The sequence below is a fragment of the Camelus dromedarius genome, chromosome 7, assembly GCF_036321535.1.
Source record: "Camelus dromedarius isolate mCamDro1 chromosome 7, mCamDro1.pat, whole genome shotgun sequence".
Classification (NCBI taxonomy): Eukaryota; Metazoa; Chordata; class Mammalia; order Artiodactyla; family Camelidae; genus Camelus; species Camelus dromedarius.
The window spans coordinates 21,920,823-23,074,255 of NC_087442.1; the positions used below are offsets into that span (position 1 = coordinate 21,920,823).

Consider the following 1,153,433-nt stretch of genomic DNA (forward strand, 5'->3'; position numbering starts at 1 on the left):
ACCATCTGTTTGGAGAATGAAGACTCTTGGGGCGAAACTGCCTGTGTCCCTACTCCCCATGGGAGGGGTAGACTAGCAGCGTCTGTCCCTGCCCCTGGCTGGCCTTACTCTGGGCCCTCAGGCGATTCACGCTGCCCTCTGTTCCGCTGATAAGAGCAGGTCCTCTTGGCAGTTTTCTGAAGTTTCCTTCCCAGCCATGTGGCTTTATTCCTTATCCGTTTCCTGTTCCTCTTCTTGCGCTGTACAAACCAAGGTACCATTTGTTACAGGACAAGATGCCACTCCTCATACCACTGTAAGAGTTATTTTAATTGTTTTGTAGGCATTTGTAAACAGTGCAGATTGGATCGCCCTGAGTGACCCATGTCTGCCCCTGTGACTTCCTCCCCATGCTCATGGGTTCTGGGGGTCTAGGTCGTGGGGTACGCATGGACCTTGAGTCTGAAACTGCAGAGCCACTGTAAAAGCTAGCATCCCAACTATCACAGCCAGGAGAATTAATCAGGAGGAGTGGAGGGAGACGTGCTGACTAAATGTAATAAGGTATTCAGGGTGGGCTTTGGGGACAGAAAAAGGACACGAAGTAAAAATTAAGGGAAAACAAATAACATATGAACTTCAGTTAAAAATAACAACTCAATATTGGTTCATTGATTTCGACAGATGTGCCAAACTAATGCAAGGTGTTCATTACAGGGAAGATTGGGTGTGGAGTATATAGGAACACTCTGTATTGTCTTTGAAAATTTTCTGTAAATCTAAACTTATTCTAAAGTTAGAGCTTTATTAAATCCTCCAAATATATGCTGTCCCCACCCCCACGAGAGCATTCAGCTCTGATCTGGCCAGGCCATTTTTTAAAAAGTGTCATCCAATATGCCCACCTGATAACAGGTAGTTATCCGATACAACTGTATCATTAGTGCAGCCTGGAAAAGTTCCACTTACTGGTCTATACAAGACAGAGTTTTCAAGTCCTGCGTAAGTGGACAGGGAGATGCGAGCATTAAAGCAGAAGTACACATTCTGCTCTTAGGTTGAGTGAGGTCTTCCAGGACAATGAGTGATAACGAGTGAGCCTGTGGTAACCCTGGGCCATGTCCCCATGGCTGTTAGGGAAGGACCAACGCGTGAATATATCATCTCACGGAGCTGAGGTAAGTTTTGCATCATGGCAGAGCTAAAGGTCAGGATCTGAATGTGCAGCCAGCCTTTGGGTCTGAGAATGAGCAGGGGCTGGACAGACCATGCAGCCGGGTCCATTGGGCGGGGACTCAGGGCCTCTGCTTGTGCGCACAGCGGGCCAGCACACTTCTCATGACAGACGGCTAAGGCAGACAGCCTGTCCAGACAAGACACCTCTGGAACCTCTGCCCACCCCTCCAGGGGGCATGGTTGAGGAAAAAGGGGGATTGAAGAGGTGGAGGGAAGGGAGAGAAATGACTCGGCAGCTTGTCCCGCTCTTCAGGCTGTGACTGGTTTTCCTAGGGAGGTGCTCACACACTCAATGTAACGGGCTGAACAGTGCCCCCCAGATTCACGGCGACCTGGAACACAGAATGTTTGGAACTAGTGTCTCCGCAGCTGTAATTCATAAAGATGAGGTCATACGAGGTCATGAGGATTTGAGGGGGTCTTAATCCAGTGACCGTTGTCCTTATAAGAAGATGAGAGGACACCAGAGACACAGGGAAGAAAGCCACAGAGGTCGGAGATCGGGGTGATGCAGCAACAGCCCCAGGAACACCAAGGACTGCCATGCAGAAGGCGGGAAGAGACGCGGGGGATTCTTCCCTGCAGCCTTTGGAGGGAGCACGGCCCTGCCAGGACCTTGATTTTGGACTTGTAGCCTCCAGAATGATGAAGGAAAAAATTTCTGTTGTTCTAAGCCACCTAGATTGTACCTTGTTATGGCAGCTTGAGGAGAATTCATCTGGTGAGGGCAGTGATGGGAAGGTAGCCAGCTGTACATGTCCTTGGAGGGCCCAGGGCTCTGGGGATCCCTGGTCCTGGGAGATCTGAGGCGTGGAGCTGAAGCCTCCTGTTTGTAAGTCCTGACACGGTCCCCAAATTAATTAGTAATTAGCATAGGTGATAAAATGTTCCCCCTCTGCCTGCTCCTCCCTACAGCGAAGGCTTCCCCAGGTGGATTTTCCTTGTGAAATCCTTGTCCCATGATCCGAACGAGATGTAGAATCCACAAAGTTTACCCTGTGGTCATAGGGGATGTGCCCACTTTTCTTATTCTCTAGGCATTCCCTTTCCTGCACCTCTAAACAGAAGAACCTCTCTTTTCAGATCCATGATCTGCTTGATCATTGTGGCCTCTGACACCATGAATCATGCCTTCCCGAAACTTCTCTCCTTGGGAACAATACCTCCTCTTCCTCTTGTGATCTCCTCTTTTTTCTTACCTCTGTGACTTATCTCTTCTTCCTCCACCTGCCAGAGAATGTTGCTGTTCACCCGAGTTCTGTATTTGATCTTCTCTTATCACTCAAGCTCTCTTGGGTATCCATCCAGTTCCCTTACCACCACGCATGACTTCCGACTCTGTGTTCCAGCTGTGAGAGCATCCTTGAGCTCCAGCTGCATGTGATCAATGCGGGATTTCCATTGGAAGTATGAGCACCTGGGACGCAGTGTGTTCTAAGCCCTGCATTGACTTTCCTCTTCCCTCAGCTGGAATCACAGACTCCCCTCTTTCAAAATGAAGAATTCATGCAGAGTTTTTTAATTAAGATAAAAAAGACAGATACTTAGCAGTTTGGGAGGAAATAAAATACACACACACACACACACACACATACACACATACACACACACACACACACAGAATTATGGTTGGTGGCAGTGTAGGAATTACCCAGTTAATAGACTGTCAAAGCTTGTCTACACAAACTTTTCATACAATACAAGGAGATTTTAAGACACAAAATATATATGTAAGGAATTTCCAGGTAAAAGTATAAATAAAGCATTTTACAGCTCCTTCCAGCAACTTTAGCCTCTCCCCATTCCGGTTCTCAGCCCTGACTTCAGAGCCACTAATCTTGGTCACCTTGTTTTGTCTTCAGGGCAGGCTGAGTGCTTAAAAGTCTCCTAAATGGATGGAAAAGTAATCTTTTCCTATCTCCATCCTCCCCTGCAGCTAGGTTCTGCCTGCCCTTGCTCTCTATAATGACACCCTCCTGGCCTTGTTCTTCACATGCTCCAGTGGGCTGATGAGCCTGGAATCTCCTGTGTGGCCCTCCGTCCTGGTCCTGCTCCTGGAGGCCGACACACTTCTCTCTCCACCCTCTTGCTGTTCACATGAACAGCCTCGGGTCAGAGTCCAGGCCAGAGAAAAGGAGCTGAGAGGTGGAATGAGAACCTACGTAATAAGATTTATTTCAAAATGTGGTATCAGCTGATCTAATTGCCTCACTGCATTGCTTACAGTGTTAAAGTCCTGACACCCGAGGCTCAGGGGAATGGACTGATGAAGCTATTTGGATGGATGGATGATACTGGCTATGTCCCCTGGCACACACTAATGCGCAGTTGGTTTTTGAGACATCCAGTAATGATTAGAAGTGTGCCCCTAAGCAGCTCTGGGCTCAGCTCTGGCAGTCATGTCTTAATTAGGTGGGTTTTGACTCATTATTTAGGCACCCATTTTTCCTTAACAGAGTGCTTAGTTGTTTTATGCAATTAGAAGGAGGAAGCTCACAAAAGTCATCACATTACAGAAGAGAAATGACAGAAAAGACCATTAACTCCATCCTACTGTACAAATCCCAGCAGTAATTAGGGGCTCACGTAAACAGCACAGTTTAAATTATTTAGTTGACAGTCTCTAATAACAACACCAGCACTTGGTTCTTCACAAGAGCAAAAGTGGTTAGTCTGCTGTACAACCTCATCACTGGAAAATGCATTTCCCATTACAACATTTGTGATTGCTTCCTTGTAAAAGGGAAGATGAAAGACAGAATTTTCACACATCAAATTGTGTTGCAGCGTGAAAGCCAAAATAAGTGTCTCCTCCACTAGAGGGCTGGTGTCCACACTGTCTTGGGGACTCTTCTCCCTGGGCAGCAGGCAGTGTGGATGAAGTTGGGCAGAACCTAATTTTCAGCAAGTTCTTATCTTTTCACTCTCAATGACTTCTAGGAATAAATACTGCAGAAGCTAATTCTTTCAGGAGAGGAGTGGTTCTAGAAAGATGACTGAGGTTCATATGGGAGGCTTGGGGGGATTTTAAAACTTCCATTTGGCAAACAATTTTAGTTAAACATTTATCGGGCTCCTTGGATGTATGAGGATGTGGGCCAGATGCTAGATACAAAGATACTGAGACAGTGCTTCTGGCCTCAAAGAGCTTCTTTCTAACCCTGGACCATCAGTCACTGATGTTTCCAGTTCTCCTGGGCACTTGGTCACCTGCTAGAAGGTAGGCATGGCCATGTCCCTTTCTTTGACTAACAGCAACTCTTGTGTGATTTCTTCACTTCCCTATCCCTCTCCAAAAAGTGACCAGGAGTTTGCTCATAAACTGCATCAAATCTAGCCCATCCTGACTATTATAGAGAGTTAGACTTTCTACCACACCTGGTTGTGGACAGTCAATGAGATGACAGATGCAGATACAGTGATTGACATGTAACAGTCCTTGGTAAAACCAGGGTATTTTTCTCCCTCCTTTTCCCTTAAAAAAACTCATGAAAAATGTGAATTCTTATTTCTCAAAAGAAAGCTGAATTCATGTGCCTTTTTTACTACAGTAATGTCTAGAAATGTTTACATAAGAAATTTCTTCATTTGGGAGTTGGGTGATGGCAGGTATGATTTTACAGTTACAGTATGTCATAGAGTTGGCTTATTGTCTCCCAATATTTATTCTCTTCTCCGTTAGTAATATTTGAGTGGGCACATTGTGCCTCAAGCTAAAAGACATTTGCCAAGCTCCCTTGCAGTTATGAAAAACCATGTGACTACAGGACAAGTGATTTCTCAATCTTTTTGTTTGTTTGTTTGCTTGTTTATGGGGGGAGGTAATTAGGTTTATTTATATTTAAAGGAGGTACTGGGGATTGAACTCAGGACCTCATGCATGCTAAGTATGTGCTCTACCACTTGAGCTATACATTCCTCCCTGACTTTTCGGTCTTGTGAGATCATTTTCTGACAGGCTTTGACTTTTTTTTTTCAGAGCAGTCCATATGGTGGTGGAAGGAAGAAGAATTTATCTGTCAGCTGCCATCTCACCTCATGGGGCATTCATTTCCTCACATATGAGGGAGCAGAGGAGGTCTGCCTCGAAAAGGAGACCCTAGGAAAAACCTGGAAGTTGGACGTGAGGGATGTGGGGTGTGGGCACAAAGGGAGGTGCTGTTGGATTGTGGCCACTGGGTCACCACTACCCTGCATAAAACTCTGTTATGCTCTGCCCTGTAATTAGCATCAAACCCAGTGATGTACATGATCTGGTTCCTGCTCATCTCTCTGACCTTATCTTATACCGCTCACTTCCTCCAGCACTGGCTTTCTTTCTGTCCCAAGTTTTGAAGGCTTTGCACTTGCTGTCCCCTGTGCCTAGACTGCTCTTCTCCCTGATCTATGCTGGCTAGTTCCTCTAAAGAGTCCACTCAATCTAGTGTATGCCATGCAATTTCTGCCCTATCACCCCACTTCTAATTTTATTTTTGGATGTGTATTTTCTCTCCTTGGTCCCCATTAGAGTGTGAGCTCCAGGAGAGCAGAGACCTTGTCATTCTTTCCCACTCTTGTTTTTTTTTTTTTTAATTTTTAAAACATTTTTTAATTGAGTTATAGTCGTTTTACAATGTTGTGTCAAATTCCAGTGTAGAGCACAATTTTTCAGTTATATATGAAAATACATACATTCATTGTCACATTCTCTTTAGCTGTGAGCCACCACAAGTTCCTATACATATTTCCCTGTGCTACACAGTACAATCTTGTTTATCTATTCTACATTTTGACTGCTACACCTGCTTTTTTGGCTTTTCCATTTGCATGGAATATCCTTTTCCATCCTTTCACTCTCAGTCTATATGTGTCCTTCTTTCTAAAGTGGGTCTCTTGTATTCCACTCTTGTATTTACTGCACCTGGAATAGTGCTTGGTGCAAAGTAGGCACCCATTAAATATTTTTTGAATGACTGCTTGGATAGTGATATTTGTAATGGAGATATTTATGATGAAACCAGACTTCTTTATAAGTACAAAATGCCTAAGAGTTATATCTGTCAATATATAAATGGCATCCTGTTTCCCTCTTTGACTGAAGAAAAGGTAGAGGCTATTTCTAGAGGACTAACAGCTTGGGTTCAGTGGCCAGATAGGTAAAGTAGGCTTTCCCATGGAGGATTCAAATTTGGGATCTACTGGTGCAGCTAACTGCCTGAAACTTCATGGCTAGTTTCCTACTGACCACATTCATTCATATGTGTAGCGTGGAGATGACCAGAACCTCTAGTAGGCAAAGACAAAAGCTTCCAAGCCCCATCCTGTGCCAGTGGACCTATTCTGTTATATAGAAAGGATACAACATAAGGGACTTATTTGAGAACCATTACATCACTATGGTCTGCAATCTCCAGAGGAATACTCTCATCAGTCTTTGATGTTACTTCTGGGGTGGTCCTTGGAAATCATCTAGTTTAGCCTTCTCATTTTATAGATGAGAAAAGTAAGGTAAGGAAGGAAAAGGTAAAAGTAAGCAGAGAAAGTGACTAGCCCAAGGTCATTCTGTTAGAGGAAGAGCCAGAACCAGAATTCAGATCTCTGGACAAAGAGTTGAGACTTTTACAATGTACCACGACAACTTTCCTTTATTCCCCTACTCCCCTAAAAAGAAAAAAAAAAAGAAAAAAAACAAAAGAAAAAAAACCCAAAGGATTTTTCTTAAACAGAGGATTACCACGGGTCTCTGAACCCTGGCAGTGGTAATGAGAAGGTACTGATCTTCCTTTCTTATTTTGCCTGGAATATTTTTGACTCACCATCAGACAAACATTTACCAGCAAGGAAAGTAATTGTGTTTCATCTAGGGCTCCAGTGAGACCTGCATAAAAAGTCACAGGAAACATTTCCATTCCAACTAGGTAACAGGCTATTGAAATTCACTGGAAACAGATTACCGTGAATGTGTTTTCTCACAGTGGCACAGTTTTCTCTAAGGAATCAGGAGACATGATTATCTTTCCCTTTTCCTTTACAGGTTTAGGTTTGAAGAATTTCAGTTTATTCAGCTCTCAAAAAACCAATTTTCTTTGTACTATGTTACTGTACTTAAAATTTAGGACCATCCAGAAAAGACTCCAATTAATTTGGAATATTTGGGAGAAAACTGAGTGTTCTCCTTTCCTGAAAGCAATGAGTCTGTAATCCCTTTCCTTCAAGTGTTCACCGTTTACTTCTTTCCCTGTCTTCCTGGCTTCAGAGGTGGGAGGTGTGGTCACATTTCCAATTTGCAGTTTGTCCACATTTGTTTTCTCTAGATAATTCTCAGGATGATTATGAGGATTTAGTTGTGCGGAGGTGCACACCTACGTGTAATTTGAACAACTTAACCCTGTGCATTTCTAGCTGAGCGTGGAACGAAGAAGTTCAGGACCGGAGCTTTAGAGTTGGAGCCCCTTGGTAAGCGTGCCCTTTCTAAACATTATATGGGATGTGATATGAGCAATATGATGCCCTTTCGTTTGCCGGGTGGGTTTTGGGAACAGGAGGACTTTGCGTTCATCCTTCCCCGAGCAAAAGACAACTGAAACAACCGGCTGGAATCACCCCGCGTTCCTCCCTCGTGCAAATCACTTTCATATTTGTTGCAGCTGGCCCTGCTCGGTCCCTGAAGAGGCAATTGCACAACTTGCTGCACACGTCCTGTAGCCCTACCTTTGTGCAGCCGATCTCTCCTCGGTAAAATGTTCTCAGCGCACAAAAGCAGCGGCTGAAGGGAACCGCTTCGGGCAGAGACGGAGGAGGCAGCTGGCAGGCTGCAGCACCGCTGCGCCATCTCCCGTGGAAACGGACGCTGCTAACCCTGCCTAGGAAACTAATGGAGCGTCCCTAAGAAACCCAAACTCCAGCTTGGCTCACCCCAGCCTTCTCCCCAACCTCCAGACCCCCAGGTGAGACTAAATCCCACCAACCAACCCTGTGGCGTCAGCCCCAGCAGCCTGCCTGTAGAAGGCAGGCTTGCAGCATGCTTCTCATCCCGGAATTCAACCTGAATCTTAGCATGTTTTGTTTTGTGAAAAGAAATGCTGTCACCCCCGGTTTCCTTTGTTTTCCAGCGATTTCTTGTCTTATGGTAACTTAAAACATTTCCTCTGGGGATGGGGTGAAAACAATCGGGTATAAATGTTTACTGCGCAAAGTCCTTTGGCTTATTTAGCGTGTGAGACTTGAGAGATGCCTGCTAACTCCCCAGGTTACCCACACGAGGCTTCCCACTGACTCCCGAGAATTGTGGCCGAAAGCCAAGGGTACAAATGTGAGCTGCACGTTGCGGGCGTCCGCGTCAGCATTTATATTTAAATATATTTCCCTCTAAGAAGTTTTAATTGGAGATTTCGCCTCGAGGGGCTCCAGTAAATCAGAGGAGCCAAACCGAGTTATTTCGCTTCGTCCCCAAGCTTTATTTTGGGCCTGTCTTTCCCCTGCGGTTCTTGCCCCGAAGCGATCTGTAAAGCGAACCCACTCTGATACAGTTTGAAAAGTGCATTTTGTACTTGGCTCTTTCTTTGATCGAATTAATCTGGGCTTTTTTTGTAGTTCTAAATGAGGCCTATGGGCTGACAATGTAGCTGTTTAAAGGGGATTTCAGGGGATAATAGCCAATGCAAATAGTGCCATGAGAATGGCAACTTGCTTTTGCACTTTCAATCACATAATAACTGCAAAGAAAGCTTTTAAAATGAATTGAAATTTTGTGGCATGCCATCTGGGATTATTTGGGGAAACAGTTCTGAATACTGCAGTTGGGCCAATGAATGGTGGTACGGTCTGCTCTTAAGCTGACATGTTTCAGATGGCAACCTTATGCTAACTGGTGCAAAGTTGGCTAGCATTTTTTTAAAAATTTTATTATTTTCTTTCTCTCGGATTATCTGCAAAAATTCTCTTTGATTGCTGGTATTTGGGTCTGAAAAACTTTTCTATTGTTGAAGAGTTCAATTCAACTCCTTGCAGCTGCTGATCCCCTCATTGTTCCCCTCGTTATGTGTACGCGTCTCAGATGAATGTAGCCAAGCCTTTTAGTGCCTTAATAGGTGTCTACATAAAGGTCATTTATTCTGCCGTGCTTGTTTTAACAAAAGTTTATACACAAACAACAACCGCAGCTAAAACATTCACATTAATCAATTTCCTCCTGATTGCAGAATGCAAAAACTGCCTCGAGCCAGAGCCTGGGCATGAAAAATGTTTTTCTGTATATGATGTTGTAAAGCAGAAAATAGTTTAAGCAATTTCATCAAGGGCAAAAGCAGGGCAAAGCATAAATGTGGCAACAGAGTTTCTAGCTGAGATCTGCCGTTCTGGTGTTTTCTGTGTCTATGGAGAACTGTCGGGTTACTTTGAGGGCAGAGAGGCTCTTAGGATGGGGTGAGTGGAGGGTTTAGCTCCTTCCCCTGATCTTCACCCTGGTTTTGGAGCTGTTCTCTGTGAACTTCTGGCAGGTGTCAGCTCTTACCTCTGCAGGGAAAGCTGTCTAGGTGATCATTAGAATCTGGAGAAAATTGCATAAAAGGTATCTAGAATTTGAATCAAAAATAAATTTGCAGGTGTTAAGTTCCTCCTTTTATACAAAAGAAAAGGTGACCCCAGCCATCCCTTGCAAACTCCACAGAAGGCTGCTTTTAGGATGAAGTAAATGATGAAAATAATAGCCACCGATTGTAAACGTTGGTGAAGATGCTGATATGCTAATAACTAAACTACTTGACACGGGGACAGACAAGCAAAGGTTTCTAAGGGATCTTGGTGCTGTTCTTTGGTGCTTGAGAGGACTGCCCAGCATAGTGGATGTCATCTGGGAATTACAGAGCTCTGGCCACGTGGGAGAGGGAGCAAGAAGTCCCACCCACCCTGCCTTCCTGAGCAAACTCCAAAGAGTTTGCCCGTGGGTAATTCAGAGACGTGGCCACATTCCTCGCCCACCTCAGGATGGTACCTGGTATCTGTTCATGGAGCTGTCTTCACCCAGATCCTTCAGGAAGTAAAAAGAATCACACTGTATGGTGCCCATAGGTTGTTCTCCTTTGCTGTATTGATTTGCCTGCTCACCAATCTTTCAAGCTCAAGATTTACACTTGAAAAGTTAAGGATTCAAGTCCTCAGATACTTTGGAGGTTTTGTGAAGGTGTGTGACTTGGTCTCCGGGTGTGTGTGGCTCCACCACTTCCCCCAACCTCATCTGAGGGTCTCTTCATTCCCCTTTCTACATCTCCTGGTGCCAAGGACCTTCCCAGTGGAGCCAGTGGGTTCTCTCAGCCCTGTGGGTTAGTTAGGTGCTTCTCACACTTTAAAGAGCATGTGAATGACCTGAGATGTTGTTAAAAAAGCATATTCTGATTCTGTTGTTTGGGGATGGGGCCCAGAAATCTGCATTTCTGACAAGCTCCCTGGTGATGCTGATGCTGCCAGGTGCTATAACTTACCTGGAGATGAGATCCACTTCTCACTGTCCCAGAGCCAAAATATCTATCTGTGAAATGATAGGAATGAAAATGGCCACTGATGCAATCATGGATTTTTTTTGCTTTGTTTTCATTTTTTTTCATTAAAGGTTATTATAAGATATTGAACATAGTTCCCTGTGCTATACAGAAGAAATGTTTTTTTAAATTTATTTTTATACATAGTGGTTAACATTTGTAAATCTCAAACTCCCAAATTTATCCCTTCCCACCCCCTTTCCCTGGAGTCATAAGATTGTTTAGTATGTCTGCAAGTATGTTTCTGTTTCATAGATGAGTTCATAGTGTCCTTTTTTTTTTTTAGATTCCACATATGAGTGATATCATATGGTATTTTTCTTTCTCTTTCTGTTACTTCACTTAGAATGACAATCTCTAAGTCCATCCATGTTGCTGCAAATGGCATTATTTTATTCTTTTTTATGGCTGAGTAGTATTCCATTGTATAATATACCACAACTTCTTTATCCAGTCATCTGTTGATGAACATTTAGGTTGCTTCCATATCTTGGCTATTGTAAATGGTGTTGCTATGAACATTGGGGTACATGTATATTTTCAAATTAGAGTTCCCTCCAGATATATACCCAGAAGTAGGATTGCTAGATCATATGTAAAGTTCATTTTTAGTTTTTTGAGGAATCTCCATACTGTTTTCCATAATGACTGCACCAAACTACATTCCCACCAACAGTGTAGGAGGGTTCCCTATTCTCCACACCCTCTCCAACATTTATCGTTTATGGACTTTTGAATGATGGCCATTCTGACTGGTGTGAGGTGACCTCATTATAGTTTTGATTTGCATTTCTCTGATAATTAGGGATATTGAGTATTTTTTTCATATGCCTATTGACCATTTGTATGTCTTCACTGGAGAATTGCTGGTTTAGATCCTCTGCCCATTTTTGGCTTTTCTACTCCAACAACTTTTTGGGAGATTGGGCAGGGTTTGGGGACAGTCTGGTTTCAGGGAAGCTTATTTTGCAGTTTATCTGGTACCTAATTTGAGTCGTCGGTTCCAACCAGGAGAGACAAAGTAAATGATTTTTGGCCCCAATCATTGATCATTTCTGTATCAGTCACTCGTGTTTAAAGACCACATATATATCAGATGCCTACTATATGCAGGCACCGTGCTTGACGCTGTGGCTATGGTGCTGGCAAATGGATCTCATCCCTGTCCTGCAGTGGTTTACACTCTTAGAGTCTTCAGCAGACAATCTTAACCCTGGCTGCACACTGGAATCACCTGGAGTGGGGGGGGTGTTTATAACTAATAGATGCCTGGGCCCCCTCACTCCCAGAGAGTCACATTTAATTGGTTTGGGATGGGGCCTAGTCATCAGTATTTTTGAAGAGCTCCTCACGGCAATCTAGCATGCAGCCAGCACTGAGGACTCCTGGCTCAAAGGGTTGAACTAGATGAGGAAGGATGTGGATGGGAATTGTGAGAATTGCTACCTCTGGTACAGACTTCAAAGGCAGCGGAGGACGGTGGGTTGACCATGTAAGTAGAGTTTTCTTTCTTTGTTAGCTTGCCTTTCCGAAGCATCATACTCATCGTAGTGAGAGAGGAAACGGCAAAGTTACTGTGTGTGCACGTCAGGACGTGGGAGCATGACAACTACTCATGTGTCAGTGATATCACGTCCTGATTCTAAGTCATGGGATGTGCTGTCTTCCTGGCACTAACCCCTCTGCTGTTCAGCTGAGGCTGCTTTGGTACATAGAGGGACAGGATCTCAGTGGTTCTAGTTATGGCGACGTGCTGTCCTGGTTGGTTTGGGACTGAGGGGGTTCCCAGGCTGTGGGACTTTCAGAGCTAAAACCAAAAAAGTCCCAGGCAAACCTGAGTGAGTTGGTCACCCTAGTTCTCGTGCAGTAACTCCTACTGTGGGGCTCTCTAACTTGACACAAAAAGCCTGATTCATAAAAGGAAAAAGTGTAGAAATTGGACCTCACTAAATTAAAAACTTTTGCTTCTTGTAAGACTTTGTGAGAGGATGAAAGAATAAGCTACAAACTGGGAGAGAATATTTACAAATCACATAACTGATAAAGGACTAGTATCTAGAACACATAAAGAATTTTCAAAACTCAGCAGTAGAAACCAAACAATGCAATTCGAAAGTAGGTAAAAGATATGAATAGACCTTTCACCAAAGAGGATATATAAATGGCTAATAAGCCCATGAAAAAATGTTCAACATCAGTAACCATTAGAGATATGGAAATTAAAACTTCAATGAAATATTACCATATGAGTATCAGAATGGCTGCAATGAAAAATGATGTCACCACCAAATGCTGATGAGGATGTGGATGAAATGGATCACTCTTACATTGCCGCTGGGAAAGTACAATGGCCTAGCCACCCTGGAAGGCCGTTTGGCAGTTTCTTATAAAACTAAACATGCAACTACCATACACCCAAGCAATCATACTCTTGGTCATTTATCTGGGAGAAATGAAACCTTATGTTCACACAAAAACCTGAATGTGAATGTTAATAACAACTGTATTTGCAATAGCTCAAAACTGGAAGGAACCTAGATATTCTTCAACAAGTAAATGATTAGCCAATGATTGTATTTCAGTAGATAAAATATTTTAAGACATTGTTTGTAGAGAAGGAAAATCAAAGGCGTTCGTAGAGGTCAAAAGGTTGGGAACTACTTTTTCAGTGCTTACCAGGTCTGGGCGTTTGATTTTGGGGAGCTATATTCAGGGAATACTCAGTCTGTGTGGTAGGGAGGGGAGCTGGGTAAATGATTCATTCTCACAGAAGAAGAGCACTGTGCTCCTGCATAGCACTTTCCAGGCACTAAACAGGATTCTCAGTGTGTTACACATGTTAACTCATTCAATTCTCCTCACAACCCTGCAAGACAGGTACTAGTCCTGTTCCCATCTTACTGATGAGAAAACTGAGGCACAGAGAAGTTAAGTTGCCCAAGATCATACAGCTGAGCAGAACCAAAGTTCAAACCCAGCTCATCTGGCTCTGGAGTCCATTGCCTTTCAAAAAGGCATGCAAATGCCTAGGCTTTATAATAGGTCTTCTATGTGAATGCCAAACAGTTTTATTTTAATATGTCCCCAGTTTTCTAGAATTTGTTTTGCTTTCCTTTTCTGAATCAACTTATCTATTAAAAATGTCTATATCACAAAGCCTGTGGACCTACATGCGATACTGCAGTTTGACGGAATAGTGTCACGGTAGGAGGCATTAACTGTGTGGAGTCTTGCAGATGGCAAAACAAGATCAAGATGGAGTAATGTTATTCTTAATGTCGTTGGGCATGTCATCTGTTTTGATGAGGCCTGCATAATTTACCAGTTACTAGTACTATGGAGTAATTTGTTGAATGGTGTCATTTTCATTTATTCAAGATTATGATTCAACGTAATGTGCCGTTTGTTTATGTTCAAGGGTTGTTATTTCCCCGTGGGAACCTTAGACAATGAAGGACAAGCTTCCTGTAGAAACCCTAATAAGCTATAGAGGGGTTATCTCAAGTACGTATCTGCTGTCTCCCTCCCCCAGGTGTCAGATTTTCTACAGATGGGCTGACCTATGGACATTAGAATGTTCTTTATTTCATAGTGTGTTCACAGGCTTAGACGGATTTGAATGGCTCTAGATTTAATCACAGGCTTCTGTGATTCTTGGTGTAGCATGTGTTCATTTAGAAATGAAATGAGACCTCATTATCTTACAACTCAGTCTAAGGGATTTTGCTTGCCAGAGTTTATTGTTGTCATTGTTATTGTTTTCAATATTATTATTACTAGCAGTTGTATTGCTGAGACTCTTTTTTAGTATTATTTCTGAGAAAATAGAGAAAATCAATGGCGGTACTTAGGGTAAGTTACATGATTTCTCCCTTTTCTTCACCCTCAACTTAGGCCACTAGGCTAGCTCAGTGGGGGAACTAATTAACTTTTAGATAAATTATTTTGCTAATTAACTTTCAGATAAACTACTGCTTGAAGGAAAGGGAAGAGACCTTGAGGGCTAGAAGTCAGTCTATCAAACAGTCAGTGGAGATGTCCCTGTAATTTTGTCATTTTGCAAACGATGTCAATAATGTTTGCTTGGCAATCTAAGAAACAGCATCTCAAGCGTGCGGGTGTCAAAATGAGTAGGAAAAAAATCTCTAAGCCGTCGTCAAAGTGTCTTCTCTCTGACTCAGAACATAAGGGGCAGAGAGAACAGAATCTGTCACCATGGCTTACCATAGACTTCCCTTGTACATCCCTCGATTTTATGACCCCTGGAGCAATGTTAAGTATAATAAGAAAGTTATGGCCCAGATTCTAGCCAGATTATGGAAGGAAAATGTTTGTGTATTCAGGAACAACTGAACTATCACTGGGAGCTCTCTTTTATTTGAGAAATCAGGCAACTGGCAGAAGATGGAAAAAGGCATTTAAGGACACGTTGTAATGGAGTTGTTTGTACAGAGTGACAAGAGGGATTCAACTTTTTCTTATTATTTTAAGCTCTATGTCAAGTCAAGGTAAGCAATTATTCTAGTGTTTGTTACTACTTTTTATTACATGTACTGCTTAAATTGTAATTCTATTAGACATTTCAGGGAGTTTTAGAACTAGAAGGGGATTTTGTGCTAATAAAGCAGCAGAATGCTTACGCCCCCTCAAGGACCCCATTAAAAGCTTTATATGTTGTTTCATTCTCTACAATCTGGGTATAATTGGGTATAATTATGCCCACTTTACAGTGAGAATAAATGAGGCCTGGCAAGGTTATCTAACATGACCAAAGTTTCCCATCTGGTTGAGCTGGGATTGAAATAGTTCTGCATGACTCTGATGTGTTCTCTTAACACTTGGGTTCTAACTCCCCTGGGTGATTATCTGAGAAAACTGAGGTCAGGAGAAGTTGATTTGACTGAAGTAGCTTCACCACACGGTCTATTTTCTGAATTAATTAAGTAGAGAGAAAAGGGGAAGGCCAGGGCGAAGACCCTGGTGCTCAGGAATGGAACTCTGTTCCCTCTGGGTCTTAAGACACCTCCTAGTCACCATTTCTGGAAACTTCTTCGCTGATCAGAGCACAAAGCACTTTCAAGCAATAAGCACGTACAAAAGAATAACAGCTTATTGAGATATAATTTACATATTATAATGTTCACTCTTTATACAATTCAGTGATTTTTAGTATATTTACAATGTTGTACAACCATTGCCACTAATTCCAGAATATTGTAATCACTCATCTCTGGCCATACCACCCCGAACGTGCTCGATCTGGTCAGAATATTTTAATCATTCCCAAAAGAAATCTCACACCTGTTGGGAGTCACTCCCCATTTTTCTCTTTCTCAGCCCCTGGCAACAATAAATCTGCCTTCTGTCTCTATGGACTTGCCCTTTCTAGATATTTCATATAAATAGAATCATACACTATGTGGCCTTTTGTTTGTGGCCTCTTTCATTTACAGAATAATGTTTTCAAGGTTCATCCATGTTGTAGTATAAATCAGTTGCTTTTTATGGCTGAGTAATATTCCATTGTAATGAACACACCACATTTTGTTTATGCATTCATTAATCATTAACAGACATTTGGATTGTTCCTACTTTTTGGTTATTGTGAATAATGATGTTGTGAACCTTCCTGTACAAGCTTTTGTGTGGATGAATGTTTTCAATTTTTTTTTAACATTTTTTTATTGATTTATAATCATTTTACAATGTTGTGTCAAATTCCAGTGTAGAGCACAATTTTTCAGTTATATTCAAATTTTTTCATTGTATGTTTTCAGACTGTTAGAAGTGGAATTTCTGGGTCATAAGGTAACTCTATGTTTACCTTTTTGAGCAGCTGCCAGACTGTTCCCCAGCGTAGCTGTGTCACCTTACATTCCATTTACATGTTTGAGGGTTCCAGTTTTCCCACATCCTTGTCAACACTTGTTATTGTCTATCTTTTTTGGAGCCATCCTAGTGGGCATGAAGTGGTATCTCTTAATGGATTTGATTTGTATTTCCTTAATGACTAATGATGTTGGGCATCTTTTTATAGGTTTATTGGCCATTTGTGTATCATCTTTTGAGAAATAGCTATTCAGATCCTTTGCCCACCTATAATTGGGTTGAGTGGTGAGAATTCTTTATATATTCTGAATACCAGACCTTTATCAGATGTATAATTTGCACTTATTTCTCCCTTTCTGTCTGTTGTCTTTTCTATTCCTTGATGGTGTCTTCTAAAGCACAACAGTTTTAACATTGATGAAGTCCAATTGATCTATTCTTTTCTTTTGTTACTTGTGTTTTTTGTTTCATATCTAAGAAACTGTTGCCTAATGCAAGGTCGTAAAGATTTACTCCAAGAGTTTTGTTGTTTTAGCTCTTAATTATAGTGGGAACTATAATCTTACATCTATAATCCACTGTGAGTTAATTTTTGTGTTTGGTATGAGGTAATAAGTATTTTTTTCTATGCAAATTCATGGGAGTTAATCAAGTTGGCACTTTGATTATTATATATTAGAACAGTGCAGTTACTTGAAATTATGTTACTCTATTAATCTGATTGGGAAGAAACATTAAAATTTTGTTTCTAAATCCAAGATTGATTCTACCCCTGTCTTTTCTAACTTCAATTTTCTTAAAGCTAATAATAGTAAAATATGCTGGGATTCTTTGATTCATATCTGTTAAGCCATTATACTGGGGCTGGGAAATAATTTTCTTTTAAGGGACTTTTGCTAACTCACAGGAAAAAAATAAAAGCAATTCATGAGCCACAGGAGTAGAACGTAACTTCAATTATTATTTTAAAGAAAGTAATAAGGTTAAAAAAAAGAGAGTCCATGGATCTAGTTCTTGCATTAGGAACCAGCAACTGAAAGGACTGTTTAAGCTCTTAAGTATTAAGTCTTTAAGAACCAACTGCCAAGGAAGAGAAAAAAGATAGATGGATTGGGAGGGAAGGATGAGGGAAAATGAAGACAGGAGAGAGATGAATAGTTAGGGAAGCCCCACCCAGATGACTGATCTGGCCTGGCAGTTCATTTTGGGTGTGAGCAATGGGGCGTGGGGGACTGTGGCAGAGCAGAGACCCACTTAGAAGAACAGCATCAGTTAACAAACCTGTAAAATTCCTGGTCTGTTAAAGATACAAAGGTAGACAGAATGAAAGAGGAAAGAAAGAGACTGGCATACACATAGGAATTATTTATAACAATGTGAAGAAAACCAGGTTTCATGAAGTAATAAGCATTTTAGGAGTCTGTGATTAAGTCATATAAAAATGGAAGTAGGGGAGGAGTTCCCTTTATACAACCAAAGGCATAAGGAAAGTTATCCTATCTGGGTACCATCACCCTAAGTGGGATGATTTTAAGAGCCAGATTCAGCTTATAGCCTTGTCTTTTATCCTGGGAGGCTTGGTGCCTGTATCACAGCTAGATGACAGTGCAGAAGATGGAATTTCTTCTAGGGTTTTATTTGTTTTATATATTATTCTGATTATTTAATATATTTCATGGAGACTGAACACATCAGGCACTTACTGAGATCATACATAAATGATTCCTTTTTTTTTTTTTTTTTTTTTGCTTTCAAGACTCTCACAGCTGTAAATCAGGTCAGTAGGCAAAAGATTCTAGGTCTTCAACGTAGCATTAAACAGGTAATATTACTACTGCAAACTTTAATCCAGATTGTAGACTTGCTAGAATTCAGTTGTACTGAATTGACATGAGCTGCAGTCTCTGCAACTTTATAAAAGGGTTTGAAATGATTAAAACAAAATGTTAATAAATAGCCAACAACGTGAAACTCTATCAGTGTGTGACAGGTGTTAAATATAAGAACACTACATTCGTTTGTATCAAGTCCTTCAATAATATTAATTTTCAAGAACATTAAATTCTGTCTAGTGTACTGAAGCTGGTAATTATAATGCATAAAAATAGCTGAATAACCAGGGTAGTGCCAATTACTCTGTCACTCATGAGTCATCAATTATTTTCATGCAGCATAATATGTATGATGCTTGCACACACAGTGATAATGTAACAGCACATAAATGAAAAATTATTTTTCAAAAGCATGGTGAGGCATGCCTGAAAGCTTAAACAAATTTCCTTGAGAGCTGGGTTATGCCTTTTTGAGGAGTGCTAAATCGATTGGTTTGAAGAGATTTTGGTTCAGGCTGACCTATGTACCAGCCTCCCAGGAATGCTGCATACACAGCTTCTCTGTGCTTTAGATGACCCATGACAATGGGCAGAGGGCAGACCACATGTCGGATACTGACTGACTGTGTGATGAATGGAGCCTATCGAAGGGTAAATTACAATGGTGTTGATGGCGTCTGTATTAGGAATAGGCATTGTACATCCAGGATTTCCCTGAAACTTCCCACCAGCCACCCTATGAAGATAGAGTCTTCTCTGAGGCTGGTCAACCCCGTTGCTTCTTTTTCAGTTATATTCTGGCATGCTCAACAAACCCTTGTCTTTTGGAAGTCCTCGGCAGGGAGCCTTTCCGATGTCTCAAGCATAGTCCCTTTCCTCAGTTCTGGGCTCTTTAAGAAAGGAAGCTCAGGAAGAAACTGATAGAATTCAGAAACAAGGAGACCACTTTATAATGTTGTCAGAATTAAATGATATGTTTACAGAGCACTTACTGTGTGCCAAGCACTGGTTTAATAGACATTAAATTATTACTATTCCTTGTTATGAATGATAATTATACATTGGACCTAATTGCTAATTTCATGCTCAATCGATTTCCCCTTTGTGGAAAACTACATAGTCACAAAGGAGGTAATAGAGAGATACTTCTTTTTGTAAATGCTGTATTTCATTTTAGATTTATGTGTAATTTCTATTAAAATCCCTCAAATTGAAGTTCACACAAAAAAAGCTGGACCCAGAGGTGCCCTAAAAGATGCTAGATAGAGGATTATAGAAAGCAAATTATTGGATTCAGTGGATGGTGTTTACTGAGCATTCACTAAGGAGCTCTAATAAAAGAGTGAAACTTGATTCTTCCCCAAGGGAACATAGCACAGTGGAGGGGCAAGAGTGTAGTCAGACACAAAGGATTCATTGCAAATGCCAGCAGAGGTCTAGGACAAGGTACACAACGGGATAACTAAGCGTTGGGATAATCAGTCTTAGATAAAGTCAGACAAAAATTCACAGCTGAGCTGTAAGCAACTTGAAAGAGGGGAGGGCCTTGGTAGGAAGGAATGGGAGGGGGTGGGATTTGAGGAAATTGTCAGCGTGAGGATTGGAAGGAGGGCTCAAGTCAACCCTCTATGAGTGTGGGTGTGAATGAGTGTGTGGGTTGGTATAAGAGGGAGAGGGGCATTAGGTAGTAAAAACCAGGAGTGGAGAGTATGAGCTGGGGAACCATTAGGAAGAAAGGATCCTAGTCATTTTTACTGCATAGGAAGCGCTGTACCACATGACAGGGATATGCGATGTGAACCAGCAGAGGCGGACTCTGCCTTCTGGGGGCTTACAGTCTACAGGGGGACACAGACATGACTGAAGGCGCAGAGATCAGCTGAGAGTCACCTGCAATAATCTGATGGTGGCCTGAACTAGGTAGTGTCGGAGAGTGCTTTAGGTACTGGAAAAGATAAGCCCAGAATTCTCAGTGGCTTGACACAGTAATAGTTTGTTTCATGCTGTGTCACAGCCCAATATGTGTCTTCACGGTAGACAGCCTTCCAAGTGTTCAGAGACCTGGGCTCCCCTATCTCATGGCCCCATCATCCTCTAAGACCTGTGAGTCTACTCCGCTCAGCTGGTGGATGGGGCAGGAGCCTTGGGGATGTACGTCTGCTTCGTGAATCCCAAGTAGTACAAGTGACATCAGCTTACATTCCATGGGCAAGAACTCATCATATGCCCTCCTCCCCTGCCCAGATACTAAGGCTTAGGAAGTAGTTTCTGTCTGAACAGCTCCTCCCCTGTGACGGTTCCACACTACAGGACAGGAGCACAAATCTTGGGTGGTCAGGCAGTGGTCTCTGCTACAGTTGGGTTGGTGAGACAGGAATGAAATAAAGAAACACCCAGGAGCTGGAGTCAACATGCCAATTAATTAAGCTCCTGAGATTGACTGGATATGATAGCAGAGGGACAAGCAGTGGTATCCAAGTGAAAATGACCAGTTATGGATTCTGTGGGTCTGAAGGTTAGGAGAAATGTCTAGGCTGGAGAAGGGGATGTGAGAGTCTTTAGAACATAGACGGTGATTGGTGTCATGGAAGAGGATGAATATTCTGTTGTCTTTGTCCAGGTGAGAGGCAGCAGGATCAAGGGTCAGGACTCCTGTTAGGGGAATGGATAGGGAGTGTTGCTGGGGAGAAGAGAGAAGCCAGCCACAGCACCACATCCAATTGCAATTAAGGGGCTGCATCTGATAGAAATGGGGGGGGGGTTGGGAGGGGGTGGTGATTCAGCAGGGGGGACACTAGCTCAGTTTTTATAATGTTAACAGCTAGAGATATGATAGCATTAAAGAGGGGACTACAAGTAATCCCTCTTATTCTAAGTCATTGAAACCTCAGGAGATACAGGAGAGGAAAGGTCAGGGAGTTCTTATTCTATGGAATATTGAACCACGTGCTTAGATACAGTCATCTTGATACCGAGTGTCAGAAGAAGGGCTCCAGAGGACTGGACAGGGAGTCTTTGTGGATCCTCATAGTTAACGGGCAAAGGAAGAAAAAGGAAGGGTGGAGGATCACAGGGAAGAGAACACAGTAGGGACGGGTTCAAGAAAGGAGGATTAAAAAGAAGAGTCAAGGGGGAGAGAATAGTTAGCAGAGTGAATGGTAGGAGGTGTTTACATCAGGGACACATGACCTGTCAATAAACGTGTGGGTAATCTTCCTCATAATTTGCACTTCAAAATTGTATCAGTAAAATGACAGTTCTCATTTATGTAGCTTATGCTGGGATTAATGGGGCTGCTGCATACACGGATGTTTGATTTTGGTTTTAGCAAAGAATTAAAGTGGCATAAAGTCTTGTTTCATGAGAGAGCTGAAGGCTAACGTGAGAAGCCATGAACATGACTTTGCAATCTACTTAAGAATAAGGGACATAACATACCTCAAATGGCTCAAGGCCTGTAAGAGATTTGGTTTAGAAGGACCCGTTCTGCAGCTGCAGAGAAGGGAGACGAAGATTCGGTACACTTGTAGCCAACAGATGTCAGTGTTGTGATGCGATGCACAGCCTGATTTTGGAGTCTCCTCTCTTGCTGTACTTTGGGCTTTGATTTAATGTTATGAATATTGTCAGCTACCTCTCCCCTTTAAAAAACACCAGCAGAAGTATATTATAATGAAAGCTTTTCTGTATACAGAGAACTGCTTCTCACACCCTGGAAGTTTCATCTGATCTTCAGAATGAACTAGAGTGGGTGTCATTTCAATGCATCTCTTTGCAACGAACTACAAAATGACAGCACTTGGGTGAAACTGTATACGATAATGAATGTCTTGAAATGAACAAGGAAATAGTCAATAGTGAAGGATATATTGGCTAAATGTTAGCACACTTTTTTTGACACAGTCACTGGCTCTAAAGAGTGCCATCTTTATTCTTTCATCATCCTCCATTGTATCCTTTGAAAAATTATTCTTGTTTAAGAGATGCAACAGCCATATAGTGTGCTCCATCTTCCTCACTGTATGTCTGGGTGTCACAGAGGCTGGGATCCCCCTGTTTTTTCTGTGGGGTTCGAGCAACCCCAAGAGGACTAAGAATGGGATAAGAGACTGATTTCTTCTTGTTCTTTTGGGAGCCTCGCATTGTGACCAAAAGCACATATTGTTAGAAGCCAAACAGAGCTATATATCTCACCAGCCTGTTTTTTTTTTTTTTTTAGACTTTTATCCAAGTGGTGGCTTGGATATTAAACTTTTCATCGAATGAGGGTGAGTTTGCAGATGGAATTGTTTTTGGGCCAGTCTGATTTCTTTTTTTTCCCTGTGGATGTGACAGAATTTTTGGCAGTGTAAACAACTGTCTGGTGAAGGCACAGGCGAGGAGAGATCATGGCCCAGGGGTCAAGGTCAAGGGAAGAGAAGCTATACTCGTGAAAAGCTGTCACTCCCTAGCCACCTTGTGTCTTCAGGTCTATTCAGGGATTTGGCTCTCCTCATTGTCTGGCTTCCTAGGTATGACTGGCTGCTTTTTTGTGCAATAATCTGTCGAATATTGGGAAGGAAACTTGAATTCTATTGGTACTGGAGAAAATAATCCTGATTTCCAGGACTCAGTTTACCTCGTTATAATATAGAGATAATAGTGACTTCACAGCAGTTGGAAAGAGTTGCACACCTAGTCATGATGAGTGTAAAATTGCTGCATGTAGTGGGAAGACTCAGCCTTCAAGTGTAAGGAAGCCGAAGGTGGATGCTGATGACAACGTAGTGCGTTCTAAGATATTTTACTGGATGTGTCACTGGGTCGCACTGGGTCATTTTCACTGTTAATGGCTGAGCCTAAGAGAGAAACCGGAAACCTGGTTTTGGCTGAGTCGTAATCAGAATTCGGGCACTTCTTCCACAATTTCTGGCAAGTTGCTGGACTTTCTAGTATTATCCTAGCAAAATTCTTGTGCTAAACGTGGACAATTGTAGCTTTAAGATCTATCCTCAGCATCTGGATACTAGATTTCTGGTTTTGCCCTTTTGTGCCCACAGCCACCCTTCTCCCTCCTGCCACACTTGTCTGTCCCTAATCTGTACCCCATGAACAAACCTCTACAAACCTACATATGTGATAAAACTGTGCAGAACACAATACACACACACATGTACAAATAAAACTGGGGAAATCTGAGTAAGAAAGGTGGATTGCATCAACTCCAGTATCTTGATGCTGCGCTACATTTTTGCCAGATGCCACCAGCGGGGAAAAGTTAGTAAATGGTACCTGGGATTTCTCTGTATTATTTCTTGCAACTGCATGTGAATCTACCATAATCTCAATAAAATTTCAATAAAAAAGGCATTAATTATTTTCAGTATACTAAAGTAATATCTTTTTCTTTAATAGATGTTTTATGTCCCTCATACAACCAAATACCATCAGCATTTTTGTAGAACTACTTGTATTTACTACAAATAATTGTATATTGGTATGTAAAATTTTTAGTGATTGAAGAAAATTATCCTTAAGTCAGATATGATTTAATACTCTAAAAAGACTTGCTTTTATTTTTTGCCACATATCCATTTCTGAATGCTCTGCCCTACCAAAACCTTCCTATCAACTATCTCTTGGAGAATGGTGGTTAAGGCTTCAGGCTCTAAAATAAGATTATCTAGTCAAGTCAAGTTGCACTATTTATGATTTAGGTGTCTTTAAGTTCTCCATGACTCAAGTTTCTCAACTGAGAAATGGAGTCAAAACTAGCACTTACCTAAGAGGATCAGAGTGATAATTATATGAATTTGTGTGCAGAGAAAGACTTGACACAATCTTACGGAGAGTCAGCACTCATTAACTATTACTTACTTTATTCATACTATTTTATTGCCTATAGAATATGTACTATGATTGCACAGAGACAGTGAACTTTTCTTTGAAAATGCTAATAGTAGATTCACATGCAGTTACAAGAAATAATACAGAGAAACCCCATATGTCATTTATGCATTTTTCCCCACTGGTAGCATCTGGCAAAACTGTAGTACAGTACTATGACCCAGATACTGGCATTGATGCAATCTTTCTTACTTAGATTTCCCCAGTTTTACGTATACTTGTGTGTGTGTGTGTGTGTGTGTATTGGGTTCTATACTGTCTTATCACATGTGTAGGTTGTATATCCATCACTATAGGCAAGATCATCAACGATTCCATCACAAGGAGCCTTCGAGCTGCCCCTTTATATCCACACCCACCTCCCTCCCTCCCTCCCACCATAATTTCTGTCTGGAATCTGGAATCTGTTTTCCATTGCTATAATTTTGCCATTTCAAGAATCACAAACAGAGTTACACAGTCTGTAACCTTTTGGGATTGACTTTTCTCACTCAGCATAATTCCCTTGGGAATCATCCAAGTTGTTTTGTGCATCAGTAGTTCATTCCCTTGTACTGCTGAGTAGTGTGTTCTGTGGTATGTAGGTACCCCTGTTTATTTAACCTACCTGTGGAAGGGCATCTGGGCCACTTCCAGCTTTTGACTATTACAAACCAGCCTGCTTTGACCATTTGTATACAGGTTTTGCTGTGAACACAAGTTTTTCATTTCTCTGGGATAAACATCCAAGGGTACAACTCTTGTGTCATATGGTAGTTCTATGTTTAATTTTATAGGAAACTTCATGTATTAGTTTCCTATTGCTGCTACAAATTTAGTGGCCTAAAATGACACCAATGTTTTCTCATAATTCTGGAGGTCAGATGTCCGAGTCACGAGTCTCACAGGGTTGACAGAGCTAATTCCTTCTGGAGGCTCCAGGGGAGAATCTCTTCCTTGTTCCCACCAGCTTCCAGAGGCTCATCATGGCCCCTCTTCCATCTTTAAAACCAGCTCTGCAGTGTAGTCTCTTCTCTTCTCTCTGATGTTTTGCCTCCCTTTTATAAGAGCCCTATGTTTACATTGCATCCATTAGACAATCCAGGATAATCTCCGAATCTCAAGATTTGAATTTAGTTACATCTGCAAAGTCTCTTTTGCCATATAAGGTAATATTTTCAAAGGTTCTGGAGATTAAGGCATGGACGCCTTGCGGGGGAGGGCATCACTCAGCCTGCCACGTTGCCAAAATGTCCAGAATGACTGTATCATTTTGCATTCCCACCAGTCATTTATGAGTGATCCATTTTTTCTTCTTCCTGCAACCTCACCAGAATTGAATAGTGCCGCTCTTTTTTTTTATTTTAGCCATTCTGATAGGTGTGTGGTGATATCTCATTGTGGCTGGTTTTAATTTGCAGTTCCCTGAGGGCTAATGATGTTGAACAAACACCTTTTCATGTGCTTGTTTGCCACCTGTATATCCTTTTCCTTGAAATATCTCTTCATGTCTTTGCCCATTTTCTAATGGATTCGACTTTTTTTTTTTAACCATTAGATTCAGAGAGTTTAAAAATATTTTTTAGGTACTAGTCTTTTGTTGGATATGTCATTCGCAAGTATTCTCTCCCAGGCTGTAGCTGGTTCTTCGTCCTTTTCCCATGGTCTTTTGCAAGCAGAAGTTCTCAATTTGATACGGTCCGGTTTATCAAGTTTTCCTGTTATGGGTCATGTTTTTTTGTGTCAAATCCAAGAAACTGTTGCCTACTCCTGGGCCCAAAGTTTTTCTCCTATCTTTTAGTTTGTTTGTTTGTTTCTAGAAGTTTTATAGTTTTATGTTTTCCACTTAACGCTATGATCCATTTTGAGTTCCTAGAGTATTCATGTTGTCGCTAGTTAAATAGACATCCACTTTGCAGATAAACTGTGCCGGATGGCAGATTTCAATAGCTAAACAAATCTAAACCAGTTCTGATTCCCCTGGGCAGAGCCCTGGGCTCTTTTTCATGTGTACATCCATAATGAAATGCCAGGCTTCATAGTCTTTTTCTGAAGAAAAATAACAAAAAGAGATTGTATGTCATCCTGCTCAGTTTCTTTGGTTGTGGGCTTGAGTAATTTGCCTTATTGGAAAAGAGTGCTGTGAACTGGTTTAATTTTCTTGGTACTGGTTGTTTCATTACATCTTCTTCTGGCTTCGGAAGTGGAAAGTGCGTTTTTCTGTGATTAAGCATCTAATCAAGTTCACGTTATACTGTTGGACTATGGACCGAGGGTACTGCTGAGGCAAGTAGATTTTGGGAAAGGATTAGGGAGAAATCAGTAAAAGCTCAAAACAAGCATCATGAAGGTTGGGACAAAAACCCAAGGGTTATCGGTATTACTGCTGATTGGTAATAAGAGACCCCGGGAGGGTCTTTTACTCTCTGGGAGGTTATATACTAAAGAAGTAAATATAAACTTGTATTTCCCTCTGAGACATTCAGGGACGTTCACTGTAACATTTCAGATAAATCATTGCCCTGGTAATTTTATATTACCAATTTTGTGATGGATTTCCTACTCTGTATATGGAAGGAAGAAATTCAGTGGACTATAAAGTATGCACTCCAAGTTTCAAATGGTCAGTATGAGAAGTGCGGTGGCTTTTGTAATAAACGTAGCAACTGGATTGGTAAAGATAATTATGGAGTGAGTCTACCCTTGGCCCTTTTGAAGATAGATTCCACTGAAATCAGTGCGATTACATGCATGGATCAAAGATAGAATGTTGAATAATTTTGACATATCACATTAAATCAGTTCACAAACTAGTTGCTACATGTGCTAGAAGAACTATTTTTAAAATATGTAATCAGATCTTTACACTTTAAAGAGAATATTTTATACATGTTATTTTGTTGTCAAAAAGTGATAAAATAATATGAATATTATTACTGCACACATACTTTGAAAATGGTGAATGCATAATTTCAGGGACATTGGTGATGTCTCTGGTCTCCACAACTGTAGCTTGATTGTAGATCATCAGGTGAAGGGAATAAGCCCCTAAAAATAAAGATGGCACTGTTGTAATTAGTCTTTTTTCTTTCAAGGCAGAGAAGAAAGTGTATATACTATTGGAAGGCAGAAAGCCTTGATCTTCTTGAGTTAACAGTACCGTCTCCTCTACCCGCTTGTACTCAACTTACAGACTAGCCCTTCCTCATTGTCTGCGTGCAAGAGAGCACGGAAATTGCATACGACCTGCAGTCTCCTCTCTGATGAGACAGCTCCCTAACACTGCACGACCAGATCACACCTGCTAAAATGTCCTATTTAAGACTTGAATCTAGAGCTAAAGAGGCACCGTGTAAAATACCACGTGTCAGGCTAATTAATTACTTGATCAGAGTCCCTGCTTCTATCCTTTTGGTAACCTGATCATATTTTCAGACTTTGCCTCATTCTCTTTTGCTTATAGACATTTCTGTGCTAGGTAGAGACTTCTTTTATTTCTGAATAATTTGTGCAAACCTTGGTATGAATGAAGTGGGACTGGGGTCCTGCCCAGTGAATGAGTGTGACAAATGTTCCCTTGGGGCTGAAGGGGCCCCTCTTGGGGTCCATACACTTTCATGGCTTTACTCGGCCACATGGTTGAGGGCTGTGTTTACCCTCTCCGGTCTCTCCCTGCAGAAGTAAGAGCACCCTCCATAAATTTCCTCAGCACTCTGTCTGATTCTATCTTAGAGAATGTCCAACTCTTTACTTTGCCATAATTACCTGTGCAGCAGGCATAACTCTCAATAGACTGGAAGCCCCTACAGGGCCCAGGTCGTGTCATAGTTACTTTTGTGCTTTCCCAGGGCATGTAGTCAGGGCCCAGAGCAGACAGGTTGTGTTAATGTGTGTGTTCCCCATTTTCTAAAGTCTGAATGAGGCATATCATGATACTAGCTGGGCTATGTGTTTTGTAACATTTAATGACAAGGATTTTGTTGGTCTGGATTCTAGCTCTCAGATCAGTGGGTCTGCTGTCCTTATGACCAAATTTTCTGCATTTATGTTTTCAGAAGAAGAAGTGGTTACCTCCTCTCTCTGCTCCCTGTTTTTATCTCCTAGGATGAGAAACATGTTCATACATGCCCTTCTTGCTAATCACTACTTTGGGACTAATCATCAGGGACCTTAAATTTAGAAGAAAATGTGTAAAATTCCTGTCCGGAATTTGTTTCTAGGGAGCCACTGGGGTATTTTCCTGAAAAAAGAAAATCACATTCTTAATCCTCTTATTATTAATATTAGATGATCCGTAGAATCAACACATTATATAATGAGCACAAAGAAACAACATAATATTCTTACAGCATTATCTTCCATGAAAGAATACCTTCAGTTTGCATGCAGAATTATCATATAAATCCAAAGTACAACTATTATTATTGTATGTTTTTAATTATTATTAAAAGTAGGTCTATAAAGCCAGGAAGATATATGTTTTCCAAGAAAACAGGAAGCAAATTTGGTTTTACTAGTCATACCTAGTAGAAAGCTATTAATTTTATTCCAAGAATAAAATAGGATTGCAAGTGGGTGTTTAAAAAATGCATTAAAATGGCAATGTGCACATAATTTAAATGAGCCAAGAGCTGCTAATTATTCTGGCATGTGTTCAATTACTTTTGTACTATTATTCCTCTAATGTAAACAAGAGAAATCCTCTTAGTTGTCAAAAATTGCTTTTAGTAGATGTTGCTATTTTTGGTTTTTTGCTGTTTTTTTTTGTGCAGTTTGCATATTTAAGAACTAGTCACAAAGTGTGATTATTTAGAATATTAAAAAAAGAATGCACTATTACTTATCTTTTTCAGCTCTTAAAATCAAATTAAGGAGCTAATTAAGCTGTTCACTTACTCGAGCGGAAAATAATCATGCAGTGTGTATCTGGAGGAAAAAAACAGCCTTACGTGCATCCAAATGAGGTAGAAGTGGGCTGAGACATACTCATGTAACAGGGGACTTACAGCATGATGCATAATGAAGAAGGCAGGTCCTTCACTGTAGTATACTTGATCATTATTTTCCAGAAATGACATTGATTTGTGGGCGGGACTGCACTATTCTTCACAGCTCAGGGCCTTCAGCGTATGACTAAATACTGCAGCCTTATTTTGAAGGCATTCTATCATACATTTACAAAATTTAAATGAGTTAATTAAGTTTATTAGAACATGCTCCTGCTCCCTCCAGCATGGTGTACTAAACGCTCAGCTAGTTCCTGGGTAAAGCATGCTTACTGATGAGTCACAGGCTGTTGGACTGAAATTCTTTCCCCTGAGTTTTGACTGAAACACCAATATGATGGATACCAAAGAAAGTTAGAAAATTCTGTGAACCGCATCCGTGGAGTCGTAGGGCAAGATATGAAAAAGGGTCATTGCATGGAGTGAGAAAAGGATTAGTGAGGAGGATATCTTTGGAGAAAACTGTGTGATACGCAGTTCACTGTTCCTATCCAACCCCCCACCAAACGCACAGGTGGAGACACTTCCTTCTAGTCCCACAGGCCATGGCACCTCCTGGAGAGCCTTGATGAGTGCGGGCTGGGTTTGTTTCTGATGTTGAAAACCTAGAGGCACGAGAAGGGCTGACTAACCACTCCTGGGGAAGATGTGGAGAGGAATTGGCTTTGTTTTTTTTCCCCAGGGCTGCCTCATTGTTTCAAAAAGACTAGATGTGGGCATTTGGGAGAAAGAGCCAGGGGGGTTTCTCTTAGAGCCGCCATCTGCAAGAGGTGAGAAGGAAATAGAAGATACAGGCTGGTTATGTACCACTGGGGTACAGAGTCCAAGGGGGGAATGATAACAAGCACTCAGGTTAGAAATGCACCCACCTGGGGCTAGAAGTTGCAGGAGAAAGATGTCCATTGATAGTAACTTCTAAAGAGCTCATGAACCCTCAGCTCATGGGGGTATCAGCTAAGTGAGAACGTTTTGTCCCATTCCTCTTCCCCATCCTCCTACTTTGACCCTGAAGACATCAACACTCAGCTTGGAAGAGGGAAGAGGGAAGAGGGAAGAGAAGCACAAGGCAGTGAATTAGGCGAGAAGCCAGTCAGCCCCTCGTTCTTGTGAAAGGCTTCCAGCCTGAAGCAGAAGCAGCCTGGGAGAGGAGGAGATTTGCTGCTAAGTCAAGCCCAGAGTTATAATTATTATACAGAGTTGGACATTCTAATTTCTGAATCAAGACTGTTTTTTTTTATCCCGGTGCAGGGAAACATCACCTCTGCAAGGTAAATCTCGAAGGAACAGTGAGCGGCAAAAATGAAGTTGGGTTTCGATTCTATTACAACATATACGTGCTTAAGTAACCTGGCAATTTCAAACGCAGTGCTAGGTTTGTAGGAAATGGAAGAAATTTCCAATGGTGAAGAAAAAGAGAGAATAGTTTGCTGAAATTTGAGTAGGAGATGCAGTGAGCATAAGCAAATGTGATCAGGAGGCTAAGCTGTGCCCAAAGCAAGGTAAGGAGTGGAACCTGAGACTCTTATGTTAGTTCAGACCCTGGAAGGGGGATAATGTAGCCCCAGGTCTAGCATCCCAGGCCCCCAGCAGAAGCAAGGGAAAACCTGCTCTGGAGGAAGGCAACATCAGTGGGCCCTTGGGATTCCCATAGATTAAAATCTGCCAAATAACCAAAGATCACCAAAATGACAGAAGAGAAAGCCTCCCTCTCACCATGAGGAAAGTCAGCAGAAACAATGAACAAAGGATTCTGAGTGTTAATGAATTCAGATTTTGGAATTGTCAGATGGAGAATATCAAGTGATTATGTATGAAATGTTTAAAGAAATAACCTGCTAAGTCAAGAAATGAGAAACCCATAAGGAACTACCCAAAACAAGTGGGAAGATTTGAAAAGGACCCAAAGAGAAATTCCAAAATGAAAAATATAATTGTTGAAATTTAACAAAATCAGTGAATTGGTTAAGAAGCAGACTGAACAACTGAAGAGAGAATTATTGATAGAGGATTAAAAGAAATTACCCAGAATATAGCACAGGAAGACAAGGGGATGGAAAATATGAGAGAATTTATTACAACACATCCTCAATTAAAGAACTCCTAAAACAAGTATTTTGGTCTCAGATCCCCTTTATATTCTTAAAAATTATTGAGGACCCCAAAGTGCTTTTGTATATGTAGGTTATATTTATTGATGTTTACCATATTAGAAGTTAAAACAGAAATTTAAAAGATTTTATTAATTTATTTAAAAAAAACTCATTTGATGTTAACATAAGTAACATAGTTTAAGAAAAATAGCTTATTTTCCAAAGCAAAAATATTGTGTTATATTTTTGAAAATTTCTTTATTGTCTGTATAAATAGAAGACAGATGGATTCTCATATCTGCTTCTGCATTGATTCTATTGCTATATGTTGTTTGGTTGAAATGTATGAAGAAAATCTGGCCTCACACAGCTATGTAGCAGAAAAAGGGAGAAGTATTTTCATAGCCTTTTCAGATAATGGTGGATATTATTCTTGATATGACACCCAAACTCAACAAATGGTAGTCTTCTAGTGATTAGTTGCAATGTGGAATTTGAAAGCCAAATCAGTAAACTTTTCATATTCTGTTACATTAAAATTTATTTGCCTATGTTAAACTTTAAATGGATCTTTTACTTATGGATGATTTTGTAACATCATGGACTAGTGATTTGGAAGATACTGATTCACTGATTCATGCAGATCTTCCAAACATTGATGCAAAAATCACACTCATTAACATCACCGCTGATCTTGTTAGAAAAGTCCCTGTACTGAGAAGCTCATGGTGGGAAGTACACATTTTCTAAAATTCTGATTTTTGCTTGAATACTGGAATTTTATCATTGGCAACAAATTCTGTCAGTTGTTTTCCTAGAAGTTAACAGGCTTACTTCATTTAATTTTGAGCAAATGTCTACCAGTTATCCAAGCTTGAATAGCCATAGTTCATCTGTCAGTCATCCTTTTAAGGAAAGATGGTGTTCCATGAAAAAACTGGTTACGGCAGCTTGAAACTCAGTCGCACAAGTGTTTTGACTCCTGGTATTCAGCAGGAGTGTTTTTGGTACTTCCCATGTGGTCACAGACTATTAAAAAGACATTGCCTAAGTGTCAAGAGTTAATAAAATTAATATTGTTTTTCTGCTTCACCAAGCACACTGTTAAGTGAAACTGCATTTTAGAAAATTTATGGTGAGTGGGTGGCCGTGGAGAACACAATGACTCCTAGCCTAATTTGGTGCCACTGCCTTGATTTGTGCCAAGGCAACTGCACTTCACCCATCATTGCTTTTGTACCTTCAATGTGTGTGTCAATGCAGTGAAAAAGACAAATAACACCTCAGTATTATTATGAAAGTAGTTTTGACCTGGTGGACCCCTAAAAGGGTCTTGGGGACCCTATAGATCCATACATCACACGTTGAGATTGCTATTCTAAAGGAATGGAAAAAAAGTCTCCAGAAGTAAGATCTGAAATAGAAGAAGGTCTGGTGAGCAAAAGAAAATGATAACCTAAGAAATCTTAGCTATATAAAATCATAATGTATAATTTGTGGGGATTAAAACATTAGAGTTAAACATTGTAGGCAACAGTACCATACAAATTGGGAGGGGTAAAAATAATGTGTAAATTGGGAAGGATATTCAGAGAAGAATTTTATGGTATTGATTAACATTAGGACTTTATTTAAATATGAAGGAAAATGTTAAGGATGGAGAATGTTTAGTTAAACATTGTGGATTGAATGTATGTATTTATTTTCATGCCCTTCCCCAAATCACAAGCATGACAATAAATGGATGTTTTTAAAAGATACAAGCCTATAGAAGCAAGTGAGGAGACCAGAGCAGCCAAATTTAGGAAGGCGGAAAGCAGGTGGATGAGTGGTAACTATCTTCGACACACTTGAAGAGCCGAGTTCCAAGCTGCATGAGGAGTCAGTGGCAACAATGAAAAATAACTGAGGTTCCTAAGAACTTCAGATTTCAGAATTACCAGAGGCAGAATATAAATTGATTATGTATGAAATTGCTTGAAGAAGTCATGTATGATCACTTTGTGATGTGTGTAAGTCATATCATGCTGCTGTACATCTTATGCAGTGCTGTATGTCAGTTATATCTCAATAAAACTGGAAGGGGAAAAAAACATAACATATGTACTAACATAAAAGGATAGCAACAAGAAACGGTCAGAAAGGCAGTGTGTACCTGGAAGAAATAAATGGCACCTTGAGAAGCACTACTGATGCTGAGGGATCCTCAAAAGGTCCCGAAGCTGGTGTCATTATGAACCTCCTGGAGATGGAGGTTAGGTGAGGGCGCAAAAGGAGGAGAGGTCGAAAGGTTTTCTACAAAGAGGCTAGCCTCCAGCTTTCCTTCCTCACCCTGAGGATTTCCTCTGGGTATGATCATTCACATGACTTCTGGGCTGAGCGGTGGCAGGCACAGTTGGGAGTGGAGTATATTAAAACCTATATACTGAAGTGTAGGTACTGAATCTGTGTACAGCAGCCCCCATTTGAAATTCAAAAAACTATATTGTGAGGATTGAATGATGGTGTTGGTGCATATGTGGTAGGTTTAATGAGAGGATATGGAGTACGTGTGAAAGTGTGTTTAGTTCTTATTTTCCAAGGTGGGAAGGCGATAGGTAATACCTGAAACAGAAAAATAAAGAAGTAATAACATAAGCATGTTATGTAGAGCTATGGACATAAATATCAAAAGAATCAATTAAAAAATTGAAAGGATTTACCTTTGGGAATCAGGAAATGGGGCTGTGGGGAGGGGTTAGGAAACTGCAGTCTTCCAGAACAAATTCAAAGAACTGTTTGACTCTAAGCTATATCCACAAGTGTCTTTGATAAAAATAAAAATGAAATCTAAAAATTACAAAGGTTACTGCTAAAAGAATAGAAATAGATTCCATAATTTCAAACTTATAAGAGGAAAAAGATAGAAAAAGGAAATGAAATAGTTAAAACCTTCCCACAAAAAATACCAGGCCCAGATAGTTTTACCAAATTTTAATAATCAGATTATTTCCGTCTAACACTAATGCTTCCAGAATACAGAAAAGGAGACATTTCCTCACTTACTCTGAACCTGGTGTAAATTTAAAACCCCAAATTTGACAAAATTAGTATAGGAAGGAAAATTGCAGGCCAATTTCATTCTTGAACATTAAAAAATTCTAAATATTAATAAACCAAAATCCAGCAGTGTATAAAAAAAGCTAATGCATCCTGATTAAATTGGGTTTATTCTAGGACACAAGGGTGATTTGACATTCAAATAATTATAAATGCCATTCATCATATCAAGAAATTAAATGAGAAAAAAATAAATTCAGTAGATTCAGGAAAAACATTTGACTTAAAAAAAAAATCTTGTGAAGCTAAATATGGAAGGACATTTCCTTAGCCAGATAAAGGGATTTAAAACAACAACAATACCCTACAGTGAAAATTATTCTTATTGGTTAAATCTTAGGAGCATTCTTTTTAAGACCTGGAAAAGGCAGACATCCACTGTTGTCAGTTCTCATCAACATTTTATTGGCTTCCTAGTAAGGCAAGAAATAAGTAAGAAGTAAATTCATTATTTACAGATAATATGATTCTCTACCCAGAAAATTCAAAGAATCTATAAGCTTTTTACAGAATTAAGAAGTTAGGGAAGCTCATTGGTGGGGCCACGTGCTGAGTGTGATTAGTCACTCTACTCTGTGTCCCTTGGATAGGTCTGAGACTTGGGCCAGAAGTGGCCCTAACAGGGCTCTCCCTGAGCTTCGGGGAGGTGAGTTTCCAAAGAACGGGGCTCTGCGCGAGGGCAGACTGGACAGGAGATGCTGTGGACCCCACCCTTCGGAGGGGCCTGGCGGATGCCTCCTTAGCCGGAGCTTGGAACAGACTCACGGTCAGCGAAGTGAGTTCAATGGCTGAGGTGAGGTACCATGTACGTGGGCCTCATAACCCAATTCAGACTACTCTCCCTCCTAAAAAAAAAAAAAAGTTGATTGGATATAATGTTAGTATACAAACTATTTGCCATCAACAAATAGAAAATATAACAGAAGAAAGAATACCCCATGTAATAGCACAAAAATACTGTTACTTATGAATAAATCTACCAAAAGATATATACAGTCTTTATGAAGTAAATTATAAAACTCCATACAAAGGCATTAAAGAAGATCTAAATAAATGGATAGGTATACTATTTCATATATTCGAAGATTAAGTATCATGTGACATTGATTTCTTCCGAATTAATTTATAAATTTAGTGCAATTCCAATTAAAATCTCAATAGGGATTTTTTTTTTCTTTTTTGGTGGAACTTGAACAACTGATTAGAAAAATTATATGGAAGAGCTATGAACCAAAAACAGCCATAGTACTCCTGAAGAAGAGCAAGATGGGAGACTTGTCCTACCAGATAGTGGAACCATTTATAAAGCTACAGGCAAATTAAAATTATTTAGAACAGCAGCTGAGCCGGAGTAAGTGCTATAAATATGCAGATCTTTCTAGAAGTCATGGAAGTATTTTAAAATTTCGTCCTCAATCCTTTTATTTTTATTTAAAAATTTTTTTAAGAGTTTATTTAAACAAAAATTATTTATTTAATTTTAACACCTGTATTGTGTTATGGTTCCTGAACAGTAAACTACATATGTTTCAAATGTACAATTTGATGAATTTTGATAGATGTCTACACCAATGAAACCTCAGTCCCTTCATGAAGTCCTTCCGTGCCCCTCAGCCTCTTTCCCACGTCGTTAATTGACAAGTTCCCAGCAGTGCATGGCAGCGGTCTTGGGAGGCACTGCTGGTTACCACCACATTTGCTCTCTTGACGGATTTGTCTGCTTATTGGTTTATGCACCTTGTTACATGGATAAATTGTATTTCCACAACTCTTGCCCTAATATTTTATATCCTCTGCAGACCAAGGATTCTGGATCTCTACAGGACATTTCCGTGTCCTCAACATTCTGTTAAGTAAGATAAATAGGTTACATTACATCAACGGGTTCCCAGGGCTTTGGACTCATCCACTGTGGTACTTTAATAGACTACATGTCTTCCTGGTGGTTCTTCATCTAGAACTGTACTGCCTACTACTGTAGCCACTAGCCACATGTGGTTCTTAAAATAGAAATGAATTAAAATGACTACAATTAGAATTTCAGTTTCCCATTCTCACTAGCCACATTTCAGGTGTTCATAGCCACATGTGGCTTGTAGCTCCTGAACTGGACAGGGTGGATAGAGAACATTTCCATCACTGGACAAAATTCTTTTGGATAGTACAGGTGTAAGACATTTTTCTTGAGCTTTTCGTCTTCTCTACCAGTTAACCTAGGCCACACCCACAGTATGCCTACACTTTTACAACAAACACTTTGTGGTCTCCTCTCTCCAATTTCTCAATCCCTGCTGTCTATTTCCACGAATCACCCGGAAACTCAGGGTCACACCTGGGCATTGTCATCACCCAGAATCACCTGACATTTAGGTCTAAGAACTAGTTCTCCACTGTTTTGCTCTCAAATGCTCACCAAGCCTATTCTTAAGTTACACCGACACCTCCAGTTCCTGGCCCTCTCTGTTCTCATTTGACCCCTCTGTCTTCCTTATCCAGCCTAGTGTCCACTTTTCGATGTTCCCATGCTGTTATCCTAGAATCTATCAACTCTCATCCTTCTAATACATCTGCCTTGATTCCTCTTGTCCTGTATCAGGTAAGTGGAGCAGGAAAACTGACTAAATGCAATTGAAGTTAGGTATTCTATACTAGTGTTTTTCAAACTTTAACTCGCAATTCATTGATAGATCATGAGCTCAATCTAGTGAGGTTTTTTTTTTTTTTAGGATAAAGTAGAAAACATTCATCTCAAAAAGTAAGTGTAAGTATTGTTTCATGAATGTATTGTGTTAGTTATGTTCATATATATGTATGTGTGTGCTGAGCCACAACATAAAACATGTTTCTTAACATAGAATAAAGGTGTTTGACAACTAGTGCTCTGTACTGTTCTGTACTGTCTAGCAATTCTTCAAGATGTCTGGAGTCTTCAGTAGCTTTTCAAAAATTTCCCTTCAGTCCTCAACCCAGTTCTCTATTCCTGACCTTGTGAAACTCAGAGGGCTTACCTTCGCCTTGCTTTCCAAAGAGAGGTTATCAGATGGAACAGCTTCAAAATCCTCCTCTACCAAGAAATACATGTCGATCTGCCCTAGTTCTTTTCCTTTCTCTTCTGCCTTAATGAGAGGGATGGTCCCCTTCTGCTGCTTTGGTGCTCACCCTTCCCTTTTCATTGGTGACCATGTGACCCAGCTCAGTCGTCTCCCTGAACTCTTCTTACATCTTCCCACAGTTGATACACACACTAAATTTCCTACCTTAAAAAAAAAATCCTCCCCTGATCCTGTGTCCTCCTCTGTCTATATCGTACATCTCTACTTCCTGTCATAATCATTTAAGGTTTTTATTTTAAAACACCTTTCCTTTAGAAAGTATTATTTTTATTTTCCCTAATTATAATGGTAATATACGTTGTCTGTAGAACGTTTGGAAATGACAAAGTCACGGCACTTCTTGTAAGAGAAGTTTCCACCTGCAGTCACCCTTCTTCACAGCCTATTCCCCAGAAGCCTCCACGGTCTGGCATCAGCACCCTCTTCACTGAAGCTGATCTTGACCCTCACTTGTGACCTTTACACTTCCTGGGTCTTGCTTCTCCTCTTGGTGATGGCAAGCTCTGACCATTTCTCCAGATTCTCTCCCCACTCAACTTTCCCTTTCCTTAGTTCACCTCCGCCTCCATGGTCATTTCTCCTCAGACTTCCTTATGGTTCCCTCTTCCTCTGGTCGCCCCTTAGAGGTCAGTGTGTTCCCGGGCTCTCTGCTTGGGTTTCTGCTCTTCTCGGTCTGTATGCAGTTCCTCGGGGCTGTCATCCATGCCCATAGCTTCAGGCACCACCTATGTATGGATTGCTTGTGTCTATATTTCTAGGTTCATGTCCAAGGAGCACCTCCGTCTGAGTACTCCACGGCGCCCCCCAAATCTGCCTAAACTGAACTCATTATATTTTCTCCATATCTGTTTCTCTCCCCAGTTTTCTTTTTCGACAAAGGACACCCTCCATCTACTAAGTTGCCCCATAAACTTACATATCTTGCAGTATTCCTCCCTCTTCATGCACACACCTGGACAATCACCAGTTCCAGGCCGATCTCTCCTGAATCTCTGTCCTCGTCATCCTGAGTGCCACTGCCCACTCGGGGCTCCCATCCTTTCTTGCTCGCGCGATGATGGCATCCTTCTCTCTGTCTTACTGTCTCTAAAGAAGATCTTGCTCTTCTTTAATCTTTCCTCCCCTTTGCCACTGGAATGATTTTTTGTCTTCTGAAAATGGTAATCAATTGTTTAAGCAGACACCAGCACATTTTTGTTGTAAAAATTTTAGGCGTAACAGTTGAGTAAGAAATGAAAGTCTTTTTCCCTCAACACTTTCCCCCTCCCCAAAGGTAATCACCAAAAACAATTTTGGTGTGCATCTTTCTAGCCCTTTTCCTATGAATTTATGTGTACATATAGGTTCATAAACAAAACTATAGGATTCGATTTTTACATAAATAAGGTCATACAGTTCACTCAAATTGACTTTTTCTCTTAATAGATCTTAGCACACTTTCCATATCAGTATATACACGTCCATATGATTCTTCCAAACTGCTTCATAATTTTACATATACAGGCTTAATTTTCCTTTCTCCTACTAATGGACATTTCAATTATTTTTAGTTTGGGGCCATTATAAGCAGTGCTGCTATAAAAATCTTTCTACATATATTGTATCATAATTGAGAGCATATTTTGGTTGGACAGATACTTAAAAGTAAAATTGCTGGGTCACAGAGTACATGCATCTGAATTTTCAATTGACACTGCCAAATTGTCTTCCAAAATGCTATAGCCAATTTATATTTCCATAAAGATCATTTCCTAGCATTTCAGTACTAACACTGAATATTGAACATTTGTAAATCTGACTGTAAAAAATATTCAGGTGTTGCTTTTATTCACCTTCCTTTGATCAATAGTAATACTAGGCATCTTTCCACACGTTTAGTGTGAAATGTTTTGGTGAAATACTCGTTTTATCCTTTGCCTATTTTTAAATTGAGTTGTTTGTCTTTTCTTACTGATCTGTGGAGCTCTTACAAATATTTTCTCCCAGTCTGTGGTTTTTTTAAAAAAATCTTTTAAAAGGTACCTTTTATTATTTAAAAGTTTAAAATTTTTATGTAGTGAAATGGTCAATCTATGGCCTTTGGGTCTGAAAAAAACTTCTTACCCCAAAATTATATTAAAATAATCTTGTACTTTCTTAGGATGCTGTTATAATTTCATTTTTACATTTAGCTCTTTCATCTGTGTGGAATTTATTTTTGCACAACACAGGAAATAGGGACCTAATTTTGTTTCCAAATGCTTAGCCAATTGTACCAATGCCATTTAATATAAAATTCTGCCTTTATCATCACAGAAATTATGAATATGTGGCTGCTGCTAGCTTTCCTTACGTCCTCTGTTGCCTGCAGCACATGTTTTAATCATTAACGTTCTATGTTTTGAAACCTGCTATGGTAAATGCTCTCTCATTGATCTTTTTCAAATGTATTCTTATACATTTTTCTCTTCCAGATGAACTTTATAAAAAGCTTGTAAGTAAGTGCCATAAAAAACTATGCTTGGATTTGATTGGGATTATATTGATTTTATAGGTTAATTTAATGGCTTTATAATTTTGAGTTTTCCCATTCTGAAATATGGTATATTTCTTCATTTTCTCAGGCCTTCTTCAGTATAGCTTCAGAAAAATTTTATATTTTTATTTACATGAGTTTATGCATTTCTCATTAAGATTGTTTTTGGATATTTCAGTCTGGGCTATTTCTGTGAATGTATATTTTTTAATTATATGTTCTAAGTGGTTATTACAAATATGTAGAAAATTTATTGATTTTTTTGTGTTGATCATGTATTTAGCCACCTTAGTGAACTTTTATTAATTATCTATACAAATATAATACTATATTAATATTTTTCAGTTGATTCTATTGAATTTTCTAGCTTGACAATTATATCATTTCCAAATAATAAATGTTTACTTTTTCCTTTTGAGATCTGTACCAATTATTTCCTTTTTCTTAAAAAAATTTTTTTTTGTCTTATTGCACTGACTACAATATTGTGGTTGATTTTTTTCCCCCTAGCATCCCTTTTCTCCTGCTAACAGCACCTTGATTGATTGGGTGATTGGTTGGTTAGCTGATTGACTGATTTTGAAGAGTTCTTTCTCCCTTGTGGGTAGTCTTAGAAGAATGGTAAATCCTGGGACCCTGCTTTCCCATTATGGACGTAGAAGGGGCCCTTGGACAGTTTTAAAATTAGATCTTTCCCATCAGTGCACCTGCATAGCCAAGGGGCAAGCCCGTGTCTTGGGCTTAGCCATTTGGATTTACTGTCCTAGGACTTTGGCTCTTGAAGAAAGTGACCCATGTGTAAGCAAGCAAGAAAAACTGAAATTCATTGGTTCCAGAGACCAAGTAATTCCTATCTGTTTTACTAGGTTCCCCAGGCTCCCAGTTGATTTTGAGAGTTTTCTAAAAGTGCTCCAATAAATTCTCCTTCCCCTTGTATAAAATTAGTCAGAATTGGTTTGAGGCGATTTCTTTCAACCCAAGAACTTTCATCTGATACATTTTCTTGGTCTTGTCTTCAATTAGAATGTCTCTAGTGGTTCACTTTCAAAAATAATGTGCATGTTTCTGATGGTTAACTTCTATTTAGGAAAAGGAATTTCTTTCCATTCCTACCTCATAAAAGATTTTCTAAAATTTAGAATGGGATTTTTATTTCAAAAAGCCTGCTGTATTCTATCAAATGCATTTTTTATATCTATCAAAACGGAGAAAACCCTGATATTTTCTCCTTTGTTAATGGGATTTCCTAATGTTGAATCATCCTGGGAGTCCTGCAATAAGTCGTATTTGGTCATGATATATGTATGTTTAATATACTGCTGCATTTAATTTACTAATATTTGGTTTAGGATTTTTGCATCTACATTTTTGAATAATAAGACAATAACTGTCTTTTTCAGCATGCAATTTTGATCCAGTTTTGGTAATAGGGTTATATTGAATTTGTAAAATGAAATGGAAAAACTTTTTATGTTTCTATACTCAATCTGGAATTGTTTGTCTAAAGTAGAAATCACTGTTTTTCCCTTAAAATTTTCCTATAGTTCATTTGTAAAATCATCTGATTTTTCTTTATGCCTTTTTAGAGATAGACTTTTAAAATAACATTTCTTTTTTCTCCAACGGTTATTGATTTCTCTGTGTTTTGTATCTTCCTTTGAGTCAATTATTTTATGTTTTCTTTGAAAATATCCATTTAATCTAAGTTTTCAAATTTATTGATAATAACCTGTATGTAATACTATTTTTAAAATAAAAACTCTTATCTATAGGTATGCTCCTTTTCTTATCTTAACAGGTGTTTCTGTTGTCTCTCTCTTTAATCAGGCGTGATAAAATTTTCCTACCTTATTGATCTTTTCAAAAATCAAGTCTATCTAATTTTTGTTTTCCATTTTGTTAATTTTTCTCTTTGTCTTCACTAGTTGCTTTCTTCTGCTTTCTTTGGGCTTATTTTGCTCTTGAATTGGTAAATCTTAGTGGGAGGCAAAGCCTGCCTTCTCTGTAAAGGCTGAAAATGTCAGTCTCTCTTGTAGCATGGACACAGACGCATGATCTAGGCTCCAGTCATGGGTACACTACCCCAGTTTTGCATTGAGAGTTAGCAATGCACAGAAGTGACAGCAGTGGCATTGGCAGCAAGACCAAGTTCTTGGGACAGGACCATCAGAGGCAGTCTCAGCATCCATGGCTGTCAGAGTCAGTGCAAGATGCAGTTACTGGCCCCTGGTGGTGGCAACAGCATTGTCCTTCCCAGACTGGTTCAGTGGCACTGTGGTGGGCGTTGCTCAAACTGTGCAGCTAAGTCTAGTTCTAATGCCAAGCCATTGATTCTGTGAGCTAATCATTTGTCCTGTTAATAAATAAATAAAAACCAGAGTTGGTTTTTATTGCTTCCAACTTGGAATCTTGACTGAATACATGCTTTCATTGTCATTCTTTGCTAAATAAGTATTTCCAAATAAATAATGTTTCTAAATGACATAAATAAAAAAATAGTGTTTCTAACTAGCACTTTGAGTTCCTCTTTATTCCAGGAGTTATTTAGAAGGATGTTCAAAGTATTTCCCAGTTGATAAATATTCTGGTTCTCTCTTTTCATTAATTTCTCTTTTTATTGTGATGTGGTCAGTTAATGTGGCTTGTAAAACTTCTGACGTTTGGAATTTATTGACATTTTACCTGTGATCTGATATGTATCAAATCCTGAAAAAAAAAATCTGGTTACTGATCTAAGAGTATATTTTCCATTTGTGAGTCGGAAGTTTCCACTCTGAATGTAGCCATTCATGGATTTGTCATTTTTACCTTCTATTTTGAAGAGTTACCAGTCTTCATGATTGAGAGCACCTTTTTTTGTATAAAATACTCTGTTTTGAACTTGAATCCTATTTTGTTTAACATTAATATTGTCACATTTGCTGTACTTTCTTTTTATTAGCAATTGTTTATTTTCCATACATCTATTTTTACTTTTACTACATAATTTCCTCTCTCCGTCCTTCCCTTCCTTCTCTACCCAAAATGCAAATCTCTGTCTTTTAAAGGGACAATTTGCTGTATTTGTGTTTATTATGATTATTTGTATGGTCAGTTATATTCCCCACCACTTCAATTTATATTTGTCATTATTTCTTGGTGTTTTATTCTTTTGGCTCCTTTGTTGGAATTATCACATTTTTTTTCATTTAATTTTTATTTCTCTTTTTTCTAATCATTATCCTTTAAGTCTTTATCCTATATTTTTAAACTTAAAATTTAACTTCACTCTCTAGAGCAGAAGTGTCCAATAGAAACTTCTGTGATGATGGAAATGTCTTCTGTCTCTAACACTGTCTAGCAGGGTAACCACCAGCTACATGTGGCTATTGGGGACTAGAAATGTGGCTTGTGTGACTGAGGACCTGAAGTTTTAATTGATTTAATTTGAATTAATGTACTTCTTAATAATTTTTTTTGGTGGGGGGAGGTAATTAAGTTTTTTTATTTATTCTTGGAGGAGGTATTGGGGATTGAAACCAGGATCTCATGCATGCTAAGCAGGAGCTCTACCGCTTGAGCTACACCCTCCCTCCTAAACCAGTGTACATTTAAATAGACATGTGTAGCCAGTGAGTACCACTGGATTAGTGTGCGCCCGCTGCCATAACAAGATACCACAGCATAGGTGGTTTAAACAACAGAAATGTATTATCTCACAGTTCCGGAAGCTGGAAGTCCAAGATCAGGCTGTTGCCGGTTTGGTTTCTCCTGAGGCCTCTCTCCTTGGCATGTAGATGGCTGTCTTCTCACTGTGTCCTCGCCTGGCCTTTCCACTGTGTGCACATCCCTGGTGTTGCTCGTGTATCCACATGTCTTCTTCTTACAAGGACACCAGTCAGATTAGATCAGGACTCACCCTAACAATGTCATTTTAACTTAATCATCTCTTTAAAGGCCCTGTCTCCAAATACGTTCACATTCTGAGCTACTGAGGGTTAGGGCTTCAAGAATTTTGAGGGATGCAGTCAGGCCATAACAGCCAAATTGGAGAACACAGGCCCAGAGAATTTGTATTTATTTTTTCTTCTCCAGATACACTGCTATTCACCGTGGGATACTTTGGTTTTTCTGCTCCACATCCTGTACTACCATCTGCCTTACATAATCATCTGGAATTCTGCTTCCAGTTTTTTTCTTGATTTCTGCATTAGGAATGATTCGAATTAGCTAGACATTTTATATACTTCTTTGTTTATATTTTTTTCCTTTTAGACCATGCATTGCTCTTTCTTGAACTCATTTATTTTGTTGCTACAATATTGCCCTCAAGTAATTCTTTCAGAGAGGCTTGTGGGCCAGGTATAGGATTCTTAGTTCAAAATTAATGTCTCTTAATAATTTGAAGACATGGTTTACACTGCTGGTTTCCCACTGAGATCCCCTATTAGCAGGCAAGGGCACCCATTCCCCAACTGTTGTGAGCATTGGCTTCTAACAGCTCCCTCCTGCTCACTTGTCTGAAGAATTGCCCTTTGTTCAGAGAGTTAACTCATTTGGTAAATACCCACCCACTTTCCCTGGGGGCAGTCTCCAGCCTTCTGTTGCCAAGTAGGGGTATACAAAAGGCTTTCTCACTGCCTCAAGGTAGGACCAATTCTGTGGGGAATGTTCACGTTCCAGAGCTTTCCCAGGGATCAAGCTGAAGCCAGTCTCTTGCTGACACCACATCTTTGCCTAGTTCCTTCTCCAGCCCTATTCTGTTTCTCTTACTCTCTCTCTCCCTAAGGTACTCCCTTAATAAATCATGTGCACCCAAATTCTTGTCTCAGGCTCTGCTTCTAGGGAACCTCTGATCCAAGATACATTGTTTCAGTATTTTCTACTGTCCCAGCCCTCATACTTAGCCCAGAACCCATTGCCAATTAGACTTTCAGAAAATGTTCACCAAGGAAACAAATGAAATTATCTTCCCTGGACAGCAAGCTGATCACATTACACTTTCTTTCCAAATCTCACTTCTAAATATGAAATTAAAATTCCTGATTTTGGCTTAAAGCCTTATTCTAGTGGCTTCTTCACATCAAGCCCATCTACCTTTGTTAGTCTACTCTGATTTTTTTCTTTTAACTGCTTTTATGATCCCAAACATATTGTTTAACATCTGAATTATAAACAGTCTTACATTGCTTATACATGTGTTTTATTTCCTCAGCTGGAACACAATTTTATGGACTTTGTAAGTTGCTTAGGACCTAGCACTTTGCTAGATATGTAGTGTTCAATTAATAATTGTGTATTTATTATGTTATTGTATGTTAAATTATTGTATGTTAAAAGATTGTATTTGAACACACATTTTCTCTTAGAAAAAATAGTCTTTTTCTTTCCTTAGTACTCCCCGTTTGGAAACCCTATTTCCATAGCAACAGATTATCATAAAAGAAGGAGGATAGTATGGTCTTTACTGTGAATGACCAGGAAGAGAAAGGTTATGAGAAGAAAACTTGTAATTGCAAAATTATAAATAAAATGAATGAATCAAGCAGAGGCAAGCAGTTAATACAAAGAAGGCTAAATCATTTCTAACAGCATTAATAGTATTATCGTACTTCAAGATGATTAAACTAGCCAGCAGAATCCAGAGGCTCAAACGTTAGTAATGTGATAAACTTCAGAAGCTGAAGGCAAAAGCATTAGGTCAGTCCCAGGGGTCCTTCCTGGCTTCAAAGCAGTGCCCTCTATTTGATCAGTGAGGGCAGTGGAACAGAACCTTTAATGATTTGCAGTATCATCAAGTCTCCAATAAGCCCGTATTTGAGAGTTGCCTGAGGTGACTTTCTCTTTAATTTGTGAAAAGTGTTCAATATCCAAGTAGTGACAAATTGAATCTGGCTCACAAAGAGGAGAGAAAAATAATGCGGCACAAAACAAGCTTCTCTTTGGAGAACCTAAATAGAGTTCAGGACAAACTCCAGCAGCTGCAATTCAATGGATATTTTTCTTTGGCTTTATGTGACTAGGTAATTTAAAATATTCCAAGTGGGGGATGGGGGGTAAAGCTCAGTGGTAGAGCGTGTGCTTAGCTTGCACAAGGTCCTATGGTCATTGAGCATGCTCACCTCTTCTTGAAGTGAAGAACTTTCAGTTGGAAAAAAGGACTGCTGGGGTGATATGACCACACCTAAAATCCAACATGAACCAGTCTTGGGGGTGCAGAGATTTTTGAAGAGGAAGCAACATGGAAGAGGGCACAGGGCATGCTGCACAGCCAGCTCTCTGCTCCCTGGGTTTTGGTGGCTTCTCCTGAGAAACAGGTGATTCAATAGTTAGGATGATCATCTCTGAGGATCACTGAGCTCAGCAAGTCCACAGTTTTAAAAAAGAAGAAAAACGAATAGTATTCTTTTCATTGCTAGTTGTAATTTCTTTCTTAACCTCACTATTTTTTTTTGTTAACTATAGTTCTTCATATATTTTTGATATTAGTCCTTTGCTGGTTATATAGGTTGTAAATATTTTCTCCTTCTCTATGGCTTTTCATATTTTATAGGGTCTTTTGATGAGCAAAATTCTTATTTAATGTATAACTTACCAACCTTTATTGTTGCAGCTTATGTTTTTTTCTCCTCCTCCTCTTCCTCCTCCTCCTCCTTCTTCTTTTTCTTTTGCATAAGATGCAAAGTTTAGGTCAAAGTTCATTTTTATTTTTTGCATATGGAGGCCCCGTTGTTTCAACACCATTTGTTGAAAATACTTGATCTGCCTATTTTCCTTTGTCCAATTTCCTTTCCTACCTCTCTTAGCTGTAAATTATATCTATGAGTGTATCCTTTTCTGGACTCTCTTATTCATTCCATTTGACTGTTTCTGTACAAAAACCACACAGTCTCTGTTGCTATAGCTTCACAATAGGTCAATATCTGTCAGAGAAAGCTCTTCCATTGCTACTTTTTTTTAACAGTCATGAATGGATGTCAAATTTTATCAAATGCTTTTTTCTGTACTTGCTGTGTGAATTTGTGCCAATTGGTTTTTCTAATGTTGAAATAACTTTTTCTTCCTGGAATAATCTAATTGTGTTATTATATAAGTTACCTATTGTAGCAAAACAAACAACCTCATATCTCAATGGCATCCAAAAATAAGCATTTACTGACAGGCAGGCATCTTGGGTTATCTGGGTTTGGGCTGATCTAGGCTGCATGGCTTTCTTTGATGCTGTAGCAGTGGGGACAACTTGTATTCTGTTGGTAGCAGTCTATTTTTGTTTGAAAATATCTTTCTTTGTCCCCCCCCTTTTTAAAAGAAAACATTTTGTGTTTACAATTCTAGACTGTCAGCTATTTTTTTCTCAGCTCTTTGAAAATATTGTTCCATAGTCTTTTGACTTTCATTGTGGCTGTCTTGGTGTTTCATATGAAGGTTAGTTGTCTTTCCTCTTGGGTTGCTTTTAAGAGATTTTCCTTGTCTTTGTTATTCTATGCTTTCTCTATAATGGGTTTCTTTTTATTATCAAGCTTGGGATTCATTATGCTTCTTCAATTTGTGGAGAGGTGTCCTATCATTTCTGAAAAAAGTTTAATCATCAGTCCAAATCTTTTTTTGCTATTCCTTTTCTCTGAGTGATCCATGGTTGGTTGAATATGCAGAAGTGGATGCAGCAGATATGGAGGGACTGACTATAAGTTATATGTGGAATTTCCACTACGGGGTTCGGGAGAAGGCATGGAGAGGGGGGGCATCGGCACCATAACACTCAATTGTTCAAGGATTAACTGGGTATTGGGGAAACTTTCCTAATACTGAGTAAGCGGATAGCATTTGACTATCACAACGTGAAATACATGACGACACTTTTTATAGAATGCCAACGAAAAGTATAGGCAGCAATAATATTATAAATACATAAGTAAAATAGTAAAGCAGTATTTGATCAGGACTTCAATGCAAACATGTACCTTGGATTTCATCATTTAATAAATCATTTGTGTTAATTATCGTGTAATAGAAAGAGCTAGGGTTTTGTGTGGGTGAAATATCATGTTTTCCTGCCTTCTACTCGTTGAAGACCCTCTGATATCCTGAATGCTGGCCTGACAATCAGGGCTCTTCAAAATAAGCAGAGCTAGTTTTGTTTGCTTCATTTTTCTTCTCCTGACCTAGTAGAGACTGATACCCTGACCACCACCAGATTTCACTGCCACTGGATCCTGACCACGCTCTTCGCTTTGCCACCTCAAAGCCTTTAAACTTGTCCTTCCTCCTTCTCCCACCTCTGCCTTGATTATTTTTGCAGACAACATGATTTTTGGCAAATAGTGCATCCTTTATTTTCTATGTCTATTTCTACTTTGAGGCTTATTTAGAAAGCGACCCTTTGAAACCTCACCCTGGCAAGACACGATACGATCTCTTTCTTTGCCACCCAGAGCCTTTTAAAGATCTTTTAAAGCTCTCCTATTCTGCCTTACGTTATCATTTTGCTTTTTTCTTACCTTTTTTTTTGGTTAGAATATCAGCTTCCTTGATGCAGAGACTCTTGTTCATAAGTGTGTTCCTCCCAAAATGCTAAATCAAGTGTCAAATACATGGGGTATAGGTAATAAGAAAAGCACCAGATGAAGTAAAATCAAAAACATTTCCTTAATTGGATGAAATAGACTAATTTGAACACAGAACAGTCTTCTTTCAGTATTGGTGCACGTGAAATTAGTGCATATGGTATGGTAAGGGAAAAAATGTGTGGCTTGTATGTAAACAGAATTTGGAACCCTTGTGCTATGCAGAAGAAAGAAAATCATTTTTCAGAAAGTAGGTGAAAAAAAAGAGAAATGATTGATTTGTTGTTATTAGCTTCATGCATAAGTCTTTGTAAGTGGATCTATATTAAATTTTGCAGGATATTGTCATGAATGAGAATTAGAGGAATTCTTCTAGGGTATAATTAAGCATGGACTAAATGCAAATTGCATAGTTTGAAGTCACCCGGGTAGTGTAAATTTAACATGACAATTTTTCAAAATATTATTTTCTTATGTGAGGACCCCAGAATAATTGCAGTCATTTATTTTCGCAGGTAGCAGATCTTCATTTCAGCTCCCTCTTAGGTCCTTTTTGTTTTAAATCGCCCCTGCTTTTATGTGAGCCGTCACCAGCTGACTCGCCTTTTCATACTCTTCACCGGATATAAAGCACTTTGGTTTTGCTCTGCACTTCAAATTTTTTCAAAGCATTTTTACATTTTTTGTGCTTGCAACTCAGTGAAGTAGGAAGCCTGAGTTTGTCTACCCACTTTTTACAGATGAGAACTGTGAGCCGCAGAGTGGTTGAACAGCGGGTTAAAGGCAGTGGTGCTTCCCCCAAGCCCATGCTTCTTCCCTTTCCTGAGTGAAATTACGTGGGCCCCCAAGTTCTACTGGAACAAGCCGTGGGCCAGCCAGGCACCCAGGGCTGCCTGACACGCCTGTGTGATGGCACACTCCATTGGGTGGACAGAAGACTGCAGGAAAATAAATGTGTCAGAGAAAGCTGGTTTATTATTATTATTATTCACAAGTTTTATCTACTCTGTTGTTTGAACCCTCTAGATGAGCCAGTTTTCATAATGACCTCACATCGTCACACTAAGAGTTATTCTTCAAATCACTTGGAGATCAGTTCACTTATTTATGCCGGATGCTTTCCGTTTGACATTCAGATATGAACATTTTAATTTTGAAATTAAGTTATGGACTCCTAAGCGTAAAACTTGGAAGACTAGTTAACATGCTCTTTGTTGATAGCAAAGTAAATACATGTTTAGCTGAGAAGCAGGACTGCTTTCAAATCATTTGCTTCATCTGGAACTAAATCCAGGAATCAGCCCAGTGGGCATGATGATGTTATTCAAGAATTTGGGGAAGAAATGAAGGATAAAACTATCCACATCTTATTCTTTTGGTAATTCATGTACAGACTTCTCAAAAGGTGAGATTCTTTCATAATATATTTGTCAGAACCTTGTTTACCCCAAGATTTCCATTGTAAAGTTTTATTCAGCTTTGTGGTACATCTTCACAGTTTTGTCATTTAAGTCCATTTCGTTCTTCAGTTTTGCATTAAACAATGACTATAGCCATAATGTCCTCTATGATAAGACCTTTGATTCCACAATCTGTTTTGCATTAATGAATTTCTTTTAATCCTTAGATAATTCTTACTGTTTTCCTCTAGACCAAATAAGTTTGTTTCCCCTTTTCTCCATTATGATGACCTAAGTCAGGACTGCAAATCAGAATACTCACTTTGTAGGTAAAGTAGCTTTTAACGGTTCCATTAGCTATATTCAGGTGGTTCCCTTAAAATACATTAGCTATATTCAAGTCGTTCCCTTAAAATAATTCCTGGCCTTAGTTTTTGCAGAATGAAAGTAACAAGGTGAGGTCACCAGCAGGCCAGGAGGGAGGTGGGATGACTCTCATCCTCAGTTAAGGGTTGCGGAAGGTTGGTAACTAGGTCAGCAAAGGGGGTCTGGGGAGGACGAGGGTCATGGATGACCCTTTACTAGTTGAATGGAGGTTGTGTAGACATAATTTAGAGTGGTGCAGAGGTGCTGAACTTGGGGACAGACTGAAGTTCCAGGCCCTCTTCTGCTGCTTTCTAGCTCCAAGACCTTAGATAAATCACCTGATGTCTCTGAACTTCATATTCCTAATTTATGAAATAGCAATAATAATAATAATAATAACTCCTAGGATCTTTCCGTCTATCAGTTATCTCCTGCCAAGTAACATGCTGTTTTAAAACTAGGCTGCTTGAAACAAAATCATTTGCTCACACTTCAGACTGGTTTCAGCTGGGCAGTTCTGTTGGTCTTTTCTGAAGTTGCTCATGCAGCTCCAGTGATCTGGGGGTTTGATCTGGAGCTGGTTGATCCAAGATGGCCTCACCCTGAACAGGCAGTCAGCTGGGACTGGCAGTGGAATGCCTCAGTTCGCCACGTGGCTGCTTCAGCAGCAGAACCCAGGCTTCTTCCATGGCAATGGCAGTAATTCCTGGAAGGCATGTCCCGATGTGCAAGTGCTTATCAAGTCTCTGCTTGTGTCACATTGCTAAATGTCTTTGGCCAAAGCAAGTCACATGATCAAGCCCAGGGTCGGTGAGGGAGGAAACTGTGCTGCAGTAGGGAGGCTTGATTTATGTGGGACAATTAGTGTAGCAATTGGTACGTTCTGTTGTTCAAACACGACAATGCATGGGAAATTATTTTTAAAGTGTTGTATCAGTTTTTTTGTGTGGTATGTGTGAGTGGTGATGGGGTTGGGAGATGAGAGAAGACATGGGGCCTGAAAATTTTAACAGATATTGAATTTACAGTCTTGAAAACAATTATTTAGTTTTATCTCTGACTTCCATTATTAAATTTAAAACAGTTAACTCAGGTGGGCGCTGAGGTATAGCATGCTGGAAGCTGGATCATGTGATCAGTATGTGACGCTTGGAGAAGAGGACTCAGCTACAGAGAATTAGCACTTCAAGAGAATTGGTTCAAGGATAAATCAGATTTATGGATGAATTAGTCATTCATCATAACATCAACATCCATTCTAAGTGAGTTTAACTTAAAAGTCAGGAGGGTAGTGGTCAGTGTCATCAGAGCTCGCCACAAATGCTGACTGTGGATGGAGATTGAAAAGGTGAGGATTCATCTGAGACAGACTGGTGGGAAGTAGGAAGGCACCAGCCCTACAAAAAGAGGGGTTTGGGGTAGAAAAGGGGATATAAGGAGGCAGAAACCAAGACAAATGCCTACTTCTCTGGACTATCAAAAATACATGGGGAGGGAGAGAAGCATATGAATTTGGGAGTCCTGTGACTCAGTGCAGGGCCAGGTAGGTGCTTAGAGTTTGTGTGTCATGAGTCCCTTAACGTTGATCTTTCAGGAATTTGGGGATGCAGTGGAAGGATGTGGTTGCTCAGCAACCATCCTGAACCACTGGGTCCCAGGTGTAAAGGCAGGGCTGACAGTGGGGCTGAGCTATTAGACTTCCTAGGTCAGGACCAGCTCGGGAGCTGAAGTGAAAGTGGCAGGCATCAGTGGGCCCACACGAAAAGCTTCAGAAGGCTGACACAAATGCCCGGCAGGATAGTGGGGCTCAAATGTCAGTGAGCACAGGAATTCCCTGGTTAAAATTGAACATCTCTGGAGTCATTCCAGGTATTGTGACTTAGTACATCTGGCATGGTTCTCAGAAGTTTGTATTTTCAGGGAACAGCTCAATGCTAATGATCTAATTGGTGCTGCCCAATATGGTACATGTGCAGCTATTTAAATTTAAATTAGTTAAAATTAAATAAAATTAAAAATTTAATTACTCATCTGTTAGCCACATTTCAAGTGCCCAATAGCCACATGTAGCTTATGGCTACTATACTGAACAGTGCAGAATTAGAACATTACCATCATTGCAGAAAGTTCTATTGGATGTGCTGGTTAAGCCACCTACTCAGTGATTCCTTTCCTTTGGACGACATCTGGTTCTGCTAGACCTTTCTGGTTTTGTGCCCAATCCTTCATCCATAGCCACATCTACCTCCCAGAGGAGTAACCCTAACCTACACAGTGGCTCAGGACCATGGACAACGGCACAATGGCTATCCCTCTCCTCAAATAGTTTTAGTCACATTTTATTTAAGTTTAAGTAAGTGAGGAGCCAGGAATGGGAATCTAAAGTTAAGGAATCCAATGGAGGTAGCAAGCTACGTTGACCCAAGAGTCTTTGACTCATACTGAAAACCAGTCCATAATCCCTTAGCTCAATGGTAGTGACTCTGGCTTCTGACCATGTCAGCTCTTCTCAAGGAGAGGCAGGGAAAAGAAAACCTTGAACTGCTGCTATTTAGAATATATTACTAACTAGCACCATACATGCAGGGCAGTTAAGTAGGAGATAAGCATGAAAAGAATTAAGTGGGCTTAAATTCTGGGCTGCCACTTTCTTGTGGTGCAACCATGGGAGTGCTACTTAACCTCTTTGAGTCTCAGTTTTCTAATCTGTAAGATGGCTATAATAATATTAATGTTATGAAATGATAGAATACTTGTAATGAACCTAATGTAAGGTTTAACACAGTAAGTATTCAATAAATATTAGTTCTGTTTTACCTCTTAGTAATGTGGACTTTATTCTCTCTAATGTGGCAGTTTCCAACTTATGGTGTAGAGTCTCTGCTTTCTGGTAGCAGCGTCTGAATTTAAGGACAGAGATGACTTGGTTCTTGACTATCAGTTTGTTTTCTTGTCTGTCCCCAAGTAGGATCTGGCAGGGCTATGTAGTTCAAGTACCCAGAAGAGCCTGGAGTGTTCCAGATACTTGTGAACAGAACTGCAAATAATGATCTGGAGCTAGAAAGTCATGGCAGATTCTCCTCTCCCCTCCTCCTCCTCTTCTCCCATCTCTTCCTTCTTTTCCTTCTTCTTTCGCCTCTTCCACTTCTTTGTCTTCATTCTTCCTCCTACTTTTTCTCCTCTTATATTTCCTTCTTCCTTTCCTCTTCTTTTCTCTCTTCCTTCTTCATCCTTTTATTCTTTCTTCTTCCTTTTCCTTCTGCTGCTGCTATGAAAACTGTATGTAAGTATGAACAGAATCACAATCTCATTATTCACTGGAGCTTAGTGAGCTTTGTTAGTGGAGTTTCCCCCCAAAATATCACACTGTTAGTGTGCTGATCTACTTGGGAACATAGATGATCATATCATTTCCCAAAGACAGGGATTTTACAAAGGGATTAGGTGGCTTAAACTTACCAGTTAAGATCAGTTTGAAATTATGCTTTGATTCTTTTTTAAGCTTTATTGAGTTATAATTGACACATAAATGATAAGATATTTAAATTATTCAGTGTGATGACTTGATATATGTATACATTGTGGAAGGATTTCCCCCCGTCTAGCTAATTCACACATCCATCACCTTGCACACATCCCTCCCTGCTTTGTGAGAACATTTAAGTTCTACTCTCTAGCAAGTTTTGATTATGTAATACAGTGTTATGAACTGTAGTCACCATGTTACACATTAGATCCTCATGGATCTTACTCTACTTATAACTGAAAGTTTGTGCCCTATTACCAACCTCTCCCTACCCTATTCACCCTCATCCCTGCCCCAGTTCTCTGGCAACCACTTGTCTACTCTGTAGTTTCTATACCTTGGCTATTGTGAGTAATGCTGCAGTGAACATGGGAGCATAGAAATCTCTTTGAGATAATGTTTTATTTCCTTTGGATATATACCCAGCTTATATAGTGCATAGTGGTTTGTTGTTGGCACTGAACTAAAAAACTTGATGAACCAGGAATGCATAATTTCAAGCCAAAGCAATCTTGAGAAAGAGGAAAAAGTTGAAGACCTCTCATTTCCTGATTTCAAACTATATTACAAAGTTATAGTAATCAAAACAGTATGGTGTTAGCATAAAAACAGACACATGGATCAGTGGAACAGAGAGACCAGAAATAAGCCCATTCATATATGGTTGTTAATTTGCAACAAAGGAGCCAAAAATAGAGAAAGAATAGTCTTTACAATAAATGATGCTGGGAAGACTGGACAGCCCCATGCAAAAGGATGAAATTGGAACCTCTATCTTCACCATCCACAAAAATCAACTCAAAATGGATTAACAGTTGAACATGAGACCTGAAACCATAAAACTTTTAGAAGAAAACATAGAGGGTAAGCTCCTTGACATCTGTCTTGTCAAAGATCTTTTTAGCTTTGACACCAAAAGAAAAGGCAACAAAAACAAAATTAACATCTGGGATTACATTAAACTAAAAGGCTCTGGTCAGCAAAGGAGATCATCAACAAAAAGAAAACCTATGAAATGGGAGAAAATATTTACAAAATATTTACAAACCACATATTCAATAAGGGGTTAATATTCAAAATATATAAGAAACTCATACCACTCAATATCAAAAACCAAATAACCCAGTTTAAAAATGGGCAAAGGTCCCAAACAGACATTTTTCCAAAGAACATACACAAACGGCCAACAAGTACAGGAAAAGGTGTTCAACGTCACTAATCATCAGGGAAATACAAGTCAAAACCACAATGAGATATCATGTCACACATGCATTCCCAATCTGGTCAATCTGGCGGGATTACCACATGCATGCAGAACATTCAATATAGTCATGATAATAAAACAATTCTTTTTTAAAACAAATGTATGCATTGATGGATATAGTATCTTTATTGAATAGTTTATTTCCAGTTAACTGTAAACTATAATATTCAGAAGTGCTTGCTACTCCAGAACATTTGCCTCCATCACCCTTTGTAATATTGTAGTATTGTAGTATCTCTATAATTCAGTGTGAATCTATGTTCTAATTAAGTTTCAAATAACAGAAAAACAGTCTTAGACTAGAACAGTTTTTTAACGATGGTGTCTTGGGGACATAACAAATTGTTCCCTAGCAGCACTGCTGCATTAAAGTTGTAATAATCCAAAGGCCATGTGTTAACTGATGTGAGTGTAAACATGCATAATAACATAGAAACAATGGAAGGTCTAGATTCCAATCTCCATCTGGCCATTTGACAGCAATGCAGGGCTGAGCAGGTTGCTCAACTTCTCTAAGCCCCTGTGTTCTTATATGTAAAATGAGGATACTAACCATTTGCATGGATTTGTAAGGATCAGAGATAATATACAATACTAGGCACAAAAATATTTTATGTTACTTATATTTATGTATACTTACATTAGATTCCTCTTAGGCAAGATTTAGGGAATCTAGTATTATATTAATAATGGTAATAAATGTTACTTGGGAATCCTATTAACTTTATTAAAACCAAAGATAAACCTGCATCATATAATTGATTTCATTCTTTGCCTTGAAGATAGTTATTTTAAACATACATAGTAGAAGACCATGTGATTCTGGAATGTATTACTTGTAAAATTAAAAAGAGATGGAATATGTCAAACTACCAATTTTTTAAAATAAGTAGTTATGAAGTTTCACAACTGGAGAAAAGTACTTCCCTTTCAAATTGTTCTGAAAGCATGTTTTTTCTTACCTGATGCATAACTTACTGTCTTACTTTAATCTGATAAAAATGTACCCTCCAGAGAATGAATTTTAATTTACTTTGTTTTGACTGAATATGTTATCTGCTGAAATAACTAGGAGTAAAACCTTGGCTTTGATATGAAGGGAGAAAGGATCATAATTTAAAGTTCTTTTTCTTCAGTTATTTTGACATTAACTTATCGTTAAAGGGAAGAAAAAAACCCTAAGAAGCCTTATTACTTTGCATTTATGCCAGTTGGTAAAAATAAAATATACTTCACTTGGATTTTTCTAATAATTGTATATACTTCCTTTGTGAAGGTGGAAAACTTAATAATTTTAGAAATCTTTACTCTCTTTTGCTCTGGCATATCTATACTACAAAATAGAATGTACTATTTAAAAGCTCTGTTTACTTTTGATTTGCATTTCCCTGATGATTAGTGACGTTGAGTATCTTTTCATGTGCCTGTTGGCCATCTGCATTTCCTCTTTGGAAAAATGTCTATTCAGTTCTTCCGCTCATTTAAAAAAATCTGGTTGTTTTTCTGATGTTGAGTTGTATGAGCTGTTTTCATGTGTTGAATATTTACCCTTATTGGTCATTTCATTTGCAAGTATTTTCTCCCAGTCAGTAGGTTGTCTTTTCATTTTGTCAATGGTTGCTTTGCTGTGCAAAAGCTTTTAAGTTTAGTTAGGTCTCATTTGTTTATTTTTGATTTTATTTCCTTTGCTTTAGGAGACAGATCCAAAAAAAATATTGCTGTGATTTATTTCAGGACTTTTCTGCCTGTGTGTTCCTCTGGGAGTTTTATGGTATCTGGCCTTACATTTAGGTCTTTAATCCATTTTGAGTTTATTTTTGTATACGGTGTTAGAGAATGTTCTAATTTCATTCTTTTACATGTAGCTGTCCAGTTTTCCCAGCACCGCTTACTGAAGAGACTGTCTTTTCTCCATTGTATGTTCTTGCCTCCTTTGTTATAGGTTAATTGACCGTAAGAGTATGGGTTTAATGAGTCTTTTGCTTTTAAGAAATATATCTTGTAGTGGCATGTGGTTGTGCTTTTTAAAAAACTATTTTATTGAGGTATGATTGATATACAAAACACTGTACATATTTAATGTATACAATTTGGTAAGTTAGAAGATAAGTGTACACCTGTGAAGTTATCACCATAATCTGCACCATAAACATGCTATCACCTCCAAATGTTTCCTCTTGCCCTCTTTATTTATTATTATTATTTTGTGTGTAATAAGAACATTTAACATAGATCTGAGTTCTTGTAACGATTCAATGATGCAGCCTTTTAAAAGATACCTATGCATCTTTGCACTGGTAACCATGAATGATTATTGCTATTATTATATATTCCTTGTGATAAGGTTTAAGACTCCTTAAGAAAATTAAAGATAAAAAGATTCATTCTCTATCATGTTATTTAAAACAATCCCAACTTCCTTTCTAACAGTGTCATTTGATGAATTCATATGCAATATGATGCATATATATTTTACACACGTTCACCCACATACACAGGCAAACTGAGGAACAAGCACTTCTGTATGTGACCAAGAATATTCTGTTGGTCTGGCTAAAAACAGAAATATTGAAATATGTAGAACTATTTATCTTTCTTACTGAATAAACATTTAGTCCAGGAAAATTCCTTTCTGGTTTTCCTTAAAGGCAGTTGAACCCTGGGTAAACATCTTCATGCTCTTAGATAGAACATTCTTATAAAGTATAATTCTTTTTGTTAGAATTAAATTACATTTTAAAATCTTTAAGTGGCATTCACGTGTTCTAGTATTCTAGGACTTAGCGTAAATGTCCCTGTCACACTATTTATACTTCTATGAGTTTGCAACCTTCAAGTCTCCAATTTTATCATCTTTTGGTCTCTTGTTTTCATACATTTTCTTTGAGTTTTTAATAAAATAGTTAATTACCCTTCTCTGGATTTTTTAAAATTTCTAATCATATTTTTTGGCAATTAGTGTATAGAATGGAATGATTTTGTATTCTGTACTGTCTGATCCAAGCATTCTGTTGGGTTTATAATTCAGAGCATCCCGTTGGCATGATGTGGTGAAACTTTGCCTTCCCAGTGATTATAGATATTCCCCAAATGATTTCTCATTGGCAGGAATCCCGGAAGTTCACCTAGCTTTTCCTCTCCTCCCTACGGTATTGAACATTGTCTCTTCCACCTTCAGCCCTGCCTGGGGTCCTAGTTCAAATAGCACAGAACCAAATTAGTTCAGAATCATAAGCTCATACCCACCAGATTTTGGGCATCGCCTCCACCAGGTGATACCTGCTATACTTGCCACTCCATCAGATCAAATCCTCCAGAGAGGCCCTTGGCATAGAATGAATGGGGCCCTTGGTGATTCTGCCATACCCCATCGCCTTGACTTGAAGAATGTGTTTTCAACTTCTCTTTACACCCTTATGGACCGTGTAGCATAGTCCAGAATGACGCCAGGCCGAGGTATCTTTCCTCAGGAAACTTAGGGAAAAAAAAAAACCCCTCTCTTTATTATGGAAATGTTCAAACATACACAAAATAAAGAGAATAGAAAAGTAAATCCCCTGTACTTATCACTCAGCTTCAACAATTATCAATACATGTCCTATCTTGTTTCATTTATATTTCTAACCGCTCACCTCTTATTTCTCTTCACTCCGCTGGATGATCTGAAAGCAAATCCCAGGTATCATATCGCTTCATTGTAAGTTTTTTAGTATTTACCTCTAAAGGATGAAGAATTTTTTCAAACCGTCACACCATTATCACGTCTACAAAAGTTATCAATAATTTGGGAAACAAAGTATCCCAGGAAAATAACTTGAGCCCATGTGGTATTATTAATGTAGATTTGAATTGCTTTTCTTAAAAAAGCCTTATTCATGCAGTGTGAAATCGTCCAGCAATTCATCTTCATTCACTTGACATGTGCTATTGAAGGAAATCTAAGGATCATCTACAAACCCTGCTTCCTATGCAATCACCTTCTTTACATTAGCATCGAATAAGACTGAGCTGAGTACTAATCTCTCAGGGAAGAAACCCTGTTGTTGGCACATCTCTACCGCTTAGTATTTACCCCTCTGTCTCCCATCCTTATGAAGCCAGTTCCCCATCCACATCAGAATATTACTTTCAGCCCTGTTTTTAAAAATGAAAAGAAGCTATTATCAGAAGAGTTTTTAATCAGCTTTATTGGGATATAATTTATATACAATAAAATTCAGTGAATTTTGAAAAATGCATGCAATCATGTAACAGACACCACCATCAAGACATAGGACAATTACATCGTCCCGAGAAGTGCCCATATGTCTCCACCAATACTCTGCTTTCTATCACTATGGGTTTATCTTTTTTAGAATTTCATATAAATGGAATCTTTTGTATCTCTTAGCATAATTCTTTTGCAAATCACTGCCTGTAACAATAGCTTGTTCTTTTTGTTGCTGTGCATTATTCCATCATACAGATATATCAAAATTTGTTTATCCATTCACAGTTGATGGATATTTGGATGGTTACCAGTTTTTAGCTATTATGAATAAAGCTTCTATGAAAATTTAAGCATAAGTCTTTGTGTAGATCTATGTTTTCATTTCTCTTAGGTAAATACCTGGGAGTGGAAGTGCTGGGTCATATGATTAAGTGTTATGTTAACTTCATAAGAAACCACCAAACTGTTTTCCACAGTGGCTGAACCAATTAGCATTTCCACCAGAAAACGATGTTTCTCCACATCCTGGTCAACTGTCAATATTTAAATTTAGTCATCCTAGAGATTGTATAGTAGTATCTCTTGGTTTCCCTAATGACTAATGATGTTGGACATCTTTTCACGTACTAATTATTTGCCATTCATTTATCTTCTTTTATGGACTTTCTGTTTGGATCTTTTGCTCATTAAAAAAAATTGAGTTGTCCATCTTCTTATTGTTGAGTTAGAAGAGTTCTTTTTATTCTGGACACAAGTCCCTTGCCAGATATGTGTTATGAATATTTTCTTTAAGACTGTGGCTTATGTTTTCATTCTTCCAAATGTGATTTTTGAAGGGCAAAAGTTTTTAATTTTGATAAAGTCCAAGTCATCAATATTTTTCTTTTAAAATTTGTGTTTTTGTGTTGTATTAGAAATTATTTGCCTAACCCAAGGTCACTAAGATTTTCTCTTATGATTTCTTCTAGAAGTTTCATAGCTTTAGCTTCTACATTGAGGTCTATGACCCATTTTGAATTAATTTTTGTATATGATATGGGGTAAGGCTTCAGAATCATTTTATTTTTGCATATGGATATTCAATTTTTACAACCTCATTTTTTAAACATTTTTTATTGATTTATAATCATTTTATAATGTTGTGTCAAATTCCAGTGTTCAGCACAAGTTTTCAGTCATTCATGGACATATACACACTCATTGTCACATTTTTTTCTCTGTGAGTTATCATAACATTTTGTGTATATTTCCCTGTGCTATACAGTGTAATCTTGTTTATCTGTTCTACAATTTTGAAATCCCAGTCTATCCCTTCCCACCCTCCACCCCTCTACAACCTCATTTTTGAAAAGGTTATTTCTCTATTTAATTGTCTTGGCATATTTGATGAAAGTCAGTTGACCACGTATGTGTGAGTCTATTTCCAGACTCTCTTCTGTTTCATTGTCTTTTTATGTTTATCTTTATTGCCTATATTCTCTTTGTATATGTCTATCTTTAGTCAACACCACACTATCTTGATTCCTTAGCTTTACAGTAAAATGTATGAATTTCTGCAAAGATTTTGCTAGGACTTTTGTTGGAATTGCATTGAATCTAGAGATCAATTTGGGAGCAAAGACAGTAGACTGGAGCATCCATCTTGACAGTTGCCTTCAGCAACTCGTTGCTACAGTTCTACTGTCTCTTTTAAAACAGAAAACAGCATGATTGGGCAAGTCTTTCCAAATTCTGTATCTATACTTGGTATGTCTTGACCAAATGCTAATGAGCCTGCAGCCTTCCTTAGTAAGATAGCAGTGGGATGTCTTCCCAGAAGTTTACAAGGGTAGATGACAAAATTTGGATATATGCAAATATTATTCAATCATTCATTCTACAAATATTTATTAAGGGTGTATTACATGCCAGGTGCAGTTCTAGGTGCTGGTGTTATGGCGTTTAACAAAGCAGACAAACATCTCCACCCTGAGGGGCCTGTCTTCTAGCCTTGTAAAGAACCATCAGCATATAGCATTGGCTAAAAGCAGAACCTTAAAAAGTAGTCTATCTCTTGATCTAGTATTATCTTTTCTGAGAATTTATCTGAAGAATAATCAGAGATATTGTCAGAATTATGTAAAAATATTCATTGCCACATTTATGGTATAAAACCCCAGGAAAAATCTACATACTTATCATAGGAAAATGATTAAATAACTGGTGATATGTACATTTAATGAAATATTATGTAATTATTAAAAATTTAAATTTTAGAAGACTATAAGACCACAGGATAGATAATTTAAAATGCTAAATCATTTCCTAGTAAGACTGAACCAAGTTACATCTACCAGCAGTGTTTGAGAATATCTAATTTACCCTTGCTGCTGTGAGTACTTTGAAAAAACAGAATGTGTTATAATCCTAAATGTGTGTGTGTGTGTGTGTGTGTGTGTGTGTGTGGTTGTGTGTAATATGTAATTACACAGTAAAGCCAGGGCCAGTTCGGACAGCAAAAATGGATCTCATTTTAATTTAAATTTCTTTTATTACTAGTGACATTGAATATTTGTTCATCTGTTTAGGCTATTTTTGTATTTCTTTTGTGAACTGTCTCTTTTTAAAAGGAATTTGGATAAATTCTCTAAGTTTGATTTTTTGAGAAGGCACCTGGTTAGGGAGGTTTTTGTTCTCTTATTGAGAAATCTATTCATTGTGCTATAATGTGGTTTATGAAAGATACTTTAAAATTTTAAAGTATTCTTTGGGATTATTTGGAAAGTCAGTAACTTAATACTTCAAACTGGAAAAAGCTTATACTACACTAATTTGAGCAGTAAGTAGTCATCATTCTTTTTACATATTTCTTTGCTGTTTGAAAATCTTATGGGGAGGATATAGTTCAGTGGTAGAGCACATGCTTAGCATGCACGGGATCCAGGTTCAATCCCCAGTACCTTCATTAAAAAAATTGGGAGTTTGGGACTGGCTGATATAAATTACTATGTACAGAGTAGATAAATAACTAGGTCCTACTGTATAGCACATAGAACTATATTCAATGGCTTGTGGTAACCTATAATGAAAAATAAAATGAAAAGGAATACTTATATATGTATAACTCAGTCACTATGCTATATACCAGAAGCTAATACAACACTGTAAATCAAAAAGTAAAATTAAAAAAGATTTTTACAATTTAAAAAATTTAAAAAGGAAAAGCTTACTGTTAGGTAGAGCATAACTTGTGTTGTTGATTTTGCCTATTATTTTAGATATTTTATATATATATTTCTTGCGTATTTGAGGACTATGTATTCAGGTGCTCTGCTCTTTCTGTTTTTGGAAGCATCTGCTTCCATAACTTTTGACGTTAACTTTTTATTTGAGAAGTAAAAAATAAAACTAATAAACTAGGGCCAAAAGAAAATTGTTGAATGTACAGCTAAGAAATGGAAAGCACTCACCATCTGTCACTAAACTGCTTTTCTAAAATACAATGAGAAAACATAGAAACATACTGCAGCATTGTGCTCAAGCAAATGCAAAGGGTTGGGAGTTAGTACAACACATTCAGAAGACCAGAGAGATGGCTCACAGGGAGAAGGGTGCTGGCATTGAAGAAAGGTGAGGGAAAGCTGGGTAGACAAGGTGGGACCAGATCATAAGAACCATAGGCGTCATGCTGAAGAGTTTGAAATTCTTTCTCTAGATAAGTGGTAGCCCTGCAGAATACGGATTTAGAAAAGTGATCTAATGAGAATAACAAAAATTATTTTGCTGGTAGTCTTGGGTCTCTCTATTCATAGCAAGGCTGTGAAGGGTCCTTATCTTAGTGTTTGAGATACTCCTTTCCCCTCCAGACTACTTGTGTTTGCTCCATTGAGTTTGAATAAATAAAGCAAACAGAATAATCCAATCATGGCTCAAGCAAAAGAAGACTTAATGCTTTTAACCAAAAGGATGCCTGTTCCAGCCAAAAATATTACGGAGGCCAGCAAAAATGAGTTCTCTTGGTGGTGGCTTCAGTGGACTGTCAGTGTCTGGGCCTTTATCTCTCCAGTCCTATCATAACTTCATGATCCTGATGAATTGGCATCCATTCTTAGTGTTCATCCAAGGAAGGACATGGAAGCATCCATGGGTTACCAGCAGCCCTAAGACCTAAGGTCGGCCCTCCATTTCCCTAAGATTGATCAGGGTTGGCGGTGTGGACGTGGCTGTTTGTGGGAAACACCAATCTTTCTTCCAGCCCAAATTAGATGGTTAAATTCCTCACTGTGGTCTGGGAAATTCCTTCTCACTGAGGGATAGGGACCATGGAGGGACCAGAATGAAGGAGAGGGTTAGAGACAGGCTAGTGGACACTGGGGTGGGAGCAGAGAAGAGAGCATCCAGGTTTTATTTCGTTTGATGAAGGGAAATATTTGAGAAAGTGGAGATAATCTTTGGGCTCTTTTACAGACTATAGAAGCATAGATTATATATTTTCTTTGAAAGCCAAATAAACAATATAGCTTATTGTATGCTTTTCAAGTAAAATAAATGTCATATTATTTTCCAAGTCATTTCCAAATTCATACACTTACATCACTTCATGTATTTTTAAAAAATTACAATGATTCAAGAAAGCTTCCAAATTATTATGTGGAGAGTATTAATAAACTCTATCAGAAAACGAAAAAGAAATGGAAACAACTCAAAATGGGTTTGATATTCTGAAATAAAACAAACCAATTAGGGATAAAAAAAAATTTAATGCAATTGGTTTGAAACGGTAACAGAGTATATAGACTCTTGATCGCTATCCATAAAAAAAGGGTGAAAAAAGACATTCCGTTTATTTTCTGCTAGTGTGGAAACAGCCCTTACAACACTCTCACCAAGCTGAACCTGTGGGACAGTTCACCGGCTTCCACTCCTTGGTGCCCGACCCTCTACACTTTTCTGCCTATAGTCTCACAGTCCTTGTCTCTTCCTATGTAGACATCATGAGTTGACTGAGCTGTTAGCACTGTGGGGGAGGTTTTGCTTACAGTATTTTAATCAGCATGAATTCTATAATCAGTACAGCTCCCAGCATTTGCCTCTGCCCAGCAGACTGGTATGTCCCAAACTCTGCACATTGGAATCTACTGAGGATCTTTAAGAATCCTGATGCTTGGTTCCTACTCATGGATTTTTTTGGCTTAACAGCTATGGGATGCAACCCTGGACGCTAGGACTTGAAAAATTCCCAGATGCCTCTCAAGTGCAGAAGGATTTGGGCCCGACTGCACCAGACTGTTATTCAAGGGCTCGCAGTGTAAGCCGCTATCTGACTAAAAGGGAAGAGCATGAACCCATGCAAGTCACTGGTGCGAGGAGAATATGACCGTTAAACTGCTCGGTAGCATCTAAAGGCAAGTAGTAAGAGGTGTTCCAGCGACATCATTTAAATAATTTTTACTGCAGTTTTTTTCAGTTCTTAATTTTATTTAATGCCATTATTCTTAGCTCCAGGCTAAATGCTTCCTCTTTCTTCGTGGCATTAATAACTTTTACATATTTTTGTAACTTGATCTCTTTACTCTGTCATCTCTTGGCAGGTTCTGCATATTTAATTTCTTGCTCTTTTTTTTCAATAAATGAATCCCTGAAGGCTCCTGTGTATATGCTTTGCTAGACCTCCCGTTCACAGGTTTCTTATGTCCCCAGTTTGAACATTACCTGGAATTAGATGGTCTCAGCAAGCAGTGAGGAAAGGCAGTCTTGCCTCGACACCCAGCCCAAATCAGCACTGACCTGATTTTTACTTAGGTCACTGGAAACTAATCTCTAATTTGTTTTCCATTATCATTCCAAGATCTCCCCCGTTTCTCCACTGCTGTTCCTCCTTGCCATTTGCTGCTTTCTAGGCTTCTCTATTATTGAATAGTTGTGCAGGAAAGAATTTCCCCAGAGTTACTGGATTGAATTTTTTCGAGATTTAAAAAATGTCCTCATTATTAATGAACTATGTGGCCAGTGCATGTCTGAGTTGGCCTGTTTTTGTAGCCCTCCCTATTGCTTTGCCAAGATACTATTTGAAATATGACTTCATATGCCTTGAACTTCCTTTTGGAAACTATTTATGTATTGAATAACGTCAGAACCAAAGCAACAATAGCCCGCATCACAATTGCCTTACATGGAGAAGTTTAGGGCTTTTTATTTTTTCACACACTATTCTACTTAATGCCTGCATTTCTTTTACTTACATTTTCTAATTATAAAAATAAGTGATAATTAATAAAAATTTGAAATTACAGGATAATATTTTTTAAATTGAGAGGGAAATCACCTATAATTATGCTGATATATCTACTGTCAATATTTTGGTATGTTTCTTCTTAGTCTTTTTCTATACACATTTTTTCAAGTGTTTATGATAAAAATTTTAAACATATAGAAAAAAATGAAAGGCTAGCACAAGGAACCATATACCTACCACCTAGATTCAACAATTATTAGGATTTGCCATAAATAATTCCTTTCTCTGTCTCTGGCTCTGTTTGTCTCTCTGTAAATCTGTCCATCTCTCTCTCTCTCTCTGTTCCCCTTTTATGAGAGTGAGCCATGCTTCTTTACTTTCCGAAATATAAAACTTTCTCATATGTAACAACCATAACATCATCTTGATAATTAATAATAGTTCCCAAATATAGCCTAATACTAAATCTGTATTTAAAATGTCCTCAGTTTCCCCTAGATGGGGCTTATAATTGCTTGGTTTTGCAAACCAGGATAGAGTCAAGGGTGGCATTTGGGTTGTTACATTTCTTTAGTCCCTTTTCATGACATCACCTTTGGAAGAGCCCAATCTTGTAGAGTGCCTTGCATTTTGGTGGGTGAGCATTTCTTCCGAGTGACCTTTAACCTGTTCTGTTCTCTGAGTTCCCTACAAACTGGAGGTTAGATCTAAGGCCATGGCTAACACTTTTGGCAAGACTGTTTCATAGGTGATGCTGTGCAGCTCATATGAGTTCATGTCAAGAAGCGTATAATACCAGGTGGTCTCACTAGAAGCCATGCTGTTTGATTCCCTAATTAAAGTGGTGCAGCCGCATCCTTCCATTTCTCCCTCTTTGTGATTGGCAAGTAATCTGTGGAGTGAAATTTTGGTGCTTTTAAATACTATATAGTCCCCCATCATCTTTTCACCTAATGGTGTTAGCATCCACTGAGTCTTGCCAGAATTAATGACTTCATTGGGGATTGCCAAATGGTGATTTTCCAATTCTATTCTTTCTCTATTTATTATATTATTCTCTATAGAAGAACTTACCCTCATAAATTTTTTCTTCTAAAAAGACAAAGTAAGTGCCTAATGATTTTCTTTATTGACTGATTTTCAGAGTAAATACTTAGTGTAATATTTCATAGTTTTTTTGAGGCACAAAGTTGAGATCATAAGACATATACAGTTTCTCTACTTCTTTTTAGCTAATATACTAGTATCCTGGAGTTAGTGTTTTCTCTAATGTTTTGTAAATATCTCCTCTAATGGCTATGTATAGTCCTTCTGTATAGTTCAATCAAAACTCTATTAAATATTTAGATTGTTTCCACTTTTTCAATGGTGATGAATAATGGTTTGCAACATTCTTTGCCTGAAATTTTGCTTAAAGGCTGGATTATTTCTTCATGATAGAGTCTGTTTTTTTTAAACCCAAATTAAGCATGTGACTGTGTGGAACATGTTGGTCAGTGAGTGGCTTATAGATATATAATGGACCTTAGTTAAAAGCTGCCTCCCTCCCCTTAGATCTAATGCTCATCTGGTGCTGTAGTTTGCCTCATGCTACCTTGTCTTTCACCTCATTTTTAGAGTCTGTGTTCTTTTCTCAATTGTCTATAAACCCTTTGAGGGCTGACATTGTGTTTCATTTCTCTGTGTACCCCTAACATGATGCGTTATGCTTTACTCATCATAGACTTTGAAGAAGTGTTTGTTGATGCTGGTGATTACATGATATTTTGCCTTATTGTGGCAAACTTAGTAGCTTTAAAGGATTAGTACTGTCTTTGATTTTGGAGGCTTAATGTCTAATTGAAGGCTCATTTTGGTCTATTCCTTGTATTAAAAAGCACCGTCATTTTGTGTGTGACATATGGGATTGGTGAGGGTGCTGCTGGGTTTCCTAAATTACTCCCATATCTGGAATAAGATATTGTTAACCTTGGTGGAAGTGATTATTTTATTTTAATGCAAAAGCTACTGCATCTTCAGTGGCATGCAGCTGAGAGGCCCTGGGTGTGGACCAATTGGTGAGAAACGTGGCTGGATGCCCTCCCCATTGTGTGGCAGTATCTTCTCCTGGGAAGATTCATTGACAGACGAGTCTACATAACAGAAGTGAACTTTTGTCCTGGGACACCCGTGTTAGGGGAGATAAAACCTCTATTACCCACAATGGTTGTTATTTATTTGGTATTGCTAGTCATCACGATGGCCCTCAAACTGCTACTTCTCAAGGGCTTATTTTCATGAATGGCAGGTTATCAGGGACAAAACTTGTTCTTGGAGAATTCTTTGGTTTTATTTCAATAGCATTAAAGTTGATATTTAATTCAACATTATTACTTATAATCTATTAAATAATCTTCCTTGGTTGTTCTTCATATATGTTCTGGGTTTTTTTTAATTGAGTCATAGTCAGTTAACAATGTTGTGTCAATCACATTTTTTTTTTAAGTTCACAGTTTGGATTTTTTTTTTAGTTCAAACATTTTATCTTTAGGAATATTTGGATCTGGAAGTATGTTTTTTAAACTAACACAGATAGATGGACAGAATTATTCCTCTTTATGAGCAAACTATATCTCTGTTGCATAGACCACAGAATAAACTTTGAAATGCATGATTACAGTTTCCTTTTCCATCATTTTGAAGGGGAGGGAGAATTTCTTTGATAGACTTCTCTATATTGAGGACAGGAATCATGTCTTATTAATAAAGTCAAATCTCCAGAGCCCAGTATAGGTCCTAGTAGGTGCTTAGTAAGTTTTTCTAGAGTCAAAGAATTAATTTTTCTTTGTTGCTGTTGGTAGGGTCTAATAAGAGAACAGAGTAAGTCCACTAGTCCCTAAATAACATAAAACTCTTTGCAGCTCTTAGAATAGATGATAGTAATGCTTCCTTATAATTTTTAAAAAAGCACTGTAATCTCTGTCTTTTGGACCAGCCAAGTGGACACTGTCATTTTTCTTTACAAGGTATTTTCAAAACACACACACACTCACACACAAACTTTATGGAAAAATATATCAAAATTGATTAGACTTCAGTATTTTCAGTGCTTTATAAGCGTTAGTCCCATTCATCATCATAACATCCTTATAAAGTGAGTATTGTTACTTTCTGCACATGGGTGGGTAATGTCTGCAGTGGATGTGTTGAGTCTTCAGTGTCATAAAGGTTTCTCATTCTTCTCTTACGAAAGCAGAATCCATCTGTACTTTTGATGGAATGCTATTTTTCATTGCATTTCTTAATTCTGGGAAATAGCAAACAGATTTTTAAAAGAGAATAGAAGGTAACCTAAGTATCCTCTGATGGACAAAGGTTTTAATTAGCAGAGGGAAAAACACAGTGAAATAGGAGAGACTAACCACTACATACAAATCCGTCCTGTATTTGTACTTAACCACCAACCACCCTGTTATTGTTAAACTCATTTCAAATTCCCTTGTTAGTGGCCTAGAACTATTACTTTTGTTCTCCTCTAGTTGCCATAAGAGCCAGACCTCCCTAAGCACATGGTGCTGTCCGACTTCTCAAACCCAGGGTTGCTCTGGGACTGTGTCTTTCATCCATTCCACAAGGTCCACCTAATCCTACCTTCTAATACTCCATTTATCCCCAGGAAACTACGTGACCCTATATATACCTACGTGTACACCTGCATAGCCATCCATCTCTTTTGACCCTATCTCAGAATCCCTATCTTCCCCACCAACTGGCTTGAGGAAAGGATGTACCAGTGATTTTTGGAGACAGGTAGAATAGATGGCTGAAGTGCTAGAAAAGTGTTTAGACTTTGTTTCCTTCTAGGATTTTTTGTTTTAACCACCAGCCTCCAGCCCTACCCTAGAAACTCAATATAGAAACTCCTCCCAGGCCTGGTAAAAAACCTTCCCAACCAAATCACCTGAAAAATACTGTGAGCTGATAAAAACCATGCAGTATGTAATTGAAGGGAGTGTATATGGCAGAGAGACCATGACCAGGATAAGTTCCTTAATTCTGAAGGCATATACTATTTCTTTTGAATTCTACTCTTTCCACTCCAGTTTTCAGCTATCAGCACAGAAAAAAATAAACATAATTACTCTAAAATTTGATAGTCTCACTATTATTTTATAATCCCTGTGATGGAGTTACTATTACTCCCATTTTATAGCTGAAAAATGTGGACTGCAAAGAAGTGATTGATAGAATCAGTAAGTGGCAGAAATTGGACTTAATCCAGGGCTTTGACTCTGACTCTGTGCTTCCTTTACTAAACCATTGGGCAAAGACAACATCACGGCATAGGGGAAGTGACAAAAATGAACACGAGGGGAAAAGACCATATTCAGGATTTCAAAAAGCTAGTTTAGCAGCATTACATACAGGGTCATTATTTGGGTAGAAAATTGTAGAGAAATAGAATGCCAAACTTTCTTCCAGCTCACTAGGTTGGTACAAGTCAGCCCTATAAAAGGCTCTGCCTCATTGATTTCAGAAATGACAACTACAGCAGTAAGAACAGAGGCCCATAAAATTCACAGGAAGTACCTAAAGGAAATCTAAGTGAAAAACATTTAAAAATGAAAACAATAGATCTGTGTTAAGAAAAACACATCTTAAAGAATCAAAGTGAGGAAAATAAAAAACTTCAACCTCAGTTACTGCAATAAAGAGTGAGTGCCTGAAATATGAATTCCTTTTCATTGCAATGTAACTGCCAATCAACCGAAGAGAGTAACAGCCCACGGAGCTGAGGACCATTAAGCACGACACTGGGTTATATATAGTGACTCTCTGTATTATAAAGATTTTCTCTATAGGTTCCAAAACATACTCTTTATTCAGAGTAGAAAACATTTCAACATTAAAAAAAAAAAAAAAACTCTGTTACAATTAAAATAAATCTATTTGGACTTTTTTTCCTCTAGAATAATTCTTAATTACCATTGTAATATAGTCAGTCCATCTGTCACACAGGAGAAAGAAAAAAAGAAAAATGATAGGGGAAAAAGTCTCTGTTCAATCTTGTTTATTGAAAATACATTTTATTGAAAATAAAAATCTTTCTTCACCTATGAATAGTGGATCCGGCTACAGACATTATGAGTGATGGATCTGTCTCAGGTTTAATGGAGCCTCATATGTTTATCTAAGCTTACCCTCATATTTAAAAAAAAATTAGTGCAAAAATATAAAGACAAGAATAAAATTCATCCATTATTCCTCTGCCCAGAGAGAAGCGTTTTTAACATTTTGGTATGTTCCTTGTTTGGATTTCAGAATGCTACGTGGAATAGCTTATGCTTTAAGAGGATCTTTTCATAGAAATGATACTTTTATCTTAAGAGAGTGGGAAATCAAAACTTTGACAAAAGATTAAAGTGCCAATTATTTGTAATTAGACAATCATTTAATGAGGAGCTTGTTCTCTCTCAATGCTTACAGCCTCTAGGTATTGAAAGGTACCCAAGAGGCTAAAATACAGGGGTCACTTCAATTGATGGTGTTGAGTCTTTGACAGAACATGATTTTGTAATCGGCTTGGGTCATTCTGACAACTCTCCCTTTTAGATAATTTTGCTGATTAGAGATTTTCGAGTGTAGTATTTAAAGACTTTTTCAAGATTTAAGAAGATTTATTATAGAGCAGTGGTTGTAAAACATATATACACATCCATATTACCTGGGTGGCTTATTAAAACATAGATTTTCAAGTTTCTGAGTCAGTATGTCTGGAGTGGGGCTTGAGATTTGCATTTCTTTTGTTTAATGTGTGTATGTATTTTTTTTTATTGAAGTATAGTCAGTTTATAATGTGTCACAGTAGGCACTCAATACTGCTGGTTCCTATTACTATACATACAATGATAAGTTTGGACTAGATAATTGATACTTGGGCACTTAATTGATGCTTTGGGCACAATGCTATGATTTTAAGTAAAATCTATAGTCGAAAAATAATGATGGCTGTATTAGTCTGCCGGGCGGGGCTGCTGTAACAAAGTACCACAGAATGGATGGCTCAAACAGCAGGAATTAATTTTCTCAGTTCTGGAGGCCAGAAGTCTGAGATCAGGGTGTCAATAAGGTTGGTTTCTTCTGAGGCCTTTCTCTCTGTCTTGCTGTTGGCTGTCCTCTCCCTGTGTCTTCATGTGGTTTTTGTTTTTCTCTGTGTTTGTGTCCAAATTTCCTCTTATAAGGACACCAGTCATATTGGACCGGAGCCCACCCTAATGACCTCATCTTAACTTAATTACCTCTTTAAAGACCCTGTCTCCAAATACGGTCACATTCTCAGGTGTCAAGAGTTACTTGAATTTTGACGGGAAACAGTTCCCCTCGTAACGATGGCTAAGTGTGCAGTTTGGGCCTTTTTCCCCTACTGTGTTTGATGAAGGATTATGATGAAGTTATCCTTAATTTTGAGTTTCCAGGTTCTGCTTCCGTCAGTCATTTCACCATGAACCTTTGGGTTGCCAAAAACAAAAAGCAAAAGAAACCAAAACACCACCACCATCACCACCACTGAAACCCAGAGGCAAGCAGTGACATCAATAATGTCAAACAAAATAATTCTCCAACCATCTGATGTGAGAATGTACATTTTAAATGCTCGCAGATTTACCTCGTCTTGTTGTCTAAGAATTACTGGCCTGGCTCCATCAGATCTAGCAAAAGCTAGAATGGTGTTAATATTGGTTGTGACTTTGTATTTTGTGCTGACGTATGTCTCAGGGCTGATAGCCTCACTTTCTGCAAATGAATACTGATCACCCACAAATTAAATACATTAGTGGCAAGAAACAGTTTGCACATTCCATGTTTTCTGCTATGGGGGCATCCATTAACTGATAAATTAATGCCCTCATGGGCAGTTGCCTGGCAGAACTCTGAGATCCCGTGGACCTCTTGTTTCTACCTCATGCTCTTAATTCATGACACACTAATGATTTCCAGATCAGTAAGTGTACTTGTTAAAATGTCTTTAAACATTTAGATCTAATGGCAAACCAATACTTTTGTCATTGGAATTGTAATGAATAAGTCAGCTTATCATGGCTCAGGGACTATTTCAGTGAGGAAGTTCTAGGTGTAAAAGAGATCGTGTTTAAATAAACTTAGTGCTTGGGATGTACTTGGTGCTCAATCAATGTCAATTTATGATTCATTTTGTCAAAAAGTCTCAATTCATTATGGGTATAAACATGGTATGATTTTACCTTCTTGAGTTATGCTCTGTCTCTAGGGAATGGGCTCCTTTGAGAAATTTTGGTGCAATTCCACACCTTTAAGGACATGCAATTATTAGAATGGTTTATCAACCATGTTTTAAGGCTCAGTGCTATCCATTTTAAAATATTAAACTCGTACTTGGCCCAAATCTCCAGCCACACCCATGCCCATACAGGTAAGACTTTTGGCTGCTTGCTACTGGTAGAGATGGTGATGGCCAGGGTTGGGTAAGGGCAATAGTGGTGATTGTTGGTGGTAGAAGCTGGAGCAGTGGTTTGTAGCCTGGTGGACTGGAGTGGGCAGAGAACATACAGTGGACGCTATTGGAGGCACCATCCCTTACCTCTGCCTTCTCACTTCTTCCCCTATGGTGCTGGGGTGGGTGGGAAAGGCAGGGTCAGAGGTCTTCTTGTAGAATGGCCTATAATGAGGTAGCAGCTACTACTCTGCTGATGGTGACTGGCACTTGTACATTTGCATTTTGCAGTAGCTACCCAGTGCTGTTCTCTCTGTGGTGTGTTTGTTGATTCTCTGAAGGGTGCTGAGAGGGGCTTCCTCTTTGCACAGTTGCTAGTGTGGGGGACCTGGCTTGGACTCCACAGCTACCTTGGCCACAGCCCCAGCCACTTCACTTGGGGTCCACATCACTTGGAGTTAATCAACTGTTGGATAATTGTTCAGTGTGGTAAAAGTAAGATAGCTCAGGCACATAGACCCCTTCAGCAGTGTCATCTCGACCCACAGACACTCATGCATCATCGTTGCTCCAAACAGTGGAAATGTGGGTTGCCTCTCCTGGACTAACCTTCTCTCAGACCTAGCATCATTCTCTGAAGTGGCATCAGGCACTTGGCCAATCTAGTCCTTGGCCTACTCTTACATGAGACAATCTGTAGCCCCCAGTGTAGTTAAAGAAGAGAGTTTGGGGATCCTCGATCTTCCTGATCGCCGTTCTTTGGCTTTCAGGATGTAAAGGAAGAGAGTAGCCTACTCTGAATAAAACTGTAGCCTCCCAAATTGTGACCTCATCTCTTCAAGTTCTTCCCTCTTGTGTCCTTCCAGCCCAGCAGCTCCCACAAGCCCCATGGGATGCCGCCTTCCCCTCAACAGCTGTCGCTTTGACTCAGAATGTGGACCTTTTCTTTCATCTCTGCATCTTAGTTGCCAGTTCTGTGTCTCAGAACCTAAAGCCATACGGTCGCTTTAGTTTTGTTTCCCTAAGTGGAAATAGGAAGTGAAAGGGTTGGATTGCATGGCTTTGCACATCCCATCTAACTCAGATCTGAAAGTCACTTGATAAAGAAGGGGGCTTACATCTCAAGAAATAGCTGTGCAAAGGAAAGTGTAACACTAGATTTTATAAGGCTGGGACTACAAGTGCATTAGGTAATGCTCCAGACACCCCCAGAGGAGGTGGCTGCTTAAAGAACAGTTCTTCGTTCACTGGGTGCTTTAATCTGAGATCTACCTTGTCCCTCATCTTTACAACATATTGCAAGGAGAGTGTAATCAATTCTATCTGTCCCATGGATGAAGAAACTGAAGTACAGAGAAGGCAAGTCTTTGTCCAGATTATGCAAAACCTCCGAAGTAACATCGTCAGGACTTGCACACACATATTCTCATTTTAACATATGTATTATGTGTTACAGTTTATGAAATACTTTTACTGAATGTGTCAGGGTGGCCTAAACTGTGGTAAAAAGTAGACCTAAGCCTGAACTCAACTCAACACGGTAGAAGTTTCTTCCTCTCTCACATGACAGCTCTGGGAGGTTGTGCAGGTCAGTGGGTGACTCTCCTTCGTGGTCTCATGAGGGCTACACTTATCTGTGGCTCTGCTGTTTTTTAGCAGGATTCTTTTTAAAAGTCAGGTTTGTTTAGGTATAATTTACATATGGTGAATTTCTCCCTTTTTGGAGGTACGATTCGGTGAGTTTTGGCGAATATGCACAGTTGTGTAACTGCCGTCCCATTTGAGATCTAGAATGTTTCCATCAGTGCAAAAGTACCCTTGTGTCCCCTTTGTAGCCAGTCTCCTTCTCTCCCCCACTGATGTCTGTCCCTATAAGTCAGCCTTTTCCAGAATGTCATATAGATGGAATCACATAGTAAATAGCCTTTTGTGTCTAGATTTTTTTTTCTCCTTAGCATAATCCTACCAGGGTCCTAAATTTTTTGTGCCATGGGCTGCTTAGTCAGTCTGGTCCAGCCTCTAAACTTCATTATGTATGTAAACTACATAATGAACATTATGTTGAAACATGGTTATGAAAGTACTTAAAAGAACTAATTTGTGATACAGTAATATATGTGCTTTTAATTAATGCATTAAATAAGAAGATCTAGAAGTGGATCTAATAACTATTATAATGTCAAAGTAGTGATAAGTATACATTGTATTTGAGATTTATCCAACAGCTGTACTATTGGCGACTTTTATTGGTGACAGCATCAGTTACTGCTCATAGTACTATGCTTTGTTGCCCCCACTAATAATGAAAGGAAATGCAACATTTCAAATAGGGGTTAGTGAAAATAAAGATTTCAAGGCTTTCCTCATCTAAATCGCAGACTCTCCAAATTCTATCTGCAGATCCTTGGGGGCTCCATGTACCCCAGGTTAAGAATTCCCGCTTCTAGGGCCTCACCATCCTTTACAACCAGCCTGCAGGAAGGGAAGGGTGTAAAGAAGGAGCTGTGGGAGATTTTCGGGGCCTGGCCTGGGAGTGGCATACAGGACTTCGGCTCACAGTCTGAGAACTTAGTCAGATGGCTCCACCTATCTGTAAGAGAGACAAGGAAACTCAGGCTAGCTGTGTACCCCGAGATGAGCCTGATGGATTTTGGTGGCTACTTTGCATCTCTGTCACACTTATTTAATTTAACCTGTATAGGATACCACCTTATACAATACCATCATAAATGCTAAGAGCATGGTTTTTAAACATTTACTAATAATCTCATTTAGTTAGTAAATCAGAAAGTCAGGACGCAAATCTGGATCTTTTTATCCCAAATCCCACACTGCACGATGTCTTGGTGTCCTTATGATGCCATAAGGACCACTACAAAGATCTACTTGCATGAAAATATTGCTCCCTTTTCTGTGGGGCCACTGCATCTGGGGTTTAACGCTCTGTGGCTACTGTCTTGAAACTCTATAGTAATTTTATCTTCGAATTTGTGGTTTGTAAGAGAACTCTGGAGGGACAATGAAACATTCTCTGGGGATGTGGAGCCTTGGCTCACACACAGTGCCCCCCGCCCCCGCCTTCCCTGGACAGGTTGTTGGTTGCCTGCTCCCTGCCCCCTGGTGCCCTAGGCCTGCTTTGCCTCCTCCTCCCCACTCTCACCCCATGATCACTGCCACCCGCTGCCTGTTCTGGCAACCAGGTCTCCGCAGCACAGAGAGAAAACCTGCATTCTGTTGCTCTCTTCTGCCCCTGGCGGCAGCCTGGATGCAGATGCAAGGAGGGTCATCATCTGGCATATGCCCTGTGGTGTTCTGGGCAGGCAGCACCCTGTACATTTGGCAGGTGACTTGGAGGGGCCCTCTGGAACATCCCCAGTCCAGGCACTGAGCATGTACCGGCGTGGAGGTTACAATCCTTTTGAGCTTGCCTGTCCCCTGTGGGTTGGGGCAGTGGTTCCGGCAGTGTATTTTCATTTTGCACTGGACCCTGCAAAGTACATAGTTATCCCTGCCCGAGAATCCCAATAGAAGACACTATGCTGAATTATACAACAGAGGCATCTGCCATTGTTCAGATTTTTTTTTTTTTACAGCACAGATTTACCTACAAGCAATGGAAGGATTCTTTATCTGTCTCCCACTACCAAATGATCATGAATCAAATTCATTAGTTTCGCAAATTGTGACCAGAGGTGGCATTTTAAAGAGTCTGATCCTGAGGACATTCAGAATGGGCATATTTCTGCAGGTAAATTGATAATAACACAACCTGAATGGTCGTGGCAGAATGGGCCGAATGGCAAGGTTGGCAGACTGTCTACAGGACCCCAGAGGACCCTGGCCAGGAGAGGCAAATAAGACAGAGTGAAGTGCTCGAGGCAGGCCCTGTAAGGGGAGGAAACAGAAAGGAGGAGAAGGGAATAGCCAAAAGGCAATTCTCCTTCACTTCATATTTTTGCTCGGGTTGGGTTTTGCTTTGAAGATTCTTAATCTTGAGGAAGATGTCAGCAGGAAGCTAAGGTATAGATCAGCAGTGCACATATGCTCAAATCTAAAAGCAGCAATTTCTTGACACTGTAAAATTTGGCTGGTAATTCTGCATATTTTTCTATAACAAATAGTCATATCTCTATCGCTCTTCTATTATTTCTCATGAAAAACACCCAGAATGACTTAAGGATACTTATAGTTGTCCAAGATTTCTGATATTTTTCTTCCTCAAAATCAAGAAGAAAAATAAGCAGGAGGACTTAGAAATTGAAACTAGAACTCACAGTTGCCATACCACTAATCAAAACCACTGCTTTACTTCCTTTCCCACAGCCATAAAAGCATGAGTGCTTTAAGAGAAAAGGTAAATGTTGTGGGTTAAATTGTGTCCTCCCCCCTCCCCCCAAGTTATATGTTGAAGTCCTAATCCCTAGGATCTCAGAATGTGCCCTTATTTGGAAACAGGGTTTGCAGAGTCGTTGGTTAAGATGACGTCCTACTGGAGCAGAGTGGATCCTTAATCCATCGTGACTGGTGTCCTTATGAAAAGGGGAAATCTGGGCACAGAGACATGCACCCAGGGAGAACACTACGTGAAGACTGTTATGCTTCCACAACCCAGAGGACTACCACAAGCTAGAAGGAAGGCCTGATTCAGATCCTTCCCAACTGCCTTCAGAGCGTGGTCCTGCTGACACCTTGATTTTGTACTTCTAGCCTCCAGAACCATGAGACAATAAAGTTCTATTGTTTCAGCCACTCAGTTTGTGCTATTTGTATGGCACTCCTAGAAAACTAATGCAGTAAGCAAAGGATTGCCAAATCTGTATTTAAGAAGGCATATTTCACAAAGATGGTCCATTTTATAAATAGGTGACTGGTCAGAGAAAAGAAAGCATGCATTCCTAAGGGACACTGAGTAAACCAGCAATTTTCATCAAATAATCAACCAGCAAATGATCCAAAAAACTTTAAAATCTTTTATTTTTGTTACAATTTTTAATGAATCACAGAATCCTCTGTCTGAAAGAAACAAAGAAATCTTGTACATCCAGTCTTCTGTCTCTTCATTTCCAGTAGAAATAGATATATATTCTTTCTTATTAAATATTTCTCTTGAACATATTGTATGATCTTTCTCAGGAATCCCTTCTTTTTGACCATCTTGACTTAAGTATTCCATCCTATACAATTTATCCTCACCTCCTCCCCCAGATAATTTGAGACAGTTGATGACACCTTCCTTCTCTCCAGCCTAGAATGTCATAGCCATATTGGTGGCTGGATCAGTTACACAGTGTTCATGAAACAATTCACATGGGCCCATGTGACTTTTATTGCTATAATAACCCAAGAGAATATAGGAGATGTCTTGATATTTGATCTAATTCAACTTCATTAAATCCTATATTAAAGTTGAAATAAAATGGGAGGATTCAGAGGAAGCAAGGATGCATCAAGCCTCTGTGTTTCCTAGTTCATGCAGCAGCAACTGGACGCCCATTTCAAGACCTGCCTTCACTAGCTAGAAGGTGCAGAGACCAAGACCACAGTCAAGCAACCATGTTACTTGGAGACAATCAATACATAAATTTAGGATATAAAGGAATTAGATTCTTAAGATATTAAGCCACTCTCCAACTATATGTTGGATGTCCTTATAAATTATACTAGTATGCTGTTCATCCGTTAAGGTCCCAGATGACTTTTTTGGAGGGGAGGGGAGGTAGTTAGGTTTATTTATTTATTTTTACAGGAGGTACTGGGGATTGAACCCAGAACTTTGTGTATGCTAAGCATGTGCTCTACCACTTGAGCTATGTCCTCCCCTGCTAGATGAATTTGAGAGTTTAATGATACTTGGCACTGTGGAGGAGCAGTGGAGAATACTGGCCACATTTGCACTAGATTCCAGAGATAACCAGAAAGGTGCTTCTCTTGAGTCAATACATGAGCCTCTCACAATTACTTGCACAGCATCTGGAGTCTGTCGAACCCAAACATGATTTTGTTACCTCTGACCCTGCTTAAAATATTTATAGTTTGCAATCATTTAAAAATAACACATTTTAATCTGTCCTTTAAATCATGAATTTTATCACCTTCTGCATCTGAGGCTGAGCCTTGAGGTTTACTGCTCTGGGGATGAGAGGGAAGTTACCTGACTTCTTTAATCTTGAAACCAGGCTTGGGCTAGAAAATAGTTATTTAAATTCATTTAGCATATCAAGAATCAAGCCTACTCACTTGAGATCATAGGGTTTGCCATAGCATAGAGCAGATAGCCAGGTCTCTGATGGTACCCAGGTCTTGAGGCTTGCTGCCCAAGGTGGATGAGGATATGATATAAAACAAAGAGTCTCAGTTCTCTTGGATCCAATGTCCCATTTCTGTAACTGATGTTTCGTGATGCCTCCTTCATAATCCTGAAATGAAAGTCATAAGTAATATAAATTATCCACACATAGAATTCAAAAAAAAATCAATATAATAACCTAAGCCAAATATAAAGGGGAAACAAAGGGAAAGTAATATATTATAAAATAATGTCTTTCAATGTGTAAATGCCTGGGGGTGTCTAGACTATAAGATATCCTGAAGGGGTCAGCTGCTTGAGCCTTGTTATAATGAAAAAGTTTGACTTTAAGAGAAGTAGGAGACTCCTTTGTACAAGAAATATAAGAAAATGAAAGAGCACACGTACAAGTGGAAATGAAAACAAAACTAGAATTAGGATACATAATACCAGATCAGACTTATTTGTATATGATAAGAGAAAGAGGGAGGGAACCTTGACTAAACTGTTACAGACAGCTGAGATGGAGAAAATGAGGAAGTGTGATATTTGTACAGATGAGTTCAGTCTTACTCGTTAGTACAAGGCAGACTAATTCCCTTTATTATGATATCAAACAGGCAGTGATGAAATATCACACACACGAAATGTCTCCTGTCTTAAAATCCCACTGCATCCAATCCTTGGATACTGTAACCTTAGATAGGCAAAGAGGAAGAAAGCAGATTGGAAATTAATGCCAAATTAGAAGAGGCTACGAAGAAGGCTATTTGACAGGCTTCTGGGAACATAAAGATTGAAAAACAACAGACCATTATCAATTACATATTTTTAATACATAATTTTCACAGTATAGATACCACTGTGTTACACAACATTAAAATATGTAAGTTAGAAATGATATAGATTATGTAAAAACAACCCTTATTGTTAACATTCACTGTGACCCCTGTGTTTCTAAATCTGTTTAAAGGAGTCTCAAATTCCCTCAACTATATATTTGCATGTCACAGAAACAAACAGACAGAAATGCGGGTAGGGAGATTTTTGGACAAATTCTTGTCTCTTTATTCTGAAGTCCTGAAACTTCTGAGGGGAGAGGGGACACGCTGGCCTCTAGCCTCACCCACTGTGGGCAAGTATATTTGATAAGCTGGGAGGAATGCCAACAGTAGATGAATTATTGCTTCACTCGCTGTTTGGGATCCTGGGAGGAAACTGCAGTGCGGGGCAGTCTCGCACTCACGTGGCGGGGTGCATACCATAGTTAAAAGTGTGCCGTGGTGTGCACAGGCAGGGCAATTTTGTTTTCGTTTGTGATTTTCCCTCAGTTCCCATGTGGCCTGGATGCTGAGTTTAGAGTTGGCTGACCTGCTATGGATGGTCTGCTAGGAGCTGGCAGCACCATACCTCTTTCATACCACTTATCATGTTATGCATATAATATGCAAAATGTAAATTTGCATTTCAGTGAGTGGCTTTTGGATTAGTATCTGTCTTTTCAGTTAGATTGTAAACTTCTTGAGGGGTAGACCTTAGAACAGTATCTGATATACAGTGCCTGATCTATTAATAGAGATGAGAAAATATTTATTGAATGAGTTAACGAGTTTAATCCCTGTTACTCGACTTCTGAGCTTACCTTTACTTCTGCCCATTTGTTCATTCATTCAAAAATGTTCATTGAGTGCCTACTATGTCCCAGACTGTATAATGTTTTCTATGATTCATGAAACAATGACTGATTTAATGAACCACGATTACAAAGGCAGTTATCATTTTGTTTGCAAAAAGTTCTGAATAGGCCTGCAAGAATATAGGGACCTATCTGCTCACAATGTGGCTCTGTATATGGCAGGAACTTAAGGCTTCATAGTTTAACCCTTAACCCTTCAGAGTTTTCGTGTGTTATCCTCATTAATATCAGTTAACTAAATCACAAAACTTAATCTTTTAAGTTTCTTTCTAGCTCCTAACTTAAATCCTACTACCAAACATCCAGCTCAACTGTATATTTTTGCAGCAAATCAAACTACTGGGGTATGTAAGCACTAGACGTACTAACCATGAGGCTTTCTTTCTAATGCTGATCTAGACCACAGAACCCATCTGAAAACTGCAAAACGTCAGCTAGTTTTCATAAATGATTTTTGATTATTCAAGTAATTATGTTCTCTTAATGAGTCATATTTTATGCAAATTAATTTGTTTCTATAAATTAATCATAGCAAAGAACATTGTTGCATATTATGTGTATTTGTACTAACTCCATAAGTATAAGCAGTAATGCATTTTTGGTAGAAATATGGTTTCTTGAATTCTGTAAATTGAGTCCTTCTGAGTTGATAATCATGATTTTTCTGCTGAATGTTTAATAGAAGGAAATGTTTTTTCTTTTTTTATTACTTTGACATTTTTAATCAAAGTAAATTAATGAAAGCATGTACATGACAACAGTAGGCTTCATATAATCTGTAGGGAGACAGCAATTGTACTAGGCTGTAAACTCCCTGAGGGCAGAGACATGTTTTTTTGTTCAGCATTATGTCTCCTATCCCATTCCCTAGCACTGTTATTGGCATATAGTAGGTACTCAATAAATATCTGTTACATGGCTGAATCAGAATACTCTAATTCCATCCTTATTTATAGAGGATGAACTAGTGATGCCTGATCCCAGAGTCGGCATTAACAGGTCAACTTGTTGGTTTATCTCAGTTTATGAAATAAACCAATGAGTTAAATGTATGCTCTAACTTTGAATGAGGAGGAGTAAGAAAGATCTGATTTCTTTCTTTCTTTTTTTTTTTTGAGTTTTTTTTTTAATAGAAGTACTGGGGATTGTACCCAGGACTTTGTGCATGCTAAGCATGCACTCTACCACTGAGCTATATACCCAGCCCCCTGAAGAGTGTGATTTCTTATTGCATGATTTATGTGGGAGATGTTTGTTTCTATTTACTGTATGAGTTCGGAGGCATGAAGGTTTGGTTCAGTCACCAGTCATTTTTGCACAATGTCTGGGTTGGGAATAACTTGAGTCATCTTTTTAAACTCAAGCTTCCATCTAAAGTTTGAATCTCCTTTACGATAATTTCTACCAAGGTCCTTGCCAAAGTTTTAACATTTCCGAGTGATAGGGAATTTATCACCTCCTGAGGCAATCCATTCCATTTAAGGACATTTTGGTTGGAAAAGTCTATTGTATTGAAATTGACCTCCCTGCACTTTTGACACCCAGCAAGGATGGTTATATGGGAATATATTTCCATTCCATCTGACACCCTAAATGTATTTGAAGTCTTCAGTGGCTGGGTGAAATTTCTCCACTTTGTACAAACACGCCTCGTAGGACACGATTTCACATCTTTTCCCTTTCCTGGTCATTCTCCCAGTGAATGTGCCTCTGTTTGTTTATATCTCTTTTAAAGTATAGTGTCCAAACAGAACCCAGTATTTTAAGTGTGGTTTATGTGAAGCAACTATGCTCCTGCCAAATACTGGATTTATAGACTGATAGCCAGGAGTGTCCCAGACATTTTCTCTTGGGAGTGTAATGACAATTCCTCTGAACCTGCAACAACGTTTCTGTCTCCTTCGTGTCAGTATCAGAGCTAGAGCACTTTAGACGGGGCAAAGTGATCCTTTCCTAGGTCACATGAGAAACAACAGGAGAGAATATATATCTCTCCTCATCTATCTCCATGCTCAGGGAACATATGAAGGCTGGTATAGAGCTGTTGAATATTTTTGTTCTGCGGATACGTGAGATAATGAATGTAAAGTGCCCAGCCTGGTGTCTGGTTCAGAGTAGTGATTCAACAAATCTTAGTTAACTTTTCCTTTCCCCTCGCCATCTCTTTATACTTTTTCTCAGAATTTTTTACCCTCTCTTTTAACACAAGGTGGATGCAGGGATGAACAAGTAGAATATAAAATATCTTCTATAGACTCTTTTTTTATTCCCAAAAGTCATGAGTTCTTTGTTTTCTTTAAATCCTAGGGGACAGTTAGATGAGATACACATGTCTCAGGTGTTTTCCAAAAAAAAAAAAAAAAGAAAAAAACACAGCACTTAAGTTGAACAATCTGTTGACATTCATTTTATTAATCTAGTTGATTTGTGCATTATTTTGCATTGTCATTCATCTGGGTGGGTTGTGTGTTGTTTTGGTTTTTTGTTCTGTTTTTGTTGGGGGGGTAATTAGGTTTCTTTATTTACTTATTTATTATTATTTTTTTAAATGGAGGTACTGGGGATTGAACTCAGGCCCTCACGCATACTAAGCATGCACTCTACCACAGAGCTATACCCCACCTCCTTGGGTTGTGTGTTTAAAATGAGCTTCCTAAGACTAGAAAGACAGGGATTAAAAATGAGGGGTTTCAATTAGATCTTCTCTTACTTTATGGTATAATAGTTCTCAGTTTCACAAGTGATTAAAAAAAGAGAACTAACATGGATGGGGGAATTTTTGAATATTCCATAGCCATTGTTCCTTTAAAAATGAAATTCTGAGAAAGGTAAAGTAACTTTGTTCCCATAAATGAAACTGCCATTCCTGACAGTTGGCACAGCATCTCTCTGAAAGCAGTAAGATGATTAGAAACACACTGAACTTTGGCTCATTTTTTCATAAAGGCATTTATTTTAGAAAAGAGTGACGCTAGATTTGGGTACTCCCCCACAAAGTACCAAGAAGAAAGTGTCATTCTATGGCATTGAAAACAGAGATAATTCACTCCAGAATGTAGGTGTCACTGGATGGTTTAGTACTGCCTAGCAACGCAGATCTCACCGAGTATCTGACACTTTGAATCCTGTAGGGCTTTCTCTTAACTAGAAATTCCTCTGCCTTAGTGGAGAGAGTAATTCCCTGATGCTCTTTTTCAAAATTCTCACCAATCTAACTTTTTCCTTACTCCATGTATGACAGTTACAACACTGAAATTGTTTTATTAACAGGCTGCTGACTGTCAGTATCTGATGACTTGAAAGTAGAAGAAATAACCCAGACTTTTTATAAAATACCTTCTATCTGGATAGGCTCTAGTTCTAGAGATTTCTCAGATGCAAAATATACACCTTTTATTTGAAAAAATTATAAAATTTGAATGGGAAAAATTAATGTCAATTTAAGATTAAAAATGTGATCAGTTTGTGGAAATTATTTTAGAAATTATGCTCTCACTTATATGTAAAGTCAAAAAAAACAAAAACAAAAACAAAACCCCCTGAGCTTATAGACACAGAAAACAGATAGGTAGTTGCCAGACATGGGGTGTGGCCAGGGGTGAGTGAAATGGGTGAGGGTAGTCAAAAGTACAAAAGCACAAACTTTCAGTTATAAAATAAATAAGTCCTGGGGATGTAGTGTAGAGCATGTTGACTATGGTTAATAATACTATACTGTATATTTGAAAGTTGATGAGAGTAGATCTTAAAAGTTCTCATCATAAGAAAAAAAATTTGTAACTCTATGTTGATGGATATTAACTAGACTTATTGTGGTGATCATTTTGCAATATGTACACATACTGAATTACTGTTGTCACCTGAAACTAATATACTATTATATGTTAATTATATCTCAAAAAAAAAAAAGAGATTACTATCAACCACACATTACATTCCTCTGGACGGGATTCCCTGAGAGACTCACCACATATTCCATTCAAAAAATGTAAAATTTCAGTCTAAGCATGAAGAAACATTTGGCAACTGCAAATTGACTTATTTTATAAAATAACTGGCCTGTATTAATCAAAATGTCATTGTCATGAAAGACAAAGGCTGAAGAAGTGTGCAGATTGAGGGGAAGTAGAGAGACATGACAACTAAATGCAATATGTGATCCTGGACTGGGTCTTATATTAATATGAGAAAAATAATCCATAAAAGGCATTATCAGGATACCTGACAAAATTATAACATAGACTGTAGGCTAAATAAAGTATTATATCAATGTTAAATTTCCTGAATACAGTAACTGTGTTGTGCTTTATGTAAGATAAATTCCTTGCTTTCAGAAAATACACACTGAAGTCATTAGGGATAAAGGGGCAGGATATATGTATGAACCTATTCCCAGATCGTTCAAAAAACGATTATGTGTATGGATTGAGAGAGAGAGAGAGAGATCAAATATGACAAAATGTTTAAAATTGGTGAATCTGGGTAGAGTATGGGAATTACTTGTGTTCTTTCAATTTGTTTATAAATTTGAAATCATTTCAAAATTTAAAGTTAAAAAAATAAAAAATGATCTCTAAAAAAGCAGAAATTGCTTAAAATAAAATTCCACTTATTTGCAAGTAAAAAAAACCTAAGAAAACCAACCAAACAAAAATAATCATCCCTCCTAAAAACAAAAGCACAATCATGATGAATGATTTTACATGATGAATGGTTCGTAGTTTCACGTGTCCAGCTATGGCATATATTCTGCAGCATTACTAGTTCTACACAGTAGTGGTTCCTGTAATTGACCTTGTATGGTTGTTCTCTGCGTTGAAAATGAGTGTCCTATTAGGTTAAAGCCCTAACTAAACTAAACTGCTAAAATTGATTTTCCCCACTACACTTTTTCTTATGATATTTATTGTAAAGAATGAATGTTGTCAATATTTCTTCTTTAGCCCAATTGAAATGAAAATTCATTCACTCAAGCCCATCCAGTAACTTTTAATGCTTGCCTATTATGTGCCACATAGCGGGCTAGATGATGGTAAAACAAAGAGGAATATGTTATGGTGTGTTTCTTGACAAATTCAGACTAATGGGAGAGTCAGCCATTTAATCAGAATGATGTATTACAGGAGCAGGAAAATGGAGCAATTGTTTGTTTGTGGGAGTTAGTTTCACAGAAGAAGTGACATCTAAAGTGTGTCTTGAAGGATGAGTAGGAGTTTTCCAGGTGGAGGGGAAGGATATTTCCAGGCATGAGGAGCAGCATGTGCAAAGGCACAAAGCCTTGAAAAGTTCAATTTATTTGAACATTTCTAATTTATGCCAGATGTAGTTCAGAAGCATTAAAACCTAGGCCAGCTGCTTTAAAAAACTTTTTATTGTGAAATATTATATACATTCACAGAAGTACATAAAAATAACTATCAGCTTACTGAATTATTACAAAGCAAATGTACATGTAATGATCATGAAGTCAAAATCTCTAAAATGGCCAGTAACCCCAAAATTGGCACTACCCCAACAAGTGCACTTCCCTACCATTTTATTATTTAATAGTTGCTTTAGCTAATGGTTACAGCCACATAACCTACACCTCTATCATCTCTCTCTAAAATTCCCTTGTGTCCCACACTCTCACCCCACCCAGTTTAACTACCATTTGCTTGTTGATTTCTGCAATGGGTGAGAAATCCAGTGTGTTTGGAGCAAAAAGTTGTGAAGTTGTGGGAGGGATGAGTATAATAACAAGTATTTATTATTGTTATGCCTGTACTGTGTTCTGGGTCCTTCTGGGTGCTTTCTTCATTCACTGATTTCCCACAACACTGAAAGGAGCATACAGCTGAGGAAACTAAGGCTCAAGAGAGGTTCTCACTTGCTTAGAGAGACAAAACTCATGAATGTGGGTGGAGATGGGACTAGCATCCAGATTTTTCTGACTCCCAAACACATGCTCTTTCTGTTAATGGCTCTTATTGAGATTTGACTTCATCATGTAGAAAACTGGCAATCAACAGAGATATTAAATTGGGAAGCAGTATTACATTTGTTTGGACTATAATTCTGTTGATAGTGTGGAATAATGGAGTGAGGGAGAGATGGTGGTAGGGAGACCATGGAGGTACTTATTGCAGTGGCTCAGAGATGAGGTTCTGGATGAGAAGACTGATAGTGCACATGGAGAGAAGATGCCGTTTCCTAGACCCTTCTGAGGTATAACCAGTCGTTTATGGTACTAGGTTTGATGTTGGGGATAAGTGAGATGAGATACCTTGGACACAGGTAACTTGCATTACTTTGCATCTTTGCACGTGCTCCTCTCCAAGGCCTCTACCTTGATAGCCTGAATAGATAGCAACACTGTTGATTAAAATTTGGAAGAGGAAGAACAGGTTTGGTGAGAAGATAAGTTCAGTTTTGGTCCTGCTAATTTTGAGATGCTTGAGGAAATTCAGTTGGTCTCCCTGAAGGGGAGTTAGAAATAGAGCTTAGAGGCTGCAGGGATAGGTCTGAGCTGGAGATTAAATTTTAGGAATGATCAGAATATATTTAACTTGAGGCACAGGACCTGGATTCAGACAGACCTATGTTTAAATCTTAGCTCAAACACTAATTACCTGTTTTCGAATTTGTAAAATGGGATATCTAACCCAGAATCTTTGTAGGGATTCAGTGAAAAACTAGAAAGCACTTGTTCTGAGTTCAATAAGTGACAAAACTATCATTAGCTATTATTATTAGATTACAATAGAGACTTACTTATGAACAAACTCCACTACAGCAAAAAGCATTAAAAAAAAATGGAATTCACTTAAATGGTCTCTGAAATGCATTTGCATGGAAGGCCTGTAAGGCATGGCAACAAAATGATAAGAAAAATGAAGGGATCATCAAAGTTTATCTACACAAGGCCACCAAATTGACCCAGTCAGTTTAAAGAACAGGTCTCACTAGTGTTTCTTTGTTTTGCTATAAAGGCATCATCAAGCATAAAAAAATCAGCAGCTTTAATTCTCTACTATCATTCTTGAAATAATTACATATTGTATTAGACTGTATGCAAAAATCGTCACAATAATCCCTCCCATTCCTATATGCATATCCCTTTGAAATGTGACTTGGCTACTCCTCCCATCAAAAAGGGGGATTTATCTCCCCAGTTTCTGAGTTTGTGCTGGCCTTTTAACTTTGACCAATAGAATGTGGTGGGAGTGATGTCAAGTAACTTTTGCTTCAAGAGGTCTTGCAGTTGTCACTCTGCATCTGCTTGGCGTGCTGCCACAGTATGAAGCCCAGGCTAATCTTGGGGATGAAAGGTTACAAGGAAAAGAGAGAGGTCCAGTCAACAGTCAATCCACTGCCAGCCGTAAGTGCACCCAGTCAAGCTGCCAGATGACTGCAGTAGCTACATGCATGATCCCAGACAAGGCCAGAGAGCACATAACATGGCTTTAGGGTACTGATTCCGGGGTGGTTTGTCATGCAGCAATAGTATGTATATGTGTATAGGTATGTGTGTGTATATATATGCAGTAGAATTCTTCAGCCTTAAAGATTGGAGAATATTTTTAAACTGTAAAAGGGGTCTTAGGTTAATCATTACGATGTACTTCCAGACTTTAGGGATCAAAAAGTTCCTTAAAGCTGTAATGATATGTCACCTAGATTGCTGCAGTGAACAGTGAAAGGGAGGACGATTTTTCTGTGATGGTTTGTGCACAGCGTTTTTAGAGGAAGGGTGATAATTCTAGATGATGTTCAAAGTCTCTTTAACTTTAGAGCCCTGTGAAATTCAAATTCTTGTGAGTTTAATAACTCCATGTCCACTTCAGGGACTTGTACATAGCATTTTGAATACTTTTCACAAATGACTGATCTGTTGACTCATCTTCCACATACAATGTGATCCAAAAGACCCGAGCTATGGTATAGAGCAGGCAACACCATACAGGGAATATAACATAATGGCTAAGGTTATGAGTTCCAGAGCCATATTGCTTGGGTTCAAATGCTGGCTCAGTTGCCTCTCAGCTGTAACACTGATGGGTTATCTAACCATTCTTTCCCTGTTTCTGTGAAGAATGGACGATAACATCTCACTGGATTGTTGATAGGATTAAATGAGTAATGCTTGAGAGTAAAACATATTTACTCAATACATGTCAGAAACTTGTATTGTTATTTTGCAGAAGGGAATGATTTTGGTCTTAGACTAAGTTCTGTTACTATGTGACCTTCAGTAAATCAATTAACCTCTCTGCATTTCAGTTGTTCTCCTCTATAAAGTAAGGTTTACTAGATGACTTTGGTGGGTTCTTTTCATCTTTAAAATTCCATGATTCAGTGTTCAATGTTTTACCCACATGCACATCCTAATCTTGTCTATAATTCTAATTTTTTAAAGATCGTTTAAAACTTACTCTATTAGCAATTCTGAGGACACTCTGGTTATGATCACTTTGAAGTGTAAATAACACTGAATTTACTCAGGCAACTAAACATTTTTTATTCACACCTGGTCAGCAAACATTTATAACGCACATACCTGAAGCGATGCCTTTTCACGTCTATGAAAACTTAGTTGTACATTCATTTTTTAAACCCACGATAAATTTGCTTAAAAGTAGGAAAAGATCCTCCAAAAGTGAAGAAAATATTGCACCTCAGATTTTACCAAAGATCTCCAGTGTTCAATAAAATCACCAAAATTCCACTATTAAAGGTCACATTTTCTGTTTTTTTTTGCTTCAGCAGAATGCATACAATTAAATATTATAAACATATTACAAAAACAAACACCATCATGTGGATAAAGTTTATTTTACGTTGGCTTATAAATTGTGGCATTTCATAACATTTTACTTTCATGTTCTGTGATGCTTCTTGACAGTGGGACATAAAAATGATATTAGTGTGACTAGCTGGTGTGTGTGTGTGTGTGTGTGTGTGTAGAATGTCAGTACCTAGAATTCCTTTTAAGTAGTTAATTTTTCCATCCTTTTCCTGTCACCTATAATCAAACTACAACAACACCTCAAGACCTATGCAAAACGCTCCATTCAATATTTTTACAGTAACGGATCTACTACAAACTTAACTCTGAATTTTGAAAACGGATTTCAGTCACTCGTTTGCTCTTCAGAAATACATATGCAGCCTATTTACTAAACTTTCTTTTCCAGGGATCAGAAAACTGGCAACTTAAGTTAGACAACTACGAAGGTTTTCAGTGGATCTTGGCTGGGGGTTGGTGAGGGAGATAAAATCAACGGGCTTTTTCTTCCTCAAAATTCTCGTATTTGCTTCTGGAGCAAGAATTCCGACTGAGGAGTTGCGGTGGGGCAATGAGGCGGAGAAGGTGGCTCTGCCGGCACACAGGTTTGAATTTGACAGACCACTGCAATCTTCGGGGATTTTCCAAGCAGGCTGAGCGCGCCGAAGAGGCGAAAAAGTGCGTACAGCCCACGTGACCCAACTTCACTTTCAGGCTCCAAAAGCGAAGCGCAGCTGCAATCAATACCCATCTTCCATTAGTAGACTGTTTTCCTCCCAAGAACCTGCTAAAAAAACTCCAGGTGCTGAGAGACACACTTCGGAAATTGTTGGGTTAAAAAAAAAATTCCACCTGTACATTTATAAAAGCGCTAACCACCTTTTTGGGATCACCACTACGGCTTGCGCATTTGCGAAGCATGTTCCTACAGTTCCCTCCCGTGCTTTTCTAAACCTCCCCGTTTCGGTTCCACCAAAAAAGCGATAGCAACAGTTTGGTTGCCGAGGAGCCCGTCTCCCGGGCGCAATCGCCGCATCAGGGGCCTCGCACCTCTCGGCCCGCGAAGCCGAGGACTTCGGTTCCCCGTCCGCCAGCGGGAGGACACGAGGGCGAGCGGCCGGCCCGAAACCTCGGCCTCGGCCCCCGCACCACCCGCCACGGTTCCCTCGCCGCGCCCGGCCCCGGCGCGTCGCCTCCCCACCGGCGGGGGAGCCGGGCCGAGCGCATGCGCGCGGCGCTCCCGGGCGTGCCGGCCACACTCCCCCCACCCACTCCGAGAGCTTGTCACTTCCTGCCCTCGCCCCATCTCCGTCCGGGGTCAGTCAGTCGCTCCCTGTCGCTGCCGGAGAGTCTCTGCTTCCCCCTTCCTACCCGCTCCGCGGCGGTGGCTCAGGCTCTTCGGGGAGGGGGAGACCGAGGAAGCGAGAGACTGGCTTAATAAAGTTTCCTGAAACAACAACTACTACCAAAAAGGGCCCGAGGTGGGGGGAGACCCCCATCCTTCCCCGCCCCTCTCCAAAAGCCTGAGGGACCGTTGCAGGTGGAGCGGCGCTTGGGGGGAGCCGGGCTCCGGCAGCAGCGGTTGCCCCGGCGAGGGGCGCCTCAGGTCTTGCCCGCTCCGGTTCCGGCTCCTTCGGTGGCGGCGGCGGCGGCTGCGGGGCGGTTCCTCCTGTCAACTGCCTGCGCCCGCGCGCCGCCCGCCCGCCCAGCTCCACAGCGCGGAGGGACGCCGTGAGCCGCCGCCGCCGTCGCCTCGGGCCGCGCAGGAACGTGGTGAGCTGTGGCGCTTCCGCGTCAGCGCCGGCGGGGACTCTTTGGGAACGCGTCGTCCCGAACCCCGGTCCCTTCGCGTGGTCCGCGGGGTCTGCGCCAGGTGGGGCCCGAAGCCGCCTCCCACGCCAGGCTGTCCCCGCGGCCGCCCGGCCTGCCTGCCTTCCTTCCGCCTACCCGCCGGCCCACCCTAGGAGTTCAGTAAGTTGGGCGCACTTGGTCAGGGGGACGGGGGGCTCTGCCGCGGAGACCCCGACGCACGTGCGTGGCGGGAGGGCGCGGCGTGGGCCCCTCGCCGGCGGGAGCTGCACCTCCGCCGCCCCGGCCGCCCCTGCCGTCGCGCCCTCCTCCCCGCGGGCCCCGGCGCCGGCCGTGCCCGCCGCGCTCCGCGCCTCCGTCTCCGCGCGCGCCCGCCCGGGAAGGCGAGGCCGCCGCCGCCGCCGCCGCCGCCGCCCGCGTAGCCGGCCAGGCCCTCGCCCTGCGCTGCGCGCCTGGGGCTGCGTTTCCGGGTAGGGCGATGAACCTGTGCCGGAGTTCGGGCTGGAGAAGCCTTCGTGCGTTTTTCTTTTTCAGTTCGAGAGGAAGGTGCCAGTCGGTGGAGGGAAAGCGGAGGGCGGGTGAAGGGAACGTTTCTGGAAAATGCAGCCAGAGCCCCCCCAGGAAGTTCAGGGTGAGTGACGGATTTGTGCTTCTTTCAACAGCCAAGCCGCAATGAAGAGCTTCTTACAGTGAAAGGAAAGTAGGTCGCGCCCACTGAAAATGCCTTTAAGGGACAAATACTGTCAGACTGACCACCATCATCACGGATGCTGTGAACCAGGTACACCCCTTTCTTCTCCAGTTACTTTGCCGTGCATCAGAGCCACTCTGCCATCTGTTTTCTTCTAGTGTTTTTTTCCTCCTGCCCAAGAAGTCATTCTTAACTAAGCAAGCTATAATTTTACCCAGCATAAAACCAGTTATGAAGCTAAAAACTTGTACAAACAAGAGGTCTCCCCAACTTGATCCCTTAAAAAAGTACTGCAAGTGTCACCTTCAATCTTTTCCACAAGATCACTCACTCAATCCCCTTTCCTTCTCTTTCAAGGCAGCCTGCAGTTAGTAGTATAACCCTCAAGCTTTGTGAATGTTTAAAACCGAAGAGAAAGGGAAAAAATGGATAGTAGAATACTAGCATTAATCTTCGTGAAAGTTGTTTCTTTCAGACTTTTAAAAACTGAAAGCTTCTCATGCTTAAATAGTGCTGAAAACCTAAAAATGAGTTTTGTTTGGGCTAAAAAAAGTTTGTTAAACTTAACTTGTTGGAAGAAACAGGTTTTGCTAAGTGCGACCTCTTAAACTTCTTGGGCAGAACACACTGTATTGCAAAATAAAAAAATCAAGAAAGTTTGATGTGCTTTGTTACAGACATTTAGAGGTACAGCTTGAAGGGGAGTTCTTGAATACACATTGCCACTAAACCAACTAAAGGCTATTATTCTATTCTAGTTTAGAGGCAGTTGTTTATCATTATTTTTGACCTAAAAGTTATTAGGGCTTTCTAATACTTTGCTTGATTTTTAACTGCACTAACGTAATTGGGTTTGTCATAGTGGAGTTCAATTAAAGTTTTCTGATTAATGGGAAAAAATGGCAATGATAAAGGGGAGGAACTATTTTCAGAAAACTTCAGTATGGATGAGAATAACATTTGTACTATAACCCTATCCCCTAATTTGCTGAAAGTAATACCTCATAATAAAACAGGCACTTCCAGGATGGAATCCAGTGTATTCAGCTGCTCCCTGACCTACCTAACTTTAACAATCCTTTCTACTGTGTATTTTCTGTACCCTTTCTACTGTGTATTTTCTGTACTTGAAGTGAAGCTCTATCACTTTAATTTTACCAAATATTGAATGGAATTTGCTGGTTTTGAAGTAGAAAGCTGTGAATATATTTTATGCTTATGTTCCACTGACTGTTACAGTTTTTTTCTCAGAACACTTCAAGTCATTTAAGCTGAATTAATTAAATCATCTTATCAAAACATCTTGATTAGGAAGAAATTTACTTGTTCATTCCTTTATTTCTTTGACAAATCATTATCAAGCACCTGTTAGGTGCGAGGCACTGTTCAGGGCAATGGGGATATAAGTGGTGAACAAAACAGATAAGCTCGTTCCCTTGTGGAACTTTTGAGTGGGAAGAGATAAACAGGTAAACAAATAAGGTTATTTGTGACCATACCTTATTTAGTGTATGCTGGTAATTAAAGTTTTGTAGAGAATTTAATGTCTTTTTAAGGAGGTTTTCCAGAGTTGAACTTTTAAATGTGTGTTGGGACTTTTCTGCTCTTTTTTTCTCCCTCATTAACATAAAGTCAGATAAGTTGCATTAATTTAAAAATTTCAGCTTTCTTTTTCCAGAAACTTTCCCATGCAGTTTATTTTTCAGACCGTCAGGTCGAAAGTAGTTGGTGTTTTCTTTGCTTTTTTAGCTAGAATTAAACACTGTTTGAGGATTTAGCTCAGTAGAGACCTGGAAGTTTAACTTATGGGGTAGTTAATCATCATTATTTCAGAGGAAGGGTGTGCCAAAGTGGGAGGATGTTTCCAGTATTGAGAGGACAATGTTATGGTAGTTTTTAAAAGAGGATGCCCTCAGATGGAGGGAAGAAGACCACATGTTTGAGAAGTTCTTTTAATGGGCTCTCCTCAGAGGCCTGTCCTCCTTTGGATTATGAACAGTAGTTGAGTTCCTGAATGAGCTCAGTGTGTTCCTGAGGAGGCCTTGATAGGATGGATCAGTTTGTAGCGAAGGGTGGTTTTATAAGCCTGTCAGTGTATGTAAGTTTGTTTTTAGTTATGTTTTAAGAAAGTTTTTGATTATAGAAATTTTCAAACATTCAGAATAGAGAGACTAGTATAAGGAACTTGTTGTAACACAACTCCATCAGTTATCAATACGTGGACAGTCTCTTTTCATCTATGTTCTCCCTTCCCCACAGTTCTCTTCACCCTCCAACTGCTCCCTCAACCTCTGTTATTTGTAAGGAAATCGCCGACATCATAGGTAGAAGACTCTTAAAGGAACTTGTTTTAAGGTAGCAGAGACCCTTGGAAAAGTGGACATTTTATTCTTGGCAGTGTGTTCTTGGGAGGATGTAAAGAAAGATGTTAACTTCTGAGCATTTGTGATTTTTGGCTGGAGGGAGATGCTATTTTTTTTCTACGTGGTCATGTAACCTGATCTTGGGAGGGCTTATAGGATATGTAAGAAGAAACTTCATAAAATATTAACATAGGAATTTTTTTTTAGGGTTACAAGTATGTTTTCAAAGGAAGAAAGAATAGTTTCTTACAGTGGGAACTACACAGATGTGTATACCAAATGAATGTGTCCACTCATAACTAAACTAACCCTGGGGTTATTTTGAATGGTGTCTTGGGATGTATGTTTATTCTGGTGGTAGCAGTGATGGTGATGGGTAACAAAATTTTGCTCTAGCTTTAAAATCAGATGTTGTCATGTGGAAGTGGAAGTTAGAGTATTATAGGAAGTTTTCTGGAGCATGAACCTAAATGAGGAAAGGGGGCTCTAAGGAGAAGTTTCCATTTTTTCCCATATTCCTTCCTTAGTCATTACTTTTTTTTTTCATTCTTCCTGTCTAGAATTTTTGCCACTTACAGAGCCAGACTTTGGAGCTTTTTTACTTCTTTGAAATTGTATAATTTCTAACCTATCTTTTGTAGTTATTATTTTTTGTAATCAGTTATTGGTTGTTATAATGTACAAATACTGGAAAGAGATCCATCTAATCCAAATAAATGATATCATCAGTCTATTTACAAACTTCTGCTGTTGTTTCTCTAAGGGATTGAATTGTGCTTCTCTTAGATTTTGGAAAAGATTTTTTCAGTTTTTAGTTTCAGGAAACCAGTTGATTTGTAGATGATGGTGATTGTGATAGAACATTTATTGAGCCTTTCCTGTATCCCAGGCTCTAATTTAACCAGTTACCTGCATTAGCTGATTGAATTCTCACACAACCGTATCATTTACTTTTATTATCCCCATTTTAGGGATGAGAACGGAGAGATTAGAGAGTGTAATTTGCCCTAGTTGTATCTAGTAAATGGCAGAAAAAAATTTCAGTGCAGTCAGTCCAGGTCTGGAGTCTTCTGTTCTTAATCACTGCAGTTAGTACCAATGTCAGATGTCCTCAAAATGAGTTGTGTTCATGTATATGTTCTTTAAAATATCCCAAACTGTCTCTTAAAATTGGGAAAATTTTACTTAATGGAATGATTTGGTCCTGAGACATAGTTCCTCCCATTTGTGTGCACTGAACTTAAGAACAGAAGCCTGAAAGAGAATCTCAGGCTGTGTCTATACACATAGCATAGCAGTCTTTCTCCCCCTTATCAGACAGCTAAATGCACTCCAAGCGCAGGCCATGAAGCAGTAGCAGAACTGAGGTATCCTCTCCTTATCTCCTCACATTGAGCAGATGATCTTGGGTTATGATGGTAAAACGTTGTAACATATCGAAAAAAGAGGTTAAGTGACTGGTTTTTCTCCACCACAACTGTCTCCTTATTTGATATCTGTTGGAAAACTCAGTTTTCCTTTTCAGTTACCTGTTTCTTATTACCAGAATCTAGTTTATATATATTTATACTGTTAATCTGAGAATTTTGGAAAGCAGGGATGATATAGACCTCTATGTATGAAAATGAAAAGTTTTTATTTTTAAAGTGGAAATATTATTTTAACTTATAATAAAGCGTTCTTTCTAAAAAGCACACTTCCAAAACCCCAAGGTGGGGAAGTGTGAGGCCGAAAGTTAAAATCAGCCGTGTATAAACAAACCCACCCTCACAGAAAGAACCTTTGTTTTGTTGGTATCCCACCAGACTTTTTGTGTTTATACTAACATTTATACATAGACACACATATACATGAAATTTCTTTTCTTTCTGTAGCTTTTGAAATACATATTAATAAAATTGAGATCATATTCTATAACCTGTTTTCTGCTTAACAGTGTATCATTGACGTCCTTTGTTGTCAGCGCATATAGCTCTAGCTCATGCTGTGTAACAGCCATGAGATATTTCATTGTGTGGATATTTCATAACTTATTTGGTTCCTTTTGAGAGATTTTTAAGTTGTCTGAAATTTTCCCAGTTCTTTACAGTGCTGCAAGAGCTGCAGTGAACATTCTTGCACATCTACCACTGTGCACTTGGCCAGTTCTTTCCTTAGGCAGTGGTTTTTGAGTTTTGCTCTCATAATTGCCCAGGGAGCTGTACTAGATTGTCCAGAGTGGAATGGTTTTTGGAATGGTTTATGAGGTGTGGCTAAGTTATCATTGCCCTGGAATTTTGTTTAAATGTAGTAGTTCCTCTTCAAGGAGAATAAAAAGGCAAATATGACTAATATGTACATAATAATGCCAAAATAGTAAGATTTTTGCATTTGAATTTAATACATAACCTTACTACCTTAATTTCACCTTGAATTCAGAAAAATTTTAGTTATTTTTCCCTGTTATTTCATTTTGCCTTATAAAGATGATGGTGAAATTTGAACAAAAAGTATGATTGTCATTAATGTAATTATAGCAAACTATTGTTTTACTTCAATAGTAAATGATTTAAATAACCATTTTTTTTGTGGGGATTGGGGTGGGTGTTTGTTTTCCATGTAGTTTATATCCTGGAACCTGGAGATGCTCCTTTGTTACAGCAACCACTACAGACATCCAAATCTGGTATTCAACAAATAATTGAGTGCTTTCGATCAGGTATGATTGTCTTAGGATGTATTTTCAATCTTCACATAGTAGTTAAAAACTACCTAGAAATCCTTGGAAATAATTTAAAAAATAAAATATATACATTGGTTTTTCCTTATAGAATACTTTTGTTATTTTTAAAAAGTGGATGAATAAATATTGACTTGATTAGACATTCTTTTCCAGTACTATATGTTATATATTAAATTTTAAAATATATTTAACATGGTTTAAAGAAATATGTGGTATATCTGCTGGTAAAGTAGCTCTTTCTCTTTAAGATTCATTGTTATTTTTTGACATGTTCTTTATAAACTCTCAAAGGGCAGTAGTAAATTACACAGGGTTTTAATGAGCTTTGGCAGAGTAGATTATTTATTCAGAATGTCTGAGATGTCCGTTGTTCTAGATTAATTACTTTATCATGTCTGTTTATGTGACTCACCCTCTCCTACCTAACCCTGGAGTTTCAATATCTTTAATAGACAAGACAGAAAAAAGTCTCACTCTAGCCCTGATATCTTCAGATACATTTGTTTAGCTTTTCTTTCTATTAGGTTACTGTAGTAAGGGATGTATACTAAGGATATTTGTGCAGTTGCAATGCAGTGCTTTAAAATAGGTGTTGCTCACTACATATAAAGGATGGAGAACTGCTAGAACTCCTGTGTTATCAGTAAGATCTTGGATTGCTGTGATTCTTGTCATCCACTTGTCCACTTCTTGTAGATTTGCCTTCTCTGACACTGCAGACTGTTAAGGCAAAATGAACAAGCAAATAAATACGCATGACTAATGGACATCTAATTGGTGGACACTTAAAGGATTAGAATTTTTTTTGTCATTTTAAAGCTTACTACATCTTAATGAAAAATTTCTCAGATTCAAAGGAAAAGATAATTTATATGCAACCACTTGTTTTGTATTGATGAGAAGTATTTTGAGATGCTTTTTTAAAATCATTGTAAAGGGAAATAGCATATATTTAATTTATTTTAGGATTCTAAGAAATAGATTGTTCCTTAATCTAAAATAAAAAGTTTATTTCTGACCCTAAGGTTCATTTCTTACACTTTAATCTATAGTCCTCATGGCATTACTTTTATGTCTATTTAAATCAGTAAGTATTATGTGTATACTGTATGCCTGTGCTCATGTTGGATGGTGGTATAACCTATTTTACCTTGTGTTTTGTTTTGATAATTGCCCTTGGTCAATAGAAATAACTGACATAAATTCTCCTATGGTAAATACAATTAAAATTTTACTAATCAGAGGCAGTATTTAAGTATGTTTCTGGCATAATAGAAGAATGGTTAGTTTTTATTTGTAGTAAGAGTTTCTGTTAGCTACTTTTAATATAGAGATAAAAATTCTTTTTGTTCTTTCTCATATTATGGAAATGAAGATAATAGCTTCACATTTAGTCATATTCCTTGGTATAAGTTATCTTTTTAAAAAATTCATAACTTGGAATTAATGAAGTTGTTTTATACTGCTTCAGTTTATTACAGTGTTATTTGATTAAGAAGTTAGAATTGGTTCTTTCATTCATGCTTTGTCTTGTAAAAAATACCTTTCAACAAGATCCTGTACCCAAAATCTGTATTTTTTTTAAGCTTTGGAAGTTGAATATTTAAAAATGAAATTACTTGTTTTCTCATTGCACTATGGTCCTGTTTTCTGTGTTTGCCATTTTTTTCTTACTGTCTGAAGATAAAAGGACTGTGAAACGGGTAACATGTTCTTTCTTAAATGTCCCCACCAAATTGGCCCTCTGAGTTTTTTTTTAAGGCAAATTTTGAAAATACTGTAATTTAAATTCTCTAAGTACCCAATTGTTTAAATTAGAGATGATTTAGAAATATGCTGAATAGTACAAAGAAACAAATTTTGGGTTAATGAAGGAATTCTTTTACTTCATTAGTGTGGTATATCTCATAACTAAGTAATTTTAATTTCCTTAAGATAATAATCTCTTACATATCTGGATAATCTCAAGTTTCCTAAGGTAGCTCTTCTTTAGCACTGAGGTATTTAAGCCTTGGCTGACTGAGACCTTGGAAGGATGAGATGGAAGTTTGGGCCACATGTCTTAGGGTCTGAGATCCCTTCTCGTCTTGTAAGTTTCTCCCAGTCTCACTTTGCTCCCAAGCAGGCTTTCGATGATGACTTTTCTTTCTAGGCTCTTTCCATTACAGCTGGGTCGCACACTCACACACATTGCATTTAAAGAACTATTCTTGTGGTGTTTTATATCTGACAGATATTTGAAGATAGAACTTCGAAGTCTGCGCTTTTGCTCTTGTTAACCTTCAGCAGCTAAGCCAGGTTGGGCAGTAGTAATGTGTTAGGATAGCTGCCTTTATCTTCAAGCTCAGATACTTGTCTTGATCTCCTGTATCAGCTCTATTTAAGAGATTTACCACCTCCTGCCTACACTGGGCTAGCTGTCTATGACTGGTATTAATTCCTGCCCAAGCTGGGAGTTTATGAAAGGCTAAGGAAGGAGTTGACACAGTTTTAGGCCTCCTAACCCCATGTGTGCTACACTGACTGCTTGACCAATTTTGACCCATTCTCTTTGCTTCACACTTCAGCTTTTGCTTTGGACTGTTTTCCTGGCTTTAAATTACACATACTTTTTGACTTCTGATCTCTCTTTGTTTCCATCTGCTTGACTTGTAATTTGAACTGATTTTTCTTTTTAGAATAAGTAATATGTACCCACGATTTAAAAAAATAATAGTAAAGAAATATAAAAGGATATACAGAAAAACAGAAATAAGTCTCTTTGTACAGGCAGCACTGCTACAGAGAATGTATCTTATTTCAGAGACCTTCTAAACATGCATGAGCATATAGCCCTCACTTTCTTCCTGATATAGACAGTAGCTGATTCTGCATAGTTAAGTACCTTTGTTTTTTTAATAGTACTTTCCACTGTTGTTTGACATCTATCTGTCCGTAGATAGATACCTCATTTTTTTAGAAGGCTACCTATTTTGCCCCACCTACAGATTTTCTATAGGTGTTTGCTCTGAATCTTGGCTTCAGGTCCTACCTTTAGTGTGCCCTGCCCTTTGCTGGAGTCATTTCTTGGTTGTGTTAGTCCTTCTAGGATTATGTCTGTGACTCTCTGGCTTCAAATTTCCTTACTTTATATTGACTTTTTTCTATTAACTTCTGGCCCCAAGTGGAAAGAAAATTTTAAATAACAAAAAAAGGTGTACTTCCATGAGATATTTATAAAATTGATTTAATTGAGCTTAATATTCTTTCTTAGTCTTCTGGTAGAGACAGATTAGCTGTGGAATGCCCTGAAGTTAGAAACAGAAAAATGGGAAAATGGAAGGATAATCATTTTGTCCAATATTCAAAACTGGTCTTTAATATGAAGTTGACATCTTTTTTTGAATTCTTAAAATATATATTATTTCTTTTTACAATATTATACAGTTGACTCTTGAACAACATGGGTTTGAACTGTGCAGATCCGTTAATATGCTGATTTTTTTCAGTAGTAAATATTACAGTATCAGACGATCCTCAGTTGGTTGAATCTGCGGATGCAGAATTGAGGATATGGAGGAAGTGAGTATAAGGAGGACTGTAAGTTATATGTGGATTTTTGACTGCGTGAAGGGTTGGCATCCCTAACTCCTGTTTTTGTTCAAGGGTCAACTGTATTATAGAAAAAGGCTGCTGCCTATAGAATACACTACTACTGTGTGCAAGAAACAGCATCTTTTCTGAATCTTAAGGAGGAATAAATTATAGTGAAAAATGAGAATTGGCTTTGTGTGATGTTTGCTATGTCATTATCTAACTAAATTTAAGTTTGGTCATTTAATTTCTTAGAAGACTGTTTGTTTTTTACTGCTTAAAGCAACATTTCTTGCAGTTAATGTAAGCTGTGACTGGTTGGTGATGCCTCAGTCCTGACTCTATACACAAAAACTTGGGATGAAAGTATGATTTATGAGAGATACATAAGAGAGTGCCATTTTATATGATGGGGATTTTTTGTTGTTGTTGATGATACACAGCAGTTGTAGAAATTTAAAATTAGACTGGATATTTTGGGGATGAATGAAAATTAGATTTATTTGTTTTATTTTTTGTTCTTACATTCATCCTCAAAGCATGTCATCTGGGGCTGTGTTCCTAGGAGAGCAGCCATTTATATTAGTCTGGGACTTTCTCAGGGGCACAGATCTTATCCTTCAGTTTCATGTCTCCATGGATAACATTGTACCTGGTACTTAATAGGTATTAAATAAATCAAGACTCACTAGTTGGGCACCAAAATAATATTCTACTTATAAATTTATTCTAGTATGTGACAGTGTTCCATAATTAGTAATTTTTTTAACCACCCCTTGTAGGTGGTGGTTTTATGATAACAGTTTCAACTTTCTTAATTTTTTTTATCTTAAAGATGATTAGTTAGAAATTTCCTTCATACCTGTCTTGGAACTCAGGGGGTGTGACAGGAATTACAGATTTGCTTGCAGTGTTGAGATAGTATTGTGGTTAAACAGTCATCCTCAAGAAACTGAACTTATATGTGAGTCAAGAATAAAGCAAGCAGTATATCATTTAAAAATCATTATTGCCACAACTTAAAAGGGCCATTGACCAACATATCAGTATATTAAGGGAGAAAAATGAACTTATCTTTGTCTAGCACGGAAGAGTTAGAATTACATTATGTCAGGTGACTGCCATCCAAACTAATGTAAAATTCAATACTGATTCCTTTTGAAAAAAAATCTTTTAAACATTTTTATCAGTATGTGCAATGTGTTTGACATTAATTGATAGCACAGGATAAACCCTTGATGAGGTTTAACTTTTATTGAGCACCCATTATGTGCGAGAATCTGAAATACTCATTAGTTAGTTAATTTCTAGGCATCAGAAGCCTTCTCTTTGGAGGGCTTGTTTTTTGAAAGATACTGATTAATGATCTGTGTAGCAGTACGTGTGACTTCTAAGATAATTTAAAAACCTAAGGCAAGAAAGAGAGTTATTAATAGAGGGAAAGGAATAGTTAGGAGTAAGGCAGCATGGCTGGCTGTCTCTCTCATGGTTAAGAGTTGTGGAAGAACTTTTGTTGCTGTCTAAATGATCTTGTCTGCTGTTCCAAATTATAGAAAGTTTTAACTATTGACAGAGGCACAGTTAGTTGGCTGTGTCTAATCATTAAGTGAGCGAAGCAATCAGAAAATGATAGTTGATTAGAATAAAGCCATTATATCCCATGGGAAAAACAACAAAACCTTAAATGGTGACTGAAACTAACTCAGGAAAAAACTTCTGTCTGTATTTATGGAATGGGGGCACATTTTATTTTTCTCATTTGTAAAATATGTAAGCAGAATTGGAAAACCTTTCAGGTCCCTTTTTTAACTTAGCAGTCAACTTTACATTGACTTAAAAATATCTTATTTATAGGGAAGTTTTTAAACATAGGGAGGACTCTCCAATACGTCATTTAACAAATGCTCATCAGGCATGGTCCTGAATGCTGGGATACAGTGATGAGTATTAAAGATTATCTTCTCTGGCCTTTTAGAGCTTCCAGTTTAATGGGGATACAGAAAAGTAACTAATTATAAGATGGCAGGATAATATAGATATATAAGGTGCTCTGGGAATATAGGGGATGAATTCTTAACAAAAAAACAGGAGGGTTCTGAGAAGGCTTCTTGGAGGAAGTGACATCTAACCTGGAATCTGAAGGATTACTAGAAAAAAGCCAGACCAGGGAAATGGGAGAATGTTATAGGCAGAGAGAAAAAAACATAGGTGAAGGCCTGAAAAGTGAGTGAGAGAAAATTTGGTGAATCCATGGACCTAAAAGAAATTTGGTATGCCTGGGTCAGCACAACTGTTTGTATGTGTGCATGTGTGTAGGTGGCATGAGGGTGGTGCAGCATTTGTGATTGATGATTAAGGTTGATTAGTCAAGATTAGAGCCAATTTTTTTTTTGGATGCTTATTGGAAATAAAATACACACTCTTTACTGAATATAACTAACTCTGTAACTAAGACTAAATGAGAAATTGGTACTGTTTTTGTTTTCTTATGATTGATTAAGAGAACCTGATAGATATGTTTGATTTAGGGATGCAGTCTTAAATTTTTACAAATAACTTTTTTATGTATAACTTCATGTTATAATTTCTATTTAGATCTTAGTAGAATTCTTAAGTTAAACCAAGTTCAGATTGATTCCGTGTCCCTTTTCAGTCCTTTTTAACTATCTTTAAAGGCAGAATTAAATTGTAGTATGGGTCTAACTGGTCTTTCAATTTAGAATTAAAGTGTGCAAAATTTTAGTATGTTTTCTTCCATCTGGTAATGCACCGAGCTACACTTACTGAGAACTATATGTAGGTCAGTTAGAGAGGTTCATCTAAAGTATTTTTTATCATCAGCTTATCTCTCATAGTTTATGAGTCACTTACGAGGTTAACTGTAAACTAAATATGTTAGCAGTTTACTGCCATTGTATTTGGTAATGCGAAATGGACTACGAGGAAATGTATGTGAACTTACTTTTATATAAAGAATAATACCTAAGTTATCATCTGAATTTTTAAATTTTTAAAAATTTATGTTTTCTGATTTTGTAGTAATATGATCTAGTGGATCAAACCTTGAATTGGATTTAGGGAAATTATTTCATTATTTATATATATTTTTTCTCAGTAGAAACCTGGATGTATAATTTAATTCTTCTGGAATTTAGATTCACATTTTCTTTCATAATTCTCCAAGATAAGTTTGGTTTGGTTTGTTTGTTTAAGATGGATAAACCAAAGTGCAAAGATTGTATAGCTCTTTAAGGTCACACAACTAGATAATATCAGAATTGGAATCTCTAAAGACTTAGGAAAGTTCTGATAACCTGGTAATCTTTTTGCAGTAGAATTTTGAGGGCTAGGGGGAGAGGATATAGCTCAGTAGTGGAGCGTGTGCTTAGCGGACGTTCAATCCCTAGGAACTCCATTAAGAAAAAGAAAAGAATTCTGAGGGCTGACCTGTCTTCAAAATGATGATAAAATGGAAAATGGTGGTTAATACAGAAATTAAATGTAAACAGATTGCAAAAGATTGAATCAGAAATATTTAACTTTTATGTACCCTACAATACTAATTATGCTACTGAGATTGAGTTTATTCTCTAGTAGTCCCAGAGCTTAGTAGTCTAATGCTTGTTGAATGGTGGAACACGGTGCACCTAGCCTTAAAGGTGTTTTTCAGGACACTTGTTTTTTTCCTCTTTAATTTTTTTCCTCTCTAAGTCAGTATTAATCATTGTTTTTACAAGGCTCATTGATTAGTTCACAGTGCAGATCAATTTTGTTAGTTTACCTGTGTCAAAGACCTGTAGGAAGTAGTGACAGAAGACTTTCCATTAGTGTTTTATTCCTGGTAGATGTTTTTATTTTAAAGATTTTTAAAGAGTACTTGTTACCATTTATTTTTTCTCTGCCTTTTGATCTACTGTCATAATGCTTAGATTCCCTTGATCAGTGTCATTTCTTCAACGAATATTTATTGAGCATTATTAGAGCTGAACACTTTGTAGCTGTAAATAAGACAGGCTTGGTCTTGGCTGCTTTGGAGTTTATGATCTAGTTGAGAAGACAGGCTTTAAACTAGTAATTATATCAATATTAATTGCAATTAGGGTAAGAGAGAAAGGTTTTGAATAAATTTCTAGTGGTATTAAGAGGCCTAAGCAAAATTCAAAACCATGGACAAGGATTCTCTGTTATCACACTAAATGGCTATAATCCCATGTTGGCCCAGAACCTGAAGTAATGCGAGCTAATTTAAAAGGAAAGTCACAGACAATCCTGTGGCACAGTTGTGACCTTCTTTAAGAAATCAAGGGAAATGCATTACTTCGTGTTCACTTCTTAGTGCAAAAGAGAGCTGGAAGAACCAGACCAAAACTTCAGTGAGGGTGGCATTTAATTCTTCTCTCCCACTCCAGGTTTATTGAATCAGAACCTCCAGAAGTGGATTTTGTACATCTTTATTCCCAGGTTATTGTGATGATCAACCAGGTGTTGGAACCATTGTTAAGATATCCCAGGAATTGATGGCTCCTTAATTAGAAAAAGACCACCAATTTCAGCTGTCCTAATACCCAAATGATAGTAGGATTTTGCTTAGAACTTAGCTTGTAACTTAGTTCTGAGTATAGCGTGGTAGAAATTGCAATGTCTGTATTTGTTTTTGAAGATTGTTTTTGGATTGTCAACAGTAGTTACCCATTTTAAAAGTGCATGTTAAAGTTACCTTTTGTGTTAAATTTTCTTTTCTTTTTTCTCAGGAACTAAACAACTTAAACATATTTTATTAAAAGATGTGGATACTATTTTTGAATGTAAATTATGCCGCAGTCTCTTCAGAGGATTACCAAATTTAATCACCCATAAAAAATTCTACTGTCCACCAAGTCTCCAGATGGATGACAGTAAGTTTTCTTCATATATTCAGTTATGCATTTTACTGTGTATTTTTATACTACAACTATACATTTGTGTTAAAATGGTATTGGTATCTAGTTACAGATAATTTAGTGATGGAGAATAAAGTAAAATTCTTGACTCAATATTACATTCAGTTTCTTAAATATTTTCATATTAGTGTTTTTCATTTGGATTTTACTAAAGACATGTAAGATTAGATTTATAAGTATATTTATTTGTATTAAAATATTGGATATTGGTTTTGAATGTTTATATGAATGTAACAACTTGTTGCCAAATATGACTCATTATTTACTTAGATTCTCCTTAAGTAAATGAGAAGGTTTAAAATAGAGCAAAGGATGAGTAAATGAGTTGATTTGGAGGGAAGTGCAGAGAACATTAAAAAATATTTGTTATTCTTTCTAGTGTTTTCTGGGTCTTGATTTTAAGATCAGTTTTATTCTCAGTGAAATGTCTTAGATAAATCATTTTATTAGAAATTAGTTTGTGTTAGCTTGAGATGTGAAGGCAGGTAGTAGGCTAACAAAGTCTTTTTGGAACCAAGTGTATGCTGAATTAAGTGTATGGTCTCTGTATGATTAAGTTGCAGTATATGTAATGTATTATTTTCTTGCTTTAAAAACTAATGTAAATTCCTTAACATACTGTAATAAGTAGTGGGTTGCTTTCATTATTTCTTGTTCAGGGTTTTAACTCTTGTGGACTTACAAAATATAGTACTTATTTTGTCATTTTGATATTACAGTTGCATTGTGGATTTTGTGCATTTTTAAACTTAACCTTTTTGGGATGAGAATGGAATGCAAAACCTCAAATATCAAAAGCACTGCTTTAGTTATTAGCATGAAACTGATTTAAAGTATATTATAGGACATAGATGAAACAAAAATTTCATATTTGTCTGGAAACTTTTCCTACCACTGTTAGATCTTAACTGTACTTATTTTTATCCTTGAGATATAAATGAAAAGGCAGTCTATAGAGATTAGTTTCAAATCTAACATCCTAATTAAAGAACTAATAGGAAGTTAGTTCATTTTCTAGTAGTTGTTTTTTAGTGTGGACTAAAGTTTAGTTGAATTGTAGAGGGAGATAGATAAATGGATGGATTTGCTGGATTATTGTGAACTCTTCTTTGTAATACTTGTTCTAGAAATACTTTTATGAAAGAGTTCTTCTTCTTATAGACACGACTTCATCTATTAAAAAGAAAGATGAGTAGACTAGTAGAGCTGTAATTAGGCATTTCTTGATTTCTAAGTAGATGTCAGATTTTTTGATGCTGTATTTATAGCTAGGTTTTAGCATTGTATTTAGAAACATAACCAGTGTTAGACAACTGTTACAACAGGAATATTAGGTTGCTTAGAGGGTGTAATTATTGCACAAGTAAATGAAACTAGCTTTGTTTTTGGAATAAATCTATAGTTTTTAATCATTTGTTATAATAAAATTGTGCCCTGCTAAGAAGGCATGTAATAGGACTGAGTTAAGCAGACACTTCTGTACATGACGATCATGTGATTCATGTTTACACATTTTTCCTGTAAATCTTTTTCATTTCCTGTAAGATGTTCAAATGTCCCTATACAATTATACTAGATTATTCATTATGGATTAAGTTAATAGGAATGCTATTATGTTTTCTAAAAAAATTATTTTTACATACAGTAACATTTTTCATGATTTTTTTTCATCTTGAGTTACGAGAACCTTGATTTGGCTTTGCTAGCCTAAAAAGTTTGGACTGAAAATATGAAAATGTTATTGTTTAGGATATCCAGGTGCTTAAGTATTTTATATTAAAGCCTTTAGATTAGACTTAGCTCTCCAGATTGCATCTATTTCTTAACATTTGTGTACCATGATGAGATTTTAAATTAAAGCACATTTTGGTTTAATTAATACTAGTTTTTAGCCTCATAAGGTATTGAAAAGTAGACAATGCACATATAAAAATAAATGCAAATCAGTAATATAATAAATTTTAAGACAGTACATTTAAAAGTATTAGAGAGCTAGAGCAGGCTAATTATTTCAGATTAAAATGTTGTTTTTTCCTTAACAGACCTTCCTGATGTAAATGATAAACAAAGCCAAGCCATAAACGATCTCCTAGAAGCCATATATCCAAGTGTGGACAAGCGAGAATATATCATTAAGCTAGAACCCATAGAAACTAATCAAAATGCAGTGTTTCAATATATTTCAAGGACTGATAACCCTACTGAAGTCACAGAGTCAAGCAGTACTCCTGAGCAGACTGAAGTTCAAGTACAAGAAAGTAGTACTGAACAGTCTAAAACAGCTCCAGTTACAGACACAGAGGTGGAAACTGTAGAGCCTCCTCCCGTTGAGATTGTTGCAGATGAAGTTGCACCTCCACCTGATGAACAACCTCAGGAATCACAGGCTGACTTGGAAACGTCTGACAATTCTGATTTTGGTCACCAGTTGATATGTTGTCTTTGTAGAAAAGAATTCAATTCCAGACGAGGTGTTCGTCGTCACATTCGAAAAGTACATAAGAAAAAGATGGAAGAACTAAAAAAGTACATTGAAACACGAAAGAATCCAAACCAGTCCTCTAAAGGACGCAGTAAGAATGTTCTAGTTCCATTAAGTAGGAGTTGTCCAGTATGTTGTAAATCATTTGCTACAAAAGCGAATGTAAGGAGGCATTTTGATGAAGTTCATAGAGGACTAAGGAGGGATTCAATTACTCCTGATATAGCAACAAAGCCTGGGCAACCTTTGTTCCTGGATTCTGTTTCTCCTAAAAAATCTTTTAAGACTCGAAAACAAAAGTCGTCTTCAAAGGCTGAATACAATTTAACTGCATGCAAATGCCTTCTTTGCAAGAGGAAATATAGTTCACAAATAATGCTTAAAAGACATATGCAAATTGTCCACAAGATAACTCTTTCTGGAACAAACTCTAAAAGAGAGAAAGGCCCCAATAATACTGCCAACAGTTCAGAAATAAAAGTTAAAGTTGAACCAGCAGATTCTGTAGAATCTTCACCCCCTTCCATTACCCATTCTCCACAGAATGAATTAAAGGGAACAAATCATTCAAATGAAAAAAAGAACACACCGGCAGCACAGAAAAATAAAGTTAAACAAGACTCTGAAAGCCCTAAATCAACTAGTCCGTCTGCTGCAGGTGGCCAGCAGAAAACCAGGAAACCAAAACTTTCAGCTGGCTTTGACTTTAAGCAACTTTACTGTAAACTTTGTAAACGTCAGTTTACTTCCAAACAGAACTTGACTAAACACATTGAATTGCACACAGATGGGAATAACATTTATGTTAAATTCTACAAATGTCCTCTTTGCACTTACGAAACTCGTCGGAAGCGCGATGTGATACGACATATAACTGTGGTTCATAAAAAGTCATCCCGTTATCTTGGGAAAATAACAGCCAGTTTAGAGATCAGAGCTATAAAAAAGCCCATTGATTTTGTTCTCAATAAAGTGGCAAAAAGAGGCCCTTCGAGGGATGAAGCAAAACATAGTGATTCAAAACATGATGGCACTTCTGACTCTCCTAGTAAAAAGTATGAAGTAGCTGACGTTGGTATTGAAGTAAAAGTCACAAAAAACTTTTCTCTTCACAGATGCAATAAATGTGGAAAGGCATTTGCCAAAAAGACTTATCTTGAACATCATAAGAAAACTCATAAGGCAAATGCTTCCAATTCACCTGAAGGAAACAAAACCAAAGGCCGAAGTACAAGATCTAAGGCTCTTGTCTGGTGAGGAACAGTTACAGAGTTTTGCTTTTTTCCCCCCATCGAACTAAAAAAATCATTTGACCATAATTTATAGCTGGTTCCATTTTAACACATGTTTGCTTCCATATATCTTATGGCAGTGGGAACTGCAAGAGTGATGTGCATATTGCATTTACCTCTTCAGTGACCTTTATTCCAGTGGCTTGGGAACAAAAGTTAACTGCAGAACTTATCTTCCACAGGACGATGCAATGTAGTTATAGGTAGATGGCACAGGGTCAGTGCTTTCCTCTCAATGTTGTAAAATACATACATTTATATTGGCTTATGTTTACAATAGAAGTCTTCTGTTTAACTAACTTTGCACAGGCTTAATTTGATTCAGTGACTTAGTCTACTAATTAACGCATTGTAGGAAAGTTAAATATACTAGAATGAATTTGTGAAGGCGATAATTATAGGAAAAAAGTCTTTTGAGGCACTGTAATTATTGTAAAAATTAATCTGTGACAGCTACATAAAGTGCTGCACTCAGAAAAAAAAATCCCCAAATTGAATTTAGAATGATTAGCATTTATTATTTACGTTTAACATAGTGCTTCCAGGCAAAAGGGGAAACTTGATAAAAGTTTGGATTTTTTTTCATTCTCCTTGGGAGTATGTGTTAGTTACTGTTTTTAGTTTTGATCTATGGAAAAAGTGATTATTTAGGTCCCAAATCCTCTTATTTTTACCTTTTTGTTTAAATAAACTTTTGGTGATCGTTTCAACATAGTGAATATTATTAAGTAGGGTTTTTTTGTTTTTTTTTGTGGTTGTGTGTTGCAAGAAAAGTAAACTCCCTATAGGGAAGAAAGAAAAAAGTACTACTTTTTTTTAGAGGGTTTTGGAACAAAATATAGATTTTTAAAATGCAATATAAAATAAAGAGCAGACTCCCTGTACTTGTTTTTGCAAGTCTCTCTATATTTTTAAAGTTTACCTTCAGTACCTGTGTCCCTTGTATTAAGGCATTTAATATATTTAACTAGTACTTAGTTTTGGATTCAGGTTCTAAAGCAATATACTTAGTTTGAGTGCTAAGTAGGTTAAATGTTGTGGTTTGATTATCACACAGTTTTTTATTTGTGTGGAAAACTTGAGATGAAACTGTCTTTTAGAAGTCATTTACTATTGTATAATTTTAAAAACAAGGTTTTATTGGTAAACTCAAAAAGTGTTCATTTATTCCCATTTCTCCTCAGATAACTTCAAGTGATGTACGGAAAGGTTTGGAGTTCATTTTTGTGGAAAGACTTTAAATTGGTGTTAGAACCACTAAACATCTTCAAATGGTACTATGAGGAAAAAAAGAAAAAATTCTGATAAATATTTGACTGTAACTGCTGTTTTCTGACTAAAATAATAACCATCTAACCACTTGTTTCTAAGGCACTGCCTCCTCCAGCACTTTCAGGTAGCTGTCACATTGCACATTGTCATCACAGTCCATCAGCTAACCACCCTTGTGTATTTGGTCTGCAGTTTCTGCAAAAATGTTGCAAACTTTGTTTTCCAAACAATTTGTTGATTAAAGCGATCAACAACCTGAAGAAAATATCACCACTGGTGATTTTTAATTAACAAAGACTTTTTATCTTAGTGATTTTAGTTTTGTTCCACTTTCTTTGGCAAAGTTTTTGTCTGGATTGTACGATATATAATTTCCTAGTTAGTGTTAGGACCAAAAGACAAATTAATATCAACATATTATAAATATTTAGGCTACTGAATATTTGTAATTATTTTTACATCCATTTATTTCTAACTTGTTCTCCAGCACTTAAGTGTTTGAAAGTTTCATTCTAAAATATATAGTACAGGAAAGTTCCAGTTCATTTTCATCCATGAATCATCACATTTTTCATTTGTAAACATCTGAGGTTTTTCTGAAAATTAAACATTCCCCTATTTTTCTTTAAATTTTATACAAAGCACTTTAATGATAGATGCAACTTAATTTTTCAGCTTTTTTTTTTTTTTAAAGACCACACACTTACTAAGGTTAATATGAAGGTAAATAGCTTACTGATATTTTATGGATACAGACAATCCCTGCACAACCACTTATAATAGTTTAAATATTGCTAAAAAAAGGAAGATGGGGGTGTAAACCCTGATTTTTTTTTTCTCCCAAGTAAAATCTTAAATGACCACTTTAGATAATATTTGATTCCTACTGTAAAATTTGGAAAATAATGAATTTTTGTCCATTTTTATAATCAAGATTTTAGGGAAAACAGAAGTACATCTATCTTTAATGAAATATTGGGCAGGTTTTTGTGTATCAATATTTTGTACTTTTTAGGTAATATTTTATTTTTTAGTAATTTTTTGTCAAATTATAATTTTAAAAGGTACAGCAGAGAATATACCATGTTTTTATATAGGTTCACACCTGTACTTAGGAGGGACCCTGTCCATCTATATACTTTTTGTATAAAATTTTAAAATGTTGAAGATCCACAAGGTCATAATAAAATGCTTCTATAGCTAGAAAAACATTTACTCTTCCCAGTGCTTTGCACTAAAATATACTGTGAAAGGAAACTAGAAAGACTGTAACTGTTGCTGGAAATGTTCTATATTGAATGTACATGCTCTTGTTGGAAAAATGTACTATATGTGATGGAAATAAACCCGACTCAAAGTTATTTCAGCTAAATGTGCTTCAACAAAGGTGCATTGGTTGAAACTTAAATGTTTTATTATCAAATTTAAATTTATTCAGTGACTATGAGCAGCTCCACTTGAATTTTATCCTGATAGTTGTATTTTAAGAATTAGAGTGATAATTTCTCTTTAATTTAAAAACAGATTTATTTTTCCACATATGGAAAACTTATACTTAATAGGTCTAACTTTAATGATTAATAGCTTAATATTTTTAGGGAACTAAATGTGTAGGTGTTATTTCATTTATAAACCATCTTCATTAGTTGCACATTATTAAACCTGTATGTTTGACTCTTGCAAGGTGTTATCTTTTATGCATTCCTTCACGCAAGACGTACTCCGAAAATAGTTTCCTTAAGTACCTATAACAAGTGGAAAGTTACGAGGATTCCTAAAAAGCTAAGGGTAGTTCCTTGCTGCAGCTTCTCATCTGTATGTCAGCCTTTTCCTTTTTGCTTTACTAGTTAAATACTGTAGGGGAGAAAGAGAAATGGCCTGATGTTGGTGGAGGAGAGCCCAGTTGCTGGAATTCTCTCACTCACCTGTGTCCACGGGCACATTCACAGTTTGTCTCCTCTGTCATAACTTTAGGGCCACAGAGAAGGAATTTAGGAGGTGGAATTGAGGGTTCCAAGGACTGTAAAAGATTAATCAGGGTCATAGAGAGAGAAACAGCACTATTTCAGGACTTGTCTCAGTTAGAAAGGGCCTAGAGGGAATATTTTAATCATAGTAGCCAAATTAATGGATTATGGCAGATGTAAGAGTTAGAGACTAAACTAGAACCAGTTAAGAAAGGTAGAAGGAACAAGTAAGAAGTGATTAGAAGCTCTTTGTTCTTCCTATTCCTTTCTGGTCTTCATCCTTACTTTTTGGTTTTATTTCGACTCTTCAGCTTTGTCATCTCAGAGGTTCAGGCTTTGAGGCTCTTGAGGAGAAGAGGCCTAGGAAATGAGTGCCAGAAGCTTTTCTGTATATAGTCTATATAAGCAGATGTTTATAGCACTTTTGTTGTTGTTGTAGGGCAGGGTAGTTAAGCAGGTAAACAACCATCAAACTGCTTATTTTATATTAAGACCTATCTCTGGCTACAAATTATATCCACCTTTGCTGCTGTTTGATCAGTTCAGAGTTTTCCTATAGAATTCGACCCATCTTCCTTCCTGAAGATATCTTTTACTCCTAAATGTGGTGGAAGAGGAGAAACAGTAAAAGGTATGGCTTGCACTTCAAGTTTAGAGGTTTACATAGTGCGAGTGAGAGGTGGATGAGGTATGGCTGACACTGCAGGTGTTCATTAGAACATGCAGGTATACCTTGAATGCACAGTAATCATTTTTTGGGTTCATGTCTCTCTTTTTTTCCCCTTCTTTACTCCATACTTGAAAAAGAAAACCTTGAAGAGTATATATTCTTGAATATATAAATTACCCATCCTTAGTTTTTAGCCTAGTTTTATCTGTGAGCCAAGTTTTCAGTTAACACAGATTGCTTGTACTGTTGAAAAGTACTTTCACGTTTTTTAGGAATGTGTACTTGTTACATTGCTTTATTATGGTCAACAGGCTGTTCTTCTGAGTTTGCTTTAAAGAGCCTGTGGATCCTCTCTTATACTCTGTTTCTGCACCCTTTCCCTTTGACCTCTGTTCTGAGCTGCTAGCTCTTTCCTTTTTTTTTTTTCTCCTGTAATTAACAGAGATCATTAGTACCAAGATAGTTAAAAACTTTTTTTTTTTTGAGAAGGTAAGAGGGTGGAAAGTTAGCTGACTTCTTCCTGAATCATTATTGTTCTACACTTGATTTGTCAGGTTTATTATTTATTTTCAAACTTCTTTCTCTACATATATTCACCACTATCACACCATAAGCAGAGGGGAACTTAATGAACATCATAGATGCATCTGGTCTGCAAAATGCCTGAAAGTTGGAGGTTTTGCTGTTTGTGTCCACTGAACAGAATTAATTTACTTGATTATGTATTTTTGAAGTCAGGGACTATGTCTTGATCATTTTGTTTAGTGCCTAGCACGTTTTCATGTATACCCAGGCACTTTAAATAAATGATAATGATATTAAAGTAAGTAGTAGCCTTTTCCATCTCAAAATTGTGCTGTCATATACTTTGAGACTTCGGGCCTTAATTTCTTAAACTCTTATTCAATATTGATAGATTTAATTTATTTTAGGAAGTACCACTAGTACTCAAATGAGAATGTATGATAATAAAGAGAATTCTTAGTATTAGCTGGTAGTTATGAACATTCATGGAGTGCTTACTGTATGCCAAGCACTTTGCTAGCCTTTACATGCATAACACCCCTAATCCACCAACAACCCTGTGAAGTAAGAACTGTTCCTTCACTATCCCCACTTCACAGAATAGAAAATTGAAGCATAGAGAAGTTCAGTGATTTACTCAAGTTTGCGTAGCTAGTGAATTACAGACTTGAGACCTGACACTAAGTCGTACTACAAAGCACGTGCCCTTAATTAGTGCATCTTGTATTTGCAGATTTTATGGTTTGCAGATCACGTTCAGTACATTACTTGTTGGCACCTTGGTGTAATGATTTGGAGCTGGATTAGTTGAATTTTTTGGATCCACAGATTATTTCCTGTGTGACTTTGTGCAAGTTAAGTTACTTAAACATTCTGCGTCCTAGTTACGTCACTTACAAAAGGAGGATAATATTTCTTACCTTATAGGTGGTTCTGAGGATAAAATGAAAAGTACACATAAAACAGGATGGGCCTTGTCATGTAACAATAAATGTTTGATATGATTACTGTTAAGTGATTTTCACAGTATATCCAAGTGTGGAAGTTTTAAGTTTAAATGGAAATGTGTGCATTAGAAGAGAGAACTTTATTGCTACGTTCTCTGCTGCTTTTGTATTTAATTGGGACAGTGAAGACAACCAACTGTATTATTTGCTACCAGTTTTCTTCTAATCAGATATTACTAGTTTATCATTCCTATTCATAAGTTTTTCGTTTGTCTTGAAAAGGATATTAGGTAGTTTTAAGCATGTTCTCTTTAAATTAGGCTTTGTTTTTGTCATTGCTTCTTAGAATGACCCATCTGTCTTAAAATTCTCATTAGTATCTGTTCTGTCACACAATATTTTCGTTTTGGTCATATAAAATATTGACATGGAGCAAATATTAATTGAGTAATATAGCTGAAATATTTCTATGAAACTAAAGTAGGTATGCAGTACTATTTAAAAGCACACATTCAGTTGTGGAAAGAGTAGATTCTTCAGGAGAGCATAGTTTGGGCTAAGTCAGGAGTTTTTTTTGGTGAATGTGTCATGAAGAGATAAGAAGAAACGCTACTTTTCAAAAGTTGCCAATGGTAGTCATCAATGGCAGTGCTCCAGCTTTCAGCTGAGGTGCAAATACTGTTAAATTATCTGTTGAGCGGGTTTCCCTACACACCCGCCTGTTCTTGATCTTGCTTTTTTAACTATAAGATGACGATTTAAAAAATTTTTGTGTCGAGGGATAATTTGCAACATCAGAGAACCTTTATCCCTAGGTTTGGAGGAATCTTCATACCCTGAACTGCAGGTCAAGTGCTGGGGTTCCAGCACCTGGGCTGTGTGGCTTCTTAATGATTCTGATACTCAAATATTTATGTCAGGTATCTGAGTATTCCTGGCACACAAAATATTGTAAAGTTTAAGCAGTAGAGTGTTGTGGTTGAAAAAAAAAACTAGTCAAATGAAAACAAACCAAAAACCCCACTTTGAATGCTTGAGCAATAGTAACTTGTAATCTGTCTGGGTGTCCTGCTCTATATAACCTGGTAACACTTTCAATATGAGAGCATATAATGATGTTATGTTCAGAGGAGAAATTATTACACCAAAATGAACCCTTTGTGTGTAGAACTCTTTACAATTCTTTCAAATATTAGTTATTAATTCCTTCTATCTGTGGGATTACCTTGAAAATAAATTAGCCCTGAGGTATGGAACTGTGGCTTTTAGTCAGACTTTCGAAGCTGTGCAAAAATACGTGTTTTAAAAAGTTGAGACTCCTCTTGGCTAAATCAATGCTTTGAGAGGCCTAAACTCCAAAGTACCTAGTTGTGTCTGGTAGTTTTTATTTTGGAAGAAACAGCGAGAAATACTGTTCTTCTAAGGAAAAAAATTGTGAAGCACTAGGAACATTGTACACATGATTGAATTACATGAGAACAATTAACTTTTAGGGAAAGGATTTTTTGGTAGTAGTATTGGATTTTTGACATATAGGTTGTTAGGGTCATTTTTATCTAAGCTGTAGGAGAGTGGCCATGCCATTTTCATGCCTTTTGCTCATTAGATACTTACTGCGTTCCTTGGAATCCAACATACTGGACATTTGTAGATGTTTGAGACTTTCTGAGCTTCATTCTCCTTCCCTTTTGAATGGGCAGGCGAGGATGTAAAATAGACTCCCGGGGCTATTATAAAGTTAGACAAGAACATGCTTAGTGAAATTTGTGAATCATCTTCAATATTTATATCCCCAAGTTAAAAAACTTGCCTCAAAATATTTTCATAATTTTCCAATTTGTCATTTCTTTGCCTAGGTATCTTGATGAGTCAACTATTGTTTCTTGTGATTGTGAGTGAAAAAAAATTGCTTATTTGTCATGAAATTCGGATGCAAACATACACTAATAAGAGGAAGAAACTTTTAAAGGAGATGGTTTTGTTGCCTACAACTGTCGTGGATCTCTTTTTAATCTCTAAGTATAATTCTAGTGATATAAATTGTTAATTTTTAAGGTTTAAGATACTTCTTTGAAGGTCATTTCTTTCTAAAACAGTTAACTAGAGTTAAAGAACACAGTGTCTTCAAACCACAGATTCTATAAGATGGAAGTAAGACCCTCAATACTTGGATGACCAGCCACCGCTAATTTGCCGTGTCATCTAGTTGCTGGTGTGTGAGTGCTTGTGCACCCCCACATACGAATACAAATACCGTGCTACCCTTTTTGTTGTTAGCACAGAGATTTAGTTGGTTTGTAGCCAGTAAAGAGAGGTTTGTTAGAAGGCATTGTGTGGGGAAATAAGAGAGAGAGAAGTGGCCAGGCCTTAAGGGAATCTAGGAGTAATTGTACAAACTGGCTTCACTGTGTAGATTTTAACTAGATATTAAAGAAAGTGGAAAAATTAATGCAACTCTGGTGACTGGGTGTTGCCCTCTTAGCAGCAGCAGTATTGTTTCTCTGCTGCTGTTGTCCCTTCTGAGACTCTGCTTTTACTTAAAAAAAAAAAAAAAGGCCTCATTTGATTTCTTAGTGTGGTTATATAACTGCCTTATTTCTTCCCCTACTTGACTTCTTGTCTTTCAGCTACTTTCCTTCTCCATGTAACTTGAATTCAGACTTCTGTCAGACAAAATCTGATTGGTTCAGTTTGGTATGTTCTGTCGGGCAAATCTCCCGTGCTAGGCGTCTTTGTAGGTTGCTGGCCATACGTTGCTCCTCAGAGGTTGGCTGTTCTGGGACAAGTGCTCTCTGTTGGTCCTGTTGTTGGTGATCATGGTGGCAGAGTCAGTGGCATAAAACATGGCCCTGGACCTGGTAAAAAATCTTTTTGTGCCAGTCTTTCAAAGAGGAATCTGGATAGTTCTAGAATGTGATCATCTTTCCAGTGCACGTGATATTCTTCCATTTTAAAGGTGATAGAATTAAAGGTAACCTGTGGACTTGACTATTATGTAAATACAGCACCAACAATCCTTTCCATACTGAGAAAAAGTGGGAAACAGTTCTCTAATCAGCACCTGCAGTTCCTTCTCTGAACTGCCTGGTGCTGTGACCATCTTTGGCTTTGCAGATTCAAAGACATCCTGAAGTTTTCACTCAAAAAGAGCCATTACCGTTGCTGTAACAGCATCTTAGGCCATTCTGTCAGTCACTGCTGTTTTCTAGACACCCACAATTTTGCTGCACAATTTGAGTTGGTGATTTAGTGAATCCTTAGATTATTGCTTTTGCTCTTCAACTTGTATTTCCCACATTTGGGCTTACTCTGCAGTAGCTGCTTTATATCCTCTCATTCATTCCTTCAGTGACAGGCACTACTGAGTGTTCATCATGTGTCTGGCACTATTCCATTCGTCTGGAAAACAGAATCACACGGTAGTTAAAGCATGAATTTTTAAGAGTCATGCATACCTGAGTTCCAGTCCTGGCTCCTTTACTTACTAACTGTGTAGTTTGGGCAGGTTACTTAGTTTTCCTAAGCTTCAGTTTTCTTATCTGTAAAATGATAGCATAAGAAACTACTTTATAGGTAGGTTTGCTGTGGGAATTTATAAAAGTTTAATGGTATATTGTATGTAATATACTTAGAACAATGCCTGGCTCAAGAGCTCAGTAAGTATGTATTAATACTGTTACAGTGATCGTTAAAATTGCTATCAGTTTGCTGCCAAAATACTTTCTGGCACTTGCCAAATAGTTTCTGGTTATCTTGCTTTGCCATTTGATGTCCGTTGCCTTTTTGTTGGTATTAATCCAACCGTTTAAGGAAAAGTCAGACATAACATCTGTGATAAGGCCAAGATAGACAGCAGTTTATTAAGTTAGAACATATTACTTTATGGGTCTTTAATCTGCTGCCATTTTTGGCAGTACCTTTTGCTGATTGTTCAAGAATATGTTGAACTTTTTGATACAATTTTGCTTCTTTGTGATTAATGTTTTAGAACAATGAATAGTTTTGAGTAGCAAAACTCAGAACAACTTTCAGTTTTATTATGACTTTTTGTAACACTAGGCTATGGGTACAAGAATATATTCTGAGTTTATAAGCAAGAATTAGGTCTTCTCTTTGTATCACTAATGTTTTACAGGATGCCTGGCATATAACAGGTGCTAAGGGAATGATGAAGGAAGGAAGGAAGGAAGGAAGGAAGGAAGGAAGGAAGGAAGGAAGGACATTACATCAGCTATCTTCAGGCTTATCATTAGTACACAATATGTCTTTGCCTTTAAGCTTTCTCATTACCTCATCTTCTGACCTATATAGCTTCTCTGTCTGTGAATTCCTCTGTTTCTGTTTCTGCCGGCTTCTGTTTCTTGACTTTTTGTTTGTGCCGCCTAGCTGCTGCTGTTGTTACTAAGTAGTGGTGACAAATTCAAACTTATGGGAGTGCTGTATTGACTGCATACTCTGATAAATAATCCATAATCAGTTACACACTATATGGGTGTACATTTAATGATATTTTGGTAATTCTTTTTTTAAGATTTACCTTTGTTTAATTCATGCCTATTGAATTCTGTGAAATGCAGCTCACACTTCACTTTGATTCCACTTGCAGGTCATAGGAATTAGAATTAGTTAGTTATTTCATTTACCCATTCTCACATTGCTACTTCAGAACTTTTAAACTGTCCTCAAAGCCTCCAGTCCTGTTTTGTTTCCTTGATAAGAGGCAGCCTTGCCTATATCATAGCAAAACGCAGAGAAGATTTCTTTATGCTCCTCTTCTGCATCACGATTATATTCTCTTCCTTCTTTGGTTCTTTGAATGAAGAAGTGTTCTTTTTTTTTTTTTTTCCCAAGTCCAATACTTCTACCCTTGTTAATCTTTCTCGGTCCTTCCTCCAGCAATCCTCCTTTTCTTCCCTCTCCCCATCTCTGTCTCCCTCTGTACCAACTTCTCACTCTCAACCTACAAACATGCTCAAATTCCTTTCAGCCAGAAAGTGAACTTCCCTTCCAGACTACCTTCAGTCTAGTTACTGCCATCTGTTGCGCCTTCCTTTCACTGTCAGACGTCCATGTGGTCTCATGCTACTCTGGCCTAGCACTGTTTCACTGTACTGTAATTGTCTGTTTCATTGTCTCCCTCCTCCATTAAGCTCTTAGGAGACCTGTGCCTTGGTCACCATTGCTTCCCCAGGGCCTAGGATAGTTCCTGGCACACAGTAAGCATTCAATAACAGAAGTAGTAAGTGATGCTTTAAGAATGGAGGAATGTGACAGAGTATAAAAAAAGAAAAAGTAAGGAAACTCTGATCCACATTTAAAGGCCTAGTAACAAAATAAAAGCCAGTGGCAAGAGAGGAAGGATCAGAGTTCTATTGAAATTGTCTAGTTGTGTCTCTCCCCTAGGCTATAAGCATCTTAGGTGTAGGACTCCTGTCTTTTCTTTATACCCCTAGCACCTAGCATAGTAAGTACCTGAACATGGTGGATATTGATAAATGTTTATCAAACTGATGCTCCTGTGAACTCTGATCCTTCCTCCATCTTCTGTGAAGATGACCCCAGACTTATATTTTAGCCTGGCTATTCTAATTATAAGACCATTTGTTTTCAAAGTTACATGTCAGGTATCTTCACATGGATGTTTCTCCATATCTTAAAGGAACAGAAACTCAGTAAAGCAAACTTACTGTCTTCCCTTTGAACTTGCTCCTACGTTATGTGTTACCCGTTTCAATGATTCACATTCCTACCTTCCTGGTTACCTGGGCGAATTAGAATCCTAAGAAATACCTTGACTCTTTCTCTCCCTTACACTCTTTACCTGATCAGTGACAGTGCCTGCCCATCCTGCCTTTGAATGTTTTTCACATTTGGCTCTTCTTTGCCATCTCCACCTTTAGTAGTTTAGTTTGGACTCTTATCTCTTACCTACACTACTGCAGTAGTCTCTAAACTGACCACCTCTCTGATCTGTCTTCGTGCTGCTGTCACACTGTCTTCCTAAAATACAGATCTGTTGTTAATGTATGTTCATTGCTTGACTGAGTTACTCATTGTCAGGTCTTAGCTTAAATGTCACTTCTAAATAGAGACAGTCTAAAGTAGTCTCTCTTGTGGTTCTGTTTCATGTTCCTTTCCCTGTTGTCATCCAGTAGTTTTTAGTTATGTTTATCTTTGTGCATTGATTTGTTTAATGTCTTTCTTCCCACTGGAGATGTTTATGTGAGAGACTGGGGAGAGTTATGTAGACCCTGTGCCTAGCACAATGTTTAGGACATAGTAATCCTTAAAAAACATTTGTCGAATGAGTGGATGGATTATAGCTAGCTTATTAGTATAGGAAAACAGGAGATAGTAAAAGCAGAAAAGTTACAGAGTCCTAGAATCTGCCTGCATTTTCACGGACTTGGTCAGTAGTTCTAGCCTTTGTGAAATAGTAATGGGCTTCTCCCTTCTGCCACTTGCATTTATTTCCCTGAGAGTGGGAGTCAACAATTATACTACCCCGTACTTAACTAATGCTGATGTGACTACAGTTGATTTGGGGGCTGTAGATGGTGGCAGCTAGATTTACCTGTTATTAATGCATAGGTGGTGCCCTAGGCATGCAGGCAAACAGGTATTTGCTAAGTTGAGTTAACCCAGATTTATTTTTAGCCTCTTGAGTGATGCAGGCCTTTGTATCGTGTTAATTAAAGTGTTTATTGTTTGTAGGACTAGTTGTGTTTGAAATGAGGTATTTATTTGCCTTTTAAAGATTAAAGATTTTAATTTAGCAAACTTCTATTGAATGGAAAATGAAAAAAAAATTAAATATTATCTAGAGACAGATGAATAATAGTAAGCAAATTAAACTTCCCCTCCCCGTGGAGCCTGCTCAGGTATCAAAAGTCAGAATTTCATAAGTCTTCAGATTTCATTGTCTTAGGTTGACTTGCTTCATCCGTTCTGTAGACGTACTGAGCTCCTGCTTTGTGTGAGGCACCGAGTTAGGTCCTAGGGTTATAGAGATAAGAAATACAGTTTCTTCTCTCAAGTGCTGAGGAAGAAGAATACATTACAAAGATACACAGAAGTGGAATATTAAGGCACACTTAGTGGTCGGTGAAGGCTTTCCATAATTGATTCATCATTTTAAAGTTAAGTTTTAAGAGTTAGCTAGGTAGAAAAACTTTCCAGGTAGGTAGAGAGGACATGAGAACACATGGAGACTAAAAAAGGAATACGACCAAAGCAAGAAAGATCTTATATACCAAGTGAGTAGTTAAGAATCATATTTCCAAAATTAGGGGTAGTTGTGGAAGGATTTTAAGCCAGGGGCATCTGATAGCACTGAGGAGACTGAATTGGAGATGGGATAAGGGTAAGATTTGTGGTGGAGAAATCAAATAGAAGCCAGTTTCAGAAATTTAAGTAAAAAGTGATCAGGACCTCAGTTTAGATAATGGCACTGAGACTATGGAGATGGATACAGATACTGTAATTATTTCAGAAGTGGAATTTCCCAGACAGCAGAGATGAAGACAGTCTAGTATGATTCCCAGGTTTGGGCTTTCTGGCTAGGCAGGTGGATGGTACCATTTTTCAGGATATGGAACATGGGAGGGGGAACACCTTTCCTGGGGGAAGCGTTGGATTAAAGTCTACAAACATGTTGAATGTGAGGTGCTTGTGGGACATCTAACTGGAGATGCTTAGTGTGAGTAGGATATACAGACTAGAGGTCAGGAGAGATTGCCCAGGGACTCGAGATTTAGGAGTCATTCGTGTACGTGTGGTTGTTGAAGCCATAGGTTTCAAAGAGGTTACAGGAAAGAATAAATAGAATCAATATATCATACTAATTCTCACATTCTCTTGGTTTTTTGTATAATTTAGGTCAGTGCTTTCCTATTTCAGTTCTTCATTTGGGAAATGATGTTTGGTTAGTGCACTGGTTCTCTGTCTTTTCCCCACCACCACCCCTACCCCCCCCCCCCACATATGACATCTATAATATAACGTGTATTTGATACCACTCTAACAAGTGCTGGATAATTAAATTGTAATAGCATTAGGCAATGTGAACTAATCTACATATTGTATTTAGAGGGCTTTTTCAAAAATCTGTAAGACCTATTTTTAAAAGATTGTTTCTTTAAAAAGAAACTATCTTATTTTTTAAAATAAGCTATTATTAGTGTTCTTGGACTGAACAAGATGTGTTTGTTGAGTCCCATAGCTTGGGTCTGTCTGTCCAGGAGTTGTCACTTAGTCGCTATGCCTCTGACTAAGGCAGAAACTGTCTCTGAAAACTAAGAGAAAGCCATCTGGGTAAACTAATAGAATCTGACATAATCCATATGATAAACTTCAGTAATTTAGTATCCATAGCCAGATTCCAAGGGGAAAAGTATGCCATTAAACATTGAACAGATGATTGAAATAAATTGTAGTAATTTTACTTTTCTAGGCTGCACTCTTTGGACTGGTGAATATTTAAAATAACCATTATTGAAAACTAGATACTTCACTGTCATGTATGTTCCTGGAGGGCCCTCGAAGGTTTCTCTCTATTTCTTTTTACCTCCTTTGTGAAGGGAGAACCTGACAATAAATAAAACTTTAGATCTTACCATCTAGATAACCACTAGAGTTTAAGTGGGGATTTTTGTTCCCTCAGAACTGAAATGAAGCAGCCTATTTACCCTGTCTAGGCCAATGAGTACTTTTAGGAGGGTATGCAGAATGACTTTTAAGAAATCAGCCCTGCTTGGGAGCGAAACCAGTGACTTAATACTGAAAGCATAGGTCTGTATGCCATTTGAGCTATCCAGCTTTTGATTAACTTTCAAAATCTGCCTTTAAAGGGAAGAATTACCACTGTGTGTTAGGTTTCAATAGAGCAAATTTTATGGATGAAGTCAATCATAGAAATGCTGACAGACTTGAACTAGAAGAGGATAACTATAATAAAACAACATTTTATTATAATTTTATAATCTATAGTAAAATGAGAAAAAGAAACTTTTAAAATTTGCTGTTCTAATGCTTTGAAAATGGTTTATTTTTCTTGTTATTCGAACTTTAATCAACCATAGGCATCAGCATAAGCCCAAGAGCCATGTCAGGATAACACAAGGCACATTACTATAGCACAGAATTATTTTAGATCATAAACTTTTAACTAATACTTGTTTCCAGTCTTCCTTTTTAAATAAATTTGTTCCTAAACATTGATTTTTTTTCCCCTCTAATAAGCCTCTATATACTCATTCTCACCTTAGTAAATTAGTAAGAGATTACTAAAAAAAAGTAATATGTGTATTTAGCTGTTTGAAGGATTGTAACAAAAATGAACAATAGAATAGAATTTTAGAATTTATATTTTCTACATTAAAAACTTCATTTGTTTAATAACCTTTTTAAAAATATTTGTTGATATTCTTTCTTGTTCTATGCCAATGTTTTAGAGATAAATTTTGTTTAGAAGTTTCTTATGAGATTTATCAGTATTTTGCCAGTAACAACACCCCACACACATACACACTCTCTCTCTATAAGATTATACCTTGAATTCATATCGCATATTTTGCCTAAAGTTATTATGTGGTTCTATATTAGCTTTATAAGATTTAGCTTTATAAGATTACTAGATCACTGAGAGAGAAGATATTTTTTGTTTTGTTTTGGTATTTTTTCTTGTAGTAAAACACACAGCACTGTGTTTCATCAACCAGACCCAATTCACAGTCTTTTCAATGGAAAAGTAAAACCAGCACCTCTTGATTCCCTGGTTTTATGTATTTTGGGTGGAGCTGACTCCCGAGAATGAAGTTTGTGATAGGAAATAATACTAGGCATTTGCAAGAAAATACTGGAAGAGGGTTGCCAAATGTCCTGTATAAGTATGATCAGAGCCCTGCCCTATTAAAAGTTGTATCTAGATGCATGTTAATCTTGTATCCTATTCAGTCACTTTTGACATATCTCTAGCATGTCATCACTCCTGTATAGTATTCTACCAAGAAAATTTGGCAACCCAATATATGAAAAATAGTTTCTAACATTTTTTTGCCAAGTTGCTATTTAAAAGTCAAACTATGACTAAAACTAAATTTATCATCCTACTGCCAGAACTGACTCCCCTTGCTGACTTTATTTTGTCCTTGCTACCAACATCATTTTGCTTAACACACGGGTTTAAAGTCCTATTTCTTCTATGAATCTATTCTTGGGGCCCCAAGCCATGGTGACTTCTTGCTCTGATGGATTCATAACATTTGCTGTTTATTTTTCACTTTGATCCTTTGTGTTATTACTGCATTGTTATTTAATTACAGTGTCCCCATGATTAGACTCTAAGCCCTCTGAGACTCAAGACTAACAGTTTTGCTCTGCAGCACGTAGGGTTCTGAATGAGTGGATCATCAGGCCTGTCCCTATTCTCTTCTTCAGGTGTCAGTCAGTTTTGGTTAGTTTCTTTTCAGTGTCCTCTTCATGTCCTACTTTTACTGGTCTAAACCTTCTATTGCTCTATTCTTGGCTACCCTGGGTCTGCCAATATCTTTTGTGTTTATGAAGATTATGGATGATTTTTAGGAAATTCTTGGGCTAATTTTATGGGAATATAGGTGTGATTTTTCAGCTTTTTTTCCTGTCTCTGGATCCATTTTTAAACTCTACCCCCCAAATTCTACCTCTTTATAATCACTTTTAATATTTATTTATTTATCAAAATACGTTTTGATAGTCTATCTTAATAGTTTGGATATATATAAAAAAGGACTAACCAGATTTTGATTTTTGATATAGAATAAAAAGAAAGAAGAGAAACATAATCTAGTTCACAAATACAAAATTTCTTCCCAGACTCTGTTGCTTACTGTGCTGCTTTTATAGCCTGATAGGAATGGGGCAGGCAGAGTTGAAATAATTATCATATCATGTATGTAAGTCATTACAAAGTAAGCTTTATAGCCATTTTATTTAGCCACCTGGTATATTCATTTTGTATATACCTCCTTTTGAGCCAAAATTCTGTTGAATTATAAATGGGAACTCTCGAGATTTAGTAAAACCTCATTTTAAAACGGAGAAAATTGAGGTAAGTGATTGTAGAAGATCACACATGCAGCTAATGAAGAAGTCAGGAATAGAGACCAGCTATCTCTTAAAGATTATTTTAGTAGGTAATAACATGTACATGTTTAAAAAATTAAACAGTACAAAAAGATATACTGTGAAAGGTAAGTTTTCTTCCAACCCCATCTCTCAGTTCTCTTAATCTCTTCCCCAGGGTCAAGAAGTTACCAGTTTCTTGGGCTTTCAAGAGATGTTTTATGTATCTATAACCATGTAAATGTATATATTCCGCTTCATGCAAATGGTAGCATACTGTGTGCACTTTGCTATACTTTAGTTTTTTTTTTTAAATTTTTTAAACAATATGTCTGAAAATTGTGGAACCCAGATATTTTTATCCCTTGGCCCATGAACTTTCCATTTTTTTAAACTGTATTTGTTATCATTTAGATAACCAGTTTTTGTTAATGTGAACAGACAAATTATTCTTTGTATCTAGCATATTGAGTACCTCGTGCATAACATAATGTATTTCACATTTCTTTCAGAAAGAGGTCATGGTCATTGATTTATTTCATGATAAGTGTTGAGGTAAAAAATAATAAGTAAAATATCTATAATTATTATTGCTAGTTATGAAAAATAGCTGATTGGGATATTTCTATTTGAGAAAGAAATGGCAGGTGAAATTTTCAAGGACATCATTTACTTTTAAACTTGTATAAAAACCTGTATGGTATGTACAAAACAGTTTAAAATCTCAGTGCCAGTGATAAGCAGTGATATTATAAATATTAAACCACAGATGTTTATTTTATAAATTTAAAAATCTCCAACCTCATATGCAAATAACAAATAATTTTTCATCTGTTTCTCAAAACAGTCTATGACTATATATTTTAATCTTCTTGAGTTGACTCATTGTCCTCTGTATAAAAATATACCCTTAATTTTGATCATTTAGGATTTGTTTTGGCTAACTTATCTGTCAGTGCAATTACTGCTTTATTTTTCAGAGATTAATGGAGCCTCTTATAACTGTTGGATTTTAGACCTTTTGGACCAAACTATTGCAAAAGACAAATCTATTAAAAAAAAATGTGTCCCATGCCAAATGTCCATGATAGGATTCATTGAGGTCAAGAACTTATGTTTGAATTTTACTTTAGGTAATTAGTCAGTAATCCTGCATTCTCCCTAAAGATGGCAGTACTTCTCCATGTATTATTTACTGAGTAATTCTGTTTGAAAATAGTATTAATTATAACTCTATTATTGATTAGAAAAAAGCTAATCAGACTAAAAGTATATTTTAATAATAATATCACAATAGTTAAAATTTGGTAGTAGAAGAAGTAAGGTTGTATCCTTGAGGTTCACAGCGTTAGTGCAACTTTTATGTGTCTCTGCACTGGTCACAGAGTCCTGATTCTTACTGCTTTCTGACTTTGGAATTGTTGATGTGACATCGTGAACTAATTGTGATTCATGTTAGGACTTTGCTGTATCTATATAGATCTCTCTCCTATGGAAATGTCATCAGAAAATAAAAACCAACAAACAAAACACTCCAAACAGAAACAAAGCCCCTAAGTTAACTGCAAATTGTATGTATTTGTGGACATGACAAATGTTTTGATATTTATTCTTTGGTAAAAGTTTATATGCCCAAGTTCTACTTGAACTTTTTCTTTTATGCTTAGGTTAATAATTCTTTTAATGAATGAAACAAATCTTTATTGGTGCCATTAAAAAAAAAAAACGAATTTTCAGCCTTCTCTGCTGTAAAAACTAAGCTCTAAACGCACAAGGTAGTGCTTTAGAACGTGGAGAAACAACACTATTTTGTTCCCCCTTTGTCCATTATTCCCATTTCAAATTAAATGGTTCTTTCTTGCATGCATGTGTTTGAAATCACATAGCTTTGTAGTTTGAAGATGGGGAACAGCAAGACAGGGTGGTTTAGACTCCCCGCTAGGCCTCACAAGTGACTTTGACATGTCCACTGCTTTCTAAGGCTGGCCTTGTTGGTTCATCTAGGCCCATTATTAGTTCATCAGCAAGGAGACTGGGTGCTTGAGGACTGTATCACTGTAGCCAGCCTCGTAGATACTGATGGACAGATACCACATGCTAGTTTTTCAATGTGTAATGAGATATTTTGGGCCCATTGGCTTCTCATGTTTATGATTCAGTGTATGTTCTTCAAGTAGGCAACTCTGTATGGAAAACTAAATTCTTCATGAGCATTGAATCAGCCATTGGTGACTAGTATCAGCAAGCTCTGGTAGTATGATACCTTCACCTTTCCCAAAGGAATATACTTGCTGTTCAGACCAGATACTCATCAATTTTCAGAGCATCCTTTGTACTAGACCGGAATACAGACAGATGGCCAGCTCTTGCTTTCTTGATTTCTTTTCTTACAGTTACTATATACTGTTTCCTTTAGCACACTTTTCCCCTATTTTAGAGTATAATAAAATTGCACTATTGTAGGTAAAACACTTAGCCCAATGCCTGGCATGTAGTAAATAAATTATAACTATTATTAATAAATGTAACTGGTGTTAAATTTTGGTCACTTTGGGTCAAAGACCGTCTTTTGGGCCATTTCTTTAGATGGTTGATCAATATCATCTTTTACGTTTTGAGTTATTTCCATTGTTTAATTCCTTATTCTTTTAACTCCTTAGTTGCCTTTATCATTAGTATTGAATCCATGAGCTAATTAGGACAATCCCTTTTGGCTCTGCACAATTTTGCTACCATTTTGTTGAGATTTTGATACTTTAAAAATTTCAGTTTCTTGTTCCAAACTACCCCATTCTCCACATTTCCCCCATCTATAATGTGAATCTGTTGGAAGAGATAATCTTCAAGTTACTGCTCAGCTCTAGAATGTAGATGATTTTATATCCTATTTGAGTAGATGATGTCAGTTGTAGACCTTTCTATCTAATCAGCTTACCTTCATTTTTATTTTGAAAATGGTTGCAACATCTGAATCCTTAGAATAATAGGATGGCCATGGAATTGGGAGGCAATGATTGAACAATCATTCAATCATGGCTTGGAGGTATGATGATGGTAAATTCAGCAGTCAACAATGACATTAGTGATCTGGCAGATACACACTTGACAAGTCAAACTTTGTGTGAAAATGAGTACAGAAAGGAATAATTGAGATAAGTCAATCTGTCACCCTGGCAACAGTAAGCATTGTTGTCAGCCTTCCCCTCTCCATCTACCTGGGGATAAGTTATTCTTCTAAGAATGGAAAAATAGGTTTAGGAAAACGGTGGAGAAATTGCCATAGCTCTTTCTGGTGTTTGTAAAAATACAGATTATGGTGCATTTTTGGAACTGGTGGTCTCATAACCACACTTTGAGAACAGTCATAGATAGCATACATTGTGGGAGTTCATAAAAAAGGATAGATCATTTCAGACTGCAGTAATCAGGGAAAGCTCACTAGAATGGCTTTGGTCTGGGTCTTGAGGGATGGACAGCATTGGAATACACGAGAGGAGGGAGAAAACATTTTTTGATGGGTGGAATACCAAGAACAAAAGCATAGAGGTGGGAACCAGTAGTGTTTTATTAGGGGAGTGGAGAGTCCAGTTGTTTGGTGCAAAGTCCCTTAATTATGCTCTGCGAAAGAGAATTGAGGCAGTGCTTGGCAAATGGTATCATTCATTCCAGATTTGGGAAAAAATGGGCACTATGCCATATCTGTTCATCATGCAACTGGGTGAAACTATTGATGTCTCTCAGTGCATCAGGCTTGTTTTCATGTGCTCTCTGATGTCTTCGATGAAGAATTTCATTTTAGGACTCTTTGGAAACTGGAAAGGCTGTCAGCATCTTCAAAGTAATACCTCTCCCTCTGTCTCTAATAATTATTCAGATGGCAGGGAAAAATGAAAGCATTCTGAGGGCAGATGTACACCTGGGATGTCAGGCACACATCATGGTTTTCCTGCTTTGATGAGGAAGGGATAGCCACATGTCATTTTGCCTTGTTACTTTCCATATCAGCAGCTGTCACCACCTTTCCAAGAGGTATTGCCAAGAAATAGGGGCAGAATATGATGGTTTTCTCTACTAGACAGAAAGAAATTTGCTGCCTTTTCAGGTCTTAATTGAACTTGAAGGCGGAGGAAATAATGTGACTTGACTTAGACTTGAAATTCTTGGAGGAATTTAGTGTTCTAGTACACAGGCTACCTTAACATGACAAAGCATTCTATGGAATACTGCTTTGGTTGTATGTACCTTTATGAGTCAAGGATTTCAGTACTTGTTGCCATGGAGAAAAAAAGTTACAATTGATAATTAGAGATGATGTATGTGTTGTTATGTCAAAGACCATATTATAATTTCAACTCAAGGCAAATCTCACTGAGATTTATTATTGAGCAGTTAGAATCTTAAAAGTTTCTTTCAGTAAGTCATCATTTTTCTCTCATGAAAATAATAATGTGAGGGAGGCATAATCCTTTGTAAATGTTATTATTATATATTGCTTATGTTCAGGAAATCAGCTTCCAGTGCAGTGAAATAAAGTATATGGTGTATGCACTTCTGTGCATGTTTCTGGAGGACAAAGCCAATATCTTTAATCAGAATCTCAGACTTGACTCCCCTTAAAGGTTAAAAATTAATAATTTAAATAGTGTGGAGACAATAGGATGCTCTGGATGAATTTGAGCAAAGGAATGACAGGAAATTAGAAAGCTCATCTGAAGAATATGAGAAGAAAAGTTTTGGCAGGACTGTGGGAGATTTAGGGATTCAGGTTAGCCCCAGGGTTGGAGTTATCTGAATAATCTGAAGATAATTTTCTAGATAGAGCTTCTCAAAGGAAGGAATCTCTTGTTACCTTTTTTTATTCTTACAGTGTCTGACATACGAGGCACTCAAAAATATTGAATTAAATTCAAATTGCTGTATGGATGATAAACCAAATGAAAGTTGGATGATAGCAACAAAAATAAATCCTTTTCTGTCTTATTTGTACTGAATTATGTTAAGTCACTTGGTGTAAAATAAGGGTTTTGGAAAGATACTACTTTATAAAAAGCTCATACACCCTTCTTCTTCAAACAGTTGGTTAACATGAACTTCTGGCCTCACAGGATTTTTTTTGTATATTTTATTTCTGATAATTTTTTGCTGAAGGTATGTTCTGAGACATGATAATTTCATCCAGTACCTTCAGAGGGAAGGAAACCTGCAGATTGGTGTGGTTGATTAGGTCATCATCTATTTAAGCGACATTCCAATAAACCTCTTAAACTTGGATTTACTCATCTTTAAGTAAAATCAGTCTGACAACTCTGAGGTCACTTTGGTTAAAATATCATTGAAACTTATGTTTTAATGGGTTTTCTATCAGTTTAATATCAAAGCCCTGGAATCCCATCCCTATGTTATATTAGTATAATTTTATTATCATCCTTATGCATTTTTTTGGGACACAGTGTAGCAAAACAGATTCCCTAGGTATTGATAAGAGCTAAAAATTTAAATTTGTTATGATTGGAAGACCAAGATGTAAAGTTTAGAGTCTAGTTTATTGTAATATTTTAGCTTTACTCCTACCAAGTTCTTTAAAGTTAAAGAGAAAATTATTGAATGCATTGTTAAAACATTGGTATTATCAAAAACACTTTTTTCAAAAGTATGATAATTTTTTTAAATCAAACTTTGTGTTCCCAAGTCTGTGGAGATTACAAGTTAAGTTTATTAGAATTTGTTAGAAGCCCAGAAAGCTTTTTTTTTTCTCCCTGAGGTAGAAATGCCTAGCAGAGTGAAATAAGGTATAACTTCACAAAAGACAGTGGTTTTAATTAACTGCATGATGTTTAAGGTATAAACTGCTCTGAAATACTGTGATTTACTCAGAATTTTTGAGGAAGATAAACTACTTCTGTGAACCATTCATTCATTCTTAGTATCTTTTGATGTCCACTGCTTTGCTATGCCATATAAAATGATTGTTTTTGTAAATTTGATTTGGGAAGTTAGAATGGAATGGGTACATAAGGATGTACTAAAATTCCTTTTATTAAGTTACTTTGTGTTTTTTATTATAAAAATATGCTTATTGTATACAGTTTAGGAAATATATAAAGATAACCTGCAGCCTCATCACCTGAAGTTAACCACTTAACGTTTTGAAGTGTTTCTCTCCGTTACTTTATACATGTGTCTTGTGTTGTGTGTGTATACACATGTACACACATCAGTTTACACACATCCTCACACACTACAAATGGGGATGAAACTGACTTTTTTCGTTCTATCTAGTATACCTTTTCATATGATTAGATTAGCATTATTTATTAGCAGGTTAGTGTAAACGATGAGAAAGACTAATCTACCGAACACCTTATTGTTGGGTGTAGGATATGCTCAATTTTTCTTTAATTTTTTTTTTCATTTTCTTTGCCTGTCATTTCATAGATACTGCACTGAAGACCCTGTATGAAAATTTTGCATGTGTTCATAATTATTCTTTAAGGGAAAATTCTAAAACTAGAATTTCTGAGTCAAAGAGTATTCAAAATGTTAAGGGTTTTGATACGTTTTACTAAATTGCTTAAAAACTGTTTTATGACACTTCGGTTGGGTGTTGTCTTCCTGCGATCAGTCCACTTTATCCCGTGTCTACGTGACACACAGCGTGTTGGGCGGAAATGGCATCGCGCTGCGTCGGGGTTTGCGGCTCCTCGGTTAGCTGGGAGGCGCCGGGGCGTTGGTCCTCTTCTAACCGGCGTGTCTTTGTCTCTCTCCCTGGGGACCGCTGCCGCCCGTGCGGGCCGAAGCCTCGGGAAGCCGTCGCCCCGCAGCGCCGCTGCCCTGCGCCAGGCCGCCCCGGGGAGCCGCTGCCCGCCCGCGGGCGCCGTCACCACGCGCCAGGCCGCCGCCAGCTGCCGCGCCAAGCTCCGCGGCGGCGCCGCCCGGGAGCGCCAGCACGCCGCCCGCGGCCTCGGGAAGCCAGCGCCGCCCTGAGCGCCGCGCCGCGCCGCCCCGCACTGCCCGAGCACCTCGGGCCTCGCCGCGGCGCGCCTCTCCTCCCCGCCAGAGCGCTCGGGACTGCTCGCGGTCCTCAGCTGTTGGCAGACCTCGCCTCACCCCGTGCTCTGCCGGAACCTGCTTCCCCCGGACTCTTTCCCACGCAGCCCCTCAGGAGGACAGTGTGCCTTAGGGCCGGCGGGTGGGGAGGATGGCCTCCTTGCTAGTCGTTGCTGCTCGCAGAGCACTCCTTCCTCATCCCGCCCGCCAGAATCCCGGCTTCTTTGAGAATCTTGCCGCTGGACAATACCATCCTCCTTCCCTCCTCCTCGTCATTTATCAAGCTCCTAGTCAGTTTCTTTCATTATTAGTTCTTCAAAGACTCGCTCCCAGTTTAGTCTTCAACTCAAATCCCATCATCAACCAGCTGCTGACGTGCTCCACCCCACTCACCACCCCACTCCCCACCCCCGCCAGAAGATGGTTTTAATGTGTACAAAGCCCCAGTGACTATTGGGTGATCCCACACTATCTGGAGTTGTGTGATGCGTAACTGGTTAAACTTGAACTACAACATCCAGTCCCCTCCTTGTAACTTCATCCCCAGTGACCATTTCTTTCCTTCGGAATCAGCCTTGCTCCCACGGTTCTAGACTGTTATCCCAGGGGATCCACGGCTGGGTCCGCACTGAGGCGGGTGCTTCTCCCAGTCCTTGCCTGAGCGCAGTCGGGGTGTTTGCAGGCCACTGGACTCCCCTAATGCGCGGTTGGTTGTGGCGCGGGGACTCCTCAGCGGCCTGACTGAAACTTTCTTAGAACGGCGCCGCATGCAGGCTAAGGCTCTTCTTGCCCAGACCCCTCCTGCATTCCTAGGTGTCAGACTCGCATTTTTGTGTGAAGGCCCCGCCCTGCTCCTGATTCCTTCCCTTTATCCTCCACGGATGTTCCCTCAATAAAACTCTTGCAAGTTGAGCCCCGTCTTGCTGTCTGTTTCTAGGAGGACCTGAGCTAATACATTAACAGACATTCCACTCTGGTCACCATCTTCCGGACCCCTTGTCCACTGAAAGTTAATTCATTAACCTCATTTCCCCCACCCTTGTTTTGGATTCAGTTCCTTCCTTGTCTATCCTAGATTCCATGATCCATCACTAAATTCATCCTCCTTGAAATACAGTGCTCTCAGCAGTCTTGAACCTCAATTTCTTCCAGTTTACTTTCCTGGTTAAATCCCAGCTCTGGATGAACCTTACCATCTGCCTTCCATTGGCCTGACTGGGACAACTGGGCATTTTCTTTAAGAAAATCACGCAACACAGCCAACTAGTTTTACTTTGAATCCATTATCTCAAACCTCAGATTGGTGCTATTGTTCCTACTGTACTCTCAATTTCCCACTTCTGAAATTACTGTTTATACCTTTTCGTCTCCTCAAAATTTTCTCCTCCCTGTTTACTTTTATTTTCCCTTGGAAAATACAAGATGTTACATACAAACTTCACCTTCCCAGTACAAGATCCCTCTGCCAGCAACCCGGCTACCTTGGTAACCATCTTCTTCCCTTTTGTGTCTGTGGGGGAAGTTTCAAAGGCCAGCCTCTCCTCTTGTGCTCTGGATCCTAACCCTTCTTGCCTTTTTCAAGGACTTTTTCTCCTTAGGTTTTCCCTTTGCTTCTGCATTATCAATCTCTGCCTTGAATGGATCACTCTCATCAGCCTGCAAACATGCTCCAGTGTCCTGCATTCTAAGCAGACTTCCCCTTGGGCACATATTTTTCCATCTATTAGCCATTTCTCAGCTCTCCTTCATAACCAAACTTCTTTATGGAGTTATCCTTATAGAGTGTCTTCATTTTCTAATCTTTTATTCACTTTTCAATTCACAGTGTGACTTCCCCATCACCACTCCTGAAAGTGCCCTTTAAAAGTCACCAGTCACTTCCATATTACCTGATCCAAAAGGATACTTTCTTGTCCTCACCTTGACCACTCTCAGCTTCTTTAAATGTTCTCGCTTCATATTCAAGACACTATTCTGTCCTGGTTTTCTTCTTGCTTCACTGCTCACTCCTAGTGTTATGCTCTTTCTCCTGCCTAACTTGGAAAAGGTGAGGTTTTTCACCTCCATTGGGTCCCTCTTTTCTTTCTACGTTCTTTCCCAGGAGGGTCTTAGCAATTTCCATGGATTTAAGTACTGGCTTTATGCTAATGAGTTACAAATTTGTCTCCCACTTGACTTTTTCCTTTAAGTTCTAGACTCATGTTTCTAATTGCTTGCTTAATATCTTCCTTTGGATAACTCAGATCTTCCAAGATCTAATTCCTCATTCTCACCCTGAACCTGTTTTCCCCATCTTCCCTGTTACAGTAAAGAGCACCACCATCCAACCAGTTGTTCAAGTCAGAAACCTATGCATCATCCGTGATTGTTCTCATGACCTCTCCCCTCAAATAGACCAGCAAAATCTATCCATTTTATTCCTCAAATATATCTTTAATCTGTCTGCTGCTTTCTATTTTCAATGTCATCACTTAATCCTGATCACGGTTTTTTTTCTCACCTGATCATTGTAATAGCCACTCTGATCCTGTTCCCACTCTTGACCCATGACCCACCTCAATACATTCTTGATAGAATGGCAACAATGACCTTACTCCTAAATTGAATTGAGTACATAGTAGGATAAAATCGAAATCCTTTACCATGACTCATGGAGTCCTGCACTATCTGACCCCTACCTATCTCTCCAACCCTATCTATCTATGCTCCCTCTCTTTATTGCACACTATGATGCAGACACACTGGTTCCTCCAACATGCCAAGATCTTTTCTGCACCTCAGGGGCTTAAAAATGCTGTTATCTCTGCTTAAGCTGCTCTTCTTGGCTAACCTCTCCCACACCACAACCCTTTAGATAACTGCTTAAATACAACATCTTAAGAAAGGCCTGCCCAGAGCATGGTTTGCAAATAGTCCTCCCATTTACTATCTCACTTCTTTGTTTCTTTGAATTCCTTATCCCAATTTGTAACGTTATTTATTTACTTTTGTGTGTGTGTGTGTTTCCCATACTAGAATGAATGAAAGAAGAGACTGTGTCTGGATGTCTAGATTTTTCAACATTGTATTCCCAGCCTCTAGCACAATACCTGGCGCATAGTAGGTGAACAATAAATATTTGTTGAAGAAATAAATGAACACATTTGCTAATTTTTCTGTTTATTTTTTATTGCTATGTAAGATCTCTTTATATATTAAAACCACTAACCATTTGTTTATTCCATATGATGCAGATATTTTGCTCCTTGTCATGTATCTACCAATTTAATTCCTGATGTCTTTGATATACAGAAATATTACATTTTTTATTTAGAGAAATCTTTTCTTTCATGATTTCTGCTTTTGGTGATGTGTTTGAAAAAGTCTTCTCCATCTCAATGTTATATAAATATTTGTTTATGTTTCTTCTTTCTCTTAATTTTTTTTAGATTTAAATCTTTACTCCAAATGGAATTTATTTTTGATATAGATGTGATTAAGTCTCTCAATATTTATTTAGTTGTCCATCATCACTTATTAAAAATTCCCTCTCCATTGTTTTGAAAATCTTACATTTATCAAAGATTAAATTCTTACATATGATTGGAGTGGTTTCTGAATTTTTTTTTTTATTTCTTTGTATCCTTCTCTATTCCTAAACCATGTTGTTTTAATTATTGTCATTTTATAATTTTCTTTATTGTGATTAACTTTTTAATGGAGTAAGCATTACTCTTTTTTTTTCCAAATATTTTCAGCTCTATTTGTGCATTTATTCTTCCAGATAAACCTTAGTTTTATCTTAAACAACTTCCAAAAGACATTCTATTGGCATTTTGTTTATAATTGCTTTAACATTAAGATTAATTGGGGGAGAATTTCCATCTTTGTAATATTAATTTTCCCATTTATGAACTTGTCACATGTCAAGGTTATTGAAGGCTTCCTATATATTTCTCCATAATTTTGTAGATCCTCAATATTTCTTGTTAATTATATTATTAGGTAATTCATATCTTTGCTGGGATCATTTTCTCATTAATGTTTTGTAACTGGTTGTTCCTTGTTGGTCAAGCTATTGATTTCTGTATTTGGTCACTTTTCTGAACTCTTTAATTAATTCTTCTAGTTGATTTTCTTCTAAGTAGACAATCATTGTGAAGTGTAATTAATGGTAATTGTCTCTCTTCCTTTACAATATTAATACCTCATATGTTAAATAAATGATGGTATTAATTTTTCTCTTATTCCTGCCTTTTTAGGAATACCGTTAACATTTCACCAGCTTTTAATTTTAGCTCTTTGATTGAAATAGAAGTCTTTATCAAGCTATGGAAGTAGTTTCCTTATTCAAGTATACTAAGCATTTTATTGGAAGTTGTTGTTGAATTATATTAAACATATTCTGGGCAACTAGGATGATCATATGGCCTATTGTTATAATAAATTATATTAATAGATTTCTCAGTTTTACATTATTTCTGCATGAGATGCATCCTAGTTCATCATGTGTTGTTTTTTTTTTTTCCACTTCCGTATAATAATGTTGAATCAGATCCTTACATTTTATTTGGGATAATTGCATTGGTATTCATGAATAAGATTGGACTGTAGTTTTACATTTTTAAAATTCTATCTTATAAAGTTTCAAAAAATCTTGTTCTATGCTCTAGGAGTATAGGAATTGCCTATTCATTGAAGGTTTGGAGGAAGTCATCCATAGCCCCAACCTTTTTTCAGGGTAAGTGAGTGGAAGATAATTCTCTGAAAAAAATTAAAATTTTCTTCTATGGTTTTGGCTTAGACAGGTAAAGTACTATTTCTTGAGTATCAATTTTAAAAAATAACATTTTTAAAGAAAATTATGTGTTTTCATGGAATTAAAAAATCTGTTAGCAGTCTTTCACATATAATCTTATAATTAAAAATATTTTTCTCTGTGTTTATAGTTGTAGCTCTTTTCTCATTTCTAACCTATTTAGTTGCATTTTTTTTCTTTTATTAGACTTGCCAGTCTTTTAAAGGAACCAACATTTACCTATTTTTTCTATTTTCCACATCATTAATGTAACTTTTAGTCTTTTAAAATTCCTTCTTTGTTTTAAATTTATTTTGTTGTTTTCTGAATGTTTCTTTGTAGTTAATAACTTAGTTCATTGATTTTTATTTCTTTCTTATTTAATAATAGGACACATAAGGCTATACATTTACCTCTGAACACAGTTCTGACTGCATCTCAAAAGTTTTGGTATGTAGTCTCTTAATTGTTGCTATTTAAAAAATAATGGATTATAATTACTGTTTTTATTTCATTTTTGACTGGCATTATTTAGGATAGTGTTGTAAGGGTTTTGTTATTGTTAATCCTGATTTCTTTTTAATAAAGAACACATTTATTAATATTTATGTTGCTATTTTAATAAAGAGGTAATTTTGTTTGGGAAAAGTGAAATTACCTGTGAAGCTGTATTATCTGAAGTTATATGCAAGTGTTATCTAGAGTTCCTTGTTATGATATTCTACCAATAGTGCTGACTAGTGGTGAAACTCAACTAATTACTGACAATAGGGATTTGGTATACAATTAATGTCAATAATTTACTAGAATTGAGATTTCTATATAATATCCTAGTTACTCATATAAAAGGCAAGAAAGAGCTTTAAAAATGTTTATTGGTTCAAAAATTCTCAGGTAATATGGAACTTAAATGATCGTCTAATGATTAGAAAGATTCATTATCAGAGTTTATGAAATCAGGAAGAATTTGAAAATTGTGGACAGGGAGTTTGCCACAAAATTTTGGCATTAGAATAATTTTTCTTTTAGATTTGGAAAGATTAGTTTTAAAAATATTTATTTTTATAATTACAAATGTAATTCATGTACATAAATAAAATAAAAATTACCTATAGTTCTATCACCCAGTAAAAAAGCACTGTTAACATTTTGTTGTATTTCCTTCTTAGGACTGTTTCTGTACATTTCTCTCTTTCTTTCTCTCTTTCTTTCTTTCTCACTTTCTCTCTTCCTTTCTTTCTCTCTCTCTCTCTTCCTTTCTTTCTTTCCCTTCCTTCCTTCCTTCCTTTCCCTTCCTTCCTTCCTTCCTTCCTTCCTTCCTTCCTTCCTTCCTTCCTTCCTTCCTTCCTTCCTTTCTTTCTTTCTTTCTTTCTTTCTTTCTTTCTTTCTTTCTTTCTTTCTTTCTTTCTTTCTTTCTTTCTTTCTTTCTTTCTTTCTTTCTTTCTTATAAACTTGGGCTCATGTGCTTTTGCATCCTGGTTTTGATTTTTCACTTATTATTTGTGAGCATTTCCCTATGGCATAAGGAAGTGGAAACTGTTGGGAATTAATTTATTTCAGTATCAGTAGCATAAGGTTTGGTGCTGTTCCTGCTATGGATTCTACTGCCCAGACTACTTGCTTTCCAAGCCTTGTCCTTGAAGACTCCTGTGATAATCTTCCATTTTAATTCTTTTGTTCTGTCACTGGCACTCAAGAACTTTGACTGATAATAGTGAGTTTTGTTGTATTTGATTGATAGCATTTTCAGAGTTCTAGTGCCAAGAGATATATTATGCATGTGTGTACAGGTGTGCATGCACACATGCAGACACACACACACCCATACAAGTATGGAAAATATCACCTTACTTTATTTGCCTATTGGAGATTCACAGACCATATTCTTATATAAAAGGCTTTGAGACTTTCTGTCTTAAAGAAAAAATTTGCTTAAAAATATGTATTTTAAACATTTCATTACAGAACACTGTACTTTTTTCTAGTAGAGCTGGTATTTTTTTTTTAAATAAAACTTAAGGAAACACTGATTTTGTTTATTTGCTTAGCAACGTCTTGATGGCCGTTTCTCTTAGTTTCCACACATCAGTGTAAGTTGAATTAATACTGATAGTATAACTCTTAATTGATTTAGCATATAGAATAAGTTTACTTTCTGGTGCCTCTTCTTGTGTGCTGAGAAATTAATTCCAGCAAGGCCTAAGGGTCTGGTCTCAGGATCGCCCCCGGCCCAGGTACGACAGACCCCTGCTTTGGGCCCCCGCACTTTACAGGATCCTGCTTTGGCCCTCTTTCAGTCACTCCTGAAGAGTCTGCGGATCCAAGGGACTATGCCCACCTGGACCCTGAGCACTCTTCTCTAGACTCCATTCTGGGTGCCTGGGGCCCCAAATTCTCAATCCAAACAGCCTCACCTGCTCGAACTCTTCTGGCCCATCCTCTTTTGCCATCAGCTGAGTATCCTTAGGGCCAAAGGACGGCCAAAGGATGGCTATTTGTGAGGGTGCGACTAAGTTTCATTCTACAGACTGGAGAGTTCACAAGGCCCCTCACAGTGGGGGATGCAGCTGGGGGTATGGGATAAGGACCAATGAAGACTAGGCCACCACGTTCCAGTATGGGTCACTGAGGAACCCAACGATTCTTAACTTGAACACAGCCTTCCACGAAATTATGAAAGCATATATGTTAGCATAGAACAATAGAGCTCATTTAATAGCTTGTTGGCTTGGTTTGTAACTTTGAAAATATTTGGACGTATGGTACATAAGCCTCTACTTGACTCTCGCCTGGTCCCTGCAAATATTAGGGGTGATGTTGGTGCTTGGAGGGCTAGAAGCACAAGCTGCAATCCTGGGGGCAGTGGCATATTGGAAGGTTTTAGAGTCTTCAGAGGAAAGGGGCTACAGGGTACCACCTGGGTGATAGACCTCTAGGTGCCATGACATTCAGCCTGATGGAGCCCTAAAGCTTGGCATGACGCACTAGAACCTTCTGTCTTTGAATGAACCACAAACTGGATGATGAGTTTATCAGCAGTGGCCATGGGCCACAGTGGCTTAAAGAGCAGAGGCCCTTACTGCAAGTCCTAGGCGTTCCAGGGGCCTCCAGAGCTCTGCACTGAAGCAGCTTTGCCAAAACATGACTGGCTTTGATTTTTCTCCCCCTACATTGGTGAGTGGGAAGTACAGACTCAGATGTAATTTTACTTAGAAAAAAGTAAAAGTAACAGCACATCCCTTATACCTGAGTGTGGGGATATGAGTCACGCTAACTCTATTGTAATAAGTGCAAAATGGCGCAGAAAGCGGCACAGGATGTCTTGGAAGAGTGAAACAGAGGGACCTCCCTTGGTCTGAAAATGCAGATTAAGTTCTTAGAAGAAGTAACATTTAGCTGAGAGGAGGACAATGAGCAGAGATTTCAGGGACAGCATTCAAGGGAGGAAAAGAGAAAGTGCACAGCAAACAGGAGAGAAGATGAGGTGGAGGGGTTGGAGGTAGGACAGAACATGATGAATTCAAACTGAATAAAGGCTTGTGTGGTGTGGGAATTGAAAGCAAATGGACAGTGTGGCCAGATAAGACCAGCGAGGAACACAGAGGCCTGATCACACAGGGCTCTATAAACCATGTCATGAACTTCTTCAGGAAAACAATAGACCTTGGTTTTTACCTTCAGTGAACCCATGGTCTAGTGGAGAAAAAAAAAATCTAGTAAAACAATCATTAACAGAAAGAGGTAAGTGCTACACTAAAGACATGTTCACTGTTATCTGGGATCCTGGGAAAAGGATCGCTGCTGAGTGAATCAGAAAAGGATTTTCAAGGACTTGAGTGCTTGAGTTGAAACGGGAAGTTTGAGTGGGAGTTTTCTAGTAAACAAAGGGATGTTGAAAGAGAGAGAAAGAGAAAGGGAACAGCAAGGGCAGAGACTTGGGGATAGAAATTATTCAGTATGGATGCAATTAGGGTGTACGCCTTGTTAAGGATTTGGATGATTTCCTCTGGATGATGGCAGTTCTTCAGTGACTTATGAGTTAGAACATGGCATGCTTAGAAAGATCATTCCAAGGACAATGTGGAGGATGACTCTGAGGGACATGAAACTGGTGCAGGAGGACATGGTAAAAATGTACTGTCATAATACACGTGAGAAGTGGAGTTCCTGAAAGAGAGAATTGATAGTAGGGGTGGGATTAAGATCAAGGGATGTTTTGAAAACGGAAAACAACAGGCTTTCCCAGCTCTTTGTGACTTACTCTGACCTTGGCTTCAGACAACCAGTATATTATAAATGGGCCATTCTGTGAAAGGAAGAAATCTGATGACCCAGTAGAGTATCAATGACTGATAACCACTAGATGTCCTTTCTCAGAGGACTTTGAATTTAAAAGAATATGCCTGGAATGGGCAATGAGTGTAGAATGCTGGAATTTAGATGCTTTGGATTTTGGTAGGGAGGTAATTACTGGGTGGGGAAAGGAAAAAGAATTTTACTGTTTCTTTTACATCAGTGGTTCTCAACCAGGGCAATTTTGCCCTCTTAGCAGACTTTTGGCTGTGTCTAGAGACATTTTTGGTTGTCACAACTTGGGGTGGGAGTTCTAGGGGTTAGAGATGAGGGACGCTGCTAAACATCCTATAATGCACAGGACAGCTCCCCTTGCCCCTCAAACAAAAAAAAATTATCCAGCTCAATAGGCAATATTGCCAAGGTTGAGAAACCCTGCCTTAAACCATTACATGAGTGGCTCTATATTAAGACTTGTGTTATCTCTAAGAGTTACGTAATTATTAGATTGAACAATCATGACTTGAGGGATGAAACCATAAAGTGACTTCTATTCTTGTCAACTCTTTCTTTAAAGTTGTTCTGTGGGGCTTGTTCTGGCCTTGGATGAAAATTTGGATTGACCTAATGAATTTTCTGGTCACTGTTATACAATGAACAGTTTCTTTATTCATTTTAAACCATGTTGTATATTCTCAATTCAGTGATTAACATGTCTAGTCCCTTGTAATGATAAAAACTTTAAGAGGACAGGGTGTGGCAGGCTTCTTTCCAATTTCCTGAAAGTGGTCCTGCCCTTCTCCTAGCTTGTCCAACCTCTGGGGTTGGAGCGTGGAATGGGAAAAGGGGAAGGGGGCCGGGACAGTTCGTAATGAATTGATCGTGTCGTGAGTTGGTGTGTAACTCACTGGAGTGCCTGGCAGGTGTTTACAGCTGATTCTAGCTCCTTGGAGATTTCCAGGTGACTTCTCATCTAGCTGAGGGCTGCTTAAAAAACCAGCTATGGTGAAGAATGAGGTATTGTGTGTGAAAGAAAAAGAAAGAGAATGGGAACAATAATTTCCAGTTATTTCCAATCTGCCGTGGACCAATAATTTTGAAAATATACAATAGAAATGGATTGCAAGCAAAATGAAATAAAAAAAGACATATGAAATATAAACCTGAATTTTAAATAATCACGTTCTACAACCTAAAATCACTCTGTCAAACTGCTGGAAAATTTTCCAAAAGCTTCCTTTCAATTTCTGTCCGTCCCCAACACTGTAGACTGGTTAACGGTCTGTGCAACAGCACCTGCCCTCAGACTGAAGAGCACTGGTCTACCTCATTGCTTGCTCCTTCCCTAATGCCTGGGAGAAGGTGATATTTGGCTTCTCTCTTCTGAGGCCTGTCTCCCCTTATACTGCCTGAATATCCTTTCTCACTCATGTTTCCCACATCATCTGGTCAATGGAAAACACTAGGCATCCTTTGCTCCGACTTGGTCTTGGAGCACAGATTGCCCAGTGGCGCTGCCTCTTCTGGCTCACCTCCCAGCTGTTAGCCTGCAGGTTCTCCCCAGGTAAGGTTGACAGAATTATGAGCCCTCCATCTCCAACTGCCTGCAAGATATTCACACCTAACCCCTGGAATTTATGAGTATAATGGCTTTATATGGCAAAAAGGACTGTGCAAAAGAGAAGTGGTTAAATTATGGCTCTTAACATGGGGAGAGTATCTTGGATTCTCCAGGTGGGTCCAATGTAATCAGAGGGGTCATAATTGGAAGAGGACACAGGAGAGCCAGAGAAGGTGTGATGACAGAGCCAGAAGCTAGGGTTGATGCACCAAAGGATGTGGGAAGCCTATAAGCTGGAAAAGGCAAGGAAATTGATTCTCCTGTAGTCTCCAGAAGGAACACAGCCCTGCTGACACCTTAATTTTAGCCTACTGGGACTTCTTGCCTCCAGAATGGTAAGAAAATTAATTTGTTTTGTTTTAAGCCACTAAGATTGTGATGATTTGTCACAGCAGCCCTGGAAACTAATATAAGCAAGCGTCAGACCCCAGCCCACCATGGCCTAAAACTGGAAGGGACGGACACATAATAACTGGGTGGTCCCTTTAAAGCCCCTCTACTTCAACTTGTCATAAGTCCGATTTCAGTTTCATTTTTAAACAGCATGGTGCTTAAATGCTTGGCATAACTCCCTTTTAAGCAGGTTTATTGCTTGTCTTTGGGGGGGAAAAAGGATTAAAGCCTCAACTTTAACAGCAGTGCTCAATGACCAGTTTATCAATTTTGAGCTGAATGAAATACATTCCCCAAATTACAAACGTTAAATTTTGCAGTTTTACTTCCATGTCATTCTTTAACAGAGTGAATTATTTCTCACTAAAAGGGATATGCAATTAGCAATTTAATTTATTTGATTGCTTTGATAATTCTCTCTGACACTTTTCTTTCATCCAAACACTGTAAAGTGCTTTGTAGAAATTAGATTTCACACAAATAGTATAATTAATCCTTCTTTGTAGGCTTTTGCTTGTAGTGTTAACAGAAATCTGAAAATGATATATGCAAACCCAAATTTCTTAGGATAAAACAACACTTAAGAGCAATTTGCTATTGTCTTACCTGACTTTTTACTATTCTGTGATATATGATTCTTTATCATTGTGCATAATAAATCAAACACAATGGCCTCATGCTAATCTTCTGAAATTAATTCAGATACTGTATAATTCTGTTTTTTTAGTTAGTAGAAGCTCTGTTATTTAATGAAGGTAGACTGAGGTTTACAAATTAAAAACAGTGAGAGCAGGACTTAGAGTTCACAGCCCTCAAAAGTGTTCCTGTTCATCCTTCATAAGGTGGATATTTGCTGACCACTTAAAATGTAAGATGGCACATTAAATTCCATACAATGTCAGAAATTATTTCTCTTGATTAATTGCCCAGGAAATATCTCTAAGTAATTAAGTGATCATTAGCTTGAATATAACTATTCCAGGTAGTTGCCCCCATCAGCACCATGTCATATAAATAAAATCAAAGAAACTAAATAAAGGACAAGAGATACGTAACTTGAGAAAATCCATGATGAAAGAACTGATTTTCTAGCTGAAGCAAATGGTTTAGAATAGTCAAACTTAAAAAAAAAATAGTCACACTTTCTTTAAAAATTTTTCCTTTAGTCCTCTGGGTTCTCATATAAGTTGAAAAGATGATAAAAGAACTAAAAGAAGAGAGATGGTTTGCTTTTGAGCTGTCACTGTTCTGGGGACCTGATCAAAGAAATATTTTGATTGAATAAGTTCATAGGGATGAATGAAAAGAACTGAATTGAAGTACAAAAGGAAAGAGAGGGTGGTTTAATAGGATAAGCAAAAGGTTGGGACATGGATTAGACACCTAATAGTTTTTGGCCACTGACATCAGTTCTATCTTTTGATGATGACTTCTTGGTTGTAAATAAAATGGAATCTGTGGGACTCATTTAACTCATTGTTCTTGGAGAACATAAGTTAATAAAAGTGAAACACTCTTGTAACAAGCATAGAAAGTTCAACTACAGTAAATATCATTTTAAAGATGGAAAGAAGGCTAATGTTGACAACTGGGAAAAACAAAAGGAAACCTTGAGTTTATCAGTTAAGGAGCCGTTTATTACTTCTATTTTCAAGATTAATCTTTCATTTGTTTTAGGTAAGATTTTCTTTAATTACTTGGAAAGTTGGAGTAATTGGTAACATGTCTAAATATCTACTAATAGATTTGAATTTCACTTATTTCTTTTGCAGAAATGCAAGTCATTAAGACTTTTCTAGGCTGCCACTGGAAACCGTATGTTAAGTAGTCCCTTAAATTAAAAAAAAAAATTCTCAGGGGGGAGGGTATAGCTCAGTGGTAGAGTATGTGCCTAGCATGCACAAGGTCCTGGGTTCAATCCCCGGTACTTCCATTTAAATAAATAAATAAAAACCTAATTACTAATCCTCCTCCAAAAAAAAAAAAAATTCTATTTCACAATAGAGGAATAAACATAACTCTAACGCCCAGTTATTTCCAGCAATGTACATTGGTACTAGCCTTTGAGCTTCAACCTACATTAAATTTATTTCCACTTTAGCTGTATAACAGGAAAGAGAAAAATTTAAAGATAATTTTCACTTATATGTATAAATGATCTCTGAAATGGCAGCTGAATCTGCTCTCTCCAGAGAGTATGTAGACTCAGAGGAGATGAGCCCTCATACTTCCTGAAATCAGGGCTGTTCCTCCCATAGTTTATTTATGTCTAGATGAGCTGTTTTGTTTTTGTTGGCGTGTTTTGCATTTTACACCCTGACCTGGGTGGCCGTAGGGCTGTAGTGTCACTGGCTTTGCAGCACACACATGATCACTGCTTTTCATACAGTCCCCTTGTCAATCAGATGATGTACTCTACTGGCACTACATGTTGAGTTTAACTTAAACAAAAGATGGTTAAAACTATCTTCAAAAATCTTATCCTTTGTAGCATCTCAAAGCCTACGGGTCTGTATCAAGCCACGGATATGGAAGGATAGAGTTTGTTAAAGTTATCAAGAAGTACAATGTGAATAGAAAGGATAGGAGGGGAAAATGATTTCCATGCTTAGGGCGCTTGGTAAACCAGGACAAGAGCAAGTACACCTCACCCGAACACAGGATGAGAGTTTGTGTTTGCATCAGAGGCTTACTCGGCCAGACTGCTCCCAGCTGAATAAGAGAGGGTATCATAGTGTGTGCAGCTTCTGCTCACAAACTTGCACGCTTGTGGAGGTTGGCTTCCACGCTGCGCCGCAGCAGAATTCACTGGCATGGCCAAGTTCCATGAAGGCCGAGTGAGATGCAGGTGACCAGGGAAGACTGGAGTGTGGAAAGCACTGGTGGTCAGCCCACTGCCTTCTTTGCGTGCGGTTCAGATGTGGGCCTTGCCAGAATTCTATGGGAACAAAACTTTTGGGACTCCGAGGGAGCTGAGGATGGGGGATTGTTCTGTCCCTCACAGGTACCAAATGATTCCCAGGTTACGATTCAAAAAGCAATACATTCCATGTGGAAGGACATGGTCAACATAGTATGGGTTGGATGCTTATAAGAAATAATTATTTCAATAAAGAAAAATGTAACCCCAGGCTTGATGAAAGAGGTCTATTGGAACGCTCATGCTGCACATGAAGAGAATCCAGTCTATACTAAGAAATTTAACAGAATTTGAAAGAAAAAGTAGGATTGTCCTAAAATCTGTCTTGTCTGGGAGAAAGATCAGGTTGCTTAGAAGTCGGCCAGCTTCCTCAGGGCCCAGGAATAGGCCTAAACTGACCAATACACCCTCAATCCTCCATGAAACTTTTCTGGTTAAAACAATTCATTTCCTGATCAGGAAAAAAAAAAAAAACACCACAAAACTCTTCAAAAACGTTATTCTGTGATTCAGCATTGAGAAGTTATTATGTTCAAAAAAAGGCCGAGGAACAGAGCACTAGGACAACATTTGATGTTAGTGATCAGGAATTCACTGTTGGAGGAATAACTAAAATTCTCTACTTTCTTGTAAAGCAAAACCAAGTGCTCCATGGTACTTAAGGGAGGAAGTCCCATTAGCAGATGAGGCTATGGTATGTTTCCTCCCCAGACATGTGCAGAAGGGCTCTGTATTGCGGGCCAGGCAAAACCCCTGAAGGCGGAAAAATCACATCCCTTAGACAAGGGATAGAGTTTTAAAGCAATGAGAGAAGCCAGTAGGGCCAGTGATTTCCTTGAACAGGCCTATCATTAAGGCATCAAACATGAATTTCTCAGAAACTTCCTGCTACCTTTGACTAGTAACTACTTACCTTCCAGCAACATGTGATTTAGTTGAGGGAGAAATTAAACTATGAGTTTACTTAAAGTGGCAAGGCTAATAAAACCTGGGCATTCTTTGACCTGTCTGGAAATTATATTGCCAGTGCAAAGGTTCTATAAACTATCAGATCTGGTGACCGCAGCTCACTTGACACCTTTCTCTATAAAAATGATTATTTTAGTAAGTATGAAATAAAAAATCCAAATGATAAGAAAGCAGTGTTACTTCTTATTAGTACATAAAACAGTGGAATTCTGGGTTCTGAGAGATGTGCTCTTTTTTTTTCCCCTGGAATCCTGAGTCAGCACAGTGTCAGGCACCCTGGGGGTGGCCAGTAAAAGGCTGTGGGCCGGCTGGAAGAGTGCATGGAGCAGTGGTCCCGGAGCTCAGTTTCTCATGGGCACTCAGGTGGGTTCCCTGTGGTCCATGGATTCGTATTAAGCTTTGAATTTTCTCTAGTTATTTCGCATACTAGCCTGAGAGGACTTGTGGGCCTTATGGGAGGACACTTAGTTATGCAGAGGAAAGGAGAGGCAGTGGCTCCAGGTGTGACATCTTTTCTCTTCTTGCACCAGCCCTGGGAGGTGATACAGCAGGAAGGTTAAAACCATGGACGTCAGAGTCAGGCAAGTACAGGGGGTACCGATGACCTGGTGTGTGGCCTCGATGGAATGACTGTCTAAGTCTCAGTAGGTTCATCTGTAAAATGGTAATAATAGAGGAGTTCCTGTACAATGCGGTCATGTGCTTAGCATGGCATCTGGTACATAACAAGTGTCCAGTAAGTAACGCTATTATGAGCGTTAAAGATGGAAAGAATGACTGTTTTCCCTCTCAGCATTATAGGAGAGGAAAATGGGTGGAAAATTATGTGAATGAATTTTAGCCACCAGAATGGCTGTATCTGTAAAAACCGGCAATACCTAACATTGGTGAGCGTACGGAGCAACCAGAACTCTCTTATGTTCACTGTTGTTTGCAGTGTAAAGTAGTTCAATAACTTTGGGAAAAAAATGTGGCAGTTTCTTATAAAATTAAACATATGTCTACCAAGTGACCCAGAAATTTCATTCCTAGGTATTTACTTCAGGGAAATTAATTGATATGTCTATCCAAAGATACATAACTTGCACAAGTATATTAATAACAGCTTTATGCATAATAGCTGAATACGGGAAACATCTTAGGTGTTCTTTAAGAGGAAAAATGGATAAACTGTGATATGTAAAATACACTGGACTATTACTCAGCAATATAAAGGAATGAAATTCTGGTACTCACAAAAACATGCATATATCTCAACAGCATTACACTGGATAAAAGAAGATGCCTTACAGGAAAAAATACATAAAGTACATTTCCATTTTATTATTTTTAAAATTTTATTTATTTTTTATTGAAGTATAGTCAGTTTACAATGTTGTGTCAATTTCTGGTGTACAGCATAATGTTCAAGTCATATATATATACATACATACGTTTTCATATTCTTTTCCATTAAGCATGATTCCATTTAAAAAAAAGTTTTAGAATAGGCAAAACTGATCTATAGTGCAAAAATCAGAACAATAGTAGCCTTTAGTGCAGGGGATGGGTTTTGACTGGAGGGGAGCCTGAGGGAACTTTCTGGGATGATGGTCATGTTCTGTACCTTGATGAGGGTTTGGGGTAGACAGGTGTTTGTCAACATACAATAAATGGATTAAAATTTGTGCATTTCACTGAATGTGAATTTTTTGTAAAAAAGAGAAAAGAACTATAAATAAGTATGGAACTCTCGTTGATGGTATGCATACTGAATGTTTGGGAGCGAAGTATACTGATGTCTGCAGCTTACTTTGAAATGCATCAAAAATAAGACAGATTAATGGATGGGTAGAGGGATGGAGAGATGGATCAATGTGTTATAATGCAATGTAGTAAAATGTTAATTGTCAAATTTACAATATACAGGTGTACATTGTACAATTATTTAACATTTTCTGTATGTTTAAAAAGTTTTGTAATGAAACGGCAGGAAAATATGGCATATTTACAATTGTCCCTCTCCCTGGAGTTGGGAGGTCAGTCCTTGGGTTAGGCCTGCTACTCTTCAGTTTTCCTTCTTCCCACAGAGGTCTAGTTTACTTCCAGGTCTTTGCTTTGGAGGTTTGATTTCTGGTATTTCCTATGCACTCTGCAGCATTTGAATGCTCTGGGTGGTCTGGCCTCTCAGCTTCTCAGGAACTGATGGCAGTTCCTTGGGTCACTTAAATTCCTGTCCTCAGTCTATCTCACTTGTGTTTCCTGGAGTCCCCTGAATTTTCGCAGTGCTGCCCTGCATGGCTGGTTCTGCCTTCGCTGCCCACTGACGTCACCTTAGAGGGCTGGTGGAGGGAAGAACCAGGTACTCCCTGGTTGCTTAGTCTATTCAATGCCCTTCTTAATGAATGTGTATAAGTGAGTGCCTGATGGTGTTATACATGGTGGCATCTCTGTTTTTGCTCTAAAAATTGGAATATGAGCTCTATCTCATAAGGAGTAGGGGCTGAGCTGTTTTTGTTGTTTATATAGTGTAAAGGACACCTATCTGGAAGGGAGGCAACCTGACTTTTCACCCTGCTTTTTGTTCCACTAACTTTGGCCATATAACCCTTTTTGAATCATTTACCTTCTCAGCTTCAGCCCCATAATCTATAAAATGAGAGACTGGATTAAATATTGTGTAAAGAGTGCTTCAGTCCTAAGATTCTGGGTCCATGTGTTTAGATCAATGACTGGGTTCAAAATCTGCCTTTCCACTTATTAATTATGTGATCTTACGCAAATTGCTTACACTTTTTGAAACTTAAGTTTTCTTATCTGCAAAATGGGAATAATAATAACAATAATGACTTATCTCTTAGAGACTTCCTTAAGGATTAAAGTAAATAAAGCATGTAAAGAGCTTACGCATCTCTAGGCACACAGTAAACAGTCCAGTGTTGGCTGCTACCACTGTCATCCTGTTACCACTTCTCTTACTGCTTCTCCTCCCCCTCACCACTAGCGTGAACTGGAAAGCTACCACAAATATGTTTAAAAGTAATATATTTGAAGCTTCAAATCATCCAAAGGCTTCATGTTTCTTTTTCTCTCTTGGAGACTGTTTGTTTTCAGTTTAAACAAAGCTTAAATATTTTCTCTCTGATTTTCTAGATATATTTGCATGTAACTTTAGGGGGTGTGCCCTTTTATTTTTTAGTCATGTTGATTTTTTAGAAAGGATATGATGTTAAAAATAAGGATCCCCTGTAATTTCACATTCTCTTCGTGATCTTTCATCTTCTCAAGGGAAAAATCTTCATATTCTTTCTTCTCCAAGTCATAAGGACTAAACTGAAGAATCAATTCTTCCTAAGAAAGGAGAAAAAGAGCTATTACTAAGAAGTAAAGAATAGTCTGAGGATGGCATGGTCAATGGGACCATTGGAGATGCGGACAGTTCCTTACTGAAAACTCAGCCATCACCTCAGGCTGTTGCTGATGACCATCTATCCCCATTGGAATCAATCCACAAAAATACGGGCAAGTACCCATCAGCCTCGGCTCTTGGGATCGCTGCCTTTTGCTTTTCACTCTTAAAAAGAGAACGACTAAGAATATTAATCTCGTTAGATAAATGCAATTAAAAAATAATTCTAGCATAAGGCATGAACTGCTTTTAGCTATCCAATATTCTATACTAATTAGAAACAGGTTACTAGAACTTTTAGAAGCCAGAGAACACAACTTTTAACCCAAAAGATGAATTATATTTATAGCATAAATTATAATAAAATTTCCAGAATGTTAGCAGCCTAGAATAATGAGTGAAAATAAGATAGTCATGTTTAATCAATAGTCTCTGATATAATTAATGTTTGTCTTGAAGCGATCTGCCATCTCTTCAAAGAACTTGTGGGAAATAGGGGCACAGAAAAGAGAAGTCTGTAATGTCTGTAGTTATAAATTGGGTGCCAAACCTTCCTGTAAAACCTTAGTGTGCAGGGTTCCTTTGGCTGCCACAAGAGGCAGCTGTGTATCCAGGAGCAAGCAGGCTGACCGCCTACTCTTTCTCTTAAGCTCATTTCTAAGTCTCAGGCCTCACCACCAATGGCGAGGGAAGGCTGTTAAGAGCAAGCCGGCCCCTGGGCCCCTCGCTAGGCCTTGTCTGGCTGGCACAGAAGTTCCTGGACTGGGAGGGAGATTGCATTTCAACTTGGGAGATTCCCAGACCCCAAGTTTCCCGCAGTTCACTAGATACAGCTGGAAGTAAAGAAAACATGGGGTGGGGTGAATGGTGGAGATAAAGGTGGTACCCAAGAGCCACGTAGCTGTGGCTAGGCTGCTCCATCCTGAGACTTAATCCCATGGCCCAGTCAGGGAGAAGGGTTGCAGCTAATGCTGTTCCTGACACCGCCTTGGGCACTTCCCCAGCTTGCAGGTGAAGCGGCTCTGTGAGTCAGCTTGGGAAGGGGCGACCGAGAGAGTGAAGCACAGGCAATTCCACTCCCACTACCTCTTTGCCTTTTTTTTTGTGGCTCCCCCAGGAACTTGAGAGCGATGGTGGCTGTGTTCTGAAACGGACCCCAAGAAGGGCCTCAGAGAAGAAGCCACAGAACTTCTCTGACAATCAGCCTGGGGAGGCTCTCTCTAGTCAGCGTTGAGGCTGAAAAGGGCCACCGGGTTCTGTTACCGCTATCGCTAGGGCATCAGGTTGGGAACACCAGCAACTTTTCTGAGGAGGCTGACAAAGGTGTAACTTATACAGATTTATAAAAGTAACAAATATGAGGGTTTTTTCTTTTATAAAAGATTCAATATAGAGTATCTTTAACAAACAAACTTCCCAAGTACAGTTTAGTCAGTTTACAACTAGCTTTTCAAGAATAAATGTATATCACATATGGCAAGAATTATTCCTATGAGATACTTGTTTTGAAAGCATACTTTAGGTCTTGGTGGAAAAAAAAAAACTACCAGTAAATCAAAATGCGGTACCGATGTGTTTCAGAGAAGTCAAATCAAAACTGGTTCTAACCACAGATGTAGTATCTAGACCAGTTTTCCTACAGACGTAGTCTACCAGCAATCAGAATGAGGTGAGATTCTTTTGGCAAACCAGTTATACAATGGGAGGGTTTCTGTGAGACCCAGAAAAAGTACAGGTGACAGCAGATTTCCGATATTATTCCCATATTATTTCTAAAAGCCAAGTCAAGTCAATAAGCTTTTTTATAAAAGAATATTGATGTCTTTTATTTTACTTTTTAAGAGTTATTTTATTGTTCAGCACATTTATACTGTTTGAGACTTTAATCAGAAGGCTTATGTTTCACCATTAAGCAGGATACAAGTTATTGGTTTTGTTATGTGTATATTATTAACATTGTTGAATTTCTAAAAAATCAGGATGTCATGCTTTTTTGTTTTTTGGTATTTTTAGTTAAGAAAATGCTGGGCAGTTTTAATTAACATCATTTTGTGTACACCTGTTGTGTCAATACTCTGTTATTTGTTGCCTACCTTCTGCCCATTATGCTAGGGAGTAGGGAATAGAAGACAATCCCTAATTTCAAAGAGTTCTAAGCTTGTTAAAGGCTGAGCTTAAATATGGTTTATAAATGGATTCTAAATTTACTAGCTTGGTGACCTTATTTAATCTATGCCTCAGTTGTCCCATCTATAAAATGGGACTAATAATGGTGGTTGTCTCATAGGGCTGCAAGAATCAAATGAGCTAATTTATGCAGAGTTATTAGACTAGTTTCATGATCATAAATAAATGCCCAATAAATATTCATAAGTATTATAAAACAGAACATTAGATTTTGTGAAAGAAGATGACATGAAAGGCCCTTAATTGGGTTAAAGCTACTGTCTGGGTATGGAAGGCAGTTAAACTACTCCTTTCAGAAAGAATCTACATTTTGCAGTTGTTAAGATTAAATATAAGTCTGTAAAATGAAGCATTTCATATTGTGTTCCTTAAGTTAAATAGTATACACCAGAGACCCCAGTCTTCACCCAATCACTCTCACCTTGGGAAAGGACACTCAGTGGAGAAGAACTTGGTTCAAGCCCCAGGACTGTCGTGATGAAGACGCTGTCCCTGGATCCCTAGTCTGTACCTCACTGTCACACTGGACACGTGACTGGGAATAGGTTCTCTGTTGTCTACCGCGAATCAGGAACACAAGTTGATTACTAATCCCCTTTATTTCAGTTTCCCAAACAAGCATGTGTGATTAGGTTTTTCTAAAAATTTTGCTACAAGTATTCTATGAGAACAGACAGGATAAAATAAATGGGGAAATTCTACAGTTAAAAAGCAAAAGCCTGAAGTTTTACAAGGTTGAAACGTCCCTCTTGAGGCTGACTATGAAATTTGAATCCCCAGCCTGCAGCTGAAAGAGAGGTGAGAAGGAGACATCTGAGAAATACTTAATAAGTGTTTTGTTTGTGACAGGTATGATAGTCACATAGTTACAAAATTCAAGTGGTCAAAAAAAAAAAAAAACAGAGATCTTTAGAACAAAATGAATAGGGAAAAAGTAAACTTGCCAATTCAAAGGAACTCAATCACTGTTAAATAGAGTCCTCCCTCCACCTCTCCTCCCTTGGCTGTGATCTCCAAGGGGCTTATCCATCATTCTGGCATCTGGGGAGGCTGTCTGGGCTGTCTCGTTCCTCTGTAGACATCTATGCTTTTGTGGCTCGTTATCTGTTCTCATAGGCACAGCCACACATGTCACATGTTCCCCAGAAGCTCAGCATCTCCCTCTCCAGATTTGGTCCCAACCATGGTTCTTGTTGGGACTTGCTATTCTGATAGCCAGTAACATCTTCTAGGTCCCTGCTGGTCCATCTGCAGCCTCACCTGGGAGTCAGATTGTCTGGGACCACAGTTACCCCTTAGTAGCTTTGCTGGCTTTCAATCCTCAGCTGCCTTTTATGCCTTTCTGGGTTTCTTGGAGTCTCCAAGAATTGAGATGAGGGAGTGGTGTTCATCTCAGACCTAAGAGCCTGGTCCTGCTTCCTTTATCTTTGTTTTCTCGGCTTTGTTCCCATCGAACAGCCAATGCGCACAGCTGAGCCACATTTTCTGGCCATACCACCTCCACGCCAGCCTGGGAGGGAAGTGAAGTTCGAGAGATTCTTTATTACCTAGAATCCCAGAGAACTATAAGACCCCTGCTGCGCGGCCACTAAGGTTTGCTGTATGACCGTAACAGCCTTTTTAAGAAGATAAGTTTAAAAAAAAAAATCAAAACAGTGGAAAATCTAATTATTGTTTGTTTGTTTGTTTGCCACTTTTACTTCTGTAATCTAAGGAAACAAACTTAACAATCTGAATTTAAAGGTATATTTTTTAAAAGAGGAGCTAGAAGGTCAACGTTAACCTCCTCTATCTTACTTAGGAACTCTAAGTGTATGATGAATCTTTGCAAGTACTACCTCCATATATTGTGTCCTCTGAGTTCATGTCAGTAGAGTCCCTTACTGGTGAGATGCCCTCATGTGAGCCCTATTTTACTATTCTGGGAACTGTAGCTGCTTCCATGGGGAGGAGAGAGGGGAAGAGACCTAATATATATTGAGTGCCTAATATGTGTGAGCTGCTTGCCGTGCTTAACATTTGTTACCTCATTTATTATCCCCAACAGCTTTGTAAGGTCTGTATAATTACGCCATTTTACAGGTGAGGAGGAGGCTCTGGGAACTAATCTGACTGAATCAAAGTAACACAGCCAGTAAGCAGGATTTGAATCCAGGACTATCTGATTCCAAAGCCTGTGATCATTTCATTATGTACGTGGTCTTGAGTGGCCCCAGTGAACCACCTTATTGCAGAGTCCAGTGCATAGTGATATTTTAGCACAACTTTGGAGAAATATTAGTCTCCCAGTCCTACTTGGAGCAGAGAATTCATGTTAGCTCTCTTCTATTCGTGGTATTGCCCACCCATTCTCCTGGACCTTCTCACCAACTCTTATCTTTTAAATACTAATCTAAGCCTCCATGCACAGCAAACACAGTGTCACATCAAACAGGCTTATCTATAGACATCACCAAAGAAAGCTAGCAACAGTTCTTTTTAGGCTTGTTTTTTAATTAGGTCACTGATGTTTCTAGGTTAATGGCTAGACTTACTTCAATAACACCTATTACACAACAATATCTCTCAAACATATTTAGTTTCTTCAGTGCAGCATTTATATTGATTGCCCCCCCACAACTACTGACCTCTCAATCCTGTCAAATTTTTATTACCAGCAAATGGTTGACTTTGATACATTACATCATAAAGGACACACACACTTATATTGCTCTGAAAACAAATGCTATCCACATAGATGAACTCTGATAACATCTTTTTAAATAGATTGATAATTATTTGATTATCATTTGATAGTAAAATTAAGTCAAAGAGTAAGTTACCTTCAATCATAACCTTTATAGCATTTATGTGCTATCCACATAAATGAACTTTGATATCTTTTAACATGGATAATGCCACTTGTAGGTGGCAGTGCCTCCAGAGACATTTGTTAAAGCAAATGGTAAATTGTGAGTTATTTTTGATGCATGGTCTGTAAAGTTAATTTATGTGTTTATTTCTTGTTTCATTCATTTGGTTAGTTATTTTGTTTTCAAAAGGCAATCATGGTCTAGAAATATAGTACAAACTTTAGTCAAACAACCAAGCAAACTATTAGGACTCTTCTAATAAAATGGTTACCATTAAACAGCTAGGTCATTCGATGGGCTTGGAATGCTTCTTCTAAAATCCTGGACTAAAGTTGTAAGGTGCAAGCATAAAAGAAAACACCACTCAGGCTCTTTGGAAGTTTGTTTCTCCTTAGCTCAAGATTACCAAGGAAAGGACAAAAAGTGGTGGGACTGGCCCATGGTGAAACACACACCACTGAGCTGTCTGACAAGGAGACACTTCCCAACTGCATTCTTTAGGCAAAGCAAAGCACTGTTAAACACATCTGTACATAGATGTACTGCAGGGTGGATCTTCAACCGGGGAGTCAGATGACCATAATCTGGAGAAGCATACTTCTTCTCTTCACCACTCAGACTCTTCTTGTATTGATATAGTGTCTAGGTTCCTCATAGTGCTTTTCAGAGGAATGGAGTAGTCCATATTCCTGGAAGCAGCAGTCTTCTAAAAACTTTTTAAAAACAAAAATTATTATCTGTTTCAAGCACTGAGAGACTAACATGCTTCTTAAAGCATATATTAGGGAGTGAAAAGTCTTGTTTTCTGGTAAAATGACCAATAGTTACACAGTTTTCCACGGAGCAGTAGGCTATCCATAATAAGCCATTTCATTAAAAAATGCTAAATACTTACATTGCCTGTTGCTTAATTTAAATAACAGCATATGGCTATAGTCTTGTCTTGAACACACTGATTGTAACTAATTTTAACACATTATTATTCATGTGTTTTCCCTTGTAACAGAAGGAAAGAGCGTCTGCTCTCGCTGTTTCATAAATGTGGAGACCAAGAGCAGGGCCAAGCCTGTTCACATGCTTCCCTGCGTCTTCCCCGCTCATCCTCCATCCTCTGACTCCCGAATAGCAAAGCCCCCTAACACATAGGGTTCCCGCTGTAGCTGTCCCCACAACAAGAAATACAAATTTAAGAAGAGCCCAGGGTTCTTGGCCTTCCTGTCCATCTGATGGTAGCAGAATTATGGAATCAATAGGCCCTGAATTTGCAATATTCTGGACAGAAACTTCTTCAACCTTCTCATCACTTTCCATTCCTTACAAAAATAAAATGTAGGGGATGTAGTTAAATTTTTCTGAAAACCTCTCAGGATACAGGATTGAGCTGAGAACTTTTAGGGACATGTTAACTTCTTCTTTTTTTTTTAATGTTTCATTTGAAACAGGGTATTAGCGTGTCTTCTGTTCTTTCCCTCACAGTAGCAAGTAAATAATTTACTATTTTGGTTTATCAGTGATTATACCCCAAATTATATTTCAATAATAGGGAGTTCATCCAATAGTTTAGTCTTTTGAGATTGTAAACTATTCAAGTCTTGTAGTTCAAATTAAACCTTTAAGCATTCATCTCCTATCTGTAGTGTGCTATAAACTGAGGGAGATAAAAACAAACGGGGTATATCCTTGCCTTCCAGGGGCTCATAGTCTGGTAGGAAAGAGAGATGTGCAACTATTGAAATAATTCTGACACCAAGAAAGTTGGTAAATACCATAAGAGTGGTGAAAATTACAATAGAGAAAATGATTGTATGATTTACTATAAAAATAAATACTTCCAATTCAATATGTTACAGTCTCAACACTGTAAAGGTAGAAGGATGTTTAGAAGCCATCTAGATGACAAATCTCTCATGTACAAGATTAGTCTTGAAAATCTAGTCATGCCAAACAGTAAGATGGCCAGTAAAGACTGCTACAGTAGTGTCAGAAGGAAGGACTTGAAGAGGAGTGGACTTGAAGAGGACTCCACTGGCCAAAAATGGAACAATGTAAGCTTTATTAGGAAATTCAGTGAACTGAAATCCATATAATGTATTTACATTAATGAGTTCATAATGATATAAAATTATTGGTCATATTTAGAGGCAGACAGGGAACTCATTCATTATCTTAGAATTCCTTTTCTTTTTTTAAGGGGGAAGAATCAAACATATCCTATACAAACTATGGTAGTGGGTACACTGGTAACTAAATAGTGGATGTGTTAAGCATCTAATTATAAAAATATTCTATCTAATAAATGAAGATAAAAATGCAGAAATAGAGTAACACTGTTTTACTGTTCCCAGTAACTTCATAGGTCTGGCAATGAGCTTCAGTGGCTATTAACATCACAAAAGGAGAGTCAACGTGACCACCTATAGAGTTACCAGAGGCACTGAACCTGACTCTGATCAAGCCTCCAGATCCAGTTGCCAATTTGCAGGGCATACAGAGGGCAGAGCAATGTGCTGAACTGCACCACGAGTGAGTGTGCAGCCGGCAACATCCAGACGGCGGGAAACCAGGCCAGATGGTGTGAATTCTCCATCATATAAAATGTAAGGAAAAGGAAAAAAAAATGGAAGGGAAAAATCTGTAGATTGAAAGAAATTTGAGAGACATTTTAAAGTTTTAAAAATGGGGAAGACTAAACTATTGGGTCTAGCGATACACACATGGACATGGGAAAAAAAAAGAAATCTGAGGTGGTGATAACTATACAAGATAAGACAGAAGTTACTTTTGGCGGGAGGGAGGAGGCTGTGATTGGGGCAGGGCACATGGATGGGCTTCTGGAGTGGCTGGCAGAGGGCAATTCTTGGCCTGGATGGTAGTTACAGGAGTGTTTACTTCATTGTCCATTCAGCTATATACTTGTTATGTGTGGTTTTCTGTACCGTGTTTCATTTTACCATAAAAAGGTAAAAGAAATTCTACACGGCCCATGCTTTCTAAAGCCTAAGCCAGCCCATCAGTGTCAGAGTATTAACTCTTCTCTACAAATTCCATTCTGTGTCTATTTCTCAATAGCTCAGCTCATGCCTAAACTGGCCCTAATAAGCAGATTGATCACACATTCCGGTTTGCCAGGGACAAGTCCCAGATTTTGTCTGAGGTCCTGGAGTCATTATTAACAGTGTTGCATTTCTTTCTCAACAGTGTCTCAGTTTGGACAGTAAAGTATACCGTCACTCTGCTAGTAAATAACACTTTCTCTTTTCTGTCTAGATTCAGACGTACTTACAGATAGTCCAGGAATCAGACTGATAGAGAGCAAAATGTCTGCTTAATAACTGATAAAGCTGTAGGGGAATGTAACTTTCAGTCTTGCTAACTTTTTTGTCCAGAATTAGACAGATTTACCCCCCTGCTGCAGGCAGCACTGCACCACCATGCCCCCACTGCTCCCCTGCCCCTCCCCAGAGGGACCTGCCCCATCATGGAACAGCAGAGGGATGAACGGGGGGTGGAAAGAAAGGCTGGGAGGATTGCTTTAGTGGCGCTTCCTCCAGTTCTTGGGTCTTTTTTCTTTTTGTCTGTCGTTGACCTGAATGCTTTTGGAGAGTATTGACCTGTATTTTGCAGAATGTCATTTGATTTGCATTTTTAGATGCTTTCTCATGATTTAATTCAGATTATGCATTTTTGGCAAGAATATTACGGAAGTGATACAGTGTCCTTTTCCATGCGTCATATAGAGAGGCACATGGCATTAATTTACCCCATTACTGGTGATGTTAACTTTAATCGCTTGTTGATTAAATGTTTGCCAGTTTTCTCCAAAAAGTTACTCCTTTCTCCATTGTAATTATGGATCTTATGGAGAGATATTTTTGGGACTCTGTACAGTCGTCCCTTGGTATCCAGAGGGGATTAGTTCCAGGACACCTGTGGATATGAAAATTCTAAGATGCTCAAGTTCCTTATAGGAAATGGTATAATATTTGCATATAACCTATGCACATCCTCCCACATGCTTTAAATCATCTCTAGATTTCTTATAATATCTAAAACAATGTAAATGCCATGTAAATGGTTGTGCATACAATGTAAATGCTATGTAAATAGTTGCCAGTGTCCAGCAAATTCAAGTTTTCTTTTGGGAACTTTCTGGAATTTTTTTTTGTGATTATTTTTCATCCATGGTTGGTTGAATCCACAGATGTAGAACCTAAGGATATGGAGGGTCGCCTATAACTATCCTGTCTCTCATCAGATTTTCACCCACAGATTTTAGCATGTGTTAATGATTCTTGTCTGAAACAATTATTACTGTGGTATCTACCAAATAGGTGTTCTATTTTTATTATTCCTTCATCCAACATTTATTAGTTGGAAATCTACTGTAATGAAGAATTTTCTCTTCACTCTATTTATTTATATCACTATGAGCTCTTGGATTCTTATTTTAGTCCGTGGGTTATAACCATTACTATCCATTTTGGGTGTTTTTGCTCCAATTGTCTCAGATCTGACCATTGGGAACCCCTTCAAGCTGGCTACTGTGTCCTTTTAACATATTTGAAACAAGGACATGCTAAAAATATTCATTCAAATCCTAAAAAGATACAAATCTGGAGACTCCTGGAGGCACTTTCCTGTTCCTCTTTTAATAGCTTCAAAAGAAGCTGGCTTTCTGGATCCGAGACAGCTTCACAGAGGAGTAGGCCATCCCAGAGGCTGACCCCAGGAAGGTCCCCTTTTCGAATAAGGCCATCTTGTCCACCGTGCAGGTCTCATGGCTTTATAGGTGTCTAGATCTTTCCTGGGCCCTTTCAATGCCTCTATAACTATACAAAGGAGCACAGACACAGGGTCCTCCCTTTGGTGCACTTTCCATGATGTGTCTGGCTCTGCATGACCCAAGACTGTCTCCTGGCAGGATAGCAAGAGGGCGGAGCGCATAACGTCTGCTGCTTCTTTGCCTGTAAGTTTTCCCTAAAAACCTTATTTTGCACTCACATCCTGTAGTATCCATGACCTGTTTTCATCACAGATCAACCCTATCATTTAGATATATTCATGTAATAATTTTAAAGAATATTAAAATTTGCCCCATGATGAAATTATTCTAAGTACCTCACTAGACTTAAGTTGTGAAAGTTTTAACAATATTATATGTGACATTCTATACTGATTTACAGCATTTCTACATTTTAATGGCAGAAAAATGAACAACTACTCAAGCATAACATTATGAAAGAATGAAAAATGGATGAAAGTGACAGTAAGTCAACAATTAATCTAAGCACAATGTACAATGAAAAATCACCCAGTCCAAATTATGTTTTGAGGAACTTTAGATTATTCCAAGCATGGACTATTAAGAAGGTAATATCAATACAAATTTACCAGTTTTTATGACAAAATGTTTTGTTCAGCTTAATTGCTTTTAATTTTTCATCATTTATTTATTAGGGCTTCACTTTTTTTAAAAAGGATTTTTTAAGAATTAAGGAGGATCACAGTAACAAATTCCTTCTGTATAAGAATATTCATATTTTGGAAAGACTTGCTTTAGCTTTTCAAGGGCCTTACAGACCCTAATGAGTATGAATAATGGCGTTTAAAGGGGCCAGAGGTTTTGTAAAGTGAAAGGAGGCAAAGAGAGATGCTAAGAGGGAAAGGAGGAAAAGGAGAGACATTTCAAGGAGGAAAAGCTAACATCTATTCAGGGTCAAAGTCACATTGGCTCTGTCAGGGCTGAAAGTCCCGAAAGCCGTCTTGATTTGGTTAGATGATGCGGCCTGGTGGGGTGGGCTGAGGCTCTGAAACCACACAGACCCGAGTTTAGTTCCAGCTCCACACTCTTGAGCCACATGACCTTAGACAAGCTCCCGAACCTTCAAGGAGTCTTACGAAAAATGGCAGTGTTTGCAGTACCAAATTGGGTAATATTCCTAAATAGCTCAGCATGGTGAATAGTCCATAATGAACCTTCTGTAAGTGTGAGCTATTCTCATTATCTGAGACCAGACAATTGGGCAGTCATTTAATTAGACATTTAATATCAGCCTGAGACTGTTAGAACGGAAGTGATGCCAATGAAAGTGATCAATAATTTTGTGGTTTTACAGAAACATGGAACAGGCTCTATTTAAATACGCAAATGAATCCAAGTTTTTAAAATATCCATGCCTGGGGCATTCCCAAGGGTCCTGCTTCTCACGAATCATCGTGAACTCAGCTGTAGCTGAATCTTTGGATTCATTAGCGCCTGAAAAGCTGATTCATAAAACACGTGCATGAAGACAATCAGGTGGAAGAATCTTGCATTGAGGTAGAGCAGAACCATTAAGAAAAAGCTGTTACCTTTTCTCGCACAAAGTTTGACTGCTTGACGTTCAAATGAATGTGGGCTGATTTAAAATGCCTGGTGGTGTCATTTAGCCGTTTCTTAAAAAGCCTTTTGAAGACTTGACTTTAATCTCTAACTTCAGAGTCTGTGGAGCCAAACAGATGCTTTCTGGGACTCAGGGTGAGTAATGTCCTCCTGTAGCCTGGATCATAACTCATCAAATATTGCTCTAGTGGCCTGGAAAAGGCAATATATCTCTGAGTATGCACAGGGGATGTACTTTAATGCCAGAGGATCTGGTTCAGGAACCAAAAACATACTTAGAGCTTAAAATGAAAATCCCAATGGGAAATCCATGGTTTAAATAAATTTCTAGTGGATCCTCCTCAGATCAGCTAATCATCAACTCCCAAGGTGCCATTTACGCTCAGAACAAAGCTCTTGTGCAGACAAAATTATTACTAATTTTAATTTTTCAGTAACAGCATTAACATCTTTGCTCTAACAGTAGCGACAACAGCCCAGTCTTGGTGGTATGAGTTGTTCTTGTGTTGTTGCAGATAGCTGTGGTGGCACCTGTTTTAATGTATTTCTGCATTTTTCCATGAGTTGCCTCAAGTAATTAGTTTTGTGGGATATTGCCTTGGCTAGAACTGAACTGCTCTCACGATTCCTGGAAATATTTGAAGCATGGGACAGGCATGGCCAGCCTAGACACCTTGTTATTCTTCTCCCCACAAAATGCTTAGACTAGTAGGTCAATTAAGAGGAATGCTAACTTTTCAACTCACAATTTTCCATTATATATACCTGATCACAGGGTTCAAGGTTATTGCCTTAGGGGAGAGACAAGTGCAGAATACAGATTCTTGACTTTGGACTTCAATAGTTCAATGCTTTCTTGATACTGACAGCAGAGTCAAGGATTTAAATTGAAGAAGTTCAGGTTTTTGAAAGAGAAAAGGTATTTTGAATTCCAGAAGGTTAAGAGACTGAAAGATTCAGACTACAAAGTTCATACAATAGACAACAGACTTGGAAAGACAATGAGGGTGAGAGCTAGCTCTTCCCCTAAAAGGCTGGGTGAGAGAGGCTGATATGATTCTGGGAGAAGGGGCACCTCATCCCAGCCTCCATCATGGACTAGTAGCAGTGACATGACCGAACACTCTAGTACCTCCTATGTGCCAAATATTATTTTAAGTGCATTACATATTTTAATTCATTTACCCTCTCAACAACGTTATGCAATCCCATTTTGCAGAAGAGAAAACAGGCACTGAGGGGCAAGTGATGGGCCCAAAGTCACACATCTAGTAAATGGCAGAGCCAGTGTTTGCACACAGGCAGTCTGGCTCTAGAGTTCTTGTTTAGCATTGACCAAGCCCTGGGTGAGGATGATAGAAAGCTCAGCTTGATATGGAGGGTTCCAAGAGCAGGGAAGACCTGTGCCTTGCTTCCTAGGTGTAACCTAAGTGTGCACCAAATTTCATAAACACGTTGGAACAGCAGCAAACCAGAGATAGCAGCTGGGCTAGTCTAGGCAAGAAGGGATCCAGCAGTTTTGAGTCTCCTGCAGCCCAGAAGAGAGTCCACAGGAATTTTTATTGTCCCTGAGAGGACTGAGGACATAGCCGAGAGAAGTTGTGATGAGGGTTCACTGTCAGCAGGAGTAGCACCGAAAAGCCAGAGGCCATAGTGGACCCATGCACAAGGGCAGGGGACGCTGTGGAGATAGACCAGGAGGTAGAGGTGCCCTCATTGGGTGCCAGTGGAGAAGCTGACTCACTCTCCAGTGCCTGATGATGCAAATCCCTGGAACTTCACTCCCTCTCAAGAGGTTAAAAGGAAAGGGTGAAACCCTGAAATTGTCTGATTTTATCCACAAAATGATTGAAGAAACACTAATTTGAGTTAAATTAGGGAGATTAATTTTTCTGCTACAGAGAAGACTGAGAGCTTGAGATTGAAGTTAAACTCAAGTACAGGAAAAGTAAAGGCTGTATTTTTGCACCCTTGTTTATTGTAAAAACTGTACTCAGTATGTCATTCTACTTAAATCATATACATTCAGCACAGGAAGCCACCTTATGAACTTTCCATACCGTTTTCAAATAGAAAGTGCTCAGTCTTGAGCCTGGACTGATGAGATGGACTCTTGATCCCTCGCTCCACATTTTCAGTGCAGACACAGCTCCTTGAAAAGCAATTTCCACTCAATTGCACTTACTTTTCTGTGGGTTGGAAGCAGTTAAGGGAAATGAAGGATATTTCGGTGCCAGTGTTATATTGGTTATGATACCAAATTATTTCTGGATTAGGAACATTGTGGTCCATATTGTGGCAGTAAAAAGTACTTCACACCTAGTCTCTGAATGAGGCTAATGTGTCAGTTTATAGACTTGTATCCCCTAGAATGCCTTGTAAATCTGTGAGTTGTTCCCAAGTGCTCGATTTTAAATTTGGATCCCTGAGGGAGCTGGGAAATCAAATGAATAAATGCACGCCCATGCAAAAAGGTACCTGGTTAATCATGCGTCACAGGAACTAGAAATGCTCTGTATTTTTTTCTGTTTCTTTCATAAGTTTTTTTTTTTTTTTGGTTGAATTTTTGGCAGAGAAACAAAAGGAACTTGCATTTCTGAATAGAGGTGAACAAAATACCTCAATAAGAGTTGATTGGCCTTGAAAAGTTTTAAATGGCCAGGGTGGATTTGAGATGGGCTCCAAGCAAAGAACAATCAGATTCTTTTTCAATTTTATTTTATTTATTTATTTTTTTATTGACGTGTAATGGATTTACAATGTTAGTTTCAGGTGTTCAGCAAAGTGATTCAGTTATACATATATATAATATATATATTTTCAGATTCTTTTCCATTATATATTATTACAAGAAATTGAATATAGTTCCCTGTGCTGCACAGTAGATCTTTGTTGTTTATCTGTTTTATATATAGTGGTGTGTACTTGTTAATCCCAAACTCCTGTTTTATCCCTCCCCCACCCTTTTCCCTTTAACAACCAGATTCCTATTGCTACTGCGGTCATTTGATATTTACTGACATTCATCAACGCAAATAGCTCTGTCTGGGGTTTACCAGGTAACCACTTCTTGGTTTTGCTGCTAGTAAGTAAGGGCTTTGAAATCTTTTGTGTCAAAATGCTCTTCATGCAACTTACCTGCCTGGTCCTTTGCTAAATCAACCTGATGCCTGGGGGTGCAGGGAGGGCCCAAGTTGTTCTATGATTCCGAGCTTCAGTTTCCTCGTCATTGCTAAAATGGAACTGGTCTCTGCCACAGACACTCATCGCAGGGATGTTAGGGTCATTTATGAGTTATTATCTGAGAATTACTTTAAGTGTCTTAGGAGAAAAGCATAAAAAAATGCAGGCCAGCATTACTTTCACGTGGCCGACTAGGAGAGATTTCACCACCTAGCAGGCCTCCCTGGGAACATCCACTCAGGACAGGGGGTGGTGATTCACAGGTCTCTGAACATAGCTCCCAGGTTTCACCGTCTCCTCTTCCTCACTCATGAGGCTGCAGGATCCAGGAGGTGCCGGCCCTCAGCCTGTGACATCATCTCAGCATTTCAGTTCTCTTGTCTGTCAATTTAGAAGAGGTGATTCACGGGATCGCCATATGGATTGAGTAACCAGGGTGATCACAAAGCCCTGTGCAAATACAAAGTGAAGCCCTTGGCAAATAAAAAGGCACATTTAGGGGAAGACTAAATACTCAAGCACATGCATTTTGAATGTAGAGATATGGGTATTTGTCTGTTCAACCCTTTATTTGCAGGAAATGAGTGTGTTGGCTGAACGAAAGCCATCTACAGCTCTTAAGACGACAGCTGTGAGGTACTTAAAAACATATGCTGCTCCACATTTTGTCTGCTTGATGCAGCCAGACTGAAGATTTAAAATGAGTCTCAAAGAATTTCCATGGTATTGCATATTTTGAAGGCTTTCTCATAGAGAACAAAATTATTAACAGTCTATTTTACCACCAAGCCAACATGCCTGACATGGAAGACCCTACCAGAAGAGCAGTGTGTCCAGTGGGTGACCAGAGGTCCCCTGGACAGGGAAGGACTCCCTCAATCTACAGCAGTGATGCCCGTAGTCCCAGACCAGCAACAGGCCCCCAAAGGGAGCACAAATCTGAACACCGTACGTTTCGTAGACCAAGGCTTGTTCTCAATCCCGTTTGGGGGCTATAAAATAACATTTTCTCCATTTTTTTTTCTTAAGAGTTGGAAGTACACATTGTCTGCATTCTGGGGAGCTAGTGAATACGTGAATGTTACGGTTACCTAGTAAATCCTGACGGGCAACCCGTTGGTAAACAGGAGGCACAAACAAGTGTTTCCTTCCTTCTACATTTCCAAATTCCCCTCAGGTAAGCCTGACGTCACTGAGGAAGATATTTTTATTCCTTAAATAGGAGTATGTCTGACACATCATGGGAGTTCCAAAAATAATTACTTTTTTGTTTAGTGTTCGATGGAGATTCCCTGACAGCGGACTCTGGGTGGCCAAAGTCCTCCCTGGGAGGTCCAAGCCATTCCTGCCAGGGCTGTCCTTGTTGGAGAGCTCCAGCCTGGACAGCTAGGAGGCCAGTTACTAATCAGCCAGTCACGGCGACATCAGACCAGCAATGGATGAAGGAAACAACATGGAGAGTGAGGAGGCAGAGGGGCACGGAAACTGGGGAGCTAACTCTGACATCAGGTTGTGATCAAACGTGAAGATGGGGAGAAGGAAGACCCTGGAGGCTGAGTGCCAAGATTGGGAGGGGGCGTGGGTATGGGGTAGGAGTGGTCCAATGAAACAACTGGACATTAGACATATTAGAAATGCGGCCAGTAGTGGGGGAGACAGATGCAAACAGCAATAAGGAATAGGAACTAAATTCAAAAGTAAAATAAAAGAGAGACCTTTCCTGGAGCCAAGGAAAACAACGTGCCATCAAGTATGGAGTATATAATTAACTCAGTCCCCTGCTCTGCAGTTCAACAAAGAAGACAGACGAAACAGTCAAGGATGTGGGATTCCAGCCCCTGAATCCTTTATATATGCAGCTAGGAGTATTCATATGAATGGGGATTTAGCATTCTGGAGTCCTCTGATATGTGCCAGAAGGAAGCAAGCTCTCTTGGACTGGGTCTTAGTGCCACTTCTGAGATAAAATGGCTCAAAATAGTCACTTTCTTTTGTTCCATTAAATAGGCTACACTTAATACCCACCAAAGCATCAGGACACGGCTACTAGTTGCAACTCTGTAACTGAACCAAATAGATCAAGTGTAGGATTTAGACTAAATGATTGATCAGAGTAAAATTTCTATTATTTTTGAGGTTTTAAATACCACCCTTTTTGAAGCTGCCTCAGATTGAGGAGTAAAGGTGAAAACATTAATTAAAATATATATAAACCAGAAAGAGCAACTCTGTTAAAAGGATTTCAAATGGCAGACAAAAGCCCATTAAATAACATATTAATACGAATGAGCATATTCATCAGAGTTGGAACAGAAATATGGGATTCCATCCTGCTATTTCATTTGAGAGTCTGAATCCTTTTCCATAATGGTTAGTGTCTTACAACATTCTTGGAGGACAACTTTATCCGTCTCCCTTTTTTCTCCCCTTTCACCTCTTTCTGTTGTCACTTAGAACAGTTTCTCCTAGAACATTTGAGTCATGAACAGAGGTGGATAGGAATCAGAATAAGATAAGAGCCTTTTTTTTTTTTTTTTTTGCCTAAGTTGACTTTCCCCCCACCCCCATTTCTTCCCATTTACAATAAATAATAAATAAATAAAAGGAAATAGTGAAAATCATTCCGGTGGCATGTGGACAGTATTATCTTCTATTTGAGTGATGGTCTCTCCATTTTCAGTTTTTGTTCCATGAAAAGTTGACCTTTTAACAGCAAGTGATATTTCCTTCCATTCCCTGCCATACAACCAGAAGAAGGTATCCTTTTGCAAGTAATCCAGTATCCAAGATTTTGTGAAAGGATATCGTGTCTAACACAGCTACAAATTTCAGGTTATTTATCCATGCTTTTCAAAATCTGTGAGAAACTAGGGCAGATCTCTACTTGACAGCATTTTTGTTGGATTACTGCACTGACTTGATGGTAAGAAAACAAAATTTCTAAAAGTATCTTTGAATTTTAATTGTGCTTCTCTCAGTAAGAGAAAAATGGTATAGCCAGACTCAACGGTTGTATCGCAATGTCTATAGAAATGTGTAGGTGGCAAAGTACTTTCCAATACATCAACTTGTTTAATCTTTGATGATGGGGAACAGGACTGCCAAAGGCTTTGCCTAGGGTCACACAGCCAGCAGGGAGCAGGTCAGGATCATCAGCTTTCAAATCTTTTATTTCATGGTTCTTTGGTGCATCTTAAAGTTAGAGTGAACTTGAACATGGTAAACATAAAGTCCTTAGCTCTTCCAGGCTCCTTAGTTGGTCACATCACCATTTGTGGCAGTTTTAGCTCCTTCACAGGCCTTTCCTTTTCTTTGGGAAACCCCCCAACATTTTTCTCTCTCATTTTTTCTATTTTTTTTTCCTGTGAGAATTTTGATATTTTTATAATTTTGCTTTGGAGTTATTTGGCTATGAATAACTTGTCTAATTTAAAGGTTGGCAGTGATGTCTTAGCAAACACAGTGACTATACTCAGGAATTCCTGCAAGTGAGAAAAATCTATCCGATAAGTTGTTTTCTGCTATAATGAAGATTTTAAGTATATTAGATTCAATAATGAATAGAACCATAATGAATGAATGAATGAATAATACTCTATATGCTAGATATTTTACAAAGCATTTGCTTTTATTTTGCAGGGTTTTAGTCATATCTTTTTAGGGATGACATATTTTCATAGGTCTTCAAAAAGCACATTTTCAGTTTTCTCATCCATAAGTTGGATATAATAATAGCACCTGCCTCATAAGTTTGTTATGAAGATTAAATAAATTTCAATTAATAAACTTAAAGCTCTCAGAATAATACTTAGCACAGAATACGGAATAATGATAAGTTAGCATTATTTTCCTATTAGACAAAAGAGCTTTCCTTGTGCATCTCATGACAAACAAATTTGTAGGGAGCCAGTAATTTGGCAACTTGAATCCTTATATAATCCATGACTACTAGTTTATGCTGAATTCCCAAATAATTTTGGAAATTAGCTCTTAAGAAATGGTACAGTTTAGGAGAAGAGACTATATAAGGTACCTGCAGTCAAATATAGCAAAAATATTTATGGGAATGTTTTAAAGAAAGGCAAAAATCCACCTTTCCAGTACAGTAGAATAGAGTAAGACAATTTCAAATCTTGGCTTTGAGTTTCTGCCTTGTGTGATCTTGGATGAGTTATCCGAGTTCTTGTAGCAACCCATTCCTTTGTCTGTAAGATGGAGATATTAATAGTGTGCACATTATACCATCATCGAGGGTCTGGGGAGGATTAAATGAGTTAGTGCCAAAGTACTTAGCCCAGGGCCTGGCACAGGGTGGTGGTCAAAATGTTGGCCATTAGCATTACGACTGTGAGCTCGGGACAGGACCCCAGAGACTGGTCCCTCCTTTAGCCCATACAGCCCTGGTGCTCACTCACCCTCTTTCATCCCACGTACACCTATGTTTTGCACCCTTTATAACTCTTGCCTACAGTTGATTAAAAATTTTGCCCCTTCCTGTCTCTTTTTTCTGAAGTTCCAGCACCTGTCTAGGGGTGACCCTCTATTTGAGGATCACTCTTTATTCTCATATATCTTCCAGCCAAGGAAATGTTGTCAAGCATTGGGTTGCTTGCTATAGTTTCTATTATTAAAAACATATACACACATACATTTATACTTGAATGATATATACACAGTTTCTATAATATAAAAATATGATATTGAACAAAAATTTAAAAACTCTACAGTTATACTTTCTGATTTTTTTATCCAGTTTGTCTGAAACATAGGCTACCTGAAGTAAGAGACAAAGTACAAAGGATACTGTCCAATTCAGTTGGTCACAGGTTGGGAAATACCCAAGTTTTCCAAGGCAATTTACTAATCGTCTGACCAAAAAAACCCCACTCATATTTTACTGCATAACTAATATTATCATAAGTCACTTGTTTGAACACTTTTGTCAAAAATAATTCATTTTCCTTTTAAGAGAGTTATACCTGCCCTTGATAATTAAATTTCTAAGTACTTTTCTTTTTTTTTTGTACGATGATTTTCTATATTAACCCCAACTTCTTTTATTTAAATGTGAAATTTGTGAGTCAAATATGGCAAATGGTATAAAATGCAAAATTACCTTTAATTCATTATAGTTTTATTCATTTCTGTAATAGGCTTCATGGTGGGAAAGTATTGACTTTAAGTCAATTAATTTAGAAATGGTTCCTATTTCTAAGATGCAGCTTTGAGTCTAACCTGGTCTGTGGTCCACCACTTTTAAGCATGGGTGAGCCTCAAATAAAGTTTGTTCAAACTGAAAGTCTAAAAATGGGGACAAAGAAAGAGGATAGAGATTGGTATACCACCGGGAGGAAAACTGGACCCGTAAAACAAAGTGTTCTGGGACGGGGAAAAGGGAGAGGTCAGGGCTTCCTGTAGCGGTGTGGAGCCCAAATAGCATAATTAGATCTGAATCACATAGAACATTGAGATTTTTAACCCAGTCAAAGGTTAAAAGCAGTTACTTGTTACAAGAAGCCCTCTGTGCTTCAAATTCACTTTCACATTGATGTTAAATATAAAAATATCCCTCCGTTCTTCATAGGTGTGTTTCTAAGTCTTTCCCTAAAATATCCTAGACTGCACAAATGTCATGGGCTCATAAACTTATCTGCAGATTTTACATTTATTTATGCCACAAAGATTTTTCTGAAAAATAAGTTGCAAAATAAATGTTTATAAACAAAAACATTTTTTAAAAAACAGGCGCTTTCAATTTAAAAGAACCCGAATAATTATTCTTTGATTTGGTAATTCTGTAAGTTCATCTATACTCGGTTTTAAAAATAGGCAAAACACAAAGCAAAGTTACAAGAGCTCTGGAAAAAGACAGAGAGACAACAGAAGATTGTTCACAATGGTCACAAATGAGGGTGGGGCGAGCAGACCCCATATGTATACACACACATACTGGTCGGCAAATGCAAATACCTCTGTAAGACACACAAGAAACTGATAAGATCAGTCATTTCTGGGAAGGAGAACAGGACAAATGGGGGATAAAGATAAAGATTTTTCACTCTAAATCCTTTGGTATCACTTGAATTTTGAATCATATAGGTGTGTTATCTATATCCTTTCCTCAAAAAAAAAAAATGATAAAGACTGTCTTTTTGGCTTTGTGTTTTTCTGGCTAGGCACTGTTTGCCTTTGTGAAGAAACAGACCATTCTTTCATTTCTGTATAACTGTGTTTCAGGTGTCTCTCACGTACCAGCCATTGGTCTGGGCATTAGTTTGATCACAGAAGGTCTTTCTGAAGAGGTAAGTTGTGAGCTGGACCAGCCTGTGCCAGACAGAGCAGGGAAGTGCGGCACCTCCAGGAGGGAAAGGGGATGAAGGACAAACCGTCTTGGGTGAGTGACCACTGTGCGTGTATTTCCAGGCACTTGTGTGTATATGGGACCACCCCTCCCACCTTGGTCCACTTCATTGCTGACCCACACCCCCAGTGATGGTAGGGCCAGCATTTCAGCAGGTGCCAGAGAGCCGTGGACCTGTAAAACCATTTCTGGATTCTATTGTTCACACCCCTGGGGTTTGCTGCTCTGTGTAGCCCCCATGAAGACCACCGCTAACTCTCGGAAGGAGCATATTAAGTTTCCTCTCACGGAGGCAGGCCTGAGATATTCTTCCCCAAAATCAGACAGAATGTCACAAAGAGAAGAAACAAGAATTTGGGCCTCATGCTAAGACTCGCCCGTGTGGATGCTACCTTTGTAGCCCCCCAAGTAGGAGGATTTTGGAGAGATGTAGTGAGACCAGGTGAACTACATAAGTATCTGGTAAAATAGTGCTTGAGGAAGTTATTTTCTTGTCTACCCTCCACCCTTTTTTTCCGTTAGAGTAGGTCATAGGGTCATTTGATTTTTAATAGTTTTTTTCTGTTTATTTAGCAACTTCTCACGTCAGGCACTGCTCTCAATGCTTTCATTTATTAATTCACTTTATCCTCTTAACATCCTTATTGCTAGTCCCACTTTACTGACACTGAAACTGAGTCATAGAGGTAAGATAACTTGCCCTTGAGCACATAGCTAATGGGCACAGACCTGGGTTCAAACCTAGGCATGTTGCCACCAGAGTCCTGCCCTTACTGACTATATGGGAGAAGCAATACATTTAAACTTCCTTATTTTCCATCTCAAAGGATTTCCCTTCAGTTTGAATATTGATGCAAACACCCTTAGAAATGTAACTTGACGGTGGTGAGTGCCAGCGTTTAGATTACATTACAATTAGAAGGGAGGTAGAGAAGGAAGTTTATTAGCTAGTGTGTTGAATCAGAAGATTTGGCCTGACTTCATTCAATTTTCCAGATGAGTCAAAAAAAAAAAAAAGGAAATTATCGTAAAGTAATAACTGGTTACTTCATCTCTGATTAGATAAACATGTTAATATAGTGCACGTTTGTCCTCTTTGGGTATGAAATTTTAATAGTAAAGGCACCCATGAAGTTCACTATACAGTTGTCATGGAACAGCAAACAGAAGGTGGTGTGCGCAAGGTCCCCATTCAACAGCCGAGTGTTTACTCGTTCCGTGGGACACATTTTACCTTATTGCTCTATTACGCTTTATTCAGGCACGATTAGCAAGTACAATGGCCTGTAAAGAAAAATTAACTTTCAATAAAGATATCAGGAGTGAAGTAAAATATGGGAAGTTCCTACTCTTGCTGCTAGGATCCCTAAAATGTACCACCAAGTTCTAGTAGTAAAATTTCTTCGAAATACGTGATGCTCCATGACAAGGCTTTCATGGAAAAATGAAATGGGAGAGGGTACCCTTTCCCCCTTGGTAGCTGTTTCCAAATCTGTTGAAGATTGTATGGTTCCTCCTCAAATGCCTGCCACTTCCTTCACAAACAGATGGAACATTGGACCGTCTCCCCTTTAGCCGTGCAGAGTTGAGACAAGGCCTTTCGCTAGGATGTCAAGTGGCCTGAGCTGTGTGTACCTACATCTGAACTGTGCTCTCTTGCCTAAGTGTAATGCCCCACGCCTGGAGGTCTGCGGCTATTGCTCCTTCCTCAGACCCTGCTGCACATCCAGGGACACATGTTGGCGTCTTAGTATCAGAGTAGAGTGGGATTCAGCCTGAGATCCAGGTAGAGGGGGCAGCAGCATTTAGATGTTAGCATCAGAGTGTGCACGCCCACCCATCCACACTCGCGTGCACATATGCACACTCTCCAGAGACTTCATGTTTAAAGATGGTTATGCAAATGTGGGAGAGCGATTTGGCAAACTGAGTCCTGTTTCCCTGTTTTGTTGTAAAAGAAGAGTCACTGTAACCCCGAGCAGAATCTATTCTTGAAAATGACCCATCTATTAATATGTTTGGACTTAAGGGAACATCTTAGGATGTATAACTGAAGTGCGTCATCACCTATAATAGGCAATGTCACCCCTCTATTCAAAACCCTGCAACGACTCTCCAAAGTCCTCAGGGAAGTCACAGAGCACCCCACCTGCCTGTCTTAAGGCCTTTGCTCCAGCTGTTCCCGCCTGGAATGTTCTTCCTCTGGTTCCCTCCCTCCCCTCCATCAAGTCAGCTCAAATTTCATTTTCTCAAAGAAACCTGCCATGACCCACTTCCCCACTTCTGCTATCCTGATCCCCCTTACCCTGCCCTTACTTCTTTTCTTTTCCATTTATATTTAGGACTTCTACTCTAGGGTATAATTCACTTATTTATTTATTGTTTACCATTTAGTTCCTCTTTCTAAAATTGCCACCTCTATGAGGACAGGGATCTTTCCTTTCTCTTGTCCTGAGGGACTAGAGAGAGAGCTAGGCATACAGTTGGTGCTCAGTGAATGTTGAATGCATGATTGATAAATACAGAAATTATCTTTAGTCCTTTTAACAATCTCAAACACTGTGATTCCTGTTTTCTAAATAAGGAAAATGGAGCTCAAACAGATTAAGTATCCTGTCCAAATAAAAGTTTAATATTACCAAGAGCCAGTGACAGGATGTGTGATGGGTCTGCCTGCCACCAAAGCCAGTATGCTTTCTTCAGCCCCAGCGTCACATCCTCTGAAATGGGATTATAGTGGCTAAAACCCGACTGAATTATGGTTTGTCATGACATGAAGGAGGCAACCCCACACAAACCAAGAGAAGTTTTGTGTGTGTGTGTATGTGTGTGTGTGATTCTAGGCTTGGACATAACTTGTTATATAGTTTTAAGGTCTTGGGGGTGGAGTGGTGGTGGTGGTGAGGTTGAGGATCAGAGAGAAAGGGGATGATCCCAGAAAGCTGAATTACAGCATTCTTGAATTTACATATGAAATAAATGAACCTGGAGAAGAAGGGGAGAGGATGAGCAGATGTAGGTCAGAAAGGATCTGTAGTAAACACTGTGGTGTTCCATTTGGGGTTTAGTTTTAGGTTCCTATTTGCCCAACATCTCTTAAGACAGTGTCTCTCAAACTTGAATGTGCTGAGAAATTTCCCGAGGACTATATTAAAAATGAAGATTCCCCAGAAGCACTGGTTTTGTAAATCTGTAGACCCAGAATTATGCATTCTCAACCAGCTCTTCTGTGGTTTCGAAGCAGGTGACCCTGAGATCACGGCCAGAAATCTTCTCTTAAGGTTGATAAGTGAGAAAACGTGACTTTACAGAGACAGGTCCCTAAAATAGTCAATATCTCAGTTCTAATCTCTTTCCTCTAAAAAATGGAAGATCCTGTCATATTCAGACATTCAAATGGACTTAACAGCTGCTCCCTTAAGGAGCTTTTGCCATTTGGCTGGTTGGTGATTGGAACCTACTGACAGGGGTGGCGACTGAAATGCACAATTCTTCTGAAAAATCCTAGTTGACATGAAACGCAAGTGCCCTACAGCCTCTCTTGAAGAGCTCTCTATAAATGAAATGTAACAATTATTCTCATTACTGTAGTTAAGTTTAAGTGTTAATGTCTTAAGCATCTATATCCCTTGGCTGCTCTCACAGGTTCCATGACTTACGAAGAGACTAGAGAGACTGGGGCATTGAATCAATGCCTTGCATTGTATAGAAAAAAATCCTCCCTTTCCTTGAAACCTCTTTGCTGTCACCATGTAGTTGGGAGCTGTGCCTCAACAAAAATATGATTAAAATGAAGCCTGACCAATGAGCTTGCTAGTAGAATTTCCCTGTTTACAGCTGCATTCTGCTCAAAGTCCCACACATGCTCTCGCACGGCAGGTTAGGGTATGGCTGGCTACCTCACGGGTTGCAGTTTTAGAATTATATCACTTTAGCTCAGGGCAAGATCTTCATTTTTAAAAAAGTCACAACATTGAATTTGTCACTTCATGAAGCTTAACTTGGCTTGGGGTTGAGGAAATCAAGCTGAATTCAGAGGCTGCTTTGTTAACAAGTAGGAATCCCAGTTGACCCAGTTGCCCTGGAAGGGCCACTTTCCCTGTGTGGTTTGATTTAGGCTGATGTTAATTGTTGTGTGAGCTTTCTCCAGCTTAGGAAGATTTTTGTCTAAATAAGCCCTGATCATCTCTATTTAGGGCACGTTTCCTCTCTTCGGAGCTGAAGTAACATGTATTTATTTTGATGACCTTGTTGTTTTGGGTCCCTCCACCAGTCACCCCAAACTTTTATTACAACATCACTTCTTAAAACAGGTAACAATTTATCTTATTGCCACATTTTAGCAAGTTATTTTCTGATGTCTAATTTTATCAGCAAACTCTGTTTAAATCAATCATGGTAACAATAACAACATATGATTTCATAAGAGACTTTATCTCAACGCTGATTCTGAGGATCAGGGTGGGCTGTGACTTATCTAAGGTCACCTAGCCTGTTCGTGGTAGAACCTAGACCAGAGCCCAGTTGTCTGACTCCTAGTTATGGACACTTCTCTTCAATCCACACAGCCACATGCTCCTGCGGCTAACCAGAGATATGGGACAGCTTACAGCTGTAGAATTGAGTTCAACTAACTAGCTCACCTTGGAAGAGAACCTACCATCGTGATCTCTTTAACACAGCATTCTAACCAACCTAACCAGTCTATGTGGGTTATCCCAGATTACCGGGTCATTGTAACTATTAAAGGGATAAGGAAGTAATATTTGCTCTGTGTAGACCTCAGTCTAATTACTACAGCTGGATAAATTTGTCTCAGATTTGTCAAAAGTTTTCATTGCCCCCATTTTCTTGAAATTTTCATTTATTGGTAATTAGCTTGGGTTTTGATGCTATTTCTCCCTTCAGTCTTAGTAAAGCATTTGCCCCCTTTGATGCCATATTTCTAGTGTAGGTATAGAATTTCCCTTCAAACAGAAAGAGAATCATTAATTTTTTTTTTTTTAATTGGTAAGAAAAAAACTGTAAAGTGGCTTTTCATGGGCCTATAATTTGAAAATAATTGAATTTTTCAAAAAAGGCATTTCTCCATATTTCCTAGTCCAGAAGAACCCATAATATAGATACATAATAAATATGGTGGAACGAATGAGTAAATATTTACTTTTGTCATCAAATGAAGTATATGAAGTTATATTTATATTACTTGTCACTCCTCTGATATCCCTGGATGAAAGTAGCAAGACCCTCACAGAGAGGCGAGACATCAAAAGGACGAGCCAAGTGGCTGGTTGTATTGTGAAGCCTGAGAACCAGGTATTCTAGCTCCTAAATCACCTGATGTTTCCCTAATGCTGTGTCATGAAGATCTTTGATGATTTTTATGAAAAGAAAATCATAACTCTCACCCAAATATAAAATGAACATCTGTCAAAGATTTTATTTAACTCATTAATTAATGAGGGAACCAGTAAGAGGTTAAAACTGGTTCACTCAACACTTGAGTGGCTATGCATTTATAGGCAATACTGAGATAAGAGTGAGGGGAGAGATACAGAACTGGTTAATATCCAACAGAGCCATAAACCGTAACCTTTCTGGTTATCTATTCCACAAAAAAAAATTCTGCAAGTTAACCTCTGTTCTGCAGAGTTATAAACTGGCCCAGACAATAAAAAGCCCAGCCCAACCCTGCAGTGAAAGGGTTCCCAGGAATCTCTTTTTGCCTATTTCCAAATTTTAGATAATCTTCTGACACCCTGGTGCATTAAGGTTTTCTTATCATCACCAGTTTCCTGCTGCCCAGGCTGCTTCTTGCACTCATCCTTTATCCCTCCTTTTCTTTCCCCTTTTCTGTCTCCAATATATGTATTTCCTTCTAATTGAAACTCTACCAGAGTTTTGTCTTGAAAGTGAGTTGTGGCATTTAATCTGTGATTTCCCTCCTAGACCACTGAAACTCTCATCTTTTCTTTCTTCCATCTATCATCCATTCATCCACCCATCCATCCATCCATCCATGTTTCTGTCTCATTTTTATTCATTTCTCCTCACATTTATTCAGCAAGAATCTGTCGAACTCTGACTACAGGTAAGGCATAGGTTAGAAGCTGTGGAAAATAAGATATCATATCTATGTCTTCTTTGAATTCAAGTTTATTAACTGGCTGGTGAGAGAATCTATCCATGAAAATTATATTATAAGAGTTATTTTGTTACCCAGACTAAAATAATATTTCAATCAAAGCTTTTTTCCAAGTGCCTACCTGGTTATCCAAGACTTTAAGCAGCCTTCTATATGAACTATTATCTTTTGAAGAGGGCGATATTCTGTCGGAGTTCCGCAGGTGCTCTGGTTGGCTGAGTGGGTCTGTAGATGTGGGTCTTGGTGTATTTGCGGGAGAGGGTGACCTGCGAGCATCCTTCTACTCCGCCATCTTCCGAAATTAAACCTGAACTATTATCAATAGAAACAGTTCAGCAGTGCTCTAATGAAAATAGTTTGATTTGGAAATCTTTAATTTTGCCCATTGAGCTAATTGTCAATTCAATTCAACAAAAAGTTAGCGAGTCTATTAAGCCCCGGGAACTGGATGAAACTGGGGCATACATCTGCACAGAACTTTGCTAAAAGGCAAATGGAAGATGTATGTTTTATAGTCATTTCAATATTAGTGTAAGGGTTTTCAGTCTTTTCCTGAGAGTAGATTTTGATTGAGAAAGAGAATGTGAGTGCATTTCAGTAACCAAGAATTGAAAAGGATTCCCCTTGAAACAAGAGGATGAAGGAAACGGATAACAGAATTTCAGTCACTCTTAAGAATGTGTGGGAGAGTTGAGGGAGCTAGTTATAAGTTGTGTTTTGGAGAGATGAGGATTGATTAGTAATTTGTTGGTTGGTTAAGAAGACAGAGAAAGGAATAGAAGGGAGGGAAGGACATTACAGAAAGTCCACCATACCTTGCCATAGCTATCTGGACCTTGACTGTGGAAAGAAACCAGTTCTAGAAACACAGAGGGTCTCACCGTCTTAATACAAATAGGCACTAGCCTAAACATGCCACAGAGGTTGCAAAGTGGATCACTTAAGAGCCATCCTTGAGAAGCCAGGTGGCTTAATCCTAGCTGAGGGCAAACTCTGCGAAATCACATTTCCTTGCCTACCTGATTAACATACAGCTGCTTTCAGCACCAACTTACTTGGTTTGACACAGTTTAGTGATCTGAATGGTCCTCATTAACGAAGAAAAAGCCTGCATATGCCAAGCGTTAAGAGTTTCCATCATTGTCCCTCTGTTAAAATGTTCATAATTTTGCTCCCGAAGGAAAGGGTGTGGTGGACTGGGAGTGGGAAGGCTGGCGACTAAGGTCAGTTTCACTTGGAGAGATGAGCGTTAGCAATCTTTGTCATCGTGTTGGCATTGCCCAGAATTAATCCCATTCTCAGGGAGGGGTCTAAATTGTTATAGACACCGTACCTTTTCTTCATATGTTTTGAAAATAAGATTGAATATAGAAAGCTGTAGCTTGAGAGTAGGTAATGCTTAATTCATGCTTTTGGGAAATGTAAATAAATTGCAATATTCACTTTCTTTATTTATCTCCTTTCATTTGAATGTACTTCCTTTGAGTGAGGTTAAGACATTGTCAGGTAAATTTAAATACCCAGTAAGTGTTAGAGCACAGTTTAGTCTAAAACATATTATTACCTTAATTTGAAAAGTACATTGAATTGACTAATCACAAACACAGAGGGAGAAAAATCTGTAATATTGTAAATATATATACTTTATCTACATATCTAAAAATGTAAAACTAAACATTTCTCATACAAGTTCTGTGATGGTGGATCAAGGACTGGACCAGAGTTAGTAGGCCAGTGTCTACTCCCATCTCTTCCTGCAACTCCCCAGGGACTTTGGGCAAGTCCCTGCCCTTCTGTGGACATCAGTTTCCTCACCATGATTTGAAGGATTTGGACAAGATCATTGCAGCAGTTTTTTCCAGCTCAGTGATTCTAGAGATGGGCAAAACTTGAGTTCCTTAGAAACAATGCTCCTGGTTTGGGGGTGACTTTAATTTTGTTCCTTCTTTCTGAAGCAAACTTCTGGCTTCCCTGCCTGCCTTATCCACCTCTGTCTTTCCTCGTTTTGTTTTCTTTCTCCTTTGTCTCCTCTCAAAGCCCAAGTAAGAGTGGTGGTCTTCACCGATAGAGGAAAGACTCAAATTTCCTCCCCCAGCGAGGAAATTATGAACTTTCGCAAAAGAAAATCTTTGACTTTACATGCTTAATTTTAGCTTCAGAGATGAAGGTGTGAGAAGGTATTTGTCTGAAAACAGTCCCTCAGAAGGAGCCACCCTGGCAAGATGGCCAGTCTTGACAGATGGTAAGATGGCAGCCTTTACATGCTTCTGGTTGGACACAGTGCTGTTCTGAAGACATGGTAGTACTGTCTGTCACATGGTAGCATTGTCTGTCTATTTCTTAGAGAGCTGACAAAATCCTCACCTGATTAATTTGAACTTGAGCACAGTGAACTATCCAAATGTCCTTATGGGAGGACACTGGATATGACTGAAATGTTTATTGACTTGAGCTGATGTCTTGGCCTTGCCTGGTGTGGGGACCAGTGAGGCCCCTCCTCACTGGTGGCAGCTCAAGCACCATCCAGTGACCCCCCGAGTATCTCCGGGAGTTCTCTTAATCAAGGCACTGCTGTGACACAGTCCTCCTTAAACTGTGGCAGTGACAGGGTCACACCTCAGAGTGCAGCAGCTGGAAGACCTACACATGCTGCTAAAATAGTACCAGAATTGAGGTGAAAGGATTTAATTTTAGGCTTTGGAGCTCTAGGCTTTTTTTTTTCTCTCTCAAAGTCTTATTTCTTATCATCCTTTTAAAATTTTTTTCCCCATTGCTGCCAATAAAACTCCTTACTGTCCCTTGTCAGGATGTAGCAATATATTTGCAATATAGATTACTGAAACCAGTTTAACATAAGTCTCTCTTTGCATTGACTTTACATTGTAAGAAATCCTCAATCTCCAGGTCATATGCAGAGATTTTTAATTCAGTTCAGATTGCTACGTCATGCTTATTTCCAATTGGAAACCTTGGACTTAAAAAAAAATTACCCTTTCATCAAGGAAGAATTTACTAACAAGTGTGGTATTTTATAGCCAAAGACAACATATACAAACTCAATCCAACCATTATAGTTCAAAATAGAGACATGAAAACTTTTTTCTTTTTTTTAGTCAAGGGTTAGAGAAGGGAAAAAAATTCTATTGAGGGCCACACAAATTAAAAACATTAAAACATGGGGATTTTTAAACAAATAATGATCTCTTAATATTTTTAGCATAGAACAGGAAACAGGAAATTCAATTCAGTAAGTATAACATATAATAAATAGTCTTCTGTAATAAGTTCATTTAAGGAGTAAGGACTGAAAGAGAGGGAAAAAGAAAGATGGGAAGGAAAGAAAGTGGACAGAGAAAGGGTAGGGTTAGGAGACGCAGGGTGGAAGGCAGGGGCAGGAAAGGAGAGAGAAGTGAGCAGGTCCAGGAGACGTGGGGCTTTTCATGGGGCACTTAAACACCCCTCCCAGTTCTGAGCAACCATTAACATGTCCCTGGGGAAAGATAACTCCTTCACCATCTCTTGTTTAAGTTCTCACTTTTCACATCCCCTTATCTGGACCTGGCCCCTCCCACCGACTACTGTTCTGGGCATGGCTCCCCCCTTTGGCTTCCCAGGCCCACCGCTCTCCACAGCTGTGGGGCCGCCCTCCCGCCTGCAGTCCGGAGTGTTCCCACCTGCACAATTGCCTCTACCAACACTTACTTCCCCACTCAGAAAACTGCACCCACAGCTTGCTTCTGGACATCCTCTTGGACTCTACTTCTCTATCTCAGAAAAGTGAGCTGGTAATTCCTCCCTCACTTCCAATTTAAGGCAATAAATCCCCAGATGGCTAGACTCTTTCCCAGAACCTGAATTTTCCCTCCTTTTCTCCTTTCCTCCTTCCATCTTTGATTCTTTTTCTGCTTCTCTTCCTCTCTTCTCTCAGCTTGAAACACTTTGATTGCAGCTTTGTGAGACTACCTGAGCTGGAGACTTAGGTAAGCCAGGCCTGGATTCCTGACCAATAGCAACTGTGAGATAACAAAAGTGTGCTGTTTCAAGCTGCTAAGTTTGGGGGCAATTCGTTACACAGCAGTAAATACCTAATACACTGCCTTCTAGGTTAACTCTTCCTTTCATGGCCTTTTTGGTATCTCAGTATACCTAGGTGGGGCTCATAATTTGCTTACCGCAAGTCACATTCTGCATGTAGAATATTTTAGTAAGATTCTTTTGAGATGCCTGGGAAGGGAAAGCTGTGTTTCCTACAAGCACTAGAACATAATCATTATTCCCTCTCTACCCATCCTTCCTAGACCAGCTTGGTCCTATCTTCTCAAAACCTTCCCAAATTGCTAGAACACCCTACTCTGACCTATAGAATTCAGTTGTTTGTTGTTTATTTTCCCTATATTATTACACGTCTGTCAGGCTAGATTTTATTGTTTTATGATGGAGCAGCTGTGATTTCATTTAGTTCCCTGGACCAAGTAGGTAATCATGAGTTACTTGATTATTAACCTTGGAAAGAATCAAATAGTTTCTCTGGACTCGTTATTGAGTTCATGCTCATCTGTATACTTTTGTTTGCTTATTCGTACCTGGTCAGTTAGCCAAAACGTCCCCTCACTGAAAGTCATGAAACTATTGCTCATTTCTAATGTCACGATTATCACAAGAAGTTTTTGTTACGAATTTAAACCCATATGCAATGTAATACAAATTGTTTCCTGGACAATAGTAACTAGTACCTAACATTTATGTTCTTTCTAGTTGCCAAAAATTGTTTTAAGTGTTTTTCTTATAAGAATGCAGGTTTCTGAGATGCAGACAAAAAAATCTAATGAATAATTGAAGAATAAGGTTCAAATAATTTTTAAACCCAAGGAGTTGGAATATATGAATCAAATCATATTAGGGATTGAGTTCTATCCAGCAATTTTTATAAAGTGACTTAAAAAAATATGATATGTTTTAACCTTACTTTAGTGTCACTTTTAGCCTTGAAGGGAGCTAACTTGCATGTATGTAGGGTGGTGATGGTGGTGGCGGAGGGGGTGTGGCTATTTCATTCTTTCCCAGGTTAACATTCAAGTAACTGATGCTTATTTACTATATTCCCAAGTACTCAAATGAAGTCTACTACTGTACCGTAAGACAATACAGTCCGGCCTGACAGATGTGCACTCAGAGAGAAAGTAGAAGAATATAAACAACAGTGGCTGAATTGCGCCGGTGATGTTGGATGCTCTCTCTAGATGTTTGGGGAGATTTTTGGGAAAGCTAGGACTGGTCCGGGAAGAGTGGGTAGAGAGGAAACAGTGGGTGCTTTTCAGTGCTGGGAAACAGAATTTCCCTTTCCCAAGCAGTTCAAAAGAGTAATTTTTTTTTGATGCTTGTAGGAGGTTATAGAAGAAAAATTGAAAAGCAATTTCTCTCTCATTAGCACAGTTGTTTGGCTTGAAGATGTCTCTGTTTCCAGGGAGTAGGGATGGACTTTACTGTGTCTACTTGTTGGCTCGCAATTTTGGGAGTCCCCTGGGTGAGATCTTAAACCAGCCCCTGTACACGGAGGGCAGGAGTGACCGAAGGAAGAGGCAGACCACTCCAGATTGGCAGGTGGTAGGTTTAATAAGCAAGGGAATGTACAAGGCTGCAAGATGAGTGAATCTCGGCACCTGCTCAGCACAATCTTGAAAGTATATATGGAGGCCTGAACTGGGTTCAGTTACATGTTCAGTCCAATGGGCTTAAAGCACCTTACTCTCTCATGGCTGCGTCCTTGAAATGGTTGCTAGCGTGGGACTAGTAGGCAGATGTACATTCCAAGGACTGGGTGGGGGGGAAGAGGGACCTCTGATTGCCCGGGTTCATCTTGTGGGTCAACGGCGGTCACGTCCTCCTGACCTCCTCCAACACCACTTTATTACAGTAACAACTAGGTGCGTAACAATTCAATCCTCAAATTTCAGTGATAACACGTGACAGTTTCTCACTCACCTAATGATTCAGTGTGGATGTTCTGGTAGGCAGGCAGTATTCCTCAGCTTGGCAGTTGGAGGACCCAGGGTCCTTCCATCTTGAGCTGCCAATCCCAGACCATGGAGAATTCTGCTTCCAGCCAGAAGAAGGGGAAAGAGAAGGTGAGGAAACATCTGTTTCTTAATATTCTTGGCCCAGAATTGACCTGCCTCACTCCTGTTTGTTCTACAAGAAGTAGATACACTACCCCACCTAGATCTTAGATGCAAGGAAGGCAGTGAAATGCAGGCCCTGTGTGTGTGTGTGTGTCTGTGTGTGTGTCTGTGTATGTGTGTGTGTGTGTCTGTGTGTGTATGTCTCTGTGTGTGTCTGTGTGTCTGTGTGTGCCCCCTTCCAGTGACAGCTCCGCACTACCAATAAGGGAGCATGAGTCCTGACCAGACAGGCGTCTGTCTTTGCCACCCCCGCATTACAGGTGAGAAATTGAGGGGCAGAAATGTTAAATGTCCAAGATGATATGATTGTTAATGGCAATGTTAGGGCTGGAACTCAGTCTTTTTTTTTCCCTCTCAGAAAACACTGGGTGGAATTTCCTCAGTTTAAAAAGAGCTGGAAAAGCAAGAACAAGGCACTTCTGTGGGCACAGACATGAACAGCACGGGCCCCCCCTACCTGGACTCCTGATTTCTAAGGTCTGCCTCCTTAGGCTTTGCAAGTAAGTCTTTATATATTTAAATGTGCTGCCTGCTGATTGCCTGTGAGGAGAATGATTTCCTGAAAGCAGCGGGTTTCCCATTTCAGTAAAAGTCATCAGAATCCCATCGCCTGGAATGTTTGCAAGACATACAGATCCCCAGGCCCCGCAGGGGCAGCTGGCTTGCTAATGCACCCTTTCTTGGCTCCCTTCCCCACTCGACTGGGCCTTCCTTCACCCCTTAAGTAAGCTACCTGCCCTTGAATCCTTGTCTCAGGCGGTGCTTCTGGGGGAACCCAGATGAAGTCAGCAGGGATGCATGTGCACCGTGTGGTCGCTACCCGCTCAGGAACCCCTCCTGCGGCTCCTGAACGCGGGCGTGAGCTGACTGTGGGGTGAGGGGCACACTGCTGTCCTGAGACTCACCGGCCCCGCCCTGTCTGTCAGTCTCACATGTCTGGTCTTGCTTCTAGTAGCCAGTGCTTTCATAAACTGAGCAAAGCCCACTCAGTACACTTGCCACCACTTGCAGATGGCCTGGTAGAAAAAATATTGTCTAAGTTTCCAAAAGAAACAAATTTTATTCCCACTTTTCCCTGTCAGCTTTCCTGCATGTGGGAGATTCGTGCTGTCAGTATTCCTCCCGGGTGAGTAGCCTGCAAAGGTTCCGAGGCTCAATGATTACCCCAAAGCAGGAACGTGGCATAAATCTCCATGTGTGAAATACATATCACAGCTTGAGTTAAATGGACCCCAAACATATGGCATTGTTTTTTGCATTTTCTAACACATGGGCAGTTTTTCACGTTTTAAATCAACGGAAAATGAGAAGATTACAGGCAAATCTTCTTGGAGGATTAACCATCAGGAAACAGACTTAGTTTGCATAAATACTTGGGGTGGGATGGATGATGAGGTCAGACACTTTCCAAAGGCACGTTTCCTTTTGTAGTGTAGTAGCCCGTGGTTCGGGAATCCCTGAGTAGGGGCTGGACTGCCTTGTGCGTTTTTCATGTTACTGACAGGGACCAGTGACTTCTGGAGATAACCTCTCTTCCTGGGCCATGATGTTGCTATCAGTCTGAGTGGATTCTAACCTGGGTATGAGCTTGTCATTTGCTCAGGGGCCACCAGATAAAGTTACTGGAAACACTCCAGAATCTGTAGAATGAATCTATTCCCTATTGACCAGATTTCACATGGGACTGGGATGATGGCCCCATTCTGACTTTCAAGAGTTAAAGATGATGCAAAACTGGACACCAAAATTCTTCTTTCCTTAGGAGAGATCAATTCTGTCCCTCTCTCAGAAGGCTGCCCACCCCCTCCAAAGGCAGCGATGTGCCTGTAGGACTCTAGTTCTCCCCAGGTGGTGATCAATAGGGGAAGGAGAAAGGCGCTCATTAGGCATTTGAGCTCAGAGTGGCTCACTCAGCCTTGTCAGGCCTCCACAGCTACAGTCGGCTGTGCCGTCCTCATTAAGGAGATGGGCCCACCAGAGTGCCAGGGTGCTGCCCTCTGTGCTCGCCTGGGCGTCAGCCCTGCTGGACCCACAGCTGGCCTCCAAGTAGACCCTGAAGACCATGATGTGGTCTGCAGCTCTGTGGGCTCAGGGTACCTTCAGGCTTGCTCTGCCCATCCTCTCTTTCAAATGTATTAATGGGCACACAGTAAAGGGTTTAGAGAAGGACTGATCCAAACACCTGCATTAATTACTCTGCTGAGACAGATGTCACCGTTCTTCAGTGTGGGGTGGGGTGGGCGGTCTGCTGTGGAAATCACCTTCACTCTTCTCGGGGGAGGAGAAAGTCCCCTGACCTTCATGTGCAGACAAGTGATGGATGAGCCCTCCCAGCCCCTTCTCTGTATCAGTGAACTTCTCTCTTTGCCCTGTCCCTGCCCCAGGCTGCACTGCGGGCTGGTCACTCCCTTCAAGGCTCTGCTGTGCGTTCACAGTGAACTGAGGATCCCTATATATAAACTTGAGGACCCAGTCTATTTTATCTCTCCAAACGCTCCATCCTCCCTTGAGGTGGTTATGGCCATAAAATGACGCTTCTAGAATCAATTAGCTCCTCATGTGTTGATGGGAGAGGAAAGAGAAGGGAGCGGGAAGAGACAGAAATGAAAGGGGAAGAGATCTCCTGGGTTGGAAACCTGTAGATTTTTCTAAGTGACAAAGGGCAGGGGTTGCTTTATGAAAGAGGAGACTTGGTACCCTAATGCCAGCCTTGGGAAAAGCAACAATCTCAGAGAGGAAGAGTGTATGGGGCTTGGAAGCCAGGCAGCTTTGAGTTCTTTAGTACTTCCCAGCTGTGTCTCTAAGCCTCGGTTTCCTTCTTCACCTGTAGAGTGGACTTAATAATTTTGATCACCCCACAGAGTTGGCGTGAGAATTAAAGCAGCCCACCTGGGACAAGCAATATGCAGAATACTGCCAAGGTTCCTGTCATGATTCATTGCAGAGATGCCAAACCAGGGGAGAGGGTCTGCCTTGCACGAGGCCTGTCCTGCCCGTCTCCATCCTCCCCATGTCGCGCTGGCTGGCCCCCCTCTCCCCCAGCGTTCCCACGCGGTCTAGGCGGTGGGGAGTGGCGGCACTGGAACCCTGGCTCACCCCGCGGCCGGGGCAGGAGGTCGGGCCTGGGGCGCCGGCTGCAGTTGCGCGCAGCTGCCTCTAGATGGAACTTTCTCACCAACACAAGGCCCGGCCGGCCGCAGCTCCCCGGGCGCCGGGCGGCGAGGGGCTCCCTCCCTCCCCCGCCCCGGCAGGTGTGGGGTGTCTGGGCGGTAACTCGTGGGGAGGGCCGCTGGATTTACACGTCAAGCCCGGCGGACGGGCTTCCATCGGCTGGAGGCGAAGGGAATCCCGAGATTTCCCCTCAGAAACCCAGGAGCCGCGCGGCGCGGGTCCCCAGGAATTTCCTGCCCCGCGTCTGCGGCTCCTTAAATCAGCTCAGTAAGATGCGGGTCACCGAGCCCGCCCGCGCCCCCTTCGGCGCTGGGCCCGCAGCGGGCAGGTCTTCCGTCCCCGCTTGGGCTGCGGGGGCTCAGTAGATAGCGCCCCCGAGAGCCGTGGGCCGGGGCGGGGAGACAATCGTTCGAACCGCGGGGCAGGACGAATGGCCGAGAGGCAGCGCGGCGCGAGCAAACTTCGCAGGGGGAAGCGCACGGCTGACGGCTTTACTTTTTGCATCCCCGACAGGAAAGCGTGGGGCGGGACATATGCCGTCTACCATGTATTTTTCACGGTGACACTTCTTCGGAGCTGTGCTCACGAAGGAGAACCCGGGTTCACGGTCCCAGCTGTGTGCTCCGGGTGGCCTCGATGCGGCGCTTCCCGCGCGGGTCTCGGGCTCGCCTGGCAGTCGGAGGCTCTGAGCTCCTTCACAGCATATTCCTCCTTGCAGCCGCTCGCACTTCTTCCTACCTTCCCCGCCACTCTCCTCTCTTCCAATCCCCGGTCTTTGGGTCCTCCCTTTTTTGTTGTGGGCGGGGCGGATTGGTGATTTTTAAAATCAGAACTATTGACATTTCTGGTCCCCGCGTCGCCGAGGACTGAGGTGATGTAGCGCGGTGGGGGGGGGGGGGATCCGCCGGCCGTGTCCCTCTCCCTGCCAGCGCCCGGGCGGCTCTGAGACATCGAAATCCAGGGGCTCCCGCCCCTCGGGGTTACTCCGCCCGCTTCCCGAGGTGACTGATTGGCGCGAAGCTACCGGCGATCCCGGGCGCGATCCCGGCCGCGGCTCCCCGCGCCGCGCCGGGTGAATGGACGCGGGCAGAGGATCGGGAGGCGCCGGGCGCAGACCAATCGCGGCCGCCGGTGGGAGTATTTGTTATTCACATGGAAGAGACTTGGCGCGGGCTGGGCCAGCTCAGCCCCCTCAGCCCGGAGACCAGCCACAAGTGCGGCCACGGTGCTCGCCTCGCGCGGCGGCGGCGGCGGCGGCGGCGCTGACATGGAGCTGCGGGCCCCCCGCGGGGAGCAGGGTAAGACTCGCCGCCGAGCAGCGGAAAGAGAAAAAGAGAAGAGCAAGTGTCGAACCACAGGCAAAAAAAGAAAAGAAAAAAAAAAGCGCCCCCATTCCCAAACTCTCCCCAAAAGCTGTGCTGGCAGAAAAAGGAGAATTCCCCTGATTTTGTTCCCCTTTCCGTTTTCTTCCCTAAAACCGTTCAGGGGACAGCCAGGTGCACGGTTCCTTTTCAGATCACTTTAGTGATTTGCTTTTCCTGGGCACATGTAGATGGCCTTGCACACCTGGAGTCTGGGAGAGAACTGGTGGGCGGAGGTGATGGGAATAGGGGCGAGAGAAAGTGGGCACCAGGGGGCGAGGGGCTGGCTGGGCATTGGAGCTTGATTGGGTGTCTGTTGATTTTACGTTGCAAAGAACAAGGCAGCCACCCCTCTTATCTTCCCATGATTACATTCCAGTGGAGAGGTTCAGAAAAGAGGGAGGCTTAGCTTGGAACTCCCAAGCCTTGGAGATGTGGTCCCCCAAAAGTTTAGTCGGCGAATCGGAGACTGAATGGTGACGCGAAGGGGCAGGCGCGCCTAGGGTGCTCGTATGAGGCGTGCGGCGGCAGGATTGTAAAGCGCTCATCCTTGGATTGCCTGCCCCGGGTGACCTCCTGGACCTGCCCTGGCGGAATCCGGACTGGCCCCGCCGAGATGACGAGGTACCTCCGTTCTGCGAATCTAACGGGAGGGATTTCCTAAGTTAGAGGTTTCCGGGACGAGTTGGGGTAACCCCCGCCTTCCTGAGCGTGGGGCTGGATGAATGTCTAACCAGGATCCAGGGAAGATGGGGGTCGCAGGAGAAGCCGGGTTGTTTGGGGCTTCTCGAGACCCCACATCCCTGCACAGCGTACGTCTGCCCTGAGTTTGTGTTCACCGAGTTAGCCCCGCGAGGTCGGGATTTCCGCGCCCCCCTTTTGTGGCTTTCGGGAAAACACTGTAGTTCTGTGTTGGGGGTCGGGGGCGGAGGAATGGTCTCAGGGATCTTGAGTTTAAAAAGCAAAGGCAAGCGCCCCACAGCTCCTCCGAAACACCCAGCGTGGCCCCAGTTTGGCGCGGACCTGTGCGGGGCGTGGGCGCTCGGGGCGGCCAGGTGCGGCGGGGGCGGAGGCGCTCCCGGCCCGGCCGCGCGCGGAGCCCGGCTCCCCGGGAGCGCCGGGGGGCTGGGGAGGCGCCGGAATACCCGGGTGGCGCGGGAACCGTAGGTGGAACCAGGTACTTCGCCGAAGGCCCCGGCTCCTCCGGCGCCCGGGTTCAACAGCCGAGGGAACTGAGAAGAAAAAGGAAGATGCGGCAGGGAAGAGGGGAGCGGGGGCGGGGTGAGTGGCTGCGGGCTGAGATAGAGGCAGAGGTAGAGAACCCCTGAGCCACGCCGAGAGCGAGCCCATCTGCTCTGCCAAACAGCTCGTAGATCCCTTGAGGTTCGTACAGTTGGTGAAAATATAACAAGCCCCCCCGCCCCCCCCCCAACCGTCTGTCTGACACGCTCCTTTGGAGCAAATGAAATGCAGAGGGGTGTGCGAGTCACCCAACTGCGCAAGACGGCGCCCCCACGCTTCCCTGAAGAATTGTTTCCCCCGTGGCCCAAATTGCAGAGCCTGAGATCAGAGAGTGGCTGCGTGCCCAGGATGGCTGGGGTGAGAACAGACCCACTCGCCAGTAGCAGAAGCCCCAAACCGTCAGTCCCCGAAGCGAGTCCCGCCGGAGGAGGGAATGCCCTGTTTGCCGTTTGCGGGTGATCCTTTCCCACAGACCTGACGGTGCGGGAGTCTCGCGAACACCCAAGAATACACTACCTTCTCGGCCACTACCGCGACTGAATACAAATCCTGCCAACAGACAGAACTGGAAAACAGGGTTGGTGGTGGAGATATTGATAAGAAAAATCATAAAGGGGAGAAATGCATTCCGATGATAGCTGGTATTTTGCTTGAAAGGAAAAAAATTAAAAGAGAAAAAGAGCCACCAGCAGGTAGATCTTGGATAAAGAGCTTATTGCACTTGACTGTAATTTCCATTTTCCGTTATGAAAATTGTTTGTCAATAATTGCAAATGGCTACAGAAACCACTTTAGTTTATCTTGGTCACTTACTTGTGAATAATGTCTTGAAAGATCTCTGTAGGAGACAGAATCAGCTGTGTGAAATTCATTGCCTGGTTCTTGAAAATACGTGGTTTGATAATTTTGAAAACAAAAGCCTTACCCATCAGGGAAAATGAAGTACGATTTTAAATGCAATTTTCCCATTTCAGAGTCAACTACAGGTTGTATCAGACTTGAGATAAACAAAAAGAAGTTTTGCTTTTAAATCAGGGATGTGGGAAGACATGGATGAAGGGAGGTTCTCCAGAATAAAGAAAAAGATGCTGAGAACACAGCTCTGTACTGTTATTTAGGCTCCATTTGTTCTGTTTGGGTTGTGCTAGCTAGTTCTGCCTTCCTGCTCCCTTTACAGATTATGATTACTTGAATAATTCTAGAAACATCGAAATCCAAAATGTGTAGATGAAAGAAAGAGTTGAGCTCCAAAGAGTGCAGGAGAAAGTTAGAGGTCATTAGAGATGTGATCTTTTCAAAGTTGGCTGGGCAGGTTGGAGCTGCTGTGGGGCTTGTTCAGTTGGTATTTATGCAGCAAACAACCCACTGACATACACATTGGCAATATCTAGTGCCAATCTGTGTAAGAATGTTCCATTGTATTCAGGGCAGGAGGCACAGAACACTGTACACATGTGCTCGTAGCAATTATTTTTTTCCCTCCAAGTTCCTTTCCCACTATCTCTCTCCTGTAGTTAGAATGCCCAGCAGAAAAAGGACTTTGCTTTAGTCCAGGGAGTGGAGTTGCTCTGTCCCAGTGTCTTAAAAAGAAGCGGTTGCGGGGATTTATCTCTTCACTGGACCCACAGGAAAGACCTGGCCCTTAGCTCGCGGCTGGCTTTGGAATCTTTAGCAAACTGTTGCTGTTTTCTTGATAGAACCTGATTGGACATCACCAGACTCATCATGTTGTTTGCTCAGGAGAGATAGTCACACCATGTTGTTCCGGGAGAGAAGGATGTGAATGGAGAGCCTCCTGGATTATAATGGTTCCATCCCAAGGGGGAGGGGGTGTTTCTGTCTGCTAGAAATTTAGATTTGAGCTATCTCCCTCCCTTCCTTCCTTCCTTCCCTCCCGTCCCTCCCTCTCTCCCTCCCTCCTTTCTCTCTCCTTCCTTCCTTCTTTCTTTCTTTGTTCCAGGAAGTCTTGGCTTTGAATTTCATTTCTACTTGGTACTTTGACAAGTTGTGATGAACTCACTGACTAAGGACATTGAATATGATGTATTCTTATCCCAGGACCTGCCTTCTGAGTGGTGGTTATTGCTGTGGGAGTGATTTGAGGGGGCTCCTGACTCATAATAACTCCTGGCTTTGGCTTGTTACAGGGCCAGTCTTAACCACTATTAGAGGCATTTCTTTGGTAAAGATGTTATGGATCTCCTGGAAATGGTCTTATAAATGTAGATGTTCCAGTTGGGGGATGACAGTAATGCATCTTCAGGATTTGATACCTATGATGAATTTACTCACTCCCCGGGGACGGGAGGGCCACGTCTTAAGATTGTGACCTGTAGGACACCATCAGCACTGAGGAGGGAGGAGATCCAGCTCTAGGGGAGGAGGGAGCAGGTGAGCAGAAGTGGGGAGATGTAGGAGAGGCTGGAGAGGAGTATGTGGAAGTTATTGAGCATATGTGTTACCAGTTTCATGCTTTTCCAGGCAAAAGTATACCCACAGATAGACATCTTCTGGCTGTTTATCAGCCAACTTTCCCAGTGGTAATGAGCCTTAGTGGTAGGAGTGCTGCGTCACATCCTGCATACAACTTAGGAAGGTTTCCTATCGTCCTCTCCACTACAGAAGAATGTCTTGTCACTACTTCCTTCAAAATAGCCCTTTGAATGCTCCAAGTGTCCATGAACTTCAGCTTCCCAACCAGATGTTGCAGCTCCACTGACTTTTCCTCTTGTGTCCTTCTTTCCAGTTTCCCTTTGATTTCCTTTGATTCCTTGGACACGTGACTTAATGTCTGACCAGCCCTGAGTATGATGGGAAAGTGGCTTTTATCAGGTCTTCTAAACACAATACGGCAGTAAAGTATTGGAGTTGGAGGACCAATTGTTAAACTAACAGTGTCCCTGTTCATTCTTAGGGCACTTGGCAATTTATAAAGTACTTTGACACACGTTATTTCATTTGATTTCACAACCCTGGGAGGTGGCCAGAAATCATTCTTCAGTTTAGAAACAAAGAAACTGATCCCAGGTTAAATGACTCGCCAGTGCCGTAGATTGAGTACTAAGGGGAGTGGGATTAGAATCCGGGACTTCTCAGATCCTAGGATGCCATACCCACAGCCCGCATCATCACATCAGGGTCAGCTCAACATCCATCATGGTCTGCTGCACCCAAGGGGCGTGGGGTAAAGGAAAGAACATAGCCACAGTCCTGCATTTGAATTCTTGCCCAAGATTTTAGACACATTCATATAATCTTGTTTTTAGGTTCCTTATATCCCAAATGGAGGCTGTGATGCTAACCTCATTTGTGTATCTTATAAAGGAAATGAGATAATGTGTGTGAGGCTCCCTGCACACTTAGCATTCAATAAATGTTGATTTCACCCCCTTCCCCTCTTATATGATACCTACTGTAAAAGAGACGTCTCATTACTTTAAACGTGCTCTTTTTATGCAATAGCTGTGTTATAAAAAAAAGTGCACAAATTGAATTCTACTAAATCAGATTGCATTTTAAATGCATGGGGGATTTAGCTATTTAAAGGAAACCTGTGGTGAATTCTTTTGTAATGCAAATAGTCATCTTCTAATTTATCTGTTTAGTAAGTTGAGCTTCTCACCTATCGGATTTTTTTAATACGGGGTCTGCTTGTAGAGAAGAGCTTTCCCAGCCCTCTCTCACTGATGGGAAAAAGTCACTCAGCTTGCAAACAAAATCAGTTATTGTGTTCAGCTGGCAAAGCCTTGCTCTGGTGTTTTGAGCATAATCTTAAATTCTCTTATTATTAAATAATAGAACCTCAGAATGGGGAGCTGGAAGACACCTTAGAGATTATGTGTTCCATCTCATTTCACAGATGAAGAAATGGAAACACGTGGAGGTGAAGTGACATGTTCAGTGTCACCAGCCTGTGACTGTCACATAAGGATCCAATTCCAGGCCTCTGGTGCTGGTGGCGGGGCTCTGCCTAGCCCAGCCTCACTCTGCCTCCACCAGGATTCCAGGGCCCGGGCACACCTGTGGTAGCAGGGAGCTGATAAACAAATAGGATGCATTTTGTAAAACAACCGAAAAGAGCTGTAAGTGTGGGCTGTTGCAAGAGAAACTGCTGGATTTGCAATTTTGTGAATTGATGACAATATTCAGCTTAACCTTTTTGTTAAAGAGCTGAATGGAATCCAGCTTAGGGATGCTGTTTGGCCTTTCCATGAGAAAAAGTTTACAATTCTTGGCTAATGATCCGCCTGTGAGGAATTTTACCAAGTCCTGTGTTAAAAGCACTTGCCAAGTGCTGGAGGAAGACGAAGACGTGGTGACAGACCCTGTAAAGCCCCCTCCTCATGGTTTGGTGGGTTTGTTCTCTGTGGCATCAGGCTGGCTGGGAAACCTGATCTGAAGCAGAGATGTTTGGACAAACTGCATTTGATACTCTCAACCCTTTGAAAGATTCAGGAATTACCATACCTTGGAAATGCCCCCAGATTGTACCCTCCTAATGAGTGCGTTGTTTTTCTTAAAGAGCTAACCATTGAAGATATATGCATTTCTGAGAGATTTCAGTGGAGGGGCAGGGCCGTTCCCCTTGCTTATGTTGTCCTGGTCAGTCTCTGCAGCCCCGAGGGTGCTTTCTCAAAGGACAGGGCCCACCTGGAGGACCTGAGGATTTTGACAGTGGTGCTATTTTCTAGCTTGGGGCTTTGGGCCATACTCAACCTTCCTGAGCCTTTTCCCCCTCATTTTTACAAGAGTTAGTGATTGGTGTATGAAAATTCAGTGAGATACTCTGTTGGCGCTTGAGATTTTGGTACAGAAAAGGCACCTAGTGAAATAAAAAGAAGCCGAATTCAGGGCCCTGGGCCTTGAGGAGCCGTCCATACCACTGGCCTTTCGGGAAATAGCTAGAGCATTTGAGGGAGGCCACTGATTCATCTAGCTGGGGGGCCTGCTCCCCAGCAGACTCGGGCCAGTGAGCCGGTTAATGGAAGAGCTAAGGATGTACAAGGGACCCGTGTACCGTGTGCTTAGGATGGGCTGGGAGGGAATGAACCAGAAGGTCTGCGTGGACATTTAATGGTTAAGCCTCCTCGATGGTGCATCCTGGAAACCCCTCCTCTGGGCTGAGAAACAGTGGAAGGTGTCTGCTCCCCTCTGAGGTCGCTTTCAGGAGCACAGACCTCACACCTCCTCGAAGAAGTCCATCAGCTCAGGCGAGGTTTGCACCAAACCCCGGAGGAAGGTCAGCTGGGGAGGAAAACTGTTTTATTTTAAATCCAGCACAGAACAGGAAGTAGAGCTGTTTGGCTCAATGGCACCAAAAGGTCATTATTTCGTTAAAACTCATTGTCTTCAAGTAGGATGAGTTTAGATTAAAGCTCACAAGAATTGCCCAAGAGCAAGATTTGGCAATGCAAGATTGCACGATGCAACCAGATTTATGTCGTTTTCCACAAACTTGCAAACATATTTTCCCTTAGACTTTAAAGGGGAAACTAAGCCTTCTAGCCATCAAGAGTCTGAGTTTTTATGACAACGTATCAGATTTTGAAATAACGGCTGTATTTCAACATTGTATAAGTAGCTCTGATTTTAATTTTAAAGTGATGAAAAGTGTCAGTAAAAACCTCACCAAGTGAACAAATATGGAAAGAGTTGCTCTGCATTAATGGAAAATGAATTGCAGCCTAGATTAGCAGTGAGAGTTCCTGTTTACTGAGCGCTTCCCCCACGCCAGCCACTGCTTTCTACGTGTGCTGTGTGGCAGGCAGGGTCTGCCTGACAAGAAAACCAAAATTCAGAGACATTGTGTGCCATTAATTCTATGTTGCAAAGCAGGAAACTTAAGCAAAAGTCCAAGTGAGCTGCCCAATAAAAATCAACCAAAACGGAACCTCTCGTTTTTCATCGAAGTGCATCCATCTGCTAAACAAAACCGATTCCTGTCTCACTGTTACTCACTTCCCAATCTTTCCTTAACTTAAAGACCTATGAGATGCCAAAGAGACTAAAATTATTGCAAACATGAATACTTCTAAAAGAAACTCAGTGTTACTACATCTAGGACTGTAGCAAGTGGACCTGGGTTAGTGCCGTTGGAGCAGCGTAGGTAAGGATGATTTGTAATTAACAGATAGTCTGTGTTTAGGGTCTTCTATAATTGAAAAACGATTATTCTCTGAAGTGTTTTAAGTCTTTGGGAGGTGGCTTGGGGGTAATGAAGACAGGCTGGTCTTTGGAGAACAGCACGTCCCCTTTCTTTCTCCCTTCAATATTTCTCCTTCATGTATCCATTCATTCTGTGCTCTGTCAGAAAGGATATGTTCAGGGTCAGCCCAGCCCTGTGGACTTGGTCTCAAGCCCTGAATTAGTGGTCAGAGTTAATGAGGTTCAACCATCTTCTAACTGGTCTTCCTTGTGAAACACAATCCTATTTCTCTTAATGAGTGGTCAGTGTAATTCATGGTCCATCACTTCAGTGGTTTCATCCAGAAAGTCAAGTTGACTTTCTAAGTGTTTCCTTTTGTGGAATGCCTGAGGTCAGGCTGCTGCCAAATCACAGATTTTCTGAGGGAGAATCAGCTGCTGGAAGAATTGTGTGTGAGGGAATATCAGTCAAGTGGTAAGAAAAATCAGAAAAGGACTAAGTATTTTGGGGGCAGAATAGAGGAAATCCAGGGCTTAGTATGTGCCAGGAGACAGGAAATGCTTGTCATAGGCTGATTAGAACTAACTCAGCAGACTGGGCCATTGGCTATATTTCTGAGTGTACTCCAGGTGTATATACTCAGAAATCCAGGGCTGTGGGCTATGATGAGCCCCCTTTGCTCATCTGAAAGTGAAAAAAGTGCAGCCTTCTCTGAAGGCTTTTCGACATATGTTCAGTTGTCCTCTAGGGACGTACCATCCTTTCCTTTGGGACAGGGAGGATGGAATGAAAATTTTATGAACTGGAAATTGAACAAGTGAATGGAAAATGCAGCCAGATGTTGGTTGTCTAGAGTGGAGGAGAACTGTCCACATTTCAGGTTTCAAACCCATATGTATAAGTAGGTTAGAAATGAACACTAGATTAACCATCCTGCCAGAGTAAGATGGTGCTGTTTATCCTTGCCATTACGTGTGCGTTTCATACATCAGATTCCCTTATGTTAAGTCAGTTCTGGTTTTCAGTGAAACCTCCACAAATGTCCTTTGGAAGAGTCGCATGGAATTCTTTGAGAGCGGAGGTCCTAGAATAAACTTTCTGTAGATTTGCTTGTAGATGTTTATTCCTAGTCTTGATGAAATCACCGTTTTCCCCACTGAGTGGACAAATTTAAGAAGCTCTGCAATTGATCTCCAGCTCTGATTTGCTCCTGGTGATTCTAGGATCAAGGAGCATTTACTTCAGAACAATAAGCACACCCATTGCTTCCACTCTGACAAATTAATGGGAAACTGACAATGGTAACAGGAATACCTTCACATATATCCCACCCTATGTGTTTAATTTTCAAGTCTTTGTTTTATTACTGGAGAACAATAGGGTAATTTACATGAAATAGCTGACATTCTATGTTAAATCTTTTTACAAGCTCTAAAACTTAAACATTTGGGGCTCCTTGGGTGGTTTTTTTTTTTTTTTCTTTTTTTTGGTGATTGAATAATCACTTTTTCCCATTGGGAAATCTGTGGCACTAAAAAATGCCATTAACAGATGACTGGCTTGTTGAATACATCACAGAAAATAGCCTTTCATCCTGATTTTGTGGACGAAATTTAAATGCTAAATTCAGACATCTGTAGAAAGTAAAAACAGATTTGAAAAGAAATAATGCCATCAACCACAGGATTTTTATCTTCATGGAAATTGGATTTATTGAAATAAAATGGTAAATAAAAATACTTTCTGATTTGGGAGAATCAACCTAGTTTTTGAGACTTTTCTGTTTCCCTTGCTCCAAAAGTGTCATCAGTCTCCGCGTTGAGATGCAGTGCAGCCAGGTATTCAGATCATAAGGGGACAAAAAGAATTAGTTTCTTACTGAATAGGGAAAATTAAGCAACAACAACAACAAAAGAGGTTGGTGCAAACAGAGCTTAAAAATATGAAAAATGTAGACCCATCAAACTGAACCCTTTATGTTTTTCCTCCTCTTCCCTCCCCAGGAATAATTCTGCTACAGGGCTGACTTCAAGGACGTGAATTGGTGACCTCATCCCAACATCAGAACCTCAGCTGTTATTCTAATTTTTGCACCATTCCTGGCAAGTTGACTTTATTCGGAAGTAAAATTGAACCTTGGGGTCTGATGGAAATTCACTGTGACATTGAAATCAAGAACACTTGCTGAACCCCACAGAGCCTTTTCCCCATGGGCCCTGATGGTAGCCTCCAGAAGGTGCAGCCTCAGGTGGTCCCCCTTCTTCTGTGGCAAGAATAAAGTTTGGGTCTCAGATTGCAACACCACCTGTGGAGAAAATGGTATGCGAGGGAAAGCGATCAGCCTCTTGCCCTTGTTTCTTCCTCCTGACCGCCAAGTTCTACTGGATCCTCACGATGATGCAAAGAACTCACAGCCAGGAGTACGCCCATTCCATACGAGTGGATGGGGACATCATTTTGGGGGGTCTCTTCCCTGTCCATGCCAAGGGCGAGAGAGGGGTGCCTTGTGGGGAGCTGAAGAAGGAAAAGGGGATCCACAGACTGGAGGCCATGCTTTATGCAATCGACCAGATTAATAAGGACCCTGAGCTCCTCTCCAATATCACTCTGGGTGTCCGGATCCTCGACACATGCTCCAGGGACACCTACGCTTTGGAGCAGTCACTAACGTTCGTGCAGGCACTGATAGAGAAAGACGCTTCCGACGTGAAGTGTGCTAATGGAGATCCGCCCATTTTCACCAAGCCTGACAAGATTTCTGGCGTCATAGGTGCTGCCGCGAGCTCCGTGTCCATCATGGTGGCTAACATTTTAAGACTTTTTAAGGTAGGTAAAGGCATTGTCTTTCTGACAATACATTGTTTTGACTCCAACTGCAGTTTAAGAAGAGAAAGCAGTGAAGATGGTCTTAGACCATCTTAGGGTCACAGGTTCCTCGAAGAGAGGATTTTGTGTCTGGGTTTCTATATGTGTTGATTTAGTTCCATTTAAAAAATAATTCATCAGATTCATTGTGACTTTTTTTTTTTTTCTGGAACCAACAGGTGATCATTTTTGTACCATGTTGAGTCCTCAGCATCTTGGGATAATGCTCTTTATTGAGGCATATTTTAAAACAAAGCAAGTGTTTTTAGAGAACTCTTAGCTCATTTATCATATCAAATATTCCAATGGTATTTGAGGTTTAAGATAATTTACTAGGTGAAACTTCTTTAGCGTGGGACGCACTGTTATGACAAAAGTTCCTGTGTGAGAAATAGTATTTATTACTAATGTGTAGATGGGAGTGACACTCTAGGCTAGAAGATGGCCATACAATTGTCAGGTTTATTATAGGTACAATAGAGCAGAACCTCATTAATTCAGACTGCTCTGATGCAGACTTAGAATAATTATATGTAATTCTTATTGAGTTAAAAGTTCAAATTTAGCAGGATAATTTGAGACTTTTTGATTTAGCTTGGATGATCATTACCTATAAATTGCATTTGCATATTGAATAAAATTGGCAAAATGAAATAACATATGGAACAATACTTTTAAAATATAAAGTTCCATAAAAATAAAATTATAAGTCATCTTTCATTAACTCTAATTTTATTTATTACTATCCATTATGTGGTCTTTTGTAATAGACATAATTTTAAAAATTGAAAATACTTTTCACTCTGATTTTTCACTCAGTGGGACATGACTTTTCCAACTTATTCTGAATTAATGAGTCTTCGTTTTATATTGTGAGAAACTGTTTCTATGCATATTAGATTTAAAAAGATTGAAAGAATATGGAGAAGTTGGACAGATGACAGATATTGTGACAAAAATGAACAAAGTGGTGGAAAACTTACTTCAAAAGGGAGATGAAAGTGTTCGAATCAAAGTCTTTCTGGTTTGGAAAGCTATCTTGGGGGGCCATCTAGTCTGGTTCATGCCTGTAGCATCCCCTCAGCTTCTGTACGAATTCCCTTAGTTTAGAGGAGAGAATGCTAAGAGGCAGCTCAAGGACCCTTTGCAGACTGGTGAAATTTTCTCAAATGAGGATGCTGCTGAGTAGAAGCTCTCTGTGTCCAAGGAGTACTTAAGAGGCACATGCAGGCGTTAAGGAATGCCAGAGATAAGTGAGCCAGATGTTAGGAGGAGCCTCTTGGAAATGAGAGGGACACAAGAGTAAAAAGGCAGCCAAGGGTGCTCTAGTTCCCCACCTCTGGAAACTTTCAAGGGAAGCTGGGAAGTTGTTAGTGATTTCTCTGGGGCTGACTGACCCCTTGCTTGGAGGCAAGATACAGAACCAGAATTCTCCAGTTTCACCCCCGCATCCTGGGATCCAGGATTTCTCCCAGCAGTCCTGACGCTGAACCCCAGGGTATTTTTGTCTCCTGGGTGATGTCTAGTCCCGCCCGTTTCCCAATTCCCTTCTCCTCTCAGACTCGATCTCCCTCCTGCCCTGCTCCAAAGCATCTCTTTTCTGTTCTTAACACATCAACTATGGCTCAGCCATACCCACTTTTAGAGAAGAGGAAAACTTCATGAGGCTCTTCTCCCTTTCTCCCATTACCCCTCGCCCCTTTTTTTCATTACCCTACCCTTTTACATGGATTCTGTTCCCATCAATCCCATCGTAATTCCTGTGAATTCCTATAATCTGGTGCCAAAAATAGGCAAGGATTTGAGGAGTGGGGTGGAGGTGATAATTGCTGAGTTGAGGTTTTCAAAGCTTCTTTACATTAATTTTGTACAGAATCAGCTTATCTGTAAAATGGGGATGTTGACATTGTGTTAGGTTGTTGGATGGATTTAACGGGAAAATGCAGTAAAGGATTCCACCAGGATGTAACTGTCCTTTGCCTCCTTGGGCTGCCAAAGGGAACCTCAGGCCACCTGAAGGGTGGGTTTTGTTTTGATGCAGTCTGGATCTGGCTTTGCTCTGCTCTGTTCTTCCCTCACTGACTGGCCAATTCTCTCCTTACTCTCCTGGGTAACTTTGGAGGGACCTTATTTGACCAGATCAGAGGATTACCAGTGACTCTTTGGGCAGAGTCTAATGCTTCAGGTCAGTTCTGTAGCCAGGAGGGGATGTTGGTTATGGTAGATGTCATAACTAAAACTAGTATGCTGGCCTGGAGTGAGCATTTACTATATAGGAGCAAATGTATTTATTAACTGAATAACTAGGGCTTGAAAGCTTGAAAAATTTGTCTTTTAAAAGTAAGTGAGAGGATATAGGGGATCAGCCCACCCTCCAGCTGAACCTGGAACCACATGAATGTGAACTGATAATTACAGTGTAATGGTGGTTGTGCTACTGTCATTTACTTGATGATTTATATGAGACCTCCAGCCAGCACTCCACGCTTACATTAATCATGACGGGCACTCATGGATTAGAAAACGTTTCACTTTATGTGTGAATATATGCTGTTTAAACACATATGTGAGAACACATGGAATATTTGAATAGTTATCAAAGGAATGATTGGCAAATTAATACGTTAGAGATTGGCTTACAGTTCCCTTTTGGAATATAATAATTTGATTAAGCAAATGCTATGACTTGAGTAAAGTTAAATGTTTAGGACAGTTTTATGGAGCTTGGGCCCCTCCAGGACAGCAGATGACCCATAGAATCTAAAAAGATGCATGGATATCAACATATTGCTACTTATTCCTGGATTAATGGAGTTACAGAAGGCAGAGCATCTTGGTTTGAAAACACACAAACAATTAACCTTGACCGTAAGGGATGTAAACAAGGTCTTGATTAATGAATCAAGTTAGGAAGTTATTCAATGTCCTGCTCAACAACAAACATTAGTTGGGGTTTTTAGAATGTAGCTGGGAACCTGCTTAAAATTGTATAGAAAATATTTGGGCTGAAATCAGAAGTAATCTCCAAATGTCTCAGTTCTCTTTTTTTGGACGATCCTGGTAAAGCCATGAAGCATCTGCCTGGGCCAAATTGTGAAGGAGACAAAGTCCTCCAACATCCCCGTCTTCCTCTCCTTCTGTCTTGCCTCCTGTGGCAGCCTCTTCTGTCCTCATATCCCTCCGTGTTCTCCTAATGGAAGCCTGGCTTTAGGAAAGGAGCTGTTATGTACTACTGGTCTTCTGCACATAGTGTGTCTGGGTTTAAGTCAGAGGAGGATTTGCCTTTCCTCAGGATCACTAAGTGTGGTTCAATGAAATGACTGGTCTTTGTAAAGGGGATTCAGGCATCAGGGGAGGTTCATTCAGCCTCCCAGAAGCTGCATTGTTGGGGCCCATCTCCTCTGCTCTGGGGTACACCTGGTCCTGCTTGTCTCTAGAAGGAAGGAGGAGTGTTGCCCTATCTTTGTTTATCTTCCTATTGAAGCTTGGAGGCAAATGAAAAAATCAGAGGAGAGCTGGACAGGGAGTGGCGCCAGACCCCACCTGGGGCAGAAGCTGTCCTGCGGCTTGAGGGACACTCAATTCTCTGCTAAACCAGTGGTTGTCAACCCTGAGTGTCAACCTCTGTCCTCATGCCCTGGGGGTGTATGTAGGCTCATATGTACTACCTCAGAGGCTTTTCACAGGACAGGACCCAGTGAGTGTGTGTCTCCCAGCTCCCTCCTGAGAACCATTTGTACTGATTGAAGTGTTTCATGTTTCTTAGGTGTGTTGGGAGTGGAAATAAGTCTGAGAGTCACAGAACAAGACTTTAATGATCTGAAATTTTTAGAAGCACTGTTGTGCTTAAAGCACACGCACATATGCACACCTGTGTCATATATGGGTTAACGTGGGGCAGAGTGGTCAGCGAAGTGATTGTTTAATTCCTATAGCACGTTAATGGTTTAGGTAATAGTACGATCGATTGGGATAATGTGACACGTAACTGCAGAGCAGCAAACCCAGAAAGCCCAGAACTGCTCCATCCTCCATATAGTCATGAAGGGGAATATACCATTTCAGTGGCTCCTGTGTTGCAAAGAGACCAAAGAAAAGACGGATCCGGCTCTCGGACAGAGATTGTGTAGTTTGAGAAGAATTAAAAAAGGATGAGAAGGCCTTTTGGAAATGTTGACTGGGAAGCCCATAATTTAAGTTTGTTTTATAAAGCAGTTTCGAGGAATTTGCATATGTTTTATAAAGAGCTGGGATCTTTTCCCTTTTCTAGAACATTTCCACCCTTCTCCTTTAAATTAGAGCAAATCTGTTCCTCAAAGCACTAATCATATGTCTTACTTTGAGCAAAGATTGAACATTCTAAGTTAAAAATAGCACATCAATGCTTGGAGGTAACGCATATTAATGTCCACATAGATGCATCGGGGTTATTAAAGGACAGGGTCACATATAACTTTTCTCTCTTATGTTTTTCTGGTTAACTTTCCCTAGAGAGTAAATTTTCAACTCTGGAAGGATGGGGGTCAGTCTGCAGTGTATACTTCCCAAAGCAATCAAACGGGACTTTTAAATAGAAATCCACTTGTAGGTGGGCTAGATAATTTCTCCCCGTGTGGAAGTGTCCTGGATCCAAATGGCTAAAATTGACTTTCATGTTAAGTAAGTGAAGTACAGTGAAGCATCCCATTACCCTGGGTGTGATCGCCTACCCTACCGTGTTTACAAAGATATATGTTCTTCCAAGACACTCTGCTAATTGCAGCAACCACTTCCATAAAGCCAAGGGTTTTGTGAGTTATTTATCGCAGATGATGGGGCTTTGTTAACCATCAGCTCTGAGCAGGTAAATCTGCCATATCCAGGCTCGTCTCGTTAGATGGACAGACAAATGAGCCCAATCGATAACCTCAACAGGAGGTAATGTTTCATGTTAAATCTTACTTGATAGCAAATAGAACGGAAAATTGGAAGATAGACCCCTTCAGTCAATCCTTGGCTCCGGTAGCAAGCTCTAATTTGATTTTGTAAAAAGCCCACTCACCTCAGATGAGAAGTGGTGGGTGTTCTCTTTTCGTGACCCCAAGTTGGGGTGCAGGGAGAAATGGGCAACTGCCCATGGTCACTGCACAACTCACAGCCATAGAGATATATAAATAGGTAGACTTGGTAATGCCACTCCTCTTCTTAAAGCCCTAATGGCTGCCATTACTCCCAGGGTGAAGGTCCACCTCTACTTCCAGAAGTCTTTTCTCACTTCTCTTGACTACATGCAGTTTCTTTGTTCCCTGAAACAAAGCTCCAGGAGGGCAGGATGATATCCGTGTTATCCATGAGGGTGTGTGTGTCTTGTTTGCTGCTGTTATTTCCAGCACCTAGAATGGATCTATCTTGAAACCCAGCCAATATTTGTGGAATGAATGAATGAATGCATACATGAACCATTCCTCTCTACCCGCTCCATCTCCTCCCATTCCCTCACCCCAGTCCCAGGTGTGGGAAATAACAGGCGGGTAGATAGAACAGAAATGGGATTTTGTGTATTTACTTTTGTTCTCTTTGAGAAAAAGGAACAGAAGGAGAGAGAAGGGGAGAAAGAAGGAGAGATGGTGTATTTTCGGAGTTCCTATTTTCATGTGCTGCCTCATTTTCCTACCAATTCACATTTTCTCTAAACAGATTTTTTTCTTTTAAAGAGAAATGTACTCTTAAAAAACATTTTTTTCTGAATGGAGGTACTGGTGTTTGAACCCAGGACCTTATGTATGCTAAGCATGTGCTCTACCACTGAGCTATTCCCACCCCCAGACTTTTTAAAATTAAAAGTTAAATAAGTAAAAGACATAAGCACATTCTCATTTCGAAAGGTTTAGCAATGAATAAGTAGATAGTGTAAAATGGAAAGAGACCACATCCAAACACACATATCTATTAATAAAGTTACACACACGGAGAATTTTATTAATAGTTATGTTTTAGAACGTTCCTTTTCACGTAACAATGCGCCTGGGAGAGGTTTCCATGTTGGTTAAGGTAGATTCACCTGAGTAATTCTCAGCCCTGGCTGCATGTTACCATCGTCTGGATAGCTTTTAAAAAAGCCCAGGCCCTACCCAAGATCAATGAAACTGGGGTGGAGCCCTGGCATTGGTATATTTTAAGTAACCACCAGGTGACTCCAGGAACTGAGAACTATAAAACTTTGACTGCTTGGTTTTTAATTATATAAATAGAGCATCATTTATTTAATAAATCCTTTACTGATAGGTTACTTTGATTTCTTTCTTTTTTCAAAAATTGAAGTATAGTTGATTTATAGTGTTGTCATAATTTCTGGTGTACAGCATAGTGATTCAGTTACATATATTTAAATCTGCATAAGGAATATCCTGTGCTTTTCTTTCTGCGCATTTACCCTAAAGACTGCAGTGGTTAGTTTTTTAAAAAAGATTTACAGACTTGATTTTTTAGAGAAGTTTTAGTTTACAGCAAAATTAAACATGGCAGTGGTTTTATCTGGTTTCAAGACTCTTCTGAAGATGGCTTTTTACAACCAAAGGTTGCACCTTCCTGGGAAGACTTAGCACCTGAGGGCTGTTTCCTGACTCTCCAACTTGAGCTTGCATACAAATCACCCAGAGGGCTTGTTAAAGTGCAGATCGCTGAACCCCCTGTCAGAGCTTCTGAGTCAGTAGGTTTGGGTTTGGGTCTGAGACTTGGCATTTCTCACGGTTCCCAGGTGATGCTGCTTGCTGTTTCACAGACGGCACTTTGAGAACCTCTGCTTCATGCAAATCACTGGCTGGCTGACTTAGCAAGTCCAAGTACACAAGAGAAAAATGAGGTTGAACCAGGTTCTGTCTAGCAGCAGCCTTTTTCCTTTTGACTCATGCCTGGTTGAGTTTCTGTTCATATTGGTCATAATCACAGCAGCTGCTGTATGGATCTATTTTTAATTGTGTGCCCTTTTGGAAGTTGTGTTCCGTATTAAATCATGCATGGCTCAGGAGTAACGATCAATGGAATGGTCACTTGAACACGGTTCCTAAGGCAGGGTCGCTCAGATGACCACTTTAACTCATTTTTTTTTTTTTACTACCTGTGACAGTGGAGCAGACTGATGTAAGAAACTTAGACTGTAAGCTACACATTAACAGGGAATTGAGAACAGAAAGAGACGAAAGAGGCTACGATTTGTCTCAGCTCCCAGCAATTTGTCTTCAGAAACCATGACAGCTACCTCCTGATTTCCATTATGCAATGAGATTGCAAATAACACTCCCCAGCAGTCTTAATCAACAGAGGGTCACAAGAGGCTCTTCTTTCCCCACAGTGGGGAAAAAGGGCCTATTTACCCATTTAATTGATACAATACATTCTCTGGCAAAAGACAGAGACATCTCTTTTAACTGTAATTCAGGACTCTTCTCATGTCTAAGCACACTTAATAGTATAGAATTATACGTGTTCTCTTTATGTACTTTAAATACATTATATGAGCACCAGGCTGATGGGGTGGGAAGGGGGCCAGGTATAGTACTGTCCAAAGTCACCTTTACCTGTTTCCAGAACGAGGCCAGTCCCCGCTGATTTACTCTGTTTGGCCCAGCACTCTGGTCATGTGTTTTCAGTGTTGGCCATTTGTCTCCTTTCAAGGCTCTCCCAGGCTCCCTCTGTGCTTGGGGAGGCCGCGTTCCTTACTATGATATAACCCAGGATCTATGGGTTAGGCCCAGCGTCGGAGAAGTCATGGGTCTGTCTCTGTGTCCCCCACAGTGTCACCCTGGGCTCCCTTGGGGCTGTGAGGATGGTGATGTATTCTTGCTCCCGCTCAGCCTTGCTTCCTTTTATATGGATTGAGAGTGAATTCTAGCTTTGATTAGTGTTTGTCCTATTTCTTACACTCTGCCTCTGAGTATTTAACGTTGTCACAATTCTAAGTATAAGAGTTCTCAGAGTGATTTATCATCTCGGCTCTGAGAATGTTTGCATTTATATTCATTTATAGAAAAAAATGACATATCAATCTTAATTAAATTTGTTGTGGAGATATTTTGTCCTGTAGATATTTATCATCAGGAGCTGTCTATTCAAATTATAGATAATTGTAATGTACTTATCTAGTAGTGTTTGCTACTCTTTTGAGTAAAACAGAATAATGTGAATAATGTGAAATAGGTCAGGCTTTGTAGACTTTCTGAGTTCAAATTCTGATGTAATGCTTTTTAGCTGTGTTACCTTAAGCACGCTAGTTAATCTCACTAAATCTTAGCTTTCTTGTATCTAAAAAGTAAATACTAATAGTACCTCCTTCATAAGGTTTTAAATGAAGGTAAATAAGATGAAGTGCATCGAGTCCTAAGCAAGATCCCTCATGCCTAGTTAGGACCATAAATGTCTGCTATGATGATGAAAATGAGGAGAAAGATACTGATGTCTGCTGTTAGTGGGATATTCATTTTGAGTTCTACCTCTCCTCCAATACTCAACCATGCACTGGCTTGCTCTGCTTTGAACAATGGCAAGTTAGCATTAAAGATGTCATCACTGACCAAGAAACAATGCAATCCATCGGTCCAAATAGGCTCTGGCATGGAGCAGGGCTGTCTCATTTGCCTGAAGGCCAAACGTGGGACTGGGCCCTCAGCAACCCCGTGTTCCAGCCAACTGAGCTGAGAAAGTAGTGGACTGCTGTTCTTTCCAAATCCCATGACTCAGGCGGTAAGAATCAGTTTTATTTAATGAACACAAAGCCAAGGGAAAGATTAGATGACCCAGAGATAAGCTGTGCTAAATTTTAAGGTTATACAGCACCCAAACAAAAGTGCCATTAGGATTCAGTTTTGGAAAAAAACAAAACAAAACAAATTCTGGCCCCTTTGGGCCCTTTCCAAGAATCTAGGTTTGATGGTATAAGAGGTGGAGTTGTGGTTGAGGATAAGCAGCTGACTAACTCCAAGGCTGGATGGCAGCCTTTAAGTTTGTCTTTGTTGGTTGGAATTCCCTTTTCTTTGCCATGTTTGGTGCAAAGATCCAGCACAGACAGAAACACAGGCCCATTCTGGACAAAGAACACTATCCTTTTATTGAGGGGATACTTTTATGGACACTGAACACTTATACCTATTGCCTTTGGCTGCAAATGTAAAAAACAGAAGCACTAAAAAGATTCATGGGTACTATCTCTGAAAGTCACGTTCATTTTTGGACAATCAGAAAAATAGTGGAACTGAATATGTGAAACTTTGATTCACACGATGACCTATCTTGCTCCACCTGCTTAAAATGGGACTAATTCAGTAAAGCACGTATCAATTATGCCTTTGTAAGTTTTCATTTTACTCAAACATGGGTAATTTACTCAGCTGTGAAAAGACTTCACAGGGAAAGAGCAGTGATATTTTTGCAATGCAGAATTCTGCCATCTTTGCAGGAATCCTATCAGTGTTACGAGAGAATGCTGAATAGTTCTTAGTGTTGTTCTTTAAATTGAGTAAATGTGAAAGCTCTTTTTTTTTTTTTTTTTGCCACCAAGAGAAGCTGAATCGGGTGAAGAAATGCCGGCATATTACCCACTTACTCTCATTCTTTAACAATTGAAACAGGTAATAGCCAGTCAATGCCCGAGCAGGTGTTTATTCAGCATCCTGGAAGTATATGCATTGTGTCCGACACGCTAGGGGATAACTAGGAAAGAAGTAGAAGATTCTAAACTTTTACATTGCTTAGAATCGAGTTGGGGAGAAATCACTAACACACATGAAATAACAACGAATAGTATAAAACGATGTAATGAGGCTATAATGTGGTGTCAGCGTTTAGAAGAGAGGCCGACTTCACCTGAGGCTGCTGCAGCTATCAGTCAGGCTGTGTGTGTTAATGTGGGATTGGGCTGGGCCTAGAAGGATGGGTAGGAGTATATAAACCCAGAGGCCGGGAGAAGAGGCGGGCTCTTCCAGGCGTGGGGAATCCCATGAACCTTTGACCCGATGCCCAGTCCTGTTCAGCTATGTAAATGTGGAAGTAAGTGGAAACCTCATTTCTTCTGCTTAGCGTCTCTCTGCTCTGACACAACTTCAAAAGACCACTTTAAGAGTCTCCTGGGAGGACTGAAAATGAAGAGGGTTGGAGGGCCAGGCCCCTAGCTCCCACTGAACACAAAAGAGGGGGCCTCAGTTAAAATCCAAGCAAGTGGGTACTGAGCATGCTGAGGGCAGAATTCTAAGCCCTCTCAGTCAGGGGTAGGGATAAGTAAAGTAAAGGAGGGGAATTGCTGTGCGATGCAAGCAAGGAGCTAGTGGACCCTGGAGAAGCCCTCCCCCTCCCCTCCCCCTGTTTTTGCATTTTGGAAATCCATGTAGTCTAAGATCAAAAAAATGTTTTTCATTTGCCACATGTAAATCTTGACTGTGTATATACTGTTCTCATTAAGCACCGATACACAATTAATTGCTGAGAGAGAAATTAAAGGTATTATCAGCAAATTGATTTTATTTGCCTCATTCCAATAAGGAAAGCCACCGTCCTTGAGAGGGTCCTAGCATCTCCTTCCTGTCTCCTTGACCCTCGAAGAAACTGGGAGAAACCATATCTGCACTTTCTCTGTTTCACAAAGTGGTCACAGATCTCAGTAAGGTAAAAAAAAAAAAAAATAAATAAAATAATGTGGAGAATTTATGATACTCTAAGTCTAAACCATTTTGAGTGACTTGGAAGTAGGTTCTGTATTGGAAATGGCATAAATGATTATTTTTTTCCTTTATGCTGCAGGACTTTAACTTGTAATTTCTACTCTTGTTACCCCACCGATTTAAACGGGAGCTTGATGGGAGATGTTTTGTTGTCTTTGAAACCACTGGGATGGAATCTTAAATCCTTGGATTTTTTTCCCATCTGCCTGAGGAGCAAAGATACTAGAAATTACATTTTTTAGTTCGGATTACTTTAATTCATTTATATTCATACAGCTAAAGCACCTAGTGAGTTTTGCATGTGTATAAATTAATATTTACTAGATTAACACCTCGCTGAAAGTAAAGTATATTAAGTGGAGAATATTTTTCCCACAGCTTCTTTCTCTAACAAAAATAAAATAACCCAGAACCACTCCTTAACTGAACGCCCCATCTGTCACCTCCATGCTGATCGGAGCCAACACGGTCCTGAGAGTGGTGCGGGGCCAAGGGTTTGCATGTGAAGTGAGATGCGTTTAAGCACATGCTGGGAGAATCGGGATTTTAAGCTTCAAACTTATATTTACCCTTAAGCGTTTCTCTGAATTATGAGGAACTAAAAATGAAAAACCTGTATTTTGGGGCTGTAATTACAGTTAAATTTCAGCCTTTACTGATCAGTGTTAGGCATACATGTGATAAAAAGAAATTTAGATATTAAATCAGTGATCTAAGATACTGTAGTGGTCCAAGGTTGATGAGTAAATATTTTAATGCCTTATTTAAAAAATGTCATTGTGTTTAATAGCATTAATATTTCATTCTAGCAAACTGGTACACGTTTAGGATTTTGAAGTGAAATAAATGTAAAAACCTATAAATAATGCTGATCACATCTACATGATGAGAATTACCCTTAACGAAGCTATTCCCAATTAGAAAATGGTTCTTATGAAGGAAAAGTACACAGTTCTGCATTATACTTTGTTTTTTATAGCTCAAATTCAGTGGAAGAATTCTGCTGTTTTCAAATTTCGTACCCACTAATGGACATTTCAAAAATGTTTTAGGAAGCTTCACAACAATTTATTATTAAAAAAAATTGTTTTCCCTTGTTCCCCTAATACTTGGCATAATGGAATCTTAGGGATGGAAGGGATTTTTGAGATATTCTATTAAAGCCTTTTATCCAGAGCAGAATCTGGTCTATTAAGATCCTTGATACCTAGCAATTCAGTGCTGCGTTTTGTTCCTCTTAGTTGTGTTAAAGATATATCTCTACCCAACCCCACTCTAGAGTACAATGCTCTGGAGGGTAAGAAACAAGTCCATGTCTTACTCATCTTTATGTCCCTGGGAGTACCTGGTGAGGTCCTTGGCACACAGTAGGTACCGAAAACAAGCATCCTGAATTGACACATTGAAACACTGTCAGTGACAGGACACTAACAATCCCACACACTGGCCCACTCCATTTTGTAAAGGCGTTCTTTTTTTTTTTTTTTCCCCTTCATTCTGACCTGAAATCTTCTTCCCCCTTGGACAGTTTTAGGAATGGCTTTAATTCCAGAAGGGATGGGGAAGCCCACCCAGCCATTTGGACAGTGAAGCCATCCCAGTACTCAAGGCAGGAACAGAGGTCGCTGTCAATCACTTCTACACATTGGCCCTGCTCCTGTCTTTCCTTATTGGACAGATCTTCAAAGGCCCTGACTGTTCTGACTCTTGAGTTCTCCAGGCTAAAAATTTCTACTGTTTTACCTGCTCCTGATAGTAACAGCACAAGAGTTAACATTTACCGAGCGCTTCCTATATATCAGGCGCTGTGTTAAACACACAGCATGCCTGAACTTCTTTGGTCCCCATTATAATTCCATCTGGTAAGTGTGGCTTTCAGATGAGGAAATGAGGCTTACCTAAGGCTTCTTAGATAACTTACTTGGAAAGTAAGTGGCCAAGCCATAGTTAAACCTCGGTCTGACAGATGCAAAAGCTTGTGCTTTCAATCACTGCTTCGCACAGTCTTTCAGACAGTATAACTTCAAGTCCTTCCTGTTATGGTTTCTTTCCCCTGAACACACTCCTGCTGTTAGTTTAACCCCGTTCTGAGTTCATTTTCCCTTGCCATTCTGAGAGATTGCCTTTGAGCTGAGAAGTTAACACGGAGGACTTCAGCTCAGCTGCCAACTCTCAGTGTGGAAGTGGCTGGAATGGCAGGCAGGCTGGCCAGTGCATCCTCAGTGGGCAGTGGCCTGGATACAAGGATCGAATCTGACTGCTCATAGCCCCGGGTGCCTTCCCTGCCCCTGGGAAATGTTAGGAAACGTGTGCTCCTCCAGCACCATGGATGGGAGCTTCCCATTGTGCCAGATGGTTTCCGAGGAGGAGGATGGATGGGACGAATTTGTATTTTTACAGATGGCCTGGGCAGTTTGGGTATCAGGAAGTTTTCCATGAAAGGACTAACATATCCAGAATTATTCTTTGAAGTTAATGGCAGGATGTGGTGAAACAACTTGGACTTTAGGAAAACACTGAGACACAAAAACAAATACATGTGGCTTGTACCTACTCCTTTCCCAAGCTAAAATACGACCCATGACAGCATTTCCTCAACACATGGGAGCAAGTTCTAGAGCAAATGGAGAGATGACACAATGAGCACATTTGATTTATTCATTTCCATTGAGTCTGTCTAGTCTAGAATGGTCGGGAGATATTAGGACCAAAGTTTGTACGATACAGAACAACAGATGATTTATTTTCACATATGTGGGAAGAGATCAGAGTTATACTTCTGTTTCCTCTCCTTGATAGTTGGGTTTTTTAGCCACTTTGGGGGATAGACTTGGTCAGCAGCCCCATGTGTCCATTGGCTGTCCAGCCCCGGAACCTCGCAAAGATGCTGTGTGTTCACTGTCGTCCCACCACCCTCATTCTTCCTCTATTAACCTGCATTGTTATTTTACCCCAAGGCTTCTTTTTTTAGTATTCTTTTTTGTGAGGGTATAATTAGGTTTATTTATTTTTTTCAAATGGAGGTACTGGAGATTGAATCCCGGACCTCCTCTGTGCTAAGCATGCACTCTACCATCAAGCTATACCCTCCCCCGATCCCAAGGCTTCTTTAACCCAAGCTAGAATGGATTTTGCTATACATACCTTTGCTTTGAAAATACTTTTGATCTTTTTAGAGCTCCTCCAGGTTTTCCTATTAGATAAAAACAGCTTTTTGTACCTTTTGTTTTTTGTACCTTTTGTTTCCATGGTAATGGATTCCAGGACTACTTTAGGAAACCACTAGCTTCATGTGCACTGGAAAGCTGGGGCATAAAGTCTAACACAATACACACGAGCCCACCTGTGCGAGGAGAGCAGGCCCGGTAGAAACACTGTAGAACCACGGTCATAAGATGCTGTGAACGTATGTATTTTTACTGCAATCAGTGGAATTTGGAAAGCGAGTCCCACGTTGCAGGCAAATGGCTTGTGAGTATTAGCATGAAATTTAATGTTCACTACTCAGCTCAAGGCAGAAAGAGCCAAATTAACTTGAGGCATTAATTTCCAATTTAACAGTATTTAAAAAGCCATGAAACCCTGTTTTCTGAGTTTTCAGCAACCTTCCCGCATTTTCACAAGTGCCAGGTCCGCTCTTGGGAAGTCGGAGTGGGACACAGGTACAAGAGAGCCTTCCTTGGGCTGTTGGCCTTTTGGTGAAAGGAACATGGTTTCCAGAACCTCAAGGGAATCCACCTGGTATTGTCTGCAAACACACCTTTTTGGAAACTGGGTTATAGACCAGAGCTCAATGGAAAAATCTGTTGGAGTTGGCTAAAGACAGGGGAAACATAAAGAGCAGAGATTTTCTGGGAAAACTAGAACTACTACTTTTATAAAAAGCCTTAGGTTTCGGAGTCTGTGGAAGAGGAAGGAATAATTGGATTTTTGGGGGTCAACCCTGACTCTGCCCCTACACCCCTGCTCTTTGTTACCTACTAAGGGAGACGAGCAAGAGGAAGAAGAAAAGGCAGAAGGAAGGCGAGAGGAAGGGACAGGAGAAAGGAAGACCGGAGGTGGGTGCTGAGTTGATTGTGCTTATTTGGAAGGAGGGAATGAATCAGAGCCCCCTTTTTTCCCCAATGTGGATTTTAATATTTAAAATTACCAGTGCCATTACTGAGGATATTAAGATGCTTTTATGTTGAACTGATTACAGTTACATTTGGAATAATGAATGACATGAAATGTACAAATATGCTGGGGAGGATATTTATACATTTCTCTCTTTTTAAAGCTTAAAAATGATAAGCAACTGTAATGGAAAGTTTTCAGAAGCATTCTTCTGAGAGACACAGGGTTGGGGGTGGTGGCGGGCAGAAACACAGGGCCGGCAGGTCCTATGAAATGGTTTACTGTAAGATTGGCGGCTCCCTACCTGCCTTGAAGGAGTGAGGACTGAAGCAGTTAAAGGGAGATTGAACTACACTGGGACTCAGGGTTCATTTTCTTTTTAGTACTCATAAGACCGAAGATGCTTGTTAAGTTGCCTGATAAAATAGGTCTTTATACCTGGTAGGGAGAGTTTACCAAGGCTGGCTGATGTTGAACTCAGCTGATTTCTTTAAGCATTTGGGGTGTGGCTCCAGATATCACACTAGCTTTTTTCCTCTGCCCAAGCTGCATCAGACCGTCATCAAAACCACCTTAATTTATTTTTTCCGGCATATATGTTGCACACCACGTGGGACTTGTGACTTTTGTAGTTGGGATGTAAGCATACCACCCTCCGCCTAGAGGGAAACTCTGCTGTGCTGAAGGTTAGCTGAGACCCATGCCTTGACCAGGAGCCCCTTTGGGTGTGTTGGCAGGTCAGCCTGCTGGCTTTGACAAGAGCTTTCCATGATTGCAGGTACAAACATCACCAACTGAGGCAAACCTCTGGAATTGCCTGGAGGGTTCCTCCACTTGCCCCCACCTGAAAGGTACCTCTGAGCAGCGAGAGACTCTCTTCCCCTGTGAAAAGGGTCTAGTTAACTCAGGAGTGCCCTTGGCACAGGAGGTGGGGATGCCTCCACCCACCCCTACTCCCTCCCCTCCAGTCTCTCCTTTGCTCTTTTCCTGCCTCCTTGTGGGTTGCTGGACCATTACATAGAATTCCATCTTTATTTATCTGTTGTGTTATAGACTGCTCTCGTTATGTAGCTTTTTAGTGGTGGTTCTGTGTATTACATTTATATACAGATGATTTATCACAGTCTACTGGTGTTGACATTTTACTGGTTCCACTGAAGTGTAGAAACTCACCCCCCTCTCCCCTCCTTCTTTTATGATTGTTTTAATCATAAACTAAATTTAGAAAACTAAAGAGAAGTCAAGTGTGTGGTATTTTACCCATTTTTTTTTTTCTTTACCTGTTCTTTCCTCCTTCTCAGTGTCCCAAGACTCCTTTGATCTTTCTGTTTAGAGAGCTTCCTTTAGCCATCCTTTCAGGCTAGGTCTGCTAGTAACAAGGTTGCCTTAGTTTTCCTTCTGAGAGTGTCATCCCTGAAGAATCTTTTCTCTGGATATAAAGTCCTGGGCTGACAATTTTTTCTTTCAGTGCTTGAAAAATGTTGTGCCACTTCCTTCTGGCCTCCTTGATTTCTTGCGAGAAATACTCTATCATTTAAAATGTTTTCCCCTTATAGTTAATGGACCATTCTCTCTGGCTACTTTCAAGATTTTGTCTTTGTCTCTCATTTTCAGAATTGTGACTATGATGTGTCTTGTTATGAATTTCTTTGGTTTACCCCGTTTGGTGTTCACCAAGATGCTTGGATTGGTCTTTTGCCGAGTTTGCGAAGTTTTCAGCCATTATTTCTCTAAATACTTTTTTGGCCCTACCATCTTTTCTCTCTCTTTCTGGGAGCCAGATGACCAGATCTTCTATTAATAAAATCTTTTATTATAATCCCACAGGTCTCTGAGGCTTTGCTCATTTTTTTTTCAATCTACTTTCTATTTTTTTTAGATCAGATAATTTCTATTTTTCTGTCCTCAAATTTATGGATCCTTTCCTCTGTCCTCTCCATTTTGCTGTTGAGCCCATTCATTGAGGGTTTTAAAAAAACATTTCAGTTATGATATATTTTAGTTTCAAAATTTCCATTTGGTTCTTTTTTCTGTCTTCTCTTTCTTTGCTGAGAAGTCCTGCTTTGACAAATATTTCCAGTTTGTCATTTGTTTCAAGACTGTAATTGCTCATTGAAACTACACGACTCTGGCTGTGAGAAGGAGGGATACTTCGACACTGCTGTCCACGTGACCTCCACTGACGCTCCTGGGGACAGAAACTGCTGAGTGCTGGTAGTAAAGTCCTGCATCTCCACTAGGTTCCTCTGACAGTCCCTCTGCGGGGGATTGCACCTGGTGGAGATGGAAGTCCAGTCTCCCTTCTCAGGAGTCTCTGAAGTCATCCTAGTAGGGGTGTTGGGACACCTCAGTACAGTCTAGCCTCTCCATTAGGGCTTTGCTGGTGGGGTGGAGGTAGGACTGCAGTTTTTTCCTGCAGTGTTTGATTGGAGTAGAGTGATTATTGTCTAAAAGTTTTCTATCTAAAAGGGGCTACGCTGCCCCTTTCTTGGCTCTTGGGTTAGAGAGAGGAGTTTTAAGTTTTTGCTCTAAGCCTGTTGATTCTAGGCTGCTGGCTTCCCCAGTATCTAGTCTGGAGTACACGAAGGAAAAAGAAAATCTAGAAATTCACCCCCAAGTCATTCCTTGGGTTGAGATCCCTTTAACCTTCTTGACTTCTCTCTACCTTTCGGAGTCTTGTTATATTTGTTTTAAATATAAGGTTCCCATTTTTTAGCTATACCTGTGGGAGGAATAGGGAACAGTATGTTTACTCCACCTTCCTGTCAAAGACCCTTTGATCCTCATCTTTATTCACACAAGACAGCCTTTATATTGCTTCACTTTCTCAAGATCAGAGAACGTGGTGCAGTTTCAAGAACATCCAATTATTCTGTAAGAAGTTTAGCCTGGAATGGGAATCACTACAGGGCAGAACCAGCCTCAATAGTGGAGCAGTGGCTAGGACAGTTTGGTGAAATGGCCCAATCACATGTTTTGTGGTTATGATGCAGGAAGACTGATGTGGGGCGTGAGGAGGGCTGTGTCCCAGGTCTCGGTCGAGCCCCTGGGACGTGCCCCGCCAAGTGTGGGTCCATGGTTTCGCGCAGGAAAGAATTCAAGAGCGAGCCACAGTTGAGTGAAGGCAGATTTATTCAGAGAGATACATTGAAAGGCAAGAGAAAGGCCACGAGGTGTGGGGGTTGGGTGCTCAGATTAAAAGTAGGTACACATTCCATAGACAGAATGTGGGCCATCTCTGAAGAGGGAGAGAGTGAGGACAGCGCGAGGCGCTGTGTTGCTGGTTTTTATGGGCTTGGTGGCTTCATATGCTAATAAGCAGAAGGATCAGTCTAAGTAGCCTGGGGAAGGGGCTGGGATTCCCAAGAAGTTGGCCATTTCCCACTCTTTGACCTTTTGTGGCTAGCCTTGGGACTGCCATGGCGCCTGTGGGCGTGTTATGCACCATGCTAATATATTACAATGAGCGTATAATGAAGCTCAAGATCTGCTAGAAGTTAAATCTCTCAGCATCCTGAGCCTCAAGGCCTACTTGGGGTTGAATCTTTCACCATTTTGATGTTAATTGTGTGGCATTCCTTGAATGGCTGTGCCCTGCCCCCTTCCTGTCTCAGTTTGACGAACCTAGATTCAAATTCCTGTTTCAACCACCTAATTGTTAATAACACTGATGCGTTATTAACCTCCCTGAGCCTCATTTTCCTTACTCGCTATGAGGGTTAGAAGTGGCCTGTGTCTGGTGTCCGGCACATGCTAGGTGCTGTAAAAGAGCAGCTATTATTGTTACAAAGGAGGTTATAAATTCTTCAGGTATTTTGTCACTAATCTGACTTTTGCCAGGAAATAAACAAGTCCAAACTCAGTGAGGATGCTGCTTTTTTGTAAACAAATCAGAGTTAAATAATAAGCCCCAGAATGACGTCTTCCCATCCCAAATACTGCATCCGGATGTCAACATCAGAACACGGAGCGAGCACAGCAGTTCCTCTAAGGAGATGGGGTAGAGTCATTTCAGAAGCAGTGGCCTGGAGCCCAGGGGCCTGGAAGAGAGGAGGCTTCCTTCCCTCAGGGGTAGGGACTAAAATTAGACCTGTACAGGCCTAGGGCTGGGACAGGAGGACTGTGTGGCTTGGTGACCAAAGTGACAGCAGGGAGGCCGACATTGAGAACTTAGTCTAGAAAGCAGAGTGTGGGAGGAACCAAGGGTCTTTGCTCCTTGTCTAAGTTGTTGCCGTAAGAATCTGCTCTAGTTAGAAGTTTGGGTAAATGTGTTCAGCATCTGGACTCCTGTTCCTTGAATTCTGTAAACTCTTTTCTTGATTTTAATTCCATCCATCTCGTAAGAGCCCTTTATGTAATATGGTTGCATTATTCATAATATTTTGCAATACTTCTTTGACTCACAGTTGCAGCTTGTGCCCTGGTCAGGGGAAGAGGCAGATGCTTCTGTAGTTTCACGTTTCATGTGCAGGCCCTGGACAGCTCTAGGGAGCGGTGGGAGAAGGCTGGAGGACAGAGTGAAGCCTGGAGTTGTGTTGGTCCTGGGGCTCTCGGGATAGCTAAGCTCCCCCTTTTAACTCAGACTGTTTCCTTCTCTAGGGTGGAGGTTTCTGATAACATTTTGTTGTTACTACGTGCATGGTTGATGTTTCGCTCAGCTGCTCTTGCTGAAACAGTGGCATGGACTCAGTGTTGGTCCTTGAAATGTGTTTGGTGTTTCAGGAAATTAGAGGTCCACATCCATCAAAATGAACTTCTGGGGAGGTCCCTTCTTTCATGCAGGTCTTTTGATTGCAAAGCTTTTACCACCCAAACTTCAGCTCATCCTGGACACCCTCCCAGGCTGGAAACACCGTGGAGTTGGACCTCAGGTCGAATGGACTGGCCTCACAGCAGGTTATGGAATACAGCTTGAGCAGGTGTCTTCTCTGGGCATAATTACGTATGTTGGCTTTCACCAAAAGCCAAGCATTTACTGTTTTGAGTTGGATTTTTCTAAGAAGATTTCAAGCTTGATTAATTTATTTATAAAAAGATCAAATTCTTAAGGGACCAGTATATTTTCCCCATTTGTTTAAAGGGTTCTGCTTCTAAGAGCATCAGTCCCTTTTAGAGGTAGGAAGGTCTCAGCGTGGTGCAGCAAAAGGCATCCTGCTAAGGAGTGAGTTGCCTTTTTTGTGGGTCCTGCCACATTCAGCTGTTGTTTAGCGGATGGGCTTTTCCAAAGGAGGAGTCAGCTTCCTGTGTGGTCAGCAGACCTGTTGCGGGGGCTTGTGGTTTGTATACTTCAGATGCCTTGTCTCCTCTGGGTGGAGCTTTCGGGATGGACATGGAGGCTCACAGGCGCATCACTGGATTTGCATGAGGAGAGTGTGGTGATGCTGTTTTTTTCTGCTGACTCTCTTCTCTTTGGGCTCTTGAAATATCTGCGGTCATAAATAGTGGCTGATTTAAAATTCTATGCATGACTGTAAAAATAGTTTCATTTAGAAAGAAAAATGAATAATTTTAAGTACCTCCTTCAGAGATTTAGTAAAAACATGACTTATGGAATAGTTTTTGCCATGGAAGAAAAAAAAGTCTTCACTGTGTCTCTATATTTCAGTGTGGCAGTAGCTGCCATTCTAAGGATGAAGGTTCCTTCCTTGGCTGAGATGTCACCTGGACAGTTATCACCATTGGCTACTAATGATGATTGATGGTTAGTCAGGAACGTTCTTCCATGTCAAGAGGGCACTCAGAAGAGGTCATAAAGAGCAGTTCTCACCACCTGAAAGCATTTGTTATCACTCACACTTTGATGCAGCAACACATTGCAGTTCTTGGCATAATGAGAGCCGGGTTTCAGGAGTTACAGCTGCAACCAACTCTTACCTGCCAAACTATAAAGACAAACTATTTTAGGGATTAAAGGATGGAATCCCTTTGTGCTTTGTTGAAGCAGAACTGAAAGGTTTGTAATGACAGACAGGACCATTAGGAGGCATGAAAGGAAAAGCAGCGGCAAAGCTGGAAATGTTCTGTGTAGAAAGGAGTTGATGCCCTTTGAACATTTAAGTTCAAATAATGTGCCGTCCTTTATCTCCAAAGACCACACTCCTGACCCACGCTTGGTAGAACACGTGCTATGGGTTGTTTGCCAGCAGAGCGGATGGATTTGCTTCAGATTTGTCTTCTGCTCGCCAGAGACCTCCTTAGGGACCAGGGACAGGCACCAAGGACCCTGAAGGTAGGAGAAAGAGGAGGTTGGGTGGTAATGGCTAATGCTTATGGAGTGCCTGCGACGTGCCCAGTTCCCGTGTAAACACGACACGCATCATCTCGATTATTCTTCACAGCCAGCCCCTGTGAGGTAGGAACACTTCTTGGTCCCACCTTCCAGATGGGGAAATGGAGGCTAAAGAACTTGCCCAAGGGCATACAGCCAGTAATGTGAACCCCTTGAGGCTGATGCCAGGGCTGCCCCTCTTTTTTTAAAATTAATTTTTATTTTTTAATTTCTTTTATTGAGTTATAGTCAGTTTACAATGTTTGCCAGTTTCTGGTGTACAGCACAATTTTTCAGTCATACATGAATATACATGTATTCATTTTCATATTATTTTTCACTGTGAGCTTCTACAAGATCTTGAATATATTTCAGGGCTACTCCTCTTAAGTACTCTGTTTATCCTGCCATGGTCTAGTTAGCAGCTGAGAACATGGGCTTTGCGGTCAGAGAAACATGGACCCAATCCTGACTTCCCCAACTAACATTGATGTGATCTTGAGTAAGTTATGTAACGCTGTTGGGACAAGAAAAGAAGTCAGTCCGAGAAGCCTGCTGTAGGTCATGACACAGAATGTGTGCTTAGTAAGCGCTAGCCACGTTACTGTTAGTGTTTTGTTTATTTTTTGTTTTTGCCATAGAACCAAGTGAAGCTAAGTGGTGGTGGCTCTCTATGTGAGGGTGTGTAAGAATGAGCTTACCTGGCATTCTTATTAACAGTGCAGACTTCTCATGAGAGATTCTAATTCACTTGGGTCTAGGAGAGTGGTGGATAACTGGACCCAGGAACCTGAATTTTTTTCATTGAAGTGTAGTCAGTTTACAATGTTGTGTTAATTTCTGGTGAACAGGATAGTGATTCAGTTATACACACATGTATTCCTTTTCATATTCTTTTCTAAATTCTATTTTTAATTTTATTTTTTATTAAAGCGTAGTCAATTTACAATGTTAGTTTCAGGTGTACAGCCAAGTGATTCAGTTATACATATACATACATATATTTTTTTTCAGAGTCTCTTCCATTACAGCTTTTTATAAGAAATTGAATATAGTTCCCTGTGCTAAAAGGTAGGACCTTGTTGTTTATTTAGGTTATATGGAGTGGTCTGCAAACCCCACACTGAGAAGCTCTGTGGTGTGGGCATCACAGATCTACCCTGTGCCTATCCAGGCTGATTGGCCACAGACAGTGTGCACAAGGCTTTAGAATTAACCAAAATCCAGAGCTGTGTTTCATAATTGATTTATGCATTGAGCCACCATCAAGCAATGGAGTGGCACATAGACATTATATAGACTCTCTCTTAGTCATTAAAGAATAAAAATAAACCAGCCCCAAACAATTAACCAGCAAAATGAATTTATAAGTTTCATAGTTTCAGTATCAGCAATTTTAGAGCATGTGCTGGAGCAAACACAGGAGGAAATAACGGACTTTTAGAGCTGGTTCTCCAGATGATGAAATTGAATACTGGAGCGGGAAGCAGCTTGCTTCAGAATCACACAATTAATTGGCAGTAAAGTCTGCAGTAGGGCTCTGATGGTTGGGTACCCTGGCCACCTCTGGGCAGGGGTAAAACCTGGAACCCTTTGGAAGTTTCTGCATTCTCTGAATTTAGGGTGGTGGCATAAAGGAAGCAGGAGCTTCTCATCTGCTTGCTGCTGCATTTGCTCTTTTTCCTGTCTAGGTACTTTCCCCACCACATGCAGCCAGTAACAGCCTACTCACTCATCAGGGTCTTTTGGTAAGCTGCCTTTTCTGGGACATTTACGCTGTCTCCCACACTTGCTCCCAACAGAGTTCATTACTCCCCCTTTGGCCACTACTGAACCTTATGGCATTTATTGCACCTAACTGAGATATTTTGCTACTTGTCTTATTTCCTGGGAGGCAATTAGGTGGCACAAGTGAAAGCCACTCTCTTATTTTTTATACTTGTAGATGTCGTTAGCCACTTACTCATTTATTTTCGTATGTGAATGGAACACCCACTACCTACCAATTACATTTAGAGACTACAGGGAAAGCAAAGTATGGACTTAATGAGAAAATCCATTAAAAAAAAAAAGAAAACCTAGATAATGTAAGGTACTGATGATATGTAGTATGAAGAGAATAGTAAAAGGGGTGATGTGATAGATCATTGATATAGTGGTGGGGCTCCTTTTGATGGGGTGTCAGGGAAGGGCCTTTTCCAAGGGTCTCTCATTTGAGCTGAGACCCAGATGATGAGGCATGGGATCCATACGGAGATCGCAGAGAAGAGTATTCTAGATGAAAGGAAAGGTATGTGCAAATGAGCTGAAATGAGAATGAGCTCGGCATCTTTGGAGAACAGAGGGAAGCCAGCATGAGGAGACTAGCGTGAGTAGGAAGAGCAGTGTCAGAGGAAGGCCAGGAGACTGGCAGGGCCACTTCCTGTACAGCCACTGAGGAGTTGGGATCCTAGTCTAGGGGTCCTGGGGAGCTGTTCAAGGTGCTGAAGCAGGAATGTGGCAGGGTAACATTCACATTTTAAACAGATCACCTTTATCTACTGAACTTTGACTTGTCCTCAGATTCTTAACACAGTACTCCAGACAGTCTCTACTTATTGATCAGTTTGCACTTAAGGAAAAGAAAAAAAACTTTTGGGCGTTCTTGCTTAACTCTTTGAGGATCAAGTTCATGTTTCGATCACTGTTATATATCTGTGCTTGGCCAAGAGTAGGTTCTTGGTGAATGTTTGTTGTATAAATGAATAGTTCCTGAATTTTTTTTTCATTGGAATAAAGAAGCAGCAAATTTCTCTCTGTCAGGTGACCTTTTAGCAAGTCCACTAAATGGTAGGTGGTCATGCATTGTGAAAATTGATTGGTTGACATCCCAGCTTATCTTAGTTCACTTCACACATTTTTTAGTTCCATAAAATTCAGGTATAGTGAAGGTGGGAGGTGACAGAGTGGGGCCTTGCCAAAACACCCAGAGTGACAGCTATATTGTCTCACTAGCCTTTAAGCATCAGGTAGGGAAGGCCTAGTGGACTTCTGCCTCTGGTATTGTGACAGACTGAGTGTTTTGAGAAACTCTCCTAATTACACATGCTAAGAAATGCTGAATGTTGTATAAATATGTGTAGCCAAGCTCATAAAAATTTAAGGTAGATGCATAGGGGCTAAAAATGAAGAGAGAGCTCCCACTGTGGGATGGGAGACAAGGTCTTGAGCACAGTAAGGTTAGGACTTATTAAGAACCAGCAAAAACCAGGAGTCTTGAAGATCTGCACCCTCAGAGAAAAGATGGCTAGAAGAACTCATTTGGCAAAGAAAGGTGCTATGACAAATTATTTGTTCTAGCCTGGGCTGGGAATGGAGGCATAAAAATAGTCTCTTTTGAGAATTCAGACTTCATGAGGGTTTGGGGTTTAAATTTACATTATCCACACAGGCTCAAGGAAACCTCAAGTGAATTAAGATTCCAGTGTGAAAGAGACTCAGAATGCCTGGCTAAATCTGATGAGAATCCTCTTTGGAGGAATGCACACATAGCTGAAGTTCTTTAGAATCTCCACGGATTGAGATCAGCCATATATGAGTTCACAGTAAAAAGTTAGCAGTTACACAGAGTACACAAGCCATTATGTAAAAACCAAACCAAACAAAAAACAGTAGACTCAGATATCCCAAGGACCTCAATATAAGAATGATCAAAGTAAAAACATAAACTAAGTATCCTTAAAATGTTTATAGAAATGATAGACAGCTTTTAAAACATGAGCAAGGAACAAGAAGCTATTAAAAATGACTAGGCAGAATTTGAAGAAGAATCAAATGAAATTCTGCAAATAAAGATTATTATCTTTGAAATTGAAAACTTAGAGAAAAAAAGGCTTTAACCTCCAAATATATATTTTTTGATAATCTGATTGATAAAAGGTTTGAGTTTACAACATTCTTGAAGGAATACACATAGAAAAGTATAAAAATCATAAGTTTAAATATAACCTTATGAATTTTCACAAATTAAATGCACCATGTAAGCAGTATTTAGGTCAAGAAACAGAATGTTATCAGCATCTTAGAAGCCCCTTCATGTACTCTTCCAGATAATCTCCCCACTCCAAGGGTAAATCCTATCCTGAATTCTAATACCATATTTAGTTTTGCCTGGTTTTTTTTTTTAAATTTGTAAATGAATTTATATCGTATATACTGTTTTGCATATGACCTTTATCTCTCAGTACATGGAAATAATAAAAATATGAAATTAATTTATATTTTCTATTATTTATAGATTGCTTCTTGTTATTGGATATAGTATTCCAGTGTGCAAATATACCACACTTTTTTTATCCATTTTATTCCTGATGGGCATTTGGGTAGCTTCCAGTTTTTGGCGATTGTTTATCCATTTCTGTTGGTTTATATGTAAGAGTGGAATGGCCAGGTCATACAGTATGCATGTGTCCAGCATCAGTAGAGCTGCCTAAGAGTTCCCAACCTTTTCTAACCTAGGTTAGAGCTTGTGTGGAAATACAACAAATAAAACTGTATTCAAAGTGTCAGAACAAAAATAAAAACATAGTAATGAAATGGGTAGATTAACAATAGATTAAACACAGTGAGGAAAGGATCAGTGATTTGGAGGGTAAATATGAGAAATTACCCAGGGTGTAGCACAGAAAGACAAAGGGATTGAAAAAGAGAGAAACTGAGACATGAAGTAGAAAATTAGAAGAATTCAACTTATGTCTAATTGAAGAAGGCTCAGTGGAATTCAGTTAGAGAAAGACAGCCTAAAATTATCTCAACATTATCCAACAGAAATTTAATGTAAGCCACACATGTAGAAATTTAAAAATTTCTAGTGTATATGTTATGTATTAACTCAAAATATACAAAATATTCTTATTTCAATAGGTAATTGATATCAAAATTATTAATGAAGTATTTCATACTTTTTTTTAATTTGAAGTCTTCAAAATCTGGTGTATAATTTTACACTTATAGAACATCTTAATTTATACGAGTTGCATTTCAAGTGTTCGATACCCACATGTGGCTAGTGACTATCATATTAGTGCAGATCTAACCAATGAAGCTATATAGGGAAGAGAAACTGATTGAAGGTCACTAGGTGTCTGGAGAAGTGAGCCAGTTGAAGCAGAGGGCTGTGTGGTGAGGGCGGGAGGAATGTGGGTAAGTGGAACATCACAGTGGTGGCATCGAGTTTGAAGTTTACAAGCACTCATATCCCTCTGTACATTTATTCTGCCCTTCAGCATCCAGTGAGTGGCAAAATTACAGCTGTTCAGGAGTTCAGAGCAATAATAAACAATAGCTTAGTACATGAAGAGAGATATATCATATCTGTTGAATTTACAGAGGGGATTTGGAAACTCAGAGTTTAATTATCCTCATGCAAATTTGACCAGAAGCCTAAAGTGAACATGTCTGACATTTACATCAAAGTTCACTGTGTTTATTAATAGAAGCAGGCAGGTTGGAAGTGGTTTTTATTTCATTGGCTGTAATGATATGAAAACTTGACAATGAATATAAGTAGGTTGTTATCTTGGTTTTTATGTCTCAGTTAAAAGATAGCACCATGTCTAGTGTGCTCGTACAACACAAAAGCTGTATTATCAGGCTCTAAATCAAATGAACTTGACCTCAAAGACCTCAGACTTCCTGGGAAATTCTATGTTTGGGAAGATAAGCGACTGTAGTCAGTTGGGTCACTGTTGGAGCACCTTCAACAGCAGTGAAGCAAGGTGCTTGGAATCTCTGTCCAGCCTCTGTTTTGAAAAGTAGTAATAAAGTTGCAAATGTATTTTTGTCCTTAAAAACACCTCCAAAGTGCTGTGTTTATTTGTGTAATCATAACACTTTTTATGCTGGCTCTGCCAGTCCAAAAATAGGGGTGTGACTCTTACACAAGGGAGACCATTATGTAAGGTTAGGATCTTTATGACGGAAAAAATTTCTTTTTCTGTCGGTCTAAGTATGAGACTGACTCAGCCAAATAAGTGCTGCTGGTATGTTTGATTATGAGGCTAGCAGTGAAATTATTAGTTTAATCCAGTTATCTCAAATAGTGGAACATTAGTGATCTAGAATGTTCTACTCTATTAATCTTTGACATACTCTATATTGGCTTTCAGAAGTTTAGGAAACAGTCTCAGTCTAATGTAGAACTTATACTAAGCTGATCATCATACAGAATATGTAAAAGCATATTCGTCAGATGTTGAGCCTTTTAATTATGCCTCTTATCTATGACACCAAGGGGGAACTTTTTGAAGCCAATGCCTATATCCTCCTGGTGTCAGGAGATTGAGTTTACTGGTGATGCTGAAGATCACCCAGTAGAAAGTACAATCAGCCCTCCATATCTGAACGGTTCCTCAGACTGAAAATATTAAAAAAAAAAAATTTCAGAAAGTTCCAAAAAGCAAAACTTGAATTAGTTACCTGCAGGCAACTATTTACGTAGCTTTACATTATATTGGGCGTTATAAGTAAATCTAGAGATGATTTAAAGTATATGGGAGGATGGGCTTAGGTTATATGCAAGTACTATACCATTTTATATAAGGGACTTGAGCATCTGAGGAATTTGTTATCTGCAGAGTCCTGGAACCAATCCTAGTTGATACCAAGAGACAACTGTAGAATTGGAGTGTCTGTGTGACTAAGGAAAAGTCGCTGATTACTTTATCTTTGGGTACTTTTGCAATAAAAAGGTTCCTCATATATATTAGGATTGTAGGGAACCATAGGGGTCATTTACTCTCACTTCACACCCAAATTACTAGAATTCTCAATAAAGCATCTGGGCCAAATGACCTTCCAGGTTTGGCTTGAATGCTGGACCAGCGGTTACTCCCTTACAACACTGTTCTCTCTTTTGCTTGGTATTTCACAGGGTTAGAATGTTTTTCTTTAATTGAGCCCAAACCTTTCAAGCTAACTCCTAACTCATAGGGGCTTGGGAGGTAAACCATCATAAATGTAAATTTTTTAAAAACAGAGTAAAAAGACAGTATACACACCTGTATCAGTATGTTTAAAGACTGGATATACCCGAATGGATCTCCTCTAACTCGTAATGCCTAATTTCTTGCTTCTCTTTCAGCAACTCTAAACTGAAAGGATCAATATCTTTGTGGTGTGGCTCCATAATTTAGGCACTGAGTTTCTGTGGGTTTGTCCTGAAAGCAGAGAAAAGAATTCTGCCTCTCTAGGTTTGCCAGGAGCCCTCACTCTTTTTTTTTTTTTTTTTAATTTTAACAGCTGGTTTTACCCTTGTCCTGAGTCAAACATTCAAACTCTTAACAGGGTTAGGAATTCTCCCGTTTCTACTCAGAGCTTGCTCACCATGCCTCCAGAGCCTTGTACCTTTCTTCAGAGTTGGGATGGCAGGTGAATTGCATGCGTGTGGACACTGGTGGTCCATGGGGACCCTACAATCACAGTGTGTCTCTGATTTGTTGCCCTGTTAAATAGGACAGTCACTCATTCAGCTGGTATTTTTTGAGAGTCCAAGGTTGGTGCTTAGTGCTCTTTCTTGGGAAGCCCTAAATATCTTCCTCAATCTGGCATGTCATGGTCAGAAGACCCTCAGTGAAGATGGATCTGTTCCAGCTGGTTGTGGTGGCCCAGAGGAGCTGGACTGGACCTCAGTGGGATTTCCCCTTGGGTGGATGAGCATTCCCAAAGACTTTACTCCCCATCTTCCCCTACCCCCATGCTGGTCTTGGTCCCTACAAAAGCCTTTGTGGAGGATGCTGGCATCCCCTTGGTCCACTGTACTCCTACCACCCTGGAAACTCTGAATCCAGCTCTGAAGGTTTGGAATGCAGACTTGGGCAGGGAAGGGTGTGGCAAATAGAGCAGCAGGGCCAGGTGAAGGAGGGGTGCTGCTCCCAGGGTTTCTCGGGTGGACGCCCTTCAGTCAACTCAGTGTTCCTCTTTTACCGGACGCTCAACACTGAGATCTTGGCTGGGCTTCATACAGGGCAGCATATCCTGGACTTTGGGAAAGGTGGTGGGGCCATAAGGAGCTTTCTTTCTGGTTTAGCACTTGGCCCTTATTCTAGGGTAACTTCTTCCCAACAGCTGCTCTGTATTCCTGCTCCTCAAATGGAGTTTGAAGGTGAATTTCCTTCCTCAGCAATCTGAGTGCACACTGAAGGTGCAGTGTTTTGTTCTAGGTGCTAAATCTTGTGGGGCAGAGAGAGGGGAGAAGCCTGAACTGTATTTAGATGAAGGTGGTAAGTCCCTCGGCTGACGGTGAGCTGGCCCATGGCTTCTCGCAGCAGTGGAGCCACACCAAGCAGAACCCCCATTTTAAGTGTTTGTATCCCTGATGTTGAAACAAACACACTATCAGACATTCCAGGGTCTCGCATGGAGGATGGCATTGGGAACTTTGTATCCCCAAGGAAATGTCAGGCATTGAAACACTCAAGTAACAGGAAAAAGAAAAGGACAGAAACTCAGGCAGCTTACATGCCAGAAAACTCAATGTCACTTCCTAATGAAACGACTGAACACAAGTGACTGCTGTGATTACAGGCAGAGTGAGGGGGAGGAGAGGCCGGGATAACACACCGTGTCAGGGGTACTGAAACAGGGGTTTGGAGGCCTAAGAATGGCAGATCTGTGGGATTTGAGGTGAACAAGCAAGGTGATAATTATGAAAGCTTGATAATTTGTTTATGGGTTTGCCTCCTGAAGGGATCCTGAGTTCCACAGGGGAGGTGGCATAGGGCAGGTTGGCTTTGGAGTCTCAGTGTTTGGGTGCAAATCCTGGCTCCCTACTTGTTTTTTAAGTTACTCCATATGTCTCTGCCTCAGCTTCATCATCTATAAAACACAGCCATTGCCATAGCATCTTCCTCACAGGGTTGTGAGGTGGGCATTTTAAATGGCGGGCCAAGTACTTAGCGTGGTGGCTAGTACTTCTTATGTGTTAGATATTATTATCATTATCTATATCTCTCTAGCCCAGACTAGTACTTTGCTCACAGCAGACATTCAGTAAATGCATGTTGAATAAATAAGTGAGCATTTATGATTAGTGTTTTAATAAAAGTTTCATCTTCATTTAATTACTTCCCTCTCTTGCTGGCTAATATTACTTGCTGCCTTACCAAGACATATAAAAAACTCTGGACTAAGGGTTCTGAAAATAATGAAGGATCAAATGCATAAGATAGTACATGCAAATATTTTCCCTTAAATCAGATTATAATGAGCATTTTATAAATCAAAAATAAATTCCCTTCCATCTACTTTATCATTTTGCAAATACAGATTAGTGTGTAACTAACCATATTTCTCCCCAGCTCTGCTCCTTATCCTGTTGTTTAATAAAAAGGGGCTGCGTTCTTTCTAACCTCAAAGCCAGAAACCTAGGAGTCTTCATTGCCTCATCTCTTTCCTTCATTCCCCACACCCATTCATGCTCATGGACGTACATATAGCCATCTCCTAATTAGCTTCTGAATCTGTTTTGTGTCAGTCTCTGCTATTAAATTGTATTTAGTCCAGCTACTGTCATCTCTTGTCTAAAATAATGTCACAGTGCCCTGACTGATAAAGAAAAGTCTTCTGGGAATGTCCAAGGCAACCAGTGTTTGAACTTCCTGCTGGCAATCTCTCCAGTGTTCATGCACATAGCATTTATGAAAGACTTAAGCATCTCAAATTTCTATGGGTTTGCAGAATATTGGAGGTTTTTTTCTTTCTCTCTTCTTACACTGTGTACAAGAAGCCTACTGCTGAACCTAGTTGAACGTGCATTTGAGGTGCATAAGCCTTGAAGTTTTTTCTGTCGTTTGCTGTTATAGAGGTGTATTAATTCCAAGGAAATGAAACTTCTCAGGGTTACAGAAGATCTAGCTGTGGAAAAAAATCCAACACAGAAAGATGGGGAAATCACTTTTATGTATATTAGAGAAACTTAATCACTCCAAATTTCTTTAGCAAAGTCCACATATATCATGAGGCTACCCTACTTAGGACCGTTGGTAGCCAGGGAAAGTCACATAGGACTACAGAAGAATTTTTCAGAATTCAGAGGCTTAAAGTTTCTAAATGGATTAATAGTCTCAAATCAGCTACTCTAAGAGATGACTTTACCGCGCTGGGGCAAGCATCTTTACCCCCTTTGGGCAGGCTTAGGTTAGGGAATCCAGAATGGTTAGCGAATCCTGCTTTGCAAGGAATCAGCAAGCACACTGGTGGAGCAGTGTGACTGTGCATCACCCACAAGATCCAATTATTCTCACCCTGCAGGTAGAGGCTGAGGGATATGGTAGGATCCGGCAGGTGGATGGAGAAGTACATTTGTCAGGAAGTCAATTTGAGTGGCTTAAAGGCTGATTCTGGGAGTCACTCCATTTTTCCTGGGTCTCTCCCATGTTGAAACTTCTTTTATTTTCTTCTGTTAGGAAAAAAAAACCAGGGCCTCCTAGTGGAGTCCAGCATTAAGCATCTTCAGCCCAGTCACTCTTGTGGGGATGCAGTTGCCTGAGACGATGGTCCTAAACAAACCTGTTTCAGAAGGAAAAAGAGGGGCCTGTTTTGTTCATGGGCACTTGGAGGGAGGTGAGGAAAGAGATGAGAAGAGAGGGAAACACATGGAATCCAGCTGGAGAGCTAGAAAGGAGTAGTGTGTGCGAAAGACCATGTGAAAGCTTGTGCAGGAAAGAACTGTAGGGCCAGGTGACCACCTGAAATTTTAAGAAGCAGGGGAGCCTCCATCTTCCTCTTCTCACCTGCCAGGGACCCCAGGGAAGATTTGACACCCTGGATGAGCACACTGGAGGGCTGCAGAGGAACAGTGCAGAGGATGGCTCCAGAAAGTCAGCGATCTCAGGGAGGCCCTGAGGATGTGGCTGTGAGCCAGGTCTGCCTGGGCTCAGGAGGCGAGACCTCGCACAGACGCCAGAGTGGAGGAACAGAAGTGGTTGGTTTTGTGCTTCTTGGATGTGAAGTCACATCTGATAGTTCCTCCAAAATGATTGAGGGCGACTTCAAAGGAGGCCTGAGCCCTGGTAACTCAGGCATTGATGGAAATGTGACTACATTTGTATCCATGGACTGGTGAAATTTGCAACATTTGGAATACATACAGTGCTTTAATTGTAAATTGCTATGATTATGCTATGTTTAATATGCATCTACATATGTGAGACCCCCAAATTATTTAGCATTAATTTACAAATAAATCATTGAATTTTTTTGCCCAGGAAGGAACTTTAGGAAAAATCTACTGCAACCCTCATGTTTTAGAGCCAGAGACAAAAATGGGAAATGACTAACCTCTGTGCTATTGGGCAGTTAGGACTGTATCTAGAGTGGGTCCTAGACTTAATCATTTTAGAACAAAAAGGAAGAGGAAGGGGGTGAAATAGGAAAAAAAAAAATCAGAACAACATATCACATACAACTTGGTTTTACATCAAGTTAGAATGCCCCAAAGTCACATTTTAACTCTAGTTATGTACCTAACATATCAGTAGTTCTCTAGTTCTGTGAACACTAGTGTATATTTAAGAAAAAGGTTCTGAAATTTCAGTTCTATTAGGTATCACTGTGCAGTGTGTCTTTGATCACTCTGTTTTTGGTATCTCCTCCCTATAGGTTGTTTTTATGAGAGAAATTTACTGGTGGTTCCATTGTGGGAGGGAACACAGGCCAGCCTGCTCCCATCTCAGAGCCTTGCTCTGGTTTCCTCTTCCTTGAATAATACTCTTCTTCTAAATCATCCTAAAACTGTTTCCTTGTCTTTTAAGTCTCAGCTCAAGAATCACCTCTCTTGGAAGACTGTCACTCCTCACCCTACCCACCCCAGGCTGGCTATCTCTATCCCAGTGACTGTCAAAGGAGGGCAATTCTGTCCCCTAAGAATCAGTTCCCAATGACTGTCATGACTGGGGTCGGGGTGCTAGTGGGTGGCAGTCAGTGATGATGCTAAATATCCTGTCATGCACAAGACAGCTCCTCACAGCAAAGAATCATCTTGTCAAAAATGTGACTAGTGCCAGGGTTGAGAAACCCAGCTCCCACCCATTGCCTTTCCTTTGTTTTTCTACTGTTGTACCACAGTCTTCTTTGCTTACACACTTTTCCATCTGTTACCTCCCATCCCACCTCCTTGAGTGGAAGCTCTACAAGGCCAGGAACTGGGTTTTGTTCACTAGCACAGAGGCTTCCAGAACAGTACATAGAGTATGTGCTCCCAAAAATAGGAATTAAATTGATTGAATGGATGACTCTGTCGTTACTCCTGGAAAAATAACTTCCAGGGCCAGCCATGCCGGTGGTCCAGCATTCTCACGGATGAGAGAAACCAAGGCAAAAGCAGCAGGGAAAATAGAATGGCTCTTTTCTTTTTGGTCTCATGCAATCAAGATCAGCACAATTTTGTCTTTCAGAAAACCGACAAGTGAAAAACGGTGAAGGTTATTGAAAGCGAGTGTGTGACAGCTGTCAGTGTAATCCTGTAGCTCCTGTAACAGTGGTTACCTAGGCTCAGGCTGCCAAGGGGAATGGAAATGAAGCCATTTGTACAGGAGCTACATTTGGCAAAGAGTAACAACTTATTGATTCAGGCTGTCCAGGAAGGCCGTGTTTCTTCTCCATGTCTTTTCATCCCCAGTCTGGGTTGAACTGAGAACACAAATTCTACTCAAATGTATCAACAGCTTTCTAATGTAAGCTATCAGTCATGAAGAAATGGAAAGAATTATTTGAACCATTCCAAAAAACCAGTTTCAAGCTGGTTTATTTCACTTGATATATTATTTAAAAAAAAAAAAAGAAAGAAAGAAAGAAAAGGAAAGAGCAATGCTGCCCTGATGCCAAGTCCGAGATGCATCAGTACAGCTTCTCAGTAGAACTGAATAATATATTAGTGAGCACATCTCACCAGCAAATGTGATCAGGAGCCTCACGGAAATAAAGACGGAAAAGTGCCTTAACAGCTTTAAAATTCACAGATGGCAAATCAAGTCAAAGATCTGTTTATCACCCTCCGAACGCTCAGGAAAAGGCGCATCCGAGGGCTAGGAAGTTTCCAATGGCAGCTGCTGCACTTGAGCAAACCTCGGTGGAACCCTTGACTCTCTGGTACGAAGCTCTTCTGCTGTCTTGCTGCACAACGGGGAGGCTGCTTTCCCGGCCACACGGCTTCTGTGCGATGAAACCGTGAAGCCCTCGTGCTTTGCCCGCAGCATCTGAAGGCAAAAATGAGAGTGTCAGATTTGTGTAATAATGCACGGGAGATTGTTAAGTCATGTTCTGTGATTTCATAAAATCTTGCATAAACAGCTGGATATAGAATATTACAGAAGAGTAAAAGCTGCTTTCTAGTGTTCAGGCTCTTTTTAACCTACAATTCAGTGAATGTGACACACATTCACTGTGCAGCTTGGCCACCACATTTTTTAGGCCATGAAAATATAAATTGATTAATAAACTCTATAATCAGAACCCTAATACATTTTGACAACTTATATTTAGCATGTTATAATTTTAAAAATATTTAATGCGATCCCTTTTTATTTGCACTACCTACCTTTAAACAATTTTATGAAAATTAGAAAAGAATTCTACACTCCAGACATTTCGTTTCTAGCTACGAGGTATTTATTCTTCTTACTGACTGTGAGGAAATGGCCTCAAGGCTGTGGCTTCATTGAGCTAAAAAGACAAAAGCTGTCTGAAGATGGGGATTCTCAATCCTACCTCTGTGAATCACCATTAGGTCAGAGGGATCGCAAAAGAAGAGGATGGCTGATTAATTTTTAAGGAGTCTAGGATGAAACAGGGCATACTTGAAGAGGTTCATGATCTTCTGTAAGTGAATGAGTGAAGATTTTATTTGAGTAGAGACAGGCTTTGGAGTTATGTGAACTCGAGTCCAGATTCCGGCTCATCCATTTACTAGGCCTTGAATGACTAACTACTTAAACTTCTCAGAGTCTGTGTTGGTAAAGTGGGGATTAGTCATAAGTACCTTGTAGGATTATTGTAAGAACTAGGAATGTGTGTAGGATTATTGCAAGGACTAGGTATGTGTGTGGAAAGTGCTTTGTAGCCTGGCACCCAGTAGGTGTTAATAGATGGTAGCTATTAGCAACATCTGTTTGTAAACAAGCAGAATGGAATGCATTAAGAATCTGGAAAGTTCTGTTTTTGTGATAATTCTTATAATATTTATGAAACAGAATTGATGATGTAAATATAATATACACACACAACACATATACACAAATATACACCTGCACTCACATTCTCAGCCGGAGTTTGTTCCTGAGACATCAGATTCTAGAAGGCATCTTTCAGCCTTTCAGCCTTCGGCTTCCCAGTGACGGTGCAACTATTTAACAGCAGAGTCCAAATTGTCCGTTTTACCTAATGCCTCATCAGGTACAAAGAATGTGCTTAACAAGCGTTGAAAGATGAAAATTTGTTCCCAAATAACCTCCATTTGGGGCAATGTTTATTTCTACCTTTTCTTTCTTAAGGTTATGACAATTTCTTTTCTTTCCTTTTTTTTCTTATGAGTTGGGGACAAAAAGAGAAGTGCCTGGAGCAATTTTTCTCCACAGCCTTATTCACGTGCACACTGGGCAGAAGATGAAGGGGAAAACTGGTTCCTGGGTGATCCCTCCTGAATTCCCACGCTTTTCTTCCAGGTGCGAGGGAGTCATCTTCCCCTGCGCCCTCTTGGCACTCCCAAAGAAGAAACAATAAAAAACCCCAGAGGGCTGCTGTATTTGAAGCTATTCAGAACATGTTTGGGTACATTTTTGACTGTTAGTACTAGCATAACGCTTTCTCTATTTTCGCAGTTGGAAAAAATATATGTGTTTTATTGCAACATAAAGAATAACTACAAAAAGTAATAAAACCACAGTCCCCTACAAATGTCATCATAAGTGGCTCTGCGTCCCTCTGTGTCAATCCTTTAATCAGATCCCGGATCTCTGCTTAGACTGTCAGAGGAGTCATGTAATAAGATCATTAAACATATTTTCACAAATTCTGACCCTGAATAAGATGAAAGACTTAATAGGAAGATTTAATTGAGAGGGAAGCATGGAAAAACATGACTTAGAACCCTCGAGAAGCAGTCCCACATCTGCCACTTACTAGCTAGGTGACCTCGGGGAACGTGCTTAGTGCCATTTTTGCTCATCTTTATAATGGGAATGAAACCACTAACACTTCAAGTTTTTGTGTGGATCAGAAGGGATAGCCATGAACCACTAAGGACAGTATCTATCTGGCACAAAGTAGGTGTTTGATAAAAGGTAAACTTCCTTCTCCTCTCCCTCATTTTATTTTTAAAAAGAGACTAGTCCCCCTACTGGCCTATCTTAGGGTGAGTATTTGCATTTGTGACTCAGTGAGACAACAGGAAAGCACTTGGTAAACATAAAGCACAGCATCAGCACAGGCAATAGGGCTGACAGACTGTGTGACCCGAGATAGGACAAAGCTGTGTATCTGTTGAGAAGTTGGTGAAGATTCTGAATTAACTTTGACTCCCTTTGAAAGTCACTCGTAATGGAGAGGGGAGTAGCTTTTGCACCCTGTATCTACTGGGTCGGATAGTGTTCCTCCAAAATCATGTCTGCCTGGAGCCTCAGAATGTGACTTTATTTGGAAAAAGGGTCTTCAGAGACGTAATTAGTTAAGGTGAAGTCACACTAGCTTAGGATGGGCTCTAATCCAATGACTTGCCTCCTTATAAGAAGAGGAAACAGATACATAGTCACACACTGAGGAGAAGGCCATGTGAATATGGAGGCAGACACTGGAGGGAGCCAGGGACTACCAAGAATCGCTAGCGACTAATAGAAGATGGAAGAAGCAAGGAGGATGCTTTCCTAGAGCCTTCAGAGAGCGCATGGCCCTGTTGACAACTTGATCTCAGACTTCCAGCCTCCAGAACTGTGAGAGAATAAGTTTCTGTTGTTTTAAGCCACTCAGTTTGTGGTACTTCGTTACAGCACCCTTAGGAACCCAATACACTGTACCACACCCTTTTTACTGGTTAGACTTTTGCATAAAGTGTTGTAAAGGTGTTGCTTCAATTTGAAAACAAGGATTAGTAAGAGGTCTTAGAACTTTACTGAAATCTTGCTGCAAAGTGGAAATTAAATCTGACATTATCTACTTGTAAGAGCTCCCAAAGTATTGATTGTTTTTGGAAGTCTACCAAAGAAGTTGGGATGAACTCTGAGCTGGGACAAAGCTTTGAGCTTCCAACTAGTCACTCCTATTCATTTGCTAAAGAAGTGAACTTACATAGACCAGAAAAGGTGGGATGGGGGTGGGGAAAGGGGAGCCTAATGAAACCCAAGAAGGAGATTTTCATAACGGAATCCTCATTTTTGAAATTAAAATCATGATCGTGGCCACGTAACTGATCTGAGAGTTCTGTTTCACCTCCCGAACAATTTTGGGCTATTGGGTAGGCTGCAGAAGGCAGAGACGTTTAGTCTATGACTGTGTTAGCACTTCCAGAGAGGGGGTTTCTTTTCTTCTTAATACACTCCTCACCCCCCAAAACCAAATGTAGGGCCTCCCCTGGGCCTCTGGTGAGTGTTTGCTGAGGCCATGTGTAGTTGGATATAGAGAACGGCATTGATACTTCCTGTGGGAATTGAACCACATATCCAGAACATCTCAATTACTGCTCAATTTTAACTCGCTGTAGAAGACCAAAGAAACACATAGGGCTTGATGAGGTTTAGATCTGTATGGTCTTTCCCTGTTTCCCCCAGCTCAGCCTCACTGTGCCCGTGGTTAAGTCGGTACAAAATCTGTTTCTTTTTCTTCTCTAGGGAACATGTAGACACAATAATCCTTCCACGTGTAACTTCAAGCCTTCCTGGTTCTTTGACCTACCTCTACAAAAAAGCAAAGCTGAAGTTAAATATTCAAAAAATCAATAGTATAATGAACCAAATAGTATTTTGTCTGCAGACTTTTGTTTTTCCATCTGGAGGATCTTTTCTGCTTAAAATAGGCACCGCCATCCTTGTCATGTTCCTCTGGCTCATTGAGGTTGGGTGTGGTGCAGGGAGCGGGGAGAACTGGGAAATGGTTGGTGCTTTTCTAAACCGAGGCACGATTTACGTTCTTCTTAAGAACAGGCAGCATGGTTTGAGACAAAGCTGCTGAAAGACAGAGGGATGGTTTCAGGACAGATTGGAGAGAAATCCTTTCCTCATGTGCCTCAGTTCTCTCCTGATGTGGCACATTGTTTTCAAAACCAAGGCCTGGATCTGCCTGCGATGGTCCTCCTGGAGGGAGGAGTTATAGCCAAACCAGCGGAACCTGACTTTATCACAGGCAGTCTCGGCAAAGACTGAAAAGGCTTTGCTTCTCACGTATCGTGGAGGAACAGATCTGTGAAAGAAGATCTGGCTGACTGTTAGCAGTGGTTCCAAGATACTTTATCACTTTGGTGAACTTGCAAGAGGCCTTTCTTCATCCATGCCACATGTTGTCATTTTATTTGAAAGCAGTTTTAATTTCTACAAAAGCATTGAGTGGGTCATCCATGAGCAATCCTCTTTAAACAGCGTTATGTTGAAAATCCATCAGAGAGTACAAAATGGAAAATAGCTTACTTCTTGAGCACTGGACAACATAAGCCAGAGGTCAAATCCTAGAAACGGATAACAGCCAAAACAACAACAACAACAACAACAACAAAAAACCCAAAAAACCCTCCACACAGCATCTCAATGAAAGAAACAGTAACAACAATAGCTCATATTTATTAGGGGCTTACTATGCACCTGTGCACTGGGTGCTTTACATGAATGAGCTCTTTTAGCTGCACAAGGACACGCACCACAATTGCTGTCCTTTTCATTTCATAGGAAATTGCTGCTCAAATTGGTTCAGTAGCTGGACTAAGGCCACAGGGTTTAAAATGGGTTTCAGATTCAGTGCTGTCTGACTGCCCATTATTTGTGCTCATTGTGACATAAAGACCTGTTGACTTTTGTCCAGTTTGCACTCATCACGTTGGAACTGAAATAGCATAAATACGGGTTAAATGAATGATCTACTTGGTAGTCAGGAATCATAAGGCCCAGGCAAACAAAAATATCTCTTTTAGTGATTCCATCTCTCGAAAGCAAAAATGTAGAGTAATCCTATGATTTGGACTTTGGATTCCAAATGCCCTCTGCTAAAGCAATGGTACTGAGTCTGCACGTGCTATTGCCCAGAGGAGGTGAATTTATAGAGTATAGACCTACTACTGTCTGTGCCCCAAATAACTTAATAGTAGAGGCACCTGAAATGGGAACAATGACAAGAGATGTTGTCACCTTTGTCTCATGCCAACTTTCTGTTCACCTCTCCCTGTGTTGAATGCTTGGTTCTCACCAGTAGACGGCCAACATCAAAGGCATTTCTGGCATGTTTTATTGTTTCCCTTCCTATTGTTTGTCCCTGCCTCTGAGGGATATTTTCCTGTTCCGTTTTCCCTCTTTTCTGTTTCTGACAGGTTTGTTGCCTTTCTCATTGAGGGAGATGAAAGAACCTGTTTTGTTTAGTGACAGCTGAAAAAAAAAAAAAACCCTAACAAAGCAAAACAAAATACACCCATAAATCAATGAATCTTGAGTTGTGAGGCATGCTAGGAAAAAAATATTGTTGCTTTGGTCACAGGTCTCTCTCTCTCACTTATACATAGAGATGGTTAATTAAGGATTCCTCTGAGATAAAAAAGCTTGAAAATAAAAACTAAAGTTTTAGGTCCTTCCAATTTCTTTGGCAATTGTTTCTCTGCACAGGTTGTTGCTATTTTGTGAACATATCTTTTTAAAAAGTAGCTTACAAGTAAACGTAAATAAATTAAGTAATTTTGCATTTGAGCATTTAAAAATTGAATTAGAAGTCCTTTTGGAAGTGGGCTAGAAATCCTGAGAATTTGTTCTAAGGAAGTAATCCTATTGAAGTAAAACCAGCCAACTACCCAAATAACCATGCTCAAATCCATATGCATAGAGATGTTATTGTGATTTAAATAACAATATAGAAACAACCTAAATGATCAATAATAGCACAGGAATTCATAATTACAATACTAAGATTTATTATAAAGCTAAAACGTACAGAGTATCATACATCAAGAACTCTTTTAATTACTTTACACATGACTCATTTAGTCTAAACAAACACCTTATAAAATGGGTACTAGTATCACCATCCCTATGTTGCAGATGAGGAAACTGGGACACAGAGAAATTAAGTGACTTGTCCAAGGTCAAACGGCTACAAAATGATAGAGTTAGGATTCAACTCAGCCTTGCTTGAGGATGTGCCCTTAAGCACTCACTTTACTGCCTTCAAATTATAGTAAGTGAACAGACAGGTTATTGGGTAACACTAAAGATGATAATTATGAATAAAGTATAAGCAAGTGGACCATATACAAAACACAATATTAATAGCCAAAGGATATTAGCCAACAAACCTGGCTGTTATGTACATACGTATGCTCTTGATATATAATATTTTGTTATAGGGATTGAAAAGTATTATGTAATAATTAAATGATGGTTTCAAGGGGTGGAAATCCCCCCTTCCCAATTAACTGTCATATTGATTCATAAATAAATAGATTAAAGCAAATTATATTAATGCACTGATTATTCATATTTTATTTTGCTGCTGATACTGTAGATGATGTCACTGCATATATTCTAGTAAGCTACATGGATATACTGTACAGCACAGAGAATATAGCCAATGTTTTACAATAACTATAAATGGACTATAATCTTTAAAAATTGTGAATCATTCTGTTATACATCTGAAACTTATATAATATTGTAAATCAACTTTACCCAAATTTAAAACAATTATGATAACGTAGAGAGAGACTTAGTACATGGGGGTGTCTTTTGATTGAAGTTTTAAATTTCATTCATTTGCCATCCACTCATTTATTTATCCAAAATTTATTACATGTTATTATTATTATTATTTTGCACAAGTCCCTGTTTAGGTGCTGGGGAAGATAAAGCTGTATAAAATCCCAAATATCTGCCTTCAAGGAAAAAAGCAGTTGTTTTTTTGAGGTAGGAGGGTATAGGCAAGTATGCAGATAACCTTAAAACAGTAGCATGAATATCAGGAGGAGAGCAGTTTAGAGTGTGGCAGGAGCACAGGGAGGGGAAAGTCACCTTTTCTGGTTGGGCTCATAGAAGGGGCCCCAGAGGAGGCGGCCTGAGTGAAGTCTGGAAGGAGGAGTAGGAAGGGCATTCTGGGTAGGCAAGAGAAAGAGGTGAAGGTGCTAATGTCCAGGGGAGAGAACTCGCTACACTAAAGAGGTGAATTCAGTAAGTCCAAAGTGAATAATTAGGATTGCCGAATCCCAAACAACTTGTCTCTGCAGAGCAGAATTCTGTAATTTTACGCATTGTGAAGTTAACTAGTTTTGTCCAACATGAGCATGGGAATCTTGACTAATAATGAAAGATTTCCCCCAATTCAGGCACTTATCTATAACCATATCTAGACTCTGAAATTTCTGAAGATGCCAAAATCATTTGTTTTGTGTCACTGATCTTAAGTCCATGAAGAAGACTGCATACAAAATCACGATTTACACATATACTTTATTTTTTCTATCATCTATCAATTATCTATCTACCTATCTATTCTAAACATTAATAGAAGACAAACCAACTCTAAGGAATTTATAGTAGGTTTTGATAGCAGTTTCCAATTCCTTCTTATTAACATATTGGTGATGAGACTTGACCAATGTATTTAAGAGAGTATTTGTGTTACAACCTATGTTTTCCTTCTAATTTGATGTCTCCTTACCTCTGGGCCATTATTCCTAAGTGTTTTTTTACCTACTCAAAATTAAGTCTTTCCTAAGTTTTTATTTCTGATTTTTATTAAAAGGTTTGTTTTTTGATGTTTATTTTGAACTCATAAGCAACAGACAATGGAACTGTTCATGAGTTTGGCTGAACATTCTGCACTAGGCAGAATAATGTCCTCCCTGACCCCAACGATGTCCATGTGCTAATCCCTGGGGCCTGTGAGTATGTTACCTTACATTATGAAAGGGACTTTGCAGGTGTAATTAATTTAAAGACCTTGAGGTGAGAAGATTATCTGGTGGCCCCAGTGTAATCACATGAGTCCTTAAAAGCAGAGAAATGTTCCTGGTCGTGGTCAGAGAGAGATTGAGAATGGGTTAAGAGATGCAATGTTGCTTGCTAGCTGTAAAGATGGAGGAAGTGGGAACAAGAGCCAAGAATCTGGGCTTCTAGAAGCTGGAGAGGGCAAAGAAGTAGAGTCTCCTCCAGCTCCGGAGAGGAACACAGCCTTGCTAACACCTTGACTTGTTCCTATCAGTTTTGGACTTCCGACCTCCAGAACTGTAAGATCATAAATGTGTGTTGTTTTAAGCTATTAAGTTTGTGGTGATCAGTTACAGAAGCATAGAAAACTAGTACATTTACTGACAAAGAATAATACTATGAGGATATTTCTGAAATCCTGTCTTCTCAAGAGGACTCCATTGATTATCTCTAGTAGATCAAATTGCATTATTTACAATTCATGTTACCAATGAAACAAATAAATCAACGTCCCTGCTCTAGTTCCTTACATACTAATTTAAAAGTTGCCACTTTGTCTCTTAAGCCATCTGTAAAAACAAAACCTGAACTGTACATTATTAAGGGACTATTTCTCAGTATCACTATTTCCCGATTCTTAATAGAGAAATTACACGCTACCAGTTTAGATGAGACAAAATACCATTTTAAACAACAGTTTGCCTTCTTTTTTACCTATTAGAAAATCTAAACAAGACTGTTTTTCTTTTTAAAATTTGGTTAATTGACTTTGCTTTTTTCCCTTAAAAGATTATGTTGATTTGAAAGCTATTTTCTTCCACACTTATCTCAATGCATTGACAATTTCAGTTTTTTGAGTGATTGCCACAAACTTAAAATTATCTACCTCTAAAGGGCTCATCTCTTTTCTGGTCAGCCTCTTGGTTACCACATGGTCTTTAGTGTTGACTTAGGACTCCCCCATCTCAGAACCCCAGATGCCTCCTCTGATGGCTTTGGCCCAGGGCAGTCATGATTAATGCAGATGCTGGCATGAGATATATGGTAGACTTAAGGACCATAGAGTTGGCCTCACTCCTGAGACTTTTCATTATCATGGAGTCTGATCTACCACAGGTCAGAGTGTATCTTTCCTCAAAAATAGCCACATATGATAGGATTCCTTTGAATATTGTTCTGCTACAAAGCAGGTGTTGACTTTGAATCCTCGTATTAGCATCATAAAGTGTTTTTGTTGATTTTCTTTGCCAGAGACCATTATTTTGCCTGAAGCTTGTCTTAATTATTTCAGAATTTTTGTCGCTACAGTATGCCGAGAATAATGGGGTTTTTTGGATTTGACATGTAAAATTAACATAATGTGAACTATAAAATTAATCTTTTGGGGGAGAATTGTGTCATTATCATCATCATAATAATTGCCCATTATTAAGAAGAAAAAAATGTAACCCTCTCATATATTCTTTGATTAATTAATTAATTAAGAGCTCTGTTCAGGAAGAACTCGAACATCAAAAACATTGTGAAGGTTTAAAAGAAGTAGCAAATATGGTTTTTATCCTATAGAAAGCATAGTTCTTTGGGGGGAGAAAAATCCCATTGAAACAGAAGATAAATGAATGAACATATGAACAAAGTCACTGCTATGAAATTTTACTATTGTGAAATTTAAAAACAAGTGGGCAATATTCCAGGACAGTAAGGCTAAATGTGCAGTCAGCAAGGCAAGCCTTTTTACAGGAGGAAAGCTTTGAATTAGATCTTAAAGAAAGTGATGTATTTTAAAATCAGAAAGTGCACTACATTTCTTGATTTTGAAATACATTACAAACTACAGTAATTAAAACAGTATGGTACTGGCATAAGGACAGACGTATAGACAAGGTCAACAGAAAAGAGAGCCCAGAAATAGATTCAGGCATATAGAAGCAACTAACCTTTGACAAGGATGCCAAAGATATACAATGGGGTAAAAATAGTCTCTGCAATAAATGGTGTTGACAGGACTGGATATCCACAGGCAAAAGGATGAAATTGGACCCCTATCTTACACCATACACAAAAATCAACTCAAACTGGAGTAAAGACTTAAAGTAAGACCTGAAAGTATAAAACTCCTAGAAGAAAACAGGGAGAAAACTTAATGACATTGGTGTTGGTAATGATTTTATGGATATGACACCAAAAGCACAGGCAACACAAGCAAAAATAAACATGTGGGGCTACATCAAACTGAAACAGCTTCACAGCAAAGGAAACAATCAACAGAGTGAAAAGGCAACCTATGGTTTGGGTGAAATATTTGCAAACCATCAACCTGATAAGGGGTTAATCTCCAAAATATATAAGGAACTCCTACAACTCAAAAAAACCAAATAACCTGATTTAAAAAATGGGCAAAGGATGTGAATAGACATTTTTCCAAATAAGACATATGAATGGCCAACAGTATGTGAATAATTGTTTCACATGACTAATCATCAGAGAAATTGAAATCAAAGCCATGATATCTCCTCACACCAGTTAGGATGGCTATTATCAAAGCAACAAAAGATAACATGTGTCACGAGGATATGTAGAGATTAGAATGCTTGTACATCATTGGTGAGGATGTGAAATGGTGCAGTCACTATGGAAACAGTATGGAGGTTCTTCAAAAAATTAAAAATAGAACTACTGTATGATCCAGCAGTGCTACTGCTGGGTATATATCCAAAGAATTAAAAACAGGATCTGGAGGAGATAGCTACACTCCCATGTGGATTACAGCATTGGTCACAGTAGCCAAGATTTGGAAACAATTCAAATGCCCATCAGCAGAGAAATGGATACAGAAAAAGTGCTGTATGCATACAATGGAATATTATTCAGCCTTTAAAAAGAAAGAAATTCTCCCATTGTGACAACATGGATAGACCTGGAAAACATTATGCTAAGTGAAATAAGTGTCACAAAAGGACAAATACGCCATGATTCCACTTGTATGAGGTATTTAAAATTGTCAAACTCATAGAAGCAGAGAACAGATGGTGGATTCCAGGGGATGGGGAAAGGTGAAATGAGGTTTTTCAGTCGGTATAAAATAACAGTTATACAAGGTGGATAAATTATAGAGACCCACTGTACAACATAGTGCCTTTTGTTAACAGTAAGGTGTTGTGCACTTAAAAACTGAAGAACTCAAGCTAAGTGTTCTTAATACATGCACACACACTCAAGGGGACACAAATCTTTTGGAGATAACGGATATGTTTATTACCTTGTTTGTGATGATCTTATCGCAAGTGTATGTGTGTATTCAAACTCATCAAAATGTTTTCATTAAATGTGTGAAATATTTTGTGTATTAAGTATACCTCAGTAAAGCTGAAAAAAAGAAAAGTGATAAGGATGAATGAATAGGGTGGAGGTGGAAGCACTCGTGAGAGCAGCAAAGACATATAGACAAGAAGGACCAAGGCTGACGTGAGGGCTGTGTGCCAAAGACAAATCTAGGAGCTATCCACAATGAGATCTTGATTTGGTCCCAGTAACTGGAATGCCTAATAATACTAGGGAAGTCAAAAGCAAAGCTGTATTTTGACATTTTTATATTCCATTTATCATTTCTATTGGAATCTGGAGGGAAGGAAATTTCAATACCTGTGTATAAATCACCAAGTTCCCTGAAAGTCCCTGGAATACGTGGTTGACTTGTGTTTATTAATCCTTTTGACATAGTCTTTAGAATGACTTTCCTTATGTAAGTGTGATAAGGAGTAATTTATGCTGATTTCCCTGAATGTCTTGCCAAAATCAGTCTCATTACTTGGTATTCACATTTTCTATATCCCATATAATCAGTCTATCAAGAAAGGTAGTTAAATGAGGGAGTTAGGATCACTTATTGTAGATTAACCATCAAGGACTTTGTTGAAATGGGGCCATTTCCAAGTGTTATTCATGCTTTTAATTAAAAAAAATAGTATGTATTTGATTCTTGAGCAGGGATGCCCCAAAGTCAACAAGGGTGCCTCACCTTTTCATTATGGTGAAGAAGGAGCAGGTTAATCTCTATGGCGATGAGAGTTAGAGGTTGGATGGGGGCTGTCTTCAAAGTGTTCTACTGCTATTTCAGGAACTCTTAGAAGTGGAGAAAACATTTAGAAGATAACCTAATCCAGCTTCCTTTTAGTAACAGTATTGTTAGGAATGATGAGAACAGCTGAAGTTTACTGCCCCCCGTACAGCTGACTTACTTTTCACCGCAATCCCATGAGTGTTACTTTCATCTTACTGATGAGGAAACCGAAGCTTGGAGAAAATCATTGACTTGTTCAAGGTCATGCCTCAGGTCCATGTCAGAGACGACGTTTGACCTAGGTTTGTTGAACTCCCATTCTAAAGCCCACATTCTTCACTAGTATCCTCTACTGCTGTGTTACACATGGAGGAAAGTGAGGCAGAGATAAGTTTGTTGTATTACTAAAGGCACAGGACTAGTTACTGGCAGAGCTGGGGTAGAAGCTACATCCTTGGGCTCGTTGTCCTTGGAGGAACCTCGAACTTGTGGGCCAGGTGGTGGTAAGAGCTGGTCTTGCTCGCTGCTGGTTGCTCTCTCACACCACTGGAGGTTGCTTATCTTTGACATGGAGTCTCATGTGGCTTGCTCATGCTTCAAGTATAATTCATGTTGTGCCAGGGATGGGATGTTCATGCTCTTGGTGTTTTAATTAAGCTGTATTCTTTCTCTGTTTCTGTTTCCTGATGCTTGGATCAATGATGGAAATGTTTTCTGAAAACAGATATTGCAGAAAGAGCTTATTGGATGACTGAACTATAACTTTTAGAGATGCAGAAACTTATAGAAGCAACTTCCTAAACTATGACAGTATCCCCACCCTCACCTTCTCTGCAAGTTACAAGACTCTGTAATATTTGAGAAGGTGATTATGAGGATATGTTCCATCACCACTGCTCTTGACCTGCAGTATTAACAATCGCTCAGGAAAAGCTACTACCTCACTCTTTAAGCCTCAGGAATACTTAGAGCCTGTTGAAATCCCCTGGGATTGTGGCTTCAAATTAGAGTTGGCTTGGGGACTTACTCCATCTCCCATTCACTTTGAAGTTTTGTCCTGTGGATTTAACCCACTCAGGGATCCACTGATAAAGGAGAGTAGGTTTTGACTGAATTAGGTCTTCCAACAAATGGTAGGAAAATTTGAAGCTTCACTACAGCCTGAAACACCTGCTGGGGTCAAACTCTTCCTCTTTAATTGGTTAACTTAACACTTCTGAATGGGCAGTGATGAGAGTTATGGCTTTTACATTATCATTTTATGTTTGAAGTTTTTATATATGATGATGTATTACTTTTGTAAGAAAAAATATTAAAAGTAAAAAAAATATTAAAGGCAAAAAGACAAATTTGTATTGTACATTTACTTTGAATAAGGCACAGTGTTAGCCATTCAGGGGCATCGTTGAACATCCTGACATGGTTTTATTCTTACAAAATGTTTATAACCTATGAGGGATACAGTGACTATTTACAGAAGTCATGTGGTAGATAGATGGATGGTAGAGAAAATGGAAAGCTGTACTTCCTCTAAAGAGAGAGCACTAACTCTGGATCGGAGTGCTCAGGGAAGGCTAGGAGATAGGAAATGAGTTGGACCTTAAAATTTAAGGTAACATTTAGGTGGGAGAGGCTTGAAGGTGGGAAGTACGGGGTGTATTCAGGGAGTGTATCGGTCAGTCTGGCCAGAGTGGGGACAGTGTTGAGCGTTCATAGGGAAGATGGAAGTGAAAGTCGGTGATATGTACTGACTGTGCTCCAGCCCCATTCCTCTTCTCCAACACGAGGCTTTGGGAAACGCCAGGTATAATTAGGCATTTTGTTTTAATGACATGAAGAATGGGAGGATGGCAACCAAGGCCCCGTGCTTGTTCAGACCATGACCTTCATTTTCAGCAGTACCAAGGGTTCATCCTATGCTGTGTGTAATAAAAAAGGCTCCCTGGCTTTGTGTCAAATATTTTTATGTCTCTCAGACTTCCTTTCCTTTGTAAGCCCTGATGGGCTCCCTGAGACTGGTGATAAAGCACAAACCTAGCGGGTGACGGCAGATATGTTATAAATTAGTGAACAGGCGCTCAGAGAGCTGTGTTTGGAACAGTCTGGAATCTGAGACCACGATTTGCAGTATCTCCCAGAAACAGATTTTAGAGTTCAGTTCCTTAGAAAAGCCAGTTCCCCCACCCCCCACCTTGGGAATCTGAAAAAACTGCAAATGGACTAAAATTTAAATGAAGCTTTAGTACCTCTGATGCACTTTGGTTAGCTATTCAAAATAATGATGCATAATTTGGTTGCATAAAACATATGTTCCTCTTTTATGCATTTGTTCTATTTACTTCCTCCAAGTTTTTATTTGAAAAGGTACTTCACATATATTCCATGCCCCAGGTAGCATTTCCTAATCAGAATATTGTGCAGATCTTTTCAGGCTGATTTACTTACGAAGTGGCAATGCATTCATAGTAGCAGCAGTTGGTAAACACTATTTACAATAAAGGGGGAGAAATGCATTTCGTCAGTTGGCCGCCACAAATTGAAACATACATGCAAAACCATGAGTTTTAATAAATGTGACATAAGTTAACAGAGCATGGAAGACAGAAGAATGGAAAATGGTGTCCCTAAATCAATTTAATGTGGTAACAACCCCAAACAAACAACAGATTGGGCCTCTTCAGCAAAACACACTAGAAAAACGAAGGTTGTCAGAAATTGTTCACAGTATATTCTTCATCAAATTGCAGAGGAGATTATCTGACAGAATTAAGTACAAAGTCAGTTATGAGAAATTTGTTCTCTCAGTAGCTAACGTTGAGAATATTATTTATATTAACAGGCAAAATAGGCTGGCAGTACACAAGCAATTATCTAAATTTTATGGATGTGGTTCTGCCCATAAATCTGGGTAATGATGGCACATCTCTTATGGGACCATATTAACTTACGGGTACCATAATTGTATTGAATCAAGACAATGTCCACTTGAAGATGAAGGCATCAGGTTGATAGCCACTAGCTGATGGATAGACGAAAAGGCCCTGGTCTTCCACAGCAAAAGAAACTTTCCAATTAACTATAAACGAATGTAATTTGAATACTGACCTCTTTTATATTCATTAGCTGCTCCAGAACTATTTCATTGCCAGAAGGTTAAGGGATGTGAAATTAAAGTAGTCTCCTTTTTCATATGATAAAAACAAAGTAGGTAGTTAGACTGTCAAAGGCATTGAACCCAGAAATAGAGACTCTGATTTTTGCAGAGATCTAATTTCATTTCAACCTTCTTTTCATCTGAAGCTTCTTCTGATATAGCAGAGTGAGTCTTGGTTCTGATATGAATGAGTTGGTATTTCCAAAACATGAACTTACATAATTGAATCAGATGAGAAGTACAAATCTAAGAATCAGATCTCTTTCTGCCTTTGTTTTGTCAACACTGTTATGTGAAAGTTTTTACTAAATTTAAAATACTGAAATGAATTTATTCATAATCTTTGTTGTATCAGATAGGATATTTCAATTCTCCTTCTCTCCAAAACTTTGAAAAATTTATCACTGTCATAGACTTGCAAAAATGATTAAAGCTTTTATTAGCTCATAAAAGGATTTTACCAGGCCACTTGAACAGAGAATACCCAGAGAGGAAAGAAATCAATTCATTCTCAGCATAAACGTTACTTACCTCAGGCTAATATTTAACTAATTATAATAACAATAAGATTGGAGTTAAAAAATAATGTCTGAACTAGACATTTATTAGAAAAAATTGGCATTTTGCTTCAGATTGGTTTCCTAGTTTAGGACTTGCAAATAAGCCTGGTTTCCATCTTTGTAAATAAAAATACTGTAGTTTTTACCATGTATAAAATAGGTAAGCAACAGGTCCTACTAGGACCCAGGGAACTATATTCAATACCTTGTAATGGCCTATAATAAAAAAGAATATGAAAAGGAATATATATATATATATATTTATTTATATATATATATAAATAAATGAATCATTATGCCAGAAATTAACACAATATTGTAAATCTACTATACATCAATAAAAAAATAACATACTTTTAATTTTTGTGTAAATATACTTGTGGTATATACTGCATCATGGGCCTCATTTCTCCATCTCTCCCTGTAACGCTCTTTTTGCCTTTTTATTTCCCAGTCCATTTCTTCTGGGGGTGGGACATAATCCCGTCCCTGGTTTCTGCCACATGGCTTGCTTTGGCCAACAGAATGAGGTAGAGGGGAGGATATGTCAGCTCTGAGTTTAGGCCTCAAAAGTCCTGTGTATTTCTGAGAGCAAGCTCCTTCTCCATCCTTGAGACTGTGCCTGGACCACCTGCTGGAGGAGAAGAGACCTATGGAACAGAGCTAGGTAATTCCAGTTGTCCCAGCCATGGCCAGCTGATATCAGCCAACGGCTAGTGACTGCAGACACGTGAAGAAGCCTGGCTAAGACTAGAAAAGCCATCGAACCAACCTCCAGCTGACCCAGGCATAAACAATAATTGCTTATTTCTGAATGTTACTGAGGTTTTCGTGGCTGTTTGTAATGCAGTACTACTATGGCAGTAGATAGCTGATACAATACTTATGCTGATTTATTTTCAGAGGTAAAATTTGCTGACTTGTATGTTTCTAGCGGTGGGGATATATTGCTCTAAGCTGGGTGCTCTCTTTCTAAAAACTCTCCTAGTAGTAGAATTCAAGAGCAGATCCATTGGCACGTGAGGTCACAGAAAGCTGTGGAGCCCTGTAAGGTTCAGTAGCTCATGAACCAGACAGAGATGTAGTCTATGACCTTGACTTCGTTTCACTTGCAACTACCAACGTTACTTCCTTCCCTTTCTGGCTTCTATTTTTCCCTTTATTGTTCAGCAAATAGTAATTAAACATTTATTTAATGTCTCCCATGTGTCATTGCGGGGCCACACAGACGAGACTCAGGGAGAGTGTGAAATGCACTTTGAACCAATTAGGAAGAAATAATTTAGGTAAAGCATCAATTTGGGGATGTTTGCTTAATATCCCCAAATATTTACATGCAATGCTTACAGCAGGAGAAAGAAAAAGGAATAAACCAGACCTGCTACACAGGATGAAGGAGACAGAATTCTGCAGATCCTTTATCAGATGGAATATAGTGATGCCCCTCCCCCTCTGGCCAATTCTAAATAAAGCCACTTCTCAGCACTGGAGATGAATCACTGCATTCATGATAAGGCACTTGAGAATTACTGTTGTTTACAGAAAGCAGCCCCAGCAACAGCATGGTTTAAGAATACCCTGCAGTTAAAACACAAACACATTTACAATGATGAGTGATGGAAAACAGCTCAAACCTGCAGGTCTTCCTATCACACCCAGTGGACTCGTGTTAGGTACTAGGGGAGGAGATTCCACCACTGGAGAGAAAACATTGAGGGCACATGTTTGACTGCAACCCAAATTCTTACAAAGGCACTTTCAAAGTTTCTGACTTTTATGGCAGTTTTGGATTTACAATATAATATAAAAGCTTGGGCAATGGAAACCATGAGAAAATAAAAGTTTCTTTCACTACTTCAGAGGCTCAGTGTTTATATCATCACTTTAGACAAGATACAAGTCAAGGGGATGAGACTGTGCAGTGCTGACTGGAGGATGGTCAACTTAGCCCTGGTGGATTGATGGGGGAGGTTCCGCCAGGTCAAGGTCAGTGAGTGTCCTCAGACTGGTTTGGATGGTTTCAATTTGACTCCCTGAATAAATGATTGTTTGATTTATTAACAAAGTTTGCTTGCTCTTTGATAAACACTGTACCAAGCTTGGCTAGAGTTGCCCTTGACGGATTGGCTGGGGAGATTAAACATGGCAGTGAGGATGAGTCAGAAAAAAAAAAGATGTTAGATGTAGTGTATGTATAAATTAACAATCTTATCAGGCACAAAATAATAAGGCATAGTTAGGAGTCAACTCATTGAAGATTGCTCTTTGGAGGTGGGTGTTGGGACTTCGCACAATGCTTGAGATAGAGATGGTGTGGCTGAGGGTGTATGATGAAGGCTCCAGATGGGGCCATGATGTGGACATGGGGTGGAGGTGGAAAGCATCTTGGAGCTCAAGTAGCCCCTCATCCTTAGCAGAGCTAAGATCTATCCAGTGTTTTATTCATATCTTTACCTAAGAACTTTTCAGTTATTACTGAAGAGGCAGTGTCATTTAGGACCACATTACTAGGTTTGATCCTTGGCTCTGCCATTTACTAGTTGTATGACGTGGGTCATGTTATTAACATCTGTGTCTTAGTTTTCTCATCTATAAGATGGTGCCTCATCCTAGGGTTGTCATGAGGATACAAAGAGCCCAGTTTAAATATCCCATGTAGATGTGCTCAGACATAGTAACTGCTATTACATGTCAAGAACAGGGACAGTTTTTTTATTCCTAGAACCTAGTACTGGGTGTTTCCCATTGTAGGCACTCAACAACTGTTAGATGGATGTGAGAAGGAGGGCTGACACCAAGCAGCTGAGGTCAGATTAGTTCAGTGAAGGAATAATAACATCAAAGCTAAAGGAGCCTGTTGATTTTGCTTAGTCCCATTCTATTGTCATTTTCACAGCTGAGAAAACAGGACAGAGTACATACATGTAATCTGAGCCACTTGGATGTGGCAGACAGGAGAGCAGTATGAAGATACTGTATTGGAGAAAAATTGGGCTTGGGTGTAAAGATGAAAGGAGTCAAGGAAGTGAGAGCAGAAGCTGTGGGCTCAGCCTCTTCTGTGGAAGATGTGCCACAGAAGGGACTGAGAAGGAGGAATCTGCCCAAGAATCATGCAGAGGAAAGTGTAGGAGTTCATGATTCAGAAGAGAGAACTTGTGAACACCAAATGCAGATTTATGATCAGGGAGTTGGTGCCAGTTATGGCCCATTAGCTGATGGCTTCGGAGGTCATCTGGGTCCACTGCCATTTGCTATTTGTATGGAAAACCCTAAATTGAACGTTCTGACTTCAGGGGTTGGAGACACACTTTGATGGCCCTGCAGTTCCTCTTTGAAACTGAGTGTGAAAGAACCGCTCCTGCTTGCTTTGAAATGAGCATTCTTTCCTTGAAAAATAAATCCTCTCTCAAAATAGTTTGGTCTTGGCAATGGCAAAAATGGAAAAAAATGGAAGTGCGTATGTATGACATCTCAAGGTACATGATGTTGGGGTTATTATGACCTTGATGTTTTGATATTAAGTGATGTTCTTTTAAATAGCTTGTACTTGTCTTTGTCAGGAAACATGACTTGGAAAGTAGTTCTGAGTTCATTAATAAATGTTGATTGTGTCCTCATTGTGTGTTCTCAACTAGAGTAGATCGACAGATGTTTATTGAGCAATGGGCTAGAACTGGGGATAAAGAGATGATGGAAACGGTCCTCTTGCTCTTACTGTCTGACTGAAAAGACAGATGTACAGATAGACAAGAGAACCCTCACTGAATTGTGCAACACTTGATACCTCTTTGTTGCTCTCAACTGTGGAAGCCAACGGCAGGGTCTTGAGTTGACATAACTCCAACTGTCAGATCTCTAGGCAGTCCTGTACTGCTCAGATTCCCTCACTTCATGAAGCTCTCCTCAAATGAAGCCCCCTTGTCTAAGCTTCTTTCGTGCCCACCACAATCCCTTGATATTATATGCTGTGCGTCAAGAGCAAGAAGAACAAAGAGGGAGTCATCATCAACTCTTGGAGTTGATAGTTCCACAGAGGAGGTGCGTCCTATTTTCCCTCATTCTGTGTAAGATCTATTTTATCAAAACTGAAAAGTTCCTTTCTAAAAAATTAATGTATTTTAATATTCTCTTTGTGTGTGTATGTTTTATACCTATATCAATCAGGGTCTAGGAAAGTAACAGATGGGGAGAAATAAACAAAGGGACTGTTTCAAAGATGTGGACAGGGTTATGGGAATCTAACAAGGGAAGGTTCAAAAGCATAGAATGATGCCACTCATCTAACTGAAGGAACCTGTGGAGCGGCTTAGGAGATGGCTGTTTGCCATGAACTGTTGTCTTTGCTCGAGAAATGTGGCCATTGTCTGCCCACAGCATAGCAGAGAGGGAGCTAAGAAAATAACTACTCTTGTCTCACTCTCCTCCTGCCTTCTGCTCTCCTGTGACTTGATTTTCCTGGAAGTCCTAGTGATGGTGCCCCTTAATGTAGACCATAAAGGTCAGACCTCTGGGCAGCATAGAGAGGGTACAGAGTGTATCGTGAGAGGCAATGGAGACTGTCTAGCACAATAATTGTTACATTTCTTGATTTGAACCTTCATATGTGGCCATGTCTAATTAAGACATAGGGCCATTTCCCCCCTTCCTTCCAAGTCAATCATAAACACTTCTAATTTATATCTTGTCTATTATTTTTTTTGCTCAGATATCTTCCCTGGTTATCTCTTTAGCAATGGTTTATACCATTTTGATGTTTCTGTTCTCCACATCATCTCCTTCACTTGTCTGACCCAGAGCTCTTTTTGTTTTATCCTATTATGGCATATTTATCATGAAACTACTGTATATTTTCCATGGTACAAATATGTACATAAGGCATTTTCTTTAGCTCTTTCTCCTTTTATGGCTCAAATTAGTGCACGTTATTAATTAAGCCTCAAAATACCCCAGTGAGATAGATAGTAATGCATACATAACGCGACAGATGACAAGAGACAGAAAATTATTAAGATGATTAAATGGGTAGAAATTTTCATATATACTAGAATGGAAGATTAAAGTATACCACATTGTATACACAGATTCCTATTGAGACACTACATTTCCAGGGATCCTGGGTCCTTTCCTTCTTGGTCACCCAGATAACAGCAAGGTCTCTTGAATGATGTCAGTGCCTGAGCTGATGAGTGTGCCTGAGCCCAGTGCATTGGTGCCCATTTGGATAACAGAATGGGATGGGAAATGGCTAAGATGTCAAAATCGTTCAAGAGACCTTGCTGTACTTAACAATAACATTTATGTATATAATGCGACAAGAGTATTTTAACCTTTTACTGCTACACAAAAATTTGAAGAACAGAATAGAAAGGCACCTAGAGTCTAGTTGGCCCTGGATGTCTCTTCAAATACCTTTTCATTTTGTGTTGTTGCTATCAACCTTCTCATTAAGGAATCACCAATTTGGGTCAAAGTTTTGTGCTTGGAAGACTCCTGCTCCTGCGTCTCAGAGAGTTCATAGCAATGAAAACATGTTAAGTCTTAACTGTGAATTCCTTGCTATCATAGAAATAGAGTCCTGACAAAATGGGTCAGAACAGATAATTTTGATGAATGGGCTACCTGCCCAATCTGCTTACCTAGTAGAGATGCTGGGCATGGTAACACACCGAACTGGGTGATGTGTTGGGGGAAACTGGGCAGCCAGAAAAGAGCGTGAGGGTACTGTATGCTTGAAGGGATCAGGACAGTTATTCCAAACTCAATTTGCTATTCAATGGTGCCTTAGGTATTCCCTGATTTTTATTTTTTGTTGTTGGTGTAAAGTTTGGTGGGTTTTGACAAATTCATGATGTCATGTATCTGCAAAAATAGTATCATACAGGATAGTTCTATCACCCTAAAAAAAAAATCCCCTCTGCTTCACATACTCAGTCCTCCTTCCCTGACTCTCCTAGCCCCTAGTACCTGAATAATCACTGATCTTTTTATTGTTTATATTTAAGGTAGGTTTCTTGTAGGCAACACATAGTTCGGTCTTTTTCTTTTTAATCTACTCTGACAATCCCTGTCTTTTACTTTATGTATTTAAACCATTTACATTTAAAGTGATAACCAATATGACTGTATTAATATCTACCATGTTTATAACTATTTTCTACTCATTGCATTTTTTGGGTCCCCCCCCCCATTTTTTTCTGCCTTCTCTGGTATTAACTGAGCATTTTATGTGATCTCATTTTTTCTCTTCTCTTAGCAGTTCTTAAAACTTTTTCAGTGGTGCTCTAGAGTTTGCAATATACATTTTAAACTAATTTAAACTCACCTTCTGATAACGCTATACCACTTCATGTGTACTGCATTTCATGTGTACTCACAACAGTATTGCTAATTCCTTCCTCCCATTCCCTTATGATATTGCTGTAATTCATTTCACTTATTCATGTTATAGTTGCCCAATACATGGATACTATTATTACTTTAAGAAAACAGTTATCTTTTAGATCCATGAAGAATAAGAAAAATAAATGATTTTATCTTCATTTGTTCCTTCTCTGTTGTTTTCCCTTTATTTATATAGATACGAGTTTTTGAACTTTTTCATTTTCTTTCTCCCTGAAGAATTATTAACATACAGGTCTGCTGGTGATGAATTCTCTCAGTTTTTATTTGTCTGAGGAAGGCTTTATTTTTTCTTCACTTTTGAAGGATAATTTTGCTGGATATAAAATTCTAGGTTGGTGATTTTTGTCTTTCAACACTTAAATATTTCATTGCATTATCTTCTTGCTCACATGGTTTCTGATGAGAAATGTGCTGTTCCTTAATAATCTTTATCTTAATCTTGATCTTGTTCCTCAATAGGGAACAAGCTTCTCTAGCTTCTTTCAAGATTTTCTCATTGTATTTGCTTTTCTGTAGTTTGAATATGATATACTTAGATGAAGAAATCTTTTGGTGTTTTATTCTGCTTGGTATCCTCTGAATCTCCCTGATGTGGTTTGATGTCTGTCATTAATTTTGGAAAATTCTCAGTCACTATTATTTTAAATATTTCTTCTACTCCACATTCTTTCTTCTCCTTCTGGTATTACAATTCCATGTATATTGTACAGTTCTTGAATATTCTGTTCTGTTTTTTCCCCCATACTTTTTTCTCTTTGCATATCAGTTTGTAAAGTTTCTATTGATTTATCTTCAGCCTCACTTGTTCTTTCCTTGAACATGTCTGGTCTACTGATGAGCCCGTTAAAGGCATTCTTCATTTCTGTTACGGTGTTTCTGATTTCTAGAATTCCATTTTGATTCTTTCTCAGAGTCCACTGCTTTACTTACATTACCCATCTGTTCTTGCAAGTTGTCTGAGTTTTTTCATGATAACTTTTAACATTTTAATTATAAATTGTTTTAAATTCCAGTGTAATAATCCCAAAATCTGTGTCACATTCAAATTTGGTTCTCATGCTTGCTCTGTGTCTTCAGGTTGTTTTTTCCTTATCTTTTCACATGCCTTATAATTTTTTGTTGAAATCCAAACATGCTATATCAGGCAATAGGAACTGAAGTACAAGGACCTTTAGAGTGAGGCTTTATGTCAATATGGCTAGGAATTGGGCTGTTTTTAATGTTTTCTCTAGACTACGTGCTAGATACATAGAGGAAGGAAAATTCTATCCAGATAGATGGATCAGGAAAGATGTCAGAAAGCATTGGGACCATTTTATATGGTCGATAGGGCTCTGACATGTGGAGTTAGGAATGGATAATCTGGACTAAAGTATTATAACAAAGGTCAGTAATTTTCAAAGGGAAAGATTTTAATGCCCCTGAATGATCCTGTTTGACTAAAATGGAGGAGTAGGAGGAATAGTAGGGTAGCAGTGGGACTTATTGGTGGAGTCAAATTAGATTGAGGGCTCAGTTTATAAAGAGTTTTGAAAAATAGGCTTAGGAATCTCTATAATGTACCCTTGCCTCCTTAAACATTTACAAATGGGAATTTATACTTGGGTAGTTGAAAGGGCAAAAATCTGGGGTTGGGGATTAGGCTAATGGCAGTGTCAGCAAGGAAAACTGGAGGGGGTTCCATTGCCCACCAGGAAGTGGTTAATATGCACAAAATGTCCACTGCCTTATTTTCTTTCTCAAGGAAATTTTTCACTTCTTTTAATTTTTTTTTTTTTGCGATAGGGCTGTATTTCTGATTTTAAAATGAAAATTATGAAAATCACATTTTTTCTTTTTAGTAATTTTAGAAATTCATAATATAGTTAGCACCATAGGAATAATGCATCCTTTGGAAAGTGTGAATAAGAATGGGGATGAGATGGAGGAGAGTATTCTAGAATTTAAGTGCTGATTGTGGTAACAAAAGTCACCCTCAGGAGGGTTCCCTCCATTTTACCTTTTCTAGTGGGTTTTAGGCTATCCGGGGCTTGTGGCCTTACTCATCAGTGTTCTTCTTTTTGGAAATCTGCTCTTTCTATTCTGCTTTACACAAACCTGCTTTAAGGAAGGGACAGGACCCTAGTCATTTACACCTTAGTATAAATTTATTAATTTTTCCCCATGAGTATATTAATTTTTTATTTTAAGAGTCAATTCTCTTTGTATAATCTTTGCCCCATGTTAATGATGTCAAGACATCAGTGTCTGGGTGGGGAAAGTGTGGGTAATGGAGTCAAAACAAACTCCCTAATGTCCTTGAATTATATCAAATGGGGAGTTTATGTTTAATCCTCATGAGTCTCGTTTGGATGAAAGCTGTCAAGTGTGGAAAAGAGGCTAATCTATTACTCTCAATACAAAGCTCCCTGTGCATCTATAGCTGACTGTCCTAAGTGATAGAAGACATTTGTAATTCACATATTCAAATCTGGGAAATTACCAGCTCAGAGCTGTGAGCATTGGCAAGATACTTGGTGTTAGCAAACATCAGAGAAAACTTTTAAACAGCATTTTCTGCCTTGTTAGGAAATAATATTTCTTATATTTGCTCAATTATAACCTAACTTTCAGCAGGAAGTGTGGGTAAAAATTGGTACCCACCTTGGTGCTTTTCATCTTGCTTCTGACAGTGCTATCCTTGGAGGAGACTTTAAAAAAATAGTTGAGAAGTTAAAAGTCTTCCATTGTGAAAAAGAAATGTTTAGAAATTTTTCTGCCAAAAGATTGAAGCGGAATGAATGTAATAATAGTTTTAACAAAACAGAGTTCAGGGACCAAGAGGTCCGGTTAAGCTACCAAGAGGCATCCTGTAGTCAACCTTTCTTGAGGGTGAGGGGCAGGGGCAGGGGCAGGAAAGGGCACACCACATCAGGTGTGATCAAGTCATCTTCTCAGTGGCCAATAACCATCCTATTTAAAACAACACTCAGCCATAAAAACCGACAACATCACGCCATTTGCAGCAACATGGATGCTCCTGGAGAATGTCATTCTAAGTGAAGGAAGCCAGAAAGAGAAAGAAAAATACCATATGAGATCGCTCATATGTGGAATCTAAAAAACAAAAACAAAAACAAACAAACAAACAAAAACAAAGCGTAAATAAAGGACAGAAATAGACTCACAGACAGAGAATACAGACTTGTGGTTACCAGGGGGGTGGAGGGTGGGAAGGGATAGACTGGGATTTCAAAACTGTAGAATAGACTACACTGCATAGCACAGGGAAATATACACAAAATGTTATGATAACTCACAGAGAAAAAAATGTGACAATGAGTGTGTGTATGTCCATGAATGACTGAAAAATTGTGCTGAACACTGGAATTTGACACAACATTGTAAAATGATTATAAATCAATAAAAAATGTTAAAAAAACCCAAACAAAACAAAACAAAACAAAAACAACAGCCTCCTGACACTCGCAATCCCCCATAACATGATGCATGTATTATTTTCTCCATAGCACTTAATTGCCTTCTAACACAGTACATAATTTAGCCGTGCATTGTGTTTGTGTTTTCTATTACAGTGTAAGCTCGCAGGGGGCATGAAGCTTATCCCAGCTGTATTCCTAGTGCCTAGACCAGTGCTTGACACAATGCTGGGTGTTTCCTAGCTATCTATTGAATGTATGCAGGAGTGGACACATGAATGAATGAATGCGCATCTTGGTTCTCATTTTCCCTCTTTCTATGCCTTCTTAGTAGATATTTTCTTCTAGGTATCCTAGAATCCACCACCCTGGGCCAGCTCACAATTTTGATGCAAAGTTGTGTTAAAACTGAGACTCAGACAAAAAGTTAGAAAGTCAGAAATAATCTAAAGGAAAAAGAAAAAAAAAGCCAGAAACACAGTGGTGCACAAAGCATGCTTGCATGTTTGTACTCAGAGCATTTAAGTTTTTGACTCTTTCCTCCTTTATGTGCCAAAATGATCTTCAGAACTATTTCATATGAAACAAAATGTATGATAATAATGGCCATAAAAGAAATGCAGATGGTAGAAATATTTTTATCCAGTCTTCGATTATATGTATAGGTCAGTGAAAAGTTAAAAAAAAAAAAAACCCAAAATATGAAGTAAATGCTTTGTATAAAAAAGGAAAAAAAAATAATGGATTGGTACTTTTTAATTACCTTCAGATAAATTTTTGAAAAAGAGGTGAAAACTTTATTCATTGATAGTAATGAATAACGTTAGAGTTTGCTATCAATCAAGTGACAAATAAGGATAGTAGGAAAGAAGAGGCTTCCATTTTAAAGATACTGAAATTCAGTAAAATAATTTGTGTGTGAAGCAAAATTTGCACTTACCAAATAAAAATCCATCTCCCATTTTGCACTCGTTTCATTGGTTTACATTTTTTTAACACATGTAAAAATTCCAGTGGTCGTGCAGAATTAATGCAAGTTTGTTTCTCTCCTGCAATTAATATCCTGTCGCTGTTTATTTCAAATCTATTATTAAAATGTAGGAATATGGAGTCTCAACAAAGGTTGGAGACACAAACTGTGCCCAAAGTGAACTGGAATGATTCCTGAAACTTCATGGACTCATGGAATGCATATGAGTGTCTGAGACTCCCTGTGTCTGGAGTCAGCTACATAAAAGGGAGTTCTCTGAATTCTATTACTTGTAGATTTTAATGTATATTAAAAGATGAGTTGTAAAAATGTGCTCATTTAAAGTTTGCACCTATATTATTAAAACCCAGCAGTAACCACGGCAATTGTTAGAGCATATACAACAATTTTTTTTTTTATTTTTGTGAGGAGGAGTATTTCATTACTGATTTAGAATTGCCGGCACATGGGGATAATAAAAAGGTAGACTTGCTTTTTGTAGTTGGCTTTACTATTGTTCTTACATTTTCTACAGGCAGCACCCTGCTTTTGCCTGCATCTTGGTCAAATTATCTTCTTTTTTCCACCTTTTACATGCCCTGGAAATGCCAGGCCTTTTTTTTTTTTTTTTTTAAACCTGCAGTCCCTAGATTTTAAAAGGAGGTTTTAGAGTTAGTGATTTCTCTTTTAATAAAGTAAACTTTCAATTTTGTTCAGCTCATGCCTGCAGATCATAATTTTTAATCCAAACACAAAGGGAGAAAAAAATATCCTTTCCTTTGATCAGGAAAAAGTATTGTCTGTAAGATTAAAATGTGTCAGTCACACCAGAGGCCACTTGAAGGGTGGACCAATATTAATTTTAACATGTCATTTAAGAAGAAATATCAAGATCTTTCTTTAAAAAAAGACTTAAAGCAGGATAATGCAGCATATTTTTATGAGGAATTTTTGTATAAAGGTGTGAGAGAGCAAAAGGCTGGAATTCTCAGGTATCTTCTTCTCTGTGCTGTTTTAACCTGTGAGATAATGAAACTATTTTTTTTTTATTATTATTACTGAAAAGAAAGCAGCCCTTTCTCTTATATTAATTTTTCTCATACTTGGAACAGTCAGTGTTGCTCATGCCAGGGGGCCACCTGCACAGACGGTTACGCTGTCCCTGGGAATGTTTTGTGCACCAGCCAATCTTTGGAAGGCGGCTCAATGCCCGTGCCCACGTGGGACATGCAATAGGATAAAAACCAGGCCGATTCTGTGTGGCCCTCATTCATCACAACTTCAGAGAGCAGGGACATTAATCTCAGTTGCTGAGTTCCTGGTGAAGAAAAGCTCTAAATTTATGTGGTCTTTAGTGAATTCCCTAGAAGTTAATCTTAAGCATTTAATTTCTAAGCTTTTTATGTTTTCTATTCTTGACTCACTTTGGGTCCCGTGTATGAAGGAGAAGGGAAAAAAAAATCACAGGAAAGGAGCAAGAGGAATATTCAGATAGCCAGATACTGGCCTGTAAATATTGCTTCATGTAGGGAGGAGTGGGGACTCAGGATTAAGCTGTCCACTATTACTTGAAACAGGTAGAATATTAAAGAAAAAAATTCCTTCCATTAACCCACTTACAAAGGTCTACAAAGGTGACAGTTTTCATTACTGGAATGTTTTTCTCCTGGTGGACATAAGCATCGTATTTATCTTCGTGAACCTCCCGACACTTGCTAAAATCCTTATTTTATTAACTATCAGATTTTGAAATTGTCAGAAAAATGCTGGTGGGGCTCTTAGATCATGTTGCTTCTTCTCATCCACATCTTACTTCTCTGAGTCCTCCTCTCCCATCAGGGTAGCCTCCCTCCTCTCTCTCCTCCAGAAACACCCATCTGCCCTGGGACTAGCAGCTTCTTTTGGAATCTCCTCTCCTGACTACACATGGGAGGGAAGAGACTAAAGAAGAGGGTGTCAAAAAGTGGACGAAGGTGAAAGAATTCTGTTATAAAAGGGAGACAGGTAAACGGAAGGAAGCATGAAAGCCGTTAAAAGTGTAATTCAGACGGAAGACAATTTCTTAGGAAACAATTAGAGGTGAGAAAATTAAAAGGCTAAATCTGTGAAGTAGTGGCAAGAGAAGCCGTGTTAACAGTGTGAAGACGTTGTGATGACAAAGCACTGTCTGAAAAACTAGGGCAATATGAAGAAAGACAATGTGGGCGAGATGATAACATTTAAAGCGGCAGTGAAAGACAGCTTTGGAAGGGATGCCGAGGTTTATAATGTGAATTTGTTCATTAACGAGTCTATTAATCCCTGTCAGGATTCAGGATTATCATTATTACTTAGTTAGGAAACGGAAAGTTCCCAAACATTTGCAGTGTTTCGATATTTATCTAAGAGATTTTTCTTGGGCAGTGAAGTTGATTTAAAAACTAATTTCAGTATGTGCCTCTTCATCAAATTATCACCTTCTTAGAGAGGCCATTTCAGACCACCTTATCTAAAAATAACATCTTCCGTCGTTTTTCCTCTGGTTTAGTTTCTTCATAGCACTTAGCACTATTTGAAACCTTAATATTTATCTGTATCTATGTATTATCTGACTCTTCTGTTAAAAGGGAGCTCCATGAAGGCAAGGGCTTAATTTTGTTCACTGCTGTATCCTCAGGACTTAATAACCAGACACATAGTAGAAGCTCAATGTTATTTGTTGAATAAATGATAATTATAGTAGCTATCATTGATTAACAGACTCACTTAATATTCATGTAAATCCCAACCAGTACATCCTGTTATGAACTCCATTTTACAGCTGATAAAACTGAGGCACTGAGAGGATGAGTGCTTGCCCAATGCTACCCGGTGACTGGTGAAGCAGAGATAGTAGTCCTAAAAAGGAGAGTTCATTTTGGACCAAAAGGGTCAAGACAGACTTTGAAGAAGAGGTAAAACAAGCTGAGTTTTGAGATGGGGAGTTTTGAAATGGAGAGGAAAGGGCCAGGAACTTTGTGTTCGGATGAGGAAGAGCATGTCTAAGCTAGAAAAGAAGTTTTCCATGAAGATTTGCAAAAAGGAACATGGTGCTATGACTTCGGAGGGTGCATGAAGGCCAGACTGAGGTTGAAAGTAAATTAATTGTTCAATTATTTAAAATTAAAAAAAAGTAATGCATAGATCTTTTTTGAGTCTGATTGAACTGTTCCCCTAATCAAGATGAATTAGTGAGGTCTTACTGTCTGGTTACATTTTAGAAAGGATCACGAACAGATTGTTTGGGACCCTTGCTTTTTAGGGATCGTTCCAAGCAAAATTGTACAACGGGCCATGTTCGTCCTGCTGATTTTCTCCATGCGGGAACAGACAGCATACCCCAAAGGGGTGATTAAAAAGAAATTTTTCCCATTAAAATCTTTTTATGATGGAAACATTTAAACATGTACCAAAGCAGAGAGAAAATTATAAAGAAGATCCATGTACTCGCATACCAATCTCTTTAGCTTTGACGATTACCCACTCATGGCTAGGCACGCTTAATTTAAATATTATTTTATCCCGAAATATTTCCAGATGTATCTCTAAAAGGTAAAGATCACTTTAAAAAATAATCACAATATCATTATCACTCCTAAAGAAATGTATATTTCTAAAGAGAGTTGCTACTGCAGGGGCAATTTACAAAGAGATTAAGAGTTGAGGGACTTCAGCAAGGGTTGGAGAAGCACTCAAGGGTCAGCTGTACGGGGAGCTACTTGGCCTCTATCTAGGCTTGAAGAGATTCCTGAAACCCACAGAGACCTGGAGCTGGAGGAGAGGTCTGCTTGGAAGGAGCTGTGGCCCTGGACAGAGAAACAGAGCCACTGACAACCTAGCAGGGAGAGAATGGGGGCTGCACGTATCCCAACCGTTCTTCCCTCCTGCCTTCTCATCCCTGGCAAGACCCTTCCGTGGACTAAACTCTACAGGCTGGTATATGGTTCATGGAAGTCAGCCTCCCAGGTACACAGCAGGATGGAGGAGGATAGAGTGGATTTGGAGCTGCCACTCAGTCTCACTTAGCATCCCCCCGTGGGCTTCTATGTCACACCTTCTTCTAAGGATGCCTTTGAGACATGCCTTCGCTACACTGTACCCCAGACCCTGGACCTGTCACCCAGCACCCACACAACTAAAGAAAATAATCTTCTCTCTCAACCCTGATAAGCCAGTGGGGTTAGATATCTTGGTAAAGTAAGACCTTTCCCTTGTTCCTTCCAAAAACCATTCCTATTTACAGCTGATCTTCATGCTGTAAAACGAGAACTACATTTTAATATACCAGCCTCAGACACTGACAAATCAAGGCATAAGGAAGCTCCTCTAACTGCCTTTCGAACTTGCTCTGCTTTACTGTGCCCCAATTAGGTTTAAAATATTTAGAAGAGAAAAAGCAGTTCTGGTTCATTTAAGACAAGCCTCCAGTAAGAGGCAGTTTGGAGTTTGCTGTTGGAAGCCTGCAGGGGTTATAAAATGCAGATTCTAGTTAAATAAATCATTTTACTATTAACTCCCTAGTAAGACAGGAGGGAGGAACCAAAAGAATGGTTAGTCTAACAGAAAGAGAGAATAGGAATTACTTTCAGTTAATACTTGGTAACCTCGGCTCGGCAACCGTTCCCTGACTGGAAGAAATCCAGTCCGGAGTCTTAATTAGGTGGAAGAGAGAGACCTTGGGTCCTCCTTTCTGCATCTTTCTCTTCTGGCCTGGGAGAAAAGGGATTAGGAAGCGAGTGCATAGGACAAAGCAGATGGGGACCAGCCTGGAATGGAGCTATGGGTGAGAGGCGGCGGTGACTGGTGGACAGTGCCTGTCCGCTGGGGCAGAGGTTGGGGTACCAACAAGGGGCAGAGCCCTATGAGGCTTTCTAAGCAGCAAAACCCACCTGCACCTCCTGCTCTTCACAGCCTGAAAGACCGCAGGGCCTCAGACTGTCTTAGTTCCAGGAGAAAAACAGATCAGCAGCTTTAGAATTTTTCCAACATAAAGGAATCTTACACATGATGCATATATAAAAGTCCAACACTTTAACAGTTGAAGAAACAGACCAGGAAGGTTAAGGGATTCGTCAAGAATCACACCGCTAATGATGTGTGTGAGATGAGAGGTACTGCATTACATCTGCTCTAAGATAACACATTCCAACACCCCAGGAACCAAGAACTGTCTTACAGATGATGTGATATGAAGGTACCAAGTGCCAGTTTACTTGGCAACATTTTTTTCTTGCATCATGACACATGAAATAATGGTGTATCTTTTACTCTAAGGTGATACCCTAGATCCATTGAAATATGGTTGACAGGGACAGAAGAACGATGCTCAATATTATTATGACTGTCTTGTTTATTCACATCCTAGAGAGATTAGTTATTTAATTGAAATTATTAACAGATTTTTTATTGGTGGAAAAAGTACAGTCAAGTAAAGATGGTATATTTCCCTTCAGATATCAGCAGTCAGGTCATCAGCGGAATCAATCTATCTGTTCTGTTAAAGCAGCACCACTGTGCACACACGCACACAATATGCACACACAACATGGACACACGGATACACATACATTTCACAGTAACTTAATTCTCACGTCAGCACCCCTTCAACTGCTGTCCTGACTAGAGATGACTGAAGCTGGATATCAGGGCTTGGTGATGACAGGTGATGGGAGGTACTCAGAGGAGTGTGGGGCGGGAGGGAAGAATTAGGACCAGCAGTCAGACTCCATCTGCCTCAGCTGCTCTGGGATGGGCCTGGCTCTCCATATCTCACAGACCGGTTTCCTTCTTTGCTGTTCTTGTTTTTCCTAACTCTTCCTGCTTCCGTCCTCTTTTCTGTGCTTCTCTCAAAGGCCAGGCTACCAAATGGGTTGGGTTTATTTGATGGAGATGGGAACCTTGTAGCTTGGTCATCACCCTACCTCAGGTTCGTGGGTCTTAAAAATCTGTGCGGTGAGCTGTATGCCACAGTGTCATTTCCTGCCTTCATTATTTTTTAAAGAAAAAAGTTGTTTTTTCTTTTATACCAAAATCTCAAGCTGATTATAAAATCTTTTTAAGCAAATGAGAAAAAGTATAGAGAAGAAAGGAAAAACGATGACCCCAATCCCATCATCCAGAAATAACCGGTGAACTTGACTGACTTTCCCCCAGAACGGAGACCTGCTTGTTTCTACGAAGAAAAGGCAGCGCAGGCTTTGGTGTTTTGGAGTTTGATCCACTTTACTAACTCCTGAGAGCGTGGCAGGGAGCAGGCCAGCCCAGCGGAGGTGGGGCAGCTGTTAGCGTGTCTGGACCCCATTCTCACCTGTAATCCAGGTGATGCTAAATGTCTCCTGCTTGGGTGGTGACCTCCATTCCCAGGCAGGGGTCCCCACATGTCTTAGATCCTCCCCCAATTCATCCTGTAGCCCATAAGCTTCTCTCTTGCTGGAGAAGTGCTGTTTCTCTTCCAGCAGCCTTTCCATAGCAGAGGGGGCAGAAAAGGCAGCCCGCTAAGCTTGCCTCTCTCCAGATTGATTGCTGATGGGAGGACTCAGGATTTTACAGCACCCCAGGGTAACTTGTGAGCACTGTGTGTGTGTGTGTGTGTGTGTGTGTGTGTGTGGCCAGGGTGACTGAGCCTTCAGTACAGCGCCCGTCTGCTCCTCGCCAGAATCTTCTCTCTCTTCCCTCACTCACTGTTTTTTGAGGTAACAGCCTTAGGTTGGAGACTTTTCTTTGTTTGCCATGTGTTGATCAATTTTTGTTTTACTTTTTTTCCCCTAGGTTTTATTTCATTAAGTTTGGGAGAGGGAAATGACATAAGCCAGTTTATTCTGTCACCCAAGCCTGGGAGTCCCATTGGCAGTTTCCCAAGCTCAGTTGAGCGTAACTTTGGAAACCTCGCGAACCACCCTTCTTAGAAGGACGAGCTGCAAGTATCCGAGGGCCTCCAATGTTGGATGGGTTCTGTCTAAGCAGAAAGTGGCTATACGCTCCCTCTCCTTTGCTATAGCATTAGGTTAGTTAGTGTTTTCTTGAAAGAGATGTATGTTAATAGGCTTTAAAAGATCGTTTTCTAGTTTTCCCATGCTTAGCTGACGCTTTTATAAAATCTCCCTGTCAAATATGTTCTTTTACATTCTGTTAGAGTATTTGTTCTTTAGTGTAGCTTTGCTTTCTGACAGTGGAAGCAAAGTCAATTTTTAGAATCATCTTTTATTTGCAAAAATAACAAAGTAGCATGCCTTGGCCTTTCAAGCGTATTTTATTGCAGTAAAGTGCAGTATCAGTCCTTCGGGGAGATATCCAGCATTTGTTTTTTTTTTTTTAAATTTAGAATGCTCTTATTTAATGAAGAGACAAGTCCTCTCTTTGATCTATTTTCCATTTATTTTTTTAAAAAACTATTTTATTTTATTTTTGCAAGGGGAGGTAATTAGGTTTATTTATTTATTTTTTAGTGGAGGTACTGGAAATTGAACCCAGGACCTCATGCATGCTAAGCATACACTCTACTGCTGAGGTCTACCCTCCCCACTCCATTTTCCATTTCCAAAGATCAGTGGCTGTATACACAGGTACAGCGGCGGGGATGGGGAAGCCTGTGGCAAAATGACTACAATCTGATTTACTAAGCGAGGAGTATCTTAAGGAGATACACCCAGATTAATAATTACTATGATATATTTTAAGGTCACTTTTCAGCCCTATCCTTTTTTTTTCCTCCTGGAGACTTAAATGTTTTTTTTTTTTCCTACCCTTATTCTTCCTGGCATGTTTGACAACTATATTAAAATGCTATAAGCTTTTGTAGAACTGCTCCAACAATGTCTTATGTTTAAAGTCAGTGGTGGTTTATCTAGAAGCTTTGTCTGTGTTTCTTTTCTCCCCATATTCTATGTAACAATTAATGAGGTCATCTTTAAAAATAGATGCCGGGTGGCTAAATCCAGCATGCATTCAGACAGTGTTTCCTTTCCACTAATTTTCTGCATTCACAAGAACTTTATCTTGCATCTTATTATCAAGCAATAACTAAAGACTTAACTTTGATAAGTAATCTTAGAAAAGAGAACCTTGTGGATCAGATCTGTTACAAAAACAAAAACAAAAACCAAACAAAAAACTTGGTTCACCAGGAGAGCAGAAAGCAAAGGTTTCAGTTCCTTCTCTGTGGTCTGCTACAGCCAAGATTTATGCCCTTGCTCCTTGTCTACTGTTTACTCTTACTGAACTTGGATGCGGGAAATCTTGTGTCCGCACTATTTCCACACGACCTTTCTATTGTGCAGTGTGCTTTGTGGCATGTTGGGGGACCAAGAGGACTAGTTTGGGGAGTGGGTATGCTGTCATTCTAGTTTTGGGTAGGGCCCTTCAGGGAGCCTGCCACACGGATGCAGAGAGAGAACGGGGACCACCAACTAGCCATGCATTGCTGCCACTTACCACTAGAGGGCGATGACAAGACCAGAAGAGGATATTCAGCCATCTTTTGAGTATGGCTGGGATGTCCCATCTCCACCAAATGCTTGGATAACCACGGGATTCCACAGTGAGGGTGTCGTATATGTGAAATAGAAAGGACAATCTGTGTTGAGCCTTCCAGAAGCCGGTTCTGGGTACTATCCCATGTCCTTCCAGCCTGTCAAACTCTTATCCCTGACCTGGCCTCAATGGCATACTCTCTTGAGATGGGATAGGGGCATCTCTGAAAACAGAAATTTTAGGGCCATTAGACCTGACAAAGTCTGTGTTCATTTGTGCAAACTCTTTAGTTGCTACGTTATATTTTTTCTATCTATTCTAATAAATGCCAATTACTTCTCATTTTCAGCCTCCAATCCTCTGTCATGATGGTATTTGTTTATTTTCATTAGATCTCATGTCCACAGAGTTAAGTTAATCACCATCCTTAGTCTACAGCACATCATCATCATTGATTGGTGTAAAATCCTTTCTTGCTTTATTTTCTTTCTCTTTAATCTTCTCTGATCACTGCTTCAGTTCCCTCCTCTCCTTTAGCATTCACTCTGGTGTCTTTGATCTATGCATTAAATGTATGGTATCTTAAATATGTGTGCATCCTTGTTAAATACGCAGTGCTGTTTTGCAGTGAATGTGTTTTTAATGTTCATCAATGATATTGTACAGTAAATCTTGCCCCGTTTTCTACTTTTATCCCTCAGCTCTACCTAAGTAGCTATGTGTATCGTTAATGTCTGGTTAGGCTGCAGTTACAACCAATCTCCTAAATTTCAGTGTCAGCAACAGCACAGGTTTTCTTATTCATACTACATGCTTGTGATTTGGGTGTGGTTCTGTTCAAAATTACAGTTATTATTATATCTTCTGCTTGTTGTGTGATGCATTAATAAAGGAGAATATATAGTACTGGCCAAAGCCAGGTGCTAGTCTGCATCATGTGCGGTGGGTTTAAGGAGGGGAGGCTGATGGTACGTCTGGCTTAGAGTTCATTGCATCAAGATCTGGACTTGAACGTCACATTTGTTCCCCTCCCTGTCCATACATTGCCTCTCCCTTCTCCATACTGGCTGCCATTTTTCCTTGCGCATTGGGTTACTACCAATCTTTTTCTCCTGTGTTTCTTCATAGTCTTTACATTAGGTCTTCAGATTCATGTGCTTTTCTTTTCCTTTGTGGCTTTTCTAGGGTTGGGCTGGGGAGGAATTCAGTAGCTCTTGCATGCTGGAGAAAACCCTTTAATGTTTACACGTAGTAGTCCCTATAGAGTTTCTATATTTCATATATAGAGTTTCTATATTCTATATTTCACAGAATTCCTGAAATGTGTGTGCCAATACATGGTCTTGTCAGTGAGAGGTGAAGGATCTTAGTAATGGTTACTTTTTCTCAGAAATCTTCCTTATGACGTGGCATCCCTATAAACATAGCGAATCCCTGCTAGAATCAGCCACAGCCTGTAACAGTGGGCACTGCTAGTTATTAAACAGCCATTAGCTGTCAAAGAGCACCTCAGTCCTCAGTTTCCCTCCACCCTCCACTCCTGTGCTGAGCCCCATCTTACAAGCTGAGAGATCTCTTGACTTGCTTCCAATTGCACAGATCCCATATTAAATTAAAATGAGCACAAGAGGGACAGGACTAATTTCATTCTTTCTGTACATCCCGAAATAATCCTGACTTGTGATTCCAGCCCATTTGCATGCACATTTTATAAAGCTTATGTTTATTGAGCGGATTTTAAGGAATCTGCATGACAAAATTTGTGAATAAAACTTTTGTGAACCAAACTTGTCATGTGGTTCCAGATAACATCTTTCTGCTTTTTCCTTTTACTTTCTACGTGGGCCAGTCTCAGCATATGTAATATGTCTCCTTCAGTGCATGCAGTAACTCAGTTTTTCCCTCCCCAAGTACAGATGGTTTAAAAAGACATTTAACTACTGGCTGTGGTACGCTCTACGTTGGCCTCTCTCATGTACTTTGTGTGTGTGTTTGGGAAAATTTGAATTTTTTTAATTGAAGCATAGTCAGATTACAGTGTGTCAATTTCTGCATACAGCATAATATTTCAGTCATACACATATTCATTTTCAGATTCTTTTCTGTTACCGGTTATTACAAGATGTTGAATATAGTTCCCTGTACTATATAGAAGAAACTTGTTTATATATTCTATACATATTAAATATTTCCCTTCCTACCCATTTTCCCTTGGTAACCAGAGGTTTGCTTACTCTGTGAGTCTGTTTCTGTTTTGTAGATAAGTTCATTAGTGTCTTCTTTTTTCATACTTGTTCAATGAACTAACTATTTTGGAAGATATTGTATTTTAAATGATGGATGACAGTTAACATTATGTCAGATGAATCACAGAAAGAACTGTATCCTGTTTCAAGAAAGTAAATTTCCCCAAACAACAGAGCTGTGACTGTAGAGTACAAAGATACCAGAAATGCCGAGCTGAGTTAGATCAGACTAAATCGATGTATCCTGCTCGGTGCTCCGGCTGTGACAAGTATACGAGTGGCACTTTGTGGGTAAGTGAGGAGTGGGTGCACCCTGCTGACACGGTAAATAGCTCTAATTTCTACTCAATGACATGTAGGAACCATCATCCTTGGGTTATAGCTAACTCCTTCTTGGAACCTGCTTATATTTTCAAGTCTGTACCAGTTCTCAGAATAAAGAGTTTCATGTTTGCCACCTGCTGAGTAAAGTAACATTCTCTTTTATTTATTATCCAGCCACCTTCTTCAGGCTTCAAGGGGTGCCTCTAATACCAATATTCTGGAATTTGGCAAATGAGCAGAGTTTTATTTCCATAACCCCTTGTGACTTTTGTAATATGTTAGGCATCTTTTAATCAATACCAACTTTTGTGTTTCTAGACTGTTTGAGTTAAAAAGAAAATACCCAATAGAACAAAGTAATCAGTATTCATTTAAAAATCTTTCTATCTTTCAGAAGTTTTATTCAAAACCCAATAGTGTATCTATAGGAAGAGGTCCTGGAATCAGTTTAAAAAGAAGACAAGATTGAGTCCACAGGTTGGAAAAAGGAAATGTCAGAATGAATTGATAGCTAAGAAATAGTCATTTGTTTGCTAAGTAGGTGAACAGCAAGACTCATTTCAACAGAAACCCCATTATCTTACTCTGTGCAAGTGACTTTTCAAGTCACTGGGAACAAAGGTTAAGTAAAGTGTGGTTTTTTTTTCCATGCCCAACGGCAAGGTCAAGGACTGAGTAGGGTGGGCTCCTCTACTCTGGGAAAGACAGCTTTGTGGAGGAGGTGGCATCTGAGAAGGAGCAGGAGTTTACAGTGGACGGGCTGGGGGAGAGAAAGGCCTTCCAGTGAGGGGGGAATCCCGTACGAAGCCTGGAACTTGGAACAACATGGAAATACTTTGGAATAAACCAAGAAATAAACTGGAATAGCTGGAACGTAAATTACTGGAATGGAAGCAGCTGGAAGGACTGAGCTGGATCCTGAGAAAGACAGCTGGGTTTGCTCTATTATTTTTCTGAGTTCCAGGGAAGAGTGCTTTTCTCAATCCTAGAAAGCTGGACTATCAGAATGATGGTTTTTTCCCTCAAAGCTTTTCTCCTGATTCCAGCATGCAAAGAAAGCATCATTTGCCTAGAGAATCGGGGTCATGTGGTGCTTCTGCTGATTCCCCGGATCCTGTTTCTGGAACCCCATGGCCCTCTAGGTGGCATCCGGCAGAGGTGACTGGGCAGCCGCCTAACCTTCGCATCCATGCTCCCCAGGCCCCCTGCACCTGCTGCACCTGGCCCTCTCCTCACCTGGCCTCCCCCCCGGACCACTGACCCACCTCGAGTGCAAAGTCTAGGCCTTGGATTTCCCTTTACGTATATGTTGGACTTCACTTCTGAGCCAGCTGTATTTTGCAAATGTTTAAAAAGTTCTAGTAGGTAAATTTTGTCTCTGCTCAGACAATTCAGATATTTGTCAGGTCTAATCGAATTCAAATGACATTTATGAATAGTTCCTTTGTGCCAGGACCTGTGCTGGGTGCTGGTGGCATGAAGTCAATGAAGATCTTCAGGAGCCCAGTCTAGTAGGAGAAGGGACAGAAGTGGCTTGAGAAGTTTGAGGCTCCCCTTAGTTCATTCTCACCAACTGCAAATTGCCTGGCAGTCCTCGGTGTCCCAGTGAACTGGCCCTACAGCCTCCACAGTGACTATTTCAAACCACACTGTCCCCACCTCCCGTCTTTCAACAAATGATTTCCGATTACAACACAGAGAAATTGAAGATGTCTGCCCAGAACCATCTCAGTGTCCACCAAACCTTTAAACCAGCCTCTAGCCAAACCCACATTTACTCTTTCTCTCCTGTTTTGGTGGCAAAAATTGCCCCTCCCAAGAAAGTTCTAGCTGGGTTCTGGATTTGACCTTCTCCCATGTTCTCATAGCCCCTCTGCTACCAATATTTTAAAAGCAAATTTCTCTCTTCTCTACTATATTTCTGACTGCCAGGGACACCAGATTTGGATTTGCAGTAACTTTGCACGGTGCCTGGATTCACTGTGACTTCTTGCCTGCAGAAGTACTTCTGATGGCTGTGAAATATGCCTTTCCCATGGACTATAAATAAAATGAGCCTCACAATTCATTAATGAATTCTTCCTTTCAGTGTCCCAAGCGATCCAAATGCTAAAGATACAGTATTTCACAGCAGGTTGTGTGACCTTTTATGTAATATACCCTTTAAGTAAGTGGGTTACGGTCTTGTGATTAATGTGACCTCATGTTCGCATTGAGAAAACAGGAGGTGCGAAACTCCTTAAGAAACCTGAGAGCTTTAGTAGATTTTTGTAATTCATGCTAATAAGACTGACTGATTTGTTATTCTACAAACGGAATGCCTATAATTTAATTTTGACTGACAAATGGTTTCAAATGGTTAAGAACATAAGTATCATACAGCATTTGAACTCTAGCTCTATAAAACTTGTCTGAAAAATAATTTTATTCATGGTTTTCCTCTTTGGAACATTCCTTCAGGGATCTTTTAATTGTTTTCTCTGAGTGTCATCAGCTGTGCTTCCATTTGAAAGAAATGATTTCTGTCTCATAATACCTATGTTCATTTATGAAAAGAACTCAAAAACAGACTTGTGAATGGAGGAGTCACCCAAGGACACTGTAGGCTGGCCTTCCCCTGGGATCAGTTGTTGATTACTGTGGAGTCTGAATGGGGAAATAAACTGAAGTCAGATTAGACGGTATGTAATCCCTGTGGAATTTACAATCTAGGTCAAGTGTCTTTGAAAACAGAATGATGTTGTTAAGGAGGCTGGTGGACTGTTTCCTTTGTTCTAGGTACTCAGTCATGATCATTTCTTGATTTCAGGGTAAACTGTACCCAGTGTTGTCTCCTTACTTTGCTGCCATCACCCTCTCTTTTTTTTTGCCCATCATCATCATCATCATCATCACCATCACCACCGTCATCATCATCTTTGTCAGAATTTGAATTTCTATGCTGTGCCTTTACCTCCTTTGTCTCTTACCCTTAGACCAGACCTGCCAGATGAGTTTTATGCTGATTTAATAAATGACGGAAACATGGTTCACAGAGAAGTTTGATTAACTTTTCAAGTCTACTCAGTAAGTGGTAAAACCCACGTGGGAACTTGGGCCTGAAAGACTTAAAATATCCACTCTGTTCCCCTCCTATTGCGTCTGCATGTCCCGCAAGTCTTCCCTGTTCTTGTAGTTTCTGCACTTTATTTGTTCACTCTCTCCCTAAGGTGATGAGAGGTGGAGGAGAGTTAGCAGTTTCCCTGTTTTCAAGATTAAAAATAAACATGAAAATTCAATAATTAGCAAGTGAGAAGTAGTAAGAGTAATTTAAAAGTGGCCTAGGAACATCTGATATTAAAACTTTTTTTGATCTGCAGAATTAAAAGGCTTTGGAATGCAAATGAGAAACCGGTAAAGATTCAGAATATAAAATGCAATTTACAAGTAATACTGCTGAGAGAAGGAAAGGGTAGCGTCTAACTTTCTAAAGACCCCTCAAGGTCCACACTACCCTGTCTTCAGGTTTATCATCATAAACTACATGGAGAGGGAGGGTATAGCTCTGTGGTAGAGCACATGCCTAACATGCATCAGGTCCTGGGTTCAATCCCCGGGACCTCCATTAAAAAAAAGTAAATAAGTAAGTAAACTTAATTATCTCCTACCTCCAAAAAAAAAAAAACAAAAAAAACAAACCAAAAAATAAACTAAATGGAAGCAGCATTTCCCCCTTTGTGCTTTGTATACCTTTTATTACACTGAAGAGTCTTTTCTCTGAGATTCTCTATAAATACACAAGCTCAACGGTTGATAAGTCTCTGTGTATTTCTTAAAAGCCCAACAGAGAGCTGTAAACTCAGAAAGTCAAGGAATATGGGATGACACTGATGATGAAGGGCAGAAATTGCAGTGTGACCGAACACCTTTCGGAAAATCACCTGATGGATTTACTGTTAAAAATGTTGTCGATGACTCCTTAGTGTGATGTGGGTTTTCACAACCACCCCAAACTGGGTTTTGGGGTGTTTTTTCTTTTACGACACAAACAGATCCTTGGAAGAGATGTCAATTCTCACCAGGGTGCTGTGAGTGGGGACTTTCCTGGTCTATATACTCAGGGGTAACCATGTCTCTTGGGTGACTGAGTTTATTGTACAAGTGTGTAAGATGTAATTTTCTCTAGAGAGGCCAGGGCTGGAGAAGGGTCTGGGGTAGCACAGACTCTGAGGACTGAGATCGACCCCCAGGCCCGGCTGGGAGACCTGAAGAATACAGACTCTCCAGTCCTGCCCTAGTGAGAGCTCACCTCCCACAAAGTCCTTCTGTACCAAGGGGCCAGGTGGCCGCATACCTTACTTAGTCATGCCAGCATATGCCATTCCCCAAGGAAGGGAAGTGCTTCATTTTTGCTAAAACCTGGTGTTCATTGTAACATACAGCACATTCCAAAAGGGAAAGAAAAAAAAATACCTTGTTCAGGCAGCATTTCTTAATGCCAGCCTCCTAGGCTCCCTGAGATGGCCATCTTGTTTTGGGGATACATCAGTGGGCAGTAATATCCGAACGGCTTCTTCAATTTCAGACTTTATGAAGTCAACCCAAGGGTTAATTGAGAATGACTGAGTCCACACTATGTAATGAACACCAAGTGCTCTTTGCTTACCTTGAATGGAAGGAGGCTGTAGAGCACAGATACTGAATTATCTTGTCTGGTTGGGGGCCGGATTGGTTTTAAGTCCTGTGATGTCACATTCTGTAGTGTTTCTTGGGTGAATTTCACAATCTTTCTGGTTTTTCAGTTACCCAATCTGTGAAATGGGATAATAACACTTATTGTCTATTATATTTGTGGTTGAATGAGGTAATGTAGGTAGAGGGCTTAGTCCAGCTCCTGGAACGCTAACGCTAGGCACAGATGGGCCTGTGGGGCTGTGATTTAAATGTCCAGTTTTCCCCCAATAAGACTTGGAACAGTCTGCACCTTTGGCTTCTTTTGTGGTCTGGTTGTGATGATCCTCAGCCTCTGCTGTGTATCCATGTGCTCCTGTTCTGCTGTCTAAGGACACTCCTTAGTCTCAGGGACCTGCCTACCTCTGTGATCCCTGCTATTGTAATGTTTTCAACGTTAAGTACCAATTCTTTCTCAGCTGTTTTCCAGGAGGTGATTTATTCTTTCTAATCTGAGTCCTATGTTCTAGATCTACCTTCTTTCCTATTTCACTGAGGCAGTGAGAAGAGGATTTTAAACTCCTTTGGTAGAAAAGTTGCTTCCTAATTGGGAGGTTTGACTGGGCAAAATTAGAGACCCTTGAATTGACTGTGCTGTTACAGCCATTCAAGAGAGATTCTTTGTAGGTGATTTCATGCCTGGTGTGGGGAAAGTTAGTGCTTCTCAGAGTTTATTGTGTGTACAAATCACTCGAGGAATCTTGTTAAATTGCAGGTTTGGATGTGGTGGCTCTGGGGTGGGGCCTGAGACTCTGCATCTCCAGGGAGTTTCCAGGTGATGCTGGTTCACGGACCATACTTCAAGTTTCAAGTGGGAGGGGCCACATTAATGTATTGAACATTTGCGTTCCAAGATGCGCAAGAGTAGACACGTTATGTCTTAAGGCAACAGAGCTCTCTGTGCTCCTCTGCACTAATTTTCATTTACTTGACCACTTCTTCAAGCTGCATTTGGAGCCACCAATAATTTAAAGCTCTGACATTCTTTCTCTAAGTAAATAACATAAAAATATATGCTAAAGACCTGACATGTGTGTAAGTGTTCAGGCATTACTGGTAAAAGGAGAAGACAGTAAAACTGGATTCCAGGAGTTAATTCAGAGAGGCTTCTACGAAGAGGTGTTTTGGGCCCAGCTTGAAAGATACAGCAAATGTGGACTGAAGGATATTGGAAATACGCTGTCGGTGCATTTGCAAGGCTCATCCTTATTCTCCGCACTTCTGCTAGGATGCTGCTGCTTCTAGCTTTGCCTGGTAGGGGATGGGGGTCCTTCAGACCTCTTGGGAAACAGTGATTGGCTCTCTCTGAGGTTTCCTGCGGGTGGTCCAACTTTCATTCATTGGTCCATCCATTTGTACATTCAGTTCTGTCGAACTGAGTGCCTAGTATCTTTGTGCCTCATGCGAAGGTTGTGCCAATTGCATTGTGCTAATAGCCAACAATGACAACTGCATTCTAAAAAAAACAGTATCTAACCAAGAGACAGATGCCTGCCAGAGACTTTACATTCCAGGTAGACAATGGTATTAGGTGATTAGTTTCTGTTCTCCTTTCATTTCCCCAGGCGAACTCCTTTTTAAGCTGGAGACCCTTACTTAGAGTTGAAGAGCATCCAGGGGCCTTCTTTAAGGCTCTGGAAGTTTCTCTCAGGAGATGTGGGGACTGCAAAGGTGGGATGGGATAGAGAGTTACCGCACAATGAGGGACTCCAAAATTATAAGGGGATTTTTGGGCAATTGGAGGTGAAGAGAGGGATGTTTTTGAAAGGACGGGGTTCCTAGCTTTAGCTCTGTTCTATTGGAACTGATACTTCTCTTTGGTGAAATATCTGATCTGAGTAATTGCATTAGAATTAGAATATTCAGTTCTGATCCTGCTGATGGAAAAATAGGGATTTGAAGGAGGTCTTTTGTCCTGATCGTCATATCCCTTCAGAATTCTCAGCTGGGAAGGGACACTTGCACTTCCCAAAGCTGGAATTTGTTCTCCTTGCCCTCCCCTCTCTTGGCCTCTCAGCCTGTGGGCATCGCTGTCCCCTTGTTCTTCTCCATCCTGAGCCATGAGGACCAACTTCGTTACTGAGGTTCACTTTTGTACCGGGGAGCAGCTGCCTCTTCAAGCCATAGCTCTGGGAACAGTCTTCTCTTCCAGGAAGTCCTCCGCAGGAAACCAGCGCGTCTGGGCTAGACCCCAAGTGTCTCCCTTGGAGGCAGGGTGCCCCCAAGCGGCAGCTCGCTGTCCTCTGAGACCTATTTATTACTCACAATTAAAAAACAATTAAAGCAGAGTGGATTAAACAGTAGATCAATAACTTCTAAGCTCCAGATATGACTTACTGAATACACAGCAATTGTCTCCTGGGCATGCTCTCTTGGTGCTGGCTACAGACCCATCCTAGGACCCTCCCAGGGCCCCAGAGAAGCCCAGAGCATTGTCCACCATCAGATTTCTCCTCTTTTTTTTTTTTTTTTTTTTGCCAGAACTCATCTTATACCAGAGACTAAGAAAATGTTTCTCAAGGTGTATTTACTTTACAGGTACCACTTTTTTAAAAGTAGGGTTGCCAGATAAAATATACAACACCCAGTTAAATTTGAATTTCAGATAAATAATGAAAACCTTTTAGTCTAAGCATGTTCCAAGCAATAGGGGACCACAAAACCAAAAAATAATTAATTAATTAACTAACTAATTAATGAGTGCTAAGTCTGGCAACCCTGAGAGCAGGGCTTATTCTGTTTTCCTGACAAATCACTGCAGGTTAATGTCTTAGGTATCATTCACCACACTGTCACTCCACTCTGCTTCAAAGTGTTGAATGGCCCATATTTATTTTCAAAAACAAAATGAGTTATACCTAATTTTGCCTTGAGAAATTAGTAGTGCCACTTGGCACAACTGGCAACCCCTAGTGTGTTGCAAAATCAGGAACAGGTTTTACTGATTTATGGCAATATGAAAACTGGATATCATGGCATTGGGTTGCTAAGCTTGGCAAAATGGCTTATCTGGATTTAATAACCAAGCGTGGCTCTTTAACTGTAGAATTCAGCCTGGAGGTACTTTAGTGCTATGTTTTCGCACAAGACATAAACCAGTGCCTTGAAAGACGTAATTCTTATACAGCTACACTATTGCCACATGAAGAGAACAAGGTTGATAACACTGAGAAACTTTACTTGGAAACTTATTTATGGCTGTGACATTATGACCATATAAGTACACAAAAGGGAAATGTTTTTGATCATGGGTAGTTTGAGGTCACTGTTTTTGCAAGGAGAAATATTTCAATCAGATTGAACAATAATTTCCACCAGGCTATTTACAGTTGAGAAACTTAATTAAAATATCATCTGTTTAATTATTGTTTGTTACCCTTAATTAAAATGTTAATTGAGTACATTTGTATGTGCAACATATTTAATGTGTTGACTTTTTGACAAAGGCAATGCCAGTGTTTTCTACCTTCTACAATCAGATGTTTGTTGTTTGCTTATCTTAAATATTTTGGAAAAGAAGAGATGAATATATTTAAGCAACACAGGAGCGTAGATTGAAAGATCATTTTTTCTACTAGGGCTGTAGATAGCAGATCTGTAGGAAATCAGCATGTTAGTCAGCAGGAAGGAAATCTACCAGAAGTATGCATTTTGGTCTTGTATTTGCATATGAGAAAAAGGGACGAAAATTAATCAGCTGTAAAATGGCCGTTCAGAATGACATTTGTAAGTAAAGAAATTGATTATGAGGAGATGCACTTTAAATATGTTCTTGCCTCACCAACAGAACAGGCTAAAGGATAATGAGGACCTTTATATTCCTTGAGATTGATGTACACTTGACCTTTTCACCTGACAAACATTTGAGACAGTTGTTAAAAACAACATACAGACCTCTGCTGCAAAATTGCTTCAGAATTTTTTTTGACATTGGTTATGATTTCTCTTTTCATGCAAACTTACGGTACTGACCTCTGTTCAGTAAATAAACATGCTGGTGGTGGTTTGCACAGCAAAGATACCGCGTACATCAGCATAAAAACAAAGTGGTTCCTTTTCAAGTAATTTATGAAGTGTAATGCTTTCCAAAAACAGCATCAGTTAGGCAATACCATCCACTGTTCACCTTTCAGCAGCCCAAGCAATTGGAGAATGAAGGGACAGAAGATGGAACAGACATAATTCTCTGTCTTTATGGAGCTTCAGCTGTAAAGATTTCTTTCCTCCACCACCCAGAACTTACTGTTTTGTTTCTCTTCCTCATAAAATCTGAGACTTTAATACTTAGTGGAATGAGATGAGCTAGTGCTTCTTAGGAAGTGATAATTGTAAGAGTAACAAATACATAGTGTTTACTCAGTGCCCACTCTATTCTAAGTGGATTACTTATTAATATCTCATTTAATCCTCCAAACAATTCCCCAGGTAAGTACCATCATTATTCTCATTTTACAGATGAGGAAACAGGCATGGCTTTCCCCAGGCTATCTGGCTGTACATAAGCTGTACGTAAGTGTGGGGCTGGGTGGGACCTGAGACCACACATTCTGGATACAATCTGTCCTCTTTCCTCCCACTATCCTTAGGGACTTTTAAGGGAGTTAGTGCAAGAAATATCACAACATTTTGAGCAACCATCTATTTAAACCTGTTGCAGCAAAGGAGGGAAAAAGTACTTGGGTTGACACTTCACTTCTAAACCTAGTGGTTTGTTAATTTATAGACTTGATTAATGATTATGAAAATATGAAAGAATGATTAAGAGCAAACAAGGGGAAGCAGAGGCTTGCAGAGTAAGTTTTCTGAGCTGATTGTATAATTTTTTTCATACATCATCAACCTTCTGCCCTTAACAGGGATGCAGTGAGTAATTCTGTGGAGCTACATGGCATTTGTTAAAATTTCAGCTCTGCCACTTACTAGTTGAATGATCATGGACAGGTTACTTAACTTCTAGACGCTTTAACATCTTTTACAGAAGACAGATAATAATTCCTCCCTCCCAGGACCCTTGTGAAGATGGAAGACAGCACATAGCACAATGTTGGGCTCAACCTAGAGACCCACTAAATGTGAGCTACTGCTGCTTCAGATTGAATAAGCAAATAGTTATGTTGAGAAGCATCAAACTGGACCTTAGTTAGTACCCATTAGGATGTTTCTGAAGAGACTTAGGGAGAATATATGGAGATATATTGTTTAACAGGCCTAAGGGAATTGGCTATCACAATTTCAATGGTTTGCCTGTTACAAACAATGAATATTTATTAAAAATTAAAATGGAACTTCCCCCTCTGTTACACAGCTAGGGAGTATCTGCCAAGAGCTGCTTCATTTTGCTGGTTTCCTTCCCTTTCAACAGGCTTATCTATTAGAACTGTGGGAAAGAGACATAATTAAAGGGGAAGAGGGTAAAACAGAGCAAAGAGAGGATGGCTTCAAGAGGACAGGTTGGACCTTGAAGGTGGACTCGGAAGGGGGGATGGGGAAAGACTTGAGCTGTCCTTTCTACTTCACCCGTGTCTGGGGCTTCCCAATGTGGCAGGGTGATTATTGGGTGGGTCAGTCTTGATGGAGTAGTGGAGAGGATGCTTGGGCACTTCTGTATTATAAATAGTGCCTTTCAAACTTAAAAAAAAAGTCTATGACTTACACTGAGAAATACATTTTACATCTATCTAGTCTACATATGCATCGTAAGAATTTTTAAGCATATAAGCATCACAGGAATTTTTGTCTGTCATAGTCATTCGTGTATCTGTCTAGAAAAGAACCTGGCACATGGTAGGTGCTCAATAATAGTTATTGAATCTCTCTCTCTACCTATCTAGGAAAAAATTTTCACAAAACATTCTTACCCTTACTATTTGCTTGCAATGCATTCTGAAAATTTCTACTTCATTCTTAAAAAGAAAAAAAAAATGCAGTCAAGACCTATTAATTAATTTCAGTGCATTCACTGGGGAGAGAGCCTTAATAGGTCATTCTTTCCAGTCCTCTGGGTTATGATCTGCAATTGGAAAAACACTTCTTGTCACTGGGAGCAGTTGGCTTTGTGTGTAAATCGGCTCGTGTCATTGAGACTTATCTTTCTTGCTGTCACAGCGCCTACATTTAGCTCGTGGGTTTCCCCAGTCCATGCACTAGCTTAGGTACTTGCCCTAAGCAAGCTAAGCGCTGGTAGAATCAGCCGAGTAGGATTGGGGGTTCTGGCCCAGCTGCTGGGAAGTTCTGGAAAGTATTTGCTGCACTCTAATGGGTCCTCATGTAGTTTTTAACTGTGGGTAGTGTTGTCACCTAGCCAGAGTCTGTGCCTGATTAGAATGGTTTGGACGCATCTCTCCGTAAAGTCAGAAAATTGGAAGGTAGTACCCATTAGGGTTCCCTCCACAATGAGCATCTTTTTAGCCCACGCAGATACTTAATTAAAATTAATTACTGGGGGGCAACTTGACACTTTTAAAATCTTTTTATTTTTATTTCTGATTTCTTTCTATTTGTACTTAAATTTTATACTTGTAGTTATGAAGAAGGAGGGAGACGAGGTAAAGAAATTGATGCAATTAAGCGTTTTGATAGGAGTGAGAATTGCAAAAGTCTTTGCTTTCCTGAGAAAACATGTGAAAGCAAAAAGGATAATGTGCCCTAAACGTTACGTTCATTGTGAAGGAGCGCTGGAGATCCTCTGTTGGTTTTCCAGTCTTCACCTCTTTTTAGATGATCTAACTAGAAAATCAGTAGTCTAGCTTAAGGTTTAAGTAAAATATGAGTAAGCTATCTAGAAGAGCTAACTGAATATTAATTCCAGTAACCAGTCTAGGTCTGAGCGCCATAGCCTAGCTAGGGTAACAACCATATTATTAGCGAAGACCTGGATCTGGAACCCCACCCCCGCCCCACCAACCAATCACAAGGGTGGGACGGGCACTAGGGAGGGGGCAGGGTTACAGAATGAGACTAGCAGACTGAGGACTGAGGATGGCATTCAGAGAGTTGGGGAAATTGCACATGGTAGCAGCCTAATACAGTCATTGGCATCTTATAGGTGTAACAAGGTCTTAAGAGCATGTGTTGATGGGTCATGGAAGCTCAATGATGGCCAACTCTGAAGCAGGTGATATTTGAAATTCCAAGGAGCAGACAGAATACTATTAGGCTAACAATTCCATTGGCATACAGAGAGTCACAAATTCTGATTCATGACTGTAAGAGTAATTCAGGTCCTGATTCTAGAGGATCATGGCATCATGAAATCAATTATAAAAGTATAAGACAGAGCTTAAATTGTCAACAAAGTGGGGACTTTGTTTCCAGGTCAAGGCACATGCCTGGTTTTCAAAACTGGGTCACCAAGATGTGGCTTAACGACCAACAGTGGGAGTAATAGGACAGTGATTATGAGAACATTAGGCTATGTCCTTCCTTGCCAAATCAAGATCACTCCTTGAGAGACAACATTGGAGGTGTGGCTAAAGCTAGGTGGAGTTCAAGGATCCCAAATTTCTGGAAAAGGAAGAGGAAGAGATGGAAACCAGGGAGGGTCTGGCACTTCAGCCAAGGGCATTTTAATACAATTAGCAACACTAGGGCACTTGATGTCTGAATAATTATCAGTGAATCACAGATACTCATAGTTACCTGGGATATGAAGTATCTTTTAAATAGCTGCATTGTAGTACAGAAGTATTACACTTGCCTTTTAAAGACTGTGATACGAGCAAATAGATCAGTGGTTCTTAGCTAGGGGTGATTTGCTCTCTAGGGAGACTTGGCAATGGCTGGAGATATTTTTTGGCTGTCACGACATGGGGAGGGAGGTTTGCTACTGGCATCTAATTAGTAGAGGCCAGGGATGCTGCTAAACTTCCTACCATGCACAGGACAACCCTTCTCAACAAAGAATTATCCAGTCCAAAATGTCAGTAGTGCAGACTGAGGAAACCTGAAACGGAGTAGGATTGCTACTACATTGTCTTGACTGGATATTGAATTCATATGAGCAATGGAATGTATTTTTGAGCATACATAAATTAGTTCTCCCTTTGTGGTTGGCAAACTATGATTCTACCAGAGAGTAAGTATGAGTAGAATTATATTATTGCCCTCAAAGGGTAACCAGCAAGCAGTGTGTGGCCAACCTAGATAGCATTTGAACATTTTTCTGTGGGCCTGTGTGGGAATCTGCTCTTCCAGCGTGAGTGGCCAGCTGTCCCCACCTGTGGGTTGGCTTTTATGGGCTTTTGCGTAGTATGTTTATAAAGGTCACTTGAACTTGCCAGCCACTGTGACGTCTGCCCTCTTTCTAACATCTGATGGAAAGAGCCTAAAGTTAAGGACATGTCTTTCTTTTTTCCCCCACGAACTTCTGCTCACTGGCCCCAAGTTGACCTACTCTGACACAGGGCTTTCCATGGGCTACAGAGATTCAATGCAGATGAGGGAAGAGAATAGTGAGGAAACACTTGCAGTGGAGGGTGCTGATGAGGGGTTGGTAATTATCTTGTGACTGTCTGTTAAATTTAAAACAAGCAGTGGATTCCAGAGCTGACACTTAAATCCATTGTTCTGGAGTGAGTATATATTGCTTGGGGTCACACACACCTAAATTGTGGGGTCTCAGCTCTGCCACTTAAGATCTCTAAAACCTTGGGCAGGTTGCTTAACATCTCTGTGCCTCAGTTTCTTTAGCTGTGAAATGGGAAAATGGTTGTGAGGATTAAACCATCTATGTGGCTCATTTGACAGAGTGCTTATGTCAGTAAGGACAAACTAGATGTTGTTCTTGTCATCATCACTGTTATTGTTAATTACACCGAACCATCCATACACTCCATTCTGATTTTCTCCTTGTTAGAGAGTGTTAGAGAGTAGGGTTTCAGATAGGTGGGGCTGTTGGACACTCTTCAGTCCTTTCCCCACTAAAGACAAATGTTTTGAGTTTTTCCTTTGGGTTTTCCCTTCAGATTGCCTTGGTTGTGTGTGGATGTGTATGCTACACATAAAATTTAAAACATTTTAGTGAGGCAGTTCAAATTCCAAGAAACAAATGCTTTATTCACCCAAACATTAGTAATTACAAAACAGAAATGTGACTTCTGCCAGAGTTGTACTTAAACAGTAAATCGTTCGAATCCTGGTCAGATGATTGTGAGTCTTCAGCATGTTTATAAAAATGAAAAACCATGAAGAAAATCTGCCAGGCTGGGCTCTGTACTGAAGGGCTGGGGCAGGTGTTTTCAACCTGGGGAGCATGTCAAGATCACGCAGAGGGCTTGTAAAAACACCGGTTTCGGGCCTCTGTAGGGAACATGAAGTTTCTGCAGGTTGCCTACTGATTTGATGCTCTAGTGGATGCAGAGAGTAGGAGATAGCCCATGACCCCGCTGCTTCTGCATCCGCAGGTTCAGTCAACAACAATTCAATTCATTTGGTTGAATCTGCAGATGCAGAACCCGGGGATATGGAGGGCCGGCTGTACGAAGCCATCTATGTAAGGAACTTGAGCATCCACGGACTTTGGTATCCACTGGGGTCCTGGAACCAATCCCCCATGGCTACTGAGGAATGCCTCTGAGTATATGGGACTTATTTTATAAAAAACCAACAACCAACAAACAAGCAAAGAGAAAAATATTTCAAAAAGAGAATGGATGTGGGTCAGGAGTTGGGGGGGATTAGATTATCTGCTGTATTTGTTTAGAAAAGGTAAATTGAAGAAGGGCTTTGCAGCTCTGTACTGAAGGTATCACAAAGGGTTAAAGTAAGGGTTGTGGAACCTCTTCTGTGCCACCTGTTTTTGGCACACTTGGTGGAGAGGAGACTAGGGGTGCTGCTAATACTGCTGACTGGGATCGGACCACCAGTTGGAGAGAGAAAAGGAGGGAATATGGAAATACTCTGATTTGTGCCAAATAGGCTGCTGTAATCTTGGCATGTTGGGAACAATTAGGATCTCCTTTTTAAAAAGAAAATGAGCAATTAGTGCAAACTCTAATCTGTAACTTTCCTATGGATTTACAACCTGGCAAAAATACTTTCATTTCTTGACTTTTTAAGCCAAGAATTGTAAACAGGGAATCTTATGCTAGGCAGAAATCAGTTGTTTATTTTTTTTTACCCAAAAAATGCCCTGCATTTTGAATCAAAAAAAAACTCACCTGGTATTAGGATCCACAATTCTGTCAGTATTTTTTTTTTAATTGCAAAGCAAATTAAATTTTTGGAAAGGTACCCAGACAAACCCAAAGATGGTAAAACAACGCGACAATTTTAAGTTTTGAATCTTAAATAGGAAACCAACAGCTGATTGTTACGGCTAAGTAAGTTTCCACCTACATAAATTTAACAAAAACAGAAGGGGAAAGTTTAATATAGTTTAGGAATGAACACTCTTCATTTTATGTTTGACTTGATAAAATATGTTAACATACAGGAGGAGCTGGCTGCCATCACCAAGTAGAGGTAGCAGTTGATTGGTTTATATAATATGCCAGGTGTGTGTTAGTTAGATCGTGAGGTTACAGAATTGAATATGACATAGCTTCTGCCTGGCCCATAATGCAGGGAGGCGGAGAGAACATGAGCAGATAATGCCTGTATAATGCGGGAAATGGGATGTAGGGACAGCTGGAGAGTGTCCACCTGATATTCTGCATGTTTAGCTACAATTCATAGACGCCTGATCTGTGGGATGGTGCTGGAGACTTGACATACGTGGTGTGTGTGTTAACTCCGACTCCCACAGCAGTCCTACTTTTAACCTCGTTTTTTACACGAGGGAAGCAAGTTTTAGCAAGATTCAATTGTCCAAGATCATGTAGCTAGTTTTGGTCAGAACGGAGATCTGAACTTGGAGGTCTGAATGACCTTGAAACCCCTTTGCATTATAATGCTGTGATTTTGTTTTTAATCCTCTGCTCTAAATCTTGAATACTTTCTGTCCAGCTAATACACAATTTTTTTCCAGGTAGATCTGGAAGCCTTCTTAGACTGTGAATGTTTTAGACCTTGCTTATGTGTGATAGGGAATTTTCTCAGGAGTGAAATATTAAAAAAGGGAGCTAGAACTCATAGCACATTGAACTGGAATTTTACTGCATTATAGACATTTATCTGGAAGAAGAAATGTGAATGTCCATTACGTTTTCAAATACAGACACATGCTCCATGCTAAATGAGTGGATAAATTTTTTCTTCGTAGAAATGTCCATTGCTTGTGCATGTATGTGTTTATAGAAACAGTGATTTGAGTCTCAGAAGTACACAGCAGAGGTTGACACATTTTTCCACAGTCCTGGGTAAGTTTTGTGGCTGATCTCAGGTACCAGGATTTGAAAGATTTGAATCAAAAATATCTCTCTCTAGTGGAAAGAGGGAAGTCTCTGATCTGCCACAACCTACTAAATTTATGTTTTAAATATCTTCACATTTTATGTTATAAAGATTCTGCTGGGTTGTACTTTATAGCACAGAGTTGAATGCTACTATTATGGATGCTGGCTTCCTTCCTGTAGGTAGAATGAATACAACACAATCCATTCTGCCGTACACAAGCCATAAGGAGGATGCTTCTGGCTGTTAAGGGTGAATCGTATCTGTGGAATGAATTAAGAGTTGGGCTGTTTGCAGTATATTGGATCTGCCCATTTCACAACTGCATTCATTAAATCCAAACTTGATGAAAACTGTTCACATTAAATTTGATAACCCTAATCTTCACAAGTTACACCAATTATAAAGCTCCTTTAAAAATTCTGTGATGTTTGCGTTATTTTTGTCTTTTAATAACTTAGTCATTTTTAGATTGGGTACATGTACTTAACCATATATTGGTGGAAGCACTTCATAATTTATGACTCTTACTGAATTAGTTTAGAATTCAGTGCTCTTGTCTGATTCTGTCTTTATGCTTTGACATGGAAGAATGTACCATTAGTGAATAATCTTAGCTTTCCAATGGAATTCACTGAACTTTTGAGGAATTCCTGTGATAAGCATACCACTGTGTAAGAGCTAGTTGGTTTGAATAGGAAAAAGAACGAATCCTCACTGTCTAGAAATTATTGTCTACAAAGATAGTAACAGGCAAGAGATCTGTATTGGCTACTTCCCCTGTTATTTGTCAGAGAGGGGCAACTTCCTTGGAGCTAGCCAGGTGGGGAAAACGACCTATCTTATATTTAAATTCTCCTTGGGAATAAGAACAATAATTGTAGATGAAGTAAAAGGGGCTCTTTGCCCAACTACTTGTAACAGTCTTATACCTGGTTTATCCTTCGAAAGATACATTACCTATTAATTCTTTATCTCTCAACTCTGACTTCCAAAGTGAATTATTCTCATCTATTCCCTTAGTTCAGCCCCATCCTGATCTGCAGAACAACGTCGCTTCTGGAGGAAAGAGTGGGGAAAGCTCAGTTGGAATTAGTGAAAAGTCTTTATTATGAATATTTTAAATTTAGTTTTGTTATTTTCAAACGTCTGTAATAGCTCAAACAATGCCTGAAAGGAATTGCTTGGAATATTTTCAGTTAGAGATTTCTGTGGACCTGCGTTAATGAATAGCTAAAAAATTGATTTATAATTAGTTTTACATAATGTTCACATTTATTTATATGGAAATGGGTATGCTTAGATTCCTCAAAATAGTTTCTCTTCTTTTGAATGGGTTAAATACTGTTTTCTGAAAATGTTTCCATCCTATGAATTTACTGAGTAAACTTTCCTTTTTAAAAATGGATGATGAAAACATAAACTCCAACTCAACCAAACATCTCTAATCCGAATCAGTGATTTTCTTTAATACAAGAGGTGGTACCATTGATGAGTTAAAGATGAAAATCCCATTAAATTTTCATCACATTGTATTTCTCCACTGGTCATACATTCAGTATTTTTAAAAAGTTATTTCTGAAGTTTGTAGAAATGTTAACCTGTTACAAGGTCTCTGTGAAAGTTCAGACCTATGTGTAATAGACCCAGAAGAAAGCTAGCCAAAATTTGAATAGATTCTTCACTTAGCTGAAACAGTTTATATATCTAGAAGATATATATCTTGCCTACATTTTATAGTAAAGAGCTGAAGGTTTTTTTTCATATGTAATAAAACACTTATCAGTTAACAGACCAGGAAATGTCATGAGCATAGCTCTGACAGTTATAATGTTTCAAAATATTATGGTAACAAGCTGAACACTATTACATTTGATTTTTTTTCTCTTAAAATGGTTATGACTTTCTTATCATTCAAATTCTATTTTGATTGTGTTTACCTTTGATAGCAAAATGTTTTGGTTCAGTTTTTGAAATGATTCCACTTGGTTCTCACACTTCCTTTATTGAATCATAGCAGGTTTTAAGGCTAAATCAGGCCCACTGGAATTTATGTAACAGTAGTTTATCAAGTCGAGGTGGTATTTCACGGAGGTGAGATCTGTAGCCTGATGTGACTGTTTTAAATTGGCCGGTGAAGTGTTGAACAATTTTATCCATTGCAAAACCGTAGATATTTTCTCACTCATTCCTTTTCTCAGTAATTTGTCACTTTTTTTTCTCAAGGAAGGAAGCTCTGTGCATAAATGTACTTACTGATGACTTTTTTCCTACAAGTTAAATCATTTAGAGTGTATGATGATAATAAAATAAAATAATAATAATAACAGCTAATGCTTAGGTAGTACTTTTACATACTTGGTTCTCTATGAAATGATTCACACATATAATTTTATTTAATCTTCATAGTAAAATGTACCTTTTTAAAAAAAAATCAGAGTATAGTTAGTTACAATGTGTCAATTTCTGGTGTACAGCATAGTATCTCAGTCATATATATACACGTATATATTTGTTTTCATATTAAACCTACTTTTTGGATTGGGGATCTAAGGGATAACCTGTAAGGATGAACAGAGATGGTATCCAGGATCAGGGCACAAACCCAGAACTTGCCTGATGCTAAAGTCCACGTGCTTAATGATTGCATCTGCCTCAATAAAACTACTTTCCTTGCATGTTCTCTTTCCTTAGCCAGTCAGAACTTTTAGGGAGTCTTATGTCCTAATTAATCACTTGATATAGACTGTAAAATGGCTTCAATTTTTGCAGCACTAGAGGGAATGTTTCTTTATTAGTTGTTATTTATTAGCATACACATCAAAGAGAATTAATTTAAAAAGAGAGTAGAAACAAAATGTCTGTTTACTTGATTTTTTAAAAAGGTGGTAGAGATTTATGGAGTTAATTAAATTTTTAAAGTACCCCAGCTACTGCTCCAACAAAGGTCTTCCTTAGGGAAGGTGGGTCTGGGGAGAAATCACGCTGTGTGTCCTGCTTTCTCCAGAGAAAACCTGGGACTCAGCTTGTCAGTCCTTCCACTGCAGTCAGGGAGGAGTTTCCTGGGGGACCCAGTCCCTGTCCTTCCTCAGGGTCTTTATACCTGCTCTTTCCTTGTAATTACGAAGCCAGACTCCTTGTCCTTCAAAACTCAGTTCAAACTCCCTCTCCTGGGAAAATCCCTGCCTAACCCCTCAGCTAATGTGAGATTCCTCCTCTTATCTGCCCTCCCACACCCTCTTTACTGCTGGTGTGGTGTCTTTTCTCACTAGCTGTTGTGATTTGCTCTGTGTCTCCCATGAATTCTATGCTTCTTGAACCGTGTCTGTCTTACTGCGTCTCTAGTATTGAGCAGAATGGCATGTAATAGGTGGTCAGTAATATTTGAGGAATGGTTGAATGAATAGGAGAGCTTTGAGAAGGAGAAGAGTTAAAAGGAATAAATGTAGTGAAAATAATTTTTAAATTTATAGCCTGAGAAGATCGAATTGGAATGGTTAGCACCAAAGGGTGTGGGTGTGGGTGTGGGTGTGGGTGTGGGTGTGGGTGTCTTTTTCCCTTAGCATGTGAAACACAGACTTAGCTTTTCCTTTGAAATGGAACAAGGGAGTCACAACTTCATCTTCTGAAAATCAGCTGTGTCCCTGGTCACTTCCTTTAACAAGGCAAGGCCTTAAATCAAAATCCAGACTTCAAATTTGCTAGATCCCAGAGAAGGCTGTTTGTACCTTGCCATAGATAGTGAAGACTGGTCAGTGGTGCATAAGGGATTCTAATTTGCCTGTGTTTTTTCTCTAAGACTGCAGAATTCAAAATAAATGACATGTTTTAAAGTACCATTCTTTATTTTGAAAAAAATAGTACTATACTTAAAAACTAAATACATGCTGTTTAGATTACTCTTTTGCATTTAAAAGTTCAGAGTGGCATAGATTTAGGGAGGAAAACATAATTAAACATAGATAACAGATGCCAAGAAACAAGAGATAAAAGGAGAAAATGTTAAATTATAATAGTAATATAGCAAGTAGTAGACATGTGAAAAATCATTTACCACAAAATCACCATGGATGGGACCAAAAGTCCCATCTTTGAATCCTGGATTGAAAAAACAGAGAAATGAGAACTATGGTAAATTGATTGCCTAAAAATATGTCAGTCATGTTACTATTTTAAGAAAATGATATAAGAAAAAAAATTAGGAGTTTGGGGGTAGTGAGATACCTAAACCATAGTCCCTATGGGCAGGTAAGAACTGAGAAAGTGATCTAAGGAAAGAAGCCCTCATTAACTGAAGGTCCCTGGCCGTGGAATATGGCTCTTACATTTGAATCTACTAGAAATGGGACTGACTTTTCAAAGTAAACAGTTAAAAAACAACAACATTGGATTAGAGCTTTACCTTAAAAATCAGAACTACTATATACAGAGTAGATAAACAACAAGCTCATACTGTATAGCACAGAGGACTATATTCAGTATCTTGTAGTGACCTATGTTGAAAAAGAATATGAAAAGAAATATTATATATATATATATAAAACTGAATCACTATGTGTACACCAGAAACTAACACAACATTGTAAATCCACTGTACTTTAATTTAAAAAAAATTTTAAAAATCAAAACAAAAATTATGAAACTAATTAATTTCCTCTGAAACCTAGATGTTGTCTGCAGTTGTTATGTGGTCTAACTGCCCCAAAGGTCAAAGGCCAGTGGATTAGTAAATATTTTCTGGTTATGGCAACTCTGCTGCTCCCTGTATTGAGGGGACTTGGATAACACATGCTCAGACAATTAAGAACTCTTATAATAATTCTGCTCCCAAACCCAAACCTTCTCTCTTGCCATCAAATTTTGTTACTAAGGAAATGACTGGGAGATTAGGGGCTTTTGAAATTGTCTTGATTGGCTATCAGAGCACTTCAAATTTGGAAAATTATTTGAGCCATGTATTAGTTTGCTAGGGCTGTTGTAACCACGTACCATGATCTAGGTGGCTTAAATAACAGAAACTTATTCTCTCACAGTTCTGGAGGCTAGACGCTCAGAATCAAGATGTTGGCAGGGTTGGTTTCTTCTGAGGGCTGTGAAGGAAAGATCTATTCCAGGCCTTCGCTTGCAGATAGTCATCTTTTTTCTGTGTGCTTGTCTTTTCATATTGTCTTCCTTCTGTATGTGTCTGTCGGTGTTCATCTGTGTTCAAATTTCCCCTTTTTATGAGGACACCAGTCCTATTGGGTTAGGACCAGTCCTAATGACTTCATTTTAACTTGATTACCTCTATAAAGACTCTATCTCCAAATAAGATCATGTTCTAAGGTACTGAGAGTTAGGACTCCAACATATGTTCTTTGGGAGGACACAATTCAGCCCGTAATAATCCACTAATCTTTTTAACCCGATAAAGACTGTGTCTATAGAACTCAAAATAACTTGGAAGTAGTTAAGAACAGTGGAACTGGTAATGTAATGATTCATGACTACAATGAATGTTTCTTACTGTTTTAAGCCACTGAGTTTTGGGGTGGTTTGTTATACAGCAGTAGATAACTGATACCATAGTTGTGCTGAAGCTTGCTCCAGAGATTTCTCAGAGTTTAGAAGAGAGGAGGGATCAGCATTTCTGTCTATTACATATTACAATCAAGGGGATTAAAAAAAAACAGCTTTATTGCGGTATATTTGATAAACAAAGAACTGCACATGTTTAGTGTGTGCAGTTTGATGAATTTGAACATATGAATTTGAACATCACCACAATTAAGGTACCAGGCATATCCAACACTTTCTTACAAAAGCAAAAATCAAAACAAAGGGACATGAACAAACAAGATTTTCACAGGTTGAGTTCAGGACCTCAGATGTTAGTGTTGCAGTCTTCCTCAAAACTCAATTTCTACTCTCTTCCTTTGAGAAATCTTTTGAGAAATGGAGGGCAAGATCTGGTTGGAGAGGCGAGGAGACTAGAATTAATGAAGGTGTGGCATGGTATCTTCTGTTTCTGGTCTCTTGCTTGGGTTTGAGCTGACAGAATGCAAATCATTGTGTAAAACTTTGTAAGAATCTGGGTATCAGCCTATCTGCTAAGGACCCCAGCTGACACAGTGGGGCCAGAACGCAGGTCCTGGAACCTTGAGACAGTGGTTTGGGAGTATCAGGAGGACAGAGACATTGGCTTTCTTGAGGCAGGTACCACCGCAAAGGCATAAGTGGTCAGCATCCTTCTAATGGCTTTGTCGGGGCTGGTGGATGTTCACAGGTGGGAGCCATACAGAAGGGAGGATAGGGCAGTTGCCTTGGGCTGCTTCAAAGACAGACAGGTTTATGGGCAAACATGAGACTTTTCTTTGGGGACTTCTGAGTATGGTTCCCAGACCAGTAGCACTAGCATCTCCTGGGAACTTGTTAAAAATTTCAATGCTCCAGGACTTTCTCCAAAGCGATGGGGGGATGTTCTAGTGTAGGCAGTATCTGGGAGTGTGGGAGAATCAGTGCCTTGAGGGGAACTCTCAACCAGTGGGGTAGGAAGTTGGCAAATAAATGCCCCAGACTCCCATCACTTGGAAGGACAATTCCAAGGTAGATTTTCTATAATTCCTGTGGGTACCATTCAGAGTGGAGCTCCAGGTCCCTACAGTGGTAACCAGGCAATGATACATCCTTTAACTTGGCTATCTTACCTTTCCAACTCCTTTATTCCTGCTTTCTTGAAACGCCTCTTGAAAAAACTGCCTGAACCCAAGTCCTTGTCTCAGGCTCTTTTTTGGTGATGATAAGAACAATCCATTAATAGTAACAAGATACCCACAAACACATGTATTGCTTTATAAAAATATTCTGATTTGTGCTAAGTGTATGGATTCCAGAGAGAATTTTTAAGTTCCATGCCACACTGAGAAGCCCTAAATGTGGGACATAGGATCTCTGTCATGTTAGTGGATGTCCAGAATGTTGCTTAGGAAGAAATAAACTCTCTACCAGGACATAGGAACAGGGGAAAAATAACTTCATTCATGGCTGCCAAGGATAGTGTTTCAGATTGATTCTCTGATTGATTTAGCTTCCTGTGGTCTGTGAATTAGATCCCCCACTGTGTGCAATTTTCACTTACTAAGAAGTTTAGTCTCTTGAGATCCTGTTTCTTAGTGTGTCTGTATAAGAATGAGAAATGAAATCTTTAGCAGATTAGCCCAAGTGTTTGGGAATTTGATTTTTGGTTATTTTGAATACTTAATCTATGTGTGTTAGAGGTCAATGGGAGACATGACTTCTGGTTAGCCTGCAAGCTGGACCTGGGCATTCGGAGGCTCCTCATCCCCTGCCCTGTCTTTGGGATGTACATCTGCCCACCATTCCCACACTAGGAGCTATTTCAAGGATGCAGCCTGGAGAGAGTAGTGCGTTATTGAGGCCATCTGGACTGAATCCATGCCCTAACCTCGTTAAGGCCACCACATAAACTTTTAAGGTCCTGGTACAGTACAGAGATCTACTTACCTTGAGGCTGCTCAAGACAAGCCTCATATGTAAGTTCCCTTGCTCATGAAGCCTGCCACCTGCCAATCTGGAGTGTCTACCTCTTTCTTCATTCTCTCCTTGCCCTCTGTTTATGGGGGCCAGTTTCACCTGGGAAACTCCCAATATTGTGACCTGACAAAAAGTGTATGTATTTTTCAGTGTATAATGAATTGATGGCTAAAATTATACTAGAGAACAGGGAGTTTGGTCTTACGCCCAGCAATTTGGTTTCTCAAAGATATTGAACACTTTTGCCTTGATGTGGGGAAAGCAGTTCAAAGGAAATAAAGATCTTTTTCATGAAGTAAGGCTATTAGCTAATAGCTGCAGCAGGGAATGGTAAATAAAAGCATGAAGTCCCGTTTATGCTTCAACTGAAAACATAATGATTGTTTTTTGGTTTATACCTACGATTCTATAGATTTATTGAAGATGTCAGGACTTGAAAATGTTGCCTCTACCTGGGTTCCTGCTATGAAATGCATCACGCATGGAATTCTGACATACTTATGGATGTTTATACACATCATTTATTCCTAGGAAGAAATAATTCCAATTTATCAGGTTGGATATGGTGAAGAAAGAGTTGTTTTGAAGTCATAGGATTAATGTTAATAATTCAGTTGTTATAGGACCTTAATTCATATGTTTTTTTTTTCCCTTCCTGTCAGTTTTTCCCTTGTTTCATTCAGATATTAGCTATTGCTCAGTCTTCCGCTGGGTCTTGTGGTGTGGCAGCTGCCAGCCAAGCTGATTGGGGAAGAAAAAATTCTGAATGTAGATATAAAGGAATGTAGATATGAAGGATGTAAATGGCAGGAAATCTACCCCCCCTGCTATTCCTAGGGAAGTTATAGAGTATTGTGGAAAGAATGTGGTATTTTGGGATCCAATAAATTCTAGCTTAAACCTTAGCCTTTCATCATTAGCTGTATATAATCAAAGGACAGTTATTCAACTTCCGGTGTCTCAGTTTTCTTACCTAGAAAAGAGATGATATTTACCTACAAAGATTGCTGCAAAAGTTAGAGAGAGTATACATAAACCTAGGAGGCTTACAATAAATGGTAAATATTATTACTGTTTCTTTACTACATAGAAAGGAACTTTCAGAGGAGGAGCCCTCTGGTAAGAGTGAGTGATAAACCTTGTGCTTGGCAGGCAGGTTTCCAGGCCACGTAGTAACAGTGGTGTAAACAAAAATGACTCAGCTTGAAGGTCTTGATATAGGACTTTCCTCCAAATAGCCCTGCTGACTTTATAGTATGATATTCAAACCTGGGTGATTTTTAGGATAGTCAGTAGAACAGTTTAGTGTCATCTCAGAACAGGGAATATGAATTTTTAAAAGTTGCCTGAGATGATTCTGATAATCAGTCAGCTTTGGGAACCATTTCTTAATATTCAGACCCACTACTTCCAGACTGATTTTGGCCATTATAAGGTGAAAATCTACAATTTTTTTTCTTTTAGATCTTTTGCCTTTTTTTTTTTTTAAACTATCTTGCTTTTTCTGCTCTGAAAATTAATGCAATTCCTTAATGTCCTCTGGAATCCAATCCATATTCAAATTGCTCAAATTGTCTCAAAAATGTCTTTTATAGTTGGTTTGTTTGAATCAGTATCCAAGCGAGATCTACATATTGCATTTGGTTGATACGTCCCTTATGTCTTTCTTCTTTTTTAATATCATTGGTTTGTTGGAGACACTTTGTCGTTTTATACTTCTGAGTGTTTCACATTTTGGATTTGATGGATTGCTTTCTTATATTATCTAACTTGTTGCTCTATTCTGTATTTAATATAAACTGTTGATTTGATATGGAGACTTGATTTTATTCAGGTTCAATTTATTTTCAGATTATTATACTTTTATGTGTTCAATTCATGGCAGTCATTATTCTTTTTGATGAAATTTGTCCCATCTTAGGTCAGTGGGAACTCCTTCCTGTTGGTTCCAGTGTCCTTTGACCCAACACTATTAGTTCTTGGTAATGTCATTGCTTTCTGGCACAATAATATGTCCCAGGTTCATCTGGCTGTATATCTAGAATCCGTGATTCCTAGAAGGGGCCTTGCTTTCTTTCAGTGGGGAATGGTATTTAGAGACCACAATGAGAGTGCCAGGAAAGTTCATTAATACTGCATTGTCATTGCATTTAGCAATTTCAGAGATGGAGTTAGGAAATACATGTTTAAAAATAAACCATGCGTGTACATTGATATTTCCAATTCAAATTTAAGATTACAGAATATTTACTGAATTTGCTTGGTTTTATACTTGGATCTCTTCAGTCTTAGGCTGGACGTTTGAAGGCTTGCACCCTAGCCTGCATAGCCGTGCTGGCCCTTGGTACACCTGCTCTTGTATTACAGTCTCCCCCATCCTCTGGTTTGCCTGTATTACAACTGTCATGCAGTTGGCATTTCCCTGGCTCCCCTGTCAGCTGGCTTCCAGTTGTCAATGGGGGACACTGGTAGGAGACTGGCAGATGAGAAGGGGAGAGATTCTAAGTTATTTCTCCCCTTCCATCTCTGCTTTGAAAATCATTTGTGGTGGTGGCTATGTCTCCTCTGAAGCCTTAGCTCCCGTGGTACTGGCTTACCAGGGTTTCAGTTTTAATTGGGTGACCCTGGCCACTGGCTCTGGTTACACCATCTCCTTCCCCCCCCCCCCCTCTGGTTTATGCATGGTAGTGGCTTCCTCTTGGGGCTAATCTCTGGGTTATATCACTGCCTTCTGGGTTTTCCCCTCCCCTGTCACCTGTGTGACGAATTCTCTGTATTGTAGTATTTGTGCTTTAAATACTCAAGTGGTTTCTATTATTTGGTTAGACTCTGATGCCATAGTGTTGCTAAATCACTTAACATTTTATTTTACCAACAAAGTCTTGTGAATTTTTGACTGCTTGGCGCTTGCAAACTGACTCCTAACAGTCGTCGTTATCATGATCACGGTCATTTATTAATGATCACACTGTGGATATCATTTTATACATTTCTGCTTTTCCTTCTTAATCAGAACCGATAGCCTTTGTCTAATTATACTTCCCCTCTGGCTCCTGAATCTGCCATTCCCACTGCTCTCACCCCACTTCAGGCCATCACGACAACCTCCTTAAATTTCACAATAACTTCACAACTCTCTCCCCACCTCCAGTCCCTTCATTCTCCAGTCTATTTTAATATATGCTGCCAGATTTATTTTTATAAAGCACAGCTCTGATAATGTCACACCATCACTAAGAAAGAAAATCTCCTGTGGTTTCCCATCACCTACCAAATTAAGCACAGACTCTATGTACTGGCCTTCAATATTCTCCACTAAATGTCCCCAAATTTGCCTCTATGTGGAGTCTTTCCTCATACAAGCCATGCTTCAGTCTATTGATCCATTGGCATGGAAGATCCTGGGAAATAAGAAAGATACCTCTGACTTTGCCATGAAGGATGTGCTGTTTGAAACGTATTATGGAGAGACCAAGTCAAGTTAGGCCTAAAGGTAGTGAACAAATTTGGATGTCATCATCAGAAAAATGATTCCTTCTGTATCAGATATCATTCTTCTATAAAGAATTTTCCTGCATTCACTATTTAATTAGTCTGAGCTACTTTAAGGCAAATTAAATATTTAATTTTTCCCATTTATTATCAATTTTTAGTGTAATAATTTAGTGCCCAAGCAATGTCCAATGGTGACCAATGAATTTCTGGGTATTATTATGAATTCCTGCATCATTATATTTTTAGATTCATTTTATTTTTCTTCTTGATGCGCATTGTCCCATCCCAGGTAATGAATCCATCTGTTTTAGATTTTAAAACATAGAGATTACAATGAATAAACCCTTACAGATAAAATGACATTCACCTTTTATAGGCTTGTTTACTTTACTTGGAGTTCTGGGTCCCTCTGGACTCATTTTAGAAACAAAATGTCAGTGATTAAGGAAGTTTCTTACTCTTAGAGAAGGCCATTGTTGACACTTAATTTTATCGTTTCTGTGGGTTTACTTGATCTTACTTTGTTCTTTGTTGTAGGCTATATGCATTCATTTATTCATGTTTATTGAACCTTTTAATACTAGGTACTGGAGACATGATGATGAATAAGACGGACAGGACTATTGTTCTTGTGAAGCTTAAATCCTACAGGAGATACAGACATCAAACAATAAACTACACAAATAATAATATAATTTCAATAGTATATGTACTGTAGAGGAGAAACTCAAGAGCATTATAAGCAACTGTGTTGGGGGCACTGACCTGTTGGGGGCAGGAGGCAGGGAAGGCTTCCCTGAGGAAGTGATGTTTGAGCAGAGGTCTGAAGGATGAGCAAGGATTTAGGTGAAGAGGGTATATGAGCATAGAACACAGCAAGTAAGAAGGCATTAAAGAGAAAAGAAACATAGTACCTTTCAGAACTGAAAGAAAGGCTACTGTGGCTGGAGTGTGGAGTCCTATAGGATAACTGAAACCAGTTGGAGAGGTATGCAGGGACCAGATCATGCAAGACCTTCTAGATCATGGTAAGGACAGTCCAGTTTTTAAAATAGAAAGCTATCATAATCAGATCTGCATTGGGCTAGAGAGTGGGAAATATACTGGATGGACACAAGAGTGCATGCTGAGATGCCAGCAGAAATCCAGGTGAGAGATAATGCGATGTGGGACTGGAGACATGCCAGTGGAGATAAGATATATCAAGGCTCTGAGATATTTTGAAGGTAAACAGAACAGGCGATTGCATGAAAATGAGTGTTGAGAGAGATGGGAGTGGGAAAGCAGGACACCCAAGTTTCAAATGACTTGAGAAGGACTTGGCTTTGAAGGGTGTGGGCTGGGGTGGAAGAAGAAGCCAGGCATTGATTTTTTTTTTAAATAGAAGTATGTTTTATTTTTTATAGGACTGACTATCAGATTCTATTTGCATGCATGACTGTATTAGCTAAGCTTAAAGAGTAGACCATAATTATCATATAAATGCATTCCTTCCCATTACATTTTTTCCTAGATTAATAACTTATTCATGTTTTGCCACACCAGCTGCGCATCCTTGTAGTAGTTAAGTGTTTATTGCTCTTGTATCATATCTGACTTGATCAGGCATTGATTTTTTTTAAAAAATCAACTTTATTAAAGAATAGTTTATATACCATAATAGGCACCTATTTTAAGTATATTGTTTTATGAGTTTTGACAAATGCATACACCTGTGTAACCACCAACACAATGAAGACAGGGAATTTTCCTCATCATTTAAAACGTTTCCTCTTGCCCCTGTGGCAGTAGTGTCCTCACTCTGCTCTGACCCCAGCCAATCTCCAATCTGCTTTATCACTAGTGACTAGATTTGCCTTTTCTAAAATTTCAGTAATAGGAACAATAGTGTATGCAGTCTTGGGACTGGCTTCATTTGCTCAGCATAATAGTTTTGAGATTCATCTCTGTTGTTGTGTATATCAGTAGTTTCTTTCTTTGTATTGCTGATTTGTATTTCATTCTGTGGCTACACTACGATTTGTTTGCCCATTCACCTGTTGGTTGACATTTAGGTTATTTTCAATTTTTAGCTATTATGAATAAAGCTACAATGAACAGTAGCATACAAGCCTTTATGTAGGCATGTTTTTACATCCCTTAGATAAATATACTTAGTAGTGGAATTTCTGGGTTGTATGCTGTGTGCATATATTTAATTTTACGTATATGTGTCTATATGTATATTCAATTTAAAAATATTTAAAGAAGCTGCCAAATTATTATCAAGTGCCTGTACTATTTTGCATCCCCACCAGCAAGGTATGAGAGTTCCAGTTGCTTCACATCATTATCCCCACGTGATAGTGTCAATTTCTATCTTTAGCCATTCTAGTGTATGTTTAGTGGTATCTCATTGCTTGTAATTTTAATTTTATTTACCTGAAGATTTGTCCATTTGCATATCTTCTTTTCTAAATTTCTGTTCAAATGTTTTCCCTATTTTAAAATTATGGCTATTTGTATTCTTGTTGATTTCTAAGGGTCCTTTAAAATTTCTGGTAAAAGTTCTTTGTCAGATATCTGTCGCAAATATTTTTCCCCAATCTGTGACTTGCCTTTTAATTTTACTAATGATGTTTTTGTGAACAGCAGAAAGTTTTAATTTTAGTGAAGTCTTAGTTTATTTGGGCTGCTATAACAAAGATACCATAAACTGGGTGGTTTACAAACATAAATGTTGATTTTACACAGTTCTGGAAACTGGGAAGTCTAAGATCAGGATATCAGTGTCTGGTGAGGACCTGCTCCCTAGGTGGCAACCTCACATTGTGGAAGGGACAAGCTAGCTCCCTGGGGTCTCTTTTATAATCCCAATCATGGAAACTCTGCCTTTATGACCTAATCACGTCTCAGTGACCCCAGCTCCTAATACCAAACTTTGGAGTTAGGATTTCAACAAAGGAAATTTGGAGGGAGACACAGAGAGGCAGGATATAACAAAGCTCAACATCAATTTTTTTAATGGACTGTGCTTTTTGTAACCTATCTAACCCTCTTTGCTTAATCTAACTTGGTGAAGATTTTCTCTTTTTTTCTTCTAGTGGTTTATAGTTTTATCATTTACATTTAGGTCTATTGTAAGTTAATTTTTATGGCTAGTGTGATAGTCAAAGTTTATTTTTTTCCTGATACGGATATTCCAGTTGTTCTAACACCGTTTGTTGAGATTATCCTTTCTCCTTTGGGTGTTGGTAGCTTTGTAAAAACTCAACCTACTATTTCTGGACTCTGTATTTTATTTCGTTGATCACTTTGTTTATCTTTATGTCGATACTTTGCTTTGTGGATTATTGAATTTTATAGTAAGTCTTGAAATAAGATAATCAGTTCTCCAAGTATGTACTTATTTTTCAAAAATATTTTAACTATCGTAGATCCTTTTTATTTCCGTATCAATTGTAAAATCAGCATGCCAACTTCTATAGAAAAAGCCTCCTAGGATTTTGATTGGGGTTGCACTGGATCTCTAGATCAATTTGAGGATATTGCAACAATGTTGAGTTTTCTGATCAATGAACACATCATGTCTCTTCGTTTATTTATGTTTTCTTTAAGTTTTCTCAGCAGTGTTTATAGTTTTCAGTGTACATGTTTTGTATATATTTTGTGAAATTTATTCCTCTAAATGTGTTTAATGTTTTTCAATGCCATCATAAGTAGTATTTTTTTAAAATTTATTTTCCAATTTTGTTGGTAGTATATAGAAATATAACTTATTTTTCTATAATGGCCTTACAACCTGTGACATTCCTAAATTTACCTATTCATTTTATTAACTTTGTTGTAAATTCTTTAGTGTTCCTATGTCGATGATTATGTTGTCTGAAAGTAAACACATTTTACTTCTTCCTTTCCAATCTGTTTGTCATCTATCTATCTATCCATTTATTTATCATCTATCTGTTTATTATATCTGTCTGTCTGTCTGTCTGTCTGTCTGTCTGTCTGTCTGTCTGTCTATCTATCTATCTATCTATCTATCCATCCAGCCATCCAGCCATCCATCCTTTGCTTGCCTTGTTGTCCTGGTTAGATTCTAGCATCATGTTGAATAGAAGCGGTGAGATAGAAATCTTTGCCTTGTATACACTCTTAGGGGAAATACATGGAGACTTTCAGCATTACATATGATAGATGGTTTTCCCAATGGACATTCTTTATTGAGGAGGTTTCTATTTGGTCATAATTTGCTGAGAGTTTATTATTTATTTATTAAATAACATGTTTATTTTTCTTTATAGCATGAATGGGTGTGGACTTTTTCAAAATGCTTTTTCTACATCAATTGAGATGATTATATGTTTTTTCTATTTATCCTATTAATAAAGTGAATTGATTGCATCCCTGGGATAAACCCTGTTGGTCATTGTTATTATTTATTTTGTATATTCCTGGATTTGACTTGCTAATATTTTGTTAAGGAATTTTGCATCAATATTTATAAAGAATATTAGAGAGTAGTTTTTGTTTTCTTGATGTCTTTGGTTTTGGTATCAGAATAATGTTGTTCTCGTAAGATGAGTGCCCTCTCCATGTTTTGAAAACGTTTGTATAGAATTGGTATTTTTCTTCCTTAAATGTTTAAAAGAACTTACCAATGAAGCCATCTGGGTTTGAAGTTTTCTTTATGGCAAAGTTTTACATTACAAATTAATTTTTTTCTTTATATGGTGCTATGCAAGTTTTCCATTAATTTTTTTTATAATTTACTTCCTCAATTTATGAATTTGTCCATTTCATCTAAGTTGTTGAATTATTGGTATGAGGTTGTTCATAATATTTCTTTATTATCATTAGTGTGTCTGTAGGATCTATAGTAATTTCCTCTTATTTATTCCTATTATTGGTAATTAATGTTTACTTCTTTTTCTTGATTAGCATAGCTAAAGTTTATCAATTTTATTGGGCTTTAAAAAAGTAGGTTTTGATTTCATTGATTATTGTTTGTTTTTTATTTTCATACTCCAAGAAATGAGTATGAAAATACTTCTGCTCATATCTACTTCTTTTTTTCCCTCCCTCCCTTCCTTCCTTCCTTTTTTCTTTCTTTCTTACTTGGTTTTTTTTGAGGGGCTTCAGTGGTGTTGATTTATTAAATTTTCTATATAGTGAGAGAAATCAAAAGTATAGACATCCTCCCAGTTTTCTCGAATTAACACCAATATCAGTGTAAGTCTTGCCATAATGGAAATATTTTCTCACCTTTGCTACAAATTTGAGCATTGATATTTCTTTTTATTTTGAATTAGGGAAAACACATGAAATCACTAGAGTAGCAAGAATAATAAAGGTTACAGAGAATTGATCTTTTCAACGTCCCCCTTCCCTGAATGCCACACCCTATTCATTTAGTTTAATTTTATACATTTCAATCAGTTCAACTCAGCAGGTGTTTATCAGTGATGACTTTGCGTCAGGTACTGTACCAAGGACCGAAGGGTATTTCACGATGAGCAAATACCGCTTCATGGCTTCAAAGGGTTCACAGGTTAATGGGAGGGAAGAGAAGAACGAAAATAAAGGTGGATAATTTTGCACATAGATTCAATGAAATTTTAAACCCTGAGCTAGTCTGATTTTCCCAGAGCCTTGGTACTTGGCAAAATAATTATATAATTGTAGCTTCCACATTTCTCTCTCTTTTTTTTTTTATAATGCAATGATTTCTTTTTTTTTTAACTTTTTTTTATTGAATTATAGTCATTTTACAATGTTGTGTCAAATTCCAGTGTAGAGCACAATTTTTCAGTTATACATGAACATACATATATTCATTGTCACATTTTTTTTCGCTGTGAGTTACCATAAGATCTGGTATATATTTCCCTGTGCTATACAGTAGAATCTTGCTTATCTATTCTACATTTTGAAATCCCAGTCTGTCCCTTCCCACCCCCCACCCCCTTGGCAATCACAAGTTTGTATTCTATGTCTATGAGTCTGTTTCTGTTTTGTATTTATGTTTTGTTTTTTTTTTTAGATTCCACATGTGAGCGATCTCATATTTGTCTTTCTGACTTACTTCACTTAGAATGACATTCTCCAGGTCTTTCTTGCTTTGGTTTTAATTTTCTCTTCTTTTCTGTGGCAACTTAGGCCAAAACGTAGTTATCTGACTTGAGATCTCTGTTTTTTTCCCCTAATGTAGGCATTTAAATTTTAAATTTTAATTTTTAAATAAATTTCTTCTTTGCCCCATGGGTTCTTTATAAGTGTGCATTTAAGTATCTCATTATTTGAGGAATTTACCAGCTATCTGCCCGTTACTGATTCCTAATTTAATAACATTGTGGTGAGACAACAGACATGATATAATGTCAATTCTTTTAAAAAAACTAATATGTTTTATGGGCCAGCATATGGTCTATCTTGGTAAATATTTCATAGGTTCTTCATAGGTTTGGGGCGGAGTGTTTTATAGATGTGTATTGTCAATTTGCTTGACAGTATTGTTCAAATCTTTCAGCTTCTAACAGATTTTCTGTCTTCTTATTCCATCTGTTCCTGAAAGAGGAGTGCTCAAACCTCCAATTATAGATGTAGATTTGTGTTTTCCTTTGAGGTCAGGTTTTGCTTCATATATTTTGATATTCTATACTTAGTTTCATATAAATGTGGGATTGTTATGTTTTCTTATTATGTTTCTATCTATGAAATGTCTGTCTTTATTTCAGAAGGCATTCCTAGTTCTGAAGTCTTTGTCTAGTTTTAGCTATTTTAGCTTTCATATGATTAGTATTTCTATGGTATATAATTTTATCTTCTTATTTTTAACCTTTTGCACTTTTATGTTAAAGTGAGTTTCTTGTTTTTAGCTTTATTGACAAATAAAATTATAACATATTTAAAGTGTACAAAGTTCTTAGTACTTAGCAACAGAGTCAAGGGGAAGCCTGTGCAGACTTCTGGGGTTTTCTCTCCTTAGCATTCTTTTCTCTGGTTCTTTGACAAATTACTGTCCCTCCAGCTTCTTTGAACTCTGTTTTCTTAATTCAGTGGGATCACCTTGTTCTGCTTCAGATGCCCCTCCCTACTCCACAGTCCAGAAGGTGCCTTTAGACAGAAAGCCAGGGCAGTCTGAGGGTTCACCTCATTTGTTTCCCTTTCTCAGAGATCACAGTCCTGAACTGCCTCTGGTCTAAAAGTAGTTACTTTTTTTGTCCACTCCTAGTTGTTTACAGTAAGAGGGGAGGAGCACATCTAGTCCCAATTACTTCGTCTTGGCCAGAAGCATGAGTCTGTGCATTTAGTTTTGATCATATTGAACTTAAGGTAAGTTTGAAATGTCTAAGTGGAAGTCCATTATCCAGTTGGTGTTAGATTTGCATTTTTGAGAAGAAAACTGGATTGAAGAGCTAAGTTTGGGAATCGTAGTACGGATGATGATCAAAGTCATAAGCATGATTGGATGTTATCACTTGTGAGAAAGAAAGTATGTGGCGGGTAAGAGCTTTTAAAGGGGAGTTTCAGGGGTGTACAAGTGAGGGGGGATCTCCATGCAGAACAGCACAGTGAGCTCCAACAATCATTTTATTTATTTATATATTTATTTATTTATTTATTTTTATTGAAGTATAGTCAATTTACAATGTTGTGTTAATTTCTGGTGTACAGCATAGGGATTCAGTTATATATATTCCTTTCCATAGTATTTTTCATTATAGGTCATTACAAGATATTGAATATAGTTCCCTGTGCTATACAGTAGGACCTTGTTGTTTATCTATTTTATATATAGTAGTTAGTATCTGCATACTGACAATTGTTGAAATTGATCATGTGGTGATCTGATCTGTGTTGCCTTAATGGTTTTAAGAACAGTTAATCTTCAATTCCAGGGTCATGTTGTTTTCATTACCTTGAGGCCAGTTCTTAGAATTGTGCAAGATGGAGTAGTTTATGTCATGGCCATAGTCTGAGCATCATGTCATTAACTTCTTCCACCTGGTGGGCATTTCAGTATTTGCAAAATGGCTCAAAGGACATGGCTCAGAATATTATCTATAGCCCTTGAGGAGGACATAAAGGCACTTGACTTTGTTTAATGACTAAACTATTATTGTTTTGTCTTGCTTGACTATTTTCCTTTCTTTCTGCATTTTCTCACTTCTCTGACTAAAGTTATTCTTTGGAACTTGAGGAAGGCCTAGAAAGCTAAAGTTTTTCTACAAACAAGAGGCAGGTAGAGGACGGGAAGGGGTGGGGTCCTGTCCCAGGGAGGCCCTAGAGGGTCCTGCTCAATTACAAGACCAGCCTGAACCAAGTCTACACCAGCCCAGAAAGATGACTGCCAGATGATTAGGTCATTGGCAGCCCCTTAGCAAAGATGGAAGACTGGAGAGAAACAGTGGCTTCTTTGCCTAGCCCACCCTCTGCTGAAGCCTCCCATTTCTCCCTCTCCTCTTTTCAGGTTTCTTTTTCTGTTTCTGATATTCAGTCCTCAAGCCTCCCTGCTGTCTCTGCCCATCCTCTTCCCCTCAGTCTCTAGCCTTATTTTTCTAACTCTGGTTTCTCATCCAGTATTTAACCTTCTTCTCACTTTTCTTAATTCCTCTCCTAAAATAGTCTCATTTGTTGAAAATCATTTTCCCCATCTTTCAGCATTTCCAAATCCTCCTCTTCTTGTATGTGTGTCTTCTGCTTTCTTATTTTAGCCCCACTTGTTGTCACACTCTATCTGTTTACAAAGTCTATTTTTTCAGTATTTAGTCTCAATTTGAGATTGATTTTATTCTTAAATGTCACCCTGAGCCGCTTTAAATTTTTTCAAATTTTATTCCTTAGAATGGAAAAATGAAGGGCATCTAGAGTGGTATGTAAGTCTTATCGAGTTTGAGGTTGAAATGGTATTTTTTTTTTTTAAAGACCAAAGTGCCTGAAAGGTTTTTTGTTTGTGTGTGTGTGTGTTTTTTAACTTCTTTTTAAAAATGAGGGCTCAGTGATATTTACATACAGTCTGGCAAACTATTACGAAAACATTTACATATTTAGATTATTTAGAAAATTGGAGAGAATTGGAAAAACAATAAATGTCTTCATATATCTGAGTTATGGTCTATGAAAAAAGATGTAGCTCTTCATAAAAAAAAGGAAAAGTATATTTTCACTTAAGTACCAAAAATATGGGAAGCTTATGAGAAGCAGTTTTACCAGGTAGGCTGCAGATATTAGGAGTCAGGAATCCTGAGTCGTTTTACTGTCACTAGTAGGCAGTTAATTAACAACATACATGGATCACCTACTCGCATCTGTGAAAGATTAACGGTATAACCCCGAGTCTCAGCTTTCAAGCCAACCCTCTGATACGGGGTAGGTGTTAGGAATGCATTTGATCTTCAAAACTCAAGTGCAAGAGACTTTTTTTCTTCTGTATCAAATGACTCTGGCACTGAGCCATACTGACTAGTGTGTCAAGAAATTCCATGACTGTCATATTTTAGGCCTGTGCTTCAGTTTCCAGTGCTATGGCGGTGTTCACTGTAGAGATGGTCATTGTAGCCCCCATGGGCTGTTTAAAGGCAGTGACCCATTCCTTCCATGGAAAGCATACAATGAGGTTCTTTGATGAGGTTCCTGGGTTCCTGGGCACTGGGAGGGAGCAAAATGAAGATCTCCATCATTCTGAGTCCCGGATTCTGAGTCTGAGCACTTCTTTCTCCATCCATTTATATTTCCAATTCCTCCTCTTGAAACCTTGGAGGAATTATTCTCTAGATAATTCAGCTATACAGTCTTTGTAAACTCAGGCTTCTGAAAACAAGGCCGGTTTATTCTTAGGGCACACAGGCTGGAGTGTTCTTGAGGAAGGCACAGAAGGAAAAAAAGGAAAAAAAATATTTCATGAGTTTTCTAAAACAACAATAATTAGATGGAAAAAAAAAAAGTCCTCCTAAATAAATGATCATGCTGCATATGAATACCACGAGAAATTTATTGATAACAAGGTACATTGCATCTTATACTTGACATTCAATCATGCAGCCTTTGTCAAATTTTTTTTTCAAAAACTCATCTGTTATTTTCAAATAAGTAATTAAAAACCTCTTACTGACTCAACACTTTCTGTGATGTATTCACTGGTCTATAGATTTATTTACCAGGACACTAAAAGTAAACTTCATGCAGAATTTGATGCAGAGAATTGCTACATAAGGCTCCTGAAATAGAATTATAACTTTTGAGTAGTGGGAATACAAGAAATATCTAGCTATCAGGAGGTGGTGTTCACCTTAGGGGAAGGGAACATGCCATGTTCAAGGAACCGAGTTCTTCATAACGTGAACCTAGAGAGAACTTTTCTATCTCCTCATGATGACAACATCCAGATCTACCAAAATAATCCCTGCAATGAATGCATTTAAATCCCTTTGAGCATGATACGGAAAGTTTTCAAAAGAACATACAAGCCTCCTGAGGACACGTTATGCTTTAGATGAGAGCAGTTCTTCTCTAACTTTATGGTGCACATGAACCACCTGGAAATCTTGTTATAATGTAGATTCTCATTCAGCAGGTCTGAGGTTCTGCATTTCTAAGAAGCTGCCCGGTGACCCTGTTGCTGTGAGCTTGCTGACAGCCCTGAGCAGCAAGGCCTTAGGGACAACAGGTTCTGTAGTCAGTGCTGGTGCATTGAATTTTTGCAGCGTGAATATATCTTTCCTACCAAATCACGTGGGTATTTTTTTTTTCCTTTTAAGGAATTTTGGACCTAAGTTTAATTTTTAGAAAAAGTCTTCATTGGCTGACCAATGAAAGATACAGAAAAGATGAGGGCCAGACAAGGGAGACCAAACTCACACACTGTGTGCTCTAGATGGACAACACTCAACACTATGCAGATAGAAATTGTTATATGCAATAAGAAAATGCAGCATGCATAAATATTTGGAGCCAGGCTGACTGGGCTGGCTGTGACTTGAGACCCTTGGTGTACCGGTCGGCTTCCAGTTTATGCTGGGGAAGATGGGACAAGTTTTGGATGTGTGGTTTTGATATACCAGCTGGACACTCAAGAGGAGTTTTCAGACAAGTAGGACTTAGGTGTGGGGCTCAGCAAAGAGATTTAATCTGGATGCATAGATTTGGAGTTGGTGTGAAGTGAAAAGAGAGCCTAGGCCATATCCTAAAAAATACTAACATTTAAAGGAAGAAACAAAAGAATAATAGCCAACAAAGGAGATGGACATTTACGAGGAAAATTGAGAGAATGAGTTTTCATAGAAGCCATGTAAGTGTTGGCAAAGAGGAGGTGCTTATCAAATGCTTGTTGAAATGAAAACCCAAAGCAAATGAACAACAAAGAAACAAACAGGAAACTAGACTGAATGGGGCTCATGAATACCTTGTACCTAGACCACTGGATTGTTTGCTTTTCCTAAGAATATTCTTTCATTGTGTCTATCAAAGGCCGTCTGCTCTGCTTGGAACAGTCTTCGTTCTCCTTCCGCTTTTCCTGATCTCTGCCTCTGCTACCCACTCCCTCTTGTGTTTGCACATGCTCTCTCTGGCCCTCGGATCTTGACTATCCCCTCTTGCTCTGGCTGCCCTTGTGGAGCTGGATGGTTGCTGCCTAACCTGCCTGAGTCCTATGCGTCAACCTTGTATCTGGCCAGCATGTTGGGAAGCCTCCATCCCATAAGGAACCGGAGCGACTGATAGAAACCAAAGGAAGGAGCTCATATTTGCCAATAGTAGATGTTAGTATTTCCTTTTCACTCTGATGCCACGTGTGATAATGGTTAGTGGGGTCCGAGCTCTCGCTGAACCATGACCTGTGAGCTTATAAGTATGTAAAGTATACATTTATTTTTTCCTTGCATTAAAGTTGTTTCTCTTCTCAGAACTTAGTTTCTGGTGGATTCATTCATTCATTCTTTCATCGTCCACCTCTCCATTCGTTTATTCGCTCCTGACCCCTACAAACTGTAGAATCTATGAGAACATAATGCAATGTCCTGCTGATAATTACACAGTTATTTTCTTAAATAGAAATGATATGAGAAGCCCAAGTAGGTGCATACTAGTTAAAAATAGTATGCGTAAAAAGCGTGGGGAACAGTGGTCTTTGGTTTAATATTATTCTGCCTGTGGCAAGTTTCTGAAATTAAGTACCTGTCAGTCGCGTGCCCCTCCTCCTCACTTGTACAAATTGGGTGGTTTAGACATCTGATGGAAGTCTGAAGGGAGAGGCAATCTGTAGTTCAGTGTTCATTTCCTTTACTCCCTCATTTTTCATGTGTCAGCTTAACGTCATTTCCTCAGGGAAGCCTTCCCAGTACCCCCTGGACCAGATGAGTTCCTCTGTTACTCTTAGCAGCCTGTACTTCTGCTGTTAAGTGTTTATTTGGGTGATTGTTTATTTGATGCCTGTCTTTTCCATCTGGCCATCTGCTCCGTGGGGGTGGGGGGGACCAAGTGTTATTTATGCTCCTTTCCCCAGGGCCTGTCATGGTCATCTGGCACATAGTGGGAGCTAATTTGTTGAATGAGTTAATCCAAAAGTAACTATTAAAAAGACATTAAATTTAATTTAACCACTAATCAGAAAATGTGTGTGTACTGAATTAACCTTTTTAATTTGTGTGTAAGACTGCATATGTACTGGTGATGACTTTCTAGAAATCACAGTGTGCTGAAATGTGTGGAAATTAGACAAAAAGTACGGGGTTCACTTTTTTTTAATAAGGAAAAATTGAAGATCAGGAGAAGCCATAAACTAGAACAACTAGTTGGAAAACCTTAAAAAAATAAAGGTTTTAAATCCAACTTGCTATCGGAACTTTTGAATGAATATTTGCAGGGTTGTTAGGCTTAAAAATTCCCACACTGCTAGTGACTTGATAGATGATCACAATGCTTTCCCTTAGGAGCTGCTGTGCTTTCTCATTGCAAAATGTAATTAGCAGATGTGAAAAAAGGTTTATTAATCTTATAGGATATAATTATAGTTGTCTATATGTAAATTCTTTCATGTTAACGGATTGCTTGTCTTTCATTTTAAATAGACAGGTTAGAAATCACATGTCATTACCAACTGATTAAAATCATTAACAGGGCATTCTTATTTTATTTTCCAAAAGATAGTGCTAACTTAATTGTCCTAGTTTTAGGGTTGGAATTTCCAATAGCCAAACCAAAATGTCTTTGAGTAGATGTTCTGCCAAAAGTATTTGAAAGCATCAAGTTATATACAAAAAAGCAATATAATAGAAAACTGAATATCTGGACCGCCATCTGTCAATTTATTTAAAATGTCTAATGATCAGTGATGAATGAGACCAGGGACGGGTAGCTTCTGCTTGGCCTTCCCATCCACCTGCTCGATTATACTGTTTGTTTGCTGCCCTGGGAGGCAACTCTGTTCAAACAACATCAATAGGTTCTTTGGCCCCTTGGGTTCTAGTGGATCCAGTGAGAGTCAGTAGGAGGTCAGGGAGGGCAGACAGGTCAGGATATAATTTCCTGGATCCCTCCCTCTAGGGGTGCCAGGGGCTTGCTCTGTCCCTCTGCAGCGGGGGTGGAGGGGGTGTGGTTGCTTCTTTCAAGTGGCTTTGTCCAGGACTCCTCCTCTGATTCTTAGGGTGCAGTGGTGGCAACTACCCTCTTTCAATTTTACTGGATGATGGCTTTCCGCTGCCACTCCCTATATACTGCCCCTGCCTTGAGAATAGTGCCTTTATCAACCCCCCAAGTTACCTGAATTCATGGGTGCCCTTTGTTTTCTTTGCTTCCTAGATTCACACAATGCCTTGAAAAAGTGCTGATAAATATACCCTTTTACAACTTAGTAGCATATATCCAAGTGGATTATGTGAAACCAAGAAATGCCTTTATAGTGTAACGTATGTGTGTACTTTCAGGCATGCATAGGTACAAAGATGCAGTCTTCATATTTAGAAGAAAGTGGGCCTCCTATGACTTGGTCTTCTTCGTATTTGCCGCTGACATTTCAGATTCACCATCAGCAGCAAACCATCTTTGAATTATTTATCTACTAGTGTGAATGGATTGGCCTTGTGTCTTCCTTCTCTGTTTGGCTTGGTTGTGGGTGCTGGGCATTTGTGAGAAGGAAGGTTTTGGAGAGAGGTAAGGTCTGTATCATGACCTTAAACGTACTAACATCATCCTACACTCAACCATATTAATTGACCACAGGCCCTTTCAGTGTGGGTGTGTAGATAAATTTTGTTTACTCTGGATGAGCTGATATTGGGAAGAAGGATAAAATTAGCAGTACAATGAAATCATTCTTTCTCTCTCTCTCTGTGGCTTCCATGATTTCCCATTTCAATAGACCACCCCTCCTTTTCTTGTGCTAAGCCCCACGGTGCATTGCATCAAAACACCAAACTCCTTCTCTGAATCAGCGGTGGGGATTCAATTGAGAAGAAAGTCATGGACTGATGTCACATTTGGCATTAACTTGTACAAACAGGAAGCTTACTCTCTGTCTGCTGCGTTGGCAGGATCTCTTTGAGCAGGTCTTGGTTTGCGAGGGGAATTGTGCTTCATGTATTTGGAAGCAAACACAGGATAGTCATCACTCTTCTTTATTACTCCCTCTTTGGCTCCACATTCCTCTCTCCCTTCCCCTCTCCTTACTCCATTTTAATGAAGCTGAGAGGAGCGTGAAAGCTTAGAGCAGTGTGAAGAGGGGAGGGTCAGTGCTGGACATTTATTCTAATCCTCACTCAGTCTTTTTTCTACAATTTCTGATTATATTCTCATGTTTTACCACAAGCAGCTAGTAGTTTTAATACTAGAGAGCAGTCAGGTCTGAAAAGATAAAGGTAATGGCTGTAATCATTATGCTTTTCTGGACCTGGTTCTGCAGTGACAACAAATCCATCCCAGGACCAGGTGGTGGGAAGCTCTCATTGTGATGGCTGCTGTTGCTAAGGCCAGCATCACTGAAGAAGTGCTCAGACAGACACTACCTCCTGAGGGAAGAGCACAGCTTCAAGCTGATCTTTCACTGGAGAAAACCAATGACGCTATTGAACCGCACCAAGAACGTACCGGCAACCTCGTCCACCATTAAGGTCGACAGTCAATGGGCGAGGTTGTTTGTAGAGATGAAAAAGCACAAAAACCTTTTTGGCAGGAATTGATGGTGAAGATGTGTCTTCAATTGTCTTCTGTCTGCAAATCTGTCCTCAGATACGTGTGAAAGTCTTGCAGGAAGACTTAAATTGCCTACGATTCTGAGGAGCTTCCTGCGAGCTATGCTTTGGGGGTTCATTGTTTGTCAAAAGTGTCTTGGCTTCCTAGGAGTCTTTGGCAAACCAGAAACTGGGGGAAATGGATGTGGGATTCATGTCATTTCGAGCAGACATGGAAAGTGTGAAACTTACCATACTATTTTATTTTATTAAAAAAAATTTAAATTTATCTTGCATTTTATTTTTCAATACAGTCAATTACAATGCATCAATTTCTGGTGTACAGCACAATGTCCCAGTCACCCATATACATACACAGATTCATTTTCATATTCTTTTTCATTGTAGGTTATTACAAGACATTGAACATAGTTCCCTGTGCTATACAGTTACCATAGTATTTTAATGTGCAAACAGTGGGGAACCTTACAAAGGCAGCTGGTGTGGAAAAGGAATCTTCTTGGGTCATGAAAGAGTATTTCTGGTGCCTAAAATCCCCTCAGATCCTTTACATCTCAGTAACACGGCATCTCACCCTGTCAGTCATGTGCAGTTAGACTCAGTGATGGTAGCAGGGAGAGACCCAGTCCATCTGAGGAAGATGTAAGCACTTTCAGCCCTTTCTAGAATATCCACCTTGCAGATAGGGACACATGAGAAGGCGCAAATGATGAAAGAGTCTGTGAATGTGGTCCTTGATTAGAAATGTAATTTTTATTCCTCTTTAATGACAGGTTGAAGTCTATGAGTCATCAAAGTGTTTGCCAAGATAGTTACGACGTTTTCCCGGCCATTTCCAGCTCTTCAACAAGCTCAGTGGCTACTGTATGCTTCCCTATGATGCGTCTGCACAGCTCTGAATGAAAAGGCATTCAGTTGATTTGGGCTGAAATTCTATCTCCTGAGCTTAGTAACGACGAATATCTCATGTTAATCAGAAGCTCTAGCAGATGAATAGATCTTTGCATAATAAAGGAAATGGGAAATGGGTGACTTTTTCCGTAAATAGTTTTATGGAAAAATCTCAAAAGTACAATGCATGAAAGAAAATAATACAAAGAGTCCTTGATTGATCAGTGGATGGTCCATTTTTCTTTCAGTGAATATTTATTGAACCCCTACTATGTGCCAGAAGCCCATGTTGCATTTGTAAACAACACAAACAGGACTGATGGAGAATCTGCATTTTAGTAGGGGAAACAGAACACACAGATTAGTACAGGTTGTGATCAGTGTAATGAAGAAAATAACTAGGGAGATGGGGTACTAATGGGGGCAGGGAGACCACTGTAGATGGGGTGGTGTGGAAAGGCCTGTTGGAGGAGGAGACATTGAGCTGAGGCGGAAGGATGAGAAAAGGCTGGAAGGATTTGGAGAGGGCATATGAAACAATAGGCATGAGACTTGGAGAAGAAATAGGGCTTGGCTGGGTCAGGGAGCAGAAAGGAAGTGCTGGATCTGGTGAGCGAGGGGAAAAGGTGGTCAGGTGCCAAATCACAGGATCCTGTGGAAAGAGGTTTGGGCTTTATTCTTAGATCACTGGGGACATGACTGAAGGACTTTTAGCCAGATTTTGATATTCTCTAATTTTTTTTTTTTAATAGATGAATTTGGTTGCTCGTGTAGAATGGATCTAAGAGGAGTGGGAAAGGAAGCAGGAGGCCAGTCAGGTGGTTTCAGGAATCCAGACATCACAATGGCTTGGACTAGGTTGGGCCTGCCCTTCTGTTCTGCCACCCCTAGGGCATGGCCTGAGATGGCTAACTGAATGCTAGACATTATATCCAAATTCTGGCCAGCAGGAAAGTGGGAGGAGCATGAGAAAGACCTGCCCTCTCTCTTTAAGGACACTTTGCAGAAGTTACACTCCCACTACAATAATGATCATAGCTGCAAAGAGGGCTGGGAGATGTAGTCTTTTTCTGAGTGGCCAAGTCCTAGGTAAAAATCTGGGGTTCTATCTAGAAGAAGCAGAGGACAGACGCTAGAGGACAATAATACCCGCTACCTTCTATTTAAAAAAAAAATATATGTTTGTAGTTTTAACAACACATCTAAGAAACTGTAAATGAATTTCTTTTGAAATTGCACTTTTGCCTCCTTGAGATCTAAGTTAAACTTTTCGAATCAGAGTATGTAAGTAAGTCCAAGAATTACGGAATATCTAGCTAAATGTGGATCAAGTAATTAGTTTTATTAACAGCTGAGCAAACACCAGATAACTTCCCAGACACATGGCTGTTGGTTAAGAACTGGATTGGAAAGAATTCAGCTAGCGTGGATTTGAGGCCAGAATGGTACCTCCTCGCCCCACACCGTGTCTCAACCTTGAGACCCGCTTCTGCCTGCAGAGAAGACTTGATGTCTGCTGATTCAAACAGTGGTGTGGGCTTCAGGCCTCTCTCACGTACCTGGTTGTCAATGGAATACAGAGAGGGGTGGGCTTCAGTTCCAAGAAGGGAGGCCCTGCCTGTTCCTCACTATACAGAGAAAAGAAAGAAACCTGGGATGTGTGTGTAGGTCAGAGAATGAAGGCAGAGCCTTACCCGCTCTTGCTCAGTAAACATAGCACTCTGACTTCTCATTCAGTTCCCCTCCCCTTCGGGGAGAATAAGTAAGAGGTGGAGGTCTAGGTAGGAAATAATGCATCTAGAACCCCCCAGGAGGGGTGAGATTGGGGGTAGGAATCTCGTCTTTTATGGGCTGGAGTGAAAATGTAGTGGGAGAAAGAGAGGAGCTTTTTCCTAACCAAGACAATGATCAGAAAAGCAGAAGCTAAAACAATTTTTAAGGAAGGATGTGGTGATGAGTCTCTTGAGTTCTGCAATTAATTGCCTCAAATATGCTTTATTTGGGTAGTGGAAATATGGCCTTATTTTAAGCACACGTATTCTTATGAAACCTCAATACAAGGGAAATAAGAAACGGGAAAAAAGGCAAAATGACAGGTGTTTTCAAATAATGTAATTTGATGCTTTAAGCCACTGAAAGAGAAAGGAAAGGAAAATGTCCTGTAAGGACAGTGGTGGAGGAGGCTAGAGGGGAAAGTGGATGGAGAAGGGGTAGGAGGTTAGGGCAGGGCTGAGGATGGGGAAGCAGAGCAGTGGATGTCCCTTCTACAGACCTGGAAGAATGGGTGGATTGGCAGGCTTCTGGCACGCTCATAGGGCAATAGAAGAGAGGCTAATGAAAGGACTGACTCGCAGACATAGTAAACAATCTTATGGTTACCAGGGTAAAGGGGATGGGAAGGGATAAATCTGACAGTCTGAGATTTGCAAATCATAATCACTATATATAAAAATAGATGAAAAACAAATTTTTTTTCATAGCATAGAGAACTATATTCAATATCTTGTAATAACCTTTAATGAAAAAGAATATGAAAATGAATGTGTGTGTGTATATATATATACATACACAGACACACACACATGACTGGGACATTATGCTGTACACCAGAAATTGACACATTGCAACTAACTATACTTCAATTAAAAAAAAAAAGACTGTTTATAAGACATGGGCACAGTTAAACGCCCCAACCTGAGATGGGGAGTACTCAGGAACTAGCAGCAGTGGGAAGACCAAAGGGACAAGGGCAGTGACTGATCACTGGAAGTTGCAGATGTGGACTTAGATAGAGAAACACCGAGTCAGTGGGGAAGGAGATGGGGGAGTCAGTGCTCTGATCCCTGTCTCTTCCTGTCCTCCCATCTTCTGTAGGTGCCTCCCACTGGCCAAATTCAACTGACAGCCTGAGGCGAGGGAGCCCAGGTGAAACAGTCACAAAGCAACCTCCTAGGACACACAGTGGGATGGAGAAGGACCAGGAGGGGCACGTGGAGAATAGCTTGCACAATATTTTGGTGGAATGCAGGGTAGAGGGCCATGGGGGAAGAGGCTGTGTCACAATGCTTACCATAGTTTGAGTAATTAATTGCCTCCAAACATTGACTGAGCACTTGCTCGGCTGGGTACTGGTGACACCAAGTATGTCAACAGAGACTTTGTCCCTGAGAGGCTCCTAAGCCAGCACAGAATTGTGGTTCTTATGGCAGATGATGGAGGCTGTGGGATGAGGGGCCACAAAAGACAGCTCTGCCCAAGAGAGTTAGTGAAAGCTTCCCAGGGGGAGCTTTTGAGCTGCGCTTGTGCAGAAGATCACCAAGTGGAGGAGGGGAATCTGTCTACACAGAGAACAGCATGGCCAGGGGTGCAGATGCCATCAGAGTATGACAGCAAAGGCATGAAGTTGAGAAGGAGGTTGGGATAGAGTCTGATATCAGGGCTTCAGCAGCCAGACTGAAGAGTTGGGATGTTACACTTTGAATGGGCAAGTAGGAGTTAACAGAGGCTTATAAAGAGTGTGACATCTTAACAAAGGATGAGCTGATGCGAATGCTTTCCCTAACATCTCTTCTCCTGATACACTCTCCTTTTCCCTCTCATTTCCCCCTCTTACTTCAATGCACCACCCACGGGATTCCTTATTGTTGTTTTATTTCTGGTTGCTGAAACCTCCAGGGTGAAGGGATTAGTTAGAATGGATTCAGTGTTGGGAAAAGAAACAGAAACATTCCAGGTTTTTTTTAAAAAAATTTCCCACTTCAGTTGCCAGTAGAAGTTTAATTTGAGGATAGTGGAAATATTGGGGATGCTGGCACAGAAATTAAAATGCTTCATGAGCCAATGCTTAGTGGTTGACCACAGTAAAACAAAAATGAGATGTGACTCCAAGGCAACTTGAAAGTTGTCTTGAAGTATGGTCAGTATCCTAATGTCTTGTATTGTAGCCTGTGTGCGACATAGCAAAAATTGAACAAATGAAAACACAAACACGTACTCTCACATCAGTTTTCCACACATTGATCTGCAGAGAGGAAACTCTTCAAGACTTTGGGGAGAGAGTCCTTTATCTAATTATTCAAACAACCATTTCCTATCTGAACTTTTATTTTATATACCCTTTACACCTGTTTAATTGATCCTAAACATGATGCTGACTGCTAATTAAACAGCCCTGAAAGTGACTGACTGAAGGTAGTAATTTGAGATAATTAGTTTTGGTTTCAAACACTCAATTTTCACACTTTGTGCTCATTTTTAGAAAGAGGTGGCTCATTATTATAGGCAGGGTGGGGGTTGTAAGGGCATTTTACTGCTGGACTCTGAGTAGCTGAGGAAGTGGAAGGATTATTATAGATCCAAACAGAACAAGGAAATGGCATAGTGCAATAGAAGTTGCTGTAGAATTCTCCTCTATCTCCTCCTACACACTCTCAGACAGACAGACAGGCACACACAACAATACCCACACAAGCACAGAATTCCTTCCAAAATGAAGGTCAGGCTGCTGAATCTCTTTTATTAGAACATAGAAATGCATATGCTCTTGATCTTTGAGAAAGTTTTACGTAGTGAAGTGTTGATCTCACCGAATCATCCATCATCTCTTTCCCAGGTCCTCTAGAAGCAAGCCAGAAAAGGTAAAAAAGGCCAAGATTTTGTGTGTGGCTTGAGATTTGGACAGGTGTTCTTGCTGAGTAGTCCCGTACTACAAAGGCACAAAGCTTAATCAAGAGGATAATCTACCAAGAGATGTCTGGTGTACCTGGCAGAGAAAGCAAAAGGACAAAAAGGAGGCAGGTCAGACTGGTTTTCAAGGTCCCGTAATGTTAACAAGCAAGTTAATGTGGTCCCATTAGGAGAACAGGACCTAAAAGAGCTGGGTGTGAAATCATTGTTGTAGTCAGTATAGGTAGGCATGGGTTATACCGAAGCGGAACAAATCCTGCAGTACCCTGGAGAGCTCCAAGCACTTTCGTCTGCTTCTGCCTGGGTAATTTTATGTCTTGAAACACTTCACTGGCCATCAGTATGGAGTAGGACTCTCTAGACCTATGAAAGGTTATTTAGATGTTGGGGACTTCTCAAAGATGTCAAGAGGAGAGTCAAAACCTCCACGTGGCTTGGGAATCATCTGGCCAGGGGGTGACAGTTGGATCCCAGAGTTCGCAGCCCTGTGTGGGAAGATGGAACTGGAGCCTCTTTGACCTCAGAGCACTGACATTAGCTGCAGGATCTGATGGAGAGCACAGTTAACTGTTTTATGTACAAGTAAAACCTGCATCTTCAACCAAGTGTCAAGTTAGTGCATCATGAAGTCATTTTGACCTCTGAGATTTCACACCATAGCATGACAGCAGAGGAGTGATGAGATGTACATCTCTTAAACTCTAGATCCCCCTATATTATTGCCCACTTTTTAGTTACTTTCACTCATCTCACGGAAGCCTCAAAAGGAGCAAATCAAAAATTGAATTAGTCATTTTTATGTTCCAAATCTCCACTTGTTCTTCTGTCTGTTGTGGTAAATGGCAAACATCGTCTACTCAAAGTCATAAACTGAGAGCCATTGCACATTTCTCCTCATCACCTACACCTTTCCTTGTCTTTCAGATGCTTTTAGGTTCTACAGCCTTCCTTTCTTTCACTGGCCACTGTCTCAGTTTAGTTTTTATACTTTCCGTAACAGTTTTCTAACTGGTTGTTTTGCATCTAGTACGACTTCCCTTTAATTCAGTGTATCTCTAAACATAGTGTGGGCCCACCTGCATCAGATTCCTCTGGGGGGCAGATTAAAATGCAGATTCCTGGACGTCTAGATATACTACGTCAGAATCTTTCGGGATTGGGCTGCCCCAGTGGGCACTAAAATTTGAGGATTGCTCCTCTCCCCACTGCTGCCAGTGTGATCTTTCTGAAACAAAAATGTGATCATGGCACTCCCTTGGTTACAGTCCTGCTGTGCTTCCCAGTGGGCTTGGTGATCAAATCCACACTCCTTGTCAAACCTAACTCTCCCTTCATCACCTGGTTTCTGTCTAGCTTTGCAGTTTTATTTTCTGACATTTCGCCCTTGGTATCCTGCATTCCAACATGTGAAACGCTGCACTTCCTGGGACCTCTCATGCCCTTTCCTGACTCCATGCCTTTGGACATGCAGTTTCCTGTGGCCGAAATGTCCTTCCCTGTCTTGTTTGCCAGATTTCCTGCATCTTTTGTGCTTCGTTGAGCCTGAGTGTCCTTCCGCGGTACATTTTTTTTTTTTTTGGTATATATATTTTTATTGACGTATAATCAGTTTACAGTGTTGTGTCAATCCACTGTATTTCTTTTACATGTGCGTTTTCTTCTGTCCTGTGCTTTTCACTGGTAAAGTAAGAATCTTCCCTTGTGTATATGAGTGAATATTGCATTAAATTTTTTTTCAGGGGTAGATTTGTGGTATGCAGTCATTATGTTACTCAGTTTGAATTTACTTAGGAGAAACAACATGTGATTTCTAATTTTATTTATTTATTTAAAATTTATGTAATTTATTTGCAAGGGGGAGGTAATTGGATTTACTTATTTATTTTGATGGAGGTACTGGGGATTGAACCCAGGGCCTCATGCATGCTAGGTGTAAGCTCTACCACTGAGCTATATCCTCCCCGCTGATTTCAAATTTTAAATGTCTTCTGGCAATCCACTCTGCTATGCCAGAAAATAGTCTCTTTTCCTAAAGAAATTATGGTATGGATTTCTGTTTTGTGATTTTTTTTTTTTGAGGGGTGGGAGGCTGGAAAGATGTCTTAATTAGAAGATACATGGTAAGCCGTTCCCAGATCTTTTTGTGGTACTCAGTGATTATATCAATAAACAGTGAATAGACTTGCAAAACGATATATTTAAAACAGTTTACCAAAATATAATCTGAAGACTGAAATGGTATCCAGTGTAAAAACAATCTCATATTAAATTCTCTGTTCATTGTTATGTAGCTTTTATGTCCTGAAGCCAAAGACGATTTCAGAGGTGACCTTTTCTGAGGCCTGTATGCAGTATACCTTCATTTCTGCCTCGTTTTTCTGCCCCAGAACTACCATGCACAGAATTAAAAAAGCAATAACAACAAAAAGCACATGTTTTGCTTTGGCTTCCAAAACAATGAAACCTGAAGCAAAACTCAGTTCTTTCTTGCTGTTTGGAAATGTGCTTTGGAAGAAAATGAGCCCCACAGACCGTGATAAAATACATCACATTGGGATGGTGAAACCCTCGTTAGGCGTCAGGCTGCTCTGTCTAGGCTTCTGGCATAGCTTTGGCTATTTAGTGTCCTGTGTGACAATCCATCTTCCGACAAGACTCCTCATGAGTTGAAATGACCTGTCATTTGTTTTGCAGATACCTCAAATCAGCTATGCATCCACAGCCCCGGAGCTAAGTGATAACACCAGGTATGACTTCTTCTCTCGGGTGGTCCCGCCTGACTCCTATCAAGCGCAGGCCATGGTGGACATTGTGACAGCACTGGGGTGGAATTATGTGTCGACTCTGGCTTCCGAGGGCAACTATGGAGAGAGTGGCGTGGAGGCCTTCACGCAGATCTCGAGGGAGATTGGTAAGCATGTATTTATCAGATGATTGTATTTGGAGGCGACAGGTTGCGGAAATCGGAGCATCTCCAAGCGCTCTCTTATCTGTGTGGAAAAATTAGAACTCCTACAGATGCCTGACCCAGGTTTGTCCACTCTGGTGGGAATCTGGGCTTATTATAAATGATTTTGTTGTTCATGGTCTGTCAAGGTGACACTTTGGTGCTAATTTAGGAAATAGAGCTCCTGACTCAGGCGAACATTTTTTAAAGGTGTCTGTTTTGACAAGGGAGTTTGCTGGCACATTAGAGCCACTGTAAATTTGAATAAATGACATCCTATTTGATTGTTCTAGATGGAAGTTTACATTAGCAAGTCATTAAATGTAAAAAAAAAAAAGGCAGTGGAATTTAACATCCAACACTAGAGATGAAGACTGGTAATCATTTTAAAACAATACTGAAGCAGCCTGCAAGGCTATACGTAAGCGATATTCTTATTGTCATATTTGACTTTTGGCAGTTTTATTCTTACTTCAAACTCTGAAGCTTACGGTAGGTGAAGGGCAAGAAGTGAAAACTTGGTTAGAATAGGAGGCTAATGAACCCCGTTCCAGGATTTTTCAAGGTTCACATCCAAATCTCTGGAGGCATTTTACCACATGTATATTTAGCCATGAGGTTGTAAATCCATTCTACTATGTGGAAAAAACAGAAAAGAAAAAACAACTTAGGGCATAAACCTTATTGCTGATTGGTTAACAATATAACTTTGCAGATGAAAGGAGATATTTTACTGTTCTTTCACAATGACTGTTGTTCTTACTGAGAATTACTGAATAAAATTTGCATACTTTTCTATAATAGTAATAACAATGCTTTGTGGAAAAATTTAAGTACCCTTTGCCTGTTTTTGAGTAAGTTTGAACTTGCAGGAAATTATATTGATAATTTATTGTTTTTCTTGGAAGCTTCAATGCAGGAAAAGACCTTGGGAGTGATCTGGGCTTATCCCTAATTAGCAAAGACAAAGAGTCTAAAGTTATTGGAATAAGGTTTTCTCTTAAAAGACTTGAAGATGTCTGGGGTATATTCTTCCGCATATAACAGAGCATGAAAATTTATACACAATATTTAGTGTGTTTAACACATGTTCCAGTATTGTGCTGTTGCAGAAAATGTAGGAAAGACTTTGTCTTGATGGATAGATTGGGTTAATTTATTTAAGGGACAATTATTCATTCCTGTTTTAAGTATCCATGATGCTGTAATCTTTGCCCTTGGGAATTTTAAATTATATCACGGTTGCTCTGAAAATAATTCAAAACATTCACTTGAACTTTAAGTGATGGTAAATTATATTACCTTCTTGGGTAAGAATCCCAAGTTTATCCTTAGGAGAAAATGTCCACTCCAAAGAAAACAACCGCTTCTGAAGGCAGGGTTAATGCATTATTTAAGTGGCTGATTTCAGGTCTTACCAGAGTGAAAATTCAACAAAAGAAGGAAACTATTTGAGTATGAACTGAAATGAGAAGTTTTCCACACTGATCCTGTACATTCTCAACTATAGGACACATTCTGTGTGCATGAAACAGATTACTTTGAACAATCCAGTACAGGAATGATTTGCCGATTGTTGCAGAAGCTGATAAAATGCATTGTTCTAAAAGTTAAGTGAGATCACAGTTTTAGTCGTCTCACTAAAAAAAAAGAAATACTTAGTTTTCATTTTTAAGGAGCATTGCTATACTTTGGTAACTGTCACATAAAAAGATTCAGATGGTACCATTCACCATTGCTGTTTTTATCTTAGTCCTTAGGATGGGAAAAAATAATTTTAGTGCCTTGTGTCTGCCCCTGATTAGAGCAACACGTTTCTTCCATGTTGATCCTTTCAGTGTTCTGTGACTTGATTGGCTGTCCATTCTATTTCAGTTCTTAGTTATCTGGGGAGTGGAGGAGAGCTGGATTGTCAATTAATATGCAGAATACTGAAAAGGCCAAATTAGTACCACACTAGAGTATGCCACGGAATATATTAAATATCAAAATCATCCCTCATTTTAATGACAAAGATTTTATCTAGAACAAAAATAGCTGAAAATTAAACCTTTTACATGACAATGATATTAATGGGAATGGCAAATGGTGGCAACTTAACCCATTCTGAAATGATCTGATGACTCTAATGAAAATTCATTAGTTCTGTAACATTTGCTTCTTTTCCTACAACATTCATGACATCTCTGTCACCATGATAGTGTGTTTTAAAAAATCTTAGTATCTTGACTGAGAAAGAGACATATAAATTCATTTTTTGGAGTGTCTGCCCATTAATAAAATTGTCTGTTTTCCCAACTCTTGTACATGTCCCTGTACTCTGTTCAGACTTTCTCTCTTCAGCAACATTGATTGTTAAGAAATTTCAGTGTAAATTGAGGCTTCTTATGTTTTATCTCTGATTAATTCTGACAGATCATAATGGAGTGATAGTGAAATGAAAATCTGTTTAGTGATAAATTGCTTGTATGGTTTGATTAGAACATTTTTCATTTTAACAAAATCTGAGACTAGGGAAAGTGTCCTTCGGGAGTCTTGGAGAATGAAATTTATGAGTGAATGATGGTCATGAACACAGACATCAGTGATGTTTCTTCTCTAGTCATCAAGATCCTTCTCAGGGAGAAGGGGACAGGAGTTATTTGATGAAAAAAGACAAAGGACCTCTTGATATCCTAGCTATTACAGTCTCAGAGCCAGGTATCCTCGACTGTAGGATTTCTACTGGAGAAAGCAAAAAAATATTTGTGATCAGCAAATAGCACAATTTGACTGGAGTATAGTTTGTGTAGTGAGGTCTGGAAGACAAAACTGAAAGTCTTGACATGGACACTTAGTTTAGTATTTCACCTTAAAGGATTTTAATAATTTTATCTTTCATTTTCTAGACAATAGAGGAAACTACTGATAAGAGACGGATCTACCAAGATGTGTATTTAAGACTGTGCTATTGAGGGGGAGGGTATAGCTCAGGAGTAGAGAACATGCTTACCATGCATGAGGTCCTGGGTTCAATCCCTAGTACTTCCATTAAAAATAAATAAATAAGCCTAATTACCTCCTCTCCCCAATAAATCAGTAAATAAAAAGAAACTGCCACTTTAAAAACTAAGCAAATGAAAACATTTAAAAATAGAAATAGGCAAAAAAAAAAAAAAGACTGTGCTAATGAGAAATAGAAGATGGCAAGACCGATTTAGAGGCCTTTGTAGTATCAGTCTTGAAACTCTGAACCTGGGCAATTGTGAAAATGCAAGTACCACAAATAGAAAAGAGACAGTAAAATGGAAAGGTTGGTTTGGGATGGGAAGTATGGTGGTTATAAACCTAATAAACTGTAAATATTAGTACATTTCTTTGTGGAGAAGAGCATCAAAGAACATTGGCCTAGAGCCAAGACAGGAACTGAGATGTGGATCTGAAGCTCATCTTCACAAAATTGATAGTTGAGATAATTGAGGTGGGAAAGGTAATTGCTAAGACAGAACATGTAGAGTAAGAATTAACAAGGGCAGAAGATACGCTCTTGGAGGAGAAGCTTTACTTATGTGTGGAATGGGATGGGATGACCAGCATTGGTGAGGATGTAGAGAAAAGGAAACTCTTGTACACAGTTGATGGGAGTGTAAATTGGTGCAGTCATTATGGGAAATAGTGAGGTGTTTCCTCAAAAATTAAAACTAGAACTACCATATTCCACTTCTATATGTTCAAAGAAAATGAAATCAGGATCTCAAAGAGATATCTGCACTCTCATGTTCGTTTCATTATTTACAATAGCCAAATTTGGAAACAAGCTAAGTGTCCATTGATAGATATAGAAAATGGAATATTATTCAGCCTTAAAAAAGAAGGAAATCCTGCCATTTGTGACAACATGGATGAACCTGGAAGACATTATGCTAAGTAAAATAAGCCAGACCAGAAAGGCAAATAATGCATGCTCTCAATTATGTGTGGAATCTAAAAAAGCCAAACTCATAAAAGCAGAGTGTGGAATGGTGATTTCCAGGGGCCAGTGTGGGTAGGAGAAATGGGAAGATATTGGCTCAAGGGAATAAATTTTCAGTTGAACAGGATAAATAAATTCTGAATATCTAATGTACAGAATGGTAACGATAGTCAGTAATACTGTATACTTGAAATTTGCTAAGAGTTGATCTTGTGTTCTCACCATATACACACCCATGCAATAACTATGTGAGGTGATGAATATGTTAATTAGCTTGATTGTAATCATTTCACAGAGTGTACGTGTATCAAAACATCATGTTGTACACCTTAAATATATATGATTTTTGTCAATTACACCTCAGTAAAGCTGCAAAAAATAAAATTAGTATAAATGAAAAAAAAAAAAAGATGTGGGAATAATAGCCTAGATTTAGCGAGGGAAAGCTAAGAGTATGGTGAAGTGTTCTCGTCTCTCAATGCGTTTGTGGCCATGGGAGGGCTCTCAGTCTTCTTTGAAGTTTCCCATGATGGGAGGTGGTAGGAGTTCTAGAGAAAATATTGAAAGATATTGAGCAATTTTCATAAGAGAACAGGAACTTTGCCAGAGGGCACAGCTGAAAGTGTGGTGCTGTGGCAGAGAATCAAGGACTGTCCTTGAGAGAGGTTGTATTAGGGCTTCCATAATAAAATATCACAAATGGATTGGCTAAAAACAGTGGGTCCTATTGTCTCACAGTTCTGGAGGCTGGGAATCTGAAATCAGGGTGTTGGCAGAGCCATGATGCTTCTGAAACCTACCTATAGGGGAAAATGCTTTCTTGCCTCTTGTAGCCCTTGGTGTCTGCTGGTGATCACTGGTGTTCATTGGCTTGCAGATGCATCAGTCCAGTCTGGCTCCATTATCACATTGCTGTCTCTTTGCTTGTTGTGTCTGTCTCTGTGTCTTCTCATAAGGATGCCAGTGATATTGGATTCAAAGCCCCACCCCACTCCAGTATGACCTCATCCTTACTGATTGTATCTGCAGTGACCACATTTCCACATAAGGTCACATTCTGAGGTACTGGGGTTAGGATTTCAACGTACCTTTTTGAGGAAACACAATTTAATACCTAGAAGTGGGAGTAGTAGTGAAGAAGGGTGTACTTAGGGAGATAACTTCCAGTGACGGGGTGGGAGATAGACCAGGAGGACAACTGGTTATCAATAAAGATGGGAGGGGTGCTAAGTAGACAGAATTTGGTTAACAGAGAAGCCCATGACATAAACGGCTCATAAGTTCCTTTTGAAGTGCTGCAGAATTTCACTGTCCCAAACCTGACTACTTGGGTCAATGAGGTGACCTAATGGATAATTCAGGGTTCCAGACTGGGATGGGCGGTGGGATCGTAGTGTCTGGCTTTTCCAGGCTTCTAGAGGTAGTCAGGAGCTTCCCAGTAGAATTACAGTGGGCACTTCCTATACAGTGTGTACTGGCTATTCAGCCTCCCTCTTTGTGTAACTCCAAGATGTCATTCTTTTCAATGATAACTGGGAAATTAAGGACATCTAGAGTGTCCTTTCTGGCCTAATTTGTTTTTATTTTCCCCTTTGTTCTCTTCTGGTTGAGGGAAGAGAATAGCTCAGTTGTTCCTAGTTGTTAAGACTTACCCATCACCTATATGACACACCCTCAGTTGTTAGGACCACAGTCTTCTATTTCTGTCTTGTTTTAATGATTTGATACGATGTTTTCATTGATATTGTAATAAGGAGGTGAATAATAAATGCTCCTGTTTTTCTGTCATAAGCTCTGGAACTTGTAGCTTGTGACTCAGTAAATGACTTCCTTGAGGCTTTAGACAGTTTCTTTCCTTTCTTTGTCTTATCTTATTATATTATATTATTTAAAAACAGAAGACAGGATAATAAATGTTAATGCTGCCACGATCATTATAAGGGGCAAAGAAGCTAAAGCTTTATCTTTGAAGATAAAAGGAATTTGTGACAGCATTATATCTTTTCACTGTGGATTTGCACAGTGTGGCAACACACCTCCTTTAATCAGTCATCATGTTTATGAATGGCTTATTGAAGATGACAGGCCTGCGAGTCGTCATCCCAGACCTTACGGGGGGCAGAATAGACCTGATTCTGTCAAATCTTCTACCATACGTGACTTTTTTCTTCTAATTTGCAAATGCTGGAAGCTTCTGACTATTGTCTGACATGTGTCCAGAATCTTAAAATCTCAGTGTTGGAAGGGACCACAGAGGTTGTTGGACTGGCACAATCTGTTTGAAATGTTAATGCAACAAACCAATTTAATTAATTCATTTTTGTATATGTAAAATGACTGACACTCGCCAAAATGTTTGATGTAATTTATTTTTGGTGTGGGTCAAGCAATAAAGTAAGGGCCATTTCATTCCAACTATACAACTGAAAAGTGCTCACTGATCGTATTTTTAAGCTATCTCAGTACAGTTTTAAAAGAAAGCATTTTTTTTTTTCCTCTTGGGTTATAAACAAGAATCAAGTTTCTATTAACTGCAATGGATTCGCTTCAAGATTAAAACAAAGCATTTTCAATGACAGAAAGAAAAAAAATACCTAAAGAGCAGCTTTTCCCCTCAGATGTTCATTGCTTTGGAAAAATGACTTCCAGCAGGCAAAACTCAATTTGACAAAAGTATTAATGTTGTAAAATACTATGAATGAAAGGAAACATTTAAATTCAATTGAAATTCCTACTTTATATTCCTACAGCTGAGTTCCATTGATAACAGCACATTTCAGGTTGCAAATCATATTTAATTAATATTAACACCAGGTAATTGGCAAGAATAACTTCAAAGGAGGGCTGAGGAAATTGCAAATTGGATCTGCAGGTGCAGCGATCCTGCAGAAGCTTTATAGGGATCTAAAGAAAGTGTATATGATTTTGACAATTACCACAGAACTTGATCAAATAGAGCATCATTTCAAAGCCATTCTTCACTCTGGCCTTTCTTAATATTTAGGGCTTAAGAACTGCTAAGTAGCAATAGTTGCTATTAATGTGAAATGGCAAATAGCCTTCAATAAATGCTTTCAAATCTATGATTCTAATGCCAGGAGTTAAGTGTTTAGTAAGCAACGGCAGTTTGATGCAGTGGAACCCACCTTGGGGTCAAGAACTTGCTTAAATCCCTCTTCCTCCATGATGAGACTTTGAAGATTAATTTCCTTGTCTATAAAATAGGGGCCTTCTGCTTGGTGATCATCATGTGATACAATGCTTGTGAATGTTCTTCGTAAAGTGATATTTGGTATCAGGTATTCCTAGTGGAAGGAATGAGTATGATAATAGATTTTTTTTTTTCAGAATGTGTGGCAAAGCTGTATGTTATTATAAAAGTTGTAGATGTACTGCCTGGTGTGTAGGATGAATAGCCAGAGAAGGCTTTGCGTGATACATTAATTACCTTCAAACTTAGTCGTATTCTGCCTGAAAGATCAGAGATTTTGAGTGGTTCCTGACCACCTACCATCTCTGTTCTCTTTGCTAGTCCTCCACAACCACCATGGTTCGCATTCTACCCTGTCTTATTCTTGTCATCCCTGGCCGTTGAATATTACTCATCGTGTCACCTGACAGTTGCGTTTGCTTGGGTCTGATTGTTCAGGTAGCAGAACCAGCTTGAGGTACCTGGCCTCATCCTTAGTGCTATGCTCCCATGAGTCCTTGAGTTTAACTCTGTGGAACCACCTGCCACTGTGATTATAATGCCGATTTCTCTGCATACCTCTTCCACCAGAACGTATTTTTCTCAGTGGAAAGACCCCAACACCCAACAGAGTGCCTGACACATGACAGGTGCTTCATGGACTTCTGTTGAATGATCATTGTCACCAGATTCATGGTGGTATTGGTGCTGTGAGCCTAGTGGTCAGATTTGCTCAGGCTCTGGGAACTGAAGGGCAGAAATGTTCCCAACATGCATTTTCTTTACTAATGTGTAACCTATAGGGGAACCTTTGGGGCTTCCATACTGTTAAGCCACTTAGAATTCAATTTTTCATTTCTGGCAAATACCAAAGCCTATAATCTGTCAGTTCAGCCCACCCCTGATCCCTCAGGTCAGTCAGTGCTAGGGGGTGGTTAAGAGCTTCTTACTAGCTGGCTTTGACTTCCCGATCTTTCATATCTTCACTACAAGACCTTGGGTAAATTACCTACTCTTACTGTGCCCCCAGTTTCCTCATCTGTAAAATGGGGATAACAACTGTATAAGAATTGAATGAAATCATACATAATAATGTGTGACTCACAGTACAAGGTCAACAACCACCATCTCGCATTGTGTTGGGAGCTCATCCTTGCTGATGGGTGACCCAGGAATCATCTTATTGCCCAGCCTGTGTCTGGTTTGCTCAAGGAGCAGACAAGAAGGCACAGTGAGGCCTAAATAAACGCTTAAGTAAAAGGAGCCAGTACTTCTCATTCCTGGAACTTCCTTTGTACTTCCTATCAGGGACCAGTCCGATTATTACTATTGTTTCTGAGCATGACTAATATACTACATAGAATAGTGTTGGCACCTCATTGAATGCATGAATTGATTAAATGCCAGGCTCACCAAATATGCTTTTCCCTCTTCCTTTTGAACCTTCTGTATATTAATTGACTCAGCCGGCATCTGTCTTGCACCCACCAAGCATCAGGTCGTACTTGTTCTAGGCTTTCAGCGATGAATCATGGCCTCTGCTTCCTAGCAGAGGATACCAAGATGTAAACAAACATTTACAGATGAATGCGGTCATTGCCTTCACGGAGGCATCATTTAGAGGCATTGCCCAAGAACACAGAGCCCAAGAGGGGCTTCCTGCAGCTCATATGACAAAAAGACCTGGCCTAAGGCAGTGAAGGGTGACAGACTTTGGACCTCCAGCTCAAAGGGAGTGAAATTAATTTAAATAATTTCAACAGGGACAAAGTTTCCTGAGAAAAAGGGATGGCACCAAAAATTGAATTTAGAATATGATGCCAACTTCAGAATGTTGTGTATATTTGTGATAGATTTAATGTGTGTAATATGTATATTTTGATAAGTCTTATTTCTTGATCTATTGGTAGTTCCTCAGATGTATCTACTTGTAGACAATCAGCGTCTGACTTCCTCTACAGCTTTAGCCTCTGCTCTGCCTGGTCACTGCCCCCCAGCATCACCCATGCAACTTGGCAGCAGTTTCAATTTGTTCTGTTCCTGAGTCTGAACTGGGACCAATAGTTTGTCCCCAAGCTCAGTTTACAAGTTTCTGGGCTTTGGAATAATTTGCCATGATGGGCCCTGTACCTGGTGGTCCCCCGAGAAGCCCTGAGCCCCCTTCTAGGTCACTGCAAACTTACAGTGTTGCTCCACCCTGACTCACACTCTGGATCCCTAGACACGGGGCTCAGCCCCCGATGCTGGCCTTCTAGGTTTGAACCACGACACGCTGCCTGTTCCTTGTCGGCTCTTCCACCTGATCAGGTGGGGGTGTCTTGTCCTCTGCGTGCGCTCACGCAGCTGTTGAGGTCTGATTGACCAGAGCCCTGTCTGTTGGGCCTCCAGTGTGGGCTGGAGTCCTGACCCTGTCTAGCTGGTTGTCTTTATGTTTCTCAAATCCTTTGAGTGTCCTATCCCAGGAATGAAGGAGTTCAGCCTCAGGTGATGGTTTGGGTTTCTCTCTCAGAGATTCCCCAACTAAATGCTTAGGAAGGGTCAGGATCCGTCACAGCACCAGTGTGGTCTCTGTTTTGAGTTATTCTTTTCCTGCTACTTAACTCTCATTGCAATGGAATTAGTCTCCTAGGGCTGCCGTAACCAAGCACAAGAAACTGGGTGACTTAAATGGCATAAATCGATTGTGTCCTGGTTCTAGAGGCTAGCAGCCCAATACTGAGGTGTCGGCAAGGTCAATTCTTTCTGAGGGCTGTCAGGGAGAATTGGTCCCAGGCTCTCCCCTAGCTTCTGGTGGCTGGCTGGCCATCTGTGGTGTTCCTTGGCATGTAGGAGCATGATCCTAACCTCTGCCTTCATCTTCACAGGGCATTCTCCATGTGTGTGTGTGTGTGTGTATCCAAATTGCTCCTTTTATAAGGATAAGAGTCATATTGGACTAGGGTGGGCCCCTAATCCAATATGGCCTCCTATTAGATGACCTCATGTATGTATGACCTCATCTTAATTAATCATATCAGTAGTGACCCTTCATTAATTACATCTGCAATGAAAATAAGGTCACATTCTGAAGTACTGGGAGTTAGGACTTCAACATACGAATTTTAGGGGGACACAATTCAGCCATAACACCAAGCATAACTACTGGACTGAGCCCTGATTTATGGCACTCTGTCTGAACTGAACCCACATTTGTTCCGGTTCTTTGGATGGGTTTTGGGCTGCGGACTCCCCAGTTTCTCCTGAGGGATCAGCTTCTGTAACCAGGTTCGCCAGCCCTGTTTCCTCTTGTCCTTGCCAGCTGGTCTGCCTGCCTCACAGCTGAGTGCCTGCGTCACAACAGAGTGTGCTTCTCCTCCTGTGCTTAAGCCCCAAAGAAATTGTGTTCTTTTATTTCCCTTTGCAAAGTCATTTTCTTGTTACAGCTCTTCTGCTTGGAAACCCCAGCAAGATGAGAGCTTTAAGGTGCAATCCGTACTCCCCTGTGTTGATAGAAGAACATAATATAAAAACATCTTTCTGTAGAAAAGAAGCAACCTCAGAATCCACTTCTGTCACTTTTTTTGTGGGTCCCAAAAGAGGTAGCCTGAGAATTAGGAGAGTGTTTCCTCGATATTCTTCATAAGTTATCAACAAAGCAATAATTATGGTTTCCTTGAAAATAAAGGGGTCAAGAATAGTGCCATCAGAAAGGTACAAGATGAACTGTTTATTGAAATAGGTGCCAATTATTGCAAGGGTCACGTCCCATGGAAAAACTGCACCGCACTGTCTTTATTCTGTAACACCTGCACGTTTGACAGATCCCAGGCTCCCTTCTTTGCTTACCTGGTTACCTGGTCAGAGCCAGTTCATGATTCACTGGGGGCCCCACAGGCGAAGGCAGGGGCAAGGAAAGTGAAACTCGAGTCAGCACATTTTGTTTCTTGTTAACAGCTCTGGGAAGAAGTTTGGTTGGGAAAGGAATTTTAAGTAATGATTTAAACACATCTTCTGGCAGTTCCACTAGTGAGAAAAAAAAGAAAAAACAGCCTCTTGTAGCATCTCAGATACACTTCAGTGGCAGTGGTACTCAGGGCCATATGACTCCGGGGCCACATTTGCATCATGAATCACGGCTGGCACCCACATAATGAGCTATTAAGGGAAGGAGAACTGTGCAGGGCACATTGTTAGCCTTTTGTGTTTCGTGTCATGGAGGGCAACCGCTGTGTTCCCCATCAAAATGGTGCTTGCTGTTACCGCCAGAAGGAATCCTACTTTGGCTGGAAATAGTCATGAGCATTGATGTGACATTTCATTCAAGAAATATTTGTGCACCTCTGTACATTGGGGCCCTATTCTAGGTTAGGGATATGGCGCTGGATGAGTCCATCCTGATTCCTGCGCTTGTAGGCTTTCCCGTCCGGCTTACCGTCTTTACGTTTCCCATGTTCTTTTAGAAGCCTGCCTCAGGCTATGGACAGGAACTGAGCTTAAGTCCACAGTGGGAGATGCCTCGGACTGGGAGTCCATGAAAATGCTGAATCCACATGAACACCTTGATCCCTTGGGTGCTCTGGAGATGCCAGAGTTCACTGAGGTGTCTATGACTTGCTGGGGGAAGGGAAGGAAAAGTATGTTTGCCAAAAAGTATCCCTACAGAGAGACAGACCTGGATGGAGGAAGCTCACCAGGCACAGGTGTTCAGGAGCAGCACCAGATGCAGGTGTGGCAAGCGCTCCATCTAGCCCTGTAGAGCACAGGTCAAGACATTATGGTTCTGGGTGATATCCTGAACGTACTGCCATGTAGCAAAAGATGCTCTCATGCCACCTTTCAGCCTGGAATTCCTGCCCGCCCTTAGTGTAGGTTTGCTCAACTTTTTCTGGTCCTTTACTTCTCAGATTATTTCTGGGAAGCCGTCTCTGATCTCTACTTCCTCTTCCTCCAAAACAAAACTTAGTTAGGTTTCTCTTCTGTGTTTTCTCACAAATAAAAACAAATCCAGACTTAGATTAGGAGAGACTTTATTCAGAATTAAGTTGATTGCAAAGAAGAGGACGCAAATTCAGATATCCACAAGCACCACAAAGCCAAAGAGCAAAAGGCTTTTCTTTTATATGGTAGGCAGGGGTAAGCAACATCTTAACAGAAAGGGAAGTTTGGGTAGGCAAAGGGAAAATGACCAGCCTAATAGGAAAGTGTGGTCAGCCGATTCCCAGAGGCAGCCAGTAAGGGGAACATGGTCCATTTTTCAGTGTTTGCTCAGATTTGGGGGCAGACAGAGTTCAGGGGCATGCAGGAAGGAGGGAAGCCTGAGTAGACATCTGTCAAGACAAAGTAGAGGGTGAGAAGTGGGCAACTTTGGACCCTTGGTCAGTTTCCATGGTACTATGCAGATATCTCACCACTGTGGATTTTAATTACTTCTCTCTTTTCCTTCGGAGATGGAGAGTATATCTCACTTATCTGAAGTTCAAGGAGGAGGTTGTTGGAATTCCCAACCTATAGCCAGTTGGTTAGAAGTACAGGTGATAACTTGGGCTTGCAATTGGCATTTGAAGTGTTGAGGGGTTGGTCTTGTAGGACTGAACCCTCAATTTGTGGAATCTGACACTCTCTCTGGGTAGAGAGTGTCAGAGTTGAATTGAACTGTAGGACACCCAGTTGGGTCCAGTGTCCTGAGAACTGCTTGTTGGTGTGGGGAGTCCTCTGCTACCACTGGGATTGGTATCAGAACCTGTTTAGTCTTTGTGAAGTACAATAGTTGCAAGGTCTAGAAGATGCTCTAAAAATGTTGTCGGGTGAGTGAATAAATGCACACACAGAGGGTGAATGAGTCCTGGTGATAGGACGTCAGGAAGCAGTAGTTTGGAGGAGGAGGTAGGTAGGTGGACAGGCTGGCAGTCCCCATGAGACTATTCTGTGTGAACGAGGGTGGGACCCTGCCCAAGGTAAGGAGTCACAAATTACCTGCTGTTACTTGGGAGACGTGGGGTCTGAGAGGCATGGCTGGGTCTACAGTAGGATGTTATGTGGGAAGGAGAGAGAACCAAGAGGCTAGAGTTTGGGGCCAGGATTAAGCTGGGAAACAGAAGCAGTAGCTTAAGTAGGTGACAGTCAGTTTGATGCCCAGACTGCTAAACTTGGTTCTGAGAACCAGAACCAGACGGTGGATCTACATTTCCGGGGGGGGGGGGCAAAGCTGAGTTAAGGGCTAGAGCTCCCCTATGTCTGACAAATAGGGTGGATGCAAAATCAGAAAGTAGGTAAATGATGCTGAATGTATTGTTCCCCTTTCAACTGGCTTTGAGTCTCCCAGGCATAAAAGTGTGTGATGTGATTCATGACTGCCAGATGTCCTGAAGGTAGAGGGCTTCTGGTATTCAGACTCCTGACTCCAGGCCCTGGGGAGTTGTTCATTGATGACTCATTCGACAAATGATTGGTGTCAGCGTGAAGCTGGGCTGTGCTAGGGGCTGGAAATTCACAGCTCTGATCTCTAGCCTCAAGGGGCTTAGATTCTGGTGAGGAGACTGATTTAAAAAGAAACACATAAACAAGATAATCATTACAAATTCAAGCTAATGATTATAAGTTGTGTTTTATTCAGAAAGAAACAATTGCGTATTGGTGATTTATTTGAGAGGTATCTGGGAAGCCAATGTGGCTAGAACCCAGCAAGGGGGAGGATGGCAGCACAGAAGGTGAAAAGCCGTCAAAGGTGTGACTGACTAGTGTCAAAGGTCATGGCAGGACAGCCAGATTTTATTCTCAAGCAATGGAGAGTCTTGGAAGGGTTTGGAGAGTGGCATGGTAGAATTCAGACTTTAAGGAAGTTATGTGCAAAAACTGGATTATAGGGGCAAGATGGAACTGGAATATGAGATAGAAATGTATTGCAGGCAAGGCCTGTGGTTGACTTGGACCAGGGTCAGGGGAAAAGTCGGGAGGTGTGTGAGTTGGTGTGGGCACAATTAGGATCACAAATCCCAGACCTGGGAAAATGAGATGACTTGATGCTACGGGAATCTAAGCCATTGAAATAAAGCTCCTTTAAGATCTGTTGGCCAACAGCAGGTTGTGTCCTAGAGCCTTTAGATTGGAATGAGTGTGTCCCAAAAGACATACTCCCCTAAAAGATGCTTCAAGGGTGGGAGAAAAAATGAATTATTTCCTGGCAAAATTTTGCTCCAATTAATGCTTCAGTGAAAAAGAGCTTTTAAAAGGTAAGTGTCCCCCAGGTTGTTGTTACCTTTTTTTTTTTTTTTTAACAAAATCCATTTAGAGATCTTCATTGCTATTTTTCCTGTATTCTAGGAGGACCTTAAATTTAGAGTTTTCTTGTTAATGGTTTTAAATATTTTCCTCTTAACTCACATTTCTCCTTGCTTTTATACTCTTGTGTTACTGATTCATTACTAAGGCTCATTAATCACCATACAGTTTTCTGAACATTTTTGTGCTTTCATAATACAGTGGTGATTTTAGAAACAGTTCTAGGTCCACATAGTCAAGGGTCATAGAAATGGGTGATTTGACACTTTGGTCTCTAAAAATTAGGTTTAGTGTAACTTTCATTTAAAGAACGTAAAATTATGATTTGACCTGATTACTTTGGATTTGTAAATTCCAACATGCACCATATTCTCTTAAGTGTGAATGTTTGCTTACCAGCCTGTCTCTCTCTCTCTCAATTTGTCTTATTATCCCCCAATCCAAGGTTGTCCTTAAGTAATTCATTGAAAGGAGAGGGAAATAATATTTATTAGTGCTTACTTTACATGTACCATCTAACTGAGTTTTCACTAGGCCATGAGGCATATATTATATCTGTTTTACAGATGGGAAAACCAAGGCTCAAAAAAAGTACATAACAGCCCAAGAAAACCTAATCAATTAGTAAGTGATAGCATGGGTTACAGAGCCAAAGTTCTTTGACTCTGTAAGTTCATGTTCTTTTTACTGCCTCTTGCTATTTGTCTTTTGAGGTTGTAGACCTTGGTTCCTGCAGTCATGCTTCCAGTCCTTGTCCTGCCAAGGTGCAGGGAGGACATAGAGACTGTGCTCTTTAAACAGCCTAATTTTTTGCCTGTCCTTCTCTCTCCCCTCACTCATTGTGCTTTTGTGCTGCACCTTATGACCGGAGCATTTTGTAACGTGCCTGTGTGAATCCTCTTCCATCTTCTGGAAATGCTGCATCCTTAGTGTCTGTCTGGAGCTGTTTTTGTTCTTGAAGACCCAACATTAATGATACCTCCTTAGTGAAACCTTCCTAGATTCCCATAAGGGGTTAGTTGAGCTCTTTTCTGCACTTGCAAACCTTTGTACACACCTTGAGTGGAGAAAGTGTTGACCTGAAACAAATAGATATTCTTCCAGCCAAGATGGGTTTATTCAGGATCAGCAGAGACATGTCTGCAACTATGGCAAGCCCCAAGGGAAGGAGCATGCTTTTAAAAAAAAAAACTTTTTTTTTTTAAGTGAAGTATAATCAGTTTACAATGTTGTATAAATTTCTGGTGTGCAGCACGATACTTTAGACATATAGGAATGTACATATATTCATTTTCATACTCTTTTTCATCAAAAGTTACTATAAGATATTGAATATGGAAAAATATCCCACGTTCTTGGATTGGAAGAATTAATATTGTTAAAATGTCCATACTGCCCAAAGCAATCCAGAGGTTTTAATGCGATCCTTATCAAATTACCCAGGACATTTTTCGCAGAATTAGAACAAATAATTCTAAAATTTATATGGAACCACAAAAGACCCAGAATTGCCAAAGCATTACTGAAGAAAAAGAATGAAGCTGGAGGAGTAACCCTCCCAGACTTCAGACAATACTACAGAGCTGCAGTAATCAAAACAGCATGATATTGGTACAAAAACAGACATATGGATCAATGGAACAGAATAGACAGCCCAGAAATAAGCCCACAAACTTTTGGTCAATTAATCTTTGACAAGAGGCAAGAACATACAATGAAGTAAAGACAGCCTCTTCAGCAAATGGTGTTGGGAAAACTGGACAGCTGCATGTAAATCAATGAAGTTAGAACACTCCCTCACACCATACACAAAAATAAACTCAAAATGGCTTAAAGACTTAAACATAAGACAAGACACTATAAACCTCTCAGAAGAAAATGTTGGCAAAACATTATCTGACATAAATCTCAGCAATGTTCTCCTAGGGCAGTCTACCCAAGCAATAGAAATAAAAGCAAAAATAAACAAACGGGACTAATTAAACTTATAAGCTTTTGCAGAGCAAAGGAAACTACAAGCAAAACAAAATGACAACCTACAGAATGGGAGAAAATATTTGCAAATGATGCGACTGACAGAGGTGTAATTTCCAGAGTATATAAACAGCATGTACAGCTTAATAACAAGAAAACAAACAACCCAATCCAAAAATGGGCAGGAGACCCAAACAACTAATTCTCCAATGAAGAATTGGCCAATAGGCAAATGAAAAAATGCTCAGTATCACTAATTATCAGAGAAATGCAAATCAAAACTACAATGAGGTATCACCTCACATCAGTCAGAATGGCCATCATTAAAAAGTCCACAGACTATAAATGCTAGAGAGGGTGTGGAGAAAACGGAACCCTCCTACTCTGTTGGTGGGAATGTAAACTGGTGCAACCACTATGGAAATCAGTAGGGAGATTTCTCAAAAAACTAAAAATAAACTTACCATATGATCCAGCAATCCCACTCCTGAGTATATATCCAGAGGCAACCTTAATTCACATGCACCCCAATGTTCATAGCAGCACTATTTACAGTAGCCAAGACATGGAAACAACCTAAATGTCCATCGACAGATGACTGGATAAAGAAGCTGTGGTATCTTTATACAATGAAATACTATTCAGCCATAAAAAAATTAAAATAATAATGCCATTTGCAGCAACATGGATGGTCCTGGAGATTGTCATTCTGAGTGAAATAAGCCAGAAAGAAAAAAAAAATTACCATAAGATATCACTTATACGTGGAACATATTTTTATAGAGGGGAAAAGGAAGTTGGGAAGGCGACAGTAAACTTGGGAGGGCTTTTCATTGGCTGAGTCCTTTCCAGGAAAGAGGAGGCTTCCTCTTCGCCCTCTGGGACTCTGCTGTCCTCACAGGGCCTGAGAGCTGCCCATTCTGGTCTCCCAACTCTCTTTCATTTAAGTTTCTGTTTATTAGTTTTTTATAAAAGCCTTTATTTCACGGTCTCAGTCAGGACTCAAACTTAAGCCGAGAGAATTTGGGGTTCAGAAACATAAAAATTCTAGGAGTAAATCTGACCTCGGGTAGGCTTAGCTCCACATTTTAAAGTGAAGTTGACGGGAGTGCATCGTGTTCCAGCTCTGGCTTCTGCTGTCTCATGTGTTGGCTTTATCCTCCGGTCTCTTCCACGTGGTGGGGAGAGGGCCGCCAGCAACTGTGGGCCAGCGGGCTGCCAGCTCAGCAGCTGCACTGGTTTCCTAGAGCTGCCGTAACAAATCACCACACTGTGTGACTTAAAGCAAGAGAAATTTATCCTCCCACTGCTGTGGGGCCAGAAGTCCAAAATCAAGGTGTTAGCAGGGTTGGCTCCTTCTGGAGGCTCCGAGGGACCATCGGTTCCATGCCTCTCTCCTGGCTGATGGTGGCTGCCAGCAATTCTTGGCATCCCTTGGCTCCTGGCTGCATAGCTCTGATCCCTGTCTCCATGGTCACATCACCTTTCTCTCTGTGTGTTTGTGTCTTCTCTTTTTCGGTTTCTTATAAGGACACTTGTCAGTGGATTTAGGACCCACTCTAATCCAAGATAGTCTCATCTTGAATTCCTTCCCTTCATTCTATTGGTGAAGGCCCTTATTCCAAATTAGCTCCCATTTTGAGGTTCCCGGTGGTTATGTCTTCTTGGGGGATACCTTCAGCCTGCTCCGGCAGCCTTAGTGGGAAGGGTGTGCCTCACTCCCAGCTGTTCCTGCAGAGGTCCAGACTCGGCCCTGCCATGTTGGGGTTCGGTCCATCCCTCAAGTAGTCACTGTGGCCCTAAGGAAGGCACTGTTCATGGAGGCCAGGCCTGGGTCACATGCCCATCTGGAGCTGGGGAGAGAAAGGTGGGGTGAGCCCCACTTGAAACACATGGTCAAAGCCACAGGGAGGGGTCATTCCTCAATGCTCTTCTGGAACAAGGGAAAAAGGCTGCCAGGCAGGCGAACCACTGTGCATCCTGTGTGCTGTTGGTCTGTCGACGTCTCTGCTTCTCATCTAGACCGTGACCTTCTCAGGGTAGCAGCCACCCAGGCTTGGTCTTACTCACCGGCGCCTGGGGCATGAGGGAGCTCTATCAACATATGTTAAATTGTCACAGGAGCTAAAATCTCCCTGAAAAATAGGACTGCAACCGTGAATCATAATATTTGTCAAAAATAGTTTTGGCCTCCGTCTGAATGATAACGAGCAAAGCACTTTCAAGGACAAGAAAAGGCTTGAGTGGCGTGTTCTCCTCAACTCTGAAGAGGCTCTGCCTTCTGTTCTGCCTCTCAGCTGAGTGTGTTGGGAACCAGAGGAATTAAACCAGGGGCTTCACACCCATCGGTAGGAGCCCCCGTCCGCCGACTCAGCAGTCATCTGGGGGAAGACGTAGACTCCGCCCACCGCCACCACCACCAATGGGGGTCCAGTCTGTGAAAATAGCGCAAACCACACAGTGGCCGAGGAGCTGCCTTCTCAGCCGTGGACCAGTTCTGACCACTAGCTGACTGGCCCGCGGTCAGAGGAGCCCAGGTCATGAGGAAAGAACTACAGTATTTTGTTTGGCTGTTTTAAACATGGCTGAATTCTCTATTTTCAAAGAAGTTGTTTTAGTTCTTTTTGTGGCTTCTAAATCAATGAATTTTTAATTTCTCCATAAAGAAAAAAAAAAAAAAAAAAAAAAAAAGAACTCCCTGGAGGACTGTAAAGACTATGGAAGACTTAGGTGTTCTCTGCATCTGAAAGGGAGAAAGGCACTCTGGGAAAGCCCTGTTATTGAGAGCTGACTTAAAAAGTGTCAGTGTAATCGGCATGTTGAATACGTTTCATTCCATCTTGCCACTTCTTTGTTTTTAAAATGCAACTCCTTTATTTTAAGCAAATTCTTTAAGCAACTTCCTTTTTTTTTTTTTTTTTCCTACTAATGTCTCACATGTGATGGTCCAGCTCCCTGCACTCCCTCCTCTGGAGGACATCTTGACTTCAGATGCTTTGTCCTTTAGTTGCTTCCAAATATGTGAAAAGCCTCATTTTAGTTATTAAAATGGCCAGCCCAGTGGACTAAAACTGAATTTCAGCCCAGCTGAAAGTTCCTTCCCTGCCACAACTTGGAGCTGCTTTGGGCTGGAACCCTGCAGCGGAGAAAGCGAGCTGTGGCTCGCTGCGTCTCTGCTGTCCCTCGGTGCCCTGTCTCCCCCACGCCAGCTGCCTGGCCCAGCCGTAACAACCTGGAGCAGTTACCAAAGCACTGGCAGAGGTATTCCTGGGGTGGGACGGCTCCAGGACCTGTCCTTGCATGAAGGTGTTTCCTCCTCTTTTCCCTGCTTATTTTCTCCTTGGAGAAACTTTGGTTTTCTCCCTGGCTTTTGGCATTGGGCCCTCCATGTGGGCTGACATATGCTTCGGGTCTTGATCTCAGCAGCATGAACTTGTAAGTTCAGCTTTTCTCTCCCTTGCTTGTAAACAAAAAGCTGGAGGTAGGACTTGATTAACGAAGGTGGAATGGGAGCAGAACTCTGGCTTATTTTATTTATGCTACAACAGGAGATGTCCCTAGGTCACGCTGGATTAGATGCACTGCACACTGACTGTGGGCAAGGCACTGTGATGGACACTGGGGAGGAGCACGAAGATGGATGTGACGTGACTGTTACCCTCCAGTTGCTTAGAGCCAGAATGAGAGAACACGGCTGCTCCGTAGAAGTGCCGGTCATGAGCTGTGTGAATGCAGAGGACGAGGCAATGGGTTCTAACCTGGAACGTTGTGGGAGGGCTAACAGAGGGGAAGCGCTGGGTGGTGCTGAAGGAAGAGGAGAGGCATGTAGCTGGAGACCTGGGAGACAGATATTAGCATTTCTAACAATGTATGCTTCGTGGAGTTAAAGATTTTCATTGCTAAATGCACAAGATTGCTTTGAAAATCTCAATTATAAAAATAATTCATTTGCTTCCTCCAGCATACATGCCTTCGTTTTTTTCCTCAGTTCACTTTTATGATCAAGAAGGACCTGATCCATTGATGGGATTCATGTTTCTGAGTTCCCAACGTTCTTGGCGTGCTTTGTTTTCTCCCATAGCTTTTCCATGTTCATGTGATAAATATTTGTTATTTTGTTCTTAATCTGAAACATTCAGTGGCCTGAGTGTCATTGTTATTGAAACAGTGGTGTTTCCTTCACCAGCCTTTAGTAGCAGTGATTCCTAAACAGGGACCAGAATGGGTAGGTGAGTGAGTTAAGGTGCAGAAACACTTCTTTATATCTTCAGGCTTGGCCAAGGTGATTGGGTCCTGGAATCACTGGAGAGCTCCTTTAGCAGTTACCTTTTCTTCCTTTCTGTAGATGTAACAAAATTATGTCACGACTTTGTTTTAATGACTTATAAAATACAAGGTTTATTGCAACCTCACGTCCCTCGGATTATTGATGGTCTTGTGTTCCCTGAGAACTGTAGAGCTCCTTTCCTCTGTCATGAAGGAGACTTGCGGCTTCATGTCTTGTTTCCTGTAACAAGACAGGGTCTAGAGTACACCCCCTCTTCCCCAGTCTACTCTCACAATGCATGTACTCAAGTGCGCAGCTGCTGGAGACAGCAAGATGGCAGTTCAGCCTAGCACCTTGAAAGAGTCCACCCCCTAATCTGTTTTCTGTCTGAAGATCCTTTTGTTTGCAAGTATCTTGAAGTGAGCTCTCGGTCCACCTATATCCTTTTTCATTGCTCATGCAATTATTTCTTTCTTGATTACCAGTTCTCCTTAGAGGCTGGGAAACAGTTTTGTAGCCCCTGAAAAAAACCTTATAATTTTCCCCAAGGAAAGATGGTGCTACTTGCTATTTCTAGATACCTTGGGTGATTTCTAGGCCCTGTATTACATTATGAGGTGATAAGACACTTCTTTTCCCCCAACTGAGGAAAGCCACAGGTGTAACCTCTAGAAGTCATATTTCTTCTAAGGTTTCCAATACATTTATAAAGTACCTGGTTTCATATATCCAGGTACTGTGTTGTTAGGTGTTTGGGTTGCCAAAATGAACAGAACACAGCACTGTCTCCCAGGAATTTACATTCTAGAGGGGAAGTTATTTACAGCGGTTGGCGAATTCTCTATTGAGGCTCTGGGAAAGCAGGGATGAAAGTACTTTATTTTGCCCAGATCTCGGGAAACGCTTTCACAAAATAATAATTGCTTGAACTGATTTGGGGAGGAAGGGGGTTGGCATTTAAGGCAGAGGGGAACAGCATTTGCAAAAGTTTAAACCCAAGATTATGGCAATTTTAAAAGCATGCAAATATTTTTATATAGGGTGTTGCAAGGAGTTTGGGGTTTTTTTTTTGGTGGGGTGAGAAGAATGACAGGAGATGAGACTGGAAAATAAATGAAGGCAGGATTGTAAAGGACCTTTTTGCCAAAGCGAGGAGATAGGGCCATTGAAGGATTTAAAATAGGGCAGCAGCATGACCAGATTTGTGTTTTAGGGAGATCCCTCTGACAGTAGATTGAAAAATGGATGGAGAGACTCAATCCATCTGTAGGCAGCAAGATGAGTTAGTAGGTTATTGCAATAGACCAGGCAACAAGTGACAAGGTCTTAAATAAAGCTGTGGTGGTGAGGATGGAGGTGAGGTGATAAATAGGAGCATTGTTAGAAGGAGAATCAATAGGTCTTGGCAAGCAATTGGATGTGCAGAGTGAGGGAGAAGAAAGAGTCAGGAATAACTCCCAAACTTTTGGTTTGGACACCTAGGTAGAAAATTCTGTTGTTAATCAAAATGACAAAAACCAAAGGAAATGTTTTGGAGTGAACTAGTAATTAAAAAAGTTATTAAGTACCCCATTCTGTTAAGTGCACAGGCCTGATGGTCAATTTTATATGTCACCTTGGCTGGGCTATGGTGCTCAAATATATGGTCAAACAGTATTGTGACTGTTTCTGTGATTTTTTAAAAAATGTGATTGACATTTTAATCAGGGGACTTTGAGTCGAGTAGATTGCTATCCCTAATGTGGGTGGGCCACACCCAATCAGTCGAAGGTCTGACTAGAAGAAAAGATTGACTTTTTCCAAGCAAGAGGGTATTCTGCAGCAGCAGTCTTTAGACTTGAACTGCACCACTTAGGGGGCCCTTTCATGGGTCTCCAGCCTTCTGGCCCACCCTACAGATTTTGGATTTGCCAGCTTCCATTACTGCATGAGCCAATTAAAAAAAATAATAAATCTCTTTCTATATGTCTATACATCCTACTGGTTCTGTTTCTTTGGAGAACCCTAACTAAAACAAGTGGCTTTGGGGCCACAATGCCTGGGTCTGAATCCTGTTCTGGCAATTACTCAGTGATCTCACTATGCGACAACATTAGGCAAGTGATGTCTCCAAGCCCAATTTGCCTCATTTATAAACTGAGAATAACAATCATCTTCTATTATTGTTGTGATGATGAAAAGAGAAAATCCATGTAAAGTTTTAAGCTTAGGGTCTAGCATGCAGTAAGCTCTTAAGAAATGTTTACCATCATTATTATAACCAAGGATACATTTACACATTAGTGTTAATGGCTAATGACAGCTCAGATTGTTACCTTTCCCAAGAGGGGTTTATGTGATAATAGGGATCAGGGTTTTCCATTAGAAGAATTAGCCTCTAAGCTTAATGCTTTGCACATTGAACTAACAGGTAAATATTCACTGAATAGTTGAATTACTTCCTGGTACCAGTGAGTAGGATCAGAAAAAGCAGGTTCAAAAGGGAGAAACTGAGGCCCAGAGAGATGAATGACTTAGTGAAGGTCATAGAATGAGTTGGCGGAAAATCTAGCACCAGGACTCAGGTGTTCTGGCTTCTGTATACGGCCCTTTCTCTTGGAGCAAAGGGGCCCACTCTGAAACCACACCGCGTGGCCCATCTCCACGCTGCCAAGCCAGCTCTTGCAGAGCGGACTTTATTTTAAACCCATTTTTGTAGAGCAAAGCACAGGATAGTCAGCCGGTGGCTAGTTTGGTACAATCCTTAATTGACTTATTTCTAAATGGACCAAGACATGGAAAGGCATTAGAATTTTTGAAAAAATAAAAATGTTTTCAGGCTTATTGGCCTATACGAATGTGGAACAAAAGAAGTCAGTCATATATTTTGTTGTCTTCCTTTTCTGGTCCAGCCACTTGCCCATGGAGATGTGCTCAGCGTGGACACACTGATCCTCTGTTTATTCTCCTGATCCCCTGCCATTTTCTCGACTGAGTCTTGTGAAATTGCTCTCCTGGAGGCTGTCTCTCAGAAGACAAGTCCAAGGCCTTTTCCAGCCCTCTTCCTCCTTGACCCCGCTCTGTCATCCACTGTGGCTGATACCGCCACCTTCTTCTGGAAACTGTCTTCTTTAACAGCAGGCAAAGCTCCCTCTATATTTCCCTGTTGGCACCTTTACCTCCTCCCACCCCAGTGGTAATGCTTCTGAAGGATCTGTTCTTGGCAGTCTCGTCCAAGCTTTCACTTTGAGCTATCATCTGTGTGTGTGCGTTTGACTCCCCAAACGATGTCTTCCATCCCGGTGTCTCATCCAAGCTCCAGACACAAGCGCTCTCACTCATATTCATCCACCCTCTCTTTCTCCTTCCCCCGCCTCCCTCCCATTCTGGGCCAGGCACAGAACTAGATACAGGGGTGACATACAAAGACCATAGGTTTTGCCTTCAGAGCTCAGGTTAGCCAGGGGAGAGACAGGTATTGACTTAAACGCAGCCTCAGCGGCTCTAACAGTTTGAAAAGTGCAGACAAAGATGTGACTTAGACGCTGTGGGAACACAGGTAAAGTAAGATCACTAATGTTTAATTGTCTCTGGGGAGAGGTGATGCCAGGGTTGTTCCTTGAAGCCAATATGAGTTGAACTGTGAAGGACGAAAGGCGTTGGCCAGGAATAAAGGCTCTCGGGACCATCCTGTGCAATTGTAGAAAGATTGAGATGTACGTATTTGCAATGGGAAGTTGTTCATCGTGACTGGGGTACAGGCTACATGGATCCAGGGTCGGGGCTTGGGGGGGATGGGGTGGGGTATGTAAGACAATATAGGCTGGAAATTTGGGCAAAGGCTAGCTCAAAAAGGACCTTCTGTGCTCTTCAAGGTCTTTTTTTTTTTTTAACTATCTCCTCTAATTAGTATCTCATTCTTATAATCTCTCTGACTGAAATGATCTTTTACTTCAAATATTTCTGTTCACCACATTAAATTTCAGCTAATGAGGGGATTCCGGGTGGTGGGTGTTTTGCTTACAGAATGAGTTCATTTCTGGTAAAGGAAAGAAAGTCTGCTTTTGATAGCAAGTCTTGGACCCAATCCAAAGTTGGCTTAAATAATAAGTACATTTTTCTTCCTCCATAACAAGAAGGTTGGAGGTATGTCAATTCCACAGTTGGTTATGTCAATATCCAACCCAGGCGGCAAGGATTTAGCTTCTTCCTGTTTTTCTGCTCTGCTGTCTTTAGCCTTTGGGCTTTCTCTTCATCCTTCTGCCCTCATTGTCTCATTATAGCAGGTCCAGCTATCACACATAGATGGCAACGACCATAGAGAAACAGGAGGAAATTCCTCTTTATGAAGATCCCCATTTTTTAAAAACTAAAAAACCTTTCTCAGAAACCTCCAGAAGACCCCCTTCTCCCATCATTTTTTTTTTTTTTGGCCAGAATTCTGTCATAAGCCTATTTCCAATCAGTGGGGAAATAGAAAATACAATGACAGAGTTAGACTGTGAATGCTTAGTGGTGGCAGAATTGCCACCATGGGGACAAAAATTGGTTTGGGGAGGGGTAAGAGGAGGGTTAAAGTTTCTTCTGCTGCTATTAGAAAGTACCACAAACTTAAGGACTTAAAGACAACACAAATTTATTATCTTCTAGTTCTGGATGTCAGAAGCTCAAAATGTGTCTCACTGGGCCATAATTAAGGTGTCAGCAGGGTTCTGTTCCTTCTAGAAGGCTCAAGGAAAGAATCCACTTCCTTGCCTTTCCTGTCACCTAGAGGCTGCTTGCATCCCTTAGCTCATGGTGGCTCCCTTCTGCCATCTTCAAGGCCTACAATGACCATTTGAATCTTTTCACGATGCCCTCTCTCCTGATCATCTGCCTCCTTTTCCCCATTTAAGGACCTTTGTGATTGCACTGGGCACACCAGGATAATTCAGGATAATCTCCTCATCTCAAATTCAGCAGAATAGCAACATCAATTCCATCTGAAACCTTAATGCCCGTTTGCTTGGTAACCCAACACATATTTATAGATCCCAGAGATTAGGATGTAGAAATGTTTGCAGGGGCAGGGGAGTCCATTATTCTGCCAGCTATGGGGACTAAAAAATTTAAGTGTTACAGTGGTTTGTTGGCCTTCAAAGGGCCATGGAAACAGATGTACAGTGGATCTGTGGTATTAGAATTTCATGGGAGGATTTTAGGGGAGCATTTGAGTAAAAAAATGTCTACAAAGATTTCATGAGGAAGCAAGGAAGGAAAGAATGTTGAGAAATACTGAGTTAAACTAACTAAACCAGGATATACCAGTGGGAGGTTTGAGGGACCAGTGTGCTTTGAGGCAAGTGGCCAACCCACTGGTAAGGAGGAAGGGGAAATGGCTATTGGGTCTACAGATCAGCAGGATCTGTTCCAGGGGAGTGGCCTGAAGCTGAGGCAAGAAAAAGGGTGATCAGTAATTGGATAATCGGCAGAGAGCCATTAGCTTTGGCAGGGATGAAGCCATGCAAAATCCGGGTGGTTCCTGCCGCCGTTTGTTCTGCCTCTCCACTATTTTTTATTTGTTTTCATTTTCTCTTTAAATAAACAAAATGATGAAATATCTTATCCTTAGAAAGCATCAAAGTTTGATTGCTACCAACTGTTCCAAAAAATGTAAGTGATGTTGCATCTTACATCACTTCAGTTGTGCTTATGTATGTCATGGTTGGATGGCTTGATGGAAGAGTACTTGGAAGATGCTATCAAACTGGTGGATTCAAAGTATGATGACGAGATTTCCTGTTTCCTTCATATATGCTTTTCTTTGTATGGGCATTGTTTCTTTCTTTCTTTCTTTCTTTCTTTCTTTCTTTCTTTCTTTCTTTCTTTCTTTCTTTCTTTCTTTCTTTCTTTCTTTCTTTCACTAACCAATTGTTTATCTAGAAGTTACCATTCGAAACTCCATTACTTCATGAACTGCTCACAAAGCCTTGGAAAATGACTACTAATTTCTAAAATAATTGTACCATTTATCATTACTCAGTCAGGGAAAATGGGCATTTATGTGTGTGTGCTCCCGCAATGTTTAGATAGGCTGTTACACCTCTTCCTTTAAAATAGCCCTGATTGCAATGCAAATTGCAAGCTGGGATGCCATCACTGAAAATTGAAACAGCAACAGTTTCGTCTGGGTGATATCCTCTGTTGACAGTGGGTGCTTCGGAGCCCTGTGCTTAGTCATCTTGGATCTCTTCACTGAGAGGACCAGTGTGTGGTCCTTGCAACTAAGGCTGTGCTTTGCATCATCACGTAGTCATTCCCATGGCACACGTGCCTTCTCTGTCTAACAGGACTTATGGCTGCCCTCTGCCGCCTCTACCATTCTGTCAGGCGTGGTACTGAGATGGTGGAGCTGCTCATTAAATTAAACTCAATTCCACAAACAGAATTAAATCCCGGTTCTATGCCAGGGTCTGGGCTAGAGGGGCTGACGAGGACTGACCTATGCCACTGAGCAGCTGTAGTCCTACAAAATGGGTGAATGATAGAACGGTGGTGTGCAGACATGCTGTGCAGGCACAGATGGAGGTGTGGAAAAAGGAATCAGGGAAGGCGGCAAGAGCAGGTGACATTTCGTCTGGATCTTGTTAGTGCAACTGAAGTCAGAACATGCTATTTTAAGCTACAGCCACTTTCTAATGTGGGTGGAAGGAATTTGGATAAGACTAGAACTGCATTTGAGAACAGAGCTTGCAACAACCAAGGTTCTCAAGATAAGAATCTCTTAACCCCAAGCATTTGGGGCTGGGTAACTGGCTCTTGGAGGAACCCGTCCTGTGCATTTTGGGATGCTTAGCAGGATCCCTGGTCTCTACCTACTAGATGCTGTTAGCACCCCCTCACTCGTGACAACCAAAAATGTCTCCAGACATTGTTGAATGTCTCCTGGGGGGCAAAATCACTCCAGCTAAGAAGGACTGCTGTAGGTAGGTTGAGAAGAATACAGAATCCCAAGCAATCCTAAAAAGAAAAGGAAGGGAGACAAGAGAATTGGGAAAGAAGAGTAAAGAGGAGTCAGGGAGATGATAAAAAGTTAGGTTACCAAGGCGGTTACCTGGCCAGTAAAAAAGATTGCTGAAGGAGGGCACTTTCAAAAACAAGAATGTCTGACCAGTTTGAAGTGGATTGCACTGTTTCAATGTAAACAGCCTCACCCAAAGTTTCCTGTACATGTGGTGGTCTTCTGTGTGTGGTTTTGTTTTTGGTGGGAGTTTTTGAAAGGGGTTTGAGTTCAACATACAGCGTAGAACAGGGACTGTCAACGTTTGCCCCAGTACCAGTCCATAACTGGAACTATTTGGTATTAGAGAAGAAGTTGGAATCATAGGTAACCACAAGGCTAGAAATTGCTCTGGAAATGACAGCAATTTGGGGAAAGTCCATGAAGGTACACAGAGAATAAAATGAAGGTTTAGGCTAATACAGTTTAGATCTCAAGGTGGAGGAGTACCTCTGGTTGAGATCTGGGTTATATGGCACAACGCATTGGTTAGAGGAGTATTACTTATGGAAAGCCCTAGCATTTGCCTGGAAGAACACCAGAGGACCAGAGGGAGCACATGGGCATACCTAAGACTTCTGCGTGCTCTTGTTCCAGCCCAGGTGCCCTGCTCAGCACAGATGCACACTTACACACACACATACATGCACTCCATTAAAGATCTGCCCTGGGAAAATAGTATGGACGGAGAACAGCGCAGAATGATAAAAGCTGTCTAAAGGCAGACCGTATGTGCATACCATGTGTGGACAGTGGCTGGAGAACTGGACAAGGAGTCAGAACATAGGGCTTCTGTTCTGGTTCACACCACGGAGGTGTGACCCTAAGGAATCATTTCACCTCTCTGAACTTAATTTCTTCCTCTTTAAGGACTTTGGTTGGACTAAGTTGTCTAACCCCAGACCCTCCCTGCTCTAACATCCTATGAATCCATAAAAAACCTGAAGCGTAACTGGTGTGGGTCCTGTTCTCCACTTGGGCAGGATGTTTGTTTATAGTGCCTGAGCCAGACCAGCTCAACTAATGCCAAACCCAGATTTGGGACGGACACGATGGCCAAGCCTGGAGCGAAGGACCCCATTACAGCCTAAGGCTTCTATCAGCTCCCAGATCCCTGAGGGACCCCTTAAAGGGCATTAAAATCAGGTGTTGTCATGGGAGGAAACAGGAAGAACAGAAGAGAAGAAGCAGCAGGCTGGGCATCCCAGGGGCTTCCTAACGCCGCTCCTGCCTCATCTCAACCTTGTGGACTCTTCCTGTTTTCCTGGCTTTCTTTGAAGCCACACCCGTTACTACTTATTCATTGTTGGTAATGATGAGTCAAAACTGGCCTTCTCTTATTCTCTGACTGTTTGTTGTGTTTTCAAGGTGGGTCTGAATGTGGAAAAGAAGTGGAGGACTTCTGTTCCTGTTGCATAGGAAAGCATTCAAAGTCTATTTGTGCACAGAGCACAGAGGATTTTTAGGGTTAAGATATCATACAGGGAAACTACCCTGTATATCTTAACAGTAGAAACATGTTGTTATAAATGTGCGCAAACCCATAGAATGTGCACCACCGGGAGTGCACCCTAACGTAAACTGTGGGCTCTGGGTGATGATCTGTCAATGTGGGTGCATCAAGTGTGACCAGTGCACTGCTCTGGCGGGAGGTGCTGATGGTGGGGGAGTCTATGCATGTGCATGTTGGGGAGGGGGCTGGGGTATACGGGAAATCTCTACCTTCTGCTCAGTTTTGCTGTAAACCTAAAACTGCTCTTTAAAAAGTTCATTTTTAGAAAAAGCCAAACTGCCTTGATTTTTGGTTTCTTTCAGCTTTCCCATCCCTCTTTGAGACTCAGATCTGTCTTGCTGAATCTTTTACCACCCTATGGGAAGTTGTTTACCAATTTCTACTTTTAATGCAGCTGTAAGGCACTCAAACTGTCTGTTAGCCAAACTGGCTTTCCACCAAGCACCTTTTCCAAGCTTCTGTCTCTTAAATCCAATGTTTTTGACTAGACTAAGCATATCAAACAGTCTTTTAACACTTTTAAAGCCTGGTATTTGCCACCATACAATTCAACTCCATAAATATCTTAGCATTTTCTCTGTGTAAGGCCTTCTGCCAGGTGCTTTTGGTTTGTATAAAGATGAATAGGGAGCTGTGCTGCCCTTTATAACTTGAACTCCAGTGGGAGCTTGGGAGGTAGGTGTGGGTGAGTGGGTTATTTTTTCCTTTGCCCTTCCTTCTTCAGAATCATACCGTTGGCTTGCCCTCCCCTCCCCCAATAATGGGATGAGCCCCCTTGGCAACTGCCTCAAAAACAGGACAGGACTGTGTTCTTGAACTAGGTGCCCCAAGTTCTTGGCAGGCTCTACAGGTCACTGCTACCCTCCTCCACCTTACTCCATCCAAAACCCAAGAAGGTAGATTTATCTCATGGACAATGAGACAAATCACCCTATTTATTTCTGATTTCTTTACTGTTATCAGACCCCTTCCCCCATTGCTTTCCAACAAAAACACTAATATGAATGCATTTATCCAGTACATATATTACTGTGTTTCCACCAATTTTATTTTAACCCATGAATTTCATGTTAGTAAACTACTGGTACATGGGCTCTTTGGGCAGTGGGGTCCATCAGCTATGGCATTGTAGGGAATATCCAGTTAGAAAGGATTTAAAGCTTAACTCCAAGTAATGCTACATTGTACTGTGGAAAGCAATATTTGTTGCCCGTTATTTCCCATATTAGGGATCCGCAGTCCGTAGCTGGGCAACCTGTAGTTTGAGCCTACACCTCATCTGGTGAAAATGTATGATGCTGGCTACCACTGTTCCACTTCCCACCTCTGCCACTTAGGTCTTTACCAGCAACTTGACTGTGGGCAGAATTCCCTACCCCAGCAATCTTGGGAAAATAAAATAAGCCTTCATACCAAAATGAGTAGGGACTTCTACATGAAGTGTGGCTATCTGGGGGTAGGAAATATGCCTGTAATGCTGGGAGTACAATGAATTTCAAAATACACAAAGGAGGAGGCTGGCCTTCTGTTGGAACATCCGACCTGGGGGAAGTATTTTTAGATGGGACACTAACAAGCTCCTGAAGAGTATCCAGAATTCCAGAATTTCCAATCAAGAGATCAGAGTTTAGCCCTGGACGGAGCTTGACTGTATCAGTGGATTTGAAACTATGGCAGGATTGAAGGTACTAACATTCAAGAGAAGAAGGTGCCAATAGAAGATGGAATTAGTGTGATGTTTAAAAGGAGGCAGGAGAACTTGTAGAAGGCAGTTAGTGTATATCTAGCATTGTTTGGAGAGAGGGCCAGTAGACGGGATGGCAGCTTATGGCTCTATCGACAAGGCAATTTGTATAATAGGGAAGGACGCTTCATGTTTCCCAAGAGGCATATCTCAAAATCATCTTTTCATTTCAAATGACAGTGAAGTGTGTGAGCATTGGTTAGTGGGAACCAGTTCCCAGGTGTTTTAACAAAGTTGCTAGATGAACAGAGCTGAGGATCATCACTCAGAACAGGGCAAGTGGGGACATCCCAGAAGCTGTGTCCCCAGAGGATGAGCAATGCTCTGCCTCATTCCCTTCTAGCACACACATTTGTGACCCTCTGCTGTCCTTGTCCTTTGCCTATATTGCACAATTTCATGCTTATATGTGATGCGTGAATGAGAATTGGAAATGTAAAAAATGGACGATGTGGAATTAAATTTTCATAAATGGCAAAAAGGCTGAGTTTTACACTGAAGTCCCCAAAGCCTCCCCCTGCCCCACTAATGGCGCCTGGACTCTGGATTACAACCAATCAGAATACTGTTTTATTGTACTTTCTATTACTGAAAAAGCTCAATATTGTTTGGAATATCAGATTAATTCAGCATACTATTGTATTGCCATCTGGGCTTATCAGTAGCAACTACTTCCATTTCCAAGTCTTATTAAACCAAACACATTATGGCAATTTGTACATGAAACATTCCAGCATTACTAAAACTTCTATAGTCTGGAACAGACAAGTTAAATTAAAGCATACTCCTTTGGTTACCTAAGGTTTTATTCACGTTACAGTCCTATCTGCAGAAGACTTCTTTTCAAGGACAAAAATTCGTTACCGAAACTTCAAATTAAAGGGTTAGTGACTCATACCCGATAGGATTTTCTTGTCTAGTTAGAGGAGCACGGTCTTATCATATGCATAGAAATGTGTGAGGGAGACTTTGTGCTCAAGAGTTTGGGCTGGGTCTTTGCTCGGGTCCCAGATCTGGGGGGTTGCCCCTTCCCCATGACTGCTGAGAGCCTGGGCGGCTCGTAAAGCTTGAAATCACAGTACTTGCATGCTGCTTGTATTCAAACCAATCCTCGCTGCATCACCTTTACTTTCATAGGCTTTGGGAAAGCCAAGCCAACCAGCCTACGCGATCAGACAAAATAAGTTTCCTTGGCCCGTACTTTCACCTCTCCTGAAAGAGTAAGTGGAAACTTTTAAGCTAACAGTGACCTCTAAAGCCCTTTGAAAGGGTCTTCTCAAAACTGATTCCCATTGTAAACATTCTGAACAGCCCCCTTCGGGGCCTCACTGATGGCACGTAGACTGTCTCTCCCCGTGCTCACTTCTCTGCCCACTTTGGAGTCATGGTCTATTACTTTGTTCCCCTTGTTCATGTGGTCAGACTGACCCAAAGGCATTTGGGCTTCCACCCTGAAGGCCTTTTGTGTGGCTGACCCTCTTCAGCTGTTAAGTGATTTCTCCCCTAATAGGTTCCTGCATTCCCTAGAAGTGTTATCCCCTGCAAAGCTCTGCTCAGTGGCCTGGAAGGCAGTGATATTTGTTCCTGCCTTCTGGGCAGAGGAAGGTTGCTTTCCTCCAGCTGTGGCAGTGATGAATGACTGACTTCTCTCTCCTTATCCCCCCTTCACCTCCCCTCCCCTCTTCTTCGAGCTGTCTCTATAGATTACTATTTTTTGAAGCAAGAAGACAAAAGAAAAAAAGAAAGGATGACTTATTTGCAAGCAATCAGTGGGCTAGCTTCACCTTCTTTGGTCCCCTGCCAAAATAAAAGAAGGAAGCTAGAACAGCATCTGACCTTATCTTGCCCTTCTGCATGACCTGCTTAAAAAGAATGTTTAAGGTTTAACATGTGGGCTGGAAAAACACCTAGAGCTTTCTACCTTCAATTGTACTTTTTACCTCTCTATGAACATTCTTTGTGTTTCTTTATGTTTCAGGCTAGCAGTATATCTTACTCACGTATTCATTCAGTCTTGCTGAATTAATAATTACTTGTTGGGTGTCTGGTATATGTGGTGTTGAGCCAGAAGCTACAAAAGAAATATGATAAAAGGCTTCAGCATTTAGTGCGTAGGACAGGCAAGAAACACACATAAAATCCTTATGAAAACGTACAAGGAAGCATATAATTCAGTTCAAGAACAAATGATACAGATATAAATGCTAAAACATTTCTGAGAAAAGGAGATCAATGTAATCTGGAGTGAGTGGGGAAGAAAACCCACAAACATGGGGAGACTTTGGAGAGCCTTAAAGGTGAGACTCAGGGAATTGCACTTTATTCTACAGCTAATGGGAAATTTTTGGAAATATGTTAGCACCCTCAAAGCATCTTGGAAGAGATATGCAGACAAGAACTCTTTGTGGCTATGAAGGAGGTGGCTCGGTGAAATATGAATGAAAAGCCTGTTCAGACAGGGATAGCCTTTGAAGACATTCAAATGCAAGTGTGATGTCAATGAAGAAAGGAAAATGCTTGCCTGGGTAAGCCTAGAGGGTTGGTTGGGTGGACTGAGATTGTACAGGGTGATATTTGAGGGAACCGGGTATTGAGCAGGTGAGCATGGGCAGGAACGCATGGATACTGTAGACGCAATGGGGAAAGCCAGGTCAAAGTCCTGGAAACAGAGTGTAGGTCTCACTACATCTCAATGGGTGGAATGGTAGCACAGAAGAAAACTTAAAAACGGAGCGATCAAAGGAAATGGTGAGAAACTGAGGCACTCAGGAGACATTTATCAGCAGTGTCAGTGGCATTCCACTCATGGTAAAGCCGGGCACATGAGAACAGAGAGGGAAAATCCTGAACAGAAGGACGAGTATTTCTGTTTTTCCTATCTTTAGTTTCAGTAGTGGGGTCTGATACTCAACTTAAAGTATCTTGAAGAGAGAGAAGGCCGGTATGATTTATTTCTGCCCTAAGAAAAAAAGGTATGGAAAAATTCAACCATGAATCTCAAGTGTCACCATATTTTTAATCTATTAATTTGATTTACATTCAGAGACAATATTCTCTTTTGAGTTACAATGTTTCCCATTATCTCTGAACTGACCTCTACAAATAAGAGGAACAGGAAAGACATCTGAGTTGCTGGGCAGGGCTGTTTCCACCCAGCTTTTGATGTGTTCCCACTAATGAAGGCCCTGTCAATGGCTAATAAAGGAGGCTTGTTGGGGGTGATGCAGAGAATGTAGCTTTAAATGGTCTTAAATTAATATCTGTTCACCTTCATGCTTGACTTTGACTGAGCCTAATGGCATCAACTCACAAAGACAGGATGAGGTGGTCTTAAATCATCTGAAAACCAAGTCTGTAAGAAAAAAAGTCCAGTTTTAAGCTCATTAAGGGATACTGCTGTATACTCTAGGATATCAAATTAACCATTAAAAACCTTTGAGAGTTGAGTTGAAAACGAGAATATTTTTTCGAATCTTTTGAGATTCAGTTTTTGAAGTGAGTAAAACTCAGAGCTTTTACATTTTCTCCCCCCAGTCATGATGAAAAGAACATTAAAGGACGTTTTCTTAAACTACTTACATCAAGTCCAAGAAGTTAATCTGGAAAAAAACTTCTTTGGCAGTAATGTTATTTCCTGTAGGGGAGTAAGTGTGACCCAGAGTCTGAAACTCATAGAAAATGCAGTCTACAGATCTTGGTATCTGGACAATTGTGGGGTTGGGGAACGGCGGGCAGGTAAAACCAAGGTACCTATTAGGATAGATCATTTAATGCTACTAGGACCTTAAGATGAAATTAACTTGTCCTCCATCTTTCTTGGTCAAGATTTTAATATTGCCAAAAAGGAAAAAAATTCCTTTTATTCCCTTATACAGTTTAATGGCTGAAGAGTTTGGACTTTGAAGGCAGACAGACACAGGTTCAAGTCTTATCTCTGCTGTCACCAGCTCTGGGACCTTGGGCTATTTTCCAGGTTTTAGTTTCTTAATCCGCAGCTTGGGGATGATCTTTACGGCACAGAATTATCTTGAGTGTTCAACCAATTTATCATATATATATATATATAAAATATGCTTGGGCCAGCCCCTGGCATATGGAAATGGCTCTGAATTTTCAGCAGTAAAAACACCAAAATTAAGGAAAGTAATCCCTGTGCTAACTCCTTTTTTTTCAGCAAGCTCCTATGATGCATCCTGGTTTCTAGTGACTTGGAAAGTCACTTTGACAAGGTATGGGAAGAATGATAGACTGTATTGACTTTTACACATGGTTATAGAAAGAACTGATTTCTGTCATTTTTATAATTGTTAAAAAATGCTGATGAAGTCTGTGTCATCTTGCAGTTGATGCTTCGGTTGGCGATATAAGTAAAAAGCAACTTCAGAAGTTTTGAAGTGTTTCACCCTTCTACTTGAAAATCAGGATTTTTACTGAGGGAACAATCCAATCCAGTGAGGTGCTCAGAAGGGAGCTTGCATAGAATGATCCTTGTGTAGAACAAGCTTACTTGCAGGCAGACACACACATAAGTGAGTAGATGAATTGGTTGTCTAAGTGCATTTTAGAGCTTTTCAAGTACAAATATCAGGTTGTCTCTACCAGATATCCATTTATTCTGATAAATGGTATTTTAAAAAGACATTCAGATTTTGAAGGTTAAGATAAATGTAACAGACAAAGAAAATGAACTGAATTACTTCCTATCATGCTGCTCCTGAGACTGGTAATAAATGGTGATAATGAACATCTTTTTCCAAATTTAAGTGACCTATCTGTTCATTGGCAGACAGGATATTGGACGGGGAAAAAAGGAAAATTACTACCATTTGTTGAATATCTCCCAGTGATAGAATATCTATCTATCTATCAGATGCAGCATTCTACATTTTTTATGTTATTCTCACAAATGCCTTGCTGATTGTGAGACACTCTGCCCATCTTTCAGATGAGGAAGGTTTTCAGAGAGGTGAGGGAACAAGTCAACAGCCTATACTGACAAGTGGGACAAATGGCTGCTCCCAGTCATGACACCATATTGTCACTCATTTGTGAAGGAATGTTGTCTCCTTGAGTGAAAATGAATCAGTGTTTTGAGCAGCATCGCTAATGTTTGGTTCCCAGAGAGGGAACTTTTGGTGGGAAGACTGAATGTTGATGATGTTGACAGTCTGCGTTCCCCTTGGGCTTCTCTCATCCACTTTCTTGACTACACAACCACCACCCCAGTCGCAAGAGATGTTCTCAGATTCCTGTCTTTCCAGAAAACAGGATTTCCTAAGCACAAGGGGGAGATTTCTTAATATTGGTTATAACCAATGCAGCAAGATATTCCGGTTGCCCATGGAGAGAGTGGAAAAGAACTTTGGTTACCTTCCAATGAAAGGCACTTCAGTAGAATAGAAACTCCAACCGAGCACTAAGTTTTTGGGTTTTTAATGACACATAGAGACCATTCCTGCACCAAAGCAGGGACGTCCTGTCACTCTTGTGCAGTGTTTATCTCCTGAGTGGAGATCCACTCGGCCCACCCATGTTCAAGTAGGAAATGGTACATTTTACATGAAAGCATTGAATGAAAGCTGACTGATTGGGCTGACAGAAGAGCCAAAGGGAAGCCGGGTGAGGGGACAGGGCTTCTGGACATCTTCTTCCCGGCTCTGTTGTGTGGCCGGCCATCTGTTCTCCGCTGCAGACTCCGCCTGTCTCCGGCTCTGGGGCCAATCCTGTCCTCAGTGAGGGGTCAGTAAAAGCTTTACTGCTCCTTGTATTAAACTGAACATCACATCAGGGCCTCCAGTCCAGCTCCAACCTCATGTTTTGGCTCCAGGGATGCAGCTTTTAGTCTGTTCCCAGAAGCAAGTTCTCCCATATAGATGTTCCAGTTCCAGTTGGAGAATTGCCCTCATCCTGAATCCAGGGAGACCAACCTGGTTTGTCCAGGACTGCCTCAGTTTTAGCACCCAAAGTCCCATGTCCTGGGAAATCTTGCCGTCGTGGGCATCTCAGAATAGTCACTCACCCTACAAGCCCTCGTCTAGATCATGTGCCTGGAGTCGCCGTAGTGCTAAGTCCAACACTTTTTGCTTCTTGTTGAGTTTGAAGTCTCATCCTTAAATTGCTACCATACTCTTTAGCGATTGCTGAGTGCATTAATAAATTGAATTTGGGATTCTGGCTGCAAGTTCCCCTAAAGAAAGTGATTCTGATTATCAAACCACCCACATCTTTTGCGCACGAATTCTAAGTGAGTAAAATTTCAGTTCATTAGAGGGCACTGCTAATACCAGGTGTTTCGGGAAGTTATCCTTGACTAACATGAGTGGGTGGAAGGGTTGGGGAAAACTCAAGTTTGACCATATTAGGGTAAATGTTTTGCTTAGTGGGAAAGCATCCTTCTCTGCTGTTTGCTCTCATGGTCTAATGGGATCAGACACGTACAGCTACCTAAATATATGCAACTGTAAATCATACTGCCCCTCATCGTTCTCCCTAAATCACAGGTCCCTTTTGCTGGAGATTTGTCTAAAAGCATATGTTATGTGATACCTTGGAGTCCTTGTTATTTGTTAAGTAAAAAAATTAAATAATAACAACAGAGATGAACACAAAGATTATTATAACAAAATGATTTACTACGTAGCTGGTAAAGAAGGGACCTGACAGACTGTTCTAAATTGGATGGAGTTTGCTTTTGCTATTAAAGAAATGTCAGTTTTATCTAATGACACTTTTAATTGCTTGCATCTAACGCAGGATAACATCCTTTAAAACAAAGGGGAGACATTGAGGCATAATGAGGAACTCTCGAGAGCAGATTATAGAACTAAAACATCGCTTTTATCTATCATAGGCAGTCTTGGTGAGAGAGGGAGGGGGTGGGGGGAGAGAGAGAAACCTAACTGAGAATGTTCCAGAGAATTTTTCAAATCAAGCTAAATATTGAATGCGCAAAACGAACTCTCACAAAATTAGCTTACAGTGAGGCGAGTCTCCTTTAAGAATTTGACATAAAGAGTAATTCTTGATTGGGTAGAATTCTGCTTGCTGTTTACAGGAACCGTCACGTGGCAGGAATCGTTTTACGCAGAATAAATACGGCACCGGTTATTACCAGATGTGCAGCTTCTTTGGCTTACAGAGAGGATGGGTATGCATTGCAGAAATGCTTGCCTGGGATTTGGTTCCTAAGAAAACAAGCATTTTTTGCTCTAGAAATGGAAGTTACGATGTTCCTTCAGCAGGGGCTCACGTGCGAACCCCTGGCTACCAGCGGGAAGTGGCTGAGGTAGACAGAGAAGAGAGCAAAGCCACAGCGTGGATGAGCTGTTGCAACTGCGTGCAGAGGACAGAGCCTGTTCGAAAAAGCCCGTTGGCATCGGTATTGATTATGCCACAGGAGGACTGTGGGTGCTGAAGGCAAAGCAGAGATTCGGGGTCGGGGAGAGAATCTCAGCGCCACCACTTACTAGCTAGGTAGCTTGAGGCAAATCACTTCCCCTCTCTGTGCTTGGTAGTCTTCACGCATAACATAGGTTGCGTTAATAATACCTCTCTCACAAGGTTGTGTTCAGCATCAGATGAGATAATGTCTGAGAAAGTACTTTATAAACTCTTAAATGCTACACAAAGGTTAACTATTTTCCCATAATGTGGTTTATAATTGCATGTGTTTAGGTATTCCATGAGTCACAGTGTTACCTCCAAAAGCTAGGGCCTGATAGAAGTTATTCTGTGACACAGATATTAGTCCTTTCCCTGGGTAGAAGCATTATAAAAGGTTAGCACTATATTAAGTAATAGATCTATCGTTCTACTAAATTATTCATGATTATGTGTTCAGTGAATGATCAGTTTGATTGAAATAATCGTCAGGTGTGCTCAGGGCTCTGGAGAGGAAGCTGATAAATGACATAAGGTTTCCTCAGTGTGATGCCTTCGCTACTATTAAACGTTTAAGAAAAACCAATTAATGGAATCTCTGTGAAAAAATGTCATCAAGTTGCCGTCTGGAATGTTAAAGGAATTATCCCTTTTTTTAAGCTTCCCCCCACCCCCAACAAATCAAAGCTTTTCAGTAAAAGTTTCAGGGTGGTGAATGATTTCAGCCATTTTCTGAAGATTAGTCTTTTGAGTACGAAAGAGAGAAATCGATTTCCTTTTTCATAAGGAAAGACATGTTAATTTTTTGTCTTTGTGTGATGAATGAATGAATGGGTTCCGTGAATTTTGGTTAGGAATTTTAATAGCTGTTGAAAAGGTTTGTGTTGGGTCTCTTCTTGGGAAATAGGCGCCCTCCCCTCTCCCCATCTCTAATCTCTGACTTCTCCTGTGACTCTGGAACCATCTCAGTGACAATGAGCGTGAAAACTCCACTTGGGTACCCTGTTGTCATCTCAAATGAAACTAATTTCCTCCCCCATCTGCATCACCACAGCCACCTACATCCTCACTTCTGTCAATAGCCCATTCTTTCCATTTCTCTTGCTAAAATTCTTTGGAGTTGTATTTGTCTTCCAATACCCTCCAATATTTCTTATAACCAATATGTTTGTGAGTCCTGACTTTTATCCTGCTGAGAGTGTCTCTGGTTGGACCCCCACATCCCCTGCCTCTAGCATGACCCCAGCTTTCATAATTGCAGTATCAGGGCAGCTCTGACTCCAACAGTTGGCTTCCTCCAATTCCTCCTGAGTCCTTCCATACTATCACTTTCATTGCACTATTAACTCTGTACAAACAGCAGTTGCTCTGTATCGTGTGCTGCATCACATTCAACTCCTTTCTTGGAGTAGCACCGTTTTTTTTTTTTTTTTTTTTTTTTTTTTTTTTTTTTTTTTGGTCCTGTGATGTTTCATCAGAGTTGCTGGAATTTAGTCCCTGCACACCTGGGCTTAGCCAGTTCAGCCACCTGCCTGTCCCCCTTGCCTCTCTGATTATCTCAACTCCTTGGGACTGACTTTTCTCCTACAGGGACCTTGGGAAAGGCCAGAAGCAGGGGAGCAAGAAGGTGTTTCAAACATAGAGGTTCAATAGTCCTCAACTTCAGTTTGCACCTCTTTCTTCAGTTTGTTACAGTCTAGGCACCCCTACCGCCCTATTCTCTATCCTGTCTGGAAGAGCAATAGATCATTTCCATCCTGGTGGGGAAAGCATTCTCTCCAGCACTGGCATCTGTAGCCCTCGATCTCTGGGAATGACCAGGTGGGAGCCAGGAATGCATTGATAGAGTCCATGTCATCAGTAAGGATAGTAGACGAAATGGCAGCAAAGGAACCTGACATGGTAGCTGAGGGTCTGGTGAACACAGCAGAATTTGAATGTCCACAAACATTAGCAGGAGGAAGAAGGGTGGAGGGCTGAGTATTCCACTAGGGGGGCCCGAAAGCCAGACATTGTGAATTAAATTCGTAACTCAGTCCGTGCCTACTCACCTAGAAACTGCAGGAAAATGACAGTAAGCTGGGTGAACTTTAAAATAACAGCACACAGTTCATAGAGGCACTTAAAAGTGTTAATATTTCTAATGTTAAAAAATGATGCGCTATTGGATTACTTCAAGCAGCTGAGTTTTGTCGTTTGTATTGGTTAATAATCATGTCCCTCTTCAAGATCATTAAAGATGTGATTGAATTAAACAACATGTAAAGCTCCAAACATAATTTCTAGTAGCTGGCAGGTTTTAAGAAGTGCAAGTGCCTTTACCCTTCCCTTTCTTTGAATTCAATAATTTAAAGACAATTATTCATGTAAGTAAACAACATTTAAAATCTTTCTGTGGACTGTTTTGCTCCAGTTCATGGGAATCTGAAAAGCCCTCAAGAAGTTGAAGAAAAGATTTGGGGGCAGTAAGAATGAGCATAGGTGTTTTTCATACCTGTCTCACATACAGGGGTAGAATATACTTCTCCATGTTGGTGTAGAATACGGAGGCAGCAGGCTCATGTGAACACTTCTAAGCCCCTGCTCCCAGGCCCACTGCATCACTACCTAACTGAGATGTATTTGCACAAATGGGTCCCAATTTGCGAAAGCTAGTATTAAACTTGTATAGTAGGCAAGTTATGGGCGATTATTTTACTATAAGAGATTCTTTGCTCTGAAAGATAACAAATCAAAAAAAATTTTTTTTCCCACATGTACCTGTTGTGTAAAATAAATTCTATCTGGATGAAAAGTACATTAATATCCATCTGAATAAATCTGCAAAAACAAACATTGCTGATTTTTTATTCTGGATTGGAATTTTTTTTAAAAAAAAGATACGCTCAAAATTCTCAGGGAAACAAATCTTAAGAAGTTCATTAACTCTGTAGCCTTCTGTTGTATTTGGGTTCCTATCTTCTGCAGGAAGATATTCTCATATTCTCTATATTTTATTCTCTATATTTTATATATAAATATTCTCATATTCCCTCATATTCTCTATATTTTATTTTCTAAAATATATCGCTTATTCGAGTTAAATTTCTTATTACATTTTGTTTCTTTACTATTCTGATTCATGATAAAATTTTGTATGTTCTATATGGAAGAAAGAATTGGTGTTTGGAAATTTTCTCTTCTCTCTCACCCAGTGTTTGTTATTGCATGTCTTGGGGAATCTATGTGCTAATTCTCTGCTTTTTAGTGTTTTATAAAATAGATATGTTAATGTATATATATATATATATATATATATATATATATATGTATTTGGCATAGATGAAAAACCACCATTTAAAGATTTAATCAAGTTTCAATTAAATAGTTACTTAGTTAACTAATAGTTCAATTAATAGGCAGCAACTACTGTATATATCTAGTTACGTGTATATCTAGACATGTGTGTGTCTAGCTTAGAAATGCCATTTTAGAAACTTGTTTGAAACCTTGCCTCTCAATGTCATGTAATTCTCAGAGAGATGAAGGCAAGTCTTTTCAGGCTGAAATCCCCTAGAGTTTTTATTCTTCCGTCATGCGTAGTCTTTAAACACCTCTTGGGGATTATGGTAGCAGTAAGAAATACCTAGCAGTGGCTTTCATATGAGACAGGATGTCAGTGTACATAGCCGCTTCCCACTGACTGGCCTTAGTTGTTTCTCCCATGGTATAATAAAAACCAAATATTCTCCAAAGCCTATTTTAAAAAGGTGATCATCAACAAGGATTCTTCTAATCCGTCCTGACGTACGTGCCAGAAAAGAATTTACCGAGATCTTTGTGGCTAGTCAAGTGCTTTCAAGGAAAGACAAGTGACTTTGATTTCCAATTTTTACTTGGTTATGAAGCCAGAATAACATATTTAACCCTATGGAAGAAAACTCTCCTCAGCGAGAACTCTACTGAATTGATGTAGTATATTTCAGAGTCATCTAGAAGCTGTTTGTAATTATGATGAAGGATTATGGTGATGTTAGAGTGTGAGTCAGTACCCCTCGAAATAGCATTTACATGAATGGATCATTCTGAGAAAAGATCTACAAAAGGACTAATTACTAATACTCTGGAGTCTTCCATATGCCCATTTAAAAAAATTTAAGCCTGGAATTTTTTTCTCCTCTGCCTATTCATTTTTAAGATTCAAAACCACGTTACCTTACTTGTAGGAGCCTTTTGGCAACTCCAGAAATTCCTTTCCTTTTCTGAGTCTCCAGAACATTCTGCCTTATCATCATTAGAACCCTTAGCAGATTGTCTTGAAATCTGTGAGCTCCTCAAGGTGACACTGCTTCTGCTGCTCAACTTGAACCCTTATACCTAGAACAGTGCCAGGCACATAGTGACTGAGTTCATGAAGGAGAGATAATGCCTTGACAGTATGCACACACTTCACGTCATGTTTAATGAACTGGTAACTGCATCTTTTTGAAAGTTTATAAGTAAATTCAGATCACGTTCAGATATGGTTCGGATAACGCTTAGACGAGGTATGTCTCATCCAAATGCCCCACGTTTATAATGGATGCTCATCACCAAGGCTGTGATGGCCAAAGGTCCCTATCACAGCTGTCAACACTCCCTCCACCTTTAAAGGTTTCTAGTCACTATTGACTGCATCTGCTGCCTGCTTGCCCATTACTTGCTATTTCAGAATGTTATCGAGAAGAATGTTGGGGGGGGGGGGAGGAAGAAGAATTGGAAGAAAGTGGCTGATGACAGCAAGAATTGAGGAACCAAAGAATTGCATGGTTTTTATTTTCCCCACCAGCCCAAATACTATCCTATCTTATAATCTGGGGGAAAAAAAGGGTAGGGGGTAGACTAATATATGTAAATATTTAGCTCTAAAATGGGGTTTGGGTGTTCTTAGTTAAGGGGCAAAGTAAGAAACAACCCATGAAAACCATTCCCATAAACTTTCTCTTGTAACTTTCAAATAGCCCTAATTCGGGATCTGGGAAGTTTGAGGAGACCGGAAATTAATTTGTGAAGTCTGCTGTTTTCTCCCACAGACCAGGAGTGTTGACAAGAGCAAAGAAAATCTTTTAATTCCTCTCGCCCTTCCTGGGGCCAGGCTGATGAATTTAATTTGATGATATTATGCCATGACATTGTGTCAATATGCGATGATGTGTGTGATGGCACAGCGTCATCACGTGGTGACGCAACATCATGACGTAAGACGTCACAACGCCAATTAAAGACGTGGCTCCAGGAAGGTTTTAAAATTGGGCAACAAATCTACGGTTATTTGACTAAGGGCTTGAGATATAAAGTAGTGAGGTGACTGAACTGTAAGTTATAGATTAGAAAGTGTTTTTTTGCATGAATTACTTTTTTTTTTTAAGTTTGTATATGGCTCCTTCCAGAAATTGTAACCCCTGTTCTTTCAAGGCAGATTTAAAAATCAAAATATAATTTTAATAGACTTTTTCTATCAGAGGTTGTGCCCCTATTAGTTTTCTTTGGTCTGTGGAATATGAGCTGGTGCTAAATATAAATAAATATAATTTCAGAATGAGATTAAGAAAATATAACCTACTCTTAATTTGAATATTTGTTAAAAATTATTTGCACCTCACAGAGCTCCAGGTAAAATGATTTATAATTGAAATTACATTGTAACTAATATCTTTCATAGGCATACATTTCATAATAATAATCTTGCACCGAGATTCTAATAATATGAAAATATTAAAAAGGAAAATGAGTCGCAAAATATGGTTTACTTTGTGTGTGTGTGTGTGTGTGCGCGCATGCGTGTGAGAGATCTCAGCTAAGCTTTTATCTATTTCATGTGTCAGTTCTACCATTTTAAAAATGAGGATAATGCTTTTTTTTCTGATTTTTATAGGGATATTTTTATGGACAGTTTACATGCCGTACGTGAATATTCTTTGTGCCCTTTGGAACAAATGTTGTTACGTAAATCTACTGTCCGGGGCTGCATAGACTCTACTTATGAACTTGAAATCAAATAGGGAAAATTTCAAGTTAAAACTAAGAATGGGTTTCACATTTGATGTTTCATCTTGACATTTTTCCTGATTGCTTCATTTATACATTTATGTGTTCAGAAATGAATTAGATTTCAAAGAAGAGAATATAGGGATATACGCAAGGTTTTATTTTTGATCTTTCACGTTTTGGTTAACTCCTTCTGTCCTATAAATGTGGATTCAAAGTGGATGTTTTTCACTGGTGAAAGGAGCTTTACAACCCACATCAAGGAAAATATAGTTTGAGCAAAGGTCCAAAATTCCCTCGTTCACGTGTAGCTTTGGCAATTCACAATCCAGAGAATACTAAAAAAGTCTAACATGCTACGAGCATTCTTTGTTACTTCTAATCTTCAGTGGCGAAGTGAAGAGGTTGTTTGTTGTCTTAAAATTCACACTTGCTTCATCACTCCTTCTATAACGCCAGTAAAGATGTAACCAAATTCTGTGCCTTCTTAAAGTGATACATGACTTTTTGATGGAGTTTGAAATGGTGGCTGATTACTTTTGAATACTCAGGAGCCACTGGTTGGCAGCTCACATCTGCAGCAGAGGAAAACAATTAGTAAATTTGTGAATTAGCTTTGGTTTACAGATTAAACAAGCAAAGTAATTCTTTATAATTTTAACCAACAGGCTGTGTCTTGATTACAGGATATTGGTGCACATTAATAAATGGAACTATTTTTGGATTTTGCCAGTGCACATGCATTTCATTCACTTTTGCCTTTCGTGTGTACCATGATGTACCAGTCTCCAGGACCACATTCATAGTCTGTAGGGCCCAGTGCTCAAAAGTTATTAAGACTTTCAAGACAATGACAGTAGAGCATTAAAGCAAGTGTGCAGCCATTCTGAGGGCAAGGCCATTCTAAGTGCAGGGCCTTGTGCAACTGCATAGGTCGCCTGCCTACATGGCCCTGCTGGTCATGCTTTTGACAGCACTGGGTCCTGTGTGCCAACTCACAGTTTCCATAATTCACGGCCAGTTTGTGTGATCTCTAGCTTTGGTTGGATCCTTTAAGGTAAGTTTCAGATTCCTTATAATACTCACTTTTATCACTGTCTAGATTATAATTACTTTATTTTGGTTAATAGTGATTTATCATCATTTCTTGCTTATCTGTAATCAAGAATTCAAAGCAACATATCATCAAAAAAGTCCCTAATAAGGGACTTGAATTAATCAGGCTTGATTCAAACTTGGGAAATGCCCAATTCACATGAAAGCTGAGTTTCTTAGCATTAAAAAAAATTAACTTAAGTATTTTCAAGTTTGTACAGTATTCAGAATAAGTGCTAACAGGTGGTTACAACTGGTAAGTCCTACCTGACTTCAGAAAAAGAATGGATCCTTAAGAAATGGGAAAGATTTATTTGTACAGAAATCATAAGCGAATTACTTTTAATGGTGTGTTTTCTTGACTCTAGATGTAAGGCCAAGTTTTCCTCTCAGAATCTTGTTTACACTAACAATTTACTTTGCAAACATGTTTTCCCCTGGATATGGCAAACTTTGATCCTATTCCCCTCGGAATTATTACAAATTTGAAATAGTGGAAACTGAATTAATGAGACTGTGGTGTTTATTCCACTTTGACAAGAATAATTTTTAAAAAATACATGTGTGTATACATATTTGGGAAGTGGGTGGGTAACAGATTTATCTTCGAACCATATCTTGCCAAGACTCAGTAACAAGAGTAAGTCTTTAACAGACACCTTTTTTCAGGCAACTCGTAGACTGTGAATTCATTTTCCTTCAGGTTTGCGTGGGACCTCAAAATTCACTGAGAGGAAACTCTCACTGATGCGTTAGTCCCCTGTACAACACCCCACCAATATACTGTTCAGTCTGTTAGCGATCTGTCCAGCATGGGGGAGCTCACAGTCCATCATCCTGTACTACAAATTTCCTTGTTATGCCAAGTTGCGGTCTGTTTTCTTTGAACCTATTAATTCTCATTTGACCTCTTTGGGTCCTTCAGAGTAAGATTATTTTCATTGCAAACACCACTTTAAAAATATTTAAAGATAGCTATTATAGCCTTCTTTCCTCCAGACTAAACAAACTAAAATATTTTTTAAATGTTTATTTTTACTTTTTTTTTTTTTTTAAATGTCTCTTCATCTGGCATGGGACTCTTCTGGTATGAGAAACTGAATGTCCATTTTGTCCATGTCTTTAAGTTTCAACACCACTTTGTCTGTATCTTTGTCTGTATCTTCAACATTAAGACTCAACATCAAAAACCATATGCAATATGGAAGTAAATTACCAATGTGAGAAAGAGCAGACCTCTGGCTTCACTTCTATGAGATGTTTTTCTTATTGTTGTTATTGCAGAAATGTCTTATTGCTATTATTGCTAAAGGTGGTTCCAGCTTCTGGTAGTCATACTGTCGATTCATGTTGAATTTACTGTCAACCCAAGTTCCTCTGTCTCTTTCAAGGTAGCCACCAAACCATTTTTTCTTTAAATCCTGTACTTAAGAAGTTTATTTTTTGGATCTTAAACTTATCTCCTTCAGTTTGTTTGACTTGACTCATCTCTTCACCCTGTCAAATCTATTTTGGTTTATATAATCCGTTTATTATCCCACTCAATTTTTTATCATCTTCATATTTAAGACTGTGCTGTCTGTTCATTTAAGCCACTGATAATATTTGGCAGCACACAAAGGTCAAAGACAGAACCCTGGGGCACAATTCTTTGTGCAGTTGGGATTCTTAATCGCTAGCCTTTGCGTACAGCTGCTGATCTAATTACTGGTTGTCCCAGCATCGTCCAGTCTCCGTTCCGCCATCTTCTCCATTTGGGTATGGAAAGCCCTGCTGGATGTTTTGCTGTAATCCAGGGCACATTATTGGCTGCATTTTCTGACCAGACTCATGGTCCCTTCAAGGAAAATTATGAAGTTATTGTACAGAACATAATATATTCAGAAAGTTTGCTGAAGGTAAGGTAGGTGCCACGAATAATTCACAAAGTCAATCATCCACAAGGTGGTAAGAGTCAGCTGTGTGAGAATAGGGTCTGAGTGTGTCCCACTGACTAATTCTCATTCTAGGCCCCATTATTTTAGCTTTGCTTTTAATCATCAGAGCGGCATATCCTCTTAACAATAAATAATAGAAAATGTCAGGGGAGTACTTGAGTGAGAAGTATTCAGTTGTAGGTAAATGTTGAATGGAGACTAGACATTGTTAGGGTGATATACAAGGTGAAGCTCTTAAAAAGCTCATTTACAAAACACATGTCTATCTTTTGGGTATTAGTGTTATCACTGAAATGGCCCAAGACAGACTTAGAATCCTGACTGGTATTCAATAGTACTGTGATCTGTATCAGGTAGGAAGTATCTGCCTCTCAAAGTTGCTGTAAGGATTAATTAGAAATTGTCACATGTACCTAGCATAGTCCCTGGCATAGTATGGACTTAATATTTTATCCTATTAATAAATCAAACATTAACTATATGCTGTTATGTACCAGATACTGGGCATTTTTGGTATGATAACAGAGCAATGTACATTTTCCCATCTGTTAAAATATGTACATTATATATAAGTAAGTAAATATGTATACACACAGACTGCATTGAATCTAGTTGGAGTCTACATGATTCATCAATGAATTTTTCATTTTTCAACCAAAACGTGTGAACACTCAGACTGAGGCTATGTATATGAGGCCAGAACAGTTGGTTGTTTTGGTCATTTCATAGATCCAAACGATTTCAGAGATTGGAGGGACCTTATAAATAATAAAGTCCAATTTGTACATATCATACGTTAGGAAACTTAGGCCAAAAGGTGATTTTTCAAAGACTATTATGTCTTAGAGCGAAAACCAAATTTGTTTTTCTCATATTCCTAGTCCATCAGCATTTGGTATATTTCCTACCTATCACATGGAACAGATGCCTCAAAAGGAGCCTGGAACCCTCAAACTTGTGACTTGGTATCACAAACCCCAAAATGGGAAATGCCATCTCAACCTGGCCTACTGATTTGAATTTAAAATTAGTAAAACTTAAAAAGATATGACAAATCTTGGTGGTGGATATGCTTGTTTGTATATTGGAAATATTTTATAGTAAATAGTAACTCAGTTAAAATTGACCACTCTTTGTGGGCACAGTTCATCAATATTATGATATTCATGTTACTGGAATGTTGATCCCATTTAAAGGATCAACAACAAATCTATTTGGAAAGGGAGTTGCTCTTGTAAGGCATAACTTCAGGTAAGCTCAAAAAAATCAAAGGAAAATGAGAAGCTATGCTTTCTTTCATGAAAAAAGTCAGCTAGGTAATCGTGTTGAATCATATCTGATGTCAGGGTGGAGGATGAGAAGGTGGAGGTGATGCCCAGAGAGCAGGGATACAGCAGTGAATGTTGCTGTGATGCTGATTCGAAAATCTCTTCCACTTGGTGAAAGCCATACTTTGGGATAAGATTCTCCTTCAAGGCAAGGTTGCTTACAAATTCAAGGTCATTTTCTAAATTCCACAAAGCTTGTCTGTGTGCCAAACTTTTCTGGTTCTATTTTTATTCTTTTTGCCTTAAAAAGATATCTCAGAACACAGGTTCTGTGATTCCTGCTTTGTGATATGTTATTAGTGCCCATCCCTGTTGCTGAGGCCATTGTCAACAGGGGGCTATTAGGGCAGACAGCTGGGCAATGAACGAGGGTTGAAGGGGCTGCAGCCTACGTATGGAGACCAGCAAGGCAATGCGCTGGGGATTCTTCCATTTGAGAACCAAAATAAATCACAGAGGGTGAATTCAACCTTCTCTATTCTGCAAAACGGGGAAACTGAGGGCCCGAGGGAGAAAAATAATCTGCCCAGTATTCAGACATTATTATCAGAGTTGGCCTTAAAAGTCTGGTGATTTAATAGCAGAGTCCAAGTGATTTTTTTAAATAAAATATTTATACAGAAAAGTATAAAAAGTAATATAAGAAACACAAGTGTACCCATTCCCCCTCATGTCAAATTAAACTTATTGCTGTATTTTCTTTGGCTTTTTTTTGAAGCCCTGTTAGTATACGTCCCTGATTCTCTTTCTTTTCACCTTCCTTCTCCAGAGCTGACTGCTGCCCCAGAAAGCCTGCTTATGGCCCTATGCGTGTCTGTGTGATTTTACTACATGCAGACATGCCATGCATAATACCCAATATTATTCAGCATGTTATAAACATTGGATACAATTATTGGGCTCTATACATTCTTCTACAGGCTGCTTCTGTGGCTCAACATAGTGTTTTTGAGATTTCTCTGTGTTAAAACACGTAGCTCCAATTAACTGATTGTAACTGTGCGTGGCATTCCAATGCACAAACACATTATAATCTATCCATTCTTCTCTGTTGATAGGTATTTAGTTGAGTCCTGATTTTTTGTTATTAGAGACAAAGCCATGGTGAACATTCACATATGTCTCCTTTTGCACTGGTGTGAGTTTCTCTAGATCAGAGCTTCCCTGCTGCTGGGCCTGTGAAAGGTTAGAGTGAGATGCTCAGGCCAGCACTGCCGAACAGGGCTGGGGCTGGTGGCTTCAAGCCTTTAGCAGTTTCATCCTCTTAACATGGGGTACTGTGCAAATGCCATCACTTTCTGTGTTTGCCTGAGATGTGAAAAGGTGGGGAAGGACTGTATTAAGGCAATGGTTCTCAAACACTAGAGAATCACCTGGAGGCCTTGTTAAAATGATTGCGGTTCCCCCCTCACCTTTTGGAATTTCTGAGTCAGTAGGTCCTCGAGTGGGGTCCGCGTTATTTGCATTCTAACAAAATCCCAAGTGATGTTGATGTTAATGTTCCCCGTCTGGTGAACACATTTGAGAGCCACTAGGGTGTATATTTAGGAGTTGAATAGGAAGTTCCAAATGATTATTCAAATGCCTTTGCATTATTGCCAAATGTTTTATCATAATTAGTATACAATATAATCTAGAATATAATTTACAAATGGAAATGATATGATTCTATAATTGAGTAGCTTGGTATTTGCAAGCTTTTGTGTGAAAGGATGATGAAGAGCATTTAATCATACTCAGAAACAACTTCCCCTTAACTGTAAATTCCGCATTCCCTCTTGGGTGTTTGGAACCAGGAAGAGGGCTTTAAAAAGGCAACTGAATGAGAAAAGCAGCCCTCCCTTCCTTTCCCTGTTATCTTTATGGTGTAATCAATAGGTACATCACCCATCACCGAGAAAGGAAAGCAAAAGGGAAACGTTACGATTAGAACGTTGTCAGCCCTCAGCAAAGCTGTAAAGTAATCAGTGTTCTCCCCTGCGTACCTCCTTTGGCTCAGGTTCGTCCCTCAAGGTCTACTCTGGTTTCTCTCTCCTTTCATATTCTGAGCATCCACTTTCACTGTGGGTGTTGAGAGGGTTACCCACACCAAGCAGCACTCGTGACACCAGCTGGGTGTCCTATAGGGCAATTCAAATCTGGCACTATCTACCTGGGGATAGATTCAGGTTCCACAGATTAAGGGTTCATCCCGTGAGAATAAATCCTCCCCCCTCCTCCGAGCACACATTGCTTCAGACACCAGTCACAAGCCCAGGTTATTACCTGTACTGACCTACTGGCTGTAGATCAAAAGTTGCCACGACCCCTCCCTCCTTGGGTTTGATTAATTTGCTAGAGTGGCTCACAGAACTCAGGAAACTTGTTTACTCACCAGATCACCAGTTTATTATAAAAGAATATAGCTCAGGAAAAGCCAGATGGAAGAACTACATGGGACAAGGTATGAAGAAAGGGCACAGAGCTCCCATGCCTTTTTCAAGTGCTCCATGCTCCCCAAATCTCCACGTGCTCACCATCCCGGACATTCTCCAAATTCCTTCCTCTTGGGTTTTTATGGAGGCTTCATTACATAGGCGTGACTGACTAACTCAGTGGCCACTGGTGGTTGGACTCAGTCCCTAACCCCTCTCCCCTCTCTGGTGGTGAGGAGATGGGACTGGACATTTCAACCCTTTAATCACTTGGTTGGCTGTCCTGGCAACCAGCCAGCATCTTTAGGTACTTTCCAAAAGTCACCTCATTAACATAACAAAAGGCACCTTGATCGCACTCATCACTTAAGAAATCACAAGGGTTTTAGGAGCTCTGTGCCAGAAACAGGGACAAAGGCCAAATCTATATTTCTTTACATAAATCATAGTTTCACACTGTTGCTCCCCCTGCAGCTCATACAGCACTCAGGCTTGTTTGGAGAGAGCTCTGCCTTCAGAACTTTTCTCTTTTGAGAACTCTTCCCCTGCTCTTCTCAAAAGACATCTGTTTCTCTCCCTCTGCAAGGATGACGCTCTTCTTTTCCTGTCAGTAAAAAGAGACCAATGAAATGCAATCTTTCACGAGCAATAATTCAGGTTGGTAGGGAGACGTGTGCTGAAATAGATGTCCACCCCTACCTGCACCCCTCTGTACTTGACACAGAGCCACACCTGGTGAAAAGCAGCGCCCCCTCCGTGCCCCCATCTGAGTGAGCTGGCCCTACACCCACCCAGCTGGAAGATGAGGGGCCATCGTCGGGCTTTCTTCTCACTCACGCCCCTTACACAGCCCCTGCTGGTTTGCGCCTGTCACCTTGTCCACCCCGCTGCCTCCGCTCTGTCCACATCCCCGCAGCCTCTCCTCTGGTTGATCATGACAGCCCCCTAAGTGCTGTCCGCTCTTGTTCCCTTCTGATTTACTCTTCACAGAGTAGCCAGGCTGACCTTTAAAAAACGAAAACTAGACATGTCGCTCCACGGCTAAAAGTCCCCCCTTGTGGCTCCTCTTTGCTCTTAGAGTTAAATCTAAACTTTTTAGCCTGACCTGACCCAGTCCCTGCCTGACTCCAGCTCCACTCCACACTGTCCCCACCCTGTCCTGGTTTCCAGCAGGCTCACCAGACTTCTTGCTCTTTTTTCCCCCCATGGCATTGGATTCACTCCTGTATTCAGCCCTTTGCACAGGTTCTTCTCTTGACTTGAAAAGTTCTTTCCTCCTCTACCATTTTGCCTTTTCTCCTTGTTAACTTGTACCCGTCTTTGAGTGGGGCAGAAACATCACTCCTGCAGGGCAAGCTTCCGTGACCATCCCCTCTCATCACAGTGGGTTGGGTCCCATGTGAAGAGCAGCACCGCCTTCTCCCTCCTCCTTCATGGCTCTCCTAATACTTCTAATTATGTATTTTTTGTTTCGTTTCCCTTCAGGACTGTAAGCTTAATGAGGGCAGAGATCTGGGCCTTTCTCTTCTCAGCACTGAGAAGAGTTCCCCAGGGATTAGGGAGCACTCAGTAAATGCAATAAATGTCAGTGGCTGATTGATTTAAATTCTTGACTGCATTTCCATGTATCGATTGTAAACACACACACACACACACACACACACACACACACACACACACACACTTAAATTTCTCAACATCATTTACCTGTAAACCTGAGATGGTGTGGCTAGTTTAAAAACTCAACACCAATAGACTAGAGATCAAATCTGTACGATTATTTTTGTGTTGTTTATGTTGTCACTAAAGATAAGTGGGACCATTTGATTAGCAAGTCCCTCTATCTGACTACCTTTCTTACCAGTAGTATTATAGAAGACAGCATTTCCAGGGTGCAAGATGGGATTTGAACTTGGGAAGGTGCCTGTCAGTCAGCAGATTGTAAAAGGAAGACTCAGAACTCAAGTGAAGTGAAGTTTAAAGAATACAATCTGAGACTTTATGTAGATGAATAGGAATATGATGTTGAGCTCCTAATTTCTAGGGCGAAAGTAAGTAACTCCTGAGGTCCTTAAGTTTATTTGAAACAAACCTAATATTTGAAAATCTAGGTTTAGGTTTTTTCTGAAATGATTCAAGAATAAAACCTAGGAATCTGGATCTATAGCATCCAAGCAGTTTTTAGTAAAAAGAAATGATTTATATAAAAGATAATGAAGTCCTAAATAATATATGATTAATCTAAAATGATGAAACTCTTAAAATAATTATGCCACATATTAAATAAAGGTTGTTTATGAAGCAATTCCCGTAGTGAAGTCCAAGTTGGTCTGACTCCAGATACCACTCTTGACCTTGGATGGACTCCAGGTTGGAGCCAGCTCTGCTTTATAGTAGCTGTGTGACCCGATAGGTTGTCCTTTTGCAGTCTTAGTCTTCTGATCCATAAAAAGCACATAATCATAGTTGCTATCTCATCTAGCTGTTGGGGTTTAAATGACATAAACTCTCCCGCAATATTGGAATGGCCTTGCAGTTTCTAAAACTTCCTCACCACCATGGCCAGAATGATCCTTTTAAAAAATCAGCCAGATCAACTAACTCCTTGCTCAAACCCTTTAGTGGTTCATCGTTTCTACCAGAGGAAGGCCTCCCAGGCCCTCCATCATCTGGCCCCTGCAATCCCTCTGTCCCAGCGACACTGGCCTCCTTGCTGTTCCCTGAACACAATGGGAACACTCTGGCCTTGGGCCTCTGGGCTCCTTCTCTACCTCCTTCAAGTCTTTGCTCAGGTGTCACCTTCTCAAGGGGACCTGCTGACCACGTTGTACAACACTATACTCCTGCCCCCTTCTCTGGCCCCCGTATCCTCCTCTATCTGTTCTTCTTCCATCACGTATTATTTGCTTTGTTTTTTTATTGTTTGCTTCCCTCTGTTAAATGGTAAGCTTCCTGAGAGCAGGAATCTTTGTTTGCTTCACTGATGTATTTCAAGCACCTAGAACAGTGCCTGGTATATGGTGTCCAGTGTGTAGTTGTTGAGTGAATGAATTTTGACTCAAGTAGTTTAGTACAGCTCCTGGCACGTACTAGACACTGAAGAAATGTTGGCCAGTTTTCTTTTTGATTTAATGAGAGGAAGGGATTTTGTGTTGCTTTTTAAAAATATAGAACAGAAACCAAAAAAAAAAAAAAAAAAAAAAAAAAAGAATAAGAGAAGAAAAATGGGAAAGAGGAAAGTGGGAAGGAGAGAGAAGAGGGAAGAGAACCACACATATGAGAGAGGTTGAGGGAACAGAGGTTAGGGAATTAGAAAAGAGATTAAAAAAAAAAAACCCTCTTTGGCTTGTTTCTCTGCTTCTCCCCCACCCCCAACCCCCAAAGTAGAGTGAAAATTGTAAGAAGAGGGATTTAATAATGATGTATAGCAGGGTGGGCAGACTTTTTGTAAAGGGTCAGATGGTAAATATTTCAAGGTTTGTGGGCCATTTGGACCCTGTCAAGGCCTCAACTCTTCCATTAGAATTTGAAAGCAGCCATGATTAATATAGAAATAAATGGGTGTGGCTATGTTCCAATAAGGTTTTTTTTTTTTTTTTAAAGTTTTATTTTTCTGCACAACAGGTTGTCTGGGCTGTAGTTTACTGGTTTATGGCCCAACGTATTTTGTTGCATGTTTTCAATGTGAACTGCAGGGTTGGGATTAAATGAATGAAAACTGAAGTATTTACATCAAGATCCACTCGTGATAAAAACTCACATCAAGCTAGGAATGCAGTGGACCTTCCTTCCCCTGATAAAGGGTACCTAACAAAAAATTATGGCACCATAAATCTTAAAGGTGAAACATCAGAATATATCTTTCAAAGAGAGTAAGACAGGAATGTTCCTATTTCCTGCTCCACTTATCATGCTACTGTTAGTCTTGGATAATATAGTAAGACAAGAAAGAGAAATATTTATAGGCATAAGGAAGAAGAAGGAAGAAACTAAGCTTGTTCTTATGTGTAGGTAATATCATTAAAACAAAATCGAAGATAATCTATGAACTATTTAATGTAACAAGAGAGTTTGCAACACTGCCAGATATGAAATCAGTTTATGCTAACATTCACATTGGACTACTATGTGCCAGGAACTTCGAGTGTGTTAATGTATTTACCTCTCACAACCACCTTATGAAGTAGCACTGTTATTATTCCCATTTGAAATTTGAGAAAAATGAGTCACAGAGAGTTTAAAGCATTTGTCCCTGGAGATAGTTATGTGATGAAATCAGGGTGAACTTACCCTAGAATTGATAAGGCTTCTCTTCCTCTTACACACCAGAAATAGCTCATTAAAAATGTAAGAAAAAAAAGTACTTTTCGTCATAGCAACTGAAACTAGATGATCCTTTGGAATAAATGTAAGAAAACTTTGTAAAATCATTATGGAGAAAATATAAACATTACTGGGAGATAGAGAAGACGACCTGAATAACAAGTTAGATAACATTATGTTTATTTAAATTCATATAGTGGATGTTTCAATCCTGCCAAGTTGTGTTATGGTGTGTGTTTGAAAGAGAGAGAGTAGACAGAATTCTAAAACTCAGATGCTAGTGTATCATTGCAAGAATAGCCAGACAATTCTGAAAGAAACAAGTAAAAAAGCAGAAAAAATATTGCCTATATATTGATTTATAAAAAGGTTTTAGTACCTGGCACAGTTTGGAATTGGGAGTTAGCACAGGGGTAAACAATATATCAAATAGAATACAACGAGTGTCACATACAGATGGGACCTTGGTAGGTGATGGAATACAGTATAGAAAGAATGGACTGTCCATTGATTTTTTTTGTTGTTAAAAAATTAAATTAGGTCACTACCTTACAACATTTATTTTTATTTAAGATGGATTAGAGAGCATATGTGAAAAACTTATAACTGTATGTGGGAAATACAGTTATAACATAGATGATGGATAGATAGATGGATAAAGATATCAGAGGATATCTTTTTGACATCAGGGTATGAAAAAAACAATGGATTGGACCACTTGAAATTAAAGATCTTCTGAATGATTGAAGATCCCCCCAAACAAAGGTAAAGCTAGGCCACATGCTGGTAGAAAGTATTGGCATATATGTCAGACCAGAGACTCCTAGAAGTTATTTTTGAAAAGGTAAAAATAATAGTCAAATAGAAAGATGGGCAAAGAAGATGAATGAATAGGTCCCACATAGAAGAGGAAATCCAAAGAGCCAGGGCGTGTATGAAGGCATCCTAAATCACACTAGTGAGTAATCAGGAAAATGTAAACCAACAGAACACTGAGATGCCATCTTACTTTAACCTGACAGGAGAAACAAAAAAAAAATCTGATAATGCCAAGTGTGAAAGAGCAAGTAGGAAAGCAGTGGGACTGAAAGGTGGTCAGCCTTTTTGAAGAGTAATTTGGTAATCTCTGATAAAGTTTAAAGTACACGTATTCCGTGACTTAATAACTCTGCTCTAGGTAAATGCCTTGGAGCAACTTTTGCGTATATATTCAAGGATTTCATGCAACATTGTTTACAGTATCAAAAACTTAAGAAAAATTCAAATAAACCTTAGTATAGAAATGGATGAATTCTGAAGCATGCATAAGATAGATTATTCTAGAAGTTAAATAAATTAACTGAGTAAAATGGAATATTCTAGAAGTTAAATAAATTCACTGAATTTCTGTTGCTCATTCAGCAAATATTTGTCGAACACCTACTATATGGCAAGCACTGTTTATGTGCTCAGGATGCATTATTGAACAAAGCAGAAAAAAAATCCCTCTATTTTGTTCATAGTCTAACGTTAAGAAGACAACATATTATAAACAAAAACACAAGAGTAAATTTAATAGCATGTTCAAAGTTGGTAAGTGCAATGGAACAGATTAATCAACAGTAATAGACTTTGAAGTCGTATCTTTGAACAGATAAAAGAAGATTTACAGATACATATAAATGGGGTAAAAATATGAAAATATTACTGAATGTGCACCAGATTCCCAGCCTAGTGGCTGACTCTGAAGAGAGAGTGGGAGGCAAATGGGAATTCAGAAATACAAATTACTTTATTTGTAGCTTTTTTTCAAATAATAGAAAAAAAATCTGAAGCAAATATGACAAAATGTAATTTTTAAATTTTAGATGGTGGGTACAGAGATGTTGCTATATTTTCCTTTGTACTTTTTTTGGGTACATTAAAAGAAACGACTGAATAAGAAAAAGCCCAACGCACAAAAGCAGACAGTGAGTGTTAGCCTTTGCTGCTCTCATTGTGAAATTGTTCCTATTTAATTCTCTGCCCACAGCATTATTTAAGGCCTTAAATAACCTGCAGCCTGCCTGACTCCATTCCCGGCTGGACTCTGCCACTGAATTAGCTCTACTGCCCTACTTGACGTGAAGGCATTTGGTGTTTTGAGTCAGACTTTTTTTTTTACTTAAATTAAATTCCATGGCAATTGCTTGCTGTTTTTTTTTTTTTTTTTAAAGCTAAACTCTAGTTCTAAAGAGTACCTACAGAGAGACACTATATGCATAATTTAGGTAAATTGCTAGTGAAAGATTTGTTTTAATTACTTTTAATATCTAAATGGTACTAGGACTTTAAATAGACTCCATTTGAAGTCCCACGTGGAGACGTAAACGTGCCTTTCTAAGCTTGCTTACTCCACCGCGAAGCATGTTAGCCATCCAGGGCGGCAGGTAGAGGTAGGGGAGGATGGGCTGCCCACCCTACACTGGGGGACAGGAAATCTCTAGCTCTTTAGCTTGCTTGGGCTTCAGAGAGGGGGTATATGTGGAAGTACATATATGTGTGTGTGTGTGTGTGTGTGTGTGTGTGTGTGTGTGTAACACAGACATATATATGCATGCTTGTGAGGGCGTGGTACCCAAGGGAGTGATTTCAGAGGAGAAACAGAGGAGTTCTGAGCTTCCTCTCCCACAGGCGCCATCACATCATCGTGGACACACTGCTTGCCTCTCCACTCTGAGCAAGGGGCTGGCACGGCTCAAGAAAGCTGGGTCCTATGAAGAGTTTAAAAGAATAAATTTACCATGGCATGTGAAAAGGAGAAAGAACAGCAATGAAGCTTGTCCTCAATACTCTCCAACTCCCCTTTCAGGACTGTGTGTTCCCTCATCTCTTGCAACTTACAGCGACTGCTCTTCCAGAAGCCCAGTGCCTTACCGTGTCTCTGGCTACCCAGCATTTCCTTTAGCTGACTCCGGAGCCACCTACTTTGAATGGATTTTATCTTTTAAATTATTCCTTTTTTTTTTCCCTTCTCACAACCTTATCACCCCTTGTACCTTTCCACTTCATCTCAATCAAAACAACTGCCCCTCTGTGTCTTCACTTCTGTTGTTTCTCAGCTCTTTCGTCTGGGTAGAATGCGCGTCCTTGCTTTCTGGTGCTCCGCTTGGCCAGGCTCAGATGTCAACTTGTTGTGATCCCATTATTTATATGGCAGCCACTTCTTTTTCCCTGGAAGCTCTTTTTACATGACCTCTATTACCACAGCTCACACTTTGTACTATAATTGCCTGTTGGTACATTTAAGTTCCTCTCTAATCATGGAGAAAACATTTTATTAATCTGTGTTTCCCCAGCACATAGCATACTGCCTGATAATAGGTACTTAATGAATGAATGAACAGAAACTTCCATTTTATCAGTATCAGGAAGACATCTTAATTGAGGTGATACTGGTTTGGGGGAGCCTGCATGTTGTATATTTCTGCCCTCTCTCCCTAAATATTGTACTGCACTGGCATTGTATGGGGAAGTATAATGAAATGCCTCAGCTTCTTCCCTCCTACAGATGCAACCCTGCCCTGAAACCTGCCGATCCCAGCCCACTGTCTGTGCCCCACTTTGTTTCCCCATTTTTGAGGTCAACTCTCTCTGGATTCTAGGGATCTCAGAAGAGCCTCCTTGCAACTTTCTGCAGTGGGTGATCCACCTCCCTCCTTTACCTGACCACAGACATGCTAATTACAGTCATTTACAGGAACTACTTTCATTTATTATTAATCACCATAGAACTCCATAATTCAATATATGTGCCATTATTTATTCCTCTGACATGAATTGAACGTCTACTCTCAGCCCCTGTGCTAGGTATTGGAGATACAAGGATAGAATTTGCATATCGGATGATCTTGGTTGCATTTTGGTTTTGACTGGAATCTGACAAATCCTTTATTCAGGCAAGTTTGTTTTTTATGCTCTTTTCCTCACGTAGCATGTTAGAGAGCTCATAGCTTTAAAAAACAGACATTTGCAGTCTCCATCCAGAGGAAAGCAGGCCGGCTCAAAAGATGTGGGGCTGAGTGAGCCTGTGGGGTGTTGTAGCTATACCCCAAACACCATCTTTGATCTTCCCACTCCAGGGTCAGCCAGCTAGGCTGTACCACCAGCTGCTTGCTGCTTTGGAAGCTCCTCAGCATGGTTATCACTGTCATCATCAACATGATTAATTTGGGTGGCTAGCCTGTCTTCTCACACGGAAAAAAGACAATTATTTTGCAGGACAAGTATTTTCCATGTGGCCAGAATTCTTTAGTCAATGGCGTCTGACTACATTGGTTTTTCACTCTGTAGGGCCTGGAACAATATTTGCGTCTGAAGGGAAAAGAGAATGTTTGCGAACTTCACGTGGTAGCCAAGTTGGAATACTGTCTATGGGCATTTGTGTTGTCTGATTGATTGGAAGAGCCTTCCTGAACTGTCCAGACCCGTGGAGGCCTTCCAGCCATGAGACTGCACTGCTCAGACCTCCAGATGTAGGAGTGTCATAGCTGACAAATCCAGTTGCTGTGCTCTAAGATCCATCACTAATGCTACCTGTAAGATGTTCTCCCCCAGTGACCAAGCATGGCAGGGGAACCAAGGCAGCCCCTTCCTGGGAGATATAGGAGTCTTCTATGGCCTCACAAACTTGCCCTAGGCCCCGCTACTGTCTCAGACTTTCCATCCACCCTTCCTTCTCTTTCTCTTTCACTCAAGGTCAGACCAGCTTTGTGGGCTGAGGGTCCTCCCAGCCTCCATCAGCTCCCTCCTCATTCCCTCTTTTTTTTTTTTTTTTAACATTTTTTAATTGATTCATAATCATTTTACAATGTTGTGTCAAATTCCAGTGTTCAGCACAATTTTTCAGTTATTCATGGACATATACACACTCATTGTCACATTTTTTTCTCTGTGAGTTATCATAACATTTTGTGTATATTTCCCTGTGCTATACAGTGTAGTCTATTCTACAATTTTGAAATCCCAGTCTATCCCTTCCCACCCTCCACCCCCCTGGTAACCACAAGTCTGTATTCTCTGTCTGTGAGTCTATTTCTGTCCTGTATTTACGCTTTGTTTTTGTTTGTTTGTTTGTTTTTGTTTTTGTTTTTTAGATTCCACATATGAGCGACCTCATATGGTATTTTTCTTTCTCTTTCTGGCTTACTTCACTTAGAATGATATTCTCCAGGAGCATCCATGTTGCTGCAGATGGCATTATGTTGTCAGTTTTTATGGCTGAGTAGTATTCCATTGTATAAATATACCACAGCTTCTTTATCCAGTCACCTGTTGATGGACATTTAGGCTGTTTCCATGTTTTGGCTATTGTAAATAGTGCTGCTATGAACATTGGGGTGCAGGTGTCATCCTGAAGTAGATTTCCTTCTGGATACAAGCCCAGGAGTGGGATTCCTGGGTCATATGGTAAGTCTATTCCTAGTCTTTTGTGGAATCTCCACACTGTTTTCCATAGTGGCTGCACCAAACTGCATTCCCACCAGCAGTGTAGGAGGGTTCCCCTTTCTCCACAGCCTCTCCAGCATTTGTCATTTGTGGATTTTTGAATGACGGCCATTCTGACTGGTGTGAGGTGATACCTCATTGTAGTTTTGATTTGCATTTCTCTGATAATTAGTGATATTGAGCATTTTTTCATGTGCTTTTTGATCATTTGTATGTCTTCCATGGAGAATTGCTTGTTTAGGTCTTCTGCCCATGTTTGGATTGGGTTGTTTATTTTTTTCTTATTGAGTCGTATGAGCTGCTTATATATTCTGGAGATCAAGCCTTTGTCGGTTTCACTTGCAAAAATTTTCTCCCATTCCGTAGGTTTTCTTCTTGTTTTATTTCTGGTTTCCTTTGCTGTGCAGAAGCTTGTAAGTTTCATTAGGTCCCATTTGTTTATTCTTGCTTTTATTTCTTCTAGGAGAAAATTTTTGAAATGTATGTCAGATAATGTTTTGCCTATGTTTTCCTCTAGGAGGTTTATTGTATCTTGTCTTATGTTTAAGTCTTTAATCCATTTTGAGTTGATTTTTGTATATGGTGTAAGGGAGTGTTCTAGCTTCATTGTTTTACATGCTGCTGTCCAGTTTTCCCAACACCATTTGCTGAAGAGACTGTCTTTATTCCAATGTATATTCTTGCCTCCTTTGTCAAAGATGAGTTGACCAAAAGTTTGTGGGTTCATTTCTGGGCTCTCTATTCTGTTCCATTGGTCTATATGTCTGTTTTGGTACCAATACCATGCTGCCTTGATGACTGTAGCTCTATAGTATTGTCTGAAGTCTGGGAGAGTTATTCCTCCAGCCTCTTTCTTTCTCTTCAGTAATGCTTTGGCAATTCTAGGTCTTTGATGGTTCCATATGAATTTTATTATGATTTGTTCTAGTTCTGTGAAATATGTCCTGGGTAATTGGATAGGGATTGCATTAAATCTGTAGATTGCCTTGGGCAGTGTGACCATTTTAACAATATTGATTCTTCCAATCAAAGAGCATGGAATATCTTTCCATTTTTTAAAGTCTTCTTTAATTTCCCTCATTCCCTCTTATAGGAGTTTTCCGTAATGTTTTAGTTTGCTAGGTCTGCCATGCAAACCATTTATTTTCTTGCAATTCTGGTGGCTGACAGTTGGAGATCATGGTGTTTCAGGAAGGGCTGCCTTTTTTTTTCTTTTTTTCCCAGAGGCCTCTCTTCTTGGCTGGGAGATGTCATCTCCATGTGTCTTCATGTGGTCTTCCTCCTATGTCTGTGTCCTAATTTCTTCTTATGAGGACACCAGTCCTATTGGATTAAGGCCCATCCTAATGATCCCATTTTAACTTAGAGACCTTTTAACTTCTTTAAAACTCTTTGGTGTCTTTAAATATCTCCAGATGCAGTCACATTCTGGGGTCCCCGGGGTTAGGACTTCAACATACAAATTTTGAGGGGACACCATTCAGCCTATAACACCTAAAAAAAATTCTTTCACATGTAATCCTGCCTTGGTGTTTGCTTTTTTGGAGGACATGGGCCGACACACCCAGCCTTCCTGCTGGTCTTGTGGGGCTCAGATTGCAGTGCGGTGACTTTGCTAAGCCCCTGGGGCGCTAGGGCAGGTGCAGTAAGAGCGCCTCTTGTTCACTAGTGGTTTTGGTGAGTTCCCAAAGTCTTCGGCTTTAACTCAGACTTTCATACATTTCACTCACTTTCACTATGTACAATAATAATAAATTTTGCTATGGTTATTGTGATTACATGAATTCACTAACAACTATCATTCGTTTTAGTTGTTCTCTGACCAAGCAGTCATTATTTTGGTAGACAAACCAAGATGAAGAAATAGTTTTCCTCAACCTACTACTTTATATAAGCAAGGAATATAAAATTTGGTTGTGTCATTCACCATTGATGATTTTGTTATTCCACTTTAACAATGTATTATTTTTATTATTAATTAAGCTTTAGAGGCAGCTTTGTGGCTTCTGGATTTTTCACTGGCTTTTTAAAAAATTAATCATCAAGATATGAATATATATTTCTATAGGTAAATAAATAAAATAATGTTTTAAAGTTCTTCTTTATAAGAGTTCATTCAAAGCTTATTTCATTATAACGTAATGGGTACATTAATATGAAATAAAGAGTTCTTTAAAGGCTTGACTATTTTCTATGTCACAGAAAACAACTTTTCTGCCTAGACTGGAATGTTCTTCCACCAAATTCCTATGCTAGATTTTCTTTACAGCTAAGTTTAAAACCCACTTTCTTTAAAACCAGATTATTGCAAATCATCTCCACTTTTCTGTAAATTATGTGTCCTGTAACCTTCTCACGTATTGTCTTAGATTTTTCTCTCATGGTTTCAGATATGTATGCAAACTCTGATCCCCATAGTGAGATTATTAATTTCCAGGCATCGCTTGCTGTGTTATTTAGATGATAAGGGAAAAACAAAGGGAGTATAAGATATGGTTCCTGTCAATGTCTCCTTTAATGCTGGAAATTGTAAGCAGCAAATCTTGAGACCCAACTTACAGGAAACAACTTTTAGCATGCAAATCAAATGCAATTTATAATAAAATTAATAATATATATGCATACTGCCATCCTACTTATTTTGCTTATGGTAATTAGTCATAAATGGTAAGTATATTTCGTATATAACTGTAATTGCCATTTCTTTTACACAGTCAAGGCATTTTTTCAGATTTTCTTCTTTTTATTAATTCCTAGGTATATATTAAACACATCAGAGTTGGCAGATTTTGCTGGTAGTATGTATGGTGTAATTTTAAACACACACACACACACACACACACACACACACACACACACACACACATAACTGGAATTCAGCATCTGTCTAGCCATGGTTCCATGGGAGCCCTGTGCTCTGTGGGGCTGAGACACTCTTGTTCAGTCTCTGCTTCTGGAAATTCCCTTGTCTGTCTCTCTGTCCTCTCATTTATGAGGTCCTGATAGCTCCTTGCTTACTTCTGTTGAAGTCATGAGGCAGTTGGAACCTGAGGCTGGGGCTAGTAGACACAGCAGAAAGTCATGCTTTGAGAAAAAGGAGGCAGGTAGTGTTGTTAAGATGCCAGTTAAGGTTTTGGCATGAAGTGGGTTAAGGACATAGCAAGAAGAGCTGAAGGGACTATCATTTCATAGTCTTTGGCAGAGAGGGAAGAAGTAGGAGCGGGGGGGTTTGGGGGACTTAGATGAGTGGGAGGCCTGGGCTTTTGCCTTGCTGACAGAGCTTGGAAAATTCAGTGAGCCCCTATTCTGCAGGGCTTCAGCAAGTCCTGGGAGGCTGCTTCTGGAGCTTGTGCATTCATTCAAGCAAAGGTTTATTTCCTGCAATCCAAGGACCAGGGTCCAACTTCAGATGTTCAAGAGCTCCTGGATATGCACTCAAGCATTGTGGATGGGGGTGTCTATTTTTCTGGAGAGATCTATGCTTTTAGCAAAGAGGCCTATGACTGAAAAAATGGTTAAAAAACCATTTCACCATCATGTAAAAATTTTTTAAAAATCTGTTTTTGAGCTGATGGTGTTGAGCAAGGGGTAGAGAAGGGCATGAAAGCACTAATGGTTGGGACTGGGGAAGACTGAGAAAAGCAGAGGTGTAAGCAGTATTCCGTCTCCTCTCTGAGGGTTTATCCTTCTGTTTACCTATTTTAAATTAAAGCAGGGGGAAAAGGAGAAGTAAACGCGATCATTAAATAGAATTAGGGAAAAGAACATGACCATAAAACTTGTTTACTTGCTTAGGATAGGTCACAAATTCAGCTCTAACCAAAAAGGGAAAACTGGTTTGTTAAAAGTGCCGTAGGGTCCATAAGAAAAGATAAAACTATTGCTTTGGAAGAAAGTTCTGTCCTTGGTACTGAAATCAGAAAGGAACCTCTCTCAAGAATCTTAATGAAAGGCACCCTGCAGTGTAACTGTCTTCACAACCTCCTAACTGTGGACCCATAGTTGAATCCCACAGAGGTTGCTGTTTGTCAAGTTGCCATTTGGTTTGGTCAATAACAGCCAAATATGTGACCCTAATGGATTGATACCGTGGGAGTCCAACAGCCCAGTTCCCTGCTTCTCTTGCTTTTGCAGAGGGCAGTAGATTTTCTAGCATGTGGAGAATATATGTGCCTCAAACAGTCTTGTCAGATAAAGGACTCCTTCCACCTAGATGATGAGACATATTGAGTAGCTATGCGTTTGCATTAAGATCATGGACTCTATGTTAAGACTCAAATGCCTTAACAATTATATTAGGGAAAGGGTAAACACCTTCTTTGGAAAACTGGGGAGCTTTTGTTAGAATATATGCCTGGACAGAAAATTTCCCCACTTCCACTAAGATGGATCCAAGGGAGATTTACTATCTGTATCATCATAACCATGCTCCTTAACTTCTCCAGGCCTGACTTTCTTAATATATTAGATGTCCTTTTACCAACTGAGTGAAATAAAGAACATTGAGCAGCTTTTACTTACCATTTATTATTCAGTTGACCACCAAAAAGCCCTCCATAACTTTTGGACACAGTTTAACAGCTTAACAGATATACTGGTCCAAATCCCAAAGAGTTTGATAATCTTTTTTGTAGGTGACACAAAAAATATACTGATGAATACAGAGCAAGCCAGAAGATTTAATTGAATGCTCAAATATCTGGGGTAAACAGTAGAGGAAGTCAGAAGGAGAAAATACCTGTCAGATTGTCATAGAAAACTTTGTGGAATGTGTGGCCTATGAAATTGGAAGAGGGAAAGGCTCACGTGGAGAGAACAGAGTAGAGGAGTCATCTGACAGGTGACCATTCCCCATCGGGAAACAGTGCAGCATCTTTGAGGGGAGCACTTAACTAACATTTTTTATAGGGCCCTCCAGATAGGATGAAACAAATAATGTTTAGGGATTAAGAAATGGGACAGATTCCTATTACAACCCAAAGGCAGCTTGCCAATAGCCATGTCATGGACTGATTCCCCACATTATACAGACCCCAACACTGAAAAAGACTCTGAAAGTAGAAGATGGAAAGGAAGCTGCCTGTGCCCTTTGAGCCAAGAGCTCAGTGTGTAGTGACGGAGATAGACCTGTTACTAGGTAATGACTCTGCAGATTGTAGAAATGGGAAGTGAGATTTGTGAGCGACTGCTCCAAGTCACCAAAGGAGACCAGGGAGAGCAGACATGGTACAGCAAAGTGATCAGACGATGAAACACGCCAGTCAATCACTCAGTTAATGTAGGCAAACAACAAGGGCTTGAGTAAATGTTTCACTAAATTGATGGGTTGCTTGAGGGCATCGACCTAATCAAATGTTTGCTGGCATCATATAGACACAGCCTTAACAATGCAAATATCATTATAATCCATTGGCTTTGAAATGACTTGATGGGATCATCCAAGGAATCTGAGCCCCTAGTGTTGTCCAGCCTTGTTTTGTTGACTTTCGGCCCCACTGTGAGAAGAGAATTGTTTTTTATGGACTATCACTTGCTGTCTAAAATACAGCTCAGCAAATATTTCCAACATTGACATTATTTCTATGATTTAAAAAGATATATTTGAAATCTCTTTTTGAAAGCTAAAGTTCTTTGCCTGACTGTTCACTGGAAACTGAACTAAACCAAACTGCTTTAGTTTATGACCATAACCACCTAGGTTCTACTTTTAAAGCTCTGCAGATATTTTTTTTCCCCATACTCACCTTAACCAAGCACTTTTAAAAATGACTTGAGTGAAAGTTCAGAGTTTTGTGGGCTTACTTAACAGTAGTGCTATTTTTAGGATATTCAGTTCTTTTCTTTTCCAAAAATCCAATTCTGTCTCCATGATCCACTCTACAGCAGTGTTCAAGGTTATGCGAGGGATGGAGTGAGTGCAATTTTGCTTTTATCCCCTGGAACTTGTACCATACACTGCACGGTGAAATACTGGATTTATGGAAGGTCAGGGATGTACCTCTGTGACGTAGATTGTGTAACCAATTTTGTAATCAGACTCTGCAGCCTCCTGGTCTGAGCTTGAGTCAACAACAAGTACAAAGTACTAACCTTGCCATTCTGGGCTTGTTATGGAGAAGGACAGGAGAAGGAGCAGGGAGAATTAGGGTTAGGAGGGCAGAGTGACTCTTGATTGTACAGTTGGGATAGTGGCTTTACCTCTTAAGTTTATTTCGGGGGTAAAATGCCTGTAGTAGGCTCAGATTATAAGGTCTTTAATATGGGCATTTTTCTCACTGTCTTTGCAATCACATGATCGGTTTAGGGACTATAAACTCAAATGCTTCTAGAGGAGGGGCCAGATGTATAAATGTATTACATCAGATCAAGTGTGATACAGGAAGGAATAGTATTGCTCCTGGCCAACTGGAGAAGGTACACTCATTTGTGCAGAACAGTCAAGGCTTTTCGGCAGACTGATTTTGGCTTCTGAGCAATGCCAGTTTGCAGCTCCTGAATTAAAGTGCATGAGAATAAAATATATTTATGAGTAACTGATGAAGAGATGTGCAAATTAATTATGCAGCAGTGTCCCTGTGTAGCTCGCCTTCTGTGTCCACCTCCAATTTGACTAAGGGAATGAGGAAACAGTGAATAGGAACATTCCATCTTGGAAGTTCAGAATTTTCATTCTCTTAGAAAACTATTCCATTAGACCATGGCAATGAATCTTCCAAGCTTTAAGTTTTGTGGTATGTCTTCTAGACAGCATAATTTGTGATGCACAGTTAGTGCTTATGGGGAAATAATTGAGTAGATTAAAAGCAATGTGTTTACACATGTGATTTTTAGCTTTCATTATTAATGGGGTCTATTCTTTTTAATGTATGTGTCCAGAATTTATATGAGGGAGGATGGTTCTGTGGGTCATCAGTACTGTACTTCTGAAAACTTAGAAATTGTGGTTTAATGTTTAGGAAAGTCCTTTCTAGCTAGAGGTTTGTAGGAGAAATGCACATTTTTTTTTTATAGTTAATAAAATGCCCTGATTATGCACATGGGTTTTGGAGACAGAAAACCCAAGTTCTTAGGTTTAAATTTTGGTTCCAGCATTTATGGCTTGCACAACCTTCAGCAAACTACTTAACCTATTTGATCTTAAGTTTCCTCATCTATAAAATGGAATTTTTGTAAAGCTTAAATGAGGTGGTGCAGATAAAATAGCCAGATCAGTCCATGGTCCATAATAGGTTCAATGAATGCTTGATATTGCTATAATTATAATTAATATTATTAGAGATACAGGTGTTAAAATCTGACATAAGGGCCATGGAGATTATTTGCAGTCTCAAAGATGATATAAGGCTAAAATATAGAACTTTGGGAAAAACAGGGGAAAAAAAAGTTTTAGTTCATGGAAGATGAGGCTGAAGAAAGAGTATATTGTTTTTCAATAGGATCAAAGCATATGCTACTTGGTTCTGTAGGTTAAAATAATTTGAAGTTGACGTAGAAGAATATTTTAACAATTTTTGGGTAGGAAAAACATTATAAAAAAAGTAAAAAGACAAGCAACAGACTAGGAGGCAAAAACTGAAACACATATACCAAAAAAGGGATTACTGAATATAAATAAATTATCTCTACATTCAATTAAAAACAACATCTAGCAGATAAAAGCACAAAACTATGTGGAGATAATTCACATGTGAACAATGCTTACTCTCACTGTGGTCAAGAAAATATATTTAAAACAATTTACCATATTGGCAAAAAAAAAAAAAAAAAAAAAAGAAAGGCTTTAAGGTAATTTCTAGAGCCCTGCTGATTAGGGATATTTACAATAGCTTTTGAGAGACGTTTTGGATCAAAGCTCTCCAGATTGTACAGCAAAGATCTGTCCCAGTTCAGCCTTTGGTAGAAATAAAACAACAACAACAACAAAAAGCAAAACCAAAATTTAAAAATAGTAAACTCTTATCCTTCTCACCTTATAGAAAAAAAACCACAAGTGCTTTCTCTCATCCCCTCTCATACCCAGATCTGGATGCCATCCAAATTGGGAAAAGTGGAGTTCTGAGACAGGAACAGATGATTTGAGGGCTAGATGGTCTTTTTATATTTTCTTAAATTTCCCATGTTCATGCATAGTTAAAGATTTGGGCTATTTATCTCCAGTGGGAATTAAGATTACTATTGATTTTCTTAAGTACCCTAAATTGAGGCTGTAAATGAACCTTCACAAGGTACATGGCTTCAATTTTCATTAAGAAGCATTGTTAGAAAGATGGTAGGAAGAGTGTTTTTGGTGGTAGCCTGCAGAACTCAGGTGTTGCAGAGTGCATCCTGGGTGAGTGATGGGCAGAGGTGAAGCACTGTCTTTCTGAAAGGCTGCTAGAGGCCAGGCAAGTAACAGTGAAAATGAGTTGGATGTGATAGGTTTGACTGGCAGGAATCCTGGAAGAAGTAGGGATGTGCAATCAGGGGAAATGCTGAAGCAGAAAGGGTGAGACCTGTCAGAGCTTGTCTGTGAGGTCTAAGTTCCTGGGAGGAGCACAGTGGTGTTGACACGGGCTCACAGTGCTGGACTCTGAAACTGTAGCTTTGAAAAATGCTGGACTGTAAAATGTCTTTTTTTTTTTTTTTTAAGATTTTAAATTTAGAATAAGAAATAATGAAGGAATAGGCTCACTACTTAGAGATGCTGGTATAACAAGATAGATTATGGAGAAAAGGAAGAAAACTCAAAACTTACTTTTCTTCTATTTCATGCTTTCCAGCAGAGCAAATCATCTTCAAGTTGGGAAAGGGCAGGCCAAGTAATATAAATAATATGAACAACTAGTTAATTCCTGATGTGGACTGAATTATATCCCTCCAAGATTCATAGGTTGAAACTCTAACTTTCAGTGTGATAGTATTTGGATGTGGGACCTTTGGGAGATAATTAGGTTTAGATGAGGTCATGAGGGTGGGGCCCTCATGATGGGATTAGTGCCCTTGTAAGAAGAGACACCAGAGAGCTTGCTCTGCTTTTGTCTCTTTCTGTCATGTCACAGGCCATCTGCAAACTAGGAAGAGAGTCCTCACCAGAAGCCAACCATGCTGTCCTCCTGTTCTGGGGCATCCAGCCTCCAGAACTGTGAAAAAACAAATTTCTGTTGTTTAAGCTACCCAGTTTGTGGTACGTCATGGCAGTCTGAGATGACTAATACAATTCTTAAGAGAGATGAGGAGGTAATGGAAGAAAGTCTACGCATCGTCAGTGCTCTGGGCTCAGACAGAACTTCCCCAATACTAAAGGAATATGAAGATTTGACCCTGGAAATGGGGGGCAGGGGAGTTCTGCAAGCATTTATGGAGCTTAAGAGGAGCATGAAGATGGACAGACAATCCAGATTTTCAAAAAGGTACAAAGATTTTTGGAAGCTCAGAACAGCAATATTTATGTTAATCAGAATAGTCTGTGATGGTTTAGAAACGAATTCACTGGTTCTTTTTATGAGGAAAAGAAACAAGCTGTATACATATCATACGAACTTAAACATATCTTTGAGGTTAAGGTGAGCTTACCTGTAGATCGTGGGACTGTTGTAGATACCACATTTTTATTTCTCTAGAGTATTTCTTAAAAGCTCTAGAATTTTACAAAAGCAGAGGTGGTGGTGATCTGCAAGAGGGCAACATTAGGTAGATGAGGTGGATTTGCAGTTGGGTGAACAACCATGTGCAAGAAGTGACCATCGGAATGGACACCCCTAGAACATGCCAGAGCTCTGACTCGGCTCCATTCTCTGTAGATTATTGAAAAAACTGGCGTCTAAGTGAAGACATAGCAAATACGTTTGTCATATTTGCAGATACTAACAAACTGAATGTTTCAGTATGATATCCAGATTTATAAAAAGCTCTGGAGACTAGAACAAAAGGGCAAAAACAAAAGGGAGAAAAGTTATGGGGCTAAATGTAAGATGGAACATTTCCATGTGAAAAAGTCACTTAAGCCAGTGTAGGAGGTGAAGGTATGACATGTGTCCATAAAATGAAAATCTGAGGTATACTGACCACACTTGTATCATGAGCCAATTATGTGGACCCTCTGCTAAAAAAAATTTACCGCACATGGCAAATGCCCAAATACTAATGCAAGTGTAACCTGCATTAACAGAACAAAAGCATCTAGCTCTCAGGAAGTGCTAGTCTGACTGCTCCTCACTGGTAGAACACTTAAAATATTTTTTTTTTTTTTGGTTGGGGGAAGTAATTAGGTTTACTTATTTATTATTATTATTATTATTATTGCTATTATTATTATTGTTATTATTATTATTTAACAGAAGTATTGGGGATCGAACCCATGACCTCATGCATGCTTAGCATGCACTCTATCTACCACTGAGCTATACCCTCCCCCCGGGGAGAACACTTCTTAAATATAATATTAATGCCTTGAAAAAGGGCAGCCAAGGTGATCAGTGGGTCTGGAATCCATGCAGCATGAGATGCTTGGAGAAAAAAAGGAGGCAGGGCCATCATTTCTATTGGGGATGCCATGAAGAAAAAAAGGGGTTATTCTGTTGTTGTATGGGGCAGAAATACGTAAAATGGACGCACATTTTTTTGATTTCAAACCACTATGGCTCTTCAGTATCTTATGGGCTTCATTATGATGTAAATTCTTATTTTAGAAGCGTCCATAAAACAGGATTCATTTACCAAATCTTTAATGAGCGCCTACTAGGTTTCAAATGCTTTCCCGGGTGCTAAGGGTAAACCAAAATGGTGCAGATTGACAAGGGAATAAGCTGAGACTGACAGAGAGCAAACCATTACAGAGCAGTGGTATTTCCCCCTTTAGCCCTGGAACCGGGGCTTCGGCTCAGAGCTGAGGACCTGAAGAACTAAGCGTGCCTCTACATTCAAGGCACTCCTGCTCCCCAGAACAGCCCTCCAGCAGTGTTTACTAAGAGGCACCAAATAAGGATGAGCCTTACAAATACGCTCACTCTCACCAGTTCATATGAGAAGACTTGAAGGGGGTGGGAATCAGCAATTCGAGGAGTGCACATTCAGAGCCTGGCTGTCCCCTTCCCTCCCCGTGATGGAGGTAGGAGGGCCTTTCCTCTCCTTCAAGCCAGGTGAGCAGGGCCCTGAGTGAACTAGCATTGGGGGTGTCTTCAGAATGGAGACATGCTTTAGTGGAGCAGGGGATGGGAGAAAATACTGTCATTTTCCAAAAGTCAAACAGGACTGAGAGAGAGAGAGGGGGACTTCATGGAACTCTTTTCGTCTCCTGGATGTGGTGGGTGAGACTGAGGTTCTCTAAGAGTCCAGTGTTTGAGAAAGTTGAAGGAAAGAAAAGAAGTGGGTGAAAAGAATGGTGTTCACTCCACTGTCTACCGTAAGATCCTGTGGTCTAGCACACGAACAGAGTAGCTTTGAGTTAACTTTGTGATGGGTTTTTGAAAATGAAGAGGGCCAAATCTTTAATATCCAAGTGAGACAGCTCTTAGCCCAAAGTGGCTGAAAAGACATGGATTTTGGCCAAGATGCCATAAGGGACTTGTTCCTTCTCGAGAAAGGGGAGGTGGTGGGTGACATGGCATTATTAGGGGCACTGTTTCATATTTATATCCCCAAAAGTGGAGATGTCTCCATAAATTGGTTACATTAAAAAAAGTCATAGGGAGAAGTGAAGCAAATAAAATAGAATGGATATTAGAGTAAGATGCGGGGGCAGGGGGATGGCAAGACAGAGATTTTCTAGATTCTGGGTGAGGAGGCGTTGCCCTGAGGAAGTACCCACTGAGCTGAAATCTTTGTAGAAAGAAGGACCTGGCCACATGAAGACACGAGTGGTGAGCTCTGTAAGGAAAGGTGACCTGCAGGTGCTAAGGCCCTGAGGTGGGAACAGGCTTGGCCAAGGCAAGGAATAGAAAAAGGCCAGTGTGACTGGAAGGAGGGAAGACGTGGCATGAGACAAGGACAGAGGCTGGTTCCTGTGAGGCTTTGTAGCCCACAGGACAAAGCTGGGTTTTATTCTCGGTATGAAGTCAAGTCTTTGCAGGGTTCATTCAGGGGAGGGACGTGGTCTGATGTACGTATTAGATGATTTTTGAGGGCTGTATGCAGAATGGAGAGAATGAGGGCAGAACTGGAAGCAGGGAGACCAATTCAACAGCAACTAGCTCTATTTTCTCAAAATAGACAGAAAAGTATTAAATTTCTATTGTTGGTGTCATCATTAACGATGACTTGAGAAAAGATCGGGAAAACACTGGGAACTCCTGCTGGCCAATGCTGGACAGCTCTCTTTCCCTTTCAGTTTAATAGCAATTGCAAAACATTTACTGTTAAAATATTAATGGCTGCCACATATTGAGTGCTTAGTCTGTGCCCCGCCCTGTGCTGGGCTTGTTAATTATTCTTACCTTATTTAATCCTCACAAGAATATGCACCAGAAATGCTGTAGAAGGTGGCAGGTGCTAATAACTAAATCTAAGACTTGAGGAACTATCAATTTAGTCAAGCAAATGATTAGCCATGCAGTGATTTAAAACCAAATCCATATTTGACTAAATTCCGTCCTTTTAAACAACTACTTTATTTAGAGTCCTAGCCTTGGAGAAGAGACTTTCATATCAAAAGGAACACTTGAAATATTCTTCTCTAAGATGCAGAGATATTTTGAAGTCACAAGCATGGTCAGGAATACATCTCAGAAGAATTACCAAATCGTTTGTTAAAATGCCCTTCAGATGTCATGGTTTTTAATATTCTGATGTTATGGTAGATAGAAAAGCCACATTGGGACCCACTATTTATGGAGGGCCTCACTTTAATGAGCAAACAAGATTCCGTGGAGCTGTGCAAATGCTGAATGAGGGATGACCATGGATTTAAATTGGAAATTTTTTTTTTGTCAGCCAAGGAGAGTTTCTTGGTCTGTCTCCATGAATTCAATTTTACAGTTTTTACTTGATGAAATGATCAAAGCCTTTTGCTTCTGAGCGAACATTCCTTTGAAATGTGAAATTAATAGTTTAAAACTTGAAGGAGAAATAATCATGGTTTTAGATTTCAGAAGGTGGCCAGTGGTTGTGACTATTTGGAAAGAGAAATTTCTGTTTAAAAATCACGTTTCCAGGTTTAGAAATTGACCTGTCTTTTTTTCTGTAGAGGTAGAAAGTGTTCTCAGCATTTGTCCCCTTTGCATAGAGACCCTGTGGTACTAGAAACAGCAGGAGGGGTGTTGACATAAATTGATAATGAAGACTTAAAAATATGTTTTGCCATTGTAAGAAACTATAAATAATGGATGAACAAACAAAATTCACCAACATTTAAATTTCATTCTATATAAAGAAAGCAATCCATGACAAAAGCAAAGAAAATCTGTTATGAAGAAAACAGCTTGGAAAGCCAAAGCACTGCTGAAAGCATAAAGGAAGAAGTAGTCCTTCTCAGGATTAGAGAGAAAAGTATCTTTTAAACGGAATCGTGTGGCTACTCACAATAGTAGCACATGCAAGCGTAAGGGCACAGGGGGGTTTCTAGAAAGTCAGTTAACCTTTAAAATCTAATATGTTATTGCCATAAATTGTGTGCCTATCTCATGGCAGGCTTTTTGCCAGTCACTTAAAAACATGTTATCCTATTACAGATATTATTATTCCCATTTTATAGATGGGGAAACTGAGGCTTAGAGACATTACGTGGGAGAGTTAGGTTTTGAACTCCGGTCACTGTACTACACTGTCCTTTAGGGGTGGTAAAAAGCTGTAAAATGTAGGTGATTGATGAAATAAAATGTATAGAGGGATGTAGTATTCTTGTATTAAAATCAATGGGATTTTATTGACTAGTAAAAAAAATCCTCAGTCACTGATGTCTTTCTTTCCTGGTTCACATGCTTCTTCCTAGAAGAAATGATATTGGAAACTGTGGGCTCGATTTGGTCTCACTCACTTTTTTTGCCAGTGACTGAATTCTTTGCTTTCCCTCCACCCCTGCACCCTTCTCCCCACTCTCTCTTCATATCTCTTCCTCTGCCAAAGGTGGGTGATGGTGCTTTGAGTTGGATAAAGTGTCATTACAGTCATTTCATTTTATTTTTGTATTTTATATTAGAAACTAACATTTGCAGGAGAAACTCTGTTGTATCCTTTAAGTATTTCTCCATTTTCTAATGAATTAAGGTTTGGACAAATCCTCCAAATATCTAGAAGATCCTTACAGGTTACAGTGGAAGAACTGTTGCTTCAAAGATTACTTAGAATTCAGATATTTGTCATGCAGTGATCTATCTAGGCAGCCATAATCCAATTTATGTTGGAAAAAAAACCCACCATTAATGCAGAGAAAGATAATAAGTGGTATTATTCTAAGAATATCCAAACATGGTTTTAACTATCAATCACTATCATGTTTGGGCTGCGAGCCAGCTAGTTCCTATACAACAAAGTTAGAACTGGTAAGTGCAATTTAAATATTGTTGCCAATTATTAATTGCTTAAGACAGAAGACTTAGTTTTGGGTGACATACTGTTTCATCAGAATTCAATTCAATTATAAAGCTGGAATAGAAGGAAACAAACAAATACTCCAAAAAGTAGGAGAGAGAAAAATGGCCCGTATCTTTTCATTCTATTTTACAGTGTTTATTCTAATCTGAATCTAATTTTGTAATGTATTTCCCACCTTAAAAAAAAATGGTGGCATTTAGTCCAGAAAACTTAATAGCTATATATTATGATCTGTGGGGTTGAATTCATCTGTTTTCTAAAAAATTTTTTTCTGTGTGAAGAGTGAGGTCTCTGTATTAAAACAGCATGACAGGTAGTAGATTTTCTAGTGATACTATAAGATAGATGGGACTTTTTTCTGAATAAAATCTATTTAGGAATATTTAATTTAGGTACAGCCTCACAGAGTTGGAAGGTCTGTCACTTTGGCTCACTGATTGAACTGTCCAAACAACTAGATTGGTTTACTTTTTTCTTTTATACCACATACAGCTAGACAGCTAGAGTGACTAATATGCCGTTGGCTTGCTGGTAGTTCGTATCACTTAGCTGTCACCTTTACTGGCAGAAAAAAATTACCGAGGAGAGAAAATAATTTAACAGTTTAGGTTTGGCTTGTTATATTTTTTAGAAGTTTATTTCTTTGGAAAAAAAATGCCTTCTGCTGTAGCTCTCTGGCTCGAGGTCCTTAAAGATGCAGGTGGCAAGGTGTGGGACCCTGGTGGTGAAGGCAGGGTTTTGCTGAGAAACGTTCCTGGCCATGACACTCTACAGTGTGGAAGCCAAGACTTCAGTCTCTTTGTTTCTCTTGGTCTCCGGCTCTGTCTCTGTGTCTCTTCTTTAAATAATAACTGCTATATTTGCAATACTTCTGAATGTTAGTGAGTGTAAGTGGCTTTCTCCTGCAGCAGCCTTTGAAAAATGTGAAGATATTATTCCTCGTAAGCATTTAGAACTGAAGTTGAAAGACGAGAAAGTGTTGGCAATTGTACATCACACAATTGCTTATCTCTTTTCAATAATGTACTGTTCAGCACAGTGCACGTTCCCTTAGGAAGCTCTGGAATTGCCCTTTCTTCCACTTAGAAAGCAAGCTTTAATTTCCTTCCTGTATCTACTCTGAATGGTAATTGGACATTGAGATTCTTGTTTCCTGATTTATGATGATGATTAGGGCAACAGAGGAATAATACAGATGTGGCCACTCTCACATAAAATAAGAGGAAACATCCTCTGAATAATTACAAGGCGATAACGATGATTGTCCTCTCCCCTTACTCCTCTCAACCTTCCTGTGAGAGAACGAATGAGGCAACGCATTTGTATTAACAAACAAATGAATTGACATTTCTGAGGCTGGCTAGGGAAATGTTATCACTCATATTTCCTGCAAGAAAAAGATGAATTCTCAGTATCCATAAGTATTGCTACTGTTTTATCACGAGGGTCCCACTTATAAATGCTTTGCTCTCACTGTCCCTTACCTGCCAGACTGCCCTAAAAGGAGTGAAGTAGTCGGAGAAATGACTCATCAGGGAGGTGATGCTTGCTGAGGGGCTCACCCTGCTCTCCTTGGGGACACATTTTCCCTGTCTCTAGACTGGTTCAAGGTGAGAGAAATAGGCAGCTGTGAATGTAAGGGTCACAGGGTGATGGGAACAGGATTCGTCAGGAAGCATCCTCTGTTCTTCACCCTTTCTGCTCAGGGCTGTACCCAGGCTCATCCCCCACCCCATGTCTATAAGCCAAGAATAGTGAGTCCTCATTATTCTTTTCTGTGATTTGGGCTTTGTGATTGCATAATACTAACTTTGTCTTTCGAAAATGGAAACAGTCCTTGAAATATTCTCCTTATGGTCTGCTTGATGTTCCAATAATGAGTGCAATTGATTTTTACTACCCTCTGTATGTTTATAACTTTTGCTTCAGAATTTAAGGTTTCTGTATGTTGATAATCTTTGCTTCAGAATTTATGTGGGAACCCTCTCTTCGTGTTATAGTCAAGTTGGGATCTGTTCTGTAGGAACAGCGTTCACAAACTTTACAAGCTTTATGAAAATTCTTTAAATGCAGTTTAGAATAGGAAGGGGCAAAAGGGAATGGAGAGAATGTTTGCAGAGAGCTTACAGCCGTGGAGGCCTTTTTGTGTGGACTGTTTGTCTATAAAGAATCTCATATAATACTCACAAAATGTAGGTATTCAGGAAACCAAAGCTCAGACAGATTGGGTGACGTGCTTCAGGTAACACAATTAGCACGTTCTAGAGATACGATTCAGATCCTAAGGTTTTTGGCTTCAAAGCTGCATCAGGCTGGACACACTTCACAGTGAAATTTGTGCTACAGTGGACAACGTTACAGAATGTGCCAGTGTAATGATTCTAGATCAAGCTGGCCAGAGCTGACTTTACATACCCTTCAAAATGGGAGTGTTATGACAAATCAATGTGTATAATCAGGGAAAGGAAAATGTTGGAAACCTATTTATGCTTTAATAACTGAAAAAGCACTGGTCTCCTGCCAAATTGACATTCACTTTTGGAATCAGACTCTAAGATACTCCTTAAACGCTACTTATGATAAATAATGCCATTTAAATGTCCACCACCTGCTACAGCACATGGCTGAGTTCTCAGAGCACCTACATTACTTCCTCAGATGGTCTTGATAAATGTACAATGATGGAGAAAGTTTCTTTTTAAAGAAAATGTTATGATGTGGCAACTAGATGTCTTTAAATATACCAATTTTCTGTGGTTTAACGCTAAACAGTTTCCCGGGGATAACTTAACAGTTCCAAAGCATTATGCTAAATAAGGTAGTACTTATTGTATTGTAGAGCTTAATTATCCCATGTATTTGTGGCAATAACAGTGTCTATGTTGTAAAATAGGACTGGAAATGGTTTTTGATTCCTATTTCTGTCCATGTCACCTCTCCTTGGATCACTTGTAACAAGATAACTCCCCTTCTCACCCCACTACCACCCTGAATCAATTAGGAATTGTATTTGACTGCAAGTAACAGAAACTCGTTTGCCTTGGCTGAACCAAATAAGAATTAGCTTTCCTCACATAACAAAAATCCCATAGATGAAGAATCTGGAATTGGTACAGTGGCTCCAGGATGTCCTTGAAATTCCAGGAACCCTCTATCTTCCAGTTCTGTCATCCTTAGTATGTGATTTTCATTCTTATAATTGCTTCACAGTACAAGACGGCTGCTTCACTTCCAGACTCACAGTGTCATTCCAGGTAAGAAAAAGAAAACCAGGTGTCACTCAGGAAGGAGCTGTGCTGCTACCGCAAAAGAAAAACTTTCCAGAAATATCCTGCAGCATTCTGCTTGTGTCTTACTGGGCAGAACTATCATAAAGGCAACCCTTGTTGCAAGGCAGCCTGGCAAAGTTAGTATTTTAGCTGGCCTCATTGTCACCCTAGAAAACTTAGAGTTCTGTCCCTAAGGCAGAACTTGTGTGTGGATTTGGGGTAAACAGTTAGCTGTGTCCACTCCAACCCCAGCCCCAACCCTGAATTGTCTGCTTATACTTGGCTTTGGGATTAGAATAGACAGTGCAGGGGAAAGAACAAAGGGGGGCCAATTCAGAGTCACCAGTTTATTTTGCACGTGAATATTCTCCCCCACTTCTATGTCTCAAACAGTGCTTAGGATAGATTAGACCCTTGATAAATATTTGTTGAATGAATTAATAATGGAATTTTTTTAGGGGAGAGGTAATTATTCATATATTATATAATATATAAAATGGAGGTACTGGGGATTGAACCCAGGACCTCATGCATGCTAAGCTATACCTTCCCCAAATGAATTAATAATGAATAAATACATTTTGAGGCTTTTCTCTCACCTGCTCTTTTTCCTTTTCTTTATGCATCTTTTTTTGTCCTCATCCTCTGTTCTATCTTCATACATTCTGTAAGTCCTCTCATACATATTTATCTGTTCATTTCTATTTCTTTTTCTCTGTTCCTGCTTCTCTCTATATATTATTCTTCCTCTCTTTCAGATCTCTTTAATCAAACTCTGTACGTCTACCTCTGTTCTCTTACTCAGGTATCAGTGTCCCACATCCAATTTCCTACTACCTTTTAACTGGAATGCCTCTCTATCACCCCACACTCAACAAGTTCCAAATGACACTCATCAGATCCACATCTCAATTTTCTAGTCTCTGGAAGTGATGACTTTCTTCTAGTTACTTAAGTTTGAAAACTTGGTGTCTTTATTTATATCATTAAGTTGCATTTTGTTTACCTTGGCAAATAGCTCTAGCTGTTTTCTCTTGTTGTTGCCACCCCAGTACACAGTGTGTAGGGTTTCTGGGTGGTGGTGCATGTGAGGTGGCAAGATTAGAGGTGACAGGACTCAATCGGCCAGATGCTCCCCATCTAGAATGGGGCAGAGCAGAGGCTTTCGCAAGTACATGTCTAAACACCATGTTCTAGTGCTCATAACTCATGGCACAATCAGTTGGATACCCTGGGATTACTCTGCAGTAAAATTTGAGAAGATTTAGCTACTTAAAATAGGTGGTCCATTTTATGGTGGTAGGTAGGGACAACTTTTGCACTCTTGATGAAAATATCACAAAATGGTATGAAAAAACTGCATAGGTGTAGTCAAAGTAGTAGAGCATGTTGTAAAGACAGATTAGATGTTCCCACTCAATCAATTTCATAATGCAGAAATTAGTGGAAATTTATTGAAATTAATAGGTATGAAATTTAGAAAAGTTAGCACACTTGCTTCACATATCTCATTAATCAAGATATACATTTTTCTTTTACAGAATAATAGTGAATCATATGGATATAGTGAATGAATAAATGAATACAGCAGTGTATCTATGGTGCCAGAATGATTGAAAAGTGACAAATTTTAATACTTTCTATTAAGCATTTGTAGTCTAAAACTCTGTTAAGTAGTAGAAATAAGAAAACCAGGGTTTGAAAAAACTATGAGCAAAGTTACATTTTAGCATGAAACTTTTAAGACTGTATTGTGAAAGGATAATTTCTGCATGGCTTTGGATTGATTGGCCACGCAGTATTTCAGAAATTTGGTGAACTCCTTCCACCTTATCCTAGATATTTCCTATAGAGAACATAAGATTTTTTAGGATTTTTTTCTTCTGTTTGGTTTGAGAAAGAGCGATGGTTTATGATATAGTTCATTTCTTAGTTCACTGCATTTGTCAGATTGAAATTCATCTCTGTCACCATGTAGTTCTTTAGGATATGTTCTTTTGATAGATAGATGTTTAGATGCGTAGGGCACAGAGCCAAAGGAGCACAGCTGGTATCAGTCACAGGCTCACATCACTCTTAATTTCTTAATTTCCATGATTTTATATCTTTACCCTTGCTTTGTCATTCAAGTATCCATTTGATTATGAGGATCACATACAGAGAAATGTGACATATACGGGATCCATGAAGCATCTGTTTCCTTTCAAATTTATTTCAGGCTAATTCTGGTCCCTTTAATGTGTCTAGCATTGGGATGTAGGAATTAAGGACATGTTTAAATTTCTGCCATAGTTTTATTCCCACAGGAGAAGTAATGCTGGGAAAGGAGACCAGAGACCAAGATTCTATTCCCCTTTATTGGTGGATGTATTTCATTTATTACTTATAGAGGTTCTTCTCTTCTGGACATTTTCATGTTTTTTTTTTCCCAACAGGATAGAATAAATACTACTCGGGGTTTCATCCATCATAATAATAAAAAGTTACTGTCATAAGAAGAAACTTGAGGCTTGAGAACTGGGGCAGTGTTAAGTCAAAAATCTAAGCTTGTTTTGTATGACAAAAACAGTGAGTAAAAAAGGCATGGAAAAGATACCAAAAAAAAAAAGTGCCTAATCTTTTTCTTTGGATCTCATCTTTATGGATGTATTAAAACAAATAATTATAATTCAGTTAGTCAATTTGACTAAAATCATTCAAAATTTTTGCCATTATTCAGCAGTAAGTTCTTCCCTTTTTAGCTGGTTGGGCTGATGTGTTTTTATATATTTAACTAACTTCTGTACCTTGGTATATGTCATTATAATAAAACAGGAAAATCAGCACTATCAAAAAACACAGTAACAACCAAAACTGGAGCTAGTAAGATATTCTGTTTATATGGAATTTTCCCTTTCTCTCCCATTTTTATGGAGGCGGAAAATCCAATGGTAAGAGTTGATAGCAGCCAACATCATGTTGATCAGAACTGTTAGCAAAGTTCAAATCATGTCTGTTGTTGAATGGCCTGTTTCTTACAATTTGAGGTCAACAGATGAGTAAAGAAAATGGTTGTGAAACCATAGGGACCTTTTGTGCCTAGTATGCGCCTGCCTTCTTCCTTACTCCCACTTGACCACCAATTTCCCAAACATTCCAGTTCTAGCCAATCAGCATATCCTAACCCTCTGGCACAGAAATTGGTCTCAGGATGATCATGTGACCTGATAGGAGGAGACATGTGTTGGAGGGGCAGAAAGACTCTTCCTCTCTCTTCCTTGGGTATCTCTCTCTCTCTCTCTTTCCTTCCTTCCCTCCCATGTCAGATGTGCAGGAAGTATTAACCAATTTTCTTGCTACTGGTCAACAGACTTTCAGGCACAAGAAGGCCAGTCATAAGGTGAAGTTGACAACTTAAGTGGTAGAAAGAAAGCATCCTAGTTGATTTAAAACCATCTCATTTAAAAGGAGGCGGTAGCACTAATTTAAATCCCTATTATTTCATTACTATTTAAGAAAAATTTTAATCTAAAGTTTGAATGTAATGCTTTTAAAATCAGTCATACCATCTACCTGGTATTGAGTTCTTACTATGTGCTAGGCATTGTACTAGATCATTTTTGTGCCTTAGTTCATTTAACCTGCAGAACCACATTGCGAGTTAAAAACTACCATCTCTATGTACAGATGAGGAAACTGAGGCGCCAAAAAGTTAAGCTGCTTGCACAAGGCACACAGCTCGCAAGTGGTGGAGTCAGAATTTCATCCCAAAGGCCATGTTAAATTTGGAGAAGCCTATTCTGAAGATCATTCAGGTCTTTATCCTCAATATCCTAAAAACAATCCTTTGAGGACCATTTTGCAGATGCAGCTTTTGAGACATTAGAGGAGTTAAAGTCTTGGTTATAAAAAATGGGGCAAAAAAGGCAGTGGTGATGTGGTAGGAAATAATTTGCTCTGTAAACACAATTCATCCACTGTCTGAGGTCAGTGGACTTTTTTCTGCTACTCTGTCTTCCCAGTATTCCTAGGCATTCTGCCTTTCTATCTTTGACCTTGTCATCATCAATTACCATGTTCTGGGAGCCCAGATGTTGCCTTGTCGGATTAGCTTCACTCCACTCTATGAGGAATGATCCTTTATGTATCCGTAGTGGCCTGTAACTCACCAAGATCTGCTCATCCGTGGTCTCACTTGGGCCTTTCAAATACCCTGTGAGATGACTGTTGTACTCATTTTCTGTATGTCTTAGGTATTCAGATACCACTTTGCTTTAAGTTAATTTGCCCTTGTAAATACGTTGCCTTAGAAGTGATTTTTAGTTCCATCTTACAAATGTTGCTGAACTTTCTGTTAAACTATAAGCTCCATGAAGAGAAGACTTGATTATGAGTTTTGTGTGCTAGGCTATCCTTCACTAGTGCCTCCTGTTGGGACATAGTCTTTTTTTTTTTTTAAGGAAAGAGAGAAAATAACTCATTAAATTAATATCTGGCACTGACTTTCTAGAGTTGATTGTCAAATATTCAGAAATTTCGTTAGCTGGTTATTAAACTGTTGTTAGTTTAAAGTCTATGGTGAGATTATTTTATACCAGGGAAATTGGCAAACAAGGTTTGCCATGTACAAGTCAAGGTTCCCCTCTGTCTGCTCCCACCCTCAGAGAGCCAGTTTACCAGCACGTCCCTGTTTATAACCTTTCCTTCGGTCCACAGACTTATCTACCCTTTGTGCATTAGCCAGTGGCCGTAGCCCAAGAGTCTTCACCAGCGGAGAAGGTGGAGGTGAGGTCACTGTGTCAGTCTCCATGTCTCTGCTTTCCTGAGACTCTGAGCAGAAGGTGACAGTTTATGTTCCCTGTAGAAAACCAAACCACAGAAAACTGTCAGGGAAAACTTGATCAGGAAGCCCAGAATAGGCATCACCGGAAGTCTGCCTCCTTCCCTGCTCCAGCCTGTGACTTCTTCCATCCATCCTCGATTGAACCAGTGAGCTGGTGAAGCTGTAGGGATCTCAGAGCCTGTAACAGGATGCTTTGGGTTGCCACCAAGAGAATTCCCAATTAAAAGTGATGTAAACCACAGGGATCCTTATTGTTTACTTAACAGAAATTCTGGAGATAAACAGCCCAGAGTTAGTCCACTGTCTTATCAATGGCCTCAATGATTCCAGGCTGTTTCATTTTCTCTCTCTGTCAGTGTATGAGCCCTTCTGGCCACAAGAAGGCTTCACTAGATCTGCACAATAGGAAATCAATTCACCATCTAAACTCTCAAGAATATCCTGGGTTTGTGACAAAGAACCCCTTGTTTCTCTTTTCTAATGGAAAGACATTCTTTAACCTTAAATAGAGGGTTTAGAGAATAAAAGGGAAATGGAGCCTCTTACGGAATACTATCCCTTTACAGTAAAAATAATTTTGAGGTATTCATTTCCAATTAGCAAGATACTCCAGTGATTCTATGTGATGAGAAGTTAATTAAGGAAGCCAGCAACCCAAGACCATCATAGAGCAGCTGTAGTAAGAACTAAAGGAAAAACAGCACAAGAAGAATAAGCAAAAGCGTTCATTATAACATCTGAGGTAGTAAAATGCAATTTAAGTGGAATTGAAGACCCAAATGGCTGCAATTACAGAATATTGCAAAATTTTTCACATTAAGAAAAAATAACAGCACTTTTACTTTTATAGGAAGCAAAATTACGTGAAGCTGCCACAGGAGACAGGGTATCTAAAATTGTAGGAATTAGCATCCTGCCCTAAGGGACTTGTTCTTCTTCGTTTCCCATTGCTAACATTGTACATGGCAGACCGAGTGAGTGTCCACTGAGAAGAAAAGACAGGAAAAGACGTATATAGTAGAGCTATATACCAGCGAGGTATTGGCCATGGCGGAGGGAGCCCAGGTGGGTTATCGGAATCGAGGTGGACAGGCATCAGATGGAGTTAGGGGGTGACTCGTGTTGGACCCGTATTTCCCTCATTTGCTGCAGGGGGTACAGGATTGGCCCCAGAAGCTGGTGAAATGACTGCAAAGAGCAGAGACCTGCAGGGCTGGATCACTGTGCCCTCACTCCCTGATCGGACCAGCTTTCTGGCTCAATCTCTTTGACACCCAATATTACCTCTCCTTCCATACTGTTGGGTGAAACTAAGTAACGAAACAATTCAAGTTGATTCACAGGTGACTGAGGTTTGTATTTACTAGCTTGATTAGCTGTTTTATAATCCTTTTGGGGAAAGGCAGGCAGTCAATACAGATGTAAAGCTGGATTAGCCATAGTACTCACGCCAGTTACATTATCAGCTTAAAACGCACAGGGAAAGCATTCCATGCCAAGATGGTACAGAAAACACTGTCACACAGAAGGCAGGGTATGAAGAAAGTTTTGTAATCTTTAAGATTTTTACTTTTTAAAACAGTGGTGTGTGAGCATGTCCAAAACTTTTTTTTGGAGATCTGCCTTTAGTACATCAGGAATGAAAATGTCCCTTAAGCATTGAACGTCGTAATCCATTTTCATATTAAAAAACTACCACCCTTCCTGAGAACATAATAAATTTGTTTTTTTTTTCTGTAGAAGAAATCATCATAGGCTTCAGACAGAGAATAAAGACGAAGACAAGAATATAAATGCAAGTAGTTTAACAAATATGATATTACAGCATCACAGCTCCATCCATTCTAAGTGAGATGTCCAAATCTAGTCAAATTGGAAGTATCATATTTGTGATGGAGGGATAGATAGCAGCGACCTTCCACCAATTTAAATTTATATAATTAAACCTTGAGTCGCACGTGGGTTGTTGTATTAAATGCATATGTTCAAGTTCATCCTGTGACTTTATTTTACCAAGTTTCGGGTCCTTTCTTTTCTGGGGCAGCATCAGCTCTTTCACAAAGAACAGGTGAAGGCCAGGTTGGCAGAATGTTTTTAAACATTGCTGTTGGTTTAAGGTTGTGCTGTTTTGTATTCCATGAAGTTGTTATTGAGTTTCATAGAATCTGACAAAGGAAATGTCTCTTAAATATTACCTCTGACTGAATAATACAATGACTTAAGAAAAAAAAGGCAATATGTGAGAAAATGAAATAGTATCTAGGAAAATAAGTAAAACTCAAGGACAAGAATAAGTAATGATGAGCAAGATGGTAATCTCTCTGCATGATCCTCCCCACCCTCCTTCTCCTCCTCTGCATCTTCCTTGAATTTCATCCTATACAGCAAGTGGCTTTGAACATCATAGTGACTCAAAAAATAGCTTTTGAATAATGAGTGGATGCATAAATCTTACTATCCCTCCCCAAGTCTGGCTCACCATATCGGATGTCCTGACTGATCGATCAGCATTTGTTGAGTGAAGTTTTTGAATTACAACCTTTTTTTCCTCTTGGGGGTTTGGTCTTATAATTTTGGGCTTGTACTGTACCGAACAAGAAGCTATTAAAATGTTGTTGACTAAAGGTTTTGATGGGCCCCCTTTCATAAATGGAGCGGTCATTTAGGATTAACACAATGGTATGCAAATGAATGCTGGGAAAGGGGTTGAAATTAATTTGTTCACCCAAGTAGATGGTTTTCTTCTTACATATTTTTTTAATCTATTGGTTTTCATATATATTTACTTCCCAACATCTGGCCATTTTTGCCACTTCTATGATTTTTAGACATCCTTGCTTACCGCCTGTACAGTCACTACTCCATATTGTCTTTAAATTGATTCACTTTGCAATCTAAATTTACTTAAAGAGAAAACTTTATATTAGTACTGTGAATAGAAAACCAGTATCCTCTTCTGAAAATAGAAGGCAACTATAAAAATAAATACAATGTGATGAAAATGACGTTATTAAGTTTTAGCTAGCTTCTGTTGCCTGGAGCAAGACTAAGCCTGATTTAAATTTTCTTAAAAAGGGAGTTTGTTAAATGCTAGAGAAGCGTTAGACATACAAACACTGAACTGAGACTTTGTCTCTGGCCATGTTATAAGGGTTGGAAAAGAATCCAGAGAAGAAGAAATTCATTCTACACTGGGTCAAATATAAACTTCGACAAAGAAAATAAATACAGATTTTTTTTTATGAGTCCAAAGTAGTGGGACTGTAATTTGTGAAATTTTAGTACTCTATAAGTTTGTGATAAAGTAAAAACGTTTTCTTCATTTTAAACTTTAAAACATTTGATTTAACACATACAAAATTAAGAATATAATTTGGAGTGAAGTGTCCATTTTCCTTTTGTAAATTTATTTCCTGCCCTATTGGTCAAATAAGCAATGTGTAGGTTTTCTATGAAGGTACCAAATGCTGAGTTGGGCTTATATTTCTGTATCATTAATATTTCATGGGGAATGTCATTCTGGGTAGTATTTACAGAGTTGAAATACATACATGTGTAAAATATATTAATACTTTAGTGTCTCATGGAGCTAACTCAGCAGAGAATAGGTCTAGATAATCAAAATTCCAAATTAATGTAGTCATAGATAATGGGCTTCAATAGGTAGGTTTTGAATTACTTCATTCTTTAGCGATTGCTTTGGATTGATTATCTCAACATTGATAAAGATGACTTCAGGTCATATCTGAAACACCATCCGATTGACCCTCTTGATTGAAAGAATTGATTTTCTAGCAGGTAAAGTAATAAGTCTGTCAATGTGGTCAAACCTCTGGTGGTCAGTAACTTTAATCAGTCAAAATGATTTTGTGTAGAGATGGGAAAGAAAACTGGTAAGTTCTGTGTCACTGGTCTCCCTTGTCACTTCAGGAAAAGCTCTGTGGCTCAAAACTCATCCAGGCAAATTTAAACAAGGGAGAAGGCAAATGAGAGATAGGCTTTAGAAATTTCAGATTTGATGGTGACATGTGTTATGTAAGACTTTCTAGTGAGACTTTTACGAATGGCTTATCCCACTGATATTGGTAGAAATATACTTGAAAGAGTGAAAAATCAAAGCAGTGGATTTTTAACGGCTTTTTTGGATGAGCGATGGATCTATTCTTTATGTGACATAGAAGACAACTTACAAATACGTGGAAAGCACTCTCATGGCCAATGCTTGATGCTTTATAGTAACTGGGAATAGAGGCTGCTTTTAAAGTGGCCTTGGAATTTTAAATATTGTTCTTATCACTGCTAACTGATTTAAAAATAACAAATTTAAATTAAATCAAGCAGAAATGCTTTTACAAACAAAGCCAAGGTTTAGTAAATGTTTTACTTTAATAGTTAATCTGAACAAACACTGAGAGATTAGATTTCAACATAAAACATAAATAGTTTTCAATAATTTAGAGAACAGCACAAACTTTTCACAAATACATCACAGATAATTTAGTACCTACGTCCTGGGGCATGAGGGAGAATTTTAATAGTGCTGTATTTTAAAAGATGAATTTGCTTTAAAATGTGAATGGTTGAAATTTTGGCCAGTTTTTCTTCTTCCATCATCTTTTTGTTCAAATGTTTTCTAAGATTTTCTGAAAGGACACTCCTTTGACTCGGCCAGAAGCAAAGTCGAGCAAGATGAGGGTTATAGCTAAAATTCTTCCTATCTATCATGTTAATGTTTAAGGTTATGTTCAACCCTAGCTAGATATTTGAGCCTGCATGAGGAAATCCAGAAAGAAGCCTTTGTATCAAAGGCTTTGTATCAAACTATCAGATACGTCTTTAAAACGTCTGCCTAAAAGACATAAATGAAGGCAATTGGCAGGGACCGTACCTCTTCATCTGACTTTGTTTTCTTGTCTTTCTTTGCTTCATTACCTTTATACATTCAAATCAAATCCAAAGAAACAGTTCATCCTGACAAGGAATGTGGGTGATCTTCAAAAACTGGGTGACTCCTAAAAATTTAAACTAATTTGGTGAAATGGCTCCTTCAGGTATAAATATAACGTTTCATGGCAATGTAGGATCCTGGCAATGCTCTGAACATTCTTTGTTAAAACAGCAGAAACTACTGGAAGTTAAGGACCTTGGATCTATTATAATGAACTCTAGATTAGGGCATCTTTGGCGACTGAGTCCTGTACTCTTGTTTAAGTTGCTTAAGGACTAGCTATGTGTATGGATTTAGGTTAAGGAGATACTTGATAACGTATTTCAAGACTGAGTTTCATCTGGTATCTTTTTAAAAGCCATGAAAAAGCTTTTCCTAACTATGATTATAGGAAAATTATCGTGGCCTTGAACTTTCTAAGAATGCAAGAAGTTATTTTCCTTTATTAAGATGTTAATCCTTACCATATTACCCTAAGGTTGTCTGAAAGAATTCACTAGTGATAAAACATTGCTGGAAGTCAAAAGTTAATAGTAAAATTAATGAAAAAAGTTATTAATATAAAATAAGGCACAGTGATGGGAAGAAACACTATTCTTTCCTAAGGGATATGATGTTTTCTTATGAGAGGATTAACCTTTTTTTTAAAGAAATAGTGCACAAAATGGCATTAGAAACTCTTGCATTTTTACTACTCATATTGAGATAAAATCTCTCCTACAGTCATGAGTGATCAGTGTATTTTCTATTTTTTAAAAGCTGTGGGTAGAGATTCAACAAAGCTGACAACTCATTCTCATAAGTGAAAACAACTGTTATGTCCACCATACAAACCCAGAATTTGGATTAATTTCATATACAGGTAATTCTGAGATTATCTGGGGAAAATGATGGTCCTGAAAAGAAGGGAATGAAAAGTTTGCAGCTCTCCATCTTTGTTAGAGGGACAAGGGGGACCTGTTTCTGAGATAGAATTTCAGGAAAGGTGGGATCTACTTTATAGCAAGGATTCCAGTGTCTTCCGTATTTTAGGTGACACACTTAGACTGGTTGAATACAATGAAGGTCTTCTACTGAAAAAGAAGGAAAGACTCGACACTGGTGAGACTATTCCATATTGAGAAAGTTGATTCCAGAGCTTCTTAAGAGATGAACAAAGGTTATTATATTGGTCAGTGTACTTCAGAGAAACAGAACAAATGGAGTTTATTCTTGTCTGTCTCTTTACCTACCTACCTACCTACCATCTATCCGTCATGTATCAAGAAACTTTTTATGACGAATTGGCTCGCATGATGGTTATGGAGGCTGAGAAATCCTGAGACCTGCAGTCTGAGGGCCTGGGAAGCACGAGAGTTCATGGTGTAAGTTCCAGTTTGAAAACCAGGAAAGCTGATGATGTAAGTCAGGTTGGATCTGAAAACAGGAGGAGACCCATGTCCCAGCTCAAGATTGTCAGGCAGAGGGAGTGAATTCTGTCTTACTCAGTTTTATGAGCTCTCCAGTCCTTCAGCACTTTGGATGCAGCCCACCCACATGGGGCAGGGCAACCTGCTTTCCTCCCTCTGTCAGTTCAAACGTTATTCTTGCTCAGAAACACCTTCACAGCCACACCCAGAATAATGTTCAACTAAATAACTGGGCTCCCTATGACCGGTTCAGGTTGGTGCAGAAAATTAACCATCACTGTTATGCTTTAACATTTATTTAACATTTTCATGAAGATATTTAGCACCTAGAAGTTGCTGGAACTCTTCATCAAAGGGAGAAACAGGGAGGCTGAACCGATAGGACATAGAAACAGCTACATTCAGGCACTGTTGCCTCTTCCCATTACATGATTGCATTATGTCTGCCGTCATGGAGGAGAAGCTCTAGAGGTGACTGGAGCCCTGATGAGGGTCACGTGTACCTATAAACAGTGACTAGACAGCATGGATACGCTGTATGCCAGTGGGTGAGGAAGAAGGGACATTAGAAAATAGGAAAGTGGTTCAAAAGTTCCCAGGTGGAGCATTGCCTACATTGATATTTCACTTGGTTTATGCTATTCCCATGTAGAAGGCAGAGTAATTGTCCTTTAACACTATCAAAATCTGCCCTCCCCCAGCCAGCAGTGAGCTGAATCAGCCAGAATGTTTCAGCAGGCAAAGAACATTCATTCATATATTTACTCAGAAAATATCTCTTAAACACTTTCTATGGGGCCAAGACTAGATTTGGCAGGCATGGAGATACAGCAGTAAATATAGCAGAGTCCCTACCTGAAGGGTTACCTTCTAGTGGAGAAGATATCTGATAAACAGATAAAGAGAGAAATTTCAGACATTGTAAAGTGCTCTGTAGAAAAGAAAGCAGAATGAAGGAACAGAGAATGATGGGAAGATGGGGTGGGGGATGTTTTATGTAGGCTGGTCAGACAAGGCCTCTTGGTAACACTGATGATGGAGAAGATATCTGAATGATGTAAAGGGTCCATTCATGAGATGATATTAGGGGAGAGAATTCCAGGAAACAGCATGTGTAAATGACCTGAGAGAGATAGAAATTTTGTATGTATTTGGAGATAAGAAGACATGTGTGGCTGAAATGGAGTGATGAGGAGATGAGGTCGAAATTGTTGGTAAAGGCGAGATTATGTGGAACCCTGTGAACCATGTAAGGAGTTAAATTCCATCAGGAGTCAATGGATGAATACCTATTGTAGTTTTCAACAGGGGGATAATACTACTTAATTCATGTTTTTGAAAGTTCAACTTGACTAATGGAGAATAGAATACAGGGAGGCAAGGATGGAGACTGGGAGGTCAGTTATTAAATACTGTAGTCGTCTAGGTGAGAGATGATGTAGTTTGGACAAAGGTGATAGCATTGGAAATGATGGTAAATGCTGGATTTGGGATATTTTGAAGGGAAAGCCCACAGGATTTGCTGATGGTTTGGATTAGGGTTGAGGGAAAGGGATAATTAAAATTATTTGATAATCAAAATTATGAGTAATCGAAGATTACACTTAGGATTTTGGTCATGGTGCTGGTAACTGAGATGGAGTTAACTGGGGAAGGTTCAGAATTTGTTGAAGATAGAAATGAAGAGTTTTTCTTTGACTGTTAGTTTAAAAGATCTGTTAGACCTCCTAGTGCAGATGTTAAATAGGCAGTAGTAGGACACCGAGAGCTGTGAGCATACGGCACAGGTGGGAGCCTGGAAACAGAATACAAAGGTTGGAACATGGAATATGGGGACAATATATATCTGTACTGTTTGGGAATATTTTGTCTATTGGTAATTATGTAACACCATGGAACAAGATGAGTTTATCTAGGAAGAAGCAAATAGAGAAGTTGAAGAGAGGCAAGGACTGAACTTTGAAGAATGCTAACATTGAGAGTAGGAGGAGCCAGCAATGGAAACTGAGGAAAAAATGCCAAAGGATTAAGAAGAGAACCAGTAAAGCATCCTTCACTGGAGGCCAAATGAAGTAAGGATTTCAGGAACAAAGCTATTATCCGTTAACACTTTTGAGAGGTTGAATAATTTGGAGGCAGATGGGTCAAGATGCACATGGTTAATGACCTTGAACTGAGCAGCTCTGTGGGACTGGTGGAGACATAGCTTGATGAGAGTCAATTAAAGAGCAAATGGGAGAAACTGGAGACACTCTTTCCCAAAGGAGAAGCAGAGAAATGGGCTGAAGCTGGAGGACAAATAGGATCAAGGAAGTTTGGTTCGTTTGTTTGCTTTTCATAATGTGTTTGCATGCTAATGAAAATGATCTAGCTGAGAGAGAAAAAATGAGGAGGGAGCAGAAAGGGAGTGCAGAAGAATTTAAGTAGCAAAATTCTCAATAGGTGAGAAGGAATGGAACCCAGGGCACTCTGGACGGTTGGTTTACATGGACCAAGGAGAAGTCATCCATTATATCAGGAAGAAAGACAGAGTGGATGGGTCAGATGCAATTAGTCTGGAAGATTCAGTGATAGAAAACGAGGAAGTTTTTTTTTTTTTCATTGCTTTTAGTTTTTCAGTGAACTAGAAATTAAAGTCATCAGCTCAGAGTGAGAGGCAGAGGGAAGGAGAGTATTGAGGGTTTGAGATGAGAGGAAAATATGTCAAATAAATTTTTGATAGAGTAGGAAAATGAATTTATTATGAAAGCATAGAAGGATACTGGGTGGTGATAAGGTGTTTCTTGAGATTTGTGGTCATAAATTTATTTTAAGAAAATAAGTAATTGTCTTAAAATTCTTTCTTGAAGATTTACATGAGATCAGGTAACTCAAGTGTGTCTTTTTCTACTGGGGTGCAAATAGGGAGTAGATAGGGTTTGGTTTTTGCTAAGTGAGAACTGCGGAGAAAAAGAGAACACGGCATATTCGAGTTACTAAAATCAGTGCCTAGCATGGTGGGAGAGAGCTTTCCAGTGAGCTGGTGGCTAAAATTCTAAGTGAAATGCCAAGAGAGGGGTTGGGAAGATAGTAGATAATTGTAAGATATGCACTGCAAACAGAATTGTGTTGGCAAAGTCACTTAGATCTGCAACTCAGTGGAGATATGTCTGGTCAAGATAGTTCACAGCCTGGCCTTAGGGGGTTTGAAACAATATCATCACTATAACTGTCAATTACCTTACAATTTTATTTTTCATTTTGAGTAATTCCACCATGCAAAGCCACACATTATCTGTAACAAAGAGAATGCTCAGTGTGTGTCTTTGGGGAGCTGACAGTCTACCAGAGATCTGGTAGAAAAGATTATTAGATGTAGAAAATGATGCACAATGGTTTTGTTGAGTCGAGTCTGTTTCCGTGGGAAAGCAACAGGCATATTAAGTTGTTTCTGTGCTCTCCTAGAGCAGAATGTAAATATTTATGGAATACAGGCCTCTTTTAATCAGTAGCACAGTTGGGTCTCTACAAATACAGAGTTCTCTTTCAGTACTTCAAATTGGAGACAAATATCTGACAAAATCACTCAGAGTAAAATTCTAATATGTTAGGTATAAGCAGATATCCCCAGGAATTCAGAAATATGATTTGTGATCAATACAAAATTAATGATGATTTTTCTCTCTTCTCTTCCTCCTTCCTTTTTTTTTTTCCTTAATGAAGATTAGGTAACTAGCAAAGTAATAAAATAGTATTTTGGCAAATCCATAGTCCCCTAAATCCCTTCCTTCTTTCCTTCCTTCCTTCATACTAATAATGAGTATTGCTTTTGTAAAAGTAGCATGTTATAAATATAAAAACAACAGAGGAAAGTGTAAAGAAAAATGTGATAGCCCACCTCAAATTCCACCTCCCAGAAATAATCATTATAATTTTGATAATTATCATTCTAGAAATGTCTCGATGCTTATACATGCAGATAGAATAATACACAGCAAGACTGATAACTATGTTGTGTTTTTTCATCCTTGAGGCTAGGGGAATATTTGTAGCCAAATCTCCTTCTTGCAGACATTCACAACTTACCAATTTTTCTTGAAATTTCCTGTGCCCTTTCAACATACAGATTTATTTTTCCCTTGATATCAGAAAACTTTAATTGCACTATATCTTTGAATACTTCCTGTTATGTTTATTGTATTATCTACCGTTTCTGCCTTCTATATATGCTACTTTTCCTTATAATTGTTTTCGGTTTGGTATTTTTTCCTCTACATTCACTTGATTTTCTCAAATGTTTCCTCTAGTGAGTAATTTAAGGTTCAGCTTTGTCTATTCAGTTCTTTGATCTTACTAATTTATTTATTTTAATTTAATTAGTTTATAATGACCATCATTTTGTTTCCTTACTTGTGAAATCCTTTTTTTAAATCTCATTTTGTAGTTCCGTCATCTGATTCTTGAGCTTGTTTAATTGAATTCATATTTAAATAATTTATTTTGTAGATTAAAGCACTCACAGGGAATTTTCTTTTAAAAAAAAACTTTCTTAAAAGTTAAGAGCTACTGATAAAAATAGGTGCTCTTATGTGATCATAATTACAATTGTTGATTGGATTCATCTAGTTTGAATACTTTTTCTTAATAATGAAAATGGCTATAAAGTCCTTAAAAGGATTTACTGAGAATGAGACGCCACATCCTGCAAAATAAACTGTTTAAACTGAACTAAATGGTTAATTAGTTTAGGTATATTTAAAGAAAAATTTGTAAATAACTTACATACAGGTATAACTATGTGTTGTTCTGGGGTTAGCTGTCAACTCAACTCATTAAGGTGTTGATGCACCCTTAACCATGAGATGCTAAGAGGCTTATTTGGCTAGTCGTGTGTGGTCCTCTCCTGTTGTCATCCTGGTTCCCTTCCATTTAACGGTCCTCTTCTGCATCCCATGCTGACCCCAGTGGGCTCATGTTGGAATGATCATTTTCAAGACCAAAACCAGACATAGTTGTAGAAATGTTTCAGTCTGTCTACCTTTGTTCAAAGTTTAGACTTTGACATATTTCTCCATCAACTCAGTTTCTGTAGTTTAGTTATCTGTTCTATTCGACACTACAGTTACACATAATATGGATTGCTCCCAAGAGTTGCAGTGCTCTTCCAATGCACAAGTTGCAAAATTTCTTGGCACAAAATGTCTTCCCTTCCTCCCAATGTTGTAGAAGAGGTTTTTAAAGACTTTCTTCCTGTGGGTGAGACGGAACTAGTTCCCCATCCAGATGCCACCTGTAAGAGTTCAGACCTTTTCTCAGAAGACATTTAGTCTATAGCAGCAAGCTATTTCTTGTTCTTTTAAGCAACTCATGTTGCCATTCTCTAAGAGTTAAGTATAAAGATTGTTTATGGGTTGTTTTCCTAGGGTACTGATGTTTATAGAATCAATGCCATTTGTATTTAAAAGTTGTTTCACAGAAGCAAGGTAAACTATCAGTTATATATTGCCCATGCAAAAATAGTCATGCTAAATCTTCATGGGGGACTGTTTGAAGAAAGTAAATAAAATTGACTTTGATTATGTATTTTATTTTGATCAAACTGAAGTCAATTTAGTCACTATATGTATCTGATTATCATCTAGGCTGTCTGTCAATTCACTCCGACCTACTTAGAGGAATAAAAAGTTAAGTGTCTCTGGCAGAGCAATGAAACAGTGAGCCCATTAAAGCAGTGTTTCTAAAACTATGTTTGAAGGCTCTCTGCACTAGAACCATCAGGGAGATGGTAAAATGCATATTCTTGGACCCTAATTTCCAGGCCCATCATAGACCTCTGAGGATTTGCGTTAAGATCATAAAGTGTTTGAAAAGCACAGTATCAGTATTAATATTAGCATTACAAGTTACCTGTAAGTAAGATCATCAGAGTAGATGAACTTTATTAAGACATTTAGAAAAGCGACAGGATGAATTTTTATCTGTGTGAAGAAGAATATAGAAACCACCACTTTAGTTTTGCTTTCAATGTTTTAAAATCATTTCTGGTTGCAACTTAAGGTTTTTTTTTTTTTAACTTTTTTTTTATTGAGTTATAGTCAGTTTACAATGTTGTGTCAATTTCCAGTGTAGAGCATGATTTTTCAGTTGTACATGAACATACATATATTCATTGTCGCATTCTTTTTCGCTGTGAGCTAGACTGGGAGTTCGAAATTTGTAGATACTGACAGGCATATGTAGAATAGATAAACAAGATTATACTGTATAGCACAGGGAAATATATACAAGATCTTGAAACTTAAGGGTTTTGAACAAATTCCTAAGGGGCTATCTTGAAGTTGGGGGATTGAGAATTAGCGGGCTGTGACATTAGTGGAAGTGACAAAAATGCACCCACATCTTATCATTCACAGATAAAATAGCTTACTGAAGAATACGCCTTCTGGAGAGCTGGCCATAGCTGAGCCCTGTCTCAGGTACCCACTGGCAAGAGCAGCTGTCTTCTTCTAGGAGGAAGATGCCACATAATCTTTCTCCTGGCTCTTGAGCTGATTACCTGGGATATGTACACTGCTATGGAAAAGAATATGGACCTTTCCCAGCTGGGCGTCAGGGAGAGATAACCCCTGGTGCTGCCAGTGACTCAAGATTCTGTTTATCCTCAGACTGAATACACACTCACATTTTAGCTTACCTGTGGGTGAGTGTGGCTGTATTGCATTGACAATCCATTTTGTCACAGCCTCAGCGATTACCTAATGTGGACTCAGCAACGTGTAGGTATTTATTTCCATTTTTCAAATCTTTATTCAGGTATAATTTACACATAATGAAAAGCACCCATTCTAACAATAAAGTTCAATGAGTTTTGACAGATGTATACATCTATGTAATCACCACCACAATCAAGATATAGAACATTTCTATCACCCAAAAAAGTTCCCTCATGCCACTCTGCAGTCACCCCTCTCTCCTATTAGCCACAATCCTGGGCAAACACTGATCTTTTTTCTATTATTAGAGATTAGTTTTGCTTGCTTTAGGATTCCACGTTAATGGAATGATGTAGTATGAATGTCTTCTTTTGCTCAGTAAAATGTTTTTGAAATTTATCCATGTCATTGCATGTAACAGTAGTAAAATAGTCTATTTGTTTATAATATTGAGTAGTTTTTCATTAAATGGATGTATGACAGTTTGGTTATTCATTCTCTTATTGATGGATAGTTGGGATGTTTTCCAGTTTTTTGGCTATTATGAATAAATCTACTATGGGTATTCCTGTAAGGTAGGCATACAGTTTAATTATTTTGGGGATTGTTGTGTCATATGACAGAAAAATGTTGAACTTTATAAGAACCTGCCAAACTGATTTACAAAGTTGTTGTAACATTTTGCCCACCAGCATTGTATGAGATTTTCACTTGCTCCAGTCCTTATTTTCAGCCATTCTAAGGGGTCTGTAGTGGTGTCTTAATGGCTTAAATTTGCATTTTTCTGTTGACTAATGTAGTTATGCATTTTTTGATGTACTTAGTGAACATTTGTACCCCTTTGTTTATAAAGGGTTCAAATCTTTTGGCATTTTTGTAAATGGGTTTTTGTATTCTTCTTATTAAGTTCTAGGTTATTAAGTTCTGAATACAACCCCTTTGTCAGATATACATGCACACACAACAATTCACATATATATATGTGTGTGAATGTGTATATTGTTTTCCACAAAAGTTGCTTAGGATTTTTTTAATAAATATTTTTTTTTTATTATAGTAAAACATATACAACATAAAGTTTGCCGTTTTAACCATATACACATTCATATATATACAATATGTACACATTTATACATACATCTGAATGTGTATATACATGAACATAGTATATCATTGTCATAGCGTGAGCTGCCATGACACAATATCATAGACTAGGTGGCTTAAAAAGCAGAAATTTATTTTCTCACAGTTCTGTAGGCTGGGATGTCCGATATCAAGGTGCCAGCAAGGTAGATTTTGTGCTGAGTCTCCTATTTTCTTGACTTGTAGGCAGCTGCTATTTTGTGGTGTGCTCAGGTGACCTCTTGTGTTATGTGTCGAGAGAGAGAAATAAGCTCTCTTATGTCCTTTCATCATTAGAGCTTCATCCTCGTGATCTCGTCTAAACCTAATTACCTTGCAAAGGTCCTATCGTCAAACACCATCATATTGGAAGTTATGGGTCCAACATGTGAATTTTAGAGGGCACAATTTAATCCTCAGCAATTTTCCTATCTAAGATTTATTTATTTTTTCTCAGTAATGCTTTGTAGTCTTAAGTGTACTACTTGTGCACACATTGTGTTAAATTTACTTAGTTGTTCATGGTTTTTTGATGCTATTGTAAATCATTTTTTTTTGTTTCATTTCCAATTCTGTATTGTTTGTATATAGAAATACAAGTGATTGTTGACTACTGATCTTGTGTCCTGCAACCTTGCTCAAATATTAGCTCTAGTGGCTTTTTTTTTTTTTGTAGACTTTTAGCATTTTCTGCATACCCAACACCCAATCAGGTTGTCTATGAATGAAGATGGTTTTCCTTCTTCTTTTCCTGTCTGTATGACTGGTATCCCCTCTATCCCCTTGCTCTATTTTGCACTGGCTGGGACCTCCCATGTAATGTTCAATGGAACTGATGTGGGTAGGCATCTTTGCCTTGTCCCCAGTCATATGGAGAGAACATGCAATCTTTTACCATTAAGTATGATATTAGCTATAGGAAATTTTATTTGCATTTTAATATGTGTAACTAATATGATTAGTTCATTGGCTGCACAGGCCTTTTCCTTACCCAGATGCTGTCATCAGTGATTATGGTAGCTTCAGGCCCTTTAACTCTATTTCAATTAGAAGAGTGCTTATTTATCTACTTTATATATGAGCTGCTGCATAATATTTTATTTTCCAGGTTCCATGCCTTAAAATAAGTTTAAAATTACTGGCATAATGTCGTGCTACTGACTTTTATTGAAGTTCAAAGCAGCCACTGAGCCTCATTGATGAAAATACTGTGTATTATGAAACTCAATTTTCTTTGAAGAAGGACCTATAAGATAAATTCCTGAAGGAATTTAGTACCAAGACCACACTTAGAATTAGTATATAAAAGATTACAGATCTGCTCTATAAAGTAATGAGAAATTTCTTAATCAACTATATTTCCACTTTCTCTTTATTCTCATGGAAGCTCAGAGCTGAATTTTGTCCATTATTACATCAATGATGATTTTTATATTTGCTTCCTCTTTTCCAGTGCTTTGGTATGTTTTGATTTATTTTAATCTGCATCTGTTTATGTCTTTTGTTGTAGGTCACTTCAAACTCTATTAGAAAGGATTTAGAAGTATAAATAATTATCTCTTTTGAATTAATAAAAAAGCTATTTCATAAAAGGACTTACCTTTTAAATATTTAATTGGAATAATATCTACCTTTAAGAAGCTTAATGGAAAACTATAAATGGAAAATCTCTCAGCTTAGGAACACAGTCTTTTATTGGCCTTGCAAGATAAGCTTCCAAAGAGAAACATTTGGAATGATGATCTTGTTGAAGTGAAACTAAAATGCTTATGACTAAAACAAAGAAAAACAAAACCCAGAGACCTGCTGTTTTCTTCAGTGATCCAAGAGAAATGCCTTAAAATCCTGAAAATAATCTAATAAAAGAAACACTGAAAATTCATAATGACTTGGGTTTGGGTGGGCCGGTGAAAAAAAGTTGGGAGTTACTGCAGGTCATTTCAGTCTATCCTTATCCTTGAGGAAGTAGTTTATTTTTCTGACAATAATTAGAACAATAAAAAATTTTCATTACAATAATTATAGTACTACCTAATGTAATCACTCAGGAGTGTATTTGTGCATTTTAATGCTAATTGTAGATGTCTTGACCTAAAAGATATGTAGAGTGAGAATTGTTTTATATAAAATTGAATTCTCTATCACCCTAAATATTTAATTTTTTAATATGCAATTTTTGGGAGAAAAGAAGTAATATTTACTTTAAAAACATTTCTATGTGTTTATATTTTAGTATTAACATGTACCTTTAATTTGTTTGAGTAACATTAAAATTCTGCCAATTACTTTATATAGATTATTTCATATTTCTCACAATAGTTCACAATGATCCTATAATGGTAATTACACATATGCCCATGTTACAGATGAGAAACTGAGCTTAGAGGTGGTTAGTAATTTGCCCAAAGTCACACAGTTAGTAAAAGGCAGAGTTGGGATTTAAACCATCTTAATTAATGTCTCAGTTGGAAGGCATTTGGCTACAACAATGGGTTACACAAAGTCTTTTTCTCACATCCAGTTTTCCCAGAGAAGGAGATTACTTGGTCTGGTTTGCTTGTTTTGCTGAAAAATGCTATTTTATCTTCAGTTTCACTGTTCCCACCAAGTTGGCTTTTCATTTTCACATGGTTTTGCTTCATGGTTCCAAAATGCACAGCGCGGGTCTAGCATCATACATTCAGGACAGGAAGAATGGGGAAGTGGCAGTGCCAGCCAGAAGTGTGTCACCTGGGTGTCACATGGGCGTCCCTGGCTGCAAGAGAAGCAGGGAAAGTAAGCATCCGTGTTTCTAACCATGGAAAAAAGTGCCTCCTAGCCCCCAGTTCTATCTTATCCTTCCTCAGCATGCCCTTGGAGTGGATACCATCGTGTGTATCTTGTCAGGGTGTGAGGATGGCAAGAAAGAGAGAAGGGAACCTGGACCCTGCTGTAGCTTACAGTTTAGTTGAGAGACAGAGAACAGGCATTATAGTAGAAAGGGTACAGGACAGCAAGATCGGAGGTGCAGATTTCATATTATAATATTATCAAAATTATAAAAAGATAAGCTTGAATAACCATGCATTGTTAAGAGAATTTAAGCTGGTAACCAAGAAACAGAGTTGTTATAATTTATTATTTTGTTAACTTCTAATGTAATAATGAGAGTACCCCCAAAAGATAACAAAAAGTAAAAATAAAAAACCCAAAATAAAACAGTATTAGTGATGAAAAGTGAAGAGAATTAAGGAAATCTCACCGAAATTAATAGCTGTTCATAAAGTTACAGCTTGTCTTGGTTAATTAATCTAGTTAGTTTCAAATCATTTTGCTTGAAGAATCTTAATATGATTTCTGCATTTAGAAAGGGATAATATTATAAAGGTAATGACCAAATGGCCAGCTTCATGTCTGATACCTATGAAACTTTCTGTAAATGGGGTATAATTTTATGTATTTGAGAGAGGTTACGTGGGGTCATTTATTCAATCACGTATCAATGCATGGTCTGGGCTGGGAAATACATCCAACCCCAGAGCCACAGAAGTCATGGTTCCTATCCTTAGGAGCTTGTGGTCCAGGGGGGTTGGTTCTCCAATGTCTATTCAGCTCTCTCACTTTATGAACCTATGGCCAGCCCTATTGAAATGGCAAAGTCAATTTGACTACTTCAGTGGACTGATCAAATTAGGCAGAAAAGCAAAATGAACAGTTAATCAGAGTACTCAAACTACATGTATAAGCTGACACATACCTACATATGTTCCTGCCATTTGATATAAAATATAGAATTATTTATGTCAATTCAAATTCTGTTCTTCTTCCCATGCACACAAAAAACTCACTAATGTTGTTAAATATCTGGAAATTACTAACTCAACTTAAAAATATGGTTTTATTGGCAGAAAAATGATTCATATAAGTATACCCAATAGAGTGCCTAGCACATAATAGGTACATAATTAAAACGTAATGAGCAAATGTTGCTGAATGAAAGCAAATAAATCACCATTTCTCTGCAGACTTTATTTTCTAAGAGTCAGTAGGACTTTTCTAACAAATTCTTACACTTCTAACGAAATAGGCATTTTAGAAAAGTTACAGTTTGTGTTGGTTAATAAGTCTAGTTAGGTTCAAATTATTGTTCCTTAAGAGCTTCTATAGCAATTTTCCTGGAAATGCTTAAAGTGATACGTGAAAGCCTTCTCCTGGTGCATCTAAGTCCTGTGTTAAAGTGACGAGTGTTTTGATGTCCTTTGCACAAAGTGACATAATGTCATTCCTCGTGGAGAGCAATGGGCTGGCTGGCAATTGTTTGTTGGTGGTGAAGTTTTGCTAGAAGTGTTTTGTGATAGTAACTTGGTATACATTCCTTGGCTTTTAGCTTGAAATGCTCGGTGCGGCTGGGCTGCCAGTTCTTCAAATGAGGGACGCTAGAGTCTTTAAGTTAGAAGCACCCTCCACCAATTTTGAAAGCTTTACCCCACAAAGAGAGTAGACCATCCATGAACCTGCTTTTCTACAGAATCATTTTCTTCAAATCCCAAGCCTATTTCCACACACTTGCTAATTTAAAAATTAGAATGGATGTCTACTCCCACGGGCAAAGAGAAGAAATCTATTTATTACAGGTGTCAGAACTCAATAAGGAATCAATTTAACTCTTTGGCTGCTGGATGATTTGTAACAGTGCTTCATCTGTGCAGGTGCAACGTGTTCGAGATGCAACTGTGAAAAGATGTACTCCCTGCCCTTAAAGAAGTTAGCGTTTAATATGCAGAAATCGGGGTGGGTGCTGCCATCCGGGAAGACACAGAGCTGGGTGGTGCACAGCACGAGGGTACCTGAGCCAGCATGGTAGGGGGTCAGGGAGGCCTTGGGTATCTGTGTTGGAGCAACCACAAAATGATTTCAGATATGAAAGGGAGAATGCTATTTTTTTTTTTACAGAATTAAAAGCTTTAACATTTCTAATATTGAAATTAGATTCCAAATTTGGAAATAATTTTAAAGATTGAGAGGCAGCCTAGCAGTGTGCTTAAGAACTTAGATTCTGAAGCCAGACTTCTAGCTTCACATTCTGAATTTGCCATTTATTAGCTCTAGACAGTTAACCTTTCTTATGCTGCAGTTTCCCCGTTTGTAAAATGGGGATCATGATAACTACCTCACAGGTTTGTTACGAGGATTAAGTGAATTAACATTCACAAAAGTCTTCGAACTTACCAAGTACTACATGTGTTTGGTAAGTAAATATTATCATACAGATACAGAAACATTCAAGCACAATTATTTGCCTGTGACCTGTGGAATAACCTATGTTTTCTGTACTCTTCCAAGTCAGTGAAATTAATTCTGGTGGCCTAAAGCTCCTATAAAGTGGTATTGAGAAGTGGGTTAAACATTGATTGGCTATGATCTTATCTAGTGAAATTATTTATGTATGTTAATGTATGTTATATTATGTATACATATATGTATATTAATGATTTTAAACATTTTTAAGGGATCTTGAAAAATATAAAAGCAACAAATATAAAAGTCTACAGACCTCAGAGTCTAGTACATTTATGATAATAGAAACAGTACTTATGAAGAAAAAAAGGAAACAAATTTTGGGCTTTAGTCACTTTAAGCACCAGTTAACTTGTATTAAGGACATAATACAACTACAAGAATTAATTTAACTGCAATAAAAAATGACAGAAAAATAAGGAAAGCTTCCTTTCCCTTAATTGCTAGAGCAGGTTATGATAATAATAAAAGAGACTTGAATTTCTTTTGTACATTTAATCCTCTTGAAAAAGGAAATAGTTTTTTTTTAAAAAAGTAACTAGGACATTTTAATAAGGGATCTTTAGTTCTGCTTCAATTACTAATAAACTCAAATTGCAATTCTGCTCTTTGGACATTTAAAATACATAGAAGTTAAGTAGTTAGCTTGAAATCACAATAAAGTAATGAGTTTACTCTTTTTATTTTTTATCCTCCTGACCAGTGATGAAATTACTAGTCACTACCAGATCTTCTGTTCAAAGGCTGAGCTGATTTTAGTTTGTGGATGTTGATCCAAAAGTTATCTATAGAAAATGATTCTGTAATTAATTCAAGTTGCTGTGCTTGGTATCCTATGGAAAAAGGACCTAGTGTAGGTTTCATGTGGGTGTAAAGGAAAAAGTATACACAATTTGCCAAAGTAATACTGAAAGTTTTCTTGTGCTTCTTAAAACTTCCATTTGTGTCAGTGAACTCAGTAAATTATCTCTAAAAGCTTTTTTTCCCGTGTGTGTATGTGTGTGTGTGTGTTTGTGTGTGTGTGTTGTACAAGAGAAGTTTGGTGGAAACTTGAGAGGAAGATAATTAGGCAAGTTTTAACTAGATGAAATGAGGAGACATATGCAGGTGCATAATAAGTCATAGGAGCCAGTGGTACATCAGCCTGAAAAAAGTCCGAAAGCATTTTCAGAGACCAAATAGGTTATTCATAACACTTACTCCTAGATGAAAAGGTCACTTTATTAACAGAATTATTCAGTTTCAGTGTTATCTTTTCAAAGCAATGAGTTCATGATTCTGTAGATAATAGAGAGCCAAGATGGTTTCCTAGGTAGGTTAATGACAGGCTATACATTTGCTAATTGATAGAGTATTCATTTGTCTTTGTCAAACTTTGGGCCAACCACTTTTCCCAGGTTGCCTGGGAAGGTATAGGCAAAGGAACATACAGAGCAAATGAGATGTGGAAGAAAGAACCCTGGGAAGTGGAGGTGGCTCCTTCACATGGCAGAGGCTGAGAAAGGCCATCATCAGGCAAAAGACCCCAAGAAGGCAAAGCTCAGAGTGACATAAGAGGAAAGCTGTTGCTTCAGGGAAGGGTGCCTGGCGTAACTGATGATGAGGCTCCACTGTCCTAATCCCAGCCCCAGAGCCAGCCCCTCTGACCATGGAAGCTCCAACCTCAATGAACTTGGCTGCTGTGTCAATGTCCTTTGAAATGGTGCCATTTTGGAAGCTGCCGTTAGGGATAAATGAGGCCAGCGGACATGGGGCTGTCAAGCTACTGAGGCTCTCATCTGTTAATATCGATCATCTCAGCTCCAAGGCAGAGAATGGTTGCTCAGCAGCTCAGAGGTGATCCTGACCAGTGAGGGGATGGAAAGGAACTTGGCACAGGCATTCATTTTCTGGGGGTGGGGGGAGTGGCAAGAGAGATCCTTCCAGTACAGAGAAAACAGAGAGGGGCAATGACAGATTGTTTTAAGATTAACCATGATTTAATGTGCATGATCAATTGCAAGGAAGAGAAATTGAGACATTAAACATTTTGGGGAGGTTGTTTTTAGTAATTCAAGTATAAGCACTGACAGTTTAGATTGTATGGCCCACTGGGAAAAGAATTAAGTTATTAGTTCAATAGACATTCTGAAGATATAATGACAAGGTGAAGAAGCTGGGAGTAGGGTCTTCCAAGAGGAAATATCTAGTAGTTTGCTGTACTATTTAGGAATAGAAACAGTTAAGAGAAGCCATAGCTAAAAATGTGATCACTGAAACTATAAACCCTGGAGAATCCTTTGTGGTGGAATCAAGCACACAGGCAAGAATTAAGCTGTGGGTAGAAATTCTAAAAAAAAAAAGAAGATCAAACAAAAACAACAACAAAAGAGTAGACTCAAGTAAATCCTAAAACCATTAGTGTTTGCCATCTGAAGAATGTCAAGGGAAAGCAGCTTGATTGCCATAGAGATGGTTCACTTGAATGAAACGAAAACAACTTGTTACCATGAGGCTGAAAGGAAGATGCACTAGCAATGAAATTCATAACTTAAATAATCTTTTCCTTTAGCTGTTTACCTGTTATTGTTGGTTTTCCCACTAGAACGTAAGCTCCATGAGATCAGGTACCATATCTGTTTGGTTCATGGTTATATATCCATAGAAAAGAAGTTGATAAATATTTATTGAATGAGTAAACAGTTGCACCCTCTGATCTTCAGCAGGAGATAAAATCTGTCCACTTCCAACAACAAGGTTGGCCAAAGTCAAAAGCAAATGGCATCCTAGAGCAGCCCTGTCCAAGGGAGCATGGTGAAATGTTCTATATACTATCCCCTGGCCACATGTGGGCACTTGAAATGTGTCTAGTATGCCGAGGAACTAAATTTTAAATTTCATATAATTTTTACTTACTTGAAGTTAAATTTAAATAGCCCTTTGTGGCTAGTGGCTACCATGTTGGACAGCACAAGTGGATAGAAAGACTTCACCCATTAGGAAAACCTGCCTCCCCTGGGCAGATGTAATCTGTATGAGATCAGTAGCTTTGTCAGGAACTAGAATCAGACTAGAGTTGGGAAAGGAATCAAGGATCAGCTGTTAGGGCTATTTTTGTTTTTGTTTTTGTTTTTGTTTTTTTTTTAATCTTTAGCCCAAGGGATAGGAGAAGTCTGCTGAGTTCAGATGAGGTCCAGGTCACTTCACCAGGCAAGGAGACCAGAGAGGTATTTGGGGCCAAAGCTCTAGCTGATAATAAAGCTATGTTTACTCTGAGGGTCTTTATGAACATGAACTAGCTGTGCATGGTAGAGACTCTATGGATGACTAGAAAGAATTCAAGATTTAGGGATTTTAGTCACCTTTCTTTGTACCACAATAAACAATAATTGTAGCCAATCATTAAAAAGAGGCCTAGGCTTATATGATAAACTCATAACAAGCACTCAGACACCCAGGAACTCACAGTATGGAAAAGCAACATCTTTGAATTGTTAAAGTATGGCAGAGAGTAAACAAAGTACTTTTATATTTTCAAATATTTATTAAATTAGAGACATACTTGTCACACTTATTCTATTTATCGAATTTAGATTAGATTTTGGGTTTTGTTTTATCAGATTTACCTGCTTAGTTATAGCTTGCTTGGGCAAATGTTAGAATTACTCAAATTTCCTCGAGCTTTCTGGGACTGAGCCGTGGGAGGAGGAGGGAGTTGTTCAGGAGTGTGTTAAATTGACCTTGTATTCAGAATTCACCCAGAGATAATATGTATCAATAGCATGTATTGAACTGTGTGTAGGAGCAGATGTTTGGCATGTTTCAGGCTACTTTTGGGAATAGTCTCTATTGAAGAAGGGAAAGTACGCTTCATATCCATTCATGTAATTTATGAAAGTGAATAGGGGTGTCTCACAAAGGAAGAATGCTGGGCGGACTATTATATTCAGCAAGATAAAGCGTGCTATGTGCAAATTCCCAGAATCAGCCGGTATAGAAGAGGACAAAGAGATACTAATACATTCCTGGGGAAGGAGATTAGTTCTCTAAAGAGCAAATACGCAAGAAAATAGAGCATTCTCTTAGGATTTCCTGAAGACTTGGTTCACCTCTCCAGGCTGTTTGTTTTCATTGTTTTTTTATTAGAGGAAAATCTTTTGCAAGATTTGCACCACAGGAAAATGTTTGAATATCAGAATCTTGAGGTTGGGGGGTACTTTAAAAGATTATCTAGTCCTATCATCTATATATGATGCTTGAATTAGTTTTGCACAAGCCTCTCCAGGGACCTCCTAGTCAGTGCTCCAGTAACTCCTGGAGAGAGCAGCCTGTAGCTCCATCCTTGGAGAACTGAGCCATTTCATCCTGGGACACTGAGATGCTCTTACATAATCTAATTCCGCTGCTTCGTGCCTTCCACTTATTTTTCCTGCTTGTAACTATTGGGTCCAAACAACACCTCCAATTCTTTTTCCCGTTAAAGATCTTAGGGTATTTGAACATGATTATCAGCTCTCTAAGGCTAAATATGCCTTATTCCTTCAAGAATCTCTTAAATGTTGTTGATTTGACTGTATGTCTTGGGTCACTCCTGAGCACGCGCAGTTTGTCCGTTCATACTTATACTGCAGTACTTCCAGGGTGGGCTGGGCTGCACAGAGACACGTGGAGTTTTTGCTTCTTTTCATATAGATTCTTTCTTCTCCCTTCCCTCCTTCTCCTCCCCTTCTTACTTCTTCCCTCCCCTTCCTTTCTTTCCTCTCCCCTCCCATTCTTCTATACTACCTTTATTCATTCATTCCACAAGCATTCCATTTACTGTTGATTCATATCAACCTTTCTATAGACTAAAATCTCTAAGCCTTAGTTTCATGGATTGTTACTAAGCCATTGTTACTATCCATTCTGTAAAAAACAACTGTCCTTTTGGACTTGATTGTCTCATTTTACATGTATTTCTATCACTTTTCATCTCACTGGATATAGCCCTTGTTTCTAACCTGTCAGCTTCTTTTTCATTCCTGATTCAGTTATCCAATATGGTCATTGGCCTGCCTACAGATCTTCTGATGTCCTCTCTCTAGTCTCATCCAGGACTCTGATGAGAATGTAAAATGTTAAAACGAATGGAGCCCAGGGAAGAATCCTTCTATGATGTTGGAAACCTAGAACCAGATTGATATTACTCTTTTAGTTAGCACCCTCTGTTGACTATATATGTGTGTGTGTGTGTGTGTGTGTGTGTGTGTGTGTGTGTGTAATTTAAAGCTGTTGAAACTGCTACTAATCCACCTTAATATTCATGGACTCAGCTCCCACTCCATTTTGTCCGCAAGGATTAATTGAAAGATCTTCTAAAGGTCTCTCTGAAAGTGATGTGTGCTATGTCTCTACATTTTCTATAACCCTAGGAATTATACCGTAGAAGGAAGTGACATTTTACTGTTATTCTTCCCTCCTGAAATTGTTGTGTCATCCTCTGTTTAGCATATTTCTTCTTAGGCAAGCAAACCCCTTTGATTCCCCAATAGACACATAAGAATGAGAGAAGGATATTGGAAAAAGCTGAACATTCAGATAATTATTAGAAATGGTAATGGCATTTTATGGGAGTACAAAACATAATATCAAAATGCTTTGACTATCAAGTGAGATCCCCTAATTTCTAATCAGCAAAGGACTTGGAATAATTGATGTTTTTGTTAAAACAAATCAGAATCTCCAAAACTCTGCTAATGATTATTTCTTAAGGTTTTTCTTATGTCTTCCAAAGAACTGAAAATACTTAAAATCATCATATACACTGATGTCATGAAACTTTAGGAAGTTTATACACGTTTTGGTCAAAATAGATAAGGTGCCCAAAGAATCCTTCGATAACGATAAACCCTTGTAGGAAGATGTATGCAAATGAGTGAGTTGGATATTACAATGATGGATGGAACTGAAGAATTATGAGATCACTCTTTGTCTTTTTCTCTGGAAAATAGGGGTTAGGGTTGTATTCATTGTGCAACTAAACCTTTTAAGACAGAACCAGCTGAACAAATACTGTCCTCTATATTTATAGTAACACAGGAGCTAATTTCCTATAAAGATACTGCTGCTTCCTCCTTACTTAAGTCGACAGATTTTCTCTGTGACCAGTGTGACTGTCAAGATGGCATTATTCAGGTGACCGAGTTTTATATTAAATCACATTCTACATGTGTAGTCATTTAAATAATGTAGACATTTTTGTTGAGTTTCATATTTGTATTTCCAGTTCTGTAATTGGAACCATGAAAAGTTTAAAATGTCACAGTCTTAAAACATTACTCTGGTAAATTTTTAATATATAACTATAGAAAGGAATTTAATATAAGCCAGGACCAAAAGAGGTTTCCAAGTTACAAAATTTTTTTTTGGAAGGATAGATTTCATTGGTAGTGTGTGTGTGTGTGTGTGTGTGTGTGTGTTTCTAATACAGAAAGAAAATGAGAAAATCATCTAAACTTGTATATTTTTAAATGTCCATGATAATTGCTATAGTGTGTCACTATTTGGACCTTCAAAAAATGTTCTGATACTCCCTGACTTATACATCTTATGTTGTTTGTCCATCTGGGTTGAGTAGAAACTAGTTTTTATTAATTCCATTAAAGACGTGACTGGATAGTCATAAGAAAGGAAGGAGTTAAAATGAAATCTTTGTAGGTGGAAAATAGCAAATACAGCTATGATTTTGTTTCAAAATTTTGTTAAGGGCTTACATTCTTAGAATTTTCAGAAGCTAAAATGAATGTTATTTTATTTTTTATTATAATTAACTCATATGCATGGAGCCCACTAGAGACCATTTATTGAAGTTATTAGAAATTCTGAGCTCCCAAATAAAAATGTCAGAAGATATTGCCCTGTTCTATGTTGTGTTACAGAACAGATGCTTTCCCTATGGGTGACATTAGTATTAAAGTTGAGGGAAGTTATATGCTACTCCCGCCTTCATCCAAGATTCCTAGCATGAAGGGACGTTGCAGTCACCATAAACTTGATAAAAAGTTATACCAAATCAGTTTTTTTTCCAGCACTTCACAAACTACAATTTAAAAATCAGGATGGAAACTAAAAAATGACCGCGGCAGGTCCCAGTAATGTAACTTCTACCATCCTCTCTTGTCCTCTAAATGTAAATCATGTTTTCTCTCTTTAAAGTCTCCCCCAGTACGCCTCAAATCTCAGGATTGGAATTCATGTTTGTGAAGAGAAAACTCTCTTGGCCTGACCCCTTCCTGCTGACTGCACTGCCCTCTTCTCTGGTCTGATTGACTCAATCAGTTGGATTGATTTATTCTCATCATGTGCGTATATGCTATCCCGTGGGAGAAGACCTCTTCCAAGTATAGAGGGCGAATGTTTTCAAACCAAGTGGAGATATTTTTGTTTCATTAGCAGCTGTAGAATTACATGGTGGATTATGATGTTGGGCCGTGTTACAGTTTGAAGGATGGGGCTTCCAACCTGTGGGATCTCAGTTTTGAGGCATCTGAACTTTGAGTCCTCCTCGTGGTTACTGCATTGTCCAGGTTAGTGGTTTTTTTAACCAGAATTGCACTTCACAATAATCTGGGAAGCAAGTCCAAATTCACATCTGTATCTACAGCATTTTATCAATTCCAGGATGTACAGTTTTTTATATTTTCTTATTTCTGAACTCTGGATGCACTTTTCATTAGTTTAGTCCTGGTGTACTTGTAGAATTTTCTTTCTTAGTGGTACCTGAAATAATGGTGCATCTTCTAATCAATGGCATCTTAAAGTCAATGAAATTTGGACTATATCAGAATCTTTGAGGGAGCAGGTGGCTCACTGCATGAATTTTACAAAAGCTCTCCAGGTGAGTCTGATGCACATTGCTGGCCATAAATACATTGAACTGGTTCTTGATATATCTCTCCCGTTAACAATACTAATAAACTGATCACTGCCGTACGTGGATTTTTTTTTTCCCCTGCCAGGTACTGGGTTAAGCACTTCCCATATTTTCATCTCATTTAATTCTCATAACATATCTATTGGATAAGTATTATTATCTTCACTAAATGGATTAAGAAACTGAGGCTTAGAGAGATGAAGTAACCTGCCCAAGGACAGGTTATAAATATTAGTAGAAGAGCCAGTGTATGAACCCAGGTAGTTTTGACTCCAAAGCTCTAGCCAGGACATTATACAGCAGTGGTTCTTAAAATATGGTCTGCAGACCAGCAGCATCAGCATCCTTTAGGGACATGACAGAAATGCAAATTCTAGGGCCTTACCCCAGATCTAAGGAATGAGAAACGCTGAAAGCAGCGCTCAGTAACATGTTTTCACAAGCCCTCCAGGTTATTCTGACACATCCTGAGGTTGGAGAACCACTGCTCGAGGACATAGGAGTCTCCGGCAACAGAAACAGGAGGCACTGCTATTAAAGATAGGACCTAATAAAGTTTATCGGATAGCTGGCTAGTTCATATTGTAATCCTAAAATAATGCCATATTTGCAAGGTTGACTAAGCTTTTAGTTGCTTAATAACAAATAAAATTGCATTTGCTCAAATGTGCTTTAATTATAGCTCCCAGTAGGCAGAGCTATGGTAACAAAATATACTAGGCTCTAATGTTTTTTGCATAATGGGCATATTCAAAACATTCAGCACAAATGGATTACAATTCCCCATATTAGATGGGAACGCTCTAGGAGGACCACAAGCCTTTCTTTGGTCTGACATCCTCTTGGTCTCAATCTTAGTCTAATCCTATTATTTCCTTTCTTCAAAAGTATAGCATATAGTATCTTTGTTACTGAGAGGAAAGGACGAACTAACAAGATCCCTCCTTGTATTACCCTGGGTTGATAGATTGGTTAAATCTAGCATTTGTAATGCAGATAGAAATAAACAGTTTCTGAACAAAAGCTGATTAAAGAATTTAGCTGAAAAACAAAGAACTTGCTTGCTTAGCGGGGGAAAAAAAAAAACATTGATTGACATTAAGGAATTAAGCATCCCAAAAGGATAAATACATTTGATTCCAAGGAAAGAGAGGCAGTTTAAAAAATAATATACCAAAGGCGACAAAGTGTAGAGATGCCTGGTGAATGTAATTATGTCTACCCAACATCAGTACAACCATTTGAAAAGCACAATATTCAAATTGTATTTTTTTTTTTTTGTGCTCTGCATGGTGCAAAAAAGCAATTTGATTTTTTTCCACTAAATTGACTGGTTTTTGAATGCATTATTTGACCCACCATATCGTATTATCCATGGCATTTCCCAGATGACTGAACTAAGTAGATGTCTTACTATTGTTTTTTCTGATAGACATGTATGGGAATGAAGATAGTGATAATTGGAAAAGAGGAAAGCATAGCATTTGTAACTTGGGAGTGGAGATTTTAGAAGCATGAGTGGTCTTCAGCCTAGAAGACCTAGGTGTTCGGCTGCAGTGACCTGAAGGCCCTGTCTCTACCTCCGCAGGCTTGCACACACTTACTAGTACAGATTGGTGCCTTATAAATAGGGGCAAAAGGGGCCAGGGTCTTCTTGCAAATCCTGAAATGCTCCCTTTTTGATCGCTGTTTCTAACTGTTCTCTGATATATGACTTGAATCTGAAAATGGGCCCTGATTTCTACCCAAGAGCTGTTTCCTCTTTGGTTTTTCTGCCTTAAATGTATCTCTGGACTCCTGCCTGATGTACCCTGTGCCCCTGCCGAGCTTGGATTTAAGCACTGTGAGCCCAGACCACTTGTCCCGGGCTTGACCCTTGCCTACAACATTCAGTTTGGCCAGCTTCTTGGAATTTAGCCCTCTTCATAGACTTATTGTTGGGGGTGCTGGTTAAGTGCATCTACTAAGGCTGACCTGAAATTGAGGCCCCGTCAGTAATTCAGTAATTGTGAGATCTAGAGTCACTCCTCTCTGAACTTCAGTTTCCTCATCTGTTTTATATCCAGTGGTATGTATACATTTGTGTGTGTGTGTGTGTTTTAATAAATGAATAAATGCTGATGAAAGCAAAATAGGATACTATGTTTAAGACACTTATCAATATCTAATATATGGATTAAGTGTTCAACACACTTTTCGCATTATTATTATGAACTTATTCCTATTCTTTGTTCGGTTATTTGTTTGTTTTTCAGCATCGTGTATAACATCCAGTCCCTGTCTATACAAACTGGTCCTTGGCCACAGTCTCTATCCTGTTGGCTGGTTTTTGCTCTCTTCATCTGATAACCTTCCACAAGCTGCCGCTAACAAGGCCAATACAAATTAAGCATGAATCAAATAGTTTATTTAGAAAAATGATGTCCACTAAGGCTTATCAGGATTGAGCCATTGAATGAAATGTTTTGCTCAATCTGTGCAATGAGAAAAACATTTTAGGAGATTTTCTCCTAAAATTCTGTGAGAATTCTGTGGGAGAAACTGCAACGTAGTACAAATGTTTTAGTTCCATGTTTCCAGCTTCCTACGAGTAGAAAGTTTAACCATTTAATGTGTAGCCTTGCCTGATTGTTAATCTGGGCATCTATAGATATAATTATTGGTTTGGGTTTCAAGGCTTGGCTTTTGCTTGGTCTTGCAACAGCAGTCAGCCAATCTAAGCAATTTGTCATTCTTATAACAAGAACGCAGAGGAAGACCTAAAAGTGGTAAATGGGTTTGGAAGTCTTTGCAGCTAACCCTTGATGGAGTTGGAGGATTAGAGTATGACTGACACAGACATGCTTTATTGACCGCGATTTAATGGCTTCACAGTTTTCTTTTCATTTCTAGAGCATTTACATACTTCTGAGTTGGTTAATAGATAAATCTTAGACAATGGCTTTGTACCACCGTGGTGGCACAATAGTAAACTCATATATTACATCTAATGGATATCAAAATGGTAGTTTCTCCAAGACCAATATATGTCTGTAAGACATTTTCATAATCTGAAGTCATAAAACACATTTACATCTGCATATGTATTATGCACTTGTTAGGTGCACATTTAACTATGCATGACTATTTATATATTCACACACAAGAAATGAGATTTATTATGAGTATTGAAAATGGAACTTTGAAGTCATGAAGGCTTAAGGCAGTTTCCTCAAGACCTACTTTTGCTTGATTATGATTTATTCGTTTAAACTTAGCCAGTTGTATATGAATCGAACTGTTCTCTTTGAAGAGAGGAGCATTATCTCAAAACTTATTAGGACAATATATGAATGTTGGACCTATTTAAGGCTTGATGAATTGGATTAAAGAAATAATATATGAACTATTGTAAGTTTTTAAATGTGGAGGATGGTTTCCGTTTTATGTAATTGAATATTTTTACTATACTTTTTTACTAGTAGGCATTTTTAGGGACACATTTGTATTTGGGAGCAAAAGGGAGAGAATAGTCTAAAGGAAGACAAAAATGAAGGATAAGGTCCATGTAATGCATCTGAAATTACTATTTGTTCTTTTCCCAAGGAGGGTAGATTTAAAAGATTCACAGGTAACCTTAGCTAATCACAGATAAGATAGGCATTCTTATTCTGGTACAAGTCACTGTTAATCCATTGAATTTGCAGAATTATCTGGGTTATTTTTTTCACATATATATAAAATAAATATATGTGAATAAATAAGGCAATGCCAGTAACTACCAAAAAGCTCATCTTACCTCTGGCCACAATGTAAGATGGTCTAGGCATTCTGTGTCTCGGGTTGAGTGAGTCCAACAGCAGAAGTCATGTGAGGCAGTCTCATGGAGCAGGGCTCTGCTCTGTAAGACCCTGTTTTTTTCTGCCCTGGGGAGACTGAGGTGGTAGGGTTGGGCCCTTGGAGTGACATTAAAACATTGCAGTGCAAACCCAACAGCCCCAGTCTGTGAACAATGGGTGCTTCCCCCCTCCCTCACCCTTCTCCTGTCCCATGACTTGTCCACCAGAACAGGCCAATGTCACACTGGTTTGTTTCTACCAAAGGCAATTCTATTTCTCATTGACTTATTTTTTTCTGAAGATCTAGGGAGATCCTTGGGCAGCACATTATTATTTCCATTGGTCCAATTAGCCTTGTTTTAGTTAGGAAGACAAGTTTACTAAATCAAAAGTTTTCTGGCTGGGTCATGCTGACCAGTACAATAGCCATCTCCAATTATTTTGCTATTAGAACAAAACATGTTCACTCCCTAAATGCTCAGTGTAGGAATCGTGATATATACATGTTTCTCTCTTGCAAGGGGAGGTGATCATCATGTTATTTTGCAGGAAGATTTTCAAGGTACAAGCTGACACCCTCTGTTGTTTCCTTTTCTTTTTAAGGTGAAATAATCACAAAGAACTTTAAGAAATCTCTGTCCCTCCTTATTTGGTACATAAAATCTTTTCTATTATTCTTGTGGAAATGTATTTTGTCTCTTGCTTTGGTTCCACAAAGTGCCATTTTCTCAGTTTTAATTTAACTTGAACAATATTTTTCATTACTTTCTAAGTGCCACACATTGGGCTGGTGGATGGAGACAGGAAGATGAAAAGACGTGACCTGCCCTCAAGAAGCTCACAATCTTTAAAAAAATAATCACTCAGTTTTGTGCTTATTTGTCTGTACACATAAGTATAATTAGTAGCTTGTCCACAATGTATCAGGTTACACAGAGAGGGAGGTCATGGGGCAGATGAAGTCAGGGAAGGGGCTTTATGAAGGAGAAACATTCTGACTCATTTTTGAGCAAATAAGTGAATAAGGATACATTAGTCAGAAAAAGAAGGAAAACAAAATATGGAGGGTGCAGGAGGGGCATTTTTATTTTGCAACTATGGTAGAATGTGTGGTGGGAAACTTCCTCAAAAATTTGCTATGCTAACAATAGGCACACGAAATAATGCTTAATATCACTGATTATCAGAGAAATGCAAACCAAAACTATGATGAGGTATCACCTCACAGCAGTCAGAATGGCCATCATTCAAGAGTCCACAAATGACAACTGCTGGAAAGGCTGTGGAGAAAAGGGAACCCTCCTACACTGCTGGTGGGAATGCAGTTTGGTGCAGCCGTTATGGAAAACTGTATGGAGATTCCTCAAAAAACTAAAAATAGACTTACCATATGATCCAGGAATCCCACTCCTGGGCATATAGCCAAAAGAACCTTAATTCAAAAGGATACATGCACCCCAATGTTCATAGCAGCACTATTTACAATAGCCAAGACATGGAAACAACCTAAATGTCCACTGACAGATGACTGGATAAAGAAGTTGTGGTATATTCATACAATGGAATACTACTCAGCCATAAAAATAATAAAATAATGCCATTTGCAGCAACATAGATGGACCTGGAGATTGTCATTCTAAGTAAAATAAGCCAGAAAGAGAAAGAAAAATACCATATGATATCACTTATATGTGAAATCTTAAGAAAACAAAAAGACAAATGAACTTATTTACAAAACAGAAACAGACTCACAGGCATAGAAAACAAACTTATGGTTACCAAGGGAGAAGAGGGGAATGGAAAAGGACAAATCGGAAGTTCGAGATTTGCAGATATTAACTAATATATATAAAATAAATAAAATAAGTAAGTTCATACTGTGTAGCACAAGGAACTATATTCAATATCTTGTAGTAACTTTTGGTGAAAAAGAATATGAAAACGAATATATGTATGCTCATGTATGACTGAAGCACTATACTGTACACCAGAAATTGACACAGCATTGTAAACTGACTATACTTCAGTAAAAAAATATATATATACAGAAAATGGAAAAAAATTTATAGTGCTAAGAGACATATTTGACAGTGGAAGAACAGATTCAAGAGTGTTTGTATTCATATCACAAAAAGACATACACTTGGAAGAAGTCAGAATTACTATGCTTTTCTTTAAAAACATAATCGAATAACTTTGATAACGTTTTAATACGTAAGTACAGTAAAGTAACTTAGTAATTTTAGCTTCACTTCTGCATAGGTCAGTTTTTATTCGTTTGGATAATCTATTGAGAATTTTAAATGTTCTGTCAAAATCTTCTTTTTCTTAGCAAACTTCTTTTTTTTTCTCTTCCCAGATGTAGGAAGAGAAGTTAAGGTCAAAGATGTAGAAGGTTTTCGTGAATGGAGAAATGACTATAGAGTTGAAGTGATTAGACAGTATAGCCATCTTGAATACTGAGCATGAAACTCAGTTTTTGGGGGAGAGTACACAGGAACAGTTTGACCTAAAGGGCAAACCACTGAGCAGAGCAAATATGTAGGTGGTAGGAGTAAAACACTTACTGCAGGCTTAGATGATCGGGTTATCGTGGCGGGCAACATTTGCTCTGACCACAGGTGTTCAAAGAAAACGATGTTAAGTGTTTTAAGCAAGCTCTTATTGAAGGGGATTGGTTAAAATTGGAAATTTCTAACTGTGACTTATTAAGAGACACAGTATCCATAAATCAATTAAGGTGCATTATATTCTATTCCATTACCAGCATTCATTAAACATAAACTACTGTTAAGTTCTACTCACAGTAGCACAAATCAAAAGTTCAGGCTACTTTCACTTATTCTACAGTGTTTGTCTTTTGCTGGACTAAAACAAAATACTGCTTTTGATTTGGTTTCTGATAAGCTTGAAAGGAAACGAATTTGTATTCAACAAATACCTGGTGCTATAATCTTATTTTTGCTTTGCTTCTCACATCCTGACTTTATGAAACAGCATGGGGGCATTTTGAAGGCTGGGCTTTGGCATTTGAACAGTGCTGGTTTGAATATTGTCTCATCACTTGCTGTTTGACCTTAGTCAAGTCACTTAACCTACTCAAGCCTCAGTTTACCTGGCCCTGATACCTGCCTTCCAGGGCCATTTAAGGGAGAAAATGTAACATTCATTGCTTAGCGGATGGTAAGTCTTCATAAATATTATTGTTATTCTTCTTATTATAAGGTTGAAATGCATGCTGAGCAGGATACTTTTTGTGCAATCAAAAATTACGATGAAAATTAGTATTTTATATGTGAGCTGTATTATTACTACTTCTGGGTGCAGGGGAAGGAAGCAGAGGAGAAGGGTTGGGGAAGGGAGAGAGGGGGCACATGGTGTCAGCAAGAAAACTTCCCCATTTATAGTTGGGGCCGCTGGGGAGTTAAATCTCCTCTACTGTGGATATGGAGGAATATTTATTTATTAATATTTTATTTATGTTTTGGGGGGCTTTTGGGAGGGTTATTAGGTTTATTTATTTATTTTAATGGCGGTCCTGGGGATTGAACCTGGGACCTTGGGCATGCTAAGCATGCCCTCTACCACTGAGATATACCCTCCCCCTAGAGGAATATTTAAGACCAGAACAGATGAGTGAGCAACTATAGCAGAGCTGATGGGGAAACAGGGCTCAGGTGTGCTTAAGCAGCAGATGTCCAAGCAAAAATGATGTGCACAAGCCTGGGGACAGTGCTTGCCTTCAGGCTCCTGGAACTCTATCAATGTGCTTCCTGATAGACAGTCTGTGAGCTGAACATTCCAAAGCATCACTCTTGGGATCTGCAGAGTCTGGGACATGTTAGGAAGCACCTGCTGTGTGGTGCTCAGAGGCAGGGGTCGAGCCAGCGCCTGCCTGCTTAACTGGAGCCCAGCACATAGTAGGGATGCTGTGGTGTTGGCAGGATCCAGATGAATGCATGCATCCTATGCTTTACAGCCCTCGTGAGTATCTGCCGTGTGAATAATTCAAGCTAAATTCTGGACAAATGAGACTCTTGTTATATTCTCTTATACATGGCGATGGTATAAGAGAGGAAAAGAGAATGGAAATCAATGATAAATTAAGCAAAGGGAATTAACCTCCAAAAGACAAGCCCTTTAAATGCCTCTCAAAATTCTGCATTTGCTTGTTTTACAAAATGCTTTGATCAATGAAATGCAGTAGGTGAGGAGTTTCACACTTAGCAAGTCTTCCTCCAAAGCCTATTTAGAATGAACCAGAAAATCTTTCACTTTTTTTCCCCTAAGCTTAACCCTTTTTTTCACATAGAGAAGGATTTCTGTTATCTCCATTTAAAGAAAGACTTAGATAACTAAGATCAATTGAGTTTTGAGAGCTATATATTTTGTCCTGTAGCTATGATAATATGGTCAGAACTGTCTTTATGAAAATGAGGAAGGAGAATTGTTTGATGTGTGAATATTTGCAAGAGAGGAACTGGCTCCAATTCTTGGCATCACATTTGCTTATATGTCAGTCATCCATAAAGATGAAGGAGGTACCTCCTGGGGGCGTGAGTGTTCTTTGCTGAATTTTAAGTGTTGCTAAGCCATTTGAGGGCGGATCTAGAATACCCTTCAATTCATATAGAAAGTGGGAGTAGCAGGAAAAGAACAAAATTAAGTGGCACTGTTTTCAAAATAGGAATAGTTCGGATTTTAAAATTTATTTGCTCAGAAGAGACATAGCCCAATGCCATTCACACATTTCAATTCAATTCAATTTCTTTTTATATGTGTCTTTGAAGTATCATGCACAAATAGTTTTTCTGGGTCTAGAACAAAGCCAAATCTAGGTCTCAGTCTAAGGCTCCAATATTTCCTTAAGCATGACCCAAATAGATTAAGATGATCGCCTCTACTTCTTCCCTGATAGCCATCAACTATGAAGGTATAATAACTTTGTAAATTATAAAATAATTTCATTTTCAGTTCTAAGCCAACATTGTAAGAACAGTGTTGTCTTTCGGCCAGAATAATGTTATTAATTAGATTGTTAATTTTCACTCTCGTTCTAAGAAAACATTGTCTCCTTTTTCGTAACTAAAGCTATGTTCTCTGTTTTCTACATTTCTTTAAAAGCCAAGACATCTCAATTGTTTTCAGGGGAATATTTTTCATTTACTTATTTTTTTTTGCTTGCGTCTTTGAAGAAGACTGAATGAAACAGCACTGTATTATTAGTAGAGTTGCCTTCATTTGTGAAGATGTCTGCTAAGTGTGACATCATCTGACTCTGTTTTGATAACAAAGATGGTGCATCTTTGCAGCAGATTGTTTTTTTCTTCACCACCAGTTGCCGGGATCTTGTCAGAATAGAAAAATTGGAAGATTGATTGGTGTTCTTTTCTTATTTATTGATTTACTTGGGTTTCTGGCTGACTGATGTATGTGTAGAATCAGATACCATGGATTGTGTGTGTGGAGAAGAAAAAATAAAGAGCTCAATAATAAAAGTAATGAGAACTACCATTTGTTAAATGGTTATAATTTGCTAGGCACTGTGATAAGTACTTTATACACATTATCTCTTTTAATCTTCTCAACAATTGGATCTTATAGATGAGAAAGCTGAGTTTGGAGAAGATAATTAATTTACTTCAGTGCCATTCAGCTAATAAGTGATGAAGCTGATTTCAACCTGGGCTTATCTGACTCAAGAACTCAGACCAGATGGCTCTGATCAAATAATGATTTATGATCAAATAAAATTCAAGATATGTGAGCCAGGCATTTCACTAGGCACCATGGAAGATGCAAAGATGACAAGAAGTTTAGAGTTCCTTAGAGGAAAAAGACACGTACACAAATAATTGTCATGATTAGAAGCAAGTTTTACAGGTGGACTTGAGGTTTTTCCTTTTTGCTGGAAATCTTTCAGCCCCAGAAAGTGTACTCTTTCCCTCCAAAATTTGGTCCCAAGTCCATTGGTTCAAGTGGAATGTAATGAAGATACAAGTTTCTATGACTTTCTCCCAATCCTGGGACAATGTTGTCATCTCTCAAGTAAGGAATCAAAACTAGTCTTTCAGTGATTTTAAGCTCACTTTTGTCAAACTCTGCCTCAAAATATCCCATCTTTCTCCTCCCTTCCAGGCCTCTGATAGAGGTTTGGCTTGGGGACTTTCCATCTCTGGTATGGCCACTGTAGTTTCCTCCTTCCAGCATTTGGCACCACATTCTGTAGTCTGTCCTTACTGCCTCTCAATTAAACATCACACCAAGCCAGTCCTTAAAGCTCTGTGGATTCACAGGACCCTGTGAATTAGAGCTAACGGCCTTCGCTCTCCTTCAAAGGCTTTTCCCAGGGTTACTCTTATAAGCTCACTGCCCTCAATGTCTTTCATCTTCCAGCTTTCTCCTTCCATCTGCCCACATTAAATTTCACCATGTTTCAGAAGCTTGTTAAGGAGTCAATCAAATACATTTTGAGTCTAAGTGTAGGTTCCATGCAGGTCACTCCCTCACAGTTTTGATGACATTGGATGACTTTATGGAATGTACTTCATCATGAAATAAACTGGGTCATGCATTGACTCTTTGCTATTTCACTACAGTATATGGTGGGGTTGAAGGTGGGGCAGGTAGAGAAAATCCTTACTATAATAGACACGGCTCTTTTCCATCTAGATGATTTTCTTTCAGGGAGGAGATCCCATGGTTTTCTAGTTCTTTGGGGGAAGTGGAAGGGACTCCTCTATTATAAGTTTTCTACTTTTTTTTTTGGTTTTGTTTCAGCTAACATTTCAATGCTTACTAATTTTGTTCCGCTCTCTGATTGAGATCTTCCTATTTTCCAGGCATAATCTCCGTCGCTATCAACGCAGTGGTCTAACCTTGTCAGACACCAGAATCATCTGTGGAACCTTTGAGAAGTGTTCAGACAAGGTCCCACCCCTGTGCTTCTGATTCTGTAATTTGTTACCCAGGGATGAGACAGATGCCTGTATTCATTAGAAGGCCTTCCACTGCTTAGATTATTTTTCTTTTTCCAGATATATCTTCGTGATTCCTTTTCACAGTAATAGTAGGCTCTGTGAAGAATTCCATTAGGAATGAGAAGAAAAGATAAACTTTGCAAGTTTAGTTAGGCCTAAGAATAAACTTTGCTCCTCGTGTGTTCTTGGGCGAATTCTGACAAGATTCATCTCTCCTCATTGCAAGCTATTAATCCCTTTCTACCACGTGCTTCCTGTTTCTCCCTGTTTATATTCCTGCCAGGTTAATAAAGAAGATGTTAGGAAGTAATAAAGAAATCACGTTGTGGCCATCTTCAGTTATATTTCTGTTTCAAAAGGGAATGCTGAAGAGTGTATGATGGAAATTAGCATTTATTGAACACCTACTAACTGTCAGACACTATGCCTGCTGGTCTGACATACAGTTATGCTTCATCAAACATCGGACTGAGGCATTGTTATTTGCCTCTTATAGATGACAATGAGGTTCAGACTACAAATTAATAGTAAGTAATAGAGTGGGGGCCTTCTCACACTACATTTTTTCCTACATTATATTCCCTCGTTGGAGACGTTCAAATTTCGAAGGTATTTATGTATCTTTCACCCATGTCTTCTCAAAATAAAACTAATAATGCCCTAATTTTATTGTGATAAACTTAGATTTTATAAAATTCTTTCACATGCACATCTTTGTTCCCATTGCTTTAAAGTGCCGTTTATTTTTGGGTAATTGAAAATATCACCAAATTAATTGAGCTCATCCTCTCTGCTGAGTAGTTCACATGTGTATGTGCAAAGGTTGTCGTTTAATGTACTCAGCTCTCGACCACCTCAAGTTCATTTTTAAAATTACTGTCAAAAGTGGGATTATACTCATAGTGAAAATCGCCTACAACAAAAGTGAGTGTGTACTTAATGAAACTGACAAAGTTGTCAGGCAGGTCTCTTATTAAGGAAATTAGGGGTAAAAAAGGGAAAATGTTATAGAGATCCACACATTCTTTAGACGCGGCAGCAATGTGATGCAGTTAAAAAAAAATTCTTAAAATGACTGAATCTGGAGTTTACCTGATCGAGTAGGAAAAGAACCCCACTGAGGTTTGTTAACAGGAAGACAGACTTGAATTGACAGCAGTAATTAATCTCTTGAGACTAAATAAAGAAAAAGAACTCAGCTGAGTCTGTGGAACACCCTCAAACACCTATGAATACTAGTTATAAAGAAAATGGATCATTTATGTTGATCCTGGCTCTTGGGAAAGGGAATGTTCTTCGGAAGCCGCTGGTGTAGCGGGAGACTGAGAGCCACTTTTATTTATATATTTTTTAGCCCTCAGGTCAGCAGAAAGAATGAGTTGATAGGGATTCAAACAGTTTTCATTGAGAACCTTTCTGCTGTTGTGGTTTTTGCATCCAGCCAAGAGGAAAATGTTATTTTACAGCCTTTGTGTTGGTGTTGATGGGTTCTTAGGAGACTGCTTGAGGAAAGGAAGGTGGGAGAGGCAGATAGGACACTTCTAAAAGAAAGGCTTAAATATTGGCTGTTATCCAGGCATAAGTAATATTGGAAAGGGATTGTCAACCAACTCTACATAGAAACATTTCACTTGAGGTCACTGTCAATTCTTTTTCTTAAGGGCTAGTAATGAATGTGTTCTTAATTTACATATATACCTTCTCATTTTTGTGTGGGTTTATCTCAGTTGTTTCACTCCAATTCTTCTGCCTTTATCCTGAATGGAAGTGAAAAATGAAATGTGTGAAACATTGTGAGAAAATTTGGTAAGCATCCCTCATTCTGAAGCCTGACGGTAATTGTTATTAAGGGATTACAAGAAAATCTGACAGTGTAATTTAGGGATTCTCAGTTTATTCACAGACTCTTCTTCTCCCTCTACCTTGCTCAGCAAAGACATTCCTGTCTTTCTCATAAAATCTAAACTCTGCTCATTGACTTGTTGCCTCTTCCAATAATATTTCATTCAATGCAAACAGTAATAATACGATAACTACAATACTAAGAACAAGCATTTAGTGGATGCACAGTACTGTGCTAAGCAATGTACAGATTATTTGATTTACTTCTCACAACAACCCTATAAGGAAGTTACTATTATTATCCCATTTTACAGATGAGGAAATAGAGTTAGAGACATTAAATAAATTGAGCACCACAGTGAGGAAGTGGTGGACCTATAGAAAAACCCCGGCCTGGAAGTGAAATTAGAGCAACACTTGTTGATTTCTCAGAAGAGGGAGGGAAGTTGCTGAACAAAATACAGGACACTCAGTTACACATGAATTGTAACTGAACAATAAATGATTTTTAGGGTATGTCCCATATATTGCATGAGATGTGGACAGCCTGTATTTTTATTTGCTGTATCTGGCAACACTAAGCACACTTGCCTATTGGCAGAATCATCTTTGAGCCAGAAAGTTCATTCAAAGCCATCTACCTCCAGTGTCTTAATATACAGGTGAAGAAGAGCTCAGGGGTCTTCAGATTTTCACTCTTCTGTGACTGGCATCAAAGCAAGGTTTAGGATTTTACCGTGCTGTCTCTGAATTAAGTCCTCAGCAGTTTTCCCTTTGACTACCAAGTGAGACTGTCCTTGTTATTTCCAACAGTATTTATCTCCTGCCTGTTTTCTGAATTGGTGTCTGGAAAGCAAATTTTTGTGAACACTCTACCAATAACGATGTGGGGAGACGTGGAGGCAGGGAGGGAGGAAGCAACAAGTAAAAGTTCCTGACTGCTCCTGTGTGAGGGCAACACCCAACATTCTTTCCATATGGCGTCTCCTTTGGTAGAAACCAGAGGCATGAATATAATGGCATATATTAAACATCTACTTGTCCTGGTAATGTTTCTTTTAAGACCTTGGCTGGGGGCTCTAATTTGAATGACTACCAGTGTTATCAGAGAGCGAATAAATAGGAATGCATTTTATAAAGTAGTCATCCTTTTAGCAGATAGTAAATTAAAATGTTGTATAATTCACTGGAGTTCAATATTGGGTCATTTTCCTCAAAGAAGAGAGAGGTATTAATTAGTCTGCTGCTTGGAGGCTTCATTATATATGCTCCATTCCCTTTGCTGTTGTAACAAACAGTTCCTGGGCGCTAGAGCCCGGACTGATTAACTTGAAGAGCTGCCTCTTGATAGCTCTCCTCCTGACAGACACTGTTAAATAGGGGAGAATGGGATAGAGGAGTGGAAAAAAGAAAAAAAAAAAAGAACCACAAACCTCTGGCTCTTTTCATGATGTGAGAAAACAAATAAATGCAACACCTCAGCAGACAAAAGTGAAATAAATGACTTGAGTTGTCCAGCTTAGCCATGGGGTTCCTTTAGGCTGAAAATCAAATGTACTAGAGGCTTTTCACAGTTGGAGTGAGTCGTGAACAGCTAAGAGATGACAAAAAGCTTCTTGAGGTCTCGTCTTTGGGAGAAAGAAAGATGCCTCTGCTGAAACCGGTAAATTAAGACTGATTGTATTTGAAGAATAAAAACTCATAACTGTGTTGAATACAAGGGACAGAGTATTTTTTTCCTTTTTTAATTGAGGTATAGTCAGTTCACAATGTTGTGTCAATTTCTGATGTACAGCATAATGCTTCAGTCATACATGTACATATATTTGTTTTCATATTCCTTTTCATTATATGTTACTACGAGATACTGAATATGTGAGTCTCTTTCTGATTTGTAAATAAGTTAATTTGGGTCTTTTTCTTTTAGATTCCACATATAAATTATATAATATGGTATTTTTCTTTTTCTTTTTGGCTTATTTCACTTAGGATAACTATTTCCTGGTCAGTCCATGTTTCTGCAAATGGCATTATTTTATTATTTTTTATGGCTGAGTAGTATTCCATTGTATAATTATACCACAACTTCTTTATCCAGTCATCTGTCAATGGACATTTAAGTTGTATCCATGTCTTGGCTATTGTAAATAGTGCTGCTGTGAACATTGGGGTGCACGTATCCTTTTGAATTAAGGTTCTCTTTGGATATATGCCCAGGAGTGGGATTCCTGGATCATATGGTAAGTCTATTTTTAGTTTTTTTGAGGAACCTCCATACTGTTTTCTATAACAGCTACACCAAACTACGTTCTCACCAACAGTGTAGGAGGATTCCCTTTTCTCTGCACTCTCTTCAACATTTATTGTTTTTGCTTGTTTGTTTTTGGTTGGGGAAGTTAATTAGTTTTACTTATTTATTTATTTTTTAAATGGAGGTACTGGGGATTGAACCCAGGACCCTGTGCATGCTAGGTATGTACTCTACCACTGAGCTATACCCTCCCTTCTTTGTGGAATTTTTAATGATGGCCATTTTGACTTGTGTGAGGTGATACTTCATCAGAATTTTGATTTGCATTTCTCTGATAATTAGTGATATTGAACATTTTTGCATATGCCTGTTTGCCACTTGTATGTGCTCATTGGAGAATTGCTTGTTTAGGTCTTCTGCACATTTTTGGATTAGATTTTTTGTTGTTGTTGTTATTAAGGTGTATGAGCTCTTTTTATATTCTGGAAATTAAACCCTTATCAGTCACATTATTTGCAAGTATTTTTTTCCCATTCTGTAGGTTGTCTTTTTGTTTTGCTTATGGTTTCCTTTGCTGTGCAAAAGCTTTTAAGTTTAATTAGGTCCCATTTGTTCATTTTTGCTTTTATTTCTATTGCCTGGGTAGATAGCCCTAGGGGAACATTGGTAAGATTTATGTGGAAAAATGTGTTGTCTATGTTTTATTCTAAGAAGTTTATAGTTTCTTGTCTTATGTTTAAGTCTTTAAGCCACTTTGAGTTTATTTTTGTGTATGGTGTGAGGGAGTGTTCTAACTTCACTGATTTACATGCAGCTGTCCAGTTTTCCCAACACCACTTGCTAAAGATACTGTCTTTTCTCCATTGTATAATCTTGCCTCCTTTGTCGAAGACTAATTGACCATAAGTGTGTGGGTTTATTTCTGGGCTCTCTATTCTGTTCCACAGATCCATGTCTACTTTTGTGCCAGTACCATGCTGCTATGATTACTGCAGCTCTGTAGTATTGCCTGAAGTCTGGGAGGGTTATTCCTCCAGATTCGTTCTGTTTCTTCAGTATTGCTTTGGCAATTTTGGGTCTTCTGTGGTTCCATATAATTTTAGGATTATTTGCTCTGGTTCTGTGAAAAATGTCGTGGGTAATTTGATAGGGATTGCATTCAAACCTGTAGATTGCTTTGGGTAGTATCGCCATTTTAACAATATTGACTCTTCCAATCCAAGAACACGAGATATCTTTCCATTTCTTTAAGTCATCTTTAATTTCCTTAATCAGTGTTTTGTAGTTCTCCACATATAAGTCTTTCACTTCCTTGGTCAGATTTATTCCTAAGTATTTTATTTCTTGGTTGCAATTTTTAAAGGGATTGTTTCTTTAATTTCTTTTTCTGATATTTTATTGTGAGTCTAAAGAAATGCAACTGATTTCTGTATGTTAATCTTGTATTCTGCTACCTTGCTGAATTCTTTCTTGAGCTCTAGTAGTTTTTATGTGGAGCCTCAACCTGCACCACAGTCCAGCCCTCTGAGGCTGCCTCTGCAAAGTCAGCCCCAGTCGTCTCCCTGGGCTTGTCTGTGGAAGCCCAAGCTCCAGCAGTCAGACCTGGCCCGTCCCCACTGGCTTGCATCTCAGTCTAGGGACTGAAAGGACTCTTTGTGCTGTTTTCTCTCAGTTCTGTCTTCCAGGTGATTCTTGCTTTCTCCTCTAAGCCTTGGAAGCTCTCTTTCTGTCCTGACTGACCTCCCTGCTGGAAAGGGGGCATCCCAGAGAAAGGACACTTTTCCATTTTTGCTGCTCCCTTCCCACAAGACAGGTCCCACAATGATTTCCTTTTTCTTTTCTCTTCTTTTTTTTCTCCTACTTGTTTTTGTGAGGAATCTTCTTGAATTTCTGAAGTAATTTCTGCCAAAGTTCAGCAGGTATTCTGTGTGAATTGTTCAGTCTGTAGGTGTAATTTTCGGTGTATCCATGGGAGAGGATGAGCTATGCGTCTTCCCACTCTGCCACCTTGGCAATCCCCCCTACATTGCATTTTGTTCTTATTTCTCCTTAGCCTCCTGAAATCTATAACAGTTTTTCTTCTTTCCTTGAGCTTCATGACCTTGACTTTTTGAAGAGTCTAGATCAGTTATTTTGCCAAATGTCCCTCAAGTTGGATGTGTCTGGTGTTTTCCCATGATTGGATTTAGGTAATGTATTTTTTGGCAAGAGTACTACAGAAATGATGTTGCCTCCCTCCTAGTAATCATATCATGGGGTTCATGATGTCAAAATGCTTCATAACTGGTCATTTTTGACTTTGATCACTTGATTAAAATGGTTTCTGCTGGGTTTCTTGACTTGACAGTTATTATCTTACCCTTTGTTAAATATCTTGAGAGAAAACGCTTTGAGGCTATGCAAATCCTGTTTATCTTCAAACTTTCACCCATCGATTTTAGCATACATTGGTGAATCTAAGTTCTGTAGCAGTCATTACTATGGTATTTGCTTAATGGTGATTTTGTTTTTCTCTTTCCTTCAGTATTTATTACCTGGAAATCTGTAGCAAGGAAGAGCTATCTTTCTCTCCCATCTATCTAGGTAATTGATTATTTATATCAATGAGCGTGAACTGGTGGATATTTACTTGAGTAAATGAGTCATAATGCAATATAAACATTATTTATTTTTTCACTCAACTTGTTCCATCTTTGGCTTTTTGGAGCTTCTTCAGATTGGTGATCTCTTGATAACCCCTGTCTTTTTTTTTTTTTTTTTAAAGCATTTCTTTCCTTTTTGCTTCACACTATATTCCAGTCTCATTTGTGTTTTCCCTGCCTTAGCCTTGGAATCAACCACTTGAAGTTTTCTTTTGTTGGAGAATGGTGTTTAGAAACTGAGATCTTGGTGATAGCTATGCTTTTTACTCTTGAGGTGTCATTAAGCCCTCTCAGTGGACAGAATTCAGAAATATACGCATGCATACCAACCTGCATAATAATGTACATGCACATCTATTTGTATATCTATCTTTATATATATTTAAAGCTATACAGTTATATTGTTACCTCAGGGTTCACTGCTGTCTTCTCCCTTTCTTTATGTACGATTTCTTTCTCTAATAGAAATCTATTTCTTATTTTCTACAATATATTTACTTATTTGTTGAATTCTATTGTACACATAAAGTAGTTTCAGAATTGCTAATTCATACAACTGTAAGAAACACATTTACTGACTTAATTATAACATTTATCAGTTATTTTTATCTTTAGCCCTACAGTATCCAGTCAAGATATTGTTTTCCACAATTATTTGGGTCAGTTTCTCCCACTTCTTCAGCATGTTTGTGTGGTCCATTTGTAACAGAGTGATGTTCATTTATTAACTTTTGTATTGCATTTTGGTATTTCTCCCTTATTCCTCATCCAAGTTTTAATTGTTTATTGCTTGGGGGTATGTGAAAGGTATGAACCATAACTGTGGCTTTACACAATGATGTTCTCAGAGGAGCGTCACTGCATCCTTGTCCCTGCTACCCAACACCCATTCCCCCTTTTTTCCAGCCCTTTAACATCCACCCGCTTTACATATCCAATCTCTTTGGTTTCAGGTTAATCCTTCCCGTATTTCCTTTGTACAAATGGGCAGTTACACGTGTATTCTCTTGTAATCACTTCTTTCTTACACAAAGGGTACCATATTATAAATACTCTTTTTGCACTTTGCTTTTTTCACTTATCAGCTGATAGAGATCTTCCTTAAGATATCTCACAGCTGTTTTGTACTCCATTCTACAGCTGTGTAATAACATCTTCGCCATGTACCTCTTTCCCTTGAAGAAAGGCACACCAGTTAACAGGCTAAGGAAGTTTAAAATGGTAACAGCAAGAAGAGAGAGAAAAAGCTTTAAAAATAACTTAAAAATGGAGCAAACTGGACGAAGTTGGTAAATGGTAGCTGCTGCATTTATATCAATCCAGATGGAACAAAGCGGGAGTAAATTGTCATAATTTACTAGCTTACTGCTATCGGAGATGTCTTTGCATATGTTTTGACTTTTTATTCACACCTTAGCACAGGGATTGGTTTGGACCATCAAACGTTTTGAATTTTCACAGCTTCATAAGGATATGAATTTGGGCACGTTATTTAGCATCCTCATGCCTGTTTCCCTTGTCTGTAGAAGAGCAGTAATAAGAATGTCTGCCTCACAGGGTTAAAGTTAAACTGTGGGAAGCAGTACAGTGTAAGGAATATAGTAAGCCCCCCACTGGGAATGACAGTCATTACTGTGTTGCCAGTTGCTCTTACCTGTTACGCTACTTTGCACGCTAAGCAAATGTTTTTGATGGTTTGATTTATACACATGGTTCGCAACCCTTGGTATATTTTAGTCATAAATAGCTGTTTTTATATAAAATTCCGCTAATGAGAGAGAGCAGGCGGTGGGGAGAAGAAAAGGGAGGGAGAATACATAAAAAGAAAATGAAAACGATCCCTAATTTTACTAACCAGAGAAAAGTCACTTCCAGTGTCTTAGTATAAATCCTTCCAGATAATTTTCTGTACTTATGCACACAGTGTAAACCTTTTGACATGATACGGTATCATATTCCACATCCTTGTGTCATTCATTTAAAATTTTATTATGAATATTTCCCCAGAGTATTATTCTTTTCACCAGAAGACTCGGCCAGATCATTGGGTCACTTCAGTCTAAGGTCTGATCAATCAAATATGAGACAAAATTGAACAAGCAGATGGACAAACTAGCCAAAAAAAGCTCAGTGAATTTAGGTGTTTGAATCACCTGGGTGCTCAACTCAACTAAACATATTTTTGTAAATGTTACATTTGCCAAGTACTTACCTGGAAAATACAGAGTTAAATTCAGGGAATTAATCCCTTGCTTCTTAAACTTTTGTTTGTGATGCTCATTTTAGTGGTATTAGTAAGTGAGGGAATTAACCTCAACTTCAAACCCACGTCTTTGATCTAAAATGCTTGACAGAAGTCTCCGGGCTTCCTCTGAGGCTGCAGTTCTAAAAGAGGCATTTCCATCATGACTATGGTTTATAAAAGTAATAAGTAATGTTTCAGGGTTTTGAAGAAGAATCATTTAGGTAAAAGCTGCCCCACAGGTCTCCTCCCCTCCCTTCCTCCTTCCCACCTTTCCTCCCTCCGCTGGCTGCATTATGCAAGAGGTATTTATTGCTGGTCTCTTAATATTGCCAACATTTTACATGGTGCTGAGACTTATGAAAATTTCTAGCAATGTAGAAGATTTAACTTTATTTCCATTTTTTAATTCATGAAGGTAAGAAGTGAGTGGATGAAAATTCAGCAGACTTCCAATCTAAAGGGACATTTTTAAACCCCAACTCTTAGCTCACAAAACCACCCTGAGGTAGGATGAACAAAGGTAGGCATATTGGTTTGTTTTTTTTTTTTTTTACCATATTAAATATAAGCCTGTAATATATCTTTTGATTCTAGCATGAGAATCTAGTACTAGACTTTGCTACTTTTGAAAGAGGGTCTACTCAGTGGTAGAAGGAAGAAAATAGTTTTTAAACATTTTATTAGTTACTCCTAGGTTAGATCTGATCCTTTATGAGCTTATAGCATAAATGTGCTTCATAAGAATATAAGAAATGCTGCTATGGAATGAAGGAGAGGCCCTTTAAATGTAGTATTTTCTCTCTGAGATCTCTAGAGGGGAAGAAAGGGGATGAGATACTGAGGACAGCGTTTTTAGAACCGTCTGCCAGGTTCCAAACTTCTTTAGGGACAGGCAAGGTGCTGGACTACATGATGCTGCATGAAAATCATCATAATTGTGGATTGTGGAGGGCTTACTACGTGCCAGATCTGTGCGGACTGCTTCACAGGCATCATTCATTTAATACATCCATGATACAAGGCAGGTGTTACTGTTATCTTCATCCTGCAGATGGGGACCCTGGGTCTTGGAGAAGTGAAATAACCTTGTAAAAGTTACACAGCTATTAAGTCAGTAAACCACCTGCTGAGATTTAACCCATGGTCTGTCGGACTCCTACTTCAGGGCCGCCTGTGAATGTCTTGTGGGTCTCTGGATTCCCTGGGGCCACGGTTCTCTGGGGGACCAGCCCTGCCTTTATTCACTGATCCAGCTGTGAGCAGCAGTGGGCTCTGGTCCTAGGCCTGGCCCTTCCAGAAGTCCTGAGCATCTCCAAAGCCTTCCCTGTGAGTCTGAGTTTTAGCAGGTGTGTGGAACTTTTCAGCTGGAGGGAATGAAATCCAGCAGAAACTAGTGGAAAGGGCAGGAGACATATATTAGCTTCCCAATGCTCTCATTTCTGTACTAATCAATTTTTTTTCTCTAAATCATTAGCTGAGCTTTCTTGTCTCCTCTTTTATAGGAGCACTTTCTGTGTTGAAAGCAGGGATAACAGTGTCCTTTACCTGTTTATGGTCTTTTAGTGGCTCACTTGTCATCTCCCTAGGCAAAAGTCAAAGCTCTTTTTGTTGGCATTATCTGTTCTTGCCTCTTTCTTCTTTCATGTCTCCTTACCTCACCAACCTGCATCCTAGGTTCAAGCTTATCCAACTGCTTACAGTCTCCCAAACACGTGTGTGTGTGTGTGTGTTTTAAATGTCTGCATATTTTGTATTCTCTGCCTTTTCCTCCCCTGCCCTGTATCCTTTACAGACTCCTTATTTTTCAAAATGCGGCTCAATTTTCTCCTCCTCCATGAAACTTTCCATGTTTCTTCAAACTTTCTATGAGTACTTTAAAGGAAGTAATCCTTCCTCTGGATTCTCAAAGGATCCCACAAATGCCTCTGCCTTAGCATGTGTGTTAGGGTTTGGCAACCATTCCCTCCTTTTTCACTTCCCTTGGACTGTGAGCTGCATGAGGCCCACGAGTTTGTCTTAGTGCTCTTTGCATCCTGAGTGCCTAGCGACGTCAGCTGAACGTTCAGTAAGTCTTGCTTGAATGGATTCATGGGTGGACCAGGAATTAGAAAACAAAACTAGAACTTACCCTGCTCACCGAATTGCTTTAATGGAACGTGAGAAATTATAGGAACTTTCAGGGCCTTGGTTTCCTCATTTGTGAGATGAAGATGTTGACTGTAGTCTTTAACATCTCTTCCTTGGAGAATGTTTACAATTTAGCCAGGTTAACAGTGAGACATTAGGGGCTTCTGATGGCAACTACTTTGCAGCTTGCTTTACCTGAGAGCTTCATTTCAGTCCAAGTTTTTCCAGTGAGTGATTTGGACTGAGAGAAAGGACATCGAAATCTTTGAAGACTGAAATGGAATGAGAAGGTTGCTTTTATGGTAGGAAGGCCTCAGAGCTTGTCATAGGATCATGGGATGTTCAGATTGGGAGGCACCTAAGAGTAAGTCATTTAACCTCTTTGTTTCATAAAAAAAAATTTTTTTTTTTTAAATTAAGACCTGGAGAGTTTAAGTCACTTGCTCAAAGTCACAGCTCAAGTTTGCAGGACAATGCAGCCTGTGGAGTCTCAGGTCTGGACTTTTCTGCCACACCAAGCACTTGATCTATGTCACTAAATCAAGATACGGAAGAATATTGCACAAAGATGTGCTTTGGGGTCACAGATGACTCAGTTTGGAGCAAATTTAATGAAAGATTAGAATTTCTGATTTCTCTTCCTATTCGTATTGGCTTGGCATCTGCTGCCAAAGGCAGAACATGTTTATGGGCAATTTGTTGTTTGTTGTCCTTCTTTTCCCTCCCCCCAGCATTGGTCACGGAGGGCTCACGACGGGTAGATGACAGCACAGGACAGACCGTGCTAGGAAATACGCTGAAAGATTCCACTTGAGCCTCACTTGGTGGGGCTCCCACTTCATAGAAGATAAAGTAAATACCTTCTAAATAAGAAACTGGACAGCCTGTGGGAAAAATAGAGCAAGTTTTGATGTCAGACCATTATGATGACATTAATAATAGAGGCTTGGAGTGTCTAGGTCCGAGTCAGTAGGTTACCTTTGCTAGAATGGACAGACCTTTTCTCTACTCTTAAGAATCAGTGTAGGGAATCATATGTAGGGGATGCATGTATTAGCTATTAAGGCATAACAAAACCACTTCAAATACAGTGGCTTAAAGCACTAAGTATTTATTGTTTATGAGTTTAAGGGTCAGCTGGACATTTCTTCTGGTCTCAGCTAGGCTTCTGCAGTCACTGTGGGTCAGGTAGGCAGAGTTGCCGATTTTGACTGGGCGCTGTTATAGTTTGGTGGTTAACTGTCTGTAAGCAGGTGTAGAATAGCTTTGGCTGGGATAACTAGACTCTTCTCCACCTGGTTTGTCATTCTCCAGCAGGCTAGTCAAGGCTCTTCCCAAGAAATGTAAGCCTAGCTGTGGAAGACAGGGACCAAGGAGAAGCATGCCAGCCTTTTGAGACCTAATTTGTACTTGACACACCATCATTTCATTTGCTTTGTGTAGGCCAAAGCAAGTCACAAGGCCAGCCAGGTTTAGATGGAAGAAGACTATAAAGTTACAGGGCAAAGGCTGTGGACAGAGAAAGGTCATTAATTGGGGCCACAGTGCCATCAGGATATTACAACATGTGAACACAAGTTCATAAATATGAGAACAATACAGAATCAAGTAGAGTAAAAGGGAAAAGTCTCCTCTTGACTTTCTTCCTCTCTCCTACTTTCTCCCCAAGGTTAACAATGTCAAAAATTCTCTATATTCTTCTAGGCCTGTATGTATGTGTGTATAATGTATGCATATACATATCGTATCCTGGTAGATATGAAGTAATATGTTATTAGTCATTTGTACCTTTTTCTGATTATTATTGAACTTCAGCAACTTCTCATACACTTATTGGAATTTGGGATCTTATTTTTGCTGAAATAATATGTATCTTTTTTTCATTTTTCTATGAGATTGTTTGGCTTTTTTATTGATTTTTATAAGTCATATATATATGTATATATTTTAATGTAGGTACTGGGGATTGAACCCAGAGTGCTAAGCATGCACTCTACCACTGAGCTATATCTCCAACCCTTTATATACATTATATTTTTTAACTTACAAGCTTTTTAAAAATTTTGTTTTTTATTGAAATGTGGTTGATTTACAATGTTAGTTTTGGGTGTACAGCAAAGTGATTCAGTTATACATATACATACATACAGGTATATATATATTTTTTTCAGATTCTTTTCCATTATATGTTGTTACAAGAAAATGAATATAGTTCCTTGTGCTATACAGTAGGTCTTTGCTGTTTAATCTATTTTATATATAATAATGTGCATCTGTCAATCTTGAACTCCTAATTTATCCCTCTACCATCCTTCCCCTTTAGTAACCATAGTTTGTTTTCTATGTCTGTCAGTCTATTTCTGGTTTGTAAATAAGATTTGTATCTTTTTTTTTTTTAGAGTCCACATATAAGTGATATCACACAATAACACTTTATATATTTTTGATATTAAGTCTGTATCTTATGCACATTCTCTTATCTTTTTTCAGTCTGTGGTTTGTCTTTTAGGTTTGTTTAGTTTTCCTCTGGGTAGCAAGATCTTAAAAAGTTTGTCTAGTTTTTTTTTTCCCTATTTCCTGTAACAGCTTGAATTTAAGATAATATTGGCAAATACCACTTCTGAATTTCTTTTTACTGCTCTTTTAACATCTTTAATGATTTAAGTCTATTTAGGGTAGCGATTAGGCTTTGCTTCAGGCTCCTGGGCAGGGGTGGAGTTTCTCCTGTCCTCCCTCCAAGGCCTGGGCAGCTCCAGTGGGCCGAGTGTTAGTTCTAGATCTCCTCTGGGTCAAGATCCAAGGCCAGGATTCCAGGCCCAGGCTTTGGAGCCATATTCTCATAAATACCCCTTTGGAATGCCACAGCCCCAGCTCCTACTTACATCCTGACTTTGACTTCCCTATTTGCTTATGACTCTTTGATCTTACCTTCAAGTTCAGATTATGTTATAGTATTTATTTTGGTTATGTTTGATCCGACTTTCCATGTGTTGGTAATCAGAAGAGGGTCTGTATCAGCGTTCTCTGTTGTGTTGCTGGGTGTTTACTGGAGAGGCTCCAGTTACATTCATGATTCTGATGAGGACTATTAGTATTTTTTGGGTTCAATAACTGACCTAAGGGTCTCAGTTTTATTTGTATGTTAATAGTATTCAGACCAGGAAGTGGGTTGGCTGAGCTATCTGGAAAGACAGAGAAACTATTAATGTATGTTTTCAGCTTAGGCATTTAATATTTAAGCTTTTGTCAAACTCACCAGTGGAAAGAATCCTTCAGAAAGAAAAATGTTAGGGCTATGCCTTTTATAGACAAGGGAAATACTCTTTTGGCAAATATTTGACAAGTGTCTAAATCAATCCATATATGAATGTAAGTTTGTCTATCTGTTTACTCTCTGTTGAGCCTATGGACAACTGATTTGTAGCACTTCTGTGAACATGACTCTATAAGCCTAATTTCAACTGCCTTATTACCTTTAACATAGGAGACCTCAACTAGAGAGGGGAAAATGAATAATGTTTCACCTTGTATTACCCAAAGAGCTATTTTACTCTGTTCCATACAAGTAGAATCAGGGACCACGATTTAATTTGAGATGGAGAAGACTGCTCACTGGGCCCCAAACATCCTCCAACTTTTGTGTAAAATTATCTGTAAGCCTTGTGCCAACCTTTGGGCAACAGCTCTACAGTTCTGATCGTAGCCTTATAATAGGGTCTGGGATTTGAGTGTCTTTTACGTTCCTTGCCTCCCATCAGCTAGCCTCCTGTCAGTACCACCACAGCTATCTCTTTAGCATCAGCTACAGCTACACTTCTTTCTGCCAGTGCCCCCAAGTTCAGGCCCTGCCTTGTGTCCCACCATCCCTGGCTGCCTGCTCTGGGTAGCAGAGACAGAGGAGCACCTGACTCAGAGGCATTAGCACTCACTGAGACTTAATTCTGAGCTCTCCTTCTGAGTGGTTGTGAGTGGTCTGATCTCTGGATTCCTGAAAACTTGGTAACTCTGACCACTAGAATTGGTCAGTCTCTTCAAACTTTTCCTGGCTCTTGGACTCCTCAGATCCCAGATTCCTGTGCACATTCCAGTCTGAGAAACTCTCAAATCTTGCTACTTACAGTGAGGTCCAAGGACCCAGCAGCCTTGACATCACTTGCCAGCTTATTTACAAGCGCAGAATCTCAGGTTCCACCCCAGACCTACTTAATCAGAAGCTATATTTTAACAAGATCCCAAAGTGATTGATAACGTACTGCTCCACTGACTGAATTTCACTTCTATACTAGGTTTCATTATCAACCAGAGTCCCTTTCTTCAAAATAGGAAACCCACAAAATGATGGGGATACCCCCCTTCACCTACCCAGTGAGCCTATACTTTGATGATCAATGCTCATGAGACTGTGTTCCTAATAGAACTGTGGCTCCCACTGGGTGTGTTAGAGAAAGAAATAGAAGTGAGAACCAGTGAGTCCTAGCTTCACTGTGCCCGCTTCTAACCGTGACCACCGCGTGATCCTTCCGGGTTGCACAGTGTTTGATTGCACCTCCCCAGCCCTCGTCGTGTTGGGGACTTGGACTAGAACATTCACATACTCCTCAGGGTCCACACCTCCTGCCCCCAGCACACTGGGTGGGCAACAGCACAGACCAAGGCATTTGGCTTATTGTCACAGAGTGAAGCAAACGTCTACCCATGTCAGGTCGAGGACCTTGGCCTTATTAGCACTGACCTACAAACTGAGCTTGTTAATGCCCTGGTCCCCATCAGGTAATGAGTGCTTAAGCACCTACTGCTTCCAATTAGAGTGAACTATTGGCAAGATGGTCTCAGCCTTCAAGCAACTCTCGCAGTCTGAAATGGGGAAATGGTATAAGTCAAGAAGGACAAAAGACATGCTGCATGAAAAAAATAATAGCATAGAGGTCTGCAGAGTGGTTATCTTGACCACATGGTGACTACTTCATTATCAGGAAGTTTCGGATCTTTAAAAATAGAAACATTCTCAATATAGTAACGAGGGACTGCCATGCTGTTCTCTTTGGTTGGGAATGTGGATGTTTGGAGGTTTGTTTGCTTATGTAATCAAACCATTCAGAAAGTTGTTTTCCAACTTAAATTATTTTTGCAAGTTTAGAGAAATTATCTCCTCAATTTCACTACCTAGAAAATGATTCATGAGTTCAACAGGCATTCCTAATTCTGTCAAATTTTCACTCCAACCCCAAGGAGAAAGAAAAGTATTGCAGCAAGATATGCCAAAGTGTATTTAATTATAAATCAAATGTAAACTTTTAAAGAAAAAGAAAGTTCTCATTTATCCTACCTATTTAGAAGAAAATATGCCCATTCTGATGAGAGAGTGGAGGAACTTGCCAACAGATCTTTTTTAAAGAAATGTTTCTAGGTAGGTCTAATTTTCGTATTTATTATTGATTATTTGTAAATCTAACAAACTTCAGAGTTTATAGCTTCGGCCACCACTGCTGCATTTGCATGTTATCTTGTTTGCTGTTTTTCTGGAGGAAAAATTAACTATTAAAAAATTTATGTGAATGTCTCCTGCTGTAGTACAGATTCAAATCCTAAGAAGGGCTTTAGTTTGCTTGCTTTGGTTGCAGCAAGAGTCTGTTCCAGAAAGTGAAGAATTAGAATTGCTCCCGCTCGGTTTGAAGGGAACCACTGGACATGCTGTGCGTGCTTCGATCCAGTGTTTCCCGAGCACCTGGTGAAGGCAGTGCAGGGCCCTGGGACAGCTCTGTGGGTGGAGCAGGCATGGAGACTGTTCTCAGAGAACTTGGGAGTGAGTAGAGGAGACAAAAACCGAGGTGGACTATTTTAACATGTGGTTGGAAGTAACTATCACGGGAGATGGAAGGAGAGGCACTGTGGTTGCCCAGAGAAGGAAGCAGGAGTGAGGGGGTGAGGGAAGGCTCGGGGCACTAGAGACAAATGGACCTGGTTTGGATGGATGGGAGCATTTGAACAAGGATCACATTCCTGTGTAGAAACCTGCTGTGGAGATAATGAACTAAAATGTGTAAAACTCTGTGCCTCATTATCATTGCCTTTGTTTCAAGGTAGATGCAAACAGCCTGAAAACTGGCCAAGCAAGCCCATAATGATACACAAAGCCCCCTTTTCAATCATGTAATCTGTGATGATTACACAGTGGGCACTGGCTGTGGGCTGGGCTCTTCGCCGGGACAACCAGCCAAGCGGCAAACAATCCAACTGGACAAAGTCAAAAACATTCTCCAAGGAAGAGAAAGGACAAAGGAAAAAAGCAAACAAAAAACCCACAAAGAACCCAAATAACAATCATAAAGAACAAGAAACAAAGAACCCAAATAACAATCATAAAAAACAGCCAAGACTTTACAAGGGAATATTACGAGCATAGCCAGGAGTCCTGGAATAAGATGGGACCTCCACGAGGCTGCCCAGTCGCATCCTTCAGTTGGAGTTCTTCTTCACTTTCTTCTTTGATTTATGGAGCTTCAAGGGCTCTTGTCCGCATGGTGACGACAAAGGCCGTGGATTCTCGTCGTAGGTCTGCCACCGCTAAGCAGTGTGACCTGGGCCTACGCACTCCCCCGGGGCCCGCGTGCAGAGGGGCAGCAGGAGTGACTGTTTCATGACGTGCCCAGAAGTGCCCACCAAATGCAGCCAAGGAGGGTCCAGGTCCTGCGGCAGTGGGGAACGGGAGCAGACAAACCATGCAGCCACTCCGCCAGCAGCTCCACGGCTGAGAAAAATCAGCTTAGAAAACTGGGTCAGACTGGGCTGGTGATTATAATCAGAAACCCACAGAAGGAAACTCTATAAACATGTTAGCCTGGGCAAAATTGATTGTTTTAACAATAAAGGTGAAACAACGGTTTAAAAGAAGTGATGCCGCACACCTTCTGCCCTGACAGAAACGGGGTGAGGAACTGGAATTGTAGGTGGAAGACGGGGGCTCTATTTTAATTCAGAAGAAGAAAAGGCTCATTTTCCCTTCAGTTTCAAGCATGATTTTTAGTTTCAGGCTTATCTCCATGTGACGGGCCCCGCTCCATCCCAGATACGGGGTTAGCTGATGACACTAATTGTCCTAATCAGCTCCCTGAAGGCTCAGAGGGCATTTTCTTTGCAAACTTAATTTTAGTTTTGTGAAATCATTAAGTCTTGGAGGGTGCTGGGTGACACACGCTGCTGTAATTATCGCTTAGCCAAGCCTGGCATGGTCAGCTTAGTTGGATAGAATGTGGCACTAATAAGAAACAGCACTGTGGATACAATCTCATGTAAGCTATTTAGCTCGACAGAGGGAGGAATCTATGTTTCGTGAACGCATCTCACCCCTGGACAACCGGCTTGCAAAAATAATGCTTGGCATCAACGGAGATTGGGAGAGGACATACTTGAGTGGCCAGTGTGACCCATTAATGTGACCAAGAAGAAAGCACAGAGCATGTGCCCAAAAACCAGTGGGTCTCAAACTCATGTGAGGGTGCTACTGTCTTATATGGACAGCATTTGACTATTTTGTGTAACAATAACTATAACAAGGGAAGTTTCCATTGTCTGTTATCTGAATGCCTCCTGTATGCTAGGCATTGTAGTAAGCATCTTGTGTGTATTATTTCAGTTAACATAGCAATCAGTGAGTTAGATAGCATTGTCTCCACATTACAGATGAGGAAACCTAGCCATAAAGATGTCTGTGGACTTGCCCAATATCACACAATTAGGAAATGATAGTTCAAAGTCCTGGTTTTCCTTATTTAGGTAGGCATAGCATGGAGAACTGGGAATTCTTAAATCTAGAAATTGTTTTTAGAAGAAAGAAGAAGAAAACCCATGATTCTGACCTTTCGTCAATTTATTTATTTTATTACAGTAATCATTTACTTCATGCTAAGACACTTGTTATATAAATAAATTCCCTGATGGAGCTGCTGCCTTTCCTTGAAGCCCAAGGTGTTAAACATTTCAGGACTCACCGTCCTGAGAAAGAAATTCCCAAAGAAGATCGAAAGTTAAGATGCCTGGCTTTTAATAGTGACCTTACTGTCATCAGATGGTAATAATTTGAGACAGTGAAAGATGCATTGCAATCTTACTGAGAGCTGGATATAGAACTGGGTACTTTGTGCATTGTCTTATTTAAGCCCCAGGAAACTGAAACAAAGGCAGCTGAGGCTTGGAGGATGTAGGTAAGAGCTCAAGATCAGACAGCTAGGAATTGGGGAATTAGGATACATAACCAGTCCATCTGTCTTCAGGGTCAGAGCTCTTAACCACTGAGGTTTACTCCTTCTCTACCTAGTGATTTCTTTTTTGATATTTGGTACTAAATATTTGGGCATGTGGCCATTCATTTTTCAAGTGAATTGCCCCTTCTTCATGAGATTTCTTCTTGAATAGATCAAGTGACCTATTATTACCTCTATAAACTAGTAAAATAAAAGGTAAATGATTTAATTTTACAATTCAATTTTTGAAAGATAGAGTGTTTTCAGACTGAATGTGGTTTCACTTATTCACATGAATTTTCTTAGCTGAGATTTGATGAGGACTACTGGGTTTCAGTGCACTCACTACTTCATCTTATGACCCTCTTTTCTTTTTAAAGGGTCGGCATTTCCATTTACTCACTTTTAGTTCATGTCTATGGATAAACAATACATACTTTGTACTCAAATCATTTTGATTTCCAATTTTCTTCTGTATTAATTAGGGTATAGGCTTAGCTTCTATAAAAATGAGACTGCAAAATATGGTGCCTCTAACAATATAGATATTGTTTAGGTAAGAAGTTCAAGGAGCATAGGAGGCATTGTTTCAGGAGGTCACTCAGAGACCCAGGGTCTTTCTATCTTGTTCCTCTGCACTCCTAGGGAGCTTTTCCAACTGTGTACTCAGCGGTGGCACGCACCTTCACATCTGCCTTCTAGTTCATGGGAAGGGGGAAGAAAGAGACAGTAAGTTGGGGGCAAGCAGTTTCCCTTATAGGCATACTCCATTGGTCAAAATTAATATCCCATTGGCCAAAATCTAGCCACATGGCCATACCTAATCAGCTACAAGAAAGGCTGAGGAGAGTAGGCTTTGGCTGGGGGAGTTCACAGCTCACTGGGTGCTCTTGACCTAAAAGAAGAAGAGGAGAACAGACAGTGGAGGTAATTAAAATCCTCTACCACAGTTTGCTCCTCTAGCATCCAGTATCCCTTCTCACCCTTCATCCCACTTGCAGGACATGCTTACTTTCTTCCCAAAGGAGACAAACCAAAAGCCCATCCAACCAGTGCATCCAGCTGAGAGTCCAGGACCTCTAGGAGACGTTCAGCTTCTGTCAGTTCAGATGGGGCTCCAGTTCCTCTGCACTAAAACATGAGTTGTCTGCTACAACATCGTCAGTTGGAAAGGGGACAATGGGAAGCACCCAGCTGAGTCAAGTCAGTAGCAGTTAGCACATTTTGCTGGGCAGGATATGCTTGGCAGTCCTTGGTAGGCCTTCTTGGCCACCCCAGACTGGCCCTCTGGGAGTGAGTTTTTTGCCATTGTTCTTGGTGGTCCTTGTCTTTTGTGGTGAGTATTGTCCATGGTGAGTATTGGAGAGTGTCCCTCATCAGGGGCTGCTCTCCAGTTACAGCCTGCTTTCTACTGGTGCTGGTCTGGGGACCTGAGATTTGCTTTACTGATTGAACAGTCACTGGCTTTGTTAGCTAGGCTTTTGTTTTCTTTAGCAAGGCAATTTTCTCAAAAATTCAAGTCTCTTTGCTTCCAGTCTGCTCCATGTGAAAGTAACCTCTTAAGCTTGCAGAGTCCAGCTTTTTACTTTTGGCTTCAGTGCACAGCCCACTCTTAATTCTCTCTCTCAGATTAAGGGGTTATATACTTTAAGGTCATCTGAAGCAATGGGCTTGAATGAGGAAGGTCCACCTTTGTCATCTGAATCTTTGAGCTGGACTGGCTTCCATTGTGTGGCTTAGGAGAATGCCCCACAGGACGTTCTTGGAATAGGCTCTGAGTGACAATCTTATCTTCTGCTGGGAGAAGAGAAATAGTTGACTCTACTACCAGGGGTCACTAGCTTTGCAGCTCATGATATCTGTGTCCTCACCCCCTGCCATCTGGCCACTAAGCCATTGCCAGATATCTTCAGTTTTGGAATGTACTGACCGTGTATCTAGGTAGAACTCTGTATTAGGCAAAGCTGCTATAACAAAGAGACCCTAAATTTACTGGCTTATATAAGATAGGAGTTCCTTTCTTTTGCTCCTGATGGTCTCCAGGTAGGCAGGGAGTCCAGGACGGGTCAGCACAGCGCTCTACAACGTTGATTAGAGACCAGGTTCTTTCTGTTTGTTCCTCTGTCTGGTCCCAAGGTGATGCCCTCAGCTTCAGCACTGAAACTGCCACACACCACCTGCAGGAGGGAGGAGAGTGGGAGACAAAGTGGAGGGTAAATAATGTCCTTATGAAAGCATGAACTGCAAGTTACACACAGCCTTCCCAGTTATGCCAAAAACTTACTTCTGTAGCCACACCCAGATGCAAAGGAGGCTGGCCACAGGGAGGGCAGGGTAATAGTCACCAGTGGGGCAGCCACTGTTTTTCTTTTCTTCATTTTTTTAAAGATTTCTGCTCTCTTGAATGCCGATACATGCCATGTATAAAATGAAATACTTAAAAATGGTTTTAGCTTTATTGGAGTATAACTGACATATAAAATTGTTAAGGTATTTAAATTGTGCGTCATGGTGATTTGATACAAGTATACATTGTGAAAGGATTCCTTCCATCTAGTTAATTAACACATCCATCTCTCTTTTTATTCTTTTGTGGGAACATTTAAGCTCTACTATTTTAGCACACTTCAATGTACAATGCAATGCTATCAACTATATCAAATGAAACATGTTTTAAGTCCCAGTTTTGGTGCCACTGGTCAGGAATAGAGCTCTCCTCTTTTAGGTGAGGCGAACTGAAATTTATTTGTTTGTTTTTAATGCCTGCTTCCAGGGTATATAAAAATGAGACACAAGTTGGAAACCTGGGGCTAAAAGGAGTGGAGATGAGATCTCTCTAAATAAAATTCAGGGGATTCAACAGTTAGAAGGAAGGAGGAAGAGTGGATGATGGGGAGTCAGAGAGTCCCTTCCACAACCCTGCTACCTAATTATAAAATGAGGTTAAATGTGACTGGACTTCTGGCATGATCTTAGAAACTTGCTCCTTCACAAGGAGCCAACCTATCATGATGGGAATGAAAAATATCCTCCTGGTCTTGTTGCTCCTTTAGCTCTCTCCCTGTGTTCTTACAGATACAAGGTGAATTGAGTTTTAAAGGAATAATATCATAGGATGAGTGATCAACTGTTTGAAATTCAAATATCCATCATTTTTGATTTTCTCTTCAGCCAACCACATTGTAATTTCGTCATGGAAACTTTTTTGTGAGCCTGGATAGGTATCTTTATAACTAATTCCAGGCAGCTTGGTTTAGGTGGTTTTCATCTTTTCTTAGTAGTGACATTGTTGCCAGCCCGGATGGAGTAATTCAGGCTTGGTAGGAGTCATAGGTGCATGAAAGCTCATATGAAGATGTAAGAATGATGAGCTGAGTGGCCAGCTAGCTTGAGTAACTCAGTCTGATTGTCCGTTGCCCCTGATAGCACTGAACTCGTAGAAGAAACTGCTTCCCAAGTGTATTGGTGGACATGGTGTATTTAAAATGGGAGGAAAAGAAAAACACAGAATAAGTTGTAGTACCTGGAAAAGTTAGTACGCTGGAAAATGTGGTTTGGAAGTTGTACACGTGTATCATTTTCTGATATGGTAGTTTCATCTGGACACCTGTAAGCAGTTTCTTTGTAACACTCATTGAACTCTGCTCTCATTCCTACACACACAATTGTCAGCATTCATTTCTGGTTCATATGAGTCTGCATGTGTGTGTTTTTGCTTCCCTCTCTGTTCTAAGTCAGCAAGTAGCTGCAAGTCTGATTGATGCTCTGGCCCTTGTCCCACCCCAACCTTGAAACTGTGGGTCTGAGCCGAACTGTGGACTTTGCCATTATGTCCTCTTCTTTCTGAATCTTTTCTAGTGATGTCTCCCTCTTTCATACAAACTCCTGGGTGGCTTAAAATGACTACTACAAGCATGATTCTTCTTTGTAGTTTTATGTTTTGTTTTTAAAATGCATACAAATCTTGCATTCTACAGCACAATTGATCTATTTGTTTAAGGAGACAAATGATTTAAATGATTATTATCCGTTAAAACAATTACCTCCCTCTGCCTCAAATCTTCAAGTAAAACTTAATTTGCAGGAAAATAAGCTATGCTTATCCTGTGGCTTTGCAGTCTTTTGGCATGTGGCTCCAAGCCTCCATGGAGTCAAAGATTTCTAGTTTGAGAAACACATATTTTCTCAGTTAAAGACATTGAGCTCCAAGTGTGGGATTTGAGTTCAGGGATTTTTTAAAAAATCCCTTTTGTTTTATTTTCCTTTCTTTTTTTCCAGCTTTATGGAGGTATAATTGACAAATAAAAGTTAAATAGAAATTAAAAATAAAAATTATATATATATATATTTAAGGGGGTACAGCTTGATGTTTTGAAATATATATACATTGCAAAATAATTACCACAATCAAGTTAATTAACATATTAATTGCCTCACATACTTTCCATTTTTTTTTAATTAAAGTATAGTTGATTTACAATGTTGTATTAGTTTCAGGTGTACAGCAAAGTGATTCATTTATACATATATATATATTCTTTTTCAGATTCTTTCCCATTCCAATTACTACAAGATATTGAATATAGTTCCCTGTGCTGTACAGTAGGTCCTTGTTTATCCTCCGTTTTGATTTTCTTTATGCTTTTTTGTTTTGCGGTAAGAACACTTAAGATTTACCCTCTTAGCAAATTTCAAGTGCACAATACAGTATTATTAGCTATAATCACATTGCTGCACATTAGATCTTCAGAACTTATTTGTCTTGCGTAACTGAAGCTTTATACCTTTGGATCATCTCTGATTCATTTTCCCTTCTCCCCAGTCCCTGGCCACCACCATTCTTCTGTTTCTATGAGGTTAGCTATTTTAGATTCTACAGGTAAATGAGATTGTCCAATATTGGTCTTTCTGTGTCTGGCTTATTTTACTTAGTAGGGCATCCTCCAGATTCATGTTGTTGCAAATGGCAGGATTTCCTTCTTTTGTAAGGCTGAATAATATTCCATCGTGTGTGTGTTTGTGTGTGTGTATCTTTATCCATTCACCCACTAATGAAAATTCAGCTTGCTTCTATATTTTGGCTATTGTGGAGGAAAGGCTCTCTCCAAAGCCTAAGGATCATGCTGCAGAAAAAATGACTCATGGTTCCAGTCTAACCAACTCCAGTCTCTTTCTTGTTTGACCCATGTAAATGTTATTGTCTCCTTCCTGGCTTTAACTGCAGACACATAGGACCTGAGATTTCTATCCCTGACCCTGAGAAGTAACTTCATACTGTTTAGTGTTCTGTTGACTTTAATATTTCTAGTCATTTGAAGATACATTTTATTTATTTACTTTTCAAATTTTTTTGTATTGCTGCTTTCTCTGGCCTAGAGATTGCTGGTATGTTCGTTTTTAGCTCTGTGGTTTAATCTCTTTGTATGCCATTGTAAAAAAATCAATTTAAAAAAATCATAAGCATGCCGTGGAGACCCATCCCTAAGCATATTCATGAATGATTTAGAGCAGGGCTAAATGATTACATTTTGTGGCTGAAAGATTCACAGTTGATAAATTACAAGGATTGACTGTTCTTTGCCTTTCTTAAATATATACTAGAATTATGAAATTTTATATACATTTATAGTGGAAAAACATTTTGATAGCATAGTTGAGATCCCTGGGGGATTTTGCCTCCACCCATTGTTCTCTAAACTTGGCTTCTTAAGTGTTGGAAAAGTACCTGGTTAAATTTGAGTGTGATTGCCATGAGCAGTTATACAGGACTTACAAAAGGAATAATGTCTTGCCCTTCGTCCCTTGAGAGTGAGGGGACAGAATTAACGTGTATCAACATATATATCAAGGGTTTAACGGGTAACAGGATATGGAATGATGATTTATTCATATACTCCACATATAGTCAGTAAGATCCTCCTACGTCCCAAACACTGTGCTATCCTACAGGGGAGGTGGTGGATGAAATAGATAAGGTCCCTGCTCTCAAGAAGCCAGTGGGAACGACGCCATATTTATTGAAGTGTTATTACGTGCCAGACATTGTTCTGCCACCTTCACATCTTCTAACTCTTAGCCTTCATAGTAATCATTGTGAGGCATAGGATATATTTACAACTAATAAGTGTTGGAACCAAGATTGGAACCCTAGCAACTGCCCCCATAATACAAAGTCTTGGCTTCCACACTGCCCTCTTATATAAACTGCCAATAAATACAGGTTTATCCACCTGTGAACTGTGATAAGTGCTAAGAAAGAAGGGTATAGGATGCTAATTGGAAGTAGCAAGGGATGTGGGTTAGAGGACACGTGAAGAATGATTAAGTTGCCAGCTAAGTGTGAACAGAAGAGAGGCTGGGGCAAGTGAAAGAACTTGGTGTGTCCAGCTATGTTTTTACCTGGCCAGGGTAAATTTCTAGATCACCTCAAACCAATATTAATCTCTATGCTCTTAACTATTTTCAGGATGCACTATTTGCTTGCATTGCCCTTAAGACTTGTACGATTGTGTACAACTTAATCGAATCCACTACTTTCATTTACAAGCTTTTGAAGACTGCCCCTTTTACAGTGTTTTCTTGAGAAGAGGTAGGAAAGTATGTTTCCATCAGTTGCATCCTGCTGGGGGAGAGGGGCTAATCCACTTTGCAGCTGTGCCTGGTGTCTAGGTGTGATTCTGAGGGCTCCATCTTTGCAACCACGAGAGGATGGGTCTTTCTAAGCGGTCACAGGACAGAATTCCTTAGGGAAAGAATCTTGAGCTTTTCACCATCAGCATTATGTTCATCCTGGTTCTACCCCTTTCCTGGATGAGAGAATGGGATTCCTAGAACCCTGAAAGACCACTTAACTTCTTGCTTTTTGATATTGTTCAACTCTAGAAACTGGACTCTTTCTCCATTTCATTTCATAGCAAATCTAGCTTTGGCCAAACAGTTAAGGATCCATCTCTACCTCAACTTGCCTCCTCAGCCTGAATTGTACAAATTCCTTTCTGACAGTCTTCTTGAATTTTTTCTTCATTATGTGAACTGATAATATTCACTCCTTTCTGAACACAGTGCATTCTCATTCTTTTTTTTAATAAATGTATTTTATTTTGTTTAAGTATAGTTGATTTATAATATCATGTTAGGTTCAGGTATACAGCAAAGTGATTACATTTTATATATATATAATATATAGATTCAGATATATATATATATATATCTGTATATATTTATTCTTTTCAGAGTCTTTTCCATTATAGGTTATTACAATATAATTCCCTGTGCTGTGCAGTAAGTCCTTGTTGTTTATTTTACATATAGTAGTGTTATCTGTTAATCCCATACTCCTAATTCATTCCTCCCCCTTCATTTCCCCTTTGGTAATCATAAACTTTTTCTCTATGTCTATGAGTCTGTTTCTGTTTTGTAAATAAGTTCATATGTATTAAAAATGTATTTTAATTTGTAAGAGCTAAACCTCTTCGAGGTTTTCTTTGATTAACTCATTCATTAAACTTTATTCCAAGTCTCCAGGCATTTTTGTATGCTGTTTACATGAAATCCTTTGAACTCAATAATACAACTTCATACACATGCTTGTTTATGTTCCTTAGCCAGATTTTGTGCTCTTCAAGGGTGAGAACTATGCCTTTTCTTTATAATTCTTCCACAGAGTCCTGTGTGTTGGCCAACTGTGAGTACTCAAAAAGATCTCCTAAATAACAAACATGGTGTTAATTCTTTATTAGTTGACTATGATTTGCTCTATGTGGGGTCAGCCTTGATTTTATTTTGTCAACTGAAAGTACATCCTTTATGTGATATTAACTAAGGATAACGATGTGTTCATTGACTTTCTTACCTTCCAGTCTGTAGTGTTGGCATTAAGGAATGTTAGCCTTCAACTACATTGGATTTCCACTGTCCTTAAAATAAATGTCCAATGCTGCAGTGAACATAACAGACTCTTTAGGAAACACTCACAACAAATCCAAACCAAACAAAGTAGTGGACCTACCAACGCACAAACAAAACTGTGCTTCAGAGATGCTGAGGAAAAGAGAAAAGTTGTTTATAGCCATCTGCTGGAGGTGCTAGAGAAATTCCTACATTGGGGGGTGTTGACCCTAGATAACCCTGAAATTTCTTCCCAACTAAGATGCTATTTTAAAATTTAGAGGCAAAATTAAAGAAGAGGATTAAAAGAACATTAGCAGAGTGAGTATAAAAATGAGACCTTGGGAATTTTTTGTGAGAAAGGTCAATAGTTATTTTCTGTTGAGTTAGATGCTAAGTGCTGTGTGATGCTTTCAAAGCAACCATGATAAATTATTAAGTACTTGTAATTCATTACACACATCAGGGAATAATATATTGCAGTGTGAGCTGATGTCACCGAGCAGTGCTAGCTGAGACATTTGTCTAGATATTGCACAAGATTTTCTGAAAAGCAATGGGCTCATTAGTAACTCAGATCGTTGCAGGAGAACTGTGTTTCCCTTCGTATGAATTTTTTTCGATTTCCGACTAGAAAATGAAGAATTGTAAAGACATATTTACATTTTTCAAGTGTCCTGGTGAGATTTCTGCCCTCTGAAATTACTGGGATAATCACTACTGTTTTCCCAGTATAAGAAAAGAAGGGCAGAACATGACTTCTGTTTAAAACAAATGTTTTATGAATCCTTGATAAACATATATTTGGGCTTTTGACTTTTCAGTTATCTCTGGCTGACATAAAATGCTATTAATCTGTTGTTTGTTAACCTAGTTACAAGCTACATTTTCTACTCTGCTCAGTGTCATTTTATGAAGAATAATTCACACTAAGCATGCAAAAGCATGCCTCAGGTAAGGATTAATTTATAAAGTCCCCAGAGTTGATGATTTTTTCACAGCATCTTCACAACCTGAGTGTTTTCTTCTACTGATTCAAAGCACATCATTGAATTTGTTATTTGAAGGAGAATAAAAAATACTCTTGCATTTTCCTTCCTAGCAATTATAGGCACCCTTGTCATATTCTGTGGCTTGCTAGCTCTGTGACACCTTGAAAATCTTTCATTTATTTCACATCACTCCTGGAAATTATTTTTCAATCATTCTCTATTTTAACTAATGCTTTTCTTCTGAGATATTCTAAATTTTACCTCCATTCTAATGTGTTCAATATCAGCTCTACTTATAGACAAATTATTTCACTGCTCTTGAAAGCTTTCCATAAAATTTAAAAGCTTCTATCCACCTGCACCAAACAGTGAGCTGGCTGGAGAGAGGAGGAAGGAGATGTGAGGGGTGTATGAGTGACAGATGGGAGAGGATGGTTGAGGCTTGGAAAAGGAGAGAAAGTTCAGAAACAGGCTAGGGTGTAATCAAGAGCAAGATTATGAATACCAAGTACATCCCAGTTGCAAGTTGGAAAGTAGAGGACCTTCAGGAATTCTGACTATGAATATTATTACAATGCTGTTATGGTCACATGAAAAAATTTAATCGTTGATGGCAATGATCATCTTATACTGTTACCTGTTAGAAGTTGGAAGGAAATGTAGCCATGCAAACAAAATAGAATAACAATTAGGCTGACAGGGTGATGGGATTGGATTATCAGAGGAAGTAACGACTTGGTTGAACACTTTCTATTACTATTTGTTTACTGTTGTGCTTTCCTTTGTCTGGGACCCTGTCTGAGAACTCACCTGACATTTATGAGGCAAAGATATATCATAGTCAGAATAAGGACCAACCAAGACCAAAGCAGCATGTCCTTCCAAAAGACCATGCATTTGTGGGACTCCTAAGTCCTTAGTTAATTGCTAACCCGTTATGAGTAATTGACCATGTATGTTTTGTGTGTTTTAACTCATGTCAGTCCGATGAAGTCAATACTACTACTGTTCTTATTAAGATAAGGAGGAAAATGAGGCACAGAGAAGTTAAGTAATTTGACTAAGGTCACACAGCTAGTAAATCAGAGCTGCTTTTGAGCACAGGCAATCTGGCTCCAGAGTCTGTATTCTGAGTCACTATTGTCCCCTGCCTGTCCAGTGTGGCTCAGTAAGGTCTTTGCTGCACAGAAGTCGCATTTAATTAGGTGGGGACATGGGGCCCTGATTCCTTTCTTATTGCTTCTGTTGATGCAGACTCCTCTTTCATCTTCAACTTCCATACTCTTGTTAAATAAAACACATAAAAGTGCTTTATAACTTACAAAGACCAATATAAGTATAATTTCATTATCTTTCAAACGGGTAACCTTGCCCCTTAAGTCCTCTTCCTCCTTAAACTTAAATTTTTTCTTATTTTTTAAAGCTTGTAGGGCTATAGATTTCTGTTCTGCCCCAAAGGGCACTGGCCACATGTGGCTATTTAAATTTAAATTTAAATCAAATACAATGAAAAGCACAGGTGCTCAGTTACACCAGACACATTGCATGTGCTCGGTGGTCACAAGTTGGTGGTGGCTAAGGTACTGGACAGCTCAGCTATAGGACATGTCCATCATTGTAGAAAGTTCTATTGGGCAGCACTAGACGGATCACAAAAGGTAGGGCTTCCTTTCAAATGAGGCAACACAGTCATTAAATCACTGTGGTATTGGACATCTCATTTTTAAATTATTATCTTCATGCTTACAGAATAAATAGGATGCTGTGTCTCTTCCCCTCATTCCTCTTGTTTACCTCTTCCTTTACACAAATACACTTGGCCTAGTTTCTTTTTTTTTTCTTCTTCCTTTCTCTTGCTTTGACTCATTCTTCCATACTGAAAACGTGTGAAAGCAGCTGCCCGAGCCCATTAAATGCATCAACACCTTTGCCTCCTGGCAGCATCCTCCAGACTCGCTTCCTTCAGACAGATTTCTTGACCTGCGGGAGGACCCCCTGAGACAGCCAGATTGGACCTGAGGCTCTGCATCACTCTTGAATTCAACTTTTCCTTACAGCACTCATATTTTTTTATTATTTATTTATTTATTTATTTATTTATTTATTTATTTATTTATTTATTTATTTATTTATTTATTTATTTGCTTGCAGTTTTTTCCTACTATGCGTTTGTTTATCATTAGGGTAGAACTCATATATAATGTACAAGTCGAAGATAGCATCTATTTAGTGAACTACTCAAGCTAACCAATTTCATGTATCTTTCTAGTCACCTAATACTTTAACAGTGCCTCGCACATTTCAGCAGACCGTTGGACCAGTCATATGTAGCAGAAATTTAACAGTAAGCTGTCTCACATTTAGAGATCACAACAAACAAACAGGTTGTGCTGTTTTTTAGGTACTACCACTGGAAGACGTTGAGCAGAGACTGGACATTTCATTCATTTATTTATTAATCCAGCAGACATTTATTCCCCACCAATAAGAGCTCACACTTTTTTAGGGCACTGAGGATTCAGATTTAAAGTCACATCCTTAACCTGAAAGATCCAAGAAGCTAGTTGGGAAAATCAGCAGCTAAATAAGCAACTACATAATAAAGTGGAATAAATGCTCCAATTAGAGGTTTCTTATCTGTGTTGATGGAAGTGGAGATAGGAAGGTCTTCTGGAGGAGTGGATCCCTGAGATGAGTCTTGCAAGACAATAGTTGTCTGGGTGAAGGCTTGTAAGAGCTTGAGCTTTTTGAGTATTGAATGGGTATGGGGTTAATGGTGAGACATGAGACTCAAATCTGAGTTAGGTTATGAACAGCCTTGTATGATATGTTCCAAAATTCAGATGTTGTCCTGAAAAGAATAGCATAACATGCTCTTGGAGTATTTAAGCAAGGAGTAATACTCACCATCGGATTAATATTTTAGACCACACACAGTGCCAACCATTGTACTGGAGGCAGAAATACTGGGAAAGAGGTAATTGCAGTAATCCAGGTGAAGGCTAAGAAGGGCTTGAACTAAAACCATGCAGGGGAAACAAAGAATAGTGGGCAGACTTAAGGGATTTTGGGTTTGAAACTCAGGACTTCGTAACACACTGAATGAGGGCAATTAAGCACAGTGAGAAGTCTAAGATAAAGGCCAGGTTTCCATCAAAGATACTGCTGCAAAAATTTCTCCATGGGTGAAAGATTAAGTTAAATTATATCTATAGTCCTTTACAGGACTATGGGTCATAATTTAAAATTTTATTAACTTTCAGGACTCCTGACAACTTCTACTAATTATCATAAAATATAATAGAGCTAACACTTAACATCTACATTATATGGTGGGGTATCCATTTTCAGATAGGTTAGTAAAATGTTAAACATAAAATGCTCAATATTGGCAAGGCTGCTGTATAATCATACATATATTTTTAGTGCACTTTTTATTGAAGTATAGTTGATGTAGAATATTATGTAAGTTACAGGCATACAATATAGTGATTCACAATTTTTAAAGGTTATGCTCTATTTATAGTTATTATAAAATATTGGCTGTATTTCCTGTGTTGTTGTACACAATATCCTTGTAGATATATAGAATAGTTCCATACATAATATTTTTATACATTTAGTTATACATTTTATACATGATAGTTTGTACCTCTTAAACCCCTACCCCTATATTGCCTTTCCCTCCTTCCCTCTTCCCTCTCCTCACTGGTAACCACTAGTTTGTTTTCTATATCTCTGAGTTTGTTTCTTTTTTGTTATAATGACTAGTTTGTTGTATTTTTAAGATTACACGTATAAGTGATATCATACAGTATTTGTGTATTTGTTTTTTTATGCCTGACTTATTTCACATAGCACAGTACCCTTCAAGTCATCCATGTTGTTGCAAATGGCAAAATTTCATTCTTTTTTGTGACTGAGTAGTATTTCATTGTGTACACAGATACACACACACATACACATATCACATCTTATTTATCCATTCGTCTGTTGATGGACACTTAGATTGCTTCATATCTTAGCAATTGTAAATAATTCTGCTCTGAACATTGGGGTGCATGTTTCTTTTCGAATTAGTGTTTTTTTTTTTTTCAGATATATATCCAGGAGTGGAATTCCTGGGTCATATAGTAGTTCTATTTTTAGTTGTCTGAGAAACCTGCATACTGTTTTACATAGCCGCTGCACCAGTTTACATTCCTACCAACAGTGTATGAGGGTTCCCTTTTCCCCACATCCTCGCCAATATTTGTTATTTGTGTTATTTTTGATGATAGCTGTTCTGACAGGTGTGAAGTGATATCTCATTGTGGTTTTGATTTGCATTTCCCTGATGATTAGTGATATTGAGTATCTTTTCATGTGCCTGTTGGCCATTCGCATGTCCTCTTTGCAAAAATGTCTATTCAGGTCTTTTGCCCATTTATTAATCAGATTGTTTGTTTTTTTGATACTGAGTTGTATGAGCTGTTTATATATAATGGATACTAACCCTTTATCAGTCATATCATTTGCAAATATTTTCTCCCATTCTGTAGGTTGTGTGTAATCATATATTGCTGGCAACAGTACAAATTGGTATAAATCTTTGGAAAGCAATTTGACAGTAAGTACCAGAAGATATAAAGCATATATAAGTATGTTCACCTTGCCATGAAGTTATTCTTCAAAAGAAGAAAAGAGCTATATTAAGGAAGTGTGTATTGCAGTGGTATTTAGACCCATGAACTATTGCTCAGGAACTAAATATTTAAGAACAAGGAGAGAAGTAAAAGTGGTTGTATCAATTCTATGGAAGATTGAATATCTAAGAAAATGGTGACTGTCAGGACCATACAAGGAACTCATGTGTGCTAAGACTTAAATCACATCTTCTTGGTTTAAGAAGACTCAGTGTTCTTTCTGTTGCTTCTCTTGAAATAGCAGGGAAGAACACAAACACAAAAAAGTATACGCACGACAACAAAAACGGGTAATTATGGGTTTATGTGGATAAAGCTTGAAATAAGTTGAAAAAGTTTTTAACACTAGGACGGTAAGGTTTTGGCGAATATTCTTTTCCCGATTTTTCTTTAGCTGTTGTTCTTTATGTTTTTGTGCTCTGATGCCACAGTGATATTTTAACAATTATGAATGTAAAAAAAAATTAACCAAAACAGTTTTACTTTGGTTTCAGAATCGTATTGTTTAGGTCTTCAGCTTTCCCGCAAGATTGCTTGTTATTATCTGTCCCAATTTAGAAGAGTTAGGTAGTTAATAATAGAACACATGTGCAGCAATCCTAGTACTGCATTCTGCTTTCTAAAAATTCATTCAGCACAAATTTCACAGAAGCCCACCTACACTTTTGAGCTATTTTATTTTTCACAGTTTTATGCTCATGTTGTGCTATAGCACCCATGCAAAAATAAACTGAATGCTAACCAGGCTGCAGGAAATAGATGAAATGTATGTTATGAGCTCTGAAAATGACAAACCAAGTGTTATTTGGGCTATTTTTCATGCTTAATAATAATAAATGGAAAACAGGAAGAAACAGTTCCTGTATTTGAGTTCTTGCTGTTGTCTTACATCACGTGCCACCTGAAGCTAGTCAGAAGCATCTCCTTTTCATTCAGACGCCGTAGCCTCATCCCTATCCTTCTGTCTCTCTTCTCTGCCCATTTTTCTCCTTTTCTCAAATCAATTGTGAGCTTGCCGACCGGAGTCCCACAGACACTCACTGGAGACTGACTTTCCCAGAGAACTGTGAGCTAATATTTATTTGTCTATGGACTTGGTCCTCATGAAGGGCTCCAGCCTCTCTCTCCCTCTCTTTCCCCATTGAACTCACATAAATTGTAAGCTCTGAGAGGCTCCCATGTCCATTAATTTCCCTTGCACAATTCTATGTCTAGTTAGAGCCTGGTAAGAGCCTGGTTCCTATTGACACCATCAGTGTCTAAAAAGATTAGTGAATACTTTTTTCCCTAAGATCAAAAAAGATAAATTGCACAGATATCATTTCAATAGGACAACAAAAAAAAGGAAAGAAAGGTAATACTACCCTTGTGAGGGTTGTGGATGTGAGTTGGTGGAGGGTGAGAAAAACCAGTTACTAGAAAACAATGTCACCACCTGATGTCACGTAAATCACTGTATCTGGGACACCCGGGACACCCAGAGGGATTGTGCAGTGTAATCCCTGTTGCACGGTGACGTCGTACGGGGAAAGAACTTAACCCTTTCTGAGTTACATTGTTAGGTTACATCATTATTCCCAATTTTTTTTTTGCCAGGCTGATGTTGTTATAAAATCTGTGAGATTTAAAATGAATATTTATTATTTGGTATTAAAATGAAGGAATGACTTATGAATCCAATACCTTTGATTTCTTTCACTCCTTGGAGCCCAAATTCTGTGAAAATCAGGGTCTAGCCTGCCCCCCCATACCTGGTTCTGTGCTTGGCAAGGGGGCTTTCTCCCCACTGGTGCTGTTTCTTTCGCCTTTACCCACTGTGAGTGCTGAGGCTGGGGGTGGGGGTCGGGGGGCCTCATCTTTCACCACATAGTCTGAAGGGAGGCAGCCCGTTTGTCTTTGGAAAAGAAATCACTGCGAAGCTTTTCTGGAGAACTGTGTGGTACAGAGTTATTTCCACTGCTTCAATGTATAACATATATTAAAAATATATGCAGATGTACTCGAATCACAGATTATTGAAATCTGTGATCTGTCTCCCACTTAGATCCATCAAGTTTTAATTCTGGATGAGTTGCTAAAATTTGGCCAAGAAATTCCTTCATATTGTCTCATATCCTCCTGAAAGCACCCTTGCCAGGGCTTCAGACCCTATCTGGAGGGGTTTGGATGACAGACAGCCTCTGGTATATTTCTCACTCCCACCTGCTCCTCTTGGGAAGAGCTATTGATCACCTATCAAAGTTACTGTAAACTCACGTGCCTGAGAGCCAGGCCACTAAAGTAACCTCCACCAATGCCCACCTCTGGGTCCCCATGTCTGCCCCTCTATCCACGGTCACCTCACCCAGAGAGCTTCATTCCCCTGTGGTCCTTGGAATGCTCAAATAAGAGTACCTGGATGACAGTTACATCCTTGTGTGGGGAAACTCATTTTCTTTAACATAACAACAGACATTATATGAAATTGCAAATAGTATCCAGATAGAATGTCAGTTGTGGTTTAGTTTAAATAATAGGTCTTTTATGTAATTAAAAACAGTTACTGATATATCTGAGAAGAATCTTTGGAGTTTGGGTCAGAAACAACTTAGGGACAGGCTGGCTTTGACCGAGGTGAAAACTGATGCTTTAAGCTCTGGCAACGTGGGTTGTCATGTTTTTCTTATTAAATATTATTTTTTGTCAATATGCATTGTTGTCTGAACTTTGGTCCTAAGAAGATTTAAGCAGGCATTTGCTGTGGAACCAAAAACCAAGCGAAACAAACAAACAAAACTCTCAAGTAGGTAAGATAACACAGGTATAGGTGGAAGGATGCAGAAACGTTTTGAAGAGAAACCCAGAGGAGGCTTCCTTTAACAGGAGGGAAGCCATCTTTGAGCTCTTTTCTTTTGTCTTCCTACTTTACGACTTTAAAAAAGCAGAGCCCCAAGCACGCATTTTATCTGGGTAATATCCTATACAGTGCAACTAGGCTTAACAAAAACAGCAGTCATGCACCCCACTCCTCCTACTTTTGAATCTCCATCCCCTGGAAAATTTGTTTTCAATTCCTTTAGTTTTTTTTTTTTTTTTTTGTCTCCATTTTTCCACATCACGTGTTTATGCTGCTGTCTTGATTTTTGTAAACTTTCACCTTTCTGGTCTTCCTACTGTGGAAGATGATGATTTAACTCCCCACCATACACAAGCTGCACACACATGTGCACAAAGACACGCACACACCCCTCCTCCAATCCTTCCGGCAGGATTCGATCACAGTTTTGGTCCAATTAGTAGTCTGTGTTTATATTATTGGACTGTGCACATTATGTTATACTTGATCTAGATAAGGAACTAAAATAACATTTCTCTGTAACTAGTTTCCAGTCTCAAGCAATTTAAAAATCTTGCGTTAATGTTCCTTCATGTGGGTCTTTCCCTTCTTCTTTCTCTTTTCTTTTTGCTAGACATTTGATAGGTGTTTTCAATTTAAAAACTCAAGTTCTTCAGTTCTCAGAAGTGATCTTTCATTTCTTTGGTAATGGCCTCTCTTTATTTCTTTTTGAGACTTCAAAGTTTGAACGTTGAAACTCCTGGATGAGTCCTCTAGTTTCACGATGACTTTTCATTTGTCTTATATTCTGAAATATTTCCACTTTCTCTTATATCTTATCTATTGAGGTATTTCTACCTTGCTTATCCTTTTTAATTTCCAGGAGCTCTGTCTTATTCTCTGTTTTATAGCCTCCTGTGCTTGTTGCATGGACATAATGTCTTCTCTGAGGATATTAATATTGTTGAAGTCATCTTCTGCTTATGTCTTGTCTCTGTGTCTGCTAAGTTCTTCTCTTCTGTTTGGTGCAACATTATGTATGTGGTCCCGGTGTGCTGTTTGACAGCTTGAGAAGTGTGGGTCAGGTTCATTGACTGTGACTTCACTTCGAAATGAGGAGGTAGACATGGTTATTTAGTTGGAAGACACCCAGGTATGAGTATCAGTATGGTGTTACCCTTTGGCCAATTTCTCCTGAGAAGGCTCTACCTGTTTCCTGTCTGGGAGGTGAAAGTTTAGGTGGTTGAAGTCTGGGTGCTAAGCAGGCAAGGGGGACCAGGGGCTCCCCATTCAGCCTACAGGCTTTCACTTTATAGAAACTTGCTAAGTTGTTTCTGGTGTTCTTGAGTTCATCCTTTGTAGAAAGTGACCCTCTGATCTTCTGTGCACAGGGACTGGAGTTGGTGGAATACACAGAGATTTTCACCCCGTTCTCTTTTCACCTCCACCTTCTGGAGTCCCTGGTGCCTCCATTCCCAGAGCCTTCCCGGTGCTGGGTGGAGCAGTTGCTTTGTTTCTGTTGGTGTCAGCTGCAATCCCATGTCTTGTAGGATTTCCTTTCAGTTTTCTCCGCTCTGGTAAGTCAGCTATGACTTGACCACCATTTGCTTTTCAGCTTTTGAAACATTGATGACACTTCTTTCCCATTTTCCCCACTTTATACTCAACAATTTCATTGGATATTTGGGTGGAGATAAACGAATGTGTTCTAGTTTCCATGCTTAACCAGACTCCAGCCACACAGCAGTTCTTTTTGCTGCTCTGTTCGGTAGTGAATCTTAGGGAACCACAGGACAGATGGACTTGAAAGGATGCTGCATCAGGTGACCTGTCCCCATTTTCTGGTTTGTGGAAAGGGAGAATGTGGAGAAAAGGAAAGGAAGAAAATGAAAGTGGAGTGGGATAAGGAAGTAAGAGAAGGAAATTAAAAGATGAGAGGAGAAGGGAGGCTAGTATTGAAGAGTGAAATGAGAGCTATGAGTGGACAAGTCAGCATGGAGATGTCTCCGCCTTCTTCCTTGTGACTATGCCGATCCCCCTATTCCTTTTCATTGAACTGAGAAGGAATGAGCGTGCTTCAACAAACTTGTCTCCAGACCCCAGGCACCTGACTGAGACTCATACTCTTGTAAAAATTAGTTTTTAGGTTACCCAGTCACGCTCTGACTCGTGAAAGCCAGGCTTCATAATTTTGAAGTGATCAAGTTTTCTTATGTCTCTTCTGGTTCTCCTCTTGTAGGCTTTTAAAAAAGTGATCTGTTGTATTTTACATGGTGTTCTTTCTATTCCCGTATTAGAACTTACATAATTCACAGGACTCATGGCAGGCAGTATACGCAGTATATTCATAGAAACACAAAATGTTGAAATTCAAAGGGATCCTGAGATCATCCTGTCAAGCACCCTTCTTTTTATAAATGAGGAAACTGGTAGCAAAGAGGTTAAGTGTCTGTCCAGGGTCATACAGAGGAAACATGATCCAATGTAGGAATGAGGAAATTATATCATGTCATGAGTAAACTTATTGTTTTAATGATAGAACCAGTGCTTCTGGCATACTATTCGTATTTCAGGACTTTTTTTTCCACAAGCCAAACTGCTTTTTATTTTATAGATATTCACATACTATATAGTGTATGGTTAAGACCTAATGCATTTGTAAAGAGAATGTGTTTTATCTGGGAGTCACTGCATGAATGGAAATTGTAGATGTTATATCACAGAAATATTTGAGGTGACAAATGGTTATCCTTTTGTCATTTGCAGTTCTGATCAGTTTTCATTTTTGTGCTTGGATGATGTTGGAATTATTGAAAGCTTGTTGTTCTTTTCTAAGAACCCCCTTAGATAAACAATATAATTTAATGCGCACACCTGCTCTATTTCCTATAATACTGCGGATATAGACATTTCTTGGTTTCAGTGAAATGGTGTTTGATGGTGAATCCCTAAATGATGCAGTTTTGTCCTAGCTTGTACATTCACAGTTTGCAATAATAGGAATAATTAAAAAAAAACTAATCTCACAAGCCCTGACTTGTTTAAACATTGAAATAAATAAAATCATGTATAAACTATTTGATTAGTTGTGATTAAAGTGTATTGAATCCAACTCAAATCCTTGGTTCTTAGAATTGATGCTTTGTTATTTCCCCTTCAAGTGGCCATTTTAATAGGAATTCACATTGTTTTTCTCTGTGTTCCTTCCACCCCAAGGTGAGTTGTCTGTTTCTTATTGTGGAATGGTAAAGTTAAGTCCCTCTTTGTACATAAGTGCAGGGTGTTTATTACATCATATTTAAATTATTAATGATCATCACATTTTCACAGGACATGCCAGACACGTCTGCTGACTGGTAGTATCCATTAGAAATAAATCTTGCTGGCTTCTGGCTGGCTAAGTCAATCATAAACTCACTTCTGAAATGTTTTTTGACTTGCTGATCCCGGTGTGTACGAGTGTAACATAGAGCTACTTTTTACGCTTCTTTGACTACATATTCCTATAGTCACTGGCAGGAGCTGGTGAATCTTATTCATAGTTACTAGACTCTGTTCTCTTGGTCCCATATCCTTAGGCTACTCTGCATTGTAGCATTTCTCACATCAAATTGTGATATTGTTTACACGTTGTGTTATTTACTGTGAGTGCCTCAAGACCAGGGACAGTGTCTTCTTCATTTTTGTATCTCCAGATTCCATCAGAGCACTCGGCGTGTAGTAAGCACTCAATCAGTGCTCTGTGAGTGATGGTGGGCATGCCTGGGTTCATGGGGAGAGGAACCCTGCAGGATATCCTTTTGAGAGGATATTAATGAATGAAATCTCTGTCCAACCTAAACCAGACCAAAACCCATTTTCCTAAATTATTCAGCTCTGATGATGTATACCTTTGGAGTTCATGTTTTAATTATACTACCTTACCTGCTGATGCAGTTTAATTATGTATATGGAAGAGATTTAATGACCAAGGAGACAATTATGAGATAATAGCAAAGTATAATGAGTCTACTTGGCTGTTAGAATTGGGGTCATGAGGTCTGCACTTGATTCCTTCCTACCTGTGTGATCCTGGGGACAGTTTCCTCAACATAAACATTAGTTCATGATGTTTAGCTTACTTATTCAATAGCAGTGGGATATTATGAGGGAGAGATTAGATATGAAAGCATGGTGAACTAGTATTTAATATGCCATTGTTATTAGTATTTTCCATTTGTTCTAAAATTGATTTTTAGTTAAGGAAAAGGTAATAGGGTTCATTTCTTTTGTGTATGGGGAGTCTCATATCTCAAGTTACTAATTGTCCTCTATTTTGATTAAAAGCTAATCTAAAATTTATTTTAACAGAAGTTCTTAAACTCCTGCAGTGCAATAACAAATCCCAAATAACCCAATTTAGAAATGGCCAAAGGTCTTAAATAGATATTTCTCCCAGGAAAACATACAAGTGGCCATTATGTATATGAAAAGGGACTCAACATGGCGAACCATCGGAGAAATGCAAATCAAGACTACAATGAGGTACCACTTCACACGTTAGGACGGCAATTATCAAACAAACAAGCACACAAAGAACAAAATATAGCAAGTGTTGGCAAGGAAGGATGTGGAGAAAATGGAACCCTTGTTAGTTGGAATGCAAAATGATACAACCATTATGGAAAATGGTAGAGGTTCCTCAAAAAACATAAAAAAATGGAGCTGCCACATAACCCAACATTCTCACTGCTGGGTTTTTATACAAAAGAAATGAAATCAGGATCTCCAAGAGATACCTGCACTCCTATATTCTTTGCAGCATTACAATAGCCAGGATATGGAAACAACCCACAGGGCCATTGACATGGATAAAGAAAATGTGGAATATCCTTGAAATGGAATATTATTCAGTCTTAACAAAGAAGGAAATCCTACTATTTGCAATAACATGGACTAACCTGGAGGACATTATGCTGAATAAAATAAGCCAGTCTCAGGAGGACAAATGCTGTCTGGTTTTCCTTATATGAGGGGTCTAAAGCAGTCAAACCATCGAAATAGAGACAATGGTGGTTGCCAAGGACTGGGAGGAAGAGGAAGTGGGAAGTTGTTCAGTGGGTGTAAAGTTTCAGCTGTACAAGAGGAATGAGGTCTAGAGATCTGCTGAACAAAGTAGTGCCTATAGTTAACAGCACAGTATAATGCACTTAAAATTTTAAGAGGGTTGATCTCGTGTTAAGTGTTCTTACCACACATGCATATGCGCGCGCGCACACACACACACACACACATACACACACACAAAGAGGACACGGGACACACAGAAACTTGGAAATGATGGATATGTTTGCTATCTTGAGTGTGATGATTATATCTTAGATGTATGCATATGTCCAGACTCACCAAACTGTATACATAAAACACATGCAGTTTTTTTTTCCGGTATATCAATTATACTTCAATAAAGCTGTTAAAAGTTCTTTTTAAAAGAATCCTTTAAATAACTAAAATGTAGGATGGTTTGCTATTAAAAACATATCAATTCACTCCTTTCTTCTTAGTACTATTTGAATCCAAGAAGTTAAATATGTATCTATATTTTTAACCTTCATATATCTCGAACACGTAGATCAAATCCTGCTGTGGAAAATTATCTTGCACTATCTAGAGAAACACAAGTACTTGCATTTGCTTGAAAGACTGTTTTAAGTGCTTTTGGTGCTTTATTTTTGTTCTCTGAAGTCCACTTCTTAGCTTAGTTCCTGTTGTACATTGGTTGTGACACAACTCTTGCTCTGAAGTTATTCAGATAAAATAATAATGGTCTTTTAGTTGTTAGTTCCTTCTTCTTTAAATCAAGAATGTTGGTCCCCCTTGAGTATCTGTTAAAATGCTGCTTTGAGTAAAGATCACTGATTGAAAGTCGATGTACAGCAGAATTCAGGTAATGCTGGTAAGTAGGCTAAGGTATTGAGCCTTGAGTAGAAGAATGTTTAGTTTTCAAGCTCTGATAGCAGCTGTTGAAATACTGTTGAGAGTGTCCTATTTGCTAAAGGTATTTGGAAATGACTGTATGTTATATACATATATAATAGCTTAGATGCCGAGATGCTTTTCCTTTTCTTGAATGAAGGTATATTTCATATGTAGATATGCTTATTGTCTCTTTATTAGATCATTCCACCATATCGTGAAATAGGAACCTCTTGTCCATTCACTTATTCATCCCATGTCAGACGAATGCTTGCAGGTATCAGGGTTCACAAGACCCACAGAGCTCACTGAGATGTGAGCTCTATGAAGTCAGGGACCTACTCTATACTATTCACTGCTGTAGGCTCTGGATCTAAAAAGTATCTGACATGTAATAGGTGCTCAATAAGTATTTGTTGAATGATTGAAGAAGAGTGGATGCCACAACTGTCCACTCTCCCCTCTCACTAATTTAATTGGCATGATTTTGTGATGCATTCCTCATCTGTAACTGAATTACTAATTTTTAATCTGTAACTGTCATGAGCTTAATGCAAAGTTCAATACTATCTTTTTCCTAGTCCAGAATGGGTAAGAAACTTAAAGAGTGCTCACTTTGATTCCAGTGGTCATTGGCATGATGATTTTTCTAGGCAATGGGCTGGAAAATATGAGATTTCTCTTTTCTTAGAGAGTTTGTTCATATTGGGCATTTGAGCATTTACAGGGAGTTAGTTTCATCTTTCGTCACCTTCCTGTCCTATTGTTGGCGCCAGTATCTGGGAATCGACTTGGAAATGGCAAAAACAGACAAAACAAAATAAAAATCCGAAAACATTCTAAAAATAGTACTGAGAAAATAATCCACATAAATACAAATGCACACAACACATTAGTAAAACTTTAAAAAATTTAGTCAAGAGCTCCTTCTCGAAATGTTCCTAACTCCACGTTTGCTGTTTTGACTTTACAGAGAACCTATTTTTGGCCCAGCTCTGAACATACTTCTGGTCTGGATGGTCTGCCTTCTGGTTCTCCTCTTTCCTCTTCTTTTTCTTCCCTCAATCATGTGGTGTCATTTCTGTCTCACTCTCTCCCTTTCCTGGTTTCCTCCCCCACCCTGTCTCCTCCTTCTTCCCTTTCTTCTGCTTTTTTGGATTTCTTTCTTTTCCTGAATTTCCCCCACCTACTGTACTCATGCCTCCTTAGATATTTCCAATTTTTAGGATGGGGAAGAGGCAACACATTAGAAGTTTACTTCTAGTAGTGGTGGCCACGAGTTTCCCTTCTAATTAATGTAGAACCTTCTGTAGTTCACGTCTCCATTGCTGGACTCTCTAATACGAGATTTTATTCTATGTACATCTGGGGAGTGAAATTTGAGGTGTCTAGAATTAATGTTATAGGTAAATATTGCACGGTGAAAGTGAGTTACCATTTCTGTTTGGCGTTTGTCAATTTTGATTTTAAACAATTTACAACTAATGTGTCTTCTGAGGAAAAAATTAATCTGTTGAGTAATTATTTAATCCCTTCACAGTAGCCCATCTGGCAGATACTAGCATCCTCTCAGTCTTCAGATTGGGGTGCAGAGGCACAGAGAAGTCACATAACTTACCCAGCATCACATAGCTAATCAGAGAAGGGCCAGGATTTGGAGCCAGGAAGTCTAGCCGCAGAGGCGACATTCATAACCATCATACCACTGTGTGCCTGTGGGCATGCACTTGGATCCTTGATGAGATGTGGCCGTGTTAGAAAGCCTAGGATGTATGGAGACTGACCCTATGAGCCTATCCCAGCCCAGTCTGTCTCCAGAGCATCAGCATCTCTTTGAGAGGACACACAGAAACAGGCAGGAGAGGGGCTCTCTGGGCCAGTCCTTTCCATGCTGGATTGTCCCTGTTGCCACTCTTCAGGGGACATATCGAGGAATAGCATGAGGCTCATGCTCCCTCTGTACCAGGAGCTTTATTCCCTCATTTCATTGCTTTTCAGAGTCCCTTTAAGGGTGCACATGACATTGGATAGAGGAAAAAGCATAACATGTTTGGTGGGGGTAGGGGTGGGGAGACTGAGCACAGATTTAAGTGCAGTTTTGCTCTTTTAATCCATGTTGTTAAAGATAACAATTTTTCTTCACTGTGATGTGGGAGATAAATCCTCTCTTTCACAAAACGCACTTGAAGCTGACGAACAGACACACTTTCATCACGTTGTGCACTTTTCTGCTAAGTCCCAGTGGTACACCCACATAAGGAGGTGAAAATATTGTTACAAGAGGTGTGATTACACTTATTCAAACCTTAGAACAAATTTTACTGAACCACCACTAAAGGATCAATTACATGAGGCCAAATTGTTATATTATTTATGTCTCCAGAAAGATGGAAAGAAATGATGTCAAGGGTAATTAGGGCAGCGAGTTGTGACGTTGTGATATATAATAAGAAGTACATATTTGGTTTTTATCCAGTTTCTGGCACAGAGCTCCTAAAACCCTTGGATTTACTCAGTGATGACAATGATAAAGTATCCTTAGTTATTTTAATGTGACCTTGGGAAAACCTGTAGTTAGGGCTGGTTATCAGGAAAACCACCCAAGGGATTAGAGGGTTGGAACTTTCAGTCTCATCCCCCAACCTGCAGAGACGGGAGAGGGGCTGGAGATTTAGTTCAGCCACCCGTGGCCAATGATTTAATCAACCTTGCCTATGCACCAAAGCACAGGGTTTGGAGAGCTTAGGGTTTGTGAACACTTGGAGATTCAGAGAAAGCAAAGAAGCTCTGAGCCCCTTCCTCTTGCCCTATGCATCTCTTTCATCGGACTGTTCCTGAGTTACATCCTTTTATGATAAACCAGTGATCTAGTAAGTGAAATGTTTCTCTGAGTTCTGTGAACCATGCTAGCAAATTAATCAAACTCAAGGAGGGTGTTTTGGCAGCCTCTGATTTATAGCCAGTTGAGGTCAGAAGCCCAGGTAACAACCTGAGCTTGCGACTGACATCTGAAGTTGGCGGGGGCAGCCTTGTAGGACTTGGATCCTTAAACTGTGGAATCTGACAATCTCCAGGTGGATAGTATCAGAATTGAGTGGAATTTTAGGATACCTGGTTGATGTCTGGAGAATTGCTCAGGGGTGGTGGTGAAACTCCTCACTCTCAATGAATTGGAGTTGAGATCCAGATACTTTTAAGAGTTAACATATTTCTATTGTCTTTAAGAAAAACAACAAAACAAAACAAAACACTTGGTTATTTGGTTTTGATCATTGCTATTATTTGAAGATGCATTCATAAGAAATAATATATAATAGTTGACTGACTATATCACATTCCTATTAGGGTAGATTATAGGCAATTTCTTATGGTCAGCCAATAATTTTGACCAATCATTTTTTTTTAACAATAGCCTTAACAATTGATAAAATGGTAACTTTGTTGATTTGTGTATTTATCAAAACCAGTCTGTCATGCAGATCTAGCAAGTTATATATAACCAGAGGCTTGATCTGACGTATTTAAAACTTAACATGACAGAAATTGTGAACCAACTTGAGACACTGGTAATAATCATGTTATTTAAAGAAAATCACATTCAATATTCTATACACAGCTTTGTAAGTAATTTTATTCTAATAATTTAATCCTCCTCAACTTCCATCACAGTTGGAAGTTGGTATTGTGACATTGTTTCTTGTTTTTTCTTTTTCTCTTTCTACATTATGGATAAAGATTTTGTTCTTAAAAATAAGCAACAACCAAAAACACGATCTTTTTCCCTTTTTGCTTTAACAAAGCTTCTCTGTTGAAATACAGGGAGTTCTAGGATCCTAGTTCTTTTATCTGAGCTGGCTGCAGTTTCACTTTTGTACTGTTTGTATAGGTTGCCTTTCTTTGTGCAGTAAGTCCTCTTTGAAGAGAAGTTTTGAAATTAAACAATGACATTTTATTAATCGTTTGGCTTGTACTATCATTTCGGAGATACAGTAACTTCAGTTCTCTATAAATCTCAGTTCTTATATATGATGAGTCCCCCTTTGGGTTCCCATTCATTGAAGGTACTGTTGCCCTTGCCTTGTGGTGGGGCTGCACTCCAGGTCCTTGAAGGATGGCCTGGCTGCAGAGAGCTGTCTTGCCCAATGTACCCACCCCCTCTTCCCAGGATGGCCCCCATCTAGTGACTGATGGATGTGGAAGTATAATGGGCTGACCTAATATAGAGCAACTCTGAAGGCCATGCTAGCCTCCATGTGGTTCTGGGAGTTTGTCACTGGCCATAGCCAGCTGGACTTCTCCTCTACCCAGTCCTGCTTCCTTCCCTGGTCCTCCATCAGGTGGAGGCCAAGGGCAAATATTTCAAACTCCTAAGGCTGCCATAATATTGTCTTAACATTTTATAATCCAGCCTCTTAATAATCTGTAGGCAAATGTTTAAATAAAACAGCACATGTGATTGTTTCCACAGCTTTTGCTTCTTAATAGTTGGCACCATTAATAGATTAATAGTTTTTTTTTTTACCATACTATTATTCTTTTAAAGGATTAAATTCTAATTTTCAACCCAGATCCTCAAAATCTTTATAAACTTCCCCCGAAAGGAGACTTGGAATTCTTAAAGTGGGAATTAGGGGATCACAGAAGAGAATGGAAGTAACTTTTTCCATTCTCTCCCGTTGAAACAGCCCGATCACATTGTGATGACCAATAATAGGTGAAAAGTGAAATCTAGTCATCTGACTTACTGGCATAGACAAGTGGGCAAATATCACGTCTCAGAATTTAGGACATTTAAAATGCTATACAAAAAAATGGTAAAGGGTTCAAGAATATGACCTGTTGACAATCCCATGTTTTAGGTCTGAATACAATCGTCTTCAGCTCAAGTCTGGTGATGATGCTTTTCTGTTTATGAGGATGATGATTATTAGTGATGGTTATAATGTACGACATTTGTGTAGAACTTTATCATTTTACCCTTTTAAATTTGATTCTCTTAACATCCCTGGGAAACAGTTGCTATGAACCATGTCACAGAGATGAGGACACTGAGAGATGAGAGACTTGTTCAAGGTCACACAGGACCACCTGCATATATTCTGACCCAGATGTGTTTTCTTCTTCACTCCCACGTCTTACTGCACGAGCAAACCAACACACATGAAAAGGGCCTTTTGTTTCTCAGACCTGAGACACTGGGCTACTCACTCATGAGGTAAAGAAATAAAAGCTATGAATGGAATTGTTTATAAATTTGCTCTTGCATCAATAAGAGCAAATTATTGTGCCACCCTACAGATGAACAAACTAAGGCCAAGGTGGTATTCTAATTTACTGCACCCTGATAATAACTAAATAACTAATAAAGAGGCTATTTCAGTGAAAACATCCTCTGAATTTTGATGCTCCAAAATTGTTTTAACTTTTTTTGTGACAGTTTTAAAAAAACATATTTATATGCATCTTTTTGTTTCCCTGCTTGACTGAAAGGTGTTTGACGGCAGAACTGTCTCATTTCTATTTATATCAGCAGTGCCTATTATAATTGCATTTATTAATTCAACAAATGTTTGTTGAAGTCTCTATGGGCCAAGCACAGTGACAGGTATTGGGGCTGTGGCGGTAAATGTGAAAGACAAGCTTCAGTAGTCATGGTGCTTAGAGTCTAGGGTCAGAATAAAGAGTAACAAAGTTTTTAAAATGTGCAATTACTGTGATTGTTGCAGTGGAAAGGTGAAGTGGAAGACTGGAGACCTCAGGAAAATTTTCATGAGGACATGCGTTTACAGGGCCAACTGAAAATTCTTGAGGATGCAATAGTTATGTACTGAAGTTTAGGTCAGTTCTATAATCTGCGTAAGTTCTAAGTATTTTAACTAAGTTCTTTATGTTCTATAGGAGTACTGTATTTGTGTAGCTATCAACTAGATTTATAAGGGAGGACACATTGGCTCTTTTAAATGAGTCTTTAAATTTGCTTTATCTTATTCATCAATTATGGATACCCACTAAACCATTAAGCATAGGTATATAGCCCATTATGAATGAGCAAGGTGAGGAGAACAATTCTAGTCTTGGAGTCAGATGGATCTGGCTTTGAACCTGGGTTCCAACCTCTTGCTAGCTGCTGACACCCCTGTTTCTCAGTTTCCTCATCAGAAATATGGTGATCTTAGAGTGCTTTTACTAGGATTAGGGAGGTACAGAGTGACTGGAACTGGCAAGGAGCGATCACATGTATTGTAGAGTGTATGTAAAATGTTTGGTTCAACACATGATCTTTTATCACAGAATAATCAAAGGAAAATACTTATACAGGCAAGGAAGTGAGACAGGATATTCTAGAAAACAGCCAATTCCAGATCCCTCCATACAGCATTCTTTTCCTAAGTGCCAAGGTTTAAAAATTATTTCTTTCAGAACTGGGCACACCTGCAGAACAGGGAGGTTAGTGCCCTCTGAATTGTGCACAGTCAGCGCTATTTCAGAGTGAGGTGTGAAAAAAACAGGTGCAATAGACATATTCTGTGGTGGAGGGCAAGTCCCCCTCCTCCTCCCGACCCCAGGAGTCTAAATCAAGTCAGAGGATCTCTTTAAACATTGAAACAATAGATAATGAGTATTGTAGGAAAACATAGCTTTGATAAAGCCAGGATTTTTGATTAAATTTCACGGGTATTTTAACCAAACTCTAACAGTATGTAATGGCCTCTTCTTCTATGAAGTCATTGGACGATTTGGGGGACTACGTATTCATTACTGCATTTTGATATATCTTTTGCTGCTGTTTTATAACATTGGATTATTTTACATTCTTGTCTGGCTTTTCTTATGTGTGCATCTTGTCATCTGATTATATAATAAGACTGTTGAGGATAGGCAATCTTTGAATATCTGTAGCTCTGGAAATGTAGTAGACCATGAATGCTTATGAATGGATTAACTGTGTGCTTTTTTGACTGATGTGAAGATAGAAAGTGTGAATGAGTTTCAAGGCTAAGAAAAAAAATCCTAATCTTCCAAGTCCAATCACTTGGGAGTCATGCACTCTACAATTTAATAAAATATCCATAAGGCACCAAACAGCAAAATGCTATGCAGTGCTGATTCTTCGTAAGTATTTGCTCATCTGAAATAAATTAATTATGCAGTCCCTTCTTCCAGGAAAATACAGATTGACCAGTCTAACAAATAAAAGGTGAGGTAAAGGAATAAAAAAAGTATGAAATAGATTTAGACTGTGTAAAATTCCAACCTAACTCAGCTTTTTACAAACAAAAATTATCACATAAGTTAAATCTGATCATAACACACGAGTTGTCTGGCTATTACATGGTTCTTCTCTGTTTGGCTACCTGAGGTTTTCTTCCTAAAGCATACAACTCATCGTGTAATTCTCCTGCTTCTGAATATTCAGTGGGTTCCCATTGTGTTCAAGATAAAAATCCAAATTATTTAGCATGTCTAACAAAGGCATTCTCAAGCTGCTTCTGCCCATTCTTTCCAACCTCTACCCCAGCCAGTCTCTACCATAAGCCACATCAAGCAAGGTTCTTCCATAGCTTGGCCTCTACCAGAAGTATCCACTTTTGTCCCTATGTGGACATCCACGTATATTTGCCCTTTAAAATTCAACTCTCTTGAGCACTTGAGTTACTCCTTCCTCTGTGCTCCTATTGTGTGGCATATTCTCTTAATTCTAAAATTTATTACATATTCCATGATAATTTACTGGAATACCTCTCTCCCAGACTAGATGCTAACTGTCGGATTAGATTGTGCATTCTCAGTAACCAGCCCAGTGCATAGCATATAATGGCACCCAGTAATGTTTGGGTGACTGAACGTATTGTCAATTGTTTGGAAGTAAAAATGCCTTTGCCTGTTAAGGCAATGCTGTAAATAAATGGTGATTTTCTTCTCAAGTGACTCAAGAAGCCTGTTTAACCATAATGCGATTTAAACTTGTTGCTAATATTGCTTATTCTTCGCGTATTAGAATAGGTTACCTCTGCACCACTGCAGTGGAGGAAATCTCTTTCTTATTCTCCTATCCCAGCCCATCGGCTGAGGGCAGAGATTGTTTCCAAACTTTTCTTTTTGGCTTCTCGTTGCCTTAAAAGGAGAGGCCAGAAGAAGAGTTATTTCTGTTTTAGCTGTGATAGTGGGATGGCATTTGTGCCATTTTGATTTTCATGGTGGAGGCATCCATCAACAGAGGGCGTACGTCTTTGAAACGTGCTTGTGTCTCAAATAGTCTTAAACACCACTTGTCTCATAACATTATCTTGATGCATAAGAATCTTGCTGTGATACTATGAGCTAAAAAAAGGAAATTAACTTTAAAGCAGATCTACTTATAAATAAAAGTAGCAAAAGGACATTAATTGGTGGTCTCACCTATAATACATACTCATAACTTTTATTAATCCAGGCACCTGTCCTTGGACTTACGTTAAACGAATTAAAACCACCCTGCTTTCTGCTCCTTCTCTCTTGTCCTACATTTTGTACACTTTGGTTTTATTTTTTTATAGACATCCACAAAAATAATTGAGGCAAAAAAACCGTGATGAATGATTAAGTCATTGATGTCATTGAGTTAGTACATAAATTATAACGCAAACAAATGTGATTGCTTTTAATAGGTGAGAATGATAGCTATTTTGAGAAACAGTATACTTTCCTGATTCATGTGTTTTTATAAAGTAGCTAACCTCATTAAATTTGTTAAATAAATATCCTTTCTGAATCGTTTTCTTTCTTTTTTTTAAATAGGTGGTGTTTGCATTGCTCAATCACAGAAAATCCCACGTGAACCAAGACCTGGGGAATTTGAGAAAATTATCAAGCGCCTGCTAGAAACACCTAATGCTCGGGCAGTGATCATGTTTGCCAATGAAGATGACATCAGGTGCCAATTGCTTTTCTTCCTTATGTGGATCAGATTTGCAGCCCACATCTTTTTTCTAACATATTTCATGTTCAGTGTAAAGTCTTGTGAGATTTCACAGGAATTGCAGCCCTCTCATTCAATTACAGACTGCCTTTTGCTGTGGAGAGACAGCAGCCTTCTAGCTTCTCAGCCTGAAATGTTTATAGAGTAAAACCTGGAGACTGAAAGAAATGAGACAAATAACGATGACAGACAGAATGACGTGAATGAGGTTAAGGATAAGGCTAATTTACCAGGTGCTGGAGTTAAAGTCTCCACTCTGTTTCCTCCAGGAGGTGATACGACTCAGGCAGTCAGAATGATTGACTAGTTGTCCAGTGGTGACCTACTGAGTATGTATGACTTGATATAGTGGGTCTTGTAACATTCATAAGTGTAGAGTTTCTTGATAAGTGTGGGATGTTTTATTTCTTTTTTATTCCTACAGGAGGATATTGGAAGCCGCGAAAAAATTAAACCAAAGTGGGCATTTTCTCTGGATCGGCTCAGATAGTTGGGGATCCAAAATAGCACCGGTTTATCAGCAGGAGGAGATTGCAGAAGGGGCTGTGACAATTTTGCCCAAAAGAGCATCAATCGATGGTAAGGATGTACCATAGAAAATTTGTTTCATTCCAAGTGAAACTAAGCTCAAAAGCAAAGGCTTTTGAGTTCTTCGTAAGTACCAGCATATGATGAAATGCATCCATCACTGATGACTCTGGATAGATTTTTTAGTGTTGATGGCAGAATTGTCAAGACAGTAACTATTTAATCCAGTATATTGTATTTTTTATTAAAAAATAGTACCCATTAGATTTTTATTTAAGAAGGAGCACTATAGTTGGCCTTAGATATCTCAGTGGTGTTAGCAGTTACCCTTTAGTTTTGCACATTTCCATGGGCATATATGATGATTATAGCATTGTTGGATGGCAAAGTGCTTGCTTTATAGCAAAGGAAGACCTGATGCTGGACTGGCTCTATGGATAAATAAAGGCAACAGCCAAGAGGTGGAGCATCCCTGAAAGGCAGTCTGTCTCCCAGATATCTTTTCCAATGATCTTGACAGTGACTTAAATTCCGACCTTTGCTGTTATCCTTTGGAGTAAGGCATTCTTTCCGGGTGGCCTCCCTTCAATGGGGTGGTTATCTGAGGCAGGCTGGCACTTTCGCCCATTACCCATGACCCTATACGATGACATTAGTTCTGATTCCTTTCTTGAATTAGCTGAAAATGGAACATGTAGGACAGATAAATCTTGAGGCGAGTAGAAGCACAGAGGCTTGAGACGTTGGCTATGCTATGAGGGAGAGGAGAATGAGAAAACTCCGAGCTGGTTCTGAATATTCAGCATGAGGTCACCGGTTGCTGCCACTGGGAGATGGAGAGGAGAGGGAGAAGTTACAAGGATGACACCCAGTGAGCTTTCCTGCTATTCTCATCCCTAGAGCCAGGTGCCTGAATGGTGAATGGTGGGGGTGGAGTTATTGTCCACTGATCCCCCCTTTGACTTTTACTACAAGGGAAGCCTCATCTCTGGGCTATTGGCCCTCCCCCATTAGTTACATATATATTTTTTCATGTATTATCACAATATAGTATATTATCTATTCAAAAGTTCTGGCAGTATTTGGTGTTGATTTTGAAAGAATATTAAGATCATGCTTTTCTTCTTTAAAATAGGGTTTGATCGATACTTTAGAAGCCGAACTCTTGCCAATAATCGAAGAAATGTATGGTTCGCAGAATTCTGGGAGGAGAATTTTGGATGCAAATTGGGGTCACATGGAAAAAGGAACAGTCATATCAAGAAATGCACAGGTAGCCACTTAATTGTTTTCCTTGGCTCATTTATTTTTATCATTACCTGAGAAATGAAGTTTACGTGTGGTTAATGCTGACTGTATTGCATCTTCTACTCCGTATCTCTTGTTGCAGTTTCTCAGCAGGGCTGAGCTTACAGTGATCATTCAAACAAACTTACAGTCAATGAACAAGTATTCATTGAACAGGTGCCATGTGCCCAACACTGGGGTATTCAATTCTATTTAAAAAAAAACACATTTATTGACTGTCTACTTTAGGCAAAGTACTTTATTAGGTTTGGTGGGATATTGACAAATAAGAAGACATGATTTTACTCTCCAGGAACTCAAATGTAGTGAGGATGACAGATCAGAACAAATTGCTGTCTGCCAGTGTTTTTCAACTATTTCATTCTATGTCCCCCATATCTTGCATAGTTCTAGCGGATGTGGTTTTTTGATGCTCTGCTTTCTGTATCTTGTGCTTACAAATTATAGTGATATTAAATGTGCATTTTTGAATGCTAGAATGAACCTTTTTATTTGCAGATAACATGATTGTGTATGTAGAAACATCTATGGAATTTTAAAAGTTACTTAGAACTAAGTAATACATTTTGCAAGGTCACAGATACAAGGTTAATATAAACATCCCTTTTTAACCCATTTTTGTCTATAATTTAAAAATATATATATTAGAGATGAACTCATGAAAATGAAATATGTACAACATGGTTGAAAAGAGCATAAAAAGTTAGGAGTACTTTTAACAAAGATGCATAAATCTTCTACACTGAACGAGCATTTTATAATCAGACACTCTTCCCCTGCTTACTCCCCAACCCCCACATTTTGATGTGTCCTCCCTTTCTTCTATTTACTTCCTTTGGAAATAACTGTTCAAATAAAAGATGTACTATGATAAATCCTACAGCAGCCATATAAACGGAGCGAGGATGGGGATGTGAAAATCAGGGCCACCCTGTGGAGGGATCTGACTTCACGCTTCCTGTGGGCCAGGCCCCTTTGCGGGAGCTGGAGTAAATGAAGTAAGACCAGGTTCGTGCCCACAGGGCTTACATTCACGTGTGAGTAGACAGACACTAAACAAGTCAATGTATAAAGAAACAGAGACTTTCAGATGCTGAGACATGCCTCGGAGAAATACAACGGAGTAAATGTGAAGAGAGTGACCAGGTCGTCTTGGGCAGGAGGCAGGCAGTCACTGTAGGTTTTCTGGTCTGGATACTTTGCCAAGGAGGTGACATCTGAGACCAAACCTGAATAGTGAGACCATGTGAAGTCAGAAGGGCAGCCCATTGCAGGATCCGGGCAAGCCTCTTGGGTTCAAGATATGGAAATAAAGAGGTCAGGGAGGCTGGAGTGAGTGAGAGTGAGGACAGTGAGTGAGAGAGAGTGAGGGCAGAAGAGGATAAAGAGACAGGCTGCATCCAGCTCATGCAGGGTCTTGGAGTTCTTCCCAGAAGCTCCGGAGCTGAGGCATTGGGGCCTTTATCCTACCTATAAGATAGAATTACTTGAGGCTTTTATCTACGGCATTGCTCAGATTCTTGTTTCAAAAAGATTCCTCTGGCAGAAATGTAGGGAGGACTGGAGATCATGGAGGAGAAGAGAAAATTCAGTCAGGGTCCATCCGGTGACCCCGGCGATGGGCATTTACAGCCTAAATGACACGTGCTCGTTCGGGGAGGAACACAGGGTATAGAAATCCTAGTAAGTAGGATTCACAGTACTTGGTGGGCGCTGACACTGAAGGTGGGGTGGTGGTGAGTGATGGAGGTTCTGAACGCTAAATCTCTCCCGGCTAGGTCTAGGGAAATGGTGATGTAAGCACTTAACAGAGAAGACAACGAATGGTAGGTTTGCAGGGACTATGTTGAATTTGGTCCTGAGATCACCCCATGGAACTGCCCAGCAGGTGGCAGCATAAGGGCTGAGACCCCCACATCGTGATCTGCACTAAAAGAACAGGTTAGAGAGTGGCAGATGGAGGCCTGGAAGTTAAAGACAAGGGCAGGGATGCCATTGCCTCAGGAAATAGAGCAGAAGTGCGGGATGACAACCTAAGACTCTCAGGGAGGAGCCGGAAGAGGAGACTGAGCATGGTGGGTCAGTGAATAATGGGAAATAAAGAGGAACCAGTTTTATAGAAGGATTTGAAAGGAAAGGTTATACCCAGGGCGCCTTATATGTTTTTCTTTCATGTATATTTTACACTGTACTTAGTTTTGAATCCTGAGTGTAATTGTTTGATCATCTACACATTCATATTCTATTGTTGTTTAGATCATATTCATGAAAATTTACCAGTTAAGGAAATGGATGAACTCAGTTCTTTATATATATATGACTGAGACATTATGGTATACACCAGAAATTGACATGACATTGTAAACTGACTATACTTCAACTTAAAAAAATTATTAAAAAATTTTAAATATATATATATGATAAAATTGGTAGGAAATTAGTAATTAATCGTATACCTTTAAACAGACTGTTTTCAGAATAATCAGTTTCTCTAAACTCGTGTTTTTCAAGAAATGTTGATGTGTAGAGATATCCTTTTAGTGTCCGTAGATGGTGTACATGGAATATATATTTCGGGCATAAATATGGAACTGGAATGTCATAGAATCCAGACTTGATGGCATGTCTGCTTCATATTCCTTTGACTTATTTGGGTGTTGCTAAAACTGTAGCAGTCTGTCCAATTAGAACTATTTCTAGTGCAATGAAAATGGTGTTTACTCCAAGTGCTAGGGCAAATGCACCCTTAGGGAATGGGGTCAGTAAACAGATTTTCATGCAAATTCCATTGTGGGTAATAATGAAATAACTTGTCTCTGGGTAGGAAATAAATAAAGAATGCAATGTTCTAACTTATTTTTTTTGGAAAACACATCAATGTTTCCAGATGGTGAGAGAAGATATTTGTGCCCCCAATTGCCATCAACACCCAGTGGTCATCTCTGTTTTAGGGAGGAAAAGAAGGTGAACGAACCCGTTAGTGGACAAAGAGGAAATGTACCTAGTGTACTTAGGAGGAAGAATCCACAGGTTATTCATGACTAGAGGTGTTCAGGATTTGAACACGTTTTATATTTTCAGTTTTCCCAGTTCCATCTTATTCAGAAATGAATATATACATTTGTGTCTGTTTCAGAATTTGGCCTTACAAGGTTTACATTTTAAACATTCGCAGTGAGTCCAAAAGTTAGAAAACTCTGAAAGTGGAATATCTACAAGGTCCTTTTTGCTGCACTTAGAGCATCATTTGTGGGTTATGTTTTGAGTAAAATTTTACATTAGCCGATGGTAATCTGTGAACCTAATTATTTGCTTCCTTCTGTTGGGGGCGATACTGGCAATGTATTTACATGGATAAGAGAGTGCTTCCCAGCAGGATGGAGCTTCTGTCTTATCAATTTTCGGGAGACAGGATGTCTTCAAGCAGTGAGGAGCAGCCACTTCGTAAAATTACCTTGGTACAGTTTTCTGAGATGATTTTCCCCCCTAGAATCTTAGGAAAGCTTTCAAAAAGACGTGATATTACTGTTAACTTTGATATGCTGGCCGAATTCCAAAGTGAAGCCATTCCTGCCATCCACTTAGCTATTTATGTCGGTATTATTGCTTCGGAGAGCTGCTGAGTTCTGAAAGCTACTACTACTTAATCCTACTTAAAATTCCCTTTGTCTTTCTCAAGAAGAAAAAAAGGATTCTTTTATATTTGTTATCGGTGGTGATGGGTGTTATTTTATAGACATTTATCTGACCTCTCGCTCCCTCGTCTTCTCTGAGTTAATGCCTTTCTGCTCCTCCTGGCTCAGACACCCACACCCTCCCTTGAGAATTGTGGGTCTTCGTCGCTTCTCCTTGTTTTTGCACATTTTTCACACACCTGTCTCCCAACTCAAGCCTCTGCCTGAACTCCTCTTCCACTGCTCCCCTTCACCTCCTCAGTTTTTCTTTCTCCTTCTTTTTCTCCCATCAGTCTCTTACCTGACATTGTTTTGTCCCGCAAGACCCTCACTGGCCATGGAGAGTTTGTCTTTCGAGGTCTCACTTGACTTTTGTAATGCCCGTCATGCTGACCTCTTGTCTTCCATAGTGAGGTTGGAGAGTGAGTATTGCAGGGATCTGAGTTTGTGCAGAGCACCTGCTCCTCAAAAGCAGTCTTCCTCCAGTATCACGCTGTTTCAACCTTCATTTCTCCATCGCGAATTGTAAATAGCTTTGCCCTTATCAAAACAACATCCTCTGACCAACCCCCAAAACCCAGTCGGTTCCATAGAGCATCTTAAAGCTTTCTTTTGAATTCATTCATTCATTCATTCATTCATTCACTCTTCATTAACTTGTTTATTCATTTCGATAGCCTGCCTTTTGCTAGAGAGTTCTACAGATACAAAGAACACATCATCCTTACCTTCAAGTTGCTCACACAGACATATACACTGTCTTACTGAATTTGAAGTCCTTTCCCTGTCTGGTGGGTTTTAATTTCAACCAGTAGTTTGGGGCACTGTTGCTTCACTTGTGTAAGGCTGACACTCAGATGCTAAATGGTGGTGAACATATGCTACTTGAAATGGCCTGTTGATTCTTATTTATGATGATAGAGATAGTGGTAACGGAAAAAGCGATACATATATATGTTTCTTCCCACAAACAAGCAATTCTGTCAGGGAACCAAAAAGCAGGCTCAGTAATTAACTCCTGAAAGACCTGTCAGTTCACTTTCTGGTGCCAGAGTAACTAGGTAACTTTTCAGATGTAACCATCCCTCCACCATCTTCTGTTTTGGGCACCTATGAAAGGTGGAAGCTTTCACCCATTCATTCAGGATTCAGGGAGACCACATGAGTGAAGTGGGTAGTAAGCAAGGGGGATGGCTTACACAATTGGATTTGTTGATTCAGAATGAAAGGAAACTGAGGTAAAATGCGTTCTGCCATCCCCGTTTTCTCCTTGCACAGAGAAAACGTCTTTGGGGACAATATCTTTACATTAGCACCACAAGGTGGTCATTTGCCCAAATGCTCCTGTTCTTAGCAAGTAAAATAGCATAAATCTCAGAATGACTGTTTAAGGCCGCTTCTGAGATTTCATACCGAATTTCAATAGATGCATCTGAGATGAGAAAATGGACATTGATTTCAGACACACTAGATTTCAGAAGTTTAGAACTGGCATGTAAAATCAAGATCATTCTTTCGTTTTCTAGATGAAGAAACTGGAGCCTAGAGAAGTTTAGAGAATGGTTAAAAAATCACACAGTCTTAGAATTGCAATGAGAATCCTCGTCTATTTTATTTGAACTTATACTTGAATTTTATATCCCCAACTTATTTTATGATTTACTTACTTCAGAGTTTTTAACCACATAGTTGAAAAGTAGTTTTTTTCTCTTTATGATTTTTTATGTATGACAGCAATGCATTATGGGATTTTAAAATCATCAGCTATAAAGGGAAGCAAAAATAACATTGGTTGTTACCTAATCATATAGAAAAATTTAATATTTTAGTATTCTCAGTGTATATGTAGTATTTGTGAGTGGGTCCTGAACAGAATAAAGCTCTTCATCCAGTTCACTGCCTACCTCCATTTATAAGAGTAGACCTAGTACTATATTAAAAAGAAATGGAGATTCTTTCAGCCACAAGCTTCTATAACTCTGAGTCCAGTGGCACTGAATTGTAGAAATTCACTTTGCTAGATTACAGTTAGTTTTCTTGTTTGTTCATTCCCTTATAGAAACCCTTCCCCACCACACACAGCAATTTTAAAGCAGTGCAGGAAGCGCCGTAATGTATCATAGCACTTCCAGAAGTCCAGTGAGCACATAAATCACCTGAGCACCTGGGTGCCATACGGATTCTGATTTCATAGGTCTGGGATGAGGCGGTCTGCATTTCTGACCAGTCCCAGGTGATGTGACATATGTGGGCTCTGGGCCACAGTTTGAGTAACAGGCAGGTGTTAGAGTTAGTTTGTAGAGGCAGCCAACGCAGTTGACGTTTAGTTAGAAAATAGATACTCAACTGTGCTAAAGGTTACTGATAAACTTAAGATAAGTTAAAGAAGATCATCTAACTAAGACTTCACATTTTCAAATCCAAAAAATTTACAATTGCTAGCCTGTGTTATATACACTATCTTCAATAAGTATTTAGATCAGTAAGGTATAAAGATACAGTAGTGTGTGTGTGTGTGTGTGTGTGTGTGTGTGTATTTGTCTCCTCATTAGGAAATTTGAAAGTTGGAACCTTAATTACTAAATTTAAAGAAATGTACACAGATGCACCTGTATCTCCACAATCTGCAAAGTAGACTGCAAAGCCTGCCATATCGGGATCCCAAAATATTCTGAAAACTTAAAAAACTACCCTGTCAGTCATAAACACACACAGAGCGAAGGAATTGGAAAGATCCACAGAGATCATCTTGCTGAATTCTTTCATTTTTCAGTAAAGGAAGTTGAGGCCCATTTGGCTTAAGTGAGGTGTCTGGAGCCCAATAGCTACCTGACCGAAGGTGATGGTAGGGCTGAAATCTGATTTGACACTTAATTCTTTCCTTAATCCTTTCCTGCTCTGAAAGCCTTTCCCAGCCAGACACTGAGTTGCAACTGACCTTTTCCACCATTTTTTCCTGATATAGTGGCCTGCTTGTTTTCCCAGTGGCCAATCCTCTTTGTGAAGCTCCCTGACTTCTAAGGGGGTCACATTAATGCTCTTGGTCTGAGAAGCAATAATACTGCTGGAATTGTGGAAGCATCAGGAACTTCAGGGGTACATACTCTTACATTTTTCAGGCAATAACATAAAACATCCATTCTATAGAGTTAGGATGAATTTAAGAGTCTAGAAATCTCTTCCTGAAAAATATACAGTGGACTACAACATTAGCTTGATTGATTGGCCGTCACATGTGTCTCTGGATAACATGATAAACATGATCTCTGGAACATTATGTGGATGGACTCAGAAATGGACGAGGGAAAATAAGCAAACAAGTGACAGTTAAACATTTTTGAGAGCCAATTATTTGAAAACCCATAATAAGGCTTGAGCCAGTGAGGATGAGGGAGGGATTAGAACAGGACAGAAACGTTCTTCCCCTCAATGCTTATTAAACGTCAGTTGAGAAATCCAGTTCATTAAAACAAAACAAAACAAAACAAAAAAGAGAAAGTATACAGATTGTGCAATATTAAGAAAATTTGATATCCACTTTCTCCCTCAAAAAGAGTACAAAACAGATAAATACAGGAGCTGACTATTTACATACAAAAGGAATATTTATTTTCTAAGAAGTTTTACCTTGGGAGTCCTTTAAACCCATGCAGATATGAGGGCATTCCATGGCTACAATGATTTAATAAAATAAAAGAGATTTACTAGATTCTTAAGAACACACCCAAACAAAAAGAACGATACAGCTGAACAAAGAATTGGATACATTAGGGCAAAAGAGACATCAAATGAAGGATGCTCAGAATTTACTAAGGCTAGTTGAGAAAACCTTCTGGGGAGTCTTATTTTTGGGTTATTTGTAGCCTTTGTTAAAACTTTACATAATTCTAAACTTCTTCAGTCCTTCTCCTTAGGAGCTTATATTTTATGAGTAAGATGGTAGTTAGAAAAATGAAGAGATTAGTGTGTAAGCTTCTAGTTGGCAGAGACTGTATCCCCAGGACTTAGCATATGCTTAGCGTTCCTTTTATGTGTTTGTTAAATTAGTTAATTGGTCAAAAAATGATGGCCAAGTAGCCCTTTTGCTCTTCATTCTAATCGTGTAGATATGATGATGGGGCTTAGTTTGGCATAAATTTGACTAATATTTTAATTGTTGGAATGACAGTTTTAATTAAAGAAAAGGCTTAATACAAATGGTTAGATTGAAAGAACCTTTACTATAATTTAAGAATAAAATTTACTCTTCCGGTAGTTTACCTGTCTTTAAAATTTCTGACCGCACTGCTAATATGGCAATGAGAATATAATTCTCTAAACACACACACCCTGTGTCTTTCAGTCAAATCTAACTGGAATATTTGGTTTCATTATTATAAAAGCCATGACTCTGTAGTGTTGTATTTAAAAAAAAAAAAAAACACATTTATACTATGGGATGGCGCAACATACTATATATAGCCATACCAGCTCTACTGAGGTAACAGAGCATGAAAAGGCAATCTGGAAAATATGATCTAAAGTATCAGTTACGAATGTGCTCATTCATTGCATTTAAACATGTTTACTTATTAAGCTTCCATTGGTTTTCTTTCCCCAAAAGAACACAGGCTACATGAACTTTATTGTTTACTGTATCCTAGCACCTAGGATGTCATTTGGCACGAATAAATGCCTTAAAATACCTGTTGGATGAATTAAATTCAGCTTATTTGTTATCTTCTTTGTGTCAGGCACTATTAGATGTTAGGGGCATGTTATCGAACAAAACAGAAATGCTCCTTGCCCTTATGGGGCTTGCAGTTTAATTAAGAAGATGAATAACCAAGTCACATCCCTGCAGTGAAGTATGTTGTGGTTGGTGAGTGGGAACACGATCAGGGAGACCACATGCAGTGTAGGGGAGAAGAGTGATGTCATTTAAGTCAAGACTAAAACATCAGCAGCATTTAGACAGGACAAGGAAGTGATCAGTAGGGTTAGTATGTCAAATAGAGGGAAGCACAGAGGCTTGCAGACAAGAGAGGATGGCAGTTTGAAGAACTGAACAAGTACGATATGGCTGTGGTAGAGAGTAGGGTGGGATAACAGTAAGAGAGAAAATGATAGAGAAATTAGGAAAAGGACAGGTCACATAAGATTTTATATGCCTCACCAGGCAGTTAAAACTTGTTTTGAAAGGCAATGGACAGGCACTAAAAGGTTTTAAGCAGATCAGTGACATAATCGGATTTCCATTTCAGCAAGATTATTTAGGCTGTAGCGTAACACTGGCAAGGCATGACACTGGGGGAAGGAGACCAGTTAGATATTAAAGTAAGTCCTCCAGAGATGAGGGTAGCCCAGGTTATGATGGCTGTACTGCACAGGAGGGGGAGAGAACTGAATAGATATAAAAGATATTTTAAGAGATACATTTAGAACTCGGCCATTAACTGAGTATTTAAAGAGTGGACAAATCATGGATGACAGTTTTATTTTTGGATTGGGAAATTGGGTCCTTGGTTGAGAGAGCATTCCTAACATGTGAATGACTGAGGAAGGCGGGAAGGGGAGGAGGATGAATTCTGTCTGGGATATGCGGAACTTCAGGAATCTGTGAGACATTCAGCTGCACATATCTGGGAAGCTGCTACTTGGCTATGCGAGTCTGAAGCTGAGGAAGGAAGTTTGCTGTAGAGAGAGGGTTTTAGGAGTCACTAGCCTTTAAATAAGGCTGAGTGAAATAGACTTGGAAATCATGTGAACAGCACATTGCAGAAGGCCTGGGTCAGAGCCTGAGGGACTCAGCCTTTCAGGAATGTGTTGAAGGAAAGGAACCCGAAATTCCAGTTTCTCTATGAGTTGTCCTCAATATCCGTGAGTGGACCCCCTAAGGTCATATTTCTGTGACCCCTTAAGGTCATAGATCTATGACCCTAGATACTAATGCCCTCCCTGATGACTCTGTAACTACAACTGACTAGTTTCAGACTGGGTTCTTGACCCAAGCTGGACCACCAAAGTCCCTCCAAAGGGTATTTAGGACTGGAACTGAAGGAGGAATATTATTCCCCCTTGGCAGGGAGCAGTGAGGCTGAGATGTGAGGCTATGAGATGTGAGGCTGGGGAGACTGTCAAGTTCTTCACTGTGAAGAGAAAGTTGGCCTGGAAGAATGATACTGACATGTAGACAGAACAGAGATGACAAATGAAAAGAGTTCTGACTGTGACCAGAACCTTAACCATGCCCTTCCTGCAAATATATGAGATAGTTCAAAATCCTTCTATTTAAATTTTCCCATACTTAGCTAACAACCTAGTGTCCAAACTAACGTATGGTAAGAATACATAGACGATTAGAAGACATAACACACATAAATCTTATTGCTTGCTACACGGAGGTACCACAGGTACCATAACTTATCCAACAGCATTTTCTCTTTCTTTTAGATCAGTACTATGCGATAGAATTTTCTGTGATAAGGACAGTTTTCTATATTGGTCTTGTCCAGCAGAGTAGCCACTAGCCACATGTGGCTATTGGTCACTTGAAATGTAATTAGTGCAACCGAGAAACTGAATTTTAAATTTTATTTAATTTGAATTAGTTTACATTTCAACGTGTGTAGCCACATGTGGCAAGTGGCTATTGTATTGGACAGCAGAGACCGACAGAACAACAGTTTTGCTTTAGTGCACACTCCATGTAATCCAGTTAATTCCGATTGGTCTGGTCCATTTATGGTGGCCCTATCCTGTTTGCCAGTGTTTAGTTAAAAAGGTAACTTGTAATATAGTTCTGGTCAGTGAGATAGATGGGAAAGCCTTGGATCCTTCAGGGAATGAGGAGTCTTTGTTCTTGTGGTGGTTGGTGGTGACTGGACCTGCAGGAGGGAAATCGTGCTGAGGGAAGCACGGTAGAAAAGTAGAAGGAATCTCAGTCACTGCTGACATCTTTGAACTTCTGAATGAACCAGCCCTGGAATGCCCCTCCACTCTTGTGATAACGAGATAATAATAAACCCTCTCAATTTTAAAGCTGTTTTGCATTGGATTTTCTCTTATGTGTCACTGAAAGCATCCTAATACAATGTATTATCAATAAGCAATGATTTATTTAACATGACAGGAACATGCCTTATTTTAAGAAGATACGAAAAGGATTAAAATTCTAAGATAAATCAGGAGGTTAATATTCGCAATGCAGACAAATTGTTTATATTAAATGGACTCACCACAGTTTTCTTAAATACTGACTTTCTAGTCAGTGAATATGAAGTGTGATTTGATGTATTAAACTTAAAATGAAATACAGCTTTTCAGCAGTCTTTCACTGAGACATATTTCAACATAAGTTGCAGAATTATCAAACACAAATATTAGAGAATGCTCCTTAATTTATCAAATTAATTCACCTCTGGGTTCCTTTAAGCAACATGCCCTCTAGTCTACAGATGGTGATGGTGTGCTCCTTAACCACCCAGACAGACAGTAATTTAGCTAAGCATTTTTCTTTGCAGTGTAAGTGAAAACCTGTTCAAAGTGCTTGCAATTTTATCAACTAAATCCTAAGACCTAAGAGGAAAGAGGTGTTCTATCTATCATGTTCTCTGTGTCTAGTAAAATTCTCAGCCTCACTGGGAGACACGCAAACACTGCCTCTTAGCTGTGTGATCTTGGGCAAGTGACTTAACCTCTAAGAATCCGTGCTCAGTGTTAATTTTTCTGGCCTCTAGCTTGTGGTAGTGATGATGCTGGCTGTTGTTGGTGTGCCCATCTTTCATAAATGGCATTCAAATTGCTCTGGTTCTCCCTTATGTTACCAAGATGCTCTATGGCTAAAACATCGAGCTTGAATGTAGAACTTGTTTTTAGAAGTGATACTTATTTCTTCTTTCAACTTATGTGCCTCTTCACTACGTCCCAGCACTGGGCTGTGTTGGGAAAGGAGTTAGTATTCTGACCAATAGGTGAATTCATTCCACCCCTCTGTTACTTCCCATTAAACCACTCACCCACACAGAACCTTTCAGCTGCAGGTTTATTTGCTTACATCACTGTGGTCAAATGCTTAGGATCGTAGTTTCATTTGGGGAAATGATTAATATCTATCATTAAGGACATTAAAATGCTGGTCTGAATTTTCCTTTTGTTCATAGTTCATGAAACACTTCAGAAGGCATTCCTTGGCATTCTGTGGGAGGACGGAATGTGTTTTATGTCTGTCTCCTACCCACATCTCTTTTAGAAAGAACATTGGCAGTGCTAGCCAAGCTAGATGGAAGCAACATGCAGTTCTTTGCCAAGAGAGAGCCAGTATTCTAAATGTGCTGATTCAGCAGAGCACAGAGATTAAAACTGAAGAAGAGCTCAGAAATCCAACCAAATATTTAATAATTTAAATAAGATTTGAGTCCCACTAGCCAACAGAGGATCAGAGGACATTCGAGAAGGAAGGAAACTTAGAGGTCATCACATCCAATGTTTTGCTGAGCATCACCTCTCAGGACCGATGTAAAATGAGGACAGGGAGCACAGAGAAACATTTCGGTTTTACTGATTCAGTAGAACTTGTGAAGGCTTTATTTGGTGCAAAATGAGGCTTTCTCATTGACTCTAAATAGGCTTATTAGCAGCACACAGAAGGATTTCCACTGTGATCTTCTCTTTGTCCCCAGCCAGAGTGAAGGCATAGGTCTGACGCAGGCTGATAACTGTGGAAGAGAAAAGTACCAGCAGACCAGAGCCCCGAGGCTGGGCTGGCTGCCAGCTCCGGGTTCAGCACCCTGAGGAATGTCATTTGTCTGAGCTACTTTTATGAAACAGAAGCCTTCTTTTGTGTATTTAAACCTGTGAAAGGGACCAGGGGTGTAGCTGGTCCAAAGAAGCAGAAAAACAAATAATTCATATTGGTTTAGGATGCCCGCGTACCCCTCTCTTTTTCAGGGGTCTTCGTTTGCATCGCAATACACGGCCAACATTCTCGGATGTCTGGCTTGATGCGTCCCAGAGGGGTTTCATTAATTGGTATGGAAGTTTAATTCAGTAGAGTCCAGAAAACTGTTCCGCTTTTTCTCCCCTGGCCAATGACAGAAAACATCCCTGTTACTGACTTCTTTGTGGGATCAGTCTGCATCATCCCTGGGGCTGACACAAAGCCATAGCTTTTGACACAAAGCTTCAGCACACTGCGCTGGCTGCGTGACTCACATCTTCCCTGAGGGCTGCAGGTTTGATTAAATGTTTAAATGACCTTTTAGTACAGATGATTGTGAGGTTGGGCAAACAATTGTTCTTCCCACTCTTAATAACTTTGGTGTGTATTTGGGGTAACTGTAGACAGAGTTGGGAAGAGTGTGAACGAGAGACTTGGGTAATGGGAGATGAGATTGGTGATAATGCTGATAATTTTGATATAAACAGACAGTAAGATTTGTCAAAAGAGGGGAAAACTCAGCACAGTTCCTCATCATCAGTTCCTTCCTTTCCCTGTCAAAGACAGACACACATAGCATGTCACTGTGACTTTAACCACTCAGGAGCTCCAGTGTTTCCCAAGGACCACAGCCCTCTGGCCAGGGAACTTTACCCCTGAGGGCTCTCTGGGAAGCTCGGTATTTAGCAAGTATAATTTCAGAGTAGATTTGCTTCAAGGAAGTCTCCAGGAAAATACTGCATGCACTTGTAAACGGCACACAGTCTCATTGTTCAGTTTGTCCTTATGGAATCTTATAATTTGGCTACTGTTTCATTTGCTAAGGCTTAGGTGTCTGTCTCCAGTGGATTCATTCCCCTCCAGCTCTAGTTCCTGAAAAAGCGATCCTGCCTGGTTTGATTTCCAGTTGCATCCAATGCTCATTTCAGGTTCCAGACTGCAAACTTCCTTTTTTGAGACACTCAGATGGGCCACATATTAGCCCACCTGGCTCTTATCATCTGAATCCCTTGAATGAGTCTTCCTTGGCTGGACACATTTCCAGAATGTTGCTTCTCTGTCCTTCGAAAATGCAGCCTGCCCTTTTCTTGGCCCTTACTTTGCTGCTCTGATACATTCATCCCTCGCGACTCAGAATAAACACTAGATAAACATCTGAGATTTAACTCTACATGTCAAATGTGTTACTATCTAGGAGTTGGGCTGAACAGAAACTATAGTAACTCAGGGGTGAGAGGTATTACTCAAGAAAGTCTCCATACTTATGTATTTTGGATAATGAAATTTTGACTCTATAAGATGAATTTAACTATAACTTTTTTTCAGAAAAAAATGTGTTTCAGTGACTTTTCATTTACATTACCATGCTATTAATGAATTCGTGCAGCCTGCTCAGAAATGAATGAAGCTTGTTTATCCTCCGGATTTCCTCATTCTCTCCACCCCTCTCTTCTTGTCTTCTTGTCTTCACTGTTGACATCATAAAAGCTGTTACACATCCCACTACTGTAGCCTTTGGAAATTCTTTGATGATTATTAGAGACTTGTATAATACAAAATGCTCAGGAGAGAATGGAAAATTTGCAAAAATAGGCAAGCTTTTCTTTGAAAAAGTTATAATCTAAATAAAGAGTAAGAGGTGTACAGTGTGTCTGGAATTTTGCTGCTCTGCTTTCTTCATTTGTTGGTTTAGGTACTTGGCTGGTTGATCTCAAGGTGTGTTCAAGACAAAGGTACATGGAAGTCTTGGCAATAATGTAGGAAGCTCAGATTTGATTTTGCAGTTCATGTTAGCCTGCAGAATGACCCTAACATCCATGCCTCTGAGTTATAACACCTGCTTTGGCTTCACGAGAGAGCCCTTGTTTTGGAACAAGCCAACTTTAAAGCAGAACATCACTGTACCTGCGCAGAGTTACCTGGGGTTACTTTGTAGTTATAAGGAGTGGGATAAATCCTAAGCGATTATAATCACTCCAAGCAATTTATATGACAGAAATAATACTGTGCCGAGTGCCACAAAGAATAAGAAAATGTAGCTGCCTGTCTTTCAGGAGCTTTCATTTCCAAGGAGAAAAACAAACTTGCCTTTGGATTCAGATAAGAACATTTACTATGATTTTAAGTTGAGTTTCCTCACTTTATTTCAGAAAGGTTACATTTGAAGGTAGAAGATAGCTAGAAATGCCCCCCTGCCCTGCTCCCTGAGGGTTTAAAACCATTTTTGAATTAATAAATGTATTCAAAAATTGAAAATTAAATCAGATTTTTTTTGTATGAAATCATCTAAAGCTAATTTCTCTATTAAGGCTACTTTAAGTCCATTCTGTTTCATATGCTTAAATGTTCCATGATTTCCCACTACAGAAAACAGTTCCTCTCTTGTGTGAAAGACCTGGACCTTTCCCCCAGCTTTTTATTAAATACCTCGAAGTACTGAGTAAGATCACTATGATATGAGTACTCTTCTGACTCTTCTAAGGGTACAGAGGACAGGAAGGAGCAGGGTGGGACTGTGGACAAATCTTGGGTTGATTCTGTGAGCCTTTTGATACTGATAGCTACCTCCTGTTAGGAATCTCTATTTTTAAAAGTTAGGACTTAGTTTGTGGTTGGATATGTGCTTTTTAACTCTAGAAAGTATGCGTTTATTCAATACTTCCCTTGAATTATTTACTGAGGCTTTTAAACTACATTTCTTGTCACTATAGGGATATGGTAGAGGAGGGGGCAGTGGGTCCCACCGGGTTCCCTGAGAAGCCAGCCATGGAGCTACAAGCATCCGTCACAGATAAGGACCAAGGCTGAGCCACCCTGGTTTGAAGAAGATGTTGGATGATGTAGGGTTTGTGCTGGGGTGATGCTTCACCTCTCATGACATTGAGCTTATGCTCAGTGAGGCCAGATGAAAAGCAGGGTCAGCCTTGGATACAGAGGTATATAGTCAGTGGCTTCCCACAGGACACGCCTTTAGGGTGTCCAGAAGAACATCCTTTTCTTGGAGCTACTTCCTTCACCTGGTTCCTGATGAGTGAGACTTCAGGAATAGGATACAAAGTCCCCAGCCTGTCTTACATCTTTGTCTGGGTCAGATCTCCTTGCTATATGCCCATGGAACACTATACGCACTTCTACATAATCACTCACTTGTACATTTATGTGTGGGATTGATTGATGTTTATCTCCTATTCAATTGTTAGAACACTGAGGATAAGGAGTGTGTCTTTGTTGCTCACCCTTGTGTCCACCGTGCTTGCCACTTAGAGGGCACTGGATGAGCAGTTGTTGAATGAATAATGACCTGAATATACTACTTTGTAGATGAGGCATTCATTAAGCTTACACTACAATGAAAGACATTTCTCCCCAATAGAATATGATCTCCATTTCTCTCCTGTGTCATTTCTAGTTGCTAAATTGACTTTGAGGTTGAGAGATGGGCTATGACTCACTACGCATAAACTCTTCAACAAAGAACGTGCTCCATTTTCCTTTTTTTAAGTCATTGGGTAAGAATGAAAATAGGCAGAGAAAAAAAATGAAAGGCTTATTGGGCTACTGATACCCATTTGTTGGTTGAAAAAGTGTTAGGGTTGTTGGTATTTTGTTTAGTTGTGAACCTTCTATGTAAATATTTCTATCTTTGATGAAGGTTTATTCAGTCAATCTGGCTGCTCTTTTTTTTTTTTTTCTTTGATTTACTTTATTTAATCTGCTGCTGAATGGCATCCAGCTTTTGGTCATGGAAAATGTTTTCATGTCTCTATCTTTCAAGAAAATCTTCCTAAATGGCTCAGAAATTTTGAACACAGTTTGTGTGTGTGTGTGTTTGTGTTTTGTTTTTAATTGATAGCAGCAGTAAATGGTTTATATCATATTGTTAACCAGTTCTCATGAGGGTGACGATTTTCAAATTCTAGGGAGCTAAAAGGAAACATCACAGCTCATTTTATTACTGTTTAGGGTCTTATGACAGATACATGAATACTGTTATTCACCCTTGATCTTTTCTTGATAAACTACTTGTGTTATCTCTAGTCTGATTTTTATTTTTTCATTAGATAGTCATATAGTTTTAACAACTGCTTTTTAAACATGGTTGAAGAATATGTGTCATCTTTCTATTATCTATTTCAAAACCAAATTTTTGATACATATCTAGCAAATGGGTGTGGAACGTATCAACAATATAACCGTATTTGAGCTTTGGTGAAAGGAATTATTTCATCTCTGTGACTTGGATTCTTCAAGTTGGCTTGATTCCGGCCAAGTCCTTCTTTTATCTGAGGTTAAAGTTTTTGAATACACATTTAGCTGCTTCAGACCCACCTGAAATGCAGCCTTATAGAAATATAGGTCTGCAATTCCTAAAATTATATTTTTATCCTTCTTGATACATAAAACAACAGCTTTTTGTAGAGTTGGAAGAAGTTTTAGAGCTTGTTTATCCTGGATTATTTTTTACAGATTGGAAAACTGGAATCAATTGGAATAAGTAATTTGTCTAAAGGCCAGAGAAAGGAACCAGGACCAGAAATCCCATGTATCTCCTTATCTTACAATAAGTTGCTGTTAATGTGATCTGCTATCTGAGTGATTTACACATGCCTCTCTGTTTGTCCTTCTGGCATCAAAATCAAAGAAGGCCGAGTTTGTTTTACTTTCTTCTTCTACCCATTGTGTAGCTGAAGTGAGGCTCAATATTCTGTTGTAAATTCAGAATCAGTCCAGCCTAAGATGAAGGGGACGTTGAATCATCTGTCTAATCCAAACACCTAAATTAGCTGTGTAATTATTTGTCTGTGAAGCTTCTTGAGTTTTGTTGTGGTGCTTTGGATTGAGGCCAATCAGAAGTGACCCTTGAGTTCTGATTCTATCTAGTCAGTCTCTCCTTGACCAAGGAGAACTTTTGGGCATGGACGGTAGTTTCTATTGTCCTGTGACTGACTCCCATTAGAAATAGCTACCTGAGGGCAGCCTTCAGTTCTATTTTGATCTAATTGTATTATAGCCATAGCCTTTAATGTTCTCTTTGACCTCTGGAGACAGTACCTGGGCATAGAGAACTTACAAATACTATTGAGGCTCAGTAATGAGGGTACCATTTTATATACTTAGAAATAGATGCTTTTGCTCTGTGGGATGCCTGAGTAGGAAGTTTTTATGGCCCCTAGTGTAGCCACAGCATTCAAACATCAGACGAGTCTCTTGTTACAGTAATTCCCTTGAAACAATTGATCTCAGGAGGCTCAAACGGTTCCCAGAGCAGACACTTGACCTTCCAAGAATAAAGCCTTTATCTATCTGCCTGCCTATCTATCTATCTATCTATCTATCCATCCAGCTGTCCATTTATTTATTTTTACTCTCACAGCAGAGGTCAATGTAGAATCTCATTTCTCTCCGGTGAATCTTTATAAACGTTCTCCTCTCGGCTTTTGAGTTCCTCTTTCTAGTTGAGTCAAATTGCCTACAGATTTTTATAGGTTATCCCTTAGTATTCTTATTTCTTATTATTTAAAATATTAAAATGTTAACATTTACAATGAGAGGGAGCTCAGAAAGAGCAGAATACCCTCTTACTGATGTCCTTAGTGGTAGAGAAATGACAGCTAGATTTTATATTTTCACTTGCCCTTTTTTTTCCTTTTAAATCAAAGAGGTTGAATTAAAGATATAAGGCAAAAAAGCAAAAACCCAGAGCTATAAATTTCTGGGTTAATCCAAATACATAAAGCATTAAAAATGTCAGATACAAAGCTAGATGCAAACTGACAGGGAGAAAAAAAAAATCTGTTTGTGGACTGAAAGCCCCAAACCAAAAGCAAAATTAAAATTTGTGCTGACCCTTCTCCCTTGGGGCTGCAGATGTCACTGCTGTCCAGGGCACCGTCTGTTACCGAGTGGAAGGAAGAGAAATGGCATCCAAGTCACTAGTGTAAAATGAAATAGTCTGCCTGCCAAGTCCTGAAGATGTCCTGCCATAGTTTTTAAGGCAAGGGGACACAGGGTAGAGGTGAGCTACCAGAGGACCACTATCACTCAGTGATTCCTACCTTTGATGGTTCATTCTTTTATTATAAGATGACTCATAAGAGTCAATTTATTACAAGACATATTATAAGACTAAAATATGACTTAAATTTTATTTATTTATTATATAACTATATATTTTAAAATTTGTTGTTATATATCCACATTTATTTATTTTAAGACTAATTTTTCATTGTCAATGACAGTAGTTATCATTTATTTAGAGCTTATAGCACAAGAGATTTTATAGACTTTCTCTCCTTTAATATTCAGAGTAATTCTATAAACTGAGTATTACTATCATACTCAAGGGGAGGAAGCTGAGTCTCTGAGTAAGGTTGCTCAAAATGACACATAGCTGTGATTTCAGGGAGGTCTGTAGCTGCTCTCTCACTCCGAATGTGAGTGACCTCAGAAATTGGCACCTTTCAGAAGGCTTCAGCTGAGCTGGAAGTGACTGGTTCTCCACTTGTCACGGCCCCATCCGTTCTCTGCTACTCTGTGTCCTCCCCGTGTCCTGGGAGGCTGACCCCTACCGCTTCCGTACAGATTCCACGCTCATGACTCTCTTCCCCTCCGTCTTTATCTTGGGCTTGGCCAATAGGAAACATTAGTAAAATAACAAAAGGCGAGAGGAGAAAGAGGTCGGGATATTTCTCCTCCGCGTCCTGTTTGACCCTGCGCTCTGGCTGTGGGGTGTCCTTTCAGCTATGGTTCCCCTGTCGGCTGCCGTCTTCCATGCCTCCAGCTTTAACCGGGCTCCTAATGGAAATGCAGCTCCTCCTGTCTCTTCATTCCTACCTGCAGGGTGGGATTATCTTCTCACCGGTGCTAGTCTCTAGATGCCTTGCCATCTTTGTTGTTTAACTGTCTACACTTTGGTAAGGAACCCCTTCACTAAAATCTCTTCATTTGAACCATCTGGGATGAATTCTGTTTCCTTCTGGGACCCTGACTGATACAGAATGGTAGTACACCCATATGAAAATATGTCAAAAATAATGTGCAAAGCAGTTTCAAAAGCTCTAAATTAGGATCACTAGCATGCCAAAAAAAGCACAGATAAGAAAAATAAGTTTATTTCATACGAGATATGGCAGAAGGGATTTTTTTTTTAACTGATGTGGAATCTGCCTCAGGGAGATATGAGAGACGAGGATGGTGAAAGGGGTAAAGACTTTCATAGTCTGTTATACACCAGGCTTTAGAGAGCTGTGATAGGTGTTGAGCTCATTATAAAAGCTGTCTTTGTGGAAGATTTTTTCTAGCAGCCATTTGTAGGAAGAGTGGAAGTGGGAAGAAAGGTTGACTTCAGGGAGAAGAATTACAATACTTTCAAATAAGCCTGTGGTAAAGTGACTGGAGACAGGTTTGCATAGTGGCTGCAGGGATGGAACACATGGAATGACACATATCAAAGGAAACATCACTTCTCTGTGACTGCAGTCTTGCCCGTGTGATGCATTTGCTTTAAATTGGTATAAACCCCTCACATGTGGAGGCCCCATATGCCTTGATGTAACATTAGATCAAATTGCAGACGTTAAATTTGGCATTAAGGCAATATTATTTGGTTGTAGGGAACCTCATTCCTGTGTCTATCTCTTGAGCTTTATGTGGAAGCACTTACAGTCCTAAGGGGCTAATTTCCGTTCAATCTATTTATTTAACAATATTTCAGATTTTTAATTTTCTGTTTCCAGGTAATCAGACTCCTCAACTTAAAATCTAGGGGCATTACAGACTTGAAGGAAATTGCTTGTGCATTAAGACTACTGAAAGAGTAATCCTATAAAAGCCCATCATCGCTGAAACATTTTCCTAATTGTGTATTCCTCCTGAATGTTTATTTGAAACGTTCTCTTTTGGTGGGGAGGTAAATAAGCTGATGTGTATTGAGCTCTGTCTGCCCACTTGCTCATGTGTTCATCTAGTGAACGTGTTAGTGAGTACGTATCAGACTCATTAATGTTTTACCCGAGAGGGCTTTCATTTAATATTCAGCCAGTCAACCATTTGGTCGTTCAGAGTAGGGCTTGGAATGAGCCAGGCCTAGCTCTAAAACTGACCTTTGCCTTTCCTGACAGGGTTGTCTTGGGCAAATTATGTTTGAGTCTCCTTTTTAGATTCGATAAAATAATTTTTGTAAAGAGCCTGCATCATGACTGAGAAAAGGCGCTTGAAGTTGACGAATTTAATCCTCCTATATTTCACCCCAAATAACCTCATATATACACAAAAACACATGAGGCTCAAAGATGGATGTGAAATAAATGGAAGTATAATAATCCTAAGTGTAATTGCAGATCCAAGACAAAGCACAACATTTTTTAAGTATATGAAAAAAATTAATAGAATAAAGAAGAAAATGCAGTATAACTTTTTCTTCTGTTATTTAACTGGTATAAAATTAATTCCTTGAATATCACATTTTGTCAACAAATATGATAATGTATGTTGTGATATATTGCTTTGCCTTGAGAAGGAAAAAATAATTATAGCCATAAAACATTTAAGAAAATTCTAGAAAATAAGAGTAATAGAATTAATTTTTTCAAACATTTCCCAAATGCATTTTAAATGCCTTTCCTGAAGGAGAGAGAGAAAAAAAAATGCAGATATAATTACAGATAAGACCCATGCATATTATTAGTGGACTTAAAATAATCATGCATATTCATAGCTAAACTGCTAATTACCACTCCCAGAATTTTGTTTAATGTAAGCAAGTTAATTTAATGGGGTTAGGGCAAAAACAATATGATGAAGATCTAAATTGGTGGCTATTTAACCAGCACTGAAAACTTGACAAAACTACTTCTCCCCCTCCCATAGACATAAACAATTAAGTCTTATTATCATCTTTTTTAAAGAATAAAAAGGGCAAGTAGAAAGCAGTATATTGAGATGCAACTCTTTGAGTCTTTGTTGATTATTGATGAGTTTCGAACCCTCAGGGTGTTTGAAAGAAAGGCTGATGGAACTTGGAGGCAGAAGGCATAGGCTAAAGTCCTGTCCCCGTCACTAAAGAGCAATGTGAATTTCAGGAGGCCTCTGAACTCTCTCAGCCTCTGCGCAATGCAGATAACGTTTCCTGCAGAGCTGCCTCAGAGCTGTTGGGGAAATCATACAGAAATTATGACTGTCAACAAGTTTTATGAACTGTCAATTATCTTATATGTATAAGGCATTATTCACTAATTCACCAGTGGAGCAATGTCTATTACTGTGAGGCATGTGGGGTGGACATTAATATGGCAAATGAGATGGAGGAAGCAGTGTGTCCCTGGGATTAAGGGTATGGGCTTTGAAGTTAGACCAACCCAGGGTGATTCAGGGCTCACCACTTTGTGACCCTGGGCAATCACCTCCCGTCTTGAAACCTTCATTTGGCTGATCACTTCACCGCATTAAATACCAGTTTCCTTAATGTTAATATGCTAAAACACCACACAGTTCACAATGGAGTTTTGAAGATCTGAGAAGCTTAGCACATTAAAAGTGCTCAGGGACAGTTGGCAGATATCAACTCTTCAGACACTTTCATCTCTAATTGCGAAGGGCAGACATTCACACCAGTAATGACCGACCAGAGGGCGGGAGTGGTACAAAGAACTTCAGAGTTCAGAGTAGAGCTGCAACACTTTCAGTTAGAGTGAGCAGGAAAGATTTTGGAGAGAGCTAAGCATTTAGAATGAATCTTGAAGAAAGGGTCACATTTCAACAAGAAGAGATATGGCACGTGGAGAGCATTCCAGGTAGAGGGAACGGAATGGACTAAAGTTTAGAGGTGAGAAAGTCAAGTAGTCCAGTGGTCTAGGTTAGTGTTACCCAACAGAATTTCTGCCAAAGTGTAAATGGTCTATAAGTGTGCTGTACAATATGGTAGCCACCAGCCATATGTAGCTAGTGAGCCGTCAGCATGTGGATGATGTGACTGTGCAATTTTAAATTTCATTTAATTTTAATTAACTTAAAAGCCATATGTGAGTAGTGCTGGTCTAGACCACAGGATATATGGAGAGGAGTTTTTTGTGAAGAGACTATAGCAGTTTGTTAGATTTGGTAGAACTTAGCCTCTAGACCAACACGTTTAGATTCCAAAATGGAACCAAACATATTGAGAAGCAGGAGAGGCAAAATAATTATTTAGCAAAGGAGACCCAGAAGCAGCAGCAGAGAGAAATAGGAAAACCAGGAAGCCAATGAGGAATGGATGTTGAAGAAAGGCTTGCCCTGCATTGTTAGTTCAGAGGCCAGCAGGTACCAAAAGCTTGTTGGATTTGACAATTCAGAGATTATTAGTGATCTTCAAAAGAAAAGATTCCACTGAGTCGTGGAGGTAAAAGATCACTGCAGGGATGGAGGAATGAGGTGTGTAGAATAGGTGGCAATGTGGGGGCACAGTCTTCTTTTTGAACTAGTTTGTGTTCCTAGAGGCAAGGAATAAAATTTTCCGCACCAAGTTAGTTCCAGCAAGTACTGTATAATCACCAAGTAAGTGGAGTTTTTGAAGGCAAACTAGGTAGTTTCAAGGCCAGGTATGAAATTACAGTGGTTTAGATAAAATTTTGAAGCAATTCGACAAATAACTACTCTGAGTCATGACATTTTTAGGCCACATTGAAAACACTAGTTGAAAGAATTCAAACAATGTTGAAATCATAACCAGGCCCCTTGCTGAGTTTATATTCTGAGCTAAGGTAGATTATTCTCATGCCTTTATTTTTATTTTTATTTATTTATTTTTTTGTGGGGGGAGGAAGTAGTTAGATTTATTTATTTATTTTTAGAGGAGGTACTGGGGATTGAACCCAGGATCTTGGGCATGCTAGGCGTGCGCTCTACCACTTGAGCTGTACCCTCCCACCTTTTTGAATGATGAAAGCTGTTTTTTTGTTGTTGTTGTTGTTGTGGTTGCTGCCTTGCACCACACAGATAGGTACCAGGTAAAGGGGTGGGAGAGTATCCCATGGATACCTCAAAGGTAGGCAACCCAAGGGCAGACATATTTTGTGCAAAGACTTGGGTTTTCTTCTCTCTTGAGATTAAATGACTACAGTAATTCTCCCTTTCCTCATTCACTCTCCTGAAAATCACTTAGAACACCTAATAGAAGTGCATAATCTTTTGCCTTAATTCAAACTGGTCAGTATGTATTTCCCAGGGAATTAGTTTGGGGCTATGCATTTTTGTAATTAGTATCCAAGTGATTCTTAAGGCCAGATTCTTTTGGGAAATTCTGATCTATTTCATTTATTCACCTTTTCAACAAACATAAATTGAGCATTTTCCATGTTCCAGTCACTCAGTGAGATACTGAACACAAACATAAGTAAGATATACAGGAATCCCCTACGTTTCAAAAGTTTGCTTTATGCCACTTTGCTTTTATGAAAGACCTTTATTAGTACCTGTATTCGCTAACTTGAAATCCGAAGAGGATTTTCAATTTTATGTGAAAAGGTGAAAAGTGAAAATAGTGTTCAACATTGGTTTTGCAGGAAGCATTATAGAGGCAGGGCACACCCCAGGAGTGAGAGTGGCACCACCAAGCCCCTTCCCTGAGCATCAAGATAACATAGCTTTGAACTATGTCTGTGAACATTTGTACTTTATCCAGTTTATTTTGTGCATCTCTTAGCAATGTGTATCATAAAGTAGTTGCTTCTTCCATATACACTGTTTTAGCTTATGAAGTGTTCATAGGAATGCTCTACTTTCCAATAGCAGGGGGAACATATAGCCTTTGGCTTCAAGAAATCGTTCTGACTGGGGAGATGGTAAATGCCATCAGGGAATAAATGGCTTGGTGGATGTTGCAAAGGGAGCTCAGAGGAGGAATATCTCAGCCTGGGGAAGATCATGGACCTTACTTGGGGGAGATAAAACTTGAGTAGGGTGTCAAAGGAGACGTCAACCAAGTAATGGAAAGAGAAGCATCCTGTGCAGGGGAAATGTCACATTAAAAGAAAAGAGAAAGAGTATATTGGTCTGGGAATAGCACTGACTTAAACATGGCTGGAAAATCTGTTTCCCATGAGAGAGTGACTGGTGTGGCTACAGAAGGAAGGCATCTGCCAGGGCACAAAAAGGAGTTTCTAGTTTGTCTTAAGGTGATGAGACTTCATTAAAGGGTAATATGGGTTGATGAGATTGGAGACAGGGAGATCCATTAAAAGCTTAATATCATAATTCAGATGAGAGGCGATGGTGTCTGACCTAAGGCAATATCCATAAAGGAAGAATGGAAAGGACATTTTTTGATAAATTGTTGGTGATTTATTATGCATGACACGACCAGATGATAGTTTGCTTGATTCTTTTATTACTGTCGTCTAAATGAGATGGATTGGATTGCTGAGCAACTGATTGTGTAGATGGTCCACATGGTGCATTTTGACCATGATGGAGAACATGTAATTGCTTGTTCATAGCTATAGTCATTGCTTAAATTGGAATGCTATTGGACAAAGTTTCCACAATTATCCCATTGTTTCAGGGCTATACCATCTCCAAGAGGTTTTCACAGTTGTCTCTATAAATATCTCAAACTCTGTTCATTTGTGTAGGTAAGAAAGTGTATACTATTTACTGCCTATTTAAAGTCTTACTAGTATTCTGGGCCTTTAATAATTTGTCTTTGTTATTATTTTTGAGATTTTTTGACACCCACTAAAATATTTTAATATATCTTGAGTTGTCATAAAGCTAAGTTTGAAAGTGCTGATTTATAATGATAATATCTGTGGTGACTCAGGAAAAGAGGCACTGGACATCTTAATAAACAATTTAATAGAATCCAAATAGATGACACCCAATTACTGACAAATAGATTATAAAGAATAATAAAATACTTGGCTACCTTGAGATTTGAAGACATATTTTACAAGTTGGAACAACTTGAAGATTCATAGAATTTGTGTAAAATGTGTGGTTGTCAACACATTTCAACACGTTGATTCTATTGTGGAAAGCCTTGTAACATGAAGTGTTTAATGGTTATGGTCAAAGGTATTTCTATGTTTATGCAGTCTGCAGTCATAGGAGGGAAGTGTGTGACTCAGAAAGAACATTGGTCTAGAGAAGCTGACCACAGCCAGGGAGTTTGGAGTGAAACAGACAAGATTTGGGATTCTGACTCTTCTAGGATGTGAACCTGGATCGACAGGTTCACCTCCCCGAGTTTGTCTTTCCTCATGTGTAATGTGGGATAATATTGCTTTCCTTACAGGGTTGTTTTGAGGATTACATGAGATAATGCAAGTAAAACACTCAGAGTGTCTGGCTCATAGTGTGCTCATGTCGATGAAAAAAATCAATCAATAGTCAATCTAAAAAAAGAAAGGGAAGTTTTTGAGACAAGGGGTTTTATGTCAAGTGCCATATTATTGACAGTTTCCACAATTCAAATATACACATACAAAGCAAGCAGTAGGTCATGGGTCATGTGACACCTTGCAAGATTAAGCAGGAAAGTATCTTCTGTAGCGTTGTGACCCTTTATGAGATTAAGAATGTTATTTCCTAAGGAGGTCTGGTTAATTTAGATGCACAACACACACTAAAGGGGAGAGAGGAGGCCCAAATGGGCAAAGAAAAAATTTATGTTTAAGTTTTTCTTATCTTGCCATAAAATATGAATTATATTTCATCTCTCAGTATAAAAATGATAGCAATTACAAAAAAAATTAGGAGTCAAGATGCTAGTTGCAGCTTAGCTGCAAATCCATGATTATCTTTGACAAGTCATGTTTTCTCTCAGGGCCTGAGGCTCCTTATCAGTAAAAGGAAGCAGATGGATTGGATGAGTTCTAAATTTGATGATCAGAGTTGGAATTTGATGACCAATATGAGCTACGTCTGAATTTTTGTCATCAGAAAATGTATCATTTAAAAAGTTGCAATTTACCCTGAGTCATGCACCCCTGCATGAGCACTGAGAATATATTTAATCTAAGCAGATTTAGAAGCTTCGGGATGACATGTTGATTTTGAAAGCATGCTAGATATTCAGGGGAAGAACTCCATGAGGTAGTTAGAGATCAAACTCAAAGAAAAGGGTAGAACTCTAAAAAACATGGGAATTTAACAATGAAAATGATACTGAAGGAATGAAAGTGATTGACAACTCCTTAGACACAAACCAAACAAAAAAAATATGCCGGCAAATTTCACATTTATATTTATTTAGTCATTTATTTTTTAATATTCATAATAGGGGTAACTTGGTAACTCATTAAGAAATCAATGCTCAACTAAAACTGTTTATTATCAATTGCAAAAGTTTTACAAAATACAGACTTAGAAGGAATATAAAGTTTTGAAAACAATTTGAATTTTTACGTATTTTTGTTACAATAGTTAGCAAATGTTTGACCTATTTGGAATAAGTGAGGCCAGTTATATTTTGAGAGATTGTTGGATTTTGTATGTGTCTTAGCCAGATAGGTTGCTGGCAGGTTGAGAGCCTGGATGTAGGTAGTATATTGCTCATGACAAAGACAACTTTGGAAAACGTTGAGATCAGAAACACAGAGATTCATAGTTTTGGCTTATTTACCCTCAGTTACATCTAGTTAAAATGCATTAATGCTGTTTCTCTGCTTATACTCCATATGTGTGTCCAGTTGGAGAGGCTGAGGTTAGAACATGGTAGCTGGGCATTTGATTCTTGAGCTGGACTTCCTAGGTTCAAGTCCTAGCTCTGTGACATTGGGAAAGTGATTTCACTCTCTTAGTGTTAGTTTCCCCACATGGGGTGTAGGGATAATAAGACCTGCCTTATAAGGCTTTGTGAGAGTGAAATTAAATAATATACAAAACACTTAGGCTAATACCTTAATATACAGTTTGTAAGTTGGTTTTCCCCTCTCAGTTATTAAAATAAGTTTTGCTTTTACCAAGCCCCAATAAAAAGTTCTATATCTTAAAAACAAAAAACTACTATGCTTAGTAGATTTGCTCATCTACAGAATTTTTTAAAAATGCAGTGAATGTGGTTGTTTTTAACTGACTTGTCAGTTTCAACAAAAAGCCAAATTGACTGCATAGTGCAGACACAATCTAGGTTGAAAACTACTCCTCAGTGAAAGTTATCAAAGGTGAAACAAAGGAGAAGGAAGCTACACCTATACAATTACGTGTGTATATGCACATGTGTGTGAGTGCGCACACATGCGCGCGTGTGTTTTAAATTGTAGTAGAAAGCCTAAATAGCTAGCGTAATACTAGGCACTTGGTAATTATTTAGGTTCTTTTTATTAATAAAAAATGAATTTTAAGTTTTTTTGTTTGTTTTGTTTTGTTTTGTTTTACAATCTGAGTGCTTGGTACTGTGTTTAAAAAAAATGAAATTTTGCAGAAGTTATCTTAGTTTTCTCTCTCTGAAAACTCTGACATATGCTGATGGATATAGATTTTCATTTTAAAAATTAAAGAGGGGCTCAAATGAGTTTAGTTATTTTCTTCGGTGATGCAATGCTCCCCGGAGGTGGACCAAGAAGAGTGCTAAATCTTTGATGCACCCGTGTAATATATGCAGTACACTGCTGAGAATATCTGGTTTTGAGGTTTCAGGGGCAGAAAACCAACTGCAGGAAATCTGGATATTCTAGTACAGCTCTGACCTTAAATGTTTCATCCACTGAAAAGAATAATGCACGGTTTCAAAAATGTTCACATGGTCCCAAAAGAAGGTGAGGATTTTTCCCCCTTTTCTATACAACTTTAATTACACTGTACTAAACAAGTTAAAGCAGTAATGTCACCTTAATTTTCACACAGAGGGCTCTTTAGTTAGAGTGCTGCTACTTGAGATGATCTAAACAGAATCTTAGCAGTTTAAAGAATTAATGCTCCTAATATTCCTTTTGGTGCTGGGAAGTGGCCTCCATGGAAGACGAGCAGGTCTGGACTGAAGAAGCTGTGAGATGGGAATAGCTTTCTTCCTCCATGTCCCCATCCATGTAATCTCTTCCTTCCCACACCTCCCCAGCATTTCAGAATGAAGAGAAAAAAAGAAAAAGAACAGGAAAGTAGGAAAAAGAAAGATAGGTAGAACAGCCCTTAGAAGAGTTTGCTCATCTTCAAGATTAAGGACAGAGAGTTGAAATTTTCCAAGAGCAGCAGAGCTGCTTTCCTTCCCCTATCCTATGCAAACCCAAAGACAGGAACAGAAGCAGGTTTTCATGACAAGCCACAGGCCAAGCACCAGGTCATTTGAAGACCTAGACTGTTTTATTCACTGAGTGTCATTTGGTGCGGGCTGTCAGCTGGCAAATGCTTCATGCAAGGGATTCATGAACATAGCATATCTTATGAATCTTAAGTATTAGAAGAGGTTTAGTTTATCATCGTTATCGAACCAAATTTGGGTCTGCTCGCCCAACACTTAGCAAAGCCAATCTACTGACACCAGGTGGTGAAGGAAAGGACAGAGTTTATTGAAGGGCCAAGCAAGGAGAACAGGCAGCTCATGCTCAAAAGACTCGAACTACCTGATGGCTTTTAGAGAAGGGTTTTTAAAGACAGGGTGAGAGAGAGAGAGTTGAGGGGTGCATGATCAGCTCGTGCACAGCTCTCTGATGAGTTGATGGTGAGGTACCAGGATATTGTTTTGGGAATTTCAGTCATCAACCTTCCCGTTCCAGTTGGTCTGGGGGTCCACTTGCTGGTGGTCAGCATGCAGTTCACTTTTTGCACCTGGTGAGGGTTTTAATATCTATAAAACCGCTCAAAGATATGGCTCAGGATATTATCCATAGCCCTTAAGGAGAAACCCAAAGTCCTTGACATTGTTTTATGGCTAAGTTATTATTATTATTATGTTTTGTTTGGCTGCTTTCTTTTGTTTCTGATTTTTTTTTTCTACTTCTCTGAGTATATTTTCTCTTTGGAACTTGTGGAAGGCCTAGGAGGCTGAAACTTTTCTGCAAACAAGAAGCAGAGGGTATCAAGGGTCTATCTCCAGGAAGGCTCCACAGGGCTCTTGATTCCATCATGATCAACCACAAAATTGTCTATTTAACACTTCCCCTTTTAAATAATAGTTCTAGTGTTTACTGTGGACAAGTCTAATTATCTATAATGCTTAGGGATGAATTTAATTTTACTTCTACAAATCATTTTCCGAAGACAGACTTTCCTATACATTTTTAACAGAAAATACACAAAATAGCTTCCTAACTCCACTTTTGTCACACACTGGCAACCTCCTTAACATCTAGAAAGACTTGATGTCATCTTAGGACTCATTTGTCCATTATATACACAGCAAAGTAAAATGAAATGCACAGAACATATAGGACCATGGTTAATATTGTTTTACTATAAAAATTGCTGAACTGGGGCCCCTGCACTGCCGCCTTCTCCCTCGTCCCCTGAACTGGTGCACACACACAACTGCATACCGCTCAGAGGATGCTTTGCCCAGTCCATTTCCAAATGACAAATTTCATGTGAATCTTAACAAAAGGATATTTGTAAAAATGTGTTATTTTACTATCTCTCCCTTAAACATAAATCAGGAACTTGATAATATCTAGAAAGATTAGACATTTCAAAAAAGTATTTAGTATGGTTCACTGTCTATTTTGGTGTGAACTTTCAAGTTCTATTCTCTTAGCAAATTTCAATTGTACAATACAGTGTTTTCTTTTAAGAAGATGTGGGTAACTTGAGAACACCTGCTTCCTATTACCTACTATAAATGACCAGTATGTCCTCCCAGAGGCTGGTGGGCACTCCATGTTAACAGGCCAAAAGTAGGTTGCTGTTTCTACAGTTTCCCTCTTCCAGTGTCAAGGTGTGATGGAATAAAGACTCTGGCCAACATTTACACTCTCTGCTCCTCCCAGGCTCCTTAAGGGGTAGGCTGGGATGGCTTCTTGTTCACTGGGATGGCATCTTGTTCACTAGGGACACGGGGCCACCCCAGACCCAGGATCTGTGTGGCTCCATGGCCTGAGGCTGAGTGGCCGAGCTCAGGTCCTTTCTTGTGTCTGGGCGCTGCCATTCTTCTTGGCCCTTTCCTGGGGCCCCAGGGGCTCAGCTCTGCCCGCAGAGCTGGAGCCAGAGACAGGAGACCTCCGTGGACTGTGTAGGGTAAGATCATAGGAGGATGGGCTTGCTGCTGCTTCAGGGCCTGGGCTTGGGCCCACAGCTCACCCAGGCTTGGAGGGTCGAGGCTGACCTCCACTAATGACCCCCTCTCTGCTGGAACTCCTTTATATTCACATTTTATTTTTTCTCTGATTAACATTTTAAGATGGGTAAGTATCCTTGGGGTCCTGATTATATGATATTTCTGCTGCAAACTGTTACTAAGATTGAGACTCTTTATATAACTACTTTTAGATGTATCGTTGATTGATTATGTCTCTTGAATTCTATTTAAGGAGGTGTCCCTGGTTTGCACAGTGCATCCTTTCTAGTACAGGTGGATGATAGGATTTTGTCCCCTTGGTTTCTTGCCTTATCTTTGTCTCTCTTTTCATCACCTCTGTTTCCTGTCCTCCCATCTCTGTTCTCTGACTTTCCTCTCTTCCTTTTACTCCTCTCGTTTCTCTGTTAGCATTCCTACCCTTCTCTGTTTCCCTGAACCTTTTTTGACAGGATCTTTTTTCCTCACTTCTCCCTTTAATCTCTCCTTTTTTTCTAATACTGCAATATAGAAAGAAATGCAGAGAATTACTAGGATTTACTATATTACAGAGACTTTCTGTTCTTTTTCCTTTACCAATGATTCATTACTTGAAAATATTGACATCAATTTCCAGAAATTCATAAACGTCTCCAGTCAATGCATCTAAATTTCAAATAAACCTCCAGTGGCTTTGGTAAGAAAGTGCCCAATTTATTACTTTCCTTCATTTCTTGTAAATCACAGTGATGAGAGTTTAGAACAAAGCTGCATCAGGATACTGTGAGAAATCAGCCTATGCAAATGAGGTTTTTATTTCCTTAGAACCCATCATACTAGTGACTCAAGCTGGTTAAAGCTCGCTGAACGGTTTAGTTCCTGGTATTTCAGTACTGCCTCCTTATCTTGTATCAAAAGTATAGCATTGATGGCTTCTTCTGAGTTCTTTTAGCCATAGAAAATCGTACACACCTGGAAATATGTAAAGAAGTCAGTATGTCTCAACTAAGATTTTATAATTGCATGCTTTGTAGAGAGATCAAAATATCCAGGAGGCTGGTGTCTCCTATCATTCAATATCGCTGTGATAATAATTATGCATAGTGACCTCAAAGCATGTCATTTTTGGGGCCAGATCTTTAATTCTTACAGAAGACCTTTCCAGGTGGTAGTCACCTTAAAAATACCATTGTGCTCCTTCCATATAAAAAAGTAATCAAAACGATCAAAGACTTACATATAAGATCTAAAACTATAAAACTCTAAAGCAAAAGTTCCAGAAAAAGGGCATAGAAAAAATGAAGGAGAGGCAATAGCCAAATATATAACAATAGAGAATAATCTAGATGTATAGAATAAAACGGGTCCTAAGACTGAAGGGACAAGCAAGTCCACTTGGATACGTCACAGTGAAAATGTGAAATGCAAAGACAAAAGGAAATCTTTCAGCATGACAAAGAAAAAAGACATTATCCATGATGGTACAGCAGAAAAATATTTTTTGAATGTTGAGGGAAAAATAAGTTCTAAATCTATATTCAAACTATCATTCAAGAATAAAGGGAAATGAAGATATTCTATGTCATATAAAGACTTAGAGAGTTTGCCTCTTAGACTTTTTGAAGGAGCTGCCTACTTTAAAAAAAGGAAATTCATTCGAGAAGTAAACAATAGCGTGTGTGTAAGAAGCAATGATTTTCTTAAAGTGGCTATAGCATTGGTTTTAAATAAGGTGGAAATAAAGCTCTAGATGACAGTGATGTGTTTGAGGGGCTGGAATTAAGCCTTCCTAAACTCCTTATATTGTTCAGCAGAAATATAAAAATATTAATTATCCTAACACATCATCATAAAATTGTGCAGGTTAAAAATGTAAGGTTAAGAATTCAAAGAATAAAAGTACAATTATAGCTTAGAAATCCCAAGAGGCGGAAAAGTGTGTGTGCTGTACTGAAAAATTATCAGTCTGATGGGAGGGAGAAAAGGAGAAAAAATAGTAACAACCAAAAGGATGGTAAATAGGTAGACATAAATTGGTAGAAATAGACGTAAATATCAGTAGCTACAGTAAAACTCAACCACTAAAACACAGAAAATCTCAGAGTGGATAAAATGTAAAATCTAGCTAAAAAGTAGCATATTACACACAGACATCATTTATGTGTGATTGTGTATGTATGTATGTCTATGAATATGTATATATATCACATATTAAAAAGAAAAGTGGTATAGTAAATTAAAATCAGAAAAAAATAAACTTTATTGTCAAGTATTAGTAGCAATAAAGAGAATTATAAATTAATAAAAATTATTCATCAAAAGATATGACAATTATGAACTGGAATGAACTTAAAAAGCAAAAAACATAGCAGGATGAAATTAACAAAACTATAATCCAAATGGAATTGTTAACACATCTCTCAGAAATTAATAAATTAATCAGACCAAAAATGTTTAGAAAGGAAATGGGAGATTTGAATAACTCAGTTAACAAAGTTGATCTGACAGATTTGTATATACAACTACACACTCAATAAATGTGAACATCTGTTTTCTTTAAGCGTGCTGAATTCAGGGCAATCTATTGTGGAGTCAGAAGTTCAGTCTCTGGAATTTCAGTTACTAAATCTGAATCTTAGCACCACAATGCACTAGTTGTGCTATGTGGTTAAGTTACTTTATCTTGCTATGGCTCAGATTCCTCATTTGTAAATTATAGGTAATATTAGTATTTAGGATTTTCGCGAGCTTTAACAAGTTAAAACATATAAATTGTTTAGTGTATAACACATGGTAAATATCTGACCAATGTGAGTTGGCATTATCACTGTATAACACTGCAATAAAAGTCGCACAAAATTCCATGAAATAAATTCGATAAAATTAGGCACCAATTGTAAAAAATAGCCCAAACTCTTCCATAGAGCTGGTAATTGAAAAATAGGCTCCTAAATAATTCATGAGTTAGTGAAGAAAGTAAAATAGATATCATACAATATTTATAATTGAGTGACAATGAATATTGTACATACAATAACTTATGGATGCAGTAATCACTTAAAGGGGAGTTTCTAATTATAAATGTATATATTAGAAAATAAGTCATTTAAAAATAAATGAATGGGGATTCAACATAAGCAGTTAGAAAATAAACATCAGAGAACCTACAAGGGAATGGGAGGAGGGGAGTCATATGAAAAAGAGCACACAGCAATAAAATAGCAAACAAAAACGTTAGAGAAATTACAAAATACAAATAATGCTTTTTTGAAAAGGCTCTTAAATTAGACAATCCCGTGGTAAAATTGATCCTTAAAAAAAGGCACTCAGAAACACATATAGGCAATACGAGGAATAAAAAAAGATACATTTTAAGATCTAGTGAAGATTTTTAAATCCTGAGAGAATATTCTGACCATGTTATGCCAAGCAACTTAAGTAACTTGCTATCTTAGATTAACTGAACAATTTTCTAAGAAAATATAAATTTCTGTTATCAACACAGGAAGAAAGAGAAAATCTGAATTTAATAATAACAATTTAAAACATTAACTTGATCATAAGAATGCTGCCTCTTCCTGAAGGATGCATGCTGCCAGTTATTTATTTTTGCTAGGTCCTAGCCTATGCAATAAGACAAGAGACACATATAAGAATTAGATAGTAAGTAACACAGTTGTTGTTTGAAGATATAAGTGTATTTGTAAGAAAATCCAAGAGCATTTACAGACAGATTTTAGAAATAATTTTGTTGGATATAAGAATTATTTAAGAACCTTTTCATACTGCAGAAACAAACAGAAATGTCATTACATTTTTAAAAAATTCAAAATGCAGTAATAGATATAAGCTGCCTGGAAGATACCTAGTTAATTAATTTATTTTTGTACCTCTATTGCAAAATAGATTAGAGAGCTCAGAAACTGACTGCATAGGAAGACAAACGAATGGTGGGATGGTATTAAAAAATCAATGTGGAGACAATAGATTATTGATTATATAAAGTGATTTGCTATATAAATGGAAAAATAAAATGAATTAGGTTTATACCTCACATTTTAGAACAAAATAAAATCCAGACAGGTTTAGAGACATCCACGTGAAAAACAGAATTTAAACAAATTTTGTAGGAAACATGGGAGAATATACAGTTGACCTTTGTAAAGTGTGGGCATTAGAGGTGCAGCCCTCTGAGCAGTCCAAGACCCTATAACTTTACAGTTAGCCCCACGTCCACAGTTCAGCATCATGGATTCAATCAACTGTGGATCATGTAGTATCTTAGTATGTATTTATTGAAAAAAAAATCCACATATACGTGGACCTATGCTGTTCAAATCCATGTTGTTCAGGGGTCAACTGTATATATAATATATAACATATATTATATGTAATATATATATATTTTTCCTGCCTTGGGGTAGCAAGTGATTTACTCAAAAACACAGTGAAGAAAAGCATAAGCCAAAATAAAGAAGCTTGATTAATTTGACTACACAAAACTACTTAAAAATTGCTCATAGTAAGAGAAAAAGTTGAAAATCCAGCTACAAACCAAGAAATGATAGTTGTGTTATATATATTTGATACAAAAAACAAAATAAGACAAAAACCAAAAATTTAGGTTCCAGACTATGTAAATAACTCCAACAAATCAGTGAGAAACAAAAACCAAATCACTAAGTAGGATGAAAAACAAGAATAGGAACAGGCAGTTTGTAAAAGTGGATAAGAAAATGGCCAACAAACATGAAAATCTTCAAGCTTACCAGTAATCAAGATAGAACAAATTTAAAAAAATCAAGGACATATAATTTTATACCCATCAGGCAAGAAAAAATTTTAAAAATAATACTGGCAATACCAAACACCAGAGAAGTTGTAGGAATTACAAACTCTTACACACTATTGATGGGAGAATACATTGGTAAAACCTCATTGGAGGGCAATTTAGCCATATCCAGTCACGTTGAAAAAATTGCATTCTGCAGTAGTAATACCACTAGGCATACACTGTAGTAATTCTCACCTAGGTGTCCATGGATATTCGTTGCTGCGTTGATTTTAATAGTAAAAAATTGGAAACAATACAAATGATTCTTTAAGGAGGGAAGGATAAGTAAATTGTGGAATAGTATATACGACTTATAACAAATGAACTAGACCTTCATGTATCCACACTGGCCAAATCTTGAGAGCATAGTGGTAGATAGAAAAGATAAAAAGTATGACACGATATTTATATTCCTTATTAAATAGATGCATATGAAGGGAAATAAAATATGAATGGGGAAAGGGATACAGCAACTTCAATGTTGTAGTTCTGTCTGGGGAGGGAAGGGGATTATAAATTCTTGGGAGGGGGCATGTGTTTCATATAACCTTCTCTATGCATTTTTTGCATGTTAGAAATAGTTCAGATTAACAAAGCCCCAGCCAGCGTGGTGTCCTTATGAGCTGCCGAGATCGAACAGCCAGAGAATAATAGCTGGCTGGTATAGAATAAGAAAGACATGTCTGAGCATGGCTGAAGGCCACAGAGGAAAATTCACCAATAAAAGATCTATAATAATTGCTGCAGTCACAAACCATCGAACAATCTTAACATGTTCACCATATCAAATGGATGCTTCATTATTTATAAGTCTTTCCAGTTACATACTGATATTCACAGGTCATGGGGACTAAAACTGATTTTATTTTCAGAAAAGCAAAAGGATATCAGTATATCAAATATATATATTTAAAAAAGCAAAAGAGAACAGATGTATTTTTTTTTAAAGTGCAGTATTTTCCCCAATATTCCCAACATAAGATACGTGTTTTGGACAGTAAATGTTACGTAGACTGGAGTGGAGTATCTGAACTCAGTATGCTTGTAATTTCCATAAATAAGTCTGTTGCAGTTTTATTAATTCTTTTAAGAACTGGAGTTAATATCTACAAACTGAGTAAGATATTAGCACATTTTTTATGAGGTTATGTTTATGCTTTTATTATAACACTATTTGTCCTGTAGTCATTTTAATTGGTAATTGTTTCTCTGTAATTGATTATATTCTTTAATTTAACAAACATTATCTGTATTGCAAGTATCTTAGTCGAGGTAATCATCTTCTAAATAAAAATTTTACCAAAAAGCATTTCTTGAGAAGGCGTAGATCTTATTTACACATAGAAACAATTTCATATCACAGTAGTACTACCAGGTCTATTAATTGCTCTCATAGCTAATGATTGTTGAAGAAACTTAGTTTAAGGAATAGCAAAAAAACCTATGTGGCTTGGATTGAGTGAGCAAAGGTGAACAGAAGATGAAGTCAGTGAGTTAAGGGGAGTATCTAGATCATTAGTTAAATGCAAGAATGAGTGAGCCATTTGAAAAATACAAATATATGCTACAACATAGAGAACGTGCATTTACCATCTGGATATGAATCTAGGGTCCATTATGGACTTCTTACATAGAAGCTGCTTGACCTCATTCTTCCCTCAGTTTTCTAATCTGCAAAAATGGGGCTTATTGACCTTACAGGGTTGTTTTGAGAACTAAATGTAGGAAGGTGTATTGCAGAAGGCTGGACGTACTTTTGAAAGAGCAGGAACCTAACTAACAAAACGGCTCCCCTGATGCTGAAGTTGTTTGCTAATTCATTCTGACTTAAAATCCTTGCAACTTGTTTTTCTCTTTTCTCTGACAAACCCCCATCTCTGTTTCACTTGCTCAACTGCTTTTGTGCTAAACAGCCCTCAACCTTTCCATTACACTCTCCACTCCCTTTATATTCTCTATGCAGAATAGCTTACCCTTTAACCCAGAAGCTGTGTTCCAGAAAGGCGGTCATGGGCTATTAGCCTCAGCAAAATGAACAGATCCTCCAGAGTTTCTCCATGACGCCAGGTGGATTCATCAAGATTAAGAAAAATACAGCAGCCTGGAAAACATCTTGATTGTTGCCACCTTTCTGTTCCATCTGATTTTTCTATAAAATCTCAGGATACCAACCCCAAGATGGATTCACAGTCTCTAATGAGACCGTGACTCCCTTTTACCGGGCAAAGCAATAACGCTGTTCTTTTCTAATTTTCCCAAAACTCTGCCTCTGAGTCTCAATTCGGCTCTTAGGGTACAGAGGCTGGTTTTTTGGCAACAATATTAGTGTCCAGTAAATGTTAGTATTCCTTCCTTTCACCTCTTCCCCCAATTTACATATTTTTTCTCTTCAATCTTTAAGGTCAATGGGGAAGTTCAAATTGCTCAAGACAGAATTTTAAGCAAAGCCAACAGTGACCTGAGATTTACAGTGAAGGGAAATGGAATCTTGTTATTCAAGTAAATAGAGGAATTATTTATTTAGGACCCATAATTTTCAGAGTACATAATGAATAGACTTCGAGGGATCCATGATTCTCTCAAATAGTATGTAAATTTTTTGAGTATGTGAACTTTTTTCTAGATGTTTTGATCCAAACTTGGCATCAGACTCTCAAAGTATGCATGACCTCCTGAAATATTAATGTGTACTGGCTCTTAAACATGAATAAAATCTCCTTTACAAAATAAAGAATGTGGTGTAGAGAATAATCAGTGATACCTTTCACACTGGGATAAACTAAGGCTTTGACTCCAAAATGTTAATTGTACATACGTTGAAAAAAACCCTAAAAACCGACTTCTTCGCCCTTCCCCACCATTAAAGTGCAAATAACCAGGGGAAAATGTGACTTTTCGTGGTCTATCACTCTTCAGTGTGAGTTAATTCACTGGGAGCGTGAGGTGGCTTCTGAAATAGAGCTGGTTTCGCTTTGTCAGACTTGGTCAGGACAAGCTGAGCTTTTGTTCATTTGTTTAGTAAGTTTTAATTGAAAACCCACTACGTGCCAGAATCTGTGCCCAGCATTGGAGCTGCTGTGGTGAACCAGAGACAGAAGTAAGCAAACAAACCAACAAGATTTGAAATCACAGGGACAGGGGTTTGGTGGGAGGTGGAGGTGTGTTGAGAGAGATGTGTATGTCACAATGAAAACCAACTGAGCTGCTGTGGGGAGAGTTCGCTTACGATGTTTACGACGTGGTGGTCGGGGAAGGCCTCTCCCTAAGGGGGCACATTAGACTATCTGCCATGCAAAGAACAGGGAAGGGCACCCAAGGCAGAGGACCCAGCCTTGGGTAAGTGGGAAAGTATATACCATGTTCAAAGAATAGGAAGGAGCCGGTACAGCTGAAGCATCCTAAGTGAGACGGAAGACGGGTTGGAGGCAAGATGGAGGGGCAGGTGTGTTGGCTCATGCAAATACTTACAGTCTAGGATTAGGAATTTGGATTTTGCTATAAGAGTAATAAGAATGAATTAAAGAATTCTGAGTAACCTGATTTAACTGTTGGAACTAAGACCCTTATGACTGTGGAAAATGGATTGTAGTAGTCAATAGTAGACATCCCCATTGTCAAATGACCAGGTAATTATGTAAGTTCAGTCACCACCAAACACACAACAGATCTGGTCTCTTTGGCCTTGGAGTGTGAGGGGAAGGGTTAATTATTAAGCTTTTGGCTTAAATAACTGGGTGAATGGGAATATCATTTTCTTTAATGGAAAAGACTAAGAAGGCTCCGATTTGAATGTGTAGAGGGTGGGAAATTCTGTTTTGAACATATGAGTCATACGCATTGAACATCCTTGTAGTGTTGGAGTTGCATTTAAGAGTCTAAAGTGTAGTGGAAACAGAGCCTGGAGATGAAACCTGAGAATCAACAGCATACAGTGACATTTAAGCCATGAGACTAATGAGGCAGAGAAGCAAAGAAGAGCTCGGCTGTACCTCTCATTCAATGAGCTATGCTCTGAAGGAAAGCATAGAAATGATGGTGTAGGTAGAAATGGGTGGAAGTCAAACCTGGGAGGTTTGGTTTTTTTTCTTTTTCCACTTGTTTGTTTTTTTTTTAAGATGAACTGCATTAGAACATTTTGTGAATGGAAATGATCAATTTTTAGGGAATAAATGATGGTACTGAGAGATGTGTCAGGTGTCAGAATTGAGGCATTTCCTTTATCAGTGGGTCTCACATTGCACAATTTATTTATATTTATTTATTTAATTAATTTCCTGAGTATTTTGCAAACCTAACATCTTGACTCCCTTTTCCTTGGTGACTAAGTGGGAAATGGGTGCTTATAAATGCAGCTGCCGCCTCTGTAGAATTCACAGGCAGTAGCACCATTTGGTTCAGAGGCTTTCCAAAGCTTAGGCAGACTGCTGTCGGCACAGATAGAAGCCAAGGTACTATCCCACATAGCTGTGTGTATGGTCTCCACAGAATTTTTCCTATTACTTGTGTTTCTCCTCTGCCCCTTCTTCTAGAAAGTTTCTGTTAGGGGAGTAATTAGGTAAATTTTTATGATCTTACCAGTAGAGATCTCCCTGCCCACAGAAAGAAAGTTTACCTTGCTTTTGCCATGGAGGAAATGTACCGTGCAATTGCAAAGAGCCTGCTTATCGTTAAGTGCATCCAGAATCTAGTCCGAGAGAACTTTCCCAAAGGAGGGAGAAAAGCGTGCTTATCTCCCCAATACCATGAGACAAGAGCTAATTGACCCAACCAAGAGAACTACACCCTACAGGGCAAAATGAAAGAATGTATGACTCTTGTAGTGGAGAGTATGTCATGTCTGATGGGCATTCCCCATAACAAGAGTGACACAGCAGTGTGGAACCTGGCAACTCCTTCCTGATCTAAGGGCTTTGAAATTTCATCATTGCCTGGTTTACATGGTGACTGAGCATCATTGTGTATTTCCTTCCATTTCCAAATCCTTGCATAAAGTCACCCCCAAATGAGTTAGTTAAAATGTTCCCAGGTTTAGCTACATTATGGGACTCGTCATGAATTTATTCATTGGTCTTACTGACCTCTCAACTTAGTGCTATAAAGGAAGATATGACCACATAACAGAACTCATGCCTAAAACTACTCCAGAACAGATGAGGAGACTAACAATAGATGTAAATGAAAGCCAAGTAGAAATAAGACAGTTTTCTCTATAAGTTTAATCACTTGAGCTCCAAGTCCATATTTCGACTGCATCTACTCAGATCCTTCAGAACGAATTGCTAAAAAAAAGTGTGGCAATGTTATTTTTGTTATCTGATTTTTTAATTTATAGGCATTCCCTGCAGATAGCAGAGTGACAGCAAATTTATAGAGTGCTAATAAAAAGGATGTACTGGCTGAAATATTTTAAGATATGATATTTCTTAAAGTAATTGCTAGAACTAGTAAGGTTCATAGCTACAACATTCTGTATATTAGCCTGATCTTTTATTAATTATTTGAGTTCAGGTGAAAAACAACTGAGAGAATTTACTTTTGGAAAAAAAGTGGATTTTAGCAATACTTGGGAATAAATTTAAAAAAAAAGCTGGATAAAGTTCTTGCTTCTTAATCATTAAGGTTATTTTTCTCCTTTAAAGAAAGACACTGCATTCTCTTGTTCTGAAATGTTTTAAATTTCTTGAGGTCAGGGTCTGCATCTTTGATTCAGTTAGAAATATTTATTAAATACCTTTGACGTGCACTATGGAAGATACAAATCACTACCGTTACTCTCAAGGAATATTCACTTACAATGAGCTCTAATGTAAGGTAGGTGATGATCCAAGAGTAGTCCAACTACATACAGAAGCCCAAAGAAGAGAAAAATTATTTTTGGCTTAACAACTAGGGAAGACTTCATATAAGACACAGCCTTTGAGAATGAAGTGTAGCATTTGCAAAAGTGTAGATGAGTAGAGAGCATTCCTGACAGATTAAACCAGTGATTCTCCTAGTGTGATCACAGAGCAGCACCTGGGAATTCGTTAGAAATGTAAAATCTTGGGCTCTACCCCAGACCCACTGAACTAGAAACTCTGAGTGGTTCCAGTGATCTGTGATCTAGTACGTCTTCCAGGTGGTTCTGATGCATGCTAAAATTGAGAACCACCAGATTAAACTAGTCAAGTGAAAGCAAGAAGGTGTGAAGGATAAAGCCATTTCAGGAATGGAAGACATCTTTATTTTTCTAAGCTTTATGACGTAAGAGGGGCCATCATGAAAGAAAAAGATAGGTTGGTATAAGCTAGATGAGGGATTTTCATGTTATGCTCTGGAGTTCGGGCTTTAATCCAGTGGCAGAGAGGAGCCATTGAAGGCCGATGAGTAAGAAAGTGACATCAGACCTGAATTCAACAATTCTTTTGGCCTCAGAGTATAGGATGGAGAAGAGATGACCAATGGCGAGGTCACTGTGGAAGGACCATTTAGGAGGTCATTGAAATCGTCCAGGTAGAAATTAATTAGTGAGAACTGTGATGACAAGGACAGAAAGAGAGGAACTCCAGGGAGAACCTGTTCTGACCCTTTTCTCAATGGAGAGCAAGGAACAGAGGGAAGTAAAATAGAAATTAAATAAAGACAATAAAGGGAAAAGATATGAGTAGATATCATTAATTTGGCTTTGGGAATTTTAAGTTATCCTTGCCGATACTGAGGTAGAGATGTCCAGAGGGTGGTTGAAAAAGTCTAGAACTTCCTATTGAATGAGACCACATATGGTTATTGAGCACTTAAAATGTGGCTGGCTCAAACTGAGATGTGCTACACATTGAATCTTGAAGACTTAGCATAAAACATGTCAACTATCACAATAAGTTTTACATTATTTTTTGAAATGATAATATTTTGACATCAAAATATCTTGAAAGAGTTGACTGTACCTGCTGCTTCTAATTTCTCTTCCTTATTCTCTCCTGAATCTACATCAATTATAATTTCTACCTTTCAGCTGTCTTTATCAAAGTCACTAATAACTTCCAAGTTGCCAAATCCAATGGTCAGTTCTCAATCCTCATCTTACTTGACTGTTCAAAACTACTCAATGCAGTTCATCGTTTTTATCTTCCCTTGGCTTCCTGGACCACTTACATTCCTGGTTTACCTTCTGTGCCCCTAGCTGTTGTCCTCAGTGTCCTTGACTGGTCCCTTTTGATTCCCCACATTTATATGTTGGAATACTCCAGGGCCCAATCCTTAGAGTTCTTTTGTTTTGTGTATGTATATTTACTCATGTCAATGATCTCCAGCCAAATACTGCCTGGAACACACTTATAGTTGAACAAGTTGGATTTATTTGTTACTTGCTAGAGTAAGGAAAACCCACACCATGGAGAATTGTGAGTTTTAGTAAGACGATGTTAGAAAGGATTTATTATAGGGCTTGGGATTTTGATGGGTGACTTTGGGGAGGGTCCAAGGAAGTAGTAGTTCTCTATGGATTGGGTGCTGTCAGACAGTTCTGTGACTGAGTATTGTAATAAACCTTATCTATAGGGAGGGCAGACTGAAGCAAGGCTAAAGCTGTAATTAGTAAAGAAGAAATTTGCTCATGTTAGACAGATAGGATATTTGGGTTTTTGGTGATTTGAACAATGTTGATGCTTTGTCCATGTTCAGACATGATTATGGAATGGCCTTATTTTTATATTGATCCATCACAGTCACCAAGAGTCTGAAGACAGTGTTCTGTGGTCAACAAGTGAACGTCAAAGCCTCAGTGATAGTATTAGGCTGGTTTCTGGAAGTCAGGGACTGCTTTTTTCTTTCTTCCTTATTGAATGATCTCATCTAATCTCATGGCTTTAAATTCTATCAAAATTTTCAGTATTCTAAAATTTGTATGCATAGTTATTATAGCCATGAATTGACTCATGATAGCCGGAAAACCTTCGTTTAGAAGGCTTTGTAACTGAACATACCTGAATCTGGGTCCTGACAGCCCTCTCCACATCTGCTTCTCATGATAGACTTTCCTATCTTGGACATCTTTAGACAGCTTCATCGTTTGTAGTTGCTCAGACCTCAAATTTCTCCTTTCTCTGACTCCTACATACCTTATCTTTCTCTTATATCCCAAATCTGATATTTGGCAAATCCTGTTGACTGCACTTGCAAAATTCAACGGAAAATCTGACTGCCTGTCACCTCTCCAGGGCTATCTCTCTGTCCAGGTCACATCATCCCTGTCCTGGATTTTTGGAATAGCTCCTAACTGTTCTCCATGCTTCTGTCTTTTCTCCACCTTGGTCAGTTCTTAACTTGGCAGCCAGGGTGATCCTGCTAGAAAGTAGGTCAGATCACGTCACCCATCTGTGGAAAACCCTCCCATAGTTTCACATCTCATTCAGAGTAAACATCAGTATCCTTTCTGTGACACGTGTGATCTGGACCTTCTCTCTGACCTCATTTCCTGCTACCCTCACCCTTATTCACTCTGCTTCAGCCGCACTGACTTCCTTGCAGTCCTTTGAACACACTAGAAAATCACCTATTTATTGTTCAGGGCCCTTGCATTGTCTCCTCTGCCCGAAGTACCATCCCTCCCCTGCCATCTCTATGTATTACCTCTTCATCTCCCACAGGATTTTACTCCAAAGTCATATCAGAGTGTTCTTGCCTGTCTTTTCTGGCTAAAATTAATCTCCCACACCCGCCATTTCTTCTCCACATTTCTTGCTTTATTTTTTCTCATTAGCAGTATTTCACTCTCTAACACACTTTATACTTTTACTTACCTGTTGTTATTTATTGTTTCTTTCCCCACTGGAGTATAACTTCCACAGGGGCAGCATTTTGTGGGGATTTTTGTTTGTTTTGGTCACTGCTGTATAAAGACCGCTCAGTAAGAATTTGCTGTGTGATGGTATATTGACATTCCAGGGTTGGTCGACACTGGGGGCAACTGGGGAGTTGTGAGGGGGAGTGGCAGCCTGGAAGAGCAGGCTGGGTCACTCCTCACCCCTCAGTGGGCTGGAAGGGTTGATGTTAAATACTCACAGGTGTGGTATTGTGGGTGGAACCACGTCCTCTTTCTGCTTTTATCCTCGTTTGTGGATGGAGTTAACTCTCCCGGGGATACACTCAGGCCAGTGGAGCCCTCTCCTTCGGAGTCCCTCTCCCTGACCAGTGGAGTGGCCTTCTCTGGCCACTCCATGTGCTTGTTTCTCAGCATCACAGATTCTAGGCAGCAAGTCCCAACGTGACCCACAACACCTTTCTTTGAGATAGACATTGGTGTATGGAATTTTGTTTTTCCTTTCTTAGATAGTATTAGACAAAAGTGTAGCTAGGGAAATGGCAGAGTGTAACGCTGGGGCAGGGAGGAGAATCCAAGATGGTAGCAGTTCTTCCATCAGTAGCTTAAAGGGCCTGAGATGAGTGGGGCAGGGTGGCGTGGGGTAAGCACTACTCATATTTCCCCTCCTCAGTGAAAAGAAAAAATGAGAAGAAAAAACTTACAGGAAATAGGTTTATTGAGCTGAAAGAGAAAGATTAGATTTTGCTTTTGTACTAAATGGTGACATTTAATAAACCTTTTTAGAGATCTAAAAGTGTGTTGACAATGTTTTCTTAAAAGAATTATTTTTCTTAAAAGAGATTGCAAAATCTCATGACATATGACTTACCCGTTACACGGTCCAGCCTGCATGACTAATCTTTGAACCAGGATATTTGTGTTATATAGTTATATACTTCTACACATTTCTTTCTACACATTTCTGTATTATATTTATTTTTATATATTTATACATTCATATATTGAAATATTTACATTGATAACAAATTAGATAAAATTCCACCTTGTTGAGTGTTTTTAAGTTTTGGGTTGACCCTAGTAATGATTGATCAACATTTTTAATTGAGAGTTGTTCAAATGACCTAATGTTGCCCCAAACAGTTTAGAAGTAAACTGATAGAGTTTGCTAGTATCTGTCCTGTTTTCCCAAGTTAAGATATCAGAGAAAACAATTTTCTGATAGATGGAATGTTTTATAAATATAGACCTTAAACCTGGATTTTTGAAAAAGGTTGAATCACCTGGAATAATACCAGGACCGTGTGCCTCCTCTGTTTCTTTCGGCTGCTTTAGGTTAAATTAACAGTGATGCTACTTGACGGGCCTTAGAGGACAGAAGAGTCAGATCACTGGAGACAGTGCATGCTGGATTTGACATCAGCTTTTCTCGTCATTGTCAGTTAACACTTGTAATATATAATAACAGATGATGATTTTTTAAAAAACTCTTTGTTCCCCTTTACTGCAGTAAATTTCTACCTGCCTGATTTGTACTTCAAGAGGCCCCAGGTCACAGTAAGAAAAGCTGAGCCTCTGGTGAGCCAGGCTTAGAGAAGCCCACTTTTTAGAGACAGGAAGCCAGCTTCTGACTTCAGCTGTGTATTTTTAGGACTCTTTCTGGACTTAAAAAAATGTATAATGTGACCCACCTCTTTCATGCATGGTCCATCCTTCATGAAATCTTTGACAAGATTTACGTATAAATAAAGGAAGGAAGAAAACAAGGAAAGCTCTGCATTACCTTTTGTGTAAAGTTTTTTGTTAGTGAAGGAGTTTGAGTTTTCATAGATTTCCAAAGTTTCCTTGACAAGTTCCTGAACCAGAAATAATATGCCCCGTTGTCCATAGTTTGCTGTAATTCCTGGTTCTACATTAATACCGCTATGACTTGGACAACTTAACTGATCTTCCTGAGCCCTAATTATTCATAAGATGTTCAAGGTTTTTATGAAGGAGATAGATAACATATTTTATACATAGAATGTATATATTTAAGTATTGTATAGTGCTGGGCATATAATAGGAGATACAATTAATAATCATTGTGTTCATTTTTTTCATAGGAGGAGGAGTAGAGGCAGTGATGACAGTCTACCCTCCCCCACGTCCATCCACTCACTCCCCACATTTTCTTCCATCTCCCTCCCTATAGTGCCATTAAGGCCCCACCCTCAACATGAACCTCTTTCCAACAGATTCCTACCCTTACACAGCATTTTGAAGTCTGTCTGTTCTCCCTAAGAGCAAATACTTCACTAGTGATAAATTAGCAGGAATAAAGTAGTTGTCGCTGACAGTTATGATGTGGTCTTCAAAGCTTAATAAAGTCAATTCTCAGTTAGTTGAAGGCTGAGTATTCCTCCTAGCCAATCTCCATGTCCCTGTCACTGAGTGACCGACCTCCATTCCTTGCCAGTGGCCAGCATGGAAGGGAAAAGTGGCAAGGTAGTGTAGAAATGGTAGGGGCTGTGTTCTCAGGACAATTTGGGTGCAAAGTCTAGACCCCACTAACTAGTTGTAATAGGCAAGTGTGATAGACTGAGTTGTGTCTCCCCTAGATCCATCTGTTGAAACCATAACTCCCAACATGGCTTTATTTGGAGATAGAGCTTTAAGGAGATAATTAAGGTTAAATGAGGTTGTAAGGGTAGGGCTGTAACCTGATAGTGTTGGTGGCTCTGTAAGAAGAGGAAGAGAGAGACAGCTCTTTCTCTCTCCCCGAGCACACCGAGGAAACGCCACATAAGCACAGGGAGAAGGCGGCCCTGCAAGTCAGGGAAAGAGCCTCACCAGAGCCTGGCTCTGCCGGCTCCCTGATCTCAGCCTTCCAGCCTCCAGAACTGTGAGGGATGGATTTCTGTTGTCCAAGCCACCCAATTTCTGGTATTTTGTTACGGCAGTCTGAGCAGACTAATACAGTGACTTAGCCCTTTGCCTCTTTATCAGAATGGACACAATAATACCTAAGTCACAAGATGACTGAGGACTAAAAGAGATCATGTACCTAGGGCTTGGAAATTTGAAAAAAAGAAGAAGAGAGTTTGGGCAACTGTATCATTTTCCCAGATTTTTATGATTGTAAAACAGATCTGGCTACGTATACTTGAACCTGTGAATCAGAGTACCCCAGAATGCTTGTTAATATTATAGATTCCTGGACTCCACATGAGACCTAAATAATTAGAATCTCTCTGATGGGACCCAGGAATCCAGAAGTCCAGGTGATCTGTACACTTAAATTTAGGGGCCCTACCTCAAAGGAATGGTATGCTAATCAGTGTCTCAAAATGTTGTTCTACGAATGCTGGCTGCCAGGAGCTCTGATTAAAGGAATTTACGTCACTAGATGTCAATCGACAAGGAGAAGATTAATAGAAGTCTTGTTCTGAAAGCATCCATCAGAAGCTGCCTTGGCTATTGGGTTTTATTATTTTTCTGTATATGTAGATATATTTCTTGAAGTATAGCCAGTTTACAATGTTGTGTCAATTTCTGATGTACAGCATAATTCTTCAGTCATACATGAACATACATATATTCGTTTTCCTTGGCTGTTGTTAATCTGCATGTGAATCCTTTAGCTTTACCACAAAGGACAGTTGGGTGAATACTGGTCATAAAATTAACTAAGATAATATAACAAGATTATTGGCTAATTTTACAAATTGCTACCCTATTTAAATATCACTTTTTGATCAATAATATATGAGAACATAGTATGTTCCAGGAAACTGAAGGAAGTTGCTGTTCATGATTCTTTATCTGTGGTGTCTCAAATAAATAACTAGCAGGTGAAGGTGACTTTTTTTGTAGGCATGTGCAACAGACAAACTGAAAGGAAAACATCAGTGCTCTTCCCGCCCCAGCTCACAGAAATACTGACTTCTTTTTTAGAGATACTGAGTCTCATCTAAATGATTACATCTTTAAAAAGGAAGCCAAATACCCAGCAAATGGTAATTACAATGCCTAATCCACCTCCTCACATCTTTGTGCAAGACAGTATTTACTTTGGGTTATGTGTTTGCCAGAACAATCACAGCCCAGCTTCAGCTGGTGGGTGTTCAGCTGAATCTTTGCCATGCATGTTCGCAAGATGTTACAAAGATCCAGCTGAAACTCAGAAGCTTTGTTAATGGTTAAAAATGTCTCACTAGGAATGTATTAGCATTTTCACTTGGATTTCGATTTGACTTCTATTTTTACTCCAATTAATTTTATCTCCCTTTTCCCTTCCTTCTTTTATCAATGTGCCCAATCTCACAAGCCATATGTGATAGTGAGTTTTATTTTATAGCCCTGTTTAGTTTACATAATTGATTTATTCCTTACTGAGTGTCTACTATGTACCAGAGATTGTGCTAATCACTGAAGTCCAGATCTGCCAAAATTGACATTAAACGAAACAGGAAGGGGGCTGAAATTCCAAACAATACGTGGAACTCATTTGTTTGAACCTGACAGGGCTATGTCAAGCACTGTGTTATAAACAGTCCTCTTCCTTTATAAATATACCTGTAAGTCTCGGTATCATTTCTGTCATCCTTGAGCAACTGTATGTAAATTAAATGTTTTTATTTTTCTCTTCCAAGTCCCCCCCCTACATTTTTTATAATTGTATCAGTTTCCTATTGCTGCTGTAATAAATTACCATGCAGCCAGTGCCTGAAAACAACACAAATGCTTTATCTTCCAGGCCTTGAGGCCAGTCAGTAGTTCTGAAATGGGTCTCATTGGGCTAAAACCAAGGTATCATTAAGGCTGCATTCCTTTCTGGAGGCTGCAAGGGAGAATCTGTTTACTTGCCTTTTCCAGCTTCTAGAGGCTGCCTGCATTCCTTGGCTCATGGCCCCCTTGCTTCTTCAAAGCTGGCAATGACCAATCAAGTCTTTCTCAGAATGCTCTCTGTGATGGACTGAATGTTTGTGTTGCCCCCAAATTTGTATGTTGAAGTCCTAGCCTCCAGTGGGACTGTATTTGTAGAACTGGGCATCTAGGGAAATAATGAAGGTTAAAGGAAGTCATGAGGGTAGCACTTGATCTGGTAGGATTAGTGTCCTTATTAGAAAAGACAGAGAGACCTTGCTTCCTCTCTTTCTCTACACGCTTGCACTGAGGAAAAGCCATGTAAGTACACAGCAAGAGGGCATCTTTCTGCAACCCAAGAGATGAGCTCTTAACCAGAAACCAACTCTGCTGGCACCTTGATCTTCAACTTCCAGCCTCCAGAACTGTGAGAAATAAATTTCTGTTGTTTAAGCCAGCCGGTCTGTGGTGTTCTGTTATGGTAACCTGAGCAGCCTGAGACATCTCTCTGGTTCTATCTTCTGCGTCCCTCTTCCCTACTTGAGGATGCTTGTGATTACATTGGGTCCACCTAGATAATCCAGGGTAATCTCCTTCTTAAAATTCAGATGATTAGCAATTTTAATTCTTTCTGCAACCTAATTCCCCTGCATAACATAACCTACTCACCAGTTCCAGGGAGAAGGATGTGGACATCTTTGGGGAGTGCCATTATTCTGCCGACCACAATATGTAGTTTCTCTCTCTCTCTCTCTGCTTTCAGAGGTTAAGTGTTATTTACTCAGTCTTTTTCCTTTTATAGCATTGCTTTGGGTGGGAGTGCCTCTTCTTTTTGGCAATTTGTGATTTAGAAATTGTTTGCTTCTGCGGGCAGATAAACAGGTTATAATGGCCCAGAGTGGTTTTCAGTGACCTATTTACTCAGGAACATCTTTTTGACAACTTTCATCCTCATTGTTCCTGGAATCCTTCCACAGAAGGCCGTCCTGGTTTCCCCCTGGGTCTGCTGCTCTGCTTTTGTGCTCCCCGCTTGCCACTTAGAACATTTTGTTCTCTCCTAAGAGTATTTTCTCTATTCCATGTCAATATAGGCGGATAAACTACATTTAAAGTTTTTCTCCAAAGTATTGTGATCACGCTTTTTAGCAATACATCACAAAAGTGTTTAATGGTTAAACAAGTTGTTTGTCGTATCTAACCTTTTTTTCTGTCGGGGTAGGTATATGAGCTTCCTATGAAAAGGAAGTATCGTATTTATTTCTCCCAGAACATTTTTTTCTTTTAAACTAAAGGCCACTCTTCATTCAACTTTCTTTGGTTTTTACCTAGTATTTATTTTCTGTCCACGGATCCACATTGCATTTAGTCATCATGTCCCCATAGGCTCCTCTAGATGGTGACAGTTTCTCAGACTCACCTTGGTTTGGATGCCCTTGACAATTTGGTGAATCCTGGTGAAGGTATTTTGTAGAGGATTCTTCGATTTAGGTTTGCCTGGTGTTTTCTCATGATTAGACTGGAGTTGCGGGGTTTTGAGAAGGATACTATGGAGGTTAAATGCCATTCTCTTCACAGTGTATTAAGGGTGCAGGCTCTCAACATGACTTATCCCTGGATGTTAACTCTGATGAGCTGGCTGAAGTGGTGTTTGTCACGTTTCTCTGCTGTTAAGTTACTGTCTTCCCTGCTTTCCATACTGTGCTCTTTGGAAAGAGTCGCTGTGCGCAGCACATACTTAAGGAGTAGGTAGCTGTGTTCCACCTCTGTGAGGGAAGAGTGTCACAGAAATTATTTGGAATTCTTCTGTGCAGAGGTTTCCCCCAGCCTACACATAGACATACACTTATTAATTTATTCAATCATTGATTTTTTTTATCAGTATGAACTCATGAACATTTATTTTATACTTTGGGTTAAACCCAATACTACATGATTGATTTTGTTGCTCAAAAGTTCCATCTTTGGCCATGGGAGTTTTTCAGGTTGGCTCCTGTGTCTCTTTGACATTCCACCAGCAGTTTGTTTTTTGAACACTTCCTTATTTTCTGGCATGATAAGATAGTCCAAGATTATCTTGTATATTCTCCAAGGAGCTCTGGTTCTTTTCACTGGAGGATGAAATTAGAAACCAAGATCTGGGTGCCAGGTGTGCTCACTGCTACTGAGGTGTTGTTAGTTCCAAATCTTCTCATCAGTGCACAGAGCTTAGAAATATGTGGGTATATACTAACTTATGTGTGCATATATATATATATATAAATATTATATATAATTCTTTCTATATTTAATCCATCTGCATTTGTTGTAAACCAAACATGAGGTCATACTGATGTTTAAAACTCTAATCTTTCTCCCCATGGATAGCCTCCTCCTCTTGCTTTTCTGTAACTTTCCACTCCTACAGTGAGCTCCCACTAGCTGCTATCCATGTACAGCAGTTTGAGAACTATTAAGCTGTACCCCATGAGAAACACCTTTATCAACTAGAATACAGTGCTTAGTTAAAGTTCCTTTTGTCTTTAGTCATTTCTAACTGACTTTGGTTAGCACCATTTATCCCTGTCCCCTTCAGAGAGGTTATATCATACATTTGTAATACAATTAGATTCTCTTGTCATGGTCTACAGTCCGTCCTGGAATCCTCTGACCTCCTAACTGATTTTCAGAAATCATAGACTCACTCTTGTGACCTTGCTATAAAGTTCCATGTGTTCACCACCTCAACATCATACAGACTAGTTTCACAGCCCTGAAAATATCTCCTGTATTTGGCCTCTTCAACCCTTCTCTCTCCCCATACCACTGACAACCAGTGACTGGCTTTTTGAGCTGTCATGTAAATCGAGTCATACAGTAAGTAGCCTTTTCAGACCAGCTTCCTTCACTTAGCAAATATGTATTAAGATTCATCAATGCAGTTGTGTGGATTGATAATTCATTTCTTTTTGTCACTGAGTAGTATTCCATTATACAGATGTACCATATCATGGAATACTTACTTATTCTTTACCTTTTAAAGGTACATCTTGGCTTTATCCAGTTTTTGGTGATTATGCATAAAACTGCTATAAGCATTCATGCATGTTTTTGTGTACAAAAATTTTCAGATCATCATGGTAAATCCAGCAATTGCTGAATCATACAGTAAGACAATTGTTAGTTTTATAATAAAGTACAAAGCTATCTTATTCTATTGTGGCTGCTGTTTTTCATTCTCACCAGTAATGACTGAAAGCTTCTGTTGCTCCACATTCTTGACAGAAGTCGGTATTTTCAGGTTTTGTTCTTTTTTAATTTTAGCCATTCTGATAGGTGTGTAATAGTATCTCATTGTCCTCTTAGCTGCATCCAGAAGCTGTGCCAAGCAGCTATAAATGGTCAAAAGAGGAAAAAAAAAGAACGGTGGTGGTGGTGTATATGCTGCTAATGTGGATGAGTAGTTTTGGGATAGTCAAATTTTATATATTGTATTATTTTTTTTTACTTATTTTCCAGGCCTGAACTCAATGAGAGAATTACCTGTAGGAAAGTGAGGCCTCCTTTAAATCATACTAAGTTGGAAATTAACTGTGTTATACATATACTCATATATCTTCATTTTTCTTTATCTATCTATCTACATGTCCAACTCCACTTATTAGGTGGACCAAAGAAAAAAAGCACTAACCACTGAGATCAAAGATGGCTGTGCACATTTGCTACTTCTTTCATTGAGAAACAGTGTCTAATTTCCTTCCTCTTGAATTTTGTCTGGCTTTGGTGGCTTGTTTGACCAACAAATGCAGTGGAAGTGACGTTCTGAGACGTCTGAGGCTATGTCAGCAGAAACCTTACACCTTCTGTCCAGGACTCTTAGGACATTTTCTCTGAGAAGCCTAGATGGCTAACTAAGATACCTGACTGGCTGAGACCACCATATTGCAGAAGCCACATGTAGGTGCTGCGGTCAACGGTCTGGCTGTGCCTACTCTTCTAGCCATTCCCACCAAGATTCCGGAAATGTAGTGAAGTTGCCTTGGGCTAACTGGAGCAGCCCGGCCACTAGGTGAATACCATCAAGTGACTTCTGTCAATGCCTTAAGGCACAAAAGAATAGCTCAGACAGGCCCTTGCTGACTTCTTGATGGATCAAATTATAATGGGTGATAAAATAGTTGTTGTAAGAAATGATCAGAAGAGTACACAGTGGCTCTCTGGGTCTGAAAGTGAATCACACAGTATGTACTCAGGCTTGTTCTGTGAGATTCTAAAGCAGTCAATGCATGCATCATTCTATTACAGAAATAAAGGACTTCACATACACAGCTACTTACACAAAATGAAATGTATCTTCTTTATTAAATTTCCAGATCTTCCTCTGATAAAAGCTAGAGTCATCTAAGAAATATTGATTATAAAAACAGAAGCTCTAATCTCATCTGTGACATGAAGTGAGTGCATACTTTTCACTATTAAAATGAAAGTTTGATGAAAAGTTATAATCTTTCTTTCAAAAATGAGTTGCCCTATATTCCCTTTCATTTAAATTAAAAACATACACAAAGTTCCTTTTTTTCTCTGTGGAAATATATTCATTAACAAGTCACGCTCTGATGTGGAATTTGGAAGAAAGTTTTCACAATGAAAAACCATATGGCCAAAAATTCATTTTAGAATAAACTCAAAGTCATAGATACCAACACAACATGAGTGTCTCCTTGAGTCACCTGGTTACAGTGACACACTGTGATGAACAAGACAATATACTCTTAAAAATTAGCACTAAATTCTCCTCCAAGCAAAGATGAAAACACTCTCTCATTAAAGTGTTAAGAAAAAATAAATATTATGAAAGGCACTTACCAAAATCCTCAAGTACATGAGCAAGGGAAAATAATGGGAACCAGTTAGTTTTGAATGAAAAGGCAGTGGAACTAAACCTAATTAATTATGACAACTTCATCTGTGGATGACCGACGGTTTACCTTTCTATTCTGGGAAACAAAAAGGTTTGCTTAGAAAATGTGATAGTGCAAATAAGACTAGAGCAGAAATGTTTAACCAACTTGAAGTTGAGGAAACTGTTTTCAAGATCAGATGCTAATTCACAGGAAAAAAAAAAACACACACACACACATTTTGATTCCTTCTTAGGCTTGAGTTTCATCAGAGCAAACCCCAGATGGATACTTGATGTGTTAATATAGTTTGATTTAATATATATGATGGACAAAACTAAAATTGCATTTAAAGATGCAGTATCACTCATGTAGGTATTTCCATTTGTCAGATTTAGTGAAGTAGGTGGTATCTCTCGAAAGCTTGAAATTGGGCTGACTGTCTGGAATAGGAACCTGAATAGTAAGGACGTATCTTCGGCAAAGGAAGGTTTCTGGATTCTTATTCATGGGGTTTGGAATGCCTTGGCTCCTGAGGAAGTGGCCTTGTGCATAATTCAGCAGAGGACTGCTTGAGCCTCCTGATGAGGTTATTTGATGTCAGGGACCATTTCAGGTGAACTGGAACAGTGTTGGTAACAGAGTCAGCCTTTAGTCCTCAGCCACATTGTCAAATGGATAAAGTATGTTTTTAGCCCAATTAGCTTTCCCAGTGGTTCTCTCCTACTCCCCCATCAAGGGTATCTTCTACCTCCCTGATTCCCAGCTCACCCTTTCCTCTTCCAAAACTTATAATCTCCATATCAGATTTTGTCAGCTAATGAAAAAATCATGCCTAAGTGTAAATGTACTCAGTGTTTTTCATTCTTTAGCTGTAATTACATCATCAAGAGGAGCTGACTGTTTTAATATCTAGATTTCTGAGCTAGGTACACCCGAGTTTGAATCTCAGTGATTCAGTTTACCTAGAGCAGTGCTTCTCAATATTTGCATGCATATAAATCACCAGGAATGGTTATTAAAATGCAGATTTTTTTATTTAGTCATCTGGGGTTGGGCCTGAGGATCTGATTTCCAATGAGTTCCTAGGTGGTGATGTAGCCGCTATTCCACGGACCTGGACCATGTTTCCTGCCTCTGTTTCCTCACCTGTCAATTAAAAATAATGGCAACTGCTTACAGTTGCGGGTGCTGTACAAGCTGCCTTATGTTAGGTGCAGTTCCTGTCCGAGAATCGTCTAATGCATGGCGGTAGTGGTGGTGGCAGTGTGATGCTGATAAGAGTTTTAATAATACGTTGGAGAATTTCAGGCTGAAGGCTTTGGAAATAAGTTTTAGGTGTAGAATCTTACTTGGATACCAGCACTGTCTTTAGAAGCAGCCCATCAAATCACCTGCACCTAGGGCTTTCCCTGATGGGCTGAGCAATACCTCAATAGCTCCTCAGTTGCCCTCCAGTAATTCTTATGACCACAGAGGCTTCTGAGTGCTCATGTGTAGGCAATGTGGTCCAGTCATTACAAGACACTTGCTGTGACATAGAAAATAAGCTTATGGCTACCAGGGGGGAAAGGGGGTGGCAAGGGATAAATTTGGAGTTTGAGATTTGCAGATACTAACGATTATATAAAAAATAGATAAACACAAGTGTCTAGTGTTTAACACAGAGAACTATATTGAATATCTTGCAGTAACGTATGATGAAGTATATGAAAATCACTATAAGCATGTATATGTATGACTGAAACATTATGCTATACACTAGAAATTGACACAATATTGTAAACTGACTATACCTCAATAAAAATAAGTAAATATAAAGATATTAGCTGTGAATTAACATTTTCTCTTATAGCATGACTTAGATGTTTTAACTGGAGAATTTGGGGGTTGGGGAAAACATGGAAGAGGGGTTTTGTTAGTAGCTACAAGTCAGGAGGACTCTTTGAGTATTTCAAGAGAAGGAGAATTCAAGTGTAGCATTACAATGCCTGTTAGTGTTAATAAAATTGTCTGTGGGACCTCGAATTTCAGCATAATGCTCATTGCACCTTTATCTCTAGAGGTGTCCAAGAACTTTAAATGGACAGTTTCTTTACCCTTAGTAAGAAATAGTGGCTGGGGAAAATCTATGAGCCACTTCTTTAATGTCTTTGGTTGCTTGCATGACTGTAATTTCAGGTAACTCTGCACATAAGTGCAGAAAAACTGGAGTTTCAGTACCTCAGTGCTGAACAAGCAGAGTAGAGAAACAAAAGAAGGAAGGTGATATTACCAGTACTTGGCTGTGTCACTGGAGTCTGACTGTCCATATTTTATTGGCTGATTTTTCAAGAAAACGCTTTTTTTTTTTCTCATGGGTCTTTTTTTTTTTTCAAATGCTATTTCCAAAAGGTCACTTATTTGTCGTATCACTACTACTGCATATTAAAATGCAGAATGTATCAGATTAGAATAAGCTAAAAAATGCTCCAGGAATTCAGTCAGTACACATTTTTAATATTATTTTTAGTATTATTATGTTTAAGGGCAGAGGTAGTATTTGTGATTGAGCATCTATCAAGATGTCCACGTCTGCAGCAATGGTTATCTTTCATAATCCATTTGAAATAGCCTTCACGGTCCCTTTACCTTTAAGAGGATATGGCTTCCTTCTTGGATTTTTTTAAGGGAAGCACTACAAGTCTTTGATATTCTGCAGTACTGCTTGAAAGATGAAGATGTCAAGATGGATGACAGCTAATGAACTGAATGCTCAATAGTTCATCACCTTGGTTTTTCCTGAAACCATTTCTTGTCCTTGCTCGGTAGATTGAAATCACTTGACTTTGTTGCAATACCTGACAGGAGTCAAATCCCAAAAATATCCAGACAGGAGTAAATTCTTTTAGCATCACAAATCTTTCACTGTCTGGAGCCGTTAGGCCAGTGGGTTAAGGTACAGAAAAGATGAGAGCATGGTCATGTTCCATCTGGCACTGGTTGGCTCCCTTCACTTGGATAAAAAGTGCTCTAGGACTATAGATCCTCTTACCTCTCCACTAGAAAAAGGAACAAGGTGAGACTTGTGCATAGATCAACATAAATGGATCTCCACTCTTGGAAAAATAGCTCAGACAATAGGTCTACTCATGGTTTAGCCAGGTCATATCATTTTGGTGTATAAAGTGTACTTCCAGTTTTCATGTTCATTCAAAGACATATTTGAATTATAAAGTGGCATGTACCTTATATTGTTTTTTAAACCATCGAAATGGTTCACATAAATAGAACAATTAACAATACCAGTGGGTTTCTTTTTATGGGATGTCTTGGCATAAACTATATTAAAGGAAACAGCGTTAAACCAAGATTTTGATACACCTAAAAGAATTTGACATATCTAATGGGGCATCACTTTTAGCTGTACATAACAAGGAATCATTGCTTGTTATTCACCACCTACAATATTCCTTAAATATCAAGCTTCATTAGTACTAAATGTGAGGTTTTTCTGGGTATGTCTGTACAGTGTTATAGCAACTAAATGAAGACACTACAGTCAAATAAACACTTCTTTGGTTTATAATCTTGATGTCACAAAGATAATAATACCTCAAGTTTCCAATTTGCAAAATGTCTTTGTAAATATAATCCAGATATAATATATAGAGGTTATGGTACTGTTGCCCATATTTATAGATAACTTAGAGAATATAGATAGCTTCATAGAAGATAGCAGATTTATAGATAGCTTAGAGAAGTAAGATGACGGCTAGAATAACATGCTTAGTAAGTGTCAGAACTGGGGGTTAATTAATTTAACATCTTTTATTGAGTATTTACTATATGCTGGTCACCATATATGAAGCTTCAGAAATCTTACGGTCTAATGAGGGAGAGAGAAATTAAATAAATAATTACATAAATGTGTAATCACACATGTTTGATAAATGTTCAAAGGGGAAGTAAAGTGTGCTCTGAAAGAGAACGGGTGCCTGATTAAGAATGTGGGTTAGGCAGGGACTAAGTTTGAGGAGTGACATGTGCGTGGTCTGGGTCACATGACTGAGGAGGAGACAATGGGTGCCAAGGCTGGGGAGGGGCTGCACAAGTTAGAGACTGGGCCGCAAGGCATAGGACAGTGCATGCTGGGTGTTGCGGGCCATGTCATTCAGGAATTTTCATTTCACTGTCAGTTAGTTACACAGGAAGCAGGGGAACATCACAGTCAAACTTGAGCCCCAGGTAGTCTGCTTCCAAGTTTAGTGGCTATTCCCATCATTCACACATCATCCTTCTGATAGTGCCCCCAAAGAATTCTTGTTTTCCTGTCTTTATTTATTTGCCTAGTGTTTTAAGTATACTATTTTTCTCATACATGCTCTGTATTTGGGACTTTGATCTGTTGGTTGTAATAACTAGTGGCTCCTGCATTTTCTTTTTTAACTTTTGCAAGGATGTAATTCAGGCCAGGAAATTAATATATGGTTCTAAGAAGGCTGTGTTTCATTGTCTGTGAACGTCAGTATGTAGAATTCAGCTTAGATTTTGACATAATATCTTCATTGTATTAAACAAGTGGTTGAAAAATGCTTTGGAACAAAATGGAATGAGCTGACCCAAGAAGGATGTTTTTTAAGACCTGGGATAATGCCCTTGACTGGCTGTCAACTTCTTCTGTGGCCTCCACTCTCATTTATCAGTCTTAGCAGCCTGTATCTGGATGTTGAACAAATCTTTGGCCTTGAAGATGGCCTAACCTTTTTAGAGGTGAGTTTATGTGTGTGTTTTAAAGCAGAGAAATATATTCACTTTGAAGTTGCTTGCTTTAAAACAACCTAGACATCTATCTTTTGAATTAGTTTCCTAAAATTTTGGAGAGGCATTTAGGACACATGGATGGGATCATCCACAAAATTTTTATTTTCCTGAGGGAACCTGTTTTGTGACAAAAGGGGCATTTTGAGATCAGTACTTACAAATCACCAGAGTCCAAATCCATTATAAATCTAAATCTTTGGAAAACTTCATGTTTTCAAAGAAATTAAATGGATTTTTAAAAAAAGATATAAGGATTCGCTTTAATTTCAACAATAATCATTTATCATCACAGACTTTTTTTTATGATTATCCAAATACTATGCAATGTGCCATTGATAACAAGTTCCTAGGCATTTGGAACTTGGCTAATAGATTTTTTTATTACATTTCCTGGGCTCTACTTCTAACCTGGAATATTTCTGGTGAAATAGAAGCAATTTGAGTTGCTATTGGGAGGTCTTTACTTTTAAAGGGAATGGCCTCGTAGGAATTAGACTTTATTGTTCTTTTACGAAGACATAGCTTGAGTAAATCCAGTCTATAAATAATTTTGTAATAAGCAGCACTATGAAGGAACTCATTTTTCTTTTCTTTGAAACATCAATAGTTTCATTTATTCATACTTGGAGGACAACTTGAAAAGACAAGTGGAACCAAAACATTTAAAAATATTTTATGTATTTAAACATATCCTCATAATTTTTTTGTTGTTATCGTTTCTCTTTCAAAAGGCTTTGCTGTGGTGTCACATTGTCAGGGCAATGCCTTCTTGCTCAGGGTGACCTCTCTTTGGCCAGACTGATTCCATTGTCCTACACACAGACGTATTCCCCTCACTGGCAGTCCGTTGCCTTCTACTGCCCTTCTTGAAATCCATCTAACTCATCTTTAGGCTTGATGTGAGAGTTTGATCCAGTTTTTTCCTTTTTTATTTCCCTTCTGCTCAAAAGTACTTTTCCAAAGGTCATGGAAATAGCGGTAGGAGTGGGGATTGGGCAGTGAGTGCATTACTTAGATATACGTAACTCAGCACCACTTTGCTGACATTTATGTAGATGGGCCTCTGTGGCACTTTCTGGTTCTGGCTGTTACCATTCATAGGACAATCTGATCTCTGAGTACTTCCTTTATAGCACAGGGACTTATGAGCCATCACTTCTTCCCAAAGCTAATCCAAGGCAGATCTCTAACACTGTGGCCAGTGGACCCTTGCAATAGAATTTTCAGTATTGCCTTTGAAAGTATTTCCTGGCCACCTCCCAGACAGAAAGAATTAGAATCTCAAGTGTTGTAGGATGGTGATCTGCATTTTTCCTACATCTCTCCAGGTGGTTTGTAGGCACACTGAAGTTCAATGACCATTTTTATGGACTGAGTGTGTCCTTCTCAATTTCATATATTGTAGCCAAAACCCCTTATGTGATAGTATTAGGAGGGGGGTATTTGGGAAGTAACTGGATTTAGATGAGGTCATTAGGGTAGAGTCCTCATAATGGGATTAATGCCCAAGTAAGAGGAGTAGACATCAGAGCTTCCTCTCTCTGTCATGCGAGGATATAGCAAGAAGGCATCCATCTGCACGTTAGGAAGAGAGCGGTCACCAGAACCCTGTGCACGCTGGCACCCCGATCTCTGGCTTCCCAGTCTCCAGAGCTGTGAGAAATAAATGCATATTATTTAAGCCACCCAGTCAATGGCATTTTGTTACAGCAGCCCAAGCTGACTAAGACAGCCAGTGTCCTAGGGGAAGCTCTCCATATTGGGAGACAGGAGGTAGTTTCATTCTTTAGGATGAGCATGAAGACCTGGGGTACAAAGAATGATCACTTGGAGATTGGTTCTTGCATATAGTTATTGTCTCAATTTTTCTACTGTGGTGACTGTTGTCTATCATCACGTGTCTTTGTCTCTCTCCTTTATCACCCCCTGAACTGCTCCTTCCACCAGCTGCATTTAGTGCAGAAGAGTTTTCAAAGCACATCTCAGACACTGGATTTAAACTCTGAAATGTCCTTATTCCTAGTCTGCCCTTGTCTAGCCAAGAGACTGATTGTGTAAGACTCCTTATGTTTCTGCAGAGTTAACTGAATTTGCTTTACCATTAAATTTGAAACTATCATGTGACCTCCCAGTATGCATTAAAATTAACAACATTCCCTTCAGTCTCCAACACAAAATCATATCATTTTTTGAGATTCTGCAAAATTCATGAGCTATCATTGAATTTTCTGAAATTAAAACAGCACGTTAACAAATGGTAGTAAATATGATTTATGGGGTGATGCAGCCATTCAGCATATGCTGTAGCTTTTAATTCTTGGTTATTACCATTAGCCAGGGAATCAGTGAAAAATGCTTGAGAAAAGGAACTAATAGAAGAACATTTTCTGTAAAATAGAACTACCAACATTGTATGCTTCTTCCTAAGTTTTGTGTGAAGGATAGTCACATGGTTTGGAAAACTGAAAGTCTGCAGCCATTTTGCTGTCCCTTCTTATAATAAAGGTTTCCCACTGAATAGCTAATATCAGGGCTATATCTAATTATAGAACATGTAAATATAAAAATATAGGCAAACAAGCCATTTAATTATAAGTAAAGAAAAAATAAGTTCCTCTTCCATCTCAGCTTTATCTTGTTTGCTTGTATGTATTATGTTTCTTTTTGCTTTAACTGAATGGAGTTTGAATTTAGATACAGAATATACAAATAAGTTTAAGAACAGCCTAAATATATTCAAAGAAAATGCATTCCTTACACAGTATGATAAGTGGAAGATGTTTGGATGCCTATTCCTGGGTTTATGACGTTGATATGCTACAACAATCATCCTTTCCGGTGCAAACCACTGTCATGACATAGCACAGGCCTGAGTAGACCAGGGATCCAATCCATTCATCCCGGTATTTTGGGGGAATACAGCATGATGTGTGTGCGTACCAGCTCCTGGACAAAAGAGAGGCAGTGATCTAGGTTCTAGTCATGACTCTTCCCCAGTCTTGAGGTTCACTGGGCTTTGGGCACATAGTAGGTACATTACAAATGCTTGAACATGGATTTGTACAGTCAAGCAAGTCTGTGCTTACTTATTCAGATGGCTGCCTCACTTGCAACGGAAAAAGAACATTTACTCTACTGTACTCCCAGAGATGGAAACTCTTGAAATGAAATAGAAAAGAAGTTCAACCAACCCAATATAGGATAACACACAAGGGATTATTTAATCTATGGATGTTCCATTTGTGTGTAACTATTTCAAAGTTTTGACTTTTTAAATCAATGTTTAAGTTTACATTTTATAAGTTGTCATTTAAAAGCATAGAATCAGAGTTTGTTCTTGGCACGGTTCCCTCATTCCCAGGCCTGTAACAGAATTTAAGGACACTTCCAAAAGCATAGCCTTTTCGCCATCTTCTTAGGTCATTTGTGGCAAGAACTCTGGACTTGGACTGAGAAATCTGGTAATCTGCCACTTGTTAGCTTTGTGTCCCTGGACAAGTTGTTAAATGTCTCTCAGCCTTAGGTTTCCTGTTTATTGGTCAGGCATACTAACAATAATAAAGAAAATAATAGTACCTCATTAATTTATTGTACATTTTAAGAAGGTCATGTCTACATAATTACTTTCTAAAGTGTGATTTCACAATAGACATGAAGTGTTGCCCAAGTGGTCATCCCAAATTCTACTCTTTTTAAACTACTCTCATGAGGAAGAGGGGGCTTTTGGAGAGAGTGCTGTAGTACCGAGGTTTTTATGACTCTGTTCCTAATGCTCATTCACCTGATTTGTCGTCTTCTGTAATTTCACTACATATGGATTAAGGAGGAAGGATCCAATATAGTAGAGCTGCTAAGTCCCAGAGGTGGAAATATTTCAAAATATTTCTTAGTCACTAACCAAGAAGGTAAAGAAAATAATAATCTTTTATTCCAGTTTTTGCTAGAAAGATAGTCCTACTGTTATCTCAGGCTATATTGCATGAAGAATCCTATAGGTTTGGGACAGGTGTCACTAGCAGTCATTATTGTGACATGTCAAATAGAGCTTCGGAGGCTGAGCCACACACAACTGGTGGCCAGATGCAGCCTTTTAATGGAACACGTTGGCAAGCCAACAAGCACAGCCCTTTACGTGGTGTACCTTCCTCTCACTCATAAGGCACCCTTCTCCCAATCAACAACACGGGGAGGTGAGAGAGAGCTGCCATCCTATGACATTAATGACTTTCTGGGAAGTGAATCAATGAACTTTTAGAGTCGAAGGTGTTTTATCAATTGACCTGTTATTTGCCATTGACTTTGGCTTCTTTCTTTCCTCATATACACTTGTGGTTTACCCATAATATATATTTTAAATTCATAACACAGTGCAAAAGCAATGATAGAAACAAACTCTGCAACATCCCTTTGCTGTTCATTCACCCAGACTGTCTGTCATTGGAGAATATGATGTGACTCACTGAGGGGGGAGCACTGGGGACCCCAACCTGGGAAAGAGTAACAATCACATGGTGATAATGGTATTTCCAATATGAACAAACTTTCCTTAGTCTTATGTAAAAATTACTAAAAGTATTTTTAGAAATGCTGTTTGATTGATTTGTGGCATGCAATCTAAACAAAAAGTGTTCTTTTTATGCAAATAGAGATTGAATACAGGTTCCTTTTTGTATTTCCCACCTCCTGCTGCACACACACACACACTCCCCAACACACACAGATATAAATATATTCTGCCTTGAAATTCTGGAAATCTACCAGCCACTACTGATAAGAAACTTGGCCTTCTTGGTTAACCTCCACCCTGGTGTAAGTAGTCCTGGCAGTGACCCAGTTGTTTCATCACTATCACTTTTCCTGAGTGAGGATGGGGGGTACAGTGTGACAAAGAAAAAGCCATCAAGGAGTTTCTGTGAATTGACTCCTTAATAGGTGGCAGGATAATCCCAGAAATGCCAACAGATGCACTGGAGAGGCATGGGGGGTAACAAAACAAATAAGACTCCTACATCCTCGGCCATGATGGCAGGACCGTTTGCATCCAACCCATAGTTCTCCAAATAGAGTTAAGTTTAGTAACTAGTGGATGACTGTACTGGGGGGCTGCTGATGAAGGGACTGCCACAGGCTGTGTATGTAAGTCCACAGTTGGGTGTGACAGAGCTCTGTCCTGTTTTTCCACTATATCTGGATCCCATGTTTAAGATGAAGATAACCAAGACATACTCATCAAATTTGCAGATGGGAGGGATGCAAATGTGGGGCCTGAAACTCAGTTGCCTGTTCAACTCTTGTGTCCTCTAGGGTGTTTCAGCTGCTGTACAAGAGCCTCCAAAACACAAGTAGTTTTCTTTCAGGCAAATGAAGCATTAGTTGAAAGTGTAACTTCTACTCATATTTCATTGCAAGAACCTGGCTATACCTTATAGTCTCTTCCCCTCTCAACTATCCAGTACACCTCAGCCATGGCCAAGAGGCTGTTGGGCCCTTGAAATGTAAGCTGATCTGAATTGAGATGTAACACACACATGAAATTTAAAGATTCAGAATGAAAAAAGAAAACATACCATCTCATTAATATGTTTTATGTTAATGGCATGTTGAAATGATAATAGTTGGGATATTCTGGGCTAAATAAGTTATGTTAGTAAAATGACTTTCACATCTTTTTTTCTTTTTTTTCTTTATTTAATGTGGGCAATACAAAATCTAAAATCACATTTGTGGCTCCTATGATATTTCTGTTGGGAAGTGTTGCATCTAGCTGATGTCCAGGAACCCAGATTAAACTGCAGTACTGCGGAAGAAGAGAAAATGGATTGGGGTGACAACTAGCAGTCTGTCCCACTATAGTACGTTCAGTGTTTCACAGAATTTTAGTGCTTTCTCAGTGTATGTTGATTTAACAAATAAATGAATTATTGTGTTTGGATTGCAGAATGTATCAGACTTGAGTGATGGGCCAAATTCAACGGAGTGACATAATGTGTCTTAAATTTTATCTTTATAAGTACAGAACTGGGAAAACAGCTTCAGTGATAATATTTATAAAGAAACTCAGGGACTTTTCTTTTGTAGTCAGCTCAATATGTGTCAGTTATGTGATGTGGCCACCACAAAATCGAATGCAATTTTAGATGGCATTAATAAAAAGAAAAATCTGTTCTTTCAAAGAGCAGATGACATTCTTGACCTACTCTTTACTTTGTTGAGTTTAGATCTATATGCTTAGCAGGTTTGGGGCAGAGGGGTTCTCCTGAAATATAAAATAAATCTTACTTTACAAGGCTAAATTTTAGGGCAGTTTATGATTCCTATCAGAGATCTTATGGAGATGTGTGGAATACAGTTGTATATACAGGTATAAAAATTAGGAGAGAGAGATGTGGGAATTGTCTGTAAATGGATGGCCAGTAACATCAGAGATGGAGATTGACTTTCCCAGGAGAATATGTCATTAGAAAAAAGCACTGACATTATAGGTAGGATATTAGAAAAGTAGCCTGGAAAGGGGACTGAGAAAAGCACCCAGAAAGGTTAGTGGTGAATCAGGTAAGTGTGGCGTCATTGCAGCTGAGGGCGTGTGCCAAGGACAGAGCACCCAGCAGCATCAAGACTACCAGTGCGGTCCAGGAGTAAAGGACCAAGAAGTTTCTTCTAAATTGAACAACTAGAGAGTTCTTGGTGTCCCTGATAGGAACAGTTTCAGTGTGTTGACAAGGACTGAAGCCACTGAACAGTGGATGGAGAACCAAGAGAAAAGAGATGAAGTGAGGTCACTGAGAGGAGATTATTCTTACAGAAAGTCTTGCTCTGACACATTGCTATCATGAATCTCTTGATATGATGTCCTGAGAAGGACACAATATCAGGTCTATGGTATTCTTGCTAAAAAAAATGCAAGAATTTTTCAAATTGCAACCCTGAGAAAATATCAGACAAACACAATTGGGAGGACATTCTCCAAAAGAACTGATTAATTCTCTTCAGAAGTATTAAGGTCATGACTAAGGTAGACGAAGGAAGATTACTGGAGACTAAGAAATAACAACTAGTCTCAATGAGGGATTTGGATTGGGTCCTGGAACAGAAAAAAAACATTAGTGGAAAAACTGGTGAAACTTGTGTAAGGTCTTTAATTTAATAGTCTTCACCAGTGATAATTTCCTGGCTTTGATCACTGTACCGTGGTTATGCAATGTAGTTAACATTAGGGGAACCTGGTGAGAGGTGTTTGGAAACTACTACTTTTATAATTTTTCTTTAAGTCTGAAATCAGTTCAGGAAAAAAAGTTTTAAGTTTTACTCTGAAGGGAAGGAGGGGGATGGGGGATGGTTGGAAAGACTATGAGGCTGAGGAGAGTTCAAAATTAGCAATGCTAGTGAAAATGGTCAATAATATTTTCTAAGAGCTTTGTGGAGATTTTTCATTCAATGTTCGTAACTATGACGTGGAGGAAATGGTGCTGTTTTTGTTGTTTTCACTCTTACAGGTAAGAAAAAGGAGACACGAACAATGTTAAACATGATCACACAGCAGATTAAACATGATCACATGTCAGGCCTGGGATTTGAAGCTGATTTCTTAAGTCACTGCATGCTACATTCTCTTTGAACTTGGAGGGAATTACATGTGCTTGAATGCTTGTTAGATGGAGAGAAATAGACAAGTCAGGAAAAATAGGGAATATAACATAGAGGGTGGTATCTAGAATATGGGTGGAATATAGACTTGGACCGAGACGGGACACTGATAAAGAATAAGTAGAGAGGTAGGAAATGTGTAGGTTACTGGCCAGAGACTGAGAAGTTCTTCTCAGTGATTTTCAATTTCTTTGTAAAGTAGGAGTGGAGGTTGGAAGTTTGAGATAGTGGAAGGGTTTTATGAGAGCCAGTGTAGAGCAAAGGGGAGAGAGCTGGTAAAGGGTGGCAAGGGTATGCTGAGAAGGAGCTGGAGAGACCCCACATCTGTGGTTCCATTATCTCTGCAGTGGATGGTTTCTCCAGCATTTTCTGTAGTCCATGGTGAAGACTACTGAATTTATCCAAGACTGAGTTTTTTCAGTGGGTGCCACAAAAATAAATGATCAAGCAAGAGAATGATGTTAAGAAAGAGTAGAATGGATAGACTCAAATATGACTAATGGGAATGGGGCGAAGATAGGGTGGGGTTGATAGGGAGGAGTTGGAGCAGTCAGTATGTTTCAATTCATATTTCCCTGATAAATACTTTTCGTATTTTACTGGGTATTTTTATTTTTCCTTTTTGTATATTGTCTGTAACTGTCTTTTTTTTTCTAATAGAGAATATTTTTTCACTAATATGTAAGAATAATTTAAGGGTATGATGTATTTATTCAACCAACAGCTGCATTTCACATATTTTCTTTCAATTTTGTGGTGTGCCTTTTTATTTTCTTACTATAAGATTTTATTTGTACCTACAGATCTGTGTTGTCCAAAATAGCAGCCATTAGCTATATGTGACTATTAAATTTAAAAGTAATTTGAATTGCATTTAAATTGATTGACATGAAATAAAATTAAAAATTAAATCTTGCAATCTCACTAGTTAAATTTGTAGTGTCCCATAGCTATGTATGGCTAGTGGCTACTGTATTGCACAGTGTAGCTAGGGAACATTTCCGTCAATGCTGAAAGTGACATTGGGCAGCACTGCTACAGAATTATTTTTCACTTGTAAAAACTGACACTGGTTTCCCAGTTGATGTCTGTCTTTGGAGTCATACTCAGAAAGGTCTTTTCCATCCTTCAACATAATATAAATGTTAATTTTAATTTTCTTCTTGTATTTCTATAGTTTTCTTTTTAAAGCTACTTACATTGTTAATGTATCAATATGCTTTTGTATTGTATGAGCTGAGGTATGACTCATATTCTCTTCAGATTTATGACCACAAATCCCAATAACGTTAAATGAAAGTGAAATGACATTTTTATCATTTAATGGATACTTCAATATTCATAGTTTATTTATGGATATCTATTATACTACTTTGATATGTCTGTTGGAATCAATTTCACCTCAATGCATATTTATCAAGGAAATTAATACAATGAAGACTAAGACATGATTCATAGCTTAGAAAGGAAAGTAGACAGAATAAATATAATACATGTGAGTTTATTGGTAGGAATATGAGAGAATCTAGTGTTGTTTCAAAGGTTATTAAAGTGGGCTATGTGTTTGGGAAGTTGTGAGGAGGATAAGGTGATGTGATGTGATATGTATGTGTGTGAACAGGAAGGAGAAATGGGAGATGAGTAAGGAGAGAGAATGTGGTAGAGTGTAGTGAAACTAAACTGTGAAATATTTTGTGTGTGACACTAGTGTGTTAGCCATCCTAATACTGGTTTCTTCCCAAGGAGGGTAGATCTGGTTGTTCAGCTAAGCATCAGTTACTGGGTGGGTGAACACAGAAGCAGGGAGCTCCCTCAGATAACTGTTCTAGTTATATAAGAGCTAAGGAAGGCCACAGCTAAGGCATTGGCTATTGAGTGGATTAGAGAGACTTTATAAGGTAGAATTGATAGGAGTTGGTAATAATCAAATGTGGAGGGAATCGACTGAATGACATTCCAAGACATACCTGTAGACAAGAGCAAAGCATGCCTTAGGTTCTGCCAAATATGAACCAGTTTCCTGACAGGGGGAAGCTGAATATTAGGCAATATGCCATTCACTATCATTTCCTTGTCAGTTCTCAATAACTTGATGTGATTTCCTTCAGTTTGAATATGGTTGGGATTTGGCTTACAAGAGTGAAGATCTTAATGCTGGAGAAAATTTTTCTTACCGTGGTTCTTCATAATGCCAAGATTAATTCTGAAAAGAGTTGTAAAAATTCACAACATAAGAAATTTTAAATGAATAGTTTAGAGCATCTTCCCTTTTACAGAATTTATCTGAGGCAGACTGAGTAAGACAAAAAGAAAAGAATTATTACAGTTGAAAGATTTGACATTTGATATTTTCTGTTGGCACTGAAGGACAACAAGCAGGAAGGGATTATCTTTGCATCCTTCAATTCCATCATCTGGTTGCTCTTTCTGGAAAATATTTAACAGAGCAGTTGACATCGCTCACTTAAAGAAGATAATCAAGCCCAAAGTCAATACCAGAGAAAATTAAGTCTAGATTTAACTGGTTTATGACATGCTTATACTAAGAGGAGCACAAATTAAAGCTCCTAAGAGTTTGGAGGGGAAATAGCTCATCTAGAAACCAATTTTATTTGACAGCTGAAAATAAGACATTTCTGGCAATATTATATTTAACTAATATATTTTCTATTAAGTTAAAAATGTCAATTTTCTTAGAAGATTTTTCTCTCTTTAGCATACTTTTTTTCCAGTTTGGAAAAAAAAAAAAAACTCTTAAGGATTTAAAAAACTTCATTGCTGTTACTATTTCCCAGACAGAGTTAAAGACTATGATTCACTAGGTGAATTATCTCTGATTCTAAGTGTTTCATGCAAATTGCATGTAAAGATTTTGAAATGCTGTAGCATTTACTATAGTTTGGGGGAAAAAATCATGTCAAGAGAAACAGAAAGAAAGAGAGCATGTAATGAAATAACTATATAGAATGAATCTAAGGTATTTTCTCTTTATCTTCTTAAAGGGACACTCTACTTACCTTGGTGAAATTCAATCTTTTTCATGGAGTTATTGACTCATAAAAACAGAAATGCTCAAACAACCTCCCCTTCATCCACTCCCCTCAAATATTTGCTTCTGAAAATCAATTGCTCAAAACTGATGATGGCAAATGTGGTCAGGATGTGTGTAGAAACTGATAAATGATCAGGAAGGACTTTTCGTGAATATGCAACCTACAGGATTTTTCTCAATTTATAGGTAACTGTACATCGGTAAATAAACTGATTTTTCAGTTAATAAACTGAGCCCTACAACTGAATCAGTCAAGCAAAAACTCATCATCCCTTAGGTAAATTACTTCTGAGGAGACTGGTAAATGTGTTGAAAATATTTAAATGAATGTGTATGGTATTGATTAAGTAAATCCTCATACATATTCCCTGTTGTAATCATTTTGCTATAATTCCTTTCCCTGTATTAAAATGCACTAAATAGTAAATATTGCACAACCTACTCTGGGTTGTTCGGCTATTAAAATACCAAGAAATTGTAAAGAAAACTCACCTAAGGTAGGGAAGATAGGTATTAATAGAGACAAAATTCATTCTATTCCAGATCCTCTATCTTGACAAAAATAGAGAAGTAATTCAATTACTAACCATTCATTTTTTCAAACACCAACTTAAAGAAAAGCAAAAGTTAAAAAAGGAGCCATAAATGTGTGAAAACAATCAAAATGTGTATAAATCAATGTTGAACTTCTCACCATATTAGAGTCAAAGTACAAGCAACTGGTAGTGGATAATATTAAGGAATTTTTTAGGGGCGATAATGATACTGCAGTTATATTTTACAATAGCATCCTTACTGTTTAGAGATACATAATGGAATATTAAAAACAAAATTATATGTTGTTGGGGATTTGCTTCAAATAAAATAAAATGGAAGGGAGAATCAGGGGACTACGGATGAAAAAGATTGTCCATGAGTTGATAATTGGTGAAGCTGGATGATGAATATGTGGAGGTTAATCATATTCTCTGTGTATTTCTCTCTATACCTCCTTTATATATACACACATAATATCTACATAATGCCCTGTTTGTGCAGTTTCTTAACATCTCTGTGAGGTAGCAATTGGAAAGACATGATTACAGTCCAGGCTGAAGAATATAGCAAGTATGAAAAACCATCATCTTCATAGTCCCTGAAATTATTGGCCACCTATGTGCCAGACAATAAGTATGTATCATATTTTATCAGATTTAATTATCACACCATATCCATTTAAGTAATATTTTTATGCTCATTTTTCAGATGAGAAAACTGAGGTATAGTTTTATTAAGAAGCTGTCAAGAACACACAAATCCTGAATGGCAGAACTAATACTTTGTAAGCTCGATTGCCTTTTTACATTATAGGTATACTTGCTAAAGTCTGGTGTGCTGTGTTGTCTGTGGACGGTGTACAAAAATGTGAAAATAAATGAAGACCACTCAAATGAGAACAAACAAAGCTGTACAGAGCTTGTTATATCTCCTGCTACCACCACTTGCACTTGTCAGAGATTCAGAGACAGGCAGGAGAGTAGGAAAACTTTATACTGAAAAAAAGAAAGAAAGGAAAGGTTCTAGGTAGTGTCTGATTGGACACTGTTGACGTGGAGAAGCTAACTAGAAGTGGGGCATCCTACGTAATTGCTTTTGGGAACACTTTTGGCTTTTCTGGGTTGGTCCTGAGTTGGAAGTGAGAACAAAAATAGGGAAACTGGCTGAAGCTTTCTGCTTGGTTTGGTTCCCAGGCTGGTGGCTACGGAGATTGTGGGTCAGAGTTCTATTGGCATATATGGTCTGGTCATTGTCCATTTGTATATTCAGTCTCTCAGCTTCCTCTTTGGGTATTTCTCTCACTTGAGAGAGGTTGGCCAATTCATGGGAAGTTAGAAATACAGATCATCACCATCCAGGGAAGGCTTGGTTGCCTCCATAATCATTGGATGGTGAGATCTTTAACTTCATGTTGTTGTATCATTATGGCTACCCTCTGATAAGAGACTGGCTTAAATCTAGACATATTTAAGACTCTAGATAAAATGCAACAGACCAGCATCATGATCACTCTGGCTAAAACCAGAAAAATTAATAGTCCTTGTAAGATACTTTGGAACCAGGGACTCCAATTGCCCAAATCAGTTTACAAGAACAAATTTCATACAGCATGAGGATCACATTATAGAGGCAGGAAGCTTTTTCTTAAGGCAAAGTATAGGCTGTCCCACCTTGTCTGCTTCATTGATCCACATACAACAGGAAGTATCAGTAAATGGCACAGAGGCCACCATGACGCACGAACAAATCTAGGGCAATGAGATTGTCCATTACTGCTTCTTCCAATGAGTTGAGGGTGATGTGTATTTCATGTAGGTTAAGGATGATATTGTTGATAACTTCTGCTAGAGTTAATGTTAAGCTTCTAGCAGTCCTTTCTATCTATATGAGTCCTACTGTTGGGAGCTCTGCTCTCATTGTTTATATAAACAACGAGTCAGTGATTCTTCTGGGTAGAGTGCCTAAGAAATCAAGAGTGGCCTCATTTTGGAGCTTGTGTTTGAATTGGAATTTCAAGTCTTGATGAATTATAGAATTAGGGTTCCTATGTACAGAAAAGTATTGGAGTATTATTCCTAAGTGTATGAGGTGTTCGTTTGAAGTAAACAGAACCAGACACCCTGGTCACAAAGGATGTAATAACCAGTAGGGGCACATGGAGAGCCATGATAAATAGAATTATTCATGACATGAGGTTGGAACCGAGGCCTTACACTCTCTGGGTTACATATTTAAATATCTATTACTGTTTTCCAGGTAGCAAGTAATTGGCCCATCATTCAGTGAAGATGATGTAATTCGAATTTAAAATTATTTAGGATCTGATCAACAGATGGTAATAATTGGTTCTTTTTCTGGGATAGAGAGACTGTAGTAAAGTCACAGCTTGATTTGTTTAAGGCCATTTGTCCATGTAGGTGCAAGTGGAAATGTCATTGGAGTAATTCCTTATGGTCTCATTAGAGGAGAACAGGATTGCTGAGAGGTTTTTTTTATCAGGAGATGAAAGTAGCCACCTCTCTAGGAAGCATCTAAAAATTCCTGAACTTGTTCATTTCTGATAGGAGTCCCAGCAGTGGTGAGAAACCCCTTTCAATCTAAAGCACTCAAAAATCATGTCCTATTTCAAAAGCACACTTGCTCTCTGTATCTGTGTTTCTTCAGTCTTTGGCTGGATGACAAACTCTAATAAGCACAGGAAATTCTGCTACCTGAGCTTATTTTATGTCAATTAAAGGACTCTATTCTAATGGAGAACTTAATATTAGCGGTAACATATCCTGCTTGATAACTCCCAGTTTTCATTTCGAGATATAATCCATCAACACATAACATTAGGTCATTACTGAATCTAAGTAACATATAGAAAGTTCCTAACTTAGACAAAATAATCACAACTTTTCCCTTCTGGTTAGGACAGTATGCGGGCTTTGCAGTCGTGAATAGTAATGTGAGACAGAGAGTAGCAGAGTCTTGTAAGAAGGTCATTGACTGGCTGGCAGTGTTGTTTGCTCTCAGTCAGTGGCAGTGACTGTGCTGTGTGAGGAACCATGAGATCAATCAGGGAGCCTAGAACTAATTCAGAGGAAGCACTGGCAGGTTTTGCAGAAGAAGCTATTGGCCTGAGACAAGGGGATTACGCCTTGGCAGCCAGGTCAAGGGTGAGACTATGGGAAGCAATGTGTTTTGGACGTTCTGATGAAACTGAGTTGAACCTTCAACTTGTCCAGATCGCTTACGTACAAATAGATAAAAGGGCTTTTTGTAGTAAAGGATGCCTAGGGAAGGAGGCTTTTAAAGAGCCTCCTTCAGGTTACAGACGGCTTGTCTTGTCTTCTCCGAGGAGAGGATCTCTTTTTGAGACTTTAGCCAGTTCACAGAGAGAGGCTGCAGTTCCAGAAAAAATTGACACCTATTATCTGCAATGTCAGTTAAATCTAGAAATCTTCTAAATTGTCATTTTGTGAGGGGACTGGGATAAGTCTGGATAGTCTTTAGTCTACCAGGAGAGTGTGTTTCTCCCTTTATAGACAACTCATATCCTAAATAATGGACTCTGTTTTGGCAAAACTGTAATTTATTTTGTGAAATGTTATGTCTTTTCCTGCCAAGGCTTAGAGCAAGCAAGAAGAATCTTTTTTAAAGGCTTTATTGTCCTCTGAAAAGAGTAGGATATCAGCTACATACTCTGTCATAACTAAATCACAGTTTAGACCTTTTAAGCCTTAATTGAGAATCTGGGAACATAGGAGGAGGCTTTGGTGAACCCCTAAGGCATGACTGTCCGGGTATTTTGTTTTTCTCTCCAGGTGAAGACTGTACCAGTCTAGAGGCTCACTGGGAAAGGGAGAGCAGAGAGAAGTGGCTTCACTTGGAACTGATGGCAGGATGGTGTTTGGGTTAGGTACTGCTGGGAAGTAAGGCATAGGACTTTTGTTGATGGCCCTGAGGTCTTGAACAAATCAGTATCTTCTCTTGTTTGGTTTCTTTGCTGGCAGGACAAGTGCTACAAAGGCTACTGTAGGAAATGAAAAGGACTTTGGCTATAAGACTTTTTTGTCTGTGGACTTGAGGCCTTCTTTTCCTTTTGGCTTCAAGGGATATTGAGGAAGTCTGAATAGCTGTTTGGTTGGATCTTTCTGAACTTTAATAGATTCTCCTCCAGCGATTTTTCCTATTTCAGTGGAAATTTTAGTCTGTAGAGTCTGGCACCAGGTCATAATAGGCAGAACCATAGGCCCCAAAAGATGGCCACGTCATAATCTCCAGCACCTGTGAATATGTTAGGCTGGATGACAAAGAGACATTAAAACTGCAGGTGGGATTAAGGTTGCTAATCACCTAGCTTTGAGATGGGAGGGTATCTGAAGTTATCCAGGTGAGTGCAGTATAACCACAAGAATCCTTATGAACAGAAGAAAGAAACGTTTTTCATTCAAGGGCCCAAGGGTTTCAGTTAAAGATGGAAAGGCAGGGTACAGCTGTGCATTATTTGAAATACCTACCACCTGTGTGGTATGTTTACTCTGTGGAAGAGGTTGCATAAAGGTGGGAGGGGTTTAATAAAGAAAGAGCAGCTCTTGGATTCACCAGAACGTTGACCACCTATATTTATAGTTAATTCATCTTGAGTGTTTAACGGCAAGGCAGGATATTGAGTGCACTTTCCTCCCTGAGAGCATCCTTACTTATCTGAGTTGAGGGATTCTTTTTCTTCGACTTGGTGTTTAAGCTGGGACAATCTTTTCCCCAGTGATCCTTCTTTCTTCTTTTGTGGTTTCCAATATCTACTAGTGTCCTTGTCAGTGGATGATCAGTCAGAAGGTAGGCTACCTAGCCGTGGGATCTGCAGGACCATAAGTTTATTTTGGTTCCTGTCTCATTTTTGTTCCAAACCCTTTCAAAGTGTTCTGTAGGATGCTGTCATTCAGGTAAAGGGGTATTTCTTATTCTAATTTCTGCTTATAAATTGGTTCTCCAATTTGAGGTGTAACTCCATTGACAGAATTAGATGGGAGGATCGCTGTTACATCAGCACCTTTTTAGACCCCCAAATATTGCTGAAGATATTTTCCAGTCTATCCTGAATATGTCCTAAAGTTTCAACTTTTCTCTGTTTGCATGATTGAATTATGGTCTGATCAATTTTTACTGGAAATGTTCAGCACTGGCTTTGATGAGACTTTGCCCTACTTTTTCGTCCTTTTTTGACTCGCAGGCTTATTGTGGAAGGAGAGATCCCATCAGTCCCTTTTTGGGTTAGTCCAGCCAGCTACTGCCATTTAGGACTTAACATCTGAGGTATTCCGACTAACGTGTGTAAGTTGATACAGGTCAGGCATCCATGGGTCATATGTACGCAAAAGAATTCTAAATTCTTCTAGGGATAATTGCTGGTCTTGTCTGTGTTTAGGGAGATCCTTGATTATTGCTTGTAATTCAGCTCACATCTGAGGTATGAATTCTAGAGTTGCCTGCATGCCTGGCTCCGGAAGGGACAGAGCTTTCGAGGCAACTGGCTCTTTAGGACCTCAGGAAGACACTTTGGGAGGGTGTAGGGTGTCTGGACAAGGGGAAGAGGGAGGAGGAGATGGCTGAGGAGTGGAAGGAGAAGCGGAAGAGGGAAACCTGCATCGCAGGAGGCAGTGGAGGACAAGCAGGGGATGGATTTACCAGGGAAATGGGCCTCGCTTCCCCTTGCTCAAGTCTGTCAAATTGCTCATCAGCCTTGGCCCAAGATTCTTTTAAAGAATTTTTGGGTCAGAATTTCATTTGGAGGCCTCTGCGCACCAATCAAGAAATGTTGCCCATTGGGCCTGAGAAATCTTATTCCCTTTTTCACTAAGCCACCTCTGAAATGAACAATTTTGTTCAAGTCAAACATTCCCCGAGTGGCCTCTGAAGGCTCAAAAATCCTCAGTGAAGTTATGCCATTTAGAGAGAGATGCCCAAGAATTCGGATTGTACTGAGAGTTCATAGTATAAGCAGGAGTTTTACTTGCAGGAGGGGACTTAGATTAGACGACCCGTGAGACCTGACGATGGACAGCCAAAGGTGACACCTGTGTACTTTTTGTCTCAGGCTTCCAACCAGTTGGCTGCCTATAAAAACAGACCTGACTGTCTGTGCCTCCTGGCAGGCAGAAAAGTGGAGAGAACACTGTTTCCGGATCAAAGCCAAGCTCTTAGGACAAAAAAAAAGTTAAAATAGAAGCAAGGCCTCATTCATTTTTATTGATGACTCACAGCAAAGTTTGCGGAACTGGAATGATGGTCTGGGCACTAGTCTGATGAAAACCTGCAAGCTCACTAGTCTGTGACGCTGGCTCTGACAACAGGCTCGCAGGGCCGGTGCCTGCGTTCCACCCTGTGAGTCTCCTTCACAGTGTTGTTAGATTCTTGTGGTGTTATGGTAAACAACGCTTCTAAACAGCACAACACAAACAGAAGCACACACACACAAAAGAGTGAAAAGGGATGAAAAGGAATTGCCTGCTAAGGATGTCAAACAAATGAAGACCAATAACAAAACCTGGGAACTAAACATGACAAACAGCTGAGAACTCAATGAAAGCGAGCGGAGGTCAGCTGCTCCTGAGTTACTGCATCTATGTGGGCTGGGTAGGCAAGGCACTAGGAATATCCTTGGGTACCGCACCTGACCGAAGCCCAGGGCCGGCAGCAATGGCCAGTGCAGACGGTTCCTCCATGGAAAGCTTGGGAATACTGTGGAAACAACAGAGACTGAAAGAGAATGAGAATAAACAGAGGTATCTACTCAGAGCTTGCCCTATCAAGAGAGTCAGCTGCAGTCACTTCATTTGTCAGAAACTCAAAGACCGGCAGGGGAATGAGAAAGCTTCCTACCCAAGAAAACAAAAAAGGATGGTTTTAGGTTTGCTTTGATTGGATGTTATTGGCATGAAGGTGGACGAGGGGTGGGGCATCTTAGGTGATTGGTTTGGGGAGCACAGTCAGCTTTCTCTGGTTGATGGTGGAAGCAGAGCCGGGACAATGACAGACATTGACTTGGTCGAGTTCTGAGCTTTCTGGGCCTATTCCTGCAGAGGTTGTGGTTTGGCTTCTGAGGCTGATTACTGTAGGGGTTGTGGCTCCGAGTTCTGTTGTCATTTATGGTCTGACCATTGTCGGTGTACTCAGGCTCTCAGATGGAAGGAGGGTATCCGAATAGGTTCCTGTAGATTATCAAGTGGTGAGGGGACCACAGTCTGGGCAAAAAATCCAGTCCTGTCTTTATGTATGTATGTATGCATATATTCATTCATTCATTCATTCATTCATTCATTTATTGGCAGGGTGGGGTAGGGTACATAGTTCCTTGTAGAATATTTTCTAGCAGAGCAGGACAGAGCTACTTAAGATTCTAAAAGACCTACCAACTGTTAATAAGCCTTAGCATAGATAGGGTAGATCTTGCTGGAAACTTGATTCAGTCCATCTCCTTTCCCTTGTTATAAACACAGAGGCAATTCAACTACCACAGCCAAGTTGCTCTAATGCAGCCCTAAAGAGAGGGTCACTATTTCTAGTTCAGGCTGCAACGTTTTGGGCTTGTAAAATAGAATAAGCCCAAAATGTTATCACAATGTACAGTCACAATGAGGATGAAATGCAGGCATCTTTGTTGAATGGATTGTGAAATGGAATTACAGTCAAACTCCCTTTAAGCTGCTACCAGTAGATAAAGGGGGAGGGAAATGTTCTGAGATCAATAGGTTAATGACAAACCATTTACTCCAACTGGCTAACGAACCTGGCCAAGTATGACAGAAGAATCAACTGAGGAAAGAGACAATGAAATGGAATAGTGTTGGAGGGGTTTTGTAGAAAATAAAATGCATGTGTACAGTCATTTCAGTATGTCTTGGTCATGTTTGGAATATGCTTAGAAGGATAAACTAAAAGAAGCAGTGACCCTGCTAAGTAAGAATTTTGTTAAAGTTTTAGAAGTGAAAGGAGAAAAAAAAACCCTCACCTGCCAGACAGCTGCAGGAAAATCCTTGGAGCTGGCAAACCAGGCCAATGGAAAACAACGTTGATAAGAGCTGTAATTACACAGAGCACAGACTGAGACGAGATTGAGATCAGTTGTAAAAGGGAGAGCGGGTCCCGTTGCTAATGTGGCAGCCTTGTCCTGCATCCTTTGTGACTGAGATGGGAAGCCAAGGTGGGTCAGCTGTTGCCATTTTTCATCTGAACTTTCAAACTGAGGGAAAGGTGCCCAGTCAAGGACTTATCAGGAGTAACACTGGAGCATTGGTGAGGGCTGACTGTGCTTCAGGCACAGGGCTTTAAATTCAGCACTTTAAGCACATATTCTCTCATTGAATCCTATGAGTCAAGTATATTGTTAACATCATTTTGCTGATAAGGACCCTGAGGTTTAATAAGATTAGATAATTGGCCGAAGTAAATGGTGAACAATTTTAAACCCTTGGCTCTTTGACCCCAGGGCCGTAGCTCTTGACCACAGTGGTCAGCATCCTTCCTTAGGGATAATTAAGGACGTCAGTTTACTTGGCTGTGGGGGTCATAGAATGATGCTTAAATCTCAATAACCAGAACGTGAAGGCAACTAATGCTATGTTTTAGGATGTAGAAGAACATAAATTCTGGTTATGAAATTTACAAAAAAAAAGGTAATTGATAATATGGTATCCAGTAACTGGGAGACTTTCAAAAATTTCTGTAGATTTTTTTTTAATTTTGATTTTTATTAGAAAATAAAACCTCACTTCTTGTATCTTATAATCTTTCTGTAGGACTTATACACATCGATGGTTAGAGGTTCCAACTTTTCTCTAAGTGCTGGCATCTTCCCAAATAGTTTTTGTAGTTAGAAAGAATGAAACTAGACATTATGGGACTACTCACAGTTTGTGCCAAGGCTGTTACCTGCTCAATAAGCTGAAGTTGCCACCTGCTGGTAGCGTCTCTGAACTGCAGGCACAAGGTTCCAGGGTCCTTACTAGTTAGTGGGTGCCTCAGGGATGCTATCTTCAAGGACGCTGCATCATGACATCCCCAAAATTTACAATGAAAAGCCAAACTAATTTTGAGCCTCATGAGCACCAAGAGAACCACCAATGTATTCGAAGAGTATTTTCATTTAATAGCAGGGAGTTGACCATTTGAAAACATTTCCCATTGATCTGCCTCTAAATATCTGCTTGGATCTCTCTTTCAAGGTCAGTAAATCCTGGCAAGAACTACTTGAAAATGTATACCCATTCATGCTCCCCAGTCTATAAGTGTAATTCACATGATGGTTTGATTATGTCAATGGGCACCATTCTTTCTTGAAGTGTGTAGTCAGTCACCATTCTCTGCACACTTTGACCTTTGTGATTTCAAATTACAAAGGTTTTTTCTTTTTTAATGAAAAATTAACTTTATGATTTTATTTCAATTTGCAGCACAGCTTGCATTGATACTGTCATTTCTGCTCCAGCTTTTGGAGAACACGGCCAATGTTTAGGAGAGGCTGTAGTTGAAGGGGTTAGGGTAGGTGTTCTGAAGAGGTGGCGGGGCAGGCCAAATGAAGAGGTGGGCCCGAGAAGTCACAGGGGTGACGCTCTCCCAAAAGTTCTTCTAACGTAACAGGGAAAATCTTGCAAAAATAAGTATGTTAGTACATATTGCTTACGTTAGCCGAAGAAACCATTAGGAGACGCTCACTCACTAGAAGCCCATTATAACCCATGTTGACATTTAACTGTCTGGATTTCCTGGAATAGCTGAGAAAGTGGACCAAGCACTGGAATCCAAGCCAGAGCAAAGGGGACTGCACCACTGTCACCTGTCTTCCCTCTGTAACTAGTCACTCTGAAAGGATGGGTTTCTCTACCGAACAAAAAGAGAGATAGCTTCTTTTGAATATTTTGAACACTGGCTTCTGTTCTTTCCCCATCCTCAAATAGTAAATACTTGTTTATTTTAAATTTTAGCCAACATGTATTATAATAAGTAACACAACATATTATGGGAAATTATATAATGCAGATAAGAAAAAATTTAATAACCCATTAAATACCACCTATTAACAGACATTAGTGCTGAATATTTTGGTGTCCTGTGCAAACACGTGGCTGTCATTCTTTTCATTTCACACAAAATAAATTGTAAGAAAAGATACCACGTAGTAACCTCCTTGTTTGTTAATATAGCAATATATCATGACCAACCTTTAAATTAATAATTACAGATTTAGATCATAAATTTTCATGGCCACAAAGTATCTTATTATGCAGATGTCCCCTGCTGTTGGTTGCTTTAATAAGCAGCAGCTTTTTAATTAAGATTTATTTCTACAAGTAGCCTTGCTGGGTGAAGTATTTACGCATTTTTAAAGTTTTTAAAAAATATTGGTGATTCTTTTTCTAGAAAATGTGAATCAACTTATATTTTCATAGCAGTGAATGGAATATTAATACGTGAATAATACAGTGTTAGACTGTGGCTTTGATTTCTATCTGTTTAGCACAAATGAGGGTGAACACTTTTTGTATGCATATTGGCTGATTGTATTTCTCTTTTTTAAATATCCTTTTTATAGCTTTTGCCACTAAATTTTTTTTACTTATTTCAGACATTTCTCAGTTTTTTCTTGTTTATTTCAAACAGTTTTTTTCCATATACAATATTGTATCTTTTGTTCATCATATGTGACAAATACTTACCCCAGGAACTTACTTGCCTTTTAATAATGTTGATGAAATATGACTTTTTTCTTGCACTTCACAACTTTTGCCTTTTTTATTCAGTTACATATCTCAATCATTCTTTTGAAGGTTTTTGACTTTGGTGTCATGCTTTTTAAAAGTTCTTCCTCCGGTAAAGACCTACTTGCATTCTGCTTTCTTTTAAACAATTTATTATTTTTTACATTAAAATTGTTACTTCATCTAGAATTTATTTGATGTTCATTTAAGACAAGGATTTAATACTTTTTCTCCTAAATCATTGGCTGGGACATCACATCGATGATCCCAGAGAGCTGGATATTCTATAAAGCTTCATGCCCTCCAAGTATTGACTGTACTCCGGTGGCAGATTTGGGATGATGTGAACAGCAACTCAGAGGCCAGTTAAAGATACAAATCATCATGCAGTGAGCGAGGCAGAAGCATTAACTCAGTATTTAATGGTCCACATTTCTCTGTCATTAAATAAAGGAAGAATCACTATTGATGAACGGGGCATAGCTACATTACATTTATAAATATTTAAATAAGAAAAACGGGGAAAATCTACTGAAAGTGGTGATTTCATAGCAGAGGATTGAGAAGGAAGCCTGCCTGGTGTGCAGACGAGGGACTTCTACGGGGAACCTAGAATGCATTAGGAAGGACACTTTGATGAATGACAGAGGCTGGTCTCCTTCCTGGGTCTGTACAAAGCAATGCATTAGGATGTGATGAGATTTGTAGATCTTATGGTTTTTAAGGTACCACAAAGTAATTTGGTAAGGTGGAATATTTTCAGCAGCATTAGTCATCATTATCGTCATGGCCATCATCTTCCAAAAAAAAAAAATCAGAAACAGTTTGAAAGTTAGAGTTGGTATCTGAGGATGATCATGACATTGAACTTGAAAAAAGAGTATGTCAACTTTCTGATTGTGTAATGTAAGATGATTTTTCCAAATCTACGTATGTATTTGAAGGGACAATAGGGTGAGTCTCTTGGTTTCCCTGGCTTCTATTTCCTTGGGTTGGGAAGGTGGAGATGACTGGATTCTGCAGCTTTGGGCTGGTTTGCCTCAAATTCAGGTCTGTCTCACACAAGTTTATTAAGTATCAAGGAACTAAGTAAACCCAGCCTTTGTGTGTCTGGTTGTATAGGTGAGGAGGCACAGTCAAGGTAACAAATAACAATTGTTTCATTCTAACAACAACAATAACCACATTTATGGAACACCTACTGCTTGCCAGACAATGTTCCTTGAATTCTACACAAGCAGTATCCTAGTTACTAGTAGCTGAGTTTCCCAGCTGGGAGATCTGCCTCCTGCAGTCTAGGAAGGGCAGAAGAAAGGATGGAGGTGCTACCTTTGGATGACTTCCCGAAGTACAAAGAGGGCTCCTTGATACTTTATCCATCCTATGTTCTTATGTGCCAAGTTAAGAATCAAAGAGTAGTAGGCTTGGCTGACCCCACAGTGTAGGTACAATCATGCCTACATTATTGTTACTGTCTTTTGAGTGATTCCTGCTTGTCCCTTTACCCTTGTATCCATCCTGCTCATTTTCATCAGATTATTGTTCCTCAGTTACTTGATATTCACCATCCTCTTATTTGTCTCACTCGGGGTGTTTGTTGAACATGGATTTTCCTGAGCTCACCTTTAGCTTTAGTACCCCAGTTCAGTCAATTAAGTACTGGAGCAGAGCTCCTCTAACACCAATGTGCAGAAAAAGCATGTGCAGATCTTGTCAAAATGCAGATGGGGTGGGGGTGGGGGTTCCTGAAACTGCATTTCTCTGAGCTTCCATATGGTGTCACTACTGCTGGTCCACAGATCGCACTTCGGGTAGCAAAGGGCATCTAAATGAGTTATTCTGGCATTTTAGTCCTTCTGTATATTTGACCTGTTTTCAGATCTCCAAAGGACTCCTCTGGCTCCCTAACTAGCATCTCTGATGCAGTCAAAGCAGTATCTGGAATGTTCTCCAATAGGGTCACATAGATTGAATTTTTGCTCCAGCTTACCATCACTGCCGATCTTTCTCATTCCTGTTTGTCTGAAACAGATCTTTCTTGGAGGACCTTCCCAGGTAAGGTCGTGGGTAAGGCTCTTTCCAATAGCCCAGGCCCTCTGAAGTCCTCTGACTTTCTGTATGAATGCCAGTCATCTGTCCTTGATGCTGTATCAGGGCCACCAAGCCTTTCGATCTCACCCTCAGATATAGGAGGAGTTCCACTAAGTTAAGCGAGTCTTGTCACATGAGCTGCTTTATTTTCCCTTGCTACTAGGTGGGAGACAAGGTTGCCATGGAGCCAGCACAGTCTTATTTCAAAAGCCAAAGCTCTCTTTACCACCGCTCCTGATGCATAGGGTGCCCATCCCTGGAGTTACCTCCGACTTGAGCTGATCATTCAAATTAATCCTAGGAGTATGCAAGGAGAGCTTATTGAAGTGACCCTATCCCTGTGAGGTGGGCATAACCACATCTCCCCCTCTCCCCAAAGCAAAGGAATATATTCATATTTTTACTCAGTTTTCCTTTGCCTTATACTTCCGGACTAACTTACGTGGATCTGTTTTCTCCCTATCAGAACTTTCCTGGGTGTCTTTGTTCCATCTTGGTAAGATGCAAACACCAAAGCCTTTGCCACTAATCCTTAGTTACACACTGCGAATCTGTCCTTGCACCTGTGAAGGTGATGAGCACTACACAATGGGAGAAAATGCTCTCAAATATTAATCCCAATATAGTGCATAGCAAACTGCAGAGAGTGGACTTGGCGCTGTGTAAATCTGGAAAGAAATTCTGAGATGTTCTTTGATACAGAACTTAAGAGTATCAGGATGTCACTTGATTCTCCTTATAGAGTTATTTTCTTTTTGCATTTTTTCTGCAGATGTGACTTTATCCCCAAAGAAGACAATCCGGACTCTCTTTCAAATGCTGTATCGGTGGTTAGCTGTACTTCTGTGCATTAAATAGACTTGCCCAATATTTATCTCCTTATTCCTCCTTTTAATGTGAACATAAAAATGTATCTTTAGACAGTATCAGGCTTAAACCAGACACAAGTTTACATTGGTGTTTGGGGAAGAAGGGGCAGCAAATTTGGAACGCCTTTGTTATTTTATACTATCTTAGTGCTAGTTATGGATTTTGGAATAATATTTCATGTGCTTGGAGTAGCTTTTATCCAATGATTAGACCTTCAATTTTTTAGCACTTTTCAGCTAAATCTCTTAAGGTCAAAAATCATGAATAAATCCATGCTTGATAGACTGAAAGGTCTTAGCTTCAGAGAGTTGTCAGTAGACTTCAAATTGGAGCAGTCTTTCAGTTCTCTTACTTGCAAGTTATTGATAAATTTGCACACCGCTGGCTGCAGACCTAATGAATATATTCATGGACCATGAAGCATGGCTTGGTATTTAGAAGAATCCAAGATGTGATTTTTTAAAAAAAAATTACATTGAGTTGGAAATGTTATTTATGATTGGATATTTTAAATAAATAATTAAAATTAAGAATATGTGCCATTATACTTTTAATTCCAGATTAAGTGTGAAATATGTAAATAATAAATGGCAAATCACAAATGATGTTCTTGGACCATTCCATTTAAGCCATCTTTACTAATGCTAATCACAACACAGATGAAGTATTTATAAAAATTAAGAGGTTTAGCGTGGTAACTCTGATTAAATCCTAACGTTTATACTGATAGAAAAGCTGGGAGAATTATAAACTGTGAACATCTCAGGGATTAATGATCTGCAATTCTGATGACAACTCCTCGGGTGGGGGTGGGAAGCCCCCAGATTTAATGACCATTTCTATAGTCTGGAGTGCAGTTCAATCTCTTTTTTTCAGTAAACAAATTAGAATTTTTAAATGTCCAATTTTATTCTCCCACTCAAGGGGAAAGAACAGAGCATTTTCTTTCCTGAAGGCATGTCTTGAAGAAAAGCAAGATGGTGAGCTCAAAGCTCCGAGCAGGACTGGGTATAGAACTGATCTGAACCCCAACCGGCCCTCCAAAAATGTTTCTTGGAATGATGACTTGAATACTTATTTGCTGATAGTGAAAATAAAGTCTATGATAGAGTTTTTCTTTCTGAAGAGTCTGTTAAAAGGAGAATCTTAGTAAACTAATTCTATGCCATGCATTCACAGAGGTCAACATGTGGGTGTCCTCCTAGACCCAACATGGACAAATGGGCACACTGTCAACCTCCAGGGAGGTGGCATCTTATGCACAGTTCATTTTTAACTTAAAGGAATTTGGTGTGTCAACACTAAGTCAGCAGACTCCCATTCTCCAGTGTGTTATAATTATTAATGGGACACACTTACTAGGAGCTTTGATAAGTGATCAACTTAAATCCTGCCATCGTAAATACCACCAAATCCTGCAAGACATGTAGGTCAGTGTGATGACCGGCTTGCCCAGTGTATCATTATGGTCACAGACCCAGCTCAGTGAAGGTCTTTTCAATCATCTGCTGGTCATTTATGTTTCCTTCTTTGATAAACACCACATTTTGAAGATGTGAATTAATTTTTACCAAATCTGAAGCTATAGTAATATCGAGAGAACTTTAAATTCCCATTTTAAAAATGATGCTGATATCTGCTTCCTGGACATATGCCTTCTTAGGACATTTTTGTAAAATTTGATATGTGGAGTCTTATTCATTTAAGGAAAAATGCTTAAAATGGGCATGTGCCTTCCTCACATTGATTGATTTTTTTCTGTGTTCTTTCTTCAATTTACAAAGGTACATTCTCGCTAAAATTTATTGAAGTCATTGGTTTAATTAGAATTTGGCTCTGTATAAATTTTTATCTTTAAAACTTAAACTCATTCTTGTTGAGAAAACTTGCAATCTGAAATTCTTTTAAAGATAATGTTATCAGTTGAATGGTAAAATATTCATCATTTCATTTTAAATTACTGTTATTGGTAGATTAGGTTGATGTTTTAAATTTGAGGTGACCGTAAAGAGAGAATGCTACGGAAATTTTAGGATTGTTATTTATAAGTCTGTATTGTTTCCATTTCACCAGCCATGGTTACATACATTTGATAATTTTAATCTTCTCTCTCACCGTGTAAACTTGTGGATGATTTTGTGCCTATGTTTATTCCATCTGGACCCCCATTTATTTGGACAACTGGGTAATGCCTAAAGGCCCCCAATTTTTTCCTGGGGAGGAAACTGCCTTAATTTTCAGCTGCTTTGTAAACAGCAAAATAGTGAATATCTCTGAGAGGTGGCTATTATTCAGGACTTTTCTCCTGCTGGGAACCCTGGGGGTCTAGAGAGAGGTTTGTGACTATAGAAGCCAATTTACCAATTATGAAAGAGTTTAACCATGGAGACCAACCTTTTAGAGGCCCCCTGTTTATTTACATATTTTTTAATTTTACTTATTTTTATTGATGTGTAGCTGGTGTACAATGATGTGTTCGTTTCTGGTGTACAGCATAGTGATTCAGTTACAAGTATGTATATTCTTTTTCATATTCTTTTCATTATAGGTTATAAGATACTGACTATAGTTGTCTGTGCTATACAGGAGGTCCTTGTTGTTTATCTATTTTATGTATAGTAGTTTGTATCTACTAATCCTAAATTCCTAAGTTATCCTCCCCTCTTCCCCCTTTGGGAACCATAAGTTTGTCTTCTATGTCTGTGAGTCTATTTCTGTTTTGTAAATTAGTTTATTTGTATCATCTTTTAAATTCTATATATAAGTGATATCATATGATATTTGTCTTTCTCTGTCTGACTTATTTCACTTAGTATGATAACTTCTAGGTCCATCCATGTTGCTGCAAATGGTATTGTTTCATACTTTTTTATGGCTGAGGAGTATTTATATATACACACATATATATATGTTATTATTATATGTTTTTAACTGGGCTGTTTTTTTGTTTTGCTTTGCTTTGCTTTATTTTCTTTGGTCTGGGGTGAGGTCTGCCCATTGGTGTTTTTATAAAGTCCCCAGGTGAATATAATGTGTAGTGATCTAGAAACTGTTGGCTAAGATTAACAGTGTTCCACACAGTTGTGTGTGGGGGAGACTCAACAACAGTGTTTGTGAAAATGCAACTTCTCAGTTCCCCTCAAGTCTAATTCACCTGGATGGAGGTGAGGAACTTTAATAAGGATCCTCAGTAATTCTGTTGCAGGTGGTTTGTGGACCACACACTGAATATTAGCAACTACTGATGTTTCTCTTTCTTTAAAAAAATTAGTGTTATGCTTTTATGTTATTTTAAAAAATCTCAGAATAGTAAAATTACAAGGTATAGCATAACACACTGGATAAGAATGAACACTCATTATTTTCATATATTAGAGTAAGTGATATGGATTGGAAAGGTGTTTTCAGAAAAAAAAGAAAAGAAAAATCAATGTGAATTGTGTCCTGTTGTTTGCTGTCATTTCTTATGTAACAAATTAAAGACATTAATCTTCTGAATTGGAAAACAGGTCTTTGTGAGGACAGTATGTTAGCTTTCAGGACTCTGCTTCGCTAAAGGACTCTAATCTTTGGTAACTGAAGAAAGTGACCTTAGAGGACACTAAACCTGGGGAATTGACACTAACAATTTGGGACTGGTTGTAAGCTCATGCTGAGCAAGATGTCTGTGAAAATGCACTTTACAAGGTTAACAGGCTGATTTTTTCAAGTTTATATACAAGGAAAAATTATGTAGATAATTATAACACTTAATGCCAAGGGCTGGGTTTTTTCCCCCCATTTCTTATGTGATTTCAGTAATACAAAGAGCGAAGACATTCTTATTTTAGTGTCTTTGTTTTGGTGATTTCTCAGTTCCAAATCGGTGTTTTATCCCTGAGACTTAAAAACACTCCGGGGAAGTAAATATTATGCTTTATTTTCAAGGGCCATTTAAATGGATGGAAATCTATACTGCTGTCAATGATCCAAAGCAATTTCTTATGGGTGTGATTTTCCTCATAATCTATTAATGCATAATTGATTAATTCACAAAGCCTATTTTATGTTAGTAAACATTTCTATGTGGGATCATTGACCCCAGATCCCTTTCCATGGTTCTCTTAGGTAGTATGGTCTTTGGTAGGTTGACTCCTTTCATTCCAGATTTTCTCCAAATGTGGAAATCTATTCGGCAGTATTTTCAAAGTTTCTCTGCTGAGAACTCTTTGAGCAGGACTGAACAATTACTATTTGTTTTTTTATTACAAACATTTACTAGCTAATCAGTTGGATCAACCTGTTTGACTTGTAGTATTCAGACTGTGTAGATTAAAAGGCCAGTCTTGGGAGATTGAGGACACACATAATGGCTTTGAGGTCCTAGTTACATTTGCTCTCACTTTGAGTCCACAAGCTCTGTCACTGACACTAGTAACTCAGGTTTACAGTGGCCATGATGATTTCACACACGTTTGCAAAGTCGGTCTTCTTAAGTGTTGTATGGTGCATGCAGGGCAGGGATAATTATTAATCCCGTTGTCCAGACCAGGAGACTATGGCTCAGAATTTTAAGTGGCATGTTCTGATAAGCCTGTGTCAGAACCGTCCCTTGAACGCAGACTTTCTGACCTGTCACTCTATCATAACCTTATCACTCTATCGTAACCCTCTTTTATTAAAACTGTCCAGACCAGGCAAAAGGAGATAAAAGTGTAGTGGGAGGGTAGCTGTTACCAAGGAAACTATTATTTTAAATTTTAAAGTATTGATTAGAAAGGAAGTTGAAAAAGAGGATACTTTTTATCACAAGTAGAAAAAGAAAACAAATGACCAAGTGAAGACTGAAGGCGAGCTGGGGGAACACCATGCACAGACCTCGTGCTGCAGCCTGATTATGTACAACATGCTCCTTCCAACTTTCTTCTGCTTCCAGGAGGGGAGGGGCGCATAGGGGATGAGCATGGACACAGAAGAGTGTTCTGCAGTACAAATTATATTTCAGGGAAGAATGTGGTGTGAAATCTATAGAGTAGACCTCAACAGAGAAGAAGATGAGAGAGAGGCAATGGCCAGACTTCCTGTTGACAGTTGGCAAGCATGGTTCTGTTTCCCTCAGTCACTGAAACAGCTTACACAGAGTGAATATACTGTTCGTGGCTGGAATGGAAAAAATCACCTGATAACTTACATAGTTAGAGCTCTTCTTAAAAAGAATCAGAAAATTAGCTTTATTTTCTGGAACTGTGGATGTGTTTTAGTTTGAAACTGCTTGAAATGTCAGGGCTGTGATAGGAAAGTCAGGGAGACAACCAGGTTCAGGTTAATTAATGATTAGGGCTGAGAGTAGCAGAGACTGTCTACTAATTGCTCACAGTTTAAACAGAGGCTCTAAGTTTACAGTGAATCAGAATCACTTTGTTAAAACACAGATTGCTGGGCCCCAGCCCTGAGTGTCTGATTCTGTAGACCTGGAGTGGGACTGAGGGTTTACTTTTCTAACAAGTTCCCTGACGGGTGTTGCTGCTCTTGTCTGTCCGGGGACCACCCATTGCATGAGGGCCGTTGGTTTAAACGTAGCCTTGATGACTTTGGGTTTCCAGGGGTGATGGATATTGGCAAAAAGAGAACCAGTCACTGTGAAATTTTTTGAGTTCTCATCAAGAAAACATACTGCTCAGATGTGGAAAGACTAACAGGACTTGGAGCAGACTGAGATCCCCCTCTCGCCTTCCCCCGGTTCTCTGTTCCTGGGGGGGCACACTGTGGCCATGAACCTGGCCCTCCAGACTGCCATACTGCCAGACTCTGGAAATGACAGCAGCATTTTGCATGTGCCACAAATCTTTTAAGTCACCCCTCTGGACACATTTCCCTTATAATCTGAGAACTTCCTTTGAAAGAGTATTGACAAATACCAGGCACTCCTAATTTCTGCAGAAAACCCAGCATCATCTTCCTACACTGCGCTGAGGAAGAACACAGAATGCTTAGGTGTGCTTCTTTAGTATCCCTGTCTCCATCTCTCCGTCTTTCCTAAAAACTTGTTTCCTTGCAATTACATGTTCAATTTCAGCGCAATGATGAATGGCCTGATTAAAATTGATGTTTATCTGTTTTAGAGGTTTTTTTTTTTTTTAATGGAATTCAGTTAACCATACTTATGGTTTTTTTACCCACGAGCTGTGCCCAAGAGGCTATTTTTCACCTGATGGTGACAAATAATAATTACGAGCAAAATACTGTGAAAGATTATATAAGGACTATGCTTTTGAACACAATCCTGTGAGTCGGTGGTAGACATTACAAGTCGTTTTCTCCTCCAGAACTCCTAAACCAGGAGAAAAAAGAATGCCCTCTTCCTTGATCCTGAACTTGGGTGCATGCAGAACTCGATGTGTGAGTCATCACTGGAGTTGGCAGCCTCCCTGGTTACAGCAGGACTCGGGGGGGAAAAAAGACTGGTCTAGGAAAGCTGCCTCCTATACAATACAGACAATGCTTTACATCAACAGTATGAATATAGTACAGGAGGTAGAAGATAACCTTAAAAGAAGGTCTGTATTGTAAATGCGAGTCAAAGCGAACGTAGACAAAGAAAGATGGTAGCAAGTGAAGATATTCAATTATCTAAACCTGACACCTCAAATTAAGTTGTTTTTTAAAAAAGTAAGAATGTAGTAGTGTAGTGTTCTTAAGAACTGCGTGCTGGGCCTGAACAGATCTCTCTGGCTGGTTTGGCTTATCTCTCTCTCCAACGTCCGAGATGTACCAGCCATTATCACTCAGATACATTCTGTGGGTGGGCTCACACTCTATGTTAATAAACTGGCCACTTTAGGATGTACATTTATCCCAACAGGTGCTTGGGCTCCATTTAGAACTCTGAACACCAGCACTGTCATTTATCAAATGGCACCCCAGTGATCTCAAAGAGTTAATGAGAATCTCAAACCTACGCACTCCCCCATAGGAAAGGCATCTGACTCACATTTTGCAGCCAGCAGAGCAGGTGGCCCCCCCAAAGTCATGTCAAGCCCTTCTCCTCAGAGCCCCAGAGTCTCACCTACCGAGTCTCCATTCATTCCTGTCTTGTCTGCGTCTACAGCTTGTGGGGCATCACTGCTGCCCTTCCCCATTCACCTTCCCCTGTTGGGGCTCTGAACCGTTCTCACCATATGTTCCTGCCTCCATCCGTGCAGCCCTGGCTCCAGAGGTGGCCTCTGACTTGGCAAATTTCTCTCCGCCCTCTCATCGCCTTGACGCAACCACTGAAAACACAGCTGACTCACCTCTAGGACTTGTAACCATAGGTTTTCGTGGAAAAGAAGCGAGCTTTTAAATAAAATGCCGATACAATGGTTTAATACAATGACAAATACAACCTCGTGAATAAATACTAATGCAAAGCCATTTAATTTAAAATGTAGGTGTGAATGGCTATATTATCTCTTGCATTCTTGTGAAGCTACATAAAAGTAGATTTCTCTTTAGGAAGTACAGTATCTCCATTTTTATAAAATGAAAAGTGTGTACTTCAGGGTACACTTCAATTATGCTAATGATGTACATCTTTTGTTTGTTTTTTTAAAAAGGTAGAATTTCATTAACAATGTCTTTAAGGCTATGTTCTTCCACAGACGAATTTTGGAATGAAAGAAGTAGTGAATTCCATACTCCAAACTGCCAGTTAGGGAAAAAAAAAAAACGTTAGTTATTCAACTCTATAAATTAAAAGAGAGTCTTTACTGTTTTCATTTTTGAGATAAATTGATCTCTGGGTCTGTGTAACATATTCTGTCTAGCAAACCTTCTCTGTAGAAAGTCACTGTACAGAAAGTGTAAATGTTTGGAGTTGCAGAAGTCAATTCACATTTTCTAGTCCACTGAAATGAAATAGTTTTAACAAGTCATGACAGTGGATAATATTCACATATTTTAAAAAGAGCATTTGTCATGTTTCTTTAAGCTTTTTATTTGCTGATGCTTGAATTATTTACATTTTATTTTATTTATTATTTATTTATGTATTTTTTTAGTATGGAGGGATAGTCGATTCACAATGCTGTGTTAGTTTCTGGTGTACACCATAGTGATTCAGTTGTACATATATAGATATTCCTTTTCATATTCTTTTCCATTATAATCTATTACAAGGCATTGAATATATTTCCCTGTGCTACACGGTAGGACCTTGTTGTTTATCTATTTTATGTATAGTAGTTAATATCTGCAAATCCCAAATTCACAGTTAAACCTGTGTTCTTTGCATGCTCTATGGGGTGTTAGCATTTTAAAAAAATAGCTTCTATGGAACATTAGCCTGTACCTTTGGTCTGGATGCTGGTCCTGATGAAGGGAACAGCTGCCTAAGAACTTAGGAGTCCCCATCACCTGTCAGGACAGTGAAGATGAAAAGCCGGAAGACACCATACATTTATAACAGGGAAGCTGACTAGGACTTTCTTTCTTGCTGTTTCTTCATGTGTTGCCTTGTTTGCAGCGCCGTAATTATAAACTGATTACAGCTAGTGAAGAAATGCCTTCCGTTGTGCTCCGCGCTGAATAGTAATTACTCTGTTATTGTGCTTCATTGCCACTTTTTGTTGTTGTTGTTAGTCTTTTGAACATTATTAGATGATCTTTGATTTCAGTATGGTTTCCGGCAAGCAGGAAATGCAAAATAAGTATAAAATATGTAAGATGTTTATAGTGATTATCTTACTGTATGTTGTAAATCACAATGCAGAAAAACTAAGTGTATAACTAGACAAAATATCTTATTTTTCTACCTGTCTTCATCTGTACCATGTTTGATGCTCTTCCCCTTTGCTCTTTGTTCTGCTTCTCTCTGTTCCTTGATCATACAGGTACTTCAGAGAAGGCTGATTCAAAGTTAGAATGCCAGATGTTATTTCGAATAGAATCTGGACAATATGAAATCTATTTCCATGTGAAGAATAGCTTATCTTTCATTGCATTTATATCAGCTGAAAAGCAGAACCATTGACAGGTTTTGTTTTTATTTTTCCTGTCTCTGAGTTAATTTACTTTTTTTGTTTTAAATTGACTGAATCGACCTGAATGCTGTCTCACAGGCATAATCTGTAAACTCATCTCCTAGAGTCTAGACCTAATTAGTCTAAATCCTTTCTTGTTTTGCTGCTAATTGTATGTTTAACTGTATACTTATGAAAATGCCCACTTAAAGGGTGAAGTAGAATTCATTCTTCATGTCCTTTAATGTAATTGTATTTCATTTTATCATTGCAGTAGAAAGGGAAAACAAATTTCCCCACATTCTAAGGCTTAAGAGACATTTGAGTGACTCTTGAAAAGGGGAAATATTCAGGAAGACTTTAGTATCAGTAGGGTGGGAAATGTTTAAAAACACATGCAATTTGGAGAACAAGGAATAAAATAAACAAAAAGGATATCTGAAACAGATTTTTGAGGGATAGAGTAGCCTTACTTTTTTCAGAATGACTTTATCTGTTTTTTGGACTTGACCAAAGATTCACTGAAGAAAGTAAATGGGAGCAAGTACATTGTCTAATATGATACTTTGAAATAGAAAGAATTAGGTGGAGATTTCACCCTCATTTTCAGTCATTTGTATTTGATTTTCAGTTGACATCTTTTGCTTAAGAGAATGAAATTAATCATAAAATAAGTTTTAGGAAGTTCTTTGAATATTAGTGAAGTTACTAAGAATTATATTTCGGTAGAATTTACTGAAAGTTGCATAATACAGCTGAAGGAGTTGCATAATTGATGTATGATAATCTATAAATATGTAGAAGAGATGAGATCAAGTATCCAAAAATAAAACTAAAAGGCCTACCAAATTATTTAAGCACACAACTATATATGCCAGAGCAAGTAGAAGCTGGAGGTGTTTATGACAAAGTTAGAAAGGAGTAAGACATAATAAATAGTAAAGTATTTAATAAAGTGAGATATCACTTGGAAAATTGATCAAAGTGAATAGAAAATTCTCTTTATTCATCACTTTGTAAGTATAACAGGAATAAATTTTTTAAATTAGATTGAGAGGAAAAGTAGTGACTGATTTTATAACATTTTTCCTGCATTTTAAATAGTAAATTTTTACCTTTGAAGAAAGGTAGAATTTCTATTAATAAAAATTATACAGAGGGAATATTTTGAAGCTAAATATGCTTACATATTTAATTTCTAATGACTAATATCTGATAAAAAAAAAAAGGAATAACACAGAATTTGGCTGGAGTTATTATTACTCCCTCTCCTCTTTTAGATAACTCCTCGAGATCTGGAGAGAAGATCGTTGCTGGGATAGTTGAAATAAATGGCCACCTAAATGTCGTGACTCTTTCCTACATACAACATGCTGCTAACATACATTCCAGAAGTGAAGGCATGCCAGCAAAATAAACTCAGGGTGGTAACACCTTGAACGTCATCAGCCATTAATATCTCTTTGTAAAGCAATATATCTTGCTAATATCAGGTACTTGTTGGGCAGGGATGAAGGGACAGGGGACGGCTATTAGAAGAGAAAAATGATTAAGAACTACAAAAGGAAGAGGAGGTGGAAACAAACTTAGTCTCCCTTATAACCGAATTATATGTAGCCCTAATTCTGGGGTCAGAAAAGACCCAGTACTATGCACAAAATAGCATTTGCAAATTGAGAAGAATACAACACTGGAAATTACTTTGTCTGTGAACTTAACTGTGAAAAACAGTCGTGCAGTTCAAAAACTCTTTGTCACGTTAATCTAATCTTTTTCTAAATGAGACCAATACATCTAGTTGACTGACAAAAAGTCTATACATGCTAATTATAATAACTTTAGAGAGCTTTTGAGTCTGCTTGATTTGTTGCTCATATTTATTATTAAGCTATAAGAGTGTGGGACAGAATAATGAGTTCTTATCAAGGAGCATAATTGGCTATAGGACTGTATTTAGAAAGTAAAGGGCAAGAGGTTGCCAGGGCTATAGGATTATATTTAGAAAGTAAAGGACAAGAGGTTGCCACAAGAGGTGACCAGCAGATAGAGGGCCTCAATATTTCATAACTTTTCATTACATGGCAGAAGAAAGGAGAGGACACTAACATTCATTAAGCTATTGCCATGTGCATGGAAATAAAGTGATAAATGAAAATAACATGGTCTCTGCCCTTGTGGGCCATTAATGACAGTATCTTAAATCAGACAGGATACAGGGATGATTTTAGAAACAACAAAGAGGAGAGTGCCTTCAAAGGGTTTCTTTTTTCCTTACAAATTTCCTTACAAATAAGACAATTGATTTATTTGAAGAAAACCAGAATGTCCATTAATTCAATGAATAGGTGAAACTAGAAAAGGAGTACTTCAGTTGAGAGGTATTTTAAACTTAAAGGTATAAAATCTCTAATTCTAAAGTCCATGCATCCTGTTAAAAAAAAAAGACACAAGAAATCGTACTTTCCATTTGATTTATGATTTATAACAATACTTTGAGGAAAGAGGTCACTTTCCCTTTATTCACCAATAAAGGCACTGAGACCAAGAGAGGTTAAGTCATTTGCCATAGATGACAGAGCTAGTAGGGAGAGGAATTTCTACTATAAATTCTTTATTTCTCCTGCTGTTTCATATACCTCATAAAAACCGGTACAATTAAAAGTCAAAATGTGGTGAGTGGGTTACTGTCTTTGGGTTTAGACACAAAGAGATCGTGGTTGTTTATCATTTCGGGTAATATCCAGCTACAAATAACACAGAGGGAGAATAACACTAGTTTAAACAAACCAGAACTTTATTTTTCTGTCTGGTGAAATCCAGAGGAGATAGTCAAGGAATGGCGCAGTGGCTTGGCTTTACTCTAGACTCAAGGACCTTTGCTTCTAGTTTGCTACTTTTCCATCTCTAGGGTGTGCCTCTAATTCCTCCTGGTTCTGGATGGCAGATAGAATTCCAGTTTTCATACTTGCCTTTTAGGTATCAAGATGGAGGAAAGTCTGAAAAATGGTAAAGACAAAGGGCGCATGTCCTCATCTTTTAAAAAAGGTTCCTAAAAGTTGACACCCTACATATTTGTTTACATGCATATTGGCAGGTATATTTAGCCACAAGGGAGGTTGGAAAACTAAGTCTTTGTTCTGATAAGCGATGTGCCCTGATAAAAAATCATGAGTTCTAATACTATGGAAAAAGTAGTGAATTAGTATTGGAATTCAACTAATGGTCTCTGTCCAGATAGCCTCGATAGTGTGGTTAGACTGGAAAACAAATTGTAGGAGTCAAGATGTGATTGAATGGAAATGAGGAAGTGGGAGCATAAATACTCTTTTAAGAATCTTGGCTTTGAAAGAGGATGGTTTACCAGATGACTCCCATACCCAAGACTGTCTCATTTCTAAAAGTATTGATTGAAAGACTAACAGAAAAGTCATTAGAGAACAGAAATAAACCCATGCATATATGGCCAATTAATTTATGACAAAGGAGCAAAGAATATACAGTGGGGAAAGGACAGTCTCTTTAATAAATGATGTTGGGAACATTGGACAGCCACATGCAAAAGAGTAAAACTGGACCGCTATTTTATATACCACACACCAAAATCAACTTAAAATGGATTAAAGACTTGAACATAAGACCTGAAACCATGAAATTTTTAGAAGAAAACATAGGCAGAATGTTTCTTGGCAACGATTTTTTTTTTTTTTGAGTCTGACACCAAAAGCAAAAGCAATAAAAGCAAAAATAAACAAGTAAGACAACATCAAACTAGAAAGCTTCTGCACAGCAAAGGCAACCACCAACAAAATGAAAAGGCAACCGACCGAATAGGGGGACATAGTTGCAAATTACTTATTCGTTAAAGGGCTAATACCCAAAATATATAAATAATTCATAAATCTCAATAAAACTCAGCAAAAACCAGACAATCCAATTTAAAATGGGCAGAAATCTGAATAGACATTTTTCCAAAGAAGATATACAGATGGCCAACAGGTACACGAAAAGGTGATTAACATTAATCATCAGGGAAATGCAAATGAAAGCCACAGTGAGTTGTCACCTCACAGCTGTCAGAATGGCTATTATCAAAAAGGCAAGAAATAACAGGTGTTGGTGAGGATGTGGAAAAAAGGGAGCCCTGTGAGTTGTTGGTGGGAATGTAAGTTGGTACCACAATGGAAAATCGTATGCATCTTCCTCAAAAGATTAAAAACAGAAATGCCGTATTATCTAGCAGTTCCACTCTGGATATTTATCTAAAGAAAACAAAAATACTAATTGAAAACATATATGCACCTCCTTTTTTACTGCAGCAATATTTACAATAACCACGATATGGAAACAACCTAAGTGTCCACCTATGGATAAATGGATAAAGTAATTGTGATGTATATAATATACATGTATGTATAATAGAATTTATTCAGTCATAAAAAAAGAATGAAATCTTGCCACTTGTGACAACATGGATGGACCTTCGGGGCATTATGCCAAGTAAAATAAGTCTGACAGAGAAAGACAAATACTGTATGAGCTCTCTTATATGTGGAATCTAAAATACAGTGACAACATAACCAAGCTCATAGATAGAACAGATTGGTGATTGCAAGAGGCAAGGGGTAGGGGATGGAAGAAGTGGGCGAACTTTTTTTCTAGTTTAAATAAATCAAGTAAAAAAATTTGTTTAAAGAAAACTCATATATTAAAAATTGATTCTTCATAGAGAACCTGAACAAACAAGACTGTCATAGAAAGTCAAAGGCCAAATGTTGACCAGACACTTAGAGCAGAGGTATAAAGGTGACAGGTCTATCCAAGGACCTGGTAACAGGTTTATATCTTAATCTAAATCCGTTATGCTGTACCTGGGCACAGTCTTTATTGTTTAGATGAGCTATAATGAAAAAATTAAGACAGTTTGAATAGACAGACATAGTTTAGTGTCTTGGCTTTACAGCTCACTACGTCTGTGATAACAGGCAGATTTTTAACCTTTCTGAGACTCGGTTTCCTTATTAAAAAAATGGGAATAATAAAACTTGCTTTATAGAATTAGCACAGGGATTATGTAAAAACATATCCAACTTGTCTAGCATGGTGTTTGCTCACAATGGACCCCGGTAAATGTTGTCTCTTCTTTGTAGTTTCTAAAAAGGAAGGCTGTTTATGAAAATTTGTAGACTAGAAGCATTATGTCTAAATGTTTCCTTTATCATATCTCCCTGTTTTCTACTCAAGTCCTTGATGCTAGTAACATAATTTGGGGAGTAAAAATAAACCACTGAGAACAGAATCCAAAAAGCAGACTTGTTAGAAATAAATTTAAAGTGCATCTCAGGCTATGATTTTCACACTGGTTCTAAATATATCAAATTTCTATTTATAATTTTTCTCACAAAATGTGTTTTGGTATTTAAAGCATGTGATGAAAGTTTAAAGATGAAAATATTTTCAATTCTTTTTTGCATTTGCATGCATTGAAAGTTTAAAGATGAAAATATTTTCAAAAAATTTTTTGCATTTGCATACAGGGGTAATAATGGGAGATGCCAACTGTTTCTCAAGATGAAACCAGAGCTGGTTACCAAAACAGACCTATGGTGATTACAGAACCAGAACTCCACTTTTGTCTTGGAACGTTTTCTAGGTCCATGTAGGACTCACACTAAATCGTGAGCTATAATTTAGTTTATATGTGATGTTGAAGGACACCACAATTTATATTAGTTAGATTGAAACAAAAAAAAAAGGCTTCAAACAAATCTGCTCCCTTTCTGTTCTAAGTTCCTAGTCAAAAGCCACAATTTTTGATCTTAGGTGACAGTGTGTATGAGTTCTGCGTAATGAATACTGATGTCTTATTGATTGTTTAGGAAGTGATGAAATACAGCCACATGTTCCAGATTTATGAGAGTTTCAAAATGAACACTTACTGCATCTTGGATCTGTTGTTTCAACACTGTCTAGTGCAGTTGGTCTCAGATGTTCTATTTCCTCTATTATGGAAATTATCCTACCAGTCTGAGTGGAGAGAAACAAAAAACAAAACACCCCTACTGACTTTACCTTTTATGTACATATATTTGAACATAAAAATAGAAGGCATAGCTTTAGTTTATTTGACAAAAGTTTTCCCAGCTGTACTTTATTATATCCCATAATAGTTTCCTGGAGTGGCACTTCATAGAATATTAAAGCAAAGGGGATGGAGACTTTCTGCACAGCTAGTTGGGATTATTTATTGATATATGCCCTTCTTTAGAAAGAAGCTTGATTCAGGTTGGTTTAACAAACGTTGATACTCATCTAAGACGTATTTGGGCACCATATTATGCCCAGTGGGTATTCAGAGGAGGCAGATGCAGCCCCTGCCCTTCGTGAGGTCTCAGATTATGGGGAGAGAAAATAATATTTAGAAACAAGCTGTAAATCAAGAATGATGACTGAAAGATGAATCCCGCTTATTCATTAAACGCAGTTTGCAGCCTCTGTGTTTACTGATTCCTGGTGAGGACTTGGAATGAGTGGACAGTTTGCATCCCTGAAGGTGTCTGATGGAAGCAGAGACTGATTGAATTAATTGGAAGGCAACAAGAGAGGTCATCTTGTCTGGTCCCTGTCCCTATGAAGGATGGCATAGAAACTCTCCCAGACAGATTGCGACCTGCTTTAATCAGCCACTGGCATTATACCTACGCCTGTGCCATGACCCCTAAAATTGGGAAGAGAAGTGAAAGACCCAGTCAGTCACCCAGAGGATGGACCACATTGTACAGAGGACACAATTGTGTTCATTTTTCATCTGGGTGTCCAATACTACACAAAGATACCCTGAAATTTTCATTTAAAGGATATCCATCTTTTACTCAAGGCACTTCTGATTTTCTTTTTTTAATTTAAGCTTCTGTTATAAAGTCCTTTGCTTTTACATTTTTGGCATTTTCAACCAAAAAACATTGTTCTTTGAATGTTGTTGGTTTCCACCAATACTCTTGTCAAATTGGTATGAGAGAGAACATTACCCTGACTCACACCTTCTTGCTATGCATTTCTTCCCACAATTCATTTGATTAACTCTTTTCAGGCTTTTAATTCCTCATGGGCAGACTCATTTACTGATCCCCTCAACTTTTACTTATCCTCAACGGAGCTTAATTACAAAGGGAATAAGAATGCAGCTGAAAAGAGGCAACATGATATAAAGGGAAGAGTCATGGGATTAAGTGGTTAAAGTTCTATTCTTGGCTCTGCCTCTTTCGGAGCTGTTGGACCTGGAAAAATCATTCAGTGTTCCTCTACCCTCGTTTCACCATTTTTAAACTAAGAAGATTGGCCTAGGTCAGTGAGTTTCCTTTTTTTTTTTTTTTTTTTTTTGACTTTGCAGCAGATTCATAATTTGTTGTCTGTGGCAACCCAACATACACTTTGTAACTGAAATAAGTTTCAGGAAACAGTATTTCCCATTACTATATGCAATGCACTTGATTTCTGCCAATTTTCTTTATTTTAAAGATATGCTGTTTCTGACTTACTACATTGATTTTAAGAACCACTAGGAGGTCATGTCATGAAGTTTAAAAACAGCAAATGGGATGAGTTTTACGGTGGCTTTAGCATGAGCATTCCTATTTCATTAACTACAAGTTCTGGGGCTCTTCTTTAACTAGGCCTTTGCCATCACTGTCACCTGCCATTTGTGCTCCCCTACTTCCCTTTCTCACCTAATTCACTCCTGTTTCTCCTTTAGATCTTAGTCCTAGTGTCATTCCATGACATCAGGGACTAGGTGAGTTCTGTTTACCATTGCATCCAGCTCAGTGCTTAATATATCACACAGGCTTAATGAATGATGTTAATAAAGGTGATGATAAGAATGACAACATCCTCTTATATCACACTTACTATTTCCAACATGCTCTTTGGACTGCTTTAAATATATTAACTCATTTAATTATGGCAACCTCTATAGGATGAGATACTATTGATATCTCCATTTTACAGACAAGGAAATTGAGGCATAAGATATTGGGGGACTTAATCAAATTCTCATAAATGTAAATAATGTCAATGATGTAGTAAATGATGGTCCTGAGATTTGAGCACAGGAGGACTGGCTGCAGAACTGTTGTTCCTAATCATTGAACAAAATTACCCTTTTCATGCTTATTGAATGAGTATGTGAATATATATCCCAGGTTTAAATTGTGATTTCTTTTATTTGTGTAATTGGAAAAGTGTTGCACATTATAGAAGGTTAAGTATTTTCCAGCCCCACATAACAAATAATGGTGTCCATTTCTTCACTATATAATTTGCCAGATGTCCTACATTATCTCAATCCTCACAACAACAAGCATGCAACATAGGTGTTGGGCCAACAGATGTTCTTCAAAGTCCAGTGACCCCCATTTCTGTGCTCTCAGATAAAGTACACTCTTAACTGGGGGTGTTTCCCTTAGAATCAGAAAGTTGTGTGTTTTTTTGTTTTGGGTTTTTTTTTTTTTTTTAAATAAACAACATTTATTTCTCACAGTTCTGGAGGCTGGAAAGTCCAAGACAAAGGTGGCAGCAGATTCAATGTCTGGTGAGGGCCACCTTCCTGGTCCACACACGGCTGTCTTCTCACTGCATCCTCAAACAGCAGAAGAGGCAAGGGAGCTCTCCAGGGTCTCTTTCATAAGGGCACTAATCCAACTCATGAGGGCTCCATCCGCATGATCCAATTGTTGTTAGGGGAAACACGCCCAGTAAAGAATGTACTTTATCTGAGAGCCCAGAGATGGGGGTCGTTGGACTTTGAAGGACAGTAATTGGCTCAATAGTAGGTATAAATTTCCATTTTATGAGTAAAGGATAAGAGATTCAAGAGGCATGGTTTCAAATTTTCATCTGTCTGATCTCAGAGCCCATGCTTTTTGGCATTTTTGTTTTGTAGAAGAGAGGACGTAATCCGGGCCTTCTTGGATGTGTAGAGTTTAAATAAGGGGAGAAGAAAATGTTGAGCCTTAAAGATGAATTGAAATTTATGAATTATACCCTGAATAACCGATTTAAAAATAAAATTAAAAATTCTATTTCATAAAGCTTGAAAACACAAAATACTGAGGAGTTACTTAAAAATAAATGAGGGAGTGACAAATCTTTCTGAGTGAGGATTCCAAAAGAAGATTTGAGTGGTTGGAGATCTTGTGTCCCCAGATGGGAAGACTGAATAGTGCAGCTATGTCAAGTCTTCTGCAACTAATTTTAAAAACTGATGCAATTCTAATAAGAGCTTCAATTTTTGGAACAATTTTAAATAATTCTAAAGTTTATTTGAGAAAATAATTAATAATTTAAAAAATAAAGGTACTGATCGAATTTGCATGAACAGATGGTACAACTTATTACAGAATTATAATAATTATAAAAAAGGGAGTATTGGTGTATTAAGAGAAAGTGACCTAGAACAGAAACTCTGTGTGTGTGTATGTATATATATATATACATCTCCAAGAATATATAGGAGTCTATGTGTTTAAAATGACTTTATATAAATTGATGGAAAAATATTCATTCAATCGTCTGGGAGAATTGGGTCACAGTTTAGAAAACCTAAAGTTAGATTCTTACTTTGGACCAAATGTCACATTAAGTATCAAGAGTTAAATGCAAAAATCTGAATCCATTAAGTGAATCACAATACAAGGATCATAAAAACCATGTTTTCTTACAATGTCAGGAATTTCTCACTATAGGTGAAGTGCATATTGCATATTTAAAAAGTATACACATAATTATCTTAATTTTTAAAAATAAAGAGGGAAGGAGGAGTGCTATAAGACAATAGACCAATGTGCAAATGGTGGTTAACATGGTGGGCTATTATATATTCCTTCTTTTCTTCTTTATACTTCTCCCCCAAACATTTCTACAAAGACTGTGATTTGTTTCTGTAGCTAAAAAAAAAAAAAACCCACATTTTTAAAAAGGTAAATCCTAAGCCATATCATAGGGTTTCTAATGATAAGAATTACTTACTTTGTCGTAGGAGACCAGGCATAGAAATTCTACCCATTGAAGGGGAAATTATTAAAGGAAATTTTGAATTCTTCAATGGAGAAGCTTTAATATGCTTTAAAGAGAAAAACTCAACTGTTAACTCTGCTATTAATCAACAGTTTTACACACTATTTTGAATCAAAATTTGTCTCCAATGTGTATGATCTAAGATAATTATGTAGAAAAATGCAACTGTTTGAATTTAATCAAATGCCTTTTCTTCGTTTGGGGACCTAGGGATTTATCTGTGAATTAACTTTCTCTTCTGAATGTCTTTCTTTTAAACTGGTGGTTTTGCCTGAAGATACACTCTTAATCTTATTTGCCACTTACCTTAGCTTCTTCAGTGTTTTAAAAAAAACCCTAGGGCATTTGCATGGGAAAATTTAGCACTGAAGGGGACACCTGGCACCTGCCTGAAGCATCTTCCATTCCTGCCAGGCACAAAGGGAAGAAGTTACTAGTTGATTTACAAGTGTCTCCTGACATGTCCTCAGGCAGCTGAGAGTCTTCCATTCTTGGGACCACATTTAAATTACAGAAGAAGATGGAGAGCAGGTGATTTTCAGCAGAGAACCCTTATCTTCTCATTTTCTCTGCCCTTTGTAAATAGATAAGGCAAGGCTCAAATTAGTTCCTTAGTCTAATACATCTGTTTATACAGGTCCTCGGTGAAGCCTACTGTAGAATCTGTAAAGCAGGACCTTATGTGCGGAATTCTCTTTTGAGCTTGGTGTTATGTTCCTAGAGAAATCCTCTAGACATAAATACATACACACAAATACACTCTTACTCTCCAAAGTGAAAATGCTCTTCTAATTTTTAGAAATACCAATTTATAAGCCTTAATAGTTTTGGCTTTCATCACAAATATCCAATCATCTTGCTTATGAATTCCAGCCATTTTATTTCAATTTTATCTTAGATGTATGGTTGAAATTCACAAATAAAACTATACTTTTTTTGGTAGTTCAGAAAAATGCTTAAAATGTTATAGAAATGTCTTTCCCCTTTTCAGTACACTTCAAAATAGATATTGTCATTTGTTAGTAGTTCTGTAAGAGTATATATATTATTTTACAATATTGTTAATTCCTGCTTCATTATGCTCTTTAGAGATTCACACGCACACACAAACACAGACGCAGACACACAAACTCACACACACACAATTTCTACTTACTACTTAACTTAGGAAACAAGCCAATCATGGGTCCAATTCTGAACATTAAACAAGAGTTCAGAGAAGTGAAAGTTAAGCCTGATTTGGGAGAATCAAAGAAACTTTCACAGAAGAGGAGAAAGTTAAGTAGTAAATGGCAGAGGTGGTGGGTCAAACCTGATTTTACCATTTACTGCTGTAGCTATGTGCTCTTGGGTAAATTACTCAACTTTTTGAGTCTTAGTTCCTTTATCTATAAAAAAAGGAGTGATAATAATTTAGAATCAAAGAAAAGATATCTGCTAAGAGTCCTGCCCATTTAAGTTATTTGTGCCCTCCCCACTTCCCTTTCACGTTTCCATAATTGATTTTCCATAATTGATTCCTTTAACCATTGGATCTGTAAATGAAAAATGTTGCCTGCCATATCAGTAAACAAAGGATGTTACGGCCATCAAGTCATCAGCCACTACTGCCTCCCCAGACAGTGGAGGGAACTCAGGATGGAGAAAAGTAGGCAACCAGGCCTCTGCTGCCCCTCAACAGTGCTCCCTGAGGGAACTCAGGATAGGAAAGAACAAGACACTGGCCCTAGATAGCTAGGTGCATATCAAAGGAATGATTTCAGTGAGCCCAGACTGTTGCTCCTTTCCATACATAGAAAAGTGCTAAATTCCTTATCTTGAGATATCTGGTTTTCTTTTATTAACAATAATCTTTTTATGTTCTGACTCCCTGGCATCTGTTGCCAAAACTCCTATATATTCTGGCTCCTCCCTTGCCTCTTTGGAGCAGTCCCTCAGAGAGATCTGAGAGGCTACCTCCTGGGCTCAAGTCCTCAGAAATTCTACCAAATAAAACATAACTCTCAACTTTAAGGTTGTGGATGTTTTTTCAGTTGACAGATCTAAATCAAAAGACGACTGGAAACTTTTCTGCTTTGTGAGGAACCAGATTCCATACATAGCTCAAGTCTAAGAATAATGACAATGTAGGGACTCGGTGGCTGGTCAGGCCATTCAAGGTAGCTGTTCTCTTGCTCTCTGTACATCCCCTGCTCTACCAGTTCCTTCTTCACTCCATGACTATCCAATCCTCATAATTATGGGGCTTAATTAGTAACTGCCTGCGTGCTTGCCCCCAACCCCATCTGCTGGTTTCCCTGGTAAATGATGAACCAACCTGATGTCAATCCCCCCTGTAAATGGTAGCTTCCTTCTCCCCCAAGTAGGAAACATTGCGGCCATGTCCTGACTGCTGTAAATGGTGGAAAGTAACTCTAGGACATTTTGCTTAAGATCCACTGTCCAATAAACCATCAATGTCTCTGTTGCTATTTCTGGACTCTTTCTTCAGTCTCAGGACTGGGCAACTACAGGGCTTGTAGGCCTGGGCGTGCAGCCCAATACTCAGTTAATCAGTCTGAGCATGCAGGAAGAAACATCCAGGCTGAAATTCAGTATTTTATTTTTTGTTAGTGCAGAATTCCAGGTCTCCATGGTTGCCCAGTTACTGGGTGCTCCAGACTGTTTTGGAGACTTGACTTGAGTGGTATTTTTCAGTCATACCCTAATACAATCTTCAAGTCATCTTAGAAAGTGTAAGAAGGAAACAGGAATAAGGGAACATGCCCTAGAATCCAGAATTTTAGAACTGAGAGACCCAGATTGATCATCTTGTTTACTCCTCCAGTTTCTACTGAGAAGTCAATAAATACCAGAGGGATCATGACTTGACCAAGGACACAAAGTCATTTGGTCACTGTTATAACTAGAACACAAGTCTTTGACTTCTTAAGCCATTGTTCTTTAGGCAGCACAGCATAAGGTGCTTCACTCCAAGGCAGCATAAATCATTGCAGTGTTACAAGTAAATGATCAACCGTATCACTATTGCATGATTACTCTAAACATCTGGACCTTTATTCTGTAAGAAATTCAACATCTTTATATAAAGTCCAGAATATATTAAAGGATGTAATCAACACTACAGAATCTTAAAAATCAGTCCTTTTAACTGTCATAATTGGAAACTTATTGTTCATTTGATCTTCCAAATTCTGTCAATGGGGCCAATATTCTACTACCTAGCCTCAAAACCCTTTAGATGTTGGCTGCCTCCAACTCTTACTTTCATATTAAATCACATGTCCAAATACCATCAGTTTGACATCTGAAATATATTTTCTCTCATTCTTTTTCTTCTTTACTGTTTCAGCCTATTTCTGCCCTGCCTCCCAACTTGGATCTCTACCTTCAACTTATGTTTGTTTCAATTTGCTTTACACATCACTCCCAGAAATAATTTCAAATTCCAGTCTTGGTTCTCCGTTTCCAATTGAACAATATTCAGTATTTAAACCTAGCATTTAAGATGCTCTTTGATCTGATCTGAGCTGCTAAATTGAAAAAAAAAAAAAAACCCATTATTCAATATCACTACTGCAGCCTAACTTGAGTTGGCATCTTACCTGAAGCTTGGAGGCTGAGAAGGAGACATCTGTGAAGGTGTGAAGAAAGTTACAGAGTGAACATCTAAGTGAAGTCTTGTGGTTTGAGGATCTCAGGTTATATTCGAGGACCTGATGGTGGAGCAGAGAGAAGTAGGGGTGCTACCAGCAGATGAGGCTGGAGTGATGGGGACTCCATCATGGAGGTCCCTGTGGGCAACTTTCCCAGTTGAAGGCCCAGGCTTAGTTACTGAGGCTCAAGAAAGTGTCCCAGGCCTTTTGAGTTGAGCAGCTGGGACTTGCAACCAGCTCTGCCTGACTAGGCAGTCCTCTTTCTCCTCTGCCAGCTGCCTCTTAGTCAGTTTGTCTTTCTGCCTTACTGCAGGTGCATGTCTTCATCCCTCTGTGGCTCGGGAGGTGCATGTATTTTCTTTGTGTATCTTAGTCGATATTTCTGTGTAGTTGAACGTGTTAATGTTTCTTTCCCATCCTTCTCCTATAGTGTCCTCGAAACCCAAACAGTTTAAATTCACCATAAGTTGACGTGTGTTTGCTCACTTGAAAGCGATTACTTTTTAGGGTGCAATGCAGTTCTTGGCATGACTCTCCCTGGGTTAAGAGTTGCCTACTTTGCAGTTACTACATAGGTGTGCAGTCTTGGGAAAGCATGACACAGAGTGTGACAGTCTCATCTCTGCTGTACCAAGTAGTGGAGCAAAAGGGGTTCTTGCGGAATTCAGAATAAATCTTAAATTTGGTTCTATATGCATAAATGTGTTTATTCATATCAGCTCGCCAATTCTTCTTCCTCCCCACAGCAACTACAAGAAAATGATTTAATTATTTTAAATAGTTGCTGCATACTTAAGAAAAAGTCAGAGAGGAGCTAAATAAAGAAATGCTTCTTAACCTACAAATTTAGTGTGGAATTATTTCTAATACATGCTAAGACTGTAGTAAAAAAAATTCAACCAATCGGATGTTTGCTTTTTTGGGAATGAAAGGACTAATATGACTTACATTTTTATTTCCACTGAATTGACCAACTGTTTGCTAGATCACTACTACATTAACATTAAGAGCTGTATAATAATTCCAGGAAAAGGAAAATAGACCCTAACATCTCAGTTTGTAAAACTAAACTGTCTCCTGAGAAATTCTTAGAAAGCAAAGCTCAACAACTATGTGTCAGTCAACAAATTTAAAATTCATGTCAGGCTCATCTCAGGAACTCACATTATAAGGTATATAGCACTTTGCAAACTTGAGCAGATCTGCCTTTTTCCTAAGAGGGAACAAAACTCAAAAGGATGCACTTTGATGTGCAAAAAACCTTAACGGAGGCCCATGTGGTATTCCTGGACCAATAAGAATTTACCTTGTGTTCCAAGGATGTGAGATACTGTCAGAGTTTTAGATTTCATTAATGAAAACATAAAACAATCTTGCTATACATTTTATAAGGCTGACTTCATCTCCCATCACACAAACACTTTGCTATATGTTGTTAATTTTAAGCTGTACACTAAAACACATCACAACTTTACCATCAGTGTTTTAAATGGATAGCTGGCATACAGCCTTTGACAATATTTAGCACTTTATAACAACACATTAATGCTAACTTTAGAAACTATAGCATAATGAAATTTAACAGCCAATTAAGTTGAGGAGTCACTGTCAGCTTCCCCAATTCCACTTTTAGATGAAAGACAGAAGCAAATACAGGAAGTAGGGGGCAAACTCTGGCTCCTGTAAAATCTGAAGGGTTGTGAGCTTGAAGTGTTAGGGAATAGAAAAACACATTATCTAAACAGTCAGAAAAGAAATCAGGTGATTTCTTTTTAAATTTAGAAATGGTAACCATGTTCAGTCTTTCTGTTTAACACTACGTTCATACATTGATTTCTGAAAAAGTCTCATTGAGTCATGTGGCAACAGCCCCTAGACAACCTTCTGAATGTTTACTTTAAAAGAAAAAAAAAAAGCAAAGTTGGATGTATTTAATCTTCACTCAAGCTAATTGGAGTTTATAACTAGTCAAGGAAATAAATAGTTTGACTAGTGAAAATTTAGATGTTTTCCTTTACTGAGATGCTGTGGTCTTTGAGAAGTAATATAAACTCATTATATATGAAGTTGAAAAATATTGGAGGGGGGAAATCCAAGGAAGAGTATGTCTATTCAGTTGGGGTATCTATATTAAAATATATTAGGAAAGTGTTGTATATAACTTTATCTCAATTATTGAATGCTCAGAAATAGCTTTATAGATTGATAGGAGGTTGCAGTAGCATTAAAATAAAATTCTAATGTATTAAGTCCAGAACATCTGGGTGCAGAGCAAATTTTAAAATATAAAATATTCATACACAGCTAGCTCTTCCATATATCACGTGGATTGTGGAAAATTTCCAAATTCCTTAATGTTCTCATTGTCATTACTTTCTTTGAACCAATTTTGCCTTTGGCATTTTCTGCCAATTTAGTGCCTGCTCACCACAGTTTACCCTGTAGTAATGTAGACATAGAAATCTTTTTTTCTTTAAAATTCATAAAAGAAAACAAAATCAGATAAATAAATAGTAATGCTCACATAAAAGATGCCAGCGCTTGCGTGCGTGCATGCGTGCGTGCAGCGGAGAGGTTTACCGAGCAGCAATGCAAACTTCATAACCTGGAATGTGAGTGCTATAGACAGACTGTGTTCCCCCAAATTCTTGTGTTGAAACCCTATCCCCTAATGTGATGGTATTTGGAGGCGGACCTTTGGGAGGTGATTAGAATTAGATACCGTCATGAGGGTAGAGCCCTCGTGAATGGCATTAGTGCCCTTCGAAGAGTCACGGGAGAGCTTGCTTCCTCTCTGCTCTCTGCCATAAGTAAACGGCCGCCTGAAATGCCAGAAGAGAGCCTTCATCAGAACCCAGCCAGGCTGGCATCCTGAGCCAGGACTTGCAGGCTCAGAGCTGTGAGAAATAAAATTCCTCTTGTTTACAAGCCACTCAGTCCATGATAATTTATCATAGCAGCCCAACAGTTAGACACCTGTGATCTGAAATTACAAATTATTCATGCCCTCAAGTTGGGAGATTCTGATTCAGTAAGTCTGGAGTGGCGCTGAGGAATCTACACGTAAGAAGATAACCAAGATGGGGGCACCTGCTCTGGGATGCCTTGTCTTCACTGTCAATCATCAAGTTTAATGATGGGAAATCAATGAAACACAAGGTCTCTTTACAGACCTAGGGATCTACCCTATTTCAGTCCCATATTACTAAATTTCCCTCGTCACGTGCCTCTTTCTTCATAAGCAGCCATGCTGGTCTGCCCAGGACTGTCCAGGTTTTGATCCTACGTCCTGAGAAACTACTCGGTCCCGGAACAACAAGTGACTTGTCACCAGATCAGGTCTTTAAAGAAATAACTGAATCTTTGTGGTTGCTATGATCATTCTTCAATATTTATTCATAAATTGCTTATTTCATGGTTAAAACTGTGGGAGAGGAATTTTAGAAGCTGAAAGGGCTATGTTCCCAGGTCACTTGACGATATTCTGGACATAAGCGGTATTATCCTAGGACCTAGGAGACGAGGTGCCCCACAGAGACAGGGAGAGGACAGAACCTCCACAGCAACACTAATCTTAGCTTAGATCATGCAGTGAAGGCAGGTTGAAGGAGACAATGTACCTTTTGGCACCTTGAAGAGGCTCTTTGTTAGATCTGCCCTCTCTCCTATTGCTCCCAAACCTGCAAAACTTCCTCAGTAGGAAGTTTTAGGAAAATCATAATATAATTTCCTACAATGATAGCCTGGTTTTGGATCTGATGAGTTTGATACGGAGGCAAACTTTATAGAAATGTTGTAGGCAATTGAACATGTGGGCTGGAAGTTAGGTGACAGGAAAGTTCTAGCATACTAATTTTCCAGGAAGCTAGATTCCACAGTGAATTAAATTGATTACTGTGAGTCGATCTAATGTTTTGGATTCTGTAACCAACATTTTGGATTTCACTTTCTATTTCTAGACCATAGAAGTAGTAAGAGTTGGATGCATTTAGAATGAATGGATTCTGAGATTGGAGGGAAAAAAGAGGACTCAATCTTGGGGAATGGAAAGTTGAGCCATCAGAAAGTCTGAAAAGGCATGTAGAAAGGGAGGAGCCGAATTCAGCATCATGACAGACTTCAGGGGGAAGAGCAATGACCCACAGCATTGAAAGGACCTGAGTGTAACAAGTGATCGAGACCAGAGGAAACCTTGTTCAATGATTGTATGAATAAAAATGAATGAGTTGACCACTACATCTGTCTAGAAGAAAGTCACTGGTTTCATCAGTGTAAAAACCCAAATATTAAAAAAAAAATTTACTTCATCTGTCTAAATTTAGAGGAAATATGCTTTAGTGTGAAGAAAGGAGTATTTGTTGAACGTAAAGACTGATTATCAAAGTTCACTAACTGACATTTATGGGAAAATTTAAAGTGCTTGCTTTTGATCTCTCCAAGTATTACTGGATGTATAAGGTTTAGGGGGATGTGGAAGTGACGGGAGATCCCTTTTTGTCCCTTTAATGAGCGCTCAGTGTCCTTTCTATAGTTTTTTTCTTGAGTGCCCAACATTCTTGCCATCTACCACATTTCCTTGGGGATTGAGAGAATATTGGATTTTGAATCTGAGACCTGGGAATGGTTCCTGTATCTGCTCTATGTGTCCTAAGGGGAATTTCGCCTCCGCAGTCTGTCTCCTTATCTTCAAAACAAGGATGTTGTATTATAACTAATTCTACATCATCTGATTTTAACATCAAGTTTATCTTCCATTTTTCATTGTATGCTTCTGTTGCATATTAAATGATAAAACACCAAGCTAAAGGTAATCTCCAATGCCAGTTCTTATCCTCAAATATACCTAAAAACAGGTACAGTTATTCTGAATAGAATTCCTTTCAAGAGCTCTATATCTTTTATCTAACGTACAGCAAGGTGACTATAGTTAATAATACAGTATTGTATACTTGAAAGTTTTCAAGAGATTAGATCTTAAAAGTTCTCAGCACAAGGAAAAAAGGCAACTATGTGAGGTGGACGTGTTATCTAACCTTATTTTGGTAATCATTTCACAATATATATGTACATTAAGTTATCACATTGTATTTCTTAAACTTACACAATGTTATATGTCAATTATATATCAATAAACTGAAAAAATTTAAAAATAAAAACAAATAAAAAGTTGAGTTCAAGAGGAAAATTAATTGAATGATTCTTCTAAAGATAAGCAGTTTCACTTAAGGAAATATTGTGATTTAGTAGTTACAAAAAAAGCTCCCAAACTGAACACATTCAAAACAAGAACAGACCTGGGGCGGGAGTGGGGTGGAGAGATCTCACTATGGGCCACTAATTAAACGATGCTCTGGGAGCTGAAGTGGATGAAAGAACAACAGTCTGCACATTTTACTTAAAAGTTCAAGTCACTACCAAACTGCTAGGTAATTACTAGAACGTACGGTATAATAGGACTCAATAAGGTGGAAAGAAAGATAATGAAACTCTACATCTCTTATTTATTTTATATATTTTGGTTGCTAATGAAATAGTTTCTGTTCTTTCCAAATAAAAAAATTTAATACCCAGTTTAAAAACCTGGCTTAGTAAGGATAGGACTAAGATAATCAGGAGTACAATCAAATATTTCTGTTGCATTATGTGTGCCTCAAGTGATGAAAACAGCCCTCGTGCCATCTCGTAGTGGAATCTAACCCCAGCTGATGCTTTGGCTTTTTATTTTGCAGGGCTGGAGCGAATTGCACGGGATTCATCTTATGAACAAGAAGGAAAGGTCCAGTTTGTGATTGATGCCGTGTATTCCATGGCTTATGCTCTGCACAATATGCACAAAGATCTCTGCCCTGGATACATTGGCCTTTGCCCACGAATGAGTACCATTGATGGGAAAGAACTTCTCGGTTATATTCGAGCTGTGAATTTCAATGGTAAGTCAAAACTTTTTTTTTTTTTTTGGTATCTACATACTTCAGAAGTGACAGGGTGTTTTTATTGTTTTTTCTTCTTTTTCTCCCTATATATAGAATCTACTCAAGCAGAGTAGAAAGCACAGGATTAGAAGCAGTTCCCCTTTTAATCAGAAGTGTGAGTTTTTCCACCTGCTTTTAAATCTCAAACATATTTTTTTTTTGTGCTACCATTAAGCTGCTCCTGGAAGAGGCAGAAGTTAAAAATAAGCCTCTATCAATCAAAATATCACTATTTCAGAAATAACTTAGGAGGCTCATTTGGCACCACTGACAACAGATTAGATTTCTTTGAAAATGTTTTGTTCATGCCATTATTAGAGAAGGAATTGCAGACATTTTGTTGTGAACCCGATTTAAACATGTTAAACAGTGAGATGATGTGAGGAAGTGGGGGTGAATTGAAACTGCTATATATTTACATTCTAAGAGTGCTGTGTTAAGCTTCTGCGTCTTCTTTTTCCTTGTATTTCTTTCAATGATTTGGTCAATTTGAAGCAACGAGCTGCGTCGTGTAAGATAGAACTACACACAGGGCAGCATAGATGGGACTTGGCTACTGCAGAAGCAGAAAGGCTGCTTCTGTAAGTGTCACAAGAAATTGATACAGAATATGCTGGATTCATAGTGTTCAGCAGAGAATAGCCAAACTGCCTGTCTCAAGTGATGGAACTATTGAATGCTATTCTTTCATGAAAGTTGTAATGGTTGTTGCCCATGACTTTGACCATTATTTCAACTGAAATGACAGAATGCTCTGAGCTGTCTAATTCTTTCTGTTTGGCTGTAATCCACACAGTGGACAAGCCTCCGAGCCACGCGCAGCACTGCACTGTCCATCATAATACACTCCAGTGACCTCAGCTGCCAGCCTTTCTCAAAAAAGCACAAGGTCATCTTCAATTTAGAATTCAAGTGGAAACTTCTTCTTTTGCTTTGTTCAGGCAACATGAGACACAATTTGGTTTACATTCAACACAAAGCATCCTCTTTTTCAGCAGAATTTGGTGACACATTACATAACATTGAGCCTTTTGTTAAGAATATAAATAGAAAGGGGAATTTGAAAATAATTTTCTTATAATTATTAAATGGAGCAAAAGAGGAGTGTTACAAAAGAGGGGGCTATTTATCCTAATGTGAGGTGGGGAACACTTTACTTATCCAGATTGCTAAGAGGTGCGATGAGGAATGCAAATGAATATATTTTTTCCATAACTGAAGCTGTTCTCTAGAAGACAGGGAAATCTTTTAAAGACACATTGGATTCAACTATTTTAAAGGTGAATTACTATATTTCTCCTATCTTAACCATAGATAAAAACCTAACCCTTCCTTGATGACTTTAATGATTATACCATATTGTAAAATAATGATGCTATTAAAGACTATTAAAATGTCTTGATGTTTAAAGATTATTAAGACAATTTGCCTCTAGACTCCAATAATTTCTGAGCTCTTCTGTCCACCTTTTATAGTTTTTTCCCCTTCTACATCATCAGACTGCTATTGTTGTAGTAGTTCTAGGAACTGGTCCCTTCCATAATTTGCTTCTTTCAATCCACTATGGACACAGAAACAGACATAAAACTTCATAAATTTAGTCAAGAGATATTTATTGGGTACATAGAATGTGTTAAGCATCATGATAGATGCTAAAGATACACTACAGGTAAAAACAGTCAAAACAAGACATGAGAGATAGAGTTTCTTGGGGAACTTAGTAATCAAATAAGCACACAAAGGTATAATTACATAATCTGCAGTGAGCACTAAAGGAAGAGTTGTGCTGGACTAAGAGTTTATAAGAGGGAAACATGCCCCTCTACTAGGGCGTTAGGGACAGCTGAGATCTGGAGATGAGTGTCAGAGATAAGGGTAAAGCAGTAGACCGGACCAGATGGGCCATGAGAGGTCTCACAAGTCATCCTTAAGATTTATCCTTAATCTTGAAAGCAATAGGAACCTGCTGAAACATAACAGAGCTGTGTCTGATACAAGAGTGTACTCCAGACGAGAATCATGTAACATACATGAATTTTAGTGTATGAACCTAAAAGAGACTCTCTGAGCTCCTTGGAACTGTGTTTTGCTAATGGCTTGAAACTTGCCTGTGTTCCAATAGCTGGTAATAATAATAATAATAGGGTAAAAGACTTGAGTGTAACCAAATGATCATGAAATATATCATTTGATTTGCAGTGACTTTCAGTATGTTTATCAATTTTTAAAATTTCATTATTGGCTTATCTATTAGCATTCATTCATTATTGATACCTTGCCTGTTTCTGATAAAAAGACGCATAGGGCTATTCAAATAGAAGCGCGGCATCTAAACTATTGAAGGAAGAAGAAACAAATTTGGTCACCGGAATGAAGGACTACGTTAAGTTCTGAGCCTCCCAAACAGCCAAAATGCAAAGGGACATTCAGTGGAATAGATAAGTTTCATTACATGACAGAAGCAAGCCTACCTATTTTTCAGGAGAGAATGAATTTTCTTAGAAATTATTTCTAAGAGAAAAGTATCATACAAGACTTTGACAGCCTAATAAGCAATGTTATTTAACAAAACTTTACTTGGGGAGCCAGAGGGAAACAAAGACCTGCCTTTTAGGATTGCTTTTATTGCTACCATTTGAACAAAATGCTATTTCCATAAATTTTTTAAGTGCCAAGATTTATCAGAAGAAACACATAAAATAAAGAAGAGGAGTTCAGATTTTTCGGGTACTTAAGCAGCAATGTCAATTCCTTACTCTGCTCTGGTCTATAGGCAATAAAATATTAATCCTGTACATCATGTATAGAATCAGAGATTTTCCTGTTGCCATGAGAACCTTATTCATCATAAAGAAAACGTGTTGCATAGAATTCAAGAGATATCTCCTTACTTCTCTGTAGTTGAGCAGGGTAGGCACAGCAGCATACTAATTAGGGTTCTTTGTAGGTAACAGAAACCAACTGAAGCTTGCTTAAGCTAAAAGGAAGAATTTATGAGGGTGTGTCAAGAAACCCCGTGGCAGAATGTAGAGGGGTCTAAGGAAAGAACTGGCTATAAGTACTAAAACTTCCAGAAATCCAAACATCTGTCTGTCTGCTTTGTTTGATTCTCCTTATATTGGTTTTCTAAGTCCTCAGGGTAGGGAGCCGAAAGCCATCTACATTTCTAGAATTTAGCTACTCTTTATTTAGGACACATGCCGAGATTAACATATATATTTTTAAGTCCCAATTCTAACTTCTTCAGAAACTTGGATCTTATTAGTGGAACTTAGGTTGGACGTCAGACTTGTTCCAAATCATCAGTGACAAGAAGCAAGCAGTACAAAATGAGTTGTCCTGGATGCTCCCTGTGGCTGAAAGGGACATTTAGGAAGTCTCTATAAGTGACTTAGGGGGACAGTTTAAAGTGAGAAGAGAGGTGAAAACCGGCGAAGGGTGATGCTGTGGTCTCTGAATCCCTTTGCTTCTCTTGGTGAGTGAGCTTTGGTTGGGCTAGCGAAGACACAGTTAAGAATCACATAGAATCTGTGAGAATCTGAGAGAGGAATCAGTTTTGGAATTACTTAATGCAAACCTTCATGTTGTGACTGAATTCCCTGAATGAAGCAGTTTGTCTAAACTCACACTGAGATAGTGGTCTAACCGTTTCAATGCTCAGTATTCTAAGGAACATATGTAAACACTTTCCTGATCACAGAGGCTGACATAGAGATGGAATTTATCAGCACTTTCTTTTCTTTAGAAACCTTGTTGATTTTAGGGACTTACTGCAAATTTTCCAAATATACAATTGTGAGAGTCTCTGAATACTGTAGTCTGATTTTGAAGCAGATTTCCTTGTGTAAAATACCTTTAAGCTATGGGAAAGGAGTATCACTTAATATTAAGAAATGTACTACAAACACACTAATAGGTCAAATAAGACAATGATAAATATAAGATTCTGTAAAGCCATTGGATTAAAATACAATTCTCATTTCTGTTACAAGTACAAAAACATAAATAAACAAACTGGAAATGGAATAAATGTTTAACATGATAAAGCACAGCTCTCAGCCTATAATCAATTATATATTTATAGTTATTCCTCTTACAGAGATGGATTAGTCCTATTAGCACTATTATTAATATTCTACAAGATTTAACCAATGTGTTAAAGCATGAAACAGAAATTACAGAGACTACTCCTAGAAACGGAGAAGTACTATTATGATTATTTTTAAATGATTTGATCTCAAGACAATAAATTGAAAAACATATTAGATGTACTTACTTCAGGAAGATGATGAAACAGAAAATTAATATTAAAACATTAAGAACTTTCATACATACTAGTAAGAAATCATTGACTAATATATGGGAAATGAAACTGTTTTCTTTGCAAAAAATATTTAAAATGTCTTGGAATAAAGTGAACCCCCAAAAAAGGAAAGACTTATATGAAGACAATTTTACTGAGAGATATTGCTTGTTTGTAGACAGAAAAACTATATATAGGGAAAATGTTAATCTTTTCTGAATAAGTCTGTATTCAGGCGTTGTATAATTCCAACCAAAATGACAAAGGATTATTTTCTAGACTTTGAAATAATATTTTACATTTTAGCTGTGAGAAAAAATGAGTAAAAATAGCTAAAATGATTTTGAAGAAAAAAATTAATCCTACCAACCATTTAATATTTAAGCATAATGTTAAGTTACAATAAGCAATCCAGTATAGAGTTAGTACCAGGCTAGACATATGATAAATGGAACCAGATATAAATAGCCAGAAGCATATAATAATGATAAATGGATAAATAGATAAAGCAGTTTATCCAGGTATATGTACGTACATACGTATGAACTTATGATGAGATAAAGGTGAGTTAGAACTCAGTGGGAAAGGACATTTTATTGATTATCAATTTACAGTAAAATCAATTATGATTTTGATTATGATTTCTCCATATAAGAGAGTATTATCCATTTGGAATTTATTTCAGAGTAGGGTGAAAAGGAGAAGCAAAAGAACAAAGGAAGACAGTACAGAAGATATAAGACAATTCAGATTTGAATGGAGAAGCTTAAAATCAGTCAAAGGAATTACAGTGAGAACACAGACCCATTTGATTTAGTAAAATGTAACACTTTTGAATATTAAAAATTGCCATAAGCACAGTTTTAAATGGAAGATAAAGTAGGAGATACATTTGGGTTGTTGTGTCAAAGGATAATATCTAAATATTTTAAAAAGCCAGCTAAATTGATACAAATTATGATATCTCCAAGAGATCAATTGGCAAAATTTGTAAATGTTAATAAAAATGTGAAAAACATGTTAAGCCTCACAAAGACAGTCCATTTAATCAACAGTGAAAGACTGTTTTCCTCCTACTGAATTTACAAAGACTTAAAAAGTTATGATAGTAATTATTAAAAGGTAATTATACTGATTTTTCCATATATGCTTGGTGAGAGTGGCTGTTGGTGAAATATTTTTGGAGTGAATTTGCTTAGTGTATATCATTATTTTTAGGAATGTAGTCTAAAGAAAAGTATTTGAAATAATTGTATTTACAAAGTTTTATTGCAAAATTAAGAAAGCAGAATAACAGTTTTGCTCTTTTTTGTTGTTGTCCTGATTTAATAGCCACCAACAATATGTTGTATTGTGGCATCGTATTTTGGATGCATCTTGGAATCCTAGGCTTTTATCCTAGCTCGGCCTCTATTTTCCTCTGGATTGTGGGACCTTCTTGGGTCTTTTAGATGGGAGGATTATCCTAAAGTGAACTAACCTCTGAGGTCCCTTCGGCTCTGTATTCTTTAAAGATTCTTTTAAAGATAAAGATGTATTTTTAAAACATAGATCAGTGTTCTTACTGTTGCTATTTTTTAGTTGTTTATTTTAATTTTTTTATGAATCATTCCTTTAGCCCACATACATTTTATTGGGAATCCTACAACATATCCAATAAAAGGGCTCTCTGCTAGGCATCAAGAATACAAAGATTGAGAAAACGTGGTCCTATGAATTTTCAAATATCATAGCTGAACAGAGGAGAGACACAAACATGTTACCAACAGTAACTCAATTTGATAAGTGATACAGAGGCATGTGCGTGTACAAACACAACATAAGGCTGAGATTAGGAAACTACATAAAGGGGGCTTAAAGAATACAACACAGAGAGCAGATGACATCTGATTTAAATAACAGATGGAAAATTCCTTAGGTGGACAAGGTGGGAAAAGGTATTCACAGAAGACAAAGCAGCTTAATAGTAGTCAGATGACAGGGAAGGATATGCATTCTGAGAAAGTGGGCAGCCTCAGCATTAAGAATTCAAGTCAGTGACGTGGGAGCAGCCTGGAGGTGAGACTGGCAACATGAACTTGAACTTGGTTAGAAATCCCTGCCAAACTCTGATGTTTGAACTTGACACAGCAGGCAAGAGGGAAGCTTTCTGAGCAGGACAGTGAAGGGCTAGGATTTGCGTTTTTAGGGAAATCACTGTGGCAGCAATTTGTAGACTAGAGGAAGAGACTGAAGACAGGGATGACAATTGAAGAGATGGGTCCAATCATCTCCACAAGAGAAGAGGGCCTGAAATGGGAAAATGAAAGTACAAATAGGAGGTAAAGAAGTGAAAGAGGGAGGCAGGGGCAAAGAATCATTTGAGAGCTGCCTCTGTTCTAGGCACTATGCTTTGAGTGGACGCCAGGCTTTGAGAAATATCGTAACTTTTCCAAACGGTCTTTCTGTAACTGTGACAACTTCATTACTAGAGCTAATTCAGTATTTTAGTATATGTACCATTGATGAAATTGGCTTGACACTACTTTATGCTTTATCTACCTTTATAAGTAGAAAATTAGATGCAAAATATCAATATATGGAAAAACTGACATAAAATGTCAACTCTAGAAGTTCTGATGCATAATTTCCTTGCGATAGACATTACTTATTTAGTAAATAGAGATGAGGCAAAGTCCACTTGATAAAGTGACCATCTGTTAACTTTAAATATAAATATCCTTTTTGATAATTCCCTTATTTGAAATAAAATAGAGAAAATCATTAATAATTTGGAAGTATATTATATAATTTATTTTTGAAGATAAAAGTTTGCAGGTCGTGAAGTAACTCCTGGAAGTATTTATACATTTTCTAAAAAGTGAATGGCCTATGTAGTGATATTGAGTATATAGAGATAAATAAATAGGCTGATTTGAAAATAGGTAATTTTTCAGTTTCTGATTAAGGAAACTTCAGGATGGCTATAAAGTATGAATCCAATGAATTAAGCCACCATGAAATTTAGCAGAAATCTGCTTTTGTTTTCTAACGGAGTAAGAAGATAAACTGTGAGGGTGTTTTTAAGTCTAATTTCTTTTATAGTCATGAAGAACAAGGACTCTCATTTCCTCCCTTAATATAGGAAGACTTACATGTGGGCCAAGGTGGAGCCAGTGTTGAAGAAAGGCTTCAGGCAAATCAGTGGAGTTGCCTCAGTTTTTCCTTGGATCCTACCCCACTTCACCCACTGCACTGGGTTTCTTTTACTCCTTTATTCTTGTCATCCATGAACTTCATCATGTGCCAACAATTTGAGATAAATAATAAGCAAATCGCAGAAACAGATGAGGTGCCATGGCTTCAGTCTCTGGTTAAGTGATGGCTCTGGGTCTAAACGGGGATGCAGCAGTGAGCCTTGAATGAAGGACGGGGCAGGGATGAAGGAGCAGAGAGGATCTACGGTGGTGGGGAGTTTCTGAAGTTTACGTTTAGTGGTTTGTATTTATCAGAATGATCAGAAGCACAGGCTTTCTACTCAAAGAGTTTGAATCCAGTTTCAGCACTCACTACTTTGTGATCTTGGTCAAGTAACAAAACCTCTTTCCATCTTTGTTTCCTTGTCTATAACATGGAGATGTTAATAATATATATACATTATTCCGGAGATTAAGCCCCTGTGAGTTTCATCTTTTGCAAATATTTTCTCCCACTCCGTAGGTTGTGTTTTTGTTTGGCTTACGGTTTCCTTTGCTGTGCAAAAGCTTGTAAGTTTAATTAGGTCCCATTTGTTTATTTTTGCTTTTATTTCTGTTGCTTGGGTAGACTGCCCTAGGAGAACATTGCTGAGATTTATGTTGGATAATGTTTTGCCTATGTTTTCTTCTAAGAGGTTTAAAGTGTCTTGTCTTACGTTTAAGTCTTTAGTATATATACTTCAGAGTTCCTGTGAAATGTAAATATAAGGTGAGACTACACAGAAAGTGCTTAATAAACATATTATGTGTGGAGAGTATTTTATCAATAGACAATGAAGTTATTGCTTGGATCATCTCATAAGGCAGATGAGATGGGTGGGATGGGACAGGGGGCTTGCGAATCTTTAGAAAGAGCAGAGTTAAATGGCACTACGTACAAGGATCACTAGTAGGAATGAAAACAAGGCACAAGTTGGAAAGGATGCTTCTGCCATGGAAACAATCAACAAGGTTTTTCCAGCGGTGTCAGCTTCTTAGAAAAAGGAGCAGAAGCGTGAATGTTTTCGCAACCTGCTCAAAGTACATACTGAAATGGGCATCTGAAGAGTGTGGGTAGATCAAATGGGGCTTATTCTCTCGTTGTTTCTTCTGTTTCCTTCAGACTTATGTACTTTTTAAATGAAGGAAAGTATTTAATAAAATAGCTCCCATATTATTAGGGGTAATTATTTTCTAGTGATATTTCACTTCAGAAAGACTCTACCTGAACATTATAATGGAGACTTGATTATTTTTCTCTTTAAGGTTATTAACTTATAATTACATTAAAGTGTAATCAAGAAGTTAGTTTGAAAATGAAGGCTAAGAATGAGATAATTCTTTTTAATTCAGGTGCCTAATTGTTAGACTTTGGGGATTTTGGTTTTCTCAGTCTTTTGAATGTGTTCAAAAGTCATGACTATAAGACAACTTTTCTTCTGAACCATATAAATACCTTTGTCTGTAGCCAAGCTAAGGGAACCATTATCAAATTTTAATTTTTTTTAACAGACTTAAGGAGCATACGTTTATGGCATTTATTTGTATATGTTGTATACATTCATTAACATTTATTGAATGTCTATTGTGTGCCTAAATGGTGCTATTTATATTTTGTCTCTCTTCCAATTCTTACTTCTCCTTTTTCTGACTTCATATGCCTTTATATCTTCAGCTTCTTTCCCTCTCCTTTTGTCCTCTTTTCTTGCCCAGTAGTTCTCCATCTGCTTTAGTGATCATTCAGTAACCAAGATAGAAGTCAGTGGGCTTAAGAGTATGAGCTTTCAAATTGAGACAAAGATGAACTAAAATTCTAGCTCTCACACTTAGGTTATAAGACCTTGGATAAATCACTTAAATTTTGGAAACCTCTCTGTTCTCATCTTTGGATGGGAATAATAATCATACCTACCTTGTAGTGTTATTGGGAGCATTTAATGAGATAATTCATGCTTAAGGGCTTAGCATAGCTCCTTAAGGGCTTGGCACATAGCGAGTAATCAACAAATAGTAACTATTGTTTACCCCTCTGTCCCATGACAAGAATATATCTTCTATATATGTTTATGGGATTTCAAACATACACACATATATACCCCTCCAAATACACACCCATTCACACACATTCCCCTACACACCTTAGATTTCAAAGCATCTAATAAATCTCTTATAATCAGTAATATTGTGTTATCTGAAGTTAATTGATTTCTTATCTCTTCAAGGCTTAATTTATCTGTTCTCAAGGATTTGAATAGGCTTTTCAGTTCATTTTTTCTCTCTTCTGAACCCTTCATTTTTTATTAGCACCTTGGGGTGAGATACAGGAATACAAGGACATAAAGCCCATGCTAATCCATTTTGCCTTGAGTAAAATGACCTGATAGGTAAAGAGGTGGAGGCTGTTGCTTGCAATAGAGTTCAGGGAGTGTGTACTGGAATACAGTACACCTTCTATGTTAAGAAACTCACAGGAAACTCACTTAGACATAGGCTATTAAAGAGACATCATGACCTGTGCAAAGAATTTAGCTGGAGGTCATTTGTCACACCCAGTCAGCTATAGAAAGCTCTAGTACTGATATACAACATGCCCACAGAACAGACAAGAGTGGACTCCACATGTTAGAATTAGTTAAAAGCCATAAACCCTGTCATTTAAAAAAAGTAATTCAAATAAAAATGACAATACACATTTAGGCAGCTAAAAGGGATGCGGTACAAGTCTCCCAGAAAGATATTTATGAATTCCTACTTTACTCTTAATCCTGCTTAAGAAAGCTCTAACTTTCCCCAGATCTTATGTTTTTCTTTCTGGCTGTCTAGATGTCCCTGTGATTTATATTAGGTGATGAGTTACACTGAGAAACTCTAAGCTGTTTAACAATACATCCAGAAGGCTGTTCCTCCCAGCTCCTTTAAGCTCTCTTACCTCCCTTCTCATTCTTCTCTATCCTTATATAAGCCATAGGCTTATGTAAAAATTTACATACTCTCATCTCAATCCCCTCTTTGCTTCAATCAAAACAATGACATGAAGAACCATGTTTACTGCTTTTTTTTTTACTTTCAAAAAGGATATCATATATACAGAAAAGTGCAATAAGTCTACAGCTCCATGAATGTTTACAAACTGAAAACACCTAAAGTGGTATCCAGAAGAGCCAATCAAAGCCCCAGATCCCCAGCTGACACCTCAAGAGCTTCCTGTGCTCTTGCAGTCATTGCAAATCTCTCTAGGAAGTCACTGTTCTGATTCTGAACAGCACAGGCCAGGGTTTGCTGGCTCTTGTGCTCGTATGAATGAAGTGACATAATCTGTATTCTGTAATGCCTGGCTTCACTTCACTGTAATTTTTGGTAAAGAGGAAATAAAGCACATTGCCACCATTCTCTCTCTCTATTAACATCAGATTCAATTCTTTAATTTACTTTGTCACATACTAGGAATTTAATTTTTTAAGCCTAATGGATTATTTTATGAAATAATAACATTTAATATCATTAATGAGGTTTAACTTCTATGAAAAATTAAAATTTTAATACAATACCTATAATTTTTTAGTGGTAAAGAAAATACTACTTTCAAGAATCTTTTTATCTTGGTCATGTTCCCATCATTTAAAAAAAATAGACTTTTTTTTTTCAGAGCAGTTTTAGGTTCACAGCAAAGTTGAGTGGAAAGTACAGAGTTCCCATATATTCCCTGGCCCCACACACATAGCCTCTCTCACTATCAACATCCTAAACAAGAGGGGTACATTTGTTCCAGTCGATTAACCTGCATTGACACATCATTATCATCTGAAGTCCATAGTTTACACTAGGGTTCATTCTTGATGTGCATTCTATGCATTTTGACAAATGTATAGTTATAGTATTTCACCTTCCAGGAAAACAGCGTTTTCATAACTGTTTTGCTTTTAATCAGCATCATGAAAAAACACTCCTTAGTTGCCCAGTTTCATCAGTCTCAATCCTAGGCACTAAAAAGAAGGAAATTACACTCTTCCAGCTAGTGCTCTAGGATAATTTGCAAATATCCAAACCATCAATGTAGGACTTAGCAAAAGGATTTAATATGTAATCCTTTTATTCAACCAGGAAAGAAAACACATTTGCTTTCCTTACTTAGCTATTAAAGACAACATGTCAGAGTTGTCACAAATTCTGGAATCAATAAATTCTAGAGTGCTAAGAGGCATTTGAGAAAACTGCAGTTTTCTTGATGGCATGTTGCACCTTTTTCCAGAACTAAGTGCTCTCTGATTTTTCTATCCCCATGTTTATTGCCCTCTGTATATTAAAAAAAAAAAAAGCTTCAGACTGACATTTCAGGACTTTTTTTCCAGGTAGTATTTAAATTAAAATTAGTTAGGTATATTTTTCTGATTCTACTAGATTTGCTCTAACCCAAACCAAAACAAGAACTGACTTTTTTTTATACACAGAAACTAGTTTGGGGTTAGGGAAGAGGATGGCATTTTCCCACTGTTAAAGACTGTAATTAACTAGTAGTTTTGGGTGAGAAAGTTTTTCTTCTTAAACATGGTCTCTCTACATGGGCACAAACTATCAGATATTGTTTGAAAATGAGATTTTTTTCAGTGTTTGCATAAAATTTTCTTTTTATAACCTTTACAGGTGTGCTTCATCAGTTTGAACCATCTCAGCCTTTAGAGTGGGCTGTGGATACAAAATTTAATTGATACTACTTTGGACAATTATATGCTAATATATGAATAAACAAATACCATTTCATGTTGGACTTTTTTTTTCTTTTTAGCATTACTTGAAGTCATCTTTTGGCTTTTGAGCGTGATAGCAATCTGCTTCACTGGTATTGAAGCAGAAAATAACCAGTCCATAAATTTTCTGGCAGCCGCCACACACAAAATGTTTATGAAAATAAAATAACATATTTAACAGACTCAAGGATGGTTTCAGCTGAACAGCATTAAGTCCTGCAAGAGCTCTAACTAGAAAGTGAATTTCTAATTCCAAGAGCTTTTAAGTTCATGATGGAGTGTGTATATGTATGTGCAGGCATGTATAGGTATACACACACACACACACACACACACACCTCTCTCTTTCTATAGAAATAGAGGAACTGATATGATGGAAAGAAAGGGTATGTTTCCTTGCCAATGTAAAATGATAGTAAAAGGATATGATGGAAAGAAAGGATGTTTCTTTGCCAATGTCAAGGTAAAGTTTCTAACTTCATGGGGATTGAGTAAGAGTAGAATTTTTGAATTACTTTGTATCTTTGAACAGGGACTTGGATAAACCAAGTGACATCTGAGCTGTGTTATCTTTGGCTGACATTTATAGAAAAAGTTTCCAGAGCCAGTTCATTACCTTTATTATTATTTTTTTAATCTTAAGAATTGACAGCAATAAGAATAAAAAATGTACAGAGTACTGTGACCAGCATCCATCTTCTTTACTACATTTTTAGAACATCATAATTTAGGCATGATGTGGTTGCAGATAAGTGTCATGTGCTATTTTAAAATCTTGGTGATCTTCTGCAGATTTTATATCTTCCATTCAGAAAAGCCCAGATGTGAGTTTAGGTGATCTGTGGTTCCATTTGATAGCACCAAGGACTATGCTTGGAGAGTCAACCTAACATAAAAAATTAACCCTGTGCATTTCAAGAGTCCTTTGAAATAACAATACCTGACTAACCTATCCATCATAGAATTAGTAATAAAATGTTAAATGCCATGTCATTATCCAGCGACAGTTCTCTAAGGTTTTAAATACTTCTTCTGTGGATAAGGGGATATGATTACTTAATCACTGTGATTAAAAAAAAAAAGACTTTTCATAGTTTCCTGGCTAAGACATTGATGTCACAAATACAGATAATTCTAGGGTGAGTTCAGATTACTCTAAATGTAGAGTAGGAAGGGTCAAATAAAATTAGCTATATGCTGTTTAGGAAAAAAAAATAATTGCTGAAAACTTTGTGTATTCTTTTCTGTTCTCATCATAGATTTTGAATTGTCAGAATCCTATCAATATTTGAGGTGAAAAATAATCTTATTTGGGATTTATATTCAAACAAATGTGTATGTGTAAAGATGAGAAACCCCTGATAACCGTTCATTCTCCAGGCTTTCTTATTTTGTATCTCAGTAAAAGATTTCTTTTGATGGTAAATTTTAAATGTATCCATATTAAGTCTTTTTAATGCTAATTACCTTGAATCTCACCATATTGCAATAATAATCCCAGGCATCTTAATACTTTTCATTTTAAAGTACTTTCTCATATATTCTCTCATTAGCCCTAACAGTTGTGTATGGGAGGGCAAGTATATGTGTTAGGTAGTTTAGACAGAAATGAACACTGGGCAGGGAGAGAGAATTATTAATTCACTAATAAAATTTTGCTTATCATGTTTAAAAAAAAATGTGAAAGATAGTGCACTCCCGAGAATTGGGAGCGGGCCAATCCAAGAGAAGAAAAATGGCGCCACTCTCTCCTTCCTCCTGTTTTTATATCCTGGTTTTGTAACTGATTGATTAATTGATTGATTGACTGGTTAACTGACTGATTCGCTGCGCTCTGGTTAATTGACAGCCCAGGTTCCCTGCGCTCTGGTTAACTGACAGCCCAGGTTCCTTGTGTTCTGGGTTGTTCCTTTTCCCCTCCTCTCCCCCTGACCAGCGCTCATTTCTATCTAAACTACCTAACACGTGAATGTTATTGTGCCATTTGACAACAGAGATGTATAAACAGAGATGTTAAGTCATATATTCAAGACTCCCAGATACTAAATCAAGAATTGGGACTAGACCCAGAATTTTCAACTCTGTGTTTCGTGCTCCAAGTAGCAAAGCAGCTGCTGAGACAGGATATTGCTCTGAAGGCAGCCTATTAAAATTGCCAATAAATCTCCATTCATTCATTCAAGTTATTCACTCAACAGATGATGAAATGCCTGCTATGTACTAGCCTCTATTAGGGGCTGGACCAGCAGGGGTGAGCAAAAGATAGTCCCTGCCTTCAGGAGGACACAGTTTAGTAGGGCAAGCAGTCAGTTAACAAACAACTACAAAATGTGAAGTATTTCAAGTCTAAAATAGAGACTGTGGTGGGGGCTGGAGGGTAATGCTGTAGGGAAGATGGTGAAATCATCACTGTATTTAAACCTGAAACCTGGATTTTGAGAAGGATGAGAGCCTAGGAAAAAACTGGTAATAAAGCCTAAAGACAGAAGAGATTTGTGTAACTATCTTCTCTTCTGTCTAAATTCTTCTCTTCTGTCTCTGGAGTCGCAGACCTTTTTACTGAAAAGTACGCTACTTTCTAAAATTTTCAAAATGGCACGTTGTCTTGTAAACACTTTGTAGAAACCCATGGAAGCCCATGTAGCGCTTCTTCTAGGGTTTATGGTGCAGGCGAGGCCTCCACAGGATCCCGCACCACTCCCTGCTGTAGTTGGGAAGTACTGCTTTTGAAAGTGTTTTCTTTGAAGTTCACGCTGTGAACAAGATGCTGCTGAACACTGAAGAAATATTTTGTCTTGCAAATATTTCCCAGATTACAATAGCAGCAGTGTGGAAGTATAGCACAGCAAACTACATCAGATAAAAAGTTGCCATGTTTTAATTTTCACGGAGATTTTAACAACAGCTATGGGCTTAGAAGGACAGAAAATGCTCTCTACTCTGTAACATCGAGTGCCCACGAATGCGCAGAGGAGAAAGAGGTTGTTTTGCATGGGTCAGATTTGAGGTTTGACCACTAGGCTCCTGGGAACGGTGATCTTCTGGCTAAAAATGGATAAACAGGGCTATTGCTTGAGGCTTCCCTGCAGGAACAGCAGCAGTAAGGTGTGGGGATGCTCTCTGCAAACAGTCCAGGCCACCTAGCTCTTGTACTACGGAAGTGCTTTCTCACATGGGGCCGCTGTGCAAAGATCACTGTCCTAGTCTGAGAAGGCCTGGCGCTTGTTGGCTTAGTTCAATTCAAAGTTGGGCCCCATTAGTGTAACTGGTTTATTTTCTTACCTAACACAGACACAAAAAGACCTCCATATTATCTTCAGTTTTTCCACCGTGGAGTTTGAGGTCAAAGTCCCAGCTAATAATAAAATCTCATCTCATCTCATCTAATCATGAAGTGCTTTCATTTGCTTTCTTTATGTGCATGCTTCCTTGGAGTCCTCTGTAGAAGGATTGGTTAAACCAAGCCAGGACTTGGGTATTCCCAGTGTAACTCTCTAAATAATACATTCAATCTAAGTCCTTTAAAGTATCCCCAATTAAATATAAAATATAAAATCAATCAAAGTACATACACACATGCATAATGCAAACACATATATGATATAGAAGATTGTTATAGGTATAAGAAATAGCGTCCTAAAACATAATCTTTATACTTCTCCATTATAAAGTAAGCAAGAAAATTAAGAATGCAATAATAACAACAAAAAATTTAAAAGGAATACAAAACTGAGAAGCAGAGGACAACTTTCCTCTAAGTTTTGAAATTAGACTTGAGTACAATTCCTGCATTTGCAATCCCAGTTTGGCACTTTATTCAATCACATTGGTTTCATTTCTTTTCTTTTTTACTGGAATTTCTAATGGAAAATATGAGGCTGATACAAGTGCTAATGTTAACTGAGTCCTTATGATACTCCAGGCATATGTCCAAGCGTTGTTTGTGTAGTATCTCACCTAGTCCTCAAAGCAATCTGATGAAGTAGGAACAGTTTTTATCCTGTTCCTGCAGATGAGGAAACTGAAGCGCATAATTACCTAGTCAAGTGGTGGGGTCAGGGATCGAGCCCTTACAGCCTTGGCTCCGAGTTGCACTCCTGATTATTATGATGGTTATGGTAATTACTACGTTAATTAAGGCATACCACCTCTACTGATAACTGCTATTGCAGAAGCAGGGGAAAACTTGTTAGTGAAAAAAAAACACCTTTCTAAAAGAGAAAACAAAGAAACTTTATAATTTGATAGAACACTAGGACTCAAGGAGTCAGATCAGTTCTCTGTGACTATACACATAACGTGAAACAAAGTGAAAATAGCAACTGGGCAGCAAAAGCCAAAAGAAAGCTATTTCTAAGAGTTGGAAGACAATGACTAAAACAAAAATGAAGTAAAGGTAAATGTTCTGAGAGCTCATTACATATATGAGTCTTGGATATTAACATCACTGGGCTTCTTGAGGCTCAGGAGTGGGCATTAAGATTCCTTCCAGCCCAGTAACTTTTATTCAATGAGCTTCATTGATGTAAAATATACATATAATAAAACCGACTCATTTTAAGTGTATAATTTGATGTTTTCTTACAAATATACACAATTGTATAACCACCAGTGCAATCACAGTATGGAACATTTCATCACCCCAAATGTTTCTTCCTGCCTCTTTTCAGCCAGTTCCCTCCCCCACAAAACCATTCCCAGGAAAGCAGTGATCTACTTTCTGTCAGTATAGTTTTGCTCTCTTAAAATTAATATGAATAGAATCATACATTTTGCAATTTGTGTCTGTTTTTTTCTACTTGGCGTAAAACTTTCGAAATTTACCCATGTTGTATTTATCGTAGTTCACTGCCTTTTTTTTCATGAATAAATCACAATTTGTTTAGTCATTCACCGGTGGATGGAACTTGGATTATTTTCAACTTTTTCCATTATGAATAGTATATGATATTTGTGTTATACAAATATTTTCTCTTTTTATTTTCATAACGGTGTTGTTTGACATTTTTAATTTTGATGAAGGCCAACCTATCAACTTTTTCTTTTATGAATCTTACTTTTTCTGTCCTAGCTAAGAAGTTTGTGTCTAACTCATGATTACAAAAATTTTCTCTTGGAAGTATTGTAATTTTACCTCTTATGTTTAAGTGTATGACCAATAGAAATTCAATTTTTGAATATGGTATAAAATAAGGGCTGGTTTCATCTTAAAAAAATATGGATAGCCAATTGTTTCACTACCACCTTTTGAAAAAACTACACATATCCCATTTCAAACATTTATCCTTTAGCTCAAAATCATTAAAACACATGCATGGGTCCATTTCTTGAATCGTTATCTTATTATATAAATTTATATGTTTATGCTAATACAACACTGTCTTGATTACTGTAGCTTTATATTAGGTCTTGAAAAAAGGTAGTTAAAATTTTCTTTGTTTTTACTTTTAAAAATTGCTTTTCTAGTCTGTCTTTTGCATCTATTTATCAGTTCTAGAATCTATTTTTCAATCTCTAAAAAAAAAAAGCCTTCTCTGATTTTAATTGAAATTGCATTGAATTTATAGATCAATATGGAGACAACTGACATTTTAACAACACTGAGTCTTCTCATCTATGAACTTGGTGTATCTGTCCAATTATTTAGATATTTTATTTTATTTTTTTTATGTTTCTAGCCTTGTACTTTTATTTATTTATTTAATTTTTTAAAACTTTTTTTATTGAGTTACATTTTACAATATTGTGTCAAATTCCAATGTAGAGTACAATTTTTCAGTTATACATGAACATATATACATTCATTGTCACATTTTTTTTCCGCTGTAAGCTAGATATTTTATAATTTCTCTCTAACAATTTTTGTAGTTTTCAGTGTAAAGCTGTTGCACACATTTTGCACGTTTTGTTAAATTTACTTATTATTATCTCATACGTTAGTCTTGTAAGTGCAATTATTTTAAAGTTTCTATTCTAAATTATTGCCAGTAAAAAGTTGATTTTTATATGTTCACTTTTTATGAAGCAACCTTTATTAACTCATATGTTAGCTTTTTTTTGTAGGTTCCTCATGCTTTTCTACGTAAACAATGATGTTGTCTACAAATAGTCTGACTTCTTTCTTTCCATTACATATGCTATCTAGTTCTTATTCCTGCTTTGTAGGACCAGCTAGGACCTTCAGTACAATGTTGAATAAACATGGTAAAAGCGAGCATCCTTGTCTTTTTTCCTATCTTAGAAAGAATTCCATCATTTACCATTTAGCATGATGTACCAACCTAGACAAATATAGAAAATGAGTGGTATAAACTAGCTGCAGAAAAGTATAATATGATACAATAAAATATTATAAAATATAACGTATAAACATTAACATACATTATAAATTTTGTAGATACAAATGTATATAAAATGAGTAAAAACATCCATAGGAATGGTAGAGACCTCGGGTAGTGGTAATCTCTGGGGAGCAAGGAGGAGAGGGAGACGGACTGGGAAAAGTTCATAATTCTCCAGTTGTATTTGTGTGGTTTTATTACTTGAAACAAAACTGAAGGAAAGAGAAAAGAACAAGTAGTATTTTACACAAATGAAGGAAATAAGAAGAACTTCATAGGTCCTTTTTTGTTTTCAAGTTCAAATGCTCTTTTCCTCAGTTTTTTCTTTTTCTTTTTTAACTTTTTTTATTGAGTTATAGTCATTTTACAATGTTGTGTCAAATTCCAGTGTAGAGCACAATTTTTCAGTTATACATGAACATACATATATTCATTGTCATATTTTTTTTGCTGTGAGCTACCACAAGATCTTGTATATATTTCCCTGTTCTATACAGTATAATCCTGTTTATCTGTTCTACATTTTGAAATCCCAGTCTGTCCCTTCCCACACCCCTACCTTGGCAACCACAAGTTTGTATTCTATGTCTATGAGTCTGTTTCTATTTTATATTTATGTTTTTGGTTTTTTTTTTTTTTTTTTTAGATTCCACATATGAGCGATCTCATATGGTATTTTTCTTTCTCTTTCTGGCTTACTTCACTTAGAATGACATTCTCCAGGAGCATCCATGTTGCTGCAAATGGCATTATGTTGTCAGTTTTTATGGCTGAATAATATTCCATTGTATAAAGATACCACATCTTCTTTATCCAGTCATCTGGTTTTTTTTAAAATTTTTTTAAACATTTTTTTATTGAGTTATAGTCATTTTACAATGTTGTGTCAAATTCTAGTGTAGAGCACAATTTTTCAGTTATATAGGAACATACATACATTCATTGTCACATTCTCTTTCTCTGTGAGCCACCACAAGATCCTGTATATATTTCCCTGTGCTACACAGTACGATCTTGTTTATCTATTCTACATTTTGAAATCTCAGTTCCTTCCCACCCCCATCCCCCTGGCAACCACAAGTTTGTATTCTATGTCTATGAGTCTATTTCTGTTTTGTATTTGTTTTTTGTTTTTCTTAAGATGCCGCATATGAGCGATCTCATATGATATTTTTCTTTCTCTTTCTGGCTTACTTCACTTAGAATGACATTCTCCAGGAACATCCATGTTGCTGCAAATGGCATTATGTTGTCAGTTTTTATGGCTGAATAGTATTCCATTGTATAAAGATACCACATCTTCTTTATCCAGTCATCTGTTGATGGACATTTAGGCTGTCTCCATGTCTTGGCTATTGTAAATAGTGCTGCTATAAACCCTGGGGTGCAGGTGTCATTCTGAAGTGGGGTTCCTTCTGGATATATACCCAGGAGCGGGATTCCTGGGTCATAGGTCCTTAAATAGCATCACAAGAAATATAAGCATAAAGAAACAGGAAAGAATACCATAAATATTTTGTAGGCAGGTAATAAAAATAAGATCGGTTACTATGTTGGCATCAGAGTATGGCTATTAGTGAAAACCAAGCAGAATAATTTAGATTTGATGGTGTAGGCAAAAGGAGGGAGCCATTGTAGTTCCTTGCTGTGTTACTAGGCCTTTATTTCTAGTAAGCTACCATCAGACAGATTGTTTGGTCTCCATTATAAAATCTTTATCAGATCAAGGGATTAGATCTTCTTAGAGGGACTGGCCAAAGAGGTTAACACACATATGTAAAACTGGCAGGATACAAGGCCTCCAAAGAAGATGAGGCTAGTAGCCAGGAACGTATGCCTTTCACTGTGTTAAAATTCAAATGTAAACGTTTTATTTGCCCGACCACATATTCCTGCAGATGGAGTTATAAACAGTGGAAACAATAACAACAGCAAGCTACAGGCAAGTCACGTCTCTGAAAAAGTCACAGCAGTACATATGATTATCTTCTTGTCCCCAAGTATGGTCATATTTTGAAGATTAGTTTGTATTACTTTTGTCGAATTCACAAGGGTTGGGATATTTTTAAAAATATGACTTAATTCTTCTTGATTTCCCTACCGATGTTTCCCATGGTGAGTTTACAAATGTATGTACCTCATCTATATTACATTATCACATTAAAACTCATATTGTAGCATTTTATCATAAAGGTCTCTTTGCGACTTTAAGAAGCAGTCCTTCCTTAGCTTTATTTAGGGAAATGAATGTGTGCAAAAAAAAAGAGAATTTTCAGAAGGTGTAAATTTACTATCTGAGTTACAGTAAGTTACAATGAGTTACAATGAAGTGTTAAGCAGAATGTATACTGAATACATACAATATATTCCAAATTGCTTTCTATTGAGGAGATTTAATTTAATATTTGGAAGGAGAAAGCACATGATAAAAGAAACGATCTTGTGAACATTCAGTTTATGGAAAGAAATTCAATATTCATGAGTTAGGGAGAATAGGTTTGCAAGCAGAGGTTGTACTACAGAATAGAATCAAAAGGAATGAAATCTCACAAGTATGATTTGCCATCTCAAAAGTTAAAAAATGTAGCTCTTCATATTTTATGCCTAGTATTAATATTAGGGGAAGAAACAGAGCACGAGGGGGTAGTTACCATTAATAAGCATGTGCAGGTTAGTGAATGATTTCAGTTTCGGACCTACTACAGCGTCCCCAGTGAAGACGTTTATGAAGCAGCTGGACACACCCACACACAAGACCAGGGGGAGTAAAGATACGGATATATCACTATATGGACAGTGATGGAAACTGTAAATACTCTGATGACAGGACCCGCGTCTTATGTTTCTATTTTTCTCCATGGCACCTGGCCTATAGCAGGGACTGAAAAAGTGGTTGTTGAATAAATGACATATAGATCACTGAATCTGTATAGCAAAATATTCTAAACTCAATAGAGTGAAAAATAGCATTGCCAGAGAATTTGTCTTTTTCCCATCAAATTATATAGATTCCTAACATATGGTATTTCCTGAATCAGCAGTTCTCAAACACTTTAGCCCCAGCATCTTTTACACTTGAAATTATTAATAACCCCTCCCCAAAAGCTTTTCTTTATATACATTGTATCTATTATCCATATTAGAAATTTAAAGTGATAGATTTAAAATACTTATTTATTTATTCATTTAAAAATAACAAAAATTAAAAGGACACTAATGAACTTATCTACAAACAGAAACAGACTCACAGAGGTAGAGAACAAACTTAGGGTTACCAGGGGGCAAAAGGGATGGGAAGGGATAAATTGGGAGTTTGAAATTTGCACCTCTTGGGGAGTGATGGAGATGTTAGCTATCTTGATTGTGGTGGTGGTTTCATTGGTGTGCACATCTATCAGGACTCATCAAATGGTTCATCTCAAATATGTGTAGTTTACTGTATAGGAATCTTACCATAATAAAGGCATTAAAAAATAATAACAATAATAGACCAACTAATGTGGATATATGTAACACTTTGATGAAAATAACTATTCTAAAAGAAGAAAAAAATTTATGAGAAGAGTAGCATTGTTTTACATTTTTACAAATTTCTCAATTATGTAGATTAATAGAACGTAGGTCACATTCTTATATCTTTTGCACAAAATTGGTTGCAATATGAAGTTTTGGGTGATGCATATTAAAAAAAAATCTGGTCTCACACAGATACGTAGGGAAAGGGAAGACTATTTTAATAGCATTTTCTGATAATCTTTGATAACTATACCAAAATTTGACAACTATTATGTCATAAAAGTTAATTCCAGTATAGAATCTGAGACCATACCAATAAGCTTAAAATCCATTGGTCTTGTGGTTGTTTGAATGAATCTTTTAACTATGGGGAATTTTGAAATTTGGGTGTAACATCTTTTCATTGAGTTTACATATCTGTTTCGAATGTTGGAACATTTTACCATACAATCACAAAATATTACATTTTTTAATATCACCACCAGTGTAATCAGAAAAGTCTAATCAGAAATGCCTGATTAGATTTGTGGAGGTTATAAATTTCCCAGAACATTGATTTTCACTCGAAAGCTCAAGTTTTATCATTGGCCAAAATTTCTAAGTTTCTCTTTAGCTAACAGGTTTTCTTTGTTCACTTCTGAGAAAAATCTTCCATACACGCAAGTCTTAATAATTGTGGTTTCTCTGTTAGTAGACTTGTCAAGGAAAAATAATGTGCCACTGAAAAAGTGGCTAGTTCATATAATAAATCATATGGATGCTCCCCCCGACCCCTGCCGGAGTCAAACGCCATCCTTCAGTCTGTAACAGAAGTGCTTTATGTGCACTTTACATTTCATCATACAGAATATTAAGGAGATTTTTACTCCAGTCAAGATTTTAAAAATCAACAGATTTTACTGCTTCATCAAGGCTACTCTCAACTGAAACTAGCAATTTTTCTTTTACTGCAAGTGTGTAGCAGTGAAGAATACACTGATACCTAATGAAGTTTGGCTCCACTGCCTTCGTCTGGGTAAAATATCAGCAGTTTTACCCACCATCACCTTTTGTTACCATCGGGACAAATATCAACACACTGGAAGAGGCAAACAGAATGTTAATATTGCTATGGAAATGGTTCTCATCTGATGGATCACCTGAAAAGGGAGCCTGGGGCCCCGTGGGCTACACTGAGAGCCACACTCCTAATAATAGCTCTCCATTAGTACTGTAGTATGGAGGAGGAAGAAAAAAACCATTGTGAACACGTGTAGACAAACTATATTGTTACAGAAGCAGCTCAAATATTATTGCATTTAAACACTTCGGTGCTCCCACTTAGTATAATTTCTTTAAAGAATACCAAGATGGAGAAAATGTTCTGTTTCGCCATGGCTGGATTTCCTCTCTGTTTTTACTCCAGGTACATACACTCTGCTTCATTCTCTCCATCCCTCCCTCCTCCCCTCCCTCCTTCCTTCCTTCCTTCTTTCCTTTTCTTTTCTTTTCTTTTCTTTTCTTTTCTTTTCTTTTCCTTTCTTTTCTTTTCTTTTCTCTTTCTTCCTTCCTTCCTTTCTCCCTTCCTTCCTTCTTTTCTTTCTTTCTTTCTCTTTCTTTCTTTCTTTCTTCTCCCCTTCTTTCTTTCTTTCTTCCCTCTTACCTTTTTTCTTTCTTTTTTTTCCTGTAAGATTATGATTGAAATCTAATTTTGTATAGTTTTAAAAACTTGTCAGAAAGGTCAATGTAAGATATAATAAGAAAAGTAAATAATTTCACTAGCACATGCACTGAAAATAAATTTCTATCCTTGGGACATTACCCTGTATGTCTTCAAATATTTAAAAATGAAAATGGCAGAGGTTTTATTGGATCTGCATTACAGTACATTAAACTATAATATCTTTATATAGGAGAATGACTCTTTAAACTGCCAATTAGTTGCATCCTTTCACTGAAATTTTACTACATACACTCCAGGTTCAGTTTTGCACTGGTCTATTTTTCAGATATTAAAGACTTTATGTTTTATTTTTCAGAGCCTGCTTTCACTTACTGTCTGCCAAACACTGAGTCAAAGGCATCGTGACTGAGACGAGTTTTGCTTTGGCCTCCATCCATGGCCGAGGCAGTCTTCAGTGCCTACATATCATTCCAGCAAATTTGTGTCAAATACCTAGTATATGAGAGACAAGAGTTTAGCCTCTCTGGGAAAAAAGGGAAGATATATAAGATAAACTCCCATCAGGAAACTTGAAATCTAGTGGAAAGCCAAGTTTTATAAGTTGTCAAATACTAAGATATATAAGAATGAATTGGTGACTGGAATTAATAAGGATGGTGCACACAGATAATTGTCCTGCAGGAGCCCCACGGAGGGAAAGATGCATTCTGACTGAGAAATGTAGGGAAAGGAGAAATAGTGTTTGGTCAGGTCTTGTGGGAGTCAGTGAGATTTTGCTGGGTGAAGATGTGGTTTGTGGGTTACACTCCAGGCAAAAAGAAGGGCGAGAGTATAGGCAGTGAGGAACAAGGTGCTCGGCATGTTTGATTAACGGTGAGCTGGCAGTGGGACAGTCGGAGAAGTAGATGGGAAGGGTGATCTTTTAAGTAGTAGCATGTGTGTTTTTGGTGGAGGCTGTGACAAGGAGCAGAGGTTCATCCTGGAAATGCTAGCCATAGGTCTTTTTTTTTTTTTTTTTTTTTTCAGATTTATTGAGATATAATTGTATAAGTATAAGCTGTATAGCATTATGATTTGATATATGTATATATTGCAAAGTGATGACCACAACAAGATGAACACATCTGTCTCCAAACATAGTTTTGTGTGTGTTGAGATCTTTTAAGATCTACTCCTTTAAGAGCAACTTTCAAATCTACAACACAGCATTGTTAAATATAGTCACTTTGCTGCACATTATATCCCCAGAACTTATTCATCTTATAACTGGGAGTTTGTACACCTTCACCCATTTCTCCCCCTTCCCCCAGCAACCACCAATCTACTCTCAGTTTCTATGAGTTTGGTTTTTTTTTTTTTTTTAAGATTCCACATATTAGTAAGATCATATATTATTTGTCTTTCTCTTTTTCCTGACTGATTCCACTTACCATCAAGTTTCATACATGTTGTCATAAATGGCAGGATCTCCTTTTTAAAGGCTAAATAATATTCCATTGTATGTTGATACCACATTTTCTCTGCCCAGTCATCTATCAGTGGACACTTAGGTTGTTTCTATGTCTTGGCTATTGCAAATAATGCTGCAATGAACATGGGAGTGCAGGAATCTCTTTGATATAATGATTTCATTTCCTTCAGATATATACAAAGAAGTGAAATTGCTGGATCACATAGGAGTTCTATTTTTAATTTTTTGAGGAACCGCCATACTATTTTCCACCTAGGTCTTCTTAAAATCCCAAATCAAAGGAAACCAAAGGATACTCTTTTAGGACTATTTTACAGTTGTAAAACATGCTTTCAAACTGTTCTCTTTCTTTGTTTTTTCAATCTCTCTAATTGTGTGTGGGTTTCTGAGCACATACAGTATGTATGGGTTCTCCTAACAGTCTACTGAGGTTAAAAAATGAGAAAGTAATGTTTACAAATCCCTTATTGGGCCAGTTTTATTGCAAAGGTTTAGCTTAATCCTTGCAGCAATCCTAATACTAATAGCAATAATGCGCACATTATCTCATTTACTCCTCACCAGTCTTTGAGGTTGACAGTCTTGGAATCCCTGAATTACAGATAAATAGTTTAGTCTTAGAGAGAAGTAGGTGGCAGAGTGGGGACTTGAATCTATTCTTAACTGTCAAGCTGTGCTGCCCCCCACAATCTTGTGGAAGTGGCCCCTATTAATATATTCTTTATTTATAAATAAGGAAACTAAGGCACAGAGAAATTAACTTGCTGATATTCATATACTTTCACAAATGGCAAGTTAGGATTTTAGCTTCTGTTTGCTGTGCCCCCAAAGCGTTTGTTCTTTTCATGATATCATGCTGTCAGCTTGTGTTGAACTGGTCTCACTTCCTGAGGACATTTCAGTTCTTTCACATTTGGCACTAGATTTGCAGGAAAAAATATCCTGCCCTGTTCTTAGGGTAAGCAGAAAGGAGAACAAGTGATGCTTACAAAATTGTGCACCCTTGCCGGCATATTAAGTGCATCTCTGAATTAAGCAAAGCTATTGTATGACAGTGCTCCCAGCAGACGACCAAATGCTTGGACACTGATTTCTTCCACTTGAAAACTGAGGGGTTTTTTGTTTGTTTTTATTTTGTTTTGTTTCGTTTTTTGCACGTAGTCTAGTTTAGTGATTTCCATGCATTGGAAGCAGCCTCATTAAAATCAGCCTGGGAACAGTGAACACACACAGAAACACAAAACATGTTTCCGGAATCCTGACTCAAGAGGTATCAGGTGGTAACAAGGCATCTGTTTTTGAAAAGCTTCTTGGTTCAGGCAGTAGAGGGCAATGGTCAGGCTGAGTGTCTGGAGTCAGATCTCATTGGCTTTATTCCCTGCTGTGCATCTTTGGCAAGTTGGGTAGCCTCTCTGAGCCTCAGTTCATCCTCTATACTTGAGTTCCCCATATACTATGATTATTATGTACAATCTGGTTTGAGAAACACTGGTCTAGTAGCTATGATAACTTAGAGAGATATCAAGAGATGGGTGAGAAAATTCCATAAATCTGAGGGATTATTTCCCCAGTTATGTGAAAGGAAGGATAATTATAACTGAATAAACTCAGTACAGTTCTACTGTGGAACCCACTTATATTCAGTGTGCATTGTTCAAATATTATGAGACAGCATAAGTCTAGACCTAGTAAATTAAAATCAGGGTGATATAGGTGTAGAATAAACCAAAGGTAATGCTTAAAATGTTTACAGCACGAGTGGTTAGTAAGCATATTAATATTGTAATCCAATTGCATGAGGGACGTTTGACCTAATTAAATGAAAAGTAACAACCACGACAAATCTTAATTACCTCGCAGCATACACCTGTACACATTCACATACACAGCTTTTCCTGGCAGTGAACCTACTTAGTAGCACCTTTAGAGACCAGGAAGAATTTGGAGCTTGTTAAACCGTGACAAATTGTTCATTTTTATAGGTGAAGCATGAATCCTAGAAAGGTTAAGATGACTATTTTAAAACCTCACAACTGGTTAGTTTCCAAATCAAGGCTAGGAGTCAGATTTAAAATTTTCTTGTTCTAATCAAAACTATAGTCAAGCTAGTTTTCATTAAAGTAGTTCCAAGAATTTAGACCATTCACTGTGCCAGACTGGCTGGGAGATGCTGTGTTGTAAAAGGAAGAAAATGGGCTTTGGAGTTCCCCAGACCACAGCTGGAGGGCTCTCTCACTTACTGGATGTGCGGCTGGGGTGTATGACTTAGTTCTGAAGAAGCTTTGGCTTCTTCTTTTCTGTGAATATGGATTACAGTAAAATCGACCCTTGTCATCCACGGGCCTAAAACTCACGTTTCTATATTTGAGAGCAACTTCCAAGTTCCACGATGTCTAGCAAACCATGTGCTTCAGAGCAGTGAATTCCTTAGCTAACGAGTGAGCATACTCAACGATGCAGATTTTCTCTTGAAGCTATACAATCTCTATTTTTTAACAAGAAAGAAAGAAAAGAAAGTCAACTGCTGGTGATGATGCCGAAAAAGAAAATAAGTGAGAGGAGAGCTGATAAAGTGATGTTTCTTAGCAGTTGGAAGGGACTAGGATATATTAAAGGGTAGAATGTCAAGCTTTATGCTGGATCAGATCAGAGCCAAGATATGACTAGTTCTGCCCTAAGTTCCATATACAGAAGCTAGAGAAAGTGGTTCCTGAAACTGGCTTAGTAAATGCTGTCATCTTTGCAAAATCACTTAAAGAAAATCAAGCTTTAGTGCAAATTGAAATGTAGGTTACACTGTGAAGCTATGCACAGGAAACAATTGAATTAAACATGAAGGTGGTTTTAAAAGGCCAAAAGCTTGCATAAAAATTTAGCAATTTACAAAAGTATTAGAATATATTGCTAACAAAGATAAAACTCTACTGTAACTACTTAATAAGGTAGTTCTGAGGATCATATGAGGTAAAAATGTAATACATTTAGCACATTGTCTAGCATATACTTTGTTAATAATAAGAATTATTATTCTCAATTTAATCTGTACGAATACAGTTTTAGCATTTGACAAGTATGTTCTATATTTGCTATCATTTTCTATATAAAAGATTAATCACTTACTCTTATTGGTTTTATTTATCACTATCTCCCAGCTTCTCCCAATTTCAACTTCTCACTTGCATAGTAAAAGTTAAGATTTTATGTACTTTACTGTGGAGGATGTTACCCAAGTAGTAAATGGTTAGCATTAGTGTTTTTCCCTAGCATTTCCTTGAAATTTTAAGTTACCAACTATTATGGCTGGTTGATGGACATACCTGAAATAACGTGACGTTTCAGGACAGCACTCTTCTGTGGCTAGAGGAATCTTTTAGCAGACTTTCATGGTCTTTCAAATCAAGAACTGCTGAGTTCAAGTCAGAAATAATAGTTTTCCTTCCAAGCCTATGGAACTAAGAGAGGTAGTATTAAGTAATTTGTTCAAGGTCACGGAAGGAGTGCTTATTTCAGTCAAGATTTGTACCGTGGGAGCCACATTTTGTGTCAATCACCAGCACAAAGTTCCCTGTTTAGCAGTAAAAACTTAGTTTAGGAAAGAAAGATTTTTTCTTAAGTATGTATAAAGTACCCACATTTTATTCAGGCACTTTTAAACAGCCATTGATCTTTTTGGCAAAACTAATTCTATTTGACTCGATAAGAGTTCTATCCTGGCACATAAAAAATGGCCCATGTTAACAGTCAGAGATCCTATCAGCTTGCAGCATGGTGTTCAGTGGAGCATCTCCTGTGACAGATATTAGCTCAAGTCTCGTGAAGCATCTTTATTGTTCGGGAGCTAGGTAAACAGCATGTTAATTGTGTGACTCGCTGTCTTCATCATCCTTAATATTGCCTGGCATTTATTTATGTGAGCAGTGTGTAGTGTGGAAAGATGCTTTGGGATCTCTCAGGGTGAACGACGCTATATAAATGTAAGTCACCGTAATTATTAAAGTTAGAAACAAACATTAGTAAGAACCAAAAATAATTATATCACAGGGCTGTGGGAGAATTACCAGCCTGAAAAAAGCAATAGTGAGAGATTTCACCAGGAAAATTGAGAGCGATGATTTAAAATGCTTTGGAAGAATGAAAACACTAGTGTTAAATATTAGGTGACTGAACAGAACTCCATGATCTTAAAAGAAATATAAGATGCAATGAAGTGAATATTACATGTTTGTTTACGCTCTTGTAGCATAAATTTTGTACTGTGTGAATGGTGGGTATCTGAACAAACACAATTTTGAGAAACTTTGGAAGGAAACTTCAAGGTGGTTCACTCTAATTCCCAACTGCTGCTTCTCCTGTTGACGCCATTTTATTAAAAATTTTGGCATCAAGGTAGAAAGGGGGGAAAATGTTTATCATCTATTTCATAAAAACTGTTTGCAAAAGACTTCATTTCTGTTTGAAAAGGATGTTGCCAAATACACATTGGGGAAGAATTAGCTATGACAATAATTATTTTTTTTTAAATTAGTGGTTGATACATGTCTGCATCCTTCTTTTCCTCCTCTGATAAACTATTAGGACCATTGGTCCTCACTGCCCATTTCCCCCCTTAACCTTCTGGAATCTGGTTACACATCCTTTCCTTTTTCTTCCTACCCCTGTTTCCTTTAGCTCTGATTTCCACATTGCTGAAGGCTCTGAACATTTGTCTTGTTCATCCTAAATGACCTCTTTGAAGCATCTGAAACACTTTACCTTCTTGGAGTTCCTCTTCATCAATTTCTTTAGATCTCTTCTCCTCCTCTGCCTCCTCCTCCTCATCTGTTCCTCTAGTAATTAAGTATCTGTAGTCTGCCTACTGCTCTCAATTTAGAGTTTCCCAGGGTGGTTTGCTGGTACTTCTGTTCTTTCTGAGTAACATCCTACCTCCTCACCCACATCACCTGTAACCTTGACCACTCCCATGACTTCAGTGACATCTCCTGTACAAGTTAGTCTTGTATCTCTGTCTGGCTGTATTCTGCCTGAATCCACTTGGATTTTGAACTCATCACATTCAAAATTAAGTTCATCATCTCTCACTTCAAACCTGTTCCTTCACTTGAATTTCTCATCTTAGTGAGTTAAACAGCATTCACTTGGTACTCCACATCAGACTTCTAGAACCAGTTTAGAGTACTTGAGTATATTCCAAGTCTGTTCTCTCCCCTAGATCTCTCCCATCTTAATTGAAGCTATTAGGATTTCTTGCCTGGATCATTGCAATAACATCCCATTTCCCCCTCTCTATTTGGCTCTCCTTTCAGTGCATCCTCCGTAGAGCAGCCAGAGGGCTTGCTTTCAAAACATTTATCTCATCACATTTTTCTCTTGCTTAAAGTTATGAAATGGCTCCCTGCAGCTTTCAGCATCACGTCCCAAATCCTTGGCTGAGCAAATCACATCCTTCCTGAAAAGGCTTTTACTTTTCTTTTGACCACACAGGCCCTTCGCTCTGGCTGTGCTGGACTTGTGATTCTATAAATGAATCATACTGTCTCACATCTTTCTGAGAACTCATATGCCATTAGCATTTTCTGGGGAATTCTCCCTCCTGTCTTGGACGTGTCACCTTTTCCTCCTCATACCTCCAAACTCAGTTCAAGGGCCACCTCCAGAAGGCCTTCCCTGACTCGAGCGCATCCTCATTAGCATTAGGTTGGTTTCCTTGTGCCTCTCCCTTGGCCCTTCACCAGCAGACAGCACTCACTGTGCTGCGGTTGAATTGTTCATTTACTTGTCTGCCTCTATCTGGACTGTAATTTTCTTGAGGGCAGGAGTCCTGGCTTGACTGTATATTCTCATGGCTTGGTTCAGTGCTTAGCTAAGTACTGTTCAATAAATACTTGCGGAACGAATGAAGAAATTAATGGGCATTGAGAATGGCTCTTTTGTAAAGTCTGGCCATTGGTCAAGAAAGGAATGGAAAAATCAAATGCCAATGCATATTTAGTCTAGAGTTAAATTTAATATATAAGCAGTTATCATTAGAGGAAAAAAACAAGAAAGACTATATTTTATCAAAGTACAAAGTTGGAACATCATTCTGAATCTCTAAGAAACTTGACAGCATTGCTGTAATGACATTTTCCAATCAGACAAATCTTTGGGTATTTAGAAATATGAGCATGTTTGGTTTCTTATAGAAAGCTATTGAGAATAGTGACCAACTGCACTTTTTCATTTCTGTTTAAATATTTTGGCATCATGTAGTCTCGTAGGGTAAACAGTAGCAAAGGTTAGAAATATTTGACACTTTATTCCCTAAATATAATGAGAGAAACACAAAAACATCTCGATTGCAGTTACAGATTCATAACGTTGACAAACATAATAAATGTCCAAGTTTTCCAAATTACAGGATGGATTGAATGTATCAAAATGGAAATGGAAATGCTTTTGCTTGGTTCAGCAGGTTACGTTTACAAACTTTTATTTCTGATCCCTATCTTGGGGAGGTCATGTTTACACATCGTCTAAGCAATTGACAATTTCTGTAGGTGCATAGTTGTAAAGGTGTTGCACATGTCTGATTAGTGAGACGAGCCCATACGTTCACATACATTTAAACATGTTGTAACTTAGGTTACGTTTCCAATTTAATGTAGCATACTTTGGTGGAGGCCTTCCTGGCCACTGGTTCCCAAACAGATCACAGAACTGCCGTTGATACTACCCACACTAAGGAGAGTGGTGCTCGATGTGCGAAAATGTTCAGTTTGTGCTGAGCCACAAGTCTTTTGTACATCAGCCTTCTGGAAGAACTTAACATTAACAATCTGTGTACTTCTCTTTAAGGTATTATACACAAATTTTGGGTTCTTCTGGTTCTTGAATCGAATTTAGCATTAGCAAGGCTTCTTTCTCTTCCAGGGAAAGAAAGATAGTCAGTGCCCAGGTGTCCCTGTTTCTGCCTCCAGCTTTTTAATGTTCGAGGGAACCCATTTCCCTGCAGGTGCACAAATAGGACTCACATTGTCTCCATCTGTCTCTTTTATTCTGTGTCTCTCTTTGTTCTTGTGATTAGAGCTTTGGAATTGCGAGTGCCATCTAAAAGAAGAATCTTTGCGTTTTCTTGATTTGAGTACACTGTGAGGACAGGGTCTTTACAATATTAAACAGCTTTTTACTCTGAAAAATAAATAATTCATCAGAATCTTGGTAACAACACAGTGTACTTTGTATATGAAGAAGATGACAACAATCTGTTTACTTGCTCAATTATTTTCGTAGGAAGAATTCTTAGATGTGTAATGGCTGCCTTTAAGATTCTTGATAGTATCGAATTGCCCTTCATGGTTATGCACACAGTGGTAGTGGGTAAGTTTGCCTACCCTCCCACACATTCACCAAAATTCGGTGCTATTATTTTATCTTTATCAATGCCAGAGGTAACATTTATTGTATTATTTTAGTTTGCATGTCTTTGATTCCTAAGTGGCTTAAAAGTTTTTATATACTAATTAGACAATTGTATTTATTCTTTTGCAAGTTGCTTGTTCATTACTCTGCCTATTTTTCTTTCGGGGTATTCCCCTGCTTCCTGTTTATTTTGTAAGAATCTCTTTTAGACTAAGTACATCAACCTTTTGTCTGCGATATATTTTGCAAATTTATTTCTGTAGGTCATTCTTTCATGTATGGTGTTAACGTGACATAATTTAAATAAATTATGTCACATCCATCAAGATTTTTCTCCATATTTTCTGTAGTTGTGTTGTGCTTAGGAATGCTAAGTGTTGACAGTCCCATGAAAGATCTCTTGTGAAAGGCCTGGGTTCTCCAAAAATATTACCTTTCAATGAGGCTCTTCTTTCTGTACTCCAAAGTTTCCACTAAATTATTTGGAATCTGAATGCCTCAAGTTGTAAGTCAAATGATGCAAATTTATTGTAGTACAGTAGTTTGAATTAAGGTGAATGTTACATTTGAATTACAAAAATGTAATTAGATTTTAGTGAAACAGTTTCAGAAGATTGAGTGTCACTTGTGCATCTGCGGACTACCTCGTAGGGGCACTGGCTACCGTAAGTTAACTCCAAGAAGCAGGGAAACACTCCTCTGCTCTTCTCTCTGGGACAAACAGGAACATACATTAATGCATGCACACGTGCATGTCTTCTGATCCATGCCATTACTCTTATGGGGTGGTATTCCTCTTCAAATCTAATAAGGTGGATGCAGCCTTTCCCCTAGACCTACAGCTACCTTGTGGTGCCTACTCCCATGCTATTCCTGTTTTTCATTCTGCAGCTCGTATACAGCAATCACTGCCTGGAGACTGACTACCAAAAATATTTCTTTTCGCTGGTGCTAGAGACCCTTCCCTTTTCTCACCACTGGGTGCAGATGTCAATAAACCCTTTAGTCTTAGTCACATCTGATGAGTATATGTTCTCCATTATGTCCTGTTCACCCTGAGATCTTTCAACTAGGAAATCAGTTTAACGAGACTAAAGCAGATATACTAGGCTTTCAGAATTATTAAGGAAAATATTTTCTTGTAGCTTTTTCATGACTTCATTCTTGTATAATAAAATACTGGATTTTTCTTTATTTGATATTGCAAGATATAAGGGAAACATCTAACTTTTTAATTTATTATTTGTAGAAAAAGCCATCCACTGTTTCAGTGATTTGAAATACCATTTTAATCATACACCGCATTATGACATTATCTGGATCTGTTTATGAATTTTCTGTTCCACTGATCTATCCGTTTTTTGTGCTAGTACAACACTGTTTTGAATACTATAGATGCATAATGTGCGATAAGCTCTAGTAGAAAAAGTTGCCACCACTTGTATCGGTTTCAAAATGTTCTTGACTTTATTCTTGTGTATATTTAGGTATATTTTATAAAATTTCCCCCTCCAAAATAAATTGGAATTTTATTTAGAAATAGGCTGAATTTACACATCAATTTGGAAAGAATATTGTATCGATACAGGGCAGTGATGTAAAATTTTTTTATTCAATTCATGTGTGGCTCTCAGTAATATTTCCAGTTTTTAATACAGCCCTGGAAAATTCTCATTAAGTGTATTTATGAACATTTTATGTTTGCTTATGTTATTAATCGGATTCTTTTCCCATAATATTTTAAGGTGATTATTGTAGGTATATTGGAAAGTTATTAATATTTTTCAGATAAGCATTTTGTGAGCATCATTTTTAGTTACTATGGAACTACTTCTAATGGAATTTCAGATGATTCAATTATATTTTTTTTAGATAAACATTCATGGCTGAAAGGGAGGGAATTTTCTCTCTTCCTTCCATATGCCTCTTATTTATTTTATTTGTCTCATTGCACTGGTTAGGACTTCTAGAATGACATTCAATACTGATGATACTTTGCATCCTTGTTTTGACCATGACATTAATGAAAATGCCTCAGCTATTACATTTTTAGGGGGTTATAAAGCTTACTATTGATCTCTGATAATTATTGTTGACTATGCTAAAAAGTATTTCTAATTCAAAGTTTTTCTAAAAACATGATCCAATATGAATTTTGGCAAATGCCTTTTTTGTCACCTACTGACTTGATAATATATTTTTATTCTTTAATTTAATTTATTAGACATTAGAATTTTTTTTCCTAATGTCTAACCATGCTTTTATCTATTTAATAAATACTCTTTAGATATGGGGTATTGTTCCTTTAATATCATACTAGGTCTAATTTTATTTACTATTTAGTATTTTATTGAGGAATTTTTGCAGTTATAGTTATAAAATGAGATTTAGTTGTTGGACTTTAAAAAAAATCTTTTTCCTACCAAGTAATTTTTTTAATTAAGAAGAAAGAAACACCGCTCATTGCCCAACATATAACATGATATCATAATACATTATATATTATGATGTCAATTCCATGTGTATTATGTATAATAAAGTGAAAAATACTTTAACAAAGTAAAAGCAAGAAAAATTTGTGCTTTGCTAATCTTTTCTTTTATTACAACTTCCATTAGGACAATTCAGTCAGTGTTAGAAATGTTCTTTAATAATCCTAATGTTTTTACCTCACTTTATCAGAAAGACATTGACCTGCATAGGTCAATTAGTGAAAAAGAAAAAAAGAAGACGATAACTAAGATGATTTAAACATAATTAGTTTAGTTTGAGTATGCCTTTAAAATAAACTGAATTATTCTTCACTCCTTAACTAGTTTAAGAAAAATCTTATTTTCCATTCCTTGAAATTTTGGTTCAGAAAACAATGATTCAATGGAAAGTAGAAAGCAGTTATTTGAAAAGACAATAATTCCTCATTAAAAAAATTAATGATGATAAAGCAAAAAGAAAATACTTCCCTTATACTACTATTTTTCATGTGTAGATGTGCTATAATATATTTGACCAGGCTTTCCATTAGGCAGAAATTACTAACTCAGATAAACTGCATAAAGTAGAATGGGTGATATTTAAAAATATATTTTATAAAGCTCTCTATATGCTATATTAATATTTTTGATTAAACAGAAGACTAATGTTTCTTCATTCATGATTTTTTTTGAGGGGGGATGTAATTTGATTCATTTATTTATGTTCTTAATGGAGGTGCTGGGGGTTGAACTCAGGACCTCATACATGCAAAGCATGCACTCTACCAGTTGCGCTATACCCTCCCCCTTCTTCATTCATTATTTAAGCCATTCTAACTAGCTAGAAAGGATGACTTCACTAATTATATCTTTCTTTAAATTAGGATATGTCTAGGTTTTCTAACTCTCAAAGTGATACATAAGATGTAAAATTCAAGAGAATAAAAAGAATGTTTTCATTGGAGTCTGAATTTTTCTTAGATAACTTAGAGATAGTTGCTATTGCTCTGAATAGATGTAGAAGACTTAATTACATAATTTCTTAGATTTCTTAATGGGTCTTTTAATTTTTACAACAGATGTTCTTTTACAACTGGTCTTTTATCATCCTTAATAACCTGCCTGCAGTTTTTCAGTTACATTTTAAATGAGTTTTTTTAAAATTGTATTAAACATCTAATGTGGTGAAGAAACATATGATGATATTTGTTCTGGCTACAGACTAAATTTGGTTAATGCCTGTATAAAAGGAATAACTGCTGACACATTAAACTAATTAGGGTTTCGGTGGTGCTTTTATTCTGAGGGATAGTCCTTATGGCAGCTTCCTAGACTTTATACCCATAGCAATTCTTCTCGTATCAAATAAAGTTAACCCCCAAATAGGAAGAGCATATTATCTCTTATTTAGAGGAAGCCTTTACAGCATTCCATGAAGAAAAAAAAAACCCTCATTTCAAATAGAAAACAAAAAGAAAAACAAAAAGCCTCCATTCTTAACAGTACAAATGATGTACCTAATTGATTGCTTAGACTTATTTTCTATTTTCAGATATTAGAGAAAATGAAAAGATAATATATTTTCATTGTCTCTGGGAAATTATTTGTATTCATTATATATATGCATTTATCACAATACCATGATTACTACAACAATGGTGGATATGCTAGTGAAACACACTAACCTAAATTTTAGTGTTTGCTTCTACTGCCTTATTACTGGTATGAGATTGTGGAATATGAGAATATATTAAATGATGAAATCTTAAGTAGAAGTTTTGAGATGCCCCAAAATGGTCCATATTAATAATAAAATATCAGAGAATACCTAAGTTCAAATGAGAAATTTCTGGAATGGGCTTTTTGTTTCTCTTCTGTTTACTGCCATTGGGAATATCCAGGCAATATTCTTTCAATTTCTTCTTATAACAAGTTTTGAAAATTAAGGATTAAAGAAATATTGGAAAGGTAGCAGGTGGAAATAGAAATCAGGAAACCCAGAAAGTGATTCTTCAAACTTCTGAGATGATTCAAATGCAAGGGTAAATATTTAGGTCAAATTTAGGTCTACAGTTAGTACAGCAAGCTCGCAGGATATCCAGGGGTTCTTTTCACATCCTACTGATTGATAGTGGCCAAGGTATCAGATATAATCAAATGTGATGTCAATATAGGTAAGCGGTACGTGTTAAGCCTTGCCATCAGCACATCAGGAGAGCACATGGTTAAAGAATGATAGTACCGTTTTTATTTTCACAAGTTTCTTTTCAATCAACAAATCTGGTTTAATATGAAAAATTAATCTAAAACCTCCATTCTTTGAGGTCCCTTTAAACAAATAGTTGTATTCTAAAAAGTATTCTTAAAAGTAGATGTAAAATTTAACTATAACTTTTAACCACATTCATTAATAAAATATTATAGTGTTTATCAAATGATTATATTCAAGATGAGAGACATTGCACATAATTATCAAAAGGTGAATTTGGTAACTAAATTAACTAGATAGCTATTACTCCCAAATGTACTTAGTTAGTGGATAACTTAATACCTTTTGTGCTCTGTATCTAAAATACCTCTGTATCCTTAATTTTCTAATTTGATTAGTAACCTGAATATTAGCCTACTTTTAATACTTCCAAACAGTATCTTTCTCCATATTGAGCCTCATATTTAAGCAGTAACCAAATATTGTTCTTTTTTTTTCCTCATCACACCTTTTCTTCCATTTTTTATCCCTCCTTTTAAAACTATCGTAATAGCTTTGTAACCTGTCTCCCTGTTGCATAGATACACAGGTTAGTGCCCCTTAGCTGCTCCACTTCTCATGCTCAAAAGTTTTCGACAATTCTGCATTATATACAAAAAGATGTATAAATTTCCTGGATGGACACCCAGGATTCTTCACGATCTATTGCAAATTCACTTCCAAATTTACTTTCCAATATCCCTAAAGTGATTCTTGCATTTCCAATCCAAGTAGGATATTTACTGTTGCACAGGCTGACCTTATAACATCCCCATCTTGGATCTTTGCTGAGGCGTTTTCCAACTTCAGAAGTGCTTTTATTTTGTATTCTGTATCCACGGAAGTCTCCAGCTCTTTAAAAACAAAAAATCTCTGCTCAAGCTACATGGCCTTCATTATTCTTTCTGCTTCTAAGTCAGTACATTGCCAATACCATTTCTTTGACACATGTATGGTTTATGTGTGGATCTACTGCTAATCTTCTCAACTAGTTCCATAAGCCTTAGATCATGATCTGAACTGAATAGAAGAGTCAAACATTGCTCTTACATTGCTGCTTCCTTATTCGTCTTTACTTTCGATTCAGCTCTCATTTGGTCTACATGTTTTGTTTTGTTTTTCCTACTGAAAAGAAAGATGGTCTTTCTAAACCCTTCTATGTCTGAGACTGTGTTTTCCTTCCCTTAGCTTAGCTAGATATAACCCCTCGGGTCTTGTGCTTTAGCCCAGAGCTGTTTAGATTTGTTACATTGTCTTCTGACATTTAATGTAGTGGAGATTCTTAGAACAGTCTGATTTTCTTAACCTTTCTTAACTCTTTAATTAAGGTCTTTTGTTTTGCTTTAAAGCTTGACGCAAAGCTTGAGAGAATTTTACTTCCCTATTCTTGTAATTCCAAAAATAATTGCCAGTGTGTTTAGATGTGAGTTGTTAGAGATTCGTTCAGTGGAATTTGGGGGCTTGAATTCTTCTCTCTTGAGTTCTTGGATGAGGAAAAATCACAGAAGAAATGAGGCCACCCAATGAAAAGTCACGCAACACTTTCTTTAAGGCTAGTCCAGCACTCAGTATCCCCCAAATGCGGGATTTCTAAACTGGAAAACACAACTTACTGTGTGAGGCTTAGTGAAGCTATCTGCTTTCTAGAGCCCATATCCAGCCAGCCACACCGGTGATGGCGGCTTCCCCAGGGGCCAAGCTCCAGGGGTCTCGTACCGCAGGGAACTAGGAAATGAGCACGTGCGCAGACCTCTCTTCTAAGGCATAGGAACCTCCTTCTTCCATTAGTAAAATATGGCCAAAAAATGTCCTGGGCTTCTCCCAAACAAATGTGTGCTTGCTTTTTTGTGGAGACATACGAAGTGGATGAAGAAAGTGGAAATGACCCTTTGCATCCAGGCTTAGGCCCCTTCTCCCCGCTTCTGTTCAGTTCTGAGCCTGTCCTTCCACTGATATTCTTACCGTCCCTCAAGAGAACGGTTGATTTCTTCCTTGGGAACTTAGAAAATTCCTAGCTTTGATTTCGTCCTTTGACTTCTCTATTCATCATATTCATTCCAGTCACCGTCACCTCTTTGCCTCTTTTCTTTATATTCTGGAATATTCTCTCAAATCTGCTTCCAGACTCCTAGCAGGACTTTCTGTCATGTCATTTCAGGCACTTATGATCCTCTAATTTGAATTATAATAGAGCCGCCACATTTTTTTATGGTTCTTTATTTCTGTCATATCCCTGTTCTCTCATACTCTTGTCCTTTTATCCATTAAAAAAAATTCATTCCACAAAGTATTCATTAAGCATATACCTTTTACTGGGCATTGTTCTAGACACCGAGATACAACGATAAATAATAGAATTAAAACTTGCTGAATGCTTTCTCTGTTCCAGGTACTATTTTAAGTACTTGCTTATATCAACTCATTTAATCTACACAATTATCCTCTAATGTAGGTTTCATAAGTTGGGTTCCCTCTGAAGCAAACCCTGAGACTAGTCTTTCAGTGTATACAGTTTAAGTGAGAAGGGAGTTCAGGAATCTGAGATATTTATTTTAGACTTTGATTCATAGTGGGGAAGCCATTCCCTGAAATTTTAACTCCTTGGCACTTCTGGCCTGCCCCATACATAGATTGGGCAGGTTCTCTGTGCCAGAGGACACTTTCTGGCTGAAGATTGTAGGTGCTGCAGTGTGAGGCCATCCAAAGGCAGGAGTCCTGAGTGCTGAGGGAGTGGGGTACCAATCACATGGGCTACAGTTAGTACCAAATGAAAAAAAAAAAAAGAAGCAAAGAGAGGGTAAGTCACACAGCCAGGAAGTGCTAGCTCCAGGATTGCACTCTGGTCCTTAAAGGCTACGATAGACTGTCCTTGTGCTCAAGTGCTGTGACAACCACCTGCTTTAAAGCAAGGTAAGGTGATCAAGAGTGAAGGAAGCTGCTGTTCAACAGGAAAGGCCTTTCTGAATAGGGCACGCTGAACAGAGACCTGAATGAAGTGAGGAGGTGAGTCTAGGGGCAACCTCAGGAAAGACTCATCCAACTTGGAGATGTGTTAAGTCCTGTGTTAAGACTTCCTGTGTTTTAGACTTGTAACCAAGCAGGACCCTATTGTAATCATTGGTGATCATCTGATATCTTGTAATGGAGTTTGTAACTGCTTAACTGTATAATGGTTTAAAGGGTTTTTTTTCTCATGCTCTTGCTGACCAGGGTTGGGCTGGAGAGGAGGGAGGCTTGGGTGGTCCACCCAATCCCCTTGTGGTGCTGTGTGCCGGGATCATGCTCAGTGCCCTCCTCTTGACCCCTTATGGTTTCCTTGTTTCCTGTTGTTTCAGCTGCAGGCCTCAGCCTGCAGCAGGAGATCCCAGGACTCAGCCTGCTTAAAAGGCTGAAAGCATTTATCAACCCGATTTTAAACTGCACAAGTTTTTCTCTAGAGCTCTTTTCCACAGAGCCCCTTCCTATGCATCCTTTTTTCTAGGTATAAGAATATTAAGAGGGTCTCAAAGCTGGAGGTGAACTTCATATCCAACAGAGGGAAGGGGACAACTGCATCTGCAAAAAAGGAACAACTCTGCAACAATTTGTTACCCTGAATACCATCTGTGTGGAAACTATCTCCACCCCTTGAACTCTTGAACTTTTACTATAAAACCCCCTGCCTTCTCTCCCCAGCAAGCTCACAGTCTTAGAGGCATTAGCCCACTGTTACCTCCTTTGCCTGGCAAAGAAATAAAGCTGCCTTTTCTACTTCATCCAAAACTCTGTGTCGGGTCTTAATTTGGTAAGCAGGATACGGAGGCTGTGTTTTGGCAACAGGCACCTACATCGTTGATGCTATTCCGTCTTGTCTCCTGTTGAGTCTGTCAGTTCTCTAAGATGTCCATCTAGTTCCTCTACTGAAATGTTTTCAAGGGTCTTCTATGACTTTTTGGAATCAGGTTCTTTTTCCTCGTGGGTGTGGAGGCACCACGTGTGTTTATTTTCTTGCCTGTGCATTTGTGTAACAGGGGCAGCCTCTCCAGAGCCAGTGTGGGTGTGCTGCTTCCGTGTGATTCTTTCTCTACTGTTGTGTTTGGTCTTTCACAGACGAAGAAGACAATAGGGGAATGCACAGAGCTCCAAGCCCAAGCCCCATCCTAGTATCGAGAATGTTTTCCTTTTCTGCAGCATTACTGCTCTGCCCTGGGATCTTGTCTCTTCCTCCCACTGTGAGCCAGCCAGCTGTGGTCCATGTTTCTTCGGGAAGGAAAGGGAAATTAGTGGTTATGCACAGGCAGCATCTGGAGCAGTGCTGGAGGCAAGGACACAGCCAGGAGTTCCGTGGCAGGGCACTGGATCTGTGAAGAGGAGGCCTGGTGGCGGGGGTGGGGTGGGATGCAGGGCAGTAGTGACAGATATAGATTATTCTTGCTGTGTCAGAAAGCAGTGGCTGTGCAGTCGACAGCTTCTCAACAATTATTTTCTTCCTGGCATTTCTTAAAATTATTTTCACGTGCACAACCCGCTTTTCTGTGTGTCTACAAGGGTTTGTGAGATTCCTAATGTGCTAGAGAGAACTCCACCCTTTCTTTCTGAATTTGTAAATTGTATCAGAAAGCAGGCACTAACTTAATCTTAGGTGTAATTGTGCTCAAGTGTGTATAAAATAGTATTAGTAAGAAACTACTTGCCAGATACCTCACAGCTGGTCTCAATGCCCAGCTGCTCGGTTTTCAGGTGGTCAAAAATCTGTCATGTCTTAAAGGTTATGGAGTCTAGGAAGGCAGGCAGCAGAGGGATGGTTTTTTGGCATCCTTTCAAGTGAGTAAGCATTCTCTTTTCTGGGCACCCCATGGAGGATACCTTTAAATTCACTTTAAGCCATTTTAAAATTCTCTCCAGATCCTAAAGTTAGCCTTATTGTTAGTACTTTCTTTAGATCATATATTTGGTTTTTATTTTTTTCTTAGTGTTCATAGTTATTTTAGTAGGCAATTAGAAAAGTCTGTATGAGAGTTTCAGAGAGTTTTTAACTCGTACCAATTCAGTAAAGCCATGTTTTTCATTTAAATTGCTTTAGATTCAAAAACAGCATTTAAAAACCTATATTATTCTAAGGCAATAAAATCGTGAATCAGGTATTATTTATATATTTATATAGTTCTTAGATATTAATTTATAATATCAATAGTTAGAGTTTTTTAAAATATTCTCTTAATGTACTCACATACCTCATACCTAAGTCCACAGAAGTTTATAGAATATTTTAAATACTATCTTATTAAACTTGTATTTTGGTTCTCATTAACATGTGAATATGTATCTTTTAATGTGATGTTTTAAACTATTTTTTACTTGAATATACTTAGATACTAGCTAAAATTACTTGATTTTTGTGATTAAATAGTTATATATTTGTATAGTTACATTATTAAATAAAATATTTAGCATATTTAAATATGTATGCATGTTTACTAATAGTATATACAGTATTTATAATACTGTATTATAGATCTTATATGGTCTTTGGAACATAGCTAATTAAATACTGTGATATACTTTGGGAAAATCTTATTTTGTTAAAGAGGAAAAAATGATGTCTCGAGAATATGTAAATTTACATTTTTAAGTGCTTGACAGAATTTTTTGTGAGTGGTGACATTATTCATGCAAACCAGAAACTAGTTATTTCTAACCCTGTTGGAGTCAATCTTGGGTGACCAGACTCGGTTTCACCAGAATTTCCTTCAGATTGGGAGGTTTGCCTGGCTTAAATTTAGATTTGTTTTGACTTTATTTCATCTTTGTATAGCCCTGCAATGGGGTATACCAACTTTAATAAAATCTGAGGATTTTTCTGGGAGGTGGGGCAGATACTTTACAACCCCTCCACCATATTCTGAATTAGAATGGACTCAGGCTAGGTAGCAGGGAAAGGCAGTCAGCTCCTAAAAGGAGGTTCTGGGAAGGTAACAGCAAGAGGACAGTAGGACCAGGGCTCAAGCCTGGTTCTGGGTCAGAAGGGGGAGTAAGTGACAGAAAGAGCTGGTCATGTAGGAGACTGGATTCACCCTGCCTGGCAAAAGCCTTGCAGCTCAGATAGTGGTGGCCAGAGCAGGGAACTACTCATCTACACAGGCACAGAGATGCGAAATGTCCTTCAGAGTCTGGATCCATGTGCCCCTGAAGGGTTCTGGGTTGGGGTAGCAAAGAACTGTTGACTCTGAGTATCTCGGCCAGTCTAGCAGGCAAGCCACTGAAGTGAGGGCCTGCCTATCTGCAAAAAAAAAAAAAAAAAGGAAAAGAAGGCATCTGTGATTGCCAGTAGAATCAGGAACCAGCCTAACTCCTACTGTTCTGTTTTGTTTTGTTCTGACATTATCCACCGATGATGATGATGATGGTAGTGGTGGTGGTGATGGTGATGGTGATGATGATAGCAGCTGGCACAGAGTTTACAATGTATCAAACACTCTTTTAGAATTGTTTAATATGCATTAATTATATTCTCATAAAAATGCTATAAGAAAGTATTATTATTTCTAGTTAAAAGATAAAGAAGCTGAGACCCAGAGAAGTACATTTAAATATTCAATGCAATAATTGGACGAGTCAGCCTCCTTAGCAGACTAGATCATCTCCTGTCTCTATTCAAAAGCCAGTGGACTTTCTGCTGCAGCCAGTGCATTAAACAAGGAGTGGACCATACTGAATTCTTCTCTGTTCCCCCTCCTCCTAGTCATATTATTAAGCAGCGTAAGGATTGTGGACATTTAGCAGGGGTGAGGTCCGTCTGGGAAGGGACAGACAGGGCCTCCTGCGGCTGTCCCTGCTATTGTATGTGCTTTGCACCCCAAGTTGGAAAGAGAGATGCCCTGGATTGAAATATGCACGTGCCACGTGTGTTTATGCGTGGGGTAACTGACAACCTAAGTTAAAGGAGGCACAGACAGCAGATCACTCTCTTTCATCGTTGAGTGTAATGAGATGAGATTACTCTTGGAAAGGCCAACTTTGTTGAAGACATAAATCTGGGCGTTTGTGGCTAGCTAGCTACGGTCTATCTGGCTGTTGATAACTCGTAGGCTGTGCTTTGATGCTTTCAGAAAATCTCCAGTTGTCCTGAGCAAACATCTGCTCTTGTCATTTCCTTTGCAATTCTTTTTCCCAGCATGTACCTCATCTGCGAGAAACCCACAGACTATAAAGGCTGACATGAAGTATGATCCGTTTCTAGCTGCACAGAAGAATGTACATCAATTTAAGTAACTTTGGATATCTTTTTATTTCGTTTCCTTCTCTTCCCCAAGCCCCATTACATGCTGCCATTGATTTTTTATTTCATTTTAAAGTGCTGCTTAAAATCAGTTTTGAAAATGGTTACAGGAGACTTGTATTAAAACAACCAAAATCCCAAATCATTTTTTTTTCTAAAATAGAAGCTTATGATGCATATGTGCATATTTCCAGCTTCACCTTTTCAGGCACATATTTTAAGATGTGCTTTAAGCAAACGTGTCTTTAAGTGATATACATTCACACTCATAAAGGAGGCAGCATCAGTGGCTCATCGTGACGCATCCCTGAGATACACAGATTTGTCAGGATAACTAATTGTTGCGTTAAGCACTGTCAGAATCTCAGGGGATTCACATGATAAAGGCTGATTTTGTTATCAATGCCATGGTCCAATGCAGGTTAGTGAGGCTGAGGGAGGGCAGTTTGCTCCATGCATTTATTTGGGGAAAGATTTATTTCCCACAGTGACTTTGCCATTCCCTAAGGCCTCACAGTTCCCAACTGGATCTTTGCACCTGGCTAGTCAGTGAGGGAAGAGAGAAAGCCTGGGGGACCCAGCTGGAGGTCTTTCAGAGGCAGGCCTGAAAGGGGCATGCAAGACTTCTGCTCACAAGTCATCGGCCAGGACTCATTCATGGTCACCCCTCACTGCAAGGGATGCTGGGAACTGTAGCTGCCCGCGCAGGAGGAAAACAGATACAGGAAGCTGGTGGGATACGTCTCATTACAGAGCAGTCACTGCAGTGACTGCGTTGTCTCCTCCTCTGACCCCTGAGAGGAGGTCTAGTGAATGAAGGATCGCTCCAGGAAGAGAAAACAAAAGACACTTTCACACCTGCATGCCCTCCACGTAATGTGAACTCCTGGAGGCCAGAGGTGGTCTCTTATCCATCAGTCCCCTCCTTTAGTAAAACGAACAGTTTGGGGGGATTTTTTTTCTTCTCGTTATCGTTCCTGATCACTTGTGTTTTCTACCCCGACCCCAGTTTCTTCAGTGCTCTTTTTCACCTACTGCCTAGGGTAGATGTTACCCTAAACTTCAGTAGATGTTAGGAGAAAAGCAATGGATTAGATGATCTGCATTAAGATAGAGTTAATTGTAAAAATCCTCTTTAACCCCCAAGTGTAAAATCCACCTGACATTCTCATTCATACTCCTCATTCAGACATGGTATAGTGCTCCCCGCCCCCAGTGTTTTCAGTGTCACTGTACCTTCAGTGGCCCACAGCTGTGAGTCCAAAGTTGCGCAGGTGGTGCTGTTAATACAAATACTGATTCCCTTCATCTCTTTGACCTGTCATTATCCTCTTGTTACAGCGAGGCTCTTTGGGTTTACCTCTGAGCATTAATAAGTACAAATTCCTGGGCTGTTGTTCTGATTCAGTGGCATTCTGACTTCTAGCATCCATTGACCTCTCTAATGCTGGACTTATTCTTTAAGCCAGATCAGTTTGGGGGCCTCCATTTCCCACCCCTGACCTATTTTGTGGACTCTAGATCTGGAGTAACTTTTCAATGGAAGCCAACAGTTAACAGCAAAAGGGAATCAATTGACAGAATTTTTTAAATGAAGAAATGCAGGCAGTTCCACAAAGCAGGCATCATTGTGAGCAAGGTCTCTGCCGTGCTCCTTCATACAAATCCTCGACCTTCATCGGCGGTGTGGGATCTGCTTCCAGCTGTCACTAATCGAGCCCTAGACAAGGGAGCAGGGAAAGGAGGGGTCTTATAGCCAGCCCTTCAATTTCTCCCTCTTTCTGGAAACGGGGAATCAGTTCCTTTAATAAAGGGGCAATTGCCCTCAAAGGAGAGCCTGCAAGACGGGCAGCCTGACCTAACTTCACTCATCCATACATCATCCTCGTTTCTGTTTCCGCATCCTTGTGAAAAGGGACCTGACTCTTTCCACGTTTAGGTTCCCAGAGCTTTTTGCTGGAAAAATGAAGATCAGCCCCTAAATGCTCCAAGGAGCTTCAGATAGATGTCAGAGATGCTTAGTCTCATTCTTCCTGAAAGTAATTTCAGAAATTCCTCCCTCATTCTAATTTCTTGTGACCCTCATCTCCCCTACCAGTCCCAGGGCTTAACCTGTTCCTTCATGCTATGAGGCTGCATCGGGGACCAGTATCTGTCCACTAGTTTACTCTTGCTTCTTCGTGGGCACAGGATAGACTATATTTCCCAGATTCACCTGTGTATCAGTGTGCCCATGCCCCAAGTTCCGCCTGCTGCCCTAACTGACCCTTGCCATGCGATGTAACAGATTCACAGTTTCTGGGGATTAGGACATGGACGTCCTTGGGAGGGGGCGTTGTTCTGCCACCACTAATACTGTACCAAAACTTGGGTGATAGCCCTGTCCCTAAGGATGGTAAAATCCACTCAAGAGAACAATTACTAAAGTAACAATACTGTGATAGAGACAAATCCTGGATTACTATTATAATACATCGGAAGACCACTCAAAATAGACTGAGGACAAGAAGAGAGAAGGTGTTGTCATGGCTGCGTCCTTAGCTGAGCTAGGTTGATTCAGTGAGAAAGAGGAAGCAGTAGCTAAACATAAGCCACGGCAAAGAGTTTGACAATTATCTAGAAGGCTGTGAGAAGCAACAAAGGCGTATTAGAGGGTAGAGTGACAAAAGCAGTTTGTCGTTTAGAAAGACCATCTTCATAGCCCCATGGAGGACTGATTGGAAAGAGCGAAGCCTAGAAGTAGGACGGTCTATAGTGCTAGGACAAACATCCAGTGAGCGATGAAGGTGGCAGGAGAAATGCAGCCTGGGGTGTATTCAAGAACAAGGAAGGAGCTGGATTCTGTGGCGCTTGGTAATCCCTAGCAAGTTGAAAGAGAAACAAAACAAGATCTAGGCTAGCTCCTCCCGTGGAGGGGCTGTGACCGATGCGTTATAATTAAAATACATGTAAGAGGAAGAGCAGGTCTGCAGAGAGAAAATCTGTTTTCAGCTGTGTTGAGTTGAATTCCCCATGGGGCATTCAGGTAGCAGTCCAGTTGGAAATAAGTAAGTGTGGTGCTCAGAAGCAAAGTTAAGGAAGTAGTTTACATGCAGAGCTGATGGTCCAGTACCTTCTGATGGCTCATGATACCCAGTCAGGGGCATAATGTTGTCAGAGACACAGGTATCAATTAGCCACGTCTGAATGTGCTTCTCCAAGGAGTCCGTTGGTACAATCCAGCCTTCCAAATCTAGGATTATAGGGGTTTGGGCTGAGCCATTCTTCAAAACAGCCAACATCAGGAAAATCAAAACAACAATAAGATCAACCAAATGAGGTGAGGATTAGGACTAGAAGAGAAAAAATGTTCCATTATTTAAATATTTTCTCTTTAAACGTTGGAGAGCGGGTAGAGGGGAAAGAGGAAGTATTTGGCAGTACATTTTAATGAAGGTGTGGGGAGGTCTTGTCCACAGAGCTTATCCCTAAATGAATGCTCATTAAATGAAAGTGAATCAACGTTTGGAGGAGTGCATGGCAGGAGACAGAAAAAAAGAGAATGAGAGCAAGAAAAATACATTAAGCCAATTGAGTATAACGTGAAAATAAATTGAGGGTGTTGTTTTTTTTTTTTAATGGACCTATGAAACTATCCAAAGTCAATTCCAAAGAGGAATTCCAAAGTAAGTTTTCTAGGCTGTGACCACAGCACCAAGAAAGTGTTTAAACTTCCAAGGGGTCACAAAAGGACATGTTTCAGACTGACAGACATAGCAAACAAACTTATGGTTCCTGGGGGCGGAAAGGAGGTAGGAAGGGATAAACTGGGAGTCTGAGGTTTGCAGGTACTAACTACTATATATAAAATAGATAAACAGCAAGTTTCTACTGTATAGCACAGGGAACTATATTCAATATCTTGTGGTAACCTACAATGAAAACGAATGTATGTATGTATCCGTATGACTGAGACATTATACAGTCCACCAGAAATTGACACATCATAAACTGACTATACTTCAATCTAAAAAAAAACATGTTTCTTCAGATGCATGTATTATAGTAAACTTGGTACAAAAATGTTTCATTTCTTTAAGCCTCATTATGTCCATTTTTAAAAAAGCTGAAAAGAGAAAACACAGCTTTGGTGATGGCAGCCTTCACTATTCTAGGGCAAAGGGCAGGGACTGAGTCAGAATTGAAGAGATTTTTGACTGTGGAGATTCAGGATCAGACCCCAAATTGTGTGCCTTTGAGTTTGATCACCATTCAAGCCAAGCTGAGGCTTTTGACATTGTAAAGAAATAGTGACAGATCAGAGGATAAAGGGAAGAATCACTGCAGATAAAGTTCGATTCTCACATTTTAAAGGCAGGGGTATGCTATATACCACTGGGGTATAAGGTCAAGCTGTTAGTGGTGATGAGATGGCTGCTCAAGAGAGCAGAAAACATTTTATGTTTTGATGACAGTAGAATGACCCACACACTGATCTTTAATCCCCGTGTTTGCTAGAGGGAAAAAGCAAAGGAAGGCAGCAAAACAAACACTCACAAAGCAGTTTACCAAAAAGCCATCTGTAAGCTTTGAGTCTCCTCAAACTCTTCTCAGGGAAGAAAACTCTATCCCCATCCGGTGCAAGTGTTCTTTCCCTTCATTTGTGAAAATAAGGCATTAGAAACAAATACCTTTGGTTGAAGCAGTATTACCCCATTATATTGAGTTCAGTTTTATATAAGATAGCCATACGTTTTTCCTAACGTACTTTGTAACCATCAAAAGTTTTACGTTTTATCGGTAGACTCCTTATAATCAGACATTATGGAATCTTGTAATTTTCAAGGTGGTAGGTGGTTTTAGAAGTCACATAGTTATTTTTTTCTAATCATCCCTTTAAAATAATCATACAGTGACAGTTTTGGTTAAAAATCAAATTTTGCTTTCATTAGAGTCACATACAGAGCCCTTGTCAGAAGTCATCAGTCATAAGAATGACGATGGCTCTGATATGCACTTACTTATTTCAGAGATAACTTTTGAGAATCCAGTGAGTTAAATAGATGTAAAGGAGGATAGAAAATTAGAGAAGGGAAGAAGGAAGGGAAGGAGGGAGGGGGAAGAGGGAAGAACAAGGTGAGAAAGGGTGTTTGTAGGATGTAGAGACAGATCTGCTCCTATTCTGGGGGTGTTCTAAATTAAAAAGAAGTAAAAATTATGAATGTTGCTTTAAAAATATAACATTGGAATTTAGAGAGAAGTAAAGGAAGACAGAAAAATAGAACTTGCTATAGAAATCAGTAAACACCTTGTATTTCTTGATTTCCTTTTTAAAGACTCAAGATTGCCTTTTATCCTAACAGCTGCTGCTTTGAAGGGGGAAAAAAAATATCCACCCACTCCTCAAGTCTCTTGTCTGTTTGTAATTTCCCAGCTCCCTGGAGGCCTAGTGAATTGTGTGGCATTTTTCCAGAGAAAGATGGCCCAGCTAAGTACTCTTGTGGCCCGCAGCCGGGGTAAACTGGAGCTATCACAAGGCTTTCCCAATAATACACCTCTGTGAGGTCTCTCAGTGATCCCAAGGCCCTGTATTGTCATCTTCCACACACAGCAACTGTCAAAGACTACAATAGCGTGATTTCATGGGAATGGACTGAAGGCTTGACAAAATCATTTACGACCTCATTTAAGACTCTTTTTAGTACAATACCCAAACTATGCCTCCTGGGTTACTGGCATTTGATTGCAGCGGAATTCCTATGGGTTTAAACTATTCATACTGATGAATACTTTATTGAATAAACATTTCAACCTTGGCCACTTTGTAAAGTTTAGAAAAGAAAATCTATGTTTACTTTCTGTTAAAAGAATTTCAAAATATGCCTCTGTATTGCAAGGACTCAGTTTATGGACTGTGTGCCAAGAATTATGCAAAATGCTCAAATATATCATCTCATTTATTGAGGTATTCCTCATAATAACTTTGTAAAATACAGATTACCCACTTTATGGGTTAAAAAAAAACCTGAGGTTCACAGAGGTTGGATAACTTTCCTAAAACCTCCTACCTCTTAAGAGGTAGGTCTAGGGGTGGGACTCACATCTGTTTGATTCTAAAAGCCAGGTATTTATTTACCTTCTCACATAGCATATAATATTGACTATACATTAATTTCCTTTTGAGATGGAGAAAAGTAAGATGGCCCTAGAGAGCTAAACATTTTCCTTAAAGGAGTAGAGAGCAAGATCATTTTCTTCGGAAGTGCAGTAGATCATGACAAAGACTTAAGGCCACCTCCATAAGAAATATCTCTGGGCATCTATAAGAAGTTAATAATGGTGGTAAGAGCCCAAGGGGAGGTGGGCGGCACAAATGTATAATAGTGTAGTCACCGAATCCTGTAGCTCTCAGCCAGCTCTGGACAGGGAAGGGGGAGAATGTATGAACAACGGAGATGACTCTGGAGACAAACAATTCTAGAGACTGGAAATGGAAAGCAAATGGGAATCTCAAGTTAGCATCTGGTTGCATCTACCTCTGACTTCCACTGGCCATGATGCCCTTGCAAAGTAGTCAGTGGAGATGCTGCCCTGACAGGTCCTCGTCTCCACCTCAGACCAGCATAATGGAAACTCACCAGCACAAAGGAAACTTAGCAGCGCAGAGACAAAGCTCATCGTCCCAAATGCTTTAACCTGACTCATGCCAGGCTGTGGAATTTCTAAATCAAAACCCCGTACCTCTGTGAATCAGATCTCTTCCCCTGTTCTAGAACCTGATTCTGAAATAGTCAGGTATAAAGTAACTATTTACATTGGTCTCTAAAGAATGCATTTTTAAAAACTTCCTTATATAGAGCAAGCTTAGCCTTGAAAAATGAGAAAATAGAAATAATGCACTGAAGTTCTGAAAGGCATCTCTGTTTGAATCAAGGGATCTACTCAACTTGTGAGTCTTTCCTAGAAATACGTTTTTATTATGATTTTTAAGTAAATAGATTTTTCCATAAAATTAGATATTAACCAAAAAAACTAGTAACTTAAGGTCTATTATTATTTTGATTAAATAATTGTCTTGTGGATTTTATTTTTTACAAATATGTAAATTGGTAATATGCAATATAGGGTAACACGTATTTTCAGATATTCCATGTCACACTCCTTCGACATAGAAATAAATGCTACCTTGAAAAACAGGTGGAAAAAATTGTACGTAAAGAAAGCATGGTTATTGACCTGCCTTATTTTCTGAATTGTCTCTTTTTGGGGAAACTTGTCCACACCTGTATGTCTCAGCCAAGTTTGACCTGCTCTCCCATCATGAAGGAGGGCAACGGTTGGCTGTGTTTGCTGAACTCTGTCCCTCCCGCCACTCATGTCCCTGGAGGGCTCACATGCCTATTATATGCAGGTCCAGCAGGCTCCTGTGTGTCCCTTCATCCTACCAAGCCTGGACCTGTCCGTTAGTCACTCTAATCCTTTCCATTTCCAGTCTCTAGAATGATCTGTCTTGGGAATCAGCTCTGTTGTGCAAGCTTTCTACCTCTTCCCTGTCCAGAATTGGCTGAGAGCTACAGGATCTGGTGACTACACCATTATACATGTGTGCCGTCCACTTTCCTTTGGGTTCTCCCCACTATTATTAACTTTTTATAGATGCCCAAAGACATTGCTCATGGAGATGGCCTTTAGTCTTTTTCATGATCTGCTATGCTTCCCAAGCAAATGATCTTACTCCCTCCTTCTTGCAAGAAAACGTTTAGCCTCTAAGGTCTCGTGTAGTTGCTTTTCTCCATCTCATAAAAATGTTTAAGAAACTTTTATCTCCTTCCTGCTCCCCTTGACATGTTTATTGCTGCTCTTCGTCGATGGAGGAGGAGCTCGCTGGCCTAGTTTCGAGAATAACCCCTGCATTCTTGTTCATGGTCCTCCTTTTCTCTCTCATGCTTTTTCTCTCTCAGTTGCTCCCATTTCTTTAGTCTGTCTTCTGCCTACGATATTCTCAAATATTCTGTCTCTGCATGAGAGTAGAGAGATTTTTTTTTTTTAAAGTGATCCTTAAAAACATCCTCAGGGAGAATGAATTTTCTTGGTTCTTGGAGTTTCTGGGCAGGGGCACAGGTGGAGAAGAGGACGGATTAGAAGTTTGGACAAAGGAGGATGTGTGACCAGAAGGAGGGAGTGAGAACAGACATTCCATTGGGGTATTTAGGAAGGGATTACTGGAATGCTGGGTGTGATACATCCTGAAGTCAGACTTTCTAGCAGCACCCACCTTCGGGACTCTGGGAGAAGAGCATAACCAGATGCCACAGGGGAGCAAAAGGTATTACAGAAAAACAGGAGTTATTACAAGCCTAACTGATCTCCTTCTCAATTTCAGTGCGATTCTGTAGAGAAATAACTTAGCTGTCAAATACACTTCCCTGGCTAACTGCTTCATAACTCCAGATAGTTATGGAAAATGCTGCTGCCAACATGATTTTTAAATTAGCCCAATTAGACTGAAAAGCCAGGAGTCTTAAGACTGACTGTATATAAGGAAAGGGGAAAAAAAAACTGTTTTGAGAAAGAAATCAGGCTAGCCTTTTAGAAAGGAAAAAATAAATATGTTTATTAAATTTGTATGCCAAAATTTAAATGTCTCCTAATCCATCCAATGCAATTGCATCAAGTAGATTATTACTGAGTGCCTACTATGTGTCTAGCTATGCGAGAGAATGCAAATGTCTGGCTTAAAGTTAACACTCTGCAAGTGGATACTGTCATTATTGAATTACCTTTTGCTAGTGTCTGAGTTCCTTCAAGCCAGGGGCTGTGCCTTTAATGTCTTGAAACCTAACCAATTCCTAGTGTAGACTAGATCATAGGAAAAACTAAATAAATGTTTAATGAAGGGAAGGAAGACCACTGAAATGAAGTATTCGCTGGAACTACTTCCCCCCGACACGCAATGCCTGATGGCAGACACACTTTGCTTCTAATGCATACCCCATGTGCTACTGGATACCCATCTTGTTTCCAGTTTGCTTACAGCTCTGACTCCTCTTTGAAATTCTAAAAAGTGAATATAGGGACTTTAACTTTTCATGTTTTGAATGTCTAATACATTATAATGGCTACATCTCTGTAAGGGTGAAAGTTAATCTGCCTTTGCTGTTCTGGTGAGCCATTATAGGTTCTTGATTAGTGGAGGGTTATGATGATAGTAATGTTTTGGGAAGATCAAGTAATTGTGTAGAAATGGATTGTTATGAAGAAAGACTGATGGTAGGGCTGCCAAGTAGGCATGAGGTAACAAAGACCAAGGACGAAGGTCTCAGTGAGTGTTTAAGCCACTTTTGCAGTTGACTTGGCAGATACTGGGTATGGATTCAGCATATTGAATAATGGGGGTCACTGGAAATCAGGCCATGAGGGGAATGCATATAAGACTTTTTCCAAGCAGACTTAGAGTGGTTTATACTCTCTGTGTCAGTTACTATTCACGCTTCACTCTTTTTTCAGTATGGAGTTTGAGTGAAGACAAAAGATCCCGTGTCCTGAGGGAATGCTGACTACTATGATGATCAGCTTTGTGTGTTAACTTGACCGGCCATGGGGAGTCCAGATATTTGGTCAAGTGTTATCCTGGCTGTTTCTATGAGGATGTTTTTGGACTTGACATTTAACTAGACTGAGTAAAGCAGATCGCCTTCCCCAATGTGATAGGCCAATCAGTTGAAGGCCATGAGTAAGAGAGGATGTCTCCTGCTTGACTACCTTTGAACTGGGACAATGGCCTTTACCTGCCTTCAGACTTGAACTGAAATATTGACTTTTCCTGTGTCTTGAGCCTGACAGCCTTTGGACTGGAACTACACCAGTGTCTCTCTGGGGTCTCCAGCTTGTTGATTCACCCTATGGGTCTGGGGACTCATTGGCCTCCATAATTGTTGCATCATTATTACATGAGCCAATTCCTTATAATCTCTTTCAATATATATATTGAAAACATATATATCATAATATATATATGGTTCTGTTTCTCTAGAGAGCCCTAATCACTTTCTTTATAAGTTTTCCTAGTCTCATAGGTGATTTCTCTCAGGTTTATATGACTGTTGAAACAAAAAGAAGCAACACTTGATATTACTTGTGTCTTCTTCCTATTAAATATACTGTCAGTGACATTAAAATTAATATCAGCCCTTACAATTTTGTGTTCTCTCCTATCTTAGAACAATAGAATTTTTATCTAAAATTCATTTCCTAGTGATATATTTAATGATTACTAGAGTCTTCTTTACTCGAATTAAGTTTTAACAAACCAGGCAACATGTAAAATGATAAATAGTTCGAAGTTAATAGAGTGAAATTTCCTAGAGGAAACAGTTCCTCAGTTACTTAATTTACTGCTATTCTTGAATAAATATGTCAAGTTCATTTTTTTCCCTCTTTTTTTATGTTGAATACTGTCATCTGAAAGACTGAACATTTAAACATGTTGAGGCTCTCCCATGTTTCCAGATAGTGAAATCTTACAAGTTTTGTATGTTCTGATGTCTATGAATTCAAATAACATCTGAGAAAATATGAGTTTAATATATATAACGTATGTATATTATATATATTCATTTAGGCACGTGCACAAATATCTATATATGTACATACAAGTGTATATAAAAATATATAAGTGTGTCAACACATGCATCCATGTGTATTCTCCCTGTAAAGATTTCAGGGACACAAATATATTTATGTGAAGATAAAGTATATGCTCAAAGAATGACTAACTGATCTAGCCAGTTTTCAATATACACATAACGTAACATAATACAATTATGAAAATGACACCCCCCCACAATAATGTTGATGATCATGATGATAAAACTTGCATATGGGATGGGCAAGTTTACACACCCACAAGGAAATTGGCATTGTGGCACATTATATCTAGTGATGCTGTGAACATTTTATAAAGAAGAGCAAGTCAGCTTCTCTGGGTAGTTACTGTAGCAATTTGATATGACTGGAGCTTATGGTCTCAGGGTCTGGGTTAGAAGCATGAAGTAAACACGCAGTAAGAGGCTTCTAGGTGACCAGGCAGCCTGATTTAGTTGTTTGTTGGTAGGAGCTAGGCAGGAGAGGTCTAGTCCTTCCTGGGTCTGAGGAAGTGTTCATGAATTTGGGGGAAAACACCAGGGCTGTGGTTGTAAGGTTAATTGAATGGTACTGCCAATGGTCTTTGATAAAAGCAACATAAGAAATAGGTGCTTGGATGAGCTGTGCTCAGTGGGATTTTTTTTCCTGACTCTTGTGCTTAAACAGTTTGACCTGGTTCAGATGAGGGTCTCTAGATGGAGCATTGTTCTTTTTTAGACTCTTATTTACAACTTCTTCTTGACATAGACCCTTGGATGTTGAGTGAGCACCTCAAATTCAACTTGTGAAAAAAATTCTTGACACTGCAAACGCCAACTTCTTCTGTCTTAAGAGTTCCCATTTCAGTGAATTGCACAACATCTACCCTTGGATTCAGCTAAAAGCTGAGGACCACCTTTAACTCCTTCTTTCCTTCCCTACAACTACTAGTACCACCACCACCACCACCACCACCATCACCACCACTATTACTGAAACAGCCTCATAACTAGTCTTCCTGCTTTCTTTTTCTACAAGGCATCCAGAGTAACATAATTAAAACTGGATCATGCCTGATTGAAACTCTTCACTGACTCTCCAGTATACTTGGGGGGAAATCTAAACTTGATCTCTCTGGCATAGACCTGATCTATCTCCCACTATAACTCTTTACCATTCCACCTGTTTGCTCCAGCAGCAATGACCTTTTTGTTCCTTGAACATGCCAAGCCCTTTTCCAACCTCACTGCCCTTTGCACCTGCTATTTCCTCTGCCTAGAAGTCTCTTCTCCTGATTTGTTACACACCTCCTTGTCATTCTTCAGGTCTTTATCACTTGCCATTCTTCAGTAGGCAATCGAAACCACTCCATTTTTAGCCGGAAGAAATTTAACACAGTAAATCATGCTTAGAATATTTGGAAGGGCTTGGGAATAGCTCCAGGTTGGACCTCAAAGAGTGACTCCAAGATCTCCAACAGCTGGGCAGGGGTTTTAAGTAGGTGGGCTATGGTAGCAATTTTCTCCTTCTGCTGGTATTTCTAAGACTACATCGAAGCATTTCCCATAAAACCTGACAATTTAAATTCAATTCTAGGTCTTATAATAATAAAAATCAAAAGCCAGACCATAGTCTAAGGTTTTCCAATACCATTTTTAAAAGTTTATTCAGAAATCCCTGGGAGAGTGAACTAGAAACACAGATTTATTTTTTAACTTTGTTCCTGGAAATACTGATTCCTTTGGTGGAGCTCAAGAATCCATTCCTTATAAAAGCCAGCAGTGTCTCTGGTGCATGGTTAGATTTGGGAACCATGAGACTAGAAGTGTCTAGTCCCTTCCATATTTGGTATGAAGATTAATAAATACCTTTTTACATATGTAAACAGTGATACTAACTAAGATAAGAGCTATAAATGGGCCAGCAGTGTGAACTGACGGGCCGCTGCGCTCCTCCGAGTCTGTATTGCACGTGGTTGCAATTCAAGGCAGCCCAGCCCTACGTTCTGGGCCTGCAGCTGGGAGCAACTGTGACTAAACTGATTCCTAAAATAGCTGACTCATTTCATTGCTTCCTGGTTCTCTCACTGTACTTTAAAATGTTCACAGTGGAGAGCCTAGCACACTGCCCAGTGCGTCGCAAGTGCTTGGTAATTACCAGTTATATGTACATGTTTATTATAAGAAGGAAGGGAGGGGGGGAGGAAGGAAGAGTGGGAGGGAGGGCTCGAGTAATGAGATAATGTGGGAGACAGCATAGAAACACATTCACTGTTCTTAAGTCGGGATGTGATTTTGACTTAGGAACGTACACACTTACGGTCTCTCGGGAAGAAGACACCATTATGTCCTCCGCTGTTTCATGACTGGTCAAAAAGTTACATTTTGTTGGGCTTATTTTTAGGCATCTGAGAGCTTAGGTAGCTGTTTTTTAACTGAATATAACTTAAAAATAAATGTAAGAGACATTTTTATTTCATCAAACAATGTGAGAATGGCCTTGGGCCAGGTGCACTAAATTGGGCCTGGAGTTCTAGAGGCCCCTATATCACCCTTATCAAATTCTGTAATTTATTTCCACTTTTTAAACTATAAAATGTAGGTTATAATAACTTTTTAATTATACGGTTGTTAAGAGAACCAAATGGGCTAACGAAGGAGAAAGTGCTAAGAAATACTTAAAAGTGAGATATAAAAAAGATTGACACTCTCTCAGAAACAGGTTTTCTTAAAAAAAAAAAAATCAATCATTAATTGCTAGAATGTCCAGGCATGAGGTATTCAGTTCTAGTACAGTCTTCAGCTTTATTTTCATTAAACTGAATTCCTGAATTCTTGATTTCCTTTAGGTTCAACATAGTTTATTTTAGACATTGCACAATAAGAAACAGTCTTTTATAATCATTAGTGGCCCAGAGATTGTGATATTTTGTTGTTCTGTCTACTTTACACCAACCTCCCACTTATTAAGTCAATGGGTAAAGTCAAGTGGATGATTAAAAGAACCCTATGAATTATCTGAACAATGTGTGCCTTGGTTCTGATGTTCTTCTGTCTCATTGCAGACCCAACACAGGTTCAGTTAACGTTCTCTATCCTTTTGTGCAGTGACACTTAGCTACCTGAACAGATTGCACGGTGCCCGGGAAAAAATAAATCAGTTTTTCAATACACCCAGATCTTACGTCTCTGAGAAATATTTTCCATCACTTTCCTTTGAGCCAATATTTGCCATTGCCCTGAAAAATATGCACTGCAGCTTGAAAGATACAACGAGCTCAGGCAAGCAAGCCCCCGGTGCGTTTAGGGCACTTCTTGGGTCCCCTGGCTCTTTATCTGGAGCCTGGAAATGACTGACACACATCGAAGGGAGATCCTCCTCAGACACTGAAAATGGCATCCTGGAGTCTGTCTGCAACAATTTTCCAACTGTTTCAACGGTGGAAAAATGCAAAGGTGCAGAAACATAAAAATCAAATTCAAGATGTAATAGAAAAATGAAAAGTAAATAGAAGGGGAAGACGGTGATAAAAAGAAATGTATGAATTGCTCTTTTTATTTAGTAGTCTTATCAAAGTCTTAAGGGGTGTGTTCTGTCCGTTGAAGTCCAGAGTCCTTGGGCACCTATGAAACTATCATGAATTTTTCAATTGCTTTCCATTTTAAATTTTTGAAAGCAAGGGCATTTACATTTGGCATCCACACAGCAGATACAAAACAGCACAACAGAGCTCTTATAAGTTTTTTTTTTTTTTTATTGAATTCAATCCTCATAAAAGTGGTACAATTACAATTGAGGGAAAGCATGGAAAATGGCTTTGCCCTGAATTTTGATAGCCTTGCTGAATCTTTCAATCTACCGTCATTCCGGTCATTCTGTCATTAGTCTTTTCCTCTCAAGTCCTTTGATGGCAATCGTGTTTTACAGATGATCCCATTAATTCACTGGAAGTCAAGTGATCAGCTCTGCTTGGCAGGCAGGTGCAGGGTTAAGATTAGATAAAAGTCCCTCAGGTTCAGGAGATTGCTAAGCCTTGAGGGCAGCAACCAGGCATTCCAAAATCACCTCTCAGCTTCCCCCACCACTTTCAAAAGAAATTTTTTTTCCCTTTGCAGAAAAAGTATCTCAAAGATTTTAAGAATCAGGTTGCTAGAAATATATGCTTTTCTCCTCAGAATCTGTGATGATAAATTTAGGGAGAATTTCTCGAAGCAAATGTATTTCAATGTGTGCAATACACATGAAAATAATAACCTGGTAAGTATTTATTTGACCTGCTAATGTTCCAGGCACTGCAGTAGGCTCTGTTGGGGTCACAAAGACATGTAGCTCTTAGAATCTGCCTACATTGATCCATTAATTCATTGCTTCCTGGTTTTATCCATTGATTTATGACAGTCAGTGACTGTTAAATTAATGAAAAAGTAGCTGATCAGGAAAAGTTTAGTGTCATAGCATCAGATGGACAAAGTGTTAATGGGCAGAGGAGTCTGGGTCATTTCAGGCATAGGAAATAACATGACAATTTACTTCCCAAATAAATCCCAGAAGTGGAAAGGCATTATTAAACCTATACTTAACGCTTAGTCAGTAGCATATACCCTGATACACCTGGAGTGTTTTGTGCCAGGAGTGCAACTGAAAAATAATCTTAATGTACATTAAATGTTGATAAAAAGATTGTATTATAAAAGATAAGCATCTCTTTTGTTAATTTTCCTGCAAAGTTATATTCGTTTGTTTAGTTTTCCTTCCATGGGGGAAAAGAGGACAATTTTATTCTATTTCAGTCCTTGTAACACACTCCTCTAAACAAAATTATAACAAAGAGCAAGCCACTACATACACTATGAAAATTCCCCTTCCATTTACTGTAGGAGGAAAACAACTCTTAAGATTAATTGTGAGGGCTTCACCAGAGTATTGCCTAATTAAAGATGACCAGAGAAGTGCCAGCCTTGGAGAATTCTTTAATTTGACAGCCTAGATACTTAGCATGTTTGAAAAGGAGTTCTGCAATCCATTCCATTAGTATGAACCTCTGGAACTTAGCCCAAACAATAGTCGTGCACAAAGGGATCGCCTGCTTCCTCAAACAGCAAACATTTACTGCATTTGCTTGCGTTGTTTTTCACCTTTGTAGTAGATATTTTACAACTAAAATAAAAGAACTGTTTTATGGAAAAAATTGCTTGAAGGGGCAGACTGTGGTGAACTTGGGGATCCAGCCTTTGCAGCCTCGGGGATAATTTCCACCTGAAGGTTGGGGAAGAGCGTTTTTGAAACAACGTGAGCAGCACTTAAGCATCACTTCTATTATTTTCATCAAACAGTGTTTTTAATGCTTCTTTGCGCTCCCCTTATTGAAGCTTCACATTGGTAACTGCTGACTGACGCTCAAAAGAGAGGGGGTTATGGAAGATAAGCCCGGCATATTAATTCCACTAAACTTGGGGATGGGGAAAAATGCAGAAGATGTGAGGCAATGTTATAAACTTTTCAAAAGATAAAAAGAATGACCTGCAGAGGGAAGATGTGCTGATGATGTGTTATTCGGGCAATAAAAGTGTTTTCCTTCACTGCCTCTTTCGGAGTGGAAACTCCCTTAGTTCTGCAGACGTTAACTCACTACCTTATCTGCATCCGTCCCCATCTTCACCTCCGTCCCTCCAGTCCCCTCTCTCCCTGCGCTACTCTGACTTCCTCCATTGCCAGCTTCCTTTTAATCTTAGAAAACAAACATCTTCAGTTTTTTTCACTCATTAAAGAAGAGTAAAAAGAAATAAGTAAAAACACCTCCCTGTGTTAAACTAGATGGGAGGAATTCTGTCTTTTATACTTACACCAGATCATTACGATGTGTACTTTAAATATCTTACAATTTTCTTTTTCAATTGTACCTCAATAAAGATGGGAAACAAACCCACAAAATATACTATCTTTAAACCTCCTGCTCAGCTGCGGGTTATCAGATCTCTCTCAATCCTTTAAAGAGCCTGGACTCCCGGGTGTGGCCACTGCATTATGTACCAGGATAGGTATTCCCAATTTTCCTCTTCCTCCAAGGTGGCATCCTGGCACAGCAGCATGGCACTGGTTCTGATCCTGCCATTAATATTTTGACATTTTTTCCATAGATTTTTTGCCTTAATTTTGGTTTAAATTTTTTTTTTTAATTAACCTGTTGTTTATCTTGGTTTCAGAGGGGTTTTTGCCCCTTAATATTTGCATCCGAGTGCCTCACTCACTCCCCTCGTTCACCTCCCCCTAGTCCTGGCCCTGTATAACCACTTGTATATTTGGTGGGTAACTCAGGATAATCGTATCTACTTTCAGCCAGATCACCTCCCACAGTGTCGCTCCCCGTTTCGGTGAGCGTCATCACGCTTTCCTTGCTTGCCAAAGCCCAAAATCTGGGACATCCTAAACACACCTTCACCCTTATCCCCGTCTCCTTCGCCATGCAATCAACAATCATGTTTTGCCTCCTTTAGCTCTTTAATAGCTTTCTTCAGAGAAAGGTAAAACCCTCATAATTTCTTTCCTGAATTGATACAATAGTGTTCTATTCTTTTTGTACCAGTGTGTCCCCCATCCTTCCCCAGTTAACATGGTTGCAGCAGAGAAATCGTTCTAAAATGCAAATCTGAGCATTCCCCCCTTGACTACTTGAAAACCTCCAGTACCTCCCCATACTCCAAGATAGAATCCGATATCCTTAGCAAGACATGTAAGAACCTTAATCACTTGGCCCTGTTAAACCCTTCATTTCCATCTCCTGCCACTGACCAATTAAGACCTTTGCTGGAATACTTGCAGGGCCATGAACGGGCTATTTCCTCACAGCTTTGAGCCTTCTAGTTTGTTATTTCATCTGCCTGAAGTTCTCTTCCTGTAAAGTTCAGTTCACAGGTCACGTTCTCCAGGAAGTCTTCCAGATGTCTGCGGTCCGAGCTAGGCATCCATTCCACCTGCTCCCTGTCACTTAGCGCTTGCCTCTCACGGCTCTTGCACTGCTTCCCAATCAGTCTGCTCACCAGGCTGTGAGCGACGTGGAACCAGGGACTATATATTTTAACCCTTTGTCTCTAGTGCGTGATCTTGTTCTTGGCACAAAGTAGGTATTTCTCAAATTACAGAAGACGTCAGTCTGGATATCATTTTTTCTTTTCTTATTTTATTTATAATATAAACAAAGCTTTCTTTAAAAATATTTTCATATATTACTGATCTCAAATTATGATGGATCATGATATGTTTATCTGCCTAGAACTTGTTATTCTTGCATATAGACGATATCAATTCCTCCCCTTCCTACCCTACCCTACACGTTCCTGGAGAAGTTACCCCACCCAGGCAATCGTAGTAGGAACACAGAGCCTAAAAATCATGACTTTTTCACAGGAGATCCATGAGGCAAGACCAGTGATGCAGGCTAGAGTTAAGCATCAGACAGGACCACACAAATTCTGTTTCTCATTCTTAAGCTTAGACCTCCAGATACATGATATTATCAAGGCAAGAGACCATTCCTGGCCAGCTTAAATGCCTCTGGCTGGACTTTGGAGCTGGACAGAAATTGCATGGACATCTAGTCCAGTGCAGAACCTTGTGGGGCAAACATATCGCAAGGGTCTGGTTGACCCAGACTAATATAATTTAATAGCAAATGCATGACAGCATCATTAAATCTAACTAGGCTTGCCTAAGCAGAACCTGGATGAGACACAGAGATCTAAAATAGGACTTAGTATATTTCAACATTCAAGAGCTTTCTTGATCACTTTAAGGCATGCTAAGAATTTTCCATAGATATGACAGTTATGAGGCACTTAATGGAATACTTTGCAAATCAATTGCAAAAAAAATGAGGAAAAAATGAGTAAGAAACAGCTAAAGTAAAAAATGAAGCTGCTATAAATATAGATAATAGCTTCCATTAAAAGTGTCTTCCAACATTGGAAAGTTTAATCACAGTTACACTCAAATCATTAGTTACACTCTATTTCACAGTTATCTAGCTTGGGAAAATCTATGCACCATTAAACATGATAGGTTCAATGTTTTTTATAATATCTGGTCAGCAGGGGAAAATTTTGTTACCTAATTTCATTAACAAGTTTCAGTTTCATTTAATTTTAATAATAACAATTAAAAGGCAAGTACTTTGTTTTAAATATGTAGGCAGCACTTAAAATAGAAGTAGATCCTGGAATATACTAGAACTGAATCTCTGGAAAAAAAATAAAAACTGGTATCAAAAATTACTGGGGAAAATAATGCATTTTCTTATTTGAAAAAGACTCAAGTTTAAATTTTACCTCAAACCATATACCAATATAATTACAGTGAGACCAGATCAGGGTCTTATGTGTAATAACCAAATGTAAATCAATTATTTTGAAAAAATAGACAGTGTGTCTAATCTACAGAAGAGGGGGAATTTTTCTAAAAGGAACCGAGGGGAAAAAATCACATAGGGAAATAAAAATAGATTTAACTAAAGAAAAACTTTAAACACTGTAAACAAAGTTAAGAAAAAATAGCTGGGAGAAATATTTCCTTCAAATAGAAAAGAAAAATTAATATGCTGAATATTTACACTAGTCAAACAAATTTCTAACAACTTCCCTCAAGCTCCTAAAATATAAATCAACAAAGAACATATTTAAACAATTCGCAGAAGAAACACTTAACTATTTATGGAAACTATTACACTTTAAAAGTAATCGATTAAACATAACTTAAGACATCATTTTTCACCTACTGAATCAGAAAATATATTCAGGAGAAATATTTCGGGTTGATGAGAGGGCACCGAAATGAGGATTCTCTTTTATGTGGCTATCAAAAGATTAAATAGGTTATAAAATAAAGAAAACTTTCTGGAATAGAACTTGCCAGTTATTTTCTTCTTATCCTCTGGTTCAGAAATAGCTCTTCCAAGAGTTTTACTCTAACAAGTAATCTGAAATAAGAAGTATTTGTGCACAAAGATTTTCATTAAAGCATCCTACATTAGAAAAAATACACAAGTGGCAATAAAATGGAATATAACATCAATATTAAGATGACAATAATTTAATAAAAAGCAAACATCCTTTTAAGTATAAAATGCAAATCATATTCATGGTGTATATAAGACTTATATAAACAAAAAGACTGAAAGAAGAATGCTGGTCCGTTACAAGAGTATGTATGGTTGGCAGCTTTATTGTTAATTGACTATTGTTTTCTTGTATTTTTCTCTCTCCCTTTGATTTTCCAAAAGGGGCATTTGTTACCTTCAAAATCAGGAAAATAAACATTGCTAATAAAAGGATTTAGTTGCAAATGAATCACAAGGGGATCATAACACTTCCTGTTATTCACCAACCTTCAGTAAATTAGCAGATTCTTTGCACCCATTACAGATTGGTTTTCCATCTTGCCATTCGTTATTCCAGTAAATGCCTACTGTGATCTTTAGGGGAGGTGCCATATCTAATTAATATTGGTAAAGTTTGAGGCAATTATTAAGTTATTTACTTTTCTAGCCAATGCTTCCCTGTTAAGGGTTTGCGAGGGGACTACCATTCTTTGTGATCATTTAATGAGGGTAGTTAAATAAACAAAGCAGTAGGCTGTAAAAAGAATTCTCCCACAAAGTGTGACCTATTAATTTTCTGATCTTGCATCTTTTTTACAAGATTGATATTTGGAAGGTAATTATTTTACTTTTTTTTTTTTTTGAGATTTGACATTTGTTGGGAATCAAATCCTGAAAGAATAACTCAGTTGAAACAATCTTAACTAAATCCAAAGTTAGTAAGGAACTCTTCCACGGTAGGGAAGAGAGAAAAATTACAGTGTTTTTTTTCCCAGTTAGGACGGCATGAAATTCTATATTCTGCAGTTGGGAGAAGCAGTGGGGTAGTCTTTGAGATTCTGAAATAGTCTCAGTTCATTGCTCAGGGCCACAGTATTTTCCCGTCATGTGCTACTTGGAAGAGTTCACTCTTCCCGGGATGGCATATTGAACACACCTTCCAAGTAGAGAGCAATGCTTTGTCTTGAAGATAGACAGCTTGCTTCTCAACACCTTTAACACATGTCGCCCAATGTTGACAGCAAGGACACAGAAACTGGCGTTAGCTGTCACTATCCTTGGTGGGTGACAACTGGAGGCCTTTGGGACTCAGCGATGAAGCATTTCCTCACCATTCTGTTTGCCTCTTCTTCTACAGCAAGTCTGTAATACCTGCCATCATTACAGAGTTTGACACAATTACAGCAGAACTTCAGAGACGGCAGTGTGAAAATTACAGTGCTGGTGCTCAGGGGTGTTTTCTGACTTTTGTGATGCAGAGAGTGTGTGAGCCCTCCCACTCCTCCATCAAGGTCCTCCTCCCGGGAAATCCTGACTCTGTCTTGTGATTAGGCAACGTGGTCTTTCCCATCCCGGCCTTTCACTTCTGGTCCCCTGGCCTCCCAGCCTGTTTCTCCCTCCCTTAGAGTACCAGGGCTCTAGTCTTTTCTCCATCCTACCCCACAACTGCCACTGAGAAGAAGCTGCCTAGACTCCTTTACACTCAGATCCAAATCTTAGTTAGTTTATAGTCAGATTTCAATCACTCTTGGTTCCATTTGCATTTAAAAGGCTCCAAAGGTCTGAGTAGTCTACAGGACTACATTTGGATTGAGTAGAATTCCTTGAGTTGTCCGTAGGGAGTCCTGTGGGGGTTGGAGCCACTTCTTCCTGCCCAGCCCGCTCTGTTCTTGAACCAGGGCAGACAATGAAACGGACCAGCTCCACTCTGCCTCTTCTGCTCACATGTTCACCTCCATGATTCCTGGGCTCCAGGCTCATCGCGGCAGGCACACAGACTGCATTTCAGTGGGCCCAAGAGGGGCCTTCTTGAATATTGTTTTGGTCCTTTTGACCAACCCTAGCAAGTAGCAATAAACTCAGAAGCAGCTCCAACACAGAAATTTGTCTTTGTTTTGAGTACTTTGTTTACACAATTGGAGCTTATCTTTTACGTTTTCCTCTGAACAACTTCTTTACAATAACCTGCACTTTAGAGACCTTCCCACCTCACAGTTTCCTGTCCATGTCATCTTAAACAGAGGAAAACAGGCCCCTCCAAATGATATTCAATCAATCCAACAACTGTTACAGACACTTATATCCTCTCAAATTCAGTCATATAGCAACAGACTTAGCCCTGATAATCCAGGGGCTTCTACTCATATATTTGGTGTATATATAAGTTGTAAGTATACATAAACACAGAGAAAGAACTATTGAATTATTACCACAGGTGAAAACAGACCTGTAGTCCAAAGCTGATAAGCTGTCCATTCCCATAATCTCACCAGGCTTCTATTTTCTTCTATCCACAGCTTCCAAAACTCACTGTCATTCCCATTCAGCTCAGCTCTGCTCCACCATAGGACAACCGCCCAATATGCTCTTAAACTTTTTCTTAAAACACAGAGAATATTTATTTTAAGTGAAAATATGCTTCTAAATCTTAGAGACTCATTTACCTTTTCTCAGTCATACCTAGGGTTCTACTGATCATTGAATAGATGATGAACAGACCTTTCTCGAAGACGTTCTTCATCCAAGAGTTCTACTCTCTCTGGCAGTAATAGGTCAAGAGAGAAGACTCATAATATTTGTTTGCCTTGAGACCCCTTCTGTTGCCTTTTTAAATAACCCCTGTTCACCACCACCACTCAGCAGTTACCCTTCCTTAAAAAATATACATGAAATAGATATACAACAAGTTTAATATCTTGTAGTAACCTATAATGAAAAAGAATATGGAAAGGGAGATACATATGTATATGTATGAGTGAAACGTTATCTATACACCAGAAATTGACACAACATTGCAAACTGACTATACTTCATTAAAAAGAAAGTCCATTCCACCCTTATATACCAGTCTCCCCCGATTCATGTTGGCATCATTTATTCCCATTTAAAATACTTATTTTTCTCGATAACTTCAATTGATAAACTCATGAATTCTATTATCCTCATTGGTTTTGAAATTAATCTAAGCATCATATTACCACCATTTTCTTAGTCCCAATAAATTTTGCTTTCAGTCCTGTTTAACTACACATCAGCATGGGTATGTTTAGGACCTCTGGATCATCCAGTGTATTTTTCAGAGTTCTCCAGGGAAGCAGAACCAATACTATATGTAAGTTTGTAGAGAGAGATTTATTTTAAGAAATTGGCTCACACGATTGTTAAGGGCTAGCAAACCCAAAATCTGCAGGGCAGGCTAGAGAGTGGGAGACCTGACGGGCTGGAAAGAGTTGATGTTGTAGTCTGGAGTTGAAAGCCAGACTGGAAATAGAGTTCCTTTTTTCTCTGGGAATCTCAGTGTTTCCTTCTAAGGCCTTTAACTGATTGGATATCTGCCCACATCATGAAGCATAATCTGCTTTATTCGAAGTCTACTGATTCATACATTAATCACAGCTAAGAACAACCTCACAGCAACATCTAGACCAGTGTTTGATCAAACAACTGGACCCCACAGGCTAACCCAGTTGACACAAAAAGTCACGCATCACGTCTGGTGTGGTTCTGCCTTTGAGAGGGTTAATGATAGTCTCTTGGTCTGATTTTCTTCCTGCTTCAGGGACCATACTTCAGCTTTCATGTCTCATTGTTCCCCCTACCCCGCCTTTTTTTTTTTTTTTCTTTCTCTCTTTTTGGACAGCCCCTTTAAATATGGCTATCAAGGTTTGGTCCTTTGCTTTTCTATTACTCATTCTTTCTTCACAATCTCATTTACCCCCAAAGTATCATCTGTGAAGCTTAGACTGTGTTCTGTGTAGCCTGATTCTCACTTCCTTCTGTTCATGGAGACCACTTTAATTTTCTGGAAAACGTGAATGTGTATTTTCAAGATTTACTTTCATATGACCCTTTTTCAGTTCCCATTCCTCCTAGGTTTAATTGGCAACTCTTTCTCTGTCCTCAACAGTACTCTGAATATATAAAATATATATATGCAAAGACTTTGTCTCCTATTGGATTTAGCACATTCAGAAAGTAAAAAGGCAAGCCTCAAGCCACAGAATAGGAAGGGACATTTACAATATATATAACAATCAAACAACCTATATAAACAACAAACTTGTATGTATTCTGGAATACCTATTAAGAAAAAAAAAATCCTGCAAATCAATGAGAAAAAGGCAGGCAACCCAATAGGAAAAAATATGTGATATAAATTTATACTTCACAAATTTAAAAAAGGTTAAAATGGTTTTAAATCCCATTAATAATCTAGGAAATGGAAGTTCAAACTACAATAAGATTGTAGTATCTTTGAGAATGGCTAAATTTGAACAAACTGAGACTACCAAGTATTGGCAAGGATGTGAAGCTATAAGGATTCTCATATACTGCTGGTGGGAGTCTAACCAGCTCAACTGCTCTGTAAACCATTTAGGCATTTTCTGTTATGTTTAAAGACATTCATACTGGCCAATCTAGCAATTCCATTCCTAGTTATATACTCATTGGAAATACACACCCATTTGTAGCAGGACATATATGGAAAAATGTTTATAGCAGTAATGTGCATAATAGCCAAACTAGAAATAACCCATATGTTCATCAGTGCTAGTATAGATACACAAATTACAGTATATCTCTATAGTGAAATAGTATTCAGCAATGAAAATAAATGAATCACCCATAACCATAACAGGGAAGGTAATTCTCACAAACAAAATCAAAAGTAGCCAGGCAGATAAACTGATTCCATTATATAAAGTTCAAGTAAGAAATAAAAATGTTTGATTTTGTTTACATAAAGTTTAGGGGTTTAGGGGAAAAACAGGCAAAACAAAACTAAAAGTTTTACTTTAATGAAAAAAAATGAAAACTAATATATGTACATATAGGCATGACTGGGACATTGGGCTCTACATCAGAAATTGACACATTGTAACTGATGGTACTTCAATAAAAAATAATTAAAAATAAAATAAAATATTAACAACTACAAGAAAAAAAACCCTGAAAGATTTAGAAATGCACATCATGCACATTAGGTAAAAATGGTAAGAGGTAAATCAAGGAAAAGATTGTCTTAAAAGTCAGAGTGGTTATCTTCAGACAAGAAGAGAGATCCGTGATTGGGAAAAGGTACAGGGGGGTCCATGAGGATACATGGGGTGGGGAGCAGGTGTCTGAAAGTGCCAGCAGTGTTCTGTCTCCTGACCCACGTGGTGGTTACACAAACGAGTGTTTTGTAATCATTCATTAAGGTGCATGATTAGGTTTTGTTCAGCCTTCTCTATGTGTATTATATTTCATAGTGAAAACCTCTTTCTCTCTACATATAGATATACAAAGATGAAAACAGGGAGCAGTGAGCTACTACAATTGTGGGGTGATAGGCACTGTGATGGGAACAAGGCGAGTCAATGATTTCTGGCTGCTCTGTCACGTACCTTTGGGCTGAAGGAGCTGGTACCACATTAGTCCAGATGCTGTGCATTGCTTTCCACTGAACTCACAGTGCAGAATGGCAATCAGGAGTGACAGGAGAGTGCCCAGCTTCCAGGCTTCAACAACCCGTGACTAACACAGGCTAACAGAATTCACAGGACACGAGGTGCATGGGCTCCCAATTCTCCGATGTGTAGGCTTTCTCCAGATTGCCCAATCCAGATAACCCTGAGAGTCTGCAGTATTGGTCACGTTTCACCATGAACCTGTCCCTCTTGTCATGGATCTCTTTCCATGTGCTGAAAAGCAGCAAAACCTCTCCAGGCCAGGCTCTTCAGATGCTGCCCCTGGACAGGCCACTTACTAGATTTTGCTGCCCCAGATGGAGTTGCAGGGCAGTTAAAGTCTGACAGGTCTACAGATAACGGAGCCGTCTTCTGATAACTATAGTGTGTTGCTTGAAGATGCCTCTGCTCCAGGTGCAGAGTTCTGTCCCTCTCCCTAAACTTTATCTATCAAAGCGAAGAAGAGGATATTCTCTTCCATAGCATCGTCAGAAAGAAACAAGTCATATCAGAAATCGGTGGGAGGCAACATGGTAATATACAAAATGGGCCATTTCTCCAAGCTGAGCCCATGATGCTCGGAGGGACTCCAGCATCAGCGAGAGTCTGCTGTGACTCCATCTTCTTTCCCTTCCAAGAATCAGGTGCTAAGCCCAGAATCTCAACCTAGACCATCTACTCCCTTCTGGTGGGTGTGCTCAAAAGAACTTCCTTTTGTTTTTCTCTCTATCTTCCTTCCCTCCATTATTGCCTCACTCCCATCCATCTCCTTCCCTCCCTCCTGCTCACCTTCCCTTTATCCACAAATATTTATATGCCAGGCAGTGTGCTAGGCAATGTAGAACAGTAGTGAAAAAGTTCAGCATGTGTCTTCTTTCATGAAGGTCACAATTTTCTGCCTTCTGGCCTTATTTTGGGGTATCTAAGAACCCCAAAATGTTTTAATGACTGTCGTACAGAAAAAGGAATGCAGCCCAGATTTATTTTCTCCCAGGGGATCTTTAATCTATATTAACTCATCATTCACAGTTGATTTAATTTCTTGGGGAGGGTAATTAGGTTTATTTATTTATGTATTTATTTATTGGCGGTACCGGGATCAAACCCAGGACCTCATGCATGCTAAGCACACACTCTACCACTGAGCTATACCCTCTCCCCTTAACTCATCATTCATAGATAAAAAAGAGTCATGGGAGTGAGGGACCTGCCCATCTCCCAAAGACCGTAAGTCTTTCCAACACAAGCAGCTAATGTCTAAGCCCTTGCCTGGGCAAAAACATCTTGTTTGTATAACATCTATCCTTTGTAACATATTTAAATGCTTAGTGTAATTAAGAAAGGTGCATTAACTTTTATTTAATTAATATGACACATACTTGACATTTAATAAGTCCTATAGATGAACAGTTAAGTAGAGAGATGAGGGGAGGGAGAGAAGATGTAGGAATGGGAGAAAGAGACACCTGGGAGAAAAGATGAGAAGAGAAAGGCTTCCTAAGCTGGGGAATATGTTCACATTTCACATGGAGAGCAGAAGGCGATTGCCGTATCTCTGCCCTTTGACAGTCTCATTGGTTGTTCAAGAGGAGTTTCAGCACTCCAGCCACTCTCGTCTTGAACAGAGAGTTTACCAGGAATGAGTTAACCATAGCACCCAACAGGCATGAGTGTGAGATAAGGTGGCCGCGCAGACCACACCGACGTTGACCTAAAGCTGGTTGAATTGAGACTAGGACCTTGCCTGGGTGTTTTTCAATCTCGCGACAACCCGGTTGTGTTGGAGTGGAGCATAGGATAAAACTGTGGATTCAGCAAATATAGACATCAAATCTCTCACCTGGGCAGGAGTCCCTGCATTTTTTTTTTTTTTTTTTTTTTTTGTCACCATTCCTCTCACCCTCTGTGATCTGCTCCTTCAGTATATCCTAGGACAAGGATCACACACTGTTTCTGCAAAGGGCCAGATAATAAATATTCCGGCATTTGAGGCTAGACAGTTTTCTCTGCAATTACTCAACTTTTTCACTGTACCCCAAAGCAGCCAGAGATGATACATAAATGAATGGGTGAGGTTGGGTTGCAACAAAACTTCATTTACTAAAACAGTGGCAGATAAGGGGAGAGTGGACCATGACTGTCATTCCAGAAGCATGGTTGGTTTTAATTTTCTTAAACAGATATTGGTGTCATACACATCAGCTTATTAATAATTAAGGCATTGTGCATACACTGTAATTAAACCAGAGGTTTCCATTCATGTAGAATGTTGCTATTAAAACTTATTCCACTCCATTTTTAAAACTTGAGAATATTCTTAGTATCTCCGATTTTTTTTCTTTGCCAGAATCATCATGTCATTTATGTGTGTGTTATTCTTATATATAAGAAAGAGGTGAATATGTTTTTGTATGAATGCTTAACTGGAAATGTCCGTGGAGTTGGCTAATTTATATTCACTTTTATTGTATATAAATTTCTAATATTTTCAGTTCTGTATCATTTAACTCTTCATTTGAGTAAATTCACTGAGTATTTCTTTTTTAAAAAGAAAAGTGGAGTGTGGACCATACTTTGCTAACCCCTGTCCTAGTGAATAAGCTCAGGATTTAAAAAAGACAGGCTTGATTTCAAATTACAGCTGTCATTTATGAAATTTGTAACCTTTGCTGTTTCTTAGTCTTTCTCTGGAGCTGTTTTCTCATCTGCAAGTTAGGGATAACAATACCTGCCTTAAGTATCATGAGACTTAAATCAAATCATTTATAAAAATTGTCCAACACAGTACCTGATTCATATTATGTCTTCAGTAAAGGGAAGATGACATTAATAGTCACTCACTAATTCATTTGTTTCTTCATTTATTCAGTTAGTTGTTTGACAGACATGTAGTGAGTGCCTATTATAAGCCAGACAGTTGGTAGGGTTGAGATCCCATAACACACAATGTCTATCCCTGATCTAAAGAATCAAGTAGTATAGGAGGGAAAATGAACCTATGTATGAGCATTTATAGTGCAAAGAGATCAGTGCTAAGAAAGATGTCATAATTCAAAGATGCTTTGAGAACTAGTAAGGGTATATCCAGTTTAGTTGTGAAACTTCCTGGCTTTGGATGATGGTCTTTATACTTAGAGCAGTTGCTAATTTATTTCTCCATATTGGGTTTGGGGTAGCTCATAAAATCCAAGTAAAACATATTCATAAAGTGGGAGGAGGGTAGATTACCCAAGAGAATTGACTATAAATAATAAATGCAGTGAATAAAGGAGGAAAGGACTAAATAATCTTCCAGGTTAAAAAAAAAAATTGTCTTTGTGAAATACCTGCCTGGATACTAAATCATTTTTGATTAGAAATATGGATTTGGGGAAAGGGGTCACCATTCATAAAACCCTGAACTTACCATCTGAAAGGGCTCTTCCTGGATCTGCCTCTTAAGAATTCGTGTCTAGCAACTGCAAGTGAACGCAAGTCAGCGTGACGCCTGGAAGTCCGTGTACTCAGGCAGGAGACAAGGAGCCCACTCTGTCATAAGTGGGTTCAGTTTGGAGGAAACTCTTCAATTCTCCAAGTCTTTGCATTTCAGCCTAGCTTTTCTTTCCCCTGATAAGGAACAGGTGCTGGGATTAAATGTATCCATGGTGCTTTCTGTCCAGTTTGCAATCTCACAGGAACATGTCATTGTCACGGGTGCATCTGTAGCTGTGGGACCACTGGGGGAGCAGCTCTGGTGGACTCGGCTCCCGTGATGGGCAGATAACTGGAGGTGGGCAGCAGCTTTCGGGGGTAGGGGCTACAGATGGTGGACAGCTCTCCAAAGCAGGAAGAGCTGGTGGAGAAGAGCAGTGGAGAGAGCAACTTTTGTAAAGTAATGACAACCTGTTGTGGAATCCTAGAATAACCTGGGGAATTTGTCGGGGGCTGACTGTTCTGCACAAGAAACTGCTCAAGATGAGGCATAATAAATCACAGGCATTAAGAAGTCAAAGAACCACTGCCTAAACATTTTCTCTACTGCTCACTGTTCCTTCAAATATTTCTAAAATACGTATGTATTACTTCCAGAATCACTTCTCATTAAATTCTAAAAATAAATTTTTTTTTCTTGTTTTAAGCAACCATATAGGTGAAAGAAGGAAAAGACTGTAGTCTAACTCAGAAGCATGCATGTGTCTGTGTGTGTGTGTGTCTCTGTGAGAGGGTTTGTAGGAACTAATAAGGGTGAATTGATAATACAAAGAGGAACAAGCATTCCAGGTGTCAGATGACTGTGCTCTTTTGAAAAGCACTGAAGGTGTCGCTCATTACCACGAATGGTACCTGAGTATTACCAAAAAGTTGGAGGAAACAAATATTTACAGAATTGGTAATCCTGCATCTTCCTAAGCAAAGCACACTGCTAATAATGTTAGTCAGCAGTACACCGGGGCAGATAGAAAATGATAAAATGGGTATATTAGTGATAAATAGATGACTCACAGGCATTATAAATCTATATCACTCCTTCCTTAATTTGCATTATTAAATAGATTGTATCGTATGGCAAGACCACACTATCGGAAAGAAATAATTGGAAAAATACACATACAAATATTAATATATGTATAGGTACTGCATTTCCTCAATTTGGTTATCATCTGTTGCAAAATAAATTTGATTTAATAATCATTTTTCTGGATCTAAAAGGTATTAAAGATACATAATAACTCAAAAGCAAGTTCCACTTATTTGGAAACTTCAGTATGTTGGCCGTAAGTGCTTTGATCCAGGAAATGTGGGTTATATATATTGTCAGCACTCTCGCTGAAGGATAAGCAGACTGGCCAGACAGGACTGGAGGTGAGATTATAAACTAAGTAGACAGTCTTCTACTGACAATCTCATTGTCAGTGTGCAATAAATAACCACCAATGTATAGTAGAGGATATGCCAGTTGTACCTTAAGAATCTTTGATTCCAGTCCAATTGTGCATCTCACTGGCTACGCGACCTGGGGTGAGCCTCCGATACATTAAGTCCCATCTTAAACAGACCCTCTGAGAGAAATAGCCCCTGGGGGTTTGCATTGGGCTTTATCACCCTGTTTTGTACTCTTTCAGCATCTCCTACTTCTCACTTATAGCCATTACAACAGTTATAATTAAATTACTTGTATAATTTTGTATTAATTACACAGTCTCGTGTGAATCTCACTCATCACTGTATTACCAGCTTCTACTTCAGTGCCTGGCATATGGCTGATGCTCCAATTATATTTATTGAGCAAATAAAATGATTTCAATCTCTAGGCACCAGTGTTTCCATCAGTAAGATGAGAACATCACATTAAAAGATCTCAGCAGAGCCCTTCTCGCCCTAAATTCTGTGATTAATTTTATTTTAATGTATCCTCTTTAAAATTTTATATCAGGGGAAATTCTAGGTTTTAACTATAAATCGTTTGTCCATGTATCCAAAAACAACAGTAGGTAGAAGAATATCAGTTTGGGAAAGATCTCCTGTAGTATGAACTTTACATATGATAATTTTAGAGGTGTAAAAATTAGCTGTTGAACTAATGAAGAAAAATGGGCTAGCAGAGTGTTATCTATTGCACTGTAAGCCCCTTAAGGGGAGGGACCATGCTTTACTCATCTTTTTTATTTCTAATTTCTGGTATAGACCCTGGCACATAATCTTCATTGAATCAATAGGGGAGGTTGAGTAAATAAAACAGTAGGAAAAAAGCGAGGAAACAATGTGATGGAGAGCCTTGTAGCAGAAGCCTTGGGAATTTGAAGCAAAAACAGGACTAGATAAAGGTACTCAGGTGGGAAACATTAATGAGAATGCTTTTCAGCGTTGCAAAGACTTTCTGAATATAAAAAACAGTTTTCAAATTGTTAGTTAAAATCGTGTTTTTTATCATCTACATTTAAGACAGAGGAGGAGACCTCACGCTTGACTCCACCATGAGGCAATTTCGAAAAGCTCTTTCTATTCCTGGAATTCAGATACTAGATGCAACCATCACCGGACCTGAGAATCAGTGAAAAAGAGAGCAGCAGCCAGCACACTGAAGAGATATAACATTTTCCGAGTAGCTGAGTACCTCTTAAGGGAAGATCACTTACAAAATAAAAGTTGTTGAGCCTCTTTGTTTGTTTGTTTGTTTTTGTTTGTTTGTGTTTTTTGATAGAGTACTTCTCAGGAGTGCTCTTAGTTTATCAGAAAGAGGAGAACCATCGGTTAAAAGTGCTTTAAGAAGCTCGGATAAAGATGTTTCCCTCTCAGTGCATTGCTATTTTTCCTCCCTTTACCTGGAGAATCTTTCAGGACCGACACATTTTTCTTCCTAACTTCACATAAATATAACACTCAGTGGCTCTTTAGGACTGAAAAGCAGGATTTACTCAAGAATTTCAGGAGGACCAAAGACACGTCAGAATCGGACTCCACCATGACATTGTTGGTTTTCTTTGAGATCATGGCACCAGTCTATGCCTATGTATCGGCTCTTAACACATAACGATATGTCTTGAAAATAAAAAACAGAATGGAAAGAGCAGAAGTCAGTATTTATTTATTTATTGTTTTAGGTCTATGTAAATCCTGTCCCCACAAGCAGGTTTCAAAGAGAAGTGATCAAATCACAACGTTAAATATGAAATCTTAGGGTTGTTCATTTTGACTTTCACCAATGTTGCTGCTTCAAACCAGTGACACCCACTACTATCTTTATCAAGGAAAAAAATCAGTGAATCAATTAACTGGTTTAGTTTTGGTCTTCTCTAAACTTCTAAGGCTTGTCCTTCCAGTGCCTGAGATGAGCGGCTTGGAAGCTCCTTTTTTCTTCTTGTAGCTTGAAGATAGAAGGCTTGACCCGTGTCAATCTGTGGGTTTATCACATCAATGTACTCTAGCGCTCTGCCTAGACATGTGACCAGAACTCCAATTCATCTATTTTTTTCTTTTTTAGTTATGTATCCTGACCCAGGTTTTGTGCTCAGGTATGTACAAACCTAGTGGCAATTGCTAGGTGACTTTACCTATGTAATTTGGGTAAATGGTCAGTGGCTGTTCTTGTTGCTATGGTAACCTGCTCAGATGAAACGATGTTTCAACATGTCGGGGGTCACATGACTCTCCTGAGCAGGCCAGCTGTGCCTCTCTTCTTCATTATACTTATTACATTAAATTACAGTCATTTTTTATTTTTATATTGTGAGTTCTTGGGGGCCAGCAACTACGTCTTAATTCTTTCCTCTGTATCTAATGGAGCATAGCACCTGGTAGATTTCCTAGAAATCTATATTTGATCTACTCAACAGTCTGATTGAACATAACTGATGTGAAGCTGGCGGAGATTCTTTGAATATAGACACAAACTTATAGATACAAATTTGAGGTGCATGAGCACCCACCACAGGAAGACAATGTACCCTCTTATTTAAGGGAGAAAGAATCCCAAAGAGGTCACAGAAAATGCTATAACCTGCGTTTAAGGATTATGACTAGGGAAAAAAACACTGCCTTTCTATGCCTTAGTTGTTATGACACAGACAGGGATAAATCAACTCTGTTGCTATTTGGGGTTTATCAAATGTCTGGTAAGCAGTACAGTCGCGCTGTAATACGGATTTTGTTGAGTCTGAAGCATGAGTAGGAGAAGGAAATAAATGGGGAGAGGCTGGTGAGTTGAAAGATGGAGAGACTGAACTGTGGTATTTGAGTTAGGTAGAAATGATGCTCCACCTGAGTGCAGTTTATATTGCAGTGAATCAGTTAACAGGCTGGAGGACAAAGGTCTGTATTGATACATTTAAGTTCTTTATTCCCTGTGCAGTATCAGTGAAGAAGGCTAATAGAATGCCAACTAAGATTAGGGGAAATATTAATAATATGTAATACTTTTCCAGAGCATCTCATAAAGCCAAAGACACTCTGAGTTGGAAAGTATTTTAGAGGTCATGCAGTCTACTTTTCCCACTAATATCTCTAAACTTTTATGTTCAATACACACTTCTGCATGTTAGAAAGTGGCAGGATTAAAGCACTCAAGTTAGTATCTACCATGACAAATTTGAAAAGCATGCGCTTACCCTTTTAAAAGGCAAAAAAACAGTGGCAACCCATACTGTGTGTCCAACAGCCCATGCAAGCTCCCCCCTCTTCTCTGTAAAGACGGTGGGAGGATGGCAGGGCCATGTGTTCTTTTCTTGCTGATCCCATCTTTGGTCTTTGTAAGTTTCCCCAGTAATGACTTCTCCTTGTGTGACATTGTAGAATTTGTCCCCAATCCTGGTACATATCATGGCTATCTCCAAGGGACCCATCTTGCAAGACAGCCCTGTATATCCTATAAAGTTCATTATCTCTCCCTTGAGATCTTTTCCCTAAATTGTCCAAGTATGTTGGAGGTACACCCAGTCCACAGAGGGCATGAATTCTGCTTCCAATAGCAGGTGCAGAAGAAGGCAGAAGTGTGACGGTCTATCCTTGTTGCTTCTTGTGGACACATGTTGCTCGTGGGTCCTGACCTCTGCCACCATGACGCCCTTGCTGGTCTGGATGCTGTGACAGCACAGTGGCACATAGGGCTATTTACATGTTATTATTATTATTGTTATTATTGTTGTTATTATTTTAAATAAAATATTTTATATTATATATTTTTATATATTATATATTTTTATTTTATGTTATTTTATAATTATATTGATATAATTATTATAACAATCATTATGATTATCATTGTTGTTATTTCCATTATTATTAGTTCACAGTCCTTTACTTCAAACCCTTGAGGTCTGATTTTTTTTTGAAGTTCTTACTATCGGATTTTTAATTAAAAGGCAATGTGGAGGTAAGTGGAGATATATAATATCCCTAGTGGGGCATAGGGCAGAATCCCATAATTAAGCAGATGAATATTTCTGCAAACATGTGAATATGCACACTTAGTTGGAATAGGTGACGACTACAGACAGCCTCTTTCTCTACTTTAGGTGAGGATTTGGCAACAATTGAGTTAGACATCTTTTGGTCTACCTTTTTGAATTTCAGAACTGCAGGTGAAGGATTGCAGATCTGTTATTATTACTGCTATTGTATCTATTATTCTTTTTTTAAATGACTGTTGTAATTTGCTATCCTGATTATTCTCTGCCTGGTTCCCAGTTTGCCACTATGTTGCTTAAGCTTGAGGTTCCTGGGATAGAACACGTTATTTTGGGTGTGACATGCTGGGCTCCAATTAGAATTGATATCTCACCCTCTTGGTGTTGATATTAATGCTTTTGTGGCCAACCCACCACACTATGATTTTCAGTCAACAAGACCTGTATTTCTTTTTTCATATGTGCTACTACATAATCTCATGTTCTCTCTTATTTTTGTGCAATTGGTTTTCAGAAAATAAATTTCTCCCTGTGAAATTGTTTCTCCCCGTGAAATTTAATTTTTAAGTCTTGGCTCTTTTTTCCTTGTCTGATGAGATTATTTTGGATCCTGACACTGACATCTCAGTATCCGCTATTGCCATTCATCAGATGTAAGTTTGATCAGCATGTCTTAATCCAATTTGGTGAGAAAAATATTGAAAAGGACAGTGCCAAGGGCAGAGTTAATGTTGCTCATTAGTGAATATTAGTCAACACTATTTGGGATAGTCATTCAACCAATTAAAATCCATCAAACTGTATGACAATTTACATTTCCATCTTTGTCTCTAAGACTATCAAGATCTTTGTCCGAAGTCTAGTTAAAATCCTCATTCATTCTGCCAACAGAAACCCAGAGCACGTACTATAGAAGCCTGGAAAAAGAAGGAATTAAGGTGGATCTCACTTCATTTAGTCTTCATGAACCCATGTTCCCTCTTAGTGGTTGCTTTTTCTCTCTCAAATTCCTCACAAAAATCTGTACGATAATCTGTCCCTCGGATTATCAAATCTATATTCTTTGGTCTAGACATAACAACATATTCTTTCTTTCCACATTTGAAGACTAGAACATATGCTCATCTCAGTGTTTACAGCACTAATTCTGCTCTCCATAGATTCTCAAAGATTATTGAAAATGATTAAATGCGAAATACCCTTGGCATTCTGCTATATGTTAAAGATGAACATATAATTTATCATCCAAATGAAGATGTTTTTAAAAGAGAAAGGAGGCCTATTAATAAGTATGCCAGAAAGTCAGGCATATACTAGGACCATCGTAGGCAAACCAGAATGTTCACCAATAAATGAACATGGCTGAGGGTCTTCAATTCATTCGGAGTTAGGAAGTGTCTGTTACAATCTCCTCACCTGGCAAGCTTCATGCCAGTGTTGGCTCTAACCATTTTTTTTGGGGGGGGTGGGGTGGGGAGGTAATTAGGTTTATTTATTTATTTTATTTTTAATGCAGGTACTGGGGATTGAATCCAGAACCTTGTGCATGCTGAATGCATGCTCTACCACTGATTTTTTTTTTTAATGGAGGTAACGGGGAATGAACCATGAACCCAGGACCTCATGCATGTTAAGCATGCAGTCTACCACTGAGATATAACCCCCCAACCACAGCCCTAACCATCTTTAATCAACACTTGTCCAGGACAGAAGAGAATGGGAAGCAGAGACTCTCCAAACTAAACATTCACAAATCATTCCCTCTGTGAGGAACAAAGACGTTTGCCTTTCCAGCCCTTCCCTGATCTGAATGGCCTGTGAAAAAAAGAGGAGGAGGAAGAAGATGAAAAGGAGAATATATTTCCTGCCATATATTTTTCTCAAGCCTTTGTTTATTATGTACTTTAGCTTTTCCAACTCTGTATTTTACAAATATTTTCCTCTTTACTATGTGTACTTCTATCATGAGCACAAATTCTCATAAAATTTGATGTCATCACAGATTCCTACTGATCTCTTTAGATATGCCTTCCCATCCTTTTCTTTTAAAAAAATTATTTGTAGAAGAAAAACTGAAAGTTCTTTTTGAATATCCTAATAAATCTCCTGAGCTTTTTTCATTCCAGAACCTCAGCTATGGTTGCATCCTTTCCTTTACTGGGACTCCCTGAATGCTCCCTACCTGACTTCTATAACTCTGATTAAACTTAACGTTCCTCTCCCTAGCTCTCATGAGTCTTAAGATGTCATAGACCCGTTTTCCTATGGTTTTTGTCATTTTCACACCCCCAATCTACTTGATGGCCAGAATTTATTTGAAAAGTAGCAGTTTTCTTCATTGCTTATTCTATCTTCAGCATAATTTACACATTTCTATTTAAAGATCCCTTTTCAGTTTTATTTTCCTTTCAGCTTTCCAATCCCTGGAGAAACTAAAAGAACCCAAAGAACTGGTTCCAAAATATAAATTTAGAGTAATTTGGAAAGTCTTAAGGTATTTATTGTGAAATAAAAACCAAGGAGAGTAGGAATATGGACATGGCATTTTAACAGTCAATGACCAGGTCTTTCCAGTGATCTATCAAAACATATGCTTTGTGTACAGAACTGTGGAATCATTATAAATTGGAGATGGGGCAGAAATCAGCCCACTATGAAGATATAGGAACTTTCCCTCATTCAAATGGCATATACTGATTTGAAACAAGTTGCTAACGAGCTCTGTTTTTGTTCTTCTATTTCTATGGGGGGATTTTAAGTCTGCTCTCTTGGAAGGAGTAGTGTGTCAGGAACCATTCTGGTGGCCCTGTCTTCCCATTTCATTAGCTTCCTGCTCAACAAGAATGATGCCTAACCAGATAAGTGAGGTGAGTGAAACAGTCATAGCCACCAAGCTGCAGGGCAGAGGCACTAGGAGGAAAAGCTGGCACGTGGACTACCAGTTCTGAGGCTCTGCAGGTGCTTGGTTTCTCTTTCCTTGTGGCCATGGATGAAGCAGGGTCGGCTTGGGTCAGTCGACCATTGTCCTGTGATGCGTCAGCGTCCCGCGGGTCCCTGAGGCTCTGTTTAGGGAACGGTTTGGGGAATCTCAATGTATTCTTCAATCTGGTCTTTACAAAGATGCTTTTAAAACCTGATTTTTAAAAATAGTTGGTACTGACCTTTGTATACTTTACTGGACAGAACCTAGGAAATGATGAGGGTTAAGGGAAAATTTAGACAGAAAAGTGGACCTTGAACTCCCTCTACAATTGTCAGAGGGAGCACTTGGCATGTTCTTTAGAGGAGTAATATTTTCATATACTTTTGTTAATTCCCTCCTGGGGCTTTAACCAGAAGTTTTGGCAGCCTGATTAGTGGAGGGCATTTTCCGAAAAAAGAATAATTATGGAGGGGTAATTGCACTAAAAGTAATTAAAACATTATTCAGCCATACTGATTTTCATATTGTAGCAGTGTTGTGTTACTAGGCAGGCAGATGAATAGACTTCAATAAAAAGTCTAGAAACATATTCAAACACCTGTAGTCATTTAGTATGTAATAGTGGTGGTATTTCAAATTAGTGGGACACAATATGAATTATTCAAAATATAGTGTTGGGACAAATTTGGAAACATTTGAATTTAAGTTCATTTTTATTGTATTCGGCAAAACAATGTTCATCTGTAGGGAGTTAATCTCTAGAGTTTGTAGGGAGTAGCAGGGAGTTAATCTCTAGAGTTTATTGAGTACTTATTACATGCCAGGCACTAAGCCATGTACTTTACATGGATTATCCCACTTACTACTTTTATGCGTCCTACCAGGTAGATGCTAATGTTAGTCCTATTTTATGATGAGGAAATTAAAGCACAGATCAGATGACCACTGAGATCAGGGGAGGCAAATTAGGGCACAGGGTTAAGGTGAGGGTTAGGAATAGCTTCCAACCTGTAAGCCCAAAGCTCATTCCACCTGAAAGAACTAGATGAGACCACTGGTAAATGTGTACATATAGTTGTAGCACAGAGGAGACCTTTCCAAACTTGACACCAAGAACAAAAACCATGACGGAAAATATTTACATAAACATTTAAAGTCTCCTATATGTCAGAAAATATGATGAATGGAAAAAAACAAGTCAATGATATTTTAAATATGTATGACACAGGATGGATTAATATATTTAATATGAAGACGGCTCTTTGGAAAAAATGCTTCAGGAAAATACAACGGACCCTAGACTTGAAGGCAATACACAAAAGAAATGCAAGTAGCCCAAAACATGAAAAATGATCAGTCTTATCAGTGACCAAGTAAATGCGAGTAAAACCAAGGATATTAATTCACTTTATTTGAAATAGGGGTAATTTGAAGACCAAACTTTCAAACTTTAGAAAATTTACTAAAAGTAATAGAATTTCATGCAACTTTTAAAATAATGTTTTAAGATTATCATGAAATGGCAGATACACAACATGTTGACAAGTAAAAAGAAAGTATTAGGGTCCCAGTTTTATTCATAAACAAAGCACAGATGTACGAAAGAGTAAAGCCTTGTATGTAATACACTAAACTGTTGAAAGTGGTCATCTCTAAGTGAAAGGTTTAAGGTTGAATATTTCTCTTTTAAAAAAAAATTACTCCTATTTTCCAAATATTCTGTAATGTACCTCTGTCACTTTTGTATTCGGGGGGGGGATAGATATATATATATAAAATATATATATTATACACACACACACTTTGTGAACTAAGGACTGAAATCCAGGGCCACCTCGGAGTGTCATTTTCCTTTCCTAGTTATTTTTAGCTTACAAAACTCAATCACATATACCTTCTCCTTTAACAGGAGTGCTACCCCAGGGAGGTTCCCATGACCATCTGTAACAGGTTAATTTTCTATTCCACAGATTTGGGGAGTAAAAGAATTATTTTCCAAAAAATTCATTATTGGAATTCCTGGTCCTTTTTCTTTACTTAAATGTATTCCTCCCCTCCAGTTCATTGGATGACTCCATCATCCATGACTCCCATTTTACAGAGAACCACGGTATTTTACGACGGCTGATCTAGAAGGCAGCCTTCATACAAAGATGTGGAGTAACCCAGAGTCATGGTATTCACCGTGACCCAGGTTTGAAGCATCGAACAGACTGTGGACAGAGCTAACAGGTGACATGTATGCTTCAGACGTATCAACCCTGAGCTTCCTGGGTGAGATGATGCTGACTGACTTTCCGAGTCTCCTCTCTGCTCGTCCAGTCCTGCTCATTGGTTCCAGCCACTGGTTCCTTGTCCTTTACAATTGATTTTACTTCCTTCCTCATGTCGAAAGCCAGCCCATTCTCTTTATATTCTCTCTGGGCCCTGGTGAGGAGTGCCTTTTCCTTTCTGGAATCCATTCACCACGTTTAACTTCTGTTGGGAATGGCCTTCTAGAAGTGACTCGGTGAGCCGAAACTCAGCCTCGGGACCTTGAACTGCCATCAGATGTTGTGGTCCCAGCCACGTTAGACCATCAAGCCAATTGCTTCCTGCCTGCTTCTCTTCATTCCCCCCACCTCCTCCTTTTGAACTCATGCGCCTCTTAAAAGTGCTAGTTCCATTAAACTCTTTCTCAGCACAGTTCTAGCCTCTAGGTCATCAGCTTCGGGCTATTGTTTCTTCTTAAAAAAATAAGTATAATCATTAGCATCTCTTTACTTCATTTCAGTTCATTGTTTCCTGTCTGAGAGAGAACAGACCTACCAGGAGGATCAGGGTGGAGCCCCCCCCCCCCGCCCCCGCCTCCCCGCCTCGGCCTTCCTTCCTGAACTGGCTTTGCCACCCCATGTGGGGGCTTCTTCTGGTTTTCCCATAGCGCCCCATTGTGGGCTGGACGGCCAGTTCACTAATTAGATGGCTACATTCAAGGATTCCAACGCATTCCCTGCTCAGCCATACTGCGTTACATGTACACATGCGTATCAATTTTATTGAATTTATGATATTTTCACTATTAGGCTAAGCGAACATTTCCCCCCCTACCACTAGTGGTCTTCTGGTCTGCGGAGCTCAGGAATTCTGAAATTCACAGATGCTAAAGGTGATTGAAGCCTGGAACTATTATCCATGCTCTCTGATATAAATTTTTATGTTCTTAAAAACATTAATTGCCCCAATAATCAGTAAATGTTAGAAATTTATACTTAAAATTCTACTAATACAATGCAGTTATCTTGTTTATAAGGAATTGTATGGAACATTATTTTGAAAAAAAAATAGTTTTACTGCTAAGAAATTATTTCCATGCCACTGGTCTAGTTAATGTCAAGCAAGCATTTTAGGCTTATTTTTTATTTTCCAAAAGATTATTTTTGTGTGTATAGACTCAGCCTGATTCGATCTATATGGTTCTGTATTAACTATTCGATGTCTCATTTTCCTTACCTAAAAAAAAAAAAAAAGAAATGAGGACAGTACCTCATGGATCTGTCTTGAAGAGTAAATATTGTAGCACTCTGTGAATAAAAATTGCTGTGTGAACATCTCTAAATCATAGCCATTGAACTGTGTGCATAAGTGCTTTTCATTTGGGTTCCTTGCTAATGCATTAATCTGTTGGCAAAGGTTAGACCTTGCCACCAATGTCAGATGTGGATGAATTTTTTTTCTTAAGTACACATTGCCTTCAAAGGTAATGCTAAGAGATGAGAAACAGCCCTTTTTTATTTTTATTTTTTTAATTTTTAACAGGAAACACAGTTTGTCTGTGAAAACAAGCATGTCTCAAAACCAAAGATCTCACCCCTCCCCCAGTCCCAGCAGCTACCTAGGACCCCTTCTCACGGCTGCTGTTATGCCTGGTGGGCTCTGCCTCCAAGGTGGTGCCATGACATGACATACCAACGGGGATGCCAACAGATGCCCCAGGAGATCGAGGCTGGCCTCCGTGCCCATCCTTCACATTCCTCACTGTTGTGAGCACCAGAAGAGAACGAGCTTTGGGCCTAGTCCCTCAGGGACTCCCTCTGATTATCATGGCCATCATTAGCCTTCTATCACTCTCCAAATCCTCAAAACGTTAACATGAAATGCCCCTTGGTGTTATTTTATGGTTATTATTTCTAGTTTACATTTTGTAATCCCAACCTCCCTCCCAAAAAGAAAGCCAACACTAAGAGTTCAGTGGACAGTCCCTTGACTTTGACAACTGGCAAACTAGGGTACCTTTTAGTATCGATGTTACAGTGCCATGGAGAAACGGCTGAACACAATATTTATTTTCTGCAGTAGGAGAGAGTACCAAGGTTAGCCCATTTTCTGTGCATTTCTTTAAATATAGTTAGCCTGGAAGGTGATTTTAATGCTATGTTACTCTCTGGTGCCATGCTTTGGAAACATATTTAGCTTGGGATTCAGTTAAACTCCATGTGGATGGTTCTGATAAATCCTATTGTGACTGAGCAAAAGAAAGTGTCGTCTTCAGATTTGTACCAGTTATTTAGTTTCTGTTATCTGTGCATTTTGGGTATTATTTGACAAATTAAAATAATACCACCATTCAAATGCCTAATATATATTTGCAATAAGGTATATATTTGCAGAAAATGTTGTATCATGTGATCATATATAGTTAGTGTATCAGTCAGGGATAACTCTGGCTCAAGATGAGTAACCAGTAACTGAGACCAAGAAGGCTGAGATGTTTAAAATCTTCCATTTTATTTCATTGGATTATGGGACGCAGCTGGGATCTATTCTCATAGGATAGATGGGTAGTGAATTTAGCAGTACAGAACTCAGCCAGATGTTCTAATAGACTGAGCTCCAAATATAATAATGTTGAATAAATGAGTGAATGCACATTAAGAGCAGAGGATATTCTAATTCTCTTTATGAGAATATGAAAGTTAGGAAAAGCACATTTAACAGAATCAATATTTTGCTGGAAAAATACAGTCTACGTTTCACCCCCTCTTTTTCATGTCTCCCTTACTTGTCCTTTCCTGCCCTCATTTTCTCAGTTCTGTTTCTCCAGGTCACTTCCTGTGTTTGCCAGAGCCAGTCCCTCCCTCCTGTCAATGATAATTAGCATCCATTCCCTGTGGCTCTTTCTGGATTTTTTTTTTTAACCGAAGAGTCATTTTTTTTCTTTAACATTTCCTACTGATTTAATTTTCACTCCTGTTTTAAATTCTTCATTAACTTTGATTAAGCTTTCCCAGGGCTTAAATACCTGGAAAACTTTTGGAAACTTAATCATTTGATTTGCCTTCTCAGCTTTCCTAGTTTTGCCTAGTTTTAAGGCTGTTAAACCTAAAATTGGTGCCTAGGAGATGGTGTGATCACAGAGGGGAAATGAAATGATGGCATTGTTAGTGAAAGTTTAATGATGAGTTTCACTGGAAAAAATCTCACACTTCAGTGTTCTTTGTGCGTCATGCTGATAAGCAGCTAATAATTTTAAATGCTTTCATTTTAGATTTAATTTATTGAAAACACTTATAGTTTTCAAGTCCACATAAATACTGGTTACAAGTTCACCCAGTCTAGAAGAAAATTAATCTTACATTGTCCTTTGTAAATTTTGTAGCTTTCCTCAGCAAGTCTCTTTGATTTTAATTCTGTAGACCATTAATTATTTTCTTAAACCTACCATAATTATTCTGATTAAGAATGTGGAGTCTGGAGGTTGATCTTAAGCACAAAGTATTCCCTTTTTTTTTTTTTTTAATTCTAGAATCTGAAGCCAAGAAAGATTAAATTTACAGAACTGGATAATAGCAAAGCCAGATCAGAACCCAGGGATTTGGCTGTTTTGGCGGGGCAGGGTGGAGTGGTCTGCCTAAACACCGCTCACCAGGGACATTCACTATAACCATATACCATATTGTCATGCCGGTTCGTCTGAAAATCACCCTTGTCAACTCAAGTCTAGATGCATAGGAAGGATTAGAATACACATATATGTACCTGCTTAGGGCTCTGGTTATTATTAGAAATGATTATAGAGAGAGTTCACTTTAATTGAAATGGATGGTATTTTCCCTTGACTTTAGAGGAAGTTGTAACCTTCTCACAATCCTGCTATGTGAACTCTAGGACTATTCCTTGTGACTTCTAAATCTAGCAGTTGTTGACAGTCTGTGTTGTAAGATCTACTGGGGATCATCAAAGGATATAGTTTGCATCATCTGAGATAGTCGTAGGTCCAATTATTTGCCCTTCTTTCCCACAATGGATATTAGCAAGATAAGCGCTGTTCCCGCTGCTGAGGAAGATAAACAGAAATACAGGCTGCTCTTTGATTAGAAAGCAAACAACCCTACTGAACTGAGCTATATTAAAATAAATACCAAGAGTATTCATGGTATTCTAGTTACAGATTTTTATTTGACTTTGTGTTTATTTGAGGTTTCCATATGCAACATAATCCTTTTTTATTGCAAGCCATAGAGGCAGCTGAAGAGTGAACTGCTTTGATACGAATAAGTAGATTCTGCCATAAGATGTCTGCTTTTAGGAACTGTGATTCTTGTCCGTATAATCATTGTAATTGTCTCCTTATTTCTGTTAAAGGAATTACCTTGTTTAATATAATTTGAGATGAAATTAGTTATTCGATGCCGTTGGAAAATAGTTTTATCTTCTTTTTGAGATTTTGGTCAGATAAGTGATTTGAATGACTTTCACCTTCATTGAAAAACTTATTTTGGTCAGGCTCACACCTTCACCTCCTGTACAGACCCCCCATCATGGGGGGATTGTAAAAGGTGACAGTAGAGATGAATGTAATAAAACCACACTGACATCACTTGTGTCCCTCGACTTTTTAAACCTTATGATCCTTATGCATTTTGGAGAATCCTCCCTACAATGGACAAGTCTCTGTTCCTCAGGGCGTCCTTATTATCCTTCAGGGTCCCCACTGCATTGCAGGTGAGGTCAGTGTTCCTCTGAGTCATTACTAGCTAGGATGCACGTGTCACTAAGGAGATGCATGTGTCCCTAAGGAGATGCATGCATCACTAAGGAGAACTGTTCTTCAAAGCTAAAGTGATTCCCAACCTTGGGAAGAGGAGATACATAGGATTGATCTTAAACCTATAAAATAAAGAATGTAATCCCTCCTACGTGGCTCTTCCTCCTTTGTCTCCATCATCACGTCTAGATATTCACCCTTGGGATCCACATTTTTATACAGAGATGAGGATATTATGACTTATTTGAATATGAAATGCACCAAGCTAACGTGTCTTCTAAAAGCCTGAGGCTGTCTTCCCACAACCATTTTGTAAGTAATTTGCAAATGAAGGCCTCAAATTATATTGTCACCGTGGGGATAACCCAAGAATAACAGATAACAACAATAACCACTTTAGTAACTATGGTGGGAATTCAGCATTTTCCTGTATCTTCTTTTGAAGGATTGCATCATCTTAATAATCAGGCTAGGAACATTACAATCATTGTTAATTTAAAAGTACTGTTTAAACCACAGTAATTTTTCCTGTTTCGGATATTATTTGTATCTTTGATATAATGGAGTTTCAGAATACCTAACCTGTTGTAATCAAACAAACAAATCCATCCCAGATCCAGAAGCATAATTACATGTAGTCATCTGAGAAAATGACCAGATTGGGATTTTGATTTGGGGTCTTCAGCTATTGAATCTGTTCTGTCAGACAGTCCCATCATTTCTGCCTTTCTATTCTTTTTTTAATTAAAACAAAATTGGAAGCCTTTTATTTTTCTTTCTTTATTTTTTTTAATGGAGATACTGGGGGTTGAACTTAGGGCTTCGTGAATGCTAACCGTGCACTCTATGACTGAGCTATTTCCCTCCCCCACCCTTCTATTTAAAGCTGTGACAGGAACCACATAAAGGAAGCACCGCAGAATGCAGAGCAGTCGAGGGTGGTACCACCTGAAATGATGGATTCAGACATTGGACAGATATTTTGGAACAGCAACTGGGCGCCAGGCAGCTACCCTAGGCATGAAGTATTAGAAAGAAGCAAAGTCGAGCTCTTATTGTCCTTATGAAAACCAGATAAACAGGGAATATAAATAATGAAAAATCACATCAAGAATAGGATATTTCCAAGTATGATAAGTGATATGGGAGAAGAGAAGAACACAAGAGTACAGTCAGAGCTCCTCACTGACATTTGCAGAGGAAGACAGTGTCTTTGAAGTTTGGCCTGAGGTCATGCTGTCTTAGCAGAGCCTTTCTGTCGGAGGAAGCAGCATGTTTAAAGAAACGATACAGAAAACCCTTTCTGTATCAAGCAGGTGTAGTGAGTTCAGAGAAGCAGGCTCCTGGTGAAATAAATGGCAGACGGGGTAAATGATCCCACTTAAGAGGTAGCCAGAATCCAAATTACTCAGGGCTTTGGAAGTGCTAGCAAAGATTTTGAATTTTTTTCCCCAATGGGACACCGTTGAGAATTTTTCAGTAAGGGAATAACATGATTTTGGTTTTAAGAAATTGACTTTGCTATGAGAAGAATTAGAAATGAATTAGAAAACAGTGAAGCTGGAAAAGGATGAGGGATTTTAGAATCAGGTTTTTTGGCTCACTTGTGTGATAATGGCGACTTGACTTAGAGTGGTAGCAAATGAAGACAGACGTGAGTGGACAAATTCAAAGGATATTTTTGCAGGCAAAGCTGACCTCTTGGAAAATGTGGAAGGTGACAAAGAGAATATTCAGTGAGAGCTTCCAGGTTCTTGATGTAAGCCACAGTGGATGGTATCGCCAGATGCTAAGATGCAAGCCATTTGGGGTGGAGGAGAGAGAGATCAATAGTTCAGTTCTGCACATGTTGAATTTGAGATGGCTGTGAAATATCTGAGGGAGAACATCAAGGGCATAGTCAAATATGTGAATCTGAAATTTGAAGAGAGGAATGAGTTGAGTTAGAAATTTTACTATTTTATTCAAATTTTTAGTTGCAGCAATAAAGCCAAATACAGCTAATTCACTCAAAAAAAAAATAAAGATTTATTAAAGGACATAGGTAAGTTTACAGACTTTCCAGGAGTATCCATTGGGAGCAAGCCCTTTGCAAAGTCACCCCACAGAAGTCATCTAAGAATGACAGCAACGTTTCCACCTGTGGGCAAAGTTAAAGTAGCTTACAGTACAGATAGCACCAGCCCCCTGCACTGCATGCAGGGGAGCGAGCAGTGTTTCTCTTCCTCTAAAGAGTGTGGTTTCAGGAGATGCAAGATTAAAGAAGGATGAAGGAAGAATTAACATTAATAATATTAGCAATGATAGAAACTAACAAGTGTAGAATCCTTGCTATGTGCCAGGTATAAGGTCAAATACTTTACATGGGTTATATCATGTCATCCCCCCCTCCCCACCCCCTGCCACACAACCCCAGAGAGAGAAATCATTGCTATCCCCATTTACAGATAAGGAAGTTTAAAAAAGATCGCAGATCTAGTATGTAGCTGAACTGGGACTCCAACTTACATAAGACCCCAGAACTCATTTTCTTAAGCATGGTGGGTATTAGCATACAACCGAGAAGCCATGGAAGGTAAGAACTGGGAAGTGTCCCCCTGTTAGGCAACAAGGATGCAATCGGTAACCTTTGAAAGGGAAGTTTCAGTACTAAGGGAGGGAAAAAACTAGAGGACTAGAGAGTAAAGGAAGATGGGGTAGTGAGTGGAGAAACCCCTCTAGGTAACTTGCAAAAACTTTGAGAAGTAGAAAGATAAGGTAGTAGCTAAAGAAAGATCGGATATCAAAGGAGGATACTGTATCCTTCCTTCTTCCTTCCCTCCCTCCCTTCCCTTCTTCCTTCCTTCATTCCTCCTTCCTCCCCCTCATCATCTCTTCCTTCCCAAGTCAAAATGTGAACTAATAAATATGTGAAGCCTTCATAATAGAGGAGAGGTTAAGGAAGCAGTAAAGGACGTGATGACCCATGAAGACAGGTTCCCTAGTGTGTGGAAGAGGTCATGACCAGAGTGAGTAGAGTTGAGTTTGACCTTTAAAGGAACAGATGCTTCCCCTATATTAGCTAGAGAAACAGAGATGGAGGGGTGGGTAAGAGATCTTGAAAATTCAGTTGTAGACTAAAACCAGGGGCTACACTTTAAGACTTTTTTTTTCCAGTGAAGTATGGGATAAGATCATCAGCTGAGGCAAGTGGAAGTTGCGGACAGTTGGAGACTTAGTAGAGGGGAGAAGACAGGCAATATCTGTCAAGTTCAAATAAGAGACAGCCAGCTGGCAGAGAAATGGATTGAGGTTTCCAGGTAGTGTTAATGATCATGAAATAGAAGTCATACTAGTAAGAAAATTTGCATTATCCCTCTCAATCTGCAAAGACATTTTAAAGCTACTATGCTGGATAGAGGGTGGAGAATGGATGGGGGACTGAATAAGGCTGTCAGAAGAGAGGTATCAGTTTTCTCACAGAGAATAATTATTTCTTTTGGGAAAATGGTTATCTATTGTGACATTGTCTGGGCTTGATTCTGTGGACCCAGGTCATGACTCCCATTGTACAGAACATACGGTTCAGGCACTGCAATAGATGCTCCCAGTTGAATGGCAACAACAGAAACATGCAGGTAATTCTAGTCGAATATACAAAATACGTCTCACTGGAGAGGGCTGGGTGAGCTTTCTTTCTGAATTTCTTCCCTCATTTACTTTATGATCCATTTACCTGCATACACCCGTGAGCCAATCATCCAGGCTAGTTTCCTCAGCACTTTGAGGAATTCACTCACTTTAAACGTACAGAGGCATATTTTAAAGGCACATTAGGTATTTGGTACTCAGTATAATGTAAACATATGGTTAAATAAATAGGGCCAGTTAATACCCTCAGAGGAAGAAGAATAAGAAAAATAAGTGAATGTTTCCATTGGGTTTTTTTCCTTTCCCCAGGATAATTAAGCAAGACATTTTGCCTTGATTTAAGTGTTTAGCATCAGAAAAAGATTGCTATAAAATACCTGTGAAACTGAAAATACTTGCAAAATCTGTTCACATTTGCGTTTACCAAGGATCATCATCGGTGCATAAGGCTTTCTTTAACAACCAGCTGTTTGTCTAGAGAACTGCATGTTAAACTGAAATAATTCACTGTGTTACCAATTTTTCTTTCTCCACTGTGGGAGTTAGAAGGCACTTGGATATTGGCTGTAACATATCATACTTGGATAGTATACACAATGTTGCAGGATAAGGAAGATTCAGGCAACAGTCTACTCCAAATGAAGTAGCAGCTATACACAGAAAACCAGTAATTTCCCTGAGATTTTGATTGAATAGACTAATTTTCGAAAGGAGAAAGGCTACCCTCCTTTGCAGCATGTCTTAGCTGCTTGGGGAGATATCATCTCTGTCCATGGGAAACACTGCCATATGGCCATGGCATCAGGCATTTTTAATCTTTGAAAATTAGATCTTAAAGTAGAAAAACCAAGGGATGATGTGAATTCTCACACTTTGCCTACATTCCTTCCCAAAACTGAATCAGATTATGATGAAAAAAAGAACGCTTATTGGTGAAGCATGAGGCCGCTATTAATATAATTGGAATGATTTATTATTAAAATTTTTTAATGCACAACATAAAATATATATTAGTATTGAACTTTATTCTTAAAATATTATTATTTATTCTAAAAATAAAGTTCAATCTGATTTATTCTCAGTTAGCCCTTATGGACAAGTTTTGGAATTATAACACTGTTCCAAGATACCACCTAATGTAAGATTCACAATCGACTTAGTAGGCATATTTCTGGAAAAAAACAAAACTACATTAAATGCATATCATGTTTTTGAACCAATCTCACTTTCGATAAATTCATTTAAATGATTTCATTTGATTTGATTCTTCTGTGTCATAACCAACATTTGAGTCTAAGCCTTCATCATATTCATGGTCTACCTATTCTACACGACGTTTGCCCTTTGGCAGCACAGTAACTAGCTGCTTTCCAAAACCCATGCTTATGATCATGACCTCTTTGCTTGCCTTAGGATTGATGGAATAATTTTTAAACATATCTAAGAATCCCAGGTTTTGTTTGCATTTCCTATTTGGTTGAATTCACAGTTTCAATTTTTCCATAACAGAAGTATGCATTGCTGGATATTAAACAGTCTGTCTTGAATATCGGCCAGAAGTTTTTGATAGTTACTGAGTTTTAGTCTCTAATGAAAAACTTCATGGGTGTCTAGAATTTCTCTTAGTGTTTTAAATCCTCTGATATAGTCCAATATATTAGACAATTTCTATGGTCTTTATTCTTCTTCATGTGTATTGTGATGTTTCATTTGAATAACTATACATAGACATAGACATAGACAAATATATATACATATACACATATACATACAGCTTTATTTGAATGTGTATATCTTCTTTCTTAGAAATTACAAAGCACTTGATTTTGAACTTCAAATATGAGGGGGCATTGATTCCTCTCCAGTGATTCATTGCCTCAAACAATATTAAAAATAATGATAGGTTGTTTCCATGTCTTGGCTATTGTGAATAGTGCTGCTATGAGCATTGTGGTATGTGTATCTTTTTGAATTAAGTTCCCTCTGGATATATGCCCAGGAGTGGGATTGCTGGGTCATATGGTAGGTCTGTTTTTAGTCTTTTGAGGAATCTCCATACTGTTTTCCATAAACTACTGCACCAAACTATATTCCCACCAGCAGTGTAGGAGGGTTCCCTTTTCTCTACATCCTCTCCAGCATTTATCATTCATGGACTTTTGAATGATGGCCATTTTGACTGGTGTGAGGTGATACCTCATTATAGTTTTGATTTGCATTTCTCTGATAATTAGTGATATTGAGCATTTTTTCACGTGCTTACTGGCCATTTGTATGTCTTCATTAGAGAGTTGCTTGTGTAGGTCTTCTGCCCATTTTTGGATTGGGTTGTTTGTTTTTTATTATTAAGTTGCATGAGCTGCTTATATATTTTGGAGATTAAGCCCTTGTCAGTCTCATCTAAATGTCCATCGACATGTCCAACCTGAATGTCCATCAACAGGTAACTGAATAAAGAAGCTGTGGTGTATTTATACAATGGAAAACTACTCAGCCATAAACAGAGTAAAATAATGCCATTTGCAGCAACATAGAAGGACCTGGGGATTGTCATTCTAAGTGAAGCAGCCAGAAATTTAAAAAGAAATTGAAGTTCAATCATGTGTGGTGCTACCAGTGAGAACACCTTCACTGTGATAACCATGGATGAGGATAAATAACTTCAGTACAAAGCCAAATTGTGCAAGTTTCTCCTAGTAGCAATTGTCAGACACATACTGATTTAAGAAATGTTCTTTTGTGGGAAATGTGTGCCTTAGACAACAACACTATAGTAATAACGAAGAGCTACCATTTATTCAGTGCTTTCTATATGTGGCAGATAGCGTTAGTGCCTGCCCAGTGTCCACTCTTCATGTCCATTTTAATACAGTCCAGTTTGCCTTTGACGTAGCAATGTGCTCACCTAACCTCCTGCTAGAGGTGGTCCTGTGGCTGTCCTGACCGCTGAGGTACAGCTAGGAGTCAGAAGGTTAAAGTCTGGCGAAGATTTTTTTTCCTCCATAGAAAAAGGAACAATTTTGCCACAAGAGAAATATATCCCAGTTCCTTGACCAGATCTTGGATTCTCTTGCCTTTGTGCCTCAGCTTCTGCCATATATTCTGTTCATTTCACCTTCCCAAACTCCACCTACCTTTCTGTCCCGGTTGCAGAATCTCAAGTTCTGGTGGAGAAGGGCCTGGTGAACAAACGACCATGGCTGGTTTTTTGTGTTTTTGTTTTTTTAACCAAATCAATCATCTTGCTAAACTTTATTTTTTTCTCACCAGCAAATAGAGATTAAAACCATCTACTTGAAAAGAAACGGGGGATTAAATGGAATGATGTCTGAAAGCTGCCTTTCATGGCACCTGGCACCAAACAGCAGCTTCCCGAAGATGGAAGGGGTCTTGCTCATTCTCCCCTGAGGTCCACTCAGTCCCATGCTAATCCCATGTCTCTTACTAACTTGTATTTATTTTGTTTAATAGTATCTGTGTCTTCATTGTCAAATAACGGATGCTTCTTGAAGCCACAGATCTTTGCTTATAGTATTTATGTTTTTATTAAACTAAGCATATATGTTGTGAGACTTCTGGTTTCCAGTTCTGCATGTAAGGAGCTTGGAAGTCAGCACTCTACCCTAACAACAAGTAAAAAGCTGAACAGACTGAAAAATCAACATTGCTTCTGCAATCCGCAAGAAAGAGCGGGGCAGAGGGTACAATGCAGACACAAACTGGCAAATATAGGCATGCATGGGTCACAGGAGCAGAGACTCAGGGTGGTAAACTGCTGCAGGAACCAGCGCCAGAGTAGGAAGACCTGACCTGTTATTGATAAATTGCTGGAGGCTCAGTGTGGAAAACTCTGAGAGTTTAAAATGCTGGGGGGAGCCAGACATAGGGGAGATCATGCAATTTTGTTCAGTTTATCTCCGGGAGCTGAATCAGGTTTCCATAGTAAATATCAGAGAAAAATTTCCTTATGCTTCTGGCCCAGGGAGTGGAAAAGGAATCATTCTGAAATATGCTAGCACACTCTTTTATTAACAAGGCCTGCCCTCAGAGGAAACTAGTTAATCAGAGTTAACCTCCTGGGGTTTTGTCTGAGCCTAACTGACCTGGGGCAGGGAAACATCTAACCCCAGCCCACTGGAGCCATCATGCTCCACCTAAGGCAGGAGGAAAAAAAAAATTGAAAAATTCTTGCAAAGTTCACAGTCCAGAGGCACAGACTCACTAAAAATACTGAGGCCTAATCACAGGACTATAAAATACTTCCCCTCCCCCCACACCTCACCACCACATTGCTGAAGTCCTGTTTACAACAGTACCTTTTATCTAATACAAGAAAAAAATGACAAGCTGTACTGAAAGGCAAGAAACACAATATGAAGAGACAGAACAAGTATCAGGACGAGACACAGCAGGAATACTGGGAGTATCAGGCAGGGAATTTCAAACAACTCTGATTAATATGCAAAGGGCTCTAGTGGATAAAGTAAACAGAATGCAAGAACAGTTGGGAAATGTATAAAAGAGATGGTAATCCTAAAAAATAATCAGTGAGAAATGGTGGAAATTAAAAAAAAAACTGTAACAGAAATGAATAATGCTTTTGACAGGTGCATTAGTAGACTGGAGACAGCAGAGGAAAGAATCTTTGAGTAGAGAAACATTCAAAACTGAAAAGCAAAGAGAACAGACACCAGCAAAAACAGAACAGACTATCCAAGGATTGTGGGGCAACTACAAAATTGTAGCACGTGCTTAAAGAGAAGGAAGAGAGAAAGGAACAGAAGAAATATTTGAAACAATAATGATGGAGATATTTCCCCAAATTAATATCAGATTCGAAACCACAGATCCAGAAAGCATAGACAACACTAAGCAGACCAAATGCCAAAACAAACAAACAAACAAAACCAAAAAAAACCCCTACTTTTAAGCATATCATTTTCAAACTACAGAAAATTAAAGATAAGTGAAAACTCTTCAGAGAATCTAGAGGGAAAACATCTTACCTATAGATGAACAAGGATAAGAATTACATCCAACTTATCACCAGAAACCATGTAAGCAAGAGGAGAGGGGAGTGAAATATTTAATAAATTGAGAGGAAAAAAACCTAGAATTCCGTACTTAGAGAAATTATCCTTTCCAGGTAGAGAAATAAAGACTTTCTCAGACAAACAAAATTTGAGGGACTATGTCGCCAGTAGACCAGCCTTGCAAGAAATGTGAAAAGGAGTTATTTAAAAGGAAGAAAAATAAAACGGGCTAAAAATTCAATTTATATAAAGGAAGAGCATTGAAGAAGGAATAAATGAAGGCGAAATGATAACTTTTATTTTTCTTATTCTTAATCTAAGTGATAAAGTTTGTTCAAAATAATGACAATGACAATGTATTCAATTTTGTATACTTGTATACATGTACTATGTCTATATGTATATATTGACACATAAGATATATACATAAGCATGCATTTATATATATTGTATATATAAATGTATATATGATTTTAGAGCTTAAGCCAACCAGAATTTACTTCATAGATTGGTGGATGTATTTTTTGTTTGGAGTTCAGAATAGCGGATGGTCAGTGTAAAATGTTTTAAAGAGATCTAGGCTAGAGAAACTCTGACAAAGTGTTTCCATTGCTAACAGAGCACTGTAACAGCATGATTCAAAACGAAATATAAATTGATGTTGACTATGCAGTCTTCTTTCAGTGATAAAAGTAATAAAGAGGAAGTCAGTCAGTATGACATTTTATGGTGCATTTACACCAGTTTTCTTTCAAAATTGCTAATAGTGATAAGAGGATATATTGATCCACACTAGAGAATGAAAAACCCTCTTGGTGAGAAGTGATGAAACACTGGGAGGACGTATTCCAGGACTATGTAGTTCCAGTTTTTAGGAGGTTGATAGAGTAAGAAGGGAACTAAAATTTAACTCGGGGCCTCTCTTCTCCTCATGAATCTTCCTCACCTGTATACACCTGAAATAAGGAATACGGGAGCAGGAGAGAGGGAGAAGGGAACAAGGAAGGGGGAAAGGTGTGCAAGGAAGGTTGTTCTAGGACAGCTTCTCAATTTCAAAGACGACAGGGATGCTAACGAGTGTGAGAAGTGAGAACAGACATACTGGCGAGAAGCCGAATCAGAGAGGTTTACTGCTGATTGCCTCTGGGCTCAAAAACTGCAGAAAATATATGTGTGCACATCTTTATACATATTCTTTTATGTCCACACTGAGGAAGAGACAGACGGAGGCAGACACAGAATATAAATATGCAGTCTTATACAGAGATCGATAAATATGCATAGATATCAGAATAGTTCTTTAACTCTCAGACATCAATCCGTCTTGTTCGTGTGATTAGAAAACAGACTAGCTTGATTCTATCCTAGTTTGAAATAATTTCTTCTTAGTTATGTATGCCAGTTAATTCTCACAAAACACATTTGCCCCCATAGCAGGCGGAATCCAATCATAAATGTCTTTATCTTATTATCCTCACCACCCTCTAAAATAGTATCTCAGCCATTATTTGCACAAAAGACTATCTTAGGTTCCGATTAATTTTACTGATAGGTTACAACTTTCTTTACATTTTTTTTTTCTGTCTAAGATGCCCTCTTCCGTTGAGTCCTTAGGCTCTAAGTGAGGCAATTGGGAAGATTTCATATCCCACATTCCTTCAGCTGCCCTCTTACAGCTCATATGCTCTGGTTATGTGTTAAGTTTCCTGACATCTGAAATCACAGCCCCATTGAGCCACGTGGAGTGTTTTTATCTCAAAGGGATTCAGCCTTAAATACAGATGGGCTTGTCGGCATGGCCCCGATGACATTTTTATAATCCATAATGTTCTTCAGCAAGATGTGGTTAATGATCCTTCACACCATCCAACCAGAGAGCGCGGGGTTCCTGGCGGAAAAGCGTGCCCACATCCCAGCTTCTGAGCCTCCTCAGCTCAAAGTTACTACTGTAGGAACTGGCTGATGGACATCTGGGTATTGCTATGTTATTTATTTTATCATGATTGGTATTAATATTGTTGTCTCCTGCTTGTCTCCTTGTCTTGCTACTTTAATTGAGCCCCGTTTGACTTTTTGCTTTTGGAATGACATTCTCCCCAGGCTTGGAGGGAAAAGATTGCCCTCCTGTCAGTGTCTCCTCTTGCTTGGCTGTAACTCCAAAATAAGCTAGTCCTTCTGGAGAATGACTTCCAGAAGGTTTATTGGCCCCTGACAAATGTAATGAGACTATTCAGAAAACTATCGTGGAAGGTACAGTGAAGACAAGATGTAAGCCTTTGGAATACCTGTGACACATCGTCTCTAAGTCCCTTCAGTTTGTCCCTTTACTCTTTTCAGATGATTCTTCTCTTGGCCTTTGGACCCTACACTGCTGGAAATAAGTTCAATAAATGGTTACTAAACATCCGCTTTGTGTTAGGCACTGTGCCATCTAATGCGAGGGTACATCCTTACTGCACACGGTTCATAGTGTTTGAGGTAGGCGATGTCCTACATGGTCGGTAGATGTGCTTCTACACAAAATTAAATAGATACAATAAAGAGAGAGTCAAGCAAAGGGCTAAAGATATTTCCAAATGGCAGGAGAAAAAAAAAAAACTCCAAGGAGGTGACATTTGGGTAAGAACTTGAAAGTGGATTAGAAAGTTGATAGCAGAGAATAAGACAGATATGCATTTCAGGTTGTTCAAGAAACTTGAGCAATTTGGGGAGACTGGATGCTGTGCCTGGGGATTCTAGTGTGTGTCCCGAGGGGACAGTGTGGCTAGAGTAGATCATGCAGTGAGATTTAGTGTCAAGTGAGATGGAAAAGGCAGTGAGGCCAGAAAAGTGCAAAGTTGGGCGTGGGGGTGCTTACAATGCCAGCTAAACAAAACTGACCTCTGTCTATCCTACTGGCCGTAAGGAGGCACCGGAGGGTTCTGAGTAATATGATTTGACAAATGTTCCAGAGCCATCGCTCTGCTTGATGGAGGACCACAGAGACCAGTTAGAAAGCTTGTGTTAGATCAGATTTCGAGGGGTACAGTCATGGGATTGGAAAGAAAAGAAAGACACATGGGACAATTTTCAGAAGTTGAAGACCATACTTTGTGAAGTATGATGAATATCCAAGGAAAGAATGAGCATAGCTCCAGAGTGTCTAGACTGGGATGTTGCCAACTTATTCTGGACTAGACTAGTGCCTAGAAATATAGCAGAGAGGCAAGAGAGACCAAGTCATGAAGCAAGTAAATGTCACCCTGGGCACATGCTAGTAATCAATAGTTGACAATTCCTCTTTGATCTTGCTGGCACCATTTATGACTCTGTATCTTGTTCTGTAATGCCTTCTGGCTGTCTCTCCATACTTACCCACCCAGGCTACTTTCCAGTACTCTGAACCTCCTCTCTGAAGAAACCTGCTTGTTCATACACGTCAAACCATCAGACTCTTGCGCTGATCTAATTAACAGATACATTTACCTGTGTTGATGTCTTAACAACTCAGTGGGTTAACCTCCCAGAGCAATCTTGTTGCATTTTACACATAACCTTTTGCTTAATCTAAATAATTATGCTAATAGTGGGAATAATTATGCTAATAGTGCCTGATGCTGGAGCAGTAGGAAGATTTCTGGCGGTGTCTGCATCACCGAATGTGCATCTCTTCTGCTTTTTGGATGGAACTGCTCTATACAGAGCCATAACACGGGGAAAAGAAAGTATTGTTAAAATTACACAATGATATTTAGGGGCTCCAGGATTACAAAACAAAACCAAAAAAAAAAAAATTTAACGCCTGAGAAAAGTTTATGTTCAAAATGTAAATGTATCATTTCTTTCAAAGCATAATATTAAACACACTCATGTTACAGAAAAAAAGTCTGGTAAAAATGCTTTTATTTTATTTTTTACAAAATGTACTTCTCTCCTGAAAAAGTGTTGATTAAACCAAAGCTCAGGAGATAGGAGAAGCAGGGGGCTAATTTTATCACCGCTGACAATGACCTCTCTTTGTGGAGACTCCCCATTTCTTTCACAGTTGCTTCCAGGTAAATTTGCATCATCAACCTTCAGGGGAGTAATTGCTCATATTGGTACTTCTGTAATAAGAATCCTGTCCCCTCCTGCTGAAATGCAGCCACCTAAGGGGCAGATGGTAACGACCATTTGAAAGAGCGTGGACTGCAGTAAACAGATTAAGCGTAGAAGTGACACAGATTATGAGAGACTTTGGGGGACTTCGAGGCAGCTAGAACATTATTACCCAAATTAAATTTGGCCTAAACCACAGGCTAATGCTTCTCTTCTAGCCACATGTTTCAGGGGGACATTAACGTTCTACGTTGAAATTTTCTGTATAAGGGGAGACAGGCATTTTTGAGCAAAGCGAGGGTTTACAAGCCATTATTGTATTGGCTTTTTAGTTGCTTGGTATCTGGAAATGTCTGGAGTCCATATTTACTTGCTTGTGTGTTTAAAACTGTAGTAAAATATACATAACAAAATTGATCATTTTAATCATTTTTAGGTGAACAGTGGCATTAAGTACCTTTGCAGAACTGAGCAACCATCACCACCGTCCACCTCCGTAAGAGTCCTTATTTTTGTTCCATAGTAATTTTTGTTTCTACGATTATGTATATTTACGGAACTGTGGTTTCCTTATTTTTTCTTTTCTTTTTCTTTTTTTTTGGGTTATGATAGCTTCTTTCTTCCCAGATTTTGTGACTGTTTCAAAAATAGATTTTCAATTCAAAATGTGTTTCTCTCAGGAAGAGAAATCATACGTTTCACTATTCTCAGTAGAACTGACATCTCAATTTGAAAAACACAGGAATGCTTGGTTTCTCCAGGGCTGTGTTGCTAATGCCTTAACCAAAAAACAGTTATAATTATGGCAATTCCGGATCAACAGTATTGAGTTGACGTCCCCGTGCCTTACAGCAGCTTCAGAGGGGGCTACTTTAAGAGCAATTTGAATTATTCCAAATGTTTTAAAAATAACAGTCCCCTGAAGTCTCTCATAATCTGTGTCACTTTAATGCTTAATCTATTTACCGCAGTCCACGCTCTTTCAAATGGTCGTTACCATCTGCCCCTAAGGTGGCTGCATTTCAGTGGGAGGGGACACGATTCCTATTACAGAAGTACCAACATGCACAGTTATTCCCCTGAAGGCTGATGATGCAAATTTACCTGGAAGCAACTGTGAAAGAAATGGGGAGCGAGTCGACTACTGCGGCGTTTCTTTGGGAAAGATCTTTGGAGGATGACCTAGCGTGTAGATGGAATTTGGAGCACCTCTTGATCAGTTTTTCTATTCGTTTCAAACAGCACAATAAAAAAACCATCAACAAGCTATTTGGTGTCATGACCCCTTTGAATTTTAAAGTACTTGTTCTCTCCAGAATGATGCATTTTCACATGCAGGCTGTTTACTAACTACTACAGGTGGTGGGAGCATTTCCGGAAGCTCACTTATAGCCCCCTCAGGAGTCTGTGGAATTTGGATTAGCGATCAGTGATGTGCAGATGCGGAGGTGAAAGCTTTCCTGATGATCTTGTAATAGGACATTGTTCAGTCTGTAGGCTCCTGCTACTCAGAGCGTGGTGTGCAGGTCAGGACGCCTGACATCACTCGGGAGCTGTCAGAAATGGAGACACCTAGACTCCACCCCAGACCCACTGAGTTAGAATCTGCCTTTTGAAAATATCCCGGGTGATCTGTGTCTACGTTAAGCACTGCACGCACATAGGCCAGAGGATAAATGTGTGTACGTGTGTATTTGCATCCTAGAATAATTCTTAAGGCTTTTTCATATTATATAAATATTAGTAGTAATTTATAGGTACTGCTATTTGGATGTATAAGTCCTAAAAGTTATTCACATCAGAATTTGAAAAATTTGTGCACTTTGACACAGCAAATCCAAATGAAGAAATTTCTTTTAAAAACCGACTATTATACAAAGAAATAAATATGAGATTTTGGGGGGGCAATATTGTTATATGACCCAATAATTGGTAATGGCATACAAGTATCCACCACTATGGGACTGGGTAAGTAAAATTCAGTACGCATAGAAACAGAATAAATGCATAGCCAATAAAGTTGTATTGGTGATCTTTATGTATTAACATATAGAGTTATCCGTAATTGCCGTTAATTGAAAAAAGGAAGGCTTTAAACCTGCATAAATAGTATTATTAGATAGTATTATATGATTAGTTTTTTAATAGATAGCTGTAGATATAATGAGAAAAAAACGTAGCTCTAATAATGACCATGGTTGTCACTAAATGCTGGTTGGATGATGGAGATACTGTCTTATCTCTTTTTTATTCTCTTCTCTTTCTTTTGCTTATCTCTACTTTCAAATTTTCTTTACAATGAACATGGATATCTCTATAGTGAATATTTTATGGTAAAAAAGTAGAAACACTAGCTTTGTTCTCTAACACTAATATTCAGCTCTTTTCATCTCATATTCGACGAAATTCTGCTTCCTTCCATTTTTTATGATAAAGAGAGGACAAGTACATGAATTTGGTTTTGAAAGGGCAATGAATAGATGGAGCATATCTTCTTGGATATTGGCCCTTGGATATGGTTTCCTTCTGTTGATACATAGGAGACAAGACTATGGACCAAGAAAACGTGAACATTAGTTTTTCTCCTTCCCCAATGAGACAATCTGATTATTGGTTGTTGCCAGGCAACATTACAACTTATCCTTTAGATTTGGTACAACTGTTGCAATGCCATTTTCGTTGAGAAAGTGAGGAACTTTCGAAACTCATATGACAAAAGCTAAATATAGTGGAAAATGAATAAAAAGGTATATCATTACAAAGGCATTGAGTTTGAGATTTGCAAATCATAACCACTATATATAAAAAATAAGTAAAAAACAAATTTCTTCTATATAGCACAGAGAACTATATTCAATATCTTGTAATAACCTTTAGTGAAGAAGAATATGGGAATGAATACATGTATATATATGCATGACTGGGACATTATGCTGCACACGAGAAATTGACACATTTTAACTGACTATACTTAATTAAAAAAAAAGAAAAAACATTTTTTAAAAGGCATCCAGTTTTTAAGATCTACTTTCCATTATTGTGATTTTGTTATTTTTTAACTTCCCATTTTGTATTTGAATTTAATTAGCATATAAGAACAAGTTAATTAATTATGAGTTAACTAACAGATACGGATAGAATTTCTACAAGCTTTCCATTGACAGAAAAAAAACTCAGAAATATGGCTTCTGATTTTGTTTTTCTTCAGAGAAAAGAGACTTGCAGAATCTTGCTGTCTAGCTTTATATTATGTACACTATTCTCCTAGGCTATTCTCAGGCCTAAAAAATACTAAACATATATTTTACATAAGTTTCTGAGGGTTTTTTAGTCATAAAGTTAAGTGCATCTATAAACTTTTGAGAGCTCAATTTCTGAAGACATTTAAATCAGAAAGCATAAAACATTTAGCAATTTCAGAGGAATAAAAACCGAGCTTCATAAAAATTCCAAAGAATATTTTTGTTTTTATTCTTTCCAGACATTTGTTTTGGAACATTTAGAACTTCATGTTATGAATCAAAAAAATTTTTTTGTTAATGTTATCACCATTAACCTGGGATATCCAACTTTCTAAAAGAGGAATGTTTATGGTTTCGGTAGTAAATTTTTTCAAACCACTTATTAAAGGTATAATTGACATCCAAAAAGCTGTACATATTTAGTGTGTATAACTTGATGAGTTTAGAGATATGTACACACTGGTGAAACCATCATCACCGTCAAGGGCATAAACTTAATCGTCGCCTCCAAAGGTTTCCTCCTGCCCCTTTTATTTATTTTTTTTTTCAAAATTTATGTGTGTGTGGTAAGAGCACTTATAGGAACTACCCTCTGAGCAGATTTTCAAGTATACATTGCAGTGTTGTTCACTAAAGGCTGTGTGTTGTACAAAAGATCCCTAGCATTTACTCAACTTGCATAACTGAAACTTTGCACCCTTTGACCAACACCTTCCCGTTTCCTTCATCCCCCAACCCTTAATAACCACTATTCAACTTTCTGGCTTTGTGACTTTATGATATACAAATGTGTCTGTGTATGTAGGAAATCTAATGTTATTTCAGTGAAGCCACAAATTAATTAGTTAATCATCTATTATTACAGTTAGTGAACAACTTATGATTAAGCTGAGTAGCATGTTTGGAATGCCAGCAGGTGCACCTGTAGTCCCACGGTCAGCCAGAGCTGTGCAAAGGATCAACGTTCCTCTCTGTACATGAAACTACAAACACACACGTCACACATATTATGTGTTTTGATATGATTCTTTACTTCCTGTGCTAATTCTAGTGATAAGCCTGAGTTTGTGAGATTCATAAGAGGAAATAAAAAAGTAGATTCCTCCAAGTTTATCTGGTGTAAAATTTTATTTTTGAAAGAATGTATCTGTAATGTAATGAAATTTTAGTTTCATTCGCAGCAACAAATAATTGCATTAAAGCTTTGTTACGTTTGGGCTTCAAAGATCAGAGTAAAATGTTACGTGGATTTAATGCTTTTGATTAGTGCATTTTCATAGTTTTGGTGGTGTTCAACAGATCAATTTCTCAATGAGCTAAATATGGAGTGAAATGCAAAAGTTTGTTATTAATCACCAGTACGAACATAAATAGCTATGAGGCATTAACTCCTTCCAAATGGGAATTCATGTTGACAAAAACAAAATGTCAACTTGTTTAAATTTTTACACCCTTAATTGATTGAATCAGTGGGGGAATGATTATTTTTAGTTAATTAATTTTTGGTCAAACAAAGCTATTGATTTATTCTACATTCATAGATATGGCCCTGAGGGATGGAGTCTATAATAATTATTAATAACATGTTATTTTTTAAAAATATTATACCTTTTAATCCTCCAGCTACTTTATGATAAAGGTGATAATCACCTCATGCAGAAAAGGGAACATACACAGTGAGATTTTCTCAGTGTCTAGAATCTGAGCTATGGCAGGATTGATTCCAAAGCCTTTGCTCTTTCTACCACTAGACCCTTCTTCCTTTGGATAGATGATGTCTGATCCTGACCCTCATGTTCATTGTTTAATATTCCATCATTAAAAGTCAACATTAACATCACTGCTTTAAAGAAAGATAGAACCGCTGAGATCTCATGGATCAACTTCAGTTAAGGATAACCTTATGTTTGTGCATATCCACCATGTCCAGCAGATAAGGAGGACTCAGGACTTATTGATGCTGTTGGTGATGATGTCAGTGGGGATGGTGATGTGGTACCATTGCCCTGGAGGAGCAGGAAGGCCAGCGGGGGAAGGTTGACAAGGGCCTGATTCTAGCGTCTAGGAGGACTAGACTAGGTATGAAGTGCTCTGCTACACTAATTTTGAGCTTGTTGTCACTAGCAAATATGAGAGGCAAATCCCTCTGTCGGTCTGAGTCAACACTGAGATTAAATAGACTGGGGCTGAGTTTTAAAATACAAAGATAACAAGGAAAGTGAGAAACTAAAATTCACAGCCTGTGGAATTAGGAAACCCCTTCAGCTGATGAATGTAAAGGAGGAAATAGGCAAAGCCTAGAGAAATTCCCCAGGTAGGGTTAGCTATTCTTCAGGATGTGTTTTTTGTGGTGCTGTGGCCTGGGATGTGGGAATGCCAGAAGCAATTAAAAAGAGAGACAGCTGATGACGGCCTGGGCATAGAACTAACTTTTTTATTTTCACAGATATATTTAGAACCACTTTAAAACATTTGTACTTGCTTTTAAATCCTTAATTAGTTTTTTAATCCAACGTGTTTCCATAAAACAGAACTTTAAATGGCAACAGGCCTTTCTCTAATGATCATGGATACTATACCCACTTCTCTTTTTAAATGGAACCAAGAAATTTATTCCTAATTAAAACTAATTTCTGTATAGCATTCCAGTATAAAACTATAATCAATAATATACCAGGAAAAGTTCTATAGACATAGACTTAAAGTATATATCTTTGTCTTAAGATAAAATTGTTATTCTTTCCTTTACTTGTAATACATGTACTAGAACATATGAGAAATTGATTGTTCTTTTGTAATTGACATAAAGGCTAAACTAAACTAATTGTAAAATGGAGACAAATCCCTGGTTAATATGGATACTTGATATGTACCATACAGTTGTTAGAAGGAGGAAGTTATTTTAACACATATTATTTTTGGATATAAAGCTTAAGAATTCCTAATACTTTTTAGGAAAAAAATTTGTTTTTAGCTATTTAAAGGCCTTCAAATTGTAATGTTAAATTATTCAAGACTATCAGTGTCGTGAACACTAATCTCAACCATTTGTTCTGGTACAAAGTTGTTTCCATTTTAACCAAAAAGACCGTGTTATTCAAGTGTTCCAAGTATTTGCAGACCCAGGCCCAGAGTGTGTGCTATCAAGTTCTTCAGGAACGTCAGGGCCAGCTGTCATTAATTATTTAACATACACGTCCTTTTTTTTAGGTGCCAACATCTTTTAGACAAAAATACTGGAATATTATTGGGGGACTTTTGGGGGTCTTCTCAGCGATAAGCTACCTGACTGACCTGAACTGAACTCATTGGTGAATTGCAATTTTTTCTTTTTACAAAACCAGAGTAACCGAACTAGACTTTCCCATGTTTTTTCTCAGTTGTGCTGGGGAGACCATTGCTGTCAGCAGACCCTGAGAGCTCCCTCTATCTACTAATATCTGTGTATTTTTAGCCATTGATATAAAGTGTGGTATTTACCAAAAGATACCTTTATATTTTTCTTCCAGGCCTTGTCTTTATTATATGTTAAAGAAAACACATTTTTTTTTGGTTTCTTTTTTAATTGAAGTATTGTTAATTTACAGTGTTGTGATAGTTTTTGGTGTGCAGCATGGTGATTCAGTTATATGTTTGTATATATACACATATATATTATTTTTCATTATAGGTTATTACAAGATATTGAATGTAGCTCCCTGTGCTATACAGTAGGACCTTGTTTATCTATTTTGTATATGGTCGTTTGTATCTGCAAATCCCAAACACCTAATTTATCCCTCCCACCCACCCCCCTGTTCCCCTTTGGTAATCGTAGTTTGTTTTCTATGTCTGTGAGTCTGTTTCAGTTTTGTAAATAAGTTCATTTGTGTCATTTTTTTAGATTCCACATATAAGTGGTATCATATGGTATTTGTCTTTCTCTTTGATACTACTCAGCCATAAAAAAGAATGAAATAATGCCATTTCCACAACATGGATGGACCTAGAGGTTATCATACTAAGTGAAGTTAAGTCAGAAAGAGAAAGACAAATACCATATACTGCTTATATGTTTCTTTGTTTTTTAATAAAACTAAGACATTCATTGCAGGAAATAGATAAAATAATAAAGAAGAAAATGTAGATCAGTTTTCACTTCACTAACCAAAGATATATTTTTTGGTGTTTATCTTTTAAAATATGTACCGATATCCTAGTCTGTCTGTCTGTCTATCTATCTATCTATCTGTCATCAGCTATCATATGTCCATTATCCATCCATCTCTCTCTCCATCTATATTACACATAATAGGATAAAATTAGGTAATGTTATATGTTCATCTGTAATTTTTAAAAACTGAGACATAATTCACATACTGCAAAATTCATCATTTTAAATTATGCAATTTAGAGGGTTTTAGCTTGAGCACAAAGTTGTGTAACCATCATCACTATCACTAATTCCATAATATTTTCATCACTCCAGAAAGAAACTCCATGCCTATCTATAGCCTCACCCCATTCTGTCCCTCCTCCAGCCCCTGACAAACATGAATCTACTTTCTGATTCTATGGATTTGCCTGTTGTGGAGATTTCATACAAATGGAATCATACAATATGTGACTTTTTGTGACTGGCTTCTTTACTTAACATAATGATTTCAAGTTTCATGCCTGTTGTAGCACCAGTCATTCTTCTTATAGCTGAGTACTGGATGAATATGTCACATTTCATTTATCCATTCATCATTCAATGTCCATTTGGGTGGTTTCCACTTTGGCTACTATGAATAGTGCTGCTGTAAACATGTGTGTACAAGTTTTTATGTGAACATGTTTTCAGTTCTCTTAGGTATGTACCTAGAGGTGGAATTGCTGGATCATACAGGAACTGTGTTCATCTTTTTGAGGAATCACCAGATCCTTTTCCATGGTGGTTACACCATTATACCAATCCCACCAGTTTTATCGTACCTTCACTTATAAGATTTATTTTTGGAGCAAATGTGAACATTCATATCTCACTGATATTTTTATTGCTAGTTAAATGGACTATTGAACATATGCTTACTATAATAGTACGTATTTTCTTTTCAGAATTTTCTGTTTATTTCCCAGCTGTGCTGGAGTGCTAAATTTCTCTTATTATCTACAAGAACTCCTTGTACGTTAAGAATATAATCCTTTGTTACATTTTGATAGGCTGATTGTTATTTTAATTTTTTAATCAGAAATTTAAAATTTTATGTTGTTAAAATTATCGATTATTTCCTTAGTAGTGCTTAAAAAGCCATCTGTCATTTCAAGATTGTAAAAATGTTTTTCTATAAATACATCTAGGGCTTGTGCAACAATAAAAATGTTTAATTTTTTTAAATTTCTCTCTGAGGGCAGGCTTGGCCATATCTTCTAGTTTTGAAATATATAGGAGTCTGTTAAATATTGCTATATACTTTTAGTTTTAGTTCTCTTTGTCTCAAGAATTAATTAACATAAGCACTTAATTGTTTTTTCTGAATCTTTAGTAGGAGTTTTTGATGTTTGTCTTCCTTGGTCTTATTTTAACTTTTTAATCTTTTTAAAACTTTCATTAAAAATTTCAGTTTTCCCAACACCATTTGCTGAAGAGACTGTCTTTATTCCATTGTATATTCTTGCCTCCTTTGTCGAAGATTAGTTGACCAAAAGTTTGTGGGTTCATTCCTGGGCTCTCTATTCTGTTCCATTGGTCTATATGTCTGTTTTTGTACCAATACCATGCTGTCTTGATGACTGTAGCTCTATAGTATTGTCTGAAGTCTGGGAGAATTATTCCTCCAGCCTCTGTCTTTTCTCTTCAGTAATACTTTGGTAATTCTAGGTCTTTTGTGGTTCCATATAAATTTTATTATGATTTGTTCTAGTTCTGTGAGATACGTCCTGGGTAATTTGATAGGGATTGCACTAAATCTGTAGATTGCCTTGGGCAGTGTGACCATTTTAACAATATTGATTCTTCCAATCCAAGAGCATGGGATATCTTTCCATTTTTTTTAAGTCTTCTTTAATTTCCTTCATCAATGGTTTATAGTTTTCTGTGTATAATTCTTTCACCTCCTTGGTTAGATTTATTCCTAGGTATTTTATCATTTTGGGTGCCATTTTAAAGGGGATTGTTTCTTTACTTTCTTTTTCTGTTGATTCATCGTTAGTGTAAAGAAATGCAACTGATTTTTGAACATTAATCTTGTAACCTGCTATCTTGCTGAATTCTTCGATCAGCTCTGGTAGTTTTTGTGTGGACTTTTTAGGGTTTTCTATATATAGTAACATGTCGTCGGCATATAGTGACACTTTTACCTCTTCTTTTCCAATTTGGATCCCTTTGATTTCTCTCTCTTGCCTGATTGCTGTGGCTAGGACTTCCAAGACTATGTTGAGTAAGAGTGGTGATAGTGGGCATCCTTTTCTTGTCCCAGATTTTAGTGGGAAGCTTTTGAGTTTTTCACCGTTGAGTACTCTGCTGGCAGTAGGTTTGTCATATATAGCTTTTGTTATGTTGAGATATGACACAACATTGTAAAATGATTATAAATCAATAAAAATGTTTTAAAAAATTCAGCTTTGTTGAATAGTGGTCAGAGAATATGAATTAAGAGTTCTACTTTATGATAATTATTCATACTTTATTCGGGCACAAATAATTTTTTATAAATATTTCACATATATTTGAAATAAAATATATTATTTAATACTTATTATTTTCATCTGTTTAATAGGTCAGCTTCTGAAAGGGATATATGAAACTATACTTTCATTTTTTAATTTATGAGTTTTTTACATATATATATATTTCACTGTTTCTTTTACTTATACACCAAATCATTATGTATGCAACATAGACTAGAAGCACCTCAAATCACCATGGTAACATAGACAATTCACATTTATCACAGTGGCCTAATATACATTGACAGTTTGTTTAATTACAGAAAATTAGGTCCATTATAAATAAATAAATATGATTTGGTATCCTTTTTTAATTCAATATATAAATTATTGTCAGAAATGAGTAGACCTCTCCTAGCTTGATATTTTATCCATTTCTTCAGACACTTTGAAATCTGTTCCTACATAATTATCTGTATTTGATTGGCTTATAGTAATTCTGCAAATATTAACCATAATATTCATTCTGAAATACATTGAAAGACTGTATGTTAAAAGTGGCTTAAATACATAGTGTAATTCTAATCCCAGACAGTTATACTGTATAAACTGGGAATTCTGACAGAAGCTTGACTAATATTAAATCTAAAAATATATAGAAAAGCCACTTTAGAGAAATGGGTGAAGATGATTCTGTGTATGACCTATTTTGTTTGGGTTCATAGCCCAACACGGAAGATCTGTATTCTCCAAGGGGATAATAGCAAAGCTAAGTATAGCATTCAGCTAATTCACAGAATTACACAACTGTTAAAGCACTGTCTTTCCATGTACCCTTCCTTTTAAAATACTTTTTAATGTAGATCTCTGTCTTTTCTTTCATTCTTTTATTCATTATTTCTACCTTTCCTTCATTCTGCTCTCTTATTCCTTCTCTTCCTCCCTCTCTCCCTTCTCTCTTTGTCTCTCTTTTTCTCTTTTCTCTTGGTTTCTTGGCCCATGACACATGTTCATCATTGTCCTATGCAAGGTTCACTGTCATTTATTTAGTTAGTTATTCAGTTATTTGGTTATTTCAAATAATGTAATAAACATCTATGAAAATACTCCCCTGCCCCCCAAAGCTAGGCTTTGACAAAAATCTGTATCCAAACATACATTCTTATCACCAACCCACCCCTCATCCCTCCTAAATAGCCAGTGTTCATACCTCTTAAAATAGATATCTTATATATGTATTCCCCCCAAAAAAGCATAAAAATATTAAAACTTTTAATCATTTCTACCTTTGTAAAATGTATTTTTGGTACATTCTTTTTTCACTTAGTGTTACATTGTTAAGATTCATTCATATTTACGGCTGTCTCTGCAGTTCATTCATTTTGACTGCAGTGTAATATTCCACTGTATGAATATTCCATATACCACAATTGATTTTTTTCACTCTCTTAATGGTATCTGGGGTGATTCTAGGTGAATTCTATAAAAACTTTCAAGGACAATATTATTGCAGCTTTATATAAATTCTTGCAGAGAGGAAAAAAAGGGAATATTTTCCAATTTATTCTAAGTGGCCTGTATAACCCTGAAACCAAAACAAAAAAAGGACACTATAAGAAAGAGAAATTATGAATCTATCTTATTTATGAGTATAAATATAAAGATTCTAAATAAAATATTAGCTGATTGAATCCAACAATGCAAAAAAATATTGAAATCAAGTTGAATCCATCCCAAGCTTCCATGACAGAACTGAAAATGTGTAAATATAATTCATTACAATAACAGATTAAGAGGAAAAAAGATTGTCTCAAAAGATGCATAAAATGCATTGGTAACATTAAAAATGTATACATGATAAAAATTCATTTATGATGAAAGGAACTTTCTTAAACTGATAAGGAAAATCTATAAAATGCCTGGATCAAACATAATCCTAAATGAGGAATGTGAGAAATATTCTTTTAAGGTTAGAAGAAGGATACGGATATCCACTCTTGCCACTTCATGCCCAAATTGCATTGAAGGTTCTAGATAGTGGAATTTTAAAAAGGAGAAAGAAAAAGTTTGGAGGCATATGAATTGTTAAGGAGAAAATGAAATTATAATTATTTGCAAGATGTAACAATTCTTTTACACAGAATTTTTTTAAAAAATCATAGAAATAAATCCTTAAGCATAATAAGAGGGTTTTTGCAAGGGTTTTTCAGATAATTGTTTATTGGAAGTGGCTGTTCTGTGCATTGTAGGGCATGTAGTAACACCCCTGGCCAATTCCACTAGTCACTGGTAAGTTTCACTCCCCCAGCTGCAACAACCAAAAAAATACCTCCAGACATGGCCAACTGTCCCCTGGGGGACAGAATCACTTCCAGTTGAGAACTCTTGAGCCAGACAAAACACTAATTCAGGAAAAAACAAAAGTCAGCTGCATTTTATATGCTAGCAGCAAAACAGTAGATAGTATAGTTTAGGACACAATTTACAATAGCACCAGAGAATGTTATCACCTAGGAGGAAGTCTACTGAAAATGGCTAAGTGCTGTGAAAGGAATATTATAAGGCCACACTAGATCTTCCAAGACAAGATCTGCACCGAAAAACTACTCATGCTCGTGGTTAGGAAGATGTTACAGAGATACCAGATCTTCCCCAAGGGATTTATAGATGTCATATATTTTTCAATCATAATCTAAAAAGGATTGTTCAGGGAACTTAAAAAGTTGGTTCTAAATTGTATACAGAAGAGTTTAAAGCAAAGAGAATTCAGAACACTTATGGGAAAGAAGAGTAAAGAATGGGGACTTGCCATACCAGTCAGCCTTATTATGAATCTTCCGTGATTTACATAGTATGATGTTGGGTCAAAGGCAAACAAATGAATTAATGGAATAGGAGTGAAAAGCCATAAAAAGTCCCATTTCTCTCCATAACTTAGTATAAAAGGAAAGTATCTGTGTAGTCAGTTGGAAACAGGGAGCAGTGCTGAAAAAACGATTATTAACATAGTAAAAAAAAAAAAAGTCAAATTGTTATCCTGAGCTCGCACCATAACTCAACTATTGGTAGGTTAAAAATGCAAATGTCAAAAGCAAAATTTTAAAGCTCCTAGTAAGCTTTCATTATACAAATGGATACATTGGACGATTTTAAATCCAGATGGCGAAAGGATCTTTTTTTTTTCAGCAACACATCAGACTAGATAGTCGGAGACCTCCACCTAGTACACAGCATATTTGAAAAGGCAAGAATATATGTACACACACACTCACATATAGACACTTCTTCTTCATAGATATCCTCATCACTGTGAGAAACACAATGATTAATTAACACTTATAAAATGAAAGTCATGCCTACCAAGAAGTATATATAAAGTATCAAATACTCACCCCCTGAAAAGAAACAATAAAGTGCTTAACTTACTCTAGATAAAGAGAAGTTTTCTGTCAGGGAATGAAAATATACTGAAATCAGAGTTTTGCAACATACTTTGGTTTGTTCCCAATTTCTTCTTAAAATGTATTACTTAATCTTGCCTAATTCTTACCTATTCTTTTCCATGTCTTTCCTTTAACCAGACATTTGATATTTTAATAGTCTCTCCAGTCCCTTTTCTTACCCAAGATTTTATTTAAATCTCCTCGTTCATCTGTTTCCCTGTAATGTGTATCACTAAATAATGGATCTTGTCTTATTTTAAACGTTCAGTCAGCTTGTTTGAGTACCATCAGTGTGATTATAGGTTGTGTTTCTACCTCTCAAATAGTGTTGTTCATGAATGATAATGGCACTTCTCATTCTTAAAGCACCTTGAATGAAAGGATCAGAAAGACATTTCCACAAGAGAAAGTACTATTGTCAGTTCAGTTTCGTGATGGAAAAATCAAGAAGGAGGGTTGGCTGAGAGGATTGGAAATGACATTCTATTACGTTCCTTGTCCTATTTATTTCATACACCAAAATAATCAGTTAAAGAAAACTGTTTTCAACCCCAAATTCCTAAAATAGGTTCATGCTTTTAAAACTTTTATATTTAGGGGTTTTTTTTTCCCCATGAAAACATCCTATTGAGTGAGTATTTTAGCCGAGGCAAATGAGCACAAAGACTTAATTGAGAAATTTGGAATATGATCTCACATTCTGGATTCCACATTTTATTACATGTACCCACCCTGCAGTAATAAGTATTCACACTAAAGAAAAATCTGGAACCAGTGGTTGATTGATGCCAATGTGTCTGATAGTTATAAAACTCCATATTATTCTTAAAGCTTTATACTGTGATATGAAGTGAAGCATTCATTTCCACATTTAATACAGTTTTAGTTGTTTATTTAATAACTATTCATTGATAAGCTACTTTTCTAGGTATGGATGTGTTACGATTACCAGCTGTAAGAAGCAGCCTCACAAACGATGATGGCTCAGAAGGGGACAGAGGTTTGTTTTTCACTCAGGCAATGGTGCCGGACGGATGGCTGGATGAACAGGTCACTAGCAGGGACCAACTCCAAGCTCTCCCGAGCTCCCCAGGCTGATACAAGCGCTGTGCCTTCAACACATAGCTTCCCTGGGTGCCCAGCATGTCACTTCCATGCCAACCAGCTGGAGGGGGAAAGATCACAGAAGACCACCTAGGAGTCCTTCCATGAGACAGACCCAGCGGTGGTCCCATCACTTCTGGTCATGTTCCATTGACTGGAGCTAATCATTTGGCCACACCTAACTACAGGGAAGACAGGGCCTGTAAGCCAGCTATGTGCCCAGGAATAGGAGAATGTGGATTTGGATGCTCAGCCAATGGTCTGCTACACAGAGAGTGGTGAACACAATGCAAAAAATGTTCCACAGTCATGGGCTTATAACCTAATAATATATAGCGACCAGTTAGATAAACCACAACTTTAGATACTTATAAGTGCTATGAAGGAAATAACTAATGAGTGTCGGAGTGAGTGATAGGGAGAGGAAACAGGTTAACTGGGATACGGTGATCCAACAGGGCCTGACTCTGTGATATCTGAGCTGGGATATGAATGATGAGAAGGACCCAGACATGCAAAGATCCAAGTGGGAAGAACACTGGAAGAAGAGAGAGCAAGACACCAAAGTCCTGATACGGAACAAACTCCATGTGCTTAAGGAACAGACAGAAGCCCAGGGTAGATGAGGTCTAGAAATGCGTGATTGGAGAAATAACAAGACCCCATGGGCCATGATAAACATTTTGTGTTTTATTCTAAGTGAAACAGGAAGCCACTGCCTGATTTTCAGTAGAGGAGCTGTATGATTTGACTTGAGTTTCATAGTAGCACTCTGGCCGCAGGGCGGAGGGTGGATTGTTGCTGCTCACCGTGAATACAGGGCACTGGCTACGCGTTCAGGGAGAGCTTGGGCCAGCACAGAGAAGAGGAAGTGGAGAGAACAGAAAAATTCTGAATAACATTTTGGAGACAGGACCCGTTAACGGCTTTGATGTTGAGGCGTTTTTTGTTGGTTTGTTTTTTACCAGTGGAACAGTTTGAATTTTATTTTAGGATCTTACCTCCAGTTCTGGCATCCACTGAGCCATGGGTAAGACTTGGATGGATCCACACCTCTTTAGGGGAGGAACTAGTGAAGGGGGTTCAGTCCAGTTGAGGTTGAAGCGGAGGCCAGATCAGAAAGGCTCAGCAAGGGACGTCTTCCCCCAATAAATGGAGGGTAAGAGCAATGACTGCTGAAATGGTCAGTCTTTTAGACCTGCACTGTTTAATCTGGCTGGCTACTGAGAACTTGAAATATGGGTAGTCTGAATTGCAATGATCTGTAAGTTTAAAGTATACACAGGATTTTGAAGAGTAGGTTTATAAAAAGGTGTAAAATACTTCGTTAATATTTTTTATATTGGTTGCATTTTGCGTATACTGGGTTACACAAAATGTATTACTGAAAATAATTTTATCTTTTTTCTTTTACTTTTTTAAACTTCTTTAAAGAACAACTTTGTATTTACAGAAAAATTGAGCAGATAGTACAGACAGTTCTATATTTCACACCTACACACACACAGTTTCTCGAATTATCAACATTTTCTATTAGTAGTACATTTGTTACAATTAACGAATCAATATTGATACATTATTATTAGCAAAATTCCATAGTTTACATTCACTCTTTGTGTTTCAGTTATATGTGGGTTTTAACTTAGGGTTTGACTTGATTGAATGGAGGGACAGTCCTCAGCTTCTTACTAACAGGGAAAGACTGAAGAACATGTTTAGAAATGAGAAAGAATTACATGTCATGATTGCTGTAAAACAATAAAAGAAATAACAGTTCATACTTAGATAATGCTTACTATTCACTGACTATTTCCTGTATATTGAATCATTGAATCCTCACATATCCCTCTAAGGTGGGAATTACAATTAGCCCATTTTAAAAATGAGCCAAGTGAGGTAGAAGGAAATCAAGTAACTCATCTGAGATCATACATCTAATAAGTGACAGAGCTGGGGTTTGAATCCAACAACCTGGCTCCAAAACCCACATTTCTAACCACTCTGGCATGTTGCCCCTTAGTGCAATGCCAGATGTAGCGTAACTTTCTAATAATAATGATTTTGAAGTATTTAAGTTAGACAGTTATTTTTTGTGATCAGACAGCTCTCATTCATTTGTTTTCCTGTAGATTTTCCTGAGTTGGCAGAAAAAGATACAGAAACAGCAGGCACACTAGGAATTACATATTACCCAGAGAACATTCATGAAAACGTGTTACAGAAGTGGAAGTCTTCTAGCATGGGTACCATTATGGTAAAAAAAAAAGACGAGGACTGTTGTTGCAGGAGATAAGGAGTCATTCAGTGAGGGATATGGCAACACTGGGGAATTTAGTTAGAGAAAAGGGAATATTCCTTTATTCATGGAGTGTATGACATCAGAATTTTTGAAGTGATATATAAATGTCAGGACTTGATGATGATGTTAATGTAAATTCATAACTGATAAGCATTTTTTCCACCTAGTAATGTCCTACCCATTTGAATTTCCATAATCTTTGGTCTAGATACCCCTTAAAGAATTTTCAGCATCTCGTCTGCACTGATATGTACTGGAGATACGTATGGGGTGAATCGTCATCACCACTGTCCCCAGTTACTCCACACACTGTTCTTGACAAATATTTGCACTTGACAAATATTTGTTTATTTAATGTCTATAACAACTCTGTGAGAAAAGTGTCAGTGTTGCTTCCGTTTTACAGATGAGGAATCTGAGGAATTAAAGGCTAACCTGGTCAGTCGCTAGGAGTTAGAAAAGGCTTTGATCATGACACGTGGGTCTCCAGTTGAGTATCAAAGGAGTAGTTAAGATAATGGCTGATTGGAGAGCTCCTATTTTATTCCCAAGTTTCTCATTTCTTTCTTGCTTTATATATAAAATCAATCAATTTATATATAAAGTCATTTCCCTATGAACTATAATAAGAATGCATATAGCTCTTTTAGGACTTCAAAATATGTTCATTTTCATTGTTAAGTCCTTCTGTGACAAGAGAAGAAAAAGGAACATGCACAAGTTGTGAAAATAAATGCAGAAGTGAAGTGAGGGTGGACGTGCCACTCTTGACTCTCAGAACAGTGCTCTTTCCTCCATGCTGTGCCATCTCTTGTGGCCTTAATTTCTGCAGATACCAGGTATCTCATCAAAGACTCTCTACTGTGTTCAGCTTTTAGATAGATTCCAGAGAACAGAGGATATTAGACATGTCTCCATGAAATACTAAGAAAGTGCCTTAATTGCTGCTGTGTGATTCTGATTCTATTTATTTGCAAGTTATTGCCTTAAGTTGCCCATTTCGTTTGATAAATGTTTTCAAATTTGGCCATGATTTGTTTAAAAACTCTACGAGTAGAATAGGAAACACATTATAAGATGGAAATACATAGAGTTGACAACTATAACTCTTTGTAGTATATATTTTTGGAGAATACAATTTGGAAAAGAGATAGCAAGAAGGGGACACTGTCTAGTAAAGCATAGAAATGAAATCTGGAATACTGTGAGAACTCGGGGAAGGGAACCTGCAGAGACAGGCACAAAGAAAGGGAGTGCTGTCAGGTGAATTTGTCAAGATAGCAGAGAGTAGAGCAAGACGATGAAGGAGGTGGGGTGAGGCAGCATCTAAAGCCTGTTAGAGAAAAGGAGGTTCTACACAGATAGTGAGGCTAGATGGAGCACGAAAACATCCAGGGTGAGATCCATTTCTACTCTGAAAACCTGTGATTATGTAAAAGTTAGTAAGAGGGAAAGTAAAAGTGAGCAGAAGCTATGAAGGGAAAAAGATGGAAGCTTTCGAGAGAAATGGGAGTTTAGAAAAGGCGATGTTTCTTGCCTCCAGTTCCCTGCCACCATCGCACTTGTAACGGTTAACTGGGGGGACTTTGTGATCTGAGCAGAGTCAGAAATTCCCAGCGATCACTGCCTCGCCCCCTGAGAAGTTCCCAACAGTAGCCTGCGTCGTTGATAGACTCTCAGGCAGAGGCAGCAAAAGGAGAGGCTTAGAAGAGAAATTGAGTAGGGTGGCTGCTTCAGAGTGGTGTTCAAGTCAGAGCAAAGTGAAACTCTCGGGAACCTGGCTGGGACGCTCTCCTGCCAATTTTGAGTTGCTGTTCATAGTTCATGTTGTACACTCACTGTTCTGCTTCAAGACGTTTACACCCTTCTCTATTAACTGTCATTCTCTGTAGCCAGTGTTGGATACCCAGCCTATCAGCTTTTATTTATGTAACCATTCTGTAGGTTGCCTAATTTGGATACTCATCATTTACTTTCTAATGTGCGTAACGAAGCACATCTTCTTCCTACAGGTACGTCTGGGCTTCTTTTCTTGTCAGAGATATTATGCTATCAAGAATGACCTTGTATGGATGACAATCTTCATATCTCTTACTATGCACAATATATTTTTATCTACCACTGTTTCTTAGTGAAAAATAAGCCCAGTGGCCTATCTTGCTGAAATGTTATTAACATTGTTTTCCAAACATTTATAGGTAGTGCTGGGACACCCGTCACTTTTAATGAAAAAGGAGATGCTCCTGGACGTTATGATATCTTCCAGTATCAAATAACCAACAAAAGTACAGAATACAGAATCATTGGGCACTGGACCAATCAGCTTCATCTAAAAGCAAGTATTGCTATAAACTTGTATTTATGTATATAGTTCTCAAGGAGAGATGCTTTATCTTTAAGTATACAATGTTACTAATGTTCATTAGAATTGACTTTCCTGTAAATAAGTTTTTAGAAAATCTATGATTTGCTCCTTCCTCAACTTTAAAATGTTATGGCAAGTCCTAAATGTCTGTGGAGAAATTTGATATCTGTAGGGATTTGATGAAAGATCTCATTTCCTTTTCAGTGACTAAATACACATTTAGGGAAATTTTACACTTTTCTGAAGGACTCACTTGTTCAAAAGTTTGTACTCTGTGTGCTTGTGTGTGTATGTGTGTTTGTGTGTTGGGGCTGAGGAATGACAAAGTGTGCCATGAATGATAAAGTTGGGGCTTAAAAATAAGTGGATTCCACCTTTGCTACACCTTATGTTGAGATCTTACGGCTACATCTGATGGATGGAAATGAAACATGATCTGTATTCACATTACCTCTTTGAATCACAACACCAGTGAAATTTAATGCACCCAAAAGTGATGTTCAGATTTTTCAACAGCTCTTAGGACTGCCAGCTGCCCCTGTCCCCTATTGGTGTCATTAAGGCCCAAGGCCCACAGATTTTGCATTTCCTACAAGTGGCCACGTGAGGACAACTTGGAGATCCCAGCTCGAAGCAAGGTCCCAGGGTCTAGGCAGCTGGGCATTTACTTGCCCAGTGCCATGCTGTCACCACCACCACCACCCACCCGGGGCTCTATCTCCTCCTACTGGGACCAAGTAGGAATGGCTCATGGGATGGCGGCTGGTGGAGGAACTCCAGCAGGTGTGTCTAGAGATGCTCTCCGAGGAGAGGGGTCTTTGAGGACACTGGAGAGAGCTGCCTGGTTCTGGCAGCCAACAATCACAAGGGGCTCTCAAGCAGGAAGCCAATCCTGAACTTGAGGGGTAAGGGAGGCTCAGGAAGTTGCAGGGCACAGGGCTGGCGGTGGCTGCGTGACAAGGATGCAGGGGTGGTTGGAGCTGCATTTGTGTACCACTGGAAGGAATTATTTCATATTTTAAAAGCCAGTGGTGTCCTATCCATGCACACTGGCTTCTTCTGATATAGAGAAATAAGGAGCGTGCCCTGTAGTCTCAGCTACAGCTCAAAGTTCATTCATACAGCATCTCTCGTGCGGGTGTAATATGGGACTATTTACAGGAACTGGGTGGCCGAGGACTCACTCCAACAGGGGTGTTGTCACTCTAGGCAACCAGGTGTTTTTAGAATGCATCAAATAAACTAGAAACACATTCTTCCACTGTTCTACTGTTCTTGTGTGTTTTTCACTCTTCCCTCTAATAAAAGTGTCTCCTCTTCTTGATTCTCAAATCTACGATAACAGTGTGAGCATCGAGTTCATTTCCTAAATGTATGATTAAGTTCGTTTCCTAGCTATGGCTTATCCTAGCTGGAAGGTAAAAATTTATGACATACACGAGGTGGGGGAGAGGTACCATTCTTGTCTATGTGTGTGTTACACATGTGGATGTGATTTCTTGTGATTGAACCCATTTGAAAGACAGACATCAATTTGACATTTTTAATACATTTTTCACCCCGTAGGTCTAAGTATAGCCCCTGAAGTGCTATGTTTATGCAGCATCAGTCACCAAAGTTCTCAGCAGAGACGCAGATTATGAGAAATAACAAAACTGGGATATTTATGATTTATTGTCTCTGAAATGACTTCCCGATTATTATCACAGTTCCTCATTCAACAATGCAAAAAGATAGCTTATATTTGCAACTATTGTTGTCCTTTGTAAGACCACATGTCTATAGCTCACTATGTGAAGTAGCCTGAAGAAATCTCACTCGTCTTGCAACCCAAATTAGCATTTATCAAAACATAGCTTTGATAAGGCTACAGCTTATTGATGCCAATTTGGAAACCAATGGCTTTTTGGCAGAAACCCTTTGACAGTGGACCTATGTGAAATAAATTGTCATGAAACAGGACAAAGAACATATGATAAGGGTAAATAGGGAAGCACCTTTTTATCTGACTTTTATTAATGCCAAACTGCTTATATTGTTATGATTAAGTATTTACATAACAAAATTCAATGGTTGAAAATACAGGTGCTAATATATAATATGAAGGTAACTAAAATAATTATACCCACAAGTACACATATGCACACACACATATCTCTCTATATATACGTTTTATATTTATTATAAAACTTTATGTTTAATCTCAAGCTGCTCTTTTATGTACATTTATGGTGCATGAGAAGTTTTATGTTTATTACTGTGTTTTTGCTCATAAAATATATCAAAACAATTTGTAAGAATTATTCCTCGTGCATGACTATGATTGTTTGTAACTAGATAGCCATGCTAGCTTCACTGAAACAGAGCGAATCAACTCTCAGAAGAAAAGAGAGTGGGTTATACTGTGAGGAGAGGTCATAAGTCAAGGGCTGAATTCTGAATTTTATCAGAATGAACAGAATGACTGTATCTCCATGGGAACTGGATCAGTCATCAGTTTGAAGGTAGAGCAGGGGTTGCTTAGAAAGTGTCCAGCTGAGTAAAGTTCTGCTTAGGTCTTAGGCAAGGTACCAAACAAGCGCTTTGCCTCAGTTTCATCATCTGTAAAATGGAAACATTAGTAGCACCTACTTTAAACCATTGTAATAAGAATTAAATGAAATAATACAATAAAACTCTTAGTCTAGAGCCTGGCCCACATGAAATCCATAGACATTACCTATTATGAATCCAATGTCTCATGATTCTACATGGCCAGGGGAGATCTGAGAATGAGTGTGCTGAATAGAGAAGTCAAGGTCCTGTTAGAAGAGGCGCTTGTTTGCTTTCACAAGTTCAGAATCTCCTCATTTAAAATCCTGACCATTTGTCCCCATAGCCCATGATTTCTGCCTGTCTTTTATATTGGCTTTAGCACATTATCAAATGTATCTACACTTAAAAAGTAACCTTTATTTAAGGTTAGCGCGTAACTCTTTTTCTTGTCGTAGCCTGTGGTTAGGTATTGTCAACTAGGCAGTTATTTTTGAATGAGTTGGATAAATTCATTCTGTGCACATGCTCCGTGCTAAATGCTGGGACTAGAATTGAAAATGTGGACTCTGCTTTCAGTGCGCTCACAGAATGGAAGGATAGACAGACATGCAGACCAACAATTCTGGTGCAATGAGGCAGGGGCACAGATGAAATTGTGTCCATGGTTTGCACTGGCAGCCTAGAGACAGGTTCCTAATCTGGCCTGACTGCTGGTGGGCGTTGTGATGGGGCAGCGGAGGGCACTCTTCCCCAGGTACTCCATCTCACCTTCTATTAAACCAGATTTGTAATAGATTTCACACTCTCAACGGTAAGCGTTTATCAGCCAGTTACTGGATTGAATTCAGCTTACTTTCAAAGAGCCAGTTTTTCTGATTGAATTCAACCATAGTATAATTTTGTGCACAAAGAGTGTATGATTAAGCATATATGAGTGCAACAAATTTGCCCTAAATATATCTTAATGGAGTGAAAGAAATTTTAAAACAAGTAGCTTATTCTTTTTTTTTCCTATAAAATTATGAAGTGTTTTATTTCCTCCAAAGCATTGTCTCTTGGTCCAATTTTTTTTTCTTTTTTATGGAACTAACATATGTTCTTAACTTAGCAATTACAGTCAGTTAGTATAATTGTTTATTTTGATTTAGGTTTTCTATTCAGCAATCTCAGTCCACGCATGAAGGGCATATTGTCTACCTGAGAGTGAATTTGAACAATTAAGCCTCTCCATTTGGTTAGGCTGAAGCTCTCCAGAGGCAGGTGGCCCTTATTAGTGATCACAAAACATATTGTAACCTAGAGGTTCAGAGAAAACAGCAAAGCCTGAACTGCACGAAGAACAGCCATATGCTGCTTCGAGTCCGCAGGGAGACGGTGTATGGAGGTTACTGGATGGGCCTAAAATAATTGAGGACTTTTTTATCCTTCCAACCAGAGCTGCTCTTTCTGGATTACTGTAGGAATGAGACAAATATTTTTGCTTGTTTTGCTGTTTTGTTTTGTTTTCTTTTTTTATTGAAGTATGGTCAGTTATAATGTGTCAATTTCTGGTATACAGCACAATGTCCCAGTCGTGCATATATATGCATATATGTGTGTATATATATACACATATACTCATTTTTGTATTCTTTTTCATTAAAGGTTATTACAAGATATTGAATATAGTTCCCTGTGTTAAACAGAAGAAATTTGTTTTTATCTATTTTTGTATATCTTGGTTAACATTTGCAAATCTCAAACTCCCAAATTTATCCCTTCCCATTCCCTATCTCTCGGTAACCATAAGATTGTTTACTATGTCTGCTAGTCTGTTTCTGTTTTGTAGATGAGTTTGGTAGTATCCTTTTTCTTTCGTTTTTCTTTTTTTAGATTCCACATAGGAGTAATATATGGGATTTTTCTTTCTCTTTCTGGCATCATTTAGAATGACAATCTCCAGATCCATCCATGTTGCTGCAAATGACGTTATTTTATTCTTTTTTATCACTGAGTAGTATTCCATTGTATAAATATACCACAACCTCTTTATCCAGTCATCTGTTGATGGACATTTAGGTTGCTTCCATGTCTTGGCTATTGTGTATAATGCTACTATGAACATTGGGGTTGTTTTCTTTTTATTCAAGTAAATAATCTGAAGATAAACAAAAAATAGTAAGGCATAGTCACTTCATAAGAATGTCTCAGGCACAGTTAGCAGCACCGGGTCAACTGGAAAGGGGGATTTAAAGGAGAAGGGCTTCATTTAATTTTGTGTGGGCCACTCCATAGAAGAAAGTAACTCTTGACAAGGTCCTGAATTCTGAGTCTCAGTTTTCTCATCTGTTATGTGGGGATAAAAATAGGCTTATTATGGAGATTGAATGCATTGGGATATAGTGGTCAAGTATAAGACCTCAGAGTCAGAAAGATGTTTGAATTCCAACCTTCCATTCATGAGCCTTGGGCACATTATTTTACCTCTTTTAGTCTCAGATCCTTCAACTACATGAAACAACCATAACTACTTTATGGAGCTGTTGAGATAATTGTGGGAAATTGCATATTCAAAGATTCTACAATTCTGCCTGTGATATATTATGTGTTACATGAATATAGTAATAATAATTTTGTTTTGCTTTGCTTGGATAACTAGCCTATTATAGAGGACCTGCAATGGGTACTGCAGTCCAAAATTCCACATATGAAAAGTCTCCTCTGCCTTTATTTTGATGTTCTAAGTAGGGAGTAACTGTAAAAAGAGGTGCATGCACTAAGATAACCTTTCTGTGCCTATGTGACACACCCAAAATATTTATTTTGGTATGAGAAAAAGTGGGCTCCATGACTCAATGCTTTGGGGACCACCAGAAGCTTGAGCAAATTTCTAATGGAATTTAGCCCAATTAAATCCATCTTCCCTGTGTGCTGTCATGCAGTATTTATAGCATGATATTTTAACTGAATATGTATCTTTGCCTGTGGATGGTCAGTCATCTGTATACATCAAATATAATAATAACATCAAATACAGGCTATCCTGGGAGTTCCTCAACTTGCTTGAAATACAGAAAGAGAATTTCTGAGTCCCCTCAGTGGCCTCATGGGTTTTTTGTTTTGGATAAACAGCCACAGTTTTAACCAAAATCATTAGATTCACTAATGTCACTGAGGAACGGCTTTCCTATAACAAAGAATATTGACATAGTCTTGAGGTAGAGGGTGGAGTGAATGGAGTTGGAACAACGTTCGAGGGGACCCTTGACCCCCTCTTTGCTTGGACTCTTTGGAGTCATGCATTTTCTCTTTGTCTCTGTTTCCTCATTTGCAAAGTTGCCTGCATTTGAAAATGCTCTGTCATATGATTGTCAGTACCTATAAAAGATGATTCACACCATGAGACAAGCATTATATGAAGCTCTTTCCATCTTGCAGAATATGAATGTGAAGTCAAGTCTCTGAGACCTTTCACTACATTCCAATAGCGCTTTAAATGCCACTCTAGTGCCTGCCTTTATACTCTGTTCTGAAAAGACTTTCATTCTGCTTCCTTGCCGTGTTAACAAGATGATTAATTGTCAAAACTATATTTTTTGTTCACTAGATGCAAATCTGTTCTTTTCAAAATAAGTCATTTTGGGATCAGAAATTATATTTTGCTTATGAGAAAATAAGTGTTTGGTGACTTCATTTTTTAACACATTGAGCAAATATCAGGGTGATTAAAGTTTAACTACATCCTTGTTAGCACAGAGTAGGTGCTTCAGTAAGTTTTTCTTGAATGTGTCATGAACAATATGCTGGTATTTCCTAAATACTGACTTAATATGGAGCAACCATCCAAGATTACTGACTAGGAAGTGGGCCTGTGCACAGATTATTCAGTGACTGTTGCCGACCAGGAAGGATGCTAAGCCACTGAGGAGCTTAAGGTTCAATAAAACAAACTTCCAGATATCAAATGATTGCCCATTAAAAGTAACTTTATACTTGAACAATTATAATAAAAGCATAATTAGGTAGGTGTACATTAAACATCAAACTAATTAAAAATATGCAATGATTACCTCCGAGTAGAGGGACTGGATAAATTTTGTTGAATTCAAACTGGATCTTCAACTACTTTGGTGGCCAAGAAATGGTTGGAAGAATGTTTAGGCCATGTAAAAGCATCTATCCATCCAGCCATCCATCCATCCATTCTTCCATCCATTTATCTATCCATTCATTCCAGAATAAAGTGTCTCCAATGTACCATTACTCCAAAAGGTGCTGGAATGATTCAGAAGGGTTTTGGATTCAGTCCCCAGTGTCACCTCTGAGCTAGGGATGCACACCTATTAGAGATGCGGGCCTCTCCTGCACACAGTGTAAGTTATAAGTGCACTGATGGAGATGAGGAGTGTTGACTAGGTTTTCATAGGGAGGTAGAAAAGGGCCAGTTTATTTAGGCAACCGAGTGTGATCCTGAGCTGCCAGAACAGAGGACCATCTGGGGAGAGAATATCACAGGGAATGAAGAAAGATGGCTTGAAGCCACATTTCTAATAGTCTCAGATACTGTTGGAAAGCAAGTTGATAGTCTTTAGGCTACAGTGAGCTCTTCAGTAGAGATAGTCTCAGCTCTTAACTTCGGGTAAATATTTTGGGCAGCAAAGTGCAGGCTGTCTGGAGATGAGGTTGTTCCATCACTTAGCAGAGGCCACAATTAAGACTCCATTCCTGTCTTACCTAATTGACAGATTCTCTCTGTCTTATCTGCCCATCTGCTTGGTTTGAGTTTGGTTCCATAAACTATTTAAAAGGACTTACTAAGATACACTTATCACAGGATAAACAAAAGAACAGACACACAAAGTGAACAAATTGGAAAGAAAGGCTAAAAAGAGTTGATGCATTTAATAGTTAATGTCAAGTTTGATTTTCCCATCAATAATTATGATCAAGAGATTCATCTGGGATTTTTGATAGAGTAAGAAATAATCATGCTGATATTTTAAGAACAAAACAATGGTGCTGTACAAAATATGATTTAATCTGATTAAGAATTGAGAAGCTGGATTCAGTCATCTGGACCTAATTGGAGGCAGATTTTGGGGGTAATCTAATAGTATCCAGGGAATCTAGTAGCTCATCAGGGAAAGTGTAAGTGGAGCACACACACAAATCTACCTTTATTAATGAAAAATAGGAAAAGTCCTAAGGGCTTAGTTATTTTAATAAATAAGAATGAAAATGACACAGAAAGGGAAAAGAAAGCTGGAAAAAATGATAGCGGTCAAACTGGAAAAGAAAAATCGAAGAATACAATGCAACTAAAGGGGACCATCACATAAAATAGAAAATGTGTCTTTATACCAACACCAAAGAGGGCAAAGGAAGACGGTGACTCTAGACTTTTATGGGGATAATAAAGTAATAAAAATGATAATCAATGGTCTTTTAATCCTTATTGTAACTTGGGAGGAGTAAAGTAAGTGCAATTTTAACGTGATGAATAGAATATGTAAGGTTAAATTAAGGTTTTAAACATAAAATGATAATGTAGAATAGAGGAATAACTGGTAAGAAAATCATTTTCTTACGGTAGATTTACTAAAATATATGTGAATCCCGTATCCTCGGGTGTGTTTGAAAGCTCGGTGGGCACATCAGTGTTATATAAAATCTACACTGTACAAAAGAATTACAAGCAAGAACTGAAAAGTATTAAATACGAATAAAATATGTAGTCCCCAGCTGCAGATAGAGGTCAGTAGCTGATAAGAGCACGAAACATAAAGAAAAAAGTTAATATGTCTGTTCACTGAATCAAAAGCTTAACATGACATCTTTTCTCAAAGTTTTCACTAAGGAAGGAAAATAGAGCCAGAGGCTGGAATCCTCCCCAAGTCCCTGTAATTTCACTGACATCGTGGATCCTTATCTCCACGTGAAGTTGTAGAAATGTGCAATTGTGTATAAACTCAGGGGATGAGATGTAAAAACATGTCCTTTCTTTAAATCCGTAAATACACACCAGAGAGATATAACCAGGACACAGAAAAACAACTTAATTTTACTAGTAGTGACTACTTGGTCTAAAATCACTTTTTCAAATCATTTTTTGATAAAACATTATTTTGAGATAATTGCAAATTCGTGTGCACTTGTAAGAAATAATAAAGAAAGATCCCATGTCCCCCTTACTCCATTTTCCCTCCAATGATAACATCTTGAAAACCTATGGTGTAACAGCAGAAGCGGGGTGTTGACATTTATACAGCCCACAAATCTTGTTCATATCGCCTGTTTTACGTGTGTGTGTGTGTGTGTGTGTGTGTGTGTGTGTGTGTCTATACATTTTTGTTACCTGTGTAGGTCCATGTATCTACTACTATACTCAAAATATAGGACATTTCCATCACCACAAGGATCCCCTAATTTGTCATTTAATAGCCATACCCACTTCCAACCAAATGCCTCCCTTCATACCTGGCCACATCTATTTCTATTAATGTGTCATTTCAAGAATAGTATGTGAATGTAATCATATTGTACATAATCTGTTGGGTTTGGCTTATTTTCGTCCAACATAGTTCTCTCAAAATTTATCTATATTGTTGAGTCCCTTTTATTTGCTAGGTAGGATTCCATGGCATGGGTGTACCACACTTTGTTGAGTTACTCACTGTTTGAAGGACACCTGCAAAATAATTATGCATCAACCTGCCATGAATATTTGTTGAATTGTATGTAGAGAGAAACAGCAGGGAAGGGAGATGTCTTGTCTCAGAACTGAACCAAATCGTTTTGCTACTGTATCATTTTGATACAGTTTTAGAAGTTATATTTAACCCTTTAATAGAGAATATTTTTAGAACATAAGTTAAAGAAGCTTTCTTGCTGCGGCATACACCTCAGATCCTTTACCACTGGCATAGGGACACCTCGGCTGCAGTACACTTACAACAATCACAGCGAAGGCGTCTAAGGGGAAACGTTCTCATTTAAAAGTAATACCACCTGGGTCTACATCCTTTTAACACCATAGTCTGTGAAAACAGACCTATGCTCGTTCTTCTTGTGCTTCACTTTCCATCCCTTCTATCAACATCACACTAATATTGATGTCTGTGCACCAAATCCCACCTCTCCCTGAATTTCCAAGACTTCCTCAAGTTGTTCTTATCCTGTATTTCTTAAGTTGTTGTGACACTGTGCGAGGCTTTGCTGTACCTTGTTCTCATCTGACTGCTTTTGTAGCCGTCAGATCTGTCGGTACATGCATTTTTCTGCATTCAGGCCATATTTATAAGATTTTAAAAATCAGACATGACTTCTAGATTAAGCTGCTATCTGATCTTTGAGACTACTCATCTAAGCTCTTTGTAAAAATTTTAGAAGGAATCTCCAAGGACACTGCAGTTGGCATGTGCTATGTGGATCTCCTAGTGGGAACCCACTTTAAGCTTGGCAACTGTGAATTAAATTCCATGATTAGCCTGTCCTTAAACTAGTTTATCAAGGAATCAGCTGATTTTTATAAATGGCCTCCATAAAATATTTGACAGGGGTGTGATTTCATGTGTTGTTAAAGGCACAAATAGGCTTAGCAGACAGACCCGAGGAAGCTCTTCGATGACCTGGAAAGCATAATTGGAAATTAGGAAACTTGTTTTTAGCCTGAGCTCTCACTCATCCTGAGATAGATTTGCGCTTTATTACTTAATGTTTAAGACTTCAAGTTCTGTGTTTATAACATTAGGAATTTAACATAGTTATTCACTAAAATTTCTTCCAGATCTAATATTCTCGAATTGAACACTTGAGATAGAGTTATATTACATGCATTTTCCTGTTTTGTTTACATGTTTTTTTTTTTTAGATTTAAAAGTATAAGGCCTCAATCATTCATCTCAACAGAAATGATCCTACAGTGTAGACCTCACCTGTCAGAGGTCTTCTGTATGTGAATTTTTTCAATTTGGGGTATTTATTTTAAAGAAGCAGGACTGCTCATAGCCTACAAAAACTAAAACTAAACTGGGAGAGGCTAATAACTGCATCTTAGGTGTTCTGCTCACCTTGGTTCTAATAAAAGTGTAAAACTTGTTAAAAACGGGTGTGATACTAGTTTCCTCTTGCTCTCCCAGGCACGTGTTTGTATAACATGCTTTAAAAATAGGACTCTGCTGTAGGGAAGCTACGTTGATTCTGTTAGTTAGACTGAATTCAAACAGGGCTAAGCAGCAATGACTAATGTGATCTGAGCAATGCTAGTTTATCTCTAAAAGGAGAGTTAAGGCCTGTGTTTGTGAAGACTTAGGGGATGTCACGGAGAGAAGAACAGGCCACGTGTGAGCCATAAACATGAGCGAGGCTTATTCTTGCTCCTATAAAAAGAGAAAAATAAGATGATTTCAGAATTCCTGCTGTGCCCTCAAAAATTTGGTTGTGTTCAGCCTGTGACATTGAGGCAATCAGCCCACAGCGTTTACTGCCCTTTTACGTCATACGCAGTAAACGGTTTTACGGTTGGAAGTAGAATTGTGGGAACTCAGGCTCAGTGATCTCATTTTGATGCTGTCTCCATCAACAGGCTTAAGCTTATCCAGTTCCTGGTGCTCCCCAGAGTTCTTCCCACTCTTTATCGGGTTTTTACGTGTTTGTGTTCATGTATTAAACTTTCCTCCCGAGATGAAGTTTTGCATCTGTCGCTGGCTGGCTAAGCGATTGCTGGGTATTGCATGAAAAATAGAACTTTATCCAGATCTTTTAAGAGACTGTTAAGAAAGAATTGGCCTTAGAAAGTTAATGCCGTTCTACTACGCTGATGACACAGCTTCCCACAGGACCATTTGTTTCCTTGTTCTGAGAGTTTGTGATAACTCTGAACATTAGGAGATAGTTGTCTCTTTTACCAAAAAAAAAAATTTTTTTTTTCCTCAGACGATAGGAAACCTGAAGCTGAAATAACTTCCAAATTGATAACTGTTGTTCTTGTCCAAGTCAGCATTTTTCCAAATGCCTTCCTCAGAATACTGGTTCTGCAGGATTTTAAACTGCTGCTGTATATGTACACAAAGGCTTTCTGGTCAAATAAGCTTAGGAAATGTCAGGACAGTTGTTTTTATTTTGTTTTGTTTTCCTGCAAGAATTTGTGGACCCTTTGACATGCTAATGTGCAGCATGGCTGACTGAGAAGTGGGCATTGAGTGTCATGTGTAGTAAATTGATTTAACCGTGAATCCTTTTTTATTTGAAGGGCATTTTGTAGCACTAATATTCCTTGAAACTCATTCTGAGACATGTTGGCTTAAGTTGAATTTTCCACCTAAGTTACATTTATTAACTCATTTAATCTTTGTCATGACCCTGTGATTAGATACTCTTAAGTACGGCCATTTTATAGAAGAGGAAACCAGGATCAACAATAAGTTGCTTATTTAAGTTCACTCAGCAAGTGGAAACATACAAGAAATTGACAGGCATATACATCCCTCTCCAGTGTGCCTGCTTTTAGGAACGTTAAAGAAGTAGAATCAAGAGAGAGTTGGTAAATGATTGGATATGGGAATCCAGGGAAAGCGTGGGGTTCATGATGACTCCTAGATAAATGAGAAGGCAGGAGAAAAGAGATTTTAGGAAAAAGGTCGCTATAGGAGGAAGCTTTAAAGAAAAAATCACATTTAAGCTAGAAGGATCTTGAATGTTCTGGAGAATGAAGGCTAGGTATTACTAAATGTAAGGGGCAGGCTGCATAGAGGCAGAGAGAGGGTCTTAGGATTTTCATGAGGAACAGAAGGACTAGGAAGGGGGATCACAGAAGATCTATTCAAAAAGTGAATTTTGGAATTTGGATCTCAGCTTTGAGTGAAGATATCTTCCTATAACTAGCATCAGTCCCTGTAAAGAAATGACCCGAGGACAACTGGACATTAGGAAGATGAACTGCCATCAGTCTGTAAAAAAGAGATGGCTTTCAGGGACAATCATAATTTAACAGTGCTACCTGATCATTTAAATTATTAGTGTATAGGCGTGTCTTTAATTTATGGCTTATTTACTAAAATAAAACAAAAAAATCCTTTACCCCAAACACAAGTTTTTCTTAGTTCTTCAAATGGGATAAGCACGTTTTCTTTTTATAAAACACTTCAGTCTCTTCTGTAGTATTTTCTTGAACTTAATGTTGACCTGATCTCATTTTTCAGGAATGTAGATAATTTTGAGGTAGGGATAACAATAATCCAAAATTGAGTTAATAATCTTTTCTATAATATTGGTTAATGACAGAGCACTAAGTAAATATCTTATTCACGTTAATCTTTAGTATTTCTTTAAGTGCCACAGTTTTGCACATTTAAGTGAGTAACTTAGTGAACAAATTCAGGAGACATCAGGGCTAAGCTTTTAGTTTAGCTGACAAATTATAGACACTCTTGGTGCACCCTGGAAGGCAGGCAAGAAAAATTTCTTTTCCTAGAATACCAACTGCGTTGCCCTTTCCATAAAAACTCTGTTAAACTAGTTGACCAGTGGTGACATGTTCCACCAGTGTCCCAGCAAAGCCTTGAGGTGGTGTCCTTTGCTGGCCATTAGCTTATTAAAAGTTCACTGCTCCAGAAGAGGGGCCGACTCCAGTCAGCACACTTAACAGCTCTGAAATCTTTTCTCAGCTAGGAATTGAAGCTTCCTGTTATACACTGGCTTCTATTTTACAGAATCTTCTTAAAGATCAAAAAGAGTTTTGTATGTGAGAATACTTTGTAAGCTTCAAAATGCTGTAGAATTGCTAGCTATTATTTGTGAGGGCCATAATCATTTTGTATAGAGAATAAGAGCCACACAAAATCACGTTTAAAAACAAAACAAAACAAAGCAAACATCTCAGCTTTGTCCTTTTCCCAAGTGGGAGCATTTTTTACATATATTAAGGTACATATAAAATTAGTCAGAACTGGATTTGCATACATTTCCTGTGTATTTATGTTTACTTCTAATATTTCTGAACTTCTAATATTTAGTTTCCTCTGATTTTTGCAACTTTTTTGGGTGTGTGTGTGTGTGAAGTGGAGTCCTTTACCTTTCCTTAACAAAAAGAACTTTACATGCAAACCTCACGTAATAGAATGCCCATGGAAAATCCTGGTACTGTGGCACACAGAGTAGGTTCTCAGTAAATGTGGGTTGAATCTGGAAAACTCCCTTCTAGGTTTGTCACTTGACCATTTCTCCCTTGAGTGGGCCAGAAGGGAAGAGAAAATTTATATGTGTGTGTGTTTTTATTTCTTTAAGTTTAGTAATTGTCCTAGAACTGATATAATTTTAAAATACTAGTAAAATTAGAATATGAAAGCCTCAAATAAAAAATGGTCATTTTCCATGAATGTGTCTTTTTGCAGCCTTTCAGTGGATTATATTTATTGGCATATAAAAAATAGCTGCTTTTGGTAACTGGAGCCCTCGCCATTCAAGAGTGCACCTCTAGAGCATGGCGGCCATCTGCTGCTGCTCCCTGGTGGCTGTCCCTAAACCGCCCAGATTCTCTAACATTGACTGGAAGAAGAGAAAGGAGCAGCTGCTCTGGAGCTCTGCGGCTGCCTCTGCCCTCCTCACCACCTGGCACACACACAGTCGACTCTCGGCACGGCAGACACACTAAGCCATGTTCTCCTCCACACCAGTTGCGCATTCCTCATACTAAACACCCATCTCTTCCCTGCCATCCCTCACCCATCCTTGTCCTTTCTTTTATTCCCATTCTTTCTCCAGGATGCTAAGTGGGAGTGGGACGAGCGAGATCGAGAGGCGGGACCCAGAGGGATACAGGATTCTGGCCAAACTCCTGTCCTGCTTCCCATCTCACTACTTTTATTTCTTTAACCAAAAAAATTTCTCCCTCTGTCAGGAATATATGTAAATACATCATTTCCTTTAGTGTCAAAGCAACCTTCTATGATGCTATCGTTGTTTGAATGTAACAGGAGCAATATGAATACAAGACCCTTAAGAGTTTTTCACACTAGTCTTCTCTTTAAGAGGAAACATCTTTGCTGTCTGCAATCAGGTCTATGAATGAGGGGAGAATCAGGAATCATTGAAATAAGCTTGATTGGTTTACACTGAAAAGATCAGAGAATGAAATGAAGGTATCTAGCAGACCAGAGCGAGGGTCAGAGAGAGAGGAACACCGGCTGGTGTGGTGGGAGATTGTGAGAGGCAAGAAAGAAGAAAGTCTTCCAGGCAGCTGCAGATTGCCAAAGGTACATAGACAGACAGAGAGAGAATGAGAAATGAATGCTTGAGATCAAGAGACCTTCTATGGAAGAAATCGTGCTCAAGAGGGGTGCAAAAGATTTTGAGAACTTGTGCGTGGTTAGGTGGGTTACATAGAGATTCATCTTTTGGAATCACTGAGAAACTTCAGTCAATATTTAAGTCACTTCCAAATTATTTTTTGGATATTTAGTCTCTATGCTATAGTGCCACAGGGCAGCTGAGTTTTCTGTGGGTTTAGTATCTGAGTGTAAGATGTCCTACTTAGTGTATTTTGTTTAGTAAGTCATCACTTAGAATGTGGCTTACAGTGGAAATTTCAGTGGACATTCCTTTACATAACTGCAGGTGGGACATTCGTTTTCTAACCTTACTGCTTAATATAGCAAATATCTTAAGAAATGAGGGACCGTTCAGAATGGAGGCAGGAGATGTGGCACCCAAGTCTGGATGGGTTTATGACTTAAAGCCCTCTTCCAGTGACTGAGGCTCTCTGCTCCTAGGGGTTAGACTTGGAAACCAACAGGAAAACTAGGAATTTAAGGAATTGATAGCCAAAGACAGAAAAATAGGCCTTTGAGTTACGGGAGGGTTTCCTACTAAAATAGGGTAACGATGATAAGCCTGGGGGAGCTGTCAGGTCAGCAACTGCAGGCTTTGGCTGTTGGAAGTTTTCTGGATTCAAAGAATGCATAGCCTGTTCTGAAGAGGACTGCCTCACTGACCTAGAAAGGGAACAACAGAGCTGGCAGAGGCTGGGAATATAAATTTAATCTATAATTAGTCTTTGATGATAAGGGAAGGAGTTTCTGCTACTCATTCAGACTGGAGGGAGTTTACACCCTGGGCCTATGAAGCTGGACTCTTCACTGAATTTTCAAGGAATAGAAAATAAAAATATTTTTTAAAAAAGGAAGGAAGAGAGAAAAAGAGACAAGAAATAGTATGGGGTGATTTTAGAAGAATTTCTGTAGAGTTTGTTCTTTTTATTGAAGATATAGTTGATTTGAGGTATCGGGTTCATTTCAGTTGTACAGCAAAGTGATTCAGTTAATATGTACTTTGTTCAGATTATTTTCCACTATAGGTTATAACAAAATATTGAATATAGTTCCTGTTTATATGGTAAATCCTTGTTGCTTATCTATTTTACGTGTAGTAGTTTGTATCTGTTAATCCCATATTCTAAATTATCCTCCCCTCCTTTTCCCTTTGGTAAGCATAAGTTTACTTTCCATGTCTGTGATAGAGAGTTTTAAAAGAAAGAAGAGACTTGGAGATGTTTGCACGTATCAGAGACATTAAAAAATGGGAAAGATGACTTCATTTTGCTCTGAACTATAAATTCAGTCCTCTTTTGGTATTTGTGAGTGACATTCATCAACATTTGAATCACTTTTTAAATTTTGGCGGGAATTTAGTTTTTAAATAACATAATCCTGGACCCAGTCCATGTGGCACATTGGCTTTGCAAGTGTTAAGCATATTTACAGATGAGGAAACTGAGGCTCAGAAAATAGAAATGGTTTACTCATGATGATTCAGCTCTAGCGCCTGACCAAGATTTAATCTGCTTGCATTAGACCATGGCTACTGCCATCAGCCTCCACCATGTTTCTTATTCTTTTTTTCTCTTTGTTTTCCCCACGTGCTGTACATTCTTTCGTTGTTGATGTTAACTATTTTTTAAATATAGTTAATTTACAATATTGTGTTAGTTTCAGGTGTACAGCAAAGTGATATATATTTTATATATATATATTCTCTTCAGATTCTTTCCATTATAGGTCCTTACAAGATATTGAATGTAGTTCCCTGTGCTATACAGTAGGTCCTTGCATGTTTCTTAGCCTTGACCACTCTGGGAGAAGAATGGATAGAGGCCTGAGGGTGGGGAGGAGAATGATTTGATGATGGGAGAAATGTGTTAGGGTACAAGACCTAAAATTCCACTTGGAAATTAAGTTACCAGAGTAAGAGAGACATGAATACAGGAAAAGAAAGAAAACTCACCATCGTGCCTTAGGATGTAGAATGTTCTCTTAAGGGGTTAGTGTCTCATAAATGCAAGTGTGTCACAGGCTTACAAAGTCAAAAAACGTGGTGTAGATAAACAGATACATGTTCATGAGTCCCACACTGACATCTGATTATTCATTCATGGGGTTTGGTTAATATTTTTCTTTTTTTCCTCAGATTTGAAGACAAGACTCAGGGGTCAAGTAGCAGATTTTAAGGATCTGTTGTCTACCCTCACAGTGTAGGGTAGCTCAAAGCTAGCCAGGAGGGAAAGGACCATCAGAGAATTTAAGAGGATAACAAGTGAGCTGGTTCTGAGACCCAGCCTGGAATTCGATAGGGCCACGGGAGGCTGTGAGTCATGTTATGTTATCCTCACCTAATCGAGCCAGTGTTCATCAGGGAACCTCTGCACAGAAGTGCCAATTCCTTGCCTTAAAGAGTCAGGTCCGTCGATAGCATCAGATCATAGATGTAGTCTCTGGGCAAGTCTGCAGAACAGTCCCCCAAAAAGAAGCCTGTTTAAAAACCAAGAAACAAAAACCAAAAACCAAAAACCAGTGCACTGCAGTTTGTGAGTGTCTAATTAAAAGAAAGAAAAAGAAAATGAAAGGAATGGAACTCTGGTTGCCCTGAGGGATTTCAGATCACGAAGCCCTTAGAGACTTAACTTTGTAGAAAAAAAGTGAAAACACAGTCAGAAAACACATCAGAAGAGTCAAGTAGTTAAGATTTTAAACAAAGGCCAGTCCTGGCAGTACAGTTTTATCACTGACCACAGGATAGGTGGGAAGATCCTTAGCTCCTATGTAAAGGCATCCAGCATCAGCGTGTGTTCATGACGTGTACGTGACTTTCCAAATCCATCACATCTTTCTCTCCACGTCCCCTCAGTCTGTGCGCAGACTTACTGGACTCCTCCTTAAGCCTTCACTCTGTCATGAGAAACCCTGGTTATCTGTTAGAGAGCTCCTATATTCTGGCTGAAATCACTGAGTTCGCTTATGCCCAGCAGTGATAAGGAGTTTAATAGTCTGCCAGGGACAGGAGTAATGCTTTTGATGTAATGGTTTATCAGACTGGTAGTAAATACTGCTCAGTGTTAGCACACTCAACAGTATCATTGACTGAACCCGGAAATATGAATTTGATGGCCAGGTTAATTGGTGATAATTAGTGGCGTCATTTAAAATATTTCAAGTTTCACTTTTAAATTTCTTTCTAAGCTTTTATCTTAGAAAATTGCTTGAAATTTTCTGATACCACCTCTCCAGACCCTGAAGCCAGTGTAGAGAGGCAATCTCTTTTCATTTTTTGTGGATAATAACTTCACGTATTATTTTATAGCTTGAATTCTTCATTTAGTAAGTTATTTACTGACACTATGATAAGAAAGGCAAAGACTTAGTTCATTTTTGCTAGCTTTCCCTCTTTCTTCTCCTCCCAGTGTTTGGTGGTGTTTTTTTGTTCTTTGGCTTTTTTTTTTTTTAATGGTATTGTTTTGAGATTCTAGTTTTTCTTCTGGTAAATTTTGTGACCATGAAAAAATATACTTAAGCCTCTATTCCTGACTCTAACCTTTTGACATATATCTTATGACATATACTTCAACTCCCTTTATATGAGAAGAATTTATTAAAACATATAGACTTTGTTATGCTCTCTCTTTTCATGGATACAACCTGGTTTTTTGGTTTTTGGTTTTTGTTTTTTGTTTTTGGAGCCACACTTTCACGGTTACATCCTTAAGTTGTTAACATTGACTTTCTGTCTGGAAGGACAACTATGGTCCTTTCTTTGTCCCTAGATTGATTCTAAAAGTAGAAAACAATGAAACACTTACATTACTTTAACTATGTAAACACTGTTTAAGTTCTGGGCTAGGACACCATTTCCTGTTCCAAAAGATCTGCTGCCTAAACCTGGACCACCCAAAGGAGAACGTTGCTGGCATCAAGGTCAGAAGGATTTTCCCTTCCTGTACTCAAACTATTGCTTAACATTCAAACGCATTTTTATCTGCTTTATTTTTAGATTTTTTAAAAAAGACATTTGTCCTGATTGTTCCAATCTCTATTCTGTTCATTTTTCCTTGCACAGTTTGCCACCGCTCGCTCACTCTCTCGCTCTAGCTCTCTCTCTCTCTCTCTCTCTCCACTATTGTCATGAGTCTTCCTTCAACCCCCTTATAGATTTCCCTTCTGAACCTCTGTCTCCCTGCTTCCAGCTTTACCGGTTGCCTTCTGAGTTCGCTGCATAAATGGCTTCCCCTGATTTCCCCTCTGGGGTGGAATCTCATCTCATGAATGTCATGTTTTCCTTTTCCTTTATTTACTCCCTACATTTTGGGGACACGTCCTCAGATAAGTTCCCATGCTAGGGTGCAAGAGAATAAAACTATTTCAGTAAATGTCTTCAAAAAATAGCTTTATTCTGGCTTGCACTTAATGGATAGATTGGTTGGATTTGGAAGCACTGATAGATAACTATTTTTCTTCAGAATTTTGAAGGAACCACTTGGTCATTTCTAATATCCAGTATTGCTGGTAAGGAACACCTCTGTAAGAAACTAGGGGTGACTTGGCAACATCTGTCATTCCTCAAACAGGGGACTCAGTGGACCTTTTCAATAGGAAGACTCATATCTCCTAAGCTCTGAAACATTTCTTTATATCACTTATTAGATATTATACTATTCCCAATTGTCTCTCATTTTTTTCTTTTTGTTATACTCTTCATCAAATATTATACTGTGTGGTGATTCCTTATCTCTGTTACGTTTTCTCTTATATTTGTCTTTTTGCTTTGTACATTCTACATGTTCTCAATTTTATGTTCCAATCTTTCCAACTTTTTATTTCAGTAACTGTATTATTAGTCTTGAATATTACCATTTTGATCCCTGGTGTTGACTTTCAACAGCATATTATTTTGTATCTATGGGTATATTTTCCTCTTGAATCTCTATGAATATGTTATTTATAATTTTTTAAAGTTCCTTTTCATTCTGTGGAATACCCCAGTTTCCTACAAGATCAGAGAGCTTTCAGTCTGTTTATCTTCTGTTCTCTCTTTCCCTTTTCTGCTGTTTGGTGATTCTTGGTTAAAGAAATTCCTAGATAGTTGGAAAGGGTTTCCTCTGCTTCTGTGAAAGATGATTTATTTTTTTCCCCCCAAATCTCTGATTTGCAGAAGTCAGACCAGGACCTCTGAGCAGGTGAGAGGAGGGGGGGACGGATCTGTTGGCAGGTGAAGAGGATTTTTTTCTCCCGAGAAGGGCCGGCAGACACACTAGATGTCTTAGTATTCCCAGATTTTTGTTCAGTTTCTTTAAGAAGAGATTTCTGGTTTCTTGTGGGGGTAAATGCCAACTGAGTGGAATGGATTACTGGTTCTGTAATGTAGACCATCAGTGATACTGCATATCTGCTATTTTCAACACAGTGTTTTAATATCATTTAAATCTCATAAAATTCAAATTACTTGCTGTCTCCAGCTGTTATGTCTCCATGGGATTCCCTTGGGCAAACTGGTATCCTTTGAAGCCACCTAACAGTATATTTTAAGTTTTTAATTTTCCATTTATTTTTATCTATCAACCTATGAGCCTCCATTTCCTTTATTCCTAGCATTTATTAAAAATCTTGTCTGTTGATAACAAATCCCTTTACATTTTGTGTAATTACATAGTCTCTGATGGCTTTATTCTTTCTTACACATCTAGACTTTTCCAACAGAGGAATGGACAGCAGGACATGAGCCCACTGCTTATCCTAGGTCAGCAGTGTCAATGTGGTTTGAAAATAACCTCATGAAATGCTGTTTTACTGGTAAAGAGGGAAATTGTCAATTAATTGTTAGATTATTAGATTTAGAAGAGAAGTGGCAGACATCACAAGAGTGATGTGCTATTTGAATTTGGCTGTAACTTATGCTGCCAACACTCCAAATATATGTTCTTAAGGCAAGATTTTGTTGGAATATTTACGAATGAATATAGGATTTAACTGGATACCTACTTTCCAGAAAGAGTTCTTGGTTGGAGTTTTGTTCTTTCACATCCTGGTTTTCCTAGGATGGGGTAGCCAGAGGAAATGTTGTCATGGCAACTCTTATGGGTGGGAGTGTTGGGGAGAATGCCAGAGATTGCCCCTGAAGTTTTTTTGATAGCTTTATAATTTTGCATCAGTGGTAAAGGAAGGTATTTTTCAAGAGCTCTTCAACCTTCCAATAAATGGGTAATAGGAATAGCTCTAAACTAAATTATTCATTGTTACCACTTATAAAGCCTTTTTTGAGATTTCTAGTCCTTGTCAGTGGGCGGGTTGCTTCCTAGGAGCATAGGAGATACTTTGAATTTCTAATTTCTAGTTTATTTTATATTCATACAATAAAGTTGGCTACTGCAGCTGTAGTAGCTCAATACTTTGAGCCCTGAAGTTATAATTCAAGAAATATCCTAGCTGACAGATGTCTGGGACCCATATCCAATTCTATGCTTACTGATGCAAGGATTTTTCATCCAACACTATTCTATACTGTCTCCCAGTGGGGGAGTGCAGGTGAACTGAAATCAAATATAAAATGACTGACGGCCAGAAAATATGAATACACAATGTAAAAAGTGAGTATGTGGCAAAGTACTAATTGGGAAGGAATGAGATGAGGAAGAAGCAGCTGGAGGGGATTGGGGGAGGGGGCAAGAAGCCAACAGAAACCAAAAGAAAATATCAAGTTACTTTAGGAATCAAGGAGATTGGGAAAATGTGATCTAGTCTAGAGCCAAGGAAGGGTTAAGAGGAAAATCAGAATGTTCTGGTCTTAAAATCCAAGTGAATAAGCAATACACTCACATTTCAGGTGACTATCGAGAGAGAAAATGTTGTCTTACAGAGGTCAGTTGTTCTTGGAGCTCTGATTGAAAATTCTAAGTATTTTTAAGGACTGGAATTTTAAAAAGGATAATTTCTAAGATTGATATTGTTTAGATCTGAAAAACTAGCAGACCTCGGATTGATTTGGGTGCCTGTGAATTGCCTTTCTGTATTCAACTTAGAGTCCTTACACTTTGCAGCCAAGAGTAGATTTTCCTTTCTAAATAGATGAGACTGCATTTTTGGATAATTTATGTCTTTGGGGGAAGTAGAATGCACACTTGACCACACATAACCGAAAGAACTACTTGGCCTCTTCTCCAGTCATGGTCACAGCAAAACTGACCGACACTAAGGAAAGCTTCCTCCCTGGGACGTCACCTGATTTCACTCAAATTTTGGTGACAAATGTTAACACTCCCTAAGGAATACCGGTCTGTCAGTATTTGATTGGAATTTCTGATCTGAATATAAAATGTCCCTTTCTTCTGGAGATAGAATAAAATTAAAAATAAAATTGTTTCAACATCTTTGCCTCTTTTTGAAGAAGTTCAGTATACCTTAGGAAAACAAAAATTTCATTACGTGGAGCCTGTCACGATTGTTAAAGACCCAAGCTGGAAAGTAACTCTTTGCAAACAATAGTTACTTGGCACTTTTGCCAGCTTCATTGTAGGGAACAAATTAGGGAAACATTGGCTTTGACTATGTTGTGTAAAACACAAAACAAAACTAGATGAAGAAACTCCTCTGTCTTTGACAGCTCACTGCTTTGAGAGAAGAAATAACATTTTCGTTATTAGATTCCTCGTGAATCTTCTGTGTGCTCATTTGAAGCAGCTCAACTTTGGGGGCATAAATTTTCAAAGAATAATTTTAAGAAGTATGATAGAGCAGAGTTTTTAAGAATCATGAGAACAGGGCTGGTTCACTGCTGTTCAGCTGTGGATTTGCAAAGGCATCGTCCTCTGTTTTCTTTTCTGGAATTCCCAGCCTTGATTTGCTCTTAGTTCTTGATTTCCCTTTTAATACTATCAGTCTTGATACTGATTTTACATTTGCTTAGCATGTTTCATCCTAGCTAAGATCCAAATCCCTTTGTCATAATTTCCAACTGATTAAAGAACTAGAAATATTTGTGGGTGCTTAAGAGGGTGCTTAAGCCACTGGAGGCTCAGATGCCACCCTTTTAAAAAACCTAATTTTAGTTGTTATTAAAGTCCTATGGAAGAATAATTCCATGTATTTTTCAACCTGGTCGGCATTTTTAACTTCCAGGTAGACATTATTAACTGAAATAAGGGAAAGCATTGTACATTTTCTTAATAGTTTTCAACAAACAACAGATCAATGATCCGCAAATAAATTTAGGAGAGTAACCATTTACCCCAAAGTCTGCCATTTTATAAACCTTCTAAAATTCGCAATTATATTTAGTTAAAAATGATAGCCCACAGTGGGACAAAAGACAGAGAAAGCCATGTAGTTTTCATGAAGACATGTAAACCAGAGAAATATATGTTTTGTAGGCTAATCAAATAACCCTAAGCTGTTTAGTTTTTAAGATTGACATCAGCTCTCAATCACCTACGCTAATAGAGAAGAATTTTCAAATTAAAAAAGTGAATCATTTAGAAATACTTTATTTTTGTAATATATCTTTCTTCTTTACTATCAGTGTAAATGTGAATATATTTGATGTCATGAAATTCACAAAACTTTAAACAGTTTTGAGACCCTCAAGCTGTCTAAATCAACAGCCAAATTTCTTCCTTTATTGTTATTATAACTGGTTTATTAAATAATTTTAATTTACTGGGGGTATAAATAAAAACATTGCTCATTTCTTCTTTTCCTGTTCTTTAGAAAAGTCGAGTGCAGATTCCATAGCTGTCTGAAGATTTTTTGGCTCTCAAAAAGAATTCAGCATCATTTAGGATGGCAATCTTATATCTTATTCAAAGCTCTACCCCTTACACTCCCAAAGTAGGCTAGAGCTGTTATTTTGGCCAACTGAAGTGTAAGTGAGGGCTTGTGGGCAGTGTACAAGGCTTGTGTCCTCTTTTTGGACATCTTATTTCCCTCTCTTTATACCTGGTTGGGGGCAGGCAGGAGCCATAGGTGACACTAAGCTCATCTTCTCTCACTGGGGGCTTGTCAATAGTAGGGCAACATTTTGATCTCACTCTGACTCAGTCTGGTTCCATTTGCTGGTGACCGTGGCTGACAAGTGGTTTCCAAGTCAATAGTTGGTTTGATTTCTTTGAGTTGAGTTCAGCTTTATCCCCACATAGTCTTTGATGAGAAACCCTTCAGAAAACAGCAGCCATTATATCCCCTGGCCCTTGATATTGATCAAAATCTCCAATCAAAACCCTCGGACTAGGAGAGATGTCTTATTGCTTGACTCAGAAGCTGCTGGGAATGCCTACCTACAGTACCTGCCTGTTATCTAACTTCTGTGGTTTTTCACATAAAGGTGGAGCCACATGAACTACTACTAAATCCTCTTCCCTCTCTCCAAGCCTTTGGAAGCCACCCGCTATCCTAAGCATAACCATAGGCATCACACTTTTAATTTTGGACTGCATGAGACCCTTTATTATTGTCATTTTTTTTTTTTATCTCATTGGTTGAGGCTCCTCCAGCAAGTCACCAGCCTTCAGAAATCTCCAGCAATAAGCGCTGTCTCTACTGACGTACATCATGAGATGCCAAAAAAAGCTATCTCACCATCCTTCTCTCTAAGGGTAGTCCCAAGTGTACCTGTAGGTTCTGTTGCTCAGCAAACACCCATCCAGAACATCTTTTCTTGCAGATATTAGCACTTTCTACAGGGGGTTTGGGGAGAACCGTCATTCTGAGGAAGAAAGCCAGTAGCCTCTTCCATGAACATTGCTCTTCTTGGAAGGCTGGTGAGCCTCAGATGGATGCCCTCCCCATCGATTTTCTCCATATTTGGATGAGAGGTGAGGGTTAGGGTGGTGTGGGGGATCTGCCCTGGAAGTGGGGTGCTTCTGAAGCATCTTGGTTGGCCTTCAGGGTAGCTCACTGACTCCTCGCTAGACTGTAAGTCAGTGCAGTTTTGGGGCAACTCTTCTTCCACCTTTCAGTTTTGGCTCTCTACTTAGATTTCTGAGGCCAAGAAAAAGTCCCACTCAACATTCTGTGATGCTGTAATTTCTTAGTATTTTCAGGGGCAGCATGTGAGGCAATGAATGTTGCTGGTAAAATATGCTTGTTTGGGGAGTGTACAGCTCAGTTGTAGAGCACATGCTTAGCATGCACAAGGTCCTGGGTTCAATCCCCAGTACCTCTGTTAAATAAATAAAACTTAATTCTCTCCCCTCTAAAAAAAATATTTTTTGAATGCTTGTTTTAACTTCATAGGGCAAGCAGCAATTCTGATATAAACAGGAGACTTCAGAAGAATGGTTCAGAATGTCAAGAATTTAAAAATACCATTGATGTCATAATTAACTGAAGGTGGAGTATAAGGCCTTGGATTCTACAGAGCCAAATGTCTTGCTAAATGAAATAGAACAAGGGGAAATACATAAAAGTACCAAGAGAGCTATGGGATTGCTACATTCATTATAATGGGCTTTAAAGTTGAAAAACATCATATTCATTACAATGGGAAGTACTGATACATTTTGAATAATAATCGTTAGCCACTCACTTAACCATACATTTCTTTAGTAATTCTTTGTTTTAGCTGTCTTTTCAATGTTTAGAGCTCACGTATTTAAAGGCTTAGATTATTTTTAAGATAAGTTATACCTAAGTTTCATTTCCTAATTTAGATTCATAAATTATGTGCCACATTGAAACTTTTTATTAATATTAAATGAGTATTTCTTCAACAGTAAACACTTAGTATTACATTTCTTTATCCCTCATGCCAGGATTCCCTGGTCAATTAAGACTCAACACAGATTAGAAGACTAACCAGTCATTACTAGTCATACCTGGTAAGTAGTTCAAGAAAAGTTGGAAGTGAACACATTCTTTTTGCCACAAGAAAATGACCAAATTTTGGTGATGCCTTTGACACAAATATAATCTCTTCTTACTACTCTTTATCAAGAGTTTCACCTCAAATACTCCTACATAAAACTCTGGCCAGCAAGGCACTTTACCTCATTCAACATTTGCTCAGTCCTTTTAATGACCCATCCAGCTTGGCAGTTTGTGATTTTATCACCTCTAACTTTTTTATATGCACCCTCTGGATCATATTGCCAGATTTCAGGGCTTTGGGAAATATCCTTTTTAAAGTTAAATCAATTGGATATATTACTTAAAAGTATAAAAGAAAATACCTTATACATCACACAAGAATATCTAAAGAAAATCCGTGGATAGATAAGGAAGAATCTACAAACCATTGCTATTGATCAGAACATTATATTATCATTTTGGTAATAATATGGTATATCATCTTTGTTACTGAGTCCACCACATGACAGGCCAATAGATCGGGAGATGAGGTGTTGGGGCAGGGAATAACGACTTTATTCAGAAAGCCAACAGACTGAGAAGATGGCAGACTAATGTCCTGGAGAACCAAACATCTTCCCAAGGCAGGATTCAGGCTCCTTTTATACTAAAAAAGGGAGGGGGTGTGATTGGTTGTTTCAGACTTCTTGGTGTTGGAATCCTTTGTTCTTGCAGCTGTCCATGTAGGTCAGGTCATGGTGTCCCAGTAAACCTCCAACAAGACAAATGCTATTTTCTATTCTGCAAATTTTTATCTTTATATGAATGGGAAAGTGTTATATCCTTAAAGGTCAGAGCCTTGAGAATGGGCTATCCTGTATATTTCAGGCTATAGGCAACATTTTTTTTTACAAAAAGTGCAGAGCTTGCATGACTAAGCAGAGGAAACCGAACACAGGGTTAGAGCCAAAGGACAGATCTAATATGGAGTCAGATTTGTTCTTCCCTATTACACCTTGCATTGGTTTCTGTCTTACTACTTCTGTAATTTTTTTTCCTTGAGGAGGTACAAGATGGAAGATGCCAATAATAGTAATTATGCGTGAACCAGGGGAAATAATGAAATAGATATTTCCCTGTGTGGACTGCAGGTGGGATCATAGATCATGCATAGGGATGTCATGGGGAGGACCAGTTGACTAATAAAGTTTTAGGTAAAACTGATTCCTAGTATTGAACGTTCATTTTCCTAGAACGCACATTATGGAAAGGACTTGGGTAAGTGCACGTAACTTCACAGGCTGCTATAATAATTAAATTAAACACAGTAATGTCATTCATTAATGTATTTGGTTAACATTCCTATTTAGCCAACTTAGTAAATGCACATTTTATGAATCTTCACTGAATAAGCTGTACCACCTTCATCCAATTCCTAAATGCTATCAATCCCAGAATCTGTTTAATCCTGTCTACAAAGTTTCAAAATGGTACTTAGAGAATTATTTTAGTGCTTCTTTAGAGTATTTTTGGTCTCCTTGTAGAAGCCTATTATAGAAAATATTTACCCTATCAGATCTAACCTCTCATCACACTGTGTTCTTATCCAAAAAGGACCTGTTTTGACCAGTAAATTTCATCTGTGGCATTTTTTTTTGTTTTTGTTTTTGTTTTTACTTTGTACTCTTTGGTATTTTGCTGGTTCATTTCATCTCTGTGCAGAGATTTCTACTTATTTATTGACTCATTTATAAGTAACAGTGGAAAGCTGACTAAAAGTACTTCCTCCTGCTGTTTGAAATCTCAAGATGTAAATAAACATCCTTCTAAAATTTATGAACCGAGAATACAATAGTTTTTACGTAATTTTTCTCTATTTTTTCCCTACCTTTCCATCAAATAGATCAATGTTATTTCTGGGTTGTTTAAACCAGGTGGAATATGAGCAATTCATTATAATTAGAAGTCTTGCTAATAAATTGACTTCTAGTTAAAAATCAATGACTTACATAGTCATTAATATGGATTAAAAATTACATGAATTTGAAAACTTCACTGCTCAACATTTTTATGTTCTTTCATCTGAAATAGAAGTTCAGTCATGTCTCTAAATAAAATGAAGCAAAGGCATTGTAGGATGTAAGTGTTGCTGCTGGTATATAAGTACAGATTTACCTCCTCTGACAATACAGCCTTCTGTCTTTAGGTTGGATTTCAAGTGGCATTGCATTTGTGGCTCCAGCTGTCGGAGATCATAAAATGATCATGTCTGTTGACACAATTACAGATTCTGCTATTCAAGAGTGGAGAGTGATTGAAGAGAATTTCAAAGAGAAAATATAATATATCCAGTTGCAAATGGACACAGATGTCACTTCCAGAGGCATTAAACTCACTACTCTTACATTGAGCCTACGCAATAGAAAAAAACAAGATTGAAATTTTCAGTTCCAATTTAAAATAATGGTTTACATTCATACCACGTGGGGCCCTGAAAGTTCCAATTTATCCTCAAATATTCCTGTACAGTTGGGCGAATTCAGCAACTCAGTTGAGCATTTTTTAGTTCTGATTCTAAACACATTCCCCCACCCCCACTCTCGTCTCATTATAAGTTGTTAGGCCATTTAAATGGCATTTTAGAAGGAACTGAGTCACAACAAAACAATTTGATCCATTCACGAATTATCCAGGATGACAGTCATTGAGATGGAGTTTGAATCTCTTTAAAGTTGAAACTCTTCAACTGGTGTTGAAACTACAAGTAGCTGACAGTTCCTTCAAGATCAGCACTGGGCTTACTTTGCCTTTCCAGCTCTCTGTGACCCATTCCCCTGTGCCCAGAGCACATTACTCGCACCCCTTACTCACCACGATTTGCTCTGGCAAAACTCATAAAAGGCTGTCTTGCATCAGTACCAGCCCCTCTTCAGTAAGTGTCAACAGGGCATCTGAGCCTGGCTCTGTACACGTGTTAGATTTTCTACATGTTTGCCATCCTTGGGGCACTGGATCCTGCACATTACCCTGTCTCACCCTAATACAGCTGCCTTGGCTCTGTCTTTAGATTTCAAAGTTTTCTTCTTAAAAATATCCTAATGAGAAAGATCTCACCAGTGAGGCACTGCTGAGGTCTGCTGCTCCTGCCAGTCTTGCAGGAGACAGTGGTCCAGTGGATGTCACAGGAAAGGGTCCCTGGTCCGTTTTTGGAGGGGAGCAGCCTCCCTGCAGGCAGCTCATTTCTCAGGGCAAGAGCAGGGCTCTACTTTGTCTTTTTCTCTGTGTTTCTTCTTTACGCTGTCGTCTAACCCTGCTCTTCAAAATGATACTTATTATTATATCTGTATTTTTTCATGTATCTTTGTGGATTCTAAATAAAACTAAAGACACCAATGAAGAAGCCCTGGCACGTATACTTGATTAGAGAAAGAAACTAAGGAACAAGGTAATGGAACTAACACCCTCTTTAGAGACAAAATATTGTTTTGAACAAAAAACATATTTCATTTATAGTCTTTTCTTTGTATCTTTCCATTTTTTAAAAAAAATAGTCTCAAGCATGATTGATGTTTACAAGCCTGGAGTTTCTCTCCAAAAAAGAGGGAAAGTTTCTAACTAAAATTTATAAAAGCATATATCCTTTTTTTTTTTTTTAAGAAGACTGCTTCACCATTATAACTCTAGCTGCATTGTCATTCTTGAGCCCTACTTTGAAGCTTTACAATATAGGTGCCAATCTGAAAACCACAAAACAGTAACTTATATTTTTAACAGCCTGCCTCACTTTGAGAACTGAAATTATTCAAACACTCATCTGCTCTCCCAAGTAATTTTATTTCATGGATACAAAGTGCTTTGTCTCTTACTCAAGAAACTTTAGACAAAGTGGGACATTTCTCCAACTATATGTTTCTAACCTCAAAATAGTTTATTATTTGGGCAAGTAAGGGTAAGAAAGCACACAAGCTGGATTTTTTTTTTTTTTTTGCATTTCAGAAATGAGAAGATACTCATTTTTCAGCTGGATATGTTTGGTGTTCTGTAGACAGAGCCATGGTTCTTTATTTTTGTTTCTTGAGATGTGGCTTTTCTTTGGCATGTCCTTTTCCAGCAAATCAAATTACTTTTCATGAGCATTACCAGATGTTAAGCAGAGAGGATTCAAGTGGAGTGTTCAAGGTGGAATTCATTCTGAGAGTGTATTTCAGTCATTTTACTCTTGGAAGAATACAGTATCTGGGCATTTACAGCTGTACAAATAAACAAACATCAAACATAAAAACAAAACAAAGCTATAAGAGCTGGATAACAGTAACAAAATGCTAGTAGAGCCTTCATTTAATAATCTAAGGTATCAAATATCAGAAACCCTCAGAATAAATGATTTGCCTTGAATTAATATAATAATTGCAATACTTTGTAGAAAAACGATGATAATTATAAATAGTAATCAATCATTTGAACAGTTAACAAGAATATGGCCCATACCAAGTACAGTAAATGCTGATGTTTGTGATAACTGTTCATTTCCAATAATTAATGGGTACAGTCCAGTAAGATATAGAGTGGTACACGTGTGACAAGGCAGGGACTCTGGTTCACAGCTTCTCCAGGCATTGTGTAAGCTGGTAGTCGTGAAGTAGGGGAAATCTAGCCAGACCCGATTGGATTCTGCCTCGCTCTTAACCCAAGCCATGAAGATCATATGTTGGCCCGAGCCATTCATCTGAAGCTCCTTTCATCGTTTGCTGACTTTGCTCCTTCACATCTGGAGATGGACGCCCTGTGTGCAGCATGGCACAGTGCCATGGGATTAGGCTGCAAATCGCACCTTACTCTGCTCTATTCACGTGGACCAGATTAAGCTTCCCATGAATCTATCAAGAAGCTGAATTGCTTCTGTTTTGTTCTACTGGTGTTTCTATTCTAAATAATTTTATTTATGTTCTTTGTATTTGTTTTGTTTTTAAGTGTTTCCTTGAGTTTGGAGATCATAATTTATTCTAACTGCTCTGACCCTTTCATTTTGATTTGTAGGCAACACATTCTTCATTTCCATGATGCTCTTCTGAAAATAAGAGCAGTCTATGTCCACAAATTAAAATCTCAAATTCCAATTTAATTTTTCCTTCTTGCATTTATTCTATTATCCCCCAAACAAGATATAGAGAATTCTTTAAGAATGTCAGATATTAACCTGTGTGGTTCTTGAAGTATTCTAAACAAAGTTACATCATTTACTATCTTGGAAAATAACACATAGGACAATAAAGGGGAAGACTAAAAAAATTAGAAAAAGAACAAACAAAAAACTACTTCTAAAGACTTATAAAAATAATTATAATTAACTATAATTTCCATCCTGATTTACCCTTAAAAGCTTAAAACTATTTCTAGGTAATGTTATACCAATGTGCTTTGTCGTTTTCTTGTTCTTTTCTCCCGTATCACTCTTTTGTTTAATTTATTCTTTAGTGGTTTCTCCAAAACTTAACTTTACATGTTCTGATTTTTATCTACAAAATTTTATATATATTCTTACACCTGTATTTATATACATTTACTGATTACAGGAATGCAAATCTCTATTCCTTCAAATTAAAACCAAAAACTTAAACAGTTAGAAAGCTCTGTTTAATTCAACTCATTTAAAATCTTATTTGAGAAAAGATTCGATATATGGTATGCTTCTAGAAATGTAAAACATTGGTAAGTTATTATATATGTGCATGCAGAAGATGGGATTTGAAATTGAAGAAAAAAGTCAACAACCAAAGAGAACCATGAGATTCGGGAGCAGGGAGGTAATGCCTGTTTTACATCATCTGTGGTTTGATGAGTAAAGAAACTAACTGCCTCGCCATTGTCAATACAAAATGCGTTCAGCTTTTATCTTGAGTTTACTTGTACTCTTATGTTTTGAGTGATAAGTTGTCATTGATTTGCTTTCCAGCTGTATCATAGTTACATTATGTGCAGTTTTCACTACCATTATCACCAATTATAATTATAATTATCACCTATTAACCCCTGGACAAGCTTGTGTGTTGGAATGCAATGGAGTCTCGTTTCATATTGTAATCAGTACAGTTGGGTTAACCTCTACGAGTCCAACATCTGAGTCTGAGTTCAGATTACTAGGCTGGAATGGACGTATTAGAGAGTTCATGTCAGGCTTTGGGAGAGCAACGCAGTCTATCCATGGAAAGCAAAGTATTGCGTTGAGATTCATTCATTCATTCATATGATAAATTCACTTTTCAGAATTGTTTTTGGTCAAACGAAATATTGTTTCAGGGAACACAAGGTAACAAAGCTGACATTTTAATATTCCATATCCATTTTTGAAATGACAAAAAGGATGTATTTTTAGAGCTACATCACTAAGTTAACAGAGATCTCTGAATAATAGAAGCCATTCAATATTAACTAGAAATGTCACTGTGCTTATTTGATTAATGTCACTAAAAAGAAAACAGCACATAGAATACATCAATCGTACAGTCATGAGACTACAGCAATGACATGCCACAGCTATACATTTTCTGGAAAAAATTTTTATACAGAGACTAGAACATTTGGGGTTGTGTCCTAAATAATTTATATGTTGTTTATTGTAGCTATTTTAGAGTAGGAAATAGAAAATAGATTATCTCATCAAGCAGCAAGTAGGGGAGATGTCAGATGTATTTTGGGAAGAGAAGCAGCAGCAGCCACGGTGACAGGCAGAACAAGTAGAGAAGTGGAGACGGGGTTGGGGGGCAGGGACGGGGGGACGGTGTGTGGCTGAGGACGATGCTTACTACACCGGCAAGACTTACCCCGTTCTAGGAGGTTCGTGCAGTTTTATCCATTCAGTCCTCAAAACCTCATTTGAAGTAAGGTATTACAGACATGTTTTCAAGGATGGACTGAAGCTCAGAGAAATACTTTTAGTAAGTTATAAAACAGAGATTTAAATCCTGATCTGATTCCAAAACCTCATGCTGAATCTGATCATCTCAGTATCCTTGTCATGTCTGGTTCTTACACTTGCTCTGTCGCTTCAAGTTGGGATTTTTGCCCTTTGGTGTGCCTGTCATTTTTCGTGGTAGTTGGACAAGATGCGTTGGGTGAAAGGAACTGCTAGAACAGGCCTTTCCTGAGACTCCAGCAAGCACACTTCAGCTTTCCTGCCCCAGCACTGGCCTCTGCGGTGATTTCCTGCTAGGGATTCCCTGCGCCTGTGAGCTGGGACTTCCCCTGTTCGCCTTTCTTTCCTCTCCATTCTTGGGAGCAGTGACACTCCCCATGTCCTCACTTCTTTTAGGGGTCTTAGAACCATTGCTGATCCCAGTCTGTTCAGCCTTTTACTTGTTAGGATGGGGTGGCAACTTCCAAGCTCCTTACATGCAAAGCTGAATAGTAGTACTTTGATAGCCAGAAATGGAAAGATGTTTTTTTCTAGGCAGAGGCAAACAAACAGGAGTAAATAGAAGAAAGCCAAAATACATGTTTCAGGAAGATGGATACAAAAACTGAGTAAGGCATATAATTCCTGAATGGGCATTTTATGTAACATTCAAAAGGCAGATTGGGGCAGAGGGTTTGAGGGCTTCAAGTTAGGTTACCAATTTTTATTTCTACTTTGTATAATTGAGAAATCATTGTGATTTTCTGTTAGGGAAGGAAACAAATAAAGGGAATGTTCAGATTATTTTTATCCAGCCCTGATTTATATGTGAAAGATGGATTAGAAGAGAGAGAACAACCAGCGGTAAGCCCTTTATGGTGGTCAAGGCATGGCATTATGATAAACGACTACAGTAGGGCTGGACAAAACAAGGGGTGGATGAAAGAAAAAAACATTATAGGGTGGCTAAGGCTGGCTATGAAGTTCAACTGAACAAAATTAGAGAAATCAAGAAGAAAACCCCGAAGGCCAGATGATGAACACATTTTTAGACACGACGAGCTTTACTTCTCATACCTCGGCTTTGTGTCATGGTGCTTGGTCAGCAGACCATTGGGAACGTTGTAATAGCTTGTGCGTAAAAAGATCAGGGTTGAAGTAGAGCGATGATGTCTGAAGCCAGGGAGTGGTTGGGATGTCTGATAGAGAAGATAAGTCAGGAAACATTAGGATAAAAAATTAATTGCAACAAAGAGAAAAGAGCCAACATTCATGACAGTAGGAGTAGTGATAGGGTTCAAGGTGTCAAGAAAGGAGGACTTCAGAGAAGACATGCATCGAGGAAAGGTAATTGGATCTGAATGCTGGTACTGTCCTCACATAATGTTTAAGATGAGCACATTGCAAAAGCCAGTGGTGCAAAGGGCATAATACCTTGCTCCTCTAGGATTGGTCAGGAGAGAAAGAAGAGGAAGAAAACAGCAGCTGAAGAATACAGCTGTCACAGACGGTTTTCAAGGTCTGGAAGATCAGGGTATATTTATAAAACAGTACTGCAATGTATTTTATAACTATATGCCAAATAGGATTTCCTTATTTCTCCCCCTTTTTTGGAATCTATGGTTATATCTATAATCTTAGAGTTAAGGCTGTGCATTTGGTTTTTTCTTCTTTTTTTTTTTTTCTAATTTAGACTTCCCAGCTATCTATAAATTTTATTGGCTATTCTATAAAAACTGTTCTTTGATGTTGCTTTAATTAATTAACCATTATTCTGTCTTCTAAGTCTTTAATGCATGCTTTTATTGTTATTAATTTCCCCTCTACTTTTCTTAGTTTTATGTTATTATTTTTGCCTAGCTTTTAGAGTTGAATACTAAGTTCATTTATTTTTATTATTTATAATAAAAGCATTGAAGAAAACAAATTTTTGTTCTAAGTACAGAGTGCTGTGTGTAGCATTCTCATTATCTTTTATTTCTAAATGGCCCTAATTGCACTTCTGACTTGACTTTTTGAAGAGAGTTATTGTTCAATTTCTAAGTGGTTGCATTTATGTTTATGACTTTAATTTATTTCTGGTTTTACTAGAAACTGTCATCAGAGAATGTGGTCTAAATAGGTTGTTTTGTTTTATTTTAACCTATTAAGATTTTCTTTATGATCCATTTTTAAGTATATTTTCTCTGAGTTCTAGAATTTATCGACTTATCATTTCTGTAACTTTTTTTTTTTTCTTGTCGCTTTTTGCTTTGTTGCCCATAAAAGCACATGCAAGTTACATTTTCATTGAAACCTGGGGGTTTGGGATCCAGATTATTGTGGGGTGTTTTTTTTTTTCCGTTTACATTAGACTCACTTTAAACTATTTTTGTTAATTGTGTCCAGTTTTATAACTAGGTTTACTCACATTTTGGTAGATTTCTCACATACTTCAATGATCAGTGTCACATCTTTATGTCATGATTCCCTTCCTGGACTTCTCAAGTTTGCTTTAATTTTCAGCAGACTAGATTACTTAAGCAATTTTTTTTTTTCCCAATAAAGTCTTTTTAAAACATTGTATTTTCTCAGTAATGATGTACCTAAAAACATTTTCCTCTAGTCCTCAAACATGAAAGTAAACTTGTCAGGTTATTAATTATGTGATCATAAGAGTTTCTCCTAAAAAAATTACACTTTTTTTATTTTGAATTTGTGTTGTGGTGGATATGTTTGAGGACTGTCTTTACTTTTAATTTTTGTTAGACATTTTTTTTTGTCTCCCTTTGTTTGTATTGAGCTTTTCCTTAATCTGATACCTCCCACCAAAAAGTTTTATGTTTTTTTCAGTCCCTTCCATTAATGTTGCCCTTCAGTCCATTCACAGAGATATTTCGTCAGCAGAGAAATATTTTCTTTACCCATATCTTTGATTATATTTTTCCATAACAACTGCTTTGGTTTCCTCCTTTAGAAATGTGTGTTGCCTGTAATTGTTTTCATAGTCTTTCTGTTTTCTTCCATATTTTCTATTATTGTTTCCATCTCTGTATTTTTTTCCTCAGTGGTTTGAGAAGCTTTACAAGTTGGTCTCTAGTCAATAACGTGTTTTTTTTTGCAAACTCTATCCTTCACTTCAGTGCTTCCTGTACAGATTTTCAGTTGGCATTTCATTGTTAGCTCTCTTGCCCTTCTGTTTCTCATTCCTCCTCTTTTACAGTCAGGCTTGTTAACTTTATTTCAACCTGTTCTTATTTAAAATGTTTATTAAATGTATTTGTAAATATGATTATAAAAAGTCCATTGGTCTTACAAGGCTCATTTGAAAATGGCAGCCCCCAATATACCTGCCCTTATTTTCAGATGGCCAAAGGTGACCACATTTAACTCTTTTGTTTCTTAATGTGTTTTACTCCATATTTCTAAATACCTTGCTTTCACATACTTTCTGGTCCTGATTCTTCTGCTGTGGTAGTTTATGTTAACTTCTCACTGTAGAGTATGAGGAATTCTCTCCTTTACACCTGTCTTCCTATCTTATCCTCCTCCCAGCATAGACATGTCGTAACTTACATTTTCATGTAGCTAATTATCGTCACTTAAGAATTGGTTGCTTAGTGCTCCTTTTTGTTTCCGTTTTGGTTTTTATATACTTAAAACCAATTCACTTCTAAACTTTTCAGCAGAGGACATTTGGTTAACTGTATTTATATTCTTAGAGACATCTCTTCAGCTTCTCCAATTTAGATAATGTGTCTCTAAATAGCTTGCATCCCCTTTACCATAATTCAAAGAGTTTTCTTCACATTTCTTTTGTGCTGCACCTTCTATTTCCTATAATTCAATTTTCCCTCTTCATTTATCCTTTTTTTAAGGTATAACAGATCAACTGATAGCTTCCTGAGACAAAACAATGGAAGATACATTTTTTGGGAGAACTTGCATTTATAAAAGTGTCTTCATTTTAATAATATGCGTAGACAATTGACTGCCAAAATCTAGGTAGGAAATCATTTTATTTTAGAATTTGAAGGCACTACTTATTGTACTGGACACTCAGTAGGCCCTTTTAATCTAGAATGCATTATCCATTCCTTCTAGGAATTTTTGTTTGTTTAATAATCCCAATTCTCCATTTTCTTTTTCTGGAATTTGGATTCTTTAGATCCTGGACTGATTCTTTAATCCTCTCCTGATATCTTTCTCCATGTCTCTTTGATCTACTCTCTGGGCGATTACCTCAACTCTACCTTCTAATTCTTCTATTTATTTCTGTTTCTGAAATTATAATTCAGAATTATCATTTATCCACTTATCTAGAATTAAATTAATTATGAATTCAAATTTTAATGTAATTTAAGTATATTATTAATTATAAAGGTTTAGACTTAATTTATAAGAGTCGTTTCATGCTCTATGAATGTTCCTTTTTATTAAAGAAACTTGTTTTATGTGTGTATTTTTTAAAAAATCTCTGAAGGTATTAATAGCTTTTAGAGCTTTCCTCTTCAGGCATAGCCTTATTCTCACTTACATTGCTTTTTTTGCCCTTATTTGTTTGTTTTAATGTCTGTTGTTCATGGTAGAGATTTTCTTCGTATCCAGTGATCCTCAGATTCTATTCATATTTAAGAGTGCAAGACAAAGCTGATTGACAGCTCTCTGCCCATGGGCGTGTCTGTTGACGGTGGACATCACTGGGAAATCATGTCACATCAGAACGTGTAGACCTTTTCTTTTAGGCTGATGGATCTAAAAGTGTCCCAAAGATGAATCTTCAAATCCTCTGCTTGGGGGATGTAAGCGAGGCTGATAGTACTCTGTGAGCCAGGTGGGGGAAGAGGCCTGGAAAACTCACAATTCAGCATTCATACTTTTACTTACCACAACTGATGTCAGTGCTACCCCAATCCCAGCTGTGCCAGGTGTCCTGCATCGAAGAGACAAGAGACCCTCTGTTTTGCTGTCTCCAGAGAGCAAATCTCTAGTCTTCTGCTAGGTTGCAGGAAAGAAAGTGGTCTAGCTTCACTAATGTCAGATATCTGATCACATGATTTCAGTGTTGGATTCCAGTCCCTTCTAAATTGCCTGGCTATTTGTGCGCGTAGACGTTGCTTCATTCATCCTTATATTCCTGGTACCTACCCTGTGGATTATACCGTTATTGCAATTCATGTTTTCAGATAAATGAATACATAGTTTAGTTATAAATTGAGGAATTGAGGAAACCTTTAGCTAGATATGGCTGATTGGAAACGCTTCTCTTCTAACATCACAGAGCTCCTTTTCTTATATTGTTGCCTTAGTTCTGGTATGTTGTCTGTCACTTCTGTGTCAGAATGAACATGTCTTAATATCATGTAGGCTTTCCCTACAAGTTTCAGACAATTCCCAGCTTTTACGCTTGCTAATGTTCAAAGTTCCACATTCTCAGCACAGTCTTCACACTGTATTTTGATAGCTTTGCTTACCATTTTGTCCTATTAACTGAAGCATAGAAACAAACAATTCTGGAAAACATGAGTGTGTCTTTGTGAGTCATATTCCCCCCAAAATGCCAGCTGTGGTCTCCTCTTGTACTACTCAGTTTCTCATTCATCGCTGTTCTTTTCTATTTGATCACTTTGCTCCTGCTGAATCCAAGGAGACTTTTTCTTAATCTCTCTCAATCTTGTATTCCATACTGCAGTCTGTGGGAAGAGTCTTTAGTTTCTAGGTTTAGGGCTGAAAAGCAACATCAGGTTCTCTCCCTTTTTTCAGAAGTCGTTTATTTTTATGACATGTCCCAGTGTGATAACTCTATTCCCCTTTGGCTGCAGGAGCTGTTTTTGTTGGTGTTTAGCAGTTTCATGTCTGTCTCTTTGTGGGTAGAATATAGAGTCACGCAATCCCTAGGAATCCAGTATGGAATTGGAAAAATTTTTTTAAACCGCTGGTTTTCTTTTTAATTCAAATAAAGTATCTTATTTTGCATCCATTCATTTGGGATTAAGTTATAAATGCCTTTCAGGCAGGAAGAGTGCCATTTAGGTGTACAGTGACTAAAGCTAAATGGATACAGTAACCTTTCTGATGCTCTCATACGGAATAGCTGGAAGAATCTTAACTGGAGACAACGTTCCACTTGAATAAGTATGAGGGGGAAGGAATCACTAGGATGAAGCATACTCAGATCATGAAACACGTTTATCTTATCCTAAGGTTTCTTCATTGGGTCTAGTATGGAAAAAGCCTTTAAGCAAATTATCACCAAATTCTTTCGATTCTCCTTTCTAAACCTGACTCATCCTTTCTTTTTCATTCCCAGGAAACTCACCCACTCTTCTGCTCTTGTCTAGGGCCTCTCCTGTCTAGGGCCACACTTCTTTCACCTGGACTATTATTTCAACTGTGTTACACCTGCTCCGCTGTCTCCTACCTCCTCTGCTCCCTCTTCTGGATGTGCAGTTAGTTTTAAGTTTTTGGTGTTTTGTTTTTTTTTTTTTGACCATCTATTTTATGTTATGCACTGCCCTGGGAGCCATTAGGTACATGTAATAAAATGCTGTGATTGGGTATGTGGCTACAGGCCCCCTCCATCGTTTAATAGCTATGTGATGTGGGACAACTTACCTACTGCTCCGTGACTCCTTAAACTAAATGCGGTGAGGTGGGGGACCTAACTCACAGGGTTGCCATGTGCATTTAATGTTCATCGCTTAGGACAGTTCTGGCACGTAGTACGCCCTTAATAAATGTCATCATCATCATCACTTCTTATGTTCTCTTTGCTTAGTTATATAACCTGGCTTTCCACTGGAAATATTCATTCCAAACCCCTCTGTCTGTCTTCTCACATTCTAAAGGTACTTACTTCCTATAAATTTCCACAGTGTGAGTTAAATATACATTGAGTGATACGGACTAAGATCGAAATGGACAAGTGTTTTGCACTGAAAATTTATTCTGTTGTTCAAAATGTCACAAAAGTGCTTTATAAAGAATTATCTTAGTTTCTGCATGCATTAATAAATCATCTTAGTGTAGTAAAAATAAGAAATATGAATTATTAAAAGGAATATTCTAAGAAGCAACAAAATTTCCTGTTGAGAGTATTACCCCTGAGCTGATTTTCATATTATTTTCTTCTACCTATTGGCGATGAAGGATCTGCTTAACTGAATTTAGGTAGCATAAAGTGTGGGCACATGTACTCAGTGTAGCTCTTCATATGTAATATTTAAGTCATATTGTAAGATTTAAAATTAAACATACAAAAGCTTTTAAACAATATGCAGAAAAGATCTAACATATCAAATCTTCCTGAGAAGTTAAAATAGTTATTTTTATAGTAAACATTCTGATGAATTAATCTTACATGAAAAGATTTTACCTAAGGAAATTATTTGAAACTCTAATTTTGGTCATCTAGAATAGAATCATGAATATAGTAACACAAGTTGTAGCTCAATGGCTTATGTTTTAAAATGACCACTCCTTATAGTATTCAAATCGTAACTTTTATCACAAATTTAAGATTAAGGGAAAAAATTCTGTTTCAATACTGTTGCTACAAATACCACACACTGCATGGATGTCTACATAGGCACTATGTTGGGGTGAAAATCTATCATAATGTCAGTGCATCCCATTCACCAAAAATATTGTAGGTCTGACCTCCTGTAGTCATCCCTGAAAACAGTCATCCCTCAACACATATCCCAACATCCAAGCTTGCAGATCCCGCCTTCTCCAGCCTCAGAGGCAAGGGCAGAGGACACTTGCCTGGACAGTTTTCTCAGCATAGAGCTGGGGTGGAAGAAGGGGCATCTCACGTGGGAGGAACTGACACTAAGAGCTGAGATTGTGGGGAAATAAAAGCATGAAATAGCAGATCTGGATGAAATCCAGAGACGGTGGTTTTGCTTGTTGCTGTTGACAGATTTTTTTAACAGAGCAACTGTATTTAATTATAGGTAGAGACTGGGAACCTTCTTTCTAGTGCCGCCTCTCAGTCCTAAATCATGGTACATGCAGAGTTTCTGACTCTCTTTTACATTTTCTGCTCGCAAAACATTTTTACACGTATTAACTTGTTAGATCTTTCCAACATCCCTGTAAGGTATGTGTCAGAGGGTGTAGTCTCCCCAAAATCAGCTTCTCTGAAGGTATGGATGAAATAATCTAGAGACCACACAGAATCAGGAAAGAACAAGCTTACTACCATCCTATTCAAAACCCTAAATAGAGAGTAGCTATAAATTTGGAGTAGTAATAGATGTGTTTACCACATTGTGTTTAATGTCGTTCTCAATCATCAAATTCCTACTGAATCTTGGGTCTTCATACAGATTACAAGAGTTAAAAATCTGTCCTTGAGATTAACATGCTCTCAGTCTAGTGGGAAAAAAGACACGTGAACAGATAGTCACAATACGATACCAGAGAGTTATAATAAAACACATAATGAAATATAGTGAAATACAGGGGAGGGACATACTTTCCCATCAGGGACTCTTGATTTTCAAATCCTATCCTCAGAAAGTTTCACTGTGTCTTTTGGGCATCATGGACCACTTCCTCATTCCCGAAATTATCTATTTGGTTTCTTGGACCTTGGACTAGATTTCTTCCCTGGTTTCCATCTGGCCATGTTATTTTTCATCCTCCTTTACTATTCTTCCTGAGTCTGCTCCTTAAATTTTGTTCCTTCCGTGCCTCCATTTATGTCATCTTCCCTTCACACTTTCCATTGTTTCTCACGGTAAGAATTTTCTAATAAATATTCATAGTCTCAACTGCTTTGCATATGACTGCGTTTGAAATCTTTGCCGCAGGCAAACCTGACTCATGAACACAGCTCATGTGTTCATCTGATTCCTGAGCTTCTTGGCTAGGAAGCCTCACTGGGATTTTGAGCTCAGCAGGGCTCAGAGGGAACCAAGTCATGATTTATCTTTACCTTTCAAAACCAGTCATTCCCTTGCGTGCCCCTGTTCAGGGGAAGGACACCATCACCTGTTCACCGGTTCTTCCATACCTTCTTCATTCTTTCAACAAATATTTATTGATGCCTATTGGGAACAGTGGGAAAACAGACCAGGTTCTTACTCTCCTGAGGAAAATACATTTAAATTGGTGCTTAGCAAAGTATGGTTCACTAATTACATGACAGAAGTCTTGGAAGAAGAAGGGCTTATTTTAAAAATGCCAACTTGAGTTTCCATCCCAGACGTATTAAATTGTAATCTCTAAGACCTGGGACCCAGTGAGATGTATTTTGAGTAAACTCTTTAAGTGATCCTAAGGAACATAAGTTAAAATTTATAAAACTACTTATTTGGATAAAAAGAAAGTCAAACAAATAAATATGTAATTACATACTGTGAAAGTGCCATTGAGGAAGACGACAAGGTTTTGTGTGAGTGTATCCTGGGGGAGTGAGGAGGGTTGATACATGATTCTCCAGGAGTTAGACAGGGGCAAGACCAAGCCTGGCCATGTAGCTGGTGATCGATTAGACATGACGCTGAAGTAAGTGAGATGCTAAGGAAGACTCTCAAACACAAGTCTGGATGCCGTCCTTTGGTTCCTCTGTTTCCCTCACATCACCCTTTCCTTACTAGACCTTAAATCCATCCCATCTTCTTCAGCATCACTGCTTCTAATAGTTCACAGGCTCTTGTCTTGCCTGGAATTACAACATCATTTCCCTGATTCTTATCCTTGCTTCTGTATCACCCTTTTTCCTTATCTGTCACCACAGTGATCTCCAAAATTATATATATATAATTTGTATGTGTGTGTGTGTGTGTGTGTGTGTGTGTGTATTATCATGTCACATGTTTGGTTAAAAATCCTTTAATCACTCTCTATGGACTTGAGAGTAAAATCTGAACACCTGGTGCTGCTTACTGAGTCCTTCCTGTTCACTGCCGTTCTTTGGATTCCGGTTGCCATCACCTTCCATCTGGAATTCTGCAATAACCTCAGTGCGACTGGGGATTGACCTGTATCCAGTCTTGGGTTCCAGTCGTCTTCTCTCTATTCTGCAGCCCGAGGATTCTTCTAAACAATAAATCTCATCATCCTTGTCCTTGTTATAACCCTTCAGAGGAACCCTCAACTACCACTTTCAAGATACCATGCAAACTCCTCTCAATGGCTCACAAGGTTCTAGCATGATCTAGCACCTTCTCTATTCCCTAGCTTACCTTTACCCACTGCTTTAATCTATACTTTTGCTATTCTTTATACCTTTAGTGTCTTCAGTTTGTTATGGCTTCTTGCTCCTGGGTCATTTTTCTTTTTATATATACATATTTTTATTGATATAGTCAGCTTACAATGTTGTGTCAATTTCTAGTGTACAGCAAAATGCATAATGGAGACTGTCATTCTAAGTGAAGTAAGCCAGAAAGAGAAAGAAAAATACCACATGATATCATTTATATGTGGAATCTGGAAAAAAAAAAAAAAAGACAAATGAACTTATTTACGAAACAGAAACAGAAACAGACTCGCCCCTGGGTCTTAATGTCTTTTTTGCTTTTCTTGGTGCATTCTTGAGATCCCCTTCTTGGGTTTACCTCTTCTGCATCCTTCAGGTTGCTGTTCACACATCCCTGAAGCCTGGACTTGGTGGCCCTGCCGGATGCCCTTCCTGCAGAACCCTTTCCTCACCTCTTTTCTTTTTTAGGGAGTCTCATACTGAGCCGTGACTGGCTCTTTGCTTGTCTCTTTCCCTGCCTACTCTCTTTGGAGGCCAGGGACCATGTCTCGGTCACTGTTGAATTCCCCACACTGAACCTTGTGTCCAGAACAGAGTGGGCATGCAATATATGTTTTTTTCACCCAGCAAATGAGGACTGAATGTTCATACTTCCTGACTGTATCAACTTAGCATGCATGCTTTTTAAAAACAACAGCTTTATTGAGATAATTCTCGTGCTGTAAAATTTGCCATTTTAAAGTACATCATTCAGTGGGTTTTAGTATATTCAGAGTCGTGTATCCATCACCACTAATTTTAGACCATTTCCACCACCACCCTAGAAATCCTGTACCCTTGAGTAGTCACTCTCTATTCCTGTCTCTCCTTCGCCTCTGGCAGTCACCAATACAGCCTGTCTGTATTTCTTTCACTTAACCTATTTTCAAGGTTCACCCATTTTATAGCATATATAGCACTTTATTTCTTTTTAATATTTGGTTGAAAAGATAAAGCACATTTTGTTTATCCATTCATTAGTTAATGGACAGTTGGGTTGTTTCTGCTTTTTTGCTATAATGAATAATGCTGCTATGAACATTCATGTACAAGTTTTTGTGCGAACATATGTCTCCAGTTTTCTTAGACTGAAATTACTCAGGAGTGGAATTGGTAGGTCATATGGCAATTCTATGTTTAACTGTTCAAGAAAGTGCCAAGCTGTTGTCTAAAATAACCACACTATTTTACATTGCCACCAACAATGTAAAGGGTTTTAATTTCTCCACATCTTCAATAACACTTGATATTGTCTGTGTTTTTTATTATGACCATCCTAGTGGGTATTGTGGTTTTGATTTGCATTTCTCTGATGACTAATGCTGTTTGACATCTTTTCATGTGCATATTGGCCATTCATACTTCTTCTTTGGAGAAATGTCTCTTCATTTCTCTAGCTTATTTTTAATTGGATTATATGCCCTTTAACTGTTTAATTCTAAGAGTTTTAAAAAATTAATTCTGGATTCAAGTTCCTTATCAGATATGATTTGAAAATGTTTCTGCCCACTCTGTGGGTTGTATTTTCACTTGCCTAATGGCATCTGTTGAATCATAAAAGTCTTCAATATGGATGAAGTCCAATTTGTTTCTTTTTATGTTGTTGCTTATTCTTTGGAGTCATGTCTTGTCCCAGCATCACTGGTGAAAAGACTATTTTTTCTCCATTGAGTTTTCTTGTCATCCTGGTCAAAAATCAATTTACCATGCATTTAAGAGATTATTTCTGATCTCTCAATTTTATTTCACTGATTAGTCTATCTCTGTGCCAGGATCATGCTGCTTGAAAACTGTAGCTTTGTAGTAAGCTTTAAAATCAGGAAGTGTGACTCCTCCAACTTCACTCTTCACTTTCAAGGTTGTTTTGTCTGTCCTGGGTCCCTTATGTTTCCATGTGAATCTTAGGATCAACTTGTCAATTTCTGCAAAGAAGCCAGAGGAGATTTTGATAGGGATTATCTGTCGATCAATTTGGGGAGTATCTTCATCTTGGCTATGTTAAATTTTCTGATTTATGAACTTGAGGTTTCAGTTATTTAGATCTTCTTTAACTTTCTTTAAATGCTGTTTTGTAGTTTTTTAGTGGAAAACAACTTGCATTTAACTTGTTCTAAGAATTTTATTTTTTGATGCTATTGTAGGGGAAATTTTAACTTCGTTTTAAGTTGTCTTTTTAAATAGGAAGAGTACTTGCATTTTTAAAGGTTATGTAGATCTGTAATATCACGTAGAATTAAGACTTCAGTCTGGGGATCTTCTCACATATACCAGATTTTTAAAGGACGCTAAACCTACTCACCATTTTGAATAGGGGCAGAAAGCTTTGCACGACCCAAAGGAAGTGGATGAATATTAAGGAAGCAATATATAAATTTGTATGTAACTATATTTATATGTATGCATGTATAGGCTAATATATTGAGAAACTTTATTTTGAGTTCATTATCAAATTAATTGTGCAATGTACTCACTCATGTGTGAATCATACAATTCACAGTGATTCACAAAATATGATACCAAATTTTGACATCTTAAATATCTATGCCAATTAACTACACTTGTTAAACTTATTGATTACATGAAAATTAATGAGCAAATCTTTGAAAAAATGCCCAGTTCCACTGGAAATGTTTGCATATATAATCTGCTGTTACGTAAGTCAGATGAAGAGTTGGGTTTTTAAATACTGGAGTGGCAAGCTAGTCACCAAAATGATTATTAATACCATGCTTATTAATGGAGCAAGATGAAATGAGCTAATTAAGGATGGTGAGACTAGACATCAATTATCTTTAAGTGTTATATTTAAATTTTTCCTACGCATATAGTAATCATATTGATGAAGATGCCACTTAACACGTGGGAAAAATACCATAATAGAAGTATTAAATTGAGTGAGAATTTTGTAATGAATACTGGAAATGATTAATAATAGTGAGGCCTTTAATTGGGGAACATTCTTGAAGTCTTTTTTTCAGGAGTTATTAAAACTACACAGAAGAAAATTATTCTATAAAAGTAATGTCTATTAAAATAATTTATGAAGCATTACTCTAGGTTGATTGGTCTGGAAACATTAAATTTTAAGATGTAAGCATGCTCACTCAGGAAGGTTTGGTTGCTTGGTTGTTGGTGTGTTTGTCTGCAGCAATAATACAGTTTGACGGCAGAAACCAGTTGAAGGCTCACGTTCTGTGAAATGGATTGGATTGGAGCCTGTAGAAGGAATCACTGTTGGTGAACATTGTCAAGACGGGAACGGGCTATGGTTTTGTCTCTGGAAGGTCTGTCTATATAACTATCATCCATTTGTTAGACTATGCATTTTAAACAGAAAATATCCTAATATCAGAGTAATATCAAAGGAGAGGAAAATATATTTTAAAAATGCATTGATAAGGCTTCTCTTTATACTCATTATGAAAGGTGATATAATTTAATATAACAAAGCAAAAGAACTGAATGATCTTTGTTTATGCTTTACAGCATAGTTGTGAAAATTAGGCAGTTTAATTTACTCTCGAGTGGTGTTGTTTTTAATTTGACAACATATGTAACATAAATTATGTCTCAGACATTGATGTTATTTACAAGATCCTGATTCAAGTGTTTGCTATTTGTCCTTCCTTGAGGTGGAAGTTGGTTGGTATCCAGACTTCAGCTACAGCATCAAAATACAGTTATAACATAAATGGGTTCCTTGATGAAAATGAAGTTGTATGTATTTAACGTGCTTACTAAAACATACGTAATGTTTTCTCCATTATATCAAGAAACATCACATATATTGCTTGAATGTATTGTTTTTTACCTGAAGAAATTTTACAGCTATTAAAAATTGTGATATTTTTCATTATCTTATAACTTTATTTTTTATTTTTGAGAAACACTTTTCCACTAGTTCAGTATGCAGAAAACTGATCAAGAAAAATGTAATATTTAGCTTCTAATGATGAATATTTATCTTTTATAATGAGGTCTATCTAATATAGGTATATTTCTTTGTTAATAAGTCTTGTTTCCTTCTGGAAAATAAAATGAATTAAGAATTAAAGAATTAGACATGTGGTTAAACAAGCTGACCTTTAAGGTCTCTACCAAATTTGAAGTTTAATGTTTCTGAGATTTTTTTCTTTTTTTTGCTGGCTTTTTTTTTTTTAACAGTAACATTATAAATCTATAGAAGTCCCAAACAAAATGCAATTTTGGTTTTACAGTAATTAGCTTTGAAACATAACCTTCACAAAAAGTATTTTATTACTTTAGAAGAGTCCATTAGGGTATAAAATCAATGTTTTAGCCACTCAGTGGAGCATTTCATTTTTCTCAATATTTTTGAGAAGCCACTTTCAATTTAACTTTTTTTTTTCTTGCCTAATGGAATCTTATACATAAATAAAATCACTTTTCTAAATCATTAAAACCTAATAGTAAATTAACAGGTTTATGATAGATTGCTTTTCCTTTGTGATGAACAGACAAGGTAAATCTAATAGTCTTGAGTGCCCTTAGGACATGTGAAGTACCATCTACTTTCTCCTGGGAGGATGTTTGAAATTAAACATGCATGAATCCTCTACTCCACCTTGGGGAGATTTGACAGCCCTCTGCAAGTGTTGAACTTGGGAACTACAATTCTCTGCCCTCCACTCTTCACTCCACATTCAAGAAAGGGAAACATCCTTAAGCAATCAATCTATTCATGAGAATAATCTCAGTCACATAGTTCCCAAAGGTGGGCAACCTTAACAGTGATGATAGAATATTGCTGACACGAGACACTTTGGGGCATTTTGTGGTGTGAGGTAGCTGTCACTGCCTTCTCAGTGGATTCTCAGTAGACAACCATGCTGGTGGTGGTCACAGAACAAGTAGGTACACTTAATTTGAGCCGTGTTAGTTTTCTATTGCTCTGTCACAAATAACTCCATATTTAGCAGCTTAAGACAACAAGACACTTATTATCTCTCACAGTTTCTGCAGTGTGGAAATTCAGAAGCAGCTTAGTTGGGTGGTTCTAGCTCTGGGTCTCTCATGAGGTAGAGTCAACGTGTCAACGGGGGCTGCAGTCATCTGAAGACTTGACTGGGGCCAGACAATTCACTCTCCAGGCGGCTTCTCACATGCATGGCAAGTGGGTGCTGGTTGTTGGCAGGAGGTCTGTTCCTTTCCATAGGGCTGCTTGAGAGTTCTCATGACAGTCTGGTTATTTCCCTGGAGTGAGCAAACCAGGAGAGAGCAAGGCAGAAGCCAAAATGTCATTTATGACCTAGCCTCAGAAATTTCACGCAGTCTTTGCTGGAATATATTATTGTGTATATAGATCAGCCCTATGGAAAGTGGGGGAGGACTCCATCAGTGCATGAATTCCAGCAGGTCAAGTTATTTGAGGCCATCTTGGAGCCAGATTACCCAAGGATATGGTAATTTTTCTTTTGGGTTTTTAATGGAGCTGATCTGAGGAAAACAAGTTTTCATTTTGTTTTGTTTTGTTTTATTTAAACATAACTTCAGCTCTCATCTCTGTGACTCTTTGAGCAACATTTTATTTCCAGAACCCAGTACTTTCAAGATGGCCTCTTCTTCCTCAGGGGTACCCTTTCTGTTCTTCCTTCCTCACAGATTCAACAAATATCTGAGGACACATAGTATGTCAATCACTGTTTGTCCACATTGGTGAACAAAATCCCTCCCTTCATAGAGCTTACCTTTTATATAGTAGCTGCTTGTCATAAGTCATCTCCTAAAATCCATAACTTCCAGTTTGTCCTATTAGCCTTGTGTGGGATCTGGTGCTATTTCTATGTAGATAGTGTCAGAATTGATTTGACTTACAAGACACCGAGCTGGTGTCCAAGAATCGCTTGGTGGTATGGGAAACCCCCTCTTCCTACCACCTACATTGGAATTGGGTCCAGGACCTTTAGTAAAAAAAATTTAAGGTTAAGAGGTTAATGATTGGCTAAATTCCCTTAAAATGGCATTTTTTTGTGTGTTTTAATAGACGTATTCTGTGATCTAATTCAAGAGAGTAAGATAGAACTTTACGGCCCTGAAGCAGATACAAATCACAGCATAAGGACTTGCTCATTTGTACAAATTTCACTGTTTTAAGCCTACTTTAGTTCAATGGAAAACACTGCCATCGAGCTATCTCACTCAGCATGGTCTTTTTCACAATGTGGAAATGCAAGACTGGAGGGAAAAGTGTATTTCCACCTTAAACCAAAGCAAAAACGAGAATACAAGTATCACCATGAACACCTGAGGACTATCAGAAATTAAAATAGCTGGTTTTGCCATTTCCTTTCAAAACTGACGCAATGAGATTTGAATTCCCGCAAATATGGTGGAAAGACTTGGATCACCATTCGTATGTATGTTTATATCCCAGCCAGTATTTCAGGGATGCTGGCATTTATACCTGAGCGAAGTTCTAACACATTTTCCCATGGGACTTTTTTTTTTTTTTTTTTTAGTTTTAAACCTATTTGGGCCCATAAATCCTTCTCCCAATGTCAGATTGGTCAACAATGAGGAGGTAAATGGAAACTAACAACACTCATCAAGTTGATTATGTGAATGATTTATCGGCCCCAATTATTTAACACTTTCATAAAGTCAATATCAGGGAAAGAGACGCTGGGCTCTTACTATGGTAAACTGTGTTTGTACTGTCAGCATTCAGTGATTTATTACAAACCTGTGGCTAGGATTAGGATATTATAAATGGGGAAAAGTGGAAGCCTCATTAATATTTTATGCCCACAGGTGGAAGACATGCAGTGGGCTAATAGAGAACACACTCACCCGGCGTCTGTCTGCAGCCTGCCCTGTAAGCCCGGGGAGAGGAAGAAAACAGTGAAAGGAGTCCCTTGCTGCTGGCACTGCGAGCGCTGTGAAGGCTACAACTACCAGGTGGATGAGCTCTCCTGCGAACTCTGCCCTTTGGATCAGAGACCAAACATCAACCGCACTGGCTGCCAGCTCATCCCCATCATCAAACTCGAGTGGCATTCTCCCTGGGCTGTGGTGCCTGTGTTCGTTGCAATACTGGGAATCATTGCCACCACCTTTGTGATCGTGACCTTTGTCCGCTACAACGACACACCCATCGTGAGGGCTTCGGGACGCGAACTTAGTTACGTACTCCTAACGGGGATCTTTCTCTGCTATTCAATCACCTTTCTAATGATCGCAGCACCAGATACAATCATCTGCTCCTTCCGACGGATCTTCCTGGGACTTGGCATGTGTTTCAGTTATGCAGCCCTTCTTACCAAAACAAACCGAATCCACCGAATATTTGAGCAGGGGAAGAAATCTGTCACAGCGCCCAAGTTTATCAGTCCAGCATCCCAGCTGGTGATCACCTTCAGCCTCATCTCCATCCAGCTCCTGGGTGTGTGTGTCTGGTTTGTGGTGGACCCCCCGCACATCATCATTGACTATGGAGAACAGCGGACTCTAGACCCAGAGAACGCCAGGGGAGTGCTCAAGTGTGACATTTCTGACCTCTCGCTCATTTGCTCACTGGGGTACAGTATCCTCTTGATGGTCACTTGTACTGTTTATGCCATTAAAACGAGAGGAGTTCCAGAGACTTTCAACGAAGCCAAACCTATTGGATTTACCATGTACACCACCTGCATCATTTGGTTAGCTTTCATTCCCATCTTTTTTGGTACAGCCCAGTCAGCAGAAAAGGTAAGTGGCAAGAAATGCATTTGCCAGCCCTTTCCCTGAATTTAACTTCTTTCTTTAGGGTGCTTTCCCTTCTTCCTTTTTGGTTCACTTATATTCTCTCCAGAGGCGTCAATGTGTTGTTCAGTGTGTTATATTTATATATTCAAGGTCACTTTGCTCTGAATATATTGACGAAGACTGATTTTTCCATGAAAAACACTTTAATGTGTCCTCCTTAGCAAGGAGACAGAGAAGGAGAAGATTGACAGAGCTCACATCCCTTTCTAGATCTCTCCTCCCAGCTCTGTTATCAACTAATATATCTGTTCATTTCCAAATGTTGAAAGAGGAAGGCAGAAAGGGCAGACCTGATTCACGGGAGTGAGCTATTCCAGAGATACCCCAGTGTATGACAAATGCCTCCTTTCCCGATTCTCATGTGACTCTGGAAAAATACTGTCCTTAATATTGATGATGGTTTTAGTCATGGAAGTTTATAGAGTTTATAGCAAAACCGCAACAGTAAAAAGAAACTAAATGGCTCAGTTTAATCTGAGCCATCTTACTATTTCTCTTGAGCCCCCATTCTTATTCTTTTTCCACATGTGGAGGATGATGGTGAGAGATTAAATAAAACAGCAGTGGGCATTTATATAAGCAGTTTATAGTTTTTTAAAAGTTGAGGGTCAATTGAGTTTCCTGGAAAATTTTTCTGTTGTTCCTAATCTTCCATTAACTTTTCCACATAAAATCTTGCAAGTACAGAACATCTGTACATGAAAGACAGCATGTACTGAACTGAATGTGTGTAGTTCTTTGTATAGAAAAGCAGGGAACTAATTTTCACCGTGAGTTTCGAGGTTTGGGTGGTGTGATGGCAACAGCCAGCTTGTGAAACAAAGGCTGAAGGCATTCTGAAGGCATGGCCCCTCAGCCCTAATGTGCAAATGAGAAAGTTCTTCCCTCAGAATGAAGACTTAAAGATTGTCCCATCCTCCGTCATCAGAAGTCATGAGGAAGTCAAACATCCTGGGGGCAATCACATTTCCAAGATCCTAACATTCCAAGTGAGGTCCTGTATGACTCTAAAAATCCTAACGCATTCAGAGGAAAAAGTACCCAACAAACACTTGGAGAGCTTGTTAGTATGAGCATTTGTCCCTTACTAGATCAATGTAGCCATCAATTTTAAAAGACGAAAGATGTACGTCAGCCAACCTGCTGCCGAATAGAGCAAACTTGCCATGGGTTCCAGACCTGTGACCTTTCTTCACTTGTATGGCCTGATGGAAGTCCATGAATATTTTATGTTGGACCACGCACATGGCAGGAAAATTAAATAAGACAGTTTGGGGCTCTAAGCCTAATAACTAGAAAGCATTATATTTTGACACATGCAGATGGGAATGTATTAGGATCAAACTTGTGAATTTAACTTAGAAAGGAATGTGTCTGTCAGTTTATTAAGCCTCTTGTGACATGGTTAGTTGGACTAGCCAGGGAAAAACAGCATTTTTCAGAGTCTGGAAATGTCCACATTATGTGAATTATTAATAACATCAACTTAAGTGGTACTTTTGTGTTTGAACCTGGAGCTGTCTTTTTTAATATATTATTTTATCTGGAGAGGGCCTTAGGTAGTTTATTTTGCTTTCTTGTGGACGACACATATTTAACCAAAGAAAATCTCCAGAGCGCTGATATCCAACTTTGTTTTTCTTTTTCTTTCTCTTCTTTACATTTTATAAATGACGGCCTACTCTTACTTTTCATACTGTGACTTCCAAGGTTGTGGGGGAGCAAACGTAAGTGCTAATAAGATGTTATTTCTATTCTGAGAAGTGTTTCAGTGACTTGATTTTTAGGATAAGTAAAATCATGGTCCTGCATGTTCTTAGTAATTCAAATATGCATCATACTAAGGGTTTTTGTTTTCTGTTTGTTTGTTTTTTTAAGGTAATAGGAAAAAAAAATCACCATTGTCTCTCAGATCAGAAACTTGCAGAGTCACAGCTGCCCCCTTGAGGAGCAGTGATGGAGACAGTGAGAGTTTCAGGATGAAATGGACACAGAATGATGCCAGGGGCTAGAAGCTGTCCAGGGTTGCTGGGCCAGCGGGAGCTGTGTGTACATCAGAAAACCTTGTGTGTATTTATGGGTGTGGATCTTTCAGGGCCTCCAGACATACGACTGAACACTAGCCAGTGTTCTTTTTTCATTATTTAGCTTTGTGAAATCAAAATAAGTCAAAGAAGCACATTGTAAGACACATTTATAAAATATGTTAATTGGAGTTTATTTGTATTCATGAGATGATTGAATGTGGGAAAGACTGAAGAAATCAAGAAGAAACACTCATTCTAGGAATTTTCAGAACGTTGTAAAATGCTCAAATTATTTAATTAGTCTTGGAGTTGCTGAATTCAGACCAGCCCCAAATCAAGGGCTATTATATAATGAGTAGCTAAGATTTGCTACTAAAGGTTTTTTTTTTAATATAAGATACTTATGTGTCCCCCTTCACATTAAAATTCACTTCCTTCTGTTCCCTGTCAAAGTATCTTTAATTATTCAAAACAATGCACAAAATATTTGAACATGTTTATTTTTTCACGCTGCTAGAATTATTGACACAGATATTAAAAGTAAATAAAACTTTTATATCTCTAAAAGAAGGCTTTCCCTAAGTTTTATTGACTTTGGAGGACCAAAAGAGCTGGTCAGTCCTCTGCTCTCATTTATAATGCTCAGCCAGGGAACCGCACATTATCAGCTTGAAGTGTCTGTAACAGTCAGGTGCACACACACCTTTTAATTCAGCAGATCCTTATTGAGCATTGTGTCCTGCACTGTGTTAATTATTGAACTATGTCAGTCTGCTTCCCCCCGCCTTCCTTGTAAGGTTCAGCCTGGCTGCCTGCCGATGCTGCCCGACGCCACCAGCACCAGCAAGTGCCAGGTTCAAGGGCAGGGGGAGATCATGCTCAAGGGCAGGGGGAGATGGTGAGGAGTCAGGTCTGAGATGAGAAAGCAAACAAAAGATCCGTGCATCCTGTAACTATACCTCAGTGACATGGAATTTATAACATGGAAGAGAGCAAAAGAGCAAAATTTCTTCCAGTATGCATTTAATTATGTTTCCTAGAGCAATGTCTACAGAAGAAAATCCAACTAACCACACAGGTCTCTCTAAAATTACAAGAGAACTAGGAATAAAAAGTAAAATCACTTGAATAATTTAGACAGATGTTTTAGTAAACCTCCGAGTAAAGTCAAGTTATAAAGGGACATTTGCAGCATTTGTGAAGACAGGCAGCTCTCTACAGTGTAGCTTCATTCAGTGATAAAACACCGTTTAATTTCCCCACATTTTTTTTTCAGATTGCAAAATCAAGATGAATCACATTTTTTTCAATAGATTTGAATGACATTTCTTAGCTTTGTACCTACTGAATCATAGTATAAGCGCACTTTGTTTTTCCTATTAAAAACTGGTGTAAAGGAGGGGTGGACACCCCGAGGTATGGACAGGGACTAACGCGAACTTTCATAATTGGGTTGAAAAGACAAAAAATTAAAATATAATTAATGTAATAGTCAGGAAAAGAACCCCCAGGGGGATGGTTAGGGGCTATTAGGATGGCAGAAATCTCTTAAATACATATTTTATCCTCTCTAATTGGGTTCAGAAAACCTAGATAATCAGACAAAGGTTATGACACCGCCAAGCTCCAAGGAACACAGTGCTTCAGCCAGAGCATAGGATGGAAACAAAACACCCAGAAAACAGAAAACTCCAAATTGTCAAAAATCCCATATTCCTTCACCTTCACCTTCTAGATAAATCATGCAGCCTCTGTCTGGTAGCCTCCAGAAACCTAGAATTATCTTAGTCCCCTTCCTCTGCTCACACTTACTCCTTTATTTCCTCCTCTCACCTTCAGATATCATCCTTTATCAGCCCATGGATGGGAAGCAGTGTCTGTCTGACGTTTATCTGAATGAATATGTCTCTTAACATAGAGCCTTAACATGTAGCACATTCTCAATAAATGTCTATTGAGTGAGTAAATGGGGCTCCTTGCACAATAATGATATACTATATAATAACACAAATGCATTTTTATGATTTAGGTTAGACTCTGGCATAATGGGAACCTTATGTATTCATGTGATTATGATCCCCATTACAACTTTTTTTTTTTCTAAAAAAGTTTTCTCACTTGAATGATGGGCTAAATATAGCTCTTTTTAAAATTTCATCAATATCACTTATTCTGACGTAGGGTTGCTTGCTCAATATTTTGGGAGAAATGCAAAAAGGAATTCTTATGGTTGTCCCTCATTCTGTCTAAAATGCACAGATCAAAGGAGAATTGATGCTATTTTCCAGATGCTTTTGCCATGTCATCCCTCCCCCCTTTTTTCCCCTCTATCTGTGGATTTTAAGGGCAGACGAGTGTAGGGGTGCATAGGTGGATGAGCGGAGTAAGGAAGAGCATGAGCTCTGGAGGGGGAGGACTTGGGTTCAAATCCTGGCTCTGTCAGACTAGCTGAGAAGATGCAGTTAAATAACTAAATTTGTGCAGATAGCAATACCCTCCCTGGAGAATCCAAACTCAGATATAAAGCAACATAAAGTAATCGCCAGCCATCTGTGTCCAGCCCTGTTAACAAACTAAAGCAGACTTGAGTTCATAGCCATCTAGCGAAGGGCAGGAAGACAAAAAAAATCGTCTCGTGCCATCATGGTGTTTTTTGTATGAACAGATACGTTCATGGTAGTTTTGCTGAGAGTTACAAGATACGAGTCATGAGATATGGTTAACACATAATATGCAATCATTAAATATTGACCGTTACTACTTTTAGACTCTATTTCACGAGGGCAGGGATCTTATTTTATTTTGCTCACCATCATATCCTTGGCACTTAGCATAAAACTGGGCCCGGAATAGGTTCTCCAAAAGTATTTGTCTAATGATGGAATACATTCAGATTTATCCAGATAATTGCCTTCATTTCTTTAGCCGTTTGGATCATGTCTGTGGAGCACCCCAACTAGGAGTGATTTCTCAGACACAGGTTCTTGCCTGAAGGTGTGAATCATAGAGCTTACAGAAGTTAAAAAAGGAGACAAGACTCTGTAGGACTAGGAGAAAGAGGAGAGAGAGCCATTCCTGAGGCAATATACTTAGCAAAAAAATACTGGAAGAAGGGGAAGTGTCATCAGAAATCAGTTGCTGAAATATTTGGGTTAAAATGGAAACGTGAATAACTAACAAGAGTGATGAGAGGTAGTTCTGAAAACAATAATAAAATTACTGCTTTAAGGAATAATCCAGATGAGAAAAGAATAGCCTGAGAAACTGGGGTAAAAATGTCAATATAACCTAGACAGCAACAGAAGTCATTTTCAGAAGAGCTCAGAGCAACCATGACTGTCTTCTAATGTTTCCTTGTTCCCTTAGAAAGGAGAGTTGAAAGCAGTGATCAGTATCCGTCTTGAGTGTCCATAATTGTAAACCTTACAGTGTTTTCTTTTCATGTTCTCTCACAGTCATTTGAAGCTGATTCCTTTAAAGGTCTCACCATGTCCTAAGTTATAGAACTATCTCATGTATCACGGTAGATTGTGTCTGGGCAAGATTAATCGTACCAGACTGTTGTAATCAACTCTGGAAGGGAGAAAACAAAGGAAAAGGAAAAAAAAAAAACTGGAAAACAAAACATTTATATGGTCTCATTTATGTGGTCAGTCAAAATGATATGCTTGTGAAGATACAGAAGAAAAACAATGAAATTCAGGAGATTCTAGGGCATAGTGTAGGCAAGCCTGTTAAGTAGCTCTTCTAGGGAAGGATGCCTTAGGCAGGCTGATTCCTTTTTTTCCATTTGTGCTACATATTACTGCTGTCAGATATTACCAACTTCCACATTCAGGGCAATTCTTTGAGGGAGGCCAATCTTACTTGACAGCACAAAGAAATATTTGCTCAATGAACCTTGCTTCGCTTCCATGATCTCACTTTTTTGGGGCTTGGAGAAAACTGATCTGGGGCCACTTAATTTAAACATTTGGTTGTTAGTGAGATTGTGGTATTTACACATTCATCTCTCTCTCTCTCTGTGTCTATGGCTCTCTCTCTCTCTTTTAATTGAAATTGAGTTTACAAAGGATTTGAATTTTCTATGCCCAAGTTAACAATAAATTAATCAACTAGACAATTATATAGTCAACCTGGAATTTTGTCCTAGAGCTAACATATCTCACTAAAATGGTTTAGCTTTCATAATATGTTTGAAATGCTGGAAAACTAGATTTGATTAAGACTAAAATGTGAATATTTTCCAAGACATAGTGACCATGACTTTGGTCAAATACTGAGCAGGAGTGCCATACAAAGAGATTTAATTTTTTTTTCTATATAGACAGAACTTTAACGACACTCCAGACTGTTGATAGTACAGAATGCAGTGACTAATTTACTTATGTAACTTCAAATTGCATTTTCCATGATTCAGTAGATGCTTATATCTCATGGAGCACACAGGGTGCCAGGAAGAGCAGATTGCAAGCAAATAGTTCCTTTTGGCTGTAACCATATATACATTTTTATGCTGGGAAATTAAAAAAAAAATCTCTAAATGCAGTATCACATGGATTAGTACAAACCACTCCAAAGTGTAGAGAAATTTTTAACCAAATATTAGTATAAATTCCAGGCTATTTAAAATGAATGCAAAGCAGATTTATTTGCATCATTAAAAGAAATGTAAGAAAATACTTAGTTTGTCTTCTGGTTTAAGATACGGGCTGGCACAAACATACATAGCTATTCCTTCTATGGTAATAACAAAAAGTAGTCTATTAACTATGCAATAGTGTTGTGTTTAATTTTGAAAGTATCTACCTTAAGTTAAAAGTATTTTATTGCTAAAAAACAATTGCTAACCATCACTCGAGCCTTTAGGAAATCATATTTTTGGCAGGGTCTTGCCTCCATGTTGATGACTGCTGGCTGATCAGGGTGGTGGCTGCTGAAGGGTGGAGTAGCTGTGGGGATTTCTCAAAGTAAAACAGCAATAAAGTTTGCTACATGGATTGACTCTTCCTTTCAATGCTGTTTGATAGCATTTTACCCAGGGAAGAACTTTCCAAATTGGAGTTAATCCTCTCAAACCCCGCTGCTGCTTTATCAACTAAATCTATGCCATGTTCTAAAATCTGTTGTTGTTATTTCAACAGTCTTCACAGCATCTTCACTTCGTCTTCACGGAGTAGTTTCCATCTCTAGAAACCACTTTCTTTTTTCATCCATAAGAAGCAGCTCCTTATCCGTTCAAGTTTTATCATGAGATTGCAGTATTTCATTCATTTCTTCAGACTCCACTGATAATTCTATTTCTCCTGCTATTTCCACCACACCTCCAGTTACTTCCTCCACCGAAGTTTTGAACCCCTCTAAGTCATCCATGAGAGCTGGAAACAATGTCTTCCGCATTCTTGTTAATATCGATATTTGATCTCTTCCAATGAATCATGAAAGTTCTCGATGGCATCTAGAATAGTGAGTCCTTTCCAGAGGCTTTCAACTGACCTTTCCCATATCCATCAGAAGAATCACTGTCTGTGGCAGCTAGAGCCTTACTAAATGTATTTTTTAAATAATAAGAAGTGAAAGTTGAAATTACTCCTTGATCCACAGGCTGCAGAATGGATGTTGTGTTAACAGGCACAAGAACAATGCTAGTCTCATTGTGCATCTTGCGTGACCAGGTGCACTGTCAATGAGAAGTAATATTTTGAAAGGAATTTTTGTTTCTGAGCAGTGGGTCTCAACATTCAGCTTAAAATATTCAGTAAACCATGTTGGAAACAGATGTGCTGTCATCCAGGCTTTTTTCCATTTATAGAGCACAGGCAGAGTGGATGTAGCATAATTCTTTCAGAGCCCTGGGATTTTTAGAACAGTAAATGAGCATTGGCTTCAACTTAACCTCACCAGCTGTATTAGTCCCCAATAAGAGAGTCAGTCTACGTTTTGAAGCTTTGAAATCAGGCATTGATTTCTCCTCTCTAGCTATGAAAGTCCTAGATGGCATCTTCTTCCGCTGTAAGACTATTCTGTCTATGTTGGTATTCTGTTTTTTATGAGCCACCTCCTGGATAACTTGCTGGATCTTCCAGATAACTTGCTGCAGCTTCACCTTCCATTTTATGTTAAGGAGACAGCTTCTTTCCTTTAACCTCATGAGCCAGCCTCTGCTAGCTTCAAACTCTCCTTCCGCAGCTTCCTCACCTCTCTCATCACTGATAAAATAAAAGAGAGTTAGAGTCTTGCTCTGGATTAGGTTTTGTCTTAAGGGAATGTTGTGGCTGGTTTGATCTTCTACGGAGACCACTAAAGCTTTCTCCATATCAGCAGTAAGGCTGTTTCACTTTATCATTTATGTATTCACTGGAGCAGCACTTCTAATTTCCTTCAAGAACTTTTCCTTTGCATTCGCATCTTGGCTAACTGTTTGGCACAAGAGACCTAGCTTTCAGCCTATCTCAGCTTTTGACATGCCTCCTCACTCAGCTTAATCGTTTCTAGCTTTTGATTTAAAGTGAGAGACATGTGTGTAACTCTTCCTTTCTCTTGAACACTTAGAAGCCCTTGTAGAGTTATGAATCAGCTTAATTTCACTATTGTTGTGTCTCAGGGAATAGGGAGGCCTGAAGGGAGGGAGAGAAACCGGGGAATGGCTGGTCGGTGGGAGAGTAAGAACACATAATTTATCTCTGTCTTATACGAGTGTGGTTTGTGATGCCCCAAGACATTTACAATAGTAACATCAAAGATCACCATAACAAATATAGTAATAATCAGAGAGTTTGAAGTAGTGCAAGAATTACCAAAATGTGACACAGAGACATGAAGTGAGCACATGCTATCGGGAAAAATGACACTGATAGACTTGCTCAGTGCGGGTTTGCCACAAATCTTCAATTTGTAAAAAATGCAGTATCTGCAAAGCACCATAAAATGAAGTGCAGTAAAACAAGGGATGCCCATATGTTTTTAGAGCCAGCAGGTAAAATAATTTGAGAAAATCCCGAAAAGTAAAAGTTGAATGGATCTGATCTATAGAGAAATTAAAAGAAGAAAAGCATAGCTCAAGAGACATAGATGATTCTTCCCATGAAAGTCCCAAATAATTCTAAACCTGAAGCCAACAGAAAGACTTGACACAGGTGTTGGAGTGACCATCAGAAAAATTTTTAAAGAGCTGAATTTCAAAATAACTGGGCCAGTTGGGCCCCTTACTTCTCCTTTCTGCTCTTACTTTAAATGTAGAGAGGGTATAGGTTAAAATTACAGAATTCTACTCTAAAGCATAGGAACTATCCCGTGGTAGACATACGCTCTTCATATGGACATAGGGCATTCAGAGAAAACAGCAGAACATGAAGTAATTTTATTTCAGACAGACATAGAAATGTGGGAAACAAGAATGCAGCATCTATACAGGATAGAAATATTAAAAACTTCTCAACTCTTAGAGTAAGTTTCTCCAGGGGCGGTGGGTCCCCAGTCTGCTTTCTTGCCTGTGTCCATGAGTCTTTAAGGGAAACCAGTTAGGTAATAATTACATAGGTCCACACTCTGCCCACCCACCCAAGGAAAATGCACCCCACCAATAATCTGTATCAATCAACCTGGCCCTTCAATCATAATTATACATCAACAGCCAAAGATGTCATGACAGCTGAAGAAAGCCAATAGCATAATTTAAAAAGACAAGTACATATATGAACATTGTGTAAAAAACAAAACCAGAGATGATTCAGAAAAATATAAGAGAGATTTTTTAAATAGAATTTTAATTGGCATTTCAAGATAGAGTCAAGAGAATATTGACTATACACACAGACACACATATCTGGGTGGCTATGGAAAAGATCAATCAAAGAATAAGAAAATGACCCTGGAAATTAAAATTATGAATGTGAAAATAAAAAGTTAAATATCTTAAACATGGGGTGGCTAGGTCTAAAGACCAGAGTGATGAGCTAGAGGGTAAAATAAAAGGTAAAACCAAAAAGAAAAAGAGAAAAGGGAAAATATAAGGAACATTTACAACATGTTGAGCCTAGAATCAAGATCCCAAAATACAGCTAATAAACATTTGAGAAGAAGAAAGAGACCAAGAAGGGGAAGAAACAGTATAAAAAATATTAACAGAAGAAAAGTTTCACAAACTGAAGACAGACAGTTCTTAAAACTGAAAGGACCACCTATCTTAGTAAAATTTTATTAATGGAGAGAAAATTCTAAGAACTTTTTTCTTTTGGTGAGGGGAGAACCATTCCTACAAGGAATAAAAATCAGACTTCATTTGCCTCCCTGGATTCTAGAAGGCAATGAGTCAAGACTTTCTGAGGGAAAAGTATTTTAAAGTTATGATTGTAGAACCAGCCAAACTATCAATCAATGTGAGGCTAAAAATAAATGTGGCTCAGAAAATCCGGTGCCTACGTATCTTATGTATGAGTTATTCCAGATAGAATCCAACAAAATAGAAGAAGCATATCTGATATGAGACAGATACTAGAGGCAATTGCATATGACCTAGAAGAAACAAAGAAACTTAAAAAGTAATTGTAAAAGATGTATTAGACCCTAGTGTCCAGTTACCCTTTAAAAGGCAGGGTTTTAATAATTATGTTTATCCCTTCCCTGTGAGTCCAGTCATGCTACTTGGAGGAATCTGAAAGGAATAATATTTAGTAACCATAATACAGCAATTGCTTTTCATATTGGTCTTAACACTATTAGAAAGAATCTAGGAACAAAACACAGAAATGTTAACACTTAAGTGAATGTAACTATTATAAACACTGTAATATTAAAAATAGTAACATACCTTAAAAAAATTGGGAGGTACTTAAGGAGGGTCAGTAAAGAAGGGGGTTGCATAAACATACTAAATCACTCAACTTTTACTGTGAGTAGTCAACAAACAATCTAAAATTGGTAACTCAAGATTCAAGTGCATTATTTAAACAGCAGCAAATAAATAATAAAACTTGTTCAAACTTGTTAACGCTATAGAATAGTATCGAGATACGGGGAGATGGCTGATGGAGGGGCTTAATTTTATTTAATAAATATTTAGGTTTTATTTTATTTAATAAACAAATTTAAGATAAAAATAGAAATCATTGCATATAGAATGGTTTAATGAAGGTCTTAGGAAATACTTGTCTAAGACAACATGAATATACCTTCTATTAGGGACTTTGGGTATGTCATACCTACTTTGAGAAAACCTTTTAGATGCCGAAATGGATGAGTGATTTTCAATTTGTTTAAATGACTCTAGATCTTTGGTTGATGAATTTCCTCTTCTTTAGGGTTAATGCCAATATTAAATAAATAATTTTTAAGAGTCACAATTGAACTATCAGATTATAACTGATGACTGTATTTTTAAATGTTTGCTATATGCAAGGACCTTTGCTTAGGAAAATACAAAGATGAGTAAGAAGTTGTTTAGGGTCAAGTACCAAGTACAGAGCCAAACCAAGCACACAGAGGTCTGGTCCAAAGCAGAGGAGCATAATGGTGGAGAAGGGTCAAGTTGGAAGTTTTGGCGCCAAGGATAGCAAAAGAAGGAAGGGAGCCTGTCCTCTTCAGGGATGGAAAAATTTTTCATAAAGGACGTGGGGATTAAATCAGCCTCAAAGGGTAGGCAGAAACAGATGGAAACCATCTTCCAGGCAACAGGAGCAGTGGGCTTAAACTTTCAGAAAAGAGATGGTCAGGGAGTTGTGCGTAAAATCTGTGATTGAAGAACTCTTCTGAGTTTAGCACAGTCACAAGGAGAGCTGGGTGACCATATGTCCCGATTTGCCCTGTTGTTAATAGCACTCATTTTACTCTGAAAATGTATTTCCCAGCGTGAACAATAAATTATATGGTTCCTCACAAAATAAGGCTCGTCAGATAATTGGCAGGCATTCCGCGGTGGAACTTAAGCCAAGTCTGTGCTTCATTTGCAAGGGACTTGAGTGTATCTGAATCTTTTCTGAGCATGGCTGTATTCTCAGTACAGTCGCATCTTGTGAGTTTTCTCTGCCAGTGGTGGGTCAGATGGGTCATAGTGTGCAAGGATAAGGAAAAAGATGATGGTAAGATTGTTGAAGAAGCCCAGGCAAGAAATATGGGGGCTTGACTTGTGGCAGTGGAAAGAAGAGACTCATTTCCAGTTGAACTGGGAACAGATGAAGACAGAGTGGAGGTGAGGTGCTTGCATTGTGTGGTCTGGGTTTGTGTGTGTGATTTCGAACCTTCCCTGGCTGCCCCAAGGACCCTCTAGTCGGACTTCAAGAAATTACCCGTAGCTTTCCCTCTGGTCTGGGAAGAAGGAGAGAAAGTAGTTCTTTTTAATTGCTGATGACTGCATCTAGCCAGGAGAAGGATATTCGGTCCTAAAATAAAGTTGTGTAAAAATCAGTGTGAATATAAGCAAAGATAAGAATACCAGGACAATACTGTCTGGTGGACTATGATTTTCAGTAAACAAATCTGCTAAATAATATTCAAATCAATTTTGATAGTTGAAATAAAAGGCAAGCTCTTTAAAAATAAAAGTCAAATCATTTCTAGATGATTATGAATCCGACTTAAATATGTAATCACCATTGTCGTTAGATAACATTTGGACATGAAATGGATTTTATGTTCTAGTAATCTTGGGCAAATTTTTGGGTAATCTTGATTTCCTCTGCTTGTCATGGTCGTGACCAAATTCATTCAATATTTTTTTCCTTGCTATATATCTCATTTTTGTGCAACTTTGAGCACATTGCATATAAAATCTGAGGACATCAATTTGCAATTATTTTGTTGTTTCTCTTTAAAATCCTTTTGAAAAAGTCATGTATTGTGTCCTCGAGGTAAACTGCAAAGTTTTGCACTTGACAGTGTTCTGACTCTGGTTCACAGGGAGTAGTTTTGAATCAATTAAACTTACAACACTAATTGTAGGGGCGTTTATTTGTTTGTTTTAAGGGTGACTGAAGGTTATTCTCATTTTTAAAAAAAAACTTTAGTTCAAAAATTGCTATCAGTTGAATGTTTTCATCACAATTTTAGACTCACCAAGTTATTTGTTCAGTCAAGTGTATCCACAGAAAAATATCAAGGAATGTGCTGTTCTCTGCTGTTCTCAGAATTTTGTCCCAAATTCTGTAAAATACAGCTCCCAATGTAACCTTTGTAAGTATATAAAACATACACAGTTCACACCCACGTATACATACAGTTTTGTAGATTTCACATTCTCAGGAAAGATTAAATGTCATGTTTCTCCTGCCAGCTGTTTTCTCTAAAATCCTCATTCACACAAATTGAAATGAATTGAAAATAGTATTGGTAGATTGTGAGCCTGTCATAAAACTGTGAAGTGTTTACATCAGCAGGCAGCTTATCACTGTAACACTGCCCTTTCTTCAACAAAACACTTTCCCCATGTTAAAATGTCCAATCAAACCGCAGTTGATTGAACATTTGGTTATACTGCCTCCTTATTGTTAAGAACTGACAATGACAAGCATGAAATAAATAATTACATTTGGAATGAAAAAGAAAAATATGTGTAGTAAGTGGCAAGAAAAGCAGCAATGAGTAGAGGCAGTCAGTACCATAGGATTATAAGGGACGTGTCTCCAAAGAAAGTCCTCAAATTATTTCTACTTCACATATTATTTTTTAGTGTATTTTATATACAGAACATGCTTCCATTTGTGATTGCTAATAAATATAGCTTTGCACCTTTCCACTCCCATCTTATATTTTCCCTTTCCCTGCACTCTGGGAAACCACACTGCTTTGAATCTCTTTTTGTTTGTCTTCCTGATCTCCTCTTCCTTCTGCTCGACTTACCCTTGGCTTTGGCCTTCCTCCCAGGCACCACTCCCTTGAAGCACTCAACAGTCGCACAGCTTCTGCTATAAGCATGCTTTCCCTACTGCTTTCTTAATCCCTGCTCCTTCACATGTATAAACGTGTGAAATTAAGCAATCCAAAACCAAAATCTGAAAGCCATCCAAAACCCAAATTGTGAAATTAAGATATCTAAAACCAGAAGTTATTCTATTTGAAACAGACAGTATTTACTGAATGCCTCCTATGTGCCAAAAACCAGGCTAAGCTTCTTAGGTAGAAATGATCCCGTTACATCTCCATGAGATGAATTTCACAGATGCAGGGAAGGTAAGTCAAGAATCCTTACGTGCAAACTGCTGCACTGAGGTGGACCTGGGCTGAACCTCTTCCATCTGAACACAGGTCTCATGCTTTCAGCTGCTGCTTTGTGTTTCACCTTTATGCTTGATCTGCTGACTCTTTATTTTAACTCATCCTTTCTTTGAGTGGTATCTCTGTTTTTCAGAGATCCAAACTTGAGTGTTAACATAGACTTCCTCTTCCCTTTCACTCCCATTTATACTGTCAGCAAACTAGGTTATTCATTTGAAACTTCTCCTAGATCCATCCTTTCCTTCCCACTTCCAAGGTCAAATCGTGAGGCTAAATTTGGGCTTCTGTGATGATGTAAGAGCCGAACTCCTGGACTTGCATCTCGAGAGTGACTCCCAGATTTCTGCCGTAAAGCTATTCTACACACTTCTGCTTTGTTGTTTTTTAAATGTTTACTCAATCAACCAATTTTTATTTAACACCTTCCCTCTGCTCAATACTGACAGCATTGACTGAGCTAGCTGTGGCTTACCTTCGTGGAGCTTGAATTCTAATAGATGTTAAAATGATAATAATGGAATAACCACTTAATAAAAATTGTTATAGGCATCATCAGCGATGCCGTGAAGGTTTCTTACACTAAAAGGACCCCTTGTTGACCATTAGCTCAAACCTAAACTTTGTCTTTCACAACCCTTCGTTTCGTTGAAACCGATTTTCTTACCAAATCATCCAGCTCATGAATCGTTCTCTAACTTACAAAACATTACAGATTCTGAACAGATATATACTCTATCTGGACATCCACTATTGTACATTTCCAAATTTGTGCTCCGTGTTGTTCTTTGGGCATTTCTGAGTCTACACATCTATGGTTTTATCTGTGATTGTGTTCCCATTCAACTACTCTTCAGGAAGAGATGACAATCACCATCCTTTTGTGTTCTTCCTGACTCTCACTTCTTGCCAGCCCCACAATGCCTGACAAAGTGCACTGCAAATAGTTCTCAGCTGAATTAGTTGAGCAGGAAAGTGGTAAACATTTTCTGGCCAGTTCTCAGTCAATGTGTGCCAGAAACTGGGCTTCAACAGAAGTGGGGAAAATAGTTGGACTGAATGGTTCTTGTCTCCTTAACATCTCTGTGGCCTGGATAAATTAAAGCAAGTTATCTTCCCTGAATCTGGCTCTTTACTTGGAAAACAGGGCTTGACTAGGTGGTCTATCTTCCAACTTCATTTAGAATGTTAGAGCCTAGGGAATGTAATTGCTTCCAGGATATTTGATTTCCTCACAGTTTCTCTAAGATGCTCTGATTGTAAAGAAAATTGCCGGCTACATAGGAAATGGTCAACCACGTAGAGGCATGACCTAATTTTTAAGCAAATGCGCATGAAAATTATTATGCATATGTAGTGAAGGATGCAAATGAATGCAGGAAGCATTTTAGAAGATAAATGTGCTTGAGGCAGTCATCAGTCTCATAAACCTTAATCAAGTGCATTCACATTAACATAGCATGATACAAACGTATGATCCAGCGTCTAAATTACTTTTCCAAAAAGCCCTGTGGGGCATGTGCTCACACCATATGTTTCTTTCAGTTTTACTGAGATAGCGTAGGCAGGAAAATGGAAAAAAAAAAGGCGCTCAGTACATAACACTCCACATTAATTTCTAAATTTATTTGCTAAACAAAGGTGAGCTATAAGGTATAGCTGACAGTGGACATCTCCTAGTTGATCAGATTTTTGCCAGTTTAGCATTACCTTGCTTTTTCTTTGGCACATTCTACTTATCTGTACTTGTTTATCAGTCATGAACCACTGGCTGGAAGACTTTAACGTGACCCCAGAGAAACTAATGTGGAAAGTAATCTCTTGTTAGAAATTGATTTTGATTTCACCTCACATTAGTGAGTTCCTTATCCCTTCTGCCACATTTTCCTCGTACTTCTAGTTAATGTAGTATCATAAATCGCTCTGCCACAGTGCCTTAGGAAGAGAGAGGAAACTTATGTCTCCTCAGCAGCCCTCTTAAGACGAATTCTAGAATGTTGGTAGCAAGAATCAGTTAAGTTCCCTCATATAGCTTTGAATGTTTCTCTCATTTGATTTTTTTCCCCTAATTTCACTCATCCTGTGGACCCTGAGAGAGACCCTATGCTTTAAAGTCCTTTGGTAGCTGGAAATAAGAAAGGTTATTTTCTTGAAAAGAAATTAATGGTAGTTTAAGACTTAATGCCAGTATGATAACCATGTAGGTAAGAAGAGTTGTCTTCCTATTGACTGAGAACCTTCTAAGGCAAACAGAGAAGTGCATATGTATTTTGTAAAATGAAAGACATATTTCTAACACAGAGAACATTTTAAGGTCAATTCTAACTGACCACAACATGCAATAGTTATATGTTTTACACTATTTTAAATAACACCATGAGCAATTGAATTGTGTTCAGCCTGACTGCATGGAGGCAGCATGGTGTAGTGGTTACAAGCGTGGGTGTGGAGCCTGGCTGCTGGGATACACATCCCTGTCTGGCCATGTGCTCTGTGCTACATACGTGTACCATGTGCTGGGTTTGTTATACTGTAAGCCTCAGCTGTCATCTGTAAAATGGGGATAGCAGCAGTATTCCTCAGACAAGATTAGACTATTCGATAAGCCTTCTGCTACTTGTAATTCCAGTGTTGGTGATGGTGGTGTTGGTGAGACAGGGATCCCTCATATCTCACAGCCAATCAACCTGCTTGCTTTGAGAGGCTCCATCCTATACCTTCCCTACTCTCTGTGCTGATGCATTCGGGAACTTGAGACATTTTACGTTTAGGTTCTTGTCATAGACGTCTACCTTAACTACTGCACCCTACTCTTTAAGTGTAGACCTAGCCCCAAACAAATATTAAATGTTTCACATTTCACCTGCTTTAATAGAGCCTAATTATTTAATATCAATTATGACATGATTTTGTGTTTAAAGTAAAATTATTTTTATGACTATTTTAATGACTTTAATATGACTAAGTACAAGAGGAGATGTTATAACACAGTTGGCTTATAAGGATTTTTTTTTCCTATTCCCTCTAATAATATATTCTGTCAGGAAGTAATCTTAAACTGTGTGATTCCTGATTGCTATGTTTGTAATATATGGTTAAAAAGCAAGAACAATATATTTTCTAGAGGAAAACAGCCCCAATTTAATGTCAGTCAGAAGGAAACTATCTTTCTACATAGTGATACTCACTTTAATATAATTTCTGGAACATATCTTAGGTGAAGTAAGGACATTTTTCAATTTGAACTCCTTAAAGTATAAATTCCTAAAGTGTGGCTTCTTTTTCAAATTGGTTCACATGTTTCCTTTCTCCAAATATTACAATAAGTTAAAGCTATTACATGATTTGGAGTTATCGAAGGGTTCTCATTCTCACCACCCCACCACTGGTTTCATACTCTGTGTCAGGAAGACATAGATGCTTGCTTTGTTTAGTCCCACGTGCCAGCATGCTTCCTTCTGAATCCTGTTAACCAATTATTTATTTTCAGTCATTTAAAAATTCGAACAAACGTCAGCTTCTATTTGTAACCATTTCAATATCATCAATAGCATTCGATTTGGGTCTTAGTTTTATTACCAAGCCAAACTTGGATCCACTCATCCACGCGCAGCAAAGCCAATCTGCTGACGCCGAGTGAAGGAAAATGCAGCTTTTATTGTAAAGGTGCGAATTCAAGGTGTGGGGGGAGCGGGTGGCTCTCACTCTAAAACTCTAGACTACCTGAAGGGTTTCAGCAAAGCATTTTTAAAGGCAAAGTAAGGAAGGGGCATCTCAGGGTATGTGATCAGCTCATGCAAAATCCTCTGATTGGCTGATGGTGATCAGTCCTTAGGCACCAGAAAGTCTGGGGGCTATGATGCTCATGATCATCAATTAATTAATTTCTTTCATTTGGTGGTGGTTTTAGCACCTGAAAAACTCAGGAAATATGCATCAGATACTATTATCTAGGTACTTCAGAGAGGAGCTACACAGAGGCCATGAGGGAGGGGTCTGTCCCGGGAAGGCCCATAGTGTCCTGCTCACTCACAATTTCCTACAAGCGGTCTTACCAGATGATGCTACAAATTCTTTCAGTTTTCCAGAGGAACAATTCAGATGCCTCTGTTTGTTCAGCGTTTCCTCTGTTAGTGTATATTTTAGTGAAAAGCAGCTTACAAATGGACACAATTGCCCATTTTTCTCATTAACTTACATTCCCTTTTTCATATCTTATTCCACAATTCCAGTACTTTCCCTTTATTTTGGAATAATTGGTCTACTTCAAGTCATCTCTCCCATTATTAAAATGAAATACTGCATCTATCATAATATCAAAAGAAGAGTTACATGACTGTTTTAAATTACGGTTTTATCATAACATCCTGCAGTTTCAGTGCTCTAGAACAGTAGAGTGAATTTGGAATTGTTAACATATGAAGAAGGAAAATTATTAATATTTATAATATTAAAATATTTTGTGTCTGTATGAAGTGCTGATAAGCAAAAACTATTCCATTTTACATCTCAACTCAGTATATAATGTCATCGTTTCCCAAACTTACTTTAAAAAATGTTATTAGGTTAGGGTTGCCAGATTTATTAAGTAAAAATATAGATGTTCAATTAAATTTGAACTTCAGATAAATAATGGACAATTCTTTTGTATAAATATGTCCTGTAAAATACCTGTGACATCCTGTAATAGATTAATGACTAGATTTATAAGATAAATGTAAGTAACAAACAAAAAGTTGAAATCTTCATGTTATTTGCTACAAGAATTTAATAGAACTTTATATATATATTTAAGGCACAGAAACATCAGTGTACCGTGCACATAATTAAAATTATAAGCAAAGATTTATCAAAAAGAGACCAGTGTTCTTTGGATAGATGCCATAAAGTTCAATGGCTAATAATTGTGGTAAGCAGAATAAAGTCCTCCCAAAGATGCAAAATTCTAATCACCAGAACCTGTGAAAATGTTACAGAGGAGCTACATGATGCTGCCGTGTGAGCACTGGCTGGGAAGTGGCTGTGGAAACAAGCTGCTCCCAGCTGCGTGGTCCAGATTTGTTAGTGACCCCGTGAACGTCCCTAAGAAGTCCTGATTCAAGATTTGCAGATACTAATATATATAGAATAGATAAACAACAAATTTATACTGTATAGCACAAGGAACTATATTCGATATCTTGTAGTAACTTATGGTGAAAAAAATATGAAAATGAATATATGTATGTTCATGTATGACTGAAACATGCTGTACACCAGAAATTGACACACTGTAAACTGACTATAGTTCAATATATTAAGGAATACTAAAACTGACATGAAGCAGATAAAGCCAGTGATGGAAGTTAAAGCGATTATGGAGTTTGGGTATCCTCAGTGTCCAGTGTCCTCCATCTTTGATGAAACACCCATGCAGTGTTTCCTGTTTTTACCTTTGCACAGACTGGCGCTGGGGTTCTTCGTACAGAAAATTACCCAAAGCGTCAGGGTGGGGACTGCACCCATTCACTCTAAACAGAGTGATCTTATTATGGTAAAGAGAGTTTTAAAGCCTATGAATTCTGGAAATAGTTCCCCACATCTGTTTAAATTAGAACTCAATTTCTTTATTGACAAACTTATACTTGGGTGCATGAAATTAGGCCAATTTTTGAAAGCCAACAAAGAAGATAATTTCATCTTCTGAAACATAAGAATCCAGAAAATTGGTAATTACAGGAAGACACTAGGCTTTTTATAATTGACATTTTGAAACAAAATGACATATTAACTCTCCCGTTTGGCATATTAAGAAAACCATTTGTAGCTTTTGGTGTTGTGCCCTATAAAAATAGTGAGTTTATCTTCAAACCTTGAGGCCACAGACAGTGAGGGATATTTCAGAGTTTTTTTCCCTAGTGTCCCGCATTGGTTCTTGCCTGAGAGATGGCAGCAGCAACAGCACGGGCCCCTGGACGCTTTCCATCGTGGCGCAATAAGCACCTCGGCATGGAGGAAATTTCAGAGTCGTCCATCTCATCACTGTTCTCAGATCGTCCAAGTCAACTTTGGATGCGTGGTTGGCATGGTCAGGATGAATGTTTTCTCCTTCTCTTATTTTGCCTCTAAGGAGTGCAGAGGCAGCGTGGAAATGGTCGAGGCCTCCCGTGGCTGTGTTTCAGCTGCAAGTTCCAGCGTCCACCGTGCCGTCTCACAAGCTGAGGGCATCAGGCAGAGCAACAGCCTGACAAGCCAGAGCAGATGCTGGCTGGTTATGGTCTGCGCGGAGTGGCGAGGATGGCTCTGAGCATGAATAGGGAGGCACAGAGGCTAGAGTGTCATGGGTTGAGGCCCAGAGTTGAGGGATTGGGCGTGGCCCAGATGGGCAGATGGCCCTTCGTCCGTTGTGTTCACCTACGTTGCTGCCAGCGAATACTAGCTCCCATCTGAACCAGCCTGTTAGGTGGATAACATGGAGGTCTGCACTGAGCCTACAGGTCCCCTCCCACAAAGTAGCCACTGGCCGCAGATGAGAATGGGGTTGGCCAGGAGCTATCTCCTTCCAGCCACGAGCTGTGTACACCACTTGATCAGGCCAATCTCATCCTCCGACTTCCTCTGGGAAGGGCTATAGTGGCTTGAAGACCATTATGACCCATTTTCTTCCTCTCTGCTTTTGGAGTAGAGAAGAAAACAAATCCCAGTCCTTTGCTTCTCTATCCTCCAGTATTAGATCTTAATGCATGTGGAGAAAAGTCCTGCTTTAACTTCATTTCTGTGGCATTATCAAGACCTTCAATCTAGAGATTCATCTTCTTATACTGGCTGTTTTTCTCCTTAGGATATCAGATTTTTGTTTTAACTCTGTCTTTTCTATGTACTCAACTTGCTTCTGGATCCAACTCCATGTGTGATTTTGCCACTGATTTCTTTCCTATTTTTTTCTCTCCTGGTCTTTTTGCCATTCTTATGTATTTTTTAACTCACAGCCAAAGCTGAGAAATATCCCATTGGGATTTCCCATTACATTAACACTTGAAGTTTTACTAAATTGACTGAAGAATTATTTCTACTATTAATGATCTGCATTCTTCTGATAGCTTTCTAAATTCATATTGGTACATCCTTTGGCCTTTTCTCACATTTAATTTCCCACTCTTCTTTGAATTTGATCCTATTAACACACAGTCAACACAGTGGTTCATTGAGGCATTTACTGTTTATCTTCTTGATACTCTTTGTGGTGGCCTTATAAGAACATTCCCCAATAGGATAAAAGGCATACCCCAGAGAGCCTTTCTCATCAGAATCCACCTTGGAGGGAAGAATGATTCTGAAAACCCAAGAGGTGTTATATAAAATTACCTGGTTGTCTATGGATTTGTCCATTCTAAAATTCTCAAGGAGATGTCTTACTAAGATCACTTAATTCAAATCACTTTCCCGTAGTTGTGTCAAAGTTCATTATAGCCATCACTGACCACTGAAATTTAACGTAGGACAAGCAGGAAGTGATGGGTCATATTGGAGCAGACTTGAATGGGCAGCACAGCACTGAATACTAAGCTTTCCACTGAGCTTTCCTTTAGTGACACCTGAGTCTCCCACATACGTGGAGACCGTGGGTTGCTGCTCCAGGCAATACTGATCTTCCAAGGAGGACCACTTATGGGTATCCCCATAGGAAATAAACACAATTTTCTCAGTATGTTGACATGTATGAATTTTAAGAATATCTCCATGTCACTATTTACCTGTTTCCTTCACTAGCACTCTTTGACCATGGCTATGTAAGAAGCTCAGATTTGGAGGATATGCTATTAATGAGTCCAAGGCCACAGGTTAAATCTCCACATAGATGCTAATGAAGATCTTCAAGCTAGTCATGTTTAAAGACTGGCTGCAAACCTTGGTCAAAATATTTTATAAAATATGTATCGGGGGCAGTGAAGGAGTATGTACAAATCACAGTGTCTGCTCTGAGAAATATATTAACGGTTGTTGAATCCAATGACCCATCAAGAATTGATGCTAACCGGTGTAAGTCCACCTGATGCCAGAACACCTTGACTAAAGGCTCTTATCTTGCCAGCTAACTTGTAATATAGTTGTCAGCAATGACTTTAGTCTTTCCTTAGGTTGAGTTAAATTGTACCTCTATTCAGCTTATACTGATGGGATTAAAAAATCAAGACTAATCTTCCATCTCCCACATGGCAATAATTTAATCCTTTACATATTTGAGGACAACCACCATGGTCATTTTGAAATTTTGGTTTTATTTTAAATGTGCTTATTCCCTTCAAAAGTCCTTCATAGATATCCTATTTGTTTTCCATTTCCCACGTTCAATAAGTCCCTTTCAAATTTTTTTTTGATAAGAATGACACAGAGTATGCCAACCAAGGTCGGAATAGCACAGGTCAGTTGTATCAGGGAACTCGATCTGATAGATTTCCCAGTGAGTACTAAGATCACATCAGCTTTCATCTGGAAGCCGTATCAACTCTTGAGTCATACTGAGCTTCTTTTCAACCTTGAACTCATGTCTTTTTGAAGAGTATTTCTGCTGACCCATGGACAGTGTCCACTGTCATTGCTTAATGCTTTTAAGTTGCTGCTGTCTGTCTTAGGAAAGAACTTAGAAGGGCTCCTGCTTTCCGCCAAAGGAGTTGAGTCATATAGCAATAGATAAATATGTGCTGCCTAGTGGCTTTGTGATTGTGTTGAGAGTGTCTTATCTATGTCCTTCTTCTGGTCAGGGGACTGCAGTGTTGCTACAGCTGAATAGAATCTGGATTTTCAGATGATTTCCTCTTTCCTTCTTGTAACTGACTGTGTGTGTGTGTGTGTGTGTGTGTGTGTGTGTTAAAGCTTTCTATTCCAGTATTGTCCGAATAACAAAAAAGGGAATAATTGTCCCATTTTTCCTGATTTCATTTGTACTTATGAATGTCTAAGCCTCACCTGTATTATCATGACAGTCGTGTTATGTTTATTACCTATATCTTGTGTATGGATGAGTCTGTGGTCACTTAAGACATTTTGTGCCCTTTTCCTGAATCTTTTCTCCTTGAATGTCTAGGTACCACGCCAAAGCCAAACAGCATAATGGTTTATGATACGAATTGTGGAGTTAGATGATCCTGATTTCAAACAGGATCACCACCATTTGTTAGCTGTGAGATTTTTAGCAAGTGGCTCAAATCAATTAAATTTAAGCACAATTTCAAACAATCTGTGTATTGGAGGAAATAATTACCTACCTCAAAGGGACCTTGGAACATTGAATTAGATATCTTTCAAGTGCCCAGGATATAGTAAGCATTCAATGAGTGGCAATAATGCTTACTTTTAATATTACTTGGTTATATTGTGGTTTCTACACTGCATTTATCTTTATAATGTGCTCAATATGTAATTGATTTCACAACTTAATGTGAGCTTTTATTCACTTCCCCCACTCCATGTTCAATTTAAATTATTTATGATCATACCAGCCATTCTCTGGACAAATACATACTTTCTGAATCCCACAAAGTGATGTACTTTGTCTCCTCAAGGGTCTATTTTTCTGGTACCATAAGCAACATTCCAGAAATCAAAATCTCATAGTATCATGTTACTTATGCTACCAGCCATCTCTTCCAGGAGTCACATATCTATTCCAATGTTTTAACTGTAAGTCAAAAAAAAAAATTAAAAATAGCTTTTTAGGGTCAAATACTCGCTTTCCTGCCCCTGCCTTCAGAGTTCCAAGATGCTTCCCAAATTGATTCTGAAATCATGCTTTGTCTTCTTCCTACCCACACATACCCCATTCTCTTGGGATAGTTAGGAATCAGCAGCAGTTACTGGGTTTGTTCAGTCCCCACATCCAGGTTTGTGTTCCTGAGAGACAGCCATCCACAGATCAAGTTGGCCAGGTCTGTGTAAAACCATTTCCACTGATGCTCTCCATTCATTATGACGTTAGTACTTGCAAACTCAATTACTGTCTGACATTTATTTACGAATGGTCCTGATTTGCTCAATAGGACAGAATGTCATACAGTTCATGTCATTCTAGGGTTGCAAAATTTCTTTATGCTCTCCCTTATGCATGCTATCCATTCCTCAAAACACATGCTAGACCATTCATCTAAACACATGCTAGACCATTCATCTGTGAGGCAACTCATTTAGCTTAACTAACCTACCTTTCAACCCTTCACTGATGCAATGCAACAAACCTCATTCACTTACAATACCAAAAAGATACATAATACACAAAGGTATGATGAAACATGCAATTGAGGCCAAAAGCTGAAGCTGGAAGTGTAATTGTCTCCTTCAGTCATAGCCAGTAACTATTCTAAGAAGAGGGTTGTTAATCATGCTCCCCTGTTGCCATCTGGTACCTGTCCTGCCAGTACAGATGCTTTTCAGTATCACCATGAGTGAGACAATGGCAGTGAAGGGGATTTCATACTGAGGAGTGGGGATGGGGAGACGGAGCATCCAGAGCCCAGAAAAGATGCCCTGACTGACAGAAGTGGGGTTATTATTGAACAAATTGAAACTGTGGAAAACTTGAGGGAGGGTCACAGGATAGTAGGACCGAAGAAGAGGAGGATGTTGTGTAGGGCAGTGTTTCTTGCAAAGAGGGGCCACGTCCCTCTTTCTGTTAATAGTAATGGATGCTTCATTCAGGCTCAACTATCATCCTGGACTCTGGCCAGAGGAAAGTCAGTATTTTAATACTGCCAGGAGTGGAGGGCAAATACAAACAAATTACATTTCAGAAAAGAGAAGAATCCAGGAATCTAGGCAGGAAAAGTATCGATCAAGGAGTTACTGAGTCCCTACTGTTTGAATTTTGGCAACATAGAAAAGTTCCCAAAGGAAATTACAATTTATCAAAGGTTATGGTTACAGTTATATGAATAATCTTTGATTGCAGATGAGGAAACATTATACATTTATTGCTCATATTAACTGAGTGTTTACTAAGTGTCAGGCACTGATTTAACAGGATGTTCTAAATGTATCAACAGGATTAATCCTCATATCAATGCTGTAAGTTATGTGCTATTCTTATTCCATTTTATAGATGAGATGGATGAAGAAATTGATGAGTAGAGAGGGGAGGTGACTTGCCTGAAATCACAAAGCTAGGCAACAAGCAGAACTTGGGTTTGAAGCCAGGCTTCAGAATCAGTTTCTTAACTACAATGCACACAGACACATGGATATTTACGTGGGGAAAGTAGAAGAAGGACTTACTTGACTGGGTGATTTGGAAGATGTCGTTGAGAACCTTTTCAGGTTGGATTAGCTTCCTCTCCCTGAACTTCCGTGGTACCTTTGTATGTCGTGCCCATGTGATATACTGCATTATATTTTACATATCAGTTTGCATCTGTCTTCATCACTAGATTGTTACCTCCTTCAATGGAGGAATTGCCTCTCATGTATTCATCCTTCTTTCCTAGCAGAGGCCACACAAACAGACATTCAAGACATGGTTCTTGAATAAATGAATTCTCGAGGCTTTAAATGATGACTGTGGTTTTTAGAGGTGAGAAGGGGCTTGCTAAGGAAGAAGAACCCCTTCTGGGAGGTTCCAGTCAGAATAGGCAGAAGATCTGAAATCCACACTGCCAAGGCAAGATTTTTGCAAGAAATACGTTTGAACGAAGCGTCATAAAGTAGAGGGGTGGGGGGAGATGCATAGGAAGAACAGACTGAGACTAAAGCTCTGTTTACTCAATATTTCCTAAGTTGACTCTACTTACCTCCCACTACAGATAAATGCAGAGCTGAGCAGTTGCCCCTTTCTTGCTCCATTGATTTTGGGGAATACTGCTCTTGTCCCAGACTCTGAGGAGTTGCCAAGCCACCACTAGCCTGGACTACCTTCGTTAAATAGGAACCATCTTTAGATGGGAGAGATGTGAGGGAAACCCATCCATGTATGTATATATTCAACGAGGAATCTCATGGAAGGAGCTACAGTCTGAATGTCTATTCAAGAAGATACAGAAGGTTGGGGGCAGGGTATAGCTCAGTGGTAGAGTGTGCACTTACCATGCATTAGGTCCTGGGTTCAATCCCCTGTAACTCTATTAAAATAAATAAATAAAGCTAGTTACCTCCCCCTCGAAATAAATAAACACATAGAAATTTAAAAACATTAAAAAATAGAAGATTCATAAGGTATTGAATTAGGACCACTCTAGTCAATGTTCATGTTAACTGGTGATAAGATTAATTAGTAAACCTACACAATTAAGACACTAGAGGAGGTGGGTGGGTACAGCTCAGTGGTAGAGTGCACGCTTAGCATACAAGAGGTCCTGGGTTCAATCTCCAGTACCTTTGTTAAAAATAAATAAATAAACCTAACCACCACCACCACCTGCCAAAAAAAAGGAAACAAACAAAAACAAACAATTTTTTTTTTTAAAGACACTAGAAAAAATTTAGGTGATGAAAGAAGGAAAGCAGAATGGGTGTAGTTTTTGTGTCTGTAAATCTGCTTATACAGCAAATCAGTTTTGCTCCTCGTAACACTTTGCTTACATCCATCAATCTGAAACCTAACTGGTGACAAGAGTTGTTTCTCCTTTTCATTATTCCTCTTTGAAAATTTGAAACTGAAAAAGGACTCCAGCTGCACAACTGACGACCTTAGTTTTCCCTTCTTCCTCTGAAAGACTTCTATAATTTGGCTCCACTACCAGTTATCATGACTTGCTAGCTTGTGGATTTGATATTTTGCACTATAGTTAGTAACAGAAGCTGAGATATTTGGAAATTAGTTGGCAATAAGCTCTTTTCCAGCGGAGTTTTGTAAATTTGCAGGCACAAAATCATGTCTCCTTTGTGAACATTGGTAAATATTTTATTGAAAAAAGTGAACCAGGGACAATCAAATGATACCTTAAATTAAGTTATTTCATTACATACATACATGATTTGAGCAGCATATTTGGAAAATAATTGGTGAAATGCTTGATGAAAAACATAATGTTTGTCTATTGAGACATAAAAATTAAAAGCTATTAGCTGCAAAATCATCAGGACACTGATGCTATTCATACATATCATCATTATAAATGTAGCAAAAAGGAAAAATAAATAAATCAGTGAGAAACAGTCCATGTTCCCAAGGAAGGACAGTTTTGACGTACCTGAACTAAATGTGAAAACAGAAAAATTATAGTGAATTTTAAAATGTTTCGCTTTATTTATTTTTTAACATTTTTTATTGATTTATAGTCATTTTACAATGTTGTGTCAAATTCCAGTGTAAAGCACAATTTTTCAGTTATACATAAACATATATATATATTCATTGTCACATTTTTTTCTCTGTGAGCTACCATAAGATCTTGTGTATATTTCCCTGTGCTACACAGTATAATCTTGTTTATCTATTCTACAATTTGAAATCCCGTCTATCCCTTCCCACCCTCCACCCCCTTGGCAACCACAAGTTTGTATTCTATGTCTATGAGTATGTTTCTATTTTGTATTTATGCTTTGTTTGGTTGGTTTCGGGTTTTTTTTTAGATTCCACATATGAGCGATCTCATATGGCTTTTTTCTTTCTCTTTCTGGCTTACTTCACTTAGAATAACATTCTCCAGGAGCATCCATGTTGCTGCAAATGACATTATGTTGTCGGTTTTTATGGCTGAATAGTATTCCATTGTATAAATATACCACATCTTCTTTATCCAGTCATCCATTGGTGGACATTTAGGCTGTTTCCATGTCTTGCCTATTGTAAATAGTGCTGCTATGAACATTGGAGTGCAGGTGTCATTCTGAAGTAGGGTTCCTTCTGGATATATGCCCAGGTATATATGGTAAGTCTATTCCTAGTCTTTTGAGGAATCTCCACACTGTTTTCCACAGTGGCTGCACCAAACTGCATTCCCACCAGCAGCGTAGGAGGGTTCCCTTTTCTCCACAGCCTCTCCAGCATTTGTCATTTGTGGATTTTTGAATGATGGCCATTCTGACTGGTGTGAGGTGATACCTCATTGTAGTTTTGATTTGCATTTCTCTGATAATTAGTGATATGGAGCATTTTTTCATGTGCCTATTGATCATTTGTATGTCTTTCTTGGAGAATTGCTTGTTTAGGTCTTTTGCCCATTTTTGGATTGGGTTGTTTGGTTGTTTCTTATTAAGTCGTATGAGCTGCTTGTATATTCTGGAGAATGTTTCACTTTAAATTTAATAAGCTTGTATCTTGTTAAATTGCAATATGCAAAGCTTGATCTACTTAATTATGAAACATTTGGTAACTACACACATCTATAGGATTCCTTGAAAATGGAGTTTCCATTAATCACATCTACATTTCCAAAATGGTACTTCTGTAAAAAGGTTTTAGCTCTCTTTTTTGGAAATGTCTTACTCAGATATTGTCAAACTTGACCTTATGAGCAAAGTAAATGGGAAACAAAAAAGGAAATGTTAGTGAAGACAGACTAAGGTATGTCATGGTAACAGTCCTGAAATCCCAATGGCTTATCAGAACAGAGGTTTATTTTTCTTTCATACAAAGCCTGCTGTGACTTAGGTGACCCTCTAGAGCCACTGTCCTCCATGTGGTAACTCTGCAGTGAAAAATACTTCCATCTGGTGGCTCCTCTATCTCAGTATATAGCCTCCATAATCACTGACAGAGGGAGACAGAGCTGAGAGTCAAGCACTGGTTCTTAAATGCTTCAGCCTGGAAGTGATACATCTCACCGCTCACCTGTCATCCATCTAGCCTAGTCACATTCTCCCCTTACCTGCATGGGGCCTGGGGAAGGCAGAAGAGCACCAAGCTATTTGATGGGTAGTAACTGTGTTTTGCCGTGGTGGTTAGCCATACAACAGTTCCTTAATGTACAGGTTGACACCATCTATCTAAAGTACATATCAAGTTAAAAGGATTTAAACTAGGTTGTAAATATGCCAGGATTGGAATATTTATTGATAAAGTGCCATTGTGTTTTGTTGCTAAAAACAAGTCTTCTATGAAAAAAATATATATCATGATTTGGTAACTGTATCCTCCCCAGATTCCTAGCTTTCTAGTAGCATGGCCACATCAATATTTGACATTCCCAAAGCCTAAGTAATTCAGTTGGTATCTGTTAGCCACATATCTGGTAAGCTGGTCAGAGCCACAACTCATGTTCATCTCATATTCATGTGCTCTGAGCCCATCCTCCATCACTTCCCTCTCCTTGCTCTTTGCCCGCTTTTGCCCTGTGGGCCTTCTCTCAGATGCAGATAGGCTTCCTCTTCCTGACAGAAGATGAAGGCTAATGATCCCAGATCACATCCACTCGGCTTAACCACTCCAGCAGAAAAAGTCTTTCTCTGAGAACAATATATCAGTTCCTGGGAATCACTGTGATCGGTTCTGCTTGAGTCTCATTCCTTTAGTTTTAACCAGTCCCGCTTGCCAGAAGAATGAAGTCCTAACGAAGGACTTGGGACCCATCGCCATCCCTGTAGTTGCTGGCCAAGAAAGGTCTTTTGCTCGACAGCATCTCTGAAACCATCTGGCATGTGGAGCTGGGAACTGTTTCCAAAGACCAGATAGGACCTGTATCCTCCGCATCACGTTTGATAGTTATATCTGCCCTTCTAACTCCATGTTTATATTAGACCCCCAAGCTATAAAGTATTGACATTAGGTCAATAGTATTTTTATGTCTCTAATTTTGAAAATGTGTTAAATAAGCATTAAATTGTAGCTAAGAGCATTCTCAAATTATTTAGTAAGAAAAACTCACATGGAATAAGAATCTGAAGCTCTGTTGTGGACCCTTATACTATATGTTATAGATATTATAATTATATATAATATGTATCATATAACATACATAAAATATGCAATAATTTTAGAACACTAAGAATCTGCATTTTACTAAGCTTTTTTAAGTACATTCATCTCTTTTTAAAATGGAGATTTTTAGTGTTTTTGATAGTAGACACTGTGTATTTTTTAATATACAAAGAGTATCTGCAGTGCATCTCTAACACTTTAAGTGGATAATTCTGGAACCTTCCATCTCCCCTCTCCTGTGAACAGATCCTGCAGGAAGGCTTCTAAACCCCGTGTAGTTTGGTCACACTCTATTTGCCTACCTGACAGACGGGCTACCATCCTGTTTTTACTTAGCTCGTCACTACAGAACCAGACTGTGCCTTTCACTGCTATCGCATTAAAGGAGCAGTCAGCCGTTTTCCATTTTCTCCCATTCCTCAGTGATTGCCAAATTATAAATCTGTTTTATTTTTTTCACTCATGGAATGAATTTTCCCAACCCCTGCGGCCCAAATATTTGAAGACAAAGTCACTTACTCATAATGGAAGGTTCTTCACCATTAAGACAAAGGGTTTATAACTAATCCCTACAGGTCATATGGTTACTATAATCAATCTGGCCTTGCTCTAAAAAAGTAAACCAGGTCTAGTCACCAAACCCTGAAGACACTTTATGAGCCTCTGTTATCTGCCAGGCACCGGTCACTCCTGCTGCAAGTGCCCTGCCGCTGCACCCGAGTCCTCCAGGCTGACCGAAGTCCAGACTGCGGACGGTTGGTCTGCTCAGAGCTGCTTCCAGCTCTTTCCAGAACCCCCTGGCTCTGCATTCTCCCTTCTTGTAGCAGCCTTGATTGTCATGCTGTCTGACACCAACTTCCAGCCAGCCGTACCTGCTCTCTGGCTCCGTATTTGGATCTCCCGAGGCGTTTCCTGGGTCTCTAGAACTTGTCCAACCTGATCTGGCTGGTCCAGAGTCACCCACGCCCCGTGATGGCAAGTGCTTGCTCTCTTATGTAATCTGTCCTTTACGCTGCTCTTTCGAATCGCTATTATATCCCTGCTGCTGCTGCTGATCTGTCTACTACCTTCCCTTCTTCCTTTTACTTGCTCTTCCTATTTTTTTTTTCTCTCTTTTCACCCACTGCCACTTTCCCCAGGCTTCATAGGCTTCATATTGTTAAAATCTCAGTGCCCCAAGGGTTACGTGGGGGACCTCAGTCCTTCTCAGCTGTGTTCATAGGGGTAGTCCAATATGGGACGAGTACTTCTGTTACCCTGAACAACTATTTCTTTATCTGGAAATGCTATAGCTCTGGGAGGCTAATTTCTGAATAGTTAGCATTTCACTGCACCTCCATGATGAAGCCATGCTCTCTCAACTCTTCTATGAGTTTTAACACATCATTTTCCAGCTCAGTACTCACTTTTTAAATAATTTGCAAAATAGGAATACTAACATTTACTTTCCTAACTATTCTGCAATTAAAAATAAATAATTAATGCAGAACTTTTGGAGGTCCATTCATAAATTATGTAATGTGAGTACAAAGCCTTACCATTACTCAGATAAGTATCTTATTACCAGTTGGGTGTAAATAAAATAGAAAGGATTCAGAAGGAAATTATAAGAATAAGGTCCAGCACTAAAGATGATTTATTTTTAAAAGGTCAGAAAAATTAAATATGGTTTAAGAAACAAAACTAAGGATAGCATAATAGATGCCAAATAACTTAATGGCCTACAAAATAAGCAAACATTCACACAATGGTACTTCAATGTAATGCAATTAAAATTAAGTCTAATTCCCTTCGGGTTTATATAGTACCTCGTAATTTATATTATAATTCATTAAAAGCTATGTAAGGAAGACCTTGGATAACTAGCAAAAACTGAGCCTCTGGTATTTAATAATTGCTGGAGCCTATTCGCACTTATTTCTATGTGATAAACACTGTTCTGGGCGTATTTTGTACGGTCACTTACTGATGCCTCACATTCTCCGTAGGGAGTAGTTACTATTATACAATCCTGTACTGAAGACTCTGAGTGCAGCTGGTCCAGGTCATGCAGTCCCAGGTGGCAAAGAACGGGGTCAGACCCCGGTTGTGGGTCTCCAGGACACACATCCGGCCAGACTGCCTCTAGGTTACATAAAATACCACACTTACATGGCTCTTTTCCAACCTCGGTGAATATTCCTTCTCCGTGACTTCTGCTGGCTCTGCTCTCTTTCCCTCTGTCTTAAATTTTGCTGTTCTTACTCTGATTTCTCTACTTTTGTAACTCAATATTCTTTCTTTGGGCAAACTCCTTTATCTTCCTTCCTGATGTCATTTCCCAAATGTACTATTTTGACCTCTGACCTTTCCTCTAAGCACCAGACCTGCATCTGCAGTGGCCACTGAGCATATCGACTCATAGGTCCAGGAGGTATTTCAAGAGAACAAATCAAAAATGGAAATCATTGCTTTTCCTTCAATTTCTCATCTCTGCTAATGCCCCACTCCCTGACCCCAGGGACTCTTGACTCCTCTGTTTCCTTCATTCCCCACACAGAGTCTGTCACCAAAATCTCCGAGTCCCAAAATTTTCCAGAAACCTCTTAAATCTGGTCTTATTTCTTCCATATTTCTACTTCCAGTAGGTTTAAGGCTTCCTTATCTCTCGCCTAAACTAACCAAAGTCTACCAATCTCCTAACCACTAATCCCCTTTGCCCTATAAGTGTATCTTCCAATACATCCAATATTACTTTCCTAAAACTAAAACAAAGGAAGAAGGGAAAAAAGAAAGCCCTCTGGATTAAAAATCTTCATAGATTTCCCTAGGTCCAAACTTCCTAGTACATTTCTCTCAAGCCCACATCTCTCCTTATGCTCCACGTATTCTAAATTTTTTTACTGCTTCTGAAAATGCTTTCTCTGAAAGACATGTTCTCTATTCCTTTTGCCTTGAAAGAACCAAACCTACTGCCCCATAAATTCCTTCTTTCTTTCCTTCTCCTTACCCCTATCAAACTGAATCTGTACCGCCCTTTGCTGGGTACGTTTACCAATGACTGGCGCTACCTACGCTCAGTGCAAGGACCGTATAAGATTCATCCTGATATCCTTCCTGTTTGACCTGATCCTTGGCAAAAAAAGAGGCATTTTAAAAGTTTTTCCTGAATAGAAGAATGGATGCTATTTCATGATTTCCCAAACATGGACATAAGCACGGGGTTATAAGATGTCAACAAAGTTGTTTAACTTACAGTAGGGAGGGAAGAGCAGTCATATCAGTTATAACTTTCATTTAAAACAGTCAAACTACTGGCCTCGTATTGACATCACTAAATATTTTATGCTCTGTCTTGGACATTAACATAAGCTTGTTCTTCTTTGTTCTTTCCTTGTAAAGAATCATCTGTGGCTGAGAGTTCTTATGAAATATGAAGCCTCTGGTGCTGGAAATGAGCTATATCTGGCTCTGGGTGTCACATATATAAAATTAATCGAGCTGTAAATCCAAGATTAATGTTCTCTATGCATGTTTCCGTATCTATCTTATACACCAATAAAAAAAGTAACAAAGATAAAGAAATGAAGTTGAAGACCCAGTGAGTTTCCAGACGTAAAGAGGCCGGTTATTAAAGATAGCAGCTCTTGTCCTGTGTTCTGTTCCATTTAAAACAACAAGAACAAAAAATTTGCCCCCTGAAACTGCAACATACAATAATGCTTACCTATATGTGTTTGGGCAGCAAATCGTAGTTCTCTCTCTCTTTTCCCTTTTTTAGAAGTAGTTTCATGGAGTGAGAATCACGTGTGTCACCCTATTACAGAAAAAGCAAACTAAAAAAAAAAACTTAAAAAATAAAAACAACAACAGTAACAAAATATTGGCTAGATATTGGATAGATCAAAGTTGTTAATTTTGAGCCTTGTTTAATTATCTTTCAGGGTTTTAAAAATATATGTATTTAATATGTTTTACATATATTAATTATATATGTATTTAATATATATAGGGAGTAATTTAATAATATATATGTATTGGTTGGTTAAAAAGGTGTTGGGGCAATGAAAAGTTAAAGGGGCGCTGAAGTTCTAATGGTAATAAGTTCAAGAATCAGCTACTACTGGTGCAGCCACTGTGGAAAACACTATGGAGATTCCTCAAAAGACTAGGAATAGACTTACCATATGACCCAGGAATCCCGCTCCTGGGCATATATCCAGAGGGAACCCTACTTCAGGATGACACCTGCACCCAAATGTTCATAGCAGCACTATGTACAATAGCCAAGATATGGAAACAGCCTAAATGTCCATCAACAAATGACTGGATAAAGAAGAAGTGGTATATTTATACAATGGAATACTATTCAGCCATAAAAACTGACACTGTAACGCCATTTGCAGCAACATGGATGTTCCTGGAGAATCATTCTAAGTGAAGTAAGACAGAAAGAGAAAGAAAAATACCATATGAGATTGCTCATATGTGGAATCTAAAAGAAACAAAACATAAATACAAAACAGAAACAGACTCATAGACATAGAATACAAACTGGTGGTTGCCAAGGGGGCAGGGGGTGGGAAGGGACAGACTGGGATTTCAAAATGTAGAACAGATATAAACAAGATTATACTGTATAGCACAGGGAAATATATACAAGATCTTGTGGTAGCTCACAGCGGAAAAATATGCTACAATGAATATATATATGTTCATGTATAACTGAAAAATTGTGCTCTACAGTGGAATTTGACACAACATTGTAAAATGACTATTACTCAATAAAAAAAATGTTAAAAAAAAATACAGAGAGGGCTGTATTAAAAAAAAAAAAAAAGAACCCCAGAATCAGCTACTACTCCTTAGGGCTGGAGAAATAAAGAGAAAAACTAGGTTCTCAGAACCTAGAAGCTGGGAGGAGAGGCCCTGTGAGTTTAGGATTCACACTTTGGGTGTTGGGGGTGCGGGGAGAGTTTGCTGTGTGACAGAGCTGGCACCTCAGGACTCAGAGGAGGGGGTCCTTCCGAGCAGGCACTCAGACCTCTGAGGAGGGAGCCCTGTCCAGCTCGGACATAGAGAAGAGCTTCCTGGACCTGCCACTCATTCCTTTGAAGAAGAATGTTGCCCGGCTCTGTGAATTCTCATGGGGAATACAGGAGGCTTCTCTAAAAGAGACGGCAGGAAATGGAGACCAGAACCATTATTGTGGATGAGGTAAGGGTCATTGCTGGGCACCCTCAGGAAGGAGGGAGTCCCTTCTCCTCCTGCCTTGTCTTCCAGTCTCCCTCCCAGGCCCTCTATTGGCACGAGAAGCAGAAATTCCACCCACAAGAGGCAACGTAGTTTACAAGGACCCCATCCCAGCTTCACAACCAGCGTGTACACAAGGTGGATTTGGAGCTCGGAGACAAACAACAACTTCAAAACCTGAAAAGAGAGCAGATCTGAATTCTGAACAAATCTCTCATAAATTCTCCCAAAGTGGAGAGGTCTACATTTGTTTTCCTGGAGACTTGGGGGAAAAAAAAAAGATACACATCTAGTCACAAAATAAGTTTACATTTATATTCAAGTCACGATATCCTTTTTTACACCAAGAGTGAATGTAAAAGACATTCACTATAGGTCAATAACTTTGATTTCTTCTAATTAGCAAGTTACTTTCATCACTTAATACAAAATAAATACAGAATTTATGACCCATAATCAAATTTCATGTAATAAAAGGCCTAATTTGACACCAAAGCTACATTATCTCCATTAGACTTACCTTTTACAGGGACTTACTGCCGAAGTGTAGCTTGTATGCATTGGTATAAAACAGGGCAGAAGTAAGGAGGGAAAAGTCAAGAAGAAAATTATACTATAAAATATTTAATATTAATTGCAGGCAAAAATAGTAGAGCCAGCCAGCAGTGCCATTTCCCCCCCACTTTTCTGGAGACACAGTGTCTCCGGTGTGGGTGAGTGTTTCTGCAGTAGAGTTTTCAGTTGCCCCTAGGGGTGGGTCAGAAGGGGCTTCCCAAGATGGGGTCTGGCACCGTGGGGCCTGAGAAAGCAGGCACTGCTTTCTCTTGAGGCCCCCATTGATGCTCAGAGGTCAAAATGCTAATCACTCTGCTTTTGTGGTCTTGACCAGGAGGTGGGCTTCTATTTGGCCCTGGACACCACCTTCCTTTTATTTCCTCCAACACAGCTCAGCGTGCACGGACAGTCAAGGTTTTGTCATCATCTTTGCTGTTTAATGTAAGAGAAAATATTCTAGGTAAACATATAGCATCAAAACAATTAAGTTTCTTAAAGTAGCTGCAGCTTCAATACACAAAGCCGTCCCTCCCAGGACGCAGCACTCTTGTGTCCCCTGGTAAATTCTGAGCATGTTTATGGCCTCAGAGTTCACCTCTCGCTTTATCTTCTAACTCTTAGGGGTCTCTGCCTAACTTCTTTAAATTTCCAGAATCTGTCTCCGGCTTTCTCTAGGACACATGTCAGGACCAAAGATGCCTTTGTCTTATCCTTGATGTCTTGGTCCACATCTAGAAATCTATTGCTTTGCACTCTCGTCATTCCCTTGAACTTTGTGGTCCATTCAAGAAGCAGGAAGCTTCCCCCTAAGCTGCCCTGACAAATGCCCTCTTGCTGCTTCTCCTTCGAGGCGGATCTGATTGCCTAGTCCTGCCTCCCATCTAAGCTGGGACACTCTCAGCATCGTAGGTGACAGCCGCGTATCGTTTAAGACCCACATTTCTACGTCAGTACATGCAGCTTTAACCCCACATTCTGGTATAAACTCTAAAGTTTAACATATACCAGTTACAGAAATATTGCAATTCCTTCAGAAGGGATAGAACACATCCCACCCAGAAGAATTTTAAGATGTTAAATCAGTTTCTGAGTTGTTGCAAGGACTGAAGTGGGGCAGGGACATCAGCAGGCCAAGGAGACTGCCCGGGTGGGGCAGTTAGAACTGGGCCTGCCTAGTGCTTCATCTTTCTTTGTAAATGAGTAAATTCAGGCTGATGAATCTTAAAAATGCCAGATTAGGTAACAGTGTGCTAATGAGAAGGGCCTGGATTGGGGAGACAGACATACCCAGCTTTGAAGGATGGCCCCTCCATCCACTGTTTTATTTATACTTGCTACGCCCAAGTTCCCTCATCTTTAAAGAGTTTTATATGAGTCTTATGAAAATGAATGACATAGCAAATGTAAAGTTCAAACATGGGTAGCATATGTAATAAATGGTGATATTTCCCACGTGTGCCTCCATCTTCTTCCGCATGCGGCTCCTCTCCTTAATTTGGGGGAGATGTTGACCCTATGCTGATCTTCATTGCTTCCTCATGCTGAGATTGGCCACAGTCACTGTTCCCATTACCTACTGAATTCCTTCCACGTACTTGGTATTTAATATTACCCTATTTCATGCATTCTCGGTGAAGGTGATATTGGCCCTAAGAGGATTAAAATTGGTTTTGGGGGCAGTAGCATAAATATCTTACTCTCTTAATATATAAAGTACCAATAAGTATTTAATACATAAAGAGATATTAAGTATATCTGGGGTGTTAAAATTTCCTTATGGAGAAATTAGGAAAAAAATGTCTAATGAGATTCCTCGGGGCCAGCAATGTGAAAAAGTGGGTGAGAGGCACTGCTCTCTGTAATTGCAGGACCCCAGGTTCTCCTGCAGCCACCCTACTAGGACTACAACAGAAAGCTTCGAGGTGAAATGACTTGTCCAAGGTCACCAAGTCAGTGAGTGATAGTCATATAAGTGAAACAGATCTCTGGGTGATTTTTACTTGAAGAGGGAGAGGTTGACATATTACAGATGTTATAGAAAAAGCAATTGGCCACCAATACTTCTTGTCATGGAGGAGGAATCAGAAGGACTCATATTAGTCTTATGTGCGCCAGTAATGTATGAAATGTCACTTATCCTTTCTAGCCCTCAAGTGCCTGATCTGTAAAATCTGTAGATTTTCCCTTTCTCTCTCTCTCTCTCTCTTTCCCTCTCTCTTTTTTCCTGCCTCTTTTCTTCCTTCCTTCCTTTCTTCTTTCCTTCCAGTTTTGATACCAAAACTCCATTTCACAAATGAAATCTCTTGTGAGATAACCAAATACAAAAATGAAGAGACATGGCTCTGGCCACAGTGCCACTCCGGCTTGCTACCCGCACCCCAGCAATCATTAAGGAACTTAGAACTCTTGAGCCCTGTGGCACCCAGTTAGAAGACCACCGAATTCAGTCCCTTCCAGTTTTGAAGTCTTTGACTTTGGACTTGTGTTCTGAAGGGGTGACTGAGTTCACCAAAAGTTACTGTGCAAACAGTGTTGGCACTGGGCACATCTACCTAGTCAGAGATAGGGCCTTTGCATCACTGGTCACCTCAAGAGTGAGTTTTTATTGGTGGACACACATAGCAACACATCAGTGTATATCTAAACGTTAACTTACAAAACAGGAAGTTCTGATTACGTTGCTGACATTCATTAGCAGGAAATCTGTCAGCGGTTGTCACAGGAATCCTTCAACTGGGGGACCTCAGTTATTATTCTACTTTTAAGATTCTGGATAGTTGGTTTCTACACCACATACAATTAATTAGCAAACTTAGATTGGAAAATGGTCAAGACCTTTCGCGGTGTCAGATCTCTTCCGATTGTTGTTACCATCATTGCTGCAGGCTTAGTAGCCTCCCCCCCCCCCCCCCCGCCATCGGTGCATTTTAATCTGCTCACCCCACTTAGTGCTAACGCCTTTGGGTTTTCTTCATTTCTATTTATATTTCTGGTTTCTGACTTTGCCGTTAAGTTTGAGCAAACCTTGGCTTGCTAAGCTGGCTGTCGGCCAGTTTTCTGTTCCAAAGCCCCCTCACAGACTGCCCTCTGCTTCGCAGAGCACTGGCTTTCAGACGTCTCACCGAGTCCTGCCTGTGGGATTGTCTTCTTCTCACTTCTTTCCTGACCTTTTGGTTAGAGCTACTGTCTCTGCCCCAGGGCTATAGCATAATTTGCAAACGTTTTTTATTATTAATGGGCTGTATCTACTCGAAAGAATATCCAGTGATTTTATATACATATATGTATATATATATATGTGTGTGTGTGTATGTATGTATGTATGTATAGGTTGCATTTGTTTTTTTGTTTAATAGATTTTTAATTTAATGATTTTGTCATTCTAAGAAGCCCATTAGTAAATACTCACAGGAACTTATTTATGTTGTGAACTTAACAGAGTATATGTTTCATTAGCAGTCATCTATTTTACTCAACACAGAGTATTCACCAGTGTTCAGTTTTCTTTGGAGTACGTTCTTAAACATGGCATTTTGTGCAGAGTAGCGACACACTTTCCAAAGAAGTGCAGTTTGAAGTCCTGCATTTTCAATCAGTAGCAATGGCATTCAAATTCTATTTTTGAAGACCTGAGTTGTGGGTTTTGGGTTTGTTTTGTTGTTTTGGGTTTTATGTTTGTTTTTGTTTTTGTTTTTTTGATGATGCACTAGGAGCTCTTTGAAATAAAGAAAAACAAAACGGTAAGCGTTTGCTTGTCTTCCTCAGGCATTTCCTTCAGGACGACTTACATAAGGGCTTGCAAACAATTAGTATGCTACTTCCCTGTACTATTGATTTATATTTTACTGATTTTGTTTGTTTAAAGAGATAAAAATATGAATTATGAACACAAATACCTGAGTATTTATGGTGTGGTACATTAATGGGGCTATAAAAGCGCCCCCCTCCAATCATTAAAATCAAGTGTGACACTGACAATTAAGCTACATGTGATTTGCAGGTCTTCTTTAAGATTGTTTGAAATGATATTTAGTTTACATATACTAAGTAGTGCGCCTGTCTATTTGAGCTACTGGTCACGTTGCCAAAAAATCAGCCTCAGCCCCCCAAAAAGCAAATTCAGACTCAGAGGCAGACTTTTGGGAGCAAACAAAAGAGCAGCTTTATGGCTTTGCCCGGCAAAGGGAGTCACAGCTGGCTAATGTCTTAAAGACTGTGAGCCCAGCTTGGGGTTGGGGTCTTGAGGTTTTAGAGAAAAACTGAATGGAACAGAAAAGTTGATAAAACAATCAGGGCATTTTACAGGGTGCTATATTCCTCTTAACCTCAAGGAATCTTCAGGAGGAACACCAGAGGGTCTGTCCATTCTTCTGAGATTATCAGCCTATTAACTCCTTCCTGGAGCAGAGCCTCTGGGTTAAAGTTATTCTCAGTGAAGAATGAACCAGCAGACAGTTTGACATCAGGGAAGTCAGTTTGTTAGTTTGCTTTATGCGCCTTCAGTGAGATTTCTTCTTTAAAAGATGATGACAACATACATTACTTTCCGTCAGAAGACTTAGTGCATGAGAATCACAATCATGCTCCTCTCAATAGATTCTAAACCAATTGCAAGATTAATGAAGTTATTAATGAGAAAGAAGATGATCATATTCTTACTGGTAAATTAGGTTGGAAAATACAGCTTGGATCTGAGAGCTGAATGCTGTCTTCCTAACAGACACCTTGCCCTTCCCCAGTGGCCATCAACTCTGGTTCTTGAGACTCGTTATAAGAGAGAGCGAGCGGGTCTGCAGAGCTGAGACCTCCCCTGCCAGTCATGCTGTGGGAAGCTGTTCCTCATGACAGCAGTTGCAGAAAGAAGAATGTGCCTCCTACAGCCAGCTGATTCCAAAAAGAGAGGCTGGAAGTAGCTGAGTTGTGCTGTCTTAGTGCCTGTGCCTAATCTTATCCATCAGTTAAATCATTTCCCCTTCCAGAGGGAACCACAGGGGAGGTGTCTGGACTAGAGACAGATTAGTGAGACCTCTATCGAGAGTTGATAGTGGAAAACTCTAAGGTGGCCATTATTATTCCAACTTAGAAAATGAGAAAGCAGCCTGATAGAGATTAGGGACTTGGTCAATGTCACGGAGCTAGCAACCGACGGAGCAAAGCTTTAGATGCTCCACTCAGAAAGACTGTCTCTTCCAAAGCAGCACAGCTAAAACCCCGTGCTAATGCACACATCTGCTCAGTTTTTCTCACACAGAGGCTGCCATAGGATTTTTTTTTCCCCAACAGCTCAGACCCCATCTTCTGCTAAAATCTTTTCTTTAGGGGAAGATAATGATTACTCTCTTAGCATATGCTTATTAATCTTTTGGTGAATGCTGCTCTCTTCCTTGTCTGAGGAAACTTCAGTCAATGTGTCTGAGCCAGGGTCCCTAGTCTTTTTTGTTTTGTTTTGTTTTCATATTCTTTTTCACTAAAGGTGATTACAAGATATTGAATATAGTTCCCTGTGCCATGCAGAAGAAATACGGTTTTTATCTAATTTTATATGTAGTAGTTAATATTTGCAAATCTCAAAATTTCAAATTTATCCCTTCCCTCCCCCCTTCTCCTGGTAACCATAAGATTGTTTACTATGTCTGTGAGTCTGTTTCTGTTTTGTGGATTAGTTCATTAGTGTCTTCTTTTTTCTTTTTTTAGATTCTTCATATGAGTGATATCATATGGTATTTTTGTTTCTCTTTCTGGCTTACTTCAGTTAGAAAGATGATCTCCAGGTCCATGTATGTTGCTGCAAATGGCATTATTTTCATTCTTTTTTATGGCTGAGTAGTGTTCCATCTTGTGTCCTCTGCTCTCTGCTCCCCTCTAGGGCTGCTCCTGCCCCCACTCACCATGTGGCAGACAGTCTGGGCTCCAGATCTGATCCTTGGCTCCCCGATTCTCCTGCTGTTAGTCAAAATGTAGTTGCATTTTGTAACATAGTCTCTGGTTTCTTAAAGTCAATGCTTTCTAATCTCCATTTTCTTTCTTGAATAAATTAATATAATTAACTTTTTTTTTTAAAGGGAGAGGGAACTTCCTAATAGAACAATTTCATTAGATGAAAATATTTTATCCACTCTAAATAAAAACTAACTCCAATGACAGCAACACCTTCAAAACCTTCTTCAGCAAAATGGCACCCCAATACACCTTCCCAGTGCCCTCGTGCCCTCCCCATACATACAGGTGCTGATTCTCATATGTTTTACCTTTACTCTAGTACAGATTTCTTTTTAATGGACTTTGAGAAGCATTTTAAGCAATATTCAAATGGGTTTGTCACTATAAACATTCATTTATGATTTCTGCTAGTGCTACTATTTTGATGAACAGATACTCAGAATTCTAGCTTATATATCAGCTTTGCCAAGGAAAAGAGGTCCACCTGACAGAATTACTCAACTTTGAGATTTATATATAAGGAATACCTATCAATAAATCTATCTACATCTTTATCCGTAAAATCAATGATTGTCACATAATAAAACTACCTACATTCAACATATGAGTTAAATCTAATTTTTTGATGAAAATAATTCTATTTTGTTAAATATGATCATATGGTTGCTAAGACCCAATCATATTAATAAAGACCTAGCATGAGATGAGTAGCAGGAACCAGGCTTCAAGAGATAGGAAACCTGGGGTGGAGACTGCCTGTAAGATTCACTGTGTGGCACTTGTGCAAATCACTTGTCCCCCACATAGCTCAAATGTCCTCATGATTAAAAAATGAGTAAGACCTTGGCTGTGTTAGGATTAAATTAAAATAAGATAATGAATGAAAAGTTCTTAGCACTGTTCCTGGCACATAAAAAGTGCTTCATGAATGCTAATTACATAATTAAGACTATACAATCAAAGAAAGGATAGTTTATCTTATTATTTCTCTCTGAAGTCAACTTACCTATTTAGACACCAATTTAAAAAGACAAACAAGGAAACAGGTCTTACAGAAACATATAATCTATCTGAATGATTTAAACGTTCTGAAATTCATTGAAGGCTAGACTGGAAACAGAATCTTCCACATCTACTGAGTTATTATTTTCTTATATTTCTAAAGTTTATTTCCACCATGATCTCATCTTATTCTTTCAACAGTCCTTCTGATTATTAACCTAATTTTACAAATAAGGCATCTGCTGCTAAGAGTAAATAAAATATATCGACCAGAAGTTCATGGACGCTACAGGACAAGAATCAGAAGGAGAATCTCTGTGCCCTTTTCAGTTCATTGTTGTTTGTATGATGCCCCATTACTTCTAACAGTCTGAAACTTTGTCAAAGTTGTTAAGTTCTGTACATTTACATATTTATAAGATGCAAGCACTCTAAATTTGTGAGTAATACTTTTCTTAAACTGAAGTTCCTTGAAGAAGCACATGAAGCATTTATGAAAACGTAAATGGTAAACAGCAATATCCATTTAATTGTTCTTCCCTGTAAAATGAAGATAATAGAAACACACTGTTTTAGGACTTGCTTCGTTTTTGAACATTTACAGTGCTGGATTAAGTTTCATTAAAATAAAACAAGAAGATAGGCTCCGTTGAGAAAATTGTCTACATTTTATGGAGAGGGAAATTCTGTTTCTGTAAATAAAATGGTGTATCATTTCATGAAACTCGTAAGATGGTACTAATACTTGTAGAGCAATGCTTACTTTTGAAATGTAAAGATAAGCCAATTTGGTTAGCGATTTCTAAACTCAGACTTCACAATGGATAAGGTAAATGTAGATTAAACAATTATTTCATTTATGTTTGCAATTATTGACCAAATTGCCATAGCATAGAAGAAATAGTGTAACTTCAGCGTTAAATGGTCCAAAGGTAGACTATAGTGTAACTTCAGCGTTAAATGGTCCAAAGGTAGACTCACATCCTGGGTCTGTTACACATTTGCCGCACAGCCTTGGGCGTACTGCTTAATGTCTCTAAATTACTGTTTCCTTGTCTTTAAAATTGGAACCTACCAGCCTTCTTCCAGGATTAGAGATTATGTATGTGAAGAGTCTAGAATGTAGTGCCTTTTCTACAAAAGATGGTGATTCTGTGAGTTTGGATTTCTCTGAAAGCAGAATGCTGAGCCAAAGACTTGAGGTCCCAAGGTTACTTGGGAGGAAATGCCAGGAAGTGGGAGTGAGGGAGCGTGGTGAGTGAGATGGGGAAGGAAGCAGAGGTAAGCAAGGGTATGTCTGGAGTCCACGAGCACCTCCTTCCCACTGAGATCTCTGAAAATGTAGGCTGCCGTCCCTATTTAACCATCTGCATAAGATGGGGCCACAGAATATGTCCAATGGCATAGTTCCTATTCTGTAAGGATTTCTTTTTTTCAATTTCACTTTAAGAAATGCTTACACCCTTTTTGGTGAAGGTGCTATGATTATTGACTGCAAAGCTCTTGGAGGCTTCACTTTCCATTGTTAAGGCTTTAGGATTTTATGTACAAGATGGAAGACTTTATTCAGCAAATACTGCTGTCATTTTCAAGAGATCAGTCAGCATGGGAGAAAAGTGCTTTTATCAGAGGCTTATCTAAAGAGAAGGGAATGGTCACATCAGAGAATCTAAGTAGGAGAAAGAGGAATTGAATAGAACACGTATGCTGGCAAGGGTACCTTTCAGAGAGATGAGGATTTCAGAGGATGAGAATAAAACTATAAAAGGGAGAAAAAGAAGTCTAAAGGTTTTTATGAAATTTTTCTTTGTAGCGCTTTGTATAAATATATATCATCTTTTCAGAGCCTTATTATTCCTCAAGGCTTTCAAAGTTAGATTGTTAATAATGGACCATGAGGCCCCTCTGCTTTATATGGGTTACATGTGAGATATGTACACACAGAATACTTAACCAATATTCAAGTCATCTGCTAAGTGGAGTACTATGGATTTAACTCTCAAAATGTGTCATTTATGGGTCTTAAGTCCTCCTAATTGTTGTGCTGTGCATCCAGTCATACTTGACACTGGTTTGCAATTAGTGTGCAAGTCTCAGGGTAATACTTAAACCAAAAGGTTGCATTTGAACACTACTTTGTTTACCAAAAAAACGTTTCTCACAAATGTTCTTACTTAAATTTCACAGTAAGGAGCATTTCACTGTTATAGACAAAGGGACTCAAATACTTTTTGTGGTTGCTCTGAGTCCATATGGTTTTCTAAGTCTGTACTGTGTGGACACTTAAATGTAGTTTTTCTTTTCCTGGTCCAGTTTTCTTTCCACTATAAATAACTACATTATCATAATATTTGTATACTATGAGTCGTACATTGCTTTATAAATTGATATTCCATATTAAGTATATCTTTGATATATATTGATTACCCAAAATAAAAGGTATTATGAAAATAATTTATAATATTATAATATTTCCTATATAAAGATATTTGCATATATAGAGACTGTATATTTGTGACCTTCTCTAAAAACATTGATTTATAAAATTCAAGATATTATTAATATCATTATTATTATATGCTCAACTCTGTGAAAAGTACTATAGTAAAATCAGAAGACATATAAGGCAATACTCCCCTGTAGAGATTTTACAGTTTACTTTGGTAGATAATTCTAATTCCCAAAGAAAAATCATAAATAACATATTTATTAATCAGTGTTATCCTGAGAATAGAACCAATAGGAGATAGATGACAGATAGATAGATAGATAGATAGACAGATAGATAGATATAAGAAAGAATTTATTATGGAAATTGGCTAACCTGATTATGAAGGCCAAGAAGTCCCATGACCTGCCATTTACAAGCTGGGGAACCTGGAAAGCCAGTGGTGTAATCCAGTCTGAAGGCCCAGTCCTAGACCAAAGGTGTGAGAATGGAAGACATGTGGGAGAGGGGTGGGGTGGTATGAGTCCTGGTCTGAATCTGAAGCACTAGGAGCGCTGGTGTCCAAGAGCAGGAGAAGATGGATGTCCCAGGTCAAACAAAGAGAGCAAATTCATCCTCTGCCTTTTTGTTCTGCTCAGCCCCTCAACAAATCCGACGAGGCTAACCAGCCTTGGTGAGGGCGCACTTCTTTACTCAACGAGGTTTACTGATTCAAATGCCAATCTCTTCTGGATACATCCTCACAGACATACCCAGAAATAATGTTGTAACAGCTGCCTGGGGCACAGTCGCATCGACACATAAAATTAACCATCAACATACAATCATATGCCGGATCTGATACTGTAGAAACATGTGAATGGAAATGAATTGGGCCAGATCTTGAAAGAAGAAAATGTTTATATATGATGAAGACTGGGAAAGGACATGAAATTAGGAGGTGAGAGAAAAAGAGCTGTTTTTCAAGTGATAAAACTGGTTTAATTCAGCAGTAGAGTGGAACCAGATTATGCATAGATGTTAGCCATAGGAATCTGGACTGGAGTCTTTAGCATAGCATTTTTCCAAATGTGGCTTAAAGACACTTGGGGATCCTCTGAAACATTTTAAGTGTCTGTGACATAAAACCTGTTTTCATACTAATACTAAGATACCATCTTTTAAAATTTTTGGCTTGATATTTGTACAATTGGTGCAAAAGTGCTTGTTAAAACTGCTGGCATCTTAACATGAATCAAGACACCAACACCAAAACTGTTATTGGTTGTATTTATTACCACCATGCACTTACATTTATGGGGGAAAATAAAAAGAAAAAAGCAGTTTCAGCTGAGTGCTATTGATGAAGCAGTCAGAATTATCAATTGTATAAAATCTCAATTCACCAGGTTTCTACATGATGAAAAAAGTACTTCCAATACTTACCAAAGTATGATTTGCTGTCTTATGGAAGAACTCTTACATGAGATTGAGTTGCAAGCTGAACTAGCTGCTTTTCTTAGGAAGTGCCATTTTTACTTGAAGGACTGACTGACAGACAAATTACAGTTATTCTAACTTACTTATATGGCAGATATTTCCTTCAAATGGATGGAATAAGCTTGTCACTTTGAGGAAAACAACTGACAGTATTTGTTGCCAATGATAAAGTTTTAGCTTTCAAGCAAAAAAGTAGAATTTTGGAAAACTTGTACTATTAATGTGAGCTTGATAGATTTTCAATTCTTAAAGACTTTTCTAATGAGATCAATGGTGACATTAACAAGTGTAAATTTTGCTAGTGTATAAGGAAACGTGCCAACATGGAAGGCTTGTATAACTTAGTGAACCACTATTTCCCGGATGATAAATACATGGTGTTACAAGATCATGCATGGATGGAAGATTCATTCAGGATGCGAAATAGACCAACGGCTTTTAATGTAGTAGCATATGGAAGTTCATTGATATTTCCTTGGTTTCTGCATTGCCACTAACCTTTAAGAAACTACTACAGTAAAGTCATTGGATAGTATCAAAGAAGGCTATCTATAATTATCTGAAAAGGCTATTAAAATACGCCTCCATTTTCCAACTATATTATGTGCACAAGGTGAACTTTCTTTATACACTTTAACCAAGATATGACCATAAATTGAATATAGAAGAATCCAGTTGTCTTGTATCAAGTCAAGAATTAAAAATATTTGTAAAAATGTAAAAATTGCCACTACTTAATCATGTTTTAAATAAATACATATTTATTATATTTTATATAAATATAATATGAATACATGTTTTTAAAATGTGTTAATTTTTAAATACATAATGGCTAAATATTGTTAAATCTTTGTTTAAAATAAATTCATAGTTTCTTTAAATTTCTATTTTAATTTCAAATATTATAAATTTTGATAGCTATAACCCATATGACCAAAAGCACTTAGGTATCTTTAGTAGTCTGTCAGATTTTTAAAAGTTCTGAAGACCAAAAAGGCTGAGAACTGCTGCTTTGGCAGAAGGGTAACTACAGAAGATTTTTGAGTCTTCAGTTGTGTCTCCCTCACTTTCAGCTTTAAAACTCCAATAGAAAGCTCTGTTGCTAATTCTTTTTTTAATCCCCTTAAAGACCAAGCTCTTTAACATTCTTCAATGTTTCATGTGAAGACGTCTGTGAAAATACTTTAGCTTTCTTTCCCCAGACATCACTCACCGTCTTACATATTACCATTACTTATGGGAATCAACGCATCCTGTCATGCTATGTTACACTCTCATGCCTTTGCTCCTTCTGTTCCTTTGCCTGGAAACCCTTCCTGCTTTTTTTTTTTTTGCCTGTATCTGACTTTTCTATCAAGACCTAGTTTGGTATTTTTCTTTCTCTTTCTGGCTTACTTCACTTAGAATGACGATCTCCAGATCCATCCATGTTTCTGCAAATGGCATTTTTTATGGCTGAGTAGTATTCCATTGCGTAAATATACCATAGCTTCTTTATCTAGTCCTCTGCAAATATTAACTACTATATGTAAAATAGATTAAAAACAAATTTCTTCTGTATAGCACAGGGAACTATATTCACTATTCTGTAGTAACCCATAATGAAAAAGAATTTGAAAATGAATATATGTATGTATGTGTATGATTGAAATATCATGATTTACACCAAAAATGGACACATTGTAACTGACTATACTTCAATTAAAAAAAGTATAGTCACATCTCCCTCAGGAAACTATAACTGAACTTCCAGTCTGGGTCTTGTGCTGATTCTTTGTGCTTCAGTATCTCAAGGCAAGCCTTCAGCATATTGTTGTGATAGTTCTTATTTCTGTATCTGTTTTATCTCATGACTAGTAAGCTTCTTGAGGATAGAGACTGCGTGACTAATACATAGTTGTCACTTTAAAATGCCTGTTTATTTAAATTTGCTTGCTAAATAATGCTTCTTAATAAATAACGATGAATTCTTATTTAATAAGTGACATAATAAAAGTACCAATTAGGAGAGTTTATCTGGTAAATGCTTTCAAAATTTCAAGTCAGAAAGGTTAACCATATTAACTTAAGAAGAATTCTGATATATAAACAAATAAAATACATAAATCAAACTCATTTTTTTTCTCCCTGTTAACATGTGGATCAAATGACACTGACAAGTTTTCAAAAAAAACCACAAACATTTAGCAATAGGTCCACACAAATGCAACTTTACTTAGCTTTCCAAAAAGGGAGGTGATTTTTATATTTTTAACCACATTTGTTTTATGAAACCAAGTCTAACTTGTTAAGGCTATTTTTGCAAATTTGGTTTCATAAAAATCTGTGCAAGAGTTTTTAAGGAAATAAAAAAAATCAGATTGGTTTGGAATAAGGTTACCATAACATGTTTTTAAAATCATGGTGCTACTTTTAAAGTAATGAGTAAATTATATTTAATTTCTTGTTTGGATTGAATATGGTCTTTAAATGGTAGTTAATTTGAAAATGAGGGCACTTTCTAACAAGGTGCTCATTGCCTTGCAATGGCCAACTTTAAATGTATTTGGACACAAGAAACCCATCTGAGTACAGGAATGACAGTCAAGAACTTATTACTAATATTTGTGCACAGTAATGCTGTTGAAATATCATGTTTTGAGCTACAGGAACTTGTTTGATTGCTTTTCCAGATGTCCTTCCATTTCAGCTACTTCCTTCATCATCACGGGTCTGTAAGCTACTGCCTGGGTTGGGCTTGGACAGCTTTTTTGCCAAGGGCTGCCCGCAGTTGCTCCATCATTGGGGTAACCAGCTGTTACTTATTTAAAGCCTCCATCATTTCGTATGACAGAGTAACTTAATTATGCCCTGCTTGGGAGGTGTTAAATGAAATTATCTTCAAAACAAGTGCACTTCACTGACTATTTTCCTCCATCAAGTATTTGAACTGTGACATTTACGTCACAAGCACTAAGTAACTAAATGCTTTATAAATTGAGGCCTTCTCATAGGGTAATTATCGTTGGGGCAGAGCGCGTGCTAAAGTACCTGAGATAGAAACTGTGGTGGCTGGTGCTCAGGTCTGGATGAAATGGCTTTGGAAAAATGAAAATCTGATAAACAGATAATGAGCTGTAGTTCTCTATACTCTGGACCAAATTTTGTCCTTCTGCTTTTGGATAAGGTGACATTAGTGGTTGTTGTAATCCCTTCAGTGGATCACAAAAATCTCTTTATTGGGTCATGATCAGCAGAGAGAGAGAGAGAGAGAGAGAGAGAGAGAAGACTAGGGGAGGGAGGAAGGAAGGAAGGGAATAGAATGTAAGAGTGTGTAGTAGGTGCAAGGGGTAATTTCTGTTTCATGAAATTTTAATTATAGTTATATGTACACATTGTACATCTTGGATCAAATACAAATTTTTTTCTTACTGTAAGCCCTTGTCAAAAATTGGAAAAGCAAAGTCCTGAGATTAATTGCCATATAAAAATTTTATAGAGGTTACCAAAATCCTCTGTTCTGAGATTAAACTCCTAAGCACACTTGCAATCTCACAAATGTCTGCCCATGGTCAAGTTCCCCTTCCCCAACTTAAAAAAAAAAATTTATTGTGACAAAATACGTACAATGTAAAATTTATCATTTGAACCATTTTAAGAGAATAGTTCAGTGATATTGAGTACATTCATATTGTTGTGCAACCATCACCATCTTCCATCTCTGTAACTCTTTCCATTGTGCAAAATGAAGCTCTATACGTGTTAAACAGTAACTCCCCATTCCACTCTCCCCTCGCCTAGTTCCCAGCAATCATAATTGTTCTTTCTGTCTCTATGACTTTGACAACTCTAAGTACCTTATGTAAGTGGAATCATAATATTTATATTTTTGTGACTGGTTGAATTCACTTAGCATAGTGTTTAAACTTTTATCAATGTTGTAGCATATGTAAGAATCTCTTTCCTTTTTAAGGCTCGGTAATATTCCATTGTATGAATATATCACATTTTGCTTATGCATTCATCTGTTGATGGACACACGGGCTGCTTCCATGTTTTAGCTAATATGAATAATACTGCTACTTCCATAGGGGTACAAAATGTCACTCCAAGATTTGCTTTCAGTTCTTTTGGGTGTATACTCAGAAGTGGAATTGGTGGATTGATTATTTGGTAATTCTATTTTTAATTTTTTGAGGGACTGCTATTCCATTTTCCACATCAGGTGTACCATTTTACATTCCCACCAACAGTACACAAGGTTTCAGTTTCTCCACATCCTTGCTAACACATGCTGTTTTCTCTTTTCTTGATAGTAGCCATTCTAATGGGTATGAGGTGGTATCTCATTCTGGTTTTGATTTGCATTTCTCTAATGATTAGTGATGGTGAGCATCTTTTCACATGCTTATTAACCATTTGTACAACTTCCTTGGAAAACTATTCATTCCTTTACCCATTTTTGAATCAGGTTGTTTGGTTTTTTGTTTGCTTGTTTGTTCTTTCTCTAACTTTCAATCTGTAATACTTTTAGACTTACAGGAGAGTTGTAAAAGTAGTTCATAGTGTTCCCATATGCCCTTCCCCTAATTTCTCCTAATGTTAACATCTTAAATAACTGTGGTAAAATTATTGAATTGAATAAATTAATATACTAAGTAAACTACCAACTTTATTCAGATTTCAACAGTTTTTCACTAATACCTATTTTGTGCCCAGCATCTAGCCCAGGATCCCACTCTGTCTTTAGCTGTCATGCTTCCTTAATCTCTTTTTTAAAATTAAAAAAATTATTGAGATATAGTTGATTTACAACATTATATAGGTTTCAAGTCTGCAACACAGTGATATACAGTCTTAGAAGGTTATGTTCCACTTATAGTTGTTATAAAATATTAGCTATATTCCCCATGCTGTACAATATATCCTTGTAGCGTATTTATTTTATACATAATAGTTTGTACCTCTTAATCCCCTACCCATGTATTATCCCTCTTCACTTCCCTCTGTCCACTGGCAACCATTAGTTTGTTCTATATATCTTTGGGTCTGTTTCTTTTTTGTTATATTCACTAGTTTGTTTTATTTTTTAGATTCCACATATAAGTGATATCATACAGTATTGGTCTTTCTCTGTCTGACTTATTTCACTTAGCATGCTATCCTCCAAGTCTATCCACATTTTGACAAATGGCAAAAAAAATTTTTATGGCTGAGTAGTATTTCATTATATATGTATGTGTCTATCTATCTATCTATCTATCTATCTATCTATCTATCTATCTATCTATCTATCTATCTCACATCTTCTTTATCCATTTGTATGTTGATGGATACTTAGGTTTCTTCCATATCTTGGTTATTGTAAATAATGCTGCAATGAACATTAGGGTGTATGTATTTTTTCCAATTAGTGTTTTCATTTCTTTTGGATATATGCCCAGGAGTGGTACTGCCAGATCTTATGGTAGTTCTATTTTTGGTTTTTTTTTTTTTAAATCTCCATACTATTTTCCACAGTAGCTGTACCAATTTACATTCCCACCAACAGTATGCAAGGGTTTCCTCTCAATCTGTGATCTTTCGTTAGGATTTTTTCAACTTTTATGACCTTGAGAATTTTGAATAGTACTTGTCAGTTACTTGTAGCTCTTGTAGACATTATGTAAAATATCCTTCACTTTTCTCTTGATTATATTGAATTTATGCATCACTGGAAAGATGATCACACAGGTCATATGCCTTTATCATTGCATTATATGATAGATATGATGTCTTAGGTAATATGTAGAAATATGTAGTAATATGTAGAAATATGTAGTAATATGTCTTACTACTGCTGGGTTAACCTTGATCATTTGACTAAAGCGTTTTCTTCCAGGTTTTCCCACTGTAAAGTTTTAATTTTTTCCCACTATAATTAATTAATCTTTATTTGGGGTAGATACTTTTCTTAGTTTTCTTAAACACATATTTGCATAGTCTCAAGGTATCTCCCCAAATGAATATTTAGCATTGACGACTGGATGTTGCTTACAGCGATTACTACTGTAAAAGATGAATGTCTATTTCCCTCATTCCTTCTCCATTCATTAACTGGAATTGTTCTTTAAAGAAGACCTATCCTTTCTCCTCCATTTATTTATTTATTCAGAAATTTATATCTATCCTCAGGGTTCGTGCTCTTTTCCACTGTACTGTACAGCTACATACTATTAGCTGGAGTATGATAATGAGAGAAACAATGATTTTCAATGGGTATTTTGTGATTGATACCATGACTGAGAATGCTTAACAAAGGTAGTTCCTCCCCCACCCCCTTGCAGTTTGTTCTTGATGCCTCATGGTTTCTGATGCCTCACAGATCCAAAACGGCTTGGATGGGAGGGAGGAGAGGTGACAGGGCAGAATAGGTCTTCCTGGACTGGTACTTCCTACTCTCTGAGCTGACTCATTTCTCACTGGGCATGTACGTTGGGATCTTCAGAACTCCATATCCCTGGAAACGTCTCTCTCTGACCTTATGTCATGAGAGATGCCTTTTCAGCCAACTACCACAGCTACTTGGTAGGCAGCTTACCTGTGGGCAGGCATCCTCTATGGAGATGTTCTCTATGAATCCTGTTTCTTCCCTGGCATCCCTTTAGGACAAAATACCCTTAAGGAGACTCCAGAGTAATTTGCTTTCTCTCTCCAATCTTTCTTCAGTCTCTTTGCCCACATCTGGCTCACACAAAAAAATGTACTCTTCACTTCATCTGGTGGGAGTTTAATGTCTTTAATTCTAAACTTTGTCTCTGGTGTCAAAGGCCAATTCAGTCATCTCTTTGCCCTTTGGGTGGCAGGCACAACTCTTCTGTGTCTCCAAAATTGCAAGAGAAGCCATTTTTCTGTGTAGTCTCCTACACTAGTCTTACAGGAGAGGTAAAACCCTCCTCTAGAAAGCCAGGAGGGACAAAGCTACAGAAGTGGAAGAAAATTCTCCAAGGAAATTGTCTATCCAACCTCTAGTCTATCTCTGGGCCTCCTTAAACTCCTTCTGAGGATGAAGATGGGTGGTCAGCTAAGTATTAAAGATATATACAATTTTTCAATACCTCCTTTACAAATTCTGTTTAGTTGGAGGTCTGTGCTTTGCTTTGGAATGTGGGAGATAGAATATTCCAAATTGTCCCAGTAAAGCAGCTGAAATGGATTGGGCTTATTCAATGTGTCAAATGTTGTTGAGACATAAATCAAGACAGAAGTGAGAAATGGTCATTTGGATTTGGCAACATGGAGGTGAACTTAATGAAAAGCACTTTCAGAAAGCCTGATTGGAGAGACTGAGACCAAAGCAAGTGGATTCAGCTAACAGAGATGATTTCACTGAATTTTACCACAAAATGATGAAAATGCGTATTTTTTTAATGTTTGGAAATTAGGGATTCACAGAACAAGTGTCATAAAATGGGATATGATGGCATGTTCTATTATGATAAGAATCATCCAGTAGAAAAGGGAAAATTGATAATGTAGGTGAGAGAAGGGAAGTCCTCAGATGGGCTGAAAGAGAAGGAAATGGAATCATGCCCAAGCAGTGTGCTGGCCTGAGATAGTAACCAGAGAAAAGACAGAAATGATTATTGCAGAAGCCAGTAGGTTACGGAAAATAGTATAGGAGTGCGTGAAAGTTCTCTAACTGTCTTTTCTGTTTTCTCAGTGAAATAAGAACTAGTTATCAGTCTCATAGGATTGAAGGCTGATTGAGACCCAGTTGAGGCTTATTATTAACAATTTTAAATGAGGCTAGTTTACAACAAGCTCACTTTTAGCTTTCCAATGTGTACAGACATAGAAGCAGTAGTGAGTTATGTTTAAACAAAGTTGGAATTATATTTTTGGGACACAAGCAATGACAGGAGAGAGGAACAGAGAAGTAGAGGGTATTTTCAAAGCAATGATCTTAATGATAGACAATGAAATCTAAGACAGATAATGGAAGGAATAGAGGAATAAGAGAGGACTTAAGCACTGGTGTTTTGAAGGAAATTGTAAGGCTGAAGAATTATTGACATTGGTACTGAAAGGAATAGGCTTGAAAGAGTAGCCTTATCAGAGCTTAGGATGCTTGAAGTTGAGACTTTGGCAGGTGCCAATTATTGTTAAAACAAATGGCGTGCAGGGCACGATCATGGCAAGTGAATAATGCAAGAAATGAAGAATGCAAGAAATTGAGACGCCATGGAACTGGATGAATCATCATTGTAGATGGTGATAGCAGCAAGAATCAGGGAATAGAGAGAGAAATAATTAGGCTGATGAATCTTCAATCCTATATACATGGTACGCTGTCTTTTCTCTTGTTACTCAGCATTTTAATTTTATTTGCATCAGTTGTCTCTCGTAGGCAAGTGACAAGGGCAGATATTGAAATTTTATGGTCAACACCACATATCTAAAATGTCCTACAGCACTTTATGGTCTTTATGGTTTATGAGGCAATTTCACATGCATTATCTCATTTTATTTTCACAGTTATCTAGTGAGGCAATTAGAGATGGCATTGTTATAACAGTTTTGTAGATGAGGAAATTGGAGTTTGATGATATTAAATCATTTGCCAAAGTTGGTATGGCTAGGAAATGAGTGTTTTTTTCACGAGAACATATTCCAGATGGACATGCTGGAGAATGGTAAATGGAAGAAATTTATTAAGTGTCAAAACTATTCTTTGATGTTTTTTATAAAAGTCTTGTCTTTGCATGACCATTTTAATGCAATGGGTACTTATGATAAGAATATGTATTCTTTTTAAATTATAAAACACATTTTAGTTTAGTTATAGAATATATTTTCATATTTTTTCTCTCCTGTCCTTAAATACTAAGTGTTTTTATTTTTAAAGAACATATAGTCATTCTTAAGATGCCTTAGTCACTGTAAGGCCATATGTTATTAAGAATATACATGTTATTTAAAAGGTGCTAGACTAACTGTTCTTATGAATATCAATATAAAAGAGTAAATAAAATACTGGGAGCAACAATTCAACAGAACATTAAAACTTTCAAAATGAGAAGATAATAAATACATCAGAATATCCAATTAACTGGTCAAATCATAAAAACCTTGTGATCCTATCAGTGGATTATGAAAAAAAGAAACTATGAAACTTTCAAAATCTGTTCTTTTTTAAAAGAAAAAAAGTCTTTGAGAAAACTAATAATAAAGATGTGCTCCCATTTTATAATGAAGCACATAGATCTTAAAAAAGTTAGAATCATTCATAATGATGAGATTCTACAGGCAATCTTTACAAAGTCAGCAACAAAATAAGGGTGATTATTCTCATCTATCTTATTTAGACTTTTTTTAGAAATTTAGGGTAATGCAATTAGACATTAAACAGAACTGAGAGCTCTAGTTCTGGACAAGGAAGAGTAAAAATATCTTTTTATCCCTCAACCATCATATCCTTAGAATATCAAAAGACATCAAATAAGTGCATCTTACATTAATAAGAAATTTTAGGGCACAAGACGAAAAAAAATCAGCATCTTTCTTGTATCCTACCAATAACCAATCAGAAAATGTAATGAAAAAAGTACCCCATTTATAATGGGACCTTAAGTCCCAAGAATAATTCTAACAAGAAAATGTAGTACCTATTTTAAGAAAACTATAGGACTCCACTGAAAGACTGAAAACAAGATTTGAATAAATAAAGAATGTATTGTGTAGACAGGAAGAAAAAGTACAAAATTGCAGTTCTTAACTGAAATTCATTAAAGTCAATATCCATTTATAACTTAAGAAGCGTTATTATCAAAATAAGAATAGAAAAGAACCACACTAATCTGATGAATAGTTCAGAAAAGGCGGCAAGTATATACTTAAGTTGAATTATGGAAAATTCTCTCTCTGAATTTGGGAAAACAACACAAGTGCCCACTATCAGTTATTCACTGTTGTACTGGTGTTTCTATCCAGTGCAAGATAAGAAGAAAGACAAATAAACGGCATACAATTTAAAAAGGGAAAAAAAAACAGCTCTCATTATTCACAGATATCAGAGGTACTCCAACAGAAACTACAGATATTTCTTAGAATTAATAAGTAAATTGGACAAGGTTAATTTGTATACAAGATCAAAATATAAACTTAATTTCTGTATAGAAGCAATGGATTATTATAAAATGAAATTTTAAAAAGAAACCATTTATGATAACATATCAAATACCTAGAAATAAAACTGACAAATAAATACGACCTCTACATTGAAACTACAAAATAATATACAAGTATATTAAAGAGGATCTAAAGAAATTGAAATACACATATATATAACATTCCTGGATGGAAAGACTCAATTTTGTAAAGATATTGCATCCCCAAATTGATCTATGCGTTAATGCAATCTCAATCAAAATCCCAGTAAGGGTGTGTGCACGTGTGTGTGCGCACGTAGTTGTATGTGGTGTGTTTGTATGAAAATTGATACAGATTTTAAAGGACCAAGAATATCGAAGGCTAACCGTCTACGTAGCTGTCATCTATCTGTCTATCATCTATTTATCTGTATCTTAGGAATTGGTTCTGTTTGTTTGGTTGAATCCTTACTAATTGAATCTATAAATGTTTTTGATTAAATAAATCCGTTTTTAGGAATAATTGTAAAGAAATGTTATATTTGAAGTAAAAACACCTGAGAAAAAGATATACATAAATATGTGAAGGAATATAAGCTATGAAGTAAGGAGGAGATTATGAGGGGCTAAAAGTTCAGACTTTGAAGCAAGGATAGAGGGTGAAGAGGAGTGTAATTTGAGATATGTCCCCAAGTTAAAAACAAAAATCTAAATATATAAAATCAGGATACTATTTTAATATATGTTGTCAACAGGACTGAAATTTTGCAGCTATTAAAATTAGATTAATAAACTTGGAAATTATCTAAGAGGTACTTTCAAATATCTATTGCCAAATACTTAATATTCACATTATTCTAATTATGGAAAACATGCATTCATGTAAAATACAATATACAAATATAGAGTTTATTGTATTGAATGTCATAACTGACTGTTTTTGCAAAAAATGAGTGAATGTTCCAAAATGGAAATTAGTCTCATGAGATTATAATTTCCTAAAATAGAAGGAAAATACATGATAACAAATTCTGTATCTTTCAGCACACCAGAATTCATCAAAAAGTGGGTGCTGCTCAACTCTGAGTTCATATTGCCTAGCCTTGCAGTAAATGTAAATAAGCAAATAAAATAGATCAATACATATTAATGGACTGAATCCTTTGAAGAAGGATATATTTTATAAAGAAATTTTTGTTGACCTTGTGAAAATATATTGATAAATTCAAATTAGCATTCAAAAGGATTGCAAAATTAACAGTAAGCAAATACATATGTGGATAGTATCTATTTGCAAAATTATTCAATTATTATGTTTCTAAATAAAAAATCTATGGACTTTAAAAAATTGTTTTATAATTCATTAGGATAATCCTTATATCAAAGACAAGAGTAATTCTTTATGAGGGCAATTAGCTTTATTCTTTGTCATGTTCAAAGAGTCATACAAATCCATCATATTTCTCTAAATTTGGTTAATAAGGGACAGTGATAATGGTGAAATGGTTTGCTTAGTTCATTTCATCTCATTTCCTCCATGGCAAGAGGGAGCCACTAAAAGCTGATCTCATTTTTACCCTTTCATTAGTTGTTTGTCTTTTAATAAAACACACATACATACACACGTGTCTGCAAAAGGAAAAAACCTGTCTCTTTTGCTTAGGTTCTACTATTTTTTTAATTTTATAAAAGTAATTTGAACATATTTTGGAAAAAACTTTTAAAAGTAGACCAAAAAAACAGAAAGAAATAAACATCACTCATGATTCTGCCTCATATGAACAATCAGGCTTAATGTTTTGGCTCATTTCCTTCTAATTTCAGCCTTAGAGATAAATGTCTGTCTTGGGATCATAGTATAAATGTAATTCTGTCTCAACATATATTATTCTTTAAATTGTGTCATTCCCATGCCACTAAAACTTTTTCATAAATACCATTATGGCAGTACCATTATTTATGTATTCATTCTATTTTTGGCCACTAGGTCATGCTAATTTTAAATTTTTTAATAAGTAATTCCTGATGAACATCTTTGTAAATAAACATCCATCCGCATATCTGATTTTTTATTTATTTTAAATAGAATATTTTCTAAATGAGAAATTGCAGGCTTGAATAACAAATAAGGTTCACTAGAATTGTCTACTTTTCCTCATATTTTAAGCATTGATGGCAGTATGTTTTCTTAGCAAGGAAAGGACAAATTTACCTTAATTATCAGTTCTCTCTTATATTCTTCCCTTGAGTCCAGTGATTTTTTTTTCTAGAATTTGTGGAACTTTGCTCTCTTTTGTTTGCGGAGTCATGGACCACTGATCTGGTTACAGGAAGTACACGAACTCTGGAGCCAGAGTGCTTGGGTTAGAATTCCAGCTGTGCCACTCACTGTGACCTTGGGCAAGTGGCCAAACATCTCTGTGCCTCATTTCTTTATCTGCAAAGTAAGAATACGCGTAGCACCTCCTCAGAGAGTTGTGTGAATTCATATAAAGTGAGAATGCATGTGAAATGCTTTCAAAAAGCCCCTTCATAATAAACACTATCTTAGGTTTTTAGATAGTCTCCTCCCCTCTGGTTCTCAATTTCTGGTTTCCCCCAGTCCCTAAGGTAGAAGAGTCTTACTCTCCCCACCCTGACTAGGGTTTTCTGAGGGCCTCCCCAGATCATGGTCTCAGCCAGGACGACCAGATCTTGTTTTCTGATTACCTCTTTGGCTTGGTTGTCTTGATTATCACAATTATTAACACTTCATGAAAGCAAGATGTTCCTAAATTACCTCTTATATGTCACAGAAAAGCTGGAGGCAGAAATGTTTGAGGGATGTTATCAATACTAAATAATATTAACACTCAAAGGTACTCCCCAAACCTTTTTTTATATGTTATTCACAATCAACCCAGCTAGTTCATCAGATTAGGAAAGTTTTTCCTATTTTCTATACGAGAGGAAGAGACATAGAAGTTAATTTATTGGCCTGGAGTTACCATGTTCAGGGATGGCAAAGTCAAGCATTTAGCACTGACTTTCTGACTCTCTCAGTAGAATGAGCTTTCAATTGCATAAAATTGTCTCCATAATGTATTAGTCAGATTTTACTAGTAGTGCTGCTATAAATGAGCAACACAAAAATCAGTGGTTTGCAAAAACGGCAATGCTTTATTTCTTGCCTGTATTAAAAGTCAGGGATTACAGTTGCCTTGCTGAAGGACAGCCTCCATCTGAAGGATACCATTCTCTTGGCCAAGAGGAGGAGCAAGGACTAACCACTCAGTGATGCTTGATGTTTCTTCTTAAGCCTGGTACACATTTTATCTGTTCACAACTCATTGTTTACAACATGTCACATGATGAACCTTGGTGAGGGTGGGATGGAGAGGAAAGCCTTCCCCAAGGAGTGGCTCTGGAAATCCTATAACAATGGACAAAGACATGTAATCATATTATAGGGAAAGGCAGAGTAAATAATTGAGGGCAATAATGTCATATACAACAGAAATTCATTAGTTGAAAAGGATACAGGGTAAGGTCTTTGCAGGAAAAGCAAAATATAAATATTCAAAGATTTCATAAAAATTCAAAGAACTCAAAGTTTACTATGTGAGAGAGGAGTTCTCACTGATAATTCTGTAGCTTAATTTTTTTTCCTTACGTGTTCAGAGGTTGGGGATATTTGCTTCCAGTGATAAAGAAGTTGGTTAGAGGCAGTGTCGGATATGACACTCGCTAAGGGAAAGAGGTCACAAGAGAAAGCTGTACATCAGGAACAAATGCTAAGTTTCTGACTTCAGGATTTCAGACTATTAATTTGACAGCCCAACTTCCTTTCAGGGGCACTGAATTATATAGGCTTCCTTTTCTACAAACTCCCTCAGGTGCTGAAACCTATATAAAGGGCCTAAAATGATTCTTCTTTGAAAATGTAATAGAAAACCCAGCTTGGTTCCTTCTTTCTCCAACCAAAGAGTGAGGTCACTGAACCTACGAATAAATTTAACATCTTGGGATTATATTTGCTAGACTAGACACTTTGTGAGAGCATAGTAATGATATGGACAAGGTCAGTCGTTACAGTCTGCATGAAAATCGTACTTTCGTTTTTCTGCCGTAGCGATAGACGTTATCCTTCACCCTGCTCAGCCATCCCACATTCATCAGAGGGGCTGAGGAACCCGTGGTGCAATACAAATCCACCACCTGTAGAAAAATAATTCAAAGTATACGATCTGGGTACACCATTTTATTTCCCACTCACATGATGGTCTGAGACTGTTTCTGGTTTGACTGGCCGCTCTCCTCCATGCAGTGATTCAGGATCCCTATTTCTTCTGTCTTATAGTTTTGCCATCCTCATTGTCATAAATACCCAGTCACAAAAAGGGGAAATATTTCTTGATTTCTTGTAATAAATTCTGTAAAACACCTTTTTGACATTTGTCATGTTTATTCACATTATATTGGTTGAAAACCAGTCAAACGGCCACATTAGCTCTCATCACAGTAGCACCTGACTGGTGAGGCACCGCCACCAGAAATGATTCCATACAACAAAAGGAGGGGCACCCATCCTGATACCGCTGCCACACCCATTTCCCCAATTAAAGATGTCTGGGTTTTTTTATCATAATTTTCTCCTTGATGAGCTGTTATATTTATAACTTTGCACTTAAGTTGCTTGGTAAAAGTAATGAAAAAAAAAACAAGACTTTTTTTTTTCCGTAACATTAAAATAAAGTGTACACAATGCCATTTCCTCCATGGCAATTAAAAGTTCCACTTGGGTGCAGTTATTCTGAAGACTGAAGCATCAATAGTCTGAATATACTTGGAACTCAATCTATCAGGTTTACCAGTGGAATAATTTATCCACATAATTCTCTACTCCTACTCTTAGGAAAACAGTTTTAATAATAGCATCCAGATGGTCCTCCAATTTAAGAATACTTTATGTTCTAAAACTCTGTTTATAAATTGATTTGTGGTCTTTGAGATACGATTTTATACGTATAGTATTACACATGGTGATTGTCTTTATACCATCCACTGAAAGCCTGTTTAACCCGTCACCTAATTTAGATTACAGGACCTTTGCAGTAAAAACTGCAGTAAATACTGTTGTTGCGATGTTGGTTATTAACATAAAAACTTAGAAGTGAAAAGTCTTTTTCTGAATATAAAATATTTAATTAAAAATGTTGACACTGTAATGTATAAAACAGCTGTTATAACTGCACAGACTTTGATAATAGCTAGGTTTACTTTTTTATTATTTAGGAAAATGCAGGTTACACTGTTTAATACTTACATTTTCACACTTAGAAAAGCCCAGATTTCATCACAGTGAAGTACGGTCTAAGTTAACAGCCCCAGTTTAAAAATACTGGGAACAAGTCACGACCACTTCCATTTCCAAAGATCTCTGTATGCATTTACATTAATTCTGGCACCTTAATAGGCTGCCTGGTAAGCTATTTCCATATGGAAACATGCATTACAAATAATGAGAAATAAACATCCCTCCTGGATATTAGCTATTTGTCACTCGTGGGCAACAATGCTCACATCACTGAAGCCTGTGAACATAACTCCCTAGCTATTATAAGTGGAAAGTGGAATGACTTAGAGGAAAATACAAGATAATGTAAATAATCTCTTACCAAAAAACAAAAAATTAGATCAAAAATATTTTACAGAACTTATAACAAGAAATGAAAACGGTATTTAAGATCCATGCTATAATCATGAAAGATGAGATGTAGTAAAGGACAGCACAGAACATGAGGAAGTTAGGGAAATGGTAGGTCAGGGGACTGGAGCAATCACGTACACAGATGTAGAATTCATCCAAAATAAGCACATCGCTTGGGACAGGGAGCAAGACTATGATGACCCGGGGCCAGAACGTCCAATGCATTAGGGCAAATGACGGCAGAGAGAGCAACGAGGAGGGAGGAGGCATAGCTGAATGTTGTGATGTTTTAAAAGACAGGCTATTGAGGCAAAGGATGCATCTGTAATGATCCACAGGCAGCAAAGGGGAGTAAGGAATGCCCCATCTTTATCACCTTCCCTGAGGAATGTGGATTCAGAGAATAAAAACAACCATCATGTAAGAGCCTGGAGGGAAATACTTATAGGAGGAGAGAAGTTTCTAGTTGAGACCACAGGGTGGAGGCAGGAAGAAGAGGCGGGGCATTTAGAGGAGTTTGCTGTGGAACAGGAGTCACAAAGCACCCTAAAGCACTGGTTTATAGGTGAGGGAAAGGCAATGAGATGAGTGAGTTCAGGAAAATTCAGAGTATCCTGCTGGATGGTTCAAGGGAATATTTCATGTCAGAGCTGCATCGCTTTGGAAGCAGATCGATGATTACAGGAATAAACTTGTTGGCTTTAGTCTCAACAGAACAACATGGGCCCCCAGCAGGAGAAAACTCAGTTACGTACTAACAGGTCAGGCCATTCAAGACCTAAGCAGTGGTGCAATTGACCTGTGTGGGGACGAAATGAGTCAGCCGCATCCAGCTTATCATTGAAGCCAAGTATGGTGCTAGGCTCTTTGGAAAGAGAGAAATCTGACATAACCTCTGGGTTCAGTATCCCAGGAGACTTAGATTCTGGGGATTTCTGATTGATTCTTGGCTCTAGAATAGATTTTAAAGATTTTTGGCAAGCCTATGCTTCATGAGTCTCTTGTTCTGAGAACCTGTATCATTTGCAGGACTACCAGGTGGATAGTGTGACTGTCAGGAAATGGTCCTGGGGACTGTACCAAACTCTGTGGGAGAGACTTTGGGTTGGTTTCTCATAGAAGATTGTACAGAGGCTCCTCTCCTTCACGCTCTGCGTTTAGTCTCTTCGGGTGCCTGGCCATCTTAAAGAACAGCTAGGGCTTCATTCAGAGTATGTATGCCTTTGCTAACGCTGGCTGAGGCTTTTCAGCTTTGGGTGGTATGGCAGAACAACCAAGCTCTCTTTCACATCATAGAGTTTCTATCTGTTGGGAAAAGATTTTCAGTTGTGACCTGCTGAAAGCACGCTCTCCCTTTCACTGGTTGTTTTGTGACACCCACAGCTTCCTTAGGCAGTGATTGCTGGGTGTTTCAATGTCTTGGACCTATCTGAAGTAATTTTATCTTTTCCTGAAAGCTGTCATTACCACAAAGAAGTGGGTCTCCAGTGTGAGGTACTTCATGTCAAATTGTGTGATCAGTACATGCCGTAGCAGATCGCTGGTCTGATATTAGCAACACGCCTTCACCATGGCCAGGCATGATGACCTGGGGAAGTCAACATACGTATGGGTAGAGTTTTAATTTTCCTGAAAGCTTCAGCCATAGTTGACATCCAGGAAGACCCATGTGTCGATATCAGACATGGTAGGGGACAGTTGTACAAAGTAAAGCAATATTAGGTCCCAGGTGTTTGCTCTATAGAAACCTGACTACTATGACCTTCGTCTGCATCTTCTAGAAGCACTGGTCCTAGGAACAAGATTTCCTTACACCTAAAGACATCCCTAAGTAGATTTTCTCAGAAATGACGACGTGATGAGTCCAGAACGGCCAGGATCTAGGCAGGTGCGTGGTAAGCGTAGGTTACAGTATTGCTGGGGCAGAGAAGTTGGAGAAGTCATGATCCCTAAGTTACGGAAGACGCTTTTTATCAGGGCATGGAACACAGAGAGGGCTGTAAGTCTTCGAGGCAGGGTTGGACGTAGATTTGTCACCCTTTCTGATAGAGTTGCATTTATAGCCTCCCCAGCTCATCTTGTCTTAGGGCTAATCTTAGTAAAGGGGCCCACTGTAATAAATATCCGTGCTCCCAGGAGATAGTGCACAGATAAAGGGGTGAGTGGAGACCCTGTGTTGCCACTGTCACCTTTTCAGAACAGGAGGTGCTTCACTGCCTTCGTCCTTTCCAACAGCAGTGAGGCCCCAGCGAAGATTTAGAGCAGGAGACTGAACCCGAGAAAAATTGTTTCTGCCAGTGTATTTCCTGAGAACCTTGGAGCTCTCATTCTGAAAGGGACTGTAAACTCTCCAAGGTCTTAGGCCTTACCTGATAAAGAGCAAATGCACCGAAGAGGTGTTGATGTAAATATGTCACATGGTGAGAGGTGGGAACAGAATGGGCGCTGTGGTGGGCACTTTCCTTATTCTGGTCTCACTCAGTGGTGTAGGGCGAGCAACTCTGGCCCTCTCCTCCGTGCTGAGTTAGCATCCTTCTGTCACTCACGTGCTTACTGCCTTTCTGATTTTCCCCCATGGTTCTCAGTCTATCCAGTTTTTTTTCCCTTAACGTCTGATATCTATTTCCTGGGCAAAACTGCATTTTTTTTTTCCTAGATGTGTATATTTAGTGGCATAAAGTTATACAGAATTTGCTTTTATAATTTGCAAATCTAATTTGTATCTATATTTATATCCTCTTTATAATTTCTGTGTTAATTAGTCATGTCTTATCTCCCTTTTTTAAATCAAATATTACCAAATGTGACTTGGTTTTGTTAGTTACATCTGCTGGCTTTAGTTTTTTTTTATCTTATTCATTTCTTCTTTTATCTCAGGTATTTCCTTTCCCCTACATCTATTGAGTTTAATTTTTTCACTTTGACTAGTTTCATGGTTAATTTTGAGACTTACCTTTTTCCTAACCTTGCTGTTTCAGGGTTACATTTCCCTTCGAGCATGTAGGTTGCATCCACCGATTTTCATAGGTAATGTTCTCATTGCTTGTTTCTATCTAGTTTGTCATTTCCTTTTTAATACAAATTACTTACAGAGGTGCTATTTAGCTTCCAAGTAAAAATGAATATTTACTTATTTGTTAAGTTTAATTCTAATTTGATTGCCTTTTGAGGGGAAAAAATGTAGCCTGTGTGTTTCCTGTTTTCATTTTTGTTTTTAGGCGATCTAATAAAGCATGATCGATTTCTGTGAAGAATCCATTCGATTTTAAAATAATACAGTTAAAATGGCAGTTTTGTTACTTGAATTATTTAAATTATTTTTGCCCTTAATTTTATGTCGTATATTTAAATATAAATCTCTGAAAAGATGAATTAAAATCTCTCACAATGATTACGGATTTATCAGTTTCATCCGGCATTTTTATGACTTGTTGCTTAACACATTGTGATAATGTTTAGGGGGCTATCTAGCTATGCAGATAGATACGTTCTTAGTATAATTTAAGATTTTTGTCTTGAATTAGATTTTGTTTCATCTTAGTATTACTATTCCATCTTTCTTTGTGTTTACATTTTTCTTGCACATCTTTTCCGAAGAGTTAATTTTCAGCCTTTATATACAATTTTCTCCTTATTGGAATCTCATTTAAAATTCAACCTGAAATCTGTGTTTTTATTTTTTAAATGGGGAATTTAGTTTATATCATAAAAATTACTGATTTATGTTTGCCAGTTTATTTCATTTCCTATTTACTATAATTTCATGTTTCTTCTCTTTTCCTTTGAATTTTTTTAGCTGATCAAATTTTCATTTATTATTTTTTTTCCATTTTGATAGTTCAGAAGCCTTAGGCTTTATTTTAACGTTTTTAGGTTGCCCTTAAATTTTAAGTATATATTTTAATCTATTTTTTGGATAAGAATGTCCAGAACTAGTTTACATATATATTTTGCTGACTTTGTACCACGTCTTACCCTTTTAATTTTGGTTAGCCTTGTGAGTAGTTTGTTAATTTTAGTCTTTTCAAGAAGTTTTTGGCTTTGTTAGTTTGCCCTATTTTGTATTTATTTTCTATTTTATTGATTTTTATCTTTCAACTTTATTATTCCCTCCTTTCTATATTCACTGGGTTTTATCAGTCTGTCTCTCTCTCCTTAGTTTTGTGAGATAAATAATTACAGCACAGTTTTTTCTTTCCTAATATAGATGAAGCCTGTTTTAATTGTATCCTACAACTTTTCAACTTTTCTAATTTATTTCACCCTAATTCTGCTTTCTACACTACTTTCACACCAGTCAGATTACATACTCTGTATTTCAACTCTTTGAAATTTGTTAAGACTACCCAGAATATGGTCATCTGGTAACTTTATGCAATTTTATAGATGATGTTCATTCAATTTTTGAAAATTCTTGGCTAGGATCTTTTCAAGTGTTTTCTTTCTGCCTGGTGTATCTTTCTTCTATTTCTAAGTCTCCATATTCATGCATATTCAAATTCTATTACATTATTTATATTTCTAATCATTTTTCTATATTTTAAAATTCGTTATCATCTCTAGGCCTTAATGTGGATATTTCCTACTGATCTATCTTTCAGTGCATTAGTCATCTCGCGAACTGTATCTAATCTGTTGTTAAACTCATCTATTAAATTCAATTATTATATTTTTCAGCCCTATAATTTTTGTTTGAATTTCTAAGTATATATACACACATATATATCTATATCCCAGTACTCTCTTTAAATTCTCTTCTCTTATTATGTATTTTCTTCAACAGATTCACGTTCAAGTTTTTGTAAACTTTTGTCTAAGAGGTACAGTATCTGGATCATCTGTAACAGCATTTTATCTCTTAGTTTTTTTCCCCCTCTTTGGTTTTTGGTACTTCATTCTTATGTCCTGATATGCTTGGTTGGTAGCAGGTAATATTTTACTGAACGCTTGACATTGTACATTTTTAAAATGTAGATATTATGGGTGTTGCAATTTTCCTCCAGAGAAGCTGCTGTTGCTTCCTCACACTTAAGGTTCACCAAAATCTCAAGAAAAAAATTAGTACAAATTTCAGATTCAGTTCTCTGTAGGACCCCGGAATCTTGGCTCCTCAAGCCCTGGCTGCATTGGTAACCCTTGTTCCAATTTTTGTCCCCCCAGCCCCATGATAATTTTTTTTCAAAATTTTGCAGTGGTAACTATTTTTATCCTAAAGTCTTCTTCCATTAATTCTATTGGATCTATTTTTTTTATTACTATTATTCTTGTGGAATTTGATGCTTCTCTTTCATAGTGTCACGTTTCTGTAAGTATTTGCTAATTCTTGGTGTCTCTTCATCTGTATTTGTTTTTTGTTGTTGTTCCATTCAGTATATGTTATTCATCTGTATTTGTGAATCCCAGTTTGCTCGCCTACAAAATTGTCAACAGCCTGTCTTCAATGGCTGTGGAAACGGAACAGTGCCTATGCAGGAACAATGTTGTGGAAATTTGTCTTCTGAACATAGGGAATCTTTGTCCCATCTGGTGGTCAGTGGTTCCATGAGGTACTCCTCTGCTCTGGCCAGTGCAAATTCAATGCTAAATACCTTCATTTAAAAAGATGAATTTATCCAGCTCTTGAAGTCCATATTTCCAGCTAGATAAATCTGTCAAGTTCACAAGATATAGTTCTAAGAAAGACAGCGCTTCTCTAGGACACATAATGAGATTTTTCACATTTCTTTTTTTTTTTTTAATTAAGAAAGTAGCTAATGGATAACAGCAGTCTAAAAAAAAATCCTCTGAGTTCTCAGTTAAATATTAATTCATGTGCTTTAACTGAGACTGTTATTTTTAAGAAGGTTGGCCCAACTCTGTTAGAAAAAGGATGATTTTCTGACTTGGGAAGGATTCAAGTCACATTAGCACTGCTCTTTCATGTCTCTGTGTACACATCTATGGGAGGCACATGGTGTGTGCTAAAGATACAGGCTTCTAAGTCAGACAAACCAGTTTAAACCTCCGCGTTATCACCATGAGTTGTGTGACTGTGAGAATGCCATTTAAATTCTCCGGAATGGACCCATCCCTAACCTATAGGTTTACTGTGAGAGGTAAATATACAGGAGATGTTTGGCAGTGATGCTGACACCTCATCCTCAATCCTGCTAGGTCTCATGGCTGTGCTTACTGTGCAGCACCTACATTCACCTCTTGGGTCAATATCAGAGATCTTTGAAATTCTATGAGTATGTTCAAGCACAAAACAACTTCAATCACAGAACTTGTAGAGCTCTCTGAGTGATTTGAACTCTCCATTTGTGTTCCCCTGCTAGGCTACCATAACAAAGTGTCACCGACTGGATGGCTTAGGCAACATACATTTATGTTCTCATAGCTCTGGACACTAGAAGACGGACATCAAGGTGTCAGCAGTATTGGTTTCTTTTGAGGCCTCTCTCATTGGCTTTTCCATGGCCACCTTCTCTCTGGGTGGTCCTCACATGGTTCTTCTTCTTTGCACACGCATCCCTGGTGTGACTTTGTGTGTCCTAACCTCTTCTTCCAAAGACTCCAGTTAGGTTGGATTATGACCCACTCTGAAGACCTCATTTTAACTTAATTACCTCTTCAAAGACTTTATGTCCAAATACAGTCACATTCAGAGGTACTGAGGGTTAGAAATTGGACATGTGAATTAGGGCAAGGGGTGAGGGGAGCACAGTTCAGCCCATAACATCAATCCTCTTGGTTCTTCCTGTACTGAGTAATATCACCAGGGGGAAAATAGTATTTCTACAGCATCTATGCCTCCACAGAAGTACCCATTGCTTTAATTCTTCTGGCCTTAGTGTTATAGAGGAAGTATCTAGTTGAAATGATTTAGTGCTTTTTAGAAAACTATGGTTGAAATTATTTCCATAAGGTTACCAAATTTCCTTCAGTAATACACCTACAAAATAAATTTCTCCTAAAATTTAAATTCCAGCAAAGCTTCTATCTCTAGACAATGATAAATATAGGATTATCTAGCAATAGATAGATAGATAGATAGACAGAGATATATGCAGATCGTCCTCAACTAGCTATGGGGTTACACCCCCATAAACCCATTGTAAGTCAAAATGCATTTAATACACCTAACCTACCAAACATAGCTCAGCTTAGCCTATCTGAAACATGCTCAGAACATTTACATTAGCCTGTAGTTGGGCAAAATCTTCTAACACAAAGACTATTTTATAATAAAGGGTTGAATATCTCGTGTTATTTACTGAACACAGAAAGTGAAAAACAGAATGGTTGTACGGGCACAGGATGGTTGTAAGTGGACTGCTTGTTTACCGTCCTGACCACGTGGATGACTAGGAGCTGTGGCGATGCCACTGCCCAGCACCACAAGAAGAGTGTCCGTACCATGTATCACTAGCCCTGGGCAAGATCAAAATTCAAAATTTGACATATGGCTTCTACTTAATGAATATCCCTTTCACACCATCGTGAAGTCAAAAAATCACAAATTGAACCATCTGAAGTTGGGGACTGTCTGTGTATGTGTGTGTGATTACACAGCCCATCGATAAATTTTTTTCTTGTAGTAATTATTTCTTCTCCTTTGCTTCTTTCTAAAAAAAGATAAAATAAAAATATTTGGACTTTTTTTGTTCTCTTCATGTAGATATTCTGTTTATTACATTTGGTATCTGTTCAAATAGATACTGTTAAAGTCATAATGATTAAAGGTATCTCTGTTACTCTTATTCTCAGTTCTGACCATGCTGTTGTGAAATGATAAAGGGCTAATAGGCAGAATGGAAGCAGGAGTCCGAGGAGGGAAACACGGAGGAAAAAAATACCTGCAAAGAAGGAACTGATAAGCACGCAAGCAGAGGCTTCATATTCATTTGCATATGTCACAGTCGAAAATGCAGCACCATTGTTTGAAAGATTGTTTTTTATTATGTTTCTATAAGTAACACTTATGGAGAGTAATTGAAAACTAAAGACTGCATTTTATTTAATAATACTCTAAAACATCTACTTTAAGAAATGTCTATCAAGTTTTAATAGAAAATAAATTAGGTGCTAATCCAAATATTAAATAGCATGTATATCTAATTATAAATACTCATTATAAATCTAATATCTGTCCTGCCCTCTTTAGAGGATCCTTACACTTTTCCTACCCTTTGCAAAGCTGATATCTCACTTATTGGTGGAGGCTTTATTATTCTGTGCAACTGGTTTCCCCATTCTCAGTAAGTCCGAGGTTAAGGATTCAGATCTCACGTGTGAACCAGCCCAGTTCTGCATCCGTAGTCTTCGCCCTTTGGTTTGACTCTCCATTTTGCTAACATGTGTCCTGGCCAAAAGGGGCCACAAGGGACACAGCAAATGGATCAGAGCAAACCCATCTCCAGCTCCACTAACGAAAACACAATGCAGTGTCTCTGACCTGCAGACGGGTTAGCAGCACTGTGATTTCTACCTGATGGGAGAGACACGACAGTCTGGATGGTGGTTTTTCCCAGACTGAAATTAGACTATGACTCTTTGAATGTGTTTCCCATAAGTATAAAGTGTATTTCCTTATGAACAAGTATTTTTGGCCTATATTTGTGCGTGTGTGTTCCTTATTAAAAAGGCTAAAAATATGTGTGGCTGATTTTGAGAGAGCAGCACCCAAGTCTCTATTATGTAAAGAACGGAGGCCGATTCACAGAGTAGAGTCAAGGTTAAGTAATGACAACGATAGCTACTATACTATATTACTATATGCCAGGTGCTGTGCCTGTATTTTACATACGTTGTCTCCTTAAATCCTTTGAGTTAAGTCTATGGAAGTTTGTAAATAGCGTGAGTGCATTACCTTCAGTTGTACGTTTCTCAAGTAGGGGAGGGATACAGGGCAGAGCCCAGAGCTCTCATATTCCCAAAGTGGAGACCACTGACTTTCAATTTGTATTGTCTGTTGCTAAACTGAGAACAAAACAGCCCATTATTGCCATATTTACAGTTTAAAAGAGCATCCTGTTTATCTAGCAGAGAGTTTCTCTCCCAGCCTAGGTGTTGATTTGAAGCAGGGATGGGGCCCTCAAATTTTCATATATTTTCTAGCTTTAAAATCTGATTTATTGTTTTCATGGGTTGTTTCTTTTAAATGTCAAATTCAAGAGTAAGGATTCATACTGCCGTAAAGAATACAGAAAATTCATGCACCCAGGCAATGTTCTAGGTGTTGAGTTTATAGCAGTGAACAAAACAGGTAAAAATCCTTGGGCTCATGAAATTTGTATTCTAGTTAAGGTAAAGACAATATATATGTTAAATTAGTAAAATATATAGACTTTAATGCTAGAAAATGTTAGATGCCAAGGAGTGAAATAAAACAGTGGAAATAAATGCTGGTGGACTGGTAGGGGCTACAATTTTTAACTTTGTGTTTAGAAAAGGTCTCACTGAGAAAGAATAGTTCCGGAAGGAACACTTCCCAAAGGAAGGGAAGGAGCAAGTTATCACATATAAAAGCCCCAAAGTAGAAGCAGGCTTGATGTGTTCCAAGATTAGCCAGGAGGCCAGCACGGTGGGGAGAGAATGAATGAGGGAAAGAGTAAAGCCAGATTCGTTCAGAGGACCTCGTAGGCCACTGCAGGGACACCGTCAGTGGAGAGTAATTGTAGCATTCTGAGAGCAGGGGTGACCTGACCCGATTTATGAATAATAAGATTATTCTAGTTGCCATGTTAAAAGTCAATCAGAGAATCAGAGAGAAGGGAGGAAGAAGAGAAATGTATCAATATCAACAGGATGTCTATAGCGAAAATCCAAATGAGAGATGATGCTGGGTAGGACCAATGCAGTACCCGTGGGGGTAGTAAAAATGACCTGTCTGAACAAAGTTTTAAAGTAGAGTTAACAGAATTCAGTCATGTATATGAGACAGAAGGAAAAGGGGCCGGACACAACCACTGAAGGAATGACACAGCAATTGAAGACAAGATAAACTGGTTAGAACCAAGATGGTAGAAGATTTGACTTCTAGTAGACCTTGAGTCTCATGGCACCACGGGTGCCATGACAGTTCCGAGGCCAACCATAAAAGGTCAAAAAGTGGGCATGGGCCCAGTTCCTGGAAGTCCCTGCCCCTTCCCCAAAGTAGTTGGAATAATCTTCCTACTTGTTAGCCTATGAAATTACCGAGCCCATAAAAACTAACAGCTCCACACCTCATGGTTGTTCTGTCTCTTGCTTTCTGGGATGGCGTACACTCTGTCTATGGTGTGTATATCTGCTTTTACTTTAAACTAAACACCCCACATCTCTCGGCCTCTCTTTCGCCTTTTGAGATGGCCCACATTCTGCCTACGGAGTATGTATCTCCTAAGCCTCTTTCCCTTCTGACTGAGACGGGCTCCACTCTGTCTATGGAGTGTGTGTCTCTAAATAGACTTGCTTTCACTTGAATTCTTCCCTGTACAAGGCAAGAACCTATTCTCCAGATAGTGTGAGTGTAAGAGAGGAGTCAAGGACAGTTCCTATGTTTTCGTCCCAACAACTGGAAAGATGGAATTAAGGTGAGGAAGAAATTGAGGAATGAAGATGGGATTCAGATGCTTGTCAGTTGCAGATAGCACGTCAGACACACCCAGGAGGTGACTGAGTTTCCTGAGGGAAGCCTGGAATGTGTCGGCATATAAATGTTTTTAAAGGCAGGGCTACCTACGTAATTTGTGAGGCCCAGTGAAAAATGAAAATGGAAGCCTCCTTATTAAAAAATTATTAAGAATTTTAAAATAGTGATAGCAGAACATTAAACCAAGAGTGAGGCCTTTCTGAGAGAAGGTGCCTGTGCACAGGTAGTGCACCCAGAAGGCTGGTCCTGGTTTAAGGCCATAATTCTAAATGGTAGCATCAAGAGAGTAATGTGGCCAGACAGATGTCCAAGGACTGAGGTCTGGGGTACTTCAATGTAAAGATGGTACAGCGATGAGAAGGATCCCTCAGAATTGACTGAGAAGGAGATGCTAGCAAGGTATGTGAACTGAACAAAACAGAAACAATGGTGAAATGTTTGATATGAACTTGGGGATGGTTCATTAGTATCTAGGCTCAGCCCAAAGCACTGGGTTATAGCCTCTGGGGTTTGCTGTGTCCAACTGCCGGGGGAGTTTTATCAGTTTGTATTGTTGCGTGATGGGTTACTTCACGTTTGTACCACCCACAAGGCAACACCAGAGTTTCTCCATAAACCTCTCTATCTTTAAAATGATTGTTTTAATCACTTATAGTAATTAATGAATTAATGAGATTTTGAAGTCCATTGGCTGAAGCCCTTCTGAAAAGCAGAAGAAAATCTGTGAATGCAGGTGCCCCTTTGGCAGACACACAGATGAGGGAATAAACAACAGATTAGACAGAAACAGAGAAAGTGTAGCTTTCTCACTGATTAGAATGTGTGCAAAGCAGCCAAAAGGAACCTGGCTGATCATGGCGAACGGGAGATTAAACCATCCGGGCCAAGGCAGAAATATTCAGGAAAAATAATCTGTTTCTTATCCCACGGCACAAACCTGTTTGGGGTGTTAGGTTTCATCTAAGCTACCTTAGTTACTGAGGGGTTAAAACTTACCAGGTTGGCTATCAGAGCCTACGGAGTTCTGTGTGCAGGGAGCTGCTTGAAAGTAAAAGCCTGACCTTTCTCCTGGAATAATACAATCACCTCCCTCCTCACTCTTCCTGGGGTCTTTAATGATTCCAAGCCATGACCTACATTCAGTTGACCCTGGAGGTGCACACATGATCTGGTCAGAGAATGAAGAGGGAGCTGAAAAGATGTCATGTTAGCATGCTCCGTTGTGCGGTCTCCTCCCTGGTTTATCCGGAGAGCATTTAAATCTGCTTCAATGTATCTGACTGCCTCGGGTTCAAAATGTCCAGGGGCTGTGGAGGCAGAGGAAGTGACAGGCTATAAGTGGACATAATAGAAAAGACACTCCTCTTCCCCCAGGTACTAATATTTTGGAGGGACAGAGGGCAGAAGGTGGGGCACAAAAGAAGGTTGGAAAAAAAGAAGGTTACATTAGCATATCCAATACCATTGTCAGCATCTCTCAATGGATTTATGTTGACTATAAGGCGTTAACACAGTTCCCTCCTGTGTTCTATAGGAGGTAACTTTGATACAGAGAGCAAGTGTGCTATTCCAGGCCAGTAGCATAGACAGTGACTATGGCCTTGACATCAGCAAGTAAGAGTTGACTTTTGAGCAAAATTTTATTCTCTGAAGGAAGATTGCAAAATCCTTTTCCTTGACATCATATAGTTAGAACAAGGCTATCAACTCTTCACTAAACTGCTTTGGGTAATAGGCCCCTTTCTTGTTCTATGTACCTGAAAGGATGCTTTGTTGGCATCCTTTTAGATTCAAAGTTGGACTGCACATAATCTTTGTTGAGCTACTGTTATTTTGTGCCTTTGAAATATTTTATAAAGATGTCATTCCATCTATAACCATTCTATGAGAAAAGTATTATTTTCCCCATTTCATAGGTAGAAAATTAAAGGTCAGAGAGGAAAATAAGATCTCACATCTGCTCAGTTGCTGGAAAAGTTTTATTAGAGTTTAGATTGTCATCTGGTGGGTTGACTTGGGACTTTTAGCACAAGGTAACTCTAGAGTTTCTCTGTAAACTTCTTTACCTTAAAAAAAGTTGTAAGTGGTGGTGCCGGAATTTATGCTAAATTCTGCTTAAACATGTTCCTTCCTTACATGGCTCAAGTAATTGGAATATTCAACAGGTATACAAGAAAATCCATGAGTTTTTTGGAATCAAGTGTTCATTTTCAATCTTTCTATTTCTTCTTAAGTATGGGAGGTCTTGAGAACCCTATAATGCACGATGTTAAGAAGTTAGTTTCTCTAGAATGACAGGTGGCATTTTATTTCTTTGCTTATTTTGCTTTTCTTGCTTTCACTGAGGTTATATTATAATACATATGACATTTTCATTTCATTACTCAAAGATGAAGTTAAAAAACTGAGTCTATTCACAGTCCAAGGCCCTGTAACAAATACTTGGTCACCGTAAGGTTTTGGATCTTAGGGTATAATTTTTGTAGAGATGCTTTTCATGTATTAAACTCACATTAAAATGTTTCGGGAGTTGTTTTAAGAGAGAGCACATAGTAAGATCGGCATTATGGTGTAATTTGCAGGTGTGGTGTCTAATGGAGAGCTTGGAACACTAAGCATAGTACTGTCTGATCCCAATGTCTGTGTTTATTACATCTTCTTTGGAGTTGGTTTGCTGAAAGAATAGACTGCAGTAATATATTTAATGTGGAAGCTAGCATTCCAGAATCTTCTTCATGCTTCACATTTAGCAAAATCAAATGTACTATGTATTACAGAAATTATTTTGAGTAAGGGTCAAAAATTATAATTTATATTTCTGGTAGCAGATAAAATTTGTAAGATTTTGAAGTAGGAAGGTATTTATGAATTATTGTGGGTATTATTTGGAGCAGTATTATATGTTTTGGCAAGACCAACAGATTAAGACATAGAAAAAGAAGCCAACTCATCAGTGTGGGTGTTCCCATCACTTTGTGGCTGTTTGACCTCTGGAGAGTTTTTGTCTGGTTTTTGTTTGTTTTTAAGTTAAATGGACTTGGCAGGGTCTGACTGGGACAAAACTGATAGTTACCTATTTGAGTGGCTTTGGAATATTTACGTGTGTGGTTTGCATTTGGCTCTGTCCTTTCCTTATCTTCGTGTTCTTTCTCTGCAGCCTATTTCCCGCGTAGCCTTTCTGCAGCAATGCTAGCTGGAGAATGAGCAGGAATTCAAAGAGGATTAACCAACACCTGAGAAGCTTATGAGTGTTCATAATAATGAGTTACTTAAACTGGGTGGCAAAGCTTAGGGAGGTTTATGTGGTTTAAAGGCACATATTCACATTTTATCAGGACCTTCTTAATTGTAGTAGATCTTTAATTCTCTCTAATTTAACACGGGTTTTCACTCGTTGGCAGGTAGCATGAGAGGTCAAGACATGTAGCAATGCATCACTTTGCTGAGGGATGTACTTGAATCATGTCTCTACTGAGGCTGTGATGCATGAGCCCAACGTAGAATCTGGATTCATAACTCATCATTTTGAATTTCTTACTTAAAACGTCATCAACTCTGATGTCCATTTGACAGAGTGGAAGGTTATGGAAAGCATAGTCTGTGTGATTTGTGTAAATCAAGGAGCTCTTGAAGAGTTTCAAAGATTTAAAAATAATGAGCAACATCTGAGTAATTATTGTATCTAGAATCTTGTATAATTTCTAAAAAAAATATGTTACAGACTTTAAGGAACTTTATACCCATACTTTCATACTTTATATGAATTATTACAAATTTCATATAAATGATTATAGTCACATAGTTACACATTAGCAAGTGCTCCACTGTATTTATTTTTCAATGCATTAGTGCTTCGAAATAAAATTGAAATGTTATAATTAAGGTAAGATTTATCATGGAGGACTTCTTGGAGGAGGTAAATTTTAAAACAAACCAATCCTAAATGTCACCTTGTTGAAGGGTAGTCCTGTACTCATGAGAGGGTCTTAAGCAAAGGACAGCCTTAGTGGTAGATGAATTGAACAGTAAGCTTAGTAATCTACATGACATGATTTTTCATACAGTCTCTTTCTCTTTACTGGTGCCTTAAGTTCTCTTCATGGTTTGGACAGTTATTTACCTGAAGGCTTTGTCATCTGTTAAAAGGAATATTCTCCCCTAGGAATAGGCAACCATAAGGCTCATTCAGGTATTTACCCTTGGAGGTAAATATATTTCAATTCTTTATTAAAATGGGTGCAATCAGTTTGGGAGATTGCCAGATACAATTTGGCAACTTCACATTTTCAGAGATATCATTAGAGTGAACAGGTATTAAAGAAGATCATAGATATGATAAAGGAGATAGATCTCTTAATAATCTTAAAACATGGTTTCTTTATAGCCTCAGTATCTGAAGTTATTTGGGAGAAATTATATTTTGAGCTTGGTATATGAAAAATGTAAATAGATCAAATATTTTTATTTTTAAAGATGTGATATATAACTACATGGAATATTATTTGACTCTTAAAAAGAGAAGGAAATCCCGCCATTTGTGACAACATGGATGAACCTCAAGGAAGTTATGCTAAGGGAAATTAAACAGATACAGAAAGACAAATACTGCATGATCTTGCTTATATGTGGAATCTAGAACAGTCAGACTCAGAAGCAGAGTGAAGAACAGTGGTTACCAGAGACAGAGGGAAGGGAAAATGGGGAGATATTAGTTAAAAGGTACAAACTTTCAGTTATACAAGAGGACTATGTTCTGGAGATCTAATATACAGTATAGTGACCACAGTTAACAACACTGTATTGTGTACTCGACCTTTTCTAAGAGGGGAGCACTTCAGTACCACCAAAAAAATAAAAAGAAAGGATGAAAGAAAGAAAATGGTAATTATGTGAGGTGATGGAATGTTAATTAACTATTTTAAAAATATGAAATGATATTTTTAATATGGGAATAAATGTTTTACAGCTTAATGTAAAATCCCCATTCATTTTTGTAAATATTAAGACTTCAGAGAGATTTCCTGCTGAGATTCCCTGAGCTTATGCCCAAGAGCCCAAGGTTCCTCCTTCATCCTCTCCTGCTGGTGAGGATACTTGGGTAACAAAATTCAAGATGGTCTCTTCTGTTTATGTCCAAAACCACAGATGTGGCAAGGTCTCATAGGATCACAGTCTCATGGGTTGTATTTAGAGGAAGTCAAATATCTGGTGGAAACAGATATATATAATGTCATATAAAATATATATAATGTCATATAAAAACGACAGAACTTCAGAGGTTGAAGTTGAGCCTCTCTCAGTTTGGTGAAGCCCTAAGCAGAGGTCCAAAGTCAGCAGAGAAGGGTAGAATTCAGGATTGATGCTATTCCTTACGCTTACTGTCACTAAGGTGAATCTGGTCCCGTGGGCACAGAGACCAAGCTAATCAGCCCACATTTCCACAGACACTGTCTGAAATCGTGACAAGATAAACTCCATCCGGTTTTCTCTCATCACTAGCCACTGGCAGTCCTGCAGGTTGCCGTGGTCATTTCATAATATATGCTTATCCAAACATCAAGTTGTACACCTTAAATATTTACAATTTTTATTTTTTGAATATACCTCAATAACCTTGGGGAAGAAAAGAAAGATTAAAATACTATCATGTTTGTTTTAAAATACTATCATGTTTGTTTTCATACCATCATGAAAAAGCCAAAAGCAGTGATTTTAGGTTTGGCTTTTTCAGCTCATTAACCTCTAGATTATAGGAGGAAAAATTTTCCAGAGGGACCTCTCTTTGTAAGTACCAGAGCAGTCAATTTCAGTGGAATAAGGATAAGGAATGAGCACAGGGGGAGGATTTTCAGAATGCAGATGTCAGGACCCTGTCTCCAAAGAACACATTTCCAACCTGGAAGGGGGAAGTCGTACACGTTTTCTAAAAACACTCACGTTTATTTTGATCTGATGCAATAATCATTGAGAAACCCTCCGGAATTGTCCTTTAGGGGGGCTGTTTAAAAAAAGATCAAGCCCTTATGACATGCTTGTGATTTATCAGGTTTGGAAGCTGGAATTAAGTAATTAGGTGAAGATGGCAAACACTGGCATTATTCAAGCAATAGTGTACAATAGTGATGTTCTGGACTATTTCATTACCACTCTATTTCCATGATATGTAATTTACCTTCTAGGTGAAGTTTATTGCAAAGAATAACAGCTGACCCTGTGATATCTCCCTGAAGAAGGGCTGTATCACGTAAATTGTTAGTCTTTTGCCAGACTGGTTTTGCTCCTCTCCTTATATATGCTTAATTAAATCTAAAACGGAACCTAAGCTCCATCAGCCTACTTGTTTGTTTGTTTTAAGGAATTGGGCTTCATAAACAATACAACTTCACCCACATTTGCAGGTGAGAATAAAGAAATGCTTGACTATAATTAAGGGCAATTTCGACAAGTACCTTCTAATGCACCTTTAGCAGAACAGCTGGAATGATTTCAGAAAATGGTTGTGTTATTTGCTTTACCTTAGATCAGGCTTACCAACATTGATTTTTTTTTTCTTTTCCTCCCTCAGATGTACATCCAGACAACAACACTTACTGTCTCCATGAGTTTAAGTGCTTCGGTGTCTCTGGGCATGCTCTACATGCCCAAGGTTTATATTATAATTTTTCATCCAGAGCAGAATGTTCAGAAACGCAAAAGGAGCTTCAAGGCTGTGGTGACAGCTGCCACCATGCAAAGCAAACTGATCCAAAAAGGAAATGACAGACCAAATGGCGAGGTGAAAAGTGAACTCTGTGAGAGTCTTGAAACCAACAGTAAGTCATCCGTAGACTTTCCGATGGTCAAGAGCGGGAGCACTTCCTGACAGATGTACGTTGAACATCCTTCTAATTAGTCTTGGGGACTGTGCTTCCTGGTTCCAGGGGCATAGTGGTACTCGTACACCGTGAAACCATCACAGCAGTCAGAACCATGCTCCTCTCCATAACATAAACACAAAATCTCTTTCACACAGTGTGACACTAGGGTCTCTCTTTTGAGGCATTACAGATCTTGAAGCTTATGACTATGCTCCATTTATAAAATTATCCTTCAGCACTTAGGAACTATTCTCCAGTTTTTGTTCATTCAGTATTCATCACTCTTCACTAGACTAATAGTAAACTAGTATTTTGGGAGCATGCTATGGAAGATCTTACACAAATAAACAACATGTTATTTAGGTATTTAGGGAAATGAGAAAACTAGTTAGCCAACATGTTAGGTTAAGTCATAGTTAATATTTGTTTTCCCCAAGTGGCCCCCTTCTTTGCCTTCCGTTGACTTCCTTCTTGAATATATTACAGTAATTAGAGCTCTTCTCTGAAAGCCTCATGACCCTGAAAATAGGACCTTTCCACAGCTACCACTCCACTTTTCCTTTCCTCACCTATCTTCCTTTTTCTATGATCATCCTTGAAAAAGCACATGATAATGATACCCTGGTACCAAACTAATCCAGTAGAGTTTAACTGAGCTATTCAAGTCCAGCTTGGTATCAATGGCAGAATAGTAAATAGACTGAAGCTATGTATTGCAAAATACCAGGAAGCTGAATACAGTGAAAAAACATATATCAAAGTTCTGTGGATGGTTCAAAAAGAAATAAAAGCTAAGATCTTTGCATTAGAGTGGCTTCCTGTCTTTGGGGAATACAACATAGGTATTTAATAATTAAGGATAAAACCCTTTGCAAAAATATCCTCTTCATTTCAGATTCCTCCAGCAGGCTGTATCCCCTATTCTCTGTACTTTTGACGCAAAGTACAGGGAACATTGAGCTGACTTTCTCTGATTTAATTATCATAATAACTTACAGTCTTCGCTAGAGTCACAAACCTTCCCTTATATCAAGATTTCCGAATGAACATTATCTATGCTAATGCCACATATGTTGGACCATCCTTAGAAGATAAATAATGATTAATTAAATTTATTGGCTTCAATTACTATCAGACTTTTTGGAATTACTGGCCAGATCCTCTAGGAAGATGACCTTCACCTTATGACTATCAAATTTAGTCACTTGTAGACAAAGAATTTCATAAACACTCCCCACATATTCAGCCTTATGCAAGCATGAAACCTTGAGAAGGTGCAAGAGAAGGTAGAATAAGGATGGGTTTTGGTATCAAATCGTTATAATCCTCTCTGATTATAGGTAAGCAGTTTACTAATAGTGGGCCTATTTGAGCTTTTACCAAAAGATGTTACTTTAACTACTCTCAAAGACATCGGAGTAGATTGCTGGTGATTCCAGGGCAGAATTTTATCTGTGTTTTTCTGCCTTGAAAGCATCAGTGCAGTTAAAACCCACTGTAGGATGCCAATAAACTGGCCAATGATACGCTTTGAATACTGGCACTTCTCAATATGACTCATCAGATACACCTGTTTACCAGCAGCAACCCGGAAAAACTTTATATAATATGGTTGTAAATAGAAACAACCAAACGGACAGTAAAATAAATATCTGTAAATCCCAGACTCACCTCTGGAATGTGGTAAAGAAAAATATTAATTAGCTTTTCCCGCTTTTTTACAAAATAAATTGGTTCCCTGAAGGGAAAATTTCCAGTATTGATAAAGATCAATCCCAGGTTAATCTCATATATTTTATTTTCCTTCTATTATTTTCTACTGATGTTGAGATGGAAATTATATAGCATGTGTACATTTCCCTATTTTCTCTGCAATAAGAATGAAAGGTTACAAATGGGCGTATGCAGGGTAAGCCAGTAAATTCTGGAGGAGACAGATGCTCACCTTTGGAAGGTAAAAGAAAGTTAAAAAGGTGAACCAAGGTGAAGTCAATCACTACCTGAAAGAGGGTTAAATCGCACTTTGGAGACTTCAGTGTAGTGTTCATCTTTTCCAGGAGTGGTTTAGGTTGAATAAAATAGGCCTGATAAAGTGATTGTATTTTACACATTCAAGAGGGACAGTGTATGAAATCTTCACATATTCTTCTGCAATTCCGTGCCAGGTAACCACTGTCCACCTTTGCTCATTTACACGATGAGCTGTCATGGATTCCTTGTGTCTCTGTTCCCTCTACGACAGGTACTAATGGTTTGAATTGAGTCAAAAATCTTTCTAAAATCACATACTCTCTAAAAGTTCCAATTACTTGAGTAATTTAAATGCAATATTTTTCTTTTAGAAATGTGCCTTCTGTCTTTAGGAGCATAATAGAATCTTGGAAGAGCTTTTGCCATTCAACTCTCTGTAATTGGTAACGTGCCTCCAGACTCCAGACAGCAACTCCTCTCAAAATGGGTGGAGCCTATTCTCGCAAATCCAGGGCTGGTTTATCTGCTGGAACAGTATCCACATTTCTACATTCTCATACGTTCTGCTACCAGACTTTTGATAAACCACCATTACTACAATGAAGCAACAGTAACACAGATGACAGTGTTTGTCAACTGTAAATCACTGAATGAAGGTCAAAGTTCCATTGCTGCTATGAAAACATAGATTGGTCTGTGGTCAACAGAAAAGAGAAGACTTAAAATTCATAAACTATTGTTTTAGCATTCCATTTTTTTCCCCCATACGTTAAGGATTTTGATAATTATGGCTACTATTCTACAGTTAGGTTTTTTTTTTTTCTGACCAATTAAGTGTGTATTTATAATATACATGCAGTGTTTTTCCTTTATAGACATGGTACCTTACAGGTCCATTAAACTAGAAATTTCCTCTTAAAGATGGCTTATTAATGCCAGACATTCTGATCTCATATTTAAGCTTTTAAAGGTTCTAAATCTACACAGAATAAATATAAGCAATGTGAAGCTGGAAGGGAGACCAAATGAATCCATGTTAATGACTGAATTTGCAGAATACCACATTTTACACATAAAAGGTCAAATGTTGTATCATAAAAGTGTGGAAAGAGTTAGAAACAAAGTTGATACGTATGAATTTTACCAACTGTACCCAATTAACAAATGCTGTGACATGGTGTTCCTTAGGGTGTGTCCGTGAATAATTCATGAAAGCAGCTGCTGCTGGAGGTAGATCGGCTTTCTCTAGCTTATGAACACAGTGTGGGGTGTGCAGGAAACTCACTGCTGCTGTGTTCAAAATTGATCTTCATGTAAGCTTGTTCATCACCAGATGCTCAGATGTACGTCTCTGATCCCTTTTGCTCTTAATACTTCTGGGATAGAAGTAAAAGTATCACCGTTGTCACGAAAATATACAGACATAGCTTGCTTTACTGTGCTTCATGCTATTGCGTTTCGCAGGTACTGCATTTTGTCACAAAATGAGCGTTTGTGGCAACCCTGGGTTCTCAGATGATGCTTAGCACTTTTTAGCAATAATGTATTTTTGTCTAAGGTACGCACACTGTATTTTTAGACATAATGCGATTACACACTTAATAGACCACAGGATAGTGTAAACATAACTTTTATACGCACTGGAAAGCCAAAAAAGTTCGCGTGACTCACTTATTACAATATTCACTTTATTGCTGTGGTCTGAAATCGAACCCACAGTACCTTTGAGGTATGCCTGTAGATTGGCCTGTGGTTAACAGAAAAGAGAAAACATGAAATTCAAAAATGCTATTGTTTTAGCATCCCTCTTTCTTTCCTCTTGCAAGGAAAAAAGTAAGATTCTCGAAAGCTACCTGCCATTCACAAAGTTTGCCCCTTACCATTGTTTTAATGTTGACTAAATCATCAGTTTCCAAAGCCTTGAGTCCCTTTTCTATTAGTAAAATGAACATTACTTTCCTTTTGTAAATTATAGTCTCATTTCTTAATAGAATTCTACCATCTTTTTCCCTGGAGGTCACTTCCAGGAGTTCAAAAAGTGAAGTATGGATTTCTTCACGAATTTCTAATTAGCTTTAGAATCTTCAAGTTGGTATGATCCTTGAAGATTAACATCTGAATATCATCTTCTTCAAGGTCTTTTGGCTCTTGTTCCTGTTTCAACCATAATTTTTCTTTCTAGTTATCGACAAATTTGATAACTATTCCTTACATTTTTAAGTTGCTGTTAAAGATATTAAATAGGGCGTGAAGTTGAGCAATATTTTTAGGGTTCGTTTTTCTAACTCTTATGAAAATTTTTCTTCATCTCATCTCAAAGATTATATGAAAGTCTTTCAAAAACATGGTTGAAGTACAGATTTTATTTTCCTAGAAAAAAATTCAAGGCCTATGAGCATATTATATAAATTAGAAATAAAAATAAAATACAAAAGTAGGGATCATAAAAATCATTCTGTTTCACTTCACACAACACTGAATGTAACAGACACCTTACCTTTTGGAAAGGAAACTAGAAAAGTGGCATTCCATATTGATTCTCCAAGACAACAGCCATTCCCCTGCCTCCATCTTCACAAAAACCCAACACTGTGGATTGTGGACCAGTGGTGAAACTGAGGCCTGATGACCTGGTTCAGTGACCTTTCTTTCACTCATTTTGTAGAAAGAGAATGTCATTTACAACCAGGTCTAAGATCCACTTCCTTTCTACTGTGCCACACTAATAACCTAACGTGAGCAACGTAGATAAGATAAGCAGATACGTCACCTGTTTTTGGCACAAAGCTCATAATATTCAATAAAGTAAAAAATAGCAAAAACATCTACAGCTAGCACTTCCTGGGCTATCTGCAATAGTTTTAGTGATTGTGGACTTTGTATGATCTCAGTTGCTGGTAACAACTTGTCTGGTCAATTTTCAGTGTTTATGTACACTGAAATAAAATGAGTCTGATTGCCAATTATTTCAGAGAAGAGACTTTACAATTATCTTATTCAATGTTCAAGAACTAAGTTATTGTCTATAAATCTGTTTCACCCTGAATTGGATTTATGTAGTGAAATACATACGTGTTTTGCATTTTTTGTCTTTCTTCTTATGATTATTCATTCTGAGTTTCACTGAAAAATAGGACATCACATTTTCACTTTAGAACAGAGATTTTGTTCCATCACATCTTTCAAAAACCCAAAGGGATTATTTGGATTTAGATTTGTATTTCTGGAACTTTAAGTATGAGTATAAATTTGACTTAGAACATTTTCTTATTCATATCTTCTAATAATTTTATAATACTTAGTTTTACTCCATAGTAAGTTGGTACCAGAACAGTTAAATATTCATTTCCTTCTTTGCGTCTTTATTTACTTTTTTAAACATCTCCATTTGTATCCTTTGCATGAAACCAGACCATAAACATATGTTGGCATTACACATGGATATTTCACTGTGTTCACTTCTAGAGTCTTAGAGTATTATTTTTAGATGGAAGATACATTCATTCTCAAAGCATAACAAATTATGACTAACTTTTTTTTTTGTCATCAAATCAGACTCAAATAATTGAGGTCTTTAATTTGGATTGTAAAAAAAGTATTTTTTTTGTATTTTATAGAATAATTTATAATCTTTTCTTTCATTTTTTTAATATTGTAAATGTTAATCAAAATACACACTGAAATTGAATTTCACCTAAATTTATTAAAAAATAGGACATTCACATTTTTAGTTTTCTGCTAAACATCTATACTAGAAATGAGACTAGTGGTTTTACAGATTAAAACTTCTGCATTTTTGTTTCTACAATCGTTGAATTCCTACAGCATGGTTTAAAGTAACATGTTGTAAAGACTATGTATCATAAAAATAGCCATTCCAAGATTTGAACTTTAAAATCATTTTAGCAAAATAATTTATTATTATGTACTATAATTTGTCTTAATTTGTCTTAACAGCTTCCTCTACCAAGACGACATATATCAGCTACAGCAATCATTCAATCTGAAACAGGGAAATGATACAATGTGAAGAACTCTGGTATGTGATCTTAAACAATGAATGGTGACACCGCCAAAAACTCACTCCTGGAGATCTCTGTAGACTACAATCAATCAAATCAATAGTCAATCTTGTAAGGAACAAAAAGTAGCCACAAACCAAAAGTATCAATACAGGGAGTGAAGAAACCCGTGTTATACAATACAACCAATGAGTGTCAAGCTAAATTATTGCTTACTCACGAGCAGTTTAAAAAAAAAATCACAAAGGGAAAACTAATGTTAGCTTGTGAAAAAAAAAATGCTGTTGAAATAAACCATGTCTGATGTTATTCTTGTAAGTATTTTTCTGTGATTGTGAGAACTCCCGTTCCCGTCCCACATTGTTCAACTTGTATAAGACAATGAATCTGTTTCTTGTAATGGCTGACCGGATTGAAGCCCTGGGTTGTGCTAAAAATAAATGCAATGGTTGACGCATGCGATTTTTTATACAAATAATTTATTTCTAATAATAAAGGAATGTTTTGCAAATGTTGAGAGTTGTTTCGTTCCAGTTTTAAAGCCAGGGACAACTCTTTCCAGCTGGCACTTCTGCTGTGATTTAACTCCTGCTGTAAAAGCCCTGGTGTGCCAAGAAAATACTGTTTCCTCGAGGAATGTGTTTTTGTACATTCGTGTGTTTGTGAAGAAGATTGTCTCTTATTCCTATATGAAAAAGAATTATTTGTGTAAGATTTTGTGACTATCCCAAGATTTATATAGTAGCTTTTCATAGTAATTGCTTCTTTTATGAAGAATCAAGCAAGGCTTGAGGTAAACTGTTTCAGGTATCATAATTAACAAATGATGAGTTAAACTTGACTTGGGAGACTATAATATGAAAATCGCCATCTAAAAGTATATCCAAGAGTCACTGAAATTCTCCATTTTCCAAGTCAAACTTTTGCATAATGAAATATTCCAAGGTATGTAATATTTTTTTTTTCTCACCTGGGCCTACTATCCACTGAAATCAGTGAAGTAATGGGCCTTCCCCAGTACATTCCTCAAAGCACAGAATTAGCATATTTATTCCCTTGGCATCACTAAAGAAACCACAGTTCAGATGATATGTCAATGCTTTCTTATTTTCCAAATGAAAACATTCATTGGTTCATAGAACAGCATCATTAAAAAGAGTGAAAACAGGAAGCCTGTGTCATGCTAATAAACCACGCTAGGATGGATAAAGGAGCCTGTTAAAGGCTTTCAAATCTGCTACCATTTTCATCATGGGCTTCTCTATTCCATACAATCCCAGACATCCATCAAGTCAATGGGTCTCTACAATCATTTTGTTAGTAAATGTTCTCTCTGCTGAGTTAGCTTGGATGGCTCATTGCACTCTTTATAGATATAAAGAGCTATCTGTGCTCCGGAGCTTCAGCCCAGATATTGACAGTCACTTTATTTAATAGGGAGAGTTGACGTAGCATAGCTCAGGCTTCATCAACATATAGTAACATTTCCTAGACACCTGCCCAGACAGAGAGCTGCACACAGAAGGAAATGTGTACTTATTGGCCTTTCGTTGAGTTTCTCCTAATAGTATTTGTGGTTTGTAGATAATATTTAAATTAAGAGTGAGAGTATTGCTTTCAGTTTTCGGATAATCTGAATTACTGATAAATATAATCCTGTAATCAGGATCGTTACCCCACCTCTAGGTGTGCCTTTCTAGATAAGACCTAGCTTAAAACAAAACTAACTCATAACTGCATATTTAGGATATTTGTTGTGCCATGTAGCTCAGTCCTAATAGCCATACCAAGAAAAGTAATTATAATTGTATTTTAATTTTTAAATTGATAGTTTTCTTCGTATTGGAGATTATGAGTCATTTTTAAGATTTTTTTTTAAAACTAGTATCCATGTTTGGTTGAGAAAAATGCTTGAATTTTATGAGCCTTGCATTTCATACAGAGAGTAAAATTCAAGTAAACAGTCATATTTCATTTACTAATTGATTCTAGTCAGGGTAAGTGGATGCAACAGGGTGATTATGAGAGCAAAGCTGGCTCTCAGGCCAAAGGAGGGTTATTGTTGCTATTATTATGTTTCCTTTTAAGGCTTTAGGAAGAAAAACAAAACACTAAGCAAAATTTGTGACATTTCAAAATTGTTCTTCCTATTATAAGCTTACCAATCGGTTGTCTTTCCTAAGTACTTTCATAAATAATGGCCATTATTTGGTGTTCTACACAATTTATTTAGCTCATCATAGAGTTGAATAATAGTTCTCATAGATTTACATATGCCAATCATCCTTTATAACAGTATCTCAGTGGGAAATTCTCTTCTTGATGAAACTATCACCCTCCCCAGGCAGTGGGAGGATAACCTCCCTCAACCTCTTACAGTAGGAGCTGGAACATTTTGACCTCCACTGTGTTTATTTTCTCAGGGATTTTGCTGAGGCCTCAGGAGATAGACATATAGGCTGGGACAATGTGGGGGGGCATCCTGTAAGAAGGATTTAGCACGTGCTACGAGTGGTTCATAAGTCCCATGCTTTAAAACGAACTGCCTGTGTATTAGAGATAAGCAAATGCAAAGTTGTGTGGAAAAAATATAGTATTATATTCTTTAGAATCGACCTTGTGTTTTATTCCGGCCAAGAAATGTCACATCTAATCTCAGCATGCCAGAGGGAATGCTAAAAATGTAGCCTACGGTAATATTCAGCAAATGTCATTAGTAGACAATAAGCGATTTATTAGTGTGACCTTGAGCCGACCAAACTTGACCTCAACTTAAAAAAAAAAAATTTAGCTTATACTAGCTAACATTTAAAGGCATCTCAATCAATGGTAGTTGATCTGGCACAAACTAATTTTATTTTTAAGGAAAACTACTCATAAATTTAAACTGGAAGGATGACCATTGGAACATGAATAGGAACTAAATGAATAACTTAATTTTTAGTGTTTGTCAGAAATTTTTACAGAAAGTTTAGCATTTCAGATGAACAGGATTTTAATTTAAATACCACATTACAGGAAATCTCACGAAGAATCAAAGTTTGTGTCATTTATATTCCGTTTCCCGTTAACTCTATATTCTTTATTATTTACCAATGACAGTGGAGAAAGAATATTAACACTTTTCTAAATTATGTTAGCCAACACTGATATTCAGTCAGCAAGTGGAAGAAATGACATTCTTAAACTCCATTATGCAACCTTACCAATTTTTCTCATTTCATTTATTTAATTTCCTTATCAGTATTTCATCCATCTTTTAGAATAAAATTGCTAAAAATAACAATAACTTTTCATGAAAGGATGAATAGTAAATAAAACTAAATTAAAGAATATTTTAATTACATATAAAATAATCTATAGAAATGCTTCTTTTTTGCCTATATTATGGTTTTCCTTTAATGGAGATATGAATAATGAAGAAACATTTGACCATAGCTAGAAGAAAACATTTCCTTAAGAAATGATGTCCAAAAATGTTCAGAAACTTGCTGACAGTCTTGGAAAGTGTCATATTATATTAGCAAAAAGCAGAACAATTGTTTTAAAAAAAAAACATTGTTTATGAGTGTTCTATTTTAGTGTTTTCTTTACAAATTTTTTTTTTGTAGCATAACCTTTAATGATGTTATGACTTTTGGGTGCCATTATTTTTTAACTTTACCCTTCATGGGACATACCGAGTACTTTTCACTCTGTTGAACTTAGTGTATTATAAATTTAAAGCCTTGTATTTTGACTTACAAATCTACTTTCAGAGTGATGAGGATAGAAAAAAAATAGAAATCTGACCTATTAAATATTTATTTTTCTAGTTGTCTAATGCCTAACTAAGTAGTTTAGGCAAAGCTAATTTTGACAAATAACTTGTTACAAAGTCATGAAGGCCAAGCATGGATTGGGACCTATTAAAAGAAAAGAACTGGCCATGTCATGACTTGGATGGGAGGCAGGGGTGACGTGGTTATAGAAATCAGGAAAGACAAATGATCAGTGTGATGTATCAGATTCTGAAGTTAGCATATGAAATTATTTACCAATGTACTAAGTCCCATTAGGTAAGTTCACTGGAGCATAGGATGATCTTGAGAGCTAATAAAAATTGTCAGACTATTAATTATGAAGTATAATTCTGAAAGAATTAAAAATATAACTTTCATACAGAAGTAAAATGAACAAGTCAAGGATTTTATTCAACTTACTTACTAATGAGAGAACCAGTAAGATGTTAGAACTAGTACAGAGAGCATTTGAGAAGTTGACATATATGTACTTAATACATGTAAATATTGGGGTAAATCAGAGGAGTAGCTATAAAACTAGTTTAGTGTCTTAAGACATAATAAACCATAAACTGAGAGGTTATCTCTTCCATTGGACAGACATTATTTGAATCTACTGGGTAAAAGTTGACAAATTAACCCCTGCATCTACAGAGCTATAAAATAGCCATGTTGACAGAAATTCAAACGTAGTACTGTACTAAGATGAATCACCATTACTATCTTTTGCTTATTTCCAGGTTTTGGATAATTTTTGTAAGTTCTATTTTGTTTGATTTCCCCTTAATTCAAGCATTGCATTGGCAGTATCCGGACAATAAGCATCAGAAACATACTTAATATCATAGTAAGACAATCCAAGTTAGTAATGGAAGGATCCTGTTTTAATTATTCTTCCCTATCTTTACTTTTTACTATGTGTGCAATTCAGAAGCTGGATTGAATAAGATGATATGGACGATAAGGACGATAAATGTGAATGAATGTATAGCTGCCTTCAGCTAACAGTTCCCTGTCTGGCAGTTCCACAAATAATCTGTGAAAATATGACTTCTTCCTTTTGTTCCCTAAGTATTGTCTTCTCTAGGAGGTATTTCTTCTCCCTTTTTGTAGTATATTACCCTAAAAGGGCAAATTAGCTTTCCAGGTATCCTCAAAGATGTCCAGCCTTGGATCATTTACCCCATCTCCATGCATACCTTCTGTTTGTCATTGGCTGTTAACACTGGCCCATCCCAACAGGTCTTTTCTCAGATTCTGCCACTGGCATCTTCTGGGCAAGAGAAGCAAGAATGAAGTCTTCCCAGTGAAAGGGCAGGAGTTGGCAAGGGGAAAGGTATGATGAATAGAACTCCAGTTTTCCACAAATATTCTAGAAAAAACAAACCCCCATCCACCTCTCACTTCCCACTTGAGGCTCTGCAGAGCAGGTTAACGGTGAGTGTAGGGCCATGGCACACTCTTTCTATGTGGAACCAATGTTCTGAATGGAGTCCTAGAGCATTGGTGCTCAATGAGAATCTTTACTAATCTCCTGGACCAAGGAAGGAAAAGCAATCTTAGGAAGGAGAATTATAAAATAGATGAAATGTGGCTTACTGACTTTTTTTTTCCCTCATAATGTTCTTGAACTTCTTCAAGATGGCATCCAGTTGACCAATAGCCTCTACATAGGTACTCGGAGATCCACTTTTCCCATTTTTCTATGTTTGGACCCACTAATATTTTGCTGTGCTCCAATGCCTCAATCCTAAATTACTTTTCTGTGTCAAAGTTGTCCCCACAGACAACACACAGATTATCAAATAGGCATATCAAAGGCCTCTAGAGAAGCTACTACAGCTGGATTTTAAGTTATAAAATATACATTTAAGATAGTTGAACCACTCACTTTATTTAGAATCTATTTATGGAGGACCTGCAATGTAGCAGAAGCTGTAGGTGCTGAGAATACAACAGCAGACAAAAACAAAGACAAAAACAAAACACCAACCCTGGTCCCCAAGGCATTTATATTTCTGTAGAAGACAAGTAATAAACAACATAAATGTATAAATGCAGGGTGTGTAAGACAGTGATAAATATTGATGAGAAAAAAATCGGAAAATGGATGGGAAATAGGTTAAGAAGTAACATTTCTAAAGTAGAGTACAGGGTGGAAATTTTCAGTAGGATTGCTAGGGAAGATGATATTTGATTCGAAGCCTGAAGAAAAGGAGGGACTGATGTACACAGTGACCTGGGGAAGAGAATTCTAAGGCAGAGGGACAGCAAGGAAATTGGTGCCAAGGCGGGAGCATATCTAGAGCAGGATATGGTAAAGGGGTGGCGTGGGGTGGGAGTGCTAGACCTTGAAGAGCCTTGTAGGTCATTGAAAGAACTGGAACTTTTACCCTGGCTACTGGGAGACCATCACAGGGTTTTGAGCAAAGGAGTGGCATAATGGGTCTTAATTTTAACTGAGTCTTTCTGATTGCTGTAGTGAGATGAGATTGACTAGCTTCAAGGAGGCAATGGCAGAAACACAGACATGGGTGAGAGATTCTTGGATGATCCAGAGTAGACATGATCATGGATTGGCCTGACTAAAGCAGTGGAGGTGATGAAAGGTGGTTAAAGTCTATGTATTTGAACGGAAAAAAATCTTCCTAATTTGCTGATGCATTAGATGTGGTTGAGAGAAAAGGATGATTCCAAGGCTTTTGACTTAAGTAACTTGAAAGGATTGTGTTACTATTTATGGAGACGAGGAGACTGTGGAAAGAGTGAATTGAAGGAAATGTAATTCATACTAATGCATGAATGTCCAATATTTCTTCCCACTCGGGTTCCTTGATTTGCATTTTTAAAGATGCGTGGATCATCAACTAGAATAACTTTAGAAATCCTGGGATAAATCTGGGGATAGGAAATATTCTGAGAACGAGCATTTGTTCCCTCCCAGATATTTTCGGCAAGATCTCAGATCAACTCCTGATGTCACCAAATCCTTCTCTCTTCTCTCACCTCCCTCTTCCAAGCTAAACCCTGAGTTGAATTGTTTTTCTTCCTGGCTTCTCTCCACAACACTTATCTACCTCCCGACGCCTACCCTGCCAGCTCTTTTGTGGTATTTTACATTGTGTTTGGTTATTGTTGTAGTTGTTGTTATTGTGTTGTTGTTTCTCCAGGAATGGCCTGTGAGATTTTGGATCAACTTTAATCTCTCAATTTCTGTTTCTTTGGTTTCTGAGTTATTTTAAAGTGAATGAGGCTCCTCAAAATCTACCCCAGGACTATTATTTTTACCGCCATTCTCTTATCTCAATCAAGACTCTCTCTTTGTCCAAGAAGGTCAGCTGCCTTCTTAAGAAGCATCCCTATCTGCCTGAAGTAGAGGATAAGTAAATAAAGGGGATATTGCCTGAGGTTATAATAAATATTAAGGGGCGACATGAGTATACTGCTTTAGTTATGTTTTCTTCTAGTATACAAACTCCCTATTTCTCAAGGGCTTGCCTTTAAAAAATTTGATTATTTAATTCATTCAATCATTCACTTATTCTTTCAATAAGAACAATGTGAAAATCATATATTAATTCTTGTGTGGAGATGCAAAGAGCTTACGAGCTGGGAGTGACAATAAGACACCTAATAATGATAACAAATACAAGAATTATAATAAATTGCAATTGCTATGATTATGACGCTCTGTCAGACAGCTTTCTATGTGCTGTACTGGGGTAAGTCTTGCAACAGCCCTATGGGGTAGGTACTATTTATTACTCCTGTTTGTAGATGATGACATGGAGAGAAAGACTGATCAGCTAACTTGCGGGAGATCATGTATCACATAGGTGTGGAGCTTGTACAGAGCTGTGTATTGGACAGAATGTGTCACCTGAGAGTCAGGACACAACCCTATAGGGGTCAGCTGGGAATATTAGACACAAGTCTATTCCTGTTGCTGGAATCCTTTGATTTGGCTTCTGATATTAGCATGCTATGCATTATGACCTGTTCTAGGAGAGCTATCTAACCTTCCTAACTTCGGGAAAGACATTTTGATGAAGGATATCAAAATATCTTTGGGTAAATTCAAGTTAGTGTCAACTTTTTTTATTTGCTTGAAAGTTTAAATTTTTATTCTGAGTTGCCTCTAATGTGCAGTTTTTAAAGTTATCGGTGTACATCATAGGACCAGACACAGAATGTGTGCCTTTTCCTTCATGGTTCATGGTTTGTTATATTTCATTTAAAATGTCTCAAATGCTATGAAAGAAATAAAATGAAAAGACCACTTGAGGGACTTACTTACAACTTACTGATAAGTTCACACAAATCAACCTAGTTTTATACTTTACTATATTATTTAGAAGTTCACTCAAATCACTTATAAATGTGTTCTCACACATTAAGGATGGCAGGCCATGATTGATTCTTTCATGTGCAAGTAGTTTCTTAAGTTAACTACTGCATGATCTCCTTTCTAAGATACAGACATTAGTGTCATAACATCTCACAGGAAGGAAGATCAAAGCTGAAATTATTGAAGTTCGGTGTCAAATCACCCATCACTAATTGAGCCAAGAGTTGAATGTACAATCCACAATGCTGGGCTAACACCCCTCAGACCAAACTGAGCCCAGCCATCATCCTTCTGTCCTGAGCACTGTTATTAATCTAATGGCTATTTACTGGGCCCACAACCTTAGCATTGCCATGAGCAGAAGCTGTCTTCATTTGTGAAGTCTATTACAGCGGGAACTCTTCGCAGGGCAAAAAGGGAGAATTGGCAGAGACCTTGCTGCATTTTTACTGGATGGTCCGATCTTCTAGGTCAGAGGGGAGAGGGAAAGTGTTTGGGATAGTCAGTTGAGAAGCACTTTTATTAGCACTCTACTGGGTCCAGTGTGCAATTTAAGAAAAAGATTTTCAAAGTGTTTTAAAGTTGTAATAGTCTGAGTCTTATCCAGTCCTCCCCTGCCTCCCTGCTGAACCAACACACACACACAAACACACATACATTCTTCAACATTCGTGATGCTTTTTAAGAAACAAAAACTAGACCCAGTTTGTGTTATGTAAAATGGAAATTTCAAATTCAAAAATTGTTATATCTATTCATGCATTGTAACGGGGGTTTGAGAACATGTGCCTTCTATCAGCAGGGGTCTGAGATCTGAAATAGATCTTTAATAGGGCCCTAGGGCTACGGGACAGGCACAATAGTGACTTCATGGGGTAGGTCAGTGACCCAGCACACAGAAGTGTCGCTGTGATTGGCCTTAACTGTTATGAAGAGGCTTTAATGGCCTATTGTAACAAAACCCTCACTTTTCAGAAAGTACCTAAATACCAATTTACACAGTAGGGACTTTTAACTAACAGTGACAGCTGTCCCCCACTGAGGAGGTATTTCTTTACTAGCAACCAGTAAGAGAAGAATTTGGTTGCTTCAACACATTTAATTTCTAAGCGTATTGACTACATAGTATTCAAATATAATTATCATATTTATGGGTCTCATTCTGCCTACAGAATATAAAAGTGGCATATTTAATATGAATAATAAAGAGAAAATGTCTTCTTAGTATACTCCTTATTGCTGTCAGCTTTAGAAATTCGCAAGTGTGTTAAAACATATTTTAACTTAGTTTTCACCATTAATACATAATGATTCCGTCTTTCAATCATTATATGTTCTGAGGCTAGCGTTACAATCCAGGATGAAAAGACTCGTGCTGAATTAAGCTAAATAAATATTTAAAATCACTTTGAACATGCAGAAATGACATCAGCCATGCTATGGAATCGAAATACTTAATGGAGATATTTTGTTGAGAGGTTGTGCACAGGTCACTAACACAGCTACATGATGGTAAAAATAAAAAAAAATTCTTCAACTTTTTGATGGCTGGATAAAATGTATTTATTATTGTACAAACTACAGACTGTTTTTTAATGTTAAATTTAGCAGTGACTATTCAGAGTATGTTCTAAAATTGTGTAGTTTTAAGGCTTAATTTAAATATTATGAAGATTTAAATATTATGGTTCCTCCACCTACTAAGCTAATTGGCATCATATTTTGAAGAATACAATATGAAAAAAAGAGTGTACACTGTAGATCAGTAAATGGGGATAATGTTCTAAATTAAAATATGTCAAGCCTGTATAAATATATGTGGGCAAGTCATTTTACAAGATAGGCAAGAAGCAAACTGGGAACTCAGTCTCCGTGTTTCTACCACACACGTATACTACCATTCCACCATGCTCAGTATCATAGAGGGGCCATTTAAGAGCTAGGCTTTTAAAAATAATCTATAAATCTGTGAGTCTAAAATTAATTTAAAATAAGTTGTTTGTTTTTTTTAAATATCCATCAATCTGCCTCACCTTTCTTCTCTGCCTAGCACCCACTCCCCCCAGAAATTTACTTTGAGGGTAAAGCATAACAGTTATTTCGGAAACCAACTAAAATGGCGATTCTTTCAGTATGATTTTCATCCAGTGTTTCTTCGAGAGTGGGCTGAACACCACTCGCATCAGGGTCAGTAGGGATGTGGTTTAAAATGTGGTTTATGAAGCCCTGCTAAAGACCTACAGAATTAGGATTTCAAGGTGTGGGTCTTGAGAACCTACATCTTTAAATGAGTACTTGTGCTCCGCAAGTTTGGGAACTGCACTGGAAGAATGAGTTGGAGAAATTTTCTCCCATAAATGGTCCATGATACACAGTGCATTTCAGATAGTTTTTCTTGTCAAATTTTTACTATTTTTTAGTCCTAATTCTATAGATTCTTTGTACCATAATATAATTACTTATAAGTATATGAAGGTTTTAACTGACTTAAATTATAGTAGAGGGTTTTAAATGGCCAAGACCACATATAGTTCCTGTATAATATGAAGAATCTATCGTGGCTTTTTCTTTGATCTAAATGAAAAGTTTTTAACACAACTTTAATAAATCTACCTTTCTCTAATTAATAAATCCAAGGGCCAATCACATGTCTGGTAAACTACAGAAGACTTTCCTTTGATCTTACTCTACCCGCCTCCCCCTCCCCCACTGAACTGCATTTAAGCATGCACATGGATGGTAGGGGTCATCCTTCCACCAATGTTTTGGTCTTGTACCTCAAGCAAGGAGTAAAAATTAGATATAATTTATCATGTCCTAGGTTCCTAGGGAGTAAATATGGCATGCAAAATCTGTTCAATTTAACTATTGGCTATAACAGTAATAGTGAGTTTACTTTATGGAAATTACTACCTATTCTTGAAAAATTCTAAAAATGTCATCTATCTTACTGATCCACATTGCTGCCTTGTGTTCTCAAACTTGTTTTTTTTTTTTAATGGTCTATGGAATGCATTTTTGCCCAAATAAAAAAAGCTCATGTATTCATGATGTGTTTTTTCCAGCATCTTGCCTCTCTGTGACACAAGATGAAGGCTATTTAAACAAAAGAAGCTCCCTCTATTCAGAAGAATTAAAATCCTAAAACTCTCTTAAAGAAGGACCTCTTTTTCAGTTGACCAGCTGGATAATGGTGTGTTATTTGGTATACCACTGACTTTTCTCAAAAAATGCTAACAGTTGTCTTTTCATTTAGGTGTGTGACATGCAATAACTCACTCTCTGCAGACAACGGAATCTCACTCAGCATTAAAATCAGCATAGTGTTCAGAATATGAGAAGAGTTTGTCACATCCCATACTAATGAGACCAAATCTATAGGTTACATTTGGGGCCACAGTTTAAGAGAAATAGTAATGAACTAGAGTATAATTAAATGAACGTGAATTGAAATCATTATACTGTAGGGTTTTTTGAAAAAGAGAAAGAAAAGAACTTTGCACATTACATTAGAAGAGAAGACTTAAGTAAAGAGAAGAAGCAACCTAACTGACTCCAGATTCATGAGCTGTCCTTAGAAAAAGGATCGAATTTCATCAAATTATCAAGGCAGATTTAAACTGCCATGCGGTACAACAAGGTTTCAGATGGAAGCTATATGACCATCTCTAAGACACTCCGTGCAGAAGTTTCTTGCTTTAAATAATAAGGTATGAATGAGACAATCCCTTAGATTATTCCAGCAATTATGGGCTGAGTTCCTGCAACATGCCAGTCATCGGGCCAAGGGCTGCAAAGAACACAGAGAAATAAAGACACCATCTGTGGTCTCAACTGTGATGGATGTTAGTGGAAAAGCTAAGAACCCCTAAGGAGTTTCAAAGTTGGGAAATACGTCATCTCTAAGAATCTGTGATTTGTGAATGCCTTTTGAGATTTATCACACAGGGTTTTAACATGGCATTGAGTAAGATAAAACAAGGATTCAAAATTGGTCAATGCTAAATAACCTGGAACCAAATCGTCTCAGATAGCAGAGAAGTCCCCTATGACTCTAGCAAGTTTACCTTGACCACAGAGGCTGGCACTGCTGACTGTGGGCAACTGTGGGTGTTTCTGAAAAACAATGAAAGATTATCTGCTCAGGATGAGTAATCTTATATCCACCTCAAGTAGGTCTCCTTCAGGCATACGTGTGTGTAACTCACTGATAAATAAAAACAAACAACGTGAAAATGCAAACATGGGCATGTTAGAACTTATTGAAAAGTCTCATTGATCTGTATTTTAACAGCAAACTGTATAAATTCCCTTAAACAGTTTTCTGACACTCAGCCTAGTATGAATGTCAGGTTTCTGAAAAGGAGAGCATTTAAACGGTTTGCCTTTGTTTTGTTTTGTTCTCTTTTCATTTCTTTAAGTCCATGGCTGTCATTTCTGTACAAAGCGTCATAAAATGTTTTTGAACATTGTCATGTGGCCTTCTTTTTTTTTTTTTTTGTCACGATGGATAGCACTACCCGTGGCAACTCAAGAAAGAAGGAGACAGAAGTCCGACCTCAGCCCCCCTCTCCTGCCCTCAAGTCTCCTACCGATGCATCCTACTGGCGAAACCTAAGAGTGCCGGGATGGCTTCCATGTGGTGTAGCCTACCGGGGGCAGGACAGAGTATACGGAGTTTCTAGGGAGGCAAATGGAATCGATCAGTCTCATATACCTAATACATACAAGGCTCTCTTGCGCGTGTGTGGGGGAACAGTGTTAAAGGGAAGAACAGCTGCCCTCCAAGAACTCAGACAAGTAAACAGGTAACTTCAGACCGGCGTGGTGGGGGGAGGGGCATAATGTCGGGAGCCAGCAGACGGAGCTCCGCGATCAAACGGGAGGACCTAACCACAGAGGCTGGCGGTTGCTGCTTCCTCCTGTGGACTGTCAGCATTCACACGCAGCCTCACTCGTCACAAGGACAGGAGGGAATAAAGATGAAATGGTGAAGCACCACAGATATCTATGCTTTCACAAAGCTCCACGTCCAGGGAGATTTTTTTCCCCTTAATACAGCTGATTGTGTATACAAAAGAAATCCAGGTTAAACTTTGAAAAAGTTGATAATTTAGTATCTTATGCCTAAATCTACTTTAAAAAAAAAAAAAGCAGAAAATGAGACGAGAAAGAAACAATGTTTTGTTCTTCCATGAGTCAAGTAAAAAGTAATAACAAATTTGCCAGAAAGAAAGTGCTGCTTTCTTTTAGGTTAGAAGATGACATGGCAAATATTCCATACAGCAGGACTTTGTTTTTGTTTTTTATTTCTAGTTCTTAGGCCACTGACCCCAGAAAAATAAGGGCTCCTGATTCCATGATGCTATAAAACCATCATTTAGCCTTTGGGCCTTGACTGCTGTATCTGTAAAATGGAAGTAATAAGACTTTCTATCTCCTTCAGAAAGTTTGATAACTAATAGGAAACTAATAACAAAATGTTTTGAGCTCCCTGGAGGTCAGCCACTAGCCAGGATAAAGTGGGTTATTATAACAGCAATTCTTAAGCTATTGGTACTTACAGCAAAACCAAAATACATCATACCCTGTTGAAACTGCCCTTGGATAAGAAGAGTGCAATTATCCAAGGTTGAAACTGACTTCAGAGTGTCTGTGAACATCTGGACTTTATTATAAAGTGTGTCTCTGGAGCCCTAAGATATGTGGACTATTTACAAAAGTGGACTGCTCTCAAAGAAGAAGGAAGCGTGATACACACTTCTTCTTTCTACAGTTTTTAATGTTGTGATAGGGTCAGAAAGATACAATTCCTTTTCTCTTGCAGTCTCAGCCACCAGCAAAGCTGCCATTTGTAAGTGAGGGGATGAAGACAGATTTTTCTCTTTGAGGGGAGAACCATTAATGTCACCAAATTTAAAGAGAGGCAGCAGATGTGGAAACAGCACTGGTTGTTTCAGGCAACTGTATTTCAGGCCCAACTACGTCAGTAGGTGTGGTATTAAATCAGTCTTCTCAGGCCCCTCGTTTATGAAATGAGATCCACTGAATCAGACCCTCCAGGAGTGAGGTCCCCCTGGGGCTGCTGGATTCTGAGAAAGCCCCACAGGGGACTCTGATGAGCAGCCCATTCACAGATGAGCTCCTCTGGAGCCCGTGATGACCAAGTTCCCAACTCTATCTCTGTTTAGGATATGCTCTTAGGCAGCCTCATATCCTTCCTCCGTCACCTCTTAAGACCGCTAATTCAACCTTAACTCCTCCACGTCAAAGAAGAAAGGCTGGTCCTATAGACCTGCCATCAGCACAGCAAACATCACCTCAGGCTCTGCTTCTCCCATGTGCACAGGAAAACATGGCAATGTCATGGGGGACAGTTCTGATTTCTTATTTCTTCCAGAAGTGGCTGGTTGGCTTGTTTCTGTTTTAGCCAATATCCTGGACTCTGAAATACAGCTTAGGAAATGAAAAGTCATAAGATCACCAAGGTAGAGTCTAATTAATGAAAGATGGCAGCATGGAAAGAAGAAAAGGGAATAGAAAGTAGAAGCAACACTTGGGTCCTGTTACTAGGCACCATTAAAAGATGTATTTTAAAGGCTGCACTTGGTCAGGGGACTCAGAAATGCTGGATCTTGCCCTCAGCCACAACTGCTCCTCCAAGTGTCCCCTGGGAATATAAACACACCTATGCACATACACACAAACATGACAGAGCTGGCAAAGAAGCCAGAACAACATATTGCCAGCTGGAGTTTGGACCCTAAATTCCAAAGCAAGACCTAAAGCAGTTGTTCACAAAGTATGGTCCTTGGACCAGCATTATAAGCATCACTTGGGAACTTGTTAGAAATGCAAATTCTCAGGCCAACACCCCAGTCCTGCTAAGTCTGATGTTCTGGTATAGAGCCTAACAAGCCCTCTAGGTGATTCTGATGTGCTGTCCAAGTTTGAGAACCACTGACTTAAAGGAACAATGTAAATCATGGCCAATGGATCCTCCCTCCCTCCCTTCCCCAAAGTCTATCCCAGGTCTTCGTTTTGTTTGTTTGTTTGTTTGTTTGCTTTTAAACTTTTTTTGTGGGGGTGGTAATTAGGTGTAATTATTTATTTATTTTTAGAGGAGGCACTGGGGATTGAACCCAGGACTTCGTACGTGCTAAGCATGCGCTCTACCACTGAGCTATACCCTCCCTTCCCAGGTCTTCAGTTTTTAATTCAGACTTGAGGAAGAGGGAGATCCAAACTTAGAGGAAAAGGAGTGAGGGATAGAATAAGAGAAAGCATTTACTTCACTAACCCTAGAGGGCTGGTTTGGGCTGCCTGCCCAAAAGACCAAGAAATCTTGCCAAAGCAGGTCAACAGCTGTGGGACTGACCAAAAAAGTGCTTGGGATGGAGACTTGGAGGTCCCTGGTTACCTGAAAGCAGATGCACCTTTGTGCTTAGTGCAATAGCATTTTTCAAAAAACTTCACAGACCTCTTTACATTTAATTTATTCTCAATTTGTTTTTCTTTATAGTGATACGTGAATGAAACACCATAATCTTTAAGTGTGGAGGGCTTCTAAAGATCTTAATCCTGTCTTAGAATAGAGGTGAGGGGGAAGGAAGGATAGCAGAGTACACTTGGGGGGCTTGTGGGAACTGGACAGCGAGTCTTCTGCCTCCCAGGGCCTCAGACATTGATTGCCTCCTGACCATGCAGATTCTGTGGATTAACAAAGACATACGTTGTCATTAAAATCTTTTAGCTCCATATTCACTGCTCAATGCTCTAATCTGTATTCTCAACCTTGAGTAACACTTGATCTCCTTGGGTAGGGAGGGTCTGACTAAGAATTGGTTTTATCCTTGGCAAGAAGTGAGAGGTACCAGCAAAGGCCTTGGGCTCCCCCTAGAGGTGAGCACCTCTAATGTACGCAGGATGTCAAAAGTAATGTAGCTTGTGACGTTGCCAAATCAATGCCATTTCCAAGCCATGGCCACAGGTGGTTATTCAATTTTAAATTAATTAAAATTAAAACTTCAGTTCCTTACTCACACTAGCCACAAAGTGGTCAGTAGCCACATATGGCCACTGGCTGTGATGTTGGACAGGGAGGATGCAGAATATCACCACATAGCTGGAGGTGTTAGAAGGACAGTTGAGGGTAAGGGGATGGATTAGATTATCATCTAATAGTAACCAGAACAGGTCCCACCCCAGGAAAGTGACCCAGTAACATACAGACACCAACCTTTGTATTCAGACACAGAACAGATGTTTCTGAGTTGAAGGTCATTTAGAGAGAAAAAGGCATCCTGTACCCTAGGTGTTTAGGTGTTTCAGAGACACAGCTTTAAAATCACAGAATCCTCCGTGATCAGCTACTCTGTGCTGCAGGGTCCTGCCTTTTCATCACTCAAGGGAGCCCCTGGCTCCGTCTCCCCACCAACCCTACTCCCTGTGCTTCTCTACACAGGTCCTTCCTTTACCTTGTAACCCAAGGCCCTGATCACAGGTAATCTCAATTAAGCAAGCACAACAGCCTGACAGTCCTGTTTACCTCGTGCTTACTGTATTCAGTACACTGTCTCTCTCTTTTCACTGTCACTGTACCAACTCACTGTGTAAAGCTGGGGCCATCTGCCTACCAGGTATGGAAGGTCAGCCTTTCAGCTTTCCTCCCAATCCTTCTTTCAGATGAGCACAGGAGGAAGGACAGGTGACTGAGGAAAGGAGTTAATTTTATAGGTGGACTTGTAAGTGAAAATCACTTAGCAAATACCAGTAGCTGACCTGGGAGTTTTTTCTTTTTCTTTGCCTATTTGGCTTGAACACCTTTTATGAGCTCTACCAGTCCAGTCCAATTTACGTGATCCGCTCCTGGAATAGGATGATTGCAAAGCATTGTGCAGGGCTGAATTTCTGAATTTACGTATCAGCAACTCTGTTTCCAAAAAGACTGAAGGGCAGTTTTCCCTGTAAATATTAACTGTTTGGGAGGAAAAATAAATCTATAATTATACAAGGGATAGTCGTAAAATTATAAAACTGTGTTCCCAAGTCACACGCCCAATCAATCTCATTAACTTATAGCTGTATCTTGTAAATACACATGTATTTTCCATGTTGGATTTACGCTACTTGTCATTTGTATAGAGTACAATATAATTGGACAGCGTGGTCCAAGAAATTATCAGATAAAAATGAAAATGCCTTGACCACTTATAAAACAAAACTAGACCACAGTTTTTAAATGTAATAGACAAAAATACAGCAACAATGATGTGGACAATTTAGGGCATAATTCTGTACGTAAAACTGAGTAAAAGCAGACACACCCATTGTAAGACTCCTCCAAATTGTATTAACGCGGAGACACAATAATCAAATCTGGGAGAAAGTCTAAATTATAGGATACTTTAAGAAGACAGTCTTGTTATACCCAGAGACATAACAACAGTGATGACAACTAGACTGATTGCTCACAAGATACTTGCAGGCACTGCCTGGCCTCTTTCCATTAGCAGATTTTGTTGCAAAATGAATAGAAGGGTGTTTCATCGGTTAGGAGACAGAAGGGCAAACCAGATGACCTTTCAAGATCTTTCCAGATGGTGACCTGTGATTCCACGGTCTGTAAGTAGCAGCATCTAGTTATATAAAACTAATCAATGTGATAAAGTAGTTAAATATAGTTCTTTCAAATGGGCTAAACATATTTTCTATAATATACTTTATGTTTTACTTTTTAAGAGAGAGCATAAAACTTAAATACCTAAAGACCAGGTCAAATGATAACATATTTCCGGTTAATGGAATCTGAATTAATACCACCCTTCCTGGATAAATATGTTCAGGATCCATACTTGTGAGAAAAGACAGATGGTTGAGCCTCGGCTTTGCTTCAAGTGACCATTTTACAACCTCTCTGACCTCCAGTGAGGAGTTTCAAACCTCTCATCTCTGAGGGTCCCTTCCTTCTCTAACCTCTGCTGTTATATGGACGGCTTTAACTTCCTCGCAATTTATACCTAACATATGACATTAATCTAAAGGAATTGAGATTAGAGTCCATTTCTTATTGATTGAGTTAAAAGAGAAAAATTCTTCTGTTTTGCTTTCTATCACGGAAGAGACTGAAAATTTCTCTGATAATGATAACTTTTGTATCTAATCTGAAATATTTCATATTGGTCTTTCAATTTTATAGCTCAAGAAAATAACACACATACACACACACACAAAATTCTGCAGTACTCTTAATTCCAATTATTCTGCTGTTGACCTAGAGATATTTTTCAGCAAGAACAAGAGGAGAAGCCAAGGATCTTTCAGCCAGCATGTTGGTGAGGTTGGATGCGCCTAAACATACATTTTCTATGAAAGTCTGATGGGAAACAGAGTTAGCTCTTGTGTTGCCCGGTATCATGGGGTACTTACAAACAAAAGTCCAAGGGCAGAAAAGAAGCAGCCTGATTAATTTCCAGACTAAACTGACTTTAGAGCTTCTATACTATAAGACAATTTTTTCTTTTGCTCCACGTTATAAAACAGGCAAGAAATAGAAAGAAATTCTGAGAATAATACTGTGAGCGTCAAGATTGGCAAAGTTATATACTCAATGTATATCCTGAAAGTCACGTGACTATTTTCATTTTGAGGAAAATGAAACACTAGGTAGAGAAAATAAATTCAATTTAGGTAAAAATTGAAAGTGTACCCACTGTCTATTAAGTCGTCTGCTTTCATGTGTCACTCAATTCCCAGATTTTGGAGAAGACTAGATCCAATTTACGAAGGCTGACTCTTCCATTTCGGTTATTGGTCTGACTACCACCTGATCAGCCCATTCACGTCAGTCAAAACATGCAGTTAATTTATAGATTTAGATCCAGGTTACAGTCCTTAAAATGCAAAACAGTATTTCCAGTGATTTTATGATCTTTCATCAGACATTCATCATTCCAGTTCACTTCAGTGCATCTTGTTAAGGTGTTTGCAAAACTTTGCAAATCTGGACTTAATAATAATGTCAGCTGATTAATAGTAACACTTCAATTTGGAAGCTTTGAAAAATGCTTTAATCTCAGTAAGTGTGGCCTCTCCAGGATAGACGCTTTGTTTCACCAAATTCTCTCTTCCCCAAAACGCTCGTCAATTTAATAGCAGCTCTGCCCCACACCTTGTCAACGTTTATGTTTCACTGGATCAGCAAAGGAAGTATGACACACTGAAACATGGGGAAGAAAAAATAATAACAACATGACTTGGGGGATGAACAAACACCCTATTGATATTCAGCTAAAGCTTCTGAAAATGCTCACAGGATGTTTGGAAATTGCATTTCTAAATGTTATGGGCTTCTGGTCTGCATTTCTGAATGTTATGGGCTTCTGGTCTTTCAACCATGTAATGAATATATATATTTTTTCTCCATTTATTTATGTTTGGTAGAAATTGAGTGATGGACTTTTCCACAGATGCCCCTGCCCATGTTTATTTTCTCATTGCTCCAGTCAGCATTGTTATCTGACAATGCAAAACAAGTTACGTTTGGGTTGATACACACAGGCAATCCTTCTTTCAAAGAATTTTCATCTGTCACCATCATCTCCACTAAGATGCAGAACAGAGAATGACAGAACGATTGGTTTTATCTATATTTTGGTATATTTTTCTTTGAATGGCAGTCCCGGAGAACACAATATCCAAGATAAAATAACAAAACTGTGATGATTTCAAATGGCAGTCTAACGGAGGATGATAAATTATTGCCTAAAGTGCCAAATACTTTGGGCCAGTAGCTTGAAATTGTGTTCTGGAGATTGTCTGGAATGACTGCTTCTCACAATCTCTTTCTTCATTTGAGAAAATGAACTGTTTCTTGAAAATGGCAGAAGTCCAAAAAGAAAAAAAAAAAACTGCACAGGATAGCAAGGTCAAAATAAACTCAAGTAAAATAGACGATATTATTCCCTTCACATTAGTAGCTCCTGCCAATAGTACTTGTTGAAGCTATGCTCCTTTGTTTTCTAAAAAGAAAAGCTTTTTAAAGCCTAGTTTTGCTTAATTTTTCAAATGATGTGAAGTCAAATACAACTGTGTAAATCTGATAAACTTTAAATGTATATAACATCAACTCCTAACAGAAGGCTCATTACAATATTAAATACTTAACGTTCACGAAAAACAGCAGTGTGTTAGATGCTAACAAAGTCGAGAGGCAGCCAAGGAACCCACCAAATAAGACATCTGTTTCTTGGGCTTGGGTTGAACTGAACAGTGGCAAGAGGAGGCTGACTGGCCAAAGATCATCATAATGACTTAAATATTTTGGTCAAAATGCTTCTTTGGCTGTCACAGGAGAATAATAACAATACTTTCAGCCTAAAGGTGAATATTGCCACGCAGAATCATCTCAGCGTTAAAATGCAGCAGTGGGTTACCTGGTCATTTTTCCTGCTATGTGGGTTTCTATATTAGGGAAGGAACCTAAAATGCTGAAGACAGCTCTGTTTCCATAACCTACAAAATCTGACCTGATGGGGTCAACTACATGCGTCTACTTGTTCCCCTGTAGATCTATGACAGAGGGAAAAGATGTAGAAAGATTGATGTGATTAGTTTAAGACTAAATTATCTGATTTCAGTGAAAATACTCTGGCAACCTGAATGAGCATTAAAGACTTCATTGTTTCCCCAGTTCACTTCAGTGCATCTTGTTAAGATGTTTGCGAAACTTGCCAAAATAAAATATCTTTGACTATCAGTGATGTTAACACTATCGATATTTACTGGTCAAAACAGAGAACTGCCCAGTTTCTTAGTGTCTCTGAGCTATGAATACAATCTAGATGGTCCAGACAGGAAAAAAAAAATTTTTGGATCAAAGGTATCTGACTTGTGATTTGTATTATTGTGAATTCAGTAGATTCTGCTTTTGAAACTAGTACATGATTCTTCAAGCTATCAGCGGAGAAATGGTTGTACAAATTCATAATGAATAAGTGATTATAGGAGGTAGTTTTTGTGTTGGGCAACCTATCATTAAGGTAAAAAAAAATAAATAATTGAGTAGTTTGTAAAGCAATTTTAAAATCTGACAGCCATGTTTATGTCTGCTTTATCGTCCTGAGGTAAGAGGAAAATGAAGCTTTCTCTTCTGATTACTGCCTAAATTAGGTGTGTCTGGCTCTCCATTTTCTATTATATTTGGAAAGTGGGCAAGGGGGAGGCAAGGGAAAGAAAAAGAAGGAAAAATTTAGTGAGAAGAACAGACGAGGCAAGAGGACAAGCAGAAGTGAGGAGCATCTCTGAATGACTGATGTTATTCTATCTGGAGAAACTGAAACATTATAAAAGACCCTAGAAATAACTTGTATATTTTTCATCCTATTTCAAACGACATGTGCAATTCAAGAAGAGTTAGGTAATCATTTTGATCACTTCAATGAGCCATTTAAATTTTTCATGAAAAGGAACAATGATTAAAGGTATGCTAAATCTTAGATTAATGCATTAAAACTATGGGGATAAAATGAGGTTTTTTTTCTTTATAAAGGTGATTTTTATGTACATGTTAAACAGGAAATGAAGATGTTATTAAAGAAATCAGAGTCCTATGGAGTTGCCAAATTTTGCCAGTACAATTAAACAGCTCTAGGAAAGACGCCTTTTTATCAAAAATAAAACAACATATGTTTTTCTCTAAAAACAAGTCTCTTGAAGAAAAATGGTTCTATGTAATTAACATCATGCTTTTGAGGGCTTTTAATCCTCTCTCTGAAATAACTTTTGTTCTTAAATTCTTTAAGAAAAGTTGCAAGTTCATTACTCTCATCCAACACGAAACAAGGGACAGCACAGAATGCAGCTGGTGACACACGGTCCCATGCGCTTTAAAAACATGTTGAATGGATAAAACAGTTATTGTACAGCTAAGGGCTTAGGAATGAAGTTGGTGTTACCATCTGTGTCTGTCAAAATCCGTAGACAAGGACCCTACTAAAGACCTTTTTTGTAAGAGAGATGTTCTCCTATTAAATCAAGTCAGCATTGGAATTGAGACTAGCTTCCTGGGCTCATCTCTAAAGAGACAAGACTGATTAGAGTTAGTGATAATGTGCACACTGAAGTTCAGTTGTTTCAGATGCAGTAAAAATGAGCCATTTTAAAATAAGTAGAGCAAAATTTTGGCTGCTCAGTGTAACTTCAAGCATTAAAAAAAAAAAAACGTTTCAAGGCCAAAGGTGTTCTTCTGTTTTATTTACTGTTAAATTCTAGTCTACTACAACAATAAATACTTAGGTATTTAAGTATTTGTTGAATGAGTAAATGAATAAATAAATATTTACAAAATATTGGAGTATGTGATAAGAATAAAATATTCTATAACTGTTCAAACAATTTATATGGACTATCTCCTTTATTATAACTGCTATATTTAGTATTTGATAATAGTACCCTCATTCATATGTGAAAAAACTGAGGTACAGACCATTAAGCAATTCACTAAGGTTGCCATCCATTAAATGGTGGTGTCAAAAGTAGAACTCAGTTCCTCTGACGTCAAAGCCCACACTCAACCACTTACTGCTCACAAATGCAGTGCTTAGGGTACCTCCCCTTACCAAACGCATCTTTTTAGTACAGTGAAATGTAAGTCAAAGATGATTGTTAAACACCCTCTCTGGATTTGTGTCAAAGCTCAATGATAAATGTGACAAAATGCATCTGCCATTAATGGTAAGATTTAACAGTTGATACTGGTAAGTATGTGAAGTTCTTTTGGACATAGTCATATAAACCAGCATGAATGCTGATAGAGTTATTATTGATCTAACTTCTTGGTTTTCTACCATTTAAAAAGGATTTGGGACCATAAATATTCATATTTGCAATGCTTAAAAAAAATAAGAGCTACAATCATCTTTCCAGGGCACCCTTGAGAATTCTGTCAATCTACCTCTCTATTTGTCACTCGTGAAAGCTTAGTGCACATTTACAAAACTTAACACTTTTAAAAGGAAACCCATAATAAAGTAACAGGAATGTCAGTTTTTTCACACAATGGGTCTTTTGACAACATTCATTCCTCCTTCTAGCCAAGCTCCCATTCCAGCAGCACTCTGGTGCCAGGTCAACTATGAGCTGACCAGCGTAGTCCTCTCTGGGAACTCAGCATTTGATTAAATGGCAGATTTTCCAGTAATGTTTAGTTGTTTCTCACCTGAGTGAACCATGTCATGGGTCCCTTGGGTACCATTTCAACATCAAGTGATACACAATCACTACCAATAAAGATGAGAAAGGGCAGATCTCTGCTCTCTCAACCACCCTGTAGCTTCAGCCTGAGGTTCCCTGGCACCTGCGTGGAAGTGTAAACGTGCACTTGCCTTGAGAGTCAATCTAGCTTCACTGTCCATCTGTGTCACTCATTTCTCCCTGTAACTTTCAGTGTCCAGAGACAGGGATGGTGGCTGTTTCATTTGAGCAGTTTTATCAGGTTTTATCTAAATCAAGGCAATCTCAAGAACCAAAAATATTGGATTTCATGGACACTGTATTAGCTGATATATCATCTAAGCTTGAGCAGACTTGAGTCAGAAATAGAGGGATCATGAACTATGTGAACTATGAGTGAAACAGAAACAGAGTTACCTGAAAGAAATCAAGGGTATCTACCAGGCTCAAGTCTAGAATACCGTAGTCAGCACACAATTAGGGAGAGAGGGAGGCAAAAGGGTTGGAATTAAATACTAAAGCTTGCATAGTGAGGCAGGCAGAAAGGACTTGGGGACCCTCAGTAACCAAACATATCAGCCACCTCATTTCTTACTAGACTTGGAGGGGAAGGAAAACCTGTCAAACTGCTGAATCATTTTTTGTTTTTCAATGATAACTGTGCCAGTAGAGACTTCTAACTGTCCCTGAATATTCATTATCCTCTTCTAATATAGTAATATACACCCCAATTTTCAGCTGGACCCACCTGTAATAAAGACCATTTTTTCTATCTCTATGTAGCTGGTGTGAGCATGGACCTTCTTTTCTTTTGACTTTTCTGCTGTTTAAAACACAGACATGAAAAAATATGCCCAGCGGATTTCTGACAAAGGAGAAAAACCAATTTAATGAAAGAGAGTCTTCTTAACAAATAGTGTTGGAACAAATGCATCAATTCCCCTTCACCCCCAAAATGAACCTTCACCTAAAGTCCACATTTTACACAAAATTTCACTCAAAATGGACCATAGATATAAATGTGAAGTGTAAAACTATACAACATTTCTGAAAAGAATATAAGGAGAAATCTTCACGATCTGGCGTTAGGGAACAAATTCTTAGATGTGACCCCAAAGGCATGACCCATGAAAGAAAAATCCAATTATTGGATTCCATCAAAATTAAATACTTTTGCTCTGGGAAAAACTATGTTAAGAAAATGAAACATTTGTAAATCACATATTAGACAGGACTCATATCCAAAATATATAAAGAACTCTCTAGAATCAATAATAAGAAACCAAATAATCCAATTAGAAAATAAGCAGAAGATTCCAATAGACATGTCATCAAAGAATATATATAGATGGTAAATAAGCATAAGGAAAGATGTTCAACAACATTAGTCCTTAGTAAATGCAAATTAATAGCACAGGGAACTATATTCAATTTCTTGTAATAACATATAATGGAAAAGAATCTGAAAAGAAAAAAGAAATATATATGTATGAATATATAAAACTGAATCACTTTGCTGTACAGCTGAAACTAACACTGTAAATCAACTATACTTCAATAAAAAAAATTAAAAAAAAAACCACCATGAGACAGCACTGCATATCTACTAGGATGGCTAAAATTTTAAAAAATATATTGATAATGTCAAATGCTGGTGAGGCTATTAAGAAACTGGACCTCTTGTGTATTGCTGGTGGACATATAAATAATACAGCCACTCAGGAAATTAGTCTGGCAGTTTCTTTGTAAGTTAAACATATACTTACCATATGACCCAGCACTTGTCTTCTGGGCATTTATCCTAGAAAATGAAAACTTATGTTTATGCAAACATCTGTGTATGAATATTCATTACAGCTTTATTTGTAATAGCCCCAAACTGGAAATGACTCAAATGCCCTTCATCATGAACTGTTAAACAAATTGTGGTTCATCCAGACAATGGAATACTACTTGGAAATAAAAAAGGAATGAACTACTATGAGACAAATTGGTTCAATCTTAAGGGCATTCTGCTGCCAGGAAAAAAAGCCAATCTCAAAATTATACATGGTGTATGGTTCCATTTATACTGTCTTCCTGAAATGGCAAATTACAAAGATGGAGAACACTTACTGTTGCCAGGGGATAGAGAAGAGGAGGTAGGGTATGGTTCTAAAGGGGCAGCATGAGGTAAGCACTTTGTAGTGATGGAATGGTTCTGCATCTTCATTATAATGATGGCTACATAAATCACTGTATGTGATAAACTGCCATGGCATTAATCACAAAGACATACAAAAATGATGAGACTTGAGTAAGGACTGTAGGCCAGTTCATTGTACTGTTCTAGTTAATTTCTTGCATTTGATAAGTTCTATAGCTATGTAAGATGTCACCATCACACGGATCTCGGTGATGGGTACAGAAAACCTCTCTGCGCTATTTTTGCAACTTCTTGTGGGTCTCGGTCTATAACTATTTCAAAATAAAAAAGTTTAAATAATTCTTTCTTGGTCCTGAGGTTAATAAAATGAATCAGAAAAAAATGAAGTACACAATTAAATGAATTCTATTATGATACAAATAATTATAATACTAATATACTATTTTTCCTTTTCTCTTTTTTTAACATGAGAGTATAATATGGGATGAAAAGGTTTAATTTCAAGAGCTCATGGATTCTTACCCAGCTCCTGAGGCGAAGTAACTCTCTGGCTGTGGACTAAGACAAAGACATATTCAATATTGTACCCAAAATCTCAGAGCATCCTCATTCATACATTTAACTTTATACATTTAACATTTTGTCACTTTATAATTGGTACCTCATCTTTTTTCTTTATTAGGGTGTAATTTAGAAAACTGAGCTCAATCAAAAGACTATCCTATCAATATGGTGGCATTTAAAGTAAAACCCTTGGTGTCTACCTTTCAATACGAAGTGGCTGATTTCAGTGGGTGCTGCAGGTCCCTGGAAAGCTTCCCCACAGCATCCTCATCTCTCTGACACTCTCAGCATCATCTTTATGGTAAATGGCCCTGGTTTGTGATTCTGATCATTTTGCACTGAGCAGATTTCTTCCCTCTATTTCGCATTTCATCCTTTTAATTAAAGTTAGATATGACTCCCAAATTAAGGTTTTTACACTGTTATCTGAAATATCTTTAAAATGTATGTCACACAGTCCAGACTACCAGATATTACAAATCATCCCCATTTCCAGATTAATTCTGGATGCTTTGTTGATCTAGTAGAGAATTTTCATTAGGAGAGCTAAAGATTCTAGATGATGTAAACCATTCCAATTAATGGATTGATACAATGTCTTCACAGCACAGGACAGTTTGATTATCCCACCTAAGTACTGAGTCCTTGACCTACCATAACAGGATATAGCTACCTAATAGTCATGTCTGTCTGTCTATTTTTTAAACCTATTTTAGTTAGGATGAATCATCATAATTTCTAGAAAGAACAAAGAGGAAATGATTTAATTTGTCTCATGAACCAGTTATATTGCTAGCACCTTTAGTAATAAAATATCAATATTCTCTGTATAATTAATACATAAAAATTTCAATACTTAAACCAGTAAGAATCCCTTGGTAAATGATTAGCCTCATCAAGCAGACATGGTTTGTTCTTTTCACTTTTATCTTCTCAGTGTAGAAAATAAACCCAATAGAACCATCATTCTTATTCATTAAACTTGTTGGGTGAATAAACACACGTATGCAAGAAGAAAACAAATGGTGGTGGCAGAAGCTTGCTCCCTGTCACCAAGCCAGCTATAATCCCCACACGTTTTATATAAAATAATAAACTAGTAAAGATGATACAGGGTTTGGCAAGATTGGATTAATTATCTTCTAGGGAAATTTGGGTATGAGGAGAAAAACAAGGTCTAGCCATAGAGAGAAAGATTATAAATCCATCACAAATCTACAATAGATTGCTGGAAAAGAAAAGCTTGAGTTGGGCTATGTGTAAGCATAAACTAGTTTGAGAAAATCAATTAAAAAATAACTGGCTGTTGGAGACATATACTTGTATAATTAAATATTTTAAACTCTTCATTGTTAAGATAAATTGCTCTTTGCATGATTTTCCTTCTTGTTATCAGTATCATAGTCTCTTCATTTTCCTGATTTGGTTCATAAGAAATTTCTAATCATCATGATACAGAAAGCACATCCTCTATTAATATTGTCCCATTATCTTTGCACTTGATCTATTCAAGGCTCTCACAAAGCATAGATATTTCCATTAAGAGTTTTGAGGACTTGGCCATTATATTCTGTGCTAATTGTAGAAGAATTTCCAACCAACATTTATTCCCAAACTTTGGATTAGAACCCAGTTAGAGTCTGCCTTTTGCCCCCTGTATAACCTGTATTTAATTTTCATGTAAATTGGAAAATGTAATATTGAGTGGGGTGGGCACTATTTCCAGGAAACAAGACTACATATTTGGCTCTTTTCCAAAATATCTAAGATTTTAAAATAATTGCACTTCTCTGTCTTATGTAAATGTTCTGGATGGTTTCTCTTGTTCTTTTTTGGGAGAAGGGATATTAAGTGAATAATTTGATGTCTTACGTGTATAGGGCTTTTTTCCATGCTGTAAAACAATTAAGGTGCTGAGCACAATTCTCACATGGTGTTTAAAGGTGAGATCCAGTTAGATAATAAATGATCTGACTAATAGTTCCATATATTCCAGCAATATTCAGCCAAAGTCAATTTATGCATCCTGTGTTTTTCAAGTTTCCAACATATGGGGCTAAGAAAGGATGCTGTCAAAACATCCATACACTCAGACATATGCAAACTGGTTAAGAAACGTTCTGCTGATATCATTCACACAGCTGGATTTTTAGGACCAACTGGATACTAACTAGACAGTAAACAGTTTCTAATGTAGTAAAAGTACCGTAGCCAGGATGAGACCCAAGTATTTACTAGAGCTCAAATGGTTAGTTTTTGGGGAAAAAACCCAGCAGCTTTAAGCTGTCAATTTTTTTCATGTTGTCTAGAATATGACATTTTGAACTTAATTTTGAGAGCAGATTTAACCTTAACTTTGGGGAAGAAAGGAATGACCTTCATAAGTTTTTTTTTTTCCTAATTAAAGGCCACTATCCTAGTCCAGAAGGGAACGTTTAGAGGTAAGGATAAGCCAAATATTGATGGAAATAGGCGTGGTAATGAAGAATTTGTTTTCTTTTAGATGAGGTTGCCTCTGTGACACGGTTTACATCCAGGGAAATAAAAACAATGAAATAACATAAAACAACAGAGGGATGCTCTTGTTTCCTCGCTAGGAACTTTGGAAAGGGTAAGAGTCTAGGCTTCAGGCACGGTGACCTGAGAGAGGGGATCGCCGCTAAGTGGCTGGTGAACTGGCCTCTTGAAGTGACAGTAGCCTTGGGCTGAGAGTCACCTCCATCCAGTAGGAGAACCTGCAAAAGTCCATGACTAGGAATATCTATCTTTTTCTTCTTCATCCAAGTTTTGCATTTCTTTTACCTTTCTATTATGCCCAAGATGTGGAAAATTTTTCATAAAATTGATAGCCAGGTGTGATCACTTATTTGGAGAACTAAGAGAAGGTTTTGTGTTGTCGTTTAGGATGACACAGTATGGGAGAGAGACAGTATCTAAACTGGACAGAATGGAGGACTTAAGAAGATGGGAAAAAAGAGACCATCAGGTTGCATGTAACACAACTGCACTTACTAAGATTTCTCAAAAATAGAAAGAGGCAAAGACTCGGCTTCCTCTGACCAAATTGGATAGAAGCAATTTGGGTATTAAAAGATGATCTCTGAAGACTAGAGAAGGCCAGTTATGCAAGAATGTCTGGCTAAAGAGATAAATTATTTAAAATGAACTACACTGTTTGTTTTCCAAAAAAGGTCACTGCTTAAGTGAAAAAGAGCTAGTGTATAGTGAGTTGATGTTTAATAAATGTTATTTATTGAGCTAAATTAAAAAATATAATCATGTTGAGTTTTGATGTTAGTGATTTATGTGAAAAATACATTTTAATCACACATATTAGTTGTGAGACACAAATACAAGGAGCACAGTAAGTAAGCATTCTGTGATGAATTGATTCAAAGACTCAGTTTAAAGAGAATGAGACTAAAAGTATACTCTACAGAGCTTAAGGCTTTAGGACACAAGGCTGCACTGATAAAAACAAAGCTAAGTGATTAATCAATCCAATGAATTAGATTAATGCAGCCAGTCAACCTGAATACGGAAAAAAATCTTTTTATTTTTCTCAATAGCAAGTATTTTTGTCTACAATTATTCTTAATCATTCAAATAATTGCATTAGCTATTTTACTCTGCTTCTGTGAGTCACTTTTATTGAATTACTTTATTTTTTTTCTCTGTAGGTTAGATATGTAATTTCTGAAGGTTTTCTACCATATGTCCTGTCTTTTTTGGTGGTCATCCAAAAATTGTTCTTTTTCCATAAAATATGTATCATTTCAAGTATCTCATTTTTTTCCCCTTCTTTGACAATAACCAACCATAGATTGTGACCTTGATTTTCCTGTCTTCAATCTCACTTTATCTCCTCCATAAAATTTTCATTTACTTTGTCTATACATTTATCTTAATTAGCCTTCAGTTCCTTCAATTAAGTATATCTCTATCAATGTTTGCTGTGACCAGGACAAGTGGTGGATAACAGTGCTATTTTAAGTAAGCATGAGTCAGATAACTGCAGCCCCAGGAAAGCTATGCCTTTTTCTCCTCCTTGAAAGTCCAAGGACCCAGAGGACAAATGAAGTCATTAGAATGAGAGCTGTACCTTCCTAGCAGAGGCAGGGTCCAGAGATGTTCCTTAAGTTCATTTATGTGGTCATCAGGAAAGTCCTCTGCTGCTGTGATGATAATAAGATAAGCCAAGTGCTTATATAACATTAACTGAAAAGGAGATATTTATGAAGGAACCCTTTGTAAGCAGCTTTTGATAGGAAAGAGCTCTTTGAAGGAAAGAGCTCTGGGCAGGAGGCCCCTCTTGTCCTGGCACTAACCTTAAATCAGGCGCCCCCGTGCTCTACTCATCTCCAGCCCTAGTACACCTTTCAAATCTTTTGATCACGCAGTACCTTGCCTAACATGTTGATTCTTTCCTAGATCAAAGAAGCAGAAATGGAGAATAAGTAATTAACAGATGACCAGATCTCTTTCCTAGCTCCCAACCCCGCCACCCCTCACTGCCCTTGGGTGGTAATCTCATAAATAAAGTGTGTGAACAAGCTAGCATCTAAAGAAAAGATCAGAAGTCTTGACAAGCCTGCACACAGTGGGGGATGGTGATGATGACTCTGACTCCTTATCTCAATGATTAACTGAGATTACTTCTCCTTTTCCCTTTAAAACTTTCATGGCTGAGCAGAATCTTCAGAAATGGTCTTTGGGGGACACTGGAGGACACCATCTCCCCAGAATGTCAGAATTCTGATTAAAAGCAACTTTCCTTTCTACCAATTTATGTCTCTCTCGAGTATTGATTTTTGAGCGGTGAGCTTCTGGACCTGAGTTCGGTAACATCTCTAGATTTTTTAAAAGAATGTATCACTTATTTTGAGCAGATTATAAGGTAGATTTATGACAATTCAATCATGTAGAAATTTTAAAAATAAGAGAGTCTTTGCTTTAGTTAAGAAAATGTTTTAGCCTGGAGAGGAAATAATCCAGGACTTAATAGTATTTGGTTTTCCTTTTTCTCTTGTTTGCATGGAAATGAAGAGAGTAATATTAAGAAGAAGTAGGAATTCCCTGCCCCACGGTCATAAAGCTCTTGCAGGAGAAACTTCTCCCCAAATGGAAAGAATACGTAGTTTATAGATGAAAACTGTTTCTGATAGTAAAACATAAATACATTTAGACATTCACACATAACTTTTCTTAATCTAGATAATTTTGCTCAAATTCTATTTTACTTTCTCTCCAATCTATATGATTAGTTGATCCATCTCTGCTTTTGTACTTTATAAGATTCTTGAAGAAATGCTGTTTGCTTTATTATGATAAATAGTGATTCTCTAACTTTCATAAATTTTTTCTTTCTTACCGAATAAAACTGTTGCTCAATATATCCAGCTAACTCCCATCATTTGTTAAAAAAAAATAAATATAAGTAACAGAGAGATACAAGAGAGAAGAAATACACAGGTTTGCCAGAAACATCTTTTTGAATAGCAAACTAAGGCCACAGATTTTTTTTTTTTTAAGCAAATCCATCATCAGATTTTAAAGCTGCAGATCAAAAAGGATTTCTCCCAGTCTCTTTATTTTTAACCAGTGTAGAATTTGAAGTTCAGAGGTCTTAAAATACTTGCCCTAAGGTGTTGGATCCAGTACAATCAGCTGTAGAGTGTTTACCTGACCTGAAGCTTAGCTCTAGAAGGGTGACTAAGAGCGAGTTAGGACTTATTGTATGTTAAAATTCAACCTGAACCTCTGGTACTGAGGACATCCTCCTTTCAAGGTTCCAAAGGGGGAGTGGGGTCAAGATTCCTCCTTTTCCCTCAGTTACTTAATCGCTGTTTCTCCCTGTCCCAGCCTATGCCAGGGGTGTGTGTGTGATAAGCCTGTACCCCCGTTATCTGCCTCTTTTACATCCTCTCTACTATGCCTTTTCATCCTTTTTTTTTTCTTGGCCTTTCACCTACACCTTAGCCTCCTCTTCCCTTTGATCAGCAGGCCTGGTGACCTCATGGTCCCAGACACCACTTCGTTCATTACTGGAGAACTCTGTGAACTGAGTGTTTCAGATTTCACCGTTAGCGTCCAGAATATTATAAAAGAAACTGGAAAAATCTTCTCTTGAGAAAAATATCCGTGTTTAGAGGGCCGTTGTTTCACTGCAAAAGCCTATTTTGAATGTCAGAAGCCAACTATTACTTCACTTCTTCCTCTAAGTACTCCTAGTAATAAACCTAATGAAGCCTCAGGAAGATGATGCCGTGCGTGACTGTCAGAAAAATGCAGTAAAGAAAGCAGGTAAAGAATTTTCAACACAGAATTCTGATCACCTTTATTTTGTAAGTAAACAGATAACCCAGGAAGAAATCACGAGGGAGGAGGAGTCTATAGTTAACGCGATACTGCAGGTAGTCATCAATTTACAACAAAAGCCTCGTAGAATCTCTACATACCATCAATCAGAAGTTACAGGGTCCTCACAGAGAATATATTTGAACATAGATTACATTGCTTCTGTAGTTATGCCTAGGAAACATCAGAGAAATTGGGAATCAAATAGATCTGAAACACAGTTTGGGTATCTGGAGAGACCGAGAGGTATCTTTCTACCTTAGAAATTGCATAACCTTGTACAGAGAACCGAAACCTCCTGAATGGATCAGGTATCCTGGGGGGGGGGGGGGGACTTGAATGGTTTCTCCCAGTTCTGTCATTCTGAGAACCTCTCATTTTTATGACATTTATGGTAGAGACAAATTGCAAGAGAAAGCTCACTTAGAATGAAAAAAATCAAAGGCTTGCAACAACTCAAAGACGGTTCTCTGTCTTGGCTTCACCTCTTCCTGGGTTTTTAGCAACTACAAGTAATCAAAGCCATTTTCAGGCTTTTATGTACGCTTTCATTACTGTCCTATGCTTTGTCATTCTCGCTGTAGAAAGCAAAATGCATTTACCTGATCTGTGGACTGACACATAGTAACCAATATCTAAATACCAATGACCCTTTGGGAGAACAAGGAAAGGCTTAATATGTGAGGATCACGCAATTGGTTTAACATTATTTTCTGATCCTACATACTCACTGAGATTTCAGCTGTAATTTGTTAGCTTTGAATCAGGGATATTTTGTACCATGATTCATTTGATGCACCTAAATTCTACAAAGGCATGATTTAGCCTTTTTTACTTAGGTAAGCAAAAGATAATGTAATAAAGATGATCTGGAAACTTATCAGGAAAATAGAAACTGCACATTCACGAAAGCACCTTAATGGATATCTTATTATGATGAAGAGTTCAAATGACAAGGCCAGCTCCTCTCAAACCTTGCAAAGAACAGTTTTTCTTCAGCTAGCATTAATTTTAAGAGGTGTTAAAAACTTTGAACCTAGACTCTAATTCATTCAACAGATATTTATTGAGCACTTGCTACTTGATAGTCTGTTTTGATCTCTAGAGATACAGAGGGAAAACTAAAGCAGGTAATCAGTCTGGAAATAAGAACTCAGTTCTGGGTAACTGCACTGGGACCATGTCACCCAGGACAGAAAACGTCAAGGAAACAAAAACGGCGATTTCCTGCTTTATTTATGGGTGTTACCATGGAGTTGCTTTTACTAATCTATAGGAATTCTTTTTCTTTTTTAACTTTTAAAATGTAAATGAGACAGATACAGAAGAATATACAACACAGACAAAAAGCTTAATAAATTATCATAAGACCAACACGCTGGTAAACACCATACATGTCAAGAAACTGAACTACGCCTAAAATACCAGAAGGCCCTGTGCGTGGCCCACCTCATCAGCATCAGTTTTCTCCCCACAAACATAGCCACCTTCTTTACTTTTACAGTAATCATCTCTTTGCATTTCTTCAGAGTTTCATCCCCTAGATATTCTAGGGAGTAGCACAGAGCCTTGCAAATTGCATGTAATCAATAAATTCCTAAACAAGTTAAGTCACTAGTGATTCGTTCCTCAAGTATACATGCTGAGAAACTATATTTAATTTTTTCTGCTCTTAGTTTTTTGAGGTGGTTTTTGGATATGTCACTTATGTCCCTATTACTCTACCTTTTTTCCTTCTATCCTTACTTTTTCTTACAATTTATTTATTTTTTTTGAAAAATCTAAGTCCATCTGACCTGTGGTTTTGGATACACTTCTGCCCTCTGTATTTCCCACAATTTGTCAGCTGATGCAGAGGTCTGATTAGACTCAGGCTCAGTCCCTTTGGCAACACTGCAAATTATACTGTGGTCTTGTATTAGGGGTCACATGCTGCTTAGTTGTCCTTCTTTCTGTGAGATGAGCACTTGTGAAAGTGTGAATGCTGTGACTAGATCCATTAATTTGATGGGAGTTATGCAATGGTGATATTCCATTGCTGTCATTTATTTTTTCATTTACTGGATGGAATAATTCTATACATAGAGGCTCTCCCTCAACTATTATTTTGGTACCCAATCATACTGGTAAGGGAAGATAAATGTTTCATTTTTTTCCTTTTATTTCCCACTTCCCACAATAATAAATTTATTCTCAAACACTTTCTGCAAGTAACCAATTAGTTATTTTATCCTTTATTGGAACCATGGATTTAAACATATTTAATGAGTGCCTTAGTCTGATTGCGCTGTTGTAATAAAATACAAAAGACTGGATGGCTTGTAAACAACAAAAATTTATTTCTCCAGTTCTGGATGCTGGAAGTCCAAGATCAGGGGATCAGTATGCTCAGGCTCCGGTGACAGTTCTCCTCTGGCTCATATACTGAGGACATGTTTTGTGTCCTCACATGGTGGAAAGGGGCTAGCTCTCTGGATTCGGCATTATAAGGGCACTAAATCCATTCATGACAGCTCCACCCTCATGACTTAAGGGCCTTCCAAAGGCCCCACCTCCTAGTACCATCACAGTAGGTGAGTTAGGATTTCAGCATATGAATTTTAGGAGGGCCCATTCAGTCTCTAACAATGGGTTTCAATTCCTTGCTATGATTATCCTGATAGGAGCCCAAATGGTCCCATATTTGACCTGCAGGAACCTTACTCACCCGTCTGGCTTTTGGTGCTGTCAAGCTGGGTGATGACTATGGTTGGGCCATATGTCTATGATCATACATTAGGCTAACCCACACTTCATCACCGTGCTCATAAAGTTCTGAAGAGCAGCAAGAGATGGCACAGTTCAATGTGAAAGTATTTATTAATTTTCCGCTTCAGTAATATTTGTTTTTGTCTCATTAGCCAAAGCAAGTTACATGGCCAAGCCAAGTATCGTGGAGAGAGAACTACCTCAGACTGGAAAATGATGAAAAAGAATCATTGGGCCATTTTTTGTAAACAATCTACCACATATCCAAATGTCTTTCACTTACATATCACATACTCTTTTAGCCTAGATCCCTAAAGTATTCCTTTTCTTGGCTTTTTCTCTAAAATTCAGTAATTTTACCAGTTATGTCTTGGTGTTAGCCAATATTCTCTTGTATGCAGAGAACATGTAGTTTCACAAATTTTTAGTTAATTTCAGGGAAGTTTTCTTTAATTATAATTTTTAGCATTTCCTGTCTTGCTTTGGTTTCCTTCAGGTACTCGTATTATCTGTATACTAAATCTTTTTTCCCCCATGCATCTTCGATACGTGTTTTTGCTCTTGAATCATTTTCATCTGTCTATTTCATTTTAATTTTTAATATATTGTTACTTTTCAGTTTTATTTCTCTAAAGTCATTATCTATTTTGTTCATTTGCTCTCTCATTCTTTCTAATTTATTCTTCATTTCTGAATTTTCTCCTTTATTTGTAATTCTTTCCTAAGTTCTGTTACCTTATTTAAATATTTTGAAATTTTGATTTATGTCATTCTTCTATGTTTTGAATCCTTTCTTAATCTCTTTTAGCTTATTAGATTACTGTTTTAATTTCATAGATGTGTTCTTTATTTTTTTCGTATAGTAACATTATATGGAATTTAATTTCAATCCTTTTTGTTGCTCATTAATTCATAAAAAAAATTAGTTCCCTAAGGTTTTGGAGAGAGGTGGTGCTCCTAACAGCCTTCTGAGAATTCTGCTCTCTGCGATTTTCCCTTCTCTATTTTTATCTGAATCTTCTCTTCCTTCCTTTCTATTACCACCATTATGCTTAATTTCAATCATATTCCGGAAGTCTCTTCCCCTTGCCCATCCCTGTCCAAGAAGGCAGCCGTGGCTACTCAGTTTTGAGAGTTCACAGGATCTAGACTGTTCCAGCTTTCACACTCTACAATAAGCCTCTTGTGTACCAGTTATGGGGTTCATACATGCCCCTCCTTTTTTAAGCTGCTGTCCATAGTTTGGCCTGATGTGCATTTCAGTGCAGCAGGTTGGCTGTTACAGACTTTTCCTGTTCTTAGATCCTTCCTGTACCTCAGGCTCTTTCTGCTAGTTCCCACGCAGATGCTAATACAGTGAGCATCTTGAGTCTGGGGGTGACATTTTCCCTCCCCCACTTGTATTTTAGAGTTCAGGGAGGATACCGTGTCACCTAGTTAACTGTAAATGCTTTGGGGTTTTGCTATTTGGTTACTCTGACTGTTCCCGCAAAGAGTTTTAGGGAAGCTCTCAAACTCCGCAGCACTGCTACCAGGATCTTTCCAGATTCCCTCACACTCCTCAGCTTTTTATTTTCCCCACTTCTTCATTCCCTCCTCCATGCTAAGCCCCAAATCATCTAACACTGCTGTTTGCCCCCTCATATGTTACTTCTTCAACCTAGCATCACAAACTATGCATCTGAGGTCATAGTCTATTATCCTGATTTTTAAAAAATAAACACAAGTTGACTGATTATAGATGAATTCTTCCCACAAGCCTAAAGCGTGGTGTACTAGAAGCTCAGTAAGAATGACTTTGGATGATTACTGACACTGTGTAAGGCCCTTCGGCATTTGGAAGTGTTATAAAAGATGATAAAAATTGGTCTGAAGACCAGCATATCAGGGAAGTGTTGATGTATTTCCTAGATGGGCAAAATAGGAACTGGGGCACAGATTTCTCTAACCCAACTCCAAAGTATTTGTTCTGGTTAAATAATACACAATAAAGAAAAAAACCCTCTCCTTCGCCAGTGAAATTTCACAATGTTCTTTTACACAGTCCCATTCCAATACAATGTGAATACGAAACATGTAAAACATGTCATGACAACAGAGAAACTCTGTCTGGGTTAGAGACATTTGTTAATTTTCCATAGTGAACTTTGCTCTTCTTTCGCTTTCAAAGGGCTGGGTTTGCACTAAAGGATGTGAAGTTTTAGCCTGATCCTCTGGGGGACCAGTCATAACTGTCTGTAATAACAAGCCAGGCTTAGGCACGTTACCTGAAATCATGGAGCAAAGGGAATCTAATTAGTACATACTAGGTACTTGACTCCCATGAACACCAAAATCTAATAAAGTGAACTTACTGAAACACAAGTAATTTTTAGAAGAATAATCAGCATGTTATCTTTACTGCAAGAACTGGTTACATGTTTATTCATTTAAAAGTAAGTGGCACACTTCTATTTGCACCAGGAGAAAGCGGTCCATGCTGAATTCAAATTAAGTATTACCAGCCTCATGTTTATAGATAGTTTCTTAATTAACGAAAATTGCCAGGAACCAGTCTTTGATCTAAAACCTGTCAGCCTGCATTGAATTACAATGTAATTTGCTTTCTCTATCCCAAAATGACCAGTTTGTGCTGTAACATGATCTTTTAATAATGTGATGTGAAGTAACTGATCAAACAAAATTTGATTTGTTTGATGAACAGATAACAAAAATAGTGCAGTAGTATTTTTTTTTTCTTGGAAAGAGAATTGAAATGCCTTTCGGCTGACGAAGTTGCCTTAGATAGATCTACATTTCCAGTGTCCCAGCATCCAAGCAGTTAACAGTAGTGAGAATCAAAGGCCCAGAGAAAGAGTACCTAATCATAATGATTTTATTCTGAGGGGCAAAACGGGGGCAAAGTCAAACATCATGTGGTTTTGTAATCCATTTGAAACACACGCATTGATAAAGCTGTTTTGAAGTCTATATTTGTTTATTTCAGTGTAACTACAGTACTTTGGATTTTTCTTGCTAATATTAGTGTGTGTGTGTGTGTGTGTGTGTGTGTGTGTGTGTGTGTATGTGTCTGGGAAAGGGAGGATGTATAGATGGGGAGTAAGATTGCTGTAACAAATAAATGATCCTTCCCCTCGTAACACTGTCATTTTTGTTGCCAAGATAGATAGTTATAACTCAAATGACCACTCCCTATAGCAGCAGCTAAAGTTCCAGAACGGCTGAAACTGCAGATTATGAAAAAGCACGTTGTGAATGACAGCAGGAAGGGTTCATGATTCAATGTAATGTCAAAAAGCGCTGGCCAGAAATAATGTCGAAAGGCTTAGGTTTATGTTATAATACGCTTACTTTTTTACATTAGATTTCCCCGGTAATCTGTACTCTTCCCGTGCATACTAAATTTCTTGTGCAACTAATTTACCAAATTCTGTGATCTACTCTGCTCAATCACTCAGTCTCACCAGTACTATTCCCTCCCTTTGACTGAAGAAAAACAGTAAGTTAAATGTCTATTATAGTCTTAGAACAAGGATTCCCATGTAAGAACTTGCTAAAAACCTAACAGTTTAAGCTCTTTATTTTGGATTAGTGTCCAAACTTACATTGAAGAGAAATTTATGATATCTTCCCTTTGAGAACTGTCTCGTGGATTGCCTTGGATGTTAAATATGCAAAACAATGTTTGTTTACCTCAAGTTTTAGTGTGTTTTATTACAGATATAACAATCCCATATAAGAAACAAATGAATTATAAATTTAAATAAGTTAAACAAATTACTGAAATCATTTTTTCTAAAATTATCTTCTATCCTATCAAAAATAGTTTATTTAGCATCCTCAAAATTAAAACCTCCTCCTCCACATACTCTGGGAATATCTGCAAAAATATATTCAATTTCTTCTAATTTCTTCCCTTATTATACCACTGCCCTGTCTGAAGTCATCAAAGGCCTCTTGTCAATCGAATAAAGTGGACTTTTTTCAATACATCTCTTATATTAACTCACACTATTAATAATCCTCTTGTTCATCCATTTCTTCAGCAAACAGCTGAGAGCCCTCTCTACAGCAGACATGATCCTGGGTACCAGGGATAAGGTGAGGATCAAAACAAAAGATTCTCTATCCCCGTGATGCTTAAGTTTGGGAGACAGGAAAAATTAATCCATAATAAAGTATCAGGTATTGAAAAGTACTATAAAGAAAAATAAAGCAGAGTAAGGGGAGATTAAATGGTCTTTAGGAGGGCTTTTTCTGATGGTGTAATCTGATCTGGCACCTGAATTAAGTGAGGGAGTAAACAGGATGAATACCCGGGGGAAAGTATTTTTAGGCAGCAGGACAAATAGGGGCTTTAAAGGAGGAATGTATATTGACATTTTTAGAAAGTTAGTTGAATGGAGGGAGGGTGGTTGGAAATTAGAGCAAACGGTAGCTAAGAGTTGGATTATACAAGGTGTGAAACCACAGTAGATTCTTTGCTTTTATGGTATATGCTACGGGACAATTTTATGCAGGGAGAGGCATGATCAAGAGGGTCATTTCAGAAAGGGTATCTTTGGCTGTTATATACAGTCAGCTGTGTGTGTCCTTGTGTGTGGTGGAATGAGCGTGGCAAGAGCAGACGCTGGGAGACCAGGTAGAATATGGTGTCAGTAATCCAGGTTATTTATTATGAGGACCTAGACTAGACACGAGGACCTAGACTAGGAGAGGGGCAGCAAATGTGGTAAGAAGATCTGATTTCACAATATAGTTTGAATGTATAACTGAAGAACTTTAACGGAGTAGATGAGGAATGTGAAAAAAAAAAAAGAGGCAACAACGTTTTTGATCTGAGCATCTGGGTTAATGTTGGTGACAATCTATTCACATAGAGAAACTGAATCAGAAACAGAGTAGGGAAAAATTAAGAGTTCAGTTTCAGATATATTTGAGTGTATTAGACATATAAGTGGAGATATTAAACAGGAAGTTGGATAAAAGTCTTGTGTAATGATAGAAGTTGGGTCTGGAATTGTAAAAATGGGAGTCAGGAGTTTCCAAACTGTATTTAAAATTACGAATCTGAATGGAATAACCAGGGAGTGAGTGTAGATGAGAAGAGGTCCCAACACAGAGTACTGGTTGGAAAGAGAAGGAAAATCCTATGAAGTCTATTGAAAAAGTGAGGACCATGAGACAGCAAGAGAACAATGATGTGTCCGTCCCAGAGGCCAAGCAAAGAAAGTTCTGCAAGAGTGAACTGTGTCAAGTGCTTTGAGAAAGTCAAGGAAGATGAACACTAGAATTTATCTTTGGATTTGGCAATACTAAATCATTCACGACTTTGACATGAATAATTTTGTTCAAATGCAGGAAACAAATGCTCTCTTGGGGTAGGTTCAGGAGAGAATGATCAGTGATGGGATGAATAGCATTTAAGAAGATTTTCACTAAGAAAAATAAATTAGGGAGAGAGAGGGAAATGTAGCAACAAATATTACACTGAAGAAGGAATTGCTGTCAGGGAAAGTTGGAGCTAAATTCTTGAAGGGAATCAGGGAGAAATTTCATCTTGAATTATACATTTGGCAGATCCAAAAAGGTAAGCCCCAAGTAAAACTTTGTAAATGATAGATGTATCCACTACGTCAGATCCACAGGAAAACAGAACAGACATGAGAGGAAGACAAGTTCAAGCGGAACAGAGTCTACAATTTTTGCTTGGAATAGTTTCAGCACTTCCGGAATTCCCTTTTATTTTTAAGGGGTTTATAAGCATAAGCATATGATGCTGGTTTAGAAATAGTCAGGAAGACACTCTTCTTGCTGAATTTTCCTAAATATTCTCTTCCACTAATATAGACTTAAATATTGTTTCTAAACTGTTATGTCTCAAATTCAAAATCATCCTCCCTATTAATTTTCTGAGTATCAGATTTCAATTAACAGTTATTTGCTAGACACCTACCGTTGGAATTCCCACTGATAACTCAAACTGAGCATGCTTTAAAATCAAAATCATTATCTTTCTGAAATATATCTTTGTTCCTTTCATCTCTCCTTCACATAAGTCTCTCCAGTCTTCTCAACACCCTGGCTTATAAACTTGACTTCCTTGTCTTCATTGTCTTATAGCCAATCATTAACCAAAATACCTGTGCAGTGTTCCCTGCTTCCACTTCCCCCTTCCATGTGTACTGCCAGTTCCCTAATTCATACCCTCATCAATGCTCACGTTGACTATTCAATGCACTCTTATCCGTGTCCTATAATGCTTCACAATCTAGTCTTCTCATTATTAAATTTTTCTTACCATCTGCCTGTAGAATATCACTCCCTTCCTCTTTAATCTCCTTGAATATCATTATGTAAGGAATTTAACCTCTTAGGATAACTTTAGAGGTATTCAGTCTTTTGGTTCCATCCTGATTTTGAAGGTAAATACTTCTCTGGAAGGTTGGACAGCTGGGGAGTGGAGAAAGGAAACAAGGGATGCCAGGCACTGAAATTGCTTTTTCCCTAAAATAGAATATGATCTTGTCAATGTGAGCATAAGGTAAGAAAGCCCAGCTGTCTGTAATTTTTTCTATTGAAAGCATAAAATGATTGAATATGTTTTTTCCCCCCAAAAACTGATGAGAATCCAAATTATAAAAATACTGGGAGACAGCAAAATTTTAAGATTCTCAGATCTAAAAAATTCCCAGTTTTCTGGTACAGAGTCATTGATGACAGATTAGCATCCTCACGAGTGACATTCTACAAAAGAAATAGAGCTATTATAAAATAATTTTGTATTCTTTGATTAAAATAATAATACTGATAGTAACAATAACAATAATAGTAATAAGGAATGATCTAAATTTGTGGTTTGAGTTTGTTATGCTCCCACAAATTCACAGTCCACTCTGAGGAGCTGCACATACCCTGCATCAGTTTATATATTTACTCCCTGCTTTTCAAAAGTTCTCTTTAAGCCACTTTGCTTTTATGAAAGACCTACATCAGTACCCATTTTCACTAACTGAAAGAAATTCAAAGAGGATTTTCGCTTTTATGCGTTTGCTTTGCGGTCATGCTAGGGGCAGCACACACCTGGAGCAGTGAGAGCAGCCCCCGCCAAGCTCCTTCCCCGGGAACTGCACTCAGCTTCCCAGCATCAGGCCGCCATAGCTTTGAACTGTGTCTGTGAGCATCCGTGCTTTACCCTGATTTATTTTGTGTATCCGTTATCAAGATACATATCTTAAGTAATTGCTTCTTCACTTTTTGCCATTTCAGCTTACGGAAGTTTTCAAAGGAATACCCTCCTTTCAAAAAGCCAGGGAAACCTGTATTCTTCGTAGCGTATCTTTTAGTCACTGTTTCAGTCTTCCATGTTTGCTCGTGCTGTTGCTTCTGCTTTTAATGTCCACTCCTTACGTTATGATTACATTTCCCTTAAATTTCAAGGTTCCTTTAAACTGCCGCTTCTGATATAAAGCCTTTTTTCTGCAGCACTTTGTCATTGCCTCTATTCCTGCATTTATTTTTCTCTTTCCTTGTGCAGAGGTTAACTGATCATGTGTCTGGGAGCTGACCACAGTGTCATTTCTCCATCCTCACAGCTGCTGCTGTCCAGTTGCCTTACTCAGGGCAGGTGATTAATTATATTTGCACTGGTGGGACTTAATGGGCCAGCAGACAGGGAAACATCTTGCACTGCAATACAGTCCTTCTGGACAGGACATCTCCCAAAGGTGAGACTGTGAAAATGCATTTCAGGACATGTGGGCTAGTATTCATGAGGATAGTTTTCTTTTTTAAACCATTTAAAAATATACAATTCAGTGACTTTTAGTGTATTCACAATGTTGTGAAATGCTCACCACTACCTAATTTTAGACACAAAAAGAAACCCTAAAAGTCCCAATTCATCCTCACCTCTGGCAATAAGCTATTTTCCGTTTCTATGGATTTGTCTATTCTGCACATTTCATATAAATGGAATCATGTAATAGGTGCTCTTTTGTATCTGGCTTCGTTCACTTAGCATAATGTTGTCAAGCTTCATCTATGCCGTGGCATGTATCATGACTTTCTTCACTCCTTTTTAATGGCTGAATAGTATTCCATTGTGCAGATAAACCACATTTTTCCAAATCATTCGTCAACTGATGGACATTTAGATTGTTTTCACTTTTGGGCTATTATGAATAATGCTGCTATGAACATTCATGTACAAGTTTTTTATGAACATTTTCAATTTTCTTGGGTATATACATAGAAGTGGTATTACTGGGTTGTAGAGTAATTCTGTGTTTAACTTACTGAGGAGCTGTCAAACTTTTCCACACTTGCTGTCCAAATTTTACATTCCCACCAGCAATGTATGAGGGTTCCACATTTTTGACATCCTTACTGACACAACCGACACTTGTTATTTTCTGTTTTTTTTTAATAACATCTTTTCATGTGCTTATTAGGCATTTTATATTTTCTTTGGAGAAATGTCTATTCAAATCCTTTTTCTATTTTTAAATTTGGGTTATTTTGTTTTTTATTGTGGAGCTCTAAGAATTCTCTATATATTCAGGCCCTTCTCAGATACATGGTTTGCAAACAGTTTCTCCCATTCTACGAGTTTTTTTTTTTTTGGTGTCATATTTAAGAAACTACTGCCTAATCCAAAATCACAAAAATTTCTGCCTATGTTTCCTTCTGTTTTATAGTTTTAGTTCTTATATTTAGCCTTTGGTTCATTTTGAGTTAATTTTTGCATATGATGCAAATTTATTATTTTGAATGTGGATATTCAGTTGTCCCAGTGCCATTTGTTGAAAAGACTATTCTTTCTCCATTGAGTGGTCTTGGCTCTCTTGTCTAAAATCAACTGAACATAGATACATGGGTTTATTTCTGTAATCTCAATTCTATTCTATTGATCTATCCATTTGTGTTTATGCCAGTACCACACTATTTTAATTACTATAGCATTGTAGTTCTTGAATCATATACGAGTCTTCCATCTTGTTTCTTTTTCAATATCATTTAGGCTATTTAGGATCCCTTGTATTTCTACATACATTTTAGATTAATGTTGAATAGAAGTGGTAAGAGCAGACATTCTTGTTATTCCTGACCTTAGGGGAAATAATAATATTCTGACAATTTCTACCTTTTAATTTGAGAGTTTAATCTATTCATACTTAATTACTGAAAAGGAACTTCTGCCAATTTGCTGTTTGTTTTCTATACGCTGTAACTTTTTTTGTTCCTTAATTCCCCCAGTAGTGCTTTATATGTGTTAAATAGATATTTTCTCATCTATTAATTAGATACTCTTATTGTTTCTTAACAATTTTTTGTGAGTTATTTTCTTAATGGTTGCCTGGGAATCATAGTCAATAATAAATTAATGCTCTAATTTGAATTAGTACCAACTTAATTTTAACAGTATACAAAAACTCTTTTCCTACGTATCTTGTGAGTTCAGCTTTATCTTACGTCTTTTCATTTCAGCCTGAAAACTCCCTTCTGCACTTCCTGTAGGGCAAGTCTAATAGCCCTACAGTTTTCATCTCTTTCGGTTTTTGTTTTTCTGAAAATGCTTGTTTTGTTCTTTAATTCTGAAGGAAAGTTGCTGAACATAGAATTTATGGTTGACAGTTTTTTTTTCTGTCAGCACTTTGAATATGTCCTCCTACTACTGTTATGTACTGAATGTTTATATTCCCCCCAAATTCATTATGTTGAAATCTTCACCCCAATGTGATGGTGTTAAGATGTGAGCCCTTTGGGAGGTGATTAAATCATGAGGATGGAGCCTTCATAAATGGGATTAGTGTCTGGATAACAGAAACCTCAGGAAGCTGTCTCTCATCTTCCATCATTTGAGGACACAGTAAGAAGATGGCCACCTATGAACCAGAAGTGGAACCTCACCAGACACTGATTATGTTGGCACCTTGATCATGAACTTTGCAACCTTCAGAACTGTGAGAAGTAATGTTCTGTTGTTTGTAAGTCTCTGAGGTTATGGTATTCTGTTATAGTAACCCGGATTGGTTAAGACAACAACCTTCAAGCCACCATGGTTTCAAATGAGAAATCAGTTGTTAATCTTGCTAAGGATCTTTGTATATGAGTTGCTTCAATCTTGCTACTTTCAAGACTCTCTTTGTCATTGGTTCATCCATCTGATTATGAGGTATGTGGATCTCTTTGAGTTTATTTTACTTAGAATTTGTTGAGCTTCTTAGATGTGAATGTTAATGTTTTTCATCAATTTCAAGAAATTTTTTACCATAATAACTTTAGCCCTTTCCCTTTATCAATATTTGATACAGATTGCCACTAGCATTCTCACTCAATCTCTATGTTAAATTGGCAGACCTGGTATTTCTTCATTAACCACAGAACAAGATTAAAACAATGATATACTAATCAGATCTTAACAGATGTTTGTCCTCAACATTCACATTTAAAGATAGTATTTGTAACATGGATTTGTAACATTATTCTTAAAATGTTCAACATCTCAAGTAAATATTTCATTTTTAGATATGAATAATCATATGAAAGCATCATGAATAACAAAATATATTTTAAAACTAAGCATACAAAATAGGAATAAAAGCATCTACAATAGTTTCAGTGATTTTTAAAAACATTAATGCTCAGTACAATACTTTATAAACTATAACTGATTGTCAACATAGTGGTAAATATTTAGAAGGCTTTTTTTTGAGAATTCTTAGTATTGAAAAAGAACAATAAGATATCATTGGAGAAATATTATTTCTTTCACAGTAAAACTTGCTAAAATAATACATGAAAAATAATACGAACTTAAACTAAAATTTGTTCTTTTGTCAGAACATACCGTTAAAGATATATAGAAAATATTGCTGAAGATTTAGAAAAGCAACTAACGGATCAAATTACTTAGTGTGGGAGTTTGCTATACAGTTGGATGCAAATACATATTTCTAACAAGTCTTAGCTTAGGAAATTTGATAGGTGATGATATATTCAAATTATTTTTTTCCGTTAACCTCTCAAAATAATACGCATTGGCTAAAGTGTCAATAGTAAATTATTATTTTAATTAAAAAACAGCTTAAAGAAAAAACATGACTGTAACCACAGTAGACTGGTTGCCTTGACTGCATTTTTTCACATGAGTAGAAGACAAGGTTGAGGAAATAGCATCCTACATGAAATGCATTTATTGCATTATTTGTAGCCAAGCTATTATAACAAGCAAAATAAAAGAATAGTATACAAAATGCTTTACTATGTCACAAATTATTAACTAAAAAAATTAAAATCTTTATACATAGTAAAATCAAATACCATACAATGAGTAGAGGCATGACCTTGACGATCACATATATTACATAGAAATGTACTGGCTGCTTTGTCAAAAAAACTTAGAAGTTGAACTTAGGTATGAACTATACATTTTTTTATTTTAGAAAAAGAAAAGTTTTTCCAAATATGTAGAATTTTTTTTTATATGGTTTCAGGCAAATATTAAAGAAAAAAATGTGACCTTTCAAAGCACAGTAGTATTTTAAAATTTAATGGGTAGTTAGTTACTTTATATCTTCCAACTCTTCGCTACCTAACAAAACTGAAAAAAATGAAAAAAAAAAGTGAATGGGTAGTTACTGAGTTACTGAGTTTTTGAAAGAAATTTGGGATCTAGAGTACGAATTTTTGATATGGCTTATGGTGACTATTTCCATTATGTGATTTTGTTACTGAAAAATAAATGTGTGTCATCTATAAAAATATACAGATTTCAAACTGAGAAATAAAATCTTCTAACGTATTTAAAAATCTTCTAAGTGAATGTTTCCATGGTTGTTCAACCTACTTGTTAACAATATTAAAAGGCAGCACCTTCGAATTAGCTTAAAAGAAGTACCTGGTATTAGGGAAAATGAAATTTTACCAGATCAGTTTTGGTAAAAACTTACAGTGTTTGTGGATGTAACTGAAATACTAATATGATGTGGTAAGCACAGTTGACAGTACTTCTTCAGTTTGGATATAACCTCATTATGATGTGTTTTTTACCTGCAACAGGCATTAAAATCAATTATTTATATCAACTGAACTGAGAATCAAACTTTGAATTTGTGGACACAAAGTATTTTACTAGATTTTCAAAATTAGCAAAGCATTTTCTATCATAGTCTATGTCTATCATATGTCTATGAGGGAAACATGTATTTTAAATCTTTAAAAATAAAATAAATTTTGAAATATTTTATCCTTCTTTTTATTTTCTATTTTTACATATTTTATAATACATTAAATATAATAGCATATGATCTATAAACAAATATACTTAAGGTCTTTCTTTACAATTATGTAAACCTACACACTAACCATTGATTTAACTTTTGGGTATTAATATCATACATCAGCAACTGAAAAACTAGTTTCTCTGCTCTTAATTTAAACTACGTTAAAGCTGTTATGAGGAATATTTTTATCTTTATTTTAAATTATCCATTTCTGGGAAAACGTTGCAATATTATTTAATTTTTAACTAGACCATGTTTGTTTTTGACACATTTCTAACCTTTATCTGGGTTAGGATATTGAAAGTTTTCTCCTATCCCCTCAAATTAGTTCACATCTGGTCCCACTTTTTCATTTTAAGCTATACCGAATTTATTTTTTCCTCTGAAGATGGAGTTGAGTTGTAAACTACGCCGGAAATACAGGTAAGCTAGCCTAGAATGTGTTACATCCATTTTCAACAGAGACTTTTATGTACCAGAGTTAAGAGGACAAAATCCAAGACGTGTATTTTGCTAAGGTAATTGAGTTTGAGTGGTAATTTCTTTTTTAAATGTAATTTTATTTGAATTTAAAAAATCAGGGGCAAAATATTTCATAAATATACTTTGGAATCAGACTTGAACAGACACCATAGCATCACCTTCAACAAAGGCTACTGTGAACACTTCCCAAATCTATAAAAAGATAAAGAATGTAGTAATAGTTGTAGTTGTAGTAGTGTCAGTAATAAAAGTGTTGATGATGGTGATTGTAATAAATAATAATAATAGTAGTTACTTGAGCACAATTTTAAACACCTTACGTATAATTACTCATTCAGTTCTCACAACAATCCCGTAAGGTTGGTACTGCAATTACACTCATTACACAGATGAGGAAACAAAGCTTAGAAATGCAAACAACTGGTCTCCAGACCCACATCTAGTAACTGGAATAACAAGGCTTCAAACCAGAATCGTAAGCCAAGCGCATGCTCTTGACCACAGTACTATACTCAGTGATGCAGCAACGGCAGAGCATTTATTACTCGGGATCAGATCCAGGCATGCCTCAGAGAGATTGTGCGTTCAATAAAGCAAATATCACAACAGAGTGAGGCACAAGAATTTTTTGGTTTTCTAGAGCATACAAATTTATGTTTACCCTAACCTGTAGTCTTTTAGGTGTGCAAGGACATTACGTCTAAAAAAATAATGTACATAACTTAACTAAAAAGTTCTTTATTGCTAAAAAATGCTAACCATCATCTGACAACGCAGGTTGTCACAAACCTTCAATTTGTAAAAACGGAAGTATTTGTGAAGCGCAATAAAACAGCTACGTCTCCCAGAATCTTCTAAGGGGCTAGATTCCCCTGGAGAAAATGGAAACTTTCTAATTCATGGAAGTCACCTCCTGAGCCAACAGTAAATGCGTAGCTGAAGGAAGTGTGGGAACAGGGAAGCTCTGAAAGCTATTAAGAAAGCACTGGCCAGCAAAATGGGGTTGGGGGTGAACTGAGGAAAAAAAAACGATGAAAAGTTCTCAGTTTTGTTCAATATACTTTCAGTGGTTATGATCTGTATTCATTTTTCTTCCTTTGCATAATTTAAACTTACTATTTAGTGTAGTACAAAAGCTTAAAATATGAAAGACCATAGTTCTTTCACCCTTTAAATTTGTGTTGAACATCTATAAATGCCAGATAGGAAGCTACAACAATAAATAATACAGAGTTCCTGTACTTGTATCACCTTTGCTGGTACTTCTCTTCCCCTTCCTCAGCCACGATGTTAGGTTGGATCTGACCTCAATCACCCCCACCCTCTGTTCCTGACAGTGACTTCAATTGGATAAAGCCAAATCCTCACACTCCAAACACAGAGAATGGTGCACATACAAACATGCGACCTGGTTAGAGTAAAATAGATAAAAGAAGATGCTTTCTGGATATCTGATGTCCATGAACTTTCGTTCTTTTCTGGAGGAGCTACTGGAAGAGATGCTTCTGTTGGGGATGGAATGTTGCAGTGCTACCGTGAGTAGAGACAGCGTGCTCAGAGTGCTCTGGAGGAAGGTGTTGCTAAATGAATGACAGAGAAGCAGAACTGGAACTCTCTTCACATTCTAAACTTATTTGTTTGTTTAATCCTTGATAAATTGAACTTAAGCGTATATTGGTATGTGCCAATCTATGTGGTAGTTGGGGAGAAAATAAGGCTAGAAAGTAAGGCTTGAGCTAAAAATAAAATGAATAATTTTGAATTTACTAAAAATTTTCCTGTAGGCATTGTGGAGATATCTCTGATTTTTTTCTCTAAAGAATAAATCTTTTTTATGACAAATGTCAAATTACATACCTCTGCAGTTGCAGATAAAGGAGACCTAAATTTTGGATAGCTAACATCCTGAAAGTTTTAATATGCAGCACAGTCTCAGTATAATCACAGTGAAAGGTGTAATCAATTGAACATTGTCAAAGTTAATTGCAGTCTGAATGGTCCAGGATGCCATACCTCACGTCAAACTTAATCTGAATCTTTTTAAAAGGTAAGTTTGGTTTTTAGTTGGTTTGAAGTCTTCCCCAAAGCATGCCTTGCCAGCTGAACTCTTTTCACTGTGAACAAGAGTAAAGTGATGTGCTTGACACAGCCAGATGAAACACATCACCATTGTAGCTGACAGCCAAGAAATTTAAACTGACAAGTGCCTCTTAAAAGAGTCAGAGAAAAAGTGGACTTTGAACTAGGAGTGCAAACAACAGGCACCGGTGTGGCCTTGGGCATAACGAGGGGAATTTTCCTTTTTAAAATATCTCCCTTCTCATATGTCTATTTAATGAACTAGGGTTTTTCGTCCTCTTTTATTCACAGTTTCTTAGAGAGCTTTGCATATCCCAACTACTAAAAGCACACGCAGTGAACTAAAAACATGGATAGACTTATGCAACTGCTATTTTGGCTTTACTTTCTATAATTAAAAATGAAGTTGATTCTCTCCCCTGCCTTAATGAGAATAAAACCTGTTTCACCTCGTTCTTCCACATAACTCTAATTGACATTACTACCCACTCAGGTGGCAAGCTGGAAAAGCCACTTATTTCATTATCTAATCACTCAGCAAATTCTGTTGCTTGTACATGCAAATATATTAAAAGGAATCCATTTATGTTCATCTCTGCCACTTCCTCAGTCCACATAATCATTATTTCTTAGCTAATATGCTAATCAATAGTTAAGTTCACTAAGTATTTTGCACTTCCTTCTTCCCAGGGAACATCAAAAATGTATTTCCCCATTCCATTCAAAGTTAGGCATAGCTGTGTAACTTTCTTTGGCCCCCAAAATGTGAGTGGAAATAATGTGTGTTACTTCAAAGTGAAAGCTTTAAAAGTTAGTGTATAATGTTCTATCTTTCCTTTTATAACTTCACAATTAAGAAAGCTCAGAGATGGAGCTTCCCTCTGCCAGGTTCAGGGAGAATGACAGGGGGCGGGGCCCTTGTTGACCCTCAATGGCCATGTGACTCGTTCTGGCCAATGAAACATGAGCAGAAATGGCATGAGTCCCTTCCAGGCTGAAACTAGAGAGCCTCCTCCTTCCCTCTCTACTGCTTCTTCAGGAAATGACAATGAAGCCATGCACCCAGTTGTCACTACCATACTACAGCAATTTTACCTCCCAGGCACCATACCCCCAAGCTTGAGGCCTAATCCACAATGAACTTTATATGAGTAAGAGATAAACCACACAACGAAAAAAATGTTTGATTCACCAGAGTGATATAAAAATTTTAAATTTGCATACACCTAACACAATCAAAATATGCAAAGCTAAGATTGATAAAACACAAAGAGAAGTTGCCAGATTCATTATCATAGTCATGCCAAGAATCACTTTAAGAACAATAGCACAAATTAGTGAAGGAAATGAACGTTGAATGGTACAATCGGTAAGCTTAATTTAATGCACTTATATAGAGCCCTTCATGACACAATTAGAGAGCCCACATTTTCCCCAGGAAGCACACATGAAAATTAAGCATGTACATGGTCATAAAGCAAGAAGCCTCAAGAAATGTCAGGATTAGTGTCACATGCACTCTTGCAGAGCATGGACAATAGAGAAAACATTACTCAATTGTGAGCCGACTTAACCTACAACCTTAAATACAGGTAAGGACATATATGAAAGGTAAACGAGATACACATTAACTTATCTGTAAATGTGTTAGCAAAATGTGAGAACAACAAATCTAGGAAATAAAATAAAATCATGTTTGATACTCAAACTTGAGGAAGATGTTACAGAAGGAAAGTTACAGATCATCTCTGTCTCCTAATCTTTTTGGTGTTGAGGGCCCTTTGAACATTAACTAATTACTGAGGATTCCAAAGATCATTTGTTTAAATGGGTTATTCATATTGATAGTCACTATATTTGAAAATTTTTGAAATAAAAAAATCGTGACTGAGCCAAGTATATTATAGGAATACAAAAGTGGCTTTAAAAAATTATAAATGACATTCATCATAGTAACAGATGAAAGGAAAATAATCTTACCTCAAAAGGCATAGAAAACGCATTTGATAAATTTCAGCACTCATTCATGATTAAAACACTTAGTAACTTAGGAAGAAAAGAAACCTACTTAAATGTATTAAATTATCCACCAATATTCTACAGCAAGAATGTTTACTGTTGAAAGCTTTCTCATTCAATCAGGGATAAGCAAAGATATCAACTATTACCATATACTTCACTTTTTACTGGCGGCATCAGCAGACAACATAATATAAATTAAATAGACAAACAAAAAAGATACATGGTCAGTCAAGTGAAAAGACAAGTCAAAACTGTCATCACATGTGATGGAATTCTTTTTATAAAAAACAAAATGTCAGTTACAGAACATCATTAGAATTAACACATTCAGCAAGATGGTTGGATATAAGATCAAAATACAAAAATAAGTTATATTGATACATGCTGGCAGCAATGACCAACCTTATACTCTCAGTCATATTCTGGACTTCTATTCAGTATTTGGTTGATGACACTGATCGATTCATTTTGCAATCCTACGTTAGGTTTTCCATCATTTCCCTAATTCTGACATCATGACATATATAAAAAATAACAAATATTTGTTTGGAAAGTAGAGTAAATGGGTAAGGCTGCCCTTGGCTGGAGGAAGCCAGGCCAGAATCCTTCGTGGCATGTGTTCTTTCACATTGATGCGCCAACTTGAAGTTTACAAAGTGCATTGACGGACATTTCATAGACATTTGATCTAGCAGGTAGAAATACACAATCATCCCCACTGAAGTTATTTTATTAATAAATCTGATTTAAATGGTTATTATGCACATGGATACCTGTTATCCAGTGCACTCTCCTGGTAACAGAATTACTTAGAACTGATTGAAAAAGCTTATCATTAATTCCTATTATAATGCTGAATTGACTCATAAAACCATTCATTTGCTCCCCCAAATACCTTTCTTTTTGTCATTTATATGAAAGACAACATTTGGACGAGGTATAGTAGTTGCCTCCGTATGAATCAGGCCTGGAATGCTCTTTTAGTCTCAAAACCTATAGATTTCTAATGTCAATATTTATCAATGTTAGGCAGTTCCAGGATGGAGTGGGAAATAACATTAAGGTTTGCCAATTATTTTGGAACTTTTGCTATAAAATTTACTTTTAAACATATGCCTGAACAATTTCCCTTTCAAACTAGTTTCATCTAGGAGTGTATAAATTCAGATATTTCTTTACCTAAAAATATATAGAATTTGTATTTTAATACCACTTCAGTCACAAGCTGCAGCAGATTACATGGATAAAATATTAATGTGGAAACAAGATACACACTCGGGATTCAAACTCATGAGATTAGTAAATTAGTTCCTCTGTCCTCCCTCCCACGTTTCTTACCATTCAAAGGATTTCAACCCATGTGACAACTTCTTGTCATCTATTAGGACCTCAGTAGCTCTGGTTTGCTTGCTTCATTTACCTGCTTATTTTGGGTCTTCATTTATCATTATTTTTTAACAGTTGTCAGCATTAAACGTGATTTGCCACATCAGCCAACTTACACAGCAAATGCAAATCCTTTTGAATTTCACTTGCAATTTCTGGACTTTCCCAGTCATTTCAGTTTTGCTTTATCAGCATCATTTGACATTTTGCCATTAGGGAGAGTTCTCAGTGATTTTTATTGTTTTCAAGGAAATAGAAACTAAAAGAGGCATGTTCAATTAGACATGGTTGTTCAGTATTGTACAAACTACAGCACTTGTATTTCAACAGCAGCATTCCAGATCACTAAGACTTCACTATCTTGTGACAGATAATGCACAGTAATTCTATTTTTTGAACCAATATTTTTTACCCAAATTTTGATCCTGTTTTGGGAGGACAACATGAGAAGAGAATATAGGTATGCCACATCCTTTAGGTGACCTTGTACAGCTCCATTATAGCATGTAACTGTGTTTGCCTTTTGTTTACTATTGTTTGATTTTTATTTTTGAAAATGACAATTCAGGCCGTATTTCTTTATGAATATCCAAACACCATATCATTATTAGAAATTTAGCTTTCTATTTGGACAGCGTTTTGATTTTTAGCATTTGATTTTTATCAACTTTAGATTTTTAAATAAGATATAAAATTTTAAAATTCTTTGAGTATCAAAATCAGATTGCTTTATCTCTTTTATCATAGATCACAGGCATATGTGTTTATACAGGCATATTTCCAAAACTGGATGAGGTATAAAACCACAGAGGTGTACTCTTTCCCCTCACTATAAGCAGTGGCAAACACATCTGTTTAAAATCAAGCAGAATATACCAGCTAAATGTAGAGATGTAAAGCTAAGATTATGAAATATCTTCATGCAAATACTTAATAAAATTAATATCAATTAGAAACACAAGCAAAAGAAATTCATTGCCAGTAACTTGATCACAAACACTCCTAAATTACAAACTTCAAACCTGTTAACCAGTGAAAAGCAGCAGTTTGGGTCAAAATGGTTTGACTTCAGATCCTTCCCCTCTTGCTTACCTCTTATCTCCCCGGTACGTACATTCAAAGCTTGAACTTGGTGGGAAAGCACAGTCCTTTCCTGGAATGACTTGCAGATTTCCTTTGTATCACTGGTCAAAAGTGGCCATGTGAAGTCTGAGAAAGGAGGGGACAAATCATGAGTCTCTGTCTGGAACCAGGTGCTTCATCTTCAGAATCAAATTGAATTTCTTTTAGCAAAGAAAAGGGCGTGTTTATCAGCATGTAACTCTGTGTCTATCACACTTACATTTTCTTCATTAGAGAAACAGACTTAGGTGGTACCTTTATCCCTTCTCTCTTTCTATTCCAGGAAATAAGAATGACTGCTGGGGAGAGATGAGGAAAACTGGAGTAATAAACAACTAAGATTCTCTTATAGAAATATAGGCTTTATGGTTCCACATGGAATTGGAGACATAATCTAAACAATATATATCTCTGTGGTGAGCTGAAAAAAATGAACTCCCCCCACCCTCCCCAAAAAAGACATCTACATCCCTGGAACCTTACATGTCAATTTAGAAAAAAGTCTTTTAAACTAATAATCTTGAGATTAGGGAGATTTTACTGTGTCATCCAGGTGGCTTCTTAATGTCCTAAATTCTAAATCCTAAATCCTCATAAGAATGAGGCAGATGGAGATTACACACACACACACACACACACACACACACACACACACACACACACACAAAAGTGGAGAAGGCACTGTGGCTACTGAGACAGAGATGTGGTCATAAGCCTAGGATGGCTGGAAGCCACCAGAAGCTGGAAGGGACACCCTGGACTTTTCCTCCACACTCTTAGAAGCATTCTGAAATGAGTTAACAGTACTTCCCTAGACACATGAAAAATATAATGTGCTGTATTAGTAAAGAAGAGCAAAGCCATTAACTTATCTTTCTATTTAATTATTTTCCATTTTCTATCATAGGGAATTTGCTTTCATTTACTGAGAACATGCTCCTACTTTATGAGATTATGCTTATAGCAAGAAAAAGAAGTTTAAAAAAAGGAAAGAAGCTTTTGAAAAGACAAATGCTTTCTTAATTAAGCAAATAAAACTTTAGGTGAGGACAATAGTTAACACAGGTTAACTCCTTGTTACTATTTATGCAACATGGCACCTTTAGGTCATTTATTAAATGCTCATAGCACCATATACTTATTTTATGCCTTATGTTTACGTTCATTACACAAATGAAAAAAACTGGTATAATATTAAATGGAGAGATCTAAAATCCTTTTACATGGTTTAATGATATATATCTTTTTGTGAGATATGAAAAATGTGTTTGGAGTAAAAATTTTCCCTCAAGTATTATCCTTAAACAGCCTTGGGTGCTCCAGAGTGTACGGTTGAGAGTAGCTTTAGGTACACAGGTAGTAGAGTTCCTTTATTTCCCATCCCTCCCCTCAAATCCCTTTACTAAAACCTGAGATTTCTCTCTTAGAGCTACATTATTTTAGGTGAACTCTTGGGTCATTTGTTAAATTCAAGAACCTATAGTAGAATGTTATCAGTAAGTCAAAGAATATTCAGAACTTTCCAAATTATAGTTTCTGAATAAATAAATATGTATAAATGTCTGAGTCCTGTATGGATTGAGAGTATTTGCGGAAAGAGATAGAGTGAGGGAGGTAACACATAACAGTTGGTCAGCATTAAGAGAGAAAAACACAGATTGCGAGGAACAGTAATGGTAAAAACATTTTAAAAGAAGGCTGAATTATAACTATGTGCAGTTCTGTCCTGAGTTGCTGAATATTTAAAGTATCATATAAAGATACCGACTATAATTGAAGTCCATTCAGTAACACGACTCGCAAAACTATGTAATAAACAAAACACACGAAAAATACTTTCATAGTTTCCATTCTGTCCCATAAGGAAGAAATCTGTAACTTGGAGACTCTTCCCTGCTTCCTCCACGCATATCCTTGCAACACTCATACCTGTAAAAGGCTTAGACTCAATAAATCGTATATCCTTGGAAAGTAGGTAAAGAGTGTGAATATAGAGGACACTTGACAGTAAGCTTTTAAAAATCCTTAGACACTCAGAGAGATGGCTGAATAATCAATCAAATTTATTCAAGCATATGTATATGATGGACATATTGATTTCTTTTTAAATAAGCAAACATATTGTCTGCCTTGAATGTACTATTGTTGGCTTAGCAGACTACCTGACTTTAAATATATTTGACATTTTTAGTTCTATGTACTCCCAGTTTATGTCAAAGAATAAATAGCTATGAAAGATATTTTAAATTTATAAGTAAGTTTCTAGAATAATATTTAGATACAGATATAGAAGAAAGTATTTGGAAGTTGATACTTCAAAGTCAGCAAATAGTTTCCTTGAAATTTAGAGGTTGTATTATATTTCCAATGATCTGTAAACCAGTGAAACAGTTTAGATGATTTTAATTATTATTCCTTGAGAATCTGTACCTAAAATTCTGTTCAGAGAAGCTAATGTCAGACTGAAAGTCAGAAGAGTTCAAGGATGAAACTGTTGAAATGACCAAGATTCTATAGAATATTCTAAGTGGGGTTGTGTGTGCTGGTCCAACCACGAGAGAACTACAGAGGGCACTCAGCTCTCAGCACGGGTGGAAGCAGGTGCTGAGTAAATGCAGAATAGAACCCATAAGGGGGAATTGAGTGCAGGATTAAAGTTATGCTCAGGACCAAAACGCTTATGAAGTAAATGAGAAGACTTTATTAAATCTAGTGGGAGGGAAATCTAACAAAGGACAGTTAAGAAATGAGAGTGAAGAATTTAGTTTGAAAAGATCACTAATGACTTAGGCAGGGGGAAAAAAAAGTTGAGTTAGAGGAAAAGAATGGAGATAGCCAATACAGAAGAGTGATTCTTTTTTTTTTTTCCTTCCAGCTTTATTGATACATAATTGATGAATAATACTGTAGAAAGTATTGATTTGATACACTGACATATTGCAATATGATTATCACATCACATAATTACTGTTTCTTTTTTGTGGCGAGAATAGTTAAAATCTACTCTCCTAGCAATTTTCAAGTATACTCCACAGTACTGTTAACTATAATCACAATGCTGTGCGTTAGATCCTGAGAACTCACTCATCTTCTAACTGGAAGTTTGTATCCTTTGGTCAACATCTCCCCATTCTCCCATTCCCCAGCCCCTAGTAACTACTATTCTACTCTCTATTTTTTGCCAGTTCAGCTTTTTCAGATTCCACGTGTAATTGATTCTTACATAAGAGGCACAGTCTTCTAGTAGATTGTATCGGTATTTCTAAGAGAGTGAGGTAGGTGAATAAAATAATCTATAGGCATTTATAAATAATACTCAATAGAATTCCATACGAGAAAAGGTTGAATAAGTTGATGTTGAGAATATATTTGACATGCTTAGAAATTAAAGCACTTAAATAAGATAGTAATAGCTAGAGAGGAGGCATATATGAAATGATTATACTGAGCAACGCAATGCTCAATATTAGCTCTCAGCTACTTCTGAGCAAACTTTTTGCAGAAATGTATTTCAAGGAATGTGAAATGCATTGTGCTTCTCCACAAGAAGGTTCTACATAAAGTCCCTGATATGCAGTGGATTTATTGTTATTAATGGTCCAAACAGAAATAGAGTTCATCTGAACTCCCATTTGCTCCTGAGTGAGACATCCAATCTATTTAAAACTATATTATGATTGAGTGGTCATAGCTCAGAGAACTGATTAGGAACTACTTCAACAAGGAAAATGAAGAGCTCATTACCTAATTTTCTGCTAACGGGCTTTTGAGCCCTTTTAACCAGCACTAAGTTGTCATGGTGATGGCAAAAGTTAATGGTGGATTGGGTGAGAATTCTGACCTGACTCTCTCAAGCCGCTAACAAGGTTACTGGGCCATAGAATTGGAGCTACAGCTTTTCGGAGCTTACAAGGACAGAGATCATTTTAAATATGAGACTGAAAACGGAAGCATTTCCTTGGCCTTTCTGAAGACTCTGATTTGTCTTTCAATGATCTTCACTGCCTGAGTCTTTTGATTATTTGAGCAATTTACTGTGTTTTCTTTTGCAAAGAGTGTGCTATGCCTCATTCAGTCTTTGAGCAAAGTCGTTTATTTTGATGCCTCATCATGTCATAACATAAACCACACAGGTACTATTCCTTAACTTCTTAAACCCAAGTTTATTTTGCATTTTACATGAAAATGATATAAACGTAGTCAAGACTGAAAGGGCCCATTTCCTCTTTTTCTTCTTCTTTCTTCTCTATCTCAGAAAAATGTAAAAATATTTCATGGAGCAAGACTTACATTTAAACTCTGTGTGCTTTTTGATTAAACATTTTGCTGGTTTGAGTGGCATCTATGCTATCACATGGATTAATCTTCAAAATAACTTAGAAAGTTGAGAGATTAAGATATGTTCTTAGTGCCATTCAGATATTCTGTATCTGGTCTACACTTAAATGTGGTTTATATAACTCACTAAAAGTAGTTCACAGAGGGTAATTTTTCTTAAAAAAATCAATGAAGGTAAAGGAGATCAAGAGAGCATAAGTAAAAATCTTACAGGGTTTCTCCTGGAAGATGGACATTTGCATTTTCATAAAGAAAGTCAGAAAGATACGTCCTAGGATAAGCAATCTCACCATCCTATTGTTTGGGTCAAGGTGAAGGTCAATGGCACAAGCTCTGAATATACAAAATATGTATTTCTTTTATGGGAGGCCTATGATTGCATTTATGATCCTTGAACTGTATCACCAGCACAATAGAAGGGCTTCACTGTAAATAAAAGGTAGCATTTTACTTAAGCCCTGGCTTATCCTATTGTAAAATTGTTGAGTTTATGAAGTTGAGTAGGTCGTGAGCACATATGCTGACACATAAAGAAACGAAGACTCCCAGGTCTACAAGAAGTCTTTAAGTCTTATTAATTTCAATGACTTTAATAGCGATCACTGCAGTCTCCAAAGAGACTGTCACGACTCTTCCCGGATCTGCAGCCTTCACAGGTTTGTACAGTGGTCTCAGAAGGCCTCAGTACTGATCCTTAAGGATCTCCATCAACTGTTTCCACTTCTTACCTGCACACGCTTTTTCTCTCTAAATTGTCAGCAAGGCTACATTAACACCCTTTCCTTGTATTCTGTGCATTTCTGCCTCTTGTAATCTTTAATAATATTTTCCACTTCTTGAATGAACTTCCCCTATTCTTTTCCACTAAGAAAGTCATAATGATATTTTACTTATGCAAATGATGTTTTACTTATGCAAAAATTGGACTAAGCACAGCCAGCAACAGCAAACAAAATAGAAATAAAGCAGTCTATTTAAGCCTAGCAGAACTTAGATTCAATTAAAGTCGAGCTCAGTGCACCAGGGAATTCTTCTGAACTAAACAGTGATTTTTTTTTTTCTGTTATTTTAATTTCTTTTTTTGTGTGACCTGTATTATATTATTATATAATAGCTTACATAGTATTGTGTTAGAAGTGTTTCCTTAATACTTCATTGACATACACGCAAAAGTTAGTTAACAAGTGTTTTAAAACTCATTTAACTATAAGAATGGGATCATTACCAGAGATAGTACCTATTAAAATTTCATCTCCATGACTGAAAGGAGACCATTAAACTTCAGCAATGACCTATGATTTTGAAGCATATATGCATTTTTTTCAAATTGTACGCTTAAAGTCCCTCAGCAATAAAACTAGAATAAAAATTTAGTTTTTCACATTAATTTTCATTGCATTCTTAACATCTTTATGTTACAAAACTATGTAATCTTAGAAAATAAAAATGACCTATATTATTATAATTCATAAAAAAACACTTAAAAATTTGACATGGACCTCTCAGAAAGATAGAATTAAAGCTAAATATATGAGTAATTAAATTAAAATACGATAAACTAATATAAAATTATTTATATTTTATGAAATTTAATAATGTTATAAAATGTGAATGTACAGTGGTAGTCAGCTTCTTCACTCTATAATTTATGACTATCCTTACATATTGATACACATACATTTATAATTTAAATTACTTTCTAGTATTCCATTGTATAAACATTTCATGATTAATTTAATGTGTCCCCTATTTGGGGCTATTTAATTTGGCTCTTTTTAAATTAAGTTGCAAGGAACATGTTTATAGATTTATCTTTGTGATATTTACTTCTCTATGATATATTTCTACATGTGAAATTGCTTAATAAATAAGCTCATGCTTTATTTTTTGCTGTATTGTCTCAAAAATATTTTCCAGAAGGCACTCTATTATATTATTCGAATATAAATGTATCAGTATTCACTTCTGACACAATTAATAACACTCTGCCTAGCAGGATGGTTTATAATCAGATTAACATATATGATCATTTCAACATATAATCTATATGATTACTGAGTATGATTATCAAATTGAGATATTTTAAAGTCTTTTTTTGTGTTAAACATTTGAATCAGTGTGTATTTTATACATCCACCACATCTCAATTAAGACAGTGAATTTTAATTGTAAATACTTGATTCATATTTAGATTTGATTAAATTTACAATAAAAAATATATTCATGTATATTTGAAACATACATAAAAGCTTCCCAATAATTGAATCAAGTATCAATATTAAAATTTTACTTTAAATTAATTTAATTTAAATTAATATTCAGTCACACTAGCCTGATTTCAAGTGCCCAGTAGCTACATTTGGTCAGTGACAACAGTACCATACAGCACAGGTCCTAGGTCCCCAGTACAACCAACAAGACCGCCATGATGCAGCCTCCTGTAAGGTCCAGGATCTCGTTTCTTACAGTCCTCACTTCCTCCACTTCAGCCCGCTAGTTTTCCCACATGTCATGGAACACTGCAGGCATCTCAGGACTTTGGCGTAGCTACGCTTTCTGTCTAGAATGCTCTTTCATTGAACGCCCTTATGGGTGGCTACCACTACTTCACGTCTTTCTGATATGACCCCTTATCAGTGAGAGCTTCCATGACCAGTGCTGCTCCTTCCTCACTTCTCTATGATCCTTCTCTGGCTTTATTTTTCTATTAGCATTAATTTCCTCTTGTTATTGTCTGTCTCTTCAGACTAGAATAGAAGACTGTGAATGCAGAGAGATATGTTCCCTGTTGTATACTCGGTGCCTGGTACATAGTAGATGCTCAATATTTGTTTAATATGAAAGCTCATTAATGATTTTTAATTATTAACAGGTGCTGTATGTCTGTGTGTGCGCTACTGTTTCTTTTTCTCCTTCTCTTCCTTTTCTTTCCCTTCTTTTTCCTTTTTTTACATTACGAACATTACATCATCCATCTTGAGAACAACTCCCCCTACCTTATTTCTACATGCACCCTATTAGCTGTCCTCCCAAACCCTGATTGATGAGTCAGTAGGTGAAAAACATTTTTACTTCAAATATGGGCTTTGTCAGCCTCAGATATTTACAGAAACATACCTAGGAATTAAAAAACTCTTGGCAAGAGCTGTTTGGACCAAAGATTACAAAATGGTATGGCGTACAGCTAGTTCTACGTTATACATGAGGAAAAGTGATTTAAGACACTTAAGTGTCCCTCATTTCTTCTGTTAGACAAAAATCAGTTATTCCTAAAATAGAGGTTATCTATGATTCTAGAATAGATTGCAATTGCAACCTCATGCATATATGCATTTTAGCACTGTTTGCATAATGAATAGTTGCCTCTGAAGAGATCACATAAACTTAGAAAATTATACCAACAGTATGAAATAAGGATCGAATCATCAATAGCCACATCAGTCATTTATCAATCAAAAATTTAGACCCTATTCATAAATATTAATTATATACAGTGGTAACTTAATATAATGCAAATGTTTAATTATAATAAATTACTCATAATTACAGAAAGAGCAATCATTTTCAGAGAGCTGTCTTCTGTTTTACTATATCTACTACAACCTTCTCTCTGATGAATTTCCATAGATAATGGAGAATGAAATACATTCAGAAACACTTATCATCCTAAAGTAAGTTTACATATACCAATATCTCTTGTGATATTGCAAAATTCTGTCTTCAGGGATAATCTCATTTGTCCATTTTCTAAATCATCTCTGCAGTGAGCACACCAAGTTCTCACCAGGGTAATGTCTTCCTATGGCTACCACTGCCTTTGTTATTTCAGGATGAGTTTCTCTGATGCTTTCTAATTAAATCTCTATTTGAAGACTCTCAAGGGAGTCAGGTCATAAAGCTGCTCATTTGTAGTGAAATGGAGCATATGAAATGGGTAATGTTCATCTTGGTGTCCCTGGAATAGCTCACATTTTACTTCGGGTTTGAATTCAAGATCCAGCTAAACTCCATTCTCACACTGCTCTTGAATAACTAAACAGAAAATTAGAATTGCACAGGGAATCGGTAGCTTGCATTATGTTCCTTGGGATTGCCCAGTTGGTTTCTAAAGCACCCTTCCCACACTTCGCTGCCTGGTAAGCTTCCAGTGACCCTTGAAGATCCAGGACAATTTCCATTTCCTCTGGGAAAGTGTATCTAATTTTTACAGGTAGTTAGTTATTTCTTAACCTGAGATAATCCAGCCCTTTGCTTCCAGCTCTATATATAGCATTTTAGACACCTGTAATAACCTACTTATCTATCCCCACGAACATCCTCCACTCCTTTTACTTCCTCCTTTCACACCTAATCAGTCACGTAGTACACTGTATTTTTATCTTCAGTAAGCATGGTAGGCAGAATAATGTTCCACTGAAGATGGTTCCACATCCCAACCTGACTATCATGGACACACTCTTTAACCCTTTGTACATTAAGTTTTTCATGTAGAAACTGGAAATTATAAAAGTTATACCCACTTAAAAGGACTTTTCTGAGGATTAAATGAATGATCTATACATACACAGAAGGAGAGCGCCTGGCAGGAAGTAAGCACTCAAAAATGCAATTACTATGAGCTATAATTCTTTACTTGCATTTTTTCACTGAGATTTTGCAAAACTCTGTGAGGTAAGTATCAACATTATTCTCAACTGCAGATAAGGAAATTGAGACTTAGGATAAATAATTGTGTGAAGCAAGGGTCAGGGTTTGGAAACAGCAATCTGTCTGCTGGACATGTTGATTTACATTACTTATTTGGATGGCATGCTATCCTTACTTAATCAATTTAGAATTTTTAAAATTTGAGATTAATTTTCCATATCAAACTGGTAAATATTTATATATGTAACAAACAGATCTCTTAAACAACTGATAAGATTTGGAGACGGAAGGACAGTTGTTAACTTTCCAGCATGATAATGACTCTGAACTGTTTAAACTTAGGGAGAAATAGACACAGATCCAAAATATTTTCTTAAATGTGGACTTGAAGTAAAATATTATGATTAAGTCTGATATTCAACTTCAAGTCTTTTTGGGTTTATAGGATAAAAGAATCATGTATATTAAGAAGTCAGTTGCTTATATATGGTGAGTAAACTCTGCAAGAACCAGTTAATGTATTTCTTTTAAATAAAGAGTAGCTGAGTGGACTTTTAAGTAAGAAACTGAAATCAAAGTAAAATTGATCCAAGAAAAAAAAGAGGTGTTGGTCTAAGTACCTTGAACTTCTTATTTCTCAGAATTTGAATTTGTTCCTAATGCGCACATTTTACTCTATGCTTATGAACTTCCATTTGGACACACTTACACAGAATGTTCTAAACTTGCAGTTAAGGCTAATGTGAGATTCAGTAGGTAAGGATTGTAAACTATTTATGTTTGTATCACCAAAACCTTGATGGCTTAGTCATTTATTTATTCAACAATTACTCAGTGCCCACTATAGGACAGGAAGTGATATTAGGTCTTGAGATATGGACCAGATCAAAATAGCAAAAAGGCTATCTTTATAGTTTGGATTCTAATAAGGAGAGGTAAACATTAAACAAACAAATAAACAAATTGGCATGTAAATGTCATCTAGCGGTATCTCAAGTAAATAACTATTAAATTAATTATTGTAGTTTGCAGTTGTTGACCACTTTATTTTCCCTATGTTATGTGTGATCACAATTCTGGAAAATAATTTGGGAAGATATTTTTACCTTTCAGAGGGGAGAAAGTGGTAAATCTGTAGATTAAACAATCTTCTCAAGCTTACACAGTTAGGTGCCAACAAAACCAGAGTGAAAACATGTATTTTTAGATTACTCAGTACAAGTCTCATGCAATTTTTATGATAGTTGTTTAAACTACCTTTACCTATAAAACCTACTCAGCAACTTTAGTGAGCTATGTCCATATGTACACCACGGTGCTCTAAAAATCACTAGCTCTTCCAGCATGATAACATGTCCTAGGATAAATTCAAAGTCTACTCTTATAAAAATAATGAAAGTTTTATGAGCCTAATATAGTTTAAATAAAAGTAGTTGGTAGCAAGAAAAATAAATATTTATGTCTCTATCTAATTTGTCCAGCACAAATACACTGTTCCTATGTAAGAACTTCAGTTCAAATCCTTTTAACATTGTGCCTAGTTAACAGACTTTGACTTTCATTTGAAAACCTTCAAATTATCATTTGAAATTCAAGAAGTAAAACAAGAATCAAATAACAACTCACTCTGGAAGCCAACCAAATGCCCAAATCTCAGAAGAATTTCTCTAACGGTAAATGATGAAAGTTGTTAGAGAAAAACAATCTGGGGCCTGCCTACGTTTCATCTCATGAAACAGCAGGCCACCTTCTATAAGTGACACAGAAGAGACAATTTAGTTTTCTCCTACTTTCTGTTCACTAATTCATAGGAACTGATTTGTACCAGTCAGAAAGCTGGGGAGTCCTCGCTCTATTACATGGAAAATATTTCTCTGTTGCCTTTCTTCTTTTCACTTTTATGTCACTCCCTCTCAACATTCTGCTGCCTAAGATTGCCAAACCTGTCTCCCCAGAAGGCTGCATCATGGTGGAGACTGCAGCTCCCAGAAAGACTACATTATGGTCCAGCAGATCTGCAGGAGATGAGCAGTTCTGCCTAGTAGACCTGGGCTAAAGAAGGGAGTACTACCAGTGCTCCAGCTGTAAGTCTAACAACAAGATCTGATCAGCATCCAAGTGAAAAACCAGTAGGGACACAGGCAATGCAAATTTTCTCCCAGTTGGCAGATTTTATGGTCAGGTCACTTGTCTTTTGAGGAAAGGTAAACAGAAAACAACAAAAACAGCAGCAAAATGTGGAGTTTCAGAAGAAAGTTGCACAGTGAGAATAAATTCTGAAAAACATTACTAAGTCAATGATTAGAAGAAACTTTAAAAACTAGTACCTGTAAATTAATGAAAATGAATTACCTATGAACTGGAGCAGAGAGTCATAGAAAAATAATTACCAAGATAAAATGCAATAGGAGGAATTTTAACAAATCCACAAAGTAAGATGTAAAGGCAACAAAACTGAGATAAAAAGGGAATGAAATGAGAAAAGAAGTGAAAAAAAGTCTGAAAGGAATTGAAATCGTGATGATAGAATTAAAAACTTCATTGGCAGCTGTAAGCAGCAGAACTGATTCTCAAAGAAATTCATCAAGGATGGAAAGAAGAAAATAATGAGAAAGAATTTTTACTTTGGAAGACAGAGAACCGGGATCAAAACTAAAAATAATATATTTTCTGGAGGAAGAAAGCCAAAGATTTGGAATGGAAGCAATAATCAAGCATTGGTTGGAAAAATACTAATGGGAATCACAAACATACAAAGACAAAATCACTCAAACACTTCAAAAACTCCTTTCTGGTTTTCATGTAAGGTCAATGGGAAAAAACTGACACATTCCTCTGCCCCTGCCTTAAATGTTATGTTCCCTGAAACAGGAAAAAGCAGATTAAATGAAAAGTTGTAAATGTAGGGCACAGAAATACATTAAATATGGGGAACTTTCTGTCTGAGGGGTAACGTATGTGGTTTTGGGTACGTGTCCGCACATGTGCGCCATAGGGCACATGATTGGAGGAGTGGCAGAATCTTGGAAGGAAGCGAGAAGTTACATCAGTGTCCACCACCAGAACTCCAATGCAGAAGTTTCTAGACCAATATTGGATACGAAAAGAGTAACTTAAACTGACATATTAGCAAAGTAAGAATGTTATGTGACAGTTACATGCTCTATTCTCTTCATCTGCAGAGTTTTTACCATGCTTTTAGGCCACCTCTGAGAGGTTCCTTATTAAATGTTTCACTCTATCATGTGACTCCACTCACCTGTCTTCATGAGGCTGGGGCAGTGATTGCTGCCTGTCTCCCATGTGGGTCATTGTATGCTGGTGGGGATAGGAGGCTGCTCCATGGTGGACACTGACTGGCAATTCTTGTCCTCTTTTATGAAACACATAGAGACGGAAGCTGACATTAGGAAGGGCAGAAGCTGTAAGACAAACAGAGAAAATGCAGTAAGTAGAAAGCATGCATCAACCAAGGATGCAACGCAGCAGAAACCATGAGAGAGAGAGGTGGATTGAGAATTGGTTGGTAATACTGGTGCAGTCATCTTAGGCCTGAAAGGAAGTGAGGGAGTGTCTATATGAACTCAAAGAAAGTAGCTGTCTGGAGGGGGGCCATTATCCAGAGCTGTGGGCTGTAGTGGAGGGAGGCAGCCAACCTACAGCACACAACAGAATGGAGGGAGGGAACCTGGGGGTACATTCCTGGACTGAGGCTCCCTTAGGTAGAAAGCCAGAGGGCAAGAGAGCCATTGATGCATTTCTAAAAAGTAGGTTAGCCTCCTAAAGCCCAGGGCAAAAGGAATTAATAACAAACAAACCAAATTACAACTCCAACCCAACATAAGCAACGAAAATGAAGATAAACCCTTATAAATAAATATTTAAGTAGGCAAAACATGTTACCGACAAAGGACTGGAAGATTAGTTTCATACACCCTTTAGAAACATCTTTCCAGAAATTCTTAGTTTGACACTTAATGTATGGACTTCAAGCAGCTCTTGAATTATAAAACCCTTTGTAAAATTCTGTTAGTGTTTTTAACAGCTAAGTGCTTGTTTTCCATGTAGAGGCCTGCACCTTTCTTCACATTCTTAAAGATGTTTGAAACCAAAAAATGTTCAGAACCATGGATCAGTACACATTCAAGATGAAAAGATTACCAGCAAAGAATTTTATATTCTTGAGGACTGTTTTCATGTAAGATGGAAATAGAAGACATAAAATATTTCAAAAATAAATGTCTTTGGTGATCTTGGAAAGACTTAACGTCAGCCAACCAAAATACGAACCGAGATTAAAAGCACAAGGATACAAACACAGTGAGATAGAAAGCAGATAGAGGATATTAAAACTGATTAAAAATAAGGTTAAAATAATTGTTCTAATTATGGTTACAAAAACGGGATAATTTAAAAGTAAATATTAATTTAATGTAATATAGTAGCAGTTATTTTTGTACAAATGATCAGTCTATTACAAGAAAGACTAAGTTTGTGTTGGCAAAAGAAAAATGGGAAGTTGAAAGTGGATAAACATAAAGGGTTTTAGATTTACAGTCTCTTGTAAAGAATAGACAAAGGATGACTTATTTTGATTAATTTGAGAAGTACATACTGAATGATGTTTTTGAGAAACTTAAAGGAAATCATTTGAAGACTTACAAGTGCATGAATTCCAAATCACTGTGGAACAAAGGCATAATTCATATAGCAAAAGAGAAAACCAAGGAAATAGCAAGAAATAAAATTATGTGAGAGAAAAATAACCCACCACATAGTTTATGAAAATATTTATATAAATAAAATATTTGAAAAACACATCCAACTATAGGCTGCTCATAAAAAACACATCTAGAACAATTAGAGGTTCTAATTGGGATTTAAAGATCTAAATCCTTAAATTAGATCCAAATTTTGTGCATCTAATTAAGGATGCATGAAAGTTAATCAGGAATATATAAACATAATGCTCATGATTTATGAAAAAGTCAAATTGAAGGCAAAAGGCATTAAAGGTGACAGATATTTGCTTCACACTGATAAAAGGAATGATTAATTTAATGAACTTTTATTTAAAAAATCAAAATTATATAGATCAAGTGATAGTATAAGAAATTTACAAAAATATAACTGGCAGAGAGATAGAATGGATCGTAGTCTTTAACAGATCTTAAAAATTAATAAGGTTATAGAAAATTTTCTATATTTCTAGTTTTTCTAAAGTTGAAAAAGAGATATCAAACATTTTTATGAAAAAACACATTTTTGCTAATATACACTAATATATTTAATAGGTACAGAGCTATATCTACAATAAATGAAGCAAAACCTTCATCTTAAAATAAATGCAATCTTCCAAATTATATGGGAATTTCTGGGGAAGGTTGAGAAGAAGGACTTTTAATTGTAAATTTCACCTGGAAAAACAGTAACTATTTCACTTGAAGATAAAAATGTGTTATATATCAGGTATTTTAAATGTATTATGCATTTTCATTGTTTTAAAATGTTATACTTAAAAGTCATATGGTTCTGGATTTGTAATCAATAAATGGATCAGTAATAATACAAAAGATTCCTTTATGTAATAATAATAATAATAATAAATCTTGTATCAATAAAATCTTGTATCAATCAATAATACAAATAAAATTTGTATCAACAGCAGCAATTAACATTTGAGAATAATGCACATGAGGACCTTGAATAAACTATTTCCCAGCCTCCCTTGCAGTTGGGCATAATCATGTGACAGTTCTGCCTAATAGAATGCAAGTAGTAGCAGTCTGTTCAGGTTTCTTGCTAAGTGTACATAAAGGGAAACGGCTTGCCTTTCCCCCTCTTTTCCTTCTAGCTGTTGGCTGAAATGTAGATGTCATAACTGGAGCTGGAACAAACAACTTGGGTCAAGAAGTGAAAGACAAACATGTTGACAATGAAGAGCAAAACACCAGAAGGACCATGGTGTATAAAGATTTTGTGGACTCAACTTCTTTCCTTGTCTGTGTCTTATCTCTTCAGTAACATATGAGAAACACAAACTGGTATCTATCTTGGTCTTGGTTAAGGCATCATTTTGTGACTTTTCTCTCACTGAAAGATAAACTTAATTGCAGTATATTTGTTTTAGTTTCTTTTTTTTTCAGTGAAACTGTTATGTTTGGTTCCATAGAGTCTTACTAAACTTAGAATGTGAGACAAAGCTGTATGTAATAACAGAAAGCTTTGTGGTTTTTAAACATTTAAAAATAATTTAGATACAAAAAAGATGTTAAAAATATGACAAATACTCAAAACAACTACCAAAGTTAGAGATTAAGATATTTTAAACATTTTTGAATTTTCTCATGCATCTCTTTCTCCTCTCCCATCTGCCACGCCCCAATCTCCAAGGGGACTAACCATTTTGACTGCTGTTCATCATTCCCATTGCAAGTGTTCATACTTTTACTACAGAGGTTGATAATATGGATGTTTTTTAGATTTTTTAATTTAATACACAGGGCACTGCTATAGCTTGAATTGGATCCCTCCCCACCAAATTCATATATTGAAGCTCCAGTCCCCAACATGACAGTATCTAGAGACGGGGTCTTTAGGAGATAATTAAGTTTAATGAGGTCATGAGGGTGGGACCCTCACCATGGGATTAGTGCCCTTCTAAGAAGAGACACCAGAGGGCTTGTTTCCTCTCTTTCTTTCTCCACCATGTGAGGACACAATGAGAAGGCACTGTCTGTAAGCCAGGAAGAGGGTTTTTACCAGGAACTGAACAGCCAGCACCTTGATACCGGACTTCCCAGCCTCCAGAATTGTGAGAAATAAATGTCTGTGGTTTAAGCCACTCAGTCTGTGGCATTTTGTTAGGACAGCCTCAGACTGTATGTAGTCTTCTACAGGTTGCTTTTCTCTAATTACCATTGTTTGAAAAATAAACCTATGATTATGTTCATTCCTTTTGTTCATTCATTTTCACTGTAATACAGTATTCCATTAGGGACTTTATATATTCCCTTACCTACTTTCACTCTGATGGCTATTTACATTGTTTCTATCATTTTTAGGTAGAAATTGAAGCTGTTATGAACAACCTTGTACATTTTTGTTTCATCAGTACATAGCTAGTGGTGGAGTTTCTATGTCCTAGTGTATGTGTGTGTTCAACTTTACTAGCTTTTGCCAAATTGCATTGAAAAGTTACATGTTCTCCACATCCATGTCAACACTTATCACGGTCAAGTTTTAAAAACTGCCAATCTATTAAGTGTGAAATGGTGTTTCTTTTCACAAAATTTGATTTGCTTTGAATTTTCTCTAACATTATGGGTAAACTTTTCATGTGTTTTCTTTTGAACCATTTAAAGTTTTCACATCTTTGAGTTCCCTACTGGCATCTTTGCCTAACTTTCTAGTCAATTATTTGTCATTTTCTTAATGATTGTTTGGAGGGGACTGCATCCCTTACTTGAAAAATATCTCTGGTCATTTTTAACTAACTATATCTCCATAAGAAGACCTTTTGCTACTATGACAGTGGTATTTAACTTCCTATATAAAAACCTGTGTCTCCAGGCCACAGTTTCAAAACCTGAGAGAAGGACCAACTTTTTTCATTTCACCCCCTGTAGTCTGTCTTATAATCAGAGCATCCAGCACCACCGAGTCTGAAAGGGATAATGCTAATGAAGGGAGCAGAATCTCCCTCCCCCTTTTTAAAAATTTCTCCCCTGTGGCTGGTTGTCCTGCGAGTTCCTTTTCAGGATCTTGCAGAATTGCTGACATAAAAACACAGGGAGACCTTAGCAGCAGGAACAGGTCAATGAAGCAACGCCTGCTTTCCTGCCGTGTTCTGGTGACCACACTCTAGCGCTGCCCCCTTAGCTCCCTCATCACTGGTTCTCCTTCACAAGGGCCCTGGAGTGTTTCCAAGCCACATTTATTACCCATCAAATACTAGGACTCACAGTTCCAGACTGGAATGAAATCCATCCACATATAGTTTCATTTTATATTTTGCAAAGAGGCTTGATTTTAGCCTTTAAAAAGCATGTAGGTTTTGTAAGATAATAATTTACATGATTCAAAATTCAAACGGTACAAAAGTAAAAGTCTGCCTCTCACTTCTATGTCATTCCTGTCCCCCTCAGGCAACCATCATTAATGCTTTTACATAAAATTCTAGTGCTATTTTTAATCATATATACAGTCTTCATGTTAAAAGAAGCATTAGAATTTATTCACATGAGTGTGTATTATGTCCCCCAAAGATGTCCATCTTTAAGCCCCAGAACCTGCGACTGTGTTACCTTACGTGGTAAAAGGGACTGTATAGATGTGATTAAAGGTATGCACCTTGAGATAGGGAGATTATTTTGGCTTTTCCAGATGGGCCCAATCTGATCACATGAATACTGACAACCAGAGAACCTTTCCCAGCTGTGATCAGACAGAGGTGTGACCATAGAGGAGGTGTGACCACCAGAGTGGTATGAGTGATGAGATGTTGCTGGCTTTGAAGATGAAGGAAGGCAACCTTGAGCCAAGGAATGTGGGTGACCTCGGGAAGCCGGCAAAAAAATACCCAGATTCTCTCTTCCACCTCCAGAAAGGAATACAACCCTGATGACACTTGAGTTACCCTGATGAGACTTGTGCCAATCTTCTGACCTGCAGAACTGTAAGATAATAAATTTGTGTTGTTTTAAGCCTCCAAATTTGTGTTCCACTATTACAGCAGCAGCTATAGAAAGTTAGCATAATACATGTACCTTGTTTTTTACCTTTTTTTATTTTTAAAAAGTAAGGTCATTTCATCTCAGTACATAGAGAGTTTACTCTTTCAGTACTCTTTTAGTTTCAAAAAATCTTTTTCATAGCTGCATAATATCCTATCATAGCATTAAACAGTCATCATACGTATTGAACGCCAGTGAAATCTTCTGCTATTTCAAATAGGACTACAGTAAATATCCTTGAATAAGAGCCAATTCTCACACATGTCAGTAAATACATGGGACAAATCCTAAGAAGTGGAATCAACACGAAAGTGTGTCTTACACTTTGATTGACAGTTCCAAGTTAGACTCCGCAGAGGTTGTTTCGATTTATATTCTATGTCTGGAAGTCCTGTTTCTATAAACATTTGCAAATACAGTATGTTATTAAATATTATCTTTATCTACTTGATGAGTGGGAGTGGAATCCTAGTTTGAATTCATATCTCAAGGTAAGTGATGTTGAGAATCTTTTCAATATGTTTAAAAGTTATCTGCATTGCTTCTGTGAATTTTCGTCCTTATTTTTCTTTTTTCCCTTCCCAGTTTTTTCTTCTTCCTTCCCTTCCTTTGTTCCAGCTGTTTACTCATGTTTCTTTCTGCTGAGTTGATGGACAATTTCTCATTGATATGTCAATGCTTTGTATCTTCTAAAGAAACAAGTTCTTTTTCTTTTGACTTTGCTTATGGAAGCTTTGTCAATGAAGTTTTTTTTTTTTTGAAATGTAAAATTAATCAACTTTTTTGTTTTGGATTTGGGGTTTTATATCATATTTAGAAAAAAATCTTCCCAATATATTTTACACCTCCATAGATTATTTAGTATTTTTATGATATCAAGTTTTTTATCTTTGTTCCATTTTCTTATGCTGCAAGTTATGAAAAAGCTTTATTTTTACTGTTTTTCAGAAGTTTACCTAGTTATTCTAAAACAATTTATTGAATACTCCACATCTGCTTTTAAGATGCTTTTTAAAAATAATTTTCTTTAAAACCAAAGTTTTCAAGTTTAAGAATGGACATAGTGCATATACCTAAAAGTTGTTAGTCTCAATTTACATTAGTTGTATTCATATTTATTGAGATTTTACAAAGGACTAATATATTTATTGTATTTTTCAACTAGACAGATAATTTAATATGTCTTGGCAAAAGATGTAGTAGATACCAACTGGAATGACTATCCAGCAAACATCAAATTATCCAGTGCCCATATCTGTACTTTTTTTGGGAAACCATTCTTATTCCTCTGTTCTGGTCACAGTCTGATTGTACTGACAATCCTGGATGGTATCTTACCACTCCAGACCCAGAGTTGAAAACATGATCTACCTTGGCTCAGTAACTGAGAGTAACTCATCCTCCTGGCAAGCTCTTCCCAAGCCCACTCCCAGACTGAGCTGTCCTTGGAATGGAACCCAAGGATTTAAACTCTAGGACCCAAGTTTCTTTTCCCTGTCACTACTTTCCAGTATATTATTAGTGCAAGGGAGAAAAAAAGAAAAAAAAAAAACCTATCTTTCATAATCTTGTTCCTTCCCTTCCCTTCCCTTAATGGGGCTTGATAATTCATCCAAAACTGCTTGATCAACCATCATAAAAAGACCTCTACCCCTAGAGCACAAAAATCTTAGGTCATCCAGTAAATAATCAGTTTTGAGAAGCAGGAAGGTTTTCCTCCTATCCTAGTTGGGGGCAGGCACTGTATTTTCCTGATACATTTCCCCCTTCCAGGAATGGGCAGAAGAGCTTCTCTCCAAAATAAGATAAAGTAAAATACAAGATGAATGATCAGCAATGGAGAAGCTGGCCACACCCATTGGTTTGAAAGCTTTTTTCCCCTCCCTGAAATCTAGGCCAATTAATTAACTCTGCATCCTAGGGACTCAGTACCAGTACAGAGAGGAACCCAGTAAGTGTTAGTTTAGTAAATGAATAAATGCATAAACAGCCCCTAGCTGGACTGTCTGCTCTGGGAGAAGCTACCAGAGGTGTCTTACTGCCATTTGCTTCATACAATTCTTTGCTCTTAGCAGTAGCCCCGTGGGAGATTTCCACTACCAGGCTCTACCCTGGGATGTTTCAGTACCTCCTTTTAGCTGTGCTCCCTCTCCGCTGCTCAGGGCACTGGAGACCATCATGGGCCATGCTCTTCAAACCATCCTGGGTCACTTTAATTAGGAGCCAGGATTCCAGGAAGAAAGGCTAGAATGGCATTTTCTGATTTTTGGAACTTTATAAAAGAAAATGACTTTTCCAGTCTCTTTTGGGACTCTTCCTTTTGTTCCCCTCCCTGGAGAGAGGAAATAAAACTTGGCCCCAAGGCTTTGGCCCTGCCCACTCCTTAGTGATGAAGGCAATAGTCCCTCAATTTACATTCATTCAATACTGAACAATGATAGGCAAGTCCTACTGTATCCTATGTGAGTATGTATGACCTGGAGGGCTGCCTTCAGCATTATTTGCAAATGAGACACTGGTGGGATGAGACTTGGGTTCCTCTCTTAGAGCCGTGAATTTTAGCTACAAAGGCAGCTTTTTCAAAATCCTGGTTCCCTCTGTGGTGAAGCCTGAGCTATGCATTTGGAAGGCCTCTCATTCAATTATTTTTTTTTTAAATTTTTTTTTAAATTGAAGTATAGCCAGTTACAATGTGTCAATTTCTGGCATACAGCATAATGTCCCAGTCATGTATATACATACATAGATTCGTTTTCATATTCTTTTTTCGTTAAAGGTTATCATAAAATATCGAATACAGTTCCTTGTGCTATTCAGAAGAAATTTGTTCATGCTTGGTGAAGTCTTGCTCCTGAGTGTTAACTTCCACTTATCAAAATGTTCGGACTTCAAGTATTAGCTTTGCCATCAATGAGTTTTCTATCCGCAAATCCCTTAACCTGTCTCACCTTCATTAATAAACTGCAGAAAATATGGCCTCTTTCCCAAATGTATGTGAAGATCAAATGAAACAATGCATAGCATATGAGCACTCAACAAGTAAGATGATTATTACTATGTAACTAAGCATGTGACTCTGTTCCAAAGGAGTGGATAAAATGTGTATCTATTCATTACATAGTGAACAGGAATAAACACCTTTTAGAGAAAGGTAGGGCTGATGCTACTTTGAAACAGTTTATTCTGGAGAAGCTTATTTGGTCAAAAGATAGTCTTAGGATGAAATTCAGTAAAATATACACTAACCCCATGGAAAGAGCTATCAAACAACACAATGAAATTCAATTTAATTCTTTACCTAAGCTTATAAATAAACGCTGAAGCTGCCTTTCTCCATTTAAAGTGCTTTCGGCCAAGACAAACCACTCAAATCTTTTATTTTTCTTTAGTCGCCCTTAAATGAACACCTTAGTTATTTCTGACATCTCTAATCCAACCTGGAGTCCTCCAGACCTCCTGTAGCTTGCTATTGGTTTTCTCCAGAGTCTCATAGTTCCTGTCCTTCCAAAAGATAAATTCAGAAGCCCCTTCCAGATTTCTTATTCTTTCTTTCGTTTGAGACATTTACTTCTAAACCCATCATGTTACCAAGCAGTAGACCCAACCCCTTCATTCCAAAAAGGGATATAAAGCTGAAAGGAACATTTGCCTCACTACTTTCCAACTAAGAGGTGAAGCAACACGTAGGGATTCCATAGCTGGTAATTAATTGCAAAATCTTGGGCTGTTAACACAGAGGGCTTCGTTTCACAGTGTGACACAGAGAACATTATAGGAACAATAACTTCAGGGGGATTCAGACTAAGAAATTGCTTAGTGTCACAAGCCAGGGAAGCCTACGTTCCCCAACCCATTGCTGCAGCTCAGAGGAGAAGCAAGGTGGTCAGGGACGGCAATCACAGACAAGAGCTGCAACCTAGAAAGAGAGATTCCTCCTTCTCTACTAATGGCACCAAATCTTTTTCCTTTTTGAAGATTCATGATTTTTAATAAGTTTGGTATTATATCAATTAATTGGTAATAAATTAGAAATTGATAGTGAAAATATATAGTTGGTCAAAATTATAATGTAAATATCCTCTGAGCAATGATAGACAAGAGGCTGATACACAAATAAATGGTAAGTTCTAACTCAAGCCACCTTGCTGTAGCTTAAATGATATATATAACAACATGGGGTAACTGAAGGAGAAAAGAAATGAGAACATACATTTTCCTTGGTTACTTTTGGTTACAAATTTCAACAACTCTGTAATAATGAGAAATTTGACAGATGCTACATAATAGTTCTAAATTTATTATGTGCATGTGTGTATGGTAATTCTTTATCACATTCCATAGTACAGATATTCCCAATTAAATGTCCTTGTTGCTTTAAAAGGTACCCCTCATAACTTCAAGTATTTGTATTTTAAAAATTGAATTAATATATATTTTAATTTTAAAATAACTCAAATTGTTACCTTGAACATAGAAATTATATGCTGCCTATAGCAATACCGTTTTCTAACCCTTTAATTTTTGTATTTTTTTGATAAAATTTTTAATCAAAGTAATACATCACATGGATATTGCTTAAAATGTTAAATGTATTCAATCTTTTAATAAGTATTTGAGTTTCTGCTGTGAGCCAGGCAATTCTTCTAAGCACTGTGATATTCAATAATAAAACAAAAACATAAAAGCTCCTATCCTGAAGGAGCTTATATTCTAGGTGGGGCTCAGATGCTACAGATTTAAGGTCTAAAGAGAAAACTAAAATGAAAGAGGAAGATAAGGACTCTAGAGCATGGAAGGAGGGAAGAAATACAGTAACAGTCACTATCTGGTAATTTAATTAAGTCTTTTTAAAAGATCAAGCCCTCAGGCACATTTGCTCTCGAGCTCAGTTTGCTTGCATTTTTGTTGTAATTGGACTTCACGTACCCTTTTTAAAACTGTGTATGTAATATATGATGATGGCTTGGTAATCGGCTTCTAATGAACTTAACTTTTTCTTGCTTCTGGATCATATATGGGTTGTCTATCTTTTCACCGAGATACCGAAACCAAAAGGGAAAATACTTCTCAAGGTTCATGGATTTCTTTAACTCCTTTAGTTCACAGCATTAACTGTTGAGTATATACCAGACATTAGGCTAAGCCATGATAAGTAAGGCCGTGAGAAACCTCTTGGCATAGCTGGGAATACACACTGGGTGACAATACAGTATGATGAGAACCACAATACAGAGAAGCATGAAGTTCCGCTGAAGCAGAAAGGCGGGAGCGACTTATTGACAAAGATAACCAGGAAAGCAGATAATGTGTTTGAGAAGAGGGGCAACCTAAACTCTCTGGAATGACGCATAGTTGTCCGGTGGAATCAGCAGAGGACATTCTAAGCCATGCTGTGGACGGTGTATAAAGGCCTGGAGCAGTTCATTTGGTGAAGCATCAGGAAAATGCCAATAGTCCTTTTGGAATGTGAAACAGAAAGTTTGTGAAAGTCGTGGGTTTGTTGGGAGGGGAGATAACTGACAAGGAACAAACATCTTGAAAACTTCAACATTTCCAGGCTTTGACTCTAAGAGCAGATGCTTTCGATGCCCTGCCTATCCCCTCCGTCCTATCTCCTGAGAGGGTGCCCGCTGCCAGCATCTGCATTTCTTTGTCGGAAGGTTCTTCTGTCCCTGAAGCCTGCTTTGCCAGTGAGTAGAAGAGGCTGAAAAGGTTGGGGGATTACTGCTTCTTGGGTTTATCACTGAACCAATACTGTTGCTTCCTTGCCCATATAGTGGGGCAACCCTGAGGATCATGTTCTACACTGTTTCCTAGAGTTCCTGCAACCAGGTTAAGCTCCAGTTCCCCATAGTCGAATCCTCAGGAAGGGATGCCAAGCTTGATGACAGTAAGTGGGCATGCTGCAGTATCATAATCATTAAGATGCTCACCTGTGCTGAATGGTGCTGGGACCCACGTAGAAGGAGATGTATTGTTTATGTATCTCTAGTATTTGTGAAATACTGGGGCAATGGCAGTTTCAAGGTTTGGAAAGTCAGAAGGTTGTCATTAAGTGTCACTGAAACACTGAATGAAAAACAAATGATAGAATAAGGTCAGTCAACTACCATCTCAAGTCACAGTGTCAAATCCAGAGTCTTTGGGCACCATTAAATGAGATTCTTATTGTATAACTGGAGGGCAGAATGGGCTGAAACCTAGGTTTCAGATAAGATTGTGAGATTGGTGAATTTCCAAGCAAGTCTGAATTTGAAGCCCTGGATAGTCTTTGCTAAAATCAGGGCCTAAGACAAGGGATGAGAACATTGGACTGGTATGGTTTGAACAGGCTGCAGTCAAGTTTAAGTGCCAACAGACATTTAGTACGTTTCCTGGTAGAAAAATTTCCATCCCTGGATCTCTAGTCTAGTAAAAGTTCAAGCTGTAGGAAAGGAAAACACAAATTCCTCAAGACAATCACCAGGTGGGTAATCAGATTTCTTCCTACATCTACCCTTTGTTTCCAAACCCATGTCTTCTAGTTATAAGGAACATAGCATCTCCCAATCATGGTTGGTTCAAAGTGTATACTGCATCTTGACTGATCACATCCAGTCCTCAAGCTAGCACCTCAGATGTACTTTTAAGAGGGCATCCCAAAATCCTATTAGGCTGGAAGCTTCTGGGACATATGGTAGGACCAGTGGATTCTCTGGTTATGTGCCCACTGTTGTACCTGGCCTCAAATGTACAGTGGGTTCCTTGGTCCAAGGCAACATTATGTAAGATCAGATGTCATTAATCAGACATTCTGTGAGCCTTGGGATAGCGGTGAACGGCTGAGACACTGAAGGCAGGGAAGATAAACCCCTTGAACCACTTCAGATCCACTTTTGACCCCCATTAGATTCAATCTGTCCTGTCAGTGGTGCTTTAAGTTGGTGGTCACTCACAATTTCTGGGGGAAAAAAGAAAAGACAGAAAAGAAAGACTTACAGAAGGACCTGTAGTGGGGTAAGATATACCTGCAGCTGCAGTTTTTCCTGAGGAATTGATACTTATCATCTTCCTTCTCTACCAATCATTGTAAGTTCCCCTCATTTCCCGCTGGTCCTCAGTTCTTTATTCCTGAGGAGTCTAAGCCCTTGACTAGCACGCCTCTGGGGAGCTGTGACTGTGGTTGGCCTGTTACGTGTACTACCACTTATAAAAGCGCCAGGAAACTCCCCAGTGAATCAATTCCTGCTCTCTCTACTCCACACAGCCTCCACTATGTAGCAGCAAGTCTGCCATCTCATGAAAATCAGGGCCAGTTGCTACAGCCAGAAATTCTGTTCTTCCTCTCCTGGTCTGTTGGCATGATGAGCCTACAATAATAGAAATCATGCTCTCTCTTTGAAGTGAATTTGTATTTCTCTGCTATTTTCCATTGTGGTATGATTTTATAGTTTAACTAGGAGAAGATAACTTATTTCCTCTATTTCCCATGATTTAAGAAGTGTCCTGCTGTCACCCCTATGTGCAGACTGTAGTTCAGTATCACTGGAGATGTGTATGTGTGAGAAGGAGCTGGCAGGAGATGATTCTAGAGAGGGAATTAGAGACTAATTTGTGAAGGAGTTTAGAGTTTATTCACCAGGCAATGGGATGTCTTTAGAAGGTTTTTAAGCAAGAGAGGGATAGTTGCAGATACACGATTCTGAAAGCCAATTACAATGGCTTGGAGGGTTGAGGCTGGAGGAAGTGATCAAGAGGATCTCAGTGGTCCAGCTGAAGGTCCAAGCAAGGGCAACGGTGGCCAGATGAAAGGGAGAGGCCAGATTTGAGAAACGGATTCCAGGAAAAATGATCAACTTTCGTAACTAGTCAGTTATGGAGTCTAAGAAAGGAAGGCCACTGATGTATGTGCTGATGAAGGCGACCAATAAATGAGTGTCGCCAAATGCAGTGCTTACTTCTCTGTCCTCTCTTAGAACTTTCATTAGCCTTCAACACAGCTCACTACTCCTGTCCTCTCTTGACTTCTGGGATCCCACCCTCTTCTTTTTATTTCCCCTACCTCATTGGCTGCTCCTTCTCAGTCCTTTAAGGGACCTACCTCCCAGTTCCTCAAGCCAAAAGTCCGGGAGTAATTTTGGTTACACTCTTTCCCACTTCATGTCATCCAGTAGATCCTACATTAAGTTCTAAGGCTTTTATATTTGAAATATGTCATTAATTCCTCTACTACTCACAACCCCAAGTACTATCTTCCTTGTCCAAAAAATCCTATTTTGCATGGATGACTTCGCTAGCCTTATACATACTGACACACCGTCCACAAGCAATTTCCCACAAGGCACTTCCCTATCACTCAGTACAGTACACACCACTTATAAATCATCTCATCACACAGACCTTTTCTGATCAGTCAGTCAGGAGTGGCCACCTAGTTTACATCTCTGTATAGCCATTGTATTTTTTATTAGTAGTATTTTTCTTTTATTTATTCTCTCCACCCAGGTTAACTGATAAAAAAAAATGCAGTTATATTGTGTTCCCACTGTCTAGAACAATGTCTGAAGCACAGTAAGTACCCAATAAATATATGTTGAGTACATGAAAGATGGATAAATAGTAAGGGGAAAAGGCAGTTTGTAAAGGATTAATGGCTGTGTCAGAAATATTAATATTTCAAGACTTCGTATTTGAAAAGGAGAAAAGAAAACAATAAAGTGGAAATTTAAGGAGACAAACTAAGGAAAGCTTTGTTGATTTTTAAGAGTAAGAAAGAACTTGAATGCATTTGAAGTTTATAGGGAAGGTACCAATGAAGCAAGAGACTAAAGATAACAAAAATAACCGGAGCTACTGGATCAGAACTGCTGATTCTTATTGAAGGATTAGCCTCAGAAATGGGAGCATGTGGAAGTCTATCTTCTGTCCTCTCTTGCTTCCCACTTCCTTCCGTTCCTCTATCCCACCCTTTCTTTCCTTCCTCCCTTTTTATTCCTTTCATTTCTCCTTCTACAATGGCTGTTTCAGCACTTCTATGGTATCAGGTGCTGTGAAACAGACAGAGGATTTAATCTGAATAAATACAAAAAGCAAGATCTGACAAAATAGACAAGAGGAATTAGCAGCAGCATCCCTAATGGGATGTGCCAAGGGAATTAGCAGCAGCATCCCTAATGGGTTTATTACAGCTACTTTATCAGTCGCAAATAACTAAACAGACTCTGGGTGACTTAAGTTGAAAATGAGTGTGTTAAAACTGTGGGGGATGTCTCATGGAGCCTGCAGGAAGGCCAGATACAGGGCATGGCAAGACCCAGGCAAGGCAGAGCCAAGACAACTGGGACATCACCAATGACTGGTTGCCACTTCTGCAACTGGCATCGCCTCTAGTCATCCTTTGGTTACTGGACTCCAGAACTCTGAACTCTTGTCATGATACCATTGGACTCTCCACTCCACTGCAGCGACCATAACCAATTCCTCATTGACCCTTCCTTTTCCTTCATGCTCTCAGGAACCAGGACAGAGTCATTCGACTGGCTATGCTCAGGTCACGTAGAACCTGAGGGGAAAGGAGTATCCAACCTCTTTTCAGCTTCGCTATGTGGCAGTGTATCTTCCTCTTGTCTTTCTTTGGATTCTCACATACCTGGGTATGAATCCTGGTCACCCCCAAAGCCAAATATTCACAAGAGGACAGCTCTGTATGGTGCGGAGGTGGAAGTGACTCTGGCTCCCCGGGCTTGTGTTCACACCTCTGCCTTGAACCACAATGTATCAATCAGTCCTACTCCGCAGGCCATTGTTCACTTATCTGTAAAACGTCGCTGTTCTTTTCCCATGTCGGCTAGCCCTTTCCAGTGCCAAGATTCTCAGGTAGCATCTTAGAGCTAAAGAAATATATCAGTAAACCAAGTCATACCTGTTTGCAATATTTTATCACTTATGACTGACCCTTCCTAGAAAGCCCTTAAGGGATAACATAAAACAGAGTATCTTCACTCGGTATTACAGAGACAGAAGAATACAAATGAGAAATGGTAAAGGTCAGGCATAGATACACTGCTCAGAAGGACAGAAGCGAGACTCAGAGAGACAAAGTGCCAACACTGTATTTATGTTTATGCTCCTGAAAAAAAAGAAAAAAAAATGCCAAGGGAATCAGATTTCCTTCTTAACAAACAGTTCAACAGAATCAGGGAAAATAACACAATATAAAAGGCAGGATATGTCAAGCCAACACAAAAATCAGCTGGAGGCAACAGGCCAAATACAATTCAGGTTTCTGTTCCGTAGAGATGTCTCCAGAGTCAGGAAGTTCAGTAAAGACTGGGACAGACTACAAATGATGCCGACTCATCTTGGTGACATTGTCATCGAAGGCCATTAGAGTACAGCAACCGGGACACTGGAAGTGCTGGTATCCAGCAGGTTTTTAACAATAAGTGTTAGGAAAGCAGAAGAAGACAATGCACTAGAATTATTTTTAGGTCTTTGGCGGTTTAATAAATACACTGGAAAGGAAATCTCAGTTAAACCTGAAAGGCAGAAGATGGTTTAAAATTGTATTTGTTCATAGTACCTGAGAATATTCTGGCCAATAGACAAGTGAAGTCAATTCCAATTGCAACTCTGAATTTATCTGAGATCTTGCTGACATTTCCCAGCATGACAGACGCTGATAGCTAAGCACCTATTCTCCTTACACCAATTATTTGGAGCAAAGTATTCAGTTTAGGAAGTAATGAGTAGTAAGAGAGAAAACTGGTTAATGGTGTAGCAGATGATGATGTTCTAGAGAAGTACCTACAATCTGAGTTTCCTTACAAAACACTTATTTGATGTATAACTTGACAAGACTGCTTTCCCTTCATCTATAAAGAGTGAAAAATTGTCTTGAATTTAAAGAGATAGGTATTCCAGGCAGTGTGCATGTCTTGACTTCTATTTACCCTTACTATCTTTCTTTTCATGATTAGGGAGTAGCTAACACATTGTACACTTTTACTTATTAATATTATCTGTGATACCAAATCTTAGCAGCAAGAAAGAAGATTAAAAAAAAATAAACCAGTATTTTACTCCTGGACTAAGGCAACCAAGCTTTTGGGAAATATCTTGTTATTCAAGAGAACAGAAAGAGCAAAAATAAAGAATTAAATGCTTTCATGGCACTTTGACCCCTCAGCTGGGGATCTAAAGATGCACATGACCACATGTGTCCTTCAATCAGTACAGGCCAATGGAAGAGAGGGGTGAGTTTCCAAAAACTGTAAGTACTATGAAGGCATCTCCCTAAGGGAGGGGGCCTGGAGACTAATCTGGGAGGAGGAGCCACCACAGCAGAAGCAGTCAGCATGATTTCCCTAGAGGAGGCTACTCCTTCAGGGGAACTGGACTTTAATACAGCAATGCAAACAGGAACAATGCTTACCATTTCGTAATTGGTATCCAGTGGCCAATTCGGGCATCAGCAGCTCTTACAGTCTGGTTCCTGCCTGGTTTCCCAGTCACATCTTGTCGCTCCTCCCCTCATGCTCTGCACTCCAGTCTCTCCTAACCCACCACACACTCTCACATACCTTTACCTTCAGGTAGGCGTGTCTCTTAGCCTTGAATACATTCCCACCCCTATTGACCTGTGTCCCTCATAAGGCTATGAGCTCCCCAGGACCTGGATAAGGTATCTCATTAGCACACACTGCAGTGCCATATACACAACAGGTCCTGGCTAAGTATTAGTGGAATACATGTAAATACGGAAAAGGCAGTGTGGATAGTGGGTAAACTCAGGAACTCTGGAGGTGCACGGCTGGGTTTCTGGGATATTCCTGTATCTTTTGCTTACTCTCTGGATGGTACTGAGCAAGCCATATAACCACTCTGTGACTTAATTTTCAAACTTATGATAGGATTTTCATGAGGATTAAATGAGCTAATACATGCAAGTCTCAGCTCAACATCTGATACATGCTAATCAAAACTGTTAGGAATTCATAACTAAAAAACATTTTTGGATGGATGTTTGTGGCAGAGGCAGTAACTACTCTCAAGTATTACATTTGCTTTGTAAACATCCCAGTACCTTTACAGTCAGGCAGGGACATAGGATGACGTCTAACCAATAGGCTGGAACTAAAGAGTTGACATTGGATTCTGTCTGCTCTTTGCAGTCCTGCCGCAGAGATCACAAGGCACATGTTAAGATAGAAGAGCCATGAAAGTCAAGCAGCCTGAAGGAGCTTTGTGTTTTCCAACAGTTGAGACTTTAGGGTTATTGTTGCTACAGCATAAACTCACCTATCCTGACTAATTGGGGATTACCTTAAAGTCATACCACAGAGATGGCTGCCTGCTTTATACACTTAACACAACCGTCGATGAAAACAAGTGAGTGGGTGGAAACAGCAAATAAGCATCATCTACAAAGGCTGGAGGGATAAAATGGTGGCTGTGAAGGGGAGCTGTGGTGCAGACAGAAGAAAAGAGGGAAGAGAGGGAAAAATGCTGGTGATTCAATCTTGGTTCAGGTACTGTTGGAATCAGTAAAACATTTTCTAAAATTTAAAAAAAGCCTTACATAATGATTAAAGTGACGTCATTCTTTCATTTGGGGTGTGCTTTTTTTTCACCAAGTTAAAAAACCCAAGAATTTAGAAAAAAATTAAAATTAATTACTTTCACAACTAGATTAAATTAGTAAAAACAAATAAATCAAATGACTGTCTCTTAAATTTTTTCTGGAAATAGACTGACTTTTGTGAGTGTAGATGGGAGTGGGTCTCAGACTCGTTTGAAACTGTGATAAAAACTATGGATTTTTTTCTAGGGGGGAAAAAAATGAAGTTGTCCACATAAAGACACAGTTTCCAGGAATCCTGAACCCAGAGTTATGTTGTGGGTTTCTCTATCAAATCCTGATTTAACTATCCAGAAACATCTTGAAAGGAATTCCTTAATAATTTTAATCTATCAGTTGGGCAACAGTTAACAGTATGAGTACAGATGCACCAGGAACACTTAAATTAGTATAAATGTGGAGAGCAAATAGTCAATACTCATCCAATTGAAAAATGGTCACACTCTTGATCTAGCAGTTCTGTGGATAGGAATTATCTCTACAGATATACTTGCAAAATTATGCTGTGATATGTGTTCAAGGATCTTCATTATAACTTTGTTTGTAATAGCAAAAACACCTGGAAATGATCATTGACAGCGAAATGGTTAAATAAGTTATAGTACACTGATACAATATAATACTCTGCAGCCATTAAATAAAATGAAGTTGGTATGTGTGTTGTGACATGGGAAAACAATCTGTTTATTCAAATCAAGAAAAATAACCATGTATATTAAATGGTCTTATTAGATAATTTTTTATAAGAGAGTGTGTGTATGTGTGTATATTCTGAAAGAATATGCAGGACACTGTTAAAAGTAGTGACCTTTGGTGAAGCATGTGCCCATACATGGCACATGGAAGCATTTAATAAATACATTTGCATTTATTTATTATTTACAGCACTCACAATTCCTCTGTTCTTGATATACTGTTCAATTCCTTGGGAATACAAAAGAATGGAAGACAGTCATTACCACTGACTTTTAAAAAAATTATTAAAGTATAGATGACTTACAGGTGTACAACATGATAATTCAGTATTTTTATAGATTATACGCTATACAAAGTTATTAACTATATTCCTTGTGCAGTACATTACATCCCTGTGACTTACTTATTCTATAATTGGTAGTTGGTACTTTTTTATTCCCTTCACCTATTTCACCTCTCCCCTACTCCTCTGTCAACCACCAGTTTGTTCTCTGTATCTGTGAGTCTGTTTCTGTTTTGCTATATTTGTTCATACCCTACAGGTCCATCCTTGTTGTTGTAAATGGCAAGATTTACTTATTTTTTATGGATGAGTGGTATTCCATTATATATATATGTATATATACACCACATCTTTTTTTTTTTAACATTTTTAATGATTTATAATAATTTTACAATGTTGTTACACTACATCTTCTTTAACTATCCATCTGTTAATGGACACTTAGGTTGATTCCATATATTGGTTATTGTAAATAATACTGCAATGAACAGTGAGGTGCATGTATCTTTTTGAATTAGTGTTTTTGTTTCCTTTTAATCTTATTGTCAATAAGAAAAGCGATATTTGAAATAATTAGAGGAATTTATAAGACAAAATATGAAGAGTGCAAGTTGAAATGGTGAAAACTGCATAAGAGTACAGAGCAATGCATTGTTGGATTTGGGAGAAACTTCTCCATCAAACAAAATATCCTCACCTTAAGTAATCTCTGTGTGTGTGTGCACGTGTGTGTGTGTGTGTTCAGCACTTTGGAATTAAAGTTAGTTACACTTTCCTGAGTTCTTCCTATGTGAATTGTATGATTCATATGTTTTCTTTTCTTCAAAGTACACATACACAAACACACACAGAGGGATATCACAAACTTCTTTCTCATAATTTTGTTTACTGAGGGTACAAGAAGCACTGAAAATACAAATTATTTATCAAGTGTCAAATGATAAAACAGCAAATCCAATCAATATATCACATGGTATTTCTCTAATCTCTTCTAGATGTGTCCCATAGTACTTCTATATCTTCAATTTATCAGACACCAGCAAGCTATGTTTGGCCATGTTGGCAGCTTTAGTAAGATAACTGTTAGTGATGCTAAAAAACTACACTCAATTTTCAACTGCCTGACAACGTTTGATACATAGGCCATGTTGACAATTCCACCAGCTGGATCATTTTGAATCCTTACAGTAGACAAATCTGTCAAAAAAGTCAGCTAGTCTGTGTGTGTACTTTCACAGTCACAGGCGTGACTGACATTTTTCTCACTGATGCTGGGATCATAGCTCTCCAGGAGAGAATACTGATGTTTACAGTATACATTAAAAAATGCTGGTAAAAACATCCTAAAACCCAGTAATATTTCTATAAAAATACACAGTCAGTTAAAAGTATTGGAAAATCTACAATAAATGGCTATTTCAGTTAAGATAATTTTGGTTTCTAAAAACTTTTTTTTTCAATATTTGAGTATCTAATTGTGGTAAATGTGGTACTCACTGTTGCATGTTGTTCTAAAATGATTCCAAAATTTCCTTAGTAAATGAAATGTTCCAGGTCTCATTGAGATCTGTTGGCTAGAGCTCTTGGGCATAGAGTTGAGAAAATACAATGCCAGTAATTTTGGACCAGCATTAGCCTCCAGTCTTCCCAGCCATTGACACAAGTTGGGATGTTGGACTTTCAGTAGGAAGGATCCAAACACAAGGTTCATATTTGCACATTAAGAGTAGTTGAGACCTCCTCTCTAGGCTATCACCTCTGGAAAATTCCTCTCCATGGGTTTATTTGCTGGACTGGTTTCAGTATAAATCTGGCTGGTAGGTAAGGACAGAATAAAAGGCACTTAATCTGATGTGTGAGTGATTTGTTGGATTTCTTTCCTATGACTGAGATGACAGCTCTCTGTGTTTCAACAGTTGCCTAGAAAGTCTAAGCGGGAACTTGTGACAGTTAAGCCACTTATTTTAGGACTGCCTCATTTCTCTATGAATCAACTCAATTTTACCTCTCCTAGCATAAATTCTAAAGTCTTTTATTTCATAGTACTCATCTCTTCCATTCACCCTAGAAAGTAAAGAACTATGATGTAGGTAATTACTTTAGATGGTGTGGGATGTCTCAGAGTTTGTGAGAATTTATTGCTTGTTTAGGAAAATGTCCACTCTACTTATCAGGAACATCTGTGACCAAAAGTGATGAAATTAAAAAAAAAAAATCAAAATACTATGCTACCTAAAACGCTGTGGATCCCTGATGATATTCCTCTCCCAGGAAAATGGGAAAGCTCTTCAGGGAGTACACAGAGAAGCAAGTCTGTGAACGTCAGTACTTCCAACAGTAAAAGCAAAAGTGCACTGTGGCTACACGGGAAGGCACTCTGTTCCCACACCTGGAGATGTCTATTAATAGGAGTCACCTAAATGCTGGTTATACTTAATTTTAAATAGAAATACAAATTACTGGGTTAGGTAGGTCTCCTGCAGAAATCAGCAGGTGATCCAAGAGAAAGCAAGCTTTATTAAATACAAATTCTTAGTGCCTATCCAGTGGAGGGTAACATTGACGTGATTCAAGGATTAATTAAACCATTCCTGAAGGTCTTTTTCAGTTTCTAAACACAGAAAAAAAAAAAAAAGATCAGCCTAATGATAGGCAAACAGTCTAAGAAACAGAATTATCTCATGCTAACTCAGCTCTCTCACTCAACATCGCGCTACCACCTAGCAGCTGCCAACATGTGCTTTGAATGATGGGCTCTGCTCTAAGCAGAGAATACTATTTTTCTTAAGTAACTCAAAGCATATTAGCTATACCTTGGAAAACTATGGAATTTCTAAAATTCATATGTATGGATACCTAAGCTTTTGTGTGGGTTAAGGGTATTGAGAAGATTCTGGAGTTTGTTTCAAGTTTCACTGAGGTCTGAATTCGGATATTGCTAAGAGGTACTGACGGTTACTACAGTATAAACCTCTTGCATAGCCTCGTGAGGGGTTGAAACCTCACTTTAAGCTGAGGTAAGCCGGATGAGATAACCCAGAATTTAGAAAAGCGTTGAGGAAAAGATATGATAATGATTCCATGAGATAATGCAAACCAGATAATAATCATATCAATAAAAATGAAATATGTATTTATTGAGTGCTACATAGTTGGAATTTTATATGCCTCATCCACTGCTCCTGATAACACTCCTATGAATTACATGGTATTTTAAGTATCATCATCATTATTATTTCATCCATTTTATTATTGAGGAAACTGAGATTTTATACAAATTTTTTAAATTGCCTAAAGTCACTATGTATTTAAACAACAGTGCCTAGGATCTTAACTACGCTTCCCTGAGCTATCCATCTGCTCAAAGGAACTTTCCTGAGAGGCAAAAGATATCAAGAATCTGACTGAAAAAGCCTGTAGCAGGGTCCGCTGCAGAGAGACTGAGTTGCTGAAAACCATCAATAGTAGAATTTCTTTGGTGGGAGCAATTGCTACTGTGAAGCCTGCAAAAAGCATTACTCGGAGATGATGCTTGTTACAAAGCCCCTAAATGTTTCCTACTCCAAGTGTGGTCATCAGACTAGCATCTCCAATGCTTGTTATAAAAGTGGACTCTCAGAGCCCACCCAGGTCCCGCTGAATCTGCATGATAACAGATCTTATGGCTCTGCATAAGATTTCTAGATAATTCACATCCAAATTTAAGTTGGGATCCACTGTCAACATTACCCATAAAGTACTGCAAGGTGCCACCTAAGCTAGAATGTTACAGCTTTATTTTATGGGGGTGGGAATTGCATATATGGGAATTTACTATTTATAGAAAGGTAATTACATTGGTATTAAGATAGGGCATTCAATTTAGGGACAAAGCAGACAGTGCTACTCTCTATGACAGGAGTTTATAATACTGCTTGTGAACCGCATGTGTGGAATTAGCTGCCAATCCATGAGGTTCAATTCTGCCTGTTGAAAGGCTTCTCAGAGGCAGCTGATACCATGGTGCCATTTTAAGGCAATTTAGAGTGAAGATTAAGATACATCTCTATATGTCATCATAGAGCAGCCATCCTAAAATGTAATCAAGAATGTAACGTGGAATGAATAATACTATATATAGTCACAAATGCAAACTGAAAGTTGATAGTCCCCATGGAGTCTAGAGAAATGAAAAGTTAGAAAGTAAAATCTGTTGTCGTCTCTCTAGCATGATCCAGAGGAGAAGTCTCATCACCAGTCACCAGAAATTTTCCCTCCATTGGACGAATATATCTATTCACCAAACCTCCACTGCTTGATGAATGGCTGCTTAAGGCCACTCAACTACCTATGTTCTGATCCCAAATTCATTAAGCCAATGTTTCTTATTTTAATTCATCTTCTCAGCTCAGTTTCCCAACTGGTAAGATGTATTTACCAGATGGTATATAAATCCAGTCCTGGCATATGTTATTTAAATGGCTTTCTGCTGCAAATGTTTTTGGCCAAATTTGGGTGCTGTTAATCTCTATCATACTGACCTAAAGATTTTGAAATTGCTAAAGTAAGATCCTAGACCTTGGATGAAGAGAAGCTGTGATTAAGCTCAACATTCTAAAAGGGCTGACCTAAAATAGCCTACCAACATTAATTGTTTAACCAGTTCAACTATTTTTTGGTCAATGATAGTGCAGAACTTTGAACTGCTAACTAGTGCTCTTGATCTGAGCCATCTTTATGAGAGAAAATATGTTGTGCTCACTCCAGGTAAAACTGTGCCTTCCCAGCTTCCACCCTGCCCTTGGCAATAGTAGGGTGGGAGCTGGGCATTACAGAGGTTGTGAGGGAAGCCATTTCCCTACTGTTTCTATGGTGCAGTAAGGAAGTCCTTGTCCTCTGGGACTAAAGAGGGAGTCACACCATTCCAGGGATTCACACCATTCCTGGGTGTCCAGATGAGACTATCCCCACCATGTGCTTCCATATTATCAGTAGAAGGTTGAAAGAGGGTGGCTGTGCTTTCTCCCTTATAACTGGTACCACTGAGCAGTGAAGTGGAGTAGATGTTCTCTTTGTACCCATCCTGGTTGCCTGGGACCTGAGAGTTGCCTGGGACCTGAGAGTTGCCTGGGATCTGAGAATTTCAGTGCTAAAATCGGGAAAGTCCCAGGCAACCTGGGGGAAGTTGACCATCTTACCTCACTAACACTTTTGGACAAGTCACTATTCTTCATATAGACCACCAGTTTTCTCATGTCACCCTAGAATATTATCCATAACTCCTTCTTGTTATAGTCAACTATACCAGTGCTTATCAAACAATCTGTGAGGAAGGACCATTCCCTTTTTTTTCTCCCCAATCTGTTTTGGATCAACAAATACAATAAAAAAAAATAAATTACAGACAAGGAAATAAAATAGGTATATAATGTAAGTTAATTTTAAAATTATTATTAGATTTAATAATCTTCACTGTGGATGAGTAACAAAAAGTTGGGGACCACATTTTGAAGAACACTTTTTCACATAACCCCAGACTGGTCTTCCTCATCCTTAGGAGCCTACCTCCTGTTTCTCTATTGTTTTCTCCAAAATTGCTCCTGCCATGAATCCTGGTGATTTTAATATCCACGATGGTGAGTCTCTCAATAACCTCTCAGATACCTGACCTCTAAAAATCCTGTCCTTGACTCTCCCTGAGACTTTCAAGTCTGTGGACATATTCTAAAATTTGTCCTTACTGATGTCTATAATTACCCCGTTCTCTGACCAACAGGAAAGATCCAGGCAAATTAGGAGAAGCTGAGCATCCTGTCTCACTTCCACATGCACCTCACCCACAATGAGATCAGAGTGGAAATTGAGAGTAGCCATTCATACACTTCTGCAGCAATTTGACAAGTTTGTTTTAATATCCATGAAATCCAATAATAATAAAAAATTGAACTTAAGTTTATGCTATTCTCCATATTATCCCCCTAGCTTTTACTAAAATAACTTTTCAACCTCACTGAGCTCTACAATTCATTAGTTCTACCACCTTTTGAAATTTTCATTAAATTTTATTTTTATTATGAAATAAGGAGAATCAATTTCTCAATTTTGAATATAAAATTGTTGGATTTTTTAATTGAAATGAACTTACTGATCAGTTCTGAGATAATTCTATCATTACAAAATTAAAACTTTCTGTCCATGACATGCTATTCTCTCCATTTATTTAAGCTTTACTGATTCCCAATATACTACATATTTACTTAATTTTTTTATTGACTCTCTTTATCCACTACAATGTAACGTGAATAAAGGCAGGTATTTCTGTGTTTTGTTCAATGTTGTATATGCATCAGCTAGAACTGAATGTCTAACATAATATTTGATATTTCATTCATCCATTCACTTAAACAAGTTCGTATGGGAAGAGTTCTGAGATCAATGTGAAAAAGAATCTGTTTTCAAAAAATTCCATACATTTGGCTGACAACTGTTTAAATAAATAATTATAATGCAAAGTGCAATATGAAATAGATTTGTACACAGTGTATTATGGGAGCACTGAGTAAATACACAGAATTCAGTGAGCAACTGGAGCAACTTTGAGGAAGATACCATGCTTCTTCTAAAAGGGGTGGTTAAAGCTATTCTAGTGAAGGGCAAGATAACTGAGGGTGTGCTCTAGGAAGTTCAAAGTCCAGAGACAGTAATTTTATGACGTTTTGTTGGGTATTTGTGAGGTATAAAATATGAATTACAGAGAAGCAACAATGGGGACTGAAAGACAGTGGTGCAAATTGAAGAAACTTGAATATTTTCCCCCTTTATGCATGGAAGCCACTGAAGAATTTTAAGCATAGAGGTGAAATATACAAATTCAGATTCTAGTAAAGGATGAAATTGAGCATGACATAGTCCAGGGAATAACAAGTTTGGATTTGGGCATGGCTTATAGCAACAGAGAAGACAGAACAGATTTGAACGTTACTGGTACTTATGAGGCATTAATGAGAGAACTGGCAAATGCATGGACTTGGGAGATAAGGGGAAAGAAAGAGTGAAATTAATGATGACCATTATTAGCTAAAAAGCAATCAGTACTGTGATCAGGTCAAATTAAACATTCACCAAAAAGTAGCTTTCCTATATGGAAGAGATGCCTTTTAAAATGATAAAGCACAAAACACCTAGAAGAAATCTAACAAGAAATCTACAGGATATATGTACACACAATTCAAATGTTTATTAAGACATGAAAGAAAATTTTAATAACTAGAGAGTGATGCCTCATGTTTGCATAGAAATAGTCACATCAATTCATTGTAAATGCAAATATAAACTGAATACATCTAAATCAATTAGTGTCATAACTTTCTATACTACTCTCTCTCCTCCTCCTCATTCTACTTCTTGATTTCAATTTTGAAAAAAACTTCCTAAACTTTATTAGGATGAATAAATGTGTAATAATAATTTTAAAAAACCAAAGAAGGTTTTTTAATGGTAGAGAACTACTCCTGTCAAGGATATACTAAACTGTACTAATTAAAACCATGCAATAATGACTCAGGGGGCTAACAAATCAAATAGAGGACAAAAACAGAACTATTTATAAGGGATACTTAGTACATGATAAATACAGGTTTTTAAAACTCAGTGATGGAAAACCATTAATCAGTAGATTGGATTAGGATAACTAGCTATGTTTTGAGGAAAAAGAGCTGGCCTCTTACCTTTCTTAACAAAATCAACTCCAAATCATTCACTGTTAACAAAACTTAAAAAACAAACAATAAACTCTGAAAAATGTTTATCATACACATGACATAATTTCCTTAATCTGTAAATAAATATTAATAATTTATTTTTTAAATATAAACAACTGAATAAAATGGGCACTGAATCTGGAAAGCCAGTCTCTCACATACACACACACGTGCACACACACGCACATCATATGAATGATTAATAATATACATAAAAGCTCACCTCAATTAAGAGACACCAATTAAAACAAAATTTAGCTGCCTTTTTACTGACTAGACTGGCAAATATTGTAAACATTTCTAAAACCTCACGTTATTTAAAACATGGGAAAATCAGGACTACCATCCTCTTTTGCCAGAAGTATATAGATGCTTCATACCAACTTGTGTAGGGAAACTATGCACACTTTCAAAATATAAAATATGTATGTCATTTGGCATTTAGTCTATGAGAAGATTTACCCAAACAAGTGATCACTAAATGTACAAAGATTTTCATCCTAATAGGAAGTGACAAACCTAAGTTTCCATTAAATGGACAAGGATTAAGTTTCCATTAAATGGACAAGGATTTTTGTTGCAACTGGAATGATATTGGATTGGATGCATAGATTGGGCCACAAACTGCAGATACAATACTACGGAGCCACGAATGAAGAGTGAGTTATCACTATGAGTTTTTCCATAGGAAGATTATGCATAAGTTTATTTTTAAGTGAAAGAAGCAAGTGGAGATCAGGATATGTAGTTTGATTACATTAAAAATAGCGCATGCACGATTTTATTTGCATATGCATACAAAGAAGTGCTAGAAAAATACACCCCACACTGCTAACAATAACCACAGCTGAGGAGAGGAATTAAGGCAGCAGTGGGTAGAGGAAGGAGAGTTTCATTTTCCATTTTGTATACTTTAGTATTTTCTGAAATTTTTTTATAATGACCATAATTACTTCTGAATAAAGACTACTTACTACATAGTAGTGAATTAAGCACTGTAATAGTTTATAGTTCTAATTGGATTTCCTAACAATATCAAACTTGGAATACAATTAGACACATTTCCTCCCCAATAAAGAATGTGTTTCAGTAGGTTGTTGAGCAGACCTGTTGTGAAGGTATAGATAAATGGGACCCAGTAAGACAAGTAACCCATGCATATGACTGCACAAGCAATTCCTCCATATGACTGACCTGCAGACTCGAAGACCCAGTTAATTTTGTCTGGAATTTGTTTATTCTGGAGATGGAGGTAAGTGACTAATGTAACCCAATGTCTAATATTTAAAACAAAGTCCTCTTACATTCTTGCTCTGGTTTCTTGCTCATAGGACAAACTCTTCTTAAGATGTTGGCTTCCCAGAGTACCTCTGCTTGTTTTGTAAATTAATAAATTGATGTTCTCATTTCTACTTCAGGCTCTGCAAACTTGATTAATGCGAGTCTCATCCTTAGCAACTGACCCATTCTTGGAATGCTGACAAAATCAGATTTCTGAGCAAGTGGGACCAATCCTAGGTCCTAGATTCTGGTGTCATCTTCAAGACAAATGCTAACTTTAGAAATCTTTCATTCAAATGAAGGAATTTTGCTAAAAACTTCCCTTCAAACTAAAATGCACCATTTTTATCAAATTTCAACTATTAATCAAAGCTTATTCCAAACCTTACCTCCTACATAAAAACTTTCATCATCATAACAGGTGACTTGGCTATCCTAAATTTTTGTAGAAATTATTTCCCTTGTACTTGTGTACTTATCACACATTGAGTCTATTTTTGTTCACTGACATTGATTATATCCTGTACAAAAGTAAACTACCGGTATATTTTTCTGCAATCAATGTTATCTGGCATAATCCCTTACACGCACTGTGGTTAGAGTTTAGTATATATTTAATTTCAGCTTGCTTGATTGCCTTCTGCTGTAATCTTTCCTTCTCTGAACTAATTTCCTATACCACCATTTAAGCATGTGACTTATTACATTACTTTAATTTTTATTTTATATTATTAATTTCCATAAATGACCTCCTTTTAGTTTATACACTATTTGGTGGCAGAAAACATTTATTAGTACATATGAAAGAACTGCTTACTGAATGAATTTAAATGTATTATTCTCCTTTACATAACTATAATGCTCAGTGCTTTTAATAAAGTAGACCCTCGTCTATGTGAGTGTTGAATGAACAGATAGCCACAGGAAATTATAGGAGCTCCTAATAGAAGTTCCATGAATTACCAATTCAGGAATCTTTTTAGACAATTACTCTTAGATTTACTTTGAAGAAAAACAGAAAAATCCAAGCCTTCTTTGAGATCAGGCTCACTGTAAAGAGTGGTACTAAGTAGAGGACAAGTGAAAATTATTTGCCCACCAGCTATGCAATAATTATTTTATGTTCTCCCTCTCTGCTTCCAGAATGAAGAAAAATGTTCTGAATTGATACATTCCTTTTACACATTTGAAAGGCTGCATTAGCTTTTGTTAATTAACTTAATTACTGTGACCCAAAGCAACCCAGGCTTGCTTGAAATGTTAGTCAGGTCTGGAACAGAGCCGGGAATGCCTTACGGAAATAAAATCTCCTGCAGACTCTGTCTGGTGGTGGTCTCACTTTGTTAGTAATTGGGCCCCTTGCTTGGCTGTCTTTGACCACATGTTAAACAGGTTATAGAAATATAACAGTGATGCACTGAACCCGAATCAAGGAAGCATTTTTATGGTAAGTATAGGTCAGTTACTTCCAAAATTCTATTTAGGAAATGGGTTCTCATATTCATTGCCACTTACCTTGAGGGTATTAATTATCAGAGCTAGAATGCATCTATAAAAGTTACATTTCTTGTTTATATTTGCATCATATGATCTCTGTGTGTTTCATTAAGGCAATAAAGTCAATTCATTTCTCCAGAAAGATTTCTCTATTTCTTAAGTTCAAAAATTGAGTACTGTCTTATCTTATTCTTAGAGGTTTCTGTCACTCTATTTTTACTTTTTTCTTTTTAAAGGTCTTTCCTGACCATTCAGAAATGGTGGCCAAACTCTGAACATGCTGCTCTGGTTACTTCTATAGCAACTTGTCCTCTTGAATGTCAACACGGCAAAGAATTGAGAACCAGATGACTGATCTTCCTTAGGGAGAAGGGTAGAATAAATGAAAGCCACAATTTGTGGGGGGCCAACGTAGTGGTGTCCCCTCTGGCTCTCTAATGGCAGTCTGCCACACAGGAGTTTGTGAAAGATGGGAGTGGCTGAAGAAGGCACAGGAGAGGGAAGCAAGAGAAGACTATGATAAATAGATGATAAATTCTAGAGCAATGTGTACCATTCAAAGTGGAATAAATGACCCCAAACAGGAACTCAAACATATTTTCACTCCACTCTCTCTTCTGTCCCTAACAGATACCAGAGTTGTGATGAGCAAATTTTACCTAAGGGAGTGTGGGGGAGAGGGGAGACGTGAACAGGAAGGGAAAGGAAAGGAAAGCTGCAAAATAATACATCCCTGGTTCTCCAGCTTTGGAGTGAATAGCCAATGTGAAAGCCATAGAGTTATTAACAGGATGAAAGATCTGTCCATAATTTGAGTTTTCTGAAGAATTTATTTTTGGCTGATTAAAAATGATTTTTCTTCAGAAAAAAAAAGTTACAGGCCAAGTTAAAGAAGTTAGAAAGTCAAAAGTTGTATCTGGTTCTAGGGTGTGTGCCCTGCATAGAGGCACCATGTTTAACAGTCTGCCATTTGTATCTAAAATATTTACTAACATAGATGAATATATGGGCTGATTCGAAGATTCCTGGCTTCTAGGCTGTGTCCCTTTAAGAAGAAATCTCTTCCATATAAACCCACACTTGTATGCATGGCTGTGTGTACAAACCATGATCTGGGCTTCCACTGAGATTGACTCCTCCACCTACTGGATGTTCCTAAATGCTCTATAATTCCCACTTTCCTCCCTCTTTTGCCCAAAGACTTGATCCTGACATAATAGTTTTATTAGCTCATTTTGGGCAGGGGTGGTGGTGGTCTCAGACTTGCACGCTGTGTGCTGGGTCCATTGCATCTTGGATGACTATGAGCCAAAGAGAGTTGGTACAAGAAACTCAAATGCATCCATTTCCTCTCTAAATATACCTGTTCAAGCATTGGTGTATGGTATGAGTTAATGATTCTAATCCTGTCAAATGAGTGAAAGGCTATCCATTAACAGATGGTTGAAATTCAGAATGGCTGCCTTAAGTTGTACCAAATAATTTGACTTAGCCTATTCAGTAAAGGAATAAAATAGGCCAGTGGCTTGACTTCATCAAAAAGCCAGAATTGAAACCTTAGTCCGTTTATACATTTCTCTCTTCTGCCTCCTAGTTTCAGTCAATCGCCATGCCCCATAAATTCTACCTCCTAAATACTTCTCCAGTCTCCTCATGCCTCTCTAATACTACTACTAGAGATTTATTTCAAACCCTCATCATTTCCCACGTGATTTACTATATTCATCTACCATATTATTCTGTTTATTATCTATCCTTGTTTACTATCAGTCTCTAACAGTTTTCAATACGCTTTGTGAGAGAGAGGGAAGGAGTGAGACAAAGAGGAGGAGGGGGAGAAAGAGGGCGGATGCTTGTTTTGTTCTTCGCTGTTACCTCCATCATGTGTAACATCGCTTGACATGTAGTAGGTGAGCAAAACATATGTTGGAACACTACGCTTAAGAAGAAGTAAATAAAAGGTTGCATGCATGACTGGAAACACATTCAGCTTACTGTCCTGTAGGTTGTAGTCATAGTGATTTTTTGAAATGTAAATGTAAACATGTCACTCTCATCCTTGACTTTTTTTGTTTCCCTCCAACTCTGTGGCCATAAATCTGAAGCCCGCTGTGGAATTTAAGAACGTCTTTTATGTCAGTTTTCACCATTCTTTCAAATAGCTAGTGTCTATCCAACTTTCAGCCATTTGATTTTTTTGCCCTTCTCCAAAAACATGGTTTGGTTTCTCATCTCCATGTCTATGTGCATACTATTATTTTCAAATACATCCAGAGCACTCCTTTAGACATTTACTTCATGAAGGAAGTTGAGCACACTATTTACCTCTATCACAGGGCTACTGAGTCTACTGTCAACTTGGTTCATTATTGTCCTCCCACTTTGGAAAGTGAGTCTCTCCAAGGTAAGCATAGACTTTTGCGTGCCTAGGGCCTTATAGAACTCCCTGCTCTTAGCAAACATCTAATACGTATTTACTGAATGGAAAAAAAAATGAATGAACCATAACACACACCACAGAAGGTGCACTGGTGACTTCAGGCACTTGTGCCAAGTTTAATTTGGGGTCCAAGTCCATCAGTGGATTGAAAGTGTTCCCTTTTTCTCTTTTCTGCTACTCAGTTATTTAAGTGGTCATTTTAAAGTAAGGAAGCTGAGAGCTGAGACTTGAGAAAGTTGAGGTTTAATACTTCAACCTTGACTTAGATTGATAAATAACAATTACATATATTTCCAATCAAGATTTGGGATAACATGGCCACGGAATTTATCTTGGAAAATGGTACCTACTGTGTTCACTTGTATATATTTGAATTTGCATGTATTACTCAAAATTAGTACTACTGACAGTTTTAGGTGCATATTCAAATGAATAATCTGGCTCTGTAAAGATACAGAAGAATTTGGCAACACTAGTGTTTTCTCCTTACATCTGTATAAGACTGCAGCAGTTAGTTAACTTCTCAGATCCTCAACTTCTCTGAGCGTCAACTACTGATAATAATATCTAACTCACAAGTCAGCGATGATTATGCTGTTTATGCCATTTATTTAACACGTATGTGCCAGCTTCTATGATAAGCACTTGGTGTATTAAAACCCTCAAGCACATGAATGAATTATTGTCTTCCTCATGTGGTGCAAAAAGATAATCACTTAAGGTTTTATAGCAAGTAAGTGATAGGACTGGAGTACAGTTTAGACAGACCCTGAAGTTATGCACTTAACTACTATATTATAGCAAAACTTCCTGTGACAAAATCTCCCATGCATAATATACCTAATTTCTAAGTAACTGTGCATATTGGGAAGAAATTATTGATTTTTAAATAGAAGTCCCTCTGGAGAAGCTAATAAATATGATTCATAAATGGATTGTGAAACTGCTCCTATCACTTCTCCTTGAAGGGGGCTATTATGCTGATTTCTTTCTTAATTTACCATGGGGAATTAACATTCTATTATTTATTCAGTTCATATACCACAATAATGTAACACCATAAAAATAAATTGAAGTGTTTTGAGTAGTAAGCAAGTAATTAGCATTATTTCAGCTGTGCTCTGCAGGGTGAAGGAATGTGTTTCATGACTCAAAACTCTTTTGGTTTGTAAAACCAGTTCACATCTTCTGAAATGCAGTTGTGTTACTGGCTCTTTCTTTTTCTGCCTTTGTTATTTCTTGAAGCACTTTTAACTGGTTATTTTTCCATCCATAATGAGGGAAAGAGTTATGGAATGTTAGTCAAGAAAAAGGACTAACGTTTCCTTAGGGTTTCTCTGAAATACCCTAAATTTTTATCATTTGCAATTTCTTTTATTGAGGTGCTATTTATGAATCGTCATCATCATCATCATCATCTACCTTGTAATTATTTTGGGTGGGGGTGGGGGTAATTAGGTTTGTTTATTTATTTGTTTGTTTAGTGGAGGTACTGGGGAATGAACCCAGGACCTTGTGCATGCTTAAGTATGTGCTCTACCACTGAGCTATATCTTCCCCTCATCTACCTCATAATTTTCTTAAAAAAAAATTGTATGGATTCCAATTCAGTAGTCTACCCATGCATGTTCCTGTATAGGAACCGTGGAAAGAACATGCTGCCTGATAACGCAGAACAGTGCTTATTCTAAATTTTTTTTAGTCTAGTAGATGGTATGGGGAGGAAAGTGAAGGGACTGAATGTGAGAGAAAGGAAAATAAAAAAGAGGAAAAAGTAGAATTAAAGTATCTGCTTTTATTCTAAAGTATGTCGGAAATATTAATTCCAAAGCTATTCTGGGCATTCCCTACTTCATTACACAATCTACGTTTTTATCAACTTTTTATTTAAGGCTAAGTCTATCAAATATTTCATTTTGTTCTTTTGCCAAAAATGTTTCAAACCAAATATAATTGAGAAAAAGTAATGAATCTGTATTCATAATTCCATTTAAGGAAAGAAACATTAAGATTATAGTAGAATCTCAGTCTCTCTGTCACATCAGAGCTAATTACACCTGTTCATCAGTCAGGATAGACTAGATAATAAATTATCGCCCAAATTATAGTCACGGGATAAAACAACCATTTATTTCTAACTCATGGTAAAAGTCTATGTAGGTAGACACTCAGGGACCCTGAAAAACAGAGTAGCCACCATTTTGAACTTGGCTAGCCTCCAGGCTAGTAAAAAAAGAGATTTCTGGAGTCTCATACAAACAATAAATGTTTTACCCAAAGAGAAATTATGTTACTTCCACTAACAGATCATTGGCTGTAACAAGTCATGCATTTATGCCCTCCCCAAATATATTACATGGTTCATAAGTTTTTAAAGTTTTATATAAATTATGTTTTCCTGTATTCTTCTTCCTGAAACTTGTTTTTCTTTTTGGTTATATTTGTATTTATGGCATTATCCAAAATGTTACACGTAGCTCAGATTTGTTCATTTTCATTGCTGCAAATTATTTTATTCTTTAAATAAATCACAATTTTATCTGTCCAGTTTTCTTTTGATAGCTATTTCCCTTTTTCCTTTTTTGATTATTATAAAAATATAACATTTCTGTACAACTAGCTGAATAAATGTGTGTAAGATTTTCTCCTTGAATATGTAATTTAAAATAATATTTTTGGATCTTTTAATATTCTTTCTTTACTATTTCTAAATAAGATCAAAGTATGCTTTAACCTACTTGGAACTGATTTTTATGTATTTTACAAGACAGAGATTCAATTTTAAAAGTTTACATGTGAACATCCAATTGTCTAGAAGCAATTATTTAATAATTTGTTTTTTCCCATTAATATGATGTTGTCTCAATCACATATGAAGCTTACCTATGATTCTCTTCTTGAGATCTTTATTTATCCATTGGCCTAGGTACTCTTCTTCCATCAATGATGTTTCCACCACACTGCCTTCACAATAGTTATATAATAGGTTTTGCTATCTGGCTGTGCAAGTATCCCTGCTTTGTTCCACTTCATCAAAATTCCCTTGGTAATTCCTGATCTTTTGGGGCACCCATATAAAATCAGAATCACTTTGTTAAATTCCACAAAACAGGCTATTAGAATTTTTATTGCAATTCAATTGACTTTATGGATTAATTTGGATAAAATTAGTTTCTTTACAATATTGAGTTTACTTATTAATAACAGCAGCTATATCTCCATTTATTTAAAACCTTTTTGGAGAATGTCTCAATTTTATTTAAATTGTTCTGTAAAGAACTTAAATATCTTCGTTGTAATTATTCTGAAGTATCTTATCTATGTTATATTTTCTCACATTTTGTTACCAATATATAAAAAAATCATGATTTCTTAATATCAATCATATATCCAGAGAGATTGTTGACACTCTTACCAACTCCATTAATTCATTTGCAGAGACTCCTGGGTTTCCTACTTAGATGATTGCATAGTTTTTCAACAATGGCATTTCTTTCCTACCTTTCTGGTCCTTAAAACAATTCTTTGCCTTTTTTTGTTACACTACACTGCCTAAAACCACCAGTACACTATCAGATAGAAGTAACAATAGTGGATATTCCTCTAGAATACGCAGTTCTAATATTTAACCCTTAAATGTGATATTTGTTATTGAGTTTTCTATACATACTCCTTATCAGCTTCCTTATCAAGAAGTTCTATTTCAAATGTTTTAATGTCTTTGTTTTGTTTTGCTTTTGTTGCTTTTTTGGTAGTTTGGGAGGCTGCGATGTTATTATAAATGTTATTATAATTGTAAATTCTGAAACTAAATTAAGAATTCTTAGGGTAAATTTTTTTTCCCTCCAAGATTTCATATCAAAAGATAAAAGTTTGTCTTTACTGAACAGAAGATTTTCAAAAAATCATTTGATTTTTATGAGAATTAGTAACTCCCTTTTTAAAACCAAGACATAGGTAGCAAGATGTACATACACAACTTGCTAAGAAATCACAGAAGCCTAGAAATTTAAAGATGAAGGGGAAGCTCTTTGTTCTAGAAGCTTCATTGTTTCTCATCTTCTCCTAGCTTTATTGATGTATAATCGACAAATAAAAACTGTATATATTTAAGGTGTACAAATGATGTTTGATAAATATTCACATCGGGAAATAATACAACAGCCAACATAATTAACATATCCACCACCTTACATAAGTTACTGTGTATGTGTGTGTGTGGTGAGAACATTTAAAATCTATTCTCTTAGCAAATTTCAAGTATACAGTACAGTATTATTAACTATGGTCATCACGCTGTACATTAGATCTCTAGACCTTATTTATCCTGTATAACTGAACTTGATCCCCTTTGACCAACATCTCCACATTTCCCACAACTCCATGAATAGATTTTTAAGGCTTTATTTCTAGTCTACCCCTTTATTGTGACTGTTATCATTTGAGAATTCAGGCTTTATATTTGCAACTAACCCCGCTTCCCAACTTGAATCAGCCCAAAACCTGTCTTGTCCCTTGATTCATATTAGAACCAAAGCTCCTTCATGCTGATGCTGCCAAGTAGTCAACTGAAATATCATTCCCAGTTTACCATGCTTACTTTCTGCTTCCTACTTATTTTTCATTTATCTTGACATATGACTTACTTTCTTCTGAGCTCTGCTATACCTTATAAAGGTGAAGGGTATATTGAATCCATAATTTTTCCATGCTTCATAATAGGATTTTAAAATGATACTAATGTAGTCATTTATTTTTATAAAATAGTCTTGACATAACCTGGATAAGATCAATCACAGTACCAGATAATTTGATTTGAGGATTAATAAGGGGGATTTTGAAGGAAGGGGAAAAAAGGAAGATAGGAGTTAATTCCTGGGCTTTTCCCTCCTTAAACTTAATTCATTCATTCATTAAACAAATATTAACTGAATCTTGGTCAGCAGGCAAGAGTTTTTAATAAGAATTTCCAGTTAAGAGTTCAGTCTAAACTGATATCTGATTAAGGAGTAGGTATTAACTTGAAGACTAAATGAGGGAGAACTGAGGCAAAAGAGAAAATTGCAGATAAAGAGAGAGCATCTTAGGATTCTGGAGATTTTGAGGTTAACATCTATATAATTATTTTACTTGCCTTACAAAGCATATATTTAGTAATTTTAATTTATCATTTTACTTTATTTCAAGAAATTCAGTAATCACTTATTTTGCTTATCTTATAATACCAAGCACTTTATGAGATCCTGAAAATCATGGCCCTCTCATTTGAGATTTACTGCCTCAGAGATTTAGTAGCATTGATTTTTGTGAAATATTTGTCTTTTTTTCCCAATTAAAATTAACAGGCAATTTCTGTCGGTTTACTTTTATACGAATTAAAGTGTCAAATGTGGGTGTTACATCAAGCACCTGCTTTTCAATTCTCTGATTGGATTTACACTTTGGTTAGCTTTATTTGTATATTTTCTAATATATTTAGATGCATACGTTTTCCCCAGTCCAAACCTATAATTAGCCAACCATCACATCAGTTGTACAGATGCAGGCAGGCTTCTATTATGCTAATTTTATCAGGAACTATATTTGCTCTTCATTTGGCAATAAAGTATCCATCCAAGCCAGAGATCTGTTCTCAAACACAACGCAAACTGGCAGTCTCAGTGAAGGCTTCAAGATGTTATACTCGCTCTATGTCTCACCCTTTGCACTCAAGTAAGAGCACAACCAACTGTGGGCTCCATCTCTGTAGCAAGGGCTTAAAATAATTATTCAAAGAATGTTCCAAGTTTGTTTGGCTTAATAATTATACCAACAGTCTGTCGGAGTTGGGAAAGCAATTTGAGGGTGACAGAAAATTTGTTTTCATATTAAAATATTAAAGCCTCAATATTTGTATAAAGCAAACCACAGGAATTACCTTAACAGAGAGTGAGGAAAACTTTAAAATTATAGTAAAGGGCATAGGAGAGGGTCTGAATAAATGCAGAGATAGGTCATACTCTTTGATGGGACAGTTTGATTTTATCATGATGTCTATTTTCATAAAATTAATTTGTAAATATTTCAATAAGATTGTTTTGTGAAATTTGATAAACATATCATAAAATATTCATGGAGGGATAAAGGCACATAAATAACTAACTAACAATTTAGCAAGAGAGCTTACTAGATGTTGATGGAGAGCTGGTTCCTTAAATATCACTAGCTTCCTCCCTAATCCTGTAACATAAGCAGACACTAGACTGAATACACTTTAAGATAAACTACAGATAAACTTAATGGTAAAACTACAAAGTCAATAGAAGAAAAATGTTTTAAAATGTCTTTGGGCTCTTATCTCTTCTTTCTCCTTCTCTCTTCTCATTGTAATTCTCTTCCTCTTTCTCTTTCTCCTTCCTTGGTGATTGATTTAGTCCCTTTATAAAGGGACTAAAACACCTGCTCAATTCAGTGGCAACGTCAACCTTGACTGCCTCTTTGATGAGTCAAATGCACATGTTAAGGTGATTCTGGAGTCAGAACCAGTATATTTGCACATACCTACATAGTTGTTCAGTCTTAAAAACTAGAATTTGATTTTTCCTTGTACTTACTGCAACTAATTCTCATCATACAACTAGACTGATTGTCTAAAATAAAGTGAAACAAAACCATTAAACCATTCTATTCACTTGAGTTTGGGTATAAATTAAATGATTTATTCAGGGGAAAAAAAATGAGCCCAAGGCCAATGTGTAAATGATCCTGTGCTTTTCCTGGCAGGGGAGCACAGTCTCCAGTTATGTTTCCAGTAGGAGAAAGCTCTTCCCCCTTCCTAAGGATGGAGGCAGTTTGCAGTCAGAGGGCATGAACAGAATGAAATTAAACTTGTCCTCAAAGGAATAAACTTGTGACTTTGGCCTCATTAATTGTGGGGTGTGCTCTGAGTTGAGCTGTCACCTAAGCAATTCAGAATTATATTCACATGCTACAAATACCCTGCAAAATAAATAGTCCTGGTCTCTAACTGCTCTCTATGAAGCCTAGGAAGGTGTTCACAGCCATTCTTTGTGTACAGGGAAGTCATGGGCTCTTGGTCCCAATACCAACCTGCCTTCAGTGTCTTTCTCACTCTTTGGGATATTAACCTTGGTTTATTCATCTCCTATAGTTCTTGGTCAGACAGCGAGCTCAGCTGCTTGACTGTTGAAAATGCAAACTCTGATTGAAGTGCCTTCCTCACTGTGTAGCGTAAAGTGACATCCAATCCAGTGTCACCCCGCAGTGACAATCCAACCCAGGCCACTACAGAAGCTGAGGTCCACAGGTAACTGCTCAGCACCCACTTCCTTGGCCTTATAGCATTCAGTCCTCCACTGGCAACTATGGAGGCACTGCTTAAATCTCTATATTTCAACTACATGTTTTACATCTTTTCTACATTTGAGAAAGACAAGACACAGAGACTAGGAGTTTAAGAAGTAATTCTGTTAGGAAATTTGGGGGTCATCTAACCTGTGTAAGTCATCTAACCTATCTGGTTCTCAAGTCCTACAACTATAAAATTAAACGATTGGGCTAAGTGACCTTGAAATTGCCTTTAAGCTCTGAGACTTTTGATTTCAAAGTCAGGGGAAAAGAAATCCCACCAATGTCCTTATAAGAGCAAAATGTTTCAAGATCTCGCTCAGAGTTTAGACTGGGAAAAAAAGCTTCAAGGAAGAGCCTACTGCAGTGGTTGCTAAGGAGACCAGCTGCACAGTGATTCAGGTTATTAAATCAGTAATATCTTCCCAAGTAGTCAGCCATGGTGGCAGAAACACCACCACTAGAGCCATATTCTTTTTGATTGAACTGTATACATCGCGTTTAAATGCAAACCTCCATAGAAGTATTAATCTATTGTTAGCTATTAACAATTGATTACACCAATTTTTAAGCACTGGGACAAGCCAGGTACATTCTGAAGGGAGCAAACGTAGGAGGGAAGATCTAGAATATGTCAAATCTGCCTAGGAGAGGAAGATAAGGTGCAGCTTCACAGGAAGGAATCTCAGATAGTTAGGATGCAGCTTATAAAGATCTGAAGGAATCAAAGGGAAAGGGGCACCATGATGAGGAAAGAGACATGATAAAATCAGAAGCAGGAGGATACTGAGAGTAGCTCATTGAAAAGAGGTGACCAGAATCAACATGCCCAGTACATGCGGTGGGCAGGTAGGAAGAATAACAAAGTTCATTGTCTAAAATCCCAGAATATTTTCCCCTCTAATTCAAGATCTTATAGAGCATGTTCTGGATATTCTAATTCTTAATATTGAGTTATTGAGATCAAAACATAGCAAATTTCTTAGTGTAAGAATAAGGCTACATTTCAACATTTATTTTACAAAGAAACCATCAGAGATTAATATCATCATCCCTAAAGGAGAGTTTTATTTATAATTTTTGAATGAGAATACAAATAGAGAGTTTTAAGTAGCCATGCTTAAGTAGTCATAAAAGCAAAATAGTTTGTTTTATCTGGTTTTACTTTTTCCCAAAGCTATATTAAACACACCTCATGAAAATTATTACACACACTCAGGTAGCTCAGGCACAATTCTTGGATTCATCTTTCTGGGAACTCACATGCTATGGAGATCTGAAGGTTTTTCCTCTCTGTGATGCATTTGGACAAATGCTTTTTGAGTATTTCAGTGAGTTCTTGAATTTTCTTTAATTGCATAAATAATTAGTTTCTTAAAATAAAGCTTTAAACCAAAGAATAAAGTTACCCAATACAAGCTAACTTATTTCATACTTGTATCACTCTCGACAATCACAGAGTGCTCTGTGGTCTAGTCAACTTAGAAAGTATAAATCCAGGGACTGGGACACTCCACCATTAACAGCTTGGCTGGAAATCATTAAGTGCTCTATAGAATATATAAACTTGGACATGATAATTTTTAAGTCAGGTGAAGATCCCTGACATACAGTGTTTGAAATAAAACACCAAATCTATGTATTTGGAATGCATTATAAACATGATAATAAAATCTTAAAGTTGCTCCAGAACTTTTGTCTGTCTCCTGCTTTCAAAGACTCCAAATTTTGATTTTGTTTTCTTCCCTTCTAAGATTTCTTCCCTGAGTTTCAGAATTGTTCACCTTGACATATACATGGGCTATCTAAAAGACACCTAAGTAAGACAGTCCTCACTTTGCATGGTCTCAGTATACACACTTTTTGGTACCAAACTTTAAATTAAATCAGCCTTCCAATAATACAATTCAAATTCCAGTTGCCGTAGTATATTAACTCTTAAGTGATTACAAACTGCTGCAAGCTCTTCAGTCCACAAGTCACTACATAAATAACAGGAACATTTCATCATCAGTGATTTCATTATCAGTTATTAATCATATCACTTATTTCAAAGTCTGTTGAGAACTGATCACTGTGCATTTGCTATTGAGTTTATGCACAGACAGCAAAGCATGTGGTTGTGTTACCTCCCTGTCTCCCAATAATACCCACATTTTATTTTGCAAAAGTGATAACTGAGAAAGAAAACTGTCCAACAAAAAAGAAAGAGCAGCAAGGAAAGGAAAAGCGATAGCTGATAACACTAGAAGTAAAATTAGAATAGAACATAAATGGATTTAAAGAAGAAATAGCTGATCTTGTAATTGTTAAGATTATCTCCCTTTGAAAGACTCTAGATATGCTGCCAGAGGAGCTTTATGATGGCAAATTGATTGACATAAATGAGGAAAGTGACTGTAATGGAAAAGATGATGATGTCCCAGAGGAAATGATGCCAGCAAAGAAGTTCACATTAAAGAAGTTCTCACAAAAATTTCACAGCAGTGGAAGCACAAGAGATCCAGACTTGGAAAGGAATATGACAATTTGCCAAGACATAGAAAAGATGTTTGCTCCATATTATATGACAATAAGAAGAGGATAAGCACTGTTCAATATACTGAATATGACTTTTTTCTTATAGGAAACAAACATTTTAATTTTCAGTGTTTTTAATAAATTACAGTATGTTGAATTTTTTTTTTTTACATTTTCACTTCACTCTGCACTTATAACTCTTCAACAGAAAAGTTTTCTTTAAAGTTTTTGTAAAAATTTCAAGGCACATAGTTTTCCTGTTAGTTTTAAAAATTATTTTGGCCAGTTTCAGCTTGCATAGTCATCTTATGGTCCTGGACTACCATGTGAAGAGAGGACGGCCTATATAACGTTTCCAAAACTAAACTCCTGATCTTCTCCTGAAAATTTGTTCTACTTGCAGTAATTCTCATCTTAGCTCATGGCAAATGCATCATTCCTGCTCCTTAGATCAAAATCCTTGTCATCATCCTTGACTCTTCTCTTCCTTTCACATGTTGAGTCCAACATGTCAGCAGTTCCTGTTGGTTCTGCCAGCAAAATGCATGTAGAATCTGGTCTCTTTTCATTTCCTCTACTGCTACCATCCTGGTCCAGTCATCATCATCTCGGACTCTCACGTTAATTATCGCAACAGAGTCTCTACTGGGTTCAATATTGAACTCTATCTTCTCAAACCAGCAGCCAATGTGATTTAGTTGAAACATAAATCAGAACCTGTCAGCCTTCCTAAGAACCAATCAGTAGCTCTCCATTTCACTCAGGAGAAAAAGCCAAAGTCTAACCAAGGATCTATAACAATCCAAGTAACGTGCACCCACAACCCCTTCCGCTGCCATGTTTCTTCTCTGATCACATTCTTTACTCTTTTTCTGTCCTGCATCAGTCACACTAGCTTCCTTGTTGTCCCTGGAATGTGGTCCTGTCTTAGGATCTCACACTGGTTGTTGCTTCTCTCTAATATGATCCCTCCAAATAACTCCCTTAACAACTTCAAATTGTTGCTAGAGTGGTACTTTCTCAGTAAAGCCTGCCCTAACTACCGTAATGGAAATCACACATCTACACTCTTGCCATCCTCTACTTCTCATTTTCTTTTCCCCACAAGTATTTATCACCTTGTAACAAACTATAATTTTTAAAAAAAATGTATTACTTGTCTTCCCCCACCCTCCTCAATAAAATGGAAGTTCCACAAAGGCAGGGATTTTTGTTGTTTTCTTCCTCATGAATTTCCAGAGCCTTGAATAGTGTCAGACACATAATTGGCACTCAATAAACATTGATTTAGTAAATAAATGTAACAAATTACATGAAGATGGTCTTTAATTTTCACATTATTTAAACTAAGGAATAAAATCTAATGCCATACCATTTATTGAAAATGTACTATGTTCCAGGCAATGGGCTAAGTGCTTTCATAGATTAATCTGTTTAATTCATCTTATAAAAACTTCATAAATTAGAAACTATTATTATCTCTATCTTATAGTCAAGGAAAATGAAACACGTAGAGTTGTAGTAACTTGCTTGAAGTTGAAAACCAGTTAGAATCTGGCTTTCCCATCTCATCTGTGCTCTTATCCACTAGACCAGAAATCTCTTCACTAAAGCATCATATCCAAACATATTTTAGGGAAATATTTCCATCTAAAATATTGAAGCAGTTAATTAAAATATTTTTCTCCTGGACATTGTTTAAATGGACTATTGTTGATAGGCTGTAGGAGAAGGTTAATTCAAGAGATAAATGAAAAAATTCTAAGTTCAGATGACAATACTAAAACTGAGTTGATCACCAGACTCCCAAATGTCAGTGAACTCTGTCATCTACTGCTCTCCAATTCTCTGCATGTCTGGGTTTGGATATGCTTAATTATTGAAGTTAATTTTAATATTTACAAATTATTTTTATATAAATAAATGAGGGATTTTATTTAGAAAGCTCCCAAGCACATACTTATCTTACTGAGACTTAAAGATAATAATATCTTCTTTTAGGTAGAAGGACATATTTCTTAAAAGAAGAATTTTAAATATACTGAAAACAATAAAGGAAGGTGAAGATTCTAATATATCAGGTCTTTGACAATGGAGGAGAGAGAATTATTTACTCTGAGTGGTAACCATCCACCATGCTATAGCTGGAGAGATGTGGGGGTGTGTGTGTGCACACGCGCGTGTGTGTGAGTGATTACTGGAGATAAAGTGGGCTGGTCGTGAAGCTCATTAAGCCCAGTCAGGTCTGGTGATTCTCACAAGATTTCTCCAGCCCTTGGCCTGAACAAATTTGTCTCTGACCTAAGGCTGATGATTCTGATGATTGATTATATTTCTGTCAAGTGAGCTGCTAGCAGTGAGGGATGTGAGTCTCCCTGAATCCCTCGTCATTGCACTCAAGCTTTCCTTTATGTCTGGCACTATCATTGCACTCTGGCCCTTCAATCATCACCTCCACTTTCACCTTCAAAGCTCTCACCAAAGGGTTCCAAAATGTCACAAAGATAAGATATATGAATGTATGGAGGAAATGGAGAATCCTCAGTTTTATTTGTGTTCACCTTAATCTTGCCAGTAAGAAGATAGTGACACATGCTATTTTCTGGTGGCAAGCTACAAGGAAAGGACAATTTGTCACAGGAACATTATATTTTTTTCCGAAGAATAACTGGTTTAACCTCTTGAGAAACTCTCTTCTGTGTGTGTGTGTGTGTCTGTCTGTCTGTGTATTAATGGTAAATCTTGATTTAAATAAAAGATTGGTATTGGTTAGTTTTCTGATTTACCAAAGGATTCTAAATGTATACTCTAATTACAAGAGAAGTATTGTTTTTAAGACAGAGGTTGTTTTGTTTCACTATAACATACATATTTTAGTATAAATTGCACTTTCTAACTTTATTGTCAAGTGGATTATCAGAACAATCATTTGTGATGTACGTACAAGACCTACATTTGGGAGGAGGCTGGACTGGACTAACTCCAAAGAGTCTTTCCAGAATTCGTAACATATTTGCATACTTAAGCAATCAGAAGAAGAAAAGGCAGAGATTGCTCTGGTTTTCCCATTGCCTGTCATGGAAGGCCTGGCATTTCTTGTTTATTTGGTGTGGCCATCAGTTTCTTCAGGCTTTTAGAAGCCATTCTCACAGCAAATTTGCATTGCCTTCTAGGGTCCAGGTCAGGATGTTAAATACACACCCCAGGAGACCGTTTCCATCTTGATAAACTCGCCCTCATCTTCCTCTGCCCTCCTGCCCCAGCACCTTCAGAATCCAGTCCCATATACAGTCTTGTGATCCCTGTTCTGACAAGTTGGCCGGGTCCGACAGCTCCTGCAGCATCCAGTCTTATTCCCCACTTAGCGATTCAGCTCATCTTTGGCCCTCTTATATTGTTTGTCATCCACCTGATACATTTTCATGACCAGTGTTATTTCCTTCCATCAGAACCCCATCCAAGTTTACCATTAATGATTATCTTAAGACTACACCACTACCTTGTGTATCAGTATATCAGGGTGTATCAGTGCTCCATTTACTCCCAGGAAGAGGTCTTCATTGCTAGGCAGGCAACGTGTGACCCAGAGCCAAAATTTTGTCTTAGAATCTGTTTCCCTAACCACTTTCAGTAGCAACAGCAGCAGGTTGGGTTTCCAGGAAAACAGATTCCAAGACACACATTAGCATGCAAGAAGTTAACTGATGACGGCTCTTGGAACAATGCCTGTGTAGAAATGGAAGAGGGTGGAAATGAACAGAGTGGAAATTGGGCTGCAGTGCAGTCACAACAAGGTTTCACCTGTCCCATGGGAACCTCGAAGCTGGACTGGGCCATCAGAGTTGCCCCATGATAACCTATAAAGGAAGTTGGACTTTTATACACTCCCACATCAACCAGTCATGCCTTCAGGAAGGGCGTGTTTCTTTAGGGAAGGTAACTCCTCAGCAGAGGACAGTCAGCTGAGAGGACAGACATCTGAGATGTATCACCCAGCATCAGGGGGATCCTTCAGTCCTGAAGGAGGATCAGGGTGGCAGCACACAGCTTCCCCTAGGACATCTGAACCATCCTGCTTCTGTGGGGAATATAGAATCAACTTCTCTAATTTGGATTATTGTTTCCAGAAAGACTCCCCTCTTTATGTCCATATCACAGACTATGTATTATTTTCATATACTACTGTATATTCCCTGCACTGAAGACAACCACATTTTTTACTGCTACTTCAGTCATTCCACAAGTCTATGCAAAACTTCAGAGAAGGGTCATGTCCATAGAAGCATACACATATTGAGAACAGATGGTATATTTAGAGCATGGAGCTGTGTGTTGGTTGTGCAATTTTCCCTATGGAAACTGTAAGCATAGACACGCTTTGGCTAGTTGAGAATGGCCTCAGTTAGAATTGAAGGAGTCCTTTTGTTCTTCCCAGTTAACAGGCAGAAATCTGGAGTCAAATCTTTTGTGTGTATTTCTTCTATGTTTTTCTAATTGTTCTATATTCAGTCACATTATTTAGCAAACTGTGTGCTGATCAAAATTTGTGATCTCTTTCTCTAACACAATTTAGGCTTCTCTCTTTAACCATTTTGATTTTAATTTCTGTAATTTTGATAGTCATTTGTTTCGTGGATGCCAGACGTGGGAAAAGATCCCAGCAATACCTCCACAGTGCCAAGAGATATTGTTGAAAGCTTAAAGAACAAAAGCTCAGAAAGAGAAGACAGAGATGAACACTGGTTTAGTCAGAAAGCCTCTGCATCTATTACACTCAACACACAGACACACACAATCACCTGTATCCATACATGCTACTGATCAAAGATCAGCTTGTTAATTAGAATCTTGATTTCTCTAACAGAATTAACAATAGCAGATTTTCTTTTGTGGATTTATTTACTTATTTATTTTTGATTTAAAAATTGTAATTATTATTCCTATTTTATACTTTTGAGAGCTTATCATTATTTATTTATAGTTATTAGGTATTAACTCACTGATTAAGATGAAGAACACAACAGAAATGATGTTATAATGTGTACTTCTGGCTAAGATAATGAATGAAGGTGATTGGCCGATATGCCTTAATTAAAATACTAAAAAAAATATGCTTTTGGGTATCACATGGGATTAATTTTTTTCAAAACTTTTTATTTTGAGGTATCTGACTTATAGAAAGTTTCAAGGTTACTAAAAACTCCCTTCACTCTGATTTCCCAAATGTTAACATTTTATAATATTTGCTGTATCCTTTCTCTCTCTTTCCATTTATTATTGTTTATTATGTACCTCTAATTTTTTTCTGAACCATTTCAGAGTAAGTTGCAGACATGATGCCCCCTAACTTTTAACTTCAATATGGCTTCCTATAAACTAATATATTATTTCACATAACTGCAGTGTAATTATCAAACTAGGAAATTAATAATGATATAATACTGTTATATAATCATTATAACTTGTTCAGATTTCACCAATTATCTCCATAATGTCCTGTCAATTTATAATTATCGACAGGCATAATTATGACTGCTTTTCCTTTCTTTAGCAGAGTAACATTTAGTTATGGATCCTTAATACATAAAACCTCTGAAAGTACATACTGTATTTTGTATTTGTGTGCATGTGTAATTTTCTCTGGGAAAGGGTCTATATAACTTCATCAGAGTCTCAAAAAGGTCACTATCCTCAAGTTTATGGACCATTTAACCTCAGGTTAATGGACCACTGAAGGGGGAGGTAAGCGGAGGCTGTATGAGGCCCAGAGGCAGGAGTACAGGGTTTGAGGAGTGCTTGCTCAAACCCAGTGGGGATCTGGGTAAAGAGATTCACATGGTTCTCAAGGTTTGTACCTGGTTCTGTTTCATGCAATATGGCCTGAGAACAGATAGCATTTGAGATATAAATCCTCAAGGCAGGGGTATATAGTGTGTTTCCAGGGGCTTTACAGAACAGATGTCAAGAAGGAATTAGACATCTAAGATTTATTGGGAGAAGTGCCAGTAAAGGAAAAAAGAGAGGCACCAGGACAAGGTAGAGGGAGCTTATAGGCAGTGATGCAGGTCTGACACCTGTGAAGGAGAAGGGGAAGAATGGAGGATTGTGTACAAAGAGTGTCAGACTGCAGGATTCTAAGAAAATTCAGCCAGGCTAGTGGTGAGTCTCTGAGCTAAAGTCCTCCATAAGAGGGGTCCCAGGTGGGGCAAGAATGGACCGCTTTGGTACCCCTACTATGTTTTTACATTGATGGAAGCAGTTAATCGGAAGTATGACCTTGGAATAAACACAGTGTTGGATCCACAGTACAGCAGCTGGGTCCTTTAGACAGCTACGTTCCCTTAGCAGATAAGCAATGCATTTCACACTGGTGAGTCCATCCGGTTCCCCTGCGTCACTATCTGCGGTACCTGGAGCTTGCTAGTCGTCAACGTGATAAGGGTACAGTCAAGCAGATAAGCAGTACACACTCTCTTTCAGGAGACCTGGCAAACCACAGGCACTCCATAAATTATAGTTGAATAAATGTCACTATGGGCACCCATGTCCCATATGGGGTTCTAAGTAGCACAAAAAATATCTATGTCTCAATACTAACACTCCTATTTATGTTAAATCATTTGAAGTGGCACGCAATTGCAATTACGTTAATAGGAATAGATACTGTCAAAGAGATCTTATAGAGTTGACCTCAATAGCTTTATTTATTTAAAAAAAAAACTTCAAAAGTGTTGCTGGATTTTTCCATTTGTTTCTGTTGGTTTCCTTTTATCAACCGAAACTTACTTTTGCTTTCGTTACAATTTACATTACAGTGAAAATACACATCTGAACCTATGATCCACATGCAAATGCAGAGTTCTTTCAGAATTTGTGAATATTTTTCAGCTGCTTTGTGATAGGAAGCCAATTATGTACAATATATCATAGAGAGGAAGCAGTTACATTCATTTTCTTGGGCACTGAGAAATTTGATAAGGTTGACACTTGGCACATTGAGCTGTGATAACAGTTAATTTTTTAAACGGCATAAAATATAGGGCAGTTGAATTGAAGCCATTTGTTTTTAAATTGTTGGAAATTGCATTACCTTAGATGCTTTCCAATGACAAGAGGGAGTGAAAAAATTAATTTAGAAATCTGTTCTAAATGCAAAATGAGTACTAGGCTCATTCAATTAAAACAAAACACTTCATTCTAAGAATAAACCCACTCCTGGAACCTAGCGATTAGCTTCACATGGGGCTGGACCTTCGTGAAACTGTGAAGAAGGCAAAGTCTTCTCACAGTGCATGATGTTTTTACTGAATTCTTTTCCATTTCAAAATGATGCTTCTTTTCCTTTCTTTTTTTTTCTACAAGGCAACCAATACCCACATTTCTTCTCCTTTTCTTCATTAAAATATCCTCTCAGGGATACCAGATGAATTTAACAATACTCTAAGAGAGATGACTTACAATTTTAATGCATGGAGTTTCCATCCATTTATTCATTGGGCATCTCTAATGGGACAAAGGCTGTACACTCTACTCACCATATCATGTGCCCATTGGGAAGTCATGTACTGGGCTCAGCAGTGGTACAAAAGGGGCTTCACTTGAACTTGAAGCAAATTTGCCCCGTGGGTGTGCTGAGTTGTGGTAGGTGGGGTGAAATTCAGTCAGAAGTAGCAGCACAGCCAACAATAGGCAGGTGGGAACAGAGTGATGTCTCTGGGACATTGTAAGTGATACATGGAGTCTAGAGCAAGTGACATGGTAACAACATGTCCTGCATTTTCTGGGGTCACCCTAGTTCACACTTGTTGTCCTGGCATAATTAATAACAATACTTGCTTTTGGTCCCAAATGTTCAGTTTGGACATTATATGATCACTTTGAGCACAGAAAAAATCGTGAGAGATGAATGCTAAGGTTGCAGAGATAGGCAGGGATTATATTTTGGGTACATCATATGCTAAGCAAGGCATTTGAACTTCACTTGAAGGCAGTAGGAAACTTCCACTTCATCTAAACTTAAGAAATTAAAAAAAACCCACAAAACCCCTGAGGTCTAATTGTGAACTATCAGACATCAGTAAAATGGAGGAGGCATTACAACAGGATCATTTCCTGATAACATCATTCATGCCATGTAAATAACCTCTCATTTCAAACACTGGTATTCCTATAGCTATGTCTCTATCTTCACATATAAACATTAAAGCCTGACAGCTTGGCTATTGGCTTTATTATTTTAAACATCAATGTAAACAAAAAATTATTGGAATATCTACTAAACAAAAAAGGTTCCTTGTGTATTGCTTTCAGATATATCAATGGGAAGGATTATGCCTCAGTGAATTGGTAAAGAACATTGGTAATGGATTTAAACAGCCATGGAGTACGTTAAAGAATTTTAAGAAAGTACAAATATTTAAAATAAAGAGGAAAAAATTACAACTCATTCTCAAGATTTTCTTTCCTTTCTCCAAGGTGAAATTCTGCAAGTGCCTGTCACATAAACCTACAGGTCCCCTGAGATGAGACATCCTAGGTCACCTCAGCAGAGACCCATCCTTTCCTGGATTTAATTAAGGCTCTGCGGTGAAAAATATCTTTCCAGTGACTCCAGAGAGCTCAGTGGAAGCTGTGGAAAATGAACAGGATAAACACGAAGTAGCACTGACCATTTTATAATAATTCCAGTGATGTCTCAGAACTGCACATTGAGTTTTAGTAAACACAGTTTGCTGATCCACATCAGGAATTTTGCTGCAACAACAAATTACAGCTATGTGTACAGAGACCCGAACACGAGTGAGAAGAAGAGAAAGCCACAAGCATATTTATAAGAGGAGAAATTCTGAGCTCATACTTGGGTGGGATAGTAGAAATGATTTGTGTTTCATTTCTTTGGGTATATTCTAATACTGCATTTGTTATCTCAGACACAAGCTTTAATTTTCTCCCATAAAATACATATTATTATCTCTTTTTAACATAAATTCTTTGCAATGATATAAAGGCACATGTTATTTTGAGATAAATTCTAACTGTTCCTTAAGTAGCAGAAATGGGGCAAAGAGAAGGTAGGATAATGGTGGTATAGTGAAAGTTGGAGGTCTGTGTTTACCAACAAAGCACTTTTCAGGGGGCTGAATTGCCCTCAAATTCATTTGTCTAATCAAAAAATGGGCAGAAAATATAAACAGACATTTGTCCAGTGAAGACATACAGATGTCCAATAAGCACATGAAAAGATGCTCAATATCGCTAATTATCAGAGAAATGCAATACAAAACTACAATGAAGTATCACCTCATACTGGTTAGAACAGCCATCATTAAAAAGTCAAACAATAAATGTTGGAGAGGGTGTGGAGAAAAGAGAAACCTCCTACACTGTTGGTGGGAACGTAATTTGGTGCTGCCACTATGGAGAATAATATAGAGATTCTTTTAAAAAACTAAAAATAGAGTTACCCTGTGATCCAGCAACCCCATTCCTGGGAAAATATTTGGAGGAAACTGTAATTTGAAAATATATATGCACCCCTATGTTCATAGAAGCACTATTTACAATAGCCAAGACATGGAAGCAACCTAAATGTCCATTGACAGATGATTGGATAAGAAGTTGTGGTATACAAAAACAGACATATGGATCAATGGAACAGAACAGAGAGCCCAGAAATAAGCCCACACACCTACGGTCAATTAATCTTCGACAAAAGAGGCTAGAATATACAACGGACAAAAGACAGTGTCTTTGGCAAGCGGTGTTGGGAAAGCTGGACAGCTGCATGTAAATCAGTGAAGTTAGAACACTCCCTCACACCATACACAAAAATAAACTCACAGTGGCTTAAAGATTTAAACAGAAGACAAGATACCATAAAGCTCCTAGAAGAGAACACAGGCAAAACATTCTGTGATACAAATTGTAGTAATTTTCTCCTAGGTCAATGTACCAAGGCAATAGAAATAAAAGCAAAAATAAACAAATGAGACCTAATTAAACATATAAGCTTTTGCACAACAAAGGAAACTATAAACAAAATGAAAAGACAACCTACAGAATGGGAGAAAATATTTGCAAATGATGCAACTGACATAGGCTTAATATTCAGAATATACAAATAACTCATACAACTCAATAACAAAACAAAACAAAACAAAAAAACAACCCAATCAAAAAATGAGCAGTTGACCTAAGCAGACATTTTTCTAATGAAGACACAGAGATGGCCAATAGGCACATGGAAAGATGCTTAATGTCACTAAAAATTAATGGTAATCTCCTTGATGCTACTTAAGTCTACCTTTCTCTGGTCATTTCTTCTGTTCTTCTTACTAGACCATTTATGCTTTTTCTGTCACAGGTGATTCAGAATTTGGCATGGGATTTTGAACTGTAATAAATCTCTTTACATGACTTGATTTATTCTACTAAATAGAATTGTCTACGTTTTGGATTCTTCTGGTGATTCTGAATTTCCATAATTTCTGTTAATTTGAAGATAAGTTCAAAGACTGAGTCATTAAATAGATGTTTAGTTTGGTAATTCTGCAAGATTTTCATTCTTCAGATTCAATATTTTCTGAATTTCATCTACAACCTATAGAATTATATTGACTTTCTAAGGTATGAAAGAGTGTAACTTAAGTTTTTTGTACAATAAAAACTAGATAATGATACTTAAAACTATTGTAAGTAAAAAGGAATTCATGTTCTGTTGCCAGAAATAGAAAGTTTTAAAAAGGAAAAAAAAAATCCTTAGTCACTCATTTTGAAGAAGCCAGAGGGGGAAAATATTATGACGTTCAGAGAAAAAGTATTGCCCAGAAACAACCATAGATTAACAGTGCTGTTTCTTTCTAAAAAATACCCCAAGATGAATGACCCATTCATCATATTACTGAAACTTGATAGAAAGATCCCTTAAAAATATTTAGCCTCTCTTGTTCTGATTCTATATTCACAAAACAATTGGAATCCAACCTAATTTTGGAGTTTGTGTCAAATTCTCCATCAGAAAGAGATATGGGCAGACGGAATAATACAAGTTTGCTAACAAGTTATCAAACAATGAATTAGCACCTGGATCACAAATTATTCTCTTATGAGTTTGCCTATAATAAGTTAGCTTCTCATGGTTAATTCAAACATGTATATACACTGATACAGTTAAGAACAGTGTGGCAGTTAAGATGGGAGGCCCTTGAGTCTGACTCTGTATTAGCAGGCTACCTAAGAGCTACATGTCCTTGGGCAAATTAAGAGATAGTCTCCTTATCAGGAAAAGAGGGCTAATAATACATACTTTAAGGAGTTGTTGTGAGAATAAGGTAACAGAAGAAGTATGTTAGCATATATAAAATTCTTAGAAAAGTGGCACATGGTAAATGCTCACTAAATATTAACTGTTGCTACTACCACTATTAACTTCTTATCATTTAAACTTACTTATCTACTTACTGTAATCATAAACAATAGAGCTTTAATGATTCCCAGCTTAAATAGCCTGTTAGTCTTACCAATACCTATGTAAGTGGAATCCAGGGTGGAAAAAGATATCTTCTTTGATAAAACCAACATGTGTTATTAAGCATCTTGCTCGGATCAAGTTGAAATAATTATATATAGATAAACAATCCATATCTTATTTTACTGCTTAATTATTTAGTGATATATCGCTTTGGTTCTCTAACCTGAGCTTTAACCAATACATGTTCTTTTGTTCTTTGGCATCATCCATGTGCACTATGTTTCTTTCTTACAATTAGAATAGCAATTAAAGTGAAGCAAGCAAAAGTAAGCTCATTGTATTACAATGTGAGGTCACTTCCATAAGATTGGCACTTGCTGAGTATTTTACCACAATAAAATTGCAGACAATTTGCTTTCACTTTATGACAATTAAGAGAGTACTCCATTATTTCAAGCTTTGATTAAGGGAGTTTATCTCAATAAATGCGAAAAAAGGCACTCTGGTGCTTTGCGAAGTTAAGTCATTTCTTACCCAAAGTGGGAGGTTTAAGTCAAAATGTTTCTGTTTCAGAATTCTGGTGTCCTAATTATCCACATATTTCTGCTCTAAAAACACCGAAGAAAGATATACTTCCTTTGTAATGTGAGCAAAGCAGTGTCCCAGAGAAAGTTCATCACAGTTTCAACCTAAAGAGACCTCTTCCATTACACACAGATGTCCAATAAGACAGTATTCTTTTTCTCTCATTTCCTGATAATTGTATTGAAATATCACTCACGTACAGTGTAAGGCTGTGAAGAAGATTGCATGATGATATAATAGGCTAGAGCTGGGGTTTGCAATGTTAACTTTAAAGAAAAGGAAGTTCTAAGTTGTTTCACGCACAATGAAATAGTTAATAAGCAAAACTCAAGAGATAGGAATCATAAAAACCTAAAGTATGATCAATTTCAGTTTTTAGACAGAGAACTGAATTCTTAGTAGCCAACTGATCCACTCACATGTTCAACGAATATTTGTTTTAATTTCAGCCAGAGAGATCCCCAGTCCCAGGGACCAAAGGTGAGCTTGGGAAAGTGAGAGAAGCCAGAGAAGTAAGTAGAGGCTCAACTGTGGGATGACCTTTGGGGCTGGGTCAAGGGAAGACACTATGGAACTACAAGACAGCTTAAAGTAGAAAAATATCTTGACCAAAAAAGTTGGTTTCATAGCGTATAGAGGAAGATGAAAAATGTATTTTATTTATGGGTTTAATGTAAATTTAACTTTAACTATTAGATATATTTCTAAATTTGAGTTAATTAGAAAGTTATCTTCTTATGTAAAAAAATCAATGACACATAACCTATTTTGAGACCTGAGACACTTCTAACTTTCGGCAGAGCATGAAGGGGAAAAATAATGTGGTTGGAAAAAAAGTAAAAGTGATATTAAAAACAAAATTTGGACTCACTTGTCTCATATTTTTTCATCCGGATACCATCACTGATAAAGGATAAGTTTCATATAGTCTTTTTTAAAAAATTGAAGTATAATCAGTTACAATGTGTCAATTTCTGGTATACAGCATAATGTTTCAGTCATATATATATATATATACACATACATATATTCTTAAACGCCAGTGATAACTGACACAAAGTTCATAAGACTATCTCTATAATACAGAGAAATGAACCAGGAGGCTCTCCCATACAGCAGAGCTTGGGCAGCCAGCCTGTCATACAAAAAGGCAAACTGGGATCTCTCCTGTGTTCTGGCAATTTCATATATTCAAAGGTGGGATGAATGCTACAGTTAATATGATGTAAGCATGTAAATGCTACATCAGGCTGCTCAACGATTACTGATCTGCATATATACAGACTGAAGAGATGAATCCATCAACGGCTCTAAGAAGATTCTGCAACATCTGTGCAATAGTAAAGTATATCCCAACTTTGAAGCAAGTGAAATTTAGTTTTAAGTCCCTATTTCTACCCTTCTGTATCCTCTTTTCTGCTCTCTCCTCTTTCTGCCTGACAAATCTGAAGTTGCCCCTGAATGCTCAAGCTTCATAGTTACAATGCCCAAAGATGCTTGTTTCACTGTACTCTGGACAGTTTCTACCCGAATCAAAATTTGTCATTCCTAAGAGTAAGCAAGCATCTATGGTCTTACTAAGCATTTAATTAATTCATATAATAGTTAGATGATTGAAAAATGATAAATGATACTCTGTCAGATGATATTTATATCTCACATAAAGGGCTTCCATTCTTTAACTGAGTATGTGAGGAGTAACTGAATTGCAACTCTTCTGGTAAAGTCAGTGGGGTAGGGAGGTTTGCAGGTGCTGATTTCTCTGAGCATCTCACGTCATACAAGATGGGAAGCTACTGATTTTGCTCATGAGTGCTCAGGGCTTTGTCCCTGGGTCACCATTTAGAGTTGATTAAGCCTATCCAAAAAGCATCTGTTATCAAATCTTAATATATATACACAGCAAAATATATAGTGAGATTGAATTTAATTTCTCCTACGAAAGAGAGCTTAATATCCTCTTAATGAGGTTGAACAGTTGTAGAGCATGGCCATCTTTATAAACTGATGCTCTGCAAATATTTATAAGAAATTATTTCTTGTAAGACTTGAATTTCAGTGAATTTTAAGAACAACTGCAGTTTTGTAAGTTGTTACTGTGCTTTAATATGATGTGTATTAAGGGATGTTTCAAATTTAGTGTCTGCTGTGTCTTACTGAAAATCCAGTGATTTTCAGAACCACTATAATGTATAATTGTCCCTAATGGTGAATATATAAGTCATTTACAATTCTGTGATGAACTATGAAATTGACTCGGTTATGAGGATGTAATGGTTTAAAAGTATACGGGGAGTTCTATTTAAGTGCCAAATTTCAGGAAACTGGATAGGGAACAACATTTTACAGAACTACTTTGTTTCAGTGAAAATTAATTAAACATTTTTTTTGTAATTCCTTCTTAATACAGAGGATATTTATTTAGACTGAGATATAATTTACTCAGAAATGATTTCAATAATTACTAGGAGGGCAACGATCTTGATAATTTTGTCCTAATTCCTGGCTAATGTTAATGAAGTTAAGTATATTCTCTTTGCTCTTAGGAATTTCATGATTATGCCAGGTATCTCTTAAGAGATGGACTAAGCTGACAAGTTGATCACATATCATGAAACTTATTAACTGAAACCGTATTTTTATTAGGTCATATCCTCATGTGAATGATTTTGGGTTTTCATTCTATTATAGAAGATAATTCTAGGTCCCTACTCACAAATGTCAAAAGAGAGGTCTAGAAGGTTGGTTCCAGAAGTAGGTGTGTTACCGAAGGACAAACCTGGTATTTGGTGCTAGTTTCGACGGTTGGATTTAGGGAAGCTGATATCTACAAGAATTGAGATTGGGGCTAGTCACCAATCCAGGTAAACTGAGGTCTTAGTGTAGGAAGATCATAAACAGACCCTGGGAAAGCTACACGCAGTACACGATCTGAAAACTATAGGACGATCAACTTACTACGTATGAGCATTAGCTATATAGTATTTTGACAGTTTCTCCTCACCAAGGTAACAAATAAATATCCAGTCTTTATTGTTACTGCAACATTTAAAGGATCATCATCTTTTCCTGTAGGCAGTGGCCACAGTAAAGCTTAGATGGTTTAAGATAAAATCCTTGAAAATAATTGAAGCTGGGCGATCTTTCCAAGAAAGGACCTTGAAGTCACTTTTGAAGACATGTGTATTCCAAAACCTAGAAAATACTTTTCTCTAGTATTTTTGTTAAATATCTATTCATACATTTTTTAATTTTTTAATTGGGCTGTCTGCCTTTTTTATTGTTTGTTCTATTCTGGATACAATTCCTTTGCTATATACATGTGTTGAAAATATATTTCCCACTCTGTGGCTTCTTTATTCACTTTCTCAGTGAAGTCTTTTGATGAAAAGGAGTTCTTAATATTAGTGTACTTCTATGGCTGGGGATATTGTGTTTAGCACATTAAATATTTGCCTATTCCAAAGTCATGAAGATTTTTTTCTCTTTTTTTTGAAGGATTCAATGTTATATTTTTTCACATTAAGGATCTACAACATATCTGGCTTTTTTAGTACTGTGTGGGGTAGAGGACAGACAGATTATTACTTTTCCCATATAGATGGACAATTATCCACGCACTGTTTACTAAAAATACCATTTTCTTACTGCACTATATGTAAGCTTTGTCATAAATATAGGCAGGTCTGTTCTGAGCTTTCTATTTCACTAGTATGTGTGTCTACCTTTGGGAACCTATTGTGCTGCATTAACAACTAGTAGGTCTTAAAATCTTTCAGTATAATTCTTCCAACTTGGATGACTTCTTCAACATTGTCTTGACTTCTCTAGGTTATTTGAATTTCCATATAATTTTTTTTTATATAATCACCATGTTAATGCTCAGAAAATATATCTAGGAATTTGATTGGGATTGCATTTAATCTATATATCCATTACAGAAAAAAATGACATTTTTCAATATTGAGTTTTCAAATCCATGAGCAAAGTATTTGTTTTTCTATTTATTTTTGTCCTCTTTAATTTTACTCAGTAAAGTTTGTAGTTTGGGAGGTAAAATCTTACATAGCTTTTATTATATGAAAATTAGACAAATTAGTTCTTAGGCATTTGATATCTTTATTCTATTGTAAATGGGATTTTAAAATTTATATCTCTTTCCTGGCAAAATAGAAATATTAGCTCTAGTCTTCCTCCTTAAAACTAAAAACCCGCAGAAATACAACCCGGCAGGCGTAGGAAGTCTCTTTAATGTGGAAACAGAAGGTGTGTTCCCTAGGGACCTTGAGACCCCAGAAAGGCAAGGCAGGGAATTCCTTGGTTTTCCCATACATCCCAGATAGTGCAGTCCAGAGACCTCAAACCCAGAACTGTCAACAGGCACAAAGAAATCTTCAAGAAAAGCGTTTTCTCTTGCCAGAGGACGGGGGAAAATGTGACCTAAAAACATAAAGCCTTTTTGGCAATACCTACCCTACTTCAGCCAAAACACCTACAAAATATTTGTACCCCCACCCCGAATCGTTGTGGCCCGGACACGTGGTGTGGAACCTGCGCAGTGGCCACAGGTGGGATCTCCGAGGCCTGCGGTCAGGTGGAAAGACGTCGGCCCTCACTGCCCTGTAAGTACGCGGATGAGAATCAGGCTCGCTACATTAAGAACTTGCGGAATGCGTGGCCATCCAGAGCGTGTCCTCTCAGACCGAGAAGGCGGAGATCTGGAGGATGATGGACGTCGCCAACGCCGACATCAGGCAGCTGGGGAAATCGGGAACCAGAAGCTCCCCGATGGCTCGGAGATACCGCTTCCTCCTCTTTTACTCGGCAAACTGGGCTCAGACCCTCAGAAGAAAACGGCGTGCATCTGTGGACATCTGGACGTGCAGCCGGCATGGGAGAGGAGCAACGGACAATAAGGGGCAAGTAGCCTGCTGGATGAGCACCCTGGAGGTTTTTCAGAAAACCAATCATGACGTTCCCATCAGCGTCCGCTTCTGTCCGGAAGGCATGGAGGAATCTGGCTCTGAAGGACTGGACATGCTGTTTTTTGCCCAGAAGGACACATTCTTCAAGGACGGGGACTACGTCTGCAACTCTGACAACTACTGGCTGGTGAAGAACAAGGCCTGCATCACGGGACATCTGCTACTTTTTCATCGAGATGGAACGCAGCACAGAGACCTGCACTGGGGCGCGTGCAGTGGCTCCCATGCACAAGGCCATGACCGACCTCATCGCCTGACAGGCTCCCTGGTGGACAGTAAGGGGAAGGTCCTCATCCCCGGCATCAACGAGGAGGTGGCCCCCATGACGGAAGAGGAGCTGGAGCTCAACAAGACTGACATGGACCTGGAGGAGTACGCCAGGGACGTGGGGGCAGAGACCCTGCTGCACAACTGCAAGAATGACACCCTGATGCACAGACGGCGGTCCCGTCCCTCTCCCTCCACGGACTGAAGGTGACTTCTCTGGGTCGGGGGCCAAGACCGTGATTTCTTGGAAAGTGATCGGCAAGTTCTCCAACAGGCTTGTGCTGAACATGACTCCTGGCCAGCCAGCAGGTCACAAGTTACTTGACTAAGAAGTTTGCGGAACCGCACAGCCCCAACAAGTTCAAGGTGTATATGGGCCACGGAGGGAAAGAAAACCTGGGGGTCCGACTTCAACCACTCCCTTTACATGGCTGGGAGAGGAGCCCTGAAAACAGTTTTTAGTGTTAAGTCAGACTTGACCAGGGTAGCAGTATTCCTGTGCCTTTGATGTTTGAGGAGGCCACAGGGGAGAATGCCATGCTGTTGTCCGATGGGTCAGCTGACGTTGGAGCCCACTCCCAGAATGAAAAGCTCGACAGGCAAAATTACATTGAAGGAACCAAGATGCTGGCGACGGACCTGTCTCAGCTGAAGAACTGAGCACCGCCCCACCCCCGCCACAGGGAGTTTGCCCTCCACCCTCACGTTCTTCCCATCTCTCAGAAAAGCGTAAGCCCAACTCTCTCCTTTTCTTGTCTTCAGAGTCCAGAGTGCTCACCATTACACGATGGAACCGCTCCTTTTCCTGTCTTCAGATTCTGCAGACTTCAAGTGGACCTGAGAGCACCCACCTGTCTCAGGATGGAGTTACTTGTACCCGGCAGTGATAAACGTTCAGTCCTGGGGGTAAACGAACCCAGATGACAGCTGAATTCTCACCAGTGGTCAGCATGACTTTGGCTCCAGAAAACAGGCGAGACCTAAAAGCCCAACTTCTTCTGTAGGAAGTTCCAGTTGACATCCACTTGGGATAAAGAGGACCTGGTGCTTCCTGGTCTCACCTCTGCCCCAAGTCAGGGTCGTGCACACTTGGAACATGTAGTGATGGGCACCTGATGTCTCCAGGGCCACCCGTTTTGATCCCTTGCTGTCTCGTGGGCATTCTGTCCTTTTGTCCAGACCTTAACCATTACTGGTGTTCCACATCTCCTCTTTATTACAATCCCCTCCAAACCTAAACCTAACTGGGAGAGTTATGCGGTCTCAATCTGTGTTGCTAAATAAAAAGTAAAAACAGGAAAAAAAAAAGTACTCATATCAAAAGGCACTGCATATTAATACGGAAGGTTGATTTTCCAGCCCATTTCCCTCTTATCCTTAGGGAATCGGGTGGCATAGTCACAAGCAGATTCCCCTGTAGGGGTGGTATCTCCAAGGGTACACGGGGAGTTGATCTTCATTCCCCTCCTGGCAGAAGCAGGCAATGCTCTAATGCCTCCCCAGGGTGGCGTTAGTGGGTTGTAGCAGGAGCTGGGCCTCCACACCCACCCAGCCTCCCTTGGAGCAAGGAGGAGCCAAGCAGAGTTCTGTTCTCTGAAAGACACTTTTAAGAAAACAGACTACAGAGTGAGAGACAATATAATTTATACAATGGGCATAGCTTACTTGTATCCAGAATTTGTAAAGAATATATAAAGAACATTTATGACTGAATAATAAGACAAACAGCCCAATAAAAAACTTCAACACATACTTCACAGAAGGGATAAAAATGACCAATAAGCACTTGAAAGGCTGCTTCTATTGTTATCGGGGAAATGCAAATTAAAACTGGAAGAGATACAGGAGTCTTACATATTGCTGTTGAAAATGGTACAACTCATTTTTAAAATAGGTTGAAATATTCTTTGAAGTTAAACTTATCACATCCACCCTTAATTCCACCCTTAATTATTTACCCAAGAGTTATGAAAGCATATTTCCAAGTAAAAACTTGTGTGCAAATATTCATAACAAGAATTTTTCTTCATGAGAGCCAGAAACTGGGAAAAACCCTGTGTCAATAATCCTGTTAATGTTTAAACAAAGTACAGTATACAATGTAATAACCACTCAGTATCAAAAGGCAGTGCTTATTAATACACAAAACAATGTGGATTATTCTTTAAAATATTAGGCTGAATGAAAGAAGCCAGACAAAAGTGTACATACTGTATAATTCTATTTATATGAAACCAGAAAAGACAAGTTTAATCTACATTGATCTGAAGCAGATCAGTGGTCTCCAGGGACCGGTGTTGGGGTGGGGAATGGCTGCAAAGGGGGTCATTGGAACTTTTGGGATGAAGGAAATATTTTATAACCTGATTGTGGTATGGTTACATAGCCAAACATTTATCAAAATTATTCAAACTATGCATTTAAACTGGGTGAGTATGTAAAGCATAAAGTTTGATTTTAAAAAAATATATATACACAGATATACATGAATACACACACATGCACACACACCGGTATATCTGTATCACAAGAGATAACTATGACATACGTGCTTTAAAAGCTTAAAATCAAGATTAAAATGACTATTTACATAATTACCTGTTTTAATTGTCTATTTCTCAATGTTGGGTGAGTGACTTAGTACACATTATTTTTACAGAGTGAGATTAGTTTAAACACTAGAGACTTGACCTTTTCCTATAAATTGCTTAATTTTAGATATTTATTCAACTGCAGGCTGCTAGAAAAATCTCATCTTTTTATACATCAAATGATATTCATGTGATTTTAAAGATGCTAACATCTATTAAAATTGTTTATTTCTTTCTATTAAGGATGAGTCATATAAAATTTTATTACCCATATATTATTTATATATTTTAATATTTATTCTTATGTTTATTATAAGGAACCCATGTGTCTATTATAAAAATTTGAAAATAGCTTTCCACCTGTGTGATGATGTCCTTCAACATTCCTGCCACGACGGACATGGTCTGTATCTGCACTGTCCAGTGAGATTCTCACTAGCCACATGGAGCCATTAAACACTTTGAAATGTTCATATGCCTGTAGAACTGAAAATTTAGTTTTATTTACTTATAATCAATTTAAATTTAAATAACCACATGTGGCTAGTAGTTACCATATTGGACATTTGGATCTACTACCCAGAATGAATGGAATTGGTCATTCTTTGCACATATGTCAATCTACTGTCTTACAATGGAAGGATTCTCTCTACACCTTCTCATTCCTATTTAACTGGAGGAAATACTCACCTGATTTTGTCAAATTCTGAACATTTATTACATGAACTTTATGTTGGCAGGATTATTCCAGATTTAATGATGCCATAGGTGAGTATGGCGACCTCGGAGTTCTTCTCCACACTCACAAGGCAGATGCAGAAAGCTGAGCCCAAATCTGACTCACTGGACACAGTTAGAGTCAGTTTAGTTTCTCTCTTCTCTCACAAGTTGTTAAGTGGCTGGGAGTTACTGATACTGGTTAGTACTGAGCTTTTAGTTTGACAAATGGTAGAAGCCCATTACCTACTGTCTAAGCTATTTACTCTAGTTCAGATTACTTAAGAGTCCTATCTTTGGAATAATAGGCATTGTTTTAGTGAAAAGTTCCTTATTTCCATCGTCTTTTTGTAATATTGAAGGTTTTCTACCTGCTAGGGGTTTGGTTCCTGAAAGACTGTTCTTAAGTTTTAAATCACTAAAGAAGAATTTAAAAATTTTGTCCCTGGATATTTTAAAGTAAGACATAGCCATTTTCTTTAATAATTTGTACTCTGCCTTTCAGAATGGCTTTATTATTATGGAATGTTCTGTTGTCTCTTCTTCATTTCCATTATAATCATATCTTCATGACCTCTGCACACATCGGAAAAGATGAGGTTAATGGTGACCATACAGCAATACATTCTCAGCACATGGATAATAAAGAGGGCAGAGAACAAACAAGACAAGTCTGCTGGTCTCCAAACTAGGGTATTCATCTCATACTGTACAAAAGACAGGTGTGCCTCTTAAGGCATTAAAAAAAAAAATCTTGGAGGCACTAAAGTAAGTGTTGGTTTTGAAAAAAGTGAACGAGACTAATGATGAGTAACAATTATGTTCCAAATCAGGTACTTTTACTTCATTCTTTCCCACAAAATTAAAGGGAGAAACAATCCAGTCATCCACTACTAGAAACTTATAGAGTCTGGAAAAAGATATCTAGGGGACATTCGGCATGTAACTCGGTAGTTCAGAGATTCTAGCTGCAAAAGTCTTTCCAGACCCACCTACTTACTTATGCAAACAAGATATCTCAGATCTCACATCTGAAGGTGAAAATTAGCTACCAAACTCTGTCATATTCTAGCAATTAATGCTATTAATTGATAGCACATTAATTAACTATAAAAGAAAGTCCAGTTATCTTAAATTAATTTTCAATAAAATTTCATTGTTTTAAATTTATAACTAGTATAATATATAACATAATTGTTTATACTAATTGTGTACTAGTCATTGCTTTAATTATAACTTGACCTCCAAAGAAATTTTTTTAAATCAGGACCTTAAGATTATGGAAAATTGGAAAATAAAAAAATTTCAATTAACATACTTTATTGTCAGAGAATTAAGAAAGAATATATATCATGTGAATAATGCCCCCTGGAGTTAAGCTACAAGAGGCACTAAAAACATGTAAGAAGAAACATGTACGGCATTAATATTACACTAAGTCTGTCTATAAAGGAAATGGAATGGAAATATGATTTAAAGGAGAAAAAGAAAGGATGTAAAATTTCAGACCATTTAGAGAAACTCTGACCACATATATTTTAAAATGTCTGATGGTGGGTGTCAATTCTCTGTAGTAGATAGGGGCCACATTTATTTACAATTCTAGAGAAATTATATTTTTGCGACTATAATAAATGTGATGAGATTCAAAATAAAAATTCATTTGGGGATACATGGGTTTAAAAGCTTTTTAACAAGATACATGAACAAATTTTTTGAAGCCCAATGGTCTAGACCAAAATGACAAGCAAGATCTCAGGCTCCACCTATGGAATTAGTAAGCTGAACCCATATCTAGGTAAGATCTGATATTTCTCTTGGCACTTTACCTGGAGGACTGATGATGTGTTTGACTGCGGTACCCTGTTCCTAAAACTGTCAAAATTTTATACCGATTTCAAATACTTAATTATAGCAATGACTGGTGAGTAAAAAAGAACATACAGACACAGAAATCTCCAGGATCACAAGGACAACCCAGCCCTCCTTGGTTTTTGAATGAATAAGTGATTGTGGACTGTTGATAAGAAATTTGATAATTTTTTCCCTCTACCATAAAGCATACACACAAGAATGTGTACGTGCTCACACAAACATACACACATTCTTGGGCATAAGCTTATTTTGCAATTTAAAAAGACTCCATCAGAAATTTGATTTTAATTTTTGAAAATAATTATATATACATATATATATATATATATACATGTACAAATATATGACTCTTTTTTCAACCTGAAATCTTCTACTTATGATTCCCATAAGCAACTTGTAGGCGAAACTGGTTAAATAATATTTTTGCCTTGAGGTTTTCTTAATAGCTTATATTCTAGTCATAGGCAAATTCTGTTACTTTGAATAAAATTATTGTTTTAATAAAACTTGTCTGCTTCAGAGATTACACTGCCTTTTCACATTTAGCTTCAGAAAATATTTAAAAGCTGAGAATTACCAAATCCTATTTTTTTTTTACATCTGGAATGAATATTTAAATTTACTTGCTTATTATTTAATTTTGTTATACTCTTCCCTAATTCTTAGTAACTAAATCTTTCACTTGATGTTGTTTTAAAATACTATGAGGATTAATTGATTTGCATTATACCAAGCATTTGTATAAGACAGAGCCCTTGCTGTGTAACAGTTTATTTTTCTGTATTGCAAGCATTCTCACATGGTTAACACCATCTGTCGTAACTATCAAGATGCTAATGGCTTCTTCTTCCTCAGTCTTTATTTACTATCCAAAATGAGCATTTGTAAACTTGTAAAATTTATAAACAGATACAGGAAACTCTATACAGGATATGCAGACAGAGAAATTTCTTTCTCTTCCGTCTTCTATTACGCACAGTCTGCCTACTGTGTGGTGTTCTGGAACTGAAGGAACTCAGTGGATACTGCAATTCAGCAATAAGATGATAACGAAGCTCATCATAACCCTGGACTATTAGGGCTGTTGATTCAACAAAGAAAAATTATATTTTGTTTGCTATAGGCTTAATGTCAGAGATATTTACCTGAATTTTAACGTTTGGAAATTTAATTATCTGCAAAATATGTACAGCTACTATTAATCAGGATACCTGATTAAACAGAGCACTGATTAGCTACCATCTGATCATATCTGATGAAGAGACCAAGGCAAAAATGGGCATGATGAAAGATTCACAGATGGATTCTCTTCCTGTATCTGTGAGTCCGAAGATCTGCATCTTGCGAGAGTGAAACACTCACGGTGATCAGTGACATCCATACACATATGTGTGTGTGTGTTTATAACCACATCTATCACTCTGTTTACACAACAAGTGTATGTTCTAGCTGCAGTCATATGTATATTTCTCAGGCAGTCATCCGGGATTTATGTTCTGCCTTTGAATACCATTTATTATTTTCTTCCTTTCATTGTCTTTGCTCCTCTGCCTGCCTCAAAGCAAAGGAAGGGGGCAGACAGTTGGAGAGTTTGGGCAAATGAATCCTTGCCCTAGCTTTGCCAACAACTAGCTCTATTACCTTCAGCAAGTGACTGTACTTTTATACTTCACTATCTTTATGTAAAAGTGTGTTGGACTAGGCCACTGTGTGTTTTAATTTTTTGAAAAGCAGTTGTACCCTTAAAAAAACCTTATCCTTAAAAACCTAAACTAAATACCTGAATGGAAGGCAGATAACACGAAAACTGCTGTGGATTCTGGACTAAGTCCTAGAATAATATATTCTACCTTTTCATCTGTTAAGTAAGAAAACTGGATTAGATGGTCTCCAAGGCCTTTTCATAGATTAATATTCAGTGTTTCTCTAAATCCATGATAAAGTTGGCCAAATTTAAATATAGATTAATTGACCAAGGAAGTTTCAATTAAAAAGAATTTTAATTAAATCCATATTTAAATAAAATTCGACAATGAATTTTAGTAAGAACTTTTGTCTTCTTACAGCCAATAATTTACCCAAACTTGTACACTCTTTTATCTTTTACCTCTACTCTTTCTTTCCTGAGTCTGTTTTATCACATTAGACCAACCAAACTTCAGCTATTTCATTCATCTCCACTCTCTAGACTGCCTTTCCACTGACAAAACCTAACTGCTTTTGCAAGAATATTCTTTGTAAAGTGGTCCCACTCTGAAATCTTAGACGTGCCATCCATATTGCCATTGCAGCTGATTTCAAAAGCAACCACAAAAGTAACCCTTCTCTGTGATCATGCTTCTTGAAATGTAACTTTCCAATACTTCGCAGCCACAGGTTAGTGTCTGCACCCTGACCTTCAATTCTGGGCTGGTCTTGTGACATATTTGTGTTTATAGAATGCAGAAGATGTGATATTCTGTCAGTTTCAAGCCTAGGCTTCCCAGATGTCTTGTTTGTTTCTGCTCTTTCTTGGAACTCTGTCACCTCCATATGATCAAACCTAGACTAGCCTGATGGATAAGGAGACACACATGCCCCAGTTACCCTCATCTCCCCAACTGACAGGTAGCCACTATATGTGAACGAGGCCTTCCTAGACCAGGGAGGCCTCAGCTTACCTGTCAGCACATCCCAGATGCATGAGTAAGTCAAGCCATGACCAGCCAGTATTATCCACTTTACCTGATTCATGACCTACTACAAATGGCTGTTATGCCAGTAAGTTTGGAGTGATTCTTTTTTTATTCAGCAAAAGCTAAAACCTACTTCCACTGCCCAATTTCATGCACTAAAAATCTTTTGTCTGGATTAATATAAAAATATTCTGCTGCTCTCTGTCTCTAGTTTTCATATTCTCCTTTGCACTGTTCCTCAACAGTACTCAAAATGCTGTATTCATATCTATGGGAGTGGTAAGGGTTTGCCGAGAAATACATCAAACCAGATAATTTTAAGGGAATCATTTTCCACCTCCTTCAATTCCTTGGGTGCCTTTCCCTAAAATTGACCTGCCTGAGAATGCTCCTGTGATCAAGACATCATGCTGGTTTTTCTTTCCCACGTCCTCTTCACAAGATGCCAATTCAAAATATTGGTTTTGAGAAAACATCTTTATGAGTTGCTTTATCTTTTTCAAGATAATTTTAGGGAATATATAAGTTAAAGCATTTGAAAACCACTGCATCATTGCCAAGTGCACTTAGCATGCAAATGTGACCACTTTTCTCTCTAGCTTAAAATATTTCAACAGCTTCTTTATCCAATCATTCTTTAGGATAAAATTCAAAATCTTTGGCTTGGTGATCAAGACCCTCCAAGACCTAAATCAATCTAATTTTCTGGCTTTATTTCCCTTTAAGAAATCTTGTTTTAGTTACACTGTACCACTTGTAATAGTCTTACAACTTGGACCAAGGTGCCTCCTTGAGTTAGGCTCCCCCTATCCTCCCACAGAGACAGGGAGATGGGGCACCATCTTCCCTGATGACTACACTTCAAAGAGATGGCTCCCATGTCCTTGAGAAAGATAGTCCTGGGTTGTAAAGCTGACAGGATCCTTTAAAAAATTTATGTCTCAAAGGGGCAGAATTTACAGGTACAGTTTTCTAAAGTAAATGCTCTAAAGGAAAGGGAGGCCAGGGACCTAGAAGTGGGAAGAAGCCTGTCTGAAGTTTGATCCAACTGTGGGAAAGCTTAAGGCCACGCTGGTCAGTATTTTGAAATGTGATGTCACACCAAGTTATCTAAAAAGGTTTCAGAGCTAGTTCTTGTATTAAATTCTCTTTAGGAAAGTCTAAGTATTTTAAATGTTATCTACTCCAACCTTTCTCCCAGTGTAGAAGCTCCTTCTTGCTTGACTCTTAGAGTCACAAAATTCTTTATCAGTTCTGATAATTAAAGCGATTGTCTCACAAAGCAGTTATTCTATCTTTGCACAGCTCCAATAACAACATATACTTCAGTATTGCTTTCTAGTTACAATACAAAGGCTTATGACTAGAAACTTCTAGGTTGACTCTTCCTTGGGAAATTAGACAGAAATAATGTAGTTAGGCAACAAGCTTCTGTTTTCAGAATAAAATCAATATATTACTAGTTACTAGTTTTCTTAATTTGGGAGCATATAATTTTTGTCAGAAAGTCAACTGGTGACACATATTTTAGGGACATGTGAAACAATTGTGGATAAAAGTTGGCTTTTATAATGCTTAAGATGTTTGATGAATTCTTTCTTTCCTAGGCTTGGATAGTATATGAAACACTGACAATTAGCACAGAAAAATCAAAGTACTTGATAGAGATGTGGAATCATCACAGTCATTAGTGAAGTAATCTGCTGGTGTTTGCTATACCTTTCAGTAAGTTGCCTTCGTATATTTTTAGGCAAAAACCAAAGACATCTAGAAAAATGTGTGAGGCTATCAAAATACATTTGTTTTAACATGCCTGAAACTTCTGCTTTAAATGTGTTAAATTTGTCTATCAATGAAGCATTCTTCTCCTTATCTCTGTCTGTCTCCTTGCAAAGACTTAGTAATGGTTATATTATTAAGGTCAGCTCTCCCTTCTCTGTCTCTGATTAGCTGGAGTCCCTAAGACCAGAGAGATTCCTACAAGCTCATACATGCTTCCTTCCTGGGCTTCCCTTCAGCACAGTGGGCATCACACTGAAACTAAGTGCCATATGCTTCGGTAGAGTGAACGATAACCAGTGCAGGGTGGGCCTCTATGGTCAACTTAAAGGTGAAAATCACTAATAGGAAACTGATCCTTGAAAATTCCCTAAACCTTCCCGGATTGAAAGATACTTCTATTTCCTCCTTGGAGCCCCAGATGAATTAATTTATGTATGTTTATAGCCCCAGGCAAATTAATTAATTTACGTTATAAGTCATAATTTATGAAAAATACTTTAGACTATGAATCATATGCTCAGCATACTGGACTAAGGAATATTAGAGTTATCAGAGTTCTGTTTTACAGGGTTCTGTTTTACATTTCAGTTAACTCTCAGGAACAACTCGGGGATGATGAGTATTCACATTCATTAAATTATAATTTTCTCTCCATCTCTCCTTCACTTCCTCTCTGTCTGTCTGTCTGTCTGTCTGTCTCTCTCTCTCTCACACTTACACACACACAAACACACAGCTATTGGAATTTAATTATTCTAAGCTATGGGAACTGAACTCCATATAATTCCCTGTCCCTGTATTAAACTATCCTAGAACCAAGCAAAAGTAATTTAGCTGCCTGCTCCAGGAAACACCTGCTTCTAGGAGACAAGAATACGAACCAACTAAACAGATTACTCCGCAAGGCTAACAGCTTCCTGATCAAACGTGCTTCAAGATCCTTGCCTCTACGTGCCCACCAATCTGGTGTTATGATATCTTAAATGCTAACAAAGTTTGACTAATTTCTAGTTTTGGAAGACCCCCTTAAAATCACCCAGCTCTGTCCCTAAAACTCTACAAATCCCTTGCCTTAATTTCCTATTTTTGAGACTATTAAGACTCCGCCAAGTTTGTGTTCTCCCTTACAGCAGTAAATCTAATCAGCCTAACATTGATCAACAAGCTTTTCTGGTGGTCTTTTCGAGGAGTCAACAGTTGAGAACCAAATGTCTATATGATGTGTCTCCACCACATCAGTATGTCTGAAATCCCAGTCTATGTTCCAATGTATTCAGCATACATTCTCCTCTCTGTGGTCAAATTTCATTCAAATTGACTTCTGATTTTTTTTTCAATCAATATCAATTTAGCCTGAAACCTGTCCTGAGTCCCAAAACACTCTGATGAGTCCCACACTCCCTGCTACCCTATCCTTCCCACTCCTTCACACTCCCCTCTCATGAGTCTAGCCCTGCTCCATAACGCTCCTATCCACTATACGTCAACAAGGCACCTCTCTTAGAATTCCAGTTCCATCTGCCAGACCAGGTCCAGGAATTAAGCCCATTCTTCATGCCTTTCCAGTGCAAATGTATGGATGGTGCTCTTAACCTCCAACCTACTGATCTTTGATATCTTCCCTTTGCCAATTTCTTAACAATTAAAGACTCAGTTTTCAGCATTATTATTCTATAGGTATTATAAAGAGTTTATTTATATAAAGAGAGTTATTATAAATACAGAATTAAAAAGCATATTTGAATCAATAACTTGATACAAGTTTTATAAAATATAGAACTACAGAACTTCTCCAAGCCTCTGTTTGCTCAATTATAAAAGAAAAAACATTGCAAAACAGACAAAATGACATTCTACATGGGAGTGTATTTTGCAAATATACAGTTTCAAAGATGTTCTATTGAAGTAATGGTGTATCAGTGGGCTAGAATGCTTCGTTTACTACTAAAAAGCACAAAGAAAATGAATATTTTTGTGCATTTGGATTAATAAACTACCTAGTTGAGCTACATTCTTTGTTGCAGACAGAATATGGGTGTGTTTATACTTGATTACTTAAAGGAACAACTTCAGTGTCCAAGAACCATCTATTTAAATGTGTCATCATCTAGGACCCTAGCTCCTTATTCCCTTGGCTTTTGCTATGAACTTTTGGCCACTGCTGGGCTCATTAGCATCAGAGTGCAAGCAAGAAGGAGGGATGTGAGCTGAGATAAAACTCCACTCTTGACTTTTTGTTAGCAGCCCTGTAAAATATTTGTTAGGAAAAGGCTTTACTTTTGCATTTATCCTTTCCTCATTCAGGGGTGGGCTAAGCAAAGCACAGGACATAAATACTTAACTTTATGGTCTGTGTACTATGATATCAAATGGCTTCAAAGGGACAGCTATGCCAAAATGTGTTATAAGTAGCATCATTAATTTCTGCCACTTGGGGGCTATAATTTTGACTGTTAACTCTTTGCCATTTGTATGTATATAAGATAATACATATTTATATATTATATAAACATATGTCTGTGTACACTTCATATGTATATACTTCAAAGAAATGAATTTTTAAGGTTAATTGTTCTAAGAGTATATGGTGCTTTTTGGGTCAGTTTTTGTTTTTGCTTTTTGTTTTTTGTTTGTGTCTTTTTCTTTTTTTTTTGTCTTAAGAGTAACATCGATACTTAGCAGTCACTGTAGCTTAAAAAAAAGAAAGAGAGAGAGAGAATTATGTAGGCTTACCTTTTCTTTTCAGGCTGACCTGACCCTGGCTTTCAAACTGAAATGGATAAAGACAGAAAATGGGAAAGCCCTAGATATGGTAGGAGCTTTTTAAAATTCTCCATCTTCAAGTGGCTAAAAGAGGCTTTTCAGTAAATAAGAGTTTTGATCCAGCCATTAATATCAAATGAAGCACCTTGAGGTTTACATAGCTGGAGGCATTATTTAGAGACAGACCGCCTCACTGTTCCCCCAGGGCACACACTGTTAGCAATCAGAGGCAGTTAACAAGCTCTATGCTGTGTTCTCCCCTGGTTGCAACTAGGGAAACTTACGAGAAGCTCTTCAAGAAACCCTTGATTAGAATTCCTCACAGTAGTCCAGCTTGGAGGACACAGAGGGCAAATTCACCTGTGACCGGGGCTATATATAAGAAACAGTTTGGTGATAAAAAAGGAAGTCATTCCTATGTCTAAACTGATTCCCACAAAAACCCAGCGACCTACCAGTATATCTCACATTCCTTTATTCTTCCTGGTTACTTGAAAGAAAAAAAGAAGCTTACTGAAAAACAAACCTCCATATCATTGTATTTATTTTGATAATATAGAGTGCATGATTATAACAATCAGTTAACTTTAAATATCATAATTGCACAAGCAGTGCTTTATAACTATAAGTTTATTTAAGCGAGTCAACAGTGAAAAAAGCTATGCACATTCTCTGTCGTGCTGAGGGTCTCCTGGGCAGTTCCAGGAGGTCAGCACTTACTTTAAGGTCATGGCAGCTTGGATGGAAGTGATTCTACATCTCCAGGTTCAGTCAGGAGTGAATCCAAGCTTGGGCTGCCCTCACCTGCCCTTTGTGTTCTGAGAAACTGCCAAGATCTTTGCACTATGTAATGTTCCAGGGAAGAAATCTAAACCATGCTTTCAGAGATAAGGCAAGCAATTGAATTAAAAGACACCATTAAGAAAATAAGTAAGACAAGTCATAGACTGGAAAAAAGATTCCCATCACATTTATCTGACAAAGGACTTATGTCTAGCCTGCATAATGAAACATTACAGAACAGCAGTAAAAAGGAAAACTGCCCTCAAAAACAGGCACAAGGTTTGTATAGACGTTTCAAAAAAGAAAACATACAAAAACCAGTAAGCTCATGAAAAAATATTAATCCTTATTAATTAGGGAAAGCAAATGAAAGCACACAAATATGGCTCAAGTCAAAGACTACCAATAACAAATGTTGCTTAAAAAAATGGAGTGGCTAGAATACCCTATACTGCTAGAAGGAGCATAAAATGGTATAACACTTTGCAAAACTGGCAATTTCTTATAAATGAAACGTATTTCTATGATATAACATTTACACGTCCACTTTTATGCATTTATTCAAGAGAAATGGTAACGTATGAGTTCAAAAAGTCTTGTATAAGAATGGTCATACTAGCCTTATTTACAGCAGCCAAAAGTTAGATACAACTTAAATATCCATCAATTAGAAAATAAATCAACAAATTGTGTTATATTCATGCAGTGAAATACTTAGCAGTGAAAAGGAAAACATTACAGATGCACGTTGCAACATGGATGAATCTCAATAACATTATGTTGCATGAAAAGCAATGGAATATGAAGATACACACTAACAGCTGTAGCTCAAAAACATGATGCTAAGTGAAGTCTGAAAGTGGTTGCCTATGGAAGGGGGTATATTTTCCAGAAAAGGGCATAAGTGAAATCTCTTAAGGTGATGGAAATGTTCTATATTTTGCATTGGATAATTTAAAACCTATTGAATTAATAATTGAGATTTTTGCATTTTATCATATACATATATATTTTACCAAAAAAAGAAAGAAAAAAATAATGATAGAAAAGTCTAAAGAATGGCAGGGAAAAATACCTTTTGGCACATCTGCTGTGTACTAAAATGTGTCCTCCCAAAATTCGTATGTTGAAGTCCTAACCCCTAATGAGACTGTATTTAGAGATAAGGGCTATAAAAAAGTAATTAAATTTAAATGAGATCATAAGGAAGAGGTCTTGACCTCTTATAGGAAGAGACACCAGACACCAGACAACTTGATCCCTCTCTCTCTCTTTCTCACCACACATGCACAAAGAAGAGGTCTTGTGAGTACAAGAGGAGATGGTGGCTGTCTGCGAGGTAAGAGAAGAGGACTCAGAATAAAAGCTACCTGGCTGGCACCTTGACCTTGGACTTCCCAGCCTGCAGAACAGTGAGAAATAAATCCTGTTGTTTAAGCCACCTGGTCTGTGTTTTTTGTTATGGTAGCCTGAGTAGACTAAGACATTATCAATTGTGCTTATAGGAATTTACTATAATTGACACCCCCAGTCATACAAATACTTATACTTGACGCTATTCATTGTGGTATTTTTTTTAATAATTACAAAATATGGGAAATAACCTGATGCCTCAATGATTGATTGAACTATTTCACTTTTATGCAATACAGTACAATATAGCTATTGATAAACTGATAAGTTATTTCCAGTGTGTGGGTGTGCATAAATATGCTTATGTTTGAAAAAACAAAATAAATAAACGAATAAAGTTTGTTGCCAACAGAGTGGAGCATAGGGAGAGAATGGAAGAGACAGAGGAAGAAGTGACAATACACTGTGTATATATATGTATATGTATTTATTTCTGAATGGTTTTGTTTTCTCAAGTCATGCTAAAGTTTTACTTGGTTTAGAAATAAACATAGTCAACAGGGATGCTAACAAATATACATTTAAAACAAACAAAAAATGAAACTAACTGTATATCCAATTGATGACATAACTACAAGTCAGAACAAAATAAAGCATGTCAAGTAATTTCACAGTATAAGCTCAGGCTTAAGATAGAAAAAACTAGAAAAACATCTTGAACTTTACTCAATGTCTTTGTTGTTACCCAGTATTCAAAAACTATTTGTATGTGTGTGTAGAACTGGATTCAGCAAATAAGTAAATATATTGCTGCCCTTCAGAGTATGGGTTTTCATTGCAGGAGGAGAGGAACAGAACCAAGAAAAAGAAAAGAAAGTATCCTGCTGTACTGGACTGAGATGTGAGGTTTCAGGATGAACTAATAATTTGAATATACATATTCCAGCTCTGATTTATAGAACCTATGACACCTTAATACTAATGAACACACCTAGTTCCCAAATCTTGATTTCTAAATACTATTATTATCAAAGTTATTCCCTTACAGGATGACTGCAAGGTTGAGGAAGTGGAAGGGTCTGGGTGATTTTTTTGTTTCAGAGAGTAAGACAGTGCTCATAAAATGATGGGGACGTTTCAGGAACCAGACCGAAGGAGTTCACACCGGCAAAAAATTAAAAATACACACATACAGAGCATCAAAATGAGTAATTTAGATGGATTATAATGTATAATCTATTGAATTAAAAAGGATGAAGAAGATTCCTTCTATATCTAATTTGGTGTTAAATTGTAGAGATTCTAAATTCTGTTCTTTTTCTCTGAATAGTGTGTTACTGTTTTTGAGACAACGAGTTTAATATTTCTTTAAGCCAATTTAAATAGCTTTCTTTATTTAGAGGTGATACATTCTAGCTGATATTACGTATTTAATATAAACAAATGAGCATTATTAATGTGGACTCTAGTAGAGAGAAACACTTGAATCATTAAAGAAAAAATACCTACAACTTAATGAAATTGGCTAATCCTTAGAGAAAACACTTTTTGCTTACCCTTGCTTTGTGTGTGTGTGTGTGTGTGTGTGTGTGTGTGTGCACCTGTAGATGTGTGTGCTGAGGAAGTGGGTTGGTGGGAGACAGGAAAGGACAGTATGATTTTGAATGTCATGAAAATTCAACACTGTTAAAGGAATTTTTAAAAAGCATTTTAATGTATAGACATATGTCAATATATACTTATGTCTACTAAGTATACATAATTTGTTATATGTACTCACATATACATATATAATGTGCGTAATTATAATAACGTATTTGTGATATACATTTCTAATGTGTGTAATTACACTGTCTATAATGCACATAATTCAAATATTAACATACAAAAACGTTTGGAGTGGTATATCCCAGGTAGGATGATATAATAAAAAACACAAAGAGGTGTAATGGACTAGATAACTTGATTTTAGCCATACGCTTCCTCATTCTGTAAATATTAGAGATATTGGCACAATGTGAAGGCCACCAAGTATGTTGATGTTTGCAAGGGGTTTCAATAATGTTGAGTGATTTTGAAAGACATGAGACTAAGCCTTTCTGTGTGTAGTGCCTGTCTCTGGTTGTACCACCCCCATACTCTCTACTTTTCTATATGTAAATAACTAGATAAGCTCTTAAGTAGATTTGAAGCAATTGCCACTCTGTGAATAAACATGATAGGTGTAGAAGAGGATAAAAAGGGGATAAAGTGCCCATATTTATTTAAAATGGGGCAAAAGAGAGGACAGAGTCTTTGCAGTCTGATCTAGTGACTTAGGACAAAAAATTTCTCTCCAATTTTATAGCTTCATGTTACATAAAAGCATTTAAAATACTTATCTTCTAAAGGTATGAAAATTAAATAAGAATAGGTCATCTAACATTACAAGAAAACAATAAAATATATTAAGAAACATTAAAGATGATTAAAAAGCAGATAATTTTAAAGAAAACAAAATGGGATTTGTATCTAAATTAGGCTAGTGAGATGGTGGCCTTGCTATAATAAATACATGTGGTTTATGCTTAGCAAAATCCCACAGTCCCTGTGTATAAAACAGATGTTTAAACTATTCATTTCAAGTCCAATCCTCATGTGTTATTCTTATGGTTCATGCCACTAGACAGGTGGAGGCATGAAGTGTGGAGGGAATTCATACCAATGCAACTCCATCCGGGAGAAGGGATGATCAGAAGCCAGGGTGGAAACCTGCCTCGAGAAACAGGCCTGGAATAACCCACCCAAACTCAGAAGCATAGCCAAAGAAGAGCAGAGGCAGGCAGTTCAGCACTCGGGGAGGAGTGATAAGCAAAGCAGGTAGGCGGCGGTTAGTAGGGAATCTGGGTGACAGGTGAAAGTTTGAGAGTTTTGTGGATGATAACTGTCTTACATAACTTTCCCGTGAGAATTGCTCTGCCAGTAGAAAGTCTAAGGTCAGGAATGTATAGAAAGCAAATTTAAATCAGAATCCAAATCACAGAGAAGGAAAATGACAGAAAACAGTGATGATTCTGGGTTCTAACCTAATATGCTATGATGGATGATGAAGAGGAAAATCACGGGTACTTGAGGAGGGTACGTTGGTATTTCTAGGAGAATTGGACTCCTATGAAATGTGGTCAAAACAGACACATTATAACTTACGTGGTCAGGTCAAAAGAAGGATGAGTGTAGGAAATACTGAATCTCAAGAGCAGGCACACTTAACTTACTCTAGGCAAAGGTGTCGACCATTTTTACAGGAGTGGATCTAGTATACAGTTAGGTGTGTGAACACTTCCAGAAGAAACTCACGATCCTATGGAAGCCACAGGAACATTCTCTGTAGAAGAGACATGGAGCACACACATCACCTTTATCGTCCCGTTATGTTTTTCAAAACGCCAAAACAACAGTGTCGTTAACCCAACAAAAATAATTTAATTCATTCCACGTTATGGGTAAAGAGATAGAGAAAATCTAGAAGTCCTCTAGAAACACTGTAAGAGAGAAAACACCACATTCTGATACTGATTCAGATTTATTAATAATGGAATATTGCCAAAATTAATGAGGAAGTTTTAGAATTATAATTTTTGTAAAAGCTACATGCCATTTACAGGTATTTACAGCTTGCTACTTTTAAGGGACACATCAAACATCTGGATAACAGCTGAGTAGTTGAGGACTAGGTTTCAAGGATAGATGCTGTTTTACATTGATGGGGCGTATAGAATATTTTTAGATTTTATGAAGAGCAGGAGATAAGTTTTCATTTACGTGACGACAAAAAAAGACAAGGAGATATATTTGGGTGTTCTAACTTTGGATAAAGTGTGCGATCAACCCGTTTCAGTGTAACACAGCATTTAAAACTGATTACAATCAAAGCTGCTACAATGATGAAGGGGGTTCTATGAGTTCTATTTCAGGTATACAGCATGTTACAACATTTTATGGAATAGGTTTTTACTTGCTTCTCATCTTAAAAATTTAGACTACTCATCTATAGCCCATTATACTACTGAGGATGGAGATTTATGTCTCAGAGCAATGTACATAATTCATGGCGACAGACTGAAGAGTGACAGGAGGAGAGCACATGCTCTTATGGAAAAGGTAACACAGGAATGGATTGCAAAGCATTTCTCAATCACAGGCAAAAAGCAATCTTGGTAAGCTTGCAAACAAGACAAAACTACAAATTCTGCATCACACACAAAAATAACGGATCATGACAGAAATCACAGCTGTGCTTGATGGTTACCATTTTTTCTGAAAACTAGATAAACATGAAAAATACCTCAACCGTGATTTTATCCTTTTTTCCCAAAGATTTTAAGCATAGAGACAGAAGGTTATCAAGAATGATGTATCCCGGTGGAGTTTAAAATCAGAGAAAATACCCCTTGTTCACATACTGTTATAAACACTAATACATCATTTTACGGAAGTGATCTAAGTCCCATTCTGAACTGTGTGATTCTACAAAAAATCATACAGAAATTATCAGTTATATTTTTATTTAGTTTCAGTGGATTTTTGTAGCCTATATGTAATATAAGTGAAATGGTTATATAGCAGAAATCCAACTGTGGCAGAGCCAGGCGTTCCTGACAGTGGGAATTAAGCCATGAGTTATGCCTACTGTGAGTGTACTTCCTGGATGGAAAAAGCCTGCAAGCACTCTTCTGTTATAAAAGTAAATTTGTATAAACTTCATTCATTGCCTCAGCAGTGTTCAGCAAGCCATATATATAGCCAAAGAGAACATATGACCAAAGAGAAACGGTGGACATAGCAGACATTCAGCTCTAAAGTAGTAATTAGTTGACAATTATGAGTATGTATAATGTATCAGCCATTGCTCTTTAACACAGCACTATACATGTATTATTTAACATTCACAGTAGCCCCATGAACTGGATACTACTTTGTAAAAACTATTTTTATTGTGGCAAAAACCACATAACATAAAATTTACCATCTTGTCCATTTCTAAGTGTACAGTTCAGTAGTGTTAAGTGTATTCACATTGTTGTACAATCAATCTCCAAAGCTTTTTCAACTTGCCAAACTGAAATTCTGTACATTATTAAATAACAACTCCTCATTTCCTCCTTCCCTAATCCCCTGAAAACAACCATTCTACTTTGTTTCTAAGAATTTGGCTTTTCAGATACCTCATAAAAGTAGAATCATATAACATCTGTCTTTTTGTGACTGGCATATTCCACTTAGGGTAATATCCTCTAGAGTCACCCATGTTGTAACACACATCAGACTTTCTTTCACTTTCAATACCGAATAATATTCCTTTGCATGTACAGACCACCTTCTGCTTATACGTTCATCAGTTGACGAACACTCAGGTTGCTTCCACCTCTTGGCTATTGTGACTAGAGCTATAATGAAGATGGGTGGGCAAATATCCCTCTGAGATTCTGCTTTCAATTCTTTTGAACGTATACCTAGAGGTGGAATTGCTGGATCATATGGGAACTCTATTTTTAATTTGGTTTTAGGAACTACCATGCTGTTTTCCATAGTGGCTGCACCATTTTACATTCTCACCAACCGTTTCCAATTTCTCCACATCCTCACCAATGCTTTTTAGTTTCTGAGTGTTTTTTTTTCCATCCTTGTAGGTGTAAGGTGATACCTCATTTGATTTGCATTTCCTGGTTACTATTTTTAACCTTATTTCTCAGATGGAGAAACTAAGCTACAGAGAAGTTAGGTAATTTGTGAAAAGCCAGACAGTTTAGAGTGGATCTTAAAATCCATGCTCTCTGCCTTCACGTTTCCAATCTCTCACTATTCTGCAGCAAGAAGTTACAGACATACTGGAAAAATGAAGCCTTCTGTGCAAGAACAAATCAGAACAGAGGGGCTAGCTGATGTATACTCTGCACTTGATATACGACAGTAGAGAACAGTGGGGAGAAAGAGAGTTCACCTAAATTGCTACTAAGACTCTAACAAGCGGGAATGACCATTTTGTCAGATGGCATGAGACTCAATGTGTGAAAAACAAGACTAATGGGTGATGAAGAGAGAAGATAAAAATCAGACCAGAAGAGAAATATTTTCCTTAGTTGTACTTGAATAGATTTTTTTTCTAGTTTATAATGTTGTAAATATGGAAACATAATAAATCATGCTGGTATCACACAATATTATTTATGACTTGTTGCATGTAAACAATTGCTTAGATTAACTATTTAATTAATGCAATACTTAGTAATATAGATTTTACATTCTATATTGACCTCATTTGTGGTAGTTGCTAAATCCCAGTTTAAAAAATTTTTCAGAATATTTCAGAGAATTACTGGATCAGGTGACTCTCATCTGAAAAATTCTGTGAAGATTTTCAGATCTTTTTTGGAAAGTTAAGTGAGTTGCATGTATATTAATAATAAGAATGACTACCAAATAATGAGAACCTATGATGAGGCAAGCCTTCTGCTAAATCTGTAACATGCAATGATTTCATTCAATCCACACACAAACTATTTAACAAAGGTAATAGTAATACAGTTGAACAATCTGAGGCTATCTGTGATTAGTTCCACAGTCCAACCCTGCCTGTGAATGACACAGAATTCCAATCAGTTCTGTTCTAGAGCAAAATCAGCAGTCTAGCCAAATAAGTTACCTATTTCTTTGTTCATATAGTCACTCATTAATTTATCATTTAGACATTCAGTAAATGTCTTAAATAAGACTGATTTCAATGAGAATGAAGGCAGCCTAACATGCTTTTTATAGGAAGCATACAAGTAAGAGATGTTTACAACCTTTGCTTCTGGGCAGGATAAAGGACCATGGTGGCCAATATTCCCCCTCGGACAGGCTAAAACAAGTTGGAAAAATAACAAAGTTACCATTTTTAAAGGCAGCAAAAAGTTGTGGAAGCAATGATCACAAGATGAGTCAAAATTTAGGATGAACTGACAACCATTGGAGCTCTTTTTAAAATATTTTATCCTGAGCTTCAGGCTTGACCCATATAGAGGGGTCTCTAGGAGAGAAAAATTCATAAAAGCTTTTGGCGATCACAAAGAACTACTGGTATGATAGACTGGAAACTGTGGAAGCCTCAAACAGAAACTCCCTTTTCCCATGGGATATGTTATATTTGGGGTTATTTATGAGAGGCTGGGATCTAGCTTTCCAGCTCTCAGAAGGCTGACTGACATCTCTCAAAGCCACGGTGTTCATAAGAGACTGAGTCCTTCTAGAACAAGGGGGAATGCCTCAAATACACGACTGCTGTCCACACATGATATCTGCAAGATGTGAGGTCATGGGGGTCGGGCAGAGGGGATTATACAGCTGGGCTCAAAGCCTCTGGAGGGTAGTTAAACAGCGAAAGATTTCTGTCTATCTATCTATATTTATCTATACACACAAATATATATATTACATGTATATAAATATACACACAAATACGTAAATAGGTGAGTACTTTATACTCTAGATTCTACATTAAAATTTAAAAAAAATTTAAAGGATTATTATAAACCGCTGTGAAAAGTTCTGATACATATAGTCACATACAGGTAGCCAGAGCAGAATAAAAGATAGACATGTATCTCTGATTGGAGGTGAATGGGAAAGGTGCCCAAATAGAGAAAGTTCCTACACTGTATCTTGGAATACAAATAGCTAAAGCTAGTTAAAAATAAAATAAAGTGAGCAAGGATGCAGACAGGATTAGGAGGAAAGGTATTTGGGGCAGAAAGAACAAACTGTAAAAAGATCCAGAAGAAAGTTGAAGTGGTTGTCATGGCTGGAGTGTACCAAGAGAGTGTAGACACTGGGGAAGGTATGTGTAGAGAATTAGGGCTGGGTTAGGTTATAAAGGCATTTCTGTACCTTATGACAAAGATTTTTGAGTTTTACCATGTAAACAATAGGGAGAACATTGAAGGACTTAAAACACAGCAGTGGCATGATCAGATGTTTGTTTTGTAAAGATCATCATTCCAGCAATCCCACTCCTGGGCATATATTCAGAAGAAAATAGAATTTGAAAAGACACATGATCCCAGTGTTCACAGAAGCACTGTTCACAACAGGCAAGACACGGAAACAACCCAAATGTCCATGGGCAGCTGATGTGATAAAGAAGATGTGTGTATATATTACACACACACACACACACACACACACACACACACACACACACACACACACACACACAGAGGACTACTACTCAGCCATGAAAAAGAATAAAATAATGTCATTTGCAGCAACATGGATGGACCTGGAGATTGTCATTCTAGGTGAAGTAAGTCAGAAAGAGAAAGAAAAATATCATTTAAATGTGGAATCTTAAAAAAAGGACCCAAATGAACTTATCTACAAAACAGAAAGACTCACAGACATAGAGAACAAACTTATAGTTACCAGGAGGGAAAGGGGATGGGAAGGAATAACTTAGGAGTTTGAAATTTGCACCCTTTGGAGAGTGATGGAAATGTTAGCTATCTTGATTGTGGTGGTGGTTTCATTGGTGTATAATACATCTATCAAAATTCATCAAAGTGTACATCTGAAATATATGTAGTTTACTGTGCAGGAATCATAGTATAACAAAGCTGTTAAAAAAAAGATCACCATTGTAAAATAATGTCTTCCTAGAAGAAAATAGAAAATAAAATATAATTCTTACTTTGTAAAGATCACCATTGCAAATATTATCTTTCTAGAAGACAATTAAAAAAATTAAAAATCTGCTCATGCCACCGCTGTTTTAAGTTCATCAGTATTCTCCCTACTGTTTTCATGGTGAAACCTAACCTCTTTCATAAAGTACAGAAATTCCTTTATAACCTGAGCCAGCCCTAATATATCAATAAATTATACATATATATATTTATATGCCACATTTTACATTTGTATTACATATATTAAATAAATGCTACATACATATTTTAAAAGTTATATGTATGTGTGTACACACACACATATATATTTCTATAACAAATTTTGCATTTGCGGTTTTTCTCCTTGGCAATCCTTCCTGATCAAAATACATGCCTGTGAGTGAAATGGCTGGTTGGGGAAAGGCTACAATGGGCAAGGAATCACAGAATGAAGATGAGCAGTAACAGCTACTGGTAATATCACTTAAAAACTGTACAGACCAAATAAAGACTCACTACTTATATGCTCTTAAATAGGATTGATTGAAATACTTCTGACTTTGTACGTCTTGTTTCACAGTACAGTTTGAACCAGGCAGTCTTATCCTAGTGTATTCCCTAGGACAGCTAGGATATTTCATTCACTCGTCCCAGTTCATTGGCATCATTTTTATTTCAGAATCCTATATCTGTTTAAGCAGCTCGAAACTGAATGCAAGTCACAAATGTGAGTGATGTAATTTTAAACATTCTATTAGCCACATTAAAAAGTAAAAATAAGCAGATGCAATTAACTTTAATATATTTTGTTTAACCTTGTATATCCTAAATATTATTCAATATGTAATCAATATAAAACTATTAATGAAATACTTTACTTCACTTTTATAATAAATTTTCAAAGTCTGGTGTGCATTTTCACACTGTGCTTCTTACTTTAGGCTGGCTGCATTTCAACAGCTCAATAGTTACACATGAGTAGGGTCTACCACATAATCTAGAGAACACATGACACTCTGGTCACGTACAGTCTACCTATAGAACCTGGGACAGGCTTTGTTTTCCACACTCCTTGTAAAGTTTTAAACCTGAGAACAGGAATAATGTTTTCAAGTTAAAACAATGGAAGTCACCACTAAGTACCAGGCACTCTGATCTTGGGAATACTACCTAACTATAAAGACCAAACATAAATAACCAATGCCATATCTTGCTTGGCTAACTTGAAATATATTGAGTTACCAGTGTTTTAGTCAGATTTTACCTGGTGATAAAACTCAGGGTCGCCATCTATTGCTCTAAGGCAATCTATGACTTCACCCTCAGAGGAGTGGTGTTATCACAGTGTCTAGCACTATTGTCTTTGGAGGAAATTAAGGAAGAGAAATTTTAAAGATAATGGTACTGGTAAAATATGATAACTCTTTAGTATGGAGCTAGCTCGTTTGAAATCAATAAATGGCAGCCATTACGATGAGGAGGAGGGGGAAGAGGAGCAGAATGATGACGCTGATCTTCACTGTATAACACAGGATGCTTCCGTTTCCAGAAAGAGATAAGCCTGTGATCGTGAGCTCATTTGCAGGACCATTTTGACAGGTACACTGAGGACAACAAATAAGTATCTCCTTCTATGATAGAATGCCATCCCCAACCAATGCTCATCTAAATTTCTTTTATATGCATCTCATCCTAAAAATGCTCATCCAGGACCTTACTGCTTACACATTTTCAGCAGCAATGCATATAACAGCTCCAATTACATCACTAGACCATAACAGCTATTAATAACCAGGCAGTGCCTTCAAACGTCTCCCAATTCTTTATTTTACAAGCAATCTAAGCAAATGTTCTTTCTCATTCTTAATTACCTCCACAATATTAAAATTATTTCAAAACTGTCATCAATTTCTCTTTTGTAAGTATACTAAGACAGTTGTTAAATGCACAAATCCTCTTGTCAAAATTCAATGAAATGCTCTTACAAAAATCCTCAAGGGAGAGTAGAAAAAAGCCGTTTTTACTTGTGATTTATTTTTCCTAAAGGCAAATTGCTTTGCTCTTTACTGGCTTTTTACTACACTAGAGTATTTTCTCTTTGTAACTTTGCTACTAAAAGGATTACAGTGTTTTGCCAGGTATAGTTTCCAATCATCTTAAATAAATGCTGATCCCCTTCCTTCCTCGGGAAAGAGTAATTGGTAACAAAAACAACACAATAATTCCCCAATAATTTTTTTTTATTTTTTGTGCTTTTAATTCCTTTTCAAATGTCCTTTGATTCTCCAAAGGTGTTCTTAGGTAACTATCTTTATGAGGAAAAGAGATACATGTGAGATTCCTTTCATGACAAAAAATGAGCAGAGAGGAATGAGAGGAGATATTAATGAATCTTCAATCCCTGAGATATGGAAGGTTTCTGTTGTGCCTCTTCTGTCTTGCATCTCAGATGTGACAGGTATAACATCTTGATCACTTGTTTAGAACAAAAGAGAATTTTCCCCTTTTCAAGAAATGTTTATATGTCTTTATTTCACCCTCTTTAAGCTTCGAAATATTCCATTTCCTTCCTAGTATACCTTTTCCATGAATATAAGGGAATGAGTGAGAATGGCAAGTATCTTATATATTCTCCTATTTTTCTCAAGCAACACTCTTTGGGCCCAGCTATAAAATCAATGCCTTATAGCTAATAATGCTGAATGGTTCTCCTGTGAATGGTTTTTCTGGCAGTGTGCTATCTCTGGTGGTCCCTGCAGCCTCTTGAGAAGAGTTGTTAAAAGGTGCTTTCAGCTGCAGGTGGTGAAATGTAGAGGTGAGAATATCTGAATGGACTTTATTATCTGAGCTGCTCTAAGGATCTGCTCGCATAGTCAAGCTATCGAAGAGATGCTCAAATGTCAGGATGCTCACAGGTGTGGCCTAGGATTCCTTGCAAATACTTGTGTATCTATCATTCAATGTGGTTGGCAACACTTGCGGATGCCACACTGGGTATGTTATGGCTCCAGTTCTGAGGATGACAACTGGGTCTTGCATTTGTAATCAGGAAAGTAATGCATCATGATTTGTTTTAATTTTTCCTTCTATATCTATAGAATAATTTGAGTTCCATATGTCTTTTAACTTTGTGCCTTCTTAAAAGTTGCAAAAAATACATCTCTTGGGAAAAAAAAAACTTTCAAGTCATCCTACTTTGTATAATATTCTTTATAACTGTAAGGTCGGTTTTAACAAAGTAACAAAAGAAAGCTGTACTATGAGAATATGAAACCTATTGTACCCAAAGTCTTAATCTGAAGAGAGACAAAAGAGCCAAAAGTTCTTTTAACTGCAAAGTATACATCTACCAATTGAAGGAATTATGGAAGGTTACCCTTAGAGCAAAAAAGGTAAAATTTAATTGTCAAGGTACGTTACTGGTTCTTTGGCTGATACTGCCATATATATTTATTTCTGGAAAGTATTCTCTTGGCTGCTCCCTGGAGTTAGTGAGACCACCTGTACTCCCTTTGGTAGTCAGATTTCACTTTGGGCAACTTTATTTTTCAGTCATCTAATGAAGTCCCTGGGTAAATCGATGAAAGGAGTCAAGTTTTACCTGAATCTCTCTAAAGTAACTTGAATTTCTCCAGCTCCCACTGCCTGTGGGTACAAATAAGGTGACATTTACTAAAGACTACTATCTTCCTGGCTCATATTCCTAACTCGCTCAACTCTAGAACTCTGTCCACTGAAAAGCTTTCCCATCCCCATGCACAGGTATGTCTGAGCATTCTCACACATTCTTTTGAACAAAGTCATTTTTTATAGAAACTTTTGATGTTCAACAAAAAAAGAGTTGCTGCCCTTCACTGGGATTCCTTCTCCCCACACTCACGGTTGCTGTGATTCCTGTTTCCACTGATGCATTAATTCCTAGGAAGTTCTCTATTCCATACAGAAGTGGAAGAACTATCAATCCCATAGTACGTTCTAACTCTCTGTCTCCCAGCTACATGTGGAAGAACTTCCTCCTCCTAGGGCTACAAATGGTCCCTACATTTGTACATATGGTCATACAAAGAATGACCATGCAGGGGGCATGTGTGAGGATTGATTCTACATCTATAGACACAACTGACTCAAAGTTAAGTCTCCAGCTGAAACTTGTTCTATTAGTTTTCAAATTAGTTGCTAATTTTTCTAAAAAGATTCCTAGAGAGGATGGAAATGCTAAAGTTGGAAGTTAAAGCCTTAAAAAGAGAACAGGTTAGTATTGACATGTTCTCATTTTCTGCCAACAGTAAGAATTATGTGGTTGTACCTGCCATGACAGCACAGCATTCTGTATCTCTTAGTGGAAAGTCTTACACATCCCACAAACTGACCAGCCCTGCGCTACCCGACCCAGTCCTTCTCATCTTAGCTTGTGATCTCTTTGTTCTCAACCACATGAGGCTCTTTGAGCTTGAGGGCTGCATTACATCCATTTTTGTAACCCTGAGAACTGTATAACTGTAGCTTAACTGAGTTCTTATTTATTTATATTTTAATATAAATTTTATATTTTAATATAAATATGATATTTTATTTATATTTAATATTACAAGATAATTAAACATCAAGATGCCAGGAGATGTTAGGTAGGGCATGAATGCTGATTTTTTTCCACCTTTTATATCAAAAATCAATACTGTCTGAAATTTTTAAATGTAGTTAAAAATAATTTTTACTTATGCTAAAAGTGAGCAAATGTGATTTTTAAAAAAGGAAGTCTTAGAATAATTCGACACATATTTACTAAGGGTCTCTTCCCTACCGCAGTCTACACTGCATGACTGAGGGCTTTACAAATTGCTAAAACAGGAGGCACTGTAGCAGAGTGGGTGTGGTGTAAACACTGGAGATGAGTATTGTTCTCTGCTCAATTTTAGTCATATATTCTGATCATTATGAGCGAAAAGTAGAAAAATCTCCCTGTAAGTTGATTTTTCATTCAACTGAAAATGACCTTGGGAGGATATCTCATTATTCATATTGGGAAGAGAATGCTTCTTTTCTTTTTCAAAGGAGCTTAGAAGGCATGGAATTTTGTCTCTGCTTTAAAGGTCTGCCTTTGCTCGGTTCACGCAAGAGCTGCGCAGCTGTTTCAACTGAACCTTGGTATAGAGTTTGATGGAAAAAAAATTCCATTTGCTAAATCAAAGCAGGGTGATCTTATTCCTCTACAATTATATAACAATTAGAGACACAGAGATTTCTGTCAGCTTCAGGAGAACTGGCTCTGATGCACTAAAACCCAGGAGACAGTTCTGCAGGACTCTGGCATGATGTTAACCTACAGAGACATTTGTCCTACATCTTGCCTTCCTGTATCCTCCCATCCTGGACCTCATCCCAGCCTTTGAATTTAAGCTACCAAAATGTTCATTATCTTAAGGGAGACAGAGTAAGTACAATGGAAAATATGTTCTACTGATGTATTAACTTTTATTCTAATGTGTCTTGAGATAAAGAAAATCTTTCTGTGCCAAATTTTAGGCAGACTCTTCCAGAAAAACATACTGTGGTCTAGTAATTTACCACATGAATTTGATTAATTCATGTGCAAAAGACAAGTAGATATAGCTTTGTTTTGTTTGTTTTTTAATGTTTAGCAATTATGACTTTTCCAACAAGACTTTTAGATATATGGTTATCCATTCTGTGGTTTTACTCTTTTAGTCATAATTATATATTTATTATGAAATCTGAGTTTACCTTATTTATTTTTTCACAAGATGTACTTGACTCTTCCAAATCTCTGTTCTTATAAAAGTTGTACAAAAATGGGTAGATGAAACATCGTACAAGTCTTTAAATTTAGTAAATTCCTAACAAAGCAGATACTTTTTGACATTATTTAAAATTCTAGTATCTTTTTTAGTAGAATTTCTGAAGTGTATTTACTTCTAAAGATAGAAAATCAAAAAATAAGACATAGGTCATTGGACATAAGTCATTTTTTTCTCCCTGTGCCATGCTTTTATTTAGGATTTTTCATATTGTGCCTCTCAAGAGATTTTAATTCTGCAGAGATCAAGTCTCCAAAAGTTTATTTAGGAATAAGTCTAACCTCCTTGAAGATAATTGTGTGCATTAGGACTGCATGCTTGATGTGGAGATTGTTCCAATAGCCAGTAAGAAATATTTCAATGTTCCTTCCACAGCCTAATGTCACTTTTGTGCCCCATCTTATACTCATAGGAAAATCTTGAAGTTTATGCTTGTCTATTTCTCTCACCTGGCATATGTGAAGAGTTAGGATATGCAGGGGATTGGGAGAAATAGAGGTTATGATTAAGAAGCTGAAAATTCAGGAAAATGTCTTTCTATTGTCTTTATTCTAAAACATTTTTATTTTTCAAGTGAACTCAGATAAAACCTTTGCATTTGGTATTATATGTACCAACCTCATTTTACGCAAATTAGAAATATCAGTTAGAGAAGTGTATAATCAAATTGCTCATTTTTACTGATGTATATGTTTGTTAGTACATGAAATTGTATTTGTTGGATAACATTTTTGGGGTACTAGTGAGGAAGATACCAATGATTTCACTTAGATCTAGAATAAAATAGTTATTAATGGGCATAAGTTTGAAACTTCTGGAGAGATGTCATCTTCTTCACTTGATATTTCCAGCATTTTTCAATTTCATTTTACTTTATATAAGTTCAGGATATAGCTTCCACAGCTTAATTTCCAAATTGTCATCATATGACCAGTGAACATTAGTGACTGGGTTAAATCCAGCATTCCAACAAGCTCAGGAATTACAAATGAATACACGTAGAGAATCATGGAAGAACTGAGGAACACACCTCAAGCATCCCTAACTTGAAAGTACTGAGAGTGTTGGCTGTACTAGTAAGATCTATTATTCTTTACCATTTTAGGGTTTTGGCATTTAAGTGTGATTGTGTTCTTTATCCTTCCCTATTTGAGGTAACTGCAATACAGGTGGATGGTTTATTTTTTACAATAACATCTCCTCTTGAACCAGAATTATATAATAGAATCAGGCATCCCTCACTTTTAGAGAACCCCTCATCTTCAAGGATTATGGCCTTTGAGTGTTAAGTCCAAATGGGCCACAAGTTTAATAACTTTTAAATAATTAGTATTAGAGACATTTCGTATATTAGGATGACAGTTTTGAGTATGGAGAATATAAAGGTAATTCATCATTTGTTATTACTATTTATGTCCATGCAAGATAAGAAAGAATATGTGGCAGACCTATAACTAAAAATGGTATTCTTCTTAATGATGCACTTTATAGTGCTTTATAATATAATTAATATTTTATATATACTTTTTTGATTATAAGAACATAAATGGCAATAACAGTAGATTTATCATAATAGGTTTATACTATTGATGGCACATAAAAAAGGAAGTCTTTTAAAGTGAAAAAACTCAACACATTATAATTTATAATTCTTTTGGTTTTCTTTTATTATTGAGGCTCCAGAAATAAAAGCTGTATTATTAATTAAAGAGTACATATTCTTTCCCTTTCAGAGCATCTGTAGTTATATAAATCTACTGGTTCTTTATTGGCTTCCAAATGTGTTAATTTGTCAATGATAATTATCCTTAACATAACACAGCCTACTTACTACAATCAAAATATATGACTCCTAAAGGCACCTTTATAATGAGAGTAAAGTACATTAACTCTTACAAAGCTGTCTTAAGCCTGAAAGACATTAAAGCCAATACGAAATAAAATTAAGAGCTGATAATTAGAAAAAAAAGAACATTACTAACGTTGCCCAAAAAGCAATTGTGACCATTCCACTGAGGCTGCGTGTCAAACAATAATCTATTCTTTGTACCACTTCACATTCGACAACAGATCTTACTAAATAAAATATTTTGGTGATAGTTTCCTATAAAATCCTACAGAGAACTTTTTCTGCATAACATCAAATATTCTATTACACAACCATAAATATGCTGTTTTTATGAACTGTATATCCGACCTTGAAAATAAGGTCAGAATTCAAAGTTATTGTATTTTAATATCCTGAAAGAATGCCATGAAAATATATAGTCTCTTGTTACTGCCTGATTGTTAAATTTGATAGAGCAGTCATGAAAATAAATGTTGTATTGCATCACCAGAACTTAAATGAATTTGCATGGGTCTGAAAAGAACCCCCCAAAGCCAAAATAAAATGCAATGGATAGAATGAGAAATTCTTTTCAGTTTGCTTCTGAGTTTTATTTGTTTTCACAAAAATGAATGTTTGTGGTGCAGTTTCTGGGCATATTTTATGTAAGGCACTGTTTATCTTTGTGTAGAACAGAAATTAACAGAACAATAGAAAGAAAGAACTGATTCAGTCTCAACTGTGTTAAGAGTCATAAGACAATTAATTGTGTGACATATGTCTACATATGTGCATAGTTTATGGATTTTTGGAAGAAAAAGCTACATAGTTCCAATCTTTTTTTTCTTTGATCATACAACTAGGAAAAATTTATCATATATGATACTATTTTATGTTACATTCCACTTTAAATAAGTGCAACCACAGTAGGTATCAGCGGACTATAAAGAAGATGAAAAGTCCTCCACTCAAAAATCATCAGAAAACATATCATCATGGAAGTGGGCAGTGGAGTATCTTAAACCTAGCTCAAGATTAAATGATTCTATTAAAATAATCTAATAATGTACATAGATAAAAATGCATAACACACATGCAAGTTATATGTAAATTATGAATCATAATCAGGACTAATGATAAAACAAATACCAATTTTAGAACTAAAACATTACTCTTTAATGAAAATACTATCTTCCTCCCTAATTCTATCCTCCTGCTTTCCCCTCAGAGGTCCTCGTGACTTTGAATTGTCTCCTTATATATCGCTGTGATTATCAGTTGTCACAAGGCATATCTCCCTAAACAATAATTTGTTCAGTTTTATCTATTTAAAACCTCACTTTAAGATGGTATTATATAATGTATGTTCTTAAGCAATTTATTTTTTTTCAGCCAACAATACATTTCTAAAATCTGTGTATGTTGTTGAACAGCTTTTGGTCAATCTTTGTCAGTGCTATATATTTTTATATTCTATTCAGTGGCTATGCTCTAATTTATTTATACATTGTTCAGTGATGAGTATTTGGGAAAATTCCCAGTTTTTTGGTATTACAAACAATACCACTCGGACTATCTTCATACTTGTCTGTTTGGGCACAGATGTAGACATTTTTCTAAGGTCCGTATCTGTTTAGCTTTAAAAGATAACGTCAGATTGTTTCCATTGTGTGTGTATAGGTTTTTCCCTCACCAGGAATGCTTACCAGGTCTTACTTCCTTATATCTGAGCCAATGTTTGGTACTGCATGCCTGGGTAATACTAGATCCATTTAAAGTGTAGCACAATAATATAGAAAGTTGATTTATAGGGTTTCATATTCCACAATGTAACTCACGTGTAAGAAACTATCACTTAAAAAGGCTATAAAATATTCCCAGCTCAAAATATTTATGTAAGACTAGATTTTCTTCATAAGCAAATCACAACAAATTAAATACAGACATAGATATGAAAATCCAGTTTTCTATTAAGCCAGACACTAGTGAGATTTGCAAAAACATTAAAATAATGCTATTCTTGACCTGCACCCCGATGTTCACAGCAGCACTATTTACAATAGCCAAAACATGGAAACAGCCTAAATGTCCATCAATAGGTGACTGGATAAAGAAGATGTGGTATCTTTATACAATGGAATACTACTCAGCCATAAAAACTGACAACATAATGCCATTTGTAGCAACATGGATGCTCCTGGAGAATGTCATTCTAAGTGAAGTAAGCCAGAAAGAGAAAGAAAAATACCATATGAGATCGCTCATAAGTGGAATCTAAAAAACAAAAACAAAAACAAACAAACAAACAAAAACAAAGCGTAAATACAGGACAGAAATGGACTCATAGACAGAGAATACAGACTTGTGGTTGCCAGGGGGGCAGAGGGTGGGAAGGGATAGACTGGGATTTCAAAATTGTAGAATAGATAAACAAGATTATACTGTATAGCACAGGGAAATACACACAAAATGTTATGGTACCTCACAGAGAAAAAAATGTGACAATGAGTGTGTATATGTCCATGTATTACTGAAAAATTGTGCTGAACACTGGAATTTGACACAACATTGTAAAATGATTATAAATCAATAAAAAATGTTAAAAAATAATACTATTCTTCTCATGGAATTAATTCTGTTTTTTAAAATAATGCTATTCTCATGAAATTAATTTTGTTCTTTAAAATATAGGTTTTTCACAAAATAATTTTTATGTTAAAGGGTAGTGGACTTATTTTGTGAAAGACAGTAAAACGTATTTTTATTTATGCTCATAATATTTATATATTATGCACATTTTAAATTAATAAACTATTTCAGTACAGTGTTAAGTTTACAGAAAAATTATCTTCTAATAAATTAATAAATTACATAGCTGAAAATTTTGCAGTATCAATTTATAATAAATAAATAACAAAAGCTATTTTGGGTCCTCAATAATTTTTTGTTTTGTTTTGTTTTTATCAGCTTTATTAAGATTTAACTTACAAAACTAAAATTTATCCATTTTAGCCATATAATTCAATGACTTTGCCAGATGTGTACTGTTGTGTAACTACTGCCACAGTCATGAGAGAGAACGTTTCCATTATCTCCATAAGTTCCCTCAACACTCTGTAATCATGTCTTCTGCCATCTGCCTTAGCAAACACTAATCTGCTCTGTAGCACAATAGTTTTTCCTTTTCTAGAAGTTGATATAAATGGAATCGTATAGTTTGCAGCCCTTGCCTCTGGCTCCTTTCACCTAGAATGTTTCTGAAATGCCCACATGTTGTTGCATCTATCTGTAGCTTGTCCTTTTTCTTTAGTGTTTAGATATAACATAACCTGATTACCTATGTTATCAGATAAGGAACATTTCAGTTCTTTCTAGGTTTTTAGTTATTAAGACTATTGTTTCCTTTTGGGTTAAAAACCTAACAGTGGAGTACCTGGGACATAATGTAAATGGATTTGTAATATTATAATAAATTCCCCTAATTTTTTCCAAAATGATTTACCATTTTGCATTCTAACTAGCAGTGAGTGAGCTTCAGTTCACAACATCCCTTTCCAACACTTGATTTCATGAGTCTTTTTCATTTTAGTCATTCTAGTGTACATTTAATAGCATTTTTTGTTTTAAATTTGCATTTTCTTGATAACTAATGATGCCAAGTAACTTGTCATGTGTTTATTTGCCATTTCTATATGCCTCAGGTGAAATATCTCTGTAAACCAACATTTTTTATTGGACTTCTTTCATTCTGATTATTGAGTTTTAAAAGCTATTTATATATTTTGGTTGTAAGTCTTTTACTAGATATATAGTTTGCAAATACTTTCTCCCAGTCTGTTCTATTTTTTAACAGTATCTTTTGAAGAACACAAATTTTAAATTTTGAAGAAGCCTAATTTACTTTTGGTATCCTACTTAAGAAGTCTTTGATCACCCAAAGCCACATAGACTTTCTCCAATGTCCTCTTCTAGAGGTTGTATTGTTTTTTCTGCTATATTTAGGTCCTTGATTCATTCAGAGTTAATTTTTGAACACAGAGTGTGGTCAGGCTCAGTATTTGTATTTTTGTATAGGCTGTTCAGTTATTCCACTGTGATTTTTTGAAAAGACTGTTCTTTCCCCATTGAACTGCCTTAGCACCTTTCATTGAAAATCAATTGGTCATTTATGTATATTTATGGATTCTTTATTCTGTTCCATATGTTTTCTTGACATCAGACTATACTGTCTTGATCACTGTAGCTTTATAATAAGCTTTAAAATCAGATAGTATAAATTTTCCAACTCTGTTGCTGTTTTTCACGATTATTTAAACAGTTTTAGATCCACTGCCATTTACATATAAAATCTTAGTTTGTGAATTCCTACAAAAAAGTTATTTTAACTGGAATTTGTTTAATCTATAGTTAATTTTGGGAAGGACTATCATCTTAACAATGTTGAGTCTTAGATCCATGTTCGTAATATTGCTCTATTTACTTATGCTTTTTAAGATTTCTCTCAGAAATACTTTGTATATTTTACTGAAAAAGTCAGGCACCTATTTTGTTAAATTTATCCCTTTAAAGTTTTTCTATTTTAGTGTTATTTAAATGATAATTTACATTTTTTTAATTTATAATTTTTGTTGCTGTAATGCAGAAATACCACAGATTTTATACACATATACATACATACATATATTGAACTTGTATCCTATCAAATTGCTAAGTACTTTTTTTAGATCTTATAATTTCGTAGACTACTTAGGATTTTCTATACAGACTGATGTCATCTGTGCATAAAGACAGCTTTCATATCCTTTTCCAATTAAATATATTTTATTCCTTTCTCTTATATTATTTCCAGTGCTGGGACCTTCAATAATACAATGTTGAAGAGGTAGTGAGAGTAAACATTCTTGCCTTTTTTCTGGCCTTAGGGGAAAGACCTCAGTTCTTCATCACTGAGTACAATTTTTCTTTTGGTGTAGGTTTTTGCAGATGCCTGTGAAAGAGTCTGACTTACTATCTCTGGCGTGCTGAGTCATTGGCTGGGACTGATGTATGCAAAGTCTAGTCTTAATAAGATGATGGATTTCAGGGGCATAAGCTGGGTCCATCATCAGTCCACCAGCTCCCAGCACTTAGGGATCTGAGAACTGCATTTTTATCCTCACCTCAGATGGAAACTTTTTGGAAGATACTAGGCATTCTATGATCTAATTTATATTTAAAAATCAGGACTCTGTGGAGAATAGATTATAGAAAGGCTACTGGAGAAGTGAGGACATCATTTGATTATTGCAGGTTAGAAATGGTGATAGCTTAATTAATAGTAATAGTGGATGCTGTGAGATTTGGGATGCATTTTGAAGGTAAGGCTGAAAGGATTTACTGATGGATTGGATGTAGGATGACAGAGAAAGTAGGTCAAAGTTAAATCTTTTTTTTATTAACCTGAGATGCAGGACATTTAGGGATAAGTAGGTTTTGGGGCATTAAATCAACAGTTCAGCCTTGTACATGTAAAGCTTGAAATGCTTATTAGAGATCTAAGTGGGGCTGTTTGAAGGCAATTACATACATCAGAGAGAGAACACATGTTAGCCTGGTGGGCCTATCAGATACGACTGCAGAATAATAGAGGATATAACAAAACAGCATTAAGCCCTCCTGAGACCAGAGTAACCACAGAAATGTCACTTCACAAGTGTCGATCCCAGTTAAACTTCCTCTATTTATACTGAATGCTGCTTCATAACTTTAATGTGCAGAAAAACTGCACAACCTCAAATTTTACAATAACCGTTGTGTGAGGAATTTGGGAAGGTGTTTTTAAAATAAAAAATAATTTTTGATTTTCTTTGACCACACTCTGGCTTGAAACAATAATGAAAAGTCATTTTAATTGTGTAACTATCTCATAGTGGGATTTAAGCGAACTTCAGAAAAATCAAGACACTCTGGACATTGCCTTGGCTGCATTATCTCACTTGATATTTCAGCTGTAAAAAATGTTGCTTGCTTAATATGAAATACAAGAATGCAAGGATCACACAGTATTTAGTTCAGGGGAAGACCGCATGGTATTCTGAGCTGTGCTCTCCTGCTTCAGGAAAGCAACAACATGTTTTGTTACAGCAAGTTCAGAAAAATAAACTCAATGGGTGCTTCAAGCTCCGCTTCAAGCATGGCAGGATGAAAACAACAGCTTCACAAATGTAGGCACTAATGTAAATAAGAAGATTTTAAGGTCACCGTGGTGCAGTTAAAATTTAATGTCTCACTCACTTATTTAATGACAAATCACTTAGTAGACTGTGCAAAGTTCCATGTGTCAGGTAAGAAAACATTTCTTTCTGAACAGTACGCTGAATATTCTAAAACATTATGTGCCAGATTTTGTGGGAACACAAAGCAAGACTGTTTTCTGCAATAAAAATTCAAATCTTGTAAGTTAGTATTAGTCCAAGTCTAAAATATACACTCTTGTTTCCTTGGCTAGTTGTACTTCAGGTTCATGCAGTTGGTGCTGATGGATAAAATGCAGACGATTCCACCAAACCATTATTTATTCTTACACGTATTTATTATGAGACCAACATTTTTGTTGAAACACTGGGGTTCTCTGTATTTTAATGGATCCAGACAATGGTAAAGCTTCATCACTCTAACATTATTTTAGGAAAACCAACTCATTTTAGGCAATTTCACATCTGTGATACCATTTTCATCCTCATAATAGACCTATGTGTTAATATTATTAAAGTTATTAAAAGCTAGTTATTAAAACCTAAATGAGAAAACTGAAACCCAAGTAGCTGAAGTAACTTACTGAAGCCATACTACTATCAAAGAGTTGAATCAGTGTCAAAGCCAGAACTGCTTATTTCCAGTACGACGCCTATTTCACTACACCACTTCCACGACTTCTATAAGGAACGTCTTCCTTATTGCTACTAAGGTATAATTCTTATACACAGAAAACTCACATTTTTTTCAGTGTGCAGTTCTGTACGTTTTGACAAACACATGCATTCAAGCACCCAGCAGTATGATCAACATACAAAATAGTTTCATCATGTCTCTGAATTTCCCTCTCCCCTCAGTATACAATCCTGCTTTCCATTCCCAGCCCATGGCAACCACTGATCTGTTTTCTGTCCTTACAGCTTTACCTTTTCTAGAATGTCATATATACTAACCATATGGTATACAGTCTTTTGAGGCTGGTTTCTTTCACTATTTGATATTCATCCATATTATGGCCTAACACGAATGCATTCCATGTTACTGTGGAGCAGTATTCCATCAACGAGTGTTTATTCATATGTTTATACATTCCTAAACTGAGGTACTATGCTATGAACATTCACATAATGTTTTGCATAAAGAAATTTTTCTTTCACTTGGGTAAGGACCTAGGAACGGAATTTCTGGGTCAGATGATACATGTATGCTTAACTTCACAGGAGGCTGAGAAACCATTATGCAAAGTGACAAAGCACTTTTATCTTCCCATCAATGATGTATTCGAGCTCTAATCACTCTGCATCTTCTCTAGCGCTTGGTGTAGTCACTTTATTTTTAAAGAAGTTCTAAAAGGTGTGTGGCAGTATCTTGTGATTTTAATTAGTCATAATAAAATTTTAACTGGTTTCCTAAAAGACTGTGGATAGTCTATATATGGAAAACTTAAACTGAAATCCTTAATTTTAGATTTGGAAAGTTTGGTTAATTGCCATGTTAATCAATAATCAAACAGCATGATTAAGTTTGTATTCCACCTCTCTTCTTCTCTGTCCCCCTTTCTATGGGCGTGCCACATATAAAATGGTTACAATATTGACAAAAGGGTGAAAAAGAGTTGGGCTTTCACAATAAACAATTTATATAATTGGATTTTGAAAATTTGGTAAATTGTCAAATAGGCTGTATATTTTCTTTATATAGTTGACACATATAAATATTGTGGGTTCGTCACCAGTTGTGGGTTCTGGCCAGCAGAAGTCCCACCGAGACGGAATGAATTACTCAAGACTGTGGAAAAGTCAAGAAAGCGAGAGGGAGTCGGGAGCCAACTCCACGAGCCTCTCAAATACTCCCATATTTATTGTGTATAATCAAAGGAGGAATGCAGGAAATTAGGGAAGGACAGGGTGGGATCACAATGAGTACAAAGACTTTGTTAATTGTTGGTGTTTGGCTCAAGGTCAGAAGACCCTTTTTGGTGAATCATAACTGTGTTGAGCCTTTGAGCTTATCAGGGCAGAATTTATGAGAATCAGCTGCTCAACAACTTGGACTCAGGTGTCTGTGCCTGTCTTAGGTTGCCCCCCTCAGGGGATCCTACCCGTCACTGGCTAACCAGCCTTCTCACCTCTGAGTCTGCAGCTTTTTATAAGTTGTTTACCATTCCAGCCCGAGGCTGTTTTGGGGATAGAAGACTAACAGCAGGCACGCCCAGCGTTTATAGCCGGGGGCCTGGGTCATTGCTAAAACCTCAAGGCAGTTACTAAGCACATCTTCAAGGAGATAAGCGGCTGAGATTGTTACAATTTGTTAACCCAATCATGGGCTCTCACAAATATAACTTACTCAAATAAGAATATTTTTCCCTGACAATGAGGGAACAGACTTAGGGAACAGATCTCAGAACAGACTTCATAGGTAGACACATAAAAGAACATCCATAAAAAAAGTTTCTGTTTTTATGGACTTTAAAAAGAAGAACATTTTTATTTACATTAAAATCTACTAAGTTCTACTTAATTTAGGAATTAATGATCAAAATTGTGATTGTGTTAAAGTCTGGCACATTTTGAGAGACATCTTAATGAAAGTAGAGCTCATTATAAATCCCTCAGAAGAGAATATGAAGAGTAAAACACTTTTAAAATTATAAAGAATTTCTCCTAAGATCAATGGGGAAAAATTTTATAGAAGATGCAGTACAAATGCTATCAGCCACCTACTGAATTTTTAGTCTTGCATTTGTTTTGGAGCAGAAACACATCAATAATGTAAGCACAACCCAAATCACTATGCTTCAGTAATACATGTAAAGAATAAATGTATGTAAATTATATTCCAGTTGACCATTTGTTGAAATACTTATGTATGGAGTGGCATGCAAAGGTATCAGAACAAAACAGGTAAAGAGATGGAAAGTCAGACTGAACAAATGCTTATTTTAAATATTAATTTAGTAAGAAAATTAATACAAAAACAATTTTATCAAAATTTATTAAAAAGAATGAACACCCATTCTTATAACAAAGAAACTACATGGGTGATTTAAGATAATTTGTCACTTATTTTGTTTCTAGAAAGTGTGAGGGTAGGTACCTTTGCATCTATGGGTAGTTTTTGTTTTGCATTGATTACTTGAAGCAGAGTCTTAGATTTTTCATAAAAGAGTTAATTACATGGGTACACCCATAATTTTCACACTTAATTCTACTCTAATTAGTGCAATTGTGACGGAGGTAGCAGAGGGGAGGTGGTTGATCCTCCTGTAGCAGAAGGCACTTGTACCAGGAGGCAGATGTTTTGAGTTGCTTTTGTACTTAAGAGTTTTATCAGATTGTGTGAATCATTTAATCTCTCTGCACCTCAGTTTCTTTCATAATAATGCAGAGAGAAGGAACTACATGTTTGTTTCTCCAATATCAGTTATTCGCCTTTATACCTTCAAGATTTTTATCATATCTAAATGTGTCATTTTTGCTATCATTTCTTAATGAACATTATTTTGTCAACTTAGTTTCTAAAACTTATATTTTAACTTTATCCTCAGCCCTAATAGTAATAGCTATGAAATCATATGTATGGCATTTGACTTGTATTTTTTTCTAATTTGCATTAAAAGAAACACATTTTGCTTACATAAAACATGTTTGCCCATGAACAAACCAAAATAATTTCCCATATCACTAGTGATACAACATGAAATTTATTTTCAAACTAGAATCTTTCCAAATTATGTTAAAACCTAACTGATATTATAAGATATCTAGGATAATTATGTAGCCTGTTATTTCAAGATGCAAGTTATTTTTATGTGCTCAAAATAAAAGTCAAAATAGAAAATTTAAGTTTATATAGGTTTTTCATTTTTTATGCTCACGTGAAATTACATGTGTGTAACAAAACTTATTATAACATGTTTTTTTTTTACAACCTGAAAAGATGGTTAGGTGAGTAAAGAACAATTTTCTGAACTATAGGTGGTTTTACAGGGTAACATTATATTGTCGTTTCATTTTATTAAGACTAAGCTAACCTTTGACATAGTCTTAGAGAACTAGGGAATCCCAGTTTTGTTGAATTTTATTAATTAAAGATGCTCCAAATGTTATGTATATTCAAAATCACTACTACATGTATTCAAATGTAACACAGGTATTTCTGAATATGATCATGGGCATTCTTACTAACCACCTAATTTTAATTACTTTTATTTAGAATGCCATATTCTTTTGTAAAGCTCATATTTTAATGAAAACTTCAAACTTCATGAAATCTTAGGTAATCATTTTTTTTCCAAATTGCCACATAAAAGCTAGAACTGTCAGGGGGAGAAAAGATCATGAAGAACATTCAAACATCCCTGGGAAGACCTGATTTTAATGCCATAATAAATAGTAAAGTATAACATAGTAGCCTTCAGATTTTACTTAGCACCAGACTTCTAGTGCCATCGCTCCATTTGACCCTATAAAAATTCTGTTAATGGCTCTGTTTACTAGAATTTATTGCCACCAAGATGGAAAGTCACAATGCTATGAAACTAGTAATGCAGCAATATGCAACCTCAAAGCCCTAGAATGTGGCTATATTTTGAAATCATTAAAATGCAGATGAGGATTAAGCTGAAGACTGATTTTGTGATTGCTTTCAAGATATCTAGTAGTTCTTAAAATATATGTATGGGTGAGTGTGTATAAATAACTCGCATATTAGTGTCTTTTAAAACGCTCTGATGAGAAGGGTGTTTTCTTTGCCTGGTGATTTCCCAGTTATTTTAAAAATATTCCATGATTCATCAACCAATCAGATAAATTTCTGGTTTTCACTATTGTGATTATAAATATATAGCCTTCTACATTTTTTTCACTGATTTTCAGGTGTTACTTGTATGATATACTTTAATTTAAAATGTTTTGAACTGAGAAATGTTCCCTTTATAACTTTCTTGCATATTATCACGTATCAGATTACTGCGGGGCATTTCAAATCAGTACTTATTATTGTTCTAGGCAAACTTCTTTAATGGTGTATATTTATATGCACATATATTAACACATTTTATATGTATATAATCTCTCTGACAGATAGATTTCTTGATTTATATTAACTGATTCTATCAAGATATGAATTTAAATGTCTGTTTAAAAATTTTTTCCAAATTTTTTCAGGGGAGGTAATTGGGTTTACCTATTTACTTACTTTTTGGAGGAGGTACTGGGGATTGAACCCAGGACCTCGTGCATGCTAAGCATGTGCTCTACCACTTAAGCTATACCCTCCCCTAAAATATGCACTCTACCACTTGAGTTATTCCCTCCCCTAAGCAGCTTTCTATCTATGAACATATTCATTATCCACAGGACAAAGCATAGGCAATATCTCTTTGACAGAGACACAAATCTGTTGAATCATATTAAAATCTAAAATTTCAGAAGGGAATTTTAGTTTTTAGGATTGTTATTTCACACACACTTCACAGTCAATAGCCACCCTCTATCTGTTTAAAACGGTTGAGACTTTATCCACTTTCTTCTGCTTCCTGCCTTTGCTTAGCTCACTGCACATTAGTGGCAACTAAGGGGACAAAAGAGGGCCCTTCACAGACCGCTTAGCTCACCCCCACTGCTCTCTGCCCGTTCATCCATATAAGCTGTATTTTCAAAAAATGATACAGAGACGTTTATAACTTGATTTTCTTTACACTCGTTAGAATTGATGATATCATTCCGGGGACATCCTGACATTATATCTCTTTTCACTCTGAATTGTCTCAACCACACCCATGGCTTCAACTACTATCTGTATTAACCAAGGGCTTTCAAAACTAAATGTTCTTTTCTGACAGCACTTAAGCTGCAGACTCTATTCTGCACTTCTCCTTTGGAACACCTTAAACTGAGTATTTTCTAAAACCACGACCTTCTCTCCTCAGCCTAATCTACTCCTGCCCCACTCTTTCCTTTCAGCGGGATACATTTATCCTGCTACCCTTGAATCCTGCCTCTTTTCTGAACTAATGCAAGTCTTCCAGCTGGCTTCTCCAGTTTGTCTTGCATCCTTCAATTCCTTTACCCATAAAACAGTTGGAATGTGATTTACCTAAAACACAATCTTTACTTACCATTCATTACTTTAGGAAAATCACTACATCTCAAACATCTATGGATAAAGGCCAAGCTCCATAAAGATGCAAACAAGTTTCTATGTTGGGTGGGTACAAGGGCACACCTGCACACTCCGTTTCCCTGTTTCTCCTCCCAGCTCCCTTCTGCTTCTGGCTATTGTTGGGGGAAGGGGAAAGAATTAGAGGAAAGTTGGAAGAAGGGGAGAAATCAGAAGAGAAGTACCTCCTCCTTGGTATTTAAAAATGGCTGCAACTCATTTGTGGTGCCAACTACCAATGGGATAGCCCTGACCCAGCTGTGGCTAGGGTCCCTCCTCTGCAGGACCTCCAGCCATAGGATAGTAACGATTTCTTGCAGTGGTTAATCTCCAGACTACCTCCCATTCATTTTCTGTCCTCTCCACTCCTCAATCACCTTTTAAACTAATTTGTTATTCTTTTATTTAACTAATCAGAATAAATGCCCTTTCAGTGGCTGAAACTGCTTTTACTTAACAACTCAGCCGAACAGCTGACTTTCTATAGCCTTTCCTTGCACCCCCTCCACTTAACCCCAACACTGTCATTTCTCATTACATGCAAATCTTCCCACCTAGTAGTATGCCCCCTTAATCTAGGTGTTTAGCATACTGACCCACATATAGCAGTCATGTGATAAATGCTTGCTTGATAATGAATCAAGAAAGGACTGAAACCAGGCCCTTATATAATGCCAATAGATGCCTCTTTTGTAAGTAAATCAGTCTGTTAATCCATCTCTCTGAAAAGGGTTATTCAACCAAATCTTCTCCCTTACTTAAAGACTCATATAAACTCCTTATCTGAAGTTCATTAAACTGTTTTTACCATAGTTCTTTGATTTATTAATCTATAGAAATTCTGGAAAAAAATAATAAACTTTTTGTTACTTGTTCCTAGTGAATACATTCTTTGATCTTCATGAATCTTACTGCTTTCAAAGTGCTCACAATCTAACATTATACAAATTCATTTGAAAAACTTAGTTTCAGTTATATAAGATTAATAAATTCTAGGGATCTGCTGTACAACACTGTGTGTACAGTTAATAATACTGTATTGTGTGTTTAAAATTTTTTCAAGATGGTAGATCTCTTAACTGTTTATAATACAATAAAAATATATATTAAAAAACCCCAAAATTATCACCAAATCTCATTGGCTCTCCTCTCCCCCATATTTTTATTCTTCCTGTAAATTAAATTTTTCTCTGGCTCCATCCTTGAGAAAGTTTGTGCTTTCCTAAGAGTAACTGACATCTCTTCATCTGTGCATTACCACAATGCCCTGGAGTAAATTTCGTTTGGCTGTGGAAGTTACGCTCATTTAGAGCAGGGAAGTGGTCTTGCAAAATTTCTTCACTCTTGGATTTCAGTTATTTTTGATCAATGTTGATTTACACTTCAGTCTAAAGTTCAATTCCTTCACAGAGAAGACTGATTCTAATTCCTGTGGTGCAGAAATGATGCATCCTGACTTCTTTCTGTGACAAGTGAGCGCACACACACAGACTCACTTAACCTTAATATTAGATAAAGAACAGTAGTGGAAGGCAACTTTCTCATGTATCATCTTTCCTCATTAATGGCAATTCTAAAGATTATCAGAGGAGCAGAGCGCCAGTTTTTCCTTAGATTTTCTTTCAGTTTCAAGGCACTGATAAAAAGAGCTAACAGACTGCTGAAGTAGATGTACTCACTGATCAAGAATTTCATTGTAAGATTTTGATCACCTAAAACATGTAAGACATATTTTTTATGCCTATGTAGAAGAACTGAATTTTTGCTTCTAGATAGCATATGTGTGTAAGTGTGTGAAATGAACAGCTATGAAAAATCTCATATCATTCCTAGAGTGATTACATGCCTTAAAGAAGTAAGATGTGAAGGAATTACAGGAAAATAAACATTGTTATTGTCCTATATACTCCAGGAACTGCAAATTTTTGGGCACTCCATAAATATTGTTGACCAACTAGAGAGTAAATTTCTATTAATGGCTGGCAACATAGTCCATCTTATTTGATTTACTGAACTATGTAAAAAGATAGATTACATTTAAATCTTTGTTATTATAATTAATGTTTTGTTACTTTTGTGTTTAAGCACCTCTAAGTTGCTATAAATTTTTTCCCAGGAAAAATAACCAGCTCTATTTAATTTTTACTTAAGATAAATAATACCATAAAAATAATTAAAGTAAAATTGAATCAAAAGGTTTTCAATTAATTAAATCTTAGATAATATAAAAGTCATTCCCTGTTTGTTTCCTTTGCACATGAAAAATCTATATGTTCTTCAATTTTAGTAATCAGTGGGATCAATGTGTTTGTTTTATTGTCATAGGTGCACCTTATGGTTGTGTCATATTTACGTTGGCAATTTTATTCTATGTTGTTAAGGCAATGTTATAGGTTAAAAGTAACTATCTGAGGCCCATGGATCAATATTTTAAGTTGAATTTCTATTGTATAGTGTCTAGAATGTGGGGATCATTAGGAAATTATGGATCTCTTTGTATTAGTAATAGAGAATCAAAGGCATAAATTTTAAGTTATACAAATACTAAATATTTAGATAATTGTTACTCATTCAAAAGATTCATTTTATGTTATATAACAACCCTCATACTAGGACATGTATAATAATTACTAAGATAAGATTTTAATTTTTAATATTCAGATAAATTACAATAAGTCTATACCTTATTTCTTAATTTTCCTGATTTTTTAAAGAAATGTTTATTCAATACAGAAAATCTGGATTACTGAAAAATAAATACTCTTAAAAATCCACCTCCTAAAAACAACTGATTAACAAGTTTAAAATATGTGTATAAATATACATATACACACATGCACACAGACATTATGTATATTTTTAAAACTTCTTTAGTGACTTGACATTTCAAGGTTTATATAGTTCTTATATAGATGTGCCTAATTTATTAATAATTTTTAGGTATCTTTACATAACAGTAGCTCCAAAGGATGTCAAAAGTCATAATTTAAAAAGATTTACAAGGTCAAATAGTTTAATGTGCTGGAGATAAACACAATTAAACAGTTTTTCACTGAAAATCTTCTCTGAGGTGTTAATGCATTGTGGCATTGTGAATTTCCAAAGAAGACATAATACAGTGCTCCCCAAGTTACTTCTCATGGAAACCTGCTCTTTTTCCTCAGGAGTATCTCATGTGACTTCAGTTCCTTCAAACATAATTTGGAAAGTGGAGATCCAGGCTTCTGGCCAGATCTTCAAAAAGAGGTTACAGTCTGAGAGTGAATTATTTAAATAACTGATTTAAGTGTTAGTGTGCTGTTCAGGCATCTTAAATATAGTTTATCCTCCCTGGATAGACCAATATTGTGACTTGTGATTGAAAATTTGGCTTTGATGTAATTTTAGTTACATCTTAAGCACTAGTATTAACCCAGTACTGTTTCTGACATGTATTAGGGAAAAAATTATGCTGACTTTGTAAATATATAGTAATATTTATGATTATGATGAAAATAATGATAATTATGATAAGCAGGAGGAGGTGCTCTCTCATTTAGTTCACAAATACTGTAGTAGGAATCTTATATATATTATATTATTTAACCATCTTAAATCATTACCCACTTGGGATAGGTATATTTTCCCAATGTATATATACAAAAACCAAAGCATAGTATGATTAAGTGGCTCAAAGTTACATGGATAGTAGTAAGATTTCATGTATAATGTGGCTGATTCTATAATTTATAAGTATTTTAGCTGCTGTTTAATCATTGTCAATATAAGAATACACAGAGAGAATATACATATAGAGGTGCCTCTCCTATTCAAAAGTAGAGAGTTCCTAGGAAGTCTTCTCATGAACTGAAATGGCTTAACTCGAAGAAGCAATTAGCTTAGGACATCTTGATAATGAACCTACAAGTAAACTGAGACAAAGCATAGATGCTCATAAACACAGTTCAAAGCTACAGTGGCTGATACTGAGATGCTGAGTGTATTTCCCAGGGAAGGGTCTTGGTGGGGCCGCCTTAGCTGCTTGGATGTGTGCTAGCTCTGTAACGTTCCCTGCAGGACAAATTCTGAAGGCTGTTCTTGCTTTTAGCTTTTTTTTGTTGCTGTTGTTAGAAGAGAAAATACTCTTCAGATTTATTTAGATTGGCAAAAAACAGGTACTAATGCAGGTATTTCCTAAAAGCAAAGTGGCATAAAATGACCATACCTGTAGTATTGAGCTACTTAGAATGATGGATTCATGCAAAATCACTAAATTGGATTATTAAAGAGTTCACAAATCTCATTAATGAAAGTGGAGGCTAAGTCCTAGAAAGTTCAAATGACTGAATTGCTCAAATTCTGATTGATAACTTCAAAATAATCATTCACATATTTTCCTGTAACCCCTCTTCCGGAAGGTAAACTATTTTAAAACAACTTGCATCAGGAATTTTGCATATGTGAAACTCCTGTTTCACAGGTTTTGAAAAAGCCAAACCCTAAGAAGAGAGTCTATTACAGGCACTGTGAACCGTGGTGGAGGGGGTTTGTGAGAAGCAGGAGGAAAGGGAAAGGCACTTCCCCCGTTCTGCTGAGGGAAATGATATAAAACACTTTATTCCAATTCTGAGAAATTAGGCAGTGGGAAGTCAGGTATATTAGTTATACAATAGATTTCAAGTGACTGAACCTTAAGCACTGGGGTTTCCTGCCTCAATAAATATCGCTTTATCCAGCAAAAGTAAAGGAAGCACACTGCCACAGGATGCCTAGGGACCACTGTGCCTAGAATGTTGGCAATATCAGTGGGAGAGATAGGACTCATTTGAGCAGTGCTCTTCAGCTGTGGGTCATGAACCTTTAGTAGCTCATATGCATTGCATATGTGGATTACATGCAGAATTTTTATTGAATTGAAAAAATTCACTAAATTAATAGGGCCTAACAACTCTAATGGGATAAATATTTCATAAAAAATCATTTCACTTTTGTTAAAAGTTTGAAAAATGCTGTATTACCTGTCTTCACTATTTTCTGGGACCATGTGGTACTCATAATTGTAGAGAACACTAAAAAGTGGAAAATGAAATCTCCTTCCAGATGAGTAGAATGGGAGCAAGGAGGAGTTAGATTATTTTGTAAATGTATATGTATGAGCTGAGAGTCATAGCACCTACTGAAGCCATTTTTATGTGAATTGGAACAATAAGTGGCTCATTATTTCTAGCATCATTGGCTTGTTTGTTCCAAGATTAACTTAAAATCCAATATATGTCCAATTTTTATCCTCTTATGTGGGTAAGACAAAATTATAATTGGGAATTAGCAGGGCTTATTTGTATTTAAACTCACTTTCATTGGATATTTCTTGTATTGATTTCTACTACAACTCTAAATTTTGTGTTAGAGCACGCCATTCTTTAAATTAAATAATTTATACGGTTTAAATACTCTTATAAAATGAGTATTTGACCCCTTTGCACTTCTTTTAGGTACTGTAAGAAAAAACAATTTTTTGAATTAAAGAAATTTCACTCATAAAAAAAATTAATATCATATTAAAATTAGCAAGCTAACCTAAACTATTGAGATCACAAAACTTAAATGTCTGCTTATACATTTAATGTATAACATGAGAATGCATATTTTTTCCTTCTTTTCAAAATGCCATCATTGAGGAAATAATTGTTTTACATCGTGTGTGATATTTTTCTAACTTTTATACAATCCCCAGAGCATGCAGCAAAATTTCTTTAGAATGCTGTCTTTTGTATTAATGATAAGCTGAGAAGAAGACAATCTTGTATCTTTAGAAGACAGTGTAAAATATCTCTGTTTAGATAAAATCAGCACGAAGAAACAAAGTCATTCCAAACCCTCCTCCAACTGCCCAATGTGTTAGCTAAAACGTACAAGTCAAGGACAAGTGGCTACCATGCTTTTCTTTTTAAAAAATTTTAATAACTGTAGACTACTGTATATGTGTATAGTACAGTAAATTACACTTTAAAATATCACCAGAAGCTATAAATATCAATTGTGTGCTATCTTAATGTGATAGGCATCCCACAGGCATTGGTTATTAGTTACCATTATTGATTACTATATTCATTTATTATTTAATCATTATTTATCTTCTATTACAATCTTAGTCCTTACTGTGTCCTAGGGACAATGTCCTTTAATTTCACATACGTGTACAATAATTAAATGTAATTTCCATAAATTCTGTAACTTCTGCTGCCATTATCTATGCTAAAGACACTTTAGCAATGTGAAAAAGTATGTTTCTAGAGAGACCCCTAGTCACTGGGAATAAACCGAAGAGCACAGCACTATGTAATTGAAGTGAGAAAAGGTTTTATATTCAATAAAAAAAAAAATTCCCTAAAGAGAGATGAAACTAATACATAGCTGCAGAACATCTGGTCAACCTCAAACAGCAGAAAGGGGAAAATAACATGCTAGGATCTAGAGTTGGACAAGAGTTCAAATTCCAGCCCACTATTGACTTGTCCCATAATTTTGGTAAGTTTTTAAATCTTGCTGGGTCCGAGATTCCTCATTTATATAATAAGAACCTTCTTTTTAAGGTTGTGATGAAAATTAAAATGAGTTAACACAGGTAAAATGCTTAGAAGAATACCTGGTAAATAGTAAGGTTCTATTTTAGTTATTAGGATCCAAAGGTTATCATTTTCCTTCCAGAATCTATCTTAATTTCTGTCCTTCTCCCCCCTCTTTTTTCCTAACGTCTTTCCTTCTCAGTCTCTCTCTCTTCGTCTTTTATCTATAACGACATTTTGTGGTTTATTTCAGACTGCTTAGAAAATTTATGTGCATTCTTTAAAAATCCTCTTGATAATAAATAATTTTACATGATTTTAATTTTTAGTAAGTGAATAGTATTTTAATTATAGATTAACTAAATTTATTCAACTCATCTTCCTCCTTGTTCCATTGGCGGACATTAGATTTTCCTCTTAATTTTTAATTACTTTAAACAATGCTGCAGTAAGTGTCCCTGTCTATGTATCATCAATAATTTTTGTATCATAATTCTGATGCGGAATCACCATTTCAAATGTAATTTCAAATTTGAGGATTTCAATGTAAAATACCAAATTGTCTTCCCAGAATGTTACTGATTTGCACACCTGCTGATAGTGTGTGTCCTAATTCTAGTCAAATATTGTGACACTGGTAAGAAACTGAATACACAATTAGACAGTGGCCAGACCACACATAAACGCAGAACTCTGACCCACAGTCTGCAGGAATCATCCTAGAAAACCAAACTACTATCTGTAGGTAAAAAATAGAGAAAGTCAGACTTCTATCTCTGAAAACCAATCTAGGAAACCAAACAATAACCCTGTAACAATTGGCTCCAAATGACCGGGACTTGATTAATAACTGATAGCTTCTCTAATTTTTGTCCCTGCTTGCAACTTAGGACCAATCAGAGAAAACCAAATATATACCCGTTACCAATCAGAAAGGAAGGCTCACTTTTATTTAGCCTGCCTACAACTGCCCCACGCTAATAACCTCCAACAGGGAATACCTGAAGTCTTTCATTTTTTCTTCTGTTTGCCTTCAAGTCTCTGCCAAATTCAAGTGACAGTGGCTGACTCTCTCCCTCGCTCCATCTCTCTTTGCCTCTTTCCCTTCCTTCCTTCCTTTCTTCCTTCTCTCTCTCCCTTTCTTTCTTGTCTTTTTTTTTCAAATTCAATAAATTCCAAATTATACGTAAGCAACCAGATTGAAGGAACATAAACTGAAATAAACTGCCCTGAGGGTATGAGTAGTATGTGGGGACAAAACAAAAAGCCACAGTTCCTTTCCAAGTACAGATCCAAAGGGCCTCCTTAACTGAAATTCTATCAGGCTGCTCTGCCAATCCTGGAAGCCATTTGGCTAGGGGAATAAAAAAGCTAAAGCACATGCAAAGCCATATTTTTCAATACATCTCTGTTGTCTAATAGTTTAACACTGTGATGTTTTTGGTAGAGTTAGGGGTTTCTCTGTATTAAATTTTTATTAACCAGTGTCACAGGTGTTTCTATGATTACAAACGTAATATATTTTCTTTGTAAAATGCCCATAGTTTACTGAAAAGCATTAAAATCCACTTGCAATTGTATCATTCAGAGATAAATGGTAATACATTGCTATATAGCCTTTCAGACTTTTTCTATACATATACACACATATATGCATATTATAAAAATTGAATCATACTGTAATAATGCTATTTGCACTTGATTATCTTTCCATATCAAAACTATCATCTTCACGAAGAGACGCATGGAGTTCTATTTTGCGGACATGGCTCAGTATTGTTAACTCAAACTGATCAAGTAATGATGGCTGACTCCCTTGTCACAGCAATCTGTAAATAAATAGACTTTGCTGTCCTAATTTGGGTGATCGTTGTTTATTTCCATACTGGGTATAATTACTTTCATTTTTACTCTCTAAATAAAACAATGGTATTTATTTGATTAAACTGACTTTATTTAAGAGTGAATGAGATTTTTCATGTCATTATACCCTTTTCAGTTGAAGTACTGTTTCCTTATTGATTTTTATTTCAATTATGCTAAGTTAATATATTATAATTTTAGCCTGTATTTTGAAATTATTTTCTTCACTTATACAAACAAGACATATTTTATTTTGCTTATTCATTTTTAATATGCATTACATTTTTAGGAACATTCTGGGATTCCTGGACAGAAAATTCCATCACCTGCAAATAGTTGTGTTTATCATCTCCTTTAGGATACATTTCTAGGTCTTCCAGAAAAACGTTTTAAAAGTTGTACTAGCAGCATTATTATCCTGTCTCTCACGTAACAGAAATACCTTAACTAGGTCTTCCAGAAAAACGTTTTAAAAGTTGTACTAGCAGCATTATTATCCAGAAAAACGTTTTAAAAGTTGTACTAGCAGCATTATTATCCTGTCTCTCACGTAACAGGAGAGACACCTGTTAAAAAATCACCAACGACTTTTGTGACATTTATCTACACTCACTTTGAGATACATGCTGATAAAGTCCTCCTCTATTCCTAGTTTACTAAGAGCTAGTATCAGAAATTATATGTTTATCAACAATTTTGGTACCTCTAGATAGGACGGATTCATCCTTTGACCTTCTGAAGTAGTGAAATATAATAATGGACTTCTTAATGTAAACACTGTTTAGTTCTTAAACCCTATTTGGTCACTACTTGATTAATATGGTACTAAATAAAAGTGTAGAGCCTTGGAATTTTTATTATGTGTTTATTTTTATCTAAAATTTAAAAACATGATGTATGTGTAAGTCCAAGCAGCCCCTACTTGAAGTATTTATCTTCCAAATCTAGTGTCTGTTTATCTCTATTTCAAGAGGAGTTATAGAATCTCAAGGAAGAGGGGCAACATTTGGATAATTCACAGAAGTTGTGGGATTTGTACTGGCTATTCAATGCAATGATAGATATTCACACAGAGAGAAGGGGAAGGAGATGGCATGAAAACCTAATGGATAATTTAGGAATTTAAAAATAGGAAAGGATATAAGCAAAGACAGAACTCTGTTTTATATGTTACATGAGCAATGATTAGACCTTTCCAAGAGGTCTAATCTAAGAGAAAAATGAGGAGAAATTAGAAGAATAGATTGATGTCATACTGAGTAGGGTATTAAATACTGAGGAGCCTGCCTTTTATTTAGAAAGTGGTTTCTTAGCCAGGGATTGATACACAAAATGATATTTGTGGACTAGAACTCCTGTGGCTGTGTGTGGGCTGAACCGTAGGAACATCATCTAAAGGCAGGGAGATTAGTAAGAAAGTCACTGCAATCCGCCAACGGTGATTTTTATATCTTTGCTATGTAAGGAAAATCTGATTTTCTCAATAATATAGTTGTTTATAATTACAGTTTGTACATTTTGGCCAGTGGTTTCCTAATTTTACCCTTGAGTTCTTTCAAAACTCTTGGGTAGATGTCAACGGGCCTGTCAATTTATCTACATAAACAGATGTTCCTAACAGGAACCTTTAATTTTTTATTGGAATGTATGATGCCACAGAAATAATTTAACAGCTTATCTGCTACAGAGGAAATAGGAGTTGTGGGTGTATTATATTTAAAGACATTTCAAACGATGATACAGCCAGAATTTTCACTTTATGGTCAAATTTTACAACTGAGGTCCTTTTGGTCGTGCTCTTTCATGCTAAATATCTACATACAGAAAAATCAAACATGATTTTAGTTAACTGCTTGTGAATGCTTCTGTTGTATGTTTTTTGTTAGCACAGTGTGAAGCCATTCCTCAGAGAACAGGCTTCAGTGCAACTGTCTAATCACAGGCATAGTTTTTTTTTTTTTTGTGGCTTTTCTCCTATCAGATATAGTTCCTTCTTTTCAGAATAAAATTTACTAAATAAAAAAACTTCTATACTGGTGTTGTACCTGTAGGCAACATAGATCAGAATCTCTCCCTTACACTTAAGAGTAGACAGTCAAAAGAGAAGACTTATGATTTAGTCAAGGAAAAAGTGTGTGAGCCAAGCATTTTATATCAAGTCAAGTAGTGCTTATAGGATGAAAGTTACAACCAAAGAGTTCTGAATATGTAAGAATTTATATAAACAATCTTACAGTTACCGGGGGAAGGGGTGGGAAGGGATAAACTTGGGAGTTTGAGATTCACAAATGTTAGCCTCTATATATAAAAATAGATTTTAAAAAGTTTCTTCTGTACAGCACAGGGATCTATATTCAATATCTTGTAATAACCTTTAATGAAAAAGAATATGAAAATGAATATCTGTATGTATATACATGACTGGGACATTGTGCTGTACACCAGAATGACACATTGTAACTGACTGTACTTCAATTAAAAAAAAAGAGACAAACTACAATTTTGATATGATCAACTTAAAAAAAAAACTCATAGGATATTGTTCACATGAGTTCTGCTTAGGAAACAATTAGATGATAAATTCCAAACAAGAACTCACTGAGGGAAATCTTAGCCAAAAGTCCAAATATATTTTACTGAAAATCTAAAACAAAGGTGAGCATAAAGGTAACTGAATATAATACAATGTTACAGATCCAGCATAAATGGCATAAATGATAATAATGGGAGTTGGCATACGGAGTTAGGGAAATAAGATGGTCTAGAGATAATCTAGCTGACTGCCTCATATGCAATAACTCACAAATCTCATTACAGAGATATAAGCACATTTAATAGCACAAAGGTAGAGATGAAGAAAAATAATGTTATTGACTAAATTGGATGTAAAAAGGGAGGAAGGGAAAAAAGGCAAAATCAATAATTGTTTATAGAATAGGCAAGAAATAGATATTGTTTAAAAGGAAAGGTTCAAATATTACACGAAAACAAGTAAAACAGAAATACAAAATTTCTTGTATATCTGAAGAATTATGCAAACTTAAAAGGAAAATATAACAAGAAAAAAACAAAATCAAAAAATATTACTGACAAGAAGAAAACTGGCAGTCATATTAAGAAATGTATGTGGTAAAACTGCCTATCAAAAAAGTAATAATTTTCAAGGTTGATAACAAAGCAAAACTAATCCTATGTATCATACATATCTAAAACAAAGCGATTCCTGAAGACTGAAAATGGAAAGTTGGGAAAAGGAAACAACTAAGACAACAACAATAATGACAATCTATAAATTTAGTTTTTACCCAAAATACAAGATGGGAAAAATAGTGTAGATACCATCGCGTATGCTTTGTTAGCTCCTGTAACAGGAAAAAAAAAAAGTGATAGATTCAGAGTGATGTCTCTCTCTCCACAAGAGCTACAGGAGTTTAGTAAGCCTTCAGACTGATGTTCTAACAGCTGATTCTTCAGCTTATTAAGGATTGAATAGGTCTTATGGAATCTCTTCCAAGGTATATGCATAGTGTAGAAAATATAAACAACTAGAAAGAATATAAAATCATTTGTCGAGACGGAGAAGATGGCGGAGTAGAAGGACGCTCGCAGGTCACCCTCTCCCACAAATACACCAAGACCCACATCTACAGACCCACTCAGCCGACCAGAGCACCTGTGGAACTCCGACAGAACATCGCCCTCTTCAAAAGATAAAGACGCCAAAAATCTGGTAGGAGAGAAGGAAAAAAGAAAGAACAAAAGGCAAAGCAGCGCGGGACGGGACCCACGGGGAGGGAGCAGCAAAGGAGGACTGGAGCTCGCTCGCTGGGTCTCCCCTCTCCAACTGAGAGGCCAGCGGGACGGAGGGGCAGCCTCCGAGGCTCGGATCTGTACAGAGCAGCCCTTGACTAACAGAACTAAGTTAAACGGGCACAGAGCGTCCCCCCGACACCCAGCCTGAGACGCGGGCTGGCAGCGGCGGGCAGGGCCAGGCTGCACAAGCTGGGCGGAGGACGGAAGTGGCTGCACGGAGGCAGCCCCGGGGGAACGCAAGGGGCTGCGCGCCGTGGCTGTGGGTGCACAGGGCAGAACAACCTGGGCCCTCCATAAAACAGCAAGGTTGATGTGCTCTCGGGGGAAGGGTGCACACCCCCATCTCTGAAAACCCGCGGAAAGTTTTCGGGGGAAGAGAGGCGGGGCTCAGGCACAGCCGCCATATCCTCCGCGCTGAGCACTCAGGCGGGGGCGGGGGCGGGGGCGAAACCTGCATCCGCACCAAAGGGCTTAGCAGCCTCAAAGGCCAGACTGAGACTGGCCTGCAGCCCGGGGCAGATAGGATCCTTCCATCCTGGTCCCTCAGAGAACTTGCTCCACAAAGACAAACAAGGAGCTGGGTTTTGGCTCGGAGCAGGGACAGGGCTGTCCCTCGGTCTTCCCTGAGCCCACCTACGGAGCGCCAACCAGGGCGGAGCGCGCAGCCGCACAGAGAGCGGAGCTACCGGAGGTGCAGGTAGAGGGAGAGCGGCACCCCCCCTCCCCCGCCTTTCGGGCAGGAACACAGCCCCTGACCGAGGTGCTGGGAGGGGGCACGACCCGACCTCCTACCTGGCCAGTTTGCAACATCTGACTGCGGCATCCGGAGGGGCAGCGACCCGCCCGCCCACAGCAGAGGAGAGCTGCACCTGACCCAGTGTTAGGAGGAGGCGTGATCTGCTTGCCAACAGGTGCTGGGAGCAGCACAGAAGAGGGCGCCAACGGAGGGCCTCTGAAAACAGCAAGCTGAGCTTCCAAAACAGGATGAAGACAGAAAGACTTCACATTAAAAGCACACAGACTCCAGGAGAACACCGACAAACCCCCCCCCCCCATTTTTTTTTAAAATCTGTTTTTACCTGTTCTATTTTCTATTACTCTCTTAATCTTTACTTCTTAATTCATTTCTATTTCTCTTGGGTTTTGATGTCCTGCTATTGATTAGACACAGGTTTCAAATACATCTATTCATCTCCCCCCCCCTTTTTTTGTAAAGGTTTTAAAAGGACGTCTCAACCCGATTAATACTCTGCTTCAACTCACTCTTCTATTATTCATTATACACTGTTTTCAAACCCCCTTTCTCCCTTCTTTTAAAATTCTTTCTCTCTCTCTCTTATTTTTTTTTTTCCTAAGTTCTATTCCTAAATAGGCATCAGATAGATAAAATCCTTAAGGACCAAAATAAACAACTGATACTCCATAAACCACAGTGCCAAAGAGGTATGAGCAAGATGAGGAAGCAGAAAAACCTTTCCCAATTAAAAGAACAAGAGAAATCCCCTGAAAGAAAGATCAACGAAATAGACATTGATAGCCTACTAGATCAAGATTTCAAAAAAGGAGTGATCGAATTGCTGAAGGAATTAAAAGAGATAGTGTTTAGAGATATAAAATATGTCAAAAAATGAAATTGAAGCTATAAAGAAGAGCCAAGTAGAATGGGTAAACTCATTGACAGAGATGAGGAATGATCTAATAGCTGTGCAAAGCCGACTAGATAATGCAGAGGAACGAATTAGTGATCTGGAAGACAGGGCAATAGAAAGCACCCATTCAGAAGAACTACAAGAGAAGCAAATAAAAAATAATGAAAATAGCATAAGGGACCTATGGGATAATATAAAGCGTCCTAATCTTCGCATAATAGGGGTCCCAGAAGGAGAAGAAAGATCAAAGGGGATTGAAAAGGTTTTTGAAGAAATCATGACTGAAAACTTCCCAAACTTAAAGAAGGAATCAGATATCCAAGTACAGGAAGCTCAGAGTGTCCCAAACAGGAAGAACCCAAATAGACCCACACCAACACATATCATAATCAAGATGGCCAGAGTCAAGGATAAAGAAATGATTCTAAAGGCAGCAAGAGAAAAGCAAAGAGTAAGTTACAAGGGAACCCCCATAAGGCTCTCAGCTGATTTCTCTACACAAACACTACAGGCCAGAAGGGAGTGGCAAGATATATTCAAAGCCCTGAATGAAAAAAAGATGCAGCCTAGGATCCCTTATCCAGCAAGGCTATCCTTGAGGATAGAAGGAGAAATAAAGAGTTTCACAGACAAAAAAAAAGCTGCAGGAGTTTAGCAACACTAAACCCATGCTAAAAGAAATATTGAAAGGGCTATTCTAAATAGAAAAGCAGCAGGATGCTACAGAAATGAGAAACACACAACTGGAAAGGTGATAACTCATGAATTACAAATAAAGTAAACATGAAATTATAAAAGAAGACATACAAATCACTGAGAGTGGGAGAGGGAGGCAGGGAAATATAGAATATTTTTTTCTTTCTTTTTAAAATTTTTTTAACAGTAGGATGGGTTTGAGATCATGTTACTATCAGTTTAATAAAAACAGTTATAGAAATGGGTTGGTAGATTTACAAAAAAGGGTAACCATAAGCCAAAAATTTACAAAAGAGTCACAAAAATTAAATAAAATCCATGATAATACAAAGGAAAATTACCAAACCACAAAAGGAAGAAGAAAGGAACAAAGAGGATATACCAATTCAACTGCAAAGATAAGTTCAAAATGGCAATAAACACACATTTATCATTAATTACTGTAAATGTTAATGGACTAAATGCTCCAGTCAAAAGACACAGAGTGGCAGACTGGATAATAAAGCAAGAACCTTCAATATGCTGCATACAAGAGACCCACTTTAGGGAGAAGGACACATATAGATTGAGAGTGAAAGGATGGAAAAGGATATTCCATGCAAATGGAAAAGCCAAAAAAGCAGGTGTTGCAGTACTGATTTCAGACAAAATAGACTTTAAAACAAAGGCCATAAAGAAAGATAAAGAAGGACATTTTATAATGATTAAAGGAGTGATACAAGATGAGGATATTACACTCGTTAATATATATGCACCCAATATAGGAGCACCTAAGTACATACAAGAATTACTAACAGAGATAAAGGGGGATATTGATGGGAATACAATCATAGTTGGAGATTTTAACACTGCATTAATATCACTAGACAGATCTTCCAGACAGAAAATAAACAAGGCAACAGAGAAATTAAATACTACAATAGAAAAACTAGATTTGGTGGATATTTTCAGAGCATTACACCCCCCAAAAATAGGATATACATTCTTTTCAAGTGCACATGGAACATTTTCCAGGATCGATCATGTACTTGGGCACAAAAGAAACCTCAACAATTTTAAGAAGATAGAAATTATCTCAAGCATCTTTACTGACCACAATGCCATGAAACTGGAAATCAACAACAGAGAAACAAAGGAGAAAGAAAGGAAAGCATGGAGGTTAAACAATATGTTATTGAAAAAACAATGGATCAATGAGGAAATCAAAGCTGAAATTAAAAAATACCTTGATACAAATGATAATGAAAGCACAACCACTCAAAACCTATGGGACACAGCAAAGGCAGTGCTAAGAGGGAAGTTTATAGCGATACAGGCCTTCCTCAAAAAAGAAGAACAATCTCAAATAAACAATTTAACCCACCACCTGAATGAATTAGAAAAAGAAGAACAAAAAGCCCCAAAAAGCAGCAGAAGGAAGGAAATAATAAAGATCAGAGAGGAATTAAATACAATAGAGATTAACAAGACCATAGAAAAAATCAACCAAACCAAAAGCTGGTTTTTTGAAAAAGTAAATAATTCGACAAACCTCTGGCCAAACTCACAAAGAAGAAAAAAGAGAGAGCACAAATTAGCAAAATAAGAAAGGAAAATGGAGAAATTACAACAAACAAAATAGAAATACAGAATATCATACGAGAATATTATGAAAAACTATATGGAACCAAACTGGATAACCTAGAGGAGATGGACAAGTTTCTGGAAACATACTGTCCACCAAAACTGAATCAAGAAGAATCTGAACACTTGAACAATCCGATCACTAGAAAGGAAATAGAAATAGCAATTAAAAACCTCCCTAGAAATAAAAGTCCAGGACCAGAGGGCTTCACCGGGGAATTCTACCAAACATACAAAGAAGAACTCATACCAATCCTTCTCAAACTCTTCCAGACGATTGAAAAGGAGGGAATACTCCCAAACTCATTCTATGAAGCCACCATCACCCTGATACCAAAACCAGGCAAAGACACTACAAAAAAAGAGAATTATAGGCCAATATCACTGATGAACATAGACGCCAAAATCCTCACCAAAATTTTAGCAAATAGAATCCAACAACACATAAAAAAGATTATACATCATGACCAAGTGGGGTTCATCCCAGGGACACAAGGCTGGTTCAACATACGCAAATCAATCAGTGTAATACATCACATCAACAGGAGAAAGGACAAAAACCACATGATCATCTCAATCGATGCAGAAAAAGCATTTGATAAAATTCAACACCCATTTATGACAAAAAATCTCGCCAAAGTGGGTATAGAGGGAACATATCTCAACATAATAAAAGCTATATATGACAAACCTACAGCCAGCATAGTACTCAACGGGGAAAAACTCAAAAGCTTCCCACTAAAATCTGGGACAAGACAAGGATGCCCACTATCACCACTCTTATTCAACATAGTCCTGGAAGTCCTAGCCACAGCAGTCAGGCAAGAGAAAGAAATAAAAGGAATCCAAATTGGAAAAGAAGAGGTAAAAGTGTCATTATATGCTGATGACATGTTACTATATATAGAAAACCCTGAAGGGTCCACACAAAAGCTACTAGAGCTGATCGAAGAATTTCAGCAAGGTAGCAGGTTACAAAATTAACGTTCAAAAATCAGTTGCATTTCTTTACACTAACGATAAATCAACAGAAGAAGAAAGTAAAGAAACAATCCCCTTTAAAATAGCACCCAAAGTAATAAAATATCTGGGAATAAATCTAACCAAGGAGGTGAAAGAATTATACACAGAAAACTATAAACCATTGATGAAGGAAATTAAAGAAGACTTTAAAAAATGGAAAGATATTCCATGCTCTTGGATTGGAAGAATCAATATTGTTAAAATGGTCACACTGCCCAAGGCAATCTACAGATTTAATGCAATCCCTATCCAATTACCTAGGACATATTTCACAGAACTAGAAAAAATCATAATAAAATTCATATGGAACCATCAAAGACCTAGAATTGCCAAAGCATTACTGAAGAGAAAGAAAGAGGCTGGAGGAATAACTCTCCCAGACTTCAGACAATACTATAGAGCTACAGTCATCAAGACAGCATGGTATTGGTACCAAAACAGACATATAGACCAATGGAACAGAATAGAGAGCCCAGGAATGAACCCACAAACTTTTGGTCAACTCATCTTTGACAAAGGAGGCAAGAATATACATTGGAATAAAGACAGTCTCTTCAGCAAATGGTGTTGGGAAAACTGGACAGCAGCATGTAAAACAATGAAGCTAGAACACTCCCTTACACCATATACAAAAATCAACTCAAAATGGATTAAAGACTTAAACATAAGACAAGATACAATAAACCTCCTAGAGGAAAACATAGGCAAAACATTATCTGACATACATTTCAAAAATTTTCTCCTAGAAGAAATAAAAGCAAGAATAAACAAATGGGACCTAATGAAACTTACAAGCTTCTGCACAGCAAAGGAAACCAGAAATAAAACAAGAAGAAAACCTACGGAATGGGAGAAAATTTTTGCAAGTGAAACCGACAAAGGCTTGATCTCCAGAATATATAAGCAGCTCATACGACTCAATAAGAAAAAAATAAACAACCCAATCCAAACATGGGCAGAAGACCTAAACAAGCAATTCTCCATGGAAGACATACAAATGATCAAAAAGCACATGAAAAAATGCTCAATATCACTAATTATCAGAGAAATGCAAATCAAAACTACAATGAGGTATCACCTCACACCAGTCAGAATGGCTGTCATTCAAAAATCCACAAATGACAAATGCTGGAGAGGCTGTGGAGAAAGGGGAACCCTCCTACACTGCTGGTGGGAATGCAGTTTGGTGCAGCCACTATGGAAAACAGTGTGGAGATTCCTCAAAAGACTAGGAATAGACTTACCATATGACCCAGGAATCCCGCTCCTGGGCTTGTATCCAGAAGGAAATCTACTTCAGGATGACACCTGCACCCCAATGTTCATAGCAGCACTATTTACAATAGCCAAAACATGGAAACAGCCTAAATGTCCATCAACAGGTGACTGGATAAAGAAGAGGTGGTATATTTATACAATGGAATACTACTCAGCCATAAAAACCGACAACATAATGCCATTTGCAGCAACATGGGTGCTCCTGGAGAATGTCATTCTAAGTGAAGTAAGCCAGAAAGAGAAAGAAAAATGCCATATGAGATCGCTCATATGTGGAATCTAAAAAACAAAAACAAAAACAAACAAACAAACAAAAACAAAGCATAAATAAAGGACAGAAATAGACTCACAGACAGAGAATACAGACTTGTGGTTACCAGGGGGGCGGAGGGTGGGATGGGATAGACTGGGATTTCAAAATTGTAGAATAGACTACACTGTATAGCACAGGGAAATATACACAAAATGTTATGATAACTTACAGAGAAAAAAATGTGACAATGAGTGTGTATATGTCCATGAATAACTGAAAAATTGTGCTGAACACTGGAATTTGACACAACATTGTAAAATGATTATAAATCAATAAAAAAATGTTAAAAAAAATAAATAAAATCATTTGTCACTATAGTGATACTATGTAACAACAGTAAAAATACTATGAGTTTTTAAAGTGCCATCATTTGTGATCATGTTAGGTTGTTAAAACATAAACATATATATAACATATATACATCATATATATTTTTAATTCAATAATGTTGAATATACAGTTCTGTATTTTGCTTTTCTAATAACATAGTAAAATGGACATTTTCTATTGATCTCTAAAATTTATATTGTATGGATGCACCATATTGCCTAGTGTGAATCATTCATTTAACTTGTAATTTTTTACTTTTATAAATATTATTGGAGTGAAGAGCAGCCTATATGAATCTACATCTTTGGTTATACCTTTAAAATAAATTACTAGAAATAGGACTTGTATCAAGGTACACAGAGATTTTAAGGCCATCTTTTTTTGATAGAATGACTTTACTAATTTCTACTGTCACACACAGTGCATATTTCCATATCTTATCTACTATTTTTTTACATTAAATGTAAGTATTTAAGAAAAGATAATTTAGGTGGTGGACGAAATAGGTGAAGAGGGTCAACTGTAAGGTAATTACACTTGTGATCACTCTGTAGTATGTACCGATGTCGAATTATAACACTATACACCTGAAAACTATATAATGTTTTTAAAAGAGATAATTCCATTAATTTTGAAAATTTAAATATATTTTACTTGTTATATTTCCCACAGTGTTAATCATAGCTGATTCTTATTATTCATAGTAGTTAATTTTATAAAGTTGCTGCAAACACCGAAATAGTGAATACTGAATCATTGCTCCTGGGGGCAATACAGAAGTGGGTTCCTGCAAGCCTGAGGTCAAAACATTTTTATCAACTTGACCATTACATAATATTTGTACGTATGCTTCGGTTTAAAGACACCTTTTTGAATACATACTGTTGACTCATTAACATTGTACTCAAAATGGTCAACAGCACTGTAAGTCATGACTGAATAAAGCTTATTTAACACAAGTATTTTTTCTGTATACGGCACATCAAGTCTTGCACTTAGGAACACTAGACAGCACTTCAGCACCTGGGTGCCAATTTAAATAGTGAAATCACTAACAAAAAAGCATAAAAATGTGAAAAATATGGCACTAAATAGAGCATGGAAAGGACCCTTGTTTACAGTATGAGAGCTGGAACAAGAAGACAGAGATCACCCTGTTCAGCCTCAGCTAGGAATGTGTGCATTTTGGTCACTCAAAGTTTTCACTGCTCTGCATAATCCATAAATGACTGCAAAAGTGCCACTGATGCTGATTTTAGGGTTACAAACAAACTTTAGCAAGTAGGTGAATTCACAAATATGGAATTGACAACTCATAAGGATTAACCAGTTTTCAGGATATTTTTCTTCTTTTTGTATTATTATTTATGGGTCTGATCATGTTAAATTGGGAATACAGTTGCCTCTCTGTGTCTGTGGGGTATTGGTTCAGGACCTTTGTGGAAACCAAAGTTCTGGAATGCTTAAGCCCCTTACAGTCAGTCAGCCCTCCCTGTCCTCAGATTCCGCATCCACTGATACAGAGGGCAGACTGCTGATGTCATTCATTTACATAAGCTCTTTGCCTATTAAGAAAGTTAATGCTTTGTTATATATGTATTTTAAACTTATTCTCTCCTAGTGTTTTCTTTATCTTTTAGTGATTTCTCACACTGTTTCTTGCAACCTTTCCACTGTAACTTTCATGGTCTATTGTTCTATTCTTTTATCACTTTTTCAATGCTGTTGTGCTTTGAAAGAACCGATCCATCCTAGGAAGAAATGAATGAGCCCTTACATCATCTAATTAGTATGGTTTCCTTTTTTTTTGCTTGTTTGCTTTCATAATTGATATGGATTTTGTCATTGTAAGGTATGCAGTGGAAATCTAGTATTTTGCATCTTTTAAAATAATTTAACCTATTGTCTCAGTGACATATATCACATAATACTTTTGCCATATGGATTTGCGAAGCTGCAATATCTTCTGTGGATTTGTTTTCTTTTGCTGTTATAGGAAATTACCACAAATTTAGTGCATTAACTTAACACACACTTATTCTGCTTTAATTCTGTAAATCAGAAGTCCAACACAGGTCTCATTGGGTTAACATCAAAGTGTCTGCAAGGCTGCATTCATTTCTGGATTCTCTAGGTAACAATTTGTTTTCTTGCCTTTTGTAGTTTCTAGAGATGCCCATGTTTCTTGATTCATGACCCCTTTCCTCTGTCTTCAATGCAGGCAAGGTGAGTCAAGTCTTCCTCATGTCGCATTGATCTGACCTTTCTATCACTGAGTCTCTTTCCATCCACAGTCAGGAAAGGTTCTGTACTTTTAAGGACTCCTGTGATTAGATCAGGTCCACCTGGATAATCCAGGATAATTTCCCCATCTCAAGGTTCAAAATCTTAATCGCATTTATGAAGTTTCTTCTGCAACATAAGGTAACATGCTCATCCATTCTAGGGAGAAGGACATAGACATTTTTGGGAAAGGGGACATCACTTTGCCTACTGCATTCTGGTAAGTTCTTTTTGCACACCATGATCTATCACTGAGGTTTTCTTTCTATTCTCCTGGTCTGGTATGTCTACTCCTGCTATAACATCAGATGAATTTTGTTGACTTATATTACACTTCAATCTCTGGCAGGCCTTAGTGTTATAGCTTTCATTTTGTAAAATGTTCTTGGTACGTATTTATTTTAGAAACTGCTTTACAACTAATTAATTAAGTTCAAGGAACATTCTTTAGATATTTAATTTGAATTGTACAGATCCTATAAATTAGTACAAGGGGAACTAACATCTCTCCCACACACATCTCCATTTAATCTTTATAAAAATGTGGGTATAAAATTTAAAATTTTCCATCAAATACGTTCCAAATATATCTTACTGAGTTTATTCCTACTTATTTATTGTTGTTGCATATGGGAATATTATTCTATTACCATAAGAAAAAGTTGATTTTTGAATGTTTGTTTTTTCTCTGGCTAGTTCTTTGAATTATCTCATTAGTTCTAATAGATTCTAGTGATTCTATTAAATTTTTCTAAATTATCAAACAATTAATTATGGTAAATATATCCTTGAGATTTTCTTAATAATCACAGATTTAAAATGTCACACAAATTTGGAGATTTTTTTCTCTTGTATTCCACTGAGTGTAACCATTTGTAAATTCACTTTTGAAGTTCTAAAATTCTGAACACAGTCTGAATTTTCATACTGTGTGTGTGCATGTGTGTGCATCACTAAATAGACAGGATAGCCTAGATTGCTCGTAGCTAAGTCTCTTAACATATATAAGTATTTATTGTTCAAGTCAATTACATATAAATTATATAAAATTAATTATATATAGGCACATAAACATATTTCTTATCATATAGTGGATTTAATATGGCTAATGTTATTTTTTGGAATTAAGTAACATATACTCCAAGATAGAAAAGAATAAGAAAGTTTCCTCTTCTTTCAACTCTTACAGAAGAGTTTTGATCATTAGAAGTTGCATAAAGAATGTCTTAATAATCTACTCTCAATTGCAGTTGAAACAAGCCACAAGAATTTTCCTACATAATTAAAATAGAAACTCAGTTGTTTTGAGTTTTTAAGTAAATGGATTTAAAATAGAAAATTGATCCAGCTAAGTTATAAAAATATTTACTAAATTATTAGACTTGATAAGTCTAGTAAATTTTCTGTCAACTGTGATAAAGTGGTCATATAGAAATTTCCCAGAGCTAGAAAAAAAATCTACATGTTTTTAGATTTTGACATTCAGAAATATTTATATAAAAGATATAATGACAATATGTGTTCTAAGTGAGTTGGTGTTTTTGTTTAATGAAATACAAAAGAAAGTTTTTCTGCTATTACTCTGATGAAGAAATAAGGTCACCTATATATATGACATTAGATCCAGATGAATTTTTAACTTTAATGATCAACTCAGCTGGGGATTTATTTCAAATATTACACTTAAAATTCCAGAACCAAGAATTACTTCAAAAGAGTATCTTTCTACTGGTAATTCATTGTAATTATATTAAAAACAAAGTTTTGAGTACTGTAGAAGGTGCTAAGCTCAAATAGAAAAAACAAATAAAAAGATGAATTAAAAACTCACAACGGTCTATGTTTTTGTCTGTCTTTGTTTGGTAGGCTATATATTTCTTGACGAAGTAAACAGATGATATTATCACAGAATTATTAGTCTTTTACATTAATAAAGTGTATTTCAAAATGAAAATATTAAATTAGGAGATACTTAGAGGGAAAACAAAAACAAACCTAACAACATAGATCCTGGATTATGTGTGTGGAGTTTTTCATCTATGTTTAGTGAGGATATTAAACATTAGAAAGAATATAATTGTGTTTCACTTTTCAGATTGCAAGTTGAACAGCCTTGTGACATTTCTTTGTCTTCTGCATCTGTGTTATTTATCACTGGCCATTTGCTATAGACTTGACAAACTGGGCTAGATTACTTTTCTTCGGCACTCTTTCTTGTTAGTTTTCTCTTTCTTCCTCACATGACGATGCACATTTATTTTGGCATCATGATACATATGCTTAACTCTTGTACAGCGTATCTAAAGAAAATGCAAATCCGTGTCATTTCTTGTCATTTACACTTATTATTTGAATATGATTAAACTGGCCCCAAGCAAAATTTCTTTTATTTTTATATAAAAATATATCTACGATTTTGGATTCATGTCTATAAGTTATCTATTCATTTAATTCACCATAGTAAAAAATAGTGAATCTCTTAAAAGTTTCTCCTTAATGTTACCTAGGAAATGTGTTATATAAAGAATCAGAAGCAATCCATTAAATAAAACCTTAACAGAGGTTCTAATTATGTTGCTAATTAGAACTGGACTGGCTCCATCCCAATCATTTCAAATCTGTAAACTTACTCAAAGGAAATATCTTTAGAACAAGGGTGCAAAATGTGGAATATTTTAATCTTTGAGTTTTCATTGTGTTCTTATTCAAAACATATGGGCTTCTTATGCATAATGGGATAACTAAAAATCTAAGACCTCCCCAAGAGGGTATGACAAGTTCTGCTAGCAGCTAGATCTCTTGTTCTCTTCAAAGAGACAAAGGACACTCAATGTGCTAACCTATGAAGCAGTGGGGGAGCCACAGTAGCAGTCAAAGCATGGAGTTAAGTCATCTTATAAAATAACCATTGAAATTATAGACTTAACTCGTTCCATGCAGGTTTACTTGAAACAACTGCTGTCTCCTTGGTTTTCAGATCAACAGTACATGCACAGCCATTAACACTAACGAGAATACCCTTCATTACTTTTCCTTCTCAGAATCTCTGTTCTCTGTCCTTCCGGAAATCTCCCCATCTCCCAGCTGTGGGGATTTTGGTAGGTATGAATTCATGCAATTTAAATTCTCTTATAAAATCTTTTTTTCTTTTGTCTTGTTTTGGAAGAGAAAGAGCAAGTGCAAGCCAGAGAGAGAGAGAGAGCATGTGCTTCCTTATAAAATCCCAGAATTAACAATTTTAGAATTCTGCCTATATTCCATTAAATTTCTTTTGAGGGAATGACCCATTTGTTCACATGACATTCCTAAAGATGAAGAGAAAAATGCAAGTTATGTTTGGTCATAGACAGGAGTGGGCATTGATTGTGTGGTAACAGCTGGGATTGTGTAGAGATTAAATATGATTTTATGATAAGCATGCACATTTTTAGAAAGACTAAAGATTTAATTCTTCAACATTAAAATGTTCTCAAACATCTTGAAATTTATTCTCTGGCTACTTTTTCAAGCATCTTAAAGCACGCTTTATATATAATATTATAATTAACGATTCTCTTTTAACTCATTCGTGTATTTATATATTTACGGAGTTCATTTCCAAACAATCTTCAGGTAATATTTTTTTCTTTTAAATTGTGTGAGGTATTTGGGTGGCAGTTTTTAATCTTAGGTTTTTTTATTTGTCATAATTGTTTAGCTAATGTTCTAGTATCATCCTTGTCATCATAATATTATTATTAATATTAGTAGTAATAGTGATATAAAAAGTAGCATTATTACAGTATTTTGTGGTTTATAGAGAAAATTCACAATTGCCCTGTGACAAATGTAAAACCCAATATTCATTAATATATTTTTTTAAAGTTTCATTTAATTTTATTTAATTGAAAATCCTTTATGAATGAACTAAAGTCAGTTTAAGGATGTTTAATGGACAGCAATTTAAGGACAAAAACCAGGATCCAACTGTGTTTGCTTCTACTATTTTTTCTAAGACTAGCTGATTTTTACATCATTGCAATTATATACTACACATATTTTTATTTTGTCTTTTAATTTGTCATTATTTAAAAATCCTTCTCTAAGTCTGGAAAAGACCCTTTTAAGAAATGATTGTTAAGCATATTTAAAAAAAAATGCAACTAATCAACACTTAAGGAATAATAAACTAATATATGATTTGGAACATTTCTTGCCTTTCAATTCTGAAAAACAATTTTTAAAGATAATTCCTAACTGGACAAAGTGCAGGGAAACAAGTTTTCTCACACATCAATAAAGAGGAGGAGAATAAATGGTCACAACGGTTTGGGAAAGCACTGTAGATATGTTACAAGACTGTAAACACACATATTATTTGGCCCAATAATTCGACTTATGGGAAACAATCTGAAGGAAACTATTTTAAAAAGAGGCAAAAATGCATATTGTAGAATCTTTTTAAAGCATAAAAATTAGGAAATGGTGTAAATGCTGAACAACATAAATATGATTAAATAACTTGCAGTCGATGGCCTCCAATCATGGTATGCAGCGACTTAAAATGCTCACCAACAATTTATTACAATTATATCCCTGTGCTTCTCTTGCACAGGCTCTTTTACATGTTTTTGCTTTGTCCTGGGTTTGGCTCATTTTAAAAATATCCAGAAGTAGACAGGCTCTCTCTCTTTCTCTAATTGTTAAATGAAAGTTCAGAGTTTTAATTGGAACAAACTCAACTTGTTTCCTCCTGAGCTAGTCTACCATGTCAAGGAGGGCAGAGGTCTCAATCCCAGGAGCTCATGACGGATCAATACCTCCACACCGCAGGCTGCGGTGTAATGGGGACAGAGCGCAACGGATGCTGGAGATGCACACAGCTATAGTTTTAGAAGAGAAATGATGTCGTATAGGAGTGTACTGTCATGCAGCTGCTCTTAAATAAAACAAAAAGGACTAAACTGTCATGCAGCTGCTCTTAAATAAAACAAAAAGGACTAAAAACACGATGGAATTTATTAAACTTTTTAACAGGATCCATTTTTCATATTATCAGCAACACGGCAAAACTGGTACCTTTATTGACATCTTACAAATGGCAACATTGAGGCTCACTGAGTAGAATGAATTCATTTGTTCAAGGTTATAGTCACTGGCATTTAAGCTAGTTTTAACGGTAAATCTTATGCTCATTCTATGGCTCCTGCTACTTCCTCACTGTGGTTGGCAGCAAGCAGTCGTGAGGTGTGATTTTTTTTTTAACAAACTTTAAAAATAAGTAATAATGTGCTTTATTTTTAACTTAAGGTATTTTTTCTAGATTTTAACAATGTGGTAAGAAATAGAAAATACATAATTTAAAATGATATTGTAAAATTTATGTGAAGAGAATGGGTGTGGGAGGTGGTATATGGTCCCCAGAGAGGCTAAGGAATATGAAGACGGGGACACTGTATCATAAAATCCCCTGCATAGTAGGCATAGCCCTTGGCCATGTATATTGGCATCTCATATACAAGTCTGTATGTAGCAAGTGTATGGCTGGAAATTGCTTCCCATTATCTGGAAAAGAAGCAATCAACAAGAGAGCACATGGCAAAAATATGAAAATGGGGACATAGAGGCATACTAAAAGAACATTCCAGAAAATCTCTGAAACATCCTTACCAACATGATATTTTGTTTCAAAAAAATTCAAATTGTATGCAGACAAACTCCTAATATTTTAAACATCATATATAGAATAACAGTAGAAAAATTATTTATCGAGATGGAGCTAAACCAAATGTAAGGCATAATTATGCATGTCACTATTTCAATTGTTGCACATATGTGAAGTGTCTGGATTTGTATATTCCCCATTAGAAGGCATTAAGGTCAAGATACAAATCTATGCTTATTTAAAAACAACTTATATTTTTTAATAGAGTATAACACAAATTCCAGCTCTACAGCCATGTCAGGGCTGTGATCCAGGATCTCCAGGGCTTTGTCCCAGCTCTGCCACAAGAATGTTTATGACGTTGGTAAGTTGATTTATTTCATTGTGTCTGTTTCGTATAGGTAAACTGATACAGCTGTTCTGGGTTATGTCTAAAATTTTCTCTGGTTCTAACTAGCTATTTTTCATAAATTCTACTAAACAAATACTTCTTCCAGTAGAACATGCACACTTTATTCTGAAGTATGTACTCATAAATACATGATAACTGATTTAACAAATATTGACTTTCTACTCAGCTGGGGCAACTAGGGAATGCAGTGGTCAACAAGAAATATGGACTCTATTTCATTATTAGTGTACCCTTTGAAGTATAAGAAGGTAGTAAATTTATTTTTTTCCCCCATTTCTATCTTTAACTCTACAAGAATGAATCTGGCTTCCTACTCCTGGCATATATGTATGTATGTGTATATAAGCATGTGTGTCTGTGTGTATATCCTTAGGGATTTTTTTCTTGTTATTTCTATGTTTTCATGTTTATAAAAAAGTTTAGTGTGATCCAGGCTTTTCATTTTCACGTTTAAATAGCCTAGTGTTATATAAACAAAAATTACTGTTTCTCTTCCAATATAATGCTTACCCTGCCCACCCCATCCCCCTAGCCCTGTGTCTGACTCTTTACTCTTTGTCACATCTTCCGACTCACTGCCTGCTGCCAATAAATGGGTGGCGGTCAGGAAATACTTCTTACAGAAGAAGTCATTTCAGCTTAATATCCCAGAGAAAGGTAGCAGCATGAAAAATCATTGTAGGTTCATAAATTGAAAGCCCACAGGCCCCATCCAGAATATAGATATGTTTTTTCTGATCCCACCATGCTTTAAAACATTTTTCTTAATGGCCAATATTTATAAAGTTGGAAGATTTTGAGTAATAAAATAGATTTCCAGTTTCTTTCATAAATTAGAAGACTGAGCCAGTGTAATAGTATGACTTAATAGCTAGAGCCCGGTGCACTAGAGGGGGTACAGCAAAGTCCCAGTCATTAACTTTCCCACCATTGCCTCTCAAGAATGGATTATACTGCGTCCGCTTTGCTTAGAAGATCTGTTTTCTCACTGGCATTTGAGATTTGAAATTGCCAGTTCCTCGATACGCTGGGGCTCAGTTCAGTTAAGGTTCTTATTTATAAACATCGGAACCTAGGCTAACAAATTTAGCAAAAACAAATTGATAAAGGACAGTAGAGCGTTTTCATCAATTGTAGGAGGAGCTGCAAATCTGGCTTGGAAGCCATGCCACCAAGAGCAACAGCCGAATCACAGCCATGTGCTGCTCATGGGAGCCGTTCTGCTGCTTCTGCACAGGCTACACGGCTGACATCGGGTCAGGAAGCCTGCATGGTGTCTACTGCAGAAAGCTTGTGATTTTAATTTTTTCTGCAGCACACTGCCACCCTCTCCAGCAATACTGAATCTGCTCAAGGCCACCATCCTCCTGCTCCTTTCTTCTGAGTGATCCTTTGAAGGGTTATAAGAAACCTATACTGTATCTCTAAGCAAGGCTACAGAGGCAAATTTGGGCTTCTACCTTGGTGAAGTAGGACACACAAAATGGAAAACCAACAAAATATCCAAAGCATGTTCAAAAGATACTTGGCATTTAAGGATGACTGTGTAAGTGTGCATTTGCAAAAAGGCATATCGTGAGCTGCCCTGATAAAGATGAAATTTCAGACTATTTCTCCTATGCCTAATCCATTATTTTATCCATGCCTCTAGCTCTATATTTATAGAAAACTGAAATCCTAATGAAACAATCTGAAATGGTAAAACTTTCAGGTACTGTAGGGAGGTTTCTATTTTAATTTTCAAAATCTCCATTTAAAAACTAGTATTTCTCAAAACACGCACGTATTATCCAGCCAATGCTTCTCACATATAAATTTGGATAAGACCAGAAGTCTTCTGACATTGATAGAAAAACAAACCCCTAAGTACTACTATTAGGTCAGGGAAGGCACAAAATGGTAACAAGGAATGCAGTTATCTTCTTCCCGATAGCATAAATATCTCATTCCAGGATTTATATTTCGGGAGACACCCAAATATGCCCCATGGGTACCACAAAGCATCATTTAATCTCACAATGAGGTCCCAGTTTTTCCATTAGAAATTGAATTATTTTGATAAATAATAACATTGCACTGTAACTTTCTGTACATATGATGATGGGGTAGATAGTACAGGATATGAAATAGTTGAAAGTATGAATGTGTGTGCATTTTGAATGAGTGAATGTTTTTAATAACAGGCTTTCAGATCATCAGAATAGTTACAGAAACCTGAGCTGAGATAGTTTCCACATCCTCAATCATGTTACAGTTTTTCACATTGTAATGAGATAAAAGGTCCTCCTGGTTTTGCCGAGGTAAGTAGAAGTATCAATTATCTGAAATACAATTTAATTCCTTTTGTGTGTCAGGCCAATAGAAAACAAGGGATACAGATGGAAAAAGAAAAGCATAATCAAGAAGTCATAAATAATTATATCCAGAGGTCTACCTAAGCAGCTTGTTCAGACTTTTGTTTGTCTTCATCCAATTATGTGAGTTACAAAAGCGGTGATTAAATGAATGAATAAGTGATCTGTTCATAAACCAGGAAAAAGACAGCTTACAACTTGATCACTGATCACTGCTCAGTGAAGGCCAAGGGAACAAGAGAGGAGGCAGAGCAGTGGCTCACAGCAGCTGATCTGGAATAAAAATGAGACGGGAAAGAGCACCCAGGAGGGCAGGTTCAGAGTCAGAGACCGGCCACTTCCTTTACCTGATTTTATTACAAAATATGTTGCAGGAAAGAAATGACTAAAAATGTAGAGAGTATGCTTAGCATGCATGAGGTCCTGGGTTCAATCCCCAGTACCTCCTCTAAAAACAAATAAATAAATGACCTCCCCCCAAACAAACAAACAAACAAAAAAATGAATAGCCTCCTTTCTGTGAGTGCTGGGGCAACCAGCCCCTGTGAGAAGTGTGTTTTCTTTCTCATTTCATGCACAGAGTTTGTAAAGATGAAGATACTTTAAGATATCACAGCTCTAAATATTACAATTGTACTATTTTAAAATAAGCACGTTGAGATACTAGCAGAGTGACTCCCTCTTTCTTTTTTTTCTTTCTCTTATCCTCTCTCTTCCTCTGCCTCTTCCTCTTGCTCTTAGACTCTGTCTCTCTCTCTCTCTCTCATACACACACACACACACACACACACCCCCTCTCAAGCATGCATCTAGACACAACTAGCCCTGCATAACAACAGAAATTGATCCTGGCACTTATAAACAAAAAGAGCATACTTAAATGCTTAAAAATGCCAGAGTACTTTATAATGTCTACTATTGCTCATGGTGACTCTGACCGTTGTTAAGTATCGTGTAAGATTACCTCTTGCAAAAGGAAAAAAAAATCCCTAAGTTTACCATCGATTGAGAAATCTATAATACCTTTTCTTTCTATCCTGAAAATCTCTCTTTCAGTTACCAGAGTGGCCCTTCCTGGCATACCCTGTTATTTAGTAGACAAGTCTCTGTTGATTTTACAACCTCCTAGCAGCACTCGGGTAAGAAAGCCTGCACAGACCACCTGAATAAGAAATAGGAAATAATTTCTTTTGTGTGTTTGGAATAGGATGGTGATATTTCCATATTAAGTGGAAAAATGTACACTTGTGTATCTTGTTTGGTTTTAAACCTGGCCTCATAATCTTTACACTTCTAATACCTGATAGTGGAGGCTGGGGTTGGGAGTGAACACAAGGGAAATGCTGGCACCAGAAGACAGTGCACAGGCTCAAAGGGGACAGAGGAAAGCATCCTCGGAGTCACGGTCGAGTGCACACCGTACAGGCACATCGAGGTTGCGGAGCTGACGCTCTTTGCTGAGCTACACCTTTCTTTATCTCTGCAGCATTTCCTGTTATTCACTGAGTCACCTCTAAGAACACTCTTCTTGCTCTTCAATGCTTAGTTAGGTTCTCTCTGTACTTGTCTGGTCTCTCCATCTCCTCACCTCCCAAGTTACTGTTTCTCACCTCCACTGAGGTCGTTCTCCTACTCTCTATGGACATTCCATGCTGTTGTCAACACTGGACTGGCTTAGCTGCCATCTCTCTGTAAATTCCTAAATCGGTCCTACTTTCATTCCCAACCTCCCTCCCAAACTCAAGCCACACATTTCAAACTTAAAGTGTAGTTGTGAAGCAACTCTTCCCCTAGCTTTTACATTTTGCTGTTATTATTGTTCTTGAAAACTCACATTATTCATTAATTACTCCTTCACCCTTCGCACTAACCCCTAAATCCAGTGAGTTGCAAGTCTTGTTCTATTAACTTTTCATATTTATGCCAGAAATCCCTTTGCGATTCCTATGGTCCTCACTCTAGTCTCTTATTTCCTAACACCTGGATTGTTAACTGGTTTCTTGTCTACTGTCCACTCCACTGATGAGTCCAACCTTCATGAAACTACCACAATACTCTTTCTTGAATTACTATTCTGATTATATATTCAAATTTCTTTTATAAATTATCAGTAATTCTCTGTTTTATAAAAAATACTATCCAGACTCATTCCAAGTTGTTGAAAAATCTGATGCTAAACTGGCCATCTTATAAGACTTTACCCTTGTATGTTAATGCATACTGTTAAGATAATACATATTGTTCAAGGATAAGTTCAAACACCATGAAGCATCCAGGAGTACTTCTTCTCTAACTATGCTTATCCTTTCTATCCTGTCTTGTGTCCTTTTCTCTCTCTTTCTCCATCAGTGTATCCATGCCATTTCACCTGCTAGACTATAAGCTTCTTTAGGAGAGTGACTATATCATCATGTTTGATCCTTTTCCTAGTAATTTTCAGTAAGTATTTGATGACTAGATTAATAAAACATATTACTAAAATTATATAACATAATGAATTGCCATACTAAAAAAGAGGTTGTAACAGAACATCTCTTAAAAACTCCGTAAGTGTAATGATTCAATGAAAGCATGAGGCTTAAAGACATCTTCAGATATCCTACTATAAATAACAAAGTTTATATCCTTTATATTTCTTAATAATAACTACATTGCAAAATAAAATTCTAATAATTCATTTGAAATAATGTTGCCAAGTAGAATCCTATCACATCAGTTGGTATCACAGAGCTGTCTGTCCACAATTATCCTGGGCAGGCAAAAGTTCTCATTTCTATCATTGCAATTTTTTTCCCCTACTCTATTTCTTGATCCTTGGTGACATTAGAACCTCATTAGTGTTTTTAATTGAAGTTATAAAACAAACCAATCTTAAATTTATCTTGGCATTTCCAATGTTATAACACACCATACCCATTTACTTTTACCCCAGGCCTCGTTTGTGTTGGTAGCCTGCATCCCTGAGCTTCACTGGAAGTTTTTCATTATTCAGGAAATGTTCTAAAATCATAAGCATAATTTTTATCCAGTGTTCATTAAGGGCACTCTGTGTACAGATTAGGTGAGGGTGAGAAAATATACTACAATATGACAGTTAAAGCATCTCTGCAGTGGAACTGTTACGTGCATTGATGGTTTCAAATGCAAAGTGTAGCAAATGCTACGTGGGAGAAAGAGGGTGGGCTATTCATACTACTTAATAGCAACCTGGATACACCTTGGATACACTGCCAAGACTCTCAGGGTCTCCTTTTTTTTTTTTTTTTTTTTTTACTGTGAGAAATGAAGACAATAATGCCAAACTCATAATATTGTTATAAGGAATAATAGAGATAATGTAAGTCAAGTACCCAAAATCTGGTAAAGTTTCAATTGTTATGCTAAACTTCTTTAAGGTGTGCAATCACATAGGCTGATGTTTTCAATATTCATTTTTAAAATACAGCACTTTACCACATGTGTATTAATCCACTTTTAAAACAAATATAGTTCTAATAACTAAACCGTTACTGACAGGGATCAATAATCCTATTGCATACTTGAAGCTGCCTGACTGGAAGGACCCTGTTCGTTATATTATATCCTGTCCACTGTCCACGGCAGCACACCTAGAACCCAGCTAGCACTTCAGATAAGCTCACTGAATGAAAGTGGAAAGGACTACAGAGAGATGTAAGCTCAGAATTATTTCCAATGATTTTTACTGAAAGAGAATACAATTAAAGTGGAGACAGCTTTCTTTAAAATTTCACATGGGTAAGAAAGGCTTAGGAGCCTGTGAGAAATAGCTTGATTTAAAAAGTTTGATTAGAGAGATAAGAAGTAAGAGGTGAATCGGAAAAACAAAGAGATCTAACTAATGCTTGATGAAAATTTGGGAAACAGTGATACAAATTTAAATCTTTTGTTGCCTTTGAATCTCTTAGACTTTGAATAAACCTATGCTAAAATATATACCCTTTTCTTTCTTGAATCAACAATTGTTTCTATAACTTAAAACTATAGCTTCTATGGTTAGCGTATTTATAGGCAATTTCTAGAGAAGTTGGTTAAAGAACTAATATTTAGAAATTACTCTTTACCAAAATGACCATCATCCTTGGCTCTTCCCTCCTTGCCTCTGTCCTAGACTGGCTTTGAGGTTTCTCCTCTTCCCCTTACACAAGGGGATAGGACAATTTCATGTCTTGATTCTGGCCTGTACTTTTCAATTAAACTATAGTGATTCACGTACGTTAATAATCTAATTTTCATCTCCTCAATTACAAATGTTACCTGCTTTGGGACCCTAAGGGGAAGACAATTGTTATTTTTAGCACCTACTCTATGTCAAACATTTCATATATAATTCGATCTTAAATTTCCACTGCTACGTTATTATTCAAAGGAGATATAATAAAAAGATGCAGGTTTTTCAAAGTGAATACTAAATTTGTTTGTAAAATCCTTAAATGCTCTGGTTTTCCAAGCCAGCTTACTGTGAACATTGTTTCCCAAGATGCTTGTTCTTGATCGACTGACACAGATACACTTTACTAAGTCATTACCAAATAAGATTGGTTGTGTTAAATTAATTTATTTCAAACCAGTAGTAAGTCAGCGTGTTCTAGTAAATCCAACCATGTGTGCTCAATTCAGTTGGAAAATGATACAAGAAATCCAAAAACAAATATGAGCCTATATTTCTATTTTTTTTTTTAATTATTTATCCTGAAAAATTCTTTTACTATGGTTAGGAGGACATCATCCTTGAATGTCTCTGATGCAATAATATAGGAACAGCTATGAAGGGGTGACTCTGAAATACACAATTCATAAATGAGGAGCCTGCTTTGGTGAGTGTCATGCAGCTTCTGAGTCCAAAAGAGAAAGCTACCAATAGCAAGGTCTTTAGGAACAGACTGAATCAGTAGACAGATTTGTACTCAGCATGGGAAGAACTCTAGGTCACCAATTGTTATTTTCCACCATTATTATATTCAGAAGTCAGTAATGCCATCTGTAGCCCCATCTTTAAATAGGAAAAAATATGATTTCTCCGTATCATTCATCACCAGCCTCATCACTAACTCTAGTTCATTCCACAACAGATTATTTCTCTGTCCAAACACTGTGAATGTTACAGCAATTATTTCATGTCCAGCTGGAGGGAGTCTCAATCTTGTAAATTAGTTCTGATTGCCATTTTACTTAATAATTCAGTGTTTTCTGTCTAAATCAATTTCATTCTATTTCATTCTTAGGAAGTCTGTTTATCAAGTTTTATACTTGTTTTCCTCCCTCTAGTTTTGACTTCAATGTTACTTTATTTCTAGAGTAATATTTCAATTTAGTAAATATGCTACATACAAATAAGACAGTACCAGAATATTTGTGGATCCTAGTTCTTATTTTCATGCCATATGAAGTAATCAACACAAATTCTTAATGGTTTTACTTAATTTGTCATTTTACATTTCAAAATATGCCCATGTACAGATAAATTTAAAAGCAACATTCTTGAACTTCAGGTACAATGTGAAGAGAAAAATGCTATCACTTTTGTTGGACTTGAAGTTTAGTCTCAGCATAATCACCTACAATGATAAATATCAGGCTGACAACATAATGGTAGTTCTACCATGAGATCATTGACATGAGAATCCACGAAGCATCATACACCTCCTAGATGTGTTTCCAAGTCTGGTACAAACATTTTTTTTTAGATATCCTGGATTAAATACGCAAAACGAGGAAAGCAGCATGATCAAAGCCCAACCAAAAGAAGAAGTCTCCTGGACTCATGAATGAAGAAAATCAGTCTGGATACGAGGATTTTACAAATATCAGGCACGGGGATTTACAGCTGTTGCTGCATCTCCATGATCCCTGCATACTCACAAATAAACAGATAAAGATCACAAATAAACAGCAAAGTGCGTTAAAGTGTCAACAATGCTGTGAAAGTCAGAGAAAAATAAAACTATGCCCAGGAGAAGAAAATAAGTTTTCTATATACATATATAATAAATAGAAGGTAATTCCTAATTCTTAAGCAATTGAAATAAAGAGAAAAGTTGTAGTGAGCTAGAGGCTTGAGAACTTTTTTAAGGGGGCAAGTTGAACTGTCACTGGTATTCCAAACTTTCTGATTGAATACAAATTCCTCCCCAGGAAAGCAGACCCATTAAGAATGTAAAGAACTCTAGACCTACCCAAAGGCAGGCAATACTCATGCGATTTTTCTATTATCAATTTTATATTACAGATTTTGACCATCCCCTCATAGCTGGACTTTGGCTAGGTGCAACCTAGATAGATAGATAGACAGGAAAGATGTGATTCAGAACCAGGGAGCAACCTGTAAGAAAAAAGAAATTGGGTAGAAGAATCGCAAAAAGCATTCTAAATGGTAAGAATTTAATGTACCTAGCGTGGCCTATGAACTCTTTATTTTCCTAAATTATGTAGGAAACTGTGATTGCATGGGGGTAGGGCATGGGGGGAGTACACATTCAGCACAGAGAAGATTTGATATGCTGTGCCAACTTGGTATGAACAGTAATATGATGACCCCTAACTAAATTCGGGTATCAATGGATGCAGAAGTCACTGCTTATCCATACAATCATTAAAAGCATATTTATGCCAAGCTCTGTGTTAGACATTAGACAGCTAACAAGAAAGAGAAACAACACCTATTTTCAGAGAACATACATTGTGGTAGATAAAGAGGAATGGTAATATTTACAAATTTAGTATTTAACCTCTTATAATAAAGGTTTTATGTTCTAGGATATGAGGGAGCATGGGAAGAATAAGTCAGTTTGCCTGGAAGGGTGATGAAAGATCTTAAGAAAACGGAATATTTGGGTTGAAACTTATAAGGACAATAAAAATATATATTAGTATGAAAGGCAACTCATTTTCTGAGAGGGTGTTGCAACTTGGGTTCTCTGTAAAGCCAAATCTAAAACAGATATTAGCTTGCACAGTGTTTATTAATGAGGTGCTCTTGGGATCAAACTCTATGGAAGCAAAGGAAGGGAGCAGAAGAGAGCGGAGGGTAAAGTCCAAGTGCACTGGAGGCCCATCATAGCCTTGGCTTACTCCATGGGGAGTTTCTGAAAGTACAGAACGGGCTTTCAGGGCTGTTCTGAGTTAGGCTTTATATCCTTGAGGCCAATGAGACATTGCGTGAATGCCACCCCCAGAGGGGGAACCCCCAGGAGAGGAGGCTGAATTGGGAGTGACAACTAAATGGTGTCTGCTGACCACGTTCCCAGCAGCTGGGATACAGGTCCTGTACTGAAGAGGAGTTGGGGCATATCACCATGACTGTCACAGAGGCAACATGAGTGGAGACTTGAGCTTGATGGAGGTTTGAGAAATTTGGATGAAATACACATGATAGAAATGTCTGGGGAAACTTAGGGTGCAACAGAGGTTGGTTACTATGCCGAAGATGTCAGGTACCTGTTACCTCTCTGGGACAGCACCAGTGATCTGAGGAGCTCTAAACAGCAGACCTTGGCAAGCGCTTCCGTCTGGTGAACAAGGAAATCCAGCAGAAACTAGAGGAGACAGCTGAGGGGCAATGACCCCATTAGTTCCTGTGAGAGGCCAAACAGTACAATTTCCACAGAAACCATATTGCTAGAAACATACAATGGAGGTACGGTAGGCAGAATAATGACTCTTAAAGAGACTTATATCCTAATTCCCAAAACATATTTCCTTGGATGGCAAAAGGGACTCCGCACATATGACTAAAGGTATGGACTTAAGATAGAGAGGTGATCATTCGTTATATGGATGAGCCCAATGTAATTACAGTGGTTCTTAAAAATGGAAGAGCGGTGCAGAAAAGGTCAGAGTAATGCGATGTGAGAAAGACTTGAACTGCCATTACTTATGTGAAGACATAAGGAGGCGGTTAGCCAAGGAACATGGGTGACTCTAAGAGCCAGAGAGGCCAGGAAACGAATCCTACCCAGAACCTGCTGAAAGGAATGCCGCTCTGCTAACATTTTTATTTTAGCCTGATGAGACTCTTGTCATACTTTTGACCTACAGAATTGTAAGACAGAAAATTTATGTTGTTTTAAGCCACGAAGACAACATTGTTGGTAATTCAACATTGTAAACATGGTAAAACAACATTGTGGTAATTCATTACAGCAAAAGTAGAAAATTGATAGAGAAGATATATATTAGAAAATAGGTCCTAAATTCATTTAGTCAACATTGACTTTGACAATATCATATATGACCCATAAAGTATAGTGAACATAGTCTGATTTGCATGGTCCTATATATTAATCTTTATCTACAAATACATAATACATAAAATAACATACAGAATACACATTATAAGGATTACTTACATAAAAGGACACATGCCAGAAAGGTAGTCTTACTTTTTAAAGTCACAAATATAATAAAATTACATCAGCTAATTGCATATGTTATGTTCCACTCTGCTTAGACAAAAGGAGATAAGAAAGACAAGAATATTATTGGAAACGAGGCTTAACTACTCCCTTTGATACAGGTGAATGAAGCAGGAGATTACTTACTAGAAAGAAGTTAAAACATCAGAGTAGGAGCAATTCTGACTTAATTCTGATCTTGTGGATTACTGATGAAAGGGTCTTACTATTCTTCCTGTCTGGGAACAAGATTGCTTACAGCATTTGGGGAAGGGCAAAAATTCTGGGAGGGATTAAATACTCCATGAGATTCAGAGGCGTGGAGATCAACACAGAGACTGTCAAGTCACAAATAATTTTCTTTTTCAGAATCCTAGGTAAGACTTAAACTGCATTCAGTACTTGAGTAAGTAGTATACTAAAACTTCAGTAAAATAGTATTTTAGCTGAAAACATTATATTAAAATTTGTAATTGATGCTATTATAAACCTGTATACTTATAAACTGTATTATACAAACTTAGAAATAAACTGAATTTTGTTCTATAGGGACAATGATTACAGTGGCTAAAAAATGAATCACTCATGTGATCTAGTTAACAGACAGCATGTTTCTCCCCTGTTTCGAATCTCAAGAACCCAGAATAAACCCGGAGTCTCTTTTTAAATGGAAGATGCACAGTCAATTAGAAGAGCCTTATGCTTGAGCAGCTTTGCAAGTGCAGGAAAACAAAGAGTTCTGATTTTCCCCTTTTGGGAAACAGATCCATTTCATTCCATGAACTTTTCAGTGGTGCAGCGAGATGAGAAAAAGACCTCATCTGCTTATCCTCGCAAATCCAATGCCACGCTAACAAGGTAAAGGTGGGAGGAGAGAGGTAGGGAAAAGAATGCAACAAGAGTAACTTTGGTTTGTTTTGGATTTTAATGTCATTATAGAGACAAGGCAAATATTCCTGGAGCTTAGCTGTATAATCCTACATGTAGCATATCAGAGAAAATATCTAGACTTTTGCATCAGACTGAGTAGTGGTTTGGTTTTTGCATATTAAGGGACCAGAGGTGGGCATCACAAAGATGCCTTTTAATAGCTATGAAGATGCAAACACAGCAAAATAAAAGTCCTTGGAATAAAGGAAATGATTGTGGGTCACTATTCAAGATTGTAGATCCACGACTCCAGACAGCATTTTGGATCTTTACAATTCACATTGCTGCAGAGAAGACCTATTCCATCTCTTGGCTTCTCTGACCCTTCCTTCATGCCTGATCAGCACAACAAAACAACATACATTTTTTATTCACATTATTAGACATCCAATAAATATTTACATAGAGAATAAAGAAAAGAGTAAATGAATGAATGACTTGACATACAACTTGTACTTGGCATGATAAAGATGCTGAACTATTCCAGTGGCTATCCGACTGTAAAAATACTCCACTTTTGATATCTCTCTCTGGTGATGTCTGTGTCTGGGGTTTGTGTCCAGTACTAATTAAGCATACTCTCCTTTTAAATGCTAATTTTTCAAAAAGTGATTCTTCTTGGCTTATAGAACAGCTCACTTAAATCTCCTAAATTGGTTTGCTGGGGAGATGGCCCCGACCTCCTTTCCCTTTAGATACAGGCTGATGTTCCACGTTTCTTAAACCAAGGCTATGCTCACACCAGAGTAATTAAATGAATAATTGCCCTAATGAGATTTAACTTACTCCTCAGTCTTAATTGGATGATTGCTCCAGTGTGAATACACTCTAATAAGTTCCCTAAGTAGAACTTCGTCTCTACTTTCTAAAACCAAAGTGTACTGTGCTTTCCCTTCATTTGATTTTCCTCATTAGAAATGTAATCAATGTTAAAATAGAACACTCAAAATAGAAATATATATGCTGGAAATAAAGGCTCCACTGATGACATTCTACAGAGATTATTTACCATTAAAAGTTTACAGAATTTTCAAGAATTTCTTTTCTCCCTCTCTCTTTTACACACACATATATACATATACATACACACACAAAATTACATCTTATGTAAAGATATATATACATATTTGTAAATATATATAAATATATACCTGCATATGCATACCTACACAAGCATGCACACGTAACTGACATCTCTCCAAGTACCATTTGGTCCCATGGGAGGTGGTGAACTATTAGCATAAATATTTAGCCAAAACCAAGGTCAAAGCCAAATATTACCACCGTCGAGTTAACTTCTAAAATACAAGAAAAAAATTTACTTAATTATTTTAACTTTATTACTAATAATTTTAGTTGTACATATTAAACGTTTGAACTTATAATGCTGGAACAGCAAATTCTCAGCATTATTTTATGCAAGAGTGATCCTTTGTTCCTTATATATCTTGCATTTACAAAACTAAATAGAGTCTCAGTTTTACCAGATGTTAGTACAAGCGAAAGATTTTAGTAGGGGTGGAGTTAATTTCATTTTTTTCAAATATTTATTTTTCCTTCAAACTCTTCATATTATTATTGTTGTTATTATAATGTTTATATTCATAGGTTTGGAGGTTTCCTTCCTTATAATTAGTATCTTAAATTAAATTCAACAACTAGATACTAAATGCAGTTTGTAAGGGTTGTGTTTTATAATATAACATTCAGGTAAACGTGTACTATTTCAACAAACTAGAATTACGATATCTAATACTAGTTTTCCAGGATTGTGCTATTATTTAAATAGATTTATTGACTTGAGAGGAATATTGTGTTCTTTCTAAGGTTACCTAGTAAAGTGCTTTTGTATTATTCCTATTAGCAATCAATCTATTTACTTAGTTATTTTAGTTATTAATAATCATTTTTATTCAAATTAACAGTTTTATAATTATTAAATTATTAAAACATTTTGTTTTTTCAATATTAAATGTACATAAACTCAATTATCTAACATGTTTTAGCATATAAATTACCTAGGAGATTTTTTTTCACTTTAAGTTAGTTCAGAATATTTATATTTTAAAAATAACATTTATTGGTACATCCCTAAAACTGATATACCTTTATTTGTATATGTGTGTATGTAGATTTCATACACATATATTCGATATGTTCAGATATATTTAAATATTTTATGGAAAACATAAAAATAATGTTGCTTTTTATTTAGCTCTAAGAGTCATTTTCCACGTCAGTACAGAAAGTTTATCTGTACTGTTTATAAAATACTTTTTAAAACCTCCTCTGATGGGACATGTAAGTTATTTGCAATTTTTCAAATTTTACCTACACAAACCCTGGTGCCTTGATCATTCCTTGCAGTGAACATTGTTTTTTGCCAACCAAATATCCCTTCTTCCATCTGTCTTCCTAAGAGAATCATAATTACATTCAGAAATCCACTCCTCTCCTATAAGACCCCCTGTTTCAGGTAAAGGTGACTATATTCACGTTCTGAGTATATATAATTGGTTAAAAAAAAAAACTAATCCTGCTCACTTTGCTAGTGTTGGGCTAAGGAATGGACCCATTTGGGCACACAGAGATGTTCAGAGCAATTTTCTGAGAAAGTTCATTGACATCCTCTAGGAATACTTCTATAAACCACTTTCCGTCTTTCTCTCTTTCTTTGGACTTTCCTTTCATGGATATGAGGCCCAGAATTGCTATAACCTCACCGGGAGGAGGTCAGAGACAAGAGGTAACTCAGGCTGGAGCCACAGGATGCATCAGCGAGCACACCTGCACTACCTCTGAATCTCCAGTTTTGCGAGCAAGTTCATTTCCTTCCTGCTTAAACCAGCTTGAGTGGGGTGTTCTGTTACTAACAGACAAAAACAAAGACACACTCTTTGATTAACCATGTGAGGTTCAGAATCAAGAAAACTTGAGAATAGGGAACTAATTTTTCCTTCATTGCTGATTACCTAGCACTTACTATGCTAGGATATAAGTGCGTAGTAAGTATGTAAAACATGAATGTATAAATTTCTACTTGTGAAAGTCTTGAGTCAAAGCCCATAGAAATTTTAAACTTTATATTTCCTTCTTTCAATATTTTAATTCCTAGAATAGATTTGGATAAAGAATCCAATATGGGTGTATACTTAGTAAATAGGTGAATATTTATCTTGGAAGTTTACACATGGTAGCTTCCTTGTTTTTGCACAGTCCAAGTATTTCTTTAATGAAGAAATACCATGTCAATAGACGTGATGACTTGGTGACAGAAAAGATGTGTACCAACAGAAATGGATGTAACACATTACGTAAATCCTTGACATTTTGTTCCACATATTTTATGTGGCTGTAAATTGTCCCACATCATCTGATTAGTCTATAGAGTTCAAATCATTTATGTATAGTTTTTTTCCAAAACAGTTATCATCTATATACTCCCTCAAAAAAAAGAAGAAAAATAATCATAATTACATTGTTTATATGATTGTTATTCCTCCAACTGGTGTCAAAAAAATCCCTTCAACTTTAGCTAGCCATCAGTATTTTCCTTTAGAAACTGTCTCACAGTTTGAGAGACAAATAAGATCCTTCACAATTATTTTGGCTTTACATTCACTATTCCTCTACCTAATTTCCCAAAGCTAGGAAAAGTTTAATTAGATCATTCCTCTGGCTGAAAACCTCTAAGTCCAACTTTATGGTTATTATGAGTTCTAGATCGGACTGTTTTTTCCACATTGATCTCTTTGGTATGGGGGGGTACATCTTAACAATTTATGATGTGTGATAATTTGTTAGTGTTTTTACTCTTAAACTGTCAAAAAACAATTTGTAAATCTCCCCAATGGTTCTAAAGCCCAGCCATGTTTGAGAACTAATGTTTAGAGTACATTTGCCTGTCAAATGTTGAAGTCCTCCCCTACCCAAATTTAAACATTCAAATTTTCTTTAATCTTAAAACTCACCTAGTAAAAGAAAGCAGCCTCCAAATCAGCTACAAACTCTCATAATCTAGAGTGTATTTAAATTCATGAAAGACAGTTCCATCTTTTATTTGCTAATTTAAAGAAATTTGTATCACATTTTAATTCACTGCACACATCTTGAGCATAATCTCTGTTTTGTTGCCTGAAATGTTATCAGGGATATATGTATAAAATTATAACAAAGCCTCACTGAATTGTGGCTTACAATGGAAAATTTCACCTATAATTCTCTCAAATTAAAAAGAAAAACCAATTGAAAACACTTGCTTCTTTGGTATGTTGAATTCCTTCCTAGCAGTCATCTTAATTGGTCCTTCCTCTAAATGTTAGATTTGATCAGCTCTGACCTGTCCTATCCACCTTAGTTCAGCTCTTTTTCTGAGTCTGGAAGAGAAGTTGGCCTTATCCTATGAGCCTTGGGAAGACTTCAAATAATTGGTTGTATGTTTTCAAGTTTTTGTCTCTGGGTGATAAAATGGGGAGCGGAGACATTTTCTCAGAGCTGGTCTGTCTTAGTAGGAGCCCTACGTAAACGAGAATGACAGCAGCTGGGCTACTGCTCTAATGGTGTGGATCCAAGCTTCGCACTAACAAGATGCACAGGCAGTGGGGGAAAATAGTCACAAGAGAATGCAGAGGTTTACAAATGCTGCCCCAGTTGCGCTCAGATCTTGCCATTTCAATGTGGGGACCCCACAGTGCAAATATGTGCCCAGAGGAGTGCACTGAGTTTAGAATGGTTGGGAAATTCAAGGTGCACTGGTGGTTGGAAATGGCGGCTGAGCTGGCAGTTCTCAGTCACTCATTGCCTGAATGATAGGGCTCCGAAATGAATGACAGGTTAAAATTAAATAAGCATGTATTCTTTAGATACTGGCAAAATGATAATTCTACCGCTGTAGAGTGGAAAGAGCAATACTGTTGCAGCGATGTGACCTCATGAGAGACTTTCCCACGCTACACGGCATTTACGTGGACCACATTTAAGCCCGCAATGCAGTTCACAATTTTAAACTGCAATTTGTAATTTGTGACCTTTTTTGCCCCTCCCAACATATATATATTTAACTATGGAGAATGTTCTAAAAGTGGTCAAAAAAATCAACCTATGTTTAATTTAAAATTCTCTACTGTTACTGCTCCCCACCACATGCCATCACACAAGGTCATTGCTGGAATCACCTGCTGATTGACACAGACTTATCATTGTCTTCTTCTGTTTTTCAGGAAACAACTGACTCGGTAAACTGCTTTTCTTTCTTGTCCTAGCAAGAGATTTAAAAAACTTTGTTTTTTATAAATTCAGTTTTAATTTGATCATTATAATAGAACTAGTGTGAGACAGAAATGTGTGCTGCTCCAAAAATGTTCCTCATAGACATTACTATTCTTTTATATATAAATGAATAAGTGGGTGAGTGAATGAATGAATGAATGAATGCTGACAGTGAGATTTCCTACTGAGGCGTCTCATATTCTTTAGAATTTTTGTTTCAGTCAGGAGTATGAAGGGAGTAATTTTCTTTGTGCATCATCAGTTCAATATTAAAAAATTGGAAAATGTGGCAACTAGTTGAGTTTAATAAGACGTATTTTCCACACTCTTCATGAAGTGGTAACATAAAGTAATAAATAATAATGGTGACAGCAGCCAAGAGTCTGGTGGCACTTCAGATATCCCATAAGATGCTTGTTTTTCCCCCGTTCTTTGATATGCACAAAGACTGAAGACATTTTCTCAATTTTATGTAAATTGCTCTGCAAACACAGCCTGCAGAGAAATTACTACTTTTGAGTCTCCTTGTTTTGTAAAGCAGGCCCCACCATTGAATGCAAATTGTAGTAGCTTTTACTAAGTGGTTAGTATATTTCAGCTTTAGATGGCCCCATTTCATTGTCACAATGACTCTGTGAGACACGCACTATCATCATTTCCTCACCTTGCAAACTGGGAGACTGAAGTTTACAAATACTAAGACCCTTGATCAAAATCAAACAGCCAGCAAGGAAGTCAGAATGTGAACTCAGAGGCCTACTTTTAACCAGCACGTTATACTGACATTGACAACAGATCAGTCATAAACAGTTCTAGTATTTTCTCAATTGTACTTTTCTGAGGTATGTAGAAATAAAATGAGTTTCTAATTGAAATTAGACATATGAAATAGCTATTAGCCATTATGAAATATTATTAATTTCTTATGGAAAGTAGATTTTTTTCTGAAATGGGTTAATAAAACTTATTCAATTCTGTGTTCTTAGAACCTAGCACATTGCCTGGCATGTAGTAGACACTTTCTAACTGTTTATTGTTCACCTGCCGAGTTTGGCCTAAAATTATTTGAGATATGGATAGCAATAGATTCATTATTGCAATCCCTGATTAATTCATACAATTATTTATTGAGAGCTGGACACTGGGCAGATAGTGAGCAATGAGTTTGGTATATTATTGGGCAGAAAAATCAATCTAAAGTACCAAGGAGAGAGGAAGGGTGCTTTATTGTTCCAGGTGTTTTATACCTGATTGATTATAATCTGTACCTAGTAGAGGGGAGTGAAGATATTCCTCTTGAGATTTATCCTAAACTGATATTAATCCAAATTTAACATACTTCTCAGGAGACACCTGACTACTTGCAGTTTGTTACAGTTTTTAGAGCATCTGGAGCTAGAAGGGCAAGTGTCCCTCTGAGAACCATTTACTTTGAAAGTTTAAAGATCATTGTGAGTTTACAGATAATTAGTGGTTCTTTTCTTGGCCAAACACACTCTCTTAGGCTGCGTTTAAAGACCCAGTGAATCTTTCATAGTACTGGAAGACTCACTGGTCTAATAAAATACCCAATTTGGTACATCATACTCAGTTTAGTGATTTCTGGAAATTATTAAGCTAATAGATTTCAGATACAGGTTGTGATAACTTAATGCTACTTATCTTAAAAAGCAGCTTGTATACTAAGATGTACACACTTATAAGCTCTATTCTCACCTAGAAGAACCTATATTTTAAGAATATAGGTTCATTTAGTGCCTCAATTCACCACTTATTCACTGATACTCATTTCTCTAAGAAAAGATCATAAAAACAAGTCATCCCTGTATTAAAACAGTGAAATAAAATGTGTAGAATCAAAGTGTCACATTTGCAACAGCTTATAAAAATATTTAAAAATTCTCATTCTGCTTAAAGTTGAATATCATAAGTCACTTCTCTTTCTTCTTTAATGAGAGTTGTCTCGGAGAGTTAAGGTTTCATTTCTACTTAGACCTAAGACCTCAGTACTGCTTGGTGATTCCTGGCATCCTGTGTCTGAGGCTCTTTTTTGTTATCTTCACAATTGACCTATACTTTTTACATTTAGGAAGCCAGTGATGTCAGGGATGCGCTCCTGAATACACATAGTACCTGAGAGACATGCTCTAGTCTGTATGATTTAAAGAACCAGGTGTCCTGTCCCTTTTACTTTCCCAAGTTCTCGTCTTGGTTCTGTAGCTCCAGCCCTGGTTGACTTTTTACTTTAAGAAGTCAGAAATATGCCTCTGCCTAATTATGTCAAGAAATGTTAAAAAAAAAATTAAATATAAGCATTTTTAAGGTCACTCTTTCATAAAATGTGAGGTTGTCCCTAAAGCATTTTCTCTGGTTCTCTTAGGTGCTTGTGGGTTTTTTTTTTTTTTTCTTTCACCATTTTCTTTTTTCCTTTTTTTTAATTGAAAGTTGTAAAAGCTTAGCTTTAAGATCTGGCAACGTCCTATATGTATCCCCCATATAAACAGCTTCACTTCCAGAAGGTTAAGGTTCATAGGGGTTTAAACATTCATCTATCAAAAGAGCTCTCAATCCTGTATGCAATTAGAATCACCTGGGGGTGGCGGGGGCGGGGGGCGAGGTGTTAAACAACTGATGCTTGGACCGCACCCCCATCAGAGATTCTGATTGGCCATGGGTGGGACTCAGGCATGGCAATTTTAGAAGCTCCAAAAAGGATTCCAATATTGCAAGCAAGGCTGAGAAGCAATCTGTTCATTCTAAATAAGATATTCTGGTTTTATGGAGAAGATATTTGACCTCCTCCCCAGCCTATCTTTTTAGAAAGAATTCTGCGAGCAGAAGAATCTGAGCTGCATTGTGAGAACTCATAAAGTTCTCGTGGCCACATATCCTCCTTATTCTCACACCTCCACCCACCATGACACCTGTTTTTCTCTCAGCAAGCGTAAGTGGCAGAGCCTCCTCAGAGGGGACCTATCATTTTGAAGAATTTCCATATGCCAGGTCTCTTTCCAGTATGAAACAGGACAAAAAGTTCTCTCGCATGTGCACTCGTGGGCTGCACAATTCTTTCAGTACGTATAATGAACTTACCCCAGACACATGACATATATATACGGTTTACCCCAAAATACTGGACATATAGTAATAACTAATAAAATGCCTGGGAGTGTTTAAGGGGCATGATCTGAATTCTTACTGTATGAATGAACAATACATTTTCAATTTGGACACTGTGAAAAACGATACCACTCACGAACTGTGATTCAAACCTCTACTGAACGGCAGTTCCAGGAATTGAGAAAATCACGTAAGTTGTAATAAATTTCATGGTGCAAAACCTGATCTTGAGCAATTACCACTGAACCACAGCTGACCCAAACCATTACCACATGGGTCATTCCTTTACTTATCTGTAACCTCCCACTCCAACAGTAAGAACCTGGCTTCCACCCTCTGCCATCTGTATACTTAATTATCCAATTCCAGTATATACATGTATAATGGTATTAGAGTGGTGAACTCTTACCCCCATGGGAAAGAAGCCTGCTAAATAACTCATATTGTTTATGTACAGTTCCTTTTATCTTTAGGCTTTCAGTTTCCAGTCACACCGTTTTCAAAGTTTGTTAGGTCGGCACGTTTTTCCCCACCACCCTCTTCAGTGAGGTTATGTCATAAAGATATAATACAGCTATATTCTTATACATAATTTTTGCGTGAATTAATATCTTGTGAATCCATTCTATGTTACTCTATGGACGTACCACAGTTTGTTTCTGTGTTTACCTATTTTAGACATCTTGGTTTCTTTCATGCTTTGGTGATCATGAATAAAGTTGCTATGAACACTCCTGTGCAGGTTTTTGTTTGAACATAAACTTTCAGATCAGCTGGGTGAATACCTAGGAATACAACTGCTGGATTGTATGGTAAATCTATGTTTAACTTTATCAAAAATTTCAAAACTGTCTTCCAAAGTAGCTGTACAATTTTGTGTTTCTACCAACAATGAATGAGAGTTCTTATAACAGGTACTAAAACACTATTCTAGACTTTCCTTGTCAGGCAGTACAGTGGGTGAGAGAGGCCAGTAATTAATGCTGACATAAGAAATAAAAATCAGGCCAAAATCTCAGGGAGAGATAAAACATTGGGAATATAGGCCAATCTGTATTAAACATAAATATGCTCATTTTATGGACATACACGTAGCACCATTATTCTTGATTAGTAGTACACAATGATTCAAGTTCAGTTATTTGACAGTTTCCCCATGAGGACATATCACTACCATTGTTTTTATTTTCTCCTAGATATTTTGACTATGAACATAAAATAGGATTATTTTAAACTTAAAAAGTCTAAATATCTTAGCAATAACTGAAGATAATTAACATATTACTATATATTAAAGACCATTTTAGACATGAGTGATACAAATTTTTTTAGATCATGACTAATACACATTATGACTTGAGCACTTTGATTTTTATCAGTCAAATCTAACACTTAATGACACATTTCTCTATTTTTCTTTTCTTTCATTCCATTCTCATGTTTAGTCAACAACAGCTCTAATTAGATGGTTACTTTAGTCCATCAGAAGAGAAAAGCTTCAACATATATGAATTTGATTTGTTTTCTTTATCTTATTGACTTGAAAGAGTTCCTTATATATTAGGAGGTCAAATTCTTTGTTTGATACATATATGCAAAAATTCTCTCAGTCTATGGCTCTCCTATTTGTTTTCTAAATAGTTACTTTCAATGAGCAGAAGTTTTTGATTCTGATGAAGTCTAATTTATCAACTATTTCTTTTATGGATTAGTTCTTTATGCATCTTTTGTAAAGGAAAAAAATGTTTGCCTTGACACGAAGTCTCAAAGATGTTCTGTGTTTTCTGACAGAAGTTTACATATTTAGATTCAGCTTCCACCTTTATCTATGATCTTCCTAAATTAATTTTGTTATTCACTTGCTATTTTGTTAATTATTAAAAAACTGAAATATAATTCACTCACAGTATTATCTTAGTTTCAGGGGTACCACATGATAGTTTGGTGTTACGCGTTATGAAATGATCACCACAATAGATCGAGTTACCATCTGTCATTATACAAAGTGATTACAATATTATTGACTTTTATTCCCTACATTGTGCATTTCATCCCCATGACTTATTTATTTTATAACTTGAAGTTGGTACTTCTTAATCCCTTTCCCCTATTTTACCTATCGCCCCACTCCCCTCCCCTCTAGCAGCCACCAGATTGTTCTCTGTATCTCAGTCTGTTTCTGTTTTATTATGTTTGTTCATTTGTTTTGTTTTTTAGATTTCATATACAGGTGAAATCATATGGTATTTGTCTTTCTCTTACTTGTTTCACTTAGCATAATACTCTCTAGGTCCGTCCATATTGTCACAAATGGCAAGATTTCAGTTTTTTTAAATCGCTGAGTAATATTCCATTTGTTATATATGTACTACTGCATCTTTATCAATATATCTATCTATGAACATTTAGGTTGCTTCCATATCTTAGCTACTGTAAATCATGCTACAATGAACATTGGAACACACATATCTTTTCAAATTAGTGTTTTCATTTTCTTGAGATAAATACCGAGAAGTAAAATTGCTGGATCTTAATGTGGTTCTATTTTCAATTTTTTGAGGAACCACCATGCTGTTTTCCAAAGTGGCTGCACCTATGTACATTCCCACCAACCATGTGTAAGGGTTCCCTTTCCTCCATGTCTTCGCCAATACTTTAATTTTTGTTGTCTTTTGGATAACAGCTATTCTGACAGGTGTAAGATGATATTTCACTGTGGTTTTGATTTGCATTTCCCCAATGATTAGTGATGTTGAGAATCTTTTCATGTTTTGGTTGGCGAAACACATGTTTTCCTTGGAAAACTGTCCGTTTAAGTCCTCTGTCCATTTTTAAATCCGATTTGTTTTTTGATATTGAGCTGACAGTTCTTTATATAGTTTGTATATTAACACCTTATCAAACATATAATTTGAAAATATCTTCTCCCATTCATCAGGTTGCCTTCTTGCTTTGTGAATGGTTTCTTTTTCTGCGTAAAAGCCTTTTAGTTTGATGTAGTCTCCCTTGATTATTTTTGCTTTTGTCTCCCTTGCCTGGGGAGACATATCCAAAAATTACTGTTAAGACTGATGTCAAAGGTCATACTGCCTATGTTTTCTTCTTGAAGTCTGATGGTTTCAGGTCTTACATTTAAGTTTTTAATCCACTTTGAGTTTATTTTTGTGTATGGTGCAAGAAAGTCTACAGGTTTACTTCTAATTAAATTATATTGAGTAAAAATCAGATTTCAAAAGTATTTTGTTGACTGAAGTGCTTCTCTAAGTAGCTATTTTCTTTATGAAAGAACAGAAAGATCTCAACTAGATATGTTTTCCTAATGACTTTTATACTTTGCTTTTAAAAAAGTGTTCCCTATTAATGCTGCTATATACTGAATATTGCATTAAGCATTATTCCCAACCTCCATCCTCAAATAACCCAATTTTGCTTTTGGAAAAGTTGCCCACTTTTTGCCTCTCATTTTAGCCAAAAAATCTTTTTGATAAAAGTAGATTTATGAAAGTGTTTAATGTAAATAAAATATAGATGAAATGAAGCAAGATGCCAAACACTGTAAGTAGATGAAAAGGATCTGGGAACAAACATGGGCTGAAATATCACATGGAACCAGAACTGAGGCTGATAAAAAACACATACCCTGACAACTTTATAGTTACCAGCAACAGAACCCTAGTAAACCTTTATGATCAGTTATATACAATTCACAGGGTCCTAAAGAGAAAATAAAACAAATTAACTGGAAAAGACACAAGTACTAATGATACTAAAATGATAAACTTCTCCCAAAAATCTTCATAAAGAAAATACTTTCCACTCCAGCAGCTTTTCGACAGTAATTCTAGCAGCAATATCCACTCTAACCCTTAATGTAGTCCTCCACGTCCTCATACCAAAGCACAGTCAGTAAAAGCAGTGATGCCTGTAGTATGTGGATGTCAGCGTGTGGTCCATGCCCTTCACTGTGTGTGTCTGGCTCAGGTGTAATGGGGATGGGGTGTGGCAAGTTGGGGCTAATCAAATAATACTGAGGTTCAGCACCTGACCTTGCGTGTTTTGCGAGTCCCTTGGTGGTAAGTAAGAATCTAGCAGAATGGTTGTATTAAGTATCCTTCAGAAAATTCTCCCTGAACATAGCTTATTTTAGCTAAGGTTTAACAGATATCTAGTGGTGTTAAGTTCAAAATTATGTTCTGTTGTAAAGTTTAAAATCTGACACAACTTAAATTCCATTCCCATGGTTCTAAACGGTATCAAGAGTGAAGTCTGCTGTTTTACTTTTTGTGTCATTGCTGTATGATTTGTTTAGCCTCAGAATTCTCCCCTAACTCATCTACATTGTAGAAGCACATCTCCAGCCTAGTGAGCAATGTATCCTTTCCAAAGCACCTTTAATTCATACATTGCATTGAGTTGGGATTTCTCTAAATGATCATTTAGGTTGGGGTTGTGATTATGTGCATTTTCTATGAAGGCAATTTGTGAAAAATCAACTTAATGAGCAGTGAACATGGTCTTGATTATTTAGACAGACACAGAATTTGGTCAAATATTTCTCATTTTACCATATTTCTAATTTATGCAATTTGAGACTTTCATAAGGGAGGAGTCTTCTTTGTTTGAATTAATAATTTTGTTAATATAATCATTCATAAATCAATATAAATAAATCACAGACTTTTCTTCATTCCAACAACGAAGCTGCAAGATTAATCTCTCATAGGCAGATAATAGGTACACGGCATCTAATAGGAGGTTAAACTTGTTGACCTCTGAGCTCCCAATTCACACTGAGAAGCTATTATCCTGTGACTCTTCTTTGCACTTATAACTACTTTCTAATCAGGAAATCATAATGAATATGGCATGAAGACCAAAACCTTTGCCCTACTCCCCAGTCTGAGTTGCCTTTCATAGTTAAAGAAATCATTACGCCCTCCCCAACTATACAGTGCTCTGTACAGTGTCTGTACTTAGCTCATGCTTGTAACTCTTCCTCACATAGCTCAAATCTTACCTCCTCCTTCTTTTTCCTCTTCCTCCCTCTCTCCCTCTACCTCTCCTCTTCTTCCTCTTTCTAGTCCTCTTCCTCTTCTCCTTCTTTTATTTATTTATTTACTTACTCACTTACTTTATTGCAGTATGATTCCTGTACAGTAAACCACACATATTTCAGATGTACACTTTGGTGAATTTTGATAGATCTATACACCAATGAAACCACTGCCATGATCAAGATACCTGACATTTCCGTCACTCCCCAAGAAGTGTAAATTTCAAACTCCCAATTTATCCTTTCCCACCCACTTTACCCTCTGAGTAAACTCGTACTTAACCATGAGTCTGTTCTCTGTGTCTGTGAGTCTATTTCTGTTTTGTAAATAAGTTAATTTGTGTCTTTTTTTTTTTTTAAGATTCCAAATATAAGCAATATCATATGGTGTTTTTCTTTCTCTTCTGGCTTACTTCACTTAGAATGATGATTTTCAGGTCCATTCATGTTGCTGCAAATGGCATTTTTAAATTCCTCTTTATGGCTGAGTAGTATTCCACTGTATAAATATACCACATCTTCTTTATCCAGTCATCTGTAGATGGTGATTGTATCCAACCTAATCCTTCTTATTCTTGAAATGCATGAACACAGTCTTTGTTAATTTGTTGGCCAGTATTTTATCTGTAATGAACTTCTTCTAGTCCATTGTCCTGTGCCTCATGTTCTACAATGAGCCTCCAGGTTGTAAACCCATACTACTTTTGCCTTAATTCCTCAACACCATCCTGACTTCATCTAGGTACATATAACTTATTGCCAGAAAGATAATTCATAATAAATAACGCCCCTATGGCGACTAGCTTCAGAAGACGACAGTGGAAGGTATCAACTTATTAACCATGTCTCCTGTGAACCCTGAGCCAAGTCTTTTTCTATGGCTTTCTATTAGGCCAGAAAATTATTTGTGTGTGCAGATTCAGGACAACAGAAACTTTGGAACTGAAGGCAACTTATATGCTTGTTCTTTGTTTACACTTTGTGTTGGCTCTGCCTCTTGCCACTGGTATCAGGGATATGCAGGCTGTTTGCACATCGAGATCCCTCTAATGGGTTTGAAATTTGTTATTCACAGGACTACTGAAAAAAATTCCTTCTTTGTCAATGTCAGTGTTTCAATTGCTTTCTGTTGATTTTTGTTATTTAAAGTCTTTGGTACTTTTCTCTTTAATCTGTGTGATCTTTCATAGCCAGTCAAACATTTCTTCAAGGTCCTTCTAAAAGCCACAGAAGATCTCATGCAATTTTTCAAAAATCTCCGATGAGGCAGCACGTCTATTTGCCTGAGGTCAAACCCTCCACCATCACAGATCAAGATCAAGGTATTCCCATCTCAGGGGCTCAGACTGTCCCTATCTCAGATGCCCAAGGACGGCAACATTTTTATTTTTTGAGGTGAAGACAGACCTGACATTTTTTATATTCCAAGTATTTATGAAGTTTTCCCTATATGCTGTAAATATATGATTTATTTATTCTCTTAGTTCTCTTTACATTTCACAACTACATCATATTCTTTCTAGCTTGTTAAAGATTATTTCCTAACAGAATCTGTCCTAACAGCATGTATAATCTGAGTGTGATTTGAAGAGATTATGCACAGGATTCCCTATACCTGAATTTCTATCATATCCTTTCATTCCATCACTCCTATTGTTTTATTCTGATGGTTCCAAAAGCTTTTCAATCTTTTTGAGGCATTTTTATTTAACGCAAACACACTCAAGAGTCTCGTCTTCTGTTATTACATCATAGTCAACTAAAAGCAGTTTTAGAATAAAATATGAGTGACCTAAATTTTATTGATTAAAAAAGAGAAGCATATCGAGAGAAAGGAAATGAGTGCAATAACAGCAGATTCTGAAGAGCCAAGAATAACTTTCAGCTCCACAATTTTCTGTGAAACCATTTCTGCTTCTATATTTTTTCTGTTGCTCATGTTTTGTTTTATTTTTGACCTGTGCAAAGGACAAATTTCTTGAAGAATTGCCCTGAGTTTCCTACCTTGGTTTGGATAAGGGTTAGCAAATTTTACAGTATTCTTTTTCCTGACTCATATTGTAAGAAAGAAATAATGTAAAATAATGTAAAATAATGTGATCAGTCACTATCAGATCCATTTAATCACGGTTATTTAATATTTACATTCATAGAATTGTGGAAAAGTTGCTATTTAGAGAAATCACCCTTTAGATATATATACATCTCATTTACTAAAAAAATATTTTTCTTGGATTTTTTTGAGGAAGAAATCTAAAAGTTCTACTTAACTAAGTTTTACTATTTGTGTGTGTGTGGTTCTCCAGCGTTAGATGCACAGTGCACATATAACAAGAACTTACCGATTGAAGACATAGTTTTATAAACTTGAAACAGATGGCTACATTTCCACAAATTGCAGGTAAAATGTAAAATGAAATACATTTTCTAAGGTTTGCAGATTTTGGCAAGTTAAAAAAAAAACATAATCACTATTTTATTAGGCAGTGATAACACAGATATGTGTTCCTGACATTCTTCTCAAAATGTTGAAAGAAATAATGTATTGAAAAATATTTCCCAAAACTACCCCATATATTCTTTGTAAGAATTATTTTCCTGTGCATTTGCTACTATTTTATTGCTTTATATCCTGGACCTGCTCACTAAACTTAGTCAATCCATTCTGATAAATGACCATTCACAGAAGCTGCTACTTTCTATAAATATTATTGTCTGATTCAATTTTGTTACCTTATCCAACTTTTCAAAACTGTTTTATTTCCTGTCAGATCTTTAGTCATCTGAATCTTGAGTAAAGTAGGATGTCAAAATACCAAATCATCCCTTCCATCCTTTTTTATTTTTATTCTCTGGCAGTTTCTGGTAAATGAAGGGACTGGTTTTAGCTATGTTAGGTTTGCTTGCCTTGAAAATGAGAATTCTTGTGCAGATAATGTACTCATTTTTCATTTAAATAGCAGCAATTGAAACACTGGACAACACACTGGAAGATAAGATGACAGAAGAATTGTAATATATAGAAATCAATTCATTTTGAAAGCTAAAACCCACTCACCCAAGCCACAGTCTCATGAAAATAATATTTCAAGCTTTGCTTAATTTCTAGTGCATGGTGTGTACTTTTGAGCTATTTACATGTTAAGGGTCCATTTTAGATAAAGTATAAGAGCTGATACTAATGGGCAGGAACCACGTTCTGTATAGCTGATCTGTTTTCTTTTTCCTAGTTGCATCAGACGAGCTCAGACTTCAGGCAATACCAAACAGTACAATGGAAGTCATATGTATCAAGCACGTAATAGATTCGAATAACACTGGCACATAGTTTAGCTTTAACAAGAATCTTGTCTAAGTTCTGAGTCTAATTAGGTGGATTATAAATATATTATATATATTACATGTTTTTATATGTGTATCATATACATTTATTACAATAAGGTGTAATTCAACACAAAGAATTAACTAATTGCTAATTGTGATATTGTGATTTACATGAACTATAATATTTGGTCATTCAAATATCTCAAATATATATTTATTATATATATATTTGCTCTTCAGTCAGTTCCTGGCCTGGTTCTAGGAAATTTTGGAATTCCCTGAGAGATAAGAGCAATGGGAGCATCTTTTGTTATTACTACTTGGTCTCTGGTCCTCAGTTCCTGACAATGCTTCAGACCCATGAAAGCGAAATGGGTGTCTTGTTATTCATAATATGCCCCTTTCTACCACAACTGGGTTTAAGTTAGCAAGGTGATTTTTGGAAAGCACCTAAAGATGGAGGCTGTTTGCCAAGAGAGCCAATCTTTCAGTCCCACCCCCTGATTTCTGGGGAAGAGACGGGGACTAACGGTTGAATTTAATCACCAATAACCAATGACTTAATCAATCATACCTATGTGATGAAGCCTCCATAAAACTCCAAAGGGGTGGGTTCAAAGAGCTTCCAGGTTAGGGAACCAGAAAGCTTCCACACGCTACAGTCCTGGGCCCCAAATTCCATGAGCTCCTTTGTTAGAGATCTTACCCTACGTATCTCTTCATCTGGCTGTTCGTTGTTACCCTTTAATATCTTTTGCAATAAATCGGTAATCTAGTGAGTAGATGGGTCCCCTGAGTTCTATGAGCCTCTCCAGGAATTGATCAAAACTAACGAGGGGCTCATGGGAACCTCCAATCTGTAGCCTGGTGGTCAGAAGCACAGCTAACAGCCTGGGCTTGCAATTGACCTCTGAAGTGGAGGGCAGTCTTGTGGGACTGAGCCCTTTACCTGTGGAATCTGATGTCATCTCCTGGTTAATAGTGTCAGAATTGAGTTGAATTGTAGGACACTCAGTTTGTGTTTTGAGCACTGCTTGACGATGTTGGGAGAAAATTAGAATTGGGTGCAGAACCCAGAATACTAATATTTATTGACTGACTACTCAGTCCCAATAAAAATCTCAAATTGAAAATTTACATTCTATTTTTATTTAACAAATATGATTGTTCTTCCCCATTTCCTTTTTCCCAGATATTTCAAATACATTTTAATTGGTTTAATTTTCAATTTTAATACAAGCAAAATACTGGAGTAGTGAAATACTGATTTTGGTTTGATTTGTCATTCTGAGAAACTATATGATCCTTTGTTCTAAAAGAATTTAGTTCCCCAAGTTTCAGAATACAAAAATTTATTTAATGTCTTCCTAATGTGTTCAAATAACATACTCCAATGACTGATGAGATTGTCATTATTTCTATGACATTTTATGTGAATGGATCAAAAACTATCCTGAATCAATCACCCTTCCATAGTTCTGCCCCATCTTTCTGAACCTAGACTAACTGTAGGATACCACCTCAATTATATAATTTATGTCTATTCTTAAATTATGTGGCAGTTAGTTAGAATATACCAAGAGAGACATAGAAGCATGAGTTCCATCTTCATGGATGCTAATTTGGTCCTATTCCCTGGCCTTTGACTTTTCACAAACTAATCATTTAATGTAATTATTTTTCATAATAAACAGCTGAATTAAGAGTTGGTAATACAGTGCAATTCTATGTCCTCTATTGGGCATACTTTACTGCCAATATCAATACTTTCAGCAACAAAAAGCAAGGTATACTTCAAAAGAAGTTTGTTGAATGCCTGAATATTTCTTATGGTATGAGTTTAATTTTATTATGATATCAAGAAATGGATTTAGCATCAAGAAAGATCCCAGAGGGGACAGAAGTAACAAAATGCACTATCAGATTTAGTTTATAAAGTTTAATGATCAGAATAATACTCCTTGCAGTAAAGGGTACTTTCTCAGAAATTTAATATTAGATTTTGACTACAAGTTTAGATTATTTGTATTTTACTTTATGGATATTTATACATAATCACTTCCCATAAGATAACTATTTAGGGAATTTGATTAAAGCAAATAGATTGCACTGGGTTTTAAACAATGGGGAGGGTTTGAAGTTTTCTGTTACTTTTCTCATCCTTCTACCTAAGTTAAATTTTAAAACATTTTATATTGTTTATAAACTACACCATAGTGTATATTAATCTCTTCATTATAATTGTTGGATTTCTGTATTTATACTCTCCTATTTTTTCTTCATATATTTTCTATATCTAATCACAGACATACATGTTTCAAGGCCTATCCCTCAGTATTTATACTCAATTGCAATTGATTGAAAATTTAATTTAATTTTAATGTTTAGCTTCTATCTATGCATTTTACTTTTATCTCTCATTACAGTCTTTCTTTAATCGCTTCTCTGTTATCTCTAATTTTAAATCTTTTCTGAGATGCCAGAGATGTTCTCCTCAAACCCACCTATGACATACTGAATACCTCAAAATAACTACTTTTTGTTTATTTCTTCAATGATTCTTACAATATGGCCTCAATTTACTATTTGCAATTACAATACAATCCTCTGCAACCTTTTGCTCTAGTCCAGGTGGAATTCAGTAAACTACCAGATGTGTAAGATTCACAGCAGGAAGGTCAAAGATAGGGAGGCAGGGAATGGCATACTACGAGAGGAGTCAGTTTTGAGCAGTAGGAAGACAAAAAATATTAGGAAAATTCAGTATATAAGAAGTACTCTGAACTAGCAGTTACTTTACCTTAACCTTGCATCTTTGTTTGCAAACTTACCTGTCCCCTCAAAACTGAGTCATGGTTTGGCATATTTAGTGTTGCTCTCCAGATCGTAGTTTTAAAATTTTTAAAAAACTCACGTTAGCATCTGATGCTAGTCTCACTCTCTACCCTAGTTTATGTTCCATCACCCTGTAACATTAAGCTAGTCATTGCTGGCCTCCTCCTTCCGGTTTGTTTGTACCAAGCACCTGCTTGAATCCTACTCTGGGACACAGCTGAAGCGGATGGAGCCCTGCCTCAGAACTGCAACCACTTTCAGTAAGATGACAGTCCACTGATAATCAGCCCCGTTGAATATCTGACTGAGCTTCACTTCTGACATTCATTCTCTTTGTTGAAACCGCCCACTCTTTTGGTTCCTGATAGTGTTTTATTTTAATTTTCTTATATCTTCTCTGTCTTCTGTTTTCATGTTGTTTGTCTCCTTATCTTCTTTCCTCTTAAATATTGTCGCTTCTTAGCTTTCTAAACTCTGTTCCATTTGCCCTCACTCTCTAAATACATTTTACAGATGAGTTAATCCAATCTCAGGGATTCAAATATTACCAGTGGGCTTGTTTGCGTCTTCTAACATCTCGTGTATCCACATTATCTAGATCAAACCCTTCCTTCCAAATCATGGAAATTGCTTTTGTCGTGGTTGCTAACACCTTCTGTGTTGCTAAATGCAGCAGCTTATTTTCTGTTCTTGTCTTCCTCGGTCTCACAGCAGCATTTTTCACTCAGTGGGCTTATCCTTTATTTTCGAAACACTTTTCTCTTGGTTCTCTTGACTTTCATTCTTTCTAACAGGCAGCTAGTTTTCTTTTCTACTTGGTCTTCCTGTGCCCTACTTGCAAAGTATGCATGCTTTGGGTATTTTTTTTTTTTTTCCCTGAACTGTCTTCTCTTGTTTAAATGAATTGTCTCCTTCAGTGATCTCATTCCATTTCATGGCCTCAAATCTCACATTCTAATCTTATTCTAGAGTAAGATATTAAGTGTGGAGACAGGAAAGAGATCAGAACTGGAGATATGGATGGACGGACAGATAGATAGATAGATAGATAAATAGATGGAAATATAAGATATTTCCAATTATATATCTTACAGACATGCTGGAATCTAACTCATATTTTCTTCTTCATAGGAAAACACTAGTTGGCCCTCAATTTTCCCCATCTCAGTTAGTGAATCTATCACTCTATACGGGTCCTCAAGCCAAAAATTTCATCCACGTCAGCTCATTCCTTCCACTCTCATATTCATTGTCAAGTCCTATTAGTTCATGTCCTGAATATGTATTTCAAATATTTCCACTTATTTCTATCACATGGTCTTTACCTTGAGCAAGCCACAACCATCTAACCATCTCTTGTTTGGTGCAGTAGACAACACTACTTTTGATCAATATCCATTTTCCTAATCTGAGGGAGAATTAGACTTCGCTGTCCCACTGACATCAGGTTTGACCACACGGTTGCTTTAGCAAATAAAATGTGAGCAGAGTTAAGACTTGCCACTTCCTAGCAGACATATTTAGAGATAACTATGCTTTACCCAGTCCTTTTCCCTTTTGAAAGAGTCATTGACAATGTTCCAGAGAACACATGCTTCATCAGCCTGGATCCCAGCCTGAGGATGGTGACGATGTACAGCAGAGACCTCGACAAGCCAGGACAGAAACGCTGTGTGAGTGAAAAATAAACCTCTGTTGCTAGGAGTCACTGACATGGTGGTGGTGTTTGTTATCATGGGATCAGCTGTGCTGTCCTGACCAGTGTATCAGACTAAAGGCGATACGCCTTCAACTGGTATCTCTAATTCACAGAGATATCTCCCACCATCCACTCCCCTTACGACAGGTAGTGTCATCTTTTCAAAGAACACTAAACTTTAACCCTTTCTTCCCCACTGACTTTTCATTTCCCCTAGAATAATATCGAAACTCCTTTCCATGGCCTCCATGGTCCTGCAGGGCCTGGTCCCTGCCTGCCTCTCCGACTTCCTCTCATGCCACTCTCGACTGATTCTCTGCTTATTATGCTGGTCTTCATTGTACTCCCTGGATATGTTAAAGGTATTACTCAATGAGGCTTCTGGCCTTCCTGTTCTCAGTACTTTGCTTAGTTCTTCACATGGCTGTCAGTTTCTCATTCTCCAGGTATTATTCATCTCCCTAATGTCAGTTCCCTCCTTTCTGTGACCACCACATCCATCGCAGTTTCCCTCGGCCCTACTCTTTCTATCACACAGCAGTTACAATTTTCTGTGGGATTCTGAAGGTAACATGAAACATAGTAAGATGGCAACTAGTAAAATGGTAAAATGGCAACTCATGCAGGTCTCCATATTTTTCTCTATTTAGTTTCAAGGGGGCATGGACCATGACTTTCCACCTTTGTATCTCTAATACCCAGTACAACACAACACACAACGCACAGCAGGCAATAAATCAGTGATTTGTTGAACTGAGTTAAATATCTGTATATAGCCTTCCACCTTTACCTACTTCTGAACAGATTAAGGATAAAAACAGATAAGAATGAGCAGTGAATTTCTACAACAATTTTTGTCCTTGTGTAAATAAACACCCTAAACAAAACTGCCTCATTTCTCCCCATACACACCAAGTGTCTTGGGATACTGACCCTTCCATTTCATAATATTTCAAGATGCCACTTGATCAATGGTGCCATGTTACATAGGAAAGATATTTCTTTCCTTTTTCATGTTATTTCTAAATTTTATTTTTGCCAGAGTAGCACATGTAGATGAAAAGATATTTATAAAAACACAGAAAAACTTGTAATTTAAAGCAACACATACTCATTTTTTTTCTCTTCCCATCCTCAGGCCCATTCACAGATAAAAACTTTCTAAAAACTATTTCTACTTTTATAAATTCATTTGCTGAGTCCATCCATAATTAATATGGAAGAAGTGTGAGGTACTAAATAATCATCTTTCATAAAGGAGGCTGTAAGTCACATCTTCCTATCTACACAGTATAAAAATTAATTGTTATAGATGTATTACTTGTACTGAACTTCTCACTAGCTGAGTTTGTAAATATTCTGAGAGGAAACCAATGTAATAACTTTTTTAAAAAGTCACACAGAATAAGAGGAAAAGATAAATGCAAAAAACTACCATAATTCCAATGCTGAAGGCTTGAAATAAGAACAACTTTGGAAATAAAAAACGAATTTTAATAATAGGAGAGGTTCAAAAGAGATGATGTTCACTTATCTACACAAATGCTTTAAAGAAGCTTTTTCTGTTTGGGTACCTTTAACTTTACATTATTATCATATTTAATATCTGCAATGAGATTATTAAGAGGGTATCAAATAGTGAAATGTGTAATTATGCAAATGAGGAAACAAGCTCAGAGTCATTCAGTGACTGAGGAAAACCAGGAAATGGTAAAACCTGTCCTCACACTTCAGTGTTATGATAACAAGTCTAATATTCTTCTGTTGTATTAGCATTGGCTCTGAGGTCTGGGAAAGTAAAATTAGATTGTATATTATCACCTTTTCTACTTTTATCATTTTACTGGCTAATCTACAAATATGGAATTTTGGTTGGCATTTAAATATGATTTTTATTCATTCTATTGGAAAATCGCAATTTTTTAATTTGTTTTCTCCTTGCTGATACGAACTATGCAGGCATTCTTCTCAACCACAACCAATTCTCAATTAAAAACAGGAAAAAGAGTCAGAAAAATAATTCTTTATTACTTGGATTGGTACTGATGTCCAAAGGATTGTGAAAGAGAAAAAAAAAAAACACTGAATCTACAGATTCCTCCACTAATCAGACAACTCAAGGCTACTGTGTCCATAAATCAATCTGAATATGTTCTTAAGAAGGTCTTTTTGTTCTCCTGTTTACCCAGTATGTAGATTTTATAGCTAAAGGAATTTTCCTACTTTAATTTAGATATTAGTTCAAACTTTGGCCTTAATGCAGTTCTAGAATATTAAAGAAAATAACAAAAAAGAGCTGAAAAATCTTACAAATTTAGTCATGGAATACAAATAGTGGATGAAGTTTTATGAACTATTATAAATATTAAAGACTGAAGGCAACTGCCAAATTCTGTGCCTTGTGTATAATTATCACATTTCCTTTAAAACAAGAAAACTGGTATAATTTAAATCGAGGATTGTCATTCTAAGTAAGCCAGAAAGAAAGAAAAATACCGTATGATACCACTCATGTGTGAAATCTAAAAAAAAAAAAAAAAAAAAAAAAAAAAAGATAAATGAACTTATTTACAAAACAGAAACAGATTCACAGACATAGAAAACAAACTTATGGTTACCAGGTCAGTAAGGGGGTGGGGATGGGGATAAATTGGGAGTTCGAGATTTGCAGATAGTAACTACTATACAGAGAATAGATAAGCAACAAGTTTACACTGTGTAGCACAGGGAACTATATTCAATTTCTTGTAGTAACCTATAATGAAAAAGAATATGAAAACAAATATATATATGTATATGTATGACTGAACTATTATGCTGTTCACCAGAAGTTGACACATTGTAAACTGACTATACTTCGATTAAAAATAAATAAATAGATAATTTAAATTGAGCTCTCTTCTAATTATTTTTTACAAAGCAATCCATCAGACATAATCATGAGAATACATGAAAAATTTTCTTTACTTAAAATCCAATGATAGCCACAATAAATTTATATGGTCAATTTAATTTTCAAATAAATTTAGTAGATTATAAATTTTCAGATATGTTTACCACAGTGAGCACAGTGAAGAACTCTGAGAAAAACAAACTACAGTGCTCTACATCCTTGCCGGTCCCCTGCAACAGAACAATCTTTTTTTCCTTCTCCTCTTATCATACTACAAATTTACTTTGACTCCCTTACAAGCATAAGTACCTGCTGGCTGGCTGTCCAGAATCCACAGCACTCAGCTCAGATACTTGCATTCAGTAGTCTCTTATATTCTCACTTGTGACATATCTTGAGTAGTTACAGGATGTTTCATAAATTCATCATGTTAAACTCTGTCCTCCTAATTGAAACACAAAATTCTTGAGATCACTATTTCAGAACCCCTCAGAACCCATCAAAATTCCTCTCAAAGAAGTGGTGAGATTGTTTCCAAACAGCTAGAGTACTTTCATGATATTTCCCCAGACCACAAAATAATGTTTTCTCTACCTGATTCATTTCATTAAAAAAATGCTAGATTTGAAATCAAGTTCTTCATTGTTTAAAATACCATTCACCTAAGACCTAGATACAACTTTTATTTTTTTTAACTGCTTAAGGATTTGTTTTACCTTTATACAATTTTTTAAGTATTTTTTCTTTCGTATGGTGACAATTTTCCCTAACAATCCACATTTTTATATAAAAAGAAAAAACGCAAAAATTTTAAGTATCTTAATGCTGACCTTCTCAACGTCTATCTTCAAATGTCCTTACTATCTATGTTATCTCCCTATTGGCATAACAACTTTTTCCTTTACCAGGACACTAGTGTGGACTGAAATAAATGCGCAGCCTAAAAGTTGAGAGTTGTTTTATTTGGCGGGAGGACTCGAGCTGGGATGACTCGAGCTGGGATGATAGCCTTTCAGATCACTCTGAGGGACTGCTCCGAAGAGGTAGAGGAGGAGCTAGGATTTATAAGAGCTTTACAACAAGCACCAGGTAGTTGGAACAATAAAAGATTACTTGTTATCTAAAGAAAACCAGGCATCTCAAGTTAAAGAATTTACTGCTTTTCTATGTATGGGAGGAAGCAAACATTTGGGCTCATTGAATTCATTCCTTTGACAAGCACCTAGCTATCTAGGGCCAGTATCCCGTCCTTTCTTATTCTGAGTCCCCTCAGGGTGAGTGGCTGCAGAGGCTGGGCTGCAGGCTTGTCTTCACTGGGGGATGGCGGCTGATGACTTGAGGGTTTCAGTATTCTTTGTTTACTGATACGGTTTGCAGTATGTTCCGTTCACACTAGCCACTTTGAAAAGTTATTAACTGATATCATGTCTTTTACATAAATGAGATAATGCATATAAAACTCTACAAACAGTGACTGGTACATAGTAAAAACTAATAAATGATAAAAATTTTATTACATTTTACCCATAAATTGATGGCTTAATTTCTTTTCCAAAGCACTAAACTCTGAATAGTGTGCAGGGTAATCAAATATTTTTCTTTCTTTAAAAAAATTAGAATAAGTAAAAACAAATTAATAATATTAATAATACTGCTTAGTTTATTGTTTCCAATTCTCCACCTGTAATAGAGAATAACCTTTGTTTTGTTGGAAGTTTATGGGGACACCATGACCTGGCCCACGTGGATGGCTGCAAGAACAAAGACTGCCTGCAGCAAGAAGTTTGCAACAATCAACCACATCCCCTCCCTTTTTTTTTGTATAAAAGGAGCCTGTATTCTGACCAGAGCAGGATGGTTCTCCAAGACATTAGTCTGCCATCCTCTCCGTCTGCTGGCTTTCTGAATAAAGTCGCTATTCCTTGCCCCCACACCTCATCTCCCGATTTATTGGCCTGTGGTGTGGCGAGCAGAACAAGTTTGGACTTGGCAACACATCCCTAGCATATTTAACCTAAATAAGTTATGTTTTCAAAGCAATACTTTTTCTTTCACTTGAAAATGTAAGAATCAAAGATATCTGTTTCTAATACAACTTATATTTTACTCTTGTAATCAAATTGAATTCTCTTTATATAGCATTCAGTACAGAACATATTTTCATTTTATCTCAGTGAATTCAGTAAGTGAATGAGAACCACTGTCTAAACACTACTGAGAACACTAATGCTATATTAATCAGTTGTGCATTTATTTTGTCCTTTAAGTAAGTGGAAGATCAATTAACAGCATATTCTAAATTGTGTGCCAAGTAGGAATGCTGAAAGAACAACGGGTATAGTGTTCATCCTTCTTGAGTTGACAAGCAGACTATGATGAGCTGTATATCAAAGATATACCTACATGTTCTTTTTGAAAGGTATTTGGAAAGATTTTTTTTCTTTAGAAAACAATAAAAATATCTGTTATCTAGAGCTTGCATTCTACATTTCCTTTTTTTTTTTTTTAGAAATGTCTAAAGAGACAATTTAAGAAAAACAGTCTCTGTTTTGATTGAGAACATTATTCATTGTGAGACTGAGGTGACAACCAGGTAAGCATGTCAAAGAGTTCTTAGATAATTGAGGGCATTTTAGAGTTGTCCCTTAAAACGTTACATTCTCTATACACAGGTAAGAAATAAAACTCTGAAAAACACAGCACTCAGATATTTGTGCTTAGCTCTAATTAATCACATTCCTGCTTTGGCTATTAATGTGGCTGGGGTTCTTGAAGCTGTTTTCTAGCTTTGTTTTATTTTAAATTCATCAGTGGTATTGATTGAAAAAAGCACTTTTCAAATAATCAGAAAAAGTAAATTCAGGACCTAACTAGCAGCCATCTAGCTTAACTGAGTTACCTATGTACTCCTTCTAAAGGAATTTGGACTTGAACTTCCAGGTAGAATGCAGAGGAATGCAAAAACACTTTTTTAAGTCACACGATAACAACAAAAAAACCAAGAAAAATAAAGACCGTACTTTTATATTGGGCAAGCAAAGAACACCTTGCCCCATTATTCCAAGAGTGTCTATCAAGCTAATGCCTTGTTTGTCAAAAAGTTTTCTAAGTGACACATCCCAATGATTTATAAGTTATAACAAGTGGATAGTAAATTCTATTAGTTATCTATCTTATGGATTGATAACTCACATTATGTTTTCATAGACATTTCCACATTGTAAAACACAAATTTGTAAATATTTTCTGAGAGTGAAAGACACAGGGCAACCCACTGGCCAAAAACATAAGGAGACAATCACCTGCAGGGAAAGGCAGAATGTGGCCACTTAACTGGGAGACGTAGCTGCGCACTGATTAGAAGAATTTAGCGACGGGAGTTAACAAATTAGTGGAGGCAACAGTGAACTTGAAAGAGAAAAAGAAAGACCTAGAAGCCAAAGACTCGGCAGAATTTGTACACTCTCCAAGGCTTTCCTGTTACAGACTCAACCAGGTAGTCTCAGAAGCCAAAGTGGTGCGAGAGCTACCTTGTCAGAAAGCGTGCAAGCCTGGAGACATTCGAGAAACCTTTTAAAGTGCTGAGAGGAATTGAAATTCCGGCAACAAAGATTTCTTTACTCAGTGCAACTCTGATTTCAAAAATGAAGCTGAAAGATAGACTTCCCTAAAGAAACACAATTTGAGATAATTTCCAGTAGAGTTACACCATGAAACTTTTAAAGGAAGTTTTTTTTTTTTCCTTTGGCAAAAGAAATATGTTACTATACAGAAACTAGAATCTATATAGACACATGCACAGATGAAAAAAAACAATAAAAGTTAAATAAATGAAGGTAAAACAAAAGAACTATTTATTTGATCTAAAAAAGACTACCTAAAACAAAAACAGCAATGAGCTATGGGTTATAGCATAAATAAATTAAAATGTACAGCAACAATAGCATAAAAGATGGGAGGAAGGAATTGAGAATATACTGTTGTGAGAAATACAACATATAAGTCTATATAATAGTATTTGTTGGTATACTCTGATTAATTAAAGTTATCTATCAGTAACCCTAGCACAAATATTTAAAAATTTTTAACGTTATCAATAATAAATCAAAAAAATATAAAATTCAATCATAAAATAGTAAATTATTTTGAGAGAAGATAGAACAAAGGATAACAGAAACAAAAAGAAATGAAGCATACAGAAAGTAGCTAGTAAAATCCTAGACTTTAATTCAATTGTTACAATAATAATTTTAAAGACTTTATGTATCAATTAACCAACAGAGATTGGAGAATTATATAAAAAATCCAAGACCCTAGTATATACTGCCTATAAGAAACATGCTAAATTTAGATGTACTATTATAAATAGGTTAAAAATAAAGAGATCAAGGCAGATGTACCATGCAAATACTAATAAAGAGAAAGCTGGAGTAGCTATATTAATTTCAGACAAAGCAGGGTTCAGCACAGGGAACAGTATCTGAGATAATGAGGGACATTACATAATGTTAAAGAAATCAGTAATCTAACAAGATATAACTGTAACAATCAAATATGTATGTACTTTCCAACAGAACATTCACATATGTAAGAGAAAACCTGTTTTCTCACAAATACACAAATATACAATTAAGTTTGGAGACCTCACTCATGTTTCAGTAACTGATAGAACAAGTAATCATGAAATCAGTTGGTACGCAGGTCATCTGAGCAGCATCATCATTCAACTTGACCTAACTAACATTTAGAGAAAGCTCCTTCACACAACAGAAGAATACGTACGCTTCTTAAGTGCACATGGAACGTTCACCAAGATCACATTTAGGGCCATAAAAGAAACCTTAAAACATTTAAGAGTAGAAATCATATAAAACATTGTCTCATGTACAGTAGAATTAAACTATCAGTAACAACAAAAAGTACCTGGAAAATCACCACATATTTGGAAATTACATCATACACTTCTAAAGAGCAAATGGTCAAAAAGGAATTTTCAAGAGAAATCAAAACATATTTTGAATGAAAATGTAATAACAATTATACAATTAAGCAGCACTTTTAGAGCAATATATTTATAGCATTAAAATCTTATTAGAACAAATCAATAATCTAAGTTTCACCTTCAGAACCTAGAATATTAAGAGCAAATTTAATGCAAAGGAAAATAAAAGGAAAATAAACCAAAGATAAGGGGAGAAATCAATAAAATTGAGAACAGAAAAATAATATAGAAAACCAATGAACCCAAAAGCTGGCTTCTTAAAAGGATTATGGACATTGATAAACTTCTAGACAGATGACTCAGAAAAAAGAGAATTAGACAAAAATGGCTAATGGCAGTACTGAAAGAGAACATCACTTCAGACCCCACAGACATGAAAAGGAAAATAAGAAAATACTATAAAAAAAACCCTATCGTCAAAAACTTTCACAAGTTAGATAAAATGGACCAATTCCTTAACAAAAACTACCAAAACCCTCTAAGGATGCAATAGATAAACCTGGATAATCATATACTTTATTACATAAATGGAATTCATAGTTTGAAACTTCCTAAAAATGAAATCTCCAGTACTTACATGGTCTAACAAGAGAATTTTACCAAAGATTGTAAAAAAATGATATAATCTGTATAGTCTGTTTCAGAAAGTAGAAGAGGGAATATTTCCAGTTTATGAAGCCATCTTTAAAACCAGACAAAGACACTGAAAGACAAGGAAACTACAGACCAACTTCCTCATGAATGTGGACCCAGAAATCCTGAATGAAGAGTATCAGATTGAATTCAATCCTATTTTACTTCTACTTTCATAAAATTGCCCAGATTCTCTTGCATAGAGATTTCAGCCTCTCATTTATTGGTAGCCCACTGGGTTACTGCTAAAGATGATTAATTTTCTCTGATAGGTGGCCTATAGTAGTTAAAGTTCATTAAAAATCATTCAAGTTCCACATTTGGGATTCCTCGGAGACATCTTTTTTTCACTTTTTTTTCTTGTGTATAAGCCACACTTTTCTATCTCTTTATGCAACTCATAATTTTTTATTGAACACTAGACATTTGAAATAACAGTAATCAGATTTTACCTAATTTGTTTGGATTTATGATTATGGCTGGTTGTTGTTGTCATTGTAGTAGTTTGCTGATAATAATTATTTGTTTACAGTTTTCCTGGACTAATTTTTTATAGCCTCTATTATTCATCAAGTGCAGCCACTGAGGTCTATGCTTCATTGACTTCGTGGTCAGATAATGATCAGACAGGGATATCCTTAAATCATTTGAACCAGTGAGTCTCCCAGTCTTTGCCTTGGAGCTCTGCATGCTGTGGGGAATGTTTTTAGTATCCCAGCAGGAAGTTTACAACTCCAACTTAGCCTTCATCTTCTGCTTACATAGACCGTCAGGGTCAGCCACAGGTGAGAATTCAGGTTCCTCTCAGCACTTCCCTGTACATTCACACAGCCCTGCACTTTCCTCTTCATCACTCAGAGAGCAGTCCTGTAGGCAGTCTGGGAAAGGCATTAAAAAATGCTATTTGATTGCACTTAGCCCTTCCAGTTTACCATATTATTACTATTATTTTGGAGTGTCTAAAATATTATAAACTCATATACCTTGAAGAAACTCTCTTTTTCATTTGTAGGGCAAGGATTAAGTACATCTTGTTCTGATTACCATCAGTGTAATCAGATGGACAGTCCATTTGTATCCGAGAACTAATGTATCATTTTATCAATGTTCAGTATTTTCAGAAGTATACATTTTAAAATCCTCAGAATCTTGAATCCTGGCTGTCTTCACTTTTATCTTTGCAAAATTACTGCTGTTATAGAACAGAGAAAATTGAGAATTGACCATGAATCTATTAACTCAATGCTGAAATAAATGGAGTCTTATATTTATACTTCTGAAAGTAGATGAAATGTAATGTTCTGCTAGTTAAGTCATTTGACCATTATTAGAATCTGTAAGAGGATACTCTGATTGTACTGATTTCATAAATACTGTAATACAAAAAAGGAAATAGTACATGTATAAGTCATTCTGCAGTAATTAAAAACAGATGACTTTATAGTTGAATTTTTATAGGATCTTCTTGAACAATGGGAGATAAGAAAATAATGGGAAAATAGAAAAAAAGATAATTCCTATAATGTTGATCATAGAATGAAAAGTCCATAAACTATATTTTTACTTTATATACATTTTATAGTCCAACTTTTAATTGATATTAGGAAATTGTTGCATCTGCAGTTAGTATTGTCTGACTAAATATAATTTATTCATTATCATCATTTTCTCTAAATTACAGATTCCTACTTGATTTTGCACACTACATAGTGCTTAGACATAAAGGAAATTTATTAGATGAAAGTTTATTAAAAGTGAGGCTATGAATAAAAATATAGTATTGAACGATGTATTGATTGCAAAAAATTAAGTAAAAATTCTCTTTTATTGTCTGACCAGGACCTGAGCTATTTGTTTGTTTGTTTGTTTGTTTGTTTTTTGTTGGGTTGTTTAGATAGTTACTGAATGTTCTTGTTATTTGGCTTTTGAAGCCTAGGAAATAACTAATACTATATAGTTAGTTTGAGGCTTGATTATTTGTTTGTTTTGTTTTATTTTTGTTTTTTTGTGACCAAGAAAATTGCTCCTTAGAATCAGAGGCTAACCTTATTTTTCTATACCTTATGTTACCAGTGAAGGAAGATAAATTATGGATTTTTCCCTCTCATTGTCCATCTTTAGTGATGTATATTATATTGCTACATCACTACTTCAAATCAAGTTTTATTCAGAACTTAATCATAGTTTCCATAAAAAATCTTTTAGATAGTAAGGTGAGCACTAAATTAGTATGTTCTCATACTCAAACATAGTACAGTTCATGCATTTAAAATTCAAACACAGAAAAAGTCAGTATTATATATGGAAAGATAAATTAGTAATGGGACAATGAATTCAAAATTAGAGATACTATTTACTCCTGAGAGTGCTGACAGTGTACTGGAGCGGCTCTTAAAACCTTCAGAATATAAGAGATGTATTTCTCAAGCTTGCTGTTTGGTAACTGAGTCATTGTTAATATTTTTTGTCTTTGTCAATATATATAATTAGTACATATATTGCCCTTTCTTTTGTATTCATTAACTTTCCTATAATCAAAACAAAAATTTTAAATAGCTAACTATCCATTATAATTTGTGTGTTCTCGGCAAAACTTCTATGGTTACTGTACAATTTTTGAGGGGTAAGAGTGTTTGATTTTGAAAACTGCCTCAGTTCTTCTGAAATATTGGATTTAATATGATAATGTAAAGTGAAAATAAAATCATTAACAAGCATGCTGCCCTGGGAGGAAATGTTCAGTTTAATCAATAGAAGAGAAAACCACACATTAAAGGACAACAAAATAAATTCACAGAGTATGATAGTGCCCTGAACCAAGAGAATACAGAATATTAATTATGACTTCTTGAAGGAGGTGGTCAAAGAAATTTGGTTAAAAAATATGTATATATAACTGAGGAAACTAAAAAGAGGATATGACAATCTTTCTACTAGTTCTAGAAAGTCACGCAAATTGAAATTCAGTATGTTTTATAATTCTTTAAGTGATTTCTAAAATGGCATTTTATATTAGAATACTAGAAATACTAAAATAATATAAATATCTTAAAAAGTTACATTTATGTTTCTTATGAAGACACACAAAAAATATTACTTGATTCTCTTTATTGCAACGTGCCAGCCATTTCTCTTGCTCTGGTGTGGTGGAGAGGAATACATTACCAGTATAGAACATTGTCATAAATTATTACCTGAGGATTTTGAGTTGTTGTTTTGTTCTTATATATTATCCATGTTGTATCTGTCACATTTTAATATATCTTAAGATTCAAATTTTCTATAAATTAAGTCATAATTATATATAAATATATATAATATATAAATATAAATCATTTATGAATGATGTAGATATTTCATTTAATTAATAAAAATAAGTCCTCATATAGGTAAATTGGGATGCAAACCAGCTCACTGGGTTTTGCTGCTGTTGTTTTGTGTGAAGAAAATCACTGTGTTTTAATTAATTCACAAACAATAGCATCACAAAAGGTGGTTTATGGAGGCCACACAAACGTCTGTCCAGCTCCAAACTCTACACCAACTCAATGAACTATACAGTAAGAATGCCCTCTTCCACTGCAATTCTGAAGCAAAGAAGCTATAACGATAAAGAAGAGGTTTCACTGGTGGTTTTACACTGTAAACTTTTACTATGAATTATATTTTTATGCTAAATTAACTTGGTCATGAGAGATGATTTTCCATTTCTTCAATTAGAACTTCCTAACTGGTTAACGCATTGGCCAATCTGCAGTTTCAGCAGCTCGCCGAAACCCTAACAAAGCTTAAAGTCACCCTGGTCCTGGGCACACTCTGAAACTGTTTTCATCTCACAGTGCCATGGGCCACTGCTGCTGCTGGTATGCAGGCTGGGCTCCCCAAGGCTCCTGGTAAGTGAGGTCATGTCTTGAGGCTCTACATTACTTCCTTCACTGAAGCCCCAGTGATGGTTCAAATTTCCAATTTTAACTCAATCCTTAATTACCAGTTTCTCATTTCATTGCCCTTGGTTGAAAGCTCTATTCTCTTCTCTCCAACAATGACTGCCTCATTTTCTTTGAGATTTTCAGTCTGCTGCCTCCATGAAATATACCTTGGAAACTGCATCCATTCTGAACAATCTTTTTATTTTAAAAGCATTTATTAATTTTTGACTGAAAGCAAGACTAGTTGTCTGGTAATGGAGTATGATATTAGTTACATTTCCAGGTTATCTATCGGTTAAGAGAAATTTCCCTTTGCGTTCCATAAACATGGGGAAGTTTTCTTAGGTCTTACTTGAAGAGCTAAGATTTTTAAGGATTATTTAGAAATATTGACCATAAAAGTAGAAAAATGTTTTTTTCTGGGTAGTATGGAGTAGAGGTGGACTCCGTGGAAGTGGTTTTAGTCAAAAGCCACTTACTTTAAATCTGGAACTAGAAGAAGAAAACTGCTGCCCAAGAAATTTTGACTAGTCATGACAATCTATTTTAGGATAAATAATCTGATAAACTAAAACAAAGTATGCTTTCAGATGTTTATCGCTGCATTTATTAATTAATTTAATATATTTTCTAAATAGCAACCATGTGCCTGATATTTTTCTAGGAATAAAAGGTACATCAATAAACATGACAAAAAAAAATCCTTGCTTTTACAGAGCTTGAATCTTCTCCTAGTATAATTATGGCTTTTAAGAAATATTAAAAATTATAATGTATTTTGAAGTTATTTGGGGTAATGCCCCATCTCTTCTCAAAGAGTTCATCATTTTATCTGACATTACTGAACAAACCCAGCTTTTGCTCACTAATATGAAATGCCTCATTTCATATATACAATTTTTGTGTGCATACTTGGGTTTATTCAGACTCTGTTGTCTCTTTTCTTTTATTGGTTTATCTTACTCTTCTCATCCCAGGACCAAATGATCATCATAAAAATGCTAGTGTGGCTCTTGTCCAGAAGCTGTCATTATTATTACTGTTATTATTACATGGCACCGAATCTGAAGCAGAATTCAATGAGACTTTATTTCTCTAAAATTAAATATATTTCAGAAGACAACGTAAAAAGTGTGAATTTTACTGAGAATGTGTTTTAGAATAAGGGACAATAACAGTGATAATAATAATTAACAATTAACATTGAACGTTTCTCCTCTATCAAAATTGCTTTTCTCTAAAATTCTAGTTCTCTCTCCTTTGGATTCTCAGTCAACTTTCCCCAGCCTCCAGCCTTTGGGCTCCAGCCTCCAGTCTCTTCAAACATCTTATTCTTGGTCCTTCATTTTGCATGTAAATATATTTAGTTCTACCCCAGCTCTTTCAAAGTGAGCAATTAATATCCTCTAAGAGTGTGAAAGTTCTTTATAGTGAGAATGAATCAGTGCTAAGAAAACAGATGTTCCAATTATTAAAACCCACTGATTTAGAAAAGACAGAGTAGGGGGGTGATAGTTGAGTAGTGGAGGGATCATGAATCATAAATAACACAAACATCTTTCTGTTGATCTTAAACGCAACTGAAATAACAAAATATTTTCCTGCCGCATATAAAACGTTAACTAGGTATGCTTATGATGTGCTGGACACATTATGTGCCAGCAAATATTTATCTCTATCTTCCAGTTGAAGATACTGAGTTCAGAAAGATTACACAAATTGTTCAAAGTTACATTGCTAGTATATGGCAGAGCTGACCTTTGAATTCATACCTAATCCAAAGCTTTTGGACATGTTTTATATGCAGTATGTTTTGATACCTGAAAAAATCAGGTACCACTAGTGTAACGTTTTCTTCTATATACTTAATTGCTGTAAAAATATTTAGCATCTAAGGGATAAAATTCAATGAGGTTGGAAACATATACAGATGCCTAAGGTAATTAGACCTTGATTTGCTACGTTCATAGACATGCACATGTGGTAGTCAGTTTTATATGTCAACTTGGCTATACTAAAATAACCGGTGATTTAATCAAACCCTGATCTGGGCATCTCCGTGAAGATTGTTGATGCGGTGAACATGTGGTTGTGTGTTAACGAGATCAGTTGATTCTGAGTAGAGAATAAATGTCACCCTTGATAATGTGGGTAGTCCTCATCCAATCACCTGAAGGCCTCAAGAGTAAAAACTGAGGATTCCAGAAGAAAAAATTGTGCCATGAGACTGCAACACCAACTCCTGCTTGAGTTTCCAGCGTGCTGGCCTGCCCTACAAAATTCACTTTGCATGAGCTGATACCTTAAAATAAATCTATACTGATATCCATATCTACATCTCTAAATAATATGAATAGATATGCATACAATTATATATACTCACACAGTGAGATATTCATGTGTAGATACACAAACATAATACTGCATAGATATGGATATATTTATTTCATATACATCATGAATAGATACATAAACACCTACATTAATACCCTATTGATTCTGTTTCTCTGGAGAAGTCTGTATGATACAGGACTTAATCAGGTATCTGAATAGTACAAAACATCTGCCATACAACAAGATTTTAGAGATGTATACTGTACCCATTCTTACTGCAACAAATAAGACATTTTACAACCTTATTATTGCATAACAGAAGTGATTTAGGCAGCATTTACAGGTGCAGAAAAAGAAAAATATTTTAAAGTAATTTTTTTCTTTTCAGTTCATAATTCCTATGGGTAAAATTTATCCTCAAGTAGTTTAGCAATTTATCAGCAATTGATAATCTCTGAATACTTACATTTAGTTGTGGCTAATTTAAAGTAATATGCATTTCAGAGACCACACATATATTAAATATATATGTGTGTGCATTCAAATATAATTGTGGTATTTGGAATTAACATGAAATAATTTCTCACTAAATCACTCCTCAATTATAAGGTAATTTTAAGTAAATGGTTTTAGAATTTCTTAAATATTTCTCTATTTTATTTACTAACTAACCTAGAGAGAAAGTATAACTCTAAAAATCATCATGGAATGCCTGGGAAATTAATACCAAATTTAACAGTATATATATACACACACACACACAAATATATATATACATACATACATACACTGCACAAGCAACATAATGAATAAAGCACGCTTTGTTATTTAGTAATGTCAATAATAAACTACTTTATTTCTCAATGTAAAGACACAAGTTCATTGAATTTCCTGTGTATTTGAATACTTGACTATAGTTCATAAAATATGATGAACTCATTGAAATTAAGTTCTAATCATGGAGAAAGATAAATCATTTTCCATATTTTTAAAAATATTAATGCTGGTTACAAAAGGAATTATTGTCCTATTTAGAGTTCAAATTCAAGGATTATATAGTAAGAACTTTTAAGGCAAGGGCACATTGTTCTGACTCAAACTTCTTAAACTGGTAGTAGAATGTGTCTCATATTGATCTGTGTTTGTTAAAAATAAACACACAAGAAACATCATTAAATGGATTCTAAAAGAGTGAACTGAGGTATTGCTACAGGTTTTTTGTTGTTGTTGAAATAAATTATTTTCTTAGTTTAAGTGATGCATTTAGTAATGCAAGTTATTCTTCAAAGCTGTTATGTTAGGTCAATATTTTTAGATTCATTATAACCACACCATGAGTTCAAGCAAAAAATATGAAGAGACTATGGGCAAGAATCTGGTAAATGATAATAGTGGTAGAGGTAAAGCTCCCAAATGTGGTTATTAACAGGTGTCATGTGTTACTTGTATGTACATCACTTTACATTTAATTGGCTAAAACAAGCCAATTGAAATAAAGGACTTTTGGATTTCCACTTTGAGATTTTTATCACCACCACTGCTATTATACATGGCATCAAAGAAATGTGTCTGATTTAATTTAGGCATGTAAGGAATATTAGGATTCTTGAAGCAGAGCCACTGAAAATCAATCTTTATAAATCTCAATTATTCGGTTATACTTTCACATATGTATTTCTATCTTAATATAATGTAACGATAAATGTAAATTCATCAAAACTACTTGGGTCGTAGTAGAGAGAACATAATATAATTAGACATAGGTGGAACATTTATCTTCATTTAGTATCAAACATGGGCAAAGCGCACATTATTTTTAAAAATATCAAAGTCACCATAATAACCTATGCCTCTCCTTAGAGAAAAAGAAAAAAAAGTTTCTCTTTGAGATTTCTCACATTAAACATTTATAAATTATAGCAATATAAGGATTTTCCTAACCTCTTTCACCTCATCTTATCAAATTGATAGCTTAGTCACAGATTGGATTAGAGCAGGAACCACCAGATGAATTAAATACCACATGTGATAAAATGAAAGTCACAGTTATTATGTAGGAAATGAAAGGAGACTCCTCTCCCTGAAAAGTCTCAGGAGTGCTGGCATGAGAGTGTTTGCCTGTTGCTCTTTATCTCTCTCATTTCCAGTAGAATTCTGGGCTGTTTGAGTCACACTCTGAGATGCAAGATCACTAAAACATCCAGGGGAAGAAAAGGCTATTTCCAGAAGTCACTGAAAAAGCAGCATCTACATTAATAATACAATGACCAAATAAATAAATGGTGCTCATAATTAAGCTGTTCAGACCAACATAAGGACATCATTCTGTACATTATCTGATCTCATTCTTTCGGGGTTGCAGCTGACTGTCACCTGACTAATTGAAATTCCGTTCCATTGCTGGCTGTTGGGAACACCAAGGAAACCTGCCATTGTGTATTTCTATTAGACTAGCAGATGTTATGTGGATCAATATAAACATGACATAAAATAGGCTTTTATAAAACAGATCCATTAGCCTCTGAAAGGTTCAGGATAATAAAATCATGAAAAATATTAATTTTATATTTTGTCAGGACCTGTTTTACAGAGTCCAAAACCTGGTATATCAAATATACACACACACACACTCTCACTCATTCACTTATTTTTATTTCACTCATTTTGAAGTTGGTGATAAAAATAAAATGAGCCCTAAGAATCTGACTTTTCTTTTATTTTCCTGTTATTTTGATTTTCTCCAGCCTGCATCTTAGGATTGATATAAATCTCATGTTTCATATTTGGCTCAAATTATTTTATACAAAGTTAGCTAAATGGTGGAGACAGGACCTCTGAAAATCCATCCTCTACAAAAACAATGACAACACTGGCAACAACTGTCAAAATCAACACTTTTCAGAACTATGAAAATTAAAAGCTTGAAACAATCTAGAGAATGGCTAAATTTCAGTTAAAAAAAGTGAACTTTGTGGCATTTTAACTTATCCTATTCCCATACTTCTCAGCTCAGTGGTAGCCTTGAAAATCAACAGCTTTGTAAGTAAGGTAACTATGAAAACTGGAAACCTAGCAGTCACTAGAAATGGCAAGACAGAGTTTGAAAAGAACTGTCACTATTTGACATGTCTGTCAGTTCCTTGAGAAGTTTCATTATCAGGATTTTTTTTTACTTGATCTGACTTAGAAACAACTCTGTTTGAATTCCATGTGAACTGCCCTTTCTCTAGACACTTGTTGAAAACCATCAGCAGCAGTGGTTTAACGTCGCTGTTTGCTAATAATGTTACTCACTGGATCTAACAGCAGTCTGTTCAAAAGTCTTAAAAGGACTAAATGAAAAAGAGATTTCCATAAATAGCTTGTGAAAGTTCTTGACATATTCTTGGGGATATAAACATCACATAAAGGTGCAGGGCTGTGTGAATGTACAGGGAAGTACTGAGAAGGGCCTAAATTCTCACCTGTGGCTGACCCTGACGGTCTATGTAAGCAGAAGTTGAAGGCTAAGCTGGAGTTGTCAACTTTCTGCTGGAACACTAAAAGCATCCTCCACAGCATGCAGAGCTCCAAGGCAAAGACTGGGAGACTCACTGGTTCAAATGAGTTAAGGATATCCCTGTCTGATCATTATCTGACCACGAAGTCAATGAAGCATAGACCTCAGTGGCTGCACTTGATGAATAATAGAGGTTATAAAAAATTAGTCCAGGAAAAGTGTTAAACAAATAATTATTATCAAACAACAACCAGCCATAATCATAAATCCAAACAAATTAGGTAAAATCTGATTACTGTTATTTCAAATGTCTAGTGTTGAACAAAAAATTATGAGATACACAAGGAGATAGAAAAGTGTGGCTTATACACAAGAAAAAAATGTGAAAAAAGATGTTTCCAAGGAATCCCAGATGTGGAACTTTAATGATTTTTAATGAACTATTATAAATTTGCTCAGGTAACTAAAGAAAACATATCTAGAATATTAAAGAAGTATGTGAATATGTTTCAACAAATAGAGAACAGCAACAATGCCATAAAATTTTTTTAACAGAATAATATAGAAATTATGGAGTTGAAATGTACAATAACTGAAATTTTTTAAAAAGTCACTAGAGGAATTCAGTAGCAGATTAGAACTGGCAGAAGAAAGAATCAACTAACATGAAGATAGAGTTATTAAGATTATGTAGCAGAACACATAAAGAACAAAAAAGATACAGATAAATGAACAAAGTTTCAGAGATCTGAGAGACACCATCAAGCATGCCAACATATGTACAATGGGCATCTCATAAGAGAGGAGAGAAAGTGGCTCTTCTTTGCCTCCAGAAGCTCTAGAGGTCCAGCTGATACTTCATGACCCAAAATCCTCATAATAAATCACATTGTTACTATCTGCTGGGGCTCAAAGTCCCCACATAAACAAATTCACCCTCACTGGGCCAGACATTCCAAGAGTTTAGATATTACTTTCTAGGAATTAAGGGCAGACGCCAGATCTCTCTTTGGGTAAAGTCAATTTTTTTTTTTCACACAGATGTACTATAAAACATCTATTTAATACAGAGGAAGGTGGTAAAGGAGGAAAAGTGAAAAAATGATATAAGTCACATAAAAAATATACAACAAATGGATTACCCAAATAAAACTTTTTCAGTAATTAAATGGGAATGGAGTAAACACACAAATTAAAGGCTGGAGAATGGCAGAATGATTAAAAATACATCATACAACTATCCCTATTTTCCAGAGGCACACTTTAGATTCAAAGACATACAGATTGAGCATAATAAGATGGATAAAGAGATACCATGTGAACAGTAACCAAAAGGGGGCTGGCAGGGCTATATTAATAGCAGATTTTACTAATATAGACCCTATGCCAAAAATTGTTACTAAAGACAAAGGAGATCTTACAGTGATAAAAGGGTCTTCAAAAACATAAACATTACAAACAATATATGCATCTAATGTGGCTGTGTGATTTATTCCAGTCAAGCTATTAGTGGATGTAACAAGAATGATTCCTAGACAAAGCACTAACTGTTGGTGTAAAGAGTCTGCAGACATTTCGCTTTTCTTCGTATTGTAGAGGCTATCGAAGTTCAACACAGCAATGTGGCTACTCCATCAGTCTGGGTCTAGAAGGATCCAGAAGAATTTGGCAGCTCTGGAATTTTCCCCTTTTATCTGTATGAAATTGGACAAGTTAATTAACGTCTCAGAGCCTAACAATTTCCTTGAGTGTAAAATAGAGATAATAATGTTTGAATATATATCTAAAATTCTTAATACTTTTTGAGTAAGCTATGCATATCCAAATACATGAGGGCAATAAGTACCATTTTCTTAGGAAATTTCTGTGGCCATGTTTTCCCCAATCTTTGTTGGAAATTCCTGTAATTTGTATCGGTCAATATATAACAAGGCAGAGATAGTAAGTCCCAACTTCCTCAAGTATCAAAGTATCAGCTCTCTTACTTTAAGTCTACAATTTACCTTGATACCTAAAAAAAGAACAAAAATACCTTTAATCCAATGATGTCCAGCCCAAATTAAACCTTGTGCAAGTGCCTGAATGCATCAGGTCATTTTTTTGTGTTTGTTGCAGCACATCTATTTAAAAAAAAATTAATAATATATATTTTGTGTCTACTGAGTGCAGAGGAGTCTACAAGACCCTGAGCATACAGAGACTCCATCTTTACCTGGAAAGTCTCAACTTCTAAAGGGAAGCAGAGGTGACAAATTCTAAACCAAAAATCATAATAGAACTTAATAGCCCTGTGATAGAGGTAGGCCATCTGCTCAACTTCCTTCAGGAAGTGAATGTCTAATGAAGTGCTATAAGTGACTTTATTATGCACAAAAACATGGAGATCAATAAAATGGTGTTTTCAGAGAACGACAGAAAAATCAAAGGGCTGATTACGAGTGAAATACTGGTACGTGGAAGAGCGGTGAAAACCAATGCAACAGTTATTCTTAGATTCTGCATCATATGGACTTCATATTTAAGGTCATGGAGTAAAAGATTTTAAGTTTGAGAGTAACATGACTAGATTTACATTTAGAAAAATCACTATGGCAACAGACTACAGAACAGTAAGCCTTCCAGTCATGCAAGCAACCATTCATTCATTCATTCATTCACTCATATATATATTCCAAACATGAGTATTTATTGCGTAGCTCAATGTAACACACGATGAAAGTACAAGAATTCATTTTCTCCCTGTTCATCCTCTTTTCTCTCCATCTCTCCCTCTCTCTCACTGAGCTTACTGAGAAGCATTAAAGACTGATAGTAAACAAAGACAGATAATAAACAAATAATTTAGTAGATGAATACAGCCAATTATATAAGAAATTACAGTGGTCTGAAATAGATTTCTGATAATAGTACTGGAGAGAATAGTAGTATTGGAGAATATATTGGAGGAGTTCTTTGGAGTAGCAGTCTTGTGACATGGGGACAGATCAGAAGAAAGACTCCAGACATAATAGGCTATACAACAGTATGACTCCATTTGTATGAAAAATCCAGAATAGGAAAGTCCATAGGGAGAGAAAGTAGATAAGTCATTTCCAGTGGCTTGGGGGAGCGGGAAAGGGAGTATGGCTGCTAACATGTATGGAATTTTTTGAAGGAGTTAATTTTTTTATATTAAGTTGACAGTGATAATGTACAATTTTGTAATTATATTAAAAATACTGAATTGTATACTTTAAAAATGGTGAGCTTTCTGATACATGAATTATAGTTCAATTAAGCTGTTAAAAAGATAGCATGCTTAAATATTGCTCTTGTTTGAATATAACATTTTAGGGACAAGTGTAATCATCACATATGTCTACTAATTTTCCAATATTATCACCAAAATAACTCTTTAGAAAAAAAATCTCTGGATCTTGAATATAATTCATTTGTAAGTTGTCCTTTTCAAAGGAATGTCTTCAAGATGACTTATGGCCTCTTGTGATCTGCCCTTATAGAGAATATTTCATTTTTTAAGAAGCATGTAAATATATAAATCCCCAAAGCTGGATTTGAAATTGGATAGTAGTAAAAACTACCCTGTTTTTTTCTTTTTGCTGTGTAAATATCTTAAGCCATTCTAGTGTGCTCTATACAGTAAAACTTTATCCACAATGTAACATAATACTACCTACCTAGAGCCTAGTTTTCCAAAGCTCTGGGTAGTCCTTCAAACTGTTGTATATTCTACAAACAAGTCTTTTATTAGAAGATTTATGCTAATAATATTGAGTTAGAGTTTTCTTCCCCAAAAATGAGTCAGATATTTGGAATTTTTACTAGCCTCAAAAAGCTATTTTCAAAGAAAGTGATATTTTTGTTTATATGCTTCAGTAACTTTAAATTAAGGCAGTGGGGAATTTAAAATGCTGGGGAGAAAAAGCTCAGCAAGAAATAACAATAAAAGACTAGCCACATGAAAGCATGGTAAGAGAAGCCAGTGGGATATAATTATTACTAACATTATTATGGTAGGTGGGTTATGTTAGAGAGTGGTAACATTAAATGGTAGGAAAGTCAATGAAGCCACAGGATCACAAATCATTAGGAGAAAAACATGTCATTTGCACCTGTTATTCTTCATGTGTGTTTTTCACTTGAAGAACAGAAGTGAAATTTAAATCGGTATTTCACAGGTACCAATTTTGCTTTTATACAGTATTTACACCTTTAATTCTCCATAAGGAAGAAAGTTAAAAATTCACTTCAGTTACATATGAAATCCTTACTTCTGTGACTGTTTTGTGATGTATTTGCTTTAAATGCAGAAGTTATTTTTTTCTTATTTCTAGAAACAAAGCAATCTATTTTTTTAAATTCATAGTGAAATAATATAGCTAGTATTTTGAAATAGAGAAACAGGAATATGAACATAGAATATTCACATAATACAAAATGGGCCTAAGTATTACTAACTGCTGTAAGAATTATCCTCTCACTATGCACATGCAGAAAACAGGACAATATATGTAAAATGATAAGATGATAGTTTTCCATCATTGGGCAACAGGTAGTGAATTCTGAAGAAAAAGGCAACAAATGAGGTGATTTTCATATTTGCCTCAACTTACTACCTGAGGCAGTTTCCAAACTTTAAAGAAAAAAAAAGTAACAAAGAAAGATGAACAGAAACTCTTAAACCTATGGAACAGCTTCAAATGCACCAATACACATGAAATGGGAAACCAAGGAGAGGAGAGATAGAAAGAAGTAGGGCAACATTTTTTTTCCTTTTACATCCTAAATATATACAATGTTTATTTGTCAATCACACCTCAATAAAGTTGTAAAAAATGAGAATATTTGCTGAGGAGAGGCCAGGGTAGAAATAATACAGGAAATTAGTTAATGATTTTTGCATCATTTTCTTTTGACATAGAGATCACATGTGATCTCAAAATGGAAATACATATCAAAGAAGGCTCTCTGGTAGCTGGAGTTTTCACCCGTTTGTGCTCCTGTGTGTTTTTGCACCAGGGATGTAGAGGGGTCCTCTCTGCTCTCAGGCGAGTGATCATGATGGTCCCTGAGACCCAACCTGCTCTTGAGGATCAAGGAGAGCAAAGTGTCTGCTTCCTGTAAGTCTCTCAGTACTGGAGAGAATGCACCCCATGATGGAATAGGGGAGATCCTAGAGGTCTCCAAGCCTCCAGCCCCTACCACACGTGGGGATAGAGTCCCAGTCCAGCATATCTTGGTGAGCTAATCATGGGTTTCTATTATTTCAGCACTTGGGATCTACACCACTTTGGTCCATAATGCCTCCACTTCATGGAAGAATCTGTCATCTAGCTCAACTACAGTGTTGTTCCTAATATAAAAACATTGTCATATTGTTGGAGGTGTTAGTCTGTGATTTTGAGGTCAAAGAGAACACCTTGAACATGTACAACATGTAAAGCTGCTTCCCTGCTCTCCTGGCAGAATTGCAAAAGGGCAGAAATGCACTTGTTTTCATTGTGATGCACAACCTAGCAGCAGCGCTCAGAGATAAGTACATCCAGACCCCCATCCAGACCCCACCTGCATCCAATCATCAAAGACTCCTGATATTTACCAAAAGGGCCTGTCATTTTCAGAATGAAAAAGTGGCTTATGTCAGTTTGTGACAGCCAATTACAAATATGTAGACAGTCACAGGAAGTGTTTCACTTGACAGTAAATGTCTCTGCTTTCTATTCCAGGATTTCACCATAGACAAAAAAAAATCAGTATTTTATCTATTTATACCTATCTGGTGTAAATATGAATAGGCGAGGCAGCATAGTAATCATCACAAAGAGCTAATTACCTACAATAATAAATGATGGCAAATAAAAAGAGAAGATAAGAGGAAATGCATAACAGAGTCAATGGTAATTTGCTTCCAACCATGATGGAGTAACAGTGACTGGATTGTCTCAAATGCCTTAAAACACTAGAAATCTGGACTGATTTTCACATGTGTGACAACAGGTATGACAGATCTGTGACCTCTGAGTCAAGGGAAACAAAGGAGATGAGGCTCATGCAGAAAGGGGAAATGCAGATGAAATCTTATGAGAGATCTCATTCTCTTGAAGACATCAATATCAAAAATCAAGTAGGTTAATGCAAATGGAATTTGGGGGCAGGATATTATGAAAAGGGGACCTATACAAATATTCAAAGAGGTCTCTTCAAGTTTTAGCTGAATATTGATATGACTGTAATATAAAAAAAGAAATTTCACAATTATAAGGAGAAAATTACTTGAAGTAGTAGGACTATCAATTCCTGGAGCTCACATAGGGCTGGGAAGAATTCATCTTCCCATCAGCTGGGACAGAAAGACCTCTTAAATCAGAGCAAGGTCTGAGAAGGTTACTGAATTAATAATGGGACTCAATTTTGTCCACAGTAATAGCTGATCTGTATTCACTCTAACAAATCTTGAAGCAAGCCTTGAGAGGATTCAACTGATCCAAATAATTAATTGCATTCTAGGCAATATCCAACACTACTTAAAAAATACAGTAAAGTCCATCACCCAAATGGAAGATTCACAACATTCAGCACTTGATCACCAACTACCAGGTGTATCAGTCAGTGAGTGAGTGTTCCACCAAAGGAGTGGAACCAGTAGGAAATCAACATATTTATATAGAAAATTTATTTATATCTTCATAAATTAGGTTTTTATATGTTTATATATAAATGTATATATTTATATTTATATTTTTATAGGGATTAAATAATTTATAACTTTGGGAACTGGCCAAGCAGTTTCTGCAAGTTTGTCTCTACACATAATGCTGGTGCCCAAAATTCCCTAGGGAGGCAGTCAGAGAGGGAGGCTTACAAGCAGTCTGGAACCTCAGGAACACAAGCTGGAATCCCATGATTTTAGAATGACACTTGTGCTCATTCTTGTTGCCTCTCACCTTGGTGACAAGAGAAAGGGCGTCTTGTATAAGCCAGGACCATTTATTGCAGAGCTGAATGCATGTATACTTAGTCAGGAGTCAGAGAAACTGAAGGAATATCCAGGGGGAAGGGAAAGTAATTGAAGATCCAGCTGCTGCTTTACACCAACTGAGTGAGTGGGTAGATCACTAACAACATTTGTGTGCCATCCAATGGTTGCTGCCTCCCTTTTGTACCACCTGCTCCCTCAACCCCAACTCTAAAATGTGTAGTATCTATTGCTGCATAATGATATCACCACAAACTTAGTAGCTTAAAACAACATATGTATCTTCTCACTCTTTCTCTGGGTTAGGAGTCCAGACTTGGCTTATCTGCATCTCTGCAGGTGCCAGTCAAGATGCAATCAAGGTGTCAGTGAGGGCTAGTTTCTCATCTGGACGCTCGACTGGAGAAGAAGTCATGGTCCCACCTACCTGGTTGCTGGCAACATTCAGTTCCATGAAGTTGTCATATTGTTACCTCTAGGCTTTTATTTCCTGTGTTCTCAGCTGTCAGCTGGAGGTTATGCTCATCCCTACAGGCTGCCTGTAGTTTCTCACCATGTGGGGTTTCCTAACATGGCTGCATGCTTCCTCACAGACAAAGACAGCGAGAGAGAGAACCCAGCAAGAGAAAGCTACAATTTTCTGTAACATAATTCCATATAAACAGTCATGTATATCCTGTTACCCTTGCTGTGTTCTACCAGTTAGAAGCAAACCACAGGACCGTCCACACTCATGGGGAGGAGATCACACAAAAGCACGAACCCTGGGAGGTGGTTATTGTGAGGGCTACCACAAGAATCTGTCTCACATATTGTGCATGAAAATTCACAGGAAAATGATTTATAATTAGGAGGGAAAAACAGTAAAAATTACAGGTTTAATAGAGTTAGCATATTAAAGGGACTATTTCAATACACTGCATATATTCAGATGGCTAGAGGAAAACATGAACACAGTGATGACAAAGAAATAAGAAACAATTTTTAGGAGCTGTGTACTTTCAGGTCTTACATTCAAGTCTTTAACTCATTTTTGAGTTAATTTTTGCATATGGTGTAAGATAGTGGTCTAGTTTCATTCTTTCTCATGTGGGTTTCCAGTTGTCTCATCACCATTTATTTAAGAAAATGTCCTTTCCCCCACTGTATATTTTCAACTCCTTTGTTAATTAATTGACAATATATACATGAGTTTATTTCTGGGTTATTCTGTTCTAGGTGTTTGTTTTCAATGCCAATATTGCACTGTTCTTATTACTATAGCTTTGTAATATAGTTTAAAACCACAGAGTGTGATGCTTCTATCTTTCTTGTTTCTCAAGATTGCTTTACCTACTGGGAGGTCTTTTGTGGTTCCCAAAAGGTTATGTTTAAAATAGGAAAAAAGATCTATTCTAGTTTTGGACTTTCTAGTAGACTAAAATTTATTTGAAATTTGTTTACCATTCAGACTGAATTCCATTTCTAATATAACAGAATCTCAGATTATTACCAAAAATTCCTTTGGAGAACATCTTGTCCACTGATACACTTCAAATTAATACATCCATTGCCTCTTTATCTTCATAAAAGTTTTACTTCCATTGATGTAAAAATCTGGTGGCTGGTTTCAATTTGCAGTTTTGATAACACTACATTTATATCTTTCTTTTTCTAAATATAATGTTATTATTTCTTCTTTTAGTAGATGAGAAAGTGAGAATTATAGAAGTAAACAATTTGCTCATGTCACATGTTTAGGGAAAGAAATAGATTAAAAAAAAATCTGTATGACACTGAATCCTGTACTTTTTCCAGGACACTATTTTGCATCACTGCTATGTCTACAAAAGCAAAACAACTATATAATTATGCTCTCACAAAGATAGTTACTTGCATGCTGTACAAGTATAAATGCTTCATATTTTCAATTAATACTGGTCCAGCAAACATTTACTGAGGGTCCACAATGTTCAAGCATTATGCTAATCACAGTAGTTCTGCTTTATGCCTTTGACTAATTTAGAATTCGTTAATGATCAATTTAACTGTAGAAGTACCAGAATCATAAGACAGTTTGAAAAATTAACTCACCATCCTCAAATAATTTAGTGACTCATTACTTAATGGAATATCTTACTCAAAAAGGAAAATATTACTATGAATAATATGAATCATGGAATAAGATATATGTGTCCCATTTTCCCTAATGATAATTTACAATACTTTTAAGTTTTCAAATTCTTTTTGATTTCTTATTCTGATTAGCTACCCTTCCTGTGAAATAAGATAACAAAAGATGAAACTGAGGCTCAGGGTCATATATGATTTGCTATCCATCAAGATATACTTTAATGGTTGGCTAACCAGAAGTAAAAGTTCAGGTTCCATGAGTCTCAATCCAATAAAATTTTTACATTTATTCCACAGAGAGAGGATTTCTTAGGGAAATGGATCATCTTTCTATTAAAATTTCTTTAATGTCCCACAGGTTTTGCTGTTTTATATATACTCATAATTGAACTTGATTCTCACATATAGGTTCAACCTTACTAAGGTGTCAACGATAAAAACATTTGCAATAAAGAACTTCAAAAAAGAAAAAAAAACTTACATCCACCATAGGCATTTCACTTTTCATAAATAACACTTTGGACAAAAGAATTTATTTAATTTGAGAGACTTCCATCATTCAAAACTTATGCCCCTATAAATATTTAAACAAAAACAAGAAAGTAGAAATATTTCTCTCAAGTCGTTACCTCCAACGTGTCATAGTGCTTATCAAGAGATAGCTACAACATTGTTTGACTATCACATTATATTTTAATGCAGTTTTCACAGAATTTGATTGGTATTTTAAATATAATGAATAGTCCTAGAATACTGAGTTCCTGGAATTAAACACCAAGAACAACTATAAGATAGTATTTCTGAGATTTTAATTTTTAAATATTTTGAAGTATGTGGAAAAATTCACTGGTGAGTTTGACTTCTGTTTACAAATTTCTATTGTCATAAATTTCTATTTTGATGAAGAATTTGAATATTTTTGAACATACACAAAAATAAAATTTTATGTGGACTATATATCTTTTTTCACTTTAAATTGTGGTAAGAACACATAACACAAAATTTATCATCTTAGCCATCTTTAAGTGTGACAGAACCTTGAAGAGATACTTGTACACGCATAAGCATAGCAACATTATTCACAATAGCCAAGAGGTGAAAGCAACCCACGTGTCCACTTATGGATGAAAGAATAAACAAAATGTGTTGTATGCAGACCATAGTATATTATTCAGTGAAAAGAAAAGAAAATTCTACAGATGCTACAACATGGATGAACCTTGAGGATGTTGTGCTAAATGAAATGTCAGTCACCAAAAGACAAGTACTGCACTTTTAAAATAAGAATTAATTTAAAAATATTATTTGAATGAGAAAAAATACACTTTTCATTGAGTTTGTTTCATATTGTCTGAGAATTTTTTTTAGTTAAAAATTATAACATTTAGTGTAATGAAGACCTGAGAGGTCAGATATCAATTTTACACATTAGGGAAAATCTGGGTCAGAAATTTAGTATTTTGCCAAAGTTCACATATGTAATGACAACTCATTGAGAATTTAAGAAGGAACAGGATATTTGCCAGATGTTTTATATGTTATCTTATTTAATGCTTACCAGCCTTAATAATTTAACTAGTTTTATTCACTTCAATTTATGCCCGAGAAAACTGAGACTTCAAAGGTTAAACAATTAGCCTAAGATCAAACAGAAGAGGGTGGGAAGAACATTTGTTCCACTCAAAAACCATGCTCTGCAAGTAGTAAGTTATACTACCTTCTTCAGCTTATATCTACATCAATGTCTTCTTTTATGCACTCTAACAGTAGTTGAAAATGACACAAGTTTCAATCAACTAGTACACTGTTTAAATAATTGGATTTGAATGTCTTACCCTCCTGAATACCCTATTTTATTCTATTAGGTCATTAAAAAAAAAGAAGGATTGTCCACCTTGCAATAATAGTAAGTCTTTTATATGTGACAAGGTATCATGAGTATAACAGAGGCTAAAACATGGCATTTACCCTTAATCCATTTGAGAAGACAAGATGAACACAAAACTGATAATATTAACAGCAAACACTTTTAAATCACTTTTCAATTTGCCAGGAATACATATGCATATATGTGTTCATGTGTATGCACAATCATGATTTCATGAAAAAACCAATAAATTAAGTTTTTTTTTTATGTTTTACACATAAAAAATCAGAGGCACAAAGAGCTTATACACAAACAGAAAGCTGAAGACCAGGTAGAGCCAGAATTCAGACTCATAAAATTTGAATCCAGAGGCCTTGTTCCTAATCACTCAGGTAATTATTTAATGGTAAATTACTGTCTGTTTCATATGAAGGACTGTTATGGGTTAAATGTGTCTACTCCAAATTCATATGTTGAAGTCCTAACCCCCAGTATCTCAGAATGTGACCTTATTTCAAAACAGGATCTTTACGATGGTACTAAAGTTAAAACGAAGTTGCTATGGTAGACCCTAATCCGACATGACTGATGTCTTTATAAAAAGGGGTTCTTTGGACACAGAGACACACAGAGAGAGAAGATAATGTGAACAGAAATAGGAAAATGACCATCAACAAGCAAAGAAGAGAATCCTGAAACAGAGATCCTTCCCTCACAGCCTTCAAAAGGAACCAATCCTTCTGATACCTTGATTTTGGATTTCTAGCCTCCAGAACTGTGTGACAACAAATTTTTGTTGTTTAAAGCACCTCGTCTGTGGTTCTTTGTTGTAACAGCTCTAGCAAACTAGTATAAGAACCATTACAAAAATTTTTCTTAACATGCAATAGATAAAACTGGCTTTGTTAACCACAGTAAGTATCCCAGTTCCATACTTGTTTGTTATTGCAAGATTAGGACTTTGGTGTATATACTGTGGGGGGAGAATAGAACTATGGTAGCAGTAGGATCAGCAAGGTCATCAGGCACCTTAATGGAGTCCTTACATAGAAAAGTGAGTCTGTACGGTACTATGTGGTTTGGGCTCTGACACGCTTGAACAACAGTCTTCTATATGTGGGAAGAAGTGATGTTATTAAAGTAGCAACTGAAAAATTGCCCATAAAAGGTAATTATTGGATTGGCCACACCTGATTTTTTAAAAAATGCTTCTCTTTACTTTAGTCAAGGCATATTCTACTCACTTAAACCAAATCTGAGGTTTTCAAGAGTCATTTACTTTATTCAACAGTCACCAAAATCTAGTATAAATCATAACAGTAAGGCGTGGAATCCCTGCTATCCAGGCACTTCAAATCTCTGCTTACAAACGTTTTCTATGACACATCACAGGCACGCCACTAAATGAATGCTAACATTCTAAGTTATATTAGAATCACTGTGGTTGGCTAGTACTTTTGAAATTTCAAAAGGCTCTTGCTCCTTTATTGGAAAGCAAAGAAAACAGGATTTTTTTCACTTTCTTTATGAGATATAAAAAATGAGCAAAATTAAATTACATGATTTATAACAATTGTGGGTAATATTAAATATGAAAATGTTTCTTTGGGTAAACTAATATGTACACATTTTAAAACAGAAAATTGTATTTTAATTGACTAAAATGTGTATTTGAAAATGAGAAGTGAGCTGAGGGTCTTAAATAAAGAAACAACTGAGGAAACAAAAACAAAACCATTTTACTCTTCCAATAAAGCCCAAAAGACTACTTACATGCTTCCCCTGGGACTGCTAAATTTAACACTGGTCTTTGCCATCCTACTAATATTAATTCAAGCAGTGCTGTAAATCCATTATTATGGGATTCTCAGTTTAAATCTATACAGGAAAGGCTTTATTATACACAAAATAATTTGCTTGTTAAAGAAGATCTCATTAGATAGCCAGTTTGTGATAAAGTTAAACATTTATTTATAGATCATCTAGTATTTGGCAATGAGACTACATGGAGCAAATCTCCTGGGGTGATTGCTCTGGGGATTCCAGCAGAAGAGGGGGCGGGTGTGTGTTTAGTGACTCTAAACAAGTGATACTTATTGATTAGTATGTTCATTTGTTATAGTCCAATAATGAATGCCATGCCACTACTTCTACACTTTGCTCTATATTGAACAATATTTCACTGATATTAATGCAGGTCTCACATTTCATTTTTGAAGACTGGCTAAAATAGGTAACTTGAGCAAATTCTTTGAAAATTTTGAGAGGCAGAAAGCAATACTTTTGAACATGAATGGTTTTGAAAGGAAGATAAGTATACAGAAGAACTGAAGAGATCATCTAAAGTTTCTACTGAAATATGGAGTGAGCAAATGTTCTACAAATCAGGCAAAGGGAAGATTTAATAGTTTGCTTCTCTTGTAACATCAGCATCTCACAATAATAATTGTGAGAACAATATGTACTCTTAAAAATCCGGAAATGCAGGTATTTCCATCACTGCATTCATTCCTTCTTACATCCATCAAATATGTACTGGAAAGCTGCTATGTCCTAAATATTCTGCGGGGAACTAGGGTTACAAGGTTGCAAATCTCATGGCGTTTACAGTTTAGTAATCTACCCTTAATATTGAAAGTATTAAAAGAGGAATTAAAATGGCCCAACTCTCTCCATATAATGTGCTTCATATGCCTCTTGAATGTTACCCCTAATTCTAGTTGTGCTCATAAAAGAAAAACTGTGGCTGTTTATAGTTTTAGATGAACTTAAGCTCTATCAACCTCTGTCATTTTCCCCTTGCTGGGGAGCTCTTAGGTTTCTGAAGGTTTTATTTTAAGTTGTCTAATTCTCTCACTGTAGCCATCTGGTTTCTTTAGTCCAGATGTTAAGTCCTCTCATCTTGAATGTTTAGCAATGGAATAGACTGAGTGTTAATTTACCCCCTCTTTCATTTACACAAGGATTGATCAGCAAAATGTTTATCCATTTCATACTGCTGTTTCTGTCTTATTATCATTGGAGTTTTTGGATTTTAGAGAAGACCTTTTACCCTAGGATTTCTAAACAGACATGATTTTCCACCATATGTGACAGAGCCAGAAACAGCAGGGAAACTGCACAGAAAATGTATTGCAGGCCAATGGGAGTAAGCATAGTTCAATTCCTCATAGCACTTCTTATTTTGCTACATAATTATGTAGTGAAACTAAACAAGAGATGAGCCTAAAATCATTAGACACATGCTATGTAAGAAGAGTGCTTTGCTGACAGTAAAATGAATCATTGATTAGACTTCCTTTTTTTTTTTTTTTTCTGAAGTTAACACTAGCTAACATTGTTTTCTTGTTGTTGTCATTTGAAGGTTTTTGGGTATTTGTTTTCTTAAAGATTTTCTTTCATCTTGTATCAGGACAACCTTTCCCTTGCAAAATCTAAAAGTAGTGAAACATAAAATATAATTGATATTCATATAATTAAATCAGCCTTTTCCTCAATGAAACCTTCCATTTGGAAACTTCTCATGTTCAGAAATGTTGTGGTTTGACTTTTATTTATAATTTGTAAAACATGCCTGAAGTGAGGAACAAATGCATCATTATCCTGACAGACATAAGGTAAGAAAAATAACTGGAAGGAAAATATGGTATCACTGGAACTCAACTACTTATTCCAATCAAAGCCTTTATCAATTTGCTCAAGAACAGAATTTCAGATAATGTATACAATTCTGCCACAAAATGAGGCTGGAAGCCTAATTATATTTGAATATATCCTGTGAGATCTCCCCCATGACTTATTTTCCAGGGCATTTCTGCATTAATTTTTGTTCATTATCCCTCTTTCGCATAGTTTCACCTGAAGACATGGGAGAAAAGTATAATAAAAGAAGAGCAAACCTTCTTAAAAAGTTCTAGGCTTCATATATTTCACTGAGGAACAGGAATGCACCGTAATTGGTAGCCTCTGTAAATAACTGCATTCATCAATTACCCTGCACCTCACAACTGATTGAAAAATAGCTCTTTTCACTTTTTAAGACTTGTTTTATCAGCTTGTTTGAAACTTATGATTCTAACTGGTATTGCAGAACTCTTTAACCAACTGATCTTGAATATTACTTTCCTAGGAGAAAAGGTGCAACTGTTGTTGATCACTATAAAATGATTATACCTAACAAAATAGACATCAGAATTTGAGTACAGCTCTGGACTCTACATGGCCTTTATATATGTTCAGGATGACACCTCTCTGTCCCTTCTGAACATTTTAAAACTAAACTATTTTACTCCTGAGGATCTGTATGCAGAGATTCGGTAATCACGCCAAATACACAAACGTAAGTGTCTAATTCATCAGAAATGCTTCAGTTAAAGCAATAGAAAATAATAAAGGCTAATATAAATAGCTATTGCTAGAAGTGCAAACTAACAGCTTCTCATGGCAGTCACTTTCTAGATTGGAGGTTCATTGCTTCTCAGTCTTCGGAGAGGCTTAAATCAGTATTAAAAATGAAAGAAAAATGAAGACTCTGTGGCAGGGACAGATTTTGGTACTTTTTAAAGGGAATATGCATGTCATCATTATAATCCATGAATCTGCAAGTTTCTATTGACCCATATCTCCATGACGGGACAACCTGCCATTTTAATATGAACTTAATTTTAACATATTAGAGATGAAGGATAGTTTAGAAACTGTCTAAACCAGTTTCATAATTTACACATGGAGAATGCAATCTTCAGAGGCTTATCTAAAAACCATTACTGCAATTTACATAGTGCAGTGACCAAGCACAGACTCCCAAACCACACTGCTTTAATGCAGATCTTTGCTCTACCACTTGATCAACTTCGTCAATCACTCTGTGTCTCATTTCTCTCCATTGTCAAATTGAGATAACAGTACTGGCTCCTAGGGTTCAGAGAATTAAATAAAGTTTTTATTTAAAAAGCTGAGAGCAGGGTCTGACACATGATATTTTATATGTCAGTGTTTTGGTCATTGGTTTTATATTTAATCCCTGAGCTACAGTATTCCAGCTGAGCCACCTGATTCAGGCTCAGCCAATATTTACTTAACACCCCACTAACATCAATGAACAGATCTTCCAAACAAAAAATCAGTAAGGGAACAGAGATCCTAAATGACACAAATAGAACTGTTAGGCTTAATTGATATTTTGAAGACATTACCTCCAAAAAAAAAAAAAAACAAAACCAGAATACACATTCTTTTCAAATGCACATAGAACATTCGCTAGAACTGACCACATACCAGGACACAAAACAAGACTTAACAAATTAAGAGGATAAAATTACTTCAAGCATCTTTTCAGATCACAAAGATGAAACAAGAAATCAACTGCAGAAAAAGAAACAAGAAAAAACTGACTGCATGGAGACTAAACAACATGTTAATAAAAAAACCAATCAGTCAATGATAAATTCAAAGAGGAAATTAAAAAACACCTTGAGACAAATGACAATGAAAACACAACCATACAAAAATCTACGGGATGCAGCAAAAGCAGTCCTTAGAAGGAACTTTATAGTGATATAAGCCTTCCTTAAAAAACAAGAACAGTCTCAAGTAAACAATCTATCCTACCACCTAAAAGAATTAGAAAAAGAACAACCAAAACTTAAAGTCAGTAGAAGGAAATAAATAATAAAGATTAGAGAGGAAATGAATAAAATAGTGTTATTAAAAAACAGAAAATAAATGAACAAAACCAAGAGCTGTTTTTTTTGAAATGGTAAATAAAATCAGCGAAGTTCTGCCCAGAATCACCAAGAAGAAGAGAGAGAGGACCCAAATAAACAAAATAAGAAATCAAGGGGCAGAAATAACAACTAATATCATGGACATACAAAAAAAAAATAAGAAAATACTGTGAACAATTATGTGCCAACAAACTGGACAACCTAGAAGAAATGGACAAGTTTCTATAAATATACAGCCCACCAAAACTGAATCAAGAAGAAATAGATAATTTGAACAGACTGATCACTAGAAGTGAAACAGAATCTGTAATAGAAAAAAAAAAAAAAACTCCCTGCAAACATAAGTCCAGGACCAGATGGCTTCACTGGGGAATTCCACCAAACCTACAAAGAAGAACTCAAACCAATCATTCACAAACTCTTCCAAAAGACTGAAGAGAAGAGAACAGTCCCAAAGTCATTCTATGAAGCCACCATCACCCTGATACCAAAACCACAGAAAGACAGTACTAAAAAAGAAAATCGCAGACCACTATCTCTGATGAATTTAGATGCAAAAATTCTCAAGAAAAATATTAGCAAACTGAATCCAGCAACATATAAAAAAGATCATACACCACGATCAAGTTAGTTTCATCCCAGGGTCACAAAGATGGGTCAACATACACAAATCAATGTGATACACCCCATCACAAAATAAAAGACAAAAACCACATGGTCATTTCAATAGATACAGAAAAAGCATTTGATAAAATTCAACATCCATTCATGACAAAAGCTCTTACCAAAGTGGGTATAGAGGAACTATATCTCAATATAATGAAAGTTATTTTTGACAAATCCACAGTCAGCATAACACTCAACAGGGAAATGCTGAAAGCCTTCTGGCTAGAATTTGAAATAAGACAAAGATGCCCCTCTCATCACTCATATTCATCATAATATTGGAAGTTCTACCCACAGCAATCAGACAAGGAAAATAAATAAAAGATATCCAAATTGGAAGACAAGAGGTAAAACTGTCATTATATGTAGATGACATAATATTATATGTAGAAAACCCTGAAGATTATACACAAAAACTACTAGAACTGATAAATGAATTCAACAAGGAAGCAGGATCCGAGATTAACATACAAAACCCTGTTGTATTTCTTTACACTAACAATAAAATACCAGGAAGGGAAAGTTTAAAAAAAAAAACTTTTAAAATCAAAAATGAAATACTTTGGAATACACCTGAGCAAGGAGGTGAAAGATTTATACACTGAGTACTATAAAACACTGAAAAAGTAAACTGAAAATGATTCCAAGAAATGGAGAGATACTCCATGCTCTTGAATTGGAAGAATTAATATTGTTAAAATGGCCATACTACCCAAAGTAATATACAGATTTAATGTGATTCCTATCAAATTACCCAGGATATTTTTCACTGAACTAGAAATAATCCTAAAATTTATTTGGAACCACAAAAGACCCAGAACGGATAGAGCAACACTGAATTAAAAAAAAATAAATAAAAGCTGGAGGAATAACCCTCCCAGACCTCAGACAATACCACAGAGCTACAGTAATCAAAACAAGATGGTAATCACACAAAAACAGACATACGGATTAATGGGACAGAATAGAGAGTGCAGAAATAAACCCATGTACAGTCAACTAATCTTTGACAAAGGAGGCAAGAATATACAATAGAGAAAAGACAGCCTCTTCCGCAAGTGGTGTTGAGAAAGCTGGACAGCTGCATGTAAATCTATGAAGTTAGAACACACCCTCACAGCATACACAAAAATAAACTCAAAATGGCTTAAAGATTTAAATGTAAGACAGGGCACCATAAAACTCCTAGAAGGGAACATAGGCAAAACATTCTCTGACATAAACCATAGCAATTTTCTTAGGTCAGTCTCCTAAGGCAAATAAAAGCAAATCTAAACAAATGGAATCTAAGCAAACTTGTAAGCTTCTGCACAGCAGGGAAATTATAAACAAAATGAAAAGACAATCTATAGAAAGGGAGAAAATATTTGCAAATAATGCTTCAACAAGGGCTTAATTTCCAAAATATAAGAATAGCTCATACAATTCAATAACAAAAAAACCCAAAAACCCAACCAAAAAATGAGCAGAAGACCTAACCTAGATAGACATTTCTCCAAAGAAGAAATAGAGATGGCCAATAGGCACATGAAGAAAGAAATGTTCAACATTACTGGGGACCAAACAAAGACCAGCGCTGCTTTTCCTCCCTTGGAACAGCCCACCTCCCATGCTTGGAGGTGTACTTCCCTTTGCTAATAAATCTTATTAAATCTTTTGCTACACACCACTCTGTCTCCCATCTTATTTCTTATCTTTCAGGTATGACAAGAACTAGGGTCTTTTCCCTTCCCCTTTTAGGGTAACAGTAGCATTTTCACATTTTATTTTATGTATAATTTCTCCCTGAGGGTTCAAATTAAATAACGAAAACAAATTTTATATTTAAGGTTTGTGGATTATAGACACCTGGTCACCTTTAATGGAAAATCTAGTGAGTATATAAATGGGCAGCACCACAGCTTTGTGGTTAGTCTGGACATAAGGAAACAATTCTTATTTTTGCATAATCACCACCTGACACAGCACGATTGATCTACTACTTTAATTTATCAAGGAGAGGAACCTGATGATTGATACTTGAGTGAGGTAGTCATATGGCTGTTCATTCCTTAATTAAGATTTTCCTTAAGTACTTCTTTGAATAGTTGATATAGGCTCATATACAGAGCTCCCGGAAATAAAGTGAATGTATGAAAAATAATATTTGCATTAAATTGGTGATGCATTTGTTTTTGTTTTTGTGTAGTTCTGCCATGGTCAGGGAAAAGGTACTTCTCCCTACTTTGACAAATTTATCTTTTGGCTCCCCTTTCCATTAATATTTTTTAGGCTTTTTATATGTGCCATCAAGAAATAAACACTTTCAGATAAGTAGCAATAAAAAATATAAGACTGTCTCTATTTTCTTCCTGATATATGACCCTAAACAACTTATACAAAAGTATTTTTCCAAAAATTTCAACATATTTGATTCAATCTATTCCAATTTCTAATTACATATAATATATTTACTGTTTGCTTCTTATTTTTCTTTCCTGGAATGTCTTTTCATTTCTGCATATTCTAAGTTCAGTTACAGACACAGATGTTTCTGCAAGTTTTTTCAGCTGCTGTATCTATTTGTCTCCTCTTCATATTCTTAAAGTCCAGGCCATACAGAGAAAGGTGGATCTGTATCTGTTCTTGTATCCTTAATTATTTCTGATATATGTTTGTTATTTCCCTCCAATCAGATAATAAGCTTCTTGAGGATAGGTATTATGTCTTGTGTCTTGTGTATCATCAAAATGTAGAGCCCAATATTTGTGATCTACAATAAGCCTAAGAAACACATATGTTGATGTTACGTTTAGAAATTTTAGTAGCAGTGTCCTCAAAATTGAGATTTTGATGGTTATTTTTAGCAAAGTTCCATATAATCGAAATCCGTATTACAGTTGTTAACTGACTGACTAAATAATTCCTCACGCTCTTTCCTCAATATTTTGAATATAACGGTGACAAGAAAGAGAACACAGTGCCTACAGTAGATTACTGTGTTAGATACTTTCTAATTCCCACTCTCTACCATTTCTTACAATTTAATATGCCTCAAGGCGCTGACTTATTTGGCCTGCATCAACTAGGCTTCACGTCCTGTAGATTCTGCAGTAGTTTTAGCTAAAGTAAGAGAGAGGGGAAGGTGGAGGTCAGAGTATATTTGCCCTTATTTTCTTTCCTGATAGCCTTAAGTTGGAAGTGGCTGCTTTTCTCTCCCTAAGGCCACAGTTCCTTTAAAGAGTCAGATGGTCCTTTTAACAGCTTTAGCTCTCCCGGCATTCTGGAAGTATCCTCAGTATCTTCGGGACTAGGAGTGGTAAACCCTCTCAGCTCTTGCTACCTTTGGGTTGTTTCTGTTAATGCTTTCTCATAATCCTACTCTCATCTTTGTAAATATCGTTGTCCTTTCATTACAGTCCTCTCAGCTGCTCTAGTTGTGCTCCCTTCTTCCTTTGGGGACCCTAAATTATACAATGTTTTAAGTAAAGGATGAAAAAGATGATTGCAGTTTACCTCTTTAATGCTTAGTCTTACCTAAGTTTCTTTTCAGAGAAAACATCTGTACTTGGTATCAATAAAATATTACTTAAAAATACATGTATTTTATGCAATGTCACTCCCAAGGAGGGAAAACTCAGCTCAGGTTGACCTTCTGGAGAATTAGATGAATTAGGAAAAAACCCCAACATATTGGCAAGAAAGCAATGACATTTTTCCAGCTTTTAAAATAAGCATTGTGTTCTCTGCTTTCTTAAGCCTGTAAGACAGGTAACTGAAAAGATTTCAAAGTGACTTGACAAAATGTTGGAAGCACCATATGAAAGAGTCTGGTTGACATCATGTCATGTTAACTTTATCTCTGCAAAGTCAGATGTTCTTATTATCCTCTAGTTGATGTAAGAAGATTAAGGTGTTGCATGACAGATGGTTTTTAAAAGTACACACCATTCCATCTGGTCCCATGTGGAAAAATGAAAGTCACCCACAACTTTTCATCTAAAAATTGCAGTGAGAGGATTCTTAAAAGTGAACTTCAACACTTCACAGAGGAATTCCACAATATTCCAGTGATGGTTGATTCCAGTTATTCCCCCATTATAAATATCTGTGCTATCTGGCACCCTGGATAAACCCAAACTTTGACATAGGAAAAGATAAACTTGGAAAGTTCCAGAACCATTTTATGGTAGTGACCTCACTGCTCCCTTCCAATTTTGATAACCTTTTATTCAGATTATCAAAGGTTCTATCCATTAATCTATTTTGTTGTACAGATGTTAGAAAATATTTAGTGCCTTCTTTTACTGAGTGTTTTCACTTATAGATAGAGCCTGTAAACAAAGAAACAAAATTCTATTGCATTTCAGTTCCTAACAAATCAGGGTACTGCAACATTACAAATCCAGAGGACTTCTTAGTGTGTTGTATTTCCCCAAATCTACAAAGTTCCTATTTATATAGATTCAGTATTCAAAATTTTAAAAACATTAGGTTGATTCACACCTATAGCACATGCAAAAATGTAATTAAATGTCATTGGTATTTATATGATCTTGCATTAAGGAGAGACTATTCCTTAATAATAGACAGTAGGGTTTATGTTTTATGATAAAGGATAATCAGGTGAGACTGGAAATCATATGAACAATTGGATGCAATGTATGTATGATTTTTATATAAGATGGGAACAGTTATTCATCGTCAGAACATTTCCACACTTAAATTCAAAAATTTTTTATAATTATGAAATAGAAGGGGTGGTAGTATGAACCTAACATTAATAAGATAGATTCATAGTAATATAACATAAGGTTTATAATAATTAACAAATGATTAATAATCAACATTTATATAGTCTAAATTTCATAGTTACACTCACATACACTACATATGTTAATGTATGTGTGTAATGTATGTGTGAATCAGTCGATGTGACATATAATTTTTTACAATAATGTTAAATGACATTGCATCAAGTAATTAATAATGCATTATTAAGTACTCAATTAATTCAACTGATTCTTTTTATTCTAATTGGGAAAGAAAAGAAAGATTATGATTCTTCTATTATTTACCTATTCTGTACTGTTACTACATCGAGTATTGTTGTGAAAAATATGCATAAGATTTTTCCTAAGACAGTTTTTTTGGATGTCTTAGAATATGCTTATCTGTGATATTCAACTATTGTTATATTGTTAGAAATCACAATTTTAATTAATTGTTTAAACAGACTGAACGTTAATTGGATTTCTGGCAGGTGATATTTATGCAATTTAGAAAACAGAATATTAGTCACATAGCTTATTGCAGATATACTGTCATGGAAACACAGATTTCTTTGCTATTTATTTCTTCTTTTATCCTTTCTTTCCTTCCTTCAAAAACACGTGAACTGCCAAATCTGTGCCAAGTACTGGACTATAAATACAATACGTAAAATGGTTTTGAAATACAGGATTCATCCTTTCAAATGCATATATTCTAATGACAGGACAAAGAAACACATATAAGTTAAAAAACAGAATTTTTCATATATACTAGTTAAAATAAACAAAAAGTAGAAAATGCATGATGACCAACTAGAGTTTATCACAGGAATGTACAGATGACGGTTCATCATTCAAAAAGAAATCAGTGCAATTCATCTTTTTTTAAGAAAGTAAAGCAGAAAAAACACAATCAATCAATTGTGCAAAACGCATTTGAAAAAATTCAACAATAATTTATGTAAAAACTTAGCCGCATTGAAATGCCTGATAAATGGCATCTACCAAAACCTAACATTATTGTTAACAGTGAATATCTGAATTCTGTTCCCATAAAATTGGAGACATTGCTCCTATTCCGAATTATACCAGAAGTCCTGGCCAATGAAATAAGGCAAGAAAAATAAAGTCAGGAATACTGGAAATAAAGTAATAAAACTATCAATATTTGCAGATAACACGACTGCTCACAACAAAGTAGAAGACTCCAAAGATCTACAGGGAATCTCCTTAAACCAGGTGCATGTAGAATGTTGTAGAGTGCAAAGTCATCAAACAAAAATCAGTTCTATTTCTGTATTTTGGAAAATCAACTATTGGAAGCCAATTTATAGATCATACCATTTACTATATCTCCAGAATACTACAACACTAATGTATAAATTGAATAAAACATATGCAAGATCTGTATGCTAAAAACACAAAATGCAGATAAAAAGAATCAAAGATTTACTATTAAAGAAAATATACCAAGCCCATGAACTGGAAGACCTAACATAGTTCTGATAAAAATTCACTAAGTTTATATATAGATCTAATGCAGTTAGAACAGGGTAGAAATCCAACCAAAACATTTCCTCCAGGGCAAGACTCCAAGGCAAATGGTTTACTAAAAAAAATTTAAGTAACAGATAATTGTCATGATACATGATATTTTCATAAAATAGAAATATATGGAAAGCAACTAAATTTATTGCTTTAATTTATATTTTAAATCTATTAAAAAGATTACAACACTATCAAGTAAATAAGTAACAAATAATTCCCCACAAATTATTCCAGCAATATTTTTATAAATCTAAAGAAACTGCTCTAAAATATATAAGAAAATGCAAATAATAGTCAAAATTATTTTGATAATAAAAAACAAAGTTGAGAGCGCTTACGTGATATGATTTCAAGGATTAATACACAGTTACAATAATAAAGACTTTGTAGTATTAGAGCAAAGATGGACCCATAGATTAGTGAGAAGGAATTCAGAGTCTAGAAATAGACCCACACAAACATCATCAATTGATTTTTTTTTTAAATGGCAAAGTCTACGGAGAAAGAATAGTGTCCAGAGAATGATGTTCAAACAACTGGACATACACTTGAAAAATGAACCTTGACCTATTCTTCACATTTTTACAAAAAATAACTCAAAATGGATCATGTATCCAATGGTATAATATAAAATTATTAAACATTTAAATAAAACATAATAGCAAATCTTAATAATTTTGGGTTATACAGAAAGTTCTTATATATGTGCCAAAAAGCAAAATCCACAGAAGAAAAGCTGAACTTTAACGAAACAATAAAAACTACCCAACTTCATAAATAGATAAAAATTTGAATAGTAACTTCAAGAAAAAAAGCTATGCAGATGACAAACATATTCAGGAAAAACATCCAACTTAATTATCCAGTAAGAAAATTGAAACTGAAATCAAAAAGAGATAACAGTACCACTATACACCTATTAGAATGGCTATAATAATAATAAAAAAAAAACTGACAATGCAAAGTGCTAGTTTGCAATAAGTATTTCTTTACATATTTCTCCTAAGAAGTCTCTCCTGAATTATAGACCCTCCACTCCCAGGAACTTCAAACACAACACAACGGAAGTTAAACTCATTTTCTTCACATACATACTCATACTCTTCACCCACCACGCACACAAAGTCAGCCATTCCAATTTGCAGCTTACAGCTTGTTTCAAACCTTAAAACTCCTTTCATCTGTACCTTTCTCCTGTTTCCTCATTACTACACCCAATCATAGATTTAGTTCTGGTGATTCTATCCCCATTTTTTCCACCTCTGTAGCAAACAGGGCAGCTTTAACTTTCCTTGATTATATTGTGTCATTTGCACTATTTTTTCTTGAAAAATGTGTTTTGATGCTTTTTATAAAATTAAAATTAACTTGGAAATTTTACATTATAGAAATTAAGACCCAAATATTTAGTTTGAAGGCACTGCATAATCTGGTGGTTTCTGAAATATTTGGATAATTTCTATTTCCAAATTATAGTAGCATGAAAGCCCATAGATTTTTTTTTCTAGCCCCACTGGGCTGCTTTCAGTTTTCTTTTCATGCTTAGCATTTTCTTCTTTTTTGCCTTTGTTCTTATTTCTTATGTCCTCTCCACTTAGACCGACAGTTCGTTTTCATGGTGTAGTAATTTGGCTTTCCCAAATTGATGTGGTTTTCAAGATAAAATGGAAATGCCCTCTCTTCCAGGAAGTTTTACCTCATTCCCCATAATAAATATAATATGTATCTTCTCTATATAATCTCAGAGTACTTTGCATCACCAATCTATCTCTTGTCACATTCTGACCCCAAACTTACACACTGGCTCTTTGCCTGTACGTTATACTTTGCCAGGAATAAAGTTAATCTTTATTAATTTCTAATTTCTTCTAATTTATCACATTCCCTTGCACATAAGATCAGTTACATAAATGGCCACTGAATTGAATGTAAAACTTTGTTTTTCTTGTTTTCTTACAACATGAGGGAAGACAGGAAAAGGGCAGCAATTAAAGAAGTGGAGAGCAATGCTATCAATAATTGGTGAAGATGTGTATGAAACTAATAGTAAAACTGTTTTGCCCCATAGAAGCTTATAAAATGCTATCATAAAATACGTACTGTGTGCTTTTAAAACTGTGTGTTATTGACCTGAATGAAGACAATGAATAATAATTGCGAAGATATTCACATTGGTATATTTTACTGTCCTCTTCCAAAAAAAAGGCACACAACTGAATTTCTGGCATAGGTACTATGCTTTCACTTTGCCAGAAAGATTTGTTTGGAAATTGGGAATTTGAATTTTTAGGCTCTGGTGTTGGAAAGCTGACAACAAAGTCAAACTTAAAAATACAAACATTTACAATATAATAACTTAGGAACAATTTATTCTTGTTCAATAAAGCTACAATAAAACCATGGCAATCTGACTAAATCATGATATGACAGGATAAGACCATGATTTTGCAAATTACTTTATTATCTAAAATGTTTAAAATTTTCAACCCTCATCATGTTACAAAAGGTTAAATTAAGCCTTCTTATTTCCAAACCTCCCAACTGATCTCCTGGTATTCACGTTTACTCTCTTATCCATCATTCCTCAGCTGTCAGATAATCTTCATAAAACGCGTATCAGTTTGCTTCACACTTTCCACTACACCATTCATTAATGTTCCGAAAGTCCTTAATGTGAATTATGTGGTCCTGTAGTCAGCTTTATATTCCACATTTCTTCCACTTTCTATCTATTCTTTTCTAGTCTCCAACAGCTTAGAAGTACCATCTCCTTCACCTTTTCAGTCTCTACTAAATGCAGGCTTTCTTTTGTGTTCTTATATGGAGAACACTATTCATTTCAGTAAAAATCACTGGATCTCTTCTATTTGACTTATTCCTTAATGTTCACTCGTTTACTTTTCAGGTCTCCATTGTCCTTTCCTACAGTGTGGCTCGCATCACCCCAAATCCTAATTCCCTATCTTCCTCCCTCCTCTTCCCCTCTCCTTCTTTTCCTTCTCCTCTTTCTCCTTTCTTTCCTCTCCTCTCCTCTTCTTCCCTCTCTCCCTCTCTATCTCATCTCCCCCTCCTACTCCTTCTCCTTCAATATGAGGATGGAAGAAAAAGATTCTGGGATTGTGTCATCATCTGATATGGCTCAAGCAGAAATCTTCCCAGTTATAAAGGCATTTTAAAATCAAAAGACTCCCAGAAAAAAGACAGAACTCTTGACTGTCATAAAGCCAGGATTTTTCTTAGCAGTAAATAGAATGCAAGCAATGTTAGAGGAGGTTTACAGTCCTCAATGAGACTAGATAGCTTGTTCTATAGAAAAAAATTACTACTAATGTACTGTGATATATTTTCCTTTAGGTAAAGAACTACTCTGATTGTCACTTTTTTGGCATACATGTATTCATTTAGGCAAATCCACACTATTTTTTAAGCTGACAGATGCAGTAGCATAGTTCTTAAAGATATTATAGTTGTAGTGGTATTCTACTGCTGTGTAAAAAATTAATACAAGCAAATCAATATAAAATTGTCAAGATCTGGTTATTTGTGAATATATAATATGCACTGAAAATATTAATAATTCAGACTTATTATTTTCATATAATCATATTTAAATGACTATTTAAAATACACTTATATATTCATTTAACATACATTTACCTACTAAGTGTCAGGCACTGCACTAGCTGTTTGGGCTGTAGCAATGAATAAAACAGACAATAATCTCTATCCTCCTAAAGCTTACATTCAAGTAAAGTGAGAAGAGTAAGTAATTAAGTAAAACACATAATATGTCAAGATGACAGGTGTTATTTACAGAAATAAAATAGGGAATCATGATGGGGTATGTGTAAAGGTTACCTGCTCATGCCCAACACACTTAAATAGATAAGAGCCAGAGAATGAGGGATGAATAGTGGGAAATCTCATCTTCTTGGAGTGTACAAAAATAAAGGGTCCTATAAAATAGTCCATAGTGTCATAGGCATGTCTGGTTGCTGTTAAGCTGAGTTTACTGAAGGAGGAGTGGGCAGTTAGGGTTTTTGTGACAGAGGTATGAAAACTGCAGAGATGGAAGGAACTGACTAAACGTGCAGAGGCCTGGGTGTGGGGAAGCAGATCTAGAGCTCCCCGAGTCCTGGTGTGCCTTCTTGAATCCAGCAATGGAGAATACTCGGACCTTTTCTTAACACTGGTAAAGAGCTGTAAGATTTGGTGAGGATCATTTCAGATCACACAGAGCATTCTGACTTCTTGACTCCTGCATAATCATTGCTAGTATCTTTTATCAAAGTCATCAGACTTGGAAATAAAACACTATTATTCACAGATACACTTTATCAAAATTTACCATTTTGTAGAGTTAAAATCAATTTAGATGCATTTGAAGGTTGACACCTACTGAAAATGAAAAAATGGTGAGATACTAGTTGAGCACTGATGACTACAAAGCATTAAGTCACACAATGGGAAATAACAGAGGGGTATTTAGTAGGAGTAGTATTCTGAATAGAATTGCATTTTTTAAATTCTTGAGGTAACAGAGTTTTTAAAGATTTAGAGAAAACCCAATGGATTTCAGAAATGAATAAAAATATTGTGGTTAATTTAGAAAAGATAATGATGACAACTGATAAATAACAGAAAATAAAATGACCAAGTGAATGGAATTCACACATTTTATGGAAAGGTCACAGTATTTAAATCTATCTAGCTTAAAGGAAGAAAAAAAAAATTAAATACAATGGGTTGACTTAATTGGTGTCTACAAATAAAATAAGATTTTATGCAAATATAATTACAACTACGAAATTTAACACTATAGCTAGAGTCAATTCAGTTAAACATTTGGAAAAGCCGTAATAGATGATAAGAGAAATAAAACCCTGGATGTTCTACTGAGAGAGCTTGAGGGGACCTATTCCTGGAGTTCATTAAGCAGAGAATGACAACTCTCTGACTTCAATAATTTTGTCATTCATCTGCTTCAAGGAAAATGCTGAGGTTTGATGAGATTTCTTTTTTTAAACAGCTTTATTTAGATAGCATTCATAGGAAATTATATACATTAAAGGTGTACAACTTGATGTTTTGATTATGTATACACTGAAATGATCACCACAACCAGCTAATTAACATATCCTAATATCTGTCATTATAAGGATGGAACAGAGAACCTAAGCATACTTCTCATCTTCTCATATTAGGTGAAAGCCAGAGTTCTCTCAGGACTGGCCTTGATCACTGAAGGTCAGAACATGAAGGCACTGTGTTTATAAATGGTAAGAGGAAAACTTGGAGATAACAATCTGCCATGAAATTAGTTAATATTGCTGCAGCCTGGCCATAGAGGGGTGCACATCACCTAGAAGTGAACGTTTAAATGAGAACAATATGGCCAGTCTGACTTAACTCACAAATAGTATTTATTGCAGCAGCTGTGGATCAGGCACATATTTCTACTCTTCAAGCAGATGGTTGAATACGTATTTTATGATAATAGGACTATATCACTATAAAAAGGGAAATATCATAATTGTACAAACACTATTTTCCCTGTTCTCCCAAATCAAGAAAACTATACTTTTTCCCTTTCTTCCTCTCTTTCTCTTTCTTTCTCTCTTCCCCCTCTCCCTCTCTCTCTCTTCCTTCCTTTCCTTCCCCTTCCTTCCTTCATCTATGTTCCTTTCTTTTCTTATTCTCCTTCTTCTTTTTTCCTTTTGAAATTTCCATCATGTATGGAAGACTAAATTCTGTTAAGTTACTTTTCTTAAAATTCCATTCTTGCTGTGTTAATGTTTAGGCAGCCACAGATAAACCAACTCAGTGTTTTAGTCAAGTATAAATGTGACTGTAAATTCACTTGGAGATTTTGCCATCATTGTATCTACAGTAAGAACTGAATTGAAGTATCTCTCACAAATAACAAATACACTTTTATATGTATATGCACAGATATGCACAATATAAAAATAGATAAATAAAAATAATATAGAGCATGCAGAGATATACAAGGTTAAAAAAAAAGTTTGTTTCCAAGATGTACTCCTTCTTCTGGAGTAAATGAAAATTAGTAACGTTACTTAGGGAGAATTTAAATTATCTAAAAAAAGTTTACTTATCTATTTATTTTGCCATATGGAACTGAAACATCTTCTCTTGACCGTGAGTTACTTGTTCCATTTTTATAAGGAGTCACTCTCTAAATATAATCCACTGATATGTTATACATAGAGGATAACATATACTTTACCCAAACTAAAGGTTTGTTTGAAGGTCACAAAAATCAGAGAAACGTTAAGTATGCTATATTAAAATTAAGAACATCTGTTCATCAAAGTTATTTCTATGAGAGCAAAATGCAAACCTCCACGTGGGAGAAGATATTTGCTGTCCTTTATCTGAGAAAGTTTTTGATCCAGAATATAAAAGAGTTCCTTCAGATCAAAAAGAAAAAAGAAAACAGGTAACTCAATAGGACAATGATAGACACTTCAAGAAAAAGGCTATCCAAATGACCAATAAATATATTGATATGGGATAAACATCATTAATCATCAGGGGAATAAAAATTACAAGATACTGCTAAACAACCAAAGCAGCAATAATTAAAGATTTATGAAGCAACTAGAATTTTTACACACTGCCCATTAGAGTATAAATTTGACAAGCATTTTGCTTGGCATTATTTACTAAAATTGAATATTCAGCTGCTTTGTGAGCCAGCAGTTCTACTGCTAGCTACATACCCAATGGAAGTGTTAGTTACATTCACTAAAATTCATAAACAAGAGTATTCATAGCAGAGCTTTCATCTAGCTCCAAATTGAAAACAACCCAAATGTCAGGCCACAGTGAAAAAGATTAATGTATCTTTAAATATTTACATACACGATGAATTTCAATATAGAAACGAACATAAATAAAACTGAGACAGAAGGGAAGGGGGCAGGGCATGACCATTTAAAGAATGACACAGCATCTAGCACTAAAATGGCAAAAGATTCAACTCCCAGTAGACCCTGAGGTCCAAGATGGTGAGAGATTTGACTTCTAGTAGACCTTAAGCTTCATTATACTCGCATTGCAAATATTAGCATGGTAAATGGCACTCCCACAGGTGCCAATTCCGAGGCTAACCATAAAAGGTCAAGCTACCTTTGTCACAAGGTTTTTACTCTGGTTCTAGTTTAGAAAATTCCTCAGTTGAATGCTCAGATACTTTTCTCTGTGGTTTGGACTGAAAACTTGTTTTTATCATTCTAAAATTCTAACTGCAGGCATTCTTTTTTTCAAACAGCCATAATTTTCTTTCCTATTCTTTAATCATTGGTTAATGACCTCATTTTTCACTCTCTGAGATTTACTTGTTTGGTATTTCTTTTAAAGTAATGCCCCCCTGTTACCTGCATGCCCATTTTTCTCATGTTTATAGGCTTTGTATGTGCTGATAGCTTTATCTAAAATGCCTCTCTTCCTTGTTGGATAAAATAATTCTTACACATTTTTTGAGGGTTAGTTTAATAACAATCCACTTGCCCCTTAGAATGCCAGTTACACTCTCCTGTATGTCTCCACTCCAGCACTCACCTGGTTTTTTTTATTGCTATTAGCTGAGATTGTGCCTTTTCACTTTATATTCTTTCCCTATTACCTAACACAGACGTACGGTAATAGGTCTATATCATACAATCAGGCATGCCAGTTGACCACCTAAATCTTAAACTATGGATCTTATTTTTGGTGAAAAACTATCATGATAAAATATGACCTGCAATCATGTGGGTTTTTGCTCTATCGTCCTTGTGAACTTGGTGTGTATGTATATATGTACATATGTTTTATTATATTATTGTGACCTAGTGGGAAACATTATGTGAAAAGCGGAGTACTGAATAGCTGTTTCCTAGAAATATGTTGAAATAATAGATGACATTCTTGAGTAGGAGAATATTTGGGAATCACCAGCCCCTATCTGTCTTCTCACTCCCAAATGATGCCCTTCAGTATTTATTCAAGGAAAAAAAAAATAATTGGTTGCCGAAGCAGCTGTAGATAACCTTGAACAGAAGCATATTCCAACTGTTTCAGAAAAAAATACAGCACTATTTATGCTTAAGAAACAAAAGGGAAACCATCCTGAATTAATATATAATGAACAAAATGGTAATTATTTGATCCAAAGGTTTCCTGAACCTCACAGTTCTAATGTCTTTTGGAACTGCTTCTTGTTGAGAACAGCACATACAGAAAAGAAAGTGAAACAAAGCCATGTTGAGGGCTCTGGGGTTTTGCAAAGATGCTTTGACTTTTGAGAATGATTGAATCAAATGCTTTGTTCCCCAGCTTCAGTGGCCAGCTCAGGCTCAGCTGCTTCTGAGTATGCCATGTTTATTAGAAACATTATGGAGAGAACCAAATGCATCAGGCACAAGTCTACATCCCTCCTAAAATGGAGTTGGGAAGCATCACTGAGTAATTCTAAGCTGAGTGTGTTGCCATGAGAGGTAAACAAGGTTTCAATCCTCTAAGCAAATATAATCCTTATTTAAAGACTTACATTAGCTTCTCTCACAGAAGCCAGTTTAGTCATTTTGCTCAGTTTTTATTTTTAAGTATGCTGCAATATAAATCAATTAGGTGGATTTCTCCACTTGACAGAAATAGATGACACAGTAGATGTCCTTGGGCATGTTCCACTGGGCTCTTAAAATCGTATTCTAGGCTTAGTGACATAAAATCACTCTGATTTTAATGTAAAAGCCGAAAAAATGATACCTGCCAGGATAGTTCATTAAATACAACTGGTCCAGAAGCTAATCTTTGATATTACTGTTCGAGGACTTAGGAAGTGCTCTGGGTTAAAATCCTTCAAGTTATGTTTAATTGTAAAAGAAAATATACCTAACTACTTACTGCTTAAGTAAGCGCTGTTTATTTTCAACTGACAGCTATAAATTGGATGCTTGTTCTAGGGGTATTAAAAGGATCATCAGTGAGTATTTTTGTACCCAGGATAGCCTAACTCAAACCAAATTCAAATTGTAACTATTCCTCAAATAAAACTTCAGTTCCAACTTTTCTTGAAACATTTTTGAATGCCCCAGTCCTCATTAAACAATTATTTTTGTGTATTACCGTATCTGTCATTGCTTTTGCATCTTAATTCTATGCAGTTTAAATGACAGTTCAACAGTTTCTTCATCATGACTGAGAAGCTTTTTCTGAAAACAATTTCATATTGAATTTCCTCGCCCCTCCCAGCATCCAGAAAAAGTAGGAAGTAGATCTCTATTTTACAATTGTGACTGAATTTCTATTCTCTTTTCATGAAAAAAAAAAGTTTAATTCAAGCCATCGACCCAATTTCCTATTGCACAAATATCTCTGTGTGAAGGGGGGACTTTTAGTTCCCCAACTTTGAAAATGCTTTTTAGAAAAGCTGAAGTTTCATACTAGCTATCATTACAGAATTTTTAGCAATTTGAATTCCACATCAACTTGACCACAAAATTTTCAGTTTACATTTTGAAATATACAGTATCATTTTATAACCACTATGAATGAAGTATTTCTGTCTCATAAACATAGTTATATTTTCTTTGTAATTAAAAAAATATATTCACTACTTTCATTTAGGAAATCATAGTTCAAAGTATTTAGTAATCAGTGTCCTAACAAAATAAATCATTACCAACATGTGGTGGTATCCTTGTTTAGGGGAAAGGATACTGGGCAGAGTAACTTTAAGATTTGATACGTGTGATTTAGTGATAGAGACCTATGTAAAAATGGACCCAGTAGTTATAGACATGACTTCTGAGCTTGAGGAAGGCTTACACTGATGCAAAGCATAGCTTCTTATTCAATATTTATAAAGTACAAGCCACTATCCTAGATATTAAGAGAATCCCGGGTGCGTACTATGCATGGCACATTCTTAAAACAAGCATACTGAGGCTAACACAAGTGATAAAATTGACAAGAGAAACTACAATAACCTAATGATTCTCAGCCTATTGATAATAATAAGAAATCAAACAGTTTGCACTATAATATCTGTAAAAAGTCTCCACCAAGTATCAAAAAACACACTCTTAATTCAAATCTGGTCTATAGTTCTCAATTTATTCTTGTAGCTATGGTCTCTTAAACAAGTTCCTTAAGCTATTTGAACTCCAGTTTGATAAATATTAAAATAAAATCTCTTAATGCTCACTTACTCTAATACTGAATTCTAATCTTGATGTAGAATTTATCATTAACTGTTTACTAGGAGTACATGTGGCTGCAGGAAGAATCCATTTTGACATACACATTAAGCACCTGTAAAACAACAATGCACCAACACTCTGAACCAAATTTCTGAATGTTCATTAGCTTTTGTTACTATTAGATTGAGAGAACTGAGGGAATAAAGTAAATGCAGCCAATCAAGTATTCTAATAGCACAAAAGGTGTGCCTCTAAAATGGGAATCTAATATATTCTGCATGTTTAGAAAACATGTAATATAATTGTATTTTTTCTTGTTTCTAAGAATGTATCCTTAAAAATTACCTAAGGATAATTGAGATTATATCCAGCCCAAGCAATTATCAAGTTGCAAATATAATTTATGACAAAACAAATCATTTAATTTAGTGAATGTCTTCTGTAATTTGTTTTAAGTATGTATTTCCCTTGAATGATTACCATTTGTGTATTCCACACTTAAAATAAGTTAGTATTACTTATCTGAGAGAATTCTTTTTTTCACATAAGCTACAACAGAGACTTCTAGTAGGCTTAAGGAAAACTGGCAATTCTTTCATTGTCTAGGGAACCTATCTAAAAATATGTATTATGTCTTCACAAAAGCCTTCTAAATATTCACATATTCTTTACGGGCAGATACTGTGAAAAGAAATATCATTAATGTTGGAAAGATTCTAATATGGTTAACCTCTTGACTATTGTTTCACCTTTTTTCCTAGATTTGGCAAGTGTATTTTCTTGAATAGAAAAGTATTTTTCAATAAATATTTCAATATATTGCAGTTAAAATTTTAGGAAGAGTCTATAAAATTGTATTTAAAAGCTTACCATTACATTCTTTCTATAAAATGTTTACTTGTTAGAGAAAAGGCCAAAAATCCAAATATTTCTTGCATATATGAAGAATATACTGATATTTAAGATATTATAAGCATTACAACATTTTTATTTTAGCTTCATCATATTTTATTGGTTCCTCTGACCCTACCCACACCTGTATGAACAGTCTCTTCGATAATTATTCACAATTTACCCATCAGGAATGCCTAATCTGTTTCTTGCCAGGAGCCTAACTACTGTACTCCTTCCCTCTTAAAATATGAACTAGGCCAAAATGCAATTCTGATTTGTATGGAGGAAAGTTTTATACTCCATTATACGGGACAGTTATATTAATCAGGTGTCTTTCAGTTCTAAATGTCATGAACAACTCAAAATGACTTTTAAAACTCCAACACGACAAAAACAGAATAAACAATAAAATGTATCAACACTCTTAGCTATCAGACGGTGTCACCGTGTTCCTTACTCACCTTTTCACCTCTGCTTTTAGTTATTTGGCTTCATTCCCGAGTGAGAAATCTGCCATGGCTGGAAATAATTCTTTAGCCACTCAGGCTTATATGGTCCTTATAGTCCACCCTCTCAAAAGGAAAGAGGCAGGCTGTCCCCCATCTCTTACAACAATCTTCTCAAAAGATCCCTATTCACCCTCTTTGCGCCACATGCATATGCCTGCACCATAACATTGGTCCAGAAGGCTAGAGTGCTCGGACTGACTACAATAGGTCAAGTAGTCGAGTACTTGCTCAGGAAGGCCAGTCCCCAAAGAGGTGCAGACACAAAAGTAGCAGAGACCCAAGATATTTTTGCAAACACATTATTATTGATGTTCATTCATTCCTTCATTCATGGACCATATGAAATAACAGCTGTATATAAGCAATATAATAAGACTTGTGTAGGTGTATGGGGTAAATACTTGGTATGGATGGAGACATAAACAATGCAGTGTGAATTTAATGCTGGGATTTTCAAGACCTTATACTTCAGGGTGAAGATGGGAATTATGATATTGTTTCATAGGGTGGTTCTGATTTACCTCTTTTTTTATTTTTTCTCTATTTATATCTCATGCTTGAAAGGGAGATAATCATAATTAACTTGTGAAACATTTGCTATAATTTTTAAGAACCTTGCTTCCACCACTAGTTTAAAGATACATAGTTTAAATGTATATATAAATGTAGTGGTAGCAGTGTTGCTGGTGGTGACATCAGGGAATGAATAACCTCTGAAATCACTGGTCAATTTCAAATGAAAGTAAGATATTCAAGCCTGCCTCTGGCTACTTACACTGAGAGGCACAGAATAGAGTTGACATTGCAAAAACCATACTTGCTTTTTCCAATCTGTAATGCCTGTGCAATTCATTTATTAGAGATTGTTTTCCATCACTGAATAAAGAACAATTTATTTTTAAGTTGCTTAGGTTAGAAACTGTAGAAAGGCAATTATATTTCTAATTTGTAAATAATATGCCAGCAAAATTAAAGATGTCTCCATAGCTTATCTGCTAAGTTATCTACATAAAATAGCTTCACACACAATATATTACATAATATAGTACATGTACATGCACTTCGTATTTGTAGTATATAGTAGTATTATATAATATGCACTTTTCTTTGTATATATTTTATATATTATCACTGGTGAGTGTTCAACTGAATAAAAAATCATAGTAAGAGTTTGTGTTAAAGTTTGATTACTGAGAATACACACATAGAGAACCTGTTGAAATAAAGTCATATTTTCCAATCTGAACAAAGAGGGATTTATTTGTATCTGATTAAAAAGTATTGGGAGTTATTTTGGACATTTACCCAAGTGTTGTGTAAAGTAGATCCCTTTGTGATCACCACCTGTCATTCACGAGGCCCATTCTACAACACAAGGCAAGACTGAAGAATGGATTTTATTGGGAGAAATGTACAAGGCAGGTGTTCAATAAGAAGAGAAGGTACATTTTGTTGCTCTCCCAATCCTTTCATTAATCTCATAGAGAAGTATGCAGGATTAAGGCAATTGCTGTATATGCAGTGACATAGTTCATTTGTAAAAATAGAGGGGAATACTTTAAAAACCTTACCTTCTTGAGAGAAGCAAGATAGCAGAGTAGAAGGATGCTTGTAGCTCACCCTCTCCCACAAATACACCAAAACTCACATCTACGGACCTACTCAGGCAACCAGAGCACCTGCTGAACTCTGAGAGAACATCGCCCTCTTTGAAAGACAAAGACACCAAAAATCTGGTAGGAGAAAAGGAAAAACGAAAGAAGAAAAAGCAAAATAGTCCAGGACCGATCCCACAGGGAGGAGCGGAAAAGGAGGACTGGTGCTCATTCGCTGGGTCTGCCCCTCACCAACGGAGAGGCCAACGGGATGGAGGGTGAGCCTCCGAGGCTCAGATCTGCCCTGAGCACCCCTTGACTGACAGAACTGAGTTAAACGGGCACAAAGGGTCCCCACAACACCCAACCTGAGACGTAAGCCAGCAGCTGGGGCCAGGACAGGCTGCCCGAGCCGGGTGGAGGACTGGGACGGCTGCACTGAGGCAGCCCCGGGGGACTGCAGGGTGCTACACGCCATGGCTGGGAGGGGATACGGAGCAGAACAACTTGGTTCCCTATCAATTGTGAAAAATGCAAAGCAACACGGCTGCTGTGCCCTTGGGGGAGGGACGCAGTAGCCTTTGTCTCCTCAGACCTGTGCCACCATTACTGGCGCTTCTCACAAGAAGAGAGGTGGGGCGCATCAAAGCTGCCATCTCCTCCTGTGCAAAGTAGCCGGGTGGGGGCAGGGCTGAGACCTGAATCTGCACCCGGGGGCTCCACAACCTCTTAGGCAGGACTGAGACTTGTTTACAGCCTGAGGCAGATAGGATCTTTCTGCCCTGGCACCTCAGAGAACTCTTGCTGCCAAGACAAATAAGGAGCTGAGATTTGGTATAGAGCAGGGGCGGGGTGTTCCGTGGTATTCCCCGAGCCCGCCTTTGTTGCGCCAACACGAGGCAGAGCAGACAGCTGCACAGAACAGTGGACTGACTGGTGCCAGGAGAGGGCGGGCAACCACCTGCCTTCCTGGCAGGAACACAGCTCCTGACCACGGTGCTGGGAGAGGGCGCGATCCTGAAAACTTCCCAAACCTAAAGGAATCAGATATCCAAGTACAGGAGGCTCAGAGGGTCCCAAACAGGAAGAATCCAAACAGACCCACACCAAGACATATCATAATCAAGATGGCCAGAGTCAAGGATAAAGAAATGATCCTAAAGGCAGCAAGAGAAAAACAAAGAGTGAGTTACAAGGGAATCCCCATAAGGCTCTCAGCTGATTTCTCTACACAAACACTACAGGCCAGAAGGGAGTGGCAAGATATATTCAAAGTCCTGAATGAAAAACTGATGCAGCCTAGGATACTCTATCCAGCAAGGCTATCCTTTAGAATAAGGAGAGATAAAGAACTTCACAGACAAGCAAAAACTACAAGAGTTTAGCAACACTAAACCCATGCTAAAAGAAATATTCACAGGTCTACTCTAAATAGAAAAGAAGCAGAATGCTACAAAAATGAGAAACTCATAACTGGAAAGTAGATAACTGCCATGAATTACAAAAAGAATAAACACAAAATTGTAAAAGAAGACATCTAAATCATTAAGAGTGGGAGAGGGAAGCAAGGAAAGCCACGGTGGAAAACAATATGGAGATTCCTCAGAAGACTACGAATAGACTTACCGTATGACCCAGGAATCCCGCTCTTGGGCATATATCCAGAAGGAACCCTACTTCAGGATGACACCTGCACCCCAGTGTTCATAGCAGCACTGTTTACAATAGCCAAGACATGGAAACAGCCTATACGTCCATGAACAGATGACTGAATAAAGAAGCTGTGGTATATTCATACGATGGAACACTACTCAGCCACAAAAACTGACAACATAATGTCATTTGCAGCAACATGGATGTTCCTGGAGAATGTCATTCTAAGTGAAGTAAGCCAGAAAGAGAAAGAAAAATACCATATGAGATCATGTATATGAGGAATCTAAAAAAACAAAAACAAAAAAAAAAACAAAACCCATAAATACAAAACAGAAACAGACTCATAGACATAGAATACAAACTTGTGGTTGCCAAGGGGCTGGGGAGGTGGGAAGGGACAGACTGGGATTTTAAAATGCAGAATAGATAAACAAGATTATACTGTATAGCACACGGAAATATATACAAGATCTTGCGGTAGCTCTTAGCGGAAAAAAATGTGACAATGAACATATATATGTTCATGTATAACTGAAAAATTGTGCTCTACACTGGAATTTGACACAACATTGTAAAATGACTATTACTCAATAAAAAAACGTAAAAAAAAGAAAACCCTTACCTTCTTAGAAGATAACTTTTTCAGCAGAGGGATGATTAGATCACTGGGTACCAAGCAGTGTGAACTACAGTTCCAGATGTTTATAGTTGTTGCCTCGAAAGACATAGGTCCATTATGAACTACTCTGGGACTGATGGGAAGCTGGGCTAAGGAACAGCATCTCCTGCAAGAAAAAGGAAGGCGCTAGACACTAGGAAAGCAGAATTTGGGTGCACATGCTTCCACAGAGAAGTGGGCCCTAGGTTGCAGGTGACTCACTGCTCAGGTTAACAGAGTATGCTCCATGTGTCATTTCCAGATTATCTGCTTGTCAAGCTACATGTAAGAATGTAAAATGTTTGTGATTTTTGTTAAAGTTTGGAAGTAAGAAAAATAGTTGCTTCTGGTTGATGAGTGCTGTCTTTTCAGAATCCAGTGAAACTGATATGAAATTTGCACTAAAAAGGTTCAAGAAAGATGTCAATTGTGACAGTATTGTTCTTGATTTTTCCTAAATTCTCTATTAAGTCTGATAGGATAGGAAGACCCCAGATCTCCCTAAGTCTGAAGTGAGGGCA

The 1,153,433-nt window shown here is 37.9% G+C and overlaps 2 protein-coding genes, 1 long non-coding RNA gene and 2 pseudogenes across 7 annotated transcripts; 4 read left to right on the forward strand and 1 right to left on the reverse strand.

The window, feature by feature from the left end:
* The first annotated feature begins 6,855 nt into the window (after positions 1-6,855).
* On the forward strand, positions 6,856-77,947 carry LOC135321664 (uncharacterized). Of its 2 annotated transcripts, none has more exons than XR_010381604.1 (3): positions 6,856-7,650; positions 7,842-8,141; positions 77,508-77,947. It is a non-coding gene; the product is annotated as an uncharacterized LOC135321664 (long non-coding RNA). The 2 variants fall into 2 exon arrangements; XR_010381603.1 differs by lacking the exon at positions 77,508-77,947 and adding an exon at positions 64,567-64,739.
* A 13,142-nt stretch (positions 77,948-91,089) lies between these two features.
* ZNF800 (zinc finger protein 800) lies at positions 91,090-112,353 on the forward strand. 2 transcript variants are annotated; one of them, XM_031455302.2, is made up of 6 exons: positions 91,090-91,772; positions 92,273-92,391; positions 97,267-97,362; positions 105,711-105,854; positions 107,942-109,634; positions 110,858-112,353. In XM_031455302.2, coding segments are annotated over exons 2-6 (1,995 nt in total). In that variant the 5' UTR covers positions 91,090-91,772; positions 92,273-92,330; the 3' UTR covers positions 110,859-112,353. The 2 variants fall into 2 exon arrangements, with proteins under 2 accessions (XP_031311162.1, XP_064343450.1); XM_064487380.1 differs by lacking the exon at positions 110,858-112,353 and having other exon boundaries at positions 107,942-110,844.
* A 77,424-nt stretch (positions 112,354-189,777) lies between these two features.
* On the forward strand, positions 189,778-866,241 carry GRM8 (glutamate metabotropic receptor 8). 3 transcript variants are annotated; one of them, XM_031455300.2, is made up of 11 exons: positions 189,778-190,007; positions 198,774-199,596; positions 321,968-322,184; positions 494,277-494,412; positions 494,882-495,036; positions 496,121-496,258; positions 608,589-608,789; positions 729,086-729,222; positions 778,760-779,695; positions 859,442-859,688; positions 865,662-866,241. In XM_031455300.2, the coding sequence occupies exons 2-11, from the start codon at positions 199,087-199,089 to the stop codon at positions 865,709-865,711; spliced, it is 2,727 nt and encodes a 908-aa protein (XP_031311160.1). In that variant the 5' UTR covers positions 189,778-190,007; positions 198,774-199,086; the 3' UTR covers positions 865,712-866,241. The 3 variants fall into 3 exon arrangements, with proteins under 3 accessions (XP_031311160.1, XP_064343451.1, XP_064343452.1); XM_064487381.1 differs by having other exon boundaries at positions 859,442-859,743; positions 865,662-865,732; XM_064487382.1 differs by lacking the exons at positions 729,086-729,222; positions 778,760-779,695; positions 859,442-859,688; positions 865,662-866,241 and adding an exon at positions 684,523-684,674.
* On the reverse strand, positions 340,930-427,107 carry LOC135321733 (ATP synthase F(0) complex subunit C2, mitochondrial-like; annotated as a pseudogene).
* Positions 866,242-991,117: 124,876 nt separating the features above from the next.
* On the forward strand, positions 991,118-992,390 carry LOC105085428 (cytosolic non-specific dipeptidase-like; annotated as a pseudogene).
* The last annotated feature ends 161,043 nt before the right edge of the window (positions 992,391-1,153,433 follow it).

Excerpts from the sequence above, each read along its gene's own strand:
- ZNF800 (XM_064487380.1), top strand. The coding sequence starts at position 92,331 with ATGCCTTTAAGGGACAAATACTGTCAGACTGACCACCATCATCACGGA. Across the intron at positions 97,363-105,710 it reads AATTGAGTGCTTTCGATCAG|GAACTAAACAACTTAAACAT; the intron begins GTATGATTGTCT and ends CTTTTTTCTCAG. Across the intron at positions 105,855-107,941 it reads AAGTCTCCAGATGGATGACA|ACCTTCCTGATGTAAATGAT; the intron begins GTAAGTTTTCTT and ends TTTCCTTAACAG.
- GRM8 (XM_031455300.2), top strand. The coding sequence starts at position 199,087 with ATGGTATGCGAGGGAAAGCGATCAGCCTCTTGCCCTTGTTTCTTCCTC. Across the intron at positions 494,413-494,881 it reads GCCAATGAAGATGACATCAG|GAGGATATTGGAAGCCGCGA; the intron begins GTGCCAATTGCT and ends TTATTCCTACAG. Across the intron at positions 496,259-608,588 it reads TCATATCAAGAAATGCACAG|GGCTGGAGCGAATTGCACGG; the intron begins GTAGCCACTTAA and ends TTTATTTTGCAG.